The sequence below is a fragment of the Xenopus laevis genome, chromosome 9_10L, assembly GCF_017654675.1.
Source record: "Xenopus laevis strain J_2021 chromosome 9_10L, Xenopus_laevis_v10.1, whole genome shotgun sequence".
In the NCBI taxonomy this organism is placed as follows: domain Eukaryota; kingdom Metazoa; phylum Chordata; class Amphibia; order Anura; family Pipidae; genus Xenopus; species Xenopus laevis.
Genome location: NC_054387.1, coordinates 64,580,241 through 65,733,673, shown reverse-complemented (window position 1 = coordinate 65,733,673; position 1,153,433 = coordinate 64,580,241). Strand labels below are relative to the sequence as shown.

The 1,153,433-nt window shown below is 36.3% G+C and overlaps 1 protein-coding gene across 1 annotated transcript; it reads left to right on the top strand.

Annotated features, from left to right (window-relative positions):
- The first annotated feature begins 244,733 nt into the window (after nt 1–244,733).
- LOC108701836 (low-density lipoprotein receptor-related protein 1B) lies at nt 244,734–920,769 on the top strand. Its single transcript, XM_041576281.1, has 91 exons — nt 244,734–244,809; nt 245,668–245,796; nt 384,694–384,831; nt 448,313–448,432; nt 453,402–453,530; nt 478,781–479,038; nt 483,516–483,678; nt 531,269–531,491; nt 536,168–536,339; nt 536,608–536,751; nt 538,039–538,275; nt 542,255–542,435; nt 559,410–559,629; nt 560,842–561,031; nt 571,074–571,196; nt 573,883–574,023; nt 576,085–576,210; nt 586,941–587,057; nt 608,582–608,662; nt 609,816–609,983; nt 617,905–618,087; nt 623,329–623,529; nt 625,005–625,250; nt 629,640–629,837; nt 632,177–632,381; nt 635,073–635,237; nt 635,685–635,929; nt 641,782–641,913; nt 643,605–643,832; nt 644,817–644,991; nt 649,431–649,525; nt 656,392–656,541; nt 687,544–687,684; nt 694,653–694,778; nt 695,711–695,842; nt 711,567–711,701; nt 712,212–712,341; nt 717,347–717,473; nt 717,630–717,781; nt 718,075–718,199; nt 720,448–720,819; nt 759,797–759,986; nt 762,949–763,153; nt 775,969–776,161; nt 778,784–778,909; nt 780,551–780,679; nt 783,623–783,742; nt 786,808–786,921; nt 788,983–789,132; nt 791,976–792,098; nt 794,691–794,810; nt 797,208–797,336; nt 808,821–808,943; nt 811,420–811,560; nt 814,373–814,560; nt 825,220–825,403; nt 827,020–827,105; nt 828,336–828,458; nt 830,038–830,219; nt 832,353–832,552; nt 837,381–837,569; nt 838,545–838,693; nt 841,043–841,136; nt 842,733–842,849; nt 842,964–843,083; nt 847,921–848,040; nt 856,291–856,407; nt 861,857–861,963; nt 866,358–866,487; nt 867,458–867,564; nt 871,606–871,738; nt 876,627–876,746; nt 881,678–881,800; nt 882,057–882,191; nt 884,294–884,428; nt 887,047–887,166; nt 888,683–888,924; nt 889,908–890,131; nt 890,219–890,325; nt 891,367–891,483; nt 891,841–892,014; nt 892,994–893,119; nt 894,972–895,136; nt 898,247–898,408; nt 902,366–902,540; nt 908,051–908,155; nt 915,147–915,223; nt 916,916–917,006; nt 917,675–917,819; nt 918,621–918,719; nt 919,959–920,769. Exons 1-91 carry the CDS (start codon nt 244,734–244,736, stop codon nt 920,097–920,099), a joined length of 13,791 nt encoding a protein of 4,596 aa, XP_041432215.1. The 3' UTR covers nt 920,100–920,769.
- The last annotated feature ends 232,664 nt before the right edge of the window (nt 920,770–1,153,433 follow it).

Here is a 1,153,433-nt window from a genome sequence, read left to right as displayed (position 1 = left end):
TTCTGGTAACTCATTACACTCTATATATGGATTTTGATCAATAACAGTACACTAGAAAAGTCAGTTTAAAAAATGAATTTCCAATATTTTTCTTAAATACCACCTCCCAAGTAAGAGAAACTTTACTTCTCTGCAAAACAATGTGATAGTCCTACCTATAGCATGGCAAACTAAAGTCTCTTCATCGGAAGCATTACTGGCAGCCGTTTGGAGAAAGCAGCTTGTTTGAGCCAGCATGAGGCTGATTAGAAATTAGAAGATTCTGATGTGGCATCAAGAAGAGATTTTACAAGACACTTTACAGTTTCAGTGTAAAATTCTGATGTGTTTGCAATGATTGATCTCTTATCTTTTAATGTTTTATTCACCGTCATTCTTTACATCAAAAAACTGGACTCTAATGAGCACTTGTAAGGTAGGCAGTGTAATCTGTTCAATCACTTCTCCCACTGTAAAATTGTGGATGCTAAACTTGACCTATTTTAGACTGTTTATGATTCAGACAGTTTTTCTAACTAAATTCTGTTTTCCACATCAGAATTGATGGCCTGTAGTTTCAACCCCTGGGTCTCAGTTAACTACACTTTCAAACTTTCTTCCAATCTACCGTAAGAGATTAGGGGTACAAGTGCACCCAAAATTGCAACCTTTAGTGCTCATTGAAAAAGTAGCTGAATCCAGGGTCTTGCTCTAGTGGATTAAACATCCAGTGAGGGGTAAGTATGAATACATTTTTTCGCCTGGTAACGTTTTGCAGCAAAACTTGCACTTCCACTTGTGGAAAATATTTCCGCAAGTCCACATTAGAATTTGTTTCTCTTGAAAAAAGTGTTTTTTTTGGCACAACAAAAAAAGCCAATTACATTAGAATTCCATCATGCGTTTTGCTTCATCAGGACAAAAATGTGTTCTTTCTGCAGGAAAATGTGAGAAAAAGTCAGCGTCCTTACAATCTTTCATGCATTTTGTTTGCAGGAAAAAAACCTGGCTTTTTTTGGCTGGGAATAAAATGCAGAACAGATACCTGTTTCACCATTTCGCAAATTTTCACTCATCACTAGTGTGGGGTGCAGAGCAACACTGATGGCCAAAAGGCAGCCCCGTTGTTGCCACCTGTCATAGAGAAGGCTGTAAGTACAGGGCTTCATTGCAGCCTGCACCCATCAGCACTTCCTAAGTTTTGCATCTCAATGATGCTATTTATATGCCTCCCCTGCATCTTGTGAATAAACAGCTTCAGGACACAGACAAAAATTTGCACCTTTGGTCATTCAAGGATCAAGGTTATGTGAAAAACATGGTGGCTTTCTCCTGTTTTCCGCACTTTGCACCCAGCCCCGTGACCTTTTTGTATGTTTTACCCTTACTAATTTCAACCCTTCTAGGTTTTTGCCATCCTCAAAAGACCAGGAACATCAAATGGCATAAACTAAACTGCCTAACATAAAGAACAGTTTGTATCAAGTAATTTATTACCATGAGCATTGAATAGCATGGAACCAATGCATTCCCTGCACATATATAGTTGTGAAGTCCTTTAAACAGAATGTAAGCCTTCCCCAATAACTTCAGATACCAGAGTGTTATCCAAACAAAATCAACCTTACAGTAGCAAATCTGTCATCTTGTAGTTATTAAACACCATATAATTAGTGTCTGTATGCCTGGTTGATGCATGCAAGCATGCGTGGTATATACATGTTTGTTAGGAAAGAGTTAAGGGCCATAATTAAATGCAGAGGCCTATAGAATGACACACATGTTTTATAAAAAAAAAACAGCATAGATCTGCAGCTGCTTCCTTAATTGTTTTGAACTGTTACTATGACGTGCCAATTAAAACAAATAGAAGAGAGCCATGGGACCAATGTGTTATATGCTCAACCCTGAAAGTAATAAAGACAAATTGCAGTATGTGCTACTCCTTCCTCTTCTCATACCTATTAGTGTCATGTTCATCGCTAGAATGCTGCACTTTCTTTTTGCCTCATTTACACTTATTTATTTTTGCTGCATCCCAACTATATTTGCTACGGTTGGACAGTCAGGAAAAAAAACATTTATCCAGAATAACATTTTTGCAGATGGGTGCTTTATTGATGCAGTTTTATATTCAGAACTGACATGCTGTATTTAAGGTGATCCACTGTCTCTTATAAACAAAGAAGTTTAAGGAACTATCAGGGGAATGTAATAAAAGTCGCAAAGAGCAAAACAATTCGCATCAATAAGACTAAAAATCCACATCTCGCAATGTAATATTGTTCCTTAAACTGTTATTGCATTGCGAATTTTAATTGCGCACTCATAAGAAGTGCTTGAAGGTGTCGTAATCTTTTGGAGCAAACATAACGACTTTTTCAGTAAGAAGTTTTATTACATTGACTGCGCATTGGCGCAAACTAGAAAATTCGCAAACGGTCTTTCACTGTCGGAAGTGGTCGCTAAAGCTATATTAAATTCGCACAAAGCAAAATTTGTTCGCGCAAAGGCATAACTTTTCGCATTGCGAATAGTTTTTCAGTTAGCGATTTTTATTACATTCCCCCGTTTGTCTAGTACATGCTGTGTGAAACTCTGAACAGAGCAAGATATACAGGTATGTGATCTGTTATCCATAACTCATTATCCAAAAAGCTCTAAATTAGGGGATGCCCATCTCCCATAGACTCCATTATAATACACATTTTTCAAAATAATTTCCTTTTTCTCTGTAACAATAAAACAGTAGCTTGTACTTGTTTCAAACATATAATAAATACTTATAGGAAGCAAAACCAGCCTATTGATTTTATTTTATGTTTAAAAAAAAAAAAAGAGAGGTTGAACCTGATGGACATGTGTCTTTTTTCAACCTTACTTACTATGTCACTATGTTACTATGTTACTATGTAAATGATTTTCTAATAGACTCAAGGTATAAAGATTCATTTTACGGAAGATCCATTATCCGGGAAAGCCCCAGGCAGGATAACAGGACCCATACCTGTACATTCAGTTAGACTACTGGAGATTATTTAGGGTAGTTTCTTTGGGATAAGAGCACTTGTAGACCGTTGGCCTCTGGTGACCCTTTTTCAACAACAGAGTGTGCAAAAATCCATTTATGTTACAGCAAAACAGGTGTTAGAAGTGTAATTATATGATACATGAAGTTCCTACAGTTAAACTGTTTAATCAGTTTAAAACGTATTAACAAGTAAAAAAAAAAAACAAGAGCACAGATACTAAAAGGTCACTTTCCAAGAAGATCATTATTTTTTCTCATCAAAGGTGCTTTATGTTTTGGCTACAATTTCCAATATTTCTGTGATCTAATAGTTGAAAGAAATAAACCATATATCAATTAGTTTTAATGAGTAAAACTGTCAAACAGGTTAATCTTGTCATTAACCATTGTTTTTATGTGCCAAAAATATGAATGCTTACTTCAAAAATAGTTGATTCAAGTCAAGACTTCTCCACATTCAAATCCTGGAACTATGTGAAAATCTTATGCAGCAGTCGCCTGTTAAGCCACTGGAAGCTTTTATAAATTGAGAAATGTATGGCCTCTGTCTTTGCCTGCCACCTTGCTTGCATATTGGATTAATTCTACTATTTATTTACCATTAGCATTTACAATACCTTGCTGCTTCAGCAGACCATTCATGGAACCATCTAACAATGTTTACCCAGCATATGTCAAATTTGACAACTGAGTTGAAAGGATTTGTGATAAAAATGGTAGCAGTACTAAACAAAATAGACACAGTAGTAAAGTGGATCATTTATTAAAGCATTTTTCATGTGCAACCAAACAGTCTTGGAAAATGAATGGTACAGCATACTTAAAAGTTTTAGCCTGACCACTGGAATTCTTATCCTTTGTGTTAACAAGCAACAATTCTTTTAATAATTATTGATAAATCTGCCCCTATGTTATTTTCCCACAATGCACCAAGAGTTCCTAGGTTCAACATTTGTTATTCCTGAATGGCACTCAAATTGCATTCTAGTTTTAGCATAAAGCGAAAAATGAAAGAATACTACAATATATTTCCTTCAGCCTTCTATTTTCTCGAATCTAGAAAATCAGAAATTAGTGTTATGTGCATTTTTTCAGGTAGAGTATTGTGGAAGAGGACTAAAAAAATGACTTTTCATAAATAATTGTAATTAATAATTTTGTATAGAAGCACATTTTCTACCACTCGTCAAAAAATGTAAACCCCCCCCTCCTCCAATCTCTTTTGCAGGGTCACCAGTAGTTTCCTAGATCAGTTATCCTCCCACTTTCAAAAGTGTCAGATACTATGCTCCTGTATTAGAGTTCAGCAAAACACTACTAATCATTCAGCTCCCAGAGCACCCCAGTTGTAGTCTGTCCTGAATTTAGTCCAAGCAAGGTCTTGAGCCTATCATTAAAATTCTATATCAACATGACCTCTGGGAACACTTGTAGTTCCTCATAACTTCAGCACAGCTAAAAATCCCCCACACCATTACTAATATAGTTGAGAATTGTGAAGCTCATTAACAGGGTCATAAAAGGACTGACCTCCCATTCTATTATTAAAATAAATAAATACTATAGCTATTTTTGCAAAAGCTAACAATTTTCTTGCTTGGCTGTCCCTACCAAATATGTAGTCTGAATGGATGTTTATTTTCAGGAACAAACTAAGGTGAACATCACCCACACCAAAGAGGATACTAATGCTACCAATGCTTTGGAGGGGGGGGGGCGGGGGGTTTAGTACATTGTTGATTGAGTACTTTTCAGTATGTGCTCATTGTTGAAGTAATCATAAAAGAACACTTAAAGGAGAAGGAACGGTTAAAACTAAGTAAGCCTTATCAGGTAGGCCTACCTAAATATACCAGTAAACCCTCAAAGTAGTGCTGCTCCTCTGTCCTCTGTCAAAAGAAACACTGCATTTATTTTCTTCTATTGTGTACACATGGGCTTCTGTATCAGACTTCCTGCCTTCAGCGTAAACCTCCTTGCCCTGGGCATGAGCATGCTCAGTTTGCTCCTCTCCCCCTTCTCTGCTGTAATCTGAGCCAAGAGCTATAAGTGAGCAGAGAGAGATTCAGGCAGAAAGTGATGTCACACCAAGCTAATACTGCAGCTGCTATCCTAAACAAACAGAGAGCTTCTAGGGCTTTTTACTCAGGTATGAGAAAACATTCTACAGAATAAATATAGCATTCTAGCTTGCGCTATTTCAGATAATCTATTGGCAATAAAATACCTTTTTTTCAAATTCAAATCGAATTTGGACTATACCCTAGTCAACGTACACAAAAAATAGCTCGAAATTCAAATCGACCTTTGATAAATCTGCCCCTTAAAGTATTACATAGTAACATAGTAAGTTAGGTTGAAAAAAGACACACGTCCATCAAGTTCAACCTTTTTTAGTCTATATATAACATGCATCACTGCTATTTGATCAAAAGGAAAGCTAAAAACCCCATCTGAAGCATCTCCAGTTTGCTTCAGAGGGGGGGAAAAATTCTTCCTGACTCCAAGATTGCAAATGGACCAGTCCCAGGATCAACTAGTACTATGAGCCATCTTTAATAACCCATCCAACCTCTTCTTAAAGCTATCTAATATATTCAGGAAGAGAATTCCACATCTTGACTCACTGTAAAAAAAAATTTCCACATATTTAGCTTGAACCTCCTGTCTTATGGGTGCTCTCTTTCCAGCTGGAAAGACCTGCTGGTAAATAAAGCACTTTTTTCCAGAGTGAACAACCCCAACTTGGCCAATCTTTCCTCATAACTGAAATTTTCCATACCTTTTACCAGCTTAGTTGCCCTTCTCTGGACCCTCTCTAATTCAATAATGTCCCATTTGAGTCAAAACTCTAGATTGGGCTTTACCAGTGCTCTGTACAGTGGAAGAATAACCCCCTCCTCTTGCGAATCTATGCCCCTTTTTTTTGTAACATATTTTTTATTAAAGATATAAAAGAAAAACAACATAAGATAATTGTAAACATAATAAATCATAAATAAGAAAAAGATAGAAAGAAAAAAGAAAGGAAAGAAATTAGACAGTTAGTTGTCTTGGGATGCAATATACATTATGGGAATCACATCGTGGTATATTGACATTGAAGGCACTCAATTGTGATGCAATATATACAATATGGGAATCAACTCATAGCACAGGTATGGTATCCGTTATCCGGAAACCCATTATCCAGAAAGTTCCGATTTACCGAAAGACCGTCTCCCATAGACTTATGGAGTTGCGTATCCTTTTTGTTCTCAGATAGACCATATCTTGTGCTAATTATCAGTTTGATTGTGTAGAAAGGAGATTCTAGATTTGAAAAGTCTGTTGCTATTGACTCTTTTTTGTATATCTGACAGTGGCGCCACTGTCAAGGATTTCCATTGCGATCATTCGAGGTATAAAAAAAACCTCACAAAATGTGAGCAGGAGTGCTATAGGGCTGACCAGTCACTGTATATGGTGGCCTGAGAGGGGCCTTTGAGAGTGAGAACCTGAGGGAAAAACAGGAACTGCAAAACCTGAGAGATTGTGAAATATACAGAAAGTGGATTATTTTGTAGAGGCTTGGGCAATAGTTATACTTTATGATAGACAGGGATGCCATCTGTGTATTAAGTAGAGCCAGCCAGGATTAGAATTTTTTATTAAATTATTAGTATATTTCTTTTGTAATCTTTGGAGAAGTCTTAAATAAACTGTCAGGGGGCCAATTACACTGCATTAAACTATCTGTGCCACTGTTTTGGGTGTCTGGAAGTGTAAGCAAAGATTTTTCCCCAATGAGACCATAATCAAACTCCATCAAGGGTTAAAGCTTAAGGTTGTGTGAAACAACTTTAAATTGTCTTAGATTGGTTGATTAACGTTGATTAATGTAGCCTGTCTGACTCTACTTAATATTAATGTAATTCACACAAATAGACATGAATTGCACAAGTTTGTGAGTTTATAGCAATTTTTCTCAGATCAAAAAATATATAGTTGTGTTTAATTTTATAATCTTTATTGAAGTTTCTAGAACAAAAAAAAAAAAAAATTTGATTTTCCAGTTGGCAATATTATAGTATCCAGTTTCTGTTTATTTCAGTTTCTTGGTAGATCTGAGTTAGAGAGATGAAACTCCCACTACATTCCTGGTCCTTCACATGGCAGTGGGCACTAATGGGTTAACCCCCCTCGTCATGAGAACGGACAGGAAATTACCTCAAAAAAAAGACCTCCCTTGCCCCTGACTCGTCCTCCTATTTTTTACTGTCCCTCGTCAGGAAACTCACCCAATCCGGCGGATACTGGGCTCTGTCCGCTGATGCCTTGTGTGTCCCTGCAGGGCCTGCTCCGGGCCATGGCCTTTCGTTGCCTAACCAGCGCAGTAAGTTGCAATGCTCCGGTTGCTTGGGGAGCGCATGCGCAGTAAGTCGCGGTTCATCCTGAACCACATAGACGGACCGCGTGGGCGGAAGTGACATCACTATCGCGGGAGATTTGAAATCGGCGCATAGGAAGCGGTTCTCTTTGGATTTTCCCCGCTACTCGTTCAGAGCCTTCCGTTTGGGACTAAGTCACTGCAGTAAGTGCATCCCTAGGGAATTAATGCTGCTGACACCAGCTAACAGGTATGAGAATCTAACTTGTTACTCTGTTCCCTAACAGCTATGAGCTCTGGGAGGCGATCTCATTCTACGTCAAGGGGGTGAGTGGACAGTGAAAGTGAGCCTTGGATGTGTTTTTCTTTACTATCATCATACTAATGTTGATATTATTGTTGCAGGAGCTCCCCTGGTAAAAGGAGAGAGGAAGAGGTCAGAAGTAAATCCTCTAGGAAGAAATGCCTTTCCTGCAACAATCCTGCTTTAATAAATAAAAAGTTATGTCAGGAATGTCTGGACCAATTAGCAGGACCTTCCACCTCACAAGAGATGTTTATGGAATGGATGAAATCATCTTTTGATCAAACTGTGAATGATATGGTTGAGAAAGTAACTGAAAATGTTATGTGCAAAGTGGTTGCTCTTAAGAGTGATAGGAGACCAACCGCAACCAGTCACAGTGTATCTCTATCGGAATCTCCCATTTCGAGTAATTCAGATTTTTCTCAGGATGAGCAAACAGATGATAGAGAAGAAGTTTCTTTTAATGTGGATTTGGTGGAACCCCTCATTGCTGCCATGAGGGAAACCTTAAAGATTGGTTCAGCGGAAACTTCGGAAGCAGAAGATTTGATGTTTAGAACTTCCGCCAGGAAAAATGAAGTTTTTCCGGTGCATCAAGTGATCAAAGATATGATTAAGGAAGAATGGAGTTCACCAGATAAAAAAAATTTTCTAAATAGAAGAATAAAGAAGATGTACCCATTTAAAGATGAGGAAGTGAAAGATTGGGACTCTGCTCCGAAAGTGGATGCTTCTATTACTAGGATAGCTAGGAAGACCACTGTCAGGCTTACCGGTGTGATCCAGGCGGAGAAGGAGCTGGAGCTGAAGATCTTGAACTCACAAGCGCCTCACACAACCACTACCCACCTGGAATGGAACAGGGAGCAGGGTTGTGGAGAGTAGCCAATGAGACTATCAAACGCGGTACAGAGGATGAGACAAGGCCGTAGTCAGGAAGTCCGAGGTCAGGGCAGGCAGCGAGGTTCGTAACGATAAGACAGGCAGAAGAGTCGAGGCAGGCAGCAGAAATCGTAGTCCAGGTTCAGGCAGGGTCACAACAGGCAATTCAAGAAGTAAGAGATGCTAGGGTTTCAGTAATAAACCTAATAACCAGGCAATGCATGTCAGTCTGGATCTGGTTTAAATGCATATCTTTTGGCGCCAAACTAGCGTCCTCACGCTGACGTCGCGGAACTGATGCCAGCGCGTCCGTCACAGGCGTTTCCGCCTACGTTCCTGCGCCCGCGACCGTCGCCGTCGCCACCGCGTCCGCGACCGTCGCCGGCGTCCGCGTCACGCGCCGGCGCGCATTACCGCGCCCGCGCCTGCGCCGAACGGAACGCATGCGTGTGTTCTTACAACCATGCTGCCAGTCGACGAAGGGGTATCACTTCGTGATGCAATGGAAAGAAGGCAGGATACTATTCTGAAGAAGGCCTACTTAGTGGCTGGGGCTTCTTGTAAACCAGCAATAGCCATTACATCTTTGGCTAGAGCTAACAAAATTTGGATCCAGGAACTAGAAGAAGCTCTGAAACTAAAGACCAGCAGAGATGACATGCTAAAGATGTTAGAAAAAGTTAAAGCAGTAAATGACTTTGTATCGGAAGCCTCTCTGGACGGAGTTATGTTCGCGGCGAAAGGGATGAGTTTAGCGGTTGCTTCCAGACGTTCTCTCTGGCTAAGGCACTGGATGGCTGATACACCTTCAAAACATAATCTCTGTTCTCTTCCTTTTGAAGGTAACCTGCTGTTTGGACAGAGGTTAGATAGTATAATCTCCAAAGCTTCCGCAGGTAAATCTTCTTTTTTACCACAGGACAAAAGAGAGAAGAAACAAACAGGAGGTTTCGGTAATAGAACTCCAAGAGGGTCCTTTAGAGAAGCAAAATCCTATAGACCAGGTAAAGGGTTTTCAAGACAGAATTACTGGAAAGGAAAAAGTCAGTATTTTCAAAGAAATCAAAAAGATGGAAAACCTGATAAGACCAAAAACTTATGAAGGTGCGCGAGTCCAGCAGCACAAGGTTGGGGGAAGACTACTCGACTTTCAAGCTGTTTGGGCTCAAACTATTTCAGACGATTGGGTGATTCAAATTGTGTCTCAAGGCTATTGTCTAGAACTCAAGAGCCTGCCTCCGCCAAATTTTGTATCTTCAAGGAAACCAAAGAATCAGGAAGCAGAAAGGGCTCTGGAATCAATCATCTTCCAATTATTAGAAGGGAAAGTCATCGTACCAGTTCCTCCAAGCGAGATAAGACAAGGGGTTTACTCCCCTTTATTCCTCAGGAAGAATCCTCAGGCGAATTCAGAGCTATCCTGAATCTGAAAAGGTTAAACAGATATTTACAGATAAGAAAATTTCGCATGGAGACAATTCGTTCAATATCCCAGATGATAACACCAAACGATTGGATGGTAAAAATAGACTTAAAGGACGCCTATTTACATGTGCCAGTATACCCAGCTCATCAGAGATTTCTCCGATTTTACATCCTGGGAAGACATTACCAGTATGCAGCCCTACCTTTTGGTTTAGCCACTTCGCCAAGAACTTTTACGAAGGTTCTAGCTCCTATACTGGCTTTGATCAGGTCCCTGGGCATCGAAATTTTCGCCTATTTGGACGACATCATGATAAAAGCATCGTGTCTTCAAACCCTATTTCGTCAAACATTGATAGTACAAAATGTTCTACAACAACACGGATGGATTTTGAACCTGGAAAAATCCTCTCTCATTCCTACCCAAAGGCTAAATTATTTGGGTTTAATTCTGGATACAGTAAGCTTCAGAATTTTCCTTACTCCGGAGAAAGCTGTCGAAATCCAACAATTAGTGACCAGTTTCTCCAAGTTTCCAGCCTTCACAGCACTGACATGTCAACAACTCTTGGGAAAATTAGTGGCGACAAAAGATGCAGTCAATTGGGCCTTACACCATATAAGACCCCTTCAGTCGGAATTTCTGAGACAATGGAACAGAAAACACGAATTCCAAGTCATAGAGATCAGTCAAGAGGTAAGGCAAAACCTTTTGTGGTGGAAGAATTCTCAGAATGTGCTGAAGGGAAAGTCTCTGAAGACCCCAGAATGGCTACATCTAACAACAGATGCGAGCAAGATAGGATGGGGAGCCCATACAGGACAGAATTCAGTTTGGGGCAGATGGAAATCCTATCAGATGAGGTATTCATCGAATTGGAAAGAACTTATGGCAGTCCGTCTAGCTCTTCTGAAATTCAAGAAAGTGATCAGAGGGAAATCTGTCATGGTCAACTCAGACAATATGACTACGGTGAGATCCCTGATGAAACAGGGTGGCACGAGAAGCAGATCCCTCATGCAGAGTGCGCAACTGATTTTCCAGTGGGCAGAAGTTCACCTTACAGATCTGGCAGCTCTTCATGTTCCTGGGAAAATGAATGTCTGGGCAGATTGGCTCAGTCGGAATCCTCACCCAGGAGAATGGGAATTGGATCAGAACACTTTCAACCTTATAGTGGCAGTTCTGGGCCAACCAGTGATCGATCTGATGGCGACTCCAAAAAACAAGAAAGTAACAGTTTTCTGTTCCAGGTTCAAGAACAAACAAGAAACAGCCTTGGTTCAAGACTGTTTCAGAGTCCAGTGGAACTTCAATCTGGCCTATGCATTTCCACCCATTCCTTTGATTCCCAAACTCCTCAGGAAGATCAGGGAAGACAAGGCAGAGGTGATTGCTGTTTTACCATGGTGGCCCAGGAGGAATTGGTTTCCTCAGTTATTCAACATGAAGCAAGCTCCTCCATTCAAAATCCCAGTGCATTCGAAGTTGTTACGGCAGGGTCCACTGTTTCACCCAGCACCAGAAAGTTGGAAGTTGACGGCCTGGCGACTGAAAGGCTGAATATGAGATGTCTAGGTCTTTCAGAAAAGGCGATAGATACATTGCTGGCAGCCAGTAAACCATCAACATCACAAAAATATTACAGAATATGGGAGACCTATCTCAATTGGTGCTCAAAGACTAACAGGGCCTATGAAACCAAAGAGAATTGAGTGTGTCTACACTCAAAGGGCAAGTGTCAGCTCTGTCTGCCCTTTATGGAGAGGCATGGACTTTTAAGCCTTTGGTTGTTCGATTTTTTCAGGCTCTGAGACGAATTAGACCAAAACAAAAAGAAAGAATTCCTCCTTGGGATTTGTCTTTGGTCCTTCAGGCCCTAACAAAGGAGCCTTTTGAGCCATTGGAAACGGCCCCTCTAAAATTCGTTACATGGAAAATGGCTTTTTTATTAGCCATAACTTCCGCCAGGAGAGTCGGAGAGATTCAAGCACTTCTGGCTCTAGATAGTCACCTGACTTTTAAGGAGGATTGTGTAATTCTGAGAACTCCTCAAAGCTTTCTAACCAAAGTGGTATCCGAATTCCATATGAATCAGGACATAATACTACCAGCGTTTTTTCCATCTCCAAAAACAGAGGAAGAAGCGGTGTGGCACAAATTAGATGTCATCAGGTGCCTGAAAGCCTACCTGTATAGGGTGAAGGATTTAAGGAAAGATCAAAATATCTTACTCATTCCATCAGGTATGAAGGCTGGTTGTAAAGCTTCGAAATCTACTGTGGCAAGATGGATTAAAGCCTGTATCTCAGAGGCTTATAAAACAAGTGCAGTGCAAGTGCCGCCTAACATTAAGGCTCACTCCACTAGAGCTGTTTCGGCGTCTTGGGCCTTCCAAGCCCAAGTTTCAGCAGAAGATTTATGCAAAGCTGCTGTCTGGTCTAATCTAAACACTTTCATAAAATTCTACAAATTGGACGTTTGGTCTTCAAACCAGACAAATTTTGGAAGATCAGTTCTTCAAGCTGTTACTTATAAATAAAATTCTTAGTAGCATTATCCCACCCTCTTAGTGTCTTTACTGCTTGGTAAGATCCCATTAGTGCCCACTGCCATGTGAAGGACCAGGAATGAGGAAAATCTTATACTTACCGTGATTTTCTTTTCCTGGACTGTAACATGGCAGTGGGCAAGACTTCCCAACCCTTGAGGGGAGTTTATCTATTCAGTCAAAAATAGGAGGACGAGTCAGGGGCAAGGGAGGTCTTTTATTTTGAGGTAATTTCCTGTCCGTTCTCATGACGAGGGGGGTTAACCCATTAGTGCCCACTGACATGTTACAGTCCAGGAAAAGAAAATCACGGTAAGTATGATAAGATTTTCCTCATTCTAGCTTATTACATCAAAAACCTTGAAAACCAGAATTCAGCATCAGGAATCGGATAAATTATTCTTAAGTTGAGAGGCAACTCACATAGCTCACATTAGTCTTTAATAAAGCACAAATCTCCATCCTTGATCTTTCATAAATGGACCCCTTAGATTATTTTAACTCTATAATAAACCTATCTATGAATTACTTCTATGGTATAAGGCAGTGGGTTATTTTCAATTAAAAGTGGAATCACCTGTGCAGCCATTACCTTCCTTCTAAGTTCTACCTTTCCCACTTTTTCTGAGGTACCTTCTTAAAGGGATATTGTCATGGGAAAATTTTTTTTATTCAAAATGAATCAGTTAATAATGCTGCTCCAGCAGAATTCTGCACTGAAATCCATTTCTCAAAAGAGCAAACAGATTTTTTTATATTCAATTTTGAAATCTGCCATGGGGCTAGACATATTGTCAATTTCCCAGCTGCCCCTGGTCATGTGACTTGTGCCTGCACTTTAGGAGAGAAATGCTTTCTGGCAGGCTGCTGTTTTTCCTTCTCAATGTAACTGAATGTGTCTCAGTGGGACATGGGTTTTTACTATTGAGTGCTGTTCTTAAATCTACCAGGCAGCTGTTATCTTGTGTTAGGGAGCTGTTATCTAGTTACCTTACCATTGTTCTGTTGTTTGGCTAATGGGGGGGAAAGGGAGGGGGGTGATATCACTCCAACTTGCAGTACAGCAGTAAAGAGTGATTGAAGTTTAGCTTTGCACAAGTCACATGACTTGGGGCTGCTGGGAAATTGACAAAATGTCTAGCCCCATGTCAAATTTCAAAATTGAATATAAAAACATCTGTTTGCTCTTTTGAGAAATGGATTTCAGTGCAGAATTCTGCTAGAGCAGCACTATTAAGTGATTCATTTTGAAAAAAAATTTTTTTCCCATGACAGTATCCCTTTAAGATTTAAAACTCCACTGTACAGATAAATAATTAGGTAGCCCAAACATACACCACCCCACATTAGCACACAGATTGTTTATAGTCAATACATACTGTATGAAATAATCACCCACTTAGTGATCAATCAAAGAAACAATGGGCAGCAAAAAAAAAAAAAATCTAAAAAAAAATCCTCATCCACATTTACTAATATGCACGACATTTATTCCACAAACTTTTAAGCAATTGAAAAATGTTTCACTGAGAAATCCATTACTTCTTATTCCATTTTGATCCGGACTTTTATCTACTAAGAATATTATAGTACAGTATATATAATTCATTATTCCAATTAAAATATATGTTTTTGTCTATTACCGTTGGTGTTGAGTTTCCCATCTTTGCATTCTTATGAAACATTCTCATTATGGTAAATTGATTATAAACAATGTTGATTATGTTGATGCTAAATAAAGGTCATGGCCATTATTCTTCAAATGTCACACCTTTCCTGGTTTTATCTATGGGGGAAAAGAACACTGTCTATTAGAGCGAATTGTCTAAATGCTTCCTGAGCAAAATGCCATTATCACACAAATTACCAGCTGTTAGCTGTATCTGTTTCCTATTTATACTTGTTTGTATAGGTATGTCACTGCAGGGTTCATTCTTCAAAGGGGTACAAAATACAGGTGAAAAGAGCATTTTTTTTCCCACAATGTTCTCTGTCTCGGCTCTCTCTGCAATACCTTGCACCTCTGGTATAGGATACATTTTTTTTTTATCACTGTTAGCACTAATAGAGCCAACTTGGTAATTGGTGGCATGTGTCTCTCTTTGAGCTTCCTTTCAATGATGGGCGAATAAATTCGCAGGGCACGTACTCGCTGTGAATGTCCACTTTTCGGCACAGGAAAATACATTTTGGACGTGCATCGGAAAAGTTGCTTGTGTCAAAACCGTCGCTAATCAGTCATCAACACTATTCCCCACGCCCATTGACTTTAACACTGGTGTCAAAATTGACCCGAGCAGGCATACATTTTTGAGTATCAAGAAAAATGGGAGAAATTCGCCCATCACTAATTCCTTTACCTTGATATCATTCACATGATACTTGCAAGGAGCACTTAATATTAAAGGAATTGTTCAGTGTAAAAATAAAAACTGGGTAAATAGATAGGCTGTGCAATATAAAAAATGTTTCTAATATAGTTAGTTATCCAAAAATGTAATGTATAAAGGCTGGAGTGATTTCATGTATAACATGTCAGTCAGAGCACTACTTCCTGCTTTTCAGCTCTCTTGGTTTACACTGACTGGTTACCCTGGCTACCAGGCAGTAACCAATCAGAGACTTGAGGGGGGGGCACATGGGTCATTTCTGTTGCTTTTGAATCTGAGCTGAATGCTGAGGATCAATTACAAACTCACTGAACAGAAATGTCCCATGTGGCCCCCCTTCAAGTCGCTGACTAACTCAGAGTTATAGAGCTGAAAAGCAGGAAGTTGGATTCTGGCTGTTTTATTAGACATCTGTTCACTCCAGCCTTTATACATAACATTTTTGGCTAACTAACTATATTAGAAACATTTTTTATTTTGCACAGCTTATCTATTTACCCAGTTTTTATTTTCACACTGAACTATTCCTTTAATATAAGGGGCATGTTGTGCCTTTTTATTGACGGTTAGAGTTTTGAGCACTTTGGAGCGTTGAATTTAAAGGGGATCTCTACCCATAAACAGTAATGTTAAGCAGCTTTACAATATGCATACAGGGAGAACAAAAGGCATAGTTATTGTGATTGCCCAGGGTAGTGCAGGGGATACAGGGAGCAGGCAACTTATGAAGCACCAATAAGCTGCCATTTGTATGTGTACAACTCTCTGTAGGTCTCAAGTTATAGTTTAAATTATAGTTGAAATGTGTCAGCATATGCCATCATTTTATGGTAACAAAATCATGCACAAATATCAAATATATGCAGATAAACTTCAAAATTTGTTGAAGGCAAACTGTTTAGACTCTTTTATCATGGTCTGAGGCAAGTGCAGGACCACTAAAGGGGCTTCATATTGTGCCCCTTGGGGTCTATATATTTACCTGCTTCACCTTGGGAAATATACTGTGGTTGCATTGCAGCTTGCACCAGATAAAAAAAATCTGCCCACTGGAGCTCCTGAACATGCTAGTTTGAATGATACCTATGTACGATCTCCAGCTCAATCCTCATAAATACAGTTCTGCCAAAAGCAGACAATGTTGTATTTAAGTGGAATTGTGAAGGGGTTTGTACACTATTCTGGAGTGCACAGCCCTCAAGGAAGGTAAAAAAGTCCAAACAACATGTCACTTTGGTCTGAGCTTTGTGAAATAGCAGAGGTTTCCTGTGTGTCTGGGTCCTAGCAGTAAGTTGTCTCTATTTTTTGATCATCCATATCAGCAAAAAAAACATTTGCAGTCAAATTTAATTTACTACCTGCCCGCTCATATACTGTGTACAGTAAATTATTGTACGTAAGTTATTTGAACTGATTTATGAGCTGCAAGCAAAGAACATTATAAGAACATGTGACACATTTGAACATTTTCAATAAATTATGTAAATTACAAAATCCACTTTATTATTTCCAAAATTGGAAATGAAAAAAAAATACTGTGTTGGCAAAACCACTTATTCTTCCATTTCTGTCTTTGCTGCAATTAATTATTTAACCAGTAATGTTTTGCAGTTCTGCACAGTTCAAGCCTCCTTACAAGTGCAAATATTGTTGTGGAAGAGAAAGCTTAATTTTCACCGATTCACATTTATCTAATTAATCTGTGCCACATCACTGCCAAACGGTCATTAAAATGCAAATAGCGCTATATTTGCTAACAACCGTTGAAAATCATTTCGGTATTTTAACTTCATTTCTTTAAGAAAGGATAAAAAGATCAACTGGAATTGCATACAGAAATGCCAGAATCCTTAATAAGGTACTAGATAATAAAAAATTAATCACCCAAAAATTGTCTTTTTTCTTAAATGAAATATGTGAATCACACACATTACACACATTATGACTTGGTCATTAATACAAATCAAAAAAATGCTCATCAAAACTGGTCCATAGCACTCATCAGTTTTTCCAATTGCAGTCCCAAGTGTAATTACAGCTGCAATGATAACCTATGAGCAATGCGTAATCTGTCTGCTATCTAACAGGGTGATTGTTTAGCAATTGTACCTTGTTAATATACATAAGGGGACACTTACAACCACAGCAAGTTTCTCAAGAATCAATGCATTTATGGCACAAATTAGACACTATTCATTAAAGGTAGTTGTATCCAAAGCTGTTCTTTGCATGTCCACATAATTGGACTTGGTGCTGGTGTGTCCTTCCTTCCTACTGTAGTTGAGCCTACAGAATCTCACAAAGACATCATTTGAATGTAATTGAAATAATGTAAACCTGCAAATTACAGATCAATTGCATCTGATTATTACAAGCAGTGGCTTAACTAGATGTTATGGGGGCCCATAACCTATTGTACCAAGATATATGAAAGTTGCTCATTGATTTCATCCTTTCTGGGGCTAAACCCCTGATTACAAGTGCAATTGCATGGTTTTTATCAACAATTGATTATGGAAATGGAGATACTTTGGCCACAAAATACTTCCAAAGAATTAATATGGACAAGTTCAATGTTAATTACCGTAGATCAATGCCTAAGGCATATCCTACCCAATGAATAACTAATAGGGGGTGAACACCACCCTGTTTTTGATAAAACATGGACAAATAAATGTATAACCTAATGCAATTACTATTTGTGCTTGGTATTGAATCTCCATCTAGTTTCAATAATGTAATTCAATGTTAGGCAAAGTGTGAAGGTCATTAATGGAACAAGAAAAATCAAAGAAAATTGGGGACACGATCACTACATAACTGTTGCGTAGAACTCTCCAGTTGCAATCCTCTAGATCTCTAAATCAGGCAACACAAACTTTTCTACAGATGTAAGAAGATTATCCAGAGAGTCTCCTGACTATCAACACTACATTAGCCATCTTGATCTTATCTAACATAAAGAGAATACTGCACAATGTTATGCTTGTTGATATTACACTATAATCTAACATCAGAGAGCTGTGCACAGCACAGTTTAGGATTGCATTTAATTAATGAAATGTATTTAATGCATTCAGGGAATTAATGGCAGAACAGACAGGATGATCACAGTAGGCTCCTCATGCATTAAGTAGGCCACAAGCTCTTTAGTGCCGGCGCACGCTTTTTTAAACTAGATTGCTACAAAATAAACATAAGACTTCCAAAGACTTGTTGCACCACTCTAATGTTCCTGGACAACAATTGCCATTATACTTCAACACAGAGCACAGTGGGAGCAGCCAGGATTTTAAATGGAATTGCTCCTGCATTAAGAATGCTTTTGAGAGAGAGCTGGGGGATAGTTTTATCAAACAGTGCTGATTTAAGAATCCATACCTGACGTCTCTAGACTAAATCTCCCAGCATGTTTAAACTGTAAAAATATTATGCTGTCTGTTGGAAGTTTTACAGTTTATACAGTACACTTATAGATCCCATTTGTATCTCCCAGGGGTTGCCATTTAGTTTTCATCAAAACATTGAATTTTCATAGCTACGACAACCATAAAAACAGACTCAACTGCTTATTGAAGCTTACCATTCCCCATGAAATCAAACAGTTCTGTATTTTCAGGTGGCACTGTATATTATATCCCATGATATCAGTTCTTCTGGATGGCACTTCTGTATTTGTTTCAAATTTGAAGTGGACTGTCAGTGTCACTTATATACTAAATACAATTATATTCGGAATAGCATATCAGCTATGTATTATGCAACTCTGGTTCACCAGCCCTACTGCGCACACAGCATGGCTTTTTGCAAAGCTACAAAGAAGCTGGGTTTTATAAACTATAATAGAACTTCTGAAAAAAATACACTCATTTTGTGTGCACAAGGGAAATATATGTTGCTTTTAAATATATATTGAATGCTTTCAATTTTTTTCTTTTTAGATTTGTGTCCCTTTAAATAGTTTATAAAAGTGTACAACTACATGCTATGTTGAGGTAAAAAAAAAAACAACAAACAGAACACAGAACTTAAAAAAAAATGACAGAAATAAAGTTGTCACCTTGAGAACTGCACTGACTGTACCAATTTGTTTAACAATATTTAAAAATAAGTACATTCAATGGGACCAGGTATTCATGCGCTCAACACTTTCAAGCTCATTATTATACTTAGCTGGTAATTTAGGTCAATACTTTAGACACATCATTTACCCAGCCTTATGCCTTGCTTTATTCTCCTACTGTGCTAAGGCAGCTGAATTAGTCCTCACATTTAATGAACTCTTGTGGGGAAATGTAACAGAAGTTGTAAACATTATACATTTTTTCAGTGTAGAATGTGTTTAAGACCTGGAGGTGGCATATATTGAGAGGGGAAAAAAACAAAAGATTTTTTTGTCTTATTATTATTATCTGTTGTTACTATAAATGCTGGATGGGCTCAGCTTGAAGACCATTTGGGGGGAAAAAAGTATTTTCATTCTTAGATATGCTTGGAAGACATCTTAAATGTCACAGTTAGATTGGGTTCCCTAGATATTACTGGTGCTGTGGCTGAATAAACTCATACAAGAATATATTCATATATATATATATATATCAAATCTTATTATGAAGTAAGGGCACTTTCAAATTATGTTACGAGTTACAACTATCAGAATGGTAAAAAAAAAGTCAAATTTAATAAGGTTTGAATGGTAAATTTGAATTAAAATTTTTGAGTTGAATTTGCGGTCAAAACTCACAAATTTGAGTTGGGAATAATCCAAACTCGAATTTGAATTTGAGATTTATCATACCTCCACCCTGGGGACAACTCAAATTCAATGGTACGCCACCTAAAACCTGCCAAGTTCATGTAGAAGTCAATGACAGAGTTCCAGTGACCCATTTGAAGATGTTAATAGCCTTCCTGACATTCCAGTTTTTTTCTGAGGAAAAACTCGATTTGAGTTCCATCAAATTTGATTGAAGTTTTAAGGTTGGTAATAATCATTCGAGTTTTAGATGTTCGCGTTTTTCTTAAATAAGATACTATTCAAGTTTTGAGGTCATTCGAGGTCATTTGATTTAATTTGAGGTAAAATAAAAAAAAACTCTATCTCTTGATCTTTGATAAATATGCCCCATATAGTTAGCTAGAGAGAGAGAGATAGATGATAATGCTTGATACTGTAGATAGCTAGCTAACTATATACATATATCTATATACAGTATATTAGCTAAGCAGCATGACATTTTACCAGGAAATGCACTATAATAGGCTATATTACAATATGTTTCCTAATGAACCCCATGTTCTCTATATATAGAAGCGAAATGATACATCTCTGACTCATTGCTGAAAACATGATCATAATAAGCTAAGAAATGAATGCCAACACTTTCTGTTAAGGCTAAAGTGCTCTATATTCTAGCATGTAAAAGATATATAAGTGTTGGCAATTTTTATTAAATTATAATAAATATGAATATGATATTTGAAACACTGTGTTCATAAGCAAACCCCCTCCATAAATATACATGCATTCTAATTAATCCCAGTGTAGGAATAAAGGGCAGGTGACAAGCTAAGTTCAGTACAAAGCAGCACTAAAAATGAAGTAATAGACCAGAATACAACAAAAAGGAATTGCCAGAAGACTAGGAGTAGGATGGGACACATAAAAAAGCAGAAAAGAGCTAACTGGGACAAGTTATTTTAAAGTGATATTGATACCTGTTGTATCCTGGTGCTAGTGCTCAAACATGCTCAAGTTCATGTAGACCTTCAAAATTCAAGCATCTTTTGAATTCCAGTTTTTGAGTAATTAGAATTTGGCAGACTCAATGAAAGAAAATGATTTCACTGTTTTCAAGCTGCTTATTCACATTTTCGAGTTTTGAGTAGAAAAAAAAAACCCATAGTATCTTCTAGACTTAGGGGAGGGGGTTATTTATCAAAGGTCAGATGTTTTTTTACTTCAAGTGAACTCACAACTAGAATGGTTTCTAATTTAAGAAAAAACAAGAATGGAAAAAACTAGAATCAGTGAATGAATCAATTTTGGAAACCGCTTGAATTGCGTTAGAATTAGAAAAAAACCTAAACATCAATGCTATTAACATCTTCAAATGGCTCAAGGGACCTCTGCCATTGACTCCTACATGACCTTGACAGGTTTTAGATGGTCCTTGAAAAGCTGTGCTAAGAATACAGAGCTCTGTTCAGTTACCAATTATAATTGGGTCCAGCTCAAAAACCAAGAAGATTTAAGAATAAATACAGGGGCTAATTTATAAACAATGGGCAAATGTTGTCATAGGCAGTAACCCAAAGCAACCAATCAGTGACTGGCCTTTATCATCTAGCTGCAGGTAGAACAATTAAAGCAAACATTTGATATGGTTGATATGGGTTACCGTTCAGGTGCAAATTTGCCCAGGGTTTATAACCGAGCCCCACAGACTTAATAATTATAAATATGGACAAACTATTTGTGGTGTTGTTTCTGCAAAGCCTTTGTTTTGGTCATACAAAGCTTAATTTTTGTTTTAATGCTGCCAATGTGTTACTTTACTTGCTTTTTTGGTATACCATTCTAGTGATGGGCAAATAAACTTGCCAGGTGCGGATTTGTGGCAAATATCCGTGTTTCGCCACTTGCCAAAATTCCCGCCGCAGTGATAATATGCCGGCGTCAAAAAAATTTGGACTTGTGGTGGAAAAGACGCTTGCGTCAAAACCACCACACATCGACACTATAACACTGGCATCAAAATGTACGCAAATTGATGCGGGCATCAAAATTTTTGTTTCGTGAATTTTTTGCCATTCTGCAAATTTCAAGGGAAATTCACAAATTTTTCAGTGAAGTGAAACAAGAGAAATTCGCCCATCACTATACCATTCCTGATCAAACCATGTTTTTTTTTTTTTCAAAAACACATCAAAATCTGAAAAATTTTACAAATTTACATAGTTAGTTACATAGTTAAGATGGGTTAAAAAATGACCAAATTTCATCAAGTTCATCAAATTTCATCAAATCTTATCAAGTTCAACCCCTCCAAATGAATCCCAGCGTGCATACCTACACACCCCCACTGAAACTATATATACCAATATCTATATTAATTATAGATTTTAGTATCGCTATAGCCTTGGATATTATGCTTGTCCAAGAAATCATCCAAGCCCGTCTTAAAGGGATTCTTTCATGATTTTTGTGATTTAATTCCTGAACCAGTAAGTGTATTTTTTTTAGTTCTAATATTGGTGTTTAGGCAGCCATCTCAGGTCATTTTACTTGATTATGTGCTTTCAGAAAGAGCCAGCACTTTAGGATGGAACTGCTTACTCGCCAGCTGTTGTTTCTCCTACTCAATGTAACTGAATGTGTCAAAGTGGGATCTGGATTTTACTATTGAGTGTTGTTCTTATATCTACCAGGCAGCTGTTATCTTGTGTCAGGGAGCTGCTATCTGGTTACCTTCCTATTGTTCTGTTGTCAGGCTGCTGGGGAGGGAGGGAGGGAGCTATGGGATGATATCACTCCAACTTGCAGTAAAAAGTGACTGAAGTATATCAGAGCACAAGTCACATGAATGGAGGTAGCTGGGAAACCGACAATATGTCTAGCTCCATGTCAGATTTCAAAATTAAATATAATTTTGAGAAATGGATTCTCTTTTGAGACAATAAATAGGCACACATTGACTTCAATGTGCGTCAGAATTGTCGCCGCCGTCAATATGCGCAACAAAATTTGTATATATATATATATATATATATATATATATATATATATATATATATATATATATATATCCTTTTTAAGGCCACTGTATACTTCAGGCGAGGCCTTACCAGAGACCTATAAAGAGGCAAAGTTATGTTCTCATTTCTTGAGTTAATGCTCTTTTTATTGCAAGACAGCACTTTATTTGCTTAAGTAGCAACAGAATGACACTGCTTAGAATTAAACAACTTGAAATCTACAAAAAACTCTAGATGTGGCGAATTTGTGCAATTCGCAGCCGGCCAATAAATTTGCTAAACGGCCATGAAAATTCGCTGGCGAAAATTCGCCAGAGTCAAAGAAAAAATGGATGCCGGCATCCACAAAAAAACGGATGGTGGCGTCAAATTTCGCGCGAGATTGCCAAATTTTTCGGCGAAACGCGCAAATTCGCCCATCCCTAGAGCATTCTCAATTAAGGAAACCCCCAAGCCACTGCTATTTAGTGGATAACTTGCAGCTACAAGATAAAACATTATAACTGTTGAAGTAATTCATCACCAATTACCTGGTCTGTAAAAATCCAACCATACTTCCTCAACATTATGAAACAGATCCAGTAAACATGACTGTAAATACAGGTTCACCTCATGGCAAGAATGATGCCCTGGGCAAAGAAAATGTTGTGGCATGTGCTCTCTCTCATAAAGCCAGTACAAAAATTCAGTGGTTTCAGTTTCAGAGGTTACAGAGCCTGGAACCTTGCAGGACCTGGGAGAAGACTTAAAGGGTAACTGAAAGTGGACATATAAATACCAGCATATGCTTCTGAAGCAGCAGTTAAGATCACAGGGGGACCAGTGGCATAACTACCGAGGAAGCAGACCCCGCAGCCGCGCGGGGGGGGCGGAAGTACAGGGGGCCCGGGGGGGCCTGCTTCCTCTGTAGTATGGGGATACCTGCATACCTCTCAACCATCCCGTTTCCAGCGGGACAGTTCCATTTTTTTACAGCTCAGCCTGCTGTCCCGTATAGGCACTTTAAATTCCCGACATCCTGAGTAGCTAGGAAAAAAAAAGTTTCTAAACTCCACGGGGTCACTTGGGGCGGAACCTACAGAGTGCTCAGTGCAGCTGCTTCAGTCTGAGAGGCGTATCTGGATGGGCTCTTCTACTTCAAAACTCCACCCCGTGCCTGGAGAAGTTAGTCAGTGTAGTGAGAGGACCAGTATGAGAGGATTGTCACATGGCACAATCTCACTTATGTTCTTTGCTGCTGCCAATTTCTGGATCCCTGTGCTGAGTGCTCATGGCAGCGGTGTCCTGCTGATCTTACTAGCTGCCTTGTTTGTGCTGCTGGAACTGTTTGTGCTGAAACATGGGGGGGGGGGGGTATGTGGATTTAGGGAGCAGGTCGGATGGCATGCAGCCAGGCAAGCTCTACTATGTCAATTACAGTTTGAGTGTGTGTTTGTGTGTGTGTGTGTGTTTGTGTGTGTGTGTGTGTTTCTCTGTTTGTGTGTGTGTGTTTGTTACTGTGTGTGTGAGTGATTGGTACATTTGCTGCTATGTGTGGGTGATGCCAGCTGTGCCCACACTCATGCCCCTTTTCCCACTCTATTTACACAGTGCCCAGGCAATGAACTCACTACTCTGTTTTAGGGGGTCGAATATCGAGGGTTAATTAACCCTCGATATTCGACTAGGAATTAAAATCCTTCGAATATCGAAGTCAAAGGATTTAGCAAAGATATTTCGATCGAAGGATAATTCCTTCGATCGAACAATAAAATCCTTCGAATCGAACGATTCGAAGGATTTTAATCCAACGATCGAAGGAGAATCCTTCGATCAAAAAAAGTTAGCCAAGCCTATGGGGACCTTCCCCATAGGCTAACATTGACTTCGGTAGCTTTTAGATGGCGAACTAGGGAGTCGAAGTTTTTTTTAAAGAGACAGTACTTCGACTATCGAATGGTCGAATAGTCGAACGATTTTTACTTCGAATCCTTTGATTCGAAGTCATAGTCGTAGTTGAAGGTCGAAGTATGCCATTCAATGGTCGAAGTAGCCCAAAAAAACTTCGAAATTCAACGTTTTTTTACCTTCGAATCCTTCACTCGAAGTTAGTGAATCGGCCCCTAAACTTCCAGGAGCAGGTTCTTCTCTCTCCCCACTGGGCCTACTTGTATGTAGCTTGTATGTAGCTCTCCAGGTGTTGCTGCTGGGAGTTGTAGTTCAATAACATGTGGAGGGAAGCAAGCCAGACAGGCAGGACAGATGGTCTTTCCCTGCAGATTCCCCCCTCCTACCCCTTCTACCAGACTATCAGCATAGAAAGAATGTAGGGCGGTAAGGATACAAATAACATTTATTGCACTGCCTTGTGGTCCTTTAACCCCTTTCCTTGCCTTAATGTGCAAAGTTGCAATTGTGCCATCTGATATATATATATATATATATATATATATATATATATATATATATATATATATATATATATATATATATATATATGCCATTCTTCTATCGTTCTGGGGTATTTATATGTGAAATTGCCATTGTACCATCCTTCTATGAGTTCAGGGGTTATTTAAACAAGAAATTGCCACTGCACCATCCTTCTATGAGTTCAGAGGGTATTTATACATGGAATTGCCACTGTGCCAGCCTTCTATGAGTTCTGGGGGTATTATACATGAAATTCTCCCATTGTTATATATATTTGTTTTACGTATGTATGTCATAAATCTACTTTATATTCCAAAAATATGTCCCTTATTTATTTTATTCTACCTTGTCTCCTTAACATAATATAATAGTCCTCTGCTTCGATACTGATTTTGGGTGACTGAAAAGGCAGACAGGTGAAGGAAAAAAGTCTTATTAAAGTCATTTGTTAGAAGTGATAATTGTACAATGTTGCAAGTGATGACTTGTGACAAGCAGCAGCATGAGTATATTAACGCTGAGCAATTAGCAAGATGATTACAAGATAGTTTGGAATAACAGGTACAGTAGGAGGCAGTATCATTGCCAGATCTTGTACAAGAGAGAAAATATTGATGAAATAAAGGAGACATCACAGTACTAGGCAAGAATATCTATAATTGTAGATATAATTAAAGAACATTATAAGTAATAAAGTAATTGCACTTTTGAAAACTGCAGAAGATATTGATTATGAAGCCAAGACAAGGAGCGAATGGTCCACATAGACTTTTAAGTCTTTGAGAAGTTAATTTTGAACTTGGATGATGGCTGGAATGGTTACAGTGTGTTTGTTTGAAGAGTAACACTTGACACTGTTTGAGTATTGGAAATACACAAAAAAAGTAAATAAAAAACTGCCAGCAAAGGAAAATCAGCAACTGATAGACAGCTGACAGCTTCTAGGCCCTATCACATTTTATATCCAATTGTAGCCTCAGGCTGCTGCCAGAATATAATTTGACATGACCTTTTTGCTGTCACAGAAAGCAGCCACCTACTGAGTGTAGGAAAGGTATGAACTACTTTGTATGTAACATCATTGCCCATATTATTTTAAACCGAATGTCATGGATTTGTATGCTATTCCTATTTATCTTGTACGTATTACTTATTTGATGTGGGTGATTCAGTCCAGTGCTTTCCATGATACCAAGGGTTACATTTGTCCAACATGATTAGTAATCTTGCTACATCTCATAGAGGCATTGGTTTCATTCTCTCTGCTGAATCTCACACTTTTCAATATGGAAGCATTCTATTTCTGTGGGGAGGATGACAATGGATATGGAAGAAAGTATGTACTAAGAGAGGTATGTAGAGAGACAAAGGACTGGAAAGCAACTAGTGTACTGGGTAGGTATGGGCAATTTTTTTTGCTGAGTTTCTCCAGCGAAATTATGCCCATAAACTCCAATGGGAGAAAAAATTTCCGCCCATAGACTTTAATGCATTTTGGCTTATTTCCACCGACGGCAAATTTTTGGCAAATCGAAACGGGTCCAAATTCACCCATCCCTAGTCCCAAGACCCATACTGGCAAATTTAAACTTACGTGTGGAAAAAAACATCTTTCACTATTGAAGGGAGAGCCAGAGACCCCCATTCCTCCATTTAATGCCCTTCAGAATCATCAAGCCACAAGATCTGTGAAACCTTGAGGAACATAAAAAAAAAATCAAGGACTGCAGTATACCAGCTTGCTACATTTTGAGCACTCTAGGTAAATCCTTGGGAACCTTAGTTAGAAACCCACACATATGTTTAAAATGACACCAACATTTTATGCTGATGCTGATGGTGACAAAAACTACTAGAAAATATATAAAAATTAATAAAACATGCCTTAAATCACAATTTTGGTAGTATACAGTAGTATATGTTTCAAAATGAAATAATATCATTAACATGGGAAGGGTTTGCTTCAACATGTACATAAAGTTCCTCCTTTTTTTTTATCAAAGTTTAATAATTGTTCTAGAATTAATTATAATAATAATAATAATAGCATGTCAAACAGCTTTCCTGAAACTTGGCATGATAATAAATACATATAAAACAGTATAATACACAGTATAATAATTTTGACTCGTTCGGATCAGTAGTTTATTGCAATCTGCCCCCATAATGTGACAGGGTACTTAAGAGCCTTAAGTAATAATATGGAATATAACTACAGCGATTATAAAAATAATGTTGAAATACAAATGGAAATGTCAAACAAATAGTCTTTTTTAAGTACATGGCAACAAATAAGGTCTGACCTATTATAATTATAAAATGTACCTTTTATGTTGAAAATTGATTAATATAACATGAAACTTTGTTTTATATATATATATTTTTTTTAAATCCAGGGTTTATCATTTTCTTTAAATAGAATATATAATCGGATAAATTAAAATAATCGATAGATAAGAATAGTAATTGACTAAATAATAGCATGTCAAACAGCTTTCCTGAAACTTCACATGATAATATATGTATACAAGATAATGGTTTCTACGCGTTCTGATAAATAGATTATTGCATGCAGTGCATTTCTCAGAAACATTTCCTTCCTGACTAAATATTAACATTCTCCCCAGTTTCTTCATTTCCCATAAAATGAAGTCATTTTATGATTAAAAACACATTTATTTGGGACACGTAGCAGCAAGTGACTAAGTTAATATTTATTTATTCTACATAAAAGGGCACAGGAAAACATAAAATCAACTTACAATAATCTATTTTCTACAATATAATAATCACAAAGAAATTTCTGTTGGGCCATTAGGATTTTAGCATATTTTACTGTATGGCATGCTAAAATTTTCTCACACAGAAAAACAAACTAAAACTAAATATCTTTTAAAAATATAATTGCACATTATTGTGCATTGCACTCTTCTATTGCACTGTTGATCAACCTACAGACATTGTCAATCACTCATTTACACATATTTGCCATAGCAAATACACATCATTGTTGCTAGGCCATGATCTTGCTAGACTATGAGATAAATGTTGCCCTTGTGTCCCATTCCTAGGTGTGCACTGAATGATCGTACATCTGCCGATCTTTCTCCCGACATCAGGCAGGAAATTGATCGGGGTAGATTGAAAAAAAAACTACTAACTTTGCCTGTGCGAGGCATGGAAAGCTGCGCATATGTGGGTAGGTGCTTTGATGACAGGTGTCAACTGCTGTGTAACAATACACAGAGAGAGAGAGAGAGAGAGAGAGAGAGAGAGAGAGAGAGAGAGAGAGAGAGAGAGAGAGAGAGAGAGAGAGAGCCTAAAAGAAAAAGAACACACAGATTTAAGTAAAAATATTGTTTTACTTTTTTGTTGCATGTTAAACAATGTTATACAATACAAAATTAAAAAAATAACAAAATGATCCATAGGACATAACATCCTTATTTTGAGGCAGCTACCACAGTTTGTTTTTTTTAAGTACACACAGATTTAAGTAAAAATATTGTTTTTTTTTTTTTTTTGAGCATGTTTAACAATGTTCAAAATATTATACAATAAAAGTTGAAAAAAGAACAAAATTGTCCATAGGACCTAACATCCCTTCTTGAGGCAAAAAAGCAGGCAATTTCAGGTCTGCCCATCTGAAAATATATGTATACTGTATGTGTATATAATACACAAAAGCCATGAATATCTTGTAAATTATATGCTTATAAACGGTGAGTTCTGATGTCATCAGTTATAAACGGTGAGTTTGGATGTCATTTCTGTCACATGACTCATTGAAACTTGTGTATTATAATAAATAAAGTACCCCCAGTGTTCATGAATCTCCTCGGTAACTTATAATATCCTTATATTTTACAAGAGGGGGTACTTTATTCACTATATAATACACAAAAGCCATGAATATCTTGTAAATTATATCCTTATAAATGATGAGTTCTGATGTTATCAGTTATAAACGGTGAGTTCTGATGTCATTCCTGTCATATAACTCACTGAAATTTGTGTATTATAATAAATAAAGTACCCCCAGTTGCAAAATATGAGGATATTACAAGTTACCTTGGAGTTCCATGACCTTTGGCCTTGTGTTTTTATATGGTAATGAATCTCCTCGGTAACTTATAATATCCTTATATTTTACAAGAGGGGGTACTTTATTCACTATATATATATATATATATATATATATATATATATATATATATATATATATATATATATATATATATATATATATATATATATATATATATACAAAATTCAAACAGGACAGCACCACCTTCCAAAAAGCTACCTCGTAGCTGCCCTTGTGCACGTTGAATTAAGCATAAGCATCTGGAAACAGGTGTTTCTATATATATATATATATATATATATATATATATATATATATATATATATATATATATATATATATATATATATATATATATATATATATATATATATATATAACAGGAAATTGTTTCATTACTTACCGTAATTTCTGTTTCCTGGTCACCTTCCATGGCAGCATTCACCAATGGGTTAACTCCTCCCTTCAGGCCAATGGACAGGAACCTCCCCTAGCAAGATAAAAGAGCCCGCCCCTCTCATACTCACTGTCTTAGTTGAAAAGCTTGTCCAGCAGGGTGGGACATTCCTTGGTGAATGCTGCCATGGAAGGTGACCAGGAAACAGAAATTACGGTAAGTAATGAAACAATTTCCTGTTTTCCTTGTCACCCATGGCAGCGATTCACCAATGGGAACTACCAAAGCTAACAGGGAGGGACTTCACACAAAAATGCAGTAAACATAACACTTTTATTCAGTAACATTTACAACTGCTTGAAGAACTTTTCTCCCAAATTTTGCTTCCTGGGAGGAAAGGATATCTAATTTATAGTGCTTGATGAACGTATTAACTGACGACCATCTTGCAGCTCTGCAGATTGCTTCTGGCGATGCCCTGGCTTCCATCGCCCAGGAACTTGCTAATGCCCGAGTTGAATGGGCTTTTAACCCCAGAGGAACCTTCTTGCCTGCTGAATTGTACGCCTTCGCAATTGCTGCCACAATCCAGGAACTTATTGTCTTCGTAGACGGAGCTTTGCCCTTTCTGAATCCGCCTGGAATGACGAACAAATGTTCCGATTTTCTCCATGACTTTGTCCTCTCCAAATATATTGTGAGAGCTCTGACCAAGTCTAGCTTATGCCACTGCTTCTCCTTCTCTGTCTTTGGAGATGGACAAAAAGAAGGAAGGGATACCTCCAAATCCATGTGGAACTTCGAAATGACTTTCGGCAAAAACTTAAAAGCAGGCCTAAGCACAACTTTATCTTTAAATATAATTGTGAATGGTTCCACAGCCGATAGTGCAGCTAGCTCACCCACTCTACATGCTGATGTTATGGCCACTAACAAGATAACCTTAAAAGTAAGATTCCAATTTGAAACATCCTCCAGAGGTTCAAAAGGTGGTTTTGTCAGTATGTCTAAGACAAACAGCAAATCCCAAGGTGGTGAATATCTTCGTATGTGAGGTTTAACCCTCTTTAAGGCATTGAAGAATCTTTTCACTAGAGGATCAACTGCCCAAACTTTTCCTGTTAGTGCTGAGATGGCTGACACTTGCACTCTAAGGGTATTCATGTGCAGACCCTTCTCATATCCAGAAAAAAGAAAATCCACCACCATCGATGCTGTAGTAGAACAGGGATCCTGGCCCTCTAAAATGAAAAATTGTACAAACTTATCCCAAATCTTGTAGTATTGTGACGATGTAGAAGTTTTTCTTGATTTTAGTAAGAAATCTATCACCTTCTCTTTACAATTCAATTTTTTCAGCTCCTTCCTCTCAACCTCCATGCCTTCAAGGCTAGATGGTCCTCTACGTGGAACTGAAACATTCCCTGGGATAGCCAACCTTGAAACCTTGGGATTTCTTTGGGTTCTCCCAGAGCCAATTTGTGAAGCAACGGAAACCATGGTCTTCTTGGCCAATATGGTATCACTACTATAGCATTGGCTGATTCCCGGTCTATCTTTTTTAGAACCTTCCAGATGAGGGGAATTGGTGGGAATACATAAATCAACCCTCTTGACCAGTCTTGTCTCAGACCATCCACAGCTACTGCCTCTTCGCATGGGTACCTGGAAAAAAACTTCTGACATTTCCTGTTTTGAACGGTTGCCATGGCGTCCACCTCTGGAACTCCCCACGTATCTATCAAGTCTTGAAAGATGTCCTTGTGAAGACTCCATTCTCCTGGGTCTACTATACTGCGACTTAAGAAGTCTGCTTTCAGATTTTCGATCCCAGGAAGATGTACTGCTGTCAGATTCTCCAACCAAACTTCTGCCCACTGGAAAATAGTTTCTGCCTCCTGCAGTAACGCCAAGCTTCTTGTGCCTCCTTGCTTTTGTATATAGGATACTGCTGTGGTGTTGTCTGAAAAGACTTTCACACTTTTTCCTCTTAGCTGATCTGCGAAGGCTAACAGGGCTTTTCCTACTGCCCTTAACTCTAGGATATTTGAGGATACTTGTCTCAAATCCCAAGAACCTTGCACAAACAAATCTCCCATGTGTGCCCCCCAGCCGATGCCTGACGCGTCTGTTGTAACGGCTGTCCATTCTGGTTCTCTTAGCTGGGTACCTTTTTGCAGATTGTTTGCCACACACCACCAGCTTAGGTCTTCTCTTAGATCTTCTGTTATCTCTAAGCATCTTCTTAAGTTTTCTTGAGGATATCTCACTCGTCTCAGCAAGAAGTTTTGTAGTGGTCTGGAATGCCATCTCGCCCATTTTACAACTTGGATTGTTGATGACATCAAGCCTAGAATCCTTAGACAATATTTCACCGATACTATTCCCTGACTTCTGAAATTTTCCACTGCCAGTATTATCTTTTCTTGCTTCATGACCGGCAAGCTCACCAAATTTTCCTGTGTCTGAAATAAAGCCCCTAAAAAGACAAGGGATCTTGTAGGTATCAGATTGCTTTTCTCCATGTTCACAATCCATCCATGTTCTTGAAGAAACTCCAGGACTTTCTTTGTGTGCGACTCTGCTTCTCTCTGTGTTCTCGCTGTTACCAGGATGTCGTCTAAATAATGAAACACCGAGATTCCTATCTTCCTTAATTCGGCTATCAAGGTTACTAGAATCTTGGTGAAGACTCTTGGAGACTGTGACAGGCCAAAAGGGAGACATTTGAACTGAACGTGAACCTGCCCCACTGCAAACCTTAGATATTTTCTGTGGTCTTGGTAAATTGGAACGTGAAAATAGGCGTCCTTCAAATCTATGTTTGTGAGCCAATCCCCAATCGAAATTGCCTGGATGACTGACGCTAAAGATTCCATCTTGAAACTTCGTTTTTGTAGAAATTTGTTTAGCTCCCTCATGTCCAATACTGGCCTCATAGCTCCTGAGGCTTTCTTTACTAGAAACAGTCCTGAATAAAAACCTCTTCTCTTCTCGTGCAGAGGGACTGTTTCTATTGCGTCTGATGCCCATAGCTGATCCATGTATTCCTTGACCAGACTTTGAACTTCCTCGGATTTTCTGAAAACTGAAATTAGAAAATAATCCTTCTTCGGACTTTTTGCAAACTCTAACGAAAAACCTCTTTCTAGAGTGTCGCATACCCAGCGATCTTGAACATCTCTGACCCAGACTTGAGCAAATTGTGCCAACCTGCCACCTACTCTTATCTGAGCCAGGGTACCCTCATTGCTGCTGTGCTGAGGAGGTGGAAGAAGAGAAACCTCTGGATCTTTTAGAACTTCCTCTCGTGTTCTAACATAGTAACATAGTAACATAGTAAGTAAGGTTGAAAAAAGACACATGTCCATCGAGTTCAACCTTTTTTTTTTTTTTTGTTTATTAACTACCTATCTGCCAGTTGATCCAGAGGAAGGCAAAAAACCCATCTGAAGCCTCTCCAATTTGCCTCAGAGGGGGAAAAATTCCTTCCTGACTCCAAAATGGCAATCGGACTAGTCCCTGGATCAACTTGGACTATGAGCTATTTCCCATAACCCTGTATTCCCTTACTTGCTAAAAAGCCATCCAACCCCTTCTTAAAGCTATCTAATGTATCAGCCTGTACAACTGATTCAGGGAGAGAATTCCACATCCTCACAGCCCTCACTGCAAAAAACCCCTTCCGAATATTTAGGCGGAACCTCTTTTCTTCTAATCGGAATGGGTGACCTCGTGTCAGCTGGAAAGACCTACTGGTAAATAAAGTATTAGAGAGATTGTTATATGATCCCCTTATATATTTATACATAGTCATCATATCACCCCTTAAGCGCCTCTTCTCCAGCGTGAACATCCCCAATTTGGCCAGTCTTTCCTCATAGCTAAGATTTTCAATACCTTTTACCAGCTTAGTTGCCCTTCTCTGTACCCTCTCTAATACAATAATGTCCTGTTTGAGTGATGGAGACCAAAACTGTACGGCATATTCTAGATGGGGCCTTACAAGTGCTCTATACAGTGGAAGAATGACCCCCTCCTCCCGTGACTCTATGCCCCTTTTACAGCTCAAGACCTTATTTGCCCTTGATGCTGCTGACTGGCATTGCTTGCTACAGCCAAGTTTATCATCTACAAGGACTCCAAGGTCCTTTTCCATAATAGATTTGCCTAGTGCAGTCCCATTAAGGGTATAAGTGGCTTGGATATTTTTACATCCCAGGTGCATGACTTTACATTTATCAACATTGAATCTCATTTGCCACTTAGCTGCCCAGATTGCCAGTTTGTCAAGATCCTGTTGAAAGGATGCCACATCCTGGATGGAATTAATTGGGCTGGATAATTTTGTGTCATCTGCAAACACTGATACATTACTTACAACACCCTCCCCTAAGTCATTAATGAACAAGTTAAATAAAAGTGGACCCAATACTGAGCCCTGGGGGACCCCACTAAGAACCTTACTCCAAGTAGAGAATGTCCCATTAACAACCAACCTCTGTACCCGATCCTGTAGCCAGTTTCCTATCCATGTGCAAACGACTTCATTAAGCCCAACAGACCTTAGTTTAGAAAGCACTCGTTTGTGGGGCACAGTATCAAACGCTTTGGCAAAATCCAAATAGATCACATCTACTGCCCCCCCACTATCCAGAATCTTACTTACCACATCATAAAATGCAATCAAATTCGTCTGACATGACCTATCCTTCATAAAGCCATGCTGATTGTTGCTCATAATGCCATTCATTAGGACAAAATTTTGAATGTGATCCCTTAACAAGCCTTCAAATAATTTGCCCACCACAGATGTCAAGCTTACTGGCCTATAATTGCCAGGCTGAGATCGTAATCCCTTTTTAAATATTGGAATAACATCAGCTTTTCTCCAATCCATAGGCACCATACCAGATGACAGTGAATCTGAGAAAATCAGAAATAAGGGCTGGTCTAAAACTGAACTAAGCTCTCTTAGAACCCGGGGGTGTATGCCATCAGGCCCTGGAGCCTTGTTTACATTAATTTGTATTAAAGCTTTTTGAATCATATCCTGAGTCAGCCACTGACTAGATTGAGCTGAACCATTCGTGCAGTTATTAAGTGAGCCTGTGAACCCAGACTCATCTATTGTATACACTGAAGAAAAGAACTGATTTAACACATTTGCCTTATCTGTATCTGTTACAAACATACTGGTACCATTATTTAATGGAGCAACACTCTCAACCTGCATCTTTTTACTATTAATATATTTAAAAAACTTTTTAGGGTTAGTTTTCACCTCCACCGCAATTAACTCTTCATTTCTTTTCTTAGCCTTCCGGATTGCTGACGTCTGATCTCCATGACGACTGTCTATAGAACTCCATTCCAGGTTTGTACTGTCTGGAAGATCTGAAAGATCTTTCTTTATCTCTGTGAAAAGGTGTTTCATATCTCACCCTCTTGTTTCTATTCTCTTGAGGTAAAAACACACTCTTCCCTCCAGAGACCTTTTTTATGATCGTATCCAACTTTTCACCAAACAGCATCTCCCCTTCAAACGGAAGCTGGCATAAATTGGTTTTTGAGGCTGCATCTGCCGACCAAGGTTTAAGCCAGAGAGCTCTCCTTGCTGCTACCGACAATGCCATGGATCTTGCCAAGAGATGAACCAGATCAACTGATGCCTCCGACATGAAATCTACCGCCAGTTTGCAGTCAGCTAGCATCTCCAACAGTTTAGGCCTCTTCACGTTGGAAGATATTGCTTCCTCTACTTCCGCCAGCCACACCTTCAAAGCCCGGGAGACTGAAGTCAATGCTACTGCTGGTCTGCAGGCTGCACCTGCCGCAACAAAAGATTTTTTAAGATTAAACTCAATTCTTTTTTCCATCGGTTCACGAAACACTGCAGCATCATCTACCGGCAAAGTGGTTTTCTTAGCTAATCTTACGACTGCTGCGTCCACCTTAGGTGGTGTATCCCAACACCTTGCATCTTTCTCTTCAAAAGGATACTTCTTCAGAAATTTCCCCCCTGTTTGGGGTCTTTTCTCAGTTTTCTTCCATTCTGCTGAAATGATCTCTTCTATTGAAGCATGAACTGGGAAGAATATTGACCTTTTCCTAAGAGAAGGAAATAATTTGTCAGCAGAGGATAACTTGGCTGGCTCCAAAGGAAACATGAGTGTCTGCCGAACTGCCTTTATCAGCGGCTCTATGACTGCCAAATCAAAATTAGACTCTTCATCCATCTCAATTTCGCCTTCCTCTGAACCTAAAGGAGAATCTATTTCAGAATCTGAAAGTTCTCCCTCCGAAACCTCTGATAATGATTCTGTTTGTCTTGCATAAGCATGTCTTGCTCTTTTTTTAGATGTAGCCACCTCCTGGAAACCTTGTACTACTGCCTGTTTTATTACTGCAGCCAAAGAATCTACAAGTGCTTGATTCCCTTGGGAAGATGAGGCTCCTACATCCTCTTGAACTTGTGTTGGACCTGTTTTTTCTGGCATTTTATCTTTTTTCTCAGCGGCAGGAAGGCTGTTCAATGACAAAATAGATATATGCATTAGCCCCCTGCAATCTCTCTCTCTCTTTCTTATTGGAGTTTTTTTTTTTTTTTATACCTTTTCCCTTTGGGGTGAGGTGGCTTGCCCGGCATTCCTGAATCCATTAACGTGCTGCCAGAAGACAAAAAGGGAGGCACCTTTAGATTGCACTTAAATGCCAGATAAATCACTTCCTTTCCTGCACATACCTGTATCTGAAGAATCAGGTTTCTGTGAAGTTCTTTGCAAATGGCTGCCAACAGGAAGCTCACTCCCTTATAAACTCAGCCAGAAGATATGGAGAAACAATAAACCACAAGGTTTCCCTGGTTATATGCCCTGAAATATACATGGCCCAGGGATTTTCGCCATCCCTGGTGTTTTCGGCGCCAAAATCAGCCAGCTTGAACTTTTTCCCAAAAGTAAAATGGCGTCCAAGGCTTCCGCCATTACAGTTGCGCTCCTAAGCGCGCCATTCTGCTGCCCGACCGGAACTCCAACCGGCACGTCACTGCGTCTCATACGCGCTGACGTCACTTCCGGGTACACGCGCGCATGGCGCTTCCTTGTGTACCCGCGCTTCCTAACCCGCACAGGCGGGAGGTAAGCCCAGGCCCTCGGTCACTCCTGCAACCTCTCAGCCTTCCCTCGCTAACCCCAGCTTAGGGGGCGCAGCTGGACTTCCAACACAGTAGTGGGGATTAAGAGAGAGAGAGAGACCCCCCTGCTGCTGGGAACACTGCGTCTGCACGCTCCTTGACTCCATCAGCCCAGGACAGGATAAAAAAAGACAGTGAGTATGAGAGGGGCGGTCTCTTTTATCTTGCTAGGGGAGGTTCCTGTCCATTGGCCTGAAGGGAGGAGTTAACCCATTGGTGAATCGCTGCCATGGGTGACAAGGAAATATATATATAAAACCATCCATAGAGAAGTCGGCACTCTTGATACTTAGTTCACAAGTGCCTGGGTGCAGTGTCCAAAATATAGAATATCTATCACACAGAGAAGGTCCGCACTCTCAGGACTTAAATAAAAATGTTTTATTGAATGACTAACGTTTCTCAAAGTGTGGAAAAGCACAATATGAATGCCTTAAATACACATGACGGCGGGAAACGTTAATTGGCTGACCTATCTACATACTAAAACCTGTGAAATACTAGGTAGGCTGAAGAATGTAAAATGTAAATACTAGGAAACAAAAACATTAATTACCTTTACATATTCTGCTTCAGTGCCTCAATAATTGCATTGCATGTCTCTGGAAAGTTTCGGCCTAGTCTGGGCAGAAATGGTAGTTGAAAACTCCCAGTTGCCAGATAATGTAGTGTTGATGAGTCTCTGTTCTGGTGAGGTGGCCTGCTTTGTACATATAGTGTATTTTGTTTGGTTATGGCTGATCAAATTGCTTCAAATAACTTGAAACTTGAGTTACATATCTGTAGGTAGTTTTTTTAAATCATCTGGATTATTTTCTTTCAGCACTTTGAAAAGTCCAATATGTGAAAACGTATCACGGTGCAATAAACACTGTTTGCTCCATATTGATCTTTTCTTTTTTTTCCTTCTTAATGGAGGTTAAGGGGGTGGTTCACCTTTCAGTTAACTTTTAGTATGTTATAGAATGGACATTTCTAAGCTAAATGTTTTTGAATGATTTGCCTTTTTCCTCTGATTTCAAATGGGGGTCACTGATGCCATCTATAAAACAAATGCTCTGTAAGGCTACAATTTTCTTATTGGTACTTTTTATTAATCAACTTTCTATTCAGGGCCTTTCCTATTCATATTTCAGTCTCTTATTCAAATCAATGCATGGTTGATAGGATAATTTAGACCCTAGCAACCAGATTGCTGAAATTTGGAGAGCTATTGAACAAAAAGCTAAATAACTGAAAACTACAAATAATAAAATATGAAAACCAATTACAAATTGTCTCAGAATTGTCTCAGAATTAGAAATGTTCATCCAGACCTCCGACACTGCTAAATTATCTTCTGTACCATTGCAGTGAAGCTGGGCCTGGTGTAGCATGATCCTTCCATAGCTTTCCTTTTATAGGAACGTGTCAGTATCACTTTGAATTAATGTTTTACAATATACTCGATTTTATGATTACGAAAAAATCTTATAAAATTCTATAGGTCTATGGGGAGCGTAAATTCAGGTTTTTCTATTAAAAATAGCAAGATGAAACCTTTTAGGGGATTATCAAAGTCTTGTAAGAAATGGGAGAATTTATTTATTTCCCATTTATTGTAATCACTGTTTTCAGTTTAGCCACCAGGGGAATGCCAGAAGAAACTAAATAAGGGGAAATACAGTATAGTGTGCCACTTCTTCTTTGGCTGATAAAAAAAGGGATAGTATATGTTGCCAGGGAGCATGAGGTTAGCCACCTCTGAGCAGCAACTGGTAGGAGTGATTAGGTGAGATAGTGGCAGAATAGATGTGGTTTGAAGCTCAATGCATGCAGTGAGGGTCAGTGGAAGGGTAGAGAGAGACAAGCATCTGAGGTACCTGTGTCTCAACTGTACTAGCCTAGTTTTGGACCAAGAGAGATAGGAACTAGGGTACTGTATGTAGGGCTTAGTGTACCTGGAGCATAAGGCTGACTCCTCTGCTAAATGTATGCAGCAAGAAGTAGTGTCAATGACAGACAAAGTAGGGAGGAGCCTGGGACCTGGTCATCTGGGGAGATCTAAATGTTGAGTGTGTGGTGAGGAGATAATAAATCTGTTCTTGAGTTCATTGGAAGTGTATCATGGACTTCCAGTTTATTTGATGTGTATCATTTGAAAAAGTATGCAAAGGGTGCTCTGGATACCACTTTACAATTCTTCAAGTCCCATGTATTGTATAACATCATTGTATAACATCATGGAACGCTTTACCATCTCTGAGTTATTTGTGATGGATTTTTTTAGAGAGTAAAAAACACAAGTTTCTGCCTTCTATTTTGAACAATGGTTTCTTTACAAATCCAATTAGATATTTGTTAGGCTACCAGAAATATCTTATTGATATAGTGTAGAGTAACCCATACTGGGTTACTTAGTCTGGTTATTTGGCTGCCTCTAAGTCAATAATAACTCTTTAAGGGAGACTAAAGTAAACCCAACTGTACTGCACTGCACTGTGCAACCATACTTGACTTAGTTGTTGCTGGACTACAAATCCCAACATATTTTAACATACTGATCAAGGTTAATGCATTCTTTGAGCAGTAGTCAAGCAATGTCAGAGTTGTATTTGTAATAATAACTGTATGTAAGATAACAGCAAGACGACTGACACAGTGCTGGTAATCAGCATTCTTATTGGTGAATCGTCTTCTATAATCATTAATTCTCATTTTTTGTTCAGTATAATTTTCAGTGGTGAATTGCTTTCCACGTGTAATAAAGGTTTTCATAAAGAGAAAAAGGGAGTGCATTGAGGCAGCCTTACAATTGGGTTTGGTGTCTCTTTAATTTCAGCATGAAGGTACACAGGATTGTATATGATGATTATGTGATTTTCAATGAAAACATTCACATAATAGCTATAGGAAACAAATATGTTAGATGTACCCAATCCACTGAAAAAAAATGTATTTCAGAATCCACCAGAATCTAGAATTTGAATGAATGGGTAAAAAGGAAAGGGTATTGTTAATCTGATTATTGTTGAAGACAATTTATTTTCTCTGTGGCCTAATTTACAAGATATTTAATGAATTATGCCATCAGATTTTGAGTACTGCAAACTTATAAGCAATGGAATGCACCTGCAAACAGATTTCCCATCGGAAACTTATTTAGAGGCAATAGACACAATTTAATTTAGTCAGATAGTTATTCTTAGTGTGGAAGGGAATTCTCAAACTGATCATTGCAACCATCTGGCATTTTAAATCAACATTTACAGTTCTCAGATTGTAATTTCCAATTTCTACAGGCTCTCATTATTTACTATATAATTTCAACTGACAGCGACTCAAGTAAGGTTCACAACTGTTGCTGACAGTGGAAATGATAGGAGACAGTTTTGCAGTATAGGGACCTTCAACCAGAAAATCAAGAATAGGATCCATGAAATGTCATTTCACATATTCACTTTTTAAGGCTATGTACTCAACAACAGAAATCCAAGCAGAAAGGTCTTCAAGTATAGTTCTTCAAGCTCTTGAAGTTTCATTAACCTTGTTTAAAAACAAGGATATAATTCACAGAAGTCTGAGAATCAGTTTTGTGCAGTGTCTGCTTTCATTTGAGATGCCAATCACTTTCTTTAAGCTCTGCTCCACTCTAGCATTCTAATAGTTACAAAATAATCCTAAAATAAATGTTTATAATGATACAAACCCTAACATACATGTGGAGGCCCATTTATCAAAGTCCAAATTTATCTCAATATTTTCTGGAAAAAACTCTGACCAAATCCGCACAAGTTTTTTCTTCTTATTTATTAATAAACTTTCCTGAAAATTTTGTTTGTGGGAAAAAATCTTGAAAAATACTAATTTTACCAATGTTTCAGAATTGCACGAAACCCGGCTCAGATCAAAAAATCTTTGGGACTTCTCCCATTGGCTTACATGCTTTTTCTAAATTGAGACTTTTTCCATCCTCGGGGTATAATAAATCTTTATTAAAATTCAGATTTTACATTAAAAAAACCAAAAATTTTCAGATTTTCAGCATTTAGAGTTTAGTAAATAACCCCCCCAATAAAGTGTAGAGTAATTCTACACAATTAGGGGCAAATTTACTTATGGTCGAATATCGAGGGTTAATTAACCCTCGATATTCCACTGGCGAATTGAAAATCCTTCAACTTCGAATATCGAAGTCGAAGGATTTACCGCAATTCATTCGATCAACGATCGAACGAAAAATCGTTCAATCGAACGATTAAATCCTTTGAATCGTTCAATTCGAAGGATTTTAATCCATTGATCGAATGATTTTTGTTCGACCTAAAAATTGTTCCCCATAGGCTAACATTGACTTTGGTAGGTTTTAGGCAGTAGACAGTACTGTATTTAGGAAAAGCAGACTGTAGGATTCACATAGGCATTCCCCATTCCTCTCTGACCCATAAATTGTGTTATTAGATTTTCATTATTTCTGCCAAAGTGCATAACCTTGCATTTATAAACATTGAGTCTCATTTTGCAGTTTGCTGCCCAGTTTTACAATTTATTGAAATCGCTCTGCAAAGTGACAACATCTTGCATGGAATTTAGTTCTGCATTGGCTTGGGCGAATTTGACCCGTTTTGTTTTGCCAAAAATTCGCTGCCGGCAAAATGTTGCTGATGCCCATTAAAGCCCAAAAAATTAATTAATACCTCTTCGAAAAGCTTTCCTACCACTGATGTGAAACTGACCGGCCTAAAGTTTTAAGGCTGAAAACAGGATCCCTTTTTGAATAGCAGCACCACATTAGCAATTCTCCAGTCTCTTGGCACCATGCCAGACTGAAATGAATCCTGAAAAATTAAGTAAATTATCAATCCTGCCTAAGACAATAACTAAGTACATGACTGCCTTGATCGTACAAGGGCCACACTATGTCCTGGATGCAAGTCTTAGTTTGGTGCCACTTACTGCTCTTGCACTTGCATACGATGCATTAGTTAATGTGGCTAATAAGAGCAAATGCATCATGTGTCTTTGCACTGTCAAACATTTTGTCAGATTACATTTTCATTGATATTTTTGGCACTTTTCCTTCCCTTATATTTGTGTTTTTTTTTTTTGTGTATTGCCATAACATGTTATTCTAAGCTATTTTCCTATATACATTTTTTTTTTCAATAGCAATTGCTTTTACAAATACATTTGAAATAACTTAAAATGTTTAAATATTGTATAATGAACAGGAGACTTACATTTTCTTTTTTTTTTTACAACCCTTTAGCCTTTTATCAGCTAGAACAGAGGTAATGCTCAAGCTTTGTGTGCAAACCTGATTTTCAGAGTTTCTTAACTATTATAATGAATTGGTTAGTTTGTCTGTTCTGTGAGCAGTGCAGGGCACTGCCTGTCTGGCTATTCTGGGAACGTTGCAAGTGCAGTGCCGGTCTGTGCAGATACCAGATGTACCTTAGGTAATTATTCTGGCTGGCAGTATTCAGCTGTAGGTAATGGGGAGGTACATTCTCCTCCCACTTCCTTCCATAGCATCCCAGAATGAAGCTCTAGAAGTTCAAGGTGAGGTTCTCTGTGTGACATTTTTGACAAACTGGTTAGTTATAGAAGCTAGAGAACTGGTATCTGGCACTATGTCAACATACCTCTGTTTAGCCAGTGTGTATATTGGGATACTGGCTAGTTTGGGATTGGCAGTCAGAATATATAGCACATGGCTCTTTAGTAGAGTGTTTTCAGGCTTGCATAATTTAACAACCAAACTTAATGTGTATGTTAAAACATTTCTCTGGTGCTGGTTAATGTAACAACAAAACTGAATGTATATGTTAAAACATTTCACTGGTTAATATAATAACCAAACTGCACATTTGCATGTTGGTATAGGGTGGCTATCTGCAATTGTTTATGCAGAACTTGTGCATGTAGAAAGTTAGTAACAGCATGTTTCCCCTGCTAAGTCTTTTCTTGCATGTGCCATACTACTTGAGCTATTTGCAATAGCACTCTTCAGGTGGTAGAGTACAGTATATTTATTTCAGGTGTGCTGGTAAGTAGTGGGACTGAGAAGTTTATGCTATTTTACTATCCTCATCATCATTATTATTAGTTCTCTCCCTCTGGATGAGAGCGCCAGGCTGGTTGCACACTCAGGGGGTTATTTACTAAACGCTGAATGCAAAAATCACAATAAATTTGTGATTTTTTTTCCCCACAAAATCGCAATTTTTTCAGAATTTATTAAACCCTGAGGATGGAAAAGTCTGAATCTGTAATCCCAGCATCTCAGACCTGTCAAGGTTGCATAAAAGTCAATGGGAGAAATCCCAATGATTTTTTGATGTGCGCTGGGTTTTGTGCAATATCCCGAAGTTTTCTGAATTTTTGGGTGAAAATTTCGAAAAAAAAACATTGTGAAATTCGCTAAAATCCGATGAAAAACTCTGAAAAAATTGTGAAAAACCCCAAGGTCCTGGCCTCAGCTCACACGTCCACCTATAATAACCACCTTTTGCTCTACTCGGATGATGAGGGAATGCACTGTATACAGTTGTATGCTTTGGCTGAGGCTTTCTTTATAGACAGGAACAAGCTATTCCCCTCTTATATAGTGCAATTAAGACTTTATCTATCTGTTCAGAAGTTTAAATACAGGGAAAGTATCTAATTGTTAACAGATTATGATAGGAACAAGCTTCATGCTGACAAGGAACATTTTATAGCCCTAATTGAATATGACTATTGCATGAATTTCTTATTGAATTCTTTGTGCATCTCCCCTTGGACTCTGATCCCACTAATCCGTTAAATAATAAATTGATTTGATATTCTCATGGGCACATTCAACATGCTGGATTTCTCCATCTACTCCTAAAAGAAAAATTAAATATCATATTAATGAGAGAGGATACAAACCACCAGGGGAAACATGTTAATATAATTAAAGAAATAAACAATTATACAGATTTAACATCAGTGTTAAATCATTCCATTATGCCAGTGTAATAACATCAGTGAGAAAATAACAATTATACTTGTCTTTGCTGAGATATATGTGTCAGATGAGGGCAGAGTCTTTTAACTCTTGCATTCAGAATCAGATTTAAATCAGAGACTTTGAGGGGAACTGCACATCTGTATTTTATACATTAATATATTTTAAATGTAAATTCAGCAGTATTGTGTGAATCCTTCAGGGGTTTTTCTAACATTTCAGGGCATTTTGCATGACTAAGTACTCCATCATTTTCTCTGGCTGTCACTCATTTAGAGTCATTTACATACCTACTGTGGATTGCAGTAATTTAAAACAAGAGTTAAAATGAGCCCTACTAAAATGAAGCTCTGAGCTCCCCTCAGTCCATAAAAGTTTTAACTTTGCAGTGAGATTTGCAGGTTTATGAGACTGAAAGAGAAATATTGAATGGTTTTAAAGGGAAAATATCACAGAAATGATAATGTTTATTTTGTGCTAATGCACAGTGAATGTAATAAAATTTCTTATTAAAAAAGTTTTGTTTGCTCCAAATGATTATGACACCTTCAACCTTCTTAAAATTTCCAATGCGCAATTAAAATTTGCAATGCAATAACAGTTTAAGGAAGAATCAATGGCAGAACTACAGTGGGAACAGGGATGCAACTGCACCAGGGTCCACACCCCTCTGGGCCTGCCAGTGAATCAGCGAGTGAATCTCATTCAAAAATTGGTTTTGGAGGGGGAGGGTGGTGGGGATGGGGGATGGCCTGCACCCGTCCCCTGCATGGGTTAATTACATTATTGGGAAGGAAATTACATTGCAAGTGGTGCATTTCTATTCTTATTGGTGGAATTGTTTTTCACTTTGCAACTTTTATTATATTACCCCACAAATCTGCTAAAAAATATTTACAGATCCAAATTACAGAAAGACCCCCTTATCCAGAAAACCCAAGGTTCCATGCATTCCAGATAACAGATCATATATATATATATATATATATATATATATATATATATGTATAAGATATCAGTGTATGATATATGACTGGCCCATGGGACAAAAGGATAGCATACAATTGGGCCATACATGGTTTTGTTTTATTTATATTGTCCTAATAGTTTGTGCATCGACAGCTCTTGTTCAGTAGCATTGTTTTCATCCCACAGGCACCCCTACAGTGAATATGCTCATTAGCCAGTTAATCTGTCAGAAAGGACCACCGTTTCCATCCACCAGTACACTTAGAAGCTCTCATGCCTATGCATTGTATGAACAATACAGTCAGTGTCTTAGAGGTTATTTTTCTTCAATAATTTAAAACCATAAATGCATAATAAATATCAATACAAGCTGTTTTGTCAAGATACAGATAGAACACTGTAAATAAATCACGTACAAACAAAAACCAGAACAGCTTATTACTTGTAATGCTAAAACAGTGCTAAACCAGAATTTCAATAAACGTGGGGCACTGGAAGTTCATCAGGAGTGTAGGTTATGATTTTTATAGCTAACTAGATTTTTTTGCACTAAAAATGTATGAAACAATATAAGGCATCTAAATGTGATCAATGGCTGGACATTAAAGAGACTGGAAACACAGTGTAACATTATTTACATAGTGAGTTGCACTGCAAGGCTGGGAAAATGAATCACTTACTTTACAAAGCAGAAATAAAGAAATATTGCCATAATGATTAGGTAAGAGTGTCGCACGCATAACAATCCTTAATAACAAGTACAGAGGAAAACCCGGTATTTTCATTTAGTCAAAAAGCTGCTCTGGCTTTTCTTTTTTCTTTTCTCCTTTCATGGTTCATGCCATCTGGTACATCAATTAGATTAGCACTGTACTTCTGCAAAGCTCTGTGAATTTGCATAAAATATTACAGGTTGCAAAAAAATCCGAGCAATAGGTGAAGAAGAAACCTATTTGTGGTTGAATCAGCAAAGGCAGTGGAGACTTTTTAAGAGCAAAATGTTCGACCCTATTAAATAAATGTCAATTCAGCAGCTTTTTCTTCTAAGACCTGTTCATAAATAAAGGTACCATTGAAACAGCTGAAGATGATGCTTATAATTCAGTATCATAGACCTGTTTTTCAGAATTAATTAAAATACTAATAGTTGCTTGGACCTACTGAGGAGGTCTACCCGATGAAATATTGAGATTCATTGGTACTTGATAACTGGCCTTATGTGTTAGTTGGGTTATATGTAATGACCCTTCTGGCAAGGGCCTAAAAATGTATCATGAACAAAGTGATCATCTTTCAAAAGAACTTGGAGAAACTGATACACTTGTACACGGAGTGAGGTCTACATGTGTAGATGTACTATAATTAAAAGTTCTCACTTCAAAGTTCTTAATACCTGTATGTTTTCCACTTAAAGGGACTGATTTTTTTAATATCCTAATATGCCCACTTTCTTGGTCAAAATATGCTTTCACACAATTACACCAGTAAAACAGAAGAAACTTAAGTCAATGGGAAGTCATTAAGGGAGGAAGATGAGGAAGCATGTCACCTAATCTTCTCACAGTGTGTTTTTTTTTCTACTCAGAGAAAAAGCTTTCACGGCTTTTGTATAGAGTTTTCAAAGAGTGAGATGATCATTACTTCCAAAACAAAAACCAAAATATACAACTGTGATATCTTGTTGAATTCTTCCAGTTGTTGTCAGTGAACAACGTTTTTAGAGGCCTCCTGCTGCAGCTAGCACAAGATCACAGAGAAGAAATATAAATTTATCACGGTCCCAGGTGAGAAGAATCACATTATTTAGTAGCTTAAATTAAAGCTAAACAAAGTCTGCTCACAAACCTTATACAATCCCAATGCATATATACATGGTCACTATAGGTGTATTTACTGCTATTTACTGCTATGCTATGCATGTTACGATTTCATGTTACGAATTCTATGCCACAGGAAATATCTTTGATGTTTATGTCTTTTATAGTTCAATACTAAATCTAACATTCAAGGGATACTGGTGCAACAGTCACACCCCAGTCTCTTGGTTAATACTCCTGCAGGTTCAAGAGTCAACAGAAAAAAAGCAAAATAGCGAGAGAGCAGTACATGTGGAATCTATGTAGAATATGTGGTCAAAATTAAAGACAAATGTATACAACAAAAAATATATTTTTTTTAATATTATGAGCATTAGGGTTCTACTCTGTTTGGAAAGAGTAAATTTGTCATTCGTATTTATATATAGTTACATAGTAACATAGTTCAATTGGGTTGAAAAAATACAAAGTCCATCAAGTTCAACCCCTCCAAATGAAAACCCAGCATCCATACACACACCCCTCCCTACTTTCACATAAATTCTGTATACCCATACCTATACTAACTATAGAGTTTAGTATCACAATAGCCTTAGATATTATGTCTGTCCAAAAAATCATCCAAGCCATTCTTAAAGGCATAAACGGAATCAGCCATCACAACATCACCCGGCAGTGCATTCCACAACCTCACTGTTCTGACTATGAAGAACCCTCTACGTTGCTTCAAATGAAAGTTCTTTTCTTCTAGTCTAAAGGGGTGCCCTCTGGTATGGTTATCCATTTTATGGGTAAAACTGTCCCCTGCTATTTGTCTATAATGTCCTCTAATGTACTTGTAAAGTGTAATCATGTCCCCTCCCAAGCACCTTGTTTCCAGAGAAAACAACCCCAACCTTGACAGTCTACCCTCATAGTTTAAGTCTCCATTCCTCTAACCAATTTAGTTGCACGTCTCTGCACTCTCTCCAGCTCATTTATATCCCTCTTAAGCCTGGAGTCCAAAACTGCACTGCATACTCCAGATGAGGCCTCACCAGGGACCTATAAAGAGGCATAATTATGTTTTCATCCCTTGAGTTAATGCCCTTTTTATACAAGACAGAACTTTATTTGCTTTAGTAGCCACAAAATGACACTGCCCAGAATTAGACAACGTGTTATCTACAAAGACCCCTAGATCCTTCTCATTTAAGGAAACTCCCAACACACTGCCATTTAGTATAAAACTTGCATTTATATTATTTTTGCCAAAGTGCATAACCTTGCATTTATCAACATTGAACCTCATTTTCCAGTTTGCTGCCCAGTTTTCCAACTTAGACAGATCACTCTGCAAAGTGGCAGCATCCTGCATGGAACCTATAGTTCTGCACAATTTAGTATCATCTGCAAAAATAGAAAAAGTTCTTTTAATGCCCACCTCCAGGTCATTAATAAACAAGTTGAAAAGCAAGGGACCTAATACAGAGCCCTGCGGTACTCCACTAACAACACTGGTCCATTTAGAAAATGTTCCATTTACCACCACTCTTTGTAGTCTATCTTTTAACCAGTTCTCTATCCAGGTACAAATACTATGTTCCAGGCCAACATTCCTTAATTTAACCAGTAACCTTTTGTGTGGCACTGTATCAAATGCTTAAAACCATGCTGGCACAAACTCATAGTATTGTGATTTGCTATGAAGTCCAGTATCTTAACCTTTATTAACCCTTCAAAAAGCTTTCCTACCACTGAAGTCAGACTAACTGGCCTATAGTTTTGAGGCTGAGAACGGGATCCTTTTTTGAATAAAGGCACCTCATTAGCAATTCGCCAGTCTCTCTGCACTATGCCAGACCTCAATGAATCCTGAAAAATTAAGTAAAGAGGTTTGGCAATCACTGAGCTAAGCTCGCTAAATACCCTGGGATGAATACCATCTGGCTCCGGACCTTTGTTAATCTTAACATGTTCTAATCTCTTTTGAATTTCCTCATGTGTGAACCATGCATCATTAGTTGTATTACTAGAATTGGGACTATTAAGAAGGAAAGATTCATTAACTGGTTCCTCATTTGTGTAGACAGATGAAAAATATGAGTTCAAAATATGCGCTTTTATTTTGTTTTCATCAACCAGCTGACCCTCCACTCATTTTTTTACTATTAACATATTTAAAAAATAATTTTGGATTTTTTCTTACTGCTTGCTGCAATATCCTTTTCCATATGAATTTTAGCTTGCCTTATAGCTTCTTTGCGTGATTTATTGGCCTCCTTGTACCTTATAAATGATTTGGCTGTCCCAGCTAATGTGAAAGCCTTAAAAGCACGTCTTTTCTTACCCACCTCAACACCAACAATTCTATTGAACCAAAAAGGTTTTGCTTTGCAACAACTTCCTTGCTTACAAATGGAATATACTAACAAGTATATTTATTAAGCAGCATTTTAAAGACTTCCCATTTTTATTCTGTGTTTAACCCTGTGAAAAGCATTTCCCACTTAATATGTTGCAGAGATGCCCTTATACTGTCAAAGTTTGCACGTCTGAAATTTAATGTTTTAGTTACTTCCTTATAGATTTGCTTCTGCAACAGAGTCTCAAAGAAGACCATGTTATGATCACTATTCCTTAAACTCACCCACACAAATGTTAGAGATGAGTTCAGTATTATTAGTTATAACAAGGTCCAAAAGTGAGTTATTCTTAGTAGGTTCTTGAACGAGCCGGAATAAAAATTTGTCATTCAGCATATTTACAAACCTACTAGCTTTTTCTGTCTTGGCAACCCCATTACCCCAGTCAATGTCTGGATAATTGAAGTCACCCATAGCAACAACTTGACCCAGCTGTGAAGCCACTTGTATCTGCAAGAGTCGCTGGGCTTCATATTCGTTACTTATATGAGGTGGTTTATAGCATACACCAATGATAATTAGTGATGGGCGAATTTATTCGCCAGGCGCGAATTCGCGGCGAATTTGCGCGATTCGCGCCGAGCGAATAAATTCGCGAAACGCCCGCGAAAATTCGCGGTAAAAATTCGCCGGCGTCAAAAATTTTTTTTTCGAAAAACGGACGCCGGCGCCAAAAACGGGCGCCGGCGTCGGAGAAACGGGCGCCGGCGTCAAAAACGGGCGCCGGCGTCGAAAACGAGACGCCGACGCCGTTTCGCGAATTTTTCGCCGTTTCGCGAATTTCGCGCGAAATTCGCGAATTTTTCGGCGAAGCGAAACGGCGCAAATTCGCCCATCACTAATGATAATTCTTTTTGTAACCTTTTGCCCAGTCAAAATCTCTACCCAGAGGGATTCTACAGCCTCACCAGTACCAGCTATGGTTATTTCTTTAGTGCATGGCTTTAATTCAGGCTTTACATACAAATAGTGATGGGCGAATTTGCGCCGTTTCGCTTCGCTGAAAAATTCGCGAATTTCGCGCGAAATTCGCGAAACGGCGAAAAATTCGCGAAACGGCGCCGGCGTCTCGTTTTTGACGCCGGCGCCCGTTTTTGACGCCGGCGCCCGTTTTTCCGACGCCGGCGCCCGTTTTTGACGCCGGCGAATTTTTCCCGCGAATTTTCGTGGGAGTTTCGCGAATTTATTCGCTGGCGGCGAATCGCGCAAATTCGCCGCCAGCGTCCGGCGAATAAATTCGCCCATCACTACATACAAACACACTCCTCCACCCTTTTTAATCCCTCTGTCCCTCCTAAAAAGGGTGTAACCATTTAAATTCACAATCCAGTCACATGTTTCATCCCACCAGGTCTCAGTGATACCAATTATATCATAATTCTTAGAGCATGCAATTAATTCTAGGTCTCCTATTTTACCTGACAAACTCCATGCATTTGGCAGCATACAGCGGAGGTTACTACTTTTACTTTTGAAATTTGCATTACTTAGTGGAGAATTATATGTTAAATTAGCATTATTCTGTTTTCCTTGTAACAGAGGGACCTATTTAGCTGGTAAAGTGTATGCACCCCTCACTCCTCTCCCATGACCCTTTACTAATCCCACTGCCCTGTCTACCCTAGCTTCCCAATAATTCTTTATCTCACCCCCCCCCTTGCCTAGTTTAAACACTCCTCCAACCTCTTAGCCATTCTTTCCCCTAGCACCGTGGACCCCCTTCCATTGAGGTGCAAACCGTCATGACTGTATAGGTTGTACCCCAAGGAAAAATCATCCCAGTGCTCTATGAACCCAAACCCTTCCTTCCTACACCAAGAATTGAGCCACGCATTTAGCTCCCTAAACTCCCGGTGTTTTCCTAAACTTGCACGTGGCACGGGCAAAATTTCAGAAAAGATGACATTGGAAGACCATTCCTTGATCTTAGAGCCTAGATCCCTGAAATCACTCTAAGGTCTTCCATCACCCATCTTTTTTGTCATTAGTACCAATATGCACTAAGACAGTTGGGTCATGCCCAGCCCCACCCAATAATTTGTCTATCCGATCAACCACATGCCAAACCCTGGTAGACAGCAAACTGTTCGATTGTAGTGATCTGGATGACAGATTACCCTATCCACTTTCCTAATAATTGAGTCCCCAACAACCACAATCTGCTTAGGCCTGACTCTACTCTCCTCCGCACCCCACCACTACTACAGAAACTGGTCTCCCAGCTGTTAGAGAGATCAGCCCCATCTAGAATTGCCAATCCAGAGCTCATACTCCCGGATCAGCCTCCATTTTCCTTTTGCCCACCTTAGATTTTCTAACTGTCACCCAGATAGCTGCCTCAACATCCTGCTGCTGTTCCAAACTATCTGACCCCGCTAGGTCCTGCTCAGTGAGCAAGAGACTCCTTTCAAGATTGTCAATCGACTGCAGTGTTGCAATTTGTTGCTCTAGTGCTCCAACTCGAGCCTCCAAAGTGGCAATTTGCTCACAACCACCACAGAGATAAGCATTTTGTATCTCTTGTTCCAAATCTGCATACATATGGCAGACTGTCAGACCTTTAATCTTACTATCACTCATTATCCCAGTTATAGATCAAAACAGGAATAATGAAAAAAAATTAGGGTTTAGAACAAACTTTTGAACTAGTTTGAACCTCCTTTAGTTTGAAACTCCTGTGTTTGTGACTCCACTTACAGAATCCCCACTTAACTCCTGTGTTTGTAACTCCACTTACAGAATCCCCACTTAACTCCTGTGTTTGTAACTCCACTTACAGAATCCCCACTTAACTCCTGTGTTTGTAACTCCACTTAAAGAATCCCCACTTAACTCCTGTATTTGTAACTCCACTTACAGAATCCCCACTTAAAGAGCAAACACTTAAGAGCAGCTAAACACTAGAGCAAGCTCAACTGGAGTCCCAGGGGTTCTATTTATATAGTCTGTTTAGGTGCAACTAATCAAACCCCACCTCCTAAACTGCAAAGTAAAGCAGGTTGTGACAAACTTGCTGTAAGCACACTAGCACACCAAACTTTGTTATTTAGCCCCCAAGACAGAAAAAAATATAAAAAAATAAAACCACAGTAGTTTAATATAAAACCTTAATATAAAATAGGAGTTAATTAGAAATACTTATCCTTTTCAGTTGATTTGTTTGTTTTTAAGTAGTTTTTTTCCAGTCAGTATATATATATATATATATATATATATATATATATATATATATATATATAGGTGATGCAAGGATCAGCACACTCATTTGTAGAAAAGCAAAGTGTATTTTATTTCAACACAGCATTGTGTCCAACGTTTCGGTTCCTCCTGGGAACCTTTATCAAGGATCCTTGATAAAGGTTCCCAGGAGGAACCGAAACGTTGGACACAATGCTGTGTTGAAATAAAATACACTTTGCTTTTCTACAAATGAGTGTGCTGATCCTTGCATCACCTGTATCATTAATTTGATCCTGCACCTCAAACTCATACAAGTATCGAGTGCTGATACCCACAGGACGCATATATATATATATATATATATATATATATATATATATATATATATATATATATATATATATATATATATATTTTGTGACAAGCTGGCGGCTTGAACATGTAACTTTTAGGGGGATTAGTCAATGGTGAGCAGACAGCATAGGAAAAAGGAGCAGAAAGACAGGGACACACAGCTTCTTCAAGGAAAACACACGTTTATTTTCCTACTTTTCAACTCACACCGTCAATAATGCACAGACACAGGGGTGACCATTGTATCATACAAACAAAACATAAAATAAAACCTAGCCCACTGGGCACTACCTTCACACTTTGAAGCAGTCCCTGACTAGACTGGGCCCCTTGTGGACAACCAGCACAACAAATAGTTTGGCTCACCCCTGTACTCACAGGACTCCTTCCTGTAGTAGTTATTCAGCCTCCTGGCTTCCTCACTCTCTTCACAGTACTCTCTGTGAGAGTCACGGGCTCCCTCTGCTTCTTGCAGTAACAGGCAGCACTCCCAGCTCCTCTGGGAGTTCCTCACACAGCCAGGTCTCCTACCTGCTGTGCCATGATGAGAGACACACTCTCCCATTCTAATTAACTTTAAATAGTCTAGACAGCTTTCCTGTGGAAGGTGAACTCCAATCTCTGGACTGGATCTGCGGAATGGAGTCCCTGACTACTAAAGTCTTTAAACAGATCACTGATTCTCTGTTTCATAACTCCCTTCCTGGAGCCTCTCTCAGTACCTGGGGAGAAATTACAGGCTAGAGTGACCTTTTTCCTCATTTTCCTTGTCACTCTACCACAATATATATATATATATATATATATATATATATATATATATATATATATATATATATATATATATATATATATATATATATATATATATACACCAAACTAAAGTACATCAGGTAATAGTGTCCTTAAAGATGGATTCATGATGTATTTTTAATGCACTGGTTAGGGTTGAGATGTTAGCACTTTGACATAATTGCTGCTAACTGGAGAGTAGATGAAAATGATTATGGTACAAAACAGTAACAGTTTAGCTAAATTTTAAGTTGAATTCATTTATAAAAAAAAAAGAGACTGCTATATAGTCGTCAGTGGAGCTTAAAATCTAAGGTCCCTACCACATTCTCATGCAGTATGTTCAATTTATCAGTGGTTGTGTAACCCTTTCAACACCCCTTTGTCGGTGTTACACTCCACGTGTGGTGCTTACCTGATGACACGGGACAAACCTGAGCCACTCCACATTGGTATTGGGAGAGACTGGGTACCTGGTACTTACTAGCACAGTGCCTCCACCTAGTGGGATTCAGGAATGAACCTACGGGTGACCCCACTAGGAATACAGTAATAACACACACACCTTATTGGTTAAACTGAATAACTGTTTATCTAAAATAAATGGGCAACTAATAAAGTACATGCAGCACTCCTAACCAGTGGCAATAGGGCCTCACTAACTAACTTGCTAGCGCAATCTGTCTAGCTAACTAAAAAAACAAAGTCCTTTAATGTCCTTTCAATAATAGTCTCTTTCTCTTCAAGCACTTCTTTAGGGTACTGTCCATTTAAACAGGATACTCACTCCAAATCCTCTTTGGATACTTTAGAGCTCTCTTCAGGTGAGTCCAGCATACAGTGCGACAACCAGCCCCTTTGGATGCTCAGATAGCAATCTCCTGCTGGTTGTTCCTCCAGTCTGTATTCCTTTCACACTCTCTGTCTTTCCAGGCACAGTATGTGGCTTCCCTGTGCCAGCCCGATCCAAATGAATACTTGTGGTGCAGCCTCTCAGCTCTCTGGGCCCACCAGCAGCTCTCTGGCCTCTTTTTCTGTTCACCATGCAGCTTTCTATGCCAGGCTTTCTTCTTTTAATACATTATAGAAGGTCAATTCTAAGGTACTTTTCAATTGATATTCATCCTTTTTTTTGTAATTTTTTAATCATTTGTCACTGTCTTCTGACTCTCTTCAGCTTTCAAATGGGTGTCAGTGACCCCATCTAAAAAAACATATTCTCTGTAAAGCTACAGATTTATTGTTATTGCTACTTTTTATCACTCCTGTTTCTATTCAGGTGTCTCCTATTCATATTCCAATCTATTATTCAAATAAAAGCATGGTTGCTAGGGTAGTTTTGACCCTAGCAACCAGATTGCCGAAATGTCAAAATGTAGAGCTGTTGAATAAAACGCTACATAACTTAAAAACCACAAATAATAAGAAATTAAAACCAATTTCAAATTATCTCAGAAAACCACTCTCTACTAGGAATGGGCAAATTTTTTCGCCTTGTTTCGCCCCGGAAATGATGCCCATAGACTTAAATGTCGCACGTCAAAAAAATTTTTGACGCCCATAGACTTTGATAGGCATCGGCGACATTTCACCGGCGACTAATTTTTGGTGAAACTAAACAGGTCAAATTCGTCCAAGCCTACTCTCTACATCATACTAATGATTTAGTGATTTAATGGTGTAATCAAAGCTATGTTTAATTGGGAACTTTAACTCTTATTTATTCTAATGTATTACTTATAAGGGGTGATGTAGCTAATGATGAGCAAATATTTTGCGAATGCAAAAATTTGCTGTGGAAAAATTAGAAAAATGTTGCCATAAGAAAAAATGGCTATTGACTTTAATTCATTTGGAGTGAGAAAAATTGTTGCGCATGTAAAAAATTGGCATGCATAAAAAAAAATTTGCCACCTGCTGACTTCAATGCTTTTTGCAAATTTCCGCTCATCACTAAATGTAACTATAATAGGATCACTTTGACTCTTTGTTTTCTAACATGATTATATCTCATTCTGCAAAACCTTTAAAGTCTGTCTATTGTGGAGTGGGGGAACTCTCCCATTGCTCATATCATTATACTCTAAATCCCATTGGAAGACCATTATACAGAAAATGGAAGGCTGCCTTCTTCAGTTAGATGAAGTACATATACATGTTGGAATATTTGCAGAGACTTAAAAACATTTAAACACATATTTCAAGTGTACCAATTGCTCATATGCACAAAAGCAGTGTAGTAATTAGTTTTTCCACTAAAACTAAAATACATGTTTTTAAACTTCAGATATAGCACAAATATAGTTATTTCTTAGAAATATTAATTTACATTAACCAACCTCCTCGGAAGAAAATAAGATAAAAGAAATTAAACCAGAGAATGGAAGCTATTAAATATATAACATAAACGATATATTAATTTTCAGCCTTCATGCACACAGCTTCCTCCCACACAATCCTTTGCATGCCATTCATGCTTCGCCTGGTCTCCAAAACATTTTGTCACATTAGCATTTAGCTATACATAATAAATTTTCCAATATTTACAGTAGCTACATATTGTATCCATTTAAATACACTAATGCATTTAATGTGAAAAAACGTCCTCTTCAAAATTTTCCAAAGAATACTCCAGAAACCTGTACAGCTCAGTTGAGAGAATTGTTGATCGTTGCACAAGTTAATACCTGCAATCAGTTAATTCAGTGAAGGTGCTTACCCTTTCACTTTCATATCTGCTGACAGCGCTTCTAGTACATGAGACACTGAGACATCATCAGTTCTAAGACAAAAAGTGGATAGCTCTTTGTCAAGGTTGGGACTTATGTTGTCTTTCGTTCGTCTATTATTGCAAGCCATTTTATTGTGAGATATTGACTATGGAATTACCATATAATTCCTTTCCTAAAATCTAATAATTTCCTAGTGAAATGGCTGTCCATCATTTAGCTTGGCTGCTTTGATCCAGAGGTGTTGGATGACTGGACAGTCCCAGGCGTAAAATGCACTGTGTCCAGCATTTTCTTTAGCCCTAAGCTGGTTGGTGTGGAAAAAGCTAATGAAGTCTGTATTAATTACTGTATAATACATATTACGGTATTTTATAAATACCTTTTGTCTAGTGCTTGTCACAATTTTTTGGCACTGTCCCAGATGTGTTCCCAATCTCTATTAAAGGCTTTAGTAGGGTCCTGTCCATCTTATTCATATATAAAATCTGTGAATGTCCTACAGCAAACAACATGAAGGTATCATACATGAAGTTAACTTTGAATTTATTGTGTCATGTGTTCTGGGGTTTTTATAGTGTATACTTCAAATTTTCACTAATCCATGCTAAAATTTCACCATGTGTTTTGTTTAGCCCCTGCAAAAAATGTGCCCGGAAAAAAGCAGAAAAACAGCTGATATCATTAATAGGCACCTCTTGCTTTCCATATCAACTAATTGGAATAAAGCCCTCCAAGTGCCATGTTTGGAGAAAGTTTTCAGTATGAAGAACAGTTTTATCACAGTGGAAAGGAACATCTCTAACTTGGTAGTGTGATGCATTTGGCAAATGTTTTGTGAAATTTCTTTGTTTTGTAAATTTTTCAGCAATTTTGCAGATTTTTAGGAATTGACATTTTTTTTATCCTGCCATGTGTTCTGGAGTATTATATGAAAGCAGCACTACTGTACATTTGTTCTGGAAGGAATTTTAGATGAAATTGCCACTGCATTTATCCTGCCATGTGCTCTGGGGTATTATAAATGGAATTGGCACTAGGATACTGTTAATACATCTGTGTAGAAAATTGCTTTAAATACAAAAATATCACCCTCTGCCTATGTTTTTCTCGAGTTATCTGTCCAGACCTGCTTGACTTGCCATCTGATATGTTCATAAAGGAACAGATGGTTGGGCAGTAAGACCAAAACCAGTCAACAGTACTTGTGTATATATGCCCACGCTTACTTATAGCCCCTACTGGAGCTATTACCAGTTTATACTCAATGAACACTGACCTGAAAGACAATAGTTTGAAAAGCAGCAGATGTATCAAAACTAACAGAATGGTGTTGTGTCAGCAAGGGGCCAACAAACCCCCTACATTATTGTAACAACATATCCATTTAAGTATCTAAATGTACTTTGCATTCACAACATGTTTGCAACAAGTTATTCAATTTTTTCAGTATAGTGTTCCAATTATGGCATGACTTTCTATGCTTGTCCAAGGAGATATTTAATACTGCAGAGAGCATAATTCATCATTTTACTTGATTTTATGTCACTTTATTTTGTATTATTAATTGCATGCAACTGTTATCAGTACATATTAACATAAAGAAATGATATATTACTGAGCATGTGTATGCATAGCTATTGAAATGCATTGCATGATATCACTATCCTCTTTACTTATATGGTTCCTTTATGTTTGTGTGTGTGTGTGTGTGTATACTCTCTGCAGATGGCCTTGTAACTGTAATCCTTAGGTAGTGTGATACAGCAATATTACAATAAGAATGCCAAATTCAAATTAAAGTGAGAACTAATCACCCCAACTCAAATGCAAAATTGCTCTCCTGAGCACCTTTGCAATAAATATTAATATATTCACAGTATAAAAACTGTTAATACCTTCACAACAAGAAAAATATTGTCATATTGATGATTGCTATTCTTTGGATATTCTTTGAATCCAAACATTAATCTCACTATAACAAGGCCCAGAGCAGATAAGGTCACATTGGGGGGAGGGCATAGTCTTCCACATTACCCAGGCCTTAGCATCAGGTAGAGATACAATTGTCTCTCCAGTCATCTTCACTTTCTATCAACTTTCAATCTCAGCAACTCAGATACAAAGCCAGCACGTGAGGGCAATTGTTTGGCTATACAGGTCCTCCCTTGATTGCTGCCTAATAGTATATGAGAGCCCCTTTACCATATATGGGCCAATGGAGTGTGAAGGGCTTCACCTTGCTCTGAATGTGGAACTGCAATCATAGAGGACAGGTGGTGGTACATCAGGAACAAGTGCAGACTAGAATCTCAAGGAGCAGGAAAGCTCTGGCAAACCTTTAGTACAGAGCCTCCCTGCACCTGACAACACTGTGATCTGCAAAGACCATTGCTCCAGCTGCAACTGCTAAGTGCATGGCAAATTGAATATAGTGCTGTTTGCATTTGGCAGACAAAGGTAGGCACATAAGCATAACCCCTCCCTCCCTCTACCAGTAACTTAAATTACACAATATCATTCCAATCCGGTGCTAAATGCAGCGCGCAACCAGACAGATGCAAGTTCTTTTTAAATGAGCGCTTTTTCCTTCCTTTACTACTTTACTATTATTTTACTATTCTTGCACTTGCTTCCATGTATTAGAGGACTGTTCAGGATTACTGTTGCTATTACTAATAAAGGTACAAGTGTTAAATATTAATAAAGTTGCTGAAGGTTGTAAAGAGGAAAAAGGAAGTTCAGTTTTGTTGGAAAGACAGGGAAAGAACACAGGAGTGAGGGACAGTTTAGGAAAGAAGAATCACAGGTTTTGTGAAGTTTGAACTTAATAAAAAGGAAAATATTGGTTAAGATGTTGAGTCTTTTGGACTTTTACACAGGGTCAAAGTAAATTCATTGTTTGTGTGCACTCTTTAAATTGTACTGTGCTTTCAATATCTTGGTAGAAGTCTCAGCAACACATGGATATTTAAACCTTATCTCCAATTTACTGTCATCTTTCTTGGAAAAATGTAGCAAAACATCCTTACATTGCCATGTTTCTATTGTAGATTTCCATGCTAGGCAGTTGCAGAAGTTGTGCACCTAGGGTCTTATTTATTGCGTGCCATAGCTGCAAACTACATGTCACCTAGAGGGAAGAATATTATGTACAGAAATGCCTTGCTTGGATTTTGTTATTATTTGGATGCATCTATTTATTATTTTGTGTATTCTAGAAGTTGCTTTGCAAGTCTGATTTTTACTATAAATGTGGTTTTACTTGGAAAGTTCTTCCCCATGGCAAGTGGTGCACACAATTCAAACAGATAAGGATGAATTCTTAAACTGGTTCATTAAAAATGTTCGGTTCATTTCAAAGTGCAAACTTCATCATTTTGATGATGGCATTAAAACACTTTTTATTGCTGATTGAAGAGGAAAAACAGATACCTGCCTAATACCAACCCGTATAAGCTAAGGCATGGACTCCACAAATCTGATAGGGTTGCCAACTTTTTTGGAAAAAAACATACCAGCCTATATTTCTATAATTTTTCCCTATTAAAAACATTGGCATCAAGCAACACTTTTACTAGCCAGGCTGGTAAAATACCAGCCAAGTGGCAACCATCGTCCTTGATTTACCTTGGATGATTTTTTGGAGAGACATAATATCAAAGGCTATTGTGATACTAAGCTCTGTAGTTAGTATAGGTATGGGTATATAGAATTTAATTAAAAGTAGGCAGGGGTGTGTGTATGGATGCTGGGTTTTCATTTGGAGGGGTTGAACTTGATGGTCTTTTTTCAACCCAATTTAACTATGTAACTATGTAACCTTTGACCAGAGTCCAAGTAAAAGTGCTGACCCATAGCTTTCAACATATTTGTTCTGAGGAAAAAGCATCAATTTACCTTTGCATGAAATGGGTCATTTACTTTCACAAGTGAACTGAGCAAAGTGCAAGTTTGGATGCAAATTGTCATGTTTTTATTACCCAGTATGCATTGTTTACCATAATTCCAGTGTAACTGCGTTCATGAGTGAGAGTTGCAGCTGTTGTGGATTGGTGGATGATGTGTCAAAATGTGCCTAATTCCATGTGTGTCTTTTGGCAAATGATGCATTTAAGATGAAAACTTTTTGAAGATGGAATTGCATAATTTCTGGTGATTGGAGTCATTATAACATCTGTGCATGAAACTAAGGGGCAGATTTATCATTTGTCAAATTTGTAATTTGAAAAACTTTGAAATTCGTATTCAAAAAGACCAACTGAAATTCAATTGAAGTTTTTTTTGACCGAATAGGTCCGTTTTCAATCGAATAGGTCTGTTTCCGATCGAATTTGAATCGTATGAATCAAAGTAATAGCAAAGTTTTTCAAAATCCACCAATTGACTCCAAATAGGTTCTAGGAGGTCCCCCATAGGCTAAAACACCAATTTGGCAGGTTTTAGATGGTGAATGGTTGAAGTCAAATTTTTAAAGAGACAGTACATGATCAAGTTTGAATTTTCGAATATTTTTCAAATTCAAATCGAATTTGGACTATTCCCTAGTCAAAGTACACAAACATTAGCTCAACATTTGAAGTGTAATTCTGTGGTGTGTTTTAGAGCAGGTCACAGAAGTAACTTTGAGCAAGCACTTGGTAATCAACACTTTACACACACAAATAGGGCATTGATTCACATTTCAGCAACTTCTACAGTCAGTAAAGGCAATTGGGAGGGTGAGGGCTGTGTAATGGGGTGATGAGAGATGCTGTGTAAATACTGTACAGTAGGCTTATAATAACAAAATTGTTCAGGTCTGTGTTAACCCAATGTTGGTTGACTACAACTTCTAACCTACTACATACTATGAAGGGTACAATCATGCTTGGGAGCAGTGATCCAACAACATTGTTGGATAAAATTTGTAACCATATATCCATGGCCAGTGATTCAGTTAATGTAATAGGACCCACTCTTCAAATGTGAAATCAACCTTCTCGCTGTATTCTCCAGTCCGTTTTTGTTTGTTTAATAAAAGAATAGAACTAAATGGTCTCTCTCTACTAATGTGTGATAACCATGTTATCGCAACAAGCCACATTGATACATACTCTTATATTTGTAATATTTGTCAGTCTAAATATCATTGGTGGTACATCTGGAGAGTTTTCTAGAATGTGTTTCCCCCCTTCCTTTAATTAAGGGTATGGCAAGTGCTGAATCTTGTAGTAGGCAAAAGCTGCAACAGGAGTAATGCAACAGCACCACAAGCAATAGGGAGCATAAGTGTCACTGGGAAAGGAAAGCCCTGTAGCTATGGATGCAGGGGGTGCATGACAAGGGATCAGAATGACCAGGAGCAAGATTACACTGGTTATGTTTAGAGATTGGCAGAATCAGATGCAGCTGTAATTGGGTGAGAAGCAATGAATTAAGGCTGGGGAAAGCTGGGCTGGGGGTGGAGAAAGTGAGGCATGTGATGTCAAGGGAAGAATCAGTTCACTTCCTTATCATCTGAGTAGGTAGAAACATCACACCCATCCTCCCCTTTTTTGCATATTTTGTGAAAATGTGAGTTTTCTTCTTTATGTTCTCATATCTCTTATTAACGGGATCTGGATGTTTTCCTGAATGCACTGTTATATTGTGCATATTGTGCACTGTTCGTTTATTGTGGTTTCTTTATTCAGTATAAATGTGAGAAATTGCATTGTATTGATTCATGTTAAATGAATGTCAAATGCTTGATCCAGGAAATGTTTCCAATTGCCATCGGGGTCAGGAAGGAATTTTTTTCACTCAGCATAACAGTGCATAATTGGCACTGGCTTCAGGCTGAATTTTTTTGCCTTCCTCTGGATCAAAACAGTGGATATATGATAATGTATTTTGAATTTTATTTGTCACAGCAGTGGTAGGACCTTGCCAGAGTACTGAATAGGAAATATTAGAAGAGGGAGAAAGGAGGTTCTCCCCTGTGACTACACTGTGGGTTGATTGATACAGATGCTACTACTGCTTGTGCTAGGTGACAGCCTGCTTGGATTTCCTATCAGGAAGACACTGCAGATTCAGGACCATCCTCTCTGTAGGTAGAGGCTGTCTAATACTCAGTGGTGGGTGTAATGCCATATAGTGCTGATTTCAAATCTTCAGAGAGGAATGGCAGAGCACAGTAGCAATCTCTTATGGAATTTTGGCTTTAGAGTACTCTGGCAAGGTCCTATTTATTTGATAAAATGTGTATTAATGTTGAGGTAATTTTACCTTATTTCTGGCTCCTGTTTCATTACGGTATGTAACAATGGGGTTCGTTAGGAGGGCAAAGTGTCAATTGAGGAGTCTCCCTGAAATGAAGCAAGTCTAGAAATCAAGGATACTATTTTGTGATCTGGCCTGCACAATAGATACATTTGGCTGAAATGGAATGCAGAGACTTGTGTCCCCCCCATTCTGGAGAACAAAGGCCTTCCAAGTGTAAGGCAGGGACAAAGTGCCACACTAATTACCCTCTGAGCTGTTGCACTTTGCTCCCAACCTTAAGCTTCATAAACCACACCCTATGACTTTAATCATATGACACTTGTTTGCACTAAATGTTCATATCTTTGTGTTATGTCTTAGCACATACATGACTATGCAAGTATCTGTTTAGGGGGCGAGGGTTGAATGAAATCCCTTCTTTATCACAGCTACTAAACAGTAGACTTCTGTTACATAGCAACCTTCTCTCTCAGCTGAGCCTCTGCTGGAAGTGTCTGACTAAAGGGTGATGTAGTTAAACTACAGCTTAAATATTGGGACAGTACAAATGAAGGGTCAACCATAAAATAAAGTTTTATTTAACAGTTCTCCCTTGGTGCACTGAATCATTGAAGAGAATAGATTCAGCAATGCAAAATCAGGCTCTTAAAAGTGTTGACTAATTTTAGTATGACATAGAGAGTGATATTCTGAAACAATATGCAATTGGTCATGTTTTATCATTTATGGTTTTTGAGTTATTAAGCTTTTTATTCAGCAGCTCTCCTGTTTGCAATTTTAGCAATTGCATTGGATAAGTGACTGCAATATGAATAGAAGAGGGGCTGATAAGAACGTTGAAAAATCAAAAACAGCAATAACATTACATTTGTAGCTTTATGAGCATGTTTTTTTAGATATGTTAGTGACCCCATTTGGATGTTTGAAAGAGTCAGAATGAAAAGGCAAATAACTAAAAAAAAATAACAAATACATAATAATGACCAATTAAACAGATGCTTAAAATTGGCCATTCTATAACAAACAAAAAAAAAGATAAGCCACTCCTTTATGTAGTCCAAACAGGTTTCTGGTACACAAATGGTATATAGTCTACCCAGAGCCCTGCAACAATGTAGTCCCTACTCTGGTGGGTGCAACACAGGGCCTTTGGTAGATGGCACACAAGGCAAGTGCCCATCCCAAAATTGGCCCACCTCTAGTTTCGGCCTATAGGCCCATCTTCCAGTCTTCCATACCAGAAGATTGGCCAAAACTAGGCAGAAGAAGTAAGTGCCCGTCCACTCTCCACCCTGTGCCGGAGTCTCTTGGCCACCTGCGTCCCCACAGTAGGTAAAAGAGTGGCTGCGGAGGGGTGTATTCTTTTTTTTTAACAATTCTTTTTATTGAAACAATCGTACATGCAGTTAACAACACTATTACAAATACAATTTTGTTCCGTATTTTACATGTTCCATGCAGGCTTTCTGTTATAAGAAATTAAAACATAAACGAAAAAACAATTACACGGTGTCATTGTCATTCTTTGGACTCTTGCCTTTTGTCTACATTTGATTGTGTTTTTCCTTGTCAGAACCTTAGAATCATAAACATGCAGTTCTATCTCAGCACGTCAAGTTAACCATAGAATGTAACCGTAATAATTATCGCATACTGCCATGATTTTCCAGCATGACTCATATAAATACATAGTACTAAACCTGACTTAACTGTGTCTCACATACATTTGTCACCTAACCATATTAAGTGCAGTCTTCTAAAGATGTAGTGATCCAATAGTTAGGCCCATGACATACCCGCAACACATCCACATATTATGTACAAGCAAAGAACAACACTAGCGCCATATATGTGGTTAGTGAGTCAAGGTGGATCCCGATCAGTGTCTTCTTCAATCCATAAGCCCCATATCTTATCAAATTTCTCAGGGCAACCCCTTTTCATATAAGTAAATTTGTACAATGGTAAGGATTTTTCTATTAACTGTACCCATTCTTGAGCCTTAGGCCCTCCGCTAGATTTCCAGTTTATTGCAATCACTTTTTTAGCATACATACAGAGTATGGATAGTAATGTCCGATGAGCCCTCCTTGGAGACACGTCCTCTATCTGACTTAGTAAAAGTACTCTCGGTTCTAGTGGCACGAAGAGGCTAGCCTTAGCTGCAATGAGTTGCACAACCGCCCTCCAATATATTGTTATCACATACCATATGGAAAAAGTCCGCAGAAGAGTGTTTACATCTGGGACACTCTGAACTAATAGCCGGGTTCATTTTATGCAATCGTTGTGGGGTAAAGTATACCCTATGCAAGTAGTTAATTTGTGTCATCCTGTCTTTACTGCTAATCACACCCTCAAAGATGGAGGTTAGTGATTCTTCCCAATTTTCTTGCGTGATCCCAGGAATGTCATGCTGCCACTTTGCTCGTAATTTATGTAGTGGGGTACCCCTAGCATTCTGTAATTGTGCATAAAAATGCGATAACGGTTTGCATAGCTCCTGATTATGTATCCCTAACTCTAAGCCATTTGGTGTAATGTCCACAGATTCATTTTTAAATTGAGTTTCAAGCGCGTGTCTCAATTGCAGATACCTGAAAAACATAGTATTCGGTAAAGTATAAGTGTCTTTCAGAGCTTGAAAACTGACGAGTTTACCTTCTACTATGACATTTGATATGTATTTTATATTATACCTTGCCCAAAGCTGGGGATCTGGGAGCAGCTCTAGCTGCTTTAGATAGGGGTTACGCCATAGTGGGGTAAAGCTGGAGCACTGGTGTTGTAGCGTTGGGTAATATTGTAGAGCCAATTGCCAGGCCTTTAATGTCTCATTCATTAGAATAGATATTGTAGTGTTGTAAGTGGCTCCCCGATACGGTAGGTTTCTCAGTCCTTCAAAAGACCCTGCTAGTTTAGCTACGAGTAGCACAGATGCATTTGCAGCATCAGAATTGGCCCAGTTCCTTGCAACCACCATCTGTGATGCCAGATAATAAAGGAACAGGTCAGGGGCTGCCAACCCTCCCTGATGAGTGGGGAGTTGTAAAGTGGTGAGAGCTAATCGGGGAATAGTGTTATTCCAGTACATTGTAAGCGTGAAGCTTTTGAGTGTAGAGAAGACCGAGCGCGGAATCAATATGGGGGACTGCCTAAATATGTAAGTTAATTTTCGGTAGTATTACCATTTTAAATAGGTTTATTCTACCAATTAGAGATAAAGGCAGACTTGCCTAAGCGTTTCGTTTCAGTTCCATGTACCTAATTTGAGGCAGAATGTTAAATTCTGTGTATTTGGTTAAATCAGCGTGGATCCAAATCCCTAGATATTTAAAGGTGGTCACCCAGTTAAGACCAAAAACCCTTTGAGGGGAAGCAGGTGGGAGAGCATCAATGGGAAAGAGTACAGACTTGGACCAGTTGATCTTAAGTCCAGAATAGTTAGTGTGATCGTTTATAATATTTAGAGCTTGTGCTAATGCCAAATGGGGGTTGGGTAAATATAATAAAGTGTCATCAGCGTACATTGAAATGATTTCCGTTAGCTCTCCAATCTTGAGCCCTTCAATTTCTTGGGAGGCCCTAATACGGCAGGCCATAGGTTCCATGGCTAGTGCAAACAATAAAGGAGAAAGAGGGCAACCCTGCCTGGTACCCCTAAGGATTGGAAATGAAGTAGACAATTTGTTGTTTGTACGGATTTTCGCTACAGGCAGCTGATATAATGCCCTTATCCAGTTAATGTACAATGGGGGTATTCCTACTCTATTCAGCGTGGCCCACAAATACTCCCATTCGACTGAGTCAAAAGCCTTTTCGTTGTCCAAAGAGGCAATCAATCTACTACCCGAATTATCATGTGAAATGGAAATATTTGTGAACAGTCTCCTGATGTTGATATCCGTGGACCGGCCAGGCATAAAACCCGTCTGATCTGGGGAAATTAAGTTAGAGAGTAAGGGCGCTAAGCGCAGTGCTAAGACTTTCGCTAAAATTTTAGCATCCGCATTAATGAGTGCAATGGGTCTGTATGAGGTACATTCTAGTGGGTCTTTACCCGGTTTTAACAATAAAATTATTAAAGACTCTCTCATCGAGGTTGGCAATGGAGTCCCGGCTTGTACCCCATTATATAATTCCGTGAGAATAGGTGCAAGTAACTTAACGTGTTGTTTATACCACTCCATTGGCAACCCATCAGTACCTGGAGTTTTGCCTGCCGGGAATGAGGCTATAGCCGTTTCAACCTCTACTAGCGTGATATTATCAGCCAGCCCCTGAGCTAGCTGTGTCTCCAGAGTTGGTATAGCAATGCTCCCTAGATATTCACGTATCACTGCATTAGTGATACATATTTTGGAGCTGTATAAGTCAGCATAGAAATCCGTAAATCTTTGATTAATATCTTCTAATGAGGAGACCACTGTACCATCCAATAACCTTACAGCAGGGATTGCCATATTTGGTGTTTCCTCTTTTTCTAGCATTGCTAGTAACTTCCCATTTTTATCCCCGTGCTCAAATATATTACCCTTCTGATAGAGTATATGTTTTTTGGTGAGCTCCACTTGGGCAAGTTTCAAGGCATTCTGACTAGCCTGCCATCTCTGATACAGGTGATCGGATGGGCAGTTGACATATGCCTCCTCCTCCACCTGAGCTGCTACCATTTTTTGGGCTAAGTCAGCTTGCGCTAGTTTTGCTAGAGCCGCGATATTGCTAATAAATTCCCCCCTGATATAAGCTTTGAATGCATCCCATTTCACATGTAGGGGAGTTTCCTCGCCATTCACGGGCAAAAAATTTTTGATACTGGTATCTATGATGTCATTTAAATGAGTATGTCTCGCCCAGTAAGGACTCAGCCGCCACACTCTATCTTTGGGAGCTTGCGAGTAAGTAAAAGTAAGTAACAGAGGAGAGTGATCTGAGATGCCTCTCGTAAGTATCTCCACCTTTTTTACCCATTTATTCATCTCCGGACACCCTAGAGCTAAATCTATTCTCAACATACTGTTGTAACCAGGGGAGTAACACGTAAACTGCATGATCTGAGGGTTACGTACTCTCCACAAGTCTATCAGATTAATGGTGGAAACCCATCTGTTGAAATGCCCCGAGGATACTCGGGGGGATGCAACTTATCCATGACAGCATCAGGTACGGCATTAAAATCACCAATAAGGAGAAATGGCGCTATGGGTAGATTCAACATTTTCTCCGTCACTTCATTAAAAAATTCCTCTGTAGATGAAGGGGGGGCATATATATTCGCCAGATTGAATTGTTTGCCAAAGACATTCCCATGCAGAAGGACAAAACTACCATATTTATCAGGAACCACTTTTTCAACCTTGATAGGGCTTGTTTTAGCTAACAAAATAGATACACCCCTAGAATAACTGGAAAACGAGGAGTGATACATAGACCCGATCCAGGGTTTTTTCAATGATAACAGTTTAGTACCCACTAGATGAGTTTCTTGAAGAAAAATTATCTGGGGTGTGTACCTTCTTATAAAATCAAAGACCAGTCTGCGCTTAATCCCATCTCCCATCCCTCTAACATTCCACGACATTACATTAATGACAGCCATCATCACAGATAGAAAAAGTGACAGATTCTGGTAAAGACATAGGGAGACCAAAACTGCACATTGACAGGAAACCACCATAGTGTAAGAATTTCAAGACACCGTAAAAGACAATAGTACTAACATTTTCCACTACTTTAACCCCTACCCAATCCCACCCTACCCACTCCATAACCTGAGAAGAGTGAGTTTTGTTTTCCAACTTTACCCCTAATAAAATAAAGTAAACTGTGAAAGGGGGGTTAGTGTACGCACTTCGTCCTTACTAGGCACACTTGAATGCCCGGGAATGAAAGGATTATGTAATAACTGTCCTGCAAAAAAGACATATGCTGTATTGTTACCTGTCCAGAAGAGTTACCTCTGATACAGTCAGTGTGAAAGCACCAGTAGATGGACCATAACTACCAGATTGATATTGTAATCCTAAGGTCAGATCTGCATTGTCCCAGTTGGAAGTAGAGTGAAGTAGCTCATTGCGCTCTCCGTGGAGACTGCCTTGGTCTTTCCTCCAGACAAGTGAAAACCTCCTCCGGCGTAGTGAAGAAGCTGGCTTTACCGTTGTCTGTCACCCTCAGTCTGGCCGGGAACATCATGGCATACGGGATTTGCCGTTGTCTGAGTCATTGCTTGGCTTCATTGAATTTTGCTCTCTGTTTCCGAATTTCCGTAGAGAAATCTAGATAAAGTGATATTCTGTGATTCTAAAAAAATATTTCTCCCGCTCTCCTAGCCGCTTGCAGGGCATAGTCTCTGTCACGGTTATTCAGAAGACGGTGGCGGTGGCCTGCCCGGTACCCTGTGTGCCCTCTCCACCGTAAAGGCTGATGAAAAGATGGCTCGGGTAAACGTGTCAGTCAGCCATTTTTCCACAAAGTTTTCCGTGGCTGTTCCCTCCACTCTCTCAGGAAGACCCAGTATTCGTATATTATTCCTTCTCAGACGGTACTCCAAGTCGTCTGCCTTGCTCTCCAGCAATGCTAATTGCTTTTCTGTAGTTAACAACCTGTTAGGGAGAGGTGCTGCGTAATCCTCCATGTCACTGACCCGTCTTTCCACCTCCCCTGTTCTCTCCCTCAACTTCTGAACATCATGCTTCAAAATGGCAAAGTCTGTTCTGAGTTCATCTATTTTCCCAACCAGAGCAGTGTGATTTGAGGTAATAGCCTGCAGAACTGCTGATAAGGTAGGCTCTGAGGAGGATTGCATAGTTGCAGGGGAGGAGGGTGCAGTATCAGTATGTTCCATGTCTGCAATCCCTGCTGTGTTATGTGCAATGGAGGACATACCTGCTGGTAGGGGTTGTGCTCTCTAGCAAAGCGTGCCAGCTTTCCTGCAGCAGCGCCTCCAGGGCCCTGCACTTCGTCAGAAGCGGAGCGCGCAGCTTGTTGTTCGCCGCCATTTTTGTTCGCCATGATGTGGGGAGACACAGAATGGCGTGCTGTATGATTGTGCCGACTTCTCCTCACCATCGGAGGCTCCGGCGGTGTTGCCAGGTGCTATACCCGGCAGGCAGCAAATGGTGAGTGCTGTTGAAAGCAGGTTATCTGCAGGATGGAGCTCCCTTACTGCGGAGCTAACGGCCTGTGCTGCCTATCCGGTCGCCATGCAGACCACGCCCCGAAGGGGTGTATTCTTAGCTACAAAGGATGCAAACCCTGTGGTCTCAGCCCTCCCATTTTCCGGGGTCTGCTTCCTTCCACTGCTAGCCTGTTACTTACTAGCCTTGTTCACGTAGTCCCTGCTACCCCAGCTTCTGTAAGGAATAGTCACCTTAAGGTACAATATTTTTTTTGAGGGCTACCATCACCTTAGGTCCTCTGACACATCCACTTTCTGCTGTGGTGGAGTCCAGAGAGAGACTCAAAATGTGTTCCCTACCTTTTATACACTTGAGTCATTAGGGGATTAGGAGTGGAAAGTTAACCCTGTGGTTTCCCTATATTTTATTTACTTAGATAATACATATGTCCTACTCCTACATGTCAGGTTTATGATACACAGAATTATTCTCAGCCATTATGCATTGCTGAGAGGTTTTGGATTGAAAAGCATTCGTTTCAGCATTGTGTGGTGTCGGGGCACTATATACAGTTAATTCAGGATGCAGAAAACATCTTTTGTTGTAATTATAACAGGAATGCTCGGTGAAAAACCTTCAGAGCAACATCTATAACACTTAAAAAATCAATCTTCTATTTCAATGACAGGTAAGCACAGCTGTAAGGAATATTAAACTGTTTGGACTTGTTTGCATACTAAACGTGTTCCTTACCGTGGAAAACAGAACCATTCGTTTTGTTGAAAGGCACAATGTTACCAGCTGCTAAATCACTCCAACGCATAACATCTAAATGTATTCATTATTTAAAAGTAATATGTGCAGCCTTACCATAAACTGCACTCTCCTTTTTTTAAAATGCTTATTTTCATATTGATAGTATTTAAGTTACAGCATTAAATTAGTGTTTTGTTTTAAAAAGAATGTTAGATGAACTAAAGCCATTATTTGTGAATTATCCAAAAGAGGGCACTGTAGCACCATAAACAAGCTTAGATTTTTTTTTTTTTGCGTTCACATAGTTGACAGCGTTTTTGAGCTTAGATGAGGCATACTCCAGGGTACATTTTCCAATTTACCTTTCTACAAAGTGTGAAAAAAAAGCTGGAGGGCAGAATTAGATTCTCACACCCCAAGTCAGTGAAAATATATTCAAAATTGAATATAATTGATATTAGTAGATAAATAAAAGGCATTTTGGATAAAGAACAGATATACATTTTAGGAAACATCATTTGACAAGGGGGAATGAAGCATTATCATTATTATTTTTTTGGGGGGGGTTGTTTCTGATAGCAACCTATTAACATTATATTTTACTGCTTTCTTTTTTAAGGTTCAGTTGTTTACAGGTAAATAGTTGTTTTAAAAGTTGTTGCAACATGCTATTTAAACTGAATGCAAAACAGATATTGTAATATTATGAGTTTCAAATGTTTTATCCTCCAGCAATACAAGTAAATACACAAGGAAACTATACAACACGCCAAAGATATGTAACATGGTTTAAATTGTTCTTTATAATTATAATGTAAGCAAGATTATTTTATAGACACAAATGAATACATATTGGATAAACCAGATCAGTTTACTGCATGCCTGAATTAATCATGAAGTTAACCGTTTGATGTGCAGAATTAAAGAGCACCCACTCTATCCCAATCTCCAGCCCACGCTAGCCTAAATGACCCACTCCAGCCTTAGTCAAGACCATGCTCAGATACTCTTGGGACCATAATCTTTACCCTCTTTCAATATATTATGTCTACAGTGGAAGATATGTCTTTAGGCATACCCACAAAGGTGCCAATTCTGGAGCTAGTTTTAGCTGTCAATTTTCTCACCCCAACCCTAACCCTCTAACCCTCTTCAATTAAATGAAGAAAATGCATCATTTAAAGACAATGCTGTTATACAAAATTCCACTGGAACATAAACACACTGCCTATCTCAATCAATGCAGACAATAAGATTTACAGCTACTGGAACCCATTCCACTCATGGGTAGACCCATGTCCTCCTGACAAACTGTCACTTGGTTAGGAGTGACTTATTTTAATATTTTATTTTATAATGATTCAAGATATTTTACGAAGTGTCTGCCCAATTCAAATTGTGTTTACATATTTGTTCTTGCCCTTATATATAATTTAATGTGATGATATGTATGTGCGTATATATTACTAGGGCTCTTACACACAGGTTTTTTTATGCATTTGATACACGTTTGAGACACAGGTTTGAATGCACCTCAAAGCATAGATAATCGATTCGATTATATTCTGCCTGGTTGTACTCATGAGCATTCCGAGTTTAGTTTAACTTCATTGTGTTTTTTGTCTCATTTTTTTTAGATACATTGTACTGAATTTTCTTGGGCTTGACATATGTTCACAAATCAATAAAAAAGGTGGCATTTGTAAACACATATATGCACATATACAGTATGCATTGTAAACACATACTAAAAGCTTGTTTGTAAGAGCTCTAAAACAACCCTACTTACATATCTCTCTACAGAATAGAACAAAGATAAAATGGGGTTAAGATGTTTGAGAATAAAGAAAACAACACTTTATTTACAACCATGTTTTGATGGTTGCAGCTATTTTTTTTTTATAATTAAATGTTCTTTGGTCATAGACTTGGTGGATTTATTGGGGAGGAATGTATTTACTCACTGTGGTAAAACCTTTGTGTGATAGTTCTGTCATCATGGTAATCAGAGCTTTGTTGAGAAAACATTGACCTTTTTTTCCAGGTTCAAGACAATGCCATGACCCAAAGAGAAAACAAACAAACACAAATGTTTAATAGGCCATACTATTCCCTTGCTACCAGCACATACTTATATAAAACCTTGATTCGGTCATTTAATCTGCGCTGGCTCTTTCTGTTCTGAAATTTGCTACAACAGAAGTCAGCTCACCTCTAGCCAAGACTAATGCTCACAGCCAACAGTAGTGTAGAGAATAAAGCCGATAATTCATGGCAATTATATTTTTGTCATTAATGAATTTTGAAAAGGTGCTTACAATTACATTTGTTTTCATTATGCAAAATAATAGATTTTGTATGGTAAAATGAAGACATAGACAATATGGTCATGAAGCACCTAAAATGCTATATTTAGGTCTGGTAATTTTACATGCAGCAGCAGTATGGCCATTTTGTTGCATGTTCTTGATATTGTCAATTCACTCTAAATACCTCAAAGGCAAACTCAGATATCTGGTAATTTCCAATATCATGCCATGTACTGTAGCATAAATTCTGTAGAAACCTATGATTTGCATAAATTGTTTTCTACTTCTAAAGTTTAATTTTTAGCTAAAAAATAAAAATCCCAGTGAGTTACTTTTGAAAAGGATGATGACTGGAACTGAAAAGATTCATTTGCGGTGTGCCCGACCTGAACTAATTCTCTTGAAATCTCTTATACATAAATTTGGAATGAAATATAAAAATCTTTAATCTAAGTTTAGGACATATTTAGTAAATGAACCCTTTCCTATATTTCTTGCTCTTAGCATCCTATGGTCAAGTGATACATACTGGGACAAGTTTATAGAAAGTGGAAGAGACCATAAATCTCACCGTAACTGTATATTTAGGAAAATGGACACTCTCTCCAATTCTTACCCAAACTAGTCTTCAAGCGGATCCCACCCACCACTGCACCGCCAGAGGGGAAAGCTCCACAGTCTGTGAACCGCTGATTTAGGAATATTGGATATAATCTAAGTACTAGTGATCAGTGAATCGTCCCTGATTACCTTTGCAAAAACAATTTGTGAAACTGCTGAAAAAATGGTAAAAAGAAATCACAAAACGCATTAAAGTCTTTTTTGTTGAGGCAACTGTTTTGTAGCAGAATATATTAGTCTGTTGGTGACTTTTTTGTCTTGGCAACATTATTGCAGCAAAACAAATTATTGTCTATAGGCAACGATTTGCTCACTCCAATTGCATTAGTCAATGGGCATTTTTTTCTCTATCCAAATAGATTAACGTCAATGGGCATTTTTCTGAAGTTTTTTCTCACTCCAAATGCATTGAAGTGAAAAGCAAAAAAAAAAAAACAATTTGCATTGACTTTTTGACACAGCTTTGTGGAAAAAAATTTGTTCATCACTACTCAATGCCGACTACTCAATGCAGACTTAATATGTCTATACTTTGGGGCAGATTTATCAATGGTCGAATTTTGAAGTACAAAAAACTTTGAAATTCGACCATCGAATTGAAAAACTTCGAATTCGAACATCGAATTCGAAGTTTTTTCAGGAAATTTGGCAATCCTGCGATCAAATAAAAATCGTTTGATCGAACGATTAAATCGTTCGAATTGAACATTTCATTTATTCAACCAAAAAAACCCTTAGAAAAGTACTCTGGAAGGTCGAATTTGACGAAGTATGAAGTCAAAGTTTTTTTTAAAGAGAAAGTACTTCGATTATCAAATGGTCGAATATTCGAACGATTTTTACTTCGAATCGAAGTCGAAGTAAATTCGAAGTCGTAGTATCCTATTCGATGGTCGAAGTATCCAAAAGCTTACTTAGAAATTCAAACTTTTTGGACTTTGAAAAATCACTCGAGCTTAGTAAATCGAGCTTATGTAAACTTACTGGAGGGGTGTGGTGCCAGTTTGTTAGGAACCTGACTAAGTTTCAATAATCAGTAGGGATGTAGCGAACGTCGGAAAAAAAACCCCATAGACTTCAATGGGAAGGCGAACTTTAACATCTAGAAAAGACATTTCTGGCCAGAAAAATGATTTTAAAGTTGTTTAAAGGGTGCAACGACCTGGACAGTGGCATGCCAGAGGGGGATCAAGGGCAAAAATGTATCTGAAAAATCTGCCTGTGTGTGCTTGGAAGAGATAGTGTAGGGGAAGAGCTGTTAGTGATTTCAGGGACAGATGATAGTAAGTTTGCTGGCTAGTAATCTGCTTGATACTGCTCTGTATTGGAGGGACAGAAGTCTGCAGGGATTTGAGGGACATTTTAGCTTAGGTAGCTTTGCTGGCTAGTAATCTACTGTTCTCTTTAAACAACTGCCATACGTTGACCTTGTAGGCATTGTTTGCCCAGTTTTTTTGGACGCAGCCACTGAAGCACAGTTGCCATAAAAAATATGCCATATAAATGCTGAAAATAGTAATTTTTCGCCATACGTTGACCTTGTAGACATTGTTTGCCCAGTTTTTTTGGTTGCAGCCACTGAAGCACAGTTGCCAGAAAAAATATGCCATATAAATGCTGAAAATAGTCATTTTTTGCCATACGTTGACCTTGTAGGCATTGTTTGCCCAGTTTTTTTGGTCGCAGCCACTGAAGCACAGTTGCCAGAAACAATATGCCATATAAATGCTGAAAATAGTCATTTTTTGCCATATACGTTGAGTCAACGTATGGCAAAAAATTACTATTTTCAGCATTTATATGGCATATTTTTCTGGCCTCTGTGCTTCAGTGGCTGCGGCCAAAAAAACTGGGCAAACAATGCCTACAAGGTCAACGTATACACTACTACAGCGGTGGATACGGATTACGTAAAATATATGAATGCTGCTTGAAAAAAAGTAACTCAAGTGGTTTTTCGAGAGACGATAATATTATCAATATTTAGACAAAATGTGAACAAGCTCACACAGCTAGATGGCGGGTTGAAGAAAACAGTGTGCAAATAATGCCTACAAGGTCAACGTATACACTACTACAGCGGTGGATACGGATTACGTAAAATATATTATGGCTGCTTGAAAAAAGTCACTCCGGTGTTTTTTCTGGAGACGGTAATATTATGGATATTTAGACAGAATGTGAACAAGGTCACACAGCTAGATGGCGGGTTGAAGAAAACACTGTGCAAATAATGCCTACAGGGCAAATAATGCCTAAAAGGTCAACTTATACACTACTACAGCGGTAGTAAAATAAAAAAAAGTAAAATAAAAAAAAATGAATATTAAAAAAAAAAATTAAAGTTGGTGCTGCTGAACTACTAGGAGCAGCAGATTAGCACACCAGTCCCACTCCCCAACACTGCTAGACTAATAGCACTGGGCTCTTATAGTAGTAGTAGTAGTAGTAGTAAAACAACAAAAAAATAAATAAAAGCAGTCCTTACAAGGACTACTGTTATTGCAGCAGTCAGCAGATGAGATCAGAAGCAGGACAGCTGCCCACTGCAGCTACATACAGAGCACTGCAGTAGAAGGTAGATTACTAGCCAGCAAAGCTACCTAAGCTAAAATGTCCCTCAAACCCCTGCAGACTTCTGTCCCTCCAATAACAGAGCAGTATCAAAACGATTACTAGCCAGCAAACTTTCAACTGTCCCTGAAATCACTAACAGGCAGCAGCTCTCTCCCTACACTATCTCTTCAGCACACACAGGCAGAGTGAAAAAACGCTGCAGGGCTTCGGTTTTTATAGGGAAGGGGAGTGGTCCAGGGGAGAGCTTCCTGATTGGCTGCCATGTACCTGCTGGTCTGGGGTGAGAGGGCAAAAAAAAGCGCCAACAATGGCGAACCCAAAATGGCGAACGTCGCGCGACGTTCGCGAACTTCCGGCGAGCGCGAACACCCGATGTTCGCGCGAACAAGTTCGCCGGCGAACAGTTCGCGACATCTCTAATAATCAGTAAATTTATCCATTTGTACTTTCATACTTCTTGTTGCCACCTTATATCAGAGATCTCCTGTGATGGTCCAAAACCAGTTATCTGTGAATAGTAGGATTATGGCAATAACAGTTAATAGGGGTGCCTACCAAATTGACAACATCAGTATTTTTATTTCTTCTTTAAGGCAATGGCATCTGACATGTCTGTTGCCTTTTTATGCATGTTTGCCCTTAAAGACAAACAGTTTATGTCTGCTGCCGGTGATAAGATTGTATCCAATGTTCCCTCTGATTCAAACTGTTGGCTTGCCCACCACTGAATCAGTGGGAGGGGTGCTCAGTCTTATGGGCAGTAAGGGTGAGAACTGGGGAGAATGACCTTTTTCTCTCCTGGAACTAAAATCCATCTTTAATTAGGATGAGATTTGGACTGATTGTATATTTGCTGCCAGAGATATTCTTAAGGGTGGTGGCACATGCTCCGATTCAGGAGGATTAGTCACCGAGCACCTCTTCTTCAGGCGACTATGCCTTCCTACCAGCTAGAATGTAAACCGAAATGCCTTCCCACCAGCTAGAATGTAAACCGCCAGTGGGATGGCACTCAGGTTGCTTCATTTTCTGAAGTCGCCTGTAGTCGCATCATGAGGAAACTTCGGGCAACTTCGGAAAGTCAAAGCGAATAATTAGACTAATCATGGAGAATATGACTGACAAAGATATTCTTTAAGCTATAATTTAATGACTGATATTTTCTGCTCTCATTTCATGAGATGAGAGGGGGCCCTGACCAAAGGTTGGACCTTTGATTGGGGCTTGAAATGAAAACAATTGACTAACCACTTATCAAAGTTGTGCCCACACAAATGTTGCTGCCACTGTAGATAACAATTTGGAGATAGATCATTTTCTTTTAAATAATTTAGTACTTACTTGGATCCAGTCATGTCTCTGCAACTGTTTAATCTACAACTCCCAGAATCCATTTCTGATCTCCTACAGACAGTGTCCATTGCATGTGATTTAAAGTTGAGTGAAAGCTGCAGCCCCACAGGTTTTCTGTGTGTGTTATGTGATTATTAATTTTAAATCTGTATGCCTCTTTTTTAACACCTCCAATTACATGCAAGGCTTAAGGTAGAAAATATTACCATTTGAAAAACAGACACAGTACTAGATCTTCATTTTACATAATGATGTCCATTTGGTGCATTCAACAAACAAACAAACAAATAGAAAGGAGTAATCTTGGTATTGTTAATCCTTAGCTAACAGAACTTCTGTACAGCCAGACGTACAAAATAGCTTTTCTACAGCTTCAGAATCTCTGTTGATTAAGTCTCCTTTGTTAATATAAATATTTGGCTGTTTCACACTTTCAGGATTTCTTTTCTTTTTCCCTCATCTTATCCCAAGTCAGCAGCTGCCTGGCAACTTATTTTTTTGTGTTTGGAAGGGCAGGGTAAAGTGGGGGCAGGAGACTGCTGTGAAAATAGCTGCCAATAACACTTCTTAGCAACCCAAATGAGAATCTTAGCACTTGCTTATGAAAGCTGTGCACACATCACCTTATTGACACAAAACTTCATTCTAGGACACACTGCTGAAATGCCTCCCTTGTCAATTAAGCCCATTCAGTCAGCTGGGAAAGGTAAAAAAAACTATTTTAAAACATGTATAGCTACATACACATGGGGGTTGTATAACACAGAGCAGCAATCACAGCATTACAGTCAAAATGGCAACAGAGAGGGTCTGCAAGTAATAAACATATGGCAGTTTGGTGTTTCAATGTTTTCTTAAAGGCATTTTATCATTAATGTGCTTACCTTAAGGCATTTTATCTTAATATATCTTAATATTTTATCTATATATATTTGAGTTGGATTTGAGGTTGATACAACTCTGGATAAAAATTGTACTTTGGCTTCTGTATTGATACTAGATAAGTTGTCTTCAGAGTTTTTGGGTTCAAGTCCTCTTCTCTGAAAATCAGCTTTTGCTCTAGGTGTTTGGTTACTGCAAAATATATTTTTAAGAAATGGAAACGTTGTTATATCAAATTAATGATATCCCTCATTCACTGGTTAGTCCCACTAGGAGTACGACTTCTTAAAAGTCTCTTTTGTCCCTGGTAAAAGCAAAACAATCTCTGATGAAAGTGATCATTTTCTAATTGCTAATTTTAAAATGACCACTAACTGCTAATTAATATTCATGTGTGGTTTTTTGAGTGACAAATAAAAATGATTAGTTTTACAGTGCCTAATTTATTACAATAAGAGTTTTTATAATATCCCGTAATTTGATGGGTTCATTTATTTAATCTGTCAGCATTAATAACCTTGATTAGAATGACAAAGTAAAAATGAACTGAGTGAAACAAGGAAATCCTAAATAGCACTCCTAAATAGCAGTTTGATTTCTCTGCCCGCAAACACTTTTGCTTGTTAATTTTCTTTTAATTAACTTCTATTTCTGATGGGAATGTTGTTGGCAGAGAGGGATGCTCATGATCTCATTCCCTGACCACACAGACACTCTTCCCATTCTGACACATTAATGTGGATATTATCTTTGCAATCTTGTATTTCTGGCTGAAAGCAATCTTACTGCTATTTCGAACTGTAACCAGAATCCTCAGCAAGCCACTGACTAGATAAGATGTTTAAAGAAGCAGTTCACAAAAATCTAAAGGCTACATTCATTTGAAATATAACATAATATTTAGTTTTTTTTCCTATCACAAAAGTGATGCATCTGAATGAAAACAATAAATTATGCCAAACAATTAGCATTTTTGTGTTACGAGATTGCATAAAACACGTTCTTAAATATTCTTACATTGTGCCTTGTGTTACATTTATTTCAGCCAAGTATGTTGGCGAATAGCAAAGGGAAGCGTATAAAAGAGGAGAAACTTAAAAAAAAAATATCTTATAATGAAGAAAATATTAATAGACACCCATTGACATAGGTCATGGAACCCAGCATGAGAAATGTAACAAATTAACTCAATATGAGGAAAATAACAAGGACAGGGAAACAAAAGGCAACAAAGTTAAATAAAAAGAGGCAACAAAATGCAGAAAAAACTACCCTTGCATGATATAGGTACTTTAAAGGCAGAAGAAAGAGGTAATTACGTGACATACTGCGAGCAACAAGAAAACAAACAATAGACAAGGACACCTTATGATGTTTTTTTTAAAAAAAGGAAGAAAACATCTGATGATTCCACCTTGAGATACCCAACAGGATGATAGAAACAAGTGCTACAAAGACCTATGTAATTATAGATAACATACAGCAAAGGTAGAAGCAGATGTCAGTGACCCAGCATATATATTTATATCAGAAAGTCAAAAATAAAATCAGTGAGTTAGCACAAAAGACAGGAGGATAAGAATAATAAGTCTCTGGAAATAGACACTTTAAGGAGAAACATTAGATAAGAAAAGGCCACTGTAAACCACTAAGATTGTCATATACACAAGTATTATTAAGATGTAATAAAACATCTCAGTCAAGTTTTAAAGCAAAATAAGGCAATATAGGTCGTTTAAATTAGAGAAATCAAAACGGAAATAAATGAGTTTGTTTTTTTTCGCTAGTTCACCATCGCTAGTTCACCATCAAAACAGACTGTATAATATGTTACCATTAAGTTACAATGGAAACATAGTTTGTAGGGATGAGCACAATATTTTGATATTTTAGATTGAGAGTGGGTATATATTTTTTTCTATAATGAACTAGTTTCATTGAGTCATGTGACCTTATTAAACAGGTATTTTTATCTTGTTTTTGTCAACATGTTATTTGTTCAAACAAAAGCTGAAAGAATAACATATTTGATGTTCATACATTATATACTCTTAGAAACCCATTTGTAATGAGCCCTACAAATGTTACCTGCATTCTATTTAACAGTGCAAACATGCAGTGAAATACAGATGAGTAAGTGCATCTGGAGACTCACCTAGATAATGTAATGTGTTAAAGTCGATGACATTGACATAATTGCAAGGGGAATAATCAAGTAGGTTAGGGGCTCAGATTTTAGATGCTTTTATTGATTTTCTGAGGTGGCTCCCAACAGCAACCCAAAGGACATTAATATCTTCATACACATGTCTGAATGGTTTACCCGTGTAAATGTAAGCATGTGTGATAAATGAGTGTGCATTAATATTAACACACAGAAAAAATGCATTTGTAAAGTATTAATGTTTACTGTAGTGAGAGATCATGTTATTATAGACACAATGACCAGCTGGATTATGCAGGGGGGTCTCATGGTGCCTATTTTGAAAACCTTGTAGACTAATTTTTCTAATTCTAAAAAATATTTTCTACTGAATGATAAACTATTTCTCCACTAAAGAAGCTGAGGCCAGCTGATTTACAATGTATTTTCAAAGCTTACCTGGGTCAGTTACTTGCTAATAGAATAAGGGTCTCCCTATCACATGTAGCTGAATTGTTAGTCCAGTTTTCAAGGGCCTCAATTCGAAAAACTCATAACTTGTTTACACATGTGCATTATACAGTAGTTCTAACGTGTAAGCATAATATCAAAATGTATTGTTACATTGGATATACAGAATAATGTTTAAATTATGGAAAGTCATTTCACTCCCAGTTGTGCTGCGCACAATAAAAGGAAAAGTTCACCTTCAAATTAATTTTTATTAGGTTATAGATTGGTCTATTATTAGAAACGTTGTAATTGGTCGTCATTTTCTATGTGTTTTTTTTTATTTATTTACCTTCCCATTCTTTTTTCAGAAATCAATTTAAAATGCTCTCTGGTTGTCAGGGTCACTCTCCCCAGCAATAAAAATATTGATTCTCTGTGAGCTCACATTTTTATAACTACTGTTACTTTTTATTGCTTATCTTTCACTAGAGGCCATCTGCCTTTCGTCATCTACTTCAACTTACAAACTATTGCCTGGTTGCTAGGGTAAGTGGTAACCTACCAACCGTTGACATTTCAAGCTGGAATTAAAAACAGATTAAATAAAACAAAGAACAAATTTGTTTTGATATATGTATACCAACTATATAGACACTGCCATTCCAAATCATGCAGCTACAGAATAAAAAGTTTAAAAATTTAAAACACTAATTAAAAAATCAAAACAAATTACTGAATTCATATAGGGTTCAAACTTGTCTGTATCATATTTAAAATCACTGGTTGTTAGGGTTAGTCAGAGGCTATCAACTTTATAGACACTGATATTTCAAGCCATACCACTACATAATAAAAAATAAAATAAATAACATTTTTATTAAAGATGCTAATTAAATAAGCTAATCTAATAATAAAAAGGTTACAATTTCATGTTATACTAAAATTCACTTTTTAAGTATTGAATCATAATTATTTAGGAAAGACCAAACTTAAAAAAGTGTGTTTGTAATTTGTTCTACTATGTAATTACCTTATTAAAACCACCAAATACAGTTCTGTGGCTTGAATCATATCAGGCAAGAATCTGTTTTGTGTTTTCTAAGTTTCAGGTGCAATAAACTTCAGATATGGCAGGTGTGAATTTCATACAATCTGGAGAGAGGTGAGGAAATTGCAGACTTTCAATGTGTTTAGTTTAAACAACTTAGCTCTGGCTGCGGGGTGAGAAATGCACACACTAATATACGATTTTATAGTTGATTCCTTTACGAAAACATCAAGATGACAAAATCACTTAAACTAACATTTTGCCACTCGTTTCAGTTTTTATTGCAGATAACTGAAAAGTTGCATTTTAAAGTAAACACCACATTTAAATATATTGCAGGTGATCATTTTATTAGATTAAATATTCAATTGTTAGTTTATAGCTAATAAGAATAAGCATGGAATAAACACATGGTTTACTGTGAGACAATGGCTTACTCTACATCAAATAAAACTGAAGGTGGTAATGACTATAACTGCATTGACTGACTGATAGCTACTCTATCTAACGTCTCCATAATAACCCAGATCAGCCTTAGTGCACTAGTAAGAATCATGCTCTTCATAACCCAGACAGCAAAAAGGACCTTTCTCTTTCAAATAATTCAACCTTTTATGGACTTGACTTAGCTTTAGCAGAGTAAATCGATATGGTGCACCCTGTGAATATATGTGCCAGTGAACTTTGGAAGGGAAATCTTTTGGTTTCTCGTGAAATCTGTTTTTTCCAGAGCAGTTTGCCAAGTCCAGTTTACAGCTTGAACACACCTCCACAGAGATTTAGTAGGAAGTAAATATGATGCTGTTGATTTTAAATCTAGATTCATAACACCATCCAAACATATAGAGTTATTGCTAGGAGCAAATAAAGCATAGATTATTCATTTTTACTATTCTGCCCTAGACCCAGCTTTGGTTGTTTGTTCACACTCTGGCTGCACAATGGAAGGGCTGAACTTTGTTTAGAAGGACAAACAGAGAGACTATAACAAAGACATGGAGGGGCATGAGAGTGACCAAGAGAGAGTTAGAGACATTTCTAGTTGGATTGGTCAGATCTGGGCTGAGCATCCTCTTTTGTGCAATTATTAGTAATGGAAAAAAACAAACAGACAGAAATAACCATGAACTATGTATAATCAACTGGAGTAAAGTTGATTACTCCAGTTACTCTACATGAAACCTATGGAACACAGCATTACAAGTCTGTGTCAATATAAATACAGCAGAGTTGGAGTTGAATGTTTTTGGCCCATGTCTTCCTGTTATAAATCTACTGGAGACTAGACACGAATGTGACAGACAGGCTATGAATTATCACTGATTGCAAAACACTCTTTTAATCAGGAAGGTTTGGTTTTATGTTTTATAATTATGTTATATTATTAGGACATTGGCAGAATCAAAGCACGCACACACAAGTAACAATATGCTCTAAGAGCTCACAGCCTCTTTAGTCCATACCTGCATATTTTTCATGTAAAGGTATTTGTTTCTACAAAACACAAACTTAAGACAAATAGAGGATTTTCTATACACTTTATGCTTGACAAATAAATATTGCTAGTATTGTTTTTAAAGTGGTTCACATCTTATATTAACAACATCCATTATTTAGGAGGGCTTGCTGTCAAATCAGTATGTACAGGTATTTTAATGGGATTCAGAAAGCTTTTAAGGCACACAAAGAATATTAATAGAGTACAAATACACACACATAGATATATATCTCAAGGGATGTATGATTATATAGTTGTATGATGTTTTATTTATTTGATGATTTAAAGTTTATGTTCCATGAAAAGTTATTAAAGCACTTGAAATGGGTCAGTATACTGTACATGTTCTGGGTCATTCATGTTTTTTTTAAATGCTGACTGACTAAATCAGCATGAATGCTACTTATTTAGCTTGTTTTGGTCTCCATGTGATTGCATTCATGCTGCTGCAGTTGCAGAAATAGCAAGATGCTACTGCTTAAAACAGTTCATTCGGTACACTGTTTAAGGGTTCAGTACTAGTGATGGGCGAATTTATTCTCCAGGCGCGAATTTGCGGCGAATTTGCGCGATTAACCGCCAGCGCAAAAATTCGCGAAGCGCCCGCAAAAATTTGCCAGAAAAAAATCGCCTACGTAAAAAAAAAAACGGCCGTCGGCGTCAAAAAACTGGCGCCGTTTCGCAAATTTTTTGTCGTTTCGCGAATTTCGCGCAAAATTCGTGAATTTTCCGGCGAAGCGAAACGTCGCAAATTCGCCCATCACTATTCAGTACCAACATCCTCTTGGGTGTCCTGATCTCTGCTCAAAAATAATTTTGTCTTTTATGTTGATGGTCTCCCTGACACCAGCACCCAATCATACTCTGTTAGCTCATTCTCCAACACAAGTCGCAATACACACTCCTGAGCTGACCAGCAAATCATCTCTTCCATCTGCCTCTTCCCTTTAGGCCCATTAGTCCCCCTCGATCCACTTGCTTCCTCTATAATTATGTCTGTCTATCTATCTATCTATCTATCTATCTATCTATCTATCTATCTATCTATCTATCTTGGTAATTCTTTAAGATTTGAAGAGAAAAGACAGTGGAGCCAGCTTATATGGTCATACAGAATTTTTATAAACAAATATTTCTTGGGCTTCATAATTTGCATCTATGTAGACAAGATGACTTAGCTAATACTGTACATCTGACATGCATAATGCCTATTCCCTCTGTGAAAAAAAGTGTTTGCCATAATCTTTGCTTGTACCTCTGAGACCCGTGTCTTCCCCACACGATCCACACAAAGGTTTGGGCTGAACTCTTCCTTGTGCCCACCCATGACCTTACTATTATGTCCCACTTCTGCTTCTGGTAGCCTAAATTTATAGGTGTGCACCTGCTCCACCCCACCCCTTTCATATTATCTGAGATGAGGCGGGGTGAGTGTGGGCTTATAAATAAAGGTGGCTTGCTGGGTCGGTGGGGTGCATGTTGGGAGCTGGGTGGTTTAGGGTGAAAAATTGCTTGCTTCATCAGAATGTGCTAGTGACATCTACTCCTGCTTGTTCACAGTACCTTTCTGGGTACTCAGGTGCAGTACCACAATTATGGGGTATACCAGCACATGAACATGGTTTATGGTATGGAAGACACTATTTAATGCTCCAAATAACAAAAAATTTCTAGACAAATCTTTGTGTCACCCTCTGCATGGATGTATTATTTGTATATCCTTAATCACCATTCCTTTTCATATGTACCCCTTGCTTATTGTAGCTTTACCATACTGGTCTTATTGAGCATTCTAACAAGCTAAAGTATTTGAGGCATATGCATAAATACAGACAGAGCATGGTTTATTGGCACATCTTTGCACACAATTCACAGAACACTTCAGAAATGTCAATGGCCAGAGGATTAGTGGTTTATCTATGTATGTGGTTTGTGTCTGCAAACTGTGCTGAATACACCCCCTGCACAACCTTTGGGACACTGTCATCATTGCAGAAAAAAAAAATCTGTTTTTCTGCAGTTTGACGTAGAAACAGTGATTAGCCTGGGGATGTATTTACCATTGCAAGTGCACCAAACAGCTGTCATGTCCTTAACAGTTCACAGATTCCAGGTAGTGGACGGCAATACTAGTGCTGTGTGATAGTACAGTTTACACATTGCCTAAAAAACCCCTCTGCCCATGTAACTGAGCTTTGTCTTGCTTGGAGTATGTATCATTCCTGCACTAAGTAATAAGGATGATAGCATCACATTAAATCGCCCCACAATCTTGTGTTTTTACGTTTATATTTCAATAATTGTCCTTAAATATACAGCAAAATATATGTATCTCTCAGACAACTCTGAAACACCCCTAGTGGCCAAAATCATATGATAAAGATAAACCTGTTAAAGACAATAAAGTAGCTCAATATATCTTTTTTGATGCGTTCATTCTGTCTGTCACTGAAAGTCAAAGCCCTGCCATCATGGGACACTGTTTTGTATAATGCATCTGCTCCCCCCACATTCATAAATTTCCAAAGCCACTGATGTGCTTTTACGGTACACATTCTGAATTAATGCTGATTGCAGCATACCCTATTAACCAGGAATGTTTGCTGCTATGTTCTCTGCTCCATTTATAATTTGTAGTAAAATAGAAAGGGGTGGGTGGGGGATCAACTTATTTCTGAAGCATCTGTATAATAAAGGTCTCTGCTCCTTATAAGAACAGTCCATGCATCACCATTTCGTGCATAGTTTTGGCTATATACCACTTAATGCTGAATCATTCAATATGCTCAATTTGTCTGCTCTGATCTCCAGGCAAATGAATCTTTTCAGGCAAGAGAAAATCACCACGGTGAAACTACACTGCAGCTAGTCAGCCTTTTCTTTATATGCCTAATTATTAGTGTTCTTATTTTTTGCTCTAAATCCCACTAAATTACTTCCTTTTTAAAAATAATATCAGAGATAATACAGAGGGATTTATCCAATGCACTTATTAAATGGCTGGATACACAGCTCAGCTTCTGCAGTGAGAATGAATGGAATCTGACACACAGAAGAAAAGGGCTCTAAAAACAGGAGAAAAAAATAATTGTTATCCTCTGTGTTTTCAGTTTGCAAATTCCTCTCCCCGTTGTGTTAAATGGCTATTGCTAAGTAATAGACATGATTTATGTGGATGGAAGGGGTGTATTTGGTAGATTCTGTGATTAATCAGTGAATCCCAATCCTCTGGCATCTCTCACTGCCCCTCTTGTGTGATGTAAGATCAGACGTACTCTGCATTGAAAAGTCAAGACACACAAGCGGCTCACACATACTCACACCTCCGAATCCTGCTGAAAGCAGGGGGGGATGCAGGCTTGCTTATTAAGCAGAAGAATTTCCATAGACATCTTTAAATTACACTAGAATCCCGGCTCTCTGCTGACTTACTGAGTGTGCAGTAAGGCAATCAGAAGCTTCACCTACTGCAACAATGTCTGAGTTTATTCTAGCCTTAGTCACAATATCAGGATTATTTCCTCTTGCTAAGGTGCTGGCTGTGGGATCTGATGGAGGTAAGGAGACTTTTATATTCTGGCATGACTCTTAAACTTATCCTTAAAAGCTGATTGTAAAAGATCTCCCTTCTGCAAGGAGTGTCTCAGCTATTGTTTGCCCAGAAAGACACTGGGTTTTAGGAAAAGTATTGATACATTGGATAGTGCTGGAGACGGAGGCAGAATTTATTTCATTCTGTATTAGACTTGCATTTTTCTTGGTTAAAATGTTTGTTTGCAGTCTGATATCCCTGCTTCATCTCTAGAATGGTAAATGCATCATACACAAGAAGCTGATAATTCTCCTTTACGTCTGTCTAGAGATACTGAGCTTGCTGTAATTCTGCTATCATTAGGTTCACATGTAGATGGTAGCAAGTGCCTGTGAAAAGGTGATTTTTAAACAATGCTTTGTAGTTGGACTGTCCTCCTCAACAGCAATAGGTCATAAACTTCTGTTACTCTCCACACACCTGGCTCACACAGTACAGGTGTAATCATGGAATAGGTAGTTCTTTATAGTTTTATGGATTGATAGATCAGAACTAAATTTGCATCGGTATGTCCAGATCCAAGCATCCTATAGATATTTCTCTTAATAACTGGTTTAGGTTCTGGCTTCTGTTGTGATGGAGATGGACATCTTAGAAGAGTAATTAAAGTTTAATTAAAATGGTAATAAAATAAAGTTAAAAATACGTTTTACAGTTCACATCATGCACATGGTGTTAACAAGGTTCTGACTTCTGTTGTGATGTAGACAGAAGTTTAAACAGAAGTTTAAATAAAATGTAGATGAGATTTAGCAAAGTCTATTATTGATATATTGATATTATTGATGTTGTATCTATCACATCATGAATATTGTGAAAAACCATATATATAGATTTATATATTTATCACTATACAGCTCAATGCAATACCATAAGTGAAAACAAAATTGAAAATCGGCATCCCAGTTTATAATATTGTCATATCTAATGTGCTCATTAATGGCATATGCTATGCCTTATGCTAAGACATCAGGGGATGTAATTGGACTGTTAAAGCTTCATTTTGTTTAAATGCTCATTCCCAGGCTTTCCTTATAGTCTGAAAAAGAAAGGATTGGACTATAAAGATTAATTTCGAATAACTATGTTACTTATTTATAAATTCCCCCATGATATGATCAAAATAATTGGGTGCATTCATTTCTCAGAATGACCTCATGACCCATTACATACCTCAGGTAACCACATGGGGGCACTGTGACATGTAAAAGACCTTTCTAGACACTGAGTAGTAAACAACTTTTTTTAAAAAAAGAAAAAAAGAAAAAAGTCTTCTACATACTAAAGTATCTATAATGGAATTTGCTTATCAGAAAATGGAAGCATTTGTCAAACATGTTTTAAAGAGCACCTGCTTTTATGTGGGCCCGTCTTTAAAAAATTGCTTTATTTAATGGACTTAGTTAACCTTTGGGAGTTACAGACAGATGTTCATTACTCAATATTTTGGTTATGTTTTTTTGACATTGTGTGTCTTGGATGAAAAATAGCTAAGGTCTATTCATCATGCACCATATGGCATTTTGATCCTTGAAGAAAGAATATTAACACTTATAACATGGAGCAAGCTAGATTCATACACATATCTAATCTAGTACACCCTACCACTTTTTAAAGGCTAGATTTGTTACCAAGGTAATAAGCATACAAAGAGGAAGTGCATGTGGTGCTTTGAACAGTTTGTGCTAATTTTCTCTGTCAATAGATTTTCTTGTTTTGTATGGAAAAGTAAACCCCACAGAACGGTATAAAAGGATGTTATAGTTAATGTGGACAACATTTGTGCTCTTTTGTTGAGTTTTGCAGATGTACCGTGTGTTGAGTAGATTTGTATATACAGTAATCATACTGTACATGTTAATAACAAACTTATAGTGTCATATCATTGATGGATTATCTTTAGTTGTTCAATCTCTGCTTAGTAAAGTGAGTAGTCATGCATTTCATTCACAACTATAGAAACTATTTAAATCATACAATCCTGACAGATTTGTATCAAGGTAAAAATTGACCCTTGGAATTACATGAGAACATTTGTAGACTGACTGAGTGTAACATACAGTATCACTGCCATTTGTGGTGAAAAAACAGTTACGCTCATCGCTACTACTCATGCTTAAGGCCCATTTGCAGTCTTATAAAAGTTTGAAAAATCTGAGCCTCTTTCGTTATTGGTTGTAATGTTGGTGTTGTGATAGTATACACCACAGTTTACCATAATGCTATTTAAATGGGATTTTATTGATCATCTTCATCCATCATGTTGATAGTTGAGCTTTGCTGTAACCATTTCACAAAGGTGATGATTATTGTTTCTAAAACACATTTTCATTACTAAAATCTAATTGCAGTTCAGAGATACTGTATGGACAGCAATCATCTAACAAAGTGTCACAGTGAGTAAGGTATAAGAACAAAGGATGAATTGCCACTGAATAGCTAGTGGAGTTTTTTCTAGTTGTAAACTGCTTACAATGCTTTGTTTCTTAAAGAAACATTACATTAATATCACTGTGATGAGAATCAGACCTCTTTTTATGTTCATTTTGCAAAAAGAAAAGTATAACTCAAGAGTCAATTCAAGTAAATTTCAAACATATGGTATTCGGTTTATGTTTGTGTATATGAGCTATACTGTTTTGAGAATCAAACTAAATATAATTATTTGAGCCTTTAATCTTCATGGCTTGGCAAAAACAGAAAAATCTCCACTGAAATCTGCCACTGATGACATGCATTCAATTTATTAAGGGAAGAGTTTTCCCCTTATTAAACACAAATCATCATGTATGTCCTAGAACAAATTTCAGAAGAAAAGATAGCAGAATACTGACTCTTGAAAAAAAATTAATTTTTAGCAGCATTCTTGGAAAGGACCAATTAAAAAACACTATTAATTTTCTATAGATAAAAAAAAACTGTGAATTAAGGAATCAATATCTGTCAAAAACATGTACCTAGACTTATCAATAAAAAGAAAAAGCATTCACATTTAATCTGCATAATTTCAACATCTTCAGGGTATACCCTGAAGGAATAGTATGCCGTATTCTATTAAAAAAAGCTTTAAACTCACCACAATCAATGTTACTGAGTTTCTGTCCAAAATGGTGCATTTGATTTCAAAAGCCAAAATATTACAATATAGGCATTAATGTTGTTTACAGTGCTTATGCTACATTTCTTTAAATGTCTACTTGTCAATGAAACATTTTATATGTAATCTCAATACATGCTTCTTCTGTCCATCTTGGAATGTCATTTTAATTGTTTTAATAAATTTCTCTGTCATGGTAAGGATTAAAGGGGTTTCAACACAGCTCCATTCCCCTGACAAATTAACCAAAAAAGATCCCATGGAATAAATAGTTATATATATATACTGTATATATATATATATATATATATATATATATATATATACAGTATATTAAAAACAGGCAGAATAATTATTGTATATAGTGGTACTATTGCTTTCCTACAAAGAAACCTTGGACACTAAAAATGTTTTTCACTAGATAAAAATTGAAAGTAAGATGGAAGCCATTCAGAGTTTTGTGACATGTACTATAACGATAGATCATGTTTTTCTGGATGAAGCTCAGTTCTTTTTTTCCGTACCTTTCTCTTTCTTTTTTCCAACATTCATTTGGCTTGTGATATAAAGCTAGACACTTGTTCAGTTATTATTCAGTTACTATTTTTCAAGTGTTAGTTGTTAATGTGCTAGAAACATTAAATGCTCTAATTGCATGAAAATTGAGTGGTGCTTATTGTGCTTGCAGAAATCCATGTTTTAGAATACAATGAGCCCATAAACTGGACTTCCTTCATATAACTGTTTAGGGATTTGTTTTATTCCAAACCTGTGCTGTCTAATATCTAAAATCCAGTGATCTGTGATTATAAGATCTAGAGCAATGCATTAGAAATATAGGGTATATTATCTAGAAAGCTTGGGACCTGGGGTTTTCAATAATTTGGACCAACATACCTAGGGGCAAATTCACTTATGGTCGAATATCGAGGGTTATCGAACAATTAAATCCTTCGAATCGTTCGATTCAAAGGATTTTAATCCATCAATCGAACGATTTTTCTTCGACCTAAAAATTGTTCCAAAGCCTATGGGGACCTTCCCCATAGGCTAACATTGACTTCGGTAGGTTTTAGGTGGCGAACTAGGGGGTCGAAGTTTTTTTTTAAAGAGACTTCAACTATTGAATGGTCGAATAGTCAAAAATTTTTAGTTTGAATCGTTTGATTCGAAGTCGTAGCCGAAGGTCGGAGTAGCCAATTCGATGGTCAAAGTAGCCAAAAAAAAAAATTTGAAATTAGAAGTTTTTCTTATTCTATTCCTTCACTCGAACTAAGTAAATGGGCCCCCTAAAGTCTACTTTTAAAATGTTTAATTAATTAAATGTTTAATTAACCCTATGGCATTGTTTTACCACTGATTTCATGCAAGCTTGGTTAAGATCAAGTACAAGGAATTCTCTAATTATTAGATGGAAAAGGAAAAATTAATTTAGGAGAACTAAAAATGAATATGATTAGAAATGTTGTATTTTATATACAGGTATTGAACTTATTGAACCAGCCAAAAGGTTCAGCATCTCTATCGTAGTAATGATTCAAGCTTTCAAAGTTGTTACAGGAGTTTATCATCTTGGATTTTGTTAGGAGTGTCTGTAACATGCACATGCTCACTGTGCTTTGAGCAGCTGTTGAGAAGCTTAGGGTGTTTGCAAAGGGTGTTTACAAATGATCAAGCAGAAAATGAAGTTTACCTGTCATATAAACTGATTCTACAGGGCTGATTATTACATTTTGATATTAATTGTTCTGGTCTTTTAGCTGCCATGTGCTTATAATTATTTACTAATCAGCCTCAGCCTTATATTGTATGTATATATATATATATATATATATATATATATATATATATATAACTTCCAGATGAGTATCCGCACTCCAAGGTCAATCTTAATAGAGGCAGGGGTGCACGGTAAATCTTGTATACGCCAATGTTTTACAGACCAGCACTCCCTTTGATATAAAACAAGTAATCTTTTATTGTTGTATCATTATCCAACGTTTCGGTCCCTTTTGGGACCTTTTTCATCCTTGCATCCTTGCATCCTTGCATCTATGCATCTATTCTAGTAGTATCTTAGCAGTGACCTTTAAGGTTGATGCCACATTGGGTGTTATTTTTAAAAAAAATGTGTGGTCGAGTGTAAATACTCCAATAAAATAACACATGCGCATGATAACGTGAGTTTTTCAGTTTGCAGTTTGCTTTTCCCAACATGCAATTCTGTTTTTTCTTGTTCCCCACAATTCCCCTTGGAAGAATTTTAGTAAATTTTTGTGAGAAGAAGCCAAGCAGAAAAGCAATTTACATGCAAAATGTAGCCGGACTAATCGTCAATACGAAACGCAATTACGTTTGCGGCATGATACAATGCCGCAAATATATACTTGTATATGTGCAATCCATCTCGTGAGAGTTTGGCTGCCATATTGAAAATACACAGCGTATTTCAGTGAAGTGTATTTCCAAACCTGTGGATCCCATAGAGTTCAATAATATGGTGTTTCCACAAATACTTTTATCATTGTCTCTGCCAAGGTAGTAAATATTAGCATTAATGTCAGAAAACATAATGGATAACTTCTGGAAAACCTTGCTACTTGTTGTAAAAAACTTGATCTAAATACAAGTTGAATGTTTCTCCAGAGAGAATTCTAAGCAAAGCCAGTATGGACTCTAAGAATGATGCTCTCTCTCTCCCATGGTATACATGCAGGGATTTACATCTCCCTCCAAATCAAAAGCTAGACTTATACACATTTCAGCTGAACATTGTGAACCAAGCTCTCAAAGTGATCTTGAGAAATAAATTGTCACTTATGGAATGGTGGGATGCTGATTTAGCTGGATTCATATGTTTTTCAGGGAGCTATTTTCACATCTAAAATGTCCTGCTAACCTGAGTGATATTTTTTATCATGTCTTTCTGTCATCCTGTAGCTTGCTTTAAATGGCTTCTCTTCCTTTCAGCAAGACTTCTAGATTTATTAGCAATGATTGATGGAGCAGCATTTAAAAGGAAAATGCAATTTTCCCTACTGCCTTGCAATGGTTGAATTTTTTTTCAATGGATTTAAGAACTAATCCACAAACAAAATCACTTCCATTATTTAGAGACCAAACCCACCTGAGCCTTATGCTTTATGCACTGTATAAGTTTTCCCACTTGCTCCATCTAATGGGCTAAATATCACATATACAAAATGCTCATGTCCATTAGCTTGCTGGACTGGAAACATGCTTCCTTCTATTAATTTTTTAAATGTTTGTTTAAGCACTATGATTACAAAAAACTTTACATTTTTTGATATCTCGCAAAAAGAGACATCTTCTCCATTTATAGAGAAGAGGTCTTTGGAACATTTGACTAACATAGCTCAATAACTGTATTTCCCCATTCTGACCTTTATCGAACATGTATCCACTGAAATTAATGATATGATATATTGTGACATGGTGCACTGTGTGAAATGTGATTTGTGTGTTATCAGGCCAAACATTGCTATGTGTTTATTTATCATGTGTGCATTGTTAATTAGGATTAAGCAAAAATTTTTCCTGATCAGTTTTGTGGTAAAATACAACAGTTGAAAATTCACTCTAGAAATTTGCCATGCATTTTGTTTCACTGGAAATAAATAAAAATGGGTGTTGTGTTCGAAAAAAGGAAGGAAAAACCTGTCAGTGGCATTATAGAATGTCTCCTTTGTATTGTTTTTCCTGGAAAAAAACAACCATTGACTCCAACCTTGCCATTTTGTGAATTTTTTCATGATTTTGCAAATGTTTTCAGAAAAAATGGCCAGTTTCTCTTATTGCTATTTGTAACTAGTTGGATTCTGTGATCCCTAACCAGTAGCTTGTGAGCAACATGTGGCTCTCCAACCCCTTGGATGTTGCTCTCAGTGGCCTCAGAGCAGGCACTTATTTTTGAATTCCTGGCTTGGAGGCAAGTTTTAGTTGCAGAAAAACCAGGTGTACTGCCAAACAGAAGCTCCAGCAGGCTGCCTATTCACATAGGTGCTACCAATAGCCAATCACAGCATTTATTTGGCACCCCCAGGAACATATTTCATGCTTGTGTTGTTCTCCAACTCTTTTTACATCAGAATGTTGCTCACGGGTGAAAAATGTCGGGGGACCCCTTTTAGAAAATGGAACAGAATACATTTTTAAAGAAACAAAAACATATTGCACTCTTGCTTTCATTGATATTTATTTGGACATTACACCAAGGGGCACATTTACTTAGCTCGAGTGAAGGAAAAGAAGAAAAAATACTTCGAATTTCGAACGTTTTTTTGGCTACTTCGACCATCGAATTGGCTACTTCGACCTTCGACTACATCTTTGAATCGAATGATTCAAACTAAAAATCATTCGACCATTCGATAGTCGAAGTACTGTCTCTTTAAAAAAAACTTTGACCCCCTACTTCGCCAACTAAAACCTACCCCCATAGGCTTTCCAACAAATTTCTGATCGATCGAAATTTCATTCGATTCGAAGGATTTAATCGTTCGATTGCAGGAAATGCGGTAAATCCTTCGACTTCGATATTCGACGGTCGAATATCGAAGGTTAATTAACCCTCGATATTCGACCCTTAGTAAATGTGCCCCCTATTGTGCATGATGAAGGGTCTGTGTCCCATAAATGTTGTGCTTTAGTGATATGCCCAAAAAACATCATGATTTGTCAGCCTCTTGATCTGCTGCTTTGCTACAATTGGTTCAAAGACTGCAACTTCTATTCTGTTGTGTTAATAGCTATACAATACCCCAGTCAAAATTGGAAACTGTGACCTAGTTGTGCAATGCATTTCATATGAACAATAAATGTTTAAGGTTTTGACATATATTTCCTTTATCCATTCAGGATATAAAAACTGAAAAACACAAGTTGTTATGTGTACTTTTTATTTTAGATATTGTATTCATTCAGCAATAAAGATGTAGGCCCTGTTATATTTCTAAGAAGCCTGTTATTATTCAAAGAAATTACATCTCTGAGTAATGGTAAATGAGCTACAACAAAATGTAATTTTCTGTATAAAGTTCATATAACTGACAATCATATTATGTTCTATATATAATTTATATTTAACAATACTAGTTATAACTAGAAATCCACTTACTGTATGATTTGTTCGACTGAAACTTTCAGCATTGGAAATATTAAAAATTAATCACAATTTCTGCTGAAAGTTTTGAGAAACTTTTTTTGGGTTTGCAATAGCACCTTTTCAAAACTCTCAGCATTTGTAATAGGATAGTATTTTGTTTTTGTTTTTTTCAAGCTGGACTACGTTCAAAATAGGAATGCAATTTTAAATGGATCTCCAAAAATGGGAATCTGTTATATTGCAAAATAATGCACAGGAGTTCAAGGATTGTATTACAACGCTTCAGAAAGAATATTAGGCTTGTAGTTAATATTACTGATCACTACATTTTTAGGTGAACTCAAAGCAGAGTATTAAAGAGCCTAAAGCTTTTACTTGTCCCTTGCTCTCACCCAAATTCTGTCCCTAAGGTTTTTCTTCTTAAACCTCTAAGCATATGCCCATCACCCTCAAATAAATCTTAGTAGTATAAGACGAACTGTCAATCTGCGCCATTTACTGTACAGTAGGTCACTAACTAGTTCTAAATTTAAAGCAAAAACTTGACAGTGGAAGAAATAAGGGCAATTACCAATACGTTGAGCCAAAGAGCACAACCAAAATAGCAGACATGAGTTGGGTACCTGGTCCCTAGATAAGCCAGTTCACTTCATGTTTAGAAGTTCCTGGCATCAGTATAGCAAGATAATGTCATTACAAGCTGAAGTTAATGATAAGAGGCAACAGGTGGTATTGGAGTTTCTAATATTAGCCTTAAGATTGAATGTGTATTATTGAATAAGTAGTAAAGAGCAAAAATAAACTTCTCCATTTATGTGATGCTTATATCAAATAGCTTTCATATTTTGTAAATAATGGATAGTGATGTAAAATGAATGATTAGATTATTTTTTCTCTGCTGTATTATTAGCTTTAGATAATGTAGGGGTTCTTAAATGTAATAACAGGAAAATAATATATTAAATAGTGCCTGAATTACAAAAAATATATATTCTTTTTGAATGGGTGACAAATTATGCATTTTTATCTAGTGAAATCCTTCTTGGGTCACACAAATAGTCAGTAAATTGTTGCTAAATTGAGCTATCTCTCTTGTTCATAAGACCAAAAGATAAATTAGGACGATGTGTTTGCAATCATTTACTGTGTCCTTGTGAAACCGTGGCCAAGTTCGTGGAAGTTTAAAAATGAAACCAGAAAGAATTAATCAGAAATGATCAAATTAATTTTATTAAGATCACTTACAGCTTACAGTCTTTGCAGTTATGCTGGTCAGAATTCCTTTAGAAGCTCTAAAGTTGAAAGGTTAATGACTAATTTACTGAGCTAGCCAGTTTCCTTTCATTTTTCATTTGCAATTATCTCTCCTTGTTTTAAAACCTTAGCTTAACTTCCAAAACATGCTATCCTCGTGTATTACATCTGTCAGTTAAAAGTGCTTAATTAGAAATACAAAGGGATGGCATTGCCATAAGTATTGATGTATTCAAATGATTTGCTGGCCTTTCACTAATCTAGTTATGGAAGCAAATCCAATTCTACTTCAATAGCCTTACAGTCAAGCCCAACATATCATTTACGACAACTTGTGATTACATAGTGGCTAAGCAGAATACAGTATATCTTGAAATAGATGTGATTTTAAGATCTTGCAATTCAGTTTTATAGTTATTTTAATATATATTGATAATTATTTCTAGACTCTGGCTAACAGCAATCCACAGCTGTTTTACTTTACACTAATGTTTTGGATACTGTTTGTAGATGTTGGTATATAGGCATAACTTTTTATCTTGAAATTATAGCAAAACATTTTCACATATAAAGGAACAAATTGGAGTATAAATGATAAATGGGCTAGATATATTTTCAACATATCAAGATTTCCTGGGTCTTTCTTTAAATCTTATTATTATTAATATTATTGTCTAGACAGTCAAGATGACTAGTGATGGACAAATTTATTCGGCAGACATGAATTTGCGGCAAATTTGCCCTTTTTGCCGGCGACGGTTTAGACAATGAACGGACGCCCATTGACTTCAATGTATTGTCGCCGGCATCAAAATTGATGTTTCGTGAATTTTTCGCCATTTTTGTGAATATCGTGGGAAATTCACGAAATTCGTGCCCATCAATAAAGATGACGAAGGCTTTTATTGATTACATGAGGATGACATTCAAGACCAAATGCTCACATGTACAATAGAAACTATAAGTTGGCTCCACACAGTATGGTTTTATTTCCATCTGTGTTTATTTGCCAGTATTGGACTAAATGAGCAATTCACAATAAAAATAAAGCACTGTTGTTTCTAAGATGCCTTATTACACATGTTGGTAGGAGTCATTCACAGACAGTTATATGTGCACAGCAGCTATGATCTAATAAAATGGCCCAAAAGTGTCGATGAAACTTGTTCATTGGATCCAGCAATAGATGGCCTCACCCTTGGTGGGGCTTGCTAGTGTAGTGCCCCATTTTCTGAAACTGAAATGCCCTAACAAGGTTGAAATGAATGTGTAGTGGAATCAGATTGGTATCTACAACAGTTGTGCTTTATTCCTCATGTTTTAATGACAATAAAATATGAAAGCATGAGTGCCACATGTTGAGACATAGAAAGAAGGAAGTTCCTTTACCCACAGCTAAAAATATGAGTAACTTCAGATTAGATAAAATAAGCCATTCATAGTGGTTTGGGCACTGGACAGATGCTGTTCTAGCTCTCCCAAAATTTGAATTTTGTTTTTAAGAGGCCTACAAAAGGAAAGTGCAGAGATAAAGAGCAGAAAAAGATAGGAGGTGGCAATAATGAAGGTGGTGTGGCAATTTGAAGAAATGTTGCAGGTATAGAACAGTGTGTCTAATAACAAGGTTAGATGGTCTTAGTAATACATAATTGAATCTCTTTCCAACCTGCAGCCTCTAGCTGTCCTTGCTTTCAATTTCCATAATCAATATGGCTGCCAATGTACCACATACAGGAGGTTTTTTTTGCCTGAGGACTACCAACCTTTAAGCACATCTCTAATTCCATGACCCCTAACCTGCAACATACAGTACTCATCGCTTTAAAAGATAAAAAAATCACTTCCCACACTGGATATAATAATAATATTACAGTATAGATGTAGCTCTTAAGGCAGGCATTAATTTCATTAATCCCTTGTGCCTGTGTGAGCTGTGCTCTGTAACTTGCAGCACCTCAGTCTGGTGCAAGATGCAGACTCCAGCTATCACATGCCACTGGGACAAGTGCATATTCTCTGTGTATGTGCCAAAAGATGCACATCTTGCACTCCTTAGCAAATTGTTATTTGTGTCTGTACGACTAGTAAAGGAGCTTCAGCATGTTTAAGGTTAAAATCTATATTCTTCCAAGCCAATGTTTTAAATTTTGTATATAGTACAGGACAGTGATAGGAAGAAATTATATCTGGTTAGTGAAGTTATATTTATTGTATAAATTAAATAATTAAAATCACAATATATTTTCTGAATATAATTACACAGGATATTTTTTGGTTTAGGACTGATATTTATTTCTAAGAGGCACATTTATCAAAGGTTAAATTTTGAATTAATGTGAGTTTTTAAAAACTCCCCTAAACTTCCATAAATTCAAAATTCAACCAATTTTTTTAAACTTGGATGAATGGAATTGACCCGAAAACTCTAATCAAATTTGAATTGAATTTTAAAAGCTCAGGAAAAAACTTGAATGTCAGGAAGGCTGCAAACAACTCAACATTGATCCCTGGACCTCTCCTATTGACTTTAACAGCAATTCAGCAGGTTTTAGGTTGCAAATAGTCAAATCTGAGTTCTTAATAGGCCAGAGTATGATAAATCTCGAAAATCTAATTTGAATTTTTTAAAAAACACAAATCAAATTTGAATAACTCCCTAGTTGAATTTGACAGTTTTGACCATAAAAAAATATGAATGTTGAATTCTAATTTTCAATTCTACCCTTGATAAATCTGCTCCTAAATGTTACTGCCTTGCTAGGATTTATTATAATGCAATAATGCCCTTGATGTCAAGATGCCTTCCCCTTATGTTTATATCCACAGTAAACTACATTGTTAGTAGAAGGAGGATATAACATATTGCTCAGAGTTTCAGCAATTTTTTTGGTGAAGCGAAATGGGACAGATTTGCTCATCACTAATGCTGAGTTTTATTGTTTAAAGAAAACATCATTGCACCTTGCTTTCTCATTCTACCACATTCTAGAAAGCACTATATGCACCTTGTTTTATTTAATTATGATTTTATTTTGGAGCACTTTGTAAACATCACTATAGCACTTTAAAACGCACAAGAAAAATCTGTACATAGACTTTCTATGGTTCAAGACACACCTAGATTTGTGTTGCAAAACCCTGGAGACTGGTGACTCTAGGTTTTGTTATTTGTTTTTTCATTGCAACACCCTGGTGACTGCACTGAATATTAACAATATTGCACTAGGTTCTGTTATTTGTTATTGTTCCATGTCTCCACTGATTTATAATTTTATCTTAAGTCAGATTAGTCTGTGAATGTGGTCTTCTTCCTTTGGGTCTATCAATAAGACCCTTTACGCTATCCAATCTTTGGCTACTGTGCCAAAATATAGGACCAGTCCAATTTTCATTCTAACAGGGTGACCAAATCTGGCAATGATTCCTCTTAGTATATTCAATTTCTATGGCCTACTTAGAATCAATATGGTTAATTTGGTCTTTTCCTCATTCAGTATCATTCCTGAAAAGACAGTAAGTTAAATAAAAGAACAAGCAATCAAAATTAAATCAGACAGCAAAACAATGCTTCAGAGAATTTAGCCAAACCATTGACAGAACTGTCAAAGACTTAAATAATATATACATTTCCCATTAACTGGATTCCCTGCAGATCAATTTTCCTTAACTACAAAACAATAACTCTCACAACCCAACCAATATGACATTAACAAATGGTTTCTGGCAATAAATCAAACTCATTGATGTTTGAATAGAACTGTATAAGGATAATATAGCAGAGAAAAAAATTGTCAATATATGAAGGAATTTGAAAAATTGTAATGTTCATTAAACAATCTGCCTAGAGCAGCAAGCTGTCCATATTGCCATGGGTACACACTGCCAGTAAATAAGAGCTTTAATTGCTGCTTGAAAAATGTGCCAGTTCAGAAAACTGTTCAGTCTTTCATACCTGTAATATTGGTGGTTGACACTTGCTAAGGAGAATCAATTGAACCCAAATACTGTACATAGCAACAATGGAGCCATTTTAAAATCCACACCTTAAATAAACAGCAATACCAAATATGACTATAATAAAAAGTGAATGCTCACAGTAAATCTCTTTTTTGGTTGTAAGGGACAGAGTCTCTTGAACCATATAGCACTTTCACTTGCAGAAAGAGGCAGACTAGTAAGATCAATACATCTGAAGCCATAGCAAATAAATATAGGACCAAGATTAATTGAAATCTTGCTTAGAATAGCTTCATTTCTAATGTATTGGATGTTAATAAAAATGTTAACTCTTAAAAGTATCCAAAATTGTGTGCACCTGTGTCTATAGCTTAGCTCAGCCTACAGTTATGTGCATTAATATGAATAGATCAAGTTAAGACCTTCCACTCACGTGCATCTTGCTGTGTATGGCCAATTTTAGGGATGGATTTCAATGTGTGTAGGATTATTAATATCAACATGAGCTTAATAGTTTTTGATTATGTTTTTTTTCCATGACAAATACACCATTTCCACTGGGATTGAAACATGTTTGTTTTCTTTTTGTACTGTAACTATTTTGAGACATTAATAACCATTGTACTATGATGTGTCCTGTGTCCATGAAGTGAGCACTCAACTTTTGATTTTTCATTAGATGCACCCCCACCCATATATATTGTCCTTGGGTGGGCCAGTGCAAGTATACTAGCATAATAGCAGTCCAAAGGTGCCCAACATTTGTGCCTGGTTTGTGAGTCCCAAGACCTTAGCAACTACATTGTTTTATATATTATGTGCTGACTTTACAGATGTTGGTATAGAATGCATAATACAAACAGTTTTGACCCAATTGATATAAAGCAAGCTTTATATTCAGGCAAGGTGAAGCAGTAAAACGGCCATTATGTATTGCAGAAGTAGCCTGAATATTATAGAGAAGGCTTTGCACTGCAGTTTTATGGTACAGTTCAGTTTTTAATTGTACTAATTGGTTTCCTCTCAGGATATGCTTAGGTCTTCATTGAAGCATAGAAAACAGACTTAACAAATGAAGGGTTCATACATATTTATATAACGTAATAATTACACCTTTACTTTTTGAAAATTATCTAAATATTAATATTTATCTCTTCGAAGCCTGCAAGGCAACATGTTTCCAAGATTACACAAATGGCACCTATTATTATGTGAGATACACATCCGAGAACAAAATCTGACAATGGCAATTTGTATATTAAAAGATATGTATAAATAATGTATCTCATATATATATGAGAAAGTCTGCTGCACAATACAATGTACCTCATTATTTTGATCATGGCATTAAAAATCTAAGTGAATGCATAATGCTATCAGTCCTAATCTACTGAGATAAAGATATTACCTACCTAGATAAGCCTGATTGTGTATTTTTAATAGCAAATTATGATGACCAGTTTAATGGTTTTACACCTCTTATCTAAAACACCTTAATGGTCCCACCAATCTAGTAATATAGATCTCTGAATGCCTTTCAATGACAAGCTAAATGGTTTCTTAAAGGACTGTGAAACAAATATGTTGATTAAATGCAAAACGGAATACAAAATGTGGTGTTTAACTTGATGGTTATATATTCTGTAGTGGTATAACTGGTAAGATGAATGATTTACAATTGTATTATTCAAGTCTTTTTTACATATATATTTTCTTTCTGCTTAAAATATATTCTATTCTAATAAATAATGAATGCAAAATTGTTTCTGCAATGATTTTTATAGAATTGTTATAGAAAAAGTCCCTGAGCATATGAATTACATCTGGCATCAGATATGTATTTATCCTAGTCCCTTAGTATACCTTTTAACTGGATTCATCTGTATGCTTTATAGGATGGGGCTTATTGAAATACTGATGATCCCTAATTTGATGAGTTCTTAAGAAACCTTTATAGATCTTAACTAGCTTGATTCCTAAGTATTAGTAAATTATTTTTTGATTTACTGTCTTTAATTTGTTCTTTTTTTATCATCCTCTTTTGTTTGTGAATTTACTGCCTTTGGCCTGACTCTCTTTTTGACTACCAACTTCATGGCCATTGACCTGGCTGTTTTTTCACATTGCTTCCTCAAAGTCTAAAACCTTTTAGGGGTTGAGAATTAACAGAAGGCTGATCTTGAAGGGAATTCATAGGGGGAAAAGGGCAATAAGCTATTGCTCATTCTCATATAAAATGGAGAAGATTCAGACTGTTACCTGTTACCACTGTTATGCAATGTAGAAAAAAAGAAAACAGACAGCCTTCCTTGAGTTGGTGGTTTAATGTATTCTGGTTGGAACATACTTTGTGCATAATAAATAAACTGTCATGTATGGACCCAAAAACAGATGCTACAGTTCTGGTCACAGCTCATGCTTTTGCCTATAACAGCAGCCTTTCATTTCGGGAGGAGCCCTCTGCTATTTGAAAGCTGCCAGGTCTTAATGTAAGAGAACCAAAGCAAGAGTTCTGGCAGACAAGGGAACGGTAATGTGTGACAGGAGGAATGGGGCTAGAGCAAAACATAGTCAAAGAAACTGGCAGGGGTCAAAGCCAATCAGTCAGTGATCAGGATCCGGAAAAATAGTCAGTGATACAGCAGTGGTCAAGGAAAAGAGAAAACAGACTATAAGCACACCCAGGAACTATCTACATTATGATGTTGTGCCTTTAAATATTTAAAATTAACTCCAAGCATGATGATGTCACACAGCTCGCAAAACAAAAAAAAAACATGCACTAAAACCCAGAAGAGTGTGGCCGCGCCAGTTCAGTGAAGATGCAGGCATCCCTGCACGGATCATCCCCACTGCTCCACTAGACCAGCAGGTATTCTTACATAGACACAACTACAGTGCACCAGTCTGCCTCTTGTAGAAAGGGGTTAATTGCAGGGATAGTTAAAGCTGCTTTCAGAGTTGCCCCACCTTTGCAAACAACCCTGTAAAGGTTATAGCCAGGGTTTTTTTTTTTTTTAGAAATGCTTAATCATTCTACCCATGATTGAAAAAAGAAAAACAGCAAGGAACATTAAATATGCTTAGATCTTTCATTACAGAAACAAAGATTTTTGACACTCCATAAATCCAGACCTTTGATGTGCATTTAATAGTACCATTTATGTTCAGGCTAGACTTTTCTTGATAGTTCATAAAGCTTTAAAAAGATGGCAGTCACTGACATCATTCCCAGAAGCATCGTCTCCAGTGCGACAGAGATGATAAAATTCTGCTGCGTCAGTTACATAACTCCAAGGACGTTTGGCATGATATTGTTCATGGCAAAATGTCCTGTTAAACTTTCATAAAATATTTCAGTGGTCTCAAATGGATTGGAAAAATACTTACGTTAAAAATGAATTCCGAATTACCTGATTATCCTCTAGATGAAAATGAATGTCATGGAGAATAATGCTGAATTTGTGTAATCTTCGAGAGAATGGTCTTATTCCTCTGAAGCTAAATGCTTTTTTAAAGTAATGCATATAAATCAGGTGAAGCTACAAATGGTGACTTCCATTCAATGAAAAGGTGAAATAAACTGAAATGTTTTTTTTTTTTCCAATATATTTTCTCTGTAACATTGTTATGCTTCACTGAAAATTTAAACGATCGTCATTGCAAAGAGAAGCGTACTTGAGTATCTGTACCACATATGTAACATAAATTATAACAATAAATAGGACATTTCTGTGGAATTGGCACTATTTTTTAAAAATTAAACATAAGTCAATTACGGTGTGAGATCGTAAGGCATGTAGCTGTAGGGAATGTGTAGGAGTTAACCATGTTTACTGTAAGATCTGTTCTCATAGGCCCAGGGCTAGATATTGTAGTTCTTGCAATCGATTCTATAAAAGGGTAGAGACACACAATTCTGTCTCTTTGGACTACACTACAGAAAGGGTTGTGGATGCTGCTAAAGAACATAATGCAGGAGGCCTCGGTGAGAGATATAGCCCTGAGGTAACCAAGACCTTAATGAAGCTGGGGGTAAGGGACTCCATGAATGAGGTAAAGTTAGTTGCTGGTAGCTCCTGTTTTATAACCCTCTATAGAGGGGTGCAATTGCATGCCCCTTGGTGGTGATGCAGAGTGCACATCTCTCTCGGATTTGCAGAAATCAGCATTACCACCTGCCATAGGCAGACATATCTACTCTCCTGGATTCCTGTGAGTTACCCTATTTGCCCATGTATTTATTTATGGCACAAATATTTGGTGTACAAATGAAGAACCATTCAACTTTATAAAGCTATTGTCCCTAGTTAGGAACCACTGACTCTGAAATTTCTTTGTTAAAGTAAATATGTTGAGACTCATAGTTCAGCCTGAAGAACCTTTTTACACTAATTATACAAGGGTAAAGCTGATGTGAAAAGTCACATGTAGCAGTGCTTTGCCCTAGAGCAGCCGGTACACACAATTGCATATCCATTTGAACATTTTAGCTGCCATATTTTTTCACTAAACATTCAGCATGAGTTTGTGTCTTAAAAATATCTACTGTATGTACCCCTGCCCACCCCTTACAATATCCTGAAGAGGCTGCGCTGTCATTAAAGCTGGCAAATGGCTATACGTTTTTAAACCAGCTAACTGATAAGTTGAGGAGTTTGTACAGGGGTTCTTTAGCCATGGAACTGATTTGATTTATGATTTATTTATTTTTTTTACTGAAAAATGAGAAGTGGATCTGCTACACATACAAAAAACGTTGACTCCTATTTATTCCTGCCCAAAAAAAAAACAACACTGCTGATATAACCACACGTTTTATTATTCTGCTTTCTATGTCTTTATTATTCCACTTCTGTCTTCTAGAAAAAGGTGGTGCTAACACAGGTACTTATGACAGGTTCCCACAGAGTAAACATCGGGAGAGCAAAAGTCTCTTAAAGAAAAATGGCTTTTATTTCAGCTGGCAGCAACAGGTACAAAATAAAGGCAGTTTTCTTTCCAAACAACAACAAAAAATAACTTATGCAAGCAGTATAAGTACAGTAACAACAAAGGGCAGGGCAATTACAGACATTCCATACAGTGACTGTTGTGTGCACAGGCACATAGGATCCTTTGTGTCAAGATCCCAGGCACTCTTTCCCTGCCTCTCCCAGCTAGTTCTGTTGAGAGACTGACCAGCCTGGGTTTTAGGGTAGGACTACACAAGCGTTTTGTGTGTGATCCAACACGCTTCGCAAAAACGCATGTGTCAAATCACATGCGACACAGAACGATGCATCTGCATCCGACAGTCGTATCGTGTTGGATCAATGCTGCGACACCATCCAACAATGCATTCACTTACATTATTGCTGTCGCATGCGATTTGACGCATGCATTTTTGTGCAGCCCATCGGATCCGCACAGAAATGCTTTTGTAGTCCTACCCTTAAGAAATGCTGATTAGCCACCTGAGGCTTATCAGACCCAGCTGGTCAGTCGGTAGCACATCACTCTGCTACAGTACTCTTCAATCCCCAGTCTGCTAGAAGCCCCAAACAATCTCATCATAACCCCACAGCCAGTGTCGGACTGGGATACTAGGGGCCCATCCTAAAATCTTGGCCAGGGGCCCACCAATTAATTTTAGACCAGGGGCCCACTCTTAGTACTATTTTTCTTCCTCTCCTCACTTAACCTCTATTCTCTTAGTCTCTTTTCTTTACATACTATACTCTATTTTTCCATCTATTTAGCCTCTTTGTTCTCATAGAAATAGGGATTGGCCATGAAATAGGCCAAATGTTTAGCAGCATGAGGGACCACTGACACCTGGGCCCACCGGGACTTTTCCTGGTATCCCTGTGGGCCAGTCCAACACTGCCCACAGCTGTGAGAACCATAGAAATGATGCAATGCTATCCAAATGCCAAAAGTGGGTGACTGCATTAAAGTTATTTAACAATATTCATATTTGGAAAAAAAACCTTTCATTGAGAATACTTGTTTTGACTTATCATAATTTAAAGTGACAGGGATTTAAAATATAAAGCAATTTTACTTTCAAAAGCTTCTGGAAAAATAGTTATTGCTCAGTCATCTTTTATTCTTTTTTATTTTATTGCTGAACCTTAAACGTCATGCGTGCATTATCACTGGCAGAACTTTCCCCCAATATAAAAGTTATCTTTTTTTCTTTCTTATAAAGATTCATAGAATTAAAACGAAAAAAAAAAAAGGGATTGATTTACTTTTGTCATATAGCTCTTCCCAGGCACATTAATATTCTTCTGTCAAAATGTATTTATGCATTGCTAAGTCTGCTCATGGATAGAATAGATTTAAGTTAATACAATACAAGTCTTGGGATACATGGTTGTTATTTATTTCTCACAAAAGTAAACAACTAGTCAAAACCCATACCACAGGGACACAGCTCACACTTTCTTGAATACCCACATTACCCAATAATCCACAGGGAATGGTGGTATGTTCTTTCATGGTACAGATCAATGTGTCAAATTGAAAAAATGTATTTTTCGATTGCTTTATGTTTAAAGAGATACTATTACCACTTAAACAAGAAGGAATGGCATTTTTACTTGGGGGTGCCAAAAGTTAGGCACCCCAAGAAATTGTATATACTTACCTGACACACCGGGACAGTAAATCAGAAGAAAACTGCACTAGCCCGGGTTTATTCAACCAGCACCACAGATCGATAATATTCCTGCTTCTTCTTTCTTCAAATTTCCCAGGGTAAAAACCCATGAGCAGTAAAACAAAATAGCCAGCTTTTTCATTAAAGTTTGGCTTTTCACTCTACTGCACATGCGCAGCCATGAGAAAAAAGTAGAAGTTCCATGTGTTCGCTGGAATAACTTCGGGCTTGTGCAGGTGTTGAGATCTTAATAAAACACCCTAAGGGTTTCAGAACATTTGCTGTTGTGAGTGCCATCTAATTTTCTTTTGGTATAAATAGACTTTTGAAACCTTGTGCAACAGGGTTTCCAGATTGTGCACCATCATTCATTTCACACAGAACTGAGTCATTCTGCTGACAGGAGCACTGGCATGGGGTTTCGGGTAAGTAAATATATTCGCTTGGATATGCCTAACTTTTGGCACCCCCAAGTACATGCCTTTCCTTCGCCTTTAAGGATTTACATGTGAGGTGATACTCTAGTACCCATTTGGGAGCAGGAACCAGGTGGAAAATGCAAAAAAACAGGTGCAAAATATTTTTGCCACTATGTATTATGTGGCAAAACATTATTTACTGGACACATCTCAAGTGTTGTGCTTAATAACTGCTCTATACAATCATTAAAAGCATTCTGACATTTTTACGGTTTTTTTTATTACTAAATCATTCTACCATAAAATCTTATTCTTAAATCAATAAATTTGTGTTTTTTTATTTTTTTAATGGTGTCTTGGCAACCTTCTCAGGTCCTTATTCCTGATCCTGTGCTTTCATAAAGAGCCAGCACTTAACAATGCAACTGCTTTCATATAAACTAAGGATTCTCCTCCTCAATTTAACTGAACGAGTCATGGCCAGACTTAATATTTTATTTTATTTGAGTGCTATTTTCTCATTTATAACTAGATGGATTGCAATGCAGATGTAAGGGGGCTGTTGTTACCTTCCCATTGTTCTGTTCTGACTGATGGGGGAAAGGGGGGGGGGTTATATTGCTATAACTTGCAGTGCAGCCGTAAAGAATGACTGAAGGTTACCAGAGCACATGTCACATGGTTGAGGGCACCTGAGAAACTAAAAACATACTGTATCTATCCCCATGTCAGATTTAAAAATCAAATAAAAAAATGTGTTAGCTTTTTAAAAAACACATACAGTATCAATGCAAGATCCTGCTGGAGGTGAGCAATTAACTGCTGCATTATGTAAATAGTTGCTGCCTTGCTACCACTGGCGCAGATAGGTTGCACACCAAATGCTAGTATCACTGTCACTCGAAATGCTATTTTCATTAAAGTTTTATGAAGGTATAAAAAGACTTCGCAGTTTAAGGTCCTTACTCACCTCGGGCATCAAAGTAACAGAGAACAAACACGCAGCTATTATTGATGCTGCATTTGTATCTGTCTAAGGCTTGACTCATAAGCTGTAATTGATTACTGAATTAAATTGACCTGAAAAACTTGAATTGAAATCAAATTGAATTTGATTCGAATTTGAAAACTTGATTCGAGTTTTTCTCAGAATTTAAGGAAGGCTGCAGACAACTCCAAATTGATCCCTGGACCTCTCCAATTGACTTAAACAGAAATTCAGCAGGTTTTAGGTGGTGAATTTGAGTTGTTAAAGGGCCAGAGTATGACAAATCTCAAAAATCGAATTCTATTTTTTTTAAAATACCCGAATCAAATTTGAATGACTCCTTAGTCGAAATTTGATAGTTTTTACCATAAAAGAAATTCGAAAATTCGAATTTTGAATTCAAATTTTCAATTTGACCCTTGATACATCGTACCTACGGGATTTATCAAATTTGAGTTCACAAGGGGAGAAAAGTCGACAATGCACGCTTCCTTTCTATCTTAAGAAAAAAAACACAACAGCATGTTCTCGGGTGCTTTTTTCTCAGACAAAAACACACACAAGTGAGAATACATTGTTCTATTTATTTTCAGTGAGACAAAGAACAGTTTTTTTCCATTAAATTGGTTTAATGAATACCTACTTGGAGAATATTCCCACTGATTTCTATACAAATTTACAAGCTTGCCAGCTTTATTGGTGTTTTTCTGTTTTTTTTTCTTTAATCAATATTGCCTATTCAAAGTTTCAGAATATACTTGAGCTTTTGTGTCTATTTTTTGCAGTATTTTTCTTGAATCAAGAAAAAACTTTGAATCAAATTTGATCAAATGCACTCTTACTTAGATTAGTACGATTCAATTTCAATTGAAAAACGGACCTATTTGGCCTAAAAAAAAAAAACTCCCATTACTTCGAAATTCAACCCTTGATAAATCTGAAACTCCACAATTTGAATTATGCTTTAAAAAAAAACTTGAATGTGCGATATTTATTAAGCGCAAAATGTTTTAACCATTTGAATGTAAAACTACAGCATCTAAAAGCTGCTGCATTCATGTAAAAGGCAATGAAAGATGTCTATGGAAAATGTAAAACTTTTCTCATTTAATTTTTACCAATTGAAATGTACAAATTTGAGATATTCAAGTTATTTTTCACAATTTTATTCAGTTAATTTTTTTTATACTTGAGTTTTTCAATAAATAAGCAAACATTAGAATTGTTGGTGAAATTAGAGGGTTTTTTTTTTAAAGTTTATTTTTGATAGTACTAATAATGAATGGAGTATTTTTTTTCCCAACACAAATGTATTCCACCATAGTGTGTTTCCCCCTATGTTTTTAGTTTTAAGTTATTTATTAAAACAACCTGGAGTTGCACAGATAGGTAGAGCACTGGTGCTTCTAATTTGTAAATCATGCATATATTTATGGACTGGAATGATTCTACCAAGAATTGTTCTATTTCAAATTATATTGCAACAATCCAGTGTGTTTCTCTATATATATGTATTGAAGAATTATGGGATTGAAACAGCTAAACAATATATATCACATTTCAACTCTTAAACATTTTTACAATAGTAAAATCTAAAGATTTAAATGTAGTTATTGGACTGTTAGTATTACATTGTTACCAAACAACAAGCACAATTGCTTGTGAAATTTCTCCTACAAATAATTGTATTTAAAACTAAAATAAGTTTATTTTAAATGTGACTCAAGAAGAATTAACTAAATAATAATCATGACCTGGCACTTAGAAATGTGATTAATCCACGTTCGTTTTTTAAAGAACAAAACAAAAATGGAATCCACAAAAATCTTGTGAATGTTTAATAATTTTCATTCACACAAAGGATCATTATTTTCTATTGATCATTTCTAAGATGTTTATAGTTTGTTAGCATGCTTCCTTAGCTGAAATGATTTTCTTCTGAAAATAAGCCACCCTTGCTGTCTGTTAGGAATACATTACAAACTGCCACATATTGGTGACAATTGGTGCAAGAAAATATTTTCTTTGGGGGGGGGGTTTAAGACGTAATTCAATGTATTAAAGCATGTATTAGAATAAATAGGGTATATATGTTTGTGCATTACATGGCATATTAGAAAATGTTGCTGGTATATGTTGAAAACAGTATATATTTATTGGTTGTGTTACTTTAAAGACCACCAAACTTAGATTAGTAATGAAGTGCACAAGCAACTATTGATCTTGATAATGTAAATAACTTGGTTCTTCTGTTTGTTGTCAATTTTGTTTTTTTTCTAATTTTGCATGCTTTTTAATTAGGGATGCACCGAATCCACTATTTTGGATTCGGCCCGAACCCCTGAATCCTTTGTGAAAGATTCCTTTGTGCATATGCAAATTACGGTTGGATTCAGTTCGGCCGGGCAGAAGGATTCGGCCGAATCTGAATCCTGCTGAAAAATGACGAATCCTGGCCAGTTCCCGAACCGAATCCTGGATTCGGTGCATCCCTATTTTTAATTTACTTTAAACTGCACTTTTTCCTCAAACATACAGTGGTCTGTGGTGGTTGGTTAAGACACAAAACAGATTTGCTATGTGCTGAGCCACTTTGTCAGTGTGCTTGCAGCAGTTAAACTCAATTTTGTGTTCTTGTGTGTAATAGCCGACTAAATTGTTAAGCCCCATTTTTTTACATGCATTACATAAAAATGAATGATTGCAAGTTTTTGGGATCTTGATAAAAGATGTCTGAAGTCATTAAAGGTGAACTCCTGCTTCCAAACCAAAATTTGATAAAGAGGCCACATAACACAGAAACCCCTTATCTACCTATCACAGTTAATTGAATTTTTTATTCAAAAAGTTTGAATAAATGCAATTTTCTATGCTGAAATCCAGCTGTTTTTCTCTTTCTGCATCATTTTAAATCCTGGCAGGGGAGGAGGGAAAAAACACTGATGTTACAAATTGTAACAACTTTTCCACAGCTTACAGTATGCAGGAACTACACGTTCCTTAATGAAATCATGTGTGCAGGGAATTGTGGGATTTGGAGGATGCAGGCTAAGGACAGATGGTTGTTGGTACAAAGTATCAGTAGTTAGCCAGCTCAGCAAAGTCAGACAAATAAGCAGGAGAGAAGGGGGCTAGGCTTAGAGAACTGTTCCAAACCAATAAAAATCATTGATGTATATTGCAAAATTGCTTGAAATTATGTTTACCTTTCAAAAAGTTGGTTATGTTTTTGTGGAGTTCCCCTTTAATTACTCTAACAAACCACCAATGCACTAGGCCTCTCAACCTTTCTCCCATTCTAATTCACTTCAAAGTTGTGTACTGAACCTGGGGAACCCTGTAGCCACCATCAAGCTGTTGTTAAGACCGGTGACCAGCATCAGTATGCTCCCAAGAACTCAGGAACAGATGTCATAATAACTCAGAGAGGTGGAAATGAAGGCATCCTGAATTTCCAGCACAAATATGTCTAATACAGTTCAAAATGCAGGTGCAATTGCATGCATCTAATCAGATGCAACTCGCCCTTTGGAAAATGTTGAATTTAGGGTAAAAATCAAGGTGAATTGTGTCTAAAATACTATTTTGCATGTTGAACTTATGGTTGCAAATGACCCTTTAGGGATTATTTGCAACCACTGTTGCTGTTGTGTAAAAATAGACACAGTTATGGGCATATTTATGATTGCTTGAGCTTTTTTGAGTCAGGCAATTATCAAGGAAACCCAGCATTACTTTCTGTTCTCACTATGGGTTTCAGAATAAAACAAAACTTGCATATTTCCTTAATTTTCCCTGAACAGGCTTTTGTAGTGAACAACAACTTTGGCAGCTTCTAGGTGCCAACATTTCTTCGTTCCAAAAGCCCATTCAGGAACATCATTTTGAAAGTCAGTCCCTTAAACAAAGTCTAATACATGCAGTCCCTATATTGTATGTGTATATCAGACAAATTGTCTTTATACATTAAACTCTTTTCTATTTGTTTTAAAAGTTTCAATTGTTCAATATCACTCCATCAACATTCTTTTCTTTTACAGATTTACATTCCCTGTTGGGTTTTGCATTATAGAATAAAATGTTATGTTGCTTATGCTGCTCTTCTTCATATCAAGAAATTAAGCTTTCTTACTAATAACAATAAGAAATTGTTGGCTTACTCTGAGCATATTTCTGTAGCTTTCTTTAGAAAAGCAACTGGGGCATTATGTCACAGTATACTTGGCTGTGCCAACATAATCTGTTTTGAATCAAGCTTAATTTGAGATCTACAGTTACTGTGCAGGTTACAGCTTTCAATAAAATGCAATCCATTTATCTGATTTGCAAAATCTAAGCAGCTTGCATTGTTTCTAAAGTTACTGTACATAAAGTGAAGTTGTAGCTTTTTACTACAAACTTTTTGCAAAAATGTTTGTCACCTGTTACCCATCCATGACCATTTGCACGCCTAAATAAATAAATATTAACCTACTGTTGCGTGAGGGACAACGTGTTTGCAAATGCAAAATTTTCACTTTGCAAATATTTATTTGCATTGTGAACAAACAGCAAATTATTTTTGCATAAGATACCAACATTACATTCCACCGTTAGTGATGTATATCCTAGTAGTGTTATACTAATAAAACATATAAACATTTACAAGAACAAGACTACTTAAATGTACTACTTAAATCTGTAGTTACTGCAGGGAGGACTCCTCTAGATTGAAATACTCAAACTCTCCAAATATTTATACATGTGCAATATTTAATTTACACGTTTGTTTGTTTAACTAAATAAGGCAAAGTAAGGGGTCTATTTTTGCAACAAAATAGACATCTTAAAATGCTCACTGTTTGAAAATATTGCAGATTTTGTCACCTTTGTGTATTTATAAAACAAGAGTTAGGCCATACTGGGCATTTTGGGGAGATTTGGTCGCCTGGTGACTAATCGCCTCGTCTTTGTGGTGACCAATCTCCCCTAACGCCTTCCCCGGCTAAAAAAATGCCGGCGATAATCACACGTTAGAATTTTATTGACCTAGAGCATTTCTTCTCTACTTACCCAATTTATAATTAAATTTAAATCCAGTTTGTGAAAATATAGATTACATTTGTATTCTAGCTTAGATTTGGTCAGATCCTTTTTACTATTATTGTTTAAACTAAATTATTCTTACTCCATTAACAACTATTAACAGCATTGATAGCATTGCTTATTTTACCTAGATAAAGTTTACACACTATAGGCCTTATTTGTCAACCTGGGGGGAGAAAGTACAAGAACACTAAGGAGCAGAAAAGCTCCTTAGAGTTTAGTTAACCCCGGAGCAAATAAATAGCAGATTTTTTGCACTTTGCACACTGCATGGGGCATTACAAATGCTTCTATATGTATTGTACAGATTTTTTTATTTTATTTAACCTTTATCCTATTAAGAACATTGAAATTACTTTAAAATATGAATATTCTATTAATGAACTAATACAGAACATATACAGCAAGTCTTCAGATAAATGAGACTGTTGTCTTCCTGACGTATTTTCAGAAATCAATCTTGCTTGATCACTCAGGCAGATAATCCAAATTTGTCCTATATTAAGGAAATTTGTTCTGTATTGAAACAAAATAAATAAATAAATAAATAAATGTACCGTTCATCCTGCCATTAATGACAAAATGTGATACAGTATAAAAGAAAAAAATATTTGGGTATTTAGAATCCCATTTTCTCACAGTGTGTTTATTGTATTACAAAAAGCAGATGATAAATGGAAATTGATTCTCTTGTAGTTACTTGCACAAAACAATTGCTTTGAAGCAATTAGAAAGTGTTGCATACTGTCCATTTTATCAGTAATTGGCTTTATATGCTACTGTCGATATTTTCCCCAAAACATAATCAATTTAATTATTTCCAAGCATGCTGTTGAAACTGTAGTATGCATTAGACTTTTAATAAGGGAGGATGCATTAGCAATTTGTCATTATTTTCAACATTGCTACAGTTTTATACAGCAATTATATCATTAGTATATAAGACATTCAAATATGAATCTCCACTCAGAATGTTATTATTAAGAACACTTCGAAATTCATCACGGTGGAAAAAAATTGTACCCATTGGATTTACATAAATACAGTTTTAAATACTTTGAGAATGTATGATACAAATAAAATAAACCCCCTACCCTAAAGAGTTTACAATTTGTAATTATTTATAGTATGATGGAAATGAGTCATTTTCAAATCTTCTGCAGGTATTTTAAGCCTCTTAATTGGGTGTATTCCAGAGAAAATAAATTTTTGGAGCAGTTTCAACATTTCTTATTTGTCCGTGTCAGAACTGACCACAGGTGTGCGGCTGGCAGGTAGGAGACTTTGTGCTGAGTAATGAGGGATGCAGGAATGGAGCAGGATAATAGGCAGATGACATGTTCATGAAGGAAAAGGATTTATTGAAGAAGCAGAAAACAGTAGCAATATATGGTAAGGCAGCAAAATAACAAGTCATTTTACCAGGCCAGTGGTCAGAGGCAGGTGGCTAGCAAGTCCGTTTAACAGATTGAAGGTCTGGACAGGCAGCAAACAAGGGAAGTCCGATAGGCAGGCCAAGGTCAGGGGCAAGTTGCAGACAAAGGATATACCAGAAAACAGGCCGAAGTCAGTACCAGGAGATCAATTGAAAACAGGCAGGGATCAGGAACAAGGGCACAGGAACAAGGCAAGGACTCCGGAATCAGGAACCAGGAACCAAGGAAGGAATGAAACACGAATTAGGTAGGGAATAAGCAGGAACAGCGGAGTAATGGGTTGGATAAGGCTTGTGGGGTACAATGATCAAGCAACTGGAAGTTGCAGGAAGCAGGCTTATAAAGGCCCCTGTTTGCTTGATCAATAGCAGATGTGTTTAATGAGTTGAGAGGAGGGCATTGTGTGGAAAGGAATGTAAGAAGCCAGTTATGGAAACTAGAGAGCACAATTGCTATATGCTTTCAGTGGCTCTTTGAAAGAGAATCACAATGCGAAGAGCTTTATTACTGGTGGATTCTGACAGTCTGTATGATTCACAAAGATTTGCGGTGTATTCTATTTGTAGGGAACCATATTTTATTCAACAATTCTGTTGATCAAGCATCACATATTCATTGAATTGCAGATCTTAAAATCATATTTTTGCAAACATGGGGGCACATTTACTTAGCTTGAGTGAAGGAATAGAACAAAAAATACTTCGAATTTCGAAAGTTTTTTGGCTACTTCGACCATCGAATTGGCTACTTCAACCTTCGACTAGGACTTTGACTTCGAATCCAACGATTCGAGCTAAAAATCGTTCGACTATTCGACCATTCGATAGTCATAGTACTGTCTCTTTAAAAAAACTTCGACCACCTACTTCCCCACCTAAAACCTACCGAACCTCAATGTTAGCCTACGGGGAAGGTCCCCATAGGCTTTCTAGACAATTTGTGATCGAAGGAAAATTGTTCGATCGATGGATTAAAATCCTTCGAATAGTTCGATTTGAAGGATTTAATCATTATTAATCGATTAAATCCTTCGACTTCGATATTCGAAGTCGAAGGATTTAACTTCGACAGTCTAATATCGAAGGTTAATTAACCCTCGATATTCGACCCTAAGTAAATGTGCCCCTAAGTCTTAATTTATTTGTTAGTTGTTTTTTGTGTTCTTCTTTTGCTTATTTTCAACTTTCAGATGAGTGTCATTGACCCAAGCAGTATTTCTTTTATTACTTATATTTCTGTTTGGGTCCTTTCCTATAGTATTTGTATTCCAGTCTTCATTCAATCACTGCCTGGCTGCTTGAATAATTGGACCCTAGCAACAAGATAATTGATGAAATTCCAAAATGAAATACTGCTGAACAAAGAGCTAAATCATTAAAATAAAACTACTATAAAGTAAAAAAGGGGGAAAATTGCAAATTGCCTTGGAATATTGTCCTCTACACAGAAAGGTGAACTACCCCTTTAAGCAAATATTTTTAATAAGATTACATTTTTTTTATAACATTGTTTAATGTGATATTACAGATTATTTTGTTTGACATGCATGTAAAAGAAACCAGTGTTTTGGCATGATATAGTAGGATAATATACAGTTATTTTATATATATATATATACTGTATATATATATATATATATATATATCCTAACAAGCTGGAAAAAGTAATTATACAGAGCTTCCCATGCAGAGACAATCCTTAAACCCTGCTGGGAGGAAAGGCTTTACCTGTATTGATGACCACAGTGGGATCAATCATTAGCACAGGCTCATCTGTCAAATTGCTCATTAACTCTTTGATCTGGTTTGAGTTTACTACTGAGAATACCATTAACTCTATCCCTTTTAAAGGCAGTTAGGCTCATCTTGAAGCCCCATGGTACTATGGATTGAACATAACACAAATGATGTAGACAAATCTTGGCAAAAGTAAATTAAATCAGAATATAAAACACTATGGACATTAAACGCACAATATTTAACTATGTGCACTATTACTATTGTTGAAATATATTTGTGTGTTTATCCCTAACTGCATTTATGAAGAAATGTTAGTAGAGCACTTTCTTCTAATTCTTTAATGTCGGCCCCATTTCATTAACTGTAGGCGTACTGACTATGACTTAAACCATCTTTTTATTACTGTGCCATCCAATAATTGTTTCCCTCCTCAAGCTCTCAGATAATACAGTACATATTTTTGGATGTTTAATATTTCCTAGTGTGCTTCCATTTTATGCTTACACTGGAATGTACAAAAAAATTAAATACAGTAATTTGTGCTTTCCAGTCATGGATTGTGAAAGTATTAAATGTTTGGAGTGGCTTGATTGAAGTTGCATTTAGTGGTACTGTAAATGGTGGCAACATTTCAAATCATGGATGAAGTTTCATTTCACCACCAATCAGTTTTAACTTGATTGCATCAGTCAATGTTTATATATCCTGTTTTTATTTTGCCACTATTTTCTTTAACCTCTCTATATAGTCAGATAAATACCAAAACTGAAACACAATAGTGATTCAAAGACCCACCTTTACACTTTGCCATCCTATTGTTTCTGAGGGCTTATTTGAGAATAATGATCTTTACATCATAAATATGACGATTGATGACATGAAATGAACATTAAATAATCTGTGCTTATGTTTTAAAAGAAAGCATGATCAGCAAACTATGCCTTTATAAATATACATACAGATACTTGCGATTTTGCACTTTTAGACAAAATGCTAGTCTATGCTTGGTGTATTTTCTCAAACTCCCTACTGCGATATTGTTTGTGATATTTTTTTTCTGAGACTGAACTTCTGAACAGCATTCCCTTTCAAATGTTTAAAGAGCTAAACCTGTTTTGTGGTAATATATGTTTTGATCTATGTCATTAGTTGTGATTTGCTTTTAGATTCAGCTCATTAAAGATTTTACATAATTTTTTTTAGCTGGGTTTGTTTAGTTTGTCTCATTTTACTGCTTGTAATGCATTTACATTTATAAAAGCCAACTCAGATTCATTTTTATATTATGATGTTGTTCTCAATAAAAAAACACACAAACAATGCAATAAACAATCAACACATAAAAACATATGTCAAAGTAGCTAAGGTTTTAAAGGAGACATTAAGAAAGTATTATTCAACTGGAGTTTCCCAAATCTATTATCAATGATCTCTGCTCTTATTTGATAGCAGTGAGGCTAACCCAATCAGATTAGACAATGCTTGTGCAAAAGAAGTAAGAGCAGGCAGAATTACTGCTAGACATACTATCTCATGGACTTTGTTAGAAAATATTATTTACCAGGAACCCTGATTCCTTGCAATGGTTTGGCTAAGACTACATGATTGCAAAAACTGTAATAAAATAATAATCGTCTTAAAACATATTTATTATGAGTCTAGATGTGGAATCAACAGTGTATTTTTAAAACTAGGGTAAACATTTTGTGTCTCAAATAAACTATACAATATGGGGGTTATTTATCAAAGTCTGAATTTATCTCAATATTTTCTGCTACAAACGCTGATCAAATCCGCTCAGGTTTTTTACGCTTGTTTATTATTACATTTTCCTGAAAATTTCATTTGCGGGAAAAAAAATCTGATTTTCACAAATTTTCACAATTTCACTTTTTCATACAATTTTCATGATGTTTCCGTAATTTTCACCCGAAAACTCTGAAAACTTCAGGGTATTGCCTGACACCCAGCGCACATCAAAAAATCATTAGGACTTCTCCCATTAACTTATATGCAACCTCGACAGGTCTGAGATGCCATATTTTCAGATTCGACTTTTCCATCCTCTGGGTTTAATAAATTCCAAAAATGTCATGATTTTTTAAAAGTTAGATTTTTTAAAAAGAAAATAACTAATTTTTCATGATTTTTGCTTTCGGAGTTTACTAAATAACCCCCTAAATGTTCCATAGATGAAATAAAGGAAATAATTCCATCAGCCTTCCAGATTGCAATTGTTAGTCATAAACCCTTAGAGAGAGGTCTGGATGTACTATGATGGATTATTGACTTTTAGGGGCACATTTACAAAGCTCGAGTGAAGGATTCGAATTAAAAAAACTTCGAATTTCGAAGTGTTTTTTTGGCTACTTCGACCATCGAATGGGCTACTTCGACTACTACTTCAACTTCGAATCGAACGATTCGAACTAAAAATCGTTCGACTATTCGACCATTCGATAATCGAAGTACTGTCTCTTTAAGAAAAACTTCGACCCCCTAGTTCGGCAGCTAAAAGCTACCGAACTCAATGTTAGCCTATGGGGAAGGTCCCCATAGGCTTGCCTGTGTTTTTTTGATCGAAGGATATTCCTTCGATCGTTGGATTAAAATCCTTCGAATCGTTCGATTCTAAGGATTTAATCGTAGGATTAGCGCTAAATCGTTCGACTTCGATATTCGAAGTCGAACGATTTTAGTTCCTAGTCGAATATCGAGGGTTAATTAACCCTCGATATTCGACCCTTAGTAAATCTGCCCCTTATTGTGAAGTGTATATTATTCTCAGCAGGAAGGATACATTGTGAATCTGGCCCCTTTTTTTTAATAATCTATTAAAATTATCATACAGGGAAATACAATGCTCTGCAAAATTCTTACTCGGTAATTTATTCCACTGTGTGTAAAGATTTTGTGCCAGTTATGGTGCTTTTTTCATGCCATCTTGATATTTTCTGTGGTTATAAAGATTGTATTCATCTGAGGAATTCACCAAGTTAGAACTATTCCATTTCAAAGAGAAGTATAGATGGAGAAGACTTTACTCAACTTCCAGCACAGACTGCCATACCAGAATATGCACTCTCTCGCTACTCTCTAATACTTATTAAATTTTTAACATAAGAAATTATAGGATTTAATGAGACCCTGACTGCTAAATATCTGCATTAATTTGGTCAAAGTATATAAAAAGGTTTTTTTTTGTGTGTAACCAGAAGAGAGTAAAACTTGGATAAGAAGAATCAGAGGCCAAGCAGAGTCTGAATGAAATATTTTTTTTTACAGTTTAATAAACATACATGCTATAAATAATTAACAAACTATAAGTATATATTATTTATTTTTCTTGATATTTTGATGGAAACACAGCCCAAAAAATAAAAAAATGAGAATGGAACAAACCTTAATAGAATATGCATATTTCTTCTACATGCAAAGGAAGATGCAATAATTTTCAAGAGTCTGTTGGTTGCAATGTAATTAAAGGAAATACATTCTCATGAAAAAGGTTCTGAATTTGAATTAAAACACATCTGGCTGGAGGTAACCAGATATAGACATCTAAGTAAAAAGAGAATTACATTTAGGAAGTAGCTATTCTTTGATGTGCTTTTACATTGAATAAAACAAGCAATAACATAAAGGAAAATAACTATCATGCTTTCTTCATAGATTATTATAAGAGGCCATAAATTCTTTGATCATATTAAGTGAGTTCAGGGTTCTTTTTTATATAACATAATAAAGTCAGACACCTAGACTGACAGATAGATGATAGATAGATAGATAGATAGATAGATAGATAGATAGATAGATAGATAGATAGATAGATGATAGATAGATAGATAGATAGATAGATAGATTTGTTTTTTGTATATAGTGATTGTCATAAAAATTAATTTTGGCATCATTCTAACCATAGTTGACGATACATTAATTGTATAGGTGCATACATGAGATATTAGTATCTTAATTTCATTAGTATAGATCTAAAACATGTTGCTGAGCCGGTATTGTCAATATCCTTAACTGTCAATGTAAATACTAAAAGCTATTATGAATTTTAGTTTTGACAATGATGACTACAGGGAAATAACTACAGTATTTTAGAAAACAGTGTTGGCATGGGTATATTCATCCAATATAACTAGTGATAACAAAAATCTGCTTGGTGTTGCAGAAAATGTTTTAAAGTAGTGAAATTTTGATGAAATGTCACCACATGCATTGCAGTCAAATGGCATTTTTGCTGCTTTTTTGTACTAAATGCATTGGAGTCATAGGGCATTTTTTCTTTTGCCAAAGGGGCCATTTTCATTGTTTTTTTTTCTATGCTCAGTGCATTTCCCACATGAAAAAAAAAATTATGAAACAAAATTCATCTCTATTAATAACTAAAAAAAACTAAACTATGGCAAATACTAAACAGCACATTTTTATTACCTATCTAATCATTATACAGCACCATTAATTAAACAATTAAAAGAGCTTGTGAATAATGTACAGTAAATAACAGCATTCTTATTTGGAAGGCACAATTTGAATATGTTACAACACGAAAAATAATGCATGGAGAAATGTTATAAAATGTGTACCTGATGTAGTAACCAAGAGCAACCTATAAACTGTTCTTAATATTACTGGACTACAGCTTCCACCTTTTTTTAGCTTTTAAAAACTGTTGGGAGCATATTTATTAAAGGCGAAGGAAAGGCTAAAATTAAGTAAGCTTTACCAGAAAGGTCTACATAAATAAACCAGTAAACCCTCAAAGTAATGCTGCTCTGAGTCCTCTGTCAAATGAAACACAGCATTTCTTTCCTTTTATTGTGTATACATGGGCTTCTGTATCAGACTTCCTGTTTTCAACATAAATCTCCAGGGCTAGGGCTTGAGCATGCTCAGTTCACTTCCCTTTCCCTCTCGGCTTTAATCTGAGCCCAGAGCTATGAGTGAGCAGAGAGAGACTCCGGCAGGAAGTGATGTCACACAAATATGGCAGCTGCTATCCTAAACAAACAGAGAGACCTTCTAGAACGGTTTACTCAGGTATGGTAAAACATTCTGTGAATAAATATAGTGTTATAGCTTGCACTTTTGTGGCCAATCTATTAGCAATAAACTGCTTCAGTAGCTTTCTTTCTCCTTTAAGGGTCGAATAGAAAATTACATTTTTTTAATCTTGTATGTTAAAAACTCTCAAATTTGAATTGTGAATTATCCAAACTCAATTTGAGTTTTAATTCAAATTTTAAAATTTATCATACTCTGGCACTATAAGAACTCAAATTCGACTATTTGTCACATAAAACCTGCCAAGTTCATGAATAAGTCAATGGGAGAGGTCCAGAGACAAATTAGTAGCCTTCCTGACATTCAAGGTTTTTTTGTCAGAGAGAAAAACTAGAATCGAGTTTAGTCAAATTTGATTTGAATGTGATTCAAGTTTTCAAGTCAGTAAAATACATGCAAGTTCATGCCAAAAATTGAGTATAAAATATATTTCTTTATTTTACATTATGTCTAAAAGGAAAAAGACTTTGGGGGCTGATTCACTAAGCTCGAGTGAAGGATTCGAATGAAAAATACTTCGAATTTCGAAGTATTTTTTTGGTACTTCGACCATCGAATTGGTTAAATTCGTTCGAATTTGAACGAAATCGAACGAATCGAACGAAAAATCGTTCGACTATTCGACCATTCGATAGTCGAAGTACTTGCCCTTTAAAAAAAACTTCGACCCCCTACTTCGGCAGGTAAAACCTACCGAAGTCAATGTTAGCCTATGGGGAAGGTCCCCATAGGTTTGCTAATCTTTTTTTGATCAAAGGATTTTCCTTCGATCGTTGAATTAAAATCGTTCGAATCGTTCGATTCGAACGATTTAATCGTTCGATCGAACAAAAAATCCTTTGATCGATCGATCGCAGGATTAGCGCTAAATCCTTCGACTTCGATATTCGAAGTCGAAGGATTTCAATTCGAGGGTCGAATTTCGAAGTATTTTTAACTTCGAAATTCGACCCTTAGTGAATCTGCCCCATAATGTAAAATAAAGAAATATTTTTTATACTCAATTTTTGGCTCTTGGATTCTACTATTTGTTCGATGGATGTTCCGGAGTGGTGCCTGCCTGTCATTGAATTGCCGTGAGCCAGCAATAGTTGCATAATAACATTATTTACATTCTTTTATAGCAAACATTTTACTTAAAATCAACTGCAAGAAGTTAGACACAATTCTGGACATATTTAGTCTGGACATTAGTAAATTATCCTAAAAAAGTGCTAATCTAGCCTATCTAACTTCATAGAAAGGCATTAACTTTAATGTTCTGTAAAAAATGTACAACAGTTAATTACCATATATAGTATATAATATAGTATATAAGTTTGGCATTTTACATTTTGGAATTCAGGCACAGCAGTGAAATTCATATAAATAAAAACAAAGCATTTATTGATATCACGAGTAAGAAGAATAATAATGTATTAGTAAATAATAATTGACATTACAATTTAATCAGATATTTCAGAAAGTAAAAAAAAGTTAACCAATATGTATTAATAAGGTGTGAACGAAACTGTGACAAATTAAAATAAACAAATTCACAAAATGTATCAATCCATATGGTCTGACCATTTGTCACTAATGGCCCTATTTAGGGGCATTTAAAAAATTTGAATTTTCAAGCCATTTTTTGTGTACTTTGACTAGGAATTAGTCCAAATTCAATTAAAATTTGGAAATATTTCGAATTGCTGTTTTATCCCATGGGAGACCTCCTAGAACCTATTTGAAATCAATTGGTTTTTTTTTTTGGTAGGAAAAACATTGATTCTAATCCAATCGAATGCGCTATTGCTTTGATTCGTACAATTTGAATTTGCCCGGATACGTACCTATTCGATAGAAAACTGACCTATTCAGCCAAAAAAAAACTTCAACAAATTTTGACGTTTTTCAAATTCAAAATTCAACCATTTATAAATATGCCCCCTAATGTACAGATGCATCATGGCATCCCAAAAGCACATTATAGAGACTGTCTTCCTAGATGAAACTGAACATTTATGTTTAGAAAAGGAATTGTCTGAATCAGATTTGATATAACCTTGAGACTTAGATATATAAAGTGTTTATTTGCTGAGTAATGCATTTTTGTACTGCCTACTTTTTGAATTATTTATGTATCAGGGTAATTATAAACTTTGGTCTTTATTTCAAAGACCTTATCATATAAAATTGATTGCAGCTATATCCATGCATGAAGAATAGAAGTGTATGTGTAGTAAAGGTAACGCAATTAAAGCTGGGTCATTGGACAGTCATAGAGGTTTGTGCAAAATTAACAGAATGGGCCAATTACTCTGGTTCATCTTCCTGTATGATCAGAGTTGGTTTGGTATATCTAGGTTTCTAGTAGTATTTATTTCAGTACTTTTAACCCTATGTAATGTAGTACTGTGAGCAATTTATAGATTCAAGAATCAAAAGTAGCCTTTCATCTTTAAAGTGGTTGTTCACCTTTAAGTTAACTAATTTCAGTTTTCAATTGGTCCTTATTTTTTCTTTTAGAATTATTTGACTTTTTATTATGATGCTTTCCAGCTTTCAGTTGGGGGTCAGTGACCCAATCTAGAAAACAAGTGCTCTTAAAGGCTAAAAAATGTATCATTATTGCTACTTTTTATTACTTGTCTTTCTATTCAGGCCCTCTCCTATTCATATTCCAGTCTGTCATTCAAATCAATGCGTGATTGCTAGGGTAATGTGTACCCGAATGTGCTGCTGAATAGAAAGCTAAATAACTGAAAAACACAAATAATAAAAAATGCAGTAACATAACTAGAGGGGGACGGGCCCCCGCCCCCCTCCATATGTGATTTTCAGTCCAGATTACAGTGGCGCGCGAGCTGCCGGGGGGCCCTGAGGGTGTATGGGACCTGGCCCGCTCGCACCCCCTGCTCCCCCGGTAGTTCCGCCAATGAAAAAATTACAATCAATTGCAAATTGTCTCAGAATATCACTCTCTACATCATACTAAAATTTAGTTTAATGGTATACAACCCCTTGAAGTTTAGGGTGACCTAGCAATAATATGTCTCAACAGCTGCCTTTAATGATATATATATATATATATATATATATATATATATATATATATATATATATATATATATATATATATATATATGTAATTCAACCATGACCTCTATTAAATACTTACAGTTTTTAAATATTTTATATATACATTGGCTTCATTAGCTGTAATTTCATGTAAATACAGTATGTATTGTTTTCAATGATTTCAAATTAAACAAATGTACACATACTGGTAAAGTGCATGACATTGAGAACTTACCAAGCTTAGAATGCTTTACAGATAAAATTTCTGTTTATGTATGCTATAATGCTTCAAAGGACTATACACACATACACACACACACATATTAAAAACGTTTATATTAGAGGTAAATAGGGATTCATACCATATTTACAAAGGATCATGTCTGTTGTAACAGTGTAATAGAAAGTACAATAACATTTCGCTCATACAAATTTCTGGGAATAATGCAATCTGTTATCAGACACTACTCACTTCAGCGAAAGATGCTATTAGTTTCGTAATGAAGGGAAATAAAATTTTGATTAATCTTTTTTATTTCCCAGCAGAATCTGGCACAGTATATTCATATAATTGTTTAGTTTGAAAATAGTGTGTGTCCTGTCTTTGGAATTTCCCATAAACACTGTCCTTCGGATCAAATGTTAAAGGAAATCCTGTAAATTTGTGTATATTTTTTGTAGAAAAGATGATATTGGACCATCTTGTCTGATGATGGCATTTTCCCTTTTAGAAAGTAAGTCAGTATGATATATACAGAAATTTTTAGCACAGTTGGATAGAGTAATAGTTATTATTGCAATGATATGAGTTCTGAATGATTTGTAAAAATACTTTATGTTTTAATAGTATATACTTACGTAATATAAAATCAGAAGCGGTAAGAAAATCATTATTATTTCCCAGCAGTCTGATATATTTTACCATTTGGCAAAATATTCCTGACCAGCAGGAAATGTCTAAAATTTTAATGAATTGCACAATGCCATTGCCATTCATGCATTTACTACAGGATAAGATGCTTGGAGAAATTATGATAATGACATAATCATTTTTTCTGTGTTTTTTAAAATAATAGATAATCAAATAAGGCATGAGGATAAATTCTAGTGTAGATTTGCAAACATTTTCACCACTGGCAAAATGCATATGTCACCACAAAGAAATTCACTCAGTTCAAAAGAAATTCACACAGTCAAAGAAATTCACTTAGTTCACTCAGAATGTGATCAACGCAGTTCTGTGCTTTGTAATGATTGGCACTTCTTATCAACAGCACCAGTTCAAATATTTGCTCCCTGATGCAAAGTGAATGATTGGAGAAATAAGTTCAGCCAATGATATTTTTTACACTAGGGCAAATTATCCCAACATGCAAAATTCATTGTTAAATCTGGAACCCCTTAGTAACAGAGGGTTCAAAAATCTGCAATTTTATTCCATAAATTATAAAATACAAGTTTTACCTTTCTATGATTACAAAAAAGCAATGTACAAAAACAAAGATCTAAATAATATGTAATAATATGTAGATAGATAGATAGATAGATAGATAGATAGATAGATAGATACATAAATTAATATGTAAATATTTCAGATGTCTGTAGAAACATGATACAACAAAGAAAAACAGCTCAAATATGTCTGACTATCTTACTGAAGGTGGGATTAAAATATTTAATTTATATTTTAGTAGATGATTGTTATGTTTTTATACTCTGCCCTGAACAGCAGATGGAATAGATGAAGTGCAGCACAATTTGTTGATTATACTGCAGTGTCCCAGGGTTTTTAGATATTTTTCTTTAACAGGTACCCTGTAAAATCAATCACAGCAAACAAGTGCTTTTACATTGGCTCACGTTACCTTTATGTTTGCATGGCTAATTGCAATGTTCACTTACTGCCATCTTTATAAATAGTACTGTGTTGTACCAGGTTGCACCAATACACATCTGTCATAGAAATAAAATGGGAGAAGACTGAAAATGATGACTCTCTTCTTTTCTATTTTTCTTTAAAGGAAAAATTCTAGCATGCAAGTTAGACTTCTATGGTAGGATAGGATACATTTCCTTTTTATTACCCAAGCATCACATTTTGACAAGCTTCTGTGCATTTTGGGAGTTCAGTGTTGCCAAATTGAGGAAAAAAAACATAAAAAATGCCGTCCTTCAGTCATTAAAAAACTCAAACATTATTTTTCTGAGTTTCTTCATCTCTGTCATATTCAGGAAACTCTCATAGTATATAAATATATTTTCATGACAAGTAACTTGAACAAGTTAAAGAGATGCATATAGTTTATCTATTGAATCAAAGCAGGAGCAGTGAGTATTTACATAAAGGGGGATACTTACAGAAGTATACTATGCAACATTTTCCACAGTTTTGTACATTGTTGCAACTGATAGGATAATTAGTTTCAGTAGTCTAACTGCACAAGATCACAAAATGTTGCTCTTGTTGGGACATAATCTATAAATATAGCTAATATTTAAAGCCCATTGAGACAACATGATGTATAAAAGACCCTACAAATGTGTATCTGCTGTGGGTAAAATGATAAAAAAAAAACTCACTTCTTTTTTAAACATACAGAAATAGGACCCGCTATCTTGGAATGTTTGAGATCTGAAGTCCTCCACATGAGGGGCTCTCCTATATTAACCTAGTTCCAACTTCCAATATTATATTTTTTATAGAATATTCAAAATTTTCCAGATAGATAGCAATAAGAAATCTAGTGAGAACTAGTAATAAGCTATTCTGCCCCATTTTGCTTTATCAAAAAAAAAAAGTCTTCGGGCAACTTTCTTTTTTATAGTAAAATATGAGTGACTTTTTTGCAGCATAATATATTATAGTCATACATGTATGTGTCATGTGAAATATAAACTGGAATGTACAGTAAGTTTATAACCAGCATCATATAAGTAATTAATTATTTTGAACAATATAATGTAAGAACTATTTCCTTTAGCCAGCTATTTCTCCTTTCATTTTTTCAATAAACAGATGCAAAATAATGCATAAATGCTATCATTTCTGTTTTTAATTACTGGAATAAGTAGAAGTGGTGATAGATGTAAGAGGCAGCTGCCAGAGTTTTGGGCAGTGTTTAATCTATAATATATTCATTTATTTTTCTCTTAGGAAAAAGAAATTAGCATTAAAACCTTGCATTCTAGTAAGCAATGGTCACTTTAGCTCTAGCTGTGGGCAAAGTAATCAATCTTTGTGTAATTAAAAATAATTTGTTGGTATGTAGAGGTAGAAAATAATGGAAACTGTTGGGGTCATAAGAATGTATTGATTTCAGAGCTAATTTAAAAGATTAATAAAATAGCTTTTAGTGATCTTAGAACTTGATGCAGTTTCTCTTAAATACTTTCTAACCACAGTGTTTATTGAATCTCTAAAACTTGTCTTTAAACTTCAATATTTACAGGAATTTCTGGTTTTATAAAAAACAGAACATAGGTTCCACAATAATCTTCAGCTCAGTAATGAATAATGATGTTAATTTTGCACATACCATCCTTGAGTGTAAAGCAAGATTCATGAATCATTTTAAAATCCTAACACATATTTTGTTAGAAATATCGTCTTTGATAGAGATGCTGTATGATGGTCCCTTTTGTCTTTACTTTTCACTTTGAACAGAAATATATTGAGTAGATGGCTATAGCACCTTACCTTTTTTTAAAAATTTGAACTTGTGGATGGAAAGGGTGATTTAGGTAGTAACACAAAATTTTGCAAAAGTCTAACATCCTATAGGACCAAACCAGTGGGTAGAATGTAATTCTAGTACAGCTTCAGTGAGAAAAAAAAATATGTGATTGGTTGTTAAGACTTTCATAAAACAATTGCATGTAAAGCTAAAGGGTTAAACCAGATTTTCCACATTAAACTAGTGTGCCAATAGTGTGCCCTATTATTGTTGCAGCAATAAATGAAGAAAAAAAATCTAAAATTATATCACGTTATCAACATGAATGTCATTTCCAGTACATGCACATGTAAACTTTACATCAATTTTACAATGACTAACATATTGTGGTCTGTGCAATCAAATGATACAGGTAAACCAACAGATAAATCACTGTTAGTTCTAGAAATCAATTCACTCATGCAAAATTGTGACATTATTCCTGTGGATCTAGGATTCATTAACTTTAACTTATAAACAAATATATCAAGCTTTAAGTGTAAACCAGCAACATTTTGTTAAGATGGTTAAGTAATGCTGTGAGGTCTTTCGGGGCTTCCACATTAATTTCATCCATAATTTGTCACTTATCAGCTTCGACCTTGTATCTTCGTTCATCTCACTCTTCTCATTTCCATATAATTTCTCCCTCTCTGAAGCTCATGAAAAAATGTTCATCCTTCCATCTCTCCTCTTCTTCTATTTTCCTGGGTTTAAGTCCATTTTGCATAAATACTTGCTTTATTATTTCCTTTATTTTCCCTTTGAATCAATGTTTTAAATTAAATATGCATACTGTATGAATCAGACACCCAGTCTTATGAATTGATTTATAGATATTACAGTGTGCAAGTCACAGTTTTTAAGTCCCCAGTGTGCAATCACATTTAAATAAAAGCACATTTTTATAATTTTAGTAAAGGCCAAGAACATGCATAATGTACAATGCACAGTTGAATACATTGTACAATATACCCTGACAATATTTTTTAGAATTATCTTTGCACCACAAAAGAAAGTAATATACATATTCTAATAAGAGAAGCATACACAAAAACAAGCAAAAATTACCATTAAAATAAATCAGGTGTTATCTTTTCAACCCCATGATGAATGCAATGATACAGAAAAAACATATAAATATTATGGACAAAAGAGATTATCAAGTCTACTCATTGTCTGTTTCAAGCAGAAAACACCAGGGGTAATGAAAATAAAATACTTTTGGTGGCTAACTGTGAGGATTTATAACAAACATTTTGAATACCTTTTCCTGTAGACTGTAGGTGATAGAGCAAGGACTAAAAAGTCTTCCAATTTTAACATAAATTTTAAAAATGGTGGACCTCATTTAGCAAGATTCCCTGTAGTTTTTGAAAAATCAACATGTCTAAAAAATAAGATATTGCATATGTTTATCGTATCAAAAGACAGAAAAACAGGGGGTAAACCAAGCCACTACAGAAAGCTAACTGTGATTATATCACTTAGGTATCAAATACTGACTATTTAACTTCAGGAAGCCATTATATTTATTCTTCATATTTTATCAGGGATCTCTACTCTGACACTTTAATATGTTAGCTTTAACCCATTTAAAATTCCTCTCAGCAAGTGTGCCAGTGTATACTGTATGGCATATGCATCTAATACTGGTAGTAGTTCCAAACTACTTAAATGGCATCAAGTAAAGTAATCATACAGAATGATTTAACAGTTTGCAAATTATCAAATTATATTCAAATGATGAGTTGTATCATAATAAAACTGAACTCATCTCTAGCATTTGCGTGGGTGAACATTTATGGAATAGTGATCATAACATGCTCTCCTTTGAGATTCTGTTGCAGAGGCAATTCTATAAGGGAGTAACTAAAACAATTAGGGGGTTATTTATCCGAATTTATATCAATATTTTCTGCTACAAACGCCGATCAAATATGCACTGATTTTTTTTTTCCCCAAAAAATTGCTTTGTGGGAAAACAATGTCCAAAACAAAGTGAGTAGTGGGAGCACTCACCGATCACTGGCTCAGCTTGTGCTGCACATCCGACCGAGGTCCCATCGGTGAAAGTATAATATCCAATTCATGCATAGATGGAGCACCAAGATGGCCAAAAATCGATTTGTGGGAAAACAAAAACAGATTTTCACGTCTTTTTCTGATTTTTTCAGTAAATGTTCACAAATTTCACGATTGTTTCAGAATTTTCAACCAAAAACTTTGGGGTATTGCACGAAACCCAACGCACATCAAAAAATCATTGGGACTTCTCCCATTGACTTATATGCAATCTCGACAAGTCTTAGATGCCGGATTTTCAGATTCTGACTTTTCCATCCTCAGGGTTTAATACATTCCGAAAAATGTGTAATTTTTAAAAAGTCCTATTTTGTAAAAAACAAAAAAAAACATGTTTTTTTGTGATTTTTGCATTCGGAGTTTAGTAAATAAATCCCTAAATTTTAGACATGCAAACTTTGACAGTATAAGGGCATTTCTGCAACATATTAAGTGGGAAATGCTTTTCATAGGGTTAAACACAGAACAAAAATTGGGAAGTCTTCAAAATGCTGCTTAATTAATATACATGTCAGTATATTCCCCTTGTAAGCAAAGAATGTCATTGCAAAGCAAAACCTTTTTGGTTCAATAAAAGTGTCGGTGTTGAGTTGGGTAAGAAAAGATGTCTTTTAAGGCTTTCAAGTTAGCTGGGACAGCCGAATCATTTCTAAGGTACAAGGAACAGGCAAGCTAAAATCAATATGGAAAAGGAAATTGCAGCAAGCAGTAAAAAGAATCCAAAATTATTTGTTAAATATGTAAATAGTAAAAAAATGAAGCAGGAAGTGGTGGGACACTTAATATCAGAGGGGGGTCAGCTGGTTGAACAAAAAAAAGCTGAGATTCTGAACTCTGAGAAACCAGTTAATGAAGGTTTCATTTTTTATAGTCCCAATTCTAGTAATACAACTAATGATGCATGGTTCACACATGAGAACATTCAAAAGAGACTAGAACATGTTAAGATAAACAAAGGTCAGGGGCCAGATGGTATTCATCCAAGTGTACGTAACAAGCTTAGCTCTGTGATTGCCAAACCTCTTTACTTAATTTTTTAGGATTCATTAATGTCTGGCATTGTACCAAGAGACTGGAGAATTGCTTATGTGGTGCTGCTATTCAAAAAGGGATCCTGTTTTCAGCCTCAAAACTATAGGTCAGTTAGTCTGACGTCTGTGGTAGGAAAACTTTTCGAAGGGTTAATAAAGGATAAGATACTGGACTTCATAGCAAATCATAGTAATGAGTCTGTGCCAGCATGGTTTTTTGATTAATAGATCTTGCCAGACTAACTTAATTTGTTTTATGAGCAGGGACCTCGATTCTGGGATGGCAGAGGATGTGATTTACTTAGACTTTGCTAAAGTATTCAATACAGTGCCACACAGAAGGTTACTGGTTAAATTAAGGAATGTTGGCTTGTAACATAGTATTTGTACTTGGACAGAGAACTGGCTAAAAGATGGTAGTAAATGGAACATTTTCTAATTGGACCAGTGTTGTTACTGGAGTACCGCAGGGCTCTGCACTAAGCACTTTGCTGTTTAATGCCCACCTACAAAGACCTGGAGGTGGGCATTGAAAGTACTGTTTCTATTTTTGCAGATTATACTAAATTATGCAGAACTATAGGTTCCACGCAGGATGCTGCCACTTTGCAGAGTGATTTGACTAAGTTGGAAAACCGTGCATTAAACTGGAAAATGAGGTTCAGTGTTGACAAATGCTAGTTTATGCACTTTGGCAAAAATAATATAAATACATGTTATACACTAAATGGCAGTGTGTTGGGAGTTTCCTTAACTGAGAAGAATCTAGGGTTTTTTGTAGATTACAAGTTGTCTAATTCTGGACAGTATCATTCTTTCACCACTAAAGCAAATAAAGTACTGTCTTGCATAAAAAAGGGCATTAACTCAAGGTATGAAAACATAAGTATGCCTCTTTGGTAAGGCCTCACTTGGAATATGCAGTGCAGTTTTGGACTCCAGTCCTCAAGAGGGATATAAATGAGCTGGAGAGAGTGCAGAGACGTGCAACTAAACTGGTAAGAGGCATGCAAGACTTAAATTATGAGGCTAGACTGTTAAGGTTGGGGTTGGTTTCTCTGGAAAAAAGGCACTTGCAAGGGGAGATAAGTATACTTTACAATTAGACAAATAGCAGGGGACCTTGTTACCCATAAAGAGAATCACCGCACCAGAGGCCATCCGTTTAGAGTGTAAGAAAATAACTTTTATTTGAAGCAACATAGGTTGTTATTTACAGTGAGGACAGTGAGGTTGTGGAATGCACTGCTAGGTGATGTTGTGATGGCTGATTCTGTGGATGGATGATTTCTTGGACAGACATAATATCAAAGGCTATTGTGATACTAAACACTATAGTTAGTATAGATATAGGTGTATATAATTTAAGTGAAAGTATGGAGGGGTGTATGTATGGATGCTGTGTTTCATTTGGAGGGGTTGAACTTGATGGACTTTGTCTTTTTTCAACCTGATTTAACTATGTAACTATGTAACTGTATCAAGGAATTTAAACATTCTAATGAATAAAGTTATATAACCACTTAGTGTAAAATGGATAAATCATTTCCACAACCAAACCCTATTATCTGACTCTTGTTCCACAGCAAATGTTATAAGCTTTCAGGCACTACCCATCAAAAATTAATGATTAGTGTATACAAATTTTCAATTCTAGTTTACACAGTATATAATGAAATAGTATTAGCTAATACAATCAAATTATATTTTCTCTGACAGTTTTATACCTAAAAATATTCCACCCAGTATAGTTTATGGTTTTAAACTGTCCAGATTTGCATTTGTTTCAATTTAAGGTCTACATAATCCAATATAGTAGGATATTAAAACCAATGTTTTCTATCTATCTATCTATCTATCAACATTTTAGGATTTAAATCTAGAATATCAGAAGCTCATATGATTGCATTAGAAAAAAAATCTCCTGGTATAGTGTTGGAGGTATTGTCAGAGAGCTGCTTCAAAGAACAAATTACTACTAACAAATGATATAGACTGTATAGGATGGCATCAATATTCAGGTTAGGGAATTTAGTTATAAAGTATATCATTTGCAGTAGCTATTATTTGAACTGTGCGTTTATAATTTACGTTTAAGCTCTTTTTCTTTCATCTAAACATTTAGATATTTACCCTGCTGGTTCTGAGAGCTTTTCTTACAATGTGACCTGTCATGAAATGTAAGGTGTGTGTGTTACCATATCTGCCTCCTCTGATGATTATCATCTACTCTTATTTTGAAAAAAGAACAGTGACCCTTGGATTTAGCTCACTTTTTATGTGATTTAATTCTAAGTATTATACTGTTGATTGCAATGCAAGTATCTGTTGACACAAACCAATCCTGTATGCCGGATAAAAGGAGCTCTGAATAGAATATTTTTTTTTCATTTTTATTCTATTATATTTATTTTGACAACATTATTTAACCTTTTACTCATTAGAGAAGCCACTGATTTAAATGGGAAAATGTACAACCAAAGAAAAAAATGCTCACAGCCCCCATGTAGTCCAGCCATAAGAACACCATATACTTAAATAAAGAAAAAACACTCTTGAGAAAAGATCCATGCATACTGTTATTTTCCTTATAATTGACATTTGACCAACATCAAGAGACTTTTAAGAACTCTGATTTTATTGAAGAGGGAAAAGAAAGTTAAATGTAGTGAATTCAAATGCTGCTCAGCAGGTGTGAAATTGTACAGGGAGGAAGAAGAATGCAGGAAAATTAAAGTCATTTATGAAGTATTCACAATTATGTTAAATAATTGCATAGACAAGTAAAGTGAAACCAACCAGTCAAGCCATAGGGATATAAAGCTGTTTCACAGTAGGCTTACTCAAGCCTCAAATGGTAGTAATACTCTAGTTCGATTATATTTATTTTCCATTCTATAAACTTGCAGCTGTCTACCCCTACAGGCTATTAGTAAGCAGTTGGTATACTGCAGCTATTCATCTCATTTAGCAACATTTAACAATATTTCATCACAAAAAAATATAAGACAACTTAGAATAAAAATATTCACTATACACTGCTATCCATAGCATAGCAAAAAGCCTGACCAGATAAATTCGGAGTTTAGTAAATAATCCCCTCCCATATGTAGCCTTTGCATTATTCTAATATTTTCTTTAAAACATGAAAGTTTCAGGTCTTTTTATACAGTTATTTATTTTATTCGGCAAATAACAAAATGATGACAAGTAGGCATGGCTTTATGTTTCTGCCTAATATTTATTTACCATTTTACAGATTCTATTTTAATTAATGGTTAGGTAAGGCAGATCACTGGGCTGACAAATAGCATAATACATATGAGTTCCCTTATCGCTGCATGCAAAGTGTAAGATGTTATAGTGAGATAAAATTGATCTCTTTCTTTTATTTTCTTTCCTTAATTGTCTTGCCTGGAAATGTGGTTTATTCCATGCAGATAAGAGAGGAAAGGAAAGTACATGTGAAGTACCTGAGTTACTGTGAACCTGCCTGGCATGGGAAGAGATCATTTTTTTCACTTGATATAGACATGTGGTAAAATTTGCAAGTGATGAAAATCTTTGATGAATCTACATGCATTTTGTTTTGCTGGAATTTTTGTTCCTGCAAATAAAATTTTTTTGAAAAAACACCCATAGACTTCGAATCATTTGGAGCAAAGAAAAAACATATAGAAAAAATAGAACCATTGACTTGGAAGGAGAATTAAAGAAAAATTACACATTAGGGGGCCGATTTACTAAGGGTCGAATATCGAGGGTTAATTAACCCTCGATATTCGACTAGGAACTAAAATCGTTCGACTTCGAATATCGAAGTCGAACGATTTAGCGCTAATACTTCGATCGAAGGATTATTCGTTTGATCGAACGATTAAATCCTTCGAATCGAACAATTCGAAGGATTTTAATACAACGATCGAACGAATATCCTTCGATCAAAAAAACATAGGCAAGCCTATGGGGACCTTCCCCATAGGCTAACATTGAGTTCGGTAGCTTTTAGCTGCCGAACTAGGGGGTCGAAGTTTTTCTTAAAGAGACAGTACTTCGATTATCGAATGGTCGAATAGTCGAACGATTTTTAGTTCGAATCATTCGATTCGAAGTCGAAGTCGTAGTCGAAGGTCGAAGTAGCCCATTCGATGGTCGAAGTAGCCAAAAAAACACTTCGAAATTCAAAGTTTTTTTAATTCGAATCCTTCACTCGAGCTTTGTAAATGTGCCCCTAACTGTAGTTCTTTTGGCAAAATCTTGCTATTTTGTTATTATTTTGGCAAAGTGAAATTGGGCAGTTACGTTTTCACGAATCATGTTTTTTCTCTAAAAAGTCATGTTTTTTTATATTTCTCTAAAACACTAAAAACTATTTTTATTAAGTTTAAAAACCACGAAAAACTCTAATACAAAAATTTGCCAAGTAAAAGCAGTCGAGATCCCATAGAAGTCAATGGGAGCTGAGCTGTTCTTATTGGATTTTTTTTTTGGCAAAGGGAGTTGATGAAAAGATTTTCCCAAAAGGTTAATGTCCCCTTTAATTCAAATTATATTGCATACAATGTATACATTTTTAGGGCTTAAATAATTAATTATACATTAATAACATCAAAACCTTCTAGCTCACAGGAATGGGTAATGTGAAGTGGATAGGAATGCTATTATTTAAGACATGAAAGAGGCTGTTTTTATATGCAATTAGCCATTATAATAGGCTCTAACGCTAGATGCCAATCAGTTTTAACCTTGGCAGGAGGATGAGAAACTGCTTGTGTTAAGCAGTTTTCTAAATGACTTAGTTAACTTGTATTTGCCACAAGTACAATTAGCAACAATGATGCAGATTAGTAATTAGGTGCTTTAGGTGAGCCCAACAGTCTTTGTTGGAGATCATGATTCATATTTAAATATATATATATATATATAAAGAGAGAGAGAGAGAGAGAGAGAGAGAGAGAGCAAATATTCTATTTATTTCGGAATATGTTTTTTTGCCGTTAACCATCCTCATACATCAGCACTAATAAATATAATAAATACAATATTATATAAATAAATAAAATATGATATATTTTATATATATATATATATATATATATATATATATATATATTATCCCACAGTACCAGCACTCAGAACGAGGTTATTCCAGCGGTGCACGATCAAACAGTGTATTAATGGTATAAGGAGGATCAGCACACACTTGGTGAAGAAAGTTTTCAAAATTACATCTCAATCCGATGTTTCAGTCCTACCTGGGGACCTTTCTCAAGGATATATATATATATATATATATATATATATATATATATATATATATATATATATATATATATATATATATATATATATATATATATATATATATATATATATATATATACTATATATATGAAGAAGTGGGACTCTTGGGGGGTTATTTACTAAACACTGAATTTATCTTATTTATTTTTATATTTTTATTTCTGAGAATTTTATGTTTATAAGTATTACAATGAAGTATATATATTCAGTCTTGACAAGTATCATACTTTACAACAGTTAACAGCCGTATTCAATACATTTTTAAACACAGTTTTAAGTAACATTTGGAAAGGGGTGTTTGCATTGCAGGGATTTATCCCCAAATAACATCATAAATCCTTTCCATTTGCTGTATTAGCGTTCTTTACCTTTAAGTTGTGCAATACAGTTCAGATTTTGTTCAAATCAGATTCTCAGACCGAAGATTACTCTTAGATATTAAGGGTTATCTTTTACAAAAACATACAAAAATAAGGGGAGAGGTGTTACAAACAGTTTAACCTAAAAACCTAAAAACATGTTGCCCATTCATACACAAATGCTGCTCTATAAGTAAAAAGCAGTGCAGGACACTGTCCTTAAAATACACAAACATAAAACCTCACAGAGTGGAACGGTGGATTCCATGTAATCAATATTGTGCCATTAATGAGTTTCCAATGGCAAATTGCTTAAATGCAATAAAGTGATTAGAGCAAAGTACCCAAACCCTCTCTTCCAAAGTTCCCATACACACAGCCCTGCCTATCTACGTGGGAGCAAGTGGGAGCTACACTCACCACCATCCACCTATGCCGCCCTACGTGCTTTGCTGAAGGAGCATAAGTACACTTGCTCCCTATGTAGATAGGCAGGGTTGCGTGTGTTGAAAGACATTGGAAACTCATTAATGGCACAATATTGATTACATGGAATCCACCGTTCCATTCTGTTTGGTTTTTATGTATGTGTATTTTTGAGCACAGTGTCCTTGCAATGCTTGTCTGTATGTGAATGGGCAACATGTTTTAAAGTAACGCAGAGTAAAGGTTAAGTTTTATGTACGTTGTTGCAATCACTATCTGAACTGGTCAGCTAGTAACAGAATGAGGAAATGTGTGTAATATACATTGTACTGTAGGTTGTTGTAAATAATAATATAATTTGAATATGTGTATGACCTCTATTACTTAACATGGGCTTAGGAATAGAGGTTGCGTTAACTGCGATGTCCAAACTAGTGCTTCAGCAGTGTATGGGTGAATCAGAAAGTTTTCCAGCACAACCCACAGTGGAGGTTGGTGTTGTATATGAAATATAGGAATCTGTGCAAATTGTGAAGCTATAAAGTATTTTCTTAGGTTTGGGAGGCCTAAGCCTCCTTCTAATGTTCTCTTTTGTAGAGCACAGTAGTTGTTTTAACTCTTGGGGGTTTAGCCTTCCAGATGAAGGACATCATATGTTTTGTTTTGGTTTTTCGATAAATTTCAGTGATCAGATTAAATTGAGTTTTTTGATGAATAAAGAAGCTAAAATCAGGCATGGTTTGGTTGTGTTTTTTTTAAATAAAATAAGAGATGAATTTGGATTTTAGTAAATAACCCTCTTTAGGTTGTCTTTGCTTTAAATCATGAGTGCAAATGGATATGGCAAAGACATTTACTTTCCACAACAGACCTTTTCCAAAAATAATATTTGGTGAGTTAGAAAAAAGAGTTTAAAAAAACTGTTCAGATGCTAGAAATATAAAAATAGTATAACAAATAATAGTCTCATGTGAACACAGATATAATTTATATCACATTTTAAGTGATGCATGTTATTACATTGCACGTTTACCATGGTCATATTAGTGAACTATTTTATTACCCATGACTAACAGACAAAAACTGGTATTTAATATTTTCTTTTTTCTTGTTTTTCTCATGTGTTGTTGATCTAGACTTGTTTTGCCTAAGCAGCATGTTATGCTAATCATTTTAAGGACAGAGAAATATAGCTTGTTAATGAGCCCAAGCTTTGCTCTAATTCATTAATGTGCCTTGGAATGTCAGCAGATAAAGTGGCTTGACAATGATTTGTTGTTCAGATTGAATCTAAGATGTATATACAGGGCCGCCAACTTACAAATTGTTTGAAAAACAATGTTCATTAAGCTTACATGTTTTTGTGAAGATACTTACAAAAACTCAGGTTATAGTTGTCTTGGATGAACATTCCTTAATGAGGCTTGTTAATTGCACCATGACTAATGCAGGTTCTTGCAGGCTGAGAGCTGTCATCTATTGATCTTGTATTCTTTTTTCATAGAAGACTGCCAGCTTGTATGCACTACATTCCTATGGCTGCACAGATAATGGAAAATGATACTATAAAGGTCTAAGTAGCACCATTATCCACAACTTGTATATTGTTGACATATTTTACCCTGGAAAAATCTATAGCAACCAATCAGCAATTAAATAAACTACCAGTAAGTTACCAGTGATAAATATACCATATCACTGCTCAAAGGAGTGTACACCTTTTTCCTTCTAATACTACAATAAACTTTGAGCCATGGTCTATGACATGGTATCAGACTTCATATAAGACAAGATAAAACATTCAGATTATTCGTTATACAAGTTTTGCGTTTCAATAATGTTATTTCCATGGCCAGTGCTAGGGGTAGGCAGAAGAGGCACGTGCTTAGAGAGAGTGATGAGAAGTGTAACCACCCAAAGCCTTTGCTGTTTTTTGAGCAATAAGAACAACAGTAAAACTTTATCAACATTTAGTTGTAGTAGAACTACTCAGATGATGTCTTTGTCCAACTCTGTCACCCTTCACTTTTGCCACCTTTGAGGATGGCAGTTGCTCCAGGGTTCCCCTTTGTTTTTTCTCAGTCATTAAAATAAGATATTTAGCAGTATAAAAAAGCTTCCTTAGTGAAGGAAATAGCATATTTTATAACATTTAGAAAGTTATACATATCGTGGTAATTTAAATGTCATGATAAAGAGGTTGTTATTCGTCTGTACACTATGTTCTGAATAAAATATATTTAAAAAGTACACATTTTAGACCAGATATACTGTAGCAATTTTGTGTAATCAATCTAAAGGTGCTTAACATTAAATCAGTCAACTTTAAGTTCCTTCAAAAAATTTTCTGCAAGTCATTTACGGACTCTGAGAATATACAAGCCGGTTGTAATATGTGGTTACAAAAGCACCACACTCTTCCCAGAATGTAATCTCCGCTGATTGCATCTACATTATTTTTTGCACATCTGTATTGCAATTTTCCATATTATAGAAGTACTTATTTATAAACCCATTTTACTGACTTTTCAGCAGATGTCGACATTCAATTCCCCATATGACCTTATTTTGAAAGCTAGGGATAATAATTTATAGATTCATAGTTTTCCTTTACTTAAAATTCTATGAAGGGTAAGAATATTTCTGCTATTTCAATAAATGCAATAAATGTTCTTAAAAAAATAAATCACATTATGATGGTTGCTCATGGTGTGCAAACATACTGCAACTGTCAAGACTCTGGATACATAGCAACAATTATTTGCATAAATAAACAATATTGCATACCACAGACCTATTACTAGTACTGCCTATGAATGACTGTGTATGTTAATATGGGGCTATAAAAAAAATCGAATGGGGTGGCCTTATTATGACTGATGGTAAGGGATGATGTTTGTCTAGCTTTATTGCTCCTGGTTCCTATAACCTATATAGGTTTGAGGGTTTCTATTATAGCAATATAAATAGTTTAGAAAATATTGGAATCAGGAAATATTATTATTATTTCTCACCTTTTTTGTGAGAAATGTTTTCGCTAATCCGTGCTCAAATTTCAGTAACATACTAGATTGCATGTTACTGATGTAAAATTCACCAACACATTTGGAAGGGAATGGGCAATATAGGAACTGTTTTGCATAGTCAAAAAGCTCTCAATGATGGCAGGGCAATGCATATGCTATTGCAGATCTAAAAACACATTAACTGCAATGTAATTTTGCTTTCCCGACGCAATTTGAGCTAAATTTCGAGTTTTTATGCAGTTTTTACAAAGGGAAATGCCCCAAGTTCACTCATCACTATACATGCTTTAATATGTTTCATTTAGAGAGTATATGAGTATAAAGAGTATATGCAGTGATGCTTGTACAAGGTGCTGGTCTAATAAAGAAAATAAATTCCAAGTTGATTCCCCACCCAGGCTTCATCATTTGGGTTGTGTATAAAAACTCAAAATTTGTACAAATAAAAATATATAAAACATACAAAACGCATTATGTTTTCCCTGTAAAACAGCTTTGAGAACTGCTGAATACAACAGTCTTTTGACAACAATACACAAAATATCTTGGTGTAAACAAGGCCAGCCTTGGAAAATAGCTCTATAGAAACAACCATAGAGTCAGCAACCCTAGAATGGACATTTATCTAGTAGCTGCCACCAGCCTTAGTAAAAAAACAAAGCCAGCAAAAGCTTTACATCAATAATTATATAGGGCGTTTGATGAATGAATTGTAAGTGAATCCAAATGGCTGTTTTTGCACAGTTATGATAGAAGCACTTTCAGAAATCAATCCATAAGTTGCTGAGAGGTGATAAAAGCTTTAAATGTAAGTCGAAGAGTTTAGGATGTCCACAGTCATCATGGAAATATGTTAAAAAAGTAATAAAGAGTAACAGCGGTAACAACATTATCCCTTAAATGTTTTATTCTAGATTTTAAAAGCATATCATCACACAGTGTATTTATGCAGATCTTGATATTTTGTGCCCTTGTAAATTTTTAATACTGTTTTTTTCCCTGAGCAAATGCAAGCTTGATTGAAGATGAACCTAAAATGTCCATTTGATTAGCAAAAACTTTGCAGTTGAGCTTGGCAGATCATTCAAGGCAAATCATTCAAGGCATATCCATTAGCTCAGCATTTATTTACTTTGCCTGCTGAAAAATATCCTCAAGAATAATAAAGTCAATAGAAATTTGCTGAAAACATGTGAGATATGCAGGAAGATACAGAAATCTTTTTGATCTTAGTTAGAGCTGAGTAGTATTTTAAAGTACAATACAAAATGAAGACATATGTTCTCTAATACAATTTTAAGACCATGCAGTATAACCTCACCAAGTAAAAATGTGAAAATATTGCCTCCTATTAAACAAATAGCAAAACAAATTTCCAAAATGTATGTAAGTTTTTTAGATTCACAATTCCATTTTTATGAATTCAGCCCAACATATTTCCAATGATTTTGGGTGTTCACCTTAAAATAACTTTTAGGGGTCATTTACTAAAGGGCACATTTACTTAGCTTTAGTGAAGGAATAGAATAAAAATACTTTGAATTTCGAATGTTTTTTTTTGGCTACTTCGACCATCAAATTGGCTACTTCGACCTTCGACTACGACTTCGAATTGAATGTTTCGAACTAAAAATCGTTCGACCATTCGATAGTCGAAGTACTGTCTCTTTAAAAAAACTTTGACCACCTACTTCGCCACCTAAAACCTACAGGTCCCCATAGGTTTTCTAACAAATTTCTGATCGAAGGAAAATCATTCGATCGATGGATTAAAATCCTTTGAATCGTTCAATTTGAAGAATTTAATCATTTGAACGAACAATTTTTCCTACGATTATTTGAATGAACGAATATCGGTAAATCCTTCAACTTCAATATTCGAAGTTGAAGGATTTTACTTAGACGGTTGAATATCGAGGGTTAATTAACCCTCGATATTCGACCCTAAGTAAATGTGCCCCTAAATGTCAAATGTTTCTGGTCAAGGTTTTTAGGGCGAAAACTTGCATTTTTAGAGGGGGTGGGTTTCTTCCGCTAATCTAAAAAATTCAGGGTTTTTGGGTGATAACCCTACAAAATCGAGTGTTTCGGGTGTCAAGTATGGAAAATTCATATGATTCGATTATTTTTCGATTATGAGTCTTTTCCAGACCCAACTTTTTCGAGGTATTTTATTAATAAATAAGATATGATAATAAATAAGGATGGGTGTTTGGCCGAGCTTGGTTGAATAAAAAGATGAGATAAATCAGAGTTTTAGTAAATAACCCCCTTAGTACTGTTTGCTACAGAATTCTAGGCAATGTTTCAATTAGTCTTCATTATTTGTTTATACTGTAGTTGTTGTGTATAATTTGTGTAGTTTTTTATTTGACTTCGTCTTCTGACCCTTTCCCACTTTCAAATAGGGGTCACTAACCCCATCTAAAAAACAACTGTTCTTTAAGGATCAGTATATTTAGTCAATATTCTATTCATATTCCATAAATCAGTGCATGGTTGCTAGGGTTATTTGGACCCTAGCAACCAGATTGCTAAACCTGGAAACTGGTGAGCTGCTGAATAAAAAGCTAAATAACTCAAAAACCACAAATAAAAAATGAAAAACAATTACAAATTATCAGAATATCACTCCCTACATCATATTAAAAGTTAGCACAAAGGTAAACAACCCCTTTAAAATAATTTACAAAGCTCATATCAGTCCCTGCCCCAAAGGGAAATTTCTGCTTCACCAAAAAATTTGCAAAATGTTGGTTTTACATTTCTGCAATTTTTTTTTTTACAAAACAGGGCTGTTTGGCTCATCACTAGTTAAAAGTTGTCAAGACCTGTTGAATATTCTATAATTACCTCTCAGTAGGTTTATGTGCCACCTGCCTGAATATTGGTGGCTTATGAAAACATTTATAATTTGGAAACATCTTTTAATTGTAAAAAAATGCATTTTCCAAGCTCAGGCAGTATGTCTCTGATTTTCTAGTCTATATCATTGAATTATACTATATAAAAGGATGAGAGGGTTTCTGGGAATATGAGCAAATTTGTGCCATAGGTCAATAAAAATTTGAATAAATATAATAATGTACTGCAATATTATGAAATCCATCTCATATTCACTGGAGTATAATGTGAAGCTGTAACAAAAGTTCTATATTTTTTATATATAAATGTAACAGAACTGCATTATAAGACATACATTCATTAATTATGAATCATAATATTACTATGTATGAATGTCTAAAAATATCTGAGCTTTTAATGGTTTTTAAGGAAGTGGATTTTCGAGCAGACCCTGATTAATAGATTAAACTTCATGGTTATTATTTTAGTAGTCAGTTTAACCATCTCTAACCAATTAATTAGTCTGTTTGACTTGAATGTTTTTATCTAACCTGAATTGCAAAAGTAAAAATGAATAGATTACCCTGGATACTGAGATAAATAAATCAGTGCAGGGCTAAAAGGTGACTGCTAAAATGGAGAAGTATAATAATAATAAAAGAGATAATTTTAGAACAAAGAAATATCTCTCAATTTGCTAAGATATACTTTGCAGAGTGTAAATGTCAGGGATGCACTGATAGGAAGGTGGCAAGTGTTTGAGGCAAGGATAAGTCAAGCAGTAAAAGGGGCTAGAATAGGCTAGGAGTGAGACCAAAGGTCAAGAACAAGATGGGATCAATAAAGAATCAAACTATAGTGGGATAAAGGACAAGAGCACACAAACAAGGGCAGGAAAATTAGACTAATAATCTGACACATGAACAGGAGCAGGAACAGGACCAAGGCAGGGCTGAGATAGGACCAAGGCTCAAGCTAAAACAAGCTAATGCTTAAGCAAAGAAAGAAGTGCTTAAAAAAAGTATTCAGCTCTGATTGTCAAAAATGGGAGGTAAGAAAATAACATTCACCTTGAACTTGCTGACTGCTCTCCTAGCCCAGTGGTTTAAAGCAGCCCATCATTGCAGTTTCTGGTTTCCATTATTGCCACAATGGAACTTGGTAATATGTTGTTCTGATGGACACTTCACTTAAATCTGTTACTCAAATATTAGTCACAGCAACATTTTGAGAAATATTGGATTCAGTTCTTGCACAAGCTGTATGATGGTTCGTATTACCCTGGGGAAATTATAGGTGGAGTTACTTTTGGTTTCATGCAGGTGACAGAGAGGCTTTAATAGTTCCACAGAAGTGTCTGCATTTTTTTGTGAACACTTATTTGCTAGGTAAATTCTCACAGTTTACTAGGGATGTAGCGAACTGCAGTTTTGGTGTTCGCGAACGCCGTTCGCGAACACCGGCAAAAATGCGAACAGTTCGCGAACAGTTTGCGAACTTCGAACACCCGCAAAATCATTCGATTCGAACGATCGAAGGATTTTAATCGTTCGATCGAAGGATTTTCATTCGAATCGAACGATCGAAGCCATTCGATCGAATGCTTTTCATTCGATCGAATGCTTACAATCGTTCGAACGAATGGAAATCGTTCGATTTTAGCGGTCGAAGGAATCGAATGGTCGAACGATTTTTATTCGAATCGAACGCGAACTCAAATTGGCGAACGTCGCGCGACGTTCGCGAACATTCGGCGGACGCGAACAGTCGAAGTTCGCGCGAACTAGTTCGCCGGCGAACAGTTCGCTACATCCCTACAGTTTACTGTTCCTCTGCAATGTGCAGATAGATCTGGCTGAATATCAAGGGCAGTATGATTTGTTATCGGACCAAAAAGATGCCATTCTGGCTGTGAAAGTAGATCCAAAAAGGACTGTGGAGGTTAAAGTAAAGTTTTGTCATTGCCATGTAGCTAAATTATGCCATTAGAAAAACACATTTTACTTGAAAGGGGACAAAAGCTCTATGCAATGATGCTTTCAGATCATGTGAAAAAAATCAAAATGGTTGTACATTTTGTTAATGTGTTACTTGAATAAAATAATGCTGTAGATTTTAGTGCTGGACTTCGTGGACAGCAGCCAAATCCAGCAGCCTTGATTACAAGGTGCATGCTTAAGTAGTTCTTTTGCTGATTTATGACCAAAGAATTATAATTCACTGAGTGGCAGAGCAAGCCACTAGATTTGTTAATTGGACAGTAAACTACGTTTTGCCCTTCTGTTATAGCGTTTTTTTAATACTCCAAACCAGGCTGGCTGAAAACAAGGGAATAATTAGGTTAAATAAATGTTAAGATCTATGAATCTCAAAGTATATTCAGTGACACCAAGAGCTGTGTTGTATATATGTCTAATTATTTTAGAAAACCATTATAATTATAGATTGGCATAGAAAAGCAGAATTTTTGTAGAATGTGATTTACTGAGAGTGCAGTAGGCAAATTAAACATATGATCAACCATATTGAACTGACTATACTGCATAAGTATTCATATATCCGCATAAAGGTAATAATTTCCAGATACATACATAACTATAACAATATTTCTAGCCATTTATATATTCCCTATTTGTGTAATATAAAAGCACTTAATCACACTGCTAGTCTAGCTGTATTTTTAAATGTTTTAAAAACACAGTTAGCCAAATAGTATTATTAAATTCAGACTACATGGTTGACTCTTTTTAGGAGCAACATGTATGTTTTTGATTGATTTTAATCTGCCAACTAGCAGTTGGGCAGTGAATTTAGAAAATTAAGTTTCCTTATTACTTACCAATTATAATAACACTAGTCTGACAGTGTTTCTATTGGTAAACAAATCTCCAGTTTGCCTTTGGCTGCAGTTGGGAAACATTGTAAACATTAACCTTTTAAGTGCCAGCAGAATTTCACATTTTGGTTACGCGAAATGCCAGCCGTTTTTGAAACATTTTGTGCTCTCTCACTTTAGGGGCATTTTCTGAGGGGAAACCTATAGTTTACCTAGGAAAACTATACATTGTTTTTTTCGGTAGAAACTGAGCTTTCTAAATCTGCCTGAGTTTTCATGTATTTACACCTGTGCAAAAAAATTTATAGTGCTAAATACCAAAAAAAAATGAAAAATTACCATTTTTCATCGTATATCAATTTATACCAGAAAAATATTTCATTTTACGGATGAAAATCCAACTGATTTGGAAAGCCTTATGTCTCTCGAACGTGCCAATACCAGATATGTATAGTTTTAGGGAGATTTAGGATTTCTGTACAGCAAAAACTCCCGGCAGTCTATTACCAAATTTTGAAAGCACTAAGGCAGAAAACGGCATGCTTTAGATTCCAAGGCAAAAAATCCTGAAACCGTAGGTTTACCCCAGAAAACCATACATTTTTGAAAAGTACACATTCTGCTGATTACAAAATGGGTAACTATGTCTCTCTACTCCCAACTACCAAACATAAAAGCTTGTCTGAACATAGCGGTTTTTCAACAAAAAATTCAAAATTCTGAAAAATCATTTCAAAGGTTTTATTTTTCTGCTCCGCATATCCCAAACTATATTCGGTACCAAGAAAAAGCACCTGAAATATGATTGCCAGGGGTCCACTGAACAATTTGATACCCATTATGCATAGGTTTACCAAAGTATCTGGCATTTAGAGACACCAATATGTAGTTAGCACATCCAAATTGTTCAGGACTTTACTTCAGCTACTGAGAAATCAACACATTGACTGCATTTTTTGTGGGGTAAAAACACAGAATTATATGTTTACCCCCCAAACCCATATATTTTTGGAAAGTACACATTCTACTGAATCTAAAATGGGTACCCATGCCTTTCTGCTCCAAACTACTGAGTCGCAAGGCTTTCCCAAAATTGTCGGTTTTGGTGAAATATCTGAAAATTTCCTCAAACCTTCAACTTCCCAGCACCATATCACCCATGTATCATTACGTACTAAGAAAAAGCACCCTAAATATGATTGCCAGGGTTCCTCTGAACATTTTGGTGGTCATTGTTCATAAGTTTACCAAAGTATCTGGCATTTAGAGGCCCCAAAATGAAGTTAGCGCATACAAACAGTCCCGTGGGTAACTTCAGCTAATGAAAGATCAACACATTGACTGCATTTTTGTGGGGTAAAAACACAGAAATATATGTTTACCCCCCAAAACCCATATATTTTTGGAAAGTACACATTCTACCGAATCTAAAATGGGTACCCATGCCTTTCTGCTCCAAACTACTGAGTCGTAAGGCTTTCCCACAATTGTCGGTTTTGGTGAAATATCTGAAAATTGCCTCAAAGCTTCAACTTCCCAGCACCATATCACCCATGTATCGTTACGCACCAAGAAAAAGCACCCTAAATATGATTGCCAGGGTTCCTCCAAACAGTTTGGTGGCCATTGTTCATAGGTTTATCAAAGTATCTGGCATTTAGAGGCCTCAAAATGAAGTTAGCGCATACAAATAGTCCTGTGGGTAACTTCATCTAATGAAAAATCAACACATTGACTGCATTTTTGTGGGGTAAAAACACAGAAATATATGTTTACCCCCCAAACCCATACATTTTTGGAAAGTACACATTCTACTGAATCTAAAATGGGTACCCATGCCTTTCTGCTCCAAACTACTGAGTCGCAAGGCTTTCCCAAAGTTGTCGGTTTTGGTGAAATATCTGAAAATTGCCTCAAAGCTTCAACTTCCCAGCACCATATCACCCATGTGTCATTACGTACTAAGAAAAAGCACCCTAAATATGATTGCCAGGGTTCCTCTGAACATTTTGGTGGCCATTGTTCATAAGTTTACCAAAGTATCTGGCATTTAGAGTCCCCAAAATGAAGTTAGCGCATACAAACAGTCCCGTGGGTAACTTCAGCTAATGAAAAATCAACACATTGACTGCATTTTTGTGGGGTAAAAACACAGAAATATATGTTTACCCCCCAAACCCATACATTTTTGGAAAGTACACATTCTACCGAATCTAAAATGGGTACCCATGCCTTATTGCTCCAAACTACTGAGTCGCAAGGCTTTCCCAAAGTTGTCGGTTTTGGTGAAATATCTGAAAATTGCCTCAAAGCTTCAACTTCCCAGCACCATATCACCCATGTGTCATTACGTACTAAGAAAAAGCACCCTAAATATGATTGCCAGGGTTCCTCCGAACAGTTTGGTGGCCATTGTTCATAGGTTTACCAAAGTATCTGGCATTTAGAGGCCCCAAAATGAAGTTAGCGCATACAAACAGTCCCGTGGGTAACTTCAGCTAATGAAAAATCAACACATTGACTGCATTTTTGTGGGGTAAAAACACAGAAATATATGTTTACCCCCCAAACCCATACATTTTTGGAAAGTACACATTCTACCGAATCTAAAATGGGTACCCATGCCTTATTGCTCCAAACTACTGAGTCGCAAGGCTTTCCCAAAGATGTAGGTTTTGGTGAAATATCTGAAAATTGCCTCAAAGCTTCAACTTCCCAGCACCATATCACCCATGTGTCATTACGTACTAGAAAAAGCACCCTAAATATGATTGCCAGGGTTCCTCCGAACAGTTTGGTGGCCATTGTTCATAGGTTTACCAAAGTATCTGGCATTTAGAGGCCCCAAAATGAAGTTAGCGCATACAAACAGTCCCGTGGGTAACTTCAGCTAATGAAAAATCAACACATTGACTGCATTTTTGTGGGGTAAAAACACAGAAATATATGTTTACCCCCCAAACCCATACATTTTTGGAAAGTACACATTCTACCGAATCTAAAATGGGTACCCATGCCTTATTGCTCCAAACTACTGAGTCGCAAGGCTTTCCCAAAGTTGTCGGTTTTGGTGAAATATCTGAAAATTGCCTCAAAGCTTCAACTTCCCAGCACCATATCACCCATGTGTCATTACGTACTAAGAAAAAGCACCCTAAATATGATTGCCAGGGTTCCTCCGAACAGTTTGGTGGCCATTGTTCATAGGTTTACCAAAGTATCTGGCATTTAGAGGCCCCAAAATGAAGTTAGCGCATACAAACAGTCCCGTGGGTAACTTCAGCTAATGAAAAATCAACACATTGACTGCATTTTTGTGGGGTAAAAACACAGAAATATATGTTTACCCCCCAAACCCATACATTTTTGGAAAGTACACATTCTACCGAATCTAAAATGGGTACCCATGCCTTATTGCTCCAAACTACTGAGTCGCAAGGCTTTCCCAAAGTTGTCGGTTTTGGTGAAATATCTGAAAATTGCCTCAAAGCTTCAACTTCCCAGCACCATATCACCCATGTGTCATTACGTACTAAGAAAAAGCACCCTAAATATGATTGCCAGGGTTCCTCTGAACATTTTGGTGGCCATCGTTCATAAGTTTACCAAAGTATATGGCATTTAGAGGCCCCAAAATGAAGTTAGCACATACAAATTGTCCGGTGGGTAACTTCAGCTAATGAAAAATTAACACATTGACTGCATTTTTGTGGGGTAAAAACACAGAAATAGATGTTTACCCCCCAACCCCATATATTTTTGGAAAGTACACATTCTACAGAATCTAAAATGGGTACCCATGCCTTTCTGCTCCAAACTACTGAGTCGCAAGGCTTTGCCAAATTTGGCGGTTTTGGTGAAATATCTGGAAATTGCCTCAAAGCTTCAACTTTCCAGCATCGTATTGTCCATGTATCATTACCAGCATAAAGCATCCTAAATATAAACATATGGGTCTACTAAACAGTTTGATGCCCAATGTGCATAGATATACCAAACTATGTGGCGCACAGAGACCCCCAAATGACAATAGTGTATATATATTTTCATGGCTGACGCGCTGGCTGCTGCAATATGAGCACCTGGTGTGCGTATTATGCGACATTAGACCCCCCTAACAGTACAGAGACCCCAGAAAACCATATATTTTCAGAAAGTACACATTCTGACGAATCCAATATGGGTAAATAAGTGTTTCTACTGCAAACTGGCAAACAGCAAAGCAATGCTGAACATAACGGTTTTTATCAAATTTCTGAAAATCGTCACAAAGCTTGAATTTTACCCCATTATATGCCCCACATTTCATAACTTATCAGCATAAAACATCCTAAATATGAACGCCAGGGGTCTACTGAACACTTTGATGCCCAATATGCATAGATATACCAAACTATGTGGCGCACAGAGACCCCCAAATGACAATAGTGTATATACATTTTCACAGCTGACGCTCTGGCTGCTGCAATATGAGCACCTGGAGTGTGTATTATGCGACATTAGACCCCCCTAACAGTACAGAGACCCCAGAAAACCATATATTTTCAGAAAGTACACATTCTGACGAATCCAATATGGGTAAATAAGTGTTTCTACTGCAAACTGCCAAACTGCAAAGCAATGCTGAACATAACGGTTTTTATCAAATTTCTGAAAATCGTCACAAAGCTTGAATTCTACCCCATTATATGCCACACATTTCGTAACGTATCAGCATAAAACATCCTAAATATGAACGCCAGGGGTCTACTGAACACTTTGATGCCCAGTATGCATAGATATACCAAACTATGTGGTGTACAGAGACCCCCAAATGACAATAGTGTATATACATTTTCACGGCTGACGCTGGCTGCTGCAATATGAGCACCTGGTGTGTGTATTATGCGACATTAGACCCCCCTAACAGTACAGAGACCCCAGAAAACCATATATTTTCAGAAAGTACACATTCTGACGAATCCAATATGGGTAAATAAGTGTTTCTACTGCAAACTGCCAAACTGCAAAGCAATGCTGAAAATAACGGTTTTTATCAAATTTCTGAAAATCGTCACAAAGCTTGAATTTTACCCCATTATATGCCCCACATTTCGTAACGTATCAGCATAAAACATCCTAAATATGAACGCCAGGGGTCTACTGAACACTTTGATGCCCAATATGCATAGATATACCAAACTATGTGGCGCACAGAGACCCCCAAATGACAATAGTGTATATACATTTTCACGGCTGACGCGCTTGCTGCTGCAATATGAGCACCTGGTGTGTGTATTATGCGACATTAGACCCCCCTAACAGTACAGAGACCCCAGAAAACCATATATTTTCAGAAAGTACACATTCTGAAGAATCCAATATGGGTAAATAAGTGTTTCTACTGCACACTGCCAAACTGCAAAGCAATGCTGAACATAACGGTTTTTATCAAATTTCTGAAAATCGTCACAAAGCTTGAATTTTACCCCATTATATGCCCCACATTTCGTAACGTATCAGCATAAAACATCCTAAATATGAACGCCAGGGGTCTACTGAACACTTTGATGCCCAGTATGCATAGATATACCAAACTATGTGGTGTACAGAGACCCCCAAATGACAATAGTGTATATACATTTTCACGGCTGACGCGCTGGCTGCTGCAATATGAGCACCTGGTGTGTGTATTATGCGACATTAGACCCCCCTAACAGTACAGAGACCCCAGAAAACCATATATTTTCAGAAAGTACACATTCTGACGAATCCAATATGGGTAAATAAGTGTTTCTACTGCAAACTGCCAAACTGCAAAGCAATGCTGAACATAACGTTTTTTATCAAATTTCTGAAAATCGTCACAAAGCTTGAATTTTACCCCATTATATGCCCCACATTTCGTAACGTATCAGCATAAAACATCCTAAATATGAACTCCAGGGGTCTACTGAACACTTTGATGCCCAATATGCATAGATATACCAAACTATGTGGCGCACAGAGACCCCCAAATGACAATAGTGTATATACATTTTCATGGCTGACGCGCTGGCTGCTGCAATATGAGCACCTGGTGTGTGTATTATGCGACATTAGACCCCCCTAACAGTACAGAGACCCCAGAAAACCATATATTTTCAGAAAGTACACATTCTGACGAATCCAATATGGGTAAATAAGTGTTTCGACTGCAAACTGCCAAACTGCAAAGCAATGCTGAACATAACGGTTTTTATCAAATTTCTGAAAATCGTCACAAAGCTTGAATTTTACCCCATTATATGCCCCACATTTCGTAACATATCAGCATAAAACATCCTAAATATGAACGCCAGGGGTCTACTGAACACTTTGATGCCCAATATGCATAGATATACCAAACTATGTGGCGCACAGAGACCCCCAAATGGATATAAAGTAGATAAAATTTACAAGGCAAAACAAAATAAGGCAGTAAAGAGTGAAATGCAAAAAAATCCAATAAAACCACAAAAATCAATGTTTTTTTTCCAGACTAGTGTTAGCGGCCGTCAGAATCACAGTTTGAATATTTTAGCTGGGCCAAACAGGTTATACGGCTAGAAACAAGTGAACACAACATACGCAGAGCTGAAAATGCAATAAAATGGCTAAAAATTCAATAAAATGGCTAAAAATGCACCAAAATTGCAATATAATCACCGAAATAACATAAAAAAGATATTGCACAGTACGGTTAGCGAATACGCTATTCGTAATGGCAATAAAACATTTTTTTCAGCCAAAAAAAGAGACGATGCGATAAGAAAAAAAAAAAAAAGCCACAATGCCATGTATGTGCGTGTGAGTGTGTACAAATGGTAAATTACATGTTATGTGCGCGTGTGTGCGTGTGCACATGTGTGTAAGTGCAGTGAGTGTAAGTGACCCCCCCAATCCCCAAAAATGTATGTGTAAGTGTGTGTAAGTGTGAATCTAAGTGTGTATTACTGTAATAAGTGTGTGTTGGTGTGTTTGTGTGTGTAATTGTTGCACTAACCTGAAAAAATCGCTGGAGACTGTTGCAGGCGATCAGGAAGACTCCCTGGAAGACATCTGCCTCGTGGTTCCTGTCGATCCGGTGCAGGCTGCAGCAGCAGGACACGTAAGTAACACGTGCCTGCTGCTGTTTTTGGGCCCCTGGGCGATCGCGCCCCAGGGGCCACTCGATCCCCTGCTCTGCTCGTTGCCTAGGGGCAGGGGATCGAGCAGGAACGGAGCGAGCGGCTCTAACAGCCGCTCCTCCGCTTCTGAACCCGGAAGTGCTGCAGAACGTAGAATCTACGTTCTGTGGCATTTCAAGTACCTTTGCCACAGAACGTAGATTCTACGATCTGTGGCATTTAAAGGGTTAAACAATCCCAATAACATGCAAATATTAGGAATTAGTGAGTATTTTTAAACATGTTTCACACTTAACATCAGTCATAAAGGGGACCTGTAAAGCATTTCAGTTCAAAGTATTCAAATTACTCTGTTTGCTCTATACATTCTATGGATAATGATTTAATTACATCTCTAACTCTTAATAGGACTAGTTCTCTCAACTAGATTACCAAAAACATTATTTCATACAGATACACAGGGACCCATGTATTTAACCTTGTTTTTTTGGGTTTTGGGGGAATTATTTTGTGGAAAAATAAAAATTCTAAATATTTTGGGGTTTATCATACCCCAAAGCTGCTACAAATTTGAATCCAAAAATACACCATCTCAAACTTGTTTAGGTCAGGTAGAAGTCAATGGCAGTTGTTTCTGGACATCGTGATATGCATTGTATAATCTGAAAAAGTTGGGGTTTCTCTGCAAAAATTCAATAAAATCAAGTTTTTAGAATGTCAATCATACAATACAAATCAACACTTGATTTTGTTGTGACGTTTTGTTGCTCTGATTATTTTTTTGAGATAAATTATTGATAAATTATAAAAAAAACTGAGTTTTAGTATAAAACCCCAACAATGTGTGTATTTTTGGCTTTGCAATATACAGAAGGACATTTCAAGCTCAAAAAACAGTTATTAAAACTTTTAGGTCTGGTTGCAGAAACAAAAAACATGAAGCTAGATTTATATACATCTGGTGGGGATTCTCATTGGAGGATTATTTAGAATTGTATCGTGACTGCTGCTCATAGAAACCTGCTTGAGCAATAAGCTCATATTGGTGGGTTACACCTCTCAGCAAAATTATAATATATATTTATATATATTATAAATATTATACAGAATGCTGAGTTTTATAAGCCAGCAACTGAATAAAGTGTGGTTAAGAAACAATATTAAAATCCCCAGTAAATATTTAACCAATGTATCTATATAAATTATGACATCAGCAGCATTATTCCTTATTGCATAAACATACTATACTTGATGTTAAAACATTAATTAAACTATATTTGAATATTTAATTGTAATTGGCTGTGGAAGAGCTGTAAAAGTAATAATGAGTGGTATGCCACTTTTAGGAGATGTTCTTGTTTATAGAGTTATTGATGCTAAAATATAGATTTGTTATTTGCAGCTTCCCAAACCACAACTGTTTAATAAATCTTGTAGTGGTGCTGTGCTCTTTTGCCATATTAAATTTACAGTCAAGATACACACACTTCATCACATCAGCCTGGAATAATCTGAGAACTTTAAAGTTTGAGTAAGGTGAAATAATGTAATGTTTAATTGAAGTCCAAATTAAAATTAATCAATGGGAATGCCTCTTTTAGCCAAGGTACCCAGCACATAAATATGCCATACAATACAATTGTTGCAAGCAGTAATGCACTGTTAAAAGATTGTTAGGCATATCTTTGTTTAACATTCTACAATGTAATTGGACTAAGTAGCCGTCTAACACTGAAAGCTATAGATTGTTTTTAAATTAATGGATGTAATTTTCATAATTTGGGAGCAGAACTGAGTAGCTAAGACATGTCATGATTATTTGATGGCCTCACACCACATCTAACTTATTGAGCTTTCCATGACTGCTTTATGCCATCTATTTAATATGTAAATTGGCACCAGAACAATGGCATAATTTTACCATGATTAAGGATTTATGCCAAGAACCGCCAGCTCAATAACTTTGGCAAATCTGCAATATGATATATGTTTCTTAATGTTATAGATTTTTTGATATTGTAAATTTTCATAGATATTTGTTCAGTAATAATGAAAATCTTTCATGCAGTCCTAAATTGTAGTAGTTGGAGATACATTAAGAGGGTTATTTATCACTGTCCGAATTTATCTCAATATCGGATGCTACAAACTCCGATCTAAGGCGCTCAGGTTTTTAATGCTTATTTATTATTACATTTTCCCGAAAATTACCTTTGCGGGAAAAGCTCAGATTTTCACGATTTTTTCGTGAATTTTTCCCTGAAGTGAGACCTACATTCTAGAGTAGTATTTGCACATACAAAAGAGGATAAAACTTCCAGCACTCAAATCCAAACATTTTTCAAATTTTGAGGTGTTAATACAACATTTTGGCCAAAATGTTGCTTATCAAGGTCCCTTTGTTTTCAATGAGTTTGAAAAAAAAAATTCATTTTAATATTTTAATTTTAAAAATCTCAAAAAAGAAAATTGCTTCAATGTTGAAAATATTTTGACTGGTGAGAGCAGAAGGTTACACACCACTAATGTATACAATATACTTAGCATATCTCAAAATTAATAAACATAATATAGCTTGTGTGATTTAATCACATTTCCCCATGGGGTTCCTATGATGTTAGAGACCACAGGTAAGCACCCTCTCTTCACTTCCCGGAAAAAGCCCTTACGTATATAATGTTTATTCGACCAGTATTGCATTCCTTCACATTGTTTACACATTTTTCTATTTATAGAATATATTTGTAACTAAGGAAAGTGAATAATAAATATGTTAAAACAATTCATTCCTTTCATGCCACATGCCCATTCTCCAAATTTAATGACACATTGGAATAGAAGTTGAGATCTGTTTTGTACACATGCAGCTGTGAGAAACCCAAATGTATGCAAATTTAGTTGAAGCAGTCACTCCCTGCTGAGAGCTGTTTTTATTTTCTCATCACTTCTAAGTGCAGTCAAAATTAATTAGTCTTCAATTCACATACTAATCTAGATACCTTTTGCCTTATATGTTTTCTTATTTAGGTAAGAATAGCAGGGTTAGTTTTTAAACATTAAGGGCAGTAAGGGCTAGTTTATTTAATTAGAACAATAAATGTGAAATGTGAAAAATTGAACAGTTAGCATATATTTGATCATTTAACTCCATACCAGATACTATGCTGTCAAACAGCTTACTTTTAGGAATTAGTAGACTTTAACACCTGATAAAGATTTGTAGCAAAACTCATATTTTGAGATACAGTTTGGCATATGTTTGTTTTGCCAGATAAAATAGAATGTGTTTGCAAGAAAAAAAAACCAATTGATTCCAGTGCATTTGGCATGAGAAAAAAAGTGGAGAAAAACATGTTTTCTGCAAACAAAATCACTACTTGCTATTAACTGATCTACCATTATTATACTACACTATACTATACATTTTGTCTGTTTTACTCTTGATGCAGTTATTTACTTACTTAGATTCAGCATGGTTAGATAGATTTATAAACCCCTTTTTGGGAAGATATTTATATTTTGCTCCCCACCATATTAAAAGAAAAGTGAAATAGAGAAGCTAGACCTCATCAGTGAGGTCCAAAGTAACTGCAATGGACCTTAGACCACTATCTGTACCCCTGTATTCAGAATAAGAAAATTACTCATTAGCTGGTGATTGGTAGAAGAAAATCAGAACTCAAAACTACCAAAGTCTAGCTTACAGGTCGAAAAATCAATTCAGGAAGCATTATAACCAATAATTTAATCTATATTTGAATAAGAGAAGGCTTTAAAGGAAAGTTAAGCTATAAAAATAACAGCAACTCAAACAGTCTTTCTTTGGTTGCTAGGGTTTATGATCTGATAACCCAGAAAAGTTTTCAAATTGGTCTGGAAAAAAGGCACATATATAAGGTTAATAAATAAAAAACAAAAAAACAAATGAATAATGAATAATATTAATATAATATAATAAAATGTTTCGATTGATTGTGCTATTCCTTCGATTTATACAATTCAAATATGGCTGAATATGGACCTATTTGATCAAAAATTGACCTATTCTGCATAATTTCGGTTGGTTTTTTTGAATTTGAATTTCAACGTTTTTTCAATTCAAATGTATATGGTCATCATACTCCTGGGTGACTTATAATATCCTAATATTTCAGATCAGAGGGTACTTTATTCACTATATAATTCTACTAACAGACCCAACATACCAACACTATAAAGTTATTGTAATGGTGACATTTTTTTAAAATGGGGCCTGGGTCTTTTAAAAAGACTAAGGAACACTAATACAATTTTCCCAAACTGAACAAAAACTTTGTGTATCACCCAAATGGTGGTCCAAAAGAATATTCCATGCCGATGGCACAAATATTTGGCTTACATTGACCAGTTATATTTATAAAAATTTGTAAGTGTAAAAACGAAATGATTAAACTATAAAACTAGAATTGTTTCAGGAGGAAAAGTGGCCAGGTTAAATTTTTAAAATTAATAGATGACTTATTTTTCATATTTTTTGGGGGTTTGTTCATCTTTAAGATGAATTCATTGAGGGTTTTATAACTGCCAAGGAAACTAAGTTATCCAAAATATACCATAAGTGAGAAAATGATTGTGAGGAGAAATGGTATTTTCTAAGCAACACAGATCGGAAACAAGAATAGTTTAAGATAACTGGTCAGTATACATAAAATGTACTTTACCTACAGACATGGGATCCATCTGGTTATATTATCCAGCTCATTGCACTTCAAAATTCTTTGGAAATATCATTCATTTCAAAATGATTCTCAAATATCTCGATGTGTGTCAAAGGCTTTTATTCTCCTTGCATGCCCTGTTATCTCCCCAGGTGTTTTACATTACAATTTCCATAGACTTTCAGCTCAATGAGATTGTTTGTTTTCTTCTACAGCAGTATCTTGGAAAATGTTATCCTTTTAAGAAATCACCAATCATTCTGACATCCAATCCTTGTCAGATTGTTATATTTGATGGATTGCTAAGAAATAGATAAGACACCTAAACAACTGTCATGGCTGTATTGCAGTTGGTACACTGTAACAAGAACTTTTAACAAGTAAAATAAATCAGTAACACAGAACAGCAGGTTCTGGAGAAGTTTCAGTTTACAGAGTATTGGTTACTAATTAGCATTGGCAGATTGAACATACAGTATGCATGTTAGAGACTATATGCTTAAATCTGAACATGGTGGCAGAGAAATACCAAATGCACATTATTGTTAGAATATTTATCACATTATATACAGGACATGACTTTTATAACCATAAAAAAGGCAGAAAGATCCCAAGGTATCCACAATGTCCTGCCTGTAGTCTTAGAGCTATGTCTAAACTAAAACTTTGTGACAATATTGTGGGGGTTAAACCTTTTTGCCTGAGTCAAAAATAGTTTGACTACAGCATAATAGAACATATTATCAAGGGTTAAGCATTCTAGGCTGAAACATAATCACATAATTCATTGATTCTAGTGGTATATTTATCAATGAGTGAAGTTAGAGTTCGCCACAGTCCACTACCGTGAAATACCTCCTCTCTCCATTTATTTTCTATGGGATTTAAAGGCATATTTATCAAATGGTGAACTTTCACTTTCACCCTTTGATAAATATGCCTTTAAAAATCCCATAGAAATGAATGGAGAGAGGAGGTATTTCACTCTAGTGCACTGTGGTGATCTCTAATTTCTCTCTTTGATAAATATACCCCTGAGACTACTCATTAATGATTGTCACGGGTGGCCAGATTATTAATAAAGAATGAAATTATTGGTCTTCAAATGTTTGGGCCTAAAAATGAGCTAAAAATGAAATTATAACATTTTTATGGAACATGTCAGAATATCCCCTGTACTGTTTTTAATAAAACCATTAAATCATCTGCTTTTTGAATGTAAGAAACATTAAAGCAGAATGCTTGATGACATGGTGACAAATAATTAATCAGAAATACTACAAAAATACTCTACTGTCTAAAGTGGCACACAGTTCATTGAAAAGAAATTGGCTTTGCAAATTGTAATTTGCATAAATATGATGACAAAGAATATGCAGTGACAAAGGAAACATAATTTTACTACAATTGCATTTACATTTTCATTTGCTGCTTTGTTTAGATATTATGTTCTTCACATGGATGCTGCCTTTTAAGATAATCATGCAGACAATAGGTTTATACTGAGAGCATTATATGACAGCTGTTGAGAAAATTGTGTTTTTTGCAAAACATTTTTTCCTTGGCTTATATATAGGCTTTTCCCCAACAAAAAAAATATTTTAAATGGCTACCTAGCCTTAGTCATGATCCTACTACATTTGTGTAGGAGGGTAAAGGTTTTGCTAACCTCTAGATTCTTTGGTTTCATTTTTCCTATGTGAAAGTATTCTGTTGGCAGTTCAGTGACTGGCCTGTAGTTGTCATTATAGAAAAGGGTAAAGGTTTTTCATGCCCCAGTGAAAGTATTAGCCAGCTAGACTGGGTCCTTAGGAAGCTAGGCTGTGTCCTTTTTCCCAAAGGGGAGGGGGAGTAGTTCCCCAGAGGTTATAAAAAGGGATGTTGCCATGTGTTCTGGCTCTGTCCAGTGCACCCATTGGAAGGGGGGTGTGTGCTACTTGAGCCTGAGGTGAAGGTAGGCCTCAGTATAGAAGTAAGTGAGTGTCAGGTCAGAAACTGTAATAGGTCACTACAGGAGGGACAGATCAGTTCAGGAAAGTTAGTGAGCAGCTAAGGCCCCAACGAGGAGTTAGTGAAGGGTTAGTAGCCTGCAGTGACATTGCCGCCAGGTTAGGGACTCAAGTGGTTAGGCTCAGGGATAGAGAGATCCTTGGACATGAGACCAGCTGTGAGGTCGCCTTCAATGGGGAATGTGCACCAAAGGCAGGAAAGGCGGCTCAATTCACAAAGCTGAATAACAAAGGATCAGACAGTATCTGTGAGTAATACAATTGTGTAAATGACCTGCTGCCACTACTTGCTTCGTGAAGTGTACCACCAGTTCAATAAATGCTCTGCTGTTTTAAAGAACCACTGTTTATTTGATCAAGAGTGAATACTGTGTGTGCTTATACCAAAGTGGTAATCCCTTCCTCCATACCATAAGCGAGGGCCCCACCTGAGGATAAAGAGTCTAATTATATCGTGCCTATTGCTGGGAGTTGGACCCCTTGCCCGGGTACCGAAACCAATGGATAGTAACCCAAGGGAAGGTTTAGGAAGACCCTGACCCATCCACCTGTTACATTTGTATGACTGTAATCGCTGTTACAACTATTATTTCATAGTTAGCTATTATAAACCACAATTAAGTTCATTTTTAGGACACACAATGCTTGTTAAAGAGGTGGTAAAGATAAGGGTTGCCTAAATGTGGATAAACTACAGCCACTGACTAAGTTCAAAATAATATAACAATTTAGAGCTTGATGGGAAATGGTCTAACAACATAAAGGAAGCATTCTTGATGCAATGCAAAAATTCACCCAGACCTCTATATAAACAATTTGTCACTTAAAGAGGTGTCTCGCCTTTAAGTTAACTTTTAGAGGCCCATTTATCTAGGAGCTCAAATAGTGCACTATATCTTCCAATCTTATGTTTTATCAGCAAGATAGTTGACTGACAGGAGTCTGGGAAGTCCTGGAAATGTATAAGTGTATTTAGGTACAGAAATGTCTGGAATTAAGAAGTGCATAAAAATAAAAAAAACGGAAAATGAAGAATTCGGTGATGATTACATCCCTTTAGCTGTATCTTTCTAGAACATGTCTTGGTAGTGCCTATGTAGTGCCTGTGTATTTGAGTGATGCTAAGAAATGTATTCACTAATATTGAAAAAAGTGGTCCATATTGCTCTAGGTTAAGCTAAATGCATAACACCTGCTCCTTCTATAAATAAATATGACTCTCATTGATGGAACTTATATTTTACTGAGCATTTATGGAATGATTAAATGGTGCTTTTAAACATGGTGCCACAAACACACAAACACACACACACATCTTGACACAGATTAGAAATCTGTGGAAACACATTTTAGAACATATGTGAAACAAACACATATAATGGGAACTATAATTTATGATGATTACTGTAAACATAACTCCTTCTAGATATGCACCTAGACACCTACACACGCCATCTTCAACATATGTTAAGCAGTTAAGTCACATGATCACATCCTTTCTTACTCATACTAAACTGTTGTAGACCTGCAATAATGGCAGCCAGTGACAAGTTGAAGATTTATTATGTAGGTTTCCTTAATCTTAGCATTTTCTTACATTACTGTTAAACAGGTCTGGACTGGCTATCTGTCACTTCTTTAACATAAGGTAAAATATCAGCTTAGATGATTGTTTATCTTTTTATTCCTTTGCTGCTTAATTAGGATTTTTTTGCTGCTTCCTATGAGTTTTCCTTTGGGCCTATTGTTTAATAGCCACAATTTTCTAGTTCCAACATTTCTAGTACAAATTTTAATCACACTGTGCTATTTTATGTACAAGAGTCAGGGGTTTCTAGCCTGCCTGGTAATTTTCCAATGAATGTGAACTCACATACATTTTAGTAAGAATTAAAGGCTCAGAGGGCCACAAATGGATTAGTTGACTGAGTTGCCACCTTTTCTGCAACCCTAGCTCTGGCCCAAATTTAGCCACATATAAAGGGAGATGGTAAATACTTAGTGGCTGCTCTTAGTGATGGGCGAATTTGCGGCAAATTTGCGCAACGGCAGAGAAAATTCGCTGGCAAAAATTCACCGGCGTCAAAAAAAAATGGACTCCGTTTTTTGGATGCCGACGCATCTTCGCCAAAAAAAAACGAGACACCAGCGCTGTTTCGCGAATTTTTCGCGCAAAATTCGCAAATGTTTTGGCGAAGTGAAACTGCGCAAATACGCCCATCACTAGCTGCTCCAAAAGGTTAATTTCCCATAATAAATATACAAGGTACTTGTACCTCACACACCCACCATATGAGTTTCCATATGAGAAGCATGCATACAGTAGTTAATGTTACATAATGTTAACAGTTGAACTGACATTGAAATACAGTTATAGGCTTGGTATTCTTTTGTGTTCAAAAACCTTAACATCAGCATTAATGTTTATTGTAAAACAAGCTAAGCACATTTGCAAAAAAGACATTCATTTAGCTGTTTGTTATTTCAGTTCCTTTGTGTTTATATCACACTCCATCATGCAACCCAAAGTTCTATAACTTAATGCGCATCATTGTAAGTTTTTCTTGTAGCTTTGATTGTTGCAATGGCAGTGAATTGTTATTTCATTAAATATCTAAATTACTTCCTTTCATTTTCCCAACACATTTCAAAGTATGAAAATGTCGTTTTTTTTCCACAATAATTGTTGAAAAATATAGCAGATATACAGTGTCTATGGTTTTGCTCAATAATATATTATTTTTTCATTCATCAAAGTCTGTTATTTCTAAAATATTTGTAATACCACTTTGAAAGTGTTACCAAGGTATGTTAACAAGTTCTGATATAATATTGCAGATTTTCCCCAAGGTAAAGATTGATTCTGTTTTTTATGTTTTTGTTTCAGATTTCTATTAAATTTGTTGTTTCATATATATTATTATACGCCAGAAGAGTGAATGGATGGATAGTGCCATTTCTTTTTTCAACATTTATTTAGAAAGAATAGTTACTTAATATTTTCTGGAAAATTCAACAGCATGCATAATGTAACAATTTTAAATAGGAGAAAACGCAGAGAGGCATGGTCTTCATAACTTCTTAATTATGATCTCATACTTTTTTCAGGTGGTGAAACATTTCTGGAAACAAATGCAGTACAAATCTATATACAAACAGGCCTACATTTATAAGCAACTTTTTTTTTACTAGCCATAACAGTAGCAGTTACTGTAATTGAAAAAAAACAGATTGCTTCTTTTTTGAGAATGTTAAGCCCCCATTACTTTGCATTGTGTTGATTGAAATACAATGCTCATTAATTTTTAAGAATAAAGATTTGTTGAGGTGTTAGAGATTAGGGATGTAGCGAACTGCCGATTTGGTGTTCGCGAACGCCGTTCGCGAACACCGGCAAAAAATGCGAACGTTCGCGGACAGTTCGCGAACTTCGAACACCCGCTAAAATCGTTCGATTCGAACGATCGAAGGATTTTAATCATTCGATCGAAGGATTTTCATTCGAATCGAACGATCAAAGCCATTCGATCGAATGCTTTTCATTCGATCGAATGCTTACAATCGTTCGAACGAATGGAAATCGTTCGATTTTTAGCGGTCGAAGGAATTCGAATGGTCGAATGGTCGAATGGTCGAACGATCGAACGCGAACTCAAAATGCGAACGTTCCCAAACGTTCGCGAACATTCGGCGGACGCGAACGGTCGAAGTTCGCGCGAACTAGTTCGCAGCAGAACAGTTCGCTACATCCCTATTAGAGATCAGAGATGCCGCTGAGCTCTAACATGCCATAGCACAGAATTAGTTTTACTGCTCTAACACATTCTGATGTACTTACAAATTACTGACAAATTAATTGGTTTTGATAAACGTGTTAATTTATGATTTATGATTCAGGAATGTATTAATAGGACACAGAAATGCAGAACAGTTTTGATATTTTGTAAATCTGCCCTTGTTTTACATAAGAAAGATTATTTTAAGCATTGATCTTGGGAGAAATGAGTTACCTGCTTGCTTTGTAGTGTACAAATTGGATTTAGATTGCTTGATTTTTAATAGTTACACTCTTTCAGTACGTACTCTATAACTGAAGTTTCAAATTACGATTTTCCTGGGGGGACTGGAGAGGTAGAGTGCTATTTTGGAATAATGTTTTGATCGGGGCCCTAATTTTATGGCACTGTGTAATCTTTGATTGAAACCTGTCTATTTCTGTTTTTCTTTCCATTTTTGTTTGTCACTGAAATGCTAACAATTAAAAAGACCTATTACTAAATATATTCATCATACAAAATCTTAAGAATTTTAATGTGGCCTGGCAATATAAAAAATGTTGTTTGTGAAACTCTTAGCTGCAATTTTAATACACAGATAATAAATGCTTTATGAAGTTCTTGCAATCAGCAGCTAGACCGGAGTATAGATTCGCTATTCTTGGCTATCTGATATGTCGTTCCTACTGTTTACTAAGAAACTTTCTTTGCAACTGAGCACACTTTATAGACTACCAATTATCTGGGTGTCTAAGTTCATCCTTTCTCTGCACTTGAGTTGATTGAAACCATTTGATTTTGAGGAGCTGGCTTGAATAGAAATTTGCTGTTTTTCATTCGATAAATAATTAGATTTACAATAAAAGGGACACAACCAAAAGCTATAAATGTATCTGCATGTTTTCTTCCGGTCTCTAAATTAAGATTTAGATGCTTTAGGGAATTCAAGTGCAAAAAATGTTCTAGGTTTAAATCCATACCCTGGCTTGACTTTTTGTACGAACAACATGTTCATTACAATAAAATGATTGGGGAAAATGTTGTTGGCGATTTCTAAGTGTACAATTGATGCATCTGTTTCTCTGTTTGAATACAAAAATATTTCCCCTTTGTCAAGCTGGAACTTTATACATGTCCTATACAGACAGGTTTTTAAATTTGTTATCCACAAAAATTAAGAAATATAAAACATGAGAGAAAGGAATCAATATGCTATAGCACCTCGGATGTAATTGAGTGTACATATAAGTAATTTACCACTTCTAGTTAAATAATAACATTATGAAAGTTGTGAAATGTCATCAAAATGCATTGGAGTCAATTTGAAGGCAAAGTTACATTATAGTTAAGGTTGTTTAGCTCTGCAATAGCATTTAATTGTTCTACAGTGTTAAAGAAACTCATTTCACTTTGCTGCATCTGTTCTTAATGATGAGCAAAATTGCCATATTTTTCTGAAAAGTTTACAAAACCACAGAGAAATTTGTAAAATTTTGACCAAATGTATTGTCAATTGACATTTTTTTGATTTATTTTTTCTTGTATTCAATAGCCCTTTTTGCTCTAATTTATTCTTGCATGGGTGAAACTAAATGTATGGCAAGTGTCAACCACAGATTCACAAATATTTTTGTGAAAATGTGAATTGCACAATGAATCTAAATCATAAAAAAGGTTCAATGCTGCTAATTTCTTCCAAACATGGTTGCAACTTCTCAAATATTTTCATACTGTCTAGATATCCTTTCTTCAAATTGCTCAGGCCAGAAATATTCCACGACAGATTCAACAAAACCCCCTTAGTTTTCCATTTTTAGGGTTAAGGGTTTTCTGGCGAAATAGACTTCATGTAGAAATTCTACTGAGGGTTTGCAAAATAACGTTTGGAAAAACTACAAATGTTGTTACAAAATTTTACCAGATGAAAAAGCGAATTTATCCCTACTAATAACCACCTTGGATAGGTAGGGGGATAATTTAGAGGGTTCCATTTGACTAAAGGCTTACAGTTGGGCTGCCAGAACTGTAGTGATATTTTAGATGTACCAGAGAATATGTAAAAGAAGTGCCAGGCCCATGGCAGATGATGACAGTACCTAAATGAAATCACTGAGCTCACAGCCAAACACATATGGTATGCCTTCAGAGCCATTGAACTGATCTACTTAAAAAATACGTCTTTTTTAATATTTAATTTTTCCTATTTCTGAATAATTTAATATTGTCTAGTTCCCACAACTGTATTTTACAAATGTTTTCCTTTCATCTGAGCTATTGGAGCTTAATTGTTTGAAATGTATTTTATGTTATTGTATACACAATATTCACCATTTAGCAGTATTTCTAAATCATTTACACTGCAGGTATAACCTTTAAGCCCTCAGCAATATTTTATTGTTGGGGCTAATTAATGAAATTTCTAAATTGGACTGCACATTGTACACTTAGTTTGTTTTCAAGCTTGAGTCTTCAACTATTTGTGTCTGTGGACCATTGCATAATTAGTACTATTAAGTACAGTTTTAATGAATAGCTTTTAAAAAATATTTCTTCTTTGCAATCTATTGATTAATTTTCACTGTTCAACCTTTTGTGGAATCATTTATATTGTGGCAGTGATGCTGGAAATTGAAGCAACATTTCTGGCCTTGGATGAACCTAAGGTTTAATGTAGCACCTTGCTGCAGTTTTTGAAATTAATGAATGACAAGACATGCAATGCCTGTTTATAGATATTAGGGGCAAACATCACAGGCAATTAGTAAAAACTAAAGAAAAAAGACAAGCAAGGCAGGGCATAGTAATATGCCTTTTTACCATGTTTATCTGTCTAATGAACCTCACTACCTGAACTTGCATAGGATGTATATTACATTTGTATCAGTTATCATAAAATATCATATCATATAAATGTGTCATTGATATCATCATCATCATCATCATCATCATTTATTTATATAGCCGTGTCAAGATACGCAGTGCTTTGATATGGATTTATGTCAGGAAAGTAACAATCTAATCATTGTTAATTTCCCAAGACACAAGTGTAATGCTTGAAGGGGTACAAAACCTGCCCCTTAGGGCCCTTAGGAACCAGGACAATATTTTAGCGATATATATATATAGTAAATAAAAGCCAAGAGCACTTTCTGAATTAAGATTTTCTGTTGACAAAAATTGGTGAGTGCCAAAGTTTCGGATCCTGTTTTCTGGTTTCTCTGAACCAGTTTTTCTTTATGTATATAAGTAATGTTTTGCTAGCACTTGTGTTAAGTGAGTTTGCCTTTAGTTACTGATCAAACAAGCATTTGATACTTTTTATTGAAATATATCACTTCTTCGCTGATATCCTTTATTGGCATTCTCTCTGTCTCTCTCTCTCTCTCTCTCTCTCTCTCTCTCTCTCTCTCTCTCTCTCTCTCTCTCTCTCTCTCTCTCTCTCTCTCTCTCTCTCTCTCTCTCTCTCTCTCTCTCTCTCTCTCTCTGTCCTTAAAAGCTTACATTAAAAACAATCTTGTAGAACCATGAGACACAAAAAGTTGACATCTAAATGCTTTAAAATTAACATTCCCTTTGAGAAACTAGTGGCGTGTTGATTGCTCACGGTTATATCTTAGCTATCAAATTTCAAGTCAGAGCTTTGTCAGCACTGTGTGTAATACCTACTTTCAAGGTCACTGCAAAAGCCAGGATCACATTTGTCACTACTATAAAAATGGGTCCGAGAATATGGAAACATTTTTTGCCAAGGTTTGTCATTTGGCTATGTTATAAATGTCCAAATAGTCCATCAGTAGTGACCTGTTCCTTGACTTCACTAACTGCTCCTCCATCTTATTTGTACATGTTTGTTCCTGTGCTTGGCCAGAACACTCTCCCTTGTTCTCCCGCAATAAGACCTGGCGGTTTGGGATACTGATTATTACACTGTCCTTATCGCCTTTCATAGAGCAGTGTACAAAATGCAAAATTCAGATGTGAGCCATTATACCCCACCATAAGTACCTGCAGGTCCTTTTACTCCATGAATTTAACTTTGCCTGCATTAAGCAAAGATGTTTGTGGTCAGGAGGAGGCATATCGGTGTCCACCTCCAGCATGAGCAGCAGTCTAGAACTACTTGAGAAAAATAATATAGTAAATAAACAAACACAATGAACTGGGTATGAGTCTGATGTGTAACTCCCAATGAAAATGTTTTGAATGCTTCAAAAACTGCATGATAATTGTATACGGTACATCACACTGTGCCTGCTGTGACAGTATGTGTGCATCTATGAAAGGTTTAAGGAATCTACTGAGGATGTCAGCAGTTAAGCTACATTTTCTACAGTACCTCTAACAAATGTTGTAACTTCTGTAAGAGAGGTCATGCTGTGATAAACAACATACAATTTAAGAACTAAAGACAAACTATCATTGCAAACACTACATTTCTCTATATTACTATTTTACCTCTTACTGAATGTAGTCAAGTCAAGATATAAAAATGTTCTTACTTTCTTTCCTCGTCCTTCCTTCTTTCATTCCTTATAACAAATAAATCTCCACCCTATACCTTTGTCTGCTTGGTTTCATGTTGACCCCATTCCCCTGATTTGATCCCCTAAAAGTGACAATTATAGGGACTATAGGGATAATTAATGATTGTAAGGGTAACTGGCAAAAAAAAAAAAATCTAATTCATAGCTTGCTCTTGATGCTGTTCTTCATCCCACCTGCTGTTCTGAATTGAGAGCAGTGTGTCTAGTACTGTAGCTACTGCCACCTATGAAGGTGGCAGAAGCTCAAGAGTTCCAACAGTGACCTGAATCAATTGGCATTGCACACTTGCATCTATAAAATAGTTCACAGACAAGATTCTGAAGTCATGCTACTTTAAAGAAAATTGAAAACAAGAATATTCAGCATAACTTCATCACATTTGATTTGAAGTGCAAACATAAGAGCCTGTTTTAATGCATGGCAATCTGCATCTAAAAGTGCTGTCCAGCTAAATTATATATTTAACAGAAGTACTTGCAAAAATGTTTACTCTCTTTAGATTTTACATGGAGTTCAATAGAAAAGTACCCTCATATTACTGATATCAGCACTGTTAAGGGTAACAATATACTTGAGGCTATTTAGATGCTGTAGACAATTGCTTATTGTTTGTGTTCATATTCTGTAGTTCAATTGTATCAAACCAATTACGAGATTTGCAAGAAGCATATCATACCATTCTAGGGATATCTTGTAATCATGCAGACCTGTGTTCTAAAGAATGGATTTCAGAGGACACCGGTAAGTTCAGGGGAAGTTACATGCCAACACTTTTCAAGAAGATGTGCAGAGCCTGAGAATGTATCTTCTGGAGAATAAAAAGGCTTCTTTCTTTACAGGGAGCAGATTTATTAATGGCACACGGCATGAATTCAGAATGAGACTTTTCTTGCTGCCAATATGTAAATGGAAACATGTAATTTATAATTTTGGTTGGCTGAAGTTGTATTTGTTATTGAGATAACTCAACAAAAGAAACTCTATAACATGAAACGGCTCCCTTTCAAGGTGTCACAAATGATATAATACATAAATGACACAGGCAAAGAAATGTAAAAACAGAAGGGGAAGAAGTAAGAGCCACAGGGGGAAATTGTACATTTCTTTTCAATCCTACCGGAAATGTAACATAAATCAATACTTTTATTATTGATGGACAATAAAATAGGCTTTGTGCAGTTCATAAGGTATATTATTTTGTTTTTTACAGGAATGTTTTAGTAGCACATCAAAAAGCTTGTTGCCACTAATATTATATTACCATATTAAAGCTTGCCTTTTTCCACCCTCCCTTACCTATTATCTCTGCATGACTCCTTATAGATCTTAAGCCTTAGTAGTAAAATCAGGCTTAACAATGGGCATAAACCCAATAAAAAGGACAATGTTCATTTTATACCACCCACAATCTGATTCAAGTGGCCCTGGTGGCATCCATACCATAGTAGCAAGTATCATAATACCAATGGTTAGGCAGAAGCATGGTCAAACAAATACAGGTCAGGGCAGTTAGAAAAACTTCTCAAGCAACGATTCAGGCACAGGTCTCAACAGTAGTGATGAGTGAAAAATGTTGCAAAGTTTTGTCGTGAAAATGACGGCCATAGACTCAAATGAGTGAAAAAAATTGGTGCACATAAAAAAAAATTGTCGCTTATCAACAGAATTTTGTCACCCATAGTCTTCAATGCAGATTCAAGATTAGGTAAAAGAATGCTAGGATACAAGACAGAACTTGATAACCAAGTGACTATAATTAAATTGCTGTGGTCCACATTCCCTATAGTTGCACCAAGTACCATCACACCTGTCCTGTCTTTTCTTCTGAGTCATGCACACATGCACCTATTGATTCTGTGAAACCATGTAGTTACTCTCACCCTGAACCATAATTCCAGGGTTCTTCAGACCACACATTCACATGCTTATGTTATTTTAACACCTACTGTTGGAACTGATGTTGTTCTGACTCCAAAAATTTGCTTTGCAAACAAGGCCTATAATCTCTTACTTATAGACTGCAACCTTAAAGGAGGTTGAGTGCTGGGCTTACAGTGAAGAACGGTGCTTTAAAAGTGTTTCTGAGCTGAAACTATTTATAGAATGCCAGGATTTATTTCTTTGGCAGAGTTCCGAACATTCAGATTTACTATCATCAGTAGCATTAGTATCATAATCACCATTATTATTAGTGTTTTTGTCTGTATTATTACTGCTACTACTACTATTTCAGATCTTAATATAATGAATATTATTCTAGACTGGCATTGTATTTAGAACACTCAGTGACTGTAGTTACAATGAACAAGGTTGACATGAAATGTAAATATAATAGGAACAATCATGTTAGTGTTGCTATAAATAAAGGCTCTTTCTGTATCAAGATATATGTAATGGGTGCAAGTCACTCAATGATAGCTAATTTGCCTGCAAGCAGTTCATTTGCAATTGATCTACTTTCCCAGGGGTCTGTCTGCTCGATTTTCCCTGGAGCTCTTGTCAGATATGAGAAAGGCAATAACATGCTGCTTCCCTAGGGGTCTGCCTGCTCTGTTCTGCGGCGCCTGACAGGAGAAGACAGTACAATGCTTCGGAAGGAGACTGAAGGCTGTTTTCATATTTCCTACCAATCAGATTTTTCCTTTAATATCCATTGTCCTCAGCTTTCACTTACTGCACACTCCAACTCCTATTGTCAGCGGTGACTGCACTGTGAATCTGATAGTTTGTTCTGCAAATAGTAAATCTGCTCAAAAAAATAATAATTCACAAGTCCTGGAACAAGCTTTCAGAGATGTTACTTTGCCAGTGAAAATCTGCCAGATGGTACAAATGAGAAAGTAGCAAAAAACTGTGGGTAGAGATGCCCATAAATGATTCATAATATGTATATCAGTCTGGTTGAGTCACATCTAATTTGTATTTAATCCATAGACAAATCAGCACAAATCTGTAGCTCCGTCAATGCAAATTCTGTATTCTGAAACTCACTTTACTTTACAGTTACTTTTGCTGGGATGGGGGGGCTAAGTGGATAAGATACTAATATTAACAGAGATTAACATTAAAATTGTGCGCGTATCCACACTCAAATTACCTGTGGCTTATGTTTTGCTGTTATAAAATGTGGTCTGTTGTGGCAGAAACAAAAACATGAACACCATTATTATCCACCCCATAACTTCTACATCAAACAATGGGAGGTAAACCTTCCCCATTCCTTTCCTTGTCTATCTAAAGAGCGGCCTTGATGCCATGTTTGGAAGAAATTGGCAACATGGTAGTTTTTTTTTCTATTTAGAACAATTGTAGCGTAGTGGAAAGGAGCTTATCTAACAAATCCTGGACAGCAGTGCTCTTAGAATGAGAACTAAGGGGGAAATTTACTAAAGGGCAAAGTGGCTAACGCTGGCGAAAATTCGCCAGCGTGACGTCATTTAGGCACTTCGCTGATTTACTAATGGTAGCGATAGACTCTGGCGCAACTTCGCACTCTAACACCAGGCGAATTTTCGGTCTGACGAACGAGCGTTACTACGCAAATTCACTACGTTTTTGATTTTACTGACTGTTACCTCTATCGCCAGACTTGCCTTCGCCACCTCAGACCAGACGAAGTGCAATAAAGTAGATAGGACTTCCTCAAAAAAAAGTTTTCTAAGTCCCAAAAAGCACTGGCGTTTTTTCCTATTTAAAGGGTGATAGACTGAAAAAGATTGTACATTTTTTTGGGGGTACCCTCCTTCCCCCCTACACTTGCTAACATATGGCACCTAAACTATACTGTGGGCACATGTGTAGAACATTATAACAACTTTATATAATTTTATTAAGGTTCCCTGGCGTAGTGTAATGTATTTGCTGCAGCATAGACAGCCATTGTACTTTAACTTCACGCCGTATGCTAATTAGCCAACGTTTGCGTAACTTCGAACTGCTGAGCGTAATTTTGCTGGTGCAACTTCGGATCTTCGTGAATTAGCGTTGTCCAGGCGAATTTACGCCTTGCGAAGTTTTGCGATGTGCACAAAGCCAGCGATGGCGAATTTTCGTCGGTTAGTGAATTTGCCCCTAAGGGCTTAGTACTTTTCCCTGATGTCTAAGTACATGACCCCTGTTAAAGAACACTAGGCTATGAGTGTTCATTTCAGCTCAGAAGCAGCACTCAGCACTAATACTCATGCAAAACTTTAATCTCCTATGCACCTATGAAACAGAAACAATCATAACGCAAAACCCTTAAAATTGCTGCACTATGTATGTCTGAATATTCCACCATGATCATTTTGATTGCCTGGCTGGTTAATGGGACAATAGTAATACCATCTATTTTATCTATATGGCTGAATATATGTGTTATGATATCGAATAAAACTAGTAGTACAAGTAACTGTGGTTTCATTCACAATAGTATCCAGGTAATTATCATAGGTTTTCACAATTGCGACGGGTTTGCTTTATAACTGGATACTACTGTATAGCAAGTTTCCTTTTAAATGTTTGTTTACCTAGCCATACTGTGAACAACCTTGCCTAGACATTCCTAATTATATACAGTATATCACAAGGACAGCTTTTATAATACACAATAACAGAAAACATTTTAATTTTAAAGCATTAAAAAAGCATATGAATTTAATATATAACATGGCAATCAGTACAGCAAGTGCTGCTTACCCTGTAATTAAAGCGCTTCTATGTTTTAAATCGCACCTGCTTTCGTACGATTTTGTATTGCAAAATATATTTTTGTGAACTTTTCAGAAAAAGGGTAGCCATTACTAGAAAGCTCTTTATGGCATGCAATTTAAAGTCATATTGCCGATCTCGTTTATCAGACTCTGGCCTTTTTAGTTGAATGACAAAACGCCCTATGGCATAATATAGTAAAATTAGAAAATTATTAATCAGGAATACCTGCATTTGCTGTTCTAATTAATATTTTCATGGTACAATATTGCCATAGAATTTGAAAAAGCTAGAATGACAAAATTGATTTTCAGTTAATCTTCATAATAGGGGTGTGTCCTAATGGCACACAGATGCACTTTCAGGAGCTCTGGCATATCTCCCTTCATTAAGCCTGTTTAAATCCTCTATATCGTGCCAGAATGAGACACAGTATATACACCAGAACTGACTATCTATTCTTATCCCAGCACCATCTGGACATACTAGGTAATTGGTCAGATCATGCCCCCATATCTATGATGTATCCTTAAACACAGATTCCCTCAAATGGAACTGGAGACTAAATAAGTCGGCTTTAAAAGACAAAACTATACTGGAAGATGTTAAATCAGCCATCAGAAATTACTTCCAAGAAAACGTGACTGAGGATGTCAATCCAGTGACAGTATGGGAAGCCCATAAATGCTGCATCAGAGGGTAATTGATTCAATTATGCTCTAGGAGAAAACAAGCCCACAGAGCTAAACACAAGTCCCTCTTGACTGAAATCCGAAACCTTAAAACTACCCATAAATGTACTCCTTCTGCAGAATTACTCTCCAAGATTACAGCCCTACGCATAGCATTAGCAGACCATCACAACCTTTTCACTGAAAAAGTTATCACAAGAATGAGGCACCATTTCTATGAGCATAGAGAAATGTGGCAAGCTGATAAAAGCTCGGATCACAAGGAACCACATCCATACCCTACAAGGCAAACAAGGTGATAAAATACATCACAGCCCCCAGATTGCACAAGAATTTCATAGGTATTATTCTGAATTATACCAGATCAAGACCCCCACAACAATAGATTGCTCTTCCCAATCGGACGCTATAGATACATTACTCAATAGGCTTGCCCATCCCACAACTACTGTATCTTTGGTACTGCAACTATCCATGGAAGTCGACATTACCACAGAGGAAGTTTCCCCGGTGATTAACGCATCTCCGACAGGCAAAAGCCCAGGGCCGGACGGCTACTCCATTGGGTATTATAAAGAGTGCTTAGACCTGATTATACCCCACATGACAAAAGCATTTAATGTGCTACAGAACAATGCTGAACTCTTGCATAACTCTTTAGAAGCGCATATCACCCTCCTCTTAAAAGCAAATAAAAACCCAGAAGACCAAGGTAGCTACAGGCCTATCTCTTTGATAAACGAAGATGTGAAGATCTTGGCAAAAATAGTAGCTTCCAGAATACAAACAGCCCTGAGTCAACTGATAGGTCTCGATCAAACAGGCTTTGTACCTGGAAGGGAAGCAAGACACAATACCAACAAACTGATTAACATTCTTCATTTTGCGAAACACAAGAAAAATCCTCTTATGCTACTGTCCACCGATGCCGAAAAGGCTTTTGACAGGGTCAGCTGGGCATACATGTTCTCTTGCCCTGCTAAATTTGGATTTGGTGAACGCTCATGTCAATGGATTAGGTCACTGTACAATGGCCTGGCTGCAAAGGTCAGGGTGAACGGGGGGCTCTCTGAATACATATCAATTAAAAACGGCAACCGCCAAGGCTGCCCTCTCTCACCCATCATATTTTCTCTAGCTCTGGAACCCCTGCTTATACAAATACGTCTCCACCCTGATATCTCTGGGATCACTATATACTAAGATATAGACAATATACAGTTGCTGCATATGCAGACGATCTACTCTTTTTTTCTGACAAATCGGCTAATCTCGATTCTAAACCTCAATAACCTCTTTGAGGCATTTGGCGAATCTAGCAATTTCAAGATCAATTTCTTTAAGTCCCAATCTATGAACGTCTCAGTTCCACCACAAACTACAGCGATCAAACAGCAAGATTGCTCCACTATTCTTGTATAAAAAAAAAACGCTACGTGCCAAATCCGAGATGGCGGCCGCAAGAGAGGAGCTGGAGGAGGAAGCTGACTTCAATAGAGAGCAATCGAGGCAGAATGTGACATGGAAGACGAGGTAGATTTCCACTCATACATTGCCAAATTGGTTTCTAAATCTGACATAAAGGAAATTTTGCAGGAAGTCACTATGGTGATTAAGACTTGCTAACTATTTCTGCAAGCACTGCCAGTCTAGAACTTAATGTCAGCACATGCGATGAAAAGCAAAAGGCCTTATACAAGCATGTACAGCAGCAAAATGGCATCATTCAAGAGCTCCAGAGGCAAATAGAGGATCAGGAGAACAGGAGTAGACGTAACAATATAAGAGTCAGGGGAGTCCCTGAGGTGGTCTAAAATGAAGAAATAAGGGCCACACTACTAGGGATGGGCAAATTTGACCCGTTTAATTTCGACAAAAATTTGTCTCCTGCGAATTGTTGCAGACGCCCATTAAAGACTATGGGTGTCGAAAAAATTTTGTAGCACGGTGACATTTTTGGACGCGCGTCTTTTTTTTGTCCCACAACGCCATATAAGTCTATGGGCATCATTTATGCAGTGAAACAAGGCGAAAAAAATTCACCCATCCCTACGCACTACTCCAAATTTTTAACTCCATCCTACAGAGAGAACCTAATATGGTAATTAAAATCGATAGGGCTCATAGAGTCCACAAACTGAAAGCAGCACCACTAAATGTGCCAAGAGACATATTGTGCTGTTAACATGACTTTCCCCTTAAGGAGGAGATACTACACAAGGCTAGAAAAGTTAGCCAATTATCATATGAAGATAATAATATCAAACAATTCCAGGATTTGTCAAGGATAACACTTCTTAAAAGAAAACGACTGAAACCTCTACTTTCTGAAGAAACTAAACTTACTTACCTCTAATGGAACTTCCAGGATGGATACCTGACATGAGCAAGCTTCCACAGATGTCATTTGACCTACAAGGGGAATGGACACAGACCCCTAACACCAAGAAAATATCCAGGATGCCCAAGACACCCAGAGAGAGAATAGGACCTCTACTGAATTAACTCTTTTCTACTAATTACACCCAAAGGGTTTAAGGACTGACAAAGAACTTTGGTTGGATAGACAATTCTCCAACACACCAGAGAAGTACAGTAGACATAATATATGACTTTGAACTTTACTCGGTTTAGAGGAATTGTGTTAAAAACTAGTAAAAAGCATTCAAGTTTGTATATTGATATAATTCTCACTTAAGTATACGTAATCTCTTTATATTATGTTTATATCATCTTAATATTTTTGGTATAATGTATGCATCCCCATCGGTACAATACCTACTTATATAGCGGTTGGTATAGGGTCCGATAATCTACTAATACATGAGCATCACCATGATCCTGTTCTGCTCTAATCAACAACACACCACCAATATCAAGGTGCTATGCACCTGAGCTGCTGCCACACCACTACAGCTCAGGGACTATACCCTGATAATCTTACTGCGGCATATGTTAACCCCTTTTATTTCCCCTTTCGGCTTACACCCCACCCCCATGTTCCTCACATCCACTTTACAAGTAAATAACAAGTATTAGAAACCTTATAAACATTGCCATTTTCCCCATTTTGGTGTCCATGGCTAATACATCAAATATGGAAGGGAATATATTCTCATTAAAATGTAAATGGATTAAATGAGCCAGTTAAAATGGCACAAGTGTCTCAACAATGTAGAAAGCAAAAAGCCTTAATTGTAATGATCTAGGTGTCTCATTTTAAAGTTAGTCACATGCCAATGCTAAAATTGCATCATTACCCATAAATATTCATGAGTAATAACCCGATCATGAAATCCTTGGGGGTAATGACCTTAATCCACAAAGACCTCCCTTTCAAGCATTCCTGACAATCAGACAATTACTGATAAATAAGGCCGGTATGTTATAATAAAAGGGAAGCTGGCGGGTCAAATGTGTACTATTGCAAATGTATATGCTCCAAACTCTGGGGAAGTGGAGTACTTGAAAAATGTTCTCAAGGTTTTACATAATTGTAGGCAAGGTCTCATTATTCTAGGGGGAGACTTTAATGTCAAACTAAACCCCTTGGTTGATTCATCCTCTAGAAAAACAAATATTTCCTATAAAGGGTTAAAGGAAATTAAGAAAACTTTAGCAGATTTGTAGGTGACAGATATTTGTTATTTATGTACGAGTATTTGATCTGAGTTGAACTTGTTGTTTTCTTGCTAAATTCATTTGTGATATGAAAATGTAAAAAGTGGATATTTGTTTCTCCCTTTACTCCCCTCTTTCTTCTACACCCCCCTTTTTTTTATATACTTTATCTTTATTTCCAGATTTTTACATTATAAAAAGAAGTTACATGTACATGTAAAAATAGCGCAATCGTCTGTATCATATACATATTCCAAAACATCTCAGTTTCCACATCGTTATTTTTACATTAGAATATAATTCTAAGATACAAGTAAAGGAAACAGGGGGAAGAAAAAGAGAGAGAAAGAGAAGAAGAGAAAAAAAAAAAGAGAACCCCTCAAGACATGTAGTCATCCCACTCCTTTTTGATTTCAAACTTCTTCTAGTTTCCATATATTTTTTAATTGCATTTAACTTTAGTTCTCCTGTATAACAGTTCTAGCCATCCGCTACCATAAGATTTTTATATTCTGGTGTATCTTTATACCTTGTCCATGCCGACCATGTAGCAATATGTTTTTCCTGTGTACTATTGTCATAAGAGATCATTTCCTCTATTTTCCATATGGATTCAATTTCTCGTATCCACTCCTCTACTAAGGGGGGGTGGCTCGATTTCCATTTCCTCGGTATCACTGCTCTTGCTGCTTGTAAGGCAAATTTTATGAAACTATTTTTTATCTTCTTTATAGAGCCTGGCAACATGGACAGTAACCACACCTCAGGTGCCTCAGGTAAATGTCCCCCTGTTATTTGTGTCAAATGTTTGTTAATCTCCTCCCAGTACTTTCTTATTTTTGGGCATGTCCACCAGATGTGTAGAAATGTTCCAGGTTCCGTGGTGCATCTCCAACATTGATCTGTGGTTGCTGGATATATTTTTTTTGTTGGATATAGGTACCACCTCGTAAGAATTTTAAAGTTAGTTTCTTGCATCTTCACTGCCATGCTCACCTTATGAGTAAGTACATAGGCTTTTTGCCACTCGTTGTCTGTAAAAGCTCTTCCTATCTCTTTCTCCAAGTTTGTGGCATAGATTGGGCGATTTTTGAACTTTATCTGGTTTATGATTCCAACTCCTAGTGATACAGTGTGCGTTGGAGGTGCCTTTATTTGTATCAATTTCTCGAAAGGAGTAGCACTCTTTTTCTTGATCTCATTTTTTAACGATCTCTTATACCAATGCATCAATTGGGTATATTGAAAATTATGCATTGGTTTCTGTTCTAGTGGTGTGATTAATTTATTCAGGGGTATCAATCCTTCTTCATTCATCACCCCACAAGCTCTTAAACACTTCCCCTCCTTCGCGTTTAAGAATCCTCCAGTTGTTATACCTGGCTTGAACTGGGGGTTCCCAGTTATCGGCAGAGCTGGACCTTCATAATTTATGATCTCATCATATTTTCTTTTTATTTGATCCCAGTGTCTTAAGGTATATCTTGTTATTAACAGATATTTATCATAAGGTTGACGGTTTAGTTTCGATATCCAGGGGAGCGATGCCAGAGTCGTTTTGGCTAAGGATTGTTCAATCTGGACCCAATCTTTATTGTCTATGTGATGCTGCCAATCCAGTATCCTAGTCATTGTGATAGCTTGAGAATAGGTTCTAAGGTCTGGGAGGCCTAGTCCCCCCTTCTCTTTTGGTCTTATCAGGATATTTCTCGATACTCTGCTCAACTTTTTCCCCCCAATACACCCCCTTTTTTAAAATAAAGAATTGTTTAAAAAAAATTTCCATATAGTTGGGCAAACAAGCAATTTATCTACCTGGGCATAACCATCACTAAGGATGATGAAGAATGGATGGAAACCAATTTTAAGATATTGCACACTAAAATAAGCAAATATCTATGAAAATCCAGTTATCTTGGATAGGAAGAATTAATGTAGTTAAGATGAATATAATGCCACAACTTCTTTATCTATTTCAGTGTGTACCTTTGCTCTACCCCAATTCTTTGCTAAAATATTTTCAATCAGCTATAACTATATTCATCTGGAAAGATTGTCCTACTAGAATAAAAACGGCTACTCTAACCAGGAGAAGGGTAGAAGCTGGCCTGGCTCTTCTGGACTGTGTCAGATATTTAAGAGCAGTGTTAAATATTGACTGGTCCCATCACCTAGACAGTAAAGAGTGGGTAGAGATTGAGCAACAATTCACAGCTACGCATTTGATCACTTACCATGGATAGACGGGATTTACAGAAAGATAATACATAATTCCCACCCTTTACTAAAAAGCACTATGGCAGTCTAGGACTTGGCATGCGGTAATCCTCAAATCTCGGCCTTTCCCTCGCCGATTGTACCAGTCACAAACAACCCAGCGTTTCCTTCAGCACTCAGACCTAACGCCTTTAAAGATTGGCTGGTGGATGGACACTTACAACTTTTTCACATTATGGAAAAAAGACGGCTGACTTACAGCTCCTCAGACAGGCTAGGCCATCTGCAGATTTACAGGACTACCAATACTGTCAGTACTTGGGAGGATCCAATAAACTATGAAGACCTAAGACCGAAAATCTGTGCAGTAGCACTACTTCTCCAAAACATGTAATATCTCTAATATATGATATGCTTGACAGTAAGAGCGAGAGAAAACAAATATCCTTCATATGGGCCTGGGAGCGAGATTTAGGTCTAGACATACCAGAGGACTCCAACAAGAAATGGATTGCTCTCCTAATGTTAAGCTCCAGATGTTGCAAGATTCAAGAGCTTAACTATAACATTTTAAGTAGATGGTAATATACTCCGTATAGGCTAAACAAGATCTACCCAGCTACAAGTAATACTTGCTGGAGGTGTAAAACCGATCGGAACCATCGGAACGTTGCTTCATATATTCTGGGAATGCCTACTCTTGCAGGTTATTGGCCAATAATCCAACAAGTCTGCTCCCAGATTTTAGGTTGGGATCTACCAGTATCACCCGCCAGAGCTCTTTTGTTTTGAGATACTGAAAATATGGATGGGGTCCCAGACTCCACACTGGAGCGACACCTACTTAATGCAGCTAAGATACTCATTCCCAGGCTTTGTAAATCTTCTGCCTCCCGACCCCCAAGGATTGGATAGAGAAAGTAAATGAAATAGCTAAATTTGAGGAATTATCCACAATCATAGAGAAACAGTTTTAGGGACACTTGGCTTAGGTGGTTTTTTGTATAGGGACGCAACTGAGTACAGGCAGCTTCTAGGATCCTAAACATATATGGAAATGGCCTTTGGTAATAAGAATCTCTCTCCTTATGCCATACTTACTTATACTATATATCCCTTAGGTACCTAGGACTACGAGGGCAAACATTGTATCCACAATACCATATGCAAATGTATCTTTAGAAATCTTTTGCTGTGTTGTCACTGTGAAAAGCTATGTATATGAGTGATCTTCAGGATTTGTTTTCAGATTTAAAGCAATGTTCTACCATATCCCCCTTCCCTTCCTTTCCCATTTCTTTATTTTGTATCCCCCCACCCTATACCTCCTATAATTCATTAAAATTATTGTACAAAAAAATGCCCCATATGCCATTACCATAACTGTGTTGTAGTTGTAGTGATGTTGAACATGTAGACCTATAGGCTTATGGAATACACAGTTACCATGCCACTCATGCTGTAATGACAATCTCTGTGACATATTCCAGTAGTGGTCTCTGGATCAACCTATGGATCATCTCTCCTGATTCCCTCTCTGCTGGGATCCCTATACTACAGGCAATATGGCCTGGAAGAGATACTTTCAATCTATCACTCCTATGTTGCAGCTCAGAACTGCTCTTATCTAGTTCAACCCTGACTATAGTACACTCCTAGAGTGTACTAGTACTGGGAGCTCACCTGTCACTTTCTATTCCTCATTCACTGGGTTGCCTGGTCCCTGACTTGGACACATGGCTTCTCTGGGCCTTGCTGTACCCAGGCTCCCCTGGGCACACCCAGCCGGATCAGAATCCAGCAGCCAAAGAGGAAGAGGTCACTCCTTACACACACTATAGTGTAGTGTGGCAGGAAGTGGTCATTACACCTCTTGCCCAATAACACTGAGATACACAGGATTTTGCCTAGTAACTGAGAAAAGGGTAGGGCCTTAAAGCCATAGGGGCAGATTAACCCCTATGGGCCCCTACATAAGCATACATGTATATAATTATTTAATATTTTTACTTACACCCTTAATGCATCATGACATTCACTATAATATCAGCTTTCACAGTTTGTAAGCAGATGTTGGAAAGAGAAAACAACAAAATGTAGAGAGCATACTTTGTGGTCAAGTGGCACCATTTGCTTTAGACTGTTACCTATATTGGAAAATGTATTGGATGATACAAATCTAATGAGCCATATGCAATTCAGACAGCTTTTTGAAATATTTGTGATAAAATATCCATGGAAAAAAACATCATGGGGCACTGTTTGTTAAGTGCCATTCCACCATCGTCTTCATAGGGTGAACCCATGGTGAGATTACCTTGCTGTGCATGTGCCCACTTTGGGCAGAATAGGCAGAGGGGACACCTGTGAGAATGAAAGAAGATGGTGGTACTTACAGATGAAGCCACTTGGATTTGTGAGATAAATGCGTCATGACTCATGGTTAATTGAAGAAACTGCGTTATTTAAAGTCATCTTAACTCATTTAATGCATTTAACCTTTCCATTAGCCTACCAAAGCACCATTGTGAACAATGGTGAATGCCTTAATTAGATGGGATGTTGTGACGCAGTTTTCTGTGTTAAATGAGATAAATGGGATATCTGTGTTTAGTTATTCTGTGTCAAACAGACAAACCAAAGTGGCTGCATCTGTATCATATAGTACCCTAGGCTGGTGCATTTTATGAAGAAGAGGATCACCAGGACAGAGGAGCATGTAAACAACTAGAATAACTGGGGGTGCCTAAAAACTTGGCAACCCTCAGTGATTTTACCTTTCCTGCGCCTTTAAAAATTAGATGGGAAGTTCTGACCCCTTATTCCCACCTAGTTATGTTGTCTCTGTGGCAGTGGTGCATTATCCATAGTGCCCCAAGGTAGGCATTTGTCAAAGCTAAATACATTTTGATTGGCTTGACCTTTTAGAGTTTGATGGGTTTTATAGTGCCTGGAATAAAATTATGCACATGACATATTTCAGATATAAAGACAATACATGGCATGCAAAACTCCAGGATTCCCGTGGCAATGTCTACTGGTTCCTTACCATTAAAAGAAGGCTTCATACTGTTCCGTGCCTTTCACCTCCACCGGTAACGTGTCAGGGGCCTATCAGATCCCAGCAGGGAATAGTCAGGACCAAGGAGGAAGCTTAGGATTCAAAGTCCAAGTTTGCAGTCCCAATAGGGTTCAGGAGTAAACGTCATCAATTTCCAGGCAGAGGTTCAAAGGCAGGCAGATTACAAGCAAGGTCAAGTTCAGGCAAGGTCAAAGTCCATGCATCAACACAGGAAGAAATATAGAACACCCAGGAATGCAGAAACAAAATCCTATTATCGGGCATTGAACCCGTGACCTTGGCGTCTTTTTATTTCAAATCTTCGCACCGGATGGGTGACGTCATCACGCTGGCTACGAGATGCCGACACCACTACCCATGTGGTGGCTATGGGCACCGCCATTTTGGGAGCAGTGCCATAAAGATCTTTTCTCTTATTCTAAATCACTTATCAATCACTTATCAAAGAGGTGTCAAGGCACTTTGTGTATTATTATTCCTGTGCAAAGAATCCATCAGTCTCATACATGTTTCAGTGTGTAAAAGCTGATCAAATTCTACCCTTTGATGTGCTAGATGTGCAAATGAAGGCTATTACTGGTTATTCATTTTACAGTGTAGTATATTACCCTTGGAATCCTGTCTGTCTAAGCCATAATGTGTTTTATATCTGGAGTGCCGTCATTTTATATTTCACTGTAATCAATACCACTGCTTTAGAATGTGTGATTATTGCTATCAGTCTGTATAAAATCATTATTTAAGATGAACAAAGTCTTGGATTAAACACAAAGCAGAAGGCTCCTTCACATTAACAAACAAAATAAATGTCAAAAATGTTAATGTTTTACTGCCTATAAAAAGTCATATGTTTTCTTTGTTTAATACATTTAGCCCCAGTAATGGTTTCATATCTTGGTTATACACAAAGTGGAAGATAAGGAAGTAGAGCTGTCCGGCACTCAAACGGATCCACAGGACCAGAGATATTCAGAACTGAATATCGCTGGTCCTGTGGATCCGTTTGATCCCTAAAGCTGGGGGTCTGGTGCACCCGGACCACTTTCACTGTATGGTGAGTTACTTTACATTTAATTCTGGAGCACCTCGTTCTCTTATACACAAAGTGCCAGGAGAATTGAATTTACAAATAAATTACTCAATTAATAATGGTAAATTTTGAAGTAAAGATGCATTGTCACCAGTTGAAGGTTACAAAAATGAAATGTGAATTGATTCTTAATGTTCCCAGCATGCGTATACTTTTTTTTTAGTACATTGCAGTAAGTGGACGTTTTGGTCCATCAACAAATGAGTAACCCATGATTGAGGTGAACTGTTGTAACTTAAAAAATCAGAAAGTGCAGAATAATGTAGAAACATTTTTCAAGCAGATATTTTTGTATATAGTTGTAGAAACATCAGCCTAAAATATCAATGTTGAAAAAAACACAAATATGTGCTTAGAAATGTACCATTCTTTTTATTAATAAATGAGCCCTATGATGTTTTTTTTATATATTCTGCCACCATACAAATAAAAAATAACTAGCATAAACTGCATAAATGGAATATTTTGTTTTGATAGAATGAAGGTTAAAAGGACATTTTAAGTCCACTGAGTCGAATCTCCCAATACAACACATAATATATCTTGTGACATAAAACAAATATGTCTCCCATTATCTATGCCTCCCATTAACCCTAGGGCAAAGAACTTCTAAGTACTTATGATTGCTGGCAACAAGATGTTTGACAAGAAATTAAGTCATTAGGCATAGCATTAATAAATCATGCATGCATATGTAGGCCTTAACCACAAAGTGTAAATTCTCAGAAGGATCCAAAGATACGGGGACGAATAAAAACTAGAACATTTTTAATGATTTCTAGAAGAGGAATCATTTTAATATATGGTTTCATGTCAATTATTTTGAGAAAAAAATGTAGATATTTAAACGTATGGTGTTTTTCAAGGGAACGGTGAGGACATGAGTTAACATTCACAATCCCTATAGAGTCATTAGCTAGATCACTCCACCACTGTATTATATGATCCTTCTTCTTAATGAGTGAAACACTTTTTGAAACAGCAAACAAGAAACGGATCCACACACACGCTATGATCAGCAGTTGGGGGGACACCCCTCTTTATTATATCACCTCGTGATCACGAGGTGATATAATAAAGAGGGGTGTCCCCCCAACTGCTGATCATAGCGTGTGTGCGGATCCGTTTCTTGTTTGCTGTTGCTAAGGGACCTGGCTGGGGTCGACGGAGAACCAGCACCACCAACGCAGTGAGAGGAAAGGCGAGTGTGCGGTAGGAACACATATTACTGAAACACTTTTTGGACATGTGGTACTAAGCTCTTAGTTAGCCCTGTTTGATTTCTGGAGCTTGGCTGGGCAAGTTATAACTACTGGTAGAGCATGTGATAGGTGGGACTCTTCTACTCAGGTGGACCCTCGATGTACTGTTGGAGGAAGGGTTAACCACACTGTATCCCACCACAAAACAAATCTTTCAAATAACATGGGCACCAGTGGTTCTTCAAACAAAATAACTGGATATTGGACAGAAGCTACACTATCTCTTGGTGGTTGCTGGTGTGCTGGTTCAGATGTGATTACAAATAAAATAATTAAATGCTTAACACTCTCATCTACTATTTACACACTCACTAGGTAGTGTTTGCAACACCCCAGAGGTATTACTCACTGCCTTGGAGAAACAATCCCAAGGACTAGGCAAAGCTTGCAGTGGTATATTACTCCAGTAATCTCTGCAATCCTGAGCCTAATGGCTTGAATCCCTATGCTGGTGGAATTGACACCGCAAAGTACTAACCCTTCTGTTCTGCTTGTTGGAGCCTCTGATTTCTCTGCTAACTATCCTTACCCTACCTCTCACTACTAGAGTGAGCTATTACAAATCTATTTTTGCACTTACTTTTAGTGGTGGGCTAATCTGACCTGTTTAGTTTGTGAAACAGCAAAATTTGCCGAAATGCATTGAAGTCCATAGATGACAATTTTTTTTTTTGCACCCATTAGTGCTTACGGGTATTATTTTTGTTGTGAAACTTGGCGAAAAATTTCTCTCATCACTTCTTACTTAACCTACTGGAACCTAACTCCATCCCAGGTCCTTCAGTACACCACCTTCTCCAGAAAATGGGGACCAAAAGAGTCATGGCATGTGGTGACTTCCCCCTTTATGACACCCCATGGCCATGTCTACTTGTTTTAGTTATTCTAGTAAGTTGCTCTCCATTTATATTAATATTTACAAAATGTTCCCAAATAGGCTTGGGCGAATTTGACCAGTTTCGTTTTGCCAAAAATTTGCCTGTGGTGAAATGTCGCAGACGCCCATTAAAGTCTATGGGCGTCAAATTTTTTTGACGCACGTTATTTTATTTGACGCACAACGCCATTCAAGTCTATGAGCGTCATTTCCGCGGCAAAACAAGGCGAAAAAAATTGCCCATCCCTATTCCCAAATAGTGTTCCATAGATTACCTTATACCCATATCTGTCAACTTCAACAGATGCATAGGGAACAATAACCCAGAGACCTCCATATACTGTACTCCCAGAAGGGTCATACAAGAATATGAGGAGTCCAGTGTTGCCCTCCTTGAAATATACCATATTGATAATATATTGCTATAGAGTATAAATAGTGCTACAATAAAGGGATCACACATGGACTAATATAAATAGGCATTGTGCACTATTCAGTAAATAATTATAAAGCTTACCAAGCAATTATTTTTGTTCCTGTATTAAAGGTGCATGTAATTACAAGCAAGAAAGAGATAATGAAAATACATTGAATGACAGAAATTCAGCTAAACTATTTATTTTAAAATTAGATATGGTCTCTGTCCCTGGTACCTGTCACTTAAAATTATTTACTATCCAGTTACCATACAATTCTGTTCTCCTTGATAATTGGATGACTATCTTATCTGTGGACTGAAAAATAAATATATTTTTTTCAAAATATTATGTACTTCTTTTGAGAAAGTAATTGAATGTGAAGGACTATGTCATGAAGATCAACAGCTCAAGCTTGTGTAATTATAATGCTAATGTACTTATGATTTATTAGGAGAGAACTGTAATACCTGTATGTGTGTTATTGCATTTCTGGCATATTTATAATTACAAACATCACTGGAGACGTACTTGTTATCAAAGACTATTCTTGAATTTTTGCAAAGATATGTCACAGTATATATTTTTGAGAATTCTAATTTCAAGAAAAATTGAGCCCAAACATTTGTAAAACACTATGGAGACATACCAAATTATTCAAGGAACGTTTGTTACTGTAGGTCATCTATTAGGGTAAAAAGGGATTTAATACAAATAATTATTGGCAGGTAATCTGAGAGAGTGCTGACTCAAGTTAATAATAGAATTAGAGAAACTTGCTTAATACAATTACAATTCATACTTAACAAGAAGGACACCAGGAAAACACTCCTCAGTGATGGTTCTTTCATTCATTATAGTGAAATCAATGAGGACCCTCATATTATACAAGAAAAAATAATGAGTGGGTGCATTAAAATGAGTTCCTCACAAGCTATGATCTAAACAGTGATACTCTAGGTCATGAGCACGACTTGCTGTTCAAATGCCACACATATGCCTTCAACACATATTCTCATATCTATATGCATACTCACAAAGATGCAAACAGTTTCATTTGTTGCCTGCCAATAGCTTACTAACTTGGCAAGTGGCAGATTTGTTGTGAAACTTGAACTGGCATTCATGTGTTTTAGAAATGGTGCATGAAAAGAGGTTATCCACAAAAACACCTTTGTCAGTGTTATGAACTGCCCATGTGCATCAAGCCATCTCATAAATACTGTATATATGTATGTGTATATGTGAAAAGGAAAAATAGTTTATAGATAATTTCCTCCCAATAACAAGCACACTTACTGTACATGATTTATATTTTTTAATAATATTTATAATAGCTTAAATCAAATAGAAGTGCAGAATTTGACAAACTTCCTTCAGATTTATTCAGGTTTCCCGTAACCTTAAGCATTGTGTTTCCCGCAAAAAATTCTTGTTTTTGATTTGATTTTTTTTTGGTCTAAATTCACATTTTTTTATTTTACCCCAACCCTGTAAATAGCTCAAATCAGAAAAACACCATCTAAAACCTGTTCAGGTTATGTAAGAATCAATGGCAGAGGTCCCTTTGGATCATTTGAAGATTTTAATAGCCTTTATGATGTTTATTTCAGAGGGTTTGCAATTCAAGTTTTTTCTTGCTGAAAACTCAGAGTTTTTGGGTCATTAACCCTGAACTCTCTGATTACATTTTTTCACATTCACAAGTTGTTGCTTTTTTAAATTAGAAACCATTCGAGTTGTGAGTTCATTCAAGATATATAAAACTATAAAATTTGATTTTTGATAAATAGCCCCCAAAATATTTTTTTTTCTACTGGCACTTAAATTAGTAAAATAGGTAGCTCAACTAGGAACCCTCAGAAAAAGAAAATAACAAAATCCTTCAGACACTTCACTGCTACAGTTAGGGGCAGGTTTATGTGAGTTTGGAGCTTAATGAATAAAAACGTACCCATGTTATGTTCATTCGTATTGGATTTTTAGAACCACTGCCAAAATGTTTACAATTTTCCTTTTCCTGTAGTTAACATTTCACAAATATGTAATGCATAATCTTATGCAGGAAGAAATGTGCACATTCTTATTATTTTGTGCTAAAACAATATAAACTAAATGTGTAATTAATTTTTTTTTTCATGTATTTAATGTTTCAAAATCCTGTAATGCCTCCTCCTCAACTGGAAAAAAAATGTGTGCTGCTTATGTTTTGCACTAAAATATTAAAAAAATTATATGCAATTCAAAAATGTTTAAAATGTTTCTTTTGGTTAAAGGTTAATGAATTTGTAATACCTCATCTTCTACAGAAAAAAAATGGTACTTTATTATTATTATTGTGCCCAAAATTAATATAAATAAACTAGGTGCAATGCAAAAACACCTCCTGTTCTAGAGGAAAACAATGTGCATTTTTTTTTTTACGAAACAGGTCTCTTAATGGGTCTTAAAACTGCTTTTTGTGCTGGTAAAATTTGCAATGTAATGAACTGCCTAATGAAGAATGTTTCAGTGTGAAATGATAATTTTTGTTCTTAATTTTGGGAATTTATTTTTCTGTTTACAACTCATTATATTCCCCCAGCAGAATTATATATTGAAGAGTATGGGTATTGAAGAGTAAACAGAAATAGACAATATGCAATATTACTTCTTATTGTGTACCAGAAATATGTAACAGATGTTAATCAAATATCTTTATTAGTTTGAATTTGACATTCCTACACTGGGGATAGCCATGTTTTCCATATCCTATTTTTAATGAACTAGTTATGCTACTGAAGATCATTGGGTCTCTTTGGTTTATTTTATACAATGCACTACCATGAGGTCCCTGAAGAACATAATTAAGATGAATTGTAATATAAGCCCTTTTTAGACAAATTCTGCATCATATAGATATTAATATTCAAGTGCCTGTAAAGTGTATTACAGCAAAATATAGGAAAACTAGACCATAACATGTATGAAAGTACAGTAGAAAATAAAATATGTGCATTATTTATATGATCTTTTTTTGAGCCAAATTTTGTCCTCTTCATAATATAACCTTCTGAATGTAATGATAAAAATAGAACTACATTAAAAGGTGAATATTATAAAAGAATTCCAATACTTGTGTTACAATTAAGGCCTAACAACTTAAAATAATGTCATCTCTGGATCAGGCTTTTTTTTGTAAATATACTAAGCTAAGGATGGATGCAAGAGGAATTATATATCTTATTAACATGAGACTTTTTATTTAATGCATTTTTTTGTTAGTTTTATGCTTGCAAATATATTCCCCTGTGCCTTTTTTTTTTATCCTATTATTGGATTCTACACTGAAGGCTCAATAGTAGTGATGGGCGAATTTATTCGCCAGGCGCGAATTTGCGGCAAATTTGCGCGTTTCGCCGCCAGAGAATAAATTCGCGAAACGCCCACGAAAATTTGCGGCAAAAATTCGCCGTCGTCAAAAAAATTTTTCCAAAAAAATGGACGCCGGCGCCAAAAACGGGCGCCGGCATCAAAAACGGGCGCCGGCGTCGGAAAAACGAGACGCTGGCGCCGTTTCGCGAATTTTTCGCGTTTCGCGAATTTCGCGCGAAATTCGCGAATTTTTCTGCGAAACGGCGCAAATTCGCCCATCACTACCCAATAGATGCACAGGGATCAAAACTTAGTTAGTGTATTCTATCTTTTAGTTTGCTATTAATGCCCAAGTTTGTTTTTAAATTAAGCTATCAGAATGGTGTTTATATGAAAATTCTATTATGTGGGGACACTTCTTATGAATTCTGGCAAAACTGGTGAGATATGTACTGAGCAATTTTACAATCCTATTGGGCAACAGTTGCTTCAGCATGTTAATGCAGTCCCTGTCCAACAGATCTCCTAAGGCCAACAATATGATCCAAATTTTGGTTCCCAGTCCAAACTTATTTTGTCCAGCACATGAGTGGCAAAATGGAGAAGAAATCTGCTCTTCAAATAAATGGACCTAAAGGTGTATGGTAATCTAAAGGGTTCTTACACTTGAAATAACAACAAACAACTACAACTCCCATCTTTGAGATCTTAGCATAGTAATTAAATGTGCAACAAAGCCATAAAATGTAAATTTAATTTATACACCGCTCATGTTAAAAAAACCCTATCCCATAAAAACAAATAAAGCACAGTATTTGGAGGGGCCCCTCAAATAAATATATCATGTGCCCATAGGTATGGGACCTGTTATCCAGAATACTGGGGATCTGGGGTCTTCTGGATACCGGATCTTTCTGTAATCTTCATACCTTATGTCTACTATAAAATCATTTAAACATTAAATAAACCAAATAGTCTGGTTTTGATTCTAGTAAGGATTAATTATTAGTTTGTATCAAGTACAAGGTACTGTTTAGTACTAAAGAGAAAAGGGAAATAATTTTAAAAAAAGTTTGTGAAGATTCTCATTCATCCAGGTCATGGTATATCTGTAGAAATAAGTCAAATCAACTGGACTTGCTGTGTTTTTCATGAAGACGTTTTACCAGTCATCCAACTGGCTTTTTCAACTTGTAAACTTGACTTGGACTTTGGACTTGGCAAGACTCACCTATGTACCTACATCTAAAATAAAAAGGACACACGTTTGAAGACTGCCAAGTCCAGATTCTAGACCGGGAGAGCGACTGGTTCAAAAGAGGTGTCAAAGAAGCCATATATGTAAATACTGAAAAACCAAGTTTGAATAGAGGGGGGGGGGGGGTGTGACATCTATTGTCTGCCACATACAATGCTGTTTTGGCACCTCTCCATGGAAGGTTTAATAACACCTCTGAATTGAGAACACCAGTTGGATGACTGGTGAAACATCTTCAAGAAAAACACAGCAAGTCCAGTTTTTTTTACTTATTTTTACAGATACATTTTTAAAAAGTTGGATTATTTGGATAAAATTGGAGTTTATGGGACACAGACTTTCCATAATTCTGAGATTTCGTACAACTGATCCCATACCTGTATATGCATTTTTACACATTCAGCATTCATCACTCAGCATAAAGAACAAGCAGATGTAGGAGGCCTAAGAGGCCTATTTGTCAAAATTTAAATTAGTATAGTTTTAGAGCTTTTTTACTACTTTGAATAAAATTGCAATTTAAAAAAAAACTTGAATGATTATTTATTAAAAAGATTGAATTTAAAAAACTCCAATAACTAAAATCTTGGGAAAAAAACGTGAATGCCTCAAGTTCAAGTTAATAATTTTAGTGAGTTTACAAGTTCAGAAAAAACTCTAAAACTTTATATAAATATATAGTTTAAATTTTGACTAGGACTGCTCCCATTAACTTCTACATGACCTTACAAGCTTTTAGACCTTACAGGCTTTTTTTTGGCTTGATAATTATTATATATTTGTGTCTTTGAAACTGTTGTTTAAATCCAGATGTTTAGCTCAATTTTTTTTTTATAAAAGCTTCCTACATTTTGGTTGATTTCAAGCTTAAATTAAAATAGGCGTTCTTCCACAAACGGCCTGATCTACACTTCATTTACAAGTTGTATTCTCTATAGGTCTCCTGTGGCACAAAGTAAGATAAATCCATTCACACATATATATGCAAAGTAGTGGTGGCCTTGTGGGTAGAGTGTTTGTTTCTGACCAGTGGGTTTAATGTTCAACTTCCAACCTTTTTTTTTCACTCGCCTCCCGATTTGTCTCTTCCCCAGATTTTTCATTTTCCCCTGTGTCTGTCTCTCCCTCTGATTTTCATTTTCCCCTGTGTCTGTCTCTTCCTCCGATTTTTTTATTTTTGCATTTGTCTGTCTCTCCCTCCGATTTCTAATTTTCCCCTGTGTCCTGCTCTTCTGCCTATTTTTCATTTTCCCCTGTGTCCCTCTCTTCTGACAATTTTTAATTTGCCCCTGTGTCTGTCTCTCCCTCCGATTTTTCATTTTCCCCTGTGTCCCAATCTGGGGATCTGGGGATCTGGGGAAGGGACAGACACAGATGAAAATGAAAAAATCGGGGGAAGAGACAGACGCAGGAGAAAATGAAAAATCGGCAGAAGAGAGGGACACAGGGGAAAATGAAAAATCGGAGGGCGAGACAGACACAGGGGACAGGCACGTTTCAGGGGCTGCTGCCGCCTGAGGCAGCAGCCCAAATGCCGCCCCTCCTCCTGCTCCGCTCTTCTAACTACCAGCGTCGGAGCGGGTGGAGGAGGGGCCGCATCGCTAGTGCAGTGAGCGCTATTGCACTCGCTGCGCTAGAAGAGCCGAATTTCCATTAAAAAAACGGAAATTCGGCTCTTAAAGTTACCAGAGGCGGCTTTTTGCCGCCCCTGGAAACTGGCCGCTCCGTGCCGCCTGAGGCAAGATTCTCACCTTGCCTCATGACCGGAGCGGCCCTGACAGGGGAAAATGAAAAAAAGGCAGAAGAGAGGAACACAGGGGAAAATGAAAAATCGGAGGGAGAGACAGACATAGGGGCAAATTAAAAATTGTCAGAAGAGAGGGACACAGGGGAAAATTAAAAATTGGAGGGAGAGAAAGACACAGGGGGAAATGAAAAATCAGCAGAAGAGAGGGACACAGGGGAAAATGAAAAAAGGGGTAGGGAGGGACACAGGGGAAAATGAAAAATCAAGGAAGGAGATAGAGACACAGGGCAAAGAAATTTCTATGGGAAGGGGGAAAGACAGAGGTGGCTGAGGGGGAAAAAATCAGGAAGGAGAGAGAGACACACTGGGCACAGGAAATTCGGGGAGAGAGACATGGAGGTGGCTGAGGGAAAAAGTCCGGGAGGATGATATATAAATCATTTTTCTAATATAAATTATCTTTATCTTTTTAATATAGATTAGAGGGGGAGAAAAGTTACATATAGCACAGGGATTGAACACTGAACCCCTTGGCCAAAAAACAAGCATTTAATCCAATAGGCTACCACTACAACACGCAATGTATGCATCTCATCACCCTTAGTAAACCATGTACTGAATACTGGAATTGATCACATTACCTAGCGCTTGGTGGCCTCTAGTGGCAGTAACTTGTATTACATGCTGGTAAATGCGCTAAACGCTAGGGATGTAGCGAACCGCCGAGTATGTGTTCGCGAACGCCGTTCGCGAACACCGGCAAAAAATGCGAACAGTTTGCGAACTGTTCGCGAACTTCGAACATCCGAAAATCGTTCGATTCGAACGATCGAAGGATTTTAATCGTTCGATCGAACGATTTTCGTTCGAATCGAATGAAAATCGTTAGATTTTAGCGATCGAATGGTCGAATGGTCGAACGATTTTGACGCGAACGCCTATTGGCGAACGTCGCGCCAACGTTCGCGAACTTGCGGCGGACGCGAACAGTCGAAGTTCGCGCGAACTAGTTCGCCGGCGAACAGTTCGCTACATCCCTACTAAACGCGTCAAGGCTTCATGACACATCGCACTTGCTGCCGCTTAACTAGTGTTACAGCGCGATAAACGTACAAAAGAAAGTGACTCCATCTGTATATAAGCATGACCTAAATAGTATTGTTTGCTTGTACACATACTACATTTAGTAATAGATCATTTGCTGATAAACATGCTTTTCTGAAAACAAGTGTTGCTTTTTTGTGTATTTTATGTAAACATGTTTTAATGCATCATAAAAACATCCCATCTGTTCAGGATTATATTTTACATTTTCATTGTGTATTTTTTTCTCTCTCACACATTAAAAGGCTTCACTATTTATTTATTTTTTAATTTTTTCTTCTTTAAGCATTGAATTTTGTGTAGCAATGGTATGGTTTACCTCAATCTTCAGGAACTTTAAGTGATTTATAGCTGTAATGGTCTGACTGTATGCAGTTTGTACGCTTGTAGATGGCATCACTTAAAAAAGTCAACTGATGATCTTTCATGAGACAGTCACCAGCCAACTTTGGGCACCGACTGGAGGTGCCCAGAGATCCTCTCTGGTCCTTGTCTATTACCAGTGAGCATGTTCTAAAAGTCCTCTCCAAGAACACATGGGTAGCTAATCTCAGCTCTGCTGTCATTTAACAAAAGTTGACTGTGGTTCAGGGCCGGAACTAGGGTTAGGCAGAAGAGGCAGCTGCCTAGGGCGCAACGATTGGGGGGCGCTGGGCAGCTACATCTTCTGCCTACCCCTAGACCAGACTTACCTAGCATTGATCGCAAACGAACGCCGCTCGGCGTCACTGTGTATGTGCGAACCACGTCATGTTTGAATGCCCTCTGCATGCGGGAACGCCCTCTTCAAGCTCGGAAGTGCGCCGCGCCATTTTAAATGTATGAGATGCGTCATTTCTGGAGTGTGTCAAAATGATGTTTGCATCAAATTCACTGCATACAAGTCTAGTATGCCTTTTGATGCAACCCACTGTGGGAATAAGTCCAGGGTGGTGTTAACTTCAGCGATCTCCAGCATTAATAAGTGCAGTTGCACACGATTCATCAGAAGAGATAAGATGGATGTGTTGCAAACCATTCAGAAGTGCAGCAGCATGTTTGGATGCAAATACCATGTGTAAGTTGTGCCAATATGCTCTCTCCATTGCATCCATTTGAGGTGTGGTTGTAAGTGACCATTGTATGTCCCCTTTAATAACACATGCTCAAGAGCTTTGGAAACAAAAAAAAATTCGCTAAGCTAAATATCTCTAAAGCATTCTCCTGAGGCTCTTTCTGCTAATATAATTTTTCTATTGTATTTCACTTGTATATATATTTTTTTGTTTACGTGATTTCTAACCTCAAAAGATATAATAATCCTTTATCATACTTTTTCAGTCTCAAAGTTTTTGTGTCTGATCTATAAACAAATGAAATACACTACAGTTGCTTGTACTTAATTTATTCAAGATTGGATTGCACCCAATAACCTTTGAAACATAATATTCTAAATCCTATTTAGTCATTCCATCCACTAATGCGGAGAGATAAGTTATCTACAAATAGAAGGTGAATTAAATAATTAAATAATATATACAGTAAAAGATGAAAACTTTTTAAATCTGTATTTAATATGGATATGATGAGCTAGATTATTGTGCAGATGCCCATAGCATCCAAATTCAGTAGTCTATATTGCAAAGATTGACTAGGTCATGAAATGTTTAACGCAGAGGATTTAGCTGAGTTTATATCTCATTCATGTTTTTTTTTACTTATTTTTTATAGGGATGTAGCGAACCGCCGATAATGTGTTTTCGCGAACGCCGTTCGCGAACACCGGCAAAAAATGCGAACAGTTCGCGAACAGTTTGCGAACTTCGAACATCCGAAAATCGTTCGATTCGAACGATCGAAGGATTTTAATCGTTCGATCGAACGATTTTCGTTCGAATCGAACGAAAATCGTTCGATTTTAGCGATCGAATGGTCGAATGGTCGAACGATTTTGACGCGAACGCCTATTGGCGAACGGGAACTTGCGACGGACGCGAACAGCCGATGTTCGCGCGAACAAGTTCGCCGCCGAACAGTCCGCGACATCCCTAATTTTTTATCACCTTCTTTTAAACAACAGAGATCACTTACAGAAACAATATACAGAATGCAAATCAGGACGAAATGTAACAGGTTCTCAAAGGTTGGAGTAGGTTGTAACAAAGCCACTTACTTTTAAACATTAAAAAGTCTAATGTACTGTGGCTGTGGCTGTGGCTTAAGTGAAATAGTCTGGTTTATCTTTTTTAATGATGATGATTATGATGGTGAAATCTTCATTCTGCTCTAAAATATATGAATGAAGCAATCAAGGTGATTATATGGTAGTCATTCCAATTGTTTTCCATACCATTTTGAGGCCATAGTTTGGAGACCGTTCCTATAGGGTGGTACCTTCAGTGCCACAATTCTATTGTTGCATACAGTAACTATGTATTCAGCAATGTAATGAGTTATTAAGCCCAATTTACCAATGCAGCTGCAAGTATTGCACATATTTATGCTATTCATTATTATTATTTACATGTATTTTAGAGCGCCAAGATATTTCATTACGTGTGCAAAACACTGTATCCATCCAGTATACTTTGATGAATTACGCACAACTGCATTTATTGATCCTGTGGAATCCTAGAGTTACTGCCACCCTGAACCTAGCAGTGATTCCATGGTTCCTATAATGGGTTGCATCAATAGGTGCAACAGACTTATGCCAAAAGAATTACAAGCTAATGTCTTTTTAATTCTGCGCGCTAAGGATGACACAATCCCCACTCTTAAAAATGTGACTGCAGCTTTGACTCAATTCACAGAAAGGGGCAACATGAGTGCAATAAATAGGGCTTGTGCTGAACACACTGCATATATATTGTTTTAATCACAAAAAATCGGTGGTTTCCCGTTTGAGCTAAACAAATTAAAATTTCAGTTTGGTCCTTTTGAGGTAAATAATTAGATTACCAGTACTGTCCCTTATTGTGTTCCTGGTTGCTATGACCAGACCACCATAATATTGCCACTTGCAGAAAGAATGAGTGTGAGCACATCATGTTACAGCTTGTTATCACCAATTTGCTGCTCTCCATTGCAACATATCATTTAAGGGACTTTGCATTTCTTCTACTGCAAGGGTGTGTACTATATGTCCAAAAATATAAATTCTCATTACAAAAACATAGTATCCATTAGTGCAGCATAGCAATTATTGTGAGATTAAAAATAATACAGCAACATATGTTTCTTTTGAGAAGAATGAACCTTTCACATACTGTAGATCTTCATTCAATAATTTTCCTTCTTGAAGACCCTGTTTTGCTGTTGTTTACAAGACTCTAGCAAGGATATACCAATACAAAACTAACTAGCAGCATATGAATGTTGCTCACAGCAAACTCAATAAACTATGCTTAATAGTAAATCAAGCTTGGGTTTTCTTTGCACAATGTCCTTAAATAGAAAAACTTTTTAAGATGTGTTGGATGATGACTGGTTTTTAGTTCACTGTGCTTCTACTATGTAATCAAAGCCAAAGATTCTTGAAGGTACTTATATTTCTTGAAACTACTCTGATTTATTTTTTGAATATCTGTGTAAGTCCCCAGGTGAGCCGTGTTTTATGTATTTGAGGGATTATGGACTTTATTAACACATAGTTTGGCTATCTGCATGAAGCAAGGGTGAGTAGTTACACAATTAAATTGCCACATCTGCCTACAGCTTGCAAAACAGAATTTTCACTTTTTTCCAGGATGTCTATCAAAGCTGACCTTATCTTGGATGTCTGAATATTATCAGAAGCATATATGTCTACCCTTTTACAAGATAATGCATCAAGCTGTGCTCTTTAGAATAGCTTCTTATACAAAGGCTTTAATTTTAACAAGTCACTTTAATGGAAAGCACAATAATTTGACAATAACTAGTTTCAGTTGTGAGGTTGTGGGATATGAAACATAATAACCAGATATCATAAAAGAAAGCAATTTATAATTACAATTCCACTATGCAGTATAATAATGCCATTTTGGTGTTGCAGATTTTTCCTGATAATGAATAAGGCTGTTGGGTGTATATTTTTACTATGTAAAATGTGAAGTCTTCCTGCAAATTATAATCAGATTTTATGTATGGCAAGATTTTATCAGAGATTGTTTTTAATATAAATCTCAACAAGAAGATATAGTGACACTTAGAATGGAGGTAGGGTGACAAATCAATGTTCATGCATTGCAGGCATGCACTCTGAGATGTATCTATGTACAAAATCTACAAACATACAAAAGAAATCAGATATAAGGGGTCAGTTGCATATACACCCACAATAGACAGCTGCAATTAAATCGGAATTATTGAGGAAACACTTCATAGGTGGCATGTTGGTAAATGACCCCTACAGACATAAATAGAATGAATATAAGACCAATGCAAACTCATGGGGAGATAAAGAGGAAACGCTATATATAAAAAAAAAGAATCGGGTGAGTGTATGAACTAATGGAATACAAGATAAAGCTGTAGTAACCTAAAACTGGAAAATGAACTACAGAAAAAAATGTTTGCAATTCCAGGTAAAATATGCATGTATGTAATATTTTTCAGAAACAGTCAGTATAAGTCAAATAACATATTGGCCCATTAGCCCTAATTGCTCGAAAACATTTTATGTTTTTCACGGGACTAGGTAAATATAGTGTAAAATCCAGGAAATATTTAAAATTAGGGAAATGTGTTAAAGCAATTTATTATTCAAGCATACAAAGGATATAAGCACAATTCCTTTTTACTTTTAAATACAATGTTTACTATGTTAATGACAAGGGTAAAGCATTGCAGCAATTAACCCTATGGGGGGCATATGCAATACCTCTCTGACAGTCACACGCACAACCTAAACCAATAAGTGATTTGTGCATGACTGTATGAAGTGCAGACTAATTGTACTTGACTACAGGCAGAACTATGGAAATATATTGATCTGGTTAGTATTTTATGCATTCACAGAGGACAGACAGCCATTCTTGGGAACACAAGACACATTTTTGAGTAAAATTTGGGAAAACATTATGTAAAATCAGGGCAAAGCACCCATCAAAATGCACTATAAATTGGTCGAACTACAAAAAAATGGTGTAAAATGCAGGAAAACTTATAACCAGGTATGTAAAAAAAGCATACCATAAACAGATACTATAATCATATAAGGCCATATTTATGCTTTGAATTTGTATTTATTTTTGTTTGCTCTGACCATGTTGAAATCACTACACACACACATTTACAGGGCTAAAGTCATCCTTAAATTTGTCCTGATGAGGTTTCAAAGTTGAGGCTAAAATTTAATTACAGATGCAAGAGAATGCTTTAGTGAGAATACAGTCTAATAACTGTATGTCAGCCATGTTGCTGCTTACTAACATAGTTTGATTAGTGATTAATTGGGACATTAATACATAATATGAGCATGAGGGTAACATGTATGAGCATTTATTGCAGATATTGCTTTGACAATTCTGAGCATGCTTTAGCCCTGGCTTATACTGTATGTTAAAGCAATTAGTTTGTTGTCCAAAAAGAGCTAGTTAATAGTGATGCATGGGTCAACCATTTGATATACATAAACTAAACAGTTGATAATAAACAGAAAATAGATTCCGTACTAGTGTAAAAAAACAGATATATAATTTTTTTTGTTCTATTACTTCTTCTCAGCTGAACTTATTTTTCCATGGCTATAGGATCAGTTACACATTTTATTAATATCCACATTGCTTTAGGATAAGTTAACCTGGGATTTTGCACAATTTATAGTGAACATCTGACTGATAGTTATTGTATTCTGTAGCATTTAAGGCTTTACTGCAAACTGCTTGTTGGACTGTGGGCGGCAGTCGCTTGTAAGCTAACATTTAAATAAAACACAAGACTCAGATTTTCCTTTTCATGGGTGAAGTTCGGCCACAGCTTTTATTAAAACCATATTGGCCAAAAAAAAACTGATATCCCTGTCCTTGCCAACAAACAAGGAAAAGTTATGCTCACCACTAATTTTTAAAACCATTAGGCGGGGTGTAATGAGGCTGTGACCACAAAATACATATAGACAAATACAAGAGTCCTCTGCACTCAACCCATTATCAATATATTTAAGACAGAATCATTTTGTGCATTCTGTTACTGAAAAATGCCTTGCTTCATTATACATTTTACAAAGGGACTAAGTTTTACTTAGTCCCTTTGTAAAATGTATAATGAAGCAATCAAATTCTTAATGAATCAGATGCAAACTGAGCATAGGACTTGCCAGATATGGGATGACTTTGATGTAGTTGGCCAGCTTAAATATATTGCAATATATGGACAAACAATCCCTGTTTTGATTAAAGGGTAAGGCATTTTTCAGTAGCAGTATGCACAAAATGTCTGTCTTAAATATATTGTGATAATGGGTTGAGTGCAGGGGACTCTTGTATTTGTCTATATATATATATATATATATATATATATATATATATATATATATATATATATATATATATATATATATGTATATATATATATATATATGTATATATATATATATATATATATATATATATATATATATATATATATATATATATATATATATATATATATATATATATATATACACATTTAGGGGAGACTAGACATGCTGCCAGCCTGCACATCACTCCAGGTGCCCAAGATGTCACAAGAGGAGGAGGGAAAGCAGCTTCCTCTTTTTATAACAGCCCTCCCTTAGTGTCATCAACCAATCCTTCCATCCCATGTAGCCATTCCCAGGGTTCCCTCTGCTCCCAGTTTCTCCCCATAGTCCCGGGCACCCTTCCTTACCCCCTTTGGTGCCTTGCAATAAAATTGTAAAACTAAATAAAGTTAAAAAAAGCAGATATATCATATGTAAGGTTGTAAAAAAGGACAGGTGGGGTAGTTGGATCCAGTACTGAGGTATAAAGAAACGGTTAAATAGGGAGACAATGTAGGAAATAGCCTTATACATTTTTGGGAGAAGTATTACCAAATAGATTTGCTATGTGAACATTCTCGTGGGATTTCATCCTAGATGATCAAAGTCTAACAATTCTACCACTAGATTAATCACCTGCAAAGAGCAAAAGTTTTCAAATCCACATTATTCCTATGCCTACAGCAGAAAACATCAAATATTTCCAACAATACCCAATTCCAGGCAAAATATATTTAATAACTACTATTTGAGCATTACCTACAAACATTTTATCCTCACTGCAGAAAAAAAGTAGATCTCTCTTTTCCTGATGTGTACACAAGGCAATTTCAATTTTACAGACTATTAGGTTTTCTTTGCCTTGGTTCTGACAGCCCAGGCTATATCCGTTATCATTCACAATGGAATTACCCTTAGACTCATCTTTTCACTACAAATGAATGCGCTTCACTGTTTTCTCCAAACACATTTCACATTTATTTGAATAATTCAGGAGAAGTAATAATTTCACTATCATGGTATTTCATGAACAATGCACTATAGACTTTTTTTTACCATTAAAAGGCATCCCATCTATTCCACTTTTTTCCACTTATGGTTAAGTAAGAAAGTGCCTGCATCTCTATAACATGCTGCAAAATATAGTTTTATGTTTCTCTATCAAATAAAATGAATTATTAAACAACAAAATCAAAGGTGTGGGGGGAATTGCACATAGCAGCAGGGAGGAGTCAGGCAAAACAGTTCCATAGAAGAGACAGAGGCACAGGTTAGCAACAGAAATTCTCTGGCTCCGGTTTGTGGTTTATTTTTACAGCAAATAAAAATAAACATGCACAACTTCTGTACTGAAGGAGGAGACCATAAAGTAAAAGTCAAAATAAAAGTCCACTCTGCCATCACAAGGCAGTCTTTCTTTTGAGTCCCAGTGGCAGAGGTAGTTTTTACACAAAATTCTTTTCCTCACAGCTTCTCCAAGCTCACTGAACTCCCTCAGCAACTCAGACTCCCCTTAAACAGTCCCACTTGCAGACTAATTGACCAGAGTACTTTCCAACCGTGCACCAGGGTTCTAGCCTGTCTTACCCTGGAGATTTAAGGAGAGTCAATACCTCGGCTTGTGTGCTATATACCTGTCATCGTATACACAATTCCCACTAGCACAAACCTCTTCCACAAAGGGTAAAAGGCTCATTGAAAAAATATGTAAATATATCCCATAATTATGAATATATTGTTAATATGGATGCAAAAGCTGCTATTGGAGAATACTTCAAATACCTTAAAAGCATTTAAAGCCATTTTGGGCAATGTTTCTATGAATTAACACTCAACATCAGGGGGCCAATTCATTAACTTTGAGTGAAGGATTCCAAGTAAAAAAATTTTGAATTTCAAAGTGCTTTTTTGGCTACTTCGACCATCGAATGGGCTACTTCGACTACGCCTTCCACTTTGAATCGAATGATTCGAACTAAAAATCGTTCGACTATTCGACCATTCGACCATTCGATAGTCGAAGTACTTTCTATTTAAGAAAAAACTTCGACCCCCTAGTTCGCCACCTAAAAGCTACCGAACCCAATGTTAGCCTATGGGAAAGGTCCCCATTGGCTTGGCTACGTTTTTTTGGTCGAAGGATAATCCTTCAATCGTTGGATTGAAATCCTTCAAATCGTTCGATTCAAAGGATTTAATTGTTCGATCAAACGATTATTCCTTCAATCGTTCGATCGCAGTATTTGCGCAAAATCCTTTGACTTCGATATTCGAAGTCGAAGGATTTTCATTCCCAGTCGAATATCGAGGGTTAATTAACCCTCGATATTTGACCCTTGATGAATTTGCCCCCTGGTCTTCATTCTTCAGTAATAATCCACAAAGGCCATACTAAATGAGTTCAGGGATGTTTTAGGCCTTGGTGTCTCCTGGGCAAACCTTGGTGGGCCACCTTAACCTACAAAGACAAGTCATCATTAGGGATGTAGCGAACGTCGGAAAAAATGTTCGCGGACATGTTCGCGAACGTCCGGACAAAAATGCGAACGGTTCGCGAACGTTGCGAACCCCATAGACTTCAATGGGAAGGCGAATTTTAAAAGCTAGAAAAGACATTTCTGGCCAGAAAAATGATTTTAAAGTTGTTTAAAGGGTGCAACGACCTGGACAGTGGCATGCCAGAGGGGGATCAAGGGCAAATATGTTTCTAAAAAATCCATTGTTGACACAGCGCTGCGTTTTGTGCTGTAAAGGGCAGAAATCACACTACGTCACTCAGGTGGTGTTTCTGGAGACGGTATTATTATTGATATTTAGACAGAATGTGAAAAAGCTCACACAGCTAGGTGGCAGTGGTTTGAAGAACAGATGCAGATGAGAGATCAGCAGCAGGACAGACAGCTGCCCACAGCAGCTACATACAGAGCACTGCAGTAGAAGGTAGATTACTAGCCAGCAAAGCTACCTAACCTAAAATGTCCCTCAAATCCCTGCAGAGTTCTGTCCCTACAATACAGAGCAATATCAAGTAGATTACTAGCCAGCAAAGTTACTATCAACTGTCCCTCTAATCACTAACAGCTCTCTCCCTACACTAGCTCTTCCAAGCACACACAGGCAGAATGAAAAAACGCTGCAGGGCTTCAGTTTATATATGGAAGGGGAGTGGTCCAGGGGGTGTGGGGGTGGTCCAGGAGGGAGAGCTTCCTGATTGGCTGCCATGTATCTGCTGGTTTGGGGGAGAAATGGCAAAAAAAAGCGCCAGCTAAGGCGAACCCAAATTGGCGAACGTTGCGTTACGTTCGCGAACATTCGGCGGACGCGAACGGTCGATGTTCGCGCGAACAAGTTCGCCGGCGAACAGTCCGCGACATCCCTAGTCATCATCTCATGCTATCTTCTCTCCATAAAGTAAGTTCAAACCAGGGAGAATAATGATACAATCAGCACTCTCCTCAACTACCACCACCCATTCATTCATATTTCACTTGTTAAATAATGTATTTTAATATACTATAGTAAATAAATGAGTTATTTTGTTTCAAATCAGTCAAATTCAACATCTGAAACAATTTACTCTGTATCTGAATACACATGAGCTTGTCTGTTAACCTTATATAGCTAGTAAGTGATAACAAGCTTTTGAGACATCCTCTCTTCTTTAGGTCAAATAAGATATATATATATATATATATATATATATATATCCTTGATAATAATAGTTTTTCTTGTGAATTCATTAACAGACTGCAAGTGATAGGATACTTGTCAAGGAAACTGATTCTCTAGAGGAATATGTGGAAAAATAGATACAAGAGAAATTATGTTTTTACAGTCACCCCTTTAGCAGTATAATTACCATGTCTTCTTAAAGGAGAAGGAAAGGTTAAAACTAAGTAAGCCTTATCAGAAAGGTCCATCTAAATATACCAGTAAACCCCCAAAGTAGTGCTGCTCTGAGTCCCCTGTCAAAAGAAACACTGCAGTTCTTTCCTTCTATTGTGTGCACATGGACTTTTGTATCAGACTTCCTGCCTTCAGCTTAAACCTCATTGCCCTGGGCAAGAGCATGCTCAATTTGCTCCTCTTCCCCCCCCCCCTTCTCTGCTGTAATCTGAGCCCAGAGCAGGGAGAGACTCAGACAGGAAGTGATGTCACACCAAGTTAATACTGCAGCTCCTATCCTAAATAAACAAAGAGTTTCTAGAGCTTTTTACTCAGGTATGGTAAAGCATTCTACAGAATAAATATAGCATTCTAGCTTGCACTATTGCAGCTAATCTATTGGCAATAAAATGCCTCTGTAGTATTCCTTCTCCTTTAAATCACTACTACTTCTGTTGTCATTTATTTAGTTTTCATGGGCAGGTTCTTCTAAATGAGTACTTCTTATTTCTTATTATTAGACTACATGATTAGAAGCATTTTTGTTCATGCATACATTTTAGCATGCAACTTAGAATATACAGTAATTATGGCGATATACAGTACGTTGAATACATTCTGTACTGGGGTTTATTCTCAAGGATTCTCCAATAAATAAGGAGTTGGAGTAACATTTCATAGTCATTTTAAACAAAGGTTTGCAGGAAGTGAAAACTGTGGGATAACAACCCATCAGATCTTTCATATAAAGGCCCCCAAGTCTGAATTATTAGCCATACACAGTATACCTTTATTTAAAATGACCAAAGTGCACTAAATACCAACGTGTATTCAGATATGGAAGGTAGTTGATCCCTACCATTTATAACAAGTCATGTTGAGCATGTGCAGATAATTGATCATTGTGATTGCACTAAAATGGATGATGCCATACACAAATTGATGCTATTCATTTAAGGTACTTGTGTCATTAAAGGTATTTGTGTCTAAAGCTGCTTCTTGCACTTCTTTATAGTTGCACCCAGCACTGATGTGTCTATTATTCCCTCTGTTCCGAATTACACACAAGTGCCAGTATTGACACTGAGGAACCTTTGAGCTATCACCACCTGGCTGGTGGTAACTCCAGGATTATTGGAGCAAGCAGCATCAATACACTGCTCGAAAATGCTTCGAAAATTCGACCATCAAATTAAAATACTTTGACTTCGAATATCGAAGTCAAAGGATTTTTCACAAAATTTGGCCATTGAACGATCAAAGTAAAATCGTTTGATTCGAACGATTTTAGTCTTCGATCGAACAATTTTACTTCGATGTGTGAAGACTTAGAAAAATGCATTAGAAGGTCCCCATAGGCTAACATAGCACTTCGGTAGGTTTAATTTGGCGAACTATTAAAGTCGAAGTTTTTTTTAAAGAGACAGCACTTTGATTATCGAATATTCGAATATTTGAATATTCAAACTATTTTACTTCAAATCGATTTCGAAGTAAATTCGAAGTCGTAGTATCCCATTCAATGGTCGAAGTATCCAAAAAATTACTTTAAATTTAGATTTTTTTTACTTTGAATTCAATTCGAACCCTTGATAAATCGGCCCCTTTGTTGACTTGCTCCTAAAGAATCAGGCACAGGCATCATTTTTGATGCGTAGTGCTGGAAAAGATGCCATCCAATACAACTACATCCAATTCATGTCAAAGCACAAGTGCAGTTCCATGCATTTTGACCAGTCGCCCACAATTGTGACGGCTGCAATTACTGGAGTTACGGAATATTGTCTGGAATTTGTAAGTAAATGGCCTTTTATGCTTGAGCGGAAGATGATTATTATCATACACTGCAATGCTCAAATGTAAGTCTTCCAAGGTACACAAATGGGCAATCCAGACACATAATTGAAACATTATTGTTAGTTTTGTAATACACACAGATATATACTGTATATATTTTTATATATTTAGGAATATAACAGCATTGTGTGTGTGACTGAACTCTGACTTTTTATTAGTAGTTCACACCTTCTGCTCATACTGTATCTTATTTCATCCAGAGTGAAAATGTTCAGCTTAGATTGTCTATCACAGAAATGGTAGCATTCAGCGGGAAAGGTATATTAAAAGATAAGGTCAGTAGAAAAGAGATCAGTGCATAATAATAATGTTGTTTAGCCTTGAGCCAAAAAAGCTTTTTTGTACGCCGTAGATCAGAAAGATTTTGTAAGTTGCTGACTTTTTTTATAACATGGCTACAGTATATATATATATATATATATATATATATATATATATATATATATATATATATATATATATATATATATATATATATATATATATATATATATATATATATATATATATATACTGTTCAAATGACCAGCAACTCCAGGGATTTCAGTGAAAAATTCTTGTATTAAGATAAGTGCAGTTATCTTAATACAAGAATACAACTGCACTTATCTTAATACAAGAATTTTTTCACTGAAATCCCTGGAGTTGCTGGTCATTTGAACAGTGTATGAATTTTTTACCGTGCACCCGGGTAATCGATGCGATACAGTGTGCCACCCAGACGAATACGGGCGTATATATATATATATATATATATATATATATATATATATATATATATATTAACAGTATAAAAAATATTTACTGTTAGTGATGGGCAAATTTATTTTTGTGAAACGCAAAAATTTGTAAATTTACACCCGCATCAATTTTGACGCCGGCGTTAAAGTCAATGGACATCCGAATAGTGTTAACGCGCGACGATTGTGAGGAGAGCTACCAATTTTTTTTATGCCGCTGTATTTTCGGGGGAGTTTCGTGCATTTATTCGCTGGCGTTGAGAAAAAGAAATTCGCCATGCATTCACGCCGGCAAATTTATTCACTATATACTGTATATATACATAATTGGGTTTTTGTTATCAGTGGCTTAAGGGCTTTTAATAATATTTTAACATCTTCCAAAGTTTTTTTTTAACCAAAGAACATTTTTTTTTATCTTAATGATCCTCTAATATTGTAACAGTCTATGTAGTCCTATCATAGTAGTTATGTTATTGTATGACCATTTAGTTTGCTCATATTTCAACCCCCTTAGTTCCATGTCTTAATGTCTACTCCATATTGTTGTCTGCAAGATTGTAGGCTAAAAGCAAGTGTTCAAAAAGAAAAAGAAGGGAATATAGTTATAGTTTTGATACAAGGAACTTCAACATAAAGCATCTTTGGCATAAGGTGATAACTGCTACAATAGGAAGCAAGTAAAATGCACTGTAATTGCAGCCAGTAAAAGAAAGGATATATCAAAGACTATCAAAAAAGTAACTTGGCATGGTCAAATTCACTCTTCTTTTTATACATGATCAGCAAGCAATATAGAAAAGTAGAGCACTTATGACCACTTACTGCTATCTTTGCCTGTGATTTTAAAACAAAAAAAGACAAAGGATTTCTCTTAGCCTGCAAAATAAAAGATTATTTTTAAAACCCTTAAAATCCAAGAAAGAAAAATCATTCTAAATCACTATTGGGGAAAGTGTTGAAATTACAAAAGTGAAAAAGTGAAATATCATAACAGATGTTAGAATGTTACATTTATGTTAATTTCAAAGACCTGTGCATATTTGTTGTTTGTTTAATATATTTTAATTTGTTTTGTTCTTATGAAAAAAATATGAATCTTCTGGTTGCTTTAGGTGGCTTGAAAGCGATGCAAATGTTGCACATATTGATGCCATCATTAAAGCTTCTTCCACTTATATATATAGAAGTTGATGCTGTGGAACCTCAGCAGGAAATTCAGGTTTCCCACAGTGGGTCCATAGATGCAACACTGAGCACTGGAAATGATGGGAACCTTAATCCTGATTTATGCAGTTGCATACGTTTTGCCACATTTATCAAAGGTCGAATTTCGAATTCATGTGAATTTTTTTTAATTCGAATATACTCATAATTTGACTAATCAAGAAAAAATTGAATGTCTAATATTCAATCTAATGGTTCCGACTTGAAAATTCTAATCCTATTCGATTTATATTCGATTGGTAATAAATCAAGTTTTTCCTACGAAAAAAAAAAAGTGAATGTCCGGAAGGCTATTAACATTTGACCTCTGCAATTGACTTGTACATGAACTTGGTAGGTTGTAGATGTTGAATATTCAAATTAGGACTGTTTCCATGGTCGAGTTAAATAAATCTCACATTCGAATTTACATTCGCATAGGGGGATTAAAATTTAAATGTATGAATTTTGACACTCAAAAATTCTAATTTGTATTTACTATTCAACCTTTGATAAATCTGCCCCTAGGTGCATTTCTGGAATTCTGGGAAAACACTGTGCTGTATGTGAAAAACATGATAATTTTGTCCAATAATTGCTTTGTACTGTACAGTAACTTCATCAATTTAACCCCAGTTTTCATTGTTATGCTATTATTGCAGTTGTCTTACAATTTGGCTGTCAACATGTATGACCAGTTTCTCACTGATATCCCTGAAGCAGGTGTGTGTGTAGAACAAAGTAACATTCTAGTAAGTTAGATTTTAAAAAGAAACACATCCATTAACTTCAACCTTTTGAGTCTACATATATATAACCTGCCTAACTGCTAGTTGATCCAAGGAAAAAAATCCTTCCTGACTCCAAGATGGCCGGATTGGACTAGTCCCTGCATCAACTTGTACTACAAGTTATCTTTCATAACCCTATATTTCCTCCCTTGCTAAAAAGCCATCCAACCCCTTCTTAAAGCTATCTAATATATCAGCCAGCATGACCAATTCAGGGTAGATCAATAATCAATTGTAGATAATTTTTTTGTTGCTGAGCCCTGTTCCATCTCAATTCCTTCAATTCTAGTAATAATACATCCATAGATTTATCATTTATCCAGTGCCAGGTTATGTTTCTATGAGATTTTCAATTAAAGGAGAAGGAAAGCTACGGATGCATTTTATTGCCAATAGATTAGCTGCAATAGTGCAAGCTAGAATGCTATATTTATTCTGTAGAATGTTTTACCATACCTGAGTTAAAAGCTCTAGAAACTCTCTGTTTGTTTAGGATAGGAGCTGCAGTATTAATGTGGTGTGACATCACTTCCTGCCTGAGTCTCTCCCTGCTCTGGGCTCAGATTACAGTAGAGAAGGGAGGGGGGTGGAAGAGGAGCAAACTGAGCATGCTCTTGCCCAGGGCAATGAGGTTTAAGCTGAAGGCAGGAAGTCTGATACAGAAGCCCATGTGTACACAATAGAAGGTAAGAAATGCAGTGTTTATTTTGACAGGGGACTCAGAGCAATATTACTTTGGGGGTTTACTGGTATATTTAGATGGACCTTTCTGTTAAGGCTTACTTAGTTTTAACCTTTCCTTCTCCTTTAATGACAGTTGTTTTGCTCATAATTTACATTTTCTTAAATTATAGGATAGCACATTTCAGTAAACTTTACTGCAGTACAAGTGCACTTATCATATATATTGTGCCTGTACAGTGATAGACACATTTTCACAATGAAATAATTGATAAATTTATCGAAGCGATATGATATAAGCTGCCCACTGACACTAGGTAACATTTTGCAAAAAATATCTTGAATTAACTTGGAGGCTTAAATTTATCAAACAGAAACTGGATGGTTTTTTTTTTTTCATTCTTAAATGTGTGTTAACAATTAACATATTGCATGAAAAATAGGTTAATAAAATCCTCTGCAGTCTTTGAAAGTTTAATAAGCATAAACTTGATACATGAGGAAATATATGCATCATTTATACAAAAGTTGATATTATGAAGAAAAAGAGGACCCTTTGTAGTCTTGTTTGGCTGTCCAGGCCCCCAGTTGTCATAAACATATCAAAGCACAGTAGGGAAAAAAAAAGCAAAGGATGTTGCCAGTTTGCCTGGGCAAGAATAAAGTTATCTTCATAGAACTATAGATCATAGTAAAATAATAAACTAGTATTAACCTCTCTATAGAATTTAAGTGGGAAATAAATTATAAAAGTACAGTGACCATATAGAATGCAGGAATAGTGATGGGCGAATTTATTCGCCAGGCGCAAATTTGCGGTGAATTTGTCCGTTTCGCCGCCAGAGAATAAATTAGTGAATTTGTAAACGTTTTTTTAAACTTTGACGCTGACGCCCATTTTGAAAATTGACGTTTCACAAATGTTTTGCCAGTTTTGCGGGAAATTCGCAAGATTCATGGTGAAGCAAAACGGGACAAATTCTCCCATCACTATGCAGGAAGCTGAAAATATTAATCAGTGGTAAATGTAGGAATAGTGTTAAGAGCAGTAATCCAGTCGATAGTGCTTCACTTAAATGTAATGGATAAGAACAACTTGCATGAATAACCTGATATATGATGGGGACAGATTTTCAAACTGAGCCTTGACAGATGTGGATGCAGTTGCAGATGTGTCAACCTTTTGTCTTAATTTTCTGTGATTCCTTGATTACTTAAAAGATAATTATGTGAACTGCTCAACACATGGCCTTATCAGATTTTTAGCAAGCAGACAACACACAATTTTACGAAAGCAAAATTTGATTACATTTCAGTTTTGCTAATTTTTTATTTCACTTCTTCACTGTACCAAAATACAATTCTTTATATCTGTTACCAAAAATGATTTGTATTTAGAATTTATGACTTTATAATATTTATGACTCACTAATTTTTGGCATCCAAATGATGAATTGCATGGTATTATGGGATTTAAAGGGATTATGTAATGATTTTTATGATAGTTTTAAGATTACACTGTTTACACTGCAGATAATTAACTATACCATATAAAATGTTATTTCTGAACCAGCAAGTGTATATTTTTTTAATTGTAATATTTGTGTGTAAGCTGCCATCTCAGGTAATTTTGCCTGGTCATGTGTTTTCAGAGAGAGCCAGCACTTCATGATGCAACTACTTTCAGAGAGGCTATTATTTCTCCTACTCAATGTAACTGAAGGAGTTGCAGTGGGACTTGGATTTTTACTATTGAGTGCTATTCTCATATCTACCAGGGATATATTATCTTGTGTGAGGGGGCTGTTATCTTGTTGCCTTCCCATTGTTCTGCTTATAGGCTTGTGGGGGAGAAAGTGAGGTGGGTGACATCACTCCAATTTGCAGTGCAGCAGTAAAGAGTTACTGAAGTTTAGCAGAGCACATCACATGGCTGAGTGTACCTAGAAAACTGACATGTCTAACCCCATGTTAGATTTCAAAATTAAATATCAAAAACTCTTTTTACTGCTCTTTTTTAAAAACGAATTTCAGTGCAAAAGTCTGCTGGAACAACACTATTAACTAATATGTTTTGAAAAAAAAACATATTTCCCATGACAGAATCCCTTTAAATATATATTTTTTACAATGTGACTGTATTTTTGCACTGTTGGGTAGGGTAGGAATTGAATGGCAGATGGCCTTGCCATAATTTGTAGCTTTCTGGATAATAATGGTTTAACATATGGCATACCCATCCATATACCCATAACATATATGAACATATTGATGGCACCAAATATATGATCACTTGAAAATTAAGGGTAAAAAGCTTTACAGTTAGTCCTCTAGATATCATGCTCAGCTATTAAATATATATTTTAGATATGGCAGGTAGTGATGGGCAAATTTATTCGCCAGGAGCGAATTTGCGGTGAATTTGGCCCCGGATACATTTGCAAATTTGCCGCAAAAAAATTCTAGTGAAAATTTGACGTTGGCAGAAAAATTTGGAAAACATTTTTTTTTACACTGGCGACGATGCCAACGGATGCACATTGACTTTAATGGGCACCGGCGTCAACTTTGTTGCCTGCACCCATTTTGACTCCGGAAAATTGTCGCAGACATAAAAATAGACATTTCGCTCATTTTTCTCCAGTTTCGCAGATTTTGTGTCGAATTGAAACGGGACAAATTCGCCCATCACTAATGGCAGGACATTTGTTTTACCCTGAATTATATGAAACACTTTCTAAACCTAGAATTGCATGGTATAAAAATTAAATACAAAATATTGTACAGTAAAAAAATAGTAAAATCACAATAAAGTATTGATCGTCATTATTATGGAATATTTTACAACATTCAGATATTGAAGAGCATATGGTAAAAAACATGTCAGGATGTTACCTAAAAGACACCACAAACCTTCTACACCAACACCATAATCACAACGACACTCTTGGGGGCAGATTTATCAAGGGTGGAAAAAACTTTAACCATCGAATAGGCTAGTTCAATATTCGAAGTAGAATTCGTAGGATTTTTAACATCGTACGATAGTACTACTATCGTACTTCTAATCGAACGATTCGAATGATTTAATCGTACAATTTCACTTCAACTTCTAAAAACTTAGCCAAATGTTGGCTATATGTTCTAGGAGGTCCCCATAGGCTAACATAGCAATTCGGCAGGTTTAAGGTGGTAAAGTGTCAAAGTCGAAGTTTTTAAAGAGACAGTGTTGGATTTAGCCTCCTATAGTCCTCCAGGGATATAAGATTCTCAGCCACGATGAGTAAGTCCCTCTTGGATTTGAATAAATACTTACCTTACTGAGGCTATAGGTGTCTTTCTCAACCTTGCACTAGGAATACTTGTGACATGAGACAACAGATGTATTTCTAGTGCATACATTCTACAACCCTAACTAGTAGAAAGGCCTCTAACCTTGAAGAGTAGAGTCTTACACAGCTGTTCTGTGGCATTGTCCTGTTCTATAATCATTGCAGTTTATACAATACATAACCCTTATAAATATATATAATTTTAATCTAAAATCCTGATATCCACAGACACCGTCTTTAAATACAGAGAGAGAAAGGGGCAAATATAACTAACTAATGAGCTATTATTAACATGATAAAAATAAAGGAACTAGAGATTTTAAGGAAAAGAAGGGAGAAAAGCTACATTTAATTGACATGTCAGTGCCCTGATACTATCTAACCAAAATTTTATAATGAGAAAATAGATGTAACAGCCAAGGTCAAGTAAACAAGAAAGATATGGATTTTGGTAGGTTAAACCAAGCCAATATATAGTATAATACAGAAAAATGACTGGTATAAATATAACTGCCTCTGTAAATCTACAGGTATAAGTGAATAATATACAATTGACCTAGGAATAAAAAAGTAATATTTTTCAATAATTTCCTTAATTTACCTTTCTTAATTAGTTTTAGACAGATAGTTGTAAGGGACTGGTAGGGTACACTAAGGAGGAATAAGTAGGAAAGGTGCATTCTTCAGGCAAGAGCTGATACTGTGTGGACAGGACCAAGATGGAGCAGGTAAAGACTCTGTGACTGGATGTATATAGGAGTGAAACAGATCAAGACTAAGACAAATACTTTGTGACAGAACAGTGTGGGCATAGAACCAAGTCAGGAAAGGGATGATAATGCGGACTAGAGCAGGAGGACTGGAAACAAGAGTCAGACTAGACAGGACTAGAAACAAGGAGTCAGACCTGACAGAACTGGAAACAAGGAGTCAAAACAGACAAGACTGGAAACAAGAGTCAGATCTGACAGGACTGGCGTCAGACCAGGCAGGAGAGGACAGGAAACAAATAGTGCTTTGCCGAATAATTCTGTAGAAATTTGCAAAACTGGTTTGCTGTGAGCTTCGATTATGTTGTGCACTGTTTTTGATGTGCCATGTTTTTTTGACGCTTGCATTGGGTATTTTTGCCACATGCAACATGTTTTTTTTTTTTTTTTATACATGGCGGAACAAGTCGTTCCTGGTTTCGAGAACAAATTCAACAATATCTAAATTTTTCACCCATCACTAGAAACAAGGTGTAAGAGCAGCAAAAGCCCAGGAGCTGGAGCTACGGTCAGGCCACAGTGCTCCAAAAGGAGCTAATTTCAATGGGCGTCCATTAATCATCGCCGGCAGCTGCAAATTCGCAAATTTATTTGTCAGAGGTGAAACATGAAAATTCCCCTCGAATTCGTACCTGGCTAATAAATGCGCCCATCACTATAGCTAATGTTCAGGCATTGAGAAGGGCTCAGCTATATATGGCAGGGTTGGCTGACCCCAACCCACCAATAAGGATGCTGGGGTGAATAGCAATCCCAGGACCCAGATGAACCAGCTTGCTGGCTGCTCTCCTGGTCTGGAGGTTAGGGCGAGCAGCCAGCAACCAGGAAGTCCTGCAATCAAACCCCAGAAACGTCTGACAATATTATAAACAACACTCATAGAACATCCTGTACACATTAAAAATAAGTGTTACTTGTGACTTTTAGGGATGTCGCGGACTGTTCGCCCGCGAACTAATTCACGCGAACATCGGCTGTTCGCGTCCGCCGAATGTTCGCGAACGTCGCGCGACGTTCGCCAATTTGGGTTAGCCTTAGCTGGCGCTTATTTTTGACCTCTCACCCCAGACCAGCAGATACATGGCAGTCAATCAGGAAGCTCTCCCTCCTGGACCACCCCCACACCCCCTGGACCACTCCCCTTCCATATATAAACTGAAGCCCTGCAGCGTTTTTTCATTCTGCCTGTGTGTGCTTGGAAGAGCTAGTGTAGGGAGAGAGCTGTTTAGTGATTTGAGGGACAGTTGATAGTAACTTTGCTGGCTAGTAATCTACTTGATACTGCTCTGTATTGTAGGGACAGAACTCTGCAGGGATTTGAGGGACATTTTAGGTTAGCTGGCTAGTAATCTACCTTCTACTGCAGTGCTCTGTATGTAGCTGCTGTGGGCAGCTGTCCTGCTGCTGATCTCTCATCTGCTGACTGCTGCCTGTAACCCAATAGTCCTTGTAAGGACTGCTTTTATTTTCTTTTTTGTTTTTTTTACTTTGCTACTGTAAGAGCCCAGTGCTTTTAGTCTAGCTGTGTTGGGGAGTGGGACTGGTGTGCTGCTCCTCCTAGTAGTTCACCACCACCAGCACCAACCAGAGTCAAAATTGTTACAAAGTATCTTATTTGCACCTGTTAGCTGTTCTGAGCTCTCTGCCAAAAAGCTAATTAAGCTAATTAAGTTAGAAACTGTTTTTTTTCTGGCTGTTCAGTGCAGAGAAAAGAGGGACTTTCCAGTACAAAAGAGGGACAGGGGGTTGAGTGGTCAAAAGAGGGACAGTTGGGAGGTATGCAAGTGCCACCTAGCTGTGTGAGCTTTTTCACATTCTGTCTAAATAACAATAATAATTCCGTGTCCGTAAACATCACCTGAGTGATGTTTTTACAGCAGCAATAATATATTCCGTATCCACTACTGTATACGTTGCCCTTGCAGGCATTGTTTGCCCAGTCTTTAACCAATTGCCACCTAGCTCTGTGAGCTTTTTCACATTCCGTGTCCAGAAACATCACCTGAGTGACGTAGTGTGATTTCTGCCCTTTACAGCACAAAATGCAGCGCTGTGTTAACAATGTATTTTTCAGATACATTTTTGCCCTTGATCCCCCTCTGGCATGCCACTGTCCAGGTCGTTGCACCCTTTAAACAACTTTAAAATCATTTTTCTGGCCAGAAATGTCTTTTCTAGCTTTTAAAATTCGCCTTCCCATTGAAGTCTATGGGGTTCGCAAACCGTTCGCATTTTTGACGCAAGTTCGCGAATATGTTCGCGAACATTTTTTCCGCCGTTCGCTACATCCCTAGTGACTTTGTGCCTGGTATAAGTTTTATATCTGAGAGTAGAGCCCTGGTAGCATAGTACCATAATCCGTGCTGCCATATATTTGTATTACGGTATTTGGCTCTCGTTTATTTGATTGGCTTGTTGAAAACAATAGCTCTTTGGGCATTTTAGCAAGAAATAAAACCCTAATAATACATTTTAGCTAAACCATCATTCTATTCAGAGTGTATTTTTCCCATGTTCTCCTACCCCATTTTACTCTTGCCAAACATTTTCTTGTTCAAAAGACTGTACCTTGAGTATCATACTCTGTTTTTCCTAAAGGGTATAGCATGGCCAATGTTTTGATCAGCCCTACTGAGTTGCAATCATTAATACTATGAGCCACTTCATGCTACTGTCCAATGACAGCAAATAGCAGTTGCTATTATTTAATGCTGTCGTCTATTTTAAACCAAATTTTTTCAATTTCCCTTCTATAATCCCTTTTGCTACTTCTACTGTATGTAAACATTGCAAAGAATTTGTTTGTATGTGTTTCTTATTTACCAAAAGGAAACTATAGTTTTAGAGAAATGTTCACACCTTAATATGAAGCAACATACTGTAGCAATAGCCTGAAGAAAAGTTACGTAACAGTCTAGAAAGAAAAGACCCTGAAGCAGTGGAGGAAACACAAATCTTAAGGGATCTTCATATGTGACTGCCCTCAAGTAAAAACTTGGCAAATTAGGTGCCCCAGTATAATGGTGGCATTTAACATACAAACTAACTGATATGTTTCCAGAGGCACAAACACATACAGTATATTTTTAATCTTTAAATAACCTACATTGAACAAAATTCAATCACTACACATAAAATAGCAGCACAAGCAACTTCATGTGGCATGGATTATTAAATATTTCTTGATGACATCATAAGCCAAATTAATTAAGTTATTTAGGTGACCATATACATTCTAGTATGTGTCAAGATAAAATGGTGTTTATACCTTTTACAGGTTTAATTAAAAATACTTATATTATGCAAACCATACATAAGAGTACTAATATGTACAGTATCTACAAACAATGCAAAATCACTACCTCTTGTTCTTTATAAATGTGTCCGCTCGACTATGATATACCTTGTTATGTATTTTTGGGCACAGTCGTAGTTATCTGTCTGACAATTCCTTTGGTATGTGCTATAAACAAGTAGCACTGGATTCTTGAAATTCTCAAGTTTCCCAAGAATGTAATACATTTAATGCAAATATTACTTCCATGTTGTCTTTACATATTAAGTATGTATTAAAATGTACTGTGAAGTGATATAAATGATATAGATACACAATAAACATGTTTCTTCCAAACTGTCTATTACTTTGAGAGGGTTCAACAAATGTGATTAGGCCTGATTTAGGATTGTAAAGGTTACAGCATAGCTTTGTGCTAATAATACATTTTAGCTAGACCACCATCTATACCTAAAAGGTGTATTCAAGGAGACGTTAAAAGATGGATGCATATGAGGAATATTTGGCAGGTTCTTCACTAATAAACACTATCCGAACCTAATGTGTCACATGGAAGAGTGATTCAGTTGATAATTGACATGAACATTTATGACATTACCTAATAGAGACAGTGACATATAAAATATATAGGTTAAGCTGTTTTATACAAAAACTCATCCAACATGAAGGGAAAAATAGGAAAACGTAATATGTATACAACAGTAACTTTTTTTTTACAAACTCCTGTAGTAATGATTCAGTTTAAATCTGTGTTATCCTGCATCCCAATCTCTAGCCTTTATCAAACTGATTAAGTTAGATGCATGATGGAGCATGATGGGAGTAAACGGAGGGCTACCTGGTCTGTAAGGCACTGGCAAGTTGTAGCTAGACAATGAAACTCCTGTTGTCCTACTTGTAATTTTGAATTTAAGCTGCCTTTTCCAAATACATGGTTTTGCAATGCTTGTGCAGGAGCAAATAGGGGTGGATGTAGGGGGTGCAGCAAGCAGGTCAAGCACAAGTATCTCTTTCACTGCTCTAACTTATAATAAGCTTTCGAGATACAGGTTGAAATATTTAAATAAATGCAAAATAAGAGCAGCTTCTTAAAGACGTACCACTGAAAACTTTACAGAGAGTGATACTACTGTAAGTTTGTGTTTACTTACTGTGATTCTGTCCTTTTTGGTGAATAAAAGGGTACACAATAGATATGGCAAAAGGAGATCTTTTAATTAGTACCTAATCTAATGTAGATAATATTTATAGGCTTTGCAATGCCAATTTATTTGGAAGTTGTTACATTGTTTTTCATTAGGTACATTATTCAGTAAATACATGCAACACTTTTGAGGGGAAATGATGTACTGTATGTCGGTTTTGTACAATTTACCCATTTAATACGTTTGTCTATGACGTCCTTGTAGTGATCTGTACAAATAAAACCCTTAGGTGACACATACTGTACTTAGAATCTACTATCAATTTCCCTATAAAAATGATAGCTTTCTCAAATGTATTATAAACACTTTGCTTTCGTCCTACATTTACTTCACTCTGACTCTATCTATAATGAATGGGAAAATGACAATGTGCAAATAAAACAATGAAACGCCATTTCATTTCCTTTAATGTAACTTATACAACAGTGAAAATGTATTTAACTGTACAGGTCAACGAAAGAAAAAAAATCATTTTGCTTTAGTTTTTAGTCTGCAAATTGCTACATTTCCATTTATTACTAAGAGAAGTCTTTAGTTGCACATTTTTTGTAATTTAATGGCATCCCAATTGTCTCAGTGGGCAATTGGGTTTGTTTTACTGTGATCATTTGCGGATAGAGAAATGATGCATGTATCATTATATAGTGCAATTTTCCTTACATAGCAAAATTGATTTTTGTTACTTTAAAAAATGTTTTGAATATTAATCCCTTGGTTATTGAAAGTTACAGTATTTTACAATAAATTTTAGTTTGCAGTTGGTCATTTTAATCTTAACATAACAAACCCATCTATTTTGGTCAACTTTTTCCTTTAGGTTTGATAAGATATTGTTCAAAGCCTACTTTTTAATTATCAAACTATAGTTATGCTGACCAAAAAACACAGAAAGGCAAACATTTTAAAGGGAAAATAATAATATTATGTCCAATCATTTGTGACTCAAATGGGGCTGGCCTACAACATAGCAAATTATCAAGGATTAAAGTATGCTAGAAAGTATGCCTAGAAACACCTCAAGTTTTGTAATAGCATCTTCATTTATTCTTGGCTTTAGGTCATACAAATGGGGAGGCCCATTTATCAACATTGTCATTTTAGTGGTTTAAAAGTTTTTGAAACCATGAAAAAACTCATTCTCTCAAACCATGAATGGCAAGTAATTTATTAAAGCAGCCTAATATAAAAATCACAAACAAATAAAAATGCTAATACTAACTAAGAAAACCTTGAAATCCTTAATTTTTTTGTGCAATTACAAATGGATGGATTTGTAATGGGCAGCTTCCAATGATTACCGTATATACTGGAGTATAAGCCGACCCGAGTATAAGCCGAGGTACCTAATTTTACCAACGAAAACTGGGAAAACGTATTGACTCGAGTATAAGCCTAGACACAACTACAGCCCTGTCTCCCAGCAGCGCACATTCCGCCAAAGTGACCCCCCCCCAGTGATCAACCGGACTTCTTTGCAAAGTTGATGGTGACAGAGAATTGCCAAATGGATTACTGTGTGCATTGTCCCACTGTCCCACTACCATGTGCAGAGGGTGCTGTGTGATATTGCCATCACTGTTAATCTTTTGTATAACCAACAGAGGGCACTGTGTGATATTGCCATCACTGTTAATCCTTCATATAACCAACAGAGGGCGCACTGTTATTCTTTCATATAACCAACAGATGGCGCTGTGTGATATTGCAGTCACTGTTATTCTTTCATATAACCAACAGAGGGGGCACTGTTATTCTTTCATATAACCAACAGATGGCGCTGTGTGATATTGCAGTCACTGTTATTCTTTCATATAACCAACAGAGGGCACTGGGTGATATTGCAGTCTCTCCCCAAGTGAACTGTTGGTATAGGAATGATTAAAAGTGACTGCAATCTCAGCTACTGCCCGCTGACTCGAGTATAAGCCGAGGTAGACTTTTTCAGCACATTTTGGATGCTGAAAAACTCAGCTCGAGTATATACGGTAAACCATGAATTTAGTAAAAAAAAAAGAAATGTTAGGTAACAGCAAACATGCTGATATATTTTTGATAGGCAGGATACTTACTGGAGAATATTCCTGGTACGATGTTGGAGAGTTTTATAGAATATCATATCCCATTTTAATGAAATCCCTCCAAATGGTACATTATTGGTGACTGATCACTCTTTATGCTGACATATAGGGCCTGAGCAGATAAGTACAGACTTCTGGACCAAATATATTATGGAACACCTGCAATATAATATATGTTCCATTTGTATTTCAACTTCATGTGAGTAGATTGGAGTGCCATCAAATCCAGACATATTCGATTTTCAAAAATGTTTTGCTGACGTGGAGCCCCAAAAAAGCTTAACTCTTCACATTAATCACTGACAAGGGAAGAGCAAAACAATTGTGCTGGCACAAACTAAATGCAATGCAAGATTAAGGCATTAAAGGCACCATGTCCATAGGAATGCTAAATTGTCACTTTTGGGAAAGCTTTTCCTTAGATTGCTTATCACATAAATCCTGCATGAGCATTTTTGAGACACCAGCAAAGTTGCCCTGAATCACACCAAAGGTCAAAAAAAAAACACATTAAATATATGTTATTAAAAGTCATTTCCTGACATGAATTCTATTCACCAACCCAAAAAATGGCTGCAATATTACAATATGCAGAATAGTGTCAAAGATTAATTGTCCAACTATTTTAAAAAAAAAGTCAGTGGTGTAAGAAAGTAGTAAAACCTGACCTGAGCAATCACATAAATCAAAACACATAGTAGCCATATTGAGCATATAATATGACCCAGGTGTCACCACTGACCTCACATTTCTAGTTTGTGTGTTTTTGCTACCTGGAACCCAAAGGGGCATAAAAGATTTAAATTACTGAAAAACTTTTTTAATTTTACTTTGCTGTTTTAGATGAAACATTTTACCATGTATTCCAAAGTTAAATTAATCACAAACAGTATTTTAGTAAAAATTTAGAGAGTTGCATATCCAAGGTTTTTTTTCTTCAAAAATTGGCAGAGCATTTGTATCATAGAAAATATTGTCCTTTTGGAGGTCAATATTCTTGTTGTCCTCAAAAACATCTATGTGATATATAGGATTGTCAATAAAGAGAATAACTTCAATGCCTGAATGTGACACAGCATAAAACAGAAATATTAGCTGAATGTGTATCAATCTGGTTCTCAGTAACAGTCTCATCTGAACATTTAACAATTGTGAACAACCTTCCAGCTAGGGTAAATGAAGACATTCCAGTGCATCTGACCTACATGGTAGTCTATTCTCTTGTTTAATATTAGAGAAATTCACACATCAAAAGTCTAAAGGTCTTATTTGAAATGACATTCACATTACCAGATGTTAAAATACTCAGTTTACATTAATACTTGGATTATTGCATGAATCTAGGTGCTAGGTTATTAGAGATCATACCCCCTCCCCCAAAGAAGGGATACAACAAAACAAATTTAAATATTATTTTAATAAATGTAACTTGACAACTGCAATTTTAAATTACAGATTTTAATAAAATAATTGGTCATATATGCAATAGAGTGATGCACTCTTCACATAAATATATTACACATTAAAGTAACAAGAGGTGCACAAGATTTAAATTGTTGTATCAAGCAATATTGTTTTAAGAAGCAAGGCTATAAACCTTTATAATAGTACATCGACAATGGAGTAAAGTGGTGTTAAGCAATAGTGATTAGATCTCGTTTAAGTGTTCTTAACTGTGCTTTTGGCCCTGGAGAACTTATAGATATCAAACAGCTTTAAGATTGTTTTACGATTTCACCTCCATGGTGTGTCTAGGCCAGTGTTACTATTATTACTGTATGAAGCCTTTAATTCTGTATAATATTGTAGGGCAGGGATTCCCAACCAGTGACTCATGAGCGACATATTGTTGCTGCCTCCTTTGATGTGGCTCCCTGTGACCTTTAAAACAGATGCCCAATTTAAAATTCCAGGTTTGGGGGCAAACCCTAAAAAGAGCTGACTGCGGACTGACAGTTCATTTGGGACTACCAAACAGCCAGTAACAGCACTTATTTTGCAACACCCTGGAACTTTTAAATGTTGTTTGGCTCCCCAGCTTTTTTTACATTTGACTGTGGCTCATGCATACTTTGTTCTAGAACATGTTGAAGGTTGCAGTCAGCCATTATTATGCTATCTATGCACCTAGGTATATTTAAAGAAAAAAAGTGGTATACTTGGCAAATCTACAGTACCTATGCCAAATAAAGTTATCATGGCCTGGTGTCAGTCTGATTTTCCTTTTTATTTTGTTTTAAATAATTTGACTCAAGATGAAACTAGGGGTAAATCAAATTTAATCAATGTAAAACAAAGGTGTGCTGTGCATTGTACTATATATATTTGTTCTAGTTCTAGTTGTATCTATCTATCTATCTATCTATCTTTCTATCTATCATCTATCTATCTATCTATCTATCATCATCTATCAATCTATTTAGTGTTTTAATACCATATTAATACCCTTAGTAATAACATCTCTCCTTATTTGAAATACTTCAGCAACCTTAACCAAACAAATACAATAACAGTATTCACAAGTAAAAAACAATGGGGTCATTAATTAATACTGGGCAAATTTGCCCATGGGCAGTAACCCATGGTAACCAATTAAAATGCTGCATTCATTGTTCTACTTCCAGCTGGCTTTAAAAAGCTAATCACTGATTGGTTGCTATAGGTAACTGCCCATGGGCAAATTTGCCCAGTGTTGATAAATGAGCCCCAATGTTTTTACCCAAGCATGGATCGGCAGCAAAATTCCCCATTTCACCATTGGTGAATATTTTTACAAAACTGCAGCAACATTTAGCACTAAAATTATTGCCACAAAAACCGCAGCAACACAATGTCCATTGTGGAACAGATTGTCATGGAAAAAATATGAACTTTATTAAAAAAACCAACCTAGTGTCTTCTTTTCTATCCATCTTTCTTGGCTGACTATCCTGTATTCTGACGATCATTTTCTTCATCTGTTCCCTCTTATTGTATAACAAATTATCTCTGCTAATACTATATATAGTACTGATATGAAGATAAAAAAGAAAATTAGCCATTGTTTTCTGTATAGACCCAGTGTTTTAATGTGCCACCTTCACTTGTGAGAATACATTTTGGATCTACATGTGAGAAGATGTATGACACAGGTATATATTTGATTTTATAATATGACACCTAAAGATCCAATATCGCACATCAGGTACTTTGATAAGAAGTTATTTTTGAAAGTATCTGCTGGAGATTTTCCAGGGCTCTGCCATTCTCTGTTTCACATTATTTCCTAAGATTTCTTTTTAGCTCGTTTTCAATAGAGCTTTAAAGCATTACAAGCCATTCCAGTAGAATGCATTGTTATGTCTTTCTTTTGCTGTAGACAAATGTACAGATCTTAGATATGTTTTGCTAATGAATCATCAATCATGTCCATTGAAGAGTAAATAGCAAGAGGAGAGTTACATACAAGCAATCTATTTTCCATCTAAAATCTGTCATTATGGATGATGTTACACAACATACCACACACATTATTTATTCACTCCACTATACATGTTCATTGCTTATTTGTGTATAAGTGCATGAATAATGTTATAGACAACTGCCTATAAAAAATATTTGGATGAGAAATATGTGGTAGCTGGAAAGATATACAAATCAGTAGCTAAGCCTTTATTGAAGGCTTTTCATGCTATAGCATCATATCCAATGTATCATGGTTGTCATGGACCATTTACCATGTAAGTTAAACTTCCTATCTAAAGAAATCATAGATCGCGAAACATATTTAATGAGAAGAATCCTTCAAAAACTTTTAGGAAGTGCATGTGTCTTCTGTATACCTCTTTACAGTGCTATCTGCCAGTCCAATCGTTATAACTAATACACAACTTACTATCTAAGATCACTAGTCTTCTCCCAGACACTTATTTACCCTGATTAATAACTGCTCTTAATTCCCTATACATATAGATCTGTTTCCCATCACCCGTTTCCCCTGGGTTGTCTACTACTTTATTAATCAAACTTGACCTTTCAAGTGTCATCTTTCCCAGTAAGAAGTAGAAGGTGCAAGTACTTCATACTTCCTAATTCCAAACACATAACTGGGAATTTACTGCCCGGATATTCTTCTTCTGGCAAAACAAACATGTACAAGGAGTGTTTGTCAGTGGTGCATTCTTTTGGGGAGGTGTCGCTAGTGGGTGCTGCAAGGTTCTATACTTGGTCCACTTTTATTTTATTTGTTCACTAGTGGGCTGGGATGTGCATTATAAACAATGTATTTGAGTTTGCCAATGACACCTAAATACTGTATATAGAACAATAAAATCCATCCAAATGGAAATGTAAGCATATACATATGAAATTTTAAACTGTCACTTCTGGATAAAAACGTTACTGTAAGCCTATAGTAAATTGAGTGACACCGATGCTCTAACTATAAGCTTTACCACAATATTGTGTTCCAGATGGTTGATGTCCCAAGGCTGAGCCCTGCAATGGTGTGGAGGGTTTTGCACAACTGTAAATATGTGCATTGCACAATAATTGGACATCAGCGGTTCCTACACAATAACTAAACAGATTTATTAACACAGATCCACAAGGGAGAATGGCACAATGATACCTAATACAGTCAATATTCACAATGCAGACCAATTGTAGAGTCTTTCCTCTAATAGTGCTGAAAGGGCGATATCACACAGTGTACCCAGTGTACCTAGAGTTTCTCCTTTTTTTTCTGGGAACACTTTTGATAGGAAACCAGGGAGAAGTCCCTATTGCCCTGTCTCTCTTTCCCTGACTAGGCAACAATGCCATTGGGATCTAATCCCATCTATCACTTCTTGGTGGTGCCAAAGCTGCTCAATATAGGAAGCCTTAATTTGTCTGGCTTTCCTAGAGAGACTATTACAGGGTCTAGCTATTCCTTACTAGTCCTGACTAATGACTCCATAGGAAGCTCAAATCCACTTAGGAGAGATTCAGGCAAAAGCCCCTGCTTGGGGCAGGGATAGCTAGGGATCAAACCGTGACCCAGGAAATAGGGAATTACTCCATCCCTTAGACTAAAGGTGGCCATACACGGGTCGATAAAAGCTGCTGACAGACTAAAAGCTGTTGGCCCATGTATGGGGCCCCCCAAAAGTCGTCCAGATCTCGATTGGATGGGACGAAATATCCCATCGGATCACGGCCGCATTTATTCATTGATGCGGCCCCACGATCCGACCGCCCATTACTATAGATTAGGGCCCACAATCGGATCAGCCCGATATTGTCCACTCAAGGTGGGCATATCGGGGAGAGATCCGCTCGTTTGGTGACATCGCCAAACGAGCGGATCTCTCCGTATATGGCCACCTTAAGGGTCCACTTTGAGCCCAATCTGTGGGGGAATGCAACGTAAATGGATATACATTTATCAGTCCCCTACATTTCCAATGCCATTGCAGCAGAAATAGCAATCAAAGAGGTGTCCTGTATTTAAAGGGATATATATTCACAGGAGAGGTAATGCTTCCCCTTTACAAAACACTAAGGCCCAGTTTAGAATATGCAGTGCAGTTTTGGTCTCCATTGAGGGACACTAAATGGTAATATTGCTAAAATATAAAAGACCAAAGAAGAGAGACTAAGCTGGCACTGGCATATACATTATATTTTAAGAAAGGGTTTGATGTTTGTATTACCAAATAAAAAAAATATAAAGTTACTAGAGTCAATTGGTCTGATTTCCCCCTTTCAGACTAGCAGTTAGCCACAGTGTCCATTTTGACAAAAAGGTTGAACTTGATCTTCTTTCTATCTCATCTACTGTGTTACTGTGTTTCCACAATCAAGGTACAGTTACAGTTAACTGTAGTCCTCTTGCCTTTTATACACACTTTTTACACCCACTTATAATTTTCAAATCTATCAGTACCTTAATGCCTAATAGATTACACTGTACCTACTTAATCCAACTAAAACTGAGTGCTTTCTCTGTGTAGTTCATTAGTTAGTTTTAGTAATTTCTCAGTTTCCATTAACCTACAGTTTGTCAATTTGTATTTCCATTGATATAAATACGAACCGGTGAAGCTCAATTTCCATATATACAGGTACCTTAATGCCCTTATTACATTTTCTGAGGTTTAATTATATTTGTAGAGCTTTAATGGCTCCTTGTGGTCTTTAATTGCAATATTATTAAAAAGATATGGGAATGGAATAATTCAAGTGTTCACTTAGAGAAACCTTTCTTTATGCCCTAATTTTCATTACTATGTATGCTATATTCTTTGTACTATTCTTATATAAGGATTAAATATGTGCACTACATTTGCAAAGAGTAATATATTTATGTGTACATGCATGTAATGGAAATCAAATAATGAGAGACTCATTTATTAATGGTTGATAAAACATTGATTGGTTTAAGATTTATCCTTTTATTTTCATTCATGTGTAAAATAATAGTAACAAATTATTAAAAAACATATCCCCTCATGTGATCTACAGTAGGGGACTTTTTAATTTGTAGAAGCTGAGTAAAGACAGCAGGGGTTATTTATGACCCTGGGGGCAGGCCCGGATTTGCCCTGAGGGCGCCCGGAGGCCGGCGTCCTCCGATGCCCCCTCCCTCACGAAAGATAGCATGCATGTGCATCCTGGCGGCTTCATGCTGGAGCAATAGCCATTTGGTTTGGTAAGAGAATTGTTTATGCGGCTGGGCGGCATGCCGCTCCTTAATTGACGCCTCCCTGGGCCAGGGCCTATGCGGCCTTGCTGCAAATCCGGGCCTGCCTGGGGGCCACAAGTACAGCATTAAGGGGTGCAAGTGAGCTCCCGTTAGTGCTTCTCTGTGGAACACTTGCCAAATGCTCTTTGCTCTCTACTCTGATCAAAAATCTGTGATACCATGTCAGATGGTCAGCTCAGTCCATTTCTTATCACCTGCCTCAGGGCAGACTATAAGAACAGAGCCCCGATATGGGCTGCATATCTTGCTACTCTATACCTTGTGCCTTTAAATGATGTACAAGATGGGGGGAGGCTGTTTATGTGCCACCCCTTGTTCACCATATTTAAATTCAGAGCTACTTAATGCAGACAGCTCTCAATTCAAGGCCTGCAGCTCTTTGCACAATTTTCCATGCAGTGGGCTAATTGCAAAATATTGGCAAAGATTCCTTAATAGTATTCCAGGGCTAATTTCATGTATAATACCCTAGAACACAAAGATATATAAATGCTGTGGCAAGTTCATTTAAAGCACTTCTAAGAACACCTTGCATGATAAATGTAATGCAAGTTTCACAACACTTGACCAGATTAATATAGTGACCGCTATATAGCCCAGACCACATGGCAGTTTAAGTATAAATGTGGTGTCAATATCATATATACAATGATACAATGACTCCTCAACAGCAGAATAAATGCAGGTCCAGCTTCATGTTTAATACCTTCTTGCAGATTGTTGTAGGAAATTTATTGGTGCTGTTATAGGTAACCTTGACCTTGTCTAGGCCTACATTAAAATCCTCCCATTTGCATTGGAGATTAAGGACTCAGATGTATGTTAGTGCTCAACTCTGCTTTGTAGCACATTATGCACCACAATAAATGGAATGTTTTTTCATTTCCAAAATTCTGATAAAACTATAAGCTTTTATCAAGGTATCAATTCATTAAAAAAAAAACTGACAGTCAGGAAAATTTTGCTAATTGTAAAAATTTGTTAAAAAAATTATTCTGGATTCCCCAGACTGATGTGAATAATATAACTTCATAGCATATCTGCAGGATGTTTCTGAGCTGCTGTTCAAGTGAGTGAGTTTAGAATTCCCACTTTACCCTGTTTAAAATGGGGCACATATATTTCCATATGTTTATTGGTTATTAGCATACATTTAAATGCATATTACATGACTGCTCTTGTTTCTCTGCAGTATATGCTAATTAGTCGTTTAGGGTGTGAACAGTATGATGACAACTACAGGTATACATGCATTTTAAAATTCTTGATTTCAAATCTATGATATTTTAATTCATAAATTCAATAAACAATGAATTCAGAGTAAAAATTAGATTAATTTGACAGATTTGGAATTTTGGTCTCCCAGAAAGGGAGGAAAAAAGAAAGGCCTAACAATTTCTGCAATATTTATAAAATGTTAAATAATGTATTGTTCTCTTGGATAGTCTGTTGATCATCAGTTATATGATATGTAAACATTTAAATGTAATTAATAACTACATTTGTCAGTTGAAATTTCATGGTCAAGATTTGCATAAAGTAAAGGTCATGTTTATCCTTTGACACTCATATTTAATACTAGAAAAAAAACTCCTTGAGATTTCTGTATTCACCTTGCTCACATGTTGGTATACCATATCAGCTTGCCTGAGTTTTATAATCTTTTAATCATTTAAACTAGAGCCTATCAGTACCATTAATAAACCGGTTGGATGATTTGTTGGTATTTTCAGTAAAGGTGTTAATTATTTCTACCTTGTCTTTATATCACTTCAATATATTCAAGTTTAATAGATGTTCTAATGCTCTTGCCTGCCCCCTTTACATTTGCAGTCAGGCAGCTAATTAAGAAAAAAGGAAAATAACTGAAATTATGTCTGGGTTAGGAGATATAGATTTTTCTTCTAAAAAGTGACTGACATTACATTGTTACCCACATTTTATATGTTAGATTGCTGTATTAGTGGCATGCCAATGGGAGATCTCCAAAGGATAATGTAGAAAATCTTGGAGTGAACATGAATAAGCCTATCAGGAGTGTACTTGATCCTGATTTGTTCTATGGACATTGGTACTGATCTTGTGTGTATCTCTAAATACCCAGCCAGAAAGCAAGAAAGTATGATTAGTGTTTGGCAGAAAGAAATACACACAGGCTAAAGTGTTCCAAAAATAAATTTCCACATAAAAGCATACAGTAGCTAGTGACAATAAAATTTCCAGCAAGTCCCTAGACTACACTACTTAATATAATAGTACACATAGTTCAGAGGCAAAAAGAATACTGATAACTAGTCAGTGTTACAGGCTCTGACAGTATTCTTCCATTGTAGAGGAATCCTAGACTTACTGGCAGTAACCTGTAGTACTGTAATTACCCTCCACTCAAAATAGAGGGGTTCAGTAAATACAGAAACACTACTGAATGTACCAAGGGAGACATATGGTTATGCTAAAAAATACTTTTTACTCTTATTAACATTTTTGGCAGATTGCTACTGGTAGCTTAAATCATCCCTGGCTCATATTTCTGGGCACAGAAAAACAGAAACTACAAATCTTAGAATCGAATGCATTGAGGCAGGATTTTATTATTTATATTGTTTACTTTTACTTTTGGGTACTTGTCACAGCTTTATATTAAAATTCAATTTCTTCTAATGCATATGTTTAAAGGTGATCTGCCTACTCTTGGCAATATTCAATTATTACAAAAAAAGATATTTTTTGCTTTCAGTCTGTTTATGTGGACTCTAACGTAGTCAGCACATCTTCTAGTTGGAAGCTGGCCATTGCTCATGATGTGCTCATGCTATTTCATTCCTAGCGGAGCAGTCTAACTTGCATCCAAACTAAAAGCAGTATCAGACTAACAGTGCATAATAGGGATGGTTGCCAGATTCATGAGCAACAAAGAAAATCTTACAGCGCTCAGTCTGTCTCTGATATTTAGTTTTAAATAAATGTATGTTATAAATAAATTAGTAGTAACAAACAAGGGGTCATTGGAATAAAAAGTAACAATAAGTGCATTATTAGAAATACAATTCACATAAATATAAAAACTATAATTACAATACAGATTAAGTGCTCAGTGTCAAGGAAACAAAAGGCTAGAGGACCCTACCCCGTAGGGCTTACAATCTAAATGGAAGGGTAACATACAGACACAATTCAGAGGGGTATTAAGGTGCTGTGGGTTACAGTTTGTTACACTGTTCTATAAGTGCCAGTTCAGGTGTTATCCAGGTGCTCCCAGAAGTAGTCTTTAAGTTTTGTTTTAAAAACACTGAAGGATGATTCTCTCCTGAGAGATTCAGGAATGGCATTCCAAATATAAGAAGTCGCAAGAGAGAAGGATTTGATATGGGAAACAGCAGTAGTAGTGGGGGGTACAACCAAGCGGTTGCTCTGAGAGGAGCGGAGGTTTCGGGCAGGAACATATAGAGAAACAAGAGATGAGATGTAGTTAGGTGCAGAGGAATGAAGGGCTTTGAAGGTTATGAGGAGGAGTTTATGTTATTCTTTGTTTTATAGGAAGCCATGTATAAAATGTAACAAACACAAAGGGGAAATCTACTGTTTATCTCTTACTATGAGGCTCATTTACAAACAGTGGACAAATATGTCCCAACTGCAGAAGACTGATTAAAGCTAATTCATGATTGGTTGCTATGGGTCACTGTGCTGGGGCAAATTTAACCCACTGTCAATAAATGATCCTTGATAGGTACTTACATTTTAAATAGTTTGATAGTCCAATCTTTTCCTGTATAATGAAATATCCAAGACATGTCTATTTAAGATGTAGAGGACAATCAAACCCTAAAATGAATTTCCTTTCCCTCCACATATTACATTGTTTCCATAGTGTTGTAACACGGCTCTCCATTTGAGTTAAATATCATTCAAGTTAGGGGAACCCATACTATGTATCCCTTCTCATTTGAGATGCCATCTGTGTTGTTGCCTGGCTACTAATTGGATACAACTTAAATTGGTACTGTTAGGAGTGTGGTCTTTGTAAGGCTTGGTGGTCTTTTGTTTGTCTTCAGATACCATGTTTAACATACAGTATATTTGCGTAGGGTCAGAATCTATTAGTAGGTAAAAGACCCCTTTATATTTGCCATATCCAGTAATGGAGAACCGTATATATGAATTATTGTGAAAATGCTTCAAGCCTTTTAAGATCATAATTGTACAGTTAATGAGTTACATGTTGCCATAGGTACAGTCTTAGAGCATTAATGTTCAGTCAATGCTTTGTTATGAGATATCTAGTTCAATGATCTACCATTATTGTATTCCTTTATGTTCTGTGGACTAGAACAAAAGCAATCATTATGAAAGCTAAAGGCTAAAAAAAACTCGTAAAATATATAATTTGTATGTATTTAGCTATCTTCTGTATCTAAGAAAGTGCATTCCTTTCCAGTTTTAGTTAAATAAAGGAAGAAGGAACTATTTTTCTAATCCGTTTAAATGAGCAGTTGCAAGAAGAAGGGAATTTTAAACAATGCAGAGATAATAGCTTCATTAATGGAAACATTGTGTTTGACTGAATTGAGTCCACCAAGTGCAATCAATTTTAAACTTAGATTGATGGACCTCTCACAATACCTTAGAATTCAAACTCTTTATAAATAACCTCTCTCTTCCTTCTGTTTTCTGCTTTGTTTTAGTAAATGACATATTGATAGCGTGAAACAGTATTTGGGATAGATTTAGCTCTAGACTACACTCTTATTACTGCTGCATGATGGGTAAAAATGCAGAAAAGTTGCATTTAACACAAATATGAACTAGAAAATGTATAATCTATGGCACCAACATAAAAATAGAATTGTGCTGTTTCTGTGTTTCCATTTGATCTCTGCAGCTCCCATAATGCTTAAACCAATTATAGTGTGCTGGAAATTGCAGTCCATTAACATTTGGGTGGAGCAGCACTGCTATAGGAAGTATAGGTCCTCTATATGAGGGAATTATCTTCCCATGAAACTCTCCCATTGCATTCTACAACCTGACAAAGTAGGCAGCCCAAAATGAATTATTGAGGCGAATGAGTTCTCCAGGGATAACTGTATGCCTAAGCAGCACTATGTTAGCCATCTTATTGTTATTTAAGAGATTGCTGTGAAGTTTGACTTGTTGGTTTTACACTGCAGCATAACTTTAGAAGGCTGTTCCTAGTGTTATTGAACTCAGCACTAGACTGTTGCAAAGATAGTACAGTCCATGCATGATCAAGTAACAGTCATGTTTGACACTTGCAGACGTCCATAATAAATGAGAGGTTGTGGGGCAGTTAGGTGCCCCTTCTCCCACCCTCTAAATTAAAGGGGTCATTCACCTTTAAATTAACTTTTAGTATGGTGTAGAGTGTGAATAAATGTGTAGTCTTACAGATCATTTGTTTTTAGATGGGTCAATGACTACCATTTGAAAGCTGTGAATCAGTCAGAAAAAGAAGCCAAATAACTATAAAAAATAAATCTGAAGACTAATTGAAAAGTTGCTTGGAATTAGCCATTCTATCACATAATACAAGTTAACGTGAAGGTGAACCACCCCTTTAAGTGTCATTTTGGCACCAGCTAGGAAGCAATGGTCCTATGGCAAGCATTAAGGACAGGGTTGCCTTGTGCCTTACCGTTTTACCCCCTACACCTACAGCAAAAGGTTATGATAAAATCATCTAAATAACCCAAATCTATTTTGAATAACTTTTTGATTGCGAAAAAATACAAATTTAATAGTGTTTATGGGTGCACATGCATGTAACAAATAGTTCAAGTTAGGGGAAATATCATCAGATAATAGAATTTACAGACACACAGATCAGAACATGTCACAGGCAAAGAACTTTTATGCAGGTTACAGAGCTCCATGGTAACTTTTAATATCTTCATATTTCATAGCAGGGGGTGGATTATCTCTTACAGCTGAAGTTCAAGTAATAAATATGATAATTGTTATATGAGTAGGCATCTTAATGAAACATTTTATTGTTTGTGGCTTAATCTTCATTTTGTGTTGAATATTTATTATAAGATATATTTATTTACAAGTGGACTGTGTTATTCAAATGTTTATATGGGGCACCAGCATTCGTAGAAAGAAGGGGAGAAGGTCTCTATAGGTCAGTGATCCCCAACCAGTGGCTCACAAGCAACATGTTGCTCACCAAACCCTTGGATGGTGTTTGTCTTTGAATTCCTGGCTTGGAGGCAAATTTTGGTTGCATAACCAGTTGTACTGCCAAACAGAGCACCCTTTAGACAGCCTGTTCATATAGGGGCTACCAAATAGCCAATTACAGCCTTATTTTGCACCCCCAGGAACTGTTTGCATGCTTGTGTTGCTCCCCAACTCATTTTACTTTTGAATGTGGCTCACAGGCGAGAATTTAGGGCGAATTCCCGCAATTCGCCGCTGGCAAATAAATTTGCGAAACTGACGCGAAAATTCGCCGGCGTCCTAAAAAAATGGACGCCGGTGCAATTTCACCGAAAATGGATGCCGGCATCAAAAAAGGATGCCGGCATCAAATACAAGATGGGGTGGCGTTTTGCGAATTTTTCACCGGGAAATTCGAAAAATTTTCGGCGAAACGCCCCAAATTCGTCCATCACTACTCACGGGTATAAAAGGTTGAGGACTAGTGATGGGCGAATCTGTCGCGTTTCGCTTCGCCGAATAATTCGCGAATTTCCAGCGAAATTCGCGAAACGGCAAAAAATTCGCGAAACGAGTCGCGCGGGCCGATTTTGTCGCGCGTCAAAAATATTTTGTCGCGGACGCAAGTATGAGTTTTAACGCGCGACGTTATTTTTGACGCGCAGTGCAATTTGATGAAGCCCATCTTCTATGGGTGTTTTGTTTGTATAACCTTTTTTCATCTTTGGGCCTACAAATAAAAATTTTCCCCTTAGTTTCAAGCTTTGTAGTCTGTGATGATAAATGAACATGGTATCTTTTGCTTTGTGTCTGAATGTGCTGAATTGGATTGGACTCCATGGGAAGACCAATACACATGCGTGTTTCACTTAGTATACTGCTACACACATGCCCTGCATTGTTAGAGGACTCCTATCTTGAAAAATGGCTCCCATTTTGCAAGTTTCTTAAACTTTTAACGTTTGTGGATTTTTTCACATTACCTCTGGTCAACTGGTAATGGTATCTACTACTACTCTATATCTCTGTTTAACCAAAAAGTACCATCTGTACTTCATATATCTAATAGTAGATTACTAACACAAGTACAACTAATAAATCTGAACAGATAGTATCTGGATGCTTTGTATTTCAGATAAAAATGAATAAACCATATGTTTATGTGAATGAACCTTATATTTACATCATGTAATTGTAATGATTCTGAAATACTATGTAATGTAATTTTAATGACTCCGATTAAGAATAGTCATCGTTGTGTTATTAGAATCCAAACAATTCCAAGTACCATGTGAGTATTAGTTTAGTCAAATGAAAAATGAACTCAAAATATAGAGATATAAAAAAATTTTTTAATTTACAACATATAGCACAACGGTGCTGTAACAAACAATAAATAAATTAAAGTGGAGGAGGAGGAGGAGCAACTACCCTCTGCAGGTTGTCTACAATGTCCCTAACCTCTCCCAGCTCCTGCCGCCATGGCATTAACTTGGTGGACTAGGGTGACCAGGAGCTCAGTCTGGTCGTAGTAGGCATTCTCTGTCTGAGTGCCTACACTGAGCCCCTGGTCGTCCACTGGTCGTGCCGCCTGGTGAGGTGGTGGTGCCGCCTGGACAGGTGGTGGAGGCGGTGCTGCCTCATCAGGTGGAGGCGGGCTGCCTCATCAGGTGGAGGCGGTGCTGCCTCATCAGGTGGAGGCGGTGCTGCCTCATCAGGTGGAGGCGGTGCTGCCTGGTCAGGTGGTGGTGGTGGTGGTGGTACTTCCCCATCATCAGGATCATCTTGGATCCATTCAGGCTGGCAATGAATAAATTTCAGTTTGAGTAACACAGCAATTGCATTTGTATAGTATAAATTATACAGGATAAGGTGTCATGTTGTAACTACAGGAAAATTAACTTTATTGTAGTTAAGAAGGGAAACCTATTTTTTCCGTTTAAATAAATCTACCTTTATGTGAAGTAAAATTCTTATTAGCCTTGTCACAGGCCTAAACAAATACACATTTGCTCCAAAATACCAAAATAAATAGGAATCAAGTGCAGGGCAAGATTTACATAGTAGGCGCCCCTAGGCCCACTGCCATTCGTCGCCCCTGTCCCCTCCCCTTTATTCGGGCAAATTTTTATCATCTGGACAGGAGCAATGGGGATTGCTTGCATGGGAAACTATTGTATCTCCTGTGCATCCCCAGTTTTTCTGAACCAATATGGGTGTGGTTGGGCAGCATGCCGCCACCCTAAAATCTTCCAGCCCTAGGCCCCGGGCCTTGGTGACCTTTCCACAGATCCGAGCCTGATCAAGTGGCTTTATTGTAGTTAAGAAGGGAAACCTATTTATTATGTTTAAATAAATCTACCTTTATGTGAAGTAAAATTCTTATTAGCCTTGTCACAGGCCTAAACAAATACACATTTGCTCCAAAATACCAAAATAAATAGGAATCAAGTGGCTTTATTGTAGTTAAGAAGGGAAACTCATGTATTGCATTTAAATAAATCTATTATAATCTGTTTAAATAATCTCCATTTGACAGCTCATTTACTTGTTATCTAACTTGTCTGCAATTATGTCAGTCAGTCAAAGTCAACTGTTCCAATCCTAATTACAGTATTCACTTAAATACATTTTTGCTGTAAAATAGCAAATCATTATAAGATGTTTTCTTTTAAATAACTCTACCTTCCACCTCCATGCGCAGCTCATCTACAAATGCGCTGTGGCGTCTTTTGAGATCGCTCCAGATCCTCTGGAGCTCCCGCAAACTTAAACGCAGGCGGTACTCCCTCCGCAGCCTGCGCCTCAATCTCTCCATTATGCTCCTTCGGAGCGCCTGGATTCCTCTCACTCCAGGAGGGATATTGTCGTATCCCTCCTGGTGCAGGTACCTGACGAAGTACCTTAGCTGGTCCCGGTTCATCATGCCAGGTCCTGCCATTTTCAAACTGCACTCCTAAAAATGTAAGCACGGGCGGGGCTATTTATAGTGGCGACGCCCATTTTTGACGCGCGCATGACGCGCGTCACATGACGCGTGCGCGCACACGACGCGCGTCACATGACGCACGCGCGCGCATGCGCAAACACAGTTTTGATATGACGCGCGCCGAATCTCGTCGCGCGGCGACGAATCTCGTCGCCCGGCGACGAACCTCGTCGCGACGGCGACGAACCTCGTCGCGACGGCGACGAAATTGATAAATTGACTACTGTAACACTCAAATACATTGATTTTTTAAAATAAATTATGATATTAAGTCACACTATATTTGGCAATTAGGCACTATTAGAAGTAACATTATTCCCCTAGCAATCATACATTGATTTAAATAAGAGACTGGAATATGAATAGGAGAGGCCTAAATGTAAAAAGTAGCAATGACTAACAATACATTTGTATCCTGACATAGTATTTGCTTTTTAGTTGGGGTCAACTCATTGACCCACATTTAAAAGCTGCAAAGAGTCAGAACTTAGAAGAAAAAGGCAAATAATAAAACCAAATTAAAAGTTGCTTAGAATTTGCCATACTATTGCATACTAAAAGTTTCCTTAAAGGTGAACCACCCCTTTAAGGGCTTTGCACTGGATCTATGAATACGTTGTGTAAAGTGTTTGGAAACAAAGGATGGCGTGTGTTCTCTTTGAAGGTTATGGACAGCAAACTGGGACAAGACTGCTTGTGAAGTTGAAAGTCGCAAAATAGCAGATGCAGCTGAAAGTGGGATGTAAGATGGACATCATCTAGGAATGAAATTCCTCTTTCCATTAAGCAAACTGTGTTGTCTCGTTTATTTAACTCAAGGACAAAAGCATTCATAGAGGACAAATTCAATCTAAATTATTACTTACAGCATGAATTTAAGTAGAGTTTATGGCTATGTTTGTGTCAGCCAGGGTTGCCAGGTTGGTTGGTTTCCAGTCAAATTTACTGGGCTGATGTTTGGGGCCTGTTTGGGCCTCTGTGTAATTTGAATGCAAGGGCCTATTTTGACTCCCAGACCAGACATGGCTTTGGGACTACCATTAAAACATTTCCCTTACTTTTGTACACAGTGATGAATGTATATATGCCATGTTTTGCTTTGGAATCAATGGGAAGAGCAATTCGCACCTATGTTCCACTCAGTTACTGCTATAACACACATGCCCTCCCTGTATACATTTTTTAGAGCACTCCTATCATTTCAAAAGAAAGAATAATGACAGAGGCAAAGGACTTTTGGCCGCAGTCGTTTCAGGGGTAATAATAGTGTGAATACATTTGACAACCAAGCAGCAAGCATTGTTGTAATCAATTTTATTAGAGCCAGAAGAATTAAATGAGGCAGGCCTCAACCCCCAGAAGAAATTAGCCAAACAATGGGGCTGTATTCGAAGAAACATTTTTAGAAGCCATGATAGGCCTCAACCACCAGAAGACATTAGCCAACTTAGCGGCAAAATTACAAGCAACCTATTTAGAAGCCATGATAGGCCTCAACCCCCAGAAAAAATTAGCCAACAATATGGCAGTATTCGAAGAAACATTTTTAGAAGCCATGTTAGGCCTCAACCACCAGAAGAAATTAGCCAACAATGTGGCAGTATTCGTAGAAACATTTTTAGAAGCCATGTTAGGCCTCAACCAGAAGAAATTAGCCAACAATGTGGCAGTATTCGAAGAAACATATTTAGAGGCCATGTTAGGCCTCAACTACTAAAAAAATTTGCCGACAATGCAGCAGTAGTATCTACGATAGCAGTAGGAGCTTTGATAGGCCCCCACCATAAAAAAATTGCAGACAATGCAGCACAGCAGCAGTACTACTAGGGCTAGTAGCAGGCTACAGCAGCAGCAGCAGCAGCAAGGGCAGCAGGTGCAGACAGATGGGGAATGGGCAATACCACTGAGGAGGAGAGTATGGGCAGCAATGGAGAGAGGAGGATAAATCTATGGAGGAGAAGGAGGAGAGGAGGCTAGTCTCTGCTGTCTGCAATGGGCACTTGGATATCCCCGCTTATCCATGCCTCATTCATTTTAATGAATGTCAGCTTATCCACGCTGCCAGTGGATAGCCGTGTCCGCTTCTCAGTGACCACCCCACCTGCGGCACTGAAGACACGCTCTGACAGGACACTGGCAGGGGGGCAAGCCAGCACCTCCAGAGCGTACTGTGCCAGTTCTGGCCACTGGTCGAGCCTCGAGACCCAATAATGCATGGGGTCATCGTCAGGGCGAATGGCATCCTGCACGCTGACTGACCCCATGTAGTCAGCCACCATATGCTCCACCCGCTGCTGGTGGTGGCTTTGGGTGCTGACTGGGCCTGCTGCTGGCCGTTGAGGCTCGAAAAAGCTCTTCCACACACCCATGAGATCTCCGCCCTTGCTGCTGCTGCTGCTGCTAGGCCCCCGTCTCTGCTGGGTGTGTGGAGTAGTGGAGGCCTGAGAAGTGTCAGACTGGGGGAAGGCCTCCACTAATTTTGAGCACAGAGCCTTCCTCAATTGACCCATCCTCCTCTCTCTCTGGCTGGGTACAAGGAACTCCCCCACCTTTCCCTTGTACCGTGGGTCAAGCAAAGTAGCCACCCAATAATCCTCCCGGTCTTTGATAGAACAGACCCGGGGATCGCTTCGGAGGCAAGTCTGCATATGGGCAGCCATGTAAAAGAGGTGCCCCCGACCAACCTCTTCTTGACTGCCCTCCAGATGCAGCAGGTCATCTGGCTCGACCTGCCCCTGCTCTGTACCCTCCCAGCCGCGGACAATAGCTGGGGTGGTTGGGTGGCATGTGCCCTGCTCCCCATGCTGCGCAGGCACCCCAGTCCTCCTCTCCCTCATCCTCCTCATCGGGCACCATCTCCTCCTCAGCCCCCTCTGCCTGCCTACGGGGCCTACTCTCCTCCTCCTCCTCCTCCTCAGGCACGTCACCCTCCTCTAGCAGCCCATCCAACGTGCGCTTGAGGAGGAACACCAGGGGTATGACATCGCTAAGACACGCATTGTCCCTGCTAACAAAGCGTGTCGCCTGCTCAAAGGGGGCAAGTACTTGGCAGAGCTGCCTCATTTGCTGCCACTGCTCTGCACTAAAGTACCCCAAATCTGCCCCCTGAGTACCCCTGGCACTGTGCTCCAGCAGGTAATTGCTGACCGCCCAGCGCTGCTCTACGAGGCGCTCCACCATGTGCAGGGTGGAATTCTAGCGCGTCGGCAGGTCACAGATGAGCCGGTGGGGTGGCAGACTATGCTGCCGCTGCATCCGTGCCAAAGACGCGCTGGCGGTGGGGGACCTGCGAAAATGGGCACATACCCTACGTACCTTCTCCAGCATGTCACCCAACCCTTGGTAGCTCTTGAGGAAGCGCTGCACCACAAGGTTGAGGACATGTGCAAAGCAAGGCATGTGGGTCAGGTGCCCTAGGCGGATGGCGGCCAGCAGGTTGCGACCGTTGTCGCAAACAATATTACCTGCTTGGAGCTGGCGGGGAGTGAACCACCGCTGCACCTGAGTCTGGAAGGCAGCCATGAGCTCAGGTGCAGTATGACTCCTCTCGCCCAGGGAGAGGAGTTGCAGCACAGCCTGACATCGCCTGTGCTGCACTGAAGCGTAGCTGCGGGGACGCTTCAGGGGTGGCTCATCCATAGTGGAGGAGGAGGAGGAGGAAGTGGACATGTGGGGTTTGCCCTGTACCCCACGGGGAGGCACCTGTAGCCTGAGGGGAGCGCCCCGGCTTGCACCCTCCCCAGCACTCATGAGGGTGACCCAGTGCGCAGTGTAGGTTATGTACCTCCCCTGCCCATGCCTGCTGGTCCACGTGTCAGTGGTGCAGTGCACCCTGCCGCCAACAGCATGATCCAGCGACAGGGACACATTCTCAACCACATGCTGGTGGATGGCAGGGACGGCCTTCCTGGCAAAATAATGGCGGCTGGGGATCCGCCAGTTAGGGGCAGCGCAAGCCATCAGCTGTCGGAAGGGGGCTGCTTCGACTAGCTGATAGGGCAGCAGCTGCACTGCCAGAAGCTTTGCCAGGCAGCCATTAAGCCTCTGCACTTGGGGGTGGCTGGGGGAGAGAGGCGTCTTGCGGCTGAGGAACTGGGGGAGGGAAACCTGGCGGGACAGGGGCCGCATTGAGGAGGAGGAGGCTGCAGAAGAGGCTGAGCTACACAGTGGCTGCCTCCGACTGTGAGCCCCAGAATCCTCTTCACCTGCTGCAGGGTCTGGGGAGCTAGCACCTCTTCCCTGAGGAATGGGAGGAGGTGGACAGGAAGCACCACTGCCACCCGGTGCCCTGCCACTTTGGTGCTGCTCCCACGTCATCCTGTGATGACGTTTCATATGGGAACTTAAAGCTGATGTTCCCATATGTGACCCTGCCTGCCCCCTTCGAACCTTCTGCCGGCAGAGCTGGCACACTGCTATTGCCTGGTCCTCTGCCTGGCACGTGAAAAAGCCCACACTGCTGAAGTGCGGGCCACTGCCTTGCCTGCTGTGGAGGGTTGAGGATGGTCCCCACCCGTACGCACATAGGCTTTGGACCTAGGCGCAGTGCTGCCCTGTTGCCTGCCCCCCCTAGCAGTGGTCGGTGGAGCCGGCTCTTCATCCTCATCAACAACAAACAGTTCCCCCCCTGAACTGCTGCTGTTATCCTCTGGAGCCGGCTCCCAGGGTCTGTCCCTGTCATCGTCCTCCCCCAGACCAGACCCTGCCTCATACATGGCATCAATACCCACATCCAGCATGCTGGTGTCTGACCCCACACCAGCAACTTGCTGCCCTGCCATAAGGGGACCCTGCCCAATATCCCCTATTGATGTGGGCTGTGAAATGACCACCTCCTCCTCTTCATCAGACATGAATGCCCCCCCCATTCCTGCCTGATCATCAAAAAGATCCAGGGTGTCTGGGCCCAAGTCCACCTCAGGATCAAATAAGAGGGATGGGGTGTCATCCCACACTGAGCTAGCAGGTGATGCCACCTCCTGCCGCTCACTGGTGCCCGCTGCAGATGAGGTAGCCTGGGTCAGCCAGTCTACCACTGCCTCTGCCTGCTGCGACCGTATGGGTCGCGAAGCAGTGGCAAAAAAATCGGGCACAGTCCTACGTGGACCAGTTGCCCCGCTGCTGCGACCCACAGCCACCTGCTGCTGTGGCATTTGCTGCTGCTGTTGTTGCGGGTGCTGCTGCTGTTGTTGCAGCTGCTGCTGCTGTTGTTGTTGCAGCTGCTGCTGTTGTTGTTGCAGCTGCTGCTGTTGTTGTTGCAGCTGCTGCTGTGATGGCAGCTGCTTTGATGGCAGCTTGTGCTGCGACTGATTTACAGTGCCCAGACTGGGCATGGCACATGGCTGTTGTGGGGTTGGATGCCCACGGCCAGCACCACGGCCTCTTCCTCGGCCACCCCTCCCTATCCCACCCTTCTTCCCACCACCACCACCACCACCCATCCCCCCTCTCCCACGGCCCGTCATATTGGGCAACTAAACTTAAAAAAAAAATATATATATAAGGGGGGGTTTGGATATTTCGGGGAAGGAAAGGAGAAAAAAATAAAACCCTCAACTAAATCCCCTCAGCAGAAGTGTGCACCCACAAGGAGTACACACACCAGCACAGACAAAGACAAAGACAGTTAGCCCTAAAAAGGGCTATTGGGTGGTGAGCAGGCAAGCAGAAGAGGGAAAACAGTAAACTGAAATCCACAACCTCCACTTGCACTGACTCAGAAAAAAAAAAAGCTCTCTACACAAACTCCACTAGCTAAATCACACACAAATCTCTCACTATCCTGCTCTCTCTACCTCTACCAGAAACGCCACGAGTAATGGCCGCCTCTGCAGCTCCTTATATAGCCAGTGGGTTGGCTCAGGGATGGCTCACATCTTATTGGCTGCTGTGGGTGATGTTTAGTTTGTCGCGCGTCTTTTTGTTTTGACGCGCATTAGCGGCGTCGCGGCTCGTCGCGCGACGAAATTTTCGACGCGCGGCGAAACGAGTCGCGAGGCGAATTTTTGCCGCAATTTCGCGAAAAATTCGCCCGCGGCGAAACGCAGAAATTCGCCGCGAATTTAACCATGGCGAATTTATTCGCCCATCCCTATTGAGGACCTCTGCTCTAGGTGATGGCAGTTAAGAGAGTCTTCTCTTTTAGGAGATTGATGATAGGGAAGCAGGCCTTCTAGGAGATGGTTACTTTAAGATAAAGTTGTTGCATTGGGTTAACAGCTTATTACTGTTATTCACTGATGTCACCATGATGGGATCAACTATTTGTTGTGTATTAAATGCAGGACTCAAACAAGACCCCAGTCCAAAGAAAAAAACCCTTTCTAACATCACAAAGAAGAAAATGCTAATGCATACTTTCTTTTTCTAACGAAATTAAATTTTAACAGTATCAGCATGGGTAGTTATGAACCACAGCTTTTGTTTAATATGAAATTTTAATTGCAAACCGAAACTCTCAGTTTAGTAAGTTGAAACAATGTGACACTGGAAACGCAATTAAAATGGTGATGAAATAGAATTACCAATGCTGTGTTGTTTGGAATCAGTTGCATTCAGCTTTTGCTTTTTTTGAGATTAAAACACTAAAATAGCTTGAGTAGACTGCATATTTCCTCTGATTTCTCAAACGGAAGAGTCATTTAGCCCCAAAGCAGGACTTATAATGCAGGTTTTGTCGCATTTCTGGCAGATGTATCTGGAAACTTACACTGCATAGGGATGAACTATTTTTCTTGGATAGACATAAAATTGAATCAGCACATGTAAATTTGTCAGTTCAGGGGTAAACTGGCAGGACTGACTAATGGTTGGGTTAGGGGGAAAGGAGTGTTACTGTTCAACATAAGCCTGTAGGGTTAACCCTTGCCTTACATAGATGTACAGCTCCAGCAACCAAAACATAGCCTTCATACAATTCTTTAAATGAAAAAAGTCATAAAATCATTGTTATGGTTAAAATTACTCTATAATGCTTTGTTTTCATTTTTTACCACTTATTGTACCTGCTTGTATAAAATCACCTGAAATATAGCATTTCTTAAGTTCTTAGTTCAAATATTTTCATATTTAATAGCTACTTTAAGCCTCATTAATGACGATATGAATGACACTGTCTATGTAGCGGTATATAATTTATGTTCTAATGCAAAAAAAGGGCATTATGCTTTGTACTCCGTCTTTCTCTCTCTTGTTCTCTCAAACAAATAGACTAGTTAATCATATATATTGATATTTGACTGACCTCTTTCCTCATTCCTGCGGAATAAAAAGGAAGAATTTTAATTTAATCATATTCATCAAATTTAAAATCAGTTTTCCACAGCATATGCAACATAGTTCAATCTTCTGATACCACAGTGGAATGGGGTAACGACAGTCTGAATATATAGGAAACCTGGTTTTTGTATCATGCCTGAGCTATAATTGCTCATTAAAATACTGTAAGTATTCCACTCACTGGCTTTAATCTTTTGCCTGCTCAGCACTATCAGTCTCCCATTTCCTGGTTGCTACTTTCTGGACAAAGTGCTTACTCACTGCCTCTCCCCTTTTACCAAGTGATGACTCATTAATTCCAGCACCTGTACAAGCTTATTCAGCCTGAGTGAACATAGCTCCTTATATTTTCCACATCTGCTGTGTCTCATAAAGCACTTTGGATGAGACATACAGTACCTACTCTTTTAGATTAAAGCTTTTGTGCCACAATTTCTTTCAACTACAACTTAGACTAAGTTCTATTTCTACTGTGTTTTGCATCAGGGGTGTGTCATGCTGAGTGTCTTCGGTATTATCTTGATAAATAATATACAGTACCTGTTTCTTATTGGGTCTGGGATGTCTCATATAAAAAAGACAGTCAATAAACAGTATATTAGTAACTGAGGCATGAGATTTCAAAATAGAACTCCTTCTAGTATAGGAAATTATGTCTCCAAAATACAGAAGGGGGCAGAACACCAGTCAACGGATCAGTAAATCAGGGCCCTTCAAGTGTGTTTAAATCTGTAAATCCAGAGAGGAGGATGAAATATTCATAAGCATTTATTATCGATTTTGAATGCTAAGTCATGAAATAAGGCTAAAAATGGATTTTCTAGCATTTGCCTGAGAATGATGGAGGTTGTATAACAAGACAGCTCAAGTGCCCTGGATTTGACATCACCGCTCTGGAGAATAATCTTTAATCCATCATACGATCTCTGTCTCTTTGTAGCAGATATCAGTTTCAGAAACCAAAAGAAGCTCAAGCAAACTCCCAGGCTTCACATACCACAGTCTGAAAGACTACAGGGTTTTCTCTAAGAGGTGCGCAATATGAAACATTTATTTAACATTTACATTCTTGTAAAACTAAAAGGGATGCTGAGAATGAATATGACAGCAATGCAATAACACAGGCAATGTGTTTGTATTTGGGACTTTATAGGGCTGAATGGGTTTAATATGTAGCACATTGTGTAAAACATTTTTTTTTGGTCTTTTACTCTTTTTTAATCTTCTTAGCTCTCAGTATGGTACATACAGCACTGAATTGTATCTAGTGCTCTCTGCTCTCTGCTGATATGTTTTATCTCTCTAGTACAATGCACAACAGATTGTTTTATTCCCTATATCCTCAGTTACTGTACCTTTAGGGGTGAGCATCCATGATAACCCCATCCGGAAGAAACACATTCCACTCTGACAATGGTTTTTCATCAAGACCAATAAATGCAGTTATCCCTCTGTGCTAGACATTACTCTTGTGTTATGTATTTGTGAACTGTATGATTGTTTTTTTTTTTATTAGTTTCTGTTTTTCAGTTGTTAGAATTAACTTATTAAGTGCCAATTTGGATGATATTCCTTGCAAAGCATAATGGTCCTGCAGCAAAGTAGCCTAGAAATTATTTCAAACAATGACAACTATGCATTTGTTATGCATAAATATTGCAGTGATTGGACTTTGGGGTGATCACTGTTGTTGCATAAATAAACAAAGATAAAATATAAGGGCTATGGCACAGAGGGAGATTTAAGCAATTTTCCACCCTTTTGATTTACAGCTTGGCGGACTTTAAAAATTTGGCTCCCCATTGACGATCATGGTATTCTCATAGGCCATGCTGGTGTTCATGTGTCAAGTGATTTAGGATGAACCTCCTTTTTCTCACAGGGAACTAGCTCAGTAAACGAAAACAACTAATCAGCACTCAACTTTGTTCAGGCCACTGCAGGTTCAATGGATTGCATAGGTTGTTATATTGGGACAAATATGAGAATCAGTGTTGAGAATTATGCAAGAAACATAGTAATACATAATAATTTTCAAATGTAGAGTTCAAATGTATTCATAAATCCATTCCATGGAATCTCTGCCCTCCCTGCAACTGTTTTGTCACCCAAAAAAGCCTCTTTGCACCTTTTTTAGCAATCATCTCAATATGTTTCCAGTGCAAGGACACCTTAAATCCTTAAAATAATTTTCTAGTTCATGATTTTATTAGGATTTAGTGGAACATTTGTGATGCTTCCATTCTCCATCATTGCCTCAGTCAACCGAGAAACCCCATTTTTGTAAAATCCTTCACTTTAACTCTCATCGTGCATTCAGCAGCCATAATATTTTATACTTAAACTGCACGTTACTTAGATTACTTTATTAAATTATAACCTTGACACAGTTTAATGCAATCTTACCTATTGCAGATTTATTTTATTTTGCACCTGCTTTTACAGAGTTCATTGCTTTGCCAATGTACTTTTTTATGATGAATTTTGTTCAGTTTTCTCTTATGTGTGCTTATTTGCAGCTGCAGAGCAACAGTTGTGTGATCCAGGAGAATATCTTTGCCATGATAATGTCACATGCGTATCACAGAGCTGGCTGTGTGATGGGGAGCCAGACTGCCCTGACAACTCTGATGAGTCTGTATACACTTGTAAGTAATGGATTACATATATTCTGTTGAACTGTATTGAATGTATTGTAGAAAACTATGATCTTTTGATAATACTTCGGCTTATTAGTTTAAATGCAACCAGGATACATTTGAACATAAGCTAAACGAATACTAAAAAGAAATTAAAGAGAATATGACCTCTGTGTGTATAATGCACAAATAATAGATATTTATTTTCTACCTTTTTTCTATATACTATATGCAAGAAAAGATAAGGATGAAGGGTAATTTGCAATGGGATGTAGCCTTTCTTTACACTGCAGGAAAAGCTACAACAAGCTTTAAATCCATTAAATACTCAACCTACAGAGAAAATAACAGTGGACTGTACATTACATTTTTCCTATTGAACTGAATGTGCTCTTCAATTGTGCTAGCTGCACACTATTTGCCCATAGATATAATTTACTCAAAATGAATCAGAGGTGGCACGTAACTAAATGTTTTCATCTCCTGTATGTACATCTCAGGATATATTCCCTATAAAAAATAATTTTGCACAGATATTTAAGTCTATATCTATGAATGTAATAAATGAAGACCCATTTTGTTTTCTTTAAATATAATAATAATAAAAAACACACCTGCTAAATCTGACCACTAGAGTTCATGTTTTGTGACTCTCGATACAAAATGCTTTAGTAATATGGCAGCTCACAAACAGAATGTGGGTCATTTACTTAAACCCCCAGACTAAATAGCAAGAGCATTAAGGCACATACTTTTTTTTAAAGAGAGCACCTAATTTCGACATGAAAAAAAAAGCTGGTGTGAGGTGAAGAGCACGATATCAGCAGGCACAGGATAGCCCTGTCTTTACTGCTTGCCAAAGGACAGGTGGTAAGTTTAGTGTTGTGGCCTACATTTGCCATGTTTCCTAAGTTATGGGTTTGGAAGTGTGACATCTACTAGCCTCCCCTGCCTGCCCTTTATGACTATAGCACTGCCGAATTCAGAGACCAGTGGCTATGTTCTTTCATGTGGAGCAGGACGAAATGTGTAAAAACCATGGTGGATTGCACCTATTGTTTGCTCCTTGTATCCTGCTCTGAAAGTAATAAAAGTAAATTAGAAATATTATATTTTTTTATATGATGGTCACTTTTATCTTCTTGATTGTCTTTAGTATTGTAACAAGGGCATCTGCTCTCACATTTATTTATTGAAGTGGTTTTATACACTGTAGCTTTCCTTCCCGCACCTTATCGCTCTCAAACACAAGAGAATAATCATATAAAGGAAACTCAAAGAGAGTTTTTATGGACTTAGGTAATCAAAAGAAATTTGCAACTGCAAATAGTGTGAAAATGCAGGTTTGCTTAACATTGCTTAACAATACACATTTAAGTGGCATAACCAGTTGGACAGCACAGCGGTACACAAATAGATTACAGAGCATAAATGACTATAGAAGAGTGGTTATTACATTTTAATGTCTGCAGGTTGTGTCTAAAGAAAATGAAAATCTTTTCTGCTGAATGTCACTGTGTTAATCATTGCACACAAAACAGGGAAAGTGACAGTAACAGAGAACACAGGCGATTGATAAAATGTTACAAAAGTATAATGAATGTTTTTATCAGTTTTAAATTGAGATGATACTGGACATAACATTTGGGTAATTTTTCTACTTAGGTAGTAGAATGTTTTGTTTGGTTATTCTTCTGTTTCATTATTCTGCAGAAAGGTGATATATGTATACCATTCCCAAAGATTTAATCATATAGCATTTGTTTATTGCATTTCAACATGCAGCTGGAGTGCTGGGTATTACCAAATATTCCACATTACAGTGTAACTGAATGTGTATTTTTTTAAAAAGTAGGAAGTATTTAGAATTAAGGAAAATGTTTCATATTTGCTGCTTTTGGACCATTATACCATTCCTCTTGAAACATTATTTGCAGAACTAAGGGAATCAAAGCGTATCGTTATTGCCTATTTAAGCACAACAAGCGTTAATTCATCTTGGTGCAGAGTCTACATTGCGCATGTCTGGAGCTGTACAGCGTAAATCTTGTTGCTGTTCTGATGATGGTAGAAATACTGCTCCATAAGCTTCCCTATTTGTTTGGTTTGTGTGAGATCGGGGACTGGTATGGCATTTGATAGAGTTTTCATTATTTCCAAACCATTCTGGAAGAACCATGCATTGTCATCCTCAAATATCTGATAGAAATGTTTTACAATAGGTTTTATAAAATAACTTTGATTGGATTTGAATTTGTTAATACTTAAATCATTTTTTAAGAAGGTGTCTGACTCTAAAGTCTCACACCAACATACAGCCACTTGGGCCCTTCTTTATGGAACAGAAGCAATTATGCTCATAGCATTGGGCTGGTGTGAGTCTAAGAGATCCTATCAACTAATGCACCTCTTTAATTACAAAAGTCCAATAAAAGCTTCATACAAAGCATTCTGGGAATGTATCACTGAATTGTACACAGTGAATCTGCCTGCTTATGTTACATAGTTAAAGAATATGCATTGCCCACTGATCATTGCTTGACTAATAGTCTATAGCACTGTTGCTGTTTCCAAAGTTATCCACTATCTCTCAACTTAATTTTTTGGTCATTGCAGCTAAAAGGGAATGATTAACATTTGTATACATGGACCTTCATAAGTAAGACTGCTATATAGTTATCGATTAGGGTTTACTTTCAGTCTGCGCATGTTATGTGCAAAATGGGGCCAAACCATACAAATGCCATGGAGCAAGAACCTGTGTCCAGCCTGTGTAGAATTAAGCAGCAAAATTTAGCCTGTCGGGATAGGTAGGGGAAGCTAAGGAGGCAGAGGTAGGGAAGATGAATCCTTCAGGCAAGAGCCAATACTATGCTGACAGGAACAGGGTGACGAGGGTGTAGAATCTGGGTCAGGCAGAAGTAGATGATGAACTAGACAAGGCAGAGCAGGACGGAGTGGGTGAAGACAGGGACTAGGCAAAGCAGGACAGGATGGAGTGGGTGAAAACCAGGACTAGGCAGAGCAGGACAGAACAGGACAGAGTGGGTGAGGACCAGGACTAGGCAGAACAGGACAGAACAGGACAGAGTGGGTGAGGACCAGGACTAAGCAGAGTAGGACATGACAGAACAGATAAAGTTAAGACCATGACCGGAATCAGGCTGGAACAGGACTGACAAAAGCAGACAGTATCTGAACAAGGGTGAACAAGAACAAGGCAAGGACAGAGAAATAACAGAATCAGAGCAGGGGGCAAAGCAGGAAGACTGGAGCAGGGCAGAAAGGGCAAGAACCAGGATCAGGGAGCAAGACACCAACTAGACAAGGCAAGCAGGGCAAGGCAAGGCCAGGGCAGGGAAACAAGAGCTAGGGACAGTACCTCAGTGCTCAAGTTAGGTCATGCTCAGACAGCGAGGAGGGTGGGTTTTATATAGGGCAGGGTCAGCCCTAATTGGCTGACATCAACCCACAAATAAGGATGCTGGGGTAAGATTTCTTAAACACAGCACACTAGTTTTTGGCCCAGCAACTCAGGTCTCAGGGAAGGCTCTATATGTTACATAAATTGTAAGGAAACTTTCTCCAAACTAATTTAAGCCTCATGTCTCGGTTTATTATGATTTTTCTCCTATGGTTGAGTTATACACCCCTATGGGCTTTCTTTTCCCATGAAAAATTGCGCTGATCTTTGGACTTATTACACATTTACTTGGATGGACCCAAGATAGGTTTTTAGCTTTTTTTTTCCTGCATTAGGAAACATAGTAGAATCATGATTGTTCCTCATGTTTTAATAATAGTGCAATTTACATCAAAGGCTCATCATTAGAAACTATGATACACTTAATTGTTCAAATTTGGGTGAAGCTTTTTGCATACTGTATAATAAAGCTATTATGCTTCTCATTTACAGTTTATTAGGCTCAGCATAATGTGAGATTCTAACATACACATACACTCAATAATGCAACATATTAGTAATATATATAATCATCAATAAATAATGTTGGCTTTTTATGCACACCAAGCTCAGTATCACAGCTGCAGTCACAAAATCCTGCAAATAAGATTGTTCTGTTTTTACGACAGTAAATAGCCAGCAGTAGAAAAAACAAAAGTGTATCTATCTATCATCTATCTATCTATCTATCTATCTATCTATCTATCTATCTATCTATCTATCTATCTATCTATCATCTATCTATCTATCTATCTCTATCATATATTATCTATCTATCTATCTATCTATCTATCTATCCATCGTCTATCTATCTATCCATCGTCTATCTATCTATCTATCTATCTATCATCTATCTATCTCTGTTTTGCTATCAACATATAAATATTTCACCCACCTGCTGCATATTTCGAGGTATAAGAACAGTTTCATAGCAGTAAATATAATACTAAAATAATTATTTATCAGCCCCCTCCTGAAACAATTTTATCTGGTTCCATTGTTTTGATTTATCTGTTGAAGATGACAATGTATAGGGAAATTACCACCCTTTATTTGGCAGGCAGTAAGCACAGCTCTCTGAATCACCTTGTGCCAGTTGGCACTCCCTAACTTGCAACTGCAAGGTAAAGGAGAACCCCATATACCACCTCAAGCTCAGCCCTTATAAATACACAATAGTAGACTTGTTGTACCAATTTCTTTGCACCTTGGACAGCCATGTGCTTAAAGTCAGAAAGTGCCAGATAAGAAATAATAGTAACAATATATTTCAGGATGACTGTTTCCTTTCAAAATTCATTGTTATGGCCTTCTCAAATTACAGTGGTAGAAAATTATTTCTTAGATACATAGTAATATGCTTTTCACTCTGAAGCATACCCAGTACACAAGAATACTTCCTTGGGACCCTGCCCTTCAAGTGCACAAGATCAAGTTCTATGGAATCATATCATTCCAAGGATTGAGAACTAGTCATATTTTAACTTTTAGCATTTGTGGAAAGAACTGTATTGTAGTGTATTGATTATTTCCATAGCAGATACTGTAAATGCAGAGTATTGCAACATCTTTTCCATTGAAAGACAGAAAAGTTCCCTAATCCACTGAAACACAAAAAATTCCCATGCTACATCTTGCTGTTAAACAAAACATTATTCAGTACCATTCACAGAGATAATTGGCATTGTGCTGTTTCAGGGTTATTAAAAATAATGGTACTTCCACTGCCTTGCTCGACAGAGAAACACACAATGAAACTTTAAGCTTGCATTCTAATATTCATCAAGGACCAAGTAAATTAATGAGAAAAAATATCATTAAAACATGCAGCCCACATTGTTGTGATTATATGGGCTTTTGATCTGCAGAGGGGCATTGTTAAAACCCCTGCACATTCTTGTTTCATGTATAGGGCATTGTTTCCCCTGTACATTCTTGTTACACTTATGATCTGAATATTTCTTGATATGTTGTAAGTGAGATTGCAGCTGTCACCTGTTATACTGTATAAATACCCATTTTTTCCTCTTGAACTTCAATCCTTTGTCTACAAAATAGTCTTCCAAAAACCTGATTCTTCTGTTCTTTTGTTCATCTACTTAGGCATTCGTAATACTGTACCTCCTTCACATCATTTCAAGTGTTCCAACAGTCAATAAAATATCATCTCTAGAAATATGGTCATTTTAGTAGTGTATGGAAACAAGAATACAAGGTGCAAATCACAATTTGTCTTTTGTAACACCAACTCTTTTTTAATACCAACACATATTATTTCTATTCTTTGTTTCTGTTGTATCACAGATTCGGTTTTTATATTAGCAAATCCTCATTAATACTAACTTAAGGAAGACAAAATTCTTAAATTTCTTAATTTTTTTTTAATTCAATTGCAATTTTTTTTTTTTTTCAAGATCAGGTTTTTTTTCTCCACAAAAATCACACTGTTTTAAAAATATCTAAATGATAATATAGCTTAAATGTTACAGATACATCTGTAGATGCATTCCAGGTTTATGTTGCTGAACTTTTTTATTCAAATTCGAGATATTTTCAATCAATAAATTTCTAAAAGAAAACAGAAAACTTGGAAATATTATATTTCATAAAATAATGGCAAAAACTTTAATACATTTTCCATTAAATCTCTTTTGTTTCTATTTTATTAATCATTCTAAAATGTCATATGGCCCCAGTGCTAAATTAAGTTTGTTTGCATGTTGTTTAAAGAAATTTCTGCATTATGCCTGTTACATTGAATCCATGAAATCATGGTTGATTTAGAATATATGATTACAGCAACTAATGGGTAATATTTACATGTTGTTTAATGTGGTTTCTGGGCTATGTTTTGATCACACTAAATTCATGTAATCTTGAATATAACTGAATATAGGAATCCGGCAATTAATATATATGTTACATATTGTTTAAAGGGGTTTCTGGGGTATTTTTTATATTATACCAAATCCATGAAATCTATGATCATATGATCTCAGTGCTTAATGGTCATTGTTTACACATTTAAATGCATTTGTAGGATGCACAGAAGTCCCTATTTTGGGAATCAGCCAAATCTTGAATCTTTTATGACAGAATTGGCCAAATTCCTAACAGAATCTGAACCCTAATTTGCACTATGTAAGCAGCATGTGTAAAAAAAATTGCAATTTCCTAGTTCATGTGATGAAAAGCCTCTTGATTTTAAGGATTAAGTTTGGCCAGGCACTTGCTGAAAAAGTCTGAAAGCCTCTTGATTTTAAGGATTAAGTTTGGCCAGGCACTTGCTGAAAAAGTCTGAATCCTGGAATCGGTGCATCCCTAAAGTTTATATTGAATGCATTGATCACTTAGAAAAATATATTTATTTTCATATTTTTTTGCAAAATAATTATTGGTTTTAGTATGACTTTAAGCAGCCATTAAATGATACAGAATCACATCAGGGTTTTAAGATAATCTGAAAATAGATGCAAATACTGTTGTTACTTTTCTGACATATTTGGCTTTGTAAAATAAATTCATTGTCTGACTGATGCTATTTATCATACTCTGCCAGAAGTGTAAAGTCCTGAAAAGCTTATGGCATCATGTTGTATCCTGGGTGATTTAGGGATATGCATTGAGCCAAGTTCCAGCACTGTAAATCATAGTTGATACTTGACCTCTCAGCATTTCTCCTGCAATATAAATTTGATACACGTTTTGCTGTACATAATAGGAATATTAGGACAGATGTTGTTGAATGAATTTATAATCTAAATGTTGGCTTGGTCATCAAGCGTTGTGCAAAACAGGATTTAATTATATTAATGATTTACCAAAGCAGTTATGTATACAGAAGAAATAATCCCAGTGTGCAAAGTAAGAAATCTCATTGTATGTACAGAACTGGTCTGGATGTGCATTTTATTACATTGATTTTCACACCTTTGCAAATAAATTAGTATGAAATATGATTCATATGAATTATGGATTTTTTCAGTCTATAGATGTTTTTATATGAGTTGGCCATTTGAAATAACAAAACCTTATGAGCAGAAAGTACATTTTATGTCTGTCTCACTGTTACTGTCACTGCCTATAAGATAATCATCAAGCATCAGGACCATATGCACATGCTCAGCCTCAAACATTAGATCTATCAAGTTTTTTTTAGAATTACATGGAAGTCTTGCTCTCTTCCCATAATAAATACTACAATATAATCCAAATTATTATCATGGATTTAAACATGCTGCAAATGGATTATTAAAACAGTACTCAATTATTCTCTTATATTGGGATCTGTATCTTTGGAGAACTGAGCAATTTAACTAAAAGGTTTACAATCCTATTAATAGAATAAGAAACAGTGAGCAACTTGAACTTTATCCAATTGTTGAGCTCTATGAAATTGTATAATATAGATAATACAGGTACAAGTTTTCTGGATAAGGGGTCTTTTGAAAATTTGATTCTCCATAAGTGCACTAAAAAATGTACTAAAAAACAGTAATTAAACTCAATAGGATTGTTTTGCCACAATAAGAATTATTTACAGTATATCTTAGCTGGGATCAAGTACAATGTACTGTTTTATTATTACAAAATAAAAGGAAATCATTTCTAATAATGAATTTCCTGATAATGGATCCAATACATGTAATACCTTTTATAAAAAATTGTTCCTGCTTTATTGATTCAATTGATTTTGCTATTATGCTATAAAGATTTGATAAACTGTAGACCACGGGTACCAGTCTTTTATACTCCCAGTTAGAGGACAAACTGTGCAATAATAGCAACCTTTATCCAACATATAATCATGAGTCAAAGCATGGAGGGAGCTGTAGTCCAGCAACATGGTGTTTGTATTATTAAAGCAAAAATGCTTGATTTTTGGTTAAAAAAAACTGGAAATAGCTTGAATCCGAAAATATTCCAGATAAAACCTGTCGTGGCCATGTATAAGTCAATGGCAGAGGTCCCTTGAACCATTTTACGATTTTTGTAGCCTTCAGGGGTTACCTCTTGCAAACTCGATTAATTTGAGAGATCCAAGGTAGCTCGATAAATATGAGTATTCACCCCAATTGCATTGATTCGAGTTTTTTATGTTCAAGTTTTTTCATAAATAAGCAAAGTTTTGAGTTTATAGGAGGTATAAAAAACTCACAAACTTGACCTTTGATAAATAACCCCCTTAATGTAATTTATCCATGTGTTCTTTAGTTAAGATCAGACAAGGCGTAATACAGTTAATATGTTCCCTTTGATGAATGTGATCTAACTTTGAACCTTTCATATAAAAAAACACCTTGGTTTCTGTTGTACTGTATACTAATATAGAATAGATTATTCTCTCTATAATGCATTATCATGGATAATAAATCATGCTGTACCAAAAGTCTTTATCTGTGACTAATTTGGCTTATAAATTTTTAAGCAACATCAATTAATCAAAACAGTTGTCACATTCCCTGGATGTGTACATGCCAAAAGCTGTTCAAAGTTTTATAGAAGAAATACAAATAGTTTTCTTCAGTTCATTTATTGTTTAGAATTCCTCAGCATTTCATGAGTCATATTAAACTTTGATGTGATGCATTTTTCTTCTAATGACTGTGCTTAAGGGCAAGCCATTAAATGCCTATACAAGGTCAGCAAATGTCCTCTTGAGGTACATACCCTTGGGGTACAGAGATTGATGACTACTCTCAGGACTTAAAGTTATATACTCCTGCCACAGCAGCCAAATGTTGTGGTTCTTCAACTCTCAACCTTTTCTAGAATCAATGGTTAAAACTTGATGAGAGTTGTAAGGGCTCACTTATGATCATAGCCATGTGTGCAGCTGTGTGTTGTTGTGTGTATTAATACTTTTATCCAAACATGATCCTTATACTTCTGTATTGTTGTGACATGGGCCATTGCATTCATCTTGCCTCTTCTGCTTATTCATGTGTAGCGCTATAGTAAACTGACTTGTGCTAGGACAGTTTAGCTACGTTCCTTGGTGGGCTGAGACCACCGATGAGCTCTCTTTCTCAGGGGTGAGCCCTCGCAACGGTGTGGAGGCAAGGGTGTAGTGTAACTGTTACCTGCTATGATAGCACAATGATGGGCGCCAGTAGTTCTTTAACAGTTGAACAAAGAACAGTATTTATTGAACAATAGCACAGAGATCATTTAGCACATTGATCCACAATGGAGTATAGAACATACACAGCAGCATAAAGGAAGCATATACTCACAGCACGTATAGGCTGAATCCCCACAGGCTAGGGAATATACAGCAGAGAGTAGTTGACAGCATGTGATGGGTATTGCCCGTTTGTTCCTTACTCTGGGTCAGTAATACCCTGGGATCTTAATCCCTCTAATCTTCTCGGTGGAGCCTTGAGCTGCTCAACTAAATAACCTCTCTATCACTCCTAGAGCGATCTATAAAACGAGTATAGCTGTCTAATTACTAGGGCCAAGGCGCCTAGGGTCAGCATCACCCATTCCCTTCCAGCCTGCTTGGTTGGGCTAAAGCAATGGACCGAGAGCATATGGTTCCTAAACCTTTTATACTCTGGCACAGTGCCTCTAGAGTACACTGTGTGAACTGCAGGGGTTACATAAGCACAAGGTCCCCATAAGGACCCACTGAGGCATCCATATTACTAGGGTTGTGCCTGTCTGTAAAGTGTAAGGGTGTCTAAGATTTTCACATCCCTACACATGCATAGAGTTTCCAACTGACACAATAGAAGTCTGGTAGTACCGCCACTCTGAATGTAGCAATAATTCCACAAATCTGCACCCAAACAAGACACATCCCATATTAACAATGAACATCGGAAATGATTGACTTTGCACTTCCTTATAGATGTACTTAGCACCAGAGCATCTGTCCTGTCTCCTGCAGGGGAACCATGGAGCTAGTGCCACATTCAAGCGATAGGATATTCTAGGGTTCCAACTGAGTGGCTGTGACCAATGAAGCACATACATAGCAGAAATAACTCAATCCCATTTCTGAAATGCCTTTGTTTTGTCAGAAGGCACACCCATATTTGTTTTATTGTGCATTATGTGCAAATGTGGCAAACAAAGCACTGGACGGCTGCAATTACACTGGAGTTGTTGTATACAATGCTGCATTGTGGGTAAAAACATGGAAAATTGCACTTTGCACAATAAACTTGCTCTCAAAAATGAACCTTGTAACCCAAAGGATAGATTTTTCCACTAAAATGTTTTAGTCCAAGATTAAAGTCCAATCGACCCAAGATTAATCTCCAATGAGTGAATTGCCCTTTTTCTTTGTTTCACATGAGGCTAAAGGCATTAATTTTGTTGGTAGTTCGGAACACCTAATAGTTACATCTGTTTCTTGAAGTCTGATTACATTGTACTATTGGCATGTTAAAAATAGCACAGAGATTGATGATGGACATACTGTAGTGCAAGTAAAAATGTCTGTCTGTGGGGAAATCATTAACAGAAAAATTAAAGACTTATAGAATTATTTACTTTGATTTAATGTTTTGTGTAAATTAATGCATTAGGATCTTCTGTAGCTATGTTGTGAGTTGTATTTTGACACCCAATAATATTCTTTTTATTTCTGTTGTACAAAACAATTTTTCCAAGCACTCATGCATATTTATTGTTTATTTATTTATATATTATTACTACCACCAGCGTTGCCTACATATTGCTGCTCTGCAAAAGAATGCAGCTAATCAGACACTATTACCAACAAATCTGAATGGAATTAGTAGGTTCATTGATTTGGCTGTGAATGTCTTCATTCATTCTGCTGCAGTCAGCATTAAAACATTGCTGATGCACAAAGTCAGTTGCCTTATTTCAAATGAATCAAGATCTGTTTGAATAAATGTTCTAATTTCTAAATAAATCAAGAAAAATTAAGCCAACTGTTGTTACTTATAAATGTATATTATGCTTTCATTTCATGATTATTTCTATTTTACATTATTACATGTTGACTTGTTATTGTTATTCATGATGAGTGTTATTAAATGTTCCATAATGTTCTATATTGTCTGAAGACACTGCCTATACATTCAATGTTCTTACTTGTGTTGCATTCTAATGCATAATATATGTTCCCTTTCCATCAGAGCCCCCTTGACCTGATTTTTAGCATTAATCTTAAATTCAAACAATTAGCTCATTATAATGCACTAGGAATTTACTTACGCAAACAAAAGTTGCCACTGAAGACTTGTGTTGCTCTCAACAAATCTTCTATGTGTTTGAACTCATTTGCACCTTGAGATATGTCTGGCAGTTCCTCGGCCAAATGCTCAGTCAAGTTGTTAGTTTTAGACAGGTCTTATTTATGTGAAATAATAATAAAAATAAAACACTGCCAGACTTCACAAGATTAAAAATAATACATTAAAAGGTTAATTTGGGACTTTTATTTACATTCTCTTTACTGTAATAAGGGTGTCTTCACAAAAAGAATGAGATGATTCACTTTGTCTATTTACCCCACACATTGATGCCTTGTGCAATACAGATGCTGCCAAACAAAAACATATTACTTACCCACCTTCTTTTATAGCTTGCAAATTAAAGGTACTTGTATTTTATGGAAAATAAATGTGTATTAATGTTGGAGGTTAAAGGGTAGTTTGAAGAGCTACTTATTAATGCCCATGCAATGAGTGACATGCATTCTGTCTGCAACTCTGTGCTACATAATAACTTGACATATCATTGTGTTACATGGAACATGACAGCCTATCTATTGATGTTAATGTCATTTCTGGGACAGCGTATACATATATTATCTGCATTAACATGGAGCAACGGTCACAGCCAGAAAGCATCATTACTGAAATGTCATTCATAATCTAATGATTTTCCCTAAATACTGTTTGCAGCTACATGAACACAGAATAAACGCTGATGAAACAGGCATGTCTATCCCAGAATGCTCTATGAAACAGTACAGATGTGGAGAGTAATAAATGCTGTGTTCACTGAGGCTGAAGTCAGTGCAGATGCAGGAATAATTATCACCTGTGATAAAGGGGTGGGGATAGGAAGTAGGAATCGAGAAGTGGGGGGTAAGCTTGTGTAGTAAAAGAAAGTTAATTATCTGTATTTTTCCTGGATTAATGTTCTCTAATAACGAACTAATCAAGAGGTTTGTATTACCTATTTGGGCTGTCAGTTGAGCAGTGTATTGTGATAGCAAAAAAATAAACTTATGCTGTATGTAAAACTAGAAAATGCATTATTTTGTAAAATATATCCTGCTGAGAATAAAATACAGATGGGCATCTGCTTAATATTACCCTGGGTGTTGTTGTCATTAGTAAATAATGCTACCTGCATTATGCTTCAATTCAATATTGTTGGAAAAGACACAAACACTCAAATGGGTTAAAAATAAATAAAAATGTGATTTCAGTGCACTTATGGCAACTTTTATCCCAGTAAAAGAGAAAACTGTATAACTTTTAAAAAATATATTTGGCACATATGATGCATGTGTTGAAATCCTAAGAGCTGTTAAGGCAGAAATTATGGTCTGTAAATCAGCGTGATTCTCTGGTGAACCAAAGAATATTGTGCAGTCTGGAGTAATATTTGGTCTGTAGAACGGTTACAGGGGATTTTTCTAAAGCTTTTGGCTTTTCTTGTTGGATTTGTCTAGTCTTTTTCATGATTTTCAAGAGCATAGTCACCTAATAGAGAAGGGGGATGAAGCAACACCTGCAATAATTGTCCATATCTAGTAACACATATAAACCCTTTGACAAGTATAAACTGTAAAGTGCAGGTTAAATTCCGAAAGCTCTTTTTTGCTTTATGACTTAATAATCCTTTAAACCTTATTGTTCATACCCCCCCCCCAATACTGTTTCTTACTGAGGATTGCAATACATGATGGATGGAACTAGCCAGGAAGCCCTGTCTTGTACGATTGATCACATTGTATATTATCCTACCTTGATGAATGCTTCGTATACATTTTTCTTTCTCCTTTTAATCTAAATCTTGTATAGCTGCACATGTCAGCAACACTATTTGGAGGTCAGTAATTGCAAGGCACATGTTCCCAAGAAAATAATGTCTGTTGCTTAACATACATCTTCTTATCTTTTTTGCTGTTTCAGAAGCTGTAAATATAAACACAGACACAAATTGCAATCAGGAGCAATTGTGAATTCAAACAGATCCATTTCTTTAGCTCTGGCAAATGCCTGATCATTGCACTGGGCATTGTGCTGTCACATCACAGGCTACATGATAGCTATGCTGATAAACTAGCAAGAACTTTAAAGCTCTGCTCAGAGATGGAAAGGTCAGATTTATTTACGCTGTGTCAGTTCAGGAAGCAAAATGGAATTGTTCTGTAGACCTGTACCTCAGTAAAGTTCATGGTGAATGGGAATGGATTAGCTCATATTAACAGCATTCAGTTCATCCTGAGCTTGATTTGAACAGCTCCAAAAGCTGAAATAAAAACATCATGGCATTGCTGTTCAATGCTCAGCAATACAAAGCTACCAGACAGATGGCAACTGTTAAAGGGACAGTGACAATGGCGTATACTTTATTGGTGCATATGGTTTTCATTACTGTGGGGAAAATAACGCAAATGATGTTTGAGAAATGCTCCAGTTAAGCCTATTTCGTTCGAATTTTTTTTGTTTTATTTAAGAGGTACTTAGATGTTCTTTAAACATATGGGGTCTTTACGATAATCCTGGACTATAAGGGCTGTGAAAGCTAAATCCGAATTGGGTTCTTAAAGCAACACTGTTCCATAAACTGTAGCCAAAATCAGCAAAATAATTATGTATCCTCCAGTGAGCAACGTGCCTGTCCTTAGTGGAGCTGCCTCACAATTTTTTTTGAATATTATATAATTTCTTGAGGTGCTGAACACATTTTTGCTTTAAAATTGTAAATTGCCCCTTTCTGATAAGTGCATGAAATGTAATTGAAGCCTGGCATTAACACTTGCCATGAGCTTTATTTTTAACTTTAGGGAACCATTGTTTGTTTATTGATTGTTTAATGTTTAATTGAATGTGCTGAAGATATTATATATATATATATATATATATATATATATATATATATATATATATATATATATATATATATATATACTATATAAAAAAAGAGATATTGCCGCACAACCCTCTTGGTTTCTGGGTGCAAGTAGTCAAAAAGGCACTGCCAAAGTAGCCAATATCATAGAAAAAATAAAAACTGACACAGCACTCCAAGTTTCGTATGCAAAAAAAGATATATATTGTAGAAAGACATACCAAAGCCCATGGGCTTTGGTATGTCTTTCTACTATATATATATATATATATAGATAGATAGATAGATAGATAGATAGATAGATAGATAGATAGATAGATAGAGAGAGAGAGAGCGAGAGAGAGAGAGAGCGAGAGAGAGAGAGAGAGAGAGAGAGAGAGAGAGAGAGAGAGATATAGATAGATAGATAGATAGATAGATAGAGATAGATAGATAGATAGATAGATATAGATAGATAGATAGATAGAGATAGCTATATCTTTAGATATAGATATAGATATATATATATAGATATATATATATATATATATATATTTAAATATCAAGACACCTAATAACTTAAAGCTGTTCACTTTCTCATAGTTTACATTATTTATTCTTGCTTCCCTTTGCTTTTCTTCTCTCTGTGGGTCTTTTTAATGTTGTGAGAATTGAATTCATCAGACCAGCAGCACACGCACAATGGTACATTACGCCGGTGATAGAAAATCGTAGGCTTTGTTTATAGACTATAGTTGATGCATATTCAAACAATCCAAAGGCTTTTTATCAAACAGAAAGATCAATGTGGATACCCATAGGCCAGCATTGTGATGTGTAGGCTTTTAACTGGCTTCATTTTTCCAAAAGACAAAATATCAAAATATTTTAAACATACAATATGTAGAGAATACTTTGGAATGAATTGGTATGCTCTTTATTTTTAATATTATTATACATTGTTAACCTCTTCAACATCCATGTTAAAAATGCACCCATCCACACGTATCTGAACCTAGACAAAGTGCACCATTTATCAGCAACTGTTAATGAACCAAAACTTCCAGCATGACTTATTAATTAGTATTTGACTCCAGGAAATTGCTAACTGGTTTTGTCCATAAACAGCACAAGGGGAATATATTGAAAGTACCTATAAAACACTTAGGATCATTAAAAGGAAAATGTGTCTTATAATAAATCCCAGCAGAGCCTAATACAATTGGAGGAAAGCAAAGGGTGGCCATACCTGATCCAATCTTTGCAATATGCAAAGGGGGCACACATATTATTTGAATGAACATTGATTTCCATATACATAAAATATGTAAAATATTTCCCATTTCAAACTGAATGAAACTGGATTGATTTTAACCCAACTTGCATTGAGTATTTCCTTCTCCACTAGTCTGAGGTTTGCTTAGATGTTCTGTCAACTGTACCACAACATTCTTTTCTCCTTTGATCAGTACGTGCACTCCAATTCTTTCGCAATCATTATTCAAAATCACGTATTACTCTGGGGAAAATATGTAGAACTTATATTTACTAAGGACTAGTTATTCTTGATAGGTTAGGGCAAAGGGTATGTTGTAAGAGACAGAGAAGATTAATGAGCAGAATAAGAAATGTATGCATTTATGAAACATACAATATCTCTGTCTGCACTAATGAAGTAAAATGTTAACCTGTGTTTTCTTGTTCTACTCTGCTATAAGTACTATGGTCTGTGCCTAAATGCATTGCTAGCTTTATCATATTAATATTTTGCTATGTAATGAAATAGGTTATACAGTATCTAATTATACTAATCCATACTATGTTGTAAAGTAGTGATCCCCAACCAGTGGCTCATGAACAACATATTGCTCACCAACCCCTTGGATGTTGCTCCCAGGGACCTCAAACAGGTGCTTATTTTTAAATTGGCTAAGAGGCAAGTTTTGGTTGCATAAAAAACAGGTTTATGGCCAAACAGTGCCTCTATGGGCTGTCAGTTCACATAGGACTACCAATAGCTAATCGTGACACTTATTTGAAACCCCCAGGAACTTTTTTCATGCTTGTGTTGCTCCCCAACTCTTTTTACTAGGGATTCAGCTGATCCACTTTTTTGGATTCAGCCCAACCACTGAATCCTTTGTTAAGGAATCCTAATTTGCATATGCAAATGAGGGTAGGCAGGGAAAAAAAAAGAAAACATCTTTTTTTTACTTTCTTGTTTTGTGACAAAAAGTCACAAGATTTTAAGGATTCGGTTTGGCCAGGCACAAGAAATTGGCCGAATCCTGCTGAAAAAGGATGAATCCTGGCCAAATACCGAATCGAATCCTAGATTTGATGCATTCCTACTTTTTACATTTGAATGTTTCTCACAGTTAAAAAAAGGTTTAGGACCTCTGTTGTAAAGTATGCACACACCTTTTTGGAAAATTAGCTATCCTTTACATAGCTATGTATCTATTTTGGGTTAAGTATCTGAGTGTGAGGCACATTGCCAAATGGATAGTTCCAGTATGTAAGACACTTTATACTAAAGATGTAAATTATGGGCAAAGTAGTTTGCTAGGTGCTTAACTTAGAGAGACCCCCCAACACAGATAACAATGAATAATCGTTATTCCAGCTCATAGACAGACAGACTCTTAATCCTCGGCATTTCAAAATAATACATATTGCATTCAACTATATATAAAACTTCTTTTACGAATGAGCTATATGATTATACACATTTAGGGTGGTTTTAGCAGGGACAAAAATACCCAAAAAGTGTGACTTTTTTTTTTTTTTTTTTTATAAAATCTGACTTTTAAAAAATCACAAATTTTTCGGAATTTATTAAACCCCCGAGGATGGAAAATTCTGAATCTGAAAATCCGGCAAATCTGATTTTTCGGCTGAAAAATCCAGAAAAAAGTCGGATTTTTTCCTGTAAAGCAAATTTTCGGGAAAATGTAATAATAAATAAGTGTAAAAAACCTGAGCGGATTTGATCGGCAGCAGAAAATGTTGAGTTAAAATCAGCCTTTGATAAATAACCCCCATAGAGTCTTATGACCAGTGAATATAATACATGATGTGATCAGATCAAGGCAGGCAAGATCAAAAGAGCCACACAGAGGAAACAGTATGAAGCTCAGTATCTTAGTATTAAAAAGTCCTTGAAATCAATAGTATCTGTGAATTTTTTTAAAACATGTTGTGTCAGTATAATCTCTTGCATTCCTGGTTACATTTTCATAATTGATATCTTCTAGCAGAAGAGTAAACTGAACACACACATCCATGATCTTTTTTTAATCGAATACAAGCCAGCACTTTAGTATAAAAGTGCAAGATAATCTACTCTATCCATCTATCTATCATCTATCTATCTATCTATCTATCTATCTATCTATCTATCTATCTATCTATCTATCTATCTATCTATAATCTATCTATCTCAATCTGTCTGTCTATTACCTGTCTATCATCCATCTATTTTTCTCTGCTTTTGCCATCTCTTTCAATATATATATATAAACACATTCCAAATGCTTACACACTGACTATGACATTTTTACACATAATTTAGTGTTGCATTATGGTGTATGAAATATGTCCAGCACTGCAGACTTATCAGTCACTGTGATTTATTGTATAACATGCTGTATGCAAAGTGTTGGTGTCCTTTGGGACCTTTATCAAATGTTAAATACAAAATGTTATTCAATAAATCATGGTTATTGATAAGTTTGCTGTGCTGGTCCTTCTTTATGAGATTCATTATGTGGAAATTATCCAGAAATCCATTATCCAAAAATAATTATGGGAAGGACGTCTCCCATAGACTCCATTTTATCCAAATAATCCAAATTTCATTTTTCTCTGTAACAATAAAACAGTACATTGTACTTGATCCAAACTAAGATATAATTAATTCTTATTGGAGGCAAAACCAATATTGGATTTATGTAATGTTTACATGATTTCCCAGTAGACTTAATTTATGAAGACCAAATTATGGAAAGATCCATTATCCGTAAAACCCAAGGTCCCGAACATTATTCTGGATAACACACACATACACACACACACATATATATATATATATATATATATATATATATATATATACACAGCAGTTTTTGTGTGCAGTGCCTTACATTCTAAAGATTTCAGGATTTGCTTACAAACTACTAAATGACACTTATTAGTATGTTATGCTTTTGTCCCCCTTGCTGATTTCAGCTCCCTCCTTATTTTTCCCTGTAGTTTCTTCTTTGCTCTATTCTGCCCCTTGCCTTCTGTCTGCGATGGTTGATGTCATCAGTTGCTGGTTAATGAGTCCAGATTAAGGGAAAAAGCAGCGAAGGAGAGACCGAGAGTGGGAGGGTCGAAGGTGGGAGAGGGAGCAAAACTTGAGACTGCGGGTAGAAGGGAGTGAGACCGGAGACAGAGAGGGACTGTGCAAGCGGTGAGAAAGACCTGAGAGGACCCATGGAGGGGGAAGACAGACAGAACTGACACAAGGAAAGGGAGAGAAACTTGAGATGGTGGGTGGTTCGACGGGGGGGGGGGTTAACTGTGCAAAGGGAAACGATGGATAGGCATCATGTGAGGGAGAAGCCAGATGGAGCGAACAGGCAGGGGCAGGGAAAAAGACCTGAGTAGGAAGTGGGACTGTAGCTGAGAGGGATTAAACTAGGAGGAGCGCACAATGCTACCGCTATGTACAGTATGTAAGAGCTGAGCCTGGCAGTCGCACAAGAATGGAGGGAGAGCTGCAGAATAGAAATAATAAATATATAAATATATATATAAATATACTATTTAGTAAAGAGCCACACTATGAATAGAAATGAGTCTAGTCATATTGCTAATAGTATATCTGGCTTTGACAATTATATATGTTGTTCTGGGAATAGCAAAATATCCTGTTCAATAACATGTCATAACACACAGAATTCCAAAATGACATTTTACTCACAATAAGCCATGGGCTGAAATTGCGAACAAATCACATTTCAGATAAAAAGGGTAAACTCCCTCTTAAATAAATATTTATGAGAATATTCCATATATATTTTTATAACTACAGTATCAAAAATAAATCACTGTCATTATTTAAATAAAATGGTACAAACATACAGAGATTATATCAATATTATCCATCAAGCCTGCTGTGCTATACAATGTGTGCACTATTTTTTTTTTTTCAGCACAATCCTATTTCTAAAATATTTTTGGCACCCTGGAAAATAAAATGTAACTGTAACATGTAGTGACCTTGAGGATATTACTTTTTTTAACAACTATATATTGCAAATGTACAATTCTTGCCTTGGGAGAAGGGAATGGGATTTCTTCGTCTATTGCTTGGGGCACATAACATACAAAGGGAAATGCTTATCTACTTTGCACTGTATGACTTTATAAATTTAAAGAATGTGGGTTTTATAATATATTGTATATTTTATGGGTGTTGTGTTACTAATTCTCTTTGTCAGACTTATATTTCTGTGTGTTTTCCTGCTCACTACATACAGTGGAGTCAAAGCTGACTGCATTTTATACCATGTGTACTGCAAGATATAGAGCAACACACTGCTTTGTCTTTCTCCAAGATTTTATTTCTGAGGCTTTGGACAATACGCCTCTTCTTTACATTTATTTTAATATACAGAGCCTTTTCAACCATTTCTATAATAAAGCCACCATAGTTTCCAACGTGAGAAACATTCTAGTCCAAACTTTCAAATGTAGGAACTTCATTTGCAGCGTCCTTACAATGGACATTTAATTATCCGATTACATTCCTCACATTTCCAAAGTAGGTGATGTAACAAAAAACAGCACATTTGGATTAGAGCAATGTAGAGCATTCAGATTTTTGGACAAACAATGGGAAACCTATTTTTTTACATTTCCACATACACAGGAACCCAAGGCAACTACAGATCTACTTATACCATTAATAAAAGCGGGTCATTTATGCCTGTCTGGGCAGTGCACAAAGTGTTAAAGATTTTATGTACTTTGCACACTGTGTTCTGCTATTGCAGAACTGCTGCAGGTCATTGCACTCAATTTTGACCAAAGAGACATGGGATTTACAACTTGCATAGCATTCAACAGTGCTCTATTCATGAGGGCAAAGTGGGGAGCACATAGATATCCCCTACCCATACCTGGCTGTATATCCCAAGTCCCTTGCCCTATGGCCTGCTATATGGCAGCAGGTGGGAACAGGACTGGCTTGTGCTTTGTATCTGCCATGAGCTGCACAGTATAGCCATTCTCCCAGACAGAAGTGCTGCCTGAAATTAAGGGGTTTGCTCTTTGCTGATTTTATTTTGCTGTGGAAGGTTACTATTTTATTGTTACTGTTACTTTATATTATGCACAGTATCTTTCTATTCAGGCCCTTTCCCATTCCTGTTGGTTTCTCATTCACACCATTGCCTGGTTGTGTGGATAAATTGGACCCCAGCAACCAGAAAGTTAAAAAATTCAAATTCTCAGAAAATCACTGTCAACATCATACTAAAAGTTCATTTGAATGTTAACTAGCCCTTTCATCAAGTAACCTTATGCATTTTGCCTTCCCCTGCTCCCCCTACAATTATTTTAGGATTCTGATACCTTTTAAAACAGAACCTAGTTAAGAGAGTATGTTATAAATCAGAATACACCAATATACTTTTGCTCAATAAATAGGGCTTGTGTTGAAAATATTTTGTCTATTTTTTTAATTACAAAAAATTGCTATGAAACCCACTCCCACTGTTCAATTGGTGATAGTGACCTCTATCTAAACAAAACCACATTCCCACCCTAAGCTGCAGACTTTGTTTGGCTTTGAGATAAGGAGGCAGCTTATTATACAAAGGGTTTATCTGTGGACTTTGTTGTATCGACAGAGAGAAAAAGAAGAGAGATTGTTTAATGCACATTCCCTGGTCCCCGTCATATAAGTAATCTATGCAGTTGCATGTATTTATAAAGACAGGGGTTTTTTAGTTACAAAATTATGATCAGATAATATGATATGATAAGCCACTATACCACGACAAGGTAAAACCCATATGGTGGTCCCTAACTACTGTATTTACCTCTGGTCATAATATTCAAATGCTAAAGCCTCCCTGCATAAAAGCACTACCTGAGATAAAAGTCTCCCGATCTGTGCGCGAAAATAGCGTTGACAGTAAATTAAATTCACAATTTGCAAAACTGTTTTTTGAATATTTTCTTTGGCATCAAAGTTGTGGCGTAATTCAAACGCAGAATGTGCACATAATATTCACAATTTGCGACATTCGCAGTGTGAAAAAAAAAAATCGCAATTCTGTTTGCACACTCTTATTAAGCTTTATAAATGTGACCATGTGCAGGGCAAATATATTTACTGGGCGAACCAATCTGCCCTGCGCAAAGTTTCTAAATGAGTAGTGATGGGCGAATTTGCACCGTTTCGCAGAAAAATTAGCGAAATTCGCGAAACGGCGAAAAATTAGCGAAACGGCCGCGAATTTTCACTGGCATTTTGCGAATTTATTCGCTGCTGACGAATCGCGCAAATTCGCCGCAAAATTGCACCTGGCGAATAAATTTCACCATCACTATAAATGAGCCCCAGAGTCTTTTATTACATATGGGGGCTAATGTTTACTTCAGTGAATATTATTATCACTCTACCTTGTTTAATCTTTTAAAGAAACCAAACCCCAAGCCAAAAAAAAATATTCTGTTTTTCCAACCTAGAATTAAAAATGAATGTGTGTTCTGTTTAAGGGAGAAATAATAGATTTTAACCAAGCGTTAATTACTTGCTACTCTTTTTATTCCTTAACAAAAGACCTGAAATACATAACAAGCATTTTTACACTTCTCTTTTCAATCCATTCAGTAAAATGTCCCCATCTGAAGCTCACGTCTGCCTTGAAACTAACTTCTGTGCACTCTAATCAAAGACTTAATTGTGTCAGATCCCTTGAATGGGAGATTATGAAATGCATGTTACTTTTCTTAGCATAAGGACATAACTTTTTAAAATATACAGAATAATAGTTTTTTTGTAATTTATTCCTACATCACCATCACTTGTATACAATTAGGCATATAAAGTAGATGTATGACGTGTGTTTTTTACCATATGTGATTCTATCTATTGAGTGCAAACTGAACAAAATATTTTTTTCTCGTTTGCATTCCATTTAGAATGAACCATATATACTGTACTGGTTGACATGCAGATATTAGTTGAAATGTATCACAGAACCATAACCTTAATATTAAACTGCAGCAACAATAGTACAGCTTTAGCTACTGTTAGTGATGGGCAAATAAATTTGCCAGGCGCAAATTCATGGCGGATTTCCATGTTTTGACGCTGGCAAAAATTTACCTGCGTCAAAAAAATTTGGCTACACATAGGAAAAGTCACTTGCGTCAAAACTGTTGTGCGTCAACATTATTCGGACGCCCATTGACTTTTAACACCAGCGTCAAAATTGATATGAGCATCAGAATTGATGTGTTTTTTTTCGCTGTTTTGCGAATTTTGCCAGAAGTTTAAAAGTTTTTCAGCAAACAAAATGTTACATATTCACCTATCACTAGCTACTGTCAATGAAGATGATAAAAAGCTCCAGAGAGAGATGAATACAGCATGAGATAATACCAATGCCCCGGAGGCTAAACAGCACAAGGAATCCAGCAGCTGGCACATTTAACTCTAATCACAGCTGATGTGGATTCCTTTGGACAAGAACAGCAAATCAATACCTATCTGTCTATCCATCTATGTTTCTGTCTGTCTGTCATCTCTCTCTCTCTCTCTCTCTCTCTCTCTCTCTCTCTCTCTGTACTTGTGTCCTTTTTCTTGGCATTTAAGAACCTAAAGTGCTTAGCAGGTGCCAAACTAGGTGCAAAAATGATTGCATTTTAAAACAGCTTCTATTAAATGTTTGTCTTGAAACACATAAATAGTCACAGAGGTCTGCAACTGCAAGTGCCGTCATGCTAAAATTGATGCAAATGCTGCATGTATTGATGCCATCCCACATGTCCTGCCTCTATTGAGAAATTACATGCAAGTATGCCAATTGATGCTGTGGAACCCTGTATGTAATGGTAGTTCTAAGGTTTAGTGATGGGCGAATTTCTTCGCCAGGCGCGAATTCGCAGTGAATTTGCGCGTTTCGACGCCAGCGAATAAATTCGCGAAACGCCCACGAAAATTCGCAGCAAAAATTCGCCGGCGTGAAATTTTTTTTTCGAAAAAACGGACGCCGGCGCCAAAGAATGGTGCCGACGTAAAAAACGAGACGCCGGCGCGGTTTCGCAAATTTTTCGCCGAAGCAAAACGGCACAAATGCGCCCATCACTACTAAGGTTCCCACAGTGGGCTTTGTCAGTAGGCACACCAGGGTTGCACCAAAAAAATCACTTGCTACTTGCAATTTTGGGGGTTATTTATCAAAGGTCAAGTTGTGTTTTCCACTAAAAATTTGAGTTTTCAAGGGGAATTTTTGTCAAAATAGATTTTTTGGTAAAAAACAAAAAACAAAATGTTTGGTCATGTAGAAGTAAATGTAAATGGTTCCTTGAACCATTTGAATATGTTAATAGCCTTCATTATGTTTGAGTTTTTTTCTGGTGAGTTTCGCCTTAAAACTCAATCAATTCAAGTTTTTTCCATTTAAGTTTTTTGCTTAATTAGAAACCATTAGAATTGTGGGTTCATTCAAGTTCATTTGAGGTTTAAAAAAGCTCACATAGCTCTAAAATTTGACCTTTGATAAATAACCCCCTTAGTGTCACACCCTAGAAATGATTTCCCATTCCAAAAATTGCATTTGTTTTGATGTAATGGGTACAATTGTGATATGTGCAAACAACAATGAGGCCACAAAGGTTTCAGTAAAGTCCCAGATGTATCTATTATTTGAGTATTCCTTGAAAGGTCAGTAACAGTAAAATTAAAGGGGACCCATCACCCAAAAAAAATATTCAAAATCCTATTTTATCAGATTAGTCAAGCAAATTGAATTTAATTTACACTATATAAATTATTTGAATTTTTTTTCCCTTAGTCTGGAAATTCATAATTATAACAAGCAGGCAGGAGCCATTTTGTGGACACTGTTATTAATTCAAACCTTGCATCATCTAGTGCACCAGAATGGGGAAGCCGATGTCAATCCCCATGCCCTGGCTACACAATTCAATGGTGAAGAGAACAGGGGAATGTGGGGAGGGCAGTGACATCAGCAGTGACATTCAGCACACAAGTGCTGAATGAAAAGTGAAAGTAATTGTCTGCCCCGCCTCAATGCCTAAGGCATAGAGGAGGGGCTGACTATATTTGATTGACAGCTGAGATTTTTAAATGAGCTTACAACAGCTATGAATGCTTTAATAAAAATAGAAATTTGATTTCATGTTTAATTTGAAAAAAGGACTTTAATTATACAGCTTTTTGTGTCTGAATGACAGGTCCACTTTAAAATGTCTTATGGACATTTACATGGATATGTATTATCTGTGGAACTTCTAAGTTGTCAAATGACTGGGCATTGGGTTAACATCAAATTATAACATAATAAGCAGAAATAACCCTGCACTTATATTAATAATATAATAATTATTATTTAAATGATATAATCAATTAAATACATTTGGTTACAGTTTCCATTTCATGGATAATGGGCATAGAGAGTGTCTACCATACATGAATAACAAATAAAAAAACAAACACATACAAAAAGTATTGTAGAAGTGATACCTATACTGGCTAACAATAAAAAAAATACATTGCAAGCTTTCGGAGCACCAAGGCCCCTTCGTTAGGCAAAATACAAATGAAACCTAGAAAGGCACAGCATATAATCTGTTAGATCAGTGAAAGGTATTCATGGGCAATAAATTAGGACGTTACAGAAAACACCCTCGAATTAGACCCTCGAAGTGAAATCCTTTGAATTCGAATATCGAATTAGAAGGATTTTAGCACAAATGGGTCGAAATAAAAATTGTACATCCTTCGAACGATTTTAAGAGATCGATCAAATGATTTTTATTTGATCAAAAAAAAAACTTAGAAAAGTGCTCTGGAAGGTCCCCATAGGCTAACATTGCACTTCGGTAGTGAAGCGAAGAATGTGGAGAAATATGAAGTCAAAGTTTTTTTTAAAAGAGAGAGTACTTCGATTATCGAATGGTCGAATGGTCGAATAGTCGAACGATTTTTACTTTGAACCGTTCGAATCATTCAATTCGATCGAATTTGACCAATTTGATGGTCGAAGTACTAAAAAAATACTTTGAAATTCTAATATTTTTGCATTCAAACTATTCACTCAAGCTTAGTAAATCTGCCCCCAAAAGTAGAGATAATACAATGAATTACCATACATGAGGCACTGTGAAGATATTGGCATGCCTCTGTGCTCCATTTTGCAGTTTAGAGACCTGCAGACTGCTTTTTGGATCAAACTCAGTTTGCATTAAGCCATTCTTGATTCAAAAGTGGCAGATGGGGGAGGTACATTATTCCTTCCTTCCATACTCATCATTCGGAGACATAAGGTAGTAGCAGCAGGATTTACAGCGCACAGGGAGTGAAGTGCTTTCCTGAAAGAATACTAAGGGGTGACGCTTAATGCTGTTACGCCGCCTGGGGTCATAAATGACCACTATAGTATTTAATGACTTCATTAAGTACCTATCATTGCTTTTGAGGTAGAAGTTAATGCAATAGTCACCACCCTCTACCTGGCCCTCTCTCATCTGGACAAAAAAGACACCTACATTTGAATGCTGTTCATAGACTTCAGTTCAGCATTCAAAACTATCATTCCTCAGCATCTGATAGAAAAGCTGAGCCTGCTTGGACTTAACACCTCCCTCTGCAGTTGGATTCTGGACTTCCTGACCGACAGACCTCAGTCAGTCAGGATTGGAAACATCATCTCCAGAAACACGACACTGAGCACCGGAGTCCCTCAAGGCTATGTGCTTAGTCCTCTACTGTTCACTCTGCTGCCGCATGACTGTGCAGCCACGCACCGCACAAATCACATCATAAAGTTCGCTGATGACACAACTGTGGTGGGTCTCATCAGCAATAATGATGAGTCACCATACAGAGAGGAGGTGCAGCGGTTAACAGACTGGTGCAGAGCCAACAACCTGTCTCTCAATGTAGAAAAAGCAAAGGAGATGGTTCTTAACTTTAGGAAGACTTGGAGTGACCACCTGCCACTGTACATCGACGGCTCTAATGTGGAGATTGTCAAAAGCACCACCTGGTGGAGAATCTCACCTGATCCCACAACACCAGCTACTTAGCCAAGAAAACCCAACAGCGCCTCTACTTCATGCGCAAGCTGAGGAAATCCCATCTCCCACCATCCATACTCAAAACCTTCTACAGAGGGACTATCGAGGGCATCCTGAACAGCTGTATCACTGTCTGGGCTGGGAACTGCACTGTCATGGAGCGCAAGACCCTACAGAGGATAGTGAAGACATCAGAGAAGATCATAGGTGTCTCTCTACTTTCCTTTACGGACATTTACAACACTTGCTGCATCCGTACAGCCACCATCATTGTGGCTGATCCAACACACCCCTCACACTCACTTTTCACACTCCTGCCATCTGGAAAAAGGTGCCGAAGCATTAGGGCCCTCACTACCAGACTGTGTAACAGTTTATTCCCCAAGCCATAAGGCTACTGAATACTCAGGGACTGGACAGATCTCTCTCACACTCACACTCCATCTGACCTTATTGTATAAATAAATAGCCATTGGATACAATTGTTCCCTATGAGCACATCTGCACTTTATCATGTTCTTTATCATGTTCTTACTACTATCATATCACAATGACACACCCATCATGTCTGACGTTTAGCATTATTTACGTAACATATTACATCTGCTGATTGTGCACTGTCTTGTCCTGTCCCTGCACTATGCTGTCCTCTCTTGCAGGCGTTGCATATTTTTGCACTTGCACTTTTTGTCTGTTGTCCGGTACATATATGTTGTGTTGTGTAGTACCATGGTCCTAGAGGAATCTTGTTTTGTTTCACTTTGTACTGTACAAACGTATATGGATGAATATACATATTCATCCATATATGACAATAAACTCACTCTTGACTCTTGAAGTTTAGCTGTAATGCTCAGAAAAGCACCACTGCTCTGACTTGAGAAGCATCAAGCTGGCTTGTGTTGTTGACTCTTTTCAACAGCTTTAACTGCTGCCAAATCACTCATGTCAGTCAAAGACAATCAGGCTACTGTATGTTTCACATTTTAGATGTAATTGTTTCATTTTCCTTGCCAGGAATTTGCTTACCACAAGGCATGTCTTACTTCTATTTAGTAAATATTCCATACCATCAGTCATTACTGCTTAGCTTTTAGTATTCTGGTACATTTGTGTCATAATTAACCACTTTTCTGAACTAGACATTTAAAAACACAGTGGGGAAAATGTAATAAGTATTGTAAATGGGAAAAAAATCACAAATATGAAGAAAATTAGCATTAGAATATAATATTCTTAATTAGATAGTTATTACTTTGCTCATTTTTATTGCAAATAGGGCATTTTTAAAAGCCTGCTAAGTGATGTTGTACTCAGTGTTGCATTCTCAGTTGAGTTTGCTAGAGGTATATTAAATTAGTCCAATGGAAATATTGTTTGCACAGAGGAACAATATTCTGCATTACACATTTTATTCCCATTTTATTACATTTCCATCCTAAGAGGCATATTTATAAATGAATGTTAAAAGTGAAGTAGGTTTAGAATATACCAAACATCACCATTTACCAGGTAAAATTGCATGTGTGTAATGAATTTTGGTATTAATTTTTACACTATGATATGTCACCTGAATTTTTCCTAATAACTTAGTTCTGAGGTAGTGTAAAATCATATATTCATTTCCAGCATTATTCGGCTGTGAAACAAAACATCACATCTATAAATGTGCAAAAAGCTGTTCATCATGCATGGTGTTAATTGAGGCATAAGGATTACAATGAAGTTTTGCAAATATGACTAGGGTTGTAGAGTTGCTCAAATTTCCAAAATTTTATTTTATGATTGGTATCCCAAACCCAGAACAATCCACAAGGTCCCAGTTGTGGCTCAATCTTCCACTTATAACAGCCACCTTTCGCTTCAGGAGGAGCCCTCCACTACTTGGGTGCCAGCAGGTCTTAGCGTGAAAGGACCAGGGAGGGAGTTCTGAGCAGGCAAGGGAACCACTTGTGATATACAGTAGGAAGTGTGGTGAGGGACAGGCTGGGTCAAATACCAAATGGGAGCAGGCAGTACAGATTCAGGAGACATTAGGGTAATCAAGGTCACAGGCTGAGTTAAACACACCAAATATGAAGTATAGAGCAGGATCCAAGGGAGAAGTCGATACAGGCTAGGGTCAGGACAGGCAGTGGACTAGGCAATATCAGAAACAGGCAGGGTCAATAACAGATCAGGAATACATGAAATGGCACCCAGGAACTAAGAATAGACCTTTACATTGGGCAATGTATAAAAAGTGCCTGAGCTTTTAAATATTTGAATTTCACGCCAGTGAGATGACATAAGACGTGACCGTGCCAAATATAGCTGAAACCGGCTGAAGACTCGAGAAACCTGGAAATGCGGCGCCAAACTAAGGAGATGCTGCAGGAGCCAAATGCAGTGGGTGTCCCGCCGAGGGTACAGCAGGGACCACTAGACCACCAGGCAAGTTTCTCACATTTAAGTTCTTTTATATTTCTTATAAAGCTTAAATTCATTTTCACACTATATTTCACACTAAAATGACAATTATTGAGCTTAATTGTTTTCATTTTAAATATACACTTGCCATTGACTTGTACAGAAACTCTCCAGTATTAGCTGGTGAATGTTTTTGTCTAAATTTTTGGTTGAAAATGTCAAAAATCTGAGTTTGGGAAAAAAAACTACACTCAAAAACTGGAAAATCCTATTGATGGATGCCTCTTAAGTAATTCACTGAAAATTCACTAAACTATAACTGTATAAGAGGATAAAAAAAAAATATTGCATTGTTTTACTTTTGACAGAACATTCCCAATAACTTAAAATAGCTAAAGAATAGAAGAGCTATTTTACTGTCATATTTTCATCTGACACATCTGTCTGCATTTCAGTTGTCTTTTAAAATTTCATTTTTATACAATCCATTGAGCCAAAAGCTATTGGATATATTACAATTATATAGCTTCACGTTTTGCAACAGATTTCTCTAAAACTTGCTTACAAGCTGCATATGCTTCAGGTGTGTTTTGGTTCCCCACTTAAATATATACATAATAAATAAACTTTCCATTAAGTGTTTAGAAGAAGCATAAACTTTTGCACCCCAAGCTCTCCAAACTAGGCATCCCAAACTTTATTACAGAAACAAACTGTATTAGAATTTTCCCTACCAGCTCTATACCAGTCATCTCACTATCATTTTACACATTGACATTACTGTGCAATTGTACTTTCTAATTTTACATTACATTTGATCTGTGTTTCATCTGCACTTGAGTCTAGAAATAATTGACTCTAGAATTAATTATGTAGACTTATCATTTTGATAGCTTCCACTTCTAATTCAAAGACTTCAGATGTAAAACCATAATAAACAAATGTTTCAAATAGTGATGGGCGAATTTGTTGAAAAATACTCGAAACAGCGATTTTGACACTGGCGACAATTCACCGGCACCAAAGTTGACGCCGGCACCCATTAAAGTAATTGGGCGTCCGTTTATCGTCTCCGGCATCTAATTTGGCGCCAGTGTCAGAACCGTCGTCGTCGTTGAAAAACCTTTAACTCCGGTGTTGAAATCGAGACGCCTGTGAATTTTCGCCATGGGCAAATTGGCCACAAATTCAGGCCTGACTAATAAAAATTGCCCATCACTAGTTACAAACATTTTCATCCCAAAATGTTAGAACTGATATGTCAGAAACTGATATTATGACTAAAAATTTTTGGATGACATGATTGTTTAGCAATTCATGTATTTCTCTGTACTACTCATCATTATTTGTAATAGAGAGCTCATATAAAAGGTCATGTTTATGCTGTGACATAATTTTCTGTGTTAAATGGGATAAATGGGATATCTGGGTTTAGTTATTCTGTGTCAAGCACACAAACCAAAGTGGCTTCATCTGTATGTCTTCTTTAATTCTAGTTTATCACTAATTTTCAAATTATACATGTTCCTTTTTAATATGGATTTAATTTAAAATTCTCTTGTTTATAGAACAAACTGCGCATATAATTCTAGGGCAAATAACACTCAAGGCTAACTATTTAAGTAAGAGATGCAAATAGGCAATCAATTAAAATTCCAGCTTTTTACTTGGAGATTGGATATCAAGAATGCAGACTGGTTTTAAAGTATAAACAATCATTTGCTAAACTTCATTTGTCTAAAGGAAAGCAATTTATAGTGGGTAATAGGATCCTCTCCAATTGATCAAAATGGCTATGATTTTTTAGTAACTGTCAATGATTTAAAGACTCATTTTAAAAGAGCAGTAGGGTTGGATTTAATTGGAAAACATAATGGCAAGATTGATAGCTACTTCTAAATTATACAGAGATGGAAAGTTTTTGTAAAGGCAAAGAAGGGATTGACTAAACCAGCATCTTTTAATTTTCAGACTTAAATAACAGAACAATTACTTGCAGCAAAGGAAGGTATATACCTGTCCACAGCCTAAAGCCATGGGCAAAGGGAGTGTTGGCTCTGCTGCTCTTAGCTTTAATATTTTTTTCAGCTCAATAGAACTTAACAGCTTCTATTTGCATGCAGTAACACATAGCAGAGTGGAGGTAGGCCTGAAAATGCCTTTTGCTTTCCAGTATTGTAATAATAACGAAGGTGAATACTATAGATGGTAGCCACACCTTCTAACCAGTTGTTTTTCTTTAGGGTTGCCCCTTAAACCGAGAGTTAGAAGCAACTTGACATGGATGTGCTGACCACTCCTATATAAATATTTGGTTTGGTGCTCAAAGGAGAGACAGAAAGCGGAGTATATAGCGTCGCACAATCCTGAATTACCCTTGTGTTAAACAATGTGTCTGCCTGCCTGAAGCGATCAACTTGTATTGAAATAAATAAATAAATTGTTATATTCGTGTTGTGCTCATTGCAATCATGTCTTCTGTGATTAACAAAACAAAATTAATTAAAGTGCATTTATAAACAGTTCATGGTGACTTAAATATTTAAAGTGCATGGTGCTTGGTTGTGAACATGGGAATGTGCTTGAACCTGCGGCTTGGACTAATTAAAGAGACATCATAAAAAGTAACTTTTATTTCATCTACTAAAAATTCATGGATAGAGAGGAAGTTAATTGTTAAAACCACTAAAAACAAGTAAAAATTCAGGGTGGAAATCGGATCTAGATTTGGTATAGAAAAGGGGTGACAGTAAAAATGTTTCCTTTAGACTGTTCCCATATCGATCTTACAACACCCGTTTCCCTATACTGGCTGATTAGTAGTATGGGAGTACGTTAAGGATAAATTAGCACTGTTGCAGTGATCTCCAAAAACGACTGAGCGAAGGTAAGTGAGGATTGGGGGTTGTGGGGAGGTGCCCCTTAAGTAGATAAGCGTAATGTGCCAGCCACTGTACAGTATGATGTGCGCAAAATTTAACTGACACTGTGTCCTCTCAGAGGCACCTAATGAGTTGTGGCCTATTCCCTAGACACTACAAAAGCGACACATCGCACTGACAGAACCGCTGAACAGGACGTTCTGAGGATAGGTTCCCCCACCCAGAAATTATCATCCGATCCTTCCCCCCTAGTCCTCTAACCCACTGCGTGCTTTGGTAAGATTCCTTATAGTTCCCAAAATTTAAACCGCTAAGTTAGCGGCTGAGCTACTGTGCCTGACGCACGTTTCGCCGGTTAGGCTTTTTCAAAGGCAAATGGCGGCGTGTTCTCGCGATATTTACGTCCTCACGAGCTCGCCGATTGGTCTCTTGATGTCACGTGACCCGCAGCCGTCACTGCGTTTGTATCTTATGCAAAATGCCTCACGTGATCATAACATCCTTGTATTTGTATTGGATACAATACACTGTGGCAATTCTGATCATGTTGGCCACTGTTGCAATACATCTTTCTTACATTCCCATGTTTTTAGATACTTTCTGTCATTAAAATAGCACTTAGATACATATGAATTCACACTTCTCAATAGATTACCTGCTGATTAAGCAATAAATAAAAGAAGCAAAAAGGACATAATTTTTTGTTTTCTGTATTTTAATTTATAATATTATCTTGGATCTCATAATCTTTTTTAGACGTTTTAACAGATCCTATTTAAGACAATTATACCTGACAGAATTATGATGCTTATAGCTTCTATGAGCCTATATACGTGTGTAATGATAAACTTTCATTTAAACCATGGGGATTGAGAGTATTTAGTTCATAGATCCATCTGCTTTCTGTTGAAAGTAGTTTATGGTCTAAATCACCTCTTCTGATTCCTAGAGAAATTTTTTCAAGAACTGACACTGTTAAGCCATCTGGTGAGCCATTGTGGTGTAAATAAAAATGTTTCCCCAAGGGACTGACTTTTTTGGGGTATAGCATTTTTTTGTCTGTACACAATGAATCTGAAGATTGAGTTTCCAATAACGCTCTCTGTGTTGATTTTATACTATTTATATGTTCAGAAATCCTTTTATTTAAAGATCTTTTTGTTTTGCCTATGTAATGTAAATTACAAGGACAGGTGATCCTATATATCACTGCTTGGGTTTTGCAGTTGCTCCACTGCCGTAGAAGATGTTTCTTGCCAAATCTGTCTTCAACCTCTTTGATATTGTGTATATAGGGGCAGATGTTACAAGTGCCACATGGATATGTGCCCCATTTTTGTTTTGATACATTCCCTTTTTTATTGTTGAAGTGACTTCGAACCAGTAGATTTTGTAAATTGGGAGCCCGTCTGGATGTTATTTGTGGGAATATTTGAATGTATTTACTCAAGGTAGAGTCAGCATGCAAAATGTGCCAATGTTTTTTCAGGATAGATCTGATTCCATTCCACTGTTTGCAGTATGTTGTAACAAATCTCACACTTTCTTGATTGGACTTTTTTTCGGTTTGACATAAAGTTTGTGATCTAGATATGGATTGTGATCTTCTCTTTCCCTCCCTTATCGATCTATTACTGTAGCCACGTTTTTTTAACCTTTTTGTTAGCTCTTCAGCTCTCTTCTTAAAGGTGAAATCATCGGAGCAATTTCTCCTAACCCTTAGGAATTCACCAATAGGTATTGCTTTTTTCACATTACTTGCATGGTGGTAGAAAAGGTAGAGTTGGTGGCGGTTTCTTTCCTGAACATATCTGTTTGTAAGAGACCATTGTCATCCTTAATAATGGTTATATCCAGAAAATCAATCTTGGTAAAATCGACCGCATATGTAAGTTTCAAGTTGAGGTCATTGTCATTTAGCTCCTCAATAAACTCTTGTAGAGAATCCACTGTGCCTTCCCATATAATTAGCAGGTCGTCAATGTAACGTATCCATTGGTTGATCTTGCAAGTCCATTTTTCATGTTCTTCAGAGAAGACATAAAACTGTTCCCACCACCCCAGAAACAAATTGGCATACGTGGGGGCAAATGGAGCCCCCATCGCTGTCCCTTGTATTTGTAAGTAGTATTTTTCGTTGAAAACAAAATAATTATGCGACAGACAGAATTCTAATAAATCCATTAGGAAAATTCTGAAATCCAAGTCATAATTGCACTCACCTTCGAGAATAGTATTGACTGCTCTTATACCTGCCTTGTGACTAATGCAGGTATATAATGAGGTGACATCACAGGTTGCTAGGACAGTATCTTTGTTAACCCTGATATTTTCTAGTTTGCATAATACATCTCTGGTATCTTTAACATACGATGGAAGAGAGGTGACAAAAGGGCGCAATTTTGTGTCAATATATTGACCTGCAATCTCACATAGGTTCCCATTGCCTGAGACTATCGGTCGGCCAGGAGGTCTCTCTTTATTTTTATGGACTTTTGGTAACATATAAAATGTTGGTATCCTTGGATTATCATTAGATAATGCATTGAACTCTTGTACAGAGAGTAAGCCAGATTCCTTAGCATCACTTATGAGATCATGGTATCGTTTCTTGTAGCTGTCAGTGGGATCATGGGCAAGTTTGGTATAACATCTATTATCATTCAATTGTTTTAAGGCCTCTGCTATGTACATAGTTTTAGGCCATATCACTATGTTGCCTCCCTTATCTGCCGCTTTGATAAGAACATCATCCCACTGTTGGATTTCTTTAATTGCTCTTCTCTCAGCTTGCGACATATTGTTCCCATTGATTGTATCAGATAGTGAGTTAAATTCTTTCATTACAAGTTCCCCAAAAACTTGGACAGCTGGACAGATTTGGCTCATAGAAGTGAAAGTGCTTTGTACCTTAAATTGTCTTTCTGGTGCTGTTTCTTCATTCAAAAGTGAACATAAATCGTGTAGAGCATTATTAAAGATCTTTTCTTCCTCATTAATGATCTGTTGTGGTGTAAATAGATCGAAAGGATTGTCCCATCTGGTTACCTTAGATAAAGAGTTATGGTCACCCATTGTTACAGGATCATGTATGGAATAATATTTTTTTAGGAGTAATTTTCTACAGAAGAGAAACAGGTCTTTGTATAGGGTGAATTTGTCCACATTGTGGCTAGGTGAAAAGGATAGCTCAGCCGCTAACTTAGCGGTTTAAATTTTGGGAACTATAAGGAATCTTACCAAATCGGATGATAATTTCTGGGTGGGGGAACCTATCCTCAGAACGTCCTGTTCAGCGGTTCTGTCAGTGCGATGTGTCGCTTTTGTAGTGTCTAGGGAATAGGCCACAACTCATTAGGTGCCTCTGAGAGGACACAGTGTCAGTTAAATTTTGCGCACATCATACTGTACAGTGGCTGGCACATTACGCTTATCTACTTAAGGGGCACCTCCCCACAACCCCCAATCCTCACTTACCTTCGCTCAGTCGTTTTTGGAGATCACTGCAACAGTGCTAATTTATCCTTAACGTACTCCCATACTACTAATCAGCCAGTATAGGGAAACGGGTGTTGTAAGATCGATATGGGAACAGTCTAAAGGAAACATTTTTACTGTCACCCCTTTTCTATACCAAATCTAGATCCGATTTCCACCCTGAATTTTTACTTGTTTTTAGTGGTTTTAACAATTAACTTCCTCTCTATCCATGAATTTTTAGTAGATGAAATAAAAGTTACTTTTTATGATGTCTCTTTAATTAGTCCAAGCCGCAGGTTCAAGCACATTCCCATGTTCACAACCAAGCACCATGCACTTTAAATATTTAAGTCACCATGAACTGTTTATAAATGCACTTTAATTAATTTTGTTTTGTTAATCACAGAAGACATGATTGCAATGAGCACAACACGAATATAACAATTTATTTATTTATTTCAATACAAGTTGATCGCTTCAGGCAGGCAGACACATTGTTTAACACAAGGGTAATTCAGGATTGTGCGACGCTATATACTCCGCTTTCTGTCTCTCCTTTGAGCACCAAACCAAATATTGTAATAATAACCACTTCTCTGCTGTGTGTTCTTGCATGCAAACGGAAATTGTTCAGTTGTATGGAGCTGGCACATGGAGCAGGTCCACTTCTCTCAGCCTGAAAACAATTACACAGGTTGAGAGCAGCAGAGCCAACAGTCCATTTGCCCATGGCTTAAACACATTACAAAGGCATGGTATTAAAAGTGTGATGCCTATTATTATAAAAAAAGAAAGTTAGACTTCTAGACTATGCAAGCAAAACCATGGGTAACTACTCTTCTTTGTGCCTATATTTAAATATGTGTAGATCAACAGGTCAATTGTGAATCACATTTCTTCTGTGCTGGATAGAGTATGTTTATTATCAAGTATTGCGTAACACCTCCTCTGATAAGACAAAATTATTTTAATAGGTCCATACTAAAAATTGACATGTATACAATGTATATTTGCACCATATTACAATTAGTGATGAACAGTGATGAACCTTGTAGATAAGCAATATATACTGTACAAAATGTTGGTTTGCCAAATCTATTTGGTCTCCATCTTACTCTTTATAGGTTTTTAAAGAAACAAGAGAACCACTGTTTTACTTTGTGTGGTTGGAAGTGTGACGCAACAATTTTCTGGAACATCCATTTCCTTTTATGCCCTTGTTCCACACACACACACAAAACTTTGTGTTTATAAAACATCTGGGAAGTTTCAGGATTACTGATTTGGCCTTGAACTGTATTAAACCCACCCCAATATATAGTATGTTTGTACAAAAAATATTGTAGAGTTTTGCACTGGGGCAAACAAATTCAATTTAGTAATGCCACCTTGTGCTGGCTTATAAGGTGTAGTACTAGAAGTATTTACTACATAAACACGTGAAGAAGTGAGTGACAAATGTTCCATGGTATTCTGTGGATCTCTGGCACAAGTTAAAAATATCAACAACTAGGCAAGTGCTCAAGTGAAATGTCAATCTCAAAATACCCTTTTGCCACAGAAAAGTATTTCACTTGTGATATGATGTCATTAGTTGCTGTTAGTAATTAGTGATACCTAAAAATAGTGCACTTAATAAAATCTATTCTCTAAAACAGAGGAAAGCAAATGTTGTGTTGCACTTTTTTAGAGAACTGTTATTTTTTTACTTAAATTTTCCTTTATTTAGTAAATTAAAATATTAATTACAGAAAAGAAAAACCACCAAAGTAGAAAGATTACACTTAAATTGTTGAGGTTTATCATTTCCGACATCTTACCCTTTACTTTCATAGCAATACAATAGAATAAAGCATGTATTTTAATCTAATATGTACTGGAAGATTACCAGAAAAAAAAGAAAAGAGAAAAGGAAAAAGTCTTAGTCTTCCAGGTATTAAGGTCCAGATGAAAATTCAGAAGTGCCAGTCTTGCAGAAAATGGAAATGTCACATTCAAGATTTTTGGAAAAATGTCAAATATAAATTTCCAATATGTTTGTAATAGTGAGCACTCCCAACATATATGAATAAAAGTTCCTATATGTCCACAATTCCTCCGGAATATATTTGTAGCGGTGTTGGGATATATTCTGTGTAGTTTTGTGAGTACTGAATGCCATCTATACACTTATTTCAATGCTAGTTTCCAGTGGTCTCAAATAAGTATTTATTTGCAAGTAGTTTATTTGTTTTTGGGATATCAAATTGTTCTCGTAATTGAGTAAAGGTTTGGATTATGTTGTGATGAAAAAGATCTTCAAATTTAACAATACCTGCTCTCTTCCAAGCGGAAAGCTTATGAGGTTCTGTTGGTCTTCAGTTAAGGTTGGTAGCCTTAAGAATGATAAAAATTGATCTATGTCTTGTGAAGTAGGTTGGGCTATAGTTTTGTCTGTATTAAGATTATATAATTTAGAGTAAAATAAATGTAATTTGTTTGTCAACTCGTTTAAGGCAATCTGAGTATTGGTTTTGTGACTCATCCATGCTGTGCTCTAGGCCATATACTTTATTTCCTATTTGCAGGAGTATGTAAAATCTATGTGGCGTCTTTTAAATCTTTGTGTAAGGAGGTTTGAAGTTCATCTAATAAAGATTTCAAAATGCTCACCGTAATAGGCGAGGTATCCAGTAAAGTAGAGTCCTCCTGTGCAGCAGCCACCAGTTCACGAGGTCTGGAACAATCTGCGTCATCAGGTAATCTGGATACTGAATGTCCGTTTTTGCCAAGAATGCAGTCATATTGATCTGTGAGTGCTTTTTATTAGCCTTCAATGACATCCTGAAAATTATTGGATGTTTTCCCTATGAGTCGCTTTCTCCTTACTGTTTGTAGCAGGCTAGAATCCAGTTCAAAGGATGGAGCCTCTCAAAACACGTCCATCCGCATCAGCGTCCAAGCCACGCTCCCCTAAGTGCCTTTTTATTGAAGTCTGTTTATGTGTGTGCTCCTGTGTGGGTAAATTGCCTCATGTACAGTAAAATATAAGCTGCATTAAACTATGTACTGTATGATGCAGTTGCTCAGGCTGTTTACAAGGTAATAACCGCACTAGCAGTATGAGGATATGGGAGAGAGAAATAGGTCAGATTCTAACCATGATAAAATGCCTCTATTCCACCAATGGCTTCCTATTCAAAGTCATGCCCCTGATGACCCTTTTAGCCTTTTGAATTTACAGTGTAGGAATTAATTAGGCAGATGAAAAAGTGCCAAATATATTCAGCCATTATATTTTCCAGAGGAGTGATAGTAAACTAAAATTGCACAATTCAGCTAAGTATATTTCTCAGGAGGAGCTCAGAGAATGTTTTGTGTTGTATGTGACTTTGCAGAAATAAACTGCTCAATATGATATAATTTTGCTAAAATGCAGATTGGGTGCTATAAAGTGTTGAATCTTTGTTTTTTTCTCATGTTGTTTTGTAAGCCTTTTCTAACTTGATTCATTTAGCCATACTGTATATATAAACTAATTCAGCCTTGTCTAAAGCTTAAAAAAAGAATACAGAGTTGTTACATATAAATAGCATTTATATTCCGTTTGATTACCCTTACATCTACATTAAAGTGTGGATTTAGCTTGTTGTATGCATAAAACATTTCTTTTCTGCATATTTGTTTTTCAACAAGTAAGACAAACTAAACCTGAAACTCTTTTTATAGTTCAGCATTAAAACTACTCATAGATCTTTATGAATAATAATTTGCCATGTATAAATAAAAATGCTGAAAATATAACCTATGTGAAAGGGAAACTACACTTGTAAATAGGGTATATACCCGCTCAAGTTGGTTATTGACTGTTCAAGATTCCATTCCAAGAAGACTGGTAGATAATCTGTATGGCATTCGATTAACAACATTCACTGCCCTTGTACTTGATCATATAAGCTGCTCATAATTATTGAGCAACCTGTTTCAGTTTATCAGAATATGATTCACTGCTTCGAGCAGTCAAATTATGTTCTGATCTGTTGGGTAGCAAATGATTAGTACATGTGCAAAATGCATGGAGAAAGAGAATGGTTGGCCTGTTGGGCAATTATTTTTCACACTGAAATACTGAAACTCCCAGTAACTATGATTATTTCTCAGTAAAAATTACCAACGTTATACCCCATAGGTGATACAACAATTATGGCAAGATTTACATTTTTATGAGTCATTGCAATTCACACCATTAAAGTTGATTCCACTGGTTTGCTATGTGAGTCACAATGAGTCATGTTGTTAGATTTTTCATAATTTACCTTTTTATAATTATCACTAGTCTGATATTTTGCTCACCACTGATTTTAAAGAAATTCTTCAATGTTAAAGCATGCTATTGCTATAAAAATGTACAGCATCATTTGCAATCTGTCTTGGAATTGGATATTGAGGTCTTTCTTCTAATACATTATTATAGGCTATTTAACCCTTTGACCATTGAACTGACATAAATGATCAATGATCATGCCATTTGTCCTGTTGTTTTACTGTCCAGTTATTCAAAAAGTTATAGAATGGTTAGCTGTCCATTGCTATAGATAAAAATCTTTTATATTATATATTTCTCAACCACATTTTATTGTACTACAGCTATGGGATTCATTATCCAAAAAGCTTTGCATTATGGAAAGGCCAGCTCCCATAGACTACATTTTTTTTCAAATAATCCAATCTTCTTTTTTTCTTTAATAATAAAATAATACATTTGTGAAGATTCTCATTCATCCAAGTCATGGTACTGTATATATAAAAATATCCTATTTTCAAGTTATTCAGAATTGAGATAGCCAGTTGGATTACTGGTGAAACATCTTCAAGGAAAAAAACACAGCAAGTCCAGTTGATTTGACTTACAGTATTTCTACAGATAATAAAATAATGCCTTGTACTTGATCCAAACGAAGACATAATTAATCCTTATTGGAAGCAAAACCAGCCTTTTGGGTTTATTTAATGTTTACATCATTTTCTGGTAGACTTATAAAATGAAGATCCACGCTATGGAAAGCTTCATTATCCAGAAACCCCAGGCCCCTAGCATTAGGGCTAACAGGTCCCCTACCTGGATTATATTGAATAAAATGTTAGACCTAAACTGTTATCTTTGTTGAATATGTCCTTCAATTATGCTGAGTACTCTTTATGAATCCTTATACAAATAGCCTTGGCTATTAACATAGAATTCTGCATAATTGTACAATTCCAAGTAACTGTCAATTTATATTTCAGATTATGTATTAAAAAATGAAATATAACAATAATAAGAAGTAGTAGAAGAAAATATTGTAAGCAGAGACAAATATAGATAGATGATGATAGATATATATTGCCTAAGTTCTCAGACACTAGAACATCAATTGTTAATTCAGATAAGTTGTTTGAAGGGTCCCTACAGTGAAAAAATGAAAAGTAGTAGAACAAATGAAAATATACTTCTTCATATGTATAGTTATATAAATATTTGTACAAAATTACAAATCTCATTCTGATAACTGCACTTTTTCTGAGCAGACAAGGTTCCCAGAATCCCATACTCTTTCTTTTACCTCTAAATATTGATGTATTTATTTTTATTATGACTCCTATGTGGCTATTATACTATAAGTCCTGGACTTAACAATAATGGGAGCAGTTACCGGCCTGTGCAAAGCTCAATCGTGCTACACGTAAGCCACGATCCCAAAACATCTTGAAATCACAGAGCAGCAAGGAAACCAGTGTCCATTTGTTAAAAGGATAGCAGTTTATTGAACATAATTTAAAATCCAAATCAGCATGCCACAGACATATTATGGGCTGCCCGTAATATGTCTCCATATGACTTGGTGCTCCGTGATTTCAAGATGTTTTGCTATTAAATTATTATCCTGTTAAAATAATGCTAATTGCATGCCAACGTTAGCTGCTCAGGCAAAGCTTTTTATAATTTCTCCCCTTGATTAACTCTACATGCTGACTCAAATAACTATCTGGTATTTATTAAATGCTCAGTAACCTAATCAATATACAGTACTTGATACATACAGACATAGAGAAAAAGAAGAAAAATTGATCAATGCACATTCCCTGGTCCCCTGTCATATCAGTAATCTATGCAGATGCATGTATTTACAAAGACAGGGGTTTTTTAGTTACAAAATTATGATCATAAGATTGATAAGCCACCATACCTCGTCAACATAAAACCCTTAATGGCGGTCCCTAACTATTTACCTCTGGTCATAATTTCAAATGCTAAAGCCTTGATACATATCCTGCAATTATAAACATGATGCATTTACAAAAAATGGTCTAAATGAGATGAGAAATGAACTAGTTGCTTTCCAACTATGCAAGAAGCCATGCTGGGTTAAGTAGGGCTTTAGGGCCCACAATTTTTTGCAGATATTTTTAAAATCAAATGGATTTATTACTTAAGCACTCAAGTCAAGTCAAATGATATTCATTGTTATTTTTACATCTATAGGATAAACTTTTATTTTATAAAAACAGGATGTTTTATTCTTATTGTTGGGGTTGAGAGAAAGCTGTGATCTGTAAATATATACAAAATTGTTCCTGCTCTCAGGGTTACTGGTCCTTAAAATGAGACAGAACGATTGTTTTAATCAGTGGGGCATTGCATCTGCCTGGTTTTAATTCATTAACCTAAGTCTCTTTTAGGTATATTATAAATACTAATTTAGTAGGTATAAACATAAATTGTATTGCTTTTGATTACTTAATTGAGACCTGTATACAGTATGTAATATCCATATAACATGAGTAACTTAATAAAAGATAAAACTTTTGCTATAGGTCTAGTCACCCATAATAACCAATCAGTATGTAGCGTTTAATGGTCAACATCTTATTGACTGCTGTAGGTAACTGCACTTCGCAAAAATAAATATGACTTCAGGTATAATAATCCAAATTACAGAAAAAAAACATTATTTACTTATACCAAGAGCATAATTGGAGCATGATGGGAGCTCTTGTCCAGCAACATCACAGATGGATTCTTAAAGCACTGCCCCAATAAGAATCTTGTGTGTTCTGTTTACATTTGTCTCTCTTGGGTCATATGACTGAAGGCATCAAACATTTGTTACTGGCTTCAAACTCCTAAGCAACACTATTTATGTCTTTTAGAAATGTGTTTGCAGGGTACGATTCAAAACGAAGGTTCAGTATGGTAATCCCAAAATGTGAGATACCAGTAAGGTGACTGATGTAATGCTGTTAGGGATGTTTATTGTTGGAGAATCATCTTGCATCTGCAATTACATTTGGGATGCTCACTTTTAAGATTTAGAGGGTGCAAACGTGTTTTATTTAAATAAGAGGGATATCCCTTTAATAGTAGGTGCTCAAAACTTGCAAATGCAAGAGGATGCTCTGGTCAGAATTCTTCCTGCTAGTTCTACATTAGCTACCTAGCTAACATAGGGAAATCAGTGTTGCATGTTGGCTTGCCAATATCACATATTGCATCAAAAGAGCAAAAATAGTTGTTTTTTTGGTGTCAGGTGCAGTCTTTGCACAAGAATTTAGCATAAAAAAATCCCTGGCAAGGCTGATAGTTTGGTTTAATTGTTGGACTTTCTTTCAACCAGTACAAATGTTAGAAGTGAGCATAAGCTGAAATGTTCGTTATTTTGTATTCTGTGTTCTGATATTTATTGATAGGATTCCATCCCAGAAAAAGTATTTATAGTCAAATAAAAAAGCAAACTTTCTTCTAAAACAACATACATGCCGAAGGCCACCTATCCCTGGCCTATATTGCACTGAACAGATTTCTTTTGTCTATAAGGGTGTTATAATATGCTGTCAACTTCACAGGCTGGTACTTTGAAGCATGCAGCTGTAAAATAATCTCCAGGGTAACTGTGGCACAAATAACAAAAAAAAAATATGTTTTAAAGTTTGGCAGATAGCCATTGATATTCATTTAATAATGCCAGGATAGCTGCAAACATAATGTTTAGTAGTTCTCTTGGTTATATAAATGTATTTTAATGGCATTTTAAAAATCTGTATTCATTCCATCAACTTTGCCGTGTATATTTCTAATGACTTTATGAACTGTGACGGTTTCAAAAAATCAAATGTTTCTTTTGTGTAGGGTGAAATATTCCAAATTGTACATGTACTTCAGTGAAGACAACTGTAGCCAGAAGTATCAATCTAAAATTACACCACCCAGTTCTAAACTGGAAGCACCATCCAAAAAATAACTATTATTTGATAGTATGTAGTTTTAATGGTTGAGTGTCTACACACAAGCCTTACATCCCCATACACAATGACAGTTGTTTGCTGTAGTGATATAAAGGTCACTGCCATTGGACTGACTAGAACAGTCTGTCTTTGGCAGATACCAGGAGAATTCTACCTACCACAACCTGCCTCAATGTGTAATGTCCAATGCCAATGCCAATGCCCAAAACTGCTAAAAATCAAAAAATACTCCAGCTAAAACCTATCAAGGTCATGTCAAAGTCAATGGCAGATGTCCCTTTTACAATTTCTTGACATCATAATCTGTGTTGCTTTTCGTATAATAATCCAAAAAAGTCAAAGTTTTCTGAGGGACAACTCGTAAACTCGAGCATCAAATTAGAAAAAGTCATAAGATTCTAATAACCACACAATTTTGTTGAGACTTTTCCCTCACCAACTTTTTCAAGCTGATTATTTGATAAATGAGTTAAATTTGTGGATGGGAGTTAGGTCAAATTTCTTTAAATAAAAAAATTAGATAAATTTGTCTTAGTAAATACACCCTTAGGGGCAGATTTACTAAGGGTCGAATATCGAGGGTTAATTAACCCTCGATATTCGACTAGGAACTAAAATCGGTCGACTTCGAATATCGAAGTCGAATGATTTAGCGCTAATCCTATGATCGTACGATCGAAGGATTATTCGTTCGATCGAACGATTAAATCCTTCGAATCGAACGATTCAAAGGATTTTAATACAACGATCGAAGGAATATCCTTCGATCAAAAAAACGCTGGCAAGCCTATGGGGACCTTCCCCATAGGCTAACATTGACTTCAGTAGCTTTTAGCTGCCGAAGTAGGGGGTCGAAGTTTTTCTTAAAGAGACAGTACTTCGATTATCGAATGGTCGAATAGTCGAACGATTTTTAGTTCGAATCGTTCGATTCGAAGTCGAAGTAGTAGTCGAAGGTCGAAGTAGCCCATTCGATGGTCGAAGTAGCCAAAAAAACACTTCGAAATTCGAAGTTTTTTTAATTCGAATCCTTCACTCGAGCTTTGTAAATGTGCCCCTTAGTGATATTTTGAAAAGAGTCAAAACAGATCACAGATCAATATTAGCTTATTTTCGAATTCAGCCTTATGTAAAATTATGTTACATACACTTTAATGATGCTAAACATCAAACTTACTTTTTATTTTTTCCTTTTTTAATAACATATAACTTTGCATAGCTGCTTCTGATTTATAGACCCCAGGAGCTGATTAAGCTAAAGTGTTGGAAATTTTAAGCCACAGAGAACTTTTCAACTTCCTCAATGTTTTCTCAGTGCCAGTCTATGCTAATATTAAAGAATTACATTTTTAGTTTAAAAGAACTGCTTTAGTCTGCTGTACATTGGCAGAAAGGAAGTTAATATTTTACATATAATTTTGCAGGCAGTTGACACTCAATATGCAACAGTCTGTTTTATTCATTAAACTTATTTTAGATTAAAAAAATGTAAATTATTTTTGAAAAGTGATTAACTTTTTGACATTTGATTTGGACAAAACTAAGTGGTTGCTTTATTGTTTATCGAGGGATTTGAATACAATTTTGAAAGTAGTTTAAATAAGTTCTTTATTTCCCTGGCCTTTTTTGAAATAGTTATGTATAAGAGTGGTTGAGCAATGTTTAAATGGTGAAGAATGATGCATACTTCTGTTAAGCGCCTCTGGGCCACTTTAAAAAAGCAATCAATTAATATTGTTCATCAGCTGGTGAAACAACTTTTATCCTCATGTAGGATATGCTTCTATTTTCTAGAGAAGCAGCATGAGATCTCCTGGTCCACAGTTTAAGACTATAATGACGTGAGCTTTTAAAAGGAAGATATGCCACCCTTTTGACATAATCTAATTCAGTTGGGTTCATGTCAAAGAGGTGCAAAATTCCTATCTGAAGTGCCAAAAATTAATTAAGTGGAAATCCTGATGGTCTGCCTCTGAATATCAGGGAACATGGCCCTATCCCCTTAGTAATTCAACCTTTGCCCATCTTGTTCCATGATGAAATGATGGCTGGATTTGAAGTGTCTCTGTTTTGAGAAAGGGACTTGAAATCCCTCTGATTTCCATGGTGAGCAGAGCACAGTTTAATGTAGGCACAAGCCCAACTAAATGATCTTATGTCGAAAAAGGCAATATTTTTCATCTTTAACTATATCCCAACCATGAGCCTTTCAAACTGAGCTTACTGTGTTAAAAACATCTTGTGAAGAATTGATCATCATAAATTAATTTCCTTTGGTACTAGAAATGTTATGCCATGAAATACATCCTTAATGGTGTATTTTCTTATTTTCTATTCATGGTTCTGTATTCAGAATCAGTTGCAATTACCATATTTATGAAATATATATATTTTATATTTTGCCTTGCCTGAATGATAGATTGATTATATAGTTAGGATTTTCTTGCCTTGACTATTTTGTTATTTACAGTATAGAGGTTTGTAGTCATCAGCAATACATGACCAAGCCAACACTTACATTAATGCATGCATTCAACTATATTTTAATCCTGCCAACATAGCACTTTGAGTGGATTCATAAACATATTTTCTGTGCACTTTTCCTAAATAAAATCTGATGCTATTTTATGCAAAAATGTTTTCCCCTACACATTCTAAACAGAATAATTTATTCACATAATTTTCAAAAATACAAATTCTAAGTATATATAATTTTGATGGAATCAGACTCTCTTCCTTTGCTTTTGCATATCTGTCTGAGATATTTATATATTTTAGAGAAGTGAAAGAAAAGTAGAAAGTCAATCAAATAGAAAGAGATTAACAGGCAAAACCTACCATCTTTTAATAATGCTTTGTTTACATGCTTTGGGTATGCAAGAGTTGTTCAATTAATTTAGTGGAATGTGTTTTTGTGTGATATTTACCCTCTGCAATTAGCAAACCCATTTGCACTTTAATTAATAGGTCTTCTAGATGGAGAAGTTTATTACTTATTTGTTTTCCTAAATTCTGGACCTTTTTATGTTTAATAGGTGACATAGATTTAATTTTATTGTTTCATTGCACATTGCAGAAGGAATAAGCATGGTTTTTGTGTTTCTGCAAATTATAAACATCAAGTACTGAAATATTGGTTTGCAAACCAAACTATGTAGGGATAACCTTAGGGGAAAATTTATTTTGCAGTGTAAAAAACACATCACCAGGCTTTGCCATGAAAAAAATGTTGTAAGATTTTTTGAGTTTGACTTGAAGCAATGCAAAATAACAGCAGCAAATCTTAACATTCGCATGGTGAAAAATAAAACACACCTTGATAAATTCACCATTTATTTTATACAGCTTTACATCTTTTTTGGCAAATTAAATTTTACACAACATAATAAATATGCCCCTAAGATTTATCTCAATTACTCTGCCAATGTATTTTGTAATGAAATAAAATTTGAAAATTGTTTTGATTTTTTTTTTAACATTTTTTGATCTAGGACCACTGTGGACTGAATTCAGACTTTATTTTTTGAGTCCCTCTAATGGAAAGATTTCTAGATGATTAAAACCAGTGATGAAAATTATAACATTTGCAAACTATACATCTCTGCATAAGACACAGTTTGTGGAAGATTTGTTTCTAGTTGCTTGGAGGATTCAGATAGTGAAAACAGAACTGTAAATTCAAATGTATCCTATTTGCATTTTTCCCATTGACCCTTAAGTCTTTTTAGCATCAAACTGACACCACCATCTTTTCATTTGAATATGTTTTCTGGTAGATGTGAATTTGTGAAAGGAAAACTTTTCTACATGTAAGGAATAGCTCTTATTTTCTCTGTGCTATGTTAAGGAAAAAGGGATAAAAAAATGTATGAGCAATTCATATACAATACTTTCCCCAGGCTCCACCAATGAAGCCATCATTCATGGTGAACATTTCATAAAGTTTAACTATATCACTAAGGGCAAACATACCTAATTATTTTAAGAGTTCTTATAAATTAATTCTTACAGGTCATAGTAAGCCATATTTATTTTTACTTGAATGTGCCTCATGGAGTAACTTACCCTTTAGAAGAAAATCAAGTTTAGATATGAGATATGAAGAAATCACTATGCCATTGTGGTGCTGCAGGACAGGACTGTATTTAGTTGTCCCTTACTCAAGGTACATTAACTATAGCAAATTGCATTTCAAGATTCAAATTAGTTGCTTTTCCTCTAGATTTCCACTACTTGTACCTCTTAGTTAAAAACTGAGTTTCCTTTGGTATTTGGAATCTAACGAAATGGAATGTTTAAAAATAATCTGCTGAAACGGTTGTCTAAGGTCAATGAATAAAAGTATACATCAATGGGAATGTGGTTGGATACCCCTACTAGAATATGATGACTCTTATGATGTTTCCTGAAGTGAGTCCAAGACATTGTTTCTTATTCCTAACGGTGTAATTCAAGGAAAGCCATAGAAAGAGAATGAACAACGTGATTGGAGTCAGAGGGAAAAATCTCTAGTGATAAAGATGTAAAGAGACTAGTATATATAATGGTTGCTGTAGGATCACATTGTAGGTTATAATCTGGGTAAATAACAAAGACGATCTATGCTACACCAAGGATTATTAGGGGTCGTGCAAAATCACTAAGGCATGGCCTTATTAATTTTAACAATTCTTCAAAACGGCATGCAACAAAAATCTAAGCGTGCGGCAAACCAGTTTCACAAATATTTTGGCGTTTCGTGAATTTCTCCAGAAATTTGCAAATCATTCGGCAAAGCAAAACACAGCAGATTCGCCTATCACTTTTTGTGAAGCATTGCAGGCAGTCATTCTAGGGATCAGTTAACACAAGTTCTTATTTTTAATTATTATTCATTTTTTATTCAGTATAAATAATGCATATTGCAATAATGCAATTTATGGTTTACAGTTTATCATCATGGGAGGGTCATTTGGCATCATAATGCCTAAAAAAGTTTTAGTGAGCAGTGTAATAAAGTAGGGTTTAGTGTTACTTCAAGTTGCTGTCAAGTTCAAGTTGGATCAGAGAAGACATGCTCAACATACAAAAGAAGGGTTATGAACCCAGCACAAATAATAACAGAAAATGATGTAGTTCTAATGCATGGGAAAATAATGTTCCTTTTTTTTAATATATTTAACAAAATGGAATGAAATGAGTTTCTTTTAGCAATAATTTCATGGCACTTCTTTTAACACCAAATTCACACGTTTAATGTGTTACATTTAAGACACTTTTTTACCTTACTAACATCACATTATTTTATCATAAAAATATGTAACAAGTTGAAAGACTTGGGTTAGCGTGTGTGTTTGTGAACCTATCCTGCAATGTAGTGCGGAAAGTTATTTTTGTACAAGAATCTAGCAACTTGTAATGACATTGCTTTTTTAATTAGCCCATTAACAACTTGTGTATAAGAACATCCGCATTAGTGGACAGTAAGCAATGATGTTTTAAAAAACATGACTTGATTCAGAGAAAAAGGTCCTTTGTGTAACACTGTGACAAGCTGTAAAAATAAGGAACATGAAAATTCAGCAGGTTAGTAACACTCTCACCTCTTGTCAGTATGTTGCAGCATCTGCTAGCACTGCTAGAACCTTATGGTCTAACAGTTGGCCAATGTACCATGCACTCAGGAAAACATTACAATCAAAATATAATGATGCTTTTCATTAAGGTACAAACCACAAATATGTCCCTGCACTCCTAAATGATTTTCATTGTGTTCATTCTGCCTTTTCTATTGAATGATGAAAAACTGTTTCCATTGAAACTGGGGAACCCTAGCCACCACCGCTAACTCCAGGGTTCTGACAGCGTCAGTAGGCACATCAGACTTATTCCCAGAAAAAAGGACGCAACCCCTATCCTGAAAATACTAGATGCAATGTAACTTGCACTTTATTTGTACACAACAGAAGTGCAATTGTGGTGGGTACAGCTCCAGCAGTGGGCGTGTTTATAATGGAAAAAATAATCGGTAAAAAATATGTTCATTTGGATTCTAGATTGTGCTTTATAATTACACTGATCCTTTGAGATTCATTTTCCTAACTTTGTGAATACGCCAGGTAGATGGTGTATAAAGACAACATTTTGTAGATAACATACAAACATAATTTTACCAGTTAAAATGACTAAGCACTTGTTTACATCACTGCTTTTTTTCTTAGAGATGTTCGATGGTGGGGGGTCAGGGTTTAATGCACTGAGCAATTAACACAGCAGGTTTTCTCATTCTCCAATGGTGGTAGATACTGAGCAAATGGATATATGAGTCACTAATGCTTCCATGAATTGGTTTTCTTGGTAAGAGATGTTGAGACTCCAAAACCAGTGATTTATTTAAACAGCTCTGCTCAATATAGCAGAAGAAATTTTACATTTCAATTTGCCATGGCATATTCACTTTCATTAAATATAGTGAAAAGTGGTCATAAACCTATTATAGTTCAATAAAGTTTTGGCTCAGATAAAAAATAATCAATTTTTTTTACATTACAACATAGTAATTTAAAATAGGGAACTTGTGAGTGTAATCTGGGGGCAGTTCAATGTTATAGGTAACACTTTTGTTGGATTAGATTCCACTTTCTTTACATAACATACAAACTGTTTCGGCTAAGACTAATAACCCCCCTTTACTTTATAGGCTTAAAAAACTTGAAATTATCGAGTATAAACCCGAAAATGTGAAGGCAAAAACATCTTTAAATGGTTACAGGGACTTCTGCAATTGATTTTTACATGAATTGAACAGGTTTTAATGGGAGTATTTTCAGAGTCAGATTGTTTGCTGCTTTGGGGCATAACAAATCTTGAAAAACTCAAGTTTTTGTTTTTTTCTCTAAAAATTCTAATTTTTTATGCCCCAAAGCAGCAAAAATTTGTAAATACTCCTGCTAAAGCCTGTCAAATCCCTTTAATCATTTTAAGATGTTTTTTAATGTCACAATTTTTGAGTGCTTTGGAGTGTTTAATGCTGGTTTTCACCTGAAAACTCGATACATTTACGTATTCAAGTTTTTAAGCCTATAAACTCAAAAAATTTGAGGTATTTAAGTCTATAAATTGTAAACCTTGATTTTTTTTAGTTTTTTTCCAGTCCAATTCTTTTCGAGTTTAATGATCAATAAATTAGTCAAATTCGTGGATGGGAGTTAGGTTAAGTTTGCTTCTTGTAAAATATGAGGGGAAAAGATTTTTAGTGAATAACCCCTTAATGTTACCATGCACTTTCTTATTACAGTTTTCACATGATAAATGTATATCAAAAAAAAATATACAGATAAGGATGTTAAGTGTTAATTACTGCAATGAAACCATTCAAACACAATTCTATTGATGGCTGTTTTTATACAGGTTGAGAATTCCCCTGCAATTGTCTATCACAACTTGTCTATATCTTTCAAAGATACTTATACACAAAAGAGCTTATTGCACATACTAGTAGTTTTAATTGTGCTGAAGGACATTGGAAAGTTTGTTTGGCAAATAAAATATAAAGCACATTCATATCTATAGAACAGTAATTTAAGCTTTCAAGTTTAGATAATATTATTATGTAGCACAGCAGAATGGTAATATTACATTATCTATTTAAGGATAACTGCTTAGAGTGGAATTGTCATAATGAAATTTTATGAACTTGCTGTTATAAATAGAGGTTATCCTAAACAAAGAGTTTGAGATATTTCAACTTCTGCAAGAACTTTATTTTTTAGACCTTGAATAGTTTTCACTCACTGTATATATGCATGCTTATATATGTTTAAATAAATGTATCTGTACATTTTATAATCAATTAGCAGCATGATAGTGAAGCAGACAGTACAATAATAATATACAAAGATGTTGATACTGATACAGGAGAGAAGGGTCTCTAACCCAGAAAGGTTACAATCTTCTTTCAGTCATTCCTGATGATTAAAGTCTTGGACCATAGATGCCAATAATCAATCTGATCCAGTTCTAGTGTGAATTATAGGAAAACATTTTGGAGGTAAGAAACAGCAATAAATAACAGTTTAAGGTAGAGGATTAAAGTGAAAACTCAAAAGGCAGTGGCTATGAAAGGAACGGAGGAGATAACAAGACACATATGGAGACACAAACATTCTTATAAATGTTCTTGTAAGTAATATATGAGTTTTAAATAATCATTCTAGAACAATACATTACCTACAGTTTGCTCATGACAACACTTAGGGGATTATTTATCAAGGGTCAAGTTTTAGATCTTTTGTGAGCTTTTTTAAACCTCGAATGAACTCACAATTCAAATGTTTTCTAATTTAAGAAAAAACTCAAATTTAAAAAACTCAAATCAGTGAATTCAAAGTGAGAAACCCAAAATCTCAAATTGATCAAGTTTTCAGCAGAAAAAAACTTGAATTGATTGAGTTTTTCGAGCAAAACCCACCAAAAAAGACCTTGAACATCATGAAGGCTATTAACATCTTGAAATGGTTTAAGGGATCTCTGTCATTGACTTCTACATGACCTCAGCAGCTAGCTATTTCCAGCTTCAGAGTATATTAAATCTGAAACATTTTGAGTTTAAAAAAAATCTTTAAAAATCTATTTTTGACGGAAAAATACCCTTGAAAAGTCAAAAAGTGAAAAAAACTTGAGCTTTTATAAATAACCCCCTTAAAGCACAAACTAATTTTCTTTGCACCATTTTTCACATTACTTCTCTTGTTATTTTTTTTAAATATCATATTATTGAATTTCTATCAGTCTATTGGTCAACTGAACGCGATAATCATGTAAACCCTATAAACAATAACCTGATATCTGACACAGAAGGTGTCTTTAAAATGGGAAGAGGCAAAACAATTTATAGAGATAGGGGTAGGGTGCATGAAACCATGTTAAATAATCCTGCAGAACAGGTTGAGCTCATTCTAAAACTTCTCCATTACTTCAACAGTGTTTTAAATTGGCATAGCTTATAGTTTTTTTTTAAATAATTTTAAATAATTTATTTAATGCTCCTTGGTTAGTGTCAATGAAACACTAATAAAAATTACTGAAGATGTAACAATAACATTGGTTACCATTCAACAACACACAGCAAAGTTTGTTAGTATTCATATTATAATCAGAATTAGATTTTAACATCTTTTTTTATGAACTTAAGCATTATGCAGTTTCATAATAACTTCCTACTGCTGTACAATCGCTTGCAAAGGCATTTATTTTAGCAGTGGACTTCAATAAGGTTGGTAAACCTTATATCCCAAAAGCAAACTGTTTTGGGGGAAACACTGAGACCCTTGTGATAGGTTATGACAATGAAGCTCTTCTAAATTGAGGCACTGATAACTGAGGTTACTTGGAGCAAAGGTTCCGAAATGGCACGATGTCTATATTGACCCTTTAATTGCCCTGTTCTCAACCCTCTTCTACACTACATAACTACATCTTTCTCAAATAAAATGCACAGCTTTAACCATATCTTACTAACAAATCTCATGTGGGTGCACTGTTGTAGTGAAGTAACGGTAGCTTTGTTAAGAAAAAAAGAGTCACAATCAAAAAAGTAAGTAGAGGAGAGGATAGCAAAAAATAGTTACACATTTAAATTTGGCTGAAAAAAGACAAAGTCCATTAAGTTCAACCCCTCCAAATGAAAACCCAGCACCCATACACACAGGACCGCCATCAGAAATCACAGGGCCCCGTACGTCAAAATTTCCTGGGCCCCCCTGGGCTGCACCCACCGCAAGCCCCACCTACAGGTCCATCCTCCCCACCACACAGTAAAAAAACAAAAAAAATATTGGTGGCTAGGGTTCCTACATGTTAATAAAAAATAAAAAGATATTGGTGGTCAGGGCCCCCCATAAAAAAACATTTGTGGCTAGGGCCCCCCCATTAAAAAATATTGGTGTCTAGGACCCCACATGAGAAAAAAAATTGGTGGCCAGCCCCCCCCCCTCATTATAAGAAAATTGGTGGCCAGGGCCCCTTAAATGTCCATGCCTTCCCGAAGTCAGCAGCTCTCAGAAATATGGGGGGCCCGGCTAATCAAGTAAGTGTGGTGTGGCCAGGGCCCCCCTTACCCTCGGGCCCCTTACAACTCTCCCCCCTATCCCCCCCGATGGCTGCCCTGCATACACACACCCCTCCCTATTTTCACATAAACTATATATACCCATATCTATACTAACTATAAAATTTAATATCACAATAGCCTTTGCTATTATGTCTTCAAACCAAAATTCTTTCCTTCTATTCTGAAGGGGTGGCCTCTGGTACGGTGATCCACTTTATGGGTAAAAAGGTCCCCTGCTATTTCTCTATAATGTCCTCTAATTTACTTGTAAAGTGTAATCATGTCCCCTCGCAAGCGCCTTTTTTCCAGAGAAAACAACCCCAAACTTGACAGTCTACCCTCATAATTTAAGTCTTCCATCCCTCTAACCAATTTAGTTGCATGTCTCTGCACTCTCTCCACTGCACACTCCAGATGAGGCCTTACCAGGGACCTATAAAGAGGCATAATTATGTTTTTATGCCTTGAGTTAATGCCCTTTTTTATGCAAGACAGAACTTTATTTGCTTTAGTAGCCACAGAATGACACTGCCCAGAATTAAAAAACATGTTATCTACAAAAAAACCAAGATCCTTTTCATATAAGGAAACTCCGAACACACTGCCATTTAGTGTATAACTTGCATTATTTTTGCCAAAGTGCATAACCTTGAAGTTATCAATATTGAACCTCATTTTTCAGTTTGCTGCCCAGTTTTCCAACTTAGACAGATCACTCTGCAAAGTGGCAGCATCCTGCATGGAACCTATAGTTCTGCACAATTTAGTGTCATCTGCAAAAATAGAAACAGTACTTTCAATGCCCACCTCCAGGTCATTAACAAACAAGTTGAAAAAGCAAGGGACCTAGTACAGAGCCCTGCGGTACTCCACTAACAACACTGGTCCAATTAGAAAATGTTCCATTTACCACCACTCTTTGTAGTCTATCTTTTAGCCAGTTCTATATCCAGGTACAAAAACTATATGTTCCAAGTAAATCACATACATTGCTATTCCATAATTAAGGTCCCTACTTACTTTCTCAGGCTTGAGAAAGGGCAAGACCAGGCCCGAAACGTTGCCTGTTAGTTACTGACCAATTGAAATAAATTTTCACATTTTGCAAACAAGAGGTGCAGTTTTTCTCTCTTCTGCTGTATATTAGGCCCATGGCAACGGTCTGTACACTGCTCTGCATTCTGGCCGAAAGCACACACATCTGTATACTTGGATCTATCTGCAAGAGTAGCTGGGCTTTATACTCGTCACTTATATGAGGTGGTTTATAGCATACACCAATGATAATTCTCTTTGTAACCTTTTGCCCAGTCAAAATCTCTACCCAGAGGGATTCTACACCCTCACCAGTGTCAGCAATGCATATTTTTTTAGTGCATGGCTTTAATTCAGGCTTTACATACAAACACACTCCTCCACCCTTTTTAATCCCTCTGTCCCTCCTAAAAAGGTTATAACCATTTAAATTCAAGTCCAGTCACATGTTTCATCCCATCAGGTCTCAGTTATACCAATTATATTATAATTCTTAGAGCATGCAATTAATTCTAGGTCTCCCATTTTACCTGACAAAATCCGTGCATTTGCCAGCATACAGCAGAGGTTACTACTTTTACTTTTGAAATTGCATTACTTAGTGAAGAATTATATGTTAAGTTAGTATTATTCTGTTTTCCTTGGAACAGAGAAAAGGGAAGATTAAGGGAAAAGATGGGGACAGAAATTAAAGGAGAGAATCAGAAAACATGAGAGAAAAAATGAGAATTGAAGGGCAAAAGCGGAAGTAAAAATGGGGAAGAGAAGAATCCTTTTACTATTAATTGACTTAAAAAACTTTTTGGAGTTAGTGTTAGCCTCAGTCACAATGTGCTCCTCATTTCCTTTCTTTGCCTTCTGGATTGCTGTTTTACAAGATTTATTATATTGTTTATATTCATTATTTGCAACTTCTGTGCCTCCCCCCAGTTTTTAAATGTCTTTCTCTTCTTTTAGGGTGATTAGAAGGTGCTTCTACATTTACTCCTTTAGGGAATAAATTGAGAACTTTCTTTTCTGTGTTTTTAGCTGAACACCTAATGCCCCAATCTATGCTCTGAAGGGCAGCCTTCAAGGCACTAAAATTAGCTGAAATGCATGGGATTTATTGCCCCAGTGTATACCTGTATTGTTTTTTGCACCAGACATTAAATTATATAATATTATGGTCACTAATAGAGTCTATAGCATACTCCTGCAATTAATTTGCTGGCCTCTTTACAATTGGTGAAGAAATCCACCCATAAGTAGGGAGGGCAAATTTTTTTGCCATGTTTCCCTGAAAAAATGCCGCCCATAGACTCAAAAAAATGTTGCAACAACATTTTTTGACGCCCATAGACTTTAACGGGCGTCTGCGACATTTCGCTGGTGGTGAATTTTTGGTGAAATGAGACGGGTCAAATTCGCCCATCCCTACTCAGCGACACATTAATCTCCCCAAGCTCCCACTGTCCTCTTAATGTTGCTTGTGGCACCAGTAAAAATTAGCTTGAAAGACCTCGCTCTCAACTCACCTAGTTTTTTAAAATTGTTCTTGAGGATCTCACCACCTCCTTAATTTGTCATTGGTACCTATGTATACCAAGACTGCTGGGGCTTCCCCAGTCCCTCCCAATAATCTGTCCACTGGTTCCATCACATATATAAATATTATGGGCCTTCAGTCAATAATTACTTTTTTTAGTTTAAGTAACTAGTTCTATTCAGTTCACAAACAACATCATTTATTTTTTTTCAATTTGTTCAGCAGAAATTCCAGCTTCGGGATACAAGGTTTTTCCTTACTCAAGTTTCTGAGAGGCACCATAATGTACAGTACAGTGCTATCAGAACATTAAGTAAAATAGGTGCATCATCCTGATGAAGGGAGGTTCTACCCCCCCCCGATATTGGTGGAGATATAAACAAATAAAGAAGGGGCACTTTCCCCACTGCAGAAAATTGTGTGTGTGCGGATCCGTGAATAAAAAGTTGCTGTTCCAGAGAGCAGAGCCCAGTAAAGCCTGTTTGCTCTAGAGGGACTTGAACCTCTAGTGTTTAAGTCAGGGATGCAGGGAACCTGTGAATGAGGCTAGTGAGTGGCAGGAATATAATTGTTATAGTACTCTCTAGAAGAGTAAGACAGTGAGGGAAGATATAAATAGCAGCTTTGTGCTCCATCAAAGAGGTGTAGCAGGGAGTAGATTTTCAGGATGTAAGATTGCCTACAGTGAAGGGACCACAGTGGATAGGGTTTCAGGCTTTAGGTTCTTCTCCCTGACCACTCCACTGAGTGAGATCCAGAGCGTGTGAGGTATTTTTGCATGCAGGAAAGTTTCTGCCTTGACTATATCCTCAGGGAATGCATTTGCATACACCTCTGATATACTGGCTGTGTGCCTACATATTCTGCAAATGCCTCTTTACTGATGTAAGTAACCTGTGGATCATTTGTCTCTGAAAAATAAAGTTATTTTGTTCTGTTTGTTTTGCAAGAACCTCCTGGTGCCCATTTTTTTATTGGTTAAAGCACAGTAGCCTATGGGAGTTGTAGTTGCACTACATCACACCATCAATACATCCTTTTGCAAATTGCCCTTCCTTAGGTGATAGTCCAGTGTAACCCATGCTCTAGTATACTCGCTGTTTGTTAACCCCGTTGACCTGGATAGTCCAAAAAAGTGTTACAATTATAAATGGTATAACAGTGCACACATACAAAAAGATGTTACAAAAGGACATAGTAAAACAACAAACAATCATAAACAGTTAATAAGATAAAAGGGTAAACATAGAAGGCTTACCAGGTGGTAAGGGGAAGCAAACAGGATGAGCGGCCACCAAAATGGTTCCTCCAAAGTAAATCCAAATTCTTAGTCAGAAGAGCTGACTATTTATCACTGATTCTAGGGACATCAGGTAACTAGACACTCCCCCCCACAGGAATACAAGGGGGCATGGCCTAGTAGGACACAGCTTAATTTTTTTACAGCCTCCTTTGCTAACATAGGTGAGAGATTATATTATATTCATCGGCTCCACTTTGCAGAAAGATTTATTTTAATAAATTTAAAGGAGAACTAACCCACAACACAAACATAAGCCCCCTCCCAGCAGAGTTTATTACAAGGAAAGAAGTTCCTGTTTGTAAAGCAATAAAAAAGATTATTAAAAAAAAATGGAAGGTTGTAGATGAAGAGGGGTGTAAGAAATTGATTACAATGTTTCTTATGATGTAAGACTTCAGGAAAGAAAGAAGCGAGAAGCAGAAATGGATAAAGATGGAATTTCATATACTTCATAAGAAATTTTTACAAACTTTACTGACTTTACTGGTCATTAGCATGGTGTCATAGGGAAAAATTGGCATTGAAGTCATTAGGCATTTTTTTGGTGTGAATATTTTTCAAACTGTGCAACATTTTTTTACTATACATTACTTGGCCATTTTTTCAAGGGAGCTGTAAATGGGAAGTCAAACTAACATTTTTGTTGAGAAGTCCTGATTAATCACATTATAAAAAACAGTATGCTATTTTAGAATTCACAATAATAATAATTGTTCATCTTGGGAAGTATTAGAATACATAAAGTGCAATTGACCTATTTAGAAACCCTACCTAAATAAATAAACAGTTTAACTGCACACTACACCAAAGATAGTACACAATAAGAATCATTTGGCTACATGTTACAGATTGCCATCTGAAGATCATGACCTTTTTGTGATAATTACTTAATTACAATGAAACATTCAGCACATTAAACCAGCAGGATAGTGCAGTCTTCTATCGATGCAGCAACAAAATGTGCCTACGTATTAAAAACTACTGTAGGCATATTATTGTACATCTCATTAAGCTAGATTTTTGAACCTTTCACCTAGGATTGAACTAATCATGTGTGGAAAAGGTTCCAATTACCATTCCTATAAAGGAGGTGGTGGGAGAATAAGTAAGGCAAAATAATACAGGAATCATCAGATACTCTTTATCAATAAATATCCGATGTGTTGTTTTATCATAAACTGAGACTGTTCTTTCTTTTTATTTATTTTAAATTTACATTCCACAAACGAGTATCATTCAACGTAGTACGCAATACTTGCATGCATCCACTGAGGTGTCTTCTTTTGGTTGCATAACTGGTCCCTCCAACCCTAGTTCTCCCTCTGTTCGATAGCTCACAGGGATGGTAGCCTGGTCTATGTCCTCTTCCACTCTGGTAGCTACCTTCAGCTCCACTTCTGCAACCTCTCTTGGCTCTTTTGCCACAAGGAAAAAATGTAACTAGTTAGGCAATATTTAATTCCACCAGGTCACTGCTTTTCTAGTGAAGAAATAAGACTTTTCAAAAATGCTGACACCTCAGGTTTGAATACTTAGGGGCAGATTTATGAAAAGGTTGAAGTGAATTTTCGAATTGAAAAAATTAGAATTTCAAGCTATTTTTGTATACTTCAACTAGGGATTAGTCCAAATTTGATTTGAATGTGCAAAAAATTAGAAAATTAGAATATCGAAATTTATCATGTACTGTCTCTTTAAAAATTCAACTTCGACCAATCACCATCTAAAACCTGCTGAATTGCTGTTTTGGTCTATGGGGGACCTCCTAGAACCTATTTAGAGTCAATTGGTGGACTTAGAAAAATCTAAGTTTTTTTGGGAAAACTTCAAATCAAATTCAATGGAATGAGCTATTCGTTTGATTCAAACAATTTGAATTTGGTGGAATACGGACCTATTCTATAGAAAACTGACCTATTCAACCCAAAACAACCTTTGACTTAATTTCGGTTGGTCTTTTTGAATTCGAATTTCGAAGTTTTTTCAATTTAAAATTCGACCCTTGACAAATTTGACACTTAGGGGGCCGATTCACTAAGCTCGAGTGAAGGATTCGAATGAAAAAAATTCGAATTTCGAAGTATTTTTTGGGTACTTCGACCATCGAATTGGTTAAATTCGTTCGAATTCGAACGAAATCGAACGAATCGAAGTAAAAATCGTTCGACTATTCGACCATTTGATAGTCGAAGTACTTTCCCTTTAAAAAAAACTTCGACCCCCTACTTCGGCAGATAAAACCTACCGAAGTCAATGTTAGCCTATGGGGAAGGTCCCCATAGGTTTGCTAACCTTTTTTTGATCGAAGGATTTTCCTTCGATCGTTGGATTAAAATCCTTCGAATCGTTCGATTCGAAGGATTTAATCGTTCGATCGAACGAAAAATCCTTCGATCGATCGATCGCAGGATTAGCGCTAAATCCTTCGACTTCGATATTCGAAGTCGAAGGATTTCAATTCGAGGGTCGAATTTCGAAGTATTTTTAACTTCGAAATTCGACCCTTAATGAATCTGCCCCTTAGGGTTGTAAATTAACTGATTCCCATAAACCACGCAAGGGTCACATAAAGAACATTTTTATATTATGTCAGAAAATTAATTGTAATGACATGGATTAATTCCAGGTCTCTTACAGTACTAACAATGGTAAATCAAACCCTACCCCTTGTTAAGATTACTTTAATGGCCAGGAAACCCTCAAAACATTCAACAAATTATGCTGGGAGGCTGGCTTAGGAGGCCAAGATATCTTGCTACTACCAAGTTAAAGGGCAAATGGAGACAACCTCGGTATTGTTACTATGAACATTATTGTTCTAATGTGTAGCTCCTGTACCATCACTTTTATTTTACCTGTGATATGTATATGTTTGATTGTATTTGTTTTACCTTATTTGTATTACCTTAGAAAACACCCAGCATCACTTTCATTTCATTGGCCAGCATGTCTTATTCCATTTCATTTACTGTTACTGGAAATTATGTGAGCAGTGAGTTGAATTATTATCTCTACTCATATTTATGGCATGATCAACTTCAACTGGAACAGCTCACTACAAGCTGGTTTCATCCTTACCACTATACAGAAGTGGTCCATTTAACAGTAGCTAATAATCTGATTACCACTAACTTAAATGGCAGTTACTCACTTGTGGTTGTACTGAATCCATGTACAGCTTTCTGCACCACTGGCCACTACTTATTAGAATTCATAAAAAGTGATTCAATACTTGCATCAAGAATCAGAAATTATTGGTAAAATAGTTATCATAAGGCACATACCACAAGATTAATCAGGTGAATATGTACCATTAATTTTACACCTTGTTTAAAAACTTTTGTGCTTCCTTTTGATTGTGCCACAGTTTTACATAAACAATCTCATGATATACTAATACATAACTTTTGCTTGCATAAATTAAAATATGAACAGCAAAAAAAAAAAAAAATATTAAAAAATTGCCACCTTCTGTGGAAGCTAGTTAACCAAAGTTTGTGACTTGAAAGCATGAATTGCTTTATACTCCCATCTCTTTCATACACTTCACACCAAAAAAATTTGTTTGCATGCCCATTTGCCCTCTTAGAAGTTCAGTGCCTGACAAGTATTTTGCTCAGAAAGACAAATTGTTTGTATACATTATAAATGGTTATGGTTCTTGCATGGCCGCTAATAAACCAAACACTGAACTTACTTGGCTATGGCTTAAAAGGTAAATAATACAAAGAGACACTCAATTGTGGATAAATGAACTACCACAGCTTTTATTAAATTTATATATATAACAATAACACAACACGTTATGCCCACTGTTGCCATAGCAACAGGCACGACTCAAATAACAAAACAGGAGTCTCCAGCTGTTGGAATCCAAGCCGTGGGCTACAAATCCTCTCAGCTTTAACTCACCAATTTATTTAATTTCCTCTGACAATGCACACATTCCTCCACTGAAAATCCAGCTACACCTAGCACTGCCAGAGCTTTTTCAATTCCTGTTTGCAGCGGCGATTCTGGTGAAGAAGCTGCCTGAGGCAACTCCTCAAAATGCAGCCCTCCCTCGCCGGCTTACCCATCTGGTGTGGAGGCATCCAAGGCTGGAACACTAGTGCGGACAGCGCAACTGCGCTCTCTCACACTAGTAAAGCTGAATTTCCGGTTTCAAAAGTGGAAATTCGGCTCTTAAAAGTACAGGTGCGGCTTTTTGCCACCCCTGGAAATATATCTGGTGCTGCCGCCTGAGGCGAGTGCCTCAGCCCGCCTCATTGGCCGAGCGCCACTGCTGAAAATCCATATTCAGTATGTCTAAGCCTTTTTGTTGTGTGCATACATTTGTTGTCCTTTTCCAGCTCCCTGTATCTCACCAAAATACCTCCTATACGCTCCACAAATTTTGAAACTGAAACAATGAGTTTCCTTCTACACTTTTCGATTGCTTTCGGATTCCTTGCTCCTCTCCAGTATGTTCTGGATACTACCTCAGACCATACAACAATTAGACCATTTATACAGGCACAACATTTAGCTATGTTTTGTTTTATGTTGTTTACCAAATATTCATTTTTAAACGAACACAAGTCGTTTCCATCTGCACGGATAACTAAAATCTTTGGATCAGATCCCATTCCCCTTAATTGCAAAACTTCTGGTAATATTTGGTCCCAATGTAAACCAGGTATACCTCTCCCAACGGATTCTCACTTCCTGTGCTGACAGACCCAGTTGTCTCCCATAGATTCTTGCTGCTGCTCTCTTTGCAGCCCACATAACATACGAGTGTCCAATAATCCAGCAATACATCGGAAGAATACCTGTTTATTTGCATTATGCATTTTTTGAGTTAATTAACAAATGTGGTTGTATGTAACTTTAAAAATGGTTAGAAGACCATCTACCAATTGTCTTTATCTTATCAAGAGGAAATCCCAATTGACTAGCTTCTGTTGCAGCACCAATTCTAAAGGAATGAGTACAAAAATGAGCAGGTGCTATTGAAAGCACCTTTAAAAAGGCTCTGAATATGTATAAAATTGGAAACATAGCTACCATCATCATGTATAAATAATGGGCCCTGATAGTTTTTTCTCAGCTTCAGATATAGTTTTATTAATTTTACTGGGCAGCAATTGCCACCAATTGCTGATAGTAGAATGTTTTTCTTTCTTTGAACTATCTGTTTTGGAAAAACTGATATTTACAGTATTTATATTCATTGGACTCCCAGTTTTTAAGTCCTGAATGCTTAAACCCCCTGGTTTTGATTTAGAGGGGGATACTAAATCTCTGATTCTAAATGCTCTGAAAAAGGCTAATGAAAATGCAGCTTTAAACAATACTGCTTCAAATTGGTCTTTCCAAATATGTGGAACTGTCTTCAGTAAATCATTTAAAATTTAAAGGATACTGGTGTTCTTTTGTCAGGAACGGAAGTTTTTATTTTCCAACCTTTTACTATTCTCTTTACTAAAAATACTTTTGTAACGTCCTTCAAATTAAATATTCTAAACAAAAAAGAAAAAGCTGACGTTTCTTTGGACTGTAGACACACTTATTCATGTTTTAACCCTTTCTCTCCATCTCTTTAGCAATCCAATCAGCCCATACTCTGATTTAAGCTTTTAACATGTTTGGTGACAATGAGTTAGCCATAAGCTTAATTAATTGTCCAAAACAATTTTCCATAAACCAGCAGCTATGGATAATTCTTTTTCCTCCGCCTTTGGTACCAGCTGTCGAAATCTGTCTAGCTGTAACTGAGAAAGGGAGTCAGCTATATTATTATTCACACCCGGTACATGTTTTGCCTGAAACCAAATATTAAATCTTAGGCATTGTAAAATCAGTTCCCTCAATACATTTAATACTGGTACAGATGTAGCTGTTTGTCTATTTATCACATGTACTACACTCTGGTTATCACACCAAAATGCAATACTTTTGTTTTGTTATTGTCTTCCCATATAATAACTGATGTTAAAAATGGTAATAACTCCAATAATGTAAAATCTTTAACTAGATCAGTACCTTTCCACTCCTGGGGCCAAGGTTCAGTGAACCATTGATTTTGGTAAAAACCTTCCATTCCTATGCTACCTGAAGAGTCAGTAAAAAGTTGTAAATCAGTATTAGATATATTAGCTTCCTGCCAGCAAGATTGGCCGTTGTATTCTGCTAGGAATCGTTGCCAAATCCCCAAGTCATCTCTTATACCTTTATTTATTCTGACATAATGGTGTTGTTGTGAAATCCCTACAGAAAACTCTTCCCATAGGTATTACCCGGCATGCAAATCCTGAGGGGCAGATTTATCAAAGATCGAGGTGAATTTTCAAATGAAAAAAAATAAAATATCGAATTTTGATCTATTTTTTGTGTACTTTGACTAGGGAATAGTCCAAATTCAATTTGAATTTGAAAAAAATTAGAAAATTCGAATATCGAAATTTATCATGTACTGTCTCTTTAAAAATTCAATTTCGCCCATTCGCCATCTAAAACCTGCCAAATTGCTGTTTTAGCCTATGGGGGACCTCCTAGAACCTATTTGGAGTTAATTGGTGGACTTTGAAACATCAACATTTTTTGGGGGGGGGAAACTTTGAATTGAATTCTATCGAATGCACTATTCCTTTGATTCGTACGATTAGAATTCGGCCACATATGGACCTATTCAATCGAAAATGGACCTATTCGACCAAAAAAAACTTTGACTTAATTTTGTTTTTCGATTTTCGAAGTTTTTTAATTCAGAATTCGACCCTTGATAAATATGCCCCTTAGTGTCCAATTAAAGATTGCAACTGTTTTAAAGTAACCTTCTTTGCACTTTTAACTGTTTTAACTAGTAATGACAACGTTTCCATTTTGTCTCATGGAGAAATACCATATTAATTGTATCTATCTCTATTCCAAGAAATATTAAATTAGTAGTGGGGTCCTCCATTTTTTCATTAGCTACCGGTACTCCAAAATGTTCCATGTATTTAAGAAAAACTTCTAAAGGTATGAACAATCTATTGCTTCTGCTGGGCCTACAAACAAAAAGTCATCCAAATAGTGTAACATAGATTCACTCTTGGCTTTTTTTTTTTATCGAGGTAAGTGCTAAAAACGTCAAAATAATAACATGATATAGCATATCCCATAGGGAGGTACATATCTACAAAATATTTACCTTCAAAATAACATCCCAACAAGTGATAGCACTCAGGGTGTATTGGTAACACCAGGAAAGCAGATAAAATATCCGACTTAGACATTGATGCACCTCTGCCTGCATTTCTAACTAGTTCTAGAGCTCTGTCAAAAGATGCATATTGGACCTTTGATTCCTCTTTGTCAATGATGTCATTAACGGATTCCCCCTTTGGGTAACATAAGTGGTGTATAAGCCTGTATTTTCCTGGTTCCTTTTTTGGAACTATACCCAACTGGGAAATTCTTAAATTACGCACCAGAGGGGAATCAAATGGACCAGCTTTCCTGCCAAAATCAATTTCTTTTTTTAACTTGTCACTCCCTAACTATGTTTTTATTATTGTTTTTATTATTTTCGGCAGATTTTACATTTTTTGACCAAGTAGGTAAAAAGGTATACAAAACCCATCATAAAAACCTTGTTTTATAATTAATGCTCCATGCTCATTGGGGTACATTCTTAACCATGATAGCATCCTTTCCTTTATTACTGGTGTCCTTGGCTTTGGCAGGTGTAGTTCCCTGTTTCTGGGTAACCAACTTTGCTTTTTTGAAACAGCAAACAACTGGGTGTGCTCCAGCACAGAAGGTACATTCATGCCTGTATCTGCAATTACTGTACCATCTGCAATGACTTTTCATTATACATCCAACAAAGTAATGGAAGGCACACTCAAAAGTTGTTGGCTCAATGATAGGGTAGATTCGCACAAATGTCTAGGTTAAAATCCACGTTTATTAGATGCAATTTAAAACATATATTGCTTCAAAAATAATGGAAGCAGAAGGCAGGGGAGTGCATCTCACCTCATATGTGGAGCTCAGCAGTGTGTGCTTGTTTCTGATTATACATCCAACAGACTCCTTTTCTTGCGGTTGCAGCCGATGTCCTACTTGTTGAGACACCGGCCCAATTCTGAAAGCTATGATGTTGTCCATAACCTGGTCTGTTAGGTGTCATTAATAAAAGACACAGGCTCATATCCTGGCAATCTCATCTCATTTGAGCCCTTGCAGCCATTCTGCATCTAAATTGTTCATTATATTTTAGCCAACAAATGCCACCATACTGTATGTTATGTAAGCGCCCCAAATCATTTCTAAATAGCAAAATTTTTCACTTAACACACTTGCATATGTACTGAAACCATGTATCCAGTTGTTAATAGTACATCGCATTTGTTTTACTTTTTCTTCTGTATCACCCGCTCTGCACATAGGTTTATTAATTGAATCTTTATCCATGTGCAACAGAGTAAAAACATCTATAAATTGACCAGACCATATTTTTTTCTTTTACACTATTATCCAGGTGCAGACCCAAAGGAGCAGCCTCGCATAATGGTGCAGTACTAAAATTAGTACTGCCCTCAGTTAAATCAATTTGCATAGGCTGTTAAATATTTTGTGGGGAACTACATACTAAATTAGATGTAACTGGCCTATTGAGTAAAGGACCCTCGCCTGCAAGTCTTTTTGATACTAAATTAAGAATTCTGAGTATTTCCGCACTTGAATCATTAGTACGGGGGGTTGTTCCCCCCATACGCCTGCAGCATTAAACTTACCATGACTTCCAGAGTATCCTGGCTGAACAGGAAGTTGTATGACAGGTTAACATGTTGGTTTGGAGAGTCCATTGCTGTGGCTGCTGGCGAAGTCCGCTGCGCCTGAACGCCTTGAGCTTGGTTCTAGTGACCGTTCAGTGCACTGACCAACTCTGTCAGGCATTTTTTCCCTTTCTTCTGCTGTCGCTGGAACTGGGTCACGCTCCTGTTTCTCTTTATGAAAGATGTGGCATTTCTGGCACTGTGTAGAGATTTGCACCACTGTGCCTTCCCTGCTGCGACCTGCTGACTTGCTAGAGGATTGCTGCCGTCCTCTCTGGTTATATTTACCTTTCCTAGCGACTCCTGCAGGACTTGGGCTTAAGCACTCCGTAGGTTGAGCCCTTCTTCCTCTCTTTGCCTTGGAACCCGACGCTGCTTCATTCCTGATGTTGTCCAGAAGTGCTGTCTATGTTGAGTTTTGTCATTGGATACAGTGGGGACACTGGAGACTGAGCACCTGGCAGGGGGAGGAATGAGCGGTGAGCTTGAGCAGTCTCTCTTTTTTTGTGTTTTTACTAATAGCCTCCTTCACTTGTGCAAGTAAGCTCTCCATTTTAAGATTTCCCGGTGCTCTCTCCTCTGCACCTTGCGCTCTGTGAGGAATACTGGGTTTTCCCACTCTGGCTTCAAATTACAGCCCCTTTCCAGCCAAACAACCAACTATAATTACCAACAACTGTTGGTACAGCGGCCATGGCTCATCAGTGGCAACCCAGTAATGTTGCTGGCATCCTTGCAGTACTGCAATGTCATTGTAAAACAAATATCTGCTATTATAAATAAACAGGTATGGGACCTGTTATCCAGACCTGGGGTTTTCCGGATAAGGGATCTTTCCGTAATTTGGGTCTTCATGCCTTAAGTCTACTAGAAATTCATTTAAACATGAAATAAACCCAATAGGCTGGTTTTGGTTCCAATAAGGATTAATTATATCTTAGTTGGGATCAAGTACAAGGTATTGTTTTATTATTACAGAGAAAAAGGAAATTATTTTTAAAAATTTGGATTATTTGGATAAAATGGAGTCTATGGGAGACAGCCATTCTGTAATTTGAAGTTTTCTGGATATCGGGTTTCCAGATAAGGGATCCTATACCTGTACATACTACAAATATTATATTGGTCCTTTATTCCCAACATACAATTACAATCTTTCTACCCTCCCAAAAATATTTTCCAAGATAATGCTTACCAGGCAGTACTGCATGATCAAAGCTTTACAAAGAGTGTATGGGCCACTTATTCAACATGTCAACTCAGTTCTATATTTACCAAATTAGCAAATCTCAAAATAAGGCATTGTTAATGTGATATTGAGTGCTGAAAACTATACAAAGTGACTTTTAGAAGTTTTAGGAATAGATGTTATCTGACTTTAATTTTTTATGATTAACTTTTTTTATGGTAACGTACATTAACTAACATCTGGGTCGACTTCTAAAACTCTATAAAAAAAAAATATTTGGAGACACAAAACCTTTCCTAATGAAAGCCTATGGGAAATTATTTTAGCTTGAAAGTAATGTTTCACCTTTGTAAATAAAACTGCAAAAGAATGATAAATACACACAACTGTCTTTTTCATTGGCTTTTTTCCCACTTGTTTGACCTTTGATAAATCTGACTATAAATTTAAGCAACCAATCACTCTTACTCTGGTAAAAAAAAAAAATTGGGATCTGAAATAAGTTGTTATAGTTTGTATTTTTGTACAAATATCTATTGCTGCACAAGTCATGATACTTAAGATGCATACATCAAGTCAACACATTTAGCAATTATCAATGAATCAAACAAGAGATTTTTGGTGTAAATCATGGCTGGTATAAATTAATGGAAATGCGGTTGTGATATAGATAACAACTAAATACCTATTTTTTTTTTAATTTCTTATATTTCATTAGCTCTTTTTTATCCATTGCGAAGTTATGAAATAACTTATTCTATAAATTAAGCCATAACACATTTTTATAGGCCACTGTAAATTTAGACTGCAAAATGTCAAAAAGGGACTTCCCATTGTTCCATATGAATCATTTGAAATAATTGGATAATTTGAAAACTGCACAGCGATCTCTCTGTTAGATAACAACACAAGTGACATATCACTAGTAAGTTTGTGATGCCTACTCTGGAGAGATGGTGGGTTTAAAAAAGTTTTATATGCCATTCATTATTTTGAGATATTGTTTTATTCTAAAATAACATGTATTTAGAATAGAATTTTCTGTAATGGAACCTCTGTGAATCACTCCTCTCACTATGTTTTCATTGTTTTGTTTTCACTTCCAATGAGTAAAATTAAATCAGTTCCTATTGTATATTACAGATATCCTTGCTAATAAAACAAACAACCTAGCTTTATTCTAAATCCAATAACAGATCAATAGATTTGCTAGCCAAAAATAAATAATTCAGCTTCTTTGAGAATGTTTTGAATCCCCTTTTTACACAAACTATACTAAGAGCAAATTGCTTTTCTTTTCATCATTTGAATAGTTTTAATTTGCAATTGACTTTTTTAGCTGGACCCGATTATTGTGTTTGCTTGGACAGAAATCTTAGTGCAGTGAGCAACATAAACAACATAATTAACCAAGTGATATTCAATATTCAGTTAGCTAATAGCTTTTTAAATTCTTCAGACATGAAGAGAGACTATATGGCTCATTTACCATGTATGAGGCTATGTGTAAAGTGCAAGAAATGATTTTAAGCATGCAGAGTCTTTGATAATATGTCCCCTGTAATAAATCAACCCCAGATAAAGATTGACAGCTGGTAAAGATGTCCTTTTAGGGTCCAATATTGGCTGCTGACATGACTATTTTAGTCAGAGTAAGCCTATTGTTGTTTGTATTAGGCATACTTGCAGAATAATTTCCATTGACCCCAGAAGTAGGGATGGGTGAATTTTACCCGTTTTGGTTCGCCAAAAATTTGCCGCCGGTAAATGTCGGCGATGCCCATTAAAGTCTATGGGTGGCAAAAAAAATTTGTCGCGCAGCAAATTTTTTTTGATGTGCGTCTTTTTATTTTGACGCACGAAGCCATACAAGTCTATGGGTGTAATTTTTTCGGTGAAAAAAGGCGATCCCTACCCAGAAGCTAAAGTAGTAAAGAGAGCTCCCTTAATGCTTATTCACAGTGACAAGTGAATAAATTTAACAGGCCTGAATTTGTGGCAAATTTCTGCGTTTCACAGCTGGCAAATAAATTTGACTGCCATAAAAATTCGGCCGCAAAAAATCCACTGTGTCGAAAAATTTTGGGAGCACATCAGAATAGACGCACTCATAATATTGTCGTGCGTCAAAATTATTCGGACTCCCTTTGATTTTAATGCACTTGCCCAAAATGGGTGTTCTTAGAGCAATTGTCATGGGGGTCGAATGTTGATGCCCATTGACTTCAATGCGTTTTGCTAATTTTTCAGCAAAAGGGACAAATTCACCCATCACTACTCATTCATGTAGTGAACTGCACTTCACAACATCAGCAGTCATAAGGCATCACCTGAATGAAGTGCAAGTTAGGGGTGGGAAGGGAGATGGCCACACTTTCCATGTGTGAAAACATAGTGACCCCTAAGTTTTCTCAATAACTAAAGAAGTATCATTATTAATGTATTTTTAATTAATTAAAAACATCTGAACCCAATAGATGCCTTATCAATATTGGCAATATTTTGCTTTACATTTTTTTATCCTTGGTACTAATAATAAAGGACTTGTCTGTTCATCCAGCTTCAGTATTATTATTATTATTATTGTTTATTATAATAATAATCTTCCTAAATTTAAATCAGGACTATCCAGTGGAATAGGATTTTATTTTTACCTGTAAAATCAATCAAAAAGGTAGAGCAAATTTGATTTCTAATTGCAATACTGTAGACACGCTGCTGATAAGAGACAGAGAGTTGTCCATTAAACTATGCAGTTATAGTATTTTATGAAGGTTGGCATAGTGGAAATAGCAATCAATCATAATACACTTATAGCTCATCTATGCAACCTGACAATATGATTCTTTAATCCAAACCAAGCCTCATCATTTAACCTCCCATAAAAACTGCCACACTTATTATGGTTAATTGCTTAACAAAATGTCTGCTTTATCTACAAGCATTTAATCTATCAACAGTATGCTCTCATATTTCTAACCTGTATCAAGTTAAAACATAGTTTTTTTCTGGAGTACTTTCTTGTTTACATTGGGGGTATACATGCCTACCCTTCAGTCTTAGGAACACAAAATCTTTCCAATGAACTTACCCATTACACACCTAATGCCCAAAGTAGGTGGGCAAAAATAATTACAGAAGCTGCAGTATTGCTCCATGACAATCCTGACTATAGGGGGCAATTAATTAAGCCTCAAATTTTTAGGATTGGGTTTTTTGACGCCAAAAATCTGAAAAAGTAGCTGGCAAAAAAAGTGTGACTTTTATTATGGGTCAAAATACAAAAATACTCCTGTCAAACCTGTCAAAAACATGTAGAAGTCAATGGAAGAGGTCCCTTTTTAAAACTGGACTGACTTTTGGACGACATTACAAAAGTTTTAGTTATTGTGTGACAACGAAAACAAACGGTTTTCAGGTTTTTTAAAAACATTTCATGACATTTATGTTTTTAGAGAAAGTGAGTTTAGTCGTGGTTACAAAAATCTTTAAAACTACTAAAATCCGACCTTTGATAAATAGGTCTCCACGTGTGCAATACTATTTTGATGACCTAAACTAACTTACTGTCAGTCCCTTGGTACTGGCTTGCGCCCCGGCAAGAGATCGCGGCGTGTGTGCGCACCGGCGCGGTTGCGTCGAGTTGTGCGCGCGTGCGTGGACGTCTTTGACGCGCACGTTTTGACGCGCGCGCACGTTTTTGACGCGCGCACACGTTTTTGACGCATGCGCACGGTGCGTAAAAGGACGCCGAGGCCTGCAAGTCACTGCGAAGTGATCTTGCCTCTGACACTAAGCGTTTTTGAATTCCACATTGCTGATCCACTGGTTTCCTGATTATTGGCCTGTTTTTGACTCTTCTCTTGGATTTCCCCTGGTACCGCTGATTCCGTTCCTGACCTACGCCTGGCTTTGACTACGTTTCCGCTTATCCCTGTTTGGCTACCTCGACTAGACTTTTTACAAGTGCCTACCCAACATCTATTACCGGCACCTCTGTTACTCTCCATCTGGACTTATTCCTGTCTCCACCCAGGCTCTAAGTTCCAGTAAGAGGCATAGGGGAGGCTATTATTTCGTCGGACCCATTACGGAGCCTGATACTTACCTCCTGTCACAAGGCTGGATGGGTTTTGTGTTTGAATTGTGACTTACATTCAAAACAAACTTTAATAGTTGTCTGATGTTCTTAACCATGAACAAAAATTTTTTGAACATCCAAATTCCAAATAAGTATGTTATCTTTTGCATCTATTGAAATATTATTATTGAAATATATAATAATAATAATTAATAAGTTATAAGTAACTAAAACAATATACTCAATAAATGGTGCATAGTCTGACCCATAGGTTGAACCCTTCCTGGTGCTAGACACTTTCAGTGGATTTTACACTAGGCTTGATAAAAGACCGATGGCGGTCTGAAACGTTGCCAAGTGTATTGGGGCCAGAAACCCATGTCTCAATAAAGGCATTTTAAACAGCGTAATCTATGACTGGTGCTGTCGACATCTGTAAACACTAGGGGAGTATTGTCAGGTGAGGTGACACACAGAGTGTTCTTTTTTACTAATCCTTACTCCCTAAAACTCATTCACTGTACTATGACAGGGCATACTCTATCACTAACAAATCCTCATTCATTGGATCCTGGTCCTCCAACTTCCATAGTTTCTTTCTAGCAGTAAGACTTTTTTCAGACTCCCTAAACACTTCTATCTGCTACTTTAGAAGGAATAGCAGCACTAGGAATCACTTTATTTTCATCATCTAAGTTACAGAAACTACCCTCAGTTATTTTCAGATAGTTCATCAGAAATAAAGACTTTTTCAATGGCTTTCTATTTTATATTGTGATAATGTTTCTGATAATGAATTTTAAAGTTTCACTTTTCACCTTCTTATGTCTTTCTAAAGCAGCTCTGGAAGGAGGGTCACAAATACTTAATACTTTAGTTGATACATTTCTTTACTTTGGCCCTGCTGAGCAGAATCCATAAGTTTCAAGACAGCTGTTCGAATTGATACAATAGTTGCTAATATTCTCCAGATGCTGCTGAGAAATGGACCAACTAATGTCGCAAATTGTAAAATAATTCAGAATCTGCCAGATTGAAACACCAGAGAGAGAAACATTAAACTATAACCATTAATTTTGTAAAAATTGTAAAAAAATGTAAAATAGAAAGCAATTGAAAAAAGTCTTTATTTCTGGTGAACAATCTAAAAATAACTTACCAGAAAAAAAGTATTTGGAAGGTGAGCAACTTCTTTAACTTTTTTAAGTGCTTCAGATTTTATTAAACATGAGAAGATTACTGTGTAAAAAATATAATATATTTTGAAATGTCTTTTATTGTATGTATGTAAGTTTGTGTACATAGAGATATTTTTTGAGAACAAAATGCCAAATATTGTTTCTTATATTTCTGGATATGTACACAGCAATGGTGTGTGTTTTACCTTTGATTATGTGCCCAGAGAGCTTTGCCTGAGAACAAAAGAATTTTAAAGTACAAGAAAAAAAAGGTTCCCTGAAGCCCAGTTATTTCCAGTCTGCAAATTCACAGAGATGAGATATTTCTCCAGTAAAATGATTCTTTTTGAAGTAAATATATCATTTTTGTAAATGCAGACCAAACAAAAGACTTATTATAAGTCCACAGAATGTAGTTCCAAAGTAATGATGTGACTATATAGTTTCTTTGTTGCCAAGTTATGGACACACTTTCACCTAATGAGCACTGTTTATCAGTCTTTCCTACCAGGACATAAAGAACCTTTTATTAATCACTTTTCCTCATTTAGGCAGAAATTAAAGTTCTCTCTTTATTCCAGGCAACTAGCTGCACCCTGGGTTTGAGCTGTATTCAGTATATGTAAGAAGATAGCAAGCAAGGTTAATGTGTCTGTCTCTTGACCTTTATTGGAGCTGCCTCCTGTCTTGTACTCTATAAAGAGACATAGGGTGACACAAAAATAATGCCCATTGTATTAATGTTCTTTTGTAAAGTTAGCCTACAGGGCATGTTATATCTGAATGCTTAGTAAACTTTTCTGCATTTTGGGAGGCTAAAAGTAGACTGGTGACGAAAAAAAAAAACATTCATAAAACTCAGAGTACATAGAAGGACATTGCATCATTTAATGAACTGTTGAGAGATTAGTTTTATTCTGTGTCTGAACTAATATTTAATCCTTCTTAATTTCCAATCTCTCTTCAGCTCTTTTATGTGCATTTTAAGATCTGCACTTTATGAAAGCCACAGACGATTTCTTGGCTTTCATATTTACTTTTATATGTTAATCTTCTTGAATATATTATCTACTTTTGTACTTTTGGCCTTTACCTAATCTATGTTACGTCCTACTGAGTATTTCCTAAACTAGAGGTTCACTGTGTCATTTGATGGATTTTTGAGTTCTTCTGTACAATAACTTTACATGTTAAACTATAACTCTTAAAATTTACTGTGAGGAAAGGAAAGATACTTGCTCTCCCTGACCTCTTAAAACACACAAGCGGATGTGTGAAAGTTTATCCAACCTTTGGGGACATCATAAAATGTGCAATTTTAATACAATAACAGTCTAGCAAAAACAAAAGCTAATTTTTATTTATACTTTTTTTTTCTGTTAGCGACTGTTATTACATTTATTGCTATGCTTTGATTAGGGGGCACAGTTTTAATCTCAGAGTGGAAAAATTAAATCAGCTCTATATTTGGGGCCTAATATGAGGGTATCTGTTCTTCCAATGCTCAAGGGCTAATGTCAAGCAACCAGGGGTCACTATGAACCACCAAGGCCCCGTGCCTTTTGAGGGTTTGAAGTAAAGATCAAGGGGTAAGCTGAGTGAGAAACAGGCAGAACAGTTGCTTGGCAAACAGGAACAACTTTATTAATACTTAGGCAGGTACAATCAAGGCAGAAGGTAGGTACTGACATAGGTAGGGTCTCTTGCCAGGCACAACAAGGTAGATATCGTATAACATCAATGGCAGGGTAATAAGATAAGTTAACAGACAGTAGGGGTTCAACAAGGCTCAAAGTCCAATGTACAGGCAGACAGAAAACAAGGCACCGAAACTGAAGCATGCCCAGAAGGAATCGGATGTGCGAATGTCCCACTCTGGCTTGTGTCTTGGTTCTCAGCATGTTGGTGCTGAAGTCTTTACTGAGTGATGGACCGATGTGACCATTTTAGGCTTACTAAGGCTGCCTACGTTATCTCCCTATACCACCATCACCATGTAGCTAAAAACTCCTGCACAGGTTTGGTTATTTTCTTTTTTATATGCAATTTGTTGTTCATTGGGGCAACAAGTCAATATAACCTCCTGCAATCCAAATAATTTAATTCATGGTGGGTTTTCCACTGGGCAATTGCCTTTAGTTCAAATATTTAATTTACATATCATGTCCTGATGATTTTACTATATTGGATAATCTCTGTCTTTCTCTCTCAGAGCAAGATTCTGTACACATGGCATTAACTGAAAATAATGAGTGGACACTTGTCATTATCTCAAATAGAAAGGAGTTTGTTTAATGAGTATCAGGAGACAGAATCACCGAGGCAGTCAGATAAAGGTTTAGTAAGATAAAAGAGTCATTGTCAGTGGAATAGATTTCTGACTTGAGGAGTCAGGTTCAATGGTTGCAGAAAATGTGTTTAATGTGGTATAATAATGCAATCATTATATTGCATATTGTGCACTATTTTAATTTGGAGTTTTGTGTGGCTATTAAACATTTATGATTGTAAAAACAGAATGAATAAAATATACATAACTTAACACTATTTGTAGGACAGTCTATTTAGGGGCTTATTTATGATGGCACAATTGTATCAAATTGTGTATTGATTTTAGGTGATCTTAGTCCCAACTCTCCTAGACTTTAACAGATTTAGTGAGGTATGAAGTAACATAAAATTATTTTGTCAAATGTAGCAATGGGGTGGTGTAAAATAAAACACACACTGTAATAACGTACATATGCCATTCATTTTTCTGGCATTAATCATTTTGACCCAGTATGATAAATAGATCTATTAATATATTTTCTTATCAATATAAATGTAAGGCTGTTAAGGCGCTAAACGTAAGGAAAATGGTTTTATTGATGATGAGTTGAAAAACTAAAAATTAGCTGAAAAACTACACTGTAAATATTACAGCGTAATACTGGCAAACCGTACTGCATACTGTTTTCTGCTATGTGAAATCATACATCTGTAATCTACATCTGTAATTAAAGGGCCTGTTTATTAAAATTCAAAAATCAAAGTAATTGTGCCGAAAACCGTGATCTTAATTTTTTTTGTATTCGATACTCAAAACTCAAACTTTAGATTTTCTAGATGTATGAAATGCAAATCTAATCAAAAAAGTTTGGCAGTTAAACCTGGTGATCTTTTATGGAGGTCAATGTGATGTCTATTTTGAGTGTGACAGCTATTTTGTTTTTTGAATGGACAAATTTCTTAGAATGAATAAAATTTTAATTGTAAAAATGCTTTTCTCACCCAAATTCCAATTTTCCCAATTCTATTTTTTTTTTTGCTAATGATTTAGAAAAAATTATTTTAAAATTTGAAAACTGACATATCAGTGTTAAAAGAACTGGGTGGGGTGCAATGGGAGTGTTTTATGTAAACAGGGCATGTGAATATGGTTTTTCTTTTTGCCTATTGTTGAAATTAATTAATATTTAATTATTGTTTTAATTACAAATCCACTAAAAAGCTCTCTGATAAAAAGATGCTCAAAAGTTTAGAGATGGGTGAGGTTGGTAGATGAGGAGATAAGGAGCTCTAAACAAATAGTTTTTAAAAGGATAGAGGTCAGACGTTCAGTGAATGACCTTTCAAATGAGTGCTTTATAATGACAATAAAATAAGAAAATATTACTTTTCTTAAATTAAAAAATAGGCCGAATGTATTTTCAACATAAGTAGTATTTATTGGGCTCATTTTTAGCAAATGTGTTTTTAAATGTACATTGTCCCTCTAGATATGCTTTCAGAAAAAAATGCTGTATAGCTGTATATTCTGTACCTGAAATAGACTACAAGCTCTCTTGAAGGTGTATCTGCAAGTCAAGGCCTAGAAACCAGCCAAATGCTTTTAAACTGCAAACTAAAGACATAAGGGGCTCTGCATGCCTATTACTACTCATAAAGTAAATATCATAAGTATTCTGTGTTTATGTACTCAGTCTCTGTAACAAAAGTTTCTCAATATCATATCCCAATATATTAAATATTACTGAAGATTTCATCAAAACAACCTCAAGTCATGTTAGACCTTTTGCTGAATGTTTATTTCCCTCGACATTTGAGTAGAATAATCAAAGCACATACCTTAATGCAAATGCTTTACAGTCTGTAGCACTATATACAGTATACGCTATAATTATTATCAAATACCACTTTTGAATAATAAAATCTTGGCAGTGATTCAAGCATTTTCAATTTCAATCATTTGTGTACAAAATTTGTGAACAAAATAAATATTAATGCAGATTTACTGAAAATTCTACAGTGCTACAAATTCTTCACCTTTTAGCTAAATTTACAGTTTTTTAAAAAAGATTTTGTAGTTGTTGCTTCAGGGAATGTTGGAGGCTCAGGAGACTGGGGAAAGAAATGTGGAGTTGTGCAGGCATTGAGGTCAGTATATAGTATATTTCATTGGTAGTGGTAGAGTAAACAGTTGGTCGGGACTGTTTTTTGATTGTGAGATATAACATTCTTAATGTTTGCACATCTAAAAAAAACAAAATGTTGTGTTTTTGGCAATATCCTGATTAAACTAGGTTACCATCCATCTACCCATTTATACCACTGATCTATATTAGCTATACTGTTTTATAAGTAGATTATGGAAAATCATTTTCCCCCACAAACAGGAACAGTCTGCAAAAACAGTGTAATAGACATTCTGTCTATTTTGTCTATTGATAATTATCTATTTTTCTTTTAAGACACTCTAAAGTAGTGGTTAACAAACTGTGGGACTGACCCTTTGGGGGTGTTGTTGTAGTGGTTACTGATGGGCAAATTTATCCTGTTTCACTGGAAAATTCATAAATTTCCCATGAAATTCATGTAACATTGATAAATACGCGAAACTCTAAAATTGCCGCCCGAGTCAATTTTGATGCCGGCGTTTTAAAGTCAATGGGCGTCTGAATAGTGTTGATGTAAGTGATTTTTCTGACACGCGAAAGTCAAGATTAGTTAGTTAGAGTGAGATATGGGGTGGAAAGATGTTTGATGTTTTAATGTCTTGTCAGTGCCTCACTAAGCAACATGTTGCTCACTAAGCCCTTGGCTCTTGCTCCCAGTGGCCTCAAAGCAGGTGCATATACAAAGTGGCTACCAAATGGCCAAACACACAGCACTTATTTTGCACTACCCAGGAGATGTTTTCATGTGTTCCTTGCTCCTCAATTCTTTTTACATCTGAATGTTGCTCTCTGGTAAAAAGGTTGGGGACCCCCACCCTAGAAATCACTGAATGACTGATACATCAATATTTCCTGTATTTGCAGCCTTGTTTTTAGCTAATGGAAGGGGAATGCTGATCAAAAGTAGATCCTCAAAACTAAAAGATCCTGACAACCACTATATAAAATGTCATTGGGCAGAGTGTGACAGTATGCTCTGAAGTACCCTAGGCTGATCAGGTTTTTAAAGTTTTGCAGCTTTAAAGGGATCTAAACCTTCTGTAAAACTGACTCATTTTCAACTAGTTCTCCAAATAATCATCTTAATCTTAATTATGGCTATAATTGGATTGTGCAATGGAAATCATTTCTGTTAGCACATTTTCGGTCATAGTTTTTAAATCTACTGCAGTTATAGTGGTATTTAGCAGGTAATCTCTAGAAGGTTTTATACCTCTTGTGGTGATCTTAAAAAAACAAGAAGATACAGAAGTTTAAAGGTGGGAGATCCCTTTGAATCAGTATGGCCTCTGGCAACATTGAATATTCTTTAATAATCCGTTTACTTAGAAGAGGTGAAATAAGAACTTCTGCTAGAGGTCTGGATAGTCTTTGCACCTTTTATCTAGTACTGGATGTAGAGCACAGTGTTGGCAGTCCTGTCCTTACCACCTGCTATAAGTTATGTTCAAGGCTTCATTCTTCTACACCTTGAACTTGATAAAAAAGTTGACGGGAGGTGCAGAGTGCAGCATTGGTGGGAATAAGGCAGTCTTTTACTTAGAGTACCATTATGGTCTACATTCACTCTGTAACTTGCAAATCTGAATACACACATTAGGGGTTTGTATTAGAGTCAATTCAGAGCTGTCAGACATAGACCATGTTGTATCGCCTCTCATCTCTATGGATGCTGGACTACATAAATTCCCATCATGCTTTAACCCTTCATGTAAAATAATTTTGGAAATTCCTGTATAATCAAGATGGAACATCACTCCAATTGAATGTCACAGTTAATATATCTATTTAATGTCTATTTTAAAGGAACAGTTCAGTGTGAAAATAAAAACTGTGTAAATAGATAGGCTGTGCAAAATAAAAAATGTTTCTTATATAGTTAGTTAGGCAAAAATGTAATGTATAAAGGCTGGAGTGACTGGGTGTGTAACATAATAACCAGAACACCACTTCCTGCTTTTCAGCTCTATAACTCTGAGCTAGTCAGTGACTTGAAGGGGACCCGCATGGTACAGTACATATCTGTTCAGTGAGTTTGAAATGGATTCTCAGCATTAAGCTCAGATTCAAATTCAACAGATATGACCCTTGCCCCCCCAAGTCTCTGATTGGTTACTGCCTGGTAACCAATCAGTGTAAACTTAGAGAGCTGAAAGGCAGGAAATAGTGTTATGGCTATTATGTTACACATCCAGTCACTCCAGCCTTTATACATTACATTTTTGTCTAACTAACTATATTAGAGACATTTTCTTTATTTTACACAGCCTATCTATTTACCCGGTATTTTTACACAGAACAATTCCTTTAATGTTTTATATGTTAGTATATTTGTTATTTAACTTGTTTTTTCTTCTTGCCTTTTTTCTCTCTCTCTCTCTTCTATACTGTATTCAGTGTAATTATTTCAGAGGCAGTCAGTTTAAAAACTAGCTAGTCTATTCACAGTGTCCCCTTAATATGTATGTGGATTCAGCATGTCCCTGTATTAAGTATTCATGACCGCAGTGCAATTGCAGCTTTTATATATTTTTTCAGCTCAGCATCTTCTTTAAAGACTTTATTCAATGCTGTATGTCAAGATAAGATACAAGCTAGTATTGGAAGCTGCATTCTGTAACTATACCACTCTTATCCCTTTCACAGGTAATCCACAACTCATTTAAAAATCTTTAAAGTATAATGCCAGGCAGAGCAATTCTTAGCAAACTGATTAAAGGGACTCTTACTGCTTATACATGCATTACACATATGCCTTGTTATAGGATAGGTAGCTGTAACATTACTTCAAATGAGTTAAATTTTATGCTCATTTTTACTTTTTTTCAAAGTTCAAACTATATTTGCAGAATACTATAATTGAAGAATTCTATTTTGCTGAGCCATTTGTTCATTTCATTTACTTATGCAATTCAAATATGTAAGAGAATATTGAAATAGGTTTATATTGGGCTGGTAGCAGAATGAGAGCCAACATCACCACCAGTAATATAAACACTATTGTTTCATTTGATACAGATGTCACAATATTAATTGGCTTTGCATAGCATTATTAGAAACATCTTTACTGGGTTCTGCTGAATGATAGTCAACAAAGTAGAACAAATAATTAATGTGCTTATATTTTCTTTAAATACCAATGTGCTCCCCATTCTTTGTTCATGACATTGGAGCTCAATTACATTTCCCATAGCAACTAACCAACAATTAGTTTTAATCAGTTCACTGCCAGTTTGAACTGTACTCGTGTAATATATTGTATATCTAAGTGCATGTTGTGCCCCACCCCTCCGTGTCTTATGACTGATTACAGTGTATGAGCGGCTAGCTAAAAAAGCTCAGTGATCTTCCTATGTTAAATAACAGCAAGATGATTTAAATAAAGTTAGCATGCAGTGGTATTGGCTTTGCAGAGGCGAGGAGTAATAACAAAAAGTTGTATGGAAGGATCCTGTTCTGAGAATGGGTCCTCCATTACATAGAGCTGAATTACCATTTCCTGCATGTATCACTTACAGTGACTTGGACTGAGTTCTAAAGAGAACCACAACACTAGGGTATGGTGCCTTCCACAAATATCAATCCTTAAAGGTCTGTTCCATCTGTCTTCTCAGTGAGGCTAAGGGTTAATCAATGCACCAAGTACAGTACATTGGGCTCACTACATGGATCATGTCATGGGCAATACCATTTCTTAGAAATAAAATGCCTAGTGATTATATAAACAGCTAATATACTGCTGGGCTCTAAAGAAAATTATCTTAGGCCTAGCAAAGTGCACCCATTGATGTGAAAGGTTAATGGGTTTGGCTAAAAAGGAGGTTCCTAACAAATTGATGTTTTTAACTGCATTCATTATGCGGCCAATGAATATTGATGGGCAAATTTGCGCCGTTTCGATTTGCCGAAAAAATTGTGAATTTCACGTAAAATTTGCAAAACAGCGAAAAATTTGCGTCAACGCCGGCGTCCATTTGTTTGGTGAAAATGTCGTCCATTTTCTTTACGCCAGTAAATTTTCGTGCCCGTTTCATGAATCTATTCGCCGGCAACAAAACGCGCAAATTTGCCACGAATTTGCGCCTGGCGAATAAATTCGCCCATCACTACCAATGAATACAAATACAATGAAGGCAAAGTCCTAAAACCAAATTATAAATGGGAAGGTGTAATCTAGTTCCCTTTAAGTACCAGTCTGGGTCAAACCACTGTCAGATATTTATTAAATAATGGTGATAAGGGCCCTTTAAATGCAAGGTTATTTTTTTCTTATGAAGAGAATACACTAAAGTTACAGATTCATTGTTTAAATAAAAAGTACCCCTGGTTAATTGTTAATGCTCTCTGTGTTTGTCAAACACCAGTCTTAAATATTCCAGCTCACATATATAACAATTACTCCCTATTATTGCTCTGGAAAATAAAAGTAATTATTAGGTAATGAAAGCACTGATATAGAGTGTAGAGTTTGTTAGGCTTCAGACTCTTCCAAATTGATTCTCCTTTCAAGTATCTGCTCAGCATTTATTCAGCTTCTGCCTTGGGTAATGGAAGGATAAACGCAAATTGGTCACATATTGTAACCTTGAAAAGTTCCTTCTGTGCAAGGAAGAAAAATTGAAAAGAATCAATTTCTTAAAGAGTAAAAGTATGATCATCTCTTTATATCATCTCTTTTATCACTAGGTATTGTGTTCCTAATGAATGTCATTATCCATCTATATCATGATATACAGCACATAGAAAAGCTATGTTTTAATAAGTGCTTAAAGCAACCTAATATATGGTTGTTCTGCTGTTTTATGCCCCGATACCTGTCAATTATCTTACTTCAGCACCACCAGTTTCCATTATTACTTGAAGGGCATACAGTCATATGAAAACATTTGGGAACCCCTCTTAATTCTTTGGAGTTTTGTTTATCATTGGCTGAGCTTTCAAAGTAGCAACTTCATTTTAATATCTAACATGCCTTAAATAAGTAGTATTTCAGCAGTGACATAAAGTTTATTGGATTAACAGAAATATGCAAAAATATGCTTCATAACAAAATTAGACAACCTATAGACAAATACAAGAGTCCTCTGCACTCAACCCATTATCATGATTCATTATCTGAATACATTTGGCACCCCAACAGAGGCATTACTTTGCAAATGTGACATCCTCTAGATGCCTCCTATAACCTTTGATGAGTGTCTGGAGTCTGGATGGTGGTATTTTTGACCATTCGATCATACAAAATGTCTCCAGTTGAGTTAAATTTGATGGCTGTTCAGCATGGACGGTCTGCTTAAAATCATCCCATAGATTTTCGATGATATTCAAGTCGGGGGACTGTGACGGCCATTCCAAAATATTATACTTCTCCCTCTGCATGAATGTCTTTGTAGATTTTGAAGTGTGTTTAGGGTCATTGTCTTGTTGGACTATCCAACCCCTGCGTAACTTCAACTTTGTGACTGATGCTTGAACATTATCCTGAAGAATTTGTTGATATTGGGTTGAATTCATCCGACCCTCGACTTTAACAAGGGCCCCAGTACCTGAACTAGCCCTGCAGCCCCACAGCATGATAGAACCTCCACCAAATTTGACAGTAGGTAGCAGGTGTTTTTCTTGGAATGCAGTGTTCTTCTTCTGTCATACAAAGCGCTTTTGTTATGACCAAATAACTAAGTTTTTGTTTCAACATTCCAAAACATGTTGTTCCACAATGACTGTGGCTTGTCTAAATGAGCTTTTGCATACAACAGGTGATTCTGTTTGCAAATTGTGCTGAATTGTAGAACAATGTACAGATACACAGCAAGATGTTCTTGCAGGTCTTTGGAGGTGATCTGTAACCATCTGTAACCATTCTAACAATTCTCATATGTTGCTCCTGTATTTTTCTTGGCCTACTAGACCTGGGTTTTAAAGCAACTGTGCTTGTGACCTTACATTTCATGATTACATTCCTTATAGTTGAAACTGACAGTTTAAACCTCTGAGCTTTTTGTAGCCTTCCCCAAAACCATACTGAACAATCTTTGTTTTCAGATCTTTTGAGAGTTGCTTTGTGCATCCCATGCTGTCACTCTTAAGAGGAGAGTCAAACAAAAGCAGAATTTGCAATTGTCCACCTTAAATACCTTTTCTCATGATTGGACACAGCTGTCTATGAAGTTCAAAGCTTAACGAGATAATCCAACCAATTTGATGCTGCCAGTAATCAGTATTGAGCAGTTACAAGCATTCAAATTAGCAAAATTATAAGGGTACCCAAATTATTGCACAGACAGTTTTTCACATTTGATTTAACTCCATACAACTAAATACTGCTTCACTAAAAACACCCCAGTACTCAGATGTTCCTGGGAAATGAAAGACATACCACTGTTATCTTTTTTGTTGAAAGTACACTAAATTATTATGCAGGCTGAGAGCGGTTCCCAAACTTTTTCATTTGACTGTATATGCCTTCCATAAAACACTATCCTTCATTTTCTAAAGTAGGTTGCCCAAACTTAATTAAGGATGCAAAATAATTTTCCAAGAAATAGCTTTTAAATGATGCATGAGTAATCTTGCTTGCCATGTGTCTACCGGGAAGGAAACATGTGATCATAACTTGAGCCATCAATTGAAATGTGCCTACTTACTAAAGCTTCACTATGTCAACCTTTATGTAAGATTAAAGGGTAATATTCACAAGCCAAAGTTGCACCACAATCTCCCTATCTAAGTGCTAGATTTTTTTTACCATTTTCTTGTATCAATTACATTGTGATACCTAATTTGGAGAATTGCTGTAAGCAAGGGAAGAGATTAATAGGATGGAATGATCATTTATGAATTTAGAATAGAGTATTTATGTAAAATCCAGATTTCTAAAGATCATGTCTAAATGCAGGTACAGAATGCAAAGAGCAATTTCGGGTAAAAATTGCCATGTTCTTTAGCCAAAATGGATTAAGGGTAATTTACCACCTGCAAGTGCAGTGTGCAATGTGCAATTTTTGATGCAATGCCCATGTTTTTTACCCATGATGCAGCATTTCCCCACACAATTACAACATAATTGTGGCCACCACATGGAGGTTCTGCCACTTTTGAAGTCAAAATGATATGTATGCCCAATACTTTCAGCACAAATGCACTGAGGCTATTTATGGGAACCCTGAATTCACCACCACCTTTGGAGGTGGCAGTAGCTCCAGGGTTTCACTGCATCAGTAGGTACATTGGGTTTAGATGGAGGGATGGACCAAGTGGCACCAATGACAACAATACAGATGTTTAAGAAGCAGGTACCATAAATAGGAGCCATGGGTGGCTCTATGCTTCCCCAATGTCAATAGATGCAATTACACACCATTAATCAGAAAAGGCAGGATGCCATTGACAACCATGTGGAAGTTTAGGAGCATGTGTAAAGAATTGTCAATACGGGGCACATTTACTAACTTCGAGTGAAGGATTCGAATGAAAAAAACGTTGAATTTCAAAGTATTTTTTTGGGTACTTCAACCATCGAACGATTCGAAGTAAAAATTGTTCGACTATTCGACCATTCGATAGTCGAAGTACTGTTTCTTTAAAAAGTACTTTGACTACATACTTTGGCAGTTTAAACCTACCGAGGTACAATGTTAGCCTATGGGGACCTTCCCCATCACTTTTCTATGCCTTTTTTGATCGAAGGAAAATCCTTCGATCGCTCGCTTAAAATCATTCGAATTGTTTGAATCAAAGGATTTTATCGTTAGATCAAACGATTATTATTTGATCATTCAATCTTAGGATTTGCACTAAAAGCCTTCAAATTCGATATTTAAATTCAAAGGATTTTATTTTGAGGGTTTATTCGACCCATAGTAAATGTGCCCCCAAGCGTTCTCCAATACATCCATTTTTGAGGACTTACACCTGACAAAACCTTCTCTGAGTTTGCTACTTTATATAAAACAAACATGTATTCAAGGAACCTTTTATTCCATTTAGAAATAAAATCAAGTGATAAATTGTGTTTGCATGAAGTCTACACTTTGATGTAACAAGAAGTGGGTTGCTTAGCAATACTGTTCCTTTAAAAGGGCAACACCGGCATTGGCTCTACAAAATATAAATTATTTAAAATATCATATTTAGTATGAATTGAATCCAGGAAAGTGCAGTAAAGATTTATTACAATAAGTGGCTACAGCGGGTATTTCTCTCTCATTAAAGTTGTCTTTTACTTGAGGATTGAGCACTCATTTCTTACATTTTAAAGCACTTCACTTCCAATTTACGTGATGATTAACATCCATTTTGAATGTGTTTGGCTGACTCAGTATAGATTATTTCCCATATACTACAGATCTTTTGGATCTTTCAGAAGATTGTCAAATTCGAAACATTTCCTGCTGGAACTGCAGCAAAGCATCATGCTATTTGCTTTAAAAAGTTTCCCATAATCTTGTAAAAGGGTTTCAGAGTAAAAAGTTATGAGGACCAAATATTACACTGTTCTCAATTTTCTATGATAATAAACATGTTGAGTTATTATTTGTACCCAATCAAACTGATTTTTGTCAACGAAAATAATTCTTGTGCATCATGTTTTTACAGGAATTTGTTAGCATCACTTTGTGGCAACTTTTAGCAGTTATTTTATCCCATATCTCCATGTCCGACATGATATGTAATAGCTATGCATTTGTTATTTGCATATGAATAAGGGATGACTCCCTTTTATTGAAGCCCCTTGAACAGATATACCACACCAGAAACACCATTCATGTCAGTGGCATGAATAGTAAGAGAGTAACTTTACACTACAACTTTAAAATAATATCCACATGATTGGAGAGGTTGGATTCCAGTTGCTGTTTCAAATTGGGCTGATCTTAATATTTGAGCCTAGTCAATGATCAATGACAATAGGGACCTTTGCAGTCCTGTCAGGAGAGGACCTCAACAATACCCTAGAAAGTCCCTATCTTGACTGGATTTTCTAACCTGCCCCATAGATATATTATCCATCTCTGACCAGATATAAATTGGAGTGAAGTGGCAACCAGTTGTATCCATTGTATGGCCAGCTTTACACTGGTATGATGTGTAGATTTTGAAATATGAATTTACAAAGGCAGGCTGCTGTTATGTGAGAGAGATATTGTTAGTAGAAGCAAGAAACACATGAAATATCTATGCCATTATTTGCAGTAAGCAGAGCACATGCAGTAGGGAGTCTGACAATGGTTACCCACAGTGTCAATCAGTAACATGTGTTGCTTTCTTCTCTGCTGCTGTGCTGCCTGGGCAATGGCCCATCCAACTTATCTGCTTTCTGCAGGATGAGGCAGTCAAGCAAGATCCCCTGATTTGATATTTTTTCCTGTTTCCTTACTTTCACCTTAGTCATTTTATTATTAGACATGTTGCCTGTTTTCTTGAATTAATAAATATATAGCAAGAACAAGACATGCTTGCCAATCTTGCAAAAATAGTTTAAAGAAAAGTTTATTTTAAAAAATCAATGACAGGATAATTAATTCACAGGCACTGAAAGGCTCAAATCTGGCCCTTTTCACAATCTGCTCCGTGTTAACCCTGATGCAACAAGTGGTTTCAGGCAATGAAGAGCTTGGGAAGGGGAAGTAGCAGGGTTCCATTCATTTCTGCTCCTTAAGTTTCTATACTTTAAGATTCAGGGTTTCATTTAGTTCCCACCCCTTGGTGTGTTTCAGGGATTCTTTCAGTTCTCATCACTTACCGTATGTTTCAGTATGTTTCACTTACAGTATGTTTTTTCTTTAAAGTTCCCATTCCTTGTGTTATAAGGTTTCTTTAAGTTCCCATCACTTATGCTTCAGGGTTTTTTTTTCAAGTTCCTATTCTTTATGTTTAAGGGTTTTCTTTAAGTTCCCATGCCTTATGCTTCATGTTTTTTTTTTCAAGTTCCCATTCCTTATGTTTTAGGATTTCCTTAAATTTAAACTCCTTATGGTTCAGGGGTTCTTTAAGTTTTCATTACTTTTATTTTTGTTTTTTAATTTCCATCCCTTGTGCTATAGGGTTTCTTTAAGTTCCCATCCCATATACAGTATGTCAGGATTTCTTTAAATGCCCACACCTTACATTTCTGGGTTCTTTAAGTGTCCATCACTTAAGTTTCAGGGTTTCTTTAAGTTTCCATTCCTTATGTTTCAGACCTACATCTTCCAGCATGCTTAATGATTTATGTAGTTTTCACAGTTTTCATTCCCCCTAAAAGCTCAAAATGTACACATCTTCCTATAGGGCAGGGATCCCCAACCTTTACAACCCGTGAGTAACATGCAGAAGTAAAAGGAGTTGGGGAGCAACACTAGCATGAAAAATGTTCCTGGAGTACCAAATTAGGGCTGTGATTGGCCATTTAGTAGCCCCTATGTGGATTGTCAACCTACATTGAGGCTCTGTTTGGCAGTACACCTGGTTTTAAGGCAATAAAACTCACCTCCAAGCCGGGAATTCAAAAATAAGCACTTGCTTTGAGGCCACTGGGAGCAACATCCAAGGGGTTGGAGAGCAACATGTTGCTCGCGTGCTACTGGTTGGGGATCACTGCTATAGGGCATTCCCTATGTTGAAGCATAATGGTACTTTTTAACCTAAAATGCTGTTTTGTATCTAAAATAAGTAAGGCTATGATCTCAGATTTTTGCTCTCTTTACCATTCATAAAAATGCATAAAACCCAATGAAGGTAGCAGAATAATAGGAAAGACTGAGCCAAAACCCTAGAACTAATCCCACTACAAAGTTAAAAAATTACCTTCCTTATAAAAAATGTTTCAATCATAACTACATAAATACTTGAGACTCATCTATATGAACTCAGTTGTTAATGTACAATCACCACCCTATAATGGATATTCTCAGAAAAGACAGAGATTAATCTGCTGAGTGATCCAGCACAGGAATGAAATCCACTGTGAAAACTAAACTGCCATAAATTCCGTTAACAAATTTATTTTAATATCTACTTTGTTAATGTGAGATGCACTTAGTCACTGTAAGAAGCTTAACAACAATCAGATTAGCTTTAACCGATCATATATAAATCTGAGCAATGGACAATTTTGCATATAAATGAGCAATATTTACATTAACGCAGTCATGTTTAAGAACCATACAAAATGAATCATCCTTCCGTATATTGTACATACAGATGTTCAGAGTGTTCAATTGAGCAAGGATGTTTAACATAGGATATCACTCATTTCCTTAAGATGTATTGTTTTCTTTAAACTACAATGTATTAGATGCAGGAATACTCACATCATTTTAGATACGTAACTGATAACATCATTAAAAATTATAGCTAAAGGGATAAAATAGTATAGGTATGGGACATGGTTATAAAGAATGCTCGGGACCTAAGGTTTTCTGGATAATTGACGTTTCTGTCCTTTGGATCATCATACTTTAAGTCTTCTAGACAATTATTTAAATATTGAATAACCAATAGGTTGGTTTTGCTTATAAAACAGATTAATTATATTGTGGGATCAAGTACAATGCACTTTTTTTATTATTACAGAGAAAAAGGAAATCATTTTTTAAAAAATTTGGATAAAATTGATTCTATAAGAAACAGCCTTCCAGTAATTCGGAGCTTCCAGATAATGGATCCCATGCCTGTATAAATATATTTCTTGCAATAATTGGTTCAGTATATGGAATCTGTCTTAAAATGAGGCTTATTTTTACCTGCCTGTATAATCATTTATACTGTAGATCTGAGTGAGAAATTATGAATGTCAGATCCTAGATGGGACGCTGTTAATTGTGTTTAGTACATGGAATGCACAATATTCCATGATAATTCAAATTATCAATAAAAATAGTTTTGGTCATTGCAAAATATGAAAGCCTACATACTCTATATCATAAAATCCTACAGCATGGAGGAATGTAATTGCGGCCATACAAGGAGATGTGTGACCCCACAATTCAAAACAAATACAATTGCACGTGTTGAAGCAAAGCAGAAAGTTGTGTCTAACATTTTCAGAGTCAGAACTGTGTTACTTACAGTCCACAATGTTAAACTGACATTCAGGGTGTTGGTAGCCCCAGAGGTTCACATTGTCGGTATGTGCGAGATTCGGCAGAAGATGCAGGATGAATGCAATGGGGCTTGACACAACCATACAGAAGTGAAAGCAGCAAATTTAAACTCAAGCACCTCTAATAAACAGTGTCTATTAGTGTAACATTTGCTTCTATTGTAGAGTAAAAACACTTCCAGCTGTGTTGGAAATGACCCATTTTGTTTAATGTTCATCAGCTACAGTTAGTTATGTAAGGCAAATGGCACATGTGAAATTTTCTCCGACCATTGTGACAGGGTGTCTGGGAAACACCACTGTCTTGGAGGAAAGTGAACTTAAAAGAGTGCATTTAAACTGCATAATATGGGTTGCAGAGAGATACCCAACACAGGTACGGTTAATATTCCCTCTCAGACATGTAATAAAGTGGCAGCTGAGAGAGGAACTACCTGAAAATGTAAAAGGACTGTGTTCCCACAGTTTATGGCTCCCTGGACACCTCCTAGAGTGGAGGGAAGTGTGGTGCTGTGAGAGACAGTGCCTGGCAGAGGGGGTCTTGCTGCCAGCAAGAGAGTTGCAGAGGATGGTGAACCTAAATCCCTGCTGGGGGAAAGAAAGGTTAAGAGACTATTGAGTTTGACATCCCTGTAGAGGAGAGTAAAAAAGGGCTTAGTGAGAAGCCTAAATACTGTGTGGAAACCAACCTGCATGCTGAGAACCTCAGTGTGGGGAAAAGGTATTTGACTGTGTGCTGTTAAAACGCTGATGAACTGTGTTCTTGTATGCCAGTGACTTTATGTTGGAAGTTTTCCTAAATAAACCTTTGTTTTTACCTACAGACTCTATGTCCCTGTCTTTAAGCTCCTGATCCTTTGCTTATCTGCCTTCCATAGCTAATTTCCCTCAAAAGTACGTGTACAGGCAGCCAGCTTGTCACACCATGTACACTCAACCACTATGCCATAAACCCAAGGGATTAATGAGGTCCATTTACTAACATTAGGCAATGTTGCCTCGGTCTAATGAACTATAGCAACCAAATTGTTTCCAATATTCAACTTGCTGTAGATCAATCAAAACCAAGTTGTGGTTGGTTGCTAGCAAATGCATAAGGCACATTTTTTTCTTGTGCTTTTAATGCAGTTTACAGAACAATAGTATTTATTTACAGATTTGTAAATATTCATTTTAGGGAAGGATTGTTGAGTTTGTTTTATCCACAACACTTTCATAGTGCTAATGCATATGTTTTCTTTTTCTTTTTCTTTTTTTTTGGATCAAGACCACCTTTTTTACAAACTCCCATGAACTTCAAAATCGACCCTTGATAAATCTGCCCCTAAATGTCCATTTCCCCCAATTACATATGACTCTAACTGGCCTACAGGTTGAATCACCCACCAGTGCTCCAAGCTGTCTAAGTGAGGGGACATCCCTACAGTTTAGGAACAACTGCCCAAACTGACTTTTAGATATGGCATAATAACTCCCTAACTAAACTCATGCTATGGTTGTGATGAAGATTTCTTAAAGACGCGTTGGTGCTACTCACTAGTTTTTGCTAAAAGAACATAATATAAATTAAAACCAAGGGGTTGGGGAACATTTATTTATAACAATTGAAAATCCTATAAAAAGTTCTTCAGTGAACAAAACCAATTAGGGAATGATAAAGTAAAGTTTGCCGAATCTCTATGATCTCCGATTTACACAAAAAGATTGATGCAGAAACATAAATGATGCAAAAGTGGGGTTTTCAAATCAAAACTAGCATATTGGTTTAAAAATGCCCCCTCTTCCTAAAGCATAGTGCCTTGACTAGCTTTTATAACTTTCCCATTTGTCTTGTACTTTCTAGTAAGGGTTACATTAACCATTACACTACATGAATGATACTCTTAGTTCCCTGTATAACTTAGCCTGCATCCTTGTGCCTTTATATGGTCACAGAACTACTCAGTGACTTCTAATATCCTTATACTTTACCGTAGGGGGTATATTATCCCTTATAATACATGAGTGATACTCAGAGTTCCCTGTATAAACGCAGCCTGCAGCCTTGTGCCTTTATATGGTCACAGAACTACTCAGTGACTTCTGATATTTGTATAATTTACAGTAGGGAGTACATATTATACCTTATAATACATGAATGATACTCAGAGTTCCCTATATAACGCAGCCTGTTTATATGGTTACAGAACACCCCATGATTTCTATTGTCCGTGAATATTGTAGAGAGTACTTTATACCTTATATACTTTACATACTGTAATATTTCTCTGCATTGAATATATTTATAGACAGGGAAGATTTTTGAATCTACAGAGAAAATCTGAATTGTGAGCATTCAAAGATTTCTAGCCTGTGGTTTATGGAAGAAATAAATTAGCATTTTTATTGCCAGTGTAAGAGTAATTTTGCATAAAAATATTTAAAACAGATATGTTCCAGGTAAAGACTCTTCTACAGTAACTTTAATTTTTACTATTTGCTACTTAACTGCATTTTGTATGCATAGCATACTGTAACTGCGCACCTAAGATGTTGTGAAATAAACACCTATTTTACTGTTCAAGGCAAGCATATTTGCAATAGATCTGTGAAGCATTTCATATTCAAAGACAAAAAAAAGAAGGGCAGAACCTTGCTCAGTTCTGTTAGAGAATTATTTAAATCAACAATGTACAAAAGAGAAGTGAAACATGAAGGAAGAGATTACTAACTTCTATTTTTAACTGCTTTTCTTGTTAGTGGACAGTGTTCACATGTCAATCCAACCTTCAAATTCAGATTAAAAGTCAGTCAACTTTACAGGTTAACCTTCCTCTTGCAGTTGAACACAGCTCCCATTTATCTTAAGAGAGAAGAAAATCAGTGTATCAACTGAGCAGTTTCCTGAAAAAAAGCAGCGAATGACTCAGTGTTCCTATGCTCGAAAAAGTACAGCCAAGTGTCAAGGAAAAGGGAAGGCATCAAATGTCCTGACCAAGGACATTAACGAGAAACCACTATGTCCTAGTTAGAAGAAGTCAATGTTCTTGCAGGGCACGGCTGAAAAGCGGCAACAATCGTTGTGTGTGTGTTGGTCTTGGAGACAATAACTCATAATTCAATAAACCATTCAATAAACCATTGTTATAGTGACAGACATTGTCCTGATCTAGAAATATTTAGTTTAGTTTTCAAATATCAGAAAACTGGACAGGGCCCATACTACAAAGTTAGCAAGGCCTACATTTTTGACCCATTGGCCACCTGGGCCTTGCATACGAGTAGAATGGGTTCCCAGTGATCCACCGTCACAGTGCCACTTTCACATCACACAAAATGCTTTTATATCTCTTGGGGCACCTGTCTACAATGCTACTCTAGGCTACAGTACCTCATGTACCCCCCAATGACCACCCTGACTGAGCATACAAACAGGCTAATTCACAAATGAAAGTAAGGATGCAAAGCACATAAATGTGCACAACATTTTTACAATATAAGCATAGTTGAAAATGAAGGTCATTTACTGAATGAAATGAATTTGCACACAAGTACAAGAGCACTAAAGAGCTCAAAATTAACTAAGGAGCGCAAAATTTGTGTTTTCATGCCATGAGGTTCACAGTTAGGGGTAAGGGCCAGGAGGTCTTCCCCTTGACTTCCCCTTGACCTCCCCTCAAGAATGCAGTGCTGTTTTGATGGGGCAAATACAGGTTTCTGTGCTCTGCATTACACTCAATGCAATGTGCAAATGCAACTCACCTCAGATTTATCAAAGACACAACACACAGATCACACAGATCATTCAAACTCAATATGCAAGTGCCAGCATCTCACACACATGAAACATACAGGGGCATATTTATCAAGGTTCAAATTTTCGAATTGAAAAAACATAGAAATTCTAATTCAAAAAGACCAACCGAAATTAAGTTTTAAGAAATTAAGATTTTTTTTGTTGAATAGGTCAGTTTTCGATCTAATAGGTCCGTATTAGGCCGAATTTGAATCAAAGGAATAGCTCATTCGATCAAATTCGATTCGAAATTCCCCCCCAAAAAACCTTAGATTTTTCAAAGTCTACCAATTGACTCCAAATAGGATCTAGGAGGTCCCCCATAGGCTAAAACAGCAATTCATCAGGTTTTAGAAGGCAAATGGATGAAGTCAAATTTTTAAAGAGACAGTAAGGGACATATTTATCAAGGGTCGAATTTAGAATTTAAAAAACTGCGAAATTCGAATTCAAAAAGACCAACAGAAATAAAGTTGAAGGTTTTTTTTGATCTAATAGGTCAGTTTTTGATCGAGTAGGTCCGTATTCGGCCGAAATCGAATCGTACAAATGGAATGGTGAATGGTCGAAGTTGAATTATTAAAGAGACAGTACATGATAAATTTCTATATTCAAATTTTTACATTTTTTTCAAATTCAAATCAAATTTGGACTATTCCCTAGTCAAAGTACACAAAAAATAGCTTGAAGTTGATTTTTTTTTTCATTTGAAAATTCACCTCAAACTTTGATAAATCTGCCTCTAAGCATATTCCAGAACATCAAGTGGTATCCCACAATATCCAAGTTATTATTCTCTGCCAGTTTTGGTTTTCAGACGATGGGAATTGTAGCTCTTCATACAGTTAATTCAGATCTCTCCAGGCAACCGTGTAGCAAACATAACTCTTTCGGATAGAGAGTAATTGATTCTGCCTTATCTTGTGACACTATTGATCTGATCCTGACTGTATATTTGAATTTCCAGACAAAAATCAAGGCAGGGAACACAAAAAAGGAAATATAAGTACAAAAAATAAAATACATTACCCAACAAACAAGCACATAAAAAAAGTATCCATAACAAAAATGTAATTAATTATCCATAATAAGTATAAATAACAGAAATGAAATTAATTATTTTTTGCACTTCTTTATTCAATAGCCTGCATTGTTTTCAGGCATTAATAAATCATTTTGATTCTGATCACAGTTTGCATTTAAAGGTATTTTCAGGACCTTAGAGGATTCTGATTCTGCAGAGTCAAATACACTTTTATAATCCCGTGGTGCCTTAAAGGTGATAAATTATACAGACCTAATATAAGACATTTTTTAATTCTTTTGCAAGAACAGTAATCTCCAGTTGTCTGACAGTAACTGCTGTGCAAAAACAGCAGGAAACCAACAGTCTTCAACTAAGCTAAAAACAGCTTTGCATGGCTGTACAGTTTTAATCTCAAGTCACCATCCAAAGAAAATATTAACACACCTGCACTGTTTTGGAACACTTGAGAAAAAAACATGTTTTTTAACAATTTGTATATATTTCTAATTTTTAATTATAGTAATTTGACATTCAAAATATAGTTTGGGGATAAAAATTTAAGCATGAGAAATAATATCTGTATCATTTCTGTAAAATTCTGTAAAATTTTAAATACGTTGTTTGAAATGAAGATAACAATGTTTTCATAAATTCTAGAAAAAAATGTGTTTGTAATTTATTAAATAATATAATAATAAATAATATTGTTCAATTGTGGAAATTTAAAGGTGGATAAATAGTGATGGACTCTTCACTGCCACCATATGGGTAAAAAAAAAAGTCCCCCATAAAAAAAAACCCATTGAAATGAATAGAGGTATATCACCATATTTAAGCATGTATTAGGATGTATTAATCTAACACATTTAACAAAACAATCAATAATGTTTGGTCAGTCTTCGCCTAACATTATTATATCCTTTTATAGTTTTATTATATGGATTATTATATGTGCACAAATGTAACAGTGTTTTGCATTGCTGCTTTGCAGTGCTGAGAGCTTCACCCCACCACATATTAACACCATTTTTTTTTAGAATTTTTGCATTCAGAGTTTAGTAAATAACCCCCTAGGTGTCATGTACGAATGCAACCGCAGTCCAATATCAGACTCAAATCACCATGGTTTTACGCATTTCTGCATAATTGCAGCAACTCTCCAAGTTGCATCAAAACAAAGTTTTTATGCAAATTGGGTGCTAGTTGCATCTAGCAATTTTAGAGTTCTGAAATTTCTGTATAATTGCAGCAACTTGGAGAGTTGCATCAAAAATTATCTGATTCACTGGCCACAAGTCCTCTGGTGCGCTTATTGATGCAACCCGCTGTGAAAACCATGGAACTACTGCCACATCCATAGTGGTGGTAGCTCTAGGGTTTCCATGCATCAGTAAGCACAGTTTTACCAGAAAGAGGTAGGCTAGATGCAACCTTGTGTAAGTGTAGGAGCATGTTTGGATGCAATTACTAAATAAATTGCATCAATTTGCAATCTCCCTTGAGTACCTACACTTCTGTGGTTATTCATAAATGAATTTGTGCATGTATTTACACTATTAGGCCAAAAATATGTGCCCTTATAGATACATGCCTGTAAAACATCTAATTGCAAAACCCAGGATATTAATACTGTATGAAGTTGGCTGTATGTTTGATGGCAAAACAGCTTTTACCCTCTATTTTTCTGGAAAAAGTTATCACAAAATATTCAAATATTGTTGAAGGGATGTGGTTCCATTCATAGGCTGGGTACTGATGTTGGGAATCAGGTCTGGCTTACAGCAGAGTTACAATTCCTCTCATAAGTATTTAGTTGGTTTGCCATTAGAGATCTGTTCTGACCAGCCAGGCTCTCCCACTTCTATCTCAGCAAACCGATTCTCTATGTAACTTATTTTATTGTGTTGAAACAGAAATTAAACTTCCTTAGTGGGAAACACAAATTTGTCAGAAGAGGTGTCCACATAATTTTTGCCATAATGTATATTATACAAATTTAGAATGTAAAAATATATCAATGCCATAGAGCAGCTCATAGCATAAAAAAAGACTGGTGAGGAATTTATTTCCCATTCTCCTAGGTGACTGATTTCAAGAGAGCATGTCTATTATCACAACTGCAAATATCATGATGTTCTGCTTTTTATTTGATTTAAGAAAGTCAAAAGTAGAGATTGGCAACTACAGAGAGAGAGAACGGAATTATTCTGTGCGCATAATGGAAAAGAGATGGCCTTATACTGCAAACAAAGAGAATGACTGCATGTTTTTTTTTGGGGGGGGGGAGGCAGAAATGACAAAGGAAATTATATCTTCTGACAAAGATGAATAACATAATGTGATGAAAGAAAACCTAAAGCTTGCCTCTCTATGAAAACTCAAAAAAAGACAAGGCTAGCTGAAGATTTGTAAAGTATCTGTTCTCTCTTTTCTTTATAACATTATTTCCTCTCGGCTTCCATTCACTTAATATTCTGTGATTACTAAATGCTATATGTACAATGTCCTATTTTAAAACAAGAAGAAATTAAAATTCACAACAGCTTTCCTTGCTCTAATTTCCATTTGAAGCAATTGGGCACCAGCCAAATATTTGTGAAAAGCTGCCTATGTCAGTGCATATAATTCTGATTAAGAAAACTCAGCTCCTATAAATGAAACCTTGATGGGACTTTTATGCCTGCAGAAAATCCACTTCGGTCCTTTGCCATCTGAGTTCAGAGTTTTCATAGAATCCTGTTTTTAACTCACTTGGCAGAACTGTGAGGATACAAATTAATAAAAAGTGGATTTGCTGTTTAAATCATCAGGCAGGATAAGTATATTTACCTTCCTCATATCAAACGTACTTCATCTATGCCAGAGACTGTAGGCACAATGAAGATATATTCCATTAATTATCACACACATTACTTTTAATGCAGTTCAGATGAGGCTGTGTTGTGTGAGGTTAAAGTCAGTCTAAACTCAATTTAAAGTAAATATCAAGCAATCATTCTCTCAATATAACTCATTAGAAAGAGCTGAAAGAGAAATCTGATTTTTTTTAAAGGCAATATATAAAATTTCTAAAATATAATGATTTGCTCCCTCTCTCATTTCAAAGTAGGCATACCAAGCCAAATTACGGATGCAAGAACATTCTCCAATAATAATGCTTACTATTTTTCTACAGCAGCAGTCTCACTGTTATTTATTGTTTTGGGATAACTCTGCAATCCTTATTGCTAATATTACACTGGAATCATATTTCAGAGGAGACAATAGTGTGGTTTTGGAGTCTAGAATATGAATATCATAAGAAGCCAAGAATAGACTACTAACCCTGGAGGACATTGGGCTTTATCTTGCATTAAGTATACATCTTTGTGAGTGCTGGACTATAGCTAACATCATGTTTTACCCTTGGATAATACTTGGAATTGAAGTTCAGGAAAGTTTGGCTACTATGGGAACTATATTTTATATTCTAATAAATTTTACTCGGAGCATTACTAATATTATTATTAAACCTGAGGGCTACATTATTAGGCACATTTTAAGGGAAACTATCACAAAAATGAAAATTTAGTATTTACTTTATCATACTGAAATAAGAAACTTTCTGAATATAATCAATTAAAAATTATGTACCTTTTCTGGAATAATCAAGTTTATCTTCACTATCCCCCCTCTCAAAATCTGTTTCTCTTCATTCTGTCGTAATGTAAGAGTTGGGTGTCAGATTTAAATTTTTGACAGTTAGATCTTATATATAGTTTGGGGGGCTCCCTTTCCTAGCACATGTATTAGTGTTACCTCAAATAACTGACATCTAGGCAAAATGAGTCCCCCAAAGGATGTATTAGAAATAACTATCATTCAAAATCTGCATAAAGGCAGAATGAAAAAAAAACGCAGTGAGGAAAACAGTGAAACATAACTTTATTATTTCAAAAATAGCTCTGCATTTTTATTTGATTATATTTAGAAAATGTCTTATTTTAGAATGATAAAGCTGTTATTAAATTCAAAATTTTATGATAGATCCCATTTAACCATTGTTGCTTCTATATAGGGACAATGTGGTCTGCAACTTACTCACTGCTTTTGCATATACTTTCGCTGTGAGTAAGTTGCAGACTATCTAGAATTTGGACAATACCCCGAAGTTTTCTGAATTTTCGGGTAAAAATTACGAAAAAATCATGAAAATCGGATGAAAAAGTCAGAAAAATTTGTGAAAATCAGATTTTTTTCCCACAAAGCAAATTTTCAGGAAAATTTAATAATAAATAAGCTTAAAAAACCAGAACAGATTACCCGGAGTTTGTAGCAGAAAATATTGAGATAAATTTGGACTTTGATAAATAACCCCCTTTGGCAGGCTCCTTGTCTTATATACCCTTCTCCTGTAAAACATTATATATGTTTATTTGCACATTGTGAGACTGCTTTTGCATAATAGGGTATGACATTAAGATGTATACCACTGATTGGCAGATCTTTTAAAATTGGTTTAGGTGGTTTAGACCTTTAATCTCTTTATGTAAATAAGGAGGGCATTTTAGGGCAACTGTGTTGTTGATGCTCTGAAAAATAATACGACATGTCTTCTTTCTTTTTAAGTCAGGTTTCTTCAATTGGGAACAGCTGCATCTTGTCAGGAAGCTTCCATGCTATTTAATTTCTAATGAATGCTCACTAATATAAAACCTAAAAGGAACTCGGAGCTTGTCCTTTCTGTCTAAATGTTATCAGCTCTATAATATAATTATTTGGATGTGACTAATGCTAAAGTGTTTTCTCTAATTTCCATTTTCTGTTTTATATCTTCTCGCTTTTCTGTTTTATATATCAGTTTGAACCTTGCCAATTCGTTCTCTCTACTTCTGTTTTTCGTTCTCTGGAATCCTTGTTTTTATATTTATCAATTCTGGTACAGTCTTACTGCCAAGAATTATTCCTTGTGTTGTTTTTAATCTAATTTAAAATGTTTCTAATTTAGAAAGTTCTGTTAACTTTCCTATACAGATATGTGCTATATATACAGTATGGCCATTTGACAATGACCTACACTGTAAATTATATGCACATGCTTTTATATGTTCGAATAATTTTCAGTGACTTATAATATCTTAATAAATTTTTATTTTATATAGAGAATGCTGTTAGTTGCCTAAATAATGTATCATTGGTCATACAATTAAGTAAAGTATTGTTTCTAAAGGACAGAAATTACAGAGGAAACTATTTGGGCAGATGAAGCCTTTTCCAATATTATCAATTTGTTAACATAAATGTTGCCATGGAGTTTTCAAACACTATTTAAATAGAATTCTAAAGGGGGTTATTTATCAAGTCCAAATTTATCTCAATATTTTATGAAATTTTTTTTTAGACCACATCCACATGGGTTTTTTGCCTTATTTATTAATACACTTTCCAGAAAATTTTGTTTGTGGGAAAAACCTGAAAAAATCATGAAAACTATGAATGTATGAATTTTTCGGATTTTCCAACTGAAAACTCAGATTTTTTTTTTTCGGATTTTTGTCCGAAAACACAGAAATGTTCGGATTATTGCATGAAACCCAGCGCGGATCAAAAAAATCTTTGGAACTTCTCCGATTGACTTACAGTATATGCAACCTCGGCAGGTCTAAGATGCTGGATTTTCAGATTCCAACTTTTTTTAATCCTCGGGTATAATAAATTCTGAAAAATTTGGAGTTTGGAGTGTTACAGTAGTTAAAAAAAAATCACTTACTATTTATAAATACAGATGTCCCTACCAGCACATTCAGTCTTATGGTCAGTCCAAGCATGGAGTTCAATAGTCTGTCTGGAGAGCCCAATCCAAGACAAAGATAGATGTCCTTATCCTCCAGTCCTCCAGTCCAGTAATATTTACGTTAGACACATCCTTATAATCACATCCACAGCCTTATTGTTTCCCTATAAAAACATGGAGACTGTTTGATACTTGAATAATGAATGTCAATGACAATCACTGCACTTCAACCCTTCTAACTAAAGTATTCTTTGAAGAATGTGACATTAAACTAATCCTTTTTGAGTAAAGGGATTTCAGAGCATTGTGGTACTCACTGACCAAGTTATAAATAGGAGATTGTATAGATGCTTGTTAACACATTCAAAACATTAATGCAACATTACAATTCTAAATCAACAGATTCATGCTATATCATAGTGTTTTTTTATAGAATTATCCTGAAATATCTTTAGATGCTCAGAAAGTTTTTTCTTGGGACAACATGACTTCTTGTAGTTAAAAATCACCGGCAATATCATCAAATGAAATATATCTTTCTGCACCTTTGATATTTCTCATAACATCTAATATTGATCACAGCAATTGTTTCATATAAATCAATTAGCAGGGAAAAACATACTTCTGGTATTAGCAAGATATATTTTACTCTACAGTGAGGCAACATGGATATTATATCCCTACAGAGAAAGTAAATACTATACATATATATATATATATATATATATATATATATATATATATATATATATATATATATATATATATATATATATATATATATATACAGTCCAGTAGTGAAAGGAAGCACTCACGGCATCAGCGTGTTTATAAAAAGTCCTTTACTAGATCATATAAACATCTACGCGTTTTGGTACCTCAAGGGACCATCATCAGGATGATGGTCCCTTGAGGTACTGAAATGCTTAAAATGCTTAGATGTTTATATGATCTGGTAAAGGATTTTTTATAAACACCCTGATGCCGTGAGTGCTTCCTTTCACTACTGGACTGTATATTGATTGGCTAGCACCCGGCGAAATTGCTTAATGGAGGAGGTGAGTGCCGGTAATCAATGTCTTTTTATATATATATATATATATATATATATATATATATATATATATATATATATATATATATAATTAAAATAGGCAATTTGCATCTAATTTTAAATTTTCATATTCTTTTATAATTCTATTATAAGAAAATACAGCTTGCACCTTCACAAAACAGATACCAGTTGAAGCTGTTGAAGCTAACATTTTCAGAGTAGGGGTTGCAATATTTTTAGCACAGGGTGTTAAAACAGCATTAGTGTGTGATTCTGTTGGTGAAAGGCTGCTTCATCTATTAACCTTCTTTGAGAGCTATGGAATTACCACGATTACTGATGGCTTGAGAAAGAATGTTATTTAGGGCTATAAGTGGCTATGGACTGATGGCTATCGAAAGCCGATAACTGTTTTATGCCTTGAAACTAGAAGAAACAAAGTTTCAACAGGATTTGTTTTTTTAAAAAAGGGTCAAGAAACTGACTTTAATACATGGATACATAATGGAGAAAGACTCATGAGACATATCAGATAAATGCAAAATCAGTGGGTTTATACAAATAATACCTTGTATTCATATAAAATGTATATTAACCAATACATGCTCTATAAATGGATGATCTACTCATCTGAGACACAGTCCCCACAATATTAGTCTTGAAATTCTACCAATGGTCAAAGATTAAGCTAGAAATACAGTTTAATATTAAATGAGATATAGTTTTCAATTTCAGAATCATCCAAGAGGATCATGTATCTGGCTGGCAGACAAACTGAAATAGACATGGCAATAAAACAAGTCAAAAGTCATGTCAGGAATCACCTGACCTTCCACTTGGTTGTTTTTATGTTTGGCCTCACCAACCAGTTAGACTAAGATATACAGGAGATCGAAGTAAAAATGTTAATATGATCACTTGATACTTTATATACAACAGAAACACTGAACATTATTTATCTAAAATAGTTTAATTGAACTTTTGTATGATAATCTGTTAGTGCACAAATATAAGTCTTGTGTCAGAAATTATAGTTACAAAATGCTGGATAAATACAGAATTACTTACACGTTTTAATAATTCAGTAGAGCAACTTTAAATATAAGAAATGTTATGGGTAAATTCCTTGGTCCTAAAACCTCTCTAGGAATGTATTAAAATGTCACAATCATACTTGTACAGATTTCATAAGACCTTGAGTGCCCCTGTGCTCCTGTACAATATCATTAAAAATAGAAGAACTAAACAGCAAGTCATTCTGCTCACACATTATTACTATCTCAATATGTATACACCAACCATGCTCAGAGCAATAAGGATGAATATTGCTGTATAGTTATTGTATGACTGGTTAGCTCCTTGGTAAATCCTAGCAAGTGAGCAATAATATTAAATACTAATAACAATAATAATATTTGTTCTGCCCCAAGCTGAAATGGTTCATTAACTACACTATCAAAATATACTGAGCCATCAAAAAGCTATCTCCCATTTTACTACCAAAATGGCATTACTCCAAACAATTGAGAGTAATACACTTTGATATGTTCATCACAGAGCTTATTCTTCTGTGGAAATAAAACTCCCCAGGATAGCAGTACTTTAAGAGATTCAAATAAAGAAAGGCAAGATGAAGATGTAATGCATGGGCATATACAGTATTGCTTTTATTGAAGTGTCAATAAATGTTACTTCAGCATGGTGAGCTAAGGAAGAGTTTCACAGTGAAAGCTTCTTCCTTTCAGAACAGCTGCCAGTCAAAAGAGTTGAATCATTTTCATGCAAGATGCAAGTTCTCTTGGAAAAGCATGAATGTTATCTAGCTTCTTTAAGCTACTAATAGTTATACACTGGTGTTTTTCATATGATCAGAACAGCTATTCCCTTTATTTTTATTTTCTTATAAATGGTTGTTCTACATATAGCACTCTGAAAATAAGAAAGTTATTTTACTCTGGGCAGAATGAAAAAGGTATTTGGCTTTTGTTGGAACATTTAACATTAGTGATGGGCGAATTTATTCGCCAGGCGCGAATTTGCGGCGAATTTGCGCGATTCGCCGCCAGCGAATAAATTAGCGAAACGCCCGCGAAAATTCTCGGAAAAAATTCGCCCGCGTCAAAAAAACCGGACGCCAGCGTCAAAAACAGGCGCCGGCAACAAAAAAACGGGCGCCGGCGTCAAAAACGAGACGCCGGCGCAAATACGGCCATCACTATTTAACATCCCTTATCATATTCTATTATATAGAACAGCACTAAAAATGCTCATTTAAAGGTGCAAGTACAGAAAGCAATGAAGATGATCCTTTACTGCACTTTCGGTACTTGTGTTTATATTACTTATGTCTCCTCTATCTAAATTGCACCTGATACAAAAGAAAGTTGGAAAAGTCCAAGTTCATCTGTCTCCAGCTTGCCTCACTAAGGCAAACAGACTCTTTTCTGCTAAAAGGGCAACTAGATAAGTTCATGGACCAGAATTTTTAGAGCAGAAAGGGCAGTACAGAGTGTTTTTTGCACGTTGTGGCTTTTCCTGCACATCTGAGCCCTGAATTCCACTGATGAATACAGCACTGTAGAGAGGTAGGCAAGAGGAGACATGTACGGGACCCTCATTCCAACATGTAAATTAGGGAGTGCCAGTAGGAAAAGGTCACAGCTGGACTCTGGACTGCCCTATGAGCACTGAAATTGTACTCTACACTTCTTGTCAGGTCTGCAACCAGACACCCAAGTGGAAGCATTAAGAGGTATGGTCCCCCCTTAAAGCTCTTGCACTTCTGTCCAGTATCTAGCTAAATGAACTTTTTAGTATCATTATCCCTGTATTTCTCTCTTGCTAAAAAGGCATCCAACCCTTTATTGATATGTACTTACTAGCCCAACTACTTCAAAGCAAGAATCTCAGAATGTAATAGATTCTAACTTCTGATCTCAAAAATATTCCATATAATGTTTTCTAGACATCACTCAGTTTGAATACGGCCACGTAGAACTTCAGCCTGCCATCATGCGGAACAACTGTGTTTAAATAAAGAAAAATCAATTCATGGTTTTGTAAATCATTGCTATCATAATTATACTAATAAACAGGCAGAATACTAGAAGTCAAATCAAAAACATAAGCAATGAACATAAAAATACAATGGAAGACTCACAGATGATGTTTCCTTTGCAGGCTAGAAAGAGGCAGGCTAGTCACATGTAGAGATATTGCACAAGGTTTCATGCACCTGCATACTAGTTGTTTTTTAACAATAACTTTACTACTCGTGAGCCACCCTTTACCTGTACTACATTTGGTGAACCGTTAAACTGCCACATTTTAACTTCATTTTTACCTGGATTTAAAATGCAGAATAGCGTTGTGGTGTTGGTGGATGCCATCTTGGGCTGCTTTAGGTCAATATTGATCTGGCATCAACTGAACTTGGTCGGTGTTTGCACAGAGGACCTGAAGCCGCGGGAGTTAACATTAACCAAATCCACTAAACTACTCTTCTTTTTTAGGGCCAGGTAAAGAAAATGGGGAAGTGTGTTTAGGGAGGGTCACTTAATTGAGAGAGATTTAATTTTTTTCAGCTTTAATGCAAATGTGCATGTTTCTCTGATGGAAAGAAGCATGGTGGACCTTAATTGACTATCTTGCCTAAGTCACAAATAGTTATGTTTCTATATGGTGTGAATACCAAAAAGATAGCAACAGGTAAGATTTTTGTAGGGGGTTCAAGAGCTGCTAATATGCTAATAGGCCTCTTTATCTCTGTTTTTGTATGAATATATTTTTCAAAATACAAGGTGTACTTTGCAATGGTTCCCTTGGACTGAACTAATCTTCTGCTATAAGTTTGGCTCATTTCCAGAAACAAAATAATGCTTTTTTTTTTACATTTTAATGACTTTTTTCTTTTTAGTGTATTTTTAACATCTGTATACTGCTTAAACTACAACTGGGTCAGAGTTACACATTTTCTGTACAGTAGCAATACATTAGTAGAGTAAATGTCATGTTAGCACTGGTACTTAAGTTATACTTGCTTAAGATATAAAATGCAATTTGTGCTTTTTCTTTTTTTTATATTAAGAATGATCTAAGAAAAGAATCCTCTTTTTCAACTGAGCATCATTGTGTAGTTATCTAAATGTACAATACAGTTGCAGGACAAAAGCAGAATCCCTGGTGTGATCTCCTTTGCAAGCTGTAACTCGTATTCACTTGCAGAGTTGAACAGAAAAGTTCTATATGATTTCCTTTCTTTACCTTGATCGTTTAACAGAACTCTTTGCTCTTCATAGATTTTTAAACAGCTCAGCTGCATAGCCATTCATAACATAATTCACTTTGTAAAGGAAATTACTGTAAAAGATTATTCATGATAAAGATGGTAATTACCATTATGCGGAATAGCTCACAGCATATTACATATTCACAAATATGTAAACATGGCATTGACTGATACACAATAGCTTACACTCATCTAAGTTATGCGCAATTACACATATGTTTTTAGGAAGCACTATTAATATGCATATTCTAGGGAAATCAGAATAATCACATTAGGGTGAACCATTGATCCATAAGAGAAGAGAGAATTCACCCCAAGCAAATCGTCGAGAACTAGAAAAAAACAAGTGACATAGCCATAATTTCAAAATAGAATATAACAGGTGTTGTAGAACTAATGGATGAGTGTTGAAGGGCTGTGCTGCATATGCTGGGTAGCACCAATGGGCCTAGGAGCAGTTTGCTGAAGTGGCCCAATGCAGAGTTTTCCCCAATAGTTCCAGCACAGTTGCTCCAGTGAATTGGTAATCCACCAGACAGAATTGAAGATTAAAACTCATGCAATCTGCTGTGACACAAAGCCAGAAAATGTTCATTGTCAGAATGATGTCATTTCCAACGATTGAAATCCAAATTTTAATTTTTTAAGTGAAAGTCTGCTTCATCTATTGATGCAGGTTGCTTTGGGAACCCTGAAGCTGCCACCACCTTTCAGGTGACAGTAGCTCCAAGGTTCCCATGCAAGTCTAAATGCATTTTTTTCATAGTAAACTTTGCAAGAAAGACCCAATAAGGTCATCTTCTCAATATGTGCTTCCTGTCACCAGGAGCTCTGTTGCAATGAATCAATATTGTAGGCTTCTGATTAAAAATCATTGTATGTGATTATAAAATTGTTAAGCTGCAATACCATGTCAAGGTAAATTCATATGGGGCACCTAACTTTTTACTTGGAGTCAATTTTTTTGTATCTCATTACTTACATTACTTAGCCTACAAGTGTCTCAAAACTCCCCCTCTGTATTCTTCTTCTTTCCTCTTTTTATTGTTTTTTTCTGAGCAATATAATAACTCTCTCAAGGTACTGCTGTTCTCCTGGCAAGATTCTATATGGTTTTAGCAAAAATGTTCAAATGATAAAAGCAATTATGTTTTAGTTGTTTGTGTTTGCAGTTTTCTACAGTAAAAATAGAATCATAAAACTCCAGAAAGCAGATAGCACTAAATGGCTTAAATGTTTCTATTTGCAACTTTCTCATATAAATTGTTGACATGTGAAAGCACTTTATGGGTAAAAGACATACCGTACAGTATAAACGCCTAATTACTCGGTGATTTAACATATCAAGTATTTGATGTTAATCTAAGTCCGGTACTGTCTACTTCTCAAGTTAAACCTATAAATAATACAGGTTGAATAATTTCAGGAATTGAATACATACTAAGAAGATATGAGAAAAACATTTTCAAGCAAATTAACAGGAATGTTGCCTCCTCTGTCAAAAGTATCATCAGTTTGTTTGCTGGTTCAATGTTTCAGCTAGTTTTATTTCACACAAATTGGCTGGTTCAGCTAGTCATGTTTTGAAAAAGTAAAACCTGGGCATTAGATTAAGGCTATTAAATTACTTGAAAAAAATTACTGGTATTAGGTCTGTATCTATTGCACATTGATTGTATTTACATTAAATTAAAACAGTACCATCCTCCAACCCAGATTTTCTACACGTGTCTCCACTTTTTACTTGATTTTGATAACCTTCAATTACCCTCAAACATAAAAGAAGAGAGACAATAAATTTACTAATAAAATTCTGATTTCCATCAGTTATCTTGTAAACATCTTCCATACAGAGATTATTGTGTACATTTGTAACATCCGAAGCATGGGAATAGTGCTGTCTAGTTAGTTTCATTTTGGGATACAACAACTTTCATCTTCTGTTGAAGACATAAAGAACATGGACCTATAATTACACAGATTCTGGTTGGAGGGTTCTTTTGCTCTTTAATAGAGCTGACATGTGGATAAGCTATCCAATATCACAAAGATACAATCAGTGGTGTAACATCTGGTGCCCTGGCCCCTTATAAAAAGAAATTCACCCTCCCATGAAATCACAGGGGACTTGCAGCACACATAAACTTGCAGGCTACCCACCATTTTGCATCAATTGTGGGTAGCATATGACTCCCTCTTATGCCCCCTCCTCCAGGCCCCCCTTTTATAGTTATGCACACTGGACCCAACCACTTGTTAATAATTTAAATATATTGCAGACCAGTTTAGTAAAGGGTTGTGAATCAACAGTAGATTCCCTTTAAACTGTTTATTACCATAGTAAATGGCAGCTATACAAGTAAATCCCATATAAGCAAGGGTTGTCTCTAAACTAATGGTGCTTGATTGCAAATGAAAACAAATATTCCAAAATGATCCATGCATCAAGTATAAAAGTCATGAACAGAAGTAGTATTTTCTTGACTGATGCATTTATTACAGACTTTTACAGTATATTTACATCAGATTATTTGAATGTTCTGCAGTCCATAATAACATTACCCCCTTCTTTATGTTTAAATGATATTTCCCTAAAGAGCTTCACTTGGATTTTTTTCTACAAAAAGTATCTTCTCACATTGACTCTAGATTACTGCATAGGCATATTTTTTAGACAGGCTGGGTACAGGCACAAGAGTCAATGATCAGATTTAAGAAAATAAGCACAGGTCAAAGTGTGCATGCTGGTTGCAGATTCAGTGACCAAAGATATTCAGAAACTGATCTGTTCTTTTGTGGACCTGCAATGATACCTGAAGATTGGTTGCATTTCTCATTTCTTAATAGGGGGTCTTCAGTGTAATGTCCATGCACATTAATGTCTAAAACAAAAGACATTTTCAAAATGGGAATGCAAAGTGCCTAGGGAGGTGCAGTAATTCATTCATGATTTCAGTGTCTGTGTATAAAAATATAATTTGTCCAGATCTCTGAATAATTCAAATTGGCTAGCTCAGCTAAACTCTAAATTAAAACACACAGCTGTTAACTAGAATGTGATTAAAGTGTATTGAACAGAATGTCAAAACAAATTACTGTTAAAGAGTTAATTGTAAGTACTGTATTTCTCTGCTCTTTATAAACCATACAGAAACTCTATTCAACTCCCAGTCTAGAGTGCACATTTCTAAATTCATGAAGAATATTTGACTCCACAAAAAAAGCTGTAAAAATGTTGTAAAATGGCTTATTTGGAAAGCTGCCTTGTTGTGCTTCTGTGTAAATGAACACAATACATATAGAAAGAGTCTAATAGTGTGTATTAGTTTTATACCAGACTAAACAACCAGACTAGACAACTAAGCTGGTAAAAGGTATTAATCTTAGCTATGAGGAAAGACGGACCAAGTTGGGGTTGTTCACACTGGAGGAGAGACACTTAAGGGGTGATATGATAACTATATATAAATATATAAGGGATCATATAATAATCTCTCTAATGCTTTATTTACCAGTAGGTCTTTCCAGCTGACACAAGGTCACCTATTCGGATTAGAAGAAAAGAGGTTCCGCCAAAATATTCAGACATGTTTTTTACAGTGAGAGTTGTGAAGATGTGGAATTCTCTCCCTGAATCAGTGGTTCAAGCTGATACATTAGATAGCTTTAAAAGGGGGTTGGATGGCTTTTTTTTAGCACGTGAGGGAATACAGGGTTATGGAAGATAGCTCATAGTACAAGTTGATCCGCACATCTGCATGGTGGTGTAAAAAATTGCATTGAAAGTGATGATTTCTGTATGTTTTTTTTACAAAACATCTCTTTTTGCTCCAACATTTGCACTGGGCTACTAATATGCCATAATTAATTGCATACTGCCTTTGATTTTACATAGCATACATCCATGTAAGTCATACTATGATGGTAAAGTGGTGTGTTTTGGTGTATTCTAATGCCATATTTTTACATTTTTTCTATAAATATGACCCTAGGCGGCCATATGTTCCCCAACTGTGGGGCATATAAACTGAAAGCCCTTCCACATACTTCCTTGACAACTACTTGTGAAGTTTATCTTACACTGTATCATTACCTCATGTAAACAGAGTAGCATTTAAATTAGCAATGGGAGACCTAAGGAGTAATTGTCTGAAGCACAAAAAACAAGAATATCAGGTATTCTTACCTTAGAATATCAGGTAATACACATCAACAAAAGAACATAAATAACTCAAAGATAGCAGAGGAAAAAGCAAAGAGAAAATGGACCAAATGGAAACAATTAACAATTAAATGGGAGTGAGAAAAATGTAACATCAGAATGGAAGTGGGGTGAGAACAATGAAGAAGGAGATAAGTTAAGAACAAAAGATAATTGGGAAACTGGAAGAGCAGGCAAAATAAACCCCAATTATTATAACTCTAGTTAACATAGAGGATAATTTACAATGAGGATGAGAAGGGTTGAGGGCAAAAAACAGACGCAACTATTTACACTTGTCTGGAGGGAATATTTGTAACTGTCTGTGTATCCTGCCCTGTATGCTCAGGGTAGAGGCTAATTACAAGTCATCATTGTGTCTTTGAATACTGTATTCTGCCCCGTGCGCCATATTTGTAATTCAGAGCAAGGTGTAGAGCACCGTTAATGATAAATGCAATTTTGATGCATATAGCAAACCTTTCATTTATATTAAGATGGTTGCATGTATCTGATTCATCTGAAATCACAGATTAATGCTGAACTGATCCCATTAATTAAAAACCTATATGTGCAGCCACAAAAACACATGTACTCACACATATATGGACCAGGTATAAATCTGAATTTTTACTTTGTTAGCTAATGACTGGAGCAATGCATCTAACAATCCCCCTCTTTTCTGACTATAAACATAAAATACCTTTTAAATTCTCATTATGTTTAGTTCATCTAGACATTAATTTATGCATTGGTTTTCATTTTTAGACCAAACTAGTCATGTTTCATTTGACTATGTTTATATTAGTTAAATTAAGTTGAATTATAAACAAAAATCAGCTGAGAAATGTAACATTGTTGGGAGTCAACACACTGGAGTTTAATCTTCAGTCTTTTGCTTTTAGACATCAGTATTTATTATTATTAATATTATTATTATTAACATGTATTTATATAGCGCCAACATATTGCTTAGCACTGAAAAGTAAATGTGATTATACAACTAAATCACATGAATTCTATACATAGAACATATGGAGTTGCAAAAGAGCATACACTCTAAAGGGAAGGGAGTAATACACAAGGTGTGAGAGTGGGCAAGATCGAATTAAGTGGGTGAGAAATGTGGTACTCTATGTGGTGTTGCATTTGGTAGTTAAGCAGATTGAGGGTAGGCTTCTCGAAAAAAGTGCGTTTTAAGAGATTTCTTGAAAGAAGAAAAGTTGGGAGAAAGTCGGACAGACCGTGGGAGAGAGTTCCAGAGGAGGGGTGCAGCCCTTGCAAAGTCTTGAATGCGAGCATGTGAGGAGGTAATGAGAGAAGAGTTGAGTAGCAGGTCAGTAGAGGAGCATAGTAAGGGGTTGGGTGAGTATATAGAGATGAGTTCAGAGATGTAGTGTGGGGCAGAGTTATGAAGTGCTTTGAATGGCAGGGTCATTAATTTGAATTTGATTCTGAAAGGTAGCGGAAGCCAGTGCAGGGATTGACAGAATGGCGAGGCAGAGGAGGAGCGGTTGCTGAGGTGTATGAGCCTCGCAGCAGTGTTCATTATGGACTGGAGAGGTGATAGTCTCTGGAGGGGAAGGCCAATTAAAAGAGAGTTACAGTAGTCTAGACGTGATATGACGAGAGAGAGAGTGAATAAGAATTTTGGCAGCATCTTGGGTGATAAATGATCGTATTTTGGATATGTTAATCAGGTGGAAGTGACATGATTTAATAAGTGACTGGATATGAGAAGTGAATGACAGAACAGAATCTAGGATAACCCCAAGGCACCGGGCTAGTGATAGTGGAATTGTTAGCTATTATGGATACTTACAGGATGTTACTGGTGTTAGTTGGAGGAAAGAGAACCATTTCAGTTTTAGAGAGGTTTAATTTAAGGTAACGTTGCGACATCCAGGTAGAGATAGCGGACAGGCAGGAGGAGACGCGAGTTAGGAGTTCTGAGTTGAGATCAAGAGAGAGAGATAGATCTGAGTATCATCAGCATAGAGGTGGTAGTGTAAACTGTACGAGTTGATTAATTTGCAGAGGGAGGAAGTATAGAGGGAGAATAGTAATGGTCCCAGGACAGAGCCTTGAGGAACCCCAACAGAAAGAGGTAGGGGAGAACTAGGATACGCTGAAGGAACAATTGGTGATGTAAGAAGAGAACCAGGACAGGGCTGTGTCACGTAGGCCAAGTGACTGGAGGGACTGGAGGAGGAGAGGGTGATCTACAGTGTCAAATGCAGCCGAGAGATCAAGCAGTATTAGTAGTGAGAAATTATGGCTTTAGCGGTTAAAAGATCATTAGTTAGTCGAGTCAGGGCAGTTTCAGTGGAGTGTTGTGGCTTAAAACCAGATTGTAGGGAGTCCAGCAGGTTATTGTCAGAGAGGAATGAGGTTAGTCGGTTGTAGACTAGGTGCTCAAGAAGCTTAGAGATGAAAGGTAGCAGAGAGATAGGTCGGAGGTTGTCAAGATTGGAGGGATCAAGAGAGGGTTTTTTCAGAATGGGTGTGACAAGAGTAGGGATGTAGCGAACGTCGGAAAAAATGTTTGCGAACATATTCGCGAACTTGCGTCAAAAATGCGAACGGTTCGCGAACGTCGCGAACCCCATAGACTTCAATGAGAAGGCGAATTTTAAAAGCTAGAAAAGACATTTCTGGCCAGAAAAATGATTTTAAAGTTGTTTAAAGGGTGCAATGACCTGGACAGTGGCATGCCAGAGGGGGATCAAGGGCAAAAATGTATCTGAAAAATACATTGTTGACACAGCACTGCGTTTTGTGCTGTAAAGAGCAGAAATCACACTACATTTCTAAACTTGTGTAATAAACTGCTTTAAAACGTCCGGCGTCTACATGCCAATCAAGTCGTGTAAAGGTTACAGCCTGTTCACACGCAAAGACAAAACGCGACGCTTACTGCAATGCAAAAAAACGCAAAGAGCTTTCATGAATGATACCGTCAAGTGAGCAAATAATAGTTTTTAATTACTAGTTGCTTGTCACCTCCAGGATGTTCGTCCTGTTGGTGGCAATATTTCTGTAGTGGTGTGTTTAGCAGTCACCGTGCTTGTGCACACGTGCACGGTCAGGCAGAGGTAATTCAATGTACAGTGAAGTGAACCAAAAAACACTGATTCTGCAGTGTGGGCCCAGTTTTGGTCTACTTTATTGATCACCTGCGGTGCATAAAAGATGCGATTTTGCCACTGTTGCAGAACCCTGAAAAATTAGGCATGTGTACTTTCCTGAAAAATTATGTTTTTTTTGTCGCAGCCACTGAAGCACAGAGGCCAGAAAAAATATGCCATATAAATGCTGAAAATATTAATTTTTTTTGTCGCAGCCACTGAAGCACAGAGGCCAGAAAAAATATGCCATATAAATGCTGAAAATATGATTTTTTTTTGTCGCAGCCACTGAAGCACAGAGGCCAGAAAAAATATGCCATATAAATGCTGAAAATATGAATTTTTTTTGTCGCAGCCACTGAAGCACAGGGGCCAGAAAAAATATGCCATATAAATGCTGAAAATATGATTTTTTTTTGTCGCAGCCACTGAAGCACAGAGGCCAGAAAAAAATATGCCATATAAATGCTGAAAATATGAATTTTTTTTGTCGCAGCCACTGAAGCACAGAGGCCAGAAAAAATATGCCATATAAATGCTGAAAATATGAATTTTTTTTTGTCGCAGCCACTGAAGCACAGAGGCCAGAAAAAATATGCCATATAAATGCTGAAAATATGAATTTTTTTTTGTCGCAGCCACTGAAGCACAGAGGCCAGAAAAAATATGCCATATGAATGCTAAAAATATGAATTTTTTTTGTCGCAGCCACTGAAGCACAGAGGCCAGAAAAAATATGCCATATGAATGCTAAAAATATGAATTTTTTTTGTCGCAGCCACTGAAGCACAGAGGCCAGAAAAAATATGCCATATGAATGCTAAAAATATGAATTTTTTTTGTCGCAGCCACTGAAGCACAGAGGCCAGAAAAAATATGCCATATGAATGCTAAAAATATGAATTTTTTTTGTCGCAGCCACTGAAGCACAAAGGCCAGAAAAAATATGCCATATAAATGCTGAAAATATGAATTTTTTGGTTGCAGCCACTGAAGCACAGAGGCCAGAAAAACTCAGGATTTACCTGTCCAAAAAGTTTTGATTAAAATGAAACCAGTAGGGTTTGCACCCTAGTTTGTAACGGTGGCGGAGGGAGGAGGACGCTAAAGGACAGCTGTGTGTGGAGTCATGCGGTGTGCAGAGAAGGACAGCTGCATGGGGAGTCAGAACAAGTCTTCCGGCGTGCAGTAACCCTCCGAGATCCATGCCTCGTTCATTTTAATAAAGGTCAGGTAATCCACACTTTTGTGACCTAGGCGAGTTCTCTTCTCAGTTACAATCCCTCCTGCTGCACTGAAGGTCCTTTCTGAGAGGACACTTGAGGCGGGGCAAGACAAGAGGTTCATGGCAAATTGTGACAGCTCTGGCCACAGATCAAGCCTGCGCACCCAGTAGTCCAGGGGTTCATCGCTCCTCAGAGTGTCGATATCTGCAGTTAATGCCAGGTAGTCCGCTACCTGCCGGTCGAGGCGTTCTTTGAGGGTGGATCCCGAAGGGTTCTGGCGCTGCCTTGGACTGAAAAACCTTTGCATGTCTGACGTTACAGAGTGGCCAAAGTGCATTGTCCTTGCAGGTGCGCTCGTGGCAGGATTACTGGCACCTCTGCCCCTGGAATGTTGATGAGTTCCTGAAGTGACATCACCCTTAAAAGCATTGTACAACATCTTTTGCAGGCTGGTTTGTAAATGCAGCATCCTTTCGGACTTGTGGTATGTTGGTAACATTTCTGGCACTTTATGCTTGTACCGAGGGTCTAGTAGCGTTGCGACCCAGTACAGGTCCTTCTCCTTAAGCCTCTTGATACGGGGGTCCTTCAACAGGCATGACAGCATGAAAGACCCCATTCTCACAAGGTTGGATGCAGAGGTATCCATCTCCGCTTCCTCATTATCAAGGACTATATCATCCACGGTCTCCTCCCCCCAGCCACGTACAAGACCAGGGGTCCCCAAAAGGTCACCACAAGCCCCCTGGGAAGCCTGCTCCTGTTGGTCCTCCTCCTCCACAAAGCCACCTTCCTCCTCTGACTCCACTTCTGACACCTCTCCCTGCGTTGCAGCAGGTGCCTGGGCTTGTTCTGGTGATTCCCACCAGAAATCGTGCGCTTCCTGCTCCTCGTCACGCTGGTCTACAGCCTCATCTGTCACTCGTCGCACGGCACGCTCCAGGAAGAAAGCAAAGGGTATTAGGTCGCTGATGGTGCCTTCGGTGCGACTGACCATGTTTGTAACCTCTTCAAAAGGGCGCATGAGCCTGCAGGCATCGCGCATAAGCACCCAGTAACGGGGGAAAAAAATCCCCAGCTCTGCAGATCCAGTCCTACCATCCAGTTCAAACAGGTATTCATTGAAGGCTCTTTGTTGTTGCAGCAGACGTTCCAACATGAGGAGCGTTGAATTCCAGCGAGTCTGGCTGTCGCAAATTAAACGCCTGACTGGCATGTTGTACCGCTGCTGAATGTCAGCAAGGCGTGCCATGGCTGTGTAGGAACGTCTGAAATGGGCAGAGACAAAACGTTGGACTATTAAATTCAGAACATGTGCCATGCAGGGCACATGTGTTAAATTGCCCAGTCTCAGTGCTGCCAACAGATTGCTTCCGTTGTCACACACCACTTTTCCGATCTTCAGTTGGTGTGGGGTCAGCCACCGATCGGCCTGTGACTGCAGAGATGACAGGAGTACAGATCTGGTATGGTTTCTGCTTTCCAGGCACGTCATCCCCAAGACAGCATGACAACGGCGTACCTGGCACGTCGAATAGCCTAGGGCAGTGATCCCAACCAGTAGCTCGTGAGTAACATGTTGCTCTCCAACCCCTTGGATGTTGCTCCCAGTGGCCTCAAAGCAGGAGCTTATTTTTGAATTCCAGGCTTGGAGGCAAGTTTTGGTTGTATAAAAACCAGGTGCACTGCCAAACAGAGCCTCAATGTAGGTTGACCATCCACATAGGGGTTACAAAATGGCCAATCACAGCACATATTTGGCAGCCCAAGAATATTTTTCATGCTTGTGTTGCTCCCCAACTTGTTTTACTTCTGAATGTTGCTCATGGGTTGAAAAGGTTGGGGATCCCTGGCCTAGGGGGAGCTGGGGATGCACAGGTGTGGAGGAGGAGGACCCAGCAGCAGAGGAGGAGGAAGCAGAGGAAGAAGACGAGGTAGAGAGCGAAGGAGGAGTAGAGGTGGTGGCAGAACCGCGTGCAATCCGTGGTGGTGACACCAACTCCACTGTTGTTGTTGAGCCACGCATTCCCTGCTTCCCAGCCATAAGCAAGTTCACCCAGTGGGCAGTGTAGGTGACATACCTGCCCTGACCATGCTTGGAGGACCATGCGTCAGTAGTCATATGGACCTTTGCCCCAACACTAAGTGACAGAGATGCGGTGACTTGGCTCTGCACATGGTGGTACAGGTGTGGTATTCCTTCTTGGAGAAAAAATTGCGGCTGGGTACCTTCCACTGCGGTGTCCCAATTGCTACAAATTTTCAGAAGGCCTCAGAGTCCACCAGCTGGTATGGTAAAAGCTGGCGGGCTAAGAGTGCAGACAAGCCAGCTGTCAGACGCCAGGCAAGGGGGTGACTCGCAGACATTAGCTTCTTACGCTCAAACATGGCCCTCACAGAAACTTGGCTGGGGGCAGATGACTGGGAACTGGTGGTCAAGGTGGAAGGCGGAGTGGAGGGTGGTTCAGACGGGTCAAGGACAGCAGAGGTAGAGCAATAAGATGCTGGACCAGAAGGAGGGTGGCTTTTAGTTTGTCTGCTGCCTTTGAGGTGTTGCTCCCATAGTGCTTTGTGCTTGCCGTTCATGTGCCTTCGCATAGAAGTTGTACCTATGTGGGTGTTGGGCTTCCCAAGACTCAGTTTCTGACTGCACTCATTGCAAATTACAACGCTTTTGTCAGAGGCACACACATTAAAAAAATCCCACACTGCTGAGCTTTTTGAAGCTGGCAATCTGGCGGTAACAGTAGAAGTTGGTGGCAATGGCGGGTGCGTTGGCCGGCTGACCACAGGTGCCGATACATGTTGTTGCCCTACTGTTCCCTGCGAGCTGTCCTCCCTGCTTCTTCTAAGTCTTATTCTCCTCCTGCCTCTCTGACTCTCCATCTCTCCATCTGAACTATCCTCCTCTTGCTCTCTTCTACTGGGCACCCACAAAACATCAATCTCCTCATCATCATTCTCCTCAGATGCATCAATTTCTTCTAACAGCTCACAGAAGGAAGCAGCAGCGGGGACCTCCTCATCACTCATTATGTCCATCTCTGTTGTGTTGTCTGCCAGAATTATATCTGGTGTAACGTCCTCATCTCCTTCATCTTCTTCTGCCAATAATGGTTGCGCATCACTCAGTTCAAGAAACTCATGTGTAAATAACTCCTCTGACTCCAGTGAAGAAGGGGCGCCGGTGGTGGAGGAAGTGTTACGTGGGGTGCCCATAGCAGAGGAGGATAAGGATGTTGTGGCAAAGTTAGAAACGGTAGAGGATGGGGTGTGCTGTGTAAGCCAGTCAACTACCTCTTCAGCATTTTGGGAGTTCAGGGTAATTGCCTTTGTAAAACTGGGCAATTTCCTAGGGACACAGGATAGCATAGCAGCACAGCCCCTAGTGCCTCTGCGTGGCGGCCTGCCTTTGCCTGGCATTTTTTTTTAAAACAACAACAACAACTCAGGTGGTGTTTCTGGAGACGGTATTATTATTGATATTTAGACAGAATGTGAAAAAGCTCACACAGCTAGGCGGCAGTTGTTTGAAGAACACACTGGGCAAACAATGTCTGCAAGGTCAACGTATACACTACAGCAGTGGATACGGAATATATTATTGCTGCTTGGAAAACGTCACTCAGGTGGTGTTTCTGGAGACGGTATTATTATTGATATTTAGACAGAATGTGAACAAGCTCACACAGCTAGGCGGCAGTTGTTTGAAGAACACACTGGGCAAACAATGTCTGCAAGGTCAACGTATACACTACAGCAGTGGATACGGAATATATTATTGCTGCTTGAAAAATGTCACTCAGGTGGTGTTTCTGGAGACGGTATTATTATTGATATTTAGACAGAATGTGAAAAAGCTCACACAGCTAGGCGGCAGTTGTTTGAAGAACACACTGGACAACAATGTCTGCAAGGTCAACGTATACACTACAGCAGTGGATACGGAATATATTATTGCTGCTTGAAAAATGTCACTCAGGTGGTGTTTCTGGAAATGGTATTATTATTGATATTTAGACAGAATGTGAAAAAGCTCACACAGCTAGGCGGCAGTTGTTTGAAGAACACACTGGGCAAACAATGTCTGCAAGGTCAACGTATACACTACAGCAGTGGATACGGAATATATTATTGCTGCTTGAAAAATGTCACTCAGGTGGTGTTTCTGGAGACGGTATTATTATTGATATTTAGACAGAATGTGAACAAGCTCACACAGCTAGGTGGCAGTTGTTTGAAGAACACACTGGGCAACAATGTCTGCAAGGTCAACGTATACACTACAGCAGTGGATACGGAATATATTATTGCTGCTTGGAAAACGTCACTCAGGTGGTGTTTCTGGAGACGGTATTATTATTGATATTTAGACAGAATGTGAACAAGCTCACACAGCTAGGCGGCAGTTGTTTGAAGAACACACTGGGCAAACAATGTCTGCAAGGTCAACGTATACACTACAGCAGTGGATACGGAATATATTATTGCTGCTTGAAAAATGTCACTCAGGTGGTGTTTCTGGAGACGGTATTATTATTGATATTTAGACAGAATGTGAAAAAGCTCACACAGCTAGGTGGCAGTTGTTTGAAGAACACACTGGGCAAACAATGCCTGCAAGTGCACTACTATTGGTGCACTACTATGAAGAACAGCAAACAGCACTGGACACATTAAAGAACAGTAAGATAAGTAAAATAAAAAAATATATATATGTATATATTAAAAAAAAAAAAATTACTCTGTTTGGTGCTGAACTACTAGGAGCAGCACACCAGTCCCACTCCCCAACACAGCTAGACTAATAGCACTGGGCTCTTATAGTAGCAAAGTAAAAAAACAAAAAAGAAAATAAAAGCAGTCCTTACAAGGACTATTGGGTTATTACAGCAGTCAGCAGATGAGATCAGAAGCAGTGCCCACAGCAGCTACATACAGAGCACTGCAGTAGAAGGTAGATTACTAGCCAGCAAAGCTACCTAACCTAAAATGTCCCTCAAATCCCTGCAGAGTTCTGTCCCTACAATACAGAGCAGTATCAAGTAGATTACTAGCCAGCAAAGTTACTATCAACTGTCCCTCAAATCACTCAACAGCTCTCTCCCTACACTAGCTCTTCCAAGCGCACACAGGCAGAATGAAAAAACGCTGCAGGGCTTCAGTTTATATATGGAAGGGGAGTGGTCCAGGGGGTGTGGGAGTGGTCCAGGAGGGAGAGCTTCCTGATTGGCTGCCATGTATCTGCTGGTCTGGGGTGAGAGGTCAAAAATAAGCGCCAGCTATGGCGAACCCAAATTGGCGAACGTCGCGCGACGTTCGCGAACATTCGGCGGACGCGAACAGTCGATGTTCGCACGAATTAGTTCGCGGGCGAACAGTCCGCGACATCCCTAGACAAGAGCATGTTTTAGTTGAGAAGAAAACAGTCCAGTTGAGAGCGAAAGATTAAATAGTTGAGTTAAGGCTTTGATTAGACAAGGATTGGTATTGCAGAGAAGTTTTGAGGGAATTGGATCAAGCGGGCAGGTGGTAAGGTGAGAAGAGGCCAAAAGCTTTGAGACTTCCTCATCAGTGACAGGGGTGAAGGAGCACAGGAGAGACTGGGGAGTGTAGAGGGAGGGTGGTGGAAGTCTAGGGGGGATGAGTAGTGTAATGTCCCTTCTGATAGTGTCAATTTTGTTTTTGAAGTACAGATGTGCATGGAGGGGGTGGAGAAGGGGAAAGGGGAGTGTTAAAGGTGGAGTAAAGTTGTGCTGGTTTTTTAGAAAAGGAGTTTATGAGTGAAGTAAAGTATGTTTGTTTGGCTTGGAAGAGGCTGGTGTTATAGGAGCGCAGGGCAGATTTGTAGCTCCAAAAGTCTGACTCTGAGCGGGATTTGCGCTAGCGACGCTCAAGTGCACGTGCGTGTCTTTGGGGCGCTTTTGTATGAGCAGTTTGCCAAGGTTGAAGTGGTTTGGGTCTAGCATGTTTAGTTTTTATAGGAGCAAGCTCATTAAGGGCAGTGGTGAGAGTACTATAGTAGACAGAGGTAGCCACATTAGGACAAGAGATGGCTGAGATATTAGAGTGAAGTGAGTCAAAGGAAGAAGAGAGATGTGACACATCTACAGCTTGAAAGTCACTGTAAGTACATGTTTGGGGAATAGCAGGGGTGAGGAGGGAGTTAGTGAGAGTTGAAATGTGAGCATATTGTGATCAGAGAGGGGAAATGGTGAGTTAGTAAAATTGGTGGTTGAACTGGTAAATATGAGATCCAGAGCGTTACCTTTGGAATGAGAAAAAAGCCTCCCTAGGCTTATCTTTGTCTGAGCACAAAGATAAGCCTAGGGAGAAGGTTAGTGAAAGAAGTTTAGAGACAGAAGGGTTGTTAATGTTGTTAACGGGTTTATTAAAGTCACCTAATATGATGGATGGGATGTTAGATGAAAGAAAATAAGGAAGCCAGGCAGCAAAGTTGTCTAGAAATTGTGCAGTTGGTCCTGGTGGTCGATATATCACAGCAATGCAGAGTGAAACAGGAGAAAAGAGCCTAATACAGTGAGCCTCAAATGAGGAGAATGATATGGAGGGAACAGGGGGAAGAACTTTAAAAGTACAGCAGGGAGAGAGAAGCAAACCTACCCCACCTCCAGGTCTGTTAACAGGCCTGGGAGTATGAGTAAGATGTAGGCCCCCATAGGACAGGGCAGCAGATGAGGCAGTGTTGGTAGGAGAAAGCCAGGTTTCAGTAAGTTTAAAGTAGGTTAAAGGAATTTGCAATTAAATGGTCGTGTATAGCGGTGAGTTTGTTGCAAACAGATCTGGCATTCCAGAGAGCACAGGAAAGATTAACTGGGTTTTTGGGTATAGGCGTAAGAGTTCTGTACTGTTGGAATTTGCACCGAAGAGAAGAAGCTCTTGGCCGTGATATAACTGGGATGGGGTAAGGGCCAGTAAATGTCCCCAGCTGCCAGCAATAGAAAGGAAAGATAGACTAAGTGAGAGCGGGATTTGTAAGTTCTTAGTTTGTATGAAAAAGAGGAGCTAGACAGAGTACTTTATAAACTTCATGTGTGGAGAGGGAAGGAGAGGAGAGCAGAGAGGCTGAGATTTTTATAGAACTGGGATTTGATGGGGGGGGTAGTGAAAAATGATTTATGAAGCATGAGAGTGAAAGGAGGAGAAATGCAGGATAAAGCATGTTTGGAGTAAGAAGTTACAAATTGGCAGGTACAAACAAATCTGTGTTCTTCTTATCCCAGCTGGTTCAAAGTTGATAGAAGATAGTCCTGTTCCTTTTGCCTTGTCAATGCCTTGTCCAACTGCCTTGTATAACTGTCATTTCTAAGCACTTGTGAAATATTAGCACTTAGGAAAAGTTAGCACTCGTGCCGTGACCCAGACACGAGTGCCATCCCCAATACTGGGTCTGAATTTATATGTTGCTGATTGGGAAAACCAGAGCCTAATTAAACAATTAATCAATTAAACAGCTAGCAAAGGGCAGAGTTTTACAGACACCAGAACCAGGTTTGGGGCTATAAAAATATCTCTTGTTCACTGAGGAGTGGACACAGATGTGTGCTTGAGAGATTTATCAAAGAACTAAAGCAGAATAGGCCTAACAGACAAAAGTTATTGGGGTTAACAGTAGTGATGGGCGAATTTATTCGCCAGGCGCAAATTTGCGGCGAATTTGCGCGATTAGCCGCCAGCGAATAAATTTGCAAAACGCCCGCGAAAATTTGCGGCCAAAATTCGCCGGCGTCAAAATTTTTCCGAAAAAAAAAATGAGACACTGGAGCAGTTTTGCAAATTCGCCCATCACTAGTTAACAGATACAAGTAGGGATATAAGCAGAATTACCCGAATAAGGAGTTGCAATAAATATATAGCAGTATATGGATGTAGCAGTTTATGGATAAGCAGAATTACCCAAATAAGGAGTTGCAATAGATATATAGCAGTAGCAGTAGTGGGAAGATTTTGTTTTTTAAAGGGACCATAAAATAAAATGCAGAATTTACTTCTCAGTGAATGGAAGTCCAAATGGACGAACAGCCTTTTATTAATAGAAGAGGGATGTCTGTAACTGACTTTTATGCACTTTGATGTGTCATTAAAAGCATAAGAGCTAAAGACTTAAGATATTTCTTTAATCAGGATCTTTCACTAGAAAGTAATTAACACTCCAATTGGAGAATCCATTATCATTTTACTTAAGAAGTGTTACCTATTAATTTGGTAGGGTTCAGAGATAGCCAGCCATTATAGCAATTGACATACAGAAGCCATGAATTGTGTGACACTAATTAAGCACGATCCTCAAATCACGCCGTTTTCCTCTGCACCCAAAGTAATGAAGAACGGGAAGTGATATGAGAGAATGGTCTATTCTTTTCCAGCAGTAATAAAGAAAGAAGCTAGCATGTTGTATTAAATCATTCAAATATTCCATTAGATACCTTTTTTTTTTTCATTTTGAAGGTTAGAACTGCAACAGTGAATGTTGGTTATAAACAGTTATTTAATGACAACCACATGTCATCACAGGTAAATGTAGCTATAGAGTAGAGTAAGAGTAGATCTTTTATTTCACTAAGGGAACATAAAAGTAGGGCAGTAAACCACATTATCTAGTATGGCATTGATGTCATTGGTAAAACTCAATAGCATTTCAGTAAATCATAGCAACCAATGTGGCATGTGGTTTTATTTATGCAACTCAGTAGTAATATAGCCAACCATAGCAACTAACCAGGAATGTGCTTTCATTAATGTTTATTAAACATAAAAGCAATGCTGCAAACCATAGCAACTAATCAGGCATTCAATTTAGTTGATTTACAAATACTGGCTGTAGATAATTACTGGATGGTTTATAAGAGTTAGAGTTGTGTAAGATATGTTTGTAAACTTTCCCTATTGAGTTTCACATACATAAACTCCCTGATGCTTCAGTAATTATTGAATAGATTAGGATGCTGTTACAAAATACATCATTTCTACTTTATGTATCATCCTGTTAAACACTTGAATTTAACATTTCTAAAGGTATAAGGATTACTTTATGTAGTTTGTGTGTTTGTGGAGATTTGATATGAGACTGGGATCTGTATATACTTTATGGAAGTACTTCTTAAATTGCAAAAAGAACAACCTTGTTTTTATTCAACCATTATACTACATACACTGTAAAGTGTTCTGCTTAATCAACCTTGATGTCTGCTGTTAGGATAATAGACCTGTAAATATCTCTAGGACAATTTCTGTAACCATACAGCGTAAAAATTCATTAGGCTTTATTCTTCAGTACTTTGTTTTGCACAAGTGTATGTCCATGTCAATTTTAAGTTACCACTCAATAAACAGATGGACTGAAAATTCTACCTGAAAATGTATTATATTCCTTGTGTCCAAACTTAATTAAAGATGCAGGAGCTTTCTCCAAAGATGATATCTCTCCTTGTTATCTTACATATTGAGATTGCTTGCCAAAGAAGTTAATATATGATTAAAGCATCCTCCCTATAAAACTGGTGGTTTTGGTTTAGAAAGAATTTTGTAATCACATTTTTTTTTTTACTAAGATTCAAGTTGGAGGGCCATGAAAGAGGTGTTTCTTGGATTTAAATCCACTCAATTTCTGACAAAGGAATTCTTAATTATCCTGCAAACAGATAAAAACACATTGGAGTCACATAAGGGCTTGGCCATGCACAGAGGAAAATGTATCTGCTATAACAGGGGCCCCAACCTTTTTTTACCCATGAGCCACTTTTAAATGTAAAAGAGTTGGGGACAACACAAGAATGAAAATCATCCCTGGGGTGTTAAATGGACAGCCTACAGAAGGTTTTATTTAGCAGTACACCTGGTTTTTATGCAACCAAACATTACATCCAAACCCAGAATTCCAAAATAAGCATCTGCTTTGTGGCCACTGGGTGGGGATCACTGTGCTATAATTTGCTCCTTCCTGTAGCTCCATTGACAGGCGTCAGCCCGTGTGGAACTACACGGAGTGGATATTAGCACATAAACAGAAAAGCATTAATATTCGAGCAAAATCCTGTGTGATGCCAGGCTTGTCAGTGGAGCTACAGAAAGGAGCACATTACAGTGGATATGCTTTCCTCTGTCTGTGTACAAAATGCAGGTGAAGGAAAGCAGAGGATCCACTGTGTGTGCCTTGCCCTAAAGTAGAGAGCAAACTGGGGATATGTTAATCCTGCTCTTAATACATGAAGTTGAGATTATGTTGTAATCTCTATTGAGGTAGCGACTGATGTAAATAATTAAATACCTAAACATTATGCATGGAATAATTAATTTGTATTTAAGCTCCAGAACATACTGTAAAAAATTGTAAGATTGAATACTAAGTATCAGTTATTTTTCTGTACAAACAATACAATATTTCTAGCCTGTTTGGCCTTTTAAATTAATCAATGTCATTATAGCTGGCCTTTCACTTCTCGTATGTCCACACTAGGTCCCATTTCAAGTTCAACATGGTTGAAAAAAATTAGTCTGTTGCAAACAAATTCATGTTCATTACAGTCGTGAAATGCATGTTTAGTTATTCTTTTCATTGCTCTTGAGCACAAAAGAAAGTGGAAGAGGTATTTCATCTACCAAAATCAGTAGGAGTTTATGCACAAGGTTTATCTAAAGTGTTTATTAAACCTCATTTCGGGTCAGGGATTAGGCAATCAACCAGTTGCTAGGTCAAAGATATACTTTTAATAAGGGAACACTTGTAATGATAAAGCAGAGTGCCTTTAGCTACTGAAGTGTGGTAGTTATTTCTTGGACTGGACCTTGGTTTATATTATTTCTTTATTGTTTATTTTTTAGGTTAAAGATGGCTTCTAAAAATGTATTGTTTAGTTGCTTATAATGCTATGTTTACAATGTAAGCTTTAAAACATTAAATAACAATACTAGGTAGCTGATTACCTGCATTCCATTGCTAATTGTTCCCAGTGCTCATTAGGGATGTAGCGAACTGTTCGCCGGCGAACTAGTTCGCGCGAACTTCGACTGTTCGCGTCCGCCGAATGTTCGCGAACGTCGCGCGACGTTCGCCAATATGAGTTCACGTTCGATTCGAACAAAAATCGTTCGACCATTCGATTCCTTCGACCGCTAAAATCGAAGGATTTTCGTTCGAATCGAACAATCAAAGCCATTCGATTGAATGAAATCATTCGATAGAATGGCTTCGATCGTTCGATTCGAATGAAAATCGTTCGATCGAACGATTAAAATCCTTCGATCGTTCGAATCGAACGATTTTGCGGGTGTTCGACGTTCGCGAACTGTTCGCGAACTGTTCGCATTTTTTGCCGGTGTTCGCGAACACATAAACGGCAGTTTGCTACATCCCTAGTGCTCATTATAAATAACTCTTTTTAACTGCCTTAAATAGACCATAAAGAAATGTGCACACATATACTGTATATATATATATATAAGGAAGGATCCTCTAACAAGCCAAACATGAAACTAAGTTCATTTGATTTCCTACTGTCTGCGATTTTATATTATAAAACCTGCAATGATGTTCTTTAAAGTATAAATAACAGCTATTACAAAAATGTTACAATTATCCAATAGCCCCACTATTACTTATATATGAACTGCAGCAGAAGTATTTCAACCAATTGCACAAACTACTCCTAAGCATAAGTCAAAAATTAAGTTATATCTAGACTACAGATGATTGTCATCAAAGCAACCTAACGATAAACTCATTATATATGAATCAGCATGAAAACCCTTAACATATTCTACAATATGAGATGTTTTCACCCCCATATTTTTGGCATTTAGCAATATCATGGATTTTCTGAAGATGTCCTCCTGTTCAGTGTCTAAAATCAAAGCAGCAAGAAACTTATCCAACCCCTGTGGAGATTGGCCAAATATTTGGGTGGACAATTTCTACTATTTTCCTCATTTAACATAAAGGCCAAATAAATAAGCTGTCTGGGAACTGTGAAGATAGCAGGCCTTGTTATTCAACTTCTACAGCTATTTTACCTCAATACTTTACCCATGGAGACAATTATGACATCCAGGTTTGGACATAACATTCTATAGCTTTTATCAAAAGATGGATAAAATAAAAATAAATAGATGTTGTTGCAGTTCAATAAAATTAACTCCTCAAGTTTTGAATGTGATAGGTTGACGCAAACCTTTAAATCATCCCCAAACAGGATGGGCAAAGAGGATGCTGCTCATTGGATGTGCTTGTTACATTTCCTGATATCCTGATTACTATGAACATTTCTGCTGACCTAACTTTCCCACATTACATTGGATGCAGACAACTAATATCTCGGGATAATGCCACATACCTACAGTGGGCTAGGAATGGTTATTTTTATTAGTTGGGCTAAGTATTATTCTGAATTACCATCAGTCTCATGCAGAAATTAGTTCTTAATGGTCTTGAAGAAATGCAATTTTCAGAAATCCAAATAAAGTATTAGACTATAGTATTTCTATATTCCAAACAGAAAAGTGTCCCAATTTAGCTAAAATGCTGTTTGCAGAAAAGGGTTATATCATTTTAACTTTGGTTTGTTTTTTACATGTGTAAACACTTTAACCACCACCATTTTGAATTGAATATGTAGTAAAAAAAACCAAATCATATTCTGACTCTCGGCTCTGCCATACATTTGCAACAATGCCATTAAAGGAGCCCTTTTTTATCAGTTACTAATAGACAACTTACTAGGCATTTGTCTTTATTCTTCTAATTACAGTTTACTAATTAACACAATTTAATCATTGGTAGATCTAATCTTCTGCATAAGTGCAAATCCATAACTGTAATAGCATATGAGGGTCGACGAATACACTGAACCCTAAATAAAGAAGGGTTCATTAAGTAAAGCAAGTGCATTTAGCAAATTGCAGAAAATGGATATAATGAGCCATGTTTTATACCCAATATGCAGTATTATTTGCCCGAATTCCATTTAGTAATGGAAAACTACAAAATAACTTGTGCTTGAACTTGCATGTGACTTACTAATGCAGATGCTTATTTTAATTCACATTGGTAAATATTGCTCAAGTTCATTTATTCACAACTTCACTGCGGATGTGAATTATGCCAATTTAGACACAGTTGTGTTTACAGCACCAGAAACATTGTTAGCATGTGATTCATTAGTTGCAATTGAATAAAGCAAAACTCGCCTGCACAACCTAGCCTTCCTATGCTGCTATAGCCCTCCCCACAATCCAATGGAATGAACAAACGAAAGTTTCCATTACACGTCATGCAAGTTAGACCTTCTCAAGGCAGGTATTAATTCCTGGATACCCTTGCATCTGTGCCTTCTGTGCTGAACTGTTTATCTTTTACATTACTTGAGTAAAGAGCAGCAGCTAACCTATGTTTGATAATATAATTCCCACAGACTTACATGCCAGTGTGACCCTAGTCACAATTTTCAACAAATCATGATAAATCTACTATACCCCTACATCCAGTCACATTGCATCAGCATCATAGGTAAAGAAGGCTGTTTAAACTTCCCCTTCAATATGTCTTTTAAGCGACTGTTCCTTTGTAAATATAATGACGTGTATCAAACTTTTATCACTGAAATGTTTTATGACTGGGTTCAATCTGACTCTCTAGTTAAGAATGTTATCAGTTTTTCTTTAGATCATGACAAGCAGGATACAAAACTATGTACTCTATGGAGTATGGCACCCTAAGAAACATCAGTAAGTAGCAAAAACTTAGAAAATACCATGGCAGTAGACTAGACTGCAAAGTATTTTATTAAGGAGATAGAAAGCACTCAAGGTTACTTGATAAAAGGCCTAGCCGAAACATGTAGTTTCTATCTCCTCAATAAAAAACTTTGCAGTCTAGTCTACTGAAACTTTGGTACATTTTTGCTACTTACTGATGGATTCTTATTAGAGATCATCACAGGGTACTTTGTGGGAAGAGCTGAATTTGGTTTAAATTGCATGGTATAGTAAATTAGAATTCTGACATTGTTCCTTACTGTGCACCTTAAAAAACACAGATATTGGAGTGTGGATGATCATTTTTTTTTTGGTTGGCTATATAGTAAGTTTCAGGCTGATTTTTTTTTTGTTGATACCCAAGACATCAAAGCTGCACTTCTAATTATCACCAGCAAACCCTTTTTTTGCCATCTATTACATTGACCCCCAGACAGTAAAATCACTGCTCTACTAATAGAACAATTAATGATCCCTTTCCAAAGTGGTAGACAAAACATTATATTGTATATAATTATATATATGATGTGATGTAGGACATAGAGAAAATCACCAGCACATCCAAAACCCTCTCCAAATATAAGCCCAATGGTTGACCTGATGGGTCGACCCTCTCCCTGTACATAGTTAAAACAATTATCAGAACAACACGTGCAGTCAAAAAACGTGTGTGTTTATTATGTGTGGTGCAACACGTTTTCAGGACAGGCTCCTTCATCTAACATACTCTATTAAGCATGCTAATTGTCCCTAATATATATATATATATATATATATATATATATATATATATATATATATATATATATATATATATATATATATATATATATATATATATATATATATATATATATATATATATATATCCAATGATGACAGCACTCCATGGACAATAAGCAACAAAATAATAAAAAGGATTGAATTAAAGCAGGTTTATTATCTCCAACGTTTCGGTTCTATATTTGAACCTTCATCAGGGAAAGGAATGATGAAGGTTCAAATATAGAACCGAAACGTTGGAGATAATAAACCTGCTTTAACTCAATCCTTTTTATTATTTTGTTGCTTATTGTCCATGGAGTGCTGTCATCATTGGATCTATATACTGTTTAAACCAGACTGGCACCCAGGCATTCACTTGACTCGTGGTTGTGCGTTCCATCCAAGTATATATATATATATATATATATATAAATTGAATGTATGTCTAGTGCCAGTTTCTAAAGAAAAACACCTATTACATTCATTCTCAACATTTGGCTTCAAATACAATTTCCAGTTATCTGAAGTAAACATTTAGAAAAATACTGTATGTCTGCAGGGTAACTCATGCATAACAGTGCTTAGAGAAAACATATACAATTTGTTTTATACAAATGAAAATGCCTCTATACTGTATGTCCATCAGACTCTATGTCTATCTAGAGGCAAGTTTCCAAGCAAACAGATGTAACATAAAATGAATTGTTTTCTATCTTGTTTCCTACATTATCTGCCAATGTGATACCATGTTGGACATATTTAATTTTGTGTCACTTGTATAAAATACAAGAATCACTTGTATTTTTTTTTTAAATATATGTATTAGTTTACGCTCTTCTTGGGATACAGATACATATTGTCACATTGCAAATTGTATATATGGGGTTGTTAATTTGGCTCAGGATCATCCACTGGGTTAATACTAGCTGTAAAAAAGTGTAAACACATCTAAGGGCAGCAGAGCCCTGTAGAGGATTTCGTATAGCTTCACATTATCCATAGAGTAATTTTGCTAGCAAACCTTGGTTACTGGAGCATAAAACATAAGTGCTGACTGGTAACCATTTTAATTATTCTGATAAGTGATAAATATTTAAAAAATCTAAATATTCAACTAAATGAAAATATTTTTAAAAATATATAATAAAAAATATAATGAAACAAAATAATAACACTAATCTTTATACACTCCCCATAACATATTATTTCTCTTGAAGAAACTAAAAGACAAATTTTATATTGTCAGAGATCACAAAGCCAGAGTATCATATGATTTTTTTGGAACAAGAAAGCAAAAGAGCTTTAATGTGTGAGATGGGTAGATAATTTACGACACTGTCTTCAAACTGTCATCCAAACAGTGCAAATGGGCTGAAAATATATTCTGCTGGCAGGATCATCATTGCCCTAACGTAATTTACTTTAATACTTCCCAAAGCAAAATGAATATGCATTTTAAGCAGTATCTTATGTAGACGTTTAAGACACAGTCGCAGATTGTCATTGTCCTAATGACTTCCATATACTGAGAACTTTAAATAAAATACTTTTCTGTCAGTGGACCATTTTTAAAACAAGAACACTGACACAGATACACACACATGTAGGTGATTCTTGAGATCTCCAACCAATGTACCATAGAGTCAAATCTGTTCAGGACACTATGCAAACAGGTCATGGAAATCACCAACTACAACTTGACTGGCTAATGGCCAGGCAGTGAAAATACCATGTAGAGCTTTGGGACCTTGTAGTCATGGATAAGTTGTTAACCTCATAGCCATGTTGATGAAGATCACTGATCAATCCGGATGAACCTCACTGTTTCAGTTACATTTAAATTCTCTAAATTGCTGCACGCAGACCTAATTATGCTTACCTAATATAGCACATGAGGATGGACATTTATGCTATTACAAATTATAATCTATGTAGTCATGTAAGCAACATCCTAGGCTTGATAATGTGACAGAGCTCAATAATTCATATAACTCATTTTAAGATGTGTTTGGTTGCAATCAGATGTGCAATTAGGATTATTTACATACAGTACAGAGGTTCTCCTCCTGATATCTCTTTTGAAACTTCCATTACATTGCAATGACATTTTGTACATGTAAACATGTGCATAGGGTGAAACTGTACATACTTGCACTCAAACCTTCCTTATCATGAATAGGAGAATGAATGTACTATCAGGGAATACAAATTAAATAATTACTGTATGTTGCTTTTAGATAAATATTAGTCTATGGTTGGCACTTTCAAGCAGTATTCTGCTCTTTGTCTTGAGTAGATAAGAGCAACAGGATCAGTAAGGATATTGAATCCTTTTAATAACGTAGAAGCACTATTACTTTGGGGTTATTCTGGAAAAGAGGTGCTTATTTGGCAACATATTAAGATCCATAGACCTCCGGGGAAATATGTACTTGGAGAAAACAAGAGGCAACCTCTGAAGAGGAAAAGTGACTTCTGCTCTTGCTTTGGGAATGGTTGTGTTGGGAATGACAGTTAGCCTTAATGGCTTCAAAGTGGTTAGATATCTAATTGGATCAGCAGAATGTTCTGGGTTAAAACAAAGTAGAATACTGATCAAGGGAGACATCAAATTGACTTTTAAGATGGGAAAAAGCAAAGAGCTACATTTTAGGTTTCTGCAATTCAAAAAAAGGATTGAACTTGACAGACTATCTCTCTCATTTTACTCATGAAATAAACAGACCCACAAGCACCAGACTTTAATTTTAAAGTGGTAGTTCACCTTTAAGGTAACTTGTATATGTTATAGAATGGCCAATTCTAAAAACATTCTATTGGTCTCCATTATTTGTTTTTGTTTTTTATCATTTTATGATTATTTGCCTTTTTGCAGTTGTAAATGGGCTTGCTGATCCCATCTAAAAAACAAATGCTCTGTAAGCCTACAAATGTATTTTTATTGCTTCTTTTAACCATCTCTCTATTCTTGACCTTTCCTGTTCATATTCCAGTTTTTTATTCAAATCAATTCATGGTTGCTAGGGTAATTTTAAGATTGCTTAAAATGCAAATTGAAGAGCTGCTGAATAGAAATCTAAATAACTAGAAATACTAACATAACAAAAAATGAAAACCAAATTCAATATCACTCTCTACATCATACTAAAAGTTAACTCAATGGTGAACAACCCCTTTAAGGTGAAACCAGTAGTTTTAAAGTGGATTTAAACCATCTATTACTGATTTTGAAAACTGCTCATCAAAATATTGTTGGAGTATGACTCAAGAATACTACATACTATTAAGATTTATATAGCACTCATAATTAGTCCAGCATCATTGTGGTTTAAAGCAACACTGTAATATAAAAAGTTTCAGCTACTGTATCTAGTTGCCAAGTGAAGGAGCATCCTCAAATGAGAATAATTTCTGCCCTGTAAATGTATTTATTTATTGTGTGTATCTTTTCATATAGAGATAAAGATAAATATTTCATTGCTACTGTAGCACTTTACCCACACTGGTATATGACTGGCAGTCTACAACTGCTCAAAAAGACAGATATAGGAAAATCCTCTTGCATCCTCCAATGTTTGGTGACTGAATTTGTGGTGCTTGTGGTGTAAATGCATTGTTGAATTATTTATAGCCATTTTAACATAGAAGAGCAAACAGTACTGTAAAGAAAATACAAGTAAATCGAAAGCATCCATTACTAGTTAGTTCAACCAGTTATTTTATATTCAGCTTCTGACTCTAATTTTACTCAGAAAATTCAGAATTACAGGAAGGCCATCTTCCATTGACTCTATTTTAATCAAATACATTTTATTTTTTAAAAATGATTTCCATGTTCTCTTCATTAATAAAAGAATCCCTTGATCTTGATCACAGCTATGATGTTTCTAATCATTATTGGAGGCAAAACAATCTTTTTGGGTTTATTTAATATTTAAATGATTTTTAATAGACTAAGAGGCCTATTTGTCAACATTCTTCTTTTTGGGTTTTAGTGGTTTTTGAAACCACAACTAAACTCATTTATAAAAACTGGGCAAATTTGCTCCTGGGCAGTACCCCATAGCAACCAATCAGTTATGAGCTTATTTTTTAGGCAGCTGCAGGTTGAACAATAAAAGCAATCATCTAAATGCTTACCATGGGTTACAACCATGTGCAAATTTGTCAAAGGTTTATAAATGAACCCCAGTTTTTCTAAAATCACAAATGTCATAATATATTAACAAAATTAATTTTTTTTCCTGTGGATTTTTGTAGTGAAAAAGCTGAAATTGAAAAAGTTGCTGCTTAATAAATCCCCTTAAGGTCTACAGATCCAAATTGAAGAAAAGATGCCTTATCTGGAAAACCCCAGATCCCAATCATTCTGGATAACAGGTCCCATAACTGTACTAAATAAAGTTGAGCAAACCAAACTGAGACTATGCTCAGTCTTTTGTTTTATACACAGTGTTAGTGGTTTTGAACATTGAAAAGCTATGGAAGGTGAAGGAAGCTTTTTGCCCTATTTCTGAAATTCTTTGAATAAATACCGATACAGATGCTATAGAGAAAACAAAGCAAGTAATGAATAAATTGTTGTGGGTCCAAGCAGAAATGAGTTAAATCCTTATCCAAATATTATTATTATTATTAAGATATAATCTGTGCATGACAGGGCATAGCGGGTGCTAATTGAAGACTACCTGGTCTGTTAGGTATGACATTACACATTACACATTGAACACTTTAAAAATTAGCTTAACCCAAGTACATTCATAGAAAAAACTTTCATTGTCTTCAAGTAACCAACAGCTTGTCCTGAACTGAATGGCAGTCCAGGAAGTGTTTGTCAGTCATTCTGCATTATTAAGCTCATGAAAGCATACTAATGATGAAATTCATTTTCAGTATGTTTATTAAAGTCATGAAAGTTAATTAATTTAATCTTGGGGAAAGAAAAGGAGATGCTAACATGAGGTGTATAGATTAGTCTTTCTATCTTTAATACTATGCTATTTTTCTTAATTACAGTCATTAATCAACTTCATCTGATATAAGAGAGTAGGTAATGTCCAGATACTGCATTTTTAAAGTTCTGCATACAGTAGCTAGAGCGTGTGATTATTCACAAATATTGTTTGTGTGGGGATGGGAAGGGATGTAAATTAAAGAGGTGGTGGGACACTATTTTTTTTCTATGCAATTTGATAGGTACTGCTGTGTTTAATTATAGATACAGAACATTTTGGTATTAGCTTGGCAGGATATAATTTACACTTCACTAGGAAACATACAAAATCAAGACATACAACCAAATTCAGTTGAAAGGCTTTATTCTATTTTTAACCTAAATTTAAATCAGTGCAAAAGTTAATTATTTTATATATTTCAATACTTCTGTTTCAAGTTTAAGAACAATAATTATAATGTCAAATTTAGAAGGCTTTTATAATAGCTGCATTCTTCAATGGGCATCTTTGTATTTTTTAATTATTGTTTTTATTTGAATGTTTTAAAAGAACCCTATAGCAAAATTGTAATTCTTATATTAACTGGTTTAGATTGACAAATCTTATAGGGGAATGTAATAAAAGTCGCAAAGAGCAAAACAATTCGCACCAATAAGACTAAAAATCCACATCTCGCAATGTAATATTGTTCCTTAAACTGTTATTGCGAATTTTAATTGCACACTCATAAGAAGTGCTTGAAGGTGTCATAATCTTTTGGAGCAAACATAACGACTTTTTGAGTAAGAAGTTTTATTACATTGACTGCGCATTGGCACAAACTATAAAATTCGCAAACGGTCTTTCACTGTCGGAAGTGGTTCGCTAAACAGTTTCTGGGCTTGCAAAAGTTATATTAAATTTGCACAAAGCAAAATTTGTTTGCGCAAAGGCATAACTTTTCACATTGCGAATAGTTTTTCCGTTAGTGATTTTTATTACATTCCCCCGTTAATGTTTTACTTGCTTGATAGATATGGACTATAATCCCATTGAATGGTTTGCTTCATGGTCTGTCTGTTTTGGATAACTGCCACAGTTACAGCAGATTCTAATCCTCAACTGGCTGGCCACTGCTGGTTTCTTGTAACTTTATCAGACTAACAGTAGGATTTTAGTTATTTTAATGAGTAGTTCAAATTTTAGGTTTATGGCCAGCGTTGGACTGGGCCCCAGTCCTCGTGGGTTCCACCGGCCCAGGCCCGTTTGCTGGGGAGGGGGGCCCTGATGTTGCATCCCCAGTGGACCCTAACCCCCCCCCCAGTTCGACCCTGCTTATGGCACACCAGTCATGTTCTTTGTCAGTATATGTATGCCTGTCAAGGTCTGTACTAAAGGGAATTGTGGAAGCACTCTAAGATTAAGTAAAATATAAGTACAATGGAATGTGACAGATGTGGCCATACTACAAACATACAATATCAATATCTTCTTCTGTGTGTCATGGTTTGTACTGCCTTCCATCAGCTGGAATGGCAACCTTCCTTTCCAAACAAGTACAATATGGATCTCCGTTTTCTGTTCTATGAGATTTTATTGATCATTTAGGATCCATAGACACCATTAAGCTAATGGTTGAACTAGTAGGAACACAGGTCCTAAAGGTTTAGCAGGCCTCCTCAAACAAAGGAAAATAATATTGAGGCTGATATTGTGTAAATGATTCAAAAATCTGTGATCAGCAATTGTTTATCATAGTATTAACCCTGTAGCAGGGGCTATATCAGATGTATAGAATGAACAGAACAACTGTTCTAGCCATAAAACAGCCAAAACAAAAATATTTCCTGAAACCATTGTACTGAAATATGTGATATGTGTTTTTGGCATTTTCAGAACAACTCATTCATGAAAACAAATCATCCACTATGAATGTGAATGTGCAGCCAACAGAAAATACTAGCATAAAATACTTTAACTTATAAAAAAAATATGGTTTTAGCAAAGTAGCAAACCTTGAATTGTGAACCCAGTGGTCTACTTACTAAAGTTACTTACTGCTAAAAAAAACACTAATGCCTTTAATAATATGCGGCATTTAGCTGTAATGGGTTATATATATACTGTATATATATAAACAGAGATGTATGTTAATTTACATGTAAGAACAACAACGCTTTTTAAATATACCATTTACTTTGAACCAACTTTTTACTGTTTAAATATTTTAAATATTAAAATATTAAAATATTTTACACATTTTTATAAATACAATATGCCTTTAAATGTTCATGTCTATATTTACTGGTGTTGTCAGGGGTGCTTCGCCAATGAGGCGAGTTGAGGCTGTCGCCTCAGGCGGCAGCACCCCACTAGGTACCAGGGGCAGCAAAAATGCTGCTCCTGGTACTTTAAGAGCAACTTTCGGGGGGGGCAGCAGCAACTGCTGCTGCCTCAGGCGGCAGAGGGGCCAGGATCGCCCCTGGGTGTTGTGTAAGCAGAATTGTACAGTGTGTTTATATACATTGTTTGATAAAATATATCTTGCGGTCTGACCATTATTTTATTTTGTCTCAGCTATAAAACTAAATGAAAAACAATGGGGTCCATTGCACCATTAAAAGCTTTGCTAGTTGTGGGCACTGATAATATATTTACTAGTCTTCTAACAGGCTTTTCCATGTGTTGTACTGCATGTCTGTGTACATAAAGCTATAATCATATTTTACTGTTGCCTTAAAGATATAAATTATCCAGTCTTCAGTCTTCAGTAGGATATGTAAAAGCCACTTAGTCAGCAAAGTGCCACTAAATCAGCACTTTTGAGTAAAGCTTTCCAGCTATATGGAATTACTGCTTTGGGAGATATAAAGTGCTGTTATGCTATTCACTTTAATTAGTCTTTCCTACCTAGTTATACACAAATTCCAAGTTAATTTAGATTATTTATATAGCTGACCTACAATATGACCACTGCAACGTGTTTAGGGTAATGTCTGCTGATAAATATGTGTTTTTGTATTTCAGAAGAACTTTCATTTTATGATTTATAGCTGTTTAATAAAAGTGAATGACAAATATTTGTTTAAATCTAATATGTATGAATAAGGTATTAAAAAATTATATTCAGTTATATTTCTATATATACAAACATTGTTACCGCTATGGGGTAGGGACATTCCTCCTCTCTAATCTTTGTGTCCATATACTTTTATATATTGCACTTTGTTTGTAGATATTTTATCCTATGATCCTATTGAGAGTTTAGTTATACAAAGAATTATATAATTTGTTGATTAGTTTCTATAATATGCCATATAAAGCTCAGTGTTTTATTACATTCATCTTTGCCACTGAAGCTATTGGTGTGAATAAAGGCAAGCCTGGATTTATGGCAAGGCCACAAAGCCCGGGCCTAGGCTGGTAAGATTTTAGGGGCATCATGCCACCCAGCCACATTCTAAATTTTTTCAGGAGCAAAAATGTGTGTGTAATCCTCAGTGCTCCACTAAAAACTACCGCATCCGATTTCTAACGATGGGAGGGGACCTCGAAGTTAGGGTGATTTGGGGGGGGGGGGCAGGACTCACTGGCCTAGGGGAAGCCCAATTAGAAATCCGGGCCTGAATGAAGGAGGAGAATCTAAAAAACTTGTGCTACTGAAGACAAAAGTAGTCTTCAACCCATCAACTGGCAACTCACAAGCTGTTTGCCAATTCCGTATTTTATTGACTCATGTTTAAGGCCAAAAAACTGTCTTCCCAAACTGATATCTGATCTGGGTTTGGTCAGAATTGACAGGATGGAAAGTTGCTTGAGGTTATCTCTAGTGATGGGCGCATTTGTCTTCGCCACAAAATTTGTGAATTTCCTGCGAAATGTACAAAATAGGTGAAAAATTCTCAAAACACGAATTTTGATGCCAGCGACATTTTACGCACATTAAAGTCAATGGGCATTTGTTTAATTGTTGGCAACATCGGAACTGTTGTCAAAGAATTTTCAGCAGGTAATTTTCGGCTGCAAATTTGCGAATTCATTCACAAAATTTGCCAGGAAATTCGCCACAAATTCGTGCCTGGCAAATAAATTCGCCCATCACTAGTTTTCTCCCAATAGGTGTGCACAGGAAAATTTGCCCATATATGATCAATTTTATAGTGGCTACTTCCATGGTGTAAATGACTACAAATCAGTTGCTAGTTTATCATAACTAACTTGGAACTCTTAACTTCTCAAATAGGTTGTACTGTATACTGTATATTCTCCTTCATCTGGGACAGTCATTCTAGGTATAACATCTATAACTTGAGTTATATATTGTTGCAGAAAGAACTGATGTGCCTGTTACTTTCTCATTCCATTTTAGTTCCTTGTCCCACTGACCTTCAATATTCTCCCCCCCCCAAGCAACGTGTTTTATCAGGTCTATCAGTATCTCACTGATCTGTAATTCAGGCTTTTGTCTTAACAATGCAATATAAGGTTCTACCTACCACTAATGACCTGGTGTTTAGGAAATCAGCAGACATAGCAAAAGTTTAATGGTAAAGTCAACCAGAAATTGCAGTATACACAATAAACAGAGACATACATTGTTATATTCTCCCTGAGCTCTTCATCAAACTCTCCCTGAAGAATAAGAATCTAGCTGAATTAGAAATGTTGAGGTGTGCAGGTGTGCAAATAGCCATTTTGGAAAACACTAATACATGTAGAGGTGACTAATACAAGACAAAACTCAAACCATTAAAGTCAATGGCGTGTGTTTAATTGTCGTCGGCATCGGAATTGTCGCCGGCGTCAAAAAACCTTTGACGCTAGCAAATTTTCATTGCAAATCCGCAAATGTATTCGCCAGTGCCGATACGCGGAAATTCGCACCTGGCTATCACTAATACAGGTATAGGATCCCTTATCCGGAAACCAGATATCCAGAAAGCTCCGAATTACGGAATGGCTGTCTCCCATAGACTCCATTTTATCCAAATGATCCAAACTTTTTAAAAATGATTTCCTTTTTCTCTGTAATAATAAAACAATAGCTTTTACTTGATCCCAACTAATATATATAATTAATCCTTATTGGAAGCAAAACCAGCTGATAGGCTTTATTTAATGTTTAAATGAATTTCTAGTAGACTTAAGGCATGAAGAGCCAAATTACAGAAAGATCCATTATCCGGAAAAAGGTCCCGAGCATTCTGGATAACAGGTCCCATACCTGTACTGTCAATTTCTATGGTATATTTATTTGACAGCACTAATTCAGTGTCCTACGGTTTTATAGATTTATCTGTGTTTGACTTTACTTGACTTGACTTCATATTTGATATCTATGATTTTATTTCACAGGTCATGAAAAAATTGTATTTAAATGTCCAAGGAATCATGTGGCCTGCGTTGGAACAAAAACTTGCATCCATTATAGCAAACTTTGCAATGGAGTCTATGACTGCACAGATGGATATGATGAAGGTGCACATTGTCGGGGTAAGTCTTTCTGGGGAAAAGAAGGGTAAATAATTATTTGTTGGGGGCCAGTGCTGCCAAAAATAAAAAAGATTTTAACTAGAAAGGATATAAACAAATATCACTGGTCTGAGTTTTGCCTTACTGTACAGCACAAATATGATACAATTGGGGAGTGGAAGAGGTTTTTTGTCATATTATTATCTGCTGTATCTTCTAGCAAATGTTTAAATTAGTACATATATTGTAAGCAATTAACTCACCATACAACATGGCTTCCACACAAGATCCTCTATATGATGCTGACAACAACATTTACAGAAATGATGCAACATAAAGCCCCCTAAAACAGGCGCCAATGTATTCATGGGAAAGGCACAGGTCTTCGTGCTCAATTCTAAGCCTATGCGTAAGGGAGAAAGCTATGGAGCAGGTTGTTTTTCCTGCTCCACCATTAGTAAATGAGACACGAGACACAAATGATTGCACTCTTAGAATAAAACTCAAAAAGATATGTAGAATAAAACTCAAATAGTTATGCCTCTCTTTTTATTCAACACTGCCTGTATCCAGCAATGTTTTACAAAGGGGGCTGAAAGGTGGATTTGTAAAATAGAATATGGATATGTTCCCTTCACACACCTAATCTGAAAATACTAAACTGGGGCATTAGCTCATAGCTGCTCATGCTGTTCTTTGCACATTAATATGAATGGACTATATTAAAAGAGTTTGAAAACAGCACATTCTGAAGTTGAAATCATTAAATGTTGTTTTTAAACCAGGGGTTCCAACACAGGCCACCTTATTCCCACTCCCAAAAGACTGAAAAGGAGCCTTTAAAGAAGTTAGAGGAGCAGTTTAGGAGGACATATATAGTGTCCCAGTTGCTTAAAACAGTTTTACTTCTCTTTTAATTTGATGATATTAACACATGCAAACACTCATCAGTTGATTGCACTAAATGAGTTACTTTGTGAGCTACTTGTTTGGGCAAATGATAAAGCACCAGATGTATTGTCTTAGCGGGCAATATGGCTCAAAGTGTGCAAAAAATGATCAATGTGTCAAATACAGTAGTTGAATGAACCTGTATATTGTTTATGTAAAGGTATGGATTATCAGGGATCCATCCCTGATGGCCAATCACTTTGTTGACCAAGGCGTACAGGCCTGCAAGTTTGACATCTGTGAGTGCAAAGTTATTTGAAGGGTTGTCTATCATTTAAAATATTCAAATGGCATAATATCTTAGAGGGCATAAGACAGTGTCCCCCATACCATTTGGGGGATTTAGAGCAATAGAAAGGGGGCTCAGATTGATAGCCATTAGAGTGAGATTAGGGAAGAATTCTCATTTACTTTACTAGATGCAGTATTCCTGAAAAAAAGATATATTATTGGAACTATAGCTGAATGGCTGGTACACTTGCACTTTCCCATATTTATAAAACATGTCACAAGTGGAGCCCTAACCAAAAGGTCCTCCAAGGATGGCTTGAGCAGAAAAAGACTGATAACAGCTCTAATAAAAGAAAAGATATGTATGTCGGAAAGGATTTCAGAGTACTTGTGGTAGCTAAAGTAAGTTGTAGCAAGAAATGCCAGTCAACAGCAGGAACTGTTGGCAAGATTTTGTCTAGTTTTCATAAGGTTATAAATTCACATAAAGAGAGGGTAATCTACAAAACACTGGTACACGCACAAACACTGTACAATGATATGGTCTTTCATAATTAATTTGTCTTTGTCTTGGCAACATACAAGAAATTTCTCCCACTGTCTATTTCCAGGGCTTCTTAATAGTTAACACAATCATGCAATATAATATCTCAATTTAGTAACACGCTGCATACAGAACTTACAGCAATGTATTAACAGCCAAAACGATTCTGGCCATATGCTAGGCAATATATTGCTGCCAAACTGTGGCTGTTACAAACTAAAGTGTCAATGTATCATCTTGTGCATTTTCTGCTTATATTTCACTGAGAGACTTCAGCAGTTTGGAAACTACAGTAAAGTTATTATGGAGTCTGAAATATTGAAGCACTATATTTCAGAAAGTAATAACTGTATTATGCATCAATGCAAAGCTATTCTAAATGGCAATCACATGAAATATGGAACATTAGACAATGTGATAAAGAATATCTTGAAGGCATTTACTGTTTTTATCATTTATGTTTGCACTATTTATAATACTGCACATTAATTATTCATGGGAAAAACTAGGTGGATTATGCAACATTGGTGCTTAGACGTGCCTAATAAAGATTGCCCGCTTAAAGAAAATAGTTATGTTTTATGAACATGAAGAAGAATTGTCTGGTTCCTAATGTTTATTGTACAGCACTGCAAAATATGCTAAAAATCATAATGGGTAATTTACCACTGGATAGGCACAGGTACTGACTATAAGGACATAAAATAAAGGGTGTTCAGGTGAATAACCTTTGACAACCATTCCCAGTCTGTCCTTTGAAAGTGCTGGGTTATCCTTAATGGAAAAATAAAAAGTGGCATGTGCAATGACCATTTTAAAACACTTTAATAATAACAAGGATTTCACTCACAAATACTTATTTAATAGTGTTGGGCAAATCTGACCCATTCCACTTTGCCAAAAATTTGCAAAAAGGTGAAAATTTGCCAAAATGCATCAAAGTCTATGGACCTCAATTTTTTTTGTTGGAGTCTATAGGCATTATTTTTACTGCAAAACTTGGTGAAAAAGTGTGCTTGTTGCTATTCTTTATAAAAAAAAAATGCATATCAGTTGGCAAAGTCCCCATTGTGCTAAATAAATTTTCAGTGTTTTCAGTACGAACTGTGCATGCCCCAAATTTTCATATATCTTTGCCTCTTTGCTTGCTGATTTCACAGAGATGAAGCCTATTTAGGAAAAACACATCAGCTGTGACGTCAACAAGCAAGGACACATACTAGACTTTTTTGTTTGCAAAAGCAGCTGAGCCCCTTAGTCTTCACTGATTTGAGGGGTCAATAGCATATCCTTAAAATTAGTTTGCTTGACACTTTTCAGGCTGTGAAAAGTTTTACTCGTCCTTTATATTTTAAATTCTCCTTAATAAACAAAAAAACCCTCTTCATTTTCTTTTTTCCCTATCCCTCTGAAACATATATAGTATAAACTTAATGGCTTAGTCATGTGACACATTCAGCCATGTTTCAGCAATTGCAGTTACATCATTTTCCATCATTGTCATAAGCAAAGCAATTAATAAATACCATACAAAACTTGTGTGCGATATTTCTGCTGAATGCTTCGAAAGATGGCCAATGTGGGGATATTGCTGGTTTATAATAATGCTAGAAATGTTGTATTTTGTATACTAAATATGAACATGAACTGATTGTACCAGAAGCCTAATTAAACAAATGATTTATGCTTTCGAAGTTGGCCGCAGGGGGTCACCATCTTGTAACTATGTTAAACATCTTTGCAAGACCAAGACTATTCACATGTTCAGTATTGTGTGGTCCTCTGTTGGGAGGTTAATCTTAGGGATTGTCATAAATTATCAAAACAGCACAAGTCAAATAATTTCTGACATAGAAGCCTATACAGCAAGACTGATTAATCAATAGAATATGCAGACTGCACTGTGTCTACAGATACAAATTTCTAATTAAATTGGGTTTAATTTTTTTGCCTTTACATCCCCCTTTAAATACTACTTCTCTATACCATATACCATAATCAATGAACAGATTTTGGTGAAACAAATTGCAAGAGATATTTCAAAAAGTTGGATATGTAGAAGTATATGCTAAAAGAAAAGCACAAGTCATTGTACCATTATAATCTTTTTTTTTTTTTTTTTTTTACAATGAAAGCCCCCACTTGACTGTTCAATGTATTCTGACTTTCAATTTAAAATGTTCCATGGGAAAATATAGTGGGTCTATAACTCATTTCATCCTGGAAAACCTACAAATTTAGAATTTTATTAATTCTCTCATTCATTTAACATAATTACTTCAACGGCTCTAAACTGCTTTACTGCATATTAAGTACAACAGTTAAATGAGGGAATATTTAGGAAAATAATTTGGTTTTTTTTCTTCTATTAATTAAATGTATTCTTAAACAGTCATTGAAAGTAAGAACATTTAATTAAAATCTGTATAGAACAGTTCCTTTTTGTTTCTTTTTAATAGTTATTTTTATAGTAAAAACATAAAAAGAGGTTAAAATGTGTGAAATAGGCATCCCTACTGTTTTAATACCAGACATGCAGATCAGTTGTAACATCCACCCCCTTCCCCTGTGTATATATGTCAGGGGGAAATCTCTTGGATATATCAGGGAGAATTTTAATTTGATTTAAAACCAGTAAAACTTAAGCCTAGAGAGTGGACCCTATGAGTAAAGACCTGTGAGGATCATGTGAGGAAAAAACTTAGTACCACTAATTGAAGAAAGATGATTACATTTAGCTTTGCAGATAACTAGTTGCCTTTACAAAAATAAAGAAAAATAAATTATTTAAGATGTAAAGAAAAGATAATGGTAAAACAGGCAACCTTTATTTAGTAATCTGTCTTCAATTTGTGGTAATATGTTTGGCACTCAGGTGTATCCTTTATTAAACTTTTTTGGGTAGGCCAAGAGATGGCAGTACTGGTGATTATAAGTAACTTTTTAGACTCAATCACAGGGGCACATTTACTAAGGGTCCAATTTCGAAGTTAAAAAACGTTGAAATTCGACCATCAAATTTGATACTTTGATACTTCGACTACTCAAAATGTAGCCAAAGTTTACAGGAGGTCCCCCATAGGCTAAACAGCAATTCGGCAGGTTTAAGGTGGCGAAGTGTCAAAGTCGAAGAGACAGTACTTCGATTTTCAAAGTCAAATCTTTTTCAATTCAAATCGAATTTTGGCCTATTCGATGGTCAAAGTACCTAGAAATGACTACGAAATTAGAAATTTTTGAATTCGAAAATTCACTTTGACCCTTAGTAAATGGGCCCCATGGTGTTGGAACATTAAGCACAACAGAATATCACAGGAACTAATGAACTCTAATGGACTTCCCTTGGATTTATGAGTTTGAAACCACACCCCCTGGGAGGTTACTACACATGTCACTTCCATAATATAAGTATCAGTTCACTGTATTTGTATCACACTTAATAAAAAAAAACATGTTGTTTTAAATAAAGCACTCTCATAGCAGCTAGTCCTGCTTACCTGACTTTCTCTTGGTAACCAGTAATACAAAATTATCCACTATTCCACGCCTGAGGTGGGGGTGTAAACCAAGATTGATAGCTCATTAAATATTACCCACGGATGAAGTCATTTTCATTATTTGTGGAGAAATAGTGAGTGTTAGGGTAACCAATGCAAAGTTAAGGTGCACAATACACAATATGTAGCTGGGAAGTTTAAAGGAATTGTACAATAAAAAAATAAAAACTGTGTAAATAAATAGACTGTACAAAATAGAAAAATGTTTCCGACATAGTTAGTTAGCCAAAAATGTAATATATAAAGGTTGGAGTTACTTGATGTGTAACTTAATTGCCGGAACACTCCTTTCTGCTTTTCAGCTCTCTTGGTTTCCATTCTGTTGATTGACACTTTCCACCTTTTATTGCAATACCTGATTTATATTATAGTATTAGTTTAATTTAATTGAAAAAAAAAGAGCAAATGTTTCTTTTAGTAGTTAAAAAAATGTCATGTGGCATGGTATGTATTCTGTGCTTTTGAGAATTATCACATTTAATATGAAATAAGTGAAGGTACTGAAACGTTGTTAAAATCTTCAGAATGTCAGAATGTCTGCGTGTCTGACCAATTCACTCATATCACTACACACACTACAGCATAGGTATCACATTGATTGATGTAGGAGGAACTAAACCCAGATACTCTGTTTTGTCAGTTTATGGCTAGAATTGATATGCAACAATAAGAAAATCTCATCTTTAAAAAGATAGTCATATCAGCGACGGATATTCTGCTCTGGTATGATTAGCCAACATTTGACTTGCTAGCAATCTATCTTAATTCCCAACTACACTAGGAGCTGAAAATTAGCATTCCACTGAAATCATGAAAATCTACTTCTAAGTGCTGTAAGAGTGCTAGAATGTTCTAATTTTGACATAAATTGCATTAACATAGAATTAAAGAAAGTACATACCTTGCCTAAATATAGGACTCACACCAAGCTTTAATGGAGTTTCACTTCTCACTGTCATTTTCAGATACAGTATATTAGAAATTAAACTGACAAAAGGTGTATGCTTTTATAGTCTCCAGGTCTCCATTTAATCCAGATGTTGGAGAGATTACCATATTATTCCATCACAATAATCCTATCTTAAAACCTTTCAGACTTGTTCAGGTGGAAATGTTACCTTATTAATTCTGCTTTCTTGGAGTAAGCTGGTATTTTCCTACATTCACTATATAAATAAACTATAAATATAGTAGTTGCTAAATGACTTGATTGTTGTTTTGTGTTGTGTGTTGGGTTGTTACATGCACTCACCTCATCCACTTTTAGTTGTAATATTTTTTTTTATGATTGAAACCCTGAAATATATTTTGTCTATATGTTTTAATTAGCATTGAATGCTATTGTATTGTTTAAGCATTGTCTCTTTCTTACCCCCATATGTAATAATAGGCACAGTGCTGTCCAGCTAATTACATGAAGCAGACCAATTATTTCTCAAACAGCATGTTAGAGGGCCAGAGTAAACTAAAATCATGATGTCATACAGTGTAGTATATGGAGCCTTTGAGCAGACTGGGGGCCATAAAAATCCTTTGGGGGGGCACATCTGGTTCGTTGCCCTCCAGTTGCCCTTTTCAAGGCTATGGTTAATGTTCTATGACTCCCCAATGTCAAAATAAGTTAATTGTTCTACTCCATCTCAAAGACTAAAGCTATAATCTAAAATTAATTTTCTAATCTCTCTTCAAATTTAGTGTGTTAATGTAAGTTTGATTTAGGAATAATACATGACATGTCGCAATTTGCCAAATATTGTTTGGACTTGAAGATAAAAAAGGTAGGCAAAAGCAACCATTTTGAGAAAACTATTTTTTTACATATTAGTGTAATGATCAGCCTTTTTCTGGTCATGCAACTAGCTTACTCATAGTATGATGGATAGCAAAACTCAAGACTTCACTCATCTCTAATTGCAAGTCTAGTATATGTCTACTGTTAAAACTCAATATCAAGATTGTAAAAATTCTTCAAGGTCAGACAATACTTCCCTAATGATAGATTATATCCATGGGGACACACAGGTTACCATCTGAATTGTTGACTGCTGTCCATTTTTGCAGATGGTGGACATACAAGACTTTCACCTTCACAGCTTCAGTGGCATCCTATCGCATCGCAAGCCCAGATGGTTTAACTCTTTATGATCCCACTGTTCTATAGCATACAGTAGTTTGCTGCATCAGTGTTATATAATGGCTCCAGTTTACATATTTAAGCATATACTACAACTCTCATGTCTAGCCTCTTTAAAGGTCTCCTTCTTCTATAGTTTTAAGTGTTAACAGGTTTCAACTTTGTATAAATGACCTCTAATGCTTAATTACAGCTACAGCCCTGACAAAGTAGCAAAGCATCTGTTAGCTATTGATTTATGAGTTGCCATTTATCATTACTATATACCAAAAAGAAACTCAAACTATGTCCTTTACAGATTTTGTCTTTTTTAAGCAATAGAACATTAGCTCATATATCACTAGTTACAGTAGGGAGAACACAAACTTGGGACATCTACAACATTTTCAGCACAACACTTAATACTATTACTTATTTCTCAAAGTCATTTCTAGACAAAGGTGCCACTTTTAGGTTATTAAATATTGGTATGTGTATGATGATGAAATTATGTATATTTGGATGACATTATAGCCTCCCTGTTTACAAGTATATCAATTAACTGACAGAGGAAAAGTAACATTCAAAATAATGTTTGCATTGTTGGTGCATTGGCATAACAATAAATATTCCCCTAAAATCTGAATTATTGTGATTTCATTTCTTTAACACTTAGGGGCAGATTTACCAAGGGTGGAATTTCGAAGTACAAAAAACTTCTAAAAAATGAAAAAACGTTGAATTTGAATATCGAATTCAAAGTTTTCTCAACAAATTTGGCAATTCTGCGGTCGAATAAAAATTCAATTGGAACGATTGGAATGATTTTTAAAGGATTTTTATTCAACCAAATAAAACTTTAGCTTTAATTTGGCAAAGTATGAAGTCAAAGTTTTTTTTAAAAAGACAGTACTTCGATTATCGAAGGGGTCTTTTGAGTGTTTTGTTGGGTTGAAATACTGAATTATACCTTCTGTTTCAGTTTTCGTTAATGGCTAAATAATCATAAAGCTATAGCTGTACATTAGACCACGCAATCATTATTTGCCTCTGACAAACACAAAAATGGCATGGAAAAACTAAAGGAAAAAGGAAATCATTTATGATATGCAAAGAAAGAACTTGTGCAGTTGTTGGATTCGTTGGTAACCATGTGGAAGTGTAGGAGTGTATTTAGATTGTACTGTACCTTTAGATGGTAATTAAGAACCTTAATTACTTGCATCAATATACATTCTCCATTGCATTCATTTTAGAGCACCCCCACTTGTTGGTTTGTCTGTAAATTACCCCTTAAGAGCCTACAAATATAGGAAGAGGCATGAGCAAAATATATTTGTTTATACAGTAACGTGTCCAAAAAAGATTAATATTTTCAATCAAAATATAAAAGATTGTAAAGAACATTTCTCTTTCTAAACAAAGTTTCCATATTTACTCCAAGCCCTGCACTATTGATGAGTGAAATTAATTGCTGGGTTTCACTGAAAAAATGATGTCTATAGACTCCAATGGGTGAAAAAAATGGTCAAGCAACAAAAAAAGATTGACTGCGATACATTGCGGGACAAACAAACTTTGACTTCCATAGCCTGGAAGAGGAGACTGCTGCACTGTGCACTGTGCACACCCACAAAAAAAACTACAATCATAACAAAATCCACAAAGTATTATGAGTGGAAAGAAAATATCAAATGAAAACTTGCAGTTTACTTTATAACTACCGCATAACTCAATAAAATAAAAAAAAGCTTGATTAACACTAATTACTTTGTTTTCTAGTTACAATTATTTAGGAAAACTCTAAACAAAACAGTATTTTGGGGAGGTTAATAATTAAATGCATTAGTGTGCAATCACCCAACGAATATCCCGTTGCACTGTAGATGCATCTGATGTATTCAGTCCATAATCACAATTGATGTAGCACATATGTTAAGCTGTAACATTTAGTAGATATAAATGATATAAATTCCTCCCAGAATACTACAATACGGATAACATTGCATTCTGACAAGACCATCAAGGGAAATTTAGGCAAGTTGTAGCAATGGTAGATGACCAGCATCAATTTTGAATAATTACTTTTTTTCTATAATGCTTGCATTGGTATGCTATTCATTTGCAATTTATAGCAGTGTTTGCTGATCACAGCTAATATAAACAAGCATGACTTCTAACAATACTGAACTGAGCATTCAAAGCTCTATTATTCCATTCACTGAGATGTGGTTAATGTTTTATGAAAACAAAGTCTAACTTTGCCAGCACTAAAAAAGCAAAGAGAAGCTGAGAATCAGAGCAAGAAAAAGACAGAGAACGGAAGATGGTTTCATCAAAATAGAAATACAAAGGGAATAAAGAAAAAATATCAGGGAAATGTTGGGGTAGTGGTAAAAGTGGGTGAGTAAAGAAAGAGGATGGACAGATGGAAGAGAAAGGGTGAAAGAGAAATGAAGAAGATATATAATGAGAAAATACATAATTATTTTCCAAGCTTTAACCTTTTAGCTACTGTATATATTGGTGCAACTACTGCTAATCTAAAAAAAATTACATTATGTTATGTTTAATGTAGAGCAAGCATACATCTCAGGTAATGTGAGGACAGAGTCTCCATTGTAAATTTTTGTGTTAACTAGAGAGTCTAAACTTAGCCCCTCATCTATGTTGAAGAACAGCTTATCTCTGATAACTAACTTGGGTAGAGCCATTTATCTACATTCTCATTTTAGTGGCTATATGTAATGTATTAAGAAAGACAATTTATACAGATTTTCAGACAATTACAGTGTATAAGCACAAAAAAAAATCATGACTTTATTGTACATGCAATTTTATAGAGGAGGAGTATGCTTTTAGAAACTCTAACAGGGAAAAATGTTGTGGGGGGGGTAATTTTAAACAGTACTTTTCTGGAATTTGAGGAAATCTTACTTTCATATATGCAAATATGTTCAACACCAAATTAAAGAATGCATATAATTTATTCTAAAGCAGGTTCTCCTGATTACATTATAAAATAATTAATGTTGCTAATTCCAAAAATTCATTTACTTTACTCAGTTGTTATTGTTTGGAAACGTATGTTTCTGAAAGATTTAAAAAGTAAAATCTTCATTCAAATTGAAGAGTAACATACAATGCTTAGTTTACTATTTCACTGAATAAAGAAAGTTAGACTTCTTTAAAGGTAACTGTACAGCTTTGCCTAGTCCACAGTTTATATAAGATTAGATTAAAGTTACATCTTAAAGTTGGGAGTACAATATCATTCATTCAAAGCCTTAAATCAATTGGGCTAGATTAAAACACTGATAAAATTTTAAAGAGAAGGAGCAGGAAATATTTCCCTTGGGTAGTTGATTGGAGTAGAACACTGTTAGTATCTTACAGGAGAAGACTTTTGCTAAGGTAGTGGATTTCACTAGAACACTATAATGATAAGTACAGACATTTTCAAAAACATGGCGATTAGTTGTTCATTTAAGACCCTGAAACTACCAAGGCATAGTACCAAACCAAGGTAAACCCATTTGTGAATATAAATATAATTTAAGCACATACAAATTGTACACAATTTGCACTTGTTTTCATAAATTTTTACAGCATATATTCTAGCATAGCATGACAATAAAGATAATAATAATAATAGGAAATTATTATCCAATGAATAATATTTAGCTGTTTTTACTAGAATAAATACTTATTGTACTGTAATAAAAGTACCTGGGTCGCGGCGGCGTGGACGGCCGCCACGCCGCCGCGCTCCTTCTCCGTCGGCTTCCGGGTCCTAGTGCGCGCGGCGCGCATGCACATTATTTAAAGGCGCAGGCGCGCTGGCGTAATTACGCCAGCGCGCAATGGCGCGAAATTCTAACAGTATTTAAGCCCATTCATTGTTACTGCTGGTTGCCCGTGATAGGATTTATCCTGTGGTTTTGCCTGAAGCCTTGTGCTGTTTGTCCGTGTATATTCTGCTTGTTATCCGGTTTTGACCCCAGCCTGTTTCCTGACGACGCTCCTATCTGAATCCTGACCTGTGCCTGTTACCCGACTACTCTATTGCCTGTACCCCTTCTGCTTGATACCCGGTTTTGACCCTTGCCTGCCTGACGATCCTTGCTATCTGCCTGCCTCGACCCAGCCTGTCTGACGATCCTCTCTGCCTCATCCTTGCCTGTAACCGTGATCCTCGGCCCAAAAGACTCTAGATACTTGCCGTGCCCCATTGCCTGCCAGAACTCTAGCCTTGCCCACTCATAAGTCCAGGTGGCACCCGAGTAGGCGGAGGGCCTTCCCGAAGCCCAAAAGTGGTCACACATACTGGTGAAGAGAGCTCTGACCACGGTGCTTGGCTCTAGTTCTGATATTGGGTGCCGGCCGTGACATGTACATTGCTTGAACTAGATGAATGAATCTATTAAAGGAAACTCTCAAACCACAACATTATTGCAAATTTTAAGCAGCTATTTATAAAACCAATGATGATCAACAGAAAATAAGGTAAAATCATTCAGAAATCAAATTGACATCCTATGAATCAAAAACAAGATGTATCCATTTTTATGTGGCACATATCTCAAACCCATGTATAAATGTCACACAAATTTGTGATTTCAGTTTATACTGCTTTTGTGGAAGACATTAAGGGGCAGATTTATCAAGGGTTGAATTTTGAAGTAATGAGAGTTTTTTTTTAACTCCCATAACTTCAGAATTAAAAAAAAAGACCAATCAAAATTTTGGTCTGCGTGTGAATAGGCTGTATTCTAATCATTCAAATCTAAGTAAGATCGTATTCCATCGAATTAGATTCTAAGTATTTTTTTTTAAAAAAAAAACCTTGATTTTTCAAAGTCCACCAATTGACTCCAAATAGGTTCTAGGAGGTCCCTCATAGGCTAAAACTGCAATTCGGCAGGTTTTAGATGGTGAATGGTTGAAGTGTTTAAGAGACAGTACATGATAAATTATGATGTTCGAATAGTCTAATTTTTTTCGAATTCAAATCAAATTTTGGCCTATTCGATAGTCAAAGTACAGTAAAATCATACAAAATTTGAATTTTTTTACTTCGAATTTTCACTTCGACCCTTAATAAATCTGCCCCTAAAAGTAAAGGGCACTGGATTTATTACTGTGGACATAGTCTTGGTTGTACAGCAGACTGATGTTACTGTGAAAGAGTGTTGAGATGAAGAGATCTTCGGATAATGGTTAATTCTGGTCTGTAATAGGATTTGATTCAAGCTAGATGGCATAGTATAAGAGAATTCAAGATATTAAATCAATTTTTTTGTGGTGAATAAAAATGTGCTTATAAAAATGATCCTTATAAAGTGATGAACCACTGATGAAAATAAGTAAGTATCACTGAGCCATAAATAATTGTATGATTTTTTTTATTTATTCCCATTATTTTTCTTTCCAGCATGTTAGATTCCAAGGCCTTGAAAATAGAAATTCCAACTATTAATGTACTATGAAAAAATAAAAAACAATAAATAAAGTGCATAGAATCAAACACTGAAATAAAGTAGAAACATATATGTAGATTTTATCTTGCATTGTGTTTATTGGTTAGGCAATCACCCTCATTTATTATCTTAAATGTTATCCAGATGCCATGAAGTTATATTTATAGGCTTTGACCTGACTTTTCTACAAAACTTTACACTATACAGCATTACAATACCATTTTTTAGTACAGATATATTATACAGAATGCTTGGAATCTGGGATATTCACATGAGGGAGATTTTTGTAATTTGAATATCCATGGTAAAAAACATTTAAAAATTAAACTGAATGATTTGGTTTTGACACCAATATGTACTCAAACAGCAAGAGAGAATATTAGTTTTGAAAACCCATAATGCTTCATCTACCAGTGGATATATAATTTTAGTTTACATGGGCTGCAGTGATTTCAATAACATATTTTACTTTGTTTTTGTGAAACAAAGTAAAAAAAACACCTTCAAGCAAGTCTTAAAATTGGCTATACACAATCATATTCTGCAGTATTTAGGGGGAGGGTTTTTAAGTTCATTTTGTACCGGTAAAAATGTAATTTTAGGGCATTGACATAAAATGAACTTAGTAACAGCAGTCAGATAAACACAATTTGGTGTGTCCCATTACTCATACACAGCATAATTACTGAGCATAACAATGGTAACTCAACTTCTAGGGGCATATAAATTATGCTGTGTAAAACGAAATATGCCAAAAAAATGGAGTAAAAAGCTGTGTAAAATATTGCATGGTGTGTGTAATTTTATGCCATGTGAACTCCAGATTTGCCGCCGTTATTTTACATTGCTTCTGGTGGAAGTCATTAAGAAAAAACTTGTAAAAGTTTTATGACATTTTTTACACAGCGAAACCTGGTGATGTGTGGTATATTATCCTACCATTTTTTTACACAGCATAATAAATATGGCGCCTAGTGTGATTGTTATTAGGCAGATCTGAAAATCCAGCTCAAGAAATTATTTTACATGAATAAATAGGATGTGATACTGTATATTAAATGACTGAGAAGAAACTCTTGCCTGAAGTGAGAAATGTAACAGATTGTAAGCTATATCTCAATTTTATGGAACATTAAAACGTAATCTTTAAAAGTTTAAAAATCTCCCTATAATAATTACTAAGACACACTTGTTCTAGCTCAGGTTGCAAGAATAGCTATAGGCTACTCGTACACAAACACACATAAAACAGGTATCCAGAATGATCGGGACCTGGGGATTTCTGAATAATGGACAGTGTCGGGCCAGACCCCCTCTCCCGATGCTCGGCTTTTTTTAAAAAAAACAAAATTATTTTCTGCAACGCACAGCACTGTGTGCGCATGCGCATAGAGGGGGTGCCCTGTGTGCATGTGTACCAAGGGGACACATTTATGTATGTGTGCCATGTGGCACCTTCATTCGTGTCACAGGAGGGGGGGGCAGAGGGGGGCCCTGTCAGTCCGACTCTGATAATGGATCTTTCCTTAATTTGGATCTTCATACTTTAAGTCTACTAGAAAATCATGTAAACATTAAATAAACCCAATAAGCTGATTCTGCTTCTAATAAGGATACATTATATCTTAGTTGGTATCAAATACAAGGTACTATTTTATTATCACAGAAAAAAAAGGAAAGCATATTTAGAGATTTGGATTATTTGATTATAATGGAGTCTATGGGAGGCAGCCTTTCTGGAGCTTTCTGGATAATGGGTTTCCAGATAATGGATCCCATACCTGTATAGTTAAAAATATAACATGACAAACAACTTGGTAAGCCTTTTTTTTAGGGCAAGGGCACACTGAGTATATGCTCTGCAGCACTCAGCCTGTGATTTTTGCAGGCTGAGAAAAGCCTGTATGTGCTCACGTGCAGCAGAGGTCAGCCCAAATACGCAAAAGGAGACATGTTTGTGCTAACCTCCACTCCATTGCATGTGAGTACAAAAGCAGCTCAGATGAATGGAGAAGGGGCACAGAGAGGATCCGCTTCTCTCCGCCTGCAAATTTGGAGAAACATTTTTTTCCCCCATGAATTAAATCATCCATGAGTTTTCACATGATAAACCATAATTTAACTTCTTGTTACTGTATTGAATCTGGTCCATTGTTACTTCACTTCTTAAAATGGGAGACTGGTAATAATTAACATTGTTTTTAAGACTTTGAACCTCTGAAACTGATTACAACGTTAGAAAGAAAATTGTGGCTGCAAGAGAAATTGTTTTTTGCAAGTGATAAGTGATCATGTTCACACATCAGGAGGGAGCGCCAGCACCAGGAATATTGTAAATATATCCATTACAAAATTCAGGAAGAACCATCTTAAGGCAAAAGTTAGTGGTCACCATACCCTCCAGAAATATTTATTATTATCCTAGGGTGTGGCCCTTCCTGTTCAAGTGATCCTAGGTATTTCTGGAGGATCAAGAATGGTCTGCTCATTTATGTGACAAAGGACTGTTGTCATTGTGAATTGAACCAGAAGCCCTATGCCCTACAAATATAGCCATGTGTATTAAAAATTGAATTGCCTGTACAATGTCAACTATTAGAAACAGATGAAGGATAAACATTCATAAAATATGTTTTACATCTCACAAGGATTCAGAGGATTCAAGCAATTTACATGTCAAGTAAGTATATTTCTTTAATAATGTTGTTTTAGTTGCTGGGAAGGTTTCTAATAATTGTCTGTAACCTCTGACAAAGTAAAAATCCAAAGTGCATTTACATTTAAAGCAGTTTTTATGTATTATTTAAAAAATCCCTTTGAATGCCTTTGAAGCTGAATCCATTTTCTGCTTGCAGGGGCTGCAGGGTAGGAATATCTCTTGACAAATAATTACAAAGAAATATATCTATCTATCTATTAATGCTATAATTCTACCCAGCACCTTATGGATATGTTGAACCCGTGGTTTTATAACAATGCCTAGACATTTTTAAGTCATTAAAAAATTGCTCAAAATTGAAACTGTAACTGAGAGACTCCTAGCTCACCATAAAACAAAGAAGAATGCTTTCCTATCTTCACTCTTTTATTGCAAAACAATATTCTTAGCCCAAAAATAAAACATCTATAGCTACTTCTTAAATTCTTCTTCATCAGGGATTAAATTGAAATGTACTCTGTAAGACACATAAAAAAATGTAAACTTTCAGTTCATAACTTTGCTTTTATCCATATTCACTCCCATCTACCATTTAGATGTTGGTCTAAGGAAAATAAAGTGGGAAAACCGAAAAAAAAAAATAAACACTGTAAATTGCTATAATATTTAGTGGGAACTGTGTACCTTAAGGTACACTGAATAACTTATTGCCCAAAATAAAGGCTGAGTTTTAAATTCAATTCATGCTATATCCAGCACACCTGTACCAGGAAAAAAATCACAGCAACCAGTTATAGGTTGTTGTCTAAACTGTCCAGGTTTTAGGTTAAAGATAACAGATCTGTTATGGATACTGAAATATGGTCTTTGAAATGATTGCTGGGAGTAGCTTTTCAGAAATCACATTCTTTTGTGTTTCCCATTGACCATGGTGAAGGTAAAATGCTAGGAGTTTGCAAAGCGCAACAAAAGGGCCCATGTAGGGTAGTATGTGATATTCCAAACTCCAAGAAAACTTGGCAATAGAGTTTTTGCAGCAAATTAGATATTTCTTTGACCTAGAATTTCATTGTAAAGCTTGTGTATTTATAAGAATTATCATATGTTCAGTTATCATGAATGGCAAACTCAGGTAGCATGTAATACATTTGAAATAAGGTAAGGTGAATGGTGAGTGAGTGGAGGGTGAAATCTGGGGATAAGAGCCAGGTTGGCAGCATATGTAAAAATTTAGACCACAACTACTTTGGAAAGCATGCCCAAAAATCCACTCCTCATTTTGTAGATACACCCAGTGAATAAATAAATGAATGCAGTGGCAATTCCATGTTTAATACAACCAGAACTTATAGCAGGATGACACCATGGCGATTTCATATATTATTCCTCCAGAACTCATGACAGGATCATCACAGTGGCAACTCCATATATAATAACCCCAAATTCAAACTACCATCAACAAGCTGCACAATCGGTCATGATACTGGTGGGATGTAGAAGCAGAGCAGTAATGTGCAATGGGTTTCCTTTAGCAAGAGAAAAGCTAAAGTGAGACATTTAAAGGACCTGTGAGGAAAGAAACGGATCAGGTGAGAAAATCACCCCCTACCTTTCTCCTTTCCTGGCTAGTGAGTGGAGGCTCTGTTACCACAGGGTCAGCCTTTAGAGCTGGGGACACTTGCTGAGGTCAATTTTGCATGGAGACTTGTAATAAAGGTCAGTCCTGATTGGTGGAAAGTTCATGGCACCATTGGATACAGACATAGATCAGAAGATCTTCTTTTGTAGGCATATGCACAATTTAGTACTCTACAACTTCAAAAATGAAGTTATATTGAGTATACTGTATGGTTCTATAGATCATATTAATTAACCTTTATATAAAGTTAATATTTAGTGACATAATTGTTTGTGTGCCACCATTAACAAAATAATGAATTATCTAATGGGGCATGCATCTTGTCCACTCCCATATGTTGTTTAGTTATTTACCAATTTGTGTTTGGTATTTTATAGCTTAACATGTATTTAGCTTTTTCTAACTATGTCCAAATATTACAGTTATTCTCTTATTTTTTGTGAATTGTTATGTTATTCTATTCACACATAAGGGAATTTTTGAACCATCAAAAACTTTTCTAAGCTTTAAGACTAATGTTACAAAAATTGCTGAGTCTACCAATAACTGCATGAGGTACCAGCCTGAATGCTTGATAATGATGTGCCTTTTACTCATTTGGTTTAGATCTTATACAGCACAACCAAATGTCTGATTCCCACAACTGAATTTTAGTTCTAATTTGTGCTCCAGAGATGTATATGCATTGTTAAAAAAAAGTCGGACAATGTAAAACTGCTATCTAAACATAAATTCTAGTACTGAAACACTCATTATCTTCTTTTTTTCTTTTGTTTTTGTTTTGTTATACTGCTACATGGTCTCTTCATCATGATCATCATCATCATCATCATCATCATCATCAGGCATACAGTATCTGAGGCTGAAGCTCATCAGCATTTCTATTTTTCACAAAGATTGACATTCACAAGATTAGATATTCACAAGGTTTACGTGTTTCAAATAATTCTCTCCTTTTCATTGGTCAAGCTTTCGTTTAAAAACTCCAATGAGACACAAAAAATCCAAAATCTGTCTTTAAAGCCCTGCATAATATTTTTTTCTAAACAAGACAGTATGAGTAAATATTACTGAGTTCATAAAGCAGAAAAGGGCAATGTAACTGTAATATAATTTGTCTTAAACCCTGTAAACAGTGGTCATATCCTAAATTCTTTGGGTACACACACATATATATATATATATCAACTTTAAAGTCGAGCAATGAATCCCTTTTTATGAAACTTACTAGACTGTTGGTAGAGTAGATAACGGAGCACACATTTATACATTTGGACATGACCAGGCAGGTCAGGGATGGATTAGGTTTGTACACATACTCAGATCAATGAAGTAGATGAAGACACTTGACTGGCTTTAAGATACACATTTCCAGACTAGCAGCTAGTGGTCCATATCCCCTCCAGTGGGTATGTTCTTGGTGTATTATGTTCATGGAGTATAATACTAGCCTTAATCCCTATTCTCATACAAGACTCTTGCTAGTTAAACAATCTTATGATACTGGAATGTACAACATATGCTACCATGTTGCTGTCTTATCTGCATTCATGGGGTCCCTAACTTCTTTAGGGCAGAATGCTTTACTGGGGCCTTGTTAAAGGAAAACTATACCCCGCAAACAATGTAGGTCTCTATAAAAAGATATTGCATAAAACAGCTCATATGTAAAATCCTGCTTCATGTAAATAAAACATTTTCATAATAATATACTTTTCTAGTAGTATGTGCTATTGGGTAATCATAAATAAGGGCCGCCCCCTGGGATCGTAGGATTCACTGTACTCACAAACATACCAACAAACCATACATGTTAGGTCACATGAGCCAATTAACAGACAGAGTTGTGTCTTTTGCTTCCACACTTCTTCCTGTTACAGTTAGAGTTGAAGTATTTCTGGTCAGGTGATCTCTGAGACAGCACACAGACCATCACGAAATGGTGGCTCAAGGCAAGAGATGTAAAAGGGCAATATCTACTTAAATATAAATTCCAGTTTGGTAAGATTCTTTAATATGCCACTTAATATGATATGAACTATCTGTTGCTTAAGTGTTCATTTTGGGGGTATAGTTTTCCTTTAAACCCAGGTTCCCCAACAGACATCAGTCTCAGTCAGAAGACGGAGGCCAAATAAACATGGCTTCCAAATCACTTAATTAAAGTATAACAGAACATGGTCATGCACTCCCTGTGCCAGTGGGGAATATTAACTAACCTTGGTACTGGGATTTATGAACAGGATTAAATATGAAGTAGGGAATTTCAAGCATATTCCTGTTCCTTTATAAATGACATTAATCTACTTCATAATGCAATCTAAACAAATATCACCAAAAACAATCCAACAATATTGTGTTCATGATTTATTAAATTTATTAACACCATCATGTTATAAGAATCAATACGGATCTATACATTTACAAATATTCCCTCTGTCTGTATATAAGATCCCTATTTCTATGAGTATAAACATGTGGCAACCGTTACAAATGCATTATTGTTTTACTATCATGGAACCCCTGGGACAAGTGCATCATGCTGTTATTTCAGAGTCAAAAGGAGAAGTTAGAAATACCCAGGGAAGTAATAAAATATACAACATCAAATCATAACGGCAACCAAAAATGCAGGTGTAGGAGAATTGAAAGACATGTAACTGATTCTCTAATGATGATGTTTCTTTGTGTGCTCCTTTAGTTCTAAATGGACCGTTGTAGATTTTTGTTTAATTTTCCTTTGATATTTATTTTAGGAAAAAATATATTCATTTTATTTTACTAGTTTAACTCCTTTTTTAAGTTAAGCAAGCATTAGCAAGGCCTAGGATTGTAGTGTGCAAAAGTACAAATTTGGAAGTGATTTGACATGTTTTTACCCAGAATGCATCAGTTTGTTCCCACAAGCCCAGCGTTATTGCAGCTAAGGGTGGTGTCTAGGGATGACCTGTTTCACAGAAAATTGGGCAAAATGCATTGAAAATGCATCTATGAACTACAAAAAATTTTTAACAATGTTTTTTTTTTTTTGATGCACAACAAATATTTTAACCTATTGGAGTCTATGGGCATCATGATGCAAAACTTGGTGAAAGATATTGTTCATTCACTGCAATTGCATCCGACACATTAACATGAATGCAACTGCTTCAGCATTCACTAGGGTGCAAGTTGTGTAAAAAAATGTTGCATCCCAAAAAAATCCCTATTGAAAATATATATACAAATATATACAAAAAAATGATAAATCTTCCCCTGAAAGAAACTGTGCCAGAAATGCAAGCAGTGACTTTAGACTCAAGTTTCTTTAAATGCATTTGCACTTTGCAAATGGGTCCTAAACTCTGTGGGGCATATTTATCAAGGGTCAAATTTGGAATTTAAAAAACTTCGAAATTCTAATTTAAAAAACGCCAAGCAAAATGAAGTTGAAGGTTTTTTTTGGCCGAATAGGTTCATTTTCGAATGAATAGGTCCGTATTCGGCCAAATTAGAATCGTGCAATTTGAAGTAATAGCGCATTCGATCAAATTTGAATCAAAGTTTTCCCCCCAAAAAACTTTGATTTCTCAAAGTCTACCAATTGACTCCAAATAGGTTGTAGGAGGTCCCCCCATAGGCTAAAACAGCAATTCAGCAGGTTTTAGATGGCGAATGGTCGAAGTCTAATTTTTAAAGAGACAGTACATGATAAATTTTGATATTCAAATTTTTTTATTTTCAAATTCGAATCGAATTTGGACTATTCCCTAGTCAAAGTACACTTTTTTGAATTCAAAAATCGACCTTTGATAAATCTGCCCCTATATGTTTGCTTCTATCCTGCATGAACAAGCAGGATAAATGAAAATGATAAAATATCTTGCAATTTGTATTTATTTTAGTATTTATATTTTACATTTCTCAAGATGGCATGTTTGCTCTTCATTTTCTTTGACAAATAGTTGCTTGCATTTTTTATATTTATAACAGGTGTTATTTAAAAAATAAAATATAGACATCTTTGAATAGTCTCATTGCTTACTATAACAGCTACTGAAAAGTATTCACACATAGGATACATGGAAAAATACAGCGTTACATTTTATTCTATTCTTCATGAATAAAAGAGCATTTGAAAATATACAGAATATTGTTTTTTGTAGTAAGACATATTGACAAAGGTTAATTAAATTCTCAACATAATATAATGCAATTTTATATTACAGAAGAGTACTTGCTTCACCAACAAGTGTAAATGTCATATGTAGAATTATACTCAAGTGTCTGAAAGGAAAAACAAGAAAATAGATAAAAATGGAAGGGTAGGTATATTGCATTAGAACAAAAGATTGTGTTTTTATGAGACTCTGCTCTTTTCCATTCAACACGATTTCATCATGTCAACTGACTATGTAAGAAACACCATTTATTTAGGCACAACAAAGATACAGTCACTTTGGGAAAAATAGTATTAATCACTGATGTCTAACTACTTTGCTTTTAAGGAAGAATATAGTATACACAAAGTCAATATATTTTGCTTTCTAAGGAAACAAATTATATTATCATTAAAAGAATATCATTCCATTGGGCTGTGCAAACAAGCAATCATAATTTCCCAAAGATTTAGCATCTCAATAGGTGCACACATTTCCTGTAATATATTTCACAATTCAATCTGAATTAATTGATATCTTCCTGTTTTGATTGAAATCATAAAATTCAGATATGAACCAGTGGTAAACAATTATAGATCATTTAGTTCTGTGAATAGAAATTTTTTGAAACATTAAGTTCCACTGTTGAAACTTTATTACAAATTAATTTAAAAATAGTTGAAAGGCCAATGGTTTGTATTGAAGTGAAACCTTTAATATTCATGTTTTTGTAGTTATTATAATTAATTAAGGACTTTGGATAGTCTAACTTTATCTATATTGACTATTGTGATTGATTGTCCTAAGCTTGAAATAAGGAAATCAATCAGAGGGATTAAGCAGAAGAGTTAGGCGGTATACAGGCACGGGTCAGGATAGTCAAAATAGTCAAAAGCCAGGCAGGGGTCACAACAGGAATCAAACAGGTTCAAAACAGATTAGCAAAAGCTCAGAAAGCACCAGAAACAAACTCCTATAACGGGCAATGAACTGCAACCTAAAATTCACTTTTATACCATTTGAATTTCGCACCTCTGCACGCTGATGTCATCACGCCAGCGCGTCCGCATCTATAAAGAAGATGAGACGCGGGCGCGCGTGCCCTAAGGAGCAGCAAAGGCGCAGGGCTTCCCCGCCGCACCACTAGACCACCAGGGTGAGTTATTTTCATCACATTCATTTTAATATAAATATCTTTGTGTGTTGAAAAGATGTCAAGCCTATGATTAAACATTTGAGATGTTTCTTTGTAAAAAATATACTTTTAATCTCATCAAGCTTTGGAGTGAAGTCCAGTTTGTGCCAGTCCTACTATGAATATCTAATTGTTAAGAACCACTGGTTTTCATTTATTATGTTAGTGAAGTTGTGAAACACACCCTCCTGATAAAGGTTCTAGCTGAGTGTTGTAAAACCCATGTTCTTCCAGAATGGGCAGGAAAGTGGTCATAATACACCACCTTTCATAACAGTTGTCATGTAGAAGATATTTCTCATATAGAAGGATAATGCAGTCTGGAACATAACCGATATGTAGTTTTTTTATCTGAACAAAACAAATTGAATCTATTAGACAATGAACGAGATCCACGACTTAATTTGTATTTTAAAAAGTGGAGGAAAAGTTGCATCATTTCATAAGAAAATGGAAACTTGAATTGTCCAGAGCAGCTCTAGAGCTGCAAAAAGGGCCTTGATTCAGCAGAATCCCAAACTAAATTTTAGATTCAGTGCATCTGTGGGTTCTAGCTAATTCATCTAATTTTATGCCCAGGTTGTTTTTCAATTGATTTAGGGTCCGAAATAGATCCAATGGGGGGGGGGGTGCAGGGACAAGTCAAATTAGGGAAAATAAATATTGCTATACAATTGTACATGATAGCTTCTTAGCAAAGATAAGGCAGTTATATAATCTTTGAATTCGCAATAACCAGAGCAATGAAGTGAACATTGCCATCACTGGTATCAATAATGAACTGTTTATGGTTAACTTTGAGTAAATTGAACATTTTTTTAGCCTAAACTGCAAAAATGTCTCATTAAAATGCCATGGGTATATTGAAAGTGAAGACCTCATTTGAGCAGGAAAAAAAACTTAAAATAATGGTCTTTAATGAATTATTGCATGAAGTTAGTTATCTTTAAAAATATTCAGTCTAATGCAATTTCTAAAAATCGGACTCTTAGTAGAATAAGCTTGGGCCCAGTTATTAAAACTGCATTCTTAACCCTTCATTGCCGCAGCACCCTGGTAACCACGTCAGGTTTAGATATACTAATCTTTTTGAAATGAGCTGGCCTCTAAAGACAATTTGGCATGTGTTTCAGTAATAAACCTGTCAAACTTGGTGGAATATTAGAGCTCAGAGAACTTCCTTTTCACTTGTGTCTGCAATTAGGAGACACTTTCTTTATTTTTTTTTGCAATTTAGTTTTATATATATTTATAATTTAGTTTATACATATTTCCTATGTATTTTTGAATGGAAACATCAAGAAGTATTAGGGCCCATTAACCAATTAAGCATGAAATACTGATGCTAATGGTTACTAGCTGGTACCAGTAAATAGCAGGGTCTGTCTAGTGGGATTTCTGGGCAAAGGTATTTTCAGTATCTCTGTACTCTGTAAATGAAAGCTCTGTGAAGAAATGCTGCATTATAGAATCAGACTGCAAGACTGTATTATTAATTTAAATTAATATTTTAAATATGTATCCATTTCTAATGAATAGTTTAGTTTAAATGATGAATGAGTGGTTAATGCAAAATTTATTCACCCATTAGTGTATCTTAAGGGGCAGATGTATTAAGGGTCGAATATCGAGGGTTAATTAACCCTCGATATTCGACTAGGAACTAAAATCCTTCGACTTCGAATATCGAAGTCGAAGGATTTAGCGCAAATGCTGCGATCGAACGATCGAAGGATTATTCCTTCGATCGAACGATTAAATCCTTTGAATCGAACGATTTGAAGGATTTTAATACAACGATCGAAGGAATATCCTTCGATCAAAAAAACTTAGGCAAGCCTATGGGGACCTTCCCCATAGGCTAACATTGACTTCGGTAGCTTTTAGCTGCCGAAGTAGGGGGTCGAAGTTTTTTTTAAAGAGACAGTACTTCGACTATCGAATGGTCGAATAGTCAAACGATTTTTAGTTCGAATCATTCGATTCGTAGTCGTAGTCGTAGTCGAAGGTCGAAGTAGCCCATTCGATGGTCGAAGTAGCCCAAAAAACACTTCGAAATTCGAAGTTTTTTTACTTTGAATCCTTCACTCGAGCTTCATGAATCGGCCCCTAAGTGTACAGACACTATAAAATTGTTTTATTCTGCCCCGTAAGAGAGCAGAAATGACAAAAATTAAATTACAGTGTATAAAGCAACATCTAACTCACAGACAGTTTTGTTTTAAGGCAGAGGAACCCGTTTCTGTCCCCTTCCCCAGAATGTTCTTTAACTGAAAGCCCAACAAAGAATTATAATGCTTTCAAGTCAGCTCAAGGGCTCAATGGCCCATTTTGTATGACATTATCAGTGATATTATCTGTCCCATGAACATGCAGTATGACAATTTATTGGCCTCTGCTCTATGACAATATTTACAATGTAATTTTTTTTAAAGTATTGAAGTGAATGTAATTGCAATGGAGAATAGAATCACTTCCTTTTGACTCTACTGAATCGATGACTACTTGGTACCATTAAAACTTTTGAAGGCCAAATGGTGGCAACAACAGTGTGTATGGGGGGTCTCCAGTGATGTCCCCTAACCCTTTGTCAATTAAAAATGTATGGTTTGTCTAAATAGTAATATAACTTAATAAAATAGTCTAGGGGGAAGTCTCTGGTGAGTAATCTATGCTCTGTGGGAGGGTAGTATTCCCCATTTGCCCAGGAATATTCAAACAATTCCTGGTTCTTAATCAAAGGCATTCGAGTGGGAATGACGGACCATAAAATAAACCTTTTTGCTGATGACATTCTCCTCACACTTATGTCCCCTCAAACCACCTAACCAAACTTACTCCAGACATTAGCCCGATTCCAACTGGTATCCAGGTACAAAATTAACTCCACAAAATCCCATGCATTCCAACTGAAAATGTCTGAAACAGAACTGAAACTACTTCAACTTAACTTTGACTATAGATGGGAAAAAGAATCCTTAGCATATCTTGGAATTTACCTTACCTCATCCTATGACACTTTATATAAAGCTAACTATCCAAAACTGATTGAAAAACTCAAAAAAGATTTATCCATATGGATTACTTATCACTCTCTTGGTTTGGCAGAATTGCAGCTGTCAAGATGACACTACTACCAAGACTTCTATATCTATTTAGGGAACTGCCAATACATCTCGCAGAAAAAACAGCCACCTTACTACAAAAGGCCATATCAGACTTCACCTGGGGGGGAAAGAGACCAAGAATTAAAGCAACAATTATGACTAAGACTAAATCACTGGGAGGGCTGCGAGTCCCACATATATACAGATATTACTTGGCCAGCAGATTAGAGGCTATGATCCACATGCCCCAGCAGAAGAGCCATGGAAAGACATTGGAAATCATTATACAGCCCCCTTACAACTATGTCACCTATTTTGGATACCCTAGGCATTTAGAGCCACCCCCAGGAACCTGTTGCCCACATCGCAATAAGCTCTAGAATTGAGAGACTCAAAAGATATCAAGATGAAACTAAGTACACGCAATACCAGTTACAGAACTATTTTCTACAACAATAGTTTTCCACCTGGCTGTAATTCGACAGATTTTAAACCCTGGGTAGATGCAAATATGCTCAACATTGAAGACTTTCACTCAGATCAGACTATACTATCCTTTCAAAAATGTAAAGAGGAACACGACATCCCATGCTCACAATTTTATTGATACCTACAATATCCATCTTGGTCATACATGTGGGAAACAGCCAAAGAAACATCCATGTGTGCAGTTTCCAGCAAAAGAGCATATTAAATCACATGTAGATGGTACTATACCCCTACATGTATCAGCAGACATAGCAGTAATCCAGACCACTCCATCTGTTAGAAGATGTGGTGAACAAGGGTCATTCCTACATACTGTCACGATCGCCGCCCGGAGCAGGTCCAGGAGCTCCGGGTGGCGCATCCTCCCCTGCCGGCGTCGCTCCCAAAATGGCGGCGCCCATGGCCGCCACGTGGGTAGCAGCGCCGGCGCGATGACGTCAGAATGGCACCAAATTCAAATATAAAAGCCATACCAAGACGCCAGAATGGCGCCCAAGTATAGGATTCATTCCTGTGAGTTTCCTGGGTTTCCTGTCTGCTTTTCTGAAGACTTATCTTGTTCCTGTTTGTTGCTGACCTCTTGCCTGGACTTTTGGACTTTGCTGATATTCTGCCTGCCCTTGAACCCTTGCCTGCACTTTGGTTATTCTCCTGATTTACCCCTTCTTGGACACCGCGACCTTGACTCACTTGTGGGCTTCCTCCTTGATCCTGACAACCTCGCTGGTGGGAGCATCCCGGCTCCCTGACATTATACTTGGGCCATGGATCCTACTGAGGAAGCTATGCCTGATGTCGGACGAGCGCTCCACGGACTGGCATCCCGCATGGAGGATTATGAAGCCCAGCAGTACCGCATAGGGCAGGCACTCGATACCCTTCTCTCTCGTATGCCTCCAGCGCCCCCTGCTTCCCAAGCTGCGGTAAATACTCCCATGGCAGCCGTCTCGTCTACCGCAGGTTCCTCGTCGAGTGAGCCTCGCATTCCGCCTCCTCCTCGCTTCAGTGGGGACCCAGAAGCCTGCAGAGGTTTCGCTACTCAGTGCCAGATCCAGTACGAGTTCCAACCCTCGCACTTCCCCAATGAACGTTCCAAGGTGGGGTATGTGATGTCTCGTTTGGTGGGCAAACCGCTTGCGTGGGCAACATCTCTTTGGGAGAAGAATTCTCCGCTGACTTTTGATGTCAAGGCTTTTCTTCAAGCATTTCGTACTGTGTTTGATGCCCCGGGTCGGGTCACTTATGCCCCTGCTCGTCTTCTGCAACTCCGACAGGGAAACCGCAGTGTCAGTGACTATGCTATTGACTTTAGAACTTTGATGGCTGAGACTTCCTGGAACGACGATGCCTATAAGGCCGTATTCTGTCAAGGTCTGTCTATTCGTATTAAAGATGATCTTGTCTCCAGGGAGTTCCCTGATCTGCTGGAAGATATCCATTAAGGTGGACACTCGTCTCAGAGAGCATCTAGTAGAGAAGGAGCGCAGTAAAAAAATTCAACCCTTGTTGGCACCCCGCTTTCAAAGACCTCTATTACCTCCTACCTCCCAGCAGCCTTCTGTTATTCCTCCGGAGGAACCTATGCAAGTCGGAAGAGCTCGTCTCTCTGAACAGGAGAAACTCCGGAGACGTACGGCTGGACTTTGTCTCTACTGTGGGGGTCAATCTCACTTTGCCAACTCCTGTCCTGTGAAGCCTCAGAGTTCCCCTCTTCAAGGTAACCTTGCAAAGACTCATGTAGGGTGTTACTCCCAAGTCACAAGAGAACTCTCATAGATTTCTTCTGCCTTTACAGATCCGTCTGTCCTCTAAGACCATTGTTGGCTCTGCTTTTATTGACTCTGGAGCTGCCGGTAATTTCATGGATGCTCTCTTTGCCAAGCATATGAATGTTCCCCTGTTTCCATTGACTCCTCCACTTCGTGTAACCGCCATTGATGATCGACCCCTTGAATCCGAGTTTATCTCTATGACGACTGGGGAATTGCTTGTACAGGTTGGGACTTTACACAAAGAAAAGTTATCGTTCCTGATTATTTCCTGTCCTTCTGTTCCAGTCGTCTTGGGGCTTCCTTGGTTACGCCTGCACAACCCTATTATTGATTGGTCCTCGGGGCAGGTTTCCCGTTGGAGTCCATACTGTCAACAGCACTGCCTTCCTGCTGAACCCATCCAGAGGGTGAATATTTCTTCGTCAGATTTGAAGACGCTTCCCTCCTTCTACAAGGAGTTCGCTGATGTCTTCTGTAAAATGTCTGCAGAATTTCTCCCTCCTCATCGTCTCTACGATTGTCCAGTTGATCTCCTGCCTGGAACCATGCCTCCTAGAGGTCGCACTTATCCTCTCTCTCCTGCAGAGACCTCTGCTATGAAAGAATATATTCAAGAAAATCTACAGCGAGGGTTTATTCGCCCTTCCACTTCTCCTGCAGGGGCTGGATTCTTCTTCGTGGAGAAGAAGGATGGAGGCCTACGTCCTTGTATTGACTACCGGGGTCTAAATAAAATCACCGTTAAGAACCGGTATCCCTTGCCGCTGATCGCAGAACTTTTCGACCAACTGAAGGGGGCTAAAATCTTCTCTAAGTTGGATCTCCATGGGGCGTACAACCTTATCCGCATCCGGGAAGGTGACGAATGGAAGACAGCATTCAACACTCGTGATGGGCACTATGAGTACCTCGTAATGCCCTTTGGTCTCTGCAATGCCCCCGCTGTCTTTCAGGAATTCGTGAACGACATTTTCCAGGATCTCTTGGGAAAGTTTGTTGTCGTATACCTAGACGACATCCTGATTTTCTCCAAGGACCTTGCAAGCCATCGCTCCCAGGTGAAGGAAGTACTCTCTCGTTTGAGGAAGAACTCTCTCTTTGCCAAGCTGGAGAAATGTGTATTTGAAGTGTCCAAGATTCCTTTTCTGGGCTATATCATCTCCCCAGAGGGTTTCAAGATGGATCCCGTTAAAGTGTCCGCAATCCAAGAGTGGCCCCTTCCGCTGAGCACCAAGGCGATCCAGAGATTCATTGGTTTTGCCAATAACTACCGGCAATTCATTAAGGGGTTCTCTTCTTGTATAGCTCCTATCCTGGCCCTCAATCGAAAAGGGGGTAAACCCAGCTCTTGGCCCCCATCTGCTATTGAAGCCTTTCAATCCCTGAAGGATGCCTTCACTTCCGCTTCGGTTCTCCGCCATCCTGATCCGGGGTTACCTTTCTTCATTGAGGTGGATGCTTCTGAAGTTGGAGCTGGAGCTATCTTTTCCCAAAGGCATCCCTCTGATGGAAAGCTGCACCCATGTGCATATTTCTCTAAAAAGTTCTCTCCTGCTGAACATAACTATGATGTAGGAAATCGAGAACTCCTGGCTGTCAAGCTCACCTTAGAAGAGTGGCGTCACCTCCTTGAAGGTTCCTTGATCTTCACCGATCATAAGAATCTCGAATTCATTCAATCTCTCAAGAGGCTGAACCCCAGGCAGGCAAGGTGGGCTCTCTTCTTTTCCTGATTTAACTTTATCTTGACTTATCGCCCTGGCTCCAGGAATCGGAAGGCCGATGCTCTGTCGCGAAGTTTCTCTCCAGTGGATCGTTCTCCTGAAAGACAAGAGCCAATTATTCCTCCTGTCAAGATCATCGCTTCATTGTACCCACAGTTTGCTGATCAAATCCTGGCTGGTCAATCTTCTGCCCCTCCTGATACCCCCATCGGAATGGCTTTTGTACCTCCTGAGCTTCGTCTGCCTATCCTGCAACAGACTCATAGTTCCAAACAAGCGGGACATCCTGGTCCTGTTAAAACTCTTGAACTTTTACGGCGTCTAGTCTGGTGGCCGACAATCCGTAAAGATGTCAAAGACTTTGTTTCTGCCTGTACCGTTTGTGCCACTTCCAAGTCCAGCCATTCTCGCCCCAGTGGGTTACTACAGCTGTTGCCTGTTCCCTCTCGTCCTTGGACGCATTTGGCAATGGACTTCATTGTTGAACTTCCTCCCTCCAGTGGGAACACTGTGATCTGGGTTGTCATTGACCGCTTCAGCAAGATGGCCCACTTCATCCCTCTACGGAAGCTTCCATCTGCAGTGGAGTTGTCACAGTTGTTCATCCAGTTCATTTTTCGCCTGCATGGTTTCCCGGCCGAGATCATTTCTGACAGAGGGTCCCAATTCACGGCAAAGTTCTGGCGTTCCCTGTGCAAAGGTCTGGGTATTAATCTTCAGTTCTCCTCAGCTTATCATCCCCAGACAAATGGAGTGGCTGAGCGAGTGAACCAAGCCTTGGAACAGTTCTTGAGGAACCACGTTTCCCTTTGTCAACATGAATGGTCTGATCTCCTCCCGTGGGCGGAATTTGCTCATAACAATGCCTGCCACACTTCCACTGGAAGGTCCCCATTTATGTCAGTGTATGGTCAACATCCTCAAGCCTTCCCACAAGACTTTGTGCTGTCTGATGTCCCGGCCGCTGATGACCATGCAGCCCAGATGTCTGCTATTTGGGCTGCAACCAAGTCAAACTTGGAGAAGACCGCTCTGGTTCATAAGACTTTTGCAGATCGTAGACGTAGAACCTCTCCTCCCTACAAGGTCGTGATAAAGTCTGGTTGTCTTCCAGGAACATTCGCTTGAAGGTACCATCTCCTAAGTTGGGTCCGAAGTTCGTAGGTCCATTCTCCATCACGGAGGTGATCAATCCTGTGGCTGTCAGACTTCAGCTTCCTCCTGAGATGCGAATTCCCAACGTGTTTCATGTCTCCTTGGTGAAACCCGCCACTTCCAACCACTTTTCTATTGTCCAGCCTCCTCCTCCTACTATCTCTGTGGATGGTCAACAAGAATATGAGGTGGAGAAGATCCTTGACTCCAGAATCTCCAGGGGCTCTCTTCTGTACCTCATCAAGTGGAAAGGCTTTGGCCCTGAAGAATGCTCCTGGGAAGGACGCTCTGATGTCCATGCACCTCGTCTTGTGAGGGAGTTCCACTCCAAATTTCCCCAGAAGCCAAGTCCTGGTGGTCCGGAGGCCCCCCGTGAGGGGGGGGGTACTGTCACGATCGCCGCCCGGAGCAGGTCCAGGAGCTCCGGGCGGCGCGTCCTCCCCTGCCGGCGTTGCTCCCAAAATGGCGGCGCCCATGGCCACCATGTGGGTAGTGGCGCCGGCGCGATGACGTCAGCGCGTCGACATTGGCGCAAGGACGCAGATGACGTCAGAATGGCGCCAAATTCAAATATAAAAGCCATACCAAGATGCCAGAATGGCCCCCAAGTATAGGATTCATTCCTGTGAGTTTCCTGGGTTTCCTGTCTGCTTTTCTGAAGACTTATCTTGTTCCTGTTTGTTGCTGACCTCTTGCCTGGACTTTGGTTATTCTCCTGATTTACCCCTTGTTGGACACCGCGACCTTGACTCCCTTGTGGGCTTCCTCCTTGATCCTGACAACCTCCCTGGTGGGAGCATCCCGGCTCCCTGATACATACTTGGTGGACTTGCGTAGTAGCTCAGGAATTCTGGAGGATTGTAGCGACTCTGCTCTTCAAGGTGCTTCACTTTACCATTCAAGCGCCCCCACACTCTAAGGCATGAAAATCAGGGCCATTTGCTCCAAACAATCTCAAAAACTAGCTACATATATCCTAACAGCAGCAAGATCACTATTAGCAGCAAATTGGAAATGGCCACAAATACCAGGTTGGCAAACATTGGAGACTAAGGTGGACTGGATCAGAGCAATGGAATCCATTAGAGATAAACTCCTGGACAGGAGCTACGAGGGGGAGCTGGAGTGGTATCCGTGGGCTCAGTACTTGGGAGAGCCACCAATAAAGGATTAACACCATTACATACTGTACAGTAAGATACTATATAGAAACACGAAAGATGCTTTGCTTCCCGACAGAGACACTAAGAAGCATGGACATTTGGGTACCCCTTTCTTCTCTATCTATCTCCTCCTACTTCTCCTCTACCTATCCCCCCTGCTTCCCCTCAGTTATCCTCCCTACCCATCACTCCTTGCAGCTATATGATAACAGAGCAGATACAAGATGGAATGGAAAAGATATACAGAGTCATATACCAATGAAACATAAGCCACTGATTACATGTTGAACTTTATTGCAAATTTCCTTTTCTATTTTTCTGTAAACATTATTAAAAAATAATAAAACAATAAATAATAAAAAACAATTCTTGGTTCTCTAATATATAAAAGGTTAGGGAATCGTGAAGAGCAAATTTTTTTCGCCAGCCATGGAAACCTGCAAATGTTTTCACAAAACTACTGCAAAATTGCTGCAAAAAAATTCAGTACAAAAAAACATCACAAAGACAAAAATGTAGAGTAGAGTAGAAGAGGTCAGACCCCATTCTTTAGGGAAGCTGGGGTAATAAGTACCATGTAAAAGAGCTTATCAAGTGACAGAGTAGCATTATGCTATAGTATACGCCAGGGGAATAAGGTATTCATGGCTAATGAGTGAGGAGAAGTAATGATGTTAGTATTCTCAGGCAACACCCTTCAGATTAGTGACTTCAGTGTGGTAGGGCACAGGGTAGTGTGCATTCCATTGGAGCACCACTAAATATTCAACATGCAAGGGCTATACTTTATGTACAAGTATTGCTTAAATTATTACATTAATAGTTAATTTTACAAAGGGAGTGCCTTTACTGTTGAATATATTTATGGTTAAGAACTACTGAAACCCATTATTTTTCCTGTAGCAGCATCTAAGTTTCAACCATAATGCAATTCAACCATATAATTTTTCCTTCAGACACTTTCGATGAGGGCTTGTCTGAAAGAGATGGCTGGAGTGTAACAATACCAATTTGCAGTTGTAATCTTGAAGGGATTACAATAGCTTATCAATATTGATCTTGATATTAATGTATATTAGTTGCAACCCATTCACAGCAATAAGTAATACTGTAAGTAGTCCTTGGGTCATATTATTTTAACCTCAGGTTAACAGGAAAAAATGCAAAAGCAATGTACATTCATTAGTGGTCTATTACAAACAAAGGAAAGTGTAATAGATTATACACTCAATAAACAATCAAACAATGATTTGCTTTCAATAAATGAGAAAGGATAAACAATGAACCGTCAACATTTTATTTACATTGTACTATATCTTTTTTATAACCTTTCATCTCTGTATTATTGTAAGGATTCCATCTAAGTCCTTCATGAAAATGTAATAGTTAGAACCTCCTCCCAATACATAGTTAATAATACCCAAACAAATGCTTGGGTATCAAGAATTTTCTGTAACCTCAAGAATTTATTATAGACACTGAATATAACAAAGTCAAGGCCAAAATTTCAGTTCAAAGGCCTTATAACCCTCCATGTATGGAGGTGTTCATTATCCACCCTGGCTAGATTTGTTTGCTTTCTTATCATCTATTTCCTTTTCTGTCTCCCTTTTTAATATTAAAACTCACTGTCATTTTGAAAATGGACTCTTATCTCTGCATTTGTTGTGTATAATACTGTATGAATATTTTGTTTTTTATCATCTCTTTTCTTTCTAGAACAGTAAGTTTTGCTATTAAATTGGTTTTTGAAAAGCATATCATTTTGTGCTCTCGCAGTTGCTTTTGCTCTGTATGAAAGACAGTAAAGTGAGTTAGAATTTTTTTTTCACCTGATAAAATTAGGCACTTTGTACATCAAAGTTGCTGACTCTAAAAAGAGTTTTCAATATTTTGTTCAATGCCACTGCTAGAAGTTTGAACTTCTAAAGATTTGTTAGTATGTAATAATAATGTAATATTTATAATTGCCTCTTAAACGGTGTAATAATATTTGATGAAAAAATAATAAGGGAAAAATAAATCCCTTTTTTGAGGGGTGCTACTGCTTCTCACCTTTGGTGGCACTTATGGGTGGGTAACAAATAGTTGTCTGCATGTGAAGTTACATGCATATCCAAGAAAATAATGGCTAAGCCTTTCCCATTCCCCTGTCCAGTGGTAAAGGGGGTCCAAGAGACTAAGCAGTGAGACAGAGCAGGATAAATGAGCACAAATTATCCACAACCATTTTATTATGACCACACTTTCTTGATAGGTTTTGAGGTTGACTTATTAAAGGTACTCTAAGCTGTGTTACTTGTCTGCATATTGAGACATTGGTAACTAGAGGGCAGATTGTTCATAGAAGTTATGTATAAATTGGTACAAAACCAGAAGGTTAGGTATATACAGATGAAGCCACTTGGATTTGTGAGTTAAATGCGTCATGACTCAGGGGTAATTGAAGAAACTGTGTTATCTTAAGTCATCTTAACTCATTTAATGCATTTAACCTTTCCATTAGCATACCAAAGCTCCATTGTTCACAATGGTGAATGCTTTAATTAGATGGGTTGTTGTGACACAGTTTTCTGTGTTAAATGAGATAAATGGGATATCTGTGTTTAGTTATTCTGTGTCAAACAGACAAACCAAAGTGGCTGCATCTGTAGTACTACAGGCTATACTATGTATACCTGTGAGACACCAAAGTGGCCTCCTACTTTTATTCCTAGTTATTCCATCACATCTTGTGTTGCATGTAGACTTTTCCAGTATTCTGGGAAAGATGAATATTCAAATAATTAATTACACTCATGATTAATATTCAATTTAATTTTGTAAAATAATATGGTGTTAAACGTATACAGTACACCATAGTATGATGAAAGGTCCAGCCCTGTAACTATAATCCGTTAAATGTCTCAAACAGTTGGCTCTTAACTTCAGCACACTTTTTTGGTGTTCAAATCCCAACACCATGACTGGCAGCACAGTTCTTATCATCTGGGAATTATGGGGTGGGCATGATACTTGTCACTTTAAGCAGCCCCAACTATTAGATAGGGTTGTATGAACCAAAAATGAAATTAGTAAATGCGTTAAAGTCAAGGAGCTGACAGTACCGAAGCTCTTTTTTTGCATAACAGCAGGGATTTATTTAAAAGTATTACACCGGTAATTTCTGTAGTTAGTATTTATAGAAACTGAGCAAGATTTTGAAAAACAGGAAATGTTCTGTAATGGTCTTTAACTTTCCCAATCTAGTCACTTAAATATTAAAAATTGTACAAACTTCTGGAAGTTCTTCATATTTTGCTTTTGAGTCTCGCCTTCCCTAAACCCCTTAAATTGTACTGCCTGTTCCTAGCCTGAGGCAAAATTAATTTACTTTGCCTTATATTGCTAAAATAATAATCTGATCATTTTATATTTTATCTTTGCCTCTAGATAGTAACTATACCATTTTTTAATGAACAGTATTTGGATTTATTTGCTGCATACATGGTTTCTACTTTTTTCAATTTGTTTCTAGTGCAAGGTTTTTGTTATTTTTATGTACAATAAGTTGTACAATAAGTTAATTACACTTATGGCAAAGGGCTACTTGTCATGGTCCATGAACAGGGAATGTTCAAGATTCTCCAGCATAGCTCTCCTAATGAAATGAGAATGAAAACCCACATACATGACCTTTTCTCTAATGATAGTGCATAGTAAAATCAACTGCTAAAAGTTAAAAAGTCTCTATACACCAAGTTCCAGGAGTTCCAACATCCTCATGACCACCATCTTGTTAATTTATTGTGTCACTTGCTCAAGCCCAAAACTCAACTCCAGCATGTGTGCTTTGCCCCTTCTAGTGACTTTGGAAAAACAGTCATTGAACAGGGGGATGTGTAGCTGCTGGGCTGGAAACATTGCACATGTTCATTGCCCAGGGGTGGTAGGAGTGATGCAGGAACAAGTGGAGTGACATCCGCAGATGGATCGCTTCTGTTCAGTTGCTGAGATTTACTGCCATTTCTCAAGTGGCAGAGAGTTCTCTGTGCAGAGATCAAGTGTAAAATGCCACCGACTCTGAGCTTCTGGATCAAACTAGTAGACAACACTCTTCCAAGGCAGAAATTAACATATCTAACATGGGGACGCCTGGAAAAATTTGGTAAAGTTTGGGACAGCTAGTTGGAAGATGCACAAACTGGTACAGTAAACCGAGAATAAGAGTCATTGTTTTATTGCATAAAGACGTGTGTTATATGAGAATGTGTAATGGGAATAATCATCTTTCTTCTCTTTTTGCTTATACTTCTTCTTCTTTCAACTTTCAATCTGACATAAAATGAAAAAGTTAAATGAAAATCTTTTTTACTAAAGTAGTCATGTTTTTGCCTACAACACAAAATGCCATCACTGAAATCCAAAGTGATTGTGCTAGACAAAAACACTCACATGGAAGTTTTCGGTTTCACCAATCACCTCATGCACCAAATGAAGCACAACTAACAAAATGGTACACTGTACTATACTGTGCACAAGTAGGCCCAAGCATATTTGTGTATGACTTTTTGTTGGGTGCATCTAGTGATTATAAATGAGCTCAAAAATTTAAAACATAATTTCTTTCTGTTGATTTTGTCTCTAATCTCTGCTAATGCTACCAGTTGTAAAAATCAGCATTCAGTGAATATTTTACACCTTTAATGATTGTTTCTTTACATGTAGACCATTTATTTTGTCTAGATGCATTTGTATTCTTCATTATTACATGTTGTGTAATTATGATATTCAACACTTATGCAATTTATAAATGCAGTTGAATCTTGAAAAAAAAAATAGTTATTTGGGGAAAAAAAACTAAAAAAATTGTACGATTTGCTAGATTTTAGTGAGTTGTTCCCCAATCCGATTAAAGATAGGTTTTTTTTAATAATAATTAAGTCAAATTGTGGATTCTAGTGTGGTGGGACTTTTTTAAATTAAATTATCAGAAAAATTTGGATTATAAATAACCCCCTATGTGTACAGGTATGGGATTCGTTCTCTAATAAGCTGTAACTCGGTCATCACCCACAAAAATCATTTGCTTTTTCTCTGTAATAATAAAACAGTATATTGTTTATGATCCCAACTAAGTTAGTATCAATACTTTTGGAGGCAAAGCAAGTCTATTGGGTTTAATTAATGTTTAAATGTTTTTTAGTAGACTGTTGCAGAAATTATGGAAAGACCCCTTATCTGGAAAATCCCAGGTCCCAAGCATTCTGGATAAATAGTACTATACCTGTATATGTATGAATATGTGTGTGTCAAAGTACAGTTATACTCTCCCTAAATGTAAATAATACAATTTATAAAATACACAAAGCAGATTTCTTTATCTGAATAGATTGTGTGTGTATATCATCTTCAGTGTTTTGTATCTTGTGGTTCACATGGCAAAAACAGCTAATTCACCATTTTGGCGGAAGATGCTTGGGAGGAAAGCTCTGAACTGGCATGTATGGAACAGGCTGACTCTCAGAGCACCCTGGGAGGCAGTGGCTCTATTATGTGTGGTGGGGGGAGTGCAAGGAAGGAAATGCAGGTTATAGTTATAGGGGATTCAATTATTAGAAAGATGGATAGGGTAATCAGCCATAAGACACTTCATGCAGAACAGTCTGCTGCTTGGCTGGTGCTAGGGTTTGGCATGTAGTGGAACGAGTGGAAATATTATTGGGAGGGGCTGGGGAAGACCCAGCAGTCTTGGTACACATAGGTACAAATGACAAAGTTAGAGGGGTGGTAAAGTCCTCAAGAACAATATTAAAAAACTAGGTGTAAAGTTGAGGACGAGGACTTCCAATGTAATTGAGATATTTATGTGCCATGAGCAACGCTAAGAAGACAGCAGGAGCTTAGGGAGATTAATGCGTGACAGATTGGTGTATGGAGGGGGGTTTGGGTTTTTGGAGAACTGGGCTGATTTTGCTGATATTAAATCATTACTGTTCTCAATTTATTCCCTTAAGAAGTAAATGTAGAAGCTCTAAGAATCACCCTATATGGTTTAATATAAAAGTAATGAAGTTAATAGGAAAGAAGAGAACAGCATTTAAAAACAGCAAGTCTGTTGGGACAGAAGCTGCATTTAATGAATATAAACACTATAATAAATGTTGTAAATCAGCAATGCGGAAGGCAAAGAAAGGAAATAAAGAGTGCATTGCGGCGGAGGCTAAGACTAACCCCAAAAAGTTTTTTTTAAAATATATTAATAGTAAAAAGATGCAGGTTGGGAGTGTTGTTCCATCAAATAATGGTACCAGTGTGGTTGTAACAGATACAGAAAAGGCAAATGTGCTACAGTAAATCAGTTCTTTTCTTCAGTGTATACAATAGAGGAGTGTGAGTTCACAGGCTTACTTCATAGCTGCACCGATGGCTCAGCTCAATCTAGTTAGTGGCTGACTCAGGCTATGATCCATAAAGCTTTAATAAAATAAATGTAAACAATGCTCCAGGGCCTGATGACATACATGCCTGGGTTCTAAGAGAGCTTAGTTCAGTTTTAGACCAGCCCCTATTTATGATTTTCTCTGATTCACTTTCATCTGGTATGGTACCTATGGATTGGAGAAAAGCTGATGTCATTCCAATATTTAAAAAGGGATTACAATCTCAGCCTGGCAATTATAGGCCAGTAAATTTGACATCTGTGGTGGGCAAATTATTTGAAGGCTTGTTAAGGGACCACATTCAAAATTCTGTCCTAGTGAATGGCATTATGAGCAGCAATCAGCATGGCTTTATGAAGGATAGGTCATGTCAAATTTGGTTTTTATGATGAGGTAAGTAAGATGCTTGACAGTAGGGGGGCTCTGTTGGGCTTAATGAAGTTGTTTGCACATGGATAGGAAACTGGCTACAGGATAGGGTACAGAGGGTGGTTGTTAATGATACATTCTCTACTTGGAGTAAGGTTCTTAGTGTGGTCCCTCAGGGCTCAGTATTGGGTCCACTTTTATTTAACTTGTTTATTAATGACTATGGGGAGGGTATTGTAAGTAATGTATCAGTGTTTGCAGATGACACAAAACTATCCAGCCCAATAAATTGCAACAGGATCTTGACAAACTGGCAATCTGGGCAGCTAAGTGGCAAATGAGATTCAATGTTGATAAATGTAAAGTCATGCACCTTGGATGTAAAAATATCCAAGCCACTTTTACCCTTAATGGAACTGCACTAGGCAAATCCATTATAGAAAAGGACCTTGGAGTCCTTGTAGATGATAAACTTGGCTCTAGCAAGCAATGCCAGTCAGCAGCATCAAGGGCAAATAAAGTCTTAAGCTGTATTAAAAGGTGCATTGATTCACAGCAGGAAGCGGTCATGCTTCCACTTTACAGAGCACTGGTAAGGCCCCATCTAGAATATGCCGTACAGTTTTGGTCTCCATCACTCAAACAGGACATTATTGTATTAGAGAGGGTGTAGAGAAGGGAAACTAAGCTGGTAGAAGGTATGGAAAATTTTAGCTATGAAGAAAGACTGGCCAAATTGGGGATGTTCACGCTGGAGAAGAGGTGTTTAAGGGGTTATATCATATCACCCCTTAAACGCCTCTTCTCCAGTGTGAACATCCCCAATTTGGCCAGTCTTTCTTTATAGCTAAGTATATATACTATGTATAAATATATAAGGGGATCATATAATAATCTCTCTAATGCTTTATTTACCAGTAGGTCTTTCCAGCTGACACAAGGCCACCTAGAAGGGGTTGGATGGCTTTTTAGCAAAAGAGGGAATACAGGGTTATGGAAAATAGCTCATAGTCCAAGTTGATCCAGGGACTAGTCCGATTGACATTTTTTTCCCACTCTGAGGCAAATTGGAGAGTTACTATGTAGCTATTGCAAGAAAGTGCAAGCTTTCCATAAACCCATTGGCTAAAAGTTATATTAGAATTACATGTCTCTCTAAGTGGAAGTCAATCTTTTAATTTCACAATGACATCTTATAAGCCCTTGAATTGCATTATACAAATTACTACATTTATAAAGTTTAGAGTAATTGTTGATTGCTAATGTTGAAAGTGAAAAATGTAACTACAGGTATGGCATTTCTAATTCAGAAACTCAATATTTAGAAAGTTCCAACTCACAGAAATGTCATCTCCTATGCAGCCCGTTTTAAGCAATTGATTACAATTTTATAAATGATATCCTTTTTTCTTTAAAAGTAAAACAGTACCTTGTGCTAGATTGTCTAAATCCATTTGGAGGGAAATCAACCCTATTGGGTTTATTGAGGGGGTTATTTACTAAACCTTTACTAAAAAAAATTCCTGGTCGAAGTTTTTTGGGCAAAAACTTGGATTTTAAGAGGGAACAAAACTTGAATTTTTTAAGATTCAGAAGCAGCAAAAATCCCCCGTCTCAAACCTTCTGAGGACATGTAGAAGACAGATGTCCCTTTTACAATTTGAAGATATCATGATCTGTGCTGTGTTTCAACAGATAATCCAAAAGATTCTGGGGTTTTCAGGCGATATCCCAAAAATAGCGATTCGGCATCAAATCCAATGCATCGAATCCAATGCATCAAATCCAATGCGGTTTTTCTCTCGATTTTATCAAGTTTTTTCCTGACCCGGCTATTTTGAGTTATTTTATTGATAAATAAGATAAAATCGTGGACAGGAGTTTGATCGAGCTTGGTTTAATAAAAATATGAGATGAATTTGACTTTTGTAAATAACCCACTTAGGGGCAGATTTACTAAGCTCGAGTGAATTTTCGAAGTCCAAAAAGTTTGAATTTCAAAGTAATTTATTGGATACTTCGACCATCGAATAGGATACTACGACTTCAAATTTACTTAGACTTCGATTCAAAGTAAAAATCGTTCGAATAATCGACCATTTGATAGTCGAAGTACTGTCTCTTTAAAAATCCTTCGATTTCAATACTTCGCCAAATTAAAGCTACCGAATTGCTATATTAGCCTATGGGGACCTTCCAGTGCATTTTTTAAAGTTTTTGTCATCAAATAAAAATCCTTTGATCGATCGCTAAAAATCGTTCGAATCGTTAGATTTTTATTCGGTCGATCGAATGCTATTTTAGCGCGGAATCGATGGTCGAATTTCGAGGGTTTTAACCCCTCTAAATTCTACCCTTGATAAATCTGCCCCTTAATTTAAAAAAAATTTTTCAGCAGTCTTAAGGTATGGTGATGCAAATTATGGAAAAAAAAACCTTATCCACTAAGCATTGTGGGTAACAGATTGAATATATGTATGTATGTATATGTCAGCCTTATGCTCTATCAAATATTTTAACACACATGCTTGACATTTTGTGTTATTGTTGTGAAACTATGGTCGTGTATGATTTTTTATTTATTCATATATAAATATGATCATATATAAATACTTTAACATTTATAAAATTCTATAATTCACCTGTAAACTGGCCTTGGTGAAGGAAGATTAGCTTGAATACTCCGTAGTTGCATGATAGTGTTTTGTCCTTCATGGAGATATTGCATGCAATTTGTTTTATCTCTGAAATCATTACAAAGAATGTTGGGCATTGCAAGCTTATAATAAAATTGTAAATTAATTGAAGGCTGACATAATATGATAGTGACCTTAGACAAATCATTTCTTTTATAAGAAATTATAGATGGATTTCATTGTTATATTTCGGAGTGGGTGACTAAATATATCATCCTGATACATTTATATTGGCCAGTATTACTTTCCACATTCAAACAAACATAGAATTTTGTTTAAATATTTAAATTACCTCAATCTCTTTACAAACATTAAAAACTATTGAGAGGAACCCTTTCGTGACAATGCAAATAGGGGGATAATGTTGCTTTTACTGTGAAATACAGTAACATTCCAATAAAATACAGTAAAATCCCTGAGGTGGGCTTTTGTGACCCATACTGTATACAGTACCACATCCTTATACTCAGATGTCAGAATGTGCTGTTTATAACTAAAAGTGACAGACAACCCAGTGGCGTGCAATTATTCAGAAATATTCAATGGTACCCTGCATGGTAATTTTGTAATATTCTGATTTGCCTGATGCCCTTCATGAGCTCTCATCTATAGTTTTTGTTGCACAGCCATCCTTCTCTTGCTCTGCCTGCGCTCTCTTTCCACCCCTGCCTCCTCCACATTACTGGTAACTAGTGATGGGCGAATTCGCGAAACGGTGCCGGCGTCTCGTTTTTGACGCCGGCGCCCATTTTTGATGCCGCGAATTTTTGTGGGCGTTTCACAAATTTATTTGCTGGCGGCGAATCGCGCAAATTCGCCGCAAATTCGCGCCTGGCGAATAAATTCGCCCATCACTACTGGTAACACTAAATTCTTCACCACAGCTGTAAGATTTTTCTAACATTGCCTGCCAGGTGTCACCTGTCCACATGCATCTGTTTTAATAATCGTAAGTTCCTCTATGGGTGTCTGTTAAGCTTTCAGCTTCATTCCTGGTCTTTGTTAGCATCACTTTCTCGCTTAAAGGGCCCCTGTCACCTGAAATTGTTTCCCCACCAGTGGTGGGGGCTAACAGAGTCTGCACTTTGGTTGGGAAAAACAATAGTAAATGAGTAAAAAGGACCCCTGCTATTTGTCTATAATGTCCTCTAACTTGTAAAGTGTACTCATGTCCCCTCGCAAGCGCCTTTTTCAGACTCTTGTCTGTGTGCTATACAACATGGCCGTCTGGGGGTGGTCTAGTACTGGTGGGGCTATTTTTAAAAAAATATATATATAATTTTCAACAACCAAATAGCGGGGTCTTTTGTCACTCATCTCTAGTCAGGGAAACATTTTCAGGAGACAGGTGCCCTTTAAGTTAACTCATTAACTGGTGCTGACCCAGTCTGTCTTCTGGCACAATTCAGAATTTTTACTTGGACTGTAACATCCCTGCTATATCTGACCTTCTAGCAGCATAATAGTCTAACACTGTATTATTCCATTCAGTTTTATTTACTGCCAGGATCTTCCCCATGTTAGTTCAAAAAGCAGTGATAACATTAATTGCATTGTAAAAGCACTGTAGATTATAAAGGATAATTGACACCCTACTTAGTTTAAATGGCTGTTAGATGTGTCACCTCAGAGTTGAATTGCCTTTATAAAAGTCTTTATAAATAGTCTTATAAAATACAGAAGGGATTACATTATGCCTTATTTAATTTTTAGCATAGGATATTAAGGGGCAGATTTATTAAGGGTCGAATTGAAAATTAGAATTAGAATTTTATAATTTTATTTTATGGTCCGCATTGCGGATTATCCAAACTTGATTCAAATTTGAATTTGAGTTTTGAGGTCCCACTCTGGTTCTTTAAAATTCAAATTCGACTATTCACCACCTAAAACATGACGAGATCATGAATAATTCAGTGGGTGAGGTCTAGGGACCAATTTGGGTATATTACTAGCCTTCCTGACTCAAATCAAGTTTAGTCAAATTTGATTCAAATTCAATTCGAGTTTTTGAATCGGTAAAATTAGTGCAAGTTCTAGATATTTGATTTTTTTAATAAATAACCGCCCAATTTGAATTTAATAGAGTTTATAAAAACTCACATGAATTTGACCTTTAATAAATGTGCCTCTAATTATATCAGCAATTTATAATTCTTTTGTCCTTTAACCTTTATAACCTAGCCTGCAACCTTGTACCTTTATATGGTCACAGGACTCCTCAAGAACTTCTATTATCCTTATAATTTACAGTATGGTGGTTAGATGATCCCTTATAATACATGAGTGATACTCATAAATAAACTTCCCTGTATAACAGCCTGCAGCATTGTGCCTTTATATAGTCACAGATCCCCTCCCTGACTTCTATTATCCTTAGATGGGTATGTGGGGGGGATACATTATCCCCATTTAATAGGATACATTATCCCCTTTAATACATGACTGATTGAGACATGTTTTCTTCATTATGTGGCCTTACTAATCACATGATAATCACATAAACCATATGAACTGGATGTGAATATAGATGTGTATGTATATGGCTATAGTTTGATCTCTAGAGGTTACTTAAATTCAAAAAGATATTAGAAACATCTTTGCCGTACTAATCCCAGTAGAGTGCAACATATATTGAACCAATTAATCAAATTAACTCCTATAAAACTGGCTTAGACCATCTAATTATCTGGGATATGCTGATATGAGAAGAAATTGTTTGGGGAATTAATTGTTATTATTGTATCTATCTGTGTTTGCTTTATCACTGTGTGTTCTTATGTCATTTCTTTACTGTCCTTCTTGCTCACATTATTCTCTTAAAATAAATTGGTATTGTTTCTAACGTCCTTTGTTAATGAAACACATTGTCAGTCAAGGAGCACATCTATTTACCAAGTCATCCATACAACTGCATATGAATACACATTTTTCCAGATTTCGCACTTAAGATGCCTTTTTGTTTCACACCAGTGACATATTATAGTGATACTGGGCCCAAACAGATATTAAACTGACAAAAAACCATCACTGAGTTGGAAATGAATAATTTCCATGACTCTTCGCTGATTTTCTTTTCAAGTCTAAGCTTCAAAGCCACAACAGCGTATATACTTGGTTTCAGCACTGCAGTATTTTGCTCAATTCTTCAAATGACTAGTGAATACAGAACATTTCTAATCAGCAAACATGCACCAGCTTTTTTCAGCACATACAGTATCCATGTTTTATACTGTATATAAAAACATACAATTAAAGGAGAAGGAAAGCTACAGAGGCATTTTATTGCCAATAGATTAGCTGCAATAGTGCAAGCTAGAATGCTATATTTATTCTGTAGAATATTTTACCATACCTGAGTAAAAAGCTCTAGAAACTCTCTGTTTGTTTATAATAGGAGCTGCAGTATTAACATGGTGTGACATCACTTCCTGCCTGAGTCTCTCCCTGCTCTGAGCTCAGATTACAGTAGAGAAGGGAGGGGTGGGGGGAGAGGAGCAAACTGAGCATGCTCTTGCCCAGGGCAATGAGGTTTAAGCTGAAGGCAGGAAGTCTGATACAGAAGCCCATGTGTACACAATAGAAGGAAAGAAATGCAGTGTTTCTTTTGACAGAGGACTCAGAGCAGCATTACTTTGGGGGTTTACTGGTATATTTAGATGGACCTTTCTGATAAGGCTTACTTAGTTTTAACCTTTCCTTCTCCTTTAAAGAAAAAATAAATCAAATATATATATATATCAACAATAGTGTTGCTTGCACCCACCCTTCCCTCCCCAGCAGTCTATCAACAGAACAATGGGCATCTAACCAGATAGCAGCTCCTGTACTTGACACCTCTGCTGAAGGATTTGTTTGCTAACACCTAGTGGTAGACATGGGAATAGCACCTAAGCAGGAAAACCCTTGCTTTTTCCTGCTTTTAGCATTGCAAACACAACCCATGTCATGGTATAATACAATGGGAGGGGTAGAAACAATAGCTGTCTCAAAGCAGTTCCATCTGGAAGTGCTGGCTTCATCTCAAAGCTCAGGATCAGACACAATACACTGAGATGCTCCCTCCACACCAATATTACAGCTAAAAAATAAATTTTTTGGTTCAAGAATAATATTTTTAATAGTAGAGTGAATTATTTGCAATGTAAACAGTGTAATTTAGAAATAAAAAGTAAACCATAAAAATCATGACAGAATCCCTTTAAGTAATGTGCTGATATCTCTGCTATCATTGTCCCATAAGTAGTAGAGTTAAAATCCAAACTTTAACTTTGAAGTTCTCATTTTTACTCTAGTGTCCATGCAGACTGTACAGAGATGGTAGCAAACTGCACAATTATCTGTAAGAGATACTTTATGGGATTAGCAAATGCAATGAGTTTTTATAAACTTCCAAATACAGTTGCATGTTGTTTTATGCTGACATTAATTACAAGGGCAAGAGATAACTGCATCTAGGGATACAGCAAATAAGAGTGTAAAAGTTCAGAAAAGAGAAAAATAGACCCAGACTATACGGGCCATTTACAAAGGCAAGTATAGAGAGCAATGTGCATTATTGGATGCAAATCACTGTTTTTACTCATAATGCAATTTTGTCGCATAATTCTAATACAAATGTGGTGGTGCTCAAAATTTGTTCCTCATACATCAAAACAAAAGTAACTGTGCTTGCATTCTGCTGCAAATTAGGTGCAAGCCGCATCTAGCAATTACAGTGGGGGTTGAATCATTTCTGAAGCACACAATTCTAAATGCTGTTTGCATCTGAGTTAGTGATGGGCGAATTTATTCGCCAGGCGCGAATTCGCGGCGAATTTGCGCGTTTCGCCGCCAGCGAATAAATTCGCGAAACGCCCGCGAAAATTCGCGGCAAAAACGGGCGCCGGCGTAAAAAACGAGACGCCGGCGCCGTTTCGTGAATTTTTCGCCATTTCGCGAATTTTGCGCGAAATTCACGAATTTTTCGGCGAAGCGAAAAGGCGCAAATTCGCCCATCACTAATCTGAGTCATTGGGTGCAAGGCTGGTGTGCATATTGACACACAAACCATTTGTAAGGGGTTCTGAAGGGGGATTGACAGGATTTGGGACAGTGTGGACTAAGAGAAAGACACTGGCAATAGTGAGAAAGAGCGGACAAAGAGCCAGGGACAGAAAGGAGCGGGTGAAGAGTAAGGGACAGGCAGGAGCAGAACGGAGATGGAAAAGAGACAGGGACAGGCAGGAGTGGGACAGAGCTATCATCATCATCTAAGTGTTTCTATGTAAAAAACAGATATTAAAAAGAATCTGCCTGTTCTCTAGATTCCACCTCAATAAAGTCACAAGCTGCTCCCAGAATAAATCTACTGGTAAAACTACTGCTGATAAGCTTTTAGTTCATTGGACTCCAGGGAGGTAATGCTATTCCTGGAAACACTGTAGCAGTCCATAGAGCAGGAAAGATTTATTTTTTTTACTTTCTCCCCCTCCTATGAGTGAGTGAATAGCTGAAACGACAATATAAGTACACTGGATACGATTTTTAAAAACTGCATGTATACAAACACCTAGAACATACATCAAGAGACCATTGAAGATGGCTCTTAGGGAACAGAAATGTGTCTCAAAAGATTGCTTTGCTGAGAAGCCATATGTTAGAATGACATATTGGGTTCATACTTTTATTTTCTCGATGTATCAAGTAATCTTGAAAGTGAGGATTGCAAGAGATTTCCAGGGCAGTTCCATGTGTGAGATACAAGACAGGTAGACAGTTCTTGTTCTGTACGATTTAAGCAAAACTGCACTAGATGTCTTTGTGATCTCTGCTGTTCTTCACATTTGACCATGTAAATAATTCAGTAGCTGTCATACATAATGTTTTATTAGTTTATTCTGTGCATTATATATCAATGTTACTGAATCTCGATAAACAATTTTAGATATCACAGTTTAATTAAATATTTACTTGTATGTTTAAAGGGGAACTCCACAAAAACATAACTTAAGCTTTTTGAAAAGTAAACATAATTTCAAGCAACTTTGCAATATACATCATTTAAAAAAGATGCAGGCTTTTCATGATTTTTAATGGTTTCTGACAGTTCCCTAAGCCTAGCCCTCTGCTCTCCTGCTGATCAGTGTTTTAGTCCCTCGTTCCCTGGCAGGTTTCCAAATGATGCAGAAAGAGAAGAACTGTTAAAAAGCGCAATATCTGCTAACCCATTGTATGTATGAGGGCTCACTGTGGAATATCCAAAATGGAGTGCTTCAAATAAACTGGAGTTGTCATTGTTATTATTGATGGTGGTTGTACAATGACCTATCATCCAAAATCTTGAAACCTGGACATTTACATTAAAAGAGATTGTTCTATAATGTAGAAGTCAGTCTCAAGGTTATAACACCTTTAAGCATTATAAGATCTACAGTGAATTGTTAGGCACTATGGGTAATTTGTAAATGCAAAAAAAGTATCTAAAGTGCTCCAAGATCGCTCAGCATCAGTAGGTACATTTGCATGCCATTAATTAGAAGAGGAAGGATGCATTGGCAACCATGTGGAATACAGGAATCTGTTTAATCTCATTAATGAACTGTGTTAATATGCTCTGTCCATTGTTTTCATCTTAAAGCAGTATATTTTTTAAGAGGAGATGACCACACAATTTAAAGTACCAGAGAGATACCAGCTTCCAACAGCAATTACATTTACAGATAATAACACAATCTTCTTTGAGACTTAGTCAAGACTGAGGGAGACTTGAATTCCATTTTTGGAAGCAACACATGTGCTCAATACTCCAAATACATGGTTATGGTTAAAAATAAATTGTTTCTTCAGTGATATTGACATCTCTTGCTGTGTAAAGACAAAAAGAATCACTTTGCAATTTATAATTTCTTCATAATAACAGGGGTGTATTGTAAGGTTGAAGTGATTCATCCATCAAATTCCTCATCTATGTACATGACATTTTAAGTATCCAAGTTTTATTATTATCTGTCAAACCCTTTGTTTAATTTACAGAATACTTATTTAATTAATCAAGACGCAAGAGCGTGTTTTGTGTTTCTTGGAATAAGGATACAAAAGTAGTTAGAGTTTAAAAAACTAAAGGGAATAGAGAGCTGATTAATAAGTAAGGTTTAATCTTCAAATTATTTTGCTATAAATAGACAGTAAGGTGTTAGGGCATATTGTATTGTCTTCATAGAACAATCAAATTGAGATATGACTTTGTCTGGAAGCAGAAAATGAATATCTTGTCTTGTAACTTTAAAGATGTTAAAGTGTTACAAATGACTAGGAACTGCCAGATAATCTAGATGATCCAAAACTTTGACTGACTACTCTTCCAAATATAGCCAGCTAACAAACATCAAACACCAAAAGGGCACATTTGCCAAGCAAGAGCAATTTTTTGGGGTTTGGATACCTTATGTAACACCCAAAAGCAACTTTCCAATGGTCCTCTACAAATTTTCTGATTAAAAAAATATTGTTGTCTTTAAATTCCTCTTTCAAGGGAAGGTTGTAAAAATGACAGCAGCCTTCCCATTTGGTATAATGCTTTTAGGCCACCTTCAGACACTTTTAGGCCTTTTATTTTATTTTATTTTAGCAAATAAAAAAATAAGAACTGTGCTTGAAATTCACAATTATAAAATATTCCCAAAAACACAATTTTGTATTTAATGTATGCATTTGTTCCTTTTAAGTGTAAGCACATAAACATTATAGAGTGTAAGGCATATCAAACACAATAACAAATTAAACAGTAAATAAAAATCAGATCTCTTGCTTAGAACTCTGGATACACTGAATTCATCACTTTTGGATTTTGCATTTTCAGTACACAATTTACTAGGTGCCTTTATCTGTAACCTAAACAGCTTACTCTAATTATCCCAACTCAGTCAAATTAAATTATATTAAGGATTAATATTTTCTAATGCTAAAAACTATAGAATCAGTCAAATATTTCAGAAAATGTTGCAATTCAACCAAATTTCAAAGTGAAGCCTAAAATGATTCTATCCATACTTAGAGAGTAGAGAGTTGAGTGTTTAAATTTACTTGGGCTTATACACATACTGGGAAATTTTACACCTGGGGCAGTAACTCACAGTAACCAATCAATTATTAGTTTTCTTCAGGCAGCTGCAGATAGAGCAATGAAAGCAAAAATTTAATTGGTCACAAAGGATCTTTACCCAGATGTAAATTTGCCAGTCTTCATGACCTGCACACTTTTCTCATATATGAAAATACAAGCCAATCAACCAAGCCAAGCAACAAACAGATCTTAAAATGTAAAACATCATGTAAACTAGATTTAAAAGCACACATGATTTTGGCTGATGAAAGAGCTTCTCATGGCATTCCATATTACAGTCCGTGGTTTGTGACCGATGAGGTTTCAATCATTACTGTGTAATATTGACAAACAATAGTGCCACATAAGAAAACAATAGTATTAGTAGGGGTAATTTTCAATAGAGAATCTTCTTACTTCTGTAATTAAGTTTGGGGCAAAAAAGTTCAGTTTAAGGGGTGAAAGGCAATGGCACTGGCCTAGCCATACGGCAGCAATCAATCCAAATGTAGAAAAAACGCCAATACCTTAGTATGCTGCAACAGGGGTGATCCCAATTTATTCCATAGTGCTGCCAGTAACTGCAGTGTCTGGCAGCATTATGGAATAAATTGGGATCACCCCTGCATACTAAGGAATGGGCGTTTTTTCTACATTTGGATTAAGTTTGGGGAGCCTATATTGAAGAGCTACAAGGTCAAACCTGTCAGATTTAGCAATTTCTATCCTCCTTGGTGCTACAGCCCAACACAGCCATGTATAATAGATTTCCTGCAGTACATAAATGGGCCATTATATTTGTATACTCTAGTTTTCTCATATAAGCTGTTGGTCACAGTATTAAGTCATTTAAGAATGAAACAAGCACTTAGTTGGGAATCAAGAGTAGCAACAGCATTTTGAGCAGCATTTTTCTGTTCTAAGGAAACTACTGTATATCACTGTGTGTAAAGATGTACTCTTTTCTTCCATTACCATTATATTGAAGTATTCATACAAAACATCACTATGGAGTCCAAAACGGCTTTCTCTCAAATTAGGTCTATTGTTAAAGGGCAGCAAATGTTGCATAACTGTTCTCTCTATGACTGTAATTATAGATTTTATTTTTTGCTTTGAGTGGTTTAATACCATTGTTATTCACAAAGCCATATTGTGCTAGAATCATTAATATTTTTGGCTGAATTTTCTTTTATTTTGATGGTGATATTAATAAGGGTTTTACTTTCAAATGTGTATGCTGAGCCTTTAAGCAAAATGCAAAGCAGTACATTTTTAAACCATAGACTTCAAGCTGTATATACACAGGCAAGTGAACAGACACTCCAGAATGTCTGTATTGGTGGAGTATGACTGAAAGGACAAGGGTGACATCACCTGGAGCAGGTCAGGCTTGTTGACCATGATGACATCATTGTTGAGGAGTGGAATCTACAAAAGGGGCAGATGAACCAGTGGAAATATATTGTACCAACTGAACTAATTGCAAGCATGGCTTAAGAATATAGTGACTGCAACTTTTACTCTTTTGAAGTCAGTTTGCTATTCACTTTCCATAGTCTAGTGCCATATAACTACAGATTGTCAAAACAAGTCTTTCCTTGTCCTCCTGCTCTGATTTCTCAGCTACATGAAGGACCTCTAATGTTAAAGTTTAATTATTGTTGGATTATAGAATTAGGTTTATTGGAATATTTTTCTGGGTATCCGTAAATGTCAAAACCACATCCTTAATATTTTAAGTTTAGGTCTTGGAATATCCAGAAGATATACTTTAAACGTTCACATATTTTTTTGTAAAAAGACCTTCTGACTTTACATGTACACTAACTGCCCAAGAGGCATTTAAGTCATGAAAGCATTCACTGTTCTTACCAGGTGAAATAATAAATCAGAACTCTGAGGCAATGTATTTTTCTTTGCCAGCCTCAGCATTTTCCTTTGGGTCTTTCAAGTACAGCCTAGGTACTGTAGCTGCTGGACCCAGTAAAAATGGACAGATAATTGCACAATGTTGAAAGCTACTGTATAGTCTTACTTCTGAAATGTATCTTGGCATGGTCTAGTGCTAAATCTTACAAAATACTAGTAGGAAGTTGGAAAGTGCAGGTTCTCATTTGCAGCAAGTATAACATTGATATTATCTTTGTACTTAAAAGTTATTATTTTCTTTCTCATACATAAATCATGTATAAAATGAGTTTTAATTTAGTTTTAACTCCATTGGTACTTGAGTCTTGCTAAATTGCATTTAAAGAATCACTCTACATTAAGAATGCCCTATGACATTATGCTCATTCATCACCACCAACCAGGCTAAGAAACGTACACCATCATTCAAGCTAGAGGAAATTAAATTTGAATTTAACTATACACTCACCTCTTACTTGTTCCATCAAAAATATTTAAAGGAAAAAAATAAAAGTCCAACATTTTGATAAGGACAGCAAAAAGTTTAAGAAATGGTAACATGTAAGTTTTCATTTCACTAATGCAGCTGACTCATCCTCTCACATCTGACAGTAAAATGGAAGACCCCAAAATGCACTATGTTGCTAAGTATTGTTACCATCAATTACTTCTGAGAAATTGTGCTGTCCAATGAGGGGCCCTGGTTTGTGTTGACAGCTACACAGCTAAACTTTTGCATGGGGCTCTTTCTTGTCCTAGACCAAACCAAGCCTCACTACACAGTGTATGAGATCGGTACCACATCTGCTTCTGTTGATATCAGTATTCCACTTGTGTTCAAGGTTTATTTTTCTTTATTTATTTCTTAATAGAACACGACAGTTTCATCAGAAGAGTGACATAAATATATGTATATTTCTTCAGATTATTCTTTGCTGAAGAACATTAACAAGGATCATTATTCTTAAAATATCTGTATTTAAATTAGTAATACTAGGAAGGATAGGATGTGATATAAATAAAATTGTGAGGGCCTAAACAGTATTTACCGAAGCACCTAAATATTTTGAGAAGTGTTGAGCAAAAAATGAAAACATATAGTCAATGATATTCTTATCATAGTGTTCTAGAAGAAACACAGGAAATTATTTAGCCCTTTTCTTATATTGCTGCATTGCATTTCTTTGATGCTTTTAAAGAAATGTAAACACTGCTGCCCAGATTGATTGAACAGCAGCTCTCAGTATGCTTAACCACATTAACCATATTATATAGGGTTACAGCATAGCTGGAAGTTGTAGTCTAGTCACATCAGGGATGAATTACTGTAGCACTACTGAAGCATTACTGTATAAGATCTACAACCCTGTAAGATCTACCAACTCAGCAGGGAGAGTGACCCACATAATACAGATGGATGCAACAATTAAACGCCTGCCTTCTTTGCATACACAGGAATCACAGGGGGTGCATACTACTACATTTTCAAGGGGGCCCGATTAACTAATTGGTCATATGGGAGGAGGCCCTACCAACAAGTTTAATGGCACCCCTATTAAAAAAATGTCCATGCACACACTGCCATGCCCCTGACCATCCCCAGTCATGCCCCATTATGCCTAAACCCTGCCTTGATTACCCAGCCTATCCCACTTGCATGCAAGCCCTACCCCCTTTACAACCCATGGGTCCTTAGGTCCTTGCAGTTACCCTTGTACCTCCTGATGGAAGATATGTCTGTAAATCCTGGTTCTCTCTTCATAACATTGTTGCAAGAAACACATCAACGCTCTGATATTTGTTTATTATATAATATCAGCAAGCCATTAAATTATATTGTACTGGACCTGCATAAAGCCAAATTTAGAACCAGGTGGGTATAAAAAAAGAGGCATAAGCTAAATTTCTTTCACATCAACCCAATGTGATCTCTAAGCCATGCAAAAGTCTAATTTCCATTTTGCAGGACCCTTACAATTTATAATCATATTGCAATGTTGCATTTCTTTATTTATAAATTAGCCTTGCTCTTGTGGTTTTCTAAAATAAAATCCCTTTTAAATCTCACACATACAATAATGGCAGCAAATGAAAGAATTTAAGCCAAAACAGAAGTTGTTTAATGGAAAGAATCCTTTGCAAAGCTCTATAAGCCAACATTTTCCCCTTACTTTGCGCGAAAATCCAGTCGAAAATTTGTCGGTGTCAAAGAATTTTGGACGTGCATCGGAAAATTCGTTTGCATCAAAACCGGCGTGCATCAACATTATTCAGACACCCATTGACTTTAATGCCAGCATCAAAATTGATGCGATCGTCATATTTTACTCAGCCATGAAAATTGACACAGGCATCAAAATTCGCGTTTTGTGAATTTTTCGCCATTTCTCAGGAAATTCGCAACTTTTTCATGGAAGCAAAACTGGACAAATTTGCCCATCACTAACAGTGAGGTATTTTTTACTGAAATGTGTTTAAAAAAGTTGTTGAAATGCAATTTAGATTACTAATTTAAAGGAGAACTAAACCCTAAAAATTAATGTGGCTAAAAATGCCATATTTTATATACTGAACTTATCGCACCAGCCTAAAGTTTTAGCTTCTCAACAGCAGCAATGATCCAGGACTTCAAACTTGTCAAAAGGGGTTAATCATCTTGGAAAGTGTCTGCGACACTCACATGCTCAGTGGGCTCTGAGCAGCTGTTGAGAAGCTAAGCTTAGGGGTCGTCACAAATTATCCAGCAATAAATTTGGTTTGTATGTATTATAAGCTGAGGTTACAATGCTGATTATTAAATTCTGATGCTAGTTGCACTGGTTTCTGTGCTGCAATTTAGTAATTATCTGTGACAAATATGTTCTACGTGTACTGTATATTGTGAGTGGGTCCCTAAGCTCAGTTAATGACAGCAGTACAGAGCACGTACAGTGAATCAGCAGAAAAGAAGATGGGGAGCTACTGGGGCATCTTCAGAGACACAGATCTTTACTGCTAAAGGGCTGTGGGTGCCTTGGGCTGATACAGAAGCCCAAAACATAATGTACAACATTTCTAGCTATTTCTATTGTTAAGCTTTAGTTCTCCTTTAACACCATAGTTTGACTTGTACAATAACTAGTATATAAAAAACATCATGATTATTTTTGGAAAATGTGTAGCTCTCTATAAAATCTAGTAGAAAAAAAAATATCTTCAAACAGAGAATTTGTACCTTTGACTTCAGTGGGCTACCCCTTTAATGCCAATATATATGCATCATATTAAGTACCTTTAAAAATAAATTGCAGTTACAATGGACGCTAATTCATTTATGGTGAAATATTTTGCACAGCTTTATGAATATAGCCCAATGGTAATTGTAATTGTTCATAATCTAAGAGGCCCATTTACTAACAAATTTAGTTTTTTTCCCAAATCTCTACATATTTTTTTAAAAGCTCTAAAAATTCGAGATTTATTAAGTATAAAAATCATGAAAACCATTAGTACAAAACTTCTCCAGGTAAAAGTTGTCTAGGTCCTATAGAAGACAGTGGGAACTGCACTGATCCTATTGGACCATTATGGTGAAATATTTCACAAAGCTTTATAAATAAAGCCCAATGGTCCACCAATTGACTCCAAATAGGTTCTATAAAACAGCAATTTGGCAGGTTTTAGATGGTGAATGTTCAAAGTTGGGTTTTTAAAGAGACAGTACATGATACATTTCGATATTCGATTTTTTTTCGAATTTGGACTTTTCCCTAGTTGAAGTACACAAAAGATATCTCGAAATTCAAATTTGTTCATTCGGAAATTCACCTCGACCTTTGATAAATCTGCCCCTATTTGTTTATCTGCCTAACTAAACTGAACATTTACTGGATGCAATTCTGGGTGCTCATCTGTATGATACTTGTGATCAATAGCAATATATATAGGTGCATGGAGAATATTATATGGAGTTCATTATCGAACATTCATTATTATACATGAGCCCTATAAATGATATAGATGTATATTACATATTGGTTTCAAAGCAGATCAGACTTAAATAGCGATAAAGAATTGAGCCCAGACTTCATAAACAGCGATAAAGAATTGAGCCCAATCACAAGACCTGATTCCCATTATAATAATGTTTTTGCATTCAAACAAATACTGATAAAGTGTTTGTTCCATCTGTAGTTTCTATTACCCATTTATTATACAAAACCCCAATACATAGTAACGTAGTAATATAGTAAGTTAGGTTAAAGGAAGACCCACGTTCTTCTAGTTCAACCTTTTAAGTCAATACAGTATATAACCTGCCTAACTGGTTTATCCAGAAGAAGGCAAAAAACCCAATTTGAAGCCTCTCCCATTCCCAGAGGGGGACATTTTGAATGTGATCCCTTAACAAATCTTCAAATAATTTGTCCACCACAGATGTCAAACTTTCTGGCCTATATTTGCCATTCTGAGTTCGTAAATCCCTTTTTTAAATTCCATATATTATTTAACACTTAAAGAGTACATCAGCAAACGGACAAAATAAAACATGTATAGTATTCACAGACATCTTCTACAGCCTTTGATAAAGGGGGGATATAGAGGGGATGCAAATTTCATAGGATTAATACATCTGAACAGAAATTAGACCTAGTGTGGAATGTAAGCTTCACTTCTGATATGGATTACAGCTGTCAAAAAGACAATTTTAAATGAATACAGAAAATATAGATCTCTTTAGAAAAGTTCTAGTGAATTCCAGGCCAACATTAAATTAATTTCTGAAAATGTAAATGATATCCTAACTTTAAACTTTTAAACTTTTTTTTCTGATTTTTTTCATATCATCCAGACAGTAGTAAGGACTCCTAAAGTGCTATCCAACTGAGAGTTATTTTAGCAAAGACATGTTGCTTGTTTCTTCTTGCGTGCATTTTTTTTTATCATTTGGTTTTAAAACAAAAACAGATGGGACACAGAAGGCAAAACCTGTTTGGTTTACCTTAGTTTTTATAGGCATGTTTAATCAAAGGGAACATCGTATCTCTAGCTATTTGGCTTTAGATTATTGAATAGGGGTTGTCAAATGCATGAATATGTTATACAGTAAATTATTAGTGAGGAATAAATCATATTACTCTAATCCCTGAGAGTGAAGTTGCCTCTATTGTGTGTCTACTGTATGTCAACTTATGAATGGCTTGTCCATAGCATGTGCTTAGACCATCACATGTGAGTTGGACTTTTCCCAACATGCTGAAATCTTTTTTGGCTAGAAAGGCTCATAGCATATGTTTAATCCATTTTATCTTAAAACTATTATTACACTTCTCCTACAGAACTGTCATTGCTCTAATCTACTGATTATTTGCTGCTTGGAATAGGAAAGGATATGGATATGTTTTATATCTCTTGTTTCACTTGATTCCACTTGTGTGGGGCTGTGATAAGCAAACTAGGACCATACTGCACATCTCATTAAATCTGGGGATCATTAGGCAAAAACAGGCTTGTCTGGAAAACAATTGCTCAATTTATGTTTTTTGTGAAGAAAGTAGAAATGGAGTAATGGAATATGAATGAATACATCCTATTGTATATTTTGCATTTCTGATTTAATAAAAAAGCAGCATTTCCACAATAATATGATAAGAAGTAGCTCCTTAAGAAGAAGAAGACTATGAGCTGTAACAACTTTACATTTTATAATGATCCTCAGTTACATTATATTAGTTAAACTTCTTAAACTTCCTTCATGATAAATACAATCTACATTATAGCTATATATCCGAGGGCACAATGGCAAGGCACAAAATTACTTCTACTCTCTGGAATACAATTGGCAGTTATAATTGCTTTTTCTCAAGCAATCAGAGGTGGTTACACAGCTGGTGTGTATAATTTGCCTCAAGTTGGCCAGAATTCAGGTGTTTGTTGTATTATTTTCTTGAGGAAGTGAATTCATTTAAACTCAGCTGAAATGCATAGCTTTGTACCTAAGGGAACATTTAAAAAAAAATGCAAGTCAAACAATGCTGCATTACCAAATGCAGCAGCTGAAAAATTCAGAAAGTGTGAGTTGTCTATCTTTCCATCTATCCTGTCAATATGCCTAATCAACATATATTTGTTACCAATCTACAGTTATTTCCATCTATTGGTGGAGGTGGGCAGAAAACTGGAAAATGAGTGTCAATGTTGATAAATGCAAGGTTTTGCACTTTGGCAGAAATACTATAAATGCAAGGTATACGCTAAATGGCATTGTGCCTCCATAATTGAGAAGAATCTAGGGATTTTTGTAGATAACAAATTGTCTAATTCCAGGTAGTGTATTTCTACTTATTTGCTACTAAAGTACTATCTTGCATAAAAAAGGGCATTAACTCAAGGGATGAAAACATAATTTTGCCTCTTTATAGGTCCCTGGTAAGGCCTCACCTGGAGTATGCAGTACATACTCCAGGAATATAAGTGAGCTGAAGAGAGTGCAGAGACGTGCAACTAAACTGATTAGAGGGATGTAAGTCTTAAATTATGAGGGCAGACTGTCAAGGTTGGGGTTATTTTTTTTTTTAGAAAAAAAGACACTTGCAAGGGACATGATAACGTTTTATAAGTACATTAGAGGACATTATAGACAAATAGACTAGGGAAATATAACTTTCGTTTGCAGGGGTCAAACGTGATGGATGTTGGTCTTTTTCAACCCAATTTAACTATTTAAATATGTATGTATGTATGTATGTATGTATCTATCTAGCATTGATCTATCTATCTGTTGCTGTCTTCTAGATTTTGTGTTGCTCTTTAAATCTTTCTTTCTCTCTAGCTTTCTCTAAATATTTTTATAAACGTAAACAACCATAAATACTGGAATAAAATCAAAGCACATGTTACACTTGTGTGTTGCCTACATTACCCAGCAGGTTTCTGTAGTCTGTCTTAAGCAATTTTCAACTGAGATTTTTCACAGAAACATTCATGGAAAAATATATATATTGCAAAATAGTATGGTAACAAGTAGGGGCCACGTACACATAAATATGCAAGTGAATGTTTCAGTTTTATGAAGCTGTGTACTTCAGTTAATAATAATGACAGTAATAAAAAAACAGATTTATACTGACCTTTTTATGAAAAACGTGAGTACTTGAGAATACTTTGCTTGTCATGCAGAAACAATGGTGTCTTCAAACTAACATAATTGAATGACAACAGTAATTAATGGTTTACATTATGTTTATGGAAATGGAGGAAAATTACTATATTTCTGAAGGGTCTGTGCAAATAAACCATAGAAGTAAGGAAAACAGCAGAAGCAACAACAATTAAAGAAAATCAGATTTGCATAATTTGTATGAGATAAAATCAGTAATATAATGACTCTTTAGAAGAATATAAAGGAACAATGAGGTAATAGCTATCTCTGTGTGTATTATAGAAACTGTATATTATTGTAGTATGGTTGTTATACTTAGTAGCCTTACTAGCCTTGCATATACTAGCTGGGAGTTGTAGACAAGAAACTAGCAGCACACAATTTGCATTAGAAATTTCTTATAAGAAAGAAGGATGTTTTTTTTTTTTGGAAAGGTCAATACTTTTAAGACATGCTTGGAATAAACCAGTTAGGGAGGAACTCAATCAGGTGTTGAAAAACAACAAGATGTCTGCTAATAAATCTGCACACTTCTGTATTCTGAAATAGTTTTTATGTGCTATAATAAGTCATGTTCTTTTAAAAGCATGCCGTGATTGTTGCAATTGTTGGTTTTCAGGGACCAGGGCCAAAAGGGTAATTTATGAACTCTCGAGGAATGTGCAATTTTGAATGCAAGTCACCATTTTCCCACAAATAACGAATAATTACAGTATTATTGAGGTCACCCTCCAAGATGCGTTGGGTGTAATTGGAATCTATGCACCAAAGCAGACACAATTGCACTTGTTTTTTGATGCAAATTTGTACAGGTTTATTAAAGTAGAACACTTTTTATTATTCAGGGTTGCATTACTTCTGAAGTACCTGCAATTGTGAGTGCATTTATAAATTACAGATTTCACTGAGGCGCGCCCCTAGGCCGCGCGGTCCGACCAGGCGGACGCGCGGTCTTAGCGCCCACCTCACCTCACTTTCCCAGCGCGCCGGCGAAAAAACGCCGGCGCAGCTGCTGTAAATGAATGGGGACGCACGCGTCCCCATAATGCGGCTGGGCGGCATGCCGCCCCTATTTTTTTGCCGCCCTAGGCCCGGGCCTATGCGGCCTTGCCGCAAATCCGGGCCTGACCCAACCATTCCATTTAACATGATAAAAAAAATGAAAAATCATCTCCTAAGCCAATGACAGATTAATTTCAGAAAGGCAGCCCAGTGGTACTGAAATGTGTTGTGTTAATTGTAATTTTATCCATCCAAAACATATAAAGAGTTATGCTGTTTTTATGTTTTTCTTATATAGTGTAATAGTTTAACTATTCAATATTGTGTGGTACTTTTGTGGATTTGGTTTGTGAGAGTTTGTACGAGTTTGTACTTTACCTTACAAATTAATACTTTCTTTTGCATAGGGGCACATTTACTAAGGGTCGAATATCGAGGGTTAATAAACCCTCGAAGTAAAATCCTTCGAATTCGAATAAAATCCTACGATCGAACAAAATCGTTCGAAATAAAATCCTTCGATTCGAAAAATTTTAAGCGATCGATTGAAGTATTTTTCTTTGATAAAAAAAAGCTTAGAAAAGTGCTTGGGAGGTCTCCATAGGCTAACATTGTACCTCAGTAGGTTTAAACTGTAGTCAAATTTTTTTTTAAAGAGACAGTACTTCGACTATCGAATGGTCGAATAGTCGAACGATTTTTACTTCGAATCGTTTGAATTGAAGTCAAAGGTCGTAGTAGCCTATTCGATGGTCGAAGTACCCAAAAAAATATTCAAAGTTTTTTTCATTGGAATCCTTCACTCGAGCTTAGTAAATGTGCCCCTTAGTGTTAGACATTATTTCACAACTTTTCATTGTTGGTGTTAAAATTATCTGCATTTTTAGAGAACTTAACAATCTTTTTTTCTTTAAATCAATGATTGTAAAGAATTCAAAAGGGCTTTTTTTCAGGGTTTCATTTGTTAGAAACAGAATAAACCAGTAACAATTTGCATTTGTAGCATACGTTGTCTTTTCAAAGGATTCTTTGACTGTAATGTTTTCCTGAATATCAATGTTTCACATCATTATTCTTCTTTTGGAGTGAACACTGTCCTGTCCTTTTGCACAGAGAAATAATGTACAATCATGCAGACAAAAATTGTCTTTGTAGAGGGAAGAGGTAAGCAGACTTTACAATAGGCATGTATCAATGAAGAAAAGTCAATAGTTTATCAAGTTCAACCTTTCACTGATGCCATAAAATAAGCATTTGGTATACAGGGAGAAGTAAACAGGTATGCTTTGGCCAGTTTACAAACATTGTATACAGCTAAAAAATAACATTTATGAGAGATATTGTGAATATACTTGGCCAAATTATGTAAATCTTCCAATGGCCAAATTATGTAAATGTGTCTAAAATCTTTAGTTTCCTTGTTTATTTCAGTGTCTTGATTCCAATTCTGTCTTTCAATATTTTTATATGACTGTGTCTTTGCAGCACTTGCTGTTATTAGCATTGGGGGGGGGGTCTAGTAGGAAGATTCACCATTATTTAGAAGCAAAAGTGCAATCTAAGCACTGTAGGCTGTTCTGACTCTAAAGCTATTGTCACAAGTGCTGCTTCCTTGGCTGACAGAAAAACACCAGTGGAGACAACACTGATCCTGTTAGCACTGATGTAGCACCTGAGACATGGGCTCCAGTGAAACCATGTGTGCTATTCGCACCAGTCTTCAGGTTCACGCCTTGACCACCTGCACTCCATCATTGTTGCTTCCTTTAATGCTGTACAGAAATTTTATTTCATATTGGTATGAAAGTTACTGTTTGATATAATCAGTAAAAAAGGCAGATCTCCTTATCTTACCTAAATTGCTAAAACATATACAATGACCAAAAAGGTTTCCACTCCAAAAAACAAATGTTATTGCCCATCCCTTGTTTAACGAGTTACACTGATATGGATGTCATCACATTATATCCACAAGCAAATCTGGAAAGAGTCAATTTGTGGCTCTGACACTGAACCTTTCCATGATCTGGTACTGTACATGCTCAATAGTTCAACTCTGGTCCAAACTCCTTACCCATAAGAAGCAATGGATTGTATTTTGAAATACAGTATTAGTCAGTTGCAGTCGATATTATAGATTTTGCTGGTGCATTTATTATGATAACAATGTACTCCTGTCCACAACAGTGTTGTAGCAGCATGGAAAAGTGTGATATAGATGCAACAATATAAAACTAAGGGGAAACTTGAAAAAGCATCAACATCAAATTGATGAGTACCATGGTGACTCAGTGGGTAGCACTTTGGGTCCCAAGTTCAATTCTGCCTGGATTCTACCTCCAAAGAGTTTCAATGTTCTCCCCATGTCTGTGTGGGTTTTCTCTGGATACTGATGTTTCCTTCCACACTCAAAATGTACAGGCAGGTTAATTTGCTTCTGATTAAATTGATCTTAGTGTGTGTGAATGTGATAGAGACCTCATGTCGTAAGCTCCTTGTGGTAGTGACTGATGTGAATGATGAACAATCTCTGTAAAGCACTGCATAAAATAAGTTCTTATGGTGAGGAGTAGTTGAATATCAAGCCTAAGAGAAGTGTTAACTAGGAACTCGAATGGTTAAAAAGGTATGTTATCAAGGTAAGGAAGGGTAAATGACTGAAGTGATAAACATAGTTGAAAAATCAGGAAGAGAAATGTTGTCATACCTTATAGCTGAGCAAAATGTAAACCCTTCTTTTATATATACTGACTGTAGATTTTGATAGCAAACATTTATTATAGGGCATACATTACTTAAATTTAATTCCCCTTCAATTTATTCTACTTGAAGATCCTTTTAAAGCCCAGCTAGCTGCAGAGTGAAGCATTTTTACAACTTGCAGTCTTCCATTTGATTTCAGTAAACCTGTCACTAGTAGTGATGGGCGAATTTATTTGCCAGCCGTGAATTCGCAGCAAATTTCCATGTTTTGCCACCGGCGAATAAATTCACAAAACTGATGTCAAAATGCCATCAAAGTTCTTTTGACGCCAGCAACAATTCTGAAGCTGGCGACAACTGTCGCCGGGGTGAATTTTGACGCCCGCAAATTAGAAACCAAGTCACTCTAGCCTGTGTTTGAATATAACAACTGTATTCTTTCTAGTATCAAATCTGTTGTGTTTTTTTTTCTAGAATTAGGAAAACAACTTTATTTGTATTGATTTTCATTAAAATGATTATTCTCTGTAATATCCAGACAACCTTTTAAAAATGTAAACAACTCACTGTAAACGCATTAGAAAAATTATTTCAGAATGACCTTCCTTGTTTACGTGTTTCAGTTTCAGACTTTGCTTTGCTATAAAATAATATAACATAATATCTGTTTTAGTAAATGAAGCATTAAGAAGTGGAGATTTGAATTTTGGGGCATTATAAAGTGTTAGGAGAATCTACTTTACAACTATTACATCTGCATTAATGTTTATATTTACACCAAATTAGAGCAATGAAATGTAATGGCATTACACGGCAAGATATTAACAAAAATCAAAGTTATGTGAGAATAAAGCATCAACTTGTGTAAAAACTTTCTGAATATTGAATATTTGGCCTCAGGATGAGAAATCTCATACTGTACCTGTATCAGCATATCTTTTGTTATTTGTTACTCACTCAGATTTGTTTTGGCTCCATAGCACAGTGGTTCACTATGTAACTAGACAGGCCTGGACTGGGAGTCAAAATAGACCCTGTCATTCCAAGTAAACCGAGGCCCAAACAGCCTCCTACCAGCCCACTATATGGTAACTTTCTATGGAGCCGTACAGCAGCCCCTCTGGCATTTGCCAGAACCCACAGATTGCCAGTCCGGGCCTGTAACTAGAACGCGCCATTGTTTTTTCAAGCTTTTTAAGGTAATGCATTGTTATGTTTTTATAATATAAACATATGTGTACTCTTTCTTTTTTTAAGAACTGCAAACAACATGTCAGAAAAGAAATTGCCAATATAAATGTGCAATAACAAGAAATGGTACTGAGTGCTACTGCAGAGATGGGTATGAAACAGGACCAGATGGAAGGACCTGCACAGGTAAGTTTTTCTTTGGCCTTACATTATGAAGTGACACTGACACCTGTAGAGAAATATCCCCAACCAACTTTTAGAATAACCTATAGATGTAGTCTTAGCTGTGTATATACATTCACTTATGAGTAATTTTATACAACATAAATTAATCTGATATGGATTCTTCATCAACTCTAACTGCTGATTAGGGCTCCCTCTCATTGAGTATGGAAATCATGGGGCATAAAAAGCTAATCTAGATGGTCTTCTCTATATTATAAAAGTAATTAGTAGCTAAGATTGTGTTTAGTATTTTACAGGCTTTCAGTTCAACAACAGATGGATTAGATGGAAACCCCTAAATATATAAAAAGCCACAGAAGATCTATAAATAATGTTACCAAATGAAATCTATTATTAGAAAAATGACTAGCACAAGAAGTCTGTAGCAAGTCAGTATGGGCCCTTTATGATTGTAAGAGCAGTCACTGTCATGCAAATTTCCCAGCAGTCATTGCACAAAAACGACCTTTCATATGACAAAAGATGCTTGATCCATCCCACTGGTGTACCCAATTGAGAGCTGTGCATCTATTGATGAAGGGTAAACCTGGAGCTACCACCATCTCTGAAAATTGAGGAAGCTCCAGGGTACACACTTGTGCCTAAAAATCAAGTTCACATGTCCTTATGATGGTGAATGTTGGAAATGAATCTCAGTCTTAGAAAATGTCTGGTGCAATTGCATCCAATTTGCATCAAAAAACATTGCGGAATTGCACTGTCCATAATTCCTTCTGGCACCTCACCCCTTCAAGTCCATAATTGCACTAAAATTATGGGTGAAACATTGCATTGTGGGTAAAAAACCTTATCTGTCTATGCACTTTTTATGCAATTCCTGGATTCAGTTCAGTTCAAACCCTGGGTTGACTGTTTATCAGTTAAGACAAAAGCTATAATGCAAATATCTCATAAATTGCTAAAAAGCTCAGAGCAACACCATGATAAAGTCTCCATCACTTCATTTTGTGGGTTTAGCTCAATAACTTTTTATTTCTAAAGAAGCTGAAAAAATGTATTAACAAAATGAATGTGTGGCTTGGATGCTGCATTATCATGCATGCAAGTTGTAAAGTGATGTTATGTATTACCTTGAAATCCCCTTAGCACTTTGGAGAGTAAATTGAGCAAGATCATTTTCATACCATGATGTGGCCGTGACTATTTATGATCACTGCAATAGTTATCACCAAATGAAAAATACACTGCAGCCTGCTTAAGAAATCCAGAACCTCTGCACTTGTACCTATAAAAATGACTGTACAGATTTTACACTTTTTATAAATAGGAACATAACTGGCACATCATACCCTGAAGAAAACTCGAGATAGAACAAATGCTCTTGTTCACTGTGTTATAGCAACATCACATTTTCAGTCTTTTGAAATTGTCTTTAAAACAAGATTGACGTATAGTCTGTTAACTTAAGTATAGACCATTATCATCATTATTATTATTATAATTATTATACTCAGATCATCCTGTAAAATATATATTAAATATAAATATATATGTATAAATAGTGCTTTGTGACTTAATTTGTGTCACATGACAAAAGATAATGTTACCCCTGTTGTAAAATATGAGAATAGTAGAACTCATATACAGTATATTGTCATAGCATTCCTTGGTGACTTATAATATACTTATATATTACAGTATGGAGAACATTATTCTCTATATTATTATATCACTTATATTTCTTAAAACCTGCTCTTAGCTGCATGATGGGTTCTTCTATTTTTTTCTTTACATACCAACTCCTTCCTCAACTTCCTACCAATACGTTTCTGACTGCTCTTCTTATACTTTTTTTCATGCTTATACTGTTTTACAAAAACAAATTCAGGGTGCACGATGCAGTTTTGGACACAAATTATTATTATTATTATTTTTTATAATGCCAGCATAACTGTGGGCACTCTGACTTACATCCACCTCCATTGCACCTGATCAAAACATGACTTAGTATAACTCGATGTCGTTCCCCAAAATCTGTATTAACCCCCACTAAATAATCGACCATAAGACTTTTTGGGTGAAAAGGCCGCAGCTCGTTTTATTCCATAACCTTATTCAAAACTTGATAAAATTATCCACCAAAAAACCATCGTTATTATTATCAAAACAATGAGTAACGATTTGACATGTGTAAAATTACAAGACTGCATATAACATTTAACCATGTCTTTGCAATAACAGTATTCCTGTAAACCTACCCATTCTCCAGCCTAAGGCTTAACCACCATCACTTGTTTTCCTGGCTCTTCCCGCCTCTCTCACCCCTATTTAATAACTAAGGCCCTCTCCTTAAGCCTCACCTTCCTTTTCCTACAATCCCCAGAATGCCTAGCATTCCAGGCACAACCTTATTGTACTACTCGTCCCTCAGTCATGCCCCTCTCCGCTTCACCTGTCCCAGGGGTGCTCTGTGGGCTTCTGACAAACTAGCACGTTTGATGAAAATCAGGCACAAGTTGTACCTAGCATTTTCAAAGTGGGGACTGAATCATTTTCAGAGCACCTATTAATCCAACCTGCTTTGGGAACCCTGGATCAAATGCCAGGTATAGGCCTGTAGGTCACCATAGCTCCAGAATTCCCCAGCAGCATTAGGCTCATGTGTGCACCATTAATTGAAAGATGTAGGATGCACTGGCAACCATGTGGGGAATGCAGGAGTGCATATTGATGCAAGTATCATGAATTTGTCAAAATTGCATTAAAAGTGCTTCTTTGTTGCATCAAATACAACATATTTACTTAATTTCCCTCTCCCAGAATATCATGTATGCACTCCTGCTTTCTATATTCCTCTTGTATGAAAGAAAAGAGCAGTGGACCACTATGAGCTCATCGCCTCATAATCCTTCTCACTTTGTCATCTTCTCCTTTGAAAAACCCTTCATACTTCTTCTCAGTGCATTACCCTTCAATCCCACCCCCTTAAGAATATAAAATAACAGTATTGCATCTACTGTACATCACATCACATTCTATCAGCAGACTTGTGTCTGAATATGAGGCTGCCAGAGAACACACAGGACTTTGGAAGCAACATGGCTATTAAATAGGGATAGCTTTCTCCTCCACCTATCATTTTGGCAGTAAAAGGTTAAACATATTGTAAATAACCCTTTCTTGGCCCAAAACAAGGTTTAAGCTTGATTTGCAGGAGAGCACCATTACACCATGGTCAATTCTCTCAGCTGGGCTCTGACTATGTTGTGTGCAGAAAGGGAGAGATGTTTTTTAATCTCTGATTACACTTCACAAATCACAATCAAGATATTCTAATTCCAGAGGTTTTTAAAGTGGTAGTTTACTTTAAGCTAACTTTTAGTATGTTATAGAATGACCAATTTTAAGCAACTTTATAACTTCATCTTTTTTTATAGTTTTTTAATTATTTGCCTTATTCTTCTGACTCTTTTCAGCTATCAAATGGGGGCCACTGACCCCACCCAAAAAAAAGAAATAATCTGTAAGGCTACACATTTATTGTTATTGCTACTTTTGATTACTCATCTTTCTATTTAGGCCCTCTCCTATTCATATTAGAGTCTCTTATTCAAATGAGTGCATGGTTGCTAGGTTCATTTGGACCCTAGGAATCCGACTGTTTGAATTGAAAATTGAAGAGCTGTTGAATAAAAAGCTAAATAACTCAAAAACCACAAGTAATAAAAAATTAAATATAACTGCAAATTGTCTCAGTATATCACTCAGCATCATACTTAGGGGCAGATTTACAAAATTCGAGTGAAGAATTCGAATGTAAAAAACTTTGAATTTCAAAGTATTTTTTGGGTACTTCGACCATCGAATTGGTTAAATTCGTTCGAATTCGAACGATTCGAACGATTCGAAGTAAAAATCGTTCGACTATTCGACCATTCGATAATCGAAGTACTGTCTCTTTAAAAAATACTTCGACCACCTACTTCGGTAGATAAAACCTACCGAAGTCAATGTTAGCCTATGGGGAAGCCTATGTTCGAAGGATTTTCCTTCGATCGTTGGATTCAAATCCTTCGAATCGTTCGATTCGAAGGATTTAATCGTTCGTTCGATCGAACGAAAAATCCTTCGATCGATCGATCGAAGGATTTGCGCAAAATCGTTCGACTTCGATATTCAAAGTCGAACGATTTTAGTTCCCAGTCGAATATCGAGGGTTAATTAACCCTCGATATTCGACTATTGATGAACCGGCCCCTTAAAGTTAACTCAAAGGTGAGTTTAACCTGAAACACAGGTTTATTTTATAACTTGGAGATACTCGTATAGCACACTATTGGCCATATTTAGCAAGTTATCATGTACTGTTCCTTTAAGGATTCAAATTCAACTATTCTTGGTAAAGAAACTCGAATTGAATTTGATTTGAATTTGATTCGAGTTTGCAGGTGGATCCTTTTCACCCTAATTTGAAAAATTCTAATTTTTATTTTTGATTGGTCTTTTTTTTTGAATTTCGAGTTCATGGGAGTTTTTATAAACTCCCATAAACTCTTAATTTGACCCTTGATAATGATAAATATGCCCCAAATAAGATAAAGTAGATTAAGCAAAAACTTTCATAGGCAGAACACACTGGCACCACTGTAGAGACTAGTTAGTAGGTCCCTGTTCTCCAGCTTTTACTAAAGGGATGGTTCCTTTAGGGCACTCTTCTTTTCTGGGGCCTTGTGACCCAGGGTCCCTAGCAGAGCAGAGTTGGCAGGGGTAAGGATATTTAGCAAGGCATAAGAACAAAGCTCCACAGCACCTTTAATACATGTTACTTTATTTAAAACATTAGCATAAAATGCAGAGTACAATTTCCAAGTTCATAAAACAGAAATATAAATATCGAGAAGAGTGAAATACTGGGATGCCTTTCAGGTCTAACCTTTGTGCTGAACTTGCATTTACTTGTTTATTTTAGATATCGATGAGTGTGCAGCATATGGATCCTGCAGTCAGACTTGCAGAAATACACTTGGATCTTACACATGCAGCTGTATTGAAGGTTACTTAATTCAATCTGACAATAAGTCCTGCAAGGCAAAAAATGGTAAGCAACCCTATTTCGGAATATGATTATAGAATTCTCTGGGGAGGTGGGAGCAGAGGGAGAAGCTTTTATTTTTCATGTAAATGAGAAGAGAGCTGACAAGTATACTTGTTTTATTAAAACATCCTCCACAGCTTAATCTTTTAATATGCAACAGACCATATTTCTATGTAGGGTATAACTAGCAATAAGGGACTGATATACTCAGAACATAGACTGACAACCAACAAAGTTTAGTCTAGTTAGTGTAAAGGTTGACAACCCAAAAATGCCCCAGTCGATGGTATTTTAAGGGTGTGCTTTTCATGTTTCAAGAACCATGTAGATATTAGGGATGTTCTAAATCTGTTATTTACTTGATGTGGCCAAATATTATGTTATTAACTAAACCTCAAATTTATCTGGTTGGGCTTTTTGGGACAAAAACTCAAACTTTTTTTTTTAATTATACCTGATGCTGCAAAAAGCCATCTCAGTCCAGTCAAGGGAGAGGCACCTATTTCAATTTGAATTTTTCCTGGACTGTGCTGGGTTTAGCCCAAAATCCAACTTTTTGGGGTTTTAGGGCAAAAATACGAAAAAATTCAAGCAATTTGGGAAGAAAGACTGAAAAATTAGAGTGATTCCGGTTATTGCTGGATTTTATAGCGTTTTTTCCATGATACAATTAATTTAGGTTATTTTTTATTATTATTAATAAATAAGGTCAAATTGAGTATGGGAGTTTGTTCGTGGTTTTTTCAAATAAAATATGAGATAAATTCAGATTTCAGTAAATAACCCCCAAACACTAGATTTTATAAATAGTGATGGCGCGAATTCGCAGCAAATTTCCACATTTCATAAATTCACAAAACTCACCTGAAAATTCGCCTGTGTCAAAAGAATTTCGACACGCATCGGAAAAATCGCTTGCGTCAAAACCATTGCACGTCAACATTATTCGGACGCCCATTGACTTTAACGCCAGCATCAAAATTGACAGTGTCAGAACTGATGCGGGCATCAAAATTCGAGTTTTGCGTATTTTTCGCCATTTTGTGAGTTTTGCGGGAAATTCTCAAATTTTTTGGCAAAACAGCAGAAATTCACTTATCGCTATTTATAAATACTAATACCCATGTTACTGTATTTAATGTAGTTTGGCTGGGATTTCCTATTAAAGGTATACTGTCATGGGAAAAAAACTTTTTTTCAAAATGAATCAGTTAATAGTGCTGCTCCAGCAGAATTCTGCACTGAAATCCATTTCTCAAAAGAGCAAACAGATTTTTTTATATTCAATTTTGAAATCTGACATGGGGCTAGACATGTTGTCAATTTCCCAGCTGCCCCAAGTCATGTGACAACACCGTATTAATATTTTTATTACTTAAAAACAATTTCATTTTTTGATGTTACTGGTCCTTTAAGTAAACTAAGGGGTGTGGTTTTGCATTATTTGAATTCTACCAGGTACTTAAATATCATTTTGTTTTCTTTAGCTGATGGATTCTGGTGTGATCATTATGCAAGACCACACACAAACTGCCATACAATTAGGTCAGAAATGTGTGGTCTTTAAAAAACCTATTTCCTTTGAATTTGTTATGTGAATTTTTTGTTGTTCCATTTAAAATCTAAACAGCAACAAGTACAACTCTCTCAATTGCTAAGAAAATACTGTACACTCGGAAGAAAATTGAATGAAAAAAGCTACCTTCATTATTTAAATAAATGGTTAGCACAAGTTCAACAATTTCCAGTTTTAATAGCTTTATTTTCCCGATATGCATTAAGGTTCAATTAAAATGGGCCTGAAATGAACAGTATTTAATTAAACAACTTAGCTGTGTCAAAGATTTGGACTGACAAATTAACATGGCCTCCTTTGCTTGTCATTATGGTATAATTTGCTTGTTCTAATAACTTCTGTTTTTAATTTGCTTTGAAATAATTTATTTTAACATACAAAAAAGATTCATCTTAAATGTTTTCATATTTTTACAGACCAAGCACTGTCAGAACTGTTCTTTAAACCTTCTAGCATCTGATTCAGTGGCCTCTCAGTGTTTCCTTTTATATTTTATAACATTAAATGCAATTTAATTGCCATGCTTTATAGAAAAGAAACCTCTTTGTTAATGTTTATGATTAGGAGATTTCACCCCAAAATGCAACCCCCCCATTACAGATGGACGAAGGGTTAGTCTGGATCTTACTACAGTCTCTCAGGATGAAACTTCAAGATGTTCCAATACAATCAGTTAATAAATACAATAGCTATCAAGTCAATTTTGTTGATGGTTTTGGACCAAGACAGGAAGGATGGTAGAGAGAACCTGTAGATAATACACACATGAAGTGTCCAATCACTCACAGTGGAACGTCTCTATCCCTTAATGTATACTTCAGTTTAGCATTTAGTGAAAAAAGATACAGAACTACCTGGAAACTCTCCTTTTAAATACTAGATATATCTGAAAATGGTAAGTTTCCCAAAGGAAACATCTTCCTATGATACAAATTTGATATGGCTTCAGTTGTTTATTTTTTAGCAGGTATCATTTGGACATAAATGTTAAACTTGATGGATATGTGTGTGTTTTTTGACCTCAGCTACAATGTTACTATTATGGGGGCTGTAATCGGGTTAAAGGTGCCAGGTCTGGGGATACCAAATCTTTAATAATATGGGAGAAGTTATGGCTAGTCCTGAACTCAGCTCCTCTGAGGTCTTAGAATCAATGTAGTCAGTGCTGATTTTCTTATGTATTTTGACCTTTTAACCACATTTTCTTTTTCATTCAGCATAGCTATAGCTCACATAGCTCTCCATGTCCCTCATGTTAGTTTAGTTAAACAGATCAATGGCACACTGGCTCAGTGGTTCGCAGTGGTTGCAAATAATGTGTATGTTCTCCCTGGGTACTCTGGCTTCTTCCCACACTCAAAAACATATAGGAAGGTTAATTGGCTACAGATGAAATTAATCCTAATGCATGCTATGGGGCACATTTACTTAGCTCGAGTGAAGGAACAGAAGAAAAAATACTTCAAATTTCGAACTTTTTTTGGGCTACTTCGACCATCGAATTGGCTACTTCGACTACGACTTCGAATCAAACGATTCAAACTAAAAATCATTCGACTATTCGACCATTCGATAGTCGAAGTACTGTTTAAAAAAAACTTTGACCCCCTACTTCGATAGTAAAACCTACCGAACCTCAATGTTAGCCTATGGGGAAGGTCCCCATAGGCTTTCTAAGCTTTTTTTGATCAAAGGAATTTTGTTCGATCGGTGGATTAAAATCCTTCGAATCGTTCGATTTGAAGGATTTAATGGAACGATTATTCCTTTGATCGTTCGATCTAATGAATAGCGATAAATCCTCGACTTCGATATTCGAAGTCAAAGGATTTAACTTTGACAGTCGAATATCGAGGGTTAATTAATCCTCGATATTCAACCTTAAGTAAATGTGCCCCTATGTGTTAGATACCTTAGATTTCACGCACCACTAAGGCAGGAACCTTTGTAAATAACTTTATAAACATTGATACAAAAATGAATCTCAAACCCAGTGCTCCCCCAGTCCAGCGATATAGTAGAGCTCTCTTCAACCTTCAATCAGCAGAATTTCATTAAGAATTGCTGTACACCTCAAATTACCAGTGGTAATGAGTGGGGAAAAACAGAAAAATAAAATTAGAAAATAACATAGAGTAGTATCTTAAATACCATTCACACCCAGAGGTTTTCAGAGGAGCTTTAATCAGTGTGCCCTATCTGATTGATATAGAAAGTGAAGTGGTTATAGTTACAACACACGTGCAGTGAATAATTGTGTGTAAGAGGATTAGGGTAGTATCAATAACCACACTAGAATAAATGCGTTGATTCTAGCAGTCAATTATACTCACAAAAGCACATAAGATTAAGGGGTTAATCAGAAAACAAGTATTTGATCCCCGCTTTCGACCTTTTTTAACCCTATGTGGGCAATAAAAAGTGACGTGCAGGAGCGTTGAACAATGTTTCATAAATAATTTAAAATACACTTACAAAGTTCTTTGTAAAACGGCATGTAAAATCAAAGGCAGTCCCTGCAATTATGTTGTGTCTCTCTCTTAGCGTCTCTCATGTTTCACGGCGCATGTGTCTGCTTCTGAAACTCTCGCTTCTACACCTCCTTAGTTCACCACTAACGCGTTTCGCCAACAGGCTTCCTCCACGAGCGATGACAAGACTTCCGGGTAGTCGCTCTTTAAAGTCCCACATAATTGAAGTTTGAAACGTTATGGTCCTGAAGAATTGTCTCATGTTGATACTAAGGCCATAATAGCAATGTTACAAGTGTCAATTGTAGCCAATTAGGACAATGCAAATACATTAGCATCAAAGCAAAAAGGCTCTCAGGTTAAAATCAACAGTTAAGCCAAGAGGGGATATGATTTTATTTTATGTATCCACCAACTCTCTCTCTCTCTAGTGTGGAGGCAGCCATGTCAGTGCATTGTGCCTGATTCTGAACTTTGAGAAGGAGCCAGGACTTCAGGAAAGAACTGTTTTGAGGCAGTTATTGTTTATCCCTTCTCATTGTACTTCAATATGACCCAAATCATGCTCCTTGGCAGCTAGTGGTAGACATGAAAATAGCACCCAAGCAGGAAAAAGCGGAGTATTTTCATGTCTACCCCTATGTGGGACTAGGGATGCAATGCAAACTTATCCTCCAGCAGAGGTGTCAGGCAGCTGCTGTCTGGTTAACTGCCTATTGTTCTGTTGATGGGCTGCTGGGGGGGAGAAATGGAGGTGATATCACTCCTACAGCAGTAAAGAGTGACCAGAGCACAAGTCACATGGTTGGGGGCACTTGGGACATTTTTAAAATTAAAAAAAAAAAGAAACCTGTTTTGCTCTTTGGATTTCAGTGCAGAATTCTGCTGGATAACTGATGCATTTTTTTTAAAAAAAAAATGCTTTCCCCCAACAATATTCCTTTTAAGGACCAAATCCTACAGTGCAATATTAACAAGATCTATAAAACATTTCTGTTGTTGTGTAGCTACAAACAGGCGAATGCCTACATTTAGGGGGTTATTTACTAAACCTCAAATTTTACCTTATCTATTAATAAAATAACCTGAATTTATTGGATGACGCTAAAATAATAAAATGTAGCTAAAACCGAAATCAATCTAATTTTTCAAGCTTTCTTCCAGAATCACTAAAATTTTTCAAGTTTTTGCCTGAAAAACCCCCGGGAAGTCGGCTTTTTGGGCTAAACCCAACGCAGACCATGACAACTTCAAATTGACATAAGTGCCTCCCCCATAGACTTATACAGGACCTTGAAAGATCTGCAATGGCAGATTTTTAGATTTGGCTTTTTGCAGCATCGGGTACAATACATCTCAAAAGGTTTTTTTTCCATGAAAAATTCGAGTTTTTGCCCCTAAAAGCCGACCAACTGAGGTTTAGTAAATAATCCCCTGAGTGATAAGCAAAACTGCCTCGTTTAACATCACTGAAAGGTTTAAAACCGTGGAAACATTTTTCCCACATCAAATGCATTGGAACCAGTGCACATTTTTTCTTGAGCTTTTTCCTCATGCCAAATGCAAAAAAGTCAACAAGCATTTTTTTCAAATGCATTGGAGTCAAGTGGTGTTTCTTCTCATGCCAAATGCATGAGGTCCCTGGCACACAGGACGTTTTGTCACTCCTGATAAATCATTATCCTACCGTGGGCAACAAAACGTCCCTATTTTCCTGCCCATCAGCAATAATGTAAATCACCTGTGGGGAAACATATAACACTAGTCGCTTCAGATTTCCAAAGTAGCCCGAGGAGAAAGGAAACCTCAGGCTACCTAAAATAAAGCTTATTTTTCCCTTGCAGTAATTTACATTTTTGCCAGTGGGAAAGCATTTTCAGGAGATTAGTCAAATGCAGTAGGTCAAACTTACAGCAAGTGACTAATCCCCTAGCATGCTATCACCCTTAGTAAATCTGTTCTTTTTCTCAAATTTTTTCTCGTACCAAATGCATGGGGGTATATTGTCTGTAAGTTTTTCTGTGCCAAATGCATTGAAGTCAAAATGTGTTTTTTCCCCCTGGCTTAACAACATCATAACAAAGCTGTGTCAGTGGAAAAAATCACTCATTCCTACCTACAGCACTGTAAGTTGGCATAGTTTAAAGTTATGATTAACCAAATAGTGAGTTCTGTGTATGCACTTACCGCTGACAACAGTGGGTCTGGGTGCACATGCCCCAGACCTTCAGCAGAGGGAATTTGCATGGAAATACATCATTGCAGACTGTAACCAAACTGGATCAATTATAGGCTGTCTTTGATTAAGGGACCCATTTATTTAACCTCAAATTTATCTTGTCGAGGTGTTTAAGGGGAATATTTTTTTTAAATTAGAGATTTATCATACCCCAAAGCTACTTAAAATCTGAATGTGAAAAACTCCCTCTAAAACCTGTCAAGGTCATGTAGAAGTCAATGGCAGATGTCCCTGAAGTTGTTTCTTGACATTGTGATTTGCACTGGATATGACAGGATTTGACAAGTCTGGGTTTTCGTCCTATAATTGGAAAAAGTCAAGTTTTCACAGTGACACTTCTATAAAGTCAACACAAAATTTATTAAAGAAATAAAAGGTTTTTTTGCGGGTAAATAGGCTATATTTGATCATTCGAAACGAAGTAAGATTGAATTCGATCGAATTTGATTCAAAGTATTTCTAAAAAAAACCTTTGATTTTTCAAAGTCCACCAATTGACTCCAAATGGGTTCTAGAAGGTCCCCCCTAGGCTAAAACAGCAATTTGGCAGGTTTTAGATGGCGAATGGTTGAAGTCAAATTTTTAAAGAGACAATACATGATACATTTTGATATTCCAATTTTCAAATTTTTTTCAATTTTTTTTCAAATTTGGACTATTCCCTAGTCAAAGTACACAAAAATAGCTTGGAATTCAATTTTTTTTACTTTGAATTTTCAATTTGACCCTTGATAAATCTGCCCCTAAATTAGTGTCCATTGGTGACACAAAAAGTGCAAGACTTTTTATTTTATTCATAATGAAAACTGAATCCAAATACTTTTAAACAATAATGTGTGGCTCAATGGTTTTCAACTACTTGGTCTGGTTTGGTGCCAGTCTGCAATGATGTATTTCCATAGTTTTAAGGTATCTCCCTATTAAGACTATGGGGTATATTTATCAAAGAGTGAAATTACGCCACTTTCCATTAATTTCTATGGGATTTTTAAAGGTGTATTTATCAAAGGGTGAACTTTCACTTTCACCCATTGATAAATATGCCTTTCAAAATCCCATAGAAATGAATTGTGAGCTGCGGAATTTTACTCTAGTGGCGGAACTTCACCCTTTGATAAATTTACCCCTTTGAGGCAACTTCTCACTTTTGAATTGTGTTTATAACAAGGGAATACTTAAGGGAATATAAAAATATGGTATCTGTGAGGAAATCCAGGCAAGTGTCCCTGTGGTGGAGTGCTATATATTTAATAATGGCCCCACATTAATTTCTGGCTACTTGTTTGATGGATATGAAAGGTGAAGGAAGAAAGTAGGACCAGCCAGCTTGACAGACATTGACATCTTCTACTGGCTAGATGAGCTAGTAAGAATTTCAAAGTTAGACAAAAGACTGGATAATGCACCCCCTCTTTTTATGTATCAATTAGTGTATACAATGGAAGAATGCAAAAATAAAAGTATAGTGCCCTTTTAATAATAAATTCAGCATTTATAACTATGGAATAAGCATTTCCCTTAAGCATAACGCTGCTCTGAATAACTAACAACAATAACAATAGGCACCGTTTTGTAGTAAATGCATTTTAGGGAGGGAGGGAAGATGCAGGGGGAATAATTCAGCAGCTTCCTTGTTAAGGACATTTGTTTCCATTGTTGCAGAGTAAGGTAAAAACTGGCAACAAAAACCCCTACAACTCCACCCTTATGTTCAGCCTCATTCTTTTATATTGCAAAGATGTAATATCTGGGAAGGCTTCCAAGATGATATTTTAAGAATGCTGGGAAGTTAGGATTGTTGGCACTAATCAAACCTCACATTCTGTCACTGTCAGTAGCAAATGTTTTCATACCACATGCTGCAGAAAGCATACAGACAAAGAATAATGGGCATTTACTTGGAGTTAACCATGGGGAACTTTTTATGTATCTGCATTTCTTTCACATATTTCCTGTTATATTGCTGTTTACTTTCTGGATCCTAACAACACATTTAGCGAGAAAAATTGTGTAAGCAGGAAAGTGTATGAAATGTTTATAATAAAATGCAAATTTTCGTCTGTCTTATTTTCTCATACTGTATAATGGATCTACTCAAGTCCGCCTATAAGGTCCTTAAAAGTACAGATTACTGTCCAGAATACTAGCAGATTACTATTTGACCTTTCTGCCAGAGGGTTATCAGATCAGGGGCCCTTATGCCTCAAATGCATAAAGTCTTAGAGCACTAAGAGGCACAAAATCAAGCTCCTTTCAGTATGCACTTGCTTATTGGACATACCGGAACTCTATGGGGCTGATTCACTAAGGGTCGAATATCGAGGGTTAATTAACCCTCGATATTCGACTGGGAATTGAAATCCTTCGACTTCAAATATCGAAGTCGAAGGATTTAGCGCAAATAGTGCGATCGTACGATCGAAGGATTATTCCTTCGATCGAAGGATTAAATCCTTCGAATCGAACGATTCGAAGGATTTAAATCCAACGATCGAAGGAATATCCTTCGATCAAAAAAAGTTAGCCAAGCCTATGGGGACCTTCCCCATAGGCTAACATTGACTTCGGTAGCTTTTAGATGCCGAACTAGGGGGTCGAAGTTTTTTTTAAAGAGACAGTACTTCGACTATCGAATGGTCGAATAGTCGTACGATTTTTACTTCGAATCCTTTGATTTGAAGTCGTAGTCGTAGTCAAAGGTCGAAGTAGCCCATTCGATGGTCGAAGTAGCCCAAAAAAAACTTCGAAATTCGAAGTTTTTTTACTTCGAATCCTTCACTCGAAGTTAGTGAATCGGCCCCTACGTGTTGCACTGAATTAAAATTCCAGCATGGTGTCAGACAGTCCTGTCCATACTGCCTGTCATAGGGCAGGTGGTGATGACGGGGCTGTTGTGCACCTTGGGCCCACTGGTGCTCCCTCAGAATGACATGCGACTCACGAATGCAGTGCTGTTGAATGTAGGCAGCACTGTATAAAGTGCAAAGTGCAGGGCAGGGTGCAAAACTGAAAAAACATGAAGCCTTGCACCCATGTTTTTCAATTTGCACCCGGCCCTTAACTTCTAATGACGCCTTTTGAAGTTTAACTAAAAGTGATTAACATTATAATGTGTGCTAAATCCCTGTACTATGTTTGACCCTGTTAAATTTTAGTTTATACAGTCCTGATAATGGGGCAGATTAAAATTCAGTGAGAAAATACATGTGAAAACACATGGATGAGAAGCAATTTGGGATTCAGTTCTATTCAGAAAAACTTACCACACTGTTTATCAAGTGAAAACTCATTTAAGTCTATAGGAAGAAAACTGGAACTGAATTTGGACAAAAGCTTTTACTTCTCAAATTGAATCTCATCCATACGTTTTCCCGTGATAAACAATGAGATACCTTTTTCTCACTGAATTGAATCTGACATATTGTTGGTAATTTTATGTTGACATACTAAGGGTTTTATACAGGTTAAGGGCATCATAACTCAATTGATCACATCACATTCTATCATTTTTCCTTCACTTGGACGTTGCCATCCGCTCTTCCTCATTTGACAGTTGCACTTGTTCTCGGTTTATATTTATGAATTGGAATGCTTGCTCCACTGAACTTCAGCATATTTCTTATACTGATAATGATATGTCCCTGTTTTTACAGAATATGTCAGTATCACTTTCAAAATATTCTCCATTCCTTGCCTTGTCCAGAGTCCTTATTTATGTGATAGTGTCCACCTCTGACAGTATTCCTGTTCTAATTGTTTTTACCATGACAATGGGCATGGAGGCAAAATCAGGCTCTATTAGCCTGTAATTGCACATGGAGATTACTTGCACATGTTCCATCTGCGGCAAGATTTAATTCACTGAGAACTTACTCTGTGTTAGAAGTAACTTCATCAAACTGAATTACAGCAAAATACATACACCTTGCTATGCATCCGCAAAGAATTAATTAGACACAGTATTCCACATACTAGGGGGGTAAAGTACTTGGTATATTGTGCTATATCAGAGACAGCAATTTTAGCAGTTCTGCCCCCAACACACATGGTGCCTTTCTGATCATTGCCCATAATTTACAATGATATAATCATGTGGCACAATCTGGTTAGGTAGGCTTTAATACATAAATATGTCTAATTTGTATATAAGGGGAAACAAGTGTTTTTTGTTATACATCGGGCCGATTCACTAACTTCGAGTGAAGGATTCGAAGTAAAAAAACTTCTAATTTCGAAGTGTTTTTTGGGCTACTTTGACCATCGAATGGGCTACTTCGACCTTCGACTACGACTTCGACTTCGAATTGAAGGATTCGAACTAAAAATCGTTCGACTATTCGACCATTCGATAATCGAAGTACTGTCTCTTTAGAAAAAACTTCGACCCCTTAGTTCGCCATCTAAAACCTACCGAACTCAATGTAAGCCTATGGGGAAGGTCCCCATAGGCTTTCCTAAGTTTTTTTGATCCAAGGATATTCCTTCGATCATTGGATTAAAATCCTTTGAATCGAACGATTCGAAGGATTTAATCATTCTATCGAAGGAATAATCCTTCGATCGTACTATCTGCGCTAAATCCTTCGACTTCGATATTCAAAGTTGAAGGATTTTAATTCCCAGTCGAATATCGAGGGTTAATCAACCCTCGATATTCGACCCTTAGTGAATCGGCCCCATCATGTTGATCCAATTTTGTCTATACAGCGCAGCTAATTGGTCATATTATGCTTATAGTAATTGGTATTTATTGCTTTATTTATGGAATCTCATTCATATTTGTTCTGCATATTGTGTAAGTTGTGTAGTTAAAATCTGAAACCTGACCCAACATTTTAAAAGCAGCACAGTGTAGTGTGCTCTCACTTTTATATAGTTCTCACCAAAGGCATAAAACAATTATTTTCTAGCAGTCAAATATGCATCCTCAAAAACAAATAGTCCTGCTTAAGGTATGGCTGGAGAAAGTAAGCTCTTCACAACAGCCATCTCCTAGTTCCTGGAACTATCTGGATTTTTAATAGTTGTTGAGAAAACCACACCCAGTTATATTCTGTGAGGCTGGGAAAAACTTTTTCCATCTATGAGGAAATTCAAATGAGATATAAAAAAAAAATAAAAAAATATGCAGTTAATATGTAGAACATGTATATGCAGTACTCTGCAACATGTCTCATCAGAGAAATGTACCAAGAAAAGTTCAAAAGAATTTTTTAATCTTAATAAATTTTTCAGATTAGTCATCCTATAACCTTTAACTTTTAGGGACTTAAAGGCCTTCAGAATGAAATTAAACATATATTTAAAAAGAAAAAGATGTTCAGTAGTCCAACCCTATTTTTATAGATATATGTTTACTAAGTATGTATTGGGAAATTAAGCCATGAGGTGTATTTTAATAATTATTTACTGTACAGAGGGTTTGTACCATTGTAGACACGAACAATTGGTTTTTACAATAAACAAGAGTTTACAATAATAAAATACTAGTTTACAATAAGGAGGTTATTTATTAAAACTCGATTGACTCGACTCAAACTGGTTGAGTTATTGGGGGGGAAAACTCAAATTTTTGTGGGAAAAAAAACTAGAATTTTTCTAGATTTATTATACCCTGATGGTGCAAAAAGCAAGAATCCGAAAATCCGCAATCTCAAACCTGTCGAGGTCATGTATAAGTCAATGGCAGATGTCCCTATCCCAATTTGAAGATATCGTGGTTAGCGCTGGGGTTAGCCCAAATAATCCAAAACATTTCTGTTTTTTGGGCAATAACCAGAAAAAATTGAGTGTTTTCGAGAGAAAAGTAAATTTTTTCTAGTTATTTTAATGATAGATAAGGTAAAACCATGGATGGGATTTTTGTCAAGCTGTTTTTATTAAAAAAAAATAGTTAAATCGGATTTTAGTAAATAACCCCCTAAAGGATTTGCAATAAAATGTTAAGCAACAAAGCAATAAATAAAAGTATTTACAAATCAAAAGTCAATAAAGCAAACATCAAGTTCATTCTGTTTTAACTCTGAAGCAAATGGATTTTCTATTTGTTCACCAAAAAATATTATATAAAAAGTGTTGCAAACTCAACTTGCTGTTTTAGTGTAACCTGGCAGCATTAGTATTGTCCCAAATATTCATAATTATGGAGACATATGGCCAAGTTTAAACGTTAAAAAAAAAAAGTATTGGTGCAAAAGAAAAGCCATAAATTGAAGGGAGCTTTTTGCTTTCCAGATGTCAATTCTCACCTTTATCTGTAAACACCTTTAAAATTTGACAGATCAGCACACTTTGGATTATGCCAACGCTATTCTAAGATACGTCTTGTTTTTTATTTTAAAACAATAAATAAAACATAAATAACACATTTCAGAATTAATGTTAGATATTTCTAATCTTGGCCCCTTTACACAATCTATTAAAACCACCTGAAATATAATTTATTGGCAGTTTAAACAGTCATTTATTGTTGGCTTGCTTTAAGGGATTTTATTGAAATGTATGCAATTTCTTTAACACAAAAAATATCCTGATAATTAAAAAGATGGAAAAGAATGCAATTAATTACAGCATAGTTTGCAGCACTTTGCTTATCACATTGTCCTTACAACGATATATATCTACATTAGTTAAAAGCATGGATTGTGTTCTGTCCTTGAGACAGAGATCAGACACTCTTGCCAACACCTAAAATGTTTCATTTTCAAATAATAAATTGATTCTGGAGATGGGAGGAAAAAAATATAAACTAAACTAGCAGCAATTTAACAGAAAGGTCCCTTTTTAATATATTTTTTTAAAAATTCACATTTTATGGGAACTTTTCAGTTGCACAGTATTTTAAAACAGCAGTAAATCTATAAACAAAGCTAAAACAAAAAAGTATGTAGTATTTTCCTAAATTCTACACTTGTTTACTCAGCAGGACATACAGTACCACTTACAGTACTTCTTACATCTTGCCATTATCTAACCAATAGAAATTATTGAGCAGATTTAACATCAATATTACAGTTTAATCATACAACAAAGACAAAATGCTACTGGTAAGGTATTAGAACATAACATGTTTAATACCAACAGAGACAATCATATGAACAAATATCCAAGAAATGCATGAACACAGATCAGGGAGGATTCTTCTTGGAAGATCATTTATCATTATTTGGGCTACTGGTCCCGGTGAGGTGTTGCAAAACTTTAATAAACAGTTTTGGTTTTGAGAATCCATGTTTCTTTACTACATCTGCTAGTATGCATTAACTCTTGAACATTGGTATGTATTAATTCCCAGTATGTATTAAGCACTGATAATATATTGAAGTGCTCTTGAAGATAGTGGTCCTGCAAACATTTCTGTAAACTGTAGTTGAGCACCACTTGGAATGGCATTGCAGGTACAAAATTTGCTTGAGATTGTCACCCACAGTAACAAATTTGCATTTTCTAGTTTAACTAGACCTGGTTGCCGCTCACATGCTACTACTATGCAGCCCTGGTATTTGGCTAAACCAAACCATACAATATACATATACATTATTTTGCCCAGTTTGCAAGAGGGAACAATTACTATATATTGACAATGGCTATGATTAAAAATTCTCAGGAAACCTCTATTCCTATTTTATGGCACCTAATGGGATACCATACACATCTGGACATTTTAGTCAGAATTTCCCATTAAATCTTATTTGATTAATTTACATAAGCAAATCAGATTTCACATCATTCTCTCAAATAACCTCACAAAATCTCCTGCATTCATTAAGACTTTTTCTATCAAAACTGTTTAAATTAAGGATTCAGTGGTTGTGTAGAGTTAGGAAGAAGTTTTATTTTATGGTGTTGTTTAAGCAATCTACCCCTGATCTTATATAATAACATGTATGTTAGTAATAAGTCAGAACTGTTTGGTTAGTCTGAGATTTAGTAACAATTCAATGGCCATTTAAGTACTTATTCTGCATTAGGCAGTTTCTTAAATTATTTAGTTGACTTAACGTTACTTTAATGAGCTAGTAAATTAGTTATATGAATGTTTTACTATTGCTTTTTTTGGAATTTATTCCATTATTTTACCTACTTCTGAAGCGAATAGTTCTTTAGTTACAGTATTCCTCTTAGTATTTTTCCTATCAATAGTATTCAATGCTGAGTCGTGCTGGCAGTATTTCATTATGAATGAGCATTGTATATTATTGACATGCAGACACTGGACACACTTTTTTTTTTGTTCAATTGTGTGGTCTGTTTGAACTTTTCTTGCTGTTTCCACTAAAGAAGGTTTCTGCAAAGCACCCCCACTAAAGACTATTATACTACTCTAAAACAGGAGTTTGCATCTACAAAAGAATGCCACTGTAGACATTTAAAGAAATTGACTATATCACATTCCCATTACATGAAACAAATTTATATATTTAAGTAACATAACATTTCAGAGAAATTAAATAGCAAAATTATTTTCAGACAAATTATTTAGTAAAATTGCATTTTTTTTATAAAGGTCAAAGGGACATTAATGCAAAACTAATGCAAAGGAGAGGGGTATTTTTTATGGCTGACTCTGCACCACACAGAGGGGATTTAATTTTAGCATTGTAAAGGCAGCAAGGGATGTCCTGGTCATACTGTAGTTACAATTTAATACCAACACTAAAGAGGAGTACAATTAGGACCCTTACCTGTACACTTCTACAAAGGACTGCAGTGCAACTGCACCACTACACAGGGTTACTAGAGAGAAAATACAGTAACCTACAGTAAGCACCAGGAACTCTAGTCTAATGTAAAAAATGAACCTTTATTGAAAAGGTTAAAACTACTTGCAAGGCAATACATTGAGGTATTTGAAAATACAGTAGCTCCCAACCATTATTCCACTTCCACCAAACTTTACAGTCAACATTATGCATTCAGCCAGACAGTGTTATTTGCCAAAACCAAACGTTTGTGTCAGATGTAGAAATGACATTTATCACTCCAGAGGGCATTTTTTTCACCGCTTCAAAGGCCAAGGTGGTGACCTTAACATCACTCCAATCAACATTTATGTTTATTTGCGTCTGATCACCTATAAAAACCCCATGTTCCCTATGATTCTTTCTTTGGTAGTTTTTGAGTGCTGAAATTGAGGACGTCATTGAGGACATTATTTATTACAGGCCAGGGAAAGAGTGTGTCTCCTTTGCCCATTCAGCAATCACTTTTTCCCTGGTCAGGATACAGTCTGCATTCCATGGCAGATAAAAAAATGAAATATCTGATATAAACTACAGTTTAGGTGCTCTAGGCCAGGTAGGACCATGGTGATGATGATAAGACCACAACCCTGTTGTGGCTTGCAACCTAACTTATGCATGGCAAATCCATTTTACACATTGGGGCACATGATCTTACCTGCAATTAGTCCCCGCCATACTTTTCACAACTACGTTAGTTGTTACTTTGTGACAAATATGCGTATTCATCGGAATACCAAATTACGTCTCAGCAAAATAAGATTGGTGTACTTTCATCAGTGATGATTTGTTGATGCATAAATTTGAATTATTTGAAGAAGAATTTTCATTAGCATTACTTCCTTCCTAGCAAAACTTTATTAACTTACTTATGCTTATGTCAGTTTAAATTGAGTAGGTATATAAAGGTCATACTGTATGCATGTATTCATTTGTTGTATTATTTTGCCAGTTAGAACTTGATTTTGATGAAAGGGAATTAAAGTTTTCACATTTTGATAAATTAGTGGATTTACGATTGCTCGTCTGAGTGAACATTCACCTAGCAAAATGCAGTGACAAGGTAGTCCTTCAGTGACCCTAGTGAAGTGTGACCTTTGTAATTTTGCTGCAAATTGTCTTTTTAGTGAAAATTTGTACAAAAAAACCCCACAATTTGCTCTTTAATACAGGTGCCCCCTTGTCTAGGAAGTGAGAAATGATCCGTTTTCTTTGCAGTGAGGGTCATAACCATAGAATTAGCAGAGCCTGAAGCCGCAGGGGTCCAAAAGTATAGAAGTACAGTAAGTGAGGAATGAGCAATTTTAATGTACATTGGGAAAACAGTACTGAGAACAACCAAGCACTGGATTCGATATAGTCATATGTGCTTCTACACAAATATAGAATGAAAAGAATAGCTAAATTCTTGGAAATCATATTGAGTTGCTTATTATTAAGAACTATACCTGCTGTGATTGATGTTAGAAGCAATTTTATCGATACACTTATTATTTGGACTTGTATAGGTGTTAAGTGAAACACATCGGGGCAAATTCACTAAGGCGCGAAGCGCCGAACGCTAGCGTTAATTCACTAGCGTTTGGCATTTTCGCTACTGCGAAAATTCACTAACGAACGCTGGTGTAGTTTCGCTAGTGTTACTTCGCAACCTTACGCCAGGCGAATTTTCGCTAGCGACGAAACTACGCAAATTCACTAACTTGCGCAGTGTACTGAACGCTACCTTTTACGCTAGACTTCCTTCGCCACCTCAGACCTGGCGAAGCGCAATAGAGTAGATAGGGATTGTTTGAAAAAAAGTCATTTTTTTTTCTAAGTCCCAAAAAACGCTGGCGTGTTTTCTACATGATGGCTGATAGGCTGAAAAAGATCGAAAAATTTTTGGGGCTCCCCTTCCTCCCCCCTACATTTCCTGACTCATGGCAACTTACCTAGACAGTGGGCACATGTGTAGGGCAAAATAAAATTTTTATTTGGTGATTTGAAGGTTTTCTAGGCATTTGTAGTGCAGATACGTGCATACGTTTGAATTTTGCGCCGTATGCAAATTAGCCTTCGCTAGCGTAACTTCGCTTTATATAGCGAATCAACGCTAGCGCAACTTCGCAAACTTACGCTACCCCTGTGCGCAACTTCGGATTTTAGTGAATTTGCGGAGCGCTGGCGAAAATTCGCCTGGCGAAGTGCGGCGAAGTTGCGCCTGGCGCAACTTCGATTCTTAGTGAATTTCCCCATCACTTTTTGGGTCTGAATCTGTTGATTCAAGTTGAAGCAATCAATTTGGATAAAATACAGTAAATCTTTTCCATACAATATATAGGTGGATGAGACCCTTCTCTGTTCTTTTGTCTGAGTATCTGCTCCTCTCTTCTCTTCCACTTTTCTTATTTTCTCTCCTCACATATCCTTTCCTTCCATCCTCTCCTCTTCTCACCTTCTCACTTCCCTTCCCCTCCTTTCCTTAATATTACACTAATGAAACTGATAATAGCTTAGCTGAGAACCCAATACACCTCAATCTTTGGATAACTGATAATTAAGTTACTATTCCATTTGATGCTATTTTTTATATGTATGTATTGAATTTTTTATTTGATTAGCTAGTCATTATGTGGGAACGCTTCTTTTCTTCCTGTATTTCAGGCACTGTACTTTTATAGACTTTCTGTGTGCTGCACTCTATTCAGGCTCAGATGTCTAAACCCTTTGTTCCCTCAGGATGTAACCTTGATTCTCCTATTGAATATTGTGTAGTGACTTCTTAAGTAAAAATGTCATCACAAATCCAAAGCATGTTACAGTTTAAATAAAGACATAATATGTCGGTAGCAATTAAAAGTTTAGAACAAAATGTGATTTGAATATTTTAGAAGTGCTATTGTCACGGTTGGCACCCTAAATCCAGAACCTATGCTAAGCACCCTGTTCTCAGCTCTTGCTTCTGCCTTGCTTCCGGATGCTGCCAGGTCTTATTAAGAGAGGTGCCAAGGGAAGGGTTCTGGATGAGCAAAGGGGCACGATGGTAAAGCAAAGTCTTTGGGCAGAAGGTCGCAGTACAAGGAGTAGACAAAAAGGCGTAGTCAATCAGGCTAGATTGAGGCAGACAGAGTAAGATGGTTCCCCTGCCCGCACTTCTACTTTGTGTTTTAACCAGGACTAATAAAGATTCTATGTTTTATACCAAGCTTGGTTTCCCCGGCATCCTGCTTCATTGGCGCCTCTGACACAACTAAGTTTCTTCCATATGAGGCAGACAGAGTACAAGAGGAGTCAGACAGGCAAGGGTCAAACCAGGAGATCAATCAGATGGGATACGAATACAGAAGAGTCGGTTTCCAGGCAGGGTCAGGATTCCAAAAGTCAGGATAGTCTTAAAACAGGCAGGTAATCAGATATCAGGAAACAGAAGCTTAATTGCACAGAAGCACCAGTAACTCACCAGGAGAAAACCTATAACAGGCAATGAATTACACACAAAAAATCCCTTTTATAGTAATCTTTATAGGTCCCTGGTAAGGCCTCACCTGGAGTATGCAGTGCAGTTTTGGACTCCAGTCCGTAAGAGGGATTTAAATGAGCTGAAAAGAGTGCAGAGACATGCAACTAAACTGGTTAGAAGGATGGAAGACTTAAATTATGAGGGTAGACTGTCAAGGTTGGAGTTGTATTCTCTGGAAAAAAGGTGATTGCGAGGGGACATGATTACACGTTACAATACATTAGAGGACATTAAAGACAAATAGCAGGGGACCTTTTTACCCATAAAGAGAGACCACCCCTTCAGACTAGAAGAAAAGAACTTTCATTTGAAGCAACGTAGGGGGTTCTTCACAGTGAGGACAGTGAGGTTGTGGAATGCACTGCCGGGTGATGTTGTGATGGCTGATACAGTTAATGCCTTTAAGAAAGGCTTGGACAGACAGAATATCAAAGGCCATTGTGATACTAAACTCTATAGTTAGTATAGGTATGGGTATATATCATTTATGTGAAAGTAGGGAGGGGTGTGTGTATGGATGCTGGGTTTTCATATGGAGGGATTGAACTTGATGGACTTTGTCTTTTTTCAACCCGATTTAAATATGTAACTATGTAACTACAACACTCAGGTTAGGTTATAGCACTTAAGTATAGGTGGACACTTAAAGACAGGGCCAGCACATAACAGGGTTGCATCACAGCTGTTGTTAATTCATTCTTCAGGCTTTACTGCAGATCTGCTTTTACATTTCTCAACTATACGGAAGTGCAAAGAGTGCATTTTGGCACAAGTATCCTTAATAAAAGTGGTGAGTACTGTGCTATATATCTGGTTTCTAGAGAGCTTAGGTACAGTAAAGTTCTAGATTGATTTAATTTAATTGATTTGATTTAAGAATCTACAACACTGATGTCCTTTCAGCAAGACTTAAAGGAATGTCAACCCAAAAAAAATATTTGCTTAATAAAAGAAAACATAATTCTAAACAACTTTGCAGTATACATTCATTAATTTTTATTTTTTTTTGGTTTTTAAGTTATATGTACATGTATTTTTATTGAAAGCAGTGTTTGTTCCTTTCTATTCTCTGCCCTGGTGGCTCTGACTTTTTAAAACACTTAAAACATTGTTTAAAAAGTGGAGTTAAGCAAATGCTGCTTTCAATAGAAAATTGTTTTTTATAAATAACTTTAAAAGCACTGAAAAATGTTAATAGATGTATATTGAAAAGTTACTTAGAATTCTATTTTCTTTTTTCAGGCAACATTTTATTTTGGGGTTGCCTTTTCTTTAATTCTTGATTACATGTATGGAGTTGAACTTCGCCAACAAACCTGTGCTTGAGCAATACAGTTTGCACATGCTTTAGAAGGCTGTGTAAAGACATGAGGCCAGTTCCCCACTGAAAGCCATTCATACTGGTAATAAGAGTGATTTGAGGTGAAGTTTAAGTGATTTGAATGACTATTTAAAATATATATACTGTTTCTTAGATGAAATGTATCAAGCACAGGTCCAAAACATTTCTTTTTAAATTCTCTATTCCTTGATAGAATGCTAAATATGATAAAGAGAATTATGTTGAGTCGGGATGTTTGAATTATCTCAATAAAAATGTAATGAGTCACATATTATTTGTAAAAACATCTTGAATGTGATGTTTTGAGCACTTGTCACATTTTGCTGCTTGCTGCTTGTATTTTCCCAGGAAAATATAAAGTGAGGTTTGGAAGGACAAGACATCCTGAACACCACTAATAACTAAAAATGTGTGGTGTTAAAAGTGTTTGATTACAGTGAACAATTAAACCAGTCCTCATTTCTTAAGGGTCTTTTCTTGAGAATATATTAACATAGGTTGTTAAAGATAGTAGATAAAGAAATCATTATAGAGTTTTAGACAGACGGATCACCTAATAATGCAATCACAGGTCCTGTTCCAGATCCAGATCCACCATACCTTAAGTCTACTAAAAAGCATTTCATCATTAAATAAACCCAATAGGATTGCTTGCCAGCACTAATGATTAATTATATCTTAGTTGGGATCAAGTACAAGGCACTGTTTTATTAATAAGGAAAAAAAGGAAACCAAATTTAAATTATTTAATTAAAATAGAGTCAATGGGATATTACGGTCATTTCGAGTTTTCTAGATCACAGGTTGCCAGATAACAAATCCCATACCTGTATCACAATAAACTAGGGTGTCCTAGTGAACCACAAATAATGAACATAATGAACCACAAACTCAAAAAGGTCTAAAAACCTCTGATCTACAGGTTAATACTATTTTCTGTGGACTTTTGGAGATTTTCTGCAAAGAGCTGCGTTTTGCTCAGTGCCAAGCAACGTATGTTAACAGTTATATTGGCATTACAAACACTGCATCTTATTTTGAGTCAAAAGAAACCTGCACAGTGCAAAAGTATCACTCCATTGACAGAAATCACACCTTATGTTTTATCAAAGCAGGCAGTGGAAATACACTTTTTCTGATTAATTTGAAAGTCAGTAACACCTGGAAAGCTCTTTTATCAAAGTAAAAGGAGTCACATTGCAGCTACTCAATTTGTGACATTTCTGCTGCATATATTATCGAAAAAACAGCTGCAGCAAATTTAGAAAGCGCTGTAGGTCACCTACCTTTCCCTGATTTGTTTCATTTTTTAGACGCAGAAGGAAAATGGCACGAATAACCTTTGCATGAGTACATTTAACTTGATGCATGACCCCACTAATTTTTACAGCAGGGACTAAAGATAGTTAGGAACAAAACAGTAAGAGCTGAATTAGTAACATTTCAGGTCCGGTGGCTAAAGACAGCGACAGCTCCACATACTTTGTAATGTAAAGGCAGATAAACAATGTTTAATAATGGCTATTTATCTGTTCAGTTCTGCATTTTGCTTTTGTCCCTTTATTGTTCTGGAACAGATAAAAGACAGAGCTGTCTTTTTCAACTTACAGGGCAACAGAGAGGCTTTTAAGTTCTGTCACTGAAACATCAAAGATTCAGGGCAAAGTGATATTGTTTTTTTATTAACACTCCTTCTATGCTTACTTAGAGGCACGAATGAAGAATTCATAGAATCTAAAATACAGTGTGGGGACTTTTAGTATTTGGAAAAAAAGAGGTCATCTATGAATGCACCCACAAGTGCAGATGTTCTAAGATAGCTGCAGTAGAGCAGGAATATTGAGGTAACTCATTAGGTACTTGCATGCAAACATGCACCTGCACTTCCTCATAATTGCAAATGTATCCAGTCTTTCTCATCTGATGACTGGTATGTAGCTGTGCTTATTGATGCTAAGGAACACTGGAGCTGCCACCAACATGGACTTGATGGTAATTCAAGGGTTTCCCCTGTTGGTTTTGTCCATGGGCTTACTTGTACATCAGATTCTTGCTATTTTGATGCCAATACTATCACTAATTCAATTTCAAACCATTAAGATAAAATACTCTGAAAAGACCCTGCTTCAAGATTTTACAATCTTTACAAAATGGAGACTTAGTTACAAGTTGTTGGTGACCTATGTGGTATTATATGTCTTTGTAAATATTGACAGTATTTGTCAGTTAGTGTACCAGTTTGCATTGTACAGTGTAGGGATGACAAGGGGTGAGGGGCTGAAATATAAAATTTAAACTGTGATGTTGGATGAAGTGGTAAGTTATAAGTAAGCACTAAAAGTCTGAGGCACAGGAAAGAGAGGTCCAGAGAGTTGGTGGTGTATGAGGTCTCCAGATGAGAGCAGGAAGAAGTGATGAGGATAAGGACGAGATAGAACAATGGTTATATGTGGGAGTATACTTTGTAATTGGGGAGCTTATGTTAGGAGCTGCAGCAGTATTCATTATGAACCTGAGTAAAAAATGTGAGCCACATTTACTATGCTAGACACAAATACAAGGTACAATACCATGTGGTACTTGGTGCAAATTAAGATGTACATATACAAAGCTTTTGAGCAGTGTCTTAAATCGATGTGCCTGTTGCTCCTATGTAAATGAGGCTAGGTCTAAAGTTCTGGAATCCCTTTGCTTCAAATCTATTATTAAGCACAAATACTGAATCCATATTCACATTGCTCAAATTTGTAGTGTGTACAATTTAGGGCAGATTGCTATTTTTGGGATTTGGCCAAACCCCAAATCTTTCAGGAATTATTCATCGGAATCTGAGCCCTACTTTGCATATGCAATTTAGAGAACAGAAAGGGGGGATAAAAAAAATGTTCCCCTTAATTACATGATGTGAAGTCATGTGACATGTGACTGCTGTGCCATGCCTGGTTTTCCAGTTTTTGCAAATGGAGGTGAAATGTGCATTGCCCACAAATATTTCAAAATATTTCTCAAATTACATTGGTGTTGGCCACTGTGCATGGTTGTTGTTATGTGTATATATATTGATGGTAATTTTGCCATTCTAAATTTGAAATTTGCAAATGCTATTTAGCAAACATTTCGGCTAAAAAATATGTGACATAATTGGAACGTAGAGTGGGCGCACTTAAGTATACACAATTTGTGATTAAGCCATACTTAAAAGATCTAAAGGACAATTGCAAAATTAAATTCACCAATCTTATTTAGCTTGGAAATATAAACATGAACAGGGATGTTCACTGTGTGAGTTATTACACGCTGCACAAAGTTTATGAACGAGCTCCAGTATATTTTATAGAAATATCCTTATCCCCTATTTCCCCCTTTCAAAATATGTTTAATATATACACACCTATATATATATATATATATATATATATATATATATATATATATATATATATATATATATATATATATATATATATATATATATATATATATATATATATATATGGTGTGGCTTGGCTAGGATATACAAGGATTTTTTTATTATAAAATGTTGCAACAGACCTAATTCATGTCCTTTAATATATACAGTCACTCACTGTATCCTGCAGCCCTTAATATCCTCCTATATGCGTGTGTCTTAAACTGTATTGCACCTGTACTTTGTATTTATTTTGTATCTGTATTTATTATTGTAGTTCATATGTATTATTGTAATGACCCCACAGCTTGTTCTATTTATTTTTTTACAATTTATTGTTCTGCTGTACAGTGCTTCATACATAAGCAACGATATACAATATAAAAGTATACATACATACATACATACAATGCTTCCCAGTGTTCATTTAAATATAAGCTGTTATAAAACAGCTCAGGATTTGTTTCCTTAGCTTTGCTGAGTTTCCTTATTACTCTACATTAATTCTGTTAAGGGTTCAATATCCTGCAGTGATATAAACAGTTTTAGGGAAGTGCTGTGCTTGTGGTGATCTATAAAGATACATTAGGGGACATCTATGAAATAAACACAATGGAGAAAGTATATTGTATTGAGAAGAGTTCATGTAGGTTCTGTGGAGTGATTGCAACTGACAACACCTACATTTAGATAAAGCAGGCAATTTATTGAAGCAGAAGCTAAGGAACTCCCCTCCAGTGACTCAGCAGTGATTCCAATATAGCCAGACATTTTCAAGTCCAGGCAAAAGTCCCCTGGCTAACTCTCAGCAAGATCTTTATGTATGAATATAAAAAGTGGATGTCCAGCCTGCATATTATATATGGGAAAATAAAGCATTATGTAGTTTGTTACATCCTGTATTAGTAAGAGTAGTCAGGGCGACCTTTAAGGTCTAGTTCTATCAATCAGTGAATCACTTATTTTTCCTACATATATAAATGCAATTAATTAATGCCCAGACTGACTCCTGCACTTCTAGAAGTAATAGAACCCCACTCTGAAAATGATAGGTGCAGCTTGTACACAATTTGTGTCAATAGTAAAGTGCCATCACATGGTTTTGACATATCAGATGCAATTGCCGCAGAAGCAACTAAGAATGCTGCAGTTATTGGGTACAATGCTGCATCATACTAAAGGTACAATGCTAAAACATGTCAGTTTGAGTTCAAAATAAGTAATGGGCGAATCTGTCACAATTTTTGACACAACTGAAATTTTTATACGCATGACTATTTTGTCCAAATGCATTGAAGTCAATGGGAATCAGAATAATTTTGATGTGAGTACATTTTTATATGTGCATCAATTTTGACGTGCAACAATTATTTTTAGTCGCAGCAGATTTTTCACCAGCGATTTTTCAACGCAGTTTTGTGAAAACATTAGCCGGCAGCGAAACACAAAAAAAGATCCCTGCGAATCCAAGCCTGCTGAATTTATTCGCCCATCGCTATTCAAAATTACTGCACCCTGCACTGTCATTTGAAGATAGAATTGTCTTTAAAGATCAGTGGTATATCAGCCATAAAGCACGAAGGAACTGCTGCTTTTTGAGTTAAAAATGTGATTACTTTTATTTCATATGAAAGCATGAAGTTAAAGGGTGTATATGTATATATATATATATATATATATATATATATATATATATATATATATATATATATATATATATATATATATATATATATATATATATATTCATTCAGTATATATACCTTGGAAGGTAGCACTGAGTAGATCTTTAGCTCCCCACTCTTGCACAAGTAATCAGCATACAACCTTTTTTATTTTATCTTATATTTTTAATCAAATATTTCTACTTATCAACAACACACTAAAATCAATGTTCAGAGGTGTACAGTATGACATGGAGATTTATTTTACTTTTCCGCTAATGCTTATGATTGCATTATATTTAATTCCAGAGCCTGCTGACAGACCTCCGGTTCTTTTGATTGCAAACTCTGAAACAATTGAAGTGCTGGATATTAATGGGGGTAAAGCACCCACCAGGAGCTCAATGAATGCAAATGGAATTCACACATTGGGTTTTATTTATGAAGAAAATAAAGTCTGCTGGATTGAAACCAAAAAGCCTTCAAATCAACTGAAATGTTACAATATAATGAAAACGGGGACATTTACAGATGAACAGATAATACAACTTTCCCAGTACCTAAATAGTAAGTATTCTAAAGGATCCGGTGGGGTATATGTTTCATTATTGTATGCATTGTATGTACCAGTATGTACTGTATATGTTTGTTTTTTTTGCATAGCAATTCTATGTATTTGTTATTTTTGTATGTTCAGCTCTGTATAGTTTTTCAACATTGTAATAGTAAAGGAGTGCAATGAATAAAAAGATAAAATAAAAAAAATAATACATATATATATATATATATATATATACAGGATAGATAGATAGATAGATAGATATAAAAACACAGGTCCGAAGACCAAACGCCAAGTAGAAAGTTGTACAAAAATATTTTTCTGCAATATTACATATCCTTTTGTAATCATTGCATTTTGTAGAAAGTGGTGAAAGCTTAAAAAAATCACTTCTGCAACAACAGACTTATTTACTGAGAATGTATGCCTGGAACATCAAGCTCAACAGGAAGGATCGTGCTGTCATTGTCTATAACCCATACACTTCATCTGTATGCTAAATAACAGCTGTTTGATATCTTGGGCTATGCATTTAACATGACAGTTCCTTCACTGATGATAAACTTACAATTGTGCTTATCTGTATACTTGCCTTAAACCTTTGTCAGTCCAAATTACTAAGTGTTCTTGAGTTGATTGAAGTATGTCTTTCTATCTGTCAACACAGTGAAATTCCTGCCTATAAACTAAAAATACACTTTCTGTTATTCTTAATGAGTTCACATTTTGTATACATTTTGCAAATACAAACCTTTTAATAGCAACCTGTAAGATTAGATATTTCAAAGACAAAAACATTGCAACCTTGTGTGTCTGTAAATTTAATAGAGCTTACCATTAAATATATTTTGGGGGAAAAAAATAGAACAGCAAATAAGCAAAAAATAATAAATATGTAATTGTGTGCATGAGCAAAGATCAACAATACATCCAGGGCTCACCAATCAAAAACAGATGGAGAATGAGATATGCTGGGAGTGAGACTCATTAACTTAAAAGTGATCCAGCACCACCCATGATTCCTTGAACTTCAATGGTATCAATGTGTCAATGCACATGGGGCAATTGGTCATCCCTAATTTTCAGTAGAAAGATGCCAATGACTTTCTGTATGGTCATCCAGAATGCTGGGGACCTGGAGGTTTCCTAATAAGGGATAACATATTTTATGTCTACTAGAAAATCATTTAAACATTAGATAAACCCAATAGGATTGCCACCAATAAGCATTATATCTTAGGGTCAATTACTAGGTACTGTTTTATTGTTCCACAGAAAAAGAAAATCACTTTTTAAAAATGGACAACGGATCCAATACCTGTATATTTTTTAGAAAGCCAAATAAAATGCCCCTCTTTCACTAAACTAAAACAAATGATACATTCTGAGAAATATTTATTTAACCTTGTTAAGTAAAGCCTTCTCGTCATTGAAAACCTACAAAAAAAGTTCAGGTTCTACAAGCCATGCAAACATAATAAATATTTATGAAAGCTACTCAATATTCTTTCACTGAAGAAAAAGATGTACTTTTAGCTAATTGCTTAGAATAAAGCATCTGTTAACATTCATAACTCAAAATAATCAAAAAATAATCTGAATGATCTGAATAACCTTTAAATAAATATATAGGAACTCAAGGTAGGTACAGCATCCATGGCCAGAGTGAACATTATGATGAGAGGGTAAAAAAAGACTATACCGTGTTTTCTCTAGGGAAAGCAATTAGAAATAGCAAAGCATAGCAGGATTAAGTGGCCATGTCATATTATCCTCAATAGTGCCTTTAATTTAACTGTCTGCATGGTTGATGTTAACTGCAGATTATGCATTTATTTTAAGATCAACAGTAGAAGACCTTCTCGTTCTTAAAAAAAAAAAGAACTCCATTTTGATTTATTATCAAAGAAAATTTATGAGACACATATTTAGAATACGTTGTTAAGAAAAGATTGTAATCGTTGTGTACTGGCATAAATCTCCTTTTATTGTTCCATTTCAATGGCAGGCTAAAGGGACACCATTATAAATTTATAATCATTTGGCAACAAGCTTGATATTCACTTACATAGAAATTAGAAATGTAATGGCTCTTTTTGTTTGTGTTTTGCATTAGCCCTGGCAGAAAAACATGCCTGTATTTGGTATGCTTTATCTTCATCAGGGCCAGAACTAGGGGTAGGCAGAAGAGGCACCTGCCTAGGGTGCAATGAAAAGGGGGCGCTGGGCAGGTATCTGTCCTGCCTGTTCGCTGATCTCCTCTGCCTTCCTCCCCTCCGGCGCACTTTCCTGCTCAACTCTGATACTCCCTCCTGCCTCCCTTTCCAACGGTGCTCTGTGCATCCGTGTGCATACTTAGTTTTGGGGGTATGCGTGCACAGTGCATGGGGGGGGAGCAGGGTGGCAGGCCGGGTCTCCTAGGACGCCCGGTCCGCTTGGCCCGGTACTGATCTTCTTGACACCTTGGGAAGTGAATGCAGTGAAGTGAATACTTTTCTATGACAACTACTCTTCAATTAAAAGGACATCTTTGGAAGAAGAGGTTCACTAGCCTGGAGTTTGAAGAAAGCAACTTGTATCACAGGGGTTACAACTTGTTAGGCAATCCCCAGTGATTATATTCACCTATTTCAAACCTTTCTTTATCCTTCTATCTAATATGAGATGGGTTAAAATGTAAATAGAGCAGGCAGGATTTTTAATTGAAGGATGATTTTGCATCAATTGGGCTACTAGCCCTAGAGGACTCAAATCCAGCTCTGTGGTTGTTGGCCTACAGCTTTAACCCTTGGTTTGATGGAAAATGCTAGACATTGTGACATTTAGGTGAACAACACTGCTGTCTAAGATATTGGATTCATTATCAGGAAACCTGTTATGCAGACAACTCTGTATTGTTAGAAGTCCATCTCCCATAGACTCCATTTTAATCAAATAATTCAAAATAGTTTAAATTATTGTATTTTTCTCTTCTCTTTTCTAATAAAACAGAACCGTGTACTTGATTCCAATTAAGATGTAACTAATTCTTATTGGAAGCAAAACAACCCTGTTGGGTTTATTTAATGTTTAACTGATTTTAGTAGAGTAGTATGGTGATCCAAATTACAGAAAGACCCTTTATCCAGAAAACCCCAAATCAGTTGCTGGTCCTAAAGGATTTAGAATGGTTTGCTCTTAATAAACAGTATCTATGGTTAGTAGAATAACAGCCCTAGTATACTTATATATACTTATAGTATATTATATGCTAAAGCAGTGCTGCCCAACTTATTATGATGATTATTATTAATGATTTTCATATATCGAAGTCTATGGAGCCTCTGAGCAGACAGGGGCCATAAATATCCTTCAATAATTACCCTCAATAATTTGTTGTAACAAGCTGGAAGTTGTAGACCAGGGAGATTAGGATGATACAACAAGTCTTTGGATGGTTTGAAAGTCCTTTACAGCAATACTGTTAATGCAGGAGAAGCCCCCTGTTTTTTCTGCCTTGAAATCCCTGAAGGCATTAAGCACATTTAAGTAATTAATGAATTCATTAATTAAATGCACACTGTGCTGTGTAATATCAACAAGGATAACACTGCATGGTAATTTCTATATATTGGTTTACAGCCTGGTGACTAATGTAGTGTTGATAGTAGGGATACTCACTGGAAAATGCACTTGCATCTATAAAAGTTTAGGTGGTCTGATTTGGAGATCTAGAGGACTGGTGGGTTCTATTCAATGTTTATGTAGTTATCTTATTAAACATACCAGAGGACCCCAATATTCAATGATTACCCTTGTCCTCCCTATAAACTCTGTCCTGCCTTACATAACATGCATACTAAAACAGCCCAAACTGGACATTTAAGCAAACATTTTTATGGAAGAAAGTCAGATTTTTCTTATTGATATTACAGTTTGGGTTTAATAGTCTAAGCCATTATATTACCATATATCCTCTAACAATACACCTGAATAATAAAGCCACAATGAGGCAAACATTGCCACAATGAGGCCAAAAAAAGAGACATTTCAAGTTCAGTGTCTTAGCTACAAAACCCCTCCTTTCCTTGGAAACAGAGAATACACATTCCCCAGATCATTACAAATAAATTAAATAGTAATTGTTTACCGTGATTGTGTATGTCAAGCCTGTGTCTTATGAGAACCAATATTTGCAAGAAGAGATGAGTTAACTAACCATAATTCAATTTGCAATTTGATTTAGATTTGAAAAATTGTAAAATCTCAAAGAAAATCAATTTTCATTTAATCTCCTCCTGAACCAAGACTCAGCTGGATTCAATTGATCATCTCTTATTTTCTACAGGATTCTATAGTCTTCTGGACAAAAAAACACAATGTTACCATTCTATAGATTTGTATAATTTCCTCTTTTTATTAAGTGTATCATATGCTTCAGTTTGTGAATTGTTACAATGGAGAAATGCCATTTTCAGCAGTGTGCTTCCCTTTGTGTTTTGGCAGATGTGCACCAAATGGCAGTAGACTGGCTCACAGGAAATTACTACTTTGTGGATGATGGAAATGACAGAATTTTTGTATGCAATCACAATGGAACAGTCTGTATTACACTAATAGATCTGGATCTCCATAACCCAAAAGCCATTGCTGTTGATGCTCCAGCTGGGTAAGACCAATTTCCAGTTCTACATTTGAAAACTTGCATTTTTATGAAAATACCCTTGTTTCAGACAGTTAATAAACCATTTTATTCTCTACAGTATTTAAGATTATGATGGGAGAGAAAAAAGGCAGTTATAGATGTATCAAGTTGCCATCTGTGAAATGAATGTACACCATGCATGGTGCCAGATAAATATATATATATATATATCTCCAGGGACACAACCTCACTTGTGACTGTGTTTAATTCTAGAGCACTTATGTCATTAGACAGGGATGGGACACAGCTGGCTAGGAATATGGTCATTCTTTATTCAAATATGTGTTGCTTTGTGGAGAAAAGAATATTTCACACACCTATGTTTTATAAATCAATACACGCTAACAATGTATTTTAATAGTCAGATTTGATAAAAACATAGAAGATGAGGGAGACAATCACGAGAGAGTGAAAAGGAAATAGGTAAGGCATGTCTGAGAGACAGAGATAGTAATGGAGAGAGATTAAGTAAGATAGATAGTGCCATCCTGAAGTTACATTATGGGAGAGTCATATAGACAGGTTATACAGGGAATAATATACCCCATATGATAAATGATAAGGATATTAGACGTCACAGAAGAGGCCTGTGACAATAATTTTTTTTACACAGGTCAAAGAACTCTAAGTTGATTTTTGTATTCTAAAATATTATAGCATGGGGTATGATATGCCTTATAATATATAAGTTTCAGAATCATGGGCACCAGTTACACTACTTAGCACCAATTATAACTTACAATATCACTAAGCACCATTAACACAGTAACTTACAGGATATTTAGGGCTCTAGCGTATTATATATTAAGTATAATCACTATTATCCAGCAGTAAACAGCTTTGTATAATATCAAATAGGATATGATGGACTAAAAGTGTTCTAAGAAGGTTAATTATAGGAGGGAGAATTACTGTACCAGACAAGGGTGTCCCCTGTCACACCTTCTATTTGCACTAGCCATCGAGCCACTGGCAGTAAACCTAAGACAAACACTTGGGAATACAATTGTTGCAGAAGGAGCCGCTACTCTCACGGTTCCGGTTCTCAAGATTCCATTTCTTGGGCATTATAGTCACCCACCACCAGAAGAGTAATCACTACTCCTATTAAAGTTTGGGTGAAGCTACAAACCAAAGCAGATACTTTCTGTCTTAAGCTCAGGCAAAACATCTTTATGGAGAAACTCTAACTTGTCACATACTGTATGAAACACCTAGCAGATTTCCAGTTCTGGCCACTCCTATGAATCAGACACCACGACAACCTACTAGTTTAGGGCTGTTTTGCTTCCCTGTAACAATAAAAAAACAATCTTACCTGCCAAGACTGTTTTGCTACTTTCAGTTGAGGCATGCATTTTATGCTCTGTTTCGATTCTATCAACTCACACTAATGCTGCTGGCATGGGAAGTCAGACTTTGGGATCTGGATCAAGCTACAGTGTACTCTATTATCTCAGCTATATACAGTAGCATAATCCAGTCCTCCCAGCCTGTTGGTGGTTGTCAATTTTCCCCTCATTAGATGATGACCAATGGGAAGTGGCTATGGACAACTTATACCCCTTCTTAATATCACTAAGACGATCCATCTTAAGATGATCCACCAAATCTACGTTACAACCCTTAGGCTTAAAGTCGTGGGATGATTAGAAGGAGCCAAATGTATAAAATGTCTGGAGGAGTCTAGGTTTCTTCCTTTAATTTGGAAGTGCCCTAGAGTAGCAACATATAGAAGTAATTAGCTATATTAACAAATGTCTATCCCTCCCTGGAATAAGATCTCCCAAAACCTGCTTACTAGGTTTAATAGACAAATTGGTACCCCTACAAAAATCTAGAACACTACTATGCTCCATCGCGCTCTATGCAAAAAGTTAGTAACTATGAAATGGATGAGCCTCAATTGTTCTACACTCAAATAGTGGGTTGACTTATGCTACATTGCCACTAATCAAATTGACCTACAATGCTCTGGGAACACTGTGAAATTTGAGAAAATATGGGAACCATGGCTGCATGCCAACCCTCAAGTGTCTTTACTAGACAACTAAACTCTAAGTATAATTTGTATACACCATGATACTCTGTTGTCATTGCCTCCCTCTGTGATATGACAGTCACTGATGATATGTAAACAATTGTATCCAGTTTTCTTGCAAGTGCCAAGCTTGATTATTTTATTTTTTTTAAAAACGCAAAATAAAACCTATAAAAAGGGTAATTACCGTATATGATGGTCCAGGTAACTTCTAAGTGGGTCTGTTATTACTACCCCATAGTTTTGCTTTATTTTGAGTGTTCATTCTTAAGTTAGCACTTAATCAGACTCCATATGCCTCCTAATAGATCATCAGGCTGGGCCTTTAGGTGAGGCCCATAAACATTTCACACAAATGTGTACCCTATGAAGAGGTGAGCATGACCTGTAGGCAAATAGAAAGACACAATTCCCAGAGAGAACTATTCCTGCAGGATCCCCTCTCTCACAGTGCACTCTATGGATAGTGAAGAGTGGAATACTATGGGGCTGATTACTGAAACTCAAATTAATCAAATTTTTTATGAAAACAAATCCGACCAAACTCCCTGGTTTAGTAACTGCCATGTAAATACAAAGGGGGACATCTATTTACACAGTGATGTCTTTGTAACTGAGACCAATTGTTTGCTGCATATCACAACTCTGCATAAGATTGTATTGTAATAAATAAAAGGAAAAATATTTACAGATGAAACAGCTTGTCATCCATATGTAGACTTTAGTCACTCTTTACTTAGTTTGATTGATAATAAAATGGCTCATCACAATGGGTTTAATGCTGACAAGAACAGCTTGCATCTCCAACTTTACATGGGAAGTCGTATCCATAATCCTTGAATGAAGCCATATTCATGAATCTAACAGATGGCAGAATTGATTCAGTATGACGGCCATCATTTTTCAAAATATACCAGTGAAGTTACCATGTCTTTGGCTTAGTCAACATTATTTGCCATTATGAAAAGCCATATGTAAAAGGAGCTTTTTTTCACTGTAGCATTATGAGGAGGATTCTTTGGTCATGCATACAATATGACATGCTTTTAAATCAAGTTTGGGAAATCTACCACCTTCCAGGTATTGTAGCGCTATATTGTTCATGATTGGTAGGTACTGAGTGATGTACTTCACATTAATCTGGGGGTGTTGCAGGTTGCCTTTCCAAAATTGAAATGCTTAAATATCTAAATGTTTTAAGGTAATATGGTAAGTAATATGGCCAAGTTTCCAACTTTTTGTTCTATTGTTTGTGAAATTAATCTTTTTTTCTCTGTGACATTGAAACAAAAATCTCACTTTTCTCACTGCTGCTTCTCACCAAAAAAATGATTTTGGTTTTCTAGGAATGTAACTTCCTTTAAGAGTTGCTTGATCAATTTGTTCATTCTTGAAAATCTCTGTAATGCTTTTTTGGAAACTTCACATTCCCTAATGTAATAAGCACAAGAAACTTCAGCACCAGTAGTACATAATGATGGGTAGAATGCTACTCTGTACTCTCTGTGCAGATAATAACATAGTGATGTTTTGGAAACAATACCCCAAGAGGTCCCAGGACATAGTCTACAGGAAAATATATTAGTTTAACTTGTACTTCCCATTGTCAGCGATTTCACAGAATGATCCCATATGCCCCCTCTAACAAATCTGTCAGTGTGAACTAAAATGGAATCTATTACTTGACAGTATGTTCTTTAACATGTCCCTGGGAATATTTAAAATTTAATTGGTAATGATATAAAGATAACATACTATATTATAAAAATGTTTTTCTGAATACTCAGCATAAATGGTACTTTATTAGGACATACAATAATGTGTTTTTCTCCCCTGTATGTGCTGCTAATAAACAATTACAATTAGGACTCACCCAGCTGTGGTGTAACCCTACATGTATTTACAAGTTTTTGGGTGCCTGTATCACTTGTACAAATGTAAAAAGGCACTGCCTTTACTTCCCTTAAAGAGATATTGACACCAGAAAGTAAACCTTTTTTACATCTATCATACTATTGCCTTTGCATGCTACTTGGAATTTTACCATATAGTATTGGCCTGATGCTTTTCCATTACCTGTCTGACTCCCTGTGTTGAACTATGAGGGGGCTGCCATATTTGTGCAGCAGGAGTCCATTAGCGTTAGAAAATTTTACTGAAAAGCTGAGATGGGACAATCAAGTTGGCAAAACAGTCAGGTTTGGGAAATTCAACTACCAATTACTTACAAAAACAAACCTCTCAGCAATAAATGATCAACATGACCTATAAGTAACTTTTAATATACATTCTTATTTTAAAAAAGTAGTTTTTTAATGTCAGTACCACTTTAACCTGACCTGGTGATGTACAACTCTCAGTATAGCATTAATAGTGACCTTGAGCAATTATAAAACTAAAGTGCTTTACTGACAAACACAGTGGTACTAAATAAATAATATTAGTACACATTTCTGCATATTTCATTCTGCACCACCTAAACTTTCAAACAATAATCACCTAAACATGATCTTTAATTTATTTTGAATCACTACTTTTGATTTGCAATATGGAAAGTGCAGACAGAGAAGTGTGGCTTGTTGATGTTAGCTATAGCTAAATGCATTAATGAACTGTGTTCGCTTTAATGCATACTGTAATCAATTAGTCATATGGCAACATTCAGTAAAGGACAAATATACGTAGCTCATCTTTTTATGGAGTATAGTAAAAGGAGACCATAAAAAATAACCTTGCAATGTATGATTCACTAGATCCATACATTGCAAAGGTGGCCAAGATTGCAAGCTCTATGGGAAACATGTTGATTTTAATTAGCAAGTTATGATTATGATTTTCTTCTTGTAATTGGATGCTTTCTATGTGCTTGCTAAAGGAAAACTAAATCCAACCATAAAGCTATAATACACATGTAATCTGAATGTTGTGATTAAGGCCATTACTGCATTGAGAGAACTAAATACAATATTTGTACCAGGCTATAAATTTCATTAAAAACTCAGTTTCCTTTGTGGCTGGGAAATCACTCAGGTAAGGAAAAAAATATCCATGAAGATGTCCTACAAAATTAAGTTATGGATGTCCCCATATTCACACAGTCATTGATTTAATGGTAAGTGGTCCAGTAAGTGGTCAGAACACATCAAGGAAGGCAATCTGTCTTAGTTTAAACAGAAGAAAGGTGGAAGAAAAGTGCAATCATATACAGACAAATATATTTTCCTTAAAAAATATGTGGAAACACAGGACAATCCTTTTCTAAGCACTGTCCAAGACTAATCTTGAAATGTATTTTCCCCTTAACTCTTTTGACTTTAGTCACATTTTTCATTGTTCAGTTTTTGTTTTGGTGTCCTCTGCACAAAGCAATTCCTTTCATAATAATAAACAGAGCTTCTCCATCACTTAGTCACAAAGCCTGATTCTGTGCCCTGGAGAGATGCATTCAGAGAGCTCCAGAATGTGGATATCCTTGAACTGTGCTGTTAATCCGAGAATGACACAAAAGGTGGACGATGGAACATTTATAAGATCAAATATTTACTTTACAAACACAAAATTCTACTGGGCAGAAAAAAAGATAACATAAATAAAGTACATTGTACTGTATATTTAAATCAATATTGGATATATTTTAACTTTTTCCAATTTCAACTAAGTATTAATTGGCCTTCATTATAAATCATATTTGGTCCATTGTGAGCATATGAAAAATCTGTAGATGTAAAGCATTCTATATTCATTAAAGGTACACTGTATTTATGTCAACATGCACTCCATGCATTTTTATATTGTTGCACTCATTTTAGCTGCCTGCCTCCTGTACTAAATCGAACACTGTTGACACAGGCTGCTGTGGGAACCCTGAAGCTACTGCAACCTCCTAAACTGGCAGTAGCTACAGGGTTCCAACAATGGCCTGCATGCATCTTCACAGGGAATAGGGATGGGCGAATTTTTTCGCCTCGTTTCGCCGAAAAAATGACGCCCATAGACTCGTATGGAAGCGTGCGTCAAAAAAAAAGACGCGCCGTCAAAACAGTTTCGCCGTGCGACAAAATTTTTTTGACGCCCATAGACTTTAATGGGCGTCTGCGACATTTCACCGGCGGTGAATTTTTGGCGAAGCGAAACGGGTCAAATTCGCCCATCCCTTACCACCATGAAACACTATAAATTTCATTTTTTTTTAATAAATTCTTTTTCTTTTTACACATCAGCTTAAACCATTTCAGTAGATACACATATACAACAAATTGTATTATTAAAGATTTCAACCGTACCATACACCATCCAGTACTGCATCTTACACCAGTGCTACACGTTTTTGATGCATGATGAGTATACAAAAATATAATATCAACAAACATAACATAAACACAACAAAACATAATCAAACTCAATAAAAAGAAAAAAGAACAGCTATAGCATCTTCTTGACATTATGTATTTACATTTACATTACTAAAGAAAAAGAGAGTGCATATACAGAGAGTTACAGTACTTTGCTGGAGGATGAGGGTTGCTGGGTACACAGGAGAGTAATATTTAGCTAACCTCCAATTAAGAATGAGGTATTCACTTATATCTGAGTAGTGACCTGTCTTAAGCAATAAGGGCTGCATATTCTGTTGAATCTGTAAAAAAAGAAGCCAACGAGTCCATTTTTGTCTGACTTTTCCTTCTTGTGTTCTGTTAAGGATTTTAAATCTCTCAAATTGGTATATTTCTTGAATCTAAAGAGCACATTCCTTAATCGAGGTATAAATTACATTTCCAATGCAATAGCATCTAATTTTCGTTAGAGTACAAAACGACTTACATTTTTGACACAACAGCCACAACTGATTCAGGCACAAATCACCCTGGTGATTGCATGTGAAATTTTTACATTGCACATTTACATTAATAGCCCCTCTTGACTGTGCTTATTGATGCCACCTACTGTGGGAACCCTTGAATTGCAGCCACATTCAGGATTACTTCAGAGTTCCCTTGTCCTAATAGGCACACTTGTTAAGGATTATTAATTATGCATGGGCAAATAAGAATTTTGGATTCTCCAGTAAACACTCAGCACAACATCCAAATTTCAATCCTTATATATACCCTTTTATAGTTTTTCTAAAAAAGCATATTGACAGAACCTGTCGTATTGTTCCATTTCATTCTCTTTCTACCTATTCCCTATATTCAATTTTACAGTAGCTTTTTCTTGTGTTTTCACAAACATAACCACAAAACAGTTTTATTAAACTGAGCAAATCTGCTGGTGAGCATCTGGTGTGTGAACATTGTCCTGTGCTGTCATTATACTGCTGCTGTGTGGAGGCAATAAAAACAGCAGTAAGTGCTTCCTTAAAAATGCCCCATACAGTGTCTTGCTGAGATTACAGGATTGGTTCATTCATAGGCAAAAGGTATATTTCTTGATGCATGTAATTATGTTTTTATTCATCTCCTAAATGCATTGTGAGCATGATTGGAAAATCATTAGACACAGTGCGAGGATCTCTTTGTTGGGTTTCTTTTATCCATGCATGTACAATATTATATAACTGTAGGGACTCTGGAAGTTTGAAGTAGATGTGGTTAAATGCTACAAAATATATGTTTAGGAATAGCTTTTTTTATACATCATCTTATTGCAGATGTATTAATTTGCAGGAAACTAAAATAGTGGTATCTGAGAAATATGAATTATTGGTAAACACTAAGGATAACCTGAATATTTAATATGCTCTGGTTCCAGCACAGGTGGTTTACTTTAAATTAGAATGATAGCAATGTTGATGTAAGAGGTAGTCTCTTTTATTGGTTCAACATATGGTTTAAGAACTCTCAAACATCACAAGGGTTTTTCATCTGGCATAGAACATGTATGTGTATATATATATATATATATATAACTTCAGGGAATGAGTTTTGAATGCCTCCTACTTTGGAACCATATGTTCCTCCAATAAAAAGTATCATACTGTCTGCACCATATTTTGCTCCATCTGTAGAATATGAAGAGGGTGCTATTATTAACCCACACTAACTTAAATGCAAATCCTCAGGCTCTCGACTCTCATCTCTCTCAACTTCAAAGGGGTTCTTTGTCTTACATGGAACCATATGTTGCTCCAATAAATAGTACCATGCTGCCTGTGCCATCTTTTGCTCCATCTGTACAATACCAAAAGTTGGAGAGCTACTATTAACTCACTCAAACACAGTTCCTCCGACTCTCTCTGATATTCAAACTTCACAATGGCTCTTGGCCTTATATAAAATACTTTAATAACTTAGTTTTTAATGCTTCCTACTTTTGAATCATATGTTCCTCTAATAAAAAGTCAAATGTATAGATTTGTGACACCTCTCACCTTTCCTATGACTCTCCTGCACTGGTGGTGCAGATCTCTCTAGATGGTCGACACTCGTCAACACAATATAGGAAGAATATCAAGAAAGTCACGCAAACACCATACTGTATTTACTGCAGGCAGTAACTGGGCATCAAACCATTCTTTTGTTTGAGCAAGCTCCTGTGAGTGCAGTATGTATATATATATATATAGAGAGAGAGAATAGAGAGAGAGAGAGAGAGAGAGAGAGAGAGAGAGAGAGAGAGAGAGGAAAAATAGCTCCACTCGCATACTGGAGAAAAAGCCTGGGTGGACAGTATCATCATAATATAGAGTATCATGTAAAGCAAGGCAATCACAGATCTTAAAAAATGGTGAAGAAGATATAAAGTTTATTTGTTATTTCAATGTTTCGATCTTTCTTGAGACCTTGAATTTATATGTTTTAGAGTAGTGATCTGACAATTTCATTAGACATAGTGTAATTGTTGTTTGTTTCTTATAGCTATGATTTGCACATAGGTTTAGCCCAGAGTACAAGATGGCTGTGTGTGGCTAGAGTTAAATAAGATACCCTTAATGGACACCCCCCAAAGCCTTTCTTGTACCTTCATGCACTCTTTTTCTAGACAGTGGTATGCGTAGGAAACCATACTCACAAGCATTTGGTGTTTTTTAGATTTTATCAGTATCTTTAACCTTCACAAACATTCTCATTCTACCATTAAGTAATATCACATAAAGACACACACAGTGTGAACACCATATTTAATTACAGCTTATTCCTTTTTTTTTTAGTTTTTCTTTTACTTTTGGATCTTCCCTGATTTCTTTCACATGCTGCTTAAAATCTGTAGCTTGTCTGATTTGAGGGAGTCCAGCTGTGTGTTAATAATGGGTGCTCTGCGCTGCTTAATTGTCTACCATCATCCATACTGCATTAAAAAGGCAGTTCATAAATGCATACATTTCATTGCATCTCTGTGTAACCTGCTGTTTTCCATTGTGCTAAAATAGTGATGCCATAGCTTCTGAACAATGCTGTCACATTTTAGCTCTTAGTTTTACTTATGTAGCTATTTAGAAAAATGTATTTTATGAACTCTTTCTTTCTTTCTTTCTTTCTTTCTTTCTTTCTTTCTTTCTTTCTTTCTTTCTTTCTTTCTTTCTTTCTTTCTTTCTTTCTTTCTTTCTTTCTTCTTATAACATGTTGCCCTAGGAGTAGATAAAGAGGATTATGGGAATAAAACTAGGCAGTGTCTGTTATGATTTTATGGACATTATTGATAGTCTTGCAACAGAAAAATAATTATACATTGATCTTTTCCTATTATAATTTCAGTAGCAAAGCAAGATTTTCTCAGATTATGTGACCAGTGTTTTCTTTATAAGCATAAGTAGCAACTAATTTTTACATGTAATAAAAACAGCCCCCATTTAGATTATGTAATTAGCATTTAAATCAAAGCAAAGATGTATACAAACAGTGCCCTGCTAAATTAAAATGCACAAACAATATAAATACTATTTACATAAACACTATAGAGACAAATTAAGAATTATAGAAGAGCATTTATTCATTCTTATATGTAACACAAAATTACACTCAGTTCATTCCAAAGGGAATTTTACTTTCCAGATTAAAAAAATACACGACAATTTCTTATAGCTAATAAAGTTTCTACTCCCTAAGGACATAGTTTCATTTTTAATTCCTTGTACTTAAAAAAACATTTATATTCCCCTATCCCATAGTTCCTTAATCCATTTTCGGTTTAATGCCAACAATAAATCTGTTGCCACAGTTCATCTATTTATTAATTCCATACTAATTACCTGAGAAATTAAGGCAAGAGGCACAAGGGGGTCTTTTAAACTCCAAATCTGTACTAAACTGTCAGCAGACGCTAACAATTTTTAGAATGGGAAACACAGTGCTCTGTTGCACACACCTTTACAGAAATGTCTATTGGGAACACATTCCCTGCAGTATGCCATAGAGCTGCAAATATCCAGTCAAGATAAAAAGGAAGTGACTGCTACCAGGAAATGGCAATTAGATTGCCCCGAGTGAACAAAACACGCTGTGTGTTCTATACCTAAGCCAATAAACATTTGGCCCTCAGGTTTGTTTTGCTAAAAAGTTTCCTGCTGGTTTTATAACTTATATTCATTTACATAATGGAGACAGTGGAAGCTCATTATTAAAGAGAATACAATTTGCTAAGCGTTTTCATGCAAAAAACACTTGTTAACATGGCCAGGCAGTTTGCTAAAGATAGAGGGAAATTAATAGGAAGTGTAATAAAAGCTGTCAATGGCAAACATATGTGCAATGCAACAATTTTATCTTTGCTAGCAATTGTCCATTTTATGGTTGAACCAGTGTAGAGCGTATGTACAGTAATAAAACTTCTTACCAAAAACTTATTTTTGCACCCTGAAATAGATTACCTTTCAGCAGGTCTTAAGAATGTGCTAGTGGCAGTTAAAATGTGCAATGTAATAACTGTCTAATGAAGAATATTACACATTATGTATGTCATGTTTCCATTCTTTTCTGGCTGATAATCATTGATTTCCTATGGATCACCTAGCTAGATGAACAGATGGATTCCATACAAGTGGCCATAAACACTATAGCTGTCTCTCTATTGTTTCATTGCTTTATACTGTTTGCAGCCAAAAGAAACTAGTGTGTGCACGTATGCTTTTTTTATATATATATATATATATATATATATATATATATATTTAGCACAATTTAACCCCAGCACTCAATATATAGCCCCTGGGAGAAATTGTTTTTGCACAACTTAACTGTAACATCTAGTAAACAAGAGACACTTTTAGTTCGAAAGTTTCTCATGCCCATGGTCCCATGCGGTTGCAGGGTCTGCTTTCTCTGTAGCTACACCACTTTAAATATAACCTTTTTAGTGAGTTACTAACAGATCCCATCTAGTTAATCATCTGGTATTTTCCTTATAGTAAGTTGTACCAAGCAGATAGGGTGCTGAAGAACAAAACATTATTTTCAGCAACTGCCAAACAATTTTTTTTCTAGAAAACACATTTGTAAACAATAAGTGCAGACACAATTTTCTCTTTGTCAGATTATCTATGCTATTGTCATGTGTATCTTGTTTTATAAATACCCCATGCAGTTCTATATTTTACTCATCCCCATATGCTGAACAAAGCAGAAGCTCTTCAACACAATTTCAAATGGATTTCTCTATTTGACACATGGTGATAAATAACAGGTATTCATTTTAATGGCTCTCCTTCTATAATGAAACTGTAAATAGTTTTTTCTTTTACAAAATAATTATTAAAAATGTTTTGATCTCGACTGTACAGTAAAGTGAAACTGAGGTTTTTAATCATTGTGCAGACCTAATTGGAAATATACTGTATATATTTTTTTTAACTTTGCTAGGTTTCTCAAGAATAACTTGTATCCTCAGGGAAAAACATCAGCACACTGCACATCTAGAAATGACCTTGTGATATATAGAACAAAGTCATTTAGTAGATTAGACCTTAATAAGCAAACCATTTAAATATTGCACTGTTTCTTAGAGATGCCAGGCAAAGCTAGATATTTAAGATTGAAGTGGAACTTTCCTCATCTATTGAATGAGCTACTAGAGGCAGATTTATTATGGTTTAAATGGTAAGCTCGAATTGGAATTTAAATATTTTAGTTGAATGTTTGGTTAAAACTCATAAATTCGTTGGGAAAGTTGGGAAGAATCCAAACTTGAATTTGAATTAGAGATTTATCATACCTCAACCCTGGGGGTAACTCAAATTGGATAGGTCGCCACCTAAAACCTGCCAAGTTCATGTAGAAGTCAAGGGCAGAGGTCGTTGACCCATTGGAAGATGTTAATAGCCTTCCTGACAGAAACTCAATTTGAGTTCCATTAGAATTAGATTTAAATTTAATTTGATTTTTTGGGCCTTTAATATTAGTTTGAATTTTAGACATTCAAGTTTTTTCTTAAATAAGTTTAGCGGTCATTTGAGTTCATTCTAGTTCACTCGAGGTTAAAAAACTCTATAACTCGACCTTTGATAAATAACCCTCTTAGTGATCAGCAAAATACAGATTCAGTTTATTTATTTTTTTAATGATCTATGATAATTATTGTTAAGGGACAACAGAGAAAGAGATTTTCTTCTCACTGGTTGTTACCATTTCATTAACTTGGGGTAGATGCAGGTCTGGATTTCCCCTCAGAGGCGCCCGGGGGCCTCATGGTCCTAGCGGCCCTGGAAGTAACTTGATTTTGATAGGTTGCCACCTAAAACCTGCTGAGTTCATGTAGAAGTCAATGGCAGAGGTCCATTAACCCATTTGAAGATGCCTTCCTGACAAAAAATTTAAAAAAAACAAAAAAAAACTTGAATCGAGTTCCATTCAAATTCGATTTAAATTCTATTCAAGTTTTATGGTCGTAATATTAATTTCAATTTGAGATGTTCAATTTTTTTTTTAAAATAAGGTACCATTCGGGTTTAGAGGTCATTCAAGGTCATTCAAGCTCATTCAAGGTAAAAAAAACTCTTATCACTCGACCTTTAATTAATAACCCCCTTAGTGATCAGCAAAATACAGATTCAGTTTATTTTAATTTTAATGATCTATGATTATTATCTACTGTGTGAAGGGATAACAGAACAAAAAATGCTTTCCTTATTGATTGTTACCATTTCATTAAATTGGGATAAATGCAGGACCATATTTCCCCTCAGAGAAGCCCCAAGGCCTCATGGTCCTATGATTAAGGGAGTTGCTCCCGAAACGCGTCAGGTGGTGATGTCTTTCTGTGACCTGTTAAGATAAACCGCGTTTTGATTCTTTTGCATATCTCATGGTCCGGGCACCTGCCATCCGCGAGCACCCCCCCCCCATGCGACATAGCGCTGGGCAACTGTGCATTCCCAATACACATTAGGATGCAGCTGGGTTACATGCCGCCACACCACAAATCCTGGTCTGCCTAGATGAGCAATGACATATTGAATTCATGGAATGGTTTTATTCATAATATTGGGACAAACTATTATGAATATCAGTGTGAAAGTAGCTCTCATCTTTTTTGTGATTCTTCTATTTGAGCTGCTGCCAGTTACCTGAACATAGGGACTAACTCACAATATACACAGCCCAGTCATTGCTGTTGACTAGGCTTCTCCAGATCAATTATGAAAAACCATCATTAATTATTGTGCTACAAATTTTTTTTATCATGCAACCACTGTATATCATAAAAGTATGTGTTTTAGAAGTACTGTAAATTGTCCATTTTTAAAAACCATCATTAATCAATGTGCTTCAAAGTTTTCTTATGATGTGATCACTGTATATAGTAAAGCATGTATTTTACAAGTACTGTAAATTGGCCCTTTTGCAAAACTGTCTAGGACCACTGAAGTGAATCTCCAATGTTTAGGGAATTTGTTCATATCTAGTTCTGAATAAATCTAAAATATATTTCAGAATCGACCTTGCACTCTGCTTTAAATGATAAGTAAGCCTTTTAATTTAAACCCCAAAACTACTCTAAACAGCCCCCAGAATAGCATACATTTCTCCTTCCATTTAGTCTTAATTCATTTCTCTATCACAAGCAGCTGAACTTCAGCTTTTTTAGCGACTTCCTTATATGAAGCTCCACCCTCTCTATTCTTCTCTCTTCGGCTATGAAGACCTCAAAGAGGTGTTCACTGTCTCTGCTCAAATGCAAATCAATCAGGCATGCACCTCTTTGAGGTATTCATAGTCAAGGAGAGAAGGAGAACTCAGGGAATGGAGCCTCACATTAAACAAGGAAGTAGCTAAATAAACTGCAGCTCAGCTGCCTCTGAAAGAGACACTGAATAAGACTGACTGGAGAGAAAAAATGAATGTTATTCTGGGGCAGTTTAGAGTAATTTTATAGAAAGAAAAAAGGTTTATTAATTCTTTGAAGCATCATCTCCAGATTTTAGCATTAGGACAGGTTACAAACATTGGAATAAAAACAGGGAATAAATAATTAAGTAGATTTTAGAATTGTTTCATAAAGATTTGGATGGCACAAAAAAGGCTTGTACAGTAGCTTTGAACATTTCATACAACATGATGTCTCCTGTGAATGTTTTCCTTCCTAGCTATCAGGCATCAAAAACACAGCTAAGCTCTTGTCTGAAGCTGATGTTGTTTGTTTAGCTTTAGAACTGGGATCTTTATCAGAAAAGGCACCAGGGCTGATTTAGAAAAAAAAAAATCTGGCTTGTGGATAACTAGAAGTTTAGATTCTAATTTTAACAAATTTGGTACCCGAGGGAGCCCACAGATTTTAGCTCATTATAAAACAGAAGTGAAAGGAATTATCCTAAATGGCCAAAATCTATCTATCTATCTATCTATCTATCTATCTATCTATCTATCTATCTATCTATCTATCTATAGTAGAGTATACTGGATTAGACAGAAATGGGTTTTGATTTGGCTTGTGATTGCCCTAGTTTGTTTCCTTTTGTGAATAAACAAACAAACAAACTAACTACATGTTTAACTGTAAGTCTGTTTATCTGAGCAGGATAAACAGTGCCCTACTGGACTGAAATGTAAATTATGGAGTTCCCATGTGCATCTAAATTCTACCACAGATCTACTGGGATGGAATATTTATACATGTTAATCCTAGTCTATCAATGGTCACCCTTCATTCTGGGCACCGAATTCACAACACTCTTCCAGTAATCTGAATATTGAAGAAGTAATCTTAATGAAAGAATATGGCACATGCAGCCATAACCCCTTAATCCACTAAAATGAAACATATTATTTGCTCGCTGTATGCTTCAATTATAACAACCAAAGCTTTTTGAACCACTTATCTTTTGGAGAAAAGTAAACAATAGAAATAAAATAGATGTAATGAGAAATACAGTACAATTTATTCAGCATTATTTATATAGTTTGCATCCATAATGCAGTTAGGAAACTTCTCCATGAAGTCCTATATGAAAGAATACTTAGAGGCTTATTTACTTAAACTCAAATGAATCTCATTTATTCATGAAAACAAATCCGTCCAAACTCCCTTTCATGATTTTAACTTCAAAAAGAATCAGAGCAATAAAAGGTTCTGATAAAATCAAGCATCAATTCGGAGTGTACGACTGACACTCCAAAAAAGTCGATTTTATTTAGTTTTCACTGCAAAAACTCTACTTTTTCAAATTATCTATGAAAACCCAGATTTTTTTCTGATTATCCAAGGCAGATCATGATGTCAAGAAACAACTTCAAGGACATCTGCTATTGACATCTATATGACCTCGACAGGTTTGAGATGGAGTATTTTGGGATTCTGTTTTTTTAGCAGCTTTTGGGTATGATAAATCTCTAAAAACTCTAGTTTTTTTCCACAAAAAATTTGTTTTCTCCTAGAAACCTCAACCAAAAAAAAATTGAATGGGCCCCTTACTGTATACACAAATACAATTAGAGGAGAGCTACTAAGCTACATATAATAAATAATAAATAAGATTGACAGCAGAACCATTATAGTTCATATCATCACTACAGAGATACATATACATTTCCATGCAAGTTGGGACTGAGCAGTTGGGAACAGTAAAACAAGTTGGGCAGGGGAGCATTGCAGCCTTCCTGACATGAATTGTTCGGAGAAAAAACTCAAATCCAATTTGATCAAATTCTAATTGAATTTGTTTCAAATTGTCGGGTTGTTTACATTTGTTCAAGTTTTGAATATTCGATTTATTAATTAATTTCAGCAAGTCGAATTTTGAATTTAAGGGAGTTAAAAAAAAGTCACATGAATTTGAAATTCAATCCTTGAAAAATGTGCCTCTAAGGGGGTTATTTACTAAGCTCTGAATACCCGAAATTCCCCGAAATCCGAAAAAATTTTGATTTTTTTTCTCTAAAATCGGACTTTTAAAAAAATCCCGAATATAAAAACACGGCATCTCAAACCTGTCGAGGTTGCATAAAAGTCACTGGGAACAGTCTCATTATTATTCGATATTCGAAGTAGAAAGCTTTAACTTTGATGGTCGAATATCGAGGGTTAATTAACCCTCGATATTCAACCTATAGTAAATGTGCCCCTAAGTGTAGAGCTGTGTATATATAAGCACTGGGGCTATTTGGGAGGGGTTGAACTTCAGAGTTTCAATTTAACTGTGTAACTATAGAATTATTCTTATTTTGCAGTTTAGCAAATGTTACTTTTGCTAATCTCTCTCTCTCTCTCTCTATTATTCTCTATTATTTTCTTTCTTCTTATTTTTTTTTTTTTAAGAATCAATGATTTTGCAACAATCAACTGATATTCAAGTGCCTTTTACAAATTTGTTTTATTATACTGTAATCCTCATGCATCTCAAATGTTGAGTAAAGATGACATCTCCATTATTTATTTAATAGTTCTCCAAAAATATAAGATAAATTACAGTTTCCAACAAAGAGTAGCATAAATATTTTATTCATTTTGTTCTGGATGAAAGAAAGAGTCAAATATAAATAGATATGGATTTGTGCATTACCTATCTCTTACAATGAAAGAATATTTTTATTGGTCTCAGTACTTTCTATTAACTATACTTTTTATCCTTGCAGTCAACTCACCAAAAATGGAAGAAACACCATGCTGTAATGAAGTAATGAAACTTCACTAAGATATTTTCGGTATAATAATTCATTTAGGGAGTATTAAAGATCTATGAGGATGTTTGCTCCAGGTCCAAATCTTACTCACAAACATCTATTACTGAATAGGAACAAAACATGTAATACAATGCTGTAAGAAAGTTCTCATTAGTTGTAATGCTACCTTAGAGAAGACAAATGCATTTACACAAAAAAAGAAAGGAAAAGGCATCAATAATTCATACTTTTCTTGACTATACTATATTCATATACACAAAAGTATTAAAAAATATGCAAACTTTATTATTGCCTATAGAATATGTAACCTATGAAACCCTTTCACTGTGCCATTTTTTCTGAACTACTTGACCAGAAACTTAATTACAGATGCAAGAGAATTCACCAATGAGAAAGCTGCTTTCCAGCACTTTGTCAGTCATCTTGGTATCAAACATATGGAGATTACTACAGTATGTCAATTTGGCTTCTTGATATTATTATGTAATCAAACATCAGGAGGGTTGACATAATGCTGTATAGTTGTTTAAAGTTCCTAATCCTACCTGTAGGAATGAAGAACACTGAGCCAGATTAGTACAGATCAGGTCGGATTCTCATTGGAGGATTGTCTTACATGCTTTAAAACATTTTTATCCAAACAAAGCATATAAGACAATAGCCCATAGGTACTAAACAGTATATTGGAATTTAAGCAAGTATAGAGTTATGTATAAGGTAGGCCCCATTGTGAACAATATCATGCTGCAATAAGCTCATTTTATCCATTGAGAATTATCTGTAAAAATATGGAAAATTATTTATGGACATTTTATGGACTTTATATGAACTATCCACTTTTGGTGGACAGCACTGGTGATTGTCAACCAACTGTCACTTAAAAATGCTTAAAGGGGTTGTTCACCTTCCAAAACTTTTTTCAGTTCAGTTGTTTTCAGAAGTAAAGACTTTTTCCACTCACTTTCTAATACCTATTTGTGACCGTAATATTGAAGTCTAAAGTTTCATTTTTCACCTTCTCTGGGGGCACTGCCTTTGTAAACAGTTCTTAATTGATACATTAATTGATACATTGCTTATCTTTGGCCCTGCTGAACAGAATCTCTCAATTTTCTTTACAGGCAGCTGTTATAATTGATACAATATTTGCTAATATTCCACAAATGCTGCCAAGAAATGTATCAACTGATGTAGCAAATAGTAAAAGTTAGTGAAATAATAAAAGTTCAGAATTTGTACCTGGATCACTACAGTAACATTAAACTTTATACTTTAACTTTGGAAAAACTAAAAACTAAAAAATGGGAACAAGACATAGGGGTATATTTATCAAAGAGTCAATAGTGAAGTTCCGCCACTAGAGTGAAATTCCGCCACTCTCCATTCATTTCTATGGGATTTTTATAGGCGTAATTATCAAAGGGTGAAAGTTCACTTCACTATTAACTTCACTCTTTGATAAATATACCCCTTTGTCTTTGGGTCGAAGTTTTTTCTTAAAGAGACTATCGAATGGTCGAATAGTCGGATAGTCGAATGATTTTTAGTTTGAATAGTTCGATTCGAAGTCGTAGTCGAAGGTCGTAGTAGCCCATTCGATGGTCGAAGTAGCCCAAAAAACACTTCGAAATTCGAAGTTTTTTTACTTCGAATCCTTCACTCGAAGTTAGTGAATCGGCCCCTAAGTGTTTAGGCTACAGTTAGGGGCCGATTCATCAAGGGTCAAATATCGAGGGTTAATTAACCCTCGATATTCGACTAGGAACTAAAATCCTTCGACTTCGAATATCGAAGTCGAAGTCGAAATGCTGCGATCGAACGATCGAAGGATTATTCAACTGTATCCACATTAAGTGGAACTGGAGATGAGGTTTTGTTATCATAGGAGACAGTGAATGATCGATTAGATCGATTGAAACAAACCAGTTTCAGTAGAGTGACAAGGCCGGAAACCAGATTGCAGAGAAACCAGATTGCAACAGATCATGGGTGTGTAGAAAGTTAGTAATACGGGAGAACACAATACACTCTAAGGGGCCGATTCATCAAGGGTCGAATATAGAGGGTTAATTAACCCTCGATATTCGACTAGGAACTAAAATCCTTCGACTTAGAATATCGAAGTCGAAGGATTTAGTGCAAATGCTACGATCGAACGATCGAAGGATTATTCCTTCGATCGAACATTTAAATCCTTCGAATCGAACGATTCGAAGGATTTAAATCCAACGATCGAAGGAATATCCTTCGATCAAAAAAACTTAGGCAAGCCTATGGGGACCTTCCCCATAGGCTAACATTGACTTCGGTAGCTTTTAGCTGCCGAAGTAGGGGGTCGAAGTTTTTTTTAAAGAGGCAGTACTTCGACTATCGAATGGTCGAATAGTCGAACGATTTTTAGTTCGAATCCTTCGATTCGAAGTCGTAGTCGTAGTCGAAGGTCGAAGTAGCCCATTCGATGGTCAAAGTAGCCCAAAAAACACTTCGAAATTCGAAGTTTTTTTACTTCGAATCCTTCACTCGAGCTTGATGAATCTGCCCCTAGGAGTTTAGAGGTAAGTAGGGATGGGCGAATTTGACCTGTTTCATTTTGCCAAAAATTAGCCGCTGGAGAAATGTCGCCAACGCCCATTAAAGTCTATGGGCGTCAAAAAAAAATGCGTCTTTTTATTTTGACGCACAATGCCATTTTTTTCGGCGAAATGCCCATCCCTAGAGGCAAGTGGTAGAAGGGAGACAGGAAGGTAATTTAATAAACAGGATGGGTCTAGCGTGGCCTTTTTAAGAATAGGCTTTACACAGGCATGTTTAAAAGGAGAATGGAAGGTTCTAGAAGCTAGAAAAGAATTGAAGATGTGAGTAAGTAGTGATGTAAGCTCTGCAATACAGTGTTTGAGCAGAGAAGAGGGCATAGGGTCAAGGAGGCAAATTGTGAGTGGGGAGGACAAGAGAAGCTTGGAGACTTCAGACATTGTTACAGGCAGGAAGGAATTAAGATATGCAGAAGGGGGCTTAGGATGGAGGAGCTGGTTTACATTAGTAGAGGTAGGGATCTGATTGCGGATGGACTCTACTTTGTCTTTAAATAAATCAGCAAAGTCCTGAGGAGAGTGTGTCTGGTTGACTGATACTGTTGATGAGGTATGGAGAAGAGTGTTGAATAGAGAAAACAGGCGTTGTGGGTTGGATTTGTGATTGTTTATAAGGGTACTGTAGTACCCAAGCCATCAGCAGGTGGTAAGTACAAGTCCCTACTGCCTCTTAAGCCCATGGCAACTTCTGCATCTCGTTGACTTGCAAGCTGGGGAGTAGACAATGGTACATTCACATAGCACAGGTCTTTGTGCTTCCTTTTTTGAAGTGCTGGGTAGGGTGTGAAGTGCAAAAGCACAGCAGCATTTGCCTGTTTGTATAATTTGCACCCTGCTCTGCACATCTTTGTATCTTTTACAGCTGGCACAATCCATATTTTGGGTAAAAAATAAATAATGAAGGAATTAACCTGCATTGTTTTTGAGGCCAGTTGTGTTGTTACATGTTGTTTTTCTCTTCAATATTTTTTCATATCTGGAAACTACAGTGCTAGATACTACATTGTACATATTAATTGTGACTGCAGCATAGTACAAAAAACTGTAACACTATTAGTTTTTGAGACAAAGTGCATAAACCAATGAGAAGTGACACACATTTTTGTCATTTATACTTATATTCAACAATAAGTGCTTTCCATATCCTGGTTAACTGCACAGTCCACATTCATTCTAACCGTCATTTCAGCCCTCAGCTAACAAAGCTTTCATATTTCATTCTCTTGTAGTGCCATGACAACAGACTTGGGAAAAATGCATTTTCCCCTTTCGTTACAGCAGCTTTGATTTGCATAGCCATATAATAACAAACTGCTTTTCAAACCAATCTATTCCTTTTTTTTTATTTTTTCCTGTAAAAAAAGTAAAGAAAAAAATGTAGTTGGATCTGTTTATGAGAATGAAATCTGGATGTTCACAGTACACTATGAATTTGTTTTGTTTGCGAAGGCTATAGAGGATTAAAAAGGGACATAGTCTAACAGTGATCCGCAAACAGTAGCTTGTGAGCAACATATTGCTCTCCGACCCCTTGCATGTTGCTCCCAGTGGCCTCAAAGCAGGTGCTTATTTTTGAATTCCTGGCTTGGTTGTATAAAAAACAGGTTTACTGTTAATCAGAGTCTCCTGTAGGCTGCCAGCCCACATAAGGGTTATGAATTGCCAAACTTATCCCATATTTTGCACCCCTAGGAACATTTTGCATGATTATGTTGCTCTCTAACTTTTTTGCCCTATATGTGGCTCACATATAAAAAAGGTTGGGGACCCCTGCTCTAACACTTGAACAAAATGCTTGAACATGATGGATTTGTACCCTTGTTCAACCTCACCTACTATGTAACTGGCAGAAAGTTTTGGGTAGATAGTGAAAAGATCTCCTTTCAGCAGCAGATTTTTCGCTGGTGAATTTTCTCTGCAGTTGCGCAAATTTATTAGTCGGCAGTGAAATCGGAAATTTGCCGCAAATTTCCACCTTCCGAATTTATACGCCTATCACTAGTCCTTGCTGGAACTGTTTAGAGGAAAGGTCTTGTTACTGAACTGTACCTTTTTCTGTGACAGTATAAAGAAATGATCACCACTGGTTCTTAACCATAGCAAAATGAATCCCCTCCAGTAGTAACCTCTCAGGCTGAACTCAGGCAAGCCTGAGTTCCTTTCGAACAGTGGTCCCTACACTAGGCGACTGTTGTTGGGTAATACTTACTCCCCATTATTTCTTCTTTGTAGAGAGCAGGACAGCTTTGCTTGCAAACCCTGATTACCTTACACCCTAATTCACTGGTCTCTGCACTCCAGCTTTCCTAAGGATTGGCTTGATTTAGATTCCTGAGCACATGACTCATCCTCTTTAGTCTCTTCCTTATACCAGAAGCAGATATGTTGGGAGCCTTAAAGGAATTGTTCAGTATAAAAATAAAAACTGGGTAAATGGATATACTGTGCAAAATAAAAATAAAGTTAGTTAGGCAAAAATGTAATTCATAAAAAAAAAAATGTAATTCATAATGGCTGGAGTGACTGGATGTCTAACATAATAGACAGAACACTACCTGCTTTTCAACTCTCTTGGTTTCCACTGACTGGTTTCCCTGGTGACCAAGCAGTAACCAATCAGTGACTTGAGGGGGGGGCACATAAATGTTGCTTTTGAATCTGAGCTGAATGCTAAGGATCAAGTGCAAACTCACTGAACAGTTATGTCAGATGTGGCCCCCTTCAAGTTGCTGACTAACTCAGAGTTAGAGAGCTGAAAAGCAGGAAGTTGTGTTCTGGCTATTATATTAGACATCCAGTCACTCCAGCCTTTATACATTACATTTTTGCTAACTAATTATATTAGAAAGATTTTCTATTTTGCACAGCCTATCTATTTATCCAGTTTATATTTTTAAAATGAACTGTTCCTTTAAGCATAAGCCTTTAATCCAAAAGGTGGCCAACAATGAATTCATGTACGTACGTATGTATGTATCTTATTTTTATTTGCATAACACTCCTTGAGGGCAAAGCACTGTACAGAGGAACAATACAGATTGTAATGAAAGCCAATGGAGTGAAGAGATCTCCCAAAGATAGAGTGTAGAGGGAGAACAACAATGGACCAAGTACAGAGCCTTGCGGCACCCCTACATTAAGTTGAACTGGAGATGAGGTTTCGTTAGCATAGGCAACAGTGGATGAACAATTATAAAGGTAAGAAAAAAGGCAAAATGTAGCCTGGTTGAGTGGTCAACCGTATCTATAGCAGATGAATGATAGGTCAAGGAGGATAAGGATAGACAAGTGACCTTTGGCTTTAGCAGAAAATCATTTGTAACTCTGCACAACGCAGTTCAATGAAAATTTTTTAAAAAAAATCCATGGGCGAACTATAACAATGCAAAGGGGTGTTTATAAATCCAATAGCCCATCACACCAAGCCATGTGAAAAAATTACCAGCTCCACTTAGTGGCCAGGTACTACATAAATCATATTAGTTACAAGAGGATATTACAGGTATGGGATCTGTTATCCAGAATGCTCAGGACTTGGGGTTTTCCATATAATGGATCTTTCTGTAATTTGGATTTTCATACTTTAAGTCTACTAGAAAATTCAATTGAAATATTTTGCTAGAAAATAGTATATGACTATAAAAACTTAAATAAAAAATATAAAGTAAATGCTATCAGAATAACATGAGTATTGTTATAGTTCATAGAAAAAATATGTATTTCTTTAATATATTATTTGACACATAAAATGTGTACTTGGTTTGTTTTCAATGTTATTTGATTGGAATAATCTAAACACTGTCAGTGACAGGAAACAACATTTAAATATGTGTTTGTGTATCACAACGCACATGATTTATTCCATAAACAAGTTTTATAGATACATTCATATGTTGCAGCGCTAACGTCTCACACATAACTATATTTATATCAGAACAACAGTCACATCAGAAGGAGGAACAGATCACGGACATGAGAGACAAGCAACATGACAATAAAATTGAAAATGTTAACAGTGAAAAATCTTTTTGTTTCCAGTTCACGTACATTCAAGAGTGTTTATTAACCTCTACATTCTATAACTAATATTTTTTCAGTTAATAAAAAGTAGTGCCTAGCACTAAAGTATTCTAGTTTTTTTTTAAATTTTGTTTCAGCGAAATACTTTGATAAACATAATAATTTATATGTTTGTTTACCATTGAATATTGTGAAATTTTAATTTTCTTTAAAAAGTAACATATACAGTACCTTCCCTAAAACCTACCCTTTTATTTTTATTGACGATGGACAAATAAGGTTCACAAATGCAAAAGGAAGTGTTACATATCCAATACAGCAGCGATGTACAAAGTGTAGACATTGAAATCAGTAGTCATACAAGGTGTGAAGTAGTACAATATCCAAAATCAGTTATAATACAGAAAAATAAAGAACTACTAAACTATCTTAGCAACCGTGAGAAAAAGAAAAAGAAGGATATAAAAAGAGGAGAGAGAGAGAAAAAAAAAAGGGGGAAAGGGGGAAAGGGAGATATGTATGCCAGAGATGTAGCATCAAGAGCCATGAACAGAGATCAAATCAAGTTTATCGCCTAGCATATCCTGACCTCAGAGATGTCTCAGAGGTTCCTGTAGCTTAGAGATACAATTATCTCCTATATATAGCAGATTCGGCGGATTCCAAAAGATCATTATTACCCCAAGGTAACCATTTATCATAATATTTGCGTAAGGATTGGTTATTCTTTACAATATAGTATTCCATAGTACTGGTCTCGTTCATCAAAGCAAGAAATTCGTTATGATCCAGAGGTTGTGGTGATTTCCAGTTTCTTGCCAGGACTAGTCTAGCTACCGACAAAATATGTGTGAGCAAAAGCTTGTGTTTCCAAGAGATAAGTTCCATGTCCATATTTAAAAGAGCAAATCTCGGTGACGCTATCACCGCAGTATTCAAAACAGACTTACAAATATCCAATATATATTGCCAAAATGGAACTATTTTCGGGCAATCCCACCAGACATGAGAAAATGAACCTACAAATCCACATTGCCGCCAGCAGAGATTTGTTGTAGTATTGGGGTAAATTGCATAAAGTTTAGTTGGGACCATATGCCTCACTTTAATACTTGTTTCCAGGAGTCGGACTGAGTGAGTGGTAGATGTAAGTAAAAGAAAAGCATTATTCCAGTCTGAATACTCAATGGGGGAGTCAAGTTCCGATTCCCATTTTAGTTGGCAAATGATCCAATTTTTTAAAAATGATTTTCTTTTGGTCTTTAATTATACAGTAAAACAGTACAGTGTACTTGTACAAACGTATACTGTATTAAAGGTATATAAGGTATAATTAATCTTTATTGGAAGCAAAATCAGCTGATTGGGTTTGTTTAATGTTTACATGATTTTCTAGTAGTCTTAAGGTATGAAGATCCACATTACAGAAAGATCTGTTATCCTGAAAGCCCAAGGTCCCACAAATTCTGGATAACAGGTCCCATACCTGTACATGAAAATTATGTGTTTCCTGACAAATTTAGGGTAGAACTTTAATGTTTGAACAAGATAATAACCTCATGCACTACATAAGGTCCATGCAGAATGGGTTTGCAGTGATGGGAGTGAAATATGACTGGGCCTCATTGAAACACCAATTTTGAGCCAGGCCTTATCACCCTACTTCATTACAAAAACTTTACATATGCCACCAACAATGTTCACACATCTATAAAGCTTTCCCAGAACGGTAGAAGATAAAGGATGTTCTTTTTTTTGTCTGAATACTTTTGCAATAATAATTAGAAGTTGGAACTGTGGCATGTGAAACATGCAGTTTGGGATTTTGACTTTGATGTGAACATACAAGAAGTTGATTGGCTAAATCAAGTAAGTAATTACACAGGCCACATAGATATAAATTGTCAGAAAAATCTTTGAATGTGTTGCCAGCTTAGCACTAATTCCATGTGTGCACCATGCCAAACTTGCCTTCTGTTTGCATTGAGGCCTCAAAAGGCATGCACGTTATAATATACCCCATGCTCAATTTGTTTAAACAACCAGGTAGAAAAATAGGAGGCATATGCAATTTTATTTTAGAATCCTACAAAGTTTGATGAAAATGGTATTGTAAATAATGTTCAATATTAATAACAACTACAAGATCATAAATTAAATATATGTGTAAACAACCTTCTCTATCACATTTATTGTTTCTGCTTATTCTATTCCCTCAGTTAGTGTAAATGAAGACAGGTTGAACTAAAAGACTAGTAATAGGGAAAGGATATAATGGGTACTGATTTCTTGAGCTTTGTCTTATTCAAAAGCTGACATGTCTGGTTTCCCATAGGCTTGTGCTGGCATGGAAATAAATGTGAACAAAGTTAATAATGTTCCTTGCCTTTAACATTTAAGGTATTGTATAATAAATCACTTCTGTAAAGTTTATATTTAATAAAAGAAGTAGAAATAAAACAAAAATCCCTGGAGCACGATTTGACATAATCACCCCTACCTGCATTCTATAAAGGAATCTGTTAAACAAGAAATTGTGCTTGGCTGTGATTCAAGTTAAATGTAAAGCTTTGGACAAAACACTGCATTTTCCTCCAGTGGATACGATATGTATTTTTTTTTAAATTCCTGTTTTCTATATTTGCATTAATATTATGTTGTTTAGCTATATTGCAGTCAATCAGTGACAAAAGGTTCTGGATAAAGGTGCCCCTCTCTCTCTTTTTATCTGATAAATAAGAACGTGTTAATGACACCAAGAGACCTGAGTTCAACATGGAGATACCTGCTATTTATAGTTAAGATTGCCAGTAGAAGTCAATATTCTATGACGCTCACTCTTGGTGGAGAAGATAGAGAAAGACTGGCTAGTTGAACAACTGAGGATCCCCTGAGGAGGATGGGACCTCCAGTTTATATATATATGTAGGTTTCAACTACAACTACTTTTGGGCGCATGGGGGTTCAAGTATAAGATATTCATGGAAGTATTATTCTATAAAGAACATATATCAAATGTAATTATCTCTATTGGAGCTTCAGTCATCTGATTAGCTAACTATTGAGATTACCATGGGATTTTTGCTTGAATATAATACCTATAATAAACCTTTAACCTTTAAAGCCAGATATACCTCTGTGCAAAAACATAGTTTAATCCCTGCTCTCAATCCCCCTCCTCTTCTGTGTGCTTGAGTAGGTGTGAGCACAAACATTTAAAGAAGAAGAGCATTGGGGAGGGGGGATTTTAATGCTATATAGAAGATGCCAACCCTGTGGTCCAGCCCCCTTGTTCCCCAGGCCTGTGGGGTCTGCTTCTTCTATAGTTATGCCACTGACTTGGTAGTGGTGCTTTAAGAATCTTTATATGTGATGGTCTATACAGTAGCTCTAATAAATAAATCGGTAGTCTGAATTCCTGGATTTTGTGCATCAGAGTAGAGTCATCAAGGGTCATTTACGGCTTTAAGTGCAGTGTGCAAAGTTCAATACTGAGACAGGATGGAGAGTCCAAAGAATTATAACAACTCACCACCTTAATAAAGAGGCCCAGGTGTACCGGCCTGAGCCTTCAGAAAGGGGAGCAGATTAAACCTAATATCTGTTGAGCAGTAGTGATGGGCGAATTTGCGCTAAACATCGAAAAATCCGCAAAATGGTGCCGGCGTCTTGTTTTTGACACCGGCATCTGTTTTTGACGCTATAAATTATTTTTTGTGCACTTCGACTAGGGAATAGTCCAAATTCAATTTGAATTGGAAAAATATATGAAAATTCAAATATCGAAATGTATCATGTACATAAATTCGACTTCGACCATTCGCCATCTAAAACCTGCCAAATTGCTGTTTTAGCCTACGGGGGACCTCCTAGAACCTATTTGGAGTCAATTGGTGGACTTTCCCTTGCTGAAAGTTCAATACTGAACACAAATATGTTTACAGATAATGCAAAATACAATACTTTTCTCCATAATTCCAAGTAATAGCAGGTGCAGAGAGTTGCGCCAAGTTGGTCAAAATTAACACAGTTGTGTATACATGTGGATAAACATTTTCAGAGTCAGAATTATGTCACGTCCACTGTTTTTGTTGAAATTATGCTTTTGCATGCTCTGCTGCACCTATCAAAATAACTTATTTTGGGAGACCTGAAATTAACAAAGGGTGCAAAAGCTGTATTTGGATATCCAATAACACATCAGTACTGTCAACAATAGCATCCATTTTAAAACAACATCCATTTTAAAACAACATCAATCAAACTATAGTGTACATGCTTGTTAATCTATTACCTGAAGTTGGTTTAAAAGAATGATAAGGATATGTATAATGCATTTTTCATAAAGGAATGCGTTCAATTTGTACTGCTTTTTCCTGTGACTTGACTTGATGTTTGCCTCTTTCCCACTTTCAATAAATGCAGTCAGCATGGCATTTTGTATCCTGAAGAACATAATTACATTCACAGCTATGAGCAAATCTCAACCCTAATGTCTCATGGACTACAAAATAGACTGGATGGGAGCGAATGCTGCTACTCACTTTCCCTGCAAATATCAGACACTTATATAACTAAATGACCGAACTGAGCATGACAGAAGTTTATTTATTTGGAAAGGTGTGGAAAAACCAACAGCTCTGTACATGTGACTGATGGGAAACTGTGAAGCTCTAGGTCTTAAAAGAACAAATATAATAACATTTCAGTCTTCCATAATGGTCATCTTCAAGCTTTGATCATTGTTGAAAGAGCGCAATAATGCTACTTAGACTTGTATTTTCACAACCTTTCAAGCTAAGCAAGGAAGTCAATCAAAAAATATATAAAAAAAAAAATATCTGAAAAAACAAGCCAAAAAAAAAAAAAAGAAAAGAGAAGAAAGGTAAAAAAAGGAAAACTTTTACTCAAGCCCCTCAGGGCTTTATGATATTTATAATTATGCTAAATATGAAATAATTTAAATATGGGAGGCATTCATAGTGTTATTGAAATAGGTAATTCAGTATTGTTGAGAAGTAGTTGTAAGCATATTTTCAAAGAACTGTAGTGCAGGTTTATATGCTTTTTAATGTGTCTACAGCAGATTAAATCTGTGATTTACATTTATGAAACCGGGACAATGGATGTAAAAGTTTTTGGGATGTCTGGGGCTGTGGAACCATGAGGTATATATTTCTTCTACAAAGCAGTCACTAATCAATTTATTTCTCAGAGAACATAGTACTGCTAAAATGTATTCATGCAAACTGGGGCTTGTTATGCTGAGATGTTTTGTAATTACGTTTATTGTAGCATTAGCCTATGAGATTGATGAGACAAGTATTACAATGCGGTCTGTTGCTGACATTTAAATGTGCATAGGTCATCTTTAATAAAATATCAAGGTTATGAAGGTATCGGACAAATATTTTGGCTACTAGGAAAGTAAAATGAGTATATGAATAATGTGACAAAGAGTATGGATTGACAGAAATTCTGATAAAGCATTATGAAAATGACTTACTAAAAAGCTTTTATAAGGAAAGTCTAAAGACCTGTAGAAATAGAAGCTGCTAGTGAAAGCTAGCTAACTCTAGATATATTTAATTATATATATGAGATCCATTAAGCATTTTTTCACAGTTTATTTTTATGACCATTCACCCTGGATTTTATATTTCTACCCAAGCTATTCAGATTCAAAGGTAAACCCTAGTACTTATTGTGTGGGACACATACTAAACTTAGAAGGAATCAAGGAATGGATATTGTATTATATGTACTTGATACCCTAAAATATCATGACTTATAGTTATTACTTCTGTAGGAAAATAAAGAGATCAGGCATTTACTCAGAAATGTTCCTTTAGTCTCTGTCTTTATATATTAGATACCTCTATAAAGCAACCAATCTCTTTTGTCTCTGTCCCTGTATATCTAATGCTTAGCTTAGAAATGTATTCTTATACCTATTTCTATATGTGAAATGAAAGCAGATCCCACATAACCATTCTGACTTAAAAACTGCATAGCTTACTGGATCAGTACTGACTGGTCAATAGTCATACATGCATTGTTATTGACTATCTTCTCTGGAAAATTATACTAATGTGAATGAGCCTCAAATCCTACTCTTGGTTGGTAATGTTGTAACTTGGTTATAGTAAATAAAACCTTTTGCATCTGAGAGAGGTCTTTCTTCCAATCTAAATAGATATCCAAATACTATCTACCTAAGTGATAAAACAGTCATACCTTTTATTGACCTTCTTTATATTTGTGTAGCTTTTCCCTCCCTCTATAACACATTTGGGCATCAGTAACCAACTTTTAGAATTTGTAGCTCATTTTGCCCCTACTAACAAACTCTTTACACACCCCCTGGCCCACAACTATTTTTACCTGAATCTCCCAGCCTCTTCTTTGGGAGTAGGTTGGAGCACTTGAATGGAAATTTTAAAATCTGAACCCCCTGCTTTCTCTACCCTATTTCAAAGCAGTATGTTTTTGGCACAATGGGTAGACTGTTGTGGAAAACTGAGTAAATGAGGAGGATATCAAATGTGCACATAAGATGCATCACCTTTGATGGATCAATAGCTACATAAATGATCTATTGCTCTGTAATAGTGATGGGCGAATTTATTCGCCAGGCGCGGATTCGCAGCGAATTTGCGCGATTCGCCGCCAGTGAATAAAATATTTTTTTGAAAAAACGAGACGCCGGCGCCGTTACGCAAATGTTTCGCGCGAAATTCGCTAATTTTTCGGCGAAGCAAAACGGCGCAAATTCGCCCATCACTACTCATTAACCAGTTACTGTATGAACTGTATGTACAGAATGTTGAATTGATTCATGGACTGGTAACATTTCAGCAGTTGTTCTCAGTATCTGTAATGTTGTGCAAATGTTGCATAGTGGGCAATAACAACTATTGCTTCCATTCTTAAAAATGAAGGCTGCAGAAATTACCATGGTAATAGCTAATGCTACTTCAAATAGAACAAAAATTAATCATATTAGTATAAATATTGTGTGATCTCTTTTAAGTCAGGCTTCTCGCTTCAAATACTTTACGGTATGTATGATTGAATGCATGCCTATTTACTATGTGTAGATTATTTAACAAGTGTTACACAGTGGTTTGTTACTGATACACATTCCTAATTATGTCAAAGGGAAAATGTACGAGAAATTTGAGTAAATTTAACACTGATCTAAAAGGGATATGTCAATTCTGTAGATGGATCATACTTTCGGTTTGACATTCTATTTATGCTTAACAACAATTTAAGGTTTGCTAATTCTTTTATTTAAATGTAAGTGTTCCCTCTCCATCTGTCAGGAAAACTCCTGTTTGTTGTGACAGGCATGTATCAGTTATGCCATAAGTACCTAATAAAGTACTTTTTTTTCTACACATCTGTCTGGAAGATTGTTCATTGAGTGTCTTCTCAACTACAATAAGGCATGCATCAGTGTAAAAATGCTTCATCTGTCACTATGTGCTAGAATCTTGCTCGGGTCTGATTGGGCAGACTAATTGTAAGGTCCTGAAGGACCTCTTACCCTGGTGGTCTTGTGGCCGGCGGGGACACCCGCCACATGGTTCTGTCTCCTACCAGCGTCGGCTCTCCTTTGTTCCTGGTTTTATGCACTAGTGTGCTGACATCATCGCGCATTGGCACAAAATTCGAAAGGTATTTAAAGGGATTTCTGTATTGAACAAGTTGCCCATTGTTAGGTTCTACTTGTTAGTTTTCTGGGTGGTTATTGTGAATATTGCTTGATCTTCCGGATATTGATCCAATTCAATGCAGGTCTCCTTGTGTGTCTAATACAGTGTTTTTCATTATCTAGAGTGATTGCAGATGGAGAACAGCATTTTGTCCACCAGCTTTCTGCCAGATGGCAGTGGTGGACAAGAAGCACAACTTGGCACAGACCTATAAGGAGGCATTTATAACACCCCAAGTAGTTGGCAAAGTGCCTTTTTTTGCATTTTGCCTGCTGAATGGTGCATTGTGCAAATAGGCGCAGGCTTCTGGACCCATAGGCAGGCTGTAAGGACAGGGTTGAGCAGCATCTCCAGACACTGTTCTCTGCACGGAATGCTGAATTTCCAATATACAGTAGCACTCCATGTAGAAAGCACAAACCCCTGGGGGCACAAGCGCTGTTCAATGATTAATAATTGCATACTCTTGCACTTGTAAATGACTGTAGTTAAATACTACCAACATTACTACTACTGTATTAGTACTATTAATAGTGTTCATTACAATTATTTAAAAAAAAACCCACACACACACTGCCAGCAGGGTGGAGCAATGATTATTGCTATTGTCTTGCAGAGTTGGTGTCCCTTTATTTGATTCCAGCAGTTTGGCAGTTTGGCAATGTCTGTAAATCATTAATTCATGGTTTTCCTCCCAATCAAATACAGGCAAGTTATTTGGTTCCTGATAAAATTGACCATAGTGTGTGTGAATGTGGACCTTAGAATGCAAGCTCTACTGGGGCAACTGTATAATCTCTGAGTGTTGTGGGATATGTCAGTGCTGCATAAATAAAGGATAATAATACATTTAAGATGTTTTGTGCAAATTATATGTATATTTACACTATAACTAAACATACAGTGAGTAAGAAAAATATTTGATTTCACTCTTCTATTACTTTAAGCTCTATAATATGATTACATCTACCACCAACCTACATTTAGGTACCCATATATTAATATATGATTATTTCTAAGAATAATTAATATCTGGTTTCTACTTTTTTCTTGGGATTAATTGCTAAGCAAGAATTATTGCGTAGCACCGCCACTTATCTATGCAGAGCCTGTGTATAGAGATTAAAGCTTACTGCTTAGAGGATTTACATAAAGTATATTTTTCTCTGTGTGTCCCAGATACCTGGAATGCTGCAGTCCATAGACATTTTGATGTTAATACAAATTTTTCAATGAGTCTGCATTACTTATACAACTTAAGAACCTTTGCCTATGTGTAGTGCAAGGGAAGGGGGCATGTTCATTTCTATAAATCAGGAGAGATATACAATTAATGTTGCAGAACATTCATTCAACAAAATGGGTTTAATTTATTGAAGAAAGAAATGCTTCACAACACAACCTTACTGTTGCAGCCTACAAATGTGATTTTGTGCTCAATATAACAGAAATGACTACTGCTGATTACATTATTATAACAATGGTTCTTAATCTTAGCTTCATTGAGTAATGCATGGAACATTTCCTGTTTGTCTCTCTTCTACATTATTCCTATCGCTACAGTTTTATCAAGGTGAATGGGAATCATTCATGGTCAATTTGGATATAAAGAAGATATACTGTATGCATAAATTAGGGGAGGAAGTTGGCTGGAACTGTCAGGAATGGTTTAATTTAAAATATGCGCTGGGAGATAAAGGGACAACATTTCTAAAAAAAATAAAATAAAAAAGAAAGCATGTACTTATTTGACAAAGAGCTCCATTAGATGTATGTGCACATTTAACATAAATTCAGTTATTACAAATAATGTAATAAAATGGCAATAACTCATTTTAGGGATTCTGTCATGAGTTTTATGGTTTACTTTTTTTTTCTAAATTACACTGTTTACATTGCAAATATTTACTCTATTATTTAAAATTTTCTTGAACCAATAAATGTATTTTTTTAGCTGTAATATTGGTGTTGAGGCAGTCATCTCAGTGCATTGTGCCTGATCCTGAGGTTTGAGAAGGATCCAGCACTTCAGGATGGAACTGCTTTGAGACAACTATAATTTCTTCTCTTTCCATTGTATTATACCACAATATGGGTCGTGTTAGCAGGAAAAAAAACAGTTTTCCTGCTTTGGTGCTAGTCTCATGTCTACCACTAGGTGGGGTAGACATGAGTATTTTAGCAATGCAAACAAATCCTTCTGCAGAGGTGTTACTGTAGATAGCTCTAGTTAGCTACCCATTGTTCTGTTGAAAGCTGCTGATGGGCTGCTGGGGAGGGAAGGGATAGGGGTGACTCCAGATGCTGGAGAGGTAATGGTTTGGCTGGTTTGAAAATTATAGTCAGATGGACACAACTTGTTTCTGCAATAAAAAAAGCGTGGAAGTTGGGCAGTACCTTTGGTAGGCAACATTCAAAAGAATCTATTTACCATGTCAAGTTTGAATTTACAGGAATTTTGCACACTTTTGTCTTGACCTACATTTTATCTAAAGGACCCCTATGGGCTGTCACAAGTTTCATATCAGTCTACATGTGGAGGCCCATTTATTAACATTTCTCATTCTATAAATTTTCATGATTTTAGTGGTTTTTGAAAACATAACTAAACTAAATTTCTCTAAAACCACAAATGTCATGAAAATTATTAATAAATCCAAACTGTAAAAGCAAGAATGTGAAAATTCACAGAAAAGTCGTGAAAACCACAACTTTTTCGAGCTGTCGCAATAACTGCAACTTTTTTTTTATTGTCATACAAAAGTCAGTGTCAAAAACACCCAGGGGACATCTGCCATTGACTTCTACATGTTATGGACAGGTTTTAGCTGAAGTATTTTCATATTCGAGATTGTCACAGTTTTCAATCCTGAAAGAGTCAAACTTTTTTCCAGTTACTTTTTTTTGGGATTTTTGGCATCAGCCCATTCGGTAGCAGAGGAGAAAGAATTAGAGACAACCATATGAGCTTGAGGATATATATTTTGCCACACAAGCACAAATAAAAATAAATTAAGCTTTGGTTGCCATCTTTTAAGCCCTGATAAAGCTAAGGAAGAATATACAGTATGTCCACTGATTAGAGATGAGGAAACTACTTCTAGCAAAATAGGTTGATTTCTGAACTTCTTTTAATATTCTGTTGTAAATAATAACAAAATATTGCTTTGTTGAATTGTACATTTTAATTTAACCTGAATGTGCCTAAAACCAAAGTTGCTCTTATTCTTTGTGAATTTTTAGATGACTCTTCATTTAAATCGCAATAATTAATAGCTATTAAACCTGAACCCAAGATAACTGTTATTCCTGTGCTTTTTGCACACTCCTTTAAACATGCCTGAACTCAGATGGAGAGATGTGTTTGCAAATGATTATTTAATTTAATGATTATTTAATTCCATGGATTTTTTAATGAGTTAATGTAGCTAGCACTAGATTTAATTTCAAAAACATTCAATATGTTATCTTTATAGCACAAACAGAAAAAACTCCTTCTCTATTTGTGGATCAGAAAAACAGATGACAAATGCTTATGGCTCTGGAAAAGGCCACATTTCTCAAGCTGATTATACAGCTTAATTTGAAGTGTACTGAATTATATTTAGACAGAGTAGCAAATTAAGGAAAATAAATGTGATAATTGTTGAGGGAGGCAATTTGCTGGATTAGTTTTCAAAACTTTCATCATATTATTTTATACATGGAAGACTATATATTCTGCCATTAGAAAGGTACATGCTAAATATGTGAAACCCTTAAATGGCATGTATCAAAGTTTATTCTTATGGAACACAAATATCAACACAGAAATAATATTTTTACAATAATTAAAATTGCAGAAGGCATTCTTGATATTTCCTATAAATAATCTACAATTATTTTATAAAAAATCTGTTATTACATTTTTTAAATCAAAATAAGGCTCAAGTTTTGAAGGTGTGAAATATATAGATCATTGAGAAATGTTCCCTATAACTTCTTGTAGGGCTTGTGCACAATAATTTACTTTTGTGAGCACTTTAAAGTAAAACCTGTTTGCACAGTGCACAAGTTGCTAAGTCAGTAATGAATTGTCTGCATGCCAAATCTTCTGTCAGCTCCGCAATATGTAGTTTGTGTGTACTAGCTCTTGGAGAGATGGTTGAAGCCAAGGATCATAATTATGAGAAATATGAATAAATCAATTTAGAGGTTGAATTATTAAATTTAAATTTCCACCATTTTCTCGATATATATTACAAGAAAAAATGAATTCAAATTAATTGCATTAATTCTTGCAGAAAATTGATTGCAATAAAAATCACAATTGTTCCATTTATGTTTTTCAAATTTGCTTGAAAGTTGAAAATGCACATTGAGCTTGTTTGTGGAAAAATTTGTATCACAAAAACAAAATACAGGTATATGATCCCTTATCCGGAAACCCGATATCCAAAAAGCTCCGAATTACGGAATGGCTGTCTCCCATAGACTCCATTTTATCCGCATAATGCAAATTTTTAAAAAATATTTCCTTTTTCTCTGTAATAATAAAACAGTAGCTTGTACTTGATCCCAACTAAGATACAATTAATCCTTATTGGAAGCAAAACCAGCCTATTGGGTTTATTTAATGTTCAAATGAATTTCTAGTAGACTTAAGGCATGAAGACCCAAATTACGGAAAGATCCGTTATCCAGAAACCACCAGGTCCCGAGCATTCTGGATAACAGGTCCCATACCTGTAGCATTAAATTATGTAAAAAAAAACCCTATCACGGTAAAACTGCATTCTTCGATTTATTTTCAAATTTTTGTTTTACAAAGATTTCTCAAAAGTTCAAATTTCCAAATAGCTTGAATTTTCAAAGGTACATAACCCATTGACGTCTACAGAAGATTGGCAGCTTTCAGATGCTACTTTTTTTTTTTATTGATAAAGCTCAAAAATAATTAGTTCAGAAAGCATGAACTCAAAAATAATAATGGGCTTAAATTTTCATAAGTCTGCCCCTTAGACTAATGATTGTTTGGCTGTTAAAATACACTGCTGCTTTTAGAAAGCCATGCTGCATTTATATATAAATGTGGTGGGATAAAAAAACACTTTAATGGAGGCACACCAAATGTAAACATTGAACTTTTAAGACATAGAAAGAAATAAAATTGGAATGTCTTGTGAAACATAAAACGACACTATTAAAGCTTGTGTAAAATAAGCTTGATGGCTTTGTGTATATATAGATGAGGGAGCAGTGGAACTTTGGCATCTCATATCATGCTTGTGTGAACTAGTGGGCACTAAGGATGGAAAGTCTAGGTATATAGCATGCCTATAACAGGTTTTTAGTTCAGGACTCCCTTGTTTCTAACAGCAGTCCATTCCATGCCTTATACTGAGGGCAGCTGAGCAAAGTGCTCTATGCATGGGACCTAAGTGTTGCAATTTTGCCCCATTTGCATGCTAGCACTTGTGCTCTGTGAAATGGTAAATTAACCCTTATGTTTTTTAGTCTCCCTATAATGGATGTTTAAACTTCAGTCATGGTGTCCAAGTTCTTATCTGCATTTTTCCTAGGCGTCAACTGATTTCTTAGTTAGTGTAGGTAAATCTGATTTTCTATTTAAGCAGTCTATTTTAGCTATTCAATTGCAGATCCTCCCGCAGTTGAATATAAATTAGTGTGCCTTTTTGTTTTAATTGTTATCTTTAGCTAAATACATTTTAAGGCCAAGAAAGGAAATAACTATAGAGCTAACCCTCTACTATAGAAGCACTATCAACAGTGTACAAACAGTATCTAAGTCAGCCCTCTAGTTACCCTCAGAGCAAGTACTTTGGTAATTTATCACAGCATAGCAACACTATAATGACTAACATCAAAAGAAAGTAACTATATCAGCATCAGAAGTAATTAAGAACTATAACACACAAAACACCACTTTTCCTTTTTTTAAAAATGCTGAGGTTTTTGAATGATGTGCACAAAATACATCAATACAGTTCTCTCTCTCTGACTATTCTTTTTAGCATATAAAATTCAATATATCTTTGTAGACAGTTAGAGAGTTAGAGTGAATCAATGATTTCCCTTTGTTATGATTAATTTGGACATGGACAAGAGGTTTGTTTTCATCTGAGGAAATGTGGTTGTTAGGCTCTGAATTTCACACAGTGCGAGAGCTTGATCTGCAATGCAACTCACTGTCTACTGAATTTTGTCTAATCCCTGCAAATTACTATAATTAATAAAATGCTGTTCTCTGAACAATAACTGACAAATTGTCAGACATTTCATCTCAGTAGAAACACAACCAAGTCTTTCAGTGATTTTTTTTACTTTTTAACATCAATTGGAGCATTACATATTAAACAAAGATACACCTAATCAAGTATTTTAGTATTCAGACAAATCTCAATCCTATTGAACTGATTATACCACACTGTTAATGCTAACACCATCATTTAAGTTGTTTACTTTCCTCTCTGGAAGATTTATTTCATCTTGGAAAATAAATAGGAGTACTGTAATTTATGACCACAAAGTGCAGTGGCACAAACAGTTCCATTCATTAAAGATACTTGCATCTAAAGCCACTCCTTGTGCGTTTGCATAGTTGTGCTAAGCACTTGTTTGTTACAAAAATAGTGCACAAGTATAATTACTGATGCAGGGAACCACCTCAAGATGGCTGCAGCTCCCGGGATCCCTCAATGGCCTACATCAGTAGACACAGTGAACTTGCACAGTTACCATTTTAATGCCACTGGAAATAGTAACATCCTGACATGAAGAGTTTCTTCAAAATTGCATCTGATTTGCAAATTGTACTTTGTACACTGTGCCTCGGAATATAAAAAAATACATCTTGTCTCAATCCTTTCTCCTCGTCTTTCTCCTGAGCACTATTCACAAAGCAGAATGATGTTAGGTTGATAAATTAAGACTTTGATAAATCCATTAGAAAACGTTCCAGTCTTCCATATCGCTTTCAAAAGAAATCCATATTTATTGAATATGGACTATACAATACACAACAATTGTGACTGTAGAAAAAACCCTTCAACTTTAATTTTTTAAGGGCTTAAGTTACACTTCCCATTTACTTCTGCCCCTATGTATTTTGTCAAACTGAAACGAAACTCCTAAAATCATATAACTTTAATTTACTGGAAGATTGAAATGTGGTGCATTCCTAATAATAAAGTATTTTCTGTTAGAAAATAACAAACTTAGAGTCTAGCTGATCAGTAGTGATGGGCGAATTTATTCGGCAGGCGCGATTGGCCACCAGCGAATAAATTTGCGAAACGCCCGCGAAAATTTGCTGCAAAAATTCGCCGGCGTCAAAAAAAATTTTTCCGAAAAAACGGAAACGACGTCAAAAACGGGCGCTGGCGTCAAAAACGAGAAGCCAGCGCCGTTTCGTGAATTTTTCGCAGTTTCGCTAATTTTGCGCGAAATTCGCAAATTTTTCGGCGAAGCGAAATGCCGCAAATTCGCCCATCACTACTGATCAGGACAAGCTGCCTCTTCCATTTTCAGAATTTTTTTCTTCTTGTGCCAAATGCACTGGTGTCAATGGGTGTTTTTTTCACAATTTGTTCTCTTGTCAAATGTGTTGAAGTCAAAATGTTTTAATTTTTTGCAAAATACACTGGTGTTTTTTCCTCCATGCTTTCCATGCAAAAAGCATTGGAGTCAAAGCTAATTGTTTTCTTGCATTTTTCCCATGCAAAGAAAAAAAAGTCGCATGGCAAAATTCTAGCACAGGTTTGCAAAAAATGTCACCATTCAATGAGTGCTCTATAATGTTGCAATTTTTATGTCTGTATCACTATGGCTGTGACATGCAATTGGGATCCAATCAGTTTGATTCTTGAATCAAAGGCCATAGCTCTCCACAATGCATCTAGTGTAGAAGCACTGCAAACAAGAATCTTTAGTGGACTCACTGGGCCTTTAGATAGGGCTTATTCTTAGTGATTGAATAGGGAGTCAGGGAAGCCCAATTACTCTATGGTAAGAGTCTGTGTGGGTATTAGGACGGTGCTTGTGTGTAAGAACCATGAGCAACAGATACTTCTATAAAAGAGGTATACTCATGTCCAGAACATGCACTTAAAAAAACAATAAAAATCACAGATCAATAGGCTATGATATGTTCAGATAGTACCATCTACTAGGGATGGGCAAATTTGACCCGTTTCATTTCGCAGATGCCATTAATGTCTATGGGCGTCAAAAAAAAAATTGTTTTGCGCGGCAAAATTGTTTTGATGCCTGTCCTTTTTTTTTGACGCACGCCGCCATACAAGTCTGTGGGCGTAATTTTTTCTGCGAAACGAGTCGAAAAAATTCGCCCATCCCTACCATCTACTGCATCTCCAATCAGTCTGGGGCATATGCACAAAAAAGTGAAATGTTAGAGGGTGGGAGCTCTAATTAAATATCTCAAAGATTATAAGAAAAAAAACTAGATTTTTATTTAACCTCCACTGCAGTTTCCAGGTTTTTTTTTTTTTTCAATAGCGCCAATAATGTTAATTATAATTCACTGTAAAAAATATTATGCAATAAAAAGCCTATTTATTTCATTTTGTACCAATGAATAGTAGCAGCTGGTATGCAAATATCACCATTATATAATTTTTTAGGGGGGATCCACTAAATCACTGTATAATTACTTAATTGCAATATGTGATAGGAAACATGAGTGCATTTAAGAGTAATTGTGGATTCCTAGAATAACATAATTTCTGGAAACAGAAAACAATCATTATATTGTATATGAGCTGTGCTGTGCACAGTTTGCTTTTATTACTCATTGTAATGTTATTTAATCCACAGATTTATTTATTTATAAATCTCAGATTTTTCAGATTACATCTTTTGTTTTTTCATGTAGATAATGTACATACAATTGGTGTAGTTATAATTCGAGTTTAAACAGAGTTTAAAACATGAAAATATTAAAAATTTTTACCTGGCCAGGTTATTACTAAAACTGTTCATTGAAACACGAATATACTACAAATATACTAAGGGGGTTATTTACTAAAACTGGAATTTATCTCATATTTTTATTAAACCAAGCTTTACCAAACTCCCATCCACAATTTTATCTTATTGATCAATGAAAACAACTCAAAAAAGTTGGGTCAGGAAAAAACTCAAGCAAAAACCCTAATCGTATTTATTTTTCGGATTTGATGTCCTAATCACTCGATTTTTTTCTGGTTATCACCTGAAAACCCTGATTTTTTTTTTAAATATCGGATGAAACCCAGAGCAGATCACAATATCTTCAAATTGTAAAAGGGACATCTCCCATTAAGTTATGCATGACCTCGATAGGTTATGGTGGATTTTCAGATTCAGGGTATAATAAATCTCAAAAAATTTGAGTTTTTGCTCAAAAAACCTCCACCAGAAGAAAAAAACATGTTTAGTAAATAACCCCCTAAAAGAGCAGTTTTCAGATTTTAGTTTTATTTCAAGTCCCCCCTTGTGGGCCAACATTTGATTTTGGCCCCCTTAAAAAAGTGCAGCTATATTAAACAATGCTGTGTCAGTCGTAGTTCCCAGTTCTAGGTGGAAGTGTTCCCACCAAATCTTAAAGTTATTAAGCTGGGCTTCCAAGAGCATCTAGTAGAGCAACCAAACATTCTCCATAAGTGGCCTTCAATCCCCCTTCCCCAGCTACCTGTTGGTTACAAACCAACAGCTAAGGATCCCATTGATAAAGACAAAGCTTAATATATATATATATATATATATATATATATATATATATATATAAATAAAAAATAAAAACTGACACAGCACTCCAAATTTTGTATGCAAAAAAGGATATATATTGTAGAAAAACATACCAAAGCCCATGAGGCGACGTTTCGGGGTATGCAAACCCCTTTCTCAAGCCAAGGGCATCATTCAAATAACAAGCATTAGTTTACACCTACTTATACAATGTAACACAGGAAGTTAGATATAGCACATGACATCATTGATGATCCTCACACATTAACCCCTTAATTGCTTAATGTTATCCATGCAGGTATACAACAACTCAGCGTTAGTCCACTGCATATCCAAATCCAGCTAAAAAGAAACAAAAGAAGAATAAAAAACAGAAATGAGACCAATGCTTATCCCATCATAGAAATACATATAGGTCATAGTCTCTTTTAAGCCCATTTGGGGCCAGCGTGTTTAGTTGGTGTATCCACCATACAGTACCTCTCTTTTCCTCAGCAATAGCTCTCTATCAACCCCCCCCCCCCCGTTTAGGGGAGGGTACACATTCCAGAACCATATATTTCAAGTCTGTATCCTTGTGACCTTTCCCCACATAGTGCTTAGAGACTGGCAACTTCACATTGCCCTTCCTAATTGTAGATCTATGTTGGGATATACGTGTTTTTATTTGTAATGTGGTCTCCCCAACAGGAAGGGCAATGTGAAGTTGCCAGTCTCTAAGCACTATGTGGAGAAAGGTCACAAGGATACAGACTTGAAATATATGGTTCTGGAATGCGTACCCTCCCCTAAATGGGGGGGTGATAGAGAGCTATTGCTGAGGAAAAGAGAGGTATGGTGGATACACCAACTAAACACGCTGGCCCCAAATGGGCTTAATAGAGACTATGACCTATATGTATTTCTATGATGGGATAAGCATTGGTCTCATTTCTGTTTTTTATTCTTTGTTTTGTTTCTTTTTAGCTGGATTTGGTATGTTTTTCTACAATATATATCCTTTTTTGCATACAAAATTTGGAGTGCTGTGTCAGTTTTTATTTTTTCTATGATATTGGCTACTTTGGCAGTGCCTTTTTGACTACTTGCACCCAGAAACCAAGAGGGTTGTGCAGCAATAGCTCCTTTTTTACAATATATATATATATATATATATATATATATATATATATATATATATATATATATATATATATATATATATATATATATATATATGAATGCCTCCTCCTGGCCACTCAAGAGATATAAAGGTAGCCTTTCCTGTAACTTGCACTTCTTTTATATGCACAAATAAGAGAACACAGACATGGGTAGTGATAGGATTGTATCTGGTCACACTTGCTGATGTGATGAGAACTTCCCAAAAATGCCCATGTAACACTTTTCCACCTCAGCTACCAACAGTGGAACATGTAGAATTGTGAAACAAATTACTGGATTGATGGGGTCTGTTCTTCACAAAATAAATATGCTGCTCAAAAAATCTTTTCTTTTGACTTTGCAAATAATGAATAGAAACTACACTGCTGAAACAAGCACCAACGTAATCTGGTATCTGATCATTGCTGTAATATGTTACTGTGTCACCTACATAAACCTGAAACCTGCACTTGTTTTGACTAAGTAAGCAGAGTCTGATTTATCATTCCATTCTATTAGTCACCATTTTGCTTGCTTTTACATGGTAAGTATTTATGGGCGAATTTGACCCGTTTCGGCAAAAATTTGCCACCGGCGAAATGTCGCCGACGCCCATTAAAGTCTATGGGCGTCAAAAACATTTTGTCGCGCATCAAAATTTTTGGACGTGCACCATTTTATTTTGACGCATTACACCATACAAGTCTATGGGCGTCAATTTTTCTGCATCCCTATTTATGTCCTATTAAGAAGAAGCAGCTAAATAAAGTTTATATTGAAAAATCTTTTGGTGCTGTATAGTAATTTGTGCCCAATATACATACATATAAGCATACATATATGCAACTGTCCTAACAATTCTTATAAAATATAATTAGTGAGCATTAACTTCTAGGGGGTCTACAATGATAATGGAAGTAATGTAGGTATAACTTCCCAAGAATCCCAACTAAGGTATATGTTTGTTATGCTTCATACCCTCACTATTTTTTTATGAAACCAATACATTCATGTGTATTGTGGATGTATTAAATGCAGTACTGTTATGTTATGGGTAGCCAAGGATGAGTAGAGTATAACAGTGCTTTATGAGCAGAGTCATGCAGGCATTACACAACAGTAACTTTCACTTTTAAGCTGACAGGAAGTATGCACTGTATAAGTCTGAGCACAGTGACATCTACAGGCCTTTTGCATGAACACCACACATTCCCCCTATAGTATTTGGGCAAATGTAATAAACAACAATGCATCTTAAAGCAATAATATACATTATTCACATCACATAGTCCTTGGTCCATGCAGGTAGTTTTCTTATTCTCTCAGTATGCCTTATAGGTTCACTTTCTTCAGGCCTATTGCAGTTGCAGGAGTAGGAAAATGTCCTTCATCAAATGGAGCTTCTCCAAAGTCATATCTAACAGGAGCAAGATGACTTGCATTCCATATGCGTCCATCAGACAGTTCATATGTGTATGGTCCTCGCTGGCGTCTCACTTCAAGTGGTGTAGTAAATTTTGATTGTCCTTGTTTCAGTATTCCTGGTTTCTTAATTCTGACTAATGATCCAGACTGAAAGTGTACTTCTCTTGCACCATGTTTTCTGTCAGTATAAGTATTTGGCTTGTTGACGTTTCACAATGTCAGCAGTAGATGATTTTGTAGGCACAGTATTTTGTGGAAGTTTGGTGTCTGCAACATGTAACTTGGTGCGCATCTGTCTGCCATGTAATAATTCAGCTGGAGATGATTGGGTTGTTGAATGGCACGTTGCTCTGTAGTTATGTAGGCAGGGCCACCATTAGAAATCACGGCGCCCCATACAACAACATTTTTGGGGCCCCACCCACCCCAAGCCCCATCCCATATCCCGCCAACCCCACATCACAGTTAAAAGATCACACAGACTTCAGCTCCTAAAAAAGTAACCCCCACACACACAATTTATAAAAAGCTATTGATGGTCAGGGCCCCCTTATAAGTTAAAAAAAATTGGGGCCCCAAAAAAATGTAAACATTTTTTTTTAATTTAAAAAACAAACAAAAAACAATGCTGCCAGGGCCCCCCTTACAAGTTAAAAAAAAAATTGGGGCCCCAAAAATTTAAAAAAAAAAAACTGGTGGCAGGGGCCTATAGAATATTAAAAATATACATTGGTGGCCAGGGTATTAAAAAAAAAGAAAAAAACACAAACTGGTGTTCAGTAGAATTGAACTCAAGGCTTCAGGACTTCAACTTCGCCTCCTTTCGTGACTTTGGGTCTTTTCTCCTATTCAGGACTTTAATTTCGGCTCCTTTCGTGACTTCGGGTCTTTTTGCCGCTTCAGTACTTCAATTTCGGCTCCTTTCGTGACTTCGGGTCTTTTTGCCGCTTCAGTACTTCAATTTCGGCTGTTTTCGTGACTTCAGGTCTTTTTGCCACTTCGGCTTTGGCTGTTTTCGTGACTTCGGGTCTTTTCGCGGCTTCGGGACTTCAACTGTTCGGCTTTTTGGCACTTCCGCATTCTACAACCTGAGAAATGGCCGAACGGCTCGGGTGCTCTTGAGGGGGCCTCGGCTCTTTCAAAAATGCAGCACTGCCAGGCCCCCCTTCAGGCCGAGGACACTTGCCCCCCTGTCCCCCCCTGATGGCAGCCCTGTATGTAGGAACTCTGTTGTAAATACTTTACAAGATTTCCCAGTAAGATTTGCTGTCTGTAGTGCTTCTTTCAGACTTCTGTTGAATCACTAGATTTCTCCATTTGCTTGCATCTATAGAAGCATCTGCAAAAGGACCGACAATATCAATAGCAAGTTTTTCCCATGCTGAATCAGGAAATGGTACTGGTTTTACATCTGATCTCAACTTAACTTTGTGTACAAAGTTCTTTGCACAGCCCAGTGAAGTGTTGCTTTGTGGTGAAACTTTAGACACTGGCTGTGTGGCAGGCACTGGTGCTGTAGTAATGAGACCATAACTAATTGTAGGTTTAATGCAGCAAAGAGATCCCTTCCAAGTATAGCAGTACACTTATTCACAATGTAAAAGTCACATTTTGCAGTATTTGATTCAAATTGTACAGTCAATGGCAAGCAACCAAGCACAGGGATTGGATCCTTTAAGGAATTGACCAGTTTCAGGGCAGGTGCAACATGCGGATCTTTTGCAAAGTATTTCAAGAAAATATCCTTTGGTAGTATAGAAACAGCTGAACCTGTATCAAGCATCAGGTTAATGGAGTGTCCCTTGTCAGCAGAAGCAGTACTGACACTGACAGTGCATAAAAACTTGTCTGGAATAAATGTACCAGCTTTATCAACACTTAATACTGTGACATTTGTAGTACAGGTATGAGACCTGTTGCTCGGTAGGGATGTAGCGAACCGCCGATAATGTGTTCGCGAACGCTGTTCGCGAAAACCGGCAAAAATTGCGAACAGTTCGCGAACAGTTCGCGAACTTCGAACATCCGAAAATCGTTTGATTCGAATGATCGAAGGATTTTAATCGTTCGATCGAACGATTTTCATTCGAATCGAACGATCGAAGCCATTCGATCGAATGATTTCATTCAATCCAATGGCTTCGATCGTTCGATTCGAACGAAAATCCTTTGATTTTAGCGATCGAATGGTCGAATGGTCGAACGATTTTGACGCGAACGCCTATTGGCGAACGTCGCGCGACGTTCGCGAACTTGCGGCGGACGCGAATAGCCGATGTTCGCGCGAATAAGTTCGCCGGCGAACAGTCCGCGACATCCCTATTGCTCGGGACCTGGGGTTTTCTGAATAACGCATCTTTCAGTAATTTGGGTCTTCCTGCCTTAAGTTTACTAGAAATTCATTTAAACATTAAATAAACCCAATAGGCTGGTTTTGCTTCCAATAAGAATGAATTATTTCTAAGTTGGGATCAAGTGCAAGCAACTGTTTTATTATTACAGAGAAAAAGGAAATCATTTTTAAAAATTTGGATTATTTGGATAAAATGGAGTCTATGGGAGACAGCCATTCCGTAATTCTGAGCTTTCTGGATATCGGGTTTCCGGATAAGGGATCCTATACCTGTAGTGACTTCATGAACATCTTTAGCAGAACTACGGCAGATCTTAGCAAAATGTCCTACTTTTTTGCATCTGCTGCACTGTTTGCAGGACATGTAACATGATTTGCCGTGTGTTGTGTTGAACCACAGCGAAAGCTATTTGTATTTGCTGCACGGTTTTGCAGTGTAGGTGAATCCCTTTCCTTAGCACTGTATTTTGCCTGTTACTGTGTATTATTAGGCCACAGTGCTCAATTCACAATCTGTACATTCCTAACAGTTCCCTGACTGAGAGTTTTAGCCTATGCCACTGCTGTTTCAATTTGGCTAGCAACTGTAATAGCCTTTGCAAGGGTTAAATCCTGCTCTAGGAGCAGTCTCTCTCTAATGCGAGGTGAGTTTGTTTTTTCCACTAGTTGGTCTCTTAGCATTTCATCTGTTAGATTCCCAAACTCACAGGTAATAACCAGCTCTCTCAAAGCTGCTACTAATTGTTCTGTGGATTCGCCATTACGTTTTCCACGTTAGCGGAATTTATATCTTTCAGCAACCACATTTACTCTTGGCACAAAAATTGTTCTTTATAGCAGTGAGAGCAGTTTCATAAGTCTCATCAGGTAATGGTAATGTATAGAATATACGCTGTCCCTCTGCTCCCAGGCAGTGAATAAGTAAAGCACGCTTTCTAGCAGCAGAAATCTCCCTTGGTCAGCAGAAATAATGTAATTTTCAAACATAAGGATCCAAGCAGTAAAAGGTATGGTAGGCTCACCAGTAGGGATGGGCGAATTTGACCCGTTTCGCTTCGCCAAAAATTCGCCGCCGGCGAATTGTCGCAGACGCCCATTAAAGTCTATGGGCGTCAAAAAAATTTTGTCGCGCGGCGAAACTGTTTTGACGCGCGTCTTTTGTTTTGACGCACGCCACCATAGAAGTCTATGGGCATCATTTTTTCGGCGAAACGAGGCGAAAAAATTCGCCCATCCCTGCTCACCAGGGTTTGGAAGAAAAGGTGCAGGCTGCTGCAGAGGTAGAAGAGCAATCCTTGTCGCCATTTGTTATGTTTTGGGTTGCCGAGGATTACAATGCCTATCGATATCTTTCAAACAGTTTCTTCAGATCATAGTGAGAGAGGTAGTATGGGGCCATAATCAGGAGTATTATCCTATAGCTGACTAAATGCTATCACATGTACATATTTCTATTTCAACAGGAAACTCTTCTTCACTGACTATGGGAATGTTGCAAAAGTTGAAAGGTGTGACTTGGATGGAATGAACAGGACAAAGATAGTTGTTTCGAAAATTGAGCAGCCAACAGCCTTGACTCTGGATCTTGTTAATAAATTTGTTTACTGGGCAGATGTCTATCTGGACTATATTGAAGTAGTTGACTATGAAGGACGGAACAGACAATTAATAATTCAAGGCAAAGAGGTAATATTTTAATTTTACAAAATAACTCAGATTGATCATCTCATATTAAAGAACAAGTAAAGCTGAAAAGATTTATCTGATGCTTAGGTTTGTTGCCCCCCAGGCACCTCAGCTGTTACATAAGTTTTATAAAATAAAATATATATGCAGATTTGCATAGAGGAGCAGCTCATGGGGAACAGTGGAATTTGTGGATGATTCTTTCACACAAAATGTGGTTGTGAAATATAAAAACCTATACCAACAAAGTATCACCTTTTGCATTTTGTGCACACAAAATGCACAAAATAAAAAAGGCTCTGGCAAGTTCTATATTTATTTAAAATAAGGATTACTTTTCCCTTACAATGCCTGTTTGTGGGATTTGTATTTTTTGTGCTTGCATTGGGAAATATAATTTAGTAGTCACATCCCATACACACCCCCCCCACACACACACACATACAAAGCTTTCCTGTAGTTATTTTTAAAACAGAGCATTCTGTCTTAGTGGTCATGGACTGTATATATATCATAGAGATATCATCTAACATTCTGTAGTTAACTGGATGTTAAAATACAATGGAACACACTGTTGTATTCCTTTTGACCCTTTGAATGACTTTTAGTGGAAAAAAATAAACTTTTCTGTCCTTAGATGAGAAGTGTGAGAGGACCTGTTTTTATTAAGAAACCCTATTATTTGTGAACACAATTTTTGTTGATATCTGAACACAAACAAAATTTTTTTTGATTTCAGAACAAAAATTCATATTGTACATCAATACGTGAATGCTTGACCACACATGCTAGGGCACGATTACAGATGTACCAAGATCTGTAGCAAGGTGGCTACTACAGCAGTTCTATAGAGACCAAATAATATTTAAAGCAGGTGCTAAATGATAAAGAAGAAAGTTAACACAGAAAGGACCAGATTCAATTCAGTGAGAAAAAGGTTTCTCACATGAAAATTCATGGAAGAGATACAATTAGAGATGCAATAATTTAGAAAAACATATCTTTGTTTATCAAGTGAAAACTCTATTGAGAGTCTATGGGGAAAAAACTGGAACTGAATTAGGTAAAAAGCTTTTTCTTGTTAAACTGAAACTCGTCCACAACTCTTCACGTCATAAACCACGAGATTCAGTTTTTTGTTTTTAAAGCACAGCTCAGAAACTAACATATAGGGAGTTATTTACTAAACTTTAAATGCAAAAATCCCAAAAAATGTGTGATTTTTTTTTGTAAAATCTGACTTTTAAAAAATCACTGATTTTTTTGAAATTTATTAAATCCCAAGGATGGAAAAGTCTGAATTAGAAAATTGAGCATCAAAGACCTGTCAAGGTTGCATATAAGTCAACGGGAAAAGTCCCAATGATTTTTCGATGTGCGCTGGGTTACGTGCAATACCCAAAGTTTTCAGGCAAAAAAGCATAAGAAATTGGAGTTTTCCGGTTGAAAAATCCAAAAAAATCATGAAAATCAGATTTTTTCCTGCAAAGCAAATTTTTGGGAAAATGTAATAATAAATAAGTTTAAAAAAACCCGAGCAGATTTGATCAGAGTTTGTAGCAGATAAAATTGGACTTTGATAAATAACTCCCTTACTGTCCATTTAATTAAAAAAAGTGATTGAGATTTCCATTACTTACCTAAGTTACTAAGTTTAATATTTTTCCACCATAATTAAATTCCGTATCAGCCAACATAATAAAGCACCTTACAAAAACGAATGACATATTGGCACATTATATTGGTAACAAAGGTGATTTCATAACTAAATACAATATCTATATAATTTCTTTCTGTTGCTATGAGATAAACTGGTAGCAAAATAATTTTTAATCAAAGTGTGTTTGCTTAAAAGCAAAAGGCTAAAGGAGGTCGCTTTAATATTAAAAGTACCTATGTTTGCTTGCCATGACCTGAGGGATGGCCATGGAATTAAAAACCTATTACCATTTCTTCTAGAAGCAGAATGTTGACGTTTTCCAGCAATGTTCTTCATACTGCACAATAACAATAATTAGCAGCTGTTTCATGTGAGGCAAGGTGCTACTTTATTAACTTTGTAGATATTTATGAGACTACTACTATAGAAGTACCAATCTGAGGCCCTTATCCTTTTCAATGAGTTTCACTATAATATTTTTAAAAGGAAAGGATAAAAGAAAAACATGAAAATTGAAGCCAGTTTGGTAGGTAAACTGTCTTCAAATTTGTAGCTATCCTTAGGTTTCACAATCATTTTCATAATTTCTTAGTTTTAGCAACAACATATTTTTATTGATATTATTTGAGTTATGCTCAACTGATGGAGGGCGTTACCTACTAAACATTGTGTAGTATATATAAGTATGCTTATATCAAAAAAGATGGTATGTGATTCCCTGATATTAGAATATTTAATTCTGATGCTCAGTCTGTGAGTAGTTTGCAGTCAAGCTCTGAACAATTCCCAGTTGATCCTACTGAATTAACATAAACTGACTGAACATAATGATAGAAATCAGCCTTTTACTACTACTTCAGGGAATTGCATTAAGCTGTCATAACATGGAGAACATACTCTATGTGAAGTGACTGTCACAGTCTGAGAGCACTAATGTCAACTAACCCCATATCTAAAGGTGGGCATAAAAAAAGCAGACCAAAAATTGGGCAGATGTCGATTGATCAGGTTTGATTTTCATGTTGGATTGAGGACCGCATCAGTTCATGGATGTGGCCCTCACCCAGACAGACACTATTTCAGTTCTTGTAACCGATATCACCCACCTTGTCATTCTTGAATTGCAGCAAAAATACAAATACTAATAAATCTTCCCACAAGTGTAAACCTAAAATGAGATGTCAAAAATACCCAAAATTATAACACTAATGATGTGTTTAGCTCTGGGGGGGGGGGTTTGCAATAAGGAAAGATTGTGAAGGTTATTTACTAAAATCAAAATTTAACTCATTATTTAAATTAAAAAACCACAATGAAACTCCCATACCGATTTACCTTATTTATTATTTGAAAAGCTTGATTTAATTGGTTTGGGTAAAAACATGATAAAATTGAGCAAAAACCGAATCATATATTATTATTTTTTGGGGGGGGGGTCCTGAATCATACAATTTTTGGGGGCTTTTTCCAGAAAAGCCTGAATTTTTTGGGATTTTTGCCCAAAATGGTCAGATGTTCAGGCTAGAGCAGACTATAGAAACTTCCAAATAGGCTAGGGACATCTGCCATTGACTTATACACAACCTCAGAAGGTCTGAGATTGCAGATTTTCGGATTATGGCTTTTTGCAGCATCAAGATTTAATGAATCTCGAAATATTTGACTTTTTTTAAAAAAAAAGAGTTTTGCCCCAAAAAGCCTGTCTAGATACTTTCGGAGTTTAGTAAATAACCCCCTAAGTGTTTGCATTCCCATTAAAGCAATATACATTTTCTAAAAATGTTTAATTTACACCCCTGTTATCCAAATTAATTATAACAATTACAGAAGCAATACAATTCTCCTTCATCTGTCATCGTTCAGTAACCTTGCATATCGTATGCCAGTTTTACACTAAAATTAAATATAGTAGTTTTAAAACATTGTTTTGGCATTAGTAAAAAAGTTAGCTTAATGCCTATAGCAATGATCTCATTAACAAAAAAAAAAAATGGAGCAATGTATAAACAGAACAAGCTGTTCTGTTTATATAAGAGTTTTATATTTCTCCAGAATACCCCTTGGAAGTGAGCCAGAAACTGTGAACAACAGGGCCATGACAGGGCTAGGAAGTAGGGGAATTGAGGAGTAAGGATTATGAGTGTTGTAATTTCCTGGGTTGTTGTGAGGATGGGTGGATACATGAGGGGTAGAGAAGCAAGGAAGTGAAGGGGTGTTCCCTTTTACCTTGAACAGCTCTCTTCCCAGAGGAGGTAGTGGTGTTGGGGGGTGGTATTAGTGAAGTGAGGTGCTCCCCTTGGGGGGAAGCTTAGGGCATAACAGGGGTTAGGCAAGAGGCCAAAGTAATGGAAGAGGCATGAGTTTTGGAGGAAAGCCACACCTAGGAGTCTTCAGTAACTGAGGTTACAAGAAAGATATTAAATAGTATTTAAATGTAATTGTTTACATTTAACATATGTCACTATATGTTGGTCGTTATTTATGTAAATTTGTTAGTAAACAAGCTGAGGTATTTTTCACCTAAGATATCTTATGTTCTCTGGTCTGGTATGTTATCCTAAGTTGGGGGGGGGCTTGGTGTCTGACATGAAGAATTTTAAACAGCATGATAAAAATGCCTCTATTGGGTTGTTTGGGTAATATCAGTGGAGGTTGCCTCTGTATAATGAGCTGTTCCATATGTGAAAGCAAAAAAAAAAGGCTTCAGCTTGAAGAAGGAAGGAGCTTTTTTATATAGAGAGTTTCTCAATGGACCTTTGATTTTTTGTGATCAACAAGTAAAACGCTGAGAACTGTCTGATTTATGGAGATTACTAGAACCCTATCAAAGCAGCATGTAGTAAATAGCTGCACCACAGTAAAATTGAACCAAGAAACATAGCAGTGACTTCTATTTCCACAAAATAAGAGTACAGTTATTTCCTAATTTAAAGCTTATTATTCTACTACCATCATATTATTCTTTTACTAGTCTCTTCAGTGAAAAAAAATAACTACCTTGTTTTTATCTTTATAGGTCAGTCATGTGTATGGTCTATCATTATTTGAAAATTATTTGTATGCCAGTAACACAGATAGCTCCACCATCTTAAGAATAAACCGATTTAATAGCACAGATGTCTTCTCACTGCTGAACCTAGAAAATGCCCGTGACATTCACATTTATCACAAAAGAACACAGCCGGCAGGTAAGGACCCAAAATCAAGTCAACATTGATTGGAATGAAACATGTTTTGTTTCATCTGTAACTGTTAAAATATAGAAAACAATTCTATTTTGCTTCCAAACTCTTGCAAAGGACTGAAAAGCTGAAATTATGCTTAATTCATGAAAAACTAATTAAGTCAGTGTTTTGTCAAAATAAACTCAATTTTGTTGTCAGAGGCGTTGCCGTGTTAAAGTAAATAAAATCAACTAAAACATGATGATTCTTCTTTCCCAATGATTTGTTGTAGTCAGGAGCTATGCATGTGAAATAAACCCAGATGGAATGCCCGGGGGATGCGAACACATCTGCCTGCTCGGCTCCAGTTATAAAATGCGGACTTGTCGCTGCAAGACTGGCTTCAGCTTGGCAAGTGATGGAAGGTCATGCAAAAGTATGTTGAACAATCAAATGTTTATAAGGCATTTTCTAAAAATATACAACTATATGTAATTCACAATATTTTTAATAGGCTCTTGTACCTAGAAAATGGCCTAAAGGGGTGCTTTACAATTTATTTCTCCTGCACTTTTGTGCTTTGTAGTAGAGATACCTATGTTGGCATATCTTGATGGTTATTCCCTGTACAAAAAATCTTTTCAATAAAAATATCTACAATTAAAACCTTATGAGCTTCTATAGAAGATAATACAGAAGCTGTTTTAGGGGGTTATTTATGAAAGGTCGAATTTTTGAGCTTTGTGAGGCTTTTTATACCTTGAATGAACTCAGAACTCTATTTTTTTCTTACTAAAAAAACTTGAATGGAAAAAACTGGAATCAGTGAATTTGAGGTAAACACCCTGGAAACTTAATTAATTGAGTTTTCCATGGGAAAAAACTTGAATTGCTCAAATTGATCAAGTTTCCGAGTGAAACACAAAAAAAAGACGTAGAAATACCTTCAAATGATTCAAGGGTCCATTTACATATACATAACCTTGACAGATTTTAACTGGAGTATTTTTGAACTCAATCTATTTCCAGCTTGGGGGTATCATAAATCTCGAAAAATTCAACTTTTTTAACAAAAACTTGAAACATTTTAGGTTTTTTAACCGTGAAAAATTAGATATTTTGTTTTTATTTTATACCTCAAAAACCCTGAAAAAATCAAATTTTTCAGGTTAACTACAATGCAACCTTTAATAAATTGTCCCCTTAACCTATTTAATTTCTTCAAAACTTTTATACAGTTGAATTGGAAACAAATAATGGAACAATAAACATTTTGTTGCAAGTTTTTTTCCCTGTGAATCAGTTTTTCTTCTTCAAGCTCTTTGTAAATATGCTAGAAATCAGGGGGAAAAATCTATGTTCACAAATGAAGTTTTATAACTTTCATGGTTTTAAAGGAAATGTGTTTATTCGTGGTTTCAAAAAGCTCTAATACCAGTAAAAGTCAACCTTTAATAAATGGGCCTCTAACTATTAACTAAATTCAGTTTTATGTCAATGCTTCAATTGCTTTATATAAAGTAAATAGATAAAACACATATACAATTTGAGTACATTGTTGAAAAGTTAATTTAGATGAAACATTTAATCTTCCATACTTAACAATAATGTTAATGCATATTAGATTTAAAAAGTTAGTATAAATATCAATAAAATATTAATATATAAATATTGCATTGTGGTTCTAATTTACACGTTATTGTACATTCTATTTGATCTACAGAGCCTAAGAATAAGCTGTTTCTGTTTTATGGGAAAGGAAGGCCAGGAATTATTCGAGCAATGGATCTTAATACCACCATTTCTGACGAATACAGGCATCCCATTGAAAACTTAGTTAACCCCAGAGCATTAGACTACCATGCAGAGACCAACTATATTTACTTTGCTGACACTACCAGCTTTCTTATTGGACGACAAAAAATTGATGGTTCAGGGAGAGAAACCATTCTTAAAGATGGTATGTAACCAATATTTATAGGAGAATATATTTTATTTATTTATTTTTATCTCTCTAAAATATTAATGTATTCTATCTATCTATAAATCTATCTCTCTAAAATATTAATGCACTCTCTCTTTCTCTCTCGCCAACTCACAATTTTGTTTCTTGTGTTGTTTTGTCTTTTTCTTCTTTTTTCTTTGAGCACCACTAGTTTGCAGATAATCTTAAGGGTTCTAAAAATATTGTTAATGTAGATGTGGAGTAATTTATGAGTATTCACTGTTAGTCCTTGCAGCTCAGTATTTCAGGTCATGTGTTATGCCCTTCATCAGTTTTGTATTGTGCAAATTATAAAGCATAAAAAGGTCTCCTTTCTTTTACTTGAAAATAATTAAATTTTACATACCTTTCATCTAATAATGTCTATTATATCTTAAGGCAAATGTTTCTATAAATAAAGCTATCGTACTAGCAGCAGACATTTACTATCTTCTTTGGCTCTGGTACCAAATTGGTCCTCATTTCAGTGTGATGGAAAAACACAGCCGGTTTCATTTGTTTGTGTATGGTAATAGATCAGTATCGGGCTACTCATGTCATCTATAAATCTGACCTGTTTTACTTGTCTGAAAATTTGTGAAACTGTGAAAATTTGTCAAAATGCATTGAAGTCTATGGGTGTCATTTTTGCGGCAAAACTTGGCAAATTTGCTCATCACTATGGTGTTGTACAAATCAGTAAAAAATATACATTAAGGTACAATAAGTCTTTGCCCAAAAAGAGTATACAATATTTCATTGTCAAAATGCCAGTGATTTTAAAACTGCATTCACAAAAGAAGAACCTACCATAATTGTAAATAAACATGATTATTCGTGTGATCTCTTCTTTTTCCTGCAATTGTGTATTTATCGGCTAACTACCTGCCCAAATACCTTTCCTGATGGACAGAGGTAGTTGCTCCCACATAGCAGGCACACGGACAACACCTGTTGACACACACTGGAGCCATTCCAATACCTTTACCTTAGGCTGATCACTCAATGAGAGCTTACACAGAGCTGGTACAGGCACCTACAGCATCTCACAGAAGTCTTCAGGCCAGCTCTAGCACTCATCTGGAGTGTTAGCACATCCCAGCCTCTTTCACAGGAATCCTTTTCCAGGCAACTCCTTCACATTCTCTCCACTGCATCCGAACTCTAACCCCTCCATGTTCAAGCTCCCCAGGCTAGGGGCCCTGTACCTCCTCAGGCTTCTCAATTCCCTAGGCCTTTACATCTTTGCTAAAGTCCATGCACTCCAGAGTGGAGTGAAACCAGGACGTAGACTGACCCTCAGCATATGGAAGCTCAGCATTTGAAGAAATGGATCAACACCTTCTGGCCAAATCTGTAAACTGCCAGGGCACACTGCACAGGGATAAAGGACTCACTACATCTCCCTGATCTAATTTAAGTCCAACACTTAGCTGACCACAGCAGGGGATATCCAACCATGTGGGATTTTTCAGACCATAGGGGAACTTAACCCTATGAATCCCTATATTTTATTTGTATAAAGTTTTAAAGCTGAATTTCTGCATATACAGCATTTATTATTTCCTTTTCTTTGTGTTGTTATTTGTATTAAATTAAATTAAATGTAAGATACTGTTACTGAAGCATACATAGATAGTTTATCTTCTGTTAAAATCCATTTTAATGAATCCAGAACCTGTATAAGAAGTTAAAAATAATATGTTTAAAAAAAATTAAAACTCTGGCAAAAAATTTAATTAATCAGTAACAACAATGCATCAAATTGCTTTTAATGCTCCTGCTGGAAGCACAGTGTATCTATCTATCTATCTATCAATATCTATCTATCTATCTATCTATCTATCTATCTATATATATATATATATATATATATATATATATATATATATATATATATATATATATATATATATATATATATATATATATATACACACAGGTATACACACACACACACACACACACATATATACATATTTATTTTTAATTATTTTATTCAATAGGCAAGTTCAAAGTCTAATCATTTGCAGAAACCAAGCAGTTGGATTGCAAGTCAGTAACAATACAATGTGTGCAATGAAAACGAGTATTCAAAATATTCACTCATACAGCTCAATTCAATGATACTCAGAGCTCAAAGAAAAAGTTATTATGCTCTTACTAGTGCTTGGACATAAGACACACATACGTTTTCCCGATTGAAACCAGGTTTGTTTTCTAGCTGTATAATATATTGATTGGGTAAAAGGTGTATATTAATTGTGAGCAACCTGGCATGTTTCTTACACACAATGCAACCTAATTTCCATAATTCCATTATAACTGCAGGCTGTAGTGCTCACTAAAGTGTGGACTGCATTGGAAAATTATGCTTGAGTTACAGTAGTTTCAGTGCAAAATTATGCTTGAGTTACAGTAGTTTTGCTTGAGTTACAGTAGTTTCAGTGCATACAATATACATAATAGAGTCCTGAAAGTAATACCATTCAAGGAAGGTGTTAGTTCCAGGGTTCCATTAATGGGTTCATCCTGTATATTGCACTTGCAGTTACACTCATGGGACCAGATACAAGTATAGATGAGCATGTGCAATTCCTTTATAAATAGTGTTTTGATGGATGCAAATTTTGTGTTTGGCAAAATTTGTATTTGGAATGCATCATGTATTACTAAATAAGCTTTCATCTCTAACTACAATAGCATTATGAATAGCTGCTTGCTAGCTGAAACTCAACATGTGAAAGCTGAGTTTCTAATATACCTCCATTCTGCATTATAGTCAAAGCTGAGCTTCTAAAATACCCTCCCTTTATTCTGTAATGCACTCTGAACTGAACTTTTAATATTTCTTCCTTCCCTTCTACATTACAATAAATAATTGCACCATCTCCAAGGAAACTGTCTAAGAGTTTCCCATGCCTTTTCAGTGCACATTTAATCCCTAACTGGAATATGCAGTTTCTTTTCACAGAAACATCAACAAAATATGTTGTTTACTGTGCATGTTTTTCTAGGGTTGACTAGAGCAATTTGTTACTCACTGTCTGCATCAATTAATGCCCACTCAGAAGAATTTACTACTGACGTCTCTTTACTAGCTGCTAGTAAAAATATAAAAATATCTCTTTCAAAAGTCTTCATTTCTCTGTACCTTTCTATATAGTTGCTTTCAAACCCCCAATATACTATCACTTGGTCATAATGCTTTGGACAACCTATTCTCTGTACAATTTACTACTAGAGTCATACACATTAACCTGTTATAACATTTCCTTTCTGATGGAAGCATTAAAGCAGGGGTGTAACTATTGTGGAAGCCGACCCTTTGGCTGCAGGGGGGCTCAGGAGATATATGGGGCCCATGATGCCATAATTATTGATCAGTTTCAACATACTGTATATCAGGACAACCTCTGGATATGTTGGGGGCCCTAAAATTATTTTGCTGTGAAGCCCAGTAAAATCAAGTTACAACACTGCATTAAAGTAATATTGTAATCCTCTGGTTCAATACAAGCCTTACTCCTCCTCTCCATTTTACTCTATATTTCTTCTTCCTCATAATCTTTAGTTCTTTGGGAGAGGATCTTGTTCTAACTGTGCTGTGAAATTTCCAGGACTTACGTTCATTATTTATCTTTAATTTGTGTTAACCGAACCACTGTACAAGATATTCTTATGCTTTGTAAAGTACTGCATACCCTTTTAAGTCAACAGAGAAGAAAGAAGGATTAATACAAATCATGTTAAAACATGAAAATATTATGAAAATGCAAATTACATACCTTACAAACTTATGTTAGACAATTAAAAAATTGTTATTGTTGGATAACTGACTACTGCTGTATTTAAACATCCTGGAAATGTAAACATGTACAGTACTAATAAGCATATGGCAACATAGATTTTCTTTAATTAATTTAATTAAATTTTTTTCCCCTCAACCTACAAGACCTTGACAATGTAGAAGGAATTGCTGTGGACTGGATAAGTAACAATTTGTATTGGACAAATGATGGACACAGAAAAACCATTAATGTAGCTCGTCTGGAGAAAGCATCTCAAAGCAGAAAGACCTTATTAGAGGGAGAAATGTCACATCCCAGAGGAATCGTTGTGGATCCTGCTAATGGGTACGAACTTATAAACACTTTTTAATGCCTATTCACATACAGTGAGTAAATATATTATTCTTGTTAATCTAACACATGATTGACCAGTTTGAGCTCTACATATGGATACAGCTGTTAAAAACATATTGATAATGCTCCTTAATTTGTTCACCATACCCAGGCTATACAGTTTGTGTCTAATGCTGAAGGTGCAGCAATTATATCCTTGTCAGTCACTTTATCAGGATCATTTAGAAGGAGACTAAATGGCAATTCAGTTAAAGTTACAAACATCTGACATTTTACATTGAATTTGAAAGATTCCAGAGAATTCATACTGGAGTCTTATTATTCAAGAACTTGACTTTTAGAAAATAGAGTGAATATACAGATGCAGCCACTTTGGTTTGTCTGTTTGACACAGAATAACTAAACACAGATATCCCATTTATCTCATTTAACACAGAAAACTGTGACACAACATCCCATCTAATTAAAGCATTCACCATTGTGAACAATGGTGCTTTGGTATGCTAATGAAAAGGTTAAATGCATTAAATGAGTTAAGATAACTTTAGATAACACAGTTTCTTCAATTAACTCTGAGTCATGACGCATTTAACTCACAAATCCAAGTGGCTTCATCTGTATATGTAACCTTCTTAATGCAAATGTAATGTCCTCCACTATAATCAGAGATCTTTGCATGATTTTGGATTATATTTCCATAGAACCTGATGTGGTAGGTTTTTTTTCTATTACATAAAGGCTAAATTTGAGAAGGTTAAATATAATTTGTTCATATATACATATATAATATATACATATATAATCTAGAAGCCTGTATCGCTGAACATGCTGTTTTTAAGCCACAAAGGCAAGTCAAATTTAATCAACTCAATTCCATGATATAAAGCTGATAGAAGGGTTTTGATAGAGGAAGAATTTCTTACTTCTAAAGACCAGATATTGTTAGTGATATTTAGTCCATGAATCATTGTGGCTCTTCTTTGCATTGTCTCCTTGTAAGTACATAGTTACATAGTTAAATCGGGTTGAAAAAGACAAAGTCCATCAAGTTCAACCCCTCCAAATGAAAACCCAGCATCCATACACATACCTCTCAATATTTTCAAATAAATTATATATACCCATACTAACTATAGAGCTTAGTATCACAATAGCCTTTGATATTATGTCTGTCCAAAAAATCATCCAAGCCATTCTTAAAGGCATTAACTGAATCAGCCATCACAACATCACCTGACATGCATTGCATTCCACAACCTCACTGTCCTGACTGTGAAGAGCCCCCTACGTTGCTTCAAATGAAAGTTCTTTTCTTCTAGTCTAAAGGAGTGGCCTCTGGTACGGTGATCCACTTTATGGGTAAAAAGGTCCCCTGCTATTTGTCTATAATGTCCTCTAATGTACTTGTAAAGTATAATCATGTCCCCTCGCAAGCGCCTTTTTTCCAGAGAAAACAACCCCAACCTTGACAGTCTACCCTCGAAATTTAAGTCTTCCATCCCTCTAACTAGTTTAGTTGCACGTCTCTGTACTCTCTCCAGCTCATTTATATCCCTCTTAAGGACTGGATTCCAAATCTGCACTGCATACTCCAGATGAGGCCTTACCTCCTAGGGACCTATAAAGAGGCAAGAAATAACTTTATTTGCTTTAGTAGCCACAGAATGACACTGCCCAGAATTAGACAACTTGTTATCTAAAAAACTCCTATATCCTTCTCATTTAAGGAAACTTCCAACACACTGCCATTTAGTGTATAACTTGCATTTATATTATTTTTGCCAAAGTGCAGAACCTTGCAATTATCAACATTGAACCTCATTTTCCAGTTTGCTGCCCAGTTTCCCAATTTAGACAAATTACTCTGCAAAGTGGCAGCATCCTGCATGGAACCTATAGTTCTGCACAATTTAGTATCATCTGCAAAAATAGAAACAGTGCTTTCAATGCCCACCTCCAGGTCATTAATAAACAAGTTGAAAAGCAAGGGACCTAGTACAGAGCCCTGCAGTACTCCACTAACAACACTGGTCCAATTAGAAAATGTTCCATTTACCAACACTCTTTGTAGTCTATCTTTTAGCCAGTTCTCTATCCAGGTACAAATACTATGTTCCAGGCCAACATTCCTCAATTTAACCAGTAACCTTTTGTGTGGCACTGTATCAAATGCTTTAGCAAAGTCTAAGTAAATGACATCCACTTCCATCCCAGAATCGAGGTCCCTGCTAACCTTCTCATAAAAAGAATTTAAGTTAGTCTGGCAAGATCTATTACCCATAAAACCATGCTAGCACACACTAATAGGGGGGAAATTTACTAAAGGGCAAAGTGGCTAACGCTGCCGAAAATTCGCCAATTTACTAATGGTAGCTGGCTTAATTTCGTTGGCGTAATTTCAGCAAGGAGATTGACTCTGGAGCAACTTCGCACTCTAACTCCAGGCAAATTTTTGGTCTGGCGAAAGAACGTTACTATGCAAATTCCCTAAGTTTTTGATTTTACTGACGTTACCTCTGTCGCCAGACTTGCCTTCACCCTATGCTCCCTGTGTGTGCCATACTCTTCTTTCATTAATGCTTCCTGTGCGTGCCATACTCTGCCTGCCCCATGCTCCCTGGGTGTGCCATTATCTTGCCTGCCATATGCTCCTTTGGGTGTGCCATACTCTGCTTGTCCTATGCTCCTTGTGTGTGCCCTACTCTTGCTGCCCTATGCTCCATGTGTGTGCCATACTCTGCCCGCCCTTTGCTGCCTGGGTATGCCCTATGGTCCTTGGGTGTGCCATACTCTGCCTGTTTGTGCCATACTCTGCCTGTGTGTGCCATACTCTGCCTTCCCTATGCACCCTGTGTGTGCCCTGCTCTGCCTGTGCAACATAAGAATGGTATTTGTTCTGGGGGTTTGTTAGCATTTGAATATTATTGTTAGGGGCCCTTAAGGTGTTTAATCATGTGCTGGGGGAGGTGCTGTGTTATCCACAGGGGAGGAGGAGGCATATGGATTTAAGGTTATGTCTTAATATGACTTACATTTTTTTCACATGTGAGTGATAAGTGATATCCCTGCACTGAACACCAACCATTTGGTTTTTTGATGTGCTACCACAATTAATGTAGACATGGTCTTATGGTAACATGGATATGGTGTAAAATAGGTGTGGTTTAAAACCAGGGAATGGTCAACACTGGCTTCAATTATTGACCCTCCACCATGTAGGCCAGAACAATTCTGGCCCTCGGTACCACAGAAGTTGGACAGCACTGCTTTAAGCTATACTTTAAATATTCTCAGCCAACATGGCCAAATATCTGTTCTAAGCACCATTCCTCACGAAAATATGGTATAGTGGATTTTAAGAGCATACTAGGTCTGTGTTATTTTAAATCCAATTATTTTAAAAAAATTTCAAAAACTGCCTGCATTCTTTGACATTGACCAGTTTTTGCTTCTAAGACCCTTTTTATGTCTAACCCAGTTGAGGTGCTGCAGACTTCTTCCATGAGGTAACATGCACAACAGATGCTGCATTAACTGTGCTTGATTTGCCATAACAATGGAAGGAAGCAAAAGACAGATTACTATGTCATATACAGTATGTACAGGTGGTCAAAGCACAGTAGAAGATTTATTGTGCAGCTGAGGTGGTTCCCAAGATACTTTAGTTCAGAAGCAGAAAAAAAGCCTTTAGATATTGTTTTGCTACAGAATTGGATTTTGTCAAATTCTTGGATGGGTAGAAAGCACATCCCTTGGAGAGGATAGAAGCTCCTTCTTCTGAGGAGAGGTCACAGACAATAAGATTCATAAAAGATAGTTGTCTGAAAGTATTGCCTTCCTCTCAGTTGTGTGGGCTGTCAGTATCCTTGGATTGTTGATTTTGGAAGTGTGGCTGAGGGAAATACTAATTCCTTGTTGAGCTCTGCAGTTGTGAAAGTTTTATTTATTCGGAGATGAAAGTAAATAGTTTTTTTCTGATAAAAAATACAACAAATGTGATTTAAAGATATTACCTTCAACAGAAAACTAAAGATTGCACATTGGTTACGTATTTGGACTAAAGTGTTCAGACAGTTCTAAGTAGTCTCTTTCTTCTTACTTTTCCATTAAAGGTGTGACTTTGATATCACATTTATACTGCAAAATATATTTAATTCTAACTGAATATTCAGTTTTACTCCAGATTTCTTTTCATTCTAATCCTTTATTTATATAGTAACTCATATGTTATAAAGGTAAAGACAGTTTCAGAGAAGTGTAATCTTAGGTAATCTCAGTTGCAGCTTTGCTGCTTTAAAATCTCATGTTTCTACCATAGCAAAAATAAGTCCAGTACGATATTGAAAGACCACAACTTTATTAACAGTTACAAAATGCCAATTCTTTATCAAACATTTTATAATTTAAAGCATACACACCAGAGTCAAATCAAATAGTAGTTGTGCCCAAGGCAATATTACTTGGCCTATTGCATCACACTTTTGCTTCCTGCTAGATGAATCAAGAATCCACTCCCCCTAATGGTGCCCTTTATTTTATTTTTTTTCCACCCTTTCTACTCTCTTGCTCCCACTTGCTATTTGCACAATACTCACAAAATGCTCACTTGATAACTCCACCCATTTATTTTCTCCAGAATTGTGCCCACTCCCCTCTTGCACCTTAGGCAGCTCCATCTGCTTCAGACTCTTAGTTCTGTTAAGCCTGAACCCCCCTTAGGAATGCTTGCCTTAATCCCAAACAATACTATATTACAGGTTACTTGCCATAGAAGTTGCACAACCCAGGTGAAGGCAGCAGGGAAATTAGGACATGCAACTAAATTGGCCTTAAAAATTTACAAGACGATTGAATCTTGACCTTATGCTCCATCACTGGCAAGCATTTCCTTGTAAAATGTGATTAAGAATAAACACAACAAAACAGTAGATTAACACTATTTGTAACTTTAAATCATAAGAAAAAATGTAAATGCTGCTCCCAAATGAGAAGATACCTGCAACTTCCCTGCACAATACTAAGCTCCCTTAACTCTCTCCCTGCAGACCCCAGCTCCCCCTGTGCCCTTCCATTCCCAGCATGGACCCCAACCCCTTTGTGACGGTGGGAGAAGGCCAACCCACTCAAAAGAAACCTATGCAAACGACAACATTTGCATATATGGACTCAATATAGAAGTGTCCAGGTTTCCAAGATTGCAATGGTGCTTATTACTGTGCCATTTTAGTATAGTAGGTATTTCAAGAATACTGCAGGGCGGTTTAACTGAAGACCTACAGTCCACTTGCATGATGCCAACAATATCTATAGCCTGTTCGAGAAGTATCGGAAGATGTCACACCACAAGACATTAGAAGATTTTTTACGCTCCCTCTTTTCCGCCATTAATTCAGATCTCCCTGTGGAAGCATGATGCTTCGATAGGGCCCACAGAGCCTTGGGAGCCTGACCACCTAATGTAACTTCTCCAAGAGACATTTTTATTGTGTGCCTACACTATTTTGAAACTAAGGAAAACATTATTGCCAAGAATAACACACATTACGATCATCAGGGTTATAAGGTACAAATCTTTAATGATATTTCACCGATTACACTGAGCAAGAGGAGAGACCTACATCCAGAAGTTGAGAGACCATAGCATTACTCGATGGGGTTTCCCATTCAAGCTGTTCGCCACTATATTCTTCAGGACCCATTACAAGGACCTAAACTACTCCAAGACCTTGATCTCCCACCCATGGATCAAAAGAGTCTCCCAACAAGCCCGAAGAGACAGCAACCTAAATATCTAACACCAATCTGGGAAAAGGTAAAACACGGCACCTATGGATCCACCCCTTCACCTGATGCAACCTGATTGTTCTCATTTTACAGAGTTGGACATTAATACATATCCCCCTTGGTCTGCAGGCTCAAGGGAGTATTCTCCCCCCCCCCTCAAAGTCACCTGGAATGCTCCCAATACAGACATGGTTGGTCTGTGGAATCCTTACCCCTGCATCTTAGGGGTTAATAAAACAAAGTTTTATTTAAGACTGGATGTCTTCAACACCTATTTGGTTTTTTATGTTGGATTATCATATCAGTTACTGTTCCTTTTTTTCAGTTTGACTTTTGTTTCTTTAACATACACTTAACTTTTTGCCCTTGAGAGAACTTTCAAAAATCTATTCATCCTACCCTTCACAGTACAAACGGAATACCAACTTTTTGCCTGTGATATGTCTAATGTTTTATGCTTTTAATGTGAGTCGTTGGGTATTATAGATGCCAATGGAAGCATTCTTTGTTATACTGTCATCATGGTTAAATCATTAACGTTAAATGTAAATGGGTTAAATAGCATAATGAAGAGGTACATGGTCATCAGGGAACTACATAAACTTCATTGCCATGAATCAGGAATCTTATTTCAAGACTTCAGAAAATAAGTCCCTGAACACCAAATTGTACCCCACAATTTATCAAGCAACTACAAATTTTAAAAAAAAACCCATCATAACAATGACCCATAGGGACTGCCCACTTGAAGTTCAGAATGCAAAGGTGAATACAAAGGGGTAGTATTTAATTTTGGAGTGTTTATTAGGGGGTAAACCCATTAGACTGGCAAACATCTACTCCCCTAATAAACACCAACTGCGCTTTCTCAAGTGAATTCTTCCCAAAGCCAGAGGAGACTATCAAAGCCCTCTAATACAAAGCCAGATGAGACCTCTAATAATTGGCAGGGATTACAATCTAGTACTGTCAGAGAACAAAGACCGCTCACATCCCCCCTTATTTAAACAATACAAATGGTAATGCCAGAGATTAGATATTAGGGAGCTATGGCATATACACTATCCCAATAAGAGACCATATACCTTTTATTCTGCTTGCCATCAACTATATTCTAGACTGGATTTTTTTTTGGCCTCAAGAAACCTCCTTGTTTATCCGGCCTCTTCGGCTCTAGTCCCTATTACGTGGTCAGACCTCAATGCTGTTACATTAGATATACACCTGTCCACCCGGATATGGAAACCTACTCATTGACACCTGAATGAAGGCCTCTTAAATGATTCCCAAACATGTGCTGACCTTTCTCAGACCATTGAGAATTACTTTATAGAAAATGTCAAATCAGTGTAGAAGGTCTCTGTTTTATGGGAGGCTCATAAGGCGGTAGTGAAAGGTAAATTTATAGCTCTTGCAGCAGCAAAGAAAAAGGCACGGTCGCACACTAAGTTAAGGTTGCAACAAAAACTTAGACTTCTTAAAAGTAAAGCACATTGTAATCCAACTACTGTATTACACCAGGAGATCCTTGGGGTCCGTAGGGAACTAAATTTACTTTTGTCTGGTGATGTTGAAAAGGCTTTAAAATGGACTAGACCGAAATTCTATGAATGGGGATAGCTCAGAGCCCAATCAGCTAATATCAATCGCTAAAGATGATGGGGAAAAGCCTTTTCACCTCAGAGGATTGCAGCTGAGTTTTAGGATTACTATACAAAACTTTATAAATCACTACCCCCACAACCCCAGACATCTGCCTTCCAGGTTAACCTTCCTCACCGATAATATACATGCCACTTTATTGCAAATAGATTTAGAAACTCTTAATAAACCAATTACCGAAACAGAAATCAAAGACACGATTAAAGCTGGCCATAGATGTTGAGATTTTTAAAAGATCAGATCCTGATCGTGAGAACACGATCTTCTCAGAACGATCTTACGATCGTATGAATTTACCATCAACTAAAAAGACCAATTTGCCAGGAAAACAAAGGGGAGCTGCCTGCTTGGCCCTGCAAACATAGATAGATTGCACTGGGACCGACATAGATTTTTTGACCTGGCCGATCAATTTCCTGACAGATGTCGGCTAGAGACCAATTGCTCTCTTAAATTCGGATCTTAGGTTTTTACCAAACTTCGCAGATGACATACTTCTCACTTTAATATAGTAGGCATTCGGGCTACAAATTATATGTGGATAAGATGGAACCCCTTAATGTTCCCCAAGAGGTCAAGCAAGCACTGGCATCCAAATTCCATTATAAGTGGAGGACTCAATCCCTTAAATACCTTGGAATTCAACTAAACATATAATCAACTCTATCAAAGTAACTTTTCCCCATTTAGGGTAAGGACACACTGGACGATTTGTCGCCAACGTTTTTAAAAAGCAAATCGCGGCGATATATCGCTTGTTTTGTCTCTGAACAAAACCAAATGAAAGACGCCAGCTGCTGTGCCCACATCGCGTTTGTGAATCGCCTGTAGCTCCAAAGCGCACTGAGACCCTTTTCCGAGCGATTTATCAGAAATAGCATGTACTTAGAAAAGCACTGAAATCTCCTAGACACGCACACACATACAGATAAGTAGCAGCAATTGTATTCAAATTACAATGCGAACGCAATGACGCAAGAACGTAAAGACGCCAGGTTACAGCGGGAAGCACAAACCGTTTCCGGTTTGGGTGGAGCACGTACCGCACAGAGTAATGGGATACAAATCGCTCTGTGCCAATAGTCGCTGTGAATCGTCTGTTCAAAAAAGACAATCGTCTTGTCGCTGCGATTTACTTTTTTAAAACGTTGGTGACAAATCGTCCAGTGTGTCCTTACCCTAATGCAGGAAAACAAGTAATTTTTGCTTAAATGGAGACCCTATACAATTTCCTGGTTGGGACACATCACAGTGCTCAAGATAACTGTCCTCCCTAAGATTTTGTATTTGTTAGAGACTTTCCCATTGGTAGTCCCTAGACAGGTCCTCTGTGTTTTTCTGGTATGACATTCCTGTGAAATTAAGTCGGATCTTCCCAGGCACTTCCCCAATGTGCTAGAGAAACTGAGCTCTTAGGGGTTCTTTGCAACATATAATGTGGGAATGGCCCATAATTACAGTATTATGGAAAGGTGTTGAAGATATGCTTACTTAGATACTACTCATGGATATCCATCTAGATATATATACCACATTAGTGGGCGAACCTATCCCAGATAACTCTACTTCCGAACAGAGGCTTACAAATGTTATTCTAACAGCAACTAGACTGGCAATTACCTCACAGTGGAGAAGCATACACCCACCTGGAATATCAGATATAATACACAGAGTGAAAGATATGAGGGAAATTACATTACATTAAGTACATTACTGCAAATATAAGAGGGCGTAGGGATAATTGGTAGAAAATATGGTCTAATTGGAACCATTATATAATATCCACCCAAAAGTCTAGAAACAATACCCTTATATAGTGATACAGGCTAAAAATCACACAAAAAATAGGATGGTACTCTTTGATTCCTCCCCTAAGGGCACCTTTCACTTCCCCCCCTTCTTTTTCCTTTTTTTTCTGGTTATCAGATTGATTCTGGTTTAAATAACATAATACAACATTTAGCTGAGTAATGTAATAGGCATAAGAAGTGTATGTATAATCAAGCTTCAATTGCATATCATGTCTCAAGGCTGTATAACATGTTAATACCTAAACTGAATTGTAATCTGCAAAACTGAATATCAATGTGATATACTTGTGACTGTGTTTATATTTCATATGCCTGTAAAAAACAAATACTAATTTTAAGTTACAAATAATAAAAGATATAATCCCTGGTAGATCCAAGATAAATATAAAGATGTTTCAGGAGAAAGATAAGGGCCTATTTATCATGCTGTGTAATAAACAGCAGCCAGATACAGTACACATCACCATCTGATAGCCAGGCATCATTGCAGAAAAAACAGTGCATTTCTCAAGCTATGTAAAAGATAGTGATCCTCTATCAAAATAGTTTTTTTTAACAGTATAAATACTGCAAACAGCAGCCTAAAAGAAAATGCTAATTGTATAAATTCAAAAAGAAACAATTTTCCAACAATTATAGAACTGCCTAGTGTTGGTTAGAGAGGTTGAACTCTCCCACAAGTATGCAACAAAATTACCAAGCACACAATGGCAAGTAAAGCAGGGAAAACCCCAGCACATTTATTGCATCCTGTGATGTAATAAATGGGGGTGGATCCCTTTGAAACATTACATCGCTTGATGCAATAAACGTGCAGGGTTGACTCTGCTTCACTTGCCATTGTGTACTTGGTAATTTTTTTTGCATAATTGTATACATTCAGTATTTATTTTATTTATCAATCAAAAGTGAAAATCAAATAATTGGAAAAAAATGGCAGCTAAATCCTTCTATGCTTCAAAGCACGATTGGAGGTGTATTTCTTACATTCCAATGGCAAGTATTTTGTTTTGTCACCTTTTTTAAAAATGAATGTGTCAATGTGATTTTTGTGTTGATGAAGTTTAGTTTTTCTGATTCTAGTATTTAGAAATATGATAGAATTCAAGAAACAACACGTTTAATAATTTTTTAATGCTGATTCCGTAGGTATTTTTTTGTTCTTGTGATTATAGCAAACACTAAAAACTTTAAAATCCTCATTCATACCCTTTCATTGGTGGATTACAGTGCAGTATGGTATGCAAGACAGCTTAGTTATCTCCCTATGTTGGATTGTAGGTGACTTTTTTTGCATATATAATTTATATAAATAGCTAGGTGGTAGACTAAAGAGGTCTTTGAAAGGCTTAAAATGGTTTGCATTTTTTTTTATGTTCCAGTTCCAGTTTATCAATTCTCACTAGTGATGGGCGAATTTCACCGTTTCGCTTCGCCGAAAAATTTGCAAAATTCGCGAAACGGCTAAAAATTTGCGAAACGGCGCCGGCATCTCGTTTTTGACGCCGGCACCCATTTTTGATGCCGGCGCCCATTTTTTCGACGCCGGCGCCCGTTTTTGGCGCCGGCATCCGTTTTTCGCGGGCGTTTTGCAAATTTATTCGCCGCAAATTTGCGCCTGGCGAATAAATTCACCCATCACTAATTCTCACATGATAAACAGTGAGGTAAGTTTTTCAGAATTTAATTGCATCACAAATTCAATCTTTTCTATGGGTTTTTACATGATAAACCTTTTCCTCACTGAGGGGCTCATTTACTTAGCTCGAGTGAAGGATTAGAAGAAAAAATACTTTGAATTTTGAATGGTCGAATATGGCTACTTCAACCATCGAATAGGCTACTTCAACCTTCGACTACAACTTTGTTCGACAATTCGACCATTTGATAGTCGAAGTACTGTCTCTTTAAAAAATACTTCGACCTCCTAGTTCACCACCTAAAATCTACTGAGGCCAATGTCCCCATAGGCTTCCTAACAATTTTCTGATTGAAGGAAAATCATTTGATCGATGGATTAAAATCCTTCGAATCGTTCGATGCGAAGGATTTAATTGTTCGATAAAACGATTATTCCTTTGATCGTTCAATCGCAGGAATATCGCTAAATCCTTTGACTTCGATATTCAAAGTTGAAGGATTTACATTCGGCAGTCGAATATCGAGGGTTATTAACCCTCGATATTCGACCCTATGTAAATCTGCCCCTGAGTGTTTGTTTCTTATTGCATTGCACCATTTTTATCAACTAGAGGAGTGGTTACACCTCTGGGTATTTTATATCCCCCATGAAAAAAACCCATAAATTCACAGAGAAGAATCAGGGCCTGAAATATTTACATCAACTGAAAGGATTTCTTTGAATCAGAATTCTACAAAAACCTGAAATTTAATCAAAGCGATGTACCAAGTTCTGCTTCAGCATTCTTTCAGATGAATGGACATCTTACTGTTCATTTTGATGAAACAGTTTTCTCTGCACAGAAGATCTAATAAACAGTGGTAGTTTTACAAATGAATAACTCTCTTGCAAATTAAATAGCTATTTTACTGGCAGAAAGCTTTACAGTCTAAGCAAGTTTCAGTACTTATACTACACAACTGTGTTGGGACAGAGTGTGACTCCATGTGCCAGATGCTTCAGTTAACCTTGCTTTATCTTGTTCCATTTTTGTAAAATGATTCACAAACCAGTGTTGGAATCTGTACTTTCCCTGTGTCTACAATGAACACATGACACATGACAGATAGCTTTTGTTATCCATATGCCTGCACAAACATATGGATATTCATCTTCTAGGACAGAAGATTATCTTACAGGAATGTTTATTAACTGCAGAACAATGACCATATTTGTAATGGTCTGTTATCAAACTCATGCAAAAACACATATCATACACATACAGAAACCTAGACAATTATTTAAACATATTATATTTTATTCTAGTTTGTTTTTTTAAAGCAATTATTGGGAGCAAGTTCTCTGATATTTGTTTATTGAAATAATTGTGTAAGATTCTACTCAGGACCAAAGTTCATTGGTTTTCTTGCACAGTACACACCACTTTCTAGAACAGAAAATGTTGGTCACTAACCTCATGTACTGATAACTGCTTGGTACCTTGTTATTCATAAAAGGCTTTCGGAAACAAAGTAGCCGTTGATTAATTATTGTACTGTATGGGTAAAGAGTAGCAGTGTTTCCATGTTTATATAAATATCCAGTTTATGGTCTTATTTGATTAAAAATTATTCTGTTACTGAGATGGAAAAGTTGACACTCAGTGGTAACAATGGGTTTATCAAATACGTTGTAATATAATACAGTAGTTAAAGATATTCTCAAAAATGTTTGGGATATTTATTGATAACATGCATTATGCAATTTGAAGCACCATGTTTTAAGGTTTCTAAAAAAACAGGATTGATTTTGTGAAGATAAAGTACAAGTTTCTACTGAGATGAATAAATTCTTTGAAGAAAAAATAGAAAAAATAGTACTAAATCAGGCAGGGATTTCAATGATACAGAATATATAGTATCATAGCAGTCTATTTTTTTGGTATTAATAGAGATTAATTGCCCAGATCCCAATCACTTTATATCCATAATTTGAATGTGCATTACTAAATTATCTTTTGTTACACTTATTCTTGATGGTTTTCAGATTTGCTCCAATTTTATGCTGAAAAATGCACAATTACAAAGAGCCTTTTCCTAGTTTACAGTTGAAATAGTGTCATTTAACTTTTTCCTACCCCCTTCCCCCACCTTAGCTTATGTTTCATTTGCTGTGTTGTTCTACCACAACACCCATCATACTGGAATGTGTTACCAAAAATTACTTTTTGCTTGGCAACATTGGAGTTGGTTCTTTAAAAGGAAAAGGAAAGGATTCCTGCCTTTTTTTCAGTGAAGAAGAGTACTGACTGAGGTCTGAGGTTAGTTAATATAATCACTGGCGGGTGCATAACAATTTGCAACCTCCCTCCATAATAACTAATCTCAGACCCTGGTTGGCTCTCTGGCATGGGGTTCCAGGCCCGGACTGGCAATCTGTGGGTTCTGGCAAATGCCAGAGGGGCTGCTATAAGGTCCCATAGAAAGTCAGTATTCAGTGGGCTGGTGAGGGCTGTTTGGGCCTCTGTGTGGGCTGATTGGGCCTCTATGTACCTGAAATGGCAGGGCCTATTTTAATTCTCAGTCCGGGCCTGTGGGGTTCTACTCAGACTATAGTGTAATTGTGTCTCATGTCCAGGTATGCCATATGGACAGTGTTTTTACTCTCTAAATTCTGATTTTACTCCACTACACATGTGTACCACCTAAGGTGCTTTAAAGTAACACTTTAACATTTACTCATTTCTTAATAGCTAATGGCATATTTAAAGCAAGAGAATGTTCTAATAATCATCTCATCATAAGCCTGCATGGTCTGTGTATAATGGTCACCTGTAACAATGGGCAAATCTGTCCGGTTCCGTTTCAACTAAAAATTAGTAAAATGCATTGTTTATATGAACTATAGCAGTGTTTCTGAAATAAACAGATCGGTTTTACTAGTGCAGGGCAACAGTACATGATATTTTCATTACTTTAAAACACTTAAATTTTTTGGTGTTACTGTTCCTTTAAATCAAATTTATATTTTTCTTATGGCATATTAGGTAGCATTGCCTCTCAACTCCTGACAACCCAGTTGTAACATTAACAAGAAAAAAAAGGAATAGTAATTGCCATTTAACAAGCAACATAAATGTTTAAGACTTTTATTGATTTATCTTCTCTCAACATTGTGGGAAAAATATTGACCTGGACCAAGAAGGTTGTCTGAATCACATTTAGACAAGAGATGTTAGATGATAGTGGTGGCTGACACTGCTTAATGTAATGAAGTTTCATTGAGATTTATTGCCATGTTTAAAGACTGTGGTATTTAAATTGCTTCTCTCTTGCTGCTACTTTGCAGAAGTAGATAGCCCTTTCCTTTTTGCAAAGTATTATCTGTACAGCAAAATAAAACGCAGTAAACAGCGAATTGCCCTTAAGATACCACTTAAGATCTTTATAGGCATGAATTATTTACATTTTGCTGGAATACTGCATATTGATTATATACCTAGACCTATAGCATTTTCCCATAGTTTACTGCTAAATCGTTTATTTACCTCCTGCAAGAAAACTACGCTGCAAATTAGCTGGTAAATTTATCTTTGAGGATTACATGCTTGATGGTCCTAGGGTGGTGATTGAGTCCTGGAAATTAGGTCAGGACTTGAGATGTTGTTCTGAAATGGATAGAACATTGGTGAACATTTTCTAAATGAGACATTGTTTGTTTATTATTCACAAATATTGCATCTCATGGCTATTTGTTCTATTAGAAATATTAATTAATTGGAAATACCACCTCCAAAATTAGCTGCAACTCTGCACATACTATTACATGAATGCACATAGAGACAGATGTATATCTACAGTATAATAGATATTTAAATGGGAAACCATTGCCTGTTTAAATCAATGTTTTCTAGCTTGCACATATTTTTCCTAAATAAGCAGAGATTTCAAACAGTAGTGCACTGTGTGTACAGAACAGATACACTTTTATTCATATCTCAACTACTGCACAAGTGATTAACACAATTAAGACACTACAACTCTTTGTGGTTAACTGTGACTTCCTGCAAGTCACGCTGAGACTTTATTGTCCTCTTTGCTTTGTGGATGTCTGCATTAATTTTGTTTTGTAAGAACCAAGATACCCCTCAGCCATTCACTGTGGCTCAGCTAGATGACCTACATGTATCTCTTACCAACTACAGTGAGTTCCTATGAACCTACCCTAATACTAGCTGGCCTTACTAACAAATATATCATTTGGGGCCTATGATGCTGGGATCTTCAAGCCATGAGCTTCATCAAACAAAGACTCCTGATTCAACACTTCACTTTATTTTATAATGTTCCCAGGGAAATCCCCTCCCCAGATTGGTGGTCCACCTTCTACTACAATTGTTTATGAAATGGTGATTCCTTGTTCCACTACAATGCACATGCCCTTAAACCCCCACACATCTACCACTGTTAAAGGGATACTGTCATGGGAAAAAAATATTTTTTTCAAAATGCATCAGTTAATAGTGCTGCTCCAGCAGAATTCTGCACTGAAATCCATTTCTCAAAAGAGCAAAAAGATTTTTTTATATTCAACATTTTGTCAATTTCCCAGCTGCCCCTGATCATGTGACTTGTGCCTGCACTTTAGGAGAGAAATGCGTTCTGGCAGGCTGCTGTTTTTCCATCTCAATGTAACTGAATGTGTCTCAGTGGGACATGGGTTTTTACTATTGAGTGCTGTTCTTAGATCTACAAGGCAGCTGTTATCTTGTGTTAGGGAGCTGTTATCTGGTTACCTTCCCATTGTTCTTTTGTTTGGCTGCTGGGGGGGGGAAATGGAGGGGGTGATATCACTCCAACTTGCAGTACAGCAGTAAAGAGTGATTGAAGTTTATCAGAGCACAAGTCACATGACTTGGGGCAGCTGGGAAATTGACAATATGTCTAGCCCCATGTCAGATTTCAAAATTGAATATAAAAAAATCTGTTTGCTCTTTTGAGAAATGGATTTCAGTGCAGAATTCTGCTGGAGCAGCACTATTAACTGATTCAGTATCCCTTTAAGGCATGTACAGTAAGTGGTAAGTCATGGGACTAGAAATTGTTGAAAGCTTATAACAATCAATTGTTTTAAAAACATTTGCACCTGTAATCATGTGTATCTGAAATGTAATATACAGGGTCAGGGAATAACAGAAATAAATTGTGATACCTATGACCCTTTTACCATGTTGCATATTTAGAAAGTATATTCCATTAAACTGACCTAAACATTCATAAAACAAGTAGCATTTATGTTGCATATCACAAGCAAGATCATATGTACTATGCATTCCTCCAGACTGGATACCAAGAAAGAATATTAAGGCAACCGTATAATAGTGAATCTTGGCATCTTTGGGCATCTGCGTGCATGGTCAGTTACTACATTTCTTTTCATTAGAGCCAAGAGTTTAATTTAGTTCGAATTAAAGCCGATGTTCCACTCACTTCTTAAGTTACCATTGCCCTATCCCCTGATGAGAAAGGGTATCAGCACTTTAGGACTGTGAACTGGTATAGGTAAATGCATGGGCTGTCTAAAACTGCCCCTCAGGGATGCCAAACATCATGAGAGGTGTCACAGCATGGTCAAAATTGGTCAAACTGCCCAACTAGATCTGCAAATGTATTACCAACAGTTGGCCACTGTACCATACAGTACCTTCAAATGGTGAATAACTGTTTATGTACTGTACATCATTCTTTGTGGGTGAGGCTTATTATAACCATGAGTGTGGCTTATAATTATGGGGGGGAGCTGATTTGGCGTGTTGCGCTACGTGTGGTGCAAGTAGCATTCCTCCGCTTTTTTAAACTCTTATTCAAGCACTGACCTCAACTACTTTAAAGTGCATTTGGTATATGGTATACATATATACAGTACAGTACATAAGGTATAAGTGACAAAGATAAAAACTGCAGGGCAACTGGTGTGACTAAAAAAGTCATAAGTTGCTTAATTATGTGTCCTCTTTTAAAATCAATTAAATAAGTTTATTCAATGCCTTTATTGATGAGATGTTTGTATTTCATTATTCTCTTTTAGTTGGATGTACTGGACAGATTGGGAAGAAGATGAAATAGATGACAGCATGGGAAGAATTGAGAAAGCATGGATGGATGGTTCTAACCGACAGATCTTTGTGACATCAAATATGTTATGGCCGAATGGGTTATCACTAGACCATGAAAACAGCATTTTGTACTGGTGTGATGCTTTCTATGACCACATTGAACAGATATACTTAAATGGAACTTTCAGAAAGGTAAATGAAATGTGAGCTTTCAGCAAGGACCATCTACCAAATATTATTCAGAACCATTAACAAATAGAATGCTTGCATGGCTTTACCAAGCAGTTACTTGTTTACTCAATGCAAGACATTTATTGATTTTATATTTAAAACCAGTGCAGTATGTTTATTTAATTTTTCCTGAAGGCAGACTCAAGAAATTTATATTATATAAAATGGGAATTAAAGACTGCAACTTAGTTCTGCTGGTTCAGCAAATTCCAGCATCCATTTGGCAATTAACATGGTCTCTTATATTTGTATAAGAAGACATACTGGAATTGCACAAAATTGTATTTGATTTGTAGTCCGATAACATATTTTGAGTTGATTAGTAAAATTCACCAATGATGCATATTCAGATGTGCTTCAGTAAGTGCAAATGAGCAAACAGACAAACACATTTGCATAAAATTAAACCACGAGGATGCCTTAAAATAGTACATTCTAATTATAGCTAGGTGTAAGAACAATGCAAAAATCTGATGGAGATTATTTATCCGAATGAAACTCTCTTAGAATAAAAACTAATTGTTGAACATTTTTGTTAGATGGGCGGATATGCTTATAAACTTAGCTTGGTGCTACTTAACTTTGGTGCAGTGACACCAGAAGTTTTATTTGCATATTGGTATATCACTGTGTTGACTGCTTTGACTAACCAGTCAATATCAGTTAAACCATGGCATTTTACCAACAACTGCAAATAAAGACCAGTTGGTGTACAATTAACAATGGTCTACTTTCATTTTCCAACTTTCTCGTGACATACCCTAAGTACATCTAGAGATTATTATTACTTGAAAAACATTGTTGCATGTACTGATAGACTGGAAGTTATTGCAAATGCTCGCATACAATAACATACAGACAGAGGTCATTTTAAGTGCATGTTATTATTTATATACAGTTATCATAATTATATGATTTTGGTGTTGCCTTCAGTAAAATTTTAATCTGTTAAAAAAAAACTTCTGGATTTTGTGTATCTTTAACTGTTGTTTTGAATACTTGCAATAGCAAACTTTACATTTCTAGAATTCTGGTAATGTAGAGCTTTGCAGGCAACCAGTGTTGCTTCATCAAGAATTCCATATTCCATCAACTTGTCACTCTTGATGAAACACCAATTGAACATTTTAATTACATTATTATTATCTATCACCTGATGTTTTATTTTTTCAGGTAGTGGGTAGTGGGAGAGAGTTGAATCATCCTTTTGGACTCTCTCATCACGGACCTTATGTTTTTTGGACAGACTATATGAATGGGTCGATATTTCAGCTGGACCTCAGAAATAAAAACATTACACTACTGAGGCAGGAAAGGCCACCATTATTTGGTCTTCAAATCTATGACCCCAGAAAACAGCAAGGTAAGATATTGTTCAGTAATGGACATCACGCATATGTTTCTCTGGTAACATTTATAAAATATAAAATATTTTTAAAGGACTGTATTTAGTCAGAACTAGGATCACATTTTTGGTTTTCCTAGGCTAGACACTGAACTTTTTATGGATAATTTTTAATGGATATCTCACCTAATATAAACCTTCTGTAGTATTACCTACTTCTGTTTTCAGCCACCAAATGGCAGCACAGCTGTGACAGAATTTTCACTACTTGAGATTTAGACAAAGACCTGAAAAACAATTAACACATTTTAAAACTGGAAACCAGTCAAATCACTGCTTTTCACTACTTACTTCACTGGCGACAAATTACAAAGCAGTAAATAACCAGATTTTAGAAAAACGTATGGCCTGGTCAAAAGGTGTATCTAAATAATAAAAATTAGCAGGCAAGTTTTACCTGGAAACATTCAATAACGTAATTCTGAGGTATTATGAGAGAACTTATTAAACATAGATAAATAAAGGAAATGTGACTGTTTTCATTTATATTTTATGTACTTAAAACATGAATACATAAAGGAACATATGTATGCATGCTTGCTTACACTCAAAATACACATTTGATATTTTAATAATTGATTTACAATATAAAGGTGCTTAATGTTTATAACTAATTTCCTAATATGTAATGTTTTTATATATATATGAAAAAAACAAAAAAAAAAAAAAAGTATGATTACAACCAATTACAGATATAAGGAACATCTTCAACCTGGATGAATTTACAAACTGGGTGCTGTTTTAAGGTTTTTAAGAAACAATGGTCTGGGATGGGATCCATTATCCGGAAACCTGTTATCCAGAAAGATCCAATAGACTCCATTACAATCTAATAATCCACATTTTTAAAAATGAATTCCTTTTTCTCTGTAATAATAAAACAGTACCTCGTACTTGATCCCAACTAAGATATAATTAATCCTTATTGGCAGCACAACCAGCCTATTGGGTTTATTAATATTTACATGATTTTCTAGTAGACTTAAGGTATGAAGATCCATTATCCAGAAAGCTCCAGGTCCAGAGCATTCTGGATAACAGGTCCCATACCTGTACTGGCTTTTCCCCTAGGTTAATTACCTTCATCTCTATATGTGAGTAGCTCAACAGAAGTTAGATTGTATTGGATAAAGATAAGTTACAACATACTGTTGGTAGGATTAAGACATATGAATGGGATCAACACAAAAATATAATATAAAAAATAAAAATTGAGTACAAGAAAGACCCTTGGGGGCACACCTATGAAGTGTTTAATAACTTTGAAAGATGTGTTAGAAAAATGATTCTGAATTACAACTAAAGATATAGCAGGACTAAAACTGAGTAAAATTGTTAGAGTGGATTGTGGTTTCCAGATCAAAAAAGAAGGGAAAACATTCTTGGTCTTTGTATATGAATGGTGACCTTAATATACAGCTGTCATGCCTGTGTGAGCTGGGTGAAAGTCAGAGTGAAAGAAGTCAAGAATACAGAAGTCTTAGGAAGCTCTGTGAATATATTTATTTACAAAAGAAATAATTGGTAGTTGTTAAGATGGATTGTGTCCAAGCAGGCTTTCTTAAACACTGAAGTAATTAGCTCAGGCTTGAAAAGGTAATTTATTATTTGACAATGTGATAAAATGTGGGAACAACAATGGAGAAAATCAGTTTTACATTTTACCAGTGCAAGAGCAAAATCCACCAAAAATTGCATGTTATTAACAGTTACTTGCATTGATTTAACCTTTTTATCAAAATGCCATTTAATGACTAAATAAGGTACAAAAAAAAACAAGACACACACATGCAAGGGAGCTGAGTTTGGGTGACACCAAAAAATTGCATTGCGTTTGGAAAATTCCACACAAAATACAGGATATTTTTTTTTCTGTGATGTTCATTGGTATATTGGAAAAACACGCTATATTGTGTGTAGAAGCCTGGTATTTTGAGACTTAAATAAAATACAGGAAACGCTATATACATAGGAACATGACCAGTTTATCCAGCAAGCATGCACTTAATGCAAAAACATGGTGGGTTGTGTCCATTTTTTGTACTATGCACCCTGCCCTGCCCTGTATCAAATGACCCCTTTTGTGTACTATGGGTAGTATCACACCATATCAATTTTAATTTTAACATATGCTTCTGGGACATATGGAGAACCATGCCAACTTAAGGAGACATCCAAAAGCCTGTTTGCCTGGACATCCCATTTACACTGCAGAGCTGCTGAATAACACTTAATAACACATAAATTATGGTCCTTTGAATCTGTAACTACGTTTCCTTATTAAATGAATAAAACTGAAATTTCATCAATAGCGGACCTGTTACATGGCGTAGCATTGATTCTGGAAAGCATGCACATGAATATCTAAATCAATTTTTATAACTAAAAGTAGGAAAAAATATATAAATATATATATAAATATATATATATATATATATATATAAATATATATATAAATATATATATATATATATATATATATATATATATATATATATATATCCCAGTGACATGGAATATACATTGGAATAAATATAAACTGATTTGTTGAGGGTCAGCTAAAGTCCCAAGCCTGATGGATTAGTGAGATAATAACATTTCATTGATTAAGGATGAATTCTGTGCAATTCCTTGGCAAAATTTTTCACAAGCTGTTGGAACATTTCCAATTAAGTATATGACTTAGAAAAAACCCCAGAAGAGATATATTTCTCTGAAATTTATATTTTCATAACTGAATAAGATGTTCTGCATCTTTATAATGCATTTATAAAGGGGTTTCATTGCCCCTTCCCTAGAGCCAAAAGTCTACACAGAAAATAATGACACATTTACGTGTTTCAAAGCTGTAGTTCAACGATCAATTGTTTTTAATTTGCCAGAAAACAAGCTTGCTTTCAATTCAGTGCAGTGAGTTGAACATAGGATTACAGAGAAGCCTTTTCTATTATGGGATGAAAAGTACAGTAGGCTTGCACTTATGGAATAAAATAAATTGAACACAGAGAAAATAAGAATAGAATTCATTATTACTTAGTTCTTCTTAAGACACAATTGCAGAATCAGCATATGTAACTGTGACAATGTACTAGGCGGCCCTAAAGATAAGAAATAATACATTGTTTGAACAGCTGTTGCACCTACATGTTTTGTCCTTTGCATAATATAACAATTAGAAGCAAAATATATATTATATATAAGTCTCTGTGCTCAAAAATGTGTAGAGAATTGCATATACTCTTTTAAAGGGGTTATTCACCTTCCAACACTTTTTCAGTTCAGTTGGCTTCAGATAGTTTACAAGAAATTACTTTCTATGTTCTACAGTATGTGTGACCATTTTTCTAATATTGAAATGTAAAGTTTTTCACCCTGTAAACTGTTCTAAATTGATACATTTATTTGATACATTTCTTATTTTTGGCCCTGCTGAACGGCAGCTGTTAGAATTGATATAATAGTTGTTTAGATTATGCACATGAATTACTGAGCTGACAGATTTAAACACCAAAGACAGGGACATTAAACAACTTTAAACATAGATTTTGAAAAAATAGTAATAGAAAAAAAAAATGGAAAGCAATTGAAAAAAGTTTTTATTTCTGGGGAACAATCGGAAAACAAATGAACTGAAAAAAGTGGTTGGAAGGTGAATAACCCAATTTAATGGGCTGCTGCCTTTGTTGTATTCATGAGGGGTAGGCAGCATGTAGACAACCATTTCATTGAAGAAATGGAAAACTTTTCTTACACTGAAATCAGCCACATGTGCCTGCACCCAAGCTGATTTTCGGCCTGTGAATTTCAGCATGTCAATTTCACTCCTCTTGTGGCACTAGCCTTAAACTTGCCTAAGCTACCACTGTCTGACAATACCCTTCCTTATCAATTGCCATATGCTCCTATTGTGTTACAATGCCCTTACAAAGTGAGCAGACGGCCACAACTTTTTGATTGCAGTCTTCAGGTACAGGTATACAGCTGATTTGTGTATATACTCTATTTGTAGCCCTTATTGTTTAAGTGTTGAAGTATAAACTCAGTTTGGGATTGGCTGCAAGTTTAAACAGTTTTAAAATATGCCTGTGTCCATAATAACAATGCTGCAATATCTTGTCAATTGCTTGAAGTTTCTTGTAAGCATGCCTCCATTCCCATCAGGCAAAGACACTAACGCATACAGCAAAGCCATCTGCTCATTTATAATAGTTATTCATGTTGAGAAGTGCTGCTGATTCATATAGAGTACATACAAGTACAGCTGCTGCTGTGTTTTATTTCTGTTTCTATACATTATGTATTGTATTCTAAACAAAGCTAAATACAGGTTGATTTTTACAGTCTCATAATGGCAATAAAACATCCATCAAACATACATATAATGTAATCTCTTCAAGCAGTCTCAGAGAAAAGTCACATGGTCACAAGTCACCTGTTGCATCCTATAAGGTGGGTTTTAAAGCACAGCTAGGTTATATAAATCCAACTACAGACCAGTTTAGTAAATTTAGTCAATCACATTAATATATATGAGCAGAAGAACTAAATGTGGTCAGATCTTCATCTCTATCGTATTTAAAACAGCTTGCATTTTTGGCAATACGTTAACATTTGCTTTGTTTCTATATTTATGATTCACTTTATAATCTGAAACACGCTGAGTGTTTAAAGGGATTCTTTTATGGGAGAATTTTTTTTTTTACAAAACAGTTGATAACACTCCTTCTGCAGAGTCATATAAGTCACCAAATGCATTTCAGTTAAAGGGTATTTTTTTTCTTACACCAGGGGGCCGATTCACTAACTTCGAGTGGAGCATTCGAAGGTTAAAAACTTCTAATTTCAAAGTTTTTTTTGGGCTACTTCGACCATCGAATGGGCTACTTCGACCTTCGACTACGACTTCGAATCGAATGATTCGAAGTAAAAATCGTTCGACTATTCGACCATTCGATAGTCGAAGTACTGTCTCTTAAAAAAACTTCGACCCCCTAGTTCGCCATCTAAAAGCTACCGAAGTCAATGTTAGCCTATGGGGAAGGTCCCCATAGGCTTGGCTAACTTTTTTTGATCGAAGGAATTCGATTCGTAGGATCTAATTGTTTGATCGAAGGAATTATCCTTCGATTGTTCAATCGAACTATCTGTGCTAAATCCTTCAACTTCGATATTCGAAGTCGAAGGATTTTAATTCCTAGTCGAATATCGAGGGTTAATTAACCCTCGATATTCGACCCTTAGTGAATCGGCCCCTAAATGTATTGGGGTCATTAGGCTTCTTACCAATCTGAGGAACACTGGAGCACCCACCACCCACACTGAATCTATTGCATATTCCACTGTAAACATACAGTACATTCCAAAAGTTAAGCAAACATCCACTCTTAAAAATGTGAGACACAACGTTCACCCAGTTTGTATCAAAATGTACAGTAAGTGCAATGGCATTCTCCTTGATGCTTCGGGTGAAATTGCAGCTGAATCAACTAAGAGAGAGGCCGCAATTAAGCAAAAATTATAGGTTCATATGGTGCATTTTGTGTAACATGGTGATTCATGTCAGAAGTGTTGCACTTTGCACACTGCTCTTATGTTTATAAATGGCCCCTCTAGTCTTTGCACTCCCTCTAAGGCTCTACAGCTATATGCTCAGTGCAGCAGTTACACAAAAATCTATAACAACACAGAGATCAGCAGCTGAGCTTTTTTCTTTGAGAAAAAAATGCCCAAATTATACAAAACTCTAATCATCGACTAAAAGAACACCTATATGTAACATCAGCCAAATAGGTGCTTTTTATTCCTTAGTGTGAAGTACTGCATTTTTCAGTGTGAGTTGCACATTATTTTTAATCCCTGTTGCACTGAATATTGCAGTAAAACATTCTGTTTAGCTAATATTCCCTTTCATTTTATGATGCCAGTAATCCATAATGTGTGGTTTGTGTACAGGAGACATAGTAAAAAAATAATGATATGCCTGAGGTTGCAAAGAGTCAACATGGGAATCAAATTACTCATCTTCAATTTCATGCTTGATGTTATTGATTTAATTAGCAAATGTACTGTCTCCACAACATCCTTAATTTTTAATAGCATTTATTTTAATTATGTGGCAGTATTTACATTAAGACAATCCTTAAGTTAGGTTTGTAAGTGTAGCTCCAATTGTTCAGATATACAATTCAATAAAAAAAAGCTTTACATGTGTATGAGTTTGAAATATAAAGAGCGGGAAGTTTATCAAATGATTTTGGATGCTTAGGGGCCAATTTATTAACTTTATAATTGTTTTCTGGCATTAAACTTTTTTGAGCTAAGCATTATATAGTAGAATCATTTATGTAAACCATAAAAATGTATATATTTATAAAGTGGCAGATTCGGATTGTTTTTTCCACAAAAATTCAAGTTTTCGAGTTGCATTTTCAGATAAAAAATAATTTGAGAATTATTATACCCCGACCCTGAAAATAGCTTAAATCTGAAAATACATAACCTAAAACCTGTTGAGGTTCTGTAGACATCAATGGCAGAGGTGCCCTGAACCATTTTAAGAGGTTAACAGCCCACTTGATGTTCGAGTTTTTTTCGGAGGGCTTTGCCCAAACACTTGAATGATTCAAGCAAATCGAGTTTTTTTCTTGTAAGTGCACAAAAATTCCTACAAAAATTAGGGTTTTGAGGTTTTCATTTTCTTTCTGTACTTTTATAAGTTTGTGCTTTTATCATTTTATTCATGCTTTTAAAATGTGACTAGTCACGGTTGAAAAAAAAAAAACCTCTAAAACTATGCATTTGATAAATAAGGTCCTTTTTTTGTTTATTTCACCCTGATGTGGTCTTGACACAGGAGATAAGTTCCCTGTGTAAAATATTAATAAAACAATACAACTTTGCAGTTGCAAATATATAAGGGAAAAAGGGCTCTAACTGGTTTAAGGGAGTTATGTGTGAAAACGAATATTACAAACATAGTCCAAATACTCTGAAGGTCAGATACAAATGTTTGATATTCCAAGGGTTAAAAGGAAATTATCAGAAAACTCCAACAAATGATCCATGTGGGTTGCTGCCTCTTTAATCTGCTGTCCCAAGCAGGCAAAGTCTACAAATAAACATAAAAGAAGGGGCACGCTCCCATCCTGTAAAACTGTATCCAAACCTTATTTTGCACTTACAATTTAGCAGAAAATGATTCATCAATAAAGTCTGTTAAATCTGTTCCCAAAGCGCTTCATCCTGTTCCGACTTTGATTGAGTGACTCAACATTAATGGAGTGCTGTATAGCATAGGCTCTCGGATGTGCATTAGTCGAAATGGGTAGGGGAATGAATTCAATTATGACAGAAGTCATTCCCATTGGATAGCATCAGTCAAGTGGGAACCAAAGGAAATTACATCATGAAAGAAAACATCAGAGGTTTGAATTGCTTTACCCATAAGTCCCAAAAACTGGAGAGAGGTAAAAGAGGTTATAAAAGAATAAAAATTAGAAGCACCCTCAGGATTATATTGAAGATTTAAAACTGAATTAAACATCCCATAGGTTGGCTCATAGCCTGAGCAGAGAGATAACATAAAACTATACTTGCATAGCAATTCCCCTGCTCTTTGATTAATTCAGCCGCAACGTTAAATGAAATAGTAATCATTCAATGAGAAACTAATCTCATCATGGGTTGAGGGAGGGAACAGGCCCCTTAGCCTACATATTCAGTATATATATATATAACCCTACTTTGGTTACTGTCTCTTTAAATAGCAATTAACCCAGCTTTGCAATCCACAGCCCTGAGTCCCTTTTGCGTATGAAAAGTACTGGGAACTGAATTTTACAGCGCAGTGCCTCCATCTAGGAAACACTGAGGAGCACACCTCAGGGAATTTCCACTAGGAAAAATAAAACACACACAGTTTGCAATATAACAAATATACATTTTTTATAAACTGTATTTAGTAACTGTAAATGTAAATTACACAATATAGCTTTTACTCTGGGAAACCTGTGTGGGCAATCAACCCCTGGCATAGTCTCTCAATGTCACAGTTCCACAATGGGTGGATAAATGCAGAATCACTCCGGTCAGTTCAATGTCACTTTCCCAAGAGCTCTTATGTCCCCAGGTTGTGCTACCTGCACCAAGGTACCTTTTCCTTTGAAAGTAGTAGCTGCTCCCACATGGCAGGTATACGAGAAAGACCTGTCCTCCTCCTGGGGAACACACAAGTATTTACAGGCAAGAGGTAGAAACAGGCTCTTCCTGAAGCTCACACATTTTATCCAGTAGAGCAAAATGCAGCCTTTTCTTTTGCTTCTTCCTGGAACTCCTCCTTAAGCAGCATTATCACACACCACATATCTGGATCTCTCTGGCTGCTGCAGCATAGAACCCTTGTTAAGCTATGTTGGAGACCCTGTACATTTGGTTTCAAAGTCAGGCACACCCTCTCTACCAAAGATGCACTGGGGCGCCCAGCCAATTGGATGGCTCTCCAGCCTGTAACTGGGCTTTATGATGTCACAGACAGAAAAACAGGGGAAGAATGTGTCTGATCCACTATATTTATATTATTATTTCTCTCTGAAGAACAGCTGTAGTATAGTGGGAATGGTAGGGCAATATGTAGGCTATTGTGAAGCTAAAACACCTAAACCACAAAATCATGTTTCCTTCCTGTTGACTCCAATGGGTTCACAAATTAAATGATGTTAAAATGTATTTTTAAAACCCACTGTCTAACTGGCTTCTAGGCTTTTTCAATTGTATGGTCTTGTAAACAGCTCTAATTCAATTTTAACTTGAAAACTATTGAACAAGGGGACTACATGATTCCAGTTTATTGACAGAGGGCTGAGGACATAACCTCACTTGAATATATACTTACATGAATTAAATATTTATAGCAGGCAGTATGTACATATATTCTGCTTTTTCTTTTCTTTTACTGTCCCTGCTTTGTGCCTGGGGCCAGAACAACAACTGCAGAATATGTGCTACTGCAATCTTACAGTACATCAGACTGACATACAAAATGTATTTATTTTCTATTCTAGTACTTTTCTTTTGTCAAACACAACTATCTTTTAAGCATGTGAACCCAGGGGTCTTTGATTAAAGAACATTATGCTGACTAATTAAAGATTTAGAAACATATAGTTGTTGAGTTTGCTGACTAATAAAATATCTTATCATTGCTAATATACAGTATGCCAATGAAATGCTTAGTTCCCATGTTATTGCTTGATAAATATGAGCAAATGTTCTTTATCATACAAATAAAATAGAATAGAATTTCTGATCCAGATTCAATTTGCTAAGGATGTCACATGTTTTCATGTGAAAGGAACTTAGTTCCAGATATCACTATAGACTTCTATTGAGTTTTTTTGAGACAAGCTTAATTTTTTTCAATTGACTATAACCTAACTCAATTGAAGTATATGGAAAAAAACTGAATTAGGAAAAAAGTGTTTTATCCTCAAATTGAATCTCACCTATAAGTTTTCAGAATATAAAACATGACATAATGCATTCTATGAATTGTGTTATTCATTGAAAACAAAAAAAAAGTTAATTTACAGTGGGAAAATGTGAACATACTGTACTTTTTTCTCTTTCTTTTTTTTTTTGAAAAACATGCAAACTTTAGGGTCCACAATTATCCATTTTAATAAAATACAAACTTTGTTGTACATCTTAATAATAATATAATAACTAATAATACAAATAACTTCAAAGTCAAAGAATTATAGCTGTAATAGGCTAGCAGGTTGTAGCTTTTAGATCTCACAGAAAGATTTACTCTAATGTGCCAAGGACACAATAAAGCAGTTTATAGATATTTCTTTTCTATATTGCTTAGAGAAATGTTCAGGAGCAATATTCACATTTCCAGACAAATGGCTTTTAGTCTCTTTAGAAATAAAGTTTGCTGCCCTACAATTCTCATTACTGAAAAGTTATTAGTTCTAAAGATGTTTATTTTATTCTGCAGGTGACAATGCTTGTCGGTTAAACAACGGGGGTTGCGGAACACTGTGTTTGGCTATACCTGGAGGCAGGGTTTGTGGCTGTGCGGATAACCAACATTTGGATGAAAATAATTCAACTTGTGTGTGTAAGGCGTCTTTTGTCTTATACTTCTTGTAATGGATTAACACTGCATGACTGCATGAAACAGAATTGTATGCATTACAGATTTTCCCTTTCTGCAACAGAATATATTTCTTTGTATTTGTTTTTATTTCCAAAATGTTATTTTTATTATATTTTTTGCAGTTGAGAGAATTTTCTTACAAAGTCAAGAACATAAGACTACACTGGAGAGTCATTTCAAAATAAATACAGATTGGTCTTTTTACTCTTAGGAATGATTATTCCCAATTATGTTAACCACATGGTTTTGAGTTAACACTACAATCACTACAATCCTCAATGATCTCAAGTACTTTGACCTGATTTTCAGTGAGAGAAGTGGATCACCATGTATAACTTGAAAATAGCGGCAGTGCAATAAAAAAGTCAAGATGCTGTATTGACTTACCTTACCTAGAATGGCAGTAATAGGGCTGGATTTCTAAAATAGGTGACCCAAGGCCTGCTACAACTCATGCTGCCCACCTGCCTTGCAGTCCATCACTTTACCACCCCTGCTAGCGTGTATGCATCCCTACCTGCTCCTTAGTTCGTTCTTCCTACCATTGGGGACTGGTTGCACCAAAAATTTAACTAATTCTCCTGTGTGCCCAGTGCTCCAGAGGCAGATGTGGTTGGGCAGTATGCTGCCCCTAATTTTGTGCTACCTAGGCCTGGGCCTTTGTGCCTTACTACAAATCCAGGCCTAGCCAAATTCTACATTTCTAGGATTACATGAAATTGAACAGAAAAAGTATTTCACTCAACACAATAACAAGTCACCGAATCAACTTTTGCAATGGGTTATGAGAGTTAATTGTGGCATGTTTTTGATGGGGAAAAGTAGTCAATTTTAGCTAGGTATTTTATTCCTTATTATAAAAAAATAGATATTTCATGCAAAAACACATATTGCCCCCCAGACAGAAATAGAAATGCATTTGGACTGAAGCCTGTGCCAGTTTCTTGTAGGAAATCCCCATTTGAAGTGTATCTTTCTCCATCACAACCATATACTGTATGCTACTTATACTTACGGTATCCCTTTTCTGAGCTCTGATCAAGTGCATTCACTGATCTTTTTATATGGTCTGAAGGGGGAGCTGCACTTAGTCTGTGCAGGCAGTCTGAGGATATACCATTTAATTAAATATATTTGGTTAGTTAATGATTAATAGTTTAATAGATTTTTTATTAAAAAAGATGAATAATTAATTAATTGGCAGATGTATGGTAGTGAAAGGGAATTTTGTATATTATATCTATTATTATTTACTATAAAGGTTATTTTACAATCAAATAGGCTTCAAGTGCACAAAATGACAAGATATGTTTCATGGTTGTTAAAATTAGTAATTTTATTACATGTAACAAAATGTTTCTGTATCTTAAACCTGATGTTTTAACCTTGTTTGATTCAACCAATATAAGTGAATCACCACAAGCATGGCTACAAGCATGATAACATTAGCAATTTCAGGTCACCCTCAACAATGGGTTGTCAATAAGAAATTCAGATGGATGCAATTTCATGTAACCTTTGACATGCAAAAGAATAATACAAGTGTACTTAATTCTAGGGAAATGCAGGGCATTATATTTTTATGTTATTATGATGGTCAGACAATCGCTAAAGCTTGTGATGCCATCATCTGTCTATTCTTATAAATAAAAATGATGATGTGACTGTCATTTTGAACTAGACCTTTTGCTCTGGAAATTACAAAAAATGTGTAATATATCCATTAATTTGCGGAAAATGTGATTATTAATTTGCTGAAAGAGTGATGTGTTTATAGCAGACATAAACTCCTCCTCAGCACTCATCAGCTTTCCACACACAAGTACACAAACTCTAACTCTACGAGGCACATTTATCAAGGGTTGAATTTTGATTTTTTTTTCGAGTTTTTTAAAACCACCTTAAAGTCAATTGAATTCAAAATTCGACTTAGGGAAATATATGAATAAAATTGAATTGTAAACACTTGCACAAATTTTAACCAGCCAAAAACTCAATTCAAATTTGATTCGAATTTGATCAAACTAGAATGACAGGGAAACTGACTGGACCTCTCCCATTATACAGCAATTCAGGTGGCAAATAGCCAAATTCAAATTCTTAAAGGGCCAGAGTATGATACATTTCAAAAATCAAATAAGAGGTTTTTTTTTAAAAAAACTCAAATTGAGTTTGGATGATCCCCTAGTCGAATTTGACAAAAAATTTTAAAATTGAATTTGAATTTTCAATTAGACTCTTAATAAATTTGCCCCTAAGAGTAACTGTTAGCTTTAATACTAGAGAATGTTGATGTCTTCAGTGATGATCACATGAGCAAATAATAGAGATCCATGGATGTATAGAGTTGGCTGAATTCTCTCTTGAGGATCTGTAACATTGGTAAGAAGTCACTGAAGGCAACTTTCTTAAAAAGCTGAAGTCTGGTAGAAGAGACTAGATAGGTATGTTTTATTGCATACATTGAAAAACCAATGAGTGCAATGCAAGAGTTTTATGAGATTTTTATGCTCCTTTGAACATACCACTCTGTCATGAAGCATTTAATTTATATGTCCTGGATGCTGTGGTTTTGGTTAACCTACAGTAGCACTGTTATGGAAGATTTACATGCTCAGAAGGAAATAACTATTTCTCTTTGCTGTAGTTAACTTTGAAGAAAAATTACCCCAGCTGTGTAATAGAGAGGAGTTTCAATGTAAAAACCATCGCTGCATCCAAGAGAACTGGAAATGTGATGGAGAAGATGACTGCTTAGATGGTAGTGATGAAGATTTTGAAAACTGCTGTATGTATTTTACATCATCTCTTTCATTATTCTAAATGCATAGATAAGGGAGGACATACATCTCAAAATTTCTCTGCAGACTCTCTAGCTAATCAAATGAAAAATATCAACAATGGTTTAAACACTATTTTAGGTGTTATTTGTGGACTAGCAGAACTAAACATTTTGGAAAACAGCTTCTTTACTGTAGTTGTTGGTAAATAAAAAAGAAAAGAAAAACATTCCTGTTTACCTATATGTAGTGCTCTTAAAATGTACTTTTGCAAAGATATCTTCACAGTTAGACTTTAATCTTTAGACCCCTTGTGGGGTTATGTAAAATAAGATGATAATTTGCTACAATTCACCTATAGCAATCAGCAGAAAGAATTTAGTGGTCACCTAAAAGTTATTGATAATGCTAATATTGCAATGTTAAAGGGTAAGGAAACCCCAAAAACATTGTGTGTTAAAAGAAAAGCCAACCTACACTTAGGGGCACATTTACTATGGGTCGAATATCGAGGGTTAAATCCTTAAATCGAATATCGAAGTCGAAAGATTTACCGCAATTCGTTCAATCGAACGATCAAAGGAAAAATCGTTTGATCAACGAACGATTAAATCCTTCGAATCGAACGATTCGAATGATTTTAATCCATCGATAGAACGATTTTCCTTCGATCAGAAATTACTTAGAAAGCCTATGGGGACCTTCCCCATAGGCTAACATTGGTGCTCGGTAGGTTTTAGGTGGCGAAGTAGGTGGTCAAAGTTTTTTTTAAAGAGAGAGTACTTCGACTATCGAATTGGTCGAATAGTCGAACGATTTTTAGTTCGAATCATTCGATTCAAAGTCGAAGGTCGAAGTAGCCAATTCGATTGGTCGAAGTAGCCAAAAAAAATACTTTGAAATTCAAAGAATTTTTCATTCTAATCCTTCACTCGAGCTAAGTAAATGTGCCGCTAAGCAATAAAGCACTCATGATTCTTTTCCAGTCGCATCAGTTTTCTGATGTCACCGCTAGCCATTCAAAATATCTCTGAGTAGTAGTGATGGGCGAATTTAGATTTAGGAGGTGAAAAGTGCCTGTAACATATGGTACGGAGTTGTAAAAATGGTCTATTGTTGTTGATTAATATACTAAAAAATAGCGCTTAATCTGGCAAAATGATTGCTGCTGATGACAAGCAAGTTGTATTTTAATAAACATCTGCCCTCTAACTAAGACACACAGGGGCTCATTTATACACACTGGGCAAATTTGCACCTGGCCAGTAACCTATAACAACCAATCAGTAATTAGCTTTTTTCAACCAGCTATAGGTTGAACACTGGAAGCAATCATCTAATTGGTTGCCATGGGTTAGTGCCCAGGTGCAAATTTGCCCAGTGTTTATAAATAACCCCCGCTGACAAGCAAATTGTAAAGTAGGCCTATTACATTATGAAGGTTCACCTGGTGGAGATACTCTTTGTTACAATGTCATAAAGATCTTGATTAATGAATCAAGGGAACCGTAGACTACAAAAGGGAAAGACATGTTCTATTCTAACTAACAACTGGAGTTGCTTTACTGATTGCACCATTTCTTCTTCCTCGCAATCCTACTCCTGAAATGGCTTGCCTCTTGCTTAGAGCTTGAGTTTATTTGTAAAATAATGAGGATTGCCGAGCAAAATAAATGTTTAGCTTAATAGGAATTCATCTAGTTAGATAGAGAGAATGTTCCCACGTGTGGCTTATACATTAGAGCGTGAATCATTAGAACGCTGATTCCATTTTGTTCTTTACAATATATAAATTACGAACCATTGTTTCATAAATTAAAGCTTATCCTTGTGTTGACAAATGGCTTAGTACCATTCATTTTGTTCTGAACAAAATATCATTAAAAACTCATTTAGGTCTTTATTCATCTGTTAATAAAAATAAATGGTATATGACATGTCCCTTTATTGTGTTTTTTTAATCCATCCCATATTGCATGTATTATTTTGGTGTAATTTGCAAGCTGTACATGTTGCTCAATCTTTCGTTTGCCTCAAGTGTTCTAAATTGCCTTTTGTTGTTTTCTTAGTGAACCATAGCTGTCCAAATAATCAGTTTAAGTGTCAAAGTAACCGTTGTATTCCCAAGAGATGGCTTTGTGATGGAGCCAATGATTGTGGAAGTAATGAAGATGAATCAAATGAGACCTGTTTAGGTAAGAACAAAGTTAAGTGGGCTGTTGTGTTTGTTCCAAGTGTCTGATTTCACCCATTGCTTATGTCTATGTTGTCAACTACTGCACTACTTCTACTGACAATACCAATAATAACGTTTAATATTTATGAATATCTTGGTGCCCCAAAGCATGGAAAACAAATAATACATACCGTTGTCCTCTGTCTCCTCACACAGCTGTTCAAAGCATTTGAAATACAATCTTCACATAGTAACAAAGATTTCAAATACAGTACATTGCCAAAACCTCTTTTACATATGCTATAAAGCTTGCAGACAAACTACCCTATTTTATTATAAATAAATCAATGCAATCATTACATTCAAACAGATGGTGGCTGACTGTTGAGGTCAAGATGTCTCCCTTTTGTTCTTGCCATTGTTAATTGGCTTGGTGATTACCACAAACATTTCTGTTGCCTTCTTTGTATTGATTCAGTAGAATGATACAGTAGAAGGAATCCCCGGCGATGTAACGCATAAATCACTCTGATTTAAATAATGTCATTTCAGTTAATTTGACATGAAACAAAGTACGAGCTGTAGTAATTGGATGTGAGACTGCTTAAAATGATCTGCATTGATATTAAGTTCTTATACAGCTTCTCTATAATTTAGCCATGGAGTTCAAACTACATTTTTTAAGAAATTCCATTAGCTCCCAATAACTTTCTTGTTAACCCATTTAGCCATGGGGATCAAACTGCATTTGTTAAGAAATGCCATAGCTCCCAATAACTTCCTTGTTAACCCGTTTAGCAATGGGGATTAAACTTCATTTGTTAAGGAATTCCATAGATCCCAATAACCTTCATGTTAACCCATTTTGCTACAGCCGAAGGCTGGTTGCATCAAAATGATGTTCTGATAAAAGAGAGTCTTAAAAAGTTGTAAAAGTTAGGTGTGTAAGGGGGTTTAAGAAACTGTGTATATTAAAAATACACCCCTAAGTATCTTTTCACTCTAGGCATGTGTAGTGTTTATATTGTGTATATCTAACCTTTAGTTAGTTATCCAGACTACTGAGTACAAATGGAACATGGGGAATTGTAACATGCATTGAACTACAATGTGAAACAAGTGATAACTGCCAGTACATTGCTTTACATCTTTACATCTGTAGATCTGCATCCTCTTTGTTGTAAACTTTTTTCAGTTTTTTAAGTATATTCTTCACCAAACAACGCAAAACTTGCACAGTCAATTTGGTTTATTGAACACATAGATCCAAGCTTTGATCAATAGCTTTTGTGTCCTTAAATCTCTAACAGACATGTCCTTTTTGTGTATTCATCCTCTTCTTCGATGGAATGTTACCTGCTGTGCTTGCAGGTTTCTTAAAAAGAAAGAATAACAAAGAAAATAACATAATGCAGACACAAAAGGGCTTTTACCCGTAACAGAAACCTTAAAAGAAATTAAAAATATTTCTAGTTCTCAGTCAACCTTGAATGTTGCTCAGATAGGTACTTTAATGTATACTGAAAATGAGGTTGATAATAAACACCAAGGATAATAATACTTGTGTCTTTTAAGTAACATTGATATCACATCCAGTAAACTTCTTTTCATTAGACTCCCACTTGTACCCAGCCAGATTCCAATCCTAATTGATAATTTCTGGCACTTTATGACTAAGAGATGAGGAAAGAGAACATTTTATGTTCAATTTTCAAAATAATGGACACATTTGGAGGTCCAGAAAACCTTGAACCTTTTAATGTTCTGATAAGATCAACACTTCAAATGAAAATGATTTGTGTCACATGAAAATAAAGAGCAAGAACTCCTTACGGGAAGGTTAACAGATCATTTGAAAATAAATGGGTAAAAAATGCAGTTGTCTGGATTGTGCTTATTGCAAATTGATTGCACATATTATTAAAGGTAAAGCATTAGGAAAGAATGTAACCCAAACTGCATGTTTTCATATATTGACCCTGCCATAAAAATCTTATTGGTGTGTAACATAGTAACATAGTAAGTTAGGTTGAATAAAGATACATATCCATTAAGTTCAACCGTAAGATTAGGTTTGAGTGTCAGGTAAGCATTTTTCACCAGAATTTCCAATTTTCCTTTCTTTATGTTCAGTTGTATATTCTTAAAAAGTACCCCTATGCAGCTAAAAAAATTGCCACCAGCTTATACATGATGCAATAATAATTTACTATCATAGCAATGCTTTTAACTTAGAGTTATTTAAAGAGACTGGATACAAGTAATAGATCACTAAAGGGAAATTGCTTTTTTGAATGAGCTGTGGTGTGCTCATGGTCTGCTTCCTTTATACAGGGGCATGTGGGGGTCATTGTTGACCGCCAATTTTGCATGCCCTGTGACGCTCTTGAAATCGTTGGTGCCCCTTGTTTTTGCATGGGTCACAGATGACCTGCGGTTTCATCAGGTTGGGGGGCTAGGAAAACATTTTTTCCAGGGGCTTTCACAATGTTGCTCTACTAGTAACTGTCATTAGCTTTGTCTGATTTAACATCTCTATATGATCACTGGTGAACTTTGTTTTTTATGCACGTCACTCTGGTATTTTTTTAGTAAAAGTGATCCAGAGTATTTACAAACTGCAAGTCTTACATAATAAGAACAGTACAGAAACTGGTTATTTTAGACTACAGTTTGTAGCCTAAAAAATGTTCATTTTCTTGTGTGATTTAAGTGAGAGCTGATAAGTTGTGCCTATAACAAAAACGGAATTGATCATGATGACTTTGGTTGAAAGCTTTTACTTATACAAACACACACGATTATAGTGTATGAGCCAGTGATAAAACTCCACTTTATCGAGCAGATAAAAAATACTTATGGCCACATTCTTTTATCCTGAAAACAAACGTATTGCATTTTTATATTGTCACAAGCAGACACAGATCTAAAGAAGCAGTCATAGAACCAAAAATTTAATAACTATGCTTTTGCTGCAGGGACTGTGGGAAATGACAAGGGCTATTTAAACTTACAATTTGCTTCTATCTCTTCTAACAGACAGTACTTTCTGTGTAAAACTTGCAGAAATACAGGTTCTAGCCTACTGCATTATGACCTACAAATAGGAAAGCCATTTATTTGGCATACATGTACAATTGAATTAAACCAAATGTCTTCTGGGTCTATTTTCCATCCCCTAAGTTGAAGCTAGACTTGACAGGTCTCAATTTGATACAAGCAGCCATCTCATTTCAACTGTTTCCAATAGATATTGTAAGTAAATATAAATGTCACTATAAGTTATAAGCTATAAATGTCACTGGTCAATAGGATCACACATTTATCTGTTTTCCCTAGTTCATCTGCCCCTACTTTCATTGGACCATAGATGCTCCCACTCCCGCTCTATATATTCATGTTATACCCAGGTTTGGGACTCATAATGAACTTCAGTATGTAAGCATGAGAATTTCTTAAAACCATCACAACGATTTGTGATGGATACCTGAAATGCAATGCAGTTTCATCTTTTCATGGACTCATTGCATTTCAGGCAAAATTAGTGGTTTTGTGACATTTTCCGTTTTTTTTTTGTGAAAATCTCCTCTAAGCAAATGCCAAAGTTCTAACACCGATCATATAGATATCCTACTTCCTGGCTGAATGTTGAAATCATGAGGCCTGTAGTGGTCACATCATCTATAGACTATAGTAGGTTGTTATAGTTGCTATTGCGGTGCATTATTAATTCTATTACCATCTTCAACAGGGATGCTAGAACATGCTCTCTTCCATAGTCTTACAAGGGGAATGACACATAGGGTTAAAATTATGGCTGGCAATAAAGATACTGTAGCTTTGACCTGTCAGAGTTCAAAACTGCAAGCCAGTAGAACCTTCGAAGAATGTGAGAACTGTATTAAAACAGTATTAAAATAAGAAATAAAAGAGATTCAGTACATACCTTTAATTTTATTGTCATGCATAATAGCAGTGGCCATAGCCAAACTAACAGCTACCTCAAGTAAAGGGCTTTCAAGGTGTAATTTATATTCTATATCTTACAACAAAATTTTGCATTACAATTCCCATGAATTCTGAACAGGAGGTATAACAGCTTCCACTTATTTATTTTTTTTTCTTTTCATGATGCGTCACTCACACTCTTTTTATATCTTCTGCTGATGAGAATTTCTGTACTGCTGGTACTGTGATGTGTTTAAAATTCTTAACAGTTAATGGCAGCATATAGATGTTGCAGAACAGGCAATTACAAGCTTATGAAGCTTGTAAAGAACTCAAGAATGCGTTTCTGCACTGCATGGTTCAAAGATGATTTTATGAACATTTGTTGACATAAAGGCTACAGAGAGAAGGTCTGCCGTCTGAGATTTGGCCTGTGGTAGAAATGAGCTTCAACTTCAACCCTTTGACATCAATATTATCAGGGCAGGCTGGCTGCTATCTTTATACTGTAAAGCTAAAATGCTTAGAACTGGCAACATTTATTTATATATCTATCTATCTGTGTTTAAAAGGTATTGAAACAGTATTTAAACATTTTGTCATGACTAAGCATGGAACATATTGAAATATACAGTTAATGGGTTTGGCCAAATGATCAAAATATCCTATCCGTTTTTATAAAAGGGAGATGCACAGGAAATCAACTGTATTTTGATACAGTAGAACCCATATTTTCCAGAGGACAGCTTCAAAATAGCATGGATTCTAGTAAATTCTAGTAAATTAATTTTTCATTGGAAAATAGGAAAGGTTATGTTTCAATTTGGATCAGCCTAAAGTGTGTTTTAAATGGCTCCAGAGAGCATCTGACAGGTGAATGCTCTCTTAAAGTGGCCATACAAAGGCAGATTTAAGATGCTTGTTTGGATCCTTAGACACATTTTGCATCTAATCTGCCAGTGTATAGGGGCCCTTTGATGGTTGGCTGGTATGCCTATCATTGTAATTCAACCTTTTGGCTGTAGGGATGAATTAGCCTGATATTGCCCACCTTTTGGTGGGCATATTGAGGGAAGATTGACTTGTTTAGCAACCTTGCCAAATGAGCGGATCTTATAGTGTTTGGCCAGTTTAAAGGTGTGTGTCGTTTGGGGTCAAGGGCCATGTCAGTAAGAAATGTGACAAGGTCAGTTTAATCTGTGCCAGGAACTTGGTCACACTCATCACCAATGTCCAGATGCTTGGCACAATATTGTAAAGAACTGCTCCAATGTGGAAAGTGAGTTCTTGCAAACTAATTGGCACAGAGAGAGGGAGATTGATGGATAAAGGGCAAGTGAAATTACGTCTTCAGAGGAAAGTTCTGAAGAGAACTTTACTAGGCATCAGGATCAGGCACAGACTGTAAGGAGCGCTCGTCCTTCCATGGTGGCATCCTATCCAAGATGGCAGCGACCAGGGGGAACCACGTGGTCATCTGATGCCGGCGCATCAATCTGGATGCACTGTCAAAACATGCAGCATTGACGCGCAACGTCAGCGCATGATGTCACCACGCACGTTTTGGCATGAAAATTCATCTATAAAAGGACACCAGAAGAATTAAACCATTGCCCAATTATAGGTTCTACTATATTGTGTTCCTGGGTGTGTTTTGAGCTAATCTGATTTCTGATCTCCGACTTCGGCTTGTATCCCGACTTTGAACCTTTGCTGCCTGAACTGACTTTTTACCTGGATTGACTACTCTTCTTCTTTACCCCTTGTTACCACAAACTTTGTATTGGAGCCTACATCTTCCTCCTTGGTCCGCAACTCCAAACTGAGCCTTCGCGCCCTGACACAGACTAAATATAAGGAGGAGGATGGCTGGAGGATGGTGAGCTAAAATCATAGAAGAGTAAGGAGGGGAGGATGTTAATAAGGCAGATTCGTAGAGGTAGATTTGTGTGAGGTAGATTTGTTCCCACAAGGGAAGAGTTGGGAGGATTTGGCTGAGGAGGAGGTGGAACTGAAAAGAATGGAGAAGGAAGAAAGAAAGGAGGTTGTGAGGTCAAAAGGAGGAAGGAGGAAAGAAAAAGAATGAAACAAAGAAGTTTCATCCCCAGAAGGAGAACAGGGGGAGGAAATGCTGGTCCAATCTTCCCAGGGAAATTCAGAGACTGAATTGGAAGGGGAAATAACTGAAGAGAAGAGGAAGAAAAGGAAGGGTGGGAGAGAGGAAAAGGAGAAATAGGAATCTTTGGGTGAGGAGGAAGTTTCAGTTTTAATGGATGAAGGCTGGCTTGGGAAGTTTTAACTTATATATAATTATACAGTATGAATAATTTTAGCAGGTCAACATTATTATGTATCAAAATATTTATTTTGTATTAATTTTAATGTATCATTAACATTCTGTCACAGATCATATCTGTGTTCCATCACTGCAGGATATTCAGCCCTTAACAGGATTAATTATTAGGATAGGAATACTTAGCAAGGGAAAAGAACAAACTCTGCAGCTGCTTTAATGTATGTCATATTCAGTTTAATAAAAATTAGTATATTTAGTAAAGAAAAACCAAGTGCAAAATAAAAATATCTAAAAATAGAATGTTTATAGTATTTAACTATATGAAATCATATGCCATGCAAATTTTTCAGCATTATGTAGAAATTATAGTGAAGAGGCAGTAAGAGCAAGACGCATGTAAAGTCTTATTAGCAGGACAGCATCTCACACTTTACATTGCATGGTTCAAAAATGAATTTATGAAAGTTTGTTGACATACAAGCAAGTAAGACATGGCTCATTGATTTTCTGGTTTGCCATGTTGCTGTACATATTGTATATTAGCTTCTTCAGTTAAAACAGCTAATTAATAATCTGCAAGTCATTTTCCTATAGTGAGCTTGCACATTGATTGTGTAGAAAGTTAGAGGTGATAAAAATTCACGGCAGACATTCAGCACTGCTTGAATATAATTTGATATAAGGTCTTATTTTTATCTTTGTGAATGTAATGGACTCTGACCAACCCTCACAGGAGAAAAAGAAACAAAGATCCAACTAATGGCACTCATTTTAATAAATTGGAAGTCCATTCTGAAAAGTTAAATAAGGTGGTCCGTGGTGCACTGGGTCATGCAAACATAGCCTCAATTCATTTAAAGAAAAACATGTTTGTTCCCTTAACCCTAATATATACAAAATCAACATGTGTGATCAATGCAAAGATCTGGAGGGTGGCCATCTTATGCTCCCCATAGATACAACATTATAGGCCTAGGATTTACGATGTTGATTAGTGATGATAGTAAATTCACTGCAAATTTCCGCATTTTGCCACTGGTGAATAAATTTGTGAAACTGCAGCAAAAATTTGCCAGTGAAAAATCTGCTGCATCAAAAAAATGTGCATAAACATTGTCGCACGTCAAAATTATTCAGAAACCCATTGACTTTAATGGATTTGGCCAAAATAGGCATGCGTATAACAATTGTTGCGGGCGTCGAAATTGACACGCATCAAAATAATTTTGATGCCCATTGACTTCAGTGCGTTTCTCAAATTTATAGGGGCAAATTTACTTACCTGCGAAAATTCACCAGCGCTGGCTTCGTGCTCATCTCAACACTTCTCCAGGAGTATATTCGCCTGGACAACGCTTATTCACGAAGATCCGAAGTTGCGAAGTAGAGGTAACGATCAGTAAAATAAAAAACTTACTGAATTTGTGTAGTAACGCTCTTTCGCCAGATTGAAAATTCGCCTGGCATTAGAGATTGTGAAGTTGCGCCAGAGTCTACCTCCTTCCCTAGCATAATTACGCCAGTGCCTGTTAGTAAATCGGCTAAGTGCCAAAATGACATCACGCTGGCAAATTTTCGCGCCATTAGCCACTTCACCCTTTAGTAAATTTGCCCAAAAGTGTGTTGCGGATGTTCAAGTAATCAAAAACACATAGTTGGACATAAAAGAGTTTATATGGCAGCACTCTGGGAACCAGATAAAGCGAAGGCTCTGTGAGTAGTCAGTGGCCCCTTTCCCCTCCTGTACATATACTCTCACTACCACTGATAACATCGCTAGTTGCGGTGGGTAAAGTATATTAATGGAGGTATTTGAGATACAAGCGGGGCAAGAACAGGAGACGCTGGGATCCATTTGAGTGGATTATATACACATAGCTGCCTTTTCCCTTAATTTTTATATATGCCATGCATTTTTGACAGCCACGCTACATCCACTAAATCAGAATTTTTTTTTTATGCATAGACTGTATCTATGGGGAGCATAGGGTGGTGAGCCTACAGGTCTTTTTATTGATCACACATGTTGGTTTTATATGTATTAGCTTTTCATATTAGTCTGACTTGCAGTGCCTTTATTTTTAATTGTTTTGAATATGGTTCACTCCCTCACACTCCCCATGTAAGCTTTCAAAACAGAAGGCAATGCAACACGTTTATGTAGTGAATATTATAGCATAAGGGACCAGATATATTTTCATGAAAAAACATATTTCTTGGTTTCTCTTATGAAAATTCAACTCAAACTCAGAAAATTTTATTCTCACTGAATTGAATGTCACCCATGGTTTTCCCATAAAGATGCAAGGCAGGGAATTACATTATAATTATTTCTGGCAAATGACTTATTCATGCATCTGGTGGACATGGTTTACCATTCTTCTAAGCAAGGAAGAGGGGGCCAGAAACTCTGGTTTATACTTTACCTTCTATGAATAAAGTGGAACATAGAGAATTTTCACAGTACCTAAAGTACAGTACTGTGTAGAATCTGTATCAAGCAGGGAGTCCCTTATTTTGATGTTTCACCAGTGTAGCAATAAGGCATTAGAGGGAACTGGGGTGGTCCAGTAAAGTACCATACCAACTCCCTATTGGCAAAACCATAGCTACACTGTATTTCAGAACTGCTGTCACCAAAATGTGTATAAACCTTCATGCTTACCCCTATAAAATAGAATCCCACCTGAATGTCATGGGTTCAGTGTAACCTTGTCTTAGGCATGGTGCAATTGCTGTTGATCTTGGCCATACTCCATATATATTGACAGAGTAATTATTTGACTAATTAACATTCACTAGGTCATTTTTAAAGACCATGATAAGATTTTGTTTACTACTTCCCCCTATAACATTTCAACATTTCTTAATATCAATCCTTGTCTTCTTTCCTTATTACGTGACATTCATACTATGTAGGAGTAACAAGTAGGCATAGGTGATGAGATACAAATCAGATGCAAATGACTCCTTCTTACAATCACCCAAATTCTTCCTCTTCTGTATTCATTTGATGATTACCTAAATTTATGTAAATGTAGTCAGAGTAAAACATAGTAGGAATACAACTGTTCTGCTTTTCTTAAAAGAGAAAAACAGTTCATTTATTTTGGCAGTGGTCTAGCATATGCTTAAGTGGAATTTTAACAGAATGCATTCCACCTACTGAAATTATACTTTACATGAAGTCATTCATTTGTTGTTTATTTATTATGATTAAAGAACATGGGTGTCCAACACAACAACTTCTCCTAAATCAAAATGTCTGACATCCCCCTCCATTTTCCAGAATTTTCAGAAGTTTCATCTTAAGGGCAGTGACACACCAGGAGATTAATCGATAGCGATAAATCGCTGCTTCTCTGGGCAACTTATCTCCTGCACTCTACAGTAAAGGGCTCTTGAATAAAGGGGCTTTTTTTGTGTTGGATCAACTTGGATGCCTGTTTGAGAAATGCATACAGTTACATAGTTGCATCGTTAAATAATGTTGAAAAAAGTCCATCAAGTTTATCCTCTCCAAATATAACTGAGCAACCATACATACACACACTGACCCCTCCATACCCCCACAAACTATATATATTGTACTCATATCTATACTAACAATAGATTGTAATATCACAATAGTCATGGACATTATGGTTGCCCAAGAAATCATCCAAGCCACTCTTAAAAACATTTATTGAATCATCCATCACAACATCAAATCTAAACACAATATGTGCATTTGACATGCTCTGCATGTGTTTGTAAATGCACAACAATACACTGGTATTTATGAACCCTGCCCAGTGCTTTAATTAAATTCTAATTGCTGAGAATAGAGGATAATCTCAAACTGTCTAACACAGCATGATTGGTGAGTTGAAATTATACACCGACCAAAATATCAGAAATTTTGCCGTGCATCATTGAAGTGTATTGAAGTGTGAAGTGTAATTTTTCACCATCTGAAGATGCTCTGGGAGGGGGGGCCGCCGACCCTGTTAACTGTTCTAAATTTCTTATCTTTGTCCCTGCTGAGCAGAATCCCTGAGTTACATTAAAGGCAGCTGCTTTGAAATTGATACAATAGTTGCTAATACTCCAGAGATGCTTCTCAGAAATGTATCAACTGAATAATGCAAAATTGAGTCTGTGCCTGAATTACTGAGCTGCCAGACTGAAACAGGGACTTTAAACTTAGATTTTGGGTAAACAGTAAAAAAAACAAATAATGTAAAGTAATTGAAAAAAGTATTTATTTCTGGGGAACAATCTGAAAACAACTGAACTGAAAAAAAAAATGTTTGGAAGATGAACAACCCCTTTAACACCCAGTTACTCACAGTTAATAATAAGAGAGAGACTTCCTGTATTCTCTGTCACTTGCTTGTACTTTTTAAATGATAAAATTGCAGTGCAATTATTATTTTTAGCAGCATTTCTCAATTGTAAACTTACAGGCTGATTGATGTAAAACTGACTTGTGTTTGTGCATTGTTTATGTTCACAATTTGCAGCAAAGACCTGTCAGCCTCATCAATATTCTTGTAACAATGGTCGGTGTATTTCTTTGTCTTGGCTATGTGATCAAGAAGATGATTGCGGTGATCGTTCCGATGAAATGGCTTCATGTGGTAAGTTCTTTTGGCAGCTTGATTTGCAGATTGATGCCAAATGTTACCACTACTACTTTTTAATGAAGTTATTCTGTAAATGGCATGATTTGTCATTTGTTACACAATGTTATTCATAAATGAATGAAACAGTAGCAAATGCAAATTACTAAAGTTACTAAATTACTAAATATAGGGTTTAAGTACTGTTGAGTAGATACTGGGAGGTCATCAACTTTATCTTGTGAATAAAATACAAGCATCACCGTGGCAACTCTTGAAAACATATTAGCCGTTGTATATTCATTTGTATTTTCTGCTGCTTACATAAGAAGTTTAAACTTATAGACCAGGCTCTTTGTGTAGTTTTCATTGCCCAATGTAAAGGCCTTTCATTAGTTCCTTGGATGCGTTAAAGTTGGCAGTTGGCACTTACAGGATTTCTACTTTCTGTATACCTGAAAAAGAATGGATAAACGATGAACATTGGTTTTGCACCAACAAATTCAAGGTATTAATATATCCTAGATTCCCATATTTGGCACTCCCTTGCAGCACAATGAGTATAAAATGATGAAAAATACAGTGGGCTGTGCTAACTCATGCATTCCCTTGCAGAGGAATGAATGAATGATTCACCACAATGAAATGTGCCAGCTACACTCATGTGTAAGAAACCTTATAGACATGATGGGTATAGACTAGTGATAGGCGAATTTGTTCCATTTAGTTTAGCTGAACAAATTGAGAATTTCCTGCGAAATATGTGAAACGGTGAAGAAACATCAATTTGGACACCGGGGACAATTTGGATGCTGGCGACAATTTGACGTGCGCCTATTTTGTTCGATTGCATTAAAGTAAATGGTCATGCATTAAATTGTCACCGGCGCCAAGATAGTCAGCGGCGTCAAAAATTTTTTGGCTAAATATTTGGCCGTCTAAATTATTAAATTGTGGAATCCAGAAAAATTCCCAGAAGTTTGATCTGTTTCCCAATCAACTTACATTTATCAAAGCTGCTACAGTAAAATGTGTCAGTTCATCAGAATGTGCTTTGAGCAGTCTAACACCTTCATTTTCTATGAGGTATTAGTGCTTGGGGCAGCTCAACAGCAGAGCACTATGACCTAAACCTCATCTCAAATGAAAAGAGGTTTGAATTATTTTGAATCCTGCTGAAATGCTGTCAATCACAAAATTTACTAAAATTGTCCACTGCCCTACAGATATGCATTTTAACAATAAACTCATGCCATACCTGGATGAAAAGCTAAAATATTTCATTTGTATGCTATGCTATGATTGGCCAGTTCCAGTTAAATGTAGTTATCCCTTTAATCCATCACCAAACACAGCATACTATTATTAATGAACCAGCCTATTTAAGACCTGCCCAAATCAGGATGGTAAGCTTTATCTATGGTTTCTTTCAAATCTAATTTCTAAGGTTTTCATTTTATAAAATCGATTTGTTATATCAGTGAAAATCTAAGTCAATAAAATTTTCATTTTCAGTATAACTAACTACCAATATATTCACAATTTGTTTATCTCGATATAAATGTAGCCACACAAACGTGCTCAGAACAGAATTCTGGAAGCCAGTATATACACTAACAATAGCCCATTAAAAAAAGATTATTATCTCTTGCTGCTTACAGTATATTTAAAATGGTCATGATTAATGTTAGAGTTTTAAAACAGAATGGATTATTTATGTCTTGGCACTTCAAAAGCAAAATACCCAGAAATAAAAGAAAATGTGGAACTTCTCGCATTTTTTGTCAGAATTTTAAGTGTGAAAAATGCTGCAAAGCGTTTCTCACATTTTGTGGTATTGTAATTTGTTGGTTAAATATTGTTGATCATGAAACCATTGACCTGAGTTAAAGTGGACCTGTCACCCAGACATAAAAATCTGTATAATAAAAGTCCTTCTTAAATTAAATATGAAATCCAATTTTTTTTTTATTAAAGCATTCATAGCTGTTGTAAACTCATTTAAAAATATCAGCTGTCATTCAAATATTGCCTACCCCGCCTCTATGCCTAGGCATAGAAGCGGGGCAAGCAATTACTTTCACTTTCCATTCAGCACTTCCTAGATGTCACTGCTCACCCCACATTCCCCTGTTCTCTTCACCATTTAATTGTGTAACCAGGGCATGGGGATGGACATTGGGTCCCTGTCCCCTGGTGCACAAACAAGATTCTGAGATGATACAAGGCTTGCCTTAATAACAGTGTCCACAAAATGGCTCCTTCCTGGTTGCTATAATTATGAGTTCCCAGACTGATGGAAACAATATTCAAATAATTTATACAGTGTAATTAAAGTTAATTTTGCTTGACTAACATGATAAAATAGGATTTGGATAATTTTGTTTGGGTGACGGGTCCCCTTTAAAATCAATTTATCAATATATCAAAGGCATTGATATTGAGGACAATATCTTTTTTGGTAGATTTTGGTACATACATCTAATCTCTGTAGCGGTATTAACATGGTTTATTAGCAGCCAAATATGTTTAAAATATGAAGCAATGGGGGCGGAGCTTGGATGTGATCGAGAGCAGACGTGGGTAGCAAGAGCTCCCGTACCTTCACTGATCCTGTGCTGTTATTTGCTGCCATATACCTTTCTACTTACCTGGACTGTAAGTTTACTGCATTGCCACCGCATCATGCCTCCTAAAAGTGCCACGAAACCTAAGGCGGACAGTGTCCAGAAGTTTTTTGCCAGAGCCGTTTCTCAAGATGGCGACGCGGCCTTGGATCCTGTGCCAGAATCTGCGTCACACGCCGCGACTGAGCCCTCGGAGGCTGAGTGCCCTGCGGGGCCGTCGGCAGAGCCCTCTCTCCATTCGCTGATGTTGGCGATATCCGAATCGAAAGCTTCTCTATCCGCTAAACTTACAGAAAACACGGCCACGGTTACGTCCAAGATCGAAGAGATCAGAGTGGATCTCTCCCTTATCCGCCATGATATGCAGAAGCTGCGTGAGCGCACAGGTGAGGCTGAACGTCGCATTAGTGATTTAGAGGATGGGGTGCATCCTCTCCAGCACCAAATACAACGACTTCAACATGATCAGAAGTTACTGATAGCACATGTTGACGACTTGGAGAATAGACAACGCAGATCTAATCTCCGGATTATTGGCCTACCAGAAGGAACAGAGGGCGCGCATATGGAGCTGTTCCTGGAGTCGTGGTTCAAAGATAAGCTTGGCCCTAACATATTCTCTCCGCAATTTGCTATTGAAAGGGCCCACCGCGTCCCAGCGCGCAAGCCTCCTCCAGGGGCCCCAGCCAGGGCGGTTGTCCTGAAAATGCTTAATTTTAAGGATAGAGATGCTGTTCTTCGGGAGGCGCGCTCCAAGGGTGATATTATGCAAGGCAATGCCAAGATTCTACTGTTTCCTGACTTCTCCTCGATTGTTCAGAAGAAGCGCAACTCCTTCACAGAAGTTCGTCGGATACTCCGTGAGCACAAGGTTCAGTATGCTCTGATGTTCCCAGCGAAGCTCCGCATCACCACTGGTGACTCTTCTGTATTTTTTGACCAACCTGAAGCCGTCATGCAATGGATAGAGGCTAATATCCCTGATGCTTTGCGACATCGTTCTCCACGTCGTGGTAATGCTGATCCATGAGGCCTTCTGTTTTCAGTTTTCTATGTCTGCTGGTCGTGAGTATGTCTCTCATGGAATATGGAATATTTATTTCAATTGATTTAGCAGTGTCCCACACACCAAAAAAAAAAAAATCATGATTGTGAAGGGGGAAAAGAAAATCTAGGATTTGAACCCATGACCTTCAGTTTCAAAGTTCAGTCACTTAACCACAAGGCTATGAAGCCTCTGATCTAGTGCATGTGCTGAAAACGTTTCTTTTAGGCTAATACATACAGCTATTAAAAAGTTAAAAAAAAATAATAATAAATATTGCTGTATTTAAGGTTCTATAAAACATTGATGTATGTATTTGTTTTTATAATTATTATTTGTTTTTATAGGGGGGTAAAGTACTCAACCAAGTATTAATACAGTACTATGCAAATTACTAATGCCTAGAATTATGGTCACAAAAGCCCATTGATTATTTTTCCATTTATTTGTCTCCCACCCCCCACCAAAAAAATATTTTTTTTTAATGTTGGGACATGGTTCATTGCACTGAAAGTGACAACAGAATTTAACTTGGTTTGACTTTGGGGATTGAACACTAAACACACTGGTCAAAGGCAGGGACTTTACCCACTAAGCCACCATATGTAATGTGGTTTGTTATAACTAGCATTTGGTGACATCTAGTGGCCACAACTCTGTATTACATGCAGGTAAACGCAACGCATGTAGGATTTCGCATTAGCTGCGCTTATCTACCGTTACAGCGCGACAAATGTATAATCCATTCTGGCTCCATCTGTAATTTTTAAGAAGGTATTGGAATTTCCCCCGGCCCCCTTCTGCCTATTGGGCGACTTCAATTCTCCCCTTATTCCCCAATTGGATAAGCTGTCCCATACTACCCACTCCTCTACTCCTCTAGCGAATTGGGCAGAGGGAATGTTATTGACTGAAGTGTGGCGTTGGAAACATCCGCAGACGAGACAATTTTCCTGTCATTCAGCCACGCATCAGTCAATGTTATTGACTGAAGTGTGGCGTTGGAAACATCCGCAGACGAGACAATTTTCCTGTCATTCAGCCACGCATCAGTCACTCTCTAGGATTGATTTGGCTCTGGCTTCACAAGACTTCCTACCCTGGGTATCTGAGATTTCCTACCTTCCCAGGGCATTCTCTGACCATGCCCCACTTCTTTTAACCATATGTATTAATAGTCAACCCATTGACAAGCTGTGGCGCCTTAGCCCTCTGTGGTTGAAAAACTCGATAGTTCAAGAGAAAGTGGTATTGGAATATACTGAGTATTGGACCAATAATGGGGACTCGTCCACCCCTGCTGTAACTTGGGAGGCTTCTAAAGCGGTAGCACGTGGGTCCATAGCATTTGCAATTAAACAGGCTAGAAACCACGCTAAACAGGAGATTCAGTTGGCCGAAAGGGAGCTTCAAGCTGCTGAGCGAGAATTTGTAGATCGGCCTTCGGAGTTCTTTCACAATAATTTGTGTAAGGCCCAAAAAGCCCTGGAACTCACCCGTACCTCCTTAACCCAAAAGAAATTATTATATGCTACCCAGCGTCTATTTGACCAAGGGGAGAAGAGTGGGAAAACACTAGCATATTTGGCTAAGACTTCCACGCCCACTACCATGATCCCTCGAATTAAGAAACTGAATGGAGATGTTACTTCCTCTCCTGAAGAAATCGTTTCCACGTTTCAGGAGTATTATACCTCTCTATACCAATCTCATATAACTAAATCCCCAGCGTCCATTGGTCTTTACTTGAGTCACTTCCCTATCCCCAGTTTGGATTTCCCTCAGGTCGCATTCCTAGAAGCAGATATAACTGTCCAAGAAATTTCGGAGGCTATACATTCCCTTCCGAATAATAAAACACCAGGAGTTGACGGTCTCCAAGCTGAGTGGTATAAAACTGTAGCTAAAGACCTAATTCCCAAGTTACTCCTTATGTACAATGCTTCCTTGGCTGACCACCGTCTCCCTCCCTCTTTATATTCGGCCTTGATAATTTTGATACATAAATCGGGCAAGCACCCTGAATCCTGTGATTCCTATCGCCCTATATCACTTATTAACACGGATGCCAAGATATTGGCGAAAATTTTGGCCACCCGGTTGATTAAGGTTATCACTTTCTGCTAAGGCGTTTGATACGGTAGAATGGTCCTTTCTGTGGGAGACGCTCAGGTCATTTGGCTTTGGTCCTAAATTTATAGCTTGGGTCCAGTTACTTTATGCACATCCAGAGGCTCAGATTAGGGTTAATAACTCCAATTCTCTACCTTTCTCATTGTATCGTGGCACCCGCCAGGGCTGCCCACTGTCTCCTTTATTGTTTGCATTGGCAATTGAACCTCTGGCCATAATGATTAGACAGGCTACCAATATCTCTGGACTCCGTTACAAAACCTGTGAAGAGCGCATTGCTTTGTATGCGGATGATATTTTGCTATTTCTTGCAGACCCAGGCCCTTCCCTTCATAATGCCCTTTCCCTTATCCAAGAATATGGGACGTATTCGGGCTTGAAGGTCAACTGGGATAAATCCTCCATTTTGCCGGTGGATCCTGTCCCTGTTGTCCTTCGACCCCCGTCTCTTCAATTACAGTGGTCTGACCAAATTAAATATCTGGGAATTATTGTAACTGCCAAGGATTCCTCCTTCCTTGAGGATAATTTGCTGCCATTGCTTGGTACCTTCCTCAAAACGGCAACCTCCTGGAAGGGTCTCCCTTTGACTTTATGGGGGAAAATTAATCTGTTTAAAATGATTTTCCTACCGAAATTTCTGTATTTCTTTCGAAATGCTCCCGCGAAGATACCTAAATCATTCTTTAGCAGAGTCAATAGTGCTTTGATCTCATTTATATGGGCGGATAAACGCCCTAGGATCTCCTGGAAGTCTCTTACAGCTACTGTCCCGAATGGGGGCCTGGGACTCCCGCATCTCTGGTTTTACTATGTAGCAGCACAACTGTCACATGTGCATGAATGGCTGGTCCCTAATCCGGAAGACCCCAATATGTTATTTCACTCCCTTATCCTAGGTTCGGTCGAATCCCTCTGCCACTGCCCTAAACGGAAGTTAAAGGACTCTGCTATTTTGCCTCCTGTATTGAGGGCCCCCTATGATGCCTGGCAGACTGCAAGGAGGTTGCAGCGCCTGTCGAATCCCTTGCTTACTCCATACACCCCTTTGTGGGGCAATTCCCATCTTCCCCACCTTCGGCATCTGCCTGATTTTATATACTGGCCCATTCGTAAAATTAAAACTCTTGGAGACCTGTTACAACATGGGTCATTTCCAACATTTCAGCAGCTGCAAGATTCTGTGGCTCCTATGAGTTTGAATGTGTTCCGATTTTCTGCAGTTGCAGCATGCTTATAGAGCCCAGTTTGGTCCAATTACTTATCATGCTTTTCGGTTTGAAGATATTCTTAGAGTGGAGAGTACGAGACAGCTAGTTACTCACTTATACAGAGCTTTGCAAGACCTAGGACCTTCTCCATTTGACTCTGCCCGTCGTAAATGGCAATCAATACTACCAGTGATTGATGATGATATTTGGGATGAAGCCACCGCTTCTAGCTATGGTTTCCTTATTTCTACTAGGGATAGGTTAATTAATTTTAAAGTTCTCCACCTCTATTACTTTTCACCCCTCAGATTGCATAATATATTCCCCGACAAATCTCCAGCATGTCCCAGATGCCAAGACCCATCCGCAGATTTCTTACATATTTTGTGGTCCTGCCCCAAGATTGCTCGATTTTGGCGTGCGGTGGTTAAATGTATGAGTGATGACTTGGAGCTGCCTCAGGTCCTCTCTCCTGAAGCCTGTCTTTTGGGGGTAGTGGGAGATATGGTTCCACAGAATCACGTTAAACTTTTGTACCGTACTTTGCTGTTTTATGCTAAAAAGGCCATTATACTTCATTGGCTTCAGCCTGCACCTCCCTCAGTCCAATATTGGATTGCCTTGGTTAACCGCACCTTACCACTTATTAAACTCACTTATGAAGCGCGGGGCTCCTCAACTAAATTTGAGAAGATTTGGGAGAGATGGCTTGAGGTATATCCTAACCCTAATGTTCAGTGATTGCTTTGTCTTTAAACCTGTCCTTGATGACCGTACTGTCTTCATTTTAATGCCTACTGTCTTCTATTGTGTGGATTGTACATGTTTGATCACACGTGTCTGTTTGATGTGTATTGATATGTCACTTTGCCTTTTGCTGAATAAAAGAAACTTTAAAAAAAAAAAAAATATGAAGCAATACTTTAAATGCTTCATAAGCGTGCACATAATATTCACAATTTGCAATTTTAGCCATATTTATATGCTCTTATAGACATTCCTAGTGTGAAAAAAAATTAGCAATTCTGTTTGAATACAGCTCAGATTTATACTTAGCTTTAGAAATGTAACCATGTGCAGGGCAAATATATTCACTGTGCGAACCAATCAAGTTTATAAATGAGCCCTACTGTCTTAAAAATCTATAAAACATACATGTAGTTTTAATTAAAGTCTATGGGGAAAAATGGAAATGAATTTGGAGAATTTTTTTTTCAAATTGAATCTCGTCCATGAGTTTTCATGTGATAAACTATGAGATAATTTTTTCTCACTGAATTGTATCTAGCCCAACAGTGTGAAAACCGATTCATTGGTGAGTCTTTTACATGTTTAGTGGCCACTTTAATCAAAGAATAAAACATGCAGCTCTTCACTGTTAGAATATTCAGCAATTCTACAGTTTACAGTAGCTGAAGAGTCATAGAGATGGAACACAGTTTGTTGAAGTGGCAGATGCACTGCTATGGATTTCATTGGCAAATTGGTGCTACATTATGAATAATACCAGGTGCAAAAGCAACTTCTCTTCTGAGAATCCAAAACTGAGTTATCTTTATTAATGTTGGATATTGGGTTTTAAAGCTGCTCATTTAGCTTGTCTCGTGTATTGATTGAGATTAAGATATTTTTTTACTCTATTTCAACATAACACAGCATTTCTATAAGCCACCAGTCCCTAAAATTCATTCAACGTTCTTGAGAATGAGATGTATTTTAACTGCTTTAATCTAGGTCTGAGGCATATGCACAGCAGACACTATTATGATGTGATGAGCACTCTCATGCATTTAATCAGATTTTAATGCTCTCCTGTATTGGAGTGTGATTCTTTAGCATCAAAGTTACCCATAACAGAGTACAGATTTTACTTGGTTGCTGTTTAGTGTGTTAAACAGTGGAATCAAAAAGTTGGATAGGTATAACTGACCCCACTGTAAATCCCATAGGCATGCACTTAACTGTCAATATAATATTCAGCTAAAATGTAATTCTTATTGATATCAACATGTACCCAAATTGAAGAGGATGTTGAATACTTATTTTTGTAAAGGGTAAGGAAGGTCTTAGTTATGATTGGATAATTTGGAAATGTTCCCATTTTTGCTTACAGGGAAACTATGTATAAATAAATAAATAAGGGACAATTTTGTGATGCCAAGTAAATTCTTCCAGAGGACAGAAGGGCAGAGGAAAGTTGGTTTTATTCATTTTAAGGGGCATGAGGGAATGATGCATATTCAAGTACATCATGGTCTATAAAAAGGATGGTTCAATATGGCAAAGTGGTCATTTATAATATTTAAAGTGCAAGCCTAATGATATTAGAAATAAATAGATAAAGAAATGAGATAAATTTGGACCTTGATAAATAACCCCCTTATACTTTACAAAGAATCGGAAACCACAATATAACACTGCATTCAGAAAAACAACCACATTCAGTTATTAATTAATATGAGAACATAAAGAAAAAAAACTACTGATATTTTTGCAAAATATGCAAAAAAGGGGGAGGGTGGGTGGAATGTTTCTATCTGCTCAGAAGATAAGGAAGTCAACTGCTTCTTCCCTTGACATCACAGCCCTCTCTTCCTCTGTCCCCCAGCCCAGCTTTCCCCTACCTTAATTCATTACTTCTCACCCAATCAAAGCTGCATCTTATTCTGCCAATCTCTAAACATAAACCAGTGTAATCTGGCTGCTGGACATTCAGATCCCTTGTCATGCAGATCCTTCATACTTCAAACATTTTAAAAAATGCAAATTTAAATATGGTTTTTAATGAAAATATTCTTTTATACACACACACACACACAGACACACAGACACACACACACACACACACACACACACACACACACACTGTACATTCACACAAAAATAAATGCAGCAAGGATAGTAGCTATTTGCCATATAAGTTACAATTAAGATCAGTAATAGTATAATTAATTTAAGTATGCCCATAAACTATAAAAGAAGTCTTAAGTGAAATCATTTTACTCTATGCTATACATTAAGGTAAATACAGCAGAATATAAGTATGGAAATACATTTACAAAATGCACACATGGACAGATAAATGGCTAATATTTAGTGTTCTGTTATTCTCCAGGGTAGAGAAGTCTCTCAAGTGAAATATTATTTAAACTGTAAAGAAATATGAATCTGTTCAGAGGAAAAAAACTACCTTGGGTTATTTTAGATTAAATATTTAAAATTGTCTTTATAGCATCAGGCAACGGAGAAGATTGATCAAAAATACTGGGAAATAAGCTTAGTATTATTAGAAGTAAGAAAATGAGGAAAGAGAAAATATTCTCTTGAAGAACACCTATTGGGGCTCATTTATAAATGTAGAGACGCTTGATTCGCTCAGTGAACATATTTGCCCTATACGTTTTTTATATTTATAAAGCTTTACAAGATGGGTGTATTGCAATGTGCAAATATAATTGTGAATGTTTATGCGCACTGCAATTGTCCTTAAGAGCTTTTTAAATATGGCAAATATTTATGCACACACTCTCCATTCCAGTTACCGTATATACTCTAGTATAAGCCGACCCGAGTATAAGCCGAGGTACCTAATTTTACCTGCAAAAACTGGGAAAAGTTATTGACTCGAGTATAAGCCTAGGGTGAGAAATGCACTGTTGGTGGGGTGGGGTGCATGGAAGTAGTAGTTCAGCTACAGCTGGAGGGCTGCAAACTGTTACACAACATAACATATTTCTTTATGCAAGTTCCTGGAGTCAGAACATTCCTTTTCATTGAAGGGAAAGGGAATGAGACAGCAGGCAAGGTTGTGGCAGACTTGCAGGTTTGCTAGGAACTTCCAGCAGTCTGATCAGAGGCTTAAGCTCGAGTTTCACTGGCAAATGAATGAGAGCCTCCCACAGCCCGTCAAATTCCCTCCTCCCTCAGTAACATGCAAACGTGCAGCCACTCGCCCGCACTCCCTGCACTTTTCTTGCTAATTCCGCCTGCTCTGACTCTTGTGAAGACTGAAATGAGTCCTAGTTTACTCCCAAGTATCAGAGGCCCCCCCCCCGTGTCCACTCCTGGCTGGTCTCTTCCAACTAGTGATGGGCGAATTTGCGCCGTTTCGCTTAGCCGAAAAATTCGCGAAACGGCGCCAGCGTCTCGTTTTTACCGCGAATTTTCGTGGGCGTTTCGCGAATTTATTCTCTCGGCGCGAATCCCGCAAATTCGCCGCAAATTCGCGCCTGGCGAATAAATTCGCCCATCACTACTTCCAACACAACTTTATCTCCTCACATTCCCACCCACCCCAATGCTTACTGTTTTTTTAGAGGAGCCGCATCGTCTGCTGGGTTCAACCATTTCACCTCATTCACATTGACTCCCTTTAATCAGTAGCGAGAAACTCCTTCCAACAGAACACAACCCCCACTATGCGCGCCCCCGCATCATCCGCTGGGAACTGGAAGTTTGAGTGGCTCATATGGTAGCCATGGCAACACCCACAGCTTCATTTCTGAAAGCCCCATCAGGCTACACAGGACATTGGCGCTGCCTGATGATGCACTGAAGCCATCATTGAAGCTAACTTCCACCAGGATATGGGTGAGAGAGCAGGAGCTCCTGAAGCGCAGCCTTTCGGTTTTGCAGCATTTTGTGTATTGACTCAAGTATAAGTCAAGGTAGAGTTTTTCAGCACATTTTGGGTGCTGAAAAACTCAGCTTATACTCGAGTATATACGGTATGCCACAACTTTGGTGGCATAGAAAAATATGTGCTTGCTCACATTGTAAAAATGTATGCACAATGCTCATCTCTAAAAAAAGATGAGCACAGTAAAACAACTATATACATAAATACAGTAGAACCATAAATGTATGTACTTGGAATATAAATGTTTCCAGAAAGTACTCCTATTATTCTTGGTCTGGTACAGGTAAGCATTGTTCTTTTTTTTAAATTTTCTTGTAATTTACATTGTTTTTGTGTGGTCCTCAGGAAACTTAAAAGCAGGGTTCTACTGTATTCACTATGTAAATGGAACCCACTATATTACCAAGTTTTTGTGATCCAAACAACTTACTCCTATGCAAGTGACAACCTTATAACCTTGTCATTAAAATTTGCAAATGGCGAAGGATTTGTGAAATGCATTGTAGTCAACGCGTGTGAATTTTGACACAAGCAACAATTTTTTTACGTGCTACTCTTTTGTCCAAATGCATTACAGTCAATGGGCGTTTGGAAATTTTTGATGCGCAACAATTTTTCGCCACCGTTTTCAGAAAATATTTTCAAAATGTGGAAATTTGCCACCAATCCATGCCTGGCGAATAAATTCACCCATCACTACTTAGAAGTCCAACTCTTTTAAGTTAATCTAATATTTACTAAGGGGTGCATTTACTTAGCTTGAGTGAAGGAAAAGAATAAAAAAAACTTCGAATTTCAAATGATTTTTTTGGCTACTTCAACCATCGAATTGGCTACTTTGACCTTTGAATACGACTTCAACTTCGATTCGAACGATTCAAACTAAAAATCTTTCGACTATTTGACCATTCGATAATCTAAGTACTGTCTCTTTGAAAAAAACTTTGACCTCCTAGTTCGCAACCTAAAACCTACCGAAGTGCCATGTTAGCCTATGGGGAAGGTCCCCATAGGCTTTGTAACAATATTTAGGTCGAAGAAAAATCGTTCGATCGATGGATTAAAACCCTTGTTGGATCATACTATTTGCAGTAAATCCTTCGACTTCGATATTCGAAGTCGAAGGATTTACATTCGGCAGTCGAATATTGAGGGTTAATTAACCCTCGATAATCGACCCTATGTAAATCTGCCCCTTACTGTAAAGACCAAGTGGTCAAGCTCTAGGTTAAAAGAACTGGTTAAGATTGGTAAGATATGTCTAGTATAGGTAAATCTAAAACAACTATATTTACCTATACTAGACATACCATGACCTGGATGAATGAAAATCTTCATAGTCAGTGTGATAAGATAGTTCTGTGAAGTCAGCATGCAGTGAGGACACAAATTCCAGACCTAATGGAAGCATGAGCAGAAGAGAGACTGAAAGTTAGTTATAATTTACCTACCTTTGTTATTACCTTTGTAAAAAGCTATTATACATTTAGGGGCAGATTTATCAAGGGTCTAAGTGAATTCAAGGGAATTTTCTAGTAAAAAAAATTGAAATTCGAAGTAATTTTTTGGATACTTCAACCGTCGAATAGGATACTACGACTTCGAATTTACTTCGACTTTTATTCTAAATAAAAATCGTTCGAATATTCGACCATTCGATAATCGAAGTACTGTCTCTTTAAAAAAACTTCGACTTTAATACTTCGCCAAACTAAACCTGCCGAAGTGCTATGTAAGCCTATGGGGACTTTCTACAACCATTTTCTAAGTCTTTAGAGGTCAAAGGAAAATCCTTCGATCTATCGCTAAAATTGTTTGAATCGTTCAATTTGAAGAATTTAATTGTTCGATCGAACAATTTTTATTTGACTGCTGGATTGCCAAATTTGTTGAAAAAACTTCGAACTCGATATTCGAATTCAAAGTTTTTTAATTTGATGTTCGAATTTCTAAGTTTTTTGTACTTCGATATTCAACCCTTGTTAAATCTGCTTCTTAATGTAGAATAAATGTTTTATTTATTTTATTTTTTTTTGTAACTTATAGTTTTTATTAGCAAGAAAAGGAATCATACATAGCATGAGCCATACAAAATAACACAAGTCATCACAAACAGTGTTGAACAATTACAGGGTCCGTGAGGCTCCTTCAGGATTAAAGGAAGGGGGGTCAGAGAAGGAAGTGGGGGAGGGAAGAGGAAAGGAAATGAGTGAGAAACAGAGGTAAAGAGGAAAGAAAAAAAAAAAAATATATAATAAACCAGAACAGTCAGCCTTGGGTCAACAACACATTTTGAGATAGCAGCAATGTAGCACAAAAGTAGGAATCAGTGGAAACAGATCATAAATTAACCTACAGGCACGAGTGTCTCAGGCAGCCAGACCCCCAAGTACCCAAACAGACCAGATCCGCAAGTATTTAGGGGTTGTGTTTTGAAGAAAAGCTATTCGCTCCTCAAAGAAACGATTACTGTTAACCCTAGTTATCACTTCAGTTAAGGTTGGGGGGTCTGTGGATTTCCATTTGGCCGCTATAGCTAATCTGGTAGCCGTTAAAACCTGGTTAACTAAGATCTGGGAGTGTTTGGACAGTCGGGGGAACGGCTTACCCAAAAGGTAAGTTAAAGGATCTCTGGGCAAATTGTAGGTGGTTAATCTGGTTAGTAAGTTCTCAACATCACCCCACAATGCTTGTAATTTGGGGCAGGACCAAAAAGTATGTAGCAACGAACCAACATCACCACATTGCCTCCAGCAGGTGTTTGGGTGGTCTGGAAACAAAGCGTGTAGTTTATCTGGGGTATGATACCATCTCATAAGTATCTTGTATACACTCTCCTTTTGTCTGGTGCAAGTGACCATTTTCTGTGCGTTAGTCCAGATTGCAGTCCAATCTTCTGCACTCAATTGTTGCGCTAAGGACTCTTCCCATTTGACCATATAGGAATGGTTGGGACGTTCATTCAGTGGCGTGTCCAGCAAGATCTTGTAGATCCTGGAAATCAAGCCTTTCTGTGGCAAGCCCGATCTAGCCAAAAGTTCAAATGGCAGAGGAGTCGCAGTTTTAGCCTGCTGTAGGTATGGTTGCAAAAAGTGTCGTAGTTGGAAATACTCAAACAGTCGAAGATGAGCCAGCGGGGCTTTTTGGCAGAGTTCTCCATATGTCAGGAGTGTGTTAGTGGGAGTCAGCAAGTCCTTGACCCTGCACAGAGATGTGGTTTGCCACCTGGAATAAAATCCCTGCAATGTACCTGGATAGAAGTCCGGGTTTTTCAAGAAGAGTGTATTCAAGGAGTAAGCCGACTTTAAATTGAATTTCGCTTTAAGGGCAGACCAGATTCGCAGAGTATGTTGTGTCGAATGCAGAAGATCAGATAACGGATGTGGTTTGTTACTGGAGGACCATATGCGGTAGTTAAGATGGTTACCTAAGGACTGTACGTTTTCAATATGGCCCCAGATGGTATTAGAGTCCCAATGAGACCAGGCCAGTATCTGTCTGAGGTGTGACGCCTCATAATACCGCTGGAGGAAGGGAACACCAAGACCCCCGTTTCTCAATGGAGCGGTTAACGTTGCTTTTGATATCCTATGGCGTTTATTTCCCCAAATGAAGTTATGAAATGAGGCCTGGATATCCTGAAAAGTTTTGCGGGGAAACGGGATAGGCAGCGTCTCAAATAAATACAAAAATTTGGGGAGAATGTTCATTTTCAATGCAGCAATCCTCCCAAACCAGGAAAGAGAATGAGTACTCCACCGTTGCAAGGTGGACTTCGTTTGGTTGATAAGAGGAGTGAAATTGCAGCCAAACAACTGGTTATAGGAAGGGGTGATTTTCGTGCCCAGATAGGTAATGAAGTTAGATTTCCAGTTATATTCAAATTTAGATTTTAAAATTTCTAAGGTCATTTGGGGTAATTGCACTGGCAGGGCTTCCGTTTTGGTCAAGTTGATTTTATGTCCCGATAAACTGCCATATACCTCCAGTATTCTATGCAAGGACAGCAAGGTTAATAAAGGGTTAGTAATAGTTAATAGTACATCATCAGCAAATAGTGACAGCTTAAACTGCTCATTATTAACCTGTACCCCAGTGACGTCCTTACTGTTCCTGATTACAGCTGCTAGAGGCTCAATACTAAGGGCGTACAGCAGAGGAGAGAGAGGGCAACCCTGCCTCATGCCGTTGGTGATTGAAACAGGACTGTGGGCCTGACCTGGGAGCTTGAGATATGTTGTAGGGGTGCTATATAAACTTTTTAGCGCAGTTAAATAGGGACCTGCAAGGTTCAGATGGCGGAGAAGGGCAAATAGAAAAGGCCAACTTAAGCGATCAAAAGCCTTTTCGGCATCTAGGCTAAGTAGGAGCATTGGTTGTTTCGACTTATGGGCAATTTCCAGAAGGTCAATGGTCTGTCTCGTGTTATCTCCCGCCTGTCGACCTTGTATAAAACCCACCTGATCCCGGTGTATGAGACGGGGCAAAATGGGGGCAAAACGGTTAGCAAGGATCTTGGAAAATAATTTTAAAACAGAATTTAGTAAGGCTATGGGCCTATAGTTAGTACAGAGTGTTGCATCCTTACCTTCCTTGGGGATCAAAGCTAGGTATGAAGTAAGATCCGTATGTGGAATAGGGGTACCTTGAAGGTATTCATTAAAAAGTTTTGTGAGAAGTGGAGAGAAGATATGTAGGAAAGTCTTATAATATTCGTATGTAAACCCGTCAGGTCCTGGAGTTTTAGCATTAGGCATTGACTTAAGCGTCGCTGCTATTTCCTCCGGAGTGATGGGTTGGTTAAGTGTTTGCAAATCTGATTCCATGAATTTTGGTAAGTTTGCTTCCATGAGAAAATTAGTAAGAGGGTTCAGGTCTGAATCAGTACCAGTTGGCAAGCGCAGGTCTAAGTTATATAATTTGTGGTAGAAATCATGAAAGATCTGCCCAATTCGATCAGGATTGTACGTTAATTGGCCTGACTGGGTTTTGATGGCAGCTATCCTAGTCGAAACTTTTTGATCCCTTAGTTTTTTCGCTAAAAGTGTGTGTTGCTTATCACCTTTTTCATAATATTTTAATTTGGTCCAGATCATAGCTTTCTCAATTTCTTTATATCTAGCTGCTTTCAGTTCACCTCGTATTTGTAAAATTTGCGTCAGCAAAGTGGGTGAGTTATGGGCGTTGTATGAGCTCTCAAGCACGCGTAATCGGGCCTGTAGAGTTTTGTAAGTGCCAAGATATAGCTGTTTTTTTTGTGCTGCAAGGGCAATGAATCTACCTCTAATTGTAGCCTTGTGCGCTTCCCATAGGATTGGCAGGGACTGTACTGAATTTGTATTAAGTCGAAAGTATTCCTGTAGTGCAGACTCAATTTGTTGAACCGTGTCAGCATCATGAAGGATAGTCTCATTCAATCGCCAATGTGGTTCTCTGCCTGGGAGCGTAGCAAGGTGCAATTGCAGGACTATGGGGGAATGATCGGACCATGTAATGGGAAGTATGTCAGTGGAGTAACGAAGTTTCAAGCAGGGATGTGAAATTAGGAAATAATCAATACGGGTATGGAGTTTGTGAGGGTTGGATTAGAATGTATATTGTTTTTCAGTTGGATGATTGATCCGCCAGGCATCGAATAAAGAGAACTGTCGTGTTAGCTGCCTAAATTTTCTGGACATATTGTGGGTCGCCTGATTCAGGGCCTGTTGGGAACGGTCCATGGTCTGCGAAAAAGTCATATTAAAATCACCACCAATCACTAAGTAGGGGTGGAGAGTATCTAGGTGTTGGTGTAAGATCTTCAGTAGGAAGGCGTATTGCCCTTTGTTGGGGGAGTATATATTAAGCAAGCTAATTGGAATCCCTGTATAGGTGGCTGATAGCAGTAAATAGTGTCCTTCAGGATCACGAATAACCTGATTTACAAGAAGAGGGCAGTCTTTATGGATTAGTATGGCCACACCAGCTTTCTTATGCTTGCCGGAAGCATAGTAACCAATTGGAAAATATCTAGAACTCAGTTTATGGGGGCTAGATGCATCAAAATGAGTCTCCTGTATGAAAGCAATGTCAGCCCTCGAAAGCCTCAGTTCCTTAAGAGTCAGGTATCTTTTGGTTATACTGTTCAGTCCCTTGACATTTAATGATATCAGCTTAACCATAATTGATCCAAAAATGTCTGGGCGCTTTACTAATACAGGAAGGTGAATCACATGGGGGGAGTTCCCTATATCTCAAAAGCAGCTTGACGACAACTAACAGCTCATGGCTGGTGTCAGATTGAAAACCCACATAATATTTACCCAACAGAGCATTGACTGTAAATTCAGATACGTTGCATGCATTATTAACCCAATGAAATTTGAATGTAGATAAACAAAAGAAAACAAATACCAAGGCTGAAAATAATAAAAACAAAAACAAGGTTAACTGTATGGAACATCCGGCAGCAAAAGAGGTAGATGATACGCCTATTTGGCATTGCGAAAGTCCGGAAAATAAATTTCGTGGCTCAGGTAATACAGTCATTGATGAGCCAAAAAGAGCCCTCGGCTCAATGTGAGGGGGGAAGGAAACAGATGAAGTAACACAGGCCTAGTCAGCATCCTGCCAAATGAATTTTGATAACTTATTAAACAGAGGTGGAGCGGTCCATTAGGCAGACTCATCCTTCTTCTGCTGGAGGAGAGGGACTTAGCGCTAGTCTGGGTTCTAGTGAGGAAGTAGGAACCCTGTTCCATTGAGGAGTGAGTGCTGGTTTGACAGGAGATTGTCGTGGGGAAGCCGTGGGGCTTTTGGATTGAAGCCCCAATGCTGACAGCAATTTACCTCCCTTTGCCGGGTTCAGAAGTGTGTGTGTCGTGCCCCTATGGTTAACAACCAGTTTAAAAGGGAAACCCCACCGGTAAGGAATTTTGTTTTCCCTCAGCTTCTGTGTTATGGGCTTGAGCTCCCTCCTTTTGGCCAAAGTGACTGCAAATATCTGCAGCTTACAGTTATGAAAGTCCACAGATTGCATAGAGCGGGTCGCAGAGGCTATCATTTCTTTGCCTTCGTAGTAGTGAAACCTCGCTATTATGTCACGAGGTGGCTTGTGGTCTGGGGGTTTTGAAGCCAATGAACGGTGGGCTCTGTCCAGCAGCCACAATTTTGAAGACGCTTGGGGGCATAGAACACAAAATAGATCTTGCAAGTACTGCACAATTTCAGGGCCCCCCACTGTCTCAGGGATACCTCTAAATCTCAAATTTTGTCTGCGAGACCTGTTTTCCAGGTCCTCACAGGTGTCCTTAAGGTATGTTAATTCCTCTCGCAGCGTATAATTCTCGTCTTCTAAAAGTCCCAGCCTTTGAGCTACATCATCAGTATATGTCTCCAATTTGTCCGTGCATTCACCCAGGTCAGTTAAGTCTCTTTGAACCTCCCTGATTGCTGCGGTGACTGCCCGGGAGACCGTATGCGTGATAGTGTCCTGCAAGGCCTCTTTAAGCTGCGCCAGATGTTGCGCTAATACTGGGGCAGTAACCGGTTGCAGGTGGCACGGGGGTGTAGTGATAGCAGGAGACTGACCTGTAAGGTGAAGCTGCGGGCTCTCGGGATCCGGCGGCAACGAGGAAGGAGAAGCGCTCGGTGAGTCGCTCTCGTGGTGCGCCATAGATCTTTCGGCGCCATCTTGCCGCACGGCCTTCGTTTTCTGCGACTGTGATCTCTAAAGGTATGGAGACATGGTAGCGGCTTTTTCTTGCCCATGTTGTATAGCGGGCCACCTCCGATAACACCTGACCCGAATTCGTCTAGCTGGCTAAGCTGGTTGCTGAATTTCGAGCTTAAAAGGCCTGTTAAGGCGAGGAGCTCCTAGTCAACGCGTGCTTCCTCCATCAAGGTTGGCCACGCCCCCACCAAATGTTTTATTTATTAATCCTCATAAGCAAAAATATTATTCTAGTATTTTGTTTTATGATGAGCAAATTTTTTCACCAGGCATGGATTTGCAGTGAAATTACACACTTTGCCACGTGCAATATATATATATTTTTTTTTGCAAAAATGTGCTGAAAAAAACTTGTTGTGACAAAAAAGTTGCCAAGGCAAAATTGTCACAAACACAAAATTTTTGCAAAGACAAAAAAGTTACCATAAGAAAAAACTCCAATAGACTTTAATGCATTTGGACAAAAAAGTTGCTGAGAAAAAAAGTAGTCTAGACAAATTAGTCACAAGAAAAAATGCCCGCTGACTTGAATGACTTGAATGGGGTGTGAAAAAATTGTTGCGCACGTAAAAAAATTGTTGTGCAAAAAATATTTGATGCCTATTGACTGCGTTTTGTGAATTTTTCTGTGAAGTAAAACAGGACAGATTTGCTCATCACTATCCCTTACCCCTTTGCATACATGGCAGCAGAAAAGGACACGGCATAACCTAAGCATAACCATAACCTGCACAGATTATATCTTTGCTTTTTGTACATGATGATTTGTCATGAATTGGCCAGGAAAAGTTGATAACTTTGACTTTGACTGCGGTCAAATGTCCCCTGGTTGGTTGGTGAAATATTCTCCAAATTAAAATACAATGTACTCAGCATAAATAAAGCTGCATTAATCCTATCGGATTGTTTCTAATCAATTCTGACTTTTAGAGGTTTTCAGATTTTTTTTTTTTTTTTGCTAGGAATTTTCCGAAAAGCTAAATTTTCGAAAAGGTATTCATATTTTTTTAGTCCAACGTTCGTTATTTTCCGTTTTTCTTTTAATAAATGTCATGACATTTGTGGTTTTAGATAAAGTGAGTTTAGTCATGGTTTCAAAAATCTCTAAAACCACTAAAAACTGACCTTTGATAGGCCTCCATAACTGACTCCTGGAAGGAGCTTTTGATTACTTACTAGTGTGGGAAGGTGTACAGCATAAGTCACTGTCTTCTGGCCACAAGTACCTGTCCTTCAGAATGGAACATAGGGACCGCCATTCTCCAATATATAATTTGCTGCTTGTGTTAGGCAGTGCTATGTCCATAAGGGATGGGCATGGGAAACATATATGTATCCTCCCTCATCCCTTGTCCCCCTATTCAGATGCAGCGTGCAGCATAACCCCAGATGCAAAAGTATCTATGGTGATTAAAATCCCATGGATGATGTTGACCCAGTATAATTAATTTTGTAATGGTATACCTAGAGGATTTTACTGGCACTTTTACTATGTGGTCAAGGCTAGATGAGTAAAACACACCTTGAACACCCAATGGAAGGGTATGTGGTATGAAGGATGGGTATATGTTAATAATGATAGAGGATGTCTATATAAAATATGTTAAAATGATATAGAATGGGTATGGTAAAATAATTTAGAAATACAGTCTTAGTATAACATATCTTGTAATATCCAAGTCTGTTACCTTTACAGAATTTTAATATTTTATCTTGCTCGTGATATCTGCCCACTTTATTAACAATGGGCATTGTGCATCTTGGATACATACTGTATATAAAAACATATAAACAAAATTTGCCTAGGTGCAGTAACATATAGAAACCTATTAGACCTATAAGCCTATAAGCGCAAACCACAAAATCTTCAAAATATAAAAGGGACATCTCCCGTTGACTTCTACATGACCTCAACAGGTTTGAGATTTTTGGATTCACAATTTTTGCAGCTTCGGGGTATAATAAATCTTAAAAAATTCTAGGTTTTGCAAAAAAAACCCAACCAGAAAAAATTGTGGTTTATATGTTTAGCAATATGTTTAGCTTTTGCACAGGAGACTGTAAATATTTTCAACTGGTCCTATAAGAATAATTTACATTATATACAGTATAAATTATATATATTTCCCTTGGGCATACTTAAATATTCATTTTAACTATTTTTTTTATTTTTCAGAACCTCAGACATGTGAATCTGATACTCAGTTTGTGTGTGGAAATGGCCATTGCATTAGCAATAAGTGGCACTGTGATTCAGGCAAGTTTAAATGTGCACATTTTTCCATAATTTAATAATTGTTTTATTATTTATTATTATAATTATCATTCCTAAAAAATTCAAAAGTGTACATTTTTTGTTACTGAGATACTTCATTGCCAATTAACGGGAGATGATCCCAAATCACTACCCTCAATAGGAGCCTCTTTTACCATGTGCTATCCATGGTTTATACATTTGTCAGTTGAGATCAACATTTTGTCCCAACTGATTCCATCATTCTTGATAATCTAATTGGGTAAATTCCAAAATTTTTAGAGAAACCGTTCAGGGTTGATGCTAGTTATTAACCTGAACCTAAAACCACAGAAAATGTGCTTACAGTGCTGTCTGACTAACAATTAGGGGGGGTTCCCTTACAAAGTCAGGTAATATGTAAAAACTTTTATGAAAAATTGGGTGTGATTTTGTGAACAAAGTTTCTTTTACAAACATGACTTTTTTTGGGTTATTTATTAAAAATTTCCCAAGAATAGTAGATAGCTCAAAAACATTTTTTTCCTGGTGAAAACAAGTGAAAAGACCATGAATGTCTTATGAATCTTAGTAAATCTGTGCCAGATTAAAATAAGCACAACAATAGACACATTATAATACGACAATGAATAACTTGTGTATGGAAATACAGATCTGGTCTAGTCATTACCAGTCTATTTTGAGAGTGAATCACAAGTAGGTGGATGCAGTTTGTACTTCTGAGATAATTAATGATGTTATTTGCAATATCAAGCTTTCCAATGTCATTTATTTTGCAAATGGTTTGCTATTGAAGATTATGGTTAATGCACTATTAATAAATAGTTTGGTGGCATTTTGTTATACTAACATGGCAGCTGTTGAGTAGAATTCTTTGTAAAATATTTCAATATCTTTAAATAATTTAACTCATCAGCCCATAGAAAAGTATAGACAGATGCTTAATCCTCTTTTAGCCATGGGGCAGCCAGCTGGACTCTTCTGATATAGTAGTTTGGGGCACATTAAAAATGATTCAGAAGTGCTCATCAGAGAAAATGTAAGTACTCTAAACCGTTGTCTTAAATATTTAGAACATGCAAATGCAAAATAGTTCATTGACATACCTGTTTGCTTCTACATTTTACATCTATATGTTTACATTGAATTATTTCAGATGATGATTGTGGTGATGGCAGTGATGAGAAGGGATGTTCAGTCTCATGCACTGATAAGCAGTTTAGATGCTCAAGTGGAAGATGTATTCCTGAACACTGGGTTTGTGATGGTGACAATGACTGTGGAGACTTTAGTGATGAAACTCATTTTAACTGTTCTAGAACAGGTCAGTACAACCAAATGGGGAACAGGAATTCAAATACAAATACAATGCACCTGTAGGCAGTGGTTATGAATATAAGCAGTACATTAATTATAATGAAAATAAAATACATGCATTTTTAATTAAACCATAAGCATATACATCATATTGCATGATCCTAGTTATTAAATCTTTTTCTAAAGAGTCAGACTGTGGTTGTACTGGATGTAATCTACCATCAGTGTCAATCATTGTGCTGATGAAATTTACCTTGTTGCAAAGAAGGAGTCAGCTGCCCTCTGAGTTAATTTAATTGGAGGTTACTGCAGAACATTTGTGATATCTTGGTTACATTTCAAATAAAGTTAACAAGAGAAAGAAATGTCACTTTTTATTGCTGACCATGTGCTTTCAATTATTATTTTAAGTAGCTGGGTTCTTTCACAGATTCTACTGACTTCTCGAAATAAGAAGGATAAGTAGAAAACTCTCATAGTTTAATTTCCGACCTTCTGGAAATCAGTGTGCTATTAATACTCTTATTTTTTTCTACTTTAAATCTGTTCTTCTACTTTATACTCTGTCAATAATTAGCTGTTCTGCACTCAACCCATTATCAATATATTTAAGACATTGAGGCATTTTGTGCAGCTACTAAAAATGGCTTACCCTTTAAACAAAACAGTGATTGTTTGTCCATATATTGCAATATATTTAAGCTGGCCAACTACGTCAAAGTCATCCCATATCTGGCCAGTCCTACACTCAAATTGCATCTGATTCATTAAGAAATCTTTTGCTTCATTATACATTTGACAAAGGGACTAAGTTTTACCTGCAAACTCGGCTGCCCTTTTATTAGACACCGGTGGGATCAACTGACTATAGCTGAGTGGGGTGGGAGCTACAACATGGAGCTGGCCACTGCTCCTGTATAAACTATAACTAACAAGGGAAAGTTGTTGAAACTTTCCCTTGTTTGTTATAGTTTATACAGGAGCAGTGGCCAAATGTAGTACGTATTGGTAAAGATAGGCACATATGATGATTTTTCATTTTCACTATCTGCTCTGCTTTAATTTATTGTCATGTTTCCCATTTTAAGTATTCATCTTGTGAAAATTAATATCTAAAGTACTGTAGCTACTACCTACCTGTCACTTTTTCTTCTCCCCTAAATAAACGGGCTAGCACCATTCTAGTTTAAACTGAAAAGTACTATTTAAATTTTTGCATATATTTTTCCACTAAAAAGCATATGTTTAGAGCCTAATGCTCTTATTCTTGGAAAATCTAGTGACACTGCACTCTACTCTAAAGCTCTGGAAAATATAACTTATCACAGACTCAATGGCACCCTTATCATGCTAAATTGATGTTCCAGGTTTCTCTTTGATCTACTTTATGCTGCACCTCCTGTTTACTGGCAAAATGCAACTTGGCAAGATCAAAGTGAAGCAACATGGAAAGTCTTAAAAGATTATTCTGACAATTATTCATTAATTTGAATACCAGCTTCAAAAAAACATTAAAAACAACATATGCAGCAATTTATTCATGTTATTTAGAAGATGCATACAAAATGTTGCTCCTATTCTAATTTAATATTTAGAACCTAATACATGTACTTGACAAGGAGTTTGCTGACCATATAACATTTTTTTTAAAGGTCATAGAACCCTAGAGCTGACCATATTTTTGCATTACTAATAAAAGTATGTGTTTGAAGTTCTTAGATATTTATACAAGTACTACACTTTGTTCTGATAAGGAAAAAGCCATACAACTTACGTTTTAGCTAAGCGTTCTGCTTATAATGAATACATAGCCATACTCTGCTTGCCATATGCTGCCTGTGTGTGCCATACTCTGCTTACCCTATGCTCCCAGTGTGTGCCCTACTCTGCCTGCCCTATGCTCCCTATGTATGCCATACTCTGCCTGCCCCACTCTGCCTGTGTGTGCCCTACTCTGCCTATGCTATGCTCCCTGTGTGTGCCATACTCTGCCTGCCCTACGCTACCTGTGGTAGGGTTTGTTCTGTTTTTTTTTAGCATTTGGAAATTATTGTTAGGACCCCTAATGTGTTTAATTGTCTGCTGGGGGTTGCTGTATTATCCACAGGGGAGGAGGGTGCATACTGTATGCATTTAACCTTCCCAAGAACAATAAAATACTACCAATGTTCACACTTTAATTTGATGGGATAGCGTGATGACATTTTCTGTGAGACATTTCTGTGAGACAAGCAACGTAGAGGGTTCTTCACAGTCAGGACAGTGAGGTTGTGGAATGCACTGCCGGGTGATGTTGTGATGGCTGATTCAGTTAATGCCTTTAAGAATGGCTTGGATGATTTTTTGGACAGACATAATATTAAAGGCTATTGTGATACTAAACTCTATAGTTAATATAGGTATGGGTATATAGAATTTTAATTAAAAGTAGGGAGGGGTGTGTGTATGGATGCTGGGTTTTCATTTGGAGGGGTTGAACTTGATGGACTTTGTCTTTTTTCAACCCAATTTAACTATGTAACTATGTACTATGTAACATAGGTAGTTCTCATTTATCAGACCACTCACTGGTACTAATCAAATTTTCAATTCCTAGAACATTAAGGGGCATATTTATCAAGGGTTGGATTGAAAATTCGAAGTAAAAAAAAAATCGAATTTCAAGCTATTTTTGTGTACAGAAAGCCTATATGAGGATGAAACAAAGATTTTATAAGTTAAGTGACAAATGTAATAAACATATTAGTAGGACAATTAATATAATCCAACCACAAACACATATTATGTCAATTAAAGATGGGAAAAACATAACAAATTCACGATACAATGGAGATAGCCTTTTAAGTGTACTATCAGGCATTTTACAAATTAAAGACTAAGCTACCCAGTGCTGAGACCTGGACATGGACCTGATGGTTATGCTACATTGTTTTATAAATTATTTAAGAAATAAATAATACCCTTTCATCTAGAATATTTTAATGGTGTAACACAAAGTAACAGATTCCACCCACAAGCCAAAGAGGCTCACATTACTATAATTCTTAAACCAGATAAGGATCCCCAATTGTGTCCAAGTTATAGAACCACCTCCTAGATCAACATAAATATGAAGATATATGCTAAGATGCTTAGTTATAGGATAAAAAGTTACTTACCTGACATTATCCACACTGAACAAGCAGAGTTTGTACCTAAAAGAGGATAAAAATAACACATCCAAAGTTCTATCGCTAATAAAACATGCCCAAAAAGAATATACCTTCTATCATACTTCCCACTGATGCTGAGAAGGATTTTTATAGGGTGTCATTGACCTTCCTTGAAAGAACATTAGTTGGTTTTGGTCCTGAAATCAGAAAGAGAATAATGGTCTTATATGAACAACCTACTGCAAGAATTAGAGTTATTGGAATACTTTGTTCTAGGGTAAAAATATTTAATGGGACATGACAGGGGTACCCTTTATCACCAATTATTTTTATTCTGTTTATGGAAACCCTACTTGCTCACATAAGAAAGATTCCTGATATTTCAGGAATTATAGCAGCAGGGCAAGAATTTAAATGTATATGGGGGGGTTGTGGATGCACACCTGAGGCCAATTTCCAAAAAGTATAAAGCCCTGTCTAAGTAATTCAAGTAAATATGCCAGTGCATGTAATTTTGAAACAGGGTTTTTTTTGTTACAAAGTTATGATCATAATATTGATAAGCCACCATACCACGTCAAGGTAAAACCCCACATGGTGGTCCCTAACTTATTTATCTTTAGTCATAGTAAAAAAGGTACATTACCTCTCTGTAGTAACAATTCTTTATGTAAACATCTCCTGTGCTTTGGTTTCAAACTCTGTGCTAGATCCTCCCCCGCCAACTGCTAAGCGGCTTTTAAGAGGGAGAGACTGCCTTAACCAACGCCCATTTTAGAAAAGTAGAAGTCAGGTGTTGTAATTAAAAACAAAGTAGAGTGATATGTGCAGTTGCACAGTAGTGTGTATACATGTGTAAGTGAAATGTGAAGGTGTGTATGGTAGTGGTAAGGGAAAGTGTATGTGTATTTGGGAGTATGTATGTAAGAAAGCATAGAATGAAAGAGTGTAAAGAAGAACTAAATGAAAGACACAATAAGTGTGTGTGTACATAGAGAAGTGTCTAATGGGACGTTGGTTTTTTCACGGCTAGATCCTCCCATGCCGCTAGCATTTATGGCTTTTAAGAGAGAGCGATTGCACAAACCAAGGCACAACAAGGGGTTTTACCTTGATGTGGTATGGTGGCTTATCAAAATTATGATCATAACTTTGTAACAAAAAAACCCTGTTTCAAAATTACATGCACTTGCATATTTACTTGAATCATTTAGACAGGGCTTTAAACTTTTTGAAATTGGCCTTAGGTGTGCATCCACAATCTCCCCTAGTCAAGAATTTAAATGTGTCACCTTTGCAGATGATTTATTACTGAACATTCCAAAACCTACAAACTCTCTCCCAAAAGTGATCTCCCTTATTGGAAACTTTGGAGAACTGTCTAATTTTAAGGTGAATTATTCAAAATCGGAGATCCTGAATATAAATACTTTAAAATCAAAAGCCAAAGCATAATAACAAAACTTTCCATTCAAAAGGGCAAATCCGACAATTTAAATATTTAGGCATCAAAATAAGGGCTGACATACAGTAGGTATACTATATCAAGATATTTACTGACCTCTGTTACTATCCTTTCAGAAATTAATAGGTAATTGGGAGAAATTAAAAATTGTCATGGTTTGGGAAAACAAAAGCTATTAAAATTGTATTAATGCCTAAACTATTATACAAGTGCTCCCAATAATGGCTACCCAATCCTTTTTCACTTCAGTAAAATTCATAATATCCAGATTAATATGGGGTGAGAAAAAAACTCAGATTAAAGCATAATATACTTATTTCTCTAAAAGAGAAAGGAGGCCTAGGCATAACCAACTCTTACCTCTATTATATCGCAGTGCATCTAGTCCGTGTTTTTGAATGGGTATCTGGAAATAGGAAAAAAGATTGGTGTGTTCTTGATAGTAGATTTCCCATTAGTTAACAATTTATGGGTTAAAAAAGAAAGAAATGATACAACATCCCCTGGTTGGGGCTACATTGAAGATATGGCATAAAACAAAATAAAGTTTAGATTAACAAAATCCCCATATATTCTCCAACCTATAGGGGCAGATTTATTAAAGGTTGAAGTGAATTTTCGAATGAAAAAAATTCATATACGAGCTATTTTTTGTATACTTCAACTAAGGAATAGTCCAAATTCAATTCGAATTTGAAAAAAAATTCAAAAATTCTAATATTGAAATTTATCATGCATTGTCTCTTTAAAATTTCAAAATTCACCACTCACCATTTAAAAAATGCTGAATTGCTGTTTTAGCCTATGGGGGACCTCCTAGAACCTATTTGGAGTCAATTGGTCGACTTTGAAAAATCTAAGTTTTTTTGGGGAAAAACTTCGAATCAAATTCGATCTAATATGCTATTCCTTCGATTCGTATGCTTCGAATTCGGCCTAATACTGACCTATTCAATCAAAAATGGACCTATTTGACCAAAAAAAGTTGACTTAATTTCGGTTTGGTCTTTTTGAATTTCGAAATTTTTTTCAATTCGAATTTTGACTCTTGATAAATATGCCCCTTAATGTTCAACCAAGTATGGAAAAAGGGTCTTTCACAAGATAGGGAAATTGGGTAAATAGAGAGACAAAGCTAGGCAACAATCAAAAACAAAATGATTCCCCTGGCAGATATTCAAAAAAAGCGGAGCTCCCATCCCAGAGACATCTGGGGATACAACCAGCTGCATGGGTACATTAAGGCAAGAGGAAATAAAGAATAGACCTGAAATATATTGGAAAGTACTCTTCTCTAAACTGACAGAGATTAATCAACCCCTCTCCAAAATGTACAAGCTATTACTTGAAGCTATTCCTCAAAGCTCTAAATCTATTTGTCTAGAATGGGAGAAAAACTAAAAATAGATATATCTGATAATACGTGGAGTACAATTGTCAAATCAATCAATAAGACATCTAGAGCTGTGAAAACCAGAAAAGCACAAGTCACAAGGTGGCATTACACACCTTCGAAACTGAAAAAAATGTACCCTACCAGTTTAGGGTTATGTTGGAGATGTAACAGCTCCAAGGGAACACATACACATATACGTCTAACTTGCCCAGTTATACATGGTTACTGGAAAAAGGTATAAGAGGTTATAAATCATGTGGCAGGTAATAATATAAGAGCAGAAAAACAAAAGACAATTATGCTGAACTATTTCCATGAAACTAAAAAAATAGTAACAGACCCTCTTACTTTGCATTTACTACAAGCAGCAAAGGCACTTGTACCGAGGAAATGGAAAGTACTAGAGGCACTCACATTACATTGGTTGGCCAATATGGAAGATGTTAGACAGATGGAAGAAATAACCCATATACTACACAATCAAAGTGTAAGATATTGGAAAATATGGTACCCTTGGCTGAACTATCTTAAAACCCTAAATTAGTTTTAAGAGGCATTCTCTTATCTCAATTGAGGCATTGATTTGAAAATATAGTAACATGCTTGCCATTAACAAGAACTATAATTTTGTATTATAAAGTACTATACTTTTGTGCTATAATTATATATTGTTATGTATACATACTATACCTATATTTTGAGTCACAACTAGTGATGGGCGAATATTTTCGACAGGCACGAATTTGCGGTGGATTACCGAGTTTTGCTGCCGTCGAATAAATTTGAAATTGCAGCGAAAATTCACTGGCGTCAAAATGTATTTGACGCCGGCGACAATTCTGATGCCAATGACATTCTAGGTGCCCATTGACTTTAATGGGCGTCAGAATTGTTGCTGTGGCGGAATTGTCGATGGCGTCAAAAATATTTTGATGCCCGCGTCAAAATTTGCATTTCGCACATTCGCCCCTCAATAGTTACAACTTGTTGTCATCTTTCCTGTTAAACTGTATGAGTTAATTATATGAACATGGTAACATATTGACCCCCTCCCTTACCCCCTCTTTACTTTTTGCTTTTTGTATCCCCTCATCCTCTCATAAAACTTCAAACAAAGAATTTAAAAAAAATAAATAAAGAATGTTGAAATATAGGTTTGGAGTTTTTAAGACAAACAATAATATGGTTTATTTATTGTAGAAGTATTTGTATATGTTGTTTTTTTATTATTAACTTTAAATGGTAGCACAATACCAACTGTTTATATGCATGTTAATGAATAGTGATTTGATTTCAGAACCTAGAACTCTACCTTATGAAGACAAAATCTGCCAAATGTTGTTGCAAATCCCTTTCCAAGGAAAATGGCAGTTGTATGGTTTAAATAATTATTTCTTCTGCATTTGCTGGTTCAATCATCATAATTTTTAGTTTATTACTTCTTAAAAAGAAAAAAATGTTACATTTTAGTGATGGGTGAATTTGTCCCATTTCACATCACCACGAAATTCACAAAACGGTTGAAAAATTATCCAAACACGAAATTTTGATGCCGGTGACAATTCCACAGCCTCAAAATTGGCGCCAGCGTTGAAGTTGACGCTGGCACCCATTAAAGTCAATGGGCATCCGTTGAAAGTTGCAAGCGTAAAAAAAAACTTTGACACCGGTGAATTTTCACGGCAAATTTATTCACTAGCAGCAAAACGCAAATTTGCATCTGGTGAATGAATACGCCCATCACTGTTACATTTCACTTTATCACTTTCACTTTATCTTTTATAGGTAATAGTTATATCGGGAGATTAGGTGGTGAGGTTCTTCTCTTATTCTTAAGTTCAGCATTTTCTGTAAATTCATTATGACTCTAAACTATATTGTATATTTTTATAACAATCACATTTTTTGTTTTAAGTTTTTCCTGTCTCTGGGGCGTGTGAAGCTAAACAGTTCCAGTGCCATCCTGATGGGAACTGTATTCCAGAATTATGGCTTTGTGATGGAGAAAAGGATTGTGAAGATGGTAGCGATGAGAGAGGCTGCAATGGAACACTACGTCAATGTGATGCTAAAACAAAATTTGCATGCAAAAATACAGGTATTGCTCATCTGAAATAAATTGCTTTTGTTTCTTGTACTGTACACGGCAGCTAATGTTTGAACAATCATTTCATAGTCAAACACAAATATTGCTTAGAATAAGCATAAGGCTTTACATAACTGACTTTACTTATTTCAAACAAGAACCTACTGTTTGTATCAAAAATACCCAGCTTTCTGCCTTACAGCTGTACTTGAACTTCAGTTCCCAATCTCCCCTATCTCAGATACTTTAGTTCAACAATACATGGTGTTGTAAGAGTGCTTTCTCCACGTGCATTAAGCAATTTACAGTATTGCACTGTTGTTCACTTCAGTTCCATCTGGAAAGAAAAACACCTGCAAAGCCTTTGGCATGTACATTAGATTGTGCTACATTTGCACATATCCTAAGAAGAATAGGAAGTAAACATCCATAAATTTAATCTGACAATTGCTTGGCTGTAACTGAAACAGCTGGTAATGCTCCCATAAAGTGGAAATATAATTGAGATGTATTTCCTCTTTAGTGATTCTTAAAATAGAGTAAATAATTCAAATGTTTCACAAAAGAAGAAGGTATATTTTATAAATCCAATTATCATTCTTGTCTGAAAGGCCAACTATGTACAGTTTACTGCAGCCTACCATCAATGATCCTGAGAAACAAAAAATTATGTAAAAAAGAATACTTATTGAATTTTTTTTTTGTATTGGTATAATACTTGCTAATAATGGCCACATTTCTTGCGCACTTTACTTATCCTGTAAATACAGGCTAGTAACATTTAGAGGAATAGTTCTTATTAAGTCTTATTAAGTGCACTTAATTATATTATTTAACTATTTGTTGAATTTAACAAATTCACATAAAACATTTATTCACTTGCTTAGCCATTAAACGATTAGGAAAATGCATATCCACTTTTTGTACAATCATTCAAAAGTATTATTCAAATTTGGCATTTTTTTATATTGAAAAAAGTATTTTGTATACTCTTTGATAAGTTTTCTCATCTAAATTATAGACAATAGTTTTAGGGTGGCATTTCAGAGTTGATATTTTAGTTATTGGATTAACAGTTTAATTAACAGATGTGGGGCTATTAAAATAAAAGAACCAGAATAAAGGGGAAAAAAAGAAAAGAGGGGAAATAGTAACAGGCTGCCAAAATATATTCTATGTTAAAAAATATATGGGTCAATCCTAAACCTTTAAATAAGTCATAGTGGAACAATCAAATCCACCTGGATGGTGATACTGAATCTACAGGTCCAAGACCATCGTAAATTGTTTTTGCTTATTAAGAAGTATGCTAGTAAGTTTTTGCATAATTAAAACTTCTATCTATCGATTCTTGCTTTAACCTCCAGAAAGTGTAAGTGAGGTGTAAGTCAAGTCTTTGGTATAACTTGCTTAGTGGCAGTTAAAATGTTCAATTAAGGCACATTGTGCTCTAAAAGTTGCATCAATTGTTTTGTTTAAGAAGATCTTCTGTGGACATTTGGGTATATTGCCCTTTAAAATATCAAAATATATGTGCAATTGTACCTGGGGTGGCATATTCTTAAAACAATTAGGGTTAGTTCCAGGGTTCCATATAGCTTTATGGCTTGGAACCAGGTACCATCTACTCAGGACCTTATATGATGTTTTCTGAGCTAGCAGATTAATACAGTCATACATAAGAAACACTGATTTACCCTTTCACAGTAGCAAATGGCCACAACAGCTTCATCTGTTTTCAGTAAAAATAAAAACTATTATGCATACTGGACATTTTTCAAATGTAAAGATGTAAAGTGTTATCATATATAGTTATGGTATATATAATGCTGAACATCTGATTGGTTAGTAGGTGTTGCCTAGAGCTTTGCAAAAAAACAGAGAATGCTGAGCATATGCAATCACATGTATTTACAAATAATGGTGATCATTCTGGGATTAGCTAGTCTATAAACCAGGGGTCCCCAACCTTTTGAACCCGTGAGCAACATTCAGAAGTAAAAGGAGATTGGGAGCAACACAAGCATAAAAAATGTTCTTGGGGTGCCAAATAAGTGCTGTGATTGGCCATTTGGTAGCCCCTATGTGGATTGTCAACCTACATTGAGGCTCTGTTTGGCAGTGCACCTGGTTTTTATGCAACCAAAACTTGTCTCCAAGCCTGGAATTCAAAAATAAGCGCCTGCTTTGAGGCCACTGGGAGCAACATCCAAGGGGTTGGAGAGCAACATGTTGCTCACGAGCTACTGGTTGGGGATCACTGCTATAAACCATGGATATTGTTTCCTAATATTTCATCCCAAAATTTCAGATCTGGTTTTTGGTAAAGCAAAAACCTTCTACATCCAAATCAACCAGTTTTTACATCATGTGATATCACACAATTAGGCAAATTCACTAAAGTGTGAATTTTCGCCAGTGAAGGCTCCACCACACTTCGCCAGGTGCTAATTCACTAAAATGCAAAGTTGCATCTCAGCAGCTGAATGCTGGCAAATATTGTTAATTGTCAGCATGAGCATTTCTTAGCAATCTGTCGCTAGCGTTCAATTCTGCCCAGCAAACTTTGTTAGTACTCTTATGCTTAGGTCAGTTTGAATAGGACGGGTACGTATAGGTCGAATAGACATCTTTTTTTAGAAATTTTGGTTCAAATGATTGAAGTGGCCACTTATTATTGCAAATTTACAAGGATGCAAAAAAAAAGAGACTAAAGGGATACTCTAGTGCCCTAAACATGAGTCCAACTTAAAACAAATGTGGCATGCCCCTCAAATTGGTTAAAAAATGTGTTAAACCAAAAATCTTTAATTGTTAGGACTTTTGAAGGCGATGTCTTTTGAATTTAATTGGTGATTTCTGGCTAATTGTTGCTAGTGACGGCACTTCACCTTTTAGTAAATCTGCCCCAATGAGTTTTTATTGAGATGACCTACACAGAAAATTGGATGACCAGTCTAAAACAGTATCCAAGGTGGTTGACAATATAAACTCATGTGTGCTTAGCTTTAATAAAATGGTTTAATAATAATAATTATTATTATATTGTGAAGAACTCTGTTTAGAGAGAAAATTGGAATTATCAAAATAAATATTTTATAACTCTTCCTTTGTCTTTAATCTGGGACTGTATATACATTTTTTTTCATAAACAGTATGATGTATATTTTAACTTGGCAGATATGAGTATGAAAGGCTGAGAGGTGAATGCTCGAAAGCATTTTAAAGAAATTAATAAAGATAATTACTAATAAATGAATAGTAAAAAAAAAGTTTTTTTGCCATTGTAACTGCAAACTACAATTTTATGTCCTTGTCTTAAATGAACCTTGTTAAGCCAAGCGTCTCTAACACAAGTATTTCAAGTAAATATTAAAATATAGTGCAATAACACAAATTGGGTGCATCTTATTTTTAAGAATTAGTCGATTAATTGAACGAAAGTTTAAAGTAGCTCTCAATTTGATTTGCCATTAAAGGGCAAACAAATATGCATCCCATTTACCTGCCGGCACTAAAAGGGTGTTCATATTGGTATAGTTAATTTTTTACAACTAGTGATTAGTGATTAGCTATTTAAATAATGAAAACTACGCACTTTGCAAATAAATTGGCTCCAGAATTATCTGGGGCACTTTTTAGGAAATTCTCAGTGGGCATTTAAGAAGGAATTAGTTCACTGAATATTAATTTAAGAGGCTGCACTAATTAAACTAATTTATGCACAAGCTGATTGCTGAATGGTTAGCCTAAATAAGGGCTTAACTTGCTTCTGTGTGCCAAGGTCTATGCAATAGCTTACATAGTGTTTCTCTACAACATGTTCATTGTTTCATTTAAGAATTCAACATATTTCAAATTGTTCTCCACTGTGTGTAGACTAATTGTACTCCAGAGCACTCATTTCTTCTCTCTTATGCCCCATGTGACTTTTGTGGCAATTGACCTAACACAATATACAAGACAAAACTGGCTTTACAAACTCAGTGAAGCAGCAATTGGAGAGAAATCAATTTCTTCTTCTCCGGTTCTCCGGAAATTTGCATTAAATCATACAGGCATTTCTTCTTTCAGTGCTTACAGACAAAAAATGGCAAAGAAAAATTATAGTTACATAATAGTTGAGACTGAAAAGATAAATGTCCATCATCATGTCCCCATCATGTTGTTGATGGGCAAATTTATTCGACAGGCATGGATTTGAAGTGAATTTCGCCACCTGCGAATTTTTTCACTAAACTGCTGCAAAAATTTCCCCATGACAAAAGATTTGCGCATGTAATAATTGTCATGCATCAAAAAATGTTGACACCCGTTGACTTTAATACATTTGGATTAAAAAGTTATGCATGTAAACATTCTTGTGCGTGTAAAATTGTTGCGTGTCAAAATAATTTTTGACATCCGTTGACTTTAATGCATTTGGACAAAAAGTTGTACAAGTAAAAATTGTTGTGCGCATAAAAATTGTTGCAGATCAATATTATTTTGACTCCCATTGACTTCAATGCGTTTCACAAATTTTTTACTGTTTCGTGATTGTTTTTCGTTGTTTTGCAAATTAAAACAGTATGGGACAGATTTGCTCATCACTATCCATCATATTCTATTTTATATGTAGGTCATTAAGACAAAAGTAAAAATTGTTTAGTAAAACTGATATTGTTTGCCTCAAAAGGGCAAATAAAACTTTCTGATTCAAACAGAGCTATCAAACCAGTTCCTGCATAATCATTGCCCTATGATATGTGCCTCTGTGTGTGCAAAGAGCACCTGGTATGTTGTACAGTATCATATCAATAGAAATATGCTATTTCACAAAAATTCCCTCATGCTAATGTAATGACAATTGAGGTTCTTCCAGTAAAGATGACTTCAGTAACACAAATGCATATGTGTTTATATTATTAATAAAATCATTAATAAAACTCTCAACTAATTGGTGATATTAATGTTATACAATTTAAAGTGGATCTGAATCAAGTAGGCATTAGTATGTCCTCCCCTCCTGATGTTTAACATCTAAAATTATGAAATCACAATTACAAAATAATATTCTCCTGTTACACCAGTTAGATGAAAAACATTGTCATTAGAATAAAATATCACCAGTCCCACCGGCAAATTATTTTGCATCTCTAATTTAAAAAAAGAAAAGAAAAAAGTTTTACTGAAAAATTCACTTATTCCTTTTAAGTGGAAAACTTAATGCACTACGTTTCTGATATGTGTATTATTTTTTTGTTTTCCAAGGCAGATGCATTAGCAATGCATGGGTGTGTGATGGAGATATTGATTGTGAGGACCATTCAGATGAGGATTATTGTGAAGGTTATATTTGTGGACCACCCAAATACCCTTGTGCTAATGATACCTCCATCTGCCTGCAGCCTGAGAAGCTTTGCAATGGGAGAAGAGATTGTCCCGATGGATCAGATGAAGGAGATATTTGTGGTATTTCATCTGCAGCTTATTTCAAAATATTCCTTCATCACAGCCACATTTGTTGAGTGTTTTTTTTTGCTTAAAGGAGAAGGAAAGGTTAAAACTAAGTAAGCCTTATCAGAAAGGTCCATCTAAATATACCAGTAAACCCCCAAAGTAATGCTGCTCTGAGTTCCCTGTCTAAAGAAACTCTGCATTTCTTTCCTTCTATTGTGTACACATGGGCTTCTGTGTCAGACTTCCTGCCTTCAGCTTAAACCTCATTGCCCTGGGCAAGAGCATGCTCAGTTTGATCCTCTTCCCCCGCCCCCTCCCTTCTCTACTGTAATCTGAGCCCAGAGCAGGGAGAGACTCAGGCAGGAAGTGATGTCACACCACATTAATACTGCAGCTCCTTTCCTAAACAAACAGAGAGTTTTTAGAGCTTTTTACTCCGGTATGGTAAAACACTCTACAGAATAAATATAGCATTTTAGCTTGCACTATTGCAGCTAATCTATTGGCAATAAAATGCCTCCGTAGCTTTCCTTCTCCTTTAAGTAAATTAATCTCTTTATGATAATCAAGTCTTTATTTCTCAAAAAATATGTGCAATAAAATATTTCCCTTCATACTATATTTATATTGTATAGCCCAGGATCCCCACTGTGATAGAAATGTTGAGGTTTGGTTCATTATCGGAAGCAAATTCCCATGTTTTGGTTTTATTAAAATAATTATCCATAATACTTTTCATGTATCATCATAAAATGATTCCCCACTGAGACCTATTGAATAAATGTACATCCAGAAATATACATCCCATTAAAAGGGGTGGGGGGTGGGTTGTAGATGAAGAAAAATGATATTCCAGTTGTAGAGATTATAAACAACTTTGAGTGTAACTAAAAACTTGTATAAAAACAGCTGGAGGGTGTTTTTTTGTTGCAAACTGCTGTTATGGCAATTCCTAAACAAATAACACTATATGTATTTTACTGCATATTTATGCACCATATTATAGGTATGAGAGACATAATAGTAGTAGTGACAGCAATACAAGCAATATGTCTTTGCTTTGAGTGTGTAATAAAAATAATGCTTAAATACATTGTAAGTGTAAGTTACCATTATAGAACAGAGCATATAATAATTACCTTCAAATGCACTGATAATATATAATATAATCAAATGGTATGTCATTCCCAAAAGCAGTACTTAATCCATTAACTTGGCAAAACCTAATTTATGTGAAGGCGTGTTGCTATTATGGTTATGCCAGGGGGGGGGGGCAATAATGTTTTTCTCTTGGCCCAATTTCCAGTTTCCTAAAGCTCTGCTAAAATGTAAAAATCATTAAGGTGCCATTACATAGATCCACATACAGAAACACACAGGGCTAGGACTATGACATATCTATAATAATGAGTAGAAATGCCCAGTAAGTTATAGCTACAATAAAATATGCATTGCATTTACCTAGATAAATAATTTGTTTCTTCCAGATGAATGTTCACTGAACAATGGTGGTTGCAGTCATCAATGTATTATAGCTCCTGGAAGGGGAATTGTCTGTTCCTGCCCACAAGGAATGCACCTGAGTGCTGACAACAAAACATGTGACCAAGTTGATTATTGCACAAAACATCTAAAATGCAGCCAAGTTTGTGAGCAGCACAAACAAATTATTAAATGTTCATGTTATGAGGGATGGGTGTTAAATCCAGATGGTGAAACATGTAGCAGTGTTGGTGAGTATATTACACTTTTTAAATTTTAAAAATTTGACTGCAGATGATATGGGGAATGTGAAAACAAACATTGCATACATTGACCATTAGAGGTTTAAGGTGAACTCTGTTATTTCTGTTTTGTATAGGTGCTTCATATTACAGAAAATCACAGGTCCCAAACAATTTTGATAAATTGAGCAAGTAGTTTCAAACATATGTCCTATAACATGATTCAATCACACGGAAACACATCTTTGTTACAAGGTACAATTGTAACAATACATTTTGATACCATTGTATCCAATATAACATAGTAACATAGTAAGTTAGGTTGAAAAAAGACACACGTCCATCAAGTTCAACCTTTTTAATTTTTGAACCTGCCTATCTGCCGGTTGATCCAGAGGAAGGCAAAAAAAAACCCGTCTGAAGCCTCTCCAATTTGCCTCAGAGGGGGAAAAAATTCCGTCGTAAAAAATGGAGATGTGGAAGCACTCTAAAGGCTAAATAATAGTATATTTAAGTATAATGGAAGTGCTAGTTTTAATGCACCTTCCCTAGTCCCCTGTCTCAAAGTTTACAAAACAGGGGATTTTAGTTACAAATTTATGATCATAAAGTTGAAAAGCCACCATATCACGTCAAGGTAAACCCCATATGGCGGTCCCTAACTTGTTTGCCTTGAATAAAAAAAAAAAATCCTTCCTGACTCCAAAATGGCAATCGGACTAATCATTGGATTAACTTGTACTATAAACTACTGTATCTTCCATAACCCTGTATTCCTTCACTTGCTAAAAAGCCATCCAACCCATTCTTAAAGCTATCTAATGTATCAGCCAGTATAACGGTTTCAGGGAGAGAATTCCACATCTTCACAGCTCTCACTGTAAAAAACCTCTTCCGAATATTTAGGTGGAACCTCTTTTCTTCTAATCGGGTGACCTTGTGTCAGATGAAAAGACCTACTGGTAAATAAAGCATTAGAGAGATTATTATATGATCCCCTTATATATTTATGCATAGTCATCATATCACCCCTTAAGTGCCTCTTCTTCAGCAAAACATCCCGAATTTGGCCAGTCTTTCCTCATAGCTAAGATTTTCCATACCTTTTACCAGCTACATTTCCCTTCTCTGCACCCTCTCTAATACAATAATGTCCTGTTTGAGTGATGGGGACCAAAACTGTACGGCATATTCTAGATGGGGCCTAACGGGTGCTCTATAAAGTGGAAGAATGACCCCCTCCTCCCTTAAATCTATGCCGCTTTTAATACAACTCAAGACCTTATTTGCCCTTGATGCTGCTGACTGGCATTGCTTGCTACAGTCAAGTTTATCATCTACAATGACTCCAAGGTCCTTTTCCATAATGGGTTTGCCTAGTGCAGTCCCATTAAGGGTATAAGTGGCTTGGATATTTTTACATCCCCATGCATGCATATTTATCAACATTGAATCTCATTTGACACTTAGCTGTCCAGATTGCCAGTTTGTCCTGTTGCAAGGATTCTGCATCCTGGATGGAATTAATTGGGATGGCTAGTTTTGTGTCATCTGTAAACACTGATACAATACTTACAATACCCTCCCCTAAGTCATTAATGAACAAGTTAAATAAAAGTGGACCCAATATTAAGCCCTGAGGGACCCCACTAAGAACCTTACTCCAAGCAGAGAATGTACCATTAACAACCACCTCTTGTAGCCAGTTTCCTATCCATGTGCAAACGGCTTCATTGAGCCCAACAGACCTTAGTTTAGAAAGCAGTCATTTGTGGGGCACGGTATCAAACGATTTGGCAAAGCAAATAGATCACATCTACTGCCCTCCCACTATCCAGCACCTTACTTACCTTATCATAAAAAGCAATCAGATTTGTCTGACATGACCTATCCTTTATAATGCCATGCTGATTGCTGCTCATAATGCCATTCAGTAGGACAACATTTTGAATGTGATCCCTTAACAAGCCTTTAAATAATTTGCCCACCACCGATGTCAAACTTACTGGCCTATATGACTATGAAGATTTTCATTCATCCAGGTCATCTGGCCTATAACTGTGAGGCTGAGATCGTAATCCCTTTTTAAATATTGTAATGATATCAGTTTTTCTCCAATCCATAGGTAGAATACCAGATGAAAGCGAATCTGAGAAAATCAGAAATAGGGTCTTCTCTTAGAACCTGGGGGTGTATGCCATCAGGCCCTGGAGCCTTGTTTACATACATTTTTATTAAAGCTTTATGGATCATATCCTGAGTCAGCCACTGACTATATTCAGCTGAGCCTTCAGTGCAGCTATGAAGTAAGCCTGGGAATTCAGACTCCTCTATTGTATACACTAAAGAAAAGAACTGATTTAGCACATTTGCCTTTTCTGTATCTGTTACAACCATACTGGTACCTTTGTTTAATGGAGCAACACTCTCAACCTGCACCTTTTTACTATTAATATATTTAAAAAACTTCTTGGGGTTAGTCTTAGCCTCCACCGCAATACACTTTTCATTTCCTTTCTTTGCCTTCTGGATTGTTGATTTACAAAATTTATTTTACTGTTTATATTCATTAAATGCAGCTTCTGTCCCAACAGATTTGTAGTTTTTAAATGCCTTTCTCTTCTTTCCTATTAACTTCTTTACTTCTATATTAAGCTACATAGGGTGATTTTTAGAACTTCTACATTTACTCCTTCAGGTTATAAATTGAGAACAGTAATGATTTAATAAAATTTTAAATGACAACCATTTCTGTTCTGTGTTTTTAGCTGAAAACATAATGTCCCAATCAATTCTCTGAAGGGCAGCCCTCAAGGCACTAAAATTAGCTTTTCTGAAATTCATGGTTTTTGTTGCCCCAGTATATATTTGTTTTTTGCACCAGACAATAAATGATATAACATTATGGTCACTGTTACCCAGGGGTTCAGTGACATGCACATTTGCTATAAGTTCTGAGTCATTTGAGATCACCAGAATAGCATTTTTCCTGGTTGGCTCCTAAACAACCTGTGCCATCAAATTGTCATGTAACAAGTTTATAAACTTCTTCCCATTAACTGATCTGGCAGTACTATTGCTCCAGTCAATATCTGGGTAATTAAAATCCCCCATTATCATTACTTTACCCAAGCTAGCAGCCTTTTCTATTTGCATCAGGAGCTAATGTACATGAAAATATCAGTACTATTATATTCTGTAGGCAAATACACATGGCAGAATATAAAAGTAATGCAGATATAAAATATGTTGGACAGTATTGGCTTGAGGAATGTGGTGGATGCTTCTAATTTAACTGATATATATCCACTTAGGGTATTCTTCTAAAATAAATGTCATACCAAGAAAAGAGTGCTGTGCCATACTATTCATATTTTAGGGGAAAATGTTTACCATTGTATTTTGCTAATGTGATGTCTAATTATTCTAATACAACTGACTGATACTAATGGTACACCATGTGTTCAGTACACTGCTACCATCCAGCATAAGGTGCCCTTGAATTTCTGTCACTACTTGCTTTGCTATTTACATGTAAGCATCTTGGCGGAGGTACATTGAGCAAAATGAATCAGTTAATAGTGCTGCTCCAGCAGAATTCTGCACTGAAATCCATTTCTCAAAGGAGCAAACAGATTTTTTTATATTCAATTTTGAAATCTGACATGGGGCTAGATATATTGTCAATTTCCCAGCTGCCCCAAGTCATGTGACTTGTGCTCTGATAAACTTCAATCACTCTTTACTGCTGTACTGCAAGTTAGAGTGATATCACCCCCCTCCCTTTCCCCCCCTGCAGCCAAACAAAAGAACAATGGGAAGGTTACCAGATAACAGCTCCCTAACACAAGATAACAGCTGCCTGGTAGATCTAAGAACAGCACTCAATAGTAAAAACCCATGTTCCACTGAGACACATTCAGTTACATTGAGAAGGGAAAAACAGCAGCCTGCCAGAAAGAATTTCTCTCCTAAAGTGCAGGCACACGTCACATGACTGGGGGCTGCTGGGAAATTTACGAAATGTCTAGCCCCATGTCAGATTTCAAAATTGAATATAAAAAAAAATCTGTTTGCTCTTTTGAGAAATTGATTTCAGTGCAGAATTCTGCTGGAGTGGCACTATTAACTGATGCGTTTTGAAAAAAAAACATGTTTTCCGATGACAGGATCCCTTTAACAATGCAATATATGCAATATACAAATGAACAAATAGTTGTCATGCATTCTATTATTGTGTTACAGAAATGCAAGTAATCATTAATGTAATATTCTGCCTAGTTTGATAACAACCTAATTCATGTAGAGTAGCTCATAATAAATAAACTTTTCTCCATTTTTGCAAAAATGTACAGAATCATTCTATTTAAACATGTTTTTTCAATTTCACTTATGTAGATACTTTTGAAGCCTTTATAATATTTTCGATTCGACATGAGATCAGACGTATTGACCTCCATAGAAGAGACTACAGCCTGCTGGTTCCTGGCTTACGAAATACCATTGCATTGGATTTTCATTTTAATCAAAGTCTACTGTACTGGACAGATGTTGTAGAAGACAAAATATACAGAGGCAAACTATCGGACACTTCTGGTAAATATAAAAAAAATATTAAATTTAAATTGTTATTATTTATATTTTGTTTATCACTGATTCATTGCAAAATTACAATTATTCTATGTCTAGTTTCTTTATGGAATTGTTACCAGTGGCATATTTTATGACCTTGTGTTCTTATTCTAAAAAAAGGATACAGAGCCTTCATCCATGACTAATTAAATTCATTAAACTGCTTCACCTTGAATTAATATTGGTTGCCTAGAGTTACCATATTTGGATAGGTAATGAATATGTATTTTTTTGTTTTATTCTGAATACTGAATATGTCATATTTAGCATCTTATGTTGAAACATACATAAGATTAAAATGCACGTTTTTTTATTTCCCAAATGTACTGTCCAATTTTCTGTTACCTCAAAAATACAGTAATGATAAAATGTCACATTCTACAACTACAATTGCTTTCTCATGATTTTCAGTCTATGAAATTATAAGTAACAGTTCAGTGCTTAATCTTCTTTTGGTGCTTGGAAAGTCACATGACAGAATGGAGGTAGCTTATTTTGACATAAGTAATAAAAAATACTGGCAATTGGACAGGTAATAATGTGAAAGCAAATTTTTGAAGCAGTATGGTATTTCTTCAAAAATAGAAAGAACAAGAGGAAGCCCTTCAAACTTCTAATACAATGAATTTTAACAAGAAATCCTTTACCTATAATAAGATTAAAATAGCTACACTGTTTAATGTTAAACAATAGCTACAATGTTTAATATTAATAGTATGTTATAGTAAGAGTTGCATGTACAAATGTGCTTTGATTACAGTTTCAGCTTGGTCTCTACCGGATCAATGCCTTTTTTTCATTTTCCCAATAAAATAAAAACCCATGCATCTTTTATTGCATTATTCCCTTTCAAATCGCTAAAAGCCTAAAACCTCTTGAGGTGTGAGAAGGTAAGATTGGTCTGGTATTGTTGAGTATTGTTGAACATTTACAGAGAAGTAAACACAGGTAGGCACAATTATAATCCCAAATTGAAATGCAACCTTAAACCGCTGTTCTCTACAATTTTTATTACCTACTTCCTTTTTTTGTTTACTCCTTCACTTCAGACAATTTCTTTTTTAGTTGTTCATGGTTTTCTCCTTGTACTCTATGTGCTTCTTTAACACTTCTCATGTCTTCTGTACCTTTCTCTCCATTTTATATTATCCCTTTACTTTTATCTTTGGTTCCACCATTCTTTTTTTATTACCTGCTCACTATATCACAATCATCTCACCCTATACCAGTCCATTCTCTTTTTCTGTTAACTTTTTCCTTTGTTTCTTTTTTTTCCTTGTTTCTTATTCTTTTCTCTTTTATACTCTCCTGTTTATTTTGCTGAGCTACTTATTACTTTTTACTATATTGATTTCCTCAGCAATATATCCTTTTCTTCTACCTCACCCATTTCCGATTGACTGTCACACTTTCTCCTTAAGTGCTTTTAAGTGCAAACCATTTACATAAAGTTCCATGCATCCATAGTTGTCATATTTCTTTTTTTATTGCTTTTTTGTTGACCCAAGCTATGCTTGAAGCTATATTTTATATAAAGTTACCGTATCAATCTTTTAAAACTGTGTACCTATAAAATAGGTACCCTAAACATCATCTTAGCTATGTTTCAGAATTAAGATATACCTGTATGCAACATATTTCATGGATTTTTCTACAGCCTTGTTGTAATCATTCAAACATGTTTTAAAATATTTTAGTATATTTTTTTTTCTTTGAAAATTAAAAATCAATAGTTAACCAATAGCCAGTCACCTTACTACTACAGTTTATCTCAGTTTCTGTTTCCACAGAGGAACTGAAAGCAGAGCAGACAGAAATCCTTTGAATACTTTCCACATGTCTGATATATACACCCTAATTTTCAATATAAAGCTTTCTGACCCTGGTATCATCTTCTCTTCACAATTCCTACAGTATAACAGCAAATGAAACACCAAAATTATTACTGTTGGAAATGTTTAACTGCACAATCATTCCCAAAGTCTGATTAGGTTTGGCAATTTTTAAAATCTTAAAGAATACTGACAAAACTCTCTCAACTTAATGTAAAACAAGGCTCTTGCATTTGTCTTCTCTGAAATATGTACAGTAGAATTCAGGAATGTCAAATTGAATGTTGATTTTTTCCTTTTTTAATTAGTTTTTCTATTTTTAAACAGCTAGTAATAACCTCTGTAATGACCACTAACAGAGAAATGTTCTACAATTTCACTAGTAATGACAATCAACATCACATATTTGATTTTATTTTTTAATCATTCTGTGGAGATGAATATTTATTAACAGCCTTCTTTTTTTTCAAGGCGTAAGTGGAATTGAGGTTGTCATCCAGCATGGCCTTGCCACCCCTGAAGGCTTAGCTATAGACTGGATAGCAGGAAATATTTATTGGATAGACAGCAATCTGGATCAAATGGAAGTTGCTAAATTAGATGGCACAATGAGATCAACACTTATTGCAGGTGGCATGGAACATCCTCGAGCTATTGCTTTGGATCCCCGATATGGGTAAATTATAGTTCTCTCACATCTTTCTGCTTATACTAAAACATGTTCAAAATAAACAAATTAAAAATTTAGGTTTATATCTAGATATTTTAGATTAGCATGTTCTGATGCTAATCAATGTGTTTTTGGCAGGTTTTTTTTGTGAAAAATATGACAACAAATATATCGCTGTTTTTTTCTCTTATATACACTAGTGCTTTAGGGGTTTGCACACGTTTTGTCATGTTTTTTTTTCTGCAGTCCTGTATTTTTTTCTCAGCCATGAACATTTGTAAATAAGCCTCCTTATTTTATTTAGAGCAGAATTTATCAAAATGTTTCCACCTCCTTTTTTAAGAATGTGGTACCATTAAGAATTATTGGTAAGTTTCCAATGTATTGTGTTATAGTACAGTTACTATAACACTGTTATAGATAAATGGCAGAAAATAACAGAAGGCCCCAACATTCATTTACTGTAGCATCTCTTTCCTATATCCACATTAAGTCATGGCAACTTCTAGAATATTTTCTACTGCATAGGGGCAGATTTATCAAGGGTCGAAGTGAATTAGAGGGAATTTTCGAAGTAAAAAAATGCAAAATTCATTTTTTAAAAAGTAATTTTTTTGGATACTTTGACCATCGAATAGGATACTATGACTTCGAATTTACTTCAAATTCGATTCGAAGAAAAATAGTTTGAATATTTGATAATCTAAGTACTGTCTCTTTAAAAAAACTTTGACTAAAATAGTTCGCCAAATTATACCTACCAAAGTGCTATGTTAGTCTATGGGGACCTTCTAATGCATTTTTCTAAGTCTTCACACATCAAAGTAAAATCGTTTGATCGTGCGCTAAAATCGTTCTATTTAACTTCGATCATTCGATGGCCAAATTCAGTGAAAAATCCTTCGACTTCAATATTTGACGTCAAAGTAATTTAATTTGATGGTCGAATTTCAAAGTATTTTTTATATCAAAATTCGACCCTTGATAAATCTGCCCCGTAATGATTATGTGATTTAAACGTGAAAGACAAAAGTTAACCATTTGGGTTCTAGTTGTTTGGCCATACAGTATGTGGCTCTTTATACATAAACATAAGGTCCCAGATTATTGCATGATAAAATTTACAATCATTATTTTATCTGAATCTTACACTATTAGAACATTTTGTAAAATCAACAAACAATAAAATCAATGAATTATTCTTGCCCACTTGAACTACATACCATAATACATTGGCAGCATTTATGTTGCTCCAGCTAAGACCATCTTTGTGTGCATGCCTTATAAAGAGCAGGAGTTATTACAAGTTCTCATTCTGTCTGACATTTACATTAAGTGGTACTTGACCTTTCCAGTCTAGCATTTTAGATATTCCCTGTTTGGTGAAAATCATTTTGATAATACTGCTCAATGGCCCAGTTGATTTTAATGAAAACTTAGTTTGTTTTACCAAGCTTGAATCTATCCAGCTTGTATGCTGGGTATGATAAAAATGTAATTTGATTTAAGTTATATTTGGAATTGATCATTATAAGTTTTACAGTGCATGCACCATATTTAAAAAATAAAATGGGTTATGTATCTTAAATATGTATATAAAAATAAGGTCAATAAATTATTCAAGAATTCCCTGAGCAAAAAACCATTTATATTTATTTATATATTTCTATTTTCATGTTGTTTTTAATTGCTTTGCCTGTTCATTTTTACTCCCCAAATTGAACAATAAAGTTCTGCATTAAACTGTACGATAGACAGAATTCCAGTTCATTAAATCCAAGTGCATTTCACTTGGAAAGCTTTAAGGATACAGGGAAGTCTTGTACAGGATTTTCTAATGCATATGGAATGACAGATAATTTAAGTTATAATGATTCTAGAAAGTATACAGGTTGATAGTGGTGACCAGGGATGTAGCGAACTGCCGATTTGGTGTTCGCGAACTTCGAACACCCGCTAAAATCGTTCGATTCGAACGATCGAAGGATTTTAACCATTCGATCGAATGCTTTTCATTCGATCGAATGCTTACAATCGTTCGAACGAATGGAAATCGATTTTTAGCGGTCGAAGGAATTCGAATGGTCGAATGGTCGAACGATCGAACGCGAACTCAAAATGCGAACGTTCCCAAACGTTCGCGAACATTCGGCGGACGCGAACGGTCGAAGTTCGCACGAACTAGTTCGCAGCAGAACAGTTCGCTACATCCCTAGTGGTGACCATCTTAATGATTTTATAAGTACAATCCAGGATGCTAGTTTGGCTCCTTTATGGTGCTGTGCCCGGTAGGTGTATTTTTACTCAGTGGTGCAATGTATTGTCATAAACCATAAAACCCACAACTATAAAGCTCCATTTGTGTACTGGAGTGCACATACATGTGCATTTGGCCGAGGCTTAATCATGGAGTTTCATTCTTCTAAGTGCCTTAGTACGTGCAACAATATGATATTCATTAACAGGTTCAACACCCCTCCTCACTATGCAGAGGATACGAATATTGGTAGAACTTTGTGAGGGTGATTCTTACAAGAATAGTCCATTGCTGTTGGGGTCGGTGGTATGTTAGTAATATTTCAAGACTCCCCACAACCACCCTTTACCCCTGATACTTGCAAAACTGGTAGGAATAATAGAAAAGCATAATCAAGGAATCCCTCCCAAAAATGTTATATACAATTTTTTTTGTTACAGAATACTTTTTTGGACTGACTGGGATGCTACATTTCCAAGGATTGAATCAGCATCAATGAGTGGTGCTGGTAGAAAGATAATTTACAAAGACATGGAAAGTGGAGCTTGGCCAAATGGCCTCACTGTTGATCACTTTGAAAGAAGAATTGTGTGGACTGATGCCAGGTATTTGTAACATGCCAAAACATATAAGAAGAAAATCACATTTCTACATTATTTTTACATAATGATGAACATGTGACATATTCTTCCTTGGTCTTGTGTTTTTATTTTGAAATTGTTTGAAAATGGTTCTTTGTATATTAAATGTACTTTTATGCATGCAAATGGAGAAGAATTTGTTGATACATATATGCAAATAGCTCATCATTCATTTAAAAGTTAAAAGAGATGTGGCTCTCTGTTCTATATACGCTTATTTTCTTAGAAAGGATTTTTAATGAGGAACTTTATGCATAAATAATGGAAGGTCAGATTTAGTCGGTTATGGTTATTTTGTTGTGTTAAAAGATACCATCATCCTTACCATGGAAAATGGCATTTGGTTTATTACTTGAATGTAAATGTAGAGATTTCACTCTTCCCTTTTTATATTCTAAAACCAATATTTAGATCTGATGCTATTTATTCTGCACTTTATGACGGAACTGCTATGAAGGAAATAATCCGTGGCCATGAGTACTTATCTCATCCCTTTGCTGTTTCTCTGTATGGAAGTGACGTGTACTGGACAGACTGGAGAACGAATACTCTATCAAAAGCCAACAAATGGACTGGGCACAATGTTAGTGTTATTCAAAAAACAAGTGCCCAGCCTTTTGACATTGAAATTTATCATCCAAGTCGTCAGCCTCAAGGTAACTAGTGTTTTTTTCCTCAAATTTTTTTTATGGGATTATAAATTATTTCTAACACTTAGAAATGTTACCAAGAATATTCATAAAGATAAAATATATAGAAATCATTTCCCCTTAATGTCATTTTCCCTAAAATTATCTACACTGCAAAATGTATGTATGATAAAAAGGTGAGATTTGGTTACATTCTATGATCTTAAAATCCCAAAACACACAATTCCATTATGAATTACATCATGATTTAACCCAAAAGAAATAATAATCATTATTAAATGAATTGGTGGTTATTAAATCCTTTAGTTTTCTTTTAAATAGATGGTTACAAGTTCAACAGCCCTTTCTGGAGCATTTACCACACATGGTAATTCTATCATATAATTTCCTTGGAATAAAAAAAAGGATGCACACAAATAGGATAGAAAATGCATTTGACACACCATTAATTTTAATGATGAACATAATGTTACTTGCAGACCATATGCTTCTGTAATTTTCCTTAGCCTCATAACTGTGCATTAAAGAAATAAAGGGAAGCTACTATAATTATATGCTATTATTCGTGTGTGTGTGTGTGTTGTAGAAAATAAAAAGCACATTTGACATTCTGTACATATTTCATTTGTGCTTTATTTCCTTGTTTACATCTAGTGATGGGCGAATTTATTCGCCAGGCGCGAATTTGCGGCGAATTTGCGCGATTCGCGCCGAGCGAATAAATTTGCGAAACGCCCGCGAAAATTTGCGGTAAAAATTCGCCGGCGTCAAAATGTTTTTTTTCGAAAAATGCCCGCCGGCGTCAAAAACGGGCGCCGGCGTCGAAAAAACGGGCGCCGGAGTCAAAAACGGGGGCCGGCGTCAAAAACGAGACGCCGGCGCCGTTTCGCGAATTTTTCGCAGTTTCGCGCGAAATTCGCGCGAAATCCGCAAATTTTTCGGCTAATCGAAACGGCCCATCACTATTTACAGCTTCAGGTAGATTTTCTGGCTATTCTTGCTATAAAATAATAATAATTTTGTTGTTAGTCACAACATTTATTTTCTATTTATGTTAGATTTTCAGCATCATGTAGATACAAATTGCTGTAAATTATTTAGGCACTATACGTATAATATTCTTTAACCTTAAGCATGCATTACATAGACAATTTTTTATTATTACAAGGAGGACAACATTTTCATTCATTTTAGTATACAACCTGGTTGAGATTCATGGCACTCTGATGTTGTCATTCTTATAATAAATGCATTAGAGGCTTACACAGCCAGCTGTTAAACCTAATGAGATTACATTAAAGTTAAAAAAAAAACAGTTATATATCGACTTTACTTTAATTTATTAATTTTTACTGGCTATGGTTTAGTTCTACATTATTTCAGAAAAGGTTTAATTTAAAAATCATGCAATTTTTCAAAATAGTTTCCACTTCAATTAATTATTTTAAAAATTACAGGTACAGTGCTTTGTAAAATAAAGATATAATATAATAAGAAAATAAAAATAATTTGCTTATATATACTATACTATAGTATATTTACTATATACTTAATTAACAGTTAGGGGCAGATTTACATAGGGTCGAATATCGAGGGTTAATTAACCCTCGATATTCGACTGCCGAATGTAACTCCTTCAACTTCGAATATTGAAGTCGAAGGATTTAGCGCAAATAGTTTGATCGAAGATCGAACGAAAAATCTTTTGATCGAACAATTAAATCCTTCGAATCGTTCGATCTGAAGGATTTTAATCCATCGATCGAACAATTTTTCGTAGGTTTTAGGTGGCGAAGTAGGGGGTTGAAGTTTTTTTTAAAGAGACAGTACTTCGACTATCGAATGGTCGAATAGTGGAACGATTTTTAGTTTGAATCGTTCGATTTAAAGTTGTAGATGAAGGTCGAAGTAGCCAAAAAAAATTCGAAGTATTTTTTTATTCTATTCCTTCACTCGAACTCAGTAAATGGGCCCCCTAATGTAGAGCTCACCATAGGGGTGCTTCTGCAAAATGACCTGCATCATGTATTAGTAAATATTTGTAAAGCACATTTTATGCCGTTTATAATTATTAGTCAATAACAAAAATACATTTATTTCAGGAAATTTCACAAAGCATATATGAAATTATTTTACACACATTGATGTACTTCATTCTATACAAACTGATTCTTAGAGAATATTTGCTCAGATATCACTCTTCCAGAAATAGTATTGTTTCAGTCAATTACTCAGGTATAGTGCAGGTATTCTATGTACACATGCAATATGCACAATTTCATACAACTGGATCAATTATCTATAGTAGCTAAGATAGGTAACTATGATATTGGAGAAACCCCAAGCCAATAGAGTCAATAGTGATGGGCAAATCTGTCCCGTTTAGCTTTGTTAAAAAAATTTGCAAAACTGTGAAAAAATTCTCGAAACATTTTGGAAACACACTAAAGTCAATGGGCATCAAATTTTTATGCACACATCAATTTTTCTCGCTCCAAATGCATTAACGTCAATGGACAGTTTTTTTTTATAACGTCGTTATTGTTCAGCTGCATTAAATTAATGGGCATTTTTTCTTATAGTGACTATTTTTGTCCAAATGCATTAGTCAATGGGCGTTTTTTCTTATGGGCGTAATTTCCTCTACTACTTTTTTGTCACAGTGTATGTTTCTGTGGCAAATTTTTTCCGCAGTTTCTCAAAAAAATTAGCAAAAGGCAAAATTCGAAAATTTGTCTCGAATCCGTGGCTGGCCAAAACATTTGCTTATCACTAATTATTGCAAATAGTCTCTGGGGGATAGTTTCTGAGCAACTAGCCTGTTTAATCTTATATAAAACAATGACATATGTTTCATGCTAACTACAGTATAGGATCTGTTATCCAGAATGCTCTGGACCTGGAGTTTTCCAGATAATAGATCTTTCCATAATTTGGATCTTTCTACCTTCTATACTGCTAGAAAATTATTTAAACATTAAATAAACTCAATAGGCTGGTTTTGCCTACAGGATTATATGTACAGCTATGTTTGGTTCAAGTACAAGGTACTGTTTTATTATAACAGAGAAAAAGGAAATAGTTTATACAAATCTGAAATACTGTATTTGGAGAATGTAGTCTATGGGAGATGGCCTTTCCGTAATTCAGAACTTTCTGGATAATGGGTTTCCAGACAATGGATCCAATACCTGTTCTGGTTGAAATCAAGTCACTATTTGACTTACTTTAAGCCATATTAGGCCTTGAAAAGATAAATGCATAGCTGCAGATATACTTTTTCTTTAAAGTTACTTAACTGTACTTCAGTTTACAGCATATTTTTTTTTAAAAAACATAATGTATTGCAGAATAACAGAAAAAAGTATAGACATTAGAACATACCATGCCAAATTATCATGTTGCTTAACAGGTTTCCATATTTTCCAAGTGACCCTCATTTACTTTAATCAGCAATTGTGGTTCCTAAAGAAAGAACTGCAAATTTCATTAGTAAAAGCTTTTATTATTTCAAATAAGCAAATTGCAAAATGGAACAATATAAGAAGCATTCAGTTGTTTAAGAATGTGTATTGTTAGGTTCTTGCATCATCTAACACAAATTTGAAATTGACCATGCAACTCATGATAGACTAAGGGGCCGATTCACTAACTTCGAGTGAAGGATTTGAAGTAAAAAAAACTTCGAATTTCGAAGTGTTTTTTGGGCTACTTCGACCTTTGACTTCGACTACGACTTCGAATCGAAGGATTGGAACTAAAAATCATTAGACTATTCGACCATTCGATAGTCGAAGTACTGTCTCTTTAAGAATAAACTTTGACCCCCTAGTTCGCCATCTAAAACCTACCGAACTCAATGTTAGCCTATGGGGAAGGTCCCCATAGGCTTGCCTAAGTTTTTTTGGTCGAAGGATAATCATTCGATCGTTGGATTAAAATCCTTCGAATCGTTTGATTCGAAGGATTTAATCGTTCGATCGAAGGATTATTCCTTCGATCGAACGATCAAACTATTTGCGCTAAAATCCTTCGACTTCGATATTCGAAGTCAAAGGATTTTAATTCCCAGTCGAATATAGAGGTTTAATTAACCCTTGATATTCGACCCTTGGTGAATCGGCCCCCAAAACAATGAACACACTAACACAATGAACTCAGTGTCGGACTGGCCCAGCGGGACACCGGGAAAAAACCCGGTGGGCCGACCCCTTAATTTATGTTCCCTCTCCCGATCACCAAAAGAAACGTTTTTTTTTTTTAGGCGCTGCGTAGGCCCAAGCCCGATGAACTTCATCCATCAAACTTGTGAACATAATACTCCATAATGCTGAAAGGAATTTTTAAATATAATTAGTAGCTATGTGGAATAAAATCTGGATTAAATGTTCCCAAAGTTCAAATGTTGAAAACGTTTTTGGTACTTTTTAGAAGAAATTGAGCCATTGTACTGTACCTCTCAATTTGCTCTGAATGGTATAAATATTACATGTACACATATGTAATGTACACAGATATTACTGTAATTCTAGTATCAGATATTTACCCGTTGTATTCAATGGTGACCCCTATGCATGCCACCATAGAGCTATATCACTTACTGTGCAGTAAAATCTCCTAATATGTCAGCATGATCTTGGAGTTTGGTTAGGATATAGAATTCTGTTAAGCAGCACAAGGTAGCACTGTATAACTTCATGTTTATAGTTAACTGTAGTTTATAGTACTGCAGTCAAGGGGTTATGGTACTGGGGGGGGGTCTGCTTCTGCCATTGTTGTAGAAATTCTCAGTTTATCCTTGTCTTACCTGAGGCACTCAGGAGGGTGTTGGGGGTTACAGATTTTTGTGCACACTAGCCCCCTCCTAAAATACACCACTAATACACCACTAATATTCTTTCAGTGAGACTGATGTTGTACTTAATGTCAGAAGACAAGAAAAAAATGTCTGTGTAATAAGCTTTTTAAAGAAAAAAAAATAATGTGATTACACTAAGGAAAGACTGCAAACTATCTGGAATGACACTGTCTATGTCTAGTTTTCTGCCCTAGATTTAGCAGTGCCATCCCACATTGTTATATGGTTATATTAAAGGACAAAAAACTGTAAGTAACCATTGCATTGTTGCAACCCTTGGCAGGAGTAACATTTCTTTATGAGTTTAAGTTTGTACATCCTTCCCATGTCTGTGTGGGTTTCCTCTTGGAACTCCAGTTTCCCACAGACCAGAAAAATACAGGCAGATTAATTGGCTCATGATAAAACTGACACTGCAGTGTAGTGTGAATATCATAAGGACTTTAGACTGAAAGCTGCACTGGGGCAGGAACTGATATGAATGATGAGCAATCTCTGTAAATGCTGCTTAAATTTCTGGAAAATATATGGATATACATAAGCGTAACTTAACTTTGTGCTTGTATTTGTGAATTTACTAAATATTGACTTTATCACAAAATTGACTAAAAAAATCTTCCTGAACATAAGATGCCCTTATTTGTACATTACACATTGCAAACCATACATTTCATGACAATCTAGCACTGCCTTTCATTTTCTTTTTGTTGTGATAGTAATAAAAGCAAACAATGTCACATATCATATCACAATAAATTCTACCACAACTGGTAAATGTCAGTGAGAGTAGGAAACCTGTATTGCACATTTACAAATACAGCTCTTTGCCTTCTCCTTTTACAGAATTAGTATTTTCAATTTATGTTTCCTTCCATTGCTGCTAATGTTTATGTTCATGTTTGTGATTTGAGATTCTATTGAACTTTTTTACAAATATAGTTTAGTTTAATTGTAAAAAGAAATGAATGCAGGAAACACATTTTAATTTGTGTCATTTCAGCTCCTAATCCTTGTGCTAGTGAGAATGGAAAAGGACCATGCTCTCATCTGTGTTTGATAAATTTCAACAGGACTGCAGCCTGTGCTTGTCCCCATCTAATGAAATTATCGTCTGATAAGAAGACATGCTATGGTAAGCTGTTTGCTCGGTTGGGCCTTGTGACTTATCAACTTGAAGTTGCTCTTTAGTCAGTTACATTATATTATCTGCATAGTCGATGAATGATGGAGATTTAAAACTAAAGACAAAGGCAAAGTAATATTTAGACATAAAATGACAGATGAAAGAGCAAAGTGAAATGGCAACTAAACAGAAGGGTTATTGTACGAGAGCAGCAAAAAAAATAACGTGATAAAATAAGAATAGAGCCGAAACAGAAAGTTAAGGGGAAACTAATTTAGAGAAAGGAGAAAATGAAATGGGGCAGAATTTAATTCAGATGTAGCAAGAAAACATGACTTTAATGTGACATAAAAGCTATGACATTCATTTAAGATAAAGGGGGATATAGTGTGCAACACCCTGCCTTTTGGGTCATACAATGAGAATATGTACCACTGTCAAGGGAAGAATTGCTTAAGGCTAATGTCACACTAGGAAGAGTTCCTAAAGTAATTAAATTCAAAGGGATGGCACTAACACATTGTAACTAATTGTTCCCTTTGGAGTAAGGGACATTTGCTTTGGTTAGCTGGGACCTTACCAGATGAATCTTATCACCAAGACTTAACTTTTGAATGAAGGACACAACTAGTACATTGTGGATGATTAGCTTAGGGGTTTACTTGCTTTATTAAAGCAAAAGACATTAGTGGGCCACTGAGCAGAAAGCCTGCAAACTGCTGCTCCAGACATATTTTATCATTGTTTGCCCTAAGGAAGTCTGTGCTGTGAAGTCACATTGGTCACAACACATGACATTGATTTTTCATTGTAAAACCATTGCTTCTTAAGGATTAACATGCCATCTCTCTTACAGTTGAAGCAGTATGAATTGATGCACTTAGCACAAACAGCCACAGTCATTTTTTTCTTTAAATAGTTTGCCATGTGCAATGTGTTTACCAGCTCCATTTAATCTGTAAACTACTTTATACCAAAATATCCTGAGGGGTTGGGATAGAATAATCATAGTTCATTAAGAAAGAAGGCTGCTAAAATAAGGGACACAACAAAAGGTGGTGGTACAAAAACTGGAAATGAAACTTAAGGGTTATAAATATATAGAATAACTTTGCTACTGAATTAATTTAGTAAAAGGATTCCAGCACAAGTGAAATAATTAAATAAGTAGAGGCAAAACCTTTATACTAAGGAGGGGAACCTCCTAGAAAGAAGATATATCTGTTTTTAATTATTTTATCAGAATATAACATATATATATATATATATATATATATATATATATATATATATATATATATATATATATATATATATATATATATATATATATATATATATATATATATATATATATATATATATATATAGCTATTTGGTCTACCACTCAGCATGACCAAATGCATCATTAGTAGTGATGGGCGAATTTGCGCCGTTTCGCATCGCGGAAAAATTTGTGAATTTCCCGCAAAATGCACGAAACTGAGAAAAATTTGGATGCCAGCGCACATTCGCTGGCGGAAATGCAACGGCGTCCAAAAAATGGACGCCGACGAATTTTTGCGGCCGTTTCATGTATTTATTCGCCGCCGGGAATCTCGCAAATTCGCCCATCGCTAATCATAAGCTTGTGTTTAGCTTGTTTTTCGCTAAAACACAAAATCAAAACATGTATTTAAATATGAATTTGTCCATGGCAGAGATGAAGAAATTACTTGTATATGCAAGAAGGTCAGAGATCAGAGGAGTTGACATTGAGAATCCCTACTTCAACTTCATCACAGCTTTCACTGTTCCTGATATTGATGATGTTACCGTTATAGACTTTGATGCTGCAGAGGAGAGACTATACTGGACTGATGTTAAGACTCAGACAATTAAACGTGCTTTCATAAATGGAACATCCATTGAGACGGTTATTTCAGGAGGTATAAATGTTCTACAACTTAAAGTAAAGCATGTGGAAAATGTTTAGAGTGTAACAAAGTTAGGATCAGATTTATCAAAGTGTGAAATTAGAGGTCACCACATGAAAAAATCACTCACTTTATATTCATTCCTATGGGATTTTTAGAAGTGAGTTTATCAATGGGTGAAACTTAGAGTTTACAATTTGATAAATAAGCTTCTAAAAATCCCCTAAGAATGGATAGAAAATGGATTTTTCTGTAGTGAGCTCTAATTTCCCATTTTGATAAATATGCCCCTTGCCAAAATGTTGCAAATCTTTTCTCTATACCATGCAGATGAGTGCCTTTTAAAGTACAGATTAGCACTATGTTCAGATCAAGCACATCCTCTTATCAAAATGGGACACTTGCTCAATTTCTAACTGTCTATTGTGAGTAATTTTCATATGGTGCTACGGCCTCACACAATGATCCTTATACCATATTGTATTCTAAGTGTGAATAAACGAATGGTTTACTTGATTTTTTAAGTGCAGGCACCGTATCCCATACCAAACATGGAAGAGTTTGTATAGACCAAAAAAAAAAAATCAATATTAAAATAAAGTAAAACAGATAAACTGTAAATGCATTTTTAGATTTTAACTGGAGGCTCGACAGGACAATTGCTAAAGATGTCCCTAAGTGCCCAAATTTACTGCTTTCATTTGCATGCCCTTAGTCATTAGGTTTACTTTTATTTTTTTTTAACAATGTATTCCAATGAATTATTGTTGACCATAAGCGTGATTTAATGATAATTGTTGCTTCAAGATTTTAACTTGCTCAACACTAAGACATTAATGATTATTAATGTTCCTAAAAGGCCCAAAAAGGGAATAAGATTACAATCTTGAATATTCTTTTAGCAACAATAAAGTGATAATTGAATTTTATCTAAACTTTACAACAGCATTCTTGTAAAGATAAGGTTATAATATTCTTTCACTTTCTATGTTACAGATATTCATAGTATACGAGGCCTTGCTGTAGACTGGTTATCTCGGAATTTGTACTGGATTAGTTCAGAATATGATGAAACACAAATAAATGTTGCTAGAATGGATGGTTCACTCAAAACCTCAGTTATACATGGGATTGATAAAGCACAAAGTCTTGCAGTTCATCCAATCAGGGGGTAAAGTATGATTATGTTGTTAGAATGATTTTGTGTCACAACCAATTTTCACTCCATGAACATTAAAGGGCAGATTTATTAAGGGTCAAATAGTAAATTCAAATCCAAATTTTTGGTGTCAAAATTAACACATTTGAATTTTAAACCCCCAATTCAAATGTACATTTAAATGTGAGATTTATAACACCTCAACCATGGAAACAGTTCTAATTCAAACAATCGCCACGAAAACCTGCCGAGTTCATTTTCAAGTCAATGGCAGAAGTTAGTTGAACTATTTGAATAAATTAATTGCCTGCCTGACGTTCAAGGTTTTTTCAGAGGAAAAACTCAAATCGGATTTGGGTCAGGACGATTGATCGAATATTAGACGTCAATTTTTTTCTTAAATAACCTCCCATTTCAGTTGTGAGACATAATTTCGAAATTCGTCCTTGATAAATCTGCCCATAAAACACTAATCATACACAATAGTTTTTATACTGTATAATAAACATTGTTTTGCATTCAGTTCCTCGTTAATAAACTAATGTTAATTATTCATTCTTTTTCTAGAAATACTAAAGTAGATAAAGAACAGTATAAATGATAAACATATCAATGTTGTTATATACTGAGTTAGGTTCATAAATCTTTGGACAGAGACAACTTTTTTCTAATTTTGGTTCTGTACATTACCATAATGAATTTTAAATGAAACTACTCAGATGCAGTTGAACTGAACTGCTTTCAGCTTTAATTCAGTGGGTTGAACAAAAAGATTGCATACAAATGTGAGGAACTAAAGTCTTTTATTAACACAATAATTTCAGGGGCTCAAAAGTAAATAAATATTTCACGTCTAATACTTGGTTGAAAATCCTTTGCTGGCAATGACAGCCTGAAGTCTTGAACTCATGGGCATCACCAGATTCTGGGTTTCCTCCTTTTTAATGCTCTGCCAGGCCTTTACTGCAGCGGCTTTCCGTTGCTGTTTGTTTGTGGGGCTTTCTGTCCGAAGTTTAGTCTTCAACAAGTAAAATGCTGCTCAATTGGGCTCAGACCAGGTGACTGACTTATTCCACTTCTTTGCTGTAATAAACTCCTGGCTTGCTTTGACTGTATGTTTTGGGTCATTGAACATATTTATTATGAAATGCCTCCCAATTAATTTGACTGCATTTAGCTGGATTTGAGCAGAGCGTATGTCTCTGAACACCTCAGAATTCATTTGGCTGCTTCTGTCCTGTGTCACATCATTGAAAAACACTAGTGTCCCAGTGCCACTGGCAGCCTTGCATGCCCAAGCCATCACAATGCCTCCACAATGTTTTATAGATGATGTGGTATGCTTTGGATCATGAGCTGTTCCACGCCTTCTCCATACTTTTTTCTTGCCATCATTTTGGTAGAGGTTGATCTTGGTTTCATCTGTCCAAAGAATGTTTTTCCAGAACTATGCTGACTTTTTTAGATGTTTTTAGCAAAGTCCAATCTAGCCTTTCTATTCTTGATGCTTATGACTGGCCTGCACCTTGCAGTGCATCCTCTGTATTTACTTTCATGTAGTCTTCTCTTCACCATTGAAATGATTCTGCGATCATCCACCACTGCTGTCTTCATTGGACGTCCAGGTCTTATTGAGTTGCTGAGTTCACCAGTGCTTTCTTTCTTTCTCAGGATCTACTCCTAATATTGTAGCAATTTCTCGGATGGGTTTTTTCTGGTTTTGCATATTAAGGTTGGCTTTCACCTGCATGGAGAGCTCCTTTGACTGCATGTTGTCTGTTCACAGCAAAATCTTCCACAAACAAGCATCCCCCTCAAATCAACTCCAGGACGTTTATCTGCTTCATTAATAAGGACATAATGAAGGAATTGCCCACACCTGCCCATGAAATAGCTTTTGAGTCAATTGTCAGTTGTGAGTCAATTACTTTTGAGCCCCTGAAATGAAGTGCCTGTGTTAAAAAAAGGCTTTAGTTCCTCGCATTTTTATGAAATTTTTTTGTTCAACCCACTGAATTATAGCTGAAAGTCTGCAGTTCAACTGCATCTGAGTTGTTTCATTTAAAATTCATTGTGGTAATGTACAGAACCAAAATTAGAAAATAAGTTTTCTATGTCCAAAGATTTATAGACCTAACTGTAGGTCTCTGCATTTGTGGAACCTATAAGAGACCCTATAAAAAAGAGAGATTTGTAGAGTTATAGAACATTGCATGCCAATAATCCATCAATTCCAGAGTTTTTACTCAATATTGCTGAATTTAATTTTTTTTCAAATGTTTATTGATTGAGCTTTCGAGATTCTAGTTTAGGGATTCCAAACCCTTTTGAACCCATGAGCAACATTCAGAAGTAAAAGGAGTTGAGGAGCAACACTGCATGAAAAATGTTCTTGGGGTGCCAAATAAGTGCTGTGATTGGCCATTTTGTAGACCCTATGTGGATTTTCAACCTACATTGAGGCTCTGTTTCACAGCGCACCTGGTTTTTATGACACCAAAACTTGCCTCTAAACCTGAAATTCAAATATAAGCTCCTGTTTTGAGGCCATTGGGAGCAACATCCAAGGGGTGGGAGAGCAACATGTTGCTCACGAGCTACTGGTTGGGGATCACTGTTCTGGTTTGTAATAAATAAGCTTACACTGGAGTTTTTTCAACTTTAAAAGTCTCACAAATTCAGTAATTTAAATGATTTAATTATAACTAAAGTATGAATGATGGACATACTAGATTCTGTATTGACACCTTAATCTTTTTTTCTTACCTTTTGTAACGTTTTTGTAAGTTTGACTACAAATATAAGGGGTTTTTTACTAAGATCCAAATTGGTCTAATTTTTTAAATAAAAAAACCATGACCAAACTCCCATACCCAGGCTTTTTGCTTCATCTGACTTTAATAAATTTTGAAAAATTGAGTTTATAAAAAAAAAAAACTAAAAATTCTAGTCTTAAAAATAATAATAAATTTCCGTTTTGCCCCCAAAGGTCTAACTAGAGTTTGATTAAAAAAAACGGGTTTTTTATTTGGTGATGAAACAGTTAAATTGGATTATTGGATGTTTTTTTATATACTTATTAATATTGCCAATAATAATGTTATTAATAAGTATACATAACTGCTTCTGCATGTTATATTCATTTGTTATATGTTAGTCATTGACCTGTATTTAAGCCTTGGAATAATACCACAAATTTACTTGTATTGCTTATCAAAAACAAGAATCTTTCTTGCGTTTTTCCACATTATCTCACCAATGGAAATACTGTTTGCTATCTCTTTTCTTAACTGGGAATTTGATAAATTAAAATTTTAAATCTGTGGGAGAGCTCAGGAGATAAAGATTAGAGGAAATCTCTAGTATTGATAAATCTTCAACATAAAGGCTGACTCACAAGCAGGTACCAGCTAACATTATTGCTAGTATCATAATATCCAAAGTGGAATTTTACAATCTGTGTGTGTTTGCTTGCTCTGGGGTACATTCAATTCTAAATAATCAAAACAAATGTACTATTAACATTAGAGCTGGAACAATATCTGAGTTTCTTCTCTTCTGCTGAGTAGAATTTAAAGGGGATGGGAATGGGCACCTTGTATCAAAATTAGGAGAAACAACTTTCAGTTAAGGTTTATTTTAAATAAATTACGCATTGCTCATATACTCTTGAAACTTTTTATTCTATCATATTTGATCATCTGTCACTGAGTCATAATTTAATGAGCTATATCCTACTTCAAAAATGAGGATGTTGGCAAATGAGATAATTAATGAGTACTTGTCTGATGTTTTCCTGAAAGGGACAGTGTTTGAAGAATGGCTGTCTAATTTTGATCTGCTATTTTTAACTTTTGCTACATATTTCTATTTCCTTCCTGATACATTTGGAACTCCAACTTCCCCAGATGCATTTTATGAATAACCATCTATTTCTGATGTTTTATATTGTAAATGCAAGTGAAAAATGTGTTTTTATGGACCTATACTTTACTTTAGTTTATGGTGCAAGTCACAAAACTACTATTTATACAATAGTAGTAAACCATAGTAATCAATTGAGAAATATCTTAAATTGCTCATCTGCTAAAAGACTAATGAAAGTAAATGTTTACCATGGATAATTTCTCATAAGCAATATTTTATTTTATTTTTTATTAATAGCACCCAAAATCTAGCATGGAAATAGGTAACCTTCAGATACAACTAGTAGTATGCCATCAAAAGCATCAGTTTGGTAATCTAGGACACATGCTTAATGATTATGAATAAGAAACTCAATGGCTACCTTTTTGTGTTCTTAGGATTAATTATTATCATTTATTAGTGGTTTAATAATTAAAGGCTTTATGTGCTTAGGTGTGTGTTATTTATTATTAATTATAATTTGATAAATTCTGTGTATTATCTGAATTAAATATCTAATTGTTACACCATCTCTTTTTTTAAAGGAAAATATTCTGGATGGATGGAAATAGCATAAATATGGCAAATATGGATGGCAGTAACAGCAAGATTCTTTTTCAGAATCAAAAGGATCCAATTGGTAAATCCTTCCTTTTATATTATTGGTATCATTATTCACTGGCATTTCAATAAACACAATACAATTATTTTTTTTTTGGTGACCTAGCAATATGTACATGTATTATTATTATTATTTTTTTTTGGATAAAATGTAGTAATAAAAGTAATAAAAATATAGACGAACTGAGGGATATTGTAGACCAGTGTTGTCCAACTTCTGTGATACCATGATTTTTTCTGGCCTATGTATTGTAGGGCCGATAATGGCCGGAATCAGGACCATACAAGTAACTGATTATTACCAATCTATGATGAACAGTACATACTGTAATACATACAGTGACATAATGCCAGATTTGCTCCCATAGTCTGTGTGAGGTGTAAACAGTTGAACAATATGGGCACATACAGTCTGAGGTATGAATAGTGCTGGGTTTTACAGGTCATGGTGTTACAGATGTTACAGGTCAATGGATGTCCTTACAGGTATGAACAATACATGGTTTTACAGGTGTGAACAATGTATAGTTTTACAGCCTGAATCTTGAGTGTGAGCAGAGCAATGCAATGGCCAATTAATCTCAGTTCTCATGCCTTTTAAATCTTACAGAAAGGTAAGCAGTCACATCAGCCAGGGTTTTATGGAGGGCCACACAAGGGGTGGACAGCCCTGCAGTAGAGTTCTTGCACTTTTTAGACTTTTCTATAAGATGCAATGCACTTTGGCTTAAATGTTCTGGATCTATTAGTAAAAAAATTATATATGTGCAATTTTACATAATTATTGGGTTCAGTATCAGTGACACCATACTCAGTTGTAAAGAACTGTAACCTTATTTACATAAGTATTCTTGATTGAGTTGCATTGACTGTACTGAAATCAAAGATGCTCATTGATTGCAAGTCTTTTTAATGAAATATATTATTTATCTTTGTGGACCTGTTTTTTTTACAATTGGCTTATGCTTCACAGTTTGCTACTGTATTTTGTAGACATCCAAACTGATATTCTTTTGTATTACAGTAAAGGTGAACACCTATCCTGAGGGATGCATAAATACATCTGTACAAATTCCCCCCCCCCAGTAGATCCCTCAGAGTGAAGGACAGAGTGGTGTAACATTATGGGTGTACATTTTATAGATCATGCTCATATGTAGTGTATGTTTTCAATTACAGGTATGGGATTCATTATTCAGAAACCCGTTATCCAGAATGCTCCAAATTACAGAAAGGCTGTCTCCCATAGACTCCATTATAATAAATTGATTTACCTATTCTCTTAAGTAATAACATATATTTATAATTAAGTTATGAAGATCCAAATTACAGAAAGATCTGTTATACAGCAAACCCCAGGTCCCAAGCATTCTGGATAGTAGGTCCCATACCTGTATATACCTATATTTTTTGTCATCACTCTTAATTCCATAAAAAAAGGTAATTCATAATATAAACAATTTGTTCTAGCTTTGATTAGTATTTTTACCTACACTAGCATATTTGTGATTAAGAACATTTCAAATTCAGTCTTGATTATCTGAAATGATATAGTGATAACTGTCTCCTTATATACATAATTATTTAATAACACAGAAAATAAATGTATAGAGAACACATTATAAGGGTTATTTACTAAACCTAAAATTTTTGTGGTCCGGGTTTTTGGGCAAAAACTTGCATTTTTCAAGATGTGTTATACCCTGATGCTGCAAAAAGCCTGAATCCAGAATCTAGTGCAAGCTAGAATGCTATATTTATTCTGTAGAATGTTTTACCATACCTGAGTAAACAGCTCTAGAAACTCTCTGTTTGTTTAGAATAGGAGCTGCAGTATTAATGTGGTGTGACATCACTTCCTGCCTGAGTCTCTCCCTGCTCTGGGCTCAGATTACAGTAGAGAAGGGAGGGGGTGGGGAAGAGGAGCAAACTGAGCATGCTCTTGCCCAGGGCAATGAGGTTTAAGCTGAAGGCAGGAAGTCTGATACAGAAGCCCATGTGTACACAATAGAAGCAAAGAAATGCAGTGTTTCTTTTGACAGGGGACTTAGAGCAACATTACTTTTGGGGGTTTACTGGTATATTTAGATGGACCTTTCTGATAAGGCTTACTTAGTTTTAACCTTTCCTTCTCCTTTAAAAATAGAGGCATTAAAAAAACTCAAATTGACTAAATCGTTTACATTTTGCCAAGGACATCTCCCATTGACTTCAACATTACATTGCAAGCTTTCAGGTGCCAAAGTTTTGCATATGTAGTTTTCATATTTTTTTTCACTTAAATATCAAAAATATATGTTTTAAACCAATATTTAAACTCATGATATTTAGCCATTAAAAAATGTGAATTATTGATATTCAGCTCATAGATCAAAGAACCAACAAAGAGGAATGTCCATCTCTCTGTGAGGTGTTAACACAGTTATATACAGGGGGACATGCATGGGACAGACAAATAAGGTACACGATAATGTGGCTCAAAATGGCTGTACATATAATTAGCAGGAGTTTTTACACCTACCATATGTTGATAACCATAATGGTAAATAAGTGGCACAGGCTCTATAAATTATAAATACAAAAAAGTTTTCCTCCATAGCGTAATTGCTGAAATTTATCGGCAGTACCTCCTTTCCCCTCCCTTGCATTTTCCCCCCGTTATTTGTATTTCTACATGTCTACATGTAAAGCGAGTGGCAGATATTCACCCACCGTCCACCTATGCCACCCAGCGCTTTTTGCCGATGTCTCAGCTTCTTCAGGGGCATAAGACTCATAAGACTTAATACACTCTGTGTGTGTTTTTAGTAATTGTTGTTTTATGGACACAGTCCAGCACTACTTATGAGGCATGATAGTAGTGAATCTTGTGTACTCGGCATCGTGTTTTTAGTGTAATATTAATAAAAGTCAAGTTTTAATTTCACTGATTTTGTCTACCATCTGAACTGGTTAACTTGAGGTGTACAGAGTGGATGCAATTGCAACACTATATCCAACTTTGTAACACTCTATTTGTAATTGTTTTTGGATAGATATACTTTAACCTGCAGGTGTTTGAGACATTGAATGGTTTCTTACCCTTTTACAGACAAACATCCTGGGATGCCATAAAAAATAGTAAAATGTGTCCACTTTTATGTTGGCAATTAGTATGGGGAATATTACTAAATGTCCTTATTGCTGACTAAATACAACATCCAGATAATCTATTGGTTAAAACATGTTTGCATTTGAAATAAATGTTTTCATTTTAGTTGAAATCATCTTGCAGTAGGATATGTGTGGCACTGTATCAAATGCTTTAGCAAAGTCTAAGTAAATGACATCCACTGCCATCCCAGAATCGAGGTCTCTACTTACCTTCTCATAAAAAGAAATGTAGTTACTCTGGCAAGATATATTATGCATAAAACCATGCTAGCAAAAGCTTATGGTATTATGATTTGCTATGAAGTCCAGTATCTTATCCTTTATTAACCCTTCCAAAAGCTTTCCTACCACTGATGTCAGACTAACTGGACTATAGTTTTGAGGTTGAGAACGGGATCCCTTTTTGAATAGCGGCACCACATTAGCAATTTGCCAGTCTCTCGCCACTATGCCAGACCTCAAAGAATCCTGAAAAATTGAGTAAAGAGGTTTGACAATCACAGAGCTAACCTCTCTAAGAACCCTGGGATGAATATCATCTGGCCCCGGACCTTTGTTTATCTTAACATATTCTAGTCTCTTTTTAATTTCCTCAAGCGTGAACCATGCATCATTAGTTGTATTACTAGAGTTGGGACTATCAAGAAGGAAACCTTCATTATCTGGTTCCTCATTTGTGTAGACAGACAAAATATATGAGTTTAAAATATGTGGGTTTTTTGTTTTCGTTAACCAGCTGACCCCCCCCCCTCTGATATTAAAGGTCCCACCCCTTTCTGCTTCATTTTTTTTACTATTTACATATTTAAAAAATAATTTTGGATTCTTTTTACTGCTTACTGCAATATCCTTTTCCATATAAATTTTAGCTTGCTTTATAGCTTTCTTTGCATGATTTATTGGCCTCCTTGTACCTTATAAATGATTCGGCTGTCCCTGCTAACTTGAAAGCCTTAAAAGCACGTCTTCTCTTACCCACATCTATTGGACCAAAAAGGTTTTGCTTTGCAACGGTGTTCCTGCAGCCTAGGAAATATATTATAATAAATAATACTTTTTTTATAGATATTAAGAAACACTTTAATCATTTCAAATTAAAGGCATTTTATTAAAACCATTCAGAATGAACTAAGAATTTGGTAGTAGATTTGCATATGCATATTAAAAGTGAATCCTGTGCTACAGTACAGATTTAATATTGTAACCTAAAAGGAACTGGATCAATTGAAGTTAAATAGCTATAGAAATGTGTTAATAATCTTGGAGAATAATGGTTACAATAAATGGGCTAAGCTCCCCTATTCCACTTACTGTATGTGCATTTGGATCCTGATTTTGATTCTCATGGAAACCCAGAATGCCACTTCCACATATGCGTTATACTGTAGGCATCAAATAAAGATGAATAAAAATGAATAATTTTAGGGTTTTATAATGCAGGTCCCGACCCTGATAAATCCATATTCTTTTAGATTTATGGGTAAAACCCAAAGCATTATAAAAGGGAAAAAAAAAACAACATTTTGCATACAAATCTACCTTATATTGCACATGGCATAATTTTGTTTCATGTGTACATCGTACTTTTACTGTGCTAATTCCCTCATTTGGCTTGACATTTTGACTAAATCCTGCTAAACTAGGCATGTAAAAAATCATGTTTAATACATGTCAGTGTGCCCTTCACTTCATGCCATTATTTCTAATAAAATGTAAATAAGGAAAAGCGAATATGTATTAACTTCCAATCTACGTAATTTTTTACATTTCCCTTGTCCTGTATAAGAGATAATTACAAACTGGGTCTACAATTTCATATATAGTACAGTGAGTTCTGAGGTTGTGGAAAGAAAATGCATTCACAGCATTTCTGAACTATTATTAGGCCTTATGTTATATTGTAGCATATAATGGTAATTATGCAGTGTCAACTTTATAAACAATGTTTTCAAAACCTGTTAAAGTTTATAACTAAAGCTAAAACAAATCCTTTAATTAAGATTATAACCTGACATTTTCTATTTCTCAAGTACGTTAGTAGACTTAGCATACATACATACAAGTACACATATTTAGAGAATACACACAGCAGTTGTACAGGAAGAAAATAATGACTTAAGAATTTGAAATGAATCAAATTTCTACAAGGGATGTTAATAAACAGTTCAAATTACAGTAATAGAGAAACTGACCTGGAAACTAATTGTAGCTAATTAGCTATGTGTGTACAAAATATCCTGAGAATTGTTCATTTGGTTGTGATGATGACTTTGCTTATCGTTGAGTAAACAAGAATATATAATGCTTTTTTACAATCTTAATATGAAGCTTTAAGGAAACCCCAGACAGTGATGAAAAACTCTAATAAGCTTTATCTAATAAACATATGCATTATGTGTCAATTAGTTAGTACCCTAGATCTTGCAATACATCTTAGAAATTTTAATTACAGAAATCACACAAACCTTGTATTTTAAAATCAAGATTTAAACAGCTCTTAAAGGAGAATTAAACCCAAAAAATGAATACGGCTAGACATTACATATTATATATAGTGAACTCATTGAGCAAGTCTAAAAGTTCAGACTCTCTATAGTACTAATGACCCAGGTCTTCAAAGTTGTCATCTTGGATTTTGTAAGGAGCATCTGCAATATGGTCATCATGATGGGCGTTGGCGACATTTCGCCAGCGGCGAATTTGACCCATTTTGTTTCACCAAAAATTTGCCACTGGCGAAATGTCGCCGAGCCCATCAAAGTCTATGGGCTCCAAAAAATTTTTGTTGTGCGGCGAAATGTTTTTTTTTTTTGACGCACAACGCCATACAAGTCTATGGGCGTCATTTTTGCAGCAAAACAAGGCGAAATAATGTTGTAACAAGTACCGAGGGCAATCTTTGATACCAGATATCTGAACTCACCAAAAGTGCTTTACTTGAGCTGGATGGACAAATATAGCAGTGGATGAATAAGTGCCGCAGGTCAAAAAGAATATTTTTTTCCTAACCTCTGAACTATAGCTGCTCAATCATAGAAAACAGGAACACAAAGGATAATGGGAGGAACTGATATCACACATGAGGAAGGAATAGGAGGAGGGTTTACAGACAAGGAAATACAGAGCATGCCGTATAGCTTTGGTCACTAGGTGGCAGCATAGTAATGGGTAACCATATAAGCATTAAACATAGACATTTTTACATAACAAATTTTTAACTGCTGGGGCAGCACAACAAGTGTCATGATATTGTGATAAAACTATTCATTTTCAAATGTTTTCTTGTTTTTTTTACATAAATGTTTCTTAAATTTTGGGTGACGGGTCACCTGCCATAGTTATGCAACTAGATAAAATGAATGTCTTTAAACATATAGGAACCATGTTTTATACCCTGAAGTATTCCCTAGTTCAGAAATATAAACATGTTAAAATTTGACATAAAGTAAGTGATGGCAACAATATTTCTATGTTTATATGTAAATGGAGGCTTAATTTAATTTTTTTCTGGCAAAAAACAAAGGAGCAGCTGCTATATTGTTTGACAACAATATTGTATTTTTGGACAAGACCAAATATACAAATATAGCATTGTGTAATATTTCAAATAAAATGAATGCTGGTTGCTAAAGTGAGTTTATTTAATGTTGTGGTTCATGTGCCACATGATATTATTAAAATATTTTATGTAATTTCAAGAAAATGTATTCACTGAATATGCATGTATTACAGGTTTATCAATAGATTATGGAGACAACAAACTTTACTGGATTAGCTCAGGAAATGCAACTATAAATAGGTGTAATCTGGATGGCAGCAATTTAGAAGTCATAGAGTCAATGAAATCACAATTGAGTAAACCGACAGCCTTAACCATTGTGGGTAAGTGGATTCTGCAATGTATTATATTCACTGAATATTATTATTTACAATTATTATAAATAATAATGACATGCCATATACATTTGGTACAACATGACTCTTAATAACAATGCAGATCATCACTCTACATTTATGTAACTATGTTTGTCTTCTTCTATCACTTTTTTTGTCAATGTCCCTCTCCCACTTGCTGGAACTTACATGTTCTAATGAAAAATATTTTGCAAACATTGTTTCTTTTCTAACTGAAAATATTGATCAAAGACCTGAATTCCAATTACCTATATATTACAATAAATGCTATTATAACAAATGTCAAAAGAAAAACTGGTATTAAGGGAATAAAACTAGGAAAACTACCTATCTTAAAAGTGAGATGGTAAAAATAAGCCATGCCATGGGGACCCGCAATTGACCCTTCGCCCTCAAGCTATCCCACTGAACCCCATTGTTACATACCTAAATGAAACACCAGGAGCCAGAAATGGTGTAAAATGGTCACAGCATTTATTAACATTTTATCATATAAATAGGACTTTGCCAGCTGTACCCCAATGCAATATTCAAAGCCAGAATTCCATAAGAGATCGCTACTATGCTCTGTCATTTCTCACTGAAGACTTGAGAGCAGAACTATGTCATTATATCCACCACTGAATATTAGGCTGCCTCTACGTACAGACAAGATGGCCACAAGCTCTGCTACCAACAGGAGCTGCATCTCCCACCATGAGAGAATTTCAAAAATGAACTGAAGGATATGTCCCCTAGATTATGTGCTTGTAAATATTAAAATGCCTCAAATGAGAACTCTGTATTGACAAAATACTGTTCACATGCTGCACACTTGACAAGAGGACTCCTCAATTGACCTTTCACCCTCAGTCATCTCACTGAACCCCATTGTTACATACCTTGAATCTGCAGTGTATCGATTGGACAGGAAATCAAAGCAGGCTGTCACCTAACACAAACAGTAGTAGCATGCAGCTATGATTTCAAAATCCATGCAAAATGCAAATTATGGGTTGGTGTAGCGTTTTGTGCAGAATTTATTCTCTGGATTCTCTGATTTAAGCTTTATTATCAGAATAACATATACTATAAGGGACATTTATCAAAGATTTTTACCATAATTTGAGTATTTTTGCAGAATTCCAAGTACAGTCTATTTGAAGACTTTTTAAAAATGTTTTTATTCTTTTTTTAAAGTAGCATGTGTGGCTCTCAATGTAATTTACAGTTATTTTGATTATAAACGTTACAGATACACATTGAAATATTAAAATTTGGAGCAGGTTTATCAAAATATGAGATTATTATTATTATTATTCATTCCTATGGGATTTTTAGAAATGCATAAATCAATTGGTGAAAGTTAGAGTTCACCATATGACATATACACTTCTAAATATTCCATAGGATTGTATAGAATGTGAGTAAATTTTTCTGTGGTAAATGCTAATCTCACATTTTGATAAATCTGGCCCTAAAAGTTATTTTTATTTGTAAGTGCAAACATATGTACAATTTATTGTGTAAATCTGATCTTCTCTTTAACTTTGGAATGCCTAGGACTTTTGATTAAATCAATGCTAACAGAATAAAGACAAATAATTTTCTTTAGGTAAGATTTACTGTTCTTTAATGTTAGGAATCATTAAGGCCATTTGCTTATCACTTGAGATTTTCTAAGAATTAGTTCCAGCTTTAAAGTAAGAGCATAACAAAGGAAGCAAGGATGAGCTTTTTTGGGATCTCTTTTTTTCCTTCTAATGAGTTAAATAAAGATGGACATTTAACTATTTTTTTTAGAAAGGAAGAAAATACTATTGGATACATTTAGGCAGATTTAGGGGCAGATTTATCAAGGGTCAAATTTAGAGTTCATGAACTCCCATAAACTCGCATAAACTCAAAATTAAAAAAAAAATGACCAATCAAAATTTTTCAAAAATATGAATTTTTCAAACTCAGGTGAATGGGATCAACCTGCAAACTTGAATAAAATTAGAACAGAATTTGAATTGAATTCAATTTTCTCTGAAAAAAACTAGATTTTCAGGAATTTGCAAACAACTCCAAAATTATCCCAGGACATCCCCCAAAAGTTAAAACAGCTATTCCGCAGGTTAAGGTGGCGAATACTTGAATTTGAATTCTTAAAGAGCCAGTACATGATACATTTCAGAAACTGAATTTGTTTAAAAACTCAAATTGAATTTTAACTATTCCCTAGTTGAATTCCACTGAAAAAAACTAAAAAATTCGAATTTCCACTTTGACCCTTGATAAATCTACCCCTTATCTCTATAGGAAGTCTTAATTTTGCCGTTTTTTTCCCAAACACAATATAGTGCTGAGAATTTCTTTCATTAACCAGTCAAATTCTACGGGAATAATTTGTTTGAAATGCCAATGTCTAATAAGAAGCTTTTTCTTTATTGTATACTCATGTATTTTACATTTTAGAGGAACAGTTAACTACCTCAGTTAACTACCTCATTTCCTCTGAAAATATAGCATCTTGATAAATACATATGATATGAAGTATTTAATAAAATTTCTTCATCTAAAGAGCATTCAAATTTGTTATGATAGTATAAATCAAATGTTCCTCACCTATGGGTGCAGACCCAAAAATGCATAGTAAACAATTAAAGATGATAGTTACATAGTTAAATCAGGTTGAAAAAAAGACAAAGTACATCAAGTTCAACCCCTCCAAATGAAAACCCAGCATCCAAACACACACACACCTTCATACTTTCACATAACTTATATATACACCTATATCTATACTAACTATAGAGTTTAGTATCACAATAGCCTTTTTATATTATGTCTGTCCAAGAAAACATCCAAGCCATTCTTAAAGGCATTAACTGAATCAGCCATGCTTCAAATGAAAGTTCTTTTCTTCTAGTCTGAAGGGGTGGCCTCTGGTATGCTGATCCTCTTTATGGGTAAAAAGGTCCCCTACTATTTGTCTATAATGTCCTCTAATGTACTTGTAACGTGCAATAATGTCTACTCGTAAGTGCCTTTTTTCCAGAGAAAACAACCCCAACCGTGACAGTCTACCCTCATAATTTAAGTCTTCCAGTCTCTGCACAGCTCATTTATATCCCTCTTAAGGACTGGAGTCCAAAACTGCACTGCATACTCCAGATGAGGCCTTACCAGGGACCTAAAGTATAAAGAGGCATAATTATGTTTTCATTCCTTGAATTAATGCCCTTTAACCCTTTGCCTGCCAAGCACGTATGCTGTACGTTCTGGCAGGCAAGGGCTTTAACTGCCAAGCACGTACATTGTACGTTCTTGCAGTTTAACATGCTGTACTCTGCATCAGCGGCTTTAGCCGCCTCTGCAGAGACTTAGCAGTGCTGACAGCCCCCTGGGCAACAAGGCTGGGGGGCTGTCATGTCGGTCCTGCAACAGGATTGTTGCAGGATCGACCTAAAATCGCAGAAAGAAGCAACTTACCAGCTCCTCCGTCTTTCTTCTGCTCTCTGCTTCTCTGGCGACGCCCACGCACTTCCTGGCTGCAGTGACTCATCACACACGCTGCTGAAAGAAGATTAGACTCTCTCTCCTGCTCCAGCAATGGTAAGTGGACTTTATTTGATAAATTACACACTACACAAACACTAAATACACACTACACTACATTGTATAGATCTGTACACAGTTACACAATCATTTTAGTAAAGATTTTTTTTTAATTTTTTTTGGAAAGTTATGTACACTTATTTGCACTTATTTCACACTTATATACACACTGTCACACCACTTTTAGAAGTGTATACACATGTATACACAAAAAACTCACAAAGAGGGATTTTTTTTTTTTACTTTTTCATTTTACTAATTTGTGTTTTTTTACCCCTAAAAACCATTTGTTTTGGCAGCATGACTATTGGGTAATCGATTTTGGCCACTAATTATGCTGTTGGATCAGTAATTTTGTTATTTCATTGATTTACACAATTTTTGTGGTTTTATTGCAATTTTATCCCTGCATTATTTTTCCTTATGTATCTTTAGTATAGTTTTGCTGTTTGGTGCTTTGGTATAGAAAGATAGATTTTACTTTGTTTGATCCATCAGAATATGTACTTTCCAAAAATGTATGCTGTTCTGGGGGCTTTTTACAGTTTGGGGGTCTTACAACACATAACGCAAAGTTGGGGTACTGTTTTCAGCAGCTTAGTTGGCTAGTGTGAAAATTCATATGCATGTTTTTCATTTGGGGTCCGTACACACCACATACTTTGGTAAATCTATGCATATTGGGCATCAACCTATTCATCAGACTCTGACGTCCATATTTAGGGTGATTTTTCTTTGTACGTAAAACATTGTGTGCGAAAAATGCGGCAAACTGCAGCATTTTTAGTCAATTTTCAGAAATGTTGTAAAAACCTCTAAGTTTAGAAAAGCTGTACAGTTTGGTAGCTTGGTGTAGAAAGACGTCTTTATCTTTGTTGGATTCGTCAGAATGTGTACTTTCCAAAAACATATGGTTTTGGGGGGTCTTTGCTGTAAGGTGGGTCTTGAGGCACATAATATGAAGTCAATGGTCTATGTTCACAGAAGGCAAATCGGCAGCGGAGAAAACTCATATGCACTATTTTTATTTGGGGTCCGCACATGCCAGCTGCCTTGGTGTATCTATGCATATTGGTCATCAAACTGTTCAGTAGTCCCTTGGCATCAATATTTATGTTATTTTACAATTGTATGCAAGAAATTGGGTGAGATAAATGCGGCCAATTGCAATATTTTTAGGCGATTTTCAAAAATGTAAAAACCGTTGCTTTTATCGCCAAATTTAGGAAAGACTTGCGACTTGGTACTTTGGAGTACAAGGACATGTATACCCAATTTGGGTTTGTGGGAATGTGTACTTTCCAAAAATATATGGTTTTCTGGGGTGAACTTACTTTTTTCTACATTTGCCCCCCTCAAAACAATGTAAATGTGTTGATTTTGCAGTATCTGAAATGACAGACTATATGGGGGTCTTCTTTTGGGGCCCCTATATGCCACATGCTTAGGTACACCTATACATATTGGGCATCAAACTGTTCAGAGGACCCTAAGCTTTCATATTTGGGGTGATTTCTCTTGATACCTAAAAGTATGTGGGTAATACGATGCTGCAGGGTAGAAATTTTGAGGTGATTTTTGGAAATGTCACCAAAATCACCACATTTAGGAATGATTTTCAGCTTGGTACTTTGTAGTACAAAGACATGCATACCCAATTTAGATTCGTGGGAATGTGTACTTTCCGAAAATATATGGTTTTCTGGGGTGAATTTACCCTTTTCTACTTTTGCCCCCCCAAAACGATGTAAATGTCTTGATTTTGCAGTATCTGAAATGACAGACCATATGGAGGTCTTCCTTTTGGGGCCCCTATATGCCACGTGCGTGGGTACACCTATACATATTGGGCATCAAACTGTTCAGAGGACCCTAGGCTTTCATATTTGGGGTGATTTCTCTTGATACCTAAAAGTATGTGGGTAATACGATGCTGCAGGGTAGAAATTTTGAGGTGATTTTTGGAAACGTCGCCAAAATCACCAAATTTAGGAATGGTTTGCGGCTTGGTACTTTGGAGTACAAAGACATGCATACCCAATTTAGATTCGTGGGAATGTGTACTTTCCGAAAATATATGGTTTTCTGGGGTGAACTTACTTTTTTCTACTTTTGCCCCCCCAAAACAATGTAAATGTGTTGATTTTGCAGTACCTGAAATGACAGACCATACGGGGGTCTTCCTTTTGGGGCCCCTGTATGCCACGTGCTTGGGTACACCTATACATATTGGGCATCAAACTGTTCAGAGGAACCTAGGCTTTCATATTTGGGGTGATTTCTCTTGATACCTAAAAGTATGTGGGTAATACGATGCTGCAGGGTAGAAATTTTGAGGTGATTTTTGGAAATGTCGCCAAAATCACCAAATTTAGGAATGGTTTGCGGTTTGGTACTTTGGAGTACAAAGACATGCATACCCAATTTAGATTCGTGGGAATGTGTACTTTCCGAAAATATATGGTTTTCTGGGGTGAACTTACTTTTTTCTACTTTTGACCCCCCCAAAACGATGTAAATGTGTTGATTTTGCAGTATCTGAAATGACAGACCATATGGGGGTCTTCCTTTTGGGGCCCCTGTATGCCACGTGCTTGGGTACACCTATACATGTTGGACATCAAACTGTTCAGTGGACCCTAGGCTTTCATATTTGGGGTGATTTCTCTTGATACCTAAAAGTATGTGGGTAATACGATGCTGCAGGGTAGAAATTTTGAGGTGATTTTTGGAAATGTCACCGAAATCACCACATTTAGGAATGATTTGCAGCTTGGTACTTTGTAGTACAAAGACATGCATACCCAATTTAGATTCGTGGGAATGTGTACTTTCCGAAAATATATGGTTTTCTGGGGTGAACTTACTTTTTTCTACTTTTACCCCCCCAAAACGATGCAAATGTGTTGATTTTGCAGTATCTGGAATTACAGAACTGATAGCTCAAATGAGGTGTCTACATTTTAGGGCCCATATATGCCACATGTTTGGGTACACCTATATATATTGGGCATCAAATTGTTCAGCGGACCCCAGGCTTTCATATTTGGGGTGTTTTACATTGATACCTAATGATTTGTGGGAGATATGATATTGTAGATTGGAAGCTTTGAGGTAATTTTTCAAAAAATTCACCAATTTCTATAAAACATTATAACATTAGGAAACAATTGCAACTTGGCAGTTTGGAGTACAACGATATATTTACCCATTTTTGATTTCACCAGAATCTGTTCTTTCTAATAATGGGTAGTTTTCTAGGGTAAACCTACTGTTAGTGGAATGTTTGGCCTTGAAAGCAGAAGTATGCCGTTTGGGGAGCGGTGCTTTGGAAATTTGTACTGCTTGTAGATTTTGATCTATACAAGTGAGAAATCTCCATAAAATCTCCATAAAACGATATATATTTGGTATTGCTGCATTTAGGAGACATAGACCTTTCCAAATAGGCTGTGTTCTCATACATAAAGTAAATGATGTTTCTGATATATGTGATTGTTCTTTGTGAAACATGATTTTCTTCATTTTATTGGACACTTAGAAGCCAATATTTTTTTACAGAAGTAGAATTACACCAAAATTCCTGCATATTTTGAAAGTTCAGGTTGTCCTGAAAAAAACAATATATTGTTTTACTGGGTAAACTAAAAGACCGCCCCAGGAAAGGCCCTTAAATTGAAAGAGTGCAAAATATCTAAAAACTGCTTGGCAGTAGATGTTCGCATCTAGGACAAAATGGCTGGCAGGGAAAGGGTTAAATGATCGCACACTTTACTAAGGTGTTGTCTAACTACAAATCCTAGCATACTTAAACATATTATCAAAGTTACAGCATGCTAGAAGCCCCATTAAAATTCAAGAAAAACACTATTATATTTATTATATAACAATCTAGCCTTTTCTAAAAATGTATATGCTTCAGAACAGAGTTTTTGGTAAATAACACAGTCAAGAGGAATGTTAATATCTGTTTAGTGAGATGACTTGACAACTAGATTAGCTAACTAGGCTAAACTAAAGGTTGGCTCTATAGCAAGCCTTTGATTTTAATTGAATACAAATTCTGGAAAATTATCCAAGAAAAATAAAAAGTCCAGTTTTCCTTCAAGAGTTTATTCAATGCAATATGTCTGCATTTAAGGGAATATTTTTTCTTATCAACACTATGGGGCAGATTTATCAAGGGTTTTATTTAAGATTTATCAATTTATGGGGAATTAGTTAATGGACCTGTAACCATGCTTTTTTATAAAATGGGAAGAAGAAATGAAAATATCATTGTCAGAGCAAGAATGGAGTCATATATGTAAAGCAAATATAGAAATATCCAAGGATACAAAATTACAAGAATTCAGTTATAAGTTAATATCAAGATGGTATTATACCCGGACTAAACTTCATTATGTATGGATTGCCTGACGCATGTTGGAGATGCGGGAAATGTAAAGGAACATATACCCACCTATGGCTCGACTGTCAAGTTGTTAGACCATTTTGGAGTTATGTTCTGGGAATTTATATATCATGTACAGATGAAGCACAAATGTTACTCCTAATAAAACTATTACAGCTCCGGTAATTAAACTGATGATGGAAAGAAATATGATACCACATAACTGGAAAACAAAAACACCAATTAATAAGGGAATGTGGATCAAGGAAATGGAAGAAATAAGAGGCATAGAAGAAATATATAATAAATAAATAAAATAAATAAACACCATAAATTATGGGATCGATGGAGTGATTTTTTGAGGAAGGAAGGAGTATAATAAAGGAAGATAGAAAAGGAGTTAGAAAAAGAAAGAATATAAAGGGAAAGCATAATGAAAATAATTATGGAAAATTGTAGTGATCGGAATTTTTTTTTTCTTTCTCCTCTTATTTTTCTATTTTATTTTATTTTATTTATGTATGTTTAATTCTTTTGATATGTTGATTATGATTGTGTAATGATAAAACATTGTTTTGATTGTTTAACTATGTTTCTTTTATAGAAATGAAAAACGGAATAAATAAATAAAATGTAAAAAACGATTTATCATGGGTCGAATTTCGAATTAATAGGAGTTTCTAAAAACTCCCATAAACTCGAACTTTGAAAAAAAAAATATCTATTAAAAAATTAGCATTTTTTAAATTCGGGTGAATAGGATCAACCTGCAAACTCAAATTGAATTCAATTAAATTTGATTCGAGATTTTTCACAAAAAAAAATATTTTTCAAAATTCCACCAAACGACTCCAAATTGGTTGTAGGAGGTACCCATAAGCTAAAACAGCAGATTCTGTAGGTTTTAGATAGCAAATACTCAATTTGAATTCTGAAAGGGACAGTACCTGATAAATTTCAAAAAAAATTTAAACTCAAATCAAAATTTGGACTACTCCAAGTAGGGATGTGCACCGACACCCATTAAGGTGTATGGCCTCAAAAACATTTTGTCATGCGGCGCTTCTTTTTTTTTGGCGTTCAACGCTATACAAGTCTATGGGTGTCATTTTTTCGGTGAAACAAGGCGAAAAAATTTGCCCATCCCTACTCCCTAGTCGAATTACACTAAAATAAACTCAAAATTTGAATTTAAAATTTCCAATTTTCAATTTGACCCTTGATAAGTCCGCCCCTATGTATTGTATTTTCTTTGCTTAGATTGTTACCTCTCAGTGTTAAAACCAGCTGGTCCATGGTTTTATCTCATTATTGTGGACACCAATTTGGGTATTATTTATAAGGGACTGTACTCAAATAAATACATAAAATACTTTAAATTATCCTAAGTCCACGTTACACACCTCCCTGTATATGTTTCTTCTGAATAGCATTTGTTGAAATATAGATAGAATAAACTAGGATATTATTGAAAAAACATTTTAGTCCTGTGCTAGTCTACAATGTGACTATAAATATCATCTATGATGATTAAACAGAGAATCATGTCTATCTTTTTTGTTATTGTTTGTTTGTTTCTTTTACTCACTCCACACTATAGAAATTATTGCCCATGTGAAGATAAATTACTTGTAAGCCATACAATAGCAATAAAAAGAGCTACAGTAATTTATGCAATAACGGAATCTTTGTTACAAATATAGAACAATCGAGGTTGATGTCCTATACAAGTCAATAGGAGTTGCATTTCTCCTATTTGTGCAAATTTTAATAAATTCAACTTAGAGGTTTTTCAGGGTTTTTTTTATAGCAATTGCTCGAAAAATTCAAATACTTAGATGTTTTCGAGGTTTCTTGTTTTTACTGGGATCATTAAGCTTTTTTTGTGGTTTTTATATTCAAATCTTTAAAAAAATTACATGGCATTCATGGATTTAAAAAATAGTTTATTTATGGTTTCAAAACCTTTAATACCACTAAATTGAGAATGTTGATAAATGGCCCTCAAAGTCCCTATATAATATTTTTTTAACATTTTAGATTCCTTTCCAGCATTTTAAAGAAAGAAAAGCGTACATCCTTTTTAATGAAAGCATCATATAAACTTTTAATAATAATGTTTACTAATGTATAATACTGAATTGTATATATAGAGGCTTCTTTTTGCTGAATATAGATATTTGTAAAAATGGACACTGGTCTGTTCAATATTCATAAGTCAGGCTAGACTTGTCCCCAAAATACATGTATGTACTGTATAAAGTGCACTGGCTATCACTGTTGACTTGCAGCATTGGGTACCCTGTTTTATTCTAACCAGCACACTGCAACTGTGTGGTGTTCCCCTTGGAACTATTCTGCATTTATTTGTTTATATGACAATGTACATTGATTTCATTCATCGTACATACCCCGTCTTAGAACTAGACTCTATTTCTGGGACTTAACAACTCCCACTAGAAACTAGTGAATGAAGGGTTAACTAAGCAAAGGAACCATGCCTAGGCCTTAGACTTATATCTAGATATAGATATCTAGCAATTTAAGATAACTTTGGAAAGGAGGATGTCTTGCCTTTCATATTCTTTAGACTTAAAAATACTTCAGTGCTGCAAAAATGTAAACTGACATTTTTGTGACTCTTCCTACATATGTTTGCATTGTTCACTGAGCAGTAGTTTAACATTTTTTAATTCAAGTCTCCAGCCTTCTATACAGAATGCTACTTCTTAGTTCAAAGAATTACAGACACAGGCAACTAAATTCTTAAACATCAGTCTTCTAATTGCCATTACTCTATTCATTATGCTAACGGTAATATATGAAATCTATCTAGGCATTTTGCCCAGTGTTAAGTACAGTACATAGTTGTCTTTTCTAAGTGCTCAAACCACTATTAATGAAAACTAATTGCTCATCAAATTCCACATTAAAATGCTTTTTTTGAAATCTTGGAAATGAGGTATGAAATGGATATGAAATGATATTGTAACACATTTCAAATATTTGCCGCACAAATATTGTTAAATACTTGCATGGAGCTGAGACAAGAACATTCTCTGCTTCTTCTGGAAATAATGTTTCTCAATAACATGCTCCAAGTTTTCTAGAAAGCATGCTCAAAAAAAAAAAGTAAAAATAAGTACAACTTGATTTTCAAATGTTTACACTTGTACTTAATTAAAATAACAGCATTTTCATATAGTTTCATCATATGTTCTGTTCATATAAGAAACTTAATTAATGGAAGTGTGAAACAGAAAACCATTACAATTAATTTAATGAGTTTTTGTTTTAACTTTAGCTTTTTGTTAAGTACTTGATTTTTTTATTTGCTTAAAGACCTCATTTATGGTGCTTTTGCCAAGTACATGTCGCCACAAGTGTAATCCAAGTCTCTGCCTTTAATTACACTTAGAAATATAATTCATAAACTGGATGCAACAATAACAGAACTTTCTTGAAATATAACTGGCTACATACCTCTGGCTACATAATGTACAGAATAATTCAGGTTTCATATAAACAGGCAAAGCCAGAGATATTCACTTTATAATGTACTTAGGGGCAGATTTATCAAAGGTCGAAGTGAAAATTCTAATTAAAAAAATTACAATTTCAAACTATTTTTTGTGTACTTCGACTAGGGAATAGTGCAAATTTGATTTGAATTTGAGAAAAATTCAAAAATTCATATATAGAAATTTATCATGTACTTTCTCTTTAAAAGTTTGACTTCGACCTTTCACCATCTAAAACCTGACGAATTGCTGTTTTAGCCTATGGGGGACTAGAACCTATTTGGAGTTAATTGGTGGTCTTTTAGAAAAATATGATGTTACTTTGATTCATACTATTCGAATTTGAACAAAAATGGCCTATTCACCCGGAAAAAAAGGTAGATTTTTTTAAAAAAAAATTCAGTTGTTTTTTTATTCGAAATTCGACCCTTGATAAATCTGCCCCTTATTATATCTACTTACAACACAGACATTCTTAATATTTTCTAGTATGGATTATTAAAATATCTTAATATGTAACTGATAATCTGTCCACAGTAGCTTTGTTGTGCTCCTTTTGTAAATGGATGCTTAGTATTGATGGACTACTGGTTATCCCAAATATTTTATCAGCATACTCTAGATAGTTAGATTTTTTAATTTAGATTTCTAAGGATTTGTTTGATTAAATATCCCAAAATATATTGAACTATTTTGGAATAAGTGTTCCAAAACAGTTTATATTATCTACAGTGATCTCAATAAAATAAGGGAATTCAGCTTACAATTTTAGTTTATCCAAAGAAATAATTCACCATAGCCAACTGTACATAAACTATCTAACAAAGTTTGTAAAAAAAAAAAAAAAATTTTTACACCACACATTGGCACCATACCATGGATACCATAGTACACAGTGTAAAGTTACACAGTGTACAATATTTAAGATGTACAATGAAAATTGGCATATGTGTACAATAAGTTGTATATTGTGTCACTAAATAAGGTGTTAGCTTGAACAAAGTTCATAAAACCAGTGTTCAACACATCTGCTTTTTAATTAGCATTGCATCGCACTTTTCATACCCGAATTTCTTTGTTGCCTGATTTTGTCTCATTTTGTATCATTTCAATGCATTACACCAGGTGATAGAATCTTACTCTTCTCACTAAAGAGACAAAAAGCTACATGCTGCTGAAATCTGTATTATGGATAGTCATTAATCAAATGTCCAAAGCTTTGTTATGACCTTCAGATTCCTTCTTTGCTCGACACCTCACATCATCTCTTCACTTGTGTCTCTACACATTCCTGACTGACTCCAATATTTCTTTCAGAGCCACAGCCTGTTCTCAGCACCTACTTCCACTGCTATTTTCTACCCTTAAATCTGTCTTACCTTACTTATGAAATTGTGCCTTTGAATTCTGCTGTAGAGAATTCTTCCTACGTTTCTTTTAAGTTAGATTCAGAAGTTACCACCTGGAGCACTCCAATTGCAACTAATTCAGTTTTGGCATTATTAGGCAATGATTTGCCTAATTGCCATATAACACTGTGTGATACTGTGTTTGAATTATGTGACAAAAGATGTATGGGAAATGTCAGTTTTGATTGTGGTAGTTCCCTGGTGAAGAAAAGGTTCATATTTACTCTTGATTAGATAATTATATGGCAGAATGACTGTTCTAATTAACTGAGACTTTTTAAGGAAGTGGAATGCACATAGTACAGAGCATGAGCAATAAGATCTCATTATAGGCACCAGGGACCCTGTGAACATGTGACTACCCAGAAAAGAGTATATGATATAGAAAAACAAGTTGGTTATGCTGGCTAACAAGCAACCTATTGCTCAATTGAGGGATAGGAGAGTGGTTAGTACACCAAAGATATCTCACATCTTAGGCACTGTATTGCCTGAAAATAGAGGTGAACTTTGGTAATCCACTTGAGAAGATCTCTGTAAAGACTGTTATTAGAACACTGTGTGCTGCAAACTGCCTAAGATCTACTGTCAATGATAATAATAATGATACTATTAACTACAGTCCTCTACTGTGTCAATGGCTGAGCTCCATGACTGACTGGTTTGGTGAACATTTGACAATGCTTTCTGTACATTGGTATGATTTGAATTCCACTGCAAATACAGTTTCTAGCCCAGGGGTCAGCAACCTTTACTATCAAAAGAGCCATTTTGCCCCCTCTTCCACTAAACAAAAATAGTCTGGAGCCACAAAACATAACACCGCTTCTAAACTCTTAAAAGTTTTAACCTTTTTTTAATTTTAACTGTTACAACAACAAAAGTGCAATGTGTAGAACTACTTTGAAATAAATTAAACACTGAATAGCCCTATTAAATGCTTGTGTTCTCACCTGTTTAAAGGCGACGGCTATAGACGTCATTAAAATATGCGTCACATCCACATCTATAGCCCTCGCACCTGCTGCAGCTGGACTCTGAAGGCTTCTCTCTTGTCTTGAGTGTGCGACCGTGGTAAGGACCATGATGAATCATCTTGCTGCGGCTCGGTCTTGCCTGGGATGTCAACCTACAACCCTTGCACCTGTTGGCAGCTTCTCGAGCCGCCAGCTGGTGCGAGGGTTGTATAGACGACGTGATAGGAAAAGCCGCAAGACCGAGCCACAGCAAGCAGAATGAAGAGCCACGGGTTGCCTACCCCTGTTCTAGCCTGTTTGAATCTGCACCACTTCAAAATATTTACTGGCAAAACATCACCCACCTATTCAAACAGGAAGCTTAAATAGATGTTGGATTCCTACATAGGAGAGGTTAGATCAGGCTGCAGGTTTGGGGAGAAAGCAATTGTTTTGCTGCATCAAGAAGAAAAACATGCCTTTAAGGCTCGAGCATTGCTGAAGTTTCCCAGAAATGACTATATATTAGGATATTATTGCATATATATTTCTCCAGTATTACACAGGTGCTGTATCAAAGAATTCTCAGTGGATGTCATAAATTAATTTTTTGCTTTAGATCATTTTCACAAATCTCTATCTGTTCAATGTTATTGGATAACATGCCGACTTTTAAGAGGTATATTGCCAGCTGTGTGATTATCCTCATCCATTATAGCACAGTGTGAATGGGTTGTCATAGTAGCCATGAAAATATACAGGGGCACATTAACCGCAATCACGGCAGTGTAGGTCAAGCATATTAAGGATACTATTTTGATTTCATTTTCTTTAATTGTAGGTGCAGGAGACCTACCATCTTCTGTATCTCCAGATGACCAATTCTCAGAGGGCTAGTGATGAGATAACCCTGTGCAGAATTATCCACTAAAGACATTTTTGAAAAATATAAAAACAAAACTCTATTCTGTGATCTGAGAAAGAGATAACAGCATTTTCTTAATACATGACGGATATTAGCAGGAGAGGTAGGTGACATAGGTGCTACTTACAATAAATTAGTGTGGTTACATTATCTCCTTTCATAACCACACAACATAAATTGCTTAGATCACTGCAATAAGCATAACAATAAGCATAATAATATGCCACTTGAAGTAATGGCTGAATCCATGTAATGCAAGGAAAGACATCAACAGAGTAAGAGAATCTGCACCTGAACTCTCTGTGATGTTTTTGGCAAATATGTAATGCTTTCTTCTTTTTAATGTAAGTCAGCTTCCAAGGTCTGCATAAACCTACTATATGTTTGTGCTCATTATTTTTGTCTTCTCTGAATCACTGGCTAAAGTTCTTTTCCAGGGCTTGCTCTAGAAATCATGATTTGTTCAAGTTTATGTATAAGTCAATGGCAGAGGTCCAATGACCCATTTGAAGATGTTAATAGCCTTCCTGACATTTGAGGTTTTTTTCAGAGACTAAACTCAATGCAAAGTTTTTTGTGTCTTAATATTTGTTCGAGTTTTAGATTTTTTTCTTAAATGATATACTATTCAAATTTTCAGTTCATTCGAATTTAAAAAACTCTTTCTATTTGACCTTTGATAAATCAGCTCATAAATGTATGTATGTTTTTGTGTTCACTGAATTATTTTTACTATTTTTAAACTAAACAGAGAAAAAAAGTTCAAGCTGTAATGTAATAAAAACAAAGTCGCTAAAAGTAGGTTAAAACTTCATAGAATGCAACCAAATACCTCCCAGATATAGGGACTTTACAATGTATCATGTGGCGGTGACCCATTATAGCCTCTTTCTGGAAACTCATTGGAGACATTATATGTATAATTTTCTTTGAAGAAGTCAAACTAGACATTCTATCTACTTTAGTTGAAAAAATTACTAGACTACTTCATAACCATGGAACAAAGGCTTCTGAATTACATTATGATGGCCTGCAGATTCCCATAATTGGAAACAACCCTTATTACTTTTAAAATCTGAGGTGCTGTCCAGAGTGACACATACAAGAGCTATGAAAAATATGACTACTAAACTGAGAGGAACACTCCTTCGGTTTCATAGGATATGGCCTGAATGGGACTACAACAAGTTGGAGGGTAAAAAAAAGGATGTAGGTCCTTAAACAAATAATCCTGTTCTCTGGCCTACCTTAGTACTAATGTTCATTATTAATACCTATCTTAGCTCCACCAGGATGTTACATTATGGGGCAGATTTATCAAAGGTAGAATTTTGAATTTATGTGAATTTTTTTATTCTAATAAATTTGAATATACTCACAACTCGAATGGGAGGTTATTTAAGAAAATACTTGAATGTCGAAAACTTAAATGAATACTACCAACCTAATTTGACTAGACTGGAATAGAGTTTTTTCTCTGAAAAAAACTTGAATGTCAGGAAGGATATTTCAAATGGGTCACTGGACCTCTGCCATTCAATTCTACTTGAACTTGGCAGGTTTTAGCTGGCTAATAGTCAAATTCAAATTATTCGCAGGGTCAAGGTATGATAAAACTCAAATTCTCGTTTGAATTATTCCCAACTCAAATTTATGAGTTGTGACCAAAAATACAAAAATTCAAATCCAAATTTACAATATAAGAAATCTGCCCATATATGTTGTTCTTTTTCTCTCTCCCATTTTTCTAACACTTTCCCATTTCTTGGTACATTAAGCAAACAATGTAGACCATCTCCTTGTAATTAGTCTGTATTGATTTAGGACCAGTTCTTTGTTCATATACCTATTCTGTAAACTTTCACATAATCAATGTGTAATTTTGGAGATATATATTTGTAATGAACCTATGAATGTTTTATGTACTCTGTACCATATTCTCTCACTTTCTCTATTATTCTACTTATTCTTCAGGAAAATCTAAGTTTGCAAAAAGAAGAGTAGACTCAATAAATAGCACCTACCTCTTCCCCTGTCCCTCACATATCACTCACCGTAAACAACACCACCTTTCATTCCACCACACAGGCAGGTTGCCTAAGAGTTATCTTAGACTCTCATCTGTCTTTTTCACCACACATGCAAACACTTGTATAATCTTGCCGTATTCAACTGCGCAACATTGCTCGAATAGACCATATCTCAGTTCAGAATCAACTAAAACACTGATTCAGTCTCTCATCATCTCCCGCCTTGATTACTGCAACTTACTCCTCACAGGTATTCCAACAAGTCACCTTTCACAACTCCAATCTGTTCTAAACGCGGCCACTAGACTCATTCATCTAGCTCGCCGCTCAACATCAGCTGCTCCCATATGTATGTCCCTTCACTGGCTCCCAATCTCTTCTAGAATCAAATTCAAATTACTTACACTCACATTCAAGGCCCTTAATAATGAAACCCCTCTGTATATTTCATCTCTAATCTCCAAATACACTCCTTCACGAAACCTACGCTCTGCTTCTGATCTTCACCTCACTTCTCCTCTGATCACTTCTGCCCATTCTCATCTACAAGACTTCTCTCGGGATTCTGCTATTCTCTGGAACTCTCTGCCACAAGCTGTCAGACTTTCTCCTTCTTTTCAAACTTTCAAGCGCTCCTTAAAGATCCATCTGTTTAAAGAGGCTTATTCGATGTACCTTTATTAATCATTGTTGTATCAAAAATGACAAAATGTTTATATAATCCTAATGTCTCAATTGTACCCTAACCTTTAGTTTGTAAACTCTAATCTCTAGGTCCGTCTAACCCTATTGTATTCTGTAATCCTTGTTTGTTATCCACCATTTATTCCCTGTTTGCTATAACTGCAGTAAAGCATTGCATATCTTGACAGCGCTATATAAATAAATGATGATAATGATGATGATGAGGATGATGATGATGATGATGAACGTAATGAACAAACTTTAGCAATCAGGTCCAATACCTTATTGTGCAGTAGCCCACCAACAGTTAAGAAAACTGTGACCATGTTGTGCCAAACCCTGATCAATAAAGAAATCAATAAATATCTGAAAAAACTGCCAGTAAATTTCAAGTAAAATTTAGAAGGAACCAAGCTGCTATGTTATGTTAGACTCATCATAGTAACATACATAGTAAGTTAGATTGAAAAAAGACACATCAAGTTCAACCTTTTAACTTTTTTAACCTGCGTAACTGACAGTTCATCCAGAGTAAGGCAAAAAAAAATTTTCTGACTCCAAAATGAAATCAGACTAGTCCCTCGATCAACTTGTACTATGAGCTATCTTGAGTGATGGAGACCAAAACTGTACGGCATATTCTAGATGGGGCCTTACCAGTGCTCTATAAATTGGAAGAATGACCCCCTCCTCCCGTGAATTAATGCCCCTTTTAATACAGCTCAAGACATTATTTGCCCTTGATGCTGCTGACTGGCATTGCTTGCTACAGCCAAGCTTATCATCTACAAGGACTCCAAGGTCCTTTTCCATAATGGATTTGCCTACTGCAGTCCCATTAAGGGCTGTATAAGTAGCTTGGATATTTTTACATCCCAGGTGCATGCCTTTACATGTATCAACATTGCATCTAATTTGCCACTTAGCTGCCCAGATTGCCAGCTTGTCAATATCCTGTTGCAAGTATGCCACATCCTGGATGGAATTAATTGGGCTCGATAATTTTGTGTAATCTGCAAACACTGATACATTACTTACAATACACTCCCCTAATGAACAATTTAAATAAAAGTGGACTCAATACTGAGCCCTGAGGGACCCCACAAAGAACCTTACTCCATGCAGAGAATGTACCATTAACAACCATCCTCTGTACCCGACCCTGTAGCCAGTTTCCTATCCATGTGCTAACTACTTCATTAAGCCCAACAGACCTTCGTTTAGAAAGCAGTGGGGCACGGTATCAAACACTTTGGCAAAATCGTGAGATTGTAATCCTTTTTAAATATTGGAATGACATCAGTTTTTCTCCAATCCATAGATACCATACCAGATGAAACTGAATCTGAGAAAACCAGAAATAGGGGCTGGTCTAAAACTAAACTAAGCTTTCTTAGAAAATGTATGCCATCAGGCCCTGGAGTCTTGTTTACATAATTTTTTATTAAAGCATTATAAATCATATCCTTGGTCAGCCACTCACTAGATTGAACGGAGCCATCAGAGCAGCTATGAAGTGAGCGTGGGAACTCAGACTCCTCTATTGTATACACTGAAGAAAAGAACTGATTTAGCATTTTGCCTTTTCTGTATCTGTTACAACCATACAGGTACCATTGTCTTAGCCTCTGCCGCAATGCACTCTTAATTTCCTTTCTTTTCCTTCCGGATTGCTGATTTACAACATTTATTATAGTGTTTATATTCATTAAATGCAGCTTCTGTCCCAACAGACTTTTAGTTTTAAAATGCCTTTCTCCTCTTTCCTATTAAATGCTTTACTTCTATATTAAACCACATCCTACTGTAACTTTAAGGATAGAGGCCTAATTTCAATTAAAATTATTCATTAATTATAGCATTATTGAAACTGTAATCTAGAAATATTTTAACTAAAAATTAGATAAATATAGCACTGGAATTTACCATACATTGTTGTTCTATTCTAATCCAATTAATAATATGAAAAAAAAAATCATTGTGGGATCTTTTAGATTCTATACCTGTATACAGTGGGAATGTTATACAAAACTTAACCTTATTTTTCAGATCACAATCTATTTTACTTTTTACAGTTACACAAAGCACACTATCTCAGTTTAATTAGAATCCTAGGGAATTTAAACCCACTTTAAAACTGTCCCGCTGTGACCTTAATTTCCTAAAGTAGATAGCCCAAACGTAATTAAAAATGAAAAAAGAGTAAAAAATTAGAACCCCACTTACAACAGAAATGTCAGTCATCTTGCTCTCAAGTAATATAATTTCTTTTAAATATCACACTGCAGTTTAACAATAGGAGAAAGGATATGTTGCTATTTTGCTACTAGAACACTATGGTGGAGTATGATAGGAAGTATATGCCAGACAAATAGAGGCCTATTGACCAAAATTCAGATTTACATTTTAAAAAAGAAAGAATGTCTACTTATTTATTAAAATATCAAAATATAAAGAGCATGAACAAATACAAATGCGTAAAGAATCCGAATAGAAATTCGAACCTTGAAATCCTCATTTTCGTCTTTGTGTGATCACAAAATAAAAATTCAAAAATCTTCTTAAAGCTCAAAGCAAAGGAAGATTTTTCATTTTGCAAAGGACAACACTGACTGACTTCTACATGGCCTTGCCAGGTTTTAGATGGAGAATTTTGTATTAGAGTTTTTCATGGTTTTTCTAATTATTAAATATTGAGGTTTTTTTCGTTCAGAGTTTAATTAATTACACAATTTTTAGTGCTCATAAATTTGATTTAAAGAAACAAAAAAAATTAATGTTAGTAAATCAACCCCATTGAGTTACATCACTAATAACTTGCTATTATGTTTTTATCTTGTGGAATAAGATCAGAGGGAACCAATATAAACATGAGGAGAACATACAAGGGGTCATTTATGAGCAGTCTCATTTTAATGGTTTTAGAGGTTTTTGAAACCATGAATATAAAAAGCAATTTAAAAAGAGCTGAACTGTCCAAAAAATATGAATACCTCTAAAACCTCTAAAAGTTTGAGTTTTTTTGACAATTCCTAGCAAAAAAAAAAAATCAAAAACCTCTAAAAGCCTGAATTAATTAATAAAGGTCCAAAAGTATCAGCTCAACACCCACTGACTTAGACCTCAGCAACTTTTACCTGGGGAATTTCAGGGTTTTTACGCTTAATAAATCTTGAGTTTTAAAGAAGTATAGAAACTACAAAAAATGTTTAGAGATTCATTAAAAAAAAAGAAAATAAATTAGAATGTTTGTAAATCGGCCCCTTAGAGTCCAAGCTGAAGAACAAAAGCATGCCCGTTAGTGGTCATGTCTGGGGTATGGCTCCACTCATACTCATACAGCTCATCCTGAATAGAAATTCCAGTGAAAGGTGCACAGTATAATATTACTGGGGGAAAGGCAGACCTGTCCTGACTGCCTGCTGTATTGGCAAATTCTTTGTTTTTCATAAACCTTGAAAATTCAAGTTTTGGAAACTTGAATTAAGAAATAATAGAGAGTGTAATTGTTACTGAGAAAAAAATGGAATTGTGATAAAAACTCTAATTCAAATGTCGGACCTATAGTGCCTAGTTTAGAACTGAATCCAGAAAAGTTCATTGCAAGGTAGTATTGCTATACATTGCTAATGACATTCCAGATCACATAAGACACATATTTATTTAAAATTTATAGCAGAAAATTTGAAAATCAGGTGCTTCCATCTCTAAATGGAATAACTCATCGAACATAAATGTTAGTTGTCTATTGTTGATGTTTCTCCTGTTTACCAAGTGTGTGACTGTATCTTAGGGACACTGGAATATCCATATATCAATATAGAGGTCAGGGTACAAAGAGGTCATATGACATGAAAGTTTAAGTTACACATCATTCATGATGTACGAGTAGCTAGCTTTGTTGTGGAGTTATTTACACATTACACAAGTTCAGCACAGTCTTTAGCAGGTGCTTGTAAGTGGAGTCATTCTACTTTAGTCAAGTAGCAGTACTATTCCACTACATTCTAAATTCTCATTGAGAAACTGCACTGTAAAATACTAATGCTGACAATATTCATTTGTCTATATGTAACACTGGCTACTTGGGATTGGCGAATTTGACCCGTTTCGTTTTGCCAACAAATCGCCACCTGCAAAATGTCAGCGACGCCCATTAAAGTCTATGGGGCAAATTCACTCAGATGCAAAGTTGCGCCAGGCGCAACTTCGCCGCACTTCGCCGCACTTCGCCAGACGTAGTTTCGCCAGCGCTCCGCAAATTCACTAAAATCCGAAGTTGCGCTCAGGGGTAGCGTAAGGTTGCGAAGTTGCACTAGCGTTGATTCGCTATGTAAAGCAAAGTTACGCTAGCGAAGGCTAATTTGCATGCGGCGCCAAATTCAAATTTCAATGGAGGAATACGGATCAGCACTACAAATGCCTAGAAAACCTTCAAATCATCAAATAAAAATTTTATTTTGCCCTACACATGTGCCCACTGTCTAGGTAAGTTGCCATGAGTCAGGAAATGTAGGGGGGGAAGGAGGGGAGCCCCAAAAAATTTTTTGATCTTTTTCAGCCTATCACCCATCATGTAGAAAACACGCCAGCGTTTTTTGGGACTTTTTTGGGAGAAATACGTATCAGCACTACAAATGCCTAGAAAACCTTCAAATCATCAAATAAAAATTTTATTTTGCCCTACACATGTGCCCACTGTCTAGGTAAGTTGCCATGAGTCAGGAAATGTAGGGGGGAAGGAGGGGAGCCCCAAAAATTTTTTTGATCTTTTTCAGCCTATCACCCATCATGTAGAAAACACGCCAGCGTTTTTTGGGACTTAGAAAAAAATTTGACTTTTTTTGAAACAATCCCTATCTACTCTATTGCGCTTCGCTAGTGAATTTGCGTAGTTACGTCGCTAGCGAAAATTCGCCTGGCGTAAGGGTGCGAAGTAACACTAGCGAAACTATGCCAGCGTTTGTTAGTGAATTTGCGCAGTAACGAAAATGCCAAATGCTAGCGAATTAACGCTAGCGTTCGGCGCTTCGGCGCTTAGTGAATTTGCCCCTATGGGCATCAAAAAAAATTTGTTGTGCGGCGAAATTTTTTTGACGCACGTCTTTTTATTTTGTCGCAAAATGCCATTCAAAAATTCACCCATCCCTACTGGCAACATCCATTAATGGAAGTACAGGGATTAGCATTGTACCAGTATCATTGAAGAAAGTCCCTGGTTGTGTCTTACCTAACTCTTACAAATAAGAATGCATCACACCCAACAGGGCAAATGTAGAGACTTTTACACATTGCTTAATGTTGCATTGATATTTTTCATCTGAGCCTAGCATTACATTCTCAATAGAGAGACAAGATTTTTGGAGCATTGCTCAAGCCCATCAGAAGTTGTCAGTGGTATTATGTGCTTCTATGTATTATAGGTGCACACAGTGCAAAATAAGTATGAATCAGTAACTTTTTTGCAAACCAGAGCTCACCAGAGAAATGAATCCTCATTACATAGTTTATAATACATTTAATTTGCATAAATGTTTGTTATGCATTTTATGCATGCTGTATTTTGCCACCTAGCTGTCCAAAGTGTCAGTTGATGTTAATTTATTCGTAAGAAAATTGTATTTAAAAAAATTCTTTGGACCTAATACCAATAGTGATACCAATATGGAAATACCAGAGATACAAGCTCTGAGAGATCTTGAAGATCTACTAATGGAAGGGCAGGAATACCCTCCAGAAGAGGTTGAACTAAGTTTCAACAACACTATTGAGAAACAATTGAAAATCAAATCCAAATTTACACCTCCTTCTAATATATGCCCTAATATAAATATCTTTACGAATTTAGTGACCCAAGACATTTTGAAGTTAACCCCGAAAATATATGAAAAAAACATAACTCAGGACGAAAGAAAAGCTATTAGAGAAATAACCATGTGGGATGATGTTCAGATCAAGCAATCTGACAAAGGGGGGAATATGGCCTAATGTAATTTGGCCTAATGTAATGTATTTGGAGGAAACAGATAGACATCTGACATCTGAATGCTATAAAAAATTACTGGGAGACCCGACTGAGAATTTCAGTACAATTTATGAAACAATACTCAAAAATGCACAGAAAGATTTATTAATTAGTAAAAAGGAATACCAATTCCTTAAGGTCGAACATCCGAGAATTGCGACGTTTTATTTGTTACCAAAAATCCACAAACATATAGAGAAACCTCCAGGCAGACCAATAGTGTCTTGAAATGGTAATTTATCGGAAAAAGCGAGCCAATATTTAGATCTATGCCTCAAACCCATGGTAGAATCTTTGAGGTCTTATGCAAGAGACACAATGGATGTTCTAGTACAAATCAATGACATACAGTTAACGCCAAGTAACATCCTATTAATTACACTAGATGTGGAGGCGTTATATACCTCAATCAGACATGAACTAGGAATAGAGGCTGTACCATACTTTTTGTCCAAATCAGGGGAAGAATCGGAAGATCAAATTGAATTTTTGTGCAAGCTAATGAGGTTTGTACTATATTTCAATTATTTCACCTTTAATGGACAATTCTTTCTCCAAACTCAGGGGACAGCCATGGGTACGGCTTGTGCCCCAGCATATGCCAATCTATTCCTGGGACAATGGGAAGAGACAATTGTGTTCAGTGAAAAACTTGCCAAGTACCACAAACATATCCTTAAATGGCTTCGTTATATAGACGATATACTAATAATTTGGCAAGGAACACATACAGAATTCTCTAGTTTCTTAGAGGAATTGAATACCAACAACCTGAACATCAAACTAACTTCCCAAATTTCAGATAGAGAAGTGTCCTTCTTAGATCTCAATATAACCATGGGAGAGGATGGCGAATTAACAACAAGCAACTATAGGAAAGAAACGGCCACAAATTCCCTTTTGAGTCACTCACAGGGGAATTTCTTAGATTACGACGGAATTGCACTACTCTGACTGAATTTAAATTACAAGCAAAGGATCTAAAAAATAGACTAAAAGACAGGGGATATTCCAATAAACAACTTAAAAATGCCTACCATAGGGCTCTTTGTACAGAGAGACAATCTCTCTTAACAAAGAAGGATGAAAAATCAAAAGGCGACAATGCCATACGGTTTATAAGTACCTACAGTACTGACAGTAAAGAAATTCGGAACATCCTTAATAAACATTGGAATGTTCTCCTAATGGATGAAACATTAAAATCAATATTACCTAACCAGGTACAGGTCTGTTACAGAAGAGGCCCTAATCTAAAAGATCTAATGTGCCACAGCCATTTCGGCAGTAAAAAAATCCCAGAAAAGATCAAAGGCTCTTACCCATGTGGAGAGTGCAATATGTGTAAACAAATGGTGAGAAAGGAAACATTCCAGGATAGATTTGGGAAAAATAGACAAATACGAAATTATATAAATTGCAAGACAAGAGGTGTAATTTATTGCATCGAGTGTCCGTGCAATTTACGCTATGTTGGAATGACCACCCAGATGCTGAAACAAAGGATGCAGAAACACTGCAGCACCATTAAGAATGTCAAAAATGAAAAGTAAACTGAAAAAACTCTATCTACTGTGGCACAACATTTTAGGGCCAAACATCAATCAGACCCAAAAAAGTTATCGTTTTGGGCAATAGAAAAAGTGATATTGGGAATCAGAGGTGGCAATCTAGAACAAGAACTTCTCAAAAGGGAAACCTTTTGGATTTTTAATCTTGACACAGTTGCACCTCGAGGTATTAATGAAAACAATCTATTTACAGCATATCTTTGAATAATATCAAAAATCATAATGGTAGCAACGATAGGATTACATGATATAGGTTTGAAGGTATCTTTATTAGTATAGAAACCGCTACATCTAATTCCCCAAAATCACCAATTTTAGTCCAGTACTGTAGGGGTTAATTTACAAAGAAGTCCCCCACATCTCTGGATTGGGAATTAAGACATGCGCCCGTCATTGAAACTCATTGAGATGCACGTCTGGACATGTGGTCTCGCGAGAGGATGACGTCAGCGCAGAAGATATGCGGAAGTGAATGCGGCTATAAAGAACCGCGTCGGAAGGTGAGCGGTAATTGCCTTTTGAAAAAGCGAATTGCGAAACGTGCGTCAGGGCAACTGACGGTCTCCTTGTTTTTAGCTTTGAACCATCGGATGGTGGGGTGGGATTGAAACAAAAATTCTTTTATTATCTCAGACTCTTTTACTGATCTATTTTCCTTTCTAAGGACTGTGGGGTTTGCGGTTTTACAGGTTTAGACAGCCTCTCTCAAACAGTTAGAAAAGGTACTTTTGAGACCGCAGCCCTACAGGTCCTGTCGTTCTACATCTTTGTGGTGCTCCTAGGGACTTAGAAAAATTATAGCTAGAATCTTGGGAGCAACTCCACCCTCTATACAATTTCACCTTTCTCAATTTTAACCAGAGATCGATAACCAGGTTTTTTTTAATGTGACCATAAGGATTAACTCTTAGATTTTAATTAATTTATGCACTAATCACTAAATGGAATGGTGAACTAATTGATTGCACATGGCACTTTATTAAATAGAGCATATAAAAATTAATCAACTTTGAACTAATTGCACAGGCCACTTTATATTTATGAATTATAATTGTCAACCCTTATTGGTTAAATTGGCTAAGAATATTGAGAGTGAATTGAATCTTTTTGAATGAACTTGAATCCTCACAAGACAAACGGCACCTTTAATCATAAGTAATTTAATAGGGAGTAACGAACTCCCAATCTTTAGTTCAACTGGCTATTGACCGTGTGGGTTAAACTGGAATAAAATAACGGACAATACCAAGTGTAAAGGTTCTTATTAGAATTAATTGTTAAAGGTGTTTGAAGGTGAATACGGCATATGAATTGTCATATTCTGCAGAGAAGAGTCAGTTTCACTAGACTTTAAACAATAAGCAACTTTGTAACGTGTTAATCTGGTGTTATCAGTTCATTTCAAAGATTGTCAACATAGTTTCTGTTTGGGTTATTGTAACAATTAAGGTTTCCTTTAAATTGCATAACAAACTGAAACTAATCGTGGAGAGAGGTGGGTGAAATACAGAGGTGTAGTGTTGATACAGTTACTAAACAAGGTTCCTTTTTTCTTTTCTTTATTATAACAAAGTGTCAGTTTAAACATCAGCATATGACTTTATACATTCAGCTGTCTAGCTTTGATCTGATATTTTGCAGCTATTTTGATATACTGTTATGTATTTGCAATGAGTTACTCTATGACCCTTCACTAATCACTCAATGTTGAATTACTTTTATGTCCATTAACTTTTCTATCTTCATAAATAATAATGTTGTGTGAAGCCAGTGGCGTAAACCAGAAATATCTATTGAGGGGCTCAGTGCAATCAGTCGTCCCCTGCACCCCCTCTCCGTGGCACACCTCCCAGCTATGCACTGCATCGCTATTTTTAAGATAAAATGCATGTCGGGAGGAGGATAGGCATTTTTGTTTGCTTGGTATAACCTAAAAACTTATTCTACTATCCAGTAATAACTTACTTCAAAAGCTCATTAGAAGGTGTAAGCTTTTATAACCAGAGAATGACATTTGGTTTTAAAGTATTATATATTTAATAAGCATGATTCTGTATAAATATGATTTATTGCCAAAGGCATAAAAAATCATTGTAAACATTGTGCTTACATGCACAACATTATTCTGTTTGTTCTGTGTACCAATCCATTATTTGTTGTCCAAACAAAGCCCAACTTGGTATGAAGTATTGAGAGAAGCCTAAGATCATTGAGTTCATTTACAAAGTGCAAGAAAATATCAGCAAAACACTCTTTTTCATCTGCCAAGCATAAATCCCTCAATTTACATCCACTGTGTAAGGGTTGTATCCCTTCTGATGCACATTACGTCAGATGTGGCAACACATCGAGGTTTTCTTTCAAAAATGGTGATGTTCTAAAAATATTATCTAACTTTTGAAATGAAGCTGATACTTCAAAGCAATTGCATGTTCAACCAAACTGCAGTGATAATTTACTATGGATTTGTTACAACTGCTTTTCCACTATAATGTTATAAAATACTAATTCATTTATTTGTGACCAACAATCTGCCATCTAGCCTTGTGAGGAATAGTCCCTTATCACAGAATTTGAACTCATACTGTCTAAGTTTTAGGACATTTTTATTAAATTCTAGTTTCTTAGCATATGATGAGTTGATCTTGTATTCCATATAGGTTGTTCTACAATGGTCATATAATTGTGTTTTCCGGTAGCTTTATTCTCTTTGCTGTGTATCTTGACATCCTATTCATTTTATTGCCATTTGTCACTACAGATATTTGCCCAACTTTATGAATAATTGGCCTATTATGACTTCAATATCCCATTGCTGATCCATCTTGGTCAGTATGATCTCATTTAACCTGTCATTTCTCTCTTTATTTCTTGTCTCTAAAGGTAGCACTTTACATTTGTCTGTGTCAACTGGCAAACCATCCCCACAAACTAATGAAACTAGAGGATACACTTATTGCAACAAAAACAGAGTAACGATGTAGTGAAATTTTCTAAATATGTCAGAAAAATCAATTCTTTATAACACAACCCTGTGTATTCAGCAATACGTCTTACTGTTGTTGCAATAGAGTATTTGTTGACTGAGGATATCTGTGTGTGTGTGCAAGGACCAATTATAATAGGGTGATTTGTTCTACATATAGAAAAAATCATACAGATATGGTTATTATATAACCCTTTCTCTGTCAGTGATCCATGTTCTACATTGAAGGAAAGAATTTATGGATATGTGTTTACCAATAACATGCTTTCTCCAGATTAGCAAAAGAGGAGTGCTCCAAGGGTAATGATATAAAAATGCACTTACATCAAAGTGAATTAATAAAAGTAGGTCCTGAGGAAGCTCTATTGAGCTTGAAACATGTTGAGGCTGAAGAGATGTTCAGATGTTGATGAGTCTTTTATTAATTGATTTTGATGTGAGTACATTTCTATATTATTACCCTTGGATTGCTCCTCTTTTGTTGTTTTTAGGTTTCTACCTTTGTGGACTGAAAAGAGGTGATATGGCAATCACCTGATTAAGTGTAGCAGCTCACTATCTAGAAGTGTGGTAGAGCTTCACTGGAAGGAGTTTGGCAGATTGTTTTGAGGCTTCAGACTTTAGCTTTGCTTTTCCAAAATCCCCCTGAACCCAGGGAAATTGGTTAAAATAGATAAAACCGGACCAACAAATCATTAGACAAAAAACAGCCTTACGTGTTTCGTGCCTAAGTCTGAGTGTCTTAAGGTATGTGCACCTGGACACCACACACATTTTTTGTGAAGATCTACATGTTAGATTTACTTTATTTTTGGAACTGTTTTCTTTCGAATTTGCATTAAAATAGATAAAAGATAGATAGATAGATAGATAGATAGATAGATAGATGATAGATAGATAGATAGATAGATAGATAGATAGATAGATAGATAGATAGATAGATAGATAGATAGATAGATAGATAGATAAATTGTTAAAGTCAGAATTTGTTTTGACTCACAGGTTGTAATTAGCTCTGCACAAATAAATGACAATTCATTTTACATTAAACTCCTGTAGATATAAGTGCTCCCTTTAAATTGTTCCATGTCCAGTTGAAAAAGTTAACAACAGCAATATACAAGTTGGAATGTTTGGAATGTTGGAATGTTTTATAATTAGTTCCCAGGCTTGGAATACAAGAACAGATTAAGGGACTATGCAGAATCAAATGTATTCTGAAACTGTTGAAATATCAATGGCTGCACAGACTCTATTCACCAAGCTGTGTGTCAAGGTAATTTTCTTCACATAAGTAAGCAAGACTATTTATTTTTAGTTGTTCATTGTTATTTCATTTTTCATTTGAAAGCATTGGTTAAGCTATTTACAATATTTCAAAAGCATTAGTCTTAAGTACTGAAACAGCTAAATAGTAGTTATTTTATAAAATTAGATAAAGACAGGAAAATATATCGGGCCAAGGTTTGTGTTGTGTGTGTATTTTCTCGACTCCTGTAGATGATAAAACAAAGGGTTTGCTTGGCAAAAGTCTCTAAAATAAAAAATCCAGTGAAAAATTTAGAAAATATTTGTGTGTGTGATAAAAGGCAAATGCCACTATTTTAACAAACCAGAACTGGAATTCAGGAATGTTGGTAGAAGATAAAGAAAAGCATCTATTTTAAAAAATATTACAGTATAGTAATATTGCAGCTAACAGTAGGTTTGCAATAAGTGGCAAGGGCTAATTGAAAAACATATAGATCCAGAGCCCAGTCCATGGGTTTGCTCACCCTTCCCAAATACTCCCATCTCACAAGACTCATAACTAGTGATAGTTACATAGTTACTTAGTAAGTTAGGTTGAAAAAAGCACACAGGAAGGCAAAATAACTCCATTTGAAGCTTCTCCAATTTGCCTCAGACGCGAAAATAATTTTTGACTTGCGACAATTTTTTCACCCATTGGAGTCTATGGGTCAAATTTTTGTGGCGAAACTCACCGTAAAAGTTTGCTGATAACACCGCAACCAACTTGAAAAATTTAAAGAAGGAGGGAACTCTCCAACTGTACAGGAAAACACTATACTTGTTGCATTTAGAGTAAGAACATACAGTAAATAGGTCTTGTATTTTAATATAATTTTTGATATGCTGTTAAAGTGGTGCCTCCCTTTGTATTTTACTTGATTGCATGAATTTAAGAATAAACATGTGTTACAGGTTTATGTTTTAAAATGAAACATTATTTTTGTTATAAGTTGCTTGTACTTTGCTAAATTGCTCATTTGCATTTGTATTTTGACAATCTTCTCAAGGTCAGCAAATGTTTAGATGCAGTATGGCTAGTTGTGAGGTAACAACACTTCATGCTCTAAATGATCTTGACCTTGCAAAGAGAATCATTTTAGTCATTTATGGTATTGTTAACTCGTGGACACTGTCTCCAGTTGTGTTCATTAGACTATGTAGCTGTTGTGCATAGACCATAGGTCTTTAAGCAACTTAAAAACAAAGCCCCATGCTCTGTGCTTAGCTTTTATTTGCAAGTTTAACTGTAATTAGTTTGAGCATGTTAAGGTTCACAGAAAAACAAATACAAGCATCCCTTATACAAATTAGATATATAATTAAACCCTTTAACGTAATATGTTAATAGGAGTAACTATATATAATGATACTTGTATGCAGAACATTTGCAGAGCTTAACTACTTCTTTACAGTTACCGTATACTATATTTGTACAGTATATGTCAAAAAGATACAGGATGAAAGATTTCATATAAGATTTATTATTGTGTATGAATATTGCATTAAGGTGTTATGAAAAAATCAACAGTTAAAGCTAAAACAAAACTATGTAATTGGACCATTGTAAAAAAAAAAAAATGCTTGTTTTTTGCAGATAACAAACTATGGTGGGCAGATCAAAACCTTGGACAAATTGGAACATGCAATAAAAAGGATGGAAGAAATCCTTCCGTTATGAGAAACAAGACATTAGGAGTTATGCACATGAAACTCTATGATAAGGAGGCTCAGCAAGGTACCTCTTTCCTAATCAACTATATTACCTAATGTGTTACCACTTGGCTCATTACTATCATCTTAGCCATTCTCACTGTCATCCCCATGGTCTCAATTCTTCCCAAAATCATCCCAGTGACTTGGTCTTTTTTCAACCTAACTTTAACTATGTAATGATTAATGATTAGAACTGTCCTATATATATATATATATATATATATATATATATGTGTGTGTGTATATATATACCTACAAGAGTCCTCTGCACTCAACCCATTATCAATATATTTAAGACAGAGACATTTTGTGCATACTGCTACTAAAAAATGCCTTACCCTTTAAACAACACAGGGATTGTTTGTCCATATATTGCAATATATTTAAGCTGGCCAACTACGTCAAAGTCATCCCATATCTGGCCAGTCCTACGCTTAATTTTCATCTGATTCATTAAGAATTCAATTGCTTAATTATACATTTTACAAAGGGACTAAGTTTTACCTGCAACTTACTAGTTGCTTTCAAAGTAAACCTCCATACTTGGCTGCCCTTTTATTAGACACCAGTGGGATCACCTGACTATAGCTGGGAAGGGTGGGAGCTACAACATGGAGCTGGTCACTGCTCCTGTATAACTATAACAAACAAGGGAAGTTGTGCTCACCACTATTTTTTAAAAACATTAGGCGGGGGTATATATTAAGAATATGTTTTGCTCCCTTCATATTCGCCATCCAGTCTTCTCTTAATGCTCACATGCTTTATGTAAGATGTCATTCAAACTACAATTCTAACTACAAAGCATAGTGATTAAGAAGAAAGGAGCGGGGATATTGAGTACCACAACCTGCTCTGCATCAAAGTGCAAGATAGTTATACTGATGAGTTTGCCAATGTTTAGTGGTTTAGTTGATAAACTCCTGAATTTGTGTACAGATATTCAAGGTAATGAAACAGTCCTGTGGTTGGTTTCCAAGATCATTAGCCCCAACAAATCTGTCATTTTGAATGACAAATGAATCAATCATAAGAATTTTATAACTATACAGCAATTAGCAACATAAGGTAAACAAATAGTAGCCAGCTAGTTAGTGTTTATTACTAAAGTAGGAGCAATAAGAGGTAGGCATGGGTTTAAATGGCAGCTGTGGACTTATATGCATATAAAGTTGAAAAAGGCTTATTAGAAGAATTTGTCACACCCTTTTACTATTGAATTGAATTTTCTACATATATTGTGTACTCTATATGTTATGTTGTCCAAAGGTGTGTGTGCATGCGTGTAAACACATGTAAATTCATAAAAAAAACTGGCACTCTTTCCCCAAAAGAAAAAAAAAATCTCCCTACAACTCCATACACGTGACCTGGCTCAGAAACAAAAACTTTGTCTCAGGTATAAATAGTACTTTATTTCAAATCAAAGGTTGAGTATTTTTTTCCTCGAATGAACTCAAAACTCGAGTGGTATTTTACTTAAGTAAAAACTCAAATGTTAAAAACCCAATTCTGCAAGTTCGAGTCCTGCAAACCCGAAAAAGGCTATCAATTTGAGTTTTTGGTTTGTGGGACTTGAATTGATCGAATCATTTGAGTTTACAGGCAAAACCCTTCAAAAAAACATGAACAAGTAGGCTGTTAAACTCTTCAAATGCTTCAAGAGACCTCTGCCATTGACTTTTGCATGACCTTCGACAGTTTTTAGGTGGTGTATTTTCAGATTAAAGCTGTTTCTAGGGTTGGGGTATAATAGATCTTTTTTGAAAAAATTTTTTTGATTGATTTGAGTTATTTTTTATCCCAAAAATTTGAGTTTTGAACAAAGAATACCACTTGAAATCTTTTGTGGAAAAAACAACTCAAACCTTAATAAATCTGCCACTAGGTATACAAAATATAAAACATATGACCACAGACACTTACACTTTTACCTATACCTAACTTGATGCAAAAATATCCTTTTCTGCATAAGCAACAATTCCCTTTGAACCAATTAATACATTTTGTTAAACAAAAAAATAACACAATTAACATAAGCAGACAAAAACAACTCTTTAGACTCATTGTGGACACGTTAAGATATTGTAAAATCAACCGCACTAATCTATAGATTATGACAAACCCAACATTAACCTTTAAACCATTGACAATCCCACAGACAGAAACACAAGATATTCTTCAATATCACACACATGTCATGTAATGCATGCCTTCTAGTTGATATCAGAAAATGTCTTTGAAAATCGTACACCAGTCAGAAGGTGGATAAAGATATTTATATCTTTAAGAACACTTAGGGGCACATTTACTATGGGTCGAATATCGAGGGTTAATTATACCATAGTATTTTTTTTCAATAAATGTTTCAGATAATATTGAAGCTACTGTAATATTTTATTGATGTGTTATTTGCTTCATTATTACATTATTGCTAAAATATCATGACAGCCTACAGTGGTTATAAAAAGCCTGTAATGAGAATTAAAGTTTTTCTTAAAATTTAACTTAAGAATACACTATACCATAGTATTTTTTTGAATACTTTATTTGACTTCTTTCAAAGTTGATTAGGTAAAGGTAGTGTGCAAAGTATACGTTCACACTGCTGGTAGATCATTAATAACCCCTTATTTCTACTGAACATTCAATGTCCACCGTCTTTCATACAACATGAATATAAATGGTAATAACCTATAATAACACTAGGAAAGTAATGTAAGAGCAATATTTTGTTTTATTTTGGGTAACTCATGCAATCAATACATAAAACATAGGTCTGTTTTTGAGCAAGCATCTAATTGGTCGATACTTGTAACCTTTAAAAGGACAAATGTCTACCATAAATTTTTACCAATATCTGCATAATTAAGAAGATTACTTAGACAGATGATTCTGCACAGAGGGCAATGTTCTGAATATTTCCCAGCATGTTGGATGGCCTTGCAAAGATTAAACTCGCAGTCCGGCGCTGACCTAAACATCAAAGGGAGTTGCTTTGAATTCGTTTATCAATGTGGCTTTATTCCAACACACAGTGCGATATACATGGCAGTAGGTATTTGCAATAACTATGTTACTAACTCAGCGCCAGACTGCAGGTTTAATCTTTGCATAGAAATGCCGGATAGAAGTGACTGGGTTCCCGCGAGAGCTGCGACCAACAGGGAGACACCGCACTGCACAAGGGCGAGCTCCGTTTTTTTTTTTTTTGCACATCCACAATCATTGTCTGCATGTTGGATGGCCTACCTGCCCTGACCTATTACATTTGCTTCTAGCAGCATTAAGACCCAAAACTCAGGCATCCAACCAAAACTCAGGCAATATCTAGGTACAGAATGATTCACATTACAAGAAAAAGACAGAGAAAGACACCTTCTTAGAACTTTGACATGTATAGACAACAATTCATTATCAAAAGAGACCGTCTCTAGCACAGGTTTACTCCCTAATGACTGGCGCATTTTTGCTCAGGTGAACAATTGTTACTCCGCAAATTCACTAAAGTATGCATTTTACAGAACGTTACCGCTTTCGCCAGAGTTTCCTTTGCCACTTTAGACCAGGCAAAACTAATAGAATGAAGCTACATCCTCCTCAATCTTATGTCAGTGACATCATATCATATATGCTGGAAAATCATAAAAGTTCAGTTTTAAAGCGGAATTGCCTTCAAAAGTCCTAACTATTAAAGATTTTTGTGTCAACTATTTTTTTTAACCAATTTGAGGGGCATGCCACATTTGTTTTAGGGTGGGCTCATGTCTAGGGCATTATCTCTTTATTCTCTATTTTGCTTTCTTAAACATTTGTAACAATAAGTGGCCACTTCAAGCATTGTAACGAACATCTCTAATAAAGACGTCTATATAACCTATAGGTCTCACTAGGCAGAATTAAAAGCTAGCGAAAAATGGCCAGCATTTGGCTGCTGAGATGCAACTTCACATTTTACTGAAATAGAGTAGTGGTAATAAATTTACGCCTGGCGTGGTGATGTGAAGTGTTGCAGTGCATTCGCCTGAAAAAATTTGCCCCATAGTGTTATTCAGCATTTTTCTTCTTTTAAACATTATACATCGGCTTTTTATGCTTATGATTGAATTTTGCCTCAGTAACAAAGAATCAGTCTTTTACAATCTTTGAATGTCAGTATACAGGATAATTGGTTAACATCTTATTGCAGATTCTTAGCTAATGTGGGAGTATTTAAATACAATTAAATAACTATCTACACCTGAAGTATAAGTTGGCAAAATCATCAATAAAAGAGACAATTTCATTAACAGTATCACTCTAGGTGCCTTAAAAGCTTCATTAGTATGAAAAATGAGCAGTTTTGATGAGTAGTATTGTTTAAAGTGCTTAAACTTTATATGTACAATTACTCATTTCGTTAGTCATCTTGGCAAGGATCACAACATCATTTAAAAATTTTAGTGAAATAGACACAGGTGGACACATGTTATACATTTAGGGGGTTATTTATCAAGGTCCGAATTTATCTCAATATCGGCTGCTGCAAACTCCGAAATTTTTCGAATTTTCGGGTATTCAGAGCTTAGTAAATATATTTACTGACTTGAACTATACTGATGAACATCACAAAATCCAGTTCATTTAATAACAAACTTAATTAATTACTCAATTAATTAATTACTTAATTAATAAGGCTTTCATAAAGTTATTTGGTTTTTAGTAAACAATTCAGGACATGATTCACATGATAGAATTCATTTACTTATCTCTGTGTATAGGTTCTTAGAGATCCCTCATTCATATCTCAAGCAGGTTCAACGTCTTTTAGGTTTTTAGACTCTGCTGTTTCTGACAAATCCATACATCCAGTACTGCACCCATAAAGCACTGCATTTTGAAATGGTCTTAAGCTTCCTTTCTAAAATCTCTAGGGCATGAATTTGTCCTATTTTAATCACCCTGCTTTCTCTAATAGTAAATGACTACATCTCACAAAACTACGTTTGGAATACATCAAAGATACAGTTTAGGAAGTCTAAAGGTTTAAGTATCAGTTTGAATCACGAGCACAAGATGCAGAAATTAAGCCTTTCACAACAATGCTGAAACACACACACACACACACACACACACTCAGCTATTCAAATTGAAGTTATTCACATGCAAGGTGGGATTTCTTCTTATAGAATTGGACATTGTGGTACTTTGCTGTTCAATTTTAGAGAAAAATTGCATGATCAAAGAAATAGTTGTACATCAGATCAGACAGTGTCTGTAATTGGAGATTTTCTGAATTAAATTATATTTAAGGGCAGATTTATCAAAATGTGTGATTAGAGCTTACCACAGAAAACTCACTATTCATTGATTCTCATGGGTTATTTAGAAGCATATTTATCAAATGGTGATGAATACAATTCTAGAGATCTCATAGAATTAAATAGAAAGTGGTCAGTTTTCTGTGGTGAACTGTAATCTCACATTTTGATAAATCTACCACTAGGGGCCCATTTACTAACATTTGAATTTGAAAATTTTTCCAGGAATCTCAAAAAATGTGTCGTTTTCTAACTTTTTAAAAAAACTCCAAATATTTGTGATTTATTAAGTGCAAAAACCACAAAAAACACTGATACAAAACTTCACCACGTAAAAGTTGTTGAGGTCCTATGGAAGCCAATGGGAGCTGCACTGATCCTATTGGACTGATTTAAATCAATTTGGACTTCAACAGGTTTTGTAATGTTTTTTTTTCACTAGGAACTGTCCAAAAAACTCTTTTTATTCGTATTTTTTTAGCACATCATCATTTTTTGTTTGTACTTTTTTTAATCAGATCTTTAAAATAAATGACATCGCATTCATATTTTAGAGTTTGTGAGTTTAGTCGTGGTTTCAAAAACCACTAAAAGCTACCCTTTGATTTGAAATGTATTGTTTTAAGAATTTTCTTTGTTGCTGAACTTCAACTCGAGCATGCTTCATCCATTGATAATATATGGAAGTAAGCAATAGCAAGTCCTTGACATTCCAAGGCCTTTAATAATTAAAGGGATGATGAGCAAAACATTGTGCACTCCCAAGTAGTTTTGTACATGCAGCGATTATTGTCCACACAAAAATGTAATCAGTCAGTAGCTTAATTTTTAGATACCTGCCACTCTGGTTGTTAAAAGGTTAACAGTAAGGATGCAGCATCCCCTTAATCACCTACAATTCCTTCTCCTCCTCTAACCCACTCTGCCCCTCCCTCAGGAATTTACTTTGACTGTTGCCTAATGATCATGCTCAGTTATTCTCAGCTCAGATTACTAAACACACCCTCCTGTCTAACAGCCAATGAATAGATAGCATTGCTGGTTTCCATAGAAACTCTAGCTGTCTGATGCCATATTTTTTCTCCTAACCACTTCTTCTGAGCTCAGCTTAACCATTACAGTGCATGTCCTGTTTGCATATATCAATGTTACTGATGATGTGTCAGAGGGAAAATGACCACCAGGTGAAAGCTGCTATTTGTTTAAGGAAAATGTGACAAGTGGAACTGGCAAATGAAAGGGATATATGCAATACAAATTATGTAGCTTGGGTAGGGAAGATATGCCCAACTTATATACATGGTAGGAAAATTTAATCTTTACATGTCCTTTAGTTCTTTTATTTCCTGATAAACTTGGGTTTATTTATCAACATAGGGCAAATTTGTACCTGGGCAGTAGCCAAATAGCTTCATTGTTCTACATGCAACTGGCTGAAAAAGGGTTATCGCTGATTTGTTCCTATGGGCCAGGGCACAGGTACAAATATGGTCAATGTGTTGATAAATGAGCCCCACTGTTTTGTATATAACTGTAATATGCAATATTCTTATACGATATTCTTTTTTTCCAGAGGATTAAAGCAATCAGATCATTACTGTTGTTATTATTATTGTTGTTTTTAATCAGTGCTTTTTTTGTCAAGGAACAATAATTTAACATTTTGTTTTTTTGATTGATGTATTTGTAGGTAGTAATCCCTGCCAGATAAATAATGGTGGGTGCTCACAATTATGTTTGCCAACTTCTGAAACAACAAGAACCTGCATGTGTACTGTTGGCTATAACCTTAAAAAAAATCGGATGTCATGTCAAGGTATATTTTGTGCTACGAAATAATATTCCATTTATCTGTTATGTCTTGAATGTTAAGCCTTTGAATGTTATGTCTTTGAATGGTTTACAGTTACATTCTGAAGAATTTCAGATATTAAAGCACAGTTTTCCTGATGGTTAGACATTGAGTGGAAAAGATTTGGTCAGACGTCTAGATTGAATGACAGTGCCCTTAAAATCAATTAAAAACTTGCATATGTGATACAACAACCGGTACTAAAGAGGTAATATCTCTTTTGTTAACCAAGCCCATATCCACCATGCAAATATCAAAGTTCCTACCTGCCTAAGTTGGGACAGGTGGTGCTAGTCATAATAGATACCTAGTCAACCTATGTGGTCCTATGCATTTTACTGCTTTTGTGACTTCCTCACGGGAATAAATTACTTATGCATGATTTCTGGTTGAAGTTGTATCACCAAGATGCTAGACCCTCAAGTTTTAAATAGATTTTAAGGGCACTTTCCCGCACCACACTGTGTTTTTAGGTGGTGGTTATGTATATTTAAGCAGCTTTTAAGATTAATCAAAAGTTAAGTTTTAACTAACAAAGGGGAGCTTTTTGATTACTGGGGCACAGGCATCTGAACCGGGTTATTAGTGGTGGGTTGATGGCAAACTCCTTGGTCCCTCTATTCTTTGTTTGCTAACCTTCTAAATCTGTTTTTACAGTGGTGCAATAAGGAAATGTAGTAGCAGTTTCAATGTAAAGACAGATATACAGCATCTCCGATTCTTTAGTAATTAAATAATTTTATATTCTAAAAATGTATTTCCTAATAATATTGTTTCATTACAGCAAATATCACCATTTTGTGTACAGTATATTTTACAGAATACTGTGTGAATACATAAATGAATAGGTATTGAACTACTTTTAACAACTCCATAACCATTATTTGTTCTTGCAGGTATTGAATCATTTCTAATGTATTCAGTGCATGAAGGGATTCGAGGAATACCTCTCGACCCAAGTGATAGAATGGATGCACTCATGCCCATCTCAGGAACATCATTTGCTGTTGGAATTGATTTCCATGCAGGTATTTCATATAAATAAAAGAAAAGTATGCAAGACAGTTATATATTGATGTTTCTTCATGAAAATATTGGCACAGTGTTAATGTAGGCACCTGATTCAGCCAAAGGCTTTGATAGAACTGAATGAGTTAGTACATTATTCTGAAGGTTGTTAAGAGATTAAGCTGTGGAAGTTTTTATCATACAGAAGCAGATAATTTTGCTCCTTTTGTGTGTGACTAAGATAAGCACCAATCATGTCTTAATAATCCTCACAGGAATGCAAATAATAAATGCCCACCCTGGTCATAACTCGCTTCACAATTGATATAAAATAATGCCAGCCAGTAGAAAAGATTGTGGTGAATCTGAAGGGAAGTGTACAAATGTAATATTCAAATACACTTGAGGATCACCTGAAGCTAATCATACAATGGTTGACAACACAACGAGATCTTTTGCAAATATTGTTGCCTTTTTAGTATTCAGGCTATTAAGATGCCCTAGGAATTAAAAAATAGATTACAAAGGTTGGACAGAGGGTATCTTCACACATGCCAATGCAGTCATCATTCATCTGTTTTAAGTGTCCAGATAAAAACCTATCTAGAATCAAATTGCATCCACATGCCCACTACTTCTTAGTGAATTAAATATGGTGCATTATTAGTTATTCTCTTGTATCTGAGAAATTCTCTCTCCTATTTAATGATATGTCAGGTCAACAAGCAGTTGGATCAGGCAGTTTGGATAGCATTCCACTATTGGCAGATATATCTAAGTGATGTGATTGAGAATGGTTAGAAAATGAGGCCCGGTGACTACACGAAAGGTTCTGGAGACATTTAGTATAGCTTTAAGCTCTGAATTGAGAGAGTGATTTTCAGCCTTCTGTAGTTGGATCATTGTGGGCTTTGGAAACATAACATAAATGCCTTAAATACAGAGATCTGTCAACATTTTTAAAACTTTTCGTTTTTATGTGAGAAATGTTACTTTCATTTTGTTTTTCATTTTTATTTCTTTATTGGGTATCTATCATTTGTTATCATTGTTTCAAGTGCCTGAGAAAAAAATGACATATATATTGTAGGGTTCCATTGCCTTTAATAGTAAAATAAACAAAAACAATAAAAAAAGTTTGTGTAATTAGAATCAAACAAAAGTGATTAACCCATTGGTTTGAATGGGTTGCAGCTCCAACATCATTCAAACCAATGGGCGAATCACTTTTGATTCTGATTTTCATGCAGTTGGTATCATTAAAACGTATTAAGATATGCTTAGACTGCATTTTATTCAAATAATCCAAATTTTTAAAAATGATTTTCTTTTTCTTTATAATAATAAAACAGTACATTTTACTTGATATTAACTAAGATATAACTAATGCTTATTGGAAGCAAAATCAGGCTATTGGGGTTATTTAATGTTTACATGATTTTACAGTAAACTTAAGGTATGAAGATAGAAACTATGGAAAGATCCATTACACAGAAAACCCCAGATCCATTCTGTGTGTTCTGGATAACAGGTCCCATACCTGTAATATTATTTTTTGAAAACATTTTTGTTTGCAGTTTTTTCCAAGATATATGATAGATACCTATACTAGATTTTGATGGGAAAATCTAATAAAGAAGCATTGTTACAATAGCATATTGTTTTCTATACATTTAAGTGTATGCTTTTCATTTGCTAAACTGAAGAATATGTACCCTAGGTTATGTTCTTATAAATATTAAAATGCCTCAAATGAGAAGTTTGTTTTGACAACGCACTCACTGTTTACATGTTGCAAACTTGACAAGGGGATGCCTCAACCGACCTTTGCCCTCAGCCATTGTTACATATCTTAATGAAACACCAGCAGCCAGAAATGAAGTAAAATAGCTACAGCATTTATTTCCATTTTATTAAATAAATAGGACCTTGTCAGCCAAACAAAACACTATATTCTAAAGCCAGAATTTTATAAGAGATCACTACTATGCTTTGCCATTCCTCACTGAAGATGAGATCAGCACTATTGCATTATATCCACCAGAATTAGGCTGTCTCTACCAGAGAGGATGGCCCCAAACTCTGCTGCCAGCAGGAGCAGCATCTCCCACCATGAGAGAAGTTTAGCAGCCCTGCTGAACGGTCCTGAATCTGCAGTGTATTGATAATAGGAAATCCAAGCAGACTGTCACCTAGAACAGCAGTAGTAGATTTTGTTTTAATCAACCCACTATGCATTTCCTTTCTCCTTCTTCTAAAATTTCCTGTGTAGTACTCTGTCCTACCACTGCTGTGACAAATGAAACTTAAAATACATTATCTTGTATCCATGGTTTTGATCCAAAGTAAGTCAAACAACCCAGCCTGAAGCCAGTGCCAATTATGCCTTAAGAAGAAAGAAATCCCTTCCTGAACCCAATGGTGTTCAGAAACATTCTCTGGATCAAGCATTTGACATTCATTTAACATGAATTAATACAATGCAGACTCTCAAATTTATACTGCGAAGATATAAAGATACAGAAACCACATTATAATGATGCATTCAGGAAAACTTCCACATCCAACTATTAATAAATAATATAAGAACATAAAGAAGAAAAACTCCTGACATTTTGGCAAAATATGCAAAAAAAGAAAAAAACAAGACACGGAAGTGAACTGTTTCTCCCCTTAACATCACATCCCTCTCTTGCTCTGCCCCAGTCCATCTTTTCCCTGCCTTAATTCATTGCTTCTCAGCCAATCACAGCTACATCTGATTCTGCCAATATCTAAACATAAACCAATGTAATCTGGCTTCTGGTCATTCAGATCCCTTGTCATGCAGCCCCTGCGCTTATTGCTCCAGGCATAGGCATTCTAGTAAGACTCATTTATTAAGAATGGGGCAAGCTGTAAAGTGAAATCATGGGAGCAAAACTACCTAATGCCATTCTCTGCATCCTAAGATATAAATATTTGTGGTTGAACAACACAGAATAGAGTACAAAGAGCTCTGCCTCACTCTATATGCATTGTTGCCTATTTTCGAATTTCTGTATAAAATGTGGGTGGGAGGTACACATTGGGGGATCTTCTGGAACTTCCCTAGATTGGCTGATGTGCTCAGAAGCTCTGTAGACTCCCCTGGATATTTGTACCTTAGATTCTCCCTCTGTTACTTGTCATCTTTAATTATTTCCACAGCTCTACATACAGTATCTGTAGCAATTTGTGTTAAGATTTAATATTTTGCTTTCTTTCAAGCTAGCCATTCTTTACAATTTGCATGAAACATATCAGATGAATGGAAGAGCCGAAGTGTTCTTTTTAACTGAAAAGACAGGATTTTATGAAGGTTATATATTAAAACTTAATCATGCATTCTGATGGATTTATTGAGTCTACATCAAGATTTGTAATGTGTCTCATCTGTCCTTTTTACCATTTGTCTGGTTGCCTGAGCAAAACACTTAACTTTCTCCATACTGGAGATTCCTGTAGTGAAATCCAAACACACACATTTTTCAGACAAAAATCTGAAATAACAAAATCATCTGAAATATTTCTCTAAATTAGAATTGTTAAGCTCTCTTCTGGCCTAAAATATTTGTGACAGTCTCGCCATGACAATGTACAATGTATCGTGCAGAGTGTGTAATGGCTTTTTCCAGATCATAGAAATGAATTATAGTAAAGTTCTATTAAGAGCAAAGTTACATATGGATGGGAAAGAGATGCCTTGCAGGCAAATAGATGATTACAAAAAACAAGCATTGATAGCATTCACTAACCTTTACAGGATAGACTTTTCTGTGCTAATTGTGAGGTTTTTCAAGAGACTTTGGCATTTTATATTACTGTCTATCTGTCTTAAGGAGGGTTCACGTGTACACTACAAATTAAAGTCAACATGAATACTATATTTATAATTAGAACAATAATATCTTCACGTTTAGGGTGTTATTAATTAAAATCACTTTAATTTACTTGAATCTATTAAAAATTCACTAGAAAACTCAAAAAAACGTAGAATTTTTTTAAGATTTATTATACCCTGATGCTGCAAAAAGCCAAAATCCAAAAATCCGCCATCTCAGTCAGTGGGAGAGGTACCTTTCTCCGTTTTTGTGGCCTGACTTTTTTGGGGTTTTCGGGCAAAAACTCAAAAAATTCAAGCGATTTGGTGGGAAAAAGCCTCAAAAAGTTTTTAATTAATAAATAAACTAAAAACAAAGAATTTATGACAAAGAATCAAAATCACCATAGCATCATTACTCATAATACATATAGTAGCTTTTTAATTGGTTTTAATTTTTATTTTAATTGATCTTCCTCTTATGACTCTTTCCAGCAATCAGATAAGGGCTACTGATACCCTACAGCCAATAATGCTCTGTGAGTTTATAATTCTACAGTATTTTCATTGTTACTTTTTTCACTTATGCTTTTATTCACACCATCTCCTAATCATATGTCTCTCATTCCAACGGCTGCAACCAGATAGCTACTGAAAGTTTTCACTCACTGAAAAGCTACTGGAAAAAATAAAAAATAATTCAAAATGGCAAAATAGCAAATGAAAATTAGCAAATGAAAACCAAATAGAAATAGTCTTAGATTATGAATGTATACATCATACTAAAAGCTAATTTAAAGGTATATTTGGTAAATTGCCCCTATAACAACATACAATTAGTCATAATATTTTAGTTATACCCAGTAAGAATAAAGGTCCATTGCCATACTGCTCCCCCAAGTCCTAACACTGCAGACATGGATGAGTCTTACATTAACTAAAAAAAAGGTTGATGAAAAAGCCCACTCTAATGAATTATGGGGTCAAACAATGAACTCCTGTTATCCTGTTATCCATTTTAGGGGTCTGAAAAATATAATGTGTTAACTGTGTTGTCACTTTGACAATAATAGTGTTTATAGCTATGTGCACCTAGTTATATAGTTAAGTTGAGTTGAATGAAGACCAAATTCCATTAAGTGCAACCCCTCCAAATGGAATGGATAAAAAGATTCCCCACTATCTGTCTATAAAGTCATCTACTTGTAAACAGTAAAAATGTCCTTTTGCAAGTGTTTTTTTTTTTTTGAGACCCCAACCTTGACAGTGTATCCTCATAATTTTAATCTTCCACCTATTCAACCAGTTTATTTACAGGTCTCTGCACTCTCTCCAGCTCATTTATATACTTCTCAAGGACTGGATTCTAAAATGTCACTGCAAACTCAAAATGAGGTCTTGCCAGGGACCTATAAAGAGGCAAAATTATGTTTTCATCCCTTGAGTTTATGCCCTTTTTTATGTAAGACAGAACTTTATTTGCTTTAGTATCCACAGAATGACACTGCCCAGAATTAGACAACTTGTTATCTACACAAATACCCAGATATTTCTCAAATCAATTCAATTCATTCAACACACTGCCATTTAGGGTATAACTCATATTTATATTAAGTCTACCAAAACTGCAAAACCTTGCATTTATCAACATTGAAACTCATTTTCCAGTTTGCTGCCCAGATTTACAATTTAGTCAAATTTAATCACTTGGCTTTTTCTATTACAAAAAAAAAATGTTACATATGATATCGGTGACTATTGTCCATTCACTTAGGACAGAAAGACTTACACCACAAGCTATCCATATTCAGTGAATGAAGAGGTATGGGAACTGATTGAAAAACAGTATTTTTTAATCAAAAACACTGCACTTACTCTGACAGTCAATCACACTAGCAGCTTCAGGACATATAAATGACTAATAATAGTTGTATGGGATTGGTCACCCACTTGGGATGCAGCTGTGTCTCCTTAAAATTAACCAGTTCTGTTTGAAGCAGAGAGTTGATGGTTATTTTAAAGATGATGGTATCCCTTTAAGTGGAATTAGAAGGCAAGTAAAGTAGAATCACATTAGATAACGTTATGTCAAAAAAGAAAAAAAATAACTTTATTTCTTTTAACCTCTGAAGACAAGGCAAACATAACTCAGTTAAGATTAAGAACACAGGGCTTGCAAGGTTGGTTTTATTTGCAATGATTTAATATAATGCAGCATTTATCACGTTGTCGAAGAAGTCACAGTGGGAGGCAGGTATTATAATTTGCTACAGCCATATCCTCCAGCTTGAAATCATAGCAATAAAAATACACTTCGGATATATAGATACGGAGCTTGTAATGTTCATAAAAATAAATGTGAAAAACATACAAGTCTGAAATCTGGCACAAACTTTAAGGCATTATCCCCATGAGAGTAATCCTGAAATTGATGTTTTTCTAAGTCAATTTTCCTTTAATTGCTGCTATAAGCAGCAATGCACACTTTTATAATGTTTTGAAAAAGAAGACAAATTTAACATTGCAAAATTACCCCTTGATTTTCATTTTTAAAATTCAGCCCCACTAAAAATCAATAAATTTGTTTGTATTATTACTGATGGAAATATGTTATTGGTTTAAAAGCAATTAAGAATCCAACCTATTTCTAATTCAATTATAGAATAGGTTTGAAAAGGTTTACAAATAATTGGGTTCTTATTTGAGTCATTTAATGAACATTAGAAACTTGAAATGAAATGAAATACCCCTTTTGATCTCTAGTTTAAGTTGAGTGATATTATTACTTTTACTTTGTTCCCCAATGCATACTTAGCAAAAAATATTGGCAGAGGTGAAGCATATTTGCATTTCAGTTATATGCCACCATGATTGCTCGGATGAGGTAAACATAGCAACAGGCTAATTAAATGTCTGTAGACAAATGTAGCTGTCAGTTAAATTGCTGCTGGAAATTCTAAATATTAATTGGTAAACTAAGGGGCTTATTTACTAATATTTGAATTTCCATTTTTTTCACAAATCAATTTTTAAAAAAAAAAAACTCAAAAAATGTGAGGTTTATAAAGTCTAAAAATAACGAAAGATTCTTAATACAAAACTGCAGCAAGTAAAAGCAGTCATGGTCCTATAAATGTTAATGGGAGCTGTTCCTCTGATCCTGTTGGACTTTTTTAGCCATGCGTACATTTAGAAGTTTTCATATAAATTTTCTGATAGCAATTGTACGTGAATTGTTCTCACTTTTTATGTTTGTATATTTTAATAAATTATGAGGCATTCATGATTTCAGAGAAATAGCATTTAACCATACTGTAGTTTTAAAAAACTTAAATGGGCAATGTATATGTTTTGTTTCACCATGAACAGATCCGCAAACTCCCACCTTTCGCCAGTGGTGAAAATTTTCACAAAACTGCATAAAAAAATTGCCGCACAGCTCGGTTTGCACAACAAAAAAAAGACAGGCAACAAGCTCATAAGTCATTTTATCCTTCAACCAAAGGGATCTGAGATGTCCCACTGTCTATCTAAGGACATAAATATATGGTTTATTCATTTTAATCTAGGATACAAAGCACCCAAATATTATCGTTTATAATTAATATTAGTTGTGCCTATGTTTGTAGTGTAGTAGTAGGTAATGTCAACATGTTTTTTAAGACTGGCAACATGGGAATCTTTTTTCTATTGAAAAAGCAGTTGTAACCAGAAACCAGGTGCCAAGAAAAAACGCCCACAGACTCTAATGTAGTTTGCTACAAAATGACAAGCAACAGAAAAATATTTGTCGTGCGACAAAAAACGACAAAAAAAGATTTTTTTGGCAGTTTCGCAAATTTAACGGCTAAGCGAAATGGGACAAATTCTCTCATCACTACAAAAATGCAAAATGTTAGCTACCAAGGTTTTCATTGCTTGCTTCCATTTTGACTTATTTCACACCTCAATGACTCCCATTCAAAGTTTGTGACAAAATTGTTTTTGCAAACATGCGAAATTGATGTAATAAAAAATTGCAATTCAATAATTATTTAACAAAACTCCAGAGCAGTTGTTAATGCTAACCTTTGCTTAGAGATAGTGAGCAAACTAATATTTGCAAGCGATTTTACATTGCAAACAGTAATAGACATTTGCAAAAACTCAATTCTAAACAATGCTTGCAATTTTAATTCCACTAACCACTAAAATTCAATGTTTATAAATGGGCCTCCCCGTTGTAGGCTTATACACGTATTTATTACTTTAGACTTTTGTTGATGTTTTGTTGCTTTGTGGCTCTTGTTGAAAAAAATGTCTATTGGCCAGTGCATTGTACATACTGCCAGTAAGAATGGGTCTTTGTGCCAAATACATTCTCATTTTGCCTTTTCTATTATTTGCTTGTTTGTTTTTGCTCTGGGAAGAGATCATAATTAACAGATTTATGTGGAACCTTTGGAAGAAGAACTGAAATTGGAATCATTTTAAAAGCTTGGAATAAACCCATGCTAGAAAGGTCCCAAAATATTAAGCACAACTTTGGCAAAGTCATCCTCTGATCCTTCTACTTATTTACCATGAGATGCTCTTTTCTAGCAGAGAATCATAACCGTAACTCTGTATTATGATGTTCAATCTGTGTCTTGATATCTGTGAAGTAAATGAAATAATTGAAGTGGGTGCAAAATAACCTTGTTGTTAAACAGAGATTATAGATAGAAAGGATTGAGTGTACAGATCTTTAATCTCTCAGTTAAATCCTTGTAACTACAGCACTTGACAAGTTATAACAATAGACAAGTCCACTAATCCATTTGCATGTTAATGATACGCTCCCTTAAGACTGAACTTGATTAAATGTATTGCCTATGAAATGAATGTTCCTGCAGATGCAATGTTTCTGCCATGCTAGCTTGTTTTGTTTAGAATTATGATATTGTGATAAATCCTTTGGTTGAAGATCTGTGGCATTTGTTTAAGTGAGCTGCACTCTGAGCCCCACTTTGTCAAGCCATTTACAATAACTTAGGAATTTATCATTTTTTGTACAAGTACCGGTTTTAGTATCTGGATACATCTGCATACAAAAAGATCTCCTTTACTATATACTTTTATTTAAACAAATCAACAATTTAAAAAAATATTAAATACAATTGTATGACTAATTTTAATTTTCTCTGTAATAATGGCAGTAGGTATAATTTCTCAAGTGCAAAACCACATAAACATGTTTCCTTAACTTTGCAACCCCCTGATGAATACATTGCTGCCTGCTTGTCAGATCTGTATTAATGATGGGCAGATGGGGGGGTGCATACTGAATATGCATCCTCCCTAACCACCTGCTAACTTAAGCATCAATCAGTCAAACATGGTAGGGAGCAATGCGAGTGCTGGACACAGTGTGCCCTGCCCTTCTCTTTAGCAGTGTCAGGAGCGCCCTATGGCATTCCCATCACAGGCGCATCCATGATGGCGGCGCCCTGATGCCGGCTTGATGCCGTCACATGCCTGGCGCAAACTTTGAAAATCAAAGAACTTCCAGGTCATGAGTTCGATGCCCAAATATACGAATTCCTGACTTGTGTTCCTGGGTTCCCTAAATTGGCTTTTGAACCTTTGCCTGAATTAACCTTTGTGCTGTACTTGGACTTTTACCCAAAGCTTCCTCCTTGGTCCGGACTTCTCCCGCTGGGAGCCGATAGGCACCCTGACAAGCAGGCAGTAAGGATATGGCTGGTTATTGTAAAAATAGTAATGCAAATGAACCTGTCCAATAATTTATCACAGTGATACAGGAGTATTAAATAAACTTTACCCTTGCTGCATATAAGCTGTTTTGAGTCATGGTATATGGCGAACCTAAATAAATTTGTTGATTGCTGCTTGTGCTTTAGTGAAGGATTGTCTGGGTTCCGCTATGGGAAGTAGTAATGGATGAATCTGTCCTGTTGTAGTTTGACAAAATTTGCGAATCATGTTAAAGTCCTTGGGAGGTTTTTCTTGGTGCCTTTTACCAAATCACACAACTTTTTTTTTCTCGAAAACTTTCTTTTTCAGTGCACAATGCATTGGAGTCTATGGTCATTTTTTTGGTGGTAAAAACTTGAAAAGAAATTTGCCCATCACTTCCCTGAAGACATACACATTTTGGGAGGATTGAAATTTTTATAGTTGCTAGTTTTCCTACCCACAAGATATATAACAGAGACCTTGTACCAAGCATTTTTTGTATGTTGGTAAGGGAGGTCAAGTAGTTTTTGATTAATTTGTTACTTGTAATGAGTCGCTTATTTCTATTCCTACATAGGTGACAGATTTTGTTTTCCCATTGGTACCTATAGCTCAACTACAGCTTCTTGTCATACTTTAATGTTTTCTTTCATGGAACTTTATTGGAAGATAAGTGTTTGCACTCACTTGTGTCATATTACTTGTGAAGGAGAGACTGCAGTTGCAGACGATAGTCATAAAAGATTAAGGATATCAGCTATATCAGCCTTTCTCTTAAGAGTTAAACTCTGTAAACGGACATTGATCCAGCAATGTACAACAGATGCAACACACTTTGTTTAGTTTACAGTTGTTTCACTATATAAAGTGATTGCAATAACAGAGGCAAAATGAGTAAATAAAGCATAATGGATTCTTAGTGTCGATAGGGTAGATACTATAATCCCACTTTACGTTGGGAATTAATTGATATCCTATACTCCATACTTCCATTATAGCGGAATTCACATAGTGTTTTTATTGGCAAGTACTCCACTACATCAACAGAATAAGCAAGTTTACATTGTCAGGTGTCACATAATATCTACAAGTACAAATCAATAGATATATATACTGTATAACTAATCTTCCTTTACTCTGCTCATGCTCTCATAGCTTGTGATCATTCCTTTGAAAGTTAAGTAAAGCCTACTAAGAAATTTTGCTCTTCTTCAGCTTTCCATAAGGCTTCAGCTTTGTCACTAGGGGTCATTTACAAGTAAACTCCTGCACTTCTAATTGGTTGTCAATCTGTCCATCCTGACTCATATAAATGGTACACAACTGCTCCCAGTCATGGCAGATGCTCCAGGGTTCTCACAACAGGTGGCATGAATGGGTATGACTTATTCAATGTCCAGTATCCAGTGAATTGAATGCACAGTTTTGAATGTGTGCTCCAGTGGTACTGCCATCCGACTATGAAAGTGCTAGATGCAACTTGCAATCTATACACATCAAAATGCAAGCACATTGCCTCAGTTATACCTGATTTGTCATATTAGATGTAGTCACAACTCAGTGAACAACCTCAATTTACTCAATATTTTGACTCAAGGAAATCAGTGTTGTAAAGTTACAAAACCAATGGCTAGAGTAAGGCATTTCTATACTAAGGCATTTTGAGGCTTGTAAGCAAATTGTCTCTTTGTGTCTGAATATATCTGTTGTGTTGGAATACATCTTCCAAAAAGGTGAAATGAAACCAACCAGTAGGAATCAGTGCTTTGTAATATTCATGGAGCTAAGACAATTGCATTGTCTAAAGGGCTTAACCAATCGTAATGCAAACAACATATTAAAAATATTCACATACTGTATAAGACCAACCTGAATGCAGTGAGGCTTGGAAATGTCAACCACACATCTGTAGGGCTAATTTACCAATTCTGGGCAAACTTGCACCTGAGCAGTCACTTATAGCAAGGAATATAAATTGACTATTATTGTATGTATATATAGTGCAAACAGGCTTTTTTTGCAGTGTGTCTATAGTGAGTGGGGTATTTTGCAAATAGCATCAGGCCTCTGTGCTTTGTTTTGAAGCACGGAGATCATTAGACTTAACTTAGAATCAAGTACAGACATGCTCAGTTCTGAAGGTGTGTGCAAGGGGAGGTGTATAAGCATCCTTCCCATCCCTACCTTGTGCGTCATTGCGAGGTGCACGGTAGTAGTGGCAGGACACGCAGCCCACATTGGGGCCCTGTCAGAGCCACATGCTCTGTAGATGAGCACAAAGGGGTGCACTGTTTTGCCCCTTAATGTTTTTGCTCTTGTGGCCTTGAGAAAAAACTATAAAAAAAGTTGCCCATTGACTCTAATATATTTTGCTACTAAAAAAGTAGCCCATTAGACTTTAATGCATTTTGCATATTTTTTATCAATTTTTCTGTGAAACGGGGCAAATTTGCTCATCACTATTTACCAACTAAAAAAAAATACACTATGCTACAAGAAGCAACAAAAGATATTGTTAAAATTCCTATATACAGTACATTAGAAAAAAAGAAACCCAGTCATCAAACTTGTTAAATTCAGATTTTTTCATTTACTGAACCCTCCCTCCTTCACAGTAATCTGTATAATTCACACATTCAGGTATATTATCTGTTATTAGGATAGATGAGCAGATTCTGACCTAGATCTGCTGAATGATAATGACTATGTCGACAGGACAAATTGTCTTACTAATTAATGGCAGTTCATAATGTTACAGCATCAACTCCTGCAAAAAAACTGTTGGTGCATGCATGTTTTTGTGTTGTTGTAAACATGCCACAACAGAATTCATTATTAGCAGGTTGCTTTCTGCGATTTGTTTTAATTAATACCAAGTACATCTGCCACCTTTGGAAAAATCATTAATCGTCTGCAAAAAAAAATGTCTTAGCAAACGTTGGACAGCAACATAGTCATTTTTCTTAGTTGGGTATTTTTAGAATTTGCCTTTAAAGTGGATAATATTTTGAATTACAGGATGCCGTTGTCTTCAACATTGATATTTTAAATGTAATTCACTAACTATGACTCTAGTGAGATATATATTGTAACATGTCTCTCCTTTCAAATTAAGGTAAATGACACAACACTGGTAGCAGAAATGGATGATTTCTATGGACCCACATTAACAGTAGATTGATAGTTTACTATATATGTTAATAATAATCCCCATTAGTCCCCACTATTAGACTAGGAATATATCAAAATATGTATTGCCCTCATAACAGGAAGCCTCATATTATTGGCCCACACTCAAAAGTATCATTTTACAGTTAAGTAGCATCTGTTTAATAATCCACAATGGCTGCTGGTGGCAATTAATAGGACACCCAATTCAGTAATAAACTACTTTAGCTAGTGTGACTTGGCCACACCATGGTGTTGTCACAAATTGTTAGATATGGATCCTGGACAGCTTGATACATTGTCTACAGCATCCTCCAGCAAGAACCATTATTAATTATCTAAAATTATAATAATCACATATGTCATTTTTGGTAATTTTCCTGCAAAACAGTGTAAGATAACAGCAGCGCCGATCCGCGCTTTTATGCCGTCTGAGGTAGCCTTCCGTTGCCGCCCAGACTCCTCCTCACGGCGCTCACATTTTCTGCGCAGGAGGAAAATGCGCTCTCTGCACTAGAAGAGCAGAATTTCCGGCATCTTTGCCGCCCCTGGTAACTAGGGGGACGCTGCCGTCTGAGGCGAGTGGATCAACTCGCCTCATTGGTGGAGAGCCCCTGGATAACAGTACATTCATTAAGTTACATACATAGATCAAAAGACCCTTATTATGAGAGTTTAGATGCTAGGGTTATTGAATTAAAATTTCTATCACTCTAACATGTTCTGGTCACAGGTTGCTGTTTAAAGGATGTGGGGCATGCAAGAGATATCAGCTTTGGATATTTAACTTAGTAAAGTTGTGCATATATATATATATATATATATATATATATATATATATATATATATATATATATATATATATATATATATATATATATATATATATACATATACATACACACACACACACACACACACAGGTATGGGATACATTATCTGGAAACCTGTTTATCCAAATAATCTGAGCATTCTGGATAACAGGTCCCATACCTGTATATACTATCTTTATCATATTTAATCATACACAGGAAAGCAAATTAATAGGGGGTCATTACGAACCCAAATTCAATGTGCAAAGTGCAATGTGAGATTCAAATCACCATGTTTTTATTCATTATGCAGCATGAGTTTATCCCATAATTCCAGTGTAATTGTGCACACTGCAATAGCACCTTATGCATCAAGATAAATTTGCTGCTCTTGTATTTAGATTGGGTGCAAGTTGTGTCTAGTGTTTTCAAATTGGTGCTTACATCTACATTCACTGAGCTCATATCTGGTGTGGCAATTGATGCAACCTGTTATGGAACCCTAGAGCTACCACCAGGTCTAATGCTGAGGTAGGTCTAGTGTTCCCCAGCATTAATAGACAAAAAAAAAAGAGTTGTGCAGCATTCATATGAAGAGGTAGTATGAACACATTGGCAACTATGTTGAAGTGCAGGAGAATGTTTGGAAACAAGGATAAGTAATGAATTGCCTTAACATACACTTTTAAATACAGTATATACATTTTAGAGCACCCACACTTTCAGTGGATTCATAAATGACCACTAATGTCTTTAATAGCATTTAGCATATTGTGCACCAAATGATGTCTATGCTGCAGGCTTTAAAAAGCAAATAGTCATCGCATGCAGGGTAAAGTGGAGTCCAGCAGTGTAATTGGAGTTCTTTTTTTATATCCTGCGCTCCCTCTCTCTTATTTATGTTTAGTGTTCCAATGGGTTATACAAGAGTGGAGTAATAATGTAACCTTTGTAATCCACAGTTTTAACCAGCAAGTTGCTCTTTCTTACATTCTTTAAATCTATGATAAAGTCCAGTCATTGGGAAAAGTTATGAAATGAATTTTATTTGTATCTGTGCTGAAAGTTAATAAGAATGAAAAACTCTTTAAAATGTTTTGCTGCTCTAGTATTTTTCTACTTTGCCATGAATGTGCTTATATTACACAGAGCAATCAGAAATACTACCACCAAGGCTCCTATTCTTTTATAAAGACACCTACATTTTTATTTAGAAGCAACAGTATCAGATTGTCATAAACACTTTAATTATAGATATCTGGCGCTATATGTAGAGCACAGTAAGCACAAGGCAGCCCTGACCTTACTGCTTGTCATGGGTCTGCCCCTAATGAATACAGCTCTGCCTAAACCACTTGTGTTACTTCCAGTGAAAAGTCTGTTGCTCTTCTAAAGTCATCAATGATTCCACCCTAATTCTCTCACATAGAAAACTGTAAGCAAACACTCTCAGATATACACAATAGCTGTTATTTATAGACGTTTTAAATTATTTTAAATGCTGTACAGTTTCTTTTTCCAATGAACTTAAAATAATTGTTCTAATTTACATGCTAAAAATTTAGTCAGCCCACCTTGCTTTTGCTTTTTATAAGTGCAATACAAGAGACTTGTTGCCTAATCTCATGATAAAACGTGGGGAGGCACATTTATCAAAGGTTGAATTTGAATTCATGTAAGTTTTTTTAAAACTAATCAAAATGTATCATAAAAATCTAAGTGTTTAACTCAGACGAATAGGATTGACCCAAAAACTTGAATCAAATTCAAATCAAATATGATCTGAGTTTTAAAAACTCAAAGGCTGCAAACAACTCCAAAATGATCCCTGGATGTCTCCCATTGATTTAAATAACAATTCAGCATGTTTTAGATGTCGAATAGTCAAATTTGAGGGCCAGAGTATGATAATCTCGAAAATCTAATTCAAATGTTTTTTTAAAAACTAAAATCGAATATGAATATCTCCCTAGTCAAATTTGACAGTTTGGACCATAAAAAAAACTTGAAAATTCAAATTTCAAATTCAAATTTTCAATTCGACCCTTGATAAATTTGACCCTTAACATCTTACCCAGGTGCTTTACCCTATTCTCTTGGGTTGGCTCATTTGACACCTGTTCCATTCCACCACTTTGATTTAGATGAAAGAAAATTGTAAAGTAACTAGATGCATATGAACTCCTCTATTTTTCTTGTTACAAGGAAATGACTCAATTTATTGGACTGATATGGGCTTGAACAGAATCAGCCGGTCCAGAAGGGACCAGACTTGGAAAGAAGATATAATGACTAATGGCTTGGGAAGAGTGGAAGGAATAGCAATAGACTGGATTGCGGGTAAGTGAATTTGGTACCTTGCTAATATGCCCCAGATTTATTCATTTTTGACAAAACGTGATATTTTAAATTTTGTATTCTATTTCAGGCAAAACAACCGAGTAACTATTGTTATTCGGTTGGTTTGCAGTAAGGATGACATCATTTTTCAAATACTTTTTAAATTTAATAGGGTACGTAAACTCTTTAAAATGTTTAAACAGATGCCCACAGGGAAGTCTCTGCATTTGCATTATGTATATAATAACAGATACAGATGTATAGCCACATTCACATGCTGTGCCAGTCTACTTCTCTTGCTGGACTAGAATTTGCAAAAAGATTTGATTCTTGACATTATGCTTGAGTATGCTTAGGGTTGTAGTTTAGCATCAGCTGGATAAGACATGGTTCCATTATATTTTATCATGTTATACGTTATATTAAAAGATAATGAATATAAATAAAGGAACATAATTTCATATTCAAGTACTTGATGCCATAAAATTTCCTTTCTGCTATCTGTTTCAGGAAACATATATTGGGCCGATCATGGTTTTAATGTAATTGAGGTTGCAAGACTCAATGGTTCTTTCAGATTTGTGGTGATCTCACAAGGTATTGACCAGCCCAGAGCTATTGCAATACATCCAGAAAAAGGGTAATTATGCATTATTAATGTTTTTCCTGAAATCTTTGACATTTTAAATAATGTACAAAAGAGTGAAAGAAAATATCAATAAATTTACTTCAGGTAATCCTTTAACATTGAGGCTAGCATGCCTAAACATTGGGAGGCACTTCAAAAGTCAAATTTCGAATTTATAAGAGTTTTTAAAAACTCATATAAAACTATGGCTTTGGCCATAAAAAACTCAAAAATTAAAATTTTCAATTTGACCCTTGATAAATCTGCCTCTAAGATAGCTTTACACACTTGGAGGCAGATTTATCAAAGGTTGAGGTAAATTCTCAAATTAAAAAAATTTGAATTTCAAGCTATTTTTGTGTACCTTGATTAGGGAATAGTCCAAATTCAATTTGAATTTGAAAAAAAATTAAAAATTCAAATATCAAAATTTATCATGTACTGTCTCTTTAAAAATTCAACTTCGACCATTCGCCATCTAAAACCTGCCGAATTGCTGTTTTAGCCTGTGGGGGGGGACCTTCTGGAACCTTTAAGTCAATTGGTGGACTCTTGGGGAAAAATTTAAATTCGAATTTGATCAAATTCGCTATTACTTCCATTCGTACGATTCAAATTCAGTTGAATACAGACCTATTCAATCGAAAACTGACCTATCCGGGCAAAAAAAAATCTTCGACTTAATTTCAGTTGGTCTTTGTGAATTCAAATTTCAAAGTATTTCAAAATTTGACCCTTGATAAATATGCCCCTTAAATGTAATTTGAGGTTGTGAATTTGAGTTAAGATTAGAGAAAATCAAAGCAAAAAATCAAATAATAATATCAAATTTGACTTTTCTGAGAACAGACTATCTCTTGAAGAGGTTGATTAATACATTGTTTTAATTCTGTTGTTTTTTTAAACTCCATCACAAAAAAATGATCAGATTAAACTCAACCTTGTATAGTCAATGGAAATAACACCATTCTGTTATATGTTTCATTTATTTAAAAGAATATGGTGTACTTTCCTCTGAATCTATAACATAACAAAATCTATTGAATGATTTGGCTATGTTAGAAAAAGTTTTTGAGATAATTTAGTGGAGTACAGTTAAAAGTTCTGTATGTGCACCTACAAAAAATCAAAAAAACAATAAAATCATGTTTAGTAGAGTTGCAATTTAATTGGTCTATTACTATTCTGGTAATTTGTGGTTTTAAGGTTTTTTTTATTATTGAATATATTTTTGATACACTTAAGGGGGGGGATTTATCAAAGGTAAAATTTGAATAGCTAACATTTTCCTAGAATTCAATGTTTTACATTTTTTATAATTTTTTTTTTTTTTTTTTTAAATCACATTTCTTCTTAACTTTACTCTTGACATTCTGGAAATTTGTAGATCACAGTGCTGTGTGAGTTTTAAAATACAGTACTTCTCTTTTGTGATACAGCATTTCTGGGTGAGCCTTTACAACAAGTACAGGTATGGGATCTGTTATCCAGAATGTTCAGGACCTAGGGTTTTCTGGATAATGGATCTTTCCATAATTTGGAACTTCATACCTTAAGTCTACCAGAAAATCATGTAAACTTTAAATAAACCCAATAGGCTGATTTTGCTTCCAATAAAGATTAATTATATCTTAGTTTGGACCAAGTACGTGTTACTGTTTTATTATTACAGAGAAAAAGGAAATCATTTTTAAAAATCTGGATTATTTGGATAAAATGAAATCTATGGGAGATGGCATTTCCGTAATTTGAAGCTCTCTGGATAATGGGTTTCTGGATAACAGATCCCATACCTGTACCCTCAATTTACTAGACTCGACCAGTGTCGGACTGGGCCGGCGGGACACCGGGAAAAACCCCGGTGGGCCCCGGGCTCTTGTGGGCCCCGCCGGCCCAGATCCGCTACTTAGTGGGGCAGCGCGACCCCACTTTGTTTGGGGTCGCGGTGGAATAGAATGGCTGCGCATGCGCACAAACGCGGCGCCCTGCAGCACTCCGGAGCGGCAGTGGCGGCTGGAGGGGGCCCTGGGGCAGTAGCCCCGGTGGGCCCCATGCCTCCCAGTCCGACCCTGGACTCGACCAAATATATGTTGTAATTTCATGCCATGAATAATTTCATTTGAATCAAACTGAAGAATCCACAAGGATTGCCAGCAGTGTGATTTTTTTTTTCTATAATATCCCTATTTGAAAGTAAATACATGAGAGTTCACTCTACACTAGGTTCTGGCTGTTAAAGGTTGCTGGAAATTTTAGTTTAAAGGAGAAGGAAAGCTACGGAGGCATTTTATTGCCAATAGATTAGCCGCAATAGTGCAAGCTAGAATGCTATATTTATTCTGTAGAATGTTTTACCATACCTGAGTAAAAAGCTCTAGAAGCTCTCTGTTTGTTTAGTATAGGAGCTGCAGTATTAATGTGGTGTGACATCACTTCCTGCCTGAGTCTCTCCCTGCTCTGGGCTCAGATTACAGTAGAAAAGGGAGGGGCAGGGGAAGAGGAGCAAACTGAGCATGCTCATGCCCAGGGCAATGAGGTTTAAGCTTAAGGCAGGAAGTCTGATACAGAAGCCCATGTGTACACAATAGAAGGAAAGAAATGCTGTGTTTCTTTTGACAGGGGACTCAGAGCAGCATTACTTTGGGGGTTTACTGGTATATTTAGATGGACCTTTCTGATAAGGCTTACTTAGTTTTAACCTTTCCTTCTCCTTTAATAGAAGATACAAATTATACTAAAGACATTTCTATCATTTATCCTTTGGATTTGTATGAGGTGCTTCACTTGTTTAAGCTTTTATTTCCTGCACTTTCCAATTTCCTCTGAGGAATTATCTCTGATTACTATACATACTGTAGTTCCTGTGATGCAGTTTCCTGTGAGTGCTGCTTTAACATGATCACCAATTGTAAAGAGATGTGCTGTCTGCTTTTATTAGTCCAAGTAACTTTATCTAACAAGAAATGTACACATATTATATTTATACTATTGGGAGGTTTGCATAGTACTGACAACCTTATGCTCTCATAATTGTGATGTATTTTCTTGTTGACTGCTGAAAAAGACACATGTATAGGGCAGGAGAAATTTGTTGACATAAAAGGTTGTTTATGACCTGCAAGTGCAGTTGCAGTTGTACAACTTCAAGCACAATGGTTGCTGAATTACCACCATTCTTTAAAGGTACTTGCATCTAAAGCTGATCTCTACACTCAGTGCTGTTATTTCTGTTCCACCTCCTCTTGGGAATTGCACAGTGTGTCTATTGATGCAGGGGAATCTTGAAGCTTCCAGGCTAGGCTGCACTAGCTCCAGGGTTCCCATCGCTGCCTGTGTCAATAGATCCAGCAAACTTGCCATTATGAATCAGGAGCAGGTATTATTTTGACACTGAGCAATGAAGAAGCTATATTACATTATTTTTATACCTAAAAATGTTTGTTTGATGTAACTAAAAAAGTACATACAGTCTTTAAAAAAATCTCCCTTCTCTTTGTGCTTATTGTATCTCACTGAAATATCAAAATGCTCATACCCTGGTCAGTGGATCTAAGAACTGTAAACTCTTCCAGAATTCTGGTCTCCCCCATTTTGCAAGCACTCTAATAATGTAAAACATTACTAGGAGCACAATTATAAAGCTGGATAACATATTTTGTTAGTGGTGTGAAATTTATGGTGTACTTATACAGCAGTTCTGTTCTCACCATAAATATTTTTCCATCAATTAAAGAGTAAAGATGGCCAAATATGGTCTACTCCCATGCAGGACTTGTCTGATCAACCTACTGGCTGAATAAACAGAAACCGTGCAAGGAGTAATATGTGACATGGCAACTTTCTATTGTACTGCTCATTTGGCCTGACAGCCCAAACGTTTATAATAACAGGATGTGAAAAGAAAATACACAATACAGTGGGGTTTTTGTTACACAATTCCAGCATCAATGCTTTTGAGCACTAAGATGCTTCAACAGCATCTGATGCAGCAAATCAAACACAACTGCAAGTTTAATGCTACCTGAGGGAGGAATTACCACCAAATTCAGGATGGAGCATCAATATACACATCTAAGTAGGTGCAATTCAGCATAAGAGACAGGAGGAATCAGTGGTGCTACTGCTCAGTGCAACTATAATCAAGAGTGTTTCAGCACACAACAGGTGAACATTTAGGGGCCCATTTACTTAGTTCGAGTGAAGGAATAGAGGAAAAATAGTTCGAATTTCGAATGGTCGAATATGGCTACTTCGACCATCGAATGGGCTACTTCGACCTTCAACTACGACTTTCGACTTCGAATCGAATGATTCGAACTAAAAATCATTTGAATATTCGACCATAGTCAAAATACTGTCTCTTTAAAAATTTCTTCGACCCACTAGTTCGCCGCCTAAACAATTTCCTGATCGAAGGAATATCCTTCGATTGATGGATTAAAATCCTTCGAATTGTTTGATTCGAAGGATTTAATCGTTCGATCAAACGATTATTCCTTCGATCGTTCGATCGTAGGAATAGCGCAAAATCCTTCCACTTCGATATTCGAAGTCGAAGGATTTTACTTCGACGGTCGAATATCGAGGGTTAATTAACCCTCGATATTCGACCCTAGGTAAATGTGCCCCTTACTGGTCATAAATGAGACTTATGGGTCATTGACAAAAATGTTCAAACCTTAGTCAAACTGCCAAGTCAAAGCCAACCAACATCTATTGGATGCTTTCTAATAAGCTGTAGCTTTCAACATCAGGTTTAATGATTTTTCAAACTAACACCTCTTTTTCACACCAAAATCCTCACACTTCTTTCTTATTATGTGTAATCTTACACCCCAAACACCATGGCATTATAAAAAGTATGTGAATAAGTTGAATTATAAATTTCAAGAACAAAGTTTATATACAATCGTTCTATAACATTTTACAATGAACTTCATTCATGGGGATTAAGGCTGGCTCTTGGCCAAGAAAGGGTTATAATTCTGATTATTATTTTCTTTCATCAATATTTTAGCTATCTCTTCTGGACAGAGTGGGGTCAGACTCCATGCATAAGCAGAGCACGATTAGATGGGTCAGAACGCACTGTATTAGTGAACACAGCAATTTCATGGCCGAATGGAATCTCTGTGGACTACGAGGTATGATTCTGCATTTTCTTCTACATATTCAAAATACATTAGCCAGAATATTGTGTTACAGCAACATGCTTTTTCTCTTTAGCTTTCTATTATTTTCTTAATAAACTCCTTCTGCAATGAGTGCTTGCTGAAGTTTACTTTAAAATTGATCTTTAGGAAAATAAATTATACTGGTGTGATGCGCGCACAGACAAGATAGAAAGGATCGACCTTGAGAGTGGACGAAATCGCGAGATTGTGCTGTCAGGGAGCAATGTGGATATGTTTTCTGTTGTAGTCTTCGGGGCTTACATTTACTGGTCTGACAGGTAATTTATTTTTCCATAAGTATTTGAGTCTCAAAATGTTATTTCAGCTCCAGCTACTTCACCCTTGTAGGATTAGCCATTTCTTTGCAAGGTCACAAAAAGGATCTCACAAAAACCATATTATTTCCCAAGGAAAAACACTTTTCATATTCAAAGCTAAACCCTATCAATGACACAGACACAATTAGTTATTTAAGCTGTCTGCTAGACTTGCTGTCTGTCGTGCTTAAAGAACTTATTTAAATTAATTATCTGAGAGTTGTTGATCTGTAATCGTTAAATGTTTTTGGCAGAGCACATTCCAATGGCTCGATTCGAAGGGCCCACAAAAATGATGCCACAGATGCTGTGACGATGAGAACTGGCCTTGGAATCAACCTCAAAGATGTGAAAGTGTTTAACAGAGCCAGAGAAAAAGGTTGGAACTTATTACTTGTGTTTTTTCTCCCCTGTTAATAGATATATGCTTATATAATGCACAAAAGCCATGAATATCCTGTAAATTATATCTTTATAAACGGTGAGTTCTGATGTCATCAGTTATAAACGGTGAGTTCTGATGTCATTTCTGTCACATGACTCACTGAAACGTGTGTATTATAATAAATAAAGTACCCTAGTTGCAAAATATGAGGATATTAGAAGTTACCTCGGAGTTGCATGACCTGTATAAAAACACTCGGCCTTCGGCCTCGTGTTTTTATATGGTCATGAAACTCCTCGGTAACTTATAATATCCTTATATTTTACAAGAGGGGGTACTTTATTCACTATATATTTTTATATAGACCTAAAGAAAAGTTACTTGGGCTCATTTATAAACTTTGTGCAGGGCAGAATGATTTTCACAGTGTATTTAATGGGCAAACAGGATTGCAATTTTTTTTTTTACACTGCGATTGTCAATAAGAGCTTTTTGAAAATGTCAAAAATTGGAAATTGTGAATATTTATGTGCACAATCTGTTTAAGTTCCACACAACTTTTGTAGAGGAGAAAATATTTGCAAAAAAAAATTTAAATTTCTCTTAATACTTTTTTCACACACAAAAACCTAGCGCAATGGGTTTAGTCATGCAAACAACTCTGATTTGTGAAAAATGTGTGCACATTGTGAATTTGCAAAAAACTGAAAGACGGGCACAGCAGTGCAATATTTTAGCTTTCGGGAAAAAACATGGGAAATACAACCATTTCCAAATAAATAGGCACTGAGCAAACTTTATAAATGACCCCCACTGTGTTTATTGTGTTACACTCCTTATATGCATACATTGAGTATGTATAAATCGAGTGCTGACAAATTGCTTGCCTTATCAAAGTCAACAACATTTTTCTTATAACAGAACCTTGTTATGAGTGATGTTCCAATGAAGTGGATGGCAAATACAGTATATCAGCCAAGTCCAGCAATATTAGGCTGGGGTGCAATGAGGCTGTGACCACAAAATACATATAGACAAATACAAGAGTCCTCTGCACTCAACCCATTATCAATATATTTAAGATAGAGACATTTTGTGCATACTGCTACTGAAAAATGCCTTACCCTTTAAACAAAACAGGGATTGTTTGTCCATATATTGCAATATATTTAAGCTATTTAAGTCATCCCATATCTGGCCAGTCCTACACTCAAATTGCATCTGATTAGTGATGGGCGAATTTGTCCCGAATTTCTGGCGAAACTGGCAAAAAATTCACAAAAGTGTGCATTTTTTCTAAATCTAAATTGGTGGCAGCGTCGGAACTTTCACCGGTGTTGAAAAAACTTTGACGCCGGCGAATGAATTTATTCACCGGCGGTGAAACGGCCAATTGGTCTGGGATGGTCTTCCCGGGAAGTCTGTGCTTTCTGAATAAAAGGATTTCTGGATACTGTATTTCATCACTGTATTGCTTTTAGATATTATTTAAGTACCTTTAAATCTAAAAAATGTAATTATGTAAATTTTCCTTGAATAGTTGAGCTTCAATGTTATTTTCCACAAAGGAAGATATGTCCCTTAGAAGAGTTTTGATGCATTATTCAATGTAAACTAAACATATGAACCAGAAAACATTAGGATACTTAAAGGGGAAGGAAACCTAGTTGGCGCAAAAACCCTCCCACCTCCCGTGTGTTGCTCCCTCCTGGCCTACCCGTCCCGCTGGGCAAATGCCCCTAACTTGTTACTTACCCTTCTGCGCAGGTCCAGTCCAGGGAGTTCACAGACGACATCTTCTTCCACGCGATCTTGTTCCTGCCTTGACCGGCGCATGCACAGTAGGAGCATTTCGCCGGTACGATCTACTGCGCATGCGCCAAAAGTCACAAAGTGAAATTGGAAAACTTTGTGAATTTGGCGCATGCGCAGTAGATCCGTACTGGCAGAATGCTCCTACTGCGCATGCGCCAAAACGCCGTTTAAAGCAGGAAGAAGATCGCGTGAAAGAAGATGTCGTCTGTGAACTCCCTGGACTGGACCTGCGCAGAAGGGTAAGTAACAAGTTAGGGGCATTTGCCCAGCAGGACGGGTAGGCCAGGGGGGAGGGTGGGCAAAACACGGGAGAGGGGGAGGGTTTTTGCGCCAACTAGGTTTCCTTCCCCTTTAATAAAGGTGTCAATAATGTGAATCAATGATCTGAGACAGTTGCAAAATGGAAGAATATTCATTTTCTCTGCAGGTACCAACATTTGTGCCAAGAACAATGGAGGATGTCAACAGCTCTGTTTATACAGAGGGAATATGCAAAGGACGTGTGCCTGTGCTCACGGATATCTTGCAAAAAATGGGGTTACTTGTTTAAAACACGAGGGCTACTTATTATATTCAGGGAGAACAATATTAAAGAGTATTCATCTATCAGATGAGACAAATCTGAATTCACCAATACAGCCTTATGAAAATCCAGATTTTTTCAAGAATGTAATATCCTTGGCATATGACTATAACTCCAACGAAAAAGGCCCTAACCGGATTTTCTTCAGTGATGCCCACTTTGGAAATATACAGTTAATCAATGATGATTGGACAGGAAGGAACATATTAATTGAAAGTAAGTAATCTTTTGGTGTTTTATAAATTGCATGTTAACAATGAAAACTCTATTTTAGCATTTAGCTAGTTATTGAATTCTTTATAAAATAGGTAAACAAGCTTAAATATTAGTTTCATAAAATTTCTAAATACCCATCTGAATTTGTGTATATTGAAATGTAATTACTATATTTCTGGTTTCAACTGTGGTACCTGACTGGCAACCAAAATATTTTTGTAATTTGGTTGGAAATACTCTTTTGCCAGATTTTTTGTGTATTGCATTACCAGAATGTATATATACTGCTTAAATCTCTTTATAATATTCAAGTACTCAGGACATTACATAAAAATGTCATGCAAAAATACCATCTGTGGCTTCATCTGTAATCCCTTTTGAACCTTGATATGATGATGTTTAATTCTGTGGAAAGTTTGTTATACAGTTTATGTTATGTTGAATTCAGCTCTAGATTTGATAAGTTTAGACTTAAACAATGAGTTTCCCATCATATAGAGAGGCAGAAACTCCACCTACCAATTTTAATTTAATTTTTGCATTTTTCTAACATATTTTGTTACTTTATATGAGGGTTATGGAACATTTTGGCGTTATATCACCCATAACAACAAATCAGTGTACTTACTTATATCTGCAAACCAATACATTTTCCATATTTATTGGTTTCATTATGCCTTACCCTACAGTGGTGGTGGCTTCTGCTTTTCCAAATTAAACCTGAGAATATAAATCTGTCCATATGTTTTAGTACATTACCCTATAAAATGATTCATTTGAATGGCAAGCTAGGGCATACAATATTTCTGGGTTGCCAGATATATTTCCTGGATATTTAGGATGGATAAACTCTGCATACTACTGTATATATCTTCCTGAATGCAAAGTATGCTTATTTTGCCAAATGTCATAGTTCTTAAAAAGTAAGTGGGCTGTCTTACTTGGATAGTGAAGATAATGTAAAGAAAGGAAGCCATGCTTTACAAATCCCTGTTTTAGAACAGTTTAGAATGTTGACCAAAACAAAATAAACTATTGTAATTGTATTTTTTCATTCTGTTTATTAATAAAATCGATGTGCTCTGTAATGACATTTTATATGTTCCGTTAGAATAGCCCTTGATGAGGCAGATTATTTTCTTTGCTTCATTGATTGCATATGCACAATCTTCCAGGCTTATTTAATGTGGGTGCTCTTTTTCTAACTGGGAGAAAGGAAGCTGATTATTCATTTACACCTAATGAAATTCTAAGGCTTACATAATTTGATAGTGAGTGTATTTTGGGAATTGTAAAAGAAGCTTTAGATTAGACATGAACCGCTGCAGTTCATTTGCTTCCTGTTAGTGAGATCTAAATTTAATAAACAAATATAGGATTAGCACCTTCAGTGCTTCAAACCTTTTATTTGGGGATAAGGGTCTTTATCCTGAAAAAAACAGATAGGTCTTTATTCTATTACACAGATGTCATACAATGGATTGGGCTCTGGCTGGTTTAAAGCACCCAAATATAATTGCAGAAAAGTTGCAGCGCCAGTCAGCATGGATGCATCTTTCTATTGTTTTCCATATAATATATCCCATACTTTTAATAGATGTTCATTAAATATATCTGGCTGTATTTTCCTTGATTTCCATTATATTTGTGCACAATAAGCAAGTTATGTAGGAACATGGCTGTTGACTTATAATACTGAGATTAATGAAAACAAATATCTGTTTTGTTGCTTTGGGCTTTTGTATTTCTCACCTGTCATTATTCAGGCTACTTATATCAAATTTGCATTTGCATACCTTTTAAGCTAATGTATAAAATTCAAAGCTAAAGTTTAAATTGTTTAATATGTTTCATTTGAAAGCAATCTATTTTTCATTTTTATTATTTAAGTTTCTGAAAATGGAAATGCTATTTAGCTTCTAAATTTAAGAAGCCCTGGTTCCTGTAAAAATGGACCATTGCTATTTATATGCCATGGGTAGTATAATGGCAGTTGCTAGGGAAGTTGATAATAAGGCAGTTACATAAATAGATCAAGGCTAAATAGGCAATAGCAATGTATATGCCAACAGTATGCTTGCTTTTTTTATTCTACATTTTGATGTGTACTTATTTGTCATACTTTGCATAGTTTATGAAAAAACTCTAATTAGTTTTCCCAGCAATAATATGAATGTAGTTACTTGATGTCTGCAGGGAAGGATATCAGTCACTTTAAATGATAGAAGTAGAAATCTTGTTTTATATCAAAGCCACAGGGCTGATGTTAGCAAGACTTTACTAGAGCTGATAACATTAAATAGTGGAGTATTACAGAAACAATGATGAAACTAATGAAAGTAAAAAATAAGCATGTAAAAGCAAGCATCCATTTGTCTTAACAGGTCAGACAAGAGCTCAGTAAAATAAGGTCACACTTAATTTCACAATGTCAAAGATTGGACTAAGTAGGTCAGTTGGTAATGTATTTATTTAGAAACCTTTCAAAGCCATGTGCATGATGTAATGGAACAGAAAAACCAAAGAGGTTAAGATGAGGTGGGCTAAAAGGAGTGGAAGAGCACTCCAATGTCCAATAAATGCAATAAAAGCAATGGATGTATTGGATGTAGTGATGTAATGGAACAAATGGTCAGAGCCTACTCTCATTGGGATCTATACAGTTGGTTTGCTAGAATTTCCTGCCTGAGCTTTTCAAAATATGAATGAATTCAAAATTGGTCTGGGAAATTGAAGGGGTTAACTAAATTCAGATTTATCTGATAGGATTTTTTTTTACGGCAAAAGCTAAAATTTTTCATTTTTTTCAAGATTTACTATACCCTGATGCTGCAAAAAGCCAGAATCCAAAAAGCTGCCATCCCAGACTTGTTGAGGTTTTGTATAAATCAGTGAGAGATGCCCCTATCACAATCTGAAGATATTGTGGTTTGCATTGGTTTACCTAATAATCTCATAAATTCAGGGCTTTCAGACAAAAATCCCCCAAAAATCTAGCAATTAGGGGGGAAAAAAGTCTGAAAAAAACCTCAGATTTTCAATTAATTTCAGCAGATTTTTTCTGGATACGATTTATTTGAGGTATTTTATTAATAAATAAGCTAAAAATCGGGCATGGGTGCTTGGTCAAGCTTTTTTTATTTTAATTATGAGATAAGTTTGGATTTTAGTAAATAACTCTGTGTGTTGTAGTAATAACAATAATAATCATTTATGAAATGTCACCATATTACATAATGTAAAGCAAAATCAGGGAATGTATAGCAAACACATGGGGTAAAGAAACCCTAGTATGTTGAGCTGAAGATCTTAATGAAGCAGAGAATTAAAATTAAAAAGAGGTTGTTGATTTGGGAATAGTGGACAAATTGTTCAATGGTGGCTAGTTGCTGGCAATAATTTTTAATGTATCATATAGAAAGGCATCATAAAGAAAGTAACTAAACAATAAGTGATTGAATGATTGATGGCTGTTTTGAAGGCTCTTGCTTGTTTGTGACTGTGCTTAATGCAAATGCTCCCTGCATGAATCTTATAACTTTTTTGTTATACACCCTTTAGTGCTCTAGAACTCTAGATCTGTGCTGGAACAAGGATAAATGAGGCAAAGTAGTAATTAGATGATGGATTTGAAATGGGGTTTACACTTGAGATGGAACAGACTTGTTGTCAACTTTGAAGATCAATGATAGTAGTTTGCCTTTGACCCTGAATGGCAGCTGTGGGAAGTGTAGAAATCATTATTAGTATAACATTCAGGATAGGAGGTGGAACCGAAAGTGGCATTGCTTTCTGGTCAGAACAAAATAGCTTTTCATGCAGAAAAATACTATAAAAACATGCTAATGTGTATCACCATCATAGCTGTGAATTGAAATGTTTTTATATGACATTTTTGTTTGCATTTGTGTGCTACTTATTGAGCATGAATTGCCCAAAACAGTTCAATATGTTTATCAGAATACAATGTTTCACAAGTGAAAAGTCACGTGATATTTAATTATAGCTTCACCTACAATAACACATGAGCTATTAGTTCATACCAGAAAGAGTCCTTTTATTTGAACCTGTTTCAATTGCAGCCAGCCATCTATCAGCTATTATTGAATTCACAGCTGGCCATGTCCATCATGAGATCCAGATGTGTCTATCAGGAGACTTTTGGGCATGTGACAATTTGAATCCAAACCATTTGCTTTGATAGTCGTATTGCAGATAGATGCATTCATATGAGAAGTGCATTACATCTCACTTGTAGTTAGATTGGACACACTCTCATTGTACTCATAAATAGGTAGTTTACCTAAATCATCCCCATAATTGTGTGTGTTGGGGGGGGGGGCAGTGACAATAAGTTTAAAGGGCTTGTTGTCATAAATAGATGCAACAAATTGCATGTATTTTCACCATTAATTAATAGTACTTGTGACAAACCTGGCACTTCCTTATAATTGCACTAGGCACAATATGTCTATTGAGGAACCCTGAAACTTCCAACACCTTCAATCTGCATGCAATTCCAGGGTTCCCTCTGCAGGCTACATCAGTAGGCATAGTAGACATCCGCCAAATGAAGAAAATGCGAACATCACGATAATGACAAAACCCCCACTCCAGTCAAAACCCGCACATGCAGTTGGATTTGTTGGACAATATTGCGGTAAACCCAATGCCAATATAAACCCTATGCTGTGCTTGACTGTGATGATGCTGGGATAGTGTGGGAAAATGCTGCATTGTAGATAAAAAACATGGTTATACAGTATGCTTCTGAAATTAGACTTTGCACACTGAACTTGTGGTCTTAAATTAATTCTTAAAGTATATATATATCTATCTATCTATATCTATATATATATATATATATATATATATATATATATATATATAGATACTGTATATATATACTGTATATATATATATATATATATATATATATATATATATATATATATATATATATAGATATACAAGAGGTCCTCTGCAATCAACGCTAATATATATATATATATATATATATATATATATATATATATATATATATATATATATATATATATATATAGATATGAATATATAGATATATATAGATATATATATAGATATATATATAACCCATATGGAACATGGAGGAACACCCACCAAACAAAAACACAGCATGCCTGGGTGCAGGCAAAATGTGTACAAAATAGCGAAAAAATACCGCACTCAACAGGCCTCTGTTAGAGTAACTGATTTTAATAAAAAAACAAAAGAAAAGTCCAACATTTCAATCACATCATAGGGATCTTCTAAAAACTAACTAACAACAGTGTAAGCAGTGCAAACCCTTAAGAACTCTCCCCCTGTGCAAAACATGTCACCAAAAACAGGAATCCAATTAATTACCATAGAAACCCAAATTGGGAGTAAAAAAAACTAAAGAAAACCACACTAACAAAAAATAGTAAAAGTAAATAAAATGAAAGCAAGCGATAACTGTAGATGCAGCAGGTTATGGAAAATTGTTAAAGTCAAGCTGCTGTTGTTGGATTATTCATAGCATAATACAAAGAAACAAAGTAATTAATGCAGTTCCTTGAGGATAACCAAAGATCCAATTGAGGCATATAGGATTAACTAGATATTGTATAGCAGGTTGAGGATTGTTGCCCAGGCACTGGATCCAACAATGGCAAAAATTGACAAACAAGATAAGGCAGAAGGGTCTTATCCAGAACCAAAACTGAACATAGTTTCAAAAATGCTGAAACTATCAATATATATATATATATATATATATATATATATATATATATATATATATATATATATATATATATATATATACATTTAAACTTAGAATCCAATTCAGCATCTGAGGCACAGGAAGATGATGTGACTTACAATTGCCAAGGAGAAACTATTCCTAAATCAGTTTTCTAGTGGATCGAAAGGTCCTTTTTTCCTCTTCATGATTAAAATTCACAGTGACAGGAGATGTGATTGTAAATTCTAAACAATTACTTCAGTGGCAGACACAGTGTCTTTTTTGATTGTAAATAGGAATGAACACTTATTTTAATACACCTAGTGCACAGAGCAATGATTTTCTGTACATCGTGCTCAAGATGAAAAAAGCATGCTTAAAAGCCACTATTCTTAGCAAGAGACCAACAGACTTTGAAGAGGAAAGTGCAGAATAGATAGATTTCAGATCATATACTCTGGCACAGTGCAGTCCAAGCATTTAGTATACATTTATAACCCTTCTAACTGTCATCAATCTTGATTGGAATCATATATGCATGTTGACATAACAAGTTTTTGAGCTTTCCCAGCTCAATGCACTAGATTTACAGAGGTAGAGTTTTTATTTTATTCTTCTCACTTAAATGATTTATAACTTCAAATCAGTCCTTCCTTTCATATTTCCAGCTTGCTAAAAACAGATTTATAACTGCACATTTTGTCATAGACTTCCAGCTCACCGAACATTGATTTAGCATTCAAAAAACATCAAATTACCTGACAATTTCTCACTTCAGTGAAAAGGTTTGTAACTTAAAGACAAAAACAACTCATTATCTCGCATTCTGAATCTTCTGAACACTTCTAAGAATGCAGTGAAGCAAGGAATGTACTACTAACAGAATTTACACCAAGATTTTTCATACTACAGGTGCTCTGGCAGTGGTAAGGCAGTTTTTTTGCCTTTCCAAAATACTGAAATTAATAAACTGGCCGGTATAGGAATGTTTGTCAGTCCACAATCACAGTCACTGGCAAAGGGTTTGACAAGCTCCAATCAAACTCAACCAGATCAAAGAGGACAAATCACAGCCATATCTTTGTTAGGACTGCCGCTTACAAAGGTATCAGATAGGATCTCGACCACTCTGACAGAACGTTCTGTTATAAATATATTTAAAATTTCAGCCATAAAGCATGATAGGTCTACAGTGCATTTTATATAGGCTCCATAGCCACTATGACAGAATTATCTGTGCAAATATAATTAGATTTTCAGCCATAAAGCAGTAGAGGACTGTTGCTTGAGAAAGAAAAGAAGAAAACTGTTTCATGGGTTACTATGTGTTGCTTCAGAAAAAGGAGGTGTTTAATGGATGTGGGTTTTAGAATAGAAATAAAAGTTCTAATTTGTGATAAGTGAAACTGTCCCATTTTGCTTCCCTGAAAAATTTGCGAAACTGCAAAAACATTCTTGAAATGCCGGAAAAATTTGTGCTTCACATTGAAGTCAATGGGCGTCAAAAATTTTTATGTGATATTGTGGCAAAGTTTTTTGTCTCTGAGACTTTTTTGTCCAAATGCGTTAAAGTCAATGGGCGTCTTTTGTTTTGTCTTGCTGTCATTTTTGTCGCATAGACTTTTTTGTCACGGCCACTCTTTTTGTCACAGTGAATTTTTCTAAGGCAAATTTTTGCCGCAGTTTTGAGAAAAAAATGACAGATGGTCAAATGCGGAATTTTCGATGCGAATCCATGGCTGAGGAAAAAAATTGCTCATCACTAGTTGTAATCCAATATACAATGTGTATCATATCTGCCAAGTGTGCTGTTTTGTCTAAGTAAGGTGTGTATAGTGAGTTCCTTGCGTCATTTATAATAGATAAGGAAAAGGTCATTATATATAAAATAGCTTTAATTAAATGTAGAAAGTGCCTTTCAATTTCTCTCTACACATTTAATACAATAAATAAATCAAAAGGTGGGAACACATTTCCAACGTAAACCTTATTTATTGAGCTCATGTTAAACACGTCTTGCCCCTTTTACAAAGAAATTTCATTTAGCCAAGCTCCAGCCAAACGGGAAAACTGTTTTATGTAAACAACTCATCAATATCTCTCACAGCATCTCTAACTTCCAGATATAATAGATGTATAAGATATATAAATATCCTGGATTTAATATAAAATGGATAATTGTCCAAAACTGAGGTAAATAAACATTTGCTAACAATTTATTAGCAGACAGGTTTGACTGCAATGCAGGCCAATTACTGTCCCTAGTAGTAGATTAGCATAATGCAGTTGGTGCTTTACTTATTAAAAAGCCTATGGCTATCAGAGGGATTTTTCATGTATTGCCAAAAATAGATTATAAGTAATTAAAAGTAGTGAAGGTTTCAGTCCCTGAAGCTTGTTAATGTATTTTTCCAAAGTTACAGTGTCTTTCCCCCTTCTTTAGCATACAATTATGGCTATTTAACTATTTTTTTTTTAGAAAAAGGTGCTCACAATTTTACTTGTAATAGCTGTGATAATTAAAATAATATATATTTAGCCATGGCACAGCAATGAACTTGTTTCATTTCCCCCAAACTTCCCCAAGTTTGCATGCTCCAAGTAGTCCAGTTTCCACCTACACTCCAAAAAGATACAAACTACTGTAATTGGCTTCTGATGAAATTGACTATAGCGTACATAAATGTGATAGGGATTTATACTGTAATCTCCACTGGAGCATGGACTAATGTGAATGATGTATAATCTTTATAAAGTGCTTGTCATGGTTGGCACCATAAATACAGAACCAATGCAAAGCACCACGTTCTCGGCTCTTGCTTCTGCCTTTAACAGCCGCCTTTTACCTTGGGAGGAGCCCTCGGCTAATCAGATGCTGCCAGGTCTTATTAAGAGAGGTGCCAAGCAAAGGGTTCTGGAAGAGCAAAGGGGCACGACGGTAAAGCAAAGTCTTTTGGGCAGAAGGTTATAGTACAAGGAGTAAACAGTAGGCGTAGTCAAATCAGGCCAGGTTGGGGCAGGCAGAGTACAAGCGGAATGAGACAGGCAGGGGTCAAACCAGGAGATCAATCAGAAGGTATACGGATTCAGAAGAGTCGATTACCAGGCTGGGGTCAGGATACAGAAGTCAGAATCATCAAAACAGGCAGGAGTCACAAAAAGTATCAGAAACCAGACAGGAATTAACTCAGAAAGGCACCAGGAACTCACTAGGTATGAACCTATCATGGGCAAAGGGTCCCTTTAAATACCCTTTTGATTTTCGTGCCATGGCGTGCTGGCGTGTAAAGCCCATAAAGCCAGCAGCTGCGCGCCGCGTACGCCCTAATGGAACCAGCGCCTCAGGAGTAAGAAGAACAGAGTGGCGGGCGTCCCCGTCAAACCCCCTCGATCCACTAGACCACTAGGCTGAGTTGTCACAGTGCTGTGGATTACATTGACACTATATATAGTAAATACAGCATAATAATAATCTTACCAATCTCTCAGGGTTACTTGTAGGATATTGGAAAGGTTATTGAAACACTACAAACAGGGAACTGCCCACATCAGCTTGATATGCAGTATTCATTTTGGGAATGATTTTATTCTTACAACCACTGGCATTGATTTTGGCTGTGGATTATTTTTCAGTTTGATGTAAAAAATGTTATAAGATTTTTTGTGTGATCTACAAATACTTGTTCGGTTGACACATAGGTGATATGCAATGCAAGCCGATGACAGTAACCCAATCACATTGTCGCATTCATTGTTATACCTGCAGCTGGCTTTAAAAAGCCATTCACTGATTGGTTGCAATGGGTAAATGGGAAAATGTGCCCAATGTTTAGAAATGAGCCCCATTGTATTTTGACTGATAAAAATTTGCAACCATTTTCTCCTTGTGAAATCAAGAAACTGGAAGTGCTGGAAGTGTGTCTTTCCTCTGTTTCTTTTTATATTTATTATTAATATTTTTTGGATATGAATTTCTTTAGTAATGTTGCTATGCCTATTGCTGGGCTACTTTTTACCAACATATTACACATATAGTAAACCTTGCTGTAACAAGTAGTTATCTAACCTTCACATTACTGCATTGATGATCTTATCTGATCTGACATGGGGACAAGAGTATTGGCTGAACACTGGTCTTATTTATTGCAAGTGCTCTCCTGTGTCATGAACCCAAAGAATCTGTTAATGTCAGAATATTTCCTTGCTGCATACATGCCCATGCTAAGGATTGATGTCAAACTACAAGTTGCTGAGTACATTTTAAACCCTTTAAGGCAACACATTCAAGCATGACCTGGATGAAGAAAACCCTTCATGTATGTATATACATATACATAAGGCCATCACATTTTAATGGTGTTGAAATAATTTAAAACACTAATGCAGACGCCATGAAGTCACCTTCATCTGTACTTTTACAATATTCACAAAAGGAATTTTTCATGTCCACATTAAACTCTGATTTATGAGTAAAGCTACAGTATAAATAAGTAGATTTGCAAGTCAATAAAGTTACATACTTTTGTTTTCAACTTTTCAATGCACTTCACTACCAAGTCAACAGTTTACTTGGTAAACATTCAAAATCACCCCAGCCAGAGATTAACCACATATCTATCATGTAGGATTGAAAATGTTGTTGGCTAAGTATTGCTTTGGTCCAGTGATGAGGTCTTTTTCCTGTACATCTGCAAAAATCCTTGTTATGATTCAGTCATTGGCCCTGGAACCGAGCAATCAGATCATCCTAATGTGGTGCAACACCTGTGGAGACAAAATTGATAAGATCTGCTAATTTGGCAAAATTAGTATATAAGTGAATCTTCAGATGTATTAGAAGCTAAACTGGTTTGCGGGCTGCCCCCCCCTCCAATTGTTTTGATCCTCCCTTGGGGTGGCAATCCCATAATTTGGGACTTTCTGTATTTTACTGTTTTTTTTTGGGAGAATAATATTTTAATTCCAGCCCACATTAACTGTTATCATCATAGAATCCTACAATTGGCACTGTATTTTAATTTGATCTTTGAAATAAGCCTGATGGTAAGCCTGACACATGACATTTACAAATCTCAATAACTAAATTGTAACTATTCACATAGAAAAAAAGTAAATTGTTAACTGTTCAAATGTTATGAGATAAAATCAACTGCCATCAAGGCATGTGTAATGTCTTATCATTGTTAAAATTACAATGGGGTTCCTAGTGGCAGTGATAGATTGTTCAGTCGATAAAAGGTCTTTGGAATACGTTCAAATCTAGGATAACTTAATATTGTGCCATAGCAGTCAGAGAGCCATTTATGCTTGTATAGACAGATGAAGATTCCCATTACAAATGCAAATTACAAAGAAGAAAGTTTCAATAATAACCAGATTACGTTGTGTAAACACGATGGTGTTCCAAAAGAAATGCAAAGTCCAGATAATTTTTGTTTAACTACTTGGGAAGCAGAGGCTTTTTCATTGGAATATATTTCAAGGATTGTGCTGTGTAAATGAAATATGCTTATGTGTAAACAATTCAGCATCCTGATAATGCTGCTGTTACAGTATATTAGATGAGTTTCCATTTACACATTCATGCATAGTACACATCATTCTGCTTAGGCAAACAACTTTCAGCACCCATTAGCTTTGTCATTCTGAGGAGTGGATTCAGTTTAGTGACATATGTACATACTGGGACTCATGTGTGAATGTTCCACTAGGCATTACTTGTGTAATGCTATAGTAAATAGTGATGGGCGAATTTATTCGCCAGGCGCGAATTTGCGGCGAATTTGCCGGCGTCAAATTTTTTTTTCCCAAAAAACGGGCGCCGTTTCTCGAATTTTTTGCCGTTTCACGAAATTAGCGCAAAATTCACGCCCATCACTAATAGTAAACTGACTATGAGCTTTACCCCAATAATTAACACCAGGTGAGACCTTAATTCTCAGGGGTTGAGCCATCACAACGGTGTTGAGGCAGTGTTTAGTACAACTATAACTGAGTGCTGTGCACAATAATTGGGCACCAGTGGTTTGTGCAACTTAAACAGAGAGCCTATTTATTAAAGAGAGTGATTCACATAGAAGTTACATAGAGATGAGCAGGAACATGGAAAAACAGTGGATAGGCATATGCTCAAAGTACAGTACCAATGGTCAGCATCAATCCCCATGGGGAACATAAGCAGGACTTGTTAAAGTACACCCAGCTTTCAGCCTTTATCCTAAGAGGAACCTAGGGGAAATACTACCACCCCTAACTACACTTAGTCCCTACTTCTGGGCAATTGGTACCTGCATCTTAATCTCACTCTCCATGGCGGAGCCTCAGCTGCTCATCTAAATAGCCTGAGTATCTGTCACTCCTAGAGTAACTTATGAAAGTGAGTAGCCTATCCTTAATAGACCTGACCTTTCTAGGTTCCACTTCACCCTTCCTGCCTGCTCAATGGCTTAAAAAATCGACCCTGAGCACATGGCTGCTCAGGCCTATATACTTTAGTGCCATCTACTGGATACTTATTGAACTACAGGGACATGGCTAAAACTCATTAACTATAGCAGGGGTATGGATGGCAGTAACACTACATAAACTGCTACATATGGAATGCCAGCAGCATTGTTCTCCAAGTTTACCTTTGGTATTAGACCATCAGTTAAACAAACTTTGCAAGACCCAATCATTGTGTAGTTCTTTCCAACAAGCCCACCTTTGTCCTTCATTAAGCAACCCTCATAAAAGAGCTCTAGGATCCAAAATTTGCTGAGATATTGGACACAAGTGCAAGTGCATAAGAAGCACAAAAGCACTAGCGCATGTAAAGCAACCATGTCGATGAGCGCAAAAAATATGATTGAATGTACTCGTTTTTTTTGCACTTTGTAACCTGCAAGTACTAAATGACCCCAAATATATGCACTGCTACACTACCATAGACTTAGGGGCCAATTTAATAATGCTTGAGCTTCCTATTCAAGCACTGAAATCACAGAAGTTCCTAATTCAAGCATGTGCACATCAGAATACCTCAACTGCTGACTGTTATCCCCCCAACAAAAAATAAAATGCTTGGCAGGTTTTAGGTGCTATATTGTGCCTCTCATTCGAGCCAACAACCAGAACAAAAGGCAGTGAAGAAAAGCTATAACTTATTTTTACTTCATCTGCCGCTGATGCACAATGTACTTGCCACAATTCAAGTGTAATTGAAGTCACAATTCCTGATGTGTTAAAATGCCTGTAATGAATCACACTCCAAATTTTAAGGATTGTGTCATTTCTGGTTCTCTGTGTCCAGATTACATCTGCATGTGATTATTCAGACTCAAGTCTGCTGTGCCTAATGAAACCACTTGAAGGTGGCAATAGCTCCAGGAGTCCAGAGTTTCCTTGCTGATGTACTTGCATGCCAATCAGAACAGACACACCAGTCTTTGGACACAAATGACTTAAATTACATAAATTAGTGATGAGCGGATCTGTCACATTTTTTGTCGCAAAACATTTTTTTGTAGCAAGCTACATTAAAGTATATGGCTATTTTTGTGACACTTTGTTTCTGCTTTGGGGCTTTCAATAATTTCTTTTTCAGTGCCGTACTTTGTTAGAGGACCTCCTATCCACTACAACAATATAAAAAAAGGACTCCCATGGTGCCAGTTTCTTAAAAAGTCTGTGATTTTTCACATCACCTCTGGTCAACTGGTAATACAGGTATGTGATCCCTTATCCGGAAAGACATTATCCAGAAAGCTCTGAATTACAGAAAGATCATCTCCCATAGACTCCATTATAATGAAATAATCCAAATTTTTAAAAATGATCTTTTTCTCCATAATAATGAAACAGTAGCTTGTACTTGATCCAGACTTAGATATAATTAATCTTTATTGGAAACATAACCAGCATATTGGGCTTATTTAATGTTTACATAATTTTTTAGTAGACTTAAGACTTGAAGATCCAAATTACGGAAAGACCCCTTATACGGAAAGCCCCAGGTCCCGAGCATTCTGGATAACAGATCCTATACCTGTAGTATCTACTACTAGGGGGTTACTTACTAAAACTTATTTTTTTCATATTTTACCAGAAACAAACTTGACCTAACTCCCATCCACAAATTTGGCTAATTTACTAATAATTAAACTCGAAAAAATCAGATTGAAAAAACCCTTATTTTTAGAAATACCTAAATTTTTTTATTATTTTATAGGCTTAAAAACCTCAAATGCATGAGTTCAAAAAGGTTCAAAAAGTCTGCTGTTACATGAATTCAACAGGTTTTAGCTGGAGTACTTTTGGTTTTTGGATTTGCTGCTTTGGAGCAGAATAAATCTTAAAAAATTTGAGGGTTTTTTTCTCTTAGTGAAAACATTTTTAGAGAAAAAAACTTGTCATTTAATAAATAGACCCCTAAATAACTCTGTTGCTGTTTAAGCAAACAGCTCCATCTGTAATTTATATATTACTACTATCTTACAAACATAGCACAACTAATAATAAATCTGACCACCATCATATAGGGTTATTTACTAAAACTTCGCTTTAGCTGTTTATTATGCCCGCATGCTACAAAAAGCCTGAATCCGAAAAACCACCATCTCAAACCTGTCAAGGTCATGTTCAAGTCAATGGCAGATGTCCCTATGGCAAATTGGAGATATCCTGGTTTGCATTGGGTTTAGTCTGATAATCCAAAAAATTTGGTGGTTTCGGGCAATAACCAGAAAAAAATTAGCAATTCGGCAGGGAAGTCCAAAAAAAACAAACAATTCGGGTTTTTGCTTGATTTTATAGAGTTTTTCCCCAAACTGATTTATTCAAGTTATTTTAATTATAAATAAGGTAAAATTATGGTCGAGCTTTATTTGAAAAAAAAAAAAAAATAGATAATTTCCCATTTTAGTAAATAACCCCCTTAATATCTGAGTGCTGCGTATCCCACATTAAAATGAATAAATCATATATTTATGTGTATGTCCTTATATTAACAGTGGGACAGCTCAGATCCCATTGGTTAATGTGGATGAAGAGGAGGAGGATAAAATGATGTATGCATTTGTCATGCGTGCCCTTTATTTATTGCACTGCAAATTTTGGATACTGGTTTGTAAAATTCTTGCTGCCACTGAAACTCAGAATTTCGTGATGAATCTGTACATGGTGAAATTTCTCGCTCATCATTAGCATTAATGAGTGCAATGATTTTTTGCATGACTACAATTATGGTTGTGGTTGTAAATGATCCCTAAAAGCACATAAACCGGTGTATTTCTCTTTTTTTGGGGGCAATTCTGCACCAAATATTTTTTGTACCAATATTGTGCCAAACAACCATAAATGTCAAACTCATTTAGGTCATTTGTTTTTCCCGCCCATGAATAACTCTTTTTTTCTAATAGAAAATAATATACTAGAATATTATATATTCTACTCCAAAACTATAGTTCATTAAATACAGGAAAGAAAAATGATCTAAATGAGTTTACACATTTGAATTACAAAAATCCATAGAAATAAAAAGCATCTTTCACAGTGAAGCAGTTACATAAATGCTGATATTTCACATGGTAAATGGCTTTTTGCACCTCTTTCTTAGAAAACTATTCAGGTATCTAGCTCAAAGCCCACTGACCAACTTTATTTTTGTCTCAGCAAGAGCAGGTAGATCAGGTTATCTAGTAATTGAGCTATGTGTAGCTGCAGGAGTTTCAAATGGATTAATATTATACAGTTATTAGAGAGCAAAAAATAGGCATGCCGTGGATGAAGAACTTGTGTCAGTTGGGGTGAAACTCAAACCTATCTCACTTTAGCACCTGGGATCAAGTCTGGTAACAATACAGGCTGAAGTTTCTACGAGTAGCAAAAAGCTTATCTAACACTGAATGACTAAAGTCCCCAACCGCAGGAAATGAATTCTACATTGCCTGGAATTCTCTGCCTCCTACACCTTGATTGAGTTATCTCGACACAAAGTTACGGAAAGCATTTTCTTTTCCTTACTGCCCTTTGTCCACTGAATTTCACAGAACAGAGTGAAGGTTCTGTAACTGCATTGTTACCGAGGGTCTCTGAGATAGCTTAGTATTTATGGATGTGAATAAATCACATATTACATTTTTTTTTTTTAAGAATAACATCCATTTAGAAGGGAAAGACTGCTTTCATAAAGCAATGGTGAAAATCCTTTTTTCAGTGACTGTGATGTCATTAAATTCCTTAAAAATGGCAAATTATGACTGAAAATAAAATTGAGCAAATCAATAAATCATTAATTATCTAAGCACCATTAGGACAATGTACCCACAATGCACCTGTCCCTTGAATATGAGGTATATTTCCCACTTCCTCCCTTTTTGTCATTCTTAGGGTTGGCACTTTGCTCCTTTAATGATGGCCACATATTGAATCCATATCCTGCATGGCTTATTAGCAATTAATTTAGATGCATGCTGCATGGCTGCACATAAATCAGGTCAGTTGCCAGCATCTATTTGAATTGCTAATTGGCCATGCAGGATGTGCATTCAATGTGGCCAATATTATAGGGGTGATATGGCAATCCTAGTCGTCAGGTGCAAGAGAGCTCTATAGAGACAAGTACAACTCAATTGTGTACTATTCTGGAAGCACAAAGATGCACCTAGCAGCAACACTTATACATCCCAGGGTGGTGCCTGTTTATTGCATTTTGTACCTTGCCCACATCAGTTAAATAAATGGGCTGTTTTAAGTAAATGTCATTGCTATTCTTTTCCCAGTGGGAATAAGATTATCTTTTCACACTGTAATCCAATTCAGATTGAGTGTAGGAAAAGCATACATTACGTCACAAAACAATGCATGAAGCAAGATATTTCATCTGTACCTGTATAATCTGCATTTTCTTTTTCAGTGCATTAGAATGTGACCTGTAAAATACATGGAACAGAGTAGAAAGATACCAGGCTAGCAAACTGTTGTTAAAATATTACTTCTGCCTCGCCTTCCATGATTTCATCTCATTTGAAATATCAGTGACACCCATTGCAACGCTAAGCAGAAAAGTGCCTGGGGGTCATTTATCAACACTGGGCAAATTTGCCCATGGGCAGTAACCCATTGCAACCAATCAAATTGCTGCATTCACTGTTCTACTTGCAGCTGGCTTTAAAAAGCTAATCACTGTCTGGTTGCTATAGGTAACTGCCCATGGGCAGATTTGCCCTGTGTTGATAAATGAGCCCCCCTGTGTTTTATTCGCAGAAGGGTTTACACACAAAACAGAGCACATTTCCATTTTCTATAACCAGTTCTTTTCCGCCCAAGGTCAACTAATTAGAAATATAGGAACATTTGGTCACCCTGCTAACATTCAGGGAAATCAAATACAATAATATGCAAAAACCTCCAAAAATTCGCCAGCGACGGCTTCACTCACATCGCAACACTACACCAGGGGCCGATTCACTAACTTCGAGTGAAGGATTCGAAGGTAAAAAGCTTCGAATTTCGAAGTTTTTTTTGGCCTACTTCGACCATCGACGAATAATCGTTCGACTATTCGACCATTCGATAGTCGAAGTACTGTCTCTTTAAAAAAAACTTCGACCCCCTAGTTCGGCAGCTAAAAGCTACCGAAGTCAATGTTAGCCGATGGGGAAGGTACCCATATTCGGGGTCCCCATATTCGGTCGATTCGAAGGATTTAATCGTTCGATCGAAGGAATAATCCTTCGATCGTTCGATCGTACTATCTGTGCTAAATCCTTCGACTTCGATATTCGAAGTCGAAGGATTTTAGTTCCTAGTCGAATATCGAGGGTTAATTAACCCTCGATATTCGACCCTTGATGAATCGGCCCCCAGGTGTAGATTCGCCAGGACAACGCTAATTAACTAAAATCCGAATTTGTGTCCAGGGCACCGAACACTGGTGAAATTTGCTAGCGTTACTGCGGCAAGCGAAGCGAAGTTGCCCTAGCGTTTGTTAATTTGCATATGACGGGAAGTTAAAATTGAATGGACGTATATGTTGCAGCCAATACATTACATTATACAAGTCCGGGAAACCTTAATAAAATAAAATAGAGTTGTTATATTGCCCTACACATAGCCCACTTTATGGTTTATGTGCCATATGTTAGGAAATGTAGAGGGGAAGCTGGGTACCCCAGAAAAAAAATTATGATCTTTTGCAGCCTATCAACCAGAAAAATGAAAAGTCGCCAGCGTTTTTTTTGGGACTTAGAAATATTTTCAGCTATTTTTTGAGGAAGTCCTATCTACTCTATTTCACTCTGCCTGGTCTGAGGTGGAGAAGGCAAGTCAGGCGCAAGAGATAACGTTCAGTAAAATCCACATCTTAGTGAATTTGCGTAGTTACATCGCTTCGCCAGAGTGCAACTTCGCCAGGCATAAGGGAGCGAATTACCAATAGAGTGTATCTCCTTCACTAGCAAAGTTAAGCCTGCGCCTGTTAATAATCGCGAAGTAATGAAATGGCGTCACGTGGGTGAATTTTCACTAACGTTAGTGACTTCACCCTTTAGTAAATTTGCCCCTTAAGTGTTCAGCATAAAGACAAAAATAGTTTTAGCAGAGCTGTGGAGTTACCATAATGATAGACAGCAGACTTGCTAATAATTAAACTAATGATTTATTGAGCTGTTTGTGCTGTGCTGGTGATGCACAGGTGCCAAAAAACACAAAGTAGTGCTACACACACACTCTCTCACCGCTCTTTGCAGCGTCGGGTGCCATCTGTGACCCTGTCTGCCCAGGTCTGGTTCACGTACAAGAAAATACTTCAGCAGCACTCCGATTATGGTGAAAAAATTGGTACTTTATTCGTGCCTCAAGCTAAGCGACGTTTCGAGCTTTTCCAGCCCTTTATCAAGCTTGATAAAGGGCTGGAAAAGCTCGAAACGTCGCTTAGCTTGAGGCACGAATAAAGTCCCAATTTTTTCACCATAATCGGAGTGCTGGTGATGCACAGGTGGTCACAATAAAGAAAAGGGGAAGCTCCCCACCTGCAATATATTTGGTGTTTGTGCGATTCTCTTTCCATTCTCGCATTACTTTGCAACCTACCCCCTCCCCATAATAGCTTGGGTGCCCCAGTGGGAAGCTTTCAGGTATTGACTTGACCTATTCTTGCCTGAAACAAACAGCTGATTCACCTCTCCTTCATTTTTCTCCCATAATGAACTTTGCAATTTTAATTTTAATCTAAATGTATTTAAATTTAGTTCCTCCCTTCCCTCCCTTTGCCATCAGTTGGCCACAGGACAGTGTCTCATTTGATAAGCTTTAATCAGACCCCAGTAAAGACGTCAGACAAATGGTTAATGTAACAGCAGTTTATTGATTATGCAATATTATACATATGGGACTTTTAAATGATGTCATGGCATGAAAGCATTTCTTTGCAAAATTGATTTATAGGTTCAAATGACAAGACAAGCAAGAGAAAATCTAAAGCTCTTACATATGTTTTTTATGCATTTACAAATGCTACTGAGCATAAAAAAACACATATATTGCATTAATTAAACGCAACAAATGCGCTTTTGTGAGTTCCAAACACATACTTTTATACCATTGTCTTTTGAACACATAGGGGCAGATGTATCAAGGGTCGAATATTGAGGGTTAATTAACCCTCGATATTCGACTGCCGAATTAAAATCCTTCGACTTCGAATATCAAAGTCAAAGGATTTTGTGCAATTCGTTCGTTCGAACGATTTGAAGGATTTTAATCCTTCGATCGAAGGATTATCCTTCGATCAGAAAATTGTTAGCAGGCCTATGGGGACCTTCCCCATAGGCTAACATTGGCCTCGGTAGGTTTTAGGTGGCGAACTAGGGGGTTGAAGAAATTTTTAAAGAGACAGTACTTCGATTATCGAATGGTCGAATATTTGAACGATTTTTAGTCGAAGGTCATAGTCGAAGGTCGAAGTAGCCAATTCGATGGTCGAAGTAGCCAAAAAAAACATTCAAAATTCCTCTGTTCCTTCACTCGAACTTAGTGAATGGGCCCCATATTGTAGCTAAAAAATACAATAAAACACAACTCTGAATCCTCATGAGTGCAACCAGGCAGAATATAATGGAATCAAATAGCTGATACATTTAAGTGTGCTCAAACCTGCATCTCAAATGCGCATCAGATGCAAGATCCCTTACCCATGCAGAACCATATCTACTGTCTATAAAAATCACAAAATAATTCAAGCGCCCAACAGACATTCTCATTTGTAGGTATAACGATTTGATGATCTTGGTTACATTGTCAATATGGTGATTATCACCAATAACAATAATTCCTTCATCCCTTCATTGCATTTTCCAAACCAGATCCAAAATCTGGAAGTACAGAGTTTATGCATTATGTGTGTACTTTGTTTGTATGAGGGTAGAAAATTAGAAACATTTGAAGTGCTTCCCTTGGCAGTTTTAATGTGTTGAATTAACATAAACATTATAGTAAGAGATGGATTGTTGTAAGAACAGCAATTCTTTGTATATGTCTGAACTGAATATGTAAGGACTTATGAGGTTATGTAATAAAAGGCACTAAGTTTGCCCAGGGGCAGTAACCCATAGCAATCAGGCAGCATTTACTGATCGCATGTTTAAAAGCAAAAACCTTATTGGTTGCTGTTGGTTACTGCTACTGGGCAATCTTATTCTAATGTCAGCCAATGAAATAGAAAATATTCAGTGGCAAGTTCTTGCTTGGCCCTCATAACTTCTTTAGCAGGTACCTACCCAATCTCTCATGCCTCCATATCCTGAAACATACAGCAGACATTAGAATCATGTTTTGCATAATTCTTAACTAAATATGCTTAAGTCTTGCTCCGGATACATATTAAAATATCATTATCATGTGATTCCTTGGACTCGGCTATTGACTCAATCTGCTGAGGGAAATCTGGAGCTACCATCATGTCCAGGGTGGTGGTGGCTCCAGAGTTCCCTAGTATTGATAGGTTTACTTGCACACAATCCTTTGGAAGTATTGACCAGCTATGTGTTGCTAAAATCTTGCAACACAACAGCTTCCAAAAAAAATCTGACAGAAGGTTCAAGGCATGTTGAGGTCAACCAACATTAGTCATAGATTCTTAAAACAACAAAATTTGCTTTCCAGTGCTCTGAGTCCAGTAGTCTATTTAAAGGTTAACAACAATGCCCATAGCAGTCAAAAATAGATGATGTTGTACAATGGTTTTTGGACATATTGTTTGAAGGACAGAGACAGTACTTCACCATATGACTCGTTAACTATTGGCAGGGACGAAAGTACATTGGGCCCATATCAAAAATAATTACTCACTGAGCTCTGCAACTTGGGCATGTTTGGAAGTCTAGTGCAATGTGCCTAATGCATGTAACTATGATTGCATACTGCATATACACTGCATATACACTCTTTCTGCTCCATTTGGGGAATGCAAAGTGTTGTACCTGCTTTTTATACTTTGAACCTTACATCCCGCAAAATAAATGATCATCAACATCACCAATTTTGTTGGAAATTCCAAAATCTGGACAAGTTGACAATAAAGTAATCCCTTTTCTATGCAAGAGATGCTAGAGTCAGCGAAATACAGCCGCAATGTTTTTGCAATTGACAAGAGGAGCTCTGTGTTAGTCTGTCTTTAAAACAGTAAAGAATAAACCATGATTCCCTTACAGTGTGTGCTTAATAGTAATTGTACCCTCAGAGCTTTAATTAATGTGTACTTGTAAGGCAATATGCCTCAGCTAGCAATAAGGTAGTAAATGATTTTTGATTAAGCACCTAAAAGTCAATACTGAGCCATAATAAACATAAAATTGAGTAAAGCAGAGGCTGCATTATTGTTTCTGAGTAAAAGCACTAATCTCACAACTAAAGAATTTTCTGGTACAAAACAAAGCAATACTGATTGCATGAACAATACAATATTAGGGTGTACCTTTCATGTGCACGCAACATTTCTTTGTATATTAAATACTGTATTTACACAAATGGGTAAAAGCTGCCATATACAGTATATACTCAAATTTCCCTTAAAAAAGATATAGTATACAAATGTATGTATGTATGTGTAACCTTATTTGTAAAGCGCTGTTAAGGAGCCGCAGTGCTGTACAATGCATAAAAGTACAATATATAAAAATATACACGGGGAAGAAAAATCACACAATAAATATACACAGAATTCATATGACAAAGAGCTTAAGTGCTACAGTATGTGGTAAGAGACACAGTGAGAATGAGGTCCCTGCCCCGTACAGCTTACAGTCTAAGTTGCCTTCTACATATGTGCCGGAGCTAGTATTTTATTTGTTTACCACCATATGATGCATTTGATGATATATCTTATTGCATGCAGAAAACATTCCCCTAATGTTTCATAACCTGCCAAATTTTGTAAAATGAACATGTTAATTAGTTGGTGTAGCCACAAAAATGGGCATGATCAAAAATTTGCCATGCTACATGCACCAAACCTTTTTGTCCCTCTTTCTATTTCCAAAATGTTGGGAGGTATGATTTTTAAGATTTTAGATTTTTTAGGAAATATATTAATAGATATTAAACAATACTTTAAACAAGAAACAAGATGTATCGATTATAAAGGTAGAATATTTTCATACAAAGTTATTTCAAACAATTTCCACAAGAAATTGAATGAATTACCATAGGCCAAGGGCACATCATAAACCTAGTCTGAGCATTTTTTACATCCTCTGTCAGCTTCCCTTAACCACTAAAGTGCAGAGCTTTAGAAAGGGTTACTCGGTTACTGGCAAGCACTTATTTTATGAGACTCGGTGTGCCCCTACAGCCAGGTGAGGATAACAAGGCATGGCTCAGTCTGAACATAGACATTATGGAAAAAAATAAAACATCACAAACAATACTTAACATTAATGACATTTGTAAACATATTTGGTGCCCTTTTTCTCAACAGCCACAGATACATGAGGATAGTGCTGGGCTGCAGACATTAGAGTTAAAGTGCATAGTAGTACAATAATTATGTTACCCTTTAAGGCTTGGGCTTGCATTTTGGAAAGCAAAGGAGAAGGAATAGGTTCTGGAGATGCCCATTGGTACCATATGCCAGAACGAGGGGAGGAGGTGCCATATAAAACATACTTTGGCTAAAGTGCATACTAATGGTAAACATTTGGCATTTCAAATCAGATTTTTGCTTCCTCTGCACATTAGATTGTAAAGCAGTGGATAAGGAGTTAAAGTTGACCCATAAGTCCATCATAGAACAATGAGTGAGAAGAAGCCATGTTTCTTGGCATGCAGTACAACACAAATGTGTCTTTTAACACACAACTTGCCCTCAAGTGCACTATATGCAATAGGAATACATTTGATAAGTAGTGATTCGCTTCACTAAAAATTTAAAAATTCACAGAAATGCTTTATTTTGACATTATTGTGGCATGTTTTTCGAGGTGAAACTCAGCGAATAATTTCATTTATCACTATTGATAAACAAATTGTGTTTGAGCACAGCACAATATCAGTGTTACCACTGCAGGCATATAACATTCACAGTGTATACAGAAAGATGTTTCAGATTTCCCTGAAATATTTTGAATATGGATGTAACATGTGCTTCTCTAGTGTGTGTTTGTTTAAGTAGGCTAACACACACAGGCAAGGCCACATTTGTAATTATAAACATGTATTTTTAAAACATCAACATATTGTGCAGTGCTGTTGGACAAACGCACCATGCATTCTGTATGTTAGAGCAAATGCATAGTGCTTCACAGATGTTATTGGGGAGGGTGCCAAAAGATGTTATAGTGGCCTCCCTCAATGAGGAGAATTCAGTGTAGGTTGATGAGGATTTGTAAAATGATGGGACTTGGTGTTTGGTGCTTATTCCCATCAGATCAAGTATGAGTCCTGAAGAGATGCATTGCTAACGTTTGTGGCTAGAGGTGAAGAGGTCTGGCCACGAAAGGCTGCAAAGCAAAAGCAGGGACACAGCTAGGAGACCTACTTGCACTTTTAGCAGGCCCACAGTCATGGTTTGACCCCCTTCCTTGGCCCCTTCCATGTCCCCTTGCCTAGGCTGTTGGACAGCACTCAGAGGCAGTGATTGAGATTCAGAAGAGGGTCCGGGAACTGCTAATAACAAGGTTACAAATACATAGGAATATGTACATATATTAACCCAAAATTCAGTTATATTTAGGACAAAAAATACATTTACATGTACCCTAACTTATCTTCAAGATGAACTCTTGGATATATCTATAGAGTAAATAAATATTCCACCTGAATCTCACCCTAACTGGCCTTATATCTTCATTCCATTAATCCAAGCCTCAATCAATACCAACCAGACTGTCCCTGTACAAGTGGAACTTTTCCTACTTGAAAGCATGAAAAACAGTTGCACATGGGAATGGACATATTCATGAGAAGTGCACAGGTTAAAAATACACCACTAGTACAACAATGGTACACTCACTAAAAACATCTAAGTGACACTTTAACACAAGAGGACTTGGATATGTATTTTGATGGTCCAGTGGTATAAAATGTATACATTCATATGTGCTAATTGTGTAAGTCAAAGTGGTTATGGTAGATTTGATTATCCTGTATTTGAAGTGGTTTGTATAATAGTGGTGAGCATGTGTATTTTGAAATTCTTAAAAATTATAACCAAAATTAATATTGCTCCTACAACACACAAGTAATTATTTTCAATATATTGGTATAATATTGGGTGTATTATGCACAAAGCCCTTATTTTGCAACATATTGCTGGTATGTCTTGACTACAATTCACACAAGTCTTGTATGTTGAACAGTTAGTCTTGTTTTGTCTGTTTATGGTCATTTCTTGCCCTACTGTATATTGCTTGCCATTTACGATTAACTTCCAAACAAAACCATATTTAGTTCTATATTGCTGGTCTGTGTTGCACTGTATTGCTGATATATATATATATATATATATATATATATATATATATATATATATATATATATATATATATATATATATATATATATATATATATATATATATATATATATATATATATATATATATATATATATATATATATATATATATATTATATATATATATATATATATATATAATTATATATATATATATATATATATAGTGTACTGAAATCTCATACAACCAAAAAGTCATCTTAAACAAGATTTTTCCTTGGTGATACTTTGCTTCTCTCACAGTTCTTCTAGAACAACTTGTTTCTAAAGTACAGCAGCATTTTTCATGATGTGGAGCTTTTAAGACACATAGTTGAAACTACAAAGAAAAGTTAGAAAGGTGTCTGCTATTGGTATTACTCCTTTGTTCTAAGCTTCTGTGTACAGCTGTTTCATCTTCTACTAACATTTTCCCTTTGTCATTATACCAAACGGATTTCTTCTTCTAAAATCATTTATAACAAAGGATCAGTAGTGTGTGTTCTTCAATTATTGATTGGTTGTGTGTCTATTCCACAGGAAAGTCAGATGAAGATCAGAATGAATATATTTATAGTTTGCGTCTCTCCTTTAGGACGTAATCCATCTTCGTTAAATTCAGTAAAAGTGATAGATGGTATTTGGCAGTGTAATGATGTGATCACTCTAGCATTGCTGCTGTAAATCATAATCTATTGCTTTGTGTTGTGTAGATATTTAATCAGCTCCACTACCACCAACAATATTACTGATTTAATATGTAATAGTAGAACTGCTGAACATTATGGTTTTTTTTTCTTTTTTCACTATGTATTAACTTTCTGTTCATTCAAGTTGTGGTTCCATACAAACTGTCAAGATCAGAGATTCAGATATTTTATTTTATATCATATCTACTTATTATTTGATGTGTTCTGGATTCCACTTTAACTAAGTAACCATTTGTGCAATCTTTGATCTCGGAGGACATATGCAACTCCCATTCCCTCTTTTACAGACTTAATAAAGATTGTGGACAAATCATATGAAGGACCACACCAAAAGGAATATTGTAAAGGGATGGAATGTGACAGCATGAACGCTACAGATATAAGAACACAGAAAATGTTCTTAACCTGGCCCAGTGGCCATAACATAAGAGACAGGAAGAAGCTCACTGTCCCCTATTTTAGGGCAGTTTAATGTACAGCATTTTAATTGGCCGAATTTAACAGGAATTAGTTAGCAACAACTTCTTGTTATTGATTATGGGAAGCTCATTCTGCTGTTTCATAATATTGCAAGTATATGGCAACAGGCATTTTATTCTATTATGCCACATTCTTGAGCAGAATGCTGATTGGCTCTCCAAAACAGAAAGTCTATTTTGAATTTTGATGGATACAGTGGTGATTTAATATATTTGTACATTTTTAAACTATTATACTTCAAATGGATACTTTAACCAAAAAAATCCAAAAACAACTGCAACATAACAATTTAACTAAGGCTTTCTGCCTTCCTAATTATGTTGTATGTAAACTCCATTTAGTCCTATAGCTATGTTTTGACTGCGATGGTTAGAACACTCTTGTCTAGCTGTCATCAAAAGTTCCCTAAGCAGATGTTCACCTGTCACTGCTCTGTGTGCTTCAAAAATGGTACTCTACACTATTGAGGCCTTGGCACTTTTGATAATGGGTTGGGGTCTCTGTAAATGACCCTTCTTGACTGTTTAGGCAAGGTTAAAACTGTAATCTATGGGGGGGGGGGCGGCAAAGGAAAATAAACATAATTTCTGCTGTTAATATTCTATTAAGAAAATAAGTTGGCTCTATAAACATATATGGTACAAGGAAATTAAACCTTTGAACTTTTTTGTAACTGAAATACTCAAACAAACACCAAATTGCATGTATTACTAATGTATATGAAATTACACTATTCACATTGAGGGGCCCATTCACTAAATTCGAGTCAAGGAATAGAAGGAAAAAAGCTAGAATTTCGAGTAGTTTTTTTGTGCTCCACGACTATCGAATTGGCGTAAATTCGCCTGAGTAGAATGATTCTAATAGATCGAGCACAAAAACGCTGCGACTATTCGCCCATTCGATAGTCGAAGTACTGTCTCTTTTAAAAATACTTCAACTGCCTACTTCGCCACCTAAAACCTACCGAATTGCTTTAAAAGCCTATGGGAAAGTCCCATAGGCTTGTTTTCTAAGTTTTTGATCGAATAAAAAGGCATTCGATCGATCATTCGATCAAATGAAAATCCTTCGATCGAATATTCGATCGTGCGACTAGTCGCCGGGCGCCGTCGCGTAAATACGCCCGAATTGCTTATTCGATTCTATTCCCCAGACGGATACATCTGCCCCTGAATGTATTAGCATTAGAGTCAGCTTAATCAAATGCTTAATCTTGAAAAATAGTCTATTGGAAATCTGGACCAAGTTTCCTAATGCAGTTTAATCTAGGCCCATTAGCAATACATAAACACACATCTCTTTGAAAACTGTTACTCTTTCTGTTGTGTCAAACAACACCAAAAAACACAACATCATTGTTCAACCAGTTAAATCCCTTTATGCTAACCTTAACATCTCAATTCATTAGAAACTTCCAAATAAAACACACGTCAGATTTTGTCTCAAAAATTATAGATAGATATACATTTTAGTTAGTAAAGATTGTGGATAAGTCTAGTTGTCCAAAATCAATTGCAAAACAAACTCATTCAAGTTTTTCTCTACAGTTGAGCTTTTTTTTTTTTTAGCTTGAATGCTGCATATTTAACTTCAAATTTAACTTCAAATTCACAAAAAACCTTGAACACCTCAAAATCCCATTATTCTATTCATTTTTAAAAAATGTACTTGAAAAATAACTTGATTGCTATTATGCCACCCATCGATTTCTACAGAAATGTATTATGTAAATTGTTCTGATTGATAAATTGATAAAATTCTAATTTGGAAAACTTTAATTTGAATATATTTGTGATGGTGCTTTTGTCCACTAAATTGTTTTCTCCCCTAAATTTTTCCGTATTCATTAATAAAATAACTCGACTAAATCAGATCAGGAAAAACTCAGATAAAATTGAGCGAATTGTACTTGTGGTACATACTCTGAAGTATGGTAATCTAAAGTAATAAAAGACATAAACAGAAAGAATTAATAACTGCACAGCATGTGTGCAGTATCCCATATGGCATAGAGCATGAAACAGTGTTCAGGTGAAATTGAAGCAGCTAATGTAACATATCATGATAAATATAATAAATATAATTTCACATGTAAGTGTTAAGGTAACATTATGGTCTCAAATATATTTTCAAAAATATCCATCCATTACTAGCTGTAATCTAAGTGGCTAAATATATAGTTATGTAGCTATATAGCTAATTATTTTTTCATATTCCATGTGGTATCTGCCCTAGTCCAGATCCAAATCACCTTCATGTCTACTAAAATTTTGTACTGCATGGTGTCATGGTACCATTCAGGTCTGGACTGTGATAGGTCCTGGCATTTCAGGCACACAGAGGCCCAAACATCCCACACAGGGTCTCCCTACCAACCCAATAAACAGTGACTGTCTGTGGCATCTTACAGCAGCCCCTCTGGCATTTGCCAGAACCCACAAATTGCCAGTCCAGGTCTGGTAACTTGTTTGCAAATTGAAATTGCTTTTGTACAAAAGAACATTAATGCGAGTCAGCTATACATTATTGCAATGATATTTCATACATTTTAGAGTAATAGTCATAGAGTACACTGGATTATGAGTTTATTTCAGCCTGGAGAAAATCAGATTATTAGTTTGGGGTTACATTTTGGGGAGCAGATAGAAGTGGGATAATTGTAGTGATGGATCAGTCAGACAACTGACAGACTCCATACTTATACAGCATTAAATTAAAATCCTGTTAAACATTATCAATCCATGCTGTTTGAATGGGTGAATACGTTTTGTTACCCTGGGCGTTATAAGTGCACACACCAGTGATTTTTTAAAGGTTGAGAATTCAGTTGTTGCGATCTTCCATCACCTACCAAAAGTTCATAAACCGGACAGGCCTTCTAAAGGTAGACCTATAGTGGCAGGGATAGGGTCACTAGGTGAGCTCCTTTCCGAACTTTTTGATCATTATCTCCAACCTCTTGTACTTCATTTGCCAAGCTATATTAAAGATAGTGGACAAGTTTTTTCTACTATGAGCAACAAGCTTGGTGTCAGGATTTCAAGTGGGCCACGATTGACGTAGGTTCACTATACTCTTGCATTCCACATGCCTCAGGATTAAAAGCCATATCTTTTCATCTGGATCACTACAGCGATTATGACAGTACCTTAAAAGATTTCCTACTTGAAGCAATACATTTCTTGTTGACACTAAGGGGCACATTTACTTAGCTCGAGTGAAGGATAAGAATAAAAAATACTTCAAATCTCGAGGTGTTTTTTTGGCTACTATGACCATCGAATTGGCTACTTCGACCTTCAACTACGACTTCAACTATGAATCAAACGATTCGAACTAAAAATCATTCGACTATTCGACCATTCGACAGTCGAAGTACTGTCTCTTTAAAAAAAACTTTGACCACCTACTTCGCCACCTAAAACCTACCGCGCATCAATGTTAGCCTATGGGGATCCAATTTTGGATCAAAGGAAAATTAACCCTTGATATTCGACCAATAGTAAATGTGCCCCATAATTTCTTCCTTTTCGATAATCAACACTATTTACAAAAACAGGGCACTGAGATGGGGGCATAGGCCCCATCCTATGCCAATTTGTACATGGGATAGTGGGAGTAAATGTACATTTATGGTGATTATAACCCCTTCCGAAAATTCATCCACTTTTACAGACGCTATATTGATTATTTGCTCTTCATCTGGAAGGGAGAAAAAACAACATTTATTGAGTTTACAGAGTAAGTTAATACTAATGATCTAAACTTATGTTTCACACATGAGTATCATGACACCAAGATAATTTTTTTGGACATTAGCCTGACAAATGAAGGTAACAATGCAACCACATCCTTATACCAAAAAGATTGTGCAGCCAATACTTTATTACAAACCACTTCTTCACATCCTAAACATCTTACCTGAAGTCCACAATACCCTATGATAAAATGCATAATTGAAAAACATGTCTCCATTCTAAAAACTGATGATAAACTAAATAAAATCCTGAACTCAGGGTGTAAATTTGTCACCAGAAAGGGCCTCACGCTAAGCAATATGCTATCACCAAGTATGGTGAATACCAAAAAGGAGAATTTTATATGTGGCAAAAAAAGATGTGTAATTTGTCCGTATATGAAAAAGAGAGACATCTTTATGGACCAATCTGAGGGCAGAGGCCATAAAATCAAACATATTAATTGCAACACCAAAAATGTGGTATACCTGATTACATGTCTGAAATGCCAAAGCCAATATGTAGGGAAAACCTCACGCAAACTGATGAACATCTATCTGATATTAATACACAGAAAGAGACTAATGTCTCTAAACATTTCCATCTATGCAATTATGGGGACTTCTTTAGTATTCAGGGCATTGAAAAATGATATCTTATAGGTGACCTATCAAAATTTCTCTCTAGGAGAGAAGTGTACTGGATTTTCGACCTAAAAACTAGGATTCCCTCAGGCATGAACTCTGAGTTTGATGTGACATGTATATTCTTGATATGTTGCCTTTATTCTCTCTTTTTCCATATACAACATGATCTAATGCTTAAAGATAAGGATATTTCTGACTGATTGGATACATATATAATCTATTTATCAATGTGTGGTGCATTCTCTATTGCTATTATGCATGTCCATATATTGTTTAATTTCATGATACACCCATTGTATATTGCTACCAAATACTCTATATATATCTTTGATTCATTTTTATAAATATTTTTGTATTTTTTGTGATACCTAGCCTCTTAGGCGTATACAAGAGGCGCTGACCCTTTAAGGATTGTTTCTGTTAATTCAAAAAAATTTTTTTCATTTCTTATTTGTATTCTTGTATACAAATGTATAAATGCTCATATCCAGTGGCTGACATCAGAGCCCATGACTAAGTGCCCTGAGTGGGCGCGAAACGCGTAGGACAGATGAAAATGCAAATATATATTTTTAACTTTGTACAAATAAAATATCCGTTTGAGTGCCGGTCAGCCCTGCTTTTTCCATATATCTGTTACATTTTGTTTACCAGCTGACCCACCCACCCAAACAGAAGCACGGTAACAATGATTCACAAATCAGGAAAATGTTACCATGTTAAAGGTTTCTCAAATAATAAAAAATATACTTACATAGAGGAAGAGTTATAGTCTTATACTTACTTAGTTATATAGATTGGAAAGTCAATGCCATACTCAGTTTTCAGCAGTTTTCTTGCCTTTTTAAATATTTAAAGCACCCCTTAAGAAAACATGTGCAGTACTAGCTCAGGATATACATCATAGAAGATAAAGTAACATCTGTTTCATCTCTGTGGTAGCACAAGAGGTTCCTTGCTGACTTGGCATGAAAGTGTAAGCTGAAGAATATCTGTCAAAGTCTTGGGTACGGAAGGTTTAGAAAGTGTCACAAATAATGAATCAGTACTTCGGCAATACATTCAGGTCATGGGTTTATTTCACTCATTTATGAACTATTGAAATGAAGGTCATTCACTCTGTGGATTCCCTCTCTGAATAAGTACCATAATAACACATTTTGTGTAACATTCTACCCTATGTTAATATAATTATGTTTTTGTTACAAATTATTTCCAATAAATTTGTCAACGGGCTTGTAATGGAATGCAATATCTGTCTAATTACAGTTGTGTTTCTAGAGTAACCTAAGTAATTTCCATGCTATTCATGAAGTGATCCATGTTTGCTAAGAATTATATGTGATTGTGCTAGAGAGCTTTTAAAGCATAATACAATCAAATCAGATGTCTTATTATGAAAAGTACCCTTCCTCTAAAATGAACATAAGCTCATTTGTTGCTTATATTAAATTGTGAGTTTTGTTATGTTGATAATGTGCTTGCTTATTTTACAGACAATATATATATATATATATATATATATATATATATATATATATATATATATATATATATATATATATATATATATATATATATATATATATATATATATATATACACATTGTTGCTAGTGTGTCAATCTGTGAGTAGAATATAACTATGTAAAGCTACCAGTCATGCCATGGACTATCAATAATGTAAAACTCCTTTATTTTTTACCCACAGTTCTAGCCTTGCAGATATATGATAATAAACGTGAAAAACAACCTTAACAATCACAATTTAAAAAAGGTGTCACCTGATGCCATTATCAAAACTAACGTGATATAATAAATCACCACTGAAGACCCTCCTATTAGTCTTACTGTGCATCACCTTCTTAGGGATCTTATTGTGTACAGTCCACTTCTTTTCTATTAAAAATAAAAATATGTGGACTCTACCACTGCACTCTGTTATCCTGTTAGTGGGGATTAGGGACAGATGATATCACCAATAAATGAACACGGTTCTGTAGTAATTACAAGGGGAGCAGCCAAGGCACTTTAAGGCACTTTTACTGTGCATTTGGCACTTTGAGAAAGGCGTAGGCAGCGCCGATTCTGGGGCTGCTGCCACCTGAGGCAGCAGCCCAGATGCCGCCCCCCTCCTCTCCAGCTCCGTGCTTAAAAAGTAGCGTCGGAGCGGGTTTCAGGGGGCAGTATCGCTAGTGCATTGAGCGCTAGAGCACTCTTTGCACTAGCAGAGCCGAATTTCCGGGTTAAAACCCGGAAGTTCGGCTCTTAAAGTTACAAGAGGCGGCTTTTTGCCGCCCCTTGTAACTGGCCGCTTGCTGACGCCTGAGGCAAGGGTTTCACCTTGCCTCATGGCAGAAGCGGCCCTGGGCGTAGGGTGGGTGAGCCTCATTGTTACAAACAGAGTCCCAAACCTAGAGCAAGCTCCAAGGTCCTGGTCACAGCTAACTCTTCCGCCTTTGGCCTTTGGCTTTGGGAGGCGACTTGTGCTACTCGGGTGCCACCAGGTCTTAATGTGAGAGAACCAGGGAGAAAGTTCCAAGCAGGCAAGTGAACCGAACATGGTACTGGAGTGAAGAACTAGAAGCATGGTCAAGGTACAATTTCGCGTAAAACGATGATGTCGAGTTCGGCACTTTCTGGATATAGGTGCAAATAGCCGACACACGAACCGGGAAGAATTTGTGCATTTACCGAGATGGCACCAAAGGAGATGGATGCGGCGGGCTTACCTACTGAGGGTGCGACGGGCGTCCCTGTCGCACCCCTACTAGACCACCAGGGTGAGTTATTAGACTCATTTTCTTTGCTCACTGTTTAGCACTGTTCCTGGGGTCATAACTATCTTATTCATCTTATTACCGTGTCATGTTACCTCACAAGGTTACATATGAGTTGTTTTATGCAATATCTTTTTATAGAGACCTATTTTTTGGGGGGTATAGTTTTCCTTTGATTTCTTTTTATAATCCCATTGCATACAATCAAATCAAATCTACACAAAGTTAAATACACAAATAAATCTTAGTGCTTGCCTTGAAAGCATTTCTAACCCTTATAAAGCAATGGGGGGGGGGAGCAGAAATTGTTAGAGTTTCCTGGAATGCAGTGTTGGAGCCACACAGCAGGTCTCATTAAGAAAATGACTATGAAAGTATGGAACAGCTGTAGCTACTCTAGTTGTTATTATAAAATCCATTAGCATTCAATTATTCATGCATTGACCATGGAAACTACTGTAAAGCAACAGTCCAGCTGTTCCCAGGGCATAAAATAAAACAAAATGTACATATTGTTATATTATTGTATAACAATATGACCACACTGCCTCCAATGGTCTATAATTTAAGTCCTAAATTCATATTTGCAGGTACAATAACTGCTTTAGAGTTATGCACCTGTTTATTTGGTATGCTGAACCAATGCAACAAATTTGTAATGGAGGAGTCTTTGTTTCTTCTATAGTTACCCCTGGTGATTAATTAAAACTTCTCCTTGGGGCCTCTTCCTTGTCACATATCACAAAGAGAAACAGCCTAGATCACTATTTAATAATAATATACAGTATAAGGTTACTAATAAACTTACTTTTGTTTAGTGTGTTTTCTTTCTTGACGTAATCATTTCTATCTTTGAAAATTCATTTACTAAATGCCTCCAGTATAACTAATATCTCATTTTATAACTAGCATCAGGCTGTTCAAAATAAGTCCCTACTGGAACATTAAAAAGGGAAACTGCCACAGATCGACACTAATTATAGAGTGGCAACAAGTGGGGGCATTTATGAACCCACAAAGATATAATTGCCTATGGTGTTTAAATAATTTGCACATTTGTAAATGCATAACCATTGGAATGTAATGTCATTAGCAGAACTCTTAGGGTCAAAAACCCAGGACCAAAATCTTTTGGGGCAGCTGTCTTCACTAAAACGAATGCCGTTTCTAGTTACTAAAGTGTAACTGCGTTCAAGATGGCGGCGCCCATGAATCCATGCCTGATTGTAGGTTTTGTTTTGAACATTCCTGGGTGTTTGATAAATCCTGTTATATTGATTCCTGGACTTTTGACCCTGCCTGAACCTCAAATTTGATATTTTTCTGCCTGCCTTTTGGATTTTTGCCTGGACTTCGATTACGATTTCACCTGATCCTATTTGTACCGCGAAGTTGGGCTTTAACCCCAAAAAGCTTCCTCTTTGGTCTACTGACTACTCCCGCTGGGTAGGCCCCATGACATAAAGAAATCAATTTATAATGCAGCAATCATTTTTGGTTAGTAAAACATGGCCAATAAGATTCTCATTTTAATTCTTTGGTATTTGACAACCATCAGCATTTTTGAAAGGTATGCTAGAATATGGAGTGGTTGATAGGTTTAGTTGGTCAATAGGTTTCAATAAGCTGGGAAGCTGTATCTCCCCATTATAACTTACACTTATGAGCACACAGTTGTTAAAGCCAGGGATTGACATGTCATTGGCATAAGGGTTTGTTGGCTGGGGTGCCTTGACAAAGTAACCTATCCAGTTTGTAATGTGCTATATATATATATATACAATATATACAAAGTCCAAAGAGATCCACACTCACAGGTCTTTTTAAAAAATAAAATATTTTACTTCAGAGCTACAGACTGACGTTTAGGCCTCCGATCAGGCCTTTCTCAAAGTGACTAGATACCATTTAACAAGCATTAAAGGTAAACGTCACACTTAGGCGACTGCCAAACGGCATGCTACCCTTATTACAACCATTGCTTCATATTACATAGGCTCAAAAAACATTTACTGTCATTAAAGCTCCTTGTTTAAAATTAAAATATAAATATTTGGTCTATTTTTGTGCACCTAGCAAGGGTTAAAATCTATTAGTTAAAAAACAAGACACTAAGTAAAAATATTGAAGCGTATTATACTTTGTTTGCAAACTGTATTGTATATGTAACTAAAGTCTCTGAGGATGTAATCAATTTTGGTGTTGCTCCTCCTGTCTCTAGGCTATGTTCCCATACACTTTTGTGTTTGCAATCTAAATAACCCATTATGTTACCTGTGCTGCATATTTAAACATTCTAAATATTCAGCTCCTATGCCCCTATCTCTCGTCGCTCATTATCCTTAATCAGGCCAGCACCGCACCCGTCTCACCACTGGTGTGCCAATTGCTACCCATATCATAATCACCCAAATGGCCCAATTTAAATTTATAAAAAATCATATTATTAATCTCTTAAACCATATATATATATACACACACACACACACACACCACTGGTTGTCATCTAAAAAAGGATATGTCATCTAAAAAAGGATATTTTTAGTACCACTAGTGACAAGCAAAATTATTTGGCAAGTTTCCCCGCAAAAAAAGACCCATAGCCTCCAATGAATGAAAAAAATTGTCATGTGTCAAAAAAAAAAAAAATTGCCACCCTTGACTTCAATGCATTAAAGTCAAGTTGAGAATTTTTGACAAAGAAAAACGGGTCAGATTTGTCCATCACTAACTATGACATTTATTCTTTCATCAAATTTCTCTTATTTTTTCAAACGTTTAAACAGATTGAATGTGATCCTTTTTTTGTCTCCCCCTCACTGAGTTATATTTGACTTTATTGTAAACATAATTTAAGCCCTGTATCGTTTGTTCAGAGATATTGTGTACCATATATTAATCCTGCTGTCAGATGCTACTGCAGATAATTAATTTGACTGGATCAAAGAGTGACTAAAACCCCATGTGTGTTTATGATAGAGATTCAAGGTAAATTCTTGGCCAGAAAGTGGAATCACATTAAACAATAGCACAGCTGGCTTTACCATACCAAATTAACTCTGTATTATTGTTCTGTGATATCTTATATTTTTTTTCATCTGTTTAAATGTGTCCACATTTGGTTTGCATGTGTGCATTTTTTTCTGCTGTTCTATTTTTATATATATATATAACAAACAAGGGAAAGTTGTGCTCACCACTATTTTTTAAAACCATTAGGTGGGGGTGCAATGAGGCTGTGTGTTTGACTATATATATATATATATATATATATATATATATATATATATATATATATATATATATATATATATATATATATATATATATATATATGTGTGTGTGTGTTGTGGTAGCTGCTAAGACAGCATTAATTTCAACATAAAATGGGTAGGAAACTTATCTATTAAAATGGAGTGATTTGGTTAAAAAAGCAAAGGGAGAATATACAACACAAACAAGTTAAATATGATTTGTGCTAAAAATGTATTTACATTTTGTAATATATAGAACTAATGGACAATTGATTTGTTCTAACACTTAATGCCTTGTCCTTCCATCTCCTGTTAACAGTTTATTTAAAGAGAGATCTGTATAAACAAGACAAAATCAATTCTCCCAGTGAAGTCTTTGGGGCAAATTCACTAAAGGACAAATTTTTGCTTGCAAAGGCTTTGCCACACTCGAGCCACTTCACCAGGCAAAACTTAGATACAACTGATTTGCGAAGTTTTGCTAGCGCTAATTCGTCAGTGCGAGCATTTCATAGCGAACTTTTGTTTCTGCCTAGCAAATCTTCGTTAGTACACTTGTACTTAGGTCAATTTGAATAGGGCCGGTACATATAGGTTGTATATATGTCTTTATTAGAGATGTTGGTGCAAATGCTTGAAATAGTCACTTATTAGTAAAAATATTTACGGAAGCAAAATAAAGGCAAAAGAGTTCCTCTAATGCCCTATACATGAGCCCGCCCTAAAACAAATGTGGCATGTGCCTCAAATGGTAGATTATCAGTTTATCAGGTTTAAGCTGGCGAAGGGGTAACGTAAAATTCGCACTTTAGTGAATTTGCGGAGTAATGATCATTCGCCTGAGCAAAAATTCAGCTGGCGATAGGGCATGAAACTGCGCTAGCAACGATCTCTTTCACTAGCGAATTGTTCTCTATGTCTGTTAGTAAATTGCTGATGTCCCTGCAGATGGAATTTCTGTTGTGTTTTCTCTAGCGGTGGCCACTTCGCCCTTTAGTATATCTCCCCCTTTGATTCAGGTTTATAGACAACCCCCCATAAGTGGGGGGTTAATTAGTTCAGGTAATTTTTATTAACTCTTATCTTGCCCTCCCATCATTGGTCTGAAGAAAATCGAAGCTGGAAAATGAAAGTTTTACTGTGTAGTGCAAAAAATATGAGTAACACATATTTAGACTGAAAACAATAGGTGAACCGCTATTGGTCATTCTTGTCAACATCTTACTTCAATCATAATACCATGGCAAGTTCGGAAAATGTTATAGTGTCAGTGGGGTGCTTTTGGACTGGTACTTATAAATTGTAAATATTGGGTAAAGTACAATACCGTTGACATTATTTATTGAAATGATAGTGGAGATCTTATACAGATGCAACCATGTCATTTTGAATGTATCAACTGCCTAAATATATTCTGGCTCAAATAAAATTATTATTGTGATTTGGGCTACTGCTCATACAGATGTGATTAAATACATCATGTTACATCAATGTAATGGTCATAACAAACCCACTGTAAGCAATGGGGAAAACACTGGGTTGTAGGTCCTGGTCTTTCTTTTATTTCTACTATTTAGCTTTTACTCAACTGTAACTGGGATTAGTGTTCCATCCAACTCCAGGTTGCTGGGAGGACGATCAATGCAGTATGTCTAACTATAATGTAAATATTAATTATTTAATTAACTGAATTTAATATACAAAAAGAAAAAAATGTATGGTGCAGTAAATATGGTAATTGTTGTAGATTACCTGTCACAAGTTTGAAAACTTTAGAGATTGAAGATACAAGAGTTATTTTTATAATCACAGTTATAACCACCATTTTATTTCTGACTGGCTTTTGGGACTAGTTTATAACACAGTTACTAATTTACACTTGGACAGCCATTCAGCATTTCATTCTCATCTGTATACTTTTAGTTAGTAAATAAGTACTTACTAAATAACTACTTGCTATGGGAGACTGCACCTGAGTATTTTAACAACTGTGTTAGTAAATTATTCCCTTTGACTTCAGACACGTCAAGAAACAGTCAGTGTTACATATCCAGTATTTACCAAGTGACCTTAATTACTTTGGTAAAATCTCTGTAATTATAGGGAGAGAACTTGCATTCAGTTTCATGTAAAATGTAAAGCAACCCAGTCATTTACTCTGTCCAATAAAATATGGCCACATTTTATTAGATGTTAAAGAAAACAGAGTAGACATACTGAAATGTAAAGGGCAGGGAAATTACATTGATGTGTGTACTGTGTTTGTGCAACACTTCTAACTATATAAAATGATGTCTTAGTTGTTCACTTAAAAAGGAGGGGGGTTGTGCTCTATATACTGTCATAGACAATGCAAACTGATTTGAAATATGTCAGCATTCTGGGTATATTATTCTGTACCTTTACTGCAGCAAATATGTTATTATTATGATGACAGGCAGTTTATCACAACCACTTTGTAAGTATATATATGTATCTGCATTCAGCAGCTAAAAAGTTAATGGTTTTCAGTTTTAGACTTGAAGTAAAACTTTTTTGCTGACACAAGATGAGACATCTCCTGTGCAATCTGCACTAAACATTAAAATACTTTGCCCATATTTGATCAGCATGGGGTAATGTTTTTTTCTTTTTGGTATTTCTTGACAGATGTAGGCTCTGTGGAAGGTCTAGCTTATCACAGAGCTTGGGATACACTTTACTGGACCAGTTCTACCACATCATCCATCACCCGGCATACAGTAGACCAAAGCAGGAGAGGGGCATTCAACAGGGAAGCTGTTATCACCATGTCTGAAGATGACCACCCTCATGTTCTTGCACTTGATGAGTGCCAAAAGTATGCAAATATATTCACTTAATCAACAATTTACTATATTAAACAGATGTCTAGTTTTAAAAATTGTTCAAGCTCTCAAATATTTCTGTGGAAAAAGCACAATTACTTGTAATATGTGATTTAAGATCTCTCTCTCTCTCTCTCTCTCTCTCTATATATATCTATATATATATAGATATATATATATATATATAGATATATATATATAGATATATATATATATATATATATATATACATATATATATATAGATATAGATATAGATATATAGGGCGAAGTGACTAATTTCGGTACTTCGCGATTTACTAACGGTCACTGGAGTAACTTTGCTAGCGAAGGCGATAGACTCTAGTGGTACCTCGCTCCCTTACGCCTGTGCTATTTGCGCTCCGGCGAATGGTAGTAACTACGCAGATTCACTAAGATGCAGATTTTACTGAACATTACCTTTTGCTCCAGATTTGCCTTTGCCACCTCAGACCAGGCGAAGTGCAATAGAGTAGATAGGACTTCCTTTCTAAGTCCGAAAAAACTATGCCGTCTTTTCCTTTATTCAGGGTGATAGGCTGCAAAAGAGCATAACATTGTTTTGGGGTAACCAGCTTCCCCCCTACATTTCCTAACATATGGCACCAAAACTATACACTGGGCTCATGTGTAGGGCAATATAACAACTCTATTTTCTTTTATTAAGTTTTCCTGGCTTGTGTAGTGCAATGTATTTGCTGCCACATATACGTCCATTCAACTTTAACTTCCCGCCGTATGCAAATTATGCAACGCTAGCACAACTTGAGAGAGAGAGATTATTCAACATTTATAAAGTATTTATAGTAATCACTAACACTGTTCTCTAGTTACATTATCTCAAATATTTCTACAGGTAGGTGGAGGGTGAGAAATATAGGAGATCTGGGCCCTTAACTTAAGAAAACCAGTGTTATTCAGAAATGAAAAAGCTGCAGCCCCAAGTTTTGTTCATCTATCCCCACCAACCACTGTCTATAAGAGGAGGCTATTATTTTACAATATAATACATTTTGATTACTTTTTATACTTTGTGGCCAAATGGACTCCTCAAAATTATCAAACTAGGACATTCTCTGCCCCAGATCAGAAAATGACTGAGTAGGACTAGAAAAGTGACTGAGTAGGGCCAGAAAATGTATTTCATATTTGATATTATCATGATAATGAAATAATTCAATATATGTACTCAAATGCTGACATCACTGTTTTTCAAAAAAAGAAATGCTTCAGGTCAAAAGAAGATTTACATTGACTGCATTGCTAAACGAAAAAGTCCTTGAAATTTGCACAGTACTTTTCATATAATATTAAATTAGTTTACAAGGTTATGGAACTAGACAAGGCCCGGTTTTCAATATCTAACAAAAGACATGGATCAATAGTTATGTGCTGATGTGAATCTAGGTACAGTAAGTGCTACTAGAAGAAGAAAAGAATTGGAAGGAACCAGACATCAAAGAACTACTAGCAAATGTGTTGTTCATAAAATAAATCTGCAAATTAGCTCTGATTTGATATATTCAGAACTCTGGTGTATGTGAATTAATCTTAGTACTGTAATTTTCTACTTCTATGAACCCTGGAGAAAGGATGATAATGACAAAGTGCAGGATACACCATTAATAAAAATTGAAAATGTATGGTTCAAAAATAATAATCCAGGAAATATTAACAGTAGATGTCTGGTGTTTAACTTCCTGCCTGCTATTAAACTGAGGTATTAGTATTTGGAAACAAAACAAATCTACCCCTGAAAGGCTGTTCTTTTCAAATGAAAACCAACAAGGCCATAAATTGTTGAATAATCTTTAAATTTCAAATAAATATTTTTTAACCTAAAAAAGTTATTAATAAAAATGTAACACTACTAATATATGCAAATTATTAACTACAGGTATAGGATCCCTTTTCCGGAAACCTGATATCGAGAAAGCTCCGAATTACGGAATGGCTGTCTCCCATAGACTCCATTTTATCCAAATAATCCAAAATTTTAAAAATGATTTCCTTTTTCTCTGTAATAATAAAAGAGTAGCTTGTACTTGATCCTAACCAAGATATAATTAATCCTTATTAGAAGCAAAACCAGCCTATTGGGTTTATTTAATGTTTAAATGCATTTCTAGTAGACTTAAGGCATGAAGACCCAAATTACGGAAAGATCAGTTATCCGGAAAACCCCAGGTCCCGAGCATTCTGGATAACAGGTCCCATACCTGTAGTAATATATTAAAAAGTTAATATAATTTTATAAATGTATTTTCCAGACTGAAATATGAGATGTGAGTGATAGTTAAATAGGAACAGGAGATACATTCCTATCAATAGTTGGTAGGCACAGAACCCCCTAATGTCTAAGTTTTTTCAAATAAAGCCTTACACATCATCATAGTCAGTTTACTTCCTCCATATCATCCTGTTTCAGAAACACAAAACATCACATGTTATTTTTGATATGTAGTTCAAGGGTCATTCCTAACTGAATATATATTATTCTAAATATTGTTTCAAATCCTTTGAATACCACAACAAATTATTTTTGACCACAAATGATAGTTCTGGATAGCAAATTAGAATTTCTGTACCATTCCATTTTACTGCTTTTCACCCTGTAGTATGAGGCCTCTATAAACCACAGCAGGATTTTACTCTTGGAAATGACAAATTCACCAGGGCAATAAAAGATTTAAAGAAAATTGTTTATGTTGACCTACAGATAGTTTTGTAATTCACATAGTAGCCTCAGAACATTTAATTTATGGTTCAGTACTCATATAGCCATAAATACTATCCTGGTTATTTGCAGTGAGCTACACTACATCTGTATATTGCATTTCAGTTTATAAGTTGATGGTAATGTGACTCAATGCATGCACAAAATGCAAAGTTTTTTATTAACAGAAAATATTCTGATACCCCGACTTTCACCTAGTTTAATGTTTTGGACTAACTGGAATGAACAGCATCCGAGCATCATGAGAGCCACACTTTCAGGACAAAATGCACAAGTCATTGTCAGCACGGACATTGTGACTCCAAATGGTCTCACCATTGATCACCCAGCAGAGAAGCTCTACTACTCTGACGGCAGCCTGGGAAAGATAGAGCGATGTGAATATGATGGATCACACAGACAAGTAAGTAAACATCTAAAGCAGGTATCAGACATGTCATTATGTTTTGAGAGCTCAAGTAGGTTTGTTCAATATGTTTGCATCTGGAATTACTGTGCAATTTTGTAGCCAGCCAAAAGCTGCATGTTGCCTAATGTTTAACTAGGATTCTGATAGGGTGACATTGTGATGGCTAGCACTCATTTAAGAAACTATTTAATTTCATATAACCCTCATAGCTTTTCTCTGCTTCTTATACCAAACAAAACGTTCCCATCGTTTGATCTGGTGTTCTCAATGTAGCTTAGCAATCGTGTGAAATTGAAATGATTTTGGTCAGAAGATATTATTTCTGAAAGTCAAGGATTATTTGCCAATACTTTTTCACTTTTCATGCTTACAATTTGTTTTGCACATTCTTTATTATTTTTCCTTCATTTTAGCGTTATGCCCATTTTGTGTCCTAGCTGTGAAAGATGCTTTATAATGTGAAGCCTCATTTGTAGGTGTTTAATAAAAATATAACCAGCATATACAGAAAATACAGTTTGCCTCATTTTTAATAAATGTGTTTTTTAACAGCATTTTACAGTAGTGAGAAATGCCATACTTATTTGTCTGCTGATGTAAGTATCTGAAATAGTGAACATCACAAATGTAAATGGAACAGTGGCAGCAATGGCCACTTATGTCATGAAGAGTATTTGTCTTGGTGAACCAAACATTCATTTTTTGGGGGGAAATAATAGAATTTTACATTTTACTCTTGTCTTGTGGGTTGGAAGAGGGATGGTGGAGGTAGGCACTAAATATCTGAACAGGTAAATTGTTGACCATGGATATATTTATGTAAATATGTATATTTATTTTACTATAAACATGTCTATAAGTTCAGTATTCCTGGTTATAAGGGTTCTTTAATAAAAGAGATAGTTCAATCAAAATATTTATTTATTTACAAAACCTACTAACACATATCTATAGAAATAATACACATACAAAGCAAGTTACATTGAATGTATAACAAATATTTACAAAGACAATTACAAATATAGTCATGTTGGATCTAAATCCACTGCCTCCCTTATACTCATCTTTCCATTGGGTCCGGCATCTGTGTCCTCACTGCACGAACTCCCTGAATTCTCTTCCTAACATAAACTATATGTTAATCTAGAGACTGACCATAGGTACACATGTCAAGTTCTGATTGGTCAGTGACCATTAAGTTAATCTTAGATAGTAGTCCTGAGGTAGTCCATTCAAGCATTAGGGCAATGGAAGGTGGTAAAAGCAGTGTGGAGACAGGAAGGACTGCATTTTCAACAGCCCTTGTTCAAAGGGGAGGAGACGTAGCAACTGTGTGCTAAATGGGATGTGTTTGAAGCTCAGTTGTGTTCTGATAATATCTAATATATAAATGACAACATTCTCAAACACAGATCCCAATGCATATATAAAATATACACATATTATATATATAGTAAAGATATAAGATAAGCAAGTCCCCTTAAGGTAACATATTTCAAAAAATGAGGATGACATAATAAATCTGCATTTAAACCTTTTCATTTGTTGCCATTTGATTTTGAATTAATAATTAATTTCAACACAGCCATCTGTGATTTTCATGAGATCCAGTCTATTAGAATGATTTTAGGTGTTTTATTGACTTTATCTGGTGTGCAGAGTTTAAGCATGCCTTGATATATCCTAGACATGGACTAGACTAGAAAATTATATGATATTAAATGAAACTCTGTTTATTCATATAAACTTTTTTATGACAGCATATTCTTCATTAGTACCAGATAATTACTTGTTAAATTTTCCTTACAGCATTTGGGTTGTTTAATCTCTGCTCTTCATGAATCAGCATATGAATCAGAATATATATAAGCAAAATAAACTCTCTGTTGACTATACTGTCATCACTTTGTTCAGTCTTCTTTCAACACTAAAAAGGTCATTCAAGAACTTATTCAAACAGAACTGCAGCATCAATTTTAGGTAGCCTTGGGTATGTATCACAAAGGAACACTGCAAGGTCTTCGGTATTTTATTACACATGTTCAATATATAGTTTGGAACATTCAGAGAGTTCCCCAAACTTAATACTGCTGCAAGGAAAAAAACACCATAATTACGAGCTATTGAATGGAACCATCGTATAAAAAATCATGTACTCGATGTTGTAATCAAATTTATTTTACTTTTACTTGACTCCCTTTTATGTTTCAAAGCTGTCAGATTTAAATTGTATTTTGGTTATTTGTGATGATCAGTTTTGTAATTATGTGAAAAAATAGGCTGTACAGAGGTATTACATGTATACATAATGTTATGCAATAAATATTCCTTCTTGTGATGTAATATGATAATTGCCCACAATACCCAGTTCCATCATAACAGGAGCAGGTAGTGCTCTCTGTCCTAGTCAACTCAAACAATTATAAACATGCTATTATCCTACCCCGACCTTTGATTTTACAATTTTTCCCAGCTTCAGTCATTGGAGGGCTGGGCCCTTGATTGAGACATTGGTATCCTGCACTTGAAAATAATTCCAGAGATCTAGTACCTCTCACAGTGTAATATCTGCTATGTATGTATGGGTGGAACATACTTTATTTATATCATACACATCATACTGCAGTGATGAACTATGGATAATATGTGAAAGAGAAATAAAAAAATAAAAAATAAAATAGCTCCAGCTATAGTCATCAGACTGCAAATTAAAAAGGGTCTATAAGTCCATTAGATTTAGCATACTATAACAAGATACTTCCTTTTAAATGAATCCTTTTCTGCACAGTGTTGAATCATAAATCACCATGGAACTTAGACCTTCCATACTTATAAAGACAGACTACCCTATTTACTTTGGTCATTAAGACCTAATATGCAGTAGTTATGAATAGTGATGAGTGAAATTTTTAACACTAAAGTACAAAATAGTCAGCCCTTTTTGGCATGAGCTCAATCACTTGGGCTTACAGTATTTAGAAAAGGTGTATATACAGCCGCTGAACCTTGTTTATATATTTTGTTTACACAAATACACAGATTGAAGGAAAACATGAAAACTTCAGTGAGCTATTTCACAATAGCCACTATAGTGAGCATGGTGGTCATGAGTTCTGGAACTTGAAGTCTGCTTTCCATAGTAGGCATAGCACAGATTCTCTGGAAGCAGAGAGACTTCAAGTCCCAGAACACTCCACTTTACCATAGAACAAGACAATGGTGGGGTTGGATTGCAGTGAGATTCTATGTATTAGGGAACTAACAAACACACAGAGAGATCATGTAAGAATGAGGAGTATATATTTTCTTTGTGTTTTTAATAGGAGGAGAAGCATATACAGGTATGGGATTACTTATCTGGAAACATATTATCTAGAAGTTCATAATTTCAGGAAGGCCATCTCCCATATTCCATTTTAAGTCAATTTTAAACAAATAATTCTAATTAGTTAACATGATTTCCATTTTCTCTGTAATAAAAAAACACTACATGAATCAATTGTGGTGGCTAAAAATTCCACCTGGATTTATTTAATGTTAATGGATTTATTTAATGTTAATGGATTTATTTAATGTTAATGGATTTATTTAATGTTAATGGATTTATTTAATGTGCGATGTTGATTCAAGATCCCCTATCCAAAAAAACCCTTACTAGAAGAGTCTTATGGCATCTGTTTATGCAGGCTACAATAAAGCCAATAGATTTATCCTTGATATTCACAGTCCTAATAGTGTGGCCGATACCAAAAAATATCATGTTATGGCATCAAATTATCCATTGTCATGGCTTTTTGTAATGGCATTATAACCATAATAATTGCCTTGTTTGAAGTGATGTTGTGCTTGCTGTACTGCTGCGACTGATTACAAAAAACTTTTTGACTGAAATACTGTGTCATTGTCCACAAGCTAAACCTTAGTGGGCATATTACTTACGTTGTATATTTGTACAAAATGATTTCCTATTTATCTTTGATCTCTATTCTCATTATGATCATAATGATTACTATGTATAATCACCTCAATTTTCTCAAGCGTGAAGGTGCCCAACAAGATTGCACATTTTCATAGGCTTCTATAGAATATATATTGAGAAGTCACCACTGATTTCTTCATTTATGAGTTTTTTGAGTGGTTTAGATGTTTTACAATTTGACTTTATGTAATTTAGAGCTACTTTTATTAACTTCCATGACCCAAACCATGAAACCGCTAATGTTTAATAAATTAATATTTACAGATTATTCATTCTACCAGTAGGTGAAGCATGCAATGAAAACTAACCACAGAGCAAAATGTTAACTCCTTACAAATTGGCACTCCTCCAGACAATGATGAATCCAGTCCTTTTAGCATTCAATTCACTGCCCTCTGCATAAGCTAAAATACCTTACAGAGTAATGCCTATATAAATTATAACTATGACACATGTTGCTCATGTCAAAAGGCCATTAGCCTTGAGGTCTGACCTGAAAGAGCCCATGACAGAATAATGCAGATAATGGGACCTTATGAAAACATTTACAGTCTACCAAGTAATTAGCAAACTAAGCAACATACACAAAGCTATTGTTAAAGTCAAATATCGGGCTTATGCAATATGCAAAGATAAAGAAAAATAAAAAGAACAATAATAAACCACTAACTTGACTTGTGTGCATTCCAGGCCCATGGTCATGCCCTTTCTTTCTTAGCTCTAAGTGAGAATCTTTATAGAAACAATAGGATAGGTTTTAAGAGAACAATACATATATTTTTATTCACAGAACCACTGGAAGCTCTATTGAATCTGCTAACCTATCAACACATTCTTGACCTGTAATTGTAAGAAACAATTTATTTCCAGCCGTGGCTTATTGCTATATTCAGACATTGAGATTTTTTTTTTGGTAAGCCCATAAACAACTCAACTGAGCAAAAAATAAAAAATTGAAGAGTGAATGTTTCTCACCTGCTGTAATGTAAAAACATACAAAAACAATCATTATATTTATATAAAGAATATACTGAAGGTTTTAGGTGCTTAAGGAATGTAAAGGGATACTCTAATCATATAATTACACTTTATAAAGATACTAAATATTTATACAGGCTTTAATAGTTCTACATTATTTATTCTACTGTAAATACAATACAGCAAACACTACAGTAAATATTACAGTCATTATTTGTTTTCCACTATAAACTGCTATTTTATTTTACATACTGTTATGGTACATATAAATGCCTTTCATTTTGATTTAAGTGTTTTTTTTTTTTAAACTGTAATTTTGTTAGTTGTGTTCCTGTTGTGCAGTTAGTAACCATTGACTTAAGGGCACTGACAATTCATGATTTTGCAACAAGTCTCAAGTCATTTGCATAATTTAAAATCAATGAACCATCTTCTTCATAAGTGCATGATCTTTTAAAAAAAATCAAGAGGGAGACAAGGAACATCAGGGATTTCTAGTCCCTTAATATTAAGTGCAAATAGTGTGCATTAACAAGCCTATTCATGTGTTTAATGTTTTCATCAAATGCACAACCATTTCCTTTATGGCTCTGTTTTATAGATGACTGCAGTTACAGTAAAACACAATGCCATATAGTCATAATCTTTCTCATATTGATTAAAATGTAATAATTGCCTAGGAATTTCTTACTTTATGGAACGGTATAAAAGTGTCTTATGAGTGTAACTTAATATTTTATTTGATATTTAAGTACTAAGTTATGTTGTAATAGTCATTTGAAATGGAATCTATCTTGTGAGGAAAAGTATAAAACTTTTTACATATTGTGCATTTAATGGGATTTGATGGCATTGCACTATTTTTAAAATCCCATCACACGTTTAACACACCCTGTAGAAGTCCTATTGAAAAGGACAAGTATTTTTTAAAGTAATACACACTGTATATATAATTTACATCAGTGTACTGTAAATCAACGGTATCAGCATAGATTCAAGGGGACAGATGACAATTACTTTTCTATAACCATTCTGCAACTAAATATTTTCAGATTACATTTGTAATCAGAAAGACAGATGAAGAAACAACTCAGGTTTTTTTGTTTTCTCCAAAGATTTGTGTCTGTGATCAAAGTTTTAGAATAGCCTGTTTATGCATTATGTACACCATATGCTACTTTTAAATCTGCACCATCTAGTTTAAAGAACAATTCATGGGTTTCCTATCCAAATATGTCACCGAGGTTTAAAGGTTTTGGTGAAAGGTAATGACTTGGAAAAATATATACTCTTCTAAAATCTCTTCCATGTGCTATTTTGCTGCCATGTAAGACTTTTTTGTACTTTTGTTTCTGTCTAATTGTGGTCAGGATTAGATAATTTTTGTTCATTTGTATTAGTTTGGAAGTGGTAATCTCACTTGGATTTCATATCCACAGGAGTTCTGAAACTGGTTCAAATCAGTTTGCTGTTGATGACAGCAATTATCTCTATACAAAAAATACTTCACTGACACGGCAAATATGTTTACAACATTTTCTGTCTCCTCTGTTGCGCATCTTTTGGAGAGTTATTTTTATGAGCCCCTTTTGCCTTAATGTGTTTAACATTATTACAGGACAATCTCCATTAAAATGCAGATTAGTCTATGTACTTGCGGACTACAAAGACAGATGGTCCTATTATAAGGATTGTACGAAGGATTGTGCATGTGTCTACTTGAGGAAGCTTCATAACTGTGTTTAAATAGAAGACAACATTGATCTACTCAATGAATAAACATGTCCTGAGTTAATAGGTTGTTAATAGCTTTTTCTGTTATAAAAACAGATTTTAACATTAGGAAATTATACATTAATGTTCATACCTTATAAGAACGGACTTTGTAAGATTAGTATCTACTATGGATGTACAGAGGTTTAACCCTCCTGTACACGTAAACCCCAGTGTTCCCTCCATCAGGAACCGGCCGTGAATGCACTTGTGGGGTGAGGTTGCATGAGGACCCTGTGGCCTAGGGGAGGTCAAATCCGAAAACCAGGCCATAACATATGAATTTTTTTCTTAAAAAAGATAAAACATGAAACCTGTCATCCAGAGACATAAGCAACCATCTGCAATAAACAAAAGTGCCAGATACTCAGAAGTATATATTTGAATGTAAGACTAATAAATATAGCTGGAATTTAATACTATTAATAATTGTAACTTGTTTTTAATATCACTATTTATTGTATGTAAATAATTTGACATAGGAAAGCAATAGTATAATAAAAGGGTAGCTACAGTATGTTTTAATTTTTTTAGCTGCCAATACACAGCTATCATGTTGGATCATGCAGTACAAAAGGAGTACAGGGACTATATTATTGCAAAATGATTTCCTTTGATGATGCCAACCACACCTCCATACCTACAAAATGGTGGAAGTAATTCAGACCTATTTATCTTGGATCTACCTTCCTCCTTCCACTAAATCCACATATTTACCTTTAAAAACCTTAAATTTCAAATTCTAGACTTCACCTCTTGTATCAATTATTGATTGCTATGTATGTAATTCTTTCTGTTTATCGAATAAACCCATTCATTGTACAGCACTGCAGAATATTTTGACACTTTATAAATACACAATAATAATAATAATAATAATAGACCCCTAACTCTATGTACTGAAGATCAATGTCCCAGCTGCACAGACAGTACCAGTATCATTATTTGTATTCCAGTTAAGCCGGTTATTTCTTCTATACATGAAACAGAAGGCACCAAGGCTCTATTCCATAATGGTGGACCTCTAGTGCACAGGTACTCTCTGTAACTATAACCCCTGGAACACTCACTTGGGTAATATGAGAGATAAATAGTAGCAGTAATTTCATTAGTTTAAATTTACAAGAAGAAAGTTTTGAGTCTTTATGACAAGTGCTTTCATAAAGTCTTTCTGCTCTACAAGTAAATGCTTCCATTATTCTGTATCAAACTAGTTTTTCTTTAAATAAATAAAGAATGCACGTTGAATACACTTTTTGTAATAAGCTGGAAAGGACCCTTTATGCATTGTCTAATGGAGTGGAATAATGCATACATTTTTAAAAGATAAGGGGGTGGTTGTATAGCTAAAAAAAATAATTCATTGTAGGAGACTTCAAAGAAGACATAGAGTGAGAGAGACAATACTGAAAACTTGTATTTTTACTTTCTGCACTTGATAGGTATCCTTTCACTGTTATGTTATATTTCCTTGAAATATATTCGCATGCATTGTGCCTCCTTTTTTTTTTTTTTTTAAAAAAAGGAAGAAAATACTGTCAGACAGTGATGCTTTAATACAGTATGAAGAAAAGAAACGCATATCAGAATTGAATAAATCCCTAGAACAAAATATCACCATCTAAAGTGTCTTGGTATGAATAGAAGCCACATTGTACATGCTGGTGACAGTAGGGACAACTCAGCATAACAAGCCAACAGACTTTACAAAAAGTTTAAATTAATGAATTCGAACAATTATTGGACCAGTTATAAATTTGTCCACTCAAATCAACTGCAGAGAGATTTCTTATAACACATAGAAGTGGTCACACTGTTAATCCAGCTTGTCCCAAGTATATCGCTCCTTCAGAGTGTTCAGCAAACCAGACATTGCACTGCAGGATTGTGGACTCATTCTTCCCACTTGATACATACAGATGCAGCCACTTTGGTTTGTCTGTTTGACACAGAATAACTAAACACAGATATCCCATTTATCTCATTTAACACAGAAAACTGTGACACAACATCCCATCTAATTAAAGCATTCACCATTGTGAACAATGGTGCTTTGGTATGCTAATGAAAAGGTTAAATGCATTAAATGAGTTAAGATAACTTTAGATAACACAGTTGCTTCAATTAACTCTGAGTCATGACGCATTTAACTCACAAATCCAAGTGGCTTCATCTGTAGGTTGCAACATTTGTAACCTAATTTTGACATGCAAGTTATTTTAAGGGGAAATAGCCAACTTGTCTACTGTAGTGAAGATTTAAGTTATTATAAAGAAAACAGGCCCAAAGTTAATCCCAATAGCATGCAGTCTTAAAACCCAGTTCCCGTCGAGTTTTGTAGTGCAACAAATTAATTAAATTTTTTTAAGCCAACACTGTCCAGTTCCCACCAAGGCAAAGGGGGAATATACTGTAGTAATGAGGTTCCCCCATGACCTTTATACCTACACATATACCTCCTCTGTGTGGTATCTGTCTTTAGTCTACAATCATATGTGTGAACTGTGGGAATGTATGTTTTGAGTTCAACAAATGTTTAGCCACAGGTTGGTCAGCTTTCCCACTGGCCAAAGCTAGTCTAATGATCCTCCTGTGGTTGTTCATACTTCTTTATATGTTGTGAAGCCTTTCCCAAGAAAACAGTCCGCAGGGGCATCATAGCATGTACACCACATATTCAGTAGAGCATGTGAGCCGATAATGATCCTAATTTCCTGCCTGTTTTGGATTGTGTAAAAAATATACCTTGAAGCATGCTAGCACGAGTCAAAAAACTGGCTTATTTGTAAAATCCTTCTTTTAAAGGCCCCAACACCCAGCCATGTATTCACCCCTTTGGAGCCATCCAAGAGGTCTTTAACCACCAGTAAATCACTCAAATTACAACCCCTCCTGTAGGCTACTAGTGGCTTATTTTTTGTATAGAAAAGTAACTGCAGTTCAGTATTATCAAATTGCCATCTGTCTGTCAGGGCTTTCTTTAATTCTAAGCTGTTATTGGACCAAGTGGTTGTTAATATCAAATGCAGAGGAATTGGAGTATTTCCTAGCCACAAAACTGTTCCACTAGGGAGCAGAGTAGTAGCTCAGCCCTGCTTTGATGTGTTGTTTCAAATAATTCTTAGACACTAGTCATACAGGACCCCCAGGACTTGTGAGGGGGTGGTGTTTGTGTGCATGGATCAGACTACTTCTACCACAGAGTGGTCCCCAATTTGCCGCCTTCCGTGTATAACATAACGTCTAGGTAACTGATACTTACAAACATCATGGTAAATTTAATGGGAGAGGGTAGGTCATTCAAAGCTCTATTCTTCATTCATACCCCCCCATCAATAGGAAGTAGTCCATATTGCGTTTATAGGATATGATATTGTCATCCCCCTGGAAAGCACAGTCCTTCTTGATCAGGTTGTAAAAAGAAAGGGGTCACATTAGATATTAGACCCCATAGCCATTCCCGCAAACTGTAGGGAAAAAAAGCCTTCTGTAACCTTATGTATCCAGCTGTTAAAAACATTAGTAGGGTCAGTTTTACGTTTTGATTGGTATCAGACAGTTGGTCAACAGTTCCTTCTCATAGTGTGATTTTTCCATCAATACTACCTTTGTCCGCCTGTCTAATTAGTAGTGATGAGCATTTCTGTCCCATATTGCTTTCCAAAAAAACCTGCAAAACTTTTTTGTCACAAATATTTTGCCATGCAACAAATATTGTTTTTGCATAATTTTTGCAGCAAGTTAGATTCGACCCACAGTATGGGCATTTTTTTTCATGGCAGCTTGTTTCTGCTTTGGAGCTACAAATGGTATCTACTACTACACTATGTTGCTGTTTAAGCAAAAAGTATAATCAATAATAGTTTATATACAGTATTACTATATACAAACACAGGCATGGCTAATAATAAATCTGACAATAACAAATAATATCTGAGTTCCTTTTACCCCGCATTAAAATAAATAAACCATAGACAATACTTATGTGTTTGTCCTTATATAAACAGTGGGACAGATCAGATCCCTTTGGTTAATGTGGAAGAAGAGGGGAAAGATAAAATGATGAATGCGTTTGTTGCATCTCTTTTTCTTTTGTTAAGCGTCCTTTTTTTATTGTACTTTTTGACAGAGTTTTGTGAAAAATTTTGACAGCAGCAAAACTCAGGAGTTTGCAGCGAATCTGTACAAGATGAAATTTTTCACTCATCACTACTAATGATTTAATCGCTATCCTCCTTTAGGGTCTAGATAGCCTCTCACTTCATGTTAGGTGGGTTGGAATAGAACCTACTCTTTATTAATTGTATTGTGAATGAGTTCTTTTGTCAACAAACTGATGAATGTGAGCTGTATAAGGGAAATCATAACCACTTTTAGATTTAAAAGGGGTTTGTATAGTGGTTTTCTTTTCTTTGAAATAATCCTTTGGTTTCAATTGCCATTTAAAGCAATATATATCCTTATATACCTCAAACTTGTGACTTATGTGTTGGTACACATTTCAGACCCCTGTTTAATGATCTAGCCTCCCCAACTGTAATTGTATGTTTGTGGTTTGTATATGCATACATGAATTATGTTATGGAGGTTATGGAGGTTATTTATCAAAGATCGAGTTTTGTTTTCGAGGGTAGTTTTCAGTCAAAACTACATATTTGGGGGGTTCAAAAATAAACTCAAATGTTTCTGGTTTTTCTAAAAAAAAAATTTATTTTTTATAACCCAAAGCTGGAAATAGCTCGAATCCAAAAATACTCCAGCTAAAACCTTTCAAAGTTATGTAGAAGTCATTGGAGGTCCCTTGAATCATTTGAAGATTTTACTAGCCTTTATGATGTTTAGGTTTTTATCAGTGCCATCTACTCTACAGTAAGGGGGTTATTTACAGTATCAAAGGTTGAATTTTATAGTTTTAGATCTCCAATGTTCGGGTTAACAGCAAGTTCGGGTTAACAACCTGAAAACTTGCATCGATCAAGTTTTCATAAAAAAAAAAAAATACTCAAATCACTCAAACTGATCGAGTTTTCCAGCAAAACCCTTAGAAAATAACTCATAAAGGCTATTAACATCTTTCAGTGGTTCATTGCCATTGACTTCTACATGGCCTCGAAAGATTTTTCAGATTCAATATTCTATTTTCATGGTCGGGGTATAATAAATCTTGAAAAATTCTATTTTTTTAAAAAAAAAGCCTGAAAAATCAAAAGAAAAAAAAAAAATCGATTTTTGATTTTAAATAAATTCTTGAAAACTTGTAACTGGAACTTTAATAAATTTGCCCCTTAATACTATTAATAGTAAAGTTACTTAAAATGAAATTATATAATGCACATGCAATGTTTCTTTAACATAAGTTTTGTTTTCACCATTTAAGTAATTTTTTTAAAGGATTTTGAAACTTTAAAACTTTCCCAGACTCATTCATTATAAATGAAACAATGTGATTCTCATAATACTTGTTGGTTTTTTCACAACTTCATGTGATCAAGTTTTTCTGATTTAAATGTTTTGGTAAACATGCTAGCCGTCAAGAGAAAAAAATCAATAGTTTTTTTTCTCTGATTGAGTTTAGAAAAAACTTGAAAATAAAATAATTGTATTTCCCTTTTTATTTAACAAAATTAAAGCATTTTACACACATGATAGGAATGTTTATTTGTAATCCATCTCAATAGATTAAAATCCATATGGACAGTGTCTATTGTAATAATATTAGAACTCAATTTAGCAGCTATTATCATGACTTGTTACATACATTTTGGTTTGGTAAAGCATTTTGAGACTTACTTCTAAAATCAAACTACCCTAAATTCACAAATAATGTAGATTAACATTGATTGTACTTCAAAGGCTTCTTAATGCGCAGGGACCTAAACTCATTTGTTAGCAAATCCCAGTGATTACTGATGCAAAATGCCCAAGTGTATTTTAATGCTGGATTGACTTGCTAATATTTAGAATTGCTTTTTTAATACCCATGTTGTATTACTAGACTGCTGGTTACATGAATGTTGTAGTATTTTTATCTGCCTACAGTTGTTGGTTTTTAAAGCATGTTTTATGTCCTTCTGTGTAGGTAATTGTCAGATCTGGACCAGGTACTTTTTTCAGTCTGGCCATTTACAATGACTATATCTTTTGGTCTGACTGGGTGAGACGGGCTATACTTCGCTCTAACAAATACACAGGAGGAGACACCAAAGTTCTTCGGTCTGACATACCACACCAGCCAATGGGAATAATTGCAGTAACCAATGACACCAACACATGTATGTAGTTAAAATTAAAGTTATTTTTCATTGTAACAAAGGAATTACGGGGGTAATTCCTGCTATGTGCAAATAGAAAGTATCTATATGAAACTGAATGTAAAGTGTCTGCACAACTCAACTGCCCTTTTCAGGTATGTGAAACATATCTTATCAGTTAGCTTTCAGGGAGGTTGCAGAGAACTGCACTATATCCTCATTTTGTGCACACTGTATTATTTCAAGGAAATTTGCCCAATACGGTAGGGATTTCTAGGCACATATGAGCTGTCTATTGCAGGTAGACTACTGCAACATACTGCTTATCAGTTACCATGGGTTATTGCTCTAAAATGAACATGTGTTACTTCAGTGCAATTGTTGTAGGACTAATTTCCAGTGATATTTGCTCTTTATTCAGATGAAGTCTGATCTCACCATGTTTATGTGACAAAATTACTTGTTATTATTTAATTATTACTATTATTGCCCTTTAAATGTGGCATCATTACTACATCAGTTAAAATAAATGTGTCCGTATCCCTGCTTTGTAAATTCCATATATTATTGTCTGTATTGGTGAGATAAGCAGATGTCAAACTGACATAAATGCCATAATGTACCATGTATTGTACAATTTTTAAAGAGGTTCGTTTTTCCCTTCTATTGTATACTTTTTTTTATACAGTGCCAGTGTCAAGAAAAGCCACAATACAATTTTTTTTAGCCTCTTTTGGGGTTATGATTTAGGCCATCTACAATCTGCCAGCATTAAGATGATGACTCATTGTGATATGTGTTTCTTAATTCCCTCAACCAGCTAGATGAATCATGGACACAAGTGTGCCTATGAATTTACATTCAGAATTAACAGTATCAAACTAAGGTTATTCATTTATTCATTGGAAAAACATTGACGTTTCAGTTAAGATTCTGTATAAAGCTACAGAATACAGGACCAGGTTGAATACATGCTGAGGATTTTAGTGATCATATAACAAATAGGGATTGGCGAATTTGACCCGTTTCATTTTTTTTTTGTCGCACCACGCCATACAAGTCTATGGGCGTCATTTCTGCGGTGAAATAAGGTGAAAAATTTCACCCATCCATAATAACAAAATATTGAAGTAACTGCTGCCAAAATGCTGTCCATTAGTGGATATATAAATTGCCAATGCCTTGTGCAGTGTATGAGTGTTATATGCCCATTGTGCAGGATATACCTTTGTCATAGCATCTAGCACTAAGCACTGGTTTCAGGGATCTTGAGCTCAGCAAAGTTATGTATCCTACTTTAAGCAGTGGTAAGTACAGGGCTCAAGATATCCCATATGCTCTCTTTCTAACACCTATACAATGGCTGACTAAAAAGGAGCATGCATATTGACACACATACAGTAGGCCAGACATATGCCATTCCTTATATGAGAATCCCAAGTTGCATCTATTGTACTTGCATTCGATTTTCAGAAACAATTATTTCATCCATTGGAATTGGGTAGTGATGGGCGAATAAATTTGGCAGGTGTTTTGCGGCTGGCAAATAAATTTCTGTAACTGCTGAGAAAATTTGCAGTTGTTTTATAATTTTTGGATGCACGTCGAAAAATTTCTGGATGTCAAAACCGTCACGCGCCAACGTTTATCTGACGCCAATTGACTTTTATGCCGGCCTCAAAATTGACACAAGCATCAGAATTCGCGCTCCGCGAACTTTTCACTATTTCGTGAATTTTGCTTGAAATTCGTTGACAAATTTGCCCATCACTAAAAGCAGCAGGTGCAAATTCATGGAGCATTAGACTAAATGCAATGGATTACAAGGGGCATATTTTTTCATGAGGCAGGAGCAATTAATGTTTATAATTTCAAATATCTGAAGAATAAATGGTCCAACAGACCGTATGCTATACCTGCAAAGTGTTTGTTCTATTTTCATTAAAATAAATAGGATATAATTCATATTTATATTTTTCATTTATAGTGATGGGCGAAGCTGTGGCATTTCACTTTGCTGGAAAATTCGCAAATTTACCAAAACAATTGCAAAATGGCAAAAAATTTGCAAGATCGATTGAAGTTAATGGGCCTCAAATAATTTTGAAACGCAACAGTTTTGACGCAAGTGACAATTTTTATACGCACGACTATTTTGACCAAATGCATTAAAGTCATTGGGTGTCCAAATAATTTTTATGCACAATTTTGATGCGGTACAGTTTTTTGGTAAATTTATTCATGGGAATTATTTGCTGCAAATCCATGCCTGCCAAATTTATTCGCCCAGCACTACTCCTTTTAGATATAATAGTAAATAGAGAAACCAAAATCCCTCATCTCAATAAGAAACATTTCTCCTTATTCTTTAATCAGTGTCAATGGGTGTCCAAATAATTTTTATGTGAGCGACAATTTTGACGTGTGACAATTTTTTTTGTTGCGGAAGATTTTCCGCTGGTGAATGTATTCACTGCAAATCTATGCCGGGCAACTTTAGATATAATAGTAAATAGAGAAAAAAATCCCTCATATCAATAAGAAACATTTCTCTTTATTATACATAGTTTTTATGTATGCTTTAAATAGTCCATTCACTTGCATGTAAAGCCACTCTAATTTTTTATGCATTGTGTTTTCTAGGTAAGCTGTCACCATGTTCTTACCTTAATGGAGGATGCCATGACCTTTGCCTTATTACTCCTGATGGTCGTGTCAATTGTTCATGCCGAGGAGATCGAGTACTAGTAGATGACAACAGATGTGTGAGTAAGTAATATATTCTTCACTGAATGACAATGAGAACAAAATAATGAAGTTAAATTGCTGTATTAATAATAACTTATTGGTATTACCTTAATGGTCTTTAAAACATAATGAACAAACAAAAGAAGGTAACATACAGTAGCTGGGATAATATAGCAAATATATCTCCCTTATACCTGTGCATGAATAACATAAACATTATGGTTTGTACCTGACATAAATTTTGTCTTATCAAGGTCTTCAGGGATTCATTATATTTTGCATGGAACAAAGAAAATTACTGTAGATTAGAATACTTTTATACTGGATGAAATGTGAAATGTTTTGGTTGAGCTCAATATCCTGGCCTATGACTATGGTTTATTATATCATTTGTATTATTAACATACACCTTTACTGATTTATATATATCATTTGTAGAATATAAATAAATATAAATAAATAAAAAAGTATACCTGAAGTTCCCCTGTAAAGTTCACATAATTATCTTTATGATTTAAGGTCTCAGACAACAAGTGTAGCCTTAACATTTGGAATTCTAATACTTCATTAGATTCTACCTCTCATACATGTAGACCAGTGCTGTCCAACTTCTGTGGTACAGAAGGCCGACATTTTTTTGGCCTACATGGGGAGGGCTGATAATAGAAGCCAGTGTTGACCACTCCTTGTTTTTAAACCACACCCACTTTAAACCACACCCATATTACCACAAGACCATGTCCACAAGGTGGTAGCACACAAAAAAACCAAATGGTTGGTGCTCACTGCAGGGATATCACTCATATATGAAAAAAGTTGTCATATTAAGACATACCCTTAAATCCATATGCCTTCTCCTCCCCTATGGATAACACAGCAACTCCAAGCATATGATTAAACACCTTAGTGGCCCATAACAATAATTTTCAAATGCTAACAAACCTCCAGAACAAATACAAAAGGGCGGTTGTGGGAGCACTACTAAAGATAAGTAAAAATGTATTAAAGTATAATGGAAGTGCTACTGACCAGTGCACATTTCCTGTCCCCCTTTCATTCAGTATATACTGTATGCAAGTGCATGTGTTCACAAAGACAGGGGTTTTTAGTTACAAAGTTATGATCATAAAGTTGATAAGCCACCGTACCACGTCAAGGTAAACCCCCACATGGTGGCCTCTAACTTGTTTACCTCTGGTCATAGTATAAAAGGTTTTGCACCTCTCTGCATCCTCTCTGCATAGTAGCATTAATTGAAGTAAATGTCTGATGAACCTTGGTTTCAGTCTGAGGGCTAGATCCTCCCCCGCCACCAGCTTGTGGCATTTAAGAGAGAGTGATTGCCCAAAAACACTGGCAGAGTATGGCACACCCAAGGACCATGGGGCAATTTAACTATCATGTATCACTGTATAAGAATAAAAATTGGATTGGTTCCAAATACTGAACAGTTTTTTCAAACGGTGCTTGCAGTCTTATTTCCATTTCATATTTCCACCTTAGCAGTACCATCAAACAGCAATAATATGCATGCTTATCATATATTATCATTATATATTTTAAATTTTTGTATAATTTTGGACTGTCTTTCTTTGATTTATGTGTATTTGGTTTTGCATATATTCATTATCATTATTATTATTAATAATAATTTCCTTTTAGGTAAAAATTCCTCCTGTAATATGTTCTCTGAGTTTGAATGTGCAAATGGGGAATGTATTGAGTACCAACAAACCTGTGATGGAATTGTTCATTGCAAAGACAGATCTGATGAAAAGCAGTCATATTGTGGTAAGATTCATGGACTTTAAACTATGCTGCTTATGGTTCTTGCATAATAGAACATATAGAAAGACAATTTATTTGAATCCAAGATCTTGATTCTGCTGCGACTGAGGAAAAGGTATATATTTTTTCATAATTAACCCAATGGGGATTATTCAAGAATATCAAATAACAAAATTTGACCATGGCTGATAATCATGTTTTGTTGTGATTATTATTATATTTTGTTTTTGGTGATTTCTTGGATAGGTGTAATTTGCTAAACAGGAAAACTAAATCTGTTTGACAATCTGAATAAATAGATGGATTTTTAATAAATATAAGGATCTATTGATGATAAAAAAAGCAAAGTAAAAATGTTATATCTAAATTGATTACATACCTATTACAGACTTTAGGACATTTCAGCATTACATACTGTTACATACATGACATACTGAACATTAGGGCCTAGTTATAAAGCTATATAAATAATATAAATGTATAAATAAATGTCAAACTTCACCATGTAAAATTCAATGTAAACTAAAGCCATAAACTATATTAATTTCATTTAATGATACTTGAACAATGCTGAGCAAAAAACTGCATTCTCCATTGCACATTTTTCCATTGTAAATAGGTTGCTAGGTATATGATAATATAGAAACATTTCTTATGTTTCAGTTGAGTTTATAGTACTGTATACTTTTCCTTTCCTTCACTGCTCTGTGTTTGTAGAAATTGGTAGCAGAGAATATATAAACGAATTAGTGTTTTGTAACTTATTGAGGTATTTAAGGTTCTGTATGGCAGTCAGCAGATATTCAAGGACTTCAAATTACTGTATATGTCTTTACACAAAGCAGCCTTGATCCCAGGGGCTTATAGTTATTTTGGGAATGTAAAATAATGTCCCTTCCAAGAAGTCAATTTTTTATTTTTATTAGATGATAGTGTGATGTATGGCAACATGTCATGCTGATTAACCATTTCAGAGACAGCTGCATAGCACAGATCGAGGGTACACAGTTGGAACATTTCCCAAAAAATAATGAAAAGGCTACATCCTGTTTACAAAGCTGCTAAAATGCTCATGTCTTTTATGCTATAGCTTCTGTATTTCTCAAAAGGTTTGTAGACCAACCCTTGTCAGTAAAGTTTTAACTTGCCAAATATTCAAGTTCTTGACATATAGGTGTCTTTTACATATATGGAACTACATGTAACTACTGAGTGCATAAGTATGCAAGCATGATAACAACAGAAGAGGGTAAAGACACCTAAAAGAAATCTGGTCAAGTAAACCTCTGCTTTGGGAATACATAAAAAAATATATTTCACTGATATTACATCAACATAAAGGTACTTTTATATTGTGATCTATTGCTGTGTACACAAATTGCAAAAAGAAAAAAAAAGATGTTGTACCAAAGGCTCTTTCTGGCAATTTAATGTTGTCTTGTGCAAAGGTCAAGTAATATTTACTCCTGGGCTAGAGATTACCCTTGCTGTTTATTTTTTCAGTAGGTACAATTGATTTCTCTCTTTCTCTTGCCTTTTATAACCATCTTTACAGCCTCACATCTCTCAAACGAATGCAGTTATGGCGAAACATTCTCCTACAAAATGGCATTTCATTTTGTTCTATATCTATTATGTATTGTGTTAAACATTCTTTAATTTAGAACTACTGTAAATGCATGCAAGAAGACATAGCACATACAATACTACTGTTCATTTTCATAACCAGTGCAAAGAATACATTTGGGCATTTAGCTGACTCCAAAAAAATTATACAACTTGTGTAATTTGAATTCAATGGACACTGGTAACATTCTTCTGGTTGGGGATAACCGGGAAATGATAAGTACCTATTTTCATAATGGCTTTCTATTAACAACTGTAACATAAATATATAAAGAATGTTAAAGGGAATTGGGAGTACAGCACTACAGTTTACTCATGCCATTGAGAATTTGTAAATTGAGAATATAGGCAAGAAAGATAAAATCAGCTATAATGGAGACCTCTAGCTATATACAAATTGACAGTTCTTCATTATGACTTCAGGGAGACAATTTCCTTTGCTAGTGTGAAGGTTCATGACCTCTCATGTAATGGTTCTAAGTTGTTCTTTTGCTTCAAATGTTTGTATTGCTGTCACATTGCAATTTATTTTACCTTGAATCCAATATTAAACATGAGGATCTGATATACAGAGAAAAATAATATTTTCCAGTAGTATTTCTGAACCTGTAGATTCCAACTGTGGATGTGTAGTAGTATGCTATGCTATACATATTTATGTTATCAAATATCTTAAATTGTACAGCAACAATAAAAAAGCTAGGTCATTATTTCTTCACATGAAGTGCACATATGTAATTTTATGGTTATGGGAGTGTCACGGGAATCTATTTTCTGCATTGTAAATTAAAGAGTATTAAAAATGATTATTAGCAAATCAATTGCAAAATCTATGAACTTCCACCATATTAATTCAGGAATAACCCTGGACTATAAGGAGAGGTTTCACTTACCTTAATAAGGAATAATTGTAAGTAGAAACATCTAAATTTATGTATGGATGAAGGGGAACAGACAGATGTAAAATGTTATGTTCTCCAAAATAGCTTAGTGTTTTGCCTCTCGATTACTTTACAATCTACTCTAATATACAAGGGCACTAGAGTTACTTAGGAATTTATAAGTGGTGAAGATACACTTCCAAACTCATTTGTCAGAGCAACATAATGTTAGTAATGTAACTACAGTGATTACATAGTGTTGCATTGTTTACAATAAATAATGTCATAGATGCTATAAATATATGTTTCTCCATTTTAATATAACAAATTTTATTATACATCTTTGTTAAAAGTCTTCAAGGTCAAAGCCTTCTAAAATGCAATTTTGATGTCTTCTACTGTACATTCCTTTCATAAGCATTTATGTTTATTTTACAAGAAAACCGAAAATGTTGGAGAGGATTCAGACTCTGCGGTAATCACCGTTGCATTCCAAACAATAAAGTCTGTAACGATGAAAATGATTGTGGTGACAACTCAGATGAACTAGACTGCAAGAGTAAGCACTCATTATTTCTGCTATGTATGAAACTGTATGAAAAATGCTCATGTTCTAGGATGTAATTGTTTGGAAAATTGGGATAGGTACACAGTCTTTAGAAGCAAGGAAAAATAAAGTCTTGGAACATAAAACAATGTCAGAAATGTATTACAATAGTATGAAAAATTAGTTATTCGAGAACATACCATACCTATTGAGAGAGAAGAAAAGAACATTTACACGTAACAACATATCTGCCACATAATAAAGGTCTTGCCCAACAGAATACCAAATACGGTAGTTTAGCAGATTATAAATAATCTAAAAATAAGTCACTAGTGATGGGCGAATTTATTCGCCAGGCGCGAATTTGGGGTGAATTTGCGCGATTCGCCGCCAGCGAATAAATTCGCAAAACGCCCGTGAAAACGCTCGTCAAAAACGGGCGCCGGCGAAGCGAAACGGCGCAAATTCGCCCATCACTATAAGTCACTCCATAAGGAATGGATACACCGACAGGTAAATTTGTTCTGACTCATTGAGCATTCTATAAAATATGAAGCTAGTGTACACTATTTACTAATTCTTTTTAAAGTTTATACTAAAATGGCTTTAAATCCACACTTAGCTGAAAGAATATAACCAGTATTAAAGGCTGAAGTTATGGTCAGTGGGATGTCATGTGAGTGTTGACATTGAGTGGGCAAAAATTCAAGAAATGAACATGAGGAAGTGACAGATAGGGATGTAGCGAACCGCCGATAATGTGTTCGCGAACGCCGTTCGCGAACACCGACAAAAAATGCGAACAGTTCGCGAACAGTTCGCGAACTTCGAACATCCGAAAATCGTTCGATTCGAACGATCGAAGGATTTTAATCGTTCGATTTTAGCGACCGAATGGTCGAATGGTCGAACGATTTTGACGCGAACGCCTATTGGCGAACGTCGCGCGACGTTCGCGAACTTGCGGCGGACGCGAACAGCCGATGTTCGCGCGAACAAGTTCGCCGCAGAACAGTCCGCGACATCCCTAGTGACAGATCCCCCTCCCCAAATGGTTGTGTTTTCTCATAAACATTGTTTCATTGCTTTTGTATCTCATGCTTCAGAACAATTTGCCTCTTCCACTGATATCATTCACATGCCCTACTATAATCTACTGCTACTATATTTTGTCATATTCTACAAATCTATTTACTGTTATCTATCTAGTAAGCACAGGATGAGGGTTTTCTCCAAGAACAACGGACCTTTACTAGATCACACTTTTTTTTAAGAGATAGATAGATATAGGTACAGTATGTAGGCAAGTAGCACCTGGTCATAGGTTATAGTACAATACTAATGTATCTGCTTACTTTAACCACACCATTTTAGGGTGCATCAACTCAAGTTAATATTGTGTTGTAAAAAAAGGGAATAGTGCCCTACAGCAATGTTTCCAGCTATTCTAAGCCTTCTGTCAAGCTATAAATAATTTATTTAGCATAAATAAATTATGACTAACTAATCATGTGTTGTATGTCATATTTACTTCGTCTATAACATCAATAGAGATGAAAAATATGCAATATAAATGCATATACAGAGTGTGTATTTCTTTTTAGAAAACCATGGCTATTTGTAAAGGCTATCCATACTTTAAAGGAAAAGGAAAGTCACTTACCACTTGGGGGTGCCAAATGCTAGGCACCCCCAAGTGAATGTATTTATTTACCTGAAACCCCGGGCCGGTGCTCCCATCAGCAGAAAACGACACTGGCCTGGGGTTATTCCAGTGAACACCATGGAGTACTTCTCTTATGGCTTCTTCTTTCTTCAAATTTCCCAGGGCAGCACATGCGCAGTAAAATTAAAAAAAAAACGGACTTTTTAGTTAAAGTTTAGCTTTTCACTGAGAAGAAAGAAGAAGCCGGAAGAGGAGCACTGTGTGATGCTCGCTGGAATAACCCCGGCCCAGTGCAGTTTTCTGCTGATAGGAGCACTGACCCTGGGTTTCAGGCATGTAAATACATTCACTTGGCAGTGCCTAACATTTGGCAACCCCAAGTGGTAAACGATTTTCCTTCTCCTTTAACTAACACTAAATTAAATTGCAATGCTGTTGCACTGGGCCCCCTAGGATTATTTAGCAGTTTAATGCTGATCCTTGAGAGCTGGGGAAAGGTTTTATTGAGCCATATTCCTTTAAATATGCAACCAGATGTTGCTGATCTACATCTACCAGCATGCATTAAAGGAACAGAAACACCAAAAAATTAAAGTGTTTTAAAGTAATGAAAATATCATGTACTGATGCACTGCACTGGTAAAACTGATATGCTTGCTTCAAAAACACTCCTATAGTTAACATCAACAAGCTGCTCTGTAGCAATGGTTGGAATTTGAAAAAAGGTTACATGGCATAGGTTAAATAGTGGATAACAGATAACACCATTATGTTCTGCACAGCTTATCTGATATCTGCTGTGTAACCTGAGACTTTTCTCCTTTGAATGGCTGCCCCCATTGTTGCACAGCAGTTTATTTATATAAACAATAGTAATCTTTCTGAAGCAAACAGACATTTTACCAGTGCAGGGCAACACTGCATTCTATTTTTATTACTTTAAAACACTTTATTTTTTGATGTAACTGTTCCTTTAAACTTGATAATATGTTTAAGTATGCTGGAATTAGTAGTCCAACAACATCTGAGTAAAGTGTGGTTGAGCATTGCAGTACTGCAGGGTTTAGTGTCCCTTTAAATGCAATCAAGACCAAAAACACACAAATAAGTGCTACTTTATCAACTTTTGATTTGAAAGTTATGGCTAATGGGGTATTCCTGGAAATAAGGAATTTATGGGACTGTATTCACAACTAAAAACTTATTTGAAACCACCTTAATACATGAAAAGTTTCAGTCAGCTCCCCCTACTCCTGAACATGCAGAAGCATTGGTCTTTACTGTTTGCCTTATGCAGATGGTTAAGTATTTTCACATTGCAGGGAGACAAACAAATGCATTGGTTGATTAAGTTTTTTTAATGGAAAGCATAATTCTTCTTATTTTTTTCATTGCAATAAAACTTCTACAGTTTCAACATGTCCGTCCACAGAATTTCACTGCACAGATGGGACCTGCATTACTAAATCAGCACAGTGCAACCAAATGATTGATTGTGTGGATGCTTCAGATGAGAAGAACTGCAGTAAGAGTCTTACTCTTGTCCATACTCAAAATGCTGTATTTACTCTTCACCCTGTTCACTAGGTTATTCTGCAGGGATTTCATTTAGTTTGTTTTTTGGAGGAATTTTAAAATATGCTATAAAATATACATAGGTAGCTGGTTCTAAGAGTCAGTATGCATGCATACTGCCATTCAGCCATGGAAGGTTATATTCTAGTTCTGAAATACAGTTTTAAAGAGCATGTAAGCAATAATATGGCTATTTTAAAAAAAGAAAAATAATAATTCTAAAAATGATATACCCTTACATACACCAAGGGGCTAATTTATCAGCATTTGAGTTTGAATTTTGACCCCTTTTTATGTTTCAAAAATTTAAGTTTTAGAGATTTGTAAGGGCAGAAAAAACTTATTGTTCCCCAGTTTTGGATAAGATTAGTATAGAAATACTTTACCTAATATATAGGGGGTAGGGAGTGCAGATTTTTCACAAATAAAAATGTGAATGTTCATGTTTGCTTAAAATAAACAAAACCATGACAATTTGAAAATCTAGAAAGTATGCTTATTAATTAAAAAACTCAAACTTGATTGTGTAGAAATATGAAATAAACAACCCAAGCATGTACATTCTACATAGCATTCTACCCATCATTTACAATAATTCTGACAAATTTCATTTAATCTCAAAAAACCTAATTGAAAAATGCTATTCAAATTGCATTGACTGTCATGAACTTCCCAGATTTTAGATGCCAAATGTTTATATTTATTTATGAAAATAATAAATCTTTGAATTCTAGTTTGAGAACTCAAATTTGAATCATGGTAAAAAGTTAAATCCAAATGTTGATAAATCTGCCCCTTAGTGTCCTACCCTGCTGGTGGTATAACCCATGAGAAGTATTTGATAGGCTGCTATAGGTTCTTACTTTGCATCTACTGAGCTGTACACTCAATGTAAACTCACTACTGTAGGTTAAAAGGTTCAACCAATGACTATATGAAGGCATTAAGATGAGGACAGCACATTACAGAGCCTTTTTATGAAATTTGGCATTTGCACACTGCATTTGCTTTTGTAAAATGAGTCCTTATGTCTCGGTATGTTATTCCGTGGTACATTTTTATTTGGATATTTTGGTGCAATTGACATATAATTAATATTTGTCTGAATTGGCCACACCCAGGCTAATTCATTCTTTCATTTTTATTCATTGCCCAGTGCAGTCTTCATAGAAAAGGATTTTCCAGCCCAACAAAAAATAACTCTCAATATCAAGTCTCAATATGATACCATTTAGGGAGGCCATCATTTGGCAGTATTTAGGGCTTAACAACTTTCCACCTCAGCCAATATTAACCAATGTATGCAGGGGCGATCCCACCCAATTTGCCGCCCGAGGCGGCCTTCGTTTTTGTTGCCCCTTGCCTCCCCACGGCACTCACGGCGCCAGACGGGGGTCGGCGGGGGGTCCACGTCGCTAGTGCAGAGAGCGCAATTGCGCTCTCTGAACTAGAAGAGCCGTATTTCTGGGTTCAAAACCGGAAATTTGGCTCTTAGTTACCAGGAGCGGCAACCGGGGGGGGGTGGCACTGCCGTCATTGGCGGAGCGCCCCTGAATTTTTGTCTGGCTAAAATTACTAAACTAATTATGATCTAATGGTAGGACATGACTGAATTAAAGCAGACAATGAAAAAACACGTTAATTCTAGCACTAAATAAGTATTTATGTTCTTCCCTTGAACAAGCCAATATATAGATAGATAAAGTTATTTCATCATTTTTATAACAATTCACTTCTCCAATGTTGTTGTTAACAAATCTTCATCCAGCTGCTAAGTGCTTTATTAACATGACAATGTATTAAATCACAGGTAACTGATTCAAAGCCAAAATATGCGTTGTATTTGTCTTACTGTGATGTACTTCCACAGCTGTTGCTCTAAATCTTCATTTTGAAATAAAGTTTTTATGGTCCAATAATGCATGTTGTTGAACTGAGGTCTTTCAGAGGCAGACTTTAATGAAGTTTTTGTGGTATAATGCACATCGTGTATGTTTCAATCACCCCCCAGACAATACTGATTGTACTCATTATTACAAACTTGGCATCAAAACGACTGGATTTATAAGATGCAATTCTACTTCACTATGCATTTTGCCAGAATGGATATGTGATGGTGCAAATGACTGTGGGGACTATTCGGATGAATTAAAATGTCCAGGTAATTTTCTAAAATCTTTTCCTGCTGATGCATCCAATTGGCTCTATTTTACTATAAAATTGTATGGTGATACAGATTGCTGCATGCAGAGATGAAATTAATGAGCTTTCCGTAGTAGCCCTTTCCTATTCTAAAATAGAATAAAGCTAACCTAATGTTGCATTTGGGCTTTTGGTTTAATAGAATTTGGCTGAATAAATAAGCTTACAATTTCTAGGTAACTTTGCCATGCCTTATCAAAAACCAGACAGCATTATAATTATGCAATTAAAGAAAACAATTAAACAAGCAGTGCTTTTGAATTTGTAATTGTTTCCTGATTAAGGGCAGCATAATGCCTGCCCAAATTTAAATAAAAAAAAAAATAAAAAAATAAAAATTATATATATATATATATATATATATATATATATATATCTATATATATTTATATTTATATTATACATATAGACAGTGTTTTATTGGCACCATTCAAAATACTTAGTTACTATGTTACTATGTTACTATGTTACTATAATCAAACAGCAATGGAATGCACAACAATTAGTATGCAGAAACCTGGGTGCTAGTCTGAGAAGTATGTAGACAAAATGCAGGGATTGACAGCACTCCGAGGAAATACATCAAGTCAATAGTTCAAATGAAAGTGGAGATTTATTGGTGATCCAATGTTTCAGCTCTGCACAGGAGCCTTCTTTCCCTGACGAAAGCTCCTGTGCCGAGCCGAAACATTGGACCTCCAATAAATCTCCACATTCATTTGAACTATTGACTTGATGTATTTCCTCGGAGTGCTGTCAATCCATGCATTTTGTCTATATATATATCTCCAACAAGTAAGATCCGCACTCTCAGGTTTTAAAAGTCTTGAAAAATGTTATTGTTAAATGAGAGACTAACATTTCGGCCTCCTCCAAGGCCTTTCTCAAAGTGTCTAGTTCAATGTGAGAATGCCATAAATAAAGACATTGGAAGGAAATATTTGAGCTATGTTACAAGGTCTGCCCTGAAGCTCACTCCATCCACAAATGTACAATGTGTCCATCAACCAAAAAGACCATTTTAGGGGATATTGCCAGCAAAACTGAAGGGTAGCTGCCTGCTTGGCCCTGCAAACATAGATAGATTGCACTGGGACCGATAAAGATTTTTTAACCTGGCCGATTAATTTTCTGACAGATGTCGGACGAAAAATCCTAAGATATGCGATCGTTCGAATCCCACCAACTTCACAATAATTTCACATATTGGTCCGACTTCGCTAAAACCAATCGTTCGGCAAAGAAAAATCTTTGCGTCTATGGGGACCTTAAGTGTTCCGAAATCCGAACCCGCTATCGTGTATCTTTGTTGTAAACCTACCAATCCTATGTTCATTAGCCAATTAAATAAATACTCACTTAATCCCCTTACTTATATAAAACACTAAGTGCAGCGAATTCCTATATATATATATATATATATATATATATATATATATATATATATATATATATATATATATATATATATATATATATATATATATATATATATATATAAATTTAAATTATATGTATTATATATATATAAATATATATATATACATACTCATATACAGGCTAAAAACACAGAAGGTTCTTTTTCTTTACAATATGTGCAGCGAATTCCTATATATATATATATATATATATATATATATATATATATATATATATATATATATATATATATATATATATATATGTATTATATATATATAAATATATATATATACATACTCATATACAGGCTAAAAACACAGAAGGTTCTTTTTCTTTACAATATGAAGTTTTAGAATTACCCACTTTCATATAGCAGCAAGCTCATGAAAAATGGTAACACCTCCAAAAAAGGGGTTCGGCCAAATCCAAAATAGTGGATTCGGTGCATCCCTAGTTAAAATTAAGTAAGCTTTATCAGAAAGGTCTAAATAAATACACCATTAAACCATCAAAGAAATGCTGCTCTTAGTCCTCTGTCAAAAGAAACACTGTATTTCTTTATCTCTATTGTGTGGACATGGGCTTCTGTATCAGACTTCCTTCTTTGAGCTTAAACCTCCAGTGCACGGCTTGAGCATGCTCAGTTTGCTCCTCTCTCCCTCCCTGCTCCCCTCCATGCTGTAATCTGAGCCCAGAGCTACATATGAGCGAACATGGAGAGACTCAGGCAGGTGATATCACACCAAGCTAATATGGCAGCTGCTATCCTAAACAATCAGAGAGCTTTTAGAGCTGTTTACTGGTATGTTTACTGGTATGGTAAAGAATTCTACAGAATAAATAGTGTTCTATCATGCATTAGATTAGTTTGTGGCTAATCTATTGCCAATAACCTGCCTCAGTTTTTTTCCTTCTCCTTTAAGCAGAGCTAACATTCACAGGTTGGTCAGTTCTAGTACATAGAAATAGCCAAAAGACAGAATGAGCAGTTCTGTATTTTATTTGTATAAATAATTTCCCTTGCCTTTATAATTCATCCTAAAATTTACTGTATTCATTCATCAGTGCTTAATTATTTATTTAAATTACAGATTTAATTTTTTGTAAATTTTTTCTAGATACATGCAATACTGTTCCTATTGCAACACATTTATAAGATACCAGAGAAAAGAAGCCCATTAAAAAAAATCCAATTTTTGTACCATCCAGTTTTCCTAAGAAGTTATCATTAATCTCAATTCCTTGGTTTGTTTTGAAAATCTGTGTATGGAAAGGTTAAAGATCAGCAATAGAAGAAATCAAACCAAGAGCATTTTGCTTTTGTAGATATATCTTGTTGCAGAGATAATTGATGTTACCCTGTTTTAAATGTCTGTCTAGCTCAAAACAAACAGAAATGTGAAGAAAACTATTTTGAATGCCAAAATGGAAGATGTATTTCCAATGCCTGGGTTTGTGATGGACAGAGAGACTGTGAAGATGGAAGGGATGAGTTACATTGTGGTGAGTTTTTGAATAAGAAATATGTTCCTTAATTTGGCACAAGAGGAATCTAGATTGTTAACCATTTATAAGTTATTTCTCTTTATGGTACCTTTGCCTCCTTTTCTACTGGAAAAATGTCATAATTCAACAAAAATATGAGCTAGTCATCACTAGCAGTCATCGATATTGTACTTGTGCGAGAAGAATGCAAATAGCCCTGAGTAGTTTCCTCTTTCTGCACATAATGGGCAGTGGTGCAACATGTGACAATGTTTGAGAAAAAATTCTGAGCCCTGGAAACATGGATATTGACTTTCTGTGCACTGGGGTTGTATAATATTCTCTATTACAGTATGTTTTGCTACAGTATATACAGTATTACAATTCTTGTCTTCTGCTAATCAAGATTTATGTACTATGAAAGTTTTCTTGGAGGGGGGTCTAGGAAGTAGTTACATGGCTCTGTGCTGTGGAAGGTCTTATGTACATTGAGGGCAATGCACTCTGCTGTCTTCAGTGATGCTGCTTTGCCACTAGGAATAATCAATTTTTTGCAAAGTTATTGGCCTTGTGATTAGATATACTAGGTATGTGAGTACCAGGAAAGATGCATGGTTCTCTGTATTTTAATGCTCTATTGCCACATTTAATGCATCATATTGCTCCAATGAACCTCTGGATGCTCGGGATCAGTTTACTATTGTAGGTCACCAGGAAAAATGCAAGCTGCTCATTATTGTGATGGATCCAAGAGCACCAGGAGTAAACAAATAGCTCTTTGTAATGATGGATTTTTAGGCAATGATGCAAATGGCTCTGTATAGTAATAATTGTTTATGACTAGAATTTAATCACATTGCTCTGTATAATGATGGTCCTCTAAATGCAAGGAAAGATGGATTAATTGTATTAATTAGCAGTATTATATTGTGTTGCAAGTCTGTACTTGTCAGTAAGACAGGCATCAGGTACTTTGTACTCCTAAGAAGACAAATTTATAGAAGTTAAAATTGTCAAATACACTCTATTTCAACCTATGTTGACATAAAGTCAGGCAATATAAATAGCTGTGATTAGAATGTCCTGCACTATCCCAAAAAGCTTTCACTCACATTTGGCTTAAATATAGGTCAGGCTACCTGAACGTTTCCAATTTCTCGCTGGAATGCCCTGCAGTGAAATCATTTCACATTGAGTTTTGTATTTCTCCTTATATAGCAGAGCTGTATAGAAGTGCTTATGAGTAATTTCCCATAATCCTTTTCCGGAACACTGAATAATTTAATAAAAGTATTTCAACATTTTAGTACAACTGTCAACATTTTAAACAGGCAACGTATTAAGTCTCTGTTAATGACTTCCATTACTGCTTTTCCCCCTTCATATTATTAGCTTGACAAACGAGTCATTAATGTTGAGTATTTCGATTCTGGCATACTTTACAAAAGTTATTTGTACTTATCAAAGATTAGTACAATTTCTGTCAACAGAGAACAACAGATTTTATTTTTAATTGAACTGTGACTTACAGGCAAGTTGGCATTTCATTTAAATCTTCTGATCTTATGGATTTTTAATTATTAATTTTTTATTTTTATATGTTATCACACAGTAGAAGTAATGTTTAATAACATCCTCCACAGCTGAGGCACATCTTTTTTATATACAGTATATAACTTGTTTCTTCCTGAACCCGACAAACTAAAATATCATTTATTTCACTGCTAAATAAGTACTCCTCAAAATATTTACTTTAGAAATAGACGTTACACAACACAAGAAACAGATTAGGCTACAATTTCCATATCTACTTTACATTGTGTAAAATTTTTATATTTATAAAGCTTTCAAACATTTTATATGAAGTTGAAATTTGAGTTGAATCTTCCAAACCTAGATTTTTTCATATTGATCTAATTTCTTGTTTTTATTAGTTCTTACACAGTTATATTAATGTTTAAAAACATCATCCACAGCTGTGACACATTTCTTATTTATATATGCAATAGTTTCTTGCTGTACCCCACAAATGAATGTATATTTTTAAATTAAATTAAAATCTATTTGCTTTAGAAATGAAAGTTGCTCCTGGGGTCATATTTATAAAGTTACATTAAACTACTGCCTCGAAGCAACTTCGGGCGACTTCGGAAAACGCATTGCCGTGTGTGCTTTAGCGCAGGCGACTTTTCATTATCGCCTATGGGAAAACACACTGAGGCAGTTTGCGGATATTGTCGCTCAGAAGACAAGGTGATTAGTCGACAGGCGACAAAATCTCCCGGAATCTCCTTGTGCGAACTAACCCTTAGATGTGGTTGGCTATTTTTTTTTCAAGCCTGTGAAGGGAGAAGCCATTTCTGCTTTATGAAACAGGATCATATTTAATGTTTGCCAATTGTACAATTAATTTGTGTATGTGTTTGTACTGGCACAAACATGCATGCTATGGGTTGCAATATGGCCCATATGACTCAAGTATAGACAAATACTTTTCAATCATTTGATAAAATAGTCAGTTATAATAAATAGAAATCAGTACAGTACAGATAAAACTGGCATTCAACCCTCATTTGTGATATGCTATATATATATTTTTTTTTTCTTCAGATACCTCCTGTTCATGGAGTCAATTTGCCTGTTCGAAAAATAAGTGTATATCAAAACAGTGGGTATGTGATGGAGAGGATGATTGTGGCAATAGTTCTGATGAAAGTGAAGAATTATGTGGTAAGTAAGTAAGAGCCTCATGGTCAAGGAAAAGCAGCCTTGTTTCCAGAATTTTCAAGAGTCTACCTGATATTTCATTATAACTAGTGATGGGTGAATTTATTTGCCAGGCGCAAATTCGCGGTGAATTTCCGCGTTTCGCAACCGGCAAATAAATTTGCGAAATTGCCATGAAATTTCACCCGTGTCAAAATATAATTGCCGCTTTAGACTATTCTGATGCCGTCGACAATTCCGACACCTGTGAGAATTCTGCCTGCATCTGAAAAATAGTTTGACGCCAGCATCGTGGGAATTTCGTGGGAAATTCAAGAATTTTTCGTGAAGCAAAACAGGAGAGATGCGGCCAACACTAATTATAACCAGAGCATAACTAGATTAGGTGGACAAGTCTACTTAATGAGATATCCCAGTTCTTTAGCCCAAACATGAGCTTTGGCTTTATAATAACTGTTGTAAATTTCACATGTTCTAACTGGTTGCTCATAGAGATAGGTTATTTATCTCTTATTGGGTGCCAGTCCTTCAAATTGTTCCTCCCAGCATATTGCTATGAATTTAAAAGCTTGTGAATATGTTTTTCAGATGTGTTTTTACCCACAGGGGATTGGTTATATCATGGGTACTTTACCATTACAAATGTCTCAAAGAATTTAACTGGGTGATGCTAGTCTAATAGTTTTGATGAAGTGATTTTATTTCTGTCTAAAGGCCTACTAAAGTCAGAATGTGGGAGAGATACTCTAAAGGCCACAGCACAAGGGTTTAGGAAGCAATTGTTTAGCAACAACTGCTTAGATTGCATAATGATGTTTAAGAGAATAACATTTAGCTTGCATATCTCTCTCTATGTGTGGTAGCTTATTATCAGGTAGAAAACTGTTTTAGAGAAACAGTTTTGGGATGAAAGATAAAATATATCAACTTGCTTATTGTCATTGGTTATGATAAAGCTTGGGTTGCCTCTGATTTAGAGAAATGCTAACAAGGAATATATATAAGCAACCATTGTGGTGCAAAAAGACACAAACCTATATGGAGAAGGATTATGCCAAAATAGTATTGAGCTTTGTAATCAAAGAATCTGAACACAAATTGAACCCAATTTTTGTACAGATAAAGATTCACAACTGTCCTCACATATGTTTTTTGGTTTCTAAATTGGTACAGAAGATCTCAAGTAGTGGGATTCATTGCCATTTTTGTGGGTTGTTCATCTTCCTATGTACAAATAGGGATGTAGCGAACTGTTCGCCGGCGAACTTGTTCGCGCGAACTTCGACCGTTCGCGTCCGCCGAATGTTCGCGAACGTCGCGCGATGTTCGCATTTTGAGTTCGCGTTCGATTCGAATACAAATCGTTCGACCATTCGACCATTCGAATTCCTTCGACCGCTAAAAATCGAACGATTTCCATTCGTTCGAACGATTGTAAGCATTCGAATGAATGAAAAGCATTCGATCGAATGCTTCGATCGTTCGATTCGAATGAAAATCGTTCGATCGAACGATTAAAATCCTTCGATCGTTCGATTCGAACGATTTTAGCGGGTGTTCGAATTTCGCGAACTGTTCGCGAACGTTCACATTTTTTGCCGGTGTTCGCGAACGGCGTTCGCGAACACCAAATCGGCAGTTCGCTACATCCCTATGTACAAAGTCATCCTGTTTGACATTATTCACACTTCATTAAGTAAACTACATTTTTATTTGGCCGAATACTAAATTTTCTACAAAAGCTTTTAATCAATACTAAACAGAAATCGAACTATAAGGGGGTTATTTACTAAATCTCAGTTTTTCCTGGTCAGGCTTTTTGGGACAAAAACTAATTTTTTTTTTAGATTTATTATACTCCGAAGTTACAAAAAGCCTGAATCCAAAAATCCACCATCTTAGACCTGTCAAGGTAATGTATAAATCAATGGGAGATGTCCCTATCCCAATTTGAGTATACAGTGGTTTGCTCTGGGTTTAGCCCGAAAAATTTGGGGGTTTTGGCAAAAACCACAATAAATTTTACGTTTCGGGGAGAAAAGTCGGAAAAATTGTATGATTTGTGGTTTTCGCTCAATTTTATTGAGTTTTTACCAAACGATTTATTCAAGTTATTTTATTAATAAATAAGGCAAAATAGGGGATGGGAGTTTGGTTCAGCTTTTTTTTATTGAAACCAAGAGATGAAATTGTATTTTAATAAATAACCTTCTAAATTGCATTTTAAACATGAATGCAAATCAAAATTTGCATGCAAACAAAAAATGAAATTACACACACAAAACTATAAAGTTACATGCTTTAAGGGTTCATGCTTGCTTTAGCTGAATATTGCTGCTGGAAGATATGGGATAATGCCTCTATGATAGTGTTTAATGCTAATTTTATCTTAAACCCTAGGTTCTGTTACCTGTGCAGCTGACTTTTTTAGCTGTCCTGGTTCTCATGCATGTGTTCCCCCTAACTGGCTTTGTGATGGAGAAAGAGACTGCCCAAATGGAAGTGATGAACTTTCAACAGCTGGTTGTGGTAAAAATGTGGTTTGATTTGTAATATCTTTGAATGAATACTGCATCACAAAAGTATATTTTATGTTCCTAGCAATATTGCCACTGCATAACCCAACATGCACATATATATTTACCATCTTCAACACTTTTCATGAACCGAGATTACATGCCTAAAAATCCAGCCCTAGTGACAGGTTGTTTATCTCAATTATACATCTAATTTGACTGATGCTTTCTGCTGGGAATGCTCTAGTCAAATGCTCCTTGAAACCACTATTTATTTTTAGAGGAATTTAATAACAATCTTTATCAAAGGTTTTGTATGGTAATTATTGGGCTCTAAATATAATAAGTAATTTCCCAGCATTATCTTTACCTTGCTCTCACTCACTAATATTCACAACAACATACATTGTATGTTAAGTATTTGCCCCTCTTTAGCACCCAAGCTAGACAAAAGGTTTTTCGAAGGCAGGACTGTCTAGCCGGAGGCCTACATGCTACTTTCATAAACCATAGGTACCATAGATTTCTTTTTATAACATCAATACAATTCATTTAATCTAGACTATAATATTTGGAACTTGAAAATATAAATTGCTATTTGAGTCCCAAAAATACTCCTTAATACAAGTAGAGTAATAACATAAGCAGAGGATCACCAACACAGAAGCTTCTGTCACCTTATGGCAAAATTTGATGAATTTCTATGCTTATCTGTAGTTTCCATAGTTTGTTTTACGGCATTTTTTGGTGCTTTACAAGTCGAGTGTATTTCATAATATTTTAAAGAGGAAAACAAATAACATTCATGAGAGGCCAGCTTAGATTCTTTGGAAGAGTTTCTTTATCTTCTAACCGCTGTGGCTCACATTGTCAAAATAGCAATAAAGATCTGAGAGGAAATTGAACATGAAAAAGATGTAGTCTGACTGGTAGCATAAACAATGTGGTATTTTAAAAGATTTCAGCAGACAAGCATTTTATTTCTTCCTTATGATTGGTTGCCTGCTCCCTTTCAATGATAAGCACCTTCTTAAAATATGGTTCCTTTAAGAGAAAAGTTATAAAATACCCCTGGTCCTCAACTGGAAAGATCTATCAACTTCTGCAATCATTTCACACATAAATTTGCTTTGTGGCATTCGAATCTTGAGACATAATCAGAACAGTCTATAGATGAAACATATCAGCATGATTTTGTCAGCCTTAAGAATACTACATCTACAGTTTATAAAGATTTAAGACACCTCTGAATTTGTCAAGGATCTTTAAGTTGCAATATCTCAAAATGCCAAGTGCTTCTTCTGTAATACAAGACATTACAGCAATCAAATACTCCATTACCAGATCAGATATTGTTTTTGACACCACAGAAAGGTTTTTTTAACCCCTCCTTAAAAAACATTAAGTTATTATTAATACATCTATTATTATTATTATTATTTCATAAAAGGTGCAAAGTTTGCAAAGGGTCTAGTCAGAGTGCAGAGATCTGTATTTGCCCCATGAATGCAGTGCTACTTATATCTAGCAGTAATATGTTCATGAGGGGTAGGAAGGCAGGTCCCCTCTCCCGTACAAAATGGCATTTTCTACAACCAACATTGTTGCATAGGGTATAAAAAATCACTGTTTATGTAAAAATGCTTTTACATAGTGATATAAGTAGAAATGCAACATGAATTTGAAACAGATATTAAGGAAGTAATTTACTAAAACTTGAATTAATCTAATTGTTTTAATAAAACAAAGTCAGCAAAATTCCCTACCACAAAATGAACTCATGTATCAATAATGTATAGATATTTTGAGTTTTTGTATGAAAACCCCAATAAAGGTGTATTTTTGGGCTAAACTCAGCACAGACCACCAAAACGTCAAATTGATATAGGTACCTCTCCTATTGACAGGTCTGAGATGGCAGATTTTCAGATTCAGACTTTTTGCATCATTAGGGTATAATAAATCTTGAAAAATTTGTTTTTTTTCCACTAACAATTCTAGTTTTTGCCGTATAAAGCACAACCAGATAAATTTGAGGTTTAGTAAATAACCCCCTTAATGGTTTGCTTGTTAAGCATAAAAAAACAGGGATAACTGATTTCATAACAATAATGACTTTATGGTGAGTTAGAACCCAATGACACAATTTGCAGTAAATATTGCAAAACGTATTTAAGTATTTGTGTACCTAAGCATTTCAAGTATTTACATAGCAGATGAGTTATCCATGAACTGTAATTAATAAAACTGACAAAATAGCGTAATATGAGCTATTGAAGACCACAGCTGCTTAACAGTAGAGTATTGTTATATTGCAACTCTTTCTCTCTGCTGAGCTCTTAATGGAAGTGCCTGAAGTAAAGGTGATGTAGTTGTACTACAACATAGATGCTGTAACAATAAAAATAAAGGGTGCCAGTGGTTCTTGACTATGAAAAAGCAGTTTACTGTACAAACAAGTACTTTGGTTCAATTAATAGTTGAAGGAAATAGATTTACCAATACCTCATCAGGTGCTTAAATGGTTAACTTTAAAATGGTTAGTCTACCGCAGCATGCTGGAGCTATACTTTTCCCTGTGCCCTATCACACCGATGATTGAAGACTTCCTTTTTGTACACCAGGGAACCAGAAACTGCCCTCATGCCAATGGGGAATATTCTCCTCCCATTGAGTATAGTTTAGTGACTTGGGACTTCATGATAGAGACTTGCACACTACTGTTTTTTTTAAGACCTGCACCCTAAGCCTGATCTGGACCCGCTTACCCACCTTCTGAACCCCATGAATTTCTACCTGGCCTGTTACCCACAATGATTTGTCTGCCGACCATAAGTAACATTACATTAACTGGAAGTGACGTCACACCAATATTTTTTTTATTAAGAAGTTTAGATTATCGTCAGTTGCCCCTGGAATGGCTGCCTGTAGCTTTACATGATCTATTTTCCAAAAATATGTTATACAGAAAGCTCCAAAATATAATCTGACTGATCTGTGTATTTTCTGTAAAGATATTGTAGTTACATGTAATAGACATTAACCAGGAAACCATAAATCCATGCTGATGGCAAAGAGACAATTTTTCAATATTTATTTAATAGCCTCGCTGTATATACTGCCCAGAAAGTATCAAGTAAAGTGTCTAAATGATTGAATAATGGATTGGCAATCACAACAACAGAAATGTGAGGTATGTTTGCTCACTTAAATGACTTTATCAAAGACAGCTTGCTTCATATTCTTTTGGGCAGTAGCTATAGAGCACCTACAACAGCAATTCATTTGTAGTATAAGTGAGGATTAGGTTACAGTAAATCACAGGGTTTCCCTCTGTCTTTAGATAGAGCGTGCAGCAGCTTTTTCTACTGCTTCATATTTATGTTCAAAAGGGATTATTTATGAAAGCATTGAACACAAGTTCTAGAGCACTAAGGGTATAACATCTCTTCTCCTAAAGCACTTTGCACCTTGTTCCAGTTACATTTTAATCGTATTCCAAGTGTAAAGTTTAAAGTGGATTCCTTTCTCTATTTATATTACTATAAGGTTGCTCAAGTCTTTATATGATATAGGATGTCCTTCTATGCTAATGGACAATGCAGCTTTTTTTTCTTTGCTCACTTTATGCTAGGTATTTCTTTTTAGAATTGTATAGTAAAGTAGTATAACAGGTAAGGTTGAAAAAGCTACACCATCAAATGTAATACTTACCTTTCACATACTGGGCATTTTGGTCAATACCCAGAACAATGCAGGTAAATATTGTCACAATGGCATTTCTTGCAACTGGCCTGATTTTGACAAACAAATATAGCTGAATCTGCAAGCTGCCAAGCTACTGCTGGACTGAATCTGCCCTGAACAAACAATGGATCTGCAGCTTAAGAACTTCCAGTATGAGGTATAATAATGGGGCTAGTATTTTTAGTGTGCTGTAATCATACACTAAAATGAATACCACAATGTTACTTTAATATGTGGACAGCCTGGACTAAGGGACTTGCTGGCCTAGTTCAAAATATTGAGTGAATGTGTTTGTGTACTTGTGTACTGGGTTCTCAGTTATTATTAAAATAATGCTAGATTATGTGGTTCCATTGGCAAAGACACTATGCTATATGTGGAATGTACTATGAGAAATGTATCTATTTAGCAGTTAAACAGAAATTAGATTAATCTTTGATTAATCAGCACATGAATGCAAAGCAAGGTGCAGGTGAAATCAAGAAATGCATAGTTAAGAATCCTATAAATGAACCAGGCTCTGGAAACTTTTCAAATATGTAAAGCACATTTTAAATTGCACACAGGTGTGTTAGATATTGCAACATAATAAGGGAACTAGATTTCTTACCTAGTGATGTTAATGCTAGCCTTTTCTAAGGAACATTTGCTTATTTTGGTTTTGATACAGGTTACAAAATAATTTTACTAATATAGGTGGTATAGAGCACCAGTGACAAAAGCAGTGATTCATTCTGATTAGTCTATTAAGTATTAATTGTCATTATGTATTAATATGCACAAGTGCAGTTTCCCATCTAGTCAGTGATTAGTACAGGTATGTGACCTATTATGCTTGGGACCTGTTTTTTTCTGGATCTTTCCATAATTTGAATCTCCATACTTTTAGGGGCAGATTTATCAAAATGGGAGTTCAAATTTTAATAAACAAAAACTCACCCATGTTCTGTTTATTCCTATGGGATTTTTGGAAGCATATTTATCACATGGTGAGTTCTAACTTTCACCTGTTGATAAATATGTTTCTAAAATTGCATTGGTGTCATTTAGTGTGCATATTTATGTATTTTTGGCTATGTGTGTGCATGTGTGTGTCTTCTTATAGACACAAACAAGGTTTCTCTGCTCTTATGCCCATGCCCATATGCCCCAAGATGTTCTTTAGTGTGAGAAGGCAGTCTACTCTGGCTGCTCACTGTCTTAGGGATGCTGAAAGCTTTGCTCTGTTGTCAAGTGCATTAGACAGATAACGTACACAGAAGCTCTGTGATAGGCTCTTTCCACCTACAAGATGATCATAACAAACTTGTATATCTGAACTGTCACAAGTATCACCAAAGACTATCGGGCGGCGAGAGCTGTTAGGTGCTCTCAGCCAGCACTAACCTACGAGCTGTTCTGCATTTCCACATTAAAGGACATCACATGCTGAGAAAAAAGAGCAACCAGCAACATTTCAGTGTTTGGTTTCTGGCAAAGCAACCTCCTTTCAAATACTGCTAGAGAAAGCTGTGTTTTGCTTCATTTTACACAAGTTTCTTGGTCTATGTAATAGCAGCTTTAAGCAGCTTTAGTGTTACTGTATAAGTATGCCCCACCTGCACATGCTGCTTAATGGGAATTTTTTTTTCTGAAATAGGAGTCATTTATGAATGCACTCACAAGTGTGAGTGCTCTAAACTGAACACAAAAGAGAGGATATATTGATACTATTTAGTAAAGGGGTTGTTCACCTTCGAGTTATCTTTTAATATGATGTAGAGAGACATTCGAAGACAATTATCAATTAGCAATTAGTTTTCATTTGTGTGGTTTTGATTTATTTCATGTAAAAGACTTGCCTGGTGTAACTTCCCCCTTAGTTTAAAAGTTCTTTCTTTTCATGTTTCTTTGTTAAAGCTGGTTAGAGCTGTACAGCAGTCTTCTCCTCCGTCAGTTTCTGTTGAAGGTCAGCCTGAGTATTTGGTACAAAGGTTGGTAGATTCTTGTCTTTCTAGTATCCAATGTTCATGCGGACCATCTCAAGTGACAGTTTCATACTAGGTCCAGTGGCCCCCTCTAGAGGGGGTAATGTAAGAGACGTGCCTGGTGGTCTAGTGGGGGTGCAACGGGGATGCCTGCCACGTCCGCTTCCTTCCACACCATGCTCTCTGTCGCTTCCGGGTTTGTGGCACTCAGCTGTCCTTGGCTTTGTTCAGCAGAATGTGAAATCATCGCTTTGGCGTGAAATTTGAAAATTTAAATGGCTCCTTGTCTGTTTGTTGCCCAATATAAGGTTTTATTTGTTAGTTCCTGAGTGCTTTTCTGAGTGTTACTAATCTGTACTTGACCCTGAACCTGTCTAGTCCTCTGCCTGTCCTGACCACTGCTTGAGTATTGACTCTCTCATCTCTTGATTCTGTACTGCTGCTCCCATTTGGTTTCAACCAGGCCTGTTCCACGACCACTCTTATTATTCTCCATTTCAGTACTATGTTTGGTCACTTGCATACCCAGAACTCCTCTCACGATAAGACTTGGCTGTACCTGAGTAGCAGATGGCTCCTCCCAATGAAAAAGGGGTGGTTGTTATAGGCAGAATACTGAGCAACGACTAGAACCTTGGGGATTGTTTTGAGATACCATTTATAAGGTTTTTATTCAACTGCTCTGTAGTTTGCATGGAGTCCATTTTGAAATCTGATATGGAGCTACACATATTGTCAGTTTCCCAGGTGTCCCAAACATGTGACTTGTGCTCTCTTAAACATCAGTCACTCTTTACTGCTGCACTGCGAATTGGAGTGATATCACCCCCTCCCTTTCCCCAAAGCAGTCCATCAGCAGAACAATGGGAATGTAACATGATAACAGCTCCCTGACACAAGATAAAAGCCCCCTGTTCATATCAGAATAGCATTTAATAGTAAAAATCCATGTCCCACCGTGACTCCTTCTGTTACTTTGAGTTGAAAAAACAATAGCTTACCTCCATTATGACATGCTGGATCTTTCTGAAAGCTTAGGATCAGGCAAAATATCCTGGGATGGCTGCCTACACACTATCACAACTAAAAAAAAATATACTTATTGTTTCAGGAATAACATTTTATATAGTAGAGTGAATTAATTTATTTTACAGTGTAAACAAAGTAATTTAGAAATAAAAACTACACCATAACAGAATCAGTCATGACAGAATCACTTTAAAGTGCATATATATATATATAAACATGCTTCTGAAATTCCACATAGTTGCATAAGTGCCCTACTTGCCTCTTCTGATGAATGGTATTCAACTGCACCTACTGATGCTGGGGAACCATGAAGCTATTATCACCCTGACAGAGAGATTGTCCACAACAAGATAATGTAAGGGCCTTTGAAGAATGGTCATTCATCTGACATATAAATGGCTTAACTTGATCCCCAACCTGCAAGATTTTCCATCTGAATTGATAATTTCTGAATGAACACCTTAATTAGATATAAGGAACAACATCACGTGGTGCTCTGTATGGGAAAGAGGATGATGTTCTGATTAGTCAAGAAAGGTCAATAATATTAAAACTGAGAGAAAGAAGTCTGTAAAAATATGGTAATAAAATATAAGATTGTACTTCTAATTCTTAATTATTCTCTACAAACTCCAGGAGTCTTATACATCCTTTTTTGGCTCCATTATTTATCAGAAGAAACAAGTATGAAACAAGATCGTCATCATCTGCTGTGTTAAACTATTATCCTTGTACGGTATGCCTTCCACTATACCCCAGGTGTTTCACAAAGGTCTCAGCATGAATCATACAGAAGATAATGTTCCCATTCCATGCTTTACTATAAGGGACATATATGACTACACTTCATAGATCTACAGTCTGTATTACATTGTGTTGTATCCTAGCAGGAGGTAACTGAGCTTGAGTTGTGTATTGAGAAATGTCTGTCTATATTGGAACAACATAAATATCCTAGAAAAAAAATGACAAATGTGAGGAGGCTGCATTTCACATCTTAGTTAAATGAAAATATTTTGCAACCAGAAGAATTAGTGGATCACTACTCTACAGAACAGTCAGAATGGACTCTACCGATACAGCAATCCAAAATGTTAAAAATGGGAAAAAATGATAGATAGTCCTGGTAACTCATCTGAGCAAATGGAATATTCTGAAACAAATACTAAAATAGGATATCTATAGTTAATTGTTGTATACCCACCAATATAGTTTTGTCAAGTTTGTTTTATTTATAAATTACGTTATACTACTATTTTCATTTATTACAGTTTAATTAGTTTTTCTAGCTTTCCTTTCTCAACAAGTGAACAATGAAACAGCTTTGAAGGTTATAGTGGTTATCAGATAGAATTCAACTGTACCCATTGTAACAGAATGTTTTAAAATGAATATAGTCTAGTGTATCAGCCAGAAAGTAGGGCATTATTTCTGATTTCCTTGGGTTTGAAAAGTCTCTGTGACCAATCTGACAGAATGTGATGATACAAAGTAAGCTGGTATCTTAACCACAAACCAGGACAGAACTGTTCAATGCAATGGGCTTGAGACCACATCAAGTAAATCTTGATTTTCAGCCATAAATATCAGGGCCTGCCTGGTCTATGATTGGAGGTGTTTAGGGTTTATTACTGCTATGTGCATTTCTGTACTTGCAAGCTTGCTACAGGTACAAGTGCAGGTACTCCTTGCACTTTTACATAGTTGTATACTGTGCTGCTTCATCCATCCCACCCTCTCTTCTGCATTACACTTAGTGTACCTATTGTCACAGGGAAACCATCAAGCTACCTCCACTTCTGAAGGTAGTGATGGGCGAATTTATTTGGCAGGCGCGAATTCGCTGCAAATTTGCGCGATTTGCCGCCAGCGATTAAGTTTGAGAAACGCCCGCGAAAATTCGCAGACAAAAATTCGCCGGCGTCAAAAAAAATTTTTTGATGGTGTTGGAAAAAAATGAGACGCCTGTGCCGTTTCGCGAATTTTTTGGCGCAAATTCGCCCATCCCTAGTAGCTACATCATTCCCTAGTGACCTGTGTAAACAGCTTGTGTCTAAAGATTTGGGCACACATGCCATTTTGATTCTGAGCTCCAGAAGTGATGAAATCTGAACACAAGACTTTTAGTGCAACTGCATGCATTTTGGGCTGAAGTGCATGAGAGGTTGTACACATTTTAATGCAATCGAATCATCTGCATTGTCCATTGCTGCCGCTATTATGCTGTAATTGTAGGGAAAATGCTGCATTGTGGGAAAAAAAAACATACAATTGCGCTTTCCACACTGCACAATTCACCCACATTTGCTTGTAGATGTGCTTTATAATATTATATTGACAGGTTGATGCTCCCCCTGGTTGAGCTATATACTCTGTTGGCTTAGCCTTGCAATTTTTGCAAAGTCGCCTTTTTCCTCTATCTTTGTCTCTGCTTTGCATTGTTCTCACTCTTTCTTCTTATTTTAACCCTCGATATTCGACCCTTGATGAATTTGCCCCTTAATGTGCCAGCAGTTATTGTTATCACTTCTACAGCTATGGCAAATTCTGACATATTATTTACCTAATATTATACAACAGCAAACACAAGGATAATATTTTGATAATCACATCACATTCCTGCAAAAATTCAATATTGTCTGAATACTATGTTGAGCCTGTAAACTGTTAAAACTAATATAGACAAATACATTATTGCAAGAACTAATAATATTCGCTCTGAAATAGATTAGAGGTGACCTTGATTAAATGTATATTGCCTGTAACCACTTAATTTGTATATTAGGAGAGAAGGATTAAAGGAAAATAAGCACTAAACTACAATGTATTTGTCTGAAAGAACTTGTTTAACATTTGAAGGCAGAAACGACAATCTGCTATTCCCTAGATAAAAATCTAAGTAAATCAACACTGTCACTGCATTTAAATAAAATAAATGGGTTAAAGGATGACAACACAGAAATAGAATTCTATTACAATGGCCACTGATTCAATCAAGCTGTAAGCCAATCAGAAACAAAGAAATGCATTCAGTCAACTAAGGAATAGCAAAGAAAACGGGACAAGGACAAAGCATACTAGCAGGGAACATTTGCATTAAAAAGGAAAGACTTGGAGCTACATGTACAGAGGCTGCATGACAAGGGTTCCAAATGACCAGCAGCTCAACTGAACTGGTTTACATTTCGTGACTGACAGAATCAGATGCAGCTGTGATAAGATGAGAAGCAATGAATTAAGGCAGGAGAAACCTGAGCTGATGGGCAGAGAAAGAGAGGGATGTGGTGTCTGGGGAAGAAGCAGTTCACTTCCTTGTATTCTGATACAAACATCCCACCCACTCTCCCCCTATTTGCATATTTTGCAAAAATGTTAGGAGTTTTCTTCTTTATGTCCTCATATTATCTATTAAAAACGAAGGGGCAGATTTATCAAGGGTCAAAGTGAATTCTAGGGAATTTTAGAAGTAAAAAAATTCGAAATTCAAAGAAATTTTTTGGATACTTCGATCATCGAATAGGATACTACGACTTCGACATCGATTCGAAGTAAAATAGTTTGACTATTCAACCATTCGATAATCGAAGTACTGTCTATTTAAAAAAACTTTGACTTCAATACTTCGCCAAATGAAACCTGCCGAAGTGCTATGTTAGCCTATGGGGGCCTTCTAGAGCAGTTTTCTACATTTTTTGAAGTTGAAGAAAAATCGTTCAATCGATGGATGAAATCCTTTGAATCATTTGATTCGATGGAACGATTTTACTTTGACCGCAAAATGGTCAAATTCGGTTAAAAAAATCAACTTCGATATTCGAAGTCAAAGTAAAGCCATTCGATGGTCGAATTTCGAAGTATTTATCACTTCGAAATTCGACGCTTGATAAATCTGGCCCTAAATGTAGATGTTTTCCTGGATGCCTTGTTATATTGTGGTTTCTGTATCTTTATTAGTAAAAACATGAGTGTCAGTATTGTATTAATTCATGTTAATTCCACATGCTTGATCAAAGGAATGTTTCCAATCGCATTTAGGTTAGGAATTAATTTTTTCCCTCTTGCTGTATAATTGCCACTGACTTCGGATGGGGTTTTTTGCCTCCCTTTGGAACAAAAAAGTGAATATATTATAATATATTTTAGGTTTTATTTGTCACAGCAGTGGTAGGGTTATAGTTACATAGTTAAGTTGGATTAAAAAAACATGCATACACATACACACACCGACCCCTTCATACACTTACATAATCTATATATACCAATATCTTTACTAATATCTTTACTATTTAGTATCACTATATCCTTGGATATTATGTTTGCAAAATTGAAAATTCTCTTCCTCTAGTCTAAAATGTTGGCCTCTGGTCCGTTGATCCTTTTTAAGGGGGAAATGATCCCCTGCAATGTTTCTAATATCGTCTAATTTATTTTGGGTCATATTTTGGTTTAGCAAGAATAACATTAAATCCAAACAAAGTGAAATATACATTTCCAAGACCACAGTATTACATGACAGCTAATTATATGTTCTATAATTACATATATGTTTTATATGTGTGTTTCTCTGTCTATAAGACAACTTCACATGATCTTTAAATAGACCTGGCTATGAAAACCACAATCATTTATGCTTTACACATTGACAGATGATCTTAAATATACTGTAAACAAAAAATGCATCATCTAGTTCCAAACTTTCAAAGTAAAAATATAAATCCAATTTGTGCTTTATTTTTATTCTCATAAATTTCCAGCTCCTGTAACAACTTGTGATGAAAATGCTTTTATGTGCAACAACAAAGTCTGCATTCCAAAACAGTATATGTGTGATTTTGATGATGACTGCGGTGATGGCTCAGATGAATTGTTAGAATGTGGTAAGTCACGTTTGTATATAATTATGTTTCTGTTTATATGCAGAGGAAGCAGGTTTTGATTGCACAGTATGGGCCAGAATTCAAATGAAAAATGTATCATTCAATCCCACAATTCCTGATAGACTTCTATTGAGGTTTCACAAGATTAACCACAAGCTGAGTTTTTCTCATAAAGTTACATCTGACCCTATATCTACAAATGTCACAACTAGTTGCAGAGAAACACCTGTCCTATATGTAATGGGTTTAGGGAAGGTTCACCAGGACAGAGAGTAAAGCAGGATTTATAGGGAAAACACTAGTTTCAAGATGGCTGATTCAGATTTGTCCATCACTAATCATGAATTTTGATGATGTTCCTGGAAAGTGTTTTGAGGACAGTGGATTTGATCAGTATTGATTATTTATCAGTATTGATCAATTCCACCTTTATTTTTTTTCAGCACTTGAAAGCTGCCTTCTTCATAAGAAAAGGCTGAAATTACGGAAACCCAGCATGAGCAAAATAAATATTTTCATAACGTAATGTTATTTACTAAGTTCTTTTCCAATAAGGTTTACATCCAGTCTCTCTTTTTTTTCAAGAATCAATTTTATAGGCCATAAGAGGAGAAGAGCCTTTAGTGTAAATCAACCATTTTTCAGTTAAATAATGCTGGGAAGTAAGGATGGACGAATTTGGCCCGTTTTGTTTTGCCAAAAATTTGCCGCCGGCGTAATGTCGCCGATGGTCATTAAAGTCTATGGGCGTCAAAAATAATTTGTCGCGCGACAATTTTTTTTTTTTTACACGCGTCTTTTTTTTGTCGCACAACGCCATACAAGTCTTTAGGCGTCAATTCTGCCGTGGAACAAGGCGAAAAGATTTGCCCATCCTTACTGGGGCCTATTTATAAAATAACTTACTCCAGAAAAGAAAAATCTGTGTAAAATAAATGTCAAATTTATCAAGGCAAGTGTTTTATTTTATATCACCTGATTGCCAAATGTGACACAGAACTACACCACTACAGACCTTATGTAAACCATTAATGTCAATAGAAAAAATACTTGCAGCAAAAAAATCCAGCAGAAGTCACTCTGTAAAAATTGGGGAAAAGGGCATTGGATGTATTAGCATTTTCATGTGGCTGTTTCTCTTTTTTTTACTCAGAGCTATACTATGCTTAAAGATCACAGCTTGATAAATACATTGGTTTTTTTACATTGTGATGCCTGTCAATGTGTTGTGCATTTGATTACTGTGTTTTGCCCAGCATGATAGAGGGAAAATAAAACTAATCGTTCACAAGCATAACTTTTACTATTTTACAACAAATTTTCAACTAAATTGAATCATCTTCAGTCTCTTTAGTAATTTCCATGCTTTTGCCACCAAAGTTGCTTGTCTAATGTAAAATAGCAAACCATACTAACGACTGAACACAATTAGTTCTTAAAGGAGAATTCAACCATTAACCAAAAAAAACCCTACCTCCTACCCTACGTAGACCCCCCTCCCTCCTCCCCCCAGCCTAGCTGCCCCCTGGAGAAATTGTCTACATAGGGTAGGGGGGTAGGGTTTTTTTTAGTTCATGGTTGAATACTCTTTTAATGAGTGACACTAGACAGTCTTTAATTTTTTGGTCCTACACTTCCAACCAACTGGCCTGTTGTTCAATATCTGCACAGTTGGGCCATTCACATGCATTCCAAAATAACTCTAAGGGGGTTATTTACTAAACTCTGAATGAAAACATCACGAAAATGTGTGGGGTTTTTTTATATAAAATCAGACTTTTAAAAAAAAATCACAGTTTTTTTTCGGAATTTATTAAACCCAGAGGATGGAAAAGTCAGAATGTGAATATCGGCATCTCAGACCTGTCGAGGTTGCATATAAGTCAATGTTAAAAACTCAAGCGGATTTTGTAGAGTTTGTAGCAGAAAATATTGAGATAAATTCGAACTTTGATAAATAACCCCCTTACAGTACATTGGTCATTATCCCCAAATAATTCCCCATCTAACCTCCTCAAATATACCATTGTACACATGTAAAAACAAATTCACCATAAGCATTCAATTTCCTGCAGTGAAATTTAAATGTACAGTTTAGATAGGCATAGATTTAATTATTCACATTATTAGTTATTCATTTATTTTTCTTCACAGCAGTGCATTTTATCCTTATATTAAAGATTTTATTTTATTTAAATGATTGATAATTATTTAATACTTTAAAGGCTCTATTAATTAAAAACATAAATCTGTTTAAGGGATTAGATTATGATTATGGCTTATTTAAGCAAATTTAAAAGTTTGAAGAAGGGAAAAGTAGAATTGCAGTTCTGGACTAAGTAGATGGATATTTGCTTTTTAAGACTTATTGAATAATTGCATAGTAGGTTTTTAATTTTCACATACATCTAAGATGATATCAATAGTAAAAGGTGTACAGGATGTAGAATTATTTTTTTTATATATTTTTTTTCAGGGTACCGCCAGTGTGGCCCAGAAGAATTTAGCTGTGCAGATGGGAGGTGCTTGCTCAATTCCCATTGGGAATGTGATGGAGACTTTGATTGCGTGGATCACTCAGATGAAGCTCCATTAAACAAAAAGTGTTGGAGTGCAGGTTCAAACCATTATTAATTTTCACTCATTTTGTAGGATCAACATTAGTTAATACTAGTGATGGGCAAATTTGTGGTGAATTCCCGCGATTCACCATCGGCGAATAAATTTGCGAAACCGCCGGAAAAAAAAAATGGGCCGCGGAGTTAAAAAAAAAACGGATGCAGGTGTCTAAAACGAGACGCCGGCGACATTTCATAAATTATTTCACAATTTTGCAAATTTCGCTGCACATTCGCGAATTTTTTGGCGAAGCGAAGCGCCCCAAATTCACCCATCACTAGTTAATACTGTTTGGAAAATATATTTCAGTGTACTGATTTTTAATTTATATTACTTATTATTCATTTTAAATCATTTACTTTGCTGCATTTAATGTACTTCATATAGAATTTAAATAGTTTTCCCCATGCTAAAAAAATGAGGAAATACAACAGTGGCTTGCTAAATAAGGATTCCTAAACATTTTTTAAAGCACGCTAGATCTTGTTCCTAGTACTAGGGAAATACATATGCTTTGTATTCACCTTGTGCTAAATTGTGCTAATTTATATTTAAATAAAGGAAAATTAAAAATGCAAAGGAGTTAAATTTGTGCTTGTAGAAAATCACAGCAGTAATTTAGAATTTTAAGATTTCAGTTTAAAATGATAGAAAATGTGAATACAAAATTTCAGCAACCAAAACTTGCAAGCTTTTATATTAGTCAATTGGAATGTTTATTAATAACATTCAAGCTATTTCATTTTTCGAGTTTTTAACCAGTCCTAACTTATCAAAATTAATGGAATATTGCAATTTTTAATGCATTTGAGTAGTTTCTCTGTCTCACGTTTTTGTGATTCAAGTTTTTTCACAAATAAACTGGTTTTTTTTTAAATTGAAAAATACTCAAATTCAAATCTTAATAAATCAGCCTCCACAAATTATGTTTATTCATTTGCAGGATTTATTTCTGTTTCCTATTTAAATGACAATTGTGAAATATTTTGCCACATCTCTATACTTTGAGTGCTATCACAATGTTGGATATTCATGTTTTCATGATTTCTTTTCCAGCTGGAAGAGACCTGTGATAACCTTGATAACTGTGCTACTCTGCTGATTTATGTCAAATGAACAACCCCTTACTTGCTACACTGTTTACTGTGTGCAATGTTGGTTTTATTAGAATGGAAATTTATATATAGGCATACATTTTATCTGATTTAAACCTACAAACAAACCCTGAGGTGCTACTAAAATAAGATGTGTTGATTTAAAAAAGTTTGAGCACAGAGACATACTGTATTAATTCTAAACAAAGCTTTTTACATATGTAATTATCTTATTTTGCATTTTAGTGCAGTAAAAAAATATCTGACACAAAAAATAGCTGACACTTGTATTATATTTGTTGTTTTTACTAGATAAAACTCTGCAAATAATGTAAAATGGGATCTGTCATTGTAATAAATCTGCCAGATAGCAGTGAATGTTTAATGCATTGACATCACACAATAGTTTTCTTTTGGGGTTTTTTGAGAAATGTATTGTTTTCTTAGTAAAATACCTCATTTAAACATTTATTCTTGCTGCCAACAAAACACTTAAAGGGGAACTCCACACAAACATAACTTAAGGTTTTTGAAAAGTAAACATAATTTTAAGCAACTTTGCAATATACATCAATTAAAAAAATATGCAGATTTTTCATGATTTGAATGGTTTGGAACACTTCCCTTGCTCTCCTGCTGATCTGTCTGACTACTTTGCTGAGCTGGCTGACTATCAGCAGCCATCTGTACTCACCCTGCATCTTCCAAAGCCCACAATTCTTTGCACACGTGATCTCAAGGAATAGAACATCACAGTTAAATGCATTGTGGGTTATGCAGTTCCCGTATGCTGTCTGTAAGCTGTGGAGGAGTTGTTACAATTTGTAACATCAGTGTTTAGTCCCTCCTTTCCTGCCAGGATTTCAAATGAAGTAGAAAGAAAAGAAATCCAAAATGGATGCCAGGAGATTCTTTGGAGAAATAACTGAAAGGATTTATTATGCAAAGCAAATGTCCCCAGGTTTTACTCACATGAAATAGGAGGTAACAGCAGATGAAATCATAGTGGACAGAGTGCCAAAATAGAGTCAGATAGTTTTAACTCCCTTAAGTCCTAGTAGGAAGGTGTACGTTAATTCATACAAGACAGATGTTACCAATGTGGGGATCAGGATCTATCAATGTAAAGATCAGGCAGTCCTCTGCTAACCTAGGTCCCTATCACTGTGTTCCCTGCACTAAAGGCAACAACAAGGGAAGCCTTGTAGGAATCTACTTCCTTCTACCAATCCTCAGTGGAGCGACAACTGCTCTTTCTGTTAAAACTCTCTGCCTCACTCTCCTAGAGAGTCTATTACAATTGACTGTCTAAGCTAGCTATCCCTCGTTCATGGGGTTTGATCAAAGGTGATTAATACCTTTAAACTCGATGAAATCATATTTCACCTATCATTTTCAATGAAAACTCTAATCGAAAAATAGTTTGAACTTTGCAACTGCAGTTCCCATAGACTTCTACATGAACTCACAAGCTTTTACATTGCTATTTTTTTATTTTCAAGGTTTTGCACTTAACACATCTCAAACTTGTTATTCAAATTCATTATTTTTGCCACAAAAAAACTTGACTCACGGTAAAAAGTCAGATTCAAACATTCATAAAATTATTATTTTATTACTATGCACAATGATTATTGTCATGATGATCATGATGATGATGAAAATTTTATTAGTATTAATATGATATTCTTTACTTGTGGGATTTCTTTTTTTCAGAACAGTCATGCAACAGTTCATCTTTTGTGTGCAAAAATGGCAAATGTGTTCCCAAGGGAGCACTGTGTGACATGAGAGATGACTGTGGAGATGGATCTGATGAGAGAGGATGCCATGTAAATGAATGCTTAAGTAAAAGAGTCAGTGGTTGTTCCCAAGATTGTCAAGATCTCCCAGTTGGATACAAGGTTAGTAGTCAATATTTATAAGTCTTTGTTTGAAGAACACAGATACAGATACAGATGAATAATTCATGAAATTAATTTGCTTTCCATGGAGGTATTGTTCTTTCCAATGTTTCATTTACTATACCAGTGCATATACAGTGTAACATTAATCCCTGATGAATAGACATGGGGTATTGACGCAGCTATATTCTAAACCTTTGTAAGAATTACATAAATTATATGAGGATTGCTTGTTTGATTCCTGTAACCACGGTGTAGCATATTAAATAAGGGTTATTAAAGGGGATATTTTCTCTGCTTGATATAATAACAAACTTCCTTTTCTGATTCATTTTACGTGCATTGAAAAGTTTTGCTATTTTTTTTCCATTGCTAGTTTTATACTTGCTTATGTAAAAAGCGAATGGATTTGTAAATATGCTTAATGTCAACTTTTTATAGCAGTTCAAGAACCTACTAGGAATAACTCTCTTTTGGACCTGGTAATAACTAATAATACTGAACTCATCTCTAGCATTTATGGGGGTTAGGGAATAGTGATCATAACATGGTCTCCTTTGGGATTATGTTGCAGAATCAACTCTATACGCAAGAAACTAAAACACTAAACTTTAGACGTGTAAACTTTGTCAGTATAAGGGCATCTATGCAACACATTAACTGGGAAAGTCTTTTCACAGGGTTAAACACAGGAGATAAATGGGATGTCTTTAAAATGCTGCTTAAATGAGAAGGAAAGTCTTTAAACAACATTCCCTAAAAACCTTAGCCTTAATATAGTCTCTAACATATTCCCCCAGCTCAGGGTCCTGTTGCTTAGTTTGCCTTTGCACTACAGAAATGTGTTCAAACTTTAATAATCTGGCAAATTTTGTTAAATGGACATGGTAATTAGGGAGTGTGGCCACAAAAATCTTATTGTCCCTCTTTCTTTTCCCAAAATGTTGGAAGGTATAGAATGGTTGATAAATGTTTCAGCTGTCCAGGCTAACTTGAAAGCCTTAAACATACCTTTTTTTTTACCAGATACAGGGAGACCAATAAATCATACAAAAAAAAAATCAAACAAGATAAAATCAATATAGAAAAGGGCATTGCAGAAAGGAGTAAAATGAACCCAAAATATAGGATGGGGTGAAAGTATCATTTCTATTTTTGTTGATAATATTAAATTGTGCAGAACTATAAGTTCCACACAGGATATTACCATTTTGCAAAGTGATTTGACTAGATTAGAAAACTGGGCAGCAAACTGGAAAATGAGGTTCAATGTTGATAAATGCAAGGTTATGCACTTTGGCAGAAATAACATAAATGCAAGTTATACAATAAATGGCATTTAATGGTGTGTTGGGGGTTTTCCTTAATTAAGAAGGATCCTTATGCAAAAGTTAGAGTAAATGGATATCTATCTTCCCCAATTAACATACAATTAACATACACAATGGAACTAGACAAGGATGTCCTCTGTCCCCTCTATTGGGGTTGTTTTCTCTGGAAAAAAGGCGCTTGCGAAGGGACATGATTATACTTTACAAGTACATTAGAGGACATTATAGACAAATAGCAGGGGAACTTTTTACCACTAAAGAGGATCATCGTACCAGAGGCCAAGAGGATCATCGTACCAGAGGCCACCCCTTCAGACTAGAAGAAAAGAACTTTCATTTGAAGCAACGTAGGTGGTTCTTCACAGTGAGAACATTGAGGTTGTGGAATGCACTGCCGGGTGATGTTGTGATGGCTGATTCTGTTAATGCCTTTAATTGTGGTTTGAATGATTTCTTGGACACTAAACTCTATAGTTAGTATAGATATGGGTATATATAATTTCTAAAGATTCTTGTTAGGATAATATTATCAAAACTAGGTGACACATGAGCTCTGACCTACAATATCCTGAGGTTTGATTTTCATGTTTGATGCTCAGGCTGGTTTTTTGTAAATGTGTGAAGTTATGTTTTCCTCCTTGGGCCCATTTATTAATAAGATTGATATATTTTCCAATATACAATGTAAACTCAATATTAACTTTACTTTATACTTTATTTTTTGTAGTATATATTGAGGGGCCGATTCATCAAGGGTCGAATATCGAGGGTTAATTAACCCTCGATATTCGACTAGGAATTGAAATCCTTCGACTTCGAATATCGAAGTCGAAGGATTTAGCGCAAATTCTGCGATCGTACGATCGAAGGATTATTCCTTCGATCGAATGATTAAATCCTTCGAATCGAACGATTCGAAGGATTTTAATCCAACGATCGAAGGAATATCCTTCAATCAAAAAAACTTAGGCAAGCCTATGGGGACCTTCCCCATAGGCTAACATTGACTTCGGTAGCTTTTATCTGCCGAACTAGGGGGTCGAAGTTTTTTTTAAAGAGAATCGTTCGATTCGAAGTCGAAGGTCGTAGTCGAAGTAGCCCATTCGATGGTCGAAGTAGCCAAAAAAACCTTAGAAATTCGAAGTTTTTTTACTTCGAATCCTTCACTCGAATTTAGTGAATCGGCCCCTAACTGTATATAAAAAGAACATCACTACATTTATCTCAAAGCATTTCCTGAATATCTACCTAGGCATTACCATTTAGTATTATTTGTCGTAAAAGCAAAATTGGACAAATGCATGGCTATCTCCCCAAATACTGCATTTCATCACAATCCAGTCTGTGACTAAAAATCCTTAAATGCATGTGAGTGCAGTTCCTGTGTTACTTAAAACTTATACACTTTACTGTGTGGCATCATAATGGTACAAATTGACCTTTGCACTGGTGGGATAGTAAAGCTAGTATGTGGGACAATACATATCAATTCTATTATACAGCAGTACCTATAATTAATAAAAATGTAGAATAGTATTAACTTAAATATAGTTATTATGTAACTGATATATAGATGATACTATACCCTGCCCTGACTGTCCAATCTGCTGGAAATTTCTCTACCCCATTATGCTTTTGGAGGTCCAAGAAATCATCCAAGCCCCCAATAGGCAAAATTATGTTTTCATTCTTTGGGGCAAATTTACTAAAGGGCGAAGTAGCTAATGCTAGCGAAAATTTGCCAGTGTGACGTCAGTTCGTTTCTTTGCCGATTTACGGGTGCTGGCATAAATTCACTAGCGAAGTGGACCTACTCTAGTGCTACTTTGCACCCTTACACCAGGCAAAGTTGTGCTATGGCGAAGGGATATAACTACACTAATTCACTAACTTGCGGACTTTACTGAGCGTTACCTCTTGCACCAGACCAGGCGAAGTGCAATAGAGTAGATAGGGCTTGCTTCAAAGAAAGTTAAAATTTCTTCTTAGTCCCAAAAAACGCGAAAGTCTTTGACTTTTTTTAAGGGTGATAGTCTGAAAAAGATCATAATTTTTTTTGGGGGTACCCTCCTTCCCCCTACATTTTCCTAACATATGACACCTATGTATAGGGCAAAATCACAGCTCTATTTTATTTTATGAAGCTTTCCCAGGCTTGTGTAGTGTAATGTATTTGCTGCTACATATACGTCCATTGTACTTTAACTTGGCACCGTATGCAAATTAGGCATCGCTAGCTTTGCTTGACGAATTAATGGTAGCGCAACTTCGTTACCTTTCGCCTCCCTCTAAGTTTAGTTGCACATCTCTGCCCTCCAGTTCATTTATATCCCACTTAAGGACTGGAGTCCAAAACTGTACTGCATACTCAAGATGAGACCTTACCAGGGACCTATAAAGAGGCAAAATTATGTTTTATCCCTTGAGTTAATGCCATTTTTTATGCACAACAGAACTTTATTTGCTTTAGTAGCCACAGAATGACACTGCCCAGAATTAGACAACCCCAAGATCCTTCTCATTTAAGGAAACTCACAACACACTGCCATTTAGTGTATAACTTGCATTTATATTATTTTTGCCAAAGTGCATAACCTTGCATTTATCAACATTGAACTTAATTTTCCAGTTTGCTGCCCAGTTTCCCAAGTTAGATAAATCACTCTGCAAAGTGGCGGCATCCTGCATGGAACCTATAGTTCTGCACAATTTAGTATAATATGCAAAAATAGAAACAGTATTTTCAATGCCCACCTCCAGGTCATTAATAAACAAGGTGAAAAGCAAGGGACCTAGTACAGAGCCCTGCAGTACTCCACTAACAACACTGGTCCAATTAGAAAATGTTAAACACAGTAGACCCTATAACCATTCAGGTCCCCCTCTCTCCTGGAGGGGTCAGTTGTGTGCTAGTTACACCACTGATAAAAAAACATTCCTGGTCTTGTATCAAATAATTTGACCAATAAAGGGCCAGATTCAATATCTTGAGAAAAATGTAAGTCCACATTTTCTCATATGCTTTTCTTATCTAACTGCATCTACCCCAATGTATGTAAAGTTATTGGTAACCAGTATATGTGATCATTGACTTGAACAGCTAATTTTGCATCTGTTTAACGCATGAGTTGTAAATAGTTGTAAATACCAATATACTGTATTTCCCCATGGTCAAAAAAAAAGTGCACATATTTTTGCATTGGTCAGTTATACCTAATGATCATTTTTATTTTCTGGTTTAAACACGATTCCTCATCATACAATATTTTGTATTTCCTGTTCTCTCCATTCAGCTGTAAAGGATATAACTCCTAAAATCATTTATTTCAAAAGTATTTTCTTTCTCTTTTTCCCATATCCCAATAGATTGAATCAACATTTTAAAGGTGACTTCATGTTCTGAAGTGCTGATTCACTGAGTAACCTGGTGGGGAAAATATCAAAATGATAATATAACCTCAAACAAATCATTCAAAGTCTCAGCAGTTGTATCTCTTTCAGAAGGTTACAGTTCTTGGCTTGCCAGATGCATTGTCTCAATTGTGTTAAAGTGTCAGATTTCACCATTTTAAAAATAAGTTTCTTTAGTCAAATAGCCTATTAATTTCTAGGATTTGATCCATAAAACAGACATAGAGTAAATGACTCATAAATATATGGGCCTGGTTTATTAACTGCTTTTTTTCTGAAGTGTAACCATTACCATATACGGATAATTTAGGATTTAAAAAGCCTTTTTCTGCAATATCTAAATTCTAAGACCTCTTGTTTTATGGCATTTTAGTAATTGCTACCCAACTTATTACTTATTTTCTGGGTTTGTTAGCACCAAGCTCTAACATGAACAAAATTTTACTACTCAAAGAAGAATGTCAGTTCATTCAACAATTTAAATATTTGTTAACTATTGAAACTATTGATTCCTTTTGTTTGATAGAAAGCCATAACTGAAGTTAATAATTAGTCACTTCAATTAATTCTAACACCAATTTTGCAAGTAATTATAAAAATAATAAAAAGTAATCCAGAGAGAGCTTGAATTATGTGGGTCTACGATCTGCTGAGTTCAGTTCATTCTAGTTTTTCGTGCCCGTACAAGTAAGCAGCGTGAATTTACAATTATACCTGGAAAGTAAGGATCAAATTTGGTTCTTGTACACAACAGGGATTTTTCAAAGTGCCCCAGGCTGTGTGCACAGTGCAAAAAAACTGCAGTTAGCCATTTTTTTTGAACATTGACCCCTGCATGGGGCTTTTTGCAAATAGGAGCAGGCCTCTGTGCTGCATTTCAGAGGGCAGAGACCAGCAGACTGTGCGTAGAGTCCAACATTGCCAATGTTAGGCAGCACTCTATTCAAATGATGTAGGTTGAGTGGTACATAGGTGTCCCTTTGCTCCCACCTCCTACCCATCACTTACCTTCCATACCATTCAGATGTGTAGTATAGGAGGTCTATGCTTAATAGGGTGTGCATCCTGATACTGCTCTTTTGATCCAGCACTCTAGCCCAGGGGCACCAGTGCTTTGGAAATTATCACTAAGGGAAATGTTAGAATTTCAAAAAAAAATTTCAGTAAATTGAAATGGTTGAGTTACACTCATCACCATAATGTTATCATTTAAGATTCATGTGAAGATTGCCTCTGTGTCCAGCTTCTGAAGGACTGTCAAAGATTATGAAAGAGACAACAATATCAAGTTACATATACATTTCTTTAATATGATTCCCAGTCCCTCCTGTATAGTCTCTCCCTCCCTTAGTTTGAGTTGTTTGCAAATATTTCTGTGTTTAGCATTATTTCCTAGTATTTGGTGTAAAAAAAAAAAAAAAAGATGTAAAAAAGATTTTCAATAGACTTTCAAGAGTTGCAGAACTTTTCAATAGACTTGTATTGTGATAGATCTCTCTCAGCGTGAACAATTTCATCATGACTTTTTAACTCCATACAAAGTTTTTGACTCATATGATAAAATAGTTTTTGACTGTTCAAAGCCGGAGAATACTTTTTTGTAAAAAGTATATCAATGGGGGTAGTGGGTAAAGCACCAGATAATTAATTGTTTTACTTAAAAAGGTTCAGAATATCAGAAATAGTGCTTAAAATGTCAGTAAAAGCTTTTAATAAATGCTCCCCCTATTTTTACTGTTAATGTTTGCAAAAAACATTACGAATTAAACATTTCTAATTTTGACATGATAGCTGTCCAACCAAAAATTGTTATGTATTATAACATACCAATTATTGAATCTTGTTATATTTTTCTTCTTACATTCTAAGCCCTTTATTTTCTACTTTCTATATAGCAATAATGTCATTTATGATAACCCCAGCATAATTTTTAAATTTATCACTTGTTGACAGGGGTTAATTATTGATTAGTAAAAGGACAACATTGAAGTACTTTTCACTTGTTCATATAGCCTACTGTATGTAGCCTATGCTTGTTTATTTCAGGGTAGCAATCATTAGTAGCCTTAAATTCAGGTATAAAGATTTACCTTGCAGAAATGAAATTGAGATCATAAAGAGCCAATTACAGTCCACGTCAGCAGTATCCCATAACAGCTTTAGCTGAAAGCAAGTTATAAAACCACTATGATGAATCCAGATACGTGGACAAAGTGCATTGTGTTTAATCTTCTGTTAACTAAATGCCGTATTAGACTTCTTCTTTTCTATTCATATTTTATAAAATGAAGTATACCAATGATTAAAGATTAATTAATTGCTTTTAATACTGTTGACCATTTCATTTTAATGGAGAGTCTTCGAGACAAGAATAGGTGACTTTACTGGAGGTTCCAATATGTTAGGCACCTCACATTGAATTCTTTTCATACTTTTTTATATTTGTTAACAAAGCTTTATCACCAGTTGCTCATAGTGTTGGGATTTCTAAAAGCTCTCTTTGTGTCCCTGTCTCTCTCTCTCTATGTATCCCTCATACATTCCCACCTAGACACTAAGATATTAGAATCCCACCTCTACCTAGTCTGACTATAGAATCTTCCTACTCTCACTCAACATAGAACAGGCTTCCTGATTGTCAAAATATGTATCACAAATATTCATAGCCCTTCACATCTATTCACCTGTGTGACATTCTGTGGCATCAATTCTATTCCCTTCAGAGCCACCATGTTTTCACACTACCCACATCTTTAAAGACCAAGGAAAGGCTATAAACAGGCAGAACATCTAATGAATGAGCCTCTTCCCCTCTTCCCAAACGCTATGTCCATTCCTAAAGATAAATTAGTATTCTCCTTTTCTACATAATCCGAGCATTCATTTCAAAAGAGGGCTATACGTTCCCTTTAGTCTTGAAAATTTTTTATTCATATTCTTTTGTGTATTGTCCCCCGTTTCTCTCTCTCTCTCTCTCAATGAATGTGCTGCAGATATAAATGATGCTATAAAAATATACATAAATATATACCAATGCCTTAAAGGCAAACATTATCATTTATTATCAATACATCATTCTGTCTACATTTGGATATGTTAAAACATTGTAAATAAAATATAGTAAAAAGAGTGATTGTAAATAAAATATAATGAAATGGGAAATACATTGGATTAAATATTTTCTCTATGAAAACATAAGCCTTGAATCTCGTTCTCAAAATTATCCTACTAATTTTTTGTTTTGTTTTGTTTTTCTTTCTATTTTACCATCATTATGAGAAGATAAATGTGGAACTAAGACACAGCTAACAGCTGTAGCATATGTAACAAAAATACTCTATTTTTAAAATTCTACCAATTGGTTTGCGGAGTCTTTCGTTATGGTCATATTGCAAAAGTTCTACTCCTAATATAATGCACTCCATATTATGGCATATGGTGTCTTTGACCTCTGCTCATGGAGAGGCATCGTTTTTCAGGAATTACTTGCAAATTCCCATGTCCCCCCTCCCCCCCCACACACAACCCTGCATTACTAACTAGTGATTTATATGTGATAAATTTGTAAAGAGACATTAGTTTGTTCACCCACTCCCAACTGGTTTCTAGTCTACTAGTTTCTAGTCTCCCAGTATGACTATATAAGGGTCTGCCATTTAAATGTTCACCAGTCCAACTCAGTCGTCTTGATACTGCTAATATTTCTTAATAATTATGTGAGTGCATCTAATAAAAAAAGGCAATATCTTCATATCAAAGGGTTACTTGAGGATGAGCAATTACTATTCTTCATTGCTTTATATTTCTGTAGTACAAGCAGCCCTCTACCATACAAGAGCGTGATGCTATCATAACAATAGAGAGTCAAACGTGGGCTGGGGGGTTTGGAAAAAAAACACAATTCATATTATTGATAGAATCATGCCAGTATCAGTTTAATTTTTCTTCTAGACAAAAACAAAGGGGAAAATAAAGAGAGGTTTATTTACTTTTATGCTTTTAAAATGTTTAGAGAAGAAGTGCTAGCAAAGAAATGTCTGGTAAAGACAACAGTTATATGCTCCATTGTCTGTTACTGATCATAAATCACTAACCAAAGAAAGCTGACTTTCAATGATAGATAGGGATCTAGTGAAATAAGCAGGGTGTTCTGGCTGCAGTTTGTATCCAATATGTCAGAGAAAAATGCATGCTTCCTGGAAAGGTCAAAATTGTATTTAAGAAGTCCATTTTTGTGTTCCTTTTTTATTTTATTTATTTATTGTGTGTGGAAGTTTACAACAGGGACTATTTTAATGTATGTGTTCACAATACATTGTTTTTAAGGAGAGGGAATCATGCATTTTTGTGACTGTCAAAGAATGTCATAACTACATCTGCACCTTTGTGGAAAAATCCCTCTATGGGCAGTTTGTGAAGCACTATCCACTCCATCTGGACAGTAAAGGTTAAAAATAGGTTAATCAATTCATTGGGTTGTTGTTAAAACATTAGATGCCTTGAGTGAACAATATTTATACAATACCAAGCTGATTAATCTATAGTCTTTCTAGCAAGATTGTAAGTTTTCCCCCACAAGCCTATAGATGTATTTAGAGTTATTTTTTACCAATACAAAACTATTTGGTATATGTTATACTTTCTAACCACTTCTTGTACTTTAATAGACAGTAAAGGAGATCAGTGCTTAATGTGTTTATATACTATCATTTTTATTCTGTGTATATTTGGGACCAGCACTAGATGCCCATGAAATATCCCCTCCCAAAGGTCATAAAAAGGTATTACTGATGTCACTGTAGTCTATGAAGTGCAATGACCAATGAGATATGGTAACAACATACTGTTGAGTATTTACGTGAAATATGATTATGAAAATACAAAGGGATATTTAAGCTGTCCACTTATGTTGCTAAAAACCCACTATCCCCATTCCAATACTACCACTATTTTTTTAGATGGCTGCCTTCATAGATCATTGGGCAAAGTTACTATGTTGATGTGTGATTTATGCATTTCTGGCATATCTTATATCCTATATCATACACAAATAAACCTCTACAATATTACAGTAGGGTTAATGTATCTGATTTTGTTTTGTTGGCCAATTGATGCTGTTGCAGTAGCATCAGATTTTTACAAACCTCTTATTAGAGGCCACACCCAAGGATTGATAATCACATAGCTTGGTCAAAAATTACTTTAATATTTGCAACTGTAAAGGCTGCGTTTCCAGAATGAATTAACATTTTAGCAGAAAACCAGTTATGGATTCCAGCTTTTTTAAATTTTCACAAAGAAATGAAAACTGATGAGATGCTTCCTACCTTCCCACCCACCACTTACAGTATCTCTGTATTGTGTGGCACATCATTTCTACTTTGCCCTGGGTGAAGAGAAAAGTAACATCCAAGGCACAATGCCTTACATACTTATGAGGAGCAGCATAATATAGATGGTTCACCCAAAAGAAGGAAGTGGGAACAGACTTCCCCATACAAACTGATAAGCACATTTAGTTCCACAATGTCTTCCAGTAATACCGCATTGATCACCCATAATATCATGTGTTCATGTCTTTGTAGAACACCAGGATACAGTGATTATATATATATATATATATATATATATATATATATATATATATATATATATATATATATATATATATATATATATATATATATATATATATAGACACCATTAATCTACATGCATTTCTAAATAAAATGGCTTCTCTAGAAAGCTATAGATTATTCATGGGGAAGCGTAAAATGCCATTTTATTTTACTGAATAGTATAATTTCACTGCACTGTTTTACTTGCTGGTTTGATTGCTACTGGTTTATTTTATAGGGAACTATCACTAGCAATAGCACTGACGGGATTAAATCATCTTCTGTTCTTCCTCCCGCAGTGCAAGTGTTGGCCTGGATTTCGATTGAAAAATGATGGGAAAACATGTGTAGACATTGATGAATGCCTATCTGGATTCCCCTGTAGCCAGCAATGCATCAATACCTATGGAACCTACAAGTGTCTCTGTGCAGAGGGATACCAAATTCATCCTGAATATCCAAATGGCTGCAAATCTCTTTCAGGTATTACACTGATGTGGCAATGAATACAGAATTATGTGCAGCAAACTAAAAAATAAACATTTAGAGATGTTATGTATTATGTTATTATTTGAGTACTTATTAAATAATCCTATCAGCTCTATTCATTGCAAGCTCCTTGGAGAGACTTGATCCTCTAATTGTAATACAAGGCTATCTTAAATAGAAATCATGATCCATTTTCAATGGATTTTGTTGTAAAAGCTCTTTATTATGTGTTCTTTGGATATGGATAGTTCTTTATTAGGTGGGGGGGTTCACCCAATCTTACATAGGTTAACTATCTTCCGTTATAAAATAATACAATCAGTTGTGTCCGTTTACCAGTCAGTTCCTATAGTCTAAACTTGCCTATTGGGAAGAGGGTAAACACTGGGGTGTGCTCATCAGTGTACTGCATTGTTAACTGTGGATACTTGCATCTGATTTAAATATTATTGTCTCATTCCTGTACCCCTTGTACATTGCAGTAACAGTGTGGGTATCTTTATGTGTAACCATAGAATTCAGTGGCTGTATGCACTGCATTCTTTTCCAACTTTCACCATGAATTCCAATGTTCAGATGCTCTTAATCTTCTCATTGCCATGCACTGCAACTTATAACTATACTAGATATTATATGGGTCACTTTTCTACAGTTCATAATATCTATTATTATTAAGCATGAGCTGAGGATTAGAAGGACTCACGTACAGATACTACATGATAAGTTAGCTGGTCAGTTGTAACTGGACTGGAGCCCAAATGCTGGGTAACAGCATTAACTGGTGTGCTGAAGTTGCAAGGAGTAGTATCTGCTTATTGTGAGGCATGAGATGACTGGTGGTCACAACAGCTATCAGGCAGAGTCTAATGAACAGGCCAGAAGGTACTGAAAAAAACCCTGTATTCTCCTTTAAAAGGAGGGATGTATTAGTAGACTAGGAATGTGTCTAACATGCTGAACTAAGCAATAATGTCCTTTTGTCTCACCTCCTTTATGTTTATGTTTGGTGACGGTGATGGGTGGGTCTGTTTGTTTGTCTGTATACTGCTCCTGATGAAGTTCCCTGTGGGGGATCAAAACGTTGAGGCTAAATAAACCTTTTTTGTGTTTTGCAACATAAACCCTGTGAGTGCTGCAAGCTTTCTTTCTATTATTGCAAATAACCAGTGCTGGCACCGGAGTCTATGGAGTGCACCATTGCTTTATATATATATATATATATATATATATATATATATATATATATATATATATATATATATATATATATATATATATATATATATATATATATATATATATATATATATATAGTAGAAGGAGAACCAGCACACACTGTAATCATTTAAAGTGAAGTCTTTATTTGCACAACGTGTTACATGTCAATCCGACACGTTGTGCAAATAAAGACTTCACTTTAAATGATTACAGTGTGTGCTGGTTCTCCTTCTACTATCTACAATTTTGATCGTGCACCACTGGCCTCGAACTAGTAATGCGTGCTGGTACTGTGGATATATATATTTATATACAAATATGTGTGTGTGTGTAAAAGTCCAAGATTTTATTTTAAAGTGTTAAGTGAAATGTAATGGTTTGTTTGAGTTTAGAGGAAGACCCTTTCTTGCTTCTTGCTGATCACCATGAAATCAGAAAAATGAGCACTGATGGATTCAACTATACAATGCTAAAACAGGTCAGGCATTTTATGATATATTTGCAACTGTTGTGTCATCCATTAAAGTAACTGAGATGTTTTTTCATCTTTGGACTAATATTTGTACTTAAGCCATGATTGCACAAATGTTGCAGACATAACTCTTAATAAAGTCTGTAAGCAAGGGTTAAAGAAAACGTATTTGTGCTTACTATATTAAGAATTATATTTTCTGCTGTAAACCTGCAACATAAGGGTTCAATTCCTTAAGCAAAGTTATTTCTCTACCTGCGATGTGCATACCTGGATGTCTGTTATTCTACATACAATTATTGCTAAAGGCATCCATCATATTTCTTTACCAACATAACCTCTTTATATACACCATTCTCATGTTTGATTACAGTGTAATATCAGCAAGACAATGTGTTAGATAACATAGATAATAGCAAAATCACTGGCACAATTCTTGTAGGCAGGATTCTAACTGGAAAATCGATTTGGAACTGTGATGTGTTTGGGCAGCCTACTTTAAACCGTCAAGAAACTCAATAGGAGAGTTTTATGTAAGCTTTATATTCTCCTTAAAATACAGAGAAAGAATACAGAACAAGACAAGGGAAGCTGAACCTTTATAATATTCAGTTAAATATCCTCGAGAATTATTTTAACTTTGTGTCACTGTGGAAAGATTAACATTTTAATTTACAATGTCTGTGCTAATATACAGTATGAACAGCAGAATGAAAAAGGTGTATAGGCATATACTCACTCCCACACTCAAATATTTGAAAGATACTCAATATTTTTTATAGCATTCAAAGCCTTTTCCTGTCCAAACAAAGCCTGGACAGAACAAGGAAGAGAAATTGGTCGCTGTGTATATCTATTTTATTTTCACTATATTTGTTATTTTTATCATATTTATGTAAACCACTCATAAAGGCTAGCTACACTGCTGTTTTGTTCCTTTGTGAATTGTGTGACTCAACTATTGTAAAAATAATACACTCATACCCCTTAAATCTTGCATTAACTATACTTAACTGTAATCACTGAATTATAAAAAAAAAAAAAAAAGATTTTACTTCTGTGTAATTAGTTTAATCTTCTTTTTTCTTTGACAAATTGCAGCAATTGTAATAATAGATACAATTTCAGTGCCTTCATTTAGTTAAATAATGCAAATCTATTGTGAATGTTTCGTCAAAGCAATTATAGAATCTGAAGCATGACAACATTATGAGAATAACTGTATTTTGTTGTTAGGGACTGAACAATGTAATAGCAATGGACTTTGATTACAGAGAAGAGGTAATTTATTGGATTGATTCCAGCAGATCAAATGGCAGCCGTGTAAACAGAATGTTTGTGAATGGAAGTGATGTAAAGGTAATTTCTTACAAATACAAATTATATACAAATACAAATTCTCACAAATTCAAATTATGTTAACATTAAGGGACAGATTTATCAAGGGTTGAATTGAAAATTTTAATTTTTAAATTTGAATTTTGAGTTTGTTTTAGTGTAATTCAACTAGGGAATAGTCCATATTCAATTTGAGTTTTGAAAAAATTAGAAATATGAATTTTGTAATTTATCATGTAATTTCCCTTTAAGAATTTAAATTTGACTATTTGCGATCTAAAACCTGCCAAATTGCTGTTTTAGCCTATGGGGGACCTCCTACAATCAATTTGAAGTCGTTTGGTACAAAAAAAAAAAATATATATATATAAATATATACCTTGAAAAAGGTCCAAATGTGGACCGAAACGTCGGGTATTTGATACTACGCAATAATAAAATTACCAAGTTTTTAAAGGGAGTGCTGGTCTGAAGATAATTGATTTGACCCTTGATATATTTTCATTTTATGATATATATATATATATATATATATATATATATATATATATATATATATATATATATCATCGCCCTACTGGATAGGGGACCAGGGAAGTGCATTGTAAGTAGCACTTCCATTATACATAAATATAATTTAGCCTTTAGATTGCTCCCACAACCCCCAAATTATTTGTATATTGAATATATATATATATATATATATATATATATATATATATATATATATATATATATATATATATATATATATATTTATTGTAAATGTGTGTATATAATAGCCCTTCTCTAGCTGACACAATAAACTCTTTATACTCTTAGCACCAATTTTATTAAAGAAAGATCATGGCAACCGAGAATAGGCTAATTAGGTGTATAGTTCTTCTCTCACAACTGAACAGTGGGATGTTGGAGATCCTTGCTTTTTATCAAGAAGTTTATAGAAATCAGTTGAGAATGAGCATGTTATATTTCAGCTGTTTTGACAAAAAAAAGATATCTTGGTTGTTTTGGAATATTATGTTTAGGTTATTATGGCAAGGGTTAGACTGGGGGGCCTGGGGCCCACGGGGACTGCAGTTCAGGGCCCCCCTACACTCCCTCATTCCCCCTTGTCCCCCTACTTTGACATGCCATGCGGCGTCTCCTTGGCGTGCATGTGCACACGGGGCACCTCGGTGCGCATGCACAAACGGCTCCCTCTTTGGCGTGCATGCACCCATGGTGCTACGCATCATGGAAAATCTTTTTTTTAAAAAAAGAAAACAAGCATCGGGAGAGGGGGTCTGGCCCGGTATCCCACCGGCTCGGTATCCCACCTGCCCAGTCTGACACTGATTATGGCAGCCAAAACTCATGCTTTAGTTAATAAGCTCCAAAGTGTAAAGATGAGTTGCTTTGATTTTGTATCAAACCAAATGGGCTTTATCCTGGTGAACATTTATATTTAAATCTATATTTACTGCTGAACTCCTGATTGTACAATTTCCCAGACATGTTAGTACCATAAAGTTTTATATATCCAAAGTCATATAAAACAAATTAACAGTAATTAAGGCTTTAGTCTGTGATTGTATTTATTCTATTTATTTCCATACAGGTAGTACATAACACTGCTATCCCAAATGCACTAGCTGTTGACTGGATTGGAAAAAACCTTTATTGGTTTGATACAGAGAAAAGGGTCATTGAAGTCTCAAAACTCAATGGCTTGTATCCTACTATTCTCGTCAGCAAAAAGATCAAGTTTCCAAGAGATCTGTCACTGGATCCACAAACAGGGTATTGTAAATATCTCCACACAGTCATTTAAAAAAAATGATGACAAAATTAAGACCACAGAGGGAAATGTAAGAGTAAGAGCAGACTCTTTAATAGTCATGCAGAGAGCACTGTTGGATAAAAAAAAAATCTAATGCAAGGTACAAAACAGGGGCCTTAGGGGGGTAAGTATGTGTTAGGATGGGGGATACTTACTTGCCTCCCCTCATGAATACAGTGCTGACTAATGCAGGCAGCAAAGGATTATCGCAGGGGTGGGGGCTGACCGCAGGTCTCTGCATTCCAAAATCCAGCTCAGAGACTTGCAACAATTTAAAGGGAGTGGAATGCAGGGTGTAAAGTGCCAAAAATGCAAATTGAACTTGTTTTTTGCAAGTTGTACTTTGCCTTCCACTTGGTAAATGCACCCTAGTAAATTGTGTGTAGTTTGCTTCCACCATTGCATTTGTAGTTGTATGTGGTTTTCAATATAGTAAGAGAAGATACAGTAAAAAAAGGAAATGAAGTTAGGTAGGCAGAGCTGGCTTACAGTTAATATCTCTCTAGTCTAGTCTCTAGGTTGCTAGGTTGCACTACATCCAGGTATATCATTGTTGCTCTGAAAAAGACTACAGTACTTCTTCATGTAGTATTGTATAAAGAGAGTTTACAGTTTGTGGGGATCTCCTTTGTGGAGTTATTAATATGAGGTAAGTAAACTATTTTAAGCATTTGACATACCAGCAGTTTTTAGGAAGATTCGGTAGGATATGATATAAAAGAGATGTAAAGATACTTAATACTTACAATTTGGTTTGAGATATAGATGCCCAGAATGGAAAAAACTATTCGCACATTTTAATGAAAATTGAGAAAAAAAATATCAAGCATGAAAATATTTAGAAATCCTACCTACTATATAGACTAACTACAGTGGTGATAGTAATAAGTAATATAATATTAATAACTATAATTGGTCTACAATAAAAATGCAGGCAACATGTGCAGAGTGCAGCATTAGTGGCCAGCAGGCAGTCCTGTTCTTATTGCCTGTACATATGCCAGTTGCAGACTGCACCTGCTAATGTTCCCTAAGTTGTGCTTCTAAATAATGCACAAGTTAAGGGGCAGGAAGAAGATGCAAATGTGCCATCCCTCATGAACTAAGAGCTGCAAAATGCAAGTAGCACTGTATTCATTGAGGGGGGGGGCTTGTGTTAATGGCTGTTACTTTCCTAAGCTACACTGATGTGCAGTGATTTACTGTACCCAATGTCTACAATAAGGAGGCAGAAATGGTTATTTAATATTAGGAAGGCAGTATATATAAAAGTATATAATGTCTCGGGTCTTTGCCCTTCAAGTCACAGAGACCTGTGTTACACTAATGAATACAATGCTGCTTGCATTTGGCAGCACTGTTGAGGGGCCGGTGGGAAGAGGCATTCTCCCACTAACTATAAATCTACTGACTTGCACATCATTCAGACTCAAACATTAGGGTGTGGCAGAAATTGTAGGCTACAACTGGGCCCTGTGACTATTAACCTGCCCTGCACCCCCTAATAAAGTGGTTTGCCCCTTATGATGCATATTTTTAATCATTATGATGTGCAAAGGTCAGCCAGACCAATGTGCTCTTGCTCCCGTTAGTGCTCTTACACATCTACCCCCACTCTTTGTAATTGACCACCAGTAAGCTCCTGGCTTATGCATTTTAAATGCTACTAGCTATGTACCAGAGGATGCAATATTTTTCTCTTTCTTGTCCTGTACTGCTGTGCTGTAATGCCTGTATTTAGGCAGAACCTGTATTGCATGCAGAGATAGGTGCAACCAGCAAGTTTCAGGAAAAGGAATTGCAAACTGCAAATGAAAAACTTCTTGACAAAATATTATGGTTTTATGCTACGAATGAGAACCTTATATTTTTTTTATGTCAGTGTCTCCTTTAAGGCAGGCACAGAATATAATTCAGTCAAAAAGTATTTTCTGAAAATTGAAAAGGTTTTGGTGTCCATAACAAACTAATGCATTTTTAATAGCATGGTGTAAAATTTGAAATAAGAAGCATGGCAAGCCTAAGCTTTGTATATCTCCTTGTAGGTCTGTGATAATGCTTATGTAAACACACTGTTTATTGGTTCTACATAGGTATTTGTATTGGATTGATTGCTGTGAATATCCCCACATTGGCCGAGTAGGTATGGATGGCACCAATCAAAGCGTTGTCATAGAAACAATGATTTCCAGGCCAATGGCTCTAACAATAGACTATGTTAACAAAAGAATCTATTGGGCCAATGCAAACCATATTGAATTTTCAGACATGAATGGCTTTAACCGGCACAAAGGTAGGTTTGGAATTTTCAATATGGTATTATTTTATTGCTCTTTTTGTTTGTTTGTTAAATGTATTACTATGAAGTAATATGTGTCACATGCATGTCATATATATATCCTACAATATCTGGTGATATAAACAGTAGTCAAATGTCATTCATACTTCTCTATGCACATTTAGACTTTCAAATAAATAGGACCGCTATAGCCAAGAAATATTTCATTTGCAGATGTTGAACAGAGATAAACCGTGGATTTATTTCTTAGCTGGAGCTTTGTATTTGCATCTTGTGTGTGAACAGTGTTAATGTTTTTTTTTTTCATTTATTTGTAATTCCAACCAATTGTCAGTATATTCTGTGGATTTTTCTCCTGGCACTTTATGTAGTATACACATTCTATAAATTACTAATGAATTTACTCAAATGGAACTGATTTAAATGCTTTTGGCAAATTAATCATTAAGAGTTTAATTGTTTTTGATGTTCATATCAAGATGCAATTAAATGATTTCAAATGCTGTACCATTTGTAGAATTCTGTATTTAAGATATTTTATTGTAGTCTAAAAAGGAGAAGAAAAATAATTAGTGAGATGGCTGGTCAAGTATACACTAACAAGGAGTTACAAATGCTGCTGCATTGCCCCACTTCTACACATCCATAGAAATAACAAATAAGACCAGATAGACTTTTATCTGCAGACATTCTTTAGAAAAGAATCGCGTGCACTCCCGTTTATCCAATACTTAAGTGCTGCTCTTGCTCCCTGGTTTTCTGCCTAAGCATCACCATATACTATCATTTCGAATAACAACGATCAAATGCAAGGTAGTTAGCCAAGTTAATTCAGCCTAAGACTGGCTTGTGAAGAGCTTGGATTGGCAAGGACCAGTCTTACCTTGGTTTGAGTTGTGGCAATACAGAAATTAACTTAGCTACATCATCTTCTGTATTTGTTGGTGTAAGTCTGATTAATTAAAAAACTCTGCTATTAATGGTCACTCAGAAATATATTTATTAAAAATGGTGGGGGTTATTTTCTGATGACCTGGATGCAAGTGTGAGAGCACAAAATGCAAAGTGCTCATTTAACATGCACTTGTCACACAAGTTGCATGGTGCATTTTTTGCATTCTACACATAGTAAATGAGCCTTTTAGTCAGCGACAAGAGCTAAATTCCTACCTAGTAGCATTAAACTAGTTCTCAGAATAAACTTGAGTATTCGTTACTTATTGGACCAGATTGATAAGAAAAGAGAAATAACTCTTAGTTCTAATCAAAAGTAAACTTATGTTATTATGTGCTTCTTTCTAGTTATTGATCATTGGTACCTTCGCTCACATTGCATCTAATATATATAATATATTCTGTAAACTATCGTTTTGGGGATTTTCTCATCAGGTACCAGATAATAGGTTAATTATATTTAACAATAGTAGAATCACTATCTACCCCATTCAAATATTCAATTAGCATTTGGAGCACCACCTCAAAAGATCCTTTGTAGTATCACATAAGTTACATGCTCCCGTTTATTTTGTTTTATTAGATGTGGAACCTTGTTTTAGATCTAAACTTTATATTAGCTGTGGATTTTCGGATTTTGCATTTATTGCTACCTAAAATTAATCTACTGTAATTCAGTATAACGTCACACAGAAACATACATGTATACATTTGCTGATTATTTCCCGTAATTGTAGTGTAAGACAAGTTAATTGTATCACAAAGGTTTGATGTATTGTCATGGTTGAGAAATATCCAGAGATTACCATGATACACAGCAATCTGTTATTTATGAGGAATCATGGATCCTAAGACAAGCTATAACTTCGGCGATACATTTCTTGACACACACACTGTTATGTATTTTATGGGTTATTACATTATACTGATAGAAATGTCCTACTGCTAACAACATAATAAAAACCTAATGGCAGCTGCAAAGTGAAATTAGGTTTCCATAGAAATATTTTTCAGCCAAAAAAGCATTGAATTCTACTGTCTGTTCCAAACGTCTTGACAGCTAAGATGATGATCACAGAGCATACACTGGCTGAAAGTCAGCACTAACAATTATAAGGTTTTCTGGGTTAATGGATACTGGCTTTACATTTGTTTTAATTTTTATGTCTGGTGGGTTGTTATTTTTAGCATAAAATATGTTTTTGGTCCTTAGCTGACCAGACTTAATGTATATTTCTAAATATTAATATATTTTTGTGTTGCGTTTAGGAACATGGCATGGTTACACTGTTCAATTTTTTTTTTCTTTTTGCTTGTGACTGCACCTACAGTATACAGTTGTGCAAATAGTAAATCTCCAAATACATTTTTATTTCTTCTATCAGAATATCTTTAAATTTTTCTTCATCCCATTTTGGCATTGGGCTAAAGATTTTAAGCCACCTTCTTACTTGAGAAAAAAAACTATATTACAATCAGTATAGGTCTTGCAAACAGGATAGGGCTTCACACAGGTAAAAGAGGAGGTAATTAATAATTTGTAATGTAGTAGCACATAGTGCCTGTGCCTTCTCTTACTTTGCCTACTGCCTCAAATGTATAATTCAGCTGCAGTTGTTGGCTCACCATGCCAAAGTTATCACTTTCAGATTGTAGAGACACTGATAATGCAGACAGAAAGTGTGAGATGGCCAAGTTATGGAAGGTGTAGAGATAGTTGGCTTTGACTTTCTCGGCATCTGTAATTTTCTTTTAATATCTTCCAACATTTGCTTCGCTGCTTATATTACTTATATTTAAAATTAACAAATATTGTATTATTGGCTTGAGCATGTACTTCATTTATGAACACATGTGCAGTGTGCAAAGACCAAATTCAGACACAAATCACAATGTTTTTTGAGCTATAATAAAGTTTTTTCACCCATGGTTATAGTGTAAGTGTGGTTACGCTCTGAGTTGTGTATTGTGTGCCATAATTGCAGTCACATTTGTGGTGTGGTGGTGGTTGCACCACTTCTGGAAAGAACATTTGAAATGTCATTTGAGTCCAATTAAATTGGTACTGGTTCTGGTGCCCTGGGTGAGGCTCCAGTTGTGGGGATCTACTTGAAGCTACTACCTGGTCTAGGATGGCTGTAGCTGTAGCTTCCCCAGTGTCAATAGGCAACGTTGCTCACCATTCATCAAAAGAGGCAGACTAGACATAGTGGCAACTATGTGAAATCACAGAATCACAATGTGCTATCCATTGTGTCTATTTTAGAGCACCCTTATTTGTGGGAGCAATTGTAAATAACCCATCATGTCTTTATGTCAGCATATACTGCCATGTTTTTGTTTTGACTGAACTGGATAACCTAGATTGCTATAAACCAATGCCGGCGTTAAAGTCAATGGGCATCTGAATAGTGTTGATACATGGTGGTTTTGACGCAAGCGACTTTTCAGATGAGCATCCAAACGGTGAATTTTCGAGAGTTTTGTGAATTTATTCGGCTGCGCTGAAACATGGTAATTCGATGCAAATTTATTTGCCCATCACTAATGACGTGGTAACTAATTTTTTACTGCATGTTTAGGGAACAAGAGTGCTGCAAGAAGAAAGATCACATTTTTTCATTACGTTTTAAATAAGTTACACAGTGGTTCTTTATCTCTTTTTTTAATAGATTGAAGTTCAGTGCAGGGAAGTAACAGCTCCTGCAATTGACACACACATATTTTAATGTGATAATCATCAAGTTCTTATCTAAAATAGTTCTAAACTCTAAATTTTAAATTACTCTTTAAATGTCCTAAAGCTTCATGTCCTTCAGACTTTTTTATGTTATGTAAAGAAGTACAGTTGAACAATAGCATCTTGCTAAAAGTAAGAGAGAATGTACCATGGAGCCTTTTCATTTGGGTACATATTCTTAAATTGATATGTTTGTAATGTTTAAGCCTCACTGTGAATACTAAAATAGGTTTTACTGGAGTATTTGAATAACAACTGAACTGCAACGTACCATGTTGTTTGATAAATGTAAGATTGCATTATCAGATAAGTAGAGTATCCTGCTGAATGCTAATTCTTTGAGAAGAAACCTTTGGTTTAACCTAAAGTCTTAATAAAAAAACTTGGTGTAAGGTTACTTATAATACTTGGTATTATCATCCTTCCACTAAACAGTGTTGTGTTAAGTGATGAGTGAATTTTTTCACCAGAATTGTGGATTCGCCATCTGCAACACATTTTCCATACCATGTTCAAGAGGGCATTTTTCCTGAATCCCATACTCAGAGGGGTCTTAGTGCACCTCTTCATTGTTGGTTCTTGATAGGGTGATTCAAGAACAACACCATTTTGAAGGACTAGGTTCAAAATTCCTATTTTGTGCATTTTTGTCTCTAGCTGGGAACTCAGCTTTCTTCCACTGGCCCAGTTATTATCATCTATAAGGATGAGCCTTTAGAGTGTCTGATTAATGTGAAATCTTGAGTCACAGAATTTATTAAAAAGGTATATCAATCCAACTGTCACTTTTAAAGGTAACAAAAACTTTTGTTTCAACTGTAATTATGATAATGAGTCCAAAATATAAATGTCAAATGTCAAATGCCATTTGTTTTGAGAATGGTGAGGCAGGTGAGATTCTAGTTAGCTAAAATGCTTACATTTTCTTTTTAGTGGTAGGCCTGAAGTAACTGAGCAATTTGATATTGTGCATTCAATCTTTGGATCCTCTTAACTGTTAATAAAGAACACACAGAGCCACTCAATACAGGTTTTGCAGCAGTTGCATAGGTCTGTCTATTCGGTATTAAATAGTTTAGCTAAAAGCCTCTCAATGGAGAACATTAATCTTAACATCTCTTTTTACAGTCCCTAATCAAGATGTTCAAGGGGTGATTGCATTAACATTGTTTGAAGACTACATCTACTGGACAGATGGAAAAATGAAGTCACTTAACCGTGTCCATAAAACATCTGGCGAGAACAAGGCATCACTGATTAACTCTTGGCATGCTATATCAGACATTGAAATTTATCATGCATACAGACAACCTGATGGTGACTATTGTTGTTCATTACTTTACTTGGCATTACTCTTATGTAGGTAACTTTTGTGGTTGAGTGCAAACACCTAGTCCTAGCAACCAATAATACAACCAGTAAGTTTTTCTAACTGTAGACAACAGTTGACTAGATTTTTGTAAATCTTGTTAAATACTACATAACAACCTTAGATTTTAAGGGACAAAAGTATTATAATTCATACCTGAGTTGTTGCCAAGATTAGAGAAAATTGCAGTCCAAAATTCTAATACCTTCTAATTCAGGTTTTTAAAAGCTCACATTTTTGAGATGTTTAGAGCTTATGACGTACTATAGCAATTTTAAGTCTACTTTTTAAAATAAATGGAGCAATCAAGTTTTTTTTTTTCACGTAGTAATATCATCACTTTTTTCTGATTCAAGGTTTTTTTGTAAATATGTTAGTGGTTGTATAAAAAGAAGTGATCAAGTTTAATTACAGTTGCGGCACATAGCACCTTAAATAGTGTATAAATATGATACTTAATGCTATGATAGCAGTCTTAACAGAGATACATTTCTGTCTTAAATCACAATGTAAATAAGGGAACAAAATGAAGGAAAGGGGTTTTATTCAATGTTTATACAATATACTTTAGCACACACATTGTTGTATAAAATATGCTTTCAGCTATTTTCATCTGTAATTGTTTATAGTGCTCCACTCTGATCTCCCATTTTAAGCAATGATGAGATGTAACCTCATTTGTATGCATTCTGATTTGGTTCATAGATTCATAAATGACATTTTATGAACTGTGTTAGCATGATTCTGTTATAGCAACATCACAGTTACCATTATATTAATGAGTAGTTTCCTGTCCATGCCATAAAATGTTTTGTATACTTTTTATTAGGTTATTCCTCTGGTTAAAACTGTTAATAAATGTTTCAGTTATCTGTATGTTAGAAAATGAAGAAATATGACATGTCCAACATTTGTTTTTGCAGTGCCTGACCATCCCTGTAAAAGTTACAATGGGGACTGCAGTCACTTATGCCTGTTGTCACCGCACAAATCACACACATGTGCCTGCCCCACTAATTTCTATCTCGCAGAAGATAAGAAGACCTGCTTGTCAAACTGCACTGCTAGTCAGGTATGTAAAACATCGAGACTAATGTCAGCAGGAAATACAAATGCAGTAATACAAATGTAGAAAAAAAGGAGCAAAAAAGGATTGCAAAATGACAAGTATTATATATAAATATATTCCCATTCCTACAAAAGGTACCTTTACTCTGAAAGTCATTGTACACTTGATTGAGGAATTGCTGACAGAATATAATTACGTGTTTCTTAAAGGGCCCATATGCCTGCTAATAATTTGTATAACTGATCAAAATGACTGAACATTATTAGCCTATGAAATGGGTCAAAATCATGATGCTATCTGAGCCATACAAATTACCACATGTATACATTCTAGAGCTCCCCACTGCACATATCCCTAACATTAATCTGGATTTCCTTATCTTTGACAAGAATAGAAGGTGCTTGAATCAGAAGCTTCACGTCAGATCCACTTCTATGGACACCCAACTAGACAAAAGGAATCTTCAAATGTACTGCCAGCTATAGCCTTTGTGAACCGATGCGCTAACAATATTTACAGAATAGAATTCATGCATAAAATATGTGTGGCTAAGGACTGTAGCATTTTCATCTCTTGTTGTTCCTCAAATGTTTTCCATGATTTTGTATGGTAAAAATATGTATGGCAATGTATGACTAATGAACAAATTAGCAACACTACTTGTCAATTGCATTGAAGATCAAACTCTGGTAAGAATGACGGTGAACCGCGTTGGAAGGAATTGCAACATTTAAAATTGCAATCTTTTGAATCAGTTAGTCATCCAGTTGCATTACTCCTAAATGATGTGAAAGGAGTTTCCTGGAAAGATTAGGGGGCCCATTTACTAAGGGTCAAAGTGAATTTTTGAATTAAAAAACTTCGAATTTCAAAGTAATTTTTGGGTAATTCGACCAATCGAATAGGCCAAATTTGACTTAGATTCAAACTGAAAATACTTCACAAATTCGACCATTCGAAAATTTAAGTACTGTCTTTTTAAAAAACTTCGACTATAGCCAGTATTTGACTAAGTTGTGAGAAGTCAAAGGATTAAATTGTACAATTCGAAGTACGATCGAAGTACGATCGAAGTACAATCGCAGTACAATCGAAGTTCGATCGCAGTACGATCGTACGATCTTAAAAATCCTTCGACTTCGACTTTGAATGTCGGACTACCCTATTCAATGGTCGAATTTTGACATTTTTTTCACTTCGAAATTCAACCCTTGATAAATCTGCCCCTAGGAATTAAAACCCACACTTTTAATACCCTTAATAACCATTTATTTAAAGCCAGACGGCAACTCACTATTTGACATAGATTAACCTATAACTCAGAAACATAAAAGTTACAAGTCTAATACTAGAAACACTAAATATCACAACCATAGATTTTTTTGTAATGTGACGTAAATATTTAAACAACAATTGACAGATGACACAATTTGAGCTTTTAAGCTGGGGAAGAACCAAACATTTGTGACATGTTATAACCTTTCTGTCTACAGATGCAGCCACTTTGGTTTGTGTGTTTGACACAGAATGACTGAACACATATATCCCATTTATCCCTGTAACACAGAAAATTGCGTCACAGCATCCCATCTATTTAAAGCATTTACCAATACCATTGTAAACAATGGTGCTTTGTAATGCTAATGAAAAGGTTAAATGCATTAAATGAGTTAAGATGACTATAAATATCACAGTTTCTTCAATTTATCCCGGAGTCATGACGTATTAAACACACAAATCCAAGTGGCTTCATCTGTATGTTTCTGCATGTTATTTGGCATCAGACAGAAAGGCTAGATTTCTTATGGTACATGTAGACACGTGGCAATAAGGTCTGTAAAGTCACATAAATTGCTTATATTTGCTAGTTTTATTCATATTACAACTCAGAGTGTGTTGTTATATTAATAAACGATGATTATGATTTGTTTTGTCCTGTGCAGGACTGAAACCACACAACCAAAATCTAAATTTGTACTGAACTTTTTATTATTATTATTCTAAACCAAAAGACTGAATATTTAATTTAAAATGTATCATAGACGAAAAATACTACAAGTCTTACTAATAAAACTGTCCTACCTAACACAAGGATTTTTTTTTTGAATATTTTGAAAATTCCGATTTGTTGAATTGTTGATTTGGATTTATTTAGATTAAAACACATAAACCAAATAGAAACTTTTGAAACATTGACAACACTGTGTTAATATAATATAATTCACTGTTATCAACCACAATCAGAAATCTTATGTAATGTTATATCTGTCTCTATTAATGCCCAGTCATCCTTGCTAAAACGTTGTCAATTTTTGTGAGTATTTAATTTTTTTTTTCTTCTCACTTATTCAGTTTCGTTGCAATACAGATAAATGCATTCCCTTTTGGTGGAAATGTGACACGGTTGATGACTGTGGAGATGGATCTGATGAACCTGCTGAGTGCCGTGGGTATTTTCTCTTTTTGTTGACAATCTCAATTTTCTAATTAATATATGTATCTTTTCAAAGCTAATTTGCAGCCTGCCTTTTTTTGCATACTATTTGTAATTTGTTATTTTGAAGTTATTTGGAAATGTAGTTGCAATGGAAAGTAGAAATGTTTGAATATTTTTGTACTTCTAGTTCTGAGACTTGAAACAGTTTAATAGAAGCCATCTCTCCTCCAGCAAAGACTCAGTTTCCCACAGTGCATTGTATGCTTCTTCACAGGTCTCCCTGGCTTCTGCTACAGAACCAGCATTGCAGATAATATAAAGGGAAAGGCAAATAATACTTTTCATAGCAACAATAAAAAAATAAAACCATCAGTTATTGAACAACTATGTGAAATGTATTGCAGTTTAAAGTTTAAATGACAATATAATTTCCATCCCCTTACATAACTGTTTCCTATTTTAAAGAAAACATACTAAGCTTATACTGGCTCAGCTCTCATACACCATGCCCAAAGATTATGTAGATTTTAGAAATTCCTTGGGGCAGATTTATCAAAGTGTGAAATTAGAGCTCACCACAGTAAAAGTCATCCACTTATTAATTCCTACCAGTTTTTAGAAGCGTATTTTACCAAATAGTGAACTCTAACTTTCACCCATATTCATTTCTAAAAGAAATCCCATATAAATTAATAGAAAGTGGGTGAATTTTATTGTGGTGAGCTCTAATTACACACCTTAATAGATCTGCCCCCTTGTGTTTCACCTAGGGTGTTGAGCCATAAGTTGTAGCACTGTACCAACATGCTACATTTCCACAGTTTTCTTTATGCCTATATTGGGTCTTGATGAATGAATCATAGCATTCCTGATAGGCAAGGACTAAGTCTTGATTTCTTCAAGACTGAAATGTTTTTCCCATTAAAATTTGGTGTTAGTAAATAATAGCCCATGTTGTTATCAAATGTTATGGTGGGGGGGTTAAATCCATTTCTCTTTCGGTCTTGTTTTTGCTTTTCTCAATACTTTTCAAAACTATTACAATGAAACTATATGCACAATGCATGATCTACTGCCAACATAAAAATGTTAAAAATGATATTTCTACAGGTCACATTTTTTTAACCAAATTCACTTTTTAATGATTTGGCACAGTTATTAAAACATCTCCTTATTCTCTTACTTTTAAACAAAAGATTTTTTTTCCAGCTTTAAGCAGGAGAAGACGATACTGCAGTCCAAATCCTGGCTGCTCAGAAATCTGCTCAAGTTGTAAAAAAAAAAAAATGTAAAGCAAAACAAGTCTATAGCAAAGCTGATAGCATTATTTTTAATCCATAGAAAAAATCATAGAGAAAATGCAATTAGAATTAATACAATTGGAAAAAAAAATTAATACAAGCTGGATTTTTTGTATGGTGATAAAATTTGAAAAACATTTAAAATACACTGATCAGTATTTAAATTTTATATGAAATATAACATTTTTAGTCTAATTTACTTATTTCTTCAAGAGGTATTTAATATTTTAACTGAATCTGCTAACCATTTAATGAAACATAATCATTTTCATACATTATAATACATTTTTCCATTTCTATAAAGCGGAATTTAAATGCCAGCCAGGGCGATTTCAATGCGGAAGTGGACTTTGTGCTCTCCCAGCCTTTATTTGTGATGGAGAGAATGACTGTGGAGACAATTCCGATGAACTCAACTGTGGTAGGTGATTAGACTTCAGATGAAGAAGTATGAATAGTATACTTCAGTAAAAAAGGACTGGCTGATTTAATTTCAAGAAAGAAATGTACTCATGATTTACTGATTGCTTTTCAGACACATATGTCTGCCTGTCGGGTCAATTCAAATGTACCAAGAAGCAAAAATGCATCCCAATAAATCTTCGCTGCAATGGCCAAAATGACTGCGGAGATGAAGAAGATGAGATTGATTGCCGTAAGTTAACTATTACTATTATGCAAATTCAGAAATACGATGCATGAGTTAAAGCAACTGGAATATAATTCAAAGATTTAAAAGTATAAATCAAGGAGAGAATAATTTACAAAAGTTCATAAATGTTGGACAAAACATTGCTGCTGAGAACATGAAATCCAGAGAATAAAATCAACTATATGAGATAATACATCAAAGCCATTACCCTATAAGGCTGAAATCTTTAGTTGGCTGTATAGTAAGCCTAATTCAAAATTTACTTTTATCTCTGGCAAAGGTTACTTTGGGATAACATTTTTGTGTTGTCAAATATTGCTGGGTCAATATGATATAATTTACAAATGCTCCTCTAGTAGCCATGTGCAACAAAATCAAATCAGTAGTAAATCTGCACCTCTGTTTTTAGAAATGTATCAATGCATGGTAATAAATACATGCATGGTGATGTGTTGATAAGGTATCTGGATCCCAAATACATATGTCTATCATTTTATGTAGTCAGCTTAATGTAGGCAATATAATACAGGTATAGGGTATATTATCCTGAATGTTTAGGACCTGAGGTCCTTTTCCATAGAAGGGGTCTTTCTGTAATTTAGATCACTATACTTTGTTTGCTTAAAAAATGAATTTAAACATTTAAGTAAACCCAGAAGGATTGTTTAGCTACCAATATGGATTAATGGATGGTAGTGTGGATCAAGTTAAATGTAATTGTTTATTTTTACAGAGAAAAAAGGAAATCACCTTTCAAAATTATTTGCTTAAAATCGAGTCTAATGGAGATAGCCTTTTTTTCAGAATTCAGAGCTAACAGATTCTATACCTGTACAAAAATGTATTTATAAAATGTTATCTGTGCTGTTTATTTATTGTGTCCATTTTTGAAGTATTTGCTGTTGCAAATCATTATTTCTAGCACATTAAAATTCCATTCTTGGAATAGGTATAGTTGACATTTTTTAATGTCTCTAGAAGGCATAGAAGACGTCCATCTTGGCTATGGATGTGTATAATTAACTATAGGCTGAAGGATCTTAAGAGTGCTACAGCTGTTTGATTTTATGTTTTATAAAGTGTTACTACTACTGTATGTCTCATTTCATACTTGGTAAACCCCTGTTTTGATACAGGGACTTTCTTACACTGCATGTTGCTTTGTTTCATCTTTCACTGACCCATCCCTGCTGCCTATTTTATATTGAAAATAATATAATATTCCACCTTAATTTATGCTCAGGAGACCACTGTGTCTAACCCTTGTATTGATTTCCAGCAGTGTTCTTGTTTCTGGATTTACTTAGTCATCCCCAAGGAAGATTGGACTACGAAATTGTCATTGACTTCAAAGAGTTATTTGAAATTCTAGTTTCATTTTTAAGAAAAAAAAAATACATTTCCACTTCCTCTCTATGAAGAATTTTTTTTCATTGTATGTAATCATCATTATGTGCTTTAACCTTCGCTGATAAAAGTATTTTTTAAGTAACAATGCTTAGCTAATGGTTTTAATCAAGTGAATTGTAGGAGTAATAATTAGATGCCTTTATGAAACATTAATTCATCTGCTGTTCAGTTACGATTCCAGTGATGAGAGGCCTCTTTTATGAGTGCAATCTGCAAAGCTGGGAAACTTTCAAAGTGTGCTTGATACTTAATAGGATAATACATGTAAAGGCCACCTTCAAATGTGCCAGCTACATTCCATGGGTAAAGTCACTCTGCAATCTCTAGAACAGGTGCTCATAAGCAACATATTGCTCACCAACCCCTTTAATGTTGCTCTCGGTAGCCTCAAAGCTGGTGTATTTTTTTTTTAAATTCCAGCCTTGGAGGCAAGTTTTGGTTGCTTAAAACCTAAGTGTACTGCCAAATAGAGCCTCTTGTAGGCTACCAGTCCAGATAGGGGCTACCAATAGCCAATTACAACACTTATTTTTCATCCCCAGGGACTTTTTTCATGCTTGTGTTGCTCCCCAACTTTTTTTTACTGTACATTTGAATGTGACTCATGGTTAAAATATATATATATATATATATATATATATATATATAGAATTTAGTATCACAATAGCCTTTGATATCATGTCTATCCAAGAAATCATCCAACCATTCTTAAAGACAATAACAGAATCTGCCATCACAACATCACCCGGCAGTGCATTCCACAACCTCACTAACTTCACTGTAAAGAACCACCTACGTTGCTTCAAATTAAAGTTATTTTCTTCTAGTCTAAAGGGGTGGCCTCTGGTATGGTGATCCTCTTTATGGGTGAAAAGGTTCCCTGCTATTTGTCTATTATATCTTCTAATGCACTTGTAAAGTGTAATCATGTCCCCTCCCAAGCACCTTTGTTATCTACAAAAACCCCTAGATCCTTCTCATTTAAGGAAACTCCCAACACACTGCCATTTAGTGTATAACTTGCATTTATATTATTTTACAAAGTGCATAACCTTGCATTTATCAACATTGAACCTCATTTTCCAGTTTGCTGCCCAGTTTCCCCACTTACGGTGTTACTTGCTGTATTCTGTATGCCCTGGTTATAAGTTCTAAAATTTATATAAGCTGAGTAAAATATTAGTACAGCATTTTTGATGAGTGCCACCATTTAGTGCCTTATGAATTAAAAGTAACAATTGTTGGAGTGAAAGTTAATTGCAGGTGTGCGGTGGAATAATTACATTTCATTCAAATAATGTATTTAAAGAACATACATGATACAAATTTCTAATTATTTATCTTTGGGTCAGAATTTGCTCCAGAATTTTACTCAAAACATAAAACAATTATTAACTGACAGTGTTACTTGCCCACTGAACACATTAATTTGTAAGCAGTACTCACATAGTGCTGCCCGTTATATATATTTGACCAAAGTCAGCAAGTCAGCAAGTCAGTAAACAAAAACAGTATTCAGACAGAATGTTTTATGTCATGACAGTCTACCCACTGTGAGATTGGTCAGCAATATTCCCTCTCATTGTTTTTCTATCATGTGAATATAAATAATCTATTTTAAGCAGTTTTTAAGAACTGTGGCCACAGAGAAGGATGGGTCACAGCAAGTAAAGAATTTCATCTACCTAAACAAAATTGTATGTGGTGCATGTTTTTTCAATGTTTTTGATATCATAAAATAGTGGAAACATTTCTGGTCAATGGGTATTTGTTTTGCCCTTGATATTTAATCAAACATTTTTGTACATGTTTACATTATTTTCTGCTAGGATCAGTTAATTTTTTTGCCATCAACTGTTTACCAGGAAATCAACTCTTCTGAAAAAAAAATATCCAGAATGTTACATTTTGTTTATTTATGTACATCAATAAATTTGCTAATTAGTGGAAGATGGAGTAGTGCCTCTGTTATCTCAAGCCATCCTGTAGTAATTATAAATGGGAAAGCAGTTAAGCAAATCGCTACAGAGATATCTACCTGGGTAGCCTGAGATATTTTTTTTTTTTCAAATAACTCTGGCTTTTGATATCTTCCATAGGGTCAAATAAATCTATATAAAAAGCACACTAGGACCCTTATGAAGCAAAAATGAGTTCACATTTTCTTTAACTGAACACAAGTTGTTCAAAAGAATAAAGGATTTTTGTTGATATCCTAAAAGTACTACAGCTCAGAAGATGTATTTTTATTATTATCAAATGAAAAACATGTGCTTGGAGGTGACTATGCACAAACCTGAGAAAATAATCAACTTTTCCTGAGCTATGTTCGATTGCCAGTTAATTATTTTGTAGCACATTTGCCTCATCATTTTGTAGCAGACAAAATTCCCAGTACAAATCTTTTTATAGTTATTTGCCTCCTGATGAAACTGACCTAAGAGTGTCTTGCAATAGAAACGTTCATGGTAATCTCAATTATGGTGGAGAATGATGTAAATTATGTATCATATATGGGCAGCCTGTGATGCAGTGGTTATCAATACCTTTTCTTGCTGGGGTCCTAGGTTGATTCAAACCAGCGACCTAAGTGCAAGAAGTTTATACATTGTAAGTGTGGCAGTGTATTGTAAAATAAATTACAAAGCTGCATGTTGATTTCATGTGAGTTTGTAGTCAAGTGTATAACTGTGGCATACAAATAGGTGAAATCTTAAAATTAACAGTATACCAGCAATTTAACAACAATATGTTACACCATTGAATTGGCTACACTGGATTACACCAGGTTTACAGGTTTACAAGAGTGTCAAATAATGGTATTGTTGCTGGTTTTAGTCTGGTCTTAAAAAATACACCACCAAGCATGATTACTTTTTTTAATGCATTATGTCTTCATATTTTAAGAAACCTTTCATCAGCTCTTAATAATCACCTGGAAGGTAACTCTTTCTACTATTATATTAAACACCCATATGTGATGTGGCAGTTTTAGATAAATGGACATTTATGATTTGCTGGTATTTTTTACAGAGCAAAATTATTGGTTACCGGTGAATAACAAAATGCTTATATTACATTTATAATGATTAGCTATAACTGGAAAAAAAGTTTTCCTGAATTATTGAATCAAGTTTCCGTTGACTTGAAATGCATGATATTATATCATTACAAAGAGGTGTTATTATTTGGTGTTTGTTAAAGTTCAGTGCTGCTATTGAGTTCTAGAACCCCAAATAAAAGAATAACATTTAACTCAATAGCAGTTGAACATGTTCTGATGTATGGCTTTAATAAACTAAACCCACAGAATTGGAAAAAAGTTTGCGTAATAAAATATTATCAAAGTCTCAATTTAAAATAAAAACAATACTTATTAATAGTCAAGGAATACAATTAACTTATTCCACTCTTCATTTTTTATTTTTAGCTGAAAATAGCTGCTCTCCTGATCATTTCCAATGCAAAACTACAAAGCATTGTATATCTAAGCTTTGGGTGTGTGATGAGGATGCCGACTGTGCAGATGGATCTGATGAGGCAAACTGCGGTGAGTATCATAAGAGAGAGCATCTATCATAACCTTTGAAATCCTAAATTAAAATATTTTGTCTGTTCGCTCTTTGATACTGTTTTCATTTTGCATAATGACCAAAGCATTTCCAAACACTTTATAATGAAGTGCAAACATCATCATTTATATATTTTTATGTAAAAAATGTATTAATGTCTTTCACTGTCTAGCTACAATACTTGTGTGTTTAATGAGTTTTTTTTGTGATTCACTAGGAACAAGGTAATACTGTGTGACACAACACACTAAGGGGCCTATTTAATATTACTCGTGCACCCCAATGGGCTGGCCAATGTGAAATCGCTGAAACCGATAACTTAACCTTAGCTAAAGGCAGTTTCCTCTCCCATCTGTAAAAATCATAAGGGGTATAGGGGCCATACACACCACTGCCGCTGGTAAGGTACACAATTGAGGGAACACGCATTTGCCACCAGACATGCTGTAAGCAGGCCAGTAGGGCATATGTACTAAAGACAAACAAGTGATATCAGAGTTAGCACCACAGTTCCCAAATGATTCAGAAGATGAAGCACTGAGGACTCCATACAAATGAGAAAAAAGGCTAAAAAAACTTGCTTCCAATGGGAGCAAAAACTGAAGCAAAAGGACAAAAAGGCTCCAGAATGGGGGTGAGGTAGGGCTTTTAAAGATGTTGGGAGGGTCCTTCTGATGGGTACAGTGGAGCAGGGCTATAATTAGTAAGGATGACATGAAAATGCCACCTCTCTCTATTAATTTCTGTGGGATCTGTAGATGCATTTTTATGAAATGGTGAACTCTAGCATTCATCCATTGATCAATAAGCCTCATTGGGGCATAGTAAATAGGCTCTGTAAAAACAGCAGGATAATACACCAAGCATTGCCAAGCTTCACTGTGTAAAAAAACATGGGGTAACATTTTTATGCATTTTTCCACTGGAAGCAATATAAAATATCAGCAGCAGATCTGGAATTCGCATGGTGTAAAATTACACACACCTTGATAAATTCGCCATTTATTTTACACAGCTTTTTACACCGTTTTTTCTGCAAATTTTGTTTTAGACAGCATAATAAATCACTAATGGGGGAATGCTAACGGAAAAACGAATTGCAATGTGAAAAGTTATGCCTTTGCATGAACAAATTTTGCTTTTCGCAAATTTAATATGGCTTTTGTGAGCGTGGAAACTGTTTAGCGACCACTTCCGACAGTGGAAGACCATTTGTGAATTGTATAGTTTGTGCCAATGCACAGTCAGTGTAATAAAACTTCTTAATGAAAAAGTCGTTATGTTTGCTCCAAAAGGTTACAACATCTTCAAGCACTTCTTAAAGGGGAAGGAAACCTAGTTGGCGCAAAAACCCTCCCCCCCTCCCATGTGTTGCCCACCCTCCCTCCTCCCCCCTGGCCTACCCGTCCCACTGGGCAAATGCCCCTAACTTGTTACTTACCCTTCTGCGCAGGTCCAGTCCAGGGAGTTCACAGGCACCATCTTCTTCCACGCAATCTTCTTCCTGCTTTGACCAGCGCATGCGCAGTAGGAGCATTTCGCGGGTACGATCTATTTCACATGCGCCAAAAGTACTTTGTGACTTTTGGTGCATGCGCAGTAGATCTGTACAGGCAAAATGTTCCTACTGCACATGCGCCAAAACGTCGTTCAAAGCAGGAAGACGACCGCGTGGAAGAAGATGTCGTCTGTGAACTCCCTGGACTGGACCTGTGCAGAAGGGTAAGTAACAAGTTAGGGGCATTTGCCCAGCGGGATGGGTAGGCCAGGGGGGAGGAGGTAGGGTGGGCAACACACGGGAGGGGGGGGAGGGTTTTTGCACCAACTAGGTTTCCTTCCCCTTTAAGAGTGCGCAATTAAAATTCGCAATGCAATAACAGTTTAAGAAACAGTATTGCATTGCGAAATGTGGATTTGTAGTCTTATTGGTGCGAATTGTTTTGCTCTTTGCGACTTTAATTACATTAAAGTCTAATAGAAATGAATAGAGAGCAGTGGGATTTTATTTTGCTGAGTTCTTATTTCACACTTTAATAAATCTGTCCTTAAGGGTACTTCTTGGGATTCCTTGTGTTGGTGTTGGTCTGTAATTATCCCCCCCCCCAAGAAGGAGTAGAGTAGGCTAAAAATATTATTATACCGTTCTGTAGTAATCAGATTGTAAAATCTAGTGCTGTTGTAATTTGAACTAAGGATGTAATTTAATTCCCCTTTTAATTTGTATCTTTGTGTGTAGGGCATATGTTTACCTGAGTGTTTCAATTGAAATGCAAGTCTGTTAAACTTATTTAGTGTACCATTGGAATGTGGATGCACAGTGTATAATTAAGACTCAAAGCAAGCTCTAAATAATCAGATCTTTGCAAGTTTAATCAATGCCTGCTGATGAGTGCCTTCAGAGTCTAGATACAGAAAATGACAAGGATAGATACTGCATGATCAAAAGGTACTGTACACTGCATTATAAATACACATGCTCTATTCAATACTGTAAGTGGTTATTTCAGCCTCAACAGTGTCTAGTTTTATGCACTCCGAGAAACTGGTTATTGTAATTAGCTACCCACTGTGACAAAAACTACTAAATGTAACTCATTACTTTTGGAGAGCAGATTTTACAGAGCCACAATTAGGAAAAAAGCCAAAGGTCTTAGATAGTAATTAAGAACCGCAAAGCAAATTAACCTTTTACTCCATTATTCTGAAGACAAATGTACGCTTTTGTCACTTCATTTGGTAATATGTGTTCAAAGCATTGAAATTTGCTGTTTTTCTCATGGTTGGAAGGAAGCTTAAAAAAATTAAATTACATTACAAACAATATTGTTTTGTTTAATGATTCATTAAACAGAAAAAAACTGCATTATATGGTTTTGCATACTGTTTTATTTTGAGGCCTGGCTTACTTGGGCTGAAGGGGGACACTCCATGGCGCTGTCTTTCATCCTTTTGGCACAGAGATGTTACTCATATAGTAGGTAACACTGGTGGTTGGCTGACGTCTTTTCCAAAAAATGCTGCGTAATGGCATCATCATGCTGAGATATAAAGCATGGCACCTAATACAAATACTTAAAGTGCAATGGGCTATTATAGCATGTGTAGCATTGAAAGTGCAGGATTAGGATGGTTGTTCCAACTGCAGAAACAAGCACACATATGATTTTAAATAATACTGAGTACCTAATCAAAACATATAATCACAACTTCAATGACCCTGGAGATGCAGAAGATCATCTTAAGGGCACAAACTAGTAGTGCTTAGCACAAGCTCTAAAGGGACTGTGTCAGTGAAGGAAAGAGGAAGATCAGTTAGCTGTGTCAGCCGGTCTGCTGCACACGGGTTTGCGGAGCTGGGGACGGCTTTGCAGGGGGGCTTTGCGGGGAACTATTCCATGTGCGGCATTTAGTTCATACTGACATGTTCCTATGATTTTTATAGGAACGTGTCAGTATCACTTTAAATTAAATAAGCTCCCCTACCTAACTACAAATATTGTGTGGTATGTATTTCCTGTTCCTTAATTACCATTTCCAATAGCTCATTACCAGATCCAGTTTCTCATTATGTGAGATGCAAAGTTTAATATCAGAATACATCTAACTATGGTATTTTTTACAAATACAGTGGGATATTTAATTCTGGCTTTTTGGTTGAATTAGAGCACAAGGAATATGTTCTGTAAAAACTCACAGGGTGCATTAGTATTCTTGCATATCATTTCTTGTTTTTTATTCTGGCAATGAGTTAACATAATGGGCAAAATATATATTAACAGCATAAGTCTGTTCTTAGTTAATGATTTCAATAAACCTCTAAGCAACCAGCAGCATATATATGTTTCTGAAAAATAAACATACATTTATTCTTGTTGTTTCCTAATATTTATACCATATCAAATATTTTGTAGGTTTCATTTATATTACATCCAATATTCTATAAATTACATTGCTAATTATGTAGATGAATTACAATCTATTATTTGCAAGATAAGAGTTTTCATCTCATTAATTCCATCAAAGTCTGAAACAGCAAAATTGAAATAAAAGAGAAATAATGACTGCAGTAAGTAAAATGCAAAAAAATTAAAATAGTAATAAAAATATTTTTTACTAGAATGTTGATGGGATTAATGGAGTAGGATATTACAGTGATGTTTTTTCTGCATGACTCCTTTGCTTCTTTCTAAGTGACTATAACTCCCCAAAGACCTTTTTCATTCTCCATTATATTTCCCTAGATTGATGTCTTGCAAAAACAATTTTGTATTAGGAAAGGTAAAACTCAAATGTATGGGTTTATTTTCTGGAATTGTTTATTAAATATTTCAAATGAAATGATACATTGCATCTTGCACCAACAAGCAAAAACTTTATGGTACATTTTTTGTCTTTTACATGGTCCTTTTTATTTATTTAAATTTATTCTATATCAAAGATTCTTTGATGCACCCAAATGGCCGACAACGCTTGTCATATTTCAACAGATGATCAAGAATTAAAGCATACTAGTAGCTTTAGTGGATTTGCTACAACTTTTCCCCAACTTTCCATAGTCAAAAGACCACTTTATAAAATATCCTTAAGTAGGGATTTTCACTTTTATGTGTACACATCACTCACTGTTGCCCTTTGCCCTGACCATTACTTGTTTTCTGGATTAGTTTGACTGTTGAATGCCCTTCTGTCCTTTTTTCTGGTTCTATTGATGACGTCCTCATTCTACTCTCCATTCTTGATGACTTTGCAGTTATTCCTGCACCTATAAAACCTGACACCATGCTTTCATCTTGGTCACTGTAGACTATTGCAATAGAACATAACGATGAAAGGACTCCAAACTCAAAGAAGCAGTGATTGGTCTTTGATTACACCAGTTTCCATCTTGATTACAGATATTTTCATTTTGCATAATGCAAGTGTACTCTCATGATAATGAATGCAAAATATACATTTCACCTGATGCAGTTTATTCCTAGAGCTCCATGAAACGTAAAAAGATTGCCTAGGTTTTCTACTGTTCAGTAAATTAACAGGTAATAGGGCTCATAGTTTGTCAGTAGCATGATATCAGACATGTTTTACAATCCAGTAAATTTACTGTACCGTATAATTATTTTTAATTCATTTGATTAACTTAGAATAGCTCCTTTCGCCAACATTTTAGTAATTCTACACCAATATATATAGTTGATATTGATATACCTCTATTAATAATATCTTTATTATTAACATATATTTTTAGAGCATCAACATATTGCACAGCGCTGTCAAATAAATCTGTTTATACAAAGAAATCACATAAATTACATACAGTACATGGAAAATACATACCTGTAAATAACGACCAGTACCAGTACAAAAGGTGAGGAAGGCCCTGTGCAAAAGGGTTTAAAATCTAAAAGGGGAAGGGAATGAGACACAAGGTGTGGGAGTGGACAATATTTGAAATAAGCAGGTGAGAGATGTTGCATATGGTATTGCATTTGGTAGCTAAAGAGAGTGAGGTTAGGCTTCTCTAAATAAGTCAGACAGACCGTGGGAGAGAATTCCAGAGGGGCGCAGCTTTTGCAAAGTCTTGAATGTGAGCATTTGAGGAGGTAATGAGAGAAAAATTGAGAAGCAGGTCAGCAGGGGAGCATAGTAAGCATTTGGGTGAGTATCTAGAGATGAGTTCAGAGATGTAGGGTGGGGCAGAGTTATGAAGTGCTTTGAATGTCAGGGTCATTAGTTTGAATTTTATTTTAAATGGTAGTGGCAGTGGCCAGTGCAGGAATTTGCAGAGTGGCATGGCAGAGGAGGAGCAGTTGTTGAGGTGTATAAGCCTGGCTGCAGTGTTCATTATGTACTGGAGAGGTGACAGTCTCTGGTGGGGAAGGCCAATTACAGATGAAGCCACTTGGATTTGTGAGTTAAATGCGTCATGACTCAGGGGTAATTGAAGAAACTGTGTTATCTTAAGTCATCTTAACTCATTTAATGCATTTAACCTTTTCATTAGCATACCAAAGCTCCATTGTTCACAATGGTGAATGCTTTAATTAGATGGGATGTTGTGACGCAGTTTTCTGTGTTAAATGAGATAAATGGGATATCTGTGTTTAGTTATTCTGTGTCAAACAGACAAACCAAAGTGGCTGCATCTGTAATAGAGACTTGCAGTAGTCTAGATATGATATGATGAGAAAGTGAATAAGAATTCTGCAGGCATCTTGGGTAATAAATGATCATATTTTGGATATGTTTCTTAGGTGAAAGTGACATGATTGAAAAGTGACTGGATATGAGGATTGAAGGATAGGACTGAATCTAGGATAACCCCAAGGCACTGGGCCTGAGGGGGATTGTTAATTATGATAAATACTTCTAGGATGATTTATTAAGAGAGAAAAGTACCCAGCTTGTAGCCAAATTTAATAAATTAGTCTCTATCTCAAATTAATAAAGCCTTAAACTCTAATTCCATAATAATTAAAAGTAAAGTTCAGTGCTTATACTCCAATTGATGAATATTAATAGCTAATTAATTCAATAATCAATTGATACTTCTAAAATGTTACTTGTGTTAGTTGGGGAAAGAATACCATTTCCGTTTTAGAGAGGTTTAATTTAAGGTAGCGGTGTGACATACAAGTAGACATAGAGGACAGGCAGGAGGAGACCCGAGTTGAGAGCTCTGGGTTGAGATCAGGAGAGCAAAGATAGATCTGAGTATATATCGTCAGTATAGAGGTGGTATTGGAAACCATATGAGTTAATTAGTTTTCCAAGGGAGGAGTATAGAGAGAAAATAATAAGGGGCCCAGGACAGAGCCTTGAGGAACCCCAACAGAAAGAGTTAGGGGAGAAGATGATGCTACTCCATTTTAGGAGACAATGAAGCAAAAATTAGTGAGCTAAGAAGAGAACAAGGACAGGGCCATGTCATGAATGCCAAGTGAATGGAGGGATTGGAGGAGGAGAGGATGATCCACAGTGTCAAATGCAGCCGAGAGATCAAGAAGTATTAGTAGTGAGAAGTGGTTGTTGGCGTTTGCTATTAGAAGGTCATTAGTCGGGTTAGGGTACTTTCAGTGGAGTGTTGTTTCCTAAAACCATATTGTAGATGAATACGTTGGACAGCATACCAAAAATGTTAATTAAAGCAATATAAGCACACTTATTTGAAAAGCAAATAGACTACCATACATAAATCATATGGCACAACATCCCTAACTGTGATCTACAGTGAAGCCATGAGGGAGAATCAGCAACTTAATTACCTAATGAAGATTTTCAGAACCATTCATTATTTAGCTATGTATCTTGTGGATCATTTTCTAATGGGTCATACTCTATCTAGTTAAATCAAATTAAATCTTTAGTTTAAATAACATTAATAATGCTGCAGAACATAATTCAGTAAAGATATATATATATATATATATATATATATATATATATATATATATATATATATATATATATATATATATATATATCCTTACATATTGTTCTTTTACTGAAAACTTTTTTTGCAAGCACAAGCAGTTATCTTGACATGATCATCAATGTGTCAGCTATAAAATCTGTCTTCTCAAATCAAATATGAATGTCAACTGCTGTCACTGGAAAGATGTTCTACTTTCTTGTAATTATGTACTGTCACTAGCATGTGAAGAGTGGGACATCTAATTAGAGATCAGGGCATTGACCATCTCAGGTCTTATACTGTGCACTGTATATTTGTATATTTGTTTTAAATGGTATGCAAGTTATCTAGACAGATATTCTTTATTGCAGATTGATCCCAGAGCATGATTGCAATTAGTAACAGGGATGAAGGATAGCACCATGATATTGATCAACTTACCATAATTTCAATCTCTTTATAGAATATCATTTTTACTGGCCCTGTACCCAAGAAAATGGATTATCACATTCTATTTTAATATAGATTATATTGAGGAGTTGCTACAATTTGGAAGTTGTTGAAGTTTGTTGTGTAATGTTTTCTATTCCAATGAGAATATAATATCTAAGACCTTGGAAAAAGTAAACTTCCTACTATTCCAACAATATCATGGTTTTATTCTTGATTTCATATTAGCTTGTTTCGAAAGTTCATTAAATAATTGCCCCTGTATAATGAGAAGTGTGCTACTGCTTGAAAATTATATTATTTTATTATATTATTGCACTGACATACAGTTTAATTTTGCTAAAAAATCTATTTTCTTACATTGCAGACAAAAAGGCATGTGGGCTCCATGAGTTCCAGTGTAAAAACAAAAACTGTATTCCAGATCATTGGAGATGTGATGGACAAAATGATTGTGGGGATAATTCAGATGAGGAAAGTTGCAGTAAGTTGCACTCTGTTTTATGTATAAAATAAAACAATGTAATGCCAGTTTTGTTAATTTTTTATGTTTTTTATTGTTTAAATTGTCATGATGGCACCCTAAACTCAGAACTAAAGTCAAGTTCCTGGTCTCGGCTCACTTTTCTGCCTATAGCAGCCACCTTTGGCTTTGGAAGGAGCCCTCAGCTACTCAGATGCCACCAGGACTTAGTGTAAAAGGAACAGGACAAAAGTTCTGAACAAGCGAAGAGGCCAATTTGTAGCAAATTGTAACATAGAGAAAACAATGAGAAAGTTCAATGGTAGATAGTAACCTTACAGAAATGCTCACTTTGGGCAGGAACTTTATTTGTTTGCATCAATTGAGGCATTTAGAATATTTTCTGGAAAAAACACTTAAACTAGGGCTTTGAATTAGTCAACCCTTTTCCAACAGCCCTGTCCAGATTTCCAAAGTTGGAACTCTGAACAGGACTCTGTGCAGAATGACTCAGTGGTCAGACATATGTCTCATATGTCATCATCCATTCCTAGAAATCATTGTTTTGCTCCCAACATCACCCACCCTGCCACTGATGTCACCTACCCCCTGCCCGGATTTTCTTCACAAGGAAGGTGGCAACCCTAACCTAAATAGATCAATGATTGCCCTCCTAATATCTTATTGTGGTGTAATATTAGAAAGTAAAAATAATTTATGTAATAACATAAATAACTTATGATAGCAGTTAGATGACTAATGTATTATAACAACTGGGCTGGACACTAACAGATACAATTGTAATCAAGTTTGAGTAAACTACTTCTGAGACCTGGGAAGAAAAATTGGAGTGTTTCATAGATTTCTCACATCCTCTTTGAGTTGCCAACACATGTTGTCCCTTGTGTTCTCACATATAGTATAATGCATAGACCTTACATATAGAATAACTTTTGTAGATTCTTAAGAATCCAATGGGCAAACATTCAAAATGTATCACTTATATTACTTATTTGAAAATGTCCTTTATGCTTGCCCATATATTTTCTAAACTGAGACCACTAAACTAGCAGTTAGGCAAGTTAAAAAGAGTTAAAAGGTTGAACTTGATGGGTGTTTTTTCAACTTAACTTACTATGTCACTATACAGTCCTTGAATTAAATTCATACAAAGTGCCAGGCAGAGCTCTGTTTTTACTGTTCATTCTGTTTAGTCCATCCTTTAGAAGATCCAACAAAATAGTCAACAACCAGTTTTTAGTCTCCTTCAAAAACTTTATTTCATGATACAGTAACACTTAACACTTTTTTTTTTTTTACTTTAATGGAATAAATCAAACCCAAATTTTACTGAGCTGGAATATAATAATAATAGCAACTGGAACACAATAGAGTGCTGAATGAAAGAATATAGCAATCAAGCTCTATTGAAATTTTGCCCTGACACATATAAGAGCTACAAAGCCACACTTTACTACTTAAATAGAAGTTTAAAGGTTAATGAAATAATTATATTATATTTGAGTAGATTTATTTCAGACACAGGTAAATGCTATTCTCTTTCTTTTACATATGAAAGGATTTAGAAAAACTATTTATTTTAATTTGTAGAAAAATTATGTATACTTAAAATGCATTTAAATTTCACACATATGGATATTTATAAGGCTATAACCTTACCTACAAACCTTGTCCCTACATTTTCCAAATGTTAGACACATTTCCAAAAGCAGAAGTCCTTCTGCTTTTTTTTTAAAGATAATCTGTGTGCCACCCATTAAGAAAAGTACCAGAATCCTCCCCTTCACAATGGAACATGATGAGGGAGGGTTTGCATTACACTGCGAGCCTAGGGCATTGTGAGGAAATAGTCCCTAAGCACAGGTAGACTATCATAGTTTACTTTTAGTTTGTGGAATAATTTATGTCTATACATTTATATTTTTTTTGACCAGATAGTGTTTATGCATCTTTTCTACAAAAACCCAATTGAATGAACTGAGAGGGGTATTTTCCCTTTAAAGGACATACTGTATAAACACCCACAAAACTATTTAATCACTGACAAGCCTCTTTGAAATCTCTAAATACATGCCACTCTGGTTGTTCAAAGATAGCAAGGCTGCAGCATCCATTTAATCACTTTGGATACCTTCTGGTTCTCTAACCCACTCATTCCCCTCCCTTGGGAATTTCCTTTGGCTGTTGGCTACTGAGCATGCTCAGTTCCACTCAACTCAGATTAATAAACACACTCTCCAGTCTAGCAGCCAATGAAGAGATGCCATTGCTGGTTCCCATTGAAAATCTGCTCTAGTTGTCTGCTCCTATTTTTAAATCCTAACCCCCTCTCTTGAGCTCAGACTAACCATTACAGTGCTTAATCCAAACAGGACTTGTCATCATACTAAATTCTGCCTGTGTTAGTCTGCATTATTCAATTGCATGAACGTTACATCAAATAAGTGGTAATTGATATAAATGCACTGATTATGTGTCAGAGGGAAAATTACCCCAGATTAGTGATGGGCGAATTTGCGCAGTTTTGCTTCACCGAAAAATTCACGAAATTCAAGCGAAATTCGCGAAACGGCTAAAAATTCTCGAAACGGCGCCGGCATCCAATTTTTGTTTTGATGCCAGCAAATTTTCTCGCCCATTTTGCGGATTTATTCACTGGCGGCGAATCGCGCAAATTTGCACCTCGCGAATAAATTCGCCCATCACTACCCCAGAGTGAAAGCTGCTATTTGTTTTAAGAAAATGTAATGACACTGGCAAACGGAGGGGGTATATGCAGTACAAATAATGCCATTTGGGTGGGGAAGATGTGCCCAACTTATATACATGGCATGAAAATGTAGGCTTTATAAGTCCTTTAAGAATCTCACATAGTTATCCAATCAAAAGAAAAGGACAAGCCAGAGCAAATACACTAAAAGAGGTGCAGATGTGTATTTTGCATTCTGTTTGTCTTGAGACAGTGGACATTGTAGCTGCAATGTACTGTACATTTCTATGTTTCAGGAAAACATATTATAGATGGGAAAATCCATTGTCTGTTATCTTTTATGGCAGTATATCATTATTTAAGAAAGTAAGTACCGTATATACTCGAGTATAAGCCGAGTTTTTCAGCATCCAAAATGTGCTGAAAAAGTCTACCTCGGCTTATACTCGAGTCAGCGGGCAGTAGCAGAGATTGCAGTCACTTTTAATCATTCCTATACCAACAGTTCGCTTGGGGAGAGACTGCAATATCACACAGCGCCCTCTGTTGGTTATATGAAAGAATAACAGTGCGCCCTCTGTTGGTTATATGAAAGAATAACAGTGACTGCAATATCACACAGCGCCATCTGTTGGTTATATGAAAGAATAACAGTGACTGCAATATCACACAGCACCCTCTGTTGGTTATATGAAAGAATAACAGTGCGCCCTCTGTTGGTTATATGAAAGAATAATAGTGACTGCAATATCACACAGTGCCCTCTGTTGGTTATATAAAAGAATAACAGTGACTGCAATATCACACAGCGCCCTCTGTTGGTTATATGAAGGATTAACAGTGATGGCAATATCACACAGCACCCTCTGCACATGGTAGTGGGACAGTGGGACAATGCACACAGTAATCCGTTTGATTTGATTCTCTGTCACCATCAACTTTGCAAAGAAGTCCGGTTGATCGCTGGGGGGGTCGCTTTGGCGGAATGTGCACTGCTGGGAGACAGGGCTGTAGTTGTGTCTAGGCTTATACTCGAGTCAATAAGTTTTCCCAGTTTTCATAGGTAAAATTAGGTACCTCGGCTTATACTCGGTCGGCTTATACTCGGTCGGCTTATACTCGAGTATATACGGTAAGATGTTCCCTGCAGGGTTCAATTTATAAATGAGCTATAATGAGATTTGGGACAATGCTTATTTGTTTTTAAAGATACTCATAAAACCTAGGCCTATGTAGCTTGATGTCTGGGGTGTACACATATTTGATGTTCTAGAAATTGTAAATATTATTGCTACATAACTGATGCAAATATTGTTTTCATACAACTTATCTTGTTATTAGCTATGGGGTGACCTGACCAAATGTAGAGTAACAACGGGGGCTTGAACCCAAGAAATTAGGATACCAATACTTTTAGTTCCAGTGTTGTCAGTTACATTTAAAAAAAAGTAAAACCTTTGTTATGCAAATACAGACCTAAAGATCCTTGCAACGTTTTGTTCATGTGGAATAATACTAATATTTGCATATGGCAATTGCTATGCTTTTATAAGTTATTTGATGTTCTAGAAATATCTCTAAATAAATTTGTAAATGGATTCATGTTTATGTACCTGCAAAGGCTTTATTTAATTACATTGAATTACTCAGATAATTATGTGTTGATTTCCAGGAAAAAAAACAACCTAGACATTATGCACTTACCAAAAATCGAATTTTCCTGGTTTTCTACAGCCCAAGCTCTTATTTTAATTGTTTGTAGTGTTAAAAATATATCAATGTTGGGAATTCATGTATGAACACATAGTCATTTAATGTATACTCACATCAGTTATTGCAAACACTGTTGCTCAACCATTGCTTATCCAAATGTTGCTGTACAATAACCCACACCATATTTCCATGCACGGTAAAAAAATTAAACTCATGCCAATATTTAAGCAGAACTGTTATGTAAAGATATTCTCCTGACCTCCAGATGTTCAATTAACACTAGCAAATCCACTTTTTTTAAATGCTTGTAGGCAACTACTGTGTCTTTTAAAAGATTCTTTAGATGTTCAATGGAAGGACTAGTAACGGAGTTTAGAAACTAATCAAGCAGCATAGTTTTGTACTGCACATTCAGAAAATGAATATTACCATGGCAAGTGTTCAGCACTATCAGAACCTATATGAATACAATACATTCTCATTAAACTAGGACCCTGGGAAGTTATAGTTATTTTTTTCTGCTCTCTAAAGCAAAGGTGTCATACAATTAAAAAAATAGCAGCCTCTGTGCCACAGATTCTATTGAAAATATATTCATGAGCAGTGATGGTGTAGATGTTACAAAAAAGGTGACCAAACATGTAAAAAGATGGTTCACTTTTCACACAAGAAAATAATGTAAACATTTCCATAAATTCTATTAAGTAATGATTCATTGTTACAAAATTGTCTTTCCATTTCATGAAATAGAATCCATAGACTCTTTGTTCCTCATACATGTTAAAAACAAATGTAGACAGCTGACAAATCTCTTCAATTTTATTTTACCTTCTATAATAAAATGTTCAGTCATAGTCAGGGAACTTTGTGGAAAGGCAAGAAAACATCTTTATAAAAAATAAATAAAAGCATTATTAACCTTTAACGATAACAATAAATTTGTTAGTGGTGCTTTAAATGTGTATGTAAAATTACAAAAATTAATGTATAATTAATGATTTATATTATATTTTTTTTATCCAACAGAACCACAGACATGTGCTTTAAAAGAGTTTCTTTGTTCTAACGGAGACTGCATTTCATCAAGATTTTGGTGCGATGGGGAATACGACTGTGCAGATGGAAGCGATGAGGTATACACCTCTAATATACATGTCCTAAAAGCTGTCTTGCTAGATTTGTTATTTTCAATAAACCTTTTAACCCCAACTTCAACTCAAAAATGCTTGAAAAGAAATTGTATGGAGCAGATGAGTAACCTTAAGTTGAATCTAGAGTGGATATAGACTTGTTCTAATATGACCTCTGATAATTGTTTCTTTTAAGCCTGGTCAAATATAGCTAAAGTTTCTGTTTTCTCTAGTGCTTTGGTGACAAGAATGAAGCCATGTCTTTCAGTAATTGCACAATGCCTGGAGAGTAGGAAGCACATTTTTGAACTTGCTATCCCACAAGGAGAAAAAAAAAATCAATGACCTTTAGAAAAATACAGTTATTGACCAAACTTCATGGCTGTATATTGTGTTTACAACAAATTTTCAGTATGAACACTCATTTCAAGAATTTCACCCCCCAAAACGGGCATTGGAAGCAAGTAAATCTTATTATTTTATGTGTGTTAAGATTTTCCACAAAAGCTAAATCCAATGGCCACCTCCTAGTGAAAGGCCAACAAAAGCAAAATCCAATGGCACACAGGTCTGCTGTAACACATCAAGTGTTTATTGCGGAGTGCACACAATGCTAATTCACTAAAATGCGGAGTTACATCTCAGCAGCCAAACGCTGGCAAATTTTCGCTAGCATTATTTCAGCAGTGATAGCATTTCATAGTGAATTTTTGCTAGCGTTAATTACTGCCTAGCAAAACTTCACTAGCACTCTTGCGCTTAGGTTAATTTGAATAGGACAGGTACCTAAAAGTCATATGGACGTCTATAATAGTAATGTTGTTGCAAATATTTGAAGTGGCAAATGTCCAATGGGCCATAATAAAGAAAGAAGAGATCATTTAATGCCCTAGACATGAGAATATCCTTATATAAATGTGGCATGCCCCTCAAATTAATTAAAAATGTGTTCACACATACTGTAAGTCTTTAATAGTTTGGACTTTTGAAGGCAATCCTGCTTTAAATATTAATATAACATGTTTCTTATTTGTGAAATTCAATTTAATTCATTGTCAGATTAATCTTAAAGGGTTTCTTAAGTAATATGAACTGTCAGATAGAAACTCCTACAAATGCAATTCTATCGTGTTAGCATAACTACAACTGCTTTATTAGTTCTTACCAAAGTGATGCAGTGTCAATAAACTGCAAAATAAAGTCAAATAAAACTAAAAATGATACATGCCTATGAGAGTGCATTATCTATAGAGACTAATAAATGTTAATTAATTTGCAGCATTAATTAATCTTTAGATCTGTATTCTCACCCAACAAATATACAAATCCTGTCTTCAGGTGATTATCACCCAGATCATATGTGTCATACAGTAACTTCTACAGCAATAACCAAAGGCAAAGCACTGGAAATAGTGCCATTAAAGACACGTAAACCCCAACTCAAAAATTTGATCAGTGAACAGCCTCTTCGAAACCTTTAGATAACTTAACCTTTGTTAAAAGGTTAACAGTTAGGCTGCAGCATCCCCTTTATCACTTAGAGATCCTTCTACTCTTCTAACCCACTCTGCTCCCTCCCTCAGGAATTTACTTTGGCTGTTGACTCATGGGCATGCTTAGTTCTTAACAGTTCAGATTACTAAACAACCAATGGAGAGACAACATTGCTGTTTCCCATAGAAACTCTGTCTCATCCTATTTCTTTCTCCTAACCACTTCTCGTGAGCTCAGCTTAACCATTACAGTGCTCAACCCCAGCAGAACTTTTTTATCAAAGTATGTTGTGTCTGTGTAATCCTGCATTCTGCATTGCATGAACTTTACAGCATACATGTGTTGTTTGCAGATGTCAATGTTACTGATGATGTGTCAGAGGGAAAATGGCCATCTGGTGAAAGCTGCTGTTTGTTAGGAAAATGTGATGGTGCTGGCAAATGGAGGGGGTATATGCAATACAAAGATGTGGCTGGGGTAGGGAAGATATGGTCAACTTTTATACATGGTAGGAAAATGTAGGCTTTACAAGTCCTTTAGCAATTGTCTTTTGGTTAGTAGTGATGGGCAAATTTATTTGCCAGGCGCAAATTCGCGGCGAATCCCTGCAATTCGCTGCGGGTGAACAAATTCGTGAAACCGCTGCAAAAATTTGCCAGTGAAAAAAATTGGACGCTGGCGTCAAAAACGAGATGCTGGTGCTGCTTTGCGTATTATTCGCCGTTTCGCGAATTTCACAGGAAATTCACAAATTTTTCTGCGAAACAGCATCTGTCTGAGATCTGTACTTTAAGAATTAATAGTATTTTAAGCACTAATCAGAATACTAATTACAGGATTGGTCATCCGGAAACCCGTTATACAGAAATCTCTGAATGATAGAAAGGTACTTTCCCATAGACTTCATCATATCTAAATAATCCACATTTTTAAAAAATAATTTCCTTTTTCTCTGTAATAATAAAACAGTAGCTTGTACTTGATCCAAACTAAGACATAATTAATCCTTATTGGAAGCAAAACACACCTATTGGGTTTATTTAATGTTTAAGGTGCACGCCTAAGGCCATATAAAATATATATTTAAGTACAATAAACCCCTGTCTATATAATTCAATGAATATGCAAGTGCATGTATTTAAAAAAGAAAAAACAAAGTTTTTTGTTACAAAGTTATGATCATAAAGTTGATAAGCCACCATTCCACGTCAAGGTAAACCCCATACGGTGGTCCCTAACTTGTTTACCTGTAATCAAAATATAAAAGGTCATATACCTCTCTGCTTAACAGCATTACTTGGAGTAAAAATCTCCTGAGGCTTGGTTTCAATCTGTGGACTAGATCCTCCCCTGCCACCTGCATATGCGGCTTTTTTTTAAAAAAAAAATGTGATAATGAAGAGACTATAATAAAGGCAAAGTAAAGTTGTATATATATATATATATATATATAGGTGCACTCTTGTGTGTGTATGTTTGTGAGTATAAGCATAAGTACAACTTTACTTTGCCTTCATTATAGTCTCTTCATAATCACTTTTTTTTTTTTTTTTTTTTTAATGGGCATTGGTCTGGGCAGTCTCCCCTTCAAAAGCCGCATATGCAGGTGGCGGGGGAGGATCTAGTCCACAGATTGAAACCAAGCTTTTATATTTTGATCACAGGTAAACAAGTTAGGGACCGCCATATGGGGTTTACCTTGACGTGGTATGGCGGCTTATCAATATTATGATCATAACTTTGTAACAAAAAACCCTGTTTTTCTTTTTTTAGACAGGGGATTATTGTATTTAAATATGTTTTTATATGGCCTTAGGAGTGCACCCACAACCATCCTTATTTAATGTTTATACAATTTTCTAGTAGACTTAAGGTATGAAGATCCAAATTAAAGAAAGATCCGTTATCTGGAAAACCACAATTCCTGAGCATTCTGGATAACAGGTCTCATACCTGTAGCAAGATCTTGAGGTCTGAAATTCGAATATACTATAATAAAAAAGGAGATTATTAAATAATATTACATTGTAATATGTTTTATAGTACAGGTATGGGATCCATTACGGGAAGGCCCCTCCCATAGACTCATTTTAAAGGGGTTGTTTACCTTCCAAACACGTTTTTCAGTTCAATTGCTTTCACATTGTTTCCCAGACATAGGGATTTTTTTCAATTACTTTCCATTTTTTATTTTTTACAGTTTTTTCAATCTAAGTTTAAAGTTTAATGTTCCTGTCTTTGGTATTGGTGTCTGGCATCTCAGTAATTCAAGTGCAGACTCTAAACTGTTATAATTATGCAACATACAGTTGATAAATTTTTCAGCAGCATCTCTGCAGTATTAGCAACTATTGCATCAATTCTAACGGCTGCCTGTAATGAAATTCAGGGATTCTGCTCAGCAGGGACAAAGATAAGAAATATATCAACTAAGTATATCAGTTTAGAACAGTTTACAGGTTGGTGATCCCACCCCTTGAGTTGATTTGGAGGTAAAAAATGAAATTTTACACTTTAATATTAGAAAAACGGTCACAAATAAAAAATATGAAGTATTTCTGGATAACAGGACCGATATCTGAATAATTATATTTGTAATAATTAACAATAATTACATAATAATAATATGAAAACAAAAACATTTTCTCAAATAAAAAAATACACTAATACAAATAATAAATTAATATGAGTAACTTTTAAATCAGCCAACAAGATAATTGTTGTTGTTTAATAGACTATTAAACGCTAGCTTTTGATTCTTATCTAATTCCATTTAAATTGGTCTTATCTAGTAAACTATGTAATTATAGGTAAACCAGGTACAATTTCCATTTTATTTGCTCAAGATTTTTAATGTTCAAATGCATAATTGATTAATATATATTATTTTTTCATGTCAACAGCGAAATTGCGGAACCGGATGTGCAAAGGACCAGTTTCAGTGTTCTACTGGACAGTGCATATCATCAAAGTGGAAATGTGATGGGCATGAAGACTGTAAATCTGGAGAAGATGAAAAACATTGTGAACCAGGTATTTACAAAGTAAACTTTTCAAACCTCACATAAGCTAAACATATAATTTCCATAGTACTTACACAGAACATACTTTATACAGCATGTGCAGTACACAGCTTCACTATAATGAGCAATTTAGCCATTTTCTAAAATATGGCTTTCCTCCTATTACTTTTAGATGGATTTAGCAATGTTATGATACAGGAAAATAAATCATCAGAAAGACATTTACACAATAAAAACAAAATTCATTACCCAAGACCAGAGAGAAAATAGATATTTAATGCACTCTTCTCTGCTTTCATTTTCAGTAATCCCTGGGGGGAATTTTAGTTATTTATTTAATATTTTAAAAATTAAGACATTTGAAAATATAATGAAAATAGTTTTCATCCTAGTATACTATAAAAAAATTTCATTTACCTTTTGTGACCTCCGCACATTTTTGACTGCTGCTCTTTGTCACAGTAGGGGGACATAGGGGAATACCCATGTCCCCATTAAATTCTTATTTTAATTTGCAATAGAACTTAACCCAGCCGGTTATAGATCCCCACAGTGCCGCAGAAAGGCAACAGGAATTATTGTTGCTACTGGGAGCTACAAGGCACACATAACACAAAATTGGGCTCATTTACAAATGATAAAGGCAAATTTACCCTTCGGCAGCAACCCATAGCAAACAATCAGTGACTGGCTTTTTTCAGCCAGCTGCAGGAAGAACCATGAATACAACAATAGGATTGGTTCCACTGGTTACTGCCCTCTGACAAATTTGCCCAGTGTTGATATATGACCCCCCCCCAATGGATGCAACAACTGTATCCATTTTAGCATGGCTGCAATTGCAGCTACAAGCATAAAGGAGCACAAATACGTCATGACTCTGGATAAACCATACACATATTTTATAAAAATATAAATATTTCTTGAGCCTCTTTGTGCTTAAATATGCAAATATTTCCTGTTTGGATTCTTCTTTATAGTATCACCAACGTGTTCGTCAAGTGAATATGTGTGTGACAGTGGAGGATGTGTTTCAGCATATTTGAGATGTAATGGAGAATACGATTGTGCTGATGGCTCAGATGAGGTGAGTAGAGTTAGCAGATTTCTGAGGTGTATAAAGAATTTATATGTTGTAGTAGGCTGGCACAAACTGGACTTTGCTCCAGTACCTAGCCTATGATGTGTAAGGCTATTTTTTATTTAGATGTTTTTCTACTAAATAAATATATCTTATTTTAATTTAAATAATTTTAACTGCATCAAGCCCCAAGCTGAAGGTCTGGGGCTTGAGCACTGCAGTTTCGCAAAAACGTTTGTGAAGGGCAAAATGTTGAAATTTAACCACGAATCCATGCCTACAAGGAACACCATAAAGCTTGAGAATTTCTATAATAGTTTTGCTCCTCCCAAATATTTCTGGGCAGCTTTTACTAGCACGCTCCAGCATTTTACCATGCAATCAAAGACAGGCTTGAAGTATGGGTGGGGGTCATAGAAAAAAAGGGAGTACCATCAGACCCTATAGTCAGTGCAGATAAAATAGTTCAACAACTACTTTAGTTGTCATATAATACTGTGCAATGTGTATATAAACTGACACAAAATTACAAATAGTGCAGTCACTCATATAGTTTTCAAAAAATAAAGACCAGAGAGTTTAAGTTCAACAGCCCCATTGTATGTTACCAAAAAAAATGCTACAGTGAGCAATAAATTTTGATTTTAAATTAACAATAAAAATAGTTAATATAATAAGTTATCTGTATCCAAAAAAGTGCTTGCGGTGCTCTTACAAACACAAATATCCTTTTGTGCCCATCAATAGTGATGGACGAATTTATTCGCCAGGCGCGAATTTGCGCGATTCGCCGCCAGCGAATAAATTTGCGAAATGCCCAGGAAAATTTGCGGCAAAAATTCGCCGGCGTCATAAATTTTTTTTCCCGAAAAAACGGACGCAGGCGTCAAAAACGGGTGCCAGCATTAAAAAAAGGGGGGGCCGGCGTCAAAAACGCCATTTTGCGAATTTCATGCGAAATTCGCAAATTTTTCGGCGAAGCGAAACGGCGCAAATTCGCCCATCACTACCCATCAACACCAAATGCCTGCTGAGTTTGTGTATTAGTCAATGGCAGAGATCCTTATTCTATTTTGAAGCTTCTTTGGTCTGCACTGGAATTTGTTCCAAAATCCAACCATTTCAGGCTTCTCAGCAAATATCTGAATTTTTTTTTTAGCTTTTTGGGAAAAAACCCTGAAAAAATTGTGCAATTTGGGTTTTTCGCTCGGTTTTGTTGACTTTTTACCCGAACCAATTCAATCAAGCTTTTTTAATAATAAATGAGGTAAAATCGGGTATTGGAGTTTGCATGTGGTTTTTTATTTAAAAAATTAGATAAATTCGGATTTTAGTAATAACCCTCTTAGTATATTATTTTATGCTGGGAGTTTTTATGAGTAACACAAATTCTGCTGATGTGTAAATAGGTGTATAAATCAAACATACAGATAACATACAAATGTTGCTTGATGCAAGTTGTTCAGAAGGTCCTGTTCAATAGGGCTTCCAATCTAAAAGGAAAAAAAGGTGTGAGACACAAGTTGTTGGGAGGGTAAAGATCAGAAGTCAGTAAAGTAAGAGAAATTGCATTAACTATTGTACCTAGCAAGTAGCAGTTGCATTTACAGTACAATACTGCATACTGAAATAATGCTTGCTTAGATCAAGCTAAACTTCTCTAATGAAATGTGTTTGAAGAATTTGAAAAGAAAATGGGAAGGAATTCCTGAACAAGGGTTGCAGCTCAGTCAGTTACAGTAGTCAATATGTAGCATTATGAAAAACTGAATTAGAATTTTAGTGGCATCTTCTGTAATAAATTATTGTATTGTAAAAATATTATTAGGTGAAATTGATTGGATTTAATTATTGATTGGAAATGTGGACCCAGGCCTGGTAAGAAAGTGAGATACTGGAGTCCTTAAAGGCAATAGATTTTTCTGAGATGCTCTGACTGTAGATGTGAAATAAAACAGTCATTTCTGTCTTATACAATATGGGTTGAGATTGGGAGATACATTTGAGTATCACCAGCACAAAGGTTATATTGAAAGCTATTTAACGGAGGAAGTATACAAAAATAATTATTATGGACTTAGGACAGAGGGATAAGGGGAAATGATACTCCATTTTAGAAGACACCAAAAACAATTAAATGTATTTGTTTCATTGTCTGACCCAAAAGCTTTGGTATCTCTCCAAAGGCCTTTATAATGTCAGTTCAGTGCTGTGCTTGCTGGTAAAGAAAATGAATCAGAGTTGTGGTTGTAAGTGGTTTTACAAGTCATACAAAATGAGAAATGACATAGATAGAAAGATTTATCAGAACAATGCATAGAGAAACCTGTGACATTTGAAAGTTTGGCATTTTCTATTCTACTGTATGTTGTTTCAGTAAAAGGAATCATATATTACCCATTCCACCAACCAATTTCATATGACATCTCCATGTAAGAAACAGCACTGTTAAAGAGGAATATTTCATAGTTTATTGATGTAAGCTACCAAAAAAAAAAAAGTCTGTGAAATGTACTTTTGTCATTAAACTATTAGTCCTTAACAAAATTACTAAAGGGTGTGCAAGTGCAAAAGCATTAAATGGGTGCAAAAGTGAACCTAAGTGCTCATTTAAATAGCACTTGCATCTGCATACTAGATACATAATCCAAAATAGGGTGCACAGTGGGAATAAAACAGACCTGAATATAGAGCACTGGTATAAATACCCTTTAGCTGTATTCTTAATGGTATCTTGAACCAAAGCGAAATCCAGTAATTCAGACAAGTTTGGGGAAAGAATACCAACAGGCGCAAAGCTGCTGCACAGGTGCCTTTATTCACCCAAAGCAGACCTGTCCTTACTGCCCCCTACAGGGCAGGTGGGAAGTAAAAAACTTCATGGGATACTGTCATCAGAATACATGTTTTTTTCAAAACACATCAGTTAATAGTGCTACTCCAGCAGAATTCTGCGCTGAAATCCATTTTTCAAAAGAGCAAACAGATTTTTACATTCAATTTTGAAATCTGACATGGGGTTAGACATTTTGTCAATTCCCCAGCTGCCCCCAGTAATGTGACTTGTGCCTGCACTTTAGGAGAGAAATGCTTTCTGGCAGGCTGCTGTTTTTGCTTCTCAATGTAACTGAATGTGTCTCAGTGGGACATGGGTTTTTACTATTGAGTGCTGTTCTTAGATCTACCAGGGAGCTGTTATCTTGTGTTAGGGAGCTGTTATCTGGTTACCTTCCCATTGTTCTTTTGTTCGGCTGCTGGGGGGGAAAAAGGGAGGGGGTGATATCACTCTAACTTGCAGTACAGCAGTAAAGAGTGATTGAAGTTTATCAGAGCACAAGTCACATGACTTGGGGCAGCTGGGAAATTGACAATATGTCTAGCTCCATGTCAGATTTCAAAATTGAATATAAAAAAATCAGTCTGCTCTTTTGAGATTTCAGTGCAGAATTCTGCTGGAGCAGCACTATTCACTGATTCATTTTGAAAAATATTTTTTTTCCCATGACAGTATCCCTTTCAGTTTAACTTGAATTGCTTAATTTACCCTAATGGATAACACATAAGTTAGGGGGTGAGAGGGAGGATGCCTGCATGCCACCCATGCCCACCCCTCATTAAAACAGCATATCAAACACAGGCAGTATTACAGTGTATTCACAGGATGAATGCAGGCTTCTGGCCTCCATTACCTCTATGGCCCTATACATTGCCATCATAGGGTGTATTAATGAAAACTGCTACAGTTATAGTAACCCTTAGAAACCAATCTTCATACAAAGTGAGGGGCATGTAATCTATAACTTATTAGGTTAGTCATTGGGCTGGTTTAAAGCACTCTGGTGAAAACTTACAATGAGATAAGTACACAGTGTCTTACTTAAACATTCAAGAAAAGTGCATGTCTTAAGTATTTAAAATGAATTAACTCCCGAATCCGTCTTCCCATTTTATTCTCATTTGACTTTCTTTACACTTCTTAGGCAGAATATTTTTTTTTACAGTTAACTACTACAATTCATTCTGTTTTGTATCTTGTTTATTGTACAGAATGACTGTGTGGCTGAATGCAAAGAAAACCAGTTTCGATGCAGAAACAGAGCTTATTGCATCCCATTGAGGTGGTTTTGTGATGGCGTTCAAGACTGTGTGGATGGCAGTGATGAAGATAATTGTGACAGAGGTCAGCAATGTTTCTGTCTCATTTCTCAAAGGTTGACTGTGACTTTTATTTGAATTGCTTACATCACTCTAATAAGTTAACAGCCCCCAAGTGTACTGTGAGGTTAATGGAATAACTGATCTGGGACCCCAAAACTATTTTTTATCTTGCTTAATTTAATGAGTCTTGTCATGAAATAGCTTTTGGAAAAAAGGGTTCTATAGGATGTAGAAAAAGCTTGTGACTTTCTTTTCAAAAGGAATCCCAAGCTTGGACTGTATTTGCATTTGAAATCAGTTATTAAAGAGTAGAATATTACTTTAGAGAAGAACTATTGCAGAAGCTGGGATTCGATGGGTCTCATAAAAAATGACTAATGTTAATCATTAGTTGGGTATTAACAAATGTTACATCTGTATAGTGATATCAGCCGTTCCATATTAGCAGGATTCCAGAGAGGGTTAGAGAGATAAGAACAACCAATCAAATAGCACAATAGCCTGAGTGCAGAAGAAAGTTCTGAACTAATGTTTTCCTAATGAGACACTATTACTTTTTTATCATACAGAAATCAGACCAAGTCAAACTCACCAATTCAATTATTTGGTCTAGGAGAGAATTAGACATATTGGCTATCAGCCTGATTCTCATATGGTTAAATTCAGCTTCTCTTAACTATGAAAAAGTGAAAAGGATTTTTGATAATGACTATTGTGCAGAAGGGTGTAGTCATATCCACTCTTCTTTTCCCAGACAGTAGTGCACAACTTTCAGCCAACCTGGTGATTCTGCAAACAATGAATTATAATATCAATAATGTCGTTACTTAAATGAATATATTAAGTCAGTCAAATAGTTTAACAATGTCTGTTATTTTCCTTTTATTTTAATTAAACAATATGAAATTAGGGCAGGGTTAGACTGGGCCAGTGGGGCACCGGGAAAAAACCTGCTAGGCCCCTGTCTCTTGTGGGCCCCACAGACCCAGTCCTGTTCCCTCCGCTAATCTTCTTGTCGCAGGGTGCAGCAAATACATGGTGCACCTGTGCATGCATGTGACGGTGGGGGGGCATCTCAATGGGGAACCCGGTGGCAGAGGATCCAGAGGGGGGCCCTGCATCAGCAACCCCAGTTGGCCTGTGCCCCCCAGTCTGACCCTGTATGAGGGTACTTATTATGAACACATACAATTCCAGAATTAGACCACTAAAGGATATATATACACTACATTTTCCACAAAAATACAATAAGTAGGTTAAAACTGCACAGAAAAGGCAATCTAAGATAATTCATGGTATTCATATAATATACACTATATGAATATCTATTTTAAAAGAAACAAATATAGAAAGGTCATGTTTTAAAATTTAGCTAAATACATACATTTCAGAAAGGAGTGATTTAAGGAGAAGGAAAGGTGAAAACTAAGTTTTATCAGAAAGGTCTATATAAATACACTAGTAAACCCTCAAAGTAATGCTGCTCAGAGTCCTCTGTCAAAAGAAACACCACATTTCTTTCCTTCTATTGTTTACACATGGGCTTCTCTATCAGACTTTTCTGTTTTCAGCTTAAACCTCCAGGACGTGGGCTTGATCATGCTCAATTTGCTTATCTCCACCTCCCTCCTCCCCTCCCTGCTGTAATCTGAGCTCAGGGCAATGAGTGAGCAGGGAGAGACTTAGCCAGGAAGTGATGTCACAGCAAGCTAATCCTAAACAAACAGAGCTGTCTAGAGCTGTTTACTTAGCTATGGAAAAGCATTCTAAAGAATAGAAATGGCTAGCTACCATGTTTCCATCTATGCCTTGTAGTTGAAAACAAATATTAGCATAGCAGACATATAAATGAATATGCTGTCTGTAGTATTGTTACAGGAAACAAGTAATCATACTATTGAAGACATGTCAAATCCAAGACCCAGCTTTATATACAGACAAATGCAAAACCCAAAATCCATTTAATGTAATACAACAAAAGATGAAGTAAAATATTCTGAGGAAATTATTCACCTTTATATTATTTGTCAGTTACAATAAATAAGTCTCTTGCTGATTGCCTCTGACAGTACAGAAAATACATTTCAATTCCTTGTGGAAGAATAATTTAAAACTTTCAGTACTGCAAATGTATTGTTCTCAGAAAACAAAGGAAATGCATTGATCAAGCATTAAAATCCAAGTGGGTAAAATATGGGGGAAGAACTCCTGGGAAAATATTCAGTCAAGTAAATAAATAGAGAAAGTATGTTTGTTTTGTTGGATAAGTTATATATTTTTTTACTAATGCGCATAACTTGAAGTACTGTATATAATAAATAAAATAACCCCACTGTTATATCTTGTAAATATGTCTCCATTCATGGCAAGCATAGCCACTGGAGTAAATTTCTACATTAAAATAAAGTCAAAATCTGGTGCCTCAACATTAAAATTATTTAAACCTGTTTAAAATGTAGCTATTTTAATAGTATTGACTATACTTATGTTCATTTATGTACATGGAAGGTCAGTGATTTATAATAATACTGTATTTTGTTCTATTAGAATTCTGATAAACTTGAGCATACAAAAAGACAACAATTCTAAAGACAAAATGTGGCAGATAAAAATAAAATTTCATGAAATAATGAAGGTTTATTGCAGTTGATGTATGTTTTGCAACTTTGCTAGCAGTCACTAAAAATAGTTTATTTTGAGATTCAAAAAACTATTTAGAAAATAATTTCCCACTTTGATAAATCTGGCACTTATTATATTATTATTATTATATTATTATATTGTAAGAAAACAAATAAAACCCCAATCTTCAAGGATAAAAATGTTGTTTACCACAAAATGTCAATTGGTTTATTCGTTGCAAAAGTCACTATTAATTGTGAAACAAATTATAATTCATTCTATGTATTTATATCCTTCTAGAAAGCATCTAAACCATTTTTGAGTCATGACAATGTATAACTCAATAGTATATCTCTTTATAAGTTAGGTCTATAACCTAAATGATTTTACGTATAATGAACTTGAACACTAAATTCCCCCTTTTTTACTAGCTGTGTGTGTGTATATCATTTCCTATTTTATTTTAAGAGAACAACACCAGGAAGAAGGAGTACTCTTAAATTCTACCTAAATATATGCCTAAAAAATATACAGGGCAGTGGTAGCTTGGAAACCTTCCCTTTGTGGAGGATAGATATCCTTGGAATTTTTAATTAACACTACTCAGTAGTGCCAATAAGACACGTTTTAAAAAACATTTTCATAAATTAAATTTTTCAGAAATAGAAACATTTCAGAAACAAATTATGTGTTTCATTTCTCTGACTAGATTTGCAATTTAAATTCTCTTTATATATTATTTAGTCATGGCTGAAATTAATCCATAGTAATGAAAAATTAAAAATAGAGATCTATGTTGTATGATATACTCATTAATCATCAGCTTTGCCATTCTTTCAATAAGGAACGTTTTTCCTACAAATTTATCTTGGCTATAGATTTTTGTCCTCTTTCATATTCACGGCAATAGAAAAACATACAGTAAGTCACCTGACTTCATAGACATTTACTTCCAATATTACATTTATTGGTTGTGTAAAACAAATGAAAGTGTCCTTCTCTATTGATGTAGCCATTTATCACACAAAATCGTATGCTGATTTTTAATGACACCATGAAGACTGTAGAACTATCACAATCAATTTATTGTTTCATATGTAGCAAAGATCTTTAGAACAGAATTAAGAAAGCAATCTATCTCTTTCATGCACCATATACATTCAGAGTCTCTGAAGCACACATACAGTATGCCAAATAAAAAAAAGATTTGGCTATAGTTGAACTATATAAGAAACAAAACATATTCTAAAAAAATGTTGCAGTGCAAATCCAGGTTCGTTCAAGCTACTGTTCTAAGCTATATGAATACAACCCTAAAGATCATGGACTATAGCTGCCAGAATGCTTAAACCTCAGATAATATTTAACTATTCATGTTTAGATTCGCTTTAAAAAGGTACAGCTAATAATCAACCAAAATGTTGCATTAGTTGTCTGGATGTAATTGCCTTCTTAACACATGCCTCAAACATCTTTTTCCAGACTCACAGTAGGGAGGTATCTGATAACTAAAATGTGAGGATTAAATTGTTATTCAGAGATGATAGGGCTTTTATTTAACTTAAGGGGCAGTAGGGTGATAGGGAAAGATATGAGGCAGTTTTTCATGAGAGCAGAAGTAGCACTAGACTAGATTAATATATTGTAATAGATATACTTTCAGTTGTAGTTAGGGCTGTGTCATTTTTTTTTGTCAGATGCATCAAACTTCATGTTTTAACTACTGTCAAAAACTTTTGGGAATATTTGCTAGAATTTTGCCATGCATTTTGTTTCCCTGAAAAAAAGTTGCCAGTAGAAGTATTAAAGTTTTTCCATTTGGATTGATTTGATGGTAGAATAAAATGCATGAAAAAACAAATATTGACTTGGCAACATTTTGGTGAACATTTTTGTGTATGCCATGTAAAATCACATACTGTATAGGTTGATTAATACTTCATAGCACTTAATTAAACAATTAATATGTACTGAAATATATACTAAATGAATCAGAAATATATGTTAAATATCACTATGTAGTGTAAAATGAGGAGTATCTCCAACAACAAAAAAGACCATTTGTTTTGCTTTATCCACCAATATACTCTTTGGAATTTTAAATGGAAGAAAGCAAAGACTTTGCACCCAGATTCTTGTTATTGTGAGTTATTACATCATTATCTACTGCAGTCCATAACAACAAAGTTGCTATTACTTTGTTTTACATTTTGAGAAAAAAAAAAAACATTCTAAGTAAATGTGACTTTTTCTTTCTTTTCTTTTCCTAACCTTTCTCTTTGAAAAAGCAAATATATGCAGAGCTGACGAGTTCCTGTGTAATAATACTCTCTGCAAACTACAATTATGGTTATGTGATGGAGAAGATGATTGCGGAGACAATTCAGATGAAGTGCCTGAAATATGTGGTATGGTTTTACTTATTGAAATATTCAGTGAGATTTGAATGTTTTATACATAAATCTATGTGCTGCTTAAATATATTTAGCTAAGGTCTTTTAAAAAAAGACATTAATAGTGATGGGTGAATCTGACCCATTTTGCTTTGCCATTTTTTTTTTTGACACGCAACAATTTTTTTCACCCATTGGAGTCTATGTGTGTTTTTACTACAAAACTTGGTGAAAAATTCCGCTCATCAATATTGATTAATGAACTGCTTATAACATACTGAAAAACAAGCGAGTGTATGGATGGCTGATGGGACTACAGAGCACCTTTGAGAAGGAGAAAATTCATCCCTAAATCTCTTCGCACGGTTGACAGCTCCGACTAATCTACGGACTCAGATACAGGACCAGACAACAGGAGCCCCAAACCTATTTTAGGGGTGGCAACCAGATCCAAAACGACAAAATAAAAAGAAGGAGCCGAGGACACACAAGATGGGGTGGGTACAAACACAAAAGGGAAGCCACCCAGGGGCAAGAGAATATAATCTTAAATCTGAGCAAACAAATGCTTTCACCTGGAGAGATTTCCTTATTGATTAATGGCCTCCCGTTTGTTCCTAGTGTCTCCCCTGATCCCTTTGATCTACTTGTGGATGTGCACAAGTTCCAACGAAAACTGAAACTTAAGGAAAACTACAAAAATTCTACAGACAACAACATTCCCAGGTTTAGGGTCAAAAGTACTTTTGAACCCCCCAACCCACCGGCCTCTATCAAGACTTTTGGTAACATTATCAGCAGAGACATAGCCATGATGAAAGATGGACTAATCCCACACCATAACCTGACCTCTGATAAACATCATGCCATAAAGACATTGAAAATGGACAAAGACCTGGTTATCAGACCAGCCAATAAGTGAGGAGCTATTTTTCTATTGGACTACGACTACTATAGGAATGAGATTTTGGGACAATTATCAGATACTGTAAAATACAGACTTCTCCTGGGGGACCCCACCAGTAAATTCAAAAGAGAATTGGAAGATTTTCTTTTGGTGGCCAGGAATGCGGGGTGGCTAGATGAAAATACATATAATTTCCTAGTGACTCAATATCCCCATTCGCCCATCATTTATACGTTGCAGAAGGTGCAAAAATCCTTATCAGCATCCCCTGGGGAGACCAATTATCTCTGCTGTGGGTTCCCTATACCAGCTAATCTCTACATTTGTAGACTACTGTATTTCCTTCAGGCTCTTGTCAAAGCCATGCCCTCGTACACATAGGACTCCTGCCATGTAATCAGAAGATTGCTAGAATTGCCCCCGATTCAACTCAACAGCATTTTGGTGACAATGGACGTTAAAAGCCTCTACACCGTTATCCCACATGACCAGGGGATCCAAGCCTGTAAAAGAGCCCTTCTATCTACGCAACCAGGTGATGTACCAATTGAAATCCTGATCCAGCTATTGGAATTGACGCTTTCCAGAAATTTCTTTGGATTTTAGAACTTTTTTTGTCTTCAAACCTCTGGCACAGCTATGGGCAGTGCATTGGCGCCATCTTATGCCAACCTATTTATGTGGGAGTACTAGACAGCATTTATTTGTCCACATCTAGGCGAAACAATATTAACCTACTTTTGCTACATAGATCTTTTTTTGATCTGGACTGACACTGAGGAGTCCCTTCTATCCTTTCACCAACATCTGAATGAGCTGGAGATCCCATCAAATTTACTCTCAATTACAGCATGAGTGATATTGATTTTTTTTCTGAATATCTTCCCGAACAACACTGGATTGGGCACCAGATTATTTTGGAAAGTAACTGACCGTAATTCCATTCTACACGCTGACAGCGATCACCCACCAGCAATGACCCGCAGGATCCCATACTCTCAATTCCTGAGGGTTATATGTAATAACAACGAACGTGAAACTGCAGAACTACAACTCCAGGACATGTGTACGAGAGAGGCTACCCCCAAGAACTACTGAATTTGCAGCGTAATAAGGCACTGAAGTACACACAAGCAGACCTGTTGGTGACAAGTCTAACCAAAAAACAGACTACTAACCCCTTAATCTTTACCACCACTTTTTCCACAGCATCTCGGCAGCTGTCAGCCAGTATTGCGAAACACAGATTGGCTATCAGCAAAGCTGAGGGACATACACTGCCTACTTTTAGATGCATAGTGATAGACTTTCAACCTCCTTTGGAGAGGGGAGGCAACAGGGACCAAGCACTACTTAGAAGGGAGTCCAGATGGATCCATAGATTGGACACTGTGAATCCACGTGGACTCAATGAAACTTTGCCACTCGGGTGTTTTGTCTAATTTACCCTGTTACTTGACTCTTCATGATAACGGATTCACTTTTCCTCCCCTTCCTGTTTGCTCAAATGCTTAACCTCCTGTCCTTAATAACCATACGGATGTATATGTCAAGTTGTGTCTTGACTGGACTCTCTTTAAGTTACAGGATTTTCTCTAACATTGTTTTTATGCTTTTCCTGAAACCCATGACTCAATACACACCAAGGGGGTCGTAAGTGTACCCTTTAAGGTTCAGCCCGTTAGGTCGCTAACTATAGCCTTGCAGCAGTGGGGCACTTCCAAAAAATGGTTTTGTATTGGCCCTGGCATGTGGGTGTGGAGCTGAGGTGGATAATGGCTGGTTGCACAAATAGAGTAGTGTTAAGAAACACTACTATTGTTCATATAAATAAGCAATGGGCAATGGGGGCAGCCATTCAAAGGAGAAAAGGCCCAGGTTACACAGCAGATAGCAAATAAGCTCTGTCTGTCGAATGGTGTTGTCTTTTATCCATTAGTTAACCTGTGCCATATAGCCATTTTTCAATTTCTGCCATTGCTACACAGCAGCTTGTTTATATGAACTATAGTAGTGTTTCTGAAGCAAATACGTCTGTTTTACCAGTGCAGGGCAACAGTACATGATATTTTCATTACTTTAAAACACTTACATTTTTTGGTGTAACTGTTCCTTTAACACAATTGCACATGTGGGGCCTTCATATCTCATCCTCAACCAGCAGTGCCTTTAAAAAGATGTGACTAGGAGTAGCTCTGACTGAAATATTGCATGAAGGGAGTATCAATATAACTGCCTTGTTTGATTAATTTAAGGCTGTTGTCCACCCAGGAGGCATGATTGAACTGCAGTAACCAACTATCTTACTGACAGTTCACCCCCCCGATATAGACGTTACCCTGAGTGCACTTTCTGGCATGGTGCCCCATTTTACAGTGGAAACAACCACCTTCTTAGTTTTATTGTTTATGTATGTTTATTATTATGTTACTGTTCTTTGTCCCCCACCCCCACCCTGGATGAGCTGCCTAGAGTTTTGATATTGCTTTTGTACTCTGTTAATGACAAGTCGATATAGAGTTCCACAGGTGCTGTTTTAAGTATTCAAAAGTATTTTAAAAATGCAATTTATTATACTAACAATTAATGCTAAGGGCCTCAATAGCCCGTATAAATGGTCTTCTATATTACATGAAGCTAAAAAATAGAAAGCGGATATAATATTTATTCAGGCAGGACACCCTTTTTTATTTCACACATCACTTGCATTCTGAAAAACAAAAACTATTCTATATAAAAACAAGGGTTGCATTAATGATTAGTTTAAAATCCAAGTGGTCTGTGGAATAAAATAGGTCTCCTAAATAAAAATTGTATCAGCTTTTTATTGTTTAGCTTCATGTAATTTAGAAGACCATTTATACGGGCTATAGTACCTTTGGACGCACAGGTGGACCCTGTGGGTTCCAGTGTTCACCAATGCCATTTTGGGGCCCAGGCTTTCTGCTGTGGAAGCCAACAAGGAGGAAGTGCAAACAAACAACAAGTCCGTAAATGAGGTACCGGCAAGAATTTAGAAAAGACGTGGTCAAAGTTCAGGCAAAGGGTTCAAGGCAGGCGGTAGAAATTGAAGTCAAGGGTCAGGCAGGAGTAAAAACAGGTTATCAAAGACAAAATACGCTTGAGCAGGAACAGTAAACTAAAGCATTCTCAAAATGGTGGCCTGGCCTTTTAAGGAAGATTTGGTGCCAATAATTCAAATCCGGTGCCCCCTGGTGACGTCATGACACCGGAAGTGTGCGCCTGTGCATCTGACGATGCAGAGAGAAGGAGCAGATCTCCCGGTGAGTCTTACATGGATGCAAATATATACCAACTCCATTAAATTTTCCAAATGCATCACCCACCTAGAAAAATCTAGGAAAATCATTTATGAGTGGCACATGACTCCAAACAAACTAAATCAGATTTACCTAATTCTTGCAGGAGAGGCTGCCATCAGAAAGGTTACCTCTTGCATATATGGTGGGACTGCCCGGTACTATGACCATTCTGGACACAATTAGAAACTTACTTCAAAACTTTCTGGGATTTACAAATATCTATCACTCCTATTTATTTTTAGCCTTCTCCAACCAGATATAAGAAAAGCATTCCATACAATCATTCAGCATATGATCTACGCGGGCAGACAAATAATTGCAAGAACATTGAAAAGTCCAGAGATTCCATCTATACAACATACTATTAGTGAACTTGATCTACACTATCAATATGAAAAAGTGGCGGCAATGGCCAGCAACACTACAAAGAAATTGTATAAAAACTCGGAAAAAGTGGTCTATACCTATAAAAAACCCTATGACTTAAGCGTTTTTGCTGAGACTTTGTCTTAGGAGCACATACCCTCTACTTCCCTCCTCCCCTATTCCCCTCCCCTTCTTTACTTTTATTGTTTTGTGTTTATTGCACATTGATCTTAAAAAAGATAAAACAATAAAAAGATACAAAAATTTTTTGAAGCATATAGTAAATTTCATATCACAGCTAATGCAAACTTAAATATATCATTTTAATCTTTGGTATTTTTCCTTTTAAGTAAAGTTTCTGTGCCCACCAACAAGGCCTTTCAGATGCCATAACAACCGAGTGTGCCTAAGAACAGAACAGATTTGCAATGGATTGGATGAGTGTGGTGATAACTCAGATGAAGCTTGCTGTGGTAGGTGGAATTTAACTCACACAAGTTTAAATGGAATTTGAAAGAATACTCTGGCAAGAAAAAAATGCATCATTTACCTTAATTAAAATCTTAATTGAAAGTTTATTTGTGCTATAAATTAGGCATTAAAATAATTATATCTGAAACGCATGAAAGACCCTACTGTTTCTTGGCCAGCCTTTCTTCATGCTGGTTGCTTTTCAGTAAAAAGGTAAAAGCTAATTGTGATTTATACTCTCTTTGCATGATATATTAGCAGCAAGACAAAAAGTGAAACCATGCAAAAAGGATGAGTTCACCTGCAATAATAAAAAATGCATCTCTGTGGAGTTCCAGTGCGATAAATTTGATGATTGTGGGGATGAAAGTGATGAACAGGGCTGTAAAATGGGTGAGTATACTATAGTAAAGTTACTCAATAGATACTAAATAGTTACTGTATCTATGGCAAGGAGACAGCATTTCCTTTATTTTCTAGGAAAAAAGAAATACCAGAAAGAATTCCATTTATAATTTTACCAAATAAAACCGACAAACTTCAGGTTTAACAAATACATTTCCAGATTTGACATCATCCTGAAATAGGCATCAAAAGGTCCAAAGGTCCAAGGTTCAAAGAAGGCAAAATTTACTAAACATTTCCAAAAATGACTATTGAAGCTGATTAATTAGTCTCACTCATATAATGGGGCCAATTTATCAAAGGTCGGATTTTAGTGGTTTTTGAAACCATGACTAACATTTTAAATGTTGTGAGATTTATTAAAAATCCAAATAAACAAAGTGTGAATGAAAAATTACCCTGAATGATGTGCTAAAAAATTCATACAATTCTAAAACCTCTAAAAGTCTAAATTCATTTAGAGTGGTCAAATAGATCAGCGTAGCTCCCATTGACTTTTATAGGACCTTGACAACTTTTACCTGGTGAAGTTTTATATTAGAGGTTTTCATGGTTTTTACACTTAATAAATCTCGAATTTTAAGAGCTTTTTAAAAAATTAGAAAACCACAAATTTTTAGAACTATGTGGAAAAAATCAAAACTCGTTTGATAGTAAATGACTGCTTATTGTTAGGATAAAATAGCCATTTAATAACAAAATACATGTTTAGAGGCCCTTATTTTATTGATACTAAGCAACTGTTCTGTTAATTTCACATACAATGTATTGGTAAAATTGTCTTTTATCTTTTTTTTTTTTAAATAAACACCTACTTATGATTCAATATATGATCAACCATATTCTTTTGAGTTAAAAACAATATTATATACAACATTACTATAATGATATTATGAGTTTTATCCTATCCTAACATACTGAAAGTGCAGAGGTTTAAATAATTAATTTGATCAACAAATTGATTGGGTAAGAAAGGATTAACTATAATATAAAGATTTCTTTCTTAGCAGTGATAATAAAACCCTAAGTTTGATCTTGTCAGGCAGAAAGTGAAACAATGCTTTGTTAGATGATGTTCAGTTGGTAAATCTTTGTATTTTAATTATATTTCATTGTGAAACTGAACTGAAGAAATATTTCTGCCAACTTTAATTTAATGCTGTATCCCCAAGCACCTTTTTTCTAATCCAGCCAAATGACTAAACATCCTTTAGAAAATATATTCATTCCCTTAGCTGTTTATGAGCACCTTTTGTGTATTTTAATTTTCCTTAAAAAAGCCTTCAACCAGCAATCAGTAATCAAACAATGACAAAACCCATTACTATGGGCAAGCCTGGCATAAACATTTAAAACATCTGCAGATGTTCGTGCTGAGAATGTTTTGTAATCTTTAATTCCAAATTGTATACATTGATGGGACTTTTCAATTACCTGTACAACATTACATTTATAGGAGAGCAGAATAATGGACTGAACAGACGCCTTTATTGACGTTTAGAGCTAAATGCATAGCTAGAAATAGTAGATCAGATGGCAGATAGATACTTGAAGATAATAGTCAGAGATAATGAACCATATGGATATGACCTGTGGTTACCCCAATGTGATGTACTTACACTATTAGCTTTCTTTTGAGCTTCTTTCTTGGATATGTTAAAGTGGAAAAACTAAATATTTGAATAGTAGCAACTGAACTCAAGGGGGGATGTACATATACTTGTGGAAACTAGGGGGTCTGTAAATATTGTTGACAGGAAACAGGACAGAATGTGTATTCTAGGTATTTTTGAATACAGCACATTCATAATTAAAAAGATAGTATGGCTGAGGGGAAAGTTTGTGTAGTTGGCCAGATTTTTCAATTTAAAGAAATTGAAGAACTTTTTCTAATTATTCCACAGTAATATCAATATCAGCATCTTCATAAACAGTGAATATTTCACACATCATGTTTCTAGCCAGTTATCATAACATAATATAATATACTAATACTATTTATTAGTAGTGCTAACTAACACAAACTTGATTCCAGATGAAGCTCCAGTTAAGATTCCACTGCAATCTTGAAATTTTCATTTTTTTTCCAGAACTGGGTGAATTCTCTTGTGAGGATGATGTAAATCCTTGTGGAGATGATGCCTACTGCAATGAGACAAATACACCTGCTGTTTGTCAGTGTAAGGCTGGTTTCCAGAGAAACTTGAAAAACAGACAGTGTGAAGGTATGTTCTTTAGATGGTGTGTCAAAATGGTAAATATTCTCTTTAATGCGATTGGACTACCTGGTTATACAATTTGGTGGCTGCAAATGGCAGGAAATGAATCATGTAATATTCTACAGTTTTAATACAAATAAAGATAATACATGGAAGTATTTAAGAATATATCATTTTAATTAGAATATATACACCTATGAGTATTGCCTACATGCCCTATCTTCTTTTCTTTTTTTTTCTTTAATTCTGAAAACAACAAATATTTGAATCAAATGTTATTTTTTCCACACATCATTTTTGAACTTTATGAGAGTTATGAATGACATTTTTAAATATTGGATAATGCAGAGCTTATTTTATTCCAAATATGGAACTATTCTAAAAACAAGCACGCATAATCAAAAGCTATTTCAGCTTCAAAAAATGTTAGTTTATGGAGGAGAAACTAAATAGACTAAGATCTGCAAAATACTTGGTAGACAGGCTCTAAAAAATTCCCTCTGAAGTGTGCAGGGGAAATAAATACTTTATCCTTGCAATGGTTATGCCCTATCCATCAAAACATTTGTAGAACTGCTTGACTAAACACTGCATTGTTATTTACATTTTTCCAGACCCAATTTGTGGCCAGAGATTTGCTCAAGGACCCCCTTACCTAATAACAAGATTATGATTTCATCAAAGCATTGTCATATACGTTATCCTGCAACAGAGCCATCCAACTAGGGCAGCATGTGTTTGCTGTAATTTTTGTCTGAAGTGGCCTTCTTGCTTTGTTTTAGGTCATATAATAGTTTAGTCTCAACCATTTGCCTCTACCATACAATGGAAGTGCATTTTCTATTCAGTAAACAATTTCTAATTGTTTCTTGTTTAGGAACCACTGGTGCACTTCATTTGGTACAGTCACAGCACGATCGTGGGGTACCTGTTCTAAATCCACTTGTTGAAAGTGCTGGGTGCTCAACTGGAAGACCCTTCCCTTGCTCGGGGTCAAAGGTACATGTAGAAAATAATCCAGAAACACATCAGAATCTTGCTCAATGAAATAGGTGCTTCATTTAGCCCATGTGTATCTGAAAAAAAAGAGGCTCTCTTTTTTTCAGATACACATGGGCTAAATAAAGCTCCTGTTTCATTGAGCAAGATTCTGATGTGTTTCTGGATTATTTTCTTCAGCAACTAAGTTATAGTCCAGACACTTTCAAGGAAGGGAAATCATCTCTATTCCATTACAAATGCATACATTTTTTCGGAAAATAGCCTGGCCTGATCTCCTGTAGACCTCCAGTACAGTCTCCTGTACTGAGGTCTACTTTTGCTTTCTCACAAATCCACCTCCTGCTATGACAGAGACTGAGCATATGTTTCCTACACTTTTGTTCACACCAAAAAATAGAAATTGGTAAACTTCCCTTGGGCCAATAGGGGATACTTCCTCCTATAGCACAACTTTATGAGCAATGGGTGAAAGTTAACTTTTGGGTTGTATTTTCTGTAATCAGTTCGAGATAAAATGAATGGAAAATAAACTTTAGCCAAATACAGTACATACAAGATGCCTTTAATAATTGTAGAGCTTCATTCTACTAAGCAACCAAGCTGCTATATTTATTTAATAGGACAAAAGCAACAGTGCTACAATATATTTGCTTAATATCTACAATCTCAGACCTACAATATCAGGTCTCATTTGACAAGCAATTGATGATATTAAATCAATTTCTAATCAGCTGAATTGCTTCATTATTTATGCTTTATTCCAGGAATAAATTCAATTGAAATAAAATGTATAGTGTCACATTTTTAAGGGTGTCCTTTTTTTCTTATTTTTGTCAAGAAACTTGACATGTATATTTATATATATTTGATATTATATATTTATAAAGCAGCACTGTTAGATGAATAAGGGAATGAGTTGTGTATATATGTTATAATTCAGTGATAAATGTATTTCTTACCACTTCTATAAATGCAGGAGTAGTTTTTGTTATCAAGGTCTTAAAGGAAACTTAACATGCTGGGTTTCACACTGAAAAACCTCTGCAACTTCTGTTATTTTCATTGGCATTTGAAATGAATAAAAACGCAGCCAGCTTTTAGATGTCAACATTTATGTTCTTTACAAAAGCCCATTTTGTGAAAATGCCAAGGTTTTTCATGAGTTAGGTAACTCTTGCAGCATTTCCTTGAGGCTTGCTTGAGCCGAAATGTTTGAGTAATCATAAATAGGCCCCTTAATTTGACCCTGAATCCTTCAAACTAAATATATGATAGAAAATAGTTTATACTCTTGGTGGACATGTAATACGTTAACAACTACAACACTGTAGCAACAACATTTGAAATCCAAAATTTCATATTTAAATTTCAGACATGATTTATTGGGAATACTCAAGATGCCTTAAAGTAAGTTATACTTACATTACACCACATTTTGTTGTGATAGGGCAATTCTGAATATTTTTTTTTAATATTCACCTCTGAATCACATGATCACAACATTTCAGGATTATTTAATAGGTTTTGCATGGCCATATTTATTGACAACATACATATTTGAATAATACATATCCTTATTTTAAAATCTATTGAAACATTGTTTTGCATTTCTTTTGTTGCAGACATCAATGAGTGCTTACTCCTGGGTAGCTGTTCCCATCACTGTACAAACTTGAAAGGATCCTACCGATGTTTGTGTGACAGAAATTTCCTAGAAATAAATCACAGTTGTATAGCACAAGGTGAATAGATTTTCTATTATTGATACATACAAAAATAAGTTATACATACTCATTATAATGTACCTACTTTCCACTCTGGCTATACTGGCCGGTGCACATGGATGCTACATTATCATAACAAGAAAGAACTAGGTAGGAAGCAGTAGCTGAAGAACAGACAGAACAAGTAAAGTCTGGGGGGTACTGGAGAATTGGTAAAACAGACAAAGGCTTGTAGTATAGCAATGGGGGTTAAGCAAAGTTACACACTGCCTTCAGACACATGGAAGGCAGAAAAATGGAAATGTGTTAATTATCAAGAATAGACTCTGGGGGTCTTTTACTTTTCTTTGGGGTGCAATTACTAGAGCACTAAGGGGTGCAATAGCATTTGATTCATATGGTTTCTGCACTCTGCACCTAATGCCAGAGTGCAAAACTGATGATAAATGCAGGGGCTGCATGACAAGGGATCTGAATGACCAGCAGCCAGATTACACTGGTTTATATTTATGAGATTGGCAGATGCAGCTGTTATTGGTGAGAAGCAATGAATCAAGATGGGGGGAAGCTGGGCTGGGGTGGAAAAAGAGAGGGATGTGATGTCAAGGGAAGAAGCAGTTCACTTCCTTATCTTCTGAGCAGGTAAAAACATCCCACCCACCCTTTTTTGCATATTTTGTGAAATTTCTCTTCTTTATGTTCTCATATTATCTATTAATAACCAAATGAAGGTTCCGTTATCCAGTATAAACATGAGAGTCTGCATGGTATCATTCATGTTAAATGAATGTCAAATGTTTTTTCCAGGGAATGTTTCCAATCACTATTGGGGTCAGGAAGGATTTTCTTGAGGCATAATTGGCATTGGCTTTGGGCTGGGTTTTTTTTTGCCTTCCTCTGGATTAATACAGTGGATATATGATAATGTGTTTTACATTTTTTTTGTCACAGCAGCAGTATGACCTTGCCAGTGTACTACACAGGAGATTTTTAGAGGAGGGAGAAAGGAGGTTCTCTCCTGTGACTGCATGGCGGGTTGATTGATACAGACGATATTACAGCCTGCTTAGATTTCCTATCACAGACACACTGCAGATTCAGGCTGATGAACTTCTCTCTTGGTGGGAGATGCAGTTCCTGCTGGTAGCAGAGTTTGGGGCCATCCTCTCTGTAGGCAGAGGCAGCCTAATATTCAGTGGTGGACACAGTGCTGATCTCAAGTCTTCAGTGAGGAATGGCAGAGCATAATAGTAATCTCTTATAGAATTATGGCTTTGAATTTTGCCTTGGGGTGTGGTAGCAAGGCCCTCTTTATTTAATAAAATGTGAATAAATGCAGTGAACATTTTACCCCATTTCTAGCTCCTGGTGTTTCATTAAGGTATGTAAAAATAGGAGTTCAGTGGAATGACTTAAGAAGGGTCAATTGAGGAGTCACCTTGTCATGTAGTAATACCCATTTGAAACAAAAATAAAATAAATGTTTATGTAATACTTTTGATAATTAAAAATAAGCATCTCTTTATTATTTCAGACACGGAAGATCAAGTTCTATATGTTGCCAATGATACAGAGGTCCTTGCTTTCACATATCCTTTTGGTAACAATGCAAAGCATCAGCAGATTTCTCGCATTGCCTACAATTCCAGGATAACAGGAATGGACATGTATCTACAGGGAAATATGATTATCTGGAGCACACAGTTTAACCCAGGGGGTATTTTCTTCAATACATTTCACGGGAGAGGAGGAAAAGAAACCAGAAGTGGTTTGATTGTGAGTCTAATATTATCATTTGTATAAAGAGAACAGACAATGTCAAAAATGGGTTATCAACAATGAGTCAAAGAATATGTGTATACATTAGCTAAAAATAAGTTCATGAATGTATAAATAAAGAAATGAAGCTACCATTTGAGGAGATAATCAACTTTTTATACAGACTAAGCACATGGTATTTTAAGGGACCATGCATAGTGTTGTGCTTTATGTATGAAATGTGGCCATAATCTACACAGGCTATCCTGGCAGTTATTGTGATGGATATTGTGGGATTTTACCATCCACTCAGGTGAGTAAACAGCAAGATCTGAGAAGAAGTAAGGCAGACATGTTGTTCTTCTCAAATATACATCTTCTGACGCATGTCAAAAGTGCTATTACCAGAAAAACAAAATAAGTCTGAGAAGAAAAACTGTGATCCCCCCATACCCAAGATGCCATACATGCCCAGATGTTGACTATAATGCATTACAAAATGATCGGCATGTATTGGCAATTAAGATTCTTCCTTCATTTCCTGATGCTCAAACCAATATTAAACTAATATTAATATTAATGCCTCCATTTTACCAGTGCAAGAATTCTTTATGCACTCTTTTGGTTTGCTCTAGATCTGATAATGGAGTACCCAGGGGAATAATTTGCAAATCTCCTAGTGATTTAACAGCACATTTTGCTCAGCTTTTCTCAAAAACAAATTAACACACATTATAAAAATAGCATGTTACACAATACTGTATAAGTTTACAGGCATTTGCTTTCATTATCCAACATGTAGCAGACCATTAAAAGTAAAATGATGGCAGGTTACTGTACTGTGAAAAATCTGCATAATTGTAATGTGCATACCAAGTTTATGTGTTTCATTCCTGGTTATTCTAGAATGTTAAAATATGTTTGCTAATTATGGCTGTTGCATGTCAGAATTTCTGTACTTTTAACTAATCTTGCCTTAAAATCATAATTTCTTTTTGTAGTGCCCAGAATTTAAAAGACCAAGAGATATTGCAGTTGATTGGATTTCAGGGAATATCTACTGGACAGACCATTCACGCATGCATTGGTTCAGTTATTACACTTCTCACTGGACCAATCTGAGATACTCCATTAATGTAGGGCAAATACATGGTCCTAATTGTACACGACTCCTAACACATATTGCTGGAGAACCTTATGCTATTGCTGTCAATCCAAAAAAAGGGTACGTTATTTATGAGCACTCAAATTATTTAACAAATCCTGCTTTACTCCCATACATTCTATAACATTACAATGCAATATCCTTTAGAATGATGTACTGGACAGTTATTGGTGATCGGTCACACATAGAAGAGGCAGCAATGGATGGCACTCTAAGAAGAATAATAGTGCAGAAAAATTTGCAAAGACCAACAGGTATTTCTTTTGTTATTGACATCCAATAACTAATGTACTGTATATTTGCTTATATTAAAGCGTCAGTAAGACCCCCCCTAAAAAAAATAATATCCACTGTAAAATCAGCAAGAAAATTCATTAACATAAAAATACTATATTTATATTATATTAGTTTTGTATGCCAAAATGCCATAGTCTTTGCCAAAGTTATAATGCAAAACCATTCTATAATCACACCTCTTAAAAGATATTTTCCGGAACTTTAAATGTGGCTTCAGCTGAGATTTCCTACTGTGTATATAGTCATGGCTGGATGGTCTGAAATGACTGATCCACTGTTGTGCTCAGTATGTCTTGATAAGAGGGTCTGATGCAGTGAGGGGAACAACAGATCAAAAGAATATGTATTTAGAAAATACAAATGGTAGAATATAGTAGAAAGTAGAAGATCTGCAATGTGGTCCTTCAAGGTGGTCACCTGCAGCTAGTACAATTGAAATAAAGTGTAATATAGAGGACTGCTCTGATGTAATTTCATGGACTGTGGGTTAAGGTTATTGGATTCCTGTTGTGACAATTGATTGGCTCAGAAGGCCAAAAATTTTTTTGCAAGAAGGTCTCTCTAAATGTTACCATTCACAATGGATTACACTAGGTCTAATGTGGTAAATCACTTAGAAAGCAGAATATAAAAGTACATGGCAGTACTTTCTGACACCTCAAGAGAGTTCTTGAGTTGCTTCATTGTTAAAGTTAATGGGAACTTTACACAATGCAAGCAGATTTTTCTTGCCATTTTCATGCTCAAAAAAATTGGAGCAACAAATGATAAATACCCTAGAAGCACAGAAAAAATATGAGAAATAGCTTCCAATATTTTTCCAAATGGCTTGATAAGATTTTTCTATGTTTCACAAATCTTCCTGTAACTCTTTAGGGGTGTCTATGGTATGGAATAAGAAATTGCAAAGACAACATGCTATGACCTAGAATTGTCTTAATGTTTTTGTTTTCTCTTTTACTTAACTTCATTTTCCCAAACTCTACCTTGTCACTTAGGCCTTGTAGTTGATCACTACAGCCAGCGCTTGTACTGGGCTGATTTTGAGATGTCGGTCATTGGAACTGTGAAAATGGATGGTTCAGACTTAATCATAGCTGTTAGTAGCAAACAAGGTACATAGCAAAATGTCAACAAACTGTTACTCTTGTGAAATTCATATGGTTCTCTCAAGAATCCAAGAATATTTTGATAAAATAAATGATAAAAATGACCTCTTTTATTGGCAATGTTTATGATTTTTTTTTCCTCTCAGAACTGTAAATACTTCTACAATAACCCAAGTACAAGTGTAACTTTTATATAACATGGCTTTGAAAGGCCAAATGCAGTTTCTTGTCTTACATAAATGTATATATTTATTTATTTTTAATATCTGAATAAAACATGGTAGACTCTCAAGAATATTTTAAAGTACTAATATGTTCTATAATTCATTGGACTGATTTATTTTTTTATTTTACACTTGAAAGGCCTACTTTACCCTCACAGAATTGATATCTTTGAGGATTATATTTATGGAGCAGGTCTGAAAAACGGTGCATTTAGAATACAGAAGTTTGGCAATGGTGTAATGGAATACCTTAACCTAAATGTTGAGAAAACAAAAAGTGTGCTAATATCACATCATTACAAACAACTAAATTGTAAGTATGCATGTTTCTACCCTCCAATTTTCATGTTTAATTACAGTCCTGTATTCATGAAAGAATAATTGCAAAAAAATGTTGTTTGCTTTATTTATTTATTTTGCATATTTGCAAGAAATATAATGTGTATGACTTTTAGAATCACAATTGTCAAATTTACTATGTAATAAAAATGGATAAACTTTTTAGTGCAAAATGATGATCTATTATCAATTGCGTAATATAGTACTTGGGGGCTGTTTTTTTAGGAAACCATGCAAGAGCTTACTAATCACACAGGGCTTCGTGCTGACAATTCCTCAGCAATCTTTGTCATTCCATCCGAACAGGCTTTTGAAACAAGGAAAAATTTGACTTGAGGGTGGGCATAATGTGATTTACATATTTACAATTTACAATTTTGGGATAATTGTATGAACACAGGGCAATGGGTAACATGTTGTCAAGGTTCCCACTAATTTGACCTCTGGACCTGGAGTCTTGGACAAAAGTGTTATTGAACAATTTACTTTAAGAATGGTAATACATACAGTATGTTGGAGTATGACAGAAATATAGTGTGACTTCATTTGGTTTGAACACTATTATGGTAGGTTAGTTTGCCCTTGTGTTTATGATGAAGTAAGCTCTCAAATAACTTTTTCCCATCACAAAGTACTTTTTCAGGACTGATGCAATATATATTGAAAGCTATTTTTATAATATACTAATCATTCCATTATAGACCGTGATTCCTAAGCCCATTAACTGTACACAGCATTTTTGTACATGAAAAACGATGAGCTTCTTACCAGAACACTGCAACTAGTGCTTATGTGATTCACTCCAGGACTGCAACATAAGCATAAAAAAGTGTTTAATTTATACAAATTTCCAATTTGACATATACAAATTACACATGCTCAGATGTTTCTACTGTGCTAAAAGTTTCCACCTAAGCAAATATATGTTACTTTTTTGTGTTTTTTTTAAACAGTGCCTAACCCGTGTCTGGATTTAAAATGTGAGTTCATCTGCTTATTAAATCCTTCTGGAGCATCCTGCGCCTGTTCAGAGGGAAAACATATAGTTAATGGAACCTGTATGGACTATAATGCTGCAGGTCAGTGTCGAGTACCATTTGTACAATCAGATCAAATATGGTTGTGTGGACAAATGACATTTTCTTGAATCTTTCCCCCCCAAAAAATGATTGACATGGAAGCATCAAAAGAATGTTTGATGGTAACACCTGATAACAACTATAGCTATAACCCTATTAGTATCTCCTCTGCCGTTAAACTCCCGAACTTCCAGTCATAAAGCCACAGTTTGCATTATTCTGGTGGGAAGTGAGATTGATATTTGCATAGAGTCATAGATAGATGTCATAGACTTCTCCAATTATATCATGAAATAGATATGAACATTCCCTTATACGGTATAGTAACAAAGTATCAGTGTGGAGACTACTGTAACATGAAGACATTGACTTGGGCAAGTGATGTAATCAAACATATAGCTTATAACATTATAAGTGGTAGAAAAAAGGACATGTTGCAGGTGGGTGTCATGCATGATTTGAGACATATGACATATCTTAATTGTTTTATGTAATGGTGAGTATTCTTTAGTTCACAATGAGACAACTTTATTTATATTTGTGATTGATTTTTTCCTGAAATTCAGCATGTATTTCAAATAAATAGATCTTATATATCTATAAAATCTTAAAACTCTGGCGAAAAAAACCCTTAAATATCAACTTGCTTAAAGTTGCACAGAATTTCAGCAGATTTTAGGTGGCAACTTTTTTATCTTAAATATCTGTGTTTTAAAAACTAATGTAAGATTTCCACAATTCTTAATAAATCTGCCTTTTCTGTACTTTTTTTATATTGTTTTGTGCCTATCTGGTAGGCAGCCTTTTAATTCCAGGCTCAATTCCATTTATACAAGAGATGTACCTGTACATGTGAATGTGTTAGGGGGTAGTACCTTAACTATCTTACTGAAGTGTCAGTTCATTAATACATTTAAAGTCATGCAGGAGATAGTCCAAGCCCCTTTTCCCCATATGGAAACTTTCTCCTGTAAAAAACTTTCATGACCAAGAAGGGCAATGAATAGAGCTAATAGGAACAAGTGTTCCTTTGTTCACCAGAATGTACTTTGATTGAACAAAGAGGGTGATCATAAAGTGGTTTCTTAAGCCTAGGCATACAAATGACTGCATATGAGTGTAGCAGTTATAGCTACCAATGGAGTAAATATATAGTGGTCATTTACCACAAGTATGGCAGTGTACAAAGTGCAAGAAAAGGCCAAATGAGCCATTTGTTTTGCACATTGCACACTACATTCATTTTTACTTGAATAGCTGCAACTGCAAGTCTGAGCCATGTATTTCAGAACAGAGACCTCTGGCTGCCCCATAAATACAGCACTGCCTGTATTCAACATCTTTGTATTCATGAGGGATGAGGGAGGCACAGATTTGACCCCATTCCCTATCTATGTCCTACCCGTCCCCAAACTTATTAAGATTTACATGATGTCGGGGAACACCAACAGGCGCACATGGGCCCTGTACTCTGCAAGGACACGGCTGACGTGGGCCCACCAATGCTGCATTTTTATTCAGCAAGAGGTGTAGAATGCAGCAAGACCCTATGGTGTACATAAATGACCCCTTATGTTTCTTGATTGTGGGAGAACAATGGTTTAACCAAAGGAAAAACACCCCAATCCCAATTGTATACAAACTGCTTATAGCTGCAGCATGTCCACAGCATGACTTGACAGTCTTAAGAAATATGGCCCCCAGCCATAGGATCCGGTTACTGTGTATATAATGTATTTTGTTTTCATTATCAGCATAACACACAATAATTACCTTAGCCTGTAACTTGTAAGAACATACTGTAATACAAATATATACATTTGTCTTTTTTTTTTTTTTTGCTACCATGTAGATGACTTATGTAAACTGACTTGTGAGAATAGAGGGAGATGCATAATAAATGAAAAAGGTGATCCAAGGTGCCATTGCTGGCCAAGTTTTTCTGGGGAAAGATGTGAAATCAACCACTGTAATAATTACTGCCTGAACGGAGGGATGTGCACAGCATCTGCACTCGGTAAATATTTATAAACATGATTTGTCGTGTGAACGTTATTATAGTCTGTTTATGTATTATTCTAAATGAATAATTACACCTTTGTCATATGATATGGGGTAATAAGAAAAATAAAACAAACATAACGAAGCTGAGTTCAAGCTCTGTTAATGCGGTTGCTGCTCAAATCAGCTTTTCTATGCTGTTGACAAAAATAGTCATGACAAAAATAGAAGTTGAAATGTATGAGGAACTTTGTGCATAATCTTGCAATCTGTAAACATTTCTCCAGATGCAGAGAAAGGGGGAAATACTTTGAAGGAGTAAGATAACAGGTGGTGGGATGTTTTTTCAAAGCAGCGCAAGACACTAGTGACAAATTATGACAGGCACATGAATCACAAACAAGCAGCGATTTTCTATTATGAATAATACATTTGGTTTTTGAGTTATTAATGCTTTTTGTGTGTGTGGTTTATGCTTTGTGGGATTCATAAGTCTGCAATGTGCACTTTGGCTGACCAATCAGAAGCTGCCTTACTACCCGATTTAAAAAAAATCCTAAATCTGTTCTGTACTACCTAATAGAAATGGCTTTGGGTCTTTTTCTAATGTGGGTTTAAAGCCAAATGTCAAAGGGAAAGTAAGCCTTTTCACATATAACTCATACAGGAATTCTTTGAATGAATAGTAAGTGTTTTTTTTTTTTTTTTATAAATCTCCCTCTAAGGAATCTAAATGCAACATAAACCCCACCAAACCGTCTCTTTAGATAGGTGATAGATAGATTTATTTTAATATGGCATAAATTTTCCCTAACAATATATCTTCAGCTAGAGACATTATAGCATGTGACAGAATTCTCCTGGAGCTTCATGTTCCCACACATGTCTGAAGCTCCCTATAGTTTCTAATAATGCTCTTTCCCAATATCTTTTGTCACTTTCATTGTATTTGTATTAAAAGATTCAAAATTCAAATTTGAAAATTTAAACTGTATTTTTCACAGCATGATGCCATTCAGTTATTGTGTGACATAGTATATTATAATATCTCATTATCTCTACCTAAATGTTAAATTGTTAAACAAATCCCACTAGTGATTTATCCGTTGTTGGTTTACTTACTGTTAAGCCATTTGGCAAATTCCTGTGTGGACATAATGTAACTAGAGTTTGGGTCAGCTTTAATTAAAGTTTATAAGTTTATGACAGTTGTATTGAACTACAATAATTGCACCAGGAAAATGTCATCAGTTAATTAAAAGCACACATCTGAGAGACATAATTAAAACTTTAGATTTAGTCAAAAAAGTTCTTCAGCAAAGCAAATTAATGTGATTCCGTCAGTAATGAGCATTAACAGCATAAAGGTCTCGGAAAATTATACTTGCAGCCATTGAAAACTGAACAATAATATTGTTTTTATTTTATAGGAAACTAGAAAGTGATCTAATAGCTTATGGCTTATATAAAAAAAGAGATAGAAATGTTTAATAGGGGAGGGCTAAAGAAAAAAGCTATTTGTTGGCGATTTTATAAGAATTTAAGATGTATTAAAATATAAAAGCTGCATATAAGAAATACTTTTTAATGTCGCATTGAATAACAGCAGCAGCATAAAAAGTAAGGCATTCCATGTCCAGTTCCAATGCCAAGCAGACAAAACTTTATGGCATGAAATTGCCTGTCACTTGTATTTCGACCAGCGCAATTGGCTTCTATTATATTTTTACAGTTAGTTGGATAGCTGGTGACCCAGATAACGAAAATATGCACAAGATAAAAATCTAGCATCAGAATATAGACTGGTAACATTTTTCACTGTTAATGTGTGTATCTTGAAAGGTCACAAATATTATGCACCCCACACGGGTACTAAAAATGTTTCATGCCAATGCAATGCTATAAGCCCAAACTGTCTGATCTTAGAATGAAAAGAATCTGGTCATCAATCAAAATAAAATAACTTTTTTTTGTGGGCTGACAATGAGTGATAATTTGCTGTCTTTGTTAATATACCTATTATTATTTTTGTATCTTCATTTTTAACCTTCTATTCTGGAGCATTTTAATTTGGCATTAGGATACTGACTTCTAAACCACAAAGTGGCTTCATTGAAAGATTTTGCCAACATATACCCACAACAAAATATTATTCTTTCTCTTGACTTGAAACTGAGTTGAACATATTCAATTGCAAGTGAAACAGAAATAAGACGCCTGTAACTTTTCAATATTTTATTTGTAGTCCAAAAAATATTTTTTTTTCTAAAGAACAAATAAATTCCAATGGGATCTTACGAAGATTCTTTAAAACCTACTGTGTATGTATATATATATATATATATATATATATATATATATATATATATATATATATATATATATATATACATTGCTGACAATTCATTAAACTCTAGCTTGCCTAAACATACTGTGAATGTATGGGTAGGTTAATACTTAATATCTAGCTATGCATTCAGTCTGGTTTCTGACTTTCACCATTGTACCACTTATTTAAGGTCTTGATGATGAATCATGTTTACCTGTATTTGATCTGTTTTGGCATTGTAGCATATTGATTAGGAGAAATGATGACAATGAATTTATTATGCATAACAATACAATGATTCACAGCACTGATTTATAGGATCTTTCTAAATACTTAGCTAATGGTTATCACTGGTCAAAGATGACAATAAATGGGATTTAATCTTACTAAAAATAAAATATACGGAGCCAACCCCATTTCCACTATCACAGCTTAGTGAAAAAGAAGCAAACATGTGACTGAAGTGTAATGAATTTTTAGAGACCAAGATTGTCATAAGTCATCAGTTTATAGTGTTAGAGATAATGAAGTGTTGGAAAATATAACTTTACTACATTTCAAGATGTTTGCCCAATCCACAAAGTTGGGTTCAATAAAGGGGACCAGCTCTACAGTTTGAGAACCAGCGACTTAGGTGTTACATAGATATTGACACTGATGAACAATTACTATAAAAACTCTCTATCTTAACAAGGTAAAACAAAGTTAAAAGGCAATATACAACTAGTATCTACATCTTTTACTTATCTGATATTTAGTAAATTGGCAGCTTATCATGATCTATATGTTTCTTGCAGGAAGACCAACATGCACTTGTGCAGTTGGGTTTACAGGACCCAACTGTGGCCGAAAAGTCTGTGAAAATTTCTGTCAGAATGGTGGTACATGCAGTGTGTCTGCTGGCAATCAACCTTATTGTCAATGCCTTAATGAATATACAGGAGATCGATGCCAATTTCGTAAGTTAAAAACATATATGACTATGAATATTTTCATTCATCCAGGTCATGGTATATCTAATATAAGTAATTCTAAACAACTGGACTTGCAGAGTAATCATTGTAGACATTTTACTACTCATCCGAGCATAGTCATATTGCATTCATTTTGGAGAGAATTGGTTTGGGAACATGAAAGAACAGCTAGAAAACTGTCAGACTATCAAAACCATCTACGCTTTAATCTCAGGTGCCGACATCAGGGACTCACCCCTTGTAGCCTTCACCTGGGTTCCACTGAAAAAAGTCACAGAGCCAACAAAAAGCCCAAAAACATCTTCTAAATAAACGGGCCAGACAGATCAACTTTACCATTGAGGCCCTTAAGCAGAAAATTGAACATCTGAAACAGAGTCTGGCAAAACAACTACCTGATGTAACTCTAGAAATGGTGGTTGTTTTTAATGAACATGCACAGATGGCCCAACACATTAAGAGTAATATGCAGATTCACCACCTTACTGTCACAAATCAGCAGTTGAAAAAGGACAGAAGAACTAACTTGAAGGCAGAAAGATGAGACACCAAAGAACAACACATGGGTTAAGAACCTATCAGACAGGGTACTTATTCAGCCAGAAAAGGATGTGCTAGCCACAACCACAATACATCCCAGTAGTTGAACTCATCACAGCCACATAATTTGCCATCAATAATAATCACATAAAAAATGAAGAAGCAGAACAACTCCAGCTAAAATTGTCATCAGCCTTGTCAAGTCAAGAGGGGAGCTCTCAATTCTCTTAGTAAGGACCCGAACATCACTATCCTGCTAGCAGATAAAGGGTGATGCACAATTGTGCTCAACACAACTGCAAGATAACCACATTACTCAGTAATATCAATTCATACGAACCCTTAAGGTAAGACCCAACCAGCTGTTACAAGAAGAAGGTGATAGGTTGCCTACAACAACTTGAAAAGGAGAAAGCCATCGATTGAGTTTTATACCACTGCCTGTACCTCAGAGAAGCCACACCATGCTTATATGGACTCCCCAAGATACACAAAGAAGGAGCCCCACTAAGGCCCATTCTCAGCAGCATAAATTCAGTGACATACAGCATTGCAAAATTCTTGACTAACATCTTAGCCCCGTTGGTAAGCAATAAGTGCATCATATCCAGAATGCCAAAGAGTTTGTAAGATTCATGATGTTAAACTAGAGGCACAAGAAACAAAAGTATCATATGATGTCACTTTATTGTTCACATGTATACCTACGACAGAGGCAATTGAGACTGTAAGAAACCGACTGCAGCAGCAGAACAAAGCTCACTTCTAACCAAGTAAGTGTGTTGCTAGATTTGTGCCTTAACACCACATACTTCAAATACAAGGACCATTTTTATAGACAGAAACATGGACGTGCAATGGGTTCTCCCGTCTCTCCCATTGTAGCTAACTTGTACATGGAGGAAATGGAACGGAGGACTGTACTTACATTTCAAGGAACTACACATGTCACTGGTTCAGGTACAGTATGTAGATGACACTTGGGATAAAATCAGATCCAATGAAGTGGCAGCTTTACAGAACACATTAACTCAGTGGACAATAATATCAATTTCACAAGGGAAGATGTCTGTGAGAACAAATGTGTCTTTTTGCACTGTTTGATATCCATCCAAGAGGAGGGTAACTTGAAAATGGAAGTATACAGGAAACCCACTCATACGGATCAATATCTGTTGTTCGATTCCCACCATCCACTGGAACACAAACTGGGTGTCAGTAGAACTCTGCACCACAGGGTGGAAAGTGTGGCAACTGATACAGAGTTCAAGGACAAAGAGCATAAACATCTCAGAGGAGCTCTGAAAGTGTGTGGCTACCCAGACTGGGCATTTGTAAAAAAAACAACAGTAGCCAAGACCAACAAAAACACCAAAAGAAATAACCACCCGGAGATACATAGTAGGCGGAACATAGTCATCACATATGTAGCTGTAGTGTCTGAGTGCCTTGGACACCACCAGTCTGCTACATACAATGCTGTTCTAACATCTGTACCCCGGCAGTTTCATAACACTTCACACATCCATTCATGCAACTCTCACAAGTAACACACGTTTCCAGGAGTTGCATGATACATTGGTAATCCTATCACAGTAACTACACAGAATCAGCACCACTGTGAGTTTTAGATGTCACCTCTCTAAAGAGTTACAATGTGCCATTGTGATTGGATTAGTGGAAGAGTTTATATGCAGAGGACTTCCCACACCAGTCAGTTGAACTGAAGAAGCTGCTCGGATGAGTAGTGAAATGTCTTCATTGATTACTCCAGTTGTTTTAGAATTACTTATATTAGTATGTATATCTTTTAAAATGACTTTATTGTTATACAAGCAAAAATTACTTCAGTAGGCCTGTGAATATATATATATTAATATAGAAGCCTCTAACTGCAAGCCATTGGGTTCCATTTTATAAAAGCAATAACAAATAACACGAATCCTACCCTCAACATATTAAATCTTAGACTATAAAAAACTACCTAGGAGTTCTGTGACTGTATAAAAGCATGAAACTTTATAAACTTTGTAAAAGCATGTAACTATCATAGACTTCTGTGGTGACTTTTGATAGCTGTGTGAATTACATTTAGGTGTATATAATTTCTGCTAAAGGAAAGTTCACTTTGAAACAAGTTATTTTAATTAGTCCTTTAATAATTCGATTTGGAATAAGTACGTATTAGGAAAATTTCGAAACCTTCAAAGATATCAGTCAGTCATCGGTTATCAATATCTTGTAGGGGGGTGTCAACCCCTACCTACACTTGACAGATGCACCACCAAATGATGGCAAATTATACTAAGATGAAGAGAAGCACTTCTGCCCCAAGCTTGTTCCATTTTGGTAAATCTGGCATTATAGCATAGCTGATGCAGCAATTGCAGTAATGTAGGCAATGTGACCCTCAAAATATTATGAAGATTTTAACCATTAAGCTGTTTAAGAAACAGACATGAAAATGTAAATTTTTGGTATTGCATCTTAATATTTGATGCCATCTAATATAAAGGAATATACAAAAGTTAGAGTGTCTGTTTTTTGAACAAGCAATATAGGTTCCCATACAGATTCATAAGGCTTCTCTAATGTATGTCTGTTCATGTCATGGCTCACAATCTGGTATAACCTAACTCATTAATTTTTGTATATTCCTGATAATTAAATTTTTAATATAATTGCACCCCAAGCAAATGTTTCTACAACCTGAGTTTAAAACTTAGCAAGAAATGCTATCATGCAAAAGCTTTTCTGATACCTTAGAACTTTACAGTTTTATAGTTATACAGTTAGGTCCATAAATATTTGGACAAATATTGAGAACTTTTTTTCTAATTTTTGTTCTGTACATTACCACAATAATTTTTAAAAGAAACAATCACTTTAGAGCCCCTGAAACAAAGTGATTGTGTTAAAAAATGCTTTAGTTCCTCACATTTTTGTGCAATCTTTTTGTTCAACCCACTGAATTTAAGATGAAAGTCTGCAGTTCAACTGCATTTGAGTTGTTTCATTTAAAAAACATTGTGGGAATGTACAGAACCAAAATTAGAAAAAAGTTGTCTCTGTCCAAATATTTATGGACCTAACTGTAATACTAGATTGTATAAGCAACACCTTGCTATAATTCTATCAGTATTCAATGCTGCAAATAGATATTTACCCCATATAAAGTTCTAACTTCAAGTTAGACACCCATCTATGACTATGGACCACCCTCAGCAGGTTGAACCCCAAAGTTTGGGAACTTCTCCTAAATATTTTTTCACAACTAAAAACTAGAATAATTTGGTTCTACAATATAGTATAAACAAAATTTGAGTTTTCCATTGAGGTTTTGCCAGCATATCATATATGCAATAATGAGCAACTAATTCTGTCTGCTTATGCTTATTATAGATGTGTGCCACCATTATTGCGTAAACTCTGAGTCTTGCACCATTGCTGATGATGGAAGTGTTGAATGTGTGTGCCCTATAAGGTACGAGGGAACAAAATGTGAAGTGGATAAATGTCTGAGATGCCATGGGGGTCTCTGCATCATCAACAAGAACAGTTATGATGTCACTTGCAAGTAAGTGTATTTTCAAATTATATATATATATATATATATATATATATATATATATATATATATATATATATATATATATATATATAATATAATTATATTATATTATATATACATATATATATATATATATATATATATATATATATATATATATATATATATATATATATATATATATATATATATATATATATATATAATTTCTACAGATTTTCTTTTTATGTAACCTTATTTTTATATTTCTATGAATTCAAGCATTTGGGAAATATGTGCACTTCATGAACTCTAGTAATGTAGGAACCTGCTTCCAAAAATTCTCTTTGGGGTTTTGTAAGTTTATAATGCTCTAAAAGTCAAGAAGAGCATCATTCACATGCAGTAGCTTTTTCAAAACACATTTTAATTCTTTCAGGTTGCGTACAGTTTGGGAAGATAACAGAGTTAATATCTGATGTAACTTACCATTATAAGTTTGTTTTATCCTCTGGTGTCAAGACTTGCTATGTTTTGTTTTCACTCTAATATTTTTTTCTGCCTGGAAGAAAAATTGTTAGACCTGTTTCTCAAGTAATAACAATTTTGTTTATTAAAGTGGTTTGGCGGTATTACAGAGGATCATGTCTCAGCTTGAGTATTAACTGTTATGGCTTCAGTTAATATGTTGATAAACCTGAAGGTAATAGGTGCCTTGTTACAAAGGAATGCTTAGACAGTAGCTCAGGAATTACACAAAGGAATGAAACATTTTTATAGAAAGGAGCCTGAAACACAGTTTTTACATTGTGTAGATGTACAGAAACTGTGTACAGAAAAATAAAATCTGTACCAGGAAAAACAAAATATTTAATGACCCAGTAATCCAAAGACATATCACCTGTAGAAATATGTTCTAATGAAATGGGCACAAGCATTGAGGTCAAAGGGGTATAACGTTGCACCCATTAGGGCCAATACTGGAAGAACTTGTGCACATAACATTTGCATGATAAAAAGTCTTGTGCATGGATTAGCTTGCCCTAGAGCCCTAAACCATAAGACTGCAATAAGTAGCTAGGTTCCCTAGTGCATTCCAACTTTAACAAGCCCAAAGGGTTGTATTTCAAGGAGAAACACACAGGGCAAGAATCAAACCACAAAGAGAAGGATCTTTGTACTGTTTTGCATTTTTTACTTTGTTACAGTTTTTGTAAATTAGGTTGATGGTATTTTGGTGGTTCCTTATCAACACATTTTGCTTTATTTTACTCTATTGGTTAATATTTACCATAATATTAGTATTCAGTGCTAGATAATTTCCAGACTAACAATGTGCTGGTTTTAATCTGACCTTGATCAATGTGCCTAATCCACATTTTCACATATCTAGATTAGACATCAGCTATTGACTCAAGAGGCCCTAGAACCTCTAGTCCCCTGAAGATCTAATTAGCATTTATAATACATTTGTTGATGGCAAATTCACAGCTTGCAAATGGCTATAAAACAATATTATTTTAGAAATTTCTTTAGAAACCATCAGTTGCAGTTATAAGTATTAGTTATAGATGATCTTTACTACAAGCATGCTGCAGTGCACAACATTCTATTATTCTTTGTGATCCCAAGATGCTTCACAGTGTCCAGCATTGTATCTGTATTCTTTATGGCAGGTGTACTATAAGAAAAGCAAACAAAAGCTTGAAACATAATTTAAGACCAGACTACTCAAATCCAGTTGTATTGGTAAACAACATGAGTATTATTCTAAAGTGGCACAACTGGCATTGTTGTTTACAGATTTTAGGATATATGTGTATAGGATATATGTGTACTGTGCATTTATTAGTATTATTGAAAATGTTTAATGCATTGGATCCACAGAATACATTAATTAAAAATAGATACAGCACAGTTCATACTCCTTTGAACTTACAATGCATTGGCAACACTCTTGGCTCTCTTATTCTGAGCTGTTATTAGAGCTCAAGATTAACTTCAAGTATGCACCCCATGAACTATTGAATTATAGAACAAGTTAGTTATAACTACCTTTTAAGTAACTGTGTCTGTGCATGTGGGACTAAAAAAATTAAATAATGTGATTGATGAGCTAGACCTAAAGTAAATAATGGGAAGTCAGACAGGGATCAATTATAAGATTGCTGTGTCCTCAAAAGCTATGTCCTTACTTAAACTGCTCTGGGTTTGCGGGGATTGGAAGAGAGAGGAAAAATTGATAAGTGATATTGAACAATATAGGCATAATGCATCATTCATACTTCATTCAGACTAGCTAAGAAGACAGTTTATTTTTTTGCCTAAAACAAGAATGATGGATCAATATACTACCCCCAAACTGATGGCAAAGGGCAAAAAAGCAGAAGCAAGAAAGTTTTCTATTTTTTCTCCAACAGTAGAGAGAAAAATGGACCCCAATCTCAGGAGTACGAATTTGTCACAAAGGTTTCTGTATACACACCACACAATAATCTAAAGATAGTAATAAACACAGTAAATCTAGTAGAATTTAATTAAAGACAACTTGACATTTAGGGGCAGATTTATCGAGGGTTGAATTTCGAATTGAAAAAACTTCAAAATTCAAAAAGACCAACCGAAATGAAGTAGAATCAAAGGAATAGTGCATTCGATCGAATTCGATTTAAAGTTTTTCCCAAAAGTCCACCAATTGACTCCAAATAGTATTTAGGGGGTCCCCCATAGGTTAAACCATCAATTGGACAGGTTTTAGATGGCGAATGGTCGAAGTCAAATTTTTAAAGGGCCAGTACAAGATAAATTTCAAAATTTTCTATTTTTTTTCAAATTCAAATCAAATTTGGACTATTCCCTAGTCAAAGTATACAAAAAATAGCTCAAAATTAGATTTTTTTTTTTCATTTGAAAATTCACATCATCCTTTGATAAATCTTAGATTTATTCTTGAAAATGTTTCACCACTCATCTGAGTGGCTTCTTCAGTTAACTGAAATAGTAGGGTATTCCCCAGCATTTAAACCCTTTATGGTAGTAAAGGCGCAGACATCTAATAACAATGATTCCATTGTACTCCAGTAAGGTGTTGGCTAAAACTCACACACGTGTGAAAGTGTCGTCTAGTCACAATGGTATCATGATTTTCATTAATGATGGGATGTCTGTGACTTTACTACCTTCAAGAGTTTAGATGCTGGGGAATTCCCTACCATTCCCTACCACTTCAGTTGAACTGAAGAAGCCACTCAGATGAGTGGTAACACATTTTCAAGAAAAGCTCTAAATGTCCAGTTGCCTTTTAATTAATTCTACTCAATACCGTATATCATGACCTGGACAAATGAGAATCTTCATAAACCTAAACTCCCACATAATAGAAGAGATTAGCAGGTCATTGCCAACAAGGAATGTAACAGAGAATAATTTATACAACATAGTAAATGCCAATCATCAAGCACACATTCATCCATTATTCATATTATGATTTAGTACCTTCTCAACATGGTATAATTTTTAGTGTAGAATGTATCTTGGTTAATTGGTGCTTACCACAGTCTTCTATTGCTTAACTGTTATACTTCAAGTTGGTAGGCTGCCTTATAAAACCTTCCCACAAATACATTCTATTTATTCCTTTATAACTTTCACCCATTGCTAAATGTGCTTCTAAAAATCAGGGATCAAATTAATAAAGGCAATTTAATAAATATAGTGTCCTAAAATTTAAATTTAAAAGTAAATAAAATTAAAACCATTGTTATCAACATACATGCAAAAGTATAAATTATACTCTGGACTTAGCATAATTGGTTCACATGTGTTAGAACATATATTTTTGCATGCCAAACAGTCACATGGATGATCACATGACAGTGACATCGCTACAGACTAACATTCACCCTGGCATAATTGGAAAGGAAAGGAACTTCTCTAACAAGGTAGGGCAACGAATATCATATTGCAGAGTTTAAAAATGCCTTAGCTGCAATGTAATTTTGCCTTCCCATAGACTTCAATTCATTTTGAAAAAAAATCTACTTGACTTAGCACTACTAGCCAGCTCTTGCAAGATTGCTTGGATTGCCCACAAAACAATAATTTTACTACCCTTATTTTATAATGAATATCTACTATAGCTGTTACAGCAGGGTGATTTAATAAAGCTTTTTCTAAAAACAAATCTAAAGTCTGTTAAAGTTGCTAATCTATGTATTTATTTCAGTTGTTTAATTACACTTATTGCATTACTTAGAGGATGGTTGCACTGTCTTGAGAAAGGTTGGTTGTTTTTTTTCTGAAGCTTACAAAGAAAAAACAAATGAAAAAATGAGTCAAATAAATGAATAAATGAGTCAAATCATTACAATCTTATCAATACTGTTAGGAAAAGTTTCACAATATTAGGAAAAACTGTGAAAAAATCTTAAACAATGCCCTGTTTATTGCAAGCTTCCACCAGTGGTCGTTTGATATCTCAATGTAAGAGTCGGTAAAAAAGGGAATTATGTGTAATTCCATCATTTTGGGGCAAATTTATCAAAGGTCAAAGTGAAAATTCGAATGAAAAAAATGTTAATTTGAAGCTAATTTTTGTGTACTTTGACTAGGGAATAGTCCAAATTCAATTAGAATTTTAAAAAATGTTGAAAATTCGAAGTTCGAAAATTATCGTGTACTGTCCCTTTAAAAATTTGGAGTCAATTGGTGGATTTTGAAAAATCAAAGTTTCTTTTTGGAAAAACTTTGAATTGCATATGATCGCATGCACTATTACTTCGATTTGTACGATTTGAATTTGATCGAAAATGGAACTATTCGGCCAAAAAAAACTTCCATTTTTTAAGTCGAACTTCAGAGTTTTTAAATTCAAAATTCGACCCTTGATAAATCTGCCCCCTATATGTGTTGTACAATAAATGCTAAACAAACACAGAAAGGTATTAAGGGGAATATTGGCTGTAATTCCAAAACATAATAAATGTTCAAATGGAATAATCACAAATTAGAAACAAATTTATTTTGCATAAGTGATTGTCTAAACACCTATCTTCCCCCACTTATAAATCCCAGTTAATAAGCTGATGTGACATTATGACAGAAAAAATGGATTTACTTTTGTAAATTACAACAGAAGATGAGATGAAATCTCCAGATCAATTTCTTTGCGTGTGAGTTTGGTTTAGAACGGCATGCATACAAAGCAGCAAGGAGCTGTGTACAGTGATGGATTGTCTCTTGGGAATCTATAGTAGATATTTGTACAACATACGTAAATATTAACATTGCTTGTTTATCTGAACTAACAGTTTGCAAATAGTGTAGCCTGAGAGAAAGAAAAAAATATGCTGGCTGTCATGCTGCTTAAAAAATGATTGCCCAAGGCCGACCTGTCACGGAGACAGTGTTTACACAGTCAGTTGCTTCTTTACATGTGATCAGATTAAAATATTTACTTGGGAAGCAGATCAGCTTTCGGAATTAAGGGTCTTGAGTACAATTATATTCATCATATCATATTTTCTTTCCCATAACAGTTGCAGCAATGGAAAAATTGCCTCTAGCTGTCAACTGTGTGATGGCTACTGCTATAATGGTGGGACTTGTCAGCTGGACCTAGAGACCAACATACCTGCCTGCATGTGAGTATCTGTGTGCCAATGTAGATCATAGAAAATAACGGAGTTTTCTCTTGTGCATGCTCAGTCTTTTAGGTTAAATATTGTTGGATTCATTGAATAGATAATATCATTACTGGCACATGCTTAGAATGAATACATAAGTATACATCATTAAAAACACACTTTTAACAAATAAAGGCTGAAATGGTTCTGGAGCTCTGGTACTGAAATCTTTTTTTTAAATCTTTTTTCTATACAATGTACTAAATTGATAATCATTTCTTTGGTTACTAATAACTATTTAAGTTCTCTTAAATTTTACCCAAGGCACTAGGTCATATATTGACTATTGTTTAATGCTCCCTGTGTAATGCATTTGAGTTTATTGCAATGCATAACAAACAGGGCAAATAATGTTAATTAGGAACTTACATATTACATATTAAAAAGGTGGTTACCAATGAGGTAAAAATATGTTGCATGCATTGTTTTTCTCGAAAAATCAGGAAAACATGTTTCCCCCCCCCCCCACTAGATAGAATTCTGAGTGCATCCCTGAAGAGGAATGGTTTTAGCTGGCTTTACTTTTATAGTAGTACATGCAATTTGATTGGATGTAGTCAATGTTTAGCTAGATTGTGATTATAACATGAAAACTCAGATGAGAACTAATTAAAATTAGGTAGAATCCAGAATAGTGATGTAGTTCCCTTTTTATTTAATTGCATGTGTATTACTGTTTATATTATGGTCCTCTCTGATTTTTACCCCCACTCTTTCATTCAAATTTCTGATTTTTGGGTAGTCACAATACAATCTTTGTTGGGTATTCAGACCTTAGGCTAGATGATGATACATATAATTACTCTGCATATCAATCAGGATCCCAATGAGCCCTCTATACACTGTGGTCCCTCAGCAGCTATTGGATGTGGTCCTCTATCATTACACCCCTGCTCAAAAGGGAAAACTGGCATTTTATATTAAAAGCAATCCTTCATAAACACTGGGCAAATTTGCCCATAGGCAGTAATCCATAACAACTAATCAGTGATTGTTTTTTTCAGTCCCAATATGTTTAAAATCGCTATTTTACCATTTTTAAGGTGAAATTATCTGTCTGTGGCAAAGTATCATTATTGTGTTATTTGTCTTCAGATCTGTATTTAAAGGGGATGTCAAATTATTTGAAAACGTTTTATATGTTATAGATTGGACCATTAGAAGCAAACTTTCAAATGGCTTTTTAATTTATTTTGCATGGTAATGTATTAGCATTCCTATTCTGCCTTTTATTGCTATCTGGTTTTTGGTGGTCACAGACCCCAGTAACAGACTAACTGTTAGGGTTCAGATTTCTTGTTAGAAAAAGCTTACCATTTTTTCTGTCCCTCTTTTAATGGTAGTCCATTCTGATTTTAATACTGATATTATGATTTTTTTGCTAGGATAATAAAACCTTAACAACCAGATAGCAGTTAAAATTCTAAGCCTAAGAATTGTATACCAAATATGTAAATATTGAAAAAGCCATCAAAATAAAAAATGAAGACCAATTGCAAATAGTCTTTGAATAATGTTGTCTACAGCATACCAAAAGTTAATTTGAATGTGGACTAGCCCTTCAACTAGTGGTATATTCAGAAATACTATATTAAAATGTTTTATCGTTTTGATGCAATACAATCAAACTAGCCAGGGCAGATCATTCATTGCAGTTGTATTTTACTGAAATTCTGCAGATGCTCTTTGGGGTTTAAAAGTCAGCGCTGTGACCAGAAAGTCAACCCTTGTGATTACTACTGTCAGAATGAGGGACTTTGCACTATAACTGCGTTTAATGAACCCCAATGCAAGTAGGTTTACCTTCCACCTGACGCTGCACATTGATATCACATTTGTTCATCATCCATTGACGTATGTTTTAATCCATGAACATCCCCACAACTGTTACATATTTCTAACTCCAGATTAGTTTAAAGGAAGAACCAATACATGAATGCTGTATTGTTATTAGTATAGCATATTAGAATTGGTTACCATTGCAAAGTATATAAACAAACATTTTGTCCGAGATAAAAGAAACCCTGGGCAATTACCAGCACACAAAGTGCAAAAAACATAGTGGATTGCCCATATGTTGCAGTAACATGCAATGTTATTTAAGCATTGCCATAAGTTAAATAGAACTGTATGTAGTTATATCTATGTGAGTTATATAGCGCTACTTGTATAGAGCTCACAGAAACGAATAGGAAATTGAGCACTACAATTTGCAGTGGAGGGGCCTGTTCTCTCTCAGATTATAGAAAGAGAAATTTTTGATATCTAGCTATCAGCATACTTGACTATACAATGGCTGTGGGTTGATTTTGCTTGGTGATATAACTGTAATTCATACGTCTAAAAATACCATAGTGCAAATTCCATTTTATGGAATATTTAAAGTATTTGTCCTCATCATAAAATAAAGCTATTCAAATGACTGGCCTATTATGCTGCCAGAAAATGTAGACTTTTAAAAAAAAAAAACATGTGCTTTTTATCAACAAAGGGCACATTGCACATTGGTTCTGCAAATATTCAGTTAATGTTTCAAAGAAAATCCCTTTCTATATACTTGTATATTTACTGCAAAAGCAAGATAAAAAGAATGTATGTGTCTCCACTATTCAGTAGCTATGGATAGATATATGCTTTTTGTATCAGTGGAAAGTCAAGCATCCAATTATTATTTTTATGTGCATAGTAATGTTATTTAAAGCTGACAGTACAAACAGAGATGTTGTACTTTACTTCTGTGGCCTTTCAGCTTGCAACATTACCTCTCATTATAATACATTAGCTATATAGACTAGTGATGGGCGAATTTATGCGCCAGGCGCGAATTCGCGGCGAATTTGCGCGTTTCGCCGCCAGCGAATAAATTCGCGAATCGCCCGCGAAAATTCGCGTCAAAAAATTCGCCGGCGTCAAATTTTTTTTTCGAAAAACGGACGCCGGCGCAAAAAACGGGCGCCGGCGTCGGAAAAACGGGCGCCGGCGTCAAAAACGGGCGCCGGCGTCAAAAACGGGCGCCGGCGTCAAAAACGAGACGCCGGCGCCGTTTCGCGAATTTTTCGCCGTTTCGCGAATTTAGCGCGAAATTCGTGAATTTTTCGGCGAAGCGAAACGGCGCAAATTCGCCCATCACTAATATAGACATATGCTCCTAGTGAAACTTTTAGAAACAGGGCATAAGAACATGGCAGGCCTCATTTCAAACAGAGGGTGAACTGCTGTGTGTGTCAAAACACCATAGGGAAAGACACCATAGGAAAAGGCATTGATCCTTGCTTTTCACATATTAATTGTGACTTAGGAGTAGTGTGCAGCCCCCTAGGAACAAAAGAGTCCTGTGCTTTAAATATACCTATTATTAAGGCAAGCCTTGCATCATTTCAAAGTCTTGTTTGTGCACCAGAATGGGGGACCTGATGTCCATCCCCATGCACTGGTTATACAATAACACTGGTTACACAATTAAATGGTAAACACAGTGGGGGAATGTAGTGAGAGCAGTGACATCTAGTAAGTGCTGAATGGAAAGTGAAAGTAATTGCCTGCTCCATCTCTATGCCTAAGGCATAGAGGAGGAGCAGGCAATATTTGATTGACAGCTGAGATTTTGAAATGAATGCTTTAATAAAAAAATAATTTGGATTTCATGTTTAATTTGAAAGGGACTTTTCTTATACAGCTTTTTATGTCTGGGTGACAGGTTCGCTTTAAATCCATTGTTCTCTTTGTGTTTGCATGCCAATTTTGTATTTGTTCTCAAATAGGTTATGTATAAAAGAAAGTCAGTAATTATAATTATGGAGAAGGACCTTGCTTGTAATTTACAAAGAGAAGCAAGGAGCATGATTTTGTTGATGCATTGTACCTGGTCAGTGGTGGGTATGAAATTTTGCAGTGGTCACAATGGTGGGTGCTGTGTAGATGAAAATATATCAATTAAATATTCCCTGTATAAAATTGCATAAGCATGGTATTCAGATAAGATGCAATTTCTGCATTTAACTTGACCTGTAAAAATGACAAGCCAGGGTGGTCCACACAATGGGATGGGATTATCTAAATCATTAACAAGCTATGCAAGGAACAAATACCAAACAAACCATGTGTTCTTTTGATATAAACTGCTTTGTTAATGATTTCCAAAGGACATGATTATATTGCATCATCACTATAAATATTAGTTTGCAAGACCCTATGGTTATCCAATTCAACTAAACCTATAGTTAAAATATTCATTGATTGATGGTTAAATAAAAAAGTCTTTATTAATGTATCTACAGCACTGGGTGGACATGGGCCACCATTCTCTGCAACAGAATAACTGGTTTGGCTTGATTCATCTGTACCCTCTGAATACCACTATGAAAATAATTCCAGTCATTCAATGCACAGTATTAACAACTAGCCTATATGTTCTAAACTAGTAACCAGACTATTTGCATGTCTGTTTATTTCATGTACATATTGATGAAAAAAAATTGAGAAAATATTCTGTCCCTACTGCATCCATACATTCTTGTTCACACTAAACTTATAATTATAACATCTCAATAGCATTACCATAATCTATTTCAACCTGCTTTGTTTTAAAATATTTCTATTTGTGGTCAGAAAAGTTATCAATTTGCATTTTTTAAAATGCGGTATTGGAGTTGTTTTTGCAAAATTGAGTTTTTAATAAATAAACGCACATTTGAGTTTTGCGAGGTTTCATGTTTTTTTGATGGAAAAAGATTCAGAAATTCAAATTTTGAAGCAATAGAAATCAGTGTGTACATCCCCTATTAAAGAATGGATAAAGCAAATGAGTACAATTCTGAGAATGGAGGAGTCATCAACAGCACATAATGAGACATATGAGTAAGACATAGCCACCTGAGTTTATTTCAAATCATATAAATACAAACAAGCTTTCACACCTTTGTCCCTTGTAGAAAACCAGATGGAGTAGTAGCAGTATAACATTTTATATAATTGATAATAGATGTGGTTTTACCTCTCATACAAAATGAAGCAATTTATGTACTGACTGTATTATTATAAAATAACAACTAGAAATGTCTCTATCATGGCATTATGGCCATGTTTTTTGATCTTTATTCATGTCTTCTTTATTTACTTTCCCTCCTTTTCTTCCTTTTTTCTATTTCCACTTCTCAGTCTGTGAAATTGAATAATTGCTGTAAAGAAAAAAAGGATCTATTAAAAAATGTTTTTATGAGTTGAACATTTATTTGATAACTGTAGTTCTCAATCAAGATAAAGTTTTGTTTCCTGACGCTAAAACATATTTCTTGCAGAAGGGAAAGCATCTAGATAGATGTTTATACTGAGATCCAGCATTTGATACAATACAGATGGAGTTGATTTAATGGTGTTCTCTGGTGCTGTTAAACAGAACATTTTAAAGCATACTATCATACTTTGGCTTTTTATTTGTGTTCAGTAACCATGCAAACATATTAAAACTTACCTGCACATTTTTACATTGATATTGCCAATCAGTTATGTAAAAAGTCAGTCAACCATTTATTCCTGTTAATTGTCACCGTTATTTTACATTGTTTCTGGTAGATGTCACTCTAAGAAAAAATAGGTAAAAATGTTACACCATTTTTATGACGTTTTTCACACTGCAAAGCCTGCCAATGTTTGGTGTATTATCAAGCTGTTTTTTTACATAGCATAGTAAATACGTCTCTTAATATGAGGTAGAAAATTATTTTCTAAGATAATTTGCAGTTAGGCTTCATGACTTTTTTCTTAATTTAGCTTTTTGTTCAGCAGAATTTTGATAGGGTCCAATTTATCATAGCAACCAGGTTGTGTTTGAATGAGAGACTAAATATAAATAATAAAAAGCAACAAACACAATGCAATTGCAGCCACACAAATGGGGGCCAGTGATCTCCATTTGAAAGCTGGATAGAGGCAAAAGAGAAAGGCAAAATTAAAAATAACCATAGAAAATAAAAAAAATGAACAGTTGAAAAATAAAATATTAATTAAATGACATTCTTGAACGTGCTAAAAGATTAGTTATAGGTAAACTACCACTTAAAGTACAAGATGTTACTCTTAAATGATGTATCCTAATTCTGTAGACAAGTTGCCTGCTCTACCATAAGTGTTCTTTTTGAACTATTTTCTTATGTCTGTATAGACTATATATGTTAGTAGTGCAGCACTACTACCAGTTATTAATAGAATACAAAAATATTTTTTAATATAAAGTGTGTACACATTTATTTCACACACAAAAAAGCAAATGTTATAAAAATTGATTTACTTTTTATAGCTTAATTTTAATTCAGAATTTTGCAAGGGTCTATGCTATAATTTATGATAGTATTACAAGCACAAAGAAGTAATGAAGTATGGCTATTTTCTCTTCTTCCTCCAACTATACTGTAGGTTTTAAACGGGTGTAGGTCTAAAGTCCAGCTACTCTTCAACAGATTTCCTGTAGGTTACAATATTCTGGCTTTGATCATCCATAAGGTGATCAAGGGGGAAGATATTGCAAAGCCTGAGTCAGATAACACCTGGCTGTATTCAAAGAAATCATAAGTGGAGTGACATACTCCCCCTGGGGATGATGGCAACAGCTGTAAGGTTCAGAAGGAAATCTTAAAGATATCCACAAAAGGGAATTAGCTTTCCCAAGAAGCAAAAAGAGACTGGCAATGCTATTGTTATATATCTAAAAAAAAACAAAATGATTCATTAGTTGTTCAAATTTATTTGAGCTCAACAAATCTTAAAGAAGAATGCATATACAATGTGACATAGGGATATGTTTAATACATTTTCCTCAACATGTGTTGTGTCTTTTTGTTTTTTATATGACGGTTCTTTTGGTGTCATCTTATTAATGTATTTATTTTATAAGATTTGTAAGTTAACAGCTGGCAGCCATTAATTTTACCATCTAATTGGATCTTTTTTTTAGATGTTCAGCCAACTGGTCAGGAAAGCAGTGTGAGAGGCCAGCTCCCAAGAGCAGCAAGTCTGACAATGCTAGTACAAGTAAGTGGTTATAATTAGCATAACAAGTGGTTGAAATGTATTACTAAACCTTTGACTTGAACAGTTACCTTTTAATCTGAATTGTACAGGAAAATAGAAGCATTTCTAAAATAATAAGTAATACAAAAATAGAACATCTACTTAAAATAATTTTACTTGTTATAAGGTGTGATACCTAGTGATGGGCGAATTTATTCGGCAGGCACAAATTTCCTGTGAATTTGCGCAATTCGCCACCAGCAAATAAATTTGCGCAACCGCCCAAAAATTTGCCAGCAAAAATTCGGCAGCGTCAAAAAAATGGACACTGGCGTCCATTTTTGCCAAAATTCCGCCAGTGTCCTTTTTTTTGACGCTGCCAAATTTTCGCTGGCAAATTTTCGCGCCGGTTACGCAAATTTATTCACCGTCGTCAAAAACAAGACGCTGGCGCTAATTTATCACCATTTTCGCGAATTTCGCTGGAATGATATTAAACTTTTATAAGGCCATATTAACCTTTTTTTTCAGGATTCACTACATATTTTATAGGTCTACTGTATATGTCCAAAGTTCAGTATTCCCAAATCATTAATATAAGGCCTCTTGGCCATTCCTATAATCTTTTACACTATTGACTTCTGACAGCAACCCTGTAGAGTAATGATGACATTATATCCATCATATACTATGTACAAGATAGGGAGAAAAGTGCAAAACATTTGTAGCAGAGGTGGCGTAAATTACTGCTTCAATCTGCCCACTGTTCAGATGTAAGTGATAGTTATATATTTGCATAGACATCTGATATGCTCTTATAAATACACAGGCAACAGGTATACAGATATGGTTGTACCATGGAGATAATCATCCTCAGGTCATGTATAGAATACATATGATACAACCAATACAGCATTGCCAGTGATAGTATGTTACATACCATTGTGCTTCCAAGTTAGTTTTAGGGGCCGATTCACTAACTTCGAGTGAAGGATTCGAAGTAAAAAAACTTCCCCATAGGCTTTCCTACGTTTTTTTGATCGAAGGATATTCCTTCGATCGTTGGATTAAAATCCTTCGAATCGAACGATTCGAAGGATTTAATCGTTCGATCGAAGGAATAATCCTTGGATTGTTTGACCGTACTATCTGCGCTAAATCCTTCGACTTCGATATTCGAAGTCGAAGGATTTTAATTCCCAGTCAGATATCGAGGGTTAATTAACCCTCGATATTCGACCCTTGGTGAATCGGCCCCACATGTAAAGTGTAGGTTATGCTGTTTTATTGTGTATGTGTCTGTTTATATAATTATTTATATAACACTACTTGAATACTCCGGAAATAATGAATACTGACATGATGCAAAGATACAATTACATTTAATATTATGTACAAAGTATTGGAAGACAAATTAAAGTTCATGCCCCAAAGAACTTACAATCTAAGTGGCTGGATAACTTAAACACAGAAATCATAGAGTGATGCAATGCACAATGGTTGAGGCATAGACTTATAAGGGTGGAATATAATTGTATGCCAGTAGTGTTTTAGTTTATTTTTGAGGAATCTGAGGTAAAATTCTATACAAAAAAAATTAAGGGATGGAAGTTCAGTGAAGTATTTTATTTATGTGACCTCTATTCACTAAGTTTGTAACAATGGTTTGTGATTTTCCTGCCACTGTATTTATTTTTTTATTTTTTCTGACAGGAAGCATTGCAATTATTGTGCCACTGGTTTTATTAGTGACCCTCATGACTACTTTAGTCATTGGACTTCTACTTTGTAAACGAAGAAGAAGGTATGTATGGTTGATAAAATGCATGCTCACTAACCAGATATGAAAGGGGTCATGAGCCCCAGGGACTCCATAACTTGCTAATGATGCACAAGCTACAGGGTTGTCCAGTGGAGACCTACATACTTACCAAAATACACCCCTGGATGCACTCAACACTGCATTAAGAGTGAGGTGCAACTTTTGCCCTATTGGAATGGGAAATATTTTCTATCTTTGATAATATTTTATTTGTCCTTTAAGTATTATTTAATGTGTTTTATTATGGTATTATAATTTTAGAAGGAATATGTTTGGGATGGTCAAACCTTTTACATGCTTTAAAATATACTGTATATTGAACTTACACAGTGCATTTGCAATAAGCATCCCACATGCAGAAGCTATTAAGAAAATAACTGACACATTAATTAATCATTTAATAATTAAGGCATTATGATTTAATCAAAACACTAGTTTGCTTAAAACCTGTGGCTCATTGCTAGTTATTAACTGGTAGGGCCCACATTATGATGTAGGGATAAAATCTACTATAGAGATCCATTCATTGTAATTCCATAAAACAAATTAAAGGTCAATGCAAGACAACACTTTGTTATCTGCTCTCATTGCATATGTATATGTGTCATTTAAGATATTGAAGATAAATTATTTCCTTTTAATATTTAAAGGGCAAAAACAATACGAAGGCAGCCTATAATAAATGGAGGAATGAATGTAGAAATTGGGAATCCATCTTATAATATGTATGAGGCTGACCATGGTCACAATGATGGAAGTTTGTTAGATCCAAACTTTATTATTGAATTAGATAAGGTAAGCACTTATAAGACAGATATTGAATTATGGCACGCTAATGTTTCTACAAATGTCAATGTAAAGCTTTGTAAATAATTACAATTGTTTTCTGTTTTGGCAATTTTTTTTTTAACAAGGTTTTTAGATATTTTAGTTATGAAAAAACATCTATCACTTTGGGCTATATATGAGTGTTACTCAACCATGCTCTATGCTCTTGTATCATTCTGTGCAAACAATTTAGTTAGCCCTTCAAAACATTATTAAGGGTTAATGCATGCTGGGAGCTGTAGATCAGAAACATCAGGGATGGGTTTCAAAGCTACGCTATTCCATAAAGCTTTTCTGCATCTTTCCTAAGGCAGCCAGTCCTGAGTAATTTGTTATTAAATTTGGGATGCCACTGGGGTGTTCAGTGGGCAAATATATTCTGTATTTAATTCCATAGCTACTGAAGTGTAATGACAGAAACAATTGTAACTTTCAGATGGTAGTTAAATTTGTGTGTTAAAAATACATTTCTGTGTACCTTTTTTCTTACACTACACTTGTCCTCTATATTGTAAATGAGTACTGAAAATGTTAATGTTAAACATATTATAGTCATGCATACTCAATCAATATATGCAAACTATGTTATTATCATGTTATTAGATGAAAATGTCTATAATCTTTTTAACATGCTGTTTGTATCATTAGTTTTAAATTTAGCATCTAAAGATAAGTCTACATAATAAGATCTTCTACAAATAACTTTTAAATGTGTGTAAGAGTTACAGTTGTGAGCTACAAATACTAATATTGCCTATCTATGTACAGTCCAGGTTCATAGGGGGTGGGCCTACAGCTTACAAAATTGCCCACAAAGCACCGCCTATCTACTTAAATTCTGATTTGAAAGGACCACTAAATCCAGGGGTGAGAAATGAATCACCAGTCATCTCCATTCATTGCATGATTACAATATTTTTGATGTGAAACCAATTCCATGACATGACACAGGATAGCATATGACAAAAAAGTCTTCATTTTTAATATTACATTTTTTTATTTATTAGCCTTGCTATTCTGCGTGTTTCTCTCCAGCAACTGAAAATTATATTTTGTTGTCAGGGTATCTGACTCCAGCAACCAAAAAAACATTCTTATTATTTTTTATTGCTGATATTTTTATACAGTCCCTATTTATTATACTATTTATCTTTCTTGCCGATGTGCAAAGCTTACTAGTTGCTATTTAAATTCCAAAACTGACAGCTGAACAAAACAAAATGTAACTTGTTCAAAAAACATAAAATTGAAGACCAATTGCAATATTTCACCATCTACGTCATTTTGCAATTGAAGCAACCATGGTTTCTATTCACATTTTAGAATGTACAAAAGGGCAAAGAAATACATTTTCAGAAACATGTTTTCAAAAACTGCTCTTCCAATCTATACATTAGATTATGACTGATACTTAAGCACATTATTATCTGATGATAATGTTATATTATATTTAATTTAAAGGGTAACTGTCACTAAGGGGCCTATTTACTAACATCTAATTTTCAATTTTTTTCCACAATTAAAAATTATTGTTAAAAAATCCATGCTTCTTTACATTTCTCTAAAACTTTGAATATTAGAGATTTTCAAGATTTTTATTCGGATTGTTCCACTTTTTTTGCTTTTGTGCTCTTCATATTCGCATCTTTTAATAAATTAACTGGAATTCATGATTTTAGAGAAAGTTTAATTGTGGTTTTAAAAAACTCTAAAATCACTAAAATAACACTGTCTGTGGCTGAAGCTTCATAGTTATTTTTCACAAATATGCTTTGTTAATTTTTTTTGTAGTTTATTGATATATAAATGAATTTTTTAAGTGCTTCCTCAACCAAACAACTCTGCTGGTTTTCAGGTTCACGTTACAAAATGTTGACTTATGCTTGAATTAGGCAGTTAGAGAACTTCAAATCTGTCAGTGACACAGCATGAGTGTATTGTTTAAAGACAGAGAAAATGTTAGGTTGAAGAACTCAGACCATATCATAATTACCATTGAAATACGCACATTCCTTTATCATAGTTTGATTTTATTTTATTACAACTGAATTTATTCATGTATTTGACTTTCACAGTTACATTTTTATATTTTATTTCACTTTTCAGCCCAATAATTACTCCAATCCAGTTTATGCAAAATTATTTGTGGATGGACACAATTGTCGAAACTCTTTAATCAGCATTGAAGAAAGAAAAGAACTTCTTCCAAAGAAAATAGATAATGTGATAAGGGAAACTGTGGCTTGATCTCTTCTGTTCTAGTACCTTTTTTACTCTGTATAAATGTATAAATATGATTACTTTTCTATGTACCAACAGTATTACAATTGTTTTGTCATCAGCATTACCTCTTTTTCCTTTTTTTGTTCTGCTGATGACTTTAGACCAACCATTTGTATGGTATTTTTATGGGGGAAAAAACTGCACTACAGTACAATTTCAAATACAATGCTGCTGTTAGAAGACACCCTTTTATTTGTTAAAATGGAGGCAACACTATTTCTTTGTGGGGTCTAATGAAAAATCCATTTTATATGAACTTTTTTAGGTTCAATATTGTCTTTTCATTAAATAATCCAAAAAAATATTGTTATAAATTGGTTTAAACTGTAAGAGTATTATGATGCATTGAAAACCTTTCACATGTGCCAATGAGTGCTTATTTTTTGTCCAGCTAATAACAATAAACATGCAGTACAATACTAGACATTCGTTCTCAGTGGATAAAAGTTTGTAATCAAAGTTTGTTTTGATTCTGGGAATAAGTAGGAGACAACTGTGTTTTTACTGATGACTGTAAATTATGTCAGATACTTAAGGTTTGCAGGAAGCTCAGCAGTTGGATTTTATAATATATGCATTTTCTTCAATAGATATTGAAGTAACAAAAAATTATTTTGACAGCTGTACCACAGAATTCTATGTTGTATTGTTTGTATCAGAGCTCTTAAAATGTCATACAGAACTCATTATTGAACTGATAAGAACATTATTTTTTTTTTTTTTCTTCAAGACAGTTTCATTGTTTTCTATTACCGTATATCCACATAAAAAGCAAGCTTTATACTTTCTTGATTTGGTTATCTCGCACAAACTCAATCTATCAGAGGATAAAAAAGGAAAAAATATGAAAGTGGCTAAACTTCATAAGCATTTAAAGCTATTTTTAAATCTTAAGTAGCTTTGTTGGCATTTTTCTTCCAGTATAAAGGTGCTGTAATCACAATATTTAGGTACTCTTATAACTGACATAAACTTTTTAAATGTAATAAAATTATAAATAAAAATACAAACATTTATATCTGGACAATAATTTAGGTTTCACTGATATTGATAATAGCTGCTTTGTTTTCATTGGCCTGCTCACCAGTTTTTATCTAGTTCTCTCAGCTCATTGTTGGTTATTATAGTATCATTAGTGGACATGCATGAGAGGAAGAAACTGTTGTGTAATTTGATTTGAAAAGACCTTAAAACAACTATGTGAATGTTAGCCAAGCAGATCATGTTATAGTCAAAAATATTGTCTAATTTCAGATTTGATAAATACACTGTTTGTTTCATATCAAGTAATTTTGAAGAAGAATTTGATCATTTGAATTATCACTGATACTTGGCCAAGCTACAGTTCGGCTATATGCATTTCCTGATATCTGCAAACCAATGTTAATTTATTTCAACTTACAACAAATATAATTTCAGCTGTAAATGGAAAAATAACCTTTCTGGGCACTAAGGAGTAAAAGTGCAAATGGATATATATCAAAAAAACTGATGCTTTGGAATCCTCATTACTCCCAAGTAATAATATCCTTAAATTTATGATGGAATGTTTCTTCTCTTGGTGAACTTTTATTTACTAAGAAGTAGAACATCTGGAATGGAAAACAAGTACTAATGTAATTAATCATATGATCTGGATGGATATCTCAATGTTGATCCGCGGATATCTAGATGGGAACAATATCACACGGTTTGATCTTTATGCAATGCATTAAATGCGAATAAAGGCTCTCCTTTCAATGTAAACAATTCGTAAATTCAACAACAAAAAACATATCAATCTTGTATGGCACAAGAACTGTATGTAGCTCAAGATCTTCTACTTTTTTTTGGACCTGGTTTTCATTTTGGTCATTACAAAATAAGTCACTATAATGTGTGTTTGCTCTCTTTCCCTTTGTACAAGCATTATGAACATGAAAATGCTGTTTTATAAGGTTTTGTTGTATTATGTGCATGCATACTACCTATTTCTAAATTTTGCTATGTTGAGGCCTTTCTAAAGAATTGATTTATGTAATTAAGTGTGCAGCTCTGCCTGTTCAATATTATACATATCATAAATCTTTTTTTTAAGGTTTGTGTTACAAAAAAACTTACATTTATTAGTATTTTCTTTTTGTTATGGCAGTTATTTTACAAATATTTCTATAATGAAGTGTTATTTTCTATACTAAAATGGTGGACTGAATTATTTCACTGAAGCAATGCATATATAGTTAAATGTATCAGGCTGGTATAAAACAAGAAATCTTCAACTAACAAACACATTCTGTCCCGAAAAAATGACAATCAAATATATTGTTGTTTTATGCAAAACAAACACAAAGAAAACACTTAGAATTTAAGAATTTATGTGTCACAGTATTTTGGATTTTCAAAGGATGTCCTTGTATCATGCTTATTAAAAGGAACATCATAGTTTTTGATAAACACTTTTGCAATTTGTCCATTTAATGCTAATATTTACGTTTTCCAAGGTTTAAACTAAACACATGTAATATTGTTGGAGGATAACATAACATACCACTGTGTATATTTCTCTACTTGACCATTAACTTATCTATGGATGCAAGAGAATTCACCAGTATGAATTGTGCTTACCAGCTCAACGTCAGTCTTGCTGTTACCTTACATGAGTAGCTTATTGTGTGTTTTAGTCTTAATGATATTACACTGTAATCAAACACCAGGAGTATATTAGATCAATAAATTCCTGTTGAGATACTGAGGTGCCCATGTACATAATGGTATAAGCACATTCTGTATGTCTCAACATGAAGACATCAATAGAAGAAGCCCAAACTGGATTTATATAATTGCCTTAATAAATAAAACATTCAAGACATACTGTATTCTGGAAAAGCCCAGGTCCCAAGCAATGTGTATAATAGATCCTTCACTTGAACCCATTGTAATTAAGCCAACTAAAATGCATATTAGTAATTGTTGAACTGGGATATTTGAAGGCAGTGCCGGGCCAAGTCAGTTGGATGCCCTAGGCTACCTGGTTGACTATGTAGCCCCTTTCTGAAGCGTGCGGGCGCATGTGCAGAGGCACGCATGGCGAGCAGTCCAGACTCAAGCGTGATACCAGAGCTGCTGCCGTTTGTGGGGGAAACGAGTCAGAGCACAATCGCATGTGTGCATTTGCACGGAAGAGCACAGGCACACACTAAAAAGACAAGAGGAGCTGATCGAGATGTGAGACACTAGGGTCAGGGGGAAGGCAGCAGAAGAGGTACCTGCCTGGTGCCCCTCCACCCTTGCGCCCTAGGCACGTGCCTCTTCTGCCTACCCCTAATGCCGGCCCTGTTTGAAGGATTCTATGCATTTTAATATTTATACATTTATAAAAACTTGAGGCCTATTTATAATTGCTAGAGTCTTTCAGCTCAAGCCATTTTAAAGAAAACCCTGTGTGAATTTCCTAACTGAAAAACCTCTGCAACTTTCTTTGTTTTCCACAAATGGGCTTTAGTAATGAACAAAAACTTTGACAGGTTTTAGGTGCCAAAAGGCTTAAATAGTCATAAATAGGCCCCTTAAATGAATGTACCAATTAATCGAATGCTACTGTTTTAATATGTTGGTAGTGTTAAGGTCAATTAAATTTAATTTACTTTTCCTTTAAAAATCAGACTAAATATTTTTGTGTGCATGTTCTGAAATAAAGCCATACATCAATAACATATAAATCTTTTACAGAGACAGCTAAATCTATATTTTATAGTTTGACAAAGTTCAGTATTGTTTGAAAGAAGAAACCCTGATTTCCTCCCTTTATTCTGTTAAAGAATCTTTTACTGAGACAGCTAAATCTGCATTGTATAAGTTGAGTGTTGTTTGAAAGACGAAAACCTTGAGTTCCTCCCTTTCTTCTCTAAAAGTGTTTATGCAGAAAAACTATTTTAGCTTATTTATAAAGCCCTGTTTCTATACATCAGTTGCTAACAAATCTTTTACAAAATAGTTGTGATACAAGTAATGTAATATATAACATGGCTATGCAGCTGGTGTCCCACCCTCAGTCTGAGGCCCTCAAAAAAAAGTTATGACCCCCAGCATGATTTCTATAGACCTCATTGCATGATTTTATTTTATAATAATCTGGTAAAATAACAGATAACTGGCCAACAACATGTAAAATCTTGCACAGTACTGCCATAAAATATGGTTTCAATACAGTCATTAATATGAAAAATGTATGTTCAATAAACTTTTCATTTTACATCATTGTTGGAAGTTTTATAAAGTACAATATGAGCATCTGTGAGCTGAATTGTAAAACATGAATGGCACAGCTTCTTTAATTGTACTACTTCAGCCTGCCATTGTTGGACAGGGAAATGTCCTCAATAGTCAAGCAAATGACTGTAACTATTTCCTTTAGACTTCAAACTGAGTTAAATGAGCTCTACAGTAATAAGCAAATATTCGGCTAGTGGTGATGAACTGTAGTCCGAAGAGAATTTTGTTAGGCTGCCTATTTAATTCAATGCTGCTTTCCTAAAAGGATTAACAATTTATATTGAGCACATATGGGCATCCTTGACTGAGTAAGTGTGAAACAGTTTGTTTGCATCCAGACTTGAACAGTTAATAATGATGTGGTGTTTCTAATTTTCAAGTCATTCAGACCCCCTGCCAGAAATGTACAGTGCCTTCTCCCTTGATTTTATCTGGCAAAAGGTGCAGAGTGTAGCAAGATCCCAGATGCAAGTAATTTTAAAATAAACCCTTAGGAGGCATGCTTTTGCACCCTTTAATTCTTCCCAACGTACGCCTGATAATTCAGAGGATGTTTCTTAGGAACAAGCATCCATCCAATTCAATTTTTGCCAGACAATATTAACATTTTAACACAATATCAATGATTTAACATGTGGGGTCCTATCATATTAAAGGAGAAATATTGCATCAATTCATCTTTTACTATGATACCCCCCCCCTTCATTAAAATGAAGTAGTGCAAACTACTACTCTGAAAACATCATATATCAGCTTCAGAGAGATCTTCTCTCTTTATAAACTAGGCTGAAATGAGGACTGAGCGTGTCACTTCATTCTCACACAGAAAATACTAGTCATACTATTGATTAACAGCCGGTACTCTCTCAGGTCCCCTCTTCACGCTATTATGCATCATTTTTTTTTTCATATTATCTTAGTTGCCCTCCACTTCTGCTTTGCTACATTTGCTTTTTCACTATTCCCCTTTCCTAACCACATTGTGTTAACTGCAATATCCACACTTCCAATTTTTATTCCCCCCCCTTTCTCTTATTATGCTCACTGCTTTTCCTTTTCTGCTCTTTGCCTCCACCTTCTTTTCCCACCCTGAAAACACATACAGGTATGGGATCCATTATCTGGAAACACGTAATCCAGAATGTTCAGAATTACAGAAAGGCTGTCTCCCATAGACTCTATTTTAAATAAATCATCCACATCTTTAAATTTCCTTTTTCTCTTCAACAATAAAACAGTGCCTTGTACTTGATCTCAACTAAGATATAATTAATCCTTATTGTAAGCAAAACCAGCCTATTGGGTTTATTTAATGTCTACATGATTCTCTAGCAGACTTAGGGGGTTATTTACTAAGCTCCGAATACCGAAATTCCCCGAAATACGAAAAATTTGTGTTTTTTTTGTGTTATAATAGGCTTTTAAAAAAATCACGATTTTTTTGGAATTTATTAAACCTAAAAAGCTCAAATATAAAAACACTGCATCTCCAACCTGTCGAGGTTGCATAAAAGTCAATGGGAACAGTCCCATTGATTTTTGGTTGTGTCGGTGGTTTTGGGCAATTTCACAATATTTTCGGGAAAAATTCCCGAAAAAATCGTGAAAATCAGAGCTTTTCCCGCAAAGGTAATTTTCAGGAAAATGTAATAACAAATAAGCGTTAAAAACCCGAGGTTAGATTGGAGTTTGTAGCAGCCGATATTGAGATAAATTCGGACTTTGATAAATAACCCCCTTAAAGTATGAAGATTACGGAAAGATCCATTATCCAGAAACCTCCAAGACCCAAGACCCAAGCATTCTGGATAACAGGTCCCATACCTGTATTGCAGCCACATTGTGGCTAGTTAATGTAGCTAGTTAATAAATCATTGGTGGACAGAGGTGCTGAGGTCAGAGGTCAGGCTGTTAGATAAAGAAGAATTCATAGAATTTTTATCCTCAATTTTGTAACTGCCTGCTTAACCTACTGTAATAAAACATTTTTGACTGCATGTTTTAAAAAAAACAACAGCATAGTTTTAATTTAGTAAAGTGTGTGATCAAAGTTGTTGTCAATTACAATTCAAAACAATCCTCCAGTGAAGATTGCACCTGAACTGTGTAAATCTGGCTCCATGTTTTTACCCAAATTAAAAGCTGAAAGCTGTGTCTCCAGTTTTTTCTGTCATAGACAACTAAACAGTCTCTTGTAACTCTTGTAACTGAGCTTGTAAGAGATAGCAAAACCCTGTTTATTTCAAGAGTGAATATATAATGAAGCCAAATGTATACACCAATGCAAGAATACAGACTTTGTGTTGGTAAGCAGCATTTCCCTTGGTGAATTAAGTTGCATCTGTAAGTTTTGGTTAAGTGCTCTAGAAGATTAGAGGTGTAGGGAGACATGTTTATATCCCATTTAAAGGGCAAATGTGCCCTGGTTTTTAGAAATGGTTTGACCCTTGCAGTGCCTACTAGACATGGAATATGTTAGTGACCAATTTGCTTGGTTTAACAAATTAATTTTTTCTGGGGTGACAAGGTAACATTTCTTTTACATGCAGTATTGGCTGCTGTTTATCAATAAACAGAAAAGAGTGAAAAGATAATGCTTTGCACTTTTAGGGACAAGCATGTGTCTTTGGGTATTTTAAAAAAAAAATGAATTGACCATTAAGATTTTTCTGATCCTTCTCTTTTAGTGGAAGTGTTTACTGGTGGGGTCATAAGAGGAACTAAATAAAACAACCCTTCCACAATGAAAAAAAAATATAGCTACTACCCAGCACTAATCAAATGTTCACTGGATCCCTAACTATATATCATCAAAGTAAGGAGATTGTAAAAAATTGCACATTTTGCAAAGTTCTGTTTCTACACTTATTTTCAAAGTGGTTTTGTTTCGTTCCTATGAAAAAGGTTCTTCTTATTTTCTTAGGGCAGAATCTCCTTTTTCAAATAGAAAAATGAAATAAAAAACTTCTTAGCCATGAGTAATTTTAAATAATAAGCAAGACCGGATCCTAATACCAAATCTTTAACCGAAAGGGCCAAAGCAGAAAATGTTCCTACTTTGTATCTTTAGAAATGGGTTTAAATTTGGGGTTGCTATATCACCCCAAGCTTTCATCATCATCATCCACCTACACATTGTAACTACTTAAAGTTTCTAGAAATTACCACAATAACTAGGTTTGCTTATATAAATCAATATGGGCATATGATAAATTATAGTATTTCTGAAATAAGAGAGAAGTGAAATTGATTACAGTTATAAGATAAGGTCACTAACCTTGCTTGCTGTCATTCAGATATGAAACAAATGCATTTTGTTTGTGCGTCCTTGGGAAAGGAAACAATATCATCTTTAATTTTGATCAGTTCAAAAACTGATCAGCTCAGTTTTATTCGGTATGCATTTCATTCTAATAAATATACTGAGTGTGTAGTAGATATAAACCACTGCTAAATTTTTTGCATGGTTGTTTATAAACTTCACAATTATACATGTTGTTCTAAATTTAACATACATCTATTACCTGACTCATCGTTATGGTCAGTTTCCAACAGCCACTTCAAAGTAGGACAATAGGAGCAGTTTTATTATAAAAACCTGGGAATCTGGATGGATTCTATCACATTTATTAACGCTTTGCTTTAGTGGCCACAGAATGACACTGCTCAGAATTAGACAACTCCCAAAACACTGCCATTTAGTGTATAATTTGCATTTATATTACTTGCATTTATAAACATTGAACCTCATTTTCCAGTTTGTTGCCCAGTTTTTCAACTTAGTCAAATCAGACTGCAAAGTGGCAGCATCCTGCATGGAACCTATAGTTCTGCACAATTTAGTATCATCTGCAAAAATAGAAAACAGTACTTTCAATGCCCACCTCCAGGTCATGAATAAACAAGTTGAAATACAAAGGAAAAAATAGAAAACTCCGCTAACAACACTGGTCCAATTAGAAAATGTTCCATTTACCACCACTTTTTGTAGTCTATCTTTTTAACAGTTCTCTATCTCACCTTTTCATTAAAAGAAATTAAGTTAGTCTGGCAAGATCTATTACGCATAAAACCATGCTGGCATAAATTCATTGGGGCATATTTATCAAGGGTCGAATTTCGAATTGACAAAATTTGAATCCAAAAAGACCAACCGAAATTAAGTTAAAGGTTTTTTTTTTGGTCGAATAAGTCCATTTTCGATCGAATAGGTCCGTATTCGGTCAAATTCGAATCATACGAATCGAAGGAATAGTGCAATCGATCGAATTCGATTCAAAGTTTTTCCCAAAAAAAGCTTTGAGTCCACCAATTGACTCCAAATAGGTCTAGGAGGTCCCCCATAGGCTAAAGCAGCAATTCGGCAGGTTTTAGATGGCAAATGGTCAAAGTCAAATTTTTAAAGAGACAGTACATGATACATTTCGATGTTCGAATTTTTGAATTGTTTTCAAATTCAAATCGAATTTGGACTATTCCCTAGTCGATGTAAACAAAAAATAGCTCAAAATTCGAATTTTCTTCATTTGATAAATCTACCCCATAGTATTATGATTTGCTATGAAGTCCAGTATCTTATCCTTTATTAACCCTTCAAAAAGCTTTCCTACCACCGATGTCAGACTATCTGCACTAGTTTTGAGGCTGAGAACGGTATCCCTTTTTGAACAGTGGCACCACATTATTAATTTGCCAGTCTTTTGGCACCATGCCAGACCTCAATGAATAGGCGTCTCTCTTCTGCCCATTTCCTGTGCCCTAACTTGCCCATCATGAAGAAACCCATGTCAGGGAGTTCTGGTGTGTGCATGCCATAAGACTTATTACAGTCCATATGGCAGGTGGTAAGGACAAGGCTGCCTTGCACTTGCCAGACCTGTGCGGTGACCAGACATTATCATTTTTTAAATGAGCCTTAAGGGCCTCACTTTTTAGCACGTCTGTACTTTAGCACTTGTATTCTCAATCATAATAAGTGACCTCTATTGTGTAGATGTGATTCATTTTCTTTCAAAATGCAGCCTCTAAACAAACAGCCTCTAAAATAATACCTGCTGATATCCAATGAAATAGAAAAGATAAAGAAATCTGCATGGCACTGGGATGTGTGAAGCGTGACCTTCATATCATCAAGGTCAGGATCGTTATGAGGGAATTGGTGTGTTATTCTTTGGAATATAGTTAATAATCCCATGATACCTGAAGGTAATGGCAATAATTTTTGGAACTGAATGTCACATTAAAACCTCCGCTAAGCATTTATGTGTAAAAAGAGTAATTTATTATTATGTTTCTTGATGAGCTGCCTCGTTTTATATCCAGCCTATGCACTTGGCATGATTCACTGTATGATAAAGGTTATTTTATAGATACCTCTCATTTTTATATTGAATATTTCAGCTTGCATTATGCAAATGTATCCTCAACACTGTATCTGAGTGCAATGTGTGATCACAGGGATGGTTATGGCATGGCTACAATAATTAATTGAGTATATGTGCATGAGCTTATATGGTAATTGAGGTTTCATAGTCTGCATCTTGAGCCAATGTCAGAACAAGGTTTATTTCTCCTTTTATTATACACTGTTTTACTTTCGTAAAGAAAAATAATAAAGAAAATCATGCATTCCTTTAAAGGAAAACTATATCCCCAAATAATGTAGATCTTTATAAAAAATGAATTGTATAAAACAGCTCATGTGTAAAACTCTGCTTCATGTACATAAACCATTTTCATAATAATACACTTTTTTAGTAGTATGTGCCATTGGGTAATCATAAATAGAAAATTACCATGTTAAGAACTAAGAGCTGTCCCCTGGGATCCTACAATTCACAGTGCACACAAACAAATAATCTCTGGTTTAGCTGATCTCAGTCAGCACATAGACATCACAAAATGTTGGGTCAAAGTGAGAGATGTAAGGGCAATATTTAGCTAAATATATATTCCAATTTTGTAAGATTCTTTAAGATGCCATTTAATAACAATCTGTTGCTTAAGTATTCATTTTGGGGGCAACATTTTTTATTAAGTAAAAAATGTTACTGGGTATATTTATTGTTTCCAAATATTAGTGGGGCTATACTAAAATTGATTTTTTTTTATATGCTTTATCCCTTCCTGACATGTTAACATACACCATAGATTTTGTTACAGAGGACCATATAAAGGCATACAAGTATATGGGGGATAAGTGATTATGTGACAATACACTTCAGATAAGGTAGCAGCTAGTGTGGCCTTCTGTACATGGTACAATTACTGGGGGAATTTCCAGCCAAACTGTTTTATTTCCATAAGATTTCCCTAACCTTCCTCATAGTCTGTACACAAAAAACCTTCTATTATATAGGGATGAACGTTTTATGCAAAATAGGTAAGTGCAGTAGGAAACACTTTATTAGCAGCCCCTCCCCCATTATAAGCCCATAGCTCACTTGAGTTCCCTAGATAGAGGGCCCTATCAACATGGAGGGCCCTATCATTGTGCATAAACTCTACCCCTCATTCATTGTGCCAAAACTAAACCTAGTGTAGGATCCACCAAAACTCATCCACACCCCACAAGCCTGACCTCTACATGCTTGACAAAGTGGTTTATGAAGTTTTTTCAAATGTATTCTTCAAGATTAAGTATGTGAGTGAATGAACTCGTCTTTAAAATAAAGAGATGGACAAATAAAAGGGCCCATAAACAATGAAGCCAAATAAAACTTATTGGTTTTCAATCAACAATGCAAAATATAGATGGCAGCTATTAAGATGTTTTGATTCTGGGAATAAATGGATTGGCCAAAGATACAGTAATTCAGCTGTCAGAAAACTTCAACTTGTAAAGCAAATTCCCAACTGCCTCAAACTCTTTCAAGAGAATTTTGCTTTAGAAAATGTGGCTTTGACTTATTTATGCTGATTAATTGTGGGACATCCTCCTAGTCTATCCTCTTAAGAAAATCAACATAGAATTTATATTGAGCTCTTCCCTGTTCAGAAGATGAATATAATTACTTTATTAAGCATGATAACATTATATTAAAAGCAAAGAAAACAAATAATTGTTTGCTTTACATAATTTTTTTTAATTAAACTGGAATCAAATTGCAGCTGCTCTTGCATTTGGTGCACTTTATCTTTTGCCTGTTTCAGTTTGGGATTACTAATTAATTATACACATTTCCTTTCTCTAAAAAGATTGCCATAATAGAATATCATTTAGCGTGTATAACATTTTTAATTCCAGACACAAGGGAGGTAAAGAATTATTTTACATAAAATACTATACTTGACAATTAAGTCAAAATTAAAAAAAAATCAAGACAGAAGTAAAAATGTTAATGTATTTTTTGACACTGCAATGTACATGGCAGCATCGCCTAAATCTGAACTCCACAATAGGTTTCTCTTAGCATGTCATCAAGGGGATTGTTCTATTCAGAAGCAGTAGCCTGTATATTGCCATTGTCTAGCAATTTGATGGTTTTCTGGAAAGTTTATTATTATTGTCTGTGACTGTGACCCCCCCACCTCGGCACCAAGCTGAAAGGCCAACAAGGACAAGATATGGGGTGAATGCTAATTTGTTGTCCAAGATATCTTAGGTATCCCATACTAAAATTAATTTGCGAGGGTTGAATATAAATCATAGCTTTAAGATATTCCCAGAATCCCAGCTGCAAAACCATTTAAGTAATATATATATTTACTGTCCATGATGTGAACTAAAATTTAAGCTGAAAGGCACATCAGACCCCAAATTTATTAAAAACGGTCCAATAAGATCAGCGTAACTCTCGTTTTACCCGGTGAATTTTTGTATTAGAGTTTTTCGTAGCTTTTATGCTTAATAAATCTTGACATTTTCAGAGTATTAAAGAAATATAGAAAAAACACAATTATTTAGAGATTTGTAAAAAAAATAAATGTTAGTAAGTAGACCCTTAAATGTTGAATCTTAAGAATAACGGGTTGATATTTGTACCAGTGTACATACAATATTATTGTGCACTATTTTTTTTACACAGAATAGAGCTTGATACCACAAAGTTAGAAACTCATTATTTTGGGAACATATATATATATGCTACATTTCAATTTACAGCATGCAATTCTGATCCATACATGAAGGGGCACATTTACTAAGGGTCGAAGTGAATTTCGAAGTAATTTTTGGGTACTTCGACCATCGAATAGGCCAAAATTCGATTTGAATTGAAAAAACTTAGAATATTCGACCATTTAAAAATACTTGAATTTGACACTTTGCCACCATAAACCTTTCGAATTGCTATGTTAGCCTATGGGGACCTCCTAGAACCTATAGCCAATATTTGGCTATGTTTTTAGAAGTCGAAGTAATTTTAATTCGACCGAAAACAGCTAAAATCAAACAAAAAAACCTTTGACTATCGAATTTAATCAATTCGATGGTCGAATTTCTAAGTTTTAGCACTTCGAAATTCGACCCTTAGTAAATGTGCCCCTTAATGTAAAGAATGTAATAATAATGTATTAATAATGTAAAGACTTAATACATGGTGATGGTTTGATTGGTTGATTGATGATTGGATATACTGTACATTACAAACTCAAATGCATTGCTCTTCCTTTGATAGTAGTTTAATTGGGTATGATATTTAGGCTAATATTCATATTTCAAATTCAGTTTTATATTAAAACCATTGTTTACTTTTTATTTACAGATTTCCTATTGGCTAACAAGGACACTTTGTCTATCTTAAACCTTCTTAGGCCCATTTTTTGCTATTGAATTTGAAATATTTGTGTTTACAATGGCATTTTATATTGAAATGTCTACAGCAATATCAAATAACCAATTACATAACCCCCCCCCTCCATGAGCTGAGTAAACAAAAACACCTTTCATTCTAAGTCATAGTTCAAGAAAGCTATAATGATATGTTTTCAAACTCTGCATACTTTTTACATTGTAGTGTATAGGGTTCTTGTCTATTATATGGCACCAGATTTAGCCAAAATGCACCATTAAACCCTTATCCATTTATAGCATAATTTAGTCAATTAGATACACAATACAGTAGTTAGAGAGCACACTGTCAGGTTTAGCGATGTCACTCATTGTGACCCAGGTTTACAGATTGTAAGGGCCCGTAGGCACAGTTAGGAGTGCGAACCAAGGAGGAGGCAGTTTGTCAGACCGGGGTTCAAGGTAACAAGAGGGTTAAGGTGGCCATACACGGGCCGATAAAAGCTGCCGACAGACCGTGTCGGCAGCTTATTGGCCCGTGTATGGGGCCCCCCGATGGGCTTCCCCGGGTCAAAACAGGCAGAAGTCGGTACACAAGAATCAATAAGACAAGCTATAATCACACCCAGGAATACAAAAAGTGAAACCTGTACCTGGGCAATGTTGCAGTGTTCAAGCTCCCTTAAATAGGTGATGCAATGATGTCATGACACTGACCTGGCGTCTTGCCGCTGGCATTCCGACGCCGGCACCCGTTCTGACACCGGTGTCCATTCTGACGCTGGTGACCAATCGGCGGGTGACAAGACGCTGGTGTCACAGCGCTGCGACCAACAGGATCCACCTGGAGGAACAAGGCACCGCCATCTTGGACGCCAACTTGGACCGGAACATGGAAAGGAATGTCGGTGAGAATCAGTTTCCTTTACACAGATGACATCCTTCCTGCTTGCAATGAGACTATTCCTATTACCTATAAAGGGGATCTGAATTCTGTTGCTGGACTATAATTAATACTTACTGTTTTATCAAGGTTTAAAACGTGGTGGGAGCTGTAGTCCAGCAAAATAATAATTTTTCCCTCAGGTTTTTGGGACAGGTCGCATAATAAAAATATTATGTATCCTCCAGAGAGAAGCCCATCTGATATATGTAAATCTGGGGAAGAAAGAACAAAATTTGAGTAAACTTTTTTTCTGGTCTGGTAAACCATATCTTCCGATTAGATTGCTAATTGGTTGTTATGGGTTACAAAGTAATATAACTTTGGTTTTCTCTGTTCCAATAATGTGTCATTCATCAATATGTTGTGCATATGCTTCACAGTGCATTGTTTTCGTGGGTCAACCTATTTTAATTTTATTTTATAAAATATAATAATTATTACCCCAAGTTATAGAGGAAGGACAATTTGTGTATTAGAATAGATATGTTTCCAGAAAGAGCATGTTCATTATTGGAAAATGCAAGGAAATCACTAAGAATTGTTATGTAAAAACATAATTGTTATATAAAAATGGAACAGTGGTGAAGATCAAATGGAAGGAAAATATCATAGTTTTTGTAAGTGTGGGAAGGGGAGCATTGGTGTGAAGTGAATCATTATCAGCTTGCCTGGGGAGGTAATATCAGCACTAGTTGCTGGTTTATAAATCTATGGGAACTGCCAGAATCAGACTTTTTATGCTGAAATTTAAGAAAGACCACTAGGCATAACTATATCTTTCTTTTTAGAGATTTGTACCTGTGCTGTCAAGTAACATATGATAAATAGCACAATGTTATTAAAATGTGTAATTTAAAAAAAAAAAAAGCATTAGAATACCAGTATTCATTTGCAAATGTTTTAATAGCATTTGTTAAAGTTGCCATGTGTAGACATTCCTGTGAAATGACAGTAATGCAAAGTGGTCATGAAAAAGTGTTGTACGACAGATAGTATTTGAAACTTTCATATAGATTTTAATTTGACAACTAAGACCTGTTCTGTGCGAGTAGATTCTTATATGAACTTATTATAAAAATGCATATGTATGTATCGGGAGGGCAAAAGCCTGGCATTTTCTATTACTCTGAACCCCCTAGAAACTAATAATTCAAAGTGCACTTGCTTCAAGAAATGGCAATAACAATGATGGAGGCTAAAGCATGTAAACATTACTGAAGACAGTAATATATCATTTCAAGACTCTACCTGCGGCAGAGTATTAGGTCCCAGGTTTAAAATGGAAGCTGTCATGCTATGGTGACATAACATAGTGGGGCTCATTTGCACAGGGCAGACTGGTTCACACAGTGAATATATTTGCTCTGTGCCTGGTTACATTTATAAAGCTGAATAAGAGTGTGCAAACAGAATTGCAATTTTTTTTCACAGTGCGGATGTCTATAAGAGCTTTTTAAATATGTCTAAAATCGCAAATGGCATTTGGTGGCGGAGAAAATATTTGCAAAACTATTTAGCAAATTGCAAATTTAAGTTACTGTTAACGTTATTTTACATTCACAACAAACTTACACAGTGGGCACACTCACGTAAACACCCATCTCATTTGTGAGCCATTTGCAAAAATGTATTCACATTGTGAATTTTTCAAAAACCGAAAAGATGGGCAGAGCAGTGCATTATATTAGCATTCAGGAAATAGCATGTGCAGAACAATCAATTTGTAATAATATGTGCTGTGCAAACTTTAGAAATGACCCCAGTAAGTTAAATGAATTGAAATACAATGATTAAATAAGTCATTGAAGTTCAGCCCTGAAGACTTTTTTTTTAATTTAACAATGTGGAGATAAACAAAACTCCTACAGGTTGCCACCTTTTTAGCCTTATTGGGATACATTACATATTGATCCCCACAATGGAAAATAATACGCTCATAAGGTTTGTTTGGTATTTTGTAGAATAACAACTATTTTAAAAATAGAATCTCATTTTAAAGGTCCCCCTATGACATTCAAAATACTGAAACCTTAATTACATAATTCATTGATTAAGAGATTAAATAAAAATAACCTTCATCCTATAACATACATTGGTGAGGAGAGATAGTAAGATCAATAAAGCAGATATTGCTTAAGATCTATTTATGACAATTAATATTATATTAGCCAGTGTTACCTTGACTAAATAATTTGGATGATGATGCAGCAAATCCTGAGAGTCTAAGCAGGCTACTAAGCTGAGAGAGAGAGAGAGAGAGAGAGAGAGAATACTTTACAGGCTGCCATCACAGGTGCATTAAGTATACTGGGGTCATCAGTAGATTAAGGGGTTTGTCCAGGGAAACAAAGGATAAAACCAGGACCTCTAGCATGAGATCTGACATCAACAGCTCAAAAGATCACTTAACCTCTAGGAAATCTCCTCCTCATCTATGCCCTTTTACTACTGATGTTATAGATTTGGCATAATGTATAACTGCAACTCATAATTGATGGTTATTAGATTGGATAGCATGCCAATACAGTATTTTATATAGTAAGGGCAGTGCCAGGGATTCTAGTTTTTCAATGTTTTTTGTCAGTTGTTAAAGTAACATATACTTTGACTTAAATACAGTTTATTCACCATGTAGTGGTGACATGTTCTATTGCAGAAATGAGCCTCCAGGGATCATATGAAGTGTGTTTCTTCTATTTGCACTTACTAGCCATTCTGTTATTCTCATTACAAACACTCTTATTCATCAGCTTTGGATGATTAAAGAATCTTCCGGGTATCCAAAATAAATCTATTAAAAGGCATAAAGAATATTGAAAGAACACGTTTAATACAAAGCATTTCTCATAGAGAGACATGTACTTGGAATATAGCATAGGTTATTAGTGATGGGCGAAACGGCGAAAAATTCGCGAAACGGCGCCGGCGTCTCGTTTTTGATGCCGGCGCCTGTTTTTGACGCCAGCGCCCGTTTTTCCGACGCCGGCGCCCGCTTTTGACGCCGGCGCCCGTTTTTGACGCCGGCGTCCGTTTTTTTGAAAAAAAATTTTTTGACGCCGGCGAATTTTTGCCACGAATATTCGTGGGTGTTTCGCGAATTTATTCGCTGACGGCGAATCGCACAAATTCGCCGCGAATTCGCGCCTGGCGAATAAATTCGCCCATCACTATAGGTTATAAGTAAACAAAGTCAATCTTAAATTACAATAATAACTAGAAACTTAATAAAGATAATTACCCAAAGCAAACACAGACAGTTAAGTACTAGTATATTACATCAACCTCCCCCCCCCCAATTGCTCTAAAATCTTTAACTTTCTGGTTATAAACTGTAAACATCCTTATACACTTTGTTTGTGACTTCTATTTGAAATAGTCAAACTTTTTTTAACACAACACAATGATAGTAATTCTAATATATTATAGAAAAAAACATAATGTACATTTTATTCACTTACAACCCCAAAACTTTATTGTATAATTTGTTGTCACAGTACATTAGATTTGAAACCAACTCATTGTAATATTATAAGCTAACATATTCCACAGTGTTGTACATAAGGCAACATAACATAATTCATTGTAGGATGGCCTAAAGGCAATTCCATGTACAATTTTTTACCATGCCCACTTTGTAAGACACACCCCACTAACCACTCCCCATTTTATAAATACACCCTCAGTGAATATATTAATGAATGTAGTGGCAATTCCTTGTACAATACCCCAGAATTCATAGTAGGATGGCATAAAGGCAATTCCATGTACAATACCCCTAGAATTCACAGTAGGATAGCATAAAGGCAATTTCATGTACAATACCCCTAGAATTCATAGTAGGATAGGATAAAGGCAATTTCATGTACAATACCCCTAGAATTCATAGTAGGATAGCATAAAGGCAATTTCATGTACAATCCCCCGAGAATTTATAGTAGGATGGCATAGAGGCAATTCCATGTACAATATCCCCAGAATTCATAGTAGGATGGCATAAAGGAAATTCCATGTACAATACCCCCATAATTCATAGTAGGATGGCATAGAGGCTATTCCATGTGCAATATCCCCAGAATTCATAGTAGGATGGCATAAAGGCAATTCCATGTACAATACCCCCATAATTCATAGTAGGATGGCATAGAGGCTATTCCATGTACAATATCCCCAGAATTCATAGTAGGATGGCATAAAGGCAATTCCATGTACAATACCCCATAATTCATAGTAGGATGGCATAGAGGCTATTCCATGTACAATATCCCCAGAATTCATAGTAGGATGGCATAAAGGCAATTCCATGTACAATACCCCCATAATTCATAGTAGGATGGCATAGAGGCTATTCCATGTACAATACCCCCAGAATTCATAATAGGATGGCATAAGGCAATATTACTAATAAAAGATAGGGAAAGGGTTAATAGTTGTACAATGGGAGAAACTGAGTGAACCAGCTAAAAATTTGCAAGAGCATTGGTAAAGGAATAGTGGGGGGGAGTGAAACTCAGTGAGACAGACAGAGAAAATAAACAGAACCTTACCAGTATTCTCTGCCTGCCACTGATCATGAGGTCATCAACCTGCTGCCTTCTTGCTCTCTCCTGTGCCCCCTGCCTGTAGAATAATGCTGTGTGGACCCTGACCAACTGTTTCGCTGGGATTTTTTTTTAAAAAATTCTGCAGACGGGGACACTTCACAGAAAAATTTCTTACGGGGAGCGAGGTCCTGAAACGGGCCTGTCCCCATGGGACCGGGGACAAATGGTAAACTTAACCTAACCCCCATCAATGAATTTAACTCATTTATCAAATAATCATCTTGAAAAAGTTGGTGCAGGAAAAGTCTATGAAAATTCGAATTATATGACTTTTTAGAACTTGAATCGCTTGTTTTTTTTGAGTTGTCATCTGAAAACTCCTACTTTTTCAGATTATTCAGTGCAGCTCATGATGTCAAGAAACATCTCCATTGTAAAAGGGACATCTGCCATTGACTTCTACATGACTACATACACACAACATGTTTCGGGCTATAAATGCCCTTTATCAAGTGTACTTGAGATACACACTTGAGAAAGGGCATTTGTAGCACAAAACATGTTGTGTATATGTAGTCTGAAATAAAGCACCTTGCAGCAGCAATCTGCTTCTGGTATGGTTTCCTCACTTCTATAAAAAATTGTACATACTACTGACCAGTGGGAGATCATAGAGGATAGAAGCACCAAAGAATACTGGAGGAAATAATTAATATGTGGACAAGCATTTTAGTTGTTTCCTGACTGAGAAAGGGGGGTGCATTTTTGGATAATTTTTTTGTGTTGCCGTAAAAATATGGCAATTTTCTTGAATGTAATAGTTATGCATCCACCCAAAAAAGATATAGTATAATTTATTAAATACCCCTAAACAAAACCATTAGAATGAAACAATTAAAGAATTGTATGTCTTTGCTTAGTTATTTTGTTGCCAATGACACAGGAAAAGAGGTCCAATTATTGGTGTAGCGAGAATTGGGTATCTTGACCATGCCAGTAACCTCCAACTTATAAATATGTCAGCGGAAAAATATAAATATACAGATAAAACAAACATCTCAATATTCTAGCATATTACATAAGCATGACCTCCCTAAAAACTTGCCTTTGGCTCAGATACATTGGTTTCAATACAAGTATATATATATATATATATATTTTTTTTCTTTTAGGTTTTTATTTTTTGAATTCCAAGGGAAGGGGTAAGGGAGTACATATAACAACTTGGTTTACAAATAGTAGTCACAGTTGACACTTGTTCTTTTCATTATATATTAAAATAAATATTGCACAATGATCAGTACTTGGTACAACAATCACAATCCTACCTAACACCTTGCACAATACAAATATATTAGAATGGACTTTAAGAAGTCCAGCATGGCATTTACTTTTTTGCATTTTTTAAATAAAAAAAATGTTTATAATTGATTATAAATAAAAACATTTTTAAGAATTAAAGAATTTAAAGATATGCTTCACTTATATTTAGTTTTTACTTTCTTCGTATTTTGTTTTTTTTTTTGTTTTATGATTGTGGACCTTAATGTATTATATTTCCAAGAAAAGAATGTCCATCCTAAACAGATGGCATAATGAACACTTAAAGCATATTAAAAGCCTGATATGAATTGGAAGCTGATGGACCAACACAATAAAATTGATCAATGACTTGGATAAGATTGACTAAAATAAGACTGTGTGCAAGCATTTGCTAGAATCGACTGCAGTTTCCCTTATGTCATTTGATGGCTTCCAAAATAAAGACTAAATTAAAGCAGAATTTGTGCATGAAAAGGACATTTCTACAAAATGCCAAAAAAAGAATATACTGTATGGTGTAGGATGCAATATGCCCTTTGTTGCAAAAAGAAAGCAACTGAAGCCAAAAGCACTTATTTTAAAAACACTTGTGTCTGCGGTCTGTACACAAAAAAACAGGAGACCATGCAGGGCACACTGCCAGAGGGCACAGGTCTGCTTTGTCCTTACTGCCTGTGCCAGAATGGGTCCTCACAATTTACTGAGAAAGCAAGGATTTAAAAAAGATTAATCAGTTTAATCAGTTTACATCTACTTTCTGATCTCAGTGGCCACATCTGTTGACAAGTGACCACCAAAGTCAGCTTCTGGTTACTTTAGGGGAATCTATGATTTTAGAAAGTCTGTTCCATTTACTGCTATAGAGCTGAATAGTGATGGGCGGATTTGCGCCGTTTCGCCGAAAAATTTGCGGATTTTGCGCGAAATTCGCGAAACGGCGAAAAATTCACGAAACGGCGCCGGCGTCTCGTTTTTGATGCCGGCGCCCGTTTTTTTCGGGAAAAAAATTTTGACGCGAATTTTCGCGGGCGTTTCGCGAATTTATTCGCTGGCGGCGAATCGCGCAAATTAGCCGCGAATTCGCGCCTGTCGAATAAATTCGCCCATCACTAGAGCTGAACATTGCCTGAATATTGCTATCATACTGACACTTTATTTAGATCTGTTTACCATGTTCCTTGAAGTGTTTGCACAAGAAAAATCTAAAAATGTTGTGCAGAGTGTAATGCTGCATGTCTGCATGAACTAAATTCACAATTTTGATGCACTTTGTGACCCATGACAACCCCTATTCTGCACATCCTACCCATAAATATATGTAGTACTGACAATAACTACAACTCTTGGAGCTCAATTTGTGCAAAGGGTTGTTGGATAGTGATGAGCGAATTTTTTCACTGCAGCGCAATTCGGCATTTCACCATCTGCATATATTTTCATTAAACTACGGCAAAAGAATGCTGTGGAAAAAATTGCTGCAAAAAAAAGTTGCCAAGACAAATATGTTGCCAGGATAAAAAAGTCACCATAAGAATAAATGGCCAGTGAATTTAATGCATTTGGGAAAAAAAGGCCATAAGAAAAAATGGCCAATGACTAATGCATTTGGACAAAAAAAGTCGCAGAGACAAAAAATATTGCCAAAGAAAAAACTCCCATTGACTTTAATGCATTTGAAGTGAGAACAATTGTTGATGCCCATTGACTTCAATGCGATTCCCGAAAGATTCAAAGTCACCACAATGCTTGACTACAGTGTAATATCAGCAAAGCCCAAAACTATGCATTGATCTCCCTATCTAACAGAAATTTGTCTGACATAGCATTGTTACTGTAGAATACACTTGCTTCTAGGGATGGGCGAATTTTTTCGCCTTGTTTCGCCTCAAAAATGACGCCCATAGACTTGTATGGCTTTGTGTGTCAAAAAAAAAAACGACAAGTGTCAAAAAAATTTTTGACGCCCATAGACTTTAATGGGCGTCAACGACATTTCGCCGGCGGCAAATTTTCGGCAAAACTAAACGGGTCAAATTCGTCCATCCCTACTTCCTTCTAGCTCAATGCTCCCCAACCAGTGGTTTATGAGCAACTTGTTGCTCACCAAACCTTGGCTGTTGCTCCCAGTGGTCTTAAATCAGGTGCTTATTTTTGAATTACTGGCTGGGAGGCAAGTTTTGTTTGTATAACAACCAGGTGTGCTGCCAACCATAGCTTCCTGTAGACTGCCAGTCCATATAGGGGTTGCCAAATAGCTAACCATTGCCCTTATTTGTCACCCCCAGGAACTTTTTTCATGCACGTTTCACGCCAACTATTTTTACAATTGATTGTGGCTCATAGGTAAAAAAGATTGGGGTTCTAGACCATATGGTTGTTTCTAATTTCACCTATTTTGGAGATTTGAGTACATTTCCATAAATAAGATCATAATGAAAATCATAAATATTGTAAGTTAGCACTCTAAGCAGTAAACTCACTAGTGCTGTAGAATATTTCTCCCCTGTTAACCAAAACCCCCATAAATATATTTTACTTTTTGTACATGTGTATTGCAGGTGTAATTTGTAATAGATCACTCTAAGAGTGAGAGGCAGAATTAGGGTAGTTGTTAAAGCACCAGAGGCTCCAACAAGGAGGTTAATAAGGGTCAGTGTGCTGCTGTATCAATGTCACTAATATAGGGACCACTGAGAGTTTTGCCAAGCACCAAGGTAGTGTTTTTGTTTCACCAAGGCAATGAGTACTACTCTGGAGTGTTCTAAACAATATAACTGTGATTGTTTGATCAAAAATCATACTGATTTATGATCTTTTACCAACTTGTACCAACTGAATCTTGCAACTTAATTTAAATAATGGAAAATAGTAAACTCTTCAAGGATTAATTTAAAGATAACTCCTTATAGACACACTGGTAAAAAGTAAAATATATTCAGATATCAAGATATACTGTTTTTACAATGCCTAGCTTTCGATTTATTCATTAAGATAGGCTTATTCTATATCAAATATTTAGAAATTATGAATCTGCACTGGATGATTAAAGCTACCTTGTTATGAAGAATTTTCAATCACTTTGGCTTTTTTCTGGCTTGTGTTAAGAACAGCACTAAGTAAACAACTAAATCTCTGTTAATTTAAAAGAAAATCCAGCATTTTATTATAGAGTTAGGTTGTTGAAGACAAAGTACATCTAATCACTTTGACGTTGCTCTCAAGGTCAAATTTGGACTTGTAAGCTACAGAGAAAGTTTAAATATAATACAAAAACAGTTTTAACAAAAAGGGGCAGATTCACTAAGCTCGAGTGAAGGATTCGAATGAAAAATACTTCGAATTTCGAAGTATTTTTTTGGTACTTCGACCATCGAATTGGTTAAATTCGTTCGAATTCGAACGAAATCGAACGAATCGAACGAAAAATCGTTCGACTATTCGACCATTCGATAGTCGAAGTACTTGCCCTTTAAAAAAAACTTCGACCCCCTACTTCGGCAGGTAAAACCTACCGAAGTCAATGTTAGCCTATGGGGAAGGTCCCCATAGGTTTGCTAACCTTTTTTTGATCGAAGGATTTTCCTTCGATCGTTGGATTAAAATCCTTCGAATCGTTCGATTCGAAGGATTTAATCGTTCGATCGAACGAAAAATCCTTCGATCGATCGATCGAAGGATTAGCGCTAAATCCTTCGACTTCGATATTCGAAGTCGAAGGATTTCAATTCGAGGGTCAAATTTCGAAGTATTTTTAACTTCGAAATTCGACCCTTAGTGAATCTGCCCCTAAATGTTGGAGTGATCATTATAGAATAATGATGCTATGCAGCACCAACCCTTGCTGTAATTCCAAAGTGAATCATCACTAAGAGGTTCACTTTTTTTTATGACCCCCCACAATATTTTGAGGCCACTCATGGTTCATGAACTTCTAATCTAACCTATTTAAACTTGGTCAGTGTCATCATACATAACTACTATGAATTATGGAAATGTCTTTCTTTGATAAATGTCACTGTTTTGCCATATGAGAAGAGTCAACATATCTGGCAGGATTGTTCAGCAGTGAAATATATAACTCCTTGGACCTTACTGTATTAAAATGGTTATAATTAGGGTACTTCCTGTTAAAATGACTTTTCCCTTTTTTAAATTTTTCTATTTTTAGGTTTTAAATAAATATTCAGACTTGCATTATTAGGTTTTTCTGCTACCTTTTATGTTTATGCACACAATATCTGGTTATATGAATAAAATTCAAGTAGTTTAGGTCAAGGACAACAGTTCTTTTTGTCTGTTTTGTGTTTTCTGGTGCTATTGAAAGGAAAAAAGACATATCTCTTATATGCTTGACCAATGTTTCAGCATCACTGGTCTCCAATAGTCATTCATACTTGAAAAGAATCAATGATCAGTATTAATAATATTATGCCCAATATTTCAATATTCCTGTTATAACTGCGATTTACACTTCCAACTGACATCTGCATTGTGCTCATCCTTGTTCTTAAAATATCTACCAAAGGCTGAAAATGCTAACTTAAAATGACAATTATAAGATACTTATTCATACAATTTTAAATGTATTTGCTGTGATTTAGCTACAGGTTGTAAAAAAATCAGCATTTTATGGACAGAAATACTCATTTATGACAACCTGACATATTTTGAGGAGCCCGCGTACTCATAATAGCTTTGGAAATGGTGGACTTTTCCATTTAGTGATTTGGTTTGTTATCCTGTGCTAATCATTACTCATATTAGTAATTGCTTTTACATCTCCTTATAGCTAATTGTCCCATTTATGGTTTCCATGCAGATAAGGATAAAAATGCAAAAAGCATTAGTTATCAAGGGCAAAGAAAAGAATCATCTTCAATTCCTTCAACTCATAAAGTAGGCTTTGAGACAGATCTTTAAATGGAAACATTAACATGTATTTATTGCTTTGTGAAATAAGAAGAAATAGTGGAATATAGTTTAAATCAATTACATATTATAAAGAGCTGAACCACAGTAAAATAAGCAGCACTTTAAAAGGGAAAAAAAATAATCATACATGCGTAGCACAGAATAATTTTGTAGTGCTCAAGTACAATTATTAAAACAAGTTCAATATCACTGGAAGAGCACATCTTTTTATTTTTTTTTCATGCACGTTCAGGCAATGAATTCATGCAAGCGTTCAGCTTAATGGAAAGGTGTTTATAGTCATTTTGGAATATGCATAAAAAATGCAAATACCTGACTAATGGCTAACCTGTTCTGTACTGTCACGTGTCTTTCAGACAATCTATACATATGACATGGATCTGCGCATAGCAGAATTGTAGCAATTGTTGCTTTGCTTCTTTGGTCCTTACATCAGTAATGTACCGGCTGTGATAGCCTTGTTTAAGAACAGACCAAAAGAAAAGAGGGATTTATTTATTCTACAAAGACTCCTAATTGTTACCATGTCCCTCTGATGGCAGAAAATAGAAGCAAACTGTAAAAAATGTATTTTCATTAATAGAAAATTGTTTTAAGAGGGATTATGCAAACTGCCTCCCAACAGATTTGTTTCAACCAATCCTATTTTGCAAAGCTCAGGAGAGTTATAGGAAAGGATTGGAAAGTCCTCTTTAAATAAATTATTTTTTATAACTTTTCAACTGAAAACAGTGAACCATATTCTTTCAAAAATCCATATACTGTACACATTTCAATGAAATGCCAATTTACAAGTTGCTATTTTAAGTTTTGGGATCCAGGTGTGTTTGGGATGTCTTCAGAATGGTCCTCTTAGCAGGTACGAAATGTTGACAATAATTATATTTGTTTTTTTATTCCTGTATAATAAAACAAATTGCTCAGTTTTTCCCCGTGGAGATTAATTTCTCTTAGATGCACCTGGGCTATTTTTCCCTAGACTGGCAGTACAATCATTCCCTTCCTGAAGCAATTTGGATACTTTTATCAGTAATGCAAGGGTCAAAATGTAATTTTCTTTTAATATTAACTTTACAGTATGTAATATTATAAATGAGTTTTGAGCAACAATGTTTTGTAACTAAAAAGCTGGAAAAGTGTCAAACAAAATTGTGAGTTTTTTAGATTTTTTTTTTATAGATCGAAATGTGTGTTTTCCTGTAATTTATGTCTCCTTGAACTTAGAACAAAAAGGAAAAATAGAATATAACACAATGGCAGAGCACAAATATTAAGTCTGTGCATTTAGTAAACCGGATTGAAAATTGGATTTGAAATTTTTAAAATTGTATAGCAAACATTAATTACATTTCCATATATGTCTATATATTTATTGCCGTATCTATTATATTTTTGATAATACAACATATACAGTAACCAGAATCCTCATGAGCTGTGAGCTAGACAGTCGGTTAATGCTGTTATGGGCAGCACTTATCATTTTCCACTTCTCTAAATTTTGTCTGCATTGCTCACATTGATACAATGTACTGAAGCATAAATAATTGATATCTTCCTTCCACTTTAGAGAACATATCATTTTGAATTTGCACTTTGTCCCATACATTAATAACAGCGAGAGCCTGTATAAATTATACCTACTGAAATGGTTTACCAGCTAAGGAAAAAAAAATGACTGTACTGGGAATTCTTAACATGGGAGCTGATCTTACATAACATGCCTAGATTTTGCATCCAGTGGACTTGACACAAAAAGACCCCATTTATTTTTTTGGTTCTTCAAGGAATTCAAGAGTGACAGGTCAGCTAGAAAACTTAACAAAAATTAGACAGGAAAAATTAATGTAAAGTAAAAATTTTGTCATCCTTCACATCATTTTTCTCCATGTCAACTTTGATTCTTTCTATCTACAACCAAGTCAGAAAGCTCCTGCTCACCTACAGTTTTAGATAACCAAAAGCCAAAACTCACTTGTCTTCATTACAAGCAAGCTAAGGTAGGGAAACCAACAAACAATTGAATAACTAGGAAAGCATTTTTGATTTCTTTGGCTTCTCCAAGACAAGATGGAACATGTATTATTAGTAAGAATATAAGCCTCAACAACATCTTGGAAAGGGCTCAAGAAGCTAAGACAAGAGTGATGGCAGAACCTGTGGTAAATTATATTTCTGACAGAATCTTGTTAAAGGTAGATTTAACCTCAGCACTTGCTCCACTAAATACAATTAATATTGTAATTCTAATATTATAAAAATGTGAGTGTTTAGGGCACTGTTAGGAAACCAATGAGATCCCTGCAACAAAGAGCAATTTGGAATAGGATACAATTAGGGTTTATACTGATTTTACTTGAGGTCAGATAAAGCAATTTTGCAATAAAAGTTAAGTTACTTTAGCCCTCAGAATAATAATCAAGGAGCAAGTGGTTGCAGTTATATTGTATACAAATAGTTAGCAGGTACTGAGCAACAATTGAACTGAAAGGGTTAAGCTCCCACTATCAGTGACTGCAGGCAGAGTAAAGACTAGCTGCCTTAATGAATCAGAAAAACACTCTGAATGCTTAGTCACATTGAACACAATTAGCTCTGATATATCTGCAACAGAGTGCTGGAAAACTCAAGATAAATACAAACAGGTGCTCAAAGGTAAAAATTAGATAAGAAAAACAACACTTGCCAGAGAATTGTGACAGCAGCAGGGTGATACACATAGAGCTCAGGAGATTCTGAATGCAGCAGCACAAAAGGACTGGGACAAACACAAATCAGAAATAGCAGCTTGCCTAAACAGTTTCAGACTCAACTTAACTTAAAACCTCACAATATAGTGTAGGCAAGTCTATAGAACACTATAGAACACTAATCTCTCTCTCTCTCTCTCTCTCTCTCTCTCTCTCTCTCTCTCTCTCATGCAGTGGAAGATGTTAGATTCTGAGAAAGAATTAATGAAAGGATAGAATTCCATGTTTATAATACCTGGAATTATAATTTAGATGGAGCAAATCAGTGCATGCAGGGCTTTTGACAGTGGAGCCCAACTCAGCTTCCAAGGTAGCAAACACAATGATGGCACACTACTTAAATTCTGCACCAGGGTCTCTCATGTCAAAACTAGGGCTTGAGTTGCCTGAACCACTTTGAATTCTGCAAGTAGACCGTCGTAAAAATATGGGGGACACCCTTTGGGATTAAATCATGCTGAACATGAATATTGTTTCCACTCATGGCTGGGCCAAGCCACCTGGGCACCCTCGGCATGGATTCCCATGCCTGTTTTCACTCATATAAATCCACACATAGCCTGCTCAGAAAGTCCACCTGTTAAAGGAGAATTCAACCCTAACATTTTAAAAAACCCTACCGCCTACCCTACATAGACCCCCCCTCTGTTACCCAGGGCAAATGCCCCTAACATTTTACTTAACCCTAGGTGCATATTCAGGTATCGGAGTTCACAGGAGCCATTTTCTGCCGCTTCAGTAATCTTTGGAATGAGACCGGCGCTTCGGCAATTTTCGCAAGTTGCTCCAACTGCGCATGCGCCACCACGCCGGTTTCATTCTGAAGATCTCTGAATAGAAAAAGATGCCACCCATGAACTGCGATGCCTGAATTTGCACCGAGGGGTAAGTAAAACTTTAGTGGCATTTGCCTGGGGTAACACTTAGGCTGGGAGGAGGAGGGTCTATGTAGGATAGGGCGGTAGGGTTTTTTAACTTTAGGGTTTAGTTCTCCTTTAAAGATGAATTAATATAGTCAAGAATTGTTTAAACTTCTTTTAAGCCACCGTTGTTACAAATGATTTATAGTTATACCAATAGTATAGTATAGTTATAGTTAAAAATAAATAGTATGCAGGGCAGCTCACTTAAATAGTTTATTAGTGCAAAAATAGTCATAGCAAATAACACCAAAATTACATTATATTATATCAGACATGCCACACTCCCTCCTAAAGGAGACTGATTTGCTCTTCACTATTTCGAGAAAAAAATCGAAAACCTCTAAACGTCCAAATTGATTAAAACAGGTCCATTTGGGTCATCACACCTCCAATTGACTTCTCTTGGACCTTGACATCTTTTACATGTTGAAATTTTGTATTAGAAGTTTTTGTGGTTTTTGCACTTAATAAATCTTGAATTCTTGAAATCTTGTGTACAAAAAACACAACTTTGTGGAAAAAAATTGTTAGTCAATGGCCCCTTAGTGTAATATTACATAATAGTAAGACAATTTTATTATGCTGGTTCACTTTTCACTTTCCCTAGTAACTATATTTTGTAAACCCTTTAACTCCCATAAAATGAACACTCCTCTGTTGATATTTTCATTTCATTTTTGAAGCTGAATTTAAATAAATGAAATTTGGGAAGAAAGATACCAAACTCAACGATCATGCCCCTTTGGCGAAAACTAAACTCCTTTTGCTGTTGGATGTAAAAATAATAAGATGCCCCCATTCCACCCACAATTTTTCTTTATATAGAAAATGAAATATTTTTGAAAGAGTGAAGTGTTTAATGGAATGTACGTACATATTAAGTTACAAGTATTTTTAGGTTTAGCCTACCACATTTATTTTAAGGATTCCTTAGAAGTTCTAACACTTAACACAAAATTTCTTTGATGCTGAATGAAACATATGGTGTTCTGTAACAAAAAGATAATTAGATTTTGTCTTGTTTGTTGCTAATGTTCAGTTTTGTTAATAAGTTAGTGTGCTTTGTGAACAGCAAACCAACTGAACATAAAAGAGGAACAAATAATACAGTTTAAGTGATTATTAAGTTACATTTTTGTCTAAGATATTAGTGGTAGTAGTTGAATGAATGTTCTGGGATTTTTTTTTAAATGTCAAATAAAAATGTGTGTTACCACAGCCCTCCTACCTGATACACACATGCTTACATACTTACACATGTACCACAACACACATGGCACAGGTATGTACCTGATCTATGGACCTTATGCCTACCTATATGTTTGTTGACTTTATCCCTAAAAGTGGTTATATTCCCTAGTCAACAACATCACTTGTGACTTTATAGCCTAACACCCCATGCTGGGAAAGAGGCAAATTATAGATAAATTATGTTGGATCTTCATGCTTTATGATTCATTAAAAAGAATTTACAAATGCCAATCTGACAGCATGCCATATTTACTATGGCAAATGTTTCTAAACTACGGAAAATACTTTGTGTCATGCACAAGGATCTAAAGTTTTAGTGTGGTTCCTGAATAGATCCTGTGTTCATTTCTAAAGGTTTAGTATACTAGTATACAACTCCACATCGATTGACTCTAGCAGACAGGGCCATTTATGAAAGACACATTTGTTCAGGGCCCTCCATCAGACTTTCTATCTGCTATAACTTTTGATTTAAGCATCCCCACAAAATGGAAGGCCTCTATTCTAACAACATAACCATTTTAATTCATTTTTCTACTTTATTTTTTTTAATTTGAAGAAATATTCCTACAGTACATTTCTTTAAAAAAAAATGAAGGCAATTTATGCCATGTCTAAATATAAATATGGGGCAAATTTGTCAAATATGCTGTTCATGTACATTGATGTTTGCTTCCAAAAATAATTTAAAAAAGAAAAACAGAAGATGCAACACATAGGGGCACATTTAACAAGGGTCGAAATAAAATCCTTTGACTTCGAATATCGAAGTCAAAGGATTTACCGCAATTCCTTTGATCGAGCGATCAAACAATCAAATCCTTCGAGTTGTTTGATTCGAAGGACTTTAATCAATTGATCGAAGGATTTTTCTTCGACCAAAACAAGCTTACAAAGCCTATGGGGACCTTCCCCATAGGCTAACATTGAGGTTCGGTAGGTTTTAGATGGCGAAGTAGGGGGTCAAAGTTTTTTTTAAAAAAAACAGTACTTCGACTATCGAATGGTCGAATAGTCGAACAATTTTTAGTTCGAATCGTTCGAAGTCGAAAGTCGTAGTCGAAGGTCGAAGTAGCCAATTCGATGTTCGAAGTAGCCAAAAAAATCATTCGAAATTCAAACATTTTCATTCTAATCCTTCACTCGAGCTGAGTAAATGTGCCCCATAGTATCAACATCACTTTAGCTGTGATTGAATGGACAGTGGCAAGGAGATACCTTGCCATTTCCAAAGAATCAACACATCACCTGTTCTTTGGAGTCAGTCAGTTCCTTTCATTCACTTGATATGAAAAGGAAATAAGATAAGAAAACCATCAGACATTAGCATCAACAGAAGAATATCCATTTTTTTACTGAGATGAATGTCCTTTAATAAACCAGCTGTTACATTATTCCCTCAGTCCAATTTGTTGTTGGGTTGATGAGTTTTTAGAATAAGCTTGGCCTTTATTTATTTTAATCTCGAAAAAGGGTATTTGACAGACTGCCTTTTAGAATGGAATGCTTTTCTTTTTTTTGTCTGTGCTGTCTTTTTTCCAACAAACCCACCCGCCCCTCCTTTCTTTTGTCTGAATATAAATGATAAACTTGGCATTCTACAATAAGAAAATAAACCAGACACTTTCGTTATTTTAACACAAAAAACAGCAAATGTCATTGAGTGCATTGAATTTTGTTATTCTTGCAGTACAATGCAGAAAAATGGGTAATTTGCTTTAAACTGACTGCAAGCCAGGATTAAGTCTTATTAAGCTAATAAATGGTCATGCAAAGTTGAACTTGATGTACTTTCTACTCTTGGTTACTCTCACATTAAATAACAACATGGCTGGCAATGTTTTCTAAAGAAGGAAAAATATACAGTATACTATGAATTGAAGCACCACGGGCTTAGATACAGTAACAGAGCAATACCATTGTCTGCCCTTGTCAGGTAAAGGGTGAATTTAATACAAAAACAAACAGGATATATCTATTAAAAATTAAGAGGATTATGCAGTTATGAACCAGTATACTGAGTTTACAATATTTCATAAATCGTTAACCCTTATAAGGAAAGGGGTTCTAAATCCTCACAAAACTGTCTGACTGCACCCCCTAATTCTCTAAATTAGATGCCTAAAAAGCTAATTACTAGTGATGGGCTAGTGGCGTTTCTGTTCGGCAACAAATTTGCGAATTTACTTCGCGAAACGCATTGAAGTCAATGGGCGTCAAAATATATTTTTATACAAGCGACTTTTTCATCCAAATGCATTAAAGTCAATGGGCATCTGAATCATTTTTGACATCACTATTCCTTACCACAATAATCTGACATCTTTGCATATTGAAGGCTATCAATTTGAACAAAGATACATATCTATAATGGATCTAAAACATGGTAAATTTTAATTCAAAGGTGAATTTCTCCTTTAATCATGTGGGTTCACTGGCAGTATTTGAAAGCATTGTGCATAAATTAATCCAGCACTTTCCATATGAAGAATACTGAATTGTAAATGCTCAATTTACTTAGCAAAAGAACCTTTTTTTCTTTCTGACTTTCTGTTTTAATGCTTGGATAGGTACAAAGTCCTAAATTATACAATATTACTCCTACGGCATGTAAAATTGTAACTAATGTCATGCTTTATGCTGGTGGAATCAAAGGTAGCTATTCGATTTAGCGAGCATTCTGGCATACATTAATGTTCTCTTTTTAGGGTTTACCTTAAATCTTTCAGGATTGCGGAACATCATTTTCAACTTGCAACTGTCTGTCACACCTACTTTATTTTAGAACTGTAATGAATTGGAAAGGAGACATAGAGTGTCCTTGCAGAACGTTGTTGGTTAGTGTGATAGATTTTTTTCTGCTTCTTGAACTAAAGCAGTGTTCTGGTTAAAGTGTGAAAGCTTCAAGATTAATTTTGTTGATGCATTTGTTGCCCTTTTAGACAATATGCAAACGAGTAAATTTAATTACTGTACATTCTAAGGTATTCTTAGTTTATTGCATCTATGAGCAAAATTATAAAACACCAACAATTCAGAAGGGAATAAAAAATAATTGTTACAACTAGGTATTTTTGTTGATGATTTGATTCATTTTCTGCTTAAGGAAATTCAATAAACCATAATTAGACTTTACATTATTTTGTGGGAGTTTGATGAGCCACATTATTCATCAAGCAATGCTCTATTCATTTTAATAGCCTCTAATACCTTCCCACATTAAACAATAAGAGACTATGTATTATAATTAACTGATATACAAAGGGTTTTTAAGACTGTCGTATTTTTTTCTATAAATATACATGTTCATTGACAAAGATTGTATAATATGTGAAAAGGACCTACTGGTAAATAATGTATTAGAGAGGTTATTGTACAATCTCCTTCTATATTTTATACATACAGTAGTTATCATATCCCCCCTTAAGTGCCCCCTCTCTAGCGCGAACAACCCCAACTTTGTCTTTCCTCATAGCTTAGTTGCCCTTCTTTGGACTCTCTCTAATTCATTAATGTCCCATTTTAGCACTGGGATCCAAAATGGAATGACATATTGTAGATGGGGCCTTACCACTGCTCTACAATGAAAGAATAAATCCATCCTACCACAAATCCATTACCCTTTTAATACAGCTCGATATAAGCTGACTGGAATTGCTTGCTGCAGCCAAGTTTATTATCTACAAGGACTCCAATATCATTTTCTACTATGGATTTGCCTACTTCAGTTCGTTAATTTCGCTGGAAATTCGCAAACATTTCGGAGAAGAGAAACGGCGCAAATTCGCCCATCACTAATTATAACAAGCAAGTTGACAACAAGTCGTAACTCAAAATATAGCTATGTATGCATAACAATTTCTTGAGATGCAAAATTATACTTTTTGTAAATGTGAAGCATGCTTATATATTTTCAAAACAATGCCTTAGTTGAAATTAGAGCATGTCTCATATTACTAGACGGGTCATAAGATAGTTCAACCAAGGATACCAACTTTTCCAATATCTTACACTTTTATTGTATAATATTTGGGTACTTTCTTCCATTTGTCCAACTTCTTCAATAATGGCCAACCATTCTTTTAAAGTGGTGCTTCAAGTGCTTTCAATTTCTTCAGAATAAGTGCCTTTGCTGCTTGTAGTAAATGCAAAGTAAGAGGGTCTGTTATTATTTCTTTAGATTCATGGAAGTAATTTAGCATAATTGTCTCTTGGTTCTCTGCCCTTATATTATTACCTGCACCAAAAATAGAGAGAGAAGGCGCACACCCTTTTAAATTAAATTACAGGGTGCTAATCCATAGGTGACTCCCCATGAGGGTGTCCATGTAATATATATCAGCTGCAAAGAATGGATAGTAAACCCGATTTAAAAATGCCAAAATTAATTTATTACAAAAAAGAAAAAATATCTAACAGAAAAAAATATAAACAAAATCATAATGAGCCCAATGCGTTTTGACCTTAAGGGTCTTCATCAGGGGCACAAAAATAAGCAAAGAATGAAAAAGGCCTTTTTGATTCTTTGTTTATTTTTGTGCCCCTGATGAAGACCCTTAAGGTCAAAACGCGTTGGGCTCATTATGATTTTGTTTATATTTTTTTCCGTTAGATATTTTTTCTTTTTTGTAATAAATTAATTTTGCCATTTTTAAATCGGGTGTGCTATCCATTCTTTGCAGCACTTATATTATTACCTATCACATGATTTATCACCTTTTTCCAATAACCATGAATAACTGGGCATGTTAACCATATATGTGTATGTGTTCCCTCAGAGCTGTTACATCTCCAACACAGCCCTGAGCTGGAAGGGTACATTCTTTTCAGTTTCAAAGGTGTGTAATGTCACCTTGTGACTAATTTATAGATGGTTTCTCTAGTTTTCACAGCTCTAGATGTCTTATGGATTGATTTGAGGATTTTAATCAATATACTATCAGATATCTTTTCCTATTCCTATCCTATTCTTTCTCCCATTCTAGGCAAATAGATTTTTCTAGCTGAAGTAGTATCTTGTAAATTTTGTTAATTTCGGTCATTTTAGAGAAGAGTAATTCCGAAGACATTTCCTCTTTTCTGAATGTACACAGGCAGTTGATTGTATCCCCGGGTGTCTATGGGATGGGAACCCCACTTTTTTTGAATATTTGCCAGGGGAATCATTTTGTTGTTTCTGATTAGGTCTCCTATCTTTGTCTCTCTATTTTTCCAATTTCCCAATCTATTAAAAGCCCCTTTTTCCATACTTGGTTGGAATTCTTGGTTAAACATTAAAGGTTGGAGAATATAAGGGGATTTTGTTAACCTTAACTTCATTTTGTTTTTGTGCCATATTTTTAATATAGCTCCAACCAGGGGGTGTTGTAACATTTCTTTCAAGCGATACTCTTTTTAACCCATAAATTGTTAGCTAATGGGAAATGTACTGTCATCTGTTCAAGAATACATTAGTCTTTTTTCTTACAGTATATCCAGACACCCATACAAGGACACAAACCAGGTGTACAGCAACATAATACAAATAAGAGTCCTGTAGGCCTAGGCCCCCTTTTTCTCTTAGAGAGATAAGTAGATTGTGTTTTAGTCTACCATTTCTCCCTCTCCATATAAATCTGTATATTATAGATATTACTGAGGTGAAAAAGGATTGGGGAACCATTATTGGAAGGACTTGTAGGAAGTATAATAATTTAGGCATTAATACCATTTTGATAGATTGTATTTTCCCACACCCTGACTAATTTTTCCCATTTACCTTTTTATTTCTGAAAGGATATTAATAGAACTAAATTATTATCTTGATATGATTTACCTAAGTCAGCCCTTATCTTAATGCCTAAATACTGTATTTAATTGTCAGAGTTGCCCATTTGAATGGGAATTTTTGTTGTAGTTCTATGGCTCTTGGTTCTGAAGTGTTTATATTTAGGGTCTCAGATTTTGAATAGTTCAACTTAAAATTAAACAATTCTCCAAAATTTCCCATAATGGAGGTCACTTTTGGGAGAGAGAGATTATTGGTTTTGTAATGTACAGTAATAAATCATCTGCAAATGCAAAACATTTCATTCTTTCCCTCCTGCTATAATTCCTGAAAAATCAGGATCCTTTTGTATGTTGACAAGTAATGTTTCCATAACCAGAATAAAAAGAATTGGTAATAAGGGGTACCTCTGACGTATCCAGTTAAAGATTTGTACCTTGGACGAAAGTATTCCATTAACTCTAATTCTTGCAGTAGGTTGTTCATATAAAGCCATTAGGCTCTTACTGATTTCAGTACCAAAACCAAAACCGGCTAATATTCTTTCAAGGCCTTATCAAAAGCCTTCTCAGCATAGGTGGAAAGTATGATAGAAGGTATGTTTTTGGGAAACGTTGGTTGTGCCATCTTTACCCTCTCTTTTGAGTACAAACTCTGCTTCGATAATGTCAAGTAAGTATCCCTTTATTCTATTACTTAATATCTTAGCATATATCTTCATATCTATATTGATCAAGGAGATGGGTCTGTAGCTTGGGGATCTTATCTGGTTGAGGAATAATAGTAATGTAAGCCTCTTGGACTTGTGGGTGGAATATGCTACTGTTTGTTATTCCGTTTAGGGATAAGAGAATTTGACACGCTTAGTTTTGCCAAAGATTTGCCACTGGCGAAATTTCGTCAACGCCCATTAAAGTCTATGGGCGTCAAAAAAACTGTTGTTGCGCGTCTTTTTATTTTGACGCACTACGCCATACAAGTCTATGGGCGTCAATTTTTCGGCGAAAACATTCGCCCATCCCTAATTTCCGTTAAAATATTCTAGAAGAAGGGGTGTTATTTCTTTCTTAAATGATTTATAAAACAAAGCTGTGTAACCATCAGGTCCAGGACTTTTCCCTGTATTATCTGGGGTCAGTAAATTAATACCTGATTCAGAGATACATTTTTCTATTTTACTTAAGGTCTCGGCACTGGGGGATTTAGTCTTTAATTTGTAAACTGTCTGATAATACTTTTGAAAGGCTTCTGCTATGCCCTTTGTATTGTGATGTGTTATGCTTTCCCTTTGCCTTTAATTGATATAATATGTGTTTGTGGTTGGATTGTTTTAATTATCCTAGCAAATTGTTAATTGCAGCCTTTTGCTTTCCAGTATAACCAAAGATTTTTTAGCTAAATTCTTTGTAAGATTGTTCCAATTTAGCTTGTAACAGTTTAACTATTTATTTTTCTTTCTTTTCTTTAGGTGACTACCCATGGATATCAATCTACCTCTAAGAACGCACTTTAAGGTTTCCCATAATGTCGCTGACAAAGTGTCAGCTGATTTATTAGTATGAAGTATTAATTTGTTTAATCGCCATGTAAATTCAGCCCTTAATGTACCAGGAATTGAAAATTGTACCAGTGAGTGATCTGATAAATGAGAACTCCCTATGTCTGCATTTGTACATAACCTTAACCAGTATTGTGAAATAAGTATATAATCAATCCTTGAATAAACTGGGTGTACCTTTGAAAAGTGTGTGTAGTCTTTTTTTTTTGGATTTAAAACTTTCTAGATGTCTACTACTTGCATATCTGAGAGCAATTTTATAAGCAACCTTTAAATGAAATATTTGTTTTCTTAGATGAGGAGTCCACTCCTCTTAGATGGGGATTCAATGTTTTATTGAAATCCCGCTTAAAATTAGAAGTTCATCCCTAAAATTGTCTAGGGTTTTTAAAAATTGCTTCAAATAGGCTACTTGTCCTGTGCTGCGCGGGACATATACGTTTGCTATTGTAAACACTTGGTCTGCTAGTTTCCCCTTTACTATAATATAGCAAACGTCTTTGTCAGAGATTGTACCTAAGTGTTTAAATGGGAAATCTTTGTGAATTAGGGTTACTACTCCTGTAGATTTCTTTACTGGGTTATCACTCCAATATACTTTATGTGGGTGTATTGATGTAATTACAATACCATGCATGTTTATCTTTAAAATGGGACTTCTGAATCATTACTATCTTAGCCTTGTGTTTAATACATTGGTGAAAAATCGGGGCCCTTTTTACAGGCTCGTTAATACCATTCACATTCAGAGAGTAAATTATTCCTTCCATATTATTTGTTTTAGCCATAATCTTGAATTTTTGGTTTAAACCAATTCTTATCTGTTAGCATAAACTTATTGTCAGCTTGCATAGTGGAAAAGAAAAAGAGAAGGGAGTTATAGGAAAGGGTCACCATAGTACCCTGTTGTGGCATCAACTGACTTATCTGGGGATATTCCCATTGCTGTAATGGTATTGCATCTGCTTGTTTGCATAGCACCTTAATGTAGGGAGTCAGGGGTTGGTTGGAGCACAGAGGATTCCTATTAGAGGTTTTGTTAATATCTTATCAACTGATTCCGAACCAACTAAATCTAATACTAGTGATAATACCTTGGGGCACATTTACTAAGGGTTGAATTTCGATGTGGTAAAACTTTGAAATTCGACCATCGAATCGTAAAAGTTTGATATTCAAAGTTTTTTTTTTATTAAATTGAGCAAATTCGATCGAACGTAGAAATCATTTGAGTCGAACGATTCAAACGATTTAATCGATCGAACGAACAATTTTTTTAAAAAAAACTTTGACTTCTAAAAACATAGCCAAATACTTCCTATAGATTCTAGGAGGTCCCCATATACTAACATACAGCAATACAGGTTTAAGGTGGCAAAGAGTCGAAGCTTTTTAAAGAGACAGTACTTCGATTTTCGAATGGTCGAATATTCGAATTTTGGCCTATTCGATGGTCAAAGAACCCAAAAGAAAGATCACTAGATCCAGTATAGCATTTTTTTCTGTTTGGCTCCTCAACAAATGTGCCATAAAATTGTCATGTAACAAGTTTGTTCCCATTAAATGTCCTGGCAGTACTGTTGCTCCATTCAATATCTGGGTAATTAAGATCCCCCATTATCTTTACTTTCCTCAAACTCTCTTCATATGTATGTGAACTGTTTTAAATCTTTCTTTTCCTTATTTCAAAGTTTTCAAGGCTTTTTTGTCTTTGGTAAAAGGACACCTATGTATATATATTTTTTTAAATTAAAACCTCTTTACTCTTTTTCTGAGAAAAGATTGTTATACATTTTAGTTTTAAGATTAATGGTACATGAAGCATTTAAGAAAAAAAAATTAATGTAACAAGTAGAAAAATAATCAATATACACTTTTATAATTTGATCTCATTGTTTTTAGATTCCTCTGATTTCACTGTGTCCTTACCTAAAATCACTTAAGAAATTTATTTTGGCTATTCAACGTTATCTTTCAAAGCTAAATGACAATAAAGAGTTAAAATTAAGCAAGCAAAACATGGCCTTAAATCAAGCACTGAATAACCAATTCTTCCTTTTAGTTTCCAACACTTTTCGTTACTACAGCTGTCTGTAGTTTTAAAATCAGCAGGCTTTGAACATTTTAAAGATGAGTTTTATTCTTCTGGGAAATGGCGAGGCAAACTAAAGGAGCTGATACAAATTGGTTTAAAAGTACAATGAAAACTTGGGAAACTTTACATTGCAAACAAAAGAGAAGTTCTGAAGAAATAAACTGAACAATTGCAATGTGGGAAGCTGTGCTATTGATTTGTCTACCAGGCACTTGAAAGATTTTGAGCTGCTGGGCAGTTGTGTAGCTACTCATTGTAAATTTTCCATGTTTTCAGGGTTTTCTTGGCGATCAGCAAGAACATAAAATAATTTATTGATTTGATTATCGAAAATCTTATAGAAATGATGTTAGTTGCAGGACATAAACTGCTAAAAAGGTTGGTGATGGAAAAGTGACCATTTATTTTTAGTACTGTGAATTTTTGTGTAGACAGCTGTCTAAACATACTGGTCTACCAAGAAACTGTAGTCCAATTGGGGGTAGGGCCAATAGGTTGCTATCACAGGCTATCATGTCAGAATTTAAATTATATAGCTCTATAATTGTGTTGATTTATTGACCTTCTCAAATAGCTCGTACAGTAAACTAAATACTCTCATAGTCTCATAACAAACACAGTCTCTCAAGTCCATATTACATCAGAGGAAGGAGCCTATTGACTGACAGGTGGGAAATGGACTGGATGGAACAGGAAGACCTTAGTCTGGTGTCGTAATTTTACTGGATTTACTTAATTACTGGGTCACTCATCTTTTGGGCTACAAAAGATGGCAGGACTCATTGTAGCCATATGCATAGCTACAACATATCTACTGAAACATATGAAATAGCACATTGAGTGAGAATGTATGTGTGTAGTTAGTGTTTCTGCTGGTTACATGATGGTATATATGTATAGGCAGTGTGTTTTTTGAACAATATAACAATATTCTCCATTCAACAAATAACTTCCCCTTTTCATCTAAGAGAAAGTCTGCCCTAATGTTAAGAATAAACTAAGCCAGTTCAACTGCAAAACTGGAAAAGAAGATAGAATCAAAACACTATTATAAATACATCATAGGGCACTGGAAAAGGTTATTTCATCACAGTTATAAATTTATCTACAGGAGCAGTCTCAGTTTAAAAAATAGATTTGAAAAGATTAATTTACTTTAAAGGCAGATCAGATGTGCAGTCTGTTTTCTTTTCAATCACAGCAATGTTATGCTAGCCTCATATTTGGTGCCAGGAGAATGCTGGGTTTAGCATGAAGACTATACTTTATTTTTGCTATATTAAAATTATAAAATAATCAGAAATGTGAATTTAGTTTAATAGTATAAAAAATGTTTAACAGAACTTGAAAAACATTTTCATGAACCAAATAGTACATACACTAGGTTGCATCTTTCTCAATAAATAATACATTTGACATCAACATCTTCATGTTTATGGAAGAATAAACATAAAATTAATATAAAAAGAAATACATTGGTTATAACACAATACTTTTTGAAAAATAGTAACTCTTTTTAAATTAACATTTTGTTATTTTCCCTTTATAACACATATTTCAATCTCTCATCCTGATGCAGAACATTGCCCATAACAGCACACTGCCAGAGGGGGACACACACACAGGCACCCCTCCTGGGCCCTGGCCATCTCAATTTGAATCTAACCTTATCTCTTAAACCCTGGCTGGCAGATTTCCCACTGGGAACATTATGCCCACTCACACCTAATTTTGGGCCATAGCTAGTTACCTCTCTAACTTACACTACTATTAAACTGATAGACCCCACATTGGCTATGCTCAGTATCTCTTCCAGAAGATGACTCTACTGCTGCAGTGCCCTCTGCTCATCTTGCTTCCCATGACACTTCTCAAATGTCACTTCCTGAAACCTTCCTTTAAATAACTTACTATTCTCCATTCACCAGGGGACATTGTCTCACAACTGTTATCCTCTAGCTTCCCCTAATGGCCAACCTAAACATATGTATTAACCATTACTTAAACATTTACATTAAACCATTAACATTTTACCCTATTGCCATGCCATTGGGAGAGACACTGGCTTGAGAAGAAATGAAAAAATAAAAGGTTAACTAAAGGCATAGTGGCCCAAATCAGGTGGCCCTTTTATTAAAGGATAACTGATCATTTTTTTTTTATTTGCTAAAAATACCATCCCTTTGTGTTTGGTCCCAGGCACAATTGAAACTGACCCCTATTGTTTTATATACCGATTTATTATACACAAATATTTTTTTTTTTAGCAAAACTGAAAATGTAGCATGTGTTTATTTGTGAATATATTACCATATATGTGATATGCTTTGTCTTTAAAGTATTCTTGTGATGCGTTGAATGTCCTTTTAGATACATTTTTTCTTTAAATGTTGTCTTTTACTGCCAAAGATGATATGTTAAAAATGCTCTTTTATTTCATCAGTATCTCTAATTTCCTTTTTCCTTTGATCTGCAGATGAAAGACTGCTAGAAGTTCCCAGAAGCCTTTAGGTGATGCGATTTATTCCATGCTGTTTCTATTCTTTCGAACACTCTGTCTTCTGAAATTGACTAAGGATACTCCCTTTAAGAAAATCTTTTATAAGTAGACCCAAAGCGTCTTGCTTTCTCTTCTCATTAATTAATGTAGTACCAATATCAGACATTTAAGAGCATATTTATTATGCTGTGTAAAAAATGGTGGGATAATACACCACACATTGCCGGGCTACAGCAACAGTTGAAAACAAGGCTTACCATTGCCTCTTAGGTGGGTGCTTGTGCATTTAGCCAAAATTCTGCAACCAGGGTAAACAGAATAGTTGCACATAGCAAGGTTTATATTCTATAAGTAACACATAATTATTCACTTGGCTTCAAAGGTCAGTACAATAGAGTAATTGCATATTTACAAATACATATGGTGCACAATTCAGGACTTACTTTGGCACAACCCTATATTTACACGCCCTACACATTTATTCCAAATGCATAACTTTCAAATAATTTGCCCTAAACACTAATATATGCAACTTTTACTATAGAATTATGCTTTATATTTATTATAGTCTGATTATGAATGCCATTTTCCCAAAGTGTCAAGCAACAGCATTCCATGTTTGTTTGCAGAGAAAATAAAAGAAAATCTTGATAGTTCTTAAGTAGTGCAATCTTAATGATGATGGTCTCAAAGGAACAGCCTGGGGTAGTTGTTAAAGATATGGGGAGGGGGTCATCTATAAAACCAAATTGAAAAAAAAATTCACTCATCACTATTGGCAATTCCTTCTTGTGTGTAGAAAGTGTATACTATACCATTAAAATTGTTGGAATAAGTTATATATGTTGGTACGATTTTACATTCTGTATCTATTTAAAGTGATATGATTGAGGTTTTATACTGCTTTTAAAATATAAAGTGATTTCCAATTGTATAATTTTATTGGTGCATTGTTTCTCATGTATGTATATTTGTAAACACCCCGCAAATTTGTATCTGGGCAGTAACCCATGGCAATTAAGAACATATTTGCTTTCATTGTTCTATCTGCAATGTCACCACGCCAGACCTCCATGTGTAGATAGATGCTACAACAGGTGTGTAAAGTAAGGAATAAATACACAATTTAAATTACCTTAACAATGGCAGTTATACTGGATGAGTAAAATAGTTTCAGATTTATATAATTTTCTAGCTGATTTAGGTTGAAAAGTACAATTTGTTATTGGTATTATACACTACATAAGCTATATACTGTATTAATGTTTTCCAAACTATTTCAAGGAGTTGTCAATACAGGAAATGCCTTATATTTCTACTATACTTCTGAATAAACCCATTCATATGGTTTCACAAAAAAAACACAGCCTATCCAGGTGTTTAGAGCAGCACATAAAGCGATTGGTGCCTAATAATTCACCTACTGTACAATTATTGGCAGAGATACAAAAGGTCAATGGCAACCAAACTTTTGACACTATCATAACTTTAATTCAAAACAAAACCGTTAATTTCTAGACCACATTTGTTCCACACAGGTGGTGTTAGATCTCTCTTTATGATGAAAGTTTGGTCAGTTTCAGCTTCTCCCAGAAAGCTTTCTTTTCAAAACTGTTTTATTGGTTAGCAACACATCATTTACCATCTTGAGTTAACCTTTTCTTTCCTTTTACCTTCAGATAATAGATGCTTACCTACACAGAGGGAAGCACCAGCTTTACATTCAATTACAGTACATGTTTAGTGATGGGCGAATTTATTCGGCAGGAGCAAATTTGCGGCGAATTTGCGCGATTCTCCGCCAGCGAATAAATTCGCGAAATGCCCGCGAAAATTCGCCCAGAAAAATTCTCCGGCGTCAAAAATTTTTTTTGCCAAAACGGGCGCCGGCGTGAAAAAAATGGGCACCGGCATCAAAAACTGGCGCCAGTGTCAAAAACAAGACGCCGCACCGTTTTGCGAATTTTTTGTCGTTTCGCAAATTTCGCAGGAAATTCGCGAATTTTCCTGCGAAACGGCGCAAATTCGCCCATCACTATACATGTTGACTGAAACAACCAAAAAGCTTTCATAATATGGACTAACTATGTTAACCTTGTTGCAATTATAGTTTTGTTTCTATTTTACTAGTTTTATTGTACAAACTGATAGCAATGGTTCAGCAAAGGGGGAAATTTATCAAAGGTCGAGTTGTTATTTCACATTTCACATTCTCGAGGTTATTTTTGTAAAAAAAAAACTCACATTTTTTGAGATTTATTATACCCAGAAGCTGTAAATATAAAATCTAAAACCTGTCCAGGTCATGTAGAAGTCAATGGTAGAGATCCCTTGAACTATTTGAAGATATTAATAGCCTTCATGATGTTAAAGTTTTTTTCAGTGGGTTTTGCTCAAAAACTCTATTGGAGCGATTCTAGTTTTTAGAGTATTCAGTTTTCTCACCCCGACTACACTGATTTGAGTTTTTAACATTCAAGTTTTTTCTTAAATTAGAAACCATTCGAGTTGTGAGTTTATTTGTGGTCTAAAAAAAAAAGCTCACAAAGCTCTAAAATTCGACCTTTGATAAATAACCCCATTAGATATGGTTATGACCTATTGTTCTCATTGCTGTTGAGCATCTGTAAATGCTGTTTAAACGTGTACTTGTTCTCGTACTAAAATGATGTTACAAAAATAAATGAATAGAGTGCAAGAAACTGTTGATTAATTGTGTTTTCTTGTCTTGACGCAAATGGGTTTTTTATGCAGATTCAACAAATTTGGCTTGTAGTTGGGAATTTAGACAGGTCTATGGCTTTGATTAATAAAATGTTGCTGAGGTTCAGTGCATTGTATCTCCATAAGGTGTGTTAATCCTGTGTGCCCTTTGATAGATTTAGGCCGATATATTACAAAGTCACGGGGCCTTGTGGAAAAGCAACTACAGGTCGCACCAAAGAATTGTTACTATTTTGAAATGTAGCATTGTTCCAATAATTCATTTTGCTTATATAGGTCACATATTAAGCCCTTTTCTCAAGTACTCTGTGGTCCAGAGATCTGAATTATCATTTTTATCTGGGATGTTTGTGGATAGGTTAACGTTGAAACGACTCGTAATTAATGACTTCAGGGAAACAGGTGGGATGCATGCTTTCTTTCTTTTTTGGTTATATGGATTCTTCTCTAATTAAAAGTGTGTAGCATAAAAACAGGATCCATAGATATTATTTACCAGTTTCATTATTTACATTTTCACTTGTTTATTTTATACAATATATTATTATTATTGTTATTATTATTATTATTATTATTATTAGAGGCACTTTGTTTATAAATTCTTTATTTACCCATTTTGAAGTTACCTAAAAATGAGGAATAGAAATGCAGGGTGAGGATACAGTGATAAGGACAAACAAAAATGTGATCATCTACATTAGGGATTTTTAACCTTTTGGATGGACTCCAAAAATGGGACTCCATGAAACTTGATCAGAAACATAACCTGGGTTTACCAAACTCTGATTTGCAAGACAACACAAAGGCAACATTGATCATAAGATGCCAAAAATAAAATATAAATGATTTCTTTACTGCGTGTACTCTGAAAAGTTAATATTTTTGTAAGTGGATGATTCTTTAATTCTGATTTTTGTCATTCTCAGAACAAAAATGCCCCCATAAACATGATAGTGCCTTCACATACTAAATATTTCTTCTAGTATACAGTAACCTCCTAATGAAACCCAAACAGAGGTGTGTTATCAATGGGAACATGTTGTGCCATTGAGCTGGGCAAAAAACAGACACATTTGCACACTATATTCACACAACCTAGGTATAGAGGGAAAGTTCTTAAACCTTTGTTCAATTGCTTTTCATCTAATATGAAAGCTATTACAATAATTAAAGAATGCTTTCGATCTATATACATACTGTACACATGTTGATATGATAACATTTCATTTGCTAAATTAATTGAATTCTGATCAATATTTAATATCTGTTATGATAATTTCAGGGGATATGCATACTTTAGTAACACCGTAGCTGAGGTTTGCAGTAACAATGGACATTTATTTCACATTTTCACTTATCTTATTAATACTTCTCTAGAGTAATGAGGGATATAATGATGATGGTAAAACAAAGGATACATTTCAGGTGAAAAAGCCAGTAAAATCAATGGAATAAAGCTTTGAAAAACACTGTCTATTCTTTGAATAATGTATTTTTTAAATTTAATTTATAGTATAACTCAGTGCTTGAGTCCCTTGTTATCCAATCAATTTTAAAAGGTAAAGACATATTTCTATGTATGTATAGTCTCAGAATTTGTACTCACAGATCAAACACATGTTGCTGATAATAATAAAACATCAGCCCACTAAAAGCAAGGGTTCACTCTCATCTATATTTATGCTTAAGGCACCAAACATCCCATAGCCCCATGAAGGATTTAACATCCTTCAAATATTTGATTGCTGTTATAATTTACATCACAATTCCAAATGGAAAAGCTAAAAAGCAAAAAAAATAAATGATTAAACAACATAAAGAAAGAAAACATTAAGACCAAATACAAAAAGTAATAAAATAGTTATATAGTTCTAGAAGAGGAATGTGTAACATTTAACAAGAGAAATAAAGTTAGCTACTTTACATGGGTTCATAAAGCTGTAATCATTACAGTACAATATTGTTATTGCTTAAAATATATTATAAGAAGAAGGGTGTGTTAGCCCTGGTGTGGGAAGATTCAAATAATGCACATGACACTAATCAGGTCTTCAGTAAAAAAAAACATGCATTTATTGGTAGCCCAACATCTCCACTATCATTTCTCAAGGGAAACAATAGAAACACTGTTGCTCAACCATGGCAACATTGGAATCTTTGTTCCTGAAACTTTATTGTATGATTACAGTGTTGTATGTGGGGATGTGTGTTACATAACTTGAGATTACTGAAATAGTATCGATAGATTTTTTTTGTATGGTGGTATAATAGGCATTGCAATGAGGTTTTACAAAAGTTTAAATGATCAGGAATCTGGTGGACATATCCTTTAGTGACCGATTTATATGAGAAAAAAAATTGTTTGGCTTTACCACTTTATACTTTCTTAAATAAAACATCCCTTAGGCTGAGGACTTGAGGATTGCCTAGGAATAAAATCATAAAACTATATGTTGTACTCTAAATCCCCAAAGGGTCGTTTATGTGCAAGATCACAACCCTTAGAACCACATGCACTAAAAACACTTCCAATTGCAACATTGCATCTATACTCTGCACATTGTGATAGATTTTTATCTGTGGCAAGGCACAATGTCCAACAATGACAGGCACATGTACTGTACATAACACCCCTTTTTTAAATTAGCCCCATATGGTGAAGTATAAAGTTCCTTTTAAAAAAAATGAACCTTTGCATATTACATATATTACATATATACATATGACAGCTGTCATTATCTATCACAATAAATGTATTACTCAGTCATATGCAATGGACTTGTTAGAAATATAAATTTTAGTAAAGAAACATAAATTATAATATATATGTAGCTTTCTAGCAAAAATAATTTCAGTTAAAAAAAAAAAGTTTTGTAAAGCTTTGTAACGAAACAAACACGTTAGAAATTCTTTATACAGTAACTTGAGCAATTCCCAAGAAGCAAACTAATTGGGCTCTAGAGATATGATAATCAACATTCAGGTACATTTTTTTAAAGGAATGGGGAAAAATGCTTGTTCTTTTATTCAAATAGATTATTTTCAAAAATTGTGTGGTAAAACTATTCAGATACTTTTCTCCCTCATGAATAGTTTGAATATAAATATGAAATCAGTTTTTCACATTACAGAAATGTGAGAGAGCTGAATAGCTTGGAGAAAATGGCACAGTAGGCAGAGCATAATATTCTTTAAACAATTCTTTTTAAATATAAAGCCCTTTCATAGCTATAAGTTAAGTTGAGTTGAAAAAAGACCAAAGTCCATCAAGTTCAACCCCTCCAAATTAAACCTAGAGCACATACCTATACACACTCACACAGTTCCCCTCCGTACAATTACATAAACTATATATGCTAATATTTATACTAATTCTTCTTTCACTCCTTTGACCAGTTTAGTTGCACATCTCTGCATTCTCTCCAGCTCATTTATATCATTCTTAAGGACTGGAGCCCACAACTGTACTGTATACTTAAGGTGAAGCCTTACAAGGGATCTATAAAGCAGGCAAAATTATGTTTTCATCCCTAGAGTTAATGCCTTTTTATGCAAGACAGTAGTTAATTTGCTTTAGTAGCCACAGAATGATCCTGCCTGGAATTAGAAAACTTATTTTTTACAAAAAGTCCCAGATCTTTCTCAAGTAAGGCAACCCCAACATACTGACATTTAGGGGGTTATTTATCAAAATATGAGTTTTTTTTTAAGTAAAAAATGTCAGACCAAACTAGAATCCATGATTTGACCTTATTTATCATTGAAAATACTCAATAAAATCAGTTTGGAAAAAAAAACTCCAAAAATGATTGTTTTTGTTAAAAAAACAACAACAAATTTTTGGGGTTTTATGCCGAAAATCTAAATGTTTTCATGAAATCGATTGAAACCCCTGATTTTTTCGGATTCTTGGCTGAAACTCATCGCGGAACTCGACATCTTCAAATTTGAAATGGGACCTTTGCCTTTGACTTCTACAGGACCCCAACAGCTTGGAGATGGAGTATTTTTGGATTCAGACTTTCAGCAGCCTATATAAATATATAATAAATCACCAAAAATCAAGGTTTTTTTCTTTTTGTAATTCAGACTTTAATAAATTACACTGAACTTCCTTTTCCAGTTTGTTGCCCAGTGTTCCAATTTAGTCAAATCATTCTGCAAAGTTGTAGCATCCGGCATGGAATTTATACAGTAGTTCCACACAATTAAGTTTCAATACTGTCAAATTGCAGGTCACTAATAAACAAGGTAAAAAGCAAAGGCCTGAAGACAGATCCCTGCAGTAATCCACTAACAACACTGTTCCAATTAGAAAATGTTCCATTTACCACAAGGCCAATATTCCTCAGTTTAATCATTAATTTAATGGTTGTAATTAACCACTTTCTGTATCAAATGCTTTATCAAAGTCTAAGTAGAATATATCCACTGCCATCCCAGAGTTGAGGTTCCTACTTACTTCCTCATAAAAGGCAATTAAATTAGTCTGGCAAAAAATTTTGTGCATAAAACCATGCTGGCACAAACAAATTAGGTGCATCGGAGATTTAAAGAGCTATAACATCTGCTGTGTGTCCCAAGTACTTCTTAGAAAAGTTCAATGCAAATCTTGCCACGCTAGGCTCGGTCCTACACAAATCTGGGTCTGCTTGGACTGCACTTATATGCAGGCCAAGAAACTGCTCAGTGTTGCATAAGATTAAGGTGATTTGTAAAATCTAAGAAAGGAATGGTAATGTGTTGGAGGGCCTACTGGTAGTGAACTATTTTCTTCAGAAATACAATGGCATGAGCACAATTAATGTGTTTGCAACTTTTGAAACTTGTACTATAATAATAAATTTGCATTTGATGTAAGCTAGGGAATAGCAAAGCTTTCTAACATTCCAGGTCTTAATAACTAATGTTATTTTTGTATTAAAGATGCTCCTCTCAGCACTATACAGCAGCTTTACATGCTATCTGCTACTCTTATGCATACCTGTCTGTGTATGGGGCCTCATGAGGGACAGATATTGAAAACTGGTCAGATAGTGATGCACGGCTCAACAAAAAGCCCAAAAACAGTTGACCACCAAAAAAGGTGTCAAATCAATTTGATACATCTATCAAAATGCATCTACGTGTATGGATCTATTAAGTGGAATGCTTGAAACCTGGGGTTTTCCAGATAACAGATATTTCTGTAATTTGCATCACTAAAAAATAATTTAAACATTGTTATTAATTAGCAAAAGAGCAGAGCTGTCAAACCCCCCCCCCCCATTTTTCAGGCATCACCAGATGTTGTCTCCTGTCACTCTAAAGCATTCTCCTGATTGCTGATGATTTTCCACTATTTTGGAAATTTGCATTGAAAATCCAATGTGTGCATGCGCTGAACATTTCAGTGATGACAGTAGAGTAATATGCACTGTGTGGAATCTGTGGCTCAGGAGATGTCACTTCTATTGCTGTCACTTCTGGATCAGCAACAGAACTGATCCCCTAGAAACAAGCTTGTAAGGTTGACAGTTTTGTAATAGGATTGTTTTGCCTCCAATAAGGATTAATTATATGTTAGTTGGGATCAAGTACAGGTACTGTTTTATTATTACAGAGAAATAGTAATTATTTTAAAAAATGTTAATTATATGATTAAAATAGAAGCTATGGGAGATGATATTCCCCTAATTCAGAGTTTTCTGTAACTGGTTTCCAGATACAAAATGCCACACTTCTAGAGAACTTTCAAAGCTCCCTAAAGATCCACCAGTTTAGGGTAGCATATTAAATATATCTCGAATCTCGATTGATCAGACATTTATTTATGTATTATAATCACTGATCTGTTTTTATATTCCTTTTGTTTCAAATGTACCCTTAACCCTTTAGATTGCAATATCTTGAGAATTGGACCCTCTGATCCTATTCTTACTCTGTAAACCCTTGTTTGTCAAATTATTGTAAGATCCCTGTTAGTTATAAATTAATGTAAAGTGCTGCGTAATTTGTTGGCACTTCATAAATGATGATGATGATGATGAACTTTACACAGGTATACATAGATATACAATACACTGGACTAAGTAGAAAAGTCTCTCAGGTCTAGTAGAAGAGACTATGGCATGAAGTCAAATTATCGAGCGGGCTGGGAAAGAACTGTAGTTTAGGGGTCTCTCTTTTTTTTCCAATTGTCAATTTACTTTTCACTCCTGTTTCATCAACCACAAGTCCCAGCATCCTCAGTGGGTCAAAATGGTGAAACATTAGGGAAAAATGTAAATAAAAACAACACAGGTTTATTGGAACGATTTTACTTGGCAGATTAATGGACACAATGCTCATGGTGAGCAGGGTATCATTGTGGTTGCTGCCTCAAACAGCAGCAATCCCTGTAGCACCCTGACAATATAGCAAGTAAGGCTGCCACCTTTTCTAGGAAAAATACAAGCCTTGATCCACAGATTTCCAGTATGGGCCTGCCAATGGTCAAACTTCACATACTGAATATATAAAGAATATACACAGTGAAATCAGAAATTATGTTCAGATTGATTTAAAAAAAACCCAAAACAAACAAACATTGTGTATTGAGAAACAATGGTCGCCCAGAATTCTGTTGGTGTGCATGTTTATTAACACAGCAGAATTTTTAGTGTTGCTAAAATATGCACTTTTACTTGTCAACAACATGATGTTCGAGCTCTTAAATTGATTTATCAAAGACCCAATTGGAAAGCCAGCATGTTTGTCCCTTGAGGCTTATCAATCAGATCTTATAATCTTCTAGTGACTTATATCCTTATAATTTACAGTAGGGTGTACTGTAAATCATTTAAAATGATATTAAATTGTTACTGTTTTCAATTTATTTCCATAAGGAGTAAATGTAGAAGCACTAAGAAACACCCTATGTGGCTTAATAATAGGAAAGAAGAGAAAGGCATTTAAAAACTACAAGTCTGTTGGCACATAAGATGCATTTAATGAATATAAACACTATAATAAATGTTGTAAATCAGCAATCTGGAAAGCAAAGAACGGTAATGAAGAGTGCATTGTGGCTGAGGCTAAAATTAACCCCAAAAAGTTTTTTATATTAATAGTAAAAAGATGTGGGTTGAGAGTGTTTCTCCCCTAAATAATTGTACCATTGTGGTTTTAACATATACAGAAAAGGCAAATGTGCTAAATCAGTTATTTTCTTATTTTCTTTAGTCTATATAATAGAGGAGTCTGAGTTCCCAGGCTCACTTCATAGCTGCACTGATGGCTCAAATCAATCTAGTCAGTGGCTGACTCAGGATAAAATTCATAATAAAAATTAATGTAAACAAGGCTCCAGGGCCTGATGGCATACACCCCCAGGTTCTAAGAGAGCTTAGTTTAATTTTAGACCAGCCCCTATTTCTGATTTTCTGAGATTCACTTTTATCTGATATGGTACTATACCTATGGATTGGAGAAAAGTTGATGTCATTCCAATATTTAAAAAGGGATTACGATCTCAGCCTGGCCAGTAAGTTTGACATCTGTGGTTAGCAAATTATTTAAAGGCTTGCTAAGGGATCAAATTCAAAATTTTGTCCTAGTGAATGGCATTATGAACAGCAATCAGCATGGCTTTTTGAAGGATAGGATAATTCTCTCCACCGCACACCTGTTTATTTACTCCTCTGCTTCCAGTGGTGCTGGTACTCCGTGGACCAGGCAAGGTCCCTTATGTAAAGATACAGGAAAATACGGATCCGCACACACTTTATCTTCAAGCAGATGGGGATTACCCCAAGTTTATTGTGCCACCAACAAGATCAACGTTTCGGGGGGGTTTAACCTGATGAAGGGTGGGTTAAACCCCACCCGAAACGTTGATCTTGTTGGTGGCACAATAAACTTGGGGTAATCCCCATCTGCTTGAAGATAAAGTGTGTGCGGATCCGTATTTTCCTGTATCTTTTTTGAAGGATAGGTCATGTTAGACAAATTTGATTACTTTTATGATGAGGTAAGTAAGGTACTGGACAGTGGGGGGGCAGTAGATGTGATCAATTTGGATTTTGCCAAAGCATTTAATACCGTGCCCCACAAATTACTGCTTTCTAAACTAAGGCTTAATGAAGTTTGCACATGGAAAGGAAACTGTCTACAGCAGCGCTGTCCAACTGACGGCCCGCAACCCCCGCCATCTGTCGCCCCCCACAAGCTGTGTCTGCTTACCATATATAAGATTTAAAAGGTATCACTACATAGATGAATTGGCCCCTGCATTGTTTAAACCACAGATTTATACTAATCCCCTGTATTGGTCACACCTGGGATCCTCCTGCATTGTTCACACTTGTGACACCTCTATTGTTTATATCCTAAAGGCCTGTATTGTTCACACCTGAGACCCAGACTGAAACTGCCCACATTGCACACCTGTTCACACTTTATTCAAAATGCTAATGGGGCACCAGCACTATGTCACTGTATGTAGTACATATTAGAGTGATAGCTTTCCCTGTTTCCTGCTCTGTTCTGCCTTCCCTCCCTGTGTGTGCCATTCTCTGCTTGCACATTGCTGCTTGTGTGTGCCATTCTCTGCTTGCCTAGTGCTGATTGTGTGTGCCATTCTCTGCTTGCCCAGTGCTGCTTGTGTGTGACATTCTCTGCTTGCCCAGTGCTGCTTGTGTGTGCCATTCTCTGCTTACTCAGTGCTGCTTGTTTGTGCCATTCTCTGCTTACTCAGCGCTGCTTGTGTGTGCCATTCGCTGCTTGCCCAGTGCTGCTTGAGTGTGTCATTCTCTGCTTGCCCAGTGCTGCTTGTGTGTGCCATTCTCTACTTGCCCTTCGCTACCTGTGGAATGTAAGCCTGTTAGGGGTTTGTTCTTGGGGTTTGTTAGCATTTGGAACTTGTTGTTAAGGGCCCCTATGGTTGTATTATCCACAGGGGAGGATGAGGTATATGGATTTAAGGGTATGTTTTAACATGAGTGGAGGGATTTCCCTGCAGTGAGCACCAACCATTTGGTTTTTTGGTGTGCTACCACCATTAATATGGATATGATAAGTTCTTGTGGTAACATGTGTGGTTTACAGTGGGTGTGGTTTAAAAAGGGGGAGTGGCCAACACTGACTTCTATTATCGGCCATCCACCACACAGGCCAGTAAAATTTTGGCCCTCAGTACCACAAAAGTTGGACAGCACTGGGCTACATGATCAAGTACAGAGGGTGGATGTTAATGGTACATTCTCTGCTTGGAGTAAGGTTCTTAGTGGGGTCCCTCAGGGCTGGGAATTGGTTCCACTTTTATTTAACTTGATCATTAATGATTTAAGGGAGAGTATTGGAAGTAATGTATCAGTGTTTGCAGATGACACAAAAGCCCAATTAATTACATCCAGGATGCAGAATCCTTGCAACAGGATCTTGACAAACTGGCAATCTGTGCTAAGTGGCAAATGAGATTCAATGTTGATAAATGTAAAGTCATGCATCTGGGATGTAAAAATATCCAAGCCACTTATCCCCTTAATGGGACTGCGCTCGGCAAACCCATTATGTAAAAGGACATTGGAGTCATTGTAGATGATAAACTTGACTGTGGCAATGTCAGCCAGCAGAATCAAGGGCAAATAAGGTATTGAGCTGTATTAAAAGATTCACAGATTTAAGGGAGGAGGGGGGCATTCTTCCACTTTATACAGCACTTGTAAGGCCCCATCTAAAATATGCTGTACAGTTTTGGTCTCCAGTGCTCAAACAGGACATTACTGAATTAGAGAGGGTACAGAGAAGGGCAACTAATCTGGTAAAAGGTATGGGAAATCTTAGCTATGAGGAAAGACTGGCCAAGTTGGGGATGTTCACACTGGAGAAAAGGCGCTTAAGAGGTGAGATGATAACTATGTATAAATATATAAAAGGATCATATTATAATCTCTCCAATGCTTTATTTACCTGTAGGTTTTTCCAGGTGACACAAGGTCACTCATTATGATTAGAAGAAAAGAGGTTCCGCCTAAATATTCAGAAGGGGTTTTTTACAGTGAGAGCTGCGAAATTCTCTCCAAGAATCAGTGGTACAGGGTGATACATTAGATAGCTTAAAAAGGGGTTGAATGGTTTTTTAGCAAGTGAGGGAATACAGGATTATGGAAGATAGCTCATGGTGCAAGTTGATCCAGGGACTAGTCCGATTGCCATTTTGGAGTCCATTTTCCCCCTTCTGAGAAAAATTGAAGAGGCTTAACATAGTTTTTTTTACCTTTCTCTGGATCAACTAGCACTTAGGCAGGTTAAAAAAAGTTAAAAGGTTGAACTTGATGGACATATTTTTTCAACCTAACTTACTATGTTACTATATTATACCTTATAATACATGAGTGTTACTCAGAGTCCCTGTATAACTCAGCCTTGGGACTTTATATGGTCATATAACTCCTCAATGACTTCTAATATCCTTATAATTTACAGTAGGGGATACATTATCCCTTATAATACATGATCGATTCTCAGAGTTCCCTGTATAACTCAGCCTTGTGCCTTGTGCCTTTATATGGTTGTACCTTGCCTAAATGATTTTAAATCTAAGTACAGCAGAATTTGCTATAGGAGGTATATTTATTCCTTATACTGTATCTTCCTATGGCTTGGATAAACCTAACATACTGACTCTTGGAGGTGGGTTTCTTTGTATATCTTTTTTTTATTTAAAATCTCTGGTAGGTAAAGATTGTAAAATATACAACTAATCTGAAAAATAAATGTGAATTCAAATTAAAAGTAATAAGCTTTGTATTTTAGCAAAACACCATTACATTTTCTACACTTGATAGGTAATATCATACTTCAGTAAGTATGCCTCAGTATGGATAATTGGAAACAAATTGAAACAATTCAGTATAGCAGAAAAAGCATACAATAATCAGTGAGCAATTATCTTTCTTTTACTTATAGATTAGTTTTGTTTTTGTTTTTTTAAATTCAATGTTTCTTATATTTTTATATATAAAAGAAGGAAGTAGGGGGGATATAGAAAGAATAAAAGGGGAGTTAAGTATAAGTCACACCATAAACACTCTATTCCTTGTTAAATTACAATAATTTAACAATAATACAGAAACAATAAAATGTTATTGTAAGGCAAATGTTCATCTCAAGGAATGCTGACCAAACAGTTTGAAAAGTAGAAATGCAAAGCTACTTTAAAATATTCTATCTTTAGCATTAAATAGGATTTTAACTGTACATAATAGTCCTAAAGATTTCTTTAGGTCTTTGTTTATTGAATTACTCTATATATTCTGTCCAAGGTCTCCAGTTCTTGTAATGTTTAAATGCATTTACTTTTCTAGACACAATTAGGTTTTCCATATTCCTTATTTCTTGCATAACTTTTATCCATTCAGATACTAAAGATGGTTCGGATGATTTCCACTTACGTGGTATGATTGCTTTTGTTGTGGTAAGTATTCATTTTAATTTAGGAGCTATAATTATACTTGGGGAGGGTTATTTACTAAAATCCGAATTTATCTCATTTTTTAAATTAAAACACCACTACCAAAATCAATTACCCTATTTAACTTTATTTATTATAAATGCTCAAATTAATCGATTTGGGTAAAAACTAAATAAAACCGAGAAAAAAACAGAATTGTACGTTTTTTTTTCCAAAAAGTCTAATTGGTTGGATTTTTGGGCTAATTCCAGAGCAGACCACAGAAACTTCAAAATAGGATAGGGACCTCTGCCATTGACTTTAACAACCTCGGCAGGTCTGAGATGGCTGATTTTAGAATTCAGGCTTTTTACTGCATCAGGCTTTGATAAATCTCAAAAAATTTGAATTTTAAAAAAAAAATCCAGAAAAAATTTAGTTCTACATCCAAATAAGCCACTTAGTATTAGCATCATATAAAAGGAGAATTGTAGATGCATTAAAATTAGTTTTATCTGAAAAAAAAGTTTATTTATTATGTCTTGAATTTGGCTCCAATAGTTTTGTAACAATGTACAACTGTACCAAATATGTTTATATATAAGCTTTTTTCTTCATTACATCTCCAACATATATCAGACATATATATATATATATATATATATATATATATATATATATATATATATATATATATATATATATATTACTGGATATGATCACCAACTGCTGTTTAAACTGCTGTTTAAAGTTAAAGAAGTACAGAGAGTGCTGAGGGAGGACAGGATTGGATTGATATTATGGTGGAAGAAAGAAATACAAACAAACAAGACAAATAGTAGAGGTGCTGGATTAAGAAAACAAGTACAGGTATGGTATCCATTATCAGGAAACCCATTCTCCAGAAAGCTCCAAATTATGGAATGGCTGTCTCCCATATATTCCATTATAATGAAATAATCCAAATTAATCCAAACAGTATCTTGAACTTGATCCAAACTTGGATATAATTAATCCTTATTGGAAGAAGAACCAGCCTATTGTGTTTATTTAATGTTTACATGATTTTCTAGTGAATTTAAGGTATGAAGATCCAAATTACAGAAAGATCCATTATCTGGAAAACCCCAGGTCCCGAACATTCTGGATAACAGGTTCCATAACTGTAAAAAAAAATGTTTAGTAGTATGCTGCTTTGCCCTCGCTGAATTCTGTTCATAGCTATGTGCTTGATTAATTTAGGGGCAGATTTATCAATGGTCGAATTTTATTATTATTATTTTTAATAAATTGCAGTTGGTTGAATTTCAAGTTCATGGGAGTTTTAAATAACCAAAACACATTTTTCTTCGGCACACCACTTACTTTCTTTCCATAGGGTGCATTCAACTTCTCAGGTTACCTCCAAGCCAATTTCTCATACATGAATTCCCATAGGGAGGAAGCACACCAGACACTTGGCTTTGCCTTTTAGAACATTTATTCCAGCAGAGTTGGCACATGCTTTCGGGGTCAACCCCTTCCTCAAGTGCAAGGAAGGGGTTGACCCCGAAAGCTTGTGCCAACTCTGCTGGAATAAATGTTCTAAAAGGCAAAGCCAAGTGTCTGGTGTGCTTCCTCCCTATGGGAATTTGTGTAGTTTTAAATAACTGAAATTCGACCCTTGATAAATCTGCCCCTAGGTGTGGCTTATAGTTGTCGGTGGGGCTACAAATTTGCCAGGGCACACCGCACATACCATGCCTCCACTTTTTATATCCCAATTTAAGCACTGACAGTGGGGTAAATTGTTGTTTCAGATTTAGTAATATGGAAGTTTTCATATTTTCCACCCGTATTAGGGTATCTAAAGTTACCATTTAATCTCCTTTTTCTGCGTTAATCTATGGATGACAACCTTTCATGCCATGATAAAATACTAGACAATTGCATTGCACAGTAATATGAATATATACATGGCAGACCCATCTCTCCAGTTTCTCTTAATCTAGTTAGGGTCTTATAAGCAATTCTAGTTGAATCTTTCCATATAAATTTCAATAATTTGAATTTAATTATATCAAAAAATCTGAGCGGGATATCAATAGGTATATTTTGGAAATTATATAATACTTTGGGTAATATTAGCATTTTAACAAAATTCATTCTACCAAACCATAAAACACAAATATTACTGCAGCTTTAAGCTTGCTGCGGCGATGAACTTATGATTCCATTTACCCACTGTTGCCAAGCCAATCCCTTCTCCCGCAGTGAATATCCTCCCGGTCGTTGAATAGGAGCAAAGAATGTACTCAATGGTAAAAACATTAATTGTGTTGTAGGATATAAAATGATATTAATATTTTAGAAGTTATATGCTGCGGTAATATTGAATTAAATGTATAAGATGCTATGCATGGTGGATTACCTTTGTCTATGTATATAAGGCTGATACCAGTACACAACAACAAGCCACCATATTATTTTGTGGGATTGTTCGGCAGAGATTTGTTTTAAAACCAATATCCTGTGGCATCTCTCCTCCCTATACTTAACGTATTTTTAATGGTGTTAATCTAGACTTCTTTCTCTTTCTTAATGATATTTATTAAAAGTTATGTTTTAACACATGTTGTGGGGTAGACATATGACTGTGTTTTTGGACTAAGAGGGATGGGAAGGTGCAAAGCAATAGGTCAATTCTTTTTCTTTTCTATATTGGTTTAATTATTTGACCTTGCACACCATCGGCTGTTTTCTATTTGATGGGAGGTGCTCCCCAATACTCCTTACTTATGCATTTCAGAATATCCTTATTTATAGTTTCAAGTAAAGGTTAGTGATGGACAAATTTTTAATTTAAATTCGCGAAACGCATTGAAGTTGATGGGCGTCAAAATTATTTTGACGCATGTTAATTTCAAAGCCCGAGATGATTTTTATACGCGCGCCTATTTTGTCCAAATGCATTAAAGTCAATGGGCTTTTGAAATTCTTTGACGTGCGTTAATTTTTATGCATGAGACTATTCTGATGCGCAACCAAATTTTTTTGACGTTGCAGATTTTTCAGCGACAGGATTTTTCTCTACAGTTTCGCGAATTTATTCACCAGTGGCGAAATGTGGAAATTCGCAGTGAATTTATTCGCCCATCAACTTGTAAAGGTACATTGTTTCTTCAGTATAACTATTTCCCATCATAAGTCAGTTGTGTACCTGAATGTTTGATCTGAATATTTGGCCTATTTAAAGGAAAGATTAGTAGCAGTAGTTGTGATAAGGTAATATTAAGTACTTCTGACTAGTGATGGGGGAATTTGCGCCGTTTCGCTTAGTCGAAAAATTTGCGAATTTCCCACGTTTGTGACGCCTGCGCCCGTTTTTTGACACCAGCTTTGTTTTTTTTCCGACGCTGCCGAATTTTTTTTTGACACGGACGAATTTTCAACATTGAATTTTCGTGGGTGTTTCGTGAATTTATTTGCTGGTGGCGAATCGTGCAAATTCGCTTTAAATTCACACCTGGCGAATAAATTCGCCCCTTAAATACTTCTGACTTATTATATATTATATTATAATTAATTTTTAAAATAGATAGGGCACCAAAAGCCTTTATTAGGTTCATCAGGTTTTGTATAGTGATGTGGGGTTGTGTTATATAAAATAGTGTATCATCTGCAAATGTTTTGAGGCACATTTATCAAAGATTGAATTTCAAATTCAAAAACTCCCATAAACTCCCATGAACTCAAAATTCAACCAATTAAAATGTATTATAAATTTGGGTGAATAGGATTGACACAAAAAAAACCTTGAATCTCAGGAAGGCTGTAAATGACTCCACATCGATCCCAGGACATCTCCCTTAATTTGGCAGGTTTTTGGTGACGAATAGTCGAATTTCAGTCTCGAAAATCAAATTCAAAATTTTAAAAAAAACTGTAATCGAATTTAAATAATTCCCTAGTCAAATTTGACAGTTTTGGCCATAAAAAATAACTCAAAAATTGTAATTTCTAATTCGACTTTTCAATTTGACCCTTGATAAATTGGATGTTAGAAACCTTAATACCATTAAAATCCTGGTTCTGGCTAACGGCAATTTAAAGGGTTTCAATAGTTAATATCCATTCCTTATCTGTACTTTATTTGAAAATGTTCCAATTACTCTTATTCTTGCATTGGGACATTGATACAGGGACATTATTTCATCAATTGACTTTTTTCCAAACCCCATTTTTTGTAAAATCATGTGTTGCCAATCCACTCATTGATATCATTAATCCCTCCTCTCTTCTTGTTTTCATTATTTTAATTACATTCAGAGCTCTAATTGTACTATTTTTGCCTTTTCTTCCAGGGATAAAGCCAGATTGATTTATATTTATATGACTTAAAGATGGTAAGTACATTTTTATTTTATTCATTATAAGTTTATAGGGATGTAGCGAACTGTTCTGCTGCGAACTAGTTCGCGCCCGCCGAATGTTCGCGAACGTTTGGGAACGTTTGCATTTTGAGTTTGCGTTCGATCGTTCGACCATTCGACCATTCGAATTCCTTCGACCGCTAAAAATCGAACGATTTCCATTCGTTCGAACGATTGTAAGCATTCGATCGAATGAAAAGCATTCGATCGAATGGCTTCGATCGTTCGATTCGAATGAAAATCCTTCGATCGAATGATTAAAATCCTTCGATCGTTCGAATCGAACGATTTTAGCGGGTGTTCGAAGTTCGCGAACTGTCCGCGGACGTTCGCATTTTTTGCCGGTGTTCGCGAACGGCGTTCGCGAACACCAAATCGGCAGTTCGCTACATCCCTGTAAGTTTAGCAAATATCTATTGGTCTATGTTAATAAAGAAAATTGGTCTATAACTAGAGCATTCATGGGGGTCTTTTCCTGGTTTGTGTAGTACAGTTATATGAGTTTTTTGAGATTGTTCTGGTAACAAAATATTCCTATTTTTAGGGTTAATAAAATTGAACAAAATTAGATTTAGTATACATGCTAATAATTTATAGTAGTGTGCTGTATAACCATCTGGCCCATGGTTTTTTCTCAATGGTAATTCCTTTACTACTTTTTTAAGTCCCTCAATTGTAAATGGTTTGTCTAGATTATCTGAAGTTTTTTTTATCAATCCTGGGTATATTAAGTTTGGATAAAAAAAGTATTTGTTCCTTTTTATGTGTCCCATGCAGATAATCTGTCTGCTGTGTATTCAAGTTATATAGTTTAGAATAGTACATCTGAAAGCATTTTGCTATGTCTGATGTTTTGCTTAGCATTTGCATTCATCTTTTCATTTTCATTATATATGATTTTGTAAATTGTGATTTCAACATATTAGCTAAACTTTTTCCGCATTTATTACTGTACTCATATGCATACCTTTTAATTCTCATAAAAGCCTTATTTAATTCTGCCATGTAAAAGAATTTTAAATTCTTTTCTTTTATTAACTCTTTGCATGTTGTTTCCAATTGAGAAGCTTTATGTTGAGTTTCAAGAGTACTAATATCTTTAAGTAATTTGTCAATATTTTTTCTTTCTCTATTTTATAGAATGCACCCAAAGAAATTAGATATACATGTACAGATGAAGCCACTTGGATTTGTGAGATAAATGCGTCATGACTCATGGTTAATTGAAGAAACTGCGTTATCTAAAGTCATCTTAACTCATTTAATGCATTTAACCTTTCCATTAGCATACCAAAGCACCATTGTGAACAATGGTGAATGCTTTAATTAGATGGGATGTTGTGACGCAGTTTTCTGTGTTAAATGAGATAAATGGGATATCTGTGTTTAGTTATTCTGTGTCAAACAGACAAACCAAAGTGGCTGCATCTGTAATTAAATTTGTGGGCTTCCCATCTAATTTGTGATGATTTTTCTTGTTCCGTGTAATCTAAGAATAATTGTTTAATTTTTTCAGAATTTCTTTCTTTGAACGTTTTTTGCAAATAAAAATCATTCAATCTCCAATTATACTTTTGTTTCAATACATTTGGTAATTTAAATACTAAAGTGACTGGACAGTGGTCTTATTAAAATTAATTGCCTATAGTTAAAAACTTGAGCCATTTATGTCTAATAAACTTGAGCCATGTATGTCCAAAAAAGATGTAATCAAGCCTAGCATGAATTTTATATGCACAGGAATAATGAGTAGAGTCCCTATCATTGGAATGTATTGATCTCCATGTGTCAGCAAACAAATTGTAATGTAAAACTTGATAAATGCTTTTTATCATTGAATATGGAACATGAGATGTATTTGAAGAGGTATCAATAATCGGATTAAGAGGAACATTAACATCTCCCCCTTATCCATACCATAATGGAAAGATTTACATTTTTCTAAGATGTTTTTTAAAGTTTCAAGTGACTTGAATTGCATAGAGACACATTACTAATAAGAAAGGAACAGAGGATGCCCTTGATTATCTATTAATAATTGTATCCACTTAATTCTAGCAGAGGTCTGACCATGGTCAGTATAGTTAAATGTAAGAATTAAATACACATTGCATAATGTAATTTTAGTATCATACAAAAGACCCTTAACCATAATACATCTGCCATCTTTCATGGTATAATATACATATATAATTTGCTGTAAATTTAATATGTTTATGAATAGCTATTAAAACACAGTTTTCTTTTCTGCATTATTGCCAAGGAAATTTTTATTATATGCTCTATGTTGAATTTTAGGAGTAGAATTTTCTTTAAAATGGGTTACATTGGTTGAACATTTGCTCCCATGTTTTGGGTTAATTTAACCCATTCACATTTATAGAGATCATTTAACCATTTTATTAGGTTACATTTAACTGTTCCTGCCTTAACATCATCTAATTTCAAGTGAAGTATGTCTCTGTACATATGGCTTGTTGTCTCACATATATAGTGTATAGATGTGTATATTAGAACTATATACATATGTGAATAGTATCAATACTACTTTTATTTTCTTATTTTATTAGCTTAAATGATCAGCAGCTTAAGTTGTATAAGATATGTTCACTGTAATATCTTATTTGGGGGAAGTGGAAGATTACCTAAAAAAAAATATATATATATATATATATATATATATATATATTCCAGTTCCTCGCATACAAATCATCCGTATCCTTGATATTTTTAAAGTCTAAAGCGGAAACCCCATTTGAATTGTAGTCCTTTCTCTCATCAGGTCTGTAAGAGGATTTGTGTGTTTTTTCCATGAGATATCTTGGAATAATGTTATTTTACTTTCCTCATATGTAATATTTTTTTACCTTTCTGGACTTGATTAAAATGTCTTCTTGAGACAGTAGTTTATAGATTAGTTTTGTAGTAAATAAAAAGAAGAAGTCAGAACATCGGGCTTTGTATTTAAATGTGCAATACACCTGAATATTTAATTTTATTTAAAATAATCTGATGGACCCAATGCAGGCTGACTTTAGACCTGTACATTCCACTGAGACTGCCTTATGTAGCGTTGCAAATGATCTCCAGACTGCTTAGGCCAAAGGATGCTACTCTATTCTCATTTCTTCTGCTTTTAATACTGTTGACCACTGCAAATTCACCATTTGCTGCATCCTGGTTCACTTCCTACCATTCTGACCGCTCCTTCTCTGTTACTATTGCCCCCCAGTTCGGCAGAAACTCCTCCTGTTATTTAATGTCTTTAAACATGTGTTTTGAACATCTCATTTCCAAATGTGTTAATGTCAGTGAAATGTTTGTAAATGTAATTAGAAATCTGTTTCCACGGTGGCATAGTCATAAATGGGGTGAAAATAAGAATTGATTTTGTATGGAAGAAATTAGAATTTAAGCTCCTAAGAAAAAAGAGTGCTGTTGGCATTAATGAAAATCAATTTATACAGTGATTGTTTGAAGTGAAGTTGATTAAATGTGGTGACTTGCCAGTGAAATGTGAGGCAATTAGTTGTGCTCTCACACGCCTTCCAGTCTTAGTAGAATCCCCCTCTGTAACTATTTGGCCTGGAAATTCTGGCATTAGCTTGTCTGCAATGTCCATTGCCATTCGATTTTTCAGTGCAATGTTGTGCAACATGCAACACACTATCATCACGTTGTCCACATTTTTGGGGCATAGAGTATGCAGGCTCCAGACTTGTCCAGACACCGGAATGTGGACTTCAGGATGCCAAACCTGCGTTCAATCACACAGCAGCATGTTTTTCTGTTGTAGCGCATCTCTGCCTGTTTTTGAGGATTTAACATTGGGGTCAGCATCCATGTATGACAGCCATATCCTGCATCCCCTGAAAAAGACAGACATGGAAATATAATGTGTAGTGATGTTAAAACTGCTAAACTCCACAATAAAATTTAACGTTTGTTTTCAAGTTGTGCGTGTTAAAAATAAGAAACACTTTTTGCACCTAAGACTCCCTGCTTTTGCTTACATTTATTATATGTGTGCATTAGGCATTAATGTACCATATGAACTCTCTCCTCTCTGTTACATATATACACACACTATAGTTTTTTTGGTAATTGAACAAATTATTAACTTACCCACAGGTGTGAAGTAATTTAACGCCTGGGTCTAAGAAATTTGACTCCTGCATTGATTCGCCAGTACTATGCCCTTCTGACGCCTGCATCTGTTCTTTTGATGCCTGCACTAAGTCATCAGCAAAAGTTGCACCGAATAAAGGCCAAAGTTTTATTCTGTCATTTTATAAGAAAATTATATTCTCCAGATTGAACATCAAGAAAACATTCCTGTCACATTGGGGAAGTCCCTTCCCTGGTCACATGTCCTGCTATGACATTTTATTGTGAGTCTTGCTGAGATACTGTCAAGATGGCTGGACTCGGTGCCCTCACAGATCAGGCTGCCTACAAGTTGGTCAGGTTCTTGCTGACCAACAACTATGACAGTCTGCCTGTGTTGGTACCAAACAAGCGTGCCCACAAAAGGCAGTTGATGGCCATGCTCCCGAGGAGGATTCGTCCGCCTGTGGTGCAGAAAATTTGAACTCCACATCCTGCAAAGGATGTGAAGTGACATCAAAAGGTTGGAGGCAGAATATGTTATGCAGGGGGAGCTGCATCTAGAAACTAAGTAGATACATGTTAAGTAGTGATGGGTGAATTTATTCGTCAAGCGCTAATTTGCCGCAAATTTCCATGTTCTGCCACATGTGAATAAATTCACAATTTTTTTTTTGCTGCCAGCGACAATTCCAGGTGCCCATTGACTTTAATGCGCATCAAATTGACGCCAGCATCGGAATTGATGACAGCGTCAAAAAAATGTTGACGCTGGCATCAAAATTTGTGTTTTGTGAATTTTTCACCTTTTCGCAAATTTTGGGGGAATTTTTCGGTGATGCGAAATGGAAGAAATTGTTTAGTCCAAAAGGGTTAATGGTTCCATGTTAAAAATGTACAACAAAAATACTTTATTTGACTTAAGGAAGGCAAGCTGGTCCAGCACAGCAGGAGGCAGAAGGGGATGTGGAAGAGGACCACCCCAAGATCCTGCCCCAGAGAAAGAGGGGCAGATTGAGGAGGCAGAACTAGAGGAGGCAGAACTAGAGGAGGCAGAACTGGAGGAGGGAGAGCTGGAAGAGGAACAAGCTCCTTCGCCAGAGGCAGAACTGGAGGAGGGAGAGTTATATATTGCTGAAGATAATTCCCCCCCACCCCCATAGAAATGTCTCTGAGTATCACAGTATGTATATTGTGATCAGAAATGGCCTACATTGACAGTTGATGTATGGTTTGGAGAAAAAAGATGATGACATGGGATGCACTAGTATGTGTGTATCTTTTTAAATAGATATTTTATTTATGTAAAAATAAATTGTTTACATCATCATATAGAGAACTAAAACACAATCATACACACCAGTATATTTTCTACTTTCCAAAAAATGAATAGCTAACCATAAACAGCACAGTCTGTTGTCAGCTACAGTAAAAACAAAAAGTAACAGGCTGAAACCAAACCTGATTTTTATCGTTCATCTACAACAGTGAAACACGTTGCAACAAAGGTATTTCCAGTTGTGAGTGCATTCATGTATGGGCATGTCCTTAACATATTTAAATTACTTTTTAGTTCAACACAGTAATGAAGATGTTTTATACATAGATATATTACACATTTGAGCATTTCTATCCCTATATGTTTGTTGGAGGAGGACAACCATCAGCATGTGTAAAATGCTGAATCATTATCAATGGTTTTATTGCATACAAAAAATAATAATATCTTTAAATACTGAATGTATAACTTGTAAACATACAAATATGTACATTTGAAAAATCACAGGTGTTTTTTCGTAAAGGATATGATGAAACTGGACTAGAGGGGATGATGTCAGGGTCAAAATAGTGTGCAACATGTAGCTTCATCTTATCAGTTTGACTGGTCTTTTGCCTGGTCTAATGTGGCAAAGACAACTCTGACGAAAGAGGTAACGATCAGTAAAAATTCACACTTTACTGAATTGCAGAATAACGACCGTTCGCCACAGCAAAAAGTCGTCTGGCGATAGCGTGCGCACCAATGCTAGAGACCGTCTCGCTCACTAGCGAATTGCCCTCTATGCCTGTAAGTGAATTGGCAATGTCCCTGTGGATTTCTGGCAAATTGACGCTAGCGTTGACCACTCCGCCCTGAATATGTGAATCTGCCCCATGTCTATTACCACATAACACTTAAGCTCAATGTCCTTTTATAAGCTCTGTGTACTGTGCATATTTATTATATCTATTGTGTGACTTCCTGTGCATACTTATATACACACATACATGCATACATACGATTCATTAAGATCGTCCTAACATGATTTTGCACTTCCACATGGCTGTTAATGTATCCACCCTGCCTCTTCTGATGAATGATGCAAAACTGTTGATGCTAGGGAATCCTGGGTCTACTGTCACTATGGACCTTGAAGTAATTTAAAGGTTCCCGCACTGGTATGTGTTGAGGATCCTCCTCTCAAGAGTTCTCCATCACTTTCATCTCTATAGACTTGTCTTCATTATTAGTCCTTTAGATTATTGCCTTTATGGTTAGATACAGACACAGCTTTTTCAAATGTTTATGCTGTAGAATTAATTTTAAGAAATTAAATTCAAAGAGTTTTGCCATAATACAACCACACTATGATTGGCCCCATGTTTTTGCATGCAATATTTTAAGTGCTAGGTCTACTTCAATTTGCGTGACATCCATTCCACTAATAATAGTTTCACATAAAGTATTTCAAATGCAAAGTATTAAGGAACAGTTCACCGTAAAATTATTTTTTTTTGCAACTGGACTTTTTATTTGTGATTTCTTAATTTTCAAATATTTAATTTGGAAGTGATATCTGAACTTACTTTCCTTAGAACCAGCTAGAGGTTTGAAAGTCAGAATGGAAGATGATAAAGAGGCATGAATAAAAAGATAATTAAAAATGACAAAAAATATATCCTCACAGAGATTAGTGTATTGATGTCAGGGTCAATGACAATAATAGAGGAGATCTGTCTTTAACATTCTTATTATTAATTCAAAGATGAGCAATTTGTCATATTTGCAAAATAAAATACAAACCAAATGTATTCACTTTAAACCAAGCCAAATTGTATCCAACATTACCTCCCCCTCAAATATAGCCCTTGCGCAGTACATTGTGCCATTTCAAGTAAGACTAAACCTATTTATATAGACTAAAACTATTTTCATAAGGAATTCAGATAATTTACAACATTTGTGAGTGAATTAATGCAACGTGGTAAATTATTCCAGATAAAATGCCAAAACCTTAAATAACACTTAACATTTCTTCTCAAGGGACCATTGTGTCTAGAAAAAGAATTCTTCATGTAATTTATAAGTTTAACTTTTCTACTGATCTATAATTTGCTCTTTCTACTTGGAGTTATATTGCTTATACCTGCACAAAGGGAAATTGCTATAGGAGGGAGCCTCATTTTTTAATTAAGAACAATATGCAAAATGGTAATAAAGCAATTCACATGCATTAGACACCTTTTTAATCTTTAACGCTAAATCTATTTGTCTAGCAAGGCAATCTCTGTTTGATATCTTAATTTCATAGAATCCCAGCAATGCTGTGAACTAGGATGTAATCCTATATACTAATCGAAGGCCTATCTATGTCCCGAGTGGAGGGGAGGCAGATGCGCACACAACTTCGGTTAGGATCTATGAGATGCGCGCGCAACTTCAGCCGAAAGACATAGATGCGGCCTTCGATTAGCAGATGTGCTGGAAGGTTAGGATCAGAACAGGTTAGGATCGGGGAGGCAGATGCGCTGGAAGGTTAGGATCTAGGGAGGCAGATGCGCTCACCGTCTCCTTCTGCCTCCCGCCGCCTCTTCTTTCCTGCTCACTCAGGCGGCGACCGCTGGAAGGTTAGGATCTAGGGAGGCAGATGCGCTCACCGTCACACTAGGGGAACCGGTTGCGTACCTGCACGAAAGTCTGTATAAGCGTCGGCCATCTTGCTACTCCTCTGCGACTTTGTCATCCGCCCACTGCCAAATCCGCCCACTAAAGTCTGTATAAGCGTCGGCCATCTTGCTACTCCTCTGCGACTTTGTCATCCGCCCACTAAAGTCTGTATAAGCGTCGGCCATCTTGCTACTCCTTTGCAAGTTTGTCTAATGGCGGCGCTAGCGTCACTCTAGGAGGGGAACCGGTTGCGTACCTGCGTGGGTGGCCATTTTTAGCAAAACGGGCTATATTATCTCCAAAAAATATTGATGTTGACATGATAAACAACCAAGTGATTGCATTACTTCCTGGACAAAGCTGTGTCTTTCTGAGTACTGACTGTATTGATTCTGAAGACGAAAGTGAGAAACTTAATTTCCCATTAGAATATTTAAACACTATCAACCCTGCTGGATTACCACAACACAATCTTATACTCAAAGTAGGAACAATAGTCATGCTGTTAAGAAACCTTAACACTAAGCAAGGTTTATGTAATGGTACACGGTTGGTTGTGAAGAGCATTAGACAAAATGTTATCAAGGCAGAAGTGCTTACAGGATCCCATAGCGGTGATACTGTTTTGATTCCCAGAATTGACCTTACCAGTTCTGACCAGGAATTACCTTTTAAACTTAAACGACGACAATTCCCCATTAAGGCTGCATTTGCCATGACAATCAACAAATCACAAGGAAAAACATTGGATAAAGTCGGCATTTACCTATCTGAGCCTGTGTTTGGTCATGGTCAACTTTATGTTGCATTTTCAAGAGTGCAGCGTTCATCTGATTTTAAAGTCAAGATTTTAAGTACAGCTCACCAGGGAGAACTCATTCAAGGACAGGAGAACATTTTCACAAAAAATGTTGTTTATAAAGAAATTTTTCAGTAACACTTTACTACCAATAAACTCAAAATTTAAGAATTCTAATAGCAGATAGGTAATAACAAGCAATAGGCACAGATTCACTCTACATCCCCACAAATTAGCGTCGCCAGTTGCTGCCTGGGGATGCAGAGTGAATCAGCACCCATCGCATTTTGCTGCCTCACTGTTGTTACCATTCTTTCATTAACGATTCTTTAGAGAATCGGGGGTTTACTGGTGATTTAAGAAACCACAATTCTAAAGATGAAATCAGTTTGAGTGTTCTGCTTTATTTTATATTCTTTTTTTTAATTAACTCTTTGTTCCTAGTATTTACCCAATGCTTTTACAGTATCTGACTCCCTGTGATCATCTATGAGGGGGCTGCCATATTTGTGCAGCAGGAGTCCGTTGGCATTAGAAACTTTAACCGACAGACTGAGATGGGACAGTCAGGTTGGCAAATACTAAATAAATAATAAAAAAAAAGGTTTAAGAACCTCTCAGCAAAAAAACAATCAGCATAACCTATAGGTAACTTTTAATATACATTCACATTTTAAAAATAGTTTTTAAGTGTCAGTATCACTTTAAGTGCCAGGGTTTTTCCATTCCTGTCATATGTCTCACTTCTTGTCGGTTTCTTGGTCACTATTCTGCACCAGAATGGCTTTTGACTTTCATGGCTGTTTGTTTTGATTCCAAAAGTAAGTGGTATTTCAATACTGATCTACAGAAAATAGTATTCATCCTTCTTTGAAGCAGTACATCTACCATAATGAATTATCCAGAATATATGAAGATAGCTGAACTGATGAGTATAGTGTCTTTGGCAAAACTCTGCCGAAAAAAGGGTGGTTTTGGTTGGCAGTGGACAATATAAAAGAAGCAGTTTTACCTACTGTTGGTCCCCTTGCTCACCCTGGACAAACACGCAAAAGCATTGAGGTGTGAATGGCAGGCAGTGCTTCTGAATAGGAAACAACTCCGCTATGCATGAAAGGAAACATTACAGAAAACATCTAAGCCCTACACATATAAATTAGTGTGTAAGGTTATTCTCTCTCTCTCTCTCTCTCTCTCTCTCTCTCTCTCTCTCTCTCTCTCTCTCTCTCTCTCTCTCTCTCTCTCTCTCTCTCTCTCTCTCTCTCTCTCTCTCTCTCTCTCTCTCTCTCTCTCTCTCTCTCTCTCTCTCTCTCTCTCTCTCTCTCTCTCTCTCTCTCTCTCTCTCTCTCTCTCTCTCTCTCTCTCTCTCTCTCTCTCTCTCTCTCTCTCTCTCTCTCTCTCTCTCTCTCTCTCTCTCTCTCTCTCTCTCTCTCTCTCTCTCTCTCTCTCTCTCTCTCTCTCTCTCTATATATATATATATATATATATATATATATATAGCTGTTGGTTGTCGTCACTCACCTCCGCCATTCGATCATTTCGCCGGGTGCTAACCCAATTCAATATAAAGTCCAAAAATAAAAGGAAGCACTCACGGCATATATGATTCAGTAAAGGACTTCTAACAACCTTTATGCCGTGAGTATATATATATTAATTCCAGGACATTTTTGTGAAAAAAAATAGTAGAATTTACTATTCTCTGTCCAACAAAAATGACATTCTGTTTTCATAAAAATGTTTTGCATATACTATCTTGTCCTCATATTTATGATTATTTTGGGCTTAAGCACTGGCAATGCAACTCTTTAGTCAGTTATAGTACAAAGGAAAGGTAAGGGACAGCATCATCATTTAACATACTAAATTTGTGAGAGCACTAACTTCTGTGACAAAATTTGATGCAAGATCCAGTGGGATCTATTATGAATTGATATTGACATCTACTGAAATACATAAGATGTAATGCTCTGCCCTTTAATAAACAAATGAAGTGATATCATTTCATGAATTACACTGAGAGTCTATATTTTTAACACACTCAATCAATAGCAAGTCTGAGAGGATTATGGATCACCTGTCGTTCTTTATTCCATTCACTGCTTTTTTCCATTGAAGAGACTATGTAATGGTTGGATTGTGATTATTTTCCATGGCAGAGTATTAGAAAGCAATCATAGGCATTTGATACCTAAAGCTTCTTCTAAAGCTTCCTAAGCATATGATGTGTATCCTAATATACAGCTCATTAATACAATTAATCATTACATTCACTTCCACTACTCCAAGTTCATTTGGATTTAGTACACATATGCTCGAGCATTCTGAAGTTAGCACCAATGTTCCATTCTGTTCTCACCGATATCGATATCAGAATGCTCGATATCGATATCAGAATGCTCGATATCAGAATGCTCGATATCAGAATGCTCGATATCAGAATGCTCGATATCAGAATGCTCGATATCAGAATGCTCGATATCAGAATGCTCGATATCGATATCGATATCAGAATGCTCGATATCGATATCGATATATATAGATAGATAGATAGATATATAGATATATAGAGAGGTATGCAGCTGCTAAAAAAGTTTTTAAAATTCTTAAAAGTGTGAAGAAAAACATACTTTGCATTAAAAAGTATGTTTTATTTACACTTGCTGTGCAAGCAGCAACGTGTGCCCACCTATCAGCTATGCTATATCATGGTTATCATGGAAATTCCAAAGCCATTTCTCAACAACTGTAAAGGGAAGTAGTTTGCCTTTGTTCACCACAATTTCCTGTAGAATATGTCCTAAATCTTGAAACCTGATGGGAAACCTATGAAATATAAAATGTTTTTCAATATAGTAAAAATCTAAAACACTGTGAAGCAGCGCTCCCAAGGAAGCTCAGGAAAAGACAAAAAGATGAAATCCAAATATAGTGTAGTAGATTGTTATTTTTTCACCACCTCTTTGTGTGAGATCTCTCTACTAATCACTTTCATGTGGTAACCCACTCCTTCATTCAGCGGAACCAAGTGGCACTTGCTCTTAGCTTTTATCTTTTTTGTGATCCACCACCAGTATAAGATGGGTACTGGGTTTTCCTGAGCTTCCTTGAGGAGCGCTGCTTCACAGTGTTTTAGATTTTTACTATTGGTACTGGTTGGAGAATGGATAAGAAACGGCTACAGGAGCGAACTTCCAGAATCCTTTTGATTATTCTGCTTTAAATATAGGAAGGTTGCATATAATATTTAAAGTTCAGTTGCAAATTGACAACTAGCAGGAGACTAATTACAAAAGTAATTGAAGCTTGCTACAAAAGGGTAGAGAAATCTTTCCCCACTTACCAGGTGGCAGGCACTTTTCCTTGCAGTGATGTAATGAATAAAAGGTAGTCCCAGCTTCACTGCACATTTCAATTTGTGAGCAACAAATTTAGATTTGGGTTTGTCTGCCCACTGTGCATAATGGTCATTTATAGAGTTCCTCAGCTGTGCACAACTGAAGACCCCCCCCCACACTCCCCTTAGTCTGCACTAATTTAATTCTTACAAATGCAACTATGTATATAATCTTACTGAAGAATAACTCATACTTCATTCTGAACATTTATTGTAGTAGAGACACTAAAGTACATTTAAAACCGAGTATATATTCCATGAGCCTAAAATCTCTCATCTTATGATCAGAAATTTGCCATTAATGAGTTTTAGAAAGGTCTGCTGAGTATGAATTCTGCTTCCTGAGCATATGATGTGTATCCTAATATACAGCTCATTAATCCAATTAATGATTACATTCACAGCCACTACTCCAAGTTCAATCCCCTGATACATTTAAAAATGAAAAAGGACCTGTGATATTTAGCAATATGTTATCCTTTTACCATATGGCAAGAAACTTTTCTTCATATCACATTTTTTACATCACTTACACAAGCTCATATGAGCATCAAAGTATACATTTTTTAATAAAATATATCTGTGGTTACTTCATACAGTATGTTTAACTTTTTTAGAAAAACATATTTGCCACAATGTTTCCAATGTTTCCAATGTTTCCAATAGATTGAGTGTATGATTCCTACTGTATATATTAGGGATGAACTAAATCCTGGAATCAATTTGGAATTAGGGCTAATATGAGCCCTATTTTAGCAGGATTTCAATTCAGCTGAATCCAAGTGCCTGGATAAACCAAATTCAAAACTTTAATATCATGTGATCACATGATCAAAACACAGATACTTTGCGTAAGATTTGGTATTTGGTCAAATCCTAAAAAAGTGGATCAGGTGCATTCCTAAATTATACTGTATGATACATTTTCTAAATTCATTTTATGAAGACTAAATAACCGAATTATTATTGTTACATTTATTTACAAATCACATATTTCACATCACTGCACATAACAGTAAATAACAACTGATACATGATAATTAGGACCCTGCCCCCAAGGGTTTACAATCTGTTGGGTATAAGTGACATGCAAGGTACAGCATAATATGTAGCTGTATATGTTAGAGAAATATTGCCCTTGTCTGGGGTTAGAGGTTCTTAGGTAAGTGAGTAAGCTTCATGGAAGACATGAATTCTAATTCATAGAAGAAGAAACCAAACTTAAACAAATAGATGGCCAGATTCAACAACTACAAAGTAAACTAGACACAGTAAAAAATTAGGGGAAGTATGTCACAAAATATGGTGATCTAATATGTGGGGTAAAGAAATTTGAAACTTCATTATTGGAATCAAAGAAAAATAAACTCGCTAGAGATATTGCAGATTATTCTAATCATCGGGTTTACAAGTGATCACGTGGAAGAGATAGACAATCAACTAGCCATCATAATTTCAGGGGTAATATGAGAAATGGCATCAATACAAGGAAAGAGTAGAATACAAGAATTTGGTGGGACAGGAAGTTATGGAGGTTTCTAACAAGGGAAATGACTCACAACCCTACATCTCTGAACTCATCTCTATATACTCACCCACTCACTTACTACGCTCCTCTACAGACCTACTACTCAACTCTTCTCTCATTACCTCCTCACATGCTCGCATTCAAGACTTTGCAAGGGCTGCACCCCTCTTCTGGAATGCTGTCCCACGGTCTGTCCGACTCTCTCTCAACCTTTCTGCTTTCAAGAAATCTCTGAAAATGCACTTCTTTCGAGAAGCCTACCCTCACTCTGCTTAACTACCAAACGCAACACCACATACAATACCACATTTCTCACCCACTTAATTCAATCTTGCCCACTCCCACACCATGTGTATTACTCCCTTCCCTTTAGACTGTATGCCTATGCATAGGGCCTTCCTCACCTTTTTGTACCTGTATTGATTGTGATGTTTGTTACTCCATATATTCTATGTATGTAATTCATGTGATGTAGTTGTATAATCACATTTACTTTACACTGCTACGCAATATGTTGGTGCTATATAAATACATGTTAATAATAAATAATAACCCTTTACTGCTATTCAAGAACCCAATAATTCCACCCAGTATCCTATTTTTTTAGGACCAGGAACCTAAGGGACACCTCACAATCCCCGGGAGAGAAACAAACAAGGGCACCCTACCCCACAAGGGAACAAACACATCTCAAGGACAGATCCAAAGTCAATTATGCACCACACAAGAGACATCAAACGAGAAACATACATTGAATATTATTAAACTGTTCAACCATGTCCTGTCCTCAACACATATGAACATTTTAAAAAATGGTCTCTCCTTCTCTCCGACCTTCCAAGTGGTTAATTTGGAGGTAGTGAAAGATCTTAATTTGTTTGGTAGGAAACTTTTATTAAAAAAACATTTTGGGAGGGACAATGAAAATGGAAATATCTTTACCACAGAAAAAGAAATGAATGCCCTACAAGATTTAGAAGATCTCTTAGATGAAAATTTAAAGGATAATGGCAATAGTATGATTCAGTGGTAGCTCCTAATGACTGGCACAAGAAACTAAAGGTACAATCACGTTTCACACCAGCCTCAAATATTTGCCCAATTATAGGAATTGTTCTCAATCTAGTAATAGATGAATTCCATAAGTTTACAACAAGGATATATGAAAAAAATATAACCAGGGATAAAATGAAAGCCATTAAAGAGATGAAACATTGGCCAGATGTCCAGAGCAAACAATCAGACATGGGAGGCAACATTGTAATTTGGCGAAATAATATGTACCTTGAAGAGGCTACCAAACAATTATCCTCCGGAAGTTATAAAGAGATATCAGGGGATCCCACTGACAACTTGAAGGAAATCTATGAAAAATGAATTAACAATGCATATAAGGATTATCTTATTACCTAAAAAGAAAAACTATTTTTAACAGTGGAGAATCCCAGAATTGCTAAATTCTATCTGTTACCTTCAATGGCAGATTTTATTTACAGACCCAAGGTACAGACATGGGAACTTCCTGTGCTCCCTCATATGCCAATCTATTTTTGGGGCACTGGGAGGAAACAATAGTTAAAGGAGATACCCTCATGCCATTCTATAATAAGGTCATTAACTGGAAAGGAACAGTTCAGAAGGCAACAGAATTTGTGGATAAATGAAATGACAATAAATTAAACATCAAACTAACTATGGAGATATCTAGAGAATCAATCTAATTTTTGGATCTACTTATAATCAATTACAACCAAGAGAGACTGACTAAAATTTCAGAAAAGAAACTGCTACAAATTCCTTACTATCATATAGTAGTGTTCACCCACAGGCCATCAAGAAATCTTTACATATAGGAGAGTTTCTAAGATTGAAAAGGAATTGCTACTCAATGGAAATATTTAAAGAACAATCTAAAGAATTAAAGGACAGATTAAGACTCAGAGGTTATTCGGGCAAATGTGTTAAGAAGGCTTATCACAGAGCACTATATACTGAAAAATCTCAGTTGTTAGAAAAAAAACCAAGTAGCCTGATGATAACACTGTTAGATTTATTACAACCTATAATAAAAACAGCACACAAATACAAAATATCATTAATAAACATTGGTTGGTTTTGCTAGAGGATACAACCTTGAGGTCAGTCCTTCAGGACAAAGTTTCCATTTGTTACAGGAGAAACCTGAACTTAAAAGACAAGTTATGCAAAAGTAATTTACAAATTCAAAAACAGCTTGTTAGGAATCCAGGTTGTTTCTGATGTGGTGAATGTAACATATGTGAAAAGATAATGAAAGTTAGCACCTTTACAGATAGGTTTGGAAAAGAACACACAGTTAATGATTATATCAATTGTAAAAGTCAAGGTGTTGTCTACTGTATAGAGTGTCCATGCAATACATTGGAATGACAATTTAAAAACTAAAAACCAGAATCCAACAACACTGTAGTTCCATCAGAATAGCTGATAACCCCAAACCCCGAAAAATCTGAAGTACAATGTCCACAATAGCACAACATTATAAAAAATTTCATCCCATGGACTCGTCCAAAGTGAAGGTATGGGCATTAGAAAAGATCAATTTGGGGATCAGAAAAGGGAATTTAGAACAAAGCATATTAAAAAGAGAAAGCTGCTGGATTTTTAAAACGAATACTATTTTCCCAAACAGCATTAACGAAAAAAACTTTTGAATAACAATTTACAGCATTTTTATAAATGCCCTTACATCATCACACTAACTCAAGATTCAGAATACACATTAACTAAATATTTACCAATAATTATAATTTATAGGATACCCTATTGGTTTTAGCGCTAAAAAATTTATAAAAACTAAGAAAGGCTAAAATTTAAGATAATGTATCCTTATTTTGTTTTTATAACAATATTACTTCTGGTATGAACCACCAAATAGTTATAACCCCAATAGGATATATATTGTGATATATAATTAACGAGTCTTAATCAGCTTACAGCAATTTTAATCAATGTTTTTCTATATCATGATAACAATCTCAGAATTTAAATGAGATGACACCATAACGGTTCTTATGTATACAATAAATGTAATTTTTATTTAATTCTTTAAAGGTTATATTTTAAACTTCTATTATATTCAGAATAATACCCTGGTAATGAACCATTAGAAAAATGATCATCATAATAAGATATGTAGGTGGACAAAAAAGTGAAGTCTGCCCCCCTCCTCTTGTGGGATAGCGCGAATTCTTTAGAACACAATAGCTAAATTGTATAGATGCTGGAGACAAAAGGTGGCCATACACAAAGAGATCCGCTCATTTGGCAATGTCGCCAAACGAGCGGATCTCTCCCCGATATGCCCACCTTGAGGTGGGCAATATCGGGCTGATCCGATCGTGGGCCCTAGGGCCCAATGATCGTATCCTAACAATGGCTAATGGGCGGTCAGATCGCGGGACCGCATCAACAAACAGATCTGACTGGATTTTTAGATATCGATCTGGGAAGCCTGTCAGAGAGCCCCATACACAGGCCAGTTAGCTACCGACTCGGTCTGTCGGCAGATTTTATCGGCCCATGTACCTTAAGTCCGCAACTCTCATGAGACCTTGTAGTTAAAATATGGTGGAATTAATTAAAGGGATATCTCTCAGATGTAATCATGAATTTTAAGGGAACATTTAAAACTCTGCAGGGTAGGGGTATGTCTGTTGTGAAATAAACAGCTCCACATGCAGGTTGCTGCTCTGATGAAGTCCTTTAGGCATGTATGTGAGAATGTTACTAGGGTGGCGGAAATTCTAAGATCACAGCAAAGTGGTTGATTTGGAGTGCATTTAAAGATAGAATTTGAATAATAATGTGGAGCATTGTTACGGAGAGCTTTCTAGATGATGTTTGGGAGTTGAATGTATTGGCAGCCAATTCAGATATTTGCAGGGAGGTGCAGCAAAGATGGTTTGACTAGTGTGTTAGATACAGTTGCATATTGGATGTATAGTAAGAGTCTAGGAAAGTAGAAAACTATCAGCACGCAATTCACAAAAGTGGCGTAATGGACTTTTAAAGCAATTACATTAAGTTGAATGGTTTTTTTATGAAACTCTTTCACTACTGCAACTGCACTTAGTAGTCATACTTTGGGTTGATTGACAATGATCTACATAAATGGATGTAAATCACTGCTCAACTTGTGTTTTATATTTGTCTAATAAATGGTGGTTTGTCTCACAAGACTGGCCAGCCTAATTCCATATTTGGGGGACATAAAATACCCATGCACCACAGAACCTAATGCCAATGAGACTGAAAAAGAAGTGTTTTACATGCAGTGATCCCAGTTCTTCTACATTAAAAGGTATTTTAAGAGCTTTGCCATCTGCAGAAGAGGCAATTACCCACAGGCGTCAAATTACTTTCAACAGCAAACATTTCAACAAATAACTTTAAAAGCACTGAAAATGTTCAATATATATTTGAAAGTTGCTTAGAATTATGTGTTCTTTTATTGGCACATTTTATTTTAGGGTTGACTTGCCCTTTAAAGGCTCCCAGGGCCTTTATCAAAGTCTACATTTCTCAGCTTCCCATAATATTAAGGAAACAGAATGTATTTCCTATTCAATGAAGATAAATTAGGTTTCTGTTAGACAGGTTGACTTGACTTATAACTTTCTAGGAAGCCACTTATTAATAAGTTATATTTTTCTGATGCAGAAAAAATATAATTTTTTGATCAAATTAAATTTAAAATATACTGCACAAAAACATTTAATGCATTTGGTGTCCCAAGCTCTTTTTATTGAGCAACATAAAAAATGAAAATGTACACGGCATAATGAATTACCCTGCACATCTGTAAAGTTCAAATGTGTTGAGTTATGCCAAGCCATTAAAACAAATAACGCATAATAAAATTCTATTTAACAATCTAACAATGCGTAATGATGAGAAGGGTAAAATGAAATCTACAGCTCAAAGTTGATTAGAGGTTCTTCTTAGTAAATCAGAAAGAATGATCTAGAGTCAGATTAAAGAGTTCATTCTAATTAGTTTCAGGAAAAGTGCTTTATAAACTATAAAGAATGCTGTTAAGACCTGAAAAAGCCTATTATTTATAAGACAGTATAAATGATATATTTTCCTTCTGGTCAGTTTGGTCTTATGCAAAAAGCAATCTAGAAAAAGTACAGGAAATACATTAATTTATTTCAAATATTCAAATAACCCAAAGCTGTTTTCATATAATTAGGAACATTTTACAAGAATTTCTTACATTTTGACCTGAAAGCTAATGGAATATTAGTGGGGATGAAATATTAATTTATAGCAGTTTTACTCACAGTGCACTCTATATATTTATGTTTTTTCTCCATTCATTAACTGGTTTTATCCAGCTTGCAACATTTTCTTTCCTATCTACCAACTATTATATTTTTTTCCATGTGTAGTTCTTTGGGCACATCAGGGTTTATCAAAGTGAATGTTTTCTATGATGACTTCCATATAGTCATCTTAAAGTGTAATAAATTAATATTTTTAAAGGGACATAAAGTTGAGAAGTATATTGTAAATGCTGCCTCCACACTCGTGTACATATATTACTGAATGTAAGGATGTATTCACAGCAAGCTTTTCCCTGTGATCAACTATGGTTTTTACTGCTCCACAGACACTCACGCCTTATAAATCTGCCCTGCCCTAATATAACGCCAGCCTTTCCCAGGCCAAACAAACATACTTTACTTCACTCATTAACTGACTTTCTAAAAAAATGCACAACTTTTCTCCACCTTTAACACTCTTATTTAGTATAGGTAAATCTAAAAACAACTGGACTTGCTGAGTAATCATTGAAGACGCTTCACTACTTATCCGAGCAGCTTCTTCAGTTCAACTGACTAGTGTGGGAATTTCTCGCCATATAAACTCTTCCACTAATCCACTCACAATGGCACATTGTAACTCTACAAAGAGGTGACATCTGAAACTCACAGAGGTGTTGATTCTGTGTAGTTACTGTGATAGGATTACCAATGTGTCATGCAACTCCTAGAAACAGGTGTTACTTGTGAGAGTTGAATGAATGGATGTGTGAAGTGTTCTGAATCCGGCGGGGGTACAGATGTAAGAACAGCATTGTATGTAGCAGACAGGTGATGTCAAATGAACCCACCTCTATTCAGGGATGTTTTCTCCACCTTGACATGAATCGCCTCTTTCACGACCAGCGGCCTTCTTTATCCAAGATTTGGACCTTGCTATCTTGTCTTTTCGGTGTAGAAAGACAACAGAGTCTTGCCCTGCCAAGTTTGCTCTCCTATGCTCAGCCATTTGCTTGGTGAGCAGTTGTTTTGTCTCCCCAATATATAGATCTGTGCACTCCTCGCTACACTGGACTACGTATACCACATTGCTTTGTTTTTCTTTTTGGTGTTGGATCCTTTGGGTGTACCTGTTTTTGTCTCAGTGTGTTGCTAGGTTTGAAAAAACAAAGGGATGTGGTGTTTGTTGAAAATCATCCTGAGAAAAGGCTAGCCTATGATTAAGTGCCCAAAAGGCACGAAACGTGTAAGGCATTTGGGATGTTGCTGTTCTAAATAAATAAATTTTTTAACTACATCGTGGAGAGTGATACAGTTTGTGCCAACCTTTTTCATTTGATATTTGAGTCTGCGTTAGCCTACTTAACACTTATTGGACATGAATTTCGATGTTCCATTTAATCAGAGGAGAAAATTAGGATATAATCCAGGTATCCTACCATATACCGGCCTAAAATTTCATGGAAGATATCGTTAACAAATTCTTGGAAGATGGTGGGGGCATTACAGAGACCAAATGGCATTACTAAATATTCATAATGCCCATCCCTGGTATGAAAAGTTATCTTCCATTCGTCCCCCTCCCTGTTTCAAATTAAATTGTAGGCACCTCTTAAATCTAGTTTAGAAAAAACTGACTCTACCAAAGAGTTCAGTGATCAGAGGGAGAGGGTAATGTTTCTTTACCATAATCTTATTTAGACCTCTATAATCAATGCAAGGTCTTAGTCCCTGTAAGACGCCGCAGCTCGATAATGGATTGAAAGGAGTGGATGAAAGATTGAGAGCAGGCGCAGTGACGCTGCACAGTTAATCAGGAATAACGTCAGAGTCTCTCTGCTCCAGCGACTCATGTTGGATTTCTCAGCGTTTCTTTGCAGCTCCTGGTCCTGGTTCTGTTTCCAGCGATCCCTAGCTTTAGTGTCTCAGGCTTCTAGACCTGTCCAGCAAGTTCCTGCATCAGCATTCTCCATTTTCTGCTTAGTCCCGTTTCTAAGGAGTTCCAGCCATAACAACCAGCTCCTCGGCCACAGCAACCAGATCTTCAGTCATTGCAAAATTCTTCAGCTTTAGCGACCAGCTCTTCAGCCACTGCAATCAGCTCTTCAGTCGTAGCAACAGCCTCTAGCCATAGCAACCGGCTCTTCATCCATAGCAATGGCTCTGCAGTTCATCTTCTACCACTGAGTGAGTTGTTAAGAACTATCTAAGTTATTTAATTACTGCCTGGCTCATTACTTTAAAGACTGTATACTCTCTATCGACACCAACACCAACTTATTTCCTCCCACCCCTCTGGTTTGGGTGGACTCGTTCAGATACCTTGACATTGAGGTTCATAGGAATTCAGATGCTTTTATACCCTCTAATCTTGAGCCGATCCTCTCTACTATGAAAGACAAGCTGAAAGTGTGGGCTAACCTGCCCATTTCCATCTGGGGCAGGATCAATCATCTAAAAATGATATTCCTCCCCAAGTTTCTCTACGTCTTCCACAACTCCCCTGTTCCCATCACCTGTTCCTTCGTTACCTCTATTGATACGGCCCAAACTGCGTTTCTCTGGGCAAACAAGCCCCCCAGGTTTGCTAGAGCCAAACTTCGGGCTCCTGTTAGCGAAGGGGGATTGGGACTGACGCATTGGTATTTTTACTCATTGGCAGCCCAGATCTACTATATACACTGGTGGCCTAATCCAGATCCATATAATCCAAACTTCCCACTACAGGCCACTTTGGCAAGCTCAATAGAGTCACTCTCATATATCCCATATTGCAAATCTCCAGATCTAAACACAACCCACCCAGTTATAATCACCCCATACAAAGTGTGGGTGGCAGCACTGAAGGTTTGAAACCTAGCATTACCCCTTCTGCCGCCTCATCTACTCCTATGGGGGAATTCCTTCCTCCCACACCTGCAACACATAGCGGAGTACAAAGTATGGCCACAATGGGGCCTACGTACACTAGGGGATTTGGTTAAGGATGGAGTGAAACGCCCCAGGGCCAAAATTAAACATGTCCAAACTCAGAAGCCTCTTCCCTGGTTCTCCTATTTCCAGCTTAGACAAGCCACCAATAACCAATATCAAGGGAACGCTATGAACCTTGCACCCTCTAAGATAGAATCAGCCCTTAGAGCCCCACCACCAAGAAACTTGTCACCAGGCTGTACTCGCTTCTCCTAGCTACTATTAATCCTTCATTTAATGCAGTGGGTGCAGCCTGGAGCAGAGAAATCCCAGGGTTGGATGATGAGGACTGGGAAGAGGCAACTGATAGGGCCTATGACTATCTCGTCTCAACCAGAGATAGACTGATCCAGATTCGCCTCACCACAGTGTCCTAAGTGTAAGGCCTCAGAGGCTTCTTACCTACACCTCATCTGGTCATGCCCCCGAATCCAAACCTTCTGGTCTCAGGTTCTTAACTACATTCAGGATAAAACTGCATAACCTAAACTAATAACCCCTAAGGTATGCATTCTTGGGGTAATAGATGAGATCACGCCAAGGGCGGCCATGAGAATACTTTTCCGTACACTACTATTCTATGCCAGGAAATGTATCTGTCACGGTCGGCACCCAACACCAGAACAAATGCCAAGCACCCTGGTCTCGGCTCGTGCTTCATCTGTAGTGTGACTGCCGTTGGCCTCGAGAGGAGCCCTCAGCTACTTGGATGCCACCAGGACTTAAACGAGAGGTGTAAGGCTAGAGGTTCTGGATAAGCAGAGGGGCACGACTGATAGCAAAGTCTTTGGGCAGAAGGTCGTGGTAAAAGGTGTAAGACAGAATCGTAGTTGGAACTGGCCGGGTCTAGGCAGGCAGAAAGTGAGCATAAACAAATCAGGCCGGGTCTGGGCAGGCAGCGTTCAAAGCGAGGTCAGGCAGGCAAGGGTCAAAACCGGGAGATCAATCAAAAGGATATGGCAGAAGAGGTAGTCGAAATTCAGGCAATGGATCAGGATACAGAGGTCAGAATCGTCAGGAACAGGCAGGGGTCACAACAGATAATCAGAATCAAGCTCAGAGTCCAGAATAGCAAAAGCTAAGGCACCAGGAACAAACCTATAACGGGCAATGAGAACCAGTGGAATGGCTCTTTAAATATTTGAATTTTCACGTCATCACGCCAGCGCGCTTGTGCCTATAACACCCTGCTGACTCTTTATGCTAAAGACTGTGTGTTAACCCTTGCTTTTCATTTTGCTTGGCTCATCTAAGACTGTGCCATGGAATTCTTTTTGTCACATTATTTGTGCATGTTTAGTAACATTTACTATTCTCTACCAATTCAAGGAAGTGGCGGGATGGGTTTGTTGCTCATTAAATCTGGAAGTTAATGCTCATTTCTGCTGCCATGTTCCAGCATTACTTACCTTGAGGAATTTATCCTTCCCTGCTCAGCTGTACAGTTCACGCCATTTCTTTCCTAAGGAGGATTCATCCAATGCCGGATACATTCCACTGAGTTCCTGTGGGAAGAGATTATCATTAAAGACTATTTAACTCTCTAAGAACTTTTTCTCAATACAGGTATACTTTCCTGGAAGTTCCTGCTAATTTCTGGACTTTGTGTGGGATTTTCTTCCTGGGAGTTACAGGGATTGTTTCTTATTAGAGACCTGAAAATAAAGAGACTTTGTTTAATTTACAAGTGTGTATTTTTCTTCTGCTGCAAAATACAGGATTCACTTTGAAAACTACATTAAATTCCCAACAGTCCCCCATCTTTTTTTCTACCAAAAAGAAGCCAGCTCCTGCAGGTGATGAGGAAGGCTTTATAAAGCCCCTCTCCAGGCTCTACTTTATATATCTACTTTATATATTCCCCCATGGCCTTTGACTCTGGAAGTGATAAAGGATATGTTCTGCCCTTGGGAGGAGAAGAACCTGGAATTAAATCAATGGCACTATCATACGACCTGTGTGGAGGGAGTAATTTGGCTGTTTTTTTAGAAAAGACATCACAAAAAGAAGAGTAAGGATTAGGTAACCCCTCTAAAGTGGTTTCTGCAAGAACCTGGGTAGCCTTTAAACAAGAGGATATGCACTCTGGGCTCGATTGAATTATTTTGCTAGCAAGCGCCAGTCTACCTTAGGGTTGTGTCTCTTCAACCGTGGGAGACCTAAAATGACTAGAGTGAGCAGGCAATCAATAACATAAAATGAAATAGACTCAGAATGATTACCCAGGGACATAAGGAGAACTTTAGACTTGAAAGATACTAAGCCCGACCCAAGGGAAGTCCCCTCAATCGTCAACAGGCGGAGAGATGGAAGAAGAGGTTCAATGGGAATACAGTGCTCCTGTATGAAGCTGGCATCTAAAAAAAATCCCCGCCGCCCTGGAATCAATAAAAGCAGGACATTGTGTATCACCCTTATCCCAATTCAAAAAAACCTGAATGAGAATTTGAGAACCAGAAAAAGTTTGGGGAGTGGAATTAGCACAACCCAAGCAGGACTCCCCAGACCTCCTTAGGTTCAGCCATTTCCCGGTCTTTTAGGACAGGTGTTACGCATATGCCCTTTACTCCCACAATAAAGACATAAACCGTTGGCCCTCCTACAACCCTTCTCCCCAGTAGATAAATGAGTTGAACCCAATTGCATGGGTTCCTCAGGAGGTTTAGGGGCAGAAAAAGTTGGTTTTGGGACCATGTCAGGGGACACACTGTCAGAGGTTGCTGTAGCCAAAACCTCTTGATGTCTCTCCCTATGCCTCCTATCAATTTGGATTGCCAAATGCATCAGGGAATTGATGGAAGGCTGCATAGGGAAATTGACAAGGCTATATTTTATAGCCACAGCCAAACCCACCCTGAATTGATTTCATAAAGCAGTATCATTCCAGCCATCTCTACCACCCAACGACAGAACTCTGTACAATAATCCTGGACCCACTGCTTGCCTTGCCTGAGGTTACGTATGGCTGCATCAGCAGAGGACCCTCGGGTTGGGTTCATCATAGATAATGGCCATTGCCTTGAAGAAGGTTTCCAAAGAGAGACGAGCTGGATCATTAGGGGATAAATTAAAGGCCCAGAGCTGAGGATCCCCCTGTAACAAGGTTACCACAAAATGAACCCTTGACTCCTCTGTAGGGAAGGAGTGGGGCAAAAAACTAAAATGGCGTTTGCAGGCTTCCCGCAATGCAAAAAACCTGCTACAATCTCCACTAAACCGCTCAGGAAAGGGAAATTTAGGCTCCACCATAGAATGGAATGATGATGCTGATTGGAGTCTGCCTGAAGAGGCTGGAGCAGACATAGCCATGGCCATTCCTGCCATAAGGTAAGGTGAGCACCTTGCCTCAGGCGGCAGTGAATGGGCAGTTACAAGGGGTGGCAAAAAGCCACCTCCTGTAACTTTAAGAGCCGAATTTCAGTTTCTTAAACCTTAAACCGGGTCAGTATACCAAACGGACAGTGCAGTACAAAACAGGAGGCAGAAGCGTAGTCGGGTCACAGGCCGGGTCAAATCACCAGAAAGTCACAGAAGAATGGTAAGAATATAGGCAGGGGTCAAAGACAGGCAGCAGACAGGACTTGATCAAGAACAGGCAGGGTCAAACATGAGATGGAAAACAGTAAATCACACCCAGGAACTAAAGAATAGACGTTCGGCAATGAAAAACCGCACAGAAGCCCTTTAAATATTTAAATTTCCGCGCCGCCGATTACGTCATGTTCAGCAACTTCCAGATAAATAACTAAATAGCCGAGTGGCGTGAACCCGGAAGAATGCACATTACGAAGCAGGTGCCAATGAAGACGTAGGCAGCATCCCTGTCGCACCCCCAGGTGTCCACCAGGGTGACTCCACACAATTGCTCTTAAGGTGGCCATACAAGCTGCCGACAGACCGAGTCGGCAGTTTATTGGCCCGTGTATGGAGCCCCCTGACGGGATGGGACTAAAAATCCCGTCGGATCGCGGCCGCATCAGTTCGTTTATGCGGTCCCGCGATCCGACCGCACGTTACAATTTGTTAGGATCCAATCGTTGGGCCCTAGGGCCCACGATCCGATCAGCCCGATATCGCCCACCTCAAGGTGGGCATATCGGGTAAAGATCGGCTTGTTTGGCGACATCGCCAAACAAGTGGATCTCTCCGTGTATGGCCATCTTTACAGAATACCAAGGGTATAATTGCCCTTTTACCTTTGTCATTGTGTCATTGCTTTGCTGAAAATTACATACTGTAGATACATACTGTAGATACATAAAATCCTCAAAGCCACCTTTTTTACCTTTTCATTTACTATGGAACTCTTCAGTTATTTCTTTATTTCCTATTTATCTAATTGTGGGGTGGAAGATGAAATGTAACACAATGTTTGCATTCTGAATGTATTATTTTTTATCAGATAATCAGACTTTCATTTTGAATTTTTTGAAAATATCTTTGCTGCAGAGATAACATAATCAGGATTGAGTTAAATTATTGTAAGCAATGCAGCAGTGGTTTATATGGAATGTTATTAGCTGTTGACCTATTTTGTGTGAATTTTGATATTATATTTCAAACAGCGGAGATGTTTCCTTATTTTAAAAACAGATGAGTTAGTAAATGAAAGCTAATGTCTAACAAATGCAGCTTGCTAATACCTGAAAATCATGTGCCACAATTTAACTACTGGTATCATTTTATGCTGTTTAACTATGTAATTTCCAAGTAATGTCATTGCCCTGGTAACAACCAAAATTAACCAAATGGAAAGATTGGCATGGATGTAGCGAGTCCATGGCTTTACCCCCGTGAGCCACTAGAGGGTTTTAGCTCTTATGCTGGCCATTTTCCATTACAGGTTTCTAACATTTTTCCCTTCCACTCAGTGCCCTCCTTTTGACTCGTTTACAGTATGTGTCAATGATCAAGCAATTATGGGCCTTTATAAGCAGGCTTCTTGCAACCCTCCATTGTTTGATCTTCAAAGCTCCAGAGCCTAATATAGCCTGCAATTCCTGTGATTTTGAATTCCCATGCCCTATCTGGTTTACATGTCTCTGCCTGATTCTTTCCTGACTGTAAAGTTTAACAGTGCATTTTTGAGTAGAAAACATTGTTGCTAAGATCCTTGACGAATATGGTGCTGTTCTACTACCAAATACTCAAATATTCAAACACATTTATTATGCCTACATATTATCATAAATAGAGGTCTAGGATTCACCCTATAGAAAGGTCAGTCACCTTTGTAGATCCACATCAAGTGCAAGACAGGAATGTGATTGAAGAGACCCATACTGACATCTATAAAAACAAGTTGCTATCTAATCATTTATATATATATATATATATATATATATATATATATATACTGTATATATATATATATATATATATACTATATATATATATATATATATATATATATATATATACATATATATATACATATATATATATATATACATATATATATACATATATATATATATATATACATATATATATACATATATAATATATATATACATATATATATACATATATATATATATATATACATATATATATATATACATATATATATACATATATATATATATACATATATATATACATATATATATATATATATATATATATATATATATATATATATATATATATATATATATATATATAGATATATATATATATATAGATAAATACAAGATTCCTCTGCACTCAACCCATTATCAATATATTTAAGACAGAGACATTTTGTGCATACTGCTACTGAAAAATGCCTTACCCTTTAAACAAAACAGGGATTGTTTGTCCATATATTGCAATATATTTAAGCTGACCAACTACGTCAAAGTCATCCCATATCTGGCCAGTCCTAATGCTCAATTTTCATCTGATTCATTAAGAATTCTATGGTTTAATTATACATTTTATAAAAGGGACGAATACGTTTTACCTGCAACTTACTAGCTGCTTTCAAAGTAAAACTCCCAAACTTGGCTGCCCTTTTATTAGACACCAGTGGGATCACCTGACTATAGTTGGAGGGGGTGGGAGCTACAACATGGAGCTGGTCACTGCTCTTGTAGAACTATAACAAACAAGGGAAAGTTGTGCTCACCACTAGTTTTTAAAATCATTAGGCGGGGGTGCAATGAGGGTGTGACCACAAAATACATATAGACAAATACAAGATTCCTCTGCACTCAACCCATTATCAATATATTTAAGACAGAGACATTTTGTGCATACTGCTACTGAAAAATGCCTTACCCTTTAAACAAAACAGGGATAGTTTGTCCATATATTGCAATATATTTAAGCTGGCCAACTACGTCAAAGTCATCCCATATCTGGCCAGTCCTATGCTCAATTTTCATCTGATTCATTAAGAATTCTATGGTTTAATTATACATTTTATAAAAGGGACGAATACGTTTTACCTGCAACTTACTAGCTGCTTTCAAAGTAAAACTCCCAAACTTGGCTGCCCTTTTATTAGACACCAGTGGGATCACCTGACTATAGTTGGAGGGGGTGGGAGCTACAACATGGAGCTGGTCACTGCTCTTGTAGAACTATAACAAACAAGGGAAAGTTGTGCTCACCACTAGTTTTTTAAAATCATTAGGCGGGGGTGCAATGAGGGTGTGACCACAAAAATACATATAGACAAATACAAGATTCCTCTGCACTCAACCCATTATCAATATATTTAAGACAGAGACATTTTGTGCATACTGCTACTGAAAAATGCCTTACCCTTTAAACAAAACAGGGATTGTTTGTCCATATATTGCAATATATTTAAGCTGACCAACTACGTCAAAGTCATCCCATATCTGGCCAGTCCTATGCTCAATTTTCATCTGATTCATTAAGAATTCTATGGTTTAATTATACATTTTATAAAAGGACGAATACGTTTTACCTGCAACTTACTAGCTGCTTTCAAAGTAAAACTCCCAAACTTGGCTGCCCTTTTATTAGACACCAGTGGGATCACCTGACTATAGTTGGAGGGGGTGGGAGCTACAACATGGAGCTGGTCACTGCTCTTGTAGAACTATAACAAACAAGGGAAAGTTGTGCTCACCACTAGTTTTTAAAATCATTAGGCGGGGGTGCAATGAGGGTGTGACCACAAAATACATATAGACAAATACAAGATTCCTCTGCACTCAACCCATTATCAATATATTTAAGACAGAGACATTTTGTGCATACTGCTACTGAAAAATGCCTTACCCTTTAAACAAAACAGGGATAGTTTGTCCATATATTGCAATATATTTAAGCTGGCCAACTACGTCAAAGTCATCCCATATCTGGCCAGTCCTATGCTCAATTTTCATCTGATTCATTAAGAATTCTATGGTTTAATTATACATTTTATAAAAGGGACGAATACGTTTTACCTGCAACTTACTAGCTGCTTTCAAAGTAAAACTCCCAAACTTGGCTGCCCTTTTATTAGACACCAGTGGGATCACCTGACTATAGTTGGAGGGGGTGGGAGCTACAACATGGAGCTGGTCACTGCTCTTGTAGAACTATAACAAACAAGGGAAAGTTGTGCTCACCACTAGTTTTTAAAATCATTATGCGGGGGTGCAATGAGGGTGTGACCACAAAATACATATAGACAAATACAAGATTCCTCTGCACTCAACCCATTATCAATATATTTAAGACAGAGACATTTTGTGCATACTGCTACTGAAAAATGCCTTACCCTTTAAACAAAACAGGGATTGTTTGTCCATATATTGCAATATATTTAAGCTGACCAACTACGTCAAAGTCATCCCATATCTGGCCAGTCCTATGCTCAATTTTCATCTGATTCATTAAGAATTCTATGGTTTAATTATACATTTTATAAAAGGGACGAATACGTTTTACCTGCAACTTACTAGCTGCTTTCAAAGTAAAACTCCCAAACTTGGCTGCCCTTTTATTAGACACCAGTGGGATCACCTGACTATAGTTGGAGGGGGTGGGAGCTACAACATGGAGCTGGTCACTGCTCTTGTAGAACTATAACAAACAAGGGAAAGTTGTGCTCACCACTAGTTTTTAAAATCATTAGGCGGGGGTGCAATGAGGGTGTGACCACAAAATACATATAGACAAATACAAGATTCCTCTGCACTCAACCCATTATCAATATATTTAAGACAGAGACATTTTGTGCATACTGCTACTGAAAAATGCCTTACCCTTTAAACAAAACAGGGATAGTTTGTCCATATATTGCAATATATTTAAGCTGGCCAACTACGTCAAAGTCATCCCATATCTGGCCAGTCCTATGCTCAATTTTCATCTGATTCATTAAGAATTCTATGGTTTAATTATACATTTTATAAAAGGGACGAATACGTTTTACCTGCAACTTACTAGCTGCTTTCAAAGTAAAAGTCCCAAACTTGGCTGCCCTTTTATTAGACACCAGTGGGATCACCTGACTATAGTTGGAGGGGGTGGGAGCTACAACATGGAGCTGGTCACTGCTCTTGTAGAACTATAACAAACAAGGGAAAGTTGTGCTCACCACTAGTTTTTAAAATCATTAGGCGGGGGTGCAATGAGGGTGTGACCACAAAATACATATAGACAAATACAAGATTCCTCTGCACTCAACCCATTATCAATATATTTAAGACAGAGACATTTTGTGCATACTGCTACTGAAAAATGCCTTACCCTTTAAACAAAACAGGGATTGTTTGTCCATATATTGCAATATATTTAAGCTGACCAACTACGTCAAAGTCATCCCATATCTGGCCAGTCCTATGCTCAATTTTCATCTGATTCATTAAGAATTCTATGGTTTAATTATACATTTTATAAAAGGGACGAATACGTTTTACCTGCAACTTACTAGCTGCTTTCAAAGTAAAACTCCCAAACTTGGCTGCCCTTTTATTAGACACCAGTGGGATCACCTGACTATAGTTGGAGGGGGTGGGAGCTACAACATGGAGCTGGTCACTGCTCTTGTAGAACTATAACAAACAAGGGAAAGTTGTGCTCACCACTAGTTTTTAAAATCATTAGGCGGGGGTGCAATGAGGGTGTGACCACAAAATACATATAGACAAATACAAGATTCCTCTGCACTCAACCCATTATCAATATATTTAAGACAGAGACATTTTGTGCATACTGCTACTGAAAAATGCCTTACCCTTTAAACAAAACAGGGATAGTTTGTCCATATATTGCAATATATTTAAGCTGGCCAACTACGTCAAAGTCATCCCATATCTGGCCAGTCCTATGCTCAATTTTCATCTGATTCATTAAGAATTCTATGGTTTAATTATACATTTTATAAAAGGGACGAATACGTTTTACCTGCAACTTACTAGCTACTTTCAAAGTAAAACTCCCAAACTTGGCTGCCCTTTTATTAGACACCAGTGGGATCACCTGACTATAGTTGGAGAGGGTGGGAGCTACAACATGGAGCTGGTCACTGCTCTTGTAGAACTATAACAAACAAGGGAAAGTTGTGCTCACCACTAGTTTTTAAAATCATTAGGCGGGGGTGCAATGAGGGTGTGACCACAAAATACATATAGACAAATACAAGATTCCTCTGCACTCAACCCATTATCAATATATTTAAGACAGAGACATTTTGTGCATACTGCTACTGAAAAATGCCTTACCCTTTAAACAAAACAGGGATTGTTTGTCCATATATTGCAATATATTTAAGCTGGCCAACTACGTCAAAGTCATCCCATATCTGGCCAGTCCTATGCTCAATTTTCATCTGATTCATATATATATAGCATTTTTTTGTTGTTGTAGAGATGCCTGGAAACAAGTTCATAAGTCAATAGGTCACACAGTATACCTTAGACACTATTTTTAGAACTAATGCCTCTAAGCTTTTAATGCTGGCTTAAGCGCCTAGAGACTAACTCTTCCTGTAGAGATTTAGTTTACTTTTTGACCTCAGCCAACAACCTTATTCACATTTTATTTTTTGATCTTTTGTATTATTATTTATTTATTTTGTATTTTACATTGTAAAGTCCAAGTCATATCAATGATGTGGTGTAGTATCTGATGTTTATAGAACTTTTGTCCCATAGACTGGGGATATAATTTCAAACCTAGCATTAATGCTACATCTGCAAACTCTTTCCAAAATTGCATACATACCATGGCCTACATTTCTTCCAAAATGCATTGGCTTCAAAAGGGAACGTGAAATTATATTGCAGCTAAGTAATTTTTACTCTACAGTACTGTAGTACTATAGTATAGTATAGTATACATTTTCCTACCTCATTAGAGAAGCTCCTTTGCACTATGCCACAACTGCTTTGCATAGGAAATAAAAGTTTTCCATTGTACCAGGAGGAATGCCAGCCCATAGTGGGAAAAGAAAGATCTGTAATGTCAGTCATGTACAAAATATTTGTTCTAATACACCAAGACCATCACCATGTGCCATGGTGTAGGGGCACGGTGTTCACTTCAAACTAAAGCTGCTTTTTTGATTGTGAATGTATGTTGCTAAAGACAGTTTAAGTTTTATGTACTTTATTTTAGGACATTTTTTTTTCTTGAATTGTCCTTTATTAATTGATAATTGAAATAGGCAGTTATCATATAGAAAGCTTGATACTTATGGGGGGAGGGTCTTTCATCATAGGATATAGGCTGAGGATCTGGCCTGGACTTGGTCTAAACCAAATGTCCAAAATTAAACTAAATATGCATAATAAAACTGGCCTAGACAATCCAATGTCCCAGAATAAAGTACATAAAACATTGTTGTACTGTACATGCAACAGCAAAAAGCAGCCTTAGTCAGAACTGAAACCTTGACCTTAGCATTGAAACTTGCAAGCCAGAACTGATGCTGTTGAACAAAACAAAACACAGAAATAATTTGAAACATGCAAAATGGCACAAACAGACAAAACAATTAAGTCATCACTATGTAATAATTATGTTTAGATCAGTAGAGCTTCTATCATTCCATTCTTGGTGCTAGTCCCTATTCAGTTGTTTGCCTTTTTGAAGGGTTGAGGTGAAACCAATCGAGGTATAGGTAGATGACTAGGGGGATAGTGGTATCCCTCTAGTTTTTGAAAGACTGGCTTCTTTGGACTCCGCTCATGGAGGAAGGGGGCAGACCTTGGAGCCTGAGGCAAATATAGCCTCAGCTAAGACCCTGGCACACAAGTATCCCACTCTAGGAGTGAGACATAAACTACTGTACCTACTAGAGCAGTCAGAGGATCCAAAAGGATTGCCAAAAAGTTCAAACTCTTAGCAGATTTGTTGTACAGACTGGAGCTGAGACACATGAGTAAATACTACTGCTGACTAATGTTACAAATACTGTGTTTGTTTCACCTGGAAATTATTAACTGTATACATCTACAAAATTACTTGTTTAATATTAAGTAAGATCAAGAAACTGCACATATATGACTATACAAATAGTATGCCAGCCAGTTCTATTTATTCTATGTATGACTTCAAATAGATGAAATGTTATTACTGTAGGACTGTCTCAACTGCAACATATTATGTGGCTTCTGTGGAACCTCTGCACCAACCAACACATATTTCATTATTAAAATGAAGTAGAATCTTAAAACAGATTTTACTACGAAAAACAGCTGATTACAAGAATGACTATGATGTATCTATAAACTCTAACTTTAGGATGGTAATTAAAGAGCACAATAGAGACACAAACTGGTAGAATTGCCCCTAGCTTGATCTATAAGTGAAATAACAATAAATTATTTATAAATATGCCTATGGCAAAAAAGCATCTCTGTCTTCACTGCATTATAATACTATTTAACTAGAGAAAATACATTTTTGTTCCAAAGAAATCAGCCTGAACATGTTACTCTCAACAGGTTCATAATGTAGGATTTTTTGGATTCTCCATATTTGACTTTGAGAAATTTCAAGCTGATTTTAGAAGATTTTGCTGAAAAATAGTTATATAATTGTTTCTTATTTAGTTTAATATTATCTTTTTCTTAAAGTGTCATCTTCTTCTGTTTAGAAAGTTGATTTCCAGGGAATACAATGCAGTGGTGAAATGCTATAATTAACCATAGAGCCTAGTAATGAGCAAATCTGTCCTTTTTCACTTTGCTGAAAAATTGGTGAAACAGCATTGAAGTCAATGGATATTTTATCACGGCATCCCAAACAACTTTTTTTTCCACACCATTGGAATCTATGAGTGTATATTTTGCTAGCGAAACCTGGCAAAAAAATTCGCTCATCATTAATAGACCCAGTTCTGACTATGACAATGTTTTCACTTGGGCTGTGTGCATCCAAAAATATACATATAGGGGCAGATTTATCAAAATGGGAGTTTAGAGCTTAATAAATAAAAACTGATCCATGTGCTATTCATTCCTATGGGACTTTTAGAACTGTATTTAACAAATGGTGAATTCTGACTGTCACCCATTGATAAATACAATTCTAAAATTTCCATAGGGATTCCTGTTGTCTGTGCTTTGATTTTCTAGTAAAACATTACTGAACCTCTAATTCTTTGATTACAGAAAATATCACCATAAAACAGTATCTCTCTGGAGGAAGAAGAATCTGGTTTTGACTGGTTTAAGAAACAAAATATCTTTACAGGTGAAAGCCTTTAAATCCTTAACATTGATTTTTTTTTTGTTTGATGTTCTTCTTTTTCTTTTTTCGCAGCATGCAACTTTTATAACACTGTAGCTCCCAGCATTCTCCAACATATTATAAATGTTTAAAACATCATCAGAGCTATATGAAGCATTTTTAGAGTAAAAACCATTTCCACCAGCATGGACATGGACAAGTGAGGGGTAAGTAATCATGTGCAGGGAAAAGTGTTAATATGACTGTACTATGTACCCTGCACTTTACAAAATTGCTACACTACAGGAACACTGCCCGGAGCTCCGGGCGGCGCACCCTTCTCCGCCGGCGTCACTCCCAAAATGGCGGTGCCCATGGCCGCCACATGGGTAGTGGTGCCGGCGCAATGAAGTCAGTGCGACGACGCGGACGCATCAACGTTGACACAACAATGTCATTAATGGCACTAAATTTGAATATAAAAGGGCGCCCCGGCCATCAAGACACTGCCCAATTATAGGATTTGTTTATTAGCATTCCTGGGTGCTTTATTATTGTTATTCTGGACTTTTGAACCCCTGCCTGGACTTTGATTCTGATCCTTTCTGCCTGCCTTTGAACCATTGCCTGGACTTTGACCTTGTATTTGCCTTAACCCTTGCCTGTACCTTGAACCTGAACTTTGACCCCTAAAGGCTTCCTCCTTGGTCCTGACTCTACCTCTGGGAGCCAATATGCCCCCTGACAACTACAAACTGCATTCCTTGGATGAATGGAGTGTTACCTTCATTTATCAGCAATTCATGATGGGTAGACTGGATGAGGCACATAAGCATCCCCTTGCTTTTGAGTTTGACGCCCTAATTAACCAATTAGGGCATAATTGGTCAATTTTTTTTAGTTTTGTCAGCCCAAACCCCATCGGATTATCATACGAAAACCAGCGCAGATCACAATGTCAAGAAACATCTTCAGGGACATCTGCCATTGACTTCTAAATGACCTTGACAGGTTTTAACTGGAGTATTAGCTTTGGGCTATAATAAATCTCTAAAACTTGAGTTTTTAAGTTAAGAAGTGCATGTAGACAGGAGGAAAGGAGAGGGCTTGTCTTTTTATCAAGTGAGAAGTGCAGAGGGCAGCCAAACTCCAGAAATAAGTGCTGTAATGTCTACTGAGGGGCGAGTGACCAAACTTAAAGTGAACAGTGCAATGAATTACCACTGTGTTTAAAAAACCTTGAACATATACTGTATATATACTAACATATTTAAAATAATCGCATGTGCAAGGAGTGACATGTTAAAATATTCTACAGAAGTAGAATATTCCTTATGTATGTTTACAAAACTTTACCTAATCTGTTCCATGGTTAAGAAATGTTGTGCTTACATTCATCATTTTATTGTCTGCAAAATGACTGTTAAATTGATCAGAAATGTATATTTTTCTATCTGAAAAACATTTTTTTCTACTTGACAATAGGTTGGGTTACATGTTATCAGTATAATGAACAATGTCAAGGCTCCAGAAATCACTATGAACAGAGTGACAGAGTGGTGTTTGATGGTGCTACATCAATCCGGCTAATGGCCCACAGGGTGTTTTGTCTCAGTCAATTTTCTCAGGTAAAAGCAGAGACAAAACAGTGTGTTTCTAGCAAAGAGAAGCAATAAACACCTCAAAGCAAAGGTAATGGTGTTTTCAAAGTGATAATGGTGCATATATGCTATAGCCACATGGACTGTTAGTGAGATGTTTAGAGAAAGACAAAAGGCCACAAATAAAACAACAAAATAACTATTATGCCAGTTATTTCAAGTTGAAATTAGCGAATGTCTTGTTTCATATTTCTGTGCATATAAAAATTTAAATATTATAATTATTTATAATGTAAGGAATTTGTTTGGAAACAACCCCCAATGTCAGTACATTCAACAAAAAAATCTTGATGGGCTTCTGCAAATTTGGTGTCCAGGGATTCACCTAGTAATTGACTGAAAATTCTACTACTTGCATTGAAAATCTTGGTGGATCTTCTGGTAGGGTGTACTGTTAATTATACCTATTAGACTATAAATTATTAGACAGTCATCAGAAAGAAGAGGGGGTACTGTTGTGCCATGCCTGGTGAAATCGTCTTGCAAAGTGGAACCTGGCCACATTGTGAAAGTTGCACAAATTGAATAAAGTTACATATGAAGTTCAGTCAAATCTTACACAATTTATGTCTGATGTAACTCACTTAGAAGCTTATGTAACGTTTATATCAAGCAATGCCAATGCAAAAAAGCTTATCAGGGGCAGGAGGGGCAAACTCCACTGATCACCAATGAATTAAATAATGTAAGGAAGGAGGAAGTGGGAGGAGGAAGTGTTTCACCAGCACTCCTGGGGCTCCAACTACAATCTGTATTAAATAACGTAAGGAAGGAGGAAGTGGGAGGAGGAAGTGTTTCACCAGCAGTCCAGGGGCTCCAACTACAATCTGCACGCATACAACCAGTAGGGAAAACCCATAGCCCAGAGGGATATAGCCCAGGAAAAACCCACCACAAACCGGGACAAAAATGAGCTCTCTAGCTCCTAGCAGTTACAGACGTGCCTACAACAGCATGGAAGCCAGGGACTTGAGTAAAAGCAAATCTGAGCAGTGGCCGACCGGAAGTGCTCCAACATGCCTAAATGGCAGGAAGATACAGAAGGGACAGTAATTGTCTGGGTCAACTGCACAGGCGGGTGAGTGCCTAGGAGACCCCCAGGAGTGTCCCTACAGTCCTACACCTCAGTCAATTATGGTGTGGCTACGTTCAGATGCCTTCCTGACTGCTCCGTCTAGATTGTGCATTTTTTATAGTACTTCTGAACACACATACCTCATCCTATTTGGTTACCTATGACAGAAAGACTCTTCTGGAAATTGGGAAACAACTTTCACAGCATTGGAACTACAAACCCCTTAACATCAGTGGGACCCTAGTGAAGAGGGTGAGCAGTTTTAAATACCTTGGAGTCCTCATCTCTGAGGACCTGACATGGTCTAAACACATCCAAGTTCAAACCAAAAGGGAAAATCAGCATCTGTACCATCTTCGACAGCTGAGGAAGTTTAGGTCTCTTCGAAGATCCTAAAGACTTTCTACTTTGGTGCTGTGGAAAGTGTCCTAACACAGAACATTACATCCTGGTTTGGAAACAGCTGTGTCCAGGACCGCAAAGCCCTTCAGAGAGTGATACATGAGGCAGAACACTGCTGCAGGTCAGCTGAACATTTATACCAAGAGATGCAAGATTTTTAAGGACCCATCACATCCCAATGATGGATTGTTTTACCTACTTAAAACCCGGGAAAATGTTTTGCAGTATCCTGGCCAGAATTGAGAGATTCAAAAGGAGTTTCTATCCCAGGTCATTAGACTGCTGAACCATACCCATAATTTCCCATATCACTCCCCCCTCTTCTTTTTTTCACTTGCACCTATTTGATCTACGTGCCACACTTCATCACCACAATACAGAGTGTCTCTTGAATGAACTTTTCAGCAGTGGAATGACTGGTTATTGGGACACACAGCAAGATCATTGAGCCCCTAAACTTTGTAAACAAGAAATTTTTCCTAAACATACATAGCAGTTGGTTATCAGTTTCATGAGGTCTGCTATAGTTCCTAGGCCCCCTATAGTTCATGGGCCAGGGTCTGTTTCCTCTATACTTCAAGTTACAATCCTGCTTTTCAGTAAAATAAATGGTGAGTTGTATCACAGTAGTTGCACTTTAAAAAAAAAAAAGTACTGTGTACTGTGCACTTGTGTTTATGGAGGGGAATGCCTTAGTGCTCTTGCCTTCTCTATGGGTTACTGTTGGTTAAAATGTGTGTCTGTAATATAATTCCTAGTATTAATATATTTGGTATGCTTTGTGACCACAGCATGAAGCAATATCAAAGATATTTCAGAACACAAAGCCATGGAAAATAAGGCACATTTTTTCACATTTTTAATTTAACATCTATCAGAACTGGCTTTGTGCACTATGGATGAAAACCCTCATGTTTGTAACATTCCCAGCATAAACTACTAGCGCAACTAAGAAATTTAATTGTTTCAGGGTTTTTTTAAAAAAAATATGGATCCTCTAACAAAAAAATGAAAATGAACGCCCACATAAATACCATTTAGGTAGAAGTAAACACTTTGCAGACAATTATTGCAGCTTTTAAAATTTTATATCTGAAGTAATTCAGGTTTATATATAATCTTTCATTCCTTTCTAGTCATACATAAAAGGCAATGTACAATGGATAGTTTCTCAGCAGCCTCTATTATGTCTGTTAAATTAAACATACATTATTACTTTATACAACATTATAAGATAAAGCAAAGGTTTTTTTCAAAATCCTTTGCCTTTTACATCCCATGTTTAGAATGTTAGAATTTGAAATCATGCATTTAACAGATTTCTAATGCATACATTAAGCAAAGGATTTGTAAAGTTACTGTTCAAGGCTACTTCTAGAAATAAGTGGGTGACAATAATCACGGATGTGTTTTTGCTTTGAGCAAAACCTTTATTTGTTACCGTGTTACTATGATACCATTTATTTATAAAACACCCACATACTGTAATACTATTTGGGTGGAAGTAAACTAAAATTTTACTTCTGAAGTTACGCTGGTTTATATATAACCTTTCATTCCTTTCTAGTCATACATAAAAGGCAAAGTACAATGGACAATTTCTCAGCAGCCTCTAAGGTCTCTGTTAAATTAAGTGGTAAATTTATTAAGGGTTGAATATTTAATTTGAATTTTCAAAAAAAAAAAAATTTGTGTCAAAATTCACACATGTTTAATCTCCATATTTGAATGTAAATTTGAATGTGAGATTTATCACATCTCAGCCATTGCAACAATTCTTATTCTAATGTTCGGCACCTAAAACCTGCCAAGTTAATTTACAAGTCAAAGACAGAGATCTGTCGAACCATTTGAATATGTTAATTGCCCTCCTGACATTCAAGTTTTTTTTGGAGGAAAAACTCAATTTGAATGTTTCGGTCAGGACTATTCGATCGAATATTAGACATTCCAATTTTTTTTTTAAATAACCTCCCATTCCAGTTGTATCTGCCCATAAATGTACAGTATTACTGTATACAACATTCTAAGAATATATGCTTTGCCTCTTACATCCCATGTTAAATTGTCAGAATTTGAAAAGAAATACAGACTTCACAATTTTTTCATCTAATGCATACATTAAGCAATGGATATATAAAGTTACTGTTCAAAGCTAAATCAAAGAAATACGTGGGTAACAATAATTGTGGATGTGTTTTTGTTGAATTGAGCAAAATATTGATTTGTTACCATGTTACCATGATACCATTTATTTATAAAACATAAAAATGATGCCACCTAAAACTATAAAGATGCCTAAGATAGCCTAACAGGAAGTGAGTATTCGCTATTCAAGCAAGCTGATTGTTTAGTTTTTGTTCTCGTTTTTGCAACTGGTTTTGTCACCATGACCTAGCAATATAGTAATAAACACATTTTTAAAGCATAAGCAAATATAAGTTGGTTATGATTAGTTACATTTTCTTTTACTGTAATTGTGATTTTTTACAAACTTCCTCCTTAAATGTAATCATTAAATAAACAGTATACACCTAAAACACCTAAAAATAACCACATTAAATATTATTTTAATGTGATGAAATTAGATTCCCTCTATTGTTTTTATTTAAAAAATCCATATTTTTTGTATTTTTTGCCATTATAAAGCACACATTTCAAAGCTGGGCAATTTGTTCAAAGGTAGAAAGGGAGCTCTGAACAAACAATCCTCTCCCTCATCTAAGAAGCTCATTATAGGGGCTTCTTCTAATTAAGTGGACACTTAATTAGTTTTATTAGCTTCTTTAAAGTTCTTTGAGACCAGAAGTGACAGAAAGTGCTAAAGTAAAACTGCTTTCATGTTCTTCTTTAGTGCCTGAAATAGCAAAAAAACATTGATATCTATTAATTAAAACAAAAAACAAAAATTTAAAAAGGAAGTATACTGTCCCTTTAAACAGTTTATCTGACTGGTTACAGAAATGACATATAAAATGTGATTTATGGCTCAAAACAATTCAGGAATACCAATGCAGTCTTTTATGGCTAATTGTCTAAATTTGGCAGATACTGAAGTCCAAAAATATAACCAACCAGCTCTGTAGGGTTTGGGCAACAAGCATGACCTGAACAGAGTTCAAGATTTTAGCATAGAACGGTTGACAAAATGACCAAATGTGGATTTAAGAAAATTAAGGTTTTCTCTTCTCTATTTTAGAGAGATATGCAAATAAAAATAACTTGTTTGATACAGATAAGCAAGCATTGTAACACTTTAAAGATTGTTGCTAAAAAATAACTTGAACTCATGTTTTTCCCCAATTCAATATCAGAAAAAAATATATCATAGTAAAAGATTTCTATAATTGAAACAAATTCTCAACCAGATATCTTCTGTAATGCTTTGGAAGTGAGAAGTCAAGGTTTCTTTGGGTTTTTTTAAACAGTCAAGATTTTATAGCCTCATTGAAAATGAATGGAACAGTGCAATCACCTTTTTGTAATTATTATTAACATGTATTTATAGAAATAAAGAGTTAATTTAATGAAGTCGTTTGCACGTGGATAGGAAACTGGCTACAGGATCGGGTACAGAGAGTGGTTGTTAATGGGACATTCTCTACTTGGAGTAAGGTTCTTAGTGGGGTCCCCCAGGGCTCAGTATTGGGTCCACTTTTATTTAACTTGTTCATTAATGACTTAGGGGAGGGTGTTGTAAGTAATGTATCAGTGTTTGCAGATGACACAAAATTATCCAGCCCAATTAATTCCATCCAGGATGTGGCATCCTTGCAACAGGATCTTGACAAACTGGCAATCTGGGCAGCTAAGTGGCAAATGAGATTCAATGTTGATAAATGTAAAGTCATGCACCTGGGATGTAAAAATATCCAAGCCACTTATACCCTAAATGGGACTGCACTAGGCAAATCCATTATGGAAAAGGACCTTGGAGTCCTTGTAGATGATAAACTTGGCTGTAGCAAGCAATGCCAGTCAGCAGCATCAAGGGCAAATAAGGTCTTGAGCTGTATTAAAAGGGGCATAGAGTCACGGGAGGAGGGGGTCATTCTTCCACTGTATAGAGCACTTGTAAGGCCCCATCTAGAATATGCCGTACAGTTTTGGTCTCCATCACTCAAACAGGACATTATTGTATTAGAGAGGGTACAGAGAAGGGCAACTAAGCTGGTAAAAGGTATTGAAAATCTTAGCTATGAGGAAAGACTGGCCAAATTGGAGATGTTCACGCTGGAGAAGAGGCGCTTAAGGGGTGATATGATGACTATGTATAAATATATAAGGGGATCATATAACAATCTCTCTAATGCTTTATTTACCAGTAGGTCTTTCCAGCTGACACAAGGTCACCCATTCCGATTAGAAGAAAAGAGGTTCCGCCTAAATATTTGGAAGGGGTTTTTTTACAGTGAGAGCTGTGAAGATGTGGAATTCTCTCCCTGAATCAGTTGTACAGGCTGATACATTAGATAGCTTTAAGAAGGGGTTGGATGGCTTTTTAGCAAGTAAGGGAATACAGGGTTATGGGAAATAGCTCATAGTCCAAGTTGATCCAGGGACTAGTCCGATTGCCATTTTGGAGTCAGGAAGGAATTTTTCCCCCTCTAAGGCAAATTGGAGAGGCTTCAGATGGCTTTTTTGCCTTCCTCTGGATCAACTGGCAGATAGGTAGTTAATAAAAAAAAAAAAAAAAAGTTGAACTCGATGGACATGTGTCTTTTTTCAACCTTACTTACTATGTTACTATGTTACTATGTTACTATGTTAATTAGGTGTGAGCTTCCTCTAAAAGACAGACAAACACTCTGGTCTCCTTCTCTCTCACTAGCATAAAGTTCTCTTTATATCTCTGAAGATCGATGGCCTGCCCATTCCAATACTCCTCCACCCCTTCCAAGAGATATGGAGATAGATATAGAGATAGATTTGTGCAGAACCGTAAATTAAGCAGTTAAAGCCCTGCTAATGGTTGTACTCACAGTATTCTTCAGTTGGAATGCAACTGTTTTAGGTATAGCTGCCAGGTTCCACCTGTTCCACTTGTCTCCCTCAGCTGCGCTCACTTCCTGGTTGCCTCGTGTAAGTCCTGTGGGCTGGAAATTGTTCCGGGCAGATACAAAAAGGAAAGGCTCAGAGAATTCAGTTTGTCTTTTATTAACGATCATATATATCCAGACTTACACTTAAAATAAGAATGTTCAACTTTATTCAACCTAACGCGTTTCGTGAGTTGCTCACTTCATCAGAGGTTAATAATAAACCAATCTGTTCTGTCCTGTTATACCCCTTCTCATTAAAATATGCCACCGCATTGGCTAATTGAGTCATTTAAATAATAAATAAATATAGAGCTAGATATTAATTGCTTCCTATAAGTATGTGTAGGATTTCCACATGAACCAATTTACAGTACATATATATTTATATATTCATCTATTTAATTATTTTATTTATGTATATATTCACATATGTATCTGTGTTTTATGAAGAATGTTTTAATTTATATTTTATGAATTACCTCTAATTATTTAAATCACTGAATGTATAGCCACATGGGGGAATGGACACACTTACTTGTTTGATATTTCTAGGCACCTGAGGAAGGATCTTGAAAATGAAACATGTGTATATTTCAATAAAAAGATGACCATTTTATAAAGCAATTGGTTCTCCAGAGTACTGTTATCTACAATTTGTCAAAGTTTGGTCTGGTGGTACCTGACTGTGAAGGTTGAACCAACTATACTACTAAAGACTAAGGATCCTATCACTTGATAAATCTATATTCATTGTCTGCCTCTAGATATTCGTACACAAATGGCTCTCACACTGCAAGACTTTGTGAAGGGTGAGTAACTTTATAAGCAAACATGTAATGACTTTGGAGGCTCTCAGAATTGCTTGTAAAACATGTCATACATAGACTCAAGTGAAAAGTTACCAATAAGGAGTTTGCAGTTACACAGTAAGTAAAAACTCTTGAGCAAATCATTTTCCACATGGTATATAAAGAACTAGTGGTGGCCTCATGTTTGTTATAGAACTGTATTCATATTGGGAATAATTTAGCTTCATGAGATCATGGATTATCTCATTGAAGCCAAAATCTGTGTATCGCTGTTCAGCGCTGGCCCGTCCCCATCAAGACTCGCCACACTTGATTCTTTGAAATGCGGCTTTTATTCAGCTTGCATAAGTGATAACAGGCAGTGGGTAAGTGGTGCGAACTAACGCGTTTCGTGCCCTCTCTTATTGGCACTTCATCAGAGTTCAGAGTGAACTCTGATGAAGTGCCAATAAGAGAGGGCACAAAACGCGTTAGTTCGCACCACTTACCCACTGCCTGTTATCACTTATGCAAGCTGAATAAAAGCCGCATTTCAAAGAATCAAGTGTGGCGAGTCTTGATGGGGACGGGCCAGCGATGAACAGCGATACACAGATTTTGCCTTGTAAATACCGGCTTGGAGTTGCTGGAGTATCGCGAGAGCTGCGGCCGAGACGCCACAAGGAAGGGTGAGCTCCGTTTATTACATTCACAACCCGTGTTTCTCCTATCTCATTGAAGCCTACAGATAAATCTGGAGAAGTTTTTTTTGCATTGAATCAAATCAAATTAAGTGAATATTTCTGAAAATTTGGTCATATTCAAACAAATAATTCCATGTTAAGGAATTCTAAGCTCAAAGAGGCCATAGGGTTGCAGCTTTAACTCAGTTTACTATAGGTATCCAATGCTCACACAATAGCCATAAATATTATGAAGATAATGTCAGCTTTTCGAAACTATAACTTAATCAAGTGCCATATCTTTACCATGCCAGCAATTTAGAGTGATGCATAGTTACCTTCATGAATGCACCTTTCGATTTTTATATTGGATTCCAAAAGTAAAACCAAAATATATTTATGATTGTTAATAATTATGAAAGATGTTACTTATACTGTATATCTGCAGAAACAAATTCCCACATTTTCAATGTTAATTAGAACAAAACCAGTTTATTGCTGGTATGATTCTGCACACTTTGCAAAAGACAAAAGATAATAATGACGTTTCTGGACAGCTTTGACTTGAGCATAAATCAAATAAAAGATAAACCACTGTATTTAATTAAATAAATATGATGAAATTAACCAAAGTACTCACTAAATCTTAGTGGTTTCAAAGTCCTATCTTTTCTTCAGAATGCTCATGATTGATGCTTTGTATGTTGCTATCCATGTGGGAAAAATATTGAATAGATATTTCATTAAATGATAGCAAGGCATGATTTGAAAACAAAACAAGAAAATAATAAACAATAAAGAAGAGCAAAAGCAAAATAATACAAATAAAAGTAAAACTGCAATCCTATGTATTTTAAGGGTCAGTTTATTAATATTAGTTACTAAATAATGTTCCATTAACAAATTATTTTAAACATTTTTCAAACACCAAAAATAATTGTCTGGCCACCAATGATTTGCATCAGGGATTAGGAATCTGCATGTGTGTTAGTGCTCAGCACTGCTGCTCAACTGTACTAAGCACTAAATAATACCCCATAAAAATGAACTTAAACATGGCATTCATTTTATTTTAAATATATTTACATAGAGGATTTATGGGCATGACAGACGAAGAAGCTATGAACAGCTAGACTGGATTAGTCCCGGAGAACATATTAGCCTTCCTTCTCCCCAGTTATTCTATATGGTACATTGGTATATATCTAATAATTTTATTATAGATTACTGGTACATCTGGGATAGTATATAGAACATACAGTAGCATAGTATGTTGTTTTATCTTACATTCTACCCATGACTATTGTAAATACTAACTATTCAGCTCTCTTTATACTAAAAAATATAGACTAATAATTCACTCTGTCCAAAACCAATAATAGCTTATATACAGTAACTATCATCTTAAAATCTTAATGCCTTTTTTAAAGGGCTATTCATCAAAGTCATGGAGTTGAAAAAAAAGATTTGCTTGGCAAACTCAAGTCAGCTAACTTAAATTTTCTTTTAATTAAAATCTACTGCTTTCAGCAAAATGAGCCAATGGTTTTCATACATACTGTATAATTTAGATGCATTTTTTAAATCAATTTTCTTGATCTGCTCCACAGCAGAATATCATGACTGAAATCTAGAGGTTTATTGAGGGGCTAATTTATTAAAATTCCAGTTAAATGATTTCTAAAATGCTTGGTCGTATATGGCTAAGTGCACTGAACATGTTCATAAGCTCCATTTGATCAGGAATCCCTTTGCTGCCCAGCCTACAATACCTGCTCCAGGGAAAGATGCCCTGCCCTCAGTCCTGCTCTAGGGCTGGCTTTCCTCAAGCAGATATTTCTATTGCCAGCTCTCCATGAAACTTGGCTCCCTGGCTATCCTCCAGTCATTTTGCTCAAATCAGTTGCCAGCTCCAGTGCCGGCTCCCTGCCAGATTCCTCTGACTGTTTGTATGCCAGCTTCCTGGTGTGCTAGCTTGCTGTTCCTGTACCAGCCTGCCATCCTGCATTTTTATGGCAGATTGCCAGCCTGCTGCTCCTGTAGCTTTGCCTGCAGCCATGACCTTCAGGTGGTCCTCCAGCTCCTGCTCCAGGTGGTCCTCTAGCTCTTGCTGTTGATATGAGTGGCCCATCAGTTTCTGCACAAGGTGGTCTTCCAGCTCCTACTGTTGATTTATGTAGCTTTCTAGCTCAAGGTGGTCCTAAAATTCCTGCTAGCCCTCCGGAGCCCTCCAGATCCAGCTCCTGACCCTAGTGGATCTCTGGCTACTGACCCTGGTGGCTCTCCAGCTCCTGGCCCTGGTGGGTCTCCAGCTCCTGTTCCTGGTGGTCCTCTAGCTCATGTTCCTGATTCTGGTGGCTATCCAGCTCCTGTTTTGCTCCTGAGTTGAGCCACAGGAGGCACTGTGGTTGTAGCCTGTCAGGTTATCTAAATGTCTTTTATCCTGTCTGTATTTCCAGGCCCATGTACTCAATTGAGTTGCAGGCTATAGACCAATTAAAGGGCTGTTTGATCCTGCTTCCTCCAATAACCTGTTTTTATTTTCCTACCAGTACAGTTGGTACAGAAGTAGTCGGTTCCTGCCCTACCTTTGTCTGCCACTGCCTTGACCTTATGCTGACTTCACAGACTCTGTTAACTTGCTGCCTGCCCTGACTCTGTATTTGAACCTAGACTTGTTAACTTGATGCCTGCCCTGACTCTGTATCTGAACGTGGACTTGTTTTTTTTCAGTTCCTTATATACATTTTATGCTAAAGTCAAAGCAGTTTGTGTCAAGCCTCCAAATGTTTGGTATTTACACAGCACATTGGCTCCTCTTAAAAAGTTTAACAAACCACGCAGGCAAATTCAAAATGTATAGTAAGAACATGTGAACAACAAGAAGTGGTTGAACTAATAAGAACCTTCCATCCCAAAGTGAGCCTTATTTTTAAATTATTAAGATGAAGACATTTAGGGGGCCCATTTACTTAGCACGAGTGAAGGAATAGAGGAAAAAAACATTGAATTTCGAATGTTTTTTTGGCTACTTTGACCATCGAATGGGCTACTTCGACCATTGACTTCGAATCGAACAATTCGAACTAAAAATCTTTCGACTATTCGACCATTTGATAGTCGAAGTACTGTCTCTAAGAAAAAACTTTGACCCCCTAGTTCGCCACCTAAAAGCTACCAAAGTCAATGTTAGCCTATGGGGAAGGTCCCCATTGGCTTAGCAATCTTTTTTAGGTCGAAGAAAAATACTTTGATCGATGGATTAAAATCCTTCGAATCGAACGATTCAATCGAACGAATAGCGCTAAATCCTTCGACTTCGATATTTGAAGTTGAAGGATTTAACTTTGACAGTCGAATATCGAGGGTTAATTAACCCTCGATATTCGACCTTAAGTAAATTTGCCCCATTATAACTTTGTAGGTGTTATTTTTTATCTTTTAAGTTTTTATGATACAGATGCAGCCACTTTGGTTTGTCTGTTTGACACAGAATAACTAAACACAGATATCCCATTTATCTCATTTAACACAGAAAACTGCGTCACAACATCCCATCTAATTAAAGCATTCACCATTGTTCACAATGGTGCTTTGGTATGCTAATGGAAAGGTTAAATGCATTAAATGAGTTAAGATGACTTTAGATAACGCAGTTTCTTCAATTAACCCTGAGTCATGACGCATTTATCTCACAAATCCAAGTGGCTTCATCTGTAAATATAACAATCTTTTCCTCACAATGTATTTTCTTGGCATTATTCCTTCTTTTAATAAATAACACATGTACACATAGATACATGAAATAGCAAGTCACACTCTGTACCTTAACCTTTTCTTTCTTTTGTAAGCAAGAAAAGGAAGATTTAAACAGGTTCTATAGAGAAATAAAAAATGTATTACATTTTTAACTGACCATTATACAATCACGAATGCTTCTTGAAGCAATCATTGAAGAATTAAATAGCATATACAGATGTAATGTATTTTCTTGACGCCCACAAAGCACTTCAAATTTCATTTAAAGAGAAAAAAGCCAGGAAAGTAAAGGAGGGAGAAAAACATGTTGAAATATATAAAACCATCTTTTTGTTTTTTTAATTGTTTTTCAGGCAAACTTCAGATTAACTAATAATTGGTACAGTTACCAATTGGAATGATGTCAGGGCATTGGACTTAACTTGTTTTCTAATATCTGGTATTACATACACAAAACAAAAATGACTGTATTTCTGAAACACTGCATAGACATTTGAAAATTCCATTAGGAAAAGGTGCAATATCTTTTAACCCTTTAACCGCCAAGCACGTACGGCGTACGTGCTGGCGGTTCAGGGCTCAGGCTGCCAAGAACGTACCTCGTACGTTCTTTTGCAGCTGAGCCCTTCTCTCTGCATCGGCGGCTTTTGCCGCCTCTGCAGAGAGTCAGGAGGGTAGACAGCCCCCTGGGCAACGTGGCTGGGGGGCTGTCAAGTCGGATCTGCGACGCGATTGTCGCAGATCCGACTTCAAAGTAGCAGAAGCGCAATGTAAGCGCTGCTGCTGCTGGCTTACCTCCTCCTCGTCGCACCACGCGCCCAGTCACTTCCTGCTGCGCAGTAACTCTGCAGACATGCTGCCAGGAGTCGTCCTTCGGTTCCAGCGATCCTCCTGCTACAAAAACGGTAAGTGCACTTTTTTTTACACACTTACCTGCACTTACACATACCTACAGTACATTTATACACTTACATGAACATTTTAGTAAAAATTTGTGTTTTTTTATTTTTTTATTTTAGCACACTTAGTCGATTTTGTACACTTATTTACACTTAATTACATGTATTTGCACACTCAGACAACTTTTATTAGTGCACAAATATGTATACACAAAAACTCACAAACAGGGTTTTTTTTTTTTTTTTTACTTATTCATTGTACTGTTTGTTTTGCCTAAAAGCATGTTATTTTGACAGCGTGACTATTGGATAATCGATTTCGGCCACTAATTACGCTGCCGGATCAATTATTTTGTTATTTCATTGATTTACGCTATTTTTGTGGTTTTATTGCAATTTTATCCATGCATTATTGTTCCTTATGTATCTTTAGTATAGTTTTGCTGTTTGGTGCTTTGGTATAGAAAGATTTATTTTACTTAGTTTGATTCGCCAGAATATATGCTTTCCAAAAATATATGGGTTTCTGGGGGTCTTTTTACAGTTTTGGGGTCTTATGGCACATAACGCACAGTTGGGGCTCTCTTTTCTGCAGCTTAGTTGGCTAGCGTGAAAATTCATAGGCATGTTTTTCATTTGGGGTCTGTACACGCCACATACTTTGGTAAATCTATGCATATTGGGCATCAAACTATTTAGTAGACCTCTGACGTCCATATTTAGGGTGATTTTTCTTTATACGTAAAACAGTGTGTGTGATAAATGCGGCAAACTGCAACAATTTTAGGCGATTTTCAGAAATGTAAAAACCTCTGCGTTTAGAAAAGCTTTGCAGTTTGGTGTAGAAAGACGTCTTTATCTTTTTTGGATTCGTCAGAATGTGTACTTTCCAAAAATATATGGTTTTGGGGGGGTCTTTGCTGTTAGGAGGGTCTTGAGGCATATAATATGAAGTCAAGGGTCTATGTTCACAGAAGGCGAATCGGCAGCAGAGAAAAATCATATGCACTATTTTCATTTTGGGTCCGCACATGCCAGCTGCCTTGGTATATCAATGCATATTGGGCATCAAACGGTTCAATTGACCCTTGGCATCAGTATTTATGGTGTTTTAGAATTGTATGTAAGAAATTGGGTGAGATAAATGCGGCCAATTGCAATATTTTTAGGCAATTTTCAAAAATGTAAAAACTGTTGCTTTTATCGCCAAATTTAGGAAAGGCTTGCGGCTTGGTACTTTGGAGTACAAGGACATGCATACCCAATTTGGATTCGTGGGAATGTGTACTTTCCGAAAATATATGGTTTTCTGGGGTGAATGCACTTTTTTTTACCTTTGCTCCCCCCAAAACTATGTATATGTGTTGATTTTGCAGTACCTGAAATGACAGACCATATGGGGGTCTTCCTTTTGGGGCCCCTATATGCCACGTGCTTGGGTACATCTATACATATTGGGCATCAAACTGTTCAGAGGACCCTAGGCTTTCATATTTGGGGTGATTTGTCTTGATACCTAAAAGTATGTGGGTAATACGATGCTGCAGGGTAGATATTTTGAGGTGATTTTTGGAAATGTCACCTAAATCACCAAATTTAGGAATGATTTGTGGCTTGGTACTTTGGCGTAGAAAGACATGCATACCCAATTTGGATTCGTTGGAATGTGTACTTTCCGAAAATATATGGTTTTCTGGGGTGAACTTACTGTTTTCTACTTTTGCCCCCCCCCCAAAACGATGTAAATGTGTTGATTTTGCAGTACCTGAAATGACAACTATATGGGGGTCTTCCTTTTGGGGCCCCTGTATGCCACGTGCTTGGGTACACCTATACATATCGGGCATCAAACTGTTCAGAGCACCCTAGGCTTTCATATTTGGGGTGATTTCTCTTGATACCTAAAAGTATGTGGGTAATACGATGCTTCAGGGTAGATATTTTGAGGTGATTTTTGGAAATGTCACCTAAATCACCAAATTTAGGAATGATTTGCGGCTTGGTACTTTGGCGTAGAAAGACATGCATACCCAATTTGAATTCGTGGGAATGTGTACTTTCCAAAAATATATGGTTTTCTGGGGTGAACTTACTTTTTTCTACATTTGCCCCCCTCAAAACAATGTAAATGTGTTGATTTTGCAGTACCTGAAATGACAGACCATATGGGGGTCTTCGTTTTGCGGCCCTATACGCCACGTGCTTGGGTACACCTATACATATTGGGCATCAAACTGTTCAGAGGACCCCAGGCTTTCATATTTGGGGTGATTTGTCTTGATACCTAAAAGTATGTGGGTAATACGATGCTGCAGGGTCGAAATTTTGAAGTCATTTTTGGAAATGTCCCCAAAATCACCAAATTTAGGAATGGTTTGCGGCTTGGTACTTTGTAGTAGAAAGACATGCATACCCAATTTAGATTCGTGGGAATGTGTACTTTCCGAAAATATATGGTTTTCTGGGGTGAACTTACTTTTTTCTACCTTTGCCCCCCCCAAAACGATGTAAATGTGTTGATTTTGCAGTACCTGAAATGACAGAACATACAAGGAGGGGTCTTCATTTTAGGGCCCCTATATGCCACGTGCTTGGGTACACCTATACATATCGGGCATCAAACTGTTCAGAGGACCCTAGGCTTTCATATTTGGGGTGATTTCTCTTGATACCTAAAAGTATGTGGGTAATACGATGCTGCAGAGTAGATATTTTGAGGTCATTTTTGGAAATGTCACCAAAATCACCAGATTTAGGAATGATTTGCGGCTTGGTACTTTGGCGTAGAAAGACATGCATACCCAATTTGGATTCGTTGGAATGTGTACTTTCCGAAAATATATGGTTTTCTGGGGTGAACTTACTGTTTTCTACTTTTGCCCCCCCCCCAAAACGATGTAAATGTGTTGATTTTGCAGTACCTGAAATGACAGGACTATATGGGGGTCTTCCTTTTGGGGCCCCTGTATGCCACGTGCTGGGGTACACCTATACATATCGGGCATCAAACTGTTCAGAGGACCCTAGGCTTTCATATTTGGGGTGATTTCTCTTGATACCTAAAAGTATGTGGGTAATACGATGCTGCAGGGTAGATATTTTGAGGTGATTTTTGGAAATGTCACCTAAATCACCAAATTTAGGAATGATTTGCGGCTTGGTACTTTGGCGTAGAAAGACATGCATACCCAATTTGGATTCGTTGGAATGTGTACTTTCCGAAAATATATGGTTTTCTGGGGTGAACTTACTGTTTTCTACTTTTGCCCCCCCCAAAACGATGTAAATGTGTTGATTTTGCAGTACCTGAAATGACAGACTATATGGGGTCTTCCTTTTGGGGCCCCTGTATGCCACGTGCTTGGGTACAACTATACATATCGGGCATCAAACTGTTCAGAGGACCCTAGGCTTTCATATTTGGGGTGATTTCTCTTGATACCTAAAAGTATGTGGGTAATACGATGCTGCAGGGTAGATATTTTGAGGTGATTTTTGGAAATGTCACCTAAATCACCAAATTTAGGAATGATTTGCGGCTTGGTACTTTGGCGTAGAAAGACATGCATACCCAATTTGGATTCGTTGGAATGTGTACTTTCCGAAAATATATGGTTTTCTGGGGTGAACTTACTGTTTTCTACTTTTGCCCCCCCCCAAAACGATTGTAAATGTGTTGATTTTGCAGTACCTGAAATGACAGACTATATGGGGTCTTCCTTTTGGGGCCCCTGTATGCCACGTGCTTGGGTACACCTATACATATCGGGCATCAAACTGTTCAGAGGACCCTAGGCTTTCATATTTGGGGTGATTTGTCTTGATACCTAAAAGTATGTGGGTAATACGATGCTGCAGGGTAGATATTTTGAGGTGATTTTTGGAAATGTCACCTAAATCACCAAATTTAGGAATGATTTGCGGCTTGGTACTTTGGCGTAGAAAGACATGCATACCCAATTTGGATTCGTTGGAATGTGTACTTTCCGAAAATATATGGTTTTCTGGGGTGAACTTACTGTTTTCTACTTTTGCCCCCCCAAAACGATGTAAATGTGTTGATTTTGCAGTATCTGAAATGACAGACTATATGGGGGTCTTCCTTTTGGGGCCCCTGTATGCCACGTGCTTGGGTACACCTATACATATCGGGCATCAAACTGTTCAGAGGACCCTAGGCTTTCATATTTGGGGTGATTTGTCTTGATACCTAAAAGTATGTGGGTAATACGATGCTGCAGGGTAGATATTTTGAGGTGATTTTTGGAAATGTCACCTAAATCACCAAATTTAGGAATGATTTGCGGCTTGGTACTTTGGCGTAGAAAGACATGCATACCCAATTTGAATTCGTGGGAATGTGTACTTTCCGAAAATATATGGTTTTCTGGGGTGAACTTACTGTTTTCTACTTTTGCCCCCCCAAAACAATGTAAATGTGTTGATTTTGCAGTACCTGAAATGTCAGACTATATGGGGGTCTTCCTTTTAGGGCCCCTATATGCCACATGCTTCGGTACACCTATACATATTGGGCATCAAACTGTTCAGAGGACCCTAGGCTTTCATATTTGGGGTGATTTGTCTTGATACCTAAAAGTATGTGGGTAATACGATGCTGCAGGGTAGATATTTTGAGGTGATTTTTGGAAATGTCACCTAAATCACCAAATTTAGGAATGATTTGCGGCTTGGTACTTTGGCGTAGAAAGACATGCATACCCAATTTGGATTCGTTGGAATGTGTACTTTCCGAAAATATATGGTTTTCTGGGGTGAACTTACTGTTTTCTACTTTTGCCCCCCCCCCCAAAACGATGTAAATGTGTTGATTTTGCAGTACCTCAAATGACAGACCATATGGGAGTCTTCCTTTTGGGGCCCCTATATGCCACGTGCTTGGGTACACCTATATATATTGGGCATCAAACTGTTCAGAGGACCCTAGGCTTTCATATTTGGGGTGATTTCTCTTGATACCTAAAAGTATGTGGGAAATACGATGCTGCAGGGTAGACATTTTTAAGTGATTTTTGGAAATGTCACCAAAATCACCAAATTTAGGAATGATTTGCGGCTTGGTACTTTGTAGTACAAAGACATGCATACCCAATTTAGATTCGTGGTAATGTGTACTTTCCGAAAATATATGGTTTTCTGGGGTGAACTTACTTTTTTCTACCTTTGCCGCCCCCCAAAACGATGTAAATGTGTTGATTTTGCAGTATCTGAAATGACAGACCATATGGGGTCTTCCTTTTCAGGCCTCTATATGCCACTTGCTTGGGTACACCTATACATATTGGGCATCAAACTGTTCAGAGGACCCTAGGCTTTCATATTTGGGGTGATTTGTCTTGATACCTAAAAGTATGTGGGTAATACGATGCTGCAGGGTAGAAATTTTTAAGTGATTTTTGGAAATGTCGCCAAAATCACCAACTTTAGTAATGGTTTGCCGCTTGGTACTTTGGTGTAGAAAGACATGCATACCCAATTTGGATTCAGGGGAATGTGTACTTTCCGAAAATATATGGTTTTCTGGGGTGAACATACTTTTTTCTACCTTTGCCGCCCCCCAAAACGATGTAAATGTGTTGATTTTGCAGTATCTGAAATGACAGAACAAATGGGGGGTCTTCCTTTGGGGCCTCCTATGCCACGTGCTTGGGTACATCTATTCATATTGGGCATCAAACTGTTCAGTGGACCCAGGATTTTATATTTGGGGTGTTTTACATTGATACCTAATGATGTGTGGGAGATATGTTGCTGTAGAGTGGAAGCTTTGAGGTCATTTTTCAAAAAATTCACCAATTTCTATAAAACATTATAACTTTAGGAAACAATTGCAACTTGGTGGTTTGGAGTACAAAGATATTTCTACCCATTTTTGATTCACCAGAATCTGTTCTTTCTAGTAATGGGTAGTTTTCTAGGGTAAACCTACTGTTAGCGGAATGTTTGGCCTTGAAATCAAAAGTATGCCGTTTGGGAAGTGTTGCTTTGGAAATTTGGTTGTGTACTGCTTGTAGATTTTGAGCTATACAAGTGAGAAATCTCCATAAAACTATATATATTTGGTATTGTCGCGTTCAGGAGACATAGACCTTTCTAAATCGGCTGTGTTCTCGTACATAAAATGAATGATGTTTCTGATATATGTGATTGTTCTTCGTGCAACATGATTTTTTTCATTTTATTTGACACTTAGAATCCAATATTTTATTAGAGAAGTAGAATTACACCAAAATTCTTGCATATTGTGAAAGTTCAGGTTGTCCTGAAAAAAACAATACATTGTTTTCCTGGGTTAACTAAAAGACCACCCCAGGAAAGGCCCTTAAAGTGAAAGAGTGCAAAATATCTAAAAACTGCTTGGCAGTAGATGTTCGCATCTAGGACAAAACGGCTGGCAGGGAAAGGGTTAAGGGAAGCCTGGGGAGCAACATTCTTCCCTTCAATGTCCTAAGTATTCCAATTGAGACATAACCACAACAAATTTGTATAACCTTTAGGAATAATAAGATGAAGGGTTACTGTATTCTAGCTCTCTATAACTTGGATGCACTAACATGTTTTTTGCATGTATGTTACAACATAAATATGCATGTTAACAGGATAAATGAAAACAACTGAATATTCTTGCATTTGTAGTTAAGTCTGGGCCACCTACTCTAGAAAATTAGGGTGCCCAGTGATACACATGCAGGATACATGCTACACTTTTAAATACAGAGATATTTTATCATCAAAGGTGTAGTATACGCCCTTGTACAACATAGGGGTCATTAACAACCTCTAGTGCAATAAATTGGCTGCACTGCATTGTTGCATGAAAAATCCCATTCATTAAAGGTGTTTGTGTCACATTCTTTTCTGTACAGTTGTGCTTGACACTGTTCAATCCTTCACGCCTCCTGTTCTGAAATGCACTCTGGGGAACTCTGGAGCTACCACTACCTCTGAACCAAGAGGTAGCTCCAGGGTTTCCACAGTGGTCTGCTTTAATCAGTTGTAACTAGTGAGCAAATGTTTTTGCAGAGAAAAACTCAAGAAAAAATGCCCATATACTTATGTAGCGCTATAGTAAACTGACTTGTGCTAGGGCAGTTTTAGCTACTTTCCTTTGTGGGCTGAGACCACAGATGAGCTCTCTTTCTCAGGGGTAAGCACTCGCAACGTGGTGGAGGCAAGGGTGTAGTGTAACTGTAACTGTGTGCGATAGCACAATGATGGGCGCCAGTAGTTCTTTAACGTTTGAACCAAGAACTGTGTTTATTGAACAATAGCACATAGATCATTTAGCACATTGATCCACAATGGAGTATAGAACATACACAGCAGCATAAAGGAAGCGTATACTCACAGCACGTATAGGCTGAATCCCCACAGGCTAGGGAATGTACAGCAGAGAGTAAGTTGACAGCATGTGATGGGTATTGCCCAGTTTTCAGGATATCTTCCAGTGGCAGGCTAGGGGAACTCCTGACATACCTATCTCAACACTTGGTTCCTTACTCTGGGTCAATAATACCCTGGGATCTTAATCCCTCTAATCTCCTCGGCGGATCCTTGAACTGCTCAACTAAATAACCTCTCTATCACTCCTAGAGCGATCTATAAAACGAGTATAGCTGTCTAATTACTAGGGCCAAGGCGCCTATGGTCGACACTACCCATTCCCTTCCAGCCTGCTTGGTTGGGCTAAAGCAATGGACCCAGAGCACATGGTTCCTAAACCTTTTATACTCTGGCACAGTGCCATCTGGTGTACACTGTGTGAACTGCAGGGGTTACATAAGCACAAGGTCCCCATAAGGACCCACTGAGGTGTCCATATAACTAGGGATGTGCCTGTCTGTAAAGTGTAAGGGAGTCTAAGATTTTCACATCCCTACATTTACAAATGCATTTGGAGTGATAAAAATGCCCATTGACTTTAAAAACAAAAAAGTTGCCCATAGACTGTAATATAATTTGCTAAAAAATACAGTGCCAAAAATATTAAACCAGAAAAGAGAGGAGAGGACTTAAACACAGATTTACTGCTGTGAATTAGTGTTTATTTTCGACTGACAAACACAACATGTTTTGGGCCTTCAGTGCCCTTTCTCAAGTGTTCACAGTGACAAAAATGTTGCCCATAGATCTCTATGCGATTTGCTAATTTTTTCAGTAGTTTTGCAAGTTTCCGGTGAAGCGACATGGAGCAGATTCACTCATCACTAGTTGCAACAATAGGGCACACACATCACTCTTACACTAAATGGCAGAAAACATTGGGACTTGTGCTTAGCATGACTTGCGAAGCGTACATTCAAAATGGAATTTGCATCCAATTCATTGGGTGAAAGTCTGATGAGCATATTGATGCATTCCACTGTACTGAAACTACCGCTAGGTCCAGGATGACAGCAGTTCTAGAATCCCCCAGCATCAATAGGCACAGTTGCAAAGCATTCATCAGAAGTGGCAGGATAGATATCATTTTCAGTGCCCACACTTGCAGGTGTGTTCATAAATTACCTCTATCATGTCAGAAAGCAGCAACCATTGTTGAATTTGCTTGTATCTGTAATTGAGATTTTGGTCAACTAAGACAGAAATGAGTTTTACATAGAGTTTAAATTTCTGGGCTGCCTACTTTGGAGAGCAGGGATGTGCAATGCAAGAGCTTAATGAATCCTTACAGTATCTTCTGTGAATAAGTTTTTTCTACTTGGGTAATAGAAAAACATGAACAAACAATAGGTGCAGTCATGTCGCGTTGGATCAACGCTGCAACAACATGTGACAATTTTATCTCTTACCTTGTTTTTGTCACATGCGACAAGTCGCAGCGCGTCGGATTGTGACAAAATCGCCTGCGGAGTCCTAGCCTTACTGTTTGCCAATGACAATGAACATGTTTTATAAGTTTCCTTTCAATAGTGCAGGCTATAAACAGTAGTTATTATTGCAGCTATTTTACATATTTAAAATGAGATAACAATACATACATACATGTATGTATGATTGTTGTGATATAATGAATTTGTTTTATTGCTCATGATCCTCTACCTCAATTCTCTTCAGTATTTGTGACCAATACTTCTCATCTTCATTGTATGTAATATCTGCATGTAAAATGGACATTTTGGTTCTGAAAGATTCCTTTGTGGTACCTCTATATATTAAGTCTTTAGAACAGGGGTCCCCAATCTTTTTTTACCCATAAGGGCTAATTGTTAGACCCATGTGAACTGCTAGTCTGCATGAGCAGATGGGGTAAATCTGAAAGTCTTCATGGCTCCAAACTTGAATTTAAGCCCGGATTTTCAAAATAGAAACTTGCTATACTAGGCCATTTTATCCTTCCCTTCTCCTTCCACATCAACCAAAGGGATTTGAGTTTTCCTACTATCTATATAAGGAAATACACATAAATATATGTTTTTTTAATTTTAATGTGGGATACAAACACCCAGATAGTATCTGTTTGTGATCAGATTTATTATTTGTTGTGCCTGTGTTAGCTATTGGTAATATAAATCAAAGGATTGTACTTTTTGCTTAAACAGCAAAAGAGTTACTAAGTGGAATAGTAGATTACCTGTTGACCAGAGGTAAAGTAAAAAATCACAGACAGCTTTTCAAGAAATTGCCAACATGAGAGTATTTTTTTTATATTGAAAAAAAAAACAGTTGTTGCATAATGTATAGGAGGGCCCCTAACAATGTAGGGAATGTGTTTAGCAGTATACTGTGTAAAAATTGCATGTGATTTAGCCTTCCCAATTTTTTTTGGTTTTCCCAGAGGCCAAAAAAGGTGCCACAAAAAACACCCATACACTCTAATGTAGATAGCTTTAAAAATGAAGTGCAGCATTTTTTTGTTCGCACTTCATTTTTGTAGCAAACTACATCATATTCTATGGGCGACAACAAAAAAAATTTCACTTTTGTCTTGGTGGATGTTCTTTTGCCACTTACCTGCATCATTCAGAGAATATGGCATTGGACCAAGAGCAAGAACACTTGAAGGAGTACATAGCTGGCTCAGTGGCCTATTCATTGGCAATCAATACTCCTCCATTTGTGGAAGCTTAAAGCATATCTGATGAGTAGGGTGGTGGACTAGAACTCTCTATTGGTATCCTCCTGAGAAGAAAAGGAACTGCGTTATGCCAATTTTTTATAAAAACAGTGACTGGACCACTCCTTAGATAGAGAGGGGGAAGGCCTTAATCCCATTTCTTGATGTTGAAGGCAAGGGTGCATAATAATGATGTCAGTTTTTTCTTTGTGTGTTTTTGCCTGTGGGGGTTTGGGTGAAAAGAAATGTATAGCAAAAGTTCTATTGCAGATTTGCAAATATTATCACTGTAAAACTTTATCAGGCAAAACAATTGCTCATACCTAATAACAGATCTTATAACAATATTTTTCATCCATATTAAATAAAAATGGCCAAACCGACACCACATACTTTTTTTTTATTTTATTCCTTTTTTATTTTGTTATTTTTTAATAGTATATATTTTTAACTTACTCACTTTTTACCAAAATAAGTATTACAGCTGACCCAAACAAATATATGATGCATCATATAACTAATTTACTCTGCAGCTCAAGAACATACAACTCTTTAGAGTTCTCCATTTTAAATAATTCTCTTGCACAGTGTTACATCTATCTCTAAGTTTAGCTTTTTTATCTCCTGGATTCCAGAATTTGATTTTAAAGACCTGAGGGTTTTATTGAATTTTTAAGGATCAAAAATGCTTTTGAGAGATTTTTGGTTTAGATTATTACCACGTCTCTCTTATTTCATTTTGTGTTCTCACCTTCCTGTTTGATTTATATTGTTCTTATTAAAAGTTTTTGTAAGGTTTTTTTCTGCTGAAAAAAATAACAAAAAAATGCAGGCATGCATATTTGAGGCAATGTTTTGTTGTTTTTGTTTGATACACATCACTGAAACCCTTCTAATAGCTTCAGAACATGATACATTAATTATGAAGGTTTTTGCACATTTTTAAGCCACCTTTCTATCACTTATCAGTCTTTAAAGTTAAAAAATGTCAGTGCTCTATACACAATATTTGTATTAAAATGACAGATATATCTGGCTTTAACCCAGGAGCAGGCCAAGAGTTTACTGTTAAGGTATTCACATTATTACACAGCATTACATTAAGCTGCCTCACCTTTGACCTGGAAAAATTATGTACTGAACTAAGCCACCAGACAAATTGTGTAGATTTAATCAATTATTTCAAATATAAAATATATCTATTTAGTCTTGGAATTTTAGAGAGGATTAATAGAAAATGCTATGCACAGTAGACGATTTTTTAGACAGACAAAGAGGTCCAATTTACTTAATAATCTGTGAAAATTTTAGACAATTTTGCAAATGTTAGTGCATTTCCAAATAGATGAGAACCATAATAAATAATAAGATTTTTCTTGAACTTGGTGTCCTTGTACTGCTTATGTTAAAACAATATTCCATTCTGGTTTATTTCCAATGTGGATAGATACAGGTAGTATTTAGCAAAAATTGTTGTACTGTTTAATGTTGTATCTGAGATTCAATTCATTTATATTCTTCAGTTCTCTGTGAAGCTGGTCAGAATTTATGTGCTAAGCTGAACTATAGTTTAAGTTTTCCAATGTCTTCACTTTGTAGGATGCTATCAGGCATTTGAAATTTATTAAGAAAAATTGCTTTAGAATATTAGTCTGGTAGAATCTCTCAAACATTTTTTAGGTAGCAGTCAGAGGGGCCATTAATTATGTTTTTTTTTTTTGTATTACCGCCTTTTAAACTGAGGCATCCCATCACAATTTTTCTTGCACTGTTTCAACACATAACTGTTTTAATACATTACCTTAAAACAGGGTCCGGAAGTTATCAGCATAAAGACAATAAAAAACAATTTCAATGTCTCAAACTTATTAACTGCAAACTGGAGGCCTTTAAAGGAGAACTACACCCTAAAAATGAATATGGCTAAAAATGTCATATTCTATATACTGAATTTAATACACCAGCTTCTCAATAGCAGCAGTGATCCAGAACTTCAAACTTGTCACAAGGGGTCACCATCTTGGAAAGTGTCTGTGACACTCACATGCTCAGTGGGCTCTGAGCAGCTAAGCTTAGGGGTTGTCGCAAATTATCACAAAGAAAATGACATTGGCCTGTAATATAAGCTGATGCTACAATGCTGATTATTCAATTTTGATGCTAGCTGCACTGGTTTCTAAGCTGCATGTAGTAATTATTTGTATTAATTATTAATCAGCCTTATATTGTGACTAGTGATGGGCGAATTTGTCCCGTTTTGCTTTGCCACGAATTTAGCGAATTTTCAGCGAAATTCACAAAACTGGAGAAAAATTTGCATAACGGTGATGTTGGCCTGCGTTCAAATGGGCGCCGGTGTCAAATCTGAATCGTCACCGGTGTCCATTTTTTTTTTAATGCAAATTCTTTATTCACCGGTGGCAAAGCGGAAAAATTCGGTATGAATTCGCGCCTGGTGAATAAATTCACCCATCACTAATTGTAACATTTATATTCATTGAGTACTGTATATTTCGAGTCATTCCATAAGCTCATTTTTGGAGGTACAGATCTTTCCTGCTAACATACTGTGTTTGCCTTTGGCTGGTATAAAAGCCCAAAACATAATGTACAGCATTTCTAGCCTACTTCTTTAGTTAAGCTTTAATTCTTCTTTAAATAGCTTTAGAACAAATGGAATCCCTTTACCCATTTAAAGCAGAGGCTTTCTGAACTTTTGGTTCAAATCAGCATTTGTTCAGGGCCCCCCTTTGAACATAAGTACAAATATGTGATAACACTGATGTATCATCCATTCAGACATAATTTTGTAAACATCTAGCTCAGCACTCAAGCGTTATCCCCAAACCAACCCTAAGTTATCTAAAAGATGGGTTTTCAGATCCCTATAAAAGCACATAGGCATCCTCCAAAAATCTTACCCTAACTGGCCTTGAAGCTAGGTTCTCTTAGGGAACCAGCACCAACGTTTAGGACTCACTGTTGAAGAGGAATGGATATCCTGGACAATTCTTCACCTATAGAGTAACTTGAATTGGTTATCTACTTTAAAACAGTGCTATCTGTTGCAAATTTATTTTGCAAATGAATTACCGGCATGGAGTAGCTGGCGTTTGCTAAGGCAGCGGCTGGGAAGGCACAGCATAACCGGGTGAGCTACGATGCGATCCGCATCATTTCTAATTATTTAACCACAGTTAAAAAGACCCATTAGGGTTAGGCAAACTGTTTATTCCAAACAAAAAGGGTCAAGGCAGGCGGCAAGAACCAAAGTCAAAAACAGGCAGGAGTCAAAAAACAGAATTTTCCAATTGAATATAACGCTTCAGAGAGGTCTGTAAACAGAAGCCAGCTTGGGTACTGTAAATGGAGAATTGCCGACTGATGACGTCAAAAACGTGAGCATCACGACACTCAGAGTCAAACTCCAGAGGAACCAATGTCAGCATAACATCGACATTGACGCTTGAAAAAATATTCCTAACAAAATGTTTGACCAAAAAGACATGGAATGAATTTGAAATGTTCATGCTAGAAGGAAGATGACATGAAGATGACATGATGTCAACAATGGACGCACCTGCCTCCTTCAGCCGGTAAGAGACGCCCCGGGAGGTAAGAATGCCAGGGAATCTCTTACAGTACCTCCCCCCTTCAGGAGTAACCTCCCAAAATTTGTCTGGAAACTTTCTGTGAAAGTTAGTCGAGGAGCATGAGTATCGGAAGCCTTAACCCAAGACCTCTCCTCAGGCCAGAACCCCTCTCATGAACAAGGTACTGAATCTTGCCTCTCAATTTCCCAGAATTCTGAATTTCTTCGAATACATGATGATCATCGAGAACAAAGGGAGCAGGAGGAAGTTGCTCACTTGAAAAAATATTTCTAACAAAAGGTTTGACCAAAGAGACATGGAAGGAATTTGAAATGTTCGTGCTAGAAGGAAGATCCAGTCTGATAGATACAGAATAAATGATCTCTTTAATCTTGAAGGGCCCCACATAACACGGTCCAAACTTGGAAGAAGGCAAGCAAAATTTTACCTGTTTAGTGGATAGCCAAACTAAATCTCCAGTTTCATAGGGAGGATTTGAACAACCAACCTTCCGACAAGAAGAGGCTTGGGAAAGCCTCTTCTCGTCAGCATCCGCTGCAGCTTTCTCTGTCTTAAAAACGTTAGGCGGAAGGGCAGATGGGTTATAACCAAATACAAAGAAAAACTTAGAGCATCCCAAAGAATCATGTTGTAAATTATTATGAGCTAAATCAGCCCAGGGAAGAAGTTCAACCAATTGTCTTAGTTTTGGAAAATAAAACATCGTAAGAATTGTTTCAGGATCTGATCGGTCCTCTCTGACTGACCATTGCTTTGAGGGTGATAAGCCAAAGAAAAAATTGGAGAAGGCCACACGGTAAGGAACGGGAACTCTTTTGTTGTGCACAAACTGTGCAGGCCGAGACAAAGAGCTTGATATATTTAGCCAGTGAAGGCCACCAACAATACCTTGAAACAATTTCATGGGTATTCTTGATGCTAGGATAACAAGAAATTTTAGAAGAATGAGCAACCCTTTGCTGAGGTACAAAAATCTTCCTGGAAGGACACTCAGGAGGATTTTCCAGGTTGGACAAGTTCAACAATGATAGCGAAGTAGGCGCCACTACTAAATCAGGGGAGATAATAGGGGCGGTGGGGTTTGAGTCCCCTCTCTCTGCACCAGACATCTGGATAAGGTGTTTGCTTTCCTATTCTTTGAACCAGACCGATAGGAAATAGAAAAGTTATATCTGGAAAAGAACAAAAGCCCAGCAGGCTCTTTAGCCCCCTCTAGCATATGGCTCCACTCATTAAGAGTGAGTTTAACAGTCAAGAGTTCACGGTTGCCCACATCATAATTTCTCTCAGCAGGAGAAAGTCTATGAGAAAAATAAGCACAGGGATAAAGGGCCCCTTGAAACTCCTCTTGTTGAGACAAAACGGCATCAACTCCCACCTCAGAAGCATCGAACCTCCAGAATGAATGGTCGGGCAGGATCAGGATGAAGAAGAATTGGAGCTGAACGAAATAGTCTCTTGAGAGTCAAGAACTTCTACTTTGCTTGAGGGGTCCAAGAAGTTTTAAAAGGTTTCTTAGTGAGAGCCGTAATAGGAGCCACTGTCTGGGAAATTTTTTCAATCAGACAGCGAGGAAGAGTAAACCAGGATATTGTCCAAATAGACTATGACAAAAGTCTGCAGAAACTCACGAAGGACATTGTTGATGAGATTTTGAAAGACCACAATGGCATTGTACAAGACGAACGGCATGACCAAATATTAATAATGGCCATCCCGGGTATTGAAAGCCATCTTCCACTCATCCCCCTGACGGATATGAATAAGGTTGTACGCACCTCATAAATCTAACCTCATAAATCCCCTTAATCTGTCAAATAATTCTGGGATCAATGGTAAGGGATAGCGGTTCTTTAACATTATCTTGTTCAAGGCTTGGTAGTCTAAGTGTGCCATCTTTTTTCTGGATGTAAAAGAAACCAGCTCCGGCTGGAGACGTAGATTTCCTGATGAAGCCTTTGGACAGATTCTCCAGAATATATTCTTTCATGGCTAGGGTCTCAGGCATGCATAAGGCATATGTTCTTCCCCTAGGAGGAATGGAGCTGGGGATTAAGTCAACTGGACAATCGTAGGGACGATGCAGAGGTATTACTTCAGAATTCTTCTTTATTAAACACATCAGCAAAGACTTTGTAGACATCAGGAAGAATAGGATTAGATGCTGGAAGCAAAGAAGAAGTGGCCACTGGAATAATTGAAGAAGAAATACAATTGAAACAACAAAATAAACTCCAGCCCGTAAGTTCCCCAGTAGACCAGTTAATGGATGGGTTATGAAGTTGAAGTCAGAGGAAACCCAAAATTATGGGGGACTCAGGACAATTAATCAGCAGGAACAAGATCTCCTCTTTATCAAGACTGCCAACTTGAATTAGGACTGGAGAAGTAGCAGAAGTGAGAACTCCAGACGAGATTGGTCTGCCATCCACAGCAGAGTTCTGGTGGGACAGGATCTAACAAGATGATCAGTGAGGCCATAATACATACAAAGGCCAGCAGTTCTCCTACGGGTTCTCTCCTCTGGTGTTAAGCGCGTAGCTCCTATCTGCATGGGTTTGTCACTAACTGGTGGATAGGGAGTCACAGGAGAGGGAAATTCAGAACCAAGAAATGTTGAAGTTGGAGGTTTGCGGGTTCTGAACTTAAGAGAGGACTTCTCCCTCATTTTGGAATCTATCTTGACAATGAAATAACAAATTCTTCAAAAGCAGTTGAAAGATCCAGAGTAACCAGCTCATCTTTCAGATCCTCATGAAGCCCCCTCCAGAAAGCTGCAATAAGAGCCTCGTTGTTCCAAGACACTTCTGTAGTCAAAGTCCGGAAGTTTATGGCGTATTCAGAGGCCGAACTGGATCCTTGACGAATTTTCGTGAGCCGATTAGAGGCATTCAGTTTCCAGCCAGGAACATTAAAGATTTGGCGAAATATGGAAAGGAAGGCAGTGGAGTAGGATCATCTCTATCCAGTAACAGAAGAGCCCAAGCAAGAGCCTTCCCCTGTAGAAGAGCAATAATATAAGCAACTTTTGCTCTCTCAGTCACAAACTGTTCAGGTACCACTTCAAAATCTTGCATTGAGTCAAAAATCCTCTGCAAGCATCCGGATCAGCCCCATAATGAACTGGAGCAGGAATCTTGGGAACCTTTGGACATGCAGGCTGTAAAGGCTGTACATGGGAAGATGGAAGGTCAGTGGTCTCAGAGATCTGAAGAGCCTCCAAACGAGTTGTAATAAATTCGCCCATCACTAGCTGCAATGCTTGAGCAAGATGAGCCTGTTGAGCCTGTTGAGCCTCTTGATCAAGATGTTTCATCATAATATCGAAGTATCCTTCCAAAGCAGAGGAAGCAGCAGCCTGGAAAGGTTCCATTATAGCCCAAGGTAACTGTAACGTACACGTCAATCAGGAACCTTTGTAGGCAGTGGGTACACTCAGACGCACAAGGGAAACCCCTATGGATTCCGGTGTTCAACTGGAATTGGTTAGGTAGTAACAAGTAGGCAGGCGGCGAGAATCAAAGTCAAAAACAAGCAGGAGTCAAAAACCAGAATTTTCCAATAGAATATAATGCTTCAGCAGGGTCTGCCAGCTTGGGCATTGTCAAAATGGAGAATTGCCTTTTTAAAGGGAATTTGGCACCAAAAATTCAAATTCCGCACCAAAAATGCGACGTGACGATGCTCAGCATCAAATGCCAGAGGACACGCATTCCCCCTCAGCAAGTAAGAGACGCACCTGGGAGGTACAAACGCCAGGGAATCTCCTGGTGCATCTTACACAAAGCATATTTCCATTAATTCAATAATTTTGTAAGGTCCATGCAGACCCCCTGTGTTTGGTTGGGTTGGTCTAGAAGGTCAAATAGAAGAGGAAGTTATTCAACTGGTGCCAAATGTATTCGCTTTAGAACTCCTAATAGGATCTGATGAACAGCACTAACAGATTTTGCCTAAAACGCAAAAGAAAAAAAATCCTTTATTTTTCCATCTGTCATTTTTCTTTTTTATTGTTTAGATAACATAAAAAAAAAATATTTTAGTTATATTTGGTTATTCATTTCAGTTTATTATTGTTAGTAAGTTAGTTTTATCTACAACATAGGTGTGTTATTTGTTTAATAAAATATTTTTTTAAACAATTGCTTTAAAAATAATAATAAAACAGATCAAGCTTATTCTCATGGGATAAAAAATTCAAGAGGCAAGTATGAAATATTTATACGTAGCACAAGGAGAAAAGAAATTACAAAAGATAAAATGTACAATAATACATACAAGATCAGGCTGTATCCTAAATAATTACTCAATGAATAATTGATGCTATAAGTTAGCTTTGCTGAATACATTTTTATAGATTCACATATAAACTACCTTGATACTCACAAAATCCTCAACAATTGTTCTGTGATAATTAGGAATCAAGGTGATTGTTGAAAGCTGTTTTGCCTCGAGTTCTTCTTTACAAAAAAATAAAATTAAAGTTTATAGTTGCTATTATTAACATAAATTATGACCTTTGACCTATGGCCCTCCTGGTCGTTTGAGCTACAATTCATCTACAATTGCTCAAGAGTTAATAGATGCAAAATATCTTTGTTTTCAGCAGATACACCACAGCATCTGAAGGGCTAAGTTTTACCTGCTACAGGTTTTAACCTGAAAAGAAAAAGAATAGAAATTCTTAATGAATCTGAATGAGTGTTGGAGACCAGATGAAGGATGGCTACAACAGTTGGCCAGAAATTTATTTCAAGTCTTTGATTTTGGAAATGAGTATAAATATATGCGTGTTATTTACAATGCATGATATTTTGACATCTTTTCTTGCAAACTTCCTCACCTAAACCTTCCTTGCTTTGGATAGAGTGCCACGGGTCCTACAACATAGACTTCATTATAAATAAAACAGCAGCCAGACTAAACGAAAACAAAACTGACACTTGCCGTATTTGCCCTCTTGTTATCTCCTTGAAGGATAGGTTGGTTTATAAAATACAGCATTAGTTTATCTGGTTAAAAGGCATTTTCATCAAGCAAATTGACCTTTTAACTTTTGAGTACAAATGAAAAGCTTTTGAGCAACATGAGAGAGACAGAGAGAGAGAGAGAGAGAGAGAGAGAGAGAGAGAGAGAGAGAGAGAGAGAGAGAGAGAGAGAGAGGTGCATTAAAATATGTAATCTAAACTAAAATGGACAGACAGTTTCGTGACCTTTATGCCAGAGAAAGATACATTTAAAGAGCAGAATTTTATTAATACAAAAATGCATGATAAATATCAGCTGTGTATGTCTCTAACAAAATCACATGGTTTTCTCTTCATTATCTGTCGTCTCTGAAACACTTTGAGAGACAATAATACGGTAATTGAGAAGTTTGTGCCAACTGCTGCTTAGCGGCATCTTTAAATGTTAAATCTGAAGTTAAAGACCTCAAGTAGAATAACTGACACACTGATTGCTAGTCAGCAGCATCTATCTGATAATAGCAGAAAGATAGCAAAGAGAAAAATACAGAAGGAAGGAAATTACTTCAGACAGGCTAATGTCACTCATTTTGGGTGTGAATTTGTTTCTGGAAAACGTAATGACAGGCAGGCACCTATCCAGAGCATAAGTGTACAATCCAGGAGCCAGTAGTTTAAAATGATGCAAATTTTATTTTAGATTATAAAATGTTTTATTTTACATTATGAAAACGGTGAATTTGATATCTTTTATTATACAGTATATAAGAAATCTCTTTTCAGTATGTGCATTGTACTAAATGATTTATTTGACTGTACTTTTTCCACTTTATGTTTCAAATTATGTGAATTATTATAATATATTGTATTAATACAAAGCATATTTACTATGTTCAGCCTATATGTTGGATATAAATTGGATTGTGCACTAAAATCTATGGGATTATCGTTGGAAACTCTGCCCGTTAAATTTCTGATTTTCCTTTAAATAGTTTATGTCTGTTGAGTGTAAGTTAGCCTATGATTAAAGGAGAACTAAAGCTTAACTAAAGAAGTAGGCTTGAAATGCAGCTCAATGCAACCACAGCCCTTTAGCAGGGAAAATCTATGTCTCCAAAGATGTCCCAGTATCTTTCCATCTTCTTTTCTGCTGATTCAATGCACATGCTCTGTGCTGCTGTCACTTACTGAGCTTAAGGACCCACTCATAATATACAGTACACATAGAATAGAAATGTCACAATATAAGGCTGATTAGTAATTAATAAAGATTGTGACTACATGGCAGCACAGAAACCAGTGCAACTAGCATCCTAATGTAATTATCAGTCTTGTAGCATAAGCTTATATTACAGACCAACCTCATTTTCTTCTTGATAAATTGCGACGACCCCTAAGTTTAGCTTCTCAACACCTGCTCAGAACCCACTGAGCATGTGAGTGTCACAGACACTTTATAAGATGGTGAACCCATGTGACAAATTTGAAGTCCAGGATCATTGCTGATATTGAGAAGCTGAAACTTTAGGCTGGTGCAGCAAGTTCAGTAAATAAAATGTAGCATTTTTAGATATATTCAATTTTAGGGTGTAGTTCTCCTTTAAGAGTCCCCTGCAGACACGAAACATGTTCATAATGTAAAATAAGACTACTGGCTACTGGATTCTACAGTGAGGTTCCAGATTGGTGCCTGCCTGTCATTACATTTTCCAGTGTTTTTTTCCATTACTCCATTATGCTGGGGCATGAGCACCCAGACCCACCATTTTATATGCTAATCTTATATTATAGTCCAGTGATCAGAGCTTTTCATTCCCTTTTGGTGAATATGGGTTCCAGTTAGTGATCTGGAATGGAATGTTATTCATCCCTGCAGTTCCATGCATTTTGCATAGAAGTCTAAAGAAGACCCAATAGGTAGTCATAGAGTTTTCACCCAAAAACCATTACCTCTGCACATCCACATATTTCCCTTTAAAGTCAGTGGGCATGTTTTTTTTTACCCCAGCAAAAAGATTCTTTGTAAGAGATTTGTTTTTAATAGTAGTTTACAGTCCAGTCCTTAATCCCACTTAATCCCCAGCACAAAGTTTGAGCCATGTTCTACAGGAGTATGAACACTCCAGTGCATGCCATGCATTTTATCCATTATGCAACACTGCTCCCCAGAATTTGAAAATAACCACTTAATGTACAAAAGGCCCAAAGATAAGCTCATTATGAAGTTGCAAAGGTAAAGTTGGAATGTAGTCATGACATGGACATATATTCATAAGGCATTCACTTGAGTACTTATAGATGTGACAAAGGCTCTGATAGAAGCTGCAGGGTGGGGCTGGGAGGTCACAAGGCCGGGAAGTAGTTTGATCAGAGAGGTCAGGAGGACGGGTGAGTGCCTCCTGAAGAAGAATTTGCTGGAAAGACTTACTGCTGTGTGGGCTGGTGGCTACACAACAGAGTGGTATGAGCAGCATCCCTTCCCTTTGTACTGCGACACCCCAGAGCTACAGTATACTACTTGTTATAGTATCTGAGTTATAGTACATGTTATTATACACACACCCACAGAAGTGCAGCTGGAATGCTAGATGTAACTTTGCCTTTTGCTGGACTGCCTGGAAGCTGCAGATGACTCCTACAAGGACTTTATGTAAAGAGTCTATAAAGTAACTACAGGATAAGTTACTTCCATACTCTGCTTGTGACGCAAATTGTTTTGGATGTGGGACTGCCTTAAAAAGGATTTTAAAAAAAACTGTATAATAAAAATCCTTTTCAATTTAAACATGAAATCCAAATTCTTTTTTCATATTTAAGCATCCATAGCTGTTGTAAACACATTTAAAAATCTCAGCTGTCAATCAATTATTGCCTGCCCCTGTCTCTATGCCTTAGGCCTAGAGACAGGCACACAATTACTTTCACGTTCCATTAAGCACTTGATAGGAGCACTGCTATCCCCACATTCCCCTTCTCTGTTCACCATTTAATTGTGTAGCCAGTGCATGGGGATGGATATCAGGTCCCCCATTCTGGTGCACAAACAAATTTTGAGATGATGCAAGGCTTGCCTTAATAACAGGATCCACAAAATGGCGCCTGCCTGCTATAATTATAAATTCCCAGACAGAAGGAGACAAGATAAAAATAATTTATATAGTGTAATTGAAGTTTATTTTGCATGACTAACCTGATAAAATATGATTTGGAATTAGTTATTAGGGTGACAGGTTCCCTTTAAGGGAATAGGCTACAAATCCTAAAAAAGTTACGCTCCTGTTCAGCAGTTCCCTACCATATGCATAAAAGGATTGCTTGTCATTAAATTTTGTACCGTTACCTGCCTGTGTGCTTCTTATGCACCCATAAACCAATCCCAAGCTCTGGGTCGCCACAATAGGCACTCACATAAAATGAGCACTTTACTTACTGCTTGGTCAAGGCAGGGCTCAGAGCATGGTGTAGAGTCCAATGAGCCCTTAGGGCAATGCAACATTCTGTAGACTACCAAGGTGAGGTATCCCCCCAGGTGCCTCATGGGAGGGTAGGCCAGGGTGTGCCTGTACCTACTGCCCCCATAGTAATTACATCAGTGTGAGTTCTACAGCCATTTAAATAGAATACATTTAGGGGGTTATTTACTAAAACTCAAATTTTTTTGGTCAAGGTTTTAAAGGGGAAAGCTGCAAGGTTTATTATACCCCAAAGCTACTAAAATCCAAATCTGAAAATCTGCCATCTCAAACCTGCTGAGGTCATGTAAAAGTTAATGGCAGATGTCCCTTTTACAATTTGAAGATATTGTGACCTGTGATGGGTTTAGTCCGATAATCCAAAAAAATGTGGGGTTTCTGGGCAATAGCTCAGAAAATTGAAACGATTCAAGCTTCAAATATGAAAAATGAGATTCTGATATTTTCAAGGTTTTTCCCAACCCAACTTTTTCGAGCTAATAATTTGATAAATAATCTAAAATTGTGGATGGGAGTTTAGTTGAGCTTGGTTTAATAAAAAGATGAGATACATTTGAATTTTAGTAAATAACCCCCTTACTGTTTGCATATAATTTTCCACATTATCTAATTACCCCTTTTACTTACTTTGGTGCTTAACTTTGAAAGCACAAGGTACAATGATCACGTGGTAAGTACAGTGCATACATGTTGCATCAGTAGAATTATCTAGATCCAGTTTGACTTTCAAGTAAAATATTTTTATTTAGTAAAACCAGTACCTACAGTATATACAGCAGTTCAATGAGATTTAGAGGCCATGATTTGCATGTTATGCCGTCTGCCTAAAATAAACAATTAAATATAATGGTTTCATAACTGATTAGAATAATAGGTTTGATATTTCCAGTGCCTGTGTCCTATTAATTTCAGCATATCGGAAGCATGTTCATTTTTTCTATTGCAAATAATGTCTGAATATTCTGTGATGGCAGAAAGACCAGCTTTTGCTATGATTTGGCCTTTGTTATACAAGAAAATAAATGACTTTAGGGAGCTCAGAATATAAACTCAAGTTTCATGTCAGTCTTAACCCTTTAGGCACAGTCTTTCATTTCATCACCTTGAGAATGCCTTGTGAAGTTTTTTTTGTGTCCTACGACTTTGACCGGCATAATGAAAAGCCAAGATGAGCCAAAGTACTGTAAAACAAAATGAACTTTAATACAATGATCTGCAGAGACGTCCATGGTATGAGTTTGAGTTCGACCTCTAACCTCCATTAAAAGCATACACAACATCAATAGAAGGGATTCAGACATAAAAGAATGTGCAAGGTAACCTTTCTCGTTCTAATCTTTTTAAATGTTGAGGTCAATGTAAAGTCAGTTTGCGAGCACAGAGACAGTGTAGGAAGGCATGTTTTATAGATATCTCCTCTAGCTGTTGTTTATTTGAATTAGAATTGACAAAAATCCATTACAAATATTTTTCCATTGACTTCATTTTTCTCTGCTCTAATTGAAAGCAAATACATTGACACACTCACTCATTCATTAACTCACTCATACATTTTAACTGGTGACCACAAACTATTACATTAGACAGTAGTCATGTGAATGCGTGCACACAGACATGCAGATAAGCGCAAATTGGTACACTCAGTTATATACACTCAGAACTATATGCAGAAGAAAACTGGAAGCCAGAGAGAAGTCTTGTAGACAAGAATGGCCTGAAGTGATGAGAGGAGGAGCAAGGAGAAGGTCAGAAGCAGAGGGAAGGTTGTGTGAAGAAGTGTATTTTGAGATCAGAGATGAAATATGGGGAGGGGCTTTATTGTTAAAGACTTGAATGTACGTAGTTTGAATTTCATTCTAGAGAAGATTGGGAGCCAGTGAAGGGACATGCATATGGGAGCAGCTGATATTGACCTGCGAGAAGATGAGTCTAGGAGCAGCATTTAGAACAGATTGGAGTTGCGAAAGGTGACTAGTTGGAATACCTGCGAGTAGCAGGTTGCAGTAATCTAGGTGGACGATAATAAGAGACTAGATAAGTGTTTGGTTGAGTCTGACAAGATTTTGCAAGTGTTTGGATGTGTGGTGACAAAGACAGATGCGAGTCTAAGATAACACTTCAAACCAAACAGTCCTGTATAATATAAATAATTAGGCCTGTATCATGGCACTCTATTAAAACTTCAAAACACACTGAAATCAACTTAAGCTTACTCTTAATTAAACTTAAACGAATACACATTTAATTAAAATGACTTGAATGTATTCTCACAATGTTATGGTACCAGTGTCTGCTACTATAACAGAATTCTTTGCATTATGCCTATACACACGGCTATTTGCATCTGTTTTTGCATTGTGCATCTTGGACTTGTGTTCATAACTGACCCTTATAGAGAGACTGTCTTACTGTACTTTGGCAAATCCATCCACCTTAATGAAAATACTTTAGAATTATTTTTTTATTTTAAAGTGCAACAAAACCCATATGAAAAGCCTGTTTGCATTACAGTTGGCATGTAAATGATCAGTAAATTATATTTTACATAATTTATGTATTAACAGATCTTTTTTCATGGAAAGTCAGATCTATTGTGTCAACAACCATTGTGCATTTTCCAAATGCTGACATTTGTAACGCTAGAATAAGTCTAATTAACAACCGAAATTATATGTCAGCTCCAACGTGTCATTATGTGGTAGGGACCAGAGCCAGGGAACAATTTAACAATTTACAAAAAATGTTATTGTAAATCACAGTTTTATGACACAACTGGTTAAAGTAGCAGATTAGATGGTATTTGCAAATTTTTTTTTACAGCAAGACATTTACTTTACGATTTATTTACAATTTTTCTCACACTTGCTTCTTACACTTTTGTTTTGTGAATTTTCTCCTTAGAGCTTTTGGTTTGTTTTAACAGGGATGATTAAACTCTAAAGTGCCCTAGGCAATAGGTCTACTTCTCAGTTTTTCATCTTAATTAACTGTAAATTCTCTTTTCAAAAATAAACTGTATAAGGCAAAAGAAGGTTGATTGCTATTTAGTTATTGCTGCACTACAACTCCTAGCACTCATTCTTGCTACTGAACCAATAAACACTAATAAATAGGTAATATCAGGGGTTAACAATATGGATGGTCATAGATAAACTATATAAAGGGCTGTTCAAATGCAGTTGATGGGGTATATATGTAGCCCTCCAAAGAATTTTTATTGCCCCCCACAAGCTCAAAGACCCCAGTGACTTCTTTGTATGACATTTGTATTATAATACATAATACCCACAGTCTAGGAGATAATTATTCACAAAGCATAGGGCACGCTGAAGACCAGAAATTACACCAAACGGACTTCACAAATGTTCAGCCCAACATTGATCAAAGTGATGAAGCTGCCGTGCAGTTGCATTAATTTTGGAAAAATATATGACAATTGCATCAGAGTCAGCATTCTCTTTGCTCCTGCAATGATGCTGGGATTCTGAAAAAATACACCGCTATGTGGGGGAAAAAATTACTATGACACACAAAATTGCACTTTGCATGCAACACTTGAGGATGTAAATGATTCCTTATTAGTGATGAGCGAATTTATTTGCCATGCATGGATTTGCTGTGAATTGCACCGACTGCAAATGTTTTCGCAAAACTGCTGCAAAAATTTGCTATTAAAAATTTGAAAAAATTGTCATGTATCAAAATAATTTTGATGGCCATAGACTTTAATGCATTTGGACAAAAGCGTTACATGTATAAAAATTGTTGCTCACGTCAAAATTTTTGCATGTAAAAATGATTTTGACACCCATTGACTTGAAATGCGTTTTTGGAATTTTTCGCGTTTCGTGAATTTTTCACAAATTTTTTCAGCAAATCGAAATGGGACAGATGCACTCATCACTAGTCCTTATTAGTGATGGGAGAATAAATTCACCAGGCATGGATTCGCTGCGAATTTCCACCTTTCACCGGCCGCAAATAAATTCACAAAACTACGGCAAAAATTGGTCGGCGTCAAAATTGATGCTCGTAAAAATTATTCACAAATGCATTTGGACAAAACAGTCATGCGCCAAAATTATTTTGATGCCCATTCACTTCAATGCGTTTCAAAAATTTTCGTCGTTTTGCAAATTTTTTCGCTATTTCGTGAATTATTCGGCCAAGCAAAATGGCCTAGATTATATCTTCTTCTCTCTTGTCTGTGTTGCTTTCATCTGGGTACTACTATTTCCTCTCACATTCCAAAACCATACAAGCACTTAAACCGACTCCAGATAAAATTGACTATGATGTGTGTATGTGATAGGGACCTTTGATTGTAAGCTTCACTGGAGCAGGGACTGATGTGAATGATGTATAATCTCTGTACAGCTCTGTGGATTATGCCAACTCGAAGAAGGTGACTCTCTATTGTTGCTTGACTACAGCTACAATAATGGTTAAAACCATATAGACACAGCAATGGAGGATTTATGCGTATTTTAAGTAAATTGCATTAGGTACATGTTGAGCCTCTTGAGCCAAATGTTCAGATAACATTAGCTCTATTATAATGTTTTCTACAAAAATAAAAAATATTACCAAGTCAAGAAACAAATCTATCATTATATAAATGATATTGAATGAAATAATCCCAGTGCCAATTGACTGCTCTCACTAGATCCTGTGAATGTGCATACACATAGCCAATTTGGGGTTTATTATGCAAAACAGAACCAATAACCTAGAAAAAAAGACTTCCACTTAATATGGGTGGGATTTAAGGACTTAGCCTAGTAAATCTGAAGTTGTGCACATCATTCCAAACACGTTTATTGCTGAAAAAGTAAATTAAAGAATGAAAAGCTGTACCCTGCTTTCCCTTATTATTATTGGGACTGATAGATCATTAATAAACATTGTGCATTATAGTGCCGGCAAACACAGAATCATAATCATTTCTGGTCTCTTTAAGGACACTGTAATTTCGCTTATTGAGGAGTCTAAAACATAAATAGTTATACACAAGCTGTTTTCATCAACAGCAGTAACCAAATGGTGTAACATTGTAAAAAGGGGATATATACAAGAACGGAATCTTGTGAAGACAGCAGATGCCAGAGTACGAGAAAATAATTGCACTGTAAACCTGTTGGCGGGGAGTAACAGATGCCTGCCTCCATAAGTTAAAAGATTCAACATCTGGCTTTATAACTTCATTAAAGGAAATAAGGAGTCACATTCGTCTTGGTAATTAATCAGCAGATGCAAGGTCCAACTACAGCCCTTTAGTGCTAAGCAAACAGGCATGGGATTTAAAGTAAAAGCCACCATCTACCAGACAAAATATATTGCCAAGCGGCTGGGTGAATGCAACTTGCTGCTAGAAATGTAAAGGCATATAAAGACTTTATAACCAATGTCTCTAATGTATAATATTTGACAACTTATAGATAGAGGACATTTAATAATACCTGTCAAGGACCAAGGCTTAGCTGAGGGCAGGTGTGATTGGTCGGCTTCCAATGGAAAATATTCTCCCACCCTATAGAATATATAGAATATATTATGCTGCAATCTGCGATATAACTTGATGCAACTACAGATGTCATTGGTGGAGGCAGAGGAAAAATAAGCATTAAGGGTTTCTAGGGCACAGCATTTCACCTGGCCAGGTTCATATACCAGCCCCTATATCTGATGGAAGCCCATATAAAAAATATATTAAATGTGAGCTTTGCTCCTTCCAGACTCCTAGGAATTATTTGTACTGAATAAACAAACCATAGCATTTATCATGCCTTTGCCAAAGATAGAACAGGTCTTTCTGGCATAATGAATTTGAGTTAACATTAGACTCATACCATCCAAGGAGTCTGAAAGGAGCAAAGCTCACAAGTAATATCTGCTCTATTTGGCCTACCATGGGGTTTTCCCTCTCCCACCACCAGTGAAACCTGTAGTTGTATCAATTTGTTTCACAGATTGCAACATTATATAGAATATAGGGAGATAGAATATTTTCTATGGGGGTGGTTCACCTTTAAGGTAATTTTTAGTATGTTATACAATTCTAAGCAACTTTGCTTAGTTATTTGCCTTTTTCTGCTGATTCTTTGCAGCTTTCAAATGGGCTTCGCTGACCCCTTCCAAAAAGCAAATGCTCTGTAAGGTTACACATTTATTGTTATTGCTACTTTTTATTACTCATCTTTCTATTCGGACCCTCTACTATTCATATTCCAGTCTCTTGTTAAAATCAGTGCATGGTTGATAGGGTAATTGGAACCCTAACTACCAGATTGCTTAAAATGCTAATTGAAGAGCTGCTGAATAAAAAGCCTATTAACTCAAAAACCTTAAATAATAAAAAATTAAAACCAATTTCAAATTGTCTCAGAATATCACCCTCTACATCATACTAAAAGTTATCTGAAAGGCGAACCACCCCTTTAAAATGTGCTGCCCCTGTTGATGGCTGCAGATATCTCTGTCCTCCATTCCCCTTTTATGTTCTTGTTGTGCCCTGTGTTTCTTAAATAACGTAGCTAACCAAATCTAAGCTCCCACGTGATATTTGTGATGTTATGAAGCCATTAGGGTGACTAACCATCCACTCAGTGTGTAAGGTCTGCAAGGACCCTGGTGGTCTAGTGGCCGGCGGGGACATCCGCAGAGCCTCAGGCAGGGATTCCCGCTGCGTGCTGCTGTCTTCTTCTAGCGCCAGCTCTCCTATGGCGCATGCGGTGCGCACTTCATGATTTTACACGCCGGCGTGATGATGTCATCATGCAATGGCGCAAAATTCAAATGTTTTTCAAGGGGCTTTTGTATGCAATACATTGCCAGTTGTTAAGTTCAACTTAGTTGGTTCCTAGCTGTATATTCTAAGTGAATCCTCTCTGATTATCCTGGTTTTGACCCTTGCCTGCCTGACTATTCTACGCTCTCCAATCCTGATCCTAGTTTGTCTGACCATTCCTTGTACTCGGCCTGCACCTACCCAGCCTGTCTGATTATTGAACTCTGCATGTGCTGGCCCAGTCTGCCTCATCTGTCTTGTTTTTCTGGCCTGTCTTCTGAGCTGTGTGCCTTCCATCCAGTATCTTTGGTTAAACGATTGTGCCCCTTTGCTTGTCCAGAACTTTTCGCTTTGCTCCTCACTTATTAAGACCTGTCAGCATCCAATTAGCAGAGGGCTCCTCCCAAAGTGAAAGGTGGCTGTTTTAGGCAGAAGCAAGAGCCGAGACCAGGGAGCAAAGCATTGGTTCTGGATTTAGGCTTCCAAACGTGACACAGTGGACTAATTAATTAGGCTTTTCTAAACTAAGGTAGGCTCCTCAGGGGACACTTACTACTACCCACAGACATGTAAATGTGTCTCAGCATGCCAAGAAACAAATATAGATTTTTTTGGGGGGGATTCCATTCAATATCCCCTGTTGATGTTTTGGGGTGATGCCTGGTGGGTTTTTTTTTTTGGCTCCTGTGAAGGATTGTACTTGGCACTTCTGTAGTCACATTGAGTTGTTCTCATGAAGCAGTTAATGGTTCCCAATAATGCTTGGAATTAGCTTTCAAGAGCACAGCCAAGTAGTAGTTGCACCCAACATCGCAACCATAAACAGTGACAGACTGAATCATACGACAAACTCAAAAACAGGAACAAACTGAGTTTGACACCGAAATATCAATACTGGGGACAGGACATGACAGTTTCAAGCAGATAACCCAAATTGGACAATGAATGAGAGCAGAACTGGGGGTTATATAGGCACACAGTACATCTCAAGAAATAGTTTTGTTTTAGTGCAACACAATAAACACAAGACAACTGGTGAATATTTGTGTTTGTATTACACCAGCATTGAGGTTTCATTATAATGTATCTACCAGGTACTGTATGTATACTGTAGCTTAAACATGGATTAAACTGATTATGAAAAACATCTGTTGTCCATGTTTAATAACGGCAAGATTCTACCATAACATACAGTAAATACGAAATGAGAAATTTGTTTTTATAATTTAACGTCCATTACATGACCACCTATACTGCAACACTGGGAAATGTGTATATGGTTTTTGTCTTGGGTATTTCAATGTTGATAGGTGACCCCTATATTGTGCTTCCATGATTTTTAAGCATTGGTGTTATTGTGATAAAAGTTGCAATGCTTGTATTAGATCTATAAGCACCAAGAAGCAGAATTTATACAGTATGTCACATGTTAATTAGTTGAACTGATCCAAACTTTGCGACTTTTAAAACATTAACCCCAGTTCTTAAAGGACAAGGAAATACTCAGCATGAGTCTTGATTATGTGTTTGGGCTTATAAAAAAGAGTGCATATAGACTTACCGTTCCTCATAAATATGCATGTTTCCACCAAACAGCATTACAGCAATTAAGCATTTTTCTAAAACTTGCCTTTGACACTGCATCTAAAACTCTGCACACGGGCTTGATGAATACAGAGTTTATCAACGTTCAATGACACACAATAAATTTAGTAAATATGCAGTCCTGGATGATAATGGCTACAGAGGAAAAAAGGTGGCTGTGATGCTCATAACTAGTGATGGGCGTATAAATTCGTCTGGCATTGATTTGCAGCGAATTTCCGCGTTACGCCTTCCTGCGAAATCTGCTGACGAAAAATTAGGCACGACAAAAAAAAATGTTGCATGTCAAAATAGTTGCCTATATAAAAATTGTCATTCGCATTAAAATTATTTTGACGTCCTTTGACTTCAATGCGTTTCACTATTTATTTCGCATTTCGGGGATTTTTTGTCGTTTCTAGAATTATTCGGCCCATCACTACCCATAACATAAATTAACTTCCCCTGGAGTGATGCAACAAAAGTAAGCGATTTTGAGTAGAATAAATCGGAGTGGAAATTATTTTGGCAAAGGGCTCTGAAAAGCAACAATATATCAAACTTGGAATTTCTTCGAGTTTCTTGTCCGTTAAAAATCAGGGCAGCAAAGGTGGGAAAGGTGCAAGCACAATGTAAGCTAAACACAGGAACATGCAGTCATGCCAGCCATTTCCAGTTTGCCAGCACTATAGGCAGTAGGGACATGGTTGCCTTGCTAAATGCAGAACACAGCAAAGTCCCATAATCAAGTGCTTATTCCATGAGCATTAAGGGGTGTGATTTTATGTCCCTTAGTGTTATAGCACTTGTGTCTGGGGTCTTATCTAGTGATGGGCGAATTTATTCGCCATGCGCGAATTCGCGGCGAATTTGCGTGATTCGCGCCGAGCGAATAAATTCGCGAAACGCCCGCGAAAATTTGCGGTAAAAATTCGCCGGCGTCAAAAAAAAAATTTTCGAAAAAAAGTCGCCGGCGTCAAAAACGGGCGCCGGCGCCAAAAACGGGCGCCGGCGTCGGAAAAACGGGCGCCGGCGTCAAAAACGGGCGCCGGCGTCAAAAACGAGACGCGAATTTCGCGCGAAATTCGCGAATTTTTCGGCGAAGCGAAACGGCGCAAATTCGCCCATCACTAGTCTTATCAAATGACCCTTTATATATTTATGCTTGGTAATACTGAATGTTACAAGTAATATTTCAAGATATAGTATATCAAAAGAACAAAATTAACATAGAATCACATTCATTTTTCTCAGACGGAGAAAGAAATCCGCTTCAGCACACAATTACAAAGAAAACAGCAGCTCTGCTCTGGCTAATAATCCAGGGTATATACTGATACATTTATTTCCTTTCCTTTTTTTTTTGAGTTTATTAACCTTTACTCAGAGAACAATTTTTTCTTCCCCTGAGGAGTAAAACAGTGTTTAATGTACGACAGGAGTGTGAAATATATTGTTACAAATTAAATCTACAGTTGGGTAAATTGAACTTGCAAGGCTACAGCTTTCTTTTATGGGATCCTAATCGTTATTATTTTTACTGTAAGTTTATACATTGTGTGTTAGTTTTCCCATCAGCTTCACTCTGTACCAACCAGAAAGCTTCAAGAAGGTAACCATATGTAATAACTTACCTGTACTGTACAATATTATACTCAATTCTAATTAATATTAATCTTGTTGCCTGATAAATAAAGTCACATAATCACATTATCAGGCCTTCCAATACATCAATTTACTTGATACCCACATATTATTAGTTATTTGACACCTACACAGAACAATTGGACTGATTTACTTTATGATGGGTGGGCCCATAGCAAGGGAGAGGCCCTGGTGAGAATCCATGATCCCCCTGACACCACCAGCACAAGTCCTATGATTTCCTATTCGTACCCCTTACATTTACATTGTGAGTAGGGGGACAGGGTTCTGTTGGTGGACTCCTCTATACTGCTCATGGCATGTACATTAGTAAATCACACACAAAATGTCTCTGATGACTATAAAAAAAAATCAACGAAATTCTTCATATTAGGTCTTACACTGGTCAGGTATGGGATCAATTATCCGGAAATCCGATATCCAGAAAACTCTGAATTACAGAAAGCCCATCTCCCATAAACTCAATGTTAACCAAATAATCATTTTTTTTAATTATTTCCTTTTTCTCTGATATAATAAAATAGTACATGGTACTCCAGTCACAATGATATGTGTGCTAGGGGAGACAGATATGTGATATGAGTGACAAAATTACAGAATACAAACAGAATAGAAACATATGGCTACAGGAAATTATATTTACATTAAGGAGGTTTGAAACCATAGATATTCTAAAAAAAAAACACTGCGTAATGGACAAGAACCATACACATACAAATAGTTTTAACTTGCTCTGTATATCAAGAAAGGAACATGCAACATATGGGACAAATGTAATTAATATTAGGGGAAGAAGTAAAAAGAATCCTGGGAGAAAAAAAACATTTTAATGGAATACTTGTAATGGGTAGAATGAGGGAAAGGGAGTATCAGGGCATTGTAACATTGTGACCCTGCCCTCAAATAAAGTGTCTGGAGGATAGTTATTGATGAGTAGAGAAATGTCTTCAATCAGCAAATCCAATTGCTCTAGATTTACATCTACTAGATATACCATGACCTGGATAAATGAAAACCTTCACAGGCAGTAACTTTAGGTGCTGGGACAATATAAAGAATAATGTGAACCTGTTTCCAGCTGTGGTCCCCACACTAGGTAGGTGTTACATTGGGAATAATAACCCGGCACTATCTATACTTGGTGAAGCACAGGACTGCTCTTGCACACTGACCCTGACTAACATATATCCTTGGGGAGAACTCTCAGAGCAGTGCATTACTTTCTAAGTCTTGTCCACTGGGTTACGTTACCCCTGCTACAATAAAGTTTGCATTCCTTAGGTCTTTGGCTTGAACTCCTGTACCGAGGCCTACCTTCAACTCTGTCCCTATGGCAGATCCACCTCCTGCTAACAAGGATTGTAGAAAGAGAGGAAGACCATGTGCTCCCCCCATTGTGCATTCTATGGACAGGAACTGATCACAAGTTTTATGGATCAATAGGGACAAAGCCAGGTTGCAAAACCAAAGTTAACATACCTGGGATTTTTCTTGAGCAGTACCCTTTGGGTCATCTACAGTACATTTTCTATAGACCAAACCCACTGGCTGTCAAAAAACAGCCAAGACAAAGAGTAAGGTACATGATATTTTATGAAAATAGAATTATATACATGCCATTGCCTTTCCTTTTCAGGATTTCCTCTGCTTTGCATGCAAATTACGAAATGCTTTCCAAGAGAAAGCAAACAAAGAGGAGTACAACCAGTGAAAATCCAAGAAAGCATCATTTTGGTTCTCCATTTTCTTCTACTCTTTTTTTAACTAGCTGTTAATAACAATTTTATTTTGACTGCAATGACTATAATTACACTAATACAAATTAATAACTTAAAATGATACAATCAATATAAATGATGTATAGCAAATTTAATAATTCTGTAATGTTTTCATATTTTGTGTCCTTTTTCCATGTGTAGCACTCATGTACTAAATCAATCTTTTTATTTTTGGGCCCTTAAATTATTAATTTTTCTATAATATACTGTATGTACTATGCCTTGAAATATATTCAGCCTTTTTTTGTCCTTTTGTATATAATAAGGAAAATTCAGTGTAAGATGGTTAGGTTGCTTAGCTCCAACGAGTCTCTTCCTGCATTGCTTTGGCTTTAAGAATCAATAAGATTTCCCCTTTAGCTCTGCATGTCTTGAATGCTGACCTATGTTATAGCTGTGTTACCTTTAATCCTCAATCAGAAAAAAAAATTCTATCATTCCTCAATAGAAGCACAAGGGATGTATGTTTATACAGTAGTTCCCAGTTTGCTCCATCTTCAAAGCAACACAGTAAGAACTTAATATGCTAGGAGCTATTTATGTCTTTCTTCACAATAGATTTAGCATTATGGGTTTTACTTATCGTATTTGTACATTCAAATGCTCATGAAACTCAGGAGTGACTTTACATCAAAGCTACATTAAAAAAAAACATACAGCATACTGTTTCATAGTTGAGTAATTAAAACATCATAGGAACCTGTGCCATAAATGTGTAATAGAGTGTTGAAAAAGTAGATTATATGGCCAATTTATGACTTCTCGAAGGAAATTAGTGTCAAAGAGAAGGTGTATTTACATTGCAGTTAATTTGCTGTTATAGAGTGACAGGGGAAGTGGCAACCTGGGGTAAATGGGCCTCAGTAGCATTATATAATGGGTTTTTTTAAGCACATTAAGGACAACTATACCTTCATTTTCAATGCCCCTTTTTGTTCTGTACTTGCCGAATGGAACTATTAAGAGGTACATTCAAAATTATTTTCCTTTCAACCTTGGAGGTGTCACTGACTGACTTAAAGTGTTGGTTTAGTTTAAGTTTCCATTGCATCTAAACTTGGCTAATAAATACCTTTAACTACTTCTTGCAATTATGCAAAGTTTTTTTTCATCCAAAATTAAAATGACACCACCTAAAACCCGTAGAGACCCGTGAAGATCCTTGTAACACTATTACAATTATCCCATTTGTAATTTTTGCCATATATATGCAAAATTACTAAAAACCATATGTCACTGTTGCAATTAATCATAATTATATACAATTTCCCCCCCCCAGAGATTTCCTGAAATTTTTGAAAAATGTGCTCCTTAATATCCCAATAGCTTTTCTTTTATGTTTTAATTGTTTTTTTAGAAGCTAGGAGGTTTTGTGACCTAGTGATAGAGGGGTTGGAAGGTGTCATGAATAGGGGCATGGGCAGCCATTATATATATATATATATATATATATATATATATATATATATATATATATATATATATATATATATATATATATATATATATATATATATATATATATATATATATATATATATATATATATATATATATATTGATAAAGGCCCAGGCATGGGCCGAAACGTTGGATGCACAAGTTGAAATAAAAACCTTTTTTTCACGAAACATTGGAGTGCGGGTCCCTATCCAAATACTGTATGCTAAAGCTTTGACCCAGCACCCACAGTAATTCCAAGACTGGATCAGAGTGCGAGCGTTTGTCTATATATATATATATATATATATATATATATATATTTTTTTTTAGCACAGAACAATTCAGTTGGAACATTTTAAGCTAAAATGGACCTTTAAATAGTGATTTTTTCAATGCATTGTTGTGCTTCTCACTACATAGGCTGAATACAAATGGTTGCTGTTGACTCAAAGAGCACCCCTCTGACCTCCATTATCAGATGTTGCAAAATAAATATTTGTGCACTTTCAACCTTAAGCTTTACATTTCTCTACACAGATGAATTTGTTTGCAATGCTTCAGACCCAAACCTGAGAAATAAAATGTAATTTTCTCTGAGATATTCAGCTCTCGGGAATGAAACATAAATATAATGAAGTGATCAATGCAACTTTTCGCAAACATGCACTATTTACAAGCTCATAAACCCAAAGTTATGACACATTTGACTGCAAGATTTGCTATTGTAACTCATTCTGGTTTGGCCACATCCTGGAAGCATTTTTCTTTCGTTCCTATTCTACGAAACATTTCACATCAATTACAGTGCATAACGTGAACAAAGATTAATGTGCAGGTCTGATTGTATTCCAGCAAAATGAAAAAGTAAACCATTATTTTAAAACATCACCTGAGGGTTTCATTCTGCTTTCTTTTATCTCTACAGTATTTATAATTAATTCTGTCTTCTAATTTTTTTTCAATAAATTAGAGCTTCATTTTTGATGTTTTTATAAATGTAAATTTCTTTTGGAGGAAACACTATGCAAAAATTAAACTGGGTCATATAACTGTTAAAGCTAAATGGTTACCAACTAAAAGGCCTTGTGTGTAAAACTGAGGGACATCTATACCCTCTACTCTCTGTGTAAGTTAATTCAAAAGATTTTTTTGTGTGTTTTTTGATAGTGTGTTCTTTATTGACGTTTAAATTATTTAAAAAAAAAAAAATACGGAAGCAGTACTAGGGTCTGCCCTCCTGAGCAGATATTTGCCTTAGGCCATGCAATTTAGAGAGCCCACCACATAGACTATTTTGTGCTAAGGTTAATCAACAGCACCTAAGCACAATTGCAGTGTTTATTAGCCATTAGAAAAGCATTGCCTTCCTGTCACTCACTTACAGACATGGGTAGGTGAATGTGTTAGAGGTCAATGTGTTATTGCTGGGATCATTTTTAATTTCAATTTTGCAGGTCACTGTACCGTTTGCTAGGGGTAACTATAATTTTATTGTGCAGACCAGACAGACGATGTAAAAATATATATAAATCTAGTGAGTAAAGCTACTAAATTGGAGAGTCTTAGCATGTTAACCAACATAAAGATGATAGAACCAGTAGGCAAAATTATCATTATTCATTATATTATTTTGTATCTGAAGATATGGGACACCAAGGGTTCACCATCTAGAGCCCTAAAACCTTTTCTTTTTATTGAGAAATAAGCTTGTATGCTTGAGCTGTTCTTTGTTCAGATGTAACTGATTAACATATCCTAGTAGGCACTGTTTTGCCTACTAGATGCCAGTTTACTGAAATCTACATTTTAAACATACAGATATCATAGCAGCCTCCTGCTTATTTTTGGCAATATCTTTGGCCTCAGTCATTTCCCTAAAATAACTATTTCCTTTCTTTCTAAATATTTCTTTAGATATTAGGGGAATATGCTTGATGATAACTGTGCTAAAACACAATTACATTTCTGTATAATGTTAAGTGCAGTCAGCCTACATTTTTTGGTATTTGACCCAACTGTGAGGGCAAACCTCTGTGGTACAATACACATAGTTGTTCCCAAGTCCCTTGTAAGTGGTGCACTGTATGGGCTCTACATGCAGACTAAACTGGGCATGCTCACCAAATGGCATCCCACTGGCACAGCAGTATTAGCTGTGAGTTGAACAATGCAGGGCTGGATTGGTACCTATTATGGCCCACCTGGGATGTAGTTTTATTGGCCCTTCTGGAAGCTGCCTTTGTGGTGGCAGAAATCAAACCCTCAAACCCTATTTATTTATGATGGGGGCTGTTCCCTTTTTAGGTACACAAAAATTGCTTTTAAGAATTCCAAATTTTTATTCTTTTTATACAAATGGAAGATCACAGAGACTGCCCAGCTGTAAACCACACCAGCTGTACCCACATGTTCCAGTAGCAATGTAGTGCCCAACCCTGGCATATTTTGCAGGCAGTACCACTAAATACCAGCTGGCTACCATGTGACGTGTGCTCTGATAAACTTCAATCACTCTTTACTGCTGTACTGCATGTTGGAGTGATAGCACCCCCTCCCTTTCCCCCCCTAGCAGCCAAACAAAAGAACAATGGGAAGGTAATGAGATAACAGCTCCCTAACACAAGAAAACAGCTGCCTGGTAGATCTAAGAACAACACTCAATAGTAAAAACCCATGTCCTACTGAGACACATTCAGTTACATTGAGAAGGAAAAACAGCAGCCTGCCAGAAAGCATTTCTCTCCTAAAGTGCAGGCACAAGTCAGCTAACCAGGGGCAGCTGGGAAATTGACAAAATGTCTAGCCCCATGTCAGATTTCAAAATTGAATATAAAAAAATCTGTTTGCTCTTTTGAGAAATGGATTTCAGTGCAGAATTCTGCTGTAGCAGCACTATTAACTGATTCATTTTGAAAAACATTTTTTTTCTCATGACAGTATCCCTTTAAAGTACTTAATTGTACTAAAGTACAATTACTTTGACCCGTAACTCCCTAACCTTCATATTGCTACAAGTGGGGGAAGGAAAACAGACTATCCCTTTCAATCAGCTTTCCATCAGAATCTTGACTATTTTCTAGTTTATTTTCTTGCCAATTACATACAAGTATAAACCATCAGAATCCATCTGGATTGCTATCATTTTCTATAAGCCAGACTTTTATTTTTTTAATAAAACATTACCTTTTTAAGAAATGTGCCAAAATGTCTCTAGTGTGCGTAGACAGAAAGCAAGATGAGCCTGAACATTTGTTTTCAGTGGAATGAATAAAGTATCAATATAGCTTAATTTGTTTCTGTTTTAACATGCCGTATTGTACAAAATAGCTTTTTTCTTGGCAATCAAATCACTGGCCATTAGCAAGAGTCACATTCCCTGCATTACAGCGATTTCACTTGACATGGAAAACTTTCATTTTGCAAGCTGTTTTACATCTGCTGCAAAAACTTTGCTACATATAATGAAAACGAATTTGATTAAACTGAATAATTGACTTGTGATGCATGCTGATTTGGGAGATGAAGCAGAAGAGAAGTGCTTTTTTTAAGAATTGTAGGTTTTTACATTTTATTCTCTATAGCCCTGATTTGTAATCAATACATTTTGAAATTCAAATGATATCAGTTCCTTTCAGACAAAATATGCAGCCATAATTGTATATGCGTATTGAAGATATGATTTTTCCTTGGCATTTAACATTAGAGAATCTGGGCTATATTTGGAGTGTGTGACATTTGTATAGATGATTAGATAGTCAATTTGCTTTTTTTTTAAGGGGGGGACAATGTTCTCTGACAACATGTAATATACAGTAAATACATTAGTTGTTTCCAGTGTCGGACTGGCCCACCTGGATACAAGGAAAAGTTCCGGTGGGCCAAGGTGTCAGTGGGCCCTCATGCTGCTAAATATTTGGCCTATTTCATGGTCATTGCCTATTTTTATGAGAACAAAGTGGCTAAATAGATGGAATAACAGGTAATAGTATTATAGCATGTAAAGAAAAGAGACTAGGAGAATAGTGGTTGAGTGAGGAGAGGAAGAATAATAGTACTAAGAGTGGACCCCTGGTCTAAGATTAATTGGTGGGCCCCTAGTCAAAGGTTTTTGGTGGGCCCCTGGTGTCCCAGTCCGACACTGGTTGTTTCCGTCACTTAGGCAGGCAATTTCCCCACTATGTATGTTTAGCATTGTACTTAGTTTCTGCCCTGTGGCAAGTGGTAAAGTCTTGTTCCAGCTGGTGCTACATTCTGAGTCACGGTACCAAGGTACATTTCCTTTTTTTTAAATTGTAACACCTGCTAAAAATATTATGAAGTCCAAAAGTACAATCTATTATCTATATTATAGGGGTCAAATCCAGCAGGGCTAGGGTTGCTGTTGTCGCACTAGGATTTCTACCCCCAGGTTTATGGGTGAGCAGGTCATAAGAAAAGTTTTTGTTGCAGCTTACTCTCCCACCCCTCCCCAGCAAAATTATATTCTGTGGCCCTTGTACAATTTGAAAAAGTGCATGTAGAAAGATGGCCAAATCATGTGCATGATGTATTGAGGGTCATATTGAAATAGTTTAGAGGAAGGACTGGTAAACAGGGACAGAACTACCAATCACTGGGCAGAGCTGCCAATCGATGGGGATACTGAGCCAAAACATAAGATTTTATGGGGAATGATATACACTCAATAAAATCTCCGAACAGAATAAATAGAGGAGCTCAAACTGAGATTTGGTGGCTCCTTTGGAGCAGCAGCCACATGTAACTATACACACTCTCACACAAGCAGATTCAGGCTTTTCTCCCCAAAACAACATTCTCCCTGTTTTCTCTCAAACACACAAAACATCATGTGACCAGGGTATGAATCACCTCCAGAAGAAATGGTTCAATGTAACAAGTATGAGGCTGCAGCAGCTACCAGGGAGACCTTCAGTGTTATCAGGAGAGGCACCAAATCAGCAGTTACTTATGTTTTAATGGAGAATTAGAATTAACGAAGAAGTATGAGAGTAGAAAAAGTAGAAAGCGGTAGAAGGGCTAAAAGTAGTTGAGGTTCTGTGCCAGCTCAGCTGGTGCAGTAAGTTCAGTATATTTTAGGATTTATGTCTACTTTAAACACCATTATGGGCACTACGGGCACTTGCTCTTCACCTGCTTGAGGTGGAAACTGTGTGGTGGTGGTGGCAAGTGCCCCACCCAGCCTTCCCTCACCTCAGGACTAGTAAATTTCCATAAATTTCTCAATGGGAATGATCGTAGAAAACAGAAAACAGGTTTTAATATTGTAGTAGAAAAGAGCAGGATAGAATATATAACATTTCCTTTGGTGAAAAAAGCTTCCAGTGAATGATTTCAATAAATACCTGCTCATTTTTATGATATTGCAGTGGTGCACGCATTATTTGCTGCACTATAAAAATTTGGATTGTCACAATAAAAAGACAGCGCAACTCACAGTAACCTGCCAAAACTACAAATATAAGCTCAAATAAATTATGACAAATTCCATTATCTTGCTGAAACCATATCACGCTCCTCTTCTTGCAGTTCCTCTCTAATTTGAATGAAATGGCACTTAGTAATTGCTTGAAATTCTCTGCTAATTGCAATGAGGTAGGTCTGTATTTCTTAACAGACTCTGGACAAAATATATATTCATGGCCCCTTCAATCAAGGGAAAGAAATACTGTATTTTATATCTCGAGCAGCCTAACCTAAAAGAATTCTCTGGAGAAAAGTAAATTCTAGTATGAGACCAAGAGAGCATTTATTATACTGGTCAGCACATACAGAATTTTTCCATCATAAAACATGCGCTTAACAGTTCCATTTCAACATGCAGTATGAAATTAAATCTCACTTTAAATCTCACTTTAAATATATTTGGCTAGTTCAAAAAATTTGCCCTGTGGTACTTTCAAGGTGACAGCAGCATATAGGAATCCACCACATTCTGAATGCTGGTAAAGACTGCCGGTAAAAACCCCAGTGAGGTTTATTGGAAGAACCTTCATAAAGCAGTCAATGCCTACTACTAACCAGGAAGTTTGAATTGTCCTCTGGTGATTGTGGGTTCATTGAAAACATTGTGTTCATATTGCTTGTACGTTAAAATGAAATCATGTGGATCTGTACCTCTGAGCGGATGTCTCTGCACCCCTTGTGGAGCAGAGATGCAGATGGCACCATGCCACTCCACCAGGGTGGAGTTGTCAGTTCCACAAGCCTTTTTTATTCACATCTCCCCCCCAGTATCACAAACACTCTTGTGTAAATTTTAGGTCACCATGTGTTGTTCCTGAGCATTTTGCATTTTGCACTGGCTACTCCAGAGTGCTAACATTGTTGAATATCCCTATTTAACTCATCTGTTTCAGATCTTGTTTTTGAACCCCTGCCAGGACTTAGCCTTGCTCCCTGCAACCCATTTTTTACTTGCATTGGACTTTGCATTGTTTCAGGCACCACCAGTACCTACTTTGCATGTCTTGCTTATCTTGCCTGTCCTGCCTTCAGTCAATGCCTGTCCTTTTTGTACCTAATTAAGAGCGACGCCTGTCTTACCTGTTCTCCATTACCTGTTTTCTCATTTATCCTCATTAACCTCTTTTGGGACAGTGATAAAGCCTTAGTATAGGCAACTGTGACACATCAACAAGGGATGCAATGAGGCAATAAAGGGTAAGAATTTATAGTAGGAAGCACAGGACAATATATAGGAAAAATGCCTAGAGGTTGAAGGGGAAACATTTTGACTTTTTGACATGAGCACATTCAGGTGGGGTTATGCAAAAAAGTGCAAAATACATTTTTTTTTTATTTTTTACACAGACCTACCTGATTCCAAAGAAAAAGAAACCATGGTAACATGGACAATCATGTCTCCTCTTATGGCAGGAGGTAATGACTTTCACAGCTGAATGGAGGCCCAGAATTAATACTGGACTTGGACCATCAGCCCTACATGGTTTCTGTAACCTGTAGAACCAATAAGATCAAAAAATGCAGTATACCAGCTTATCTGTGGGACAATCTAGTGAAATCCTGCCAGTTGGCAGTGCTAACTATTATGAACTTATATCTTAAAACTGCATCAGCATCTTGTGCTGATTGCTGATTCAACTTGCTTGAAAATTACATCCCTGTATTAATCAGTTCCTGATAAATATACCTTTTATGGCCTATGGGTTGAGTCAGTTTATATACATATTGGTGGTTTCTATATACTGTAGATGCTGAGTGTAGATGCTGAAAAAAGCAATTTGTTTAAAAGCTGACTGAACTAATTATACCATTTTTTTCCATCATATTATGGTTCTTTAATTAGCAGACATGTTAAGTAGCACTTCCTTGAGCAGAACTTTCACAGATCAGGTCACCCTTGCACATTGTACGTGTTTCTAACAGATATCTACCACTTTATATGTTTTTGTGCTTTCAGTTTTAAACAAATATAATAAATGGACAGATTGCTGAAGACAAATTATTTTTGAGAGGGGTGAATGTTAATGTGAATGTTAATTTACATCTTAGTGTATTCAGAGTGTCTCATAACAGCAAAAGCAAGTGTCATTTCATTTCAGAATGAGATTATGGAGGAAAAAAACATTCTAGTCATTGGACTCCTCTCCAAAGTTTATCTCAACCTTATTTATAGACATAAGAAGATGATCTGATGAGAATTAAGGGAACCAGCATGAGTCTCATCAAATAGGGATATTGGGGGGTCCCTGGAGCTACTCAATCCAGTGCTAAAACTACTAAAAAATGTATGAAATGGAGTGTCCAGGAAAGGAAAATCCATCTGAGCTGCTAAAGAAGGGAATGCGACTGAACCTGATTACCTACAGCTGGTGTCTGCACCAACTGCCATTGGACTTGCACTGCTCACAGAACATATAGTCACACATTGCATTTGCACTATATAGCCAAACGGAAAAACCCAGTCTAAGCTTTAAGAGACTCTGGAAGTCAAGATGGCACACAAGGCTTAATATAACTTCTATCCACCAGCAGAATAAAGGCATGTGGTGCCCATTCAAAGTCTTCCATAAGTGAACCATAAAAAAACACATATAAATTGTTCCATAGTTAAATAATTAATTTTGGTTGAAAAAAGACCAAGGTCCATCAAGTTAAACTCCTTCAAAAGAAAGCCAGCGTCCATTCATACACATACTCGTACCGCCCCTCCATAACCCAAAGAGACTATTGTCAGGGATTAGGTAGCTGGGATCGGTTTGCTCGGTTAAAACATCCCACGGCACAAATACAACTCGGGAGAGTGTTGTCTCTTTTCGGCAGTTTATTTTCACTTGTAGCAGATGAACAAATTAAACAGTACAAAATAATATCTTTTCAGATATTTCCTAACTAACCAGGAGGAGGCCTACCGCCTGTCTCCCCAAAACAGAAAACATTCAGGAAAAAACAAAATCCAAAACCTTGTGGTGATTTCAGTCCTCTCAGTGAGCTCACACAGGCAGCTTTTCTGTATCTTTTCCCAGAGAGAAGCCCGTGGAGGGGACACCTGGGACAGGTGGAGTAGAATAGGGTATGACTGAGGGACGAGTAGGAAAGTAAAGGGATTTTCATGTTGGGCATTGTGGGGATTATAGTCAAGTTGAGCAGGAGAGGGGGTAGGGCTTAGCCTTTAAATAGAGGTGAAAAATGTGGGAAATCCATACCTTCCAGACACAACGGGAGGCTGTGTTTGATGGTGATCCACATATTTGTTTCTTGGAATTTTTTAGCAGATTTTATAATTCATACCAAAAATGCTAACATCTTCATTTTATTTAACAGGAACTACACACCAAAATTGCTTTATCTATCTTCCAAGCTTTAATAATCTGCAAAGGAAAATTATACTACCATTACAAACATTACCAAGTTTCAGGCTTTTTATTACTAATTGCTAACTCTATTATGCTAATTCCATGAATGGTCCCAGCCAAACAGTCAAATTGCAGGCTTTTCTAAATATCACTGATTTCTCCAGCTGTGATTTAGAGAAAGACCAGTTATGTATAATTAAAATGGTGATATTTAGAGAAATCTTTGATATTTAAAGAAATCTGAGATAGGGCTAAAGGTTAATCTGTGTTTAATTGGTAGAATTAGTTTTATGGGAAGGGGGAGCACACAAAAATAACAGAGCATTTCATCAGACTCAAATAATAAATAATAGCAGCCAAAAGCTGGTTTGACTAGAAACCTTATACACGTACATTACAGGATAATATTCCAAAGTACAAATTGAGCTAGAATCCCAATATGATAAAAGTGAGATGACTGACAAGCAGCTGGTAAGGATGATTCTTATTGGAGAATTCCCTTGCATGTGTAATTAAGCTTAGGATGCTGACTCTTATTTGTATTGATTTATCAGCACATATGACCCTTTACATGCTTGCAAGATCTTTGCCACTGATTTTGCCTATTTAGGATACAGGTTAATAACTGTTTGTAGAAAAACTGGAAGCACATAAAGGATTAATAATCTTGTTATTCACAGTTCACTTTTGTGTCTGTGCAGGTGACAGTTTTTTTAAATTGCCCAATCGTGACGCAACGGCCTTTTGAAAATGCTTTTTCTACAGTTCTTTTATTTAAGAACCAGCAATTTTCATCATCATGTTTTTTTCAGCAAGAGCCCAGGTATAAGGACACGGCAAGATTGTCATTATAACGAGAAACAGGGAACCATATTTCTGCTGACTCCAAGTGGATGCAAGGAGTAAGTACTGCGATTTTTAGGCTTGTTTGTCAATCATTCAGCTTTCTATATAAATGCTCACATAGCCTCATTACCTTGTCTGCAGCATTGCATTGCTTTATTTCTCTTATAACTGCAGAATTACAAAAATAAAGTATTGTTAAAAACTGATGTTAATTATTGAGTAACATACTTCATTAACAATCATTTTTCCTGTCACTCACTGATGAATTCTTAAAGGGGCATATATGCATTTCCTTTCTTTTGTTCGCAGATTAATTAGAAATGCAAGAGAATAGTCCAATGAGAATCATCCAGCAGCCAATTAGATAAAATGAATAGATGCAGCCAGGTATGCTCACTAGTGCTAAAGCCACATCTGTCCTCTGGGAAAATTCCTACCAGTTGCCAATCTCCTTATTGTGATCAGCACAATTTTGAAATATAAATATCAAGAGCTGGATTTCAGCTGTCATCATACTTAGTATTCTGCAAGTAAATGCAAATCCTCGAATGAGAGGTCTGCCTGTTTTTGGTAAATCCAGATAAACATTTATTGTTCTTCATATTTGGAGTCATTAAACACAACTAAACAGTAGGGGTCATTTATAGTGATAGGTGAATGAATTCGGTAGACACAAATTTGCGGCAAATTTACACGTTTCGCCGCAAGCGAATTAATTCACAAAACTGCAGCGACAATTCACCAGTGAAAAATGTGCCGCGATAAAAAGAAATTGACATGCGGCAAAATTATTCAGGCACTCGTTGACTTTAATGCATTTGGAGCAGACAGTCGCACCTACAAAAATTGTCGCTCACGTCAAAATTGGCACTCCTCAAAATTATTTGGACTCCCGTTGACTTCAATGCAAAAACGGCACAGATTCGCCCATCACTATACAAACGCAAGTGCAGAGTGCAAATTGCAGCATCACTTATCAGTTATAAAGTACAGCATTAGTTATACTTTTAGTTATAATTTTTCCTGTAATTCAATTGTCATTGTGGCTGAGTTCCAAGTTGACACCCAAGATTGGATGCAATAGTACTTGCATTTTGAAGTAATCTGGTGCAAGTTATATTTAGCATTTTCAGAGATGGGGTTTAGAAAAGTGTGTTTGATTACTACCCGGTCCAGTGTGGTGGCATCTCCAGGGTTCCCCAATGTCAATAGGGGTTAGTTGCACACCAGAAGATGAATTCAGGAGAGTGTTTGGATGCAAGTACTTTTATGATTTGTATCAATATGCTCTCTACATTGTGTCCATTCTAGAGCACCTGCACTTGCCAGTGCATTTATAAATAGCTCTTAATTTTGATGTTTGAGTTTGAGGGAACCTTGCCATTATTTCCCAATGTTAGGAAACCTCAAGCTACAGCTGTTTTAGGTCTGGCAAGAAGAATCCTTATTGATATATATTTCAAAAGTACAGGTATGGGTTATACAGAATGCTTGGGATCTGGGGTTTTCTGGACAAGGGGACTTTCTGTAATTTGAATCACAATATCTACTAAAAAACCACTCATCATCAAATGCATCAAAGCTGATCAAACCCAACAGGATTGTTTGCCTCAAGTAAGGATTTATTATATCTTATCTAGGATCAAGTACAAGGTACTGTTTTATTATTCCCCTAATTTGGAGCTGTCTGGATAATGGGTTTACAGATATAAGATTTACCACCTGTATTAATTAATTTGGGCCACTCGCTTTTGGAGAGCTGGGGAAGTGGAAAAGTTTTAGATTAAAATTTGTTCCAGCTCACACAACAAATATATCTTATATATCTTGACAGTTGTTATATTTTTGATTTAGACCTGATGCATATCCTGTGATATTGGACACTCCGTTGTTTTCCCAAGCATCTCACCTTCTTGTTTGCTTGCTGGGACCCCCTATAACCTGTAACCTGGCTGCTGCTCACCTGATTAGAATAATAGTTCTGTTTTGTCCAAACTGAATAGTTTATAGGCTAATACTGCTAAATTGCTTTCCTTTTTTGGATACAGTTATGTCAAAGTAACAAAGAAAGAAAATAACACATGCCAAGGTGAAAAGGGATGTTTTATTGTCAAACAATATATAATAAAAAATGTCAAAAGCATGTCAAGCTAAGAGCAAAAACCTGTAGGCTGTAATTATTTGTAGTTTATTGTTATGGAAACCAAGTGCAGTTTTGATTATAAGAAAAAAAATAAAAGCAAGGTAAAGCGGTTGACTGAAGAATTAATATATATACATTGTGCTTTCAGACTGCAGCACAGGACAGAAGAGGGGTTATTGACCCTTCTACTGTATATGAGAACTGTCTGGTCATTAAACCAAGGCCAAATGAGTGTAAGGGGCAAATTCAGTAAGCGCCTCAAATAGCTAGCGACGGCTTCACCGCACTTCGCCACACTTCGTCAGGCAGAGTTTTGCCAGGGCTGTGCAAATTCACGAAGATCCGAAGTTGTGCACAGGTTACCTTATGGTTGCGAAGTTGCGCTATCGATAATATGATAAGCCGTCCGAAGTTAAGCTAGTGATGCCTGATTAGCATACGGCGTGCAGTTAAAGTACAATGGACCTGTATGCTGCAGCAACTACATTACACTACACAAGGCCAGGGAAACTTAATAAAATTTAATAGAGGTCTTATATTCTATTATCTACACATGTGCCCACTGTATAGTTTAGGTGCCAAATATAGGGGGAAGGAGGGTACCCCAAAAAAGTTTTTCAATCTTTTTCAGCCTATCACCCAATAAAAAGTAAAAAACACCAGCGTTTTTTGGGACATAGAAAAATTTTCAATTATTTTTTAGGAACTCCTATCTACTCTAAAAAAAGCTTCTGTATTGTAGGGTCTCTTGATAGTACAATGGTTACTCACCACATCAATGAAGTGGTCCAGGTGCACCGCCCTGGGCCCTTTAGCACAAGGGGCGGATAAACCGAAAAATCAATATCGAGCAGGCACTCAAAGGCAAAAACTTCCACCAGGCAAATGTTCAAATGTGAAGAAGTTTATTGTGTCAACCAGCCTGACACGTTTCATGTTCCAAACACTTAATCATAGGCTCTATCTACTCTATTGCACTTTGCCTGGTCTGAGCTGGCAAAGTCAAGTCTGGCGCAAGTAAAATCCGCAAGTTAGTGAATAGCGTAGTTACGTCCCTTCCCCAGAGCACAACTTCGCCTGGCGTAAGGGAGCGAAGTAGAGCTAGCATATGTCTACTTCGCTAGAGAATTTACGTTAGTAAATCGCTGAAGTGGCAAAACAACGTCACGCTGACGAATTTTCGCTAGCGTTAGCCACTTTGCCCTTTAGTAAATTTGCCTCTAAAACTGTAGTGCAATAAGATTTTAAAGGAATTATTCAAAGGTTTCATATAGGGTTGATTATATTTTATATTTAAATGCATGATGATTTGGAGTTATTAGATCTTTGTAACAGAAACCAGAAGGCTGATTTCTGCTACAATGTTTCCAAAGAACCAGCAGTGCAGAAAGCAACAGACTGGCTTCCATTGCAAAGGAATGTTGCTTAGAATTCTATTTTATTTCATTAAGCAAATTTTTTTTTTAGGTCTGCATTTCGTTTAAGGCTCATTGAATTGTTAGTTCTAGTTGAAACTTGCTCTTTGATCGATAATATAATGAATTTAGAATGGCCCATCATTTTGTGGCTTTTAAGGATTAATGTAACAGTGTGCTCTAATATTACTAATAGTTCCTCAGAGCTCACCCAATTCCAGAAAGTCCAATAATCCTAAAATACAATTTTGCTGTCCATGTCAGAGATCTAAAAGGTGTGCGGAACGAACCTAATGCAAATTGTCACATGAAAGATTTCTTCTAAACTTCAATTAATAATGTTCTGCAGATTCATCCATATACTCCTCTGTGTAATATTTTAATGAATTATTAAAAGGTAGAGCCACAACTATTAATATATTAATATATATTAGTTTATAATGAGGATATCGGTTTCTGTTGATATTAGCACATTTTGGATAGGCTGTAACACCTGTTAACTCACCCACTGAGAATAAGACCAGTGTTGTTTTTTTAAAATGAACGTTATCATTTAATTCATCTTTTTGGGATATTTCCAGCCATACTTATTAGTAGTGAAGACCACTTTGGGGTTTATTTACGATACAACCTCAGTAGCAGTCATTATTACAGATTTACAGGTTTCTGTATCTTTGCTTTGTTCCTGACCTGACCAGCATAATTGTGGCCTCAAGGGAGAGTTAAATCTGATGCAATTGCACCTGATGCTTCATGTTTGATAAATCAGGCTGAATTCCACTGATAATTTTTATTTTTAGGAGTCAGGATTGCGTAATTTCCATAAATGTCACCAGCATGTCATTTTTTTCTAGGTACAAGTATGGGTTTTATGACAGCAATTGTTTTATAGTCATAAATGAGCAGTGACAGATTAATGACACGTGGGGCCCCAGGCTACACCCACACAGGGTCACATTCAAGGCTACTGCTGGGTCTGGATAAATTCAAATTCAGGCACTCGTGCAGCAACAGTGACGCCCCTGTACCCGCACGCATCTGGGCACGCCCATGTGTCTTGCCTGCTGTCTCCTCCCAGCAGGCGCACCGGAATCGACCCAGTAGTGCAAACAAAAATAATTATTAAAAATAAATAAAAATGGGCCCCTGATCACACTGGGCCCCTAGGGTAGCCTGTGTATTATCTGCCCCTGTAAATGAGCACTAATGAGTTACTGCCCAGGTGTAAATTTGCACAGTGTTGATAAATGGATCCCATTGTTTCTGCACCTTTCTTTAATTACACTTTAATATCAAAAATGCAGCATTTGTATGTAATATAAGAGCAAGATGTCTGATATAGAACTGGAGCAGTGGGACAGTTTTTTCGAGAGGGATAAGATTCCCTTTAATTCTAGCATGACATAGCCAAACACACACATGATATGCCTACGGTATATGCAGCAGTTCTCTCTGTATTTGTGCAAGTTCAACACAAGTTGTCAATGTATTGATGTATTTTTGCTAAGGAGTTGCAAACTGCAGACACATGCCTGTTCCAATCCTGGGTTATATAGTGATTATGTTATGACTTTCCGTATTCAGCATAAAAGAGATCCATGGCGACTCAGCGCTACGGACATTCTGTTTTGCAGAGATGGATGGAGTTAATTTCAGATTGCCAGATACGGTAATACTTTTTTGAACTCGGCGAGAAGGTCAGACATCCAGAGCAATTGGATACCGGAGTTGTAAACTTGTAGCAATAGATGTTTTTTTTTTAAGATTATGCTTCCTTTTCTGTTTTAATGTGTATTCTCTCTTTAATGCTCAAAGATTGGCTAATATTGGATTTCTATCTAAGGGAGCTTTGTTAAATGCCATTTATAAAAATCAAGATCTGTGACATTTATACAAATTAAAAGCAGTTACTGTACCTTGAAAATGTAGTTTTGTTCGAGTTTTCTGTGCTCATTTCACAAGTGAGAATTATTGTTCAATATGATGTTGTCTTTAGCGCCGATGTTTGTAAGTAAAATGAGGGACTTTTAAAATGTCAGGGCATTTTAGCTCTATTTAGGGATTTCTTTTTACAAAAGATAAATGTATATACATCGGTGTTGCATTAACCCTTTCAAAGCCATCTCTTTAAAATTATTTATTATAGCCTTTTTTCTAAATATATAGTATTTCAGAAATGATTTTAGAATTTATTGTACTCAGTCCTGGCTACCAAGGACAGACAGCCTCTTACAGTTCACACTAGCTGTGGTGTACTAAGGTAAGTAACAATATAGGAATGTGCACTGTAGCTGCAGGAGCCATTGTGTGTCATTGACACCATTCAGTAAAGGTACTTCTCTTCAAACATGCTTCTTGCACTTCTACTGTATATAGTTGGGCAAAGCTCCATTCTGCCTCTTTTGTTGAATTGTGTGCAAGTGTACCTAGTGATGCTGTGGAACCCTGGAGCTATCGCCACCCTGAAAACGAGTTTCCACAGTGGGCTAGAATAAATATTGCATACAACAATAAGGGTAGGACTACATGGAAGTTTTCGGCGCAATCCAACGCGCTGCAACAAAACGCCATCGTCAAATCGCATGCAACGGAGATAAGGTAAGTGAATGCATTGCTGGATGGTGTTGAGGCATTGATCCGACGTGGCACGACTGTCTGATGCAGATGCTGCACGCTGCATCTGCATCTGCCAGTCGTGTCATGCCAGGTCAACGCAGCAACATTTCCATTACTTACCTTATTTCCGTCACATGCGATTTGACGCCAGCGTTTTGTTGCAGCGGGTCGGATCGTGCTGAAAACGTCCATGTAGTCCTACCATAAGGAACTTCAGCAGGTGTTCCTGTGTAACACCTTAAATATGTTGTTTCTCACTATGCTGTTTCAAATTTGACAAAGAGCCTCACAGCTCGAGTCGAAACATGTAGTGTGGAATTAAACACTTTGAGCAGTTAATTCTACTGCAGTGCCTTATTCTTGAGACATCATTTTAAACTTTGAAAGAAGGGTTGCCAGCTTTTACCCAGAATGTACTGTAGGTGGGCAGAGTTAATGACATCAGAGGGGGAGTCGATAAAATCAGGGGAAGCCCAATGACACATGGGGGCAGGTCAATGATCCAGCTAAATTTTAAGTCAATCAGGCAGGTGATAACTGTATCTGGAAGTGACCATTTCTGGCTCCTGAAATGTTAACCCTATATTTAACCTCATTTCATTGCATCTGACTTGCTACCATACCCATTTGAAATTTTGTTTGTTTTAAATGGATATTGCACACCTGTGGGATACACAACAATCCTTCAGAACTACAATAACTAGAATTATGGGGGAAACATTGCATTACGGGTTAAAACATGGCCTTTCGTGTGCACAAATTGCACTTCACACATTGTACGGAGCTTGTAAATGACCCTTACGTCAGCTTTTCTATAGGCACAAATGATACCAGCTGACAAGGGACCCTAAGGAGGCTGGTCTGTAGGCTACAGCTCTCCCAGTCATGGATCCACATTTGACCCCAAAAAAAAGCTAGCATCACCTCAACAGCACATTGTTAAAAAGAAGGCACAGGGAAAACAAGTTGTTAGTGGGGACAACAAGATCTGGAAACTTTGCAGACAGTTACAGGATCAAAAGAATTAAGGCAGACAGAGATAGTTTGCTTGGTTCAGCAGAAGGGGCAGACACAATTGCTTTTACTATAAATATATGGAAGTGTGATGAGCATGTCTGAATATTTTGGGACCATTAAGTACTGTACCTTTAATAAATGGCATAAATAAGTGAACATTTGTAATGAATATAAGCACAACTACATTCACAGCTGCAATTGTAATTAATATTCTCGCGGTTTTAGATGGCTCCACATCAGTTAAATGTTATCACTGCTCTGCTCAGCCTTTTTGTACTGTAAGTCAGGACCATCAGGGCACTGATACTGGAGAACAGACAAGAACAGAGTTTAAATTTTAAAGGCAAGGTGTCAAATATGGAAAACCCGAATCCCAAAAGAGAAACTTGATTCCTGTCTAGGTGTGTTTTTCTGCCTAAAAAAGCCACCTTTAGCTTTGGACTTAGCTACGGCCAGGACTTTCCACATGAGAATCCAGTACTCCAACAGGGGCAGACAAGGGTGTCAAATGTATACTCTGGGGAAGTAGCCGATAAGGAAGGCACTGGACATAGTCAGACAGAGACAAAAATGTCACAGAGACAAAAAAGTTGGCATAAGAAAAAATGGCCATTGACGTTAATGCATTTGGAGCAAGAAAAATTGTTGCGCTCGTAAAAAAAACTGTTGCGCGTGAAAAAAAACTTGAAACCCATTGACTTCAATGTGTTTTACAAATTTTTTGCAATTTCGCCAATTTTTCAGACGTTTCGCAAAATTTTACGGTGAAGTATAACAGGAAAGATTCTCTAGCTCATCACGAGCAGACAATAATTAGAGTGAGTGTTTTCACGGATGCTAGAATTGTGGGTGAATAACATTGCATTGTGAATAGGAAATATGACGGTTTGGAGTGCACCTTTTTTAATACATTATTTTACATAATTTTTTAGGACAACTATCCTTCCCCATCTGAATTTGTCCCATTGACTAATAGATATTATCATGTATAAAATAAAGGCATTTTGTGTCATTTATGAATGCAGTCACAAGTACCATCTCACAAAAAAAGACACAAATGCTGCACTTATTGACACCAGTAATTAAAGGGATAGTGTCATGGGAAAAACAATTTTTTCAAAATGAATCAGTTAATAGTGCTGATCCAGCAGAATTCTGCACTGAAATCCATTTCTCAAAAGACCAAACAGATTTTTTTATATTCAATTTTTAAATCCGACATGGGGCTAGACATAGTCAATTTTCCAGCTGCCCCAAGTCATGTTTTAAAAAAAAACATGTTTTCCAATGACAGGATCCCTTTAAAGCTAATTGCATCCAAACATGCTCCTTGCATTTTCAGTAAATACAGTTGTGATAAGGGTCATTGCTTCTGTCCTGACTTTTCTGTCAAAATGAGTGCAAGTGTATTTATCTAATGGCATTGTGGAACCTTGCAGATTCCACCAACCTGAGTATGGCGGTAATTCCAGAGTTCCCACAGAAGCTTGTGTTACAGGCCCACGGTGTGGCTGTGGCAACAGTGATTCTGTAAAAGAAAATGAGTGGAGACACAGATCCAATTATACTGGTGTGCTGCTTCTTCCCAACTTTTATTACATTGTTAACCCCAGTAAATATGAGGTCAGACTTGCGTCAATAGGTGCCACAGACTTATGGCAACAGGATTATATACAAACTTCATTTCAATGCAAAGCAGAAGTGATGCAATCTCGACTTTTTGGTACCGAACACACACAATTGCTTTTGTTTTGACACATCTAGTGCAATTACAGCAGACACAACTCCATTTTACCCCAGTTTATTTTGATTTAACATATTTTATGGAGCTTTATTAATATGCCCCAAACAAAACCTCTACCTTGGATCTTAATTCCACAAACCTTGTCAGCTTTGTTTCCAAGCTGCTGTTCAATTGACAGTCACCTAAAAAATAACAAATAAATGCGGCATCAAGGCACGCTCGTCTTACCCCCCTGTGACCTTGACTCTCCTTGGATAGGAAACAAAGCAAATGTTTAAACTAGCTCACTGTCTCTTCTTTTCATGATCCACAAACCATTTTAGAACTCTCCATGGCCCATTTGTGCCGCTATAATTATCTACAAATTATTGTGAGTGGATTGCAGCCAGTAACGTTTAAATGGCAGCCTTGGATTTAGTGTAAAGTCCGTTACTTAATTAAAGAAATCTTTTAACACATTTTTAGCATCTTAAGCTACATTTTGGCAATAAGGCGTGCAGAGAACATGCTGAAAAGTGATGGGGTGCACTAATTGTATAGCTTTTCTAGGATAATATAGTATAATATCTGAGCTCTAGATCTGACACTGTAAAACCAATGTGGAATATGTTTAGCACATTTTAATAATGTGTAATAATTCTAAGCGCTGGTCCACACGAGGAGATTCGGGGACTGAGGCAACTTCGGGCGACTATTGAAAATGCATCGCCGCGTGTGCATTAGTGCAGGCGACTTTGCATTGTAGCCTATGGGGAAAAAGGCTGAGGCAGTTCGGGGAGATAGTTGCTCAAAAGACGAGGCGATTAGACGCCAGGCGACAAAATCTCCCCGAATCTCCTTGTGTGGCCTTAACCTTAAGGGCTGAGGAACACAAGGTGGTTCATTTAGGCACCTGACTGACATCTAATCTATCACACGCTAGTGTTATTTCATTTCTGCTGCCACTGATCATGAGGAAGACATTAGGGTTTTTTTTTTTTTTTACTAAAGTCTGAATGCAAAAATCACAAAAAATTTGTGATTTTTTTTTAATAAAATTGGACTTTTAAAAAATCACAATTTTTGGGAATTAATTAAACCTGAGGATGGAAAAAGGGAAGATTGTATCATACTTACCGTGATCTTCCTTTCCTGGACACTCCATGTCATACTTACCGGGATAGCCCCGCCCCAGTGCTCCCATCAGAAGGACCCTCCCCAAAGCTTTAAAAGCCCAACCCCACCCCCCAGTCCGGTGTCTCGTAATAAGCTTCTAGAAACTACCGAAAAAGGGATGGGAAACCTGACATGGAGTGTCCAGGAAAGGAAGATCACGGTAAGTATGATACAATCTTCCCTTTTCCTGGACACTCCATGTCATACTTACCGGGACTTAGCAAGCTAATATCCCAATGGGAGGGAATTTGTTACACATAAGGAAGTGGCCGAGTATAATCTATACCAGATAAAACTCAGAAGAATGAAACCCCCAAAGGTGGACCAAAATCACCTTGTGGAAATCTGTGAACTCTATTTTCAGAGGAAATGGACTGGAAGAGAATAAAAGGAAATAGTACTCCTTAAAGGAACCCACACCAAAGTAATGATACCGAGTGTGAAACCAGCATGACAATTACATTTAAAAAGAGAGAACTCTCTCTTATTAAATAGAAGCGGATAGGAACCCAGAGTAACACTTCTACATAGTCTTACTCCTACTACATACCAGCACGTTTATTCCAACCGCATAACATCCACAAGAGGACTCTTGGAAATGGCTCAAAAGCATGGTACCTGCAAAAGAGGATTTAGTAGGGGGAAGGAAAAATACCATCACTAGTATTCTACATGACCCCGCTCTGTATGACACTACCGGTACATGGCATCACCTAGTGTAGTTCCCAGTCTCTTTAATACTAAGGAACCTGTATTTATTCTAGACCATAACCAATACACCTCTCAATGAGAGGTCCGTAGAATGACTTATGGAGAAGGAGTGCTGCCAATGTGGGAATACCTTACCTGCCCTGTGAGGTATCTAGAAGCATTCTGCAGTCTGTACAGATTGAAATTGTTTTTATCTTTAGCTCATGATCCAACACCAAACAAGACTGGATAGTATTAAAGATCAGCGTGCCCTGGAGTAGACCAGGTAAAAGAAATGCCTGCAGATATGCATAACCTTGCTATGATACAGTCCTCGAGCCTTCACAGATGTGACCTGTACATAGCTGGAGTTATTGTACCCCATAGATTGGGCCTATAAACAATCTGTATGGCCTGCTCCCATGAGTTTACCATATAGGAAGAAATTTGAATGACTCAAGGAAGTATTACAACCAACAATACTGCTAGAGATTGGTAATTCTCAAATCCCCGGACATGGACAGTACCATCCTTAAGTGTTCAAGATTAAAATTAATCTAGGTATGGAGATATAATTATTTACCTATTATTCTGCAATGGAACTCCCCTACTAACCATACATGCATGTCCAAGCCTGTTGGCAAGAGATGCAATAACCAGGACCTTGCCTAAGGCCGATACTGCAGCCTTGGTCTAAAAGGATAAAGTGTATAAGACCCTTTTTATAGCTTGATGTTAAGCCCTATGATACTTACCTCAACTAGCCAGGCCAGTCTATGGTGGTGTAAAAGGCTAAACCCAGAGTAACATAGCCCTTTAGAAAACCCAGCATGCCAAGATTGCATGCTTCCTGTCCACCATATGGATTAACATTACAGAATAGCCTGTTATAACGAACCTGTGGATCAAAACTTTTAGCTATAACTGAATTGATGGAGAATACCTAATTTTACAGCCAGCTTTATATGGTACCCATTAATATAATATGTCCCATGATATATAGTCCAAGAGCTGACCCCTATTGTATTGGAGACAAACTAAATAGGTCTGTACTATAAAATACCTCATTGCAAAGCTCTAAAACCCTGTGGCAGTAGTGAATACAGTATACAGTATGTGATTTAACCAAACATTTGCACTGACTGATGCACCCACTGTCTTCCAGACTGAGACCAGATAAGTTGCACTCCTGTAACCAAGAAAGAGATCCTGATGAATATCATACCAGTTTTATAAATAGACCTTGATTTATCATTGGAATATACCGAACATCTATCTTGCCTGATATCCAGCTGTGGCGATATTAGAATCCTTGTTAAATGTATATATGACTGTATACATGTCTACGTCCATTTAGCCCCAGGCCAATCCTATCGCAGAAGCAGGATACGTATTTATCTTATTTTCTTAATCAGCAGGAATAAGTCCAGTCGTAGAACACAGATTCTAATTAGTGAGATCCTTAAGACTGATAACTATTCCAACAGCCTATAGTTGAATGTAAGCAATTATATGGACCACGTTGACTTCAAAAGTTGTGGTCTACAAGTTCATGTTATAATACAGCCATTGTATAATACCTACCTGCTGTTTGACTATTGCATAACACCCATATGCAATATAGTCGTATACCTTTAAACCAGAATTGGCCACTACTCTCACACCATCTTTGTAACGGTGCATAATCCTATATATTACCTAGCATTTATATGAATCAGAATTGGCCTTAGCCAATCCATTTAGACAAGATACATGTCTACATCAGTTACCACCTTTACTGTATCTGTAACCCATATACCGATTGTGGAATACTTACCGGGACACAGTCCCCTAAGCCATTATGGACTGCTTTAAATAAGGGTATAATACTTATCTGCAACACAGCTGACGTACTTAATTAAGTTCATAATACCTATATCTGACTTGGCTAGCGCCTTTAAGTCAGTCTTGGCTGCTGTTATCAGCAAGCATACGTTACCCTATTGGCTTATTTGCAAGAGTAATCCATGCTTATAACCTAAATCAAAGTTACTTGAAACAGACATGACCCAGGGATACTGGAGCCTTAACTTGTGTTACTATGCTTACATACAAACCTGAAGGTTATATAGGCACCCTCCGGAAATGCCTAGAACCTTACCACACCCATTACTCATCAGTTTAACATTTACCTTCAGTTTGGTTGTTCTATTGATTGGTGTCCAAACCAGAGAGATGTATAGCATGTTCATTTACTTTAGTTATAACCTTAGTAAGCACCAAAGCCACTGAAATGTTTAAGCATATACATACAGTAAGGTTATAGTAGTGACCAGTGGCTGGCCCAATTAATGTATGACATGTGCATTAGTATGTGGTTATTATAGCCAGCTCCAAACCACTGATGTTACCCCATCTACATTCAGTTTGGTGTAATATTAAAAAGTGCCTATACCAAAAATGTCTAACATGTACATTCATATTTCGTTATTAAAACCAGCTCTGGAACCACTAAAAAGTTTCCACATATACAGATTGGTTACCACATAATGCAGCAACAGGCCCAGAAATGTATAACATATGCATTTGTATTTGGTTATTCAAGCTAGCTCTAGAATCACTGAAATGTTTCACATATACAGTCAGTTTGGTTACTGCCTTATGCAGTGACAGACACAGAAATGTATAATATATGCATTTATATTTGGTTATTCAAGCCAGCTCTAGAATCACTGAAATGTTTCCACGTATACAGTCAGTTTGGTTACTGCCTTATGCAGTGACCGGCCCATAAATGTATAACATATGCATTTGTATTCGGTCATTAAAGTCAGTTCTAAAATCACTGAAATGTTTCCACATATACAGTCAGTTTGATTACTAGAAAATGCAGTGATAGACCCATAAATGTAGAACATATGCCTTTGTATTTGATTATTCAAGCCAGCTCTAGAATCACTGAAATGTTTCCACATATACAGTCAGTTTGGTTACTGCCTTATGCAGCGACAGGCCCATAAATGTATAACATATGCATTTGTATTTGGTTATTAAAGCCAGCTCTAGAATCACTGAAACAAACAGTCAGTTTGGTTGCAATATTCAGTAGTGTCAGGACTAGGAATTCCTACATAATACAGATAGAGCACTCGGCCCAAGCGTAAAGAGGCCCCTTTCTCTGGCTGCCCATCCCAGCTAGCCAGTATCCACATGCTCACACATATACACACGCATATACACACATATATAAACACATATATATACTGGCTAAACAGTTTACTTCCTTCCATACAGCAATGTCTAAGCTTCTAAGCTAGCTAAATCAGAAGCAGAGTAGAAGAAGTACATGTTAATTTAGTTCACAAACCTATACTATAAAGGAAAGAGTCGTAACACAGAACCTTACCTGATGTTTCAGATAATCAATCTGGCTGCTAAGGGAGGGGGTGGGAGGGGATCTACCTGTTCATTAACTGAACCTGAACACTGACCTCCAGAGTAATTACCCAATTACCTGCAGCTGCTGTTAACCGAACCTGCAGATCAACATAGTATTCTCAGCGCTCAAATAAGAAGGCTAACATTGTATTTGCAACATTCACATCACATATAGACAAGTCTTGCCTTAATGCTGCTTTCAGACCCTGCAGATCATCATTGCATAGAACTGCTCTCAGCTGGTAGAAACAGTTTTGCATTATCACTGCATTGCATTATCATTGCTCATAGAACGTATATATCAGCCTTGCAGCTGCACAGTTCTTCCAATGGCCAACATGGCTCATACTTTTTTAAGAGTTAGGAGACTCTGGAACAAGGTGGCATTCTCAGCTTAAATTTAGCTTTAACTGCCAGTAGATTTAAGACCTCAGGGTTTTCTTTTATTTAACCCTGGAAGCTGCCAATTACCTCAACCTTGGGAAAGTCTTTTGAGGGAGGCAGCTGGCTCTGACACCTAAATTCCTCCAGAAGAAAAAAATAATACCCCCATGTGGGGGAAAAAAGAGAAGGAGGCCATAAGGTTCAGGCCGCTAACTAAATATTTGTCATCAGAATAACGTACCTAACTGCCACCTCCCTCTCCCATCCGTAAAAATCATAAAGGGTGTATGAGCCATATACCCCAATGCCGCTGGACGCTTTTTAGACATGCCCAGGTAGGCATACGGATGGGGGGACATAGCACTTGCCACAGACCTGGATGTAATCAGGCTGGAGGGCACATGGATCAAGGAAAGCAATAATATTAGCCACAGTAAAAACTGTGCCTACCTGATCCAGATGTTTAAACACTGAAGATTCCACCTGAGGTAATGTGCTTAGGGGTAAAAGATCACCAGGACCAACCCGAGTCCCTAGGACGCTAACAGCAGCCCTACTGCTTCCCCAAGGTTAAAAAGAAAACTTGCTTCTAACAGGAGCAAAAAAAAAACTGAAGTAGAAGGAAAAAAAGACACCGGACTGGGGGGTGGGGTTGGGCTTTTAAAGCTTTGGGGAGGGTCCTTCTGATGGGAGCACTGGGGCGGGGCTATCCCGGTAAGTATGACATGGAGTGTCCAGGAAAGACCTAATCAGAAAATCCGGCATCTCAAACCTGTCAAGGTTGCATATAAGTCAATTGGAAAAGTCCCAATGATTTTTTGATGTGCCCTGGGTTTCATGCAATACCCCAACGTTTTCTGAGTTTATCTGCATTTTCAGGTGGAAAATCTGAAAAAATCCTGAAAATCCGATGAAAAAAAAAATCAAAAAAATCATGAAAATCGTATTTTAAATTTTCAGGAAAGTATAATAATAAATAAGCTAAAAAAACGCAAGCGGATTTGAGCAGAGTTTGTAGCAGAAAATATTGAGATAAATTTGGATCCCCTAAGTATATACATTCTTTACTTGGAGTGGGTTTCTAAGTGGGGGTCCCTCAGGGATTTGTATTGGGTCCACTTTTATTTACAGTAACTTGTTCATTATTGACTTAGGGGAGGGTATTGTATGTAATGTATAAGTGTTTGCAGATGTCACAAAACTATGAAGCCAAATTAAATACATTCAGGATGAGGCATCCTTACAACAGGATCTTGACAAACTGGCAATCTGAGTGGCTAAGTGGCAGATGAGATTCAATGTCGATAAAAGTAAGGTCATGCGCCTGGGATATAAATAAATGAAAGCCACGTATACCTTTGATTGGACTGAATTAGCCAAATCTATAATGGAAAATGACTCCTTGTAGACTTGGCTGTAGCAAGGAATGCCAGTCAGCAGCTGCAAGTGCAAACAAGGTCTTGAGCTGTATCAAAAGGGGCATAGATTTGCAGGATGAGGGGGTTATTCTTTCACTTTACAGAGCGCAGGTAAGGATTATGGAAGATAGTTCTTAGCACAAATTGATCCAGGGACTGCCATTGCCATATTAAAGTCAGGAAGGAATTTCCCCCCTCTGAGGCTAATTGGAGAGGCTTCAGAAAAGTTTTTTTTGCCTTCCTCTGGATCATCCAATAGTTAGGCAGGTTATATATAAACATAAAAGGTTGATGGGCATGTTTCTTTTTTCAACTTAACTTACTATGTTACAATTATTATCAGGGATTTTGATTAAAGTAACAGTATCCTAAATCCCATACATAGATATAAAACATAAGTCACCTAACATTGAGGGCAATAGTAAGTACCCTAAGAAACATGACACTGATAACTATTGTCCAAAGACAAGCAAAAAGCTCCACCCAAAAGTTGACATGGCTTTTGGGCTAGGTATGTTTTACGCGCATTGGCTTACCGTTGGTGGAAAGCAGTGTCAGAGTATAATAGGCCCCACCAGAGAACCTGGCATCCAAGGCCCACTCTCACAACAATTACAATGTCAAATGGTATTGAGGTTATATGGCCTTCTGGTGGAAATGGGAAAGGGCAGATTTTTACCATACTGGGGTAGTACGGCCAGTACATACTGGGACATTCGCTGGTACACAAGCTGGTTACTTTTAGCCTGCCACAGGCCTTAATAATGCCTCATAGACATGACTAGCCTTCCAGTTTGTGCAACACTGGAGTAAAGCACAAGTTTCATTATAACTGAAATTGCAAACAGCAACTATTCTGCCAGTGGTGTTTAACAGGTCCTTCTCCGGACAGCTGGTAAGTCAGTAACATCAAACATAGATGTAGATAATGAGGTCAGGTTGGGGAGGGTGTTTGCTTGAAGACTATTTGTGGAAATCAGTTGTAAAGCTGAAAAAAACAATCATCAAAACACAAGCAGAAAGTAATGTTCAATCTATCATACAGTTCTAGCTGGTGCTACAGGGCTCATATAAATTTTCTATAAATTATCAATTCTACAGACTGCACTGATTTTCATACTGTCATTTAAAGGGGCAGATTTATCAAAGTTCGAGTTATGTTTTCCGAGAAAATTCGAGTTTTCAAGGTTTTTGTTTGGTCAAAAATCTATTTTTTTCTGGCTAAAAACCTCACATGTTTCGAGTTTAAAAAAAAAACTAAATTTTTTCAAGATTTATTATACCCTAACCCTGGAAATAGCTTGAATCTGAAAATACATCATCTAAAACCTGTCAAGGTCATGTAGCATTCAATGGCAGAGGTCTCTTGAACCATTTAAAAATGTTAACAGCCATTATGATGTTCGAGATTTTTTCAGAGGGTTTTGCCTGAAAACTCAATCAATTAGAGTTTTCTGGTGGTTAACCCCGAACTTGCTGATTCAAGTTTTCTTCTTAAATTAGAAGTAATTCGAGTTGTGAGTTAATTCGAGTTCATTCAAGTTAAAAAAAACTATAAAATACGACCATTGATAAATAACCCCCTAAATGTGATTATGAATATATTGCTAATCAGCCTTGTTGATACAGAACATCGTTATTAATGTGTTATAATGATCTTGACTGGTTACTGGTAACAGAAACATAACGTTTGTAGCCTACATTTTTATGAGCTATAGTTGATAAAGTAGAGGTTCATTATTCTTAGCAGGCTACTAGATTGGAGTGTATATTTGCTAGCTGGCATTTAGATTGAGGTTTGGTTTTCCCAGCAGTCAGTGAGATTGAGGAGCGGGGTTGTTGTTAGCAGGTTATTGGGATGAGCTCATATTTGCTGGTAAGCTATAAATACAAGGTGCTTGTTTGCTGCCAATCACCTCATCACTGGTCACTTGGAATTGGGACCTCTGAACTGCGGAATAGAATTTTCAGCAATGAACGTATTGCTCCGATTCACTTTCCTTTACATGCAATTTGTCAGGTTGTTGATATCAACTTTAATTAATACAAATACCTCTTGGATGTCCTTAAAGCATAATAAGTGGCACTCCTTAGTTGCACCCATGTTATTCTGATCATGCAGTTCCTGTATTGGCCATCTGATGTCTGATATCCCAGTTGCTGTATTTGTGGGCACAACAAGCACATATTAAGTATATACAGTATATGCAATTTATTATATAATATGTTATATAAAATGTAAGACTGATATGCTTTGAGCCTCTCTGACATCCCCACCATTTACATTTCTCTTCTATTGTGCAACCACGACTGTATAACTGTTCAACAAAATTATTGATTACATGGTTATTTATATCACGTTGTCAGAGAATGACAACATGGTAACTACTTGCATTTATATTCTCACACCTGTCTATAAGTTTGTGTCTGTTCCATATACCAGTATAGCAATCTCTTCAAGTCCCTGATTTACTTCTCTATGCTGTGGTGTCCATTTGTAGGACCAGGGATGTTGGTTTCTTTAATTTCCACAGGTAGTTATGCTACTGGGAGGGTGGTTACTACATTCTCAGGGGCTGTTAAAATTAATTATTGTGAGGGTAGTTATTTCAAACCAAGGTCCCATTGTTTTCCTTTGTAGAATGTGATATGTGTACAGTATATATACTGCAGGCTGCAGATTTACAGTTGGTTACAAATGTATCCCACTGCAGGAGACTGAATATGAATTGTTTAATTGTAATATAATTGAAGATGACATTTTGGGCAGGTGAGTTTACAAAATTCTGTTTTCATATTTGTGTGAGCAATATATATAGATATATCCCCACTGTGATTGACGTGAATACACAATTTAAAGTATTTTCTGAATCTCAATTACTATGTTTCCTTTTATAGAATTGACCTCTAAGCTTAGCTGCCCAATCAGATTTAAACACTCCTTAGGTAGATGGTCACCATAATATTAGGAGCTTTATATAATACATATATAATAGAACAGAGGTACGATATTACATTTTCCCATTGTACTATACCAGACCAATGGTTTAAATGTAAAACATCTCACTTTGTATCCCACTGAGCTCTGTGTCCCTCTGCTCTATACTAGAGCTTTGCACTGAATTCCCCTAAAGTGACTCCCATTGAAGAAGGCTCCTTCTGGGAAGCTGTACCTCAGATTTAAATGCCTTAATCTTACTGCAAACAGTGGAAAGCTTGAGCAGGTAATACCTATGAGAATCTGCCCTGGCTGTTTGGGGAAGGGCTGGTATATCTTGTGATTTGGTATATCTAGCTAGTCTTGTTTTTCCACGTGTTGATGGAGAACAAAATGATTTCAACTGTGCAGATAAATACATTTTCTGCATCTATTCTCTATGTCTATTTTAGAAGTACAAAGTACCTTATGCTAAGGCTTTTATACGTCATTATTTTCTCAGACTGGCACAGATCATGCATGTTAGAATGGGCAGCAGTTGCAGTTAAGGGGGGACTCTGGTTTTTAAAGGGGTTTTTTCACTTCCTACTATTTTCCCTGCCCCTAGACACTGGTTTACTGTTTAGCTTAGAAAGAAATATTTCCCCTATTCTACCACACTTTGCGTCAGTGTGATATTTTTACATTATGTTCATTTTGGGGTCTCTACATGCCATGTGTCTCAGGCACTTTTTTGGGTGGGGAGGTTTAGGGAGGTGGTGTAGTTTGTTGATAAACCAAGTGAACATTTGTGGACTTGGACCTGTGTGGTTTGTTATGGGAGAGGGTGGATTGGAGGCCATTATGGACAGAGGAATGGACTTTGAGAAATGACTCTCCTTTGATGGGAGGATGTGGGTGGTTTTGGTGAAGGTTTCATCACAACCTTATGAATCTGGGAGATAAGTCTCAATAATTAGTTTACTGTTAGTTTTGTATTGTTAGATATCTGTCATTCTGTTTGTTATGTTCATGTTCCGTTTTATTTCTAAATAAAGAAAAATCTCTACATGCCATGTGCCTATGCATATTTGGAAATAAACTGTATAGAAGACCCTGGTATTTATATTTGGATGTATTTTTGTGTCTAGTTACATGAAGGAGATAAGATGCTGTAAAATGGAAGTTTTGGATGATTTTTGTAGAAATGTACTAAAAAGGCACATTTTCGCTTTGCAGTTTAATAGTTTGGAATAGAAAGATATATTTACCCATTTTAAATTTGTCTGAATGTCTAATTACCAGAAATATATGGCTTTTTCGAATCAACTTACTATTAGGGGCCTTTTTGGCCTTGCAGTCTAGAGTATTTTTTATTTCTCATGCCTACTTTGGGAATTGAATGTAGTACTGCTGTGGTTTATTGATCTATATAAGTCAGCAAACTGCAGGAAACTATACATATTTGGTATAGGGGCAGTCATAAGATATAGGGATTTTAAATCAGATGAAATTACTTAGATGTGATAACATTTTGTAAATATGTCACTTTGGCACTTAGAGTGACATCTTGCTACAATAGTGGAATTACATGGAAATGTAGAAAGTACAGGTTGTCCAAATACAAATAATATGTCATTTATTTTCAGTAAAACTAACATTTCTTTCAGGAAAGGTCTGTAAAGTTTGCCAAAATGTTCTGCTGTCACTTAATTTCAAATGAATGCAAAATATTACCTTTTACCTATTACCCAGGTTTAAAAGGTTAAAAAGTATTGCTTATTACTGTGAGTGCAGGAAGCCAAATATCATTTCTTTTGTGTATTATTTCATGGGTTACTTTACTAGGGAAGGTGCATCGGTATAGGTCCCATACAAAATTAAAGGGGGTTTAACATGAACCAATATTTACTGCTTCATGTCTTAAAAAATCTCCTGGAAACACAAAAAATCATATTTTCCTAGTTAAATTATATATCATCCTAAGCAACATGATAATATACATTTATTAAACAAATAACAGTCTAATAACTCTAAGTTGAGCAAGGCCACAATGCCATAGCTATATACTTGTTTCCTGGAGCTACAGGCCCACCAACAGTTTCTATAAAAAAGAAAGAAAGCACAGTGTCAGCCTGGGGTGGCCCACTTTCCAAAATATTTTAACCTCTTTCTACACAGATCTACCCCAGGGCTCGCATTTCTGCCTATAGTAGCCACCTTTGGCTTCGGGAGGAGCCCTCTGCTACTCAGATGCCGCTAGGACTTAAAGCGATAGGACCTACGGGGAAACTCTTGGCAGGCAAGGGAACCATAATGTATAACTGGAATGGAGAACAAGGAGTGTGGTCAAGGGACAGGCCAGGTCAATACCAAACAGACAATACGGTATTGAATCATTAAGCTGAAGCATAGTCAAGGTCACAGGTCAAGGTCAAAAACAGATCAGAAGCGTAGCACCAAGTCAATATCTTATTTTAACAAAAAGAAAGTCAGTATTGCAAGACATCCTAGAAAAAATGACAGCTGCAGAACATCTTTGTTGCAAAAAGTGAGAAGTTGAATTTATTAGGCCAGACAACCAGCCTGGCTGTCGTTTAGTATTTATTTTGTTATAGGAGATAAAATACTGTCCCTAAAACTGAAATACTAGTAATCGGCAGGGAACAGGTATGTATTATAAGAAAAAGCAAAGCAGAAAACATTTGACATGCAGTAGTCGGTACCTTTGATTGCCATGTAGGTGCTTGGAGAGTTCTTTTCACTGCAGGAACGAGAGCACAACATATTATAGCACTAACAGACAGGATAAACACTAAGATGAAAGACGAGTAAGGGGAATCATTTCGGCAAACACTGTGTTTCTGAAAGACAGAAATACATGCTAGACTTGCTGGGAGAGAAATTATCTCAGCATGAATTATAACAGAAAAGGGGAAAGAAGCAGGAAAAAAACATCAGGTAGAGACAAAAATACACATCTAAATTGTTCTGACAGAGTTATTGTCTTGTTTTTATTCCAACGGCTTGTATATAATTAAAAAAAAAAAACGCATTAAATCTTGATTTATCAGCAAATTAAGTCAAGTTGTCTTATGAGCTACCAAGTCTAAAGAAGATTGGAAAATAAATTACTAATGCTTGGCCAATAAATCAAATGTAGTTAATTACTTAAATCAAAGCCCATTACAGATCATTATTGTACAAATAAAAACAATCATTTAATTTCTCAGAACAGGCAGTATTTTAAATTAAATCCAAAAATGAGACTCTATTGTGCAAGTAGAAAATTAACTTAGTGCTCATTTATCAAAGCCCCATTCACAAGTGCTAGAGCACTAAGGCATGCAAAAGTCTGCCCCATAGTAACACAGATTCTGTATCTGAGGTATAGCTGTGCTCTGCATCACACACCATCATGTTTCAATAACACATATGCAAGAGAAAAACCAAGAAGGCTCATTGCCCCAGTCCAACTATAACAAATACAGCTCTGTTTATTTTCACTTTTATATACTTTGTACCCCACCTGTTGTACCCCAAAACTGTTTTTTTTTGTGGATCCTGCAAAACAAATGCACCTGCTAATATGAAAGAAAATTCAAGGTAAACTACCCACAAATCAATTAGTTATCAGTCAATCAGTCAGTACATCATTGTTATATGGGAAAGGGTCTCTGTAGTCTGTCCAAGCAACCTGTTCCACCCACTATCAATGACAATATAACAAAAAGTGAGGGGGGCAACTTGGTTGATCAAATGGCTTTTCTATAACCCAGGGAATTCTGGAAGTGCACAGAGATTGTTGAGAAGTCTGGACTTGGCAGCCAAAGAGGGTGAGGCATCAACAGAAGCACTTGCCACCATTGTGTAAGGAGTCAATTAAAGGTAAGTAGGTGGGAAAGTGCTCCTCGCTAAGGACACAGGGGGGAATTGTTATGTTCTCAGGTGCCTGTACCTTAACATTGCTCAATTCATGTCTAGAGATTGCAGTCTGACAAAACAAAGTAAATAAGAGGCCCATTTACTTAGCTCGAGTGAAGGAATAGAATAAAAAAACTTCGAATTTCGAATGTTTTTTTTGGCTACTTCGACCATCGAATTGGCTACTTCGACCATCGACTATGACTTCGACTTCGAATCAAACGATTCGAAGTAAAAATCATTCGACTATTCGACCATCAAAGTCAAAGTACTGTCTCTTTAAAAAAAAACTTCGACCCCCTATTTCGCAACCTAAAACCTACCGAAGTCAATGTTAGCCTATGGGGAAGGCCCCCATAGGCTTTGCAATCTTTTTTGGGTAGAAGAAAAATAGTTTGATCGATGGATTAAAATCCTTTGAATCAAACGAATTGCGGTAAATCCTTTGACTTCGATATTCGAAGTCGAAGGATTTAACTTTGACAGTCGAATATCGAGGGTTAATTAACCCTCGATATTCGACCATAAGTAAATTTGCCCCTAAGTCTATGGGCTCAGTGAAAGTGAAACTTGGGGCATACAATGGAGATGACTTTATAAGTGAAGAAATAAACGAATACCCAAGATGCAAGGTAGGATGGCTTAGTGGAGACAGGATGTGTGTTTATAAATACGCTCCACTATCCATGCAGAACACGTTGTGAGGGTTTTTAAGGCCTTTTGGGCTCAAACTAGTGTTTTTTTTTCCATTTTGAATGTTATGTTCTGCACAAAAATCCTTGCAAAACTTACAGAACTTCAGCTGATCCCTAGACAGGCAAATAATACATAACATGATTCAGAAAAACGGATAATTTTCCTAATAACTTTGCATCTTACAAAAAACCTTCCATCTTACAAATAGAATGCAAAACTAACTTACTGTACTTGCTGTAGCTATTTGAGTATTATTTAAAGAATTATATATTTCAGTATCAATGTGCAAATGGTCAATAATTGAATTGCTACACAATTTATAATTACAGAGAGACATTGGGCATTCCTGTGTACACCCATTTTATCAAATGCCAGGCTGTTGTGAAATGACTAAACTACATGGGGTTGTAATGTGCTTTCATTCTTTAAGAGTGTGCTTTAATGGAAAATATTAATTTCTGCACAGTGGGCAATCAAGCAAACCATTTACAAGTATGTGATTTGATACAAAACTACAATTATTGGCCTGGAATTAGCATGCCGATGGCATATTGTGCCAACCATATCATTTGAATAGTTGAACACTTTTATAGCACTGTGACATTTTTCAATCAAAAAACTCAGTAATATTTTACTGAGCGATAAGTATCATCAGATACCAAAAGATATTAAAGGAATTGTTCAGTGTAAAAATAAAAACTGGGTAAATAGAAAAAATGTAACGTATAAAGGCTGGAATGAATTGATGTCCAATAATAATAGCCTGAACACTACTTCCTGCTTTTTAGCTCTCACTCAGAGTTAGTCAGCAACTTGAATTAACTGTTCAGTGAAATTGCGATTGATCCTCAGCATTCAGCTCAGATTCAAAAACAAACGGTTATGACCCATGTGGCCCCCCTCAAGTCATTGATTGGTCACTGCCTGGTAACCAATCAGTGGAAACCAAGAGAGCTGCAAAGCAGGAAGTAGTGTTCTGGCTATTATGTTAGACATCCAGTCACTCCAGTCTTTATACATTACAGTTTTGGCTAACTATATTACATTTTTTATTTTGCACAGTGTATTCATTTATCCAATTTTTATTTTTACGCTGAACAATTCCTTTAAATCAGCCCCTAACTATTCTTATGAAGTTGAGTCTTCTTAGGCGAAAATAATGTGTAGAAAGTTCTAGTCTTATCTACAGTACTGTATATCTAATTTTTTTCAGTTCTTTATCTTGAAAACATTTCGGAAGCATCAAACTTTTATGCTGGTTTCCAAGTTTTAGTGGGCAAGCAGATAAGAATATTTTTTTTTTTTTTTACTTTAAATAGAATAGCTTTTTTTGTACTGTTTGCAATCTATGTAAAAGCAAAATGTAGTATTAAAGGGGAACTATCATTATTTTTTATAATATCGAAAATATAGAGTCTAGACAAATTGTTTGACAATTTATAACTTTTAAAATGGTGCACCATTATGGCAAATAATTGAAGCAGTCTCCCACCCCCCCACTCTCCAGAATCTCTGGCTGGTGTCAGTGACTGAGTGACGGTGCACAGTGAAATCCCATTTGCATTGGCATGCCATGTGGTCACACCCCCTACCCAACAGCAACAGGTGCAGGGGGAAGTAAAGGAATTGTGCCAGGCTGGGCAGGGTGCTAATGGAATTGCACTTGCACATAACAGTAAAGAGACTTGCTCCATGCCAGTAAAAACTCACTAGGAATATCAAAATTAATAATAAACTGCAGCAACATTTCTGATGTAGTATGGCAGCTCCCACAGAGTGTCAGGACAGCAGATGTCTGTTAAAGAAAAATGGCTTTTTATTTCAGCCAGCAGCAACAAGTTGAAAAACAAGGGCAGTTTTCTTCCATTAACAGATCAGGACAAAAAAATAACTTTCAATAACAGTTCAGTGGTAACACAATGGCAGCAACATTACAGACCTCTGTGCAGGCAACTGTGTGTGTACAGCCACATAGGCCTTTGTGTGTTGGTTTCACAGCCACCTTTTACATATTTATCTCAGTCAGAGCACTGGGAGGAACTCCACGGCATTTCGGCGCGATCTGACGTGCTGCGCAAAAACGCAAGTGACAAGTCGGATGCGGCAACAATAAGGTGAGAGATGGAAATGTCGGATGAAGTCGCAGCATTCGTCGGACGCATCACGACTGTCGGATGAACTCTGTGACACCATCTGCCATTCCTGTTGCTTACCTTATTTCCCTCGCATCTGACGTAATGCCTGAATTTTAGAGCAGAGTGTCGGATTGCACCAAAGTCGCCCATGTGTGGCAAATTTACTAAAGGGCGAATTGACTAATGCTGGCGAAAATTCACCAGCGTGACGTCATTTTGGTACTTTGCTGATTTACGGTCGCTGGTAAAACTTCGCTAGCGAAGGAGACTCTATCACTAATTTGCACTCTTACGCCGGGTGAAGTTTCGCTCTGGGGAAAGAGCGTTACTTCGCAAATTCACTAAGATGCGCGTTACCTCTTGCACCAGACTTGCCTTCACCATCTCAGACCAGGCGAAGTGCAATAGTAGATAGGACTTCCTCAAAAAATAGTTGAACATTTTTCTAAGTCCCATAAAACGCTGCCGACTTTTCAGTTTTTCAGGGTGATAGGCTGCAAAAGATTGTAATTTTTTTTTAGGGTACCCGGCTTTCCCCCTACATTTCCTTACATGTGGCACATGAACTATACTCTGGTTACATGTATAGGGCAATATAACAACTCTATTTTCTTTTATTAAGGTTCCCTGGGCTTATGTAGTGTAATGTATTTGCTGCAACACATACCTCCATTGAAATTTAACTTCCCGCTGTATGCAAATTTGCCAACACTAGCGCAACTTTGCTTTGTTTGCTGAATTAACGGTAGCGAAAGCATCATTCGGCGCCATGGACACAACTTCGCATTTTAGTGATCTAGCGTTGTCCTGGTGAAGTGTGGAGATGTGAGCAAAGCCGTCGCTGGCGAACTTCCAGGGTTAGTGAATTTGCCCCATGGAGTTCCTTCCTTACTAGTAGACTGACTAACCAGGCTTTAAGGCTTGTTGATTAGACAGTTGAGGCTATTCAGTCCCAGCTTGTCAGAATCTAGCATTTAGGCCTGAAAGCCACTGTGCGTTTTTTTCCGATCCGACTCGGTGAGAGGAAGCTGATGTGATGAGACGGATATGCTGAATATAATGTAAATAATAGGAATGTCGGACCTACAAGCTGTGTGCATCCGACACGATTGTTTTGTACTGTAGGTCCGACATTCCTATTACTAATATTATATTTGGTGCATCTGTCTTGTTGCATCCACTTCCTCTCATTGCATCGGATCGGAACAAGCTGCACCGTGGAGTTCAGCACTACTCTGCTACAGGGAGGTATGTTATTGTTCTTACAACATGTATTTATCATTTATACAGAAGGAACATTGTAGTTATATAGGAATGTGCAAGTGATGCCCTAAAGTTAATGCTTAACTAGTACTCCCAGCATCACCTGTCAGATTACCTGGCATGTATGTTTCAAACTGCTGGGCCTTGGTGCCCAGAAAAGAAAAAGCAAGTTATAGTCATAATTAGCCAAAAAATAAAATGTGGTGTGTCTTGAGTTGGATTTTTATACCATCTTCAAAGTCTTTTCCAGGTTTTCTATCAAATAGGAAAGATGGGCAGGTGGGGGGGGGAACTTTAGATGTCAGTCAAGAATGGTTGGACCACTCCCACTCCTCTGTGCTCAGAACACAATCTCTATGTCAGTACTGGGCCAACTTCAGCAGATTCCCATTCACGATAGTTCCCCCTTCAGAAACGGTACAACATTTTTAATTGCTTGTATTTAGAAAGTTTCTTATTTCAGTACAATGATGCCTATAGTAAATTTTCATTTTTGTGATAGTTCCTCTTTAAGTATGTTATTCTCTGTTCAGTTCTGTACTCTGTACTAATTTCATAGTTTCTAAACATTCTATCACAGTGACAATACACAGTCGTTTTCATATTATAGACCAAATTTAACTTGGTGAGAAAAATGTATCTCCTGATTTAATTCCAAATTTCCCCATAGACTTTTATTGAGTTCTCATAAGCTAAATCACAAGATAAGTTTTTCTTATGGAATTGAATCAGGCCCTCCATACTCAATTCCCAATGAAAATGCTGTCAGTCTTTGGGTTGTTTTCCCTTACATTTTATTTGGCTATGCAAACACAAGAATGTTGTTTTTATCAAATGCAGAACACAAAAAAAGGTGAGAAAAGCATGGCACAAGTTGCCTTGGACAGTGGACAGCAGATATGGTCAGGAAGAGGGCAATGGATGGTATACATATAATAAACACAATTAGTGATGGGCGAATAAATTTGCCTGGCGTTAATTAGCGTCAAATTTCCATGTTTCGCCGCCGGTGAATAAATTAGCAAATCTCCCCCGAAAATTCGCCGGTGTCAAAAATTTTTGGACGTGAGTCCAAAAAACTCACTTGCGACAAAATCACTGAGCATCATCAATATCCAGACACCCATTGACTTTAATGCCAGCATCAAAATTGATGTGATTACTTTTCTGACACGCGTCCAAAATTGGACGAAGTCGTTGATTTTCGAGTTTCAAGATTTTTTCGCCATTTTGTGAATTTTAAGGGAAATTAGAGAAATTTTCGGCGAAGCAAAATGGGAGAAATTCGCCCATCACTAAACACAATAACCAAACATCAAGGGGCCCATTTACTTAGCTCGAGTGAAGGAATAGAGGAAAAAAACTTCGAATTTCGAATGTTTTTTTTGGCTACTTCGACCATCGAATGGGCTACTTCGACCTTTGACTCTGACCTTCGACTTCGAATCGAACGATTCAAACTAAAAATTGTTCGACTATTCGACCATTCGATAGTCGAAGTACTGTCTCTTTAAGAAAAAACTTCGACCCCCTAGTTCGCAACCTAAAAGCTACCGAAGTCAATGTTAGTCTATGGGGAAGGTCCCCATAGGCTTTGGTAGTCAAAGAAAAATTGTTCGATTGATGGATTAAAATCCTTTGAAACGAACGATTCTAAGGATTCAATCGTTCGATCAAACAATTTTTCGATCGATCAAACTATTTGCACTCAATCCTATATATTCTAAGTCGAAGTCGAAGGATTTAACTTCGATGGTCGAATATTGAGGGTTAATTAACCCTCGATATTCGACCCTATGTAAATCTGCCCCCAAATGTTTAATTAAAGAAATAGGATGCTAGATGAAATGATATTGCAGCTCCTCTTATTGAACACAAGTAAGCTTGAGGATGCACATGTAAAAGAATCCCTGAGCACAAGGCAGAAAAATAATTTGAGAAATGCACCTCTTGCTCTTTCAAGCCTAGTCCTTTTTTTAATGAAATATATAGTAGGAAAGTTTTTGTAGTGCATACATTAAGGGGGTTATTTTTACAAGAACCAATTAAATCATACTTTATTAATAATAAATAAGGTAAAATTGGGTATGGGAGTTTGGTTGTGGTTTTGTTATTTAAAAAAATTGATAAATTCAGATTTTAATAAATAATCCTTTTACAGTTAAAGGTTTAGAGAAAACAACAGAACATAACAACAGCCCTTTATTAAAGTTGCAGTGGACTGAGTTAAGTTTTAGTCAAGTACAGACAATGAATTTATTAAAATCCATTATTGATAGAAGCTGATTTACAAACACATAGTCACGGTTGGCACCCTAAATTCAGAACCGATGCTAAGAACCCTGGTCTCGGCTCTTTCTTCCGCCTTTAACAGCCACCTTTCACCTTGGGAGGAGCCCTCGGCTAATTAGATGCCGCCAGGTCTTATAAAGAGAGGAGCAAAGCGAGGGGTTCTGAACAAGCTAAGAGGTCACGGTACAAGGTGTAGGCAGAGTCGTTGTCAGATCAGGCCGGGTTGGGGCAGGCAGAGTACAAAATGGAGTCAGGCAGGCAAGGGTCAAACCAGGAGATCAATGAGTAGGGATATAGAGTAAGCAAAGTCGGATATCAGGCAGGGGTCAGGATACAGATGTCAGAATCATCAAAAGCCAGGCAGGGGTCACAACAGGAATCAGAGAAACAGAATAGCACTAAGCTCAGAAGCACCAGGAAACAAGATCCTATAACGGGCAAAGTCCTGTAGCCCAAATGAGCCTTTTAAATATTTAAAATTTCTCGCCATTGCGTGCTGGCGTCATCACGCTAGCGCGCCTTTAAATACGCGCCACGCTCGCCTGAAGGAACAGGCGCCTACAGCAGAGAAGATTGGTGCTGCGGGCGTCCCCGCTGAGGGGGCGGCAGGCCTCCGTGCCGTCCCCCCACTAGACCACCATGGTGAGTTGTAGCACACATTTATTTGCAGAAAAAGAAACAGGCTTACCTGGTTTCTGCTGCCAACATTTTTCATTCTATTTTACTTTTTATTGATTGATAGATCTCTAAACTTGAATTCATAAAACAATTTGAAAACATGTGATTTTGTTTTTCGCCACTCTTTTCTTGAATCATGCAAATAAATACAATCTTGAATTTTAATTTGTCCCAGTTACATTTTGAATTGAAGAACCTAAAAACTTGAATGTATTAAATTTCATGAAAAAACTCAATGCCAATTAAATGGCTTTTCCAAATTAAGTTTTTATTATTGTTTTTTTTTTTTTTTTATAAATTTCCAAATTTTGAGATTGTAAACTCGAATTCGAAAATGATCATTTTTAACCGTCTAATAAATCAAGCACTTAGTCTTTACTCCACTTCATATATTACTCACTCTTGCTAGAAACATGTGTTACTTTATGTTGTACAGCTAGTTCTTGTTAACTTTTATTTAACATGCCATTCAAAATTTACAGAGACTAATCCTCACTGAACCTTCATTGGGTTATGGTGCTTGAGGGACCAGCATGAGAAAAGTGACATTGATGATTAGATTGGAGTATCATTTACTAAAGCATCTCCCAGAAATTGTAGACCTCCCATTTTTAGTACCGGAAAAACTTGAATACCATTAACTTTATATGGCATTTACTAAGTTTTCTAAACAGAATATTCAGTGCATCTTTTTTTAATAAACATACATTTCACTTTGACTTCTAGAATCCTTAATTATAAACAAAATGTTATTTCTTTGTAAGAATCCTTGTTTGGGAGGGAAAAAAATGACAAAGACATTGACAAATAGACCCTTTTCATAATTTAGCAACACCGCTGTGCATTTTGCATCTGAGCCTGATTAAAATATTCACACAAGAGACAAACGCAATCTAAAAAGAATCACCTATTTAAAAAAAAAAACATTGAACAATTATTTTAAGCATATTTGGAGAGCGCAAAACACAATCATATTTCCTCCTGAGTTAATTTATTTTTTCAATAACAGTTTGATCCGGAAAAGTTGTAAATTGCAAAGGATATTTCTGTGATGATCATTTTACTGTGAAGCCGGCAACTGAAATATAACCTTTTTGAAGAGATTATGTAATGTATACAAATTTGGTTCCCTGTTGTAATTTCAGTAAATAATTGTTTAATGGGGTTTTTTTTTTAACTCTACAATTTCACTGCCAGAAAGTTGGGATTTTGGCCATTAAGAAACATGATAACGGTGGACCAAATAGTTTGTTTTAGCAAAGGTTCAGCTTCATGGCCAGCCACATATGGGGTGGAATTAAAGATATCTGGCTGTCCATTCTACATATTGGATGGTTAGATACTCAACAACATTGTAACATATGTAAGAAATAGCAATGATGTAATTAATGGAGCCATAGACAGTCTGACCTATACACGGTTAATCAGTAAATAAACAATGGTATAGCATACCATACAGTGATTATTCAAATTGCTCTGTTTGGAAACCCACCCATTACTTTATCACTTCCATAGATAACTTCATATTTGCTTCTCTTTATATCCTTTCATTTTCTTCTTTTCGTTTCTCACAGCTCTCTAGTACATTATAGACCTATTTTGTTCTTTCATTAAATACCTATTAATTTATTTTCTCTTTGACTCTTTCAAAGTGCAGTACACACCTTTGATTAGCATGAGTTCAATAAACAGGGCTTCAGCCAAACCATCCTCTTTGTCTATTGTTTTAATGACAATTTTTTTATATTTCTTGAGCAAAACAGGGCACACAGGGAAACTGATGCTACTCTGTGTTTTATCCTTGTGAGAGTAATTAGATTACCAGTGCACAGAAAATTCCTCTGCGTAATAGGGTTTTACTTATATGGAAGCCAAAATATGTAAATCTAATTAATCTAAACTGCTTTGCAAGAACCAAACATGAAAGGGCTTCAAATAAATTATTTTGCAGCACCTTTTGGAGTCTGTGTTTTTTTCTTTACCGTAGGTCCATACCTAGAGAAAGATTTTGCACATCACTAGTCACTGGTGAGTGAAGACCTTATTGTTATGAAAGACTAGGTTTAATCTACTATAACCCAGTATGATCTAAAGAAGCATATAAATCAATACTAATTGCAGTTAAACACACTCAGATGCTAACGCACTAACTTATTTAACTGTTTAATGACCACACAATGTACATAGTAACCATTTACTCATATACATTGACCATTTGAAGGAAGCATGATTAAAGAGGCCTGCCTATCGTTAATCATGCTTCCTTCAAATGGTCAATGTGTATGACTAAATGTTTTTTTCTGAAACTAACTTGGATATATAGAAAGGGTTCATAACTTGTCAACAAGAATGCAACTTTATGATCAACGCCAACTTTACAGGTAAACTCCTACTATGAATTAAAACTTCCTTTTGCATTAATATACTGTACCGGTATGGGACCTGTTATCCAGAATGCTCGGGACCTGGGGTTTTCCAGATAACGGATCTTTCAGTAATTTGGGTCTTCATGCCTTAAGTCCACTAGAAATTCATTTAGACATTAAATAAATCCAATAGGCTGGTTTGCTTTAAATAGGGATTCATTATATCTTAGTTGGGATCAAGTACAAGCTACTGTTTTATTATTACAGAGAAAAAGGAAATCATTTTTAAAAATTTGGATTGTTTGGATAAAATGGAGTCTATGGGAGACAGCCATTCCATAATTCGGAGCTTTCTGGATATCGGGTTTCCAGATAAGGGATCCTATACCTGTATAACTAAAATAAACTTGATTCTTTAGTGATGCATAATTACAGCCTTACATTTTATTTCCCATATTTACAGTACTCTGCTCCCAGAGCTCATGCTGTTTCTCTGAATTAAACACTCTCTCTCCTCTCCTGTACACCTCCCCCAAGCTTTATTCTCTCTTTCTCACGTTTATGCTTCCATTCTGTTGCAACATTTTATCAGAGTAATGTCTGCAGGACAGTTTGAAAGATGGTTTCAAAAAGTATATTCTTCCTTGAGACTTTAGGATAACTGCCAGAAATCTACTTGGCAAGTAGCTGAATAATACATAATACCATAAATGCATCAGACTTCTGGCTATTCCATTTTTGCTTGGTGGAGCACTAAAAGTCAGAAGCACAAGGTAACAGGCTTTGTTCCTGCAGAGTTTTCAAACGGTGTCAGATACTGGAGGGTCAGTATGATTTCCACTGTTAAACGAATCATTTAATGATTCTCATATTCCCTATACTAAGAAAGCATCAGAAGGCTTTAGCAGGGATATGCCAAGCTGGAAACAAAATTGTATTGCCAGAAAATGTATTACGGAAGCCATGCCCAGCTGAAGGTTAATAGGTATTAAATGTATCTTGAAATGTACAGTGCATGGGCAATGTTATAGAAACGGTATATGTTCAGTGAATGAATAACTCATTGTATTGATAGGAAAATAATTATATTTACAAATCACATGTCCAAATGATCTTATATTTTATATCTATTTACACCCTCTCCTATTGATATTCCAGTCTCTTATTCAAATCACTGCATGGTTGCTAGGGTTGGACTTAGAGAGAGAAACTAGAGAGCTGCTAAATAACTAAAAAAACCACAAATAATAAAAAATGAAAACCAATTGCAAATTGTCTCAGAATATCACTCTCTGCATCAAACTAAAAGTTAATTTAAAGGTGAATTAAAAGGATTTTGTCATGATTTTTATGATGTAGTTTTAATTAATAACTTACACTGTTTACACTGCATCTAATTCACTCTACAATATAAAATTGAATTCCTGAACCAGCAAGTATATTTTTTAAGTTGTAATATTGGTGTGTAGGCAGCCATCTCAGGTCATTTTGCCTGGTCATGTGCTTTCAGAAAGAGTCAGCACTTTAGGATGGAACTGTTTCTGGCAGGCTATTGTTTGTCCTACTCAATGTAACTGAATGTATTGCAATGGTATTGAGTGTTGTTCTTATATCTACCAGGCAGCTATTAGCATGCGTTAGGGAGCTGCTATGTGGTTACCTTCCCATTGTTCTGTTGTTAGGCTGCTTGGGGGGAGGGGGCTGATATCACTCCAACTTGCAGTACAGCAGTAAAGAGTGACTGAAGTTTATCAGAGCACAAGTCACATGACTGGGGCAGCTGGAAAACTGACAATATGTACCCCATGTCAGATTTCAAAGTTAAAAAAAAAAATCTGTTTGCTCTTTTGGGAAATGGATTTCAGTGTAGAATTCTGCTGAAGCAGCACTATAAATTGATGCATTTTTAAAAAAACATTTTTTGTCCATGACAGTATCCTTTTCAAGAGTTGCTTTCCTGTGATGCTGATGCTTATATTTTAAAGTGATAAAAGTTATTGCAGCCTGTTTAATGTCTAAGTAAAGTTTATATGAGGGGCTAAACTGGAATCTCATATTGGACCAGATTCAATTCAGTGAGAGGTTTATCAGGTGAAAACTCATGATAAGATTCAATTTAAGATGCAATTCAATTCAGAAAAACGTATCTCTCAGTTTATCCTGTGAAAACTCTTTTGAAGTCTATGGGAACAAATAAAACTGAATAAGTAGAACAAATTTTTCTCCTTGTCCATGAATTTTCACACGATAAACCAAGAGATAAAATCTTCTCAATTAATTGATATATAATTCATACCATCAAATCACAATAAAAAACTGCTACACAGTAAGGCCATAAGGGGTCATATAAAACACGGAAGGCACAGAGCACGCGTGCAGAAAATTGGTGCAATACATTATTTTCTATTTTGTACCTTGCTTTTCAGCCTATATGATTTTCCAGAGATCTATGATCTCTTTTTCAGAGAAAAGAGACCTGTGATTGCCCCAATACAGCAGTCAGCCTTCATCACTGTTCACTCTGCGCTGTGTTTCATATGGGGTAGGAGAAAGTAAGTAGACTTTCTCCCATCCCACCTCCTACCTGTTCCCTAACTTGTTTGTTATTCAGATACAATTTACAAAAACATGGCAAATTGTATGGTATTAACTTCACATGGAAAATAATTTGGACTAATTATTCCACTTTACTTCCAGGTTTTCAAACTACTATTATAAAGATAGAGCCATATTATTCTCTATGTCATGCCCTCCATGCTAATATTCCACATACTTCATTGGTTTATGATGTCAGTCACCAATATAGTTTCCCCATTACAATTTTGTTTGCAATACGGTAAATACAATTTTAAGGGACTATGCCCCAATATCTGTAAATTAATTGAAATGTTAAAAATGTTATTCTTGCACATAATGTATTGAGCTGAGGATGTCTGTGTTCTGATGGTATACAGCAATATGTAAAAAGCATTGGCTACTGAATATGTTTTGTACAGTCTTAGGAACAATGAACAATCATTAAAAGTCAGTACTCATTCTCCAAGAAAAATACATCTTTTTCATATTATTTTCTTTTAGAGTTCCCTTGCTTTCTAAGCTAATTGTAATACAGATATACAAATCAATGTTGCTCTCCTAGCACAGGCCGAAGGACTGTTTGATTATCCACTTATTTCTTTTGTTTGACCTGCTCTAATGTCCTTCAGTGTTGGACTAAGAATGATTTTACAAGTCTAGCCTAAGGCAGAATGTGTGTAGGTGATCTTCTTTGTCCATCTTCCTGTATACATGCTCTGGGAGGGTGGCTTGTTTCAGAGAAAAATGATTTTTCAAGACGGACAGATTGTGAGTGATGGATGGTTTGACACAATGTGATATATTGATTAAGCTGCTTTCTGAAGTGTGCATTCATTGTCAGTGCTTGTTTAGCTGCTTTTGTTTTACTTTACTAAATGGTACATCTGTCAGCATTTCTTTCTTTCTTTCTTTCTTTCTCTCTTTCTTTCTTTCTTTCTTTCTTTCTTTCTTTCTTTCTTTCTTTCTTTCTTTCTTTCTTTCTTTCTTTCTTTCTTTCTCTTTGGTCTTTGGAGAGCAAGACCAGCCTATTGGGGTTATTTAATGTTTACATGATTTCTAGTAGACTTAAGGTATGAAGATCTAAATTATAGAAAGATCCATTATATGTAAAACCCCAGATCCTGGGCATTCTCAATAACAGATCCCATGCCTGTATTCTATTTGCTGCACCAATCAGATTGGAGAGAGGGGAAGTGAGGGGTGTGTCACATTAGGCATTTGCAAATGGCACAAATACAAGTGGGTGTAAGTTGTTGGCTGAGGGGCAGAATGAAGCAGAATGGCTATTTTGTAGAACTACTATATTTTTTTATATTGTAGACAATTGTTACCTACTTTACATAGCATATGTTATCCTTCACAAATGACCCGGTTTAATGTTTCTTATTGCACTCGCAACTGTACACCATTTCTTTATTTCCATATTATAACTGTGAAAGTACAGCTTATTTGTAACTTCAATGGTGTTCGGTTCTGCCCTACATCTTGAGAAAATGAATACACATGTAAAGGACACATTGTAATACTATGGACTCCTCCTTTGCTGTAAGCCTGAGACACAGGAAGCAGTTATTTTATCGAAGAGGCTCATTAAACAGGGATCATTATGCCTCTTTAACCAATTTTAAATATAAACCCTATTTATTTTAATATACAGTAGGTGTATACTCAGCCTGTGACCTCGACCTGTCCTGACCTCAGCCTGCTTCCGGACCTTAAGCCATGTCCTGACCTCAGTCTGTTTGACAATTCTTCTGGATTGTTTTGGCGATCCTGCCTATTTACACCCCCCCCCCCTCTGTGTACACTCCAAGGGTCGGTGTTGTGAAATCTGAAGGTGCTTCACTGTCGTCTGATTGGTTCTCCAACCCAAAGGTACATGTATGTATGTATGTATGTATGTATGTATGTATATTTTTATTTGGATAGCGCTCCTTGAAGGCAAAACACTGTACAGAAAAACAATAAATTAGAAGTAACAAACAAGGGGTCATTGAAATAAAAAGTAACAATAAGTGCATTATTAAAATTACAATACAGATTTAGTGCTCTGTATCAAGGAGACAAAAGGCTGGAGGACCCTACCCCTTAGAGCTTACAGTCAAAATGGCAGGGAAACATACAGACACAATTCAGAGGGGTATAAAAGTGCTGTTTGTTACAGTTTGTTACACTGTCAAACAAGTGCCAGTTCCCAGTTCAGGTGTTATCCAGTTGCTCCCAGAGGTGGTCTTTGAGTTTTGTTTTAAAAACACAGAAGGAGTGAGAGATTCAGGAATGGCATTCCAAATATAAGGAGCCGCAAGAGAGAAAGGTTTAACATGGGAAACAGCAGTAGAAGTGGGGGGTACAACCAAGCGGTTGCTCTGAGAGGAGCGGAGGTTTCGGCCAGGAACATATAGAGAAACAAGAGATGAGATGTAGTTTGGTGCAGAGGAATGAAGGGCTTTGAAGGTTATGAAGAGGAGTTTATAAGTTATTCTTTGTTTTATAGGAAGCCATGATAAGGACTTCAGCAGCGGAGGGGCCTGTACCCTTTTGGATGAGAGGAGGATAATTCTGGCAGCAGTGTTTAATACAGACTGTAGAGGGGAGAGATGGGAGTTAGGGAGGCCATTTAGTTGAAGGTTAACTTAATCTTGTCAGGATAGGATGAGAGCATGCATGAGCGTCATGGACGTATCAGGTGAAAGGAAGGGATGGATTTTGGCAATATTGTGCGAGAAAAAGTGACAGGTTTTTGACTGTGATGTTAATATGATCAGAGATGGAGAGAGAGGAGTCAAAGATTACCCCCCAGACAGCGAGCTGAGTTGACAGGATTAATGAGCATGCCATCAATAGAGATAGTAAATAGGGGAGTAGGACCAGGCTTAGGAGGAAAGGTGATTAGTTCAGTTTTTGTTAGGTTGAGTTTGAGGTGGCACTGGTTCATCCAATTTGAGAATACTAGGAGGCAGTTCATTAAAAAAATTTTTATCATATACCAGAGAGGATGGAAGCAGGCAGATATTATTATGTTGCATTTTCCTGAGAGCCTGAGTTATATCATTTACCATATTTACTTTTGAAGTTAGACATGCCACAAAGAACATTAAGATGCTTTGGCTAATATACACCATCAAAAAACAACTGAAGTGTGAGTCAGGTGTCCTGATAGCCAGAATACCTGTCCTACAACTCCCAGCAACCCAGTTCAGACCGCCATCAACAGTGCTGGTGATAGCTTAACACTAGTTCCCAGGTGGACGAGTTGATGATCTCGTGCCAACTTGCAGCGTGACCAGATACACCAAAGTGTTCCTAATAGGAAAGTCTACCCGATTCAGGACTGTAACCCCCTCCCTTCCATTTTTCCAGGAGTACCTGCCTATCTACGTAGGGAGCGGTCAGAGCTACTCTCACCACCGTCCACCTATGCTGCCCTACGCGTTTCACCGACTCAGCGGCTTCTTCAGGGGCATAGGCTTAGGCATAGACTTTCCTATTAGGAACACTTTGGTGTATCTGGTCATGCTGCAAGTTGGCACGAGACCATCCACTCGTCCACCTGGGCAATTTTGTTGAATGTTTTTTAAGGACACAGTCCAGCACTGACATAGTTAACGCAGTGGGTTTTGTTTGGTCGTGGGAAGTTTGGCACACTAAGGGTGTGTGTGGTTTTTAACTAATAAGTTATTAAAAGTTATGTTTTAAGCTATGGGGAACTAGTGTTAAGCTATCAGAACTGTTGATGGCGGTCTGAACTGGGTTGCTGGGAGTTGTAGGACACCTGACTCACACTTCAGTTGTTTTTTGATTGTGATATATTGTATTCAACCTTGCAGACCAGCTATCAAGTAAACATTGTTGCGTATTGGATGCTGAATTGAACAATTGACTAATATACACCATACTGTATCTGGAAGATGCTATTGCAGTTCAAGTTTTATTAAAATATACACAGTTTATATTTTTGTTATCTAGTTCACATAGCACAGAAGATATTTATTTTAGTCTGAAAAGGGCTGTCCCAGTGTGTGCTCTTTGTTTAGATACAATGCTCTGCGTCCATGGATTATTTGATGTAATATAATTTCTCACCAGTTTTGGCCTAACATTCATTTTTCCCCAAAGGGTCACAGCGAAACAGTGCCATTATAGAGGTGATCCATACCCTTCAGGTTTAAGGGAGATAAAAATATATTGTTTAATTGCAGCATCCTTCATACCCAGTGTGCATGCACTAAGGGGCACAGCAGAGAGGAAAGTGATCACTCACCTCTAGCTCTGGGGATATAACAAGCAGGTAAAAATACTCTTATGTAGAGAGAGGAATGCACTTTATACAAGCAGGTACTTATCTTTTAATTGTTTCAGTGTATAATAAAAAGGATGTACAGTGGTGTGAAAAACTATTTGCCCCCTTCCTGATTTCTTATTCTTTTGCATGTTTGTCACACTTAAATGTTTCTGCTCATCAAAAACCGTTAACTATTAGTCAAAGATAACATAATTGAACACAAAATGCAGTTTTTAAATGAAGGTTTACGTTATTAAGGGAGAAAAGAAATCCAAACCTACATGGGCCTGTGTGAAAAAGTGATTGCCCCCCTTGTTAAAAAATAACTTATCTGTGGTTTATCACACCTGAGTTCAATTTCAAAGGTTATAAAGCCATTTCTAAAGCTTTGGGACTCCAGCGAACCACAGTGAGAGCCATTATCCACAAATGGCAAAAACATGGAACAGTGGTGAACCTTCCCAGGAGTGGCCGGCCGACCAAAATGACCCCAAGAGCGCAGAGACAACTCATCCGAGAGGCCACAAAAGACCCCAGGACAACATCTAAAGAACTGCAGGCCTCACTTGCCTCAATTAAGGTCAGTGTTCACGACTCCACCATAAGAAAGAGACTGGGCAAAAATGGCCTGCATGGCACATTTCCAAGGCGCAAACCACTTTTAAGCAAAAAGAACATTAAGGCTCGTCTCAATTTTGCTAAAAAACATCTCAATGATTGCCAAGACTTTTGGGAAAATACCTTGTGGACCGACGAGACAAAAGTTGAACTTTTTGGAAGGTGCGCGTCCCGTTACATGTGGCGTAAAAGTAACACAGCATTTCAGAAAAAGAACATCATACCAACAGTAAAATATGGTGGTGGTAGTGTGATGGTCTGGGCTTGTTTTGCTGCTTCAGGACCTGGAAAACTTGCTGTGATAGATGGAACCATGAATTCTACTGTCTACCAAAAAATCCTGAAGGAGAATGTCCGGCCATCTGTTCGTCAACTCAAGCTGAAGCGATCTTGGGTGCTGCAGCAGGACAATGACCCAAAACACACCAGCAAATCCACCTCTGAATGGCTGAAGAAAAACAAAATGAAGACTTTGGAGTGGCCTAGTCAAAGTCCTGACCTGAATCCTATTGAGATGTTGTGGCATGACCTTAAAAAGGCGGTTCATGCTAGAAAACCCTCAAATAAAGCTGAATTACAACAATTCTGCAAGATGAGTGGGCCAAAATTCCTCCAGAGCGCTGTAAAAGACTCGTTGCAAGTTATCGCAAACGCTTGATTGCAGTTATTGCTGCTAAGGGTGGCCCAACCAGTTATTAGGTTCAGGGGGCAATTACTTTTTCACACAGGTTTGGATTTCTTTTCTCCCTAAATAATAAAAACCCTCATTTAAAAACTGCATTTTGTGTTTACTTGTGTTATCTTTAACTAATAGTTAAATGTGTTTGATGATCAGAAACATTTTGTGTGACAAACATGCAAAAGAATAAGGAATCAGGAAGGGGGCAAATAGTTTTTCACACCACTGTAAATGTATGGGTTACCCAGTATTGATGGACAACAACACCCAGCATCTCCACCTGTCATATATGGTTAAAGCATCCTGCGATCTGCAATCCATCATTATCAGTGTTACATTCTTAAAGCAACACTGCTCAATAAACCTCCTAAAGGGATTCTGTCATGATTTTTATGGTGTAGTTTTTATTTCTAAATTACACTGTTTACACTGCAAATAATTCACTCTAGCATATAAAATGTAATTCCTGAACCAATAAGTTTTAGTTGTAATATTGATAGCCATCTCAGATCATTTTGCCTGGTCGTGTACTTTCAAAAACAGACCACGCTCCTACTCAATGTAAGTGAAGGTGTCGCAGTGGGACTTATGTTAGGGAGCTGTTATTTGGTTACCTTCCCATTGTTCAGTTATAAGGCTGCTGGGGGGGGGTGATATCACTCAAATTTGCAGTACAGCAGTAAAGAGTGACTTAAGTTTATCAGAGCACAAGTCACATGACTGGGGGTTCCTGGGAAACTGACAATATGTCTAGCCCCATGTCAGATTTCAAAATTATCAAAAAAATCAGTTTGCTTTTTTGAGGATTGGATTTCAGTGCAGAATTCTGCTGGAGCAGCACTATTAACTGATCAGTTTGAGAAAAAAACACCTTTGCCCATGACAGTATCCCTTTAAAGACAAAGTGTTCAATGAATGCAAGCAAATGGCCACAGACAGGATACTCACTGGAGTATCTAGACCCAGTTGCTCAACTACAAATCTCAAATGTTAGTATATTATGAAGGGTTATATTCTCATTGCAGAATTTTGTTGCATTTGTAATTCAGTTTGGGATGCCATTTTTCAGAGAGCAGTGGGGGTAAATTTGTAAAGCTTTTTTTACATTATGATATAAAAAATGATCACCTTCCTACCCTGTTGTCCTATTAATATATGTGAATTTGTATCATTTAATTTTGTGACTCGTAACACCCACAAGCCAATACCATGTTTTATTGTAGGGGTGGAATTTCTAAAATAGTTTAGCTTGTGGTAATGAATTCAGTGCCTGAAATAAATTTTCATGTCATTCACTTTTGTTAAACAGTTATTAAATTGATTCAACAACAGGGGACTGTTTTCTACTTTGAAATAAAATACGATTTTTAGAGACCAGGAGAATAATTTTGTTTGTTCATTAACTTTGAATTTGTTATAGTGTGTCAGCCTCAATGTAGAAGGTTCTTTAAAATAACCAGGACTTAACAGGAAAACACTCAGCAGAATACATTTGTATTTAATTGATGTAACCTTCCCTAACTGATGTTTCAGTTATGCTTATGTATTGGACTATAACTCCCAGAAGAGTTGATGCATACTGAGTATTGTAGTTTAGAAACATCAGGGATGGATTAACAGAGAAACATTGCCCAGTAAAATTACCCAGCCCTCTTTTCTGATCATAAATTGAGATTTTAAAAATAGTCTTTACAAAGTCAAAATATTTACAGTCAGTTTGATTTAGCTATTAACACATTCAGCCCCAAGTGCTAGGTTATTCATCTTAGTACTCATTCAAATAGAACTTGAGCATGGGGTCAGGCTGTGGTCTGTACCTAGCTGTTCCACCTGCCTTTTTTAAATTTAAGCTTTGCTATTCCATTTAATTTCAAATGGTGGCTAATTCATTCCATCATGTTGAAGGAGAGCGTCTGGCTTGCAGGAAGGTAACCATACTGCAGTGTGTTGTATATTTTGCATCTAGTTAGGGGGGGAAAAGATATAAGAATACACCCTGATGTTGCTTGACTGTAGCTTTCAACATGCTTTAAACCTTTACTACCGTATATATATATAAGAGCATACAGGTATTTATAGTCATGTAACTTTTCAGTGAGCAACATGGTTTAAATCTCCTTTAGGTTCAATAAATTCTTTGTAGAAAAACATAACCAATCCAATGATATTGAATATATATGTTAAGAGAGAAAAATAATTCTGCGTATTTCCCCCTGGAGCCCCCTGACTTGGATGGATTCTGTTCTTAAGATAGCCTTGGTAGTACTACCTTACCCTTGAGGGAGAACAATTTCATTGGTTATTTGTTCTTCTTTGATGTGAAGAGATATCTATGCTCTCGCAATGGTAACACCCCTTTATGCCATAAGCTCTTACAGTATGTCAGGTTCCCAAGTGATTTTTTTTGTTCGGGGTTCTGATTATTTGTGATTACAGAATCCACAGAGCTCATGTCAAATAAACATTATAGTTTCACCTCTAGTGGTCTCCAGTTGTTGAACTTCCACAACAAATGGTGGAACTCAAGTTGCGTGAGGAGCTGGGGGATGAATGAGGCAGATGCAGTGCCGCTTGAGGTAAGAACACCTTGACTGTACACCTTCCTCCCCCAGTTATTCATGGACTAGGTGAGCTGTGCAGAAGCCTGGATCCCCAGGAGACCACTCAAGATATTTGTGTTTTGTCCTAACAATGTGTCCAGTATGAAATTGGGCATGTGTGGGAACTAGACGGAGAAGTGTACAGGATTAGAAGATTGATTAAGCAAGCTACTGGCCACTGCTATCCATAGAATGATGTTTATGTGTTGTTTTGCAACTCTATGTGGTATATTTATCAAAGTGTGAAGTTAGCGATCACCACAGTCCACTAAAGTGAAATACCGCCTGTCTCCATTCATTTCTATGGGATTGTTAAAGGTGTATTTATCAAAGGGTGAAAGTGAAAGTTCACCATTTGATAAATAGCCTTTATAAGACACCTCAGTTATGTGATAAGTGGTGGGTGGTAAGTCCATCTGCAATTGCTGTCATTAAGTATCAGGTACACACTGGGAGTTCGAACCTCAGTGAACTTAGGTAATATACTACTAGGTTATGTAATCTACATAACTATTCTTGTAAAGGAAACTGCTCAACCTGCTACCTCTAGTGCTGTTTGATCAGCCCTTCAGGACCAAACTGTGCCTGAAGAGAAGGAACAATGTCCCAAACTCAGATGTACTCAACCCAAGTCTTGTAACATTATTCCACCAACCTCCTTAAGACAATATATTCATTTCAGATATTTAAGGTAGGCTAAATTCAGAGGCCAAAAGGTTGTAAATGTTCCAACATACGTGTTTGTTTTGATCAGTTCTCTGGTTGGCCAGAAGTATGGCCAGTGTTCCGGAATTCAGCAAAAGCTACTGCTAAAAAGCTGATTGTAGAGATTGTGAAAAGTTGTAGACTGCCTGAGATATTGTAATCAGAGCAAGGTGCACATTTCACAGAAGAGGTAATGCAATTAATCTGCAAACATATTGGTATACACCATAATCTTCATATGCCATTCCATGTCCAAGATAGCTGGACGTTTAAAGGTTAAATTGTGTTATTAAACTCTCAGTAAAGTGGGTACAAAGACTAAACTTGTTTGGCCCGCTGGTCTTGGCCTGTTGCTCATGTCTAGGAGGCACACTGCAAAGGCAAGCTATGTGCTAAACACATGAGAGACTCTTTGAGAGACTCACACTTATGGCCTACAACTTTTTCACCTGCTGATTGGCTATACATGAACTATGGACTATGGTGTGACTATGGAAGTATGTCTCAATATATAATTTCATTTAAATAAGGAAATAACCAAATAGCATTCTTTAGTTTACTTTTCCATACCAGCTTTACCAGAGGCCACATGAACTTATGCTCTTGCTACATATGATTGAGTCATTGTCTAATGGAATGTCTTGCTAAAAATGGAATCTGCGCCAGAGGGCAACCCGAAAAATTTGAAAGGATATGGGGTGTGTGGATGGAGACGCATATGTTAACCTTGCCATAAATATGGGATACAAATACTTCTGGTCTTTGGATATGTACAGAATGTGATGCCATAATTGCTGCTGTGACTTTGTTTTTCTTTTTGTCTGCTTCCCCTTCCCTTCTTTTCTATATCCCCCCCTCCCGTTTGAAAATTCAATAAAAAAGAAAACCTGTTAAAAAAAATGGAATTTTTTTAAAGTTAAGGGGTAGACTGATGGGATTCCAGCAACCTGCTGCAATAACAGCTTCCATCTGTTTTATAAGTATTGGGTAAGGACATACCTTTGCATACCTACTGCCTTAGTCCCTGCATCACCTAAGTCCCAGGGAGCTTAGGTTCCAGTGCTAAGGCAGTAGGTCCCCATTGGGTGAAGACTACCAGGATAATCATGTCTACTTGGGCTATGCTTATGTGCCCCAAAGTCTATGGCCTTACATCTTCTTGATCAACATCATTATTTTACTTATTTTGCTTCTCTCTAAATTTATTTCAGGAACCAAGTGATGCCAAATAAACCTTATCTTTTCACCTCAAGTGGTCTCCGGTTGTTGAAGTTCCACAACAATGTAAAAAGCACTCTTTGCTGTATATGAAATGGAAAAAATGCCTTCCCTAAAAGAGACACTTTTGTTCCATCTAGCTCTCCAATACAGGCAATCCTTGTTTAATTATGTAACCCAAGAGAATCATCCTTATCAGTTCCATGCCAGTCATCTCTCTGTTAATCAATGTAATGGTAATATTGTGAAATTGTCGCTTGCTAATATAACATTGTTATCAAATTTCATGAAAAGAACTCCATACCTGTAGAGAAAGCATAGGATGAAGAGGAGCCTTGACTGGATCAGGAAGCTACAAGATAATGGAAGTTTCAGGGAAAGTACAGGAAGTCTTAGGAAAGTGAATGGGGAGGGCAGTTCTTTTCAATTCCACTTCATCACATGGTGGCATCTGACCACCCACCAGCGCTTCACAAAACATTGGGCAGTATAATGTTCTTCTTTCAGGTGAAAGTGAAGGTGGTGGAATGCTTGGGCAATTTTTGGCCTAGGTAGAAATGGCAATCACCCAGATTGGTTATGCCCATCCAGCATGAATGTATAGCATGGTAGGCTAGTTGAGGCTAAACAGAGCAGGCATGATTTCTATTGGAGATTACTTATTGATTGCTGGCCCATAAAAAAAACTTTTATCGTGCAATGCTTAAGAATGTATCTGTATGGTTTTTGCACTACGGCTCTCATCAGTGTTTTATCCTTCATAATATGGTGGAGAATGCTAGAAGCTGTAGTCCAATTATATTTGGGTGGAACAATACTGTAATGAATGTTATATCCCCATTTACCCCAGGCCTTGATGTTTCTAAATTACAGCTATTCACATTTTTTACCAATGATAATATGGTGGAGAATACTGGGAGTAAAGCAACACTGCTATGGAAAGTTGACATCCCTTTAAAGGTAAGTGAGTTCAATACATACATCAGTGATTAATTTGCTAATGGATTCAATTGGTTAGCAATACAGGCCATTAAAGAATGTGTGAATCTGTCTGTGTTAGGAATTCCCAGAGGGGCTGGGGTTGTTCCTGCCACTGTAAGGAGCAGAGGCTGCACATTTACAGATCACGGATCGATTCCGTGACTTCGGCTAATCTGATCACCGTCAGATTATCGCGCCATAGAACTTCTCCCCACACGCGCTGTCGAGCTACACTAGTGACCCACTGCTGAGCGCTCTGTCACCTCAGCAACAGACACCATTAATCCCCTGTAACAAGAGCAATCACACCGGAATTCAGAGTATCAGCACAGCTCCTTCTGCCAGCTCCCGACCAACTCCGACCAACTCCCCCGCTCACACACTAACCCAGCAGGAAGGGATCAGCAATTGACACCAGCACACAGCAGCCTAACCATGCTATGGCTGGCTGATGTGTACCCACTTATAATAGCCGCAACATCTGCCTTGTGCCTCACTTGCTACCCCCTTGAATATGCTTTATCACTCCATTATATCAGGATTGTCTAAAGGTGGCCATACAAGGGCCGATAAAAGCTACAGACAGACCTAGTCGGCAGCTTATTGGCCGGTGAATGGGGCCCTCCGATGGGCTTCCCCGATCAATATCTGGCCGCAAGTTGATCAATCGGATGGGACTAAAATTCCCGTCGGATCACAGCCGCATCTGTTCGTTGATGCGGTCCCGCGATCCGACCACCCGCTAGCCATCATTAGGATCCGACCATTGGGCCCTAGTGCCCATGATCGGATCAGCCTGATATTGCCCACCTCAAGGTGGGCATATCCGGGAGAGATCCGCCTGTTTGGCGACATTTGATGTGGAAACTAGTCGTGACTTTAACTTTTCTACACAGGATTCTGACAGAATTATTTTCTCTGAATCACCAGCTGACATTAACATTAATGAGTAAATCCCCTTTGGATTTATACCATGAATTATTGAATTTCAAATAGAGAGAGACTGACTTACAGTTACACAGTGTATACTTAGCTAACTACCTCAGACAAAAGGTTGATCCCAGTTTCAGAATCACCACCATCCCCACCATGGGCCGTTAAAACCCCAATTATTGCAGTAAGTTTTAAATCACTGTTCCTTTGACTAAATCTTGCTAGTGGTCGAACAAATGGGCAAGGAGTTGGCTATAGTCAAAGACGAGATTAAGCACTTTGAGGAACAGTATAATGATATCTTAAGAAATGACAACACCTCAGACTGGCTTACCAAAATCAATACTCTAGTTGACAAACAAAGACAAGATTGAACCAACTTTAAACAGATCAAACTTAGGCAACACTAACCGTAGGGGCCTCCCCAAGTCCCTTTTGACGGTAGATAGCTCTGACCAATCAACTGACTCTGACTCAGGTTCTATCTCCAAGGGCTTGAATTCTTTTTTAGGAGTAACCACAAGCTCCAGGAACGATGCAGACGAGGGGAAATATGGCGCAGACATACCAGACGGGGTGGGCACAAACATAAAAGGGAAACCACCTCGAGCCAGGAGAATATGATTTTCAATTTGAGCCATCATGTGCTCACTCCTAGTAAGGTCTCATTATTTAACAAAAGTCTTACCTTTGTAAACCACCAAAATCCTGATACCTTTGACTTTTTAATTGAACTTAAACGTAAAGAGCACTTTAGAGACACTGTAGGTAAGACTGCTTCCCAGTTTAGAGCCAAAAGCTATTTTGATCCACCCAACACACCGCCTGCCATTTGTACTTTCACCAAGGTATTGAATAAGGAAGCCGCCAAAATCACCCAACAGGCTCGTGGGTTCCCTTATCTCTCAAAAGCAGAACAAGACACCATTGGGTCTCTTAAAAATGACAAGGACTAAAGGTCCCCATAGACGCAAAGATTTCTCTTGCCGAACTACCAATTTTAGGGAAACCCGACCAATCCTTCGAAATTATCGTGCGGTTAGTGGGATTCGAACGATCGTACAGATCCCCTTTGTTTTCCTGGCAAATTGGTCTTTTTAGTTGATGGTAAAATCATATGATCGTACGATCGCTCCAAGATCTGATCTTTTAAAAATCTCAACATCTATGGCCAGCTTTAGTTGTTAAACCAGCAGATAAAGGTGGCGCAATCATGCTGCTCAAATATAAATTCTACTGTGATGAAATCCTGTCACAGCTTTCTGACTCATCTACTTACAACCCCCTGATGACCCTACTCTTAAGTTCAAACTTGAACTCGACAGCTGTCTACATATGTCACACAGTGCGGGATGGATCAACAATGATACCTATCACTACATGACCACTGAATATCCATGGGCTACAATCTTATACACAATACCGAAGATACATAAATCTCAATCAGGTCCTCCCGGTAGACCTCCCTTTACCAACCAGTTTCTTCTTTTATTCCTGGAGAGAGGATATTCACAAAGCCTTCTGGACACACAACTTAACAGGGTTATGCAACATACACAGGCCTCCCTACTTAGCAAGGTGAGAGATAACCCCAAAGACTCTGTGCCAATGATCTTCACTACTACGTATACCTCGATGGCCAATAACTCCTCTGGACTAATTAAGGCTAATTGGCCTATGATATCCTTGGACGAGTCCTTGTCCCTCTTCCAGGCACCTAATCCGATGATGGGGTACAGACGAGACAGAAATCTGAAAGACATTTTGATGCTGAGTGACTTTAAAGGACACACCGATTGGCTATTCAGCAACTGGAAACTGGGTTGCTATAGATGTCCGGATTGCACCGCATGTCAGTGCTTACTAAGCGGACCAGATTTTCCCCTCAAAAGTAATCACAAAATTAATCACAGACTAACCTGCACCTCTAACTTTTGTTTTGTACATTATCACCTGTCCTTGCGGGTTATACTACGTTGGTAAGACTACTACTACACTAAGGGGCACATTTACTTAGCTCGAGTGAAGGATTAGAATAAAAAATACATAGAATTCCAAAGTATTTTTTTGGCTACTTCGATCATCGAATTGGCTACTTTGACTACGACTTTGGGGCAAATTCACTAAGCGCCGAAGCGTTGAATGCTAGCGTTACTTCGCTAGCGTTTGTCATTTTCGTTACTGCACAAATTCACTAACAAACTCTGGCGTAGTTTCGCTAGTGTTACTTCGCACCCTTACGCCTGGCGAAGTTTCGCTAGCGATGTAACTACGCAAATTCACTAACGCGCGCAGTGTACTGAACGCTACCTTTTACGCTAGACTTCCTTCGCCACCTCAGACCTGGCGAAGCGCAATAGAGTAGATAGGGATTGTTTAAAAAAAAGTCCCAAAAAAAGCTGGCGTGTTTTCTACATTATGGGTGATAGGCTGAAAAAGATCGAAAATTTTGGGGCTCCCCTCCTTCCCCCCTACATTTCCTGACTCATGGCAACTTACCTAGACAGTGGGTACATGTGTAGGGCAAAATAAAATTTTTATTTGATGAAGGTTTTCTAGGCATTTGTAGTGCTGATACGTATTCCTCCATTGAAATTTGAATTTGGCGCCGTATGCAAATTAGCCTTCGCTAGCGTAACTTCGCTTTACTTAGCGAATCAATGCTAGCGCAACTTCGCAACCTTACGCTACCCCTGAGCGCAAGTTCGGATTTTAGTGAATTTGCGAAGCGCTGGCGAAACTACGCCTGGCAAAGTGCGGCGAAGTTACACCTGGCGCAACTACGAATCTTAGTGAATTTGCCCCTTTGAATCGAACTAAAAATCGTTCGACCATTTGACCATTCAATAGTCCTGTCTCTTTAAAAAAAACCTTCGACCCCCCTACTTCGCCACCTAAAACCTACCGATGTGCAATTTTAGCCTATGGGGAAGGTCCCAATAGGCTTTCCTAGCTTTTTTTGATCGAAGGAAAATCTTTCGATCGATGTATTAAAATCCTTCGAATCGTTCTATTCTACGGATTTTTCCTTTGATCGTTTGATCGATGGAAATGCGGTAAATCCTTCAACTTTGATATTCGAAGTCAAAGGATTTTACTTTGACGGTCGAATATCGAGGGTTAATTAACCCTTGATATCTGACCAATAGTAAATGTGCCCCTAAGAGTACGTATCAGCAATCATCCCTCAGCCATCAGCAAAGCCATCAAGGATGGTCAAGCCACACAGCCGGTGTCTAGACACTTTCTCACCATAGCCATGGTCTTCCCACATTTAAATGTATGGCCATTGACCACCAACCGCCACTGAGTAGAGGTGGGGATTGAAACAATGCTCTCCTTTGCAGAGAATCATGCTGAATCTTCAAGTTGGACACTTTGTCACCCAGGGTCCTCAACGAGTCACTACCATTGGGCTGTTTTATTTAGAACTAATTTAATTTGGTGTTAACTTTGTATGCCTTGTGAAGACTCCATGGATATTTGAATATCTTACTCCTACAGTGACAATCCTGTATCTGCTGGACTTTAAGTTCCTACATGGACTCTTATAAACACTGTTTACCCACAGTCATTGAGATGTAACTCCCAACCATCTTTTGCTGTTCATATGTTAATTTACCTTGTTTTCGCTTTTTGACCCACACAAATGTTCTTTTTGACCCACAGGTTTAGGACACATGTAAGTGTCTCCTGATGTTGTTTGTTTGTTGGTCTAGCCACTATATGCAATTGCTGCATAGCTGGGAGCATTGTGGTTTAACTTAATTACAGATATGTGGGCTGGGACAAACAGCAAACACATTTACTCCAATTACTTTATGCTTCTGCCTGCTCATATGGTAAGGAGCTATTTGGAAATTTGTTCCAGCCTTTAGCACTCCCCTAGTGGGTACAACACTGGGATATGCAGCCATGATAACTCACAAGACAGTTTTGGTCAAGACCATGGTGTACAATGTCTCCCGTTTTGAGGAGAACATATATATTGCCCTAGTCTGACATGTGCCATTCGGCAGCTCATTCACCTCTATTGTAATAGATACTGGTGAGGGTACCTTGATACCTCATTTACCTGCTACCCTATGACCTCATGGTGGGAGTTTGTAGATATGCAAGAGTTGGTCTAAATATAGGTTACAACATACAGGAGCCCATTGTTACAACCAGAGGGCCATTTTATTCTCACAGGTGTGTTCTTACTACTATGATGTCATCTATGTGGGTGGGCACTATAACCACTTAGCCTCTCTTTGGCTATATATTGTGAACTCTTACACTGCATTGTGTTTCCTTGATGAAGGTTCCTGTGTGGGACTGAAAACGTTGGATGAATGTACATGTGTGTGTATGTTTTCCCCCCACTATAAAGTCTTTTAAGCAAACTAAGACAGGGTCAAGCCTAATGAACTGATATAAAGAATCGCAGAAAAGGCATAAACCACATGGTGTTTTTCATATTTATTCAACATCAGGCTAATTGCTGCATTTTAAAAAAGCACTGTAGTGGATAATGCTGCATATACAATAAAACAAGCTTTATTCATTTTTCTATTATAGATCCCCCTTTAGAAGATCAATGCTATTAATAAAATAAATTAATAAAACCACTAAGCTTTTTAAAAGATACAAATATCGCTGTAGCCATTTTTAGAGACAAAACCTCTTTGCAAACTGCTGACTTCCTGTAAAATAAGCCAGCAATTCAAGAATATGTATGGGATGCACAAAACTTGATCGCTGGACTAGCCGAATACAAGGTTTTAGCACCATTGCTAAATGCAGTGGGTAGAGTTAATCAGAACAAATGAGACTTTATCGAACTATATCTTGGTGATGCATATACATAATACATTTAAAGCATCTATTCATTCTGGGCATATTCCAGGTCATTTTAATAATAGCTGAAGATTTTATAAAATGTTTAAATTAGTGAATTAGTAATACAAGGATCCATTCTGTACTTCCTAGGAAACTATACACATTTATGAGTTATAAAACTTTTGTATGACTTTCCTTTTTATGTTGAAGGGAATGTTCACCCACATAATGATTTGTTTCCCCTCAGTGAAAGAAAACAGTATTTTAATAAACTTCCCAATATACATTAATTAAAATAAAACATGGTGAGGAGGGAAGCAGATTTATTAATACAAGTATGGGATCCATTTTCCCAGAATTTACCGGCAGGCCATCTCCCAAAGAGTCAATTTTAAGCAAATTCTAATTATAAAATAAAATAAGTTATTTCAAAACAATTTTCCAAACAATAATTATGGCAAAACAGTTCAGTTGGGTTTAAGTGATGTTTAAATGTTTCGAAAGCCTTATGGTATGGTGATCCAAATAACAAAAAGATTCCTATCTAGGTTACAAGCAATCTGGATAAATGATTTGATGAGCAGTATGATAGCACCCACAAATACCAACAGTATATGGCAGCTTCTACAGATATTTACTAGCAGATGAGTAAAATGAAGTAAAAAAAGTGAAAGTTTAGTCATATTGCATAAAATTCTGTAATAAGTGTGAGAAGCTCTTACACAATTAACATCTATAGTTTTGATGTAAGGATTTCTGCCTCTTTTTCCAGCATAACTCTGGCATACGCACTTTTATAAATGGAGCAACAAATGTCTTTGCATATGGAATTTATGCTAGAGTTGAAGCCTACACTACTCATGCTTCACAAAATATCTGTGGGTTTGAGGTGAAACCAAATCAGAACTACTAGAGCTGTGTTTATTGCATCAGTTAATGAATGTGATATACTGAACAAAGCCACAAGATAATTTGGGTTTAGGCTGTGGTTTACAGTTAGGTTAGTGCTAAATCAATTTCAGGAGATTAAAATCCCACACAGTTTATTAGAGATACATTTTAATTATTTGCTATAACGAATTTGCTCATTCAAAAACAGCTCTAAGTGGTGAAGGTGACAAGAATTTTAGATAAACACATTAAGTGGTGTGACTGGATAGATACACCTTTAACTACTGTTGCATTAATGTAAAAATACTAGTTAAATTAGACTAGTATATTCAGTGACAGCAAAATGTTCAAAATTAAATAATAGAATAAATTAATGTTACATTTTTATTAGCATAAACTAAAAAAAACCGCCATGAAATGCATATACTACACACACACACACATATATATATGGAGTTAAATGTTTGAATGTGTGAAATGTTTGAACTCTGAGTCTGTCTTATACTGATGAGGGTGCTGGGTCAAATCATTGTATAAAGTTCAAAGTCCAATGAACCATCATTATTTATTTTTTAAACTTTGCATATACAGTATATAAAGTATATATGCACCTTATGTATGTGTTTCTGCTGCATGGCTTCATGCTGAGTTTTTTAACTGATCCTTAGTGACTGGGGAGTAAGTTTGACAGTAAAGACACTGAACATTGTGAACATTGATTGTGACAGCACCAGAGGTTTATGCAGCACATTTCAGAGGAAAAAAAGGGATTTCCTTTGTAATGGTATCATCTGAACTGACAGAAGTCCTTCAGCTTTGCAAAAAGTAATATAACTGAGAAAGACTTCACAGAAAATAAAGTTACAGGCTAAGAAGATTTTGTAACTTGAAATACAGATTGTAAAATTAAAATAAAGATGCCAGTAAGTACATTTTAAAGGTCTTTGAACTGCCTGCCAAAAATTCAGTTTAGTGCATGAAAGGAAATGCCAAGGGAACAGTATATCATCCTTGTTCACAATTCTACATATAATACAAGATAAACCATGTAGCTTTGCATCCCCAAATAAAGAAAGTATTGATCCTAAATGTACTAGGCTGGTTTTAAAAAAAACAGCAAAAGTGCTATATGCATTTACCCCTTATTGCTCCATCACTTGTGTGGTTGGTAAATGGCCCACAGAGGCTATAGAGATCTTTAACTATGAGGGAAAAATGCCAAAACTGATTGCACAGTATCTAAGAACTGCTCAAGGCACGTACAGTAAGCATGCTGCACACTGCTCCTTGTGAGTGTTCTACAAGTTAAATAACATTTTGGGGAGGATTTATAAAAATGTTAGTTTAAATTTAAAATAAAAGCTCACCAACATTCTATCAATTTCTATAAGATATTTACAATTGTATTTATCAATGGGTGAAAGTTAGAACTCACCGGTTCTAAAAATACCATAGTAATGTACAGAACATGGGTGAGTTTTTATTTATTAAGCTATAATCTCACATTTTAATATATCTGCCCCTTAATGTGCTAAATTTTGACCCACTTAATTTGTGCAATTACTAAAAGCGAAGACACTCTTTATTTAATCATCTCTTATGTATAGTAAATTCAGAGCACGCATAGTATGATTAGCACTTTCTTTAACACTCCACTGTGTATATATAGTTTTCTGTTTTATGGTTTTGAAAGGAAACAGAAAAATCAGCTGTTCCACAACTCTCCAACTGGACACATGTCAGAATACAACTCGATTACTATGGTTAAAGATCTTTGTGTGCACCAAGGTTGCAGACAGTTTGACAATGTAATCAGCATTTATATCTTAGAACAACATCTATAAGATTATTATATTTTTGTAGAAAAAGTGCATATAGTAGAACTTAAGTGTCTTAGATTGGATTGTTTTATTTTTAAGTTGATGGAATAATCATAGGTCTTCAGTGTAATAATTTCTGCAAAAAGAAGCCACTCTATTGAATGAAGATGTCAGGGCTTTCAAGAAAATAGCTTGTGTCCCTGTAGCTTTGAAAATGGAACGTACTGTTTGTACTTCCCTGCCTGCCGAATCTTCTTGAACTATTTAAAATTATGCAATGCTACATCTTCTAGGGCCGATTGTTTGGTCTTCAAACAATTTAACCAGGAACATATATTTGATGAATTAGTAATCAGTTGATGACCTTGAGGTGCTTATCAAAATATCTGGTTGGCTGGGTCAACATTTCCTTGCCTCAGTGAGTTTTTAAGAAATGGATTTTACAATTCCTTTAGCAAATTGGATTTGCGCAGGTGATTTTCTTTACATCTGATCTATAACCCGCATGCTGAGAAAACACATTGAGCTGGCAAAAAGTAAGGCTCTACTAACCTTGCAGTCAATATGAACAGCTCCAGAAAAAGGACATTTGAATTGCCTTGATTATCAATAAAGCAGAAGAGAAATGCCCCGTTCTGCTAGTTCAGGGTTTGTAATATTTTTTACCTGTTATTGAAAACACATCTTATTTGTTTAAATTTTAAAAAGTTCGTAGAGCCATATCCACTGTGCTTTAATAGTTTAGTAAGTAAGCGAGTCTTAAAAATCCCCCTCCAAATAAGTTGCTCCAAATAATTTCTAATTGGAACCAATGTCACAGGTGAGGGCAACCCTTTTGAATTAAAACATAACAAAGTGGTATAAAGGTGATACCTTTATTCACTAACTAAGATAATCATAGCAAGCTTTTAGAACATTTTAGTGAATTTTTCAAGCTGATCACAATGAAGCCGTGGTGTTTTCTGGTATAAATGTACAACACTCAGCTCAAAGGTCTATTAAAGAGGCCTATTCGATGTACCTTAATTAATCATTGCTAGTATTTATACAATCCTAGTGTCTCAATTGTACCCTAACATTTTAGTTTGTAAACCCTATTGTACTCTGTAATCCTTGTCTGTTATCCACCATTTATTCCCTGTTTGCTATAACTGCAGTAAAGCACTGCGTATCTTGACAGCGCTATATAAATAAATGATGATGATGATGATGAAAGGTCAAATGACCAACAAAAAGGGATAGGTGTTAAAGGTATTAAAGTCATTTAGGAGGGGATCTGCAAGAGACAAGCAGATAAGGTACAAGATAATGTGGGTTAAAGAGGCTGAATATAAATTAGGGCTGAATTAATGGAATGTGGAATAAAGGAATTCCATTTGATCTCTTAGTTCAGATCCACACATTGTTGTTTTTCTGACCTGGAGCAGGCCTTTCTTAGTCCACATAATTAGCCATAACCCCCAAGGCCCAGATTTAGTCCCTTCTCAAAAGAATTAAAAGTTTACATTTGTAGTTTGTATTCCCACACTTTTCTTACATTATCTGTTTTAAAATTGCCCTTAAGAACCAAAATTCTTAAATCCTTATGGAAATGATATCCTATTGGTGTGTCCAGTTTTTTATTGGTTACAGTGAATCGGTGGTGTGCATTTCTCTTTCTCAGACTTTGCCCAATCTCTCCTATCTCCCCTGTTCTGCATTTAGTGCATTGTATTAAGTACACCACATTGGAAGAAGAACAGCTGTAGTGGCCACAAATACTGTAGTCCTCTAATGTGTACATAATTGGTATATTTATCTGAAATCAGGACATGTGGGCAGGTTTTACATTGTTTTTTGCCACAAGGGTATGTTACATTTTTCGTGGGGTGCATTAAAGCACTTCTTGTTATTAGTGTTTTTAGGTTGGGAGGCTGTCTGAATGCTAGGAGAGGTTGGTCTTGGAAAATATTTCTGAGCCTCTCGTCCTTATGAAGCATACCCTGTAGATCTCTGACTATTTTTCTGAGGACCCTTAGTTGTGGAATGTATTGAGAGACTAAAATATTGAAATATATTTGCTTAGTTTGCCCAGTAACTTGAGAAAAGAAGAACGGAAATTGACTAAACATACAAACGTACATAAGGATACATCATCACTAAATCAATATTAATTAAGAAGAATACAATGCTTTAAATAAATGTATACCACATCATGTTTTATGTTTTTTTTATTGTAGATCAGATATTTAGAAGGATTTAGTAACTTGGGAGATGCATTCTTTTCTCACCATATAAAAAAAAATAGTTGTAATGCTGATGAGACCAGAGTTGACTTCTGTACATTTCTATACAATTCATATCTATTTTATAAGATCTTAATAGTAATCAAAGTTAGCACATGTGTAAGTATGAATACATGGCCTGCAGCCATTTATATGGAACATCTAGGGGGTTATTTACTAAACTCCGAATACAAAAATCCCAAAAAATTGTGATTTTTATTATAAAATCTGACTGATGTGCACTGGGTTTCATGCAATACCCCGAAGTTTTCAGAGTTTTCGTGCAAAAAAAAGCATACGAAATCTGGGTTTTTGGGTGAAAAATCCAGAAAAAATGGGAAAACCTGATTTTTTTCCCACAAAGCAAATTTTCAGGAAAGTGTAATAATAAATAAGTGTAAAAAACCCTAGCAGATTTGATCAGAGTTTGTAGCAGAAAATGTTGAGACTTTGATAATAACCCCCCTTATTTCAAACATCCTTGTAAGTTACGGAAGAGGATACATTATCCCTTATAATACATGAGTGATACTTAGGGGCCGATTCACTAAGCTCGAGTGAAGGATTCGAATGAAAAATACTTCGAATTTCGAAGTATTTTTTGGGTACTTCGACCATCGAATGGGCTACTTCGACCTTCGACTACGACCTTCGACTTCGATTCGAACGATTCGAACGAAAAATCGTTCGACTATTCGACCATTCGATAGTCGAAGTACTTTCCCTTTAAAAAAAACTTCGACCCCCTACTTCGGCAGATAAAACCTACCGAAGTCAATGTTAGCCTATGGGGAAGGTCCCCATAGGCTTGCTAAACTTTTTTTGATCAAAGGATTTTCCTTCGATCGTTCGAAAAATCCTTCGATCGATCGAACGAACGTTTAGCGCTAAATCCTTCGACTTCGATATTCGAAGTCGAAGGATTTCAATTCGAGGGTCGAATTTCGAAGTATTTTTTACTTCGAAATTCGACCCTTAGTGAATCTGCCCCTTAGAGTTCCCTGTATAACTCAGCCTGCAGCCTTGTACCTTTACTGTATATGGTCACAGAGCCCCTCAGCGACATCTATTATCCTTATAATTTACTGTAGGGAGTTCATTATGCCTTATAAAATACAAGTGATACTCTGAGTTCCCTGTATAACTCAGCCTCCAGCCTTGTACTTTTATGGTGGCATAGCCCCTCAGTGACTTCTAATATCCTTATAATTTACAGTAGAGTATAAAGTAACCCATATAATATGGGTGATACTCAGGGTTCCCTGTATAACTTAGCCTTGTGCCTTGTACCTTTATATTGTCACAGAATTCCTTTAGTGACTTCTAAATTTCTTATAATTTACAGTAGGGGTACATTATCCCGGCTTATTATCCCTCATAATATATAAATGACAATCAGAGTTCCCTGGATAACTCAGCTATGTGCCTCTATATGGTCACAAAACCCCTCAGTGACTTCTAATATTGTTATACTTTTAGCAGGAGGTACATTGTTTTTATAATTTGTGAATGACACTTGAGACCCGATCTTAGAATGTTGGAGCCTACATGCTTGAGCATTTGGGTCCAAAAACAATGCAAGATTTCTAAAATCTCATGTGGTTTCTTCCTTTAAACACCTTGACTTCCTGCCAAACAGGTAATTAAAAGCTTGTCAGGTTTGAAAAAATCCGCTCAGGGTAAAAAATCATGCCCGGCAAGAATCTTTAAAGGAAGAAACCATGCAAGAGTTTAGGAAATGTTTTTTAGACCCAACTCAGCCTGCAGCCTTGTGCAATTATAAAGTTACAGAACTCTGTAGTGACTTCTAATATCCTTATAATTTACAGTAGGGGGTACATTATCCATTATACATATGTGATACTCAGAATTAATATGTAACTGTATGAAGGCACAAGGCTGCGAACTGAGTAATACAGAAAACTATTTTATTACTATTATTTCAAATCGTTTTCTGAAAACTAGTCTGTCAATAAATCTTTTTAGAAACCTTTTTTTAATGATACAAACACAGTAAAATAGTATGTTTCCAACTCAATATGATAATCATTACCTCTCACTATAATTCTTGCATCAGTGTATTGTATTTCTCTCTAGTTCCATTGGGTTATTGCAGACCAGCCACTAAAACTATCTGTCAGGCAGGTTTTCCTAAATCTGATGCTTAAATTGCCAGAATGGGATTAGATTACTGACATTTAGTACTGTGATCAATATCAATCGGAAACAGAAGAGAATGCATCATACGATATGGTTCAAATGTGATTTTTACATGATAGGGATGCTCAGTTCCAACATATTCATTCACACAAAATGTTGATGGCTAAAATAATTAGATTTGCAAAGAACTCAATGCACAGTAATCCCTTTGTTTATGAATTATGGGTTTCCTTTAAAAAATACACTGTTATAATATAGAGATTTTCACAGCACCTACAAGAGATATATTTGCCAATTATACAAATCCCATAGATCCTTACTCTCATTTACTGTGGGAAAGGTACTTCGAATGTATTGAAAAGCAAGCAATAAAGTCGAGCCATATACTTGATTTATTGCAATGCTGTAGTTCAAGTTTCTGTTTTCTGACTTGTTGGAATATATTAAAATATTAAACTCTCATATTGGCAGGTTTCCTCAAGCCCGGTTTGTAATAAATGGTTTGTTTACGCGTATTATCAATATCATCTTCTGCATTTCCATAATTAAATCGTTAATATTGCTATGGGAGTGGACATAGTTCAATGGGACCTCCTGAGAAAAGGAAACTAACTCTTCATCTAAAAACTTCAAACAGAGGAAAATTTTGGAGCGCGTGATAATCTTCTAGGTTTTCCTATTAACATTCATTTGGCTCATGCGTTGTTAATTCATCATTTTCATTACTGTTTCATGAACCTCTAAATATTTTTCCTACACATTTATTGATGGGACCAGCAAAAGCCAATTACAATGAGCTCGTTAAGAAGACAGGCAAGATTGCAATTTTTAGATATTAGTTGATGAATGCTGTGATTACAATAATTCAGAATTTAATAAAAACAACTTCTACTACTGATATTAGCCATCGGTCTCTTGTGGGAAGCAAAGAGCAATGAGCGTCTTTTCTATTTTTAAGACTGGATATTGCTTGATGCTTGATTATACATCTTGTTCAGAACAGCCTGATTGAGTAAAAAACTGCCCAGGTGGCCTGGGTTATAATTTAGCTCTAATGGAAATGGCAATTTAGTGCTCAAAGGCACCTCTGATAAATGGGCAATAAGCCAGAAATGGGAATGGTTTGCATTTCACAAATCCTTTCAACGCCTGTATAGGTGCTTAAAATGCCATTACCACCTGCAATTAAGAAGAACATTTAATAACAGTAAATCTACAAAATCAGGTTTAAATCTACAAAATCAGGTTTGTGCCTACATTGTGTCTGTATTGTGTATATTAATACTACAAAGAAAGTGATTTGATTTGGATAATGATGTTATACAGTTTGGGAAACAAACTGAAATCCAGCCAGAGCCATTCCAAGCACCTCCAGTGCAGTACTGAAAGTTTGGGAGTGAGACCTGTGGCCTACAAGCAGGTTTATTAGTATCAGACTTTCCTGTCTCACATATCAGTAGTAAGTGTGCAGCAGTACTGAGATACAGGTAGCCATTAGATCATTTGTGCAACAGCAACACTGGAATTGAGTATAGTTCCTGCCACGTACGGATCCTTAAATTCAGAACAAGTGATAGGCTCCCTGCTCATGGCTCAATCTTCTGCGTGTAGCAGCTGCCTTTGTCTTTGGGAGGAGCCCTCAGCTGTCAGGTCTTAACTTGAGAGGAGCAAAGCAAGCGTTCTGAGCAGGCAAAGGGGCACATTCATTTCCAAGGTTTAGAATGGAAGGCAACACCAGACTCTCACGGATTAAACAATAAAGCATAGTCAGGCAGGCCGGGGTTGGTACAGGCAGAGTTCAAGAATAATCAGGCAGGCCAGGGTCGGTGCAGGCAGAGTTCAAAAATAGTCAGGCAGGCCGGTGTCGGTACAGGCAAAGTGCAAAGATAGTCAGACAGGCTGGGTCAGTAAAGGCAGAGTTCTCAGAATGGTCAGGCAGGCAAAGGTCAGGATTGACAGAATTCAGAAGAGCCGGACAGGCAGGGATCAAAATCACAATAAAGACAGACAAAAATCACACCCAGATACTAACAAGTTAGACCTAACAACGTTAAAAGAAAGCCCAAAGCCCCTTTAAATAGTTTGAAATTTGCACCAAATCGCGATGATGTCATTACGCACGGTGCGTAAAATCCTGCAGTGCGCGTCACGTGTGCCATAGGAAACCGTCTCTAAGAGGAAGCACCACATGGCGGGCATCACCGCTGGCCCACTAGACCATCAGAGTGAGTTATTACAGTTCCCCTCAGACAGAAGAAACATTCTGTGCCATTTGCTACAGGACACTTATTGCACCAAGATACTGTGGGATTATTTTTGCTGACTAATACAAAGTGACAGTACCCATTTAAACCTAATATACAAAGCTCAGTGATCTTGAGAGTGAACTTTTCCTTAAGGGCCCCAATCTTGTGGCTTTTAGGACCTTAGGGGAGCTCCCAAATATTCATATATTACATGTCAAATGCTTAGTTAATTTTATTGCTATAGTCATATTCTAGTGTGGATTTAACTGATTTAAATTGTATTGCATTGTATGTTATTTTTGACCATCTCTATTTTTGCATTTAATTACCAATCCATTTCAGCCCAGCTCCTGTGTAATAAATCTGGGTTCATTTTTGGCTTGTGTTGGTATTTACTGGGAATCTTTGGGTGTCAATCATATCACTACAATCCTATCACTACTTTATCAAGTCATACTCCTACAGTTATATTTGTCAGTTAGATTTTTATATAGTTACGGTTAGATTTTTTTTTCAAACTTAAAGAACTCAGTTCCATAAAAAAAAAATAATTTGAATAAGTAAAACTTGAATTGCAAAACCTTAATTTTATTTAATGGAGGGAAAATCGATCCTATCAATGGGCAGCAAAATAACTCACACACTTCCTATTAATTCCTATGGTATTTTTAGAAATATATTTTTCATTGAGTGAAAGGTGGAGGCCTATTTATTAAAGGTCAAATTTTATTGGTTTTAGAGGTCTTTCAAAACCACAACTAAACTCACTTTACTTCACTTCTCTAAAACCGTGAATGCATGGAATTTATTCAAATATTCAAATAAAAAAAAGTATGAACGTAAAAAAAATATTGAATGTTCTAAAAAAAATTATGAATACCTCTAAAATGTGTTTTTCTGACAATTCCTAGTGAAAAAAAACCTCTAAAAGACCAAATTGATTAAAAATGGTTCAAGAGGATCAGCGCAGCTCCCATTGACTTCTATAGTACTTCAACAACTTTTACGAGGCAAAGTTTTGTATTAGAGATTTTCTTGGTTTATTTAAAAAATCTCAACTTTTTAGCGCTTAAAAAAAAAATAGGAAAACCATGATTTTTTTTTAGGCCCAGAGCATTCTGGATAACAGGTCCCATGCCTGTAATTTCTTTGAATCTAAATCATTTTTCAGAAATGGTTGAATTTCCAGTTGTGTTTCATAGGAAGAATGATATCCTCACCAAATTCTATACTACCTTTTTTGTGAATGAATCGTATCAGCAAAGGCAGATCAACCTTCATAAAGTCCTGCAGTGTAAAGGTTAGATAAAGATGAATAATGGTCATACATAATTACACCATGCAAAAGCCTATAATACTGTGACCTACATTCATTAATCCTTATAGTCATTCCCTTGACCAATGTTTTTGCTAGCTAATAGTCTAAATAAGGACCAAGGTAATTCAATGATAATCATGAGATTAAAATCTCTTCATTCTGTTATTTGACTTTTTGTAAATTGAAAATTGTAAACCATTGTAATATAAGCTTTCCAGTGCTATATCCATTTGTGGATTTTAATGATATACCATAATGTTTCCTTCCCAGTTACTTTATATAAGTAGAGAAAAAAGGATTATATAAAAGAAACAAGTGGAACGTGAATCATAAGGAGAGTTATAGGTAGGTAGCACTATAAAATATAAATAGAAACGATGCACCATACTGTTTCCTTCCAAGTAACTGCACCCTATACGAGCAGTGAAAAAAAGTTGTTTTATTAAAAAGCAATAAGAGGGAGCTGAATCAAAAGGAAACCTAGAGGCAGCACTATTAAATATAAATAAACATTTTAAAACAATGTTACAACATAATGCGATATATTTCTCTAAGATAAATGTTTCCAATTTCCACAAAACAAGCAAAAGCATTTGACTGCTCCTTTATAAATATAAATTGTGTTGACTTTTCTTCTGAGGAATAAAATGAGATTAAATCAGATTTTCGGGGGTATTTTTATTGGCTACTATTTAATGTCACATAAAAATGGGCAAACATCGATTATTTTCAGTGACTTTTGCCTTGCAGTTGATTGATTGCTAGACATAATTCTATTAATTGCAGTCATCGGCCCTGATCAATGAGTCTCAGAGATATCCCCACTTTTTTATTTTATGGATCCACCCAATATACTGTGTCTCATGTACAATTGCAAATGTACAGCCTATTACTATGGCAGAAACCCTCGTTTATAGGTTTATATGTGACAACTTGTAGGTCCAAATAAAGGATACCCAGGATTTATGAAACAAACTATTCATTCACATCAACCCTTTCAAATCAGATTATGCAAAATAAAGGTAAAAAATACATACAGGTATAGTATATACAAATTCATACACTATATTCAGGACATGGTGCAAAGTATAACACAGGTACAATCAGACAATACTATGTACTATGCCCCCTGCCCTGCATGGACAAGGGTCTCTGCACTCCAAACTGGAGTCCAGAGACCTACATTCACCATATGAATAAAGCACTGCCTGCATCCGCTATATTAATGAAGGATGATCAGTGGGTGATATATAGGGAACCCCCCACTAGCCCAATAAATAGTGACTGTGCAGCCCCTCTGCTTTTTGCCAGAATCCACAGATTGCCAGACACACAGATCCAAATTCACTAAGCGCCGAAGCGCCTAACGCTAGCCTCAATTTGCTAGCGTTGGGCATTTTCGTTACTTCACCAATTCACTAACGAACGCTGGCATAAATTCGCTAGTGTTACTTCGCATACGGACGTAACTACGCAAATTCACTAACGCGCGCAGTGTACTGAACACTACCTTTTACGCTAGACTTTCTTCGCCACCTCAGACCAGGCGAAGCGCAATAGAGTAGATAGGGATTGCTTCAAAAAAAGGTACATTTTTTTCTAAGTCCCAAAAAACGCTGGCGTTTTTGCTATATTATGGGTGATAGGCTGAAAAAGATCGAAAAATCTTTTGGGGCTCCCCTCCTTCCCCCCTACATTTCCTAACTCATGGCAACTTAACTATACAGTGGGCACATGTGTAGGGCAAAATAAAAATTTTATTTGATGTTTTGAAGGTTTCCCAGGCATTTGTATTGATTCTACGTATTCCTCCATTGAAATTTGAATTTGGCGCCGTATGCAAATTAACCATCGCTAGCGTAACTTCGCTTAGCGAATCAACGCTAGCGCAACTTCGCAACCTTACGCTACCCCTGTGCGCAACTTCGGATTTTAGTGAATTTCCGGAGCACTGGCGAAACTACGCCTGCCGAAGTGTGGCGAAGTGCGGCGAAGGGCGGCGAAGTTGCGCCTGGCGCAACTACGATTCTTAGTGAATTTGGCCCACAGTGTGGTTAAGATAAGGTTAAAATAAAAGAAAATTAATTATATGTCACATTGACTCTGGAGCTCTAGCTAAAATAAAGAAAGCCTCCAACAAACTTTTTCTTGCCAAAATGATTATGTTATTTTCTGGTACATAGCAGAAATTCTATGTTCAGCAGATCCATCCACTCTTACACCTACAGTCTCCAGCTTCCTGTTTTACAGTGATAAGAATATAATTCTCAGTGATTCCAATCTATTACATTTATGCCCAGATATACTCCATGCAGATACATTTCCACCAACATCCAAAGTTTATAAGCCAGGGCTTATAATACTGATGTTTAGTGCAACATGCTGACTATATTTGGACAGTTAATGTTAGTTAATCTACCATGAAACTCCAGTTTCTATGGTGTGAAAGAGGCCTTGAATGTTCTTCTTTTCCTGGTAGTTTACAGTTGTAGGTTTGTAAGAGACCATAGATAAAAACGAGGCAGAATTTCTGCATGAAAATTTTATACGCGGTTTATAGTTCCTATTAAATTAACATTAATCTTAATCATTTTGTAACCAATCCTTACCCATAAAGTCAAAGGAGGACTCTGAGGACATAGTCCAATAGTATATGGCCATGAAAAAAAATCTAAAATTGTGCTGTGCAGGATAAATCCATGTTAATGTCAATATTAAGTCAATGCGCCCTTGAGCAATAAATATGATGAAATTTGTTCTTGACAGAATCAATGTGCGTATATATCCAATAATATTTTGAGTTCACAATCATTACGTTTGTACACAGAGGTCTAGTGTGCGTTCCAGACCTGCATACACATGAACTGATGCGCATCAGCAATATAATGAACATTGCAGCATCCTTACATTAGTGCATCCATTTAGTGCATATTGGATATAACTGTCAATCTAATTCTGACACCCAGCTCTTGCAGGCGTCATGTCGGATGCGATGGAAATAAGGTAAGAGATGAAAATGTAGGATGAAGATGCAGCGTTCATGTCACGACTGTCGGATGCAGATGCAGCATGCGGCATCTGCATCCGACAATCGCGTTGCATCAGACAAATGCTGCGACACCAGTTGGATATAAAAGAGCAGAACTTTTCTACAACATTCTTTCTACAAGAACTTTGGAAATATAATATGCTATTCCAAGGATGTCAGCTTACAAAGCATTCTATGTTAGGTAAAAACAGCAAACACAATTACAGTATCTTTCTCTGCACCACTAGCCAATGTAAAAATTGGTAAAGAAGAAATATCACTGGGTTTTTTTTTTCTTCTTCACTCCATGACATTCAGTCAGAGTTGTTTTCCAGAAGGGAGATAAAAAAATAAATGTAGCACACTGAAGCAGCAAAGCTTTCTTAGCAGCCTTTTTCTGTGCCACCAGGTCAATTACTATCTGTGTACATAGGCCTATTCTATGCTTTGTTTCTGAAATTGGCTGCTGTTGCTTGAGACACCTAAAAAATAATACATTGATTGTAAAAACTTTTAAACTTTGTATTCAATTAAATAAATAAAATAAAATATCATGGATATAAAATGCCTGAATCCTGACTTTCGTTTGTAAAGGGCATGAAAAAAAAAATTATAGCTGGTCTAGCTATTGTAGAATCAATCAAAAAAAAAAAGACATGATTCTAAGTAATGGCCCCATTGTTCACATGTAATTTATACAACCATGTAAAACTTATTCTGCAGTGCCCACATTCTCAATCATACACCTTCGATGACCCCTCTTGCTTTTCCATTCCCCTTTGTCTTTCTCTTTTCTCATACACTTCTTCCATTTTCCTCCATATTTATGACCTTCTTTTTCATTCTTGACTTGAATGTCAAGCCTTCTTATTCTTCTCATTCTTTAGTCTTCTTTCTTTATCTAGCTCTCAGCCACATTCAGATAGCATGTGTGACCACAGCTACAGAATGAACATAGCTATAATGTCAAAAGGAAGGTAGAATTCAACTAAAAAAACATATGTCTTCCAAGCTAAATATTACACATAATACAAATTAAAACATATTGATTGCAATATCTCATATTATAAAACTAAACATATTTTTAGGTCAAACATATTTTGACTACCGTCTTTGAAATGTTCAAAAACACTAGAGGCTGTTGAATTATCTTAAGCGTAGCACAATTTCAAAGACCCATTTTGGATTTCTGCCCTTCTCAAGAAAGTACACTTTTATTTATTTATTTTTTTAGTTACAATACAATAAAATTATTTTTTAAAGTACTTAAAGCTAATAGAAACTTTTATGTATTTTATTTCAAACCACCCCCTTTGAATCTGAAGGCAGAAAAGTATGCATTAATATAGAAGGATGCCATTTAAGTTCCATTAGGGGTGTAGGGTAAGGTTACCATAACCAGATCACTTACAAAATTCAGGGACATCTCATAAGTGTGACGTTATGACAGAATATTCACATTCTGGTTTTTTTTCTCATAAAAAATTTGCCACAGCAAGAATCATATTGTTCTATTCATTTTAGTAAGGCTGAAACAACTTTAATGTTTAATGACCTGGGAAAATAAATGTATAAAGTTGTTAGAGAATATTCCCATTGACTTCTGTTAAACCTCACTAGCTTCTACTTGCCAAGTTTTTTACAGGCAACTTTTCCTTAATAAATACCAACTATATCAGGTTCTGAAGAATATTCTCTAGTATATTTGTGTTTGTGGTTTTCACTGAGTTTTTTTCTTGAATTGTGGAAAAAGCACTAACTCAATTTTAGTTTAGAGCCCACCTTCACACAGTGGATGATTGAAAAACTCTATAGAATATTGTATATGTTTGTTTTCAATAGCTACAGCAAGTCCTCTTGGGACAAAACATCCATGTGCATTTACCTTAGGAAGGTTAATAATTCCAGACTAGTAGAACTCCTTTTAGCACTAATATGTTTACATTTTTAAACTGATTCTAAATATCATATAAAATCTCTGCATTGACTTAGGGACATATTTCTTTATATACATGAACAGTATGAATACATTCAGACATGGCGTTAAAATCATTGGGCTGACGAATATTGTTGACGTGCAACGGTTTTGGCGGTTTTTGTTCGACTTTTCTGGCGTGTATCGAAAATATTTTGACTTTTCACGGCAGCAAAACGCAGAAATTCGCCATAAATGAGTGCCTGACGAATTTATTCGCCCATCACTACACACATTACAAACACGGAAATAATCCATTATAAAGATCTAAGTTTCAGGTTTATTGAGGAATAATTTTAAATGCCTGTACCATAAATAACACCACTCTAGATCTACATATTCTATTGAAGACAAGGTAACAAAGTAAGACAGCAAATCATTTATGTGAAAAGTGGTACAAAAAGCATTCACACATAACGCAATATTTACACTGCTATTTTCAAGTTAAAACCTATTTTTATGCCAGAATTTTACAATCAGATACAATTTCCCATGAAGGAGAACTAAACCTTAAAATGAATATGGCAAAAATGCCATATTTTAAAAATTGAACTTATTGCACCAGTGTAAAATTTCTGCTTCTCTATGGCAGCAATGATCCAGAACTTTAAACTTGTCACGGGGGGGTCACCATCTTGGAAAGTGTCTGTGACACTCACATGATCAGTGGGCTCTGAGCAGCTGAGAAGTTAATCTTAGTGTTGTCGCAAATTAGAAAAGCAGAAAATGAGGTTGGCTTGTAATATAAGATGATGCTACAAGGCTGATTATTAAATTCTGATGCTAATTGCACTGGTTTCTGAGCTGCCATGTAGTCATTATCTGTATTAATTATTAATCAGTCTTATATTATGACATTTATATTCTATGGGACAGATTTATCAAGGGTCAAATTTCGAAGATAAAAATAATTCGAAATTCGACCATCGAAGTTTTTTTAAAGAGACAGTACTCGAATGGTCGAAAATTCAAAGTTTTTTACTGCGAATCGAAGTCGAAGTCGTAGTATCCAATTCGATGGTCGAAGTATCCAAAAAATTACTTCAAATTTCAAATTTTTTTACTTCGAAAATTCCCTCGAATTCACTTCGACCCTTGATAAATCTGCCCCTATGTGTACTGTATATTTTAGTCAGTCCCTAATCTTAGTAACTGATATCAGCACAAAGCATGTGCAATGAATCAGCAGAAAAGAAAATGGGGAGCTACAGGGGCATCTCTGGGGGCACAGATTTTCCCTGCTAAAATGTGTGGTTGTTTTGGGCTGGTACTGAAACCCTTAACATAATGTACACCATTTCTAGAATACTTCTTTGGTTAAAGGGATACTGTCATCGGAAAACATGTTTTTTTCAAAGCGCATCAGTTAATAGTGCTACTCCAGCAGAATTCTGCACTGAAATCCATTTCTCAAAAGATTTGTTTATATTCAATTTTGAAATCTCACATGGGGCTAGACATTTTGTCGATTTCCCAGCTGCCCCTGGTCATGTGACTTGTGATTGCACTTTAGGAGAGAAATGCTTTCTGGCAGGCTGCTGTTTTTCCTTCTCAATGTAACTGAATGTGTCTCAGTGGGACATGGGTTTTTACTATTGAGTGTTGTTCTTAGATCTACCAGGCAGCTGTTATCTTGTGTTAGGAGCTGTTATCTGGTTACCTTCCCATTGTTCTTTTGTTTGGCTGCTAGGGGGGAGTGCAAGCACTCTTTACTTGCAGTACAGCAGTAAAGAGTGATTGAAGTTTATCAGAGCACAAGTCACATGACTTGGGGCAGCTGGGAAATTGGCAATATGTCTAGCCCCATGTCAGATTTCAAAATTGAATATAAAAATATCTGTTTGCTCTTTTGAGAAATTGATTTCAGTGCAGAATTCTGCTGGAGCAGCACTATTAACTGATTCATTTTGAAAAAAATGTTTTTTCCCATGACAGTATCCCTTTAAGCTTTAGTTCTCTTTTAAAACTGCTGATTTTTCTTTGGGGTTACAGTGACAATATCTGGCTTTTATCAATGGCACTTTCTTTATGCATATATATAAATATACCAGTTATTGCATAAAATATAGTATATGTCCAGAGTCTCCAGACTTAACAGCCCTTAAACCCTAATGGACAGATAAGAAAAATGTATGATACTTGATCAATTTAAATGATTAGTTCATTTTAAGGAAAGCCTTTCCACTCGGATTTTTAATTCATCTACAATTACTGTATTTGTTGTACTTTTTTGTTAAAACACATAAATAAATGGCTGATTAGAGCAGCATTATTAAAGGTGTGGAATGCACTGTGCATTTAAAATGCATGGACTGGAATATTCTACCTTATTTGTTCCCCCCTCCAAATACCACTATGGTAACTAAACTGCAAAGAGGTACTAGTAAGTTATCTGTATGTATTAAAGCAAAATGTTTTTCTAGTCCAAATACATATAAATATAAACATGCAAGAAATGATTTCCCAGTTTTGCCATACAAAATAACACTTTCTTGAAGGATGGGAATTCACAAGTGGGTTAATTTATCTTGCTGGCAGGCATCCAGGACACAGTAGCATTGGGTATGCTCTTTGAGATGAACAGACATAATCCATATGGAACACAGAATGGTGATTTTGTTTCATTTACCTTACTAATGATTGGAGGATGCAAAATAAGCTCACAGTGCTGTTGACCTTGTATGAAGCAGCCTCCACAACTTTTGCCTCTTATGGGACTGGAAGGCAAGAGCCGGCAGTCGGATACATATTATAAATATATATTACTATATGATATTGATATAGACATATCTGTAATACAGACTGAACCTGTTCAGCAGGGTATATACACAAAACAGTCAGAGGCAACGGAAAACTATTATTTCAATTTTTTTTTTGCATTGCTGTTTACTTTTGAATTTGGCCTTACATATTTGTATGCTATTTGTCTCCAATATTTTTTAGTAGTATGTGATTGGCTTTTTTCTTGATAGGCTACATTTTATAAGTCCCCATAGACACAAAGATTTCTCTTGCCGAACGACCGATTTTAGCGAAGTCCGACCAATCCTTCAAAATTATCGTGCGGTTAGTGGGATTCGAACGATCGAACATCATATGATTTTTCGGCTAACATCTGTCAGGAAATTGATCGGCCAGGTTAAAAAATCTTTGTCAGTCCCAGTGCAATCTATCTATGTTTGCAGGGCCAAGCAGACAATTCGTACGATCGTTCCGAGATAACCGTGGTCTCACAATGATGATCGGATCTTTTGAAAATCTCAACATCTATGGCCAGCTTTATTCAGGTGTAATATATTTTATTTTTGATTTCTCACTGAAAAAAATATTACCTTCCCTCCCTGATCTCCTAGGTATTCAGTTTTACTGACTATTCGAGGCAACTTTAAATTTACATGAGTCTTGACTCCAAACTTGATTTGTTTAGTTTATCAATTTCCACGCTTTTCATAGCCCTTTATATTCTGACTTCTGTTCTCAAAACTCTGAATGATCTCCATTAAGCAGCCATCCACATGGTCCTTAATAAATCCATCTATTCTCTTGGATCTTCACACAGGAGAGAAGACAAAAATAGGGGGGGGAAAAGAGAAAACGAAGGTATTCTTTGCTGCCATTGCTTGGGCACAATCAAGGAAGTCTGCAATGTTAGATTACTGGAAGGGCAACACACTTTCGAGTTTGAGTTTTCAAAAATATGAAAAGAAAAAGTTTTTATGATGTCTTTTTTGTCCTGACTGCTACCATATTTCTGAAAAACTTAATTCCAATTATAAAATAGCTTGAAGCTGAAAATATTCCTCGCAATTAGAAGTTCCCTAGGTTTTAATTTAGCAAAAAACTTGAATTTTAAAAATTCTTCCTTTTTTTTCTGGGATTTTTTAAATTTGCATCAGAAGCTCTAATTTGAATAAATCTGTCCCTTGCTTCCTTCTTCTTAGGAAGGTGCTTGTATGGTACTGTATATATATCATTGTTCATACCAGGAAAACCCTGACCTACAGTTTCACATCTACTAGTATAGTATACCAAGGTCGATCTGCATTCCAAAATTATTGTCTACAAGCAATTTTTAGATTCTGCCTTGCCTTCTCAAGGAAGGCAGGTAAGTGTGGAGCATATAGAGCCAACCACCCATCATTATCGTTCACTAGAACCCATGCATCGAAAGCCAGGATTAAAGCATTTGCTGCCACTGTAGATCTAAAAACTTCAAGTCTATCCAAGTCCAAATGAATAAGCATTATGGTTTGTTTTGTCTTTGTTAGATCTCTGTATGAATCAGTGTCTCAGACTTACAGGTATAGTAGAGATCAATATCAATCCTATATAATAAAGTTGAAGTGTCTCTGCGTCCAGTCCCTGTGTCCGTGGGATTGCGCTACTGCGCATGTGCCCCACGGACCGTCTCTGGCATAAGTGGGACACCGGTAAATAGCCATTAGCCATTATGGGTTGACTTTCCTTTGTGCCTCAGAGAAAGCCCCGGTTGGCAGGAGAGTCCACAAGAGCCGCTATTGTGTGTGTAGGCGGGAGCAGCGGAGCAGGCGGGTCGGTAAGTAGGAGGGTAAGTGTGAGGCGTCAGTCACAGTCCAGAGAAGTAACAGACAGGAAGGCTCCGTGGGAAGGAAGAGGCAGTGGCAGATCAGCTGAGCCGGGGGCGGGGTCACGGTCCATCTCAACTGAGCCTGGGGGTGGGGTAACGGCAGATCATCTGAGCCGGGGGCGGGGTCACGGTCCCTCTCATCATGGCCGCCTCCATGTGCGACGTGTTCGCCTTTTGTGCTGAGCAGGAGCCGGCGCGTCGGACAGTGGAGATTCACTTTGTCAGCAGCGGGAAGGTACTAGGGAGCGGGGAGAGAGCGGGAGCGTCATCCTGGGGGTCAGCGGGGTCTGTGAGAGGCTGGGAGTGAGGGGAGGGAAAGCAGCTGATGAGCCGCGGCCCGTGTGTCTGAGAGGAGGGATATGAGAGACACAGGGTTACCTGGGAGATTATTAGTGTCACGTGTGAGTAACAACAGGACAGTGAGTGGCCCCTGGCCCAAAGTGTCTCCTTCACCCACGTGACTCCCAGTCTCCTGCAGCTCCCTGTGTGATCCACTGACTTGTGTGTGACTCCTCTGTACAATCAGATCTGTGTGTGACTCCTCTCTGTACAATCAGATCTGTGTGTGACTCCTCTCTGTACAATCAGATCTGTGTGTGACTCCTCTGTACAATCAGATCTGTGTGTGACTTCTCTGTACAATCAGATCTGTGTGTGACTCCTCTGTACAATCAGATATGTGTGTGGGAATCAGTAATCCTATATAATAAAGTTCAAGTGTCTCTGCGTCCAGTCCCTGTGTCCGTGGGATTGCGCTACTGCGCATGTGCCCCACGGACTGTCTCTGGCGAATTTACGCTAGCGTGAGCAGCTCGAGCTGTGGGATGTTTTACCATTGTGGGTGATAGTCTGAAAAACGTAAATACGTTACCGTTCGCCGACCTAGAACAATTCTGTTTTTATAAATGTTTGACTACATATGTTCTAGCGCCTGTTAATTTAATGGGATTAATGTCTAGTTATATATATAATTATATAGGAGCATTAATATTAAAAGTAGATCTGATTATATAAATTTCTATTTGTACACAATTATGCTGAAAACCAAGGTGGTATTGTTTTATGCATATACCCTGCTGAACAGCTGCTCTCGCCAATACAGTGCTGACTAACAAAGCCGTGTTCCACCTCTAGCAGTAGTCGCAAGTCTCTGTCCTCTAAAAGGCAGAGCAAAGACTTGCTGCAATTGGCAAACACAAGATGCAGCAGTGTGCAAATTACAAAAAAATTGCAGACAATGGATTTTTTTGCACTTTGCACATAATCTTCTGTTATCTAAATGACCCCTATATTAAATGACAGGCAAAATGCATTTCCAAAACCGCTCCTTAGTTAACTTCATATTGAAAACAGTTTTTTTTTAATTTAGTATTTCCAATATTTTTATAGAAAAGAATGTAAAAATTACAATTTGCATCTCGTGAAAAACATTATTTTGTAGTAAAAACCATCCACTAAACGTCTATGATGACTGCTGGAGTCTTTTTCAGCAACTTAAACCTACTTTGACATAATTCATAATTGAGCAGCCACTTTCCCCACCTCTTAAACTGACAAAGATGATTGCAAATACCCACTGATACCAGACATCACTATTTCCTTCTCTGCAGCCAAGAGGATGAGAGCAATGCAATGTATATTTCTGATCCAAGGAAAGACAGTTTGGGAATGTGTCTGCGTGAGAAACAGAAGTGGCTGGTTTGATGGAGTGAAACTATGTCTATCATCAGTCTGCCAAACCTCTCTGTTGCCCTCTCTAGTACCTTAAAATATTTTCCCTTTTTTTTGTGCACAAAGCTTATGCACGCTTTTAAAAGCAATTGAGGTAATATTGATTTATATTCATGCATACAACATTTTCTTTGTTCTTTTCTTTTATTTATTACATGCAGGACAGGATGCAAAGTGCAAAACAGACACAATCTGCTATGTTGAGCCCTGCCCTGAACATACATTAACTGCCACGGGACTCTACACTCTGTTTTCAGTTCTGCATTTGGCAGCACTGTATTCATGAGGTTAGTGCAGACTCATAGTCTTCCCCTTCCTGCCACCTGATTATTTTGGTGGGTGCAGGCTGAAATTGGGCCTTGTTATTAACATCTACCCCGTGGTAGGAGGTAACGACAGGGCTGCCTTGCGCCCCACTGGTACCGTGCTGTGCAATTACGCCCGATATTTACCGAGAGCTCGGATGGAAATCCCTTTAAATGAGAACTAAGGGACACACACACTTTAGTGTTCTTGTGCTTCTTTTTGGAATATAGGTAAACTACCCCTAACATGTTGTGTTATATAAGCATACAACTCATAGGAAAAATTGTCGCACAAAACATATTTTAATCACTGAAGGCAACAAAGACTGCATAGACCCACAACCAAGAAATGGGTGCCCTAAAATGGATGCCCAAACCAGGATCTCCCTTCTGGTGTAAGAGTTGGGGTTCAGTGATGGCTAGGGGACTTTCTGCTAAAAACAAAATTCCCCCCTCTATAAGCCCACACGTCTGGTGGGTCAAACACTTTTCATGCAATAGATGCCCTTTGATTAATGAATTAATATGGGGCTGATTTATTGACCATCAGAGATTAACAATTGACATAGTTGTTAGTACACTGACACCAACAGTAAATTAATAATTTTTCTCCTCTCACCATCAATATATCTATCTATTTGTCTATCTGTCTGTCTATCCATCTATCTCTTCTTCTCTCTTTCTGACTCTATCTATTTCTTCATACAGTATTCTATTAAAAATATATATACACCTATGTACATTCTAGATGAGTTATTGAAGCACAATTTCAATATTGCTGTTCTTGCTCTTTCTGAATTTCACTGACTCAACAACTGATTATAGGAAACACGGAGAGTGACAGCACTAGTGTTGCACACATGTACACAGTCATGTACCCAGAACTAATGGGAAAATGGAAACTCCATATTGAATGAAGATAGAGAAGACATAATAAAGTTTTCTAGCATACAAAAGGAGTTTATTTATACAGTGTTAGGCTGCATTTTCAGTATTAGACTTTGTGTGTTTGCATTAACTCCTACAGATTTGCTGAATAATGGGGGGCACCACTCCTGCAGACCAAATGTCACAGTACAAGATTGCTGACGGACTTTAGAAAGAGCTCCCTAAGCACAGAGGGGGCAGCCCCAAGGAAAAAAATACCAATTAGTTGCCTCACCTTAAAGTAGAGTTTTGCTTCTGGGACAGAGAATGTGCTGACCGGAAAAAAATATATAGAAATACAAATTCTTCTTTCAGACAACTGCAGGGAAGTCATGAGCTTTAGGCTAGCTTTCCAAAATGGAATGAAACAGTAATTATTTTTCTGCCGCATCATGTTAAAAACCTGTAGGCAAGAAAATAATTATCCAGAACTTAGCAATATACACTCTTTATTCATGACTTGGAATGCAAACATATTTAGCACCATATTCCAAACATAGAAACAAACATGAATAAATAGATAGATATACAGATAGATAGATAGATAGATAGATAGATAGATAGATAGATAGATAGATAGATAGATAGATAGATAGATAGATAGATAGATAGATATACAGACTACCTATATACGGATTTTGTACATATATAGATTGATAGGTAGATGGATAAAAAGACTGATTGATAAATAATAGTTTGATTCTCATAGTATATTGTTGATAGTGACCTTTACACAGGTTTGAACCATGAACAAGCCATGACTACTGTGCTGCTCCAGCAGTTAATAGTTCTGTATAAGGTTTAAATTATGTATGTTTCATTGTTTATATGTATATAGTTACATTGCCACATTTGTCCCTTCACCCTAAATAAAGAAACTTTGTGGATAACAAGTGAGTTCAGCTACTGTATCTGGCAAAGATTGTCCACAGTGGTTGCTACCAACTCCATAAGGTCAGGCTGAGAGGTCTCACAGGGAAACTCAGGCACTATCACAGCAATTGGAGTCAGAATAACTGCGCCAGTTCCAGAGTAAAATGAGGCATATCCAAGAATAAGTTGCTTCTGGCTCTCTGGTATGTAGAGCAATATTGTACAATATATGCTGAGCACCTAATATGAATCATATCCTATTACTTAATCTCTCCATCTCATGGTTCCATTAAAAGGCCGTATAAATAATACAATGAGCCCCAGTCAATTAGATTGAAGCAATTATCATAAAAGTGACTTCCAAAACCACCTGATTAAATTGATAGAATATCTCAGAGATATCAATTATAACAATGTGAATATATATTTAACATTCCCTTCAAACACAGACGCAATATTATGACTTTGTTCCTTTCTCCCCTTCAGGCAAGTCACTTTGCTCATCAAAACAGTCTTGATTTTATTGGCACATTATAATGGCAATAATTAGGTTACAGCACAAGTTATAACAATCTTCCTCTAGAAAACTCTGACATATTTTCCTAACAAAAGATTACTCTGTATTCCTAATAAGTACTGAATTACATTTGTATCTGTAATACTTTATTCTCCTAAAGTCATGTATATAAATATCTCCTGTACCTATAAAATTTTCAGGAAAGAAAGAAAAGTTGTAATGCTTGCAGGCCATTGTTTTACCTGTTCTTTAAAGGGGTTGTTTAACTTTGAGTTAACTTTTAGAAGGATGCAGAGAGTGATATTTAGTGATGGACGAATTTGCGGCGTTTCGCTTCACCGAAAATTTAGCGAATTTTGCACGAATTTCACGAAACGTTGTCTCTTTTTTGATGCCAGCGTCTGTTTTTTTTACGCCAGCGTCCGATTTTTTGACGATGGGAGAATTTTTGCAGCCATTTCGCGAATTTATTCGCCGGTGGCGAATCGCGTGAATTCGCGCCTGGTGAATAAATTTGCACATCACAATTGATATTCTGAGACACTTTGCAATTGGTTTTCACTTTTTATTATTTGCAGTTTTTGAGTTATTTAGCTTTTTTATTCAGCAGCATTCCAGTATGTAATTTCATCAGTCTGGTTGCTAGGTTCCAAATTACCCTAGCAACCATGCACTGATTTGAATAAGAGTGTGAAATAGGAGAGGTCCTGGGTATAAAGAATAGTAATAAAAAATAGCAATAACAATACATTTGTAGCCTTACAGGGCATTTGTTATTTAGATGGAGTCAGCGACCCCCATTTAAAAGCTGAAAAGCTTCAGAAGGAGAAGGCAAATAATTCAAAAACTATAAAAAATAAACAATGAAGACCAATTAAAAAACTGCTTATAACTGGTCATGCTATAACATACAAAAAGTTAACTTAAAGGTGAACCACTAATTTAATCTCTGGTTTGAGGAACTAAAATGGGTCTCCAAGTAGAAGGTACCTTTATAATCATCTACTGTTCAACAAAATGTCTTCCTTCAAAAAATTATTAAAAGGGTTAATTATTGACTTGAAATAATGATCATAGTGCAGTTAAGGTGTTCAGTGCTACAAACCAAAATAGTTTAATGATTCTGGGGGGTATCTGTATGAACAAAGAACCAAGGGTGCACTATACAGACCATATACTCAATGGAAGAATATCTTGTAATAATTCTGCACCTATCCAGCCTGCTTCCTTCTAGATCCTCACTAAATCAAAACAGGAACCAGGGTCTCCTGGTGGTTCAATGTGGCCCTTTGTTTTCTGATACCTCCTGGAGGTCAAGGTGACACATTGTTTTTAAAATATTACCCACAACTACCAAGAAATGAACAATTCAGTAGCATTTAAGTCTGAGCATCAGGAGAACAGGCAATGTATTTACTAAAATAGCACTCGGCTAGAGGTGTTTATACAGAAAGAGAAAATTAATGATTCATTTGTGAATTCCTTTTCAGACAGTGATTAGAGCTTTTGTTGTGTGAAGTGTATTTATCCATACCCTTAATTTCTTTCAAACGAGCAACCAGCCTTTTTTGAATGAGAAATATTATTCATTCTTCACAGGAAAAACTTTTTATTTGCTTAATCATTCATGCAAGGTTTTTTTTATTTTTCATTTTTTTTTTCAAATTGCATCCCATGGTGTGTTGCATCCTCTGGAAGATATTCATCCAATTAGCACCTTTGTGTTTCCATGTAATTTACAAATCCAACTGAGTATTCTATTGATTGCTCCTGGCACAAACTTTAGCAGCTCTCTGGTATCCAGAAAAGCCGAGAAAACTTAGCTGGAAAACATGATCGCTTTCAAAATAAATGACTCCATGAGGCCTAATAGCTATAAAGAGCTGGAATTAGCATAAAGCAATTAGAAAATTAAACAAGTTAGAGCTTCAAAAATATAATAAAAAACATTAGCTGAAGTAAGAAGTGTTACAGTTATTTTGCTGTTGTTTTCTGTAATGTAATTAAGAAATAGGGCATTTTCTATACCTTCATAATCTGTGTAAAGGGGACATGTTTTATTATCTCATATTAACATAGCCGTGTACATTCTTTCCTCTGGGATACAGTGTAATACATATAATAATTTAGTCCATGTGGTGTTATATTGAAGAAAAATTATATTGGATTTACAAACAATCTATACTAGAGATTTGAACAGGGGTGTACAGAGGAAGCAGACCCTGCGGCTGCAGGGGGGCCCAGGAAACATAGGGGCCCTAGCCCCTATGAGGACCTAATTCATATAGAAGTTAAAAAAAATATTGATAAAACAGGCCAACCTCTAGACAATTTGAGGGCTTGAAAAATAATTTGCTGTGGGGTCAATTAATATCTAGTTACACCAATGGGTTTGAAAAAAGAATGAAATGTATTTTGAGGGATAATGTACCCCCCCACTGTAAATTATAAAGATATTAGAAGTCACAGAGGGATTCTGTTACCATACAAAGGCACACAACTGAGTTATACAGGGAGCTATGAGTAGCTATCATACTGTATATTATAAGGGATCAAGTAGCCCCTACTGTAAATTATAAAATGTAAAATATATAGTGAATAAAGTACCCCCTTTTTTTTGTAAAATATAAGGATATTATAAGTTACCGAGGAGTTTCATGACCATATAAAAACACGAGGCCGAAGGCCGAGTGTTTTTATACAGGTCATGGAACTCCGAGGTAACTTCTAATATCCTCATATTTTACAACTGGGGGTACTTTATTATAATAATACACAAATTTTGGTGAGTC

What these genes read in the sequence shown, in the direction of transcription:
- LOC108701836 (XM_041576281.1), top strand. Translation starts at nt 244,734, where the DNA reads ATGGTCCTGCAGCAAAGTAGCCTAGAAATTATTTCAAACAATGACAAC. An exon ending in AGCAATAGACTGGATTGCGG is followed by an intron (nt 711,702 to 712,211) that starts GTAAGTGAATTT and finishes TATCTGTTTCAG; the next exon opens with GAAACATATATTGGGCCGAT. An exon ending in AAATTTGCAAAGACCAACAG is followed by an intron (nt 890,326 to 891,366) that starts GTATTTCTTTTG and finishes CTTGTCACTTAG; the next exon opens with GCCTTGTAGTTGATCACTAC.